Source organism: Lutra lutra, chromosome 3 (genome assembly GCF_902655055.1).
Source record: "Lutra lutra chromosome 3, mLutLut1.2, whole genome shotgun sequence".
Taxonomy (NCBI): domain Eukaryota; kingdom Metazoa; phylum Chordata; class Mammalia; order Carnivora; family Mustelidae; genus Lutra; species Lutra lutra.
Window position 1 is genome coordinate 64,517,693 of NC_062280.1, and position 908,324 is coordinate 65,426,016.

General features: G+C 37.0%; 2 protein-coding genes across 14 annotated transcripts; both read left to right on the forward strand.

Moving 5' to 3' along the window:
• The first annotated feature begins 138,249 nt into the window (after positions 1-138,249).
• Positions 138,250-212,153, forward strand: XIRP2 (xin actin binding repeat containing 2). Of its 2 annotated transcripts, XM_047722021.1 has the most exons (9): positions 138,250-138,438; positions 163,121-163,287; positions 168,044-168,181; positions 190,681-190,791; positions 191,180-191,252; positions 192,103-192,233; positions 192,872-202,202; positions 204,101-204,234; positions 210,254-210,384. In XM_047722021.1, exons 2-8 carry the CDS (start codon positions 163,231-163,233, stop codon positions 204,193-204,195), a joined length of 9,936 nt encoding a protein of 3,311 aa, XP_047577977.1. In that variant the 5' UTR covers positions 138,250-138,438; positions 163,121-163,230; the 3' UTR covers positions 204,196-204,234; positions 210,254-210,384. The 2 variants fall into 2 exon arrangements, with proteins under 2 accessions (XP_047577977.1, XP_047577979.1); XM_047722023.1 differs by lacking the exons at positions 138,250-138,438; positions 192,872-202,202 and having other exon boundaries at positions 210,254-212,153.
• A 29,741-nt stretch (positions 212,154-241,894) lies between these two features.
• B3GALT1 (beta-1,3-galactosyltransferase 1) lies at positions 241,895-783,161 on the forward strand. Of its 12 annotated transcripts, XM_047722211.1 has the most exons (6): positions 241,895-242,215; positions 435,410-435,514; positions 594,949-595,005; positions 735,833-736,002; positions 742,783-742,908; positions 778,218-783,161. In XM_047722211.1, the coding sequence occupies exon 6, from the start codon at positions 778,447-778,449 to the stop codon at positions 779,425-779,427; it is 981 nt and encodes a 326-aa protein (XP_047578167.1). In that variant the 5' UTR covers positions 241,895-242,215; positions 435,410-435,514; positions 594,949-595,005; positions 735,833-736,002; positions 742,783-742,908; positions 778,218-778,446; the 3' UTR covers positions 779,428-783,161. The 12 variants fall into 12 exon arrangements, 10 of the variants coding, with proteins under 10 accessions (XP_047578167.1, XP_047578165.1, XP_047578168.1 ...); XR_007125940.1 differs by lacking the exons at positions 735,833-736,002; positions 778,218-783,161 and adding an exon at positions 747,770-748,504; XM_047722209.1 differs by lacking the exon at positions 735,833-736,002.
• The last annotated feature ends 125,163 nt before the right edge of the window (positions 783,162-908,324 follow it).

A 908,324-nucleotide genomic window follows, 5' to 3' on the forward strand; every position in this document is an offset into this window, starting at 1 on the left:
GCAGGGTCATAGTTGTAGCTCTATTTTTAATTTCTTAAGGAATCTCCACACTGTTTTCCAAAGTGGCTGTACCAACTTGCATTCCCACAAACAGTGTAAGAGGGTTCCCCTTTCTCCACATCCTTTCCAACATTTGTTGTTTACTGTTTTATTGATTTTGGCCATTCTAACTGGTGTAAGGTGGTATCTCAATGTGCTTCTGGTTTGAATCTCCCTGATGGCTAATGATGGTAAACATTTTTTCATGTGTCTGTTAGCCGTTTGTGTGTCTTCTTTGGAGAAGTAAGACCTAGGATTTTCTAAGTGTCCCTATTATAGAAACGTATCTTTTTTTGATTTTCAAATATCTATATGTTCACTTGGCTTTGATTTATCATGTTTGTGAGAATCATATTCTTCTTGAAACTTTACAATTTCCTAAATGTAATGTTAGCTAAAAGAACCCTAAATGAGAGATAATTGGAGAATATGTCCATTCCTTTTGATCTTTGTAAAATGTTATGCAGCACTTTAATTGACATTCTTATTGTCTTCATTTTACCTTTTATGTCAATCAGCCATAGTAGAAAATATTATTTAATTCCAACTACTTACTTCATTTAAAATACTTTATTTTCACTAGAAGTAAAATACTTTTGAAAAATATTTATTCCTCACTAAACTAAGACTCTAATTCTTTGCAAAATGACATGATTTTTTAGAGAGCAATACAAATAACTCTCAAAAAATTTACATGGTGTGGTTGGCTTGAGTGGCTCAGCAGGTTAAGCCTCTGCCTCTGGCTCAGGTCATGATCTCAGGGTCTTGGGATCCAGCCCCACATTAGGCTCTCTGCTCAGCAGGTAGCCTGCTTCCCCCTTTTCCTCTTTCTGCCTCTCTGGCTACATAATTTCTCTCTCTCTCTGTCAAATAAATAAATAAAATTAAGAAAAAATGATTTACATGCCATTTTCCAGGTTGAATGTGGCTCAAATATAATTAGATGACTATATGACAATATTATTTTCCTGGGATTTTTGTTAGATTCCAGTTATCTAAAATATGCAGATAAAAATAATTGAATAGCCCATCTAGAAAGGAGAGTCAGTCATAAGCCTAGGTAAATCTGTTAAAAATCTAATCTTAACAGTACATCATTAGAGAAATCAGTTAGGCTTTGACTCAATATCCAGTATAGATATAGTTATTATCATCATGATGTCACTCATGATGTTGTTCTTACTGTGATTTAAGTATATCTAAAGGGCTTATGATAGTTTTTAAATATTTATGCACTTATCTTCACCTAGAATTTAAAATGGACAAATATGAAAGGGTTGAAATATTGCTAATTTTCTATCATCACATGTCCAAATACTGTTAATGTTTTAAGGTACAATTCAAAAGTTTTCTATTTCTAAAAGGGAATTATCTTGCCTTATTTTGAACTTTTATTGTATTTCATTATTATTTCATGTCATTTATCAATGACTTATTTATATGCATGCCATATCTTCCTAAATTTAAATTCTTTGAGAGTAAGAAATATTTCCCTGAGCATCAAATCTAATGTCTGCCATATAATAGCTTTCACAAAATATTTGTTTGAATGAATCAAAAATTAATTAATGGATTGTTTCAGCAAAATAAAAGATGATAATGTTATCTTTATCTGGTAAACAGCCCTTTAAATATTCAAATGCAATAAATGTGGTGTTAATGTATTTCAAGACGTGTGCTTCCTGTTTGATGATGCTTGGATTGTCAAATGCTCATGGCTTATTAACCCTGTAGTTTATGAAAGTTGAAAAAGAAAAGTCACTAGTCATATTTGCATAGTTCTTTAAACCATTATTTCTTATCTTTCTCCTACTGAATAATTCATAAAATAAACAAAGAGTTTTAAAGTAGAAATACCGAGAGACAATGAAGCATGTCTACATTAGAAAGAGAGGAAAATAGAGATATAACTTAAAAATAAAAAACATATATAATATTCATTAGTTGCAGGTGAACATTGCATACAAATGAGTCTCATCTATTCAGTCAACAAATTCTTGGGAAAGACTGGAATAGTTAGAGAGAAATGATGAAAAAAAAAAAAAAAACAGATCATTTCCCTTGAAGAATTCCCCATTAAGATAGAATATAGAAATATAAAAACCTAAGTACAAAATGATGAATTAAGTTCTGTAAAGAGGTAACTGAACAGTGCTAAATAAACACTGAGAAGTACAGAGGCAGCTAAAAAAAAAATGGTTTTGGGGGAGGGGATTGGAGGCAGTCAGGAAACTTCAAAGGAGAGGTGGCATTTAAACTGATTTTCAGAGTGTACAATACATTTTATCCTTCAAGTATCTGTGTAGAGAGAGGCAGTGAGAGGTATTTCAGATACAGACAGCAGAAGTTCAATTTAATGAAGGATAAAGAAGTGTGAAAGATTTTGGAAGAGGATGTAATTGGGTATGGTTGGATATCTATTAAATGAATATTTTGGAGTAGCTGAAGAGTTTACTCCTAAAGGAAGTGGCTTAGAATGGTATCAGAAAAAGGGCTTTAAAAGAGTGTCTAAATGTTAGACTTTATCCTCAAGGCAATGGAAATCTGTTGGAGGTTTTTAGGTGGTAAATAAAATAATGAACTTGATATTTAAACCAATAACTCCAGTTGATGTTACAATTAAAAGTTTAAAAAATACAAAATATATTTAAGCATATTTTTTGGATTTTGTCCTAATAAATTATGTTTCTGCTATAAAAGCTTCATCTATACTAGAAAACTGAAATCAAATGAATTGCAAAACATTTGATTACTGGGATAGAAGTGCCAAAAGTAGGATGTCCCTTTTTGAGGTTGGAAGGTTTTTAATTATGATTTTCTAGTCAGGGCAGGAAATAACTTCTATGTTCTCCATTCTGATAAATGTGTTAAGTTCCTCATTTCAAAGTTCATATAAAAAAATTAAAAGTCCATGGGATATTTTGTTTTTGAAGCATTATAGGGAAAACCAAAAATTTTGTCCATGAGGATATTATGAGCAATAGAGGGCAGAGACCACCATTGTTTCTAATTGTGTATTATGTCTCAGTCACCTTTTTGGGTTGCATTTATGTACATGTGTCCATTGATTTTTATTTAGCCCTATGAGATGTATAGATGTGGGATCTGAGGCCAAGAGAAGTTTAGCACTTTCCCAAGTTCATCACAGTAATAGGGGCAGAGCCATTTGACTTTAAAAAAAATTCCAAATAACAGTTATTTTCAAGATATTCTATTAGTGAATTTCATTTCCTACATGTAAATATAACTAAAGCATTTATAATGGCAAGATACTAGTTCTCAAACTGGATAGATTCAAATTGCGGTACAATTTGTAAAAGAAAAATGTCCATTATTTAGAATAAAATGTATAGATTCTCACAAAAGTAAAAGAATGGACAGTCCTGACATGTGTAATCTCCATTTATGACTAACATTTGATACAATGTACCAACGTGTTTCTCAAGTGGATTAAAGTGACTCTTGCTATATTGCCTGGCATCTATAGGTTTCCTTTGTAGCAGATAATCCAACTATCTACTGGCAAGAAATGATAAACTAAAAAAAGAAAACAACTAAAATATTTTAGAAAGTACCATGTGGGGGGTGGGAAATATTTTTATTTTAACTCTTTGGCATGGTACATTTGAAGATAATAATTTAGAACCAATTTGAGGGCTCTTCCCATTTTTCTGAGTATATAATATGATAAGAAAGAAAGTATTTTCCATCCTGAGTAAAATAGATATACTCTTCCCACTTACTCTTTAGAAGAAGAAAGAAGAGTGAATTTTTTAGCATTCTTCTTCAGAGTAGATTAGCCTAGAGCAAGGCACTCTCTTTTATCTGTTTTCTTTGTTTTTGTTTTTGTTTGTTTGTTTGTTTGTTTTGTCAGTGCAGTAACTACCAGTGGGGATCATGGGATGGTCCAGTTGCAAGAAACTTTTGACATAGTACTGTAGCTCTCAAGTCCATCATGCAGATGAGGAAACTGAGATGCAGAGAAATTAAGGTCACCCAGGGAATTAGTGGTGATGAAAATGTTGAGAATTATTTAGACCAACTAAGAATCATTTAGAATAATTATATATTTCTAGAACAATTATAAAGTTTTGGAGATTATTCAAAGTACAATTGAGAAGGCTGTAGAATGAATTATCCCATAAGTAACCCCTAGTTATAGAGATTACTCAGTAGGAGAACTTATGTAGCTGTCATAGGTTTATCCGTAGTTTAGCATAGGGTGGGATGAATTAAATTCTTCCATAGTGGGGATGTGGGGAAAGACAAAGAAGAGGTTCTGGAAAGTACAGGCCAACTATTACATATGTCAGGAAAAATTACTTTATTGAAATAACTGACCAATTACACTACTATTTGCTGAGCCAAGACTCGAATCAGCTTAATTCTTGACATCCCTCTAGCTTTGAGTTTAGTGTGCGTGTGAGGGTGGTAGCATTGTTCCAAATGTATTTAGTCTGGTGCACATCACATCAGAACCATAACTCTTGTCTTATTTATAGATTTAAAGTATTTATGTGATGATTTAAGGTTGGTTTTATTAGTTTTCTAGAGCTAGCATAACAATACACCACTGACAGCGTGGCTTAAAAAACAGTATTTTTATTTTCTCTTAGTTCTGGCAGCTAGAAGTCCAAGATCAAGGTATTGCCAGGTTTGGTTTATTCTAAGGCGCTCCCCTTGGCTTACAGGTAGTCACCTTCTCACTATGATTTCGAGTGGTCTTTCCTCTGTGTGTACACAATCCTGACGTCTCTGTGTGTCCAAATTTACTTTTCTTCCAGTCAGATTGGATTAATGAATCCTCATGCACTCATTTTAACTTAATCACCTCTTTAATGGCCCCCATCTCCAAATATAGTAATTTGTGAGGTACTGAAAGTTAGGGTTTCAATGTATGAATTTGGGTGTGGGGGGGCAGGTGGAGACACAATTCCGCCCATAACATCTGTCTTCCCTTAAGAATGTAAAATTCATGAACCTATGTACTGGGTTAATTTTATTTCTCACTGTATTCCAGAACTATAATGCTATGTTTGGTATGTCTTAGATGTTTGATGTTACTTTTGAATGAATGAATGAATCAATCAATCAATCAGGATGATACTGTGTTAAAAAGAAGTCACAAAAAACATTTTGAGGAGGTGTAAGATATCTGGAAATAAAAATGTTGAGAAATTGCTACTTTTGTTCTCTACAAACTTCATGTGATGTTAGAAACTGTCAAGATTTTCTTCCCCCCGGAAGTCATAAAGGAGAGTGTAGATGGTAAAGGAACACACAATTCCATGAAAAAAAGAACAGGGGGTATAGAAGAACCAAATTCTTTGACAAAAATGAGGGGAAAAAATTCTGGAATTGCCCAAGTGGGAAAAGTAAGCTACATCTTGTATCTGAACTACACTTTTTTTTTTTTTTTTTTAAGATCCTTGTCACTTATTCACAGATGAGGAATATTCTTCTGTGGAAAACATGTGTATCATTTCTGCTTTTAAAGTGAACTACATAATATTTACCATGGGGTGTTGAACTAACTGGTACACAAGACAGCCCCTTCTGAAGTGGAAATGATACTGTGTTAGTCAGAGCCAAAGCTCAGCTGAATACTTAAAATCCTTTGGGTGCAAAGGAGACCAAGCATCTGTGAAAAATGCATACAGGTTTTTTGTCAGTAGCTGAATTAAAAATCCTTTGGGTGAATTGAAAGCACTGTTAAAATTCTATCTTATCAGTAAATTTCTTTCTGTTTATAATACTTTACTTTCTTTGAATAATGTTCTATCGTAAGGATTTATCTTATGTGCTTTACCTTTCTCATCCTTTTCATACTCTCACCTTTTCCATTCTTCTCTGACACGCTTTCTTTAAAGCTGTTCATGTTTCACTAAGGTAATCTATAAAAGGCATATGACAATCTATAGGAATAATAAAGCAGACTTCTATGGATACAGAATCAAAATAATTAGTGTATTAGTGTAATAAACCAAAGGAAAATGACCTAAAACAGTATAACTTAAAATGAGCAGCAATGTTTTATAAAAAACAACACTTTCTTTAATTTGTGGCTATTTTGATTCTTCAAAGATGGTGGCAATAATCTTTATGTTATTAGAAGTACCTAATTATATCCAAAAAGGCTGGTCTTTTTTTTTAAACCTAAGTTAAAGATCCACCTCGAGACTGTACTACAGAGTAGGAGCTAAAATGAGATTAGAAGTGATTTAGTCACAGATTCAGAAATCTAAGTTAGAAAAAATATAGCCTTACTACAAATGAGATATGAAGCTGAAAGAAACATTTCTAAATTATAATTGTAAGATAAATCAGCCAACCATGCCAGAGAAAGAACTGTTATCTTTCTAATACCTAATATAATAATAAGAGTATTATCCAAAAAAGATTCAGAGTGTATATAGTCAATAATATAGGGTGTTGGGAATATTATAGAAGTATATCGGATGTTTAACTAATTAAAATATTAGGCAATATTTTGGATTTTATGATGTTTGTCATATTTGACATCTTTCAGAAGCGTACTTTGTAGGGTATTTTCTCATTCTAAAAAATAATGACTTCTGGGGGGCACCTGGGTGGCTCAGTCAGTTAAGCATCTGCCTTTGGCTTAGGTCATGATCTCAGGATCCTGAGCCCCGCATCAGGCTCCCTGTTTGGTGGGGATCCTGTTTCTCTCCCTCCCTGGGCCTGTCCCCTCACCCCTGTGTTCTCTTTCTTTCTCTCTTGCTCTCTCTATCTCAAATGGATACATTAAATATTTTTTTAAAATAATTATTTCTGTACCTATTTTATATTCCAGCTGTGTATTTCTGCTTGTTTTTTTTAAAGAATGCCCCCCCAAATTGCAAAAATTTCAGATCCCACAAAGCCAGGAGACATCCTTGGATTAAATTTACTTTATCATAGGACATGTTGCTAGATCTTTTTTCTTTACGTTGAATTCAAACTTGTCAGCCCATTATCTTTTACTTGTGGACCAAGGCTCAATCCTCAGTGACCAAATAAAACAACCTTAATTTTTTTTCCAAAATAGACCTATTATTCTCCTTATTGTCTGTCTTATTTATGATGGAAAGTACGCTCAGTTCCTTCAAGTGCTTTTCATATGAAAATAGTAAACTAATCTCTATTTTCTGTCTATGCTTCATGTTACTCTTAAAAATAAGCGATAGTATGATAGTATGAATTTACAATAAAGCCATAAAATAGTGTTATAATACAACAGTATTTCTGTTATTCCATTTTAGATGCTATTTATAATGTAACTTAAAGAAAATTCAACTTTGTTGGTGACAGGTATGCTCACAATTAGCCTCCCTCCAGGGTTAATTTGTCTAATTAAGCAATACCATTTTTTAAGTAATCTTATTCTCATTAAATCAGGTATAAATCTACCATTATATACTGTTCAATTTTCCACAAGGAAGTCTTCTAAAATTCAAATATTTTATGCCTGCCAAATTTCTTTGCTCTGAAAAAAAAATAAGAAAGGACATTTAAAGCCAGAGTAGTGATCCAACTAAAAAAAAAAAAATAAAAAATAAAGCTTTTTCTGAGAAGAATAAACTCATTTCTTCAGTAATCTATTTTTCTCAAGGACTCACAAAATATATTTTAGTAATACAATATGTAACTTTAACTAGAATGGCATTGTTTATATTTTTTGGCTTTAACAGAACTTGCTTCCTCCATGTTTTGAATATCAAAATGATATTTGGAAGAATGTCATACAATCCTTCATGGATCTCTTAGGATCTCTTGCTAAGGCTGGGTATGTAAGACAGTAGTGTCCTAACTGCTTTTACTTAGTTAATATCTCAGGATTGTGTTTGGAAGCAACTTTTAAGGATGAAATAATGTCTTTTTTTCTGGGACAAAGAGCATGCTTGCTTACTGGTATAGTAAGGTAGTAAGTTTCTTAGAGTTCTTCTTGTGTAACATAATTCACTATGTGTACAGATACTCATGTAGGCCCATTTGCATCACTTTTATTGGAAATGGGGCTCCAGAAACTGACATAAACATGCATCTATATACACCTTTTGCTATAATAGTTTTTTGTCTCTGACCCAGGAAATTAATGTCTTCTGGCACCAGGCATGACACTATGGCTGGCTCACTTACCAGTTTGTGAGTAGGTCAAAACTCAGACCCTTTAAAGTTTGTGACAGACTATTTCTTCATCTTTTTCTCTTCACCCTCATTTCACAATTTCTGAGAGAGGTTAATAATGGCAATTGGTAGAATTCTGATATAAAATTGTGGCATTAGTTAATACTTTCTCTTTCTCTTGGAGCCACCCAAATACAACAAGAAAAATTTAAAAATGAAGGTTTAATTTTCATTTTGGGTAGAAGTAGGAGACTCATGTAATTAAAGCCTCCAAAATACATGTAAAAACTGCCAACATCAGCAAAGAGTAAGCAGAAGTCCTACGGGGCAAAAATGAAGAGCGAAGGAGAATGATGAGACAGCCTAGCAGCAGTACATCTCAGTGAAAGTACTTTTCTTAAAAGGGAAACATGAAGCACAATTAGTATATATTATACATTTTATGTTTTGCACACTGGTACAAGAATGTGATAATGAATTAGTATGGCAACAGAAGCCTCTGTGAACCAAGTTTGGTTTTGAGGAGGTGGCAATACCTAAGTAATCATCCAGAAAAGTAGTATATTCAAGAAGTTCTCTATGTGGCAGCAGAGAAGAAAACCACTAGGTTGTAAGAAGGAATAAGACTATAAGACTAAAAAAACAAACAAACAAACAAACAAAAACTATAAGACTAGACTACCCCTACTTCCCTAACATACATTAGAAAAACCTAACTCATGAAATGATGTAAATGTAAGGAAAGAGCAGCAAAACATAATAACTTGATAAGATAACATAGTCTAAATTAACATAAATATTGTTATACACATACAACATCCAGATAAAGGTATAAAAGAAAAAATTATCTTTTAGAATACAAACAAGGTAGGATATCTACAAATACCTAACACTATACAAGTCTTATGTAAAGAAAACTTTAAACATTCCAGAAGAACTTTTGAAAAAGAATGACCTACACTGAACTTTGGAAATATATTAATATATTATAGATGTAATTTGCAAATATTTTCTTCTATTCCCAGGGTTGTCTTTTCATTTTATTGATTGTTTTCTTCGCTATAAAGAAGCTTTTATTTTTTCCTTTTTCTACACAGTATTAATTTAAATTCAATTAATGTAGTATATTATTAGTTTCAGAGGCAGTGTTCAGTGATTCATCAGTAGCATATAATACACAGTGTTCATCACATTATGTGCTCTCCTTAATCCCTATCACCCAATTACCCCATCCCCCAACTCACCTCCTCTCCAGCAACCTTCGGTTTGTTTCCTGTAGTTAAGAGTCTCTCATGGTTTTTCTCACTCTCTGATGTCTTCCCATTCAGTTTTCCCTCCCTTCCCCTATGATCCTCTTCACTGTTTCTTATATTCCACAAGTGAGTGAAACCATATAATTGTCTTTCCCTGATTGACTTATTTTCTCAGCATAATAATCTCCAGTTCCATTCACATTGATGTTAATGGTCAGTATTCATCCTTTCTGAGGGTTGAGTAATAGTCCACTGTATACATACACCAAATCTTCTTTATCCATTCATCCATCCATAGACATCTAGGCTCCTTCCATAGTTTGACTCTTGTGGACATTGCTGCTATAAACTTTGGAGTGCATGTGCCCCTTTGGATCATTACATTTGTATCTTTGGGGTAAATACACAGTAGTGCGATTTCTGGGTCATAGGATAGCTCTATTTTTTAACATCTTGAGGAACTTCCACACTGTTTTCCAGAGTGTCTGCACCAGCTTGCATTCGTACCAACAGTGTAAGAGAGTTCCCCTTTTTCCCTTTCCCCATATCCTCACCAACATCTTTCATTTCCTGACTTGTTAACTTTAGCCGTTCTGACTGGTGTGAAGGGTTATCTCATTGTGGTTTTAAGTTGTATTTCCCTGATGCTAAGTGATATGGAGCATTTTTCCTTGTGTCTGTTGGCAATTTGTTTGCCTTCTTTGGAGAAATGTCTGTTCATGTCTTGTGCCCATTTCTTGACTGGGTTATTTGTTTTTTGGGTATAGAGTTTGATAAGTTCTTTATAGATTTTGGATACTATCCCTTTATCTGATAAGACATTTGCAAATATCTTCTCCCATTCCATAGATTGCCTTTTAGTTTTGTTGACTGTTTCCTTTGCTGTGCAGAAACTTTTTATCTTGATGAAGTCCAAATAGTTCATTTTTGCTTTTGTTTCTGTTGCCTTTGGAGATAGGTCTAGCAAGAAGTTGCTGCAGTCAAGGTCAAAGAGGTTGCTGCCTGTGTTCTTCTCTAGGATTTTTCCTGTCTCACATTTAGGTCTTTTATCCATTTTGAGTTTATCTTTGTGCATGGTATAAAAAAATGATCCAGATTCATTCTGCGTGTGGCTGTCCAATTTCCCCAACACCATTTGTTTAAGAGACTGTCCTTTTTCCTTGGATATCCTTCCCTTCTTTTTTGAAGGTTACTTGACCATAGAGTTGAAAGTCCATTTCTGGGCTCTCTATTCTATTCCACTGATCTATGATCTGTTTTTTTGCCAGTACCATACTCTCTTGATGATTACAGTTTTGTAGTATAGTTTTGAAGTCTGCATTGTGATGCCACCAGATTTGGTTTTTATTTTCAGCATTCCTTTGGCTATATGGGAGTATTTTCTGGTTCCATACAAATTTTAGAATTATTTATTCCAGCTCTGTCAATGTCAATGGTATTTTGATAAAGATCACATTGAATGTGTTGATTGCTTTGGATGATATAGACATTTTAACATATTTGTTCTTCCAACCCATGAGCATGGAATGTCTTTCCATTTTTTTTATGTCATCTTCAGTTGCTTTCATCAGTGTTTTACAGTTTTCAGAGTACAGGTCTTTTGCCTTGTTAGTTAGTTTTATTCATAGGTATCTTACTATTTTTGGTACAATTTTAAATAAGATTGTTTTCTTAATCTCTCTGCTGCTTCATTACAACAGATTTTTGCAAATTGATTTTGTATGCTGTGACTTTACTGAATTTATTTATCAGTTCTAATAGTTTTTTGGTGGAGTCTTCCAGGTTTTCTCTGTATGTTATCATGTCTTCTGCAAATAATGGCAATTTTACTTCTTCCTTACCAATTTGGATGCCTTTTATTCCTTTTTGTTGTCTTATTGCTGTAGCTATAAGTACAAAATTTTAAATGTGTGTATCACTTGACCAGTTCCTCTTTGGGGAATTTATCCTTAATATATTTTCATACATGTGTAAAACAACTTATATATGGTTATTTATTACAGTATTACATGTTATAGCAAAAGATCAGAAATAACCTAGATGTCCATCAATAGAGGATTAGTTAAATAAATAAGCATTTTCCATACAACAGGATAATATGCATCAGTTAAAAAAGGCAATGCAACTGAATGATGAAATAGGGCAATTGAAGCTTCAAAGGAATTATGATTACAGCGAATTAAAATATATTAAATATATAAAAATTAATGAGTTCAAAATGACCAAAAAAAAAAAAAGTACCCCATCAGCCACTATTACAGGATGCTGGAAAACCAATTCTTCATTCCAAAAATATTTCTTTCCTCTAGGTATTTCCTCTAGGTATTTCATAGTACTCCAGAAGTTGGTGAGTAAAAGTTCCTTATCAAAAATTACAGCAAGCTAAAGCAAGAAGGATAATAGAATTATTAAATTGTCATTTTACGACTCCTTATGAGATAATGGATCTAAGCAACCATCATCAATGGCTTCTAAAAGCATTATGGGAGACTTAAAGGGGAATTTTATACTGAATGAACCAGGCCAATACCACCTAAATGTGCTGATTAACTACTACAAGTGTAACTATCCCATGATAATGCATCCTGCCAAGATGCATCAGGAAGAAGATAGAAACACTTATGAAGGATGCTTGTAAATACACTTGAATCTAATAAAGCATCTGGTAAAAAAAAACCTCTAGTTCTAACTATTCCTTTACAGGAAGTAGAGTAGGAAGAGGACCATGTTAAATTCCAAGAGGTTACAGTCATACACACTTGAATGTCGAAACAACTAATTCTGAATATGGGAAATTTTACAAGACAGTGATCCTTACATTTAAAAAATGGATGGGGAGAAAGCCAAAAAGAAAAAAAAAAAAAGAAAGAAAGAGAAATATAGATTAGAAGAGACTTTGAGACATATCAACCAAATGCAATCTCAACCAAATGCAATCTACAGACTTGTTTGAACAGTGATTCAATTAAACCATTTGTCAAAATGGATTTTGAGCAAAGATGGGGAGGGACTTGAATACAGTCTGATATTTTGGTTACATAAATGAGCTATTATTGATTTAGCTGAGTGTGATAGTGGCTTTGTGGTTATGCAAGTAAACAAATGTCTTTATCTGTTAGAGATATATACTGAAGTATTCATTGATGAAATAAAATAAGTGAAATCTGTTTTAAAATACTTCAAGAAAAAAATAGAAATGGAAGGGCACCTGGGTGGCTCAGTGGGTTAAGCCTCTGCCTTCAGCTCAGGTCATGATCTCGGGGTCCTGGGATCAAGTCCCACATTAGGCTCTCTGCTCTGCCGGGAGCCTGCTTCCTCCTCTCTCCCTCTCTCTCTGCTTGCCTCTCTGCCCACTTGTGATCTCTCTCTGTCAAATAAATAAAATCTTTAAAAAAAAATAGAAATGGAGATTAGATAAAGCAAGATGAGCAGAGTACTGATAATTAGCCCTGGAACTTCATTATATTATTCTTTTTACCTATATTTGTTTTTAAAGTTTCCATAATAAAAAGGACAGGGGTACCTTGGTGGCTCAGTTGGTTAAGTGTCAGACTCTTGATTTCAGCTCAGGTCATGATCTCAGAGTTATGAAATCAAGCCATGTGTCAGGCTCTGTGCTAGGCGTGGAGCCTGCTTAAAATTCTCTGTCTTCCTCTCTCTCTCTCCCCCTCCACCACACCCTTACCCTCACACTCACTCTCTTTCTATTTCTCTGAAAAAAAAAAAGAAAGAAAAGAAAAAGAAAAAGAAGTGAAAATGGAAATATCTTTACATATGTCTGTGGAACAATTACCAAACATAATTTGGAAATGATTGTGTATACTAATTGTATATATTTGTTAATATTTTTATAAAAAAGAAGAAAATAAATTAAAATGTAGATTCATGTTTGTGTATCAAAACAGAGAGAAGCTATGAAAGGTTACAGAAGAAAATAATAGAAGTGAGTAGCTATGGAAGTGAACAGGGGAAGAATTTAAGCATAATGTGAACTCATTTACATCACACAAATAAATAAAAGTAAACTAAGTTGTTTACATATATCATTATGAAAACTGAAAACTAAGCATAATTGATATGAAATTAAAGGAGCACACAATTAATAATGTACCTTGGCATATTCTGATATCTTAACTGTGTCCAAGTAACAGCTCTTCATCTAAGCAAAATCCATAGAAAATATAATTTGGGGTTTTATTCTTCATGTCTTCTTAATCATTTTGGATCTATTTAATCAATACTAGGGTACTGTACTTAATTTTCCTCCTCTCTGAGTTCAGGAGAAACTCCTTTTTACCTAATTTAGAATTTTACAAAATTCTAAAAAGATTCATCATCATCACAGCTTTTTAAAATACATATAATAATATTTTAAGAGATAACTTCTCTTTTATAATAACAGTTGTTGTAACTCCAAGTTACCAATGTTTATTCTTCTTATCCATTTAACAGAGTTGAATGAGTTTCTACTTTAATGAGTTTTTACTCTATTCTGTATCTTGGTAATATAAAATCAATCAGACTAGGTTTCTGTCCTCAGTTTAGTGAGGGAGACAAATGTGAGCAAGTAATTATAATACAAATGAAAAGACAGAAAGTAAGATTTGAGAAATCTGGCTTCCTTCTCATGGCTAATAACATTATATCACAATCTCTCCACTATGTAGTCTATACCTATGGGCCAATGTCTTTCCAGGGCTGAACTTTCCTGTCATTATTCTGAAATAACTAACCCATGTGTTCATTTTTCAGATCTTCTCATGTCTGTCTATGCCTTTGTAAAGCTTATTGTTCAGCTCCAATGGTTCTTTCAGCTACATTTCTTTTTTTTTTCTCCATTGGAATCTTAAGTGAATTCTTTTTGGAGTGCTTCTCTTCTGACCACATTTCTTTTAGAGACTCAGGCTAAGGGATCATATCCAATATTCTTTCTTTCTTTTTTTTTTTTTTTTAAGTTTACTTCCCCTAATCTAGCCTGTCAGTCTGGCTATTTCTTGATTTCCCTTGTTATCACAGACTAAAACAGCTAACTGCTTCACCAACATCTTATTATTTCTAATTCATCAGTTGGTTCTTCCATGATGGTAAAAATTAGGACAACAGTAGTAAAATTTCTTGTCACTTGTTCTTCCTTCTCAGTGGTAAAATCAACATTGGCATCAATTAAACTGAAAAATTGATCAGCCATCTTGCTTTTACACTGAATCATCCAGAAACTGTCTGCCTAGTTAAAAAGTCCAACATTATTATATCTTATCTTTGATTCAGTTTTGTCATTTCTAAGAAGACCAAGCCAGTTATTTTCTTTTTGCCTTTATTTTCACCAGAGTTTTCCAGTGCATGTCTGTTCCCAAGTACATGAATTTTCATGCAAATAAATGAACTGAAATGCTCCTCATTGTTCTTCCCTTAACGTTTTTATGAATATGTTATACCAAATCTTGCAAGATTTTGAAGTATGATTTTCAACATTAAATATATCAAAAGGAACAACCAGTTCTAGAATGAGGAATAATGACACTCAATTTGATCCTCTTTCCTATCTGCTGATGCAGACTTTAATGAGCATAAGAATCACCTGGGGGCCATGTTAAAATGCAGATTCTGATTCAGTAGGTCTGGGACAGGCTTAAAAATCTACATTTCTAACAAGCTTCCAGGTGATAGTGATACTTCTGGTTAGTGTCTAGCAGAGCTCTTCCTCATGTTAAAAAATGTATATCAAATATGTTGATTATACAAGAAGCCGTAAAATAATACAAAGAGTACATATGTGAAAATATAGTAGTATTTATACTACTATAAATATAGTAGTATATTTATATACTATTTATAGTAGAATAAATACTACTATATAGTAGTATAATAATATAGTATTCATATAGTAACTGCAACACTATTCTTTTTTGTATTTGTTAAAGACAAATATGTCTGCCATTCTAGTACACACTTCTAATGTGATACTATTAGTATTCAGCCAGTATATTGAAAAGCCACTTATTATCAAATGATACCTGGATATCTTATATAGTTCATTTAAGCTTTAAAATTATGAATGTACATTTAGACACAATCTTTTCACTTAGACCCAAGGTGAGTATACACTTATTGATCTTACCCTACTGTAGGGTAATTGACTAAACCACTAAGGTATTGACTAAGTAGCTAATATCAGTTTTTTTTTTTTCAGGGGTATGAGAACTTAAGATACTCGTGAAATGGGGCGCCTGGGTGGCTCAGTGGGTTAAGCCGCTGCCTTCGGCTCAGGTCATGATCTCAGGGTCCTGGGATCGAGTCCCACATCGGGCTCTCTGCTCGGCGAGAAGCCTGCTTCCCTCTCTCTCTCTCTCTGCCTTCCTCTCCGTCTACTTGTGATCTCTGTCAAATAAATAAATAAAATCTTTAAAAAAAAAAAAAAAGATACTCGTGAAATAAATTAAATGAAAATATTCTAGAAGTACAGCATTTAAGCAGTTTTATCATTGCCTTGCTTATAATTAAACCACAGTAATGATTTTTAGTAATTATCTGTTGTTGAAATTTACATAGAAATAATAACTCATTCTCTCTCTCTTTCTCTTTTTTAATTGATTTACCATGTCTTGTCTACTGGTAGTTCATACAGACTTCCCCTTTCAAGGAAGAGACAGACCAATGCATGGTGGCAAAAACAAAAGAGATAATCAAGGGTCACTAGACATCTGAGAAAAAACTATAAAATGAAAAAAGGCCAAAATAAATGAAAGACCATCCAAACTGAAAAGAAACAGATGTTTCAAGGACTATGTCAATATCTAACAAGCTAGCTGGCTAGATATAAAAAGATCTAGATATAACACCAGGGAAAATCAAGAATATATTGCTTCCACAAAACAAGAATATGATTCTATAAAAAGGAAAGATTACAGAAAAATAAAGCTCTTAGACATTTGAAACATGATTACATATTTTAAATCTATGAGAGGGCTTGAGGATAAAATGTGATGGAATCTTTCAGAGCATAGAGCAAAATACAAAGAAGTAGAAAATATAAAAGGAAAGATGAAACACAGAACAATTTAATAGAATATCAGACCAACAGAAGGTCAAAAAGTAAATAGTGAAACAAAGGGAAGGACATTATAGAAGTTAATTTCCCAGGGCCAAAGAGAGGAAATATCTTCAGAATAAAAGGACCCATGAAACATTGATTTATTCAAACAAGTTGTGCTTTTGTTGAGCAGACAGCATGATATAATAGTAACAATAATAACCAACATTCCTTACTGTTTATTGTGTGCCATTTTCCGTGCCTAATGTTTAGCCCTCTTTTGTAGTTAGGAAAATGAAGACTTACAGAGGTTAAATCATTTGCTCAAAGTTACTTGGCTAATAAGTAGTGGAGCTGGGTCTAGACATTACTCTAATCTCCCCACTCTTTAACACAACAGCAATAGAGCATTCTTTATTGCCACCTGACCTCACCTACTTGTGTAGATTGTCCAGTTCAACCATAATTTTGCACTTCCACCAATCTCCTTTGATGACTAAAACATTCATTTTAGTTCACACTAAAATGTTCATATAGGCACAGCATGCCTGGCTTCTTTTCCTGTGAAAACGAATTCTTTCACAGGACCCTCCTGAGTCCATACATAAATTGGTCATAAAGAGGCCACCAGACACCACCTCATCAACTAAAGTGACTGTAGACTCAAATCCGAATAAATTTCTTTTTTTCCTTTTGATTGATACCCATAACAGTTGCGTAGTTTTTAGACATAGTGTGAGAGTCTTTATAGCAATTTTTATAGTATGTATTATTGCTAGTCAGCCAATATAAATCAGTAAAGGATGCCATTTCCCCCTACTTTGAGCTGTCTTCAATAATCTAGAGTCAGTCATATATATGTATATTTGTAGGTGTTTTTTAAGTGGAAATGATTATATAACTTCTTCCATTTCTCAGCTATCATCTTTTTTCACTCTGGATAGCCACCCTGGGTAATCTTAACCACTTTGAGAACATTTATTATATATGTTAACATTTACCATATCTTTGTCATACCGATTCTCTCTCCTGACCTTCAACCCATATATTGAACAGGTAACACTACTTGCATTTTCCCCATGTACCCAAACTCATGACATCTGATGCCTTTTATGTTCTGTTCCAAGATTCCATGTTCACTATCTTCACTACCCTTTGTTCAAGTGAAGCTATAATTTATCTTTGTCAATTTCCTCCTTATCAAACTTAGTCTGTAATCAGTCAAACCAGTCTTAGTTGATTATCATATAATCTCTCTTAACTTTGTCCATTACTCTCCATTCCTACAGCCAGTTTTACTAGATGTAGTCTGTCCTCTTTCCTAAATCAAATATACCTATGTTCCTTTCTGGACAAAGCTGAGTGAATCTAATAAAATACAAATCTTACCTAGCAGTCTCCTTTGCCGGCTCCCTAACCCCTAAAGAAAGACAAAACTCCTCAATGTGGCAAGACAAGACAAAACAAAATATCATAATTCAGTTACGTCCCACCATTTTGCTATATCTTTTTAAAATTCATACTCTCCTGCAAAACCATATGTACCCAGTGTTACAATCAGAGAAAACATTGATTTATTCAAGCAAGTTGTGCTTTTGCCTCTTTATTCCTCTGAGAAACAGCTTCCCAGGTAGAATTAGATGAGAAGATGCTTACTGGAGGAAATGTCTGTGATGAATGAAAGGGAGAAAGCAGGTGTAGTAGGCAAGGAGCGCATTCAGGTGTAGCATCTGTAGATGAAAGGAGAGAAGCAAGGATTCCCAGCCCACCACACAGTTCAAGCAGGTTTCAGCCAAGCTAATGGGGAGTCCTTGAACCAAATTTACCCATTAAAGGAGTCCAGTGATCCTCCCAAATGAAAGTGCACTGGCACCCCCATCATGCTCAGTCACTGGCTGGGAGTAAGACAGAGGAGATGTAGCTTTGGGTTGCCAGCCTGTTAGATGGTGGTGGTTCCAACAGGCTGACAAACCATGTTGTCATTCAGCTACCTCTGATTTTTAGGTTATTACATTCATTATAGTCTCTTGAATTCTGACAGTTAAGCAATGCCACCTCATCTCTAATACTGGGATGGAGGTGTTATCCCCATGGATGTTAATCACCTTAGCTCTGTGGCTGCCTTTCCTAGCATCATCCCTGGCCTACAAAGGAGCATCACCACTAAGCTCCTTAATAGTGCCAGTGCACTCTCTCTCTAGTGCATTCTCAATGGCCATGGTGAATGCTGTGTTCTCTGGGCCCTCCTGTAGAACATAATGCCCTAGGAGGTCTTCTGGCCTCATACAATATATTTATTCTAGTATGTTCAATTCCCTCACTTCTGTTCATTCCGCTACCATCTGCCAGTGCAAATCAGGCATTTCTATTTTGCTCAGCATGGGGAATAACCTCTTCAGGCCTGTAAGAACCACCCAAGCAAAAAATTTGCCTCATTCCTTAGGGTAATGCAGGGTGTTAAATCCTGCACCCCCAAAAAGTGCTCCCCAAGTAAATAAGTTCTTTATTACTTATCCTTACATCTCACCCCATTAATAGGATGTGTTCAAAATTGAATCCCAGTGTGTGCTAATGCTCACATTTCCTTCATTTTGTTCTATCTTTCCTACCTTAAGTGTTGGGATTTAACCCTAGTTATCACCCTGGTAGCCAGGGAAGGAAGTAGGTACAGCTCCTGAAGGATGCCTTGTTGTCTTGAAGGGGAGAAGCCTCCATAGCATCTTCTAGCACAGCAGATGTCCTACCCCTTACTAGGAAGAGGAGAGCCCCTATTGCAAACTCTGATAGATCAGGGGATTCTTCATGCCAGCATACCCAGGGGCATTCTTTTATCCAGCTGCCCCCAAACCATCCTAACGAGAGCTGTGAATTCAGCGTAAAGGATCAACCTTGCCTGAACATTTGGACATCCATGGAATTCTATGAATCTAAATATCAAGTCATGACTGGATCCAGCTGGGTCCATAGTTGCACTTCAGGAGACAAAGCTCTTCGCAACCTCTAAACCTCACATGTAGACTGTTATTGCTTGCTAACATTCCTTGGTTTCTCATTATTCCCATGCAAGAAGTCAACTCAGTGTAGCATTAACCAGCCAACTCTGAGGTCCTTGTAGGAACTGTTGCCTCCATACTTTTTAAACGTTTGAATCCTTGCACCTTCATGGGGCTTCCCTTGTACCAGGGCATTTTCTCAGGTTACCTTCAGTGAAATCATCAGCAGTTAGGCCACAACATTTGCCAAGGGCTAACCATACCAGAAAACCACTCAGGATGGTGTCCTCTTTACTTACCATGCTACAAGTAAGCCAGTCCCCAAACCCCATTTTCCTTGACCACTCTCAGTATCACTTGTGTTCATTCAGATTTTCCAAGCAGTTTCCAATAGAGGATAGTCATAAAAGAGATATTTTGAGGGTAACAAATATGAAAGATTAAAGGGGAGAAAGAAGAAATGAAAAACAATTCAGTAAATGGCGAGAGGTCTGCCCTGAGAAAAGAGAGTGGGGAGGAAGGAGGGCCTGGAAGATTCTGTCTTTGGCACAATTCTAAGAAAGCTTATATTTCTAAGAGAAGTGGAGCCAAAGTCATCCCTTAGAAGAATCACACATCCCACAGGAATGGACCTGAACAAGGTCCCCACGGCTCTCAGTTTTGGACTTTGAAGAGGCCAAGAAAAACATGATTTCTTTGTAAATAGAGTCATGAGTCCAGCTGGGGCTGTCAGTCAGCTCTGCTCCCTGCAGTAGAAGATGTGAACAGTGCATTTTCTTGGCCAGCAGAGACATGAAGCACCATTTCCTACCACTGCTGACATTTACCAATAATTCAAAAATTGACTTACTATTTATTTCCACTGGGGAAATTTTGCTTCTCACTTCCCTTCTCTTTCTCTGTTTCCTTACAGCATGCAAAACTTTTCATAAGTCCCCCAGGATCCCAATGTACACCAAAGTCTGCTTGCTTTGATCTTTGATGTGAGCGCCTGGAAGGCAAGGGTTTTTTTTTTTTTTTTCTTTCTTTCTTTTTTTTTTTCCTTTTTTAATCTTTGCATTCTTACAGTCTAGTACAGTTCTTAGGATGTGGTAAATGCTAAACAAGTATTTGCTGAATGAATAAATACATGCACAAGGGACCAAAGGAGGTCTACTTAGGTTAGGTGTTGAAAAACCTGAATACCACAGTGATGAAGACAAAGTATCAAGTAAACTCTAAAATCTCTCTGTAAACAGTGAAATATTTTTAACTTCCTGAGATGGTTTAGACTTAAAACTTTGAAGTAATTTAAGAAGTAGATGACTCCTTAAGGCACCATTCACTCCTTGCTGTTATCAATGTCTGAGATGCAACCTATAAAGAAAAAGTTAAAAGTTTTGTATTTTAAACTAATAACAAATTACACACTCTGACTGCAATGGTGACCCCAATAATAATACCATGAATGACAAAGGTTAGATGAAATAAGTTACCATGGAGAGGGTAAGAATGGATAATATTATTAAAAAGAATGAGAATTTAGGAGAAATATAAATATAGAGAGACTTGACCTCTTTGCTACAAATCTAATCTCTGGGGCAGTGTGGTTGTCAGGAATTTTGTCTTCATTAAAGAATAAATTCAAAGTGAAAAAGAATAAGGCAATAAAGCAAATGTCAAACATCCCCAATTAGCCAGCCAGGGTTAAGACCTTCAGTCTTGAATTAAACTCAGATTTGCAGTGTTTACATTCTTTTTTTTTTTTTTAACTGAGAAGTGGCAATGTGTTCAGAAGATTTTTCCATTGATTAAAGCAAATTTAATTTTTAAAGTATTTCCATAACCTTGACTTTTTATTAATAAGACATTTGACAAAAATATCAGGAAATGAGTTATATACTTCAGGGGTTATGGATTCCTAAAGTTATTATACTTTCCCCATCTGAGAAAAATATCACATTTTTATTAATACATAAAAATGAGATACATTTTATAGCAGTCATTTCTATTGCCAGTCTAAGTGCTTCTATTTGTAGTGAGATGATTTTTTTTTAAAGCTTGTATTTTTACTTTCTGGTTTTCAGAAAACTTATTGTGTGGCTCACAAAAAAATGCATTATTAGCTTTTAGGGAATAGATTCTAATATCACTGATTCTTTGAAGCATAATCAACATATGTCCTCTGATGATATTGTTGCCATCTATATTTAGAGGATGTGTTTCAATTTTCATAGAGGCTGTATTCAACCAAAATTAAAAGTGAAAAAAGAAACCTAGGATGAAACCTAAAAATTAACACTACAACCTTCATTTTTATGTCATCTATCAGGCAAAAGTTCATTAACGAAGTTTTTAGTTACTTAAATAATTGCTAAAAATATATTTATATAATATTTAAACGTAACATTTGTTAATAATGAAAAATACATAATAACCTACAAGTTCCTGTCACCAAAGGCCAAAGTTATTTAATCTTTTTAAATTAACTCACATGTGTGTATATATAGGTGTATAGAGTATATTACATATATTATTACATATTATTATATATCATATTATATATACACACACATACTGTGGTATATAATATATAACACCATGTCTTTTTTTTTAAAAGATTTTTTATTTATTGGGGCACCTGGGTGGCTCAGTGGGTTAAAGCCTCTGCCTTCAGCTCAGGTCATGATCCCAGGGTCCTGGGGTCGAGCCCCACATCAGGCTCTCAGCTCAGCAGGGAGCCTGCTTCCCTTCCTCTCTCTCTGCCTTTCTCTGTGCCTACTTGTGATCTCTGTCAGTCAAATAAATAAAAAAAATCTTTTAAAAAAAGATTTGTTATTTATTTATTTGACAGAGAAAGAGCACAAGTAAATATAATTTATTTACTTGTTGTTGAGTAGAACCAACCCACTAATCCAGTGGTCTTCAAAGTTTATTTCTCAGATTCTTGTGTTGACAAAGGTGGTTCAAGTAAATGTGTCTCCAAATCACCTTCTAATTCTTCCAGAGCCTCACTATCACCCCTGGCTGCATGTTAGAATCACTTAAAAGGATTATTATTTTTATTTTTTAAAAGATTTTATTTATTTATTTGAGAAAGAGACAGAGAGTGTGGGGCAGTGAGGGAAGGGGCAGAGGGAGAAGGTGAGAGGGAATCTCAGGCAGACTGTGCTTAGCCAGGAGCACATGCAGGGCTTGATCTCAGGACCTAGAGACCATGATCTGAGCTAAAATCAAGAGTCGGACACTTAACAGACCGAGTCCCCAGGAACCCCTATTATTTTTAATTGTCCGTGAGCAAATCTGCTTTCCATGCTTTTAAAACTTCTAGATGATTCTCACATTAAATCATTTTGACACCATCATTCCAAAGAAGCTGTGCTTTCAGATTGTTTTGCGGTGTGATTCCTGGCACGATCTTGTTTGAATAAATCATTCCACTGCAAAAGTTTCAGTGTTATGCTTTATTGCTCTATCTGCAATGTAGTTCTTTTGCCAATGACTTCAATAATTTTTGCAGGAAAAGTTCTATGGGTATATAACTATTTACTAATTGTATTCTGATATCTCTGTTCCTGAAGTATATTATTTTTATTATATTGTGGTAGTTGAAAATTTATTATTAGCAATACTGAACTTTGTTAAAGCTCTTACTTTTGAAATAGTCCTTTCAAGCTCCCTATTCCCTCTTTTTTATTGGTAGTTTCTAAAATTTGTTGGACAGTTTTCTTTTTTTTTTTTTTTAAGATTTTATTTATTTATTTGACAGAGAGAAATCACAAGTAGGCAGAGAGGCAGGCAGAGAGAGAGAGGAGGAAGCAGGCTTCCCGCTGAGCAGAAAGCCCGATGTGGGGCTCGAACCCAGGACCTGGGATCATGACCTGAGCCGAAGGCAGCGACTTAACCCACTGAGCCACCCAGGCGCCCCCAGTTTTCTTTTTAAAAATGCCATTATAGGGTGCCTAGGTGTCTTGGTTGGTTAAGTGTCTGCCTTCGGCTCAAGTCATGATCCCAGGGTCCTGGGATTGAGCCCCGAGTTGGGCTCCCTGCTTAGCAGGGAGTCTCCTTCTCTCTCTCCCTCTGCCACTACCCCCCTTCATTCATGCTCTCTCTCTCGCTCTTAATAAATAAATAAAATCTTTTTTAAAATTGCCATTATAAAAATGATTCATTATTATATGAAAAATCTGCAAAATTGATATCAACTTTCTTTATTTTTTTTTAGATTTATTTTGTCTCATCATATTAGTTCTTTTAATTTTAAAAGTTATAGAAGTAAAGGTCCAAAATACAGGATAAAAATGAAATGTTAATAACTTATTCACATCTAATACGTTAATGACCACCACAATAGTTTGCTGTACTTGAAGAACTTTTCAAAGCAGCTCTAAAACCCCATAATCAAGATTGTAATATGAACCTTTTAATTTTTTTCTCCTAGACCATACACATATACACAAATGTACAAAGGCTAAGATGGAATATTCTAATAGATGATAGAGTAATAGTATCTAAACTTATGGTGGTAGCAGGATTTGGCTTCCTGAGACAACACCAAATCCTATGAAACATCAAAACAAATAATCAACATTATAAAAATTTAACGGCAGATAACCTGAAAATAAAGCTTTGTAAAATACATTAAATATGAGTGGTTTATTTAATCAATACTACCCTATATTTATTGAGTGCATATTGCTGGATATTATTCCATTAATTTATTTAATTTCCCTAAAGCATACCCATCATATATTATGTGTCCATTCTTATAGTCAAGAAAACAGAGGTATGAAAATGTTAAAAACACACACAAAATGAACACCACAAAATTACTTAACTAGTAAGTGAGAGAGCTGGAGTTTGTACCAACATATATTGGTTTCAATCATTGGGTTCTTAATCACACCACTCTCCCACAAGGGTCAGGAGTCACAGATACTCTCTAGAGGCAAGTATAAAAAACCATAAGCAGGTAAATCTCAGAAAATGAACTAGTGACAATCCAGTTTGAAAAAAATCCAAACTTGTAAACAAATAATTGCAAGTTAAAACACCAGGTTCTTGTTCCTGTAATAGTTGTCTAGTAAATATTAAAAATGATGGTAAAGGTATAGTAAAATGAGATTTCACACACTAATGGTAGGAGGAGAATAAACTGTTATAACTTTTTTGGAAAGTGATTTGATACTTTAAGAAACATTTTATTCTTTCTTACATTAACTCTACAAACATAGTTCACATTATGATAAAACCTATTCAATATAGTTTTATTAAAATATTAAACATTTTCCAATTACAAATGTTGGACAATAAGGAAATTATTGATTTAAAATTATGGTAGTATTTACTCTATGACAGGCATTTTATTAAGTGCTTTATTTGCATATCTCATTTATTTCTCACAAACACATATGACCTACTAACTACAATTATAGGTAAAAAACCTAAAACCACAAGATATTATGTATTACATGATCAGTGAATAAGAAAATGTTATAAATACTAAATAAGGAATGAAGATAAAAAACTGTATGTAGAAAATTATCTTAACTCTATGAAAATATGAGAAAATCTATGACTGCAATAAGCCAAATTTGCAATTATATCAAAAAAAAAGCAAGCATTGTTATTTCTAAATTTCTAAATGTTTCTAATGAAACATTCTGATGAAACAAAAAATTCTTTTTTTCTCAAAAACTTTTTCTATATTTTAAGTTTTCCTTCAATCAGATTTATCTTTTTTGAGGCAGAAAAATAACACGGTAAATTAAATTAAAATAACAGATTGGATGAAACTTAATCTTTGCAAATATAGAGAAAAGAGAAGTTTGCCAAAGTGTTTCAATTTGTGCATAGAAGTAATTTCAAGACAGGGGCACCTGCATGGTTTAGAAGCCTCTGCCTTCAGCTCAGGTCATGATTCCAGGGTCTTGGGATGGAGCCCCGCATGGAGCCCCACATCAAGCTCTCTGCTCAGCAAGGAGCTTGCTTCCTCCTCTCTCTCTGTCTGCTTGTGATCTCTGTCAAATAAACAAATAAAATCTTTTTTAAAATATTTTCGATACAAATATTCTTATTTTATTTAAGAAATCTCACATAATTCACATCAGCTCTATAATATATGACTGTATTTCCTTTGGCGTTGTAAGAATTTTAAAATGAAAAATTTAAATTTCTTGCATTGCTATCTTTATAGTTCAAAGTTGCTACTGCTTATAACTATCTTGATTTAGGATTATGTAAAATTTACTAACTTTGTTATTTACATCATCTCCTCAATTGTCAGTGAAGCTCAAAAAGGCCCTAAAAATCAGTCAAGTATGCCATACTTACCTATAAGTACAAACTTTTTATAACATATTTTATTTTCATCTTGTCCCAATCAGTATCCATAAAGATTACTGTGCATTAAATGATCATTAAAGTCCATGAATAGTGGATATAAACATTATCCTACATAATAAGATTAAGCTCTTGTCCCAGAAATTCTATTCAGAGCAATCTTAGTTTTTGAATTTTTTATCTTTGTTATTGAAATAAATTATAAAATTAATGAGACAAATCCCTTTCTTGTTTTTCTTTCATTTTCCATTGTATAAATAGTAAACCTAGAACAATAAATGCTAATATTTATTATTTAATTTTTAAAAATAGAGTCTTCATTATATTCATACTAATAGCTTGAAATGTAATCTCAGTGATTTAGGGATAATTGTTAGTGGCACAGTACTCATGACCTTGGAAACTTTGACTAATCTGGTTGTAAAACTCAGAATATTAAAGCATTGATAAGGATTTAAGAATTGTGTGTGTGGTTGTGTGTAGGTACAGAGTAAGTCTACAGGGAACCACTCAAGTTAGTCAAATCACTAAGAAACAAAACAAAACCAAAAAAAATGTACTGACATGTTCAGTTAAATTTCTTTTCGTGATGAGTCAAAATAGCTGACCACACCAAATTTTCCTAACAAAATTTATTTTCAATATAAAAATATTAATTCCTTGAATCACTTTCATGTAATACTTTTCCAAGGAATATTCACTGTATTATTCGATTTGATCTTGAAAAAAACTCAATATGGAAGATACACATACACATAAGTACACCTAATTTCAATAGAAGACGGGCTTGTCACAAAATAAAGACAATTCTAAAGAGCAACAATAAATCTAACTTTGGCAAGTCCCAACCTTTGTGAGAAAAATACATTTGTTTCACTGGTTTTACTGTCCTTGTTTATAAAGCCCTCTAATTTTCCTATATTCATCCATACATTTATTCAATTATCTGCTCATTTATTCAACAGTATTTGCTATATGCCAGACACTGAAAGTCATTGCTAGGAAAATACACAGTAAAAAGTTGTAGAACCTCAGAATTCAGGTGTGAGAGAAAACAAGGTCAAGGAAACAAATAATTATGAAGCAAGGTCAAGAGTAAATTGCAAGGAAAAGAACAAGTCTGTCTGGAGGGAGTTAAAGATAACTTCTCGTTCCTATTGCTATGTGGTTGAGAGAAGAGGATTCCAAAAGATAGAACAATATGAAAGAATCCACAAAAAAGTGGTATGGTGGGAATGTGTGGAAGGGGAGGAGTAGAGATAGTGAAAGCCAAGGTTGGTACACTAGGGGACATGACCTTGTACAACATCACACTGATTATTTGTGCTTTCTCCTGTAGGTGATAGGAGCTACAAAGAAGTATAAACATTTACATTATATTCTAATTCAATGCTTGGCTAATTTTAAGTTGTAACAATGTATTGGAGGACAATTTGATTCTGTGTATTTAGTTTGAAGAGACTCATAACTTGTAACTGAACAATTTCATATACAGATAAATATGCACTAAAAAATCTCACACATAAGCCAAAAAAAACCCGATAATATGTATCATTGTTAACTACGGCACCCTCTGTATTACAGAAACAGAAAAAAAACAAATATTTATTAGTAAGTAAACGATAAAATGCGGTATGTTCTATAATTTTTTAAAGATTTTATTTATTTATTTGACAGAGAGAGATACAATGAGAGAGGGAACACAAGCAGGGGGAGTGGGAGAGGGAGAAGCAGGCTTCCTGCTGAGCAGGGAGCCTGATGTGGGGCTTAATCCCAGGATCCTGGAATCATGACCTGAGCCAAAGGCAGACACTTAACAACTGAGCCACCTAGGCACCCCTAAAATGTGGTATGTTCTATAAAATGAATAGCAATGAAATATACTGAAAGGAGATAATCATATGATTATCTCAATACATTCTTAAAAGCATTATATAATGTTCAACATGTATTTAGTATTTTTAAAAGTCAGCAAACTGTGAATAGAAAGAAATTTTCTAATTAATGAAGAAACTCAATACTTAATGAAAAAATATTAAGTGAAATCCCTGTAACAGGGAAAATATACGGACATCTACTACTTCAACGACTGTTCACCATAGTATTACAGATTTTGATCAATATTGTTATAAAGAAAGAAAAACAGAAGGGTAAAAATTAGAAAGGAAATGAAAAACTCATTTCCTGATGGTATGTACATCTATCTAAAATAATCAAAAGAAATAATAAATAGACTAATACAACTAATAAAATAATTCAATGAAATTTTAGACATTAATATTAATTACAAAACAGAGCTGACAGTCCCAATCACCACTTACTTATGGTTAATGTCAGTTCTGATATGCCAGGCATTTATTTTGTTAAGTCTATGGCCATACAAAAGCACTTTTGAACTATTGTGAAAATACTCCTACAAGGTTCAGTAATGAAGGCAATGAGGCAGAGTGAATTTAGAGGAATGCATAAATACAAACTTATAAATCCATCCTGACTAGACATGTCCTTTTGTTTAGTAGTTGTTTAAGGTTAGCTTAACTTTACTATCACTATGTAACCAAACGAAACCTACCTAAATATTTTGGCAGGGCACCTGGGCAGCACAATCTATTAAGCAGCAGACTTTTAATTTGCTCACGTCATGATCTGGGGGTCATGAGATGGAGCCTCGCCTTGGGATCTGGGCTCCATACTGAGTGATGGAGGCTGCTTGGGATTCTCTCTCCCTCTCCCTCTGCCCCTCCCTGCTTGTATTCTCTCTCTCTCTCTCTAAAAATAAAAATAAAAATAAATTTTATTTTATCATAATGATAGATTTATAGTATTGTTTAATATGGCTGTGAATGCTAACATTTATGAAAGACATTAACTTACCCTTTTTAAATTATAAAATTAGCAGCTCTAAAGTTCCAGAAATGGAATTTGTTATAGTTAGTGATACAAATACCTTAGCACTATTTCCTTACAAAAAAATGCATATTTTAGTAGAACAAATGAAAGTTAAGTTGAGAAGCTGGTACTTCCACTAACAAGCTTTCAAGGCTTATTACTTAAGCATTAGTGAAAAATTAATTTATCATTAAATATTTTTATAAAGCAACTTCTACATAAGTAACACTTTGCTAGGTGTTATGAAAGATACAAAATCATGTAAAACTTGGACTTTACTCTCAAAAGGTCATACAATTTGAATGACCCATATATTTAATAAATCCTGTGAGTTTATTGGAGAAAGATTTTTTGGGGGGGGGTTGGTTTTTGTTTTGTTTTTGTTTTTGTTTTTGTTTTTGTTTTTGTTTTGGTAAGCCAAAGTGTTTGGGGGGAATAGATGAAACAAAGGAAAACATTGATCATTATAGTAATACATTATCCTAGAAAATTAATCCTTGAATCATTTCACTGAGGATACTATGCTGTGCAATATATTTACTTTGAAGATAGAACACTTGAAACACTTATGACCTTGCTTTACCATTAAAACAGAATTAAGACTATAAAAAGTATGCAAATAGGTATTGAAACAGAGTAACTTCTTATATGACCTGTCTGCCTACAAAGACATTCATTTTAAGATGTTTATTTAAAAAAAAAAAAGCTTAGGGTGCCTGGGTGGCTCAGTGGGTTAAAGCCTCTGCCTTCAGCTCAGGTCATGATCCCAGGTCCTGGAATCGAGCCCTGCACGGGGCTCTCTGCTCGGCAGGGAGCCTGCCTCCCCTTCTCTCTCTGCCTGCCTCTCTGCCTACTTGTGATCTCTGTCTGTCAAATAAATAAAATCTTTATAATAAATAAATAAATAGCTTAGAGAGAAAGACATCTCAATAATACATAGGGATCATCAATTCATTTGGATAATTCCTCATAATTTTGAAACACTTACCTAAAACTCGTGTAATAATTTTAGGTCTGAAGGACTTTAGATATCTCATTTTTTAGATAATGAAGGGTCAGAGAATTTACATGATTTTCTCAAATTCACACAAGTATTAAGTGATAAAACTTGAATGAGGTTGCTATATTAGTTACCTATTGTGCTGTAACAAAATACCTAAATACACAGTGATTAAACTAAAAGAGAAATATTTTCTGTCTCTCTCCATCTTAAACACACACACACAAACACACACACACACACTGCTAGAAGTGTTTTGAGTATTGCATTTAACTTATATCAATTTAGTAAGAATATACATCTTTATAATATTAAATCTTCCATATTACAAAGATAGTATGCATCTTCTTTCATTTGAGTCATCCTTTAATTTTTTTGCAATAATTCTACAGTTTTCTCCATCTTCCACATCTTTTGGTAGAATTATTGTTTGGTATTTGGCATTTTTAATGTTATTATAAATGATAGGTTTATTTAAATTTCTTTTTGTAAATTTTTTTAGAAATTACTATGATGTACTATATTGATTTGGGGGTATATTTTGCATATTCTAATTCACATTAGAATTCTAATTCATCTATAGATCTAAAATTTTTCTGTATACAACAAATATGTTCTCTATGAAAATTACCATTTTCTTTTTTTCCCATCTCTGTATATTTTTTCTTTCAATAAGGCCCTGGCTAGAACCTCTAGTACAATATTATATGGAAGTAATAACTGGCATTCTTATCTCATTCCTGATCTCAAGAGGAAGGCTTTAAATATTTCACCATTAAATGTGATGTTTGCTATAGGTTTTTGTTAAGTACTTATGATTAATTTATGCTGTTTGATCATTCAATCTTGTTAAGATTTTTTTTTTATCATAAATGGGGCTTGAATTTTTTTAGGTTGGGCTGGGGCAGAGGGAGAGGGAAAGAGAGAATCTTAAGCCAGCTCCATGCCCAGTGCAGAGCCTCAAATGGGGCTTGATCTCATGAACCTGAGATTGTGACGTGAGCTGAAATCAAGAATTAGCTGCTCAACCAACTGAGCCACCCGAGTACCCCAGAGCTGACATATTTTATCACAAAATTTTCCTTTTAAAATTATTAATTTAGTCAACCATTTAATCCCTGGAATAAACTTTTATTCATGAATTATTTTTATTATGTTTTTTAACATGTATCTTAAACCTCACAAGTCACTGTTTTCATCGATGTAATCATTTAACATTCTTTCTCTTCCTTCAGACACTAACCTCATTTCTTTTCTTTCTACTTTATTGCATTCTCATATTTCTCTCTACAATAGTTTTTCTTCTTCCTGAATAATTTGATTGAGGGTGATAAATTCTTGGGGTTTGGGTGGGGCTTTGAAAAAGAGTGTGTTTAGAGATATTTTTCAGTTGCTTTTAGTATTGAATAATATTTTCCCTGTATATTGAAATTTTGAGTGGCAATTATTTTCTCTCATCACCTTTAATTTACTATTCCATTGCCATCTAGTTTTCATTGTTCTGTAGAAGATCAGTAGTAAACCTAATGATGATCTTTTATAATTAACTTGTCCTTTATTTTTTCTAGTTTGTTTTAAAATTTTATCTTTGTTTTTAAGTATTTTTACTCTTGATATTTCTCAGTATGATTTTCTTTGATTAATACCACTTGAGGGTCTAGAATTTCTTCAACCTGTGGTTTTATGTGGGGGAGGGGAGGTCTTGGTTGTTTTTTTTTTTTTTTAATCTTGGTAAAATTCTTAACAACTTCTCTCCAAATATTGCTTCTAATCCATTCCTTCTCATTTCCCTAGTTGGCCTAATTATACAAGCCACATACATATTGACTGTGATCGATGTGTCTCTTATAACTTTTTTCTGAAATTTATTTGTATTTTCTGTACTCCAGATTATATTCTACTTCTCTATATTGATGTACAAACTGGAAAAGAGTCTTCTTTCTGTGTGCCTGCTCTTTTCCTCCATGATCTGTGCATGACATTCTGGCTGCTTTCATATCTGTGAATTCTGTTTTTATCCTCCCCAAAATTGTGAGATTGTTGAAAGCCCTGCTCGTCTCTCAGCCTCTTAGCTGCTTCCCTCTGTCCAGCTTCTAGGTTCCTCTCCTAAACTAAAAGTAGGCAAATGCATGGAAGGGAAAATTAGTATGCAAAGATTTGGGCTTACATTAGTGAGTTACTTACTAAACATTTCCCCCCATACTTCTGTCTCTTTCTCTCTCTCATTGTTTTTCTCTATTTCTGGCTCTTTTGATGTCTGACTCTAAGATGTCTTCAAACAGACTGATTTATTATTGGTCTTGTTAGTTGTTCTCAGTGTCATTATTGGTCTGGTGCAAGCTTTGCCACCTTGGCCAGAAATTGAACTACCTTTGATTTTTCAATTTGCTTTTATTTTAAGATTTTGTCTGTATTTTGTTTACTACCAAATGAAAACCAACATGATATGTAGCTGATGAATGATATTACATTTGCTTTGTTTATATTTTAAAAAAATAAAGTGTTAACAGGACAAAATGTCATAGTTTCTATTTCTTAACTAGTTATTGTATATTTCACAGATATATTTTATAAATAATGGAGACTCTATACAGAAAAAATCATATAATTAAGAAATGCACAGTTCAACTTACTCTTTCCTCAGTTCATAATCTGTTAAAACCCTTTAGTGAATCCTAAATTTGTATCTTTTGTGCCGATCTATTGAAAATTTTTAGCACAGGAGTTATCTTTCCACATCCACAATAAAAACATTAGACTGTTTGAATTAGCTTTTGTCTTTATTTCTGCTATTTTTGCTGGACACTTTTTTGGGAAACACTAATTATTTTCAAGTACCAATTCATTTCAAATGGAGAGAAAACCAGAATTAGAAGATAAATGAAAAATGATAGTATGAGATAAAGTAAAAAGTAGTCATGGGAACTGTGTGGTAGGAAGTTTTCTGCCAGGAGCCTGTGATGAACATAGTAGTCTTTGTTTCCTCTCAGCTACGGCGGCTATTTACAAAATGAAGGATTGAAGATTTCACATTCCCTCAGGCTTTGATTTGGAAGAAGCTATTTAAGGAATGAGTTTTGGATGCTAGCTGAGTTGCCACACATTATGGTATTGAACTTTTTTTCCACTTCAATACTTGAAATTTGAACAGCATCTGTCTTATCTATGCAGAATAGTGTTCTATGCGCTTTGAAAGCCAGTTGCCAATTTACTTGATTTTTTGCTTTTCTTATTGTTCCTAATGTGACTAGTGGTGGAGTAATTGCCACAAACCTGAGCTATTGTTCTGAAGTACAAGTTGCCTTTCAGCTGTTTACATATGGAAAAGCATACTCCAGTGATATAGATAGGATTTTAACAGTGATTCAATTTAATTTACAAGTCTCTCCAGACTACTTGGTTATCACAAATGTACATGATGGTCATAAGAAATCTGTGAAAACAGGAGCTCTAATTAACACATTTGAGAAATGTGTGTGTGTATATATATATATATATATATATATATATATATATCTAGCTCTATTGTTTATTTCATTATCTAAGTGAAACCAAAGTGATGCTATGACAAGGGATTGTGTACTTGGAAAGTCACTATGAGACAAAATAATGTAAATGAAATGATACTTGGACATAGAGTTGTTAAAATGGAACATATGCACTGGACCTGATAGCACCAAACAGGGAATGCTAGAAAGAGCAATTTAATGGAAAAGAAGTCCTTAAGTTTTTCTCAAAGATCATATCACCAAAGCGAAAATTTTGTGAAACTAAGAGAATTGATCAAAAGATTAGAATCTGGTAAAATCAGGTTATTAATGGAACCAGAGGGTTAAGTGGGGGGTGAAACAGAAAAGGAAGAAGATGGCAACAAGCGGATGTTAGTGGAAAAAATAGAATGGTTCAGGACTGACACTGTAAATATTGAGCATCTGCCAGCACATTTCTTGTATAATTGCTCTGGCTGCCTTGTTGGACAGCAGGGAAGAGGCTTAAAGGAGATGCACAACACCACTGAAATGATGCTCTGTTGTCTACTGTAATGAGTTTAAACATTCTCTCCTGAAATTTAAAAAACTTCCATAATACATATGCAAAGTTCTGTTTTTCTAAATTCTCATAATTCGTCTTCAGGCACTCTAGGCACCAACAAACCACACTCCTCTCTGTTCAAGGAAAACACCTAGTGCCTTCTTTTCTTAGAGCCACATTTCATACTGGTCATTGTCCTTCCTCCTCATATGTGCACTTTCCAGACCTCCTTTGAATCCCAACCAAAATTTAATCTCTTCTACCAGGTAGTGTGAGAATTTCATGAGGCCTTCTGTATCTCACACTAGCTAGAAATGATGGGACCCATTGGATTCTAAAACTGTAAGACACTTGTGTCTTTATGTCCATATTTTTTTTAATTGCCTTAACATTAATAGTGTATGCGTTACCTACCTTAATTTATTCTAATTTATTTGGTAACAGACACTATGGATTATACGTTTTGCATTTTCCACAGTACTTATAAAAATAACTTGAACACAGTGGACACTAAACAAAAAACAATGATTTTCAACACATGAACAATGTACAGTTAGATCATTTAAACATGATCAACTATTTTATTGTGGGTTTTTAAAGAATTTAGTTTACATATCATTTTATAACTTCTACTAAACATTTTTGAAATGTGTTCTCTTTTAAAAAATTTTTTTTATTAACATGTAATATTTGCTTTAGGAGTACAGATCTGTGAATCATTAGTATTACATAATTTACAGCATTTACCATAGCACATACCCTCCCCAATGTCCATCACCCAGCCACCCTAGCCCTTCCCACCCCGCAACCCTCAGTTTGTTTCCTGAGATTAAGAGTCTTTTATGGTTTGTTCTCCTCCCAGTCCCATCTTGTTTCATTTTTTCCCTCCCTATCCCCCACGACCCCCCACCCTTCCTTTCAAATTCCTCATATCAAAGAGATCATTGTTTGATATATGATCAAACAATAATATGATCAAACAAATATGATCATTGTTTGAGATATGATAATTGTCTTTCTCTGATTGATTCATTTTGCTTAGCATAATACCCTCTAGTTCCATCCATTGTTGTTGCAAATGGCACAATTTCATTTTTGATGGCTGCATAGTATTTGTGTGTGTGTGTGTGTGTGTGTGTGTGTACACCACATCTTCTTTATCCATTCATCTGTTGATAGACATCTAAGTTCTTTCCATAGTTTGGCTATTGTGGACGTTGCTGCTATAAAAATTGAGGTGCAGATGCCCCTTCGGATCATCACATCTGTATCTTTAGGGTAAATAACCAGTAGTGCGATTGCTGGGTCATAGGGTAGCTCCATTTTCAGCTTTTTGAGGAACCTCCATACTGTTTTCCAGAATGGCTGCACCAGCTTGCATTCCCACCAACAGTGTAGGAGGGTTCCCCTTTCTCTGCACCCTTGCCAATGTCTGTCACTTCTTGACTTGTTAATTTTGGCCATTCTGACTAATATGAGGTGGTAGCTCACTGTGGTTTTGATTTGTATTTATCTAATGCTGAATGATGTTGAGCACTTTTTCATGTGTCTGTTGGTCATTTGGATGTCTTCTTTGCAGAAATGTTTGTTCATGTCTTTTGCCCATGAAATGTATTCATTTTAAGGCAACATATCCATTCTTAAAATCCTTAAAGCAGTATAGCAAAATGTTAATATCTGGATAAATCATGTTGTTATATTATTTTGAGTATGTTATAAATGATCCATTTTTATCTATTTGGTTAAAGTCTTTCATAATAAAATATTTTAATACACATAAAGATAGTTTACATAAGAAACTTTAGCAAGTACTTTAGAAGAAATTTTCAGCGATGACCATATGAATCATTAACTAAATTATATAGTCTTTCTCTAACTGAACTTGCCTTTAGTAAGCAAATGGTGACATTAAATATGAACTATCAAGTGAACACCCACTTCTTAAAAAGTTGTCACTGCAACTTCTTAGTATGAATTTGATTACATAATAATTGCTATAAATATGATTTTATCAATTTGCTTCTTTTGTCTTTAAGATGAAAACTTTGGGTTTGTTATTTTATTGCTAAGAAATGAAAACTAGAATGCCTGCCATAAGCTAACAATATAAAAGCACTTCAGAAAAAAAGAGATAAACCCCACCTTCAAGGATATTACCTTTGAGTAGGAAAAAATAAATTACAGCACAATGTAATAACAGATATCATCCTTAAAATAGCCTTGGAGAGTAAATGCTCTTTTCTTTTTTTATATGAATAAGAAAACTGAAGCCCAAAGTAATTGCTACTTTACTCTACAACAAGATTACCAATATTTAGAGTTTCTTTTATATTAAGTTGTTATTATATAAGAAATTTAAATGGATCATTTTTAAGCAAAGGGAAGATGGTATCTAAACTCTGTCTAATCCAATTAAAATCTATCAGTTTATGATATTTCATTTTATTTAATGCATTGCCTTGCCTTAATAGCATGATACCCATGATAGGATAGGAATGAAGATAGCTTTTATACCATTAATTCACAGTATGATATAGATAGTTGACTCAACATCTGATCCTATCCATAATACAAAAATATTACCTTGAACCAGTTAGTCTACAAGATCACATTTGGTATAAAATACCTATGATTTTCTTCCATGAATCTATGTAATAGTCCTTTTTAATTTGTAAAATAATAGTCATTTATTTATGGATAGTGGGGCTAGAAAGGAAATCAGGATAAATTGAGACAAATACAAAGAAGACATATATACCACTATAGAACAAAATAAACACTCTAATCAAATGGCATTTTAAAATAATTGATGGTGGAAACATTGGGCTCATTGTTTTATGAGGCCCCAAAGTCAAAAACATTTCTACACTGTCATCCAAATAACCTGATTAACAGAGATGAAGTACTGATCTTCTTAAAAAACCTAATGTAACATTTCTCCTTGAGTAGGAGTTAAGGTGATGGAGGAGTAGGGGACCCTAATTTTGTCTGGCCCCTGGAATTCAGTTAGATAGTTATCAAATCATTCTGAACACCTGTGAAATCAATAGGAGATCTGAGAAAAGAATTGCTGCAGTTCCACAAATAGAAAAGTGACCACATTTTGCAAGGTAGGTGGTGTGGAGATATGAATCTGGGGTGATACACTGGAAGATAAACCACAGAGGGGAGGGAGCCCCTAATCAAGCTACCAAAAAATAGTATAAATAGCAGAGTGGGAAACTGGAACATTCAGAGTTCTGCTATAGTTGGGGACATCCCTGGCTTAAAGGCACTCAGATGGTGAAGTGGGGCAGAATCGCAGGTGAGACAGTGTGATCTCAGGATCCACGGTGTCACAAAAAGAATGGGGGTCCCCGAGTGTGGCAGAGTTCCCAAGTTTTGGAGTAGGGAAGCTGGCTGCAAACAGAGAGTCTAGGCACTGGCTTTCACCTCTGTGTTACCATAAACCACAAACCATTGGATAGCTGGGTGACTGCTCTCCATGCAGGGGACCAGGAAAAGGCAGAAGAGAGTTGAAACCTCCCCAGGGGAAGAGCAACAGGGGTTCATGTCACAGGAGACCAGGAAGGCAAGAGTGATTGGGTGATTTTCCCTGAGGGTGCACTGAAGAGTGAGGGGCATGAACTTTCAGCTCCAGGGCTAGAGATCAGGGCACCACCATTTTCATCCTTCCACCCATGCTGAAAGCCTTCAGGGTGCAAAACAGCACCACCTACAGCAATCTGAGTCTGCTTACACTTAGTCCAGCCACCTAGCAAGGGTAGTACAATTCTACCAGGGCAAAAACACCTGAGAATCAGTGCAATAGGCCCCTCCCCAAGAAGACCAGAAGGAACAACTGGCTGACACCAAGTTTACTGATCACAGAGAACTTTAAAATTTTAGCTCTTGGGGAAAACAGTATATAGCATTCCTTGATTTTTATTATTATTATTCTTTTGTCTTTTTTTCCAGCTATTTTCTTACTAAATATTCTCTTATTTTATCAATTCTTCTTTAAAACTCTTTAGTTTTTATTTTTACATATGTTATGTGTGTGCTTATTTATTTATTTATTTATTTTTGGTTTCCTTCCATTGTGTTTTATCTTTACAGATATAGAGGTTTTTTTCTTTCTTTCCTATTTTGGGATCCAGTTTCCTTTAACAAACAAACCAAATTACACCCAGGGTCTAGTTTATTATTTTATCCTATTTTACTTGGTGTTTAGTTTTTTTCTTATTTTATTTTGATTCTGTTTTCTTCTGATTTGTTTTTTGTATTTTTCTGGTGGTGTTGTTGCTATTTTTGTCTTTTCTCTCTCTTTCATCTATTCTTCTCTGGATATGTGATAATATGGAGAAACTTTCCCCAAAAGAAAGAACAGGAGGCAGTAATCACTGCCAAGGATATAATCAATGTGGATATAAGTAAGATGTCAGAACTAGCATTCAAAATAATGACTATAAAAATACTAGCTGGGCTTGAAAAAAAGCATAGACAATAGTAGAGAATCCCTTACTGTAGAAATAAAAGAACTAAAATCTAATCAAGCCAAAATTAAAAATGCTATTACTGAGATGCTGTCCAAAATGGAGGCTCTAACTTCTGTGATAAACAAGGCAAAAGAGTCAGTGATAGAGAAGACAAAATGATGGAGAAGGAAGCTGAGAAGAAGCAAGAAAACAACTACTTGATCATGAAAGGAAAATTTGAGAAATCAGCAATATTATAAAGTGAAATAATGCTTAAATAATAGGGGTCCCAGAAGAGGAAGGAGAGGGGGACAGAAGGTTTATTTGAACAAATTATAGCTGAGAACTTCCCTAATCTGGGGAAGGAACAAGCGTTCAAGTCCAGGAGGCAAAATCAATAGTTCAAAATCAATAAAAATTGGTCAACACCTCAACATGTAATAGTGAAGCTTGGAAATTTTGAGATAAAGAGAAAATCCTGAAAGCAGCTCAGGAAAAGAGGTCCTTAACTAATAAGGGTAGAAACATAAGGGTAGTATCAGACCTGTACACAGAGACCTGGCAGGCCAGAAAGGACTGAAATGATATATTCACTGTGCTAAATGGAAAACATACATCCAAGATTACTTTATCCAGCAGTGTTGTCATTCAGAATAGAAAGAGAAATAAAGAGTTTCCGGGGCAAACAAAAACTAAAGAAATTAATGAACAATAAACTAGCCCTGCAAGAAACATTAAAGGGGTTCTGTGAGCAAAGAGAACCCCAAAGTAACAAAGACCAAAAAGGAACAGAGACAATGTACAGAAACACTGACTTTAGAGGTAATACAATGGCATTAAGTTCATATCTTTCAATAATTACTCTGAATGTAAATGGACTAAATGCTCCAATCAAAAGACACTATATCAGGTTGGATAAAAAACAAAACAAAACAAAAACAAGACCTATCAATATGCTTTCTACAAGAAACTCATTGTAGACCTAATCTAAAGAGACCTCCAGATTGAATGTGAGGGATGGAGTAACATTTATCATGCTAATGAACATCAAAAGAAAGCTGGAGCAGCAATCCTTATATCAGACAAACCAGATTTTAAGGCAGTTTTACTCTAAGTAATCCTTTATATTAATAGGGTCATTAAATATTTAATCTGAAACTTGTAATTGCTGACCTTTGACATCTTACATTCCTCTTAGCTCTTAAGAAATCAAACAACAAAAGCACATTGCTCAGTAAATGTTCATGATAATAACAATGGAGGAGAGTCAGATGTTCTTGGTAAGGAACAGGCTGAGCAAAGAGACACTAAAAATTGTGACATTTTGAATAGTTAAATAATATTTCAAGGAAATCATTTACATGATGGCTGAAGAATTACCTTGTATTTGCCCTTGAAATTTTCCTAAACATATTGAGAATGTAATTGCAATAGTTTCCACAACTAAAGTTGACAGACTAAACTTCAGTAATGGTATGACCGCTTAATATTTGAACAGATGGCCAACATAATACTTTGCATTGATTGCCTTAAAAAAATGTACTAACATAGTTTTTACCACAATTTCAACTAAAAAATGAAAAATGAACAGAAAAATATCCTTACTGTATCTCTATTTTCAACAGTTTTCACACCAACTACAATAGATGCTTTGCAGGTTTTGATCATTCATGATCTGTTCTATGATAGAAGATACTTAATATCTTTGATTAATGCTTTAGCAAAAACAGTTATAAGATAGTAAAACCAGGGGGTGCCTGGGTGGCTCAGTGGGTTTAAGCCTCTGCCTTTGGCTCTGGTCATGATCTCAGGGTCCTGGGATCGAGCCTGCATAGGGCTCTCTGCTCAGCAGGGAGCCTGCTTTTCTCTCTCTCTCTCTCTCTCTACCTGCCTCTCTGCCTACTTGTGATCTCTGTCAAATAAATAAATAAATCTTTAAAAAAAAAAAGATAGTAAAACCAACTCTGTAGTGATTAACATGGGTCTGAGGTCGGTAGTAATCAGGATCATGTTTTATCTTACTGTTGACTTACAATCCTTGAATTAACCTTTACTGGCAAGATAGTGTATGTGATTTTCCAGGCCCAACTGAAAGTTATCTTAATTATCATTGTCTCTGTCTTTGCTCCTCTCTTTCTCTCTCTCTCGCTCTTGCTCTTTCTCTGTATGTGTGTGCCTGTCTGTCTCTGTCTCTCCATCCATGTGCTCATAGAACCTAAAAGATGACACTGACATTTGAATTTACCTTCCAAATTAAAATAGATCATTTTGAACCATGATATATTAGGTTTTTTTACATAAAAAAAAATAAACCAAAAAACACCCATTTCAAACCTTGGTTCTTAAAACAATTATTTATTTAGCTCACAAGCCAATGGATCAAAATTTCAACCTAAGCTGGCTGTAGGGTTCTTTTAAAATCTGAGCTCAGCTGGACTGACTCATGCATCTGTGGTAAACTGAAGGTCTACTCATTATGGTAAAATCAGAAACCCACCTAAGAAGCTTCAGATACTTTCTATTTCTGTATCCTTTTTATTGTATCTCAGTATTTTGTGAAAATGTTGAAAATTCCTTCCTTTTAAACATGCTAAGGACAATAAAAAGAAAGATTCTGTGCCCATGCTTGAAGAGGAATTGAAAAAGAAAGGAAAAGGGGGGGAAAAAAGCACTGTATATCTGAGGACTAAGTAGACTAAGTAAGGATAGAGAAAATACAATTTAAGAACAACTGATGTGGAGTAACTCAATCTAACTGCAATCTAACTGCTTCTCAGCAGCTAGTGACTATCCTTCTAGTAGTAAAACAATGAGGATTTATGTGTTTAATTTAATTAAGGAGGAGATCCCTTACAAGAAGGTATTTTTCATTGAGGATATTGTGTAGAACACTTCATCTAATAAAATTATAATCTATAAATTCTATACTATAAGAATAAATATGAAAGAATTTACATGTCATTTGCTGGAGACTATCAGAAATAGAAGCCTTTCTCGTCAGTGATTCTAAAACATGTAATTTCTTTTAGTTTGGGATGCAGTAACAATGGAACATAGTCTAGGTGACTTATAAACAAGAGGAATTTATTTCACACGTTTCTGGGGGTGGAAGTCTGAAAGCAGGGTGCCAGCAGTGTCAAGTTCTACTGAAAATCCTTTTCTGGCTTCAAATTGCTAACTACTCCTTGTATTCTCATGTGGTAGAAGGAGGGTAAGAAAACTCTCTGGGGTCCCTTTTATAGGAGCATTAATCTCATTCAGCAGGGCTCAATTTTTATGACCTGCCCACTTCTCAAAGGCCCTACCTCCTAGTACCATCCCAACGGGAGTTAGGATTTCAACTGATGAATTTTGGAAGGGACACAAATATTCAGTCCATTGTACCCCTCCAGACCAAAACTATGAAATGATAATGTAGACTCATCTCTGAATATGCTTATTTTACTCAATAAGAAACTCAGGTAAATGAACATATTTATAATACTAGCCTTGTATATGAAAGATTATATTAGGAAAGTAAGGAATGCTTTTAATAAAAATTCTAAAATGGGGTTTATTGTTATCTAAAAATTGCAAGCTGATCTCTAACTAGGTTGCTACCATCTTCTTCATCTTCATTTATGTTTTTTTCGAGGCATAGAATAAAATTTTATCTACTACTTTGGACTGTGTGCTGTACAATTTAATTTTATATGAAATGAGCTAGTATAAAAACATTTGAAAATTTAAATGAAGCCTAATTTCATAATTAGGTGGGATACCACAGGCCTTTGTTCATAAATATACCAGGTCTAGTAAATACTTCCTATTTCATCTGAATTTATTTCCTTCCTCATTAGTTTTCATTTTAGAAAGTAAAGATGTTCCTTAATAAGTACATAATAAAAATTAAGCCAATTGTCTTTAGAGCACAAACCTCACCTGGATTAGAAGCAGCAGCTAGGTTGGCATTTACTTAGGAAACTGAGTACATCTATTATTTGTTGATGGACATGGGCTTCTGAGTAACTGAAGGAAAATAAGAGGGTATTCCTCTCATTTCCGGCTAGAAGCCTGAAATTATAAAATCAATGTAACATAAATGTGAAATTACTTTTTCTTTTATGGATACATTTCTGCTGATTGATTAAAGTGGTTTCTTGTCCATTTCTGCATGTTATCTCTTTATATATTGAAAGTTTCAACACATAACTCTAATTATTGAAAGTCCTTCTGTTCAAATAACAAGAAATGTGAAATTTTATTTAAAATAAATATTGGAAATCCTCAGTTTATGTAAACTGTTCTTTATATTTCCCTTTCCCCAAGGCCTTTTAAGGAGATAGTGTGACAGATTATAAGCTCACTCTCTACTCTTAATTACTCTGCTCATAATCACTTGATATTTTTGTGAGTGTGGGCATATTAGTTAGCATTGCTGAATGTTAGTTTCAACTATCAGATAGGAACAAGGATAACAATCATATACACTTTGTTAGTTTAGAATAGTGAGAGATAGTGCAGGTATAATAGGCCATTTTGGATAAATTACATACACATGTTAATGTGAGCAGCTCCTCTACATCTTGCTTCCTTCCATATTTTTATTCTCTAATAAGGGAGCTTTGGTTACAAAATTGAGGAGGTGGATTTGGGGTTGTGTTGAAAGTGCCTAGTGGCAGTCAGACCTAGGTGAGCACATAGAATGGAATAGGACACACTTCAGGCTCCTTGAACTAATCTGTGCTCCTATGATTAGAGGAGTCATGAAAAAAACCGATGTAATTTCTTGGAAATTTGTTTAATTTGGGGCAATTTAATCTTTCTAAGTCTTCATTCCTGTCTGTGAACTGGTGATGATAGTGATACTGTTCATGGAGGTGCTGGGTGCATTAAAAGAGACTGTGGATAAAAAAGGAAAATGATTAGCCAATGATTAGTATAAGGGTCTGGTTAGCCAGAGGGAGCCATTTCGTTGTAAACTTGTATTGACCCTGCCCCTCCCAGAGGAACTTACTTGCAGGGCCCAGATACAAGGGTGGGCCAGGCCGGATGGAGACATCCAATCAGTGGGGCACGCATATATTTACTACGGTAAATTGAAATTCAGTTGGCCGCCTGTACTGCCGACTTAGCATGACTGTGCAGTTTTCCCTATGTATTGCAATCCCATTGGCCACCTGTGTATAAGCCAGGCTCAACCACCTCTATAAAAATTAGTCTGTGAGGCTGGGGTAGCGTCGTTGTCGGGTTTGTCGTCACCTCTTTGTAAGAGACAGGCCCGGCTGGTCAGTTTGATTCTCGATGCTTGGCGCGCAATAAAGCTTTGCTTTTGACTTTTGCATTGTGTGGGTCTTGCTCCTTCGATTACGGACCCTAACAATTAGTAAATATCTAAAGTAAATATCTAATCATTACTACTACTGCTGCTTTTATAGTCTATGAGACTTTTGTTCAAGCTGATCTGGTTAGGGGCCCAAATAATAAGCAGAGAAAGAATTGTGCAGGGGTCGATCTTTCCCAGCCATCCACTTGCATCTCAAACCAAAGTGTCCCAAATTTGGGGGAATATAAGGACACTGCAATTGTAGTGTGGACTGGATTTTCATGATGGGAAATAACACTATGAGATTTCACCAGGTAGATTTGTGAGCAGAGACATAAATAAGTGGAACTAGAACAGGAGAATAGCATCATAGCTTTTAGATGATGACCACCTTCAGGAAACACAGCATGCTGAGATTTGGGACACCTAGATTACATAGGTAAAGGTCTTAACAGTGCAGCCAGCATTCATAAAATGATTGTTATAATTATTGTCATTAGGTCTATTTTCCATTTATTACAGGAGCTAGGTAGCTGAAGAAAATGAACTCCTAAACAGCTTTAGTTATCTACAATAGCAGTTTTCTTAGCATGGCAACAGTTTACAATTGCTTGGGTTTAAAATAATGATACAGTATTGTAGTTTCAGCTGGTTAATGAAAATAGAGACAACCATAAATCCTGGGGGGATTTTCTGCTTGGTGAGAAGTAAAGAAAGATAAGCCAAAACATATTAGAAATACAGGATACCTTTATCACTTTGTTTAATACTTAATATCTCAACATCTTGAAGCATGTGTAGGATTTCAATAGGCACATTCTAGAAGGAAATAAAAACAAGAGCAAAATGAAAAAGAATTTAAGGGAAAGTGAGTAGCCCAATTTGTCTAAGGACAGTTTTTCCCTTGTGTATGTTTTGGTTATTTATTGCTGCAAAGCAAAACATCCCAAAATTTAGTGGCTTAAAACAGTGATTTGTTATTTCTTGTGATTCCGGGGTTGACTAGTCAGATCTGATCCAAACAGCTGAGGCTGTGATCACTCACGTGGCTACATTCAGCCAGGTGTCATGCTGGAGTGTCTTAGTTCTCCTTGACATATCCTTTCTCTCATTACATGAAGTATCATCAACCATGGCCTCTCCATGTAACCTCTGTCCAGCAGAATAGCCTCTGTAGCATGGCTAGTGGGTTCCATGAGAGAACATTTCAGAAGGATAACTCCCAGTGTGAAAATGCATATATGCCTCTGCTTGAATCATGGTTGTTAAAACCCCCTTGATGAAAGCAAGTCATGTAAATGAGCCTCTGGGGTGAATGTGAGAGATACATAAAGGTATGAATATTGGAAGATATGATTGTGGGTATACTGAGAATGGGAGAAGTTGGCAGTTCTAGTACAAAAGATCCAAAGATGGAACCAACTAGGGTCATCTCATCACCACAGAACTTTATGGTAGACAGAGCCTACGTGTCAACTTTACTGTCAACCATAAAACCCAGAGAAAGGATGGAAAAGATATTTGAGGAAAATTTAATTCATCACAAAAAGGAAAAATAATTGTAAATTTAAAAGTTGGTAGATATCATTAGAAGACTTAGCTATAATGACGTTTAGGTTAACTTGTAAAGAAATTTGCTCAAAAAAAGCCTTATAAAATATCTCTTCAAAGGAAACTGTCAATTTAGAAAAACTAGAATAGTCTGATAAAAGAGAACTACCTACTCCCAGCTCCTAGTTGTGTGACAGTTATTTTGGAGGTCCCCAGTGAAATGCATCTCCAGGTTACACATCTAGTATCTTCTTCTCCAGCATTAAATTTGGCCTTGTCTGTGTTACTTGCTTTGTCAATAAGCCATCAACAAGCATGGTACTAACAGACATTTACAACAGCTTACCCAATGGGGTGTAGCCACATGGGAAGTGTTTATTAGCATCCTGCTGCCCTATCCTTATATCATTATAGAGCTCTGGCTGTGAGTGTCAAATCATAAGAGAGTACTTGGAGAGAAGCCCTGAAGAACTGATGGATATCTTGGACATTTCTATCTCAGCTGAGCTGCTAGCAGAATGTACCCATGTGAGCAGCCCCAGCTGATGTCACGTGAAGTTGAGGCAAGCAGATTCTAACAAATTCTCTCAAAATTGCAGAATTTTGAGTAAATAGGTGTTTTTTTTTTAATAAACAACTAAGGTTTTGGAAGACTTGTCATGCAATAATAGAATATGAAAACAAAAACCGATAGTTGGGGGGGAAAGACTAGAAATGCTATGTAATTCCATATATATGGAACACGAGGCAGAATATAAAGGAAAAAGAAGAAAGAGCAACTTACATCCATTAAAAACACTAAAATCTCCACCACCCCTCCTTAGTATGGCAATTTGTTGGGAGTAGTATGTTCATGAGAAAATACAACTATATCAAATTCTTCCTGTAAATATTTCCTTCCACTGACAACAAAGCCTACAAAAATGGAAAGTATTTTCCCCCTAACTTTTCTTCTATAAGTTTTCTTCTTTTAGTTCCTGTGTTTATGATTTGTTTTGAGATATTTCTGGCATGTAGAGCATAAAGGAAGGACTGAGTTTCATTCTCTGCATGTAAATATCCAATTGACCAAGGCCCATTTGTTGAAATTCCACAACTAGTTCCTTGAAACTTTTCAAACATCATTGATAATATATGTGTGGGCCTATTATGGAATCTATTCTGTTTCATTGATCTATATGTTTATCTTCATGCTAATTTAACATTATCTTTTTAAAAAATGTATTTAAATTCTAATTAACATACAGTGCAATATTGGTTTCAGGAGTAGAATTCAGTGATTCAACACTTACATGTAACACCCAATACTCATCCTAATGAGTGCCCTCCTCAATACCCGTCACCCATCTACTAGCCAAACTCCCTCCATCACTCCTCAGTTTGTTCTCTATCATTAAGAGTCTCTTATGGCTTGTTTCCTTGTCTCTTTTTTTGCCCCCTCCCATATGTTCATCTGTTTTGTTTCTTAAATTCCATTCATCTGAATGAAACCATATGGTATTTGTCTTTCTCTAACTGACTCATTTCACTTAGCATGATACACTCTAGCTCCATCCATGTTGTTGCAAATGACAAGATTTCATTCTTTTGATAAATGGATAATATTTTGTTGTATACCTATACACCACATCTTCTTTATTCAGTCATCAATTGATGGGCATTTGGCTCTCTCCCTGATTTAGCTATTGTTGATAATGCTGCTATAAACATTAGAGTGCATTTACCTCTTTGAATCTCTATTTTTGTATCCTTTGGGTAAATCCATAGTAGTGCCATTGTTGGATCATAAGGTAGTTCTATTTTTAACTTTTTGAGAAGCCTTCATACTCTCTTCCAGAGTGGCTACATCAGCTTGCATTCCCACCAACAGTACAAGAATATTTCCCTTTCTCCACATCCTTGTCAACACCTGTTGTTTCTTGTGTTGTTAATTTTAGCCATTCTGACAGTTGAGAGGTGGTTTTGGTTTCATTGTCAGGGAAATAATTTAATACTATCATCTTAATTTCTTTAGAGTTATAGTTAGTCTTGAAATCAGATAGTACAAGTCTTTCCAAATTTATTTTTTCTTCTTTTTCCAAATTTGCTTTGGTTATCCAAGTTCTTCCCAATTTCATATAAACTTTAGAAAAACATGAAAGAATTTTGGTTGAGATTTCATTAAATTTTTAGACCACTTTATGAAGAATTTACATTTGAACAGTGCTAAGCCTTCTGATCTATATTCATGTATTCTTTTAATTATCAAGGTGTTCTTTGTCACAGCAATATTTTGCAGTTTTTAAGCATACAATATTAAATATATATTACTAAATTTATCCCCAATTATATCATGTTTTATATAATTAAAATTTAATTCTTTCATGTCAAGTTTCATTTGATGCCAATATGTAGCAATACAATTAACTTTTGTATACTGATCATACTTGTGACAATATTAAATTTATAAATTAGCTTTAATAGCTAATTTGTACATTACTTAAGATTTTCTACATGTGCAATCAAGTTATCTGTGAATAAGCACAATTTTATTATTTTTTCTTAGCTATATTCTTTCATTTCTTTATTTTGCCTTACTGTACAAATCTGAACCTGTAATAAAATATTGAATAAAAGTGGTGTGACCAGAAAACTGCCTTTTAAAATAAATCTTAGAGTAAAAGCATGTCTTTTACTGATGTTAGTGGCAGATTCTGTGTAGATACCATGGGTCCATGTTTACTCAGTATTACAGATTGAACTGTGTTCCTCAAAAGACATGTTGAAATTATAACCCCCAGAGAATGTGAATATGACATCATTTGGAAGTAGGGACTTAGGGTCTTTACAGATATAATCAAGTTAAGATGAGTTTTATTGGGTCTGTATGGGCCTTACTCCAATATGACTATTGTCCTTATAAGAAGAGAAGACAGAGACAGAAGCAGGGAAGGCCATTAAAGATGGAGGCAGAGATAAACCATGGATTGCTAGCAACCACCAAAAGCTAACAAAAGACAAGCTATAGATTTCCTTCAAGGCTCCAGAGAAATTGTGCCCTACTAACAACTTGATTTTGGATTTCTAGCTTACAGGACTGTGAAACAATAAATCTTTGTTATTTTAAAACATCCAAGTTTGTGGTAACTTGTTCTGGCAGCCCTAGGAAACTAATACACTCAGTTTTTTTTAAAGAAATTTCCATATATATTTTTTAAATTTCATAGTATGTTAATATGATAAATTATTTGAATTGATTTTTAAGTGTTAAACCAGTGGTATGTTGATTGTGCACATTTTTTCAAACTCCACACTCAATAAAATAAAAGCACACCACTCTGTTAAACCAACTTAGACTCACTAATAACTCTGCTAGTCTCCATATATAATTTTTTGTATTTTTTTGGAATTGGTTTGCTAAAATTATGTTAAGGAGTTTTATTTATTTGCAAAAAAATTAAAAATCTAAAAAAAGAAGTGTTATTTGTTTGTTTTCTTGTTCATAAGGGCCATTAGACTCAAGTATTCTTGTTATGTTATTGTGTGGTTTTGATAACAGGTAATATAGCCATCATAAAATGAGTTAGAGATTATTGCCTTCTCCTCTACTTCTGGAGAATATTGTATAAAATTGGTATTTCTGCCTCAATGTTTGGCAGAATTCTCTAGTGAGATACCTGGGCCTCAAATTTTCTCTGTGGAAAAGTTTTTACTGTGATGTCTATGTCTTTAATAGATGTAAGGCTGTTCAGGTTATCTTTTCCTCTTAGGCAAGTCTGGTAGTAGCTGACATTTCATCATTGAACTGCCCATTTCATCTAATCTGTTGAGTTTGTGTGCCTAAGGTTGCTTATAAAATTCCTGTGTAATGTTTTCAGTGCCTTAAAAGAGTGATATCTCCCTTTCATTCTGGTATTTATAATTTGTGTCTTCCCTCTTTTCCTTCATCAGTGTGACTAAAGTCTATCAATTTTATTGATCTTTTCAAAGAGCCAGCTTTTGGATTTATTCATTTTATCAATATTCTCATTTTTATGTTATTAATTTTGTCTTTATTATTTTTTTCATTTTGCTGAAGTTTAATTTTATCTTCTATTTTCTGTCTTCTAGGTAGAAGCTTCTAACATCGATTTGAGACCTTTCTTACTTTCTAAATGAAGTGTTATTTACTCTGAGTTTCCCTCCAAGAACTTCTTTAGCAATGTCCTTTAAATATTGTTATTTTCAGTCTTCAAAATATTTTCTCATTCTTCCTGTGAATTCTTTATCTAAAAGTTTATTAATTTCCAAATATTTGCATATTTTCCAAAAATATTTTTCTCATTGATCTCCAATTTAATTTATGTTCAGAGGCTATGTTTTATATAATTTCAATCCTTTTATATATTTTGAAACTTGGTTAATGATCTATGATATAGTCTATCTTGGAGAATGTTGTGTATATACTTGAAAAGAACATGTCTTCTGATTTGGGTTGGAACACGCTGTGAATGTCAATTAGGCCAAGTGGGTTGTTGTTGTTATCCAAGTATTTATATTCTTCCTGATTTTTTTTGTACTTGTTCTATCAGTTATAGAAAAACATACATTGAACTTCCCAATATAACTGTAGTGTGTGTGTTTGTGAATGTGATATGCTTTATCTATTTCTTCTTTCAGTACTATCTGTTTTTGTTTCAGATATTTTGAAACTCCATTAATGGGCATATACATATTTAAGTCATTATGTCCTAATAAATTGATACCCTTTAATTATGAAATGTTTCACTTTACTCATAGTAATATTCCTCATTCTAAAATTGGCTGACTGATATTAATATAGTCACTTCAGCTTTTTAAAAATTTCTGTTTTCTAAGTTTATATTTAATCATTATTCTACTTTTAATCTATGTATCTATTTTAAGTGGGCTTCTTATAGATAACATATCTCCAGGTCTTGCTTTTTTTTTTTTTTAAGATTTTATTTATAGATTTGACGGAGAGAGAATACAAATTGGGAGAGCAGCAGGCAGAGGGAAGGAGAAGCAGGCTTTCTGCTGAGCAGGGAGTGCAATGAGGGCTAGATCCCAGGACCCTGGGATCATGACCTGAGCCAAAAGAAGACACTTGACTGAGCCACCCAGGCACCCCTCCAGATCTTGCTTTTAGATTCAATCTGACTTTTTACATTTTAAAGATTTATTTATTTATTTATTTGAGAGAGTGTGAGCAGAGGGGAGGGGAAGAGAGAGGAAGAGAGAGTCTCAAGCAGACTGTGGGCTGAGTGTGGAGCCCTTATGTTGGGCTCAATCTCAGGACTCTGAGATCACAACCTGAGCAAAACCAAGAACTGTGCCACCGAGGGTTCCTGACTTTTTACCTTTTAAATACAATATCTAGACAATTTACATTTAGTATAATTATTGATTGGGTTAGATTTAAATATATGATCAACCTATTTCTTTCAATTTTTCCTATTTATTCTTTTTTTTTTCTGTTCCCTTGTCTTTTTTAAAGATTTTATTTTAGTTCCCAGTTTGCTAACTTTGTTTTATTTTATAGTGGTTGGTCTAGAAGTTACAATATATATCTCCAGCTTATCACACTTTTCATTCAGTTATACCACATTATATATAGAATAAGAAACTTTTATTTTTATTTTTATTTTTTTTAATTTTTTATTTTTTCAGCATGACAGTATTCATTATTTTGCACCACACCCAGTGCTCCATGCAATCCGTGCCCTCTACAATACCCACCACCTGGTGCCCCCAACCTCCCACCCCCCACCCCTTCAAAATTCTCAGATCGTTTTTCAGAGTCCATAGTCTCTCATGGTTCACCTCCCCTTCCAATTTCCCTCAACTCCCTTCTCCTCTCCATCTCCCCTTGTCCTCCATCCTATTTGTTATACTCCACAAATAAGTGAAACCATATGATAATTGACTCTCTCTGCTTGACTTATTTCACTCAGCATAATCTCTTCCAGTCCCGTCCATGTTGCTACAAAACTTGGGTATTCATTCTTTCTTTTTTTTTTTTTTTTTTACAGCTTTATAAACATATATTTTTATCCCCAGGGGTACAGGTCTGCGAATCGCCAGGTTTACACACTTCACAGCACTCACCATAGCACATACCCTCCCCAATATCCATAACCCCACCCCCTCTCCCAACCCCCTCCCCCATCAACCCTCAGTTTGTTTTGTGAGATTAAGAGTCACTTATGGTTTGTCTCCCTCCAAATCCCATCTTGTTTCATTTACTATTCTCCTACCCCCTCAACCCCCCATGTTGCATCTCCTCTCCCTCATATCAGAGAGATCATATGATAGTTGTCTTTCTCCAATTGACTTATTTCGCTAAGCATGATACCCTCTAGTTCCATCCACGTTGTCGCAAATGGCAAGATTTCATTTCTTTTGATGGCTACATAGTATTCCATTGTGTATATATACCACATCTTCTTTATCCATTCGTCTGTTGATGGACATCTAGGTTCTTTCCATAGTTTGGCTATCGTAGACATTGCTGCTATAAACATTCGGGTGCACGTGCCCCTTCGGATCATTACGTTTGTATCTTTAGGGTAAATACCCAGCAGTGCAATTGCAGGGTCATAGGGTAGTTCTATTTTCAACATTTTGAGGAACCTCCATGCTGTTTTGCAGAGTGGTTGCACCAGCTTACATTCCCACCAACAGTGTAGGAGGGTTCCCCTTTCTCCGCATCCTCGCCAGCATCTGTCATTTCCTGACTTGTTAATTTTAGCCATTCTGACTGGTGTGAGGTGATATCTCATGGTGGTTTTGATTTGTATTTCCCTGATGCCGAGTGATATGGAGCACTATTTCATGTGTCTGTTGGCCATCTGGATGTCTTCTTTGCAGAAATGTCTGTTCATGTCCTCTGCCCATTTCTTGATTGGATTATTTGTTCTTTGGGTGTTGAGTTTGCTAAGTTCTTTATAGATTTTGGACACTAGCCCTTTATCTGATATGTCATTTGCAAATATCTTCTCCCATTCTGTCAGTTGTCTTTTGGTTTTGTTAACTGTTTCCTTTGCTGTGCAAAAGCTTTTGATCTTGATAAAATCCCAAAAGTTCATTTTTGCCCTTGCTTCCCTTGCCTTTGGTGATGTTCCTAGGAAGATGTTGCTGCGGCTGAGGTCGAAGAGGTTGCTGCCTGTGTTCTCTTCGAGGATTTTGATGGATTCCTTTCTCACATTGAGATCCTTCATCCATTTTGAGTCTATTTTCGTGTGTGGTGTAAGGAAATGATCCAATTTCATTTTTCTGCATGTGGCTGTCCAATTTTCCCAACACCATTTATTGAAGAGGCTGTCTTTTTTCCAGTGGACATTCTTTCCTGCTTTGTTGAAGATGAGTTGACCATAGAGTTCAGGGTCCATTTCTGGGCTCTCTATTCTGTTCCATTGATCTATGGGTCTGTTTTTGTGCCAGTACCATGCTGTCTTGATGATGACAGCTTTGTAATAGAGCTTGAAGTCCGGAATTGTGATGCCACCAACTTTGGCTTTCTTTTTCAATATTCCTTTGGCTATTCGAGGTCTTTTCTGGTTCCATATGAATTTTAGGATTATTTGTTCCATTTCTTTGAAAAAAATGGATGGTACTTTGATAGGAATTGCATTAAATGTGTAGATTGCTTTAGGCAGCATAGACATTTTCACAATATTTATTCTTCCAATCCAGGAGCATGGAACATTTTTCCTTTTTTTTGTGTCTTCCTCAATTGCTTTCATGAGTACTTTATAGTTGTCTGTGTATAGATTCTTAGTCTCTTTGGTTAGGTTTATTCCTAGGTATCTTATAGTTTTGGGTGCAATTGTAAATGGGATGGACTCCTTAATTTCTCTTTCTTCTGTCTTGTTGTTGGTGTAGAGAAATGCAACTGATTTCTGTGCATTGATTTTATATCCTGACACTTTACTGAATTCCTGTACAAGTTCTAGCAGTTTTGGAGTGGAGTCTTTTGGGTTTTCCACATAGAGTATCATATCATCTGCAAAGAGTGATAGTTTGACTTCTTTTTGCCGATTTGGATGCCTTTAATTTCCTTTTGTTGTCTGATTGCTGAGGCTAGGACTTCTAGTACTATGTTGAAGAGCAGTGGTGATAACGGACATCCCTGCCGTGTTCCTGACCTTAGCGGAAAAGCTTTCAGTTTTTCTCCATTGAGAATGATATTTGCGGTGGGTTTTTCATAGATGGCTTTGATAATATTGAGGTATGTGCCGTCTATCCCTACACTTTGAAGAGTTTTGATCAGGAAGGGATGCTGTACTTTGTCAAATGCTTTTTCAGCATCTATGGAGAGTATCATATGGTTCTTGTTCTTTCTTTTATTAATGTGTTGTATCACATTGATTGATTTGCGGATGTTGAACCAACCTTGCAGCCCTGGAATAAATCCCACTCGGTCGTGGTGAATAATCCTTTTAATGTACTGTTGAATCCTATTGGCTAGTATTTTGGCGAGAATTTTTGCATCTGTGTTCATCAAGGATATTGGTCTGTAGTTCTCTTTTTTGTTGGGATCCTTGTCTGGTTTTGGGATCAAGGTGATGCTGGCCTCATAAAATGAGTTTGGAAGTTTTCCTTCTATTGCTATTTTTTGGAACAGTTTCAGGAGAATAGGAATTAGTTCTTCTTTAAATGTTTGGTAGAATTCCCCCGGGAAGCCGTCTGGCCCTGGACTTTTGTTTGTTTGGAGATTTTTGATGACTGTTTCAATCTCCTTACTGGTTATGGGTCTGTTCAGGCTTTCTATTTCTTCCTGGTTCAGTTGTGGTAGTTTATATGTCTCTAGGAATGCATCCATTTCTTCCAGATTGTCAAATTTGTTGGCGTAGAGTTGCTCATAGTATGTTCTTATAATTGTCTGTATTTCTTTGGTGTTCGTTGTGATCTCTCCTCTTTCATTCATGATTTTATTTATTTGGGTCCTTTCTCTTTTCTTTTTGAGAAGTCTGGCCAGGGGTTTATCGATCTTATTAATTCTTTCAAAGAACCAGCTCCTAGTTTCGTTGATTTGTTCTATTGTTTTTTTTGGTTTCTATTTCATTGATGTCTGCTCTGATCTTTCTGATTTCTCTTCTCCTGCTGGGTTTAGGGTTTCTTTCTTGTTCTTTCTCCAGCTCCTTTAGGTGTAGGGTTAGGTTGTGTACCTGAGACCTTTCTTGTTTCTTGAGAAAGGCTTGTACCGCTATATATTTTCCTCTCAGGACTGCCTTTGTTGTGTCCCACAGATTCTGAACCGTTGTGTTTTCATTATCATTTGTTTCCATAAATTTTTTCAATTCTTCTTTAATTTCCTGGTTGACCCATTCATTCTTGAGAAGGATGCTGTTTAGTCTCCATGTATTTGGGTTCTTTCCTAATTTCCTCTTGTTATTGAGTTCTAGCTTTAGAGCATTGTGGTCTGAAAATATGCAGGGAATGATCCCAATCTTTTGATACCGGTTGAGACTTGATTTAGGACCAAGAATGTGATCTATTCTGGAGAATGTTCCATGTGCACTAGAGAAGAATGTGTATTCTGTTGCTTTGGGATGAAATGTTCTGAATATATCTGTGATGTCCATCTGGTCCAGTGTGTCATTTAAGGCCTTGATTTCCTTGTTGATCTTTTGCTTGGATGATCTGTCCATTTCAGTGAGGGGAGTGTTAAAATCCCCTACTATTATTGCATTCTTGTCGATGTGTTTCTTTGATTTTGTTATTAATTGGCTTATATAGTTGGCTGCTCCCACGTTAGGGGCATAGATATTTAAAATTGTTAGATCTTCTTGTTGGACAGTTCCTTTGAGTATGATATAGTGTCCTTCCTCATCTCTTATTATAGTCTTTGGCTTAAAATCTAATTGATCTGATATAAGGATTGCCACTCCTGCTTTCTTCTGATGTCCATTAGCATGGTAAATTCTTTTCCACCCCCTCACTTTAAACCTGGAGGTGTCTTCGGGTTTAAGATGAGTTTCTTGTAGGCAACATATAGATGGGTTTTGTTTTTTTATTCATTCTGATACCCTGTGTCTTTTGATTGGGGCATTTAGCCCATTCACATTCAGGGTAAGTATTGAGAGATATGAATTTAGTGCCATTGTATTGCCTGTAAGGTGACTGTTATTGTATATTGTCTCTGTTTCTTTCTGATCTACTACTTTTAGGGTCTCTCTTTGCTTAGAGGACCCCTTTCAATATTTCCTGTAGAGCTGGTTTGGTATTTGCAAATTCTTTCAGTTTTTGTTTGTCCTGGAAGCTTTTAATCTCTCCTTCTATTTTCAATGATAGCCTAGCTGGATATAGTATTCTTGGCTGCATGTTTTTCTCGTTTAGTGCTCTGAATATATCATGCCAGCTCTTTCTGGCCTGCCAGGTCTCTGTGGATAAGTCTGCTGCCAATCTAATATTTTTACCATTGTATGTTACAGACTTCTTTTCCCTGGCTGCTTTCAGGATCTTTTCTTTGTCACTAAGACTTGTAAATTTTACTATTAGGTGACGGGGTGTGGACCTATTCTTATTGATTTTGAGGGGGGTTCTCTGAACCTCTTGAATTTTGATGCTTGTTCCCTTTGCCATATTGGGGAAATTCTCTCCAATAATTCTCTCCAATATACCTTCTGCTCCCCTCTCTGTTTCCTCTTCTTCTGGAATCCCAATTATCCTAATGTTGTTTCGTCTTATGGTGTCACTTATCTCTCGAATTCTCCCCTTGTGGTCCAGTAGCTGTTTGTCCCTCTTTTGCTCAGCTTCTTTATTCTCTGTCATTTGGTCTTCTATATCGCTAATTCTTTCTTCTGCCTCATTTATCCTAGCAGTGAGAGCCTCCATTTTTGAGTGCACCTCATTAATAGCTTTTTTGATTTCAACTTGGTTAGATTTTAGTTCTTTTATTTCTCCAGAAAGGGCTTTTATATCTCCTGAGAGGGTTGCTTTAATATCTTCCATGCCTTTTTCAAGCCCGGCTAGAACCTTGAGAATCGTCATTCTGAACTCTATATCTGACATATTACCAATGTCTGTGTTGATTAGGTCCCTAGCCTTTGGTACTGCCTCTTGTTCTTTTTTTTGTTGTGAATTTTTCCGCCTTGTCATTTTGTCCAGATAAGAGTTTATGAAGGAGCAAGTAAAATACTAAAAGGGTGGCAACAACCCCAGGAAAATATACTTTAGCTAAATCAGAAGAGATCCCAAATTGTGAGGGGGGAGAAAGGGGATAAAAAGGGGTTCAAAAAGAAAAAAAAAAAAAGAAACTATTTAAAAAAAGAAAGCCTATAAAGAAAAAATATAAAAAGAGGAAAATATATATATATATATATTAGATGAACTATTTAAAAAACTTTAAAAAAGAAAACGGTAAAAGTTAAAAAAATTTAGCAGAAGAAGAGAAAAAGAAAAGAAAAAAAATTGAAAAAGGAAAAAAAAATTAAATTAACTGCAAGGCTAAAAAATCATGGGGAGAAAGCCATGAGTTCCGTGCTTTGCTTTCTTCTCCTCTGGAATTCCGCCGCTCTCCTTGGTATTGAAACTGCACTCCTCAGTAGGTGAACTTGGTCCTGGCTGGGTTTCCCGTTGATCTTCTGGGGGAGGGGCCTGTTGTAGTGATTCTCAAGCGTCTTTGCCCCTGGCAGAGTTGTACCGCCCTTACCCGGGGCCGCGCTGAGTAGCTGAGTAATCCGCTCGTGTTTGCTTTCGGGAGCTTTCGTTCCCTGAGCGCTTTCCGTAGAGTTCCGGAGGATGGGAATGAAGATGGCGGCCTCCAGGTCTCCGGCCCGGAGGAGCCGAGAGCCCAGGGCCCCACTCCTCAGTGCGCCCTCAGAGAACAGCGCCCAATGACTCCCGTCACCCTGGCCTCTGGCCGCGCTCCGAGCTGACCGAGCCTGCGACTGGTTCAAGGCAACCCCGAGCTGAGAGTCACTCCTCGGCACTGTCTCTGTAGCCGGCTTCCCCGTTCTAATACCGGTAAGCTCTGCGACACTCAGACACCCCCGATCCTTCCGCGACCCTGCGGGACCTGAGGCCGCGCTGACCCCGCCTCGGCTTCCAGTTAAGCCTCTGGAGCGATGTCCCTCAGCGGAACAGACTTTTAAAAGTCCTGATTTTGCTCCGTTGCTCCGCCGCTCACCAGGAGCCGGCCCCTCCCCACGCGGTCTATCTTCCCTTCGCTTTGGATTCACTTCTCCGCCAGTCCTACCTTTCAGATAGTGGTTGATTTTCTGTTTCTAGAATTGCTGTTCTTCTTCTCTTCAATCTCCCGTTGGATTTGTAGGTGTTTGCAATCTTTAGATAAGCTATTTAGCTGATCTCCCACTACCCGAAGTAGTCTCAGCCTGCTACTTCTCCGCCATCTTGACTCCTCCCTAGAATAAGAAACTTATAGCAATATACCTCTATTCTCTTCTACCTCTCCTCTGTGTGATTGTTATTCATATTACCTGTGTATAATCTAAACACCAAATACATTGTTATTTTTGCTTTGAACTATAAACGATCTTTTAATTTATTTTTTCAAATTTTTTATAGAGTAAATTTGATGTGTAACACTGTGTAAGTTTAAGGTGCACAGCTTATTACTTTGCTATATATATTCTAATGTGACTTCTGATACAGTGATATTAGTCACATTATATAATTGTAGCACAATATTATTGTCTGTATTTATTATACTGTGCATTAGATCTCTGTGACTTATTTACTACTTAATATAAGTTTGTACCCTTAAACACCATTACTCTTACCACCTCATTAATTTTATTTTTAGTTATAAATTTTATAATATAAAATGTGTAATCTTGGGCATTTTTTAAGTATACAGTTTAGTAGTATTGAGTGCATTCATGTTATTATGCAACCAATCTTCAGAACATTTTTGTCTTGCAAAACTAAAGCTCTGTAGGGCACCTGGGTGGGTCAGTCAGTTAAGCATTTGCCTTTAGCTCAGGTCATGATCTCAGGGTCCTGGGATCAAGCCCTGCATTGGGCTCCCTGCTCAGCGGGAAGTCTGCTTCTCCTTCTGCCTCTCCCCCTACTCATGTTCTCTTTTTCTCTCTCAAAAAAACAAATAAAAATCTTAAAAAAAAAAAAAAAGTAAAACAACAAATCCCCCAACTCTTCTTCCAGTCCCAGCAACCACCATTCTACTTTATATCTTTATGAATTTGATTACTCTAGTTACCTCATATTTGTGGAATTATATAATATTTGTCCTTTTGTGTCTGGCTTCTTTTGCTTAGCATGATGTTCTCAAGAGTTATCTATGTTGTAGTATGTGTCAGAATCTCCTGTCATTTTATTTTTTTTTATTTTTTTTTTTTTAAGATTTTATTTATTTATTTGACAGAGAGAGATCACAAGCAGGCAGAGAGGCAGGTAGAGAGAGAGGAGGAAGCAGGCTCCCTGCTGAGCAGAGAGCCCGATGCGGGGCTCGATCCCAGGACCCTGAGATCATGACCTGAGCCGAAGGCAGTGGCTTAACCCACTGAGCCACCCAGGCGCCCCTCTCCTGTCATTTTAAAGCTTAATAATATTTCATTGTATGCCTATACCACATTTTGTTTATCCATTCACCTGTGTATAGTCATTTGCATTGCTTCCACCTTTAGACTACACCGAATAACACTTTAATGGGCCTAGGTGTACAAATATCTGTTACAAACCTTAATTTCTGGGAAGTATATATCCAGATGGGGATTTGATAGATATTATGGTAATTGTATTTTTTAAAATATTAAGGAATGACTATACTGATTTCCATATTGGCTGTACTATTTTACATTTCCATGAACAGTGACATTTTTTATTCTGATGTAGATCAATTAATCCACATTTCTTTTGTTGCTTGTGCTTTTGGTGTCATATCCCAGAACCAGTGCCAAATCCAATGTCAGATAAATTAACTTTAAAAAAAATTTAAAGGAAGAAAAATTTTTTAAATGTTTACCTTACATATTTACTACTTCTGACTCATTTAATTTCTTTGTGTATATTCAAATTTCCATGTGTTATTTCTTTTTCTGTCTGAAGAAATTTCTGTAATAATTTTTGTTTTGTGTACCTCCAGGGATGCATTTTCTCAGCTTTTGTTTAGCTCATAAGTCTTTATTTTTCTTCATTTCCAAAAGAATTTTACACTGGTTAAAGAATTCAGGGCCAACAGGTGTGTGTGTGTGTGTGTGTGTGTGTGTGTGTGTGTGTCTGTGTGTGTGTTATGTTTGTTTTCTTTCAGTATGTTAATAATATCCTTCCATTCTCCTTTCACATGCATAGTTTCTAATGAGAAATCTGTGATAATTCTTATCTTTGATCTCTATACATAATGTGTATAGAGGCTAGCTTTTTACCTCTGGCTTTTTTTATTCTTAATTACTCTAAGTTTTAAGCAATTTGATTAAGATATACTTTGGAGTAGTTTTATTATCTTTATCCTGCTAGGAGTCAGTGATGATCTTGAATTGAATCTATGGCATAATAAATTTCGGAAATTTAGGGGCACCTGGCTTGCTCAGTTCATTAAGCTTCTGACTCCTGATTTTGGCTGAAGTCATGATCCCAGGGTCATGAGATCAAGTCCTTCTTGAAGCTCTGCTCTGGGTGTAGTCTGTTTAAGATTCTCTCCTTCTGCCCTTCCCCCTTTCTTCATCTCTAAAATAAATAAATAAATAAATTAATTAATTAATTTCACATGATTGGACATTTCTCAGTTATTATTTCTTCAAATATATGTTTTGCCTCACTTCTCTATGTTCTTTCCTGAGACGTCAGTTAGCATGTATCTTTGATCACTTGATAGTATGTCCTGGTTCCTTGATGGCCTGTCTATTTAATTTTTGTCCTTTTTTTATCCATGCTTTATTTTCAACATTTTCTATTACTATGTCCTCAAATTCACTGAGATTTTATTCTGCAATGTTTAATTTGCTTTTAATCCCAACCAGTATTGGGATTAATTTTCAATTTCATATGTTGTATTTTTATACCTACTATACCTAGTATAGATACATTTATAATAAATATTTTGAAACTATGAAGATATTTATAATTGCTGCTTTAATGTCTGGGAATTATTAGTCCTATTCTTTCTGAAGGCTTTTTCTCAAGCCCACGTAGTTTTTAGCTTTCTTTATTCATGTACAGATCACAACTCAGCCAAAGCATTGAAAGACCCTTTCTGCACATTGCTGGGACTCTTTTTTTATGTGTTCTCTAGAGCTCCATACCTTTCCTAAGATTTGAAAGATTCTCAACCATTCTTTCTTGATGTTTGCTTCTGCTCATTCTCTTTACTCAGTGAGGGACTCCAATTTAAGTTAATTTAATTTAATAATTCTATTCTACATGTCATAAATACCTTTCTACATTTCCCCCTTTTTTTCTTTATGACTCAGTAACCATTTTTCTAATGTCCTGTATTATTACATTTTACTAACCCTGGCTTAATGTTATTTACCAAAAATATTCTTCATAAAGAATTTCCCTTAGATTTTTTCTATTATGAAAATCTCCAATTTACCTTCTATATTTTCATCTTTTTTTCTAACTCTTTGACCATATTAACATAGTAATTTTAAAATCTCCCTCAACTAATACCAGTATCTAAATCATCTTTATATCTTTTTCATTTGTGTATTTTTTCTTTTGGTTTTCAGTCATGTGGTCCTTCCTTTAACAAGAATAGTTTTATTTAACTGAGTGACAAACAGTTTGCATAAATAATTGCAGAAGCTCCAGAGAAAGGGATAGCAATTATTGTTTTGAAGGCCACATAGTTTGGGTCTCTATCTCATATATATATTTTTTCTTTTTCTTTCTCTTTATTTTTGGGAACAACATTTTACCAATGAAAAGCACTTTCACGGGGCGCCTGGGTGGCTCAGTGGGTTAAGCCGCTGCCTTCGGCTCAGGTCATGATCTCAGAGTCCTGGGATCGAGCCCCGCATCAGGTTCTCTGCTCTGTGGGGAGCCTGCTTCCTCCTCTCTCTCTGCCTGCCTCTCTGCCTGCTTGTGATCTCTCTGTCAAATAAATAAATAAAATCTTTAAAAAAAAAAAAAAGAAAGAAAAGCACTTTCACTTGTGGGCCTTATAAAAACTGCCCACAGCAGATTTGTCTCAGTGACCATAGTTTACCAAGCCCATGGTGATTGGCACTAGTTCAATACTGTGAAATATCAGAAGGCTGGACTTTCAGAGATGGAAACCAACTATTACGTAGGAAATAGGATGCTAGTTGTATAGGTATAAACCATCTTTCTGAAAACAGAGTTAAAGGGAAGACAGGAAATGAGGTGGCGATTAAGTAATAGATTGCTATCAAGATAAGATAAGACTATCTTTTTCAAGAAGATAGTCTAAATCAAGGTCAAATTTACAGGTAGGGTTGAGCAAAATGGGAATCAGGGTTTTTTGTTGTTATTTCTTAGAAAAATATATCTGAAAAAAACTTCTATAGAATATATATTGGGGCAGCAAGTCATATTTTTTAAATAAATTTTTAACTGCAGAATAGTCAGTAATATGTTTGAAGCTTACTTGTGAATACCCCATGTGACCTCAGAACAGTACTGAGAAAACAGTGCTCTTTTAACATACTTTGGTACAAAATCAGCCAAATAATTATGTGCATTTTTTGAAATGACTAAATATATACTTGCATAGAGGACTATTCAAGGTCATTATAGACTACTAAGTAAATAGTAATATTCAAAAGTCCATAACTACACATTCTGTAATAAATAGCTGTTTTCTTTAATAGACCAAATAATGTTACTTTCCCACCATGATCTTCTACCAATATCCATAATACTTTACATAGATTATTTTTTAATCTAATCTTGAATATATATAGGGAGAAAAAGTATTTATTTTTCTTATGTAGAAGTTCTGATTAATATTTAGCAATTGTTTGTAAAACATTTTGACATCAAATACTATTATAAAATATTATTTTATTGCCTTGCTCTAAAGAGTCTTAACTTCCATTATAGAGTCTTCCTTCTGGTTGCCACATAGAATGGTGGTTGATCACCTTAATATAAGCAGGGACTGTGCTGAACTGAAGCTGATTAAAAGCCTGATAATGTTCTGTCTACCTCTGCTGTAACCATGACCCTTCAGCATTTTTTATTAAGAACGTGGTGTAATCTCCAAATCCCTCCCTCTACTGTGTCATCAGTTCTAATCACCCTCTTGTCAGAATTCTAACATTTCCACTCTGCTTTCTAGAGGCTTTCTGCTCAAATTTTTAATCTCCTACCCTATGCATCTCAATATTTGGAAAATATCCTGAGGGCAAAAATGGCCCTATACTTGAAACCTGCCAAGCCTCTGGTGTCCACCTTGAACCCTCCATACCACAGTGGCCTTCCCCCAAGGATTCCCACCAAACTTAAATCTGGATTTTCAATTTCCTGCCCATTCCCAGAATTGGCATATGCCCCTAGGTTGGGGTTCTCTAGTTGGTTCCCTCTTTGTCATCTTAGTCTCTCTATTTTTCATTGCTTCTGTAATTTTCCACTTCCTTCCAACAGATGACGTATAAATTTTAGTTGGTTTTCCTAGCTTTTCTAGGAAGGAGTGCTGTCCTGCCATGGGCTACTATACCATGTTGGAGGCAAGGAAATTTAAGATGGCTTAATATTTAAACAAAAAATCATCACCTTAGCCTTCTACAGTCTGACCTCAACCTATATTACAATCATGTGTCTACATATCTACTACATGCCTGAATGTATGTAATGATTCAGTCCTAACTTGCTGAATGTTCCATATACTCTCTGAATATTTTTTTTCAGGTATGTAAAGAAAATATTCTTTTTTTACTATAATTTTTAATTTTTTATTAACATATAATATATTATTAGCCCCAGGGATACAAGTCTGTGAATTGCCAGGTTTACATACTTCACAACACTCACCATAGCACATACCTTCCCTAATGTCCATATCTATGAATATTCTTGACTGGAATTCCTTAACCTAACCTCTCTGGGTCTTGGCCTGTAGAAGTCATGTCCACTTAACTCCTCTCCATAGTCACATACTCCTTGAAGTTAGAGATTGGGTCTTGCTTATATTTGGATTCCTGGTGTCTAACAGCTTGAGCTTTGCACATAGCAGGAACTCAATAAATATTTGATGATCTTTGTTGAGTAGCCTTTATTTAGTGTTTTGACACCCTTTGGCCTTTCTTTCTATGACCTCCTAATCTAGGAAACCTCAATTTCAGATAAGTCTTTTATTAGCTAGTTGATTTTTTGTTTTTTTAACCCCCTGGTGAAAGCATCACATTTCTAGCTCACTGACCTTCAGGTATAGCTACATAGAACCACATATACAGAAAATCTGATATCTAAATGAATTTTAGTAACTGAACAGGCTAGTGAAATTGAAATCTTTATCTTCGACATATTCTGAATCTAATGACTGAATATAGTTTGGAGTTTAAATTCAGATACATTGTTCTTTAAAATGTCCATAGGACCCCAGATGGCTATTTCTTATCACTCAATAAAAATAGCCTTTCTTATCTGTTCTTTTCTTTTATGAGTTTTTATTATAGGGGCAGCAATATGTCTGCTGGTGGAAAGTCTGCCATTAAGAAAAGACTTCGGTTGGAGCAAACCAGGTTCATAAAAAGTTATTTTATCCATACCATAGTTTTGGCATTTTTCTTTAAAGAACAAGTTCATCTTGATACCCTTTTGTCAAATTGATTCAGAAGGGGAAAATATCTTAAAGAAACAACAATATGCAATAGCAATAACTATTGCTTCTTGGAAAATTGCTATATTGACATCACTGTGCTGAGCATTTATCCAGAATCTCTCTCATTTAAAATTCACAGCAACATCACAATGTGAGTATTCTATCACTCTCATTTTGTAACTCAGGCTTGGAAAAATTAACTAGTTTGTCCAAGAGCAAACATCTACCAAGTGCCAGGATGAGGGATTTACCAAATTTTTTTCTGAATTCCAAAGCTTATGCATTTAATATATGGGTTATTAGCTCTCTACCATGACATAGAAAGTCACCAATAATGAGTTATTAGGGAAAGAGTCAAATTAAAACAATGCAGTATGAACAAATGTGATTTCAAGTTGACCTGGATTGTGTTAACAGACTATAAATGAATTTTTACTATTAAACCGGTATGAAGGACAACATTTTGTCTAAAAAATTTTATGAGTTAATAAATTAGAAACAGACTCCTGAAATTATCTCTACCAAAAGGTGTCCATCATTAGGAAATAATATGTCACAAATACAAGAATTCCAAGAGAAGCCTAAGGTGTATATACTGTCGTAGTTCCTACATATCTGAGCATGCATACCTGAGGAACTAGAGAGGACTGTTGTCAGAAGTCTATTTTATTTAGGACTAAAATATCTTATGGAAGCAAACTTATAAAAGAAGCTTGGTCTCGTATTAAAACCATACTTTTCTGAAGGGAAAGGGGATTCTAAATATACAGTGGGGTCTGTCACCCAGATTTATCTCCTGGCTCATTTTCTCACCTATTCTTATCTGCAAAGGGAAAAAAGAAGCTATTAAACTATGTAAGGCAGCATATCAAAACATGAGAAATAAGAAAAAGGAGACAGTATTATTAACTTTATGTCTACTGAAAGCCAACCAGCCTTCGAGGAAGGGGTGCTCTTGAGAACGAGGCACATTGTTGGTTCAACATCTGATAAATGTGGCATATCTTCTGTGAGAAAACAGCATCAGCCATTCACAAGGTTCAGAGGTATACAGGTGGAGAATCAAGAGCCCAGACAGGGAATACATCTGGTCACTATCAACATCATATTTGATGAGAGAGAGTATAATGTGAGGCATTATACTTAAGAAATAATTAACAGGAACTTAGCACTGAATTATTACATATCACACATAGGATAGTGTATTTAAAATAATGGTTATTTGGGGCACCTGGGTGGCTCAGTGGGTTAAGCCACTGCCTTCGGCTCAGGTCATGATCTCAGGATCCTGGGATCCAGTCCCGCATCGGGCTCTCTGCTCAGCAGGGAGCCTGCTTCCCTCCCTCTCTCTGCCTGCCTCTCTGTCTACTTGTGATCTCTCTCTGTCAAATAAATAAATAAAATCTTTAAAAAAATAATAATAAAATAAAACAAAATAGTGGTTATTTAATAAAGCATCATAATGGGGTAAATATTTATTAATATGTAATATGGATATAATATACATATGCAGATAAAATGTACATATATAGGCATGTGTATCAGATATGTGTGCATGTTTGTGCGGTATAAGTGTTTCCGTGTATGTGTAAATATATCTATACATGCATACATAACTGTATGCATGTACGAGTATTTCACCTCTCAGGTGATCATATATATATGTTTTATTTAATGGGCAAATGTACATAAAAAACAGTGATTTCATATGTTTTACATAATACTAGGCAAAAATTTGAACATATTAAATTAGTAAACACGTAATCCTTGATTGGATTGCTCTTTTCACCACTTTCTGCCAAGTGGACTCTACTTTTCCTTTACTTGCTAAGGTGGTCTTCGTTTTTCATTCTAGGTTAGATTGCTCTGCTGTAGGATCATCTTGTACCCTGATTCCCTTTGTCATAGCACTGATTATACTTCTTTGATATGACAATACCTATGTCCTATTATTCAGCATATGTAGACTAATTATGTATTATTCTAATCCTCAACCCAAGTAGAGTGCCAGGCACTCCACAAAATGTTCATTTGAACTATATGTTCTCCCAAATAAAAGCTTCCCTCAAATGAGTATTTATCAGGCTTATACGCTAAACCTGATTTATTTTTTTTTTTAAAGATTTTATTTATTTGACAGAGAGAAATCACAAGTAAGCAGAGAGGCAGGCAGAGAGAGAGGAGGAAGCAGGCTCCCTGCTGAGCAGAAAGCCCAATGTGGGGCTCGAACCCAGGACCTGGGATCATGACCTGAGCCAAAGGCAGCGGCTTAACCCACTGAGCCCCCCAGGCGCCCCTAAACCTGATTTATTAATGGGTCACCTTTACAATCAATATTTACACTGCAAACATCATTGTTTAAATAAAAATATTATGTTCAAGTTAGATTTTCCCATCCTACAAGGCAGATGGGAAGCATTTGAGGGTTCAGAAGGGTCTTCCCTAGCCTCCTAAATCCAATCACAGAGAGGGCTACATGCTATGCATAAAGTATATTTACAACATGGCATAGCACAAATTTCTTTTTTTAATAGCGTAATTTTAAATATGGATTTTTTAAAGCGTTGTACATTTTCCAGTTTAGTCTTATTCTACTGGTTACCAAAAGATAAAAAGATTTTAAAAATTTCAAAAACCATGATTCATTCAGTAAGCCAAAAATAATGATTTTAAAGAGGAATTGAAGATCATTACAACAATTGATTTAAACACACATTAAATGATCATTAATTAAATGTCCCAGCTTTGAATTATTATTTCAAAATGGCTTATCTTTTTCTCTGAACCACCTTCCATTATCTGTGAAAGTTGGCCTTTGATCTTTTAGTTCTTCTTCTGTCCGACATATGCTCTAACAATTAGTAAAGCAGTAATTAAATGCCTTGAAGAAGATATCCATTTTTTAAAATGTGAATAAATTCCTTTGTAATATATTTATTTTGTCCTTTATTACATAGTGAAAACATATTAAATAAATTTTTATCTATATAGGATCCATGTTCCTGTTTTATAAGAGAATTCTACAGTAGGTTATTGGTATGTCCAATAATCTACTGCAGCCAGTCTTTCTTTCTTTCTTTCTTTCTTTCTTTCTTTCTTTCCTTTCTTTCTTATTATTTTTTGTTATTATTATTATGTTCAATTAGCCAGCATATAATACTGCATCCTTTCAACCAATTTTACAAGATCTGCCACTTAACTTTATTTCAGTCTTGCATTGAGCTTTCATGGCAACCAGATATGAGTGTCATCACGTTCATTATGTAGTGCCTCATTAAGGTTCAACCTTCTTTTGTGGCAAATGTCTACCTGTCTAAACCTACAGATAAAATTAGAGGCTTGAGTAAGGAACAAATAGATAAATTAAATTATAAAAAATGTTTCCTTAAATGTATCAGACAAAAACTCTCTGTTCTCATAACTATGGAATATTTTCATGTATATATGACCCTAACTATACTGGGGCCAGTTTTCCGTTTATTATTTCTAAAACTAAATTGTGCCCTTTACGTTAAGCAGGAAAAACATATACAGACTTAAATAGTAAACATTTTAGATTTATAACCTCATCTTTGAATGTCAAATCAAGTTTAGGGTTTTTTTTTTTTTTAAGATCTTGTGAATTTATCTGAGTAGGGGGGATCGTGTGTGCACACTATTGGGGGTGGACAGAGGGAGAGGGAGATGCAGACTCCCCTGTGTATAGAGAGCCAGATACAGGGCTCCATCTTAGGACCCTGCGATCATGACTTGAGTAGAAGTCAGACACTTAACAATCTGAGCCACCCTTTAAATTTTTTTTTTTTGCAGGCTCCCTGCTGAGCAGAGAACCCGATATGGGGCTCGATCCCAGGACCCTGGGAACACAACCTGAGCCGAAGGCAAAGGCTTTAACCCACTGAGCCACCCAGGCGTCCCCACCCTTTAAATTTTTAATAGTATAGTTCAGCTTAACAGTTTCAAATATTTTTTCATTTGTATATTTGGTTTTCCCTGATAGCATGCTTTAGGAGAAAATGAACTGCACCTGGCATCAGAAATCCTTGTTTCTAGCACGTTTTCACCATTTAATTAGAAAAGTGTTCTTGGGCATCTACTTAAAAGAAGCTCAAAATCATCAGATGTAAAATGGGGATTGGATGACTTATCTTAGCATTTACTCCCAGCTTCAATATCTACAATGTGTACGTGTGTGTGTGTTTGTGTGTGTGTGTGTGTGTGTTTGTTTTCTCAGTATAAATCCTGTTAATTATTTTTGTCTCCACAGCACTTAGAACACTGTCTGGTCCCTACTGGTACTGCATGTTTTTTGTTTTATTATTATTTTTTTCCCTGAGAGGAAGAAGAAGGAAAAAACAGAGATGAGAAGGAAGGAAGAAAAGAAGGGACGGAGGGAGGAAAGAAGGAGAGAAGGAAGGAAGGAGTGTTTTAAAATGTGGCATAAAAAATAATCATTGCCTATTTAGTAGACTTTTCAACTTGGTCAAACAATATCAAGAAAAGATTTGGAGAGTTACTTGCTTTTTACAATTGAGCCCTTCCCCCACTTCTGGAATGACAGTTAACTCACACTCAGGTGCATCATTTTTAACAGTTTTACAGCTGCTCTATCTAGGTCTTGTCATCATTTCTTAATAAGAGACAATTTTATTAGATTGTTAAAACTTTGCTTCTGAGTGTCTCTGGGTTTTATTTTCTCTGTCCATTTTTTTGAGACATCATTTCCATTCAGAACCAATATTTTAGAAGAGAGTTAAGAATCCTCTTTGTCTCCTTTAATAAGATTTGTCTTTCAACAAGGTCTAATGAGTGTGCACTTTGCCAATCCTGCAAAACAGGCCCTTCTTTATTGTTCTCTTTGAAGGGAAAATGGATTCCTGGAGTATAACCTTCATAATATGCGGAGGATGGTATCATGAGAGTGAGCGACAGATGTGTACTAATTATGATAGAAAATGGTGGCTCACTTCCCTAGCTTCTATTTTCTGAAATGTAAATGATCTTAAATTATTAGGTATTCAAATGATAGGTGAAAGTTAGGGTAACATTTCCAAAGAAATTTAGAAGCGATTTATATGGCATCCAAGCAATTTCTGCCTTAGAGTATACTCAATCTTTTATTTTAATGCTGACATTTCAAGCTGAAAGTCTTTCAGTTACTGTTGAAGTTAAAATAACACAACAGAGAGAGGTGAGTAAACTGTTATAAAATACATGATGAATGTTCAGAAAACATTGTCTATTATATGCAAGAGGAAGCCCGTGGAAGAGGAAAAAATGAACTTGCAAAATGAATCAAGAAATAAAAGATGGTTGATACACAGAAAAATGAATACAGACTGGAGAGGGAAAGAATTTTATTAAAGAAAAACAAGGACAGAATCTTCTTCCTTAATTACAGTTTGTAAGCTCTAGAAATATTCTCCTTGCCTTTTAGCAGTCATTTGTAGGCTTCAGTCTAGGTGAATTTACATGTTCAAGTTGTGAAAATTATTTTTGAAATGGAGGATTCACTGTGTTCATAACCATTGAACGTATAAATGTATTCATTTGGCAGGGAGGAGATTCTAAGAAAATATTTTTCGATTTTAAGGTAATAGCTACTGTGATTACTTATTTGGTTTTGCTTTGTTTTTATGAATTATTTTGAGGGAAAGAAAAGCAATTATTTAATGATGGAGAACCTTTGTGACAGTGAATAGAGTAGTTTGGTGAGTTTTGTCAGATTATACTTAAAAACTGGTGTTACAATCATTTTATTTTATTTTATATTTTTTAAAGATTTTATTTATTTATTTGACAGAGATAGAGATCACAAGGAGGCAGAGAGGCAGGCAGAGAGAGAAGGGGACGCAGGCTCCCTGCTGAGCAGAGAGCCCAATGCGGGGCTTGATCCCAGGACCCTGAGATCATGACCTGAGTCGAAAGCAGATGCTTAACCCACTGAGCCACCCAGGCACCCCTACAATCATTTTAATGGAAGAGTATGCTTCTCTGATATTACAATAATTGCCATGCTTTCTTGGTATCTATAATGAAACATTTATTCAGAAAATAATTGTTGAGTGCTATTATGTGGCAGGTGCTAGTTTACACACTGAAGATGGAAGAGTTAAAAGAAAAAAATAAGCAGAATTTTCTCCATTTCACAGCTGATTTTCAGGTGAGAGAACATAAAATAAATGAATACATACACAGTATGCCCTAAGTGCTAGAGAAAAAGAATAATGAATAGTAAGGGCACAGCAATTGCAGAGGTGAGGGGTAGATTAGGATTTTAAATAGTGCAACCAAGTCACTGAAATACATCTGAATAAATATCCAAAAGCCATAAAGAAATAAGCTCTATGGAAACCCTGGGGAAACTGGTTCAGCCTCACAGAACAGCAAGCAGTAGGACCCCAAGGCAAGGGCCTGTTGAGAATGTCAGAGGAAAGACCTATAAGCTGCTTTTAAGGGTCTGGCTGTGAAATGGAGAAGCTGTGGGAGGTTTTGAGCAGAGAAGCAACACTATCTGTTTCAGGTTTGTGCAAGATTATTTTGGTTGTCCTGTTGAAAACAGTCTGTTGGTGTGTAAGAACAATGAAAACAGTGACCAGTTAGGAGGTATTGTAATAATCCAGGCAAGATACAATAGTGACTTGGACCCAAGGAGTAGCAATAAAAAAAAATAAAAATAAAAAAATAAAAAAATGACCTGATTTTGGGCACCTGGGTGGCTCAGTGGGTTAAGCCTCTGCCTACTGCTCAGGTCATGATCTCAGGGTCCTGGGATCGAGGCCCACATCTGCCTGTCTGCTCAGCGGAGAGCCTGCTTCCCCTCCCCCACCCCCCTGCCTGCCTCTCTGCCTCCTTGTGATCTCTCTCTGTCAAATAAATAAATAAAATCTTTTTTAAAAAATTAAAAAATGATTTGATTTTGACTATGGTACTGTTTGCTGCAATGGTGACCCTGGTTACTTAGATTAAGTCTAAAATAAAGCTGCAGGGAGACAGAAGTAAGAATTTTTGTTTGAGCGCTTCAAGGAACTAACCAGATAGCAAGAAATCTCCGAATAAATCCTTAAACAAAGCCAAATTCCAGAGATAAAACAGGACTCTTAAGATTCATGGGCCCAGAACATTTGCTGGTACTGCTACAGTAGCTACTGTGATGGATTTTCAAAGGAGGTAGCAGAAATTAATGCCAGGGGGTACCAAAGGGCAAGTATCCAATGCGACACCATGTGCACTAATGTGCAATGATGAAGGGGAAGAGCCAGAGTAGGGTGAGGAATGCCGGAAGTAAAGTCAGTCCCACTTACCCTCTGGGGATGAAGAGAAGAGCAAAGAGGTAAAAGGAAGAGAGCTGGAAACAGCTCGGTCTCACTAGAGAGGTTTGGAAACAAATATATATTTTTGACTAAATGAATTAATTTGTGAATTAGTTTACTGTGAGAACATTAGTTTGTGCTTTGGAGTTGTGGAATAAGAGCATTTCTGTCTGTAAATAAAGATTCCAAAGGAACCTTTCCTTACATGAAAAAACCATTTCTGGAGAGAAATATAACATTTCCATGGTCACAGTTTGTTTTTTTAGCCATGCTTTTATAGAAGTTTCATAAATGTGATGTTTAAGATTGAACTAAGGAAATATTGTATAATTTCCAAAATATTAGATATGAAAACTTTGAAGGTTTTTTTTAAAGATTTTATTCATTTATTTGACAGAGAGAGAGCCAGTGAGAGAGAGAACACAAGCAGAGGGAGTGGGAGAAGGAGAAGCAGGCTTCCCACTGAGCAGGGAGCCCAATGCAGGGCTGGATCCCAGGACCCCAGGATCATGACCTAAGCCAAAGGCAGTGGCTTAACCAACTGAGCCACCCAGGCACCCCAACTTCGAAGGATTTGAAACAACTTTCTGATCTGTATAATTTCCATGATAAAATGAGGGCTCCTAGGTGGCTCAGTTGGTTAAGTGTCATGGTCTCAGGTCATGAGCTCCAGGTCCTGGGATTGAGCCCAGCATCTGGCTCCCTGCTTAGAGGGAAATCGGCTTCTCCCTCTCCTTCTGCCCCTCCCCTGCTCTCTCTCATAAATAAATAAAATCTTTTAAAAATAAAATGAAAATAAAATGATTTGACCAAGAAATACTGGAAGAATTGTTTAAAGTCTACTTTTAAAATTTATACATATATTTATATTACTAAATGAAACAACTGCATAGATCACTTCATAGTATTATAGCTTCCAAAGGAGCCAAAGAACCTTCATTCCTCCCATGAGAAGGAATCAAAATATATATTACATGGTTACTTTCAATAAGAAATTCTTTTATTAAGAAAATAGATGAACTGAAGACTGTTCTTACATAAAGCATTTTCAATTTCTGAAAATCTATGTTATCTTTTTTTTAATTTTATTTTTTATAAACATATAATATATTTTTATCCCCAGGGGTACAGGTCTGTGAATCGCCAGGTTTACACACTTCACAGCACTCACCATAGCACATACCCTCCCCAATGTCCATAACCCCACCCCCCTTCTCCCAACCCCCCTCCCCCCAGCAACCCTCAGTTTGTTTTGTGAGATTAAGAGTCACTTATGGTTTGTCTCCCTCCCAATCCCAAAAGAAATGAGATCTTGCCATTTGCGACGACGTGGATGGAACTAGAGGGTATCATGCTTAGCGAAATAAGTCAATCGGAGAAAGACAACTATCATATGATCTCCCAGATATCTGGGAGAGGAGATGCAACATGGGGGGTTAAGGGGGTAGGAGAAGAGTTATCTTTTGTTATTTATCTAAAATGAAGATTTTCCTCTCTTCCTTTTTTTCCTTCAGATTTTATTTAAATTCCAGTTAACGTACAGTGTAATATTAGTCTCAGGAGTAAATTTATTGATAAACCTCTGAGTTGGAAGCCAGAAATCATTTAAATATAGATCCCTTAACTTATGACTGGAATGAAGCTATTCAAGACTTAACAGAAACAAGCACACGAAAATTTATAGCTGGCTTTGATGTATGATTTCCTTTTAAATTTTTTACAAATTTTTTACAAATACTGAAGGGGTATCAAGTTTGGTGTCTTCTGTGAGAAAGAATATTTAGGACTAGTGGAATCATGCAGTTATATCAATTTAACCATGTATTATAACCAATTAAATGTATTCACATAAAAGCTTATCAAAATATATCAAAATATATAAATCATGTGAGAATATTTCACTGGGCAGCGATGACATTTCTGGCAATAGGGATCTTAAACTTTTCCTTTGGAAATAATAGCAGGTTTAGATGGGCAGAATCTAGGATATAGAGAACTATCAAATTGTGAAATTGGGTAAAAATTTGAGAAATGTTGATCTGGGACTTACACAACATTTTGGTTATACTCTTTTCCTGCCTCAACCCAAAAACAGGAAGTCTGTCAAAAATTCCTACTATTCTTTATCCCACCCATCTCTTAGGTATCCTTCGGGTGTTCACACCTCACATTCACCCATTCACTGACACGTATCCTAGGTTACATTTCCGTCTTTCAACACCACTACCACTGCACTAGTAAAAGACATGTCATCTCTCTCCTGACTTTTTCCTGAGGTCCTGGATTCAAGCTCAGATCCATTTTCCACACTATGGCCAGAAGTCTCTCTCTCTCTCTCTTTTTTTTTTTTTTTAGTTTTTGTTTTAATAACACTTAGTTAACCTATAGAGTAATATTAAATTCTAGTGCGCAATATAGTAATACAATACTTCCATACAACATTCAGTGCTCATCACCCGTGCACCCCTTAATCCCCAATCACCTATTTAACCCAGCCTCTACCCACCTCCTTTCTGGTAACCAAAACTGTGTTCTTTAAGTTAAGACTTTTCTTGCTTTGTCTTTGTTTCTTTTTTTTTTCTATTTGCTGATTTATTTTGTTTCTTAAATTTCATATATGAGTGAAGTCGTAAGTTATTTGTCTTTCTCTGACTAACCTATTTTGCTTGGAATGATATTCTCTGGCCCATGCAGTCTTCCCAAATAGTAAATTTCATTCTTTTTTATAGCTAAGAAATATTCCATTGCATATTTATACCAAATCATTTTTTTTTTCCCTCACATGTAGCATTAGGGTTTGGTTTAGGGCCAGAATAAGAATTGGGGTTAGTGTTAAGGCTAGGGTGATGGTATGTGCTTATTATCCTCCAGTTCAGAGACCTCTCCAGAGGGATAAGATTAGGGCTTATGTTATGGTTTGGTTTAGGGTTAGGGGTTAGTTGTTAGGAGTTAGGGTTATTGTTTGGGTTAGGAATAGGTATTCACCTGGAATAATACTCTCTAACTACAGGCATGCCACTGCAAATTCCAAGATTTCACTCTTTTTTCTAGCTAATATTCCATTATTTATATATAACAAATGTTCATTTTTTCCCTCAGCTCTTGGATTAGGGTTCATTTTAAGGTTTGAATAAGGGTTAGGCTTGGGTTTAAGGTAAGGCCAGGGTGGGGGTGTTTGCTTACTATCCTTCAGATCAGAATCCTCTCCTGAGGGATAAGTTTCATGTCGGGGTTATGCTAGGGTTAGAGTTAAGGGCTTATGGTTAGTGTTTTGGTGTTAAGGATAGATTGTGGGTTAGGATGAGTTTTAAAGCTAGGGTTAGGGTTGGGGTGAGAGTTTGTTTCTCATATCCTGCAGTTCAGAGACTACTCCAGAGGTTAGGAATAAGGTTAGAGTTAGGGTTAGAGGTAGTTAAGTGTCACTAGTTAGCGGTATTGTTAGTTTTAGGGTCAGGGTTAGGGTTAGGGTTATGTTTTGTGCTTCCTGCAGTTCAGAGATCTCTCCATCAAATAAAACCCCAGACTTCTGTTTTGGTGAGAATAAACATGGCACCCATCCATCAGTCTCAGGTAAAGGTGGTTTTGTGCCCTAAACAATCTTTAAATGGATATTCATTTTTTCCTTCTGTTGATTTTCTTTAAGATTTTCTTTAAATGCCAGTGAGTTAACATACTGTGGAATATTAGTTTCAGGTGTACAGTTTAGCAATGCAACACTTACATAAAAGACTCTGTGCACATAACAAGTATACTCCTTAATCCCCATCACCTATTTATCCCATCCCCCTACACACAAACCCTCTGTAACCATTATGTTTTGTCTATAGTTAACAGCTATTTCTTGGTTTTCCTCTTTTTTCCCCTATGATTAATGTTTTGTTTTCTTAACGTCATAAATGAGTGAAATCATATGGTATTTATCTTTCTGTGACTGTCTTATTTTGCTTAGTATAATACTCTTTAACTCCATCCACATTGTTAAAAATGGTAAAATTTCATTGTTCTATGGCTGAATAATATTCCATTGTGTATATATACCACATCATTTTATCTATTCATCAATGAATATTTGGGCTCTTTCCATAATTTAACTGTTGTTGTTAATGCTAATATAAACATCAAGGTGCATGTATCTCTTTGAAATAGTATTTTTGTATTCTTTGCATAAATACCTAGTAATGCAATTACTAGATCATAGAGTAGTTCTATTTTTAACAGTTTGAGGAAACCATATGCTGTTTTTCAGAGTGGCTGCACCAGCTTGCATTCCCACCAACAGTGTAAGAGGGTCCCTCTTTCTCCACGTCCTCACCAACACCTGTTGTTTCTTGTGTTGTTGATTTTAGCCATTCTGACAGGTGCGAAGTGATAGCTCATTGTCATTTTGATTTGTATTTCCCTGATGAGTGAAGCTGAGCATCTTTTCTGTGTCTCTTGGCCATCTGGATGTCTTCTGCCCATTTTTTAACTGAATTATTTCTTTTGGGATATTGAGATTCCAAAGTTTTTTCACATGTTTTTTATAATAACCCTTTCTCAAATATGTCATTTGCAAATATCTTTTTCATTCTATAAATTGCTTTTTAGTTTTGTTGATTTTTTCCTTCACAATGCAGAGGTTTTTGTTTTTACGTAGTCCCAATAATTTATGTTTGCTTTTGTTTCCCTTGCCTTAGGACACATACCTAGAAAGAAGTTGCTATGGCCAATGTCAAAGAGTGTTCTCCTCTAGGATTTTAATAGTTTCCTGTCTCACATTTACATCTTTAACTCATTTTTAATTTATTTTTGTGTTTGGTGTGAGAAAGTGGTCCAGTTTTGTTCTTTTGCATGTTGATATACAGTTTTCCCAACACCATTTGTTGAAGAGACTGTTTCCCATTGCATATTCTTTCCTGCCATGTCAAAGATTAATTGACCATACAGTCATGGATTCGTTTCTGCATTTTTTCTATCCTGTCCTATTGACCTATGGGCCTGTAACATACTGTCTTGATCCTACAGCTTTGTTACACAACTTGAAATCCAGAGTTGTGATGATGCCTCCAACTTTGCTTTTCTTTTTCAAGGCTGTTTTGGCTCTTCTGGTATTCTTATATTAATGCGGGGCATCACATTGATTAATTTGCAGATTGAGCCCCTTTTGCATCCCAGGAATAAATCCCACTTAATCCTTGTGAATGATTCTTTTCATGTATTGTTGGATTTGGTTTGCTGGTATTTTTTGAGAATTCTACATCCATGTTCATCAGGGATATTAGCCTATAGTTCCCTTTTTAAGTGGAGTCTTTATCTGGTTTTGGTATCAGGGTAATGCTAGCCTTCCGGAATGAATTTGTAAGTTTTCCTTCCATTTATATTTTTTGGAATAGTTGGGAAGAATAGGTATCAAACTTTAAATGTTTGTTAGAATTCACCTGTGAAGCCATCTGGCCCTGCCTGGACTTTGGTGTGTTGGGAGTTTTTTTGATTACTGATTGCTGGTTTTCAGTCTTGTTTTTGGTTTTGCTCCCGTTTCAGTTTTTGTAGTTTATATGTTTGTAGGAATTTATCCATTTCTTCTAGGGTGTCCAATTTGTTGGCATATAGTTTTTCATAATATTCTCTTACAATTGTTTGTATTTCTGTGGTGTTGGTTGTGATTTCTCCTCTCTCTTTTTTGTGATTTATTTACTTTGGGTCTTTTTTCTTTTTGATAAACCTGGCTAGAGGTTTATCATTTTTATTAATTTTTTTTCAAAGAATAAGCTCCTGGTGTTATTGACCTGTTCTAGTGATCTTTTTTTTTTTCCCCCAGTTCCTATACCATTTATTTCTGCTCTAATCTTTATTAATTTCTTCCTTTGGCTGGTTTTATGTGTCTTTGTTTCTTGTTCTTTTTTCTAGTTCCTTTGGGTGTAATACGGGATTTTTCTTGCTTCTCGAGGTAGGCCTGTATTGATATATGGTTCTCTCTTAGGACTGCTTTTGCTGCATCCCAAAGGTTTGAGACTGTTGTGTTCTCATTTTAATTTCTTTCCATGTATCTTTATATTTCTTTGATTTCCTAGTTGACTCACTCATTGTTTAGTAGCGTGTTGTTTAACTTCCATGTACTTGTGATCTTTCCAAATTTTTTCTTGTTTTTGACTTCAAGCTTCACACCATTGTGATCAGAAAATATACATGAATAGATTTCAATCTTTCAGGATGTGTTAGGCCTGATTTGTGACCTAGTATGTGATATATTCTAGAAAATATCCCTGTGTACCTAAAAAGAATGTATTTTCTACTGCTTTCAGATGAATGTTCTGAATATATCTATTAAGTCCACCTGGTCCAGTGTGTCATTCAAAGCTATTGTTTCCTTCTTGATTTCCTGTTTACATGATCTGGCCATAGATGTAAGTGGAGTGTTTATATATATATATATATATACACACACACACACACACACACACATATATGTATATATATATAAAAATGTATGTATGTATATATATTTACTCTTGTGTTGGCACATAAATATTTCTAATTGTTAGATCTTCTTGTTGGATTGTCCCCTTTATTATGATATAGTGGCCTTCTTCATCTTTTGTTACATTCTTTAGTTTCAAGTCTAGTTTGTCCTATATAAGTATTGCTACTCTAGGTTTCTTTTGATGCCCACTAGCATGATAAATGATAAATCCCCTCACTTTCAATCTGCAAGTGTCTTTAGGTCTAAAATGAGTCTTTTATAGGCAGCATATAGATGAGACTTGTTTTTTTATCCATTCTGATATCTTATGTCTTTTAATTGGAATACTTAGTGCATTTACATTCAGAGTAATTATTCATAGATATGTATTTAGTGCCATTTTATTACTGATTTTGACATTGTTTCTGGAGATTTTCTCCCTTCCATTCTTGTCTTTGTCACTTTTGATATATCCTCTCCACTCAAAGAATCCCCTTCTATTAGGCTACCATCTTAGCACACCCCCCACCCCCCATTTTTAAAAAATTCTAATTGGACCATGTCAAGGTCCAACTTTAAACCATTAGTAAATCTATCTTCTGGGATAAAGTTCAAAATCTCTAATTATGTCCATAATATTACAAGATTTCAGGGTAACCAATCACTTCTTCAGCTACCATGGCTGCCACCCCTTTTCTTTTTGCATATTGACTTCTCTTACTTCATAGCATGTATTCCCTGCTCTTTCATCATTTAAGTGCATTTGTTTCCTTTCTGGAAACCCTTTCCTATCTTTTATCCTAATAAACACTTGCTCCTCATTCAGGTTTAGCTTACCGTTTACATTCTCTCAGAAAAGCCTTCCCTTCACCCAAGACTAGGTCACACTTCCACAGCACTCTGAATTTTTCTCATGCATCTAATTATAAGTTCATTCTCTGTCTTTTGTATTAGAATTTCTAGGAAGTGGGAGATTCTGCCATTTTCCCTTCATACCTAGAATATAATTAGCATTCAATAAATGCTTGGTGAATAAATGAATAAACTAATGACCCTATAAAAGTAGAGTAGTAACCCTTATACTATAATCCTATCTCAGGATACTAGCAGTATGTCACTTAGGATGCTATTGGCTTTGTCTTCAGGTAAGCCACTTTCTACCTTACAAAATGGTTATCATAGTTCTGGGCATCACATGCAGAGAGGATAACGTCCAGTGGAGGAAGAGCAACTATTTTTTTTTAATAGAGCAACTATTTTTTTACAGGTGTCTTTTTTTATAGCAAAGCATTTTTCCCCAAAACCCATTATAAGACTTCCCTTCATTTCTCCTCGGCTAGACTACCAAATTTCAAAATCTAAATAACAGTAGCTCATCCATTAATTGCTTTTTCAAGTAGCAATGGCATTCCATAAAGAAGCAATTAGTTCATCTCCCAAATGATACAATCACCTAAATACTTTTCCTCCAGACAATCATCCTACTTCAGCATGCAGGCAAAATGCTTTATGCTTGATTCCCATTATGTCACAAAGAATACTAAAAAGATGTGTACTCAAATATCAAGCTTTAATAAAATCAGTAATTTCTACTGCTTCAAGAAGGACATTCTTTAAAAAAAAAAAAAGATTTTATTTACTTGTTTTGAGAAACAGAGAGAGCATGACTTGGGGGAGAGACAGAGGGAGAGGGAGAAGCAGACTCCCCACTGGGCAGGGATTCTAACCTGAGACTCAATCCCAGGACCCTGGTACCATGATCTAAGCCAAAAGCAGAAGCTTCACCCACTGAGCCACCCAGGCGCTCCAAGAAGGACATTCTTGAGTAGACCTGTGTGTGTGTGTGTGTGTGTTGTTTTTACTGGAAATGTGTAATAGAATAGAGGTCAGCAAAATATAGCCCACAAGTCAATCCTAACCCACAACTACTTTTTTAAAGATAGCATTTTATGGGAATACAGCCATGCCCATTTATTTATATATCATCTGCTGGTGACTTTGCTCTTCAGCTGCAGAGTTTAGCAATTGAGACAGAGACTACTTGGCTTTCCAGTGCCTTCGAAAACTTTTAAATATTGGTCCAGTTTTCAGCTAATTAGTCTACCATCATTGGAATTGAATTCTGGATTAGGACATCTCTATGAGGGGCACCTGGGTGGCTCAGTCATTAAGTGTCTGCTTTGGGCTCAGGTCATGATCCTAGGGTCCTGGGATCAAGCCCCACTTCGGGGTCCCTGCTCAGCGAGAAGTGTGCTTCTCCCTCTCCTACTCCCCCTGCCTGTGTTCCCTCTCTCACTGTGTCTCTCTCTGTGAAATAAATAAAATCTTAAAAAAAGAAAAAAAGAGAACATCTCTGTGATTGCCTATTCCTCATATCACTCTTCATTACTTCATTTTTTTGTACATTCTTTTCTCTGGAGGAACACATAGGTCATATCCTATAATATTATGATATGTTTGATTTTTAGTATCATGGATTTCAAGAACAATAGCAAAGTTTTCTTAACTTTCCATCTGGAAGTGATATTTTCATGCTTGAAGAAAGACCTTATCATTGTGCTTCTATGTCTCAATTATATTCTAATCTTAATCACACAGAATTGCCCAATAATAAAAAAGCAGTTTATAAAAGATATTCCATCAGATAATATGCTTTTTGAGGAAAAGTATTTTTCCCTTTGTGGCATTACAATTTATTATGATTTGTCCCTGGACTGTATTCTGGATTTAGTTTCTATGTTGAATCTAAAAAACATTCCTAATCAAGCAGCATTTCTTGGACTCCTTAATAATTCTTGCCAGTTATCTTCAATAACTTTTTTGCCTTCTTGACTAGGTCATGTACAGATTACACAATTAAATATACCAATGCCATGGACCCATTGTGGTTTATCTAAGGATTGGCTATAAGAAAAAACATAGTTATAGGATGATGATTATGTTGATGATTATTTGTGAGTTGTAGAAAGAGATTTAAGCAAATTACACACCAGATACTGATCTGGAAAGTGAAGAATAGTGAAGAATTTTATTGAAGAATAGTGAATTTTAATTGGAGTATAAAAAGACTGTAACAGCAAATTAAAATTTAAAAATCTGGTATATATATTCCCTAGAGAAGTAACCAGAACTAAATGCTTTATTAAGCTCTATGATAACATGATTGTAAAATGGAAGCTAAAGAAAAACATATTTGTGCAAATAGATCTAAAATGAAAATTTATTTCTTATTCTATAGTATCTTAGCTTTAACTTGTACCATAGTTGTTTAACTTAAACACTTGGAAATAATGATGTAATTAATATATATATATATAATTAGTTATATTAATTAGTTTCATAATGCCATGATATATAACAATATATTAAATAATACTAAGAAAATATAAATTATATAGCAATATAATATGTAAAATATGTTTAATAATTACATATCTAAATCAATATGTATTGATATATATATATTCGCATATATATTTTTTTAAATTCAATAAAATTCTTGTACAGATTATCTCATTTACACCTCACCACAATAGAGAACTGAGATCAGGAGACACTTTACAGAAATGATTCAGCCAGTGAATGGTTGAAATGAGATATGAACCCAGGCTTATATGATCCTTCAAACCATGCTTTTCCCACTATATCATAGTGTCAAGTAGGAGGAAAAAACTGTAAAGTCAGATATTTGTTTATAAACATATATAATCTATGAAATATTGTGCAAAGAATTCTGGTTATGACTCGGATGGTTAATTGTAAAAAGTTCTTTAGGAAACAGTCACTTCTTTGAATTTTTTTCAAATTTCATATTTTGTCAAGGTGCATAAAATCTCTTAAGTTCAAGATTTACATGAATAATAAATAACACAATTGTTGCATGAAAATTATTGAACCATATCTGAGATGCTAGCCTGCTTAGATTATTATCCTGAGAACAGGCGCTCCCATTTAGTAGCTCTAAACTATCCCTCAGGGACACAGACCAGTAAAAACTATAGTACTTTTCCCTTGGCCTGAGAAGAAAGCTACATGTAGTGTTAATATTTTCAGCAGACTCCTTTAGCAATTATGGTCTATAATCACTCACCTGGGACTGAGCATATGTTGTGCCGAATTGTCATTTGTCTTTCTAGATTAAAAGCAAGTAAGTATCTTGCCTGCAATAATCACTCAGGATACTGGTTGCTGAGAAATCAAAGAGCTCCCTCTTGTCAGATCTGTGCGTGCTACTTTGATCTTCCAACCTCTATCCTCCCCTTACTCCTTCCATCATGAGTAATTTCCTGCTCCTATGTCCTGGATAGCATCATGTCTTAACACATCTCCTCATTCCTTGCAAGAAAAATAAGTTATGGAGAAAATAAAGCAGAAGTTTATTTCTTACAAGTTCAAATAAAAAAGAATCTTTTTGTGCTACTTTCTTTTTTGTTTTTACACTTGTTCATCATTCTTTTTTTTTTTTTTTAATCTTTACCCAGAGGCTCACTTGAGGTCACTTCAAGGTCACTTGGAGCTAAGAAAAAAACCCTGATTCTTCGAGTTTGTAATTTTGCAAACCTGAGATTTAGTCATTTCTTCCCCGTATTCTAATTCTGTAGGTACAACTAAAAACTATTATGCATTTCACATACCAGAATATTATCTAGTTGCGAAAAACATGAAGAAGGTCTATATGTGATGATATAAATAATTTACATGTTTCATTGTTAACTAAAAAAGACTGTGTGAAGAGTTTAATCTCATTTGAAAAATATGTCAAAATTATTTGAGTATGTACATACACACTTTTATATGCATTGACTATGAGTAGACTGTTACTTCAGAGTAGTTTCTGAGTTCTGTGGTAAAAAAGGAGACTTACATTTTACTCGTACACTTTTTTGTACCATTCAAATTTTTTTATGAAATGCTCAAGGTAATTTCAACCCAAAAAAAGTTAATAAAGTGACACAATTCAAGAGCTCTCAAAATATGATTATATAGACTGTAACACATCCATCCATCCGTCCAAAAACCACTTATTAAATCTCCATAATGTGCTACCTTTCAAACTTGAGTTGTTTGTGGAGGAGAAGAGTAGGAAGAAGGGGAGTCAATGTGCCTCCAGGACACAAGTAGAGGGGTGGTATCAGCATTTCTGGAAGTTAAAAATGAATGCTTGTCTGGTCAAGGGGAATTTCACAGTCTGTGTCCAGGTTGTCCTAGTGCTCATTAGTGGTCTCAGCTGAAGGGTTTAATTGCTCATGTTGGGAAGTAATGGAGAGCTTGTTGAACCTTGGTAGTAACTGCTTGATTGAATTAGCTAGGACACCAGTTCACAGGGAGCAAACTAGAGATTGTGGAAATAGAGTTGTGAGACGTGGAGGGGTATTACAAAGTGTAGATGCTAGGGGTGCCTGGGTGGCTCAGTGGGTTAAAGCCTCTGCCTTCGGCTCAGGTCACAATCTCAGGGTCCTGGGATCAAGCCCTGCATTGGGCTCTCTGCTCAGTGGGGAGCCTGCTTCCTCCCTGTCTCTCTGCCTACTTGTGATTTCTGTCTGTCAAATAAATAAATAAAATCTTTAAAAACAAACAAACAGAAAACCAAAGTGTAGATGCTAGATGAAATAATCAGAATCCTACAGCAGAGAAATCCTTTGAGACTGAGATCATCCTTTTTCTTTTTTTTTTTTTTAAAGATTTTATTTATTTATTTGACAGACAGAGATCACAAGTAGGCAGAGAGATAGGCAGAGAGAGAGAGAGGGAAGCAGGCTCCCTGCTAAGCAGAGAGCCTGATGCGGGGCTCAATACCAGGACCCTGAGATCATGACCTGAGCCGAAGGCAAAGGCTTTAACCCACTGAGCCACCCAGGCGCCCCGAGATCATCCTTTTTCACTGGCCACCTTTATGTGCCTTAACATGGCAATGTGTGAACCACTTTCTGTCAAAAATAACTACAATAGCAGGCATGCTGGTGTGCATATAAACTACTTAACATACAAATAAACATTATAAAGAAGCAATGAGCTTCAAGATAGCTAAGAACTAGAGCTGAAGCTTGAAAACATGCTATGTGTGAAAACTACACTTACTCTATCACTAACCTAGATATATTACTATGAAGAATTTCATTGTAAATCTATCATTTAAAAAGGTGAAGATACCAATTTTTTTAGATAGAATAAATTTGTAATATATGGTCTCCTTAAACCTCCATTAAAAAAAAAAAGCCGTCTTCAGAAAAATCAGGAAGACAAAGAGACTACCAACTCAGTTTTCATTACACACCTTCTCTGGTTTGGACTTGATGTACAGTGTCAAATTCCCGCCACCCCCAATTCCTGTCTCTCCACAGGATATAGCAGACTTCGTTTAAGTAGATTTTGTGCTCAGCCACTATTTGGTTTTCAAGTGAATTATTTTTTTCCTTTGAGATTGAGGTCTTATTCTTTACCTCCTGAGCCATTTTATTTCAATATATATATTTTTTATAACTGGCCTGTCAGACAAAAGATTAATTCCTATAAATAAAAAGAATAATACCCATTGGATTTTGCCTACTGCAGTCTACCAGATTAACTTTTTATTATTATTACTTTCAAAGAAAGAATTGTATCTTATTTTGGCACAGTACTTGGAGAATTGGCTTTTTTTTTTTTTCTTTTCCAAATTGAAAATCATTAGCTATGCTATCTGAAGAGGATAATGGTCTATCACAGACAAAACTTGTTTTAGCTTTTCTTTTTTTCTTTGCAGTTGCTCTGTGCTATTGGCCTCTTCTGGATTTGCACAGTAAAATCTTTCTATATTTCTTACCCAAACAGGATTTTCCAACAAATCTCCAGATTTAGGAAGTCACTGCTGCTTCCAGGAATTTATGTTGCCCAAAGCCAGCAAACAGATTTAGCCAATATTACAGAATGCTCTGGGCTACAGGAAAGCTGTTATTTGACCAGATGTTATTACAGAGTAGAAAAACAGATTACTCTTTATATTTTGGTTCTACAGAAACCTTTCATAACATAGTTATACCTAAGGAAATACAGAAATTCATTTGTCAGAAAACACTTTAGCTAAATGGTGTCAAACACTAGCTGTGTCCTTGCCTAGCCATATAAAAACTCATGCTTATGACTTCACTTTTAAGAAAAAAAATTAAATGCCAGGGCCAAAATGTAGCTAACTTTAAATGTAGCTACCCTTATCACTAGACTCTATTAAGCTACTGCATTATTACCAGCACAAATTATTGTTTTTCTGCCCTCATCTGTATTCCTCTTTTGGGGCAGCCTATACTCCTAGTAAAACCTTGAATGTTATAGCTATTGTTCGGGATCCTTTAGAAATTCTCTTATAAAGTGTTCATTTGGGTTTTGCATGAGAACAAAAACTGAGTCACCAGCCCACCAGTTGACATGAACTGATACTCTTCTATGATTAGTTCTTAAAACAAATTGTCATTCATTCTCATAGTTTTTCTCATGAAAGTTTTTAGTATTTTTACTTGTTTGGATAATCATCTTAATTTTTGCTATAGAATTTACCTGAGTATTTTTCATGTTTCATTTTTATTTTCCACTTCATTCATTTTAAAATTACTGAAGAAAAAATGTCCTGGCAAAAAGTTAAAAAAAAAAATACCAGCGCATATAGAATAAAAATTATAAGTTCCCCTTCACACTTTTACCAACTCTGCATAACAATTTTATTCCTTCCCCCAATATAGCCACTATCCTTGCAGAATATTCTCAATTTACATTTATATACTCTTACAGATTCTAATTTTCCACTTCTAACACATCAAATAGCCAAGCTATTTGAAAATTTTTTCTGAAGAAAATTAAATGAATAAAGTAATGACCTGAATCAAATGCTTGTGCTATATTGTTTGAACTTAGTGACATTTCTAGGTTTCTTAGAAATATTTATTTGTTTTTATGTGCCTTTCTGAGTTTTTAATAATCATAGTTGCCAATTAAGTAACTGCTGGGTAAATACTGTGTTTTTGTGGTTTTATTTTAGTGTTGCTTATTTTATTTCTTCCTACTTGAAATTGAGTTTTTGTTATCAGTAGTGTTAGGCATATGTATAAATCAAGTCAGTTGACCCACAGTCATAGTCATGATGGATTTATAGCATCACAGCTACTTTCAACTGGCTTTCTTGATCACTCAAAATGCCTCTTTATAATAACGTTCAGTTGTCCTTATTCTGCACCCACCTTTTAGCTCACTTAAACCAATAGTCCAAATGATGAAATCATCCACTATAACTGTTTACTAACTGTAAAAGTAAGTTCCTCAACTATTTTTTGCTAAATTGATCTATGAAATGTTAATATATTTGAATAGCAAAATCTACTTTTTAAAAAATTAAATTATTTTAATTAGGGAAATATATTTGATGAGCAATACATGATCCATACAAGTGTCATTTCAAATGCATCATTATGGTTTTGTCTTTTTTTAATTTAAACTTGTTAATTAACATACAATGTAATATTAGTTTCACGTGTACAATAGAGTGATTCATCATTTCCACACAATACCCTGTGCTCATCACAGTAAGTGCACTCCTTAATCTTACCACTTATTTTACCAGTCCCCCCACCAACCACCCCTCTGGTAACCATTTGTTTGTTCTCTATAGTTAAGTTGGAAAGAACACAAATACATGCAGGTTAAATAACACACTACTAAATGATGAATGAGTCAACTGGGAAATCAAAGAAATTAAAAATACATAGAAAGAAACGAAATTGAAAACACAACAGTGTCAAACCGTTGGGATGCAGCAAAAGCAGTCCTAAGAGGGAAGCATATAGCAATATAGGCCTATCTCAAGAAGCAAAAGAAATCCTAAATAAATTACCTAACCTTACACACAAAGGAGCTAGAAAAATACTAAGAAACAAAGACACATAAAGCCAGCCAAAGGAAAAAATTAATAAAGATTAGAGCAGAAATAAATGATAAAGGAACTGGGGAGAAAATATCAATAGAACAGGTCAATAACACCAGGAGCTTATTCTTTGAAAAAAAAATTAATAAAAGGGATAAACCTCTAGCCAGGCTTATCAAAAAGAAAAGAGAAATGACCCAAAGTAAATAAAATCACAAAAAGAGAGAGGAGAAATCACAACCAACACCACAGAAATACAAACAATTGTAAGAGAATATTATGAAAAACTATATGCCAACAAATTGGACACCCTAGAAGAAATGGATAAATTCCTACAAACATATAAACTACAAAAACTGAAACGGGAACAAAACCAAAAACAAGACTGAAAACCAGCAATCAGTAATCAAAAAACTCCCAACACACCAAAGTCCAGGCAGGGCCAGATGGCTTCAGGGTGAATTCTACCAAACATTTAAAGTTTGATACCTACTCTTCCCAACTATTCCAAAATATATAAATGGAAAGAAAACTTACAAATTCATTCTGGGAGGCTAGCATTACCCTGATACCAAAACCAGATAAAGACTCCACTTAAAAAGGGAACTATAGGCTAATATCCCTGATGAACATGGATGTAGAATTCTCAAAAAATACCAGCAAACCAAATCCAACAATACATGAAAAGAATCATTCACAAGGATTAAGTGGGATTTATTCCTGGGATGCAAAAGGGCTCAATCTGCAAATCAATCAATGTGATGCACCTCATTAACAAGAATACCAGAAGAGCCAAAACAGCCTTGAAAAAGAAAAGCAAAGTTGGAGGCATCACAACTCTGGATGTCAAGTTGTGTAACAAAGCTGTAGTGATCAAGACAGTATGTTACAGGCCCATAGGTCAATAGGACAGGATAGAAAAATGTAGAAACGAATCCATAACTATATGGTCAATTAATGTTTGACACAGCAGGAAAGAATATGCAATGGGAAGAAGACAGTCTTCATATATATATATATATATATATATATATATATATGATATATATATCATATGTATATGATATGTATATGATATGTATGATATATGTATATCATATATATATATGTATATAAAAAAACCACAAAGGGATATTACTCAACCATGAAAAAGAATGAAATCTTGTCATTTGCAACACCATGGATGGACCTAGAAAGTATTATGCTACATGAAATAAGTCAGTCAGAGAAAGACAAATGCCATATGATTTCACTCATATGTGGAATTTAAGAAATAAAACAAATGAACAAAAGAACAAAAAGAGAAGGAGGAGCAAATAGATGCTTAGCAAAATCTACATTTAATTAATAACTCATTACCACAAATGATTTAGTAAATTCATTTTTAATTAAGCTTTATTTTGAGAAAATTATAAATTTATACACATTTGGAAGAAATAATAGAGAACCTGCTCACCCTTTACCGTGTTTCACCCTAACAGTGAAATCTTGCAAAGACTCTAGTACAATATCACAACCAGGTTATTCACATTGGTAAAAGATACAAATTATCACCTTCACTACATAGATCCTTCCTATTCATAGTCACATCTACTTCTATCTCCTCAGCCCTTGACTAATACTGATCTGTTCTCCATTTCTATAATGTCATTTCAGGAATGTTCTATAAAAGGAATCATGCAGTTTGTAACCTGCAATTGGCTTTTTTATTCAGCATAACTTTCTGGTGATCCATTCAAGTTGTTGAATATATGTGTAAATAGTTTGTTTCTTTTTATTGCTGAAAACTATTCATGATATGGATCTACCTGTTTGTTTAACCATTCACAAGTTAAAGGATGTGTGTTGATTGCAGTGTTGGCCCATTACAAATACAGGCACTACAAACATTTCATGTGCAGGTTCTTGTGTGAACATAAATTTTAATTTTTCTAGGACAAATGCCCAAAAGTGCAAATGTTGGGTTGTATGGTAGTTTCATATGGGTTAAAAAAAAACCCAAAAAACTGACAAATATTTTTGAGAATGGTTGCACTATTTTATTCCCACTAACAACGTATAAAGGATCCAGTTTCTAGACATCCTTGCCTGCCCTTTTGCTGTTAATACTATCTTTATTTTGACCATTCTGATAGTGTGTTGTGATAGTTATAGAGCTTTAGTTTATAGTTCCCTGATGGCTAATGACATTGAACATATTTTCATGTGCTTGTTACCATCTGTATATTTTCTGAGGTGAAATAGCTTTTTGTGTTGGGGCGCCTGGGTGGCTCAGTGGGTTAAAGCCTCTGCCTTCGGCTCAGGTCATGATCCCAGGGTTCTGGGATGGAGCCCCACATTGGTCTCTCTGCTCTGCAGGGAGCCTGCTTCCTCCTCTCTCTCTCTCTGCCTGCCTCTCTGCCTACTTGTGATCTCTGTCTGTCAAATAATTAAATAAAATCTTTAAAAAAAAAAAAGAAATAGCTTTTTGTGACTTTCACCCATTTTCTCACTGAATTTTGAGTATTTTTTTATTATTATTGCTGTTGGATTTAAAGAGTTCTTTATATATTAGATACCAGTCACTTGGCATGCGATTTGCAAATGTTTTCTTCCATCTGTTGCATGTCTTTTCACCCTCCTAACAAGGTCTTTAGTTGAACAAAAGTTTTTAATATTGATGTAGTCTAACTTATCAATGTTTCTTTTGTGGTTCATTATTTTGTGACAAGTCTAAGAACTCTTCAACTAATTCTAGATCCTAAAGAATTTCCCCTATGTTTTTTTTCTTTTTTTTTTTTTTATTAACATATAATGTATTATTAGCCCCAGGGGTGCCCTATGTTTTTTCCTAAACGTCTTATAGTTTGTACATTTTACATTTAAGTCCATGATTCATTTTGATTTAATTTTCATGTAAGATGTGAGGTTTACCTTGGGGTTTTTATTGTTGTTCATTTCTTCGTTTTTGCCTATTGATATCCAGTTGCTCCAGTAATCGTTGAAAAAGCTAAAAGCTATGCTTCCTCCATTAAATTGCTTTTGGACTTTTGTCAAAAATTAGGTGGGCATGTTTGTATGAACCTTTTTCTAGTTGTATACTCTGTTCCATAAATCTGTGTGTCTAACTGTATTGATTACCGTAGCTATATAATAATTCTTAAAATCAGGTCGATTGCTTGGCCCCACTTTATTTTTTTCTTTAACAAAATTGTTTTAGTTATTCTGATTTTTTTTTATTTCCCTACCCAAGAATAATCTTGTCTATAACTACAAAAAATGCTCTATTTTCATAGGAATTTGTTAAACCTATTAATTTAAACAGAAATGACATCTTGGCTAAGTCTTCTAAATACTGAGCACAATATGTCTTTCCATTTACTTAGCTCTTCTTTTAGTTCTTTCATCAGTGTTTTGTAGTTGTAAGTGTCTAAGTACTGCATGTTGTTTGTTACATTTATACCTGAATATTCCATTTTTGAACAATTATAAATCTCTTTTTTTACTTTATTGTCCAAGTGTTCATTGCTAGTATAAATAAATTCAGTATTTTTGTGCATGTGTATCTCATATACTGTGACTTTGCTGAACTCACTTTCTAATTCTAGAGAGATTTTGGTAGGTAACTTGGGATATATTATGTAGACAACCATGTCATCCGCAAATAAAAACAGTTTTATTTTTCCCTTTCTGATGTGTATGCTTCTATTTCCTTTATTTGCCTTTTGTATTGGCTATAATTTCTAGTATTATCTTGAGTCAGGCCAGTGAGAATAAACATCATTACTGTGTTTACCATTAGTTTCATGTTAGTTCTAGGTTTTTCATAGATGGTTTTTATCAAGTTGGGGAAATTCCCACTTTATATTTACTTCTTAAGATTTTTAATAATGAATTCATGCTTAATTTTGTCAAAAACTTTTCTGCTTTAAATCTTATGATTCTAAGATTTTTCTTCTTTTACCTATTAATATGGTAGGTTTCATAGATTGATTTTAGAATACCAAATCAGCCTTGCATCCCTGTAATAAACTTCACTTGTTTGTGATATAAAATTCTTCTATTTACAATGAATTGTATTTGAAAATATTTTAAGAATTTTGATAAAAAATATTTATGAGGATTGTTGGTTTGTAGTTGTTTTGTTTTGTTTTGCTTGTTACTACCTTTGTCTGGTTTTGATATCACTATAGTAACAGCTTCATAAAATGAATTGAGAAATGTTCCCTTTTCTTTTACTTTCTAGAAGAGATTCTGTATGATTTGTACTAATTCTTATAGAAACATTTGGTAAAATTCTTCAGTGAAACCATTTTGAATTTAGATATTTCTTTGGGAGGATTTCTGAATTACAAATTCAATTTCCTTAATAATTACAGAGTCATGAAAAACATATATATTTCATGCTGGGTAGATTGGGTATTTAGTGAATTTCAAGGAGTTAATACCTTTCATTTAAACTGTCATATTATGTACGGAAAGATGAACATAGAATATTTCTTTCTTATCCATCTGATGTCAACAAGGTTGATAAGGAGTTACAAATACATAGACGGAAATCACAGAGATGAGATTACTTCTATAGAGAGAAGAGAGCTATGACGGAACGAGAAAGAAATCAGAGTGGCCAGAGAGATAGGAGAAAAATCAAGAGTACAGTGTCAGAAAAGCCCAAGGAAGAAGATAATTTCAAGAGGAAGAAAGATCCCAGAGTGTTAAGTGAATTAAAGACTGAGACATGTCCATTGATTTAAACAGCAAGGAGGATACTGATGGGATTGACACCATGGGAAGATCAATACTATGAATCAGTAGAAGCAGAGGCGAATTGGGGAGGACTGACGTGCAAATGAGAAGTAATGACAGGGAGGCTGTGGCAGTAGACGGTTCTTTCAAGGGCTTTTACAGAGGAGGAATAAGATAGGGAGATCTTAAAAAAGAACCAGGACGCTATGTCAAAAACTAATGATGTATTATATGTTGGCTAATTGAACGCAATAAAAAAAATTGTATTTGAGAATCAAAAAAAAAAAAAAAAAAAAGGAACCAGGAGATGATTGGGGTTTTCTTATTTAAATTTTAACATTAGATAAACATACCCTCTTGGAATGTTCTCTGGAAGAATCTAAAAACTGGAGAGAAGTTATAAGTATTAAAATATAATTTTTAAAAAGGCAAAATCATAACAAATGAAAACATGAAGTAAAAAATTTTTATATAACGCATTAATTAATGAAGACAGCAGTGAGATATTATGACCTGTTCCTGCGCCATCCAAGAAGCTAAGATATTTAGAAGCAATACAACAAAAATGCATTAGGATAAGATTACTAGGTTAGATGTAAAACTTGTTTATGTGCAATAGGCCAGAATCACTATGGTTATCTGTTCTACCAGCCAGAAATTATTTGCATCTCTATCCAACAAAAATACACATATTAAGATACGTCTTCTCTAAATCTTGGTCTTTGGACTTTTGATGAGTAGTAAAGGCACAAGGTGGAATAAATGCATTCCACACTGATTTTACCTTTTAGATAATTATTTTTGATAAGACACATTAGAAATGCCAGATAACTATAGAGTAAGATGCCCGAGATAACAAGAGGACGGTGTTCCGACCTTGGCTGCACATTGGAATCTCCTAAAAAAGTTTTTTTTTTTTGAAGATTTTATTTATTTGTCAGAGAGAGAGAGAGAGAGAGTGAGAGCACAAGTGAGAGCAGCAGGCAGAGAAGGAGAGGCAAGTGGAGGGAGAAGCAGGCTTCCCACTGAGCAAGGAGCTAGATGCAGGACTCGATCCCAGAACCCTGGAATCATGACCTGAGCTGAGCCACCCAGGCATCCCTCTCCTAAAAAGTTTTAAAAAGTAGTTAAACCCTGATTCCACACTGAGGGATTCTGATTTAATTTGTGTAGAATAGAGTCCGACAAAAGCCAAAGATGAACAGTGGCAGAAGGTGTGCTAATAAGAGTGCCTGTGAGAGAATTGGCCTTAGAGAAAAGGATGCTCTCATCTAGAGAAAAGAAACAAGAGTAGACTGTTGATGAAAGTTCATAGATTTGGAGGGAAAAAATCATGGCTGTTTTGTTTCATCTCAGTGCGAAAGCAGATACAGTTTCTTTGAAATGGAGCAAAATTTTAATTGGGTTAAATAGTCACCTCTCTAATTTCCTATGTGCACGGACAGAAAGAACATTTTAAGGTAAATTTAATGGTCTTCATAGAATATTAGTTGTTAAATTCACCCCATTTAACTTAGCTTCTTAGGTGTTCTCCATTTACAAATGTGATTTCTTTTCTTTTCTTTTTTTTTTGAACAATTTAATTTTTTTTTTTTAAAGATTTTATTTATTTATTTGACAGAGATAGATCACAAGTAGACAGAGAGGCAGGCAGAGAGAGATTGAGGGAAGCAGGCTCCCTGCTGAGCAGAGAGCCCGATGCGGGCTCGATCCCAGGAAACCTGAGATCATGACCTGAGCCGAAGGCAGCGGCTTAACCCACTGAGCCACCCAGGCGCCCTGAACAATTTAATTTTTAATTTTTTTAAAAAAAATTAAATAAGCTCCATGCCCAACAAGGGGCTTGAACTCATGACCCTGAGATTGAAATTCGCATGATCTGCTGACTGAGCCAGCCAGGCACCCCACAAGTGTGATTTCCTAAACAAGAACCACTTTGAAAGCAAAAACCCAAAGACAAATGACTCTTTCAACTCTTGATGTGAGACTAAGCAGTCTCGATGGCCTCACTTCTAAATGCACATGATAGATGGTAGTCATAACAATGATGCTTTTTCCTAAGTGAAAAACTCATGGTTTTTGGTGGTTTTTGTTTGTTTTGTTTTTGGGGGTTTTTGTTTTTGTTTTTGTTTTTTGCTGCAGTGTTTGGACTTGCACCCTTTCTCAATTGAAACAAAGTGAAGAGGGAGTATACAGTTGCGCACTTGCAGAGTTCAACCCTTATGACTCACTGTGTCCGAGGACCATTGCCCTGGCCTGTTGGTGCATTTGCCAGGCTGTGAGCTCTTGAAGGACAAGCTCTTGACTGTTCCTTGTAAAATCTCAGTATTTGACAAAGTTCTGGCATTTGTTAGGTGCCCAATAATATTTCCTGAGTGAACAAATGTATTATGGTTATGATGCCCACAATTGTTGCAATGTCTACAGAAATCATTACAATTCAAAGCACACAGGTTCAGAGTTAAGAAGATTGAAAATTTCTTAATATGGCACATGCTAAAGTTCAGTAGTTTATTTATAGGACTATTTTGTTTCTGCTTCTCTCCCACATTGCTGTAAATGTTAAACATCAGTCTGTCACCCATGCAAGTACTGATCTAATTGGCCTATAAGAGCACTGTGTTCTCTTTCAGCATCATAAAGACGTGATATGGATAATCCACTCAGAGCCTCCCATTCTGTGCTACTATATTTAAAATAGCATGTTGTGTTGTTCATGGGGATTTATAAAATGAGTTTCTGGGAAATGAGAAATCATTGAGTGCTAGGGTGCTTTTCACTTTCTACTGAGCCTTTAAAAGGATTTACCTCAGTCGCTGTGGGGCTGATTTCCCTTGACATTTTGTGACCATCTGTAGTCCAGTAATGTGGAAACAGGAATTCTCTCAGGAAAAGCTTTAAAAAAGATGAGGTCCTTTCTGTACTTCTTCAGTGCCACTCCATGAACCCTTTCTCTCAGGGGCCATATCTGGCTTCCTCGAGCTCCACATTGTTATTTCTAGCAGAGAGCACAGTCCCCAAGGAGGGAAGGACTTCAGAAAGCTTTCTCTGCCATCTGTTCCTCCTTGGTGCTGAGTGTTATGTTTCCTAAGAACAGCAAATAACTGTGTTAGAGTGGGCAATACTTTATTTCATGAGTCTCAAAATTTCTATGCCTTGATTCAGTACAATTCTAACTCTGAATGAGAACACACTGCCTCCAAGGCATGTAAGGCACTTTATAAATGTTGTTTTAAGTAATTATTCTCATAATTACTGCAGCAGGTAATGATACTCATTGCCCTCATTTTATAGTAAAGAAAAGAGTTAAAGGGAGTTATATTTAAGTTCCCAATTGCTCTTAAGAAATGAAAGAAGATAACCCATCTCTCTCTCTCTCTCTTTTTTTATAATTAGAAGACTCTGTCTTCTATAAAATATGGACAGCCAAAAGTTTCATAAAAGCATGTATATCAGGCTCTTTTCTTACAAAATCTCAACATGGCATAATTAGCCCATGAATATAAATATATATACCTTATAAGTATCACATTTTTCTTAGATATTCAATTTAGTGTCAGAAGAGAGTGTTCACAGCCAGAAATCAAATAAAATCCTAAGAAATCTCTTAAGTGTCTCTTTGAATTTAGAAATTAGTTTGCTTCTTCACATTTCACTGGTAATTGTTACAATTTTATATTGAAATGTCGATGGAAGTAGCCATCAAGTATTGAATGCTTACTATACCAAATGCCATATTTAGTATGGCAAAGTGAGTGATATTATCATAATATACAGATGAAGAAATAGAAGCTTACAGAAATGAAGTAATTTTCTCAAGTTCACTAGTTGGAAAGTGGTGAACGTGGGATTTTTTTTTTTTTTAATTGGACAGAGAAATCACAAGTAGGCAAGTAGGCAGGCAGAGAGAGAGGAGGAAGCAGGCTCCCCGCAGAGCAGAGAGCCCAATGCAGGGCTCCATCCAGCACCCTGGGATCAGACCTGAGCCGAAGGCAGAGGCTAACCCCTGAGCCACCCAGGCGCCCAGTGAACCTGGGATTTTAAACCCAGGTCTGACTGACTTCCAGACATTTTCCAACATGTCACCCCCAACTCAGCACAATTATGTGAATGTTTACCTATACTCCTCAGATAAACAGAATTGAGTCAGTGTGAGAATTGTAAGATCACCACCCACACAAATATACATTTTTCACTTTACTCTTTTGCATATCTTTAGTATGAGAGCTTGAATACAGAAATTTGTTTTTAACTCATTCATGCCACTCTAGGGAGTATCACGGGTTATCTCATTTTCAAAAAGTTAAGAGGAAATGAAATAACAAATGAGTGTAAGAATAGAAAAAGAAAACACTTTGCATGCTAACACCTAAATCTCAAATGGCGCATCAGTTTGAAAATGTGTTAAAGTAGATTAGCTTTAAAAGGTTTAGCCATTAGGGATTTTTTCCCATTGCCAGTAATATGGTCAATTGAAACTAGTTAGAATATTTTAATAGAAGTTTTCTTTTCATTAGAATTATTTCAAGCCTGGATATAGTCTCCAACTAATAAAGATAATCATAAAATACTTTAGGGCCCTATTTAAGAAAATGGGAGTGAGTAGGGCAAGTTGCAGATTTTATTCTTGACTGAGAAGAGAAAGAAGGTATTATTTCTGCTTTATATGGAAAATTAACTGTCCAATTGTGATGCCAGCATGAAAATAAGAGCACAGAGCAGTAACAATCTGCATCTCATGGGGAATTTGTGTTCAGTTCTCCCTGAGCATAAAATGGCACAGGCTTTCTTTGGCACACAGCAAGTCAGAGGAACGTGGTCTCTGAAGAAGTGAAAAACAAAAGAGCATAATGATACACTCAGCCACTCAAAGCCCAAATAGCAACATGATTTATCTTCGTACATGGGAAACGTCAGTGAACTTGGAAATATACCTTTTCAGTTTTGCAGCATTCTTTCTGTTAGGTCAAGAGCAGATCGCAAAATGATGGTGTACATGCCCAGCTTCTAAATGAGACCAGTTAATCTAAAGAAATTAGGGAATGTGCACATGTGACTTGAATCAGCTTTTCTTCTCCTTGAGGTTTTTCTTCTGAGAATATTAAATAATGTTGCATGCACACATGCAGAAAATCTTCTTTCAAAAAATTAGGACGTATAAATTATAATTTTGGACCCAACCAAAAATGGGTTGTGAGCCAGGACGCTAATTATGACACCTTTGCCTTTAATATCCTCCACCTAGGAAATAGAGATGATGACATCTCACCATATAGGACACACTACAAGGTTTTTGAAGGTGACCATGTGCTGAATGGTTTTAACCCATCTGCACATTCTAAAAGTGAGGAGGAACAGGCTCATTCTGCAGGGAAACAGGGTAAACAGGAGTCTGAAGGGTTAAAGGACTCCCCATAGATATAGCAACATTGTTTCCAGCCCCAGAAGTGAGGTTTGTGTCACAGTGTTGGCCTGGATGTCTGGGCTCACTGGCCTCCCTGGCCATAGCACAGGCACCAGAGAGCATCCTCTGAAAGCCCCTGGTTCTGCCTCTGTGGGGATCAGAGGTCCCTGTGGCTGAGTTCCCCAGAGTCTGCAGCCACATGGCTGCCCACTAGCTGCATTTGCAAGCGAAAGGCTCTTTTTTTAAATAATATGTCTATCAAATTCCTGACAATATGGTAAGGATTGATTGGTGCATCGAACTGGATGATCTGAAGAAACTCAAGAAACTGTCTTTTATTTTCAGAACATTTCAGAGTGCATGCCTTCTCATCCCTAACCACCCTTTCCTAAGTGGGAAAGGTCAAAGACAGAGGAGATGTAGCCTGGTTCATGAGGACTATGGCATCCATTCTAAGAGTCCTACAGAAGAAATGATGGGGCGGGGTGGGGGAGTGGATTGTAGTGCACATCTCAGGTTTAGGAATCGTATGCCAGAGTGATAAAATTCAGGATGACTTTATATCATTCCAGAACCAAAGTCAGGTGAAGAATGGCTTTAAGTGGTGAGTTGAGAATTAAATGACAAGAAATTAAATGTAACACAAAATAAAACATAGAATGATCTTGATGGTCAATGCTATTAAGCATTCATACTTTTTTTTGTTTTCGGTCTTTACGCCAGGAAATTCTATGGGACACTGTGCCTTAATTTGTGCTGGCTTGTCACGGGCCAGATGGCGCTTGTATTCATTTCACCCGAGGACCTAAAAATCTGTCAAAATTTAATAAAGTTGACTAGAATGCAGGCAGAGTTACAGTGAGAATGTGTTTGAAAAATTCAGCATTGTAAGACTGTATCTCACTTTGATCAGGAGGTTATAAAATAGCTAGGCTACCTTTGCCTGTGGCTTTGTCTCAGAATCTAGGGCCTGCACACCTTATAGCACATGTGAGCCTTAAACCCAATGCAGAATAAACATGGTGGGACAAATGTGCATTCATATGAGTGTGCAACCACTTTGATTGTTGTTTTGTTATGTTCATCTAGTAATGTGCAGCAGAATCAGTAGCAGTTAGCAAGGAGTTTTTAGTCTGGCTGATGAGATACAATCAGTTAAATATATCTATTGATTTAAAGCTACTGATGAACTTATAATTTAGTAGATATATTCAGTGCTGGTTTATATCATTATTCCCTCCAGTCTGAGTGAAGCATATTAGTTTGCTGGGGCTGCCATAACAAAATACCATCGGTGAGTGGGTTTTAAGAAGAGTTTATTTTCTCATGGTTCTGAAGTCCACAAGTCCAAGGTCCGTGTATCAGCAGCACTGGTTTCCTCTGAGGCCTCTCTCATTGGCCTGCAGATGGCCACTGGCTTGCTACCCCTTCGCATGGTCATCCCTCTGTGCATGTGCACCCCTGGTATCTCTTTGTGTGTCTCAATTTCCTCTTCCTGTAAGGATGCCAGTCAGATTGGATTAGGTCTGCTGAAATCACCTTGTTTTAACTTAATTACTTCTTTAAAGGTCCTATTTCCAAATACAGTCACGTTCTGAGGTTCCTGGTATTAGAGCTCCAATATACAAATTTAGGGAGAGACACACCATTCAGCCCATTACAGTAGTAAGTGAAATGAATTAATCAACATGGCTGAATCTGCTGAGCACAAGGGAATAGAAACAGGAGACTATAGAACTACTTGGGGAAAGTGCCTGTTGGAGTGACATGTATGGTGTTGATTTTATGGCCACAGAGTAAATAAAGATTGATAAAAGCAATATGAAAATCATAAAATTGTTGATGTATTTTCTTCCCTAGAAAATGGTAGCTTCTATTTTTTATCAATATTTAAACCTATTCTGGAAGGATTAATAGAAATATCATGAGAACCAATGAATCAGTTTTTAAAAAAGGAATTGTTGTATAATGCTTTAGAAAAATGCGTATTTTTCTCATTTATAGATAATAACTTTAGTATTCCTATTATTTCTCCTGTATATCATGGATTTTTGTTTGTTTGTTTAAACATTTAAAAATTATGGAAGTTATTTTGTATTTCAGGTGCTAAGTTCTATCTGAAGAGACATTTAAAAGTATTGGTGGTAAAGTTTTGGTTCATCATGTGTAAGTTTTGTTTTCCTTCTCTACCCAAGGGAGTTAGCCTGTTTCCTTTATGTCTGCCCCTTTCACTCTTTGAGACATGTCTTCCCCATCTTTGGACATTTTTAGATTGTATTTTCTCTGAATGCTTTACGTGAATATAAAATCCAAGTTACTTGAGTCCATTCAACAAACATTTAGTAAGTATCTGCAGTGTTCAAGGAAAGCAATGTGTTAGATTCCATGTGGGCTATGAAGATGAATAAAGCATGTTCTTAATGAGCTGACAGTGTAATGGGTAAAACAAGATGTGTCAAAAATGACTAGCATACAAAGCAGAATGGAAAAAAGGCACTAAAGAGACTGCAAATGCTTGAGGAGTTTTGACATAGGAGGGATTGATTACTTTTAGCTGTGGCATTACGGGCAGGCTTCCTAAAGCAAGTGGCCCTTGAACCTCAAGGGAAAAGACAGTGGTAATTTCTGTAGAAAATTATGGCAAGTGGAGTCATTGGAGAGTGCTCTTTAGACAAGTACACATGAGCACAGGAGGAACAGAAAGTGCAGAGATGATTCAGGAAACACTAGGTGTTGTTTGAGAACAGCCAGAGGGATGGTCCCTCACACCAGTGGGACCTGGCAGAGCCCGGTTAAAAGGTTCTAAATGCCAAGTTATTGAGAAGTTCCTGGGAAATGAGGCAGCCCAGTTAACCCAGGAGCTAAACCCCACATCAAAATTCTTTATCAAGTGTGCTTAAAATGAGGGAGTGGTTTCTCTTGGTCCTTCTTGGGTGACATGCACCTAGAGTGTGATCATATTTGTGACAACCATTATGATCTCCCCATCTAGTTATTGTATTGGCCTATTTCCTTTGCTTCTGGTCCTGGATGCTATGCAAATATAAATGTCATGAGATTTTGAAAATTTAGCTCAATGTTTCTTAAATGCTCACTGTGTATAAGGCATAATGCTGAGTTATGAAGAGGAAGAAGGACACACTTACAACAGTTACGGAGCTGATATTTCACCTGCCATCCAATTCTAACCATATTACTTCAGTTTCCAGGACAATACACTAGATAAATCAATAAATTACACTAGCAAGACACGCTGATGTGGCAATGAAAAATACTGACTTAGAGCCAGGCCAGCTTTTGAGACCTAGGTTTATCTTTTCCTATTATATGGCCTTGGGCAAGTCACTTAAGCTCTTCAACCTTAGTTCCTCCACTAGAAAACAGAGGTAACTGCCTCAAGGTACACTTAGAAGTATTAAATAAAAACGATGTACGTAGAGCAGAGCAATCGCCACAAAGTAACATTAAAGAAATGCCAGCCTTGGGGCACCTGGGTGGCTCAGTCGGTTAAGCGGCCAACTCTTGATTTTGGCTCAGGTCAAGATTTCAGAGTCCTGGGATGGAACCCCATGTCTAGCTCTGTGCTTAGCAGGGAGTCTGCTCCCTATCCCATTGCCCCTCCCTTGTGTTCTCTCTCTCTCTCAAATAAATAAGTAAATCTTTAAAGAAAAGAAAGAAATGCTAGCCTTTATGATTTCTTCAAGGAATATTTTTTCTCATTTTCTTATGTCTGAGTAAAAAAATGAGGGCCACACAAGCTGAACAATAGGATATGAACTGTGTAAGGATAATATTTTCTGGCTATTTTTTTTTAAGATTTTATTTATTTTTTGATAGACAGAGATCAGAAGTAGGCAGAGAGGCAGGCAGAGAGAGAGGAGGAAGCAGGCTCCCCGTGGAGCAGAGAGCCAGATGTGGGGCTCGATCCCAGGACCCTGGGATCATGACCTGAGCCGAAGGCAGAGGCTTTAACCCACTGAGCCACCCAGGGCCCCTTTTCTGGCTATTTTTTAATTACATAACAAGCCACTCGCAAAACTTGGTGACCTAATACAATTTATTTGTATTCTCCTGGTTGTGTGGGTTGCCTTGACTCTACTGGGCAGTTCTTCCTGGGGATCTTCCCTGCAGTTTCCATCTAATGTGGGCTAGGGCCATAGTTCATAGTTATCTGAAGGCTCTACAGGACTGGACAGCCAAAGTGGCTCACACACCCTGAGGTTTTGATGCTCCTTTCACCTGGGAAATCAGTTGGGACTATAGAATGAAGCACCTACAAATGATCTGTCCAAGTGGTTTGAGCTTTTCAAAGCACAGTGATAGTGTCTGAAAGGGAGCATTCCAAGAGACTTGGCTGGAAGTTGCAAGAATTCTTCATTTGCATATTGCATGTGCTGCCTGCTTTCTCTCCTCACTTTTCCTCTCCTCTCCTTCAGGGCTTTTACTCCATGGTAGTCAGTTGTAAGCACACCTGCTGTACTCATTAGGGAAAGCGGCCACAGGGACTACCCTGATTCAAAGAGGTAGAGCAATAGACTACTTCTCCACAGGGGAGTGGAAGATGACATTGCACGTGAGCATGTGAGTGAGGACTACTGTTGTTGCTTTGCAGAAATTCCTGTAAAAGTCTGTAAATGGGGGTAGATGGTGATTGTCTTCATTTTTCCGATGAGGAACCTGAGGCTCAAGGATGTTAAGAGTTGGCCAAGGTGAATTTGTTATTAAATGGAATAGCTTCACATTGAATTCTGGCCTTCTGAATCCAAACTGAGTCTTATGGGAAAACTACCCTCTGCCTTTCCTCACATAACTCATGATGAGCGTTCCTCAGAAATGAGAAAGACCACTAAGGCTCATAGCACTGATCTCGTTCCCACTCTGTACACATCTCCGTATCACCTTCACTTTCTATGCCTTTGTCCATCCCCTTCTACGAGCCTGAGTGTCATCAACTTTAAAATGGGGTAATAGGACCTTCTCATAGAGTTGAAATGATGATTACGTGAGTGTAATACATGAAAAGTGCTTAAAACAGTGACTGATATGTAACGAGTATTCAATATTCTCCAGCTATTATTATTATTATGAAAATTCAAATTCCACTGGATTAGGATAGGTATTTATATCATTGTCTCTCTTCATTATCAGTCCTTTCTAGACGATCTACCTTATCTAGTTTTCCTTCTTTGGTTTTTACCTAGGTCACCTCATAATTGCCCAAACCAGGGGATATGGTTGGTTCATTGATTATTTTCCTCTAAACTCCCTGCTGCCTTTAAAATGTCCTACATGCTTGGTGTTCATGGTGTTTACTCTTCCTTGAAGAGGGTACATATACAGTTGTGCAGATTGTAAGCTACCCAAGGTCACACATCTGAGGGAAAGAGGTGCACATCAAAAATAAGTAGTGGCACTTCTATTAGAGCAATCTCCAGCAGGTGGCGGTAACATGTTCTGATCTAACAAAATCAGTCTATTGTGACAACTTTCTGAAAGACAAGAGTGAAGTGTCTTGAGGAAGAGGCATCTTTTTACTAATTCACACAGAGGCACCATGTGGGCTGGGAGTGGCCCTGCTTCTGACTCTTCCTCCTCATTGCCTCCCCAGATACTCTTCCTTTGCCTGTCCCTTGAATGCCACTGAGCTGCTTTTCTCAGCTTGCTGCACTTATTTTACATGCTCTAATTGGGTAATTTAATAGACTCTTACTATTATAACTATCACCTTCTTGCTAATGAATCCCAAATCTTTCACTCCGACACAGACTTCTCTTTTGAGAAATCTAACTGCCTCCTGGGTGTCTTCATCTAGATGTCTCATGGAAAACTCATATTCAGCGTGTCGAAAACTTCATTCACTGCCAGACCCTCAACAGTGAAACCCAGGCATCATTTTTAAACCAAGAGAATGTGGTGTTCTTTATCAGTGTTTCCAGAAAAAGGTTCAGCTTCACCTTCATGTGTGAAATGTATATTGGGAGGAACAGAGGACTATATGTTTGTGAGACTCCTCCCCCTATGGCTCTCAACCAGAGTAGTACTGTCACAAAACTGATGTCCCAGGGTCCCTGCTAGATCACCTGACACATTGTCATGGGTCCAGAAGGGAAACTGAAATTGACTTCACTCACTGAGGCTTTGATTGTTTGGGGGAAGAGATTCATCTTTATATATTAATTTCAAAGATCCACCAAATTAGAACATCTATGAGTTATGCTAGAATTTTTCCACTCCTCCTACAAATTACTTTATCCTACAAATTACTAATTTTATGCTCACATATTTTTTTAATGTTCTCTCTCTCTCTCTCTCTCACTCTTACTCTCTCTTCCCTCCCCTACTCAGTATTTGTTGTAGGCTTTATCTGTTTCCTCATTGGAAATTTTAATAAATTCCTTACTACACTTAACTCTACACGATGTTGCCATCTTATCCAATTAGTATATAGTTTTTGTATAGCTGACAAATATATCTATCTAAAGTATAAATATAACCCTGTCACCCCTATTTAATTCATGTTCCAGGTTTCCTGTTACAGGATGGAGTTCAACTCTAGCCCATGATTCAGTTCTGATACAACTTTCTTTAGGAAGTTTTCTCATACCCAGAAATCCTCCTTCTGTGTGTCCATGTCTCCTTATTATTGTAGGTGTGTCCATGTTTCCTTATTATGTGCCTATGTTTCCTTATTATTACACACTCATTTTTGTACTATAAGGTTCAGTCGGTACATCTGTCTCTGCCACTAGACTATGAGCTTCTTGAGGACCCAACGTGCAACTTAATTATCTTTGTATTCACGGTGCCTCAAGCAGTGCTTGAGACATATTAAATGTTAAAAAAATGTATTTTGAATGAATGAAAGATGAGTATAGAATCAAATGATTGGAAGAGCTTCATAGAGGAGGCTGCACTGGGTTATGAAGGAAGGGATACTTTGAGTACAAAGAGGGAGGAGGCAAAGTCTTCCAGGAAAGGGACTGGGAAGAAGGAAATATAAAACAGTCTTCTTGGAGTGGCTGGATGGCTCAGTCAGTTCAGCATCTGCCTTGGGCGTGGGTCATGATCCCAGGGTCCTGGGATCGAGCCCTAAATTGGGCTCCCTGCTCAGCATGTCTGCATCTGCTCTCTCTCTCTCTCGCCCACACACTCTATCTCAAATAAGTAAATAAAGTATTAAAAACAACAACAACAATCTTCTTGTTCATTCATGCATTGTTCAAGCCATGATTAGAGTCCTCCTTTTCCCCACAGTGTAACAGAATTTATTATGAAAAGATCTCTTTTCTTGTACCTTGTATTTTGGTAATTTCCCTTTCTTTCTGTCTTTCTTTCTGCCCTTCTCTTTATATCGGCATAAAACTTCCTACATTTGCCTCGTTCAACATTTTTATTTCTCTAAAGGCAAGAACGCACTGAGTTTGGGAATGTGCATGAACTCGCTCAGCATTTTAAGTATAGACAAGTCCAAACAGTTTCATTTTATTAGTCTGTGTTCATCTTTCACCTCCTCCCTCCTCAGTGACTTCTTCACTCAAGGATCCAAACTAAGATGAAAAAATATAAGATAATAATAAGGTAATTTCTTTTGAAATGCCTGGTAAGATGTTCTGAATATTTTAGATGATCCTACACAGCGCCATGATCTCTTGTGAAGTAAATGGTAGCTCATAATTAAAGGTTGTCATTTTCCATTCTCATATTATAAAAAAATACATAATTTATCTTCTAAGATTATAATTATACATTATGTTAAAGAAATGTACATAAATAACAAAGAAAAGTTATCTTATTCTCTTTTAAGCTTAAGTTTTCCATATCTTCCTGGTTTCAAGATGTCTTAAAGCTAGAAAAAATTATAGACATTATTGAGAAATTTTATTTATTTAGATATTATTTAAGCCAGAGCTTCTACCAGTGCTTCTGGTATTACTTCTCCATAATCAGCAACTTCTTCTGTATCCTCCAATTCTTCTCTAAGTGCTTCCTCTACTTCATGCTTAAAAGAAACATGGCTATCCCTGAAAACCTCACTATCCCTGAATCCTCATGTAATTTGAGACCATTGTCTTCTGAGTTTTTAGCTTTTCTCCTATTTAATTACTTTCTCCTCTATCCTCTCTGCTTCCATTTTAGTGGTCACAACCAGATCCTAGCCATTGTAACTGTTCTACTACTCAAGTCACCAAAGCAGACATCTTGGTTTCCTGTCTTTCCAATTTGCTTTGCCAAGTATTCACAGTACCAGCAGTCTTTAAATTCACCATGATTTCACCCTGTTGATCCTTTTACAGTCTACCCTTCCTTTACTTTCTTCCCTTTTAATCCATCTTACATTCTGTGGTGTATCATTCCCAGTCACTCTCTCAATTGTCTTAACAGGAACCTACATTCTTTTGTGCCTGCCCTCCCATGTGGACCTTAGCCTACCCTGCACCACACATTTTCTTTTCATTTTTTCCTCACAAAACCTCTACCTGGCTGAAGTCATCTCCCTACTTCGTCATCCCCTAAAAGTAGAACTGTGGAGAATTTTCAGACAAAGTCATTCAACAGGATCTTCATGTAGCCCTGTAATTTTAATATCATCAACTCCAAATGAGTTTCCCAGTGCAGCATTACCCATGGTCATCTCTGTCTGCTCATCTCACTTCTCCATTCCCCACAGCAATGAAATTAAACTTTCTTTATTCTTTACAAATACTCCTCCCACTTTCATCAGACCTCACACCCTATCAGAGAAAATAATGTCAGACAGGAGTGTACTTATCTTGAGGCTACTAAGCATACAGATTATATATTTACATTAATGCCACTTTCCTTCCTCTCAGTGATAACGAGAATGCCTTATATTCTCTATCTTTGGGTTATATGTCTATCTGTGCTTTGGTTCCATCTTCTTGCCCTCTCAGGACTTTTACATTATTATTTTTCCATCTTCTTCTGTATAGCCAGAAGTCTGTTAAAATTAGTCTCACTAAATCCTTCCAGTTGGTTTTTCAACATACACAGCCTCTCCTTTTAAATGAAACTATACAAAATATGTCTTTCAAGTTATTGCTCTATTTCTCCTTACCACTTTAACACTAATTTATTCAAGAGGTTATCTACACTCACTATCTCCCAGTCAATCCTTCACCCACTACAATCTGCCCTCCAACCTTTTTACTTCCCCAAAATCATTTTGCTCAAAAGTTTATATCCAAGTTGTTAAACGCAAAGGACATATTTAAGTCCTTACTGAATTTACACTCTTAATAAGAGTTCAATATTGTTAAAGATATCCTTTCCTTCTGATTTTCTTGTTTCTTCTTGTCTGCTTTTGCTCCTCTACTATAAAATTAAATGTCAGAATTTTTCAGGGCTTGGTCCTGGACTTGTTTCTCATCACACTCAAAGCAAGTTCATCCTTACCTGTTGTTTCCATTACCACTAAGAGACAGACGACTCACAAACTGCTTGTTCAGTTAGGACCTTGCCTCTAAGCTCCAAGGCTATACATCCAGATGCCATTTGGACATCTTGATGCCCAACTCATGATCTGTCTTTTATCCCAAACCAGCCTTCTTCTGGTGCTTTGAGTTGTTTAAAAAGACTATAATCCCTTTCATTGTATTTGCCAGAAAGAAAAATGAAATTCTCTCCCCTCAGACTTAATCCATTAGCTAACCTTGTCAGTTTTGCATCATAGCTTTCCACTTGGTTCACTCCCCTCTATCTCCATCACCACTCTGTCCAAAATGGGTATCACTTGCCTCAGCACTGTCATAGGCTCCTCACTGATCTTCCCATGTATAATTTGACCTTCCTCCAGTCTATCCTACTCTAGAACTATCCTCAGACAGGAGTGATTTTGCTCCCTGCAGAAGATTTGGTATGACTGTGAGGGGTAAGGCTACTGGCATCTAGTAGGTAGAACAGGAAATGTGTTAAATATACTGCAATGCACAGAATAGGCTCCCATAACAAAGAATTGTTTGTTTCAAAATGTCAATGATGCCAATGTTGAAAAAACCTACTCTAGGAAAAGACTGAACTTTTCACAATGCAAACTTAATTGTGTCATGTGTGCATATGCATGTGTGCAGGCACGAACACACACACGTGTGCATGCACATACTTGTTTAAAATTCTTCAGTAATTCCCCATTTGATTAGGACCACAATAGTTAATTTGGCCCTCTAGATCATACTCTAACCTCTACCTACCACTGCAGGTCATCCAGTATCTTGTTCTCTTTCAGGCTCCTTGCTTCAGTCTCATCTCTATCCACTGAGCTTCCTCCCACCCCAGGACATTTGCACATTTTGTTCTCTCCACCTGAAAAGTTCTTCACTTAGTTAAGCCCCACTTCTTCAAATATCAGCTGCATATATTTTCCCCAAGGGAGTTACCTTTCTCAATAGGTTAGTTCCCCCAGTTTAGACATTCACTGTTTATATGCCTCTTTTTTCTGATCTGTACATAATTGCATATTTACATTGATTTATGTGCTATATTACTGTCTCCCTCACTAGAGTAGAAGCTACAAAAGATGAATAATAACCTTTTATTTTGTTTTATTTCAGATAAAAATGCACTACAAATGGTTGGTTGTTGAATGTTAGATATTTAGTGACTCAATCTCTTTACAGAGCATATGAGAAAGCTTAGTTCCAGATACATCAAGGAACCCAAACAAGGTCACACAGCTTCATAAATATTGAGAGGGCTTGAATCCACGTTTCTCATCAAGTGCTGCATATTTTCCCTCTAAAGTGGTGTTTTGTGCATTTGTTTAAGTGTGTAGATTTTTACTTAGAGTAAATCTTTTTGTGGAAACAGTGCGTAAAACAGATTAAAAGAGATTAAAGCAGATTGCTGCTGTAATTAGAGACAACCCAGTTCAACCTTATTTAAGATCCTTTCTGTCCCTACACAAACCTTCCCTCCCACTTGACTTAAGGAATTTACTCTAAGGAACTTGCCACAGAATGACTTGGATCTGAAGGTCAAGGCTTGGAAAAAAGGTCTATCGTGTTCATATGTGGACTATGGGTCTTTTACCACTTTGGCATATGGCTGTATCCTTGGCATTTGTGAATTTGAAGTTGAGAACACCAATATAGCGTAAGTTAGTGTCATCACTGGCTGAGATATTTTATTGAACAGTTTCACCAATTCACATTACCATATTTCTATATTAAACAGAGAGGTGATCTTTTTATGTCAAGAACTGAGTCCAGGGACCATATTTAGCATTCCACCCTTTGTCAAAACAAAATTTTCTGAACAGGAATCACTGCTTTTTAGGCATCTTCATTTTCTTCTTATCTTCTTTTATTTTTGCTTGTGCTATGAGTTGGGTTAAATTGCTGAAACAAAGGCAAGTGAATACTGCATCCATTTTGTAGCATTCAGTTTACATGACCGTGAGAGAGGATACCAGAATGAACCGAGGTGAGGATTCTGAATGTTCACTAGTTAAGAAGCTCACACCCCCATGCCAGGCATGTCTGACATTGTGTCTCAACAGCATTAACGTCACTACTGTTATGGAACGTTGGGTTTTTTATAGTAGTTGCAAGTACAAATGTTAAGGGCAATGCCCTGAAAAAACGGAAACCCCTTTTCCTCTGTTTTTCTCCTGTGAATGTTTTTAGTTCCAGACCAAGTTCACAGTAATGAAGATAGTATATATCATGTATTTGGAGGGTATTTGAAGATGAGATGATTAAATGCATACCACTATTTTCTAATTATGTATTGATATATACATTTGATATGATGATATATGTAAATGGATGTGAAAATTAGAAAACATAAGCATGCTAAGAAGTTATTTTCCAAAAGCCTTGCCTTTCCGTCCTATCATAGACATAGAAAGTGTATATCTATTCTAAGAGATATTCTGGAGTTTATAGCAGTCTCTTAGACTTAACTCATTCCTTCCAGTATATTTTAGATATAATGAACATGAAGAGCAATTTGTCACATCATTGTTTGAATTGCTATTGTTTAGAAAATATAACTTCATATACAAAAATCTAAAATGTATGAGTAGCTATTGAGACAATTTAACTATATTACATGATTTAAAAATATATATATATATATATACTTTTGCTTTTCAAACTGTCAGCTCATTTACAAGCTTTTTACAGTTTTTTATCTGAAATAATTAATCTGATTGATGTGGTTTGTTTTATTAGATTCTGTTACTTAATCTATAAAATAAAGAATAGTAGATTCCCTCTATTTGAAATATTCTTTATCCTTTTTTGGGGGGGGACTTTTATCGCTTGGATTTTAAGTCACTATCTTGAAGAAGTAATTTTACAATCTTTATGAATTGCCAGACTTACTTACTTACTATATGGTGGCTGAATGGGTTTGTAATTTGGGAGCTCTATAATTTCTAAGATTATTATTACATGGTAAGCATGGCATTAAAAAAAAAAAAACACCTCATTTCCTTCTCTCTCAAGCATTTAATGTCAATATATTGCTTTTTTGAAGTCCCTCATGGACATTTCTCATGTCTTGGAAAGTTGCATCTATTAACATATATTACATTTATTGTGACCCTTATTTCCACTTTCTCTCTCTTATGAGAGTAAAAAAAGGCACATGAAAGAAAAGCTAATTCAAAAGTGGAACTAGTGGCAGAAAAGTAAACTAAGTGTCAGATATGTGTTTGCAATTCTTGGCTAAGTTCTAAAAATTTTACCCGAAGCATATTGGAAAATTTCAGTCATGGGACCCCCCCATTCCTGCCTCTAAAACCCCTGAAAACCACATCTGTTTCCCACTGATAGCTTTTAATATGCATCCCTTTAATGTCTTCTAACAGGAAGTGGAAATTGAGAGAAGTTTACGTTCACCAACATTTAAGAGTTACCCGGGGAGCCAGTCCGATGATTCTGTGAATGATTCAGACAAGAAAGGTGAGGAAACGTCCTTTGACAAGATGTCACCTGAAAGTGGTCACAGCCACATCTTTGAAGGTTAGCACAATATTTTGATGTGATTTCTTGGGATTGTATATTGTACAACATGAGTGCTTAATAAGAAAATATTTAAGGTTTTTTTTTCAAAATTAAGAAGAAAAAAATGAGAAAATATAGCTCGAGAAACAATTTAGGAAAAATAGAGTTAGATTTAAATACTTCTATCCCTATTATATTTACTTTAATTTTTAAAGCTAAATTAAATATATTTTAATTGATTCTAAACTAGCACAATAAGCATTTTCAGTATTAGACTTTTTGAACAATCATTTGGCCATCATCTGACTGTTTCTTCTGTGAAAAGAAAGGAAACATATTTGTCTCTCTCTCTGGGATAATAAAAGGATAAAATATAAGCAACTGTCAATGGCAAAATTTAAAAAAAAATTAAAAATGCCTTCAGCATCTCTTTTTTCAGACAATTAAACTAAATGTGCCTAATGAATTTGGAATAAAAAGTGACATGAGAAGGTCACAATTTAAGAGAAAACCTCATAAATTAGATTAATCTTTTACAAATGTCATTAAAAAGTTAATAGCTCATATGTTAGAAATTGCATGGTTAATAAAATTTTCAACTATGACAGAAGTGCAAAATACAAATAATTTGTTGGAAATTATATCATTTATTATTTCTGAGTAGTTGCATTTTGCTTTCTTTTCATTTCAGCCAACTAATGCATATTGTAGTATTTGTGATATTTGTTAAAGGTCATAATCAGTACGACTTTTAGGAAGTCAAGTTGCCAGTCAGCAGGACAGGCAGTTCACAATTTGGGAAAGCTAATAATGCTCAGCTTTAAACCTTTGTATTCAGAGTATCAGCATCACCTGGGGGCATATTAGAAATGCAGAACTCTGGGCCTCAGACTAGTCCTGTCAAACCAGAATCTGCATCTTAACAGGATCCTCAGATAATTCATGTGGCACATTCAAGTCTGAGAAACTTTATGCACTTCTGGATAATTTTATATATGATTCAGCCCATTCTGATGCTAATTGATTGAGTATTGTAATTTGGAGTGGAAGGTGGGTATGGGAAGACTAAAGGGGAGTTTGCCAAAGATGAACTGGACGGACATGGATTTGGTATCTCAATTTCTAGCTTTCATTTTAAGTTCATTTATGTATGCCCACTTGATATCCTCATACGATTAGTATCAGTTTTATGGAATTTACTCCACATATTTAGGGCTTGTGATTCAACTTTATGGGCATTTGGCTGAATGCAATAGAATTAGATTAGAAGAGGCCAAAAAAGGGAAGCTTTAGGAATAATTTATGTTCAGATGCTGCCCTGTGGAGATCTTAGCATAGGGAGGCAAAGATGAGGTTGGCAAACTGACCAGTGTCACATGACATAAACACCTTGAGTCAGCCTGCCTCGCTTCTCTCCTCTGTTTTCTTAGATCCCATGCAAAGACTTTTTCAAAAGCCTCTTTATTTTACACACTTAAAAAGGTATTCTGGAAGGTAACCATTATTGAGTGTCAATATATGACTTAAATTTAAGAGTGACCTCAGGTTTCAATTTCCCAGTATATTGAAAATATCAAGAGCTAAACTGAAAAACACTGGGTGGGAAAATGGCACTAAGGATGAACATGGCAGCTAACTTTTATTTTATCTACACAATGCACAAGCACTGTAATTTCTACATGTCACTGCTTGTAAAAGAAAGAAACTTCCTTCATTATAGGATCCTTTTAACTCTTCCAAGGTGCCCAAAATTCTTATCTTTGGTGGGACAAAAGTATGGGCCCTTTTAATACTTATAGTTAGCTTTGACAGGCTTTGTATGAGCTTGACAAAACCTACACAACTGAAGAGTACACTGATGTTGCTGTTCTGGTGCAAAGAGAATTTGTTCCAAGAAGATAAACATGTGTGTCTGAATAAAAAGTGGGAACAAAGATGTCAGAGTGTAGGATCAGATGAGTAATTGTGATAGCTCACATGCTAAACATCTTAAGTAGCCTCAGGGGTTTCATACTTGAAAGCAATATTTATTTATAGCTCTTTCATAAACAGTAGAATCTTAGAAAGAGACTTCAATAGATCATCACAATGTAGCTACCTAATGACCTGCGTTCTTAGAATTAAGTAAAATCAATGCAAATGGCTCAAAGGATTCATCTCAGGACTCAGGAATAGGAAGGGCTGTTGGATTAGTTCCCACCGCTTATCCTCAACCACAGGTCCTGGGTAGCTGCACAGAAAGGCACTGGGAACCCTCCAGATTTCTTTCTATGCTTGATAATCCATCCACTCCCAGGTTGTGTTTAATTGCTTCCACTACCCTCTATTAAGTTTGCTCCATTTTCCTTACAGATACACATGTGTCGAAAAAAATCATAGTGCTTCATGTGAATGTTGGTGCATTCCATTCACATTTACTTTGGGATGTACTCTAATTGTTAGCTGTTGCAGTGATTCTAGGAAGACTCAGCTCACTTGAAATTAAATGTCAAGCATGACAAATCCATAATTTGACAAATCTGAGTGATGTAATAGATACAAGAGAAACAAACAAATTCATATAAATGGTTTGACTAACTGTACCACAGTGATATAAAATCTTATCTGTGAAATTTCTTTTAGATATTTTAAAACCAGTAAGTTGGAGAATGAATATTGGGAGTCTTAGATAAATAAGTATCTATTTAAGTATCTATCTTATTTAAGTATCTATCTTATTTATATGGTTTGATCTACTTCAGTTTGATCTACCTGAATGTAGAGTGAGACATTTATTTTTTCTGCAGAAAAACTCTGAATCAAAGGGGGCTTCAAACAGCATAGGTGATTGGGTAATGTCCATCAAGTTTAAATGTTTTAATATGATAATTATCTGCTTTTCACTTTTAGTCCCTAAACCATAATTTTAATATTAATCTTCTAAGTCATCAACATGTAAAATGCTAACAGATAAAATATACAAAGTCTTTCTTTCAAGGCTTTTGTAATAAACCTTAGAAATTACCTGTTTCTCTTTCATTTCTCTTTTTTACTTCTCTTTTTATTCTGCTCCATTAAAGCAGATTCATTCTTTATTCTAAGAATGGCCATTCATCTTCTCTGATAGATTTTACAAATCAAACTGAGGGCTCTGGTTTTTCTTTTTTCAATTTTCTACTGCTCTATAGGTGGTGGGATCCTTTCAGTTATCAGTGTTTTTGAAATACTGATACATGTGCAATATATGTGTTTATGTCTGTTATTGTTTATATATCTTATTTTTTCAGTTAAAATCATTTTAGAGACATTTTAGAGAAATGCTTTTGTATTATAGAAGTGTTCCATATGTTTGCTGTCATATATGTGCTAACCACTAGCCACTACCACACTGTGGCTATTAAGCTCTTGAAAAATCACTAGTGCAACAAAGCAACTTGTTGATTTTATTGAATCCTAATTAATTTAAATGGTCACTGTTTTGGACAGCCTGCTCTTTGCAGATGTCATTTCTCCAAAGAACTCGTCTACCCTTTTCATTAGAAGGGATTCAGATGCTAGTTGTTGATTTTAAGTTACCCTTTCTCTGAGATTTACCTTAATTAAAATGTATGTGGATGTGTGTAAAGATAATCCATGTTTGTAAAATAAATCGGTATCAATAATCCACATATTAAAAAGATTGCCTTCAAAAGCTAGTGATAGTCTCCTCTCTGTAGTATTTCCTAGTGATAAAATAAAGGAAAAAAACATTTCACCTCTGTTTCCTTTTAAACATACTGAAAAACAATGTTTTTACCATTGGAACAGAAATATCTAGTGTGAGGTTATGCATTTTTCTGTAACGTCTTTTCTAGGGCTTAATTTTCTTGGGAATATGAATCCTCTCAGGTCAGGAAGCAAACCATGTTCTAAATACCTAAAGTCAACAAATTTAAAGGAAATGCAGTAATAGGATATTTTAAAATTAACAGAAATATTCCTTTACTAAAAAAAAGGACTTTGTTTGGAAACATAAATAAATCAGACATTTAGTCACAGAGCAGCTCCACTGAAGGCCATCGGCTCTGACTGATTTGTTCTGTCTAATGAGACTCAGACAACAGGCTTTAGACCTAGTCTCCATACAAATACCACGGTGGACCCAAGACTCCCAGCACAGGCTCCATATCTTCTTTCATGCTCCAGACAATCTCCTATAAAACACCCTTGTCATTTTAATTCACATAGGAGACTTTTCATTAGTAAAAATGTCAGTGAAGCACAATTTAAAATAATCCTGAGGGGGTGCCTGGGTGGCTCAGTTGGTTGAGCATCTGCCTTCAGCTCAGGTTGTGATCTTGGGGTCCAAGGATCAAGCCCCATGTTGGGCTCCCTGGTCAGTGGGGAGTCTTGTTTCTCCCTTTTGCTCTGCCCCTCCCCCTGCTTGAGCTCTCGCTCTCTCTCTCTCTCAAATAAATAAATAAATAAAATCTTAAATAAAATAAAATAATCCTGAGATAACACCCTTTACAAAATGAAGAATCCTTTTGTCATATCATAAGTATTTGGTATGTTTCATGTGTTTATTCAGATGGTTTCCCCCAACCCCCTCTTTCTTAAAGTGGGTTTTGCCTGCAGTTTTTCAATGACTCCCACATGTTCCTTTCAGTTGCTTTTATAGTCTGTGAGTCAAAACAAATTCCAGAGTTAAATCATGGGCTCTATTGGAAGGGGCAAATGGAAGTTTGCTATTCTGAGGAAATTGTAATGAAAGTTCTATTCATGAGGTCTTTCACATGGAGGCTATAAATCAGCACCTTGGAATGCTGGATAATTTCCATTGATTAATAATCAAAATCCCAGGACCTCATTTTGAGCTTGTGTATGGTCATACTTAATTTTAAAACACGATGCCATCAAAGAAAGAGAACAACAAATATAAATATCCTTCTTAAAACTCACTCATTCATTTTACCTCCTTGCAACTGGAAAGAACTGTTATTTTTAAATATTCTGATTATTGGGGCGCCTGGGTGGCTCAGTGGGTTAAAGCCGCTGCCTTCGGCTCAGGTCATGATCCCAGGGTCCTGGGATCGAGCCCCACATCGGGCTCTCTGCTCAGCAGGGAGCCTGCTTCCCTTCCTTTCTCTCTGCCTGCCTCTCTGCCTACTTGTGATCTGTCTGTCAAATAAATAAATAAAATCTTTAAAAAAAAATATTCTGATTATAGAGTCAGAATGTATATTTATTCCTAGAGAACATTCTTGATGTGGTATTTTTCATTTGCCCATTTATTCATTCACTCAGTAAGTATTTTTTGACTGTCTAAATCTCCCAGGTACTAGTCTAAGTGATTGGGGACATCGATGAATAAAACAGACCAAAAAGAGAGAGAGAGAGAAGAAAAGCAAAGCCCTGCTTTTGTGTGACCTGTATTATAACAGGCAGAGACACACCCTAAACAATAAAATAATGAAGTAGTAAATTACACACCAGAAGATAGTAAGTTCTATAGAAAATACAACCATGATAAAGGGAACTGGGCATGGTGAAGATTTGCATTTTTTTATTAGAATGGTTATGATCAGCCATAACACAAAGATGACATTTAAGCTAAGACTTGAAAAAAATATTTTCCCTTTTCTTTCATTCTTTTTTTTTTAAGATTATTTATTTATTTATTTGACGCAAAGAGAGAGAGAGATCACAAGTATGCAGAGAGACAGGCAGAGAGAGTGGGGAAGCTGGCTCCCCGCCGAGCAGAGAGCCCGATGTGGGGCTTGATCCCGGGACCCTGGGATCATGACCTGACCCGAAGGCAGAGGCTTTAACCCACTGAGCCACCCAGGCACCCTTTTCTTTCATTCTTAAAAGCATACAAAGTTTTATTTTGATGATATTCAGGAAGATTTTGAGCAGAATCCTCCCTCGGTGATCTTCTTTCCCATCAATAGAGCAACTATACTGCTAGTTTCTACCTAATAACTTGAAGCAGAGGAAAGATATACATCAATAAAACCCTTATACTTTATCGCTATTGCCAATGCAAAGTGTATGGAACTACTTCTCCCTTTGTTCCTCAGTTTAGGTCTTGCATATTTGAGGTATTTTTTGCTCTCTTGTGGTCTCCAGAGGACAGATCCAGATAGGAGGCAAGGAGTACAGGCAGAATCACAGAGCTGGCTTGAAGAGGTGGAGTCCATACATGGGAGCCAAACAAGGAATTGGTTATTCTCGGGAAAGGGACTTGAGAATTACCTAATAGTTTGGAATTAGAATGTTAGCGCAAAGGTGAAACACAAGAACCCAACATCTTAAACTGAGTTTATGATTCAATGTGTTTATCCAGGTTGGCACAGCTCATATAACCATCAGTGTTCCAAAATAAAGGCAACGTTAGAGGTTCATGAATGCAGAAGGTCCATACTGGACATGTTTGGTGACAGGTGTTGGTGATGCAATCCTAGTTGGGTTTAAGGAAGAAAAGCTCTGTCACTAAGGATTAGCACATGACTAAGAGGATGCATTGGGGCAATGGTTTTTAATGAAAGGAAAGAAGGAAAAAAGAAAGGAATCAAGAGTGAGAGGGAGAGAGGAGAGGACAGGGAGGGAGGAAGAGAAAGAAACAAAGAGAGACCAAATAAGAATGGAGAGAAAAAATTAAGAAGAGAATGGGAAAAAAAAAAAACCAAAAAAACAGCTCTATGAATCTTTTGAGAAGTAGCTAGAGTCCAGTTATTAAAGAATTATTTATTGTTATTGGTGGTGGTGGTGGTGTCAGAAAGAAACCCAGAAAGGAAGTAGTAGCAATATCCATAAATTCAATAAACATTTACTGAGAAGGAAAGGTGAAAATTCCAGGTAGATCTAGCAAAATCATGAAGGAGCATTGAAAGTAAGAAATCTGGGATGAAATAGGGATGCTTTTATATGTTTGATGCATAGCAATTCAATAAATGTCTTTCTATCCCCATGAGGTAGGGCAAGAGAAAGTTCTATATTCTAAGCTTATAGTAAAACAATTCAGGTTAATTATACTCAACTGTTGCATTAACAAGGATATTAGGTTTAAATGAAAAGGTTTAAATAAAAGCAATTTTGTGCTTTCAGAGTTGATTAAAATGTTTGTTGACATGTTTTAAAAATGTTACAAAATTAAAGGAGTGCAGTATTTGGCTATTTTTCACTACGATAAAAAACTTAACATTCTAGGGGCAATCCTAAACTCTAGAATCCCCAGATATGTGAAGAAGGCAAAAAGCCACCCAGAGTATTCACTAATTAACAATTTTTTTTAAAATCCATTTTTCAAAATACATGAAATTTGTGATGTAATTGTATTTTCAGATTTGGGGCCAAATATATTTATTAAAAATGTGTATTTTCCCTGTAAAATTTGTATGGATATTTAATATTAGAAATTCCTTATTTACTTGAAATTAAAATTAATTACCAATACTTAACTTAAAACTTCTTATTCCTGGTTAATGCAGATTCATATGCCCTTTAAAATATATAGAGTCTGTGATGAATTCTAAGAATAACAACCTATTAATAATAAATGTGAAACACAAATAATAATAGCACATGAAACTTTCTCTTTGTGAAGAAATACATGATTCTATATTTGACTCTTTTTCCACATCTATAAATATGTGGATGGAGCTAAAATAATGTTCTATGAATAAATTCTGCAGGTCACAGTTAGGATTCTTATTTGCAACACCAAACTGATGAAATAGTATATGAGGCCTCAATTAGAAGAGTACACAAAGTCCTAGCCAGAGGGTCTCAGAAATTCTTAGAGAATACCATAAACTTTGTATTGCCTAAGACAAAGAACCAGTTGTTCCATTTGTTTAAGAAAACAAAAAATCCTTTCTTGCCAAACTCATCCTGTTTAATAGTTATTTGGTCTAGTATTTCAGTACTTAAAATTCTAGATAGTTCCAGATTTATTAGAGGATATGTAATCACTCTCTTGTGACTTGGTAGGACCATTGCTTTTCATAAACATCAGGGAAGAATTGATACACCACCTTCAAACTTATTTTATACCAACAAGTCATAATACTTTTGACTCATTGCTTGACTATCTTCATTCATTCCTAAGACTGACATACTGTACTATGGGAGATGGTATTAGAACAGGTAGTCCATTAGTTTTATTTATATTACAGACAGGAAACTATTAAGGAATTTTAATATTAATTTATAATGGATCCAATTTGGTAAATGACTAATAGAAGCAAAATATAAATCCTCTCTGGAGAAATGTAGCTTCAACTGGGGCCTCAATAAAATACCAAAGACAAAGTTCCAATGAACGTGAACTCACAATCAAAAATCACAATATAGATAAGAAAAAGGGCTATGTAAGAGCCAACAAGTAGGGGCTCCTGGGTGGCTCAGTGGGTTAAGCCTCTGCCTTTGGCTCAGGACATGATCTCAGGGTCCTGGGATTGATCCCCACATCAGGCTCCCTGCCTGCCTCCCCCTCTCTCTCTCCTTGCCTCTGCCTACTTGAGATCTGTCTCTCTCTGTCATATAAATAAATAAAATCTTTTTAAAAAAAGAGCCAACAAGTATAATAAAGTATAACTATACCTACATAGACATCAGGTATAAATCAGAGATTCCAGAAGGGGAACCCTGTATCCTATAGAATTTAGTTTGTAAAGCATTTAGCATTCAAGTTCTTGAAAATGGATAGACTAGCACTGAAATAGGACTTGGATAATTGTCTGTCAAAATAAATAAATAAATAAATAAAATCCTGCATTTCATCATACACAAAATCCCTTCTAGATGTTTTAAAGTGCCAAACATAAAACTCAAAACTCTAACATACATTAGAACAATCATAGAAGGTTATATTTATTAAGCCTTCAGAGGGGGAAAATAATTCGTAAGAAACACTAAAAACAGAAACCAGAAAGAGAAAATATGAGATTGATATCACAAAAATAGTTAAACTTCTGTTCTATGAACAATATATTAACTAATTTAAAAACTAGAAAAAAAGAAAGAAAATAATATAGCACATATAAGTAACAAAACATTAATGTCCAGGATATCTATATCTATATGTAGATATAGATATAGATATATGTCCAGGAAGCATATAGAAGACACAAGCAAATTTAAAATTGGAGCAAAGTATGTAAACCAAAGCAAAACTACAAATGGGTAATAAACATATGAAAATGTGAAGAGCGTTACAAATAATTGAAAAAATAAAATTAACATAATAAACATAATATTTTTCATCAAAATGAAAAAAAAGTTGTGTAACAATTCACATTTGTATCATATATAAAGAAATAGACCCTGTCATATGTTGGTGGTGGTAGAACAGAAATGGCATGCTCTCTTGGAGGGACAATTTAATAGTTTTAATTAAAATTCAAAATATCAGCCAAAAAATTCCATGTCAACTTTTATCTATTTATGTAAAAGAAACATTATGCATGAGTACAACCAACAATGATGGAGGGTATTTATTACAGTATTGATTTTATAAGAAAAAATTGGATAAAACTTATATGACTATTAATAGAGGAATGAGTAAATTGTGGTTTGTTCATATCACAAAATATTATACAGAATTTTAAAAAAGGGATAGTTCAGTTGGTACAGATAAGGAGAACTTTCTAAGATGTATCATTTAGGTTGTGGTGCTGTTATAATTCTTGACAGCAAGAAAACACTCTTCATGTATTACTAACAAATTTTAAAATAGAAAAATCTCTAAGAGTGTGACAACTTTCTAAGTAAATTCATTAAAATTTCTGTAGTACTATGATACTAAAAATTTTATAGCCTATATACCCATGAGCTTAAGAACTGTAAAAAGCTGTAAAAAATTTTGTTTAAATTTTTTAATAATAACATGAACAAAAACTATCATATTAAAATATGGTCACTTGGGCAGTAAAACTGTCCTTTTGTTGTTTAATTGCTCATATTTTTAGATACCACTGTTTTAATTTCTGTTCAGTTTTGTGAAAGATTATTAGAGATTCACAATTTTAAAATAGTAGTGAATAAAGTATTTTAGGAGAGTTAATATAAAATCATTTAACTTGAAATAAATTTTATTTTTAAGAACATTTCAATTTATGACATTGCATTATCTGACAAACAAAATCTAGATTCTTCTGGTGGTTTGTAAAGGAGTGAATTCAACTTTTATTCATTTGTCACTAAGCAGTTTGGATGGGTCCCAGTGGCTATAGGACTTTGCCTAAGTTTTTGTGTTCAACTGACTCTCAATAAATAATTCAGATATCTTAAGTGACATTGGAAGTTGCTAATGGTGTAAAGAAGGCTCTTATTAAATATAAGTCAATAGGTTGAATTTCTATTGTGGCCAAGCCAAAGCATAAGACAAGAAATAATAGGAACTGAATTCTGTGGCAGAAAGAGTTTAACAAAAGAAGATATATCATGAAAAAACAGATTGCCTAGGGAGCATAGACATCTACATTTTAAGGGAGGTTGTAAACACCAATTATGTGTCAGACATAGGCACTGACGGTGCAAGGTTGCATAAAACATCCTTTTTAGACTCCCAACTCATGATCTGGCCCAGAGGTTCTCAAATCACCCTCCTAGCATGATTATTAAAATTCAGATTTCTCTGTGCCACCTATAGTTTAGAGCAAAATGTGGCTTACTCTCAGTGATTTAGACTTTCTGAGTATCAGTGCATTTTTATAAACTTCCCAAATGATTTCTTGCACTCTAGTCTAGTAAGCTATTATCTTGGATTTTTGTTTGCTAAGGGAAATACCACTGAATTCTCATTTGTACCAAGATCTAGCCTGTGTTTGGAGAGAGGCTGGAGTGGGGCTGGAGTGGGATCAAACTTTCAAGATTTGGGTACAGGTCAGTCACCATGGAAGTGACTAACAATATAAGGCACATAAACACAGAAAAGTACAATAAAAATTCAAATTAACAAAAAGTTTCTTTAGATGGAAATAGACAAAACTATTTTCAGTAAGTCCTGGGATCTTCCCTCTCTCTCCACTATAGTCATTTGATGAAGTTTTGTTTTGGAATTGTCTGCATCAGTGAAGCAATGTTGCAACATCCGGGGGGAATTAACTCACCGAACCCTAAATGGTTGAGTATCTCTTTCAGAAGACACAAATACAAGTTAAGATTATAATCTGGTTCTTACGGATGTTCTTCTCTTCTTTTGGAGAAGAAGGACATGTATACAAAAATATTGAGTAAATACTAATAGAACTATAAAATCACTATTCATTTTTTTCAAGCAGCAAATTCATGGAATGACCCTGTGTATCAGGTACCTGCTAGACCATGGTGAACAAAAACATGTCTCCTGCCCAAATGGGACTTTCATTCTGGTGGACAAGGTAGACAGTAAATACATAATCCTGTACAAAATAGTCAGTTATGAACTGTGAGAGTAAAAGTAAAAGTAAAAGTAAAAGAAAACTGGGTCCCCTGAGTGGCTATGAGATTATAAGGGACAAGGGAACAATTTAAACATAATTTTTAAAATTGAATTTCTAACTGGGTTTCAATAGAGTTAGTTCTTGAATCTGGCAAGTTATTTTCTGAATTCTTTATGTGCTAGTAGGCTGTCAGATGATTCTAGAAGTGATATCAATCCTCTTTTCCTGTTGGCATATTTGTAAATCAATTTACAGCAGTTCCTGAAATAGCTCCTGTGCCTGATACTTCTTTCTGTAATAGAATTGTTCCAACCATCTATTTTCTTTCTTTCTTTTTTTTTTTTAAAGATTTATTTATTTATTTATTTGACAGAGAGAGATCACAAGTAGAGAGGCAGGCAGAGAGAGAGAGAGGGAAGCAGGCTCCCTGCTGAGCAGAGAGCCCGATGCGGAACTCGATCCCAGGACCCTGAGATCATGACCTGAGCCGAAGGCAGAGGCTTAACCCACTGAGCCACCCAGGCACCCTCTTTTTTTCTTTTTTTTTTAAGATTTTATCCATTTATTTGAGAGACAGTGAGAGAGAGCATGAGCGAGGAGAAGGTCAGAGAGAGAAGCAGACTCCCCGTGGAGCTGGGAGCCCGATGTGGGACTCGATCCCGGGACTCCAGGAACATGACCCGAGCCAAAGGCAGTCGTCCAACCAACTGAGCCACCCAGGCATTCCCCCATCTATTTTCATTTCATTCAGCTCAAGCTTACATTTTTTAGTGCTGCTATTATTGCTTTTTTAAATACTCTTCATTTATACATTTATAATCGTTTACTTCCTCACAACAATAGATTTGGTATGTCTTCTATGCCCAGCACATCCTGGACTCTAAAAGCAAGATAAGTCAAACTATCATTAATCAGGACTGGAAAGACAGTATGGTAGAAACCTCAGCTCTAGATATGTGAGTAGCTGTTTCAATAAGAGACATTAGTCTGTGGAAAATTGTTCACCTCTTTGATGTCCCCCTATGTAATCACTTTGAGAAGTACAGGATTCTACAAAATAGAAAATGCTGAATGGCTTAAAGGGAAGTTGGTGTCCTGAGCCACTGGCATTAGAGTGACAGATGACGTGATCCCAGGATGTCTCCTTCTGATGCTCCCCCAAATGCAGGCCCTCCTTCAAATGCACTGTCATCCTCTACATATATCTATATGATGATTCTGGTATGTTCTACACTGTGTTATGATTTATTGTCTGTTTTATTCACAATTACATTACAGTATGTGCCCTGTGTGGAGTATATATTCAAAATACTTAATGAATACATTACTTAATTTTGAAATACTGAGAATCACTGAACACAGCTATAATTTGTGAACATATGAGAGTATCCTTTTTCATATACAGACTCGTGTGATAAAATTTTTGAAAATATACTTTGGTGGGGTGCCTGGGTGACTCAGTGTTTTAAAACCTCTGCCTTCGGCTCGGGTAATGATTCCAGGGTCCTGGGATCGAGCCCCACATCAGGCTCTCTGCTCAGCAGGGAGCCTGCTTCCTCCTTTCTCTCTGCCTGCCTCTCTGCCTACTTGTGACCTCTGTCTGTGAAATAAATAAAATCTTAAAAAAAAAAAAAGAAAGAAAGAAAAGAAAATATACTTTGGTGATAGGCAAGCCCAGGCTAAATCTTGTATTTGGCATGTAAAAATTGTGCAATCTAAGAAAGTTAGTTCAATACTCTTGGCTTTAGTTTTCTACTTTTTAAGATAATAAAGTTATTAGTAGTATCTCTTGGACATGTTGTGAATATTACCTGGAATAATTACGTGAAAAGTATGCTGCATAGCATTCAAAATGGCAGTAGTTTTAATAAAAATTTAAAACAGAGTTTTTGTTTGCCAACCAGGGCAAGTGCATTCTGTAAAACCTCTATAAGATACATTTATAATCAGAATGAACTATTTTAAAACATCTCTGTAAGATGTTTGTTTCCAGGGGCGCCTGGATGGCTCAGTGGGTTAGGTCTCTGCCTTCTGCTTGGGTCATGATCTCAGGGTCCTGGGATCGAGCCCTGCATGGAGCTCTCTGCTCAGGAGGGAGCCTGCATCCACCTCTCTCTCTGCCTGCCTCTCTGCCTGCCTCTCTGCCTACTTGTGATCTCTCTCTCTGTCAAATAAATAAATAAAATCTTCAAAAAAAAAAAAAAGATGTTTGTTTCCAGGTTCTTTGAATCAATAAACAACCTTAAGTTCATCAAGTGCAAGACAAGTTGTATTTGCCTACTCTGTGCCTAGCACACAGGCAAGGAATATTGTTTGTGCGAATACATGATTTCCCACTTTGAGGCAAGGTGATCAACTGTGGACTGTGCTTCTAATACAACTGAAATGATGAGCTCTCAAGAAATTTTGTGTTAAACAGAGCTGCCAACACCTATGTTTTTATGACCTGTCAATAGCATATTGTTTTTTTAAATGACTGAGGCCTGAAGAGTAAGAGAAACTGACCTATCAACCTAAAATGATAATTGAAGCAAAACATGACCAGCTGTTTGGCTAGTCAATAAACACAGATGAGGAAACGATGTTCAGTTAAAGCCTCAAAGACTCTGACACCAGCTGTTCTGGATTTCCCTCTTCCATGCCCAGTGACTTTTTGTTTAGAATTTTATTTCTTCTTGCTTATTTTTATAATTCACTGTCTAAAATGCCTATGCTAAGCCATTCTTACATATTCTCCCAATTCCCAATAGAAACAAACCAAATATTACTTAGAAATGTTGACTATGCTTTGTTATTAACAATAACAAACGCAATGAAAGATGCAAACGTTCTTAATAGACACACCAAGCAGTTTATGACATTCTTGGAAAAAGTGGTCAATTCATGAGAGGGCCCAATGTTCCTAGTTGTGTGTTGCTAAATCTGTCCCTCAAAAACTATCAGCTTCCATTTATTCATCCATTCATTCATTCACTTATCTATTTATTTATTACATATTTCATAAGACAAATATGTGTTTCAGGTGTGTTTTTGATTTAATTCATTATTCTTGTTCGGGATAGCATGAGATTCTAGAACATTCAGTGGGATGTTGTTAAATCACAAAGTCAGTATCTCCTTTATACAGATGTTGTTCTTAATTTATGTGAAGCAAAAGGGAAACGTCTACACATATATTACACTGTGTAAATATAAGCATATGATGGCTCAGAGGTTTTCCTTTGTCTCCTTTCTTTTTAGAAACATCACAGACACACACACACGCACGCGCACACACACACACACACACACACACACGAAGTCCCCTAAAAATAAGTAATTTTTTATTATTTTGAGAAAAAGTGTTTGGAATCCAGAATCCTTGCTTTTCTTTCCTCTTTATAATATGTGCAGCTTGTAAAATGTTACTAATTCTACACTCTTAGGGAAAAAACAAAGAACAATGAAAATCCTTGACAAAGCTGCTGGAGATCATTAAGAAAAAAATGTTACAATGGAAGGAACAAACAGTGTATATGTACACAAACTCATGTACTGATGAAAGAGGGAAAAATTATACTATGGCTTCCTCTCGGCCATAGTCACATATTTTAGCTTGATATCTGTCTAAATTTTTGGTGAAAATATTGTAGTAGAGACTATTGAGAGTGAAAAACAATTTATGAAAGTAATTTCTCTTCTCCCTAAAAATAAAGGGCATCAAATCTGAAGTTATTTATCCACTTAATAAATGCCTTAAACAGTTTTCAAGGTATGCCATAATATAAACAGTTAGCCATCAGAAACTATCATTTTCACTTAAAGATAACAAAAGAAGAATTATAGTCAATTATATGTGTCTTATCAGGTTGCAAAGAGTGAATAACATTACAAAATGCACCTGAAAATAGCTAATTAAATTAAACAGTGCACAAAAGTTTTGGTCTCTGATCACATAGTTTGCTCCATATTTTCTATCTTTGTTTATAACAACATATATGTTTGAGGCAAGATTCCAGAAGACTTTGGGATATAGTTGAATAATATTATGTATATTTTATGATATAATATTTACCTTTTGCAAAGTTGAAAGCAGTTGATTTATGTGACATTTTTGAAATTCAGTTCAAATAGATCTAACAAAAATGAAACGAAGTAATAGAGATGTGTTTATACATCTGTCTACCAAACCAACATGTAGTGAGCACCCACAGTGTGCCAAGCCCTATGAAAGACAGTGGGTACTGACGAATGGCAAGATAGAAATGGGCCCACCCTCACAGATGTTACTCTCTCGTAATAATAGCTTGCATTTCTATTGTGCTTTCACACCATGTAAGCATTTTTACAAACATTTGTATTATCTACTCCTATCCTTGAAGATAGGTGTTACTGTTTCTAGCATATAAATGAGACTATTGAAACTTGAACATTTTAAGACTGGGAGGTTCAGAAATAACCACAAATACACATACAGGATATTCAACCACAGAAATAGCCATTTGTATTTTATAGCATTTAATGTTTTTTGTTTTTGTTTTTGTTTTTTCCAGTAAGAAGTCAATGAGGAGGCAAGAAACATAGAGTAAATCTAAAGGGGGATGTTTAAAGAATCATTAGCTATAACAGGAGATAAGAGTGATGCAATTGGGTACAAAGGCCTAAATAGAATTCTAAGGAATGTGCAAAAAGCAGATTACAGAGAGCAGCTATGACCTCTAGGGAAACACCAAGCACCCAAGGAAGAACCAAATATGGAAACGGATCCCTAACCTGTAAGTCTGAAAGTCAGACTGCACTGGAAAGGGTGTTACTGTGCCCACTGGATGGCGGACAAATTCACTGAGGGGCTCCACTGAAAAACTGACCAGGAAATCACCTTCTCGGGTGCTAAGAGAGGTCCCGTGGAGAGGTGCCATGTGCTGCTGGCCACAGAGCACTACAGGAGCCTGCCAGTAGAGAGGATGTGTAGAAACCAAGAACAGTTTCTCCTCCAGGATCCCTCCAGGGTCGTCCTCTGATGAAACTTACTGTCTTGCCAACTGGCAAGGGAGAAATGTTCCAGTATCCCAAGCAGAGCCCACAGAGGGTAGATCTGCCGCTTAGAGGAATAGATGCACACTGGTATAGCAAGAATATTTAGATAAATTATATCACATCATTTATTTGTTACAACTACACTATGGGGATGTCTATTTTATTCTTATAGGTGAAGTCATTTAAAAACACTTTATGAATTATTTCTAAAAATATTATTTCTAAAAGATAAAGAATTTTGATATTAAATGTTTTGCCCATTATAGTAGAGAACAAAACTTACAACCTGGCAACTGAAAGCATTGAATTTGGCACTAGACTGTTTGGGTCTAATTTCTGACTGTTTGGGTCTAATTGCTGACTGTTCAGGAAAGTACACTGGGAAAAATATTAAACCTCCCTGTATCTGTTTCTCCATTCAAAAATAAACAAAAAAAGCAAAAAGGGGGCCTTTTTTCATATATTTCTTATGAATACATTGGAGGATGTTTGAAATGTGTTGGAATTTAATTGACTTATACATACACATACTTACATATACTTCCTTATACATATACTGACACATACTTATTTGTAGACTACTGTTGTTATTATCATATATTATATACTTCTTCCATTAAAAAATCTGAAATATTTAGGATAGAGAATAAAAATCTACAAGCATCCTGGAAAGAAAAATCAGTCATATACAAAGCAACAAAAGTTAGCTGCCCAGAGTATTTCTCCAATCTATAAAAATGCTAGAAAATAGTAGAATGACATGTGCAGGTTTGGCGTAGAGAAGATGTTAATAAATAATCCTGTAAACAATCTAGTTGTTTCTTATGTATATAGACAACAGAAAAACAAGACACATAATCTCTTGCCACAAAAAGTTCATCTACTTATAAATACATATTGTCTGATGGCAAATGACAGCATGTTTCTTATTTAAAAAAATGTAAAGGGGGTTTATTGTTTGGTTCTTGTTATAAATCCACTATGTGGTTTTCTATTAAGAGATAGAGAAAATTTAAAGAAAATAAAAAATGATTGATATTCCCACTTAGTGAGAAACAGGTGTTTTTCCTCCCAGTTTTTTGCTCTACATATGGACCTGCGTGTGAGCATACAGAAATACTCATTTTTTAAAAATGGTGTGCTGCTAAATGTGTTGTAGTATTCTACATTCTACTAGATGTGTGGTGGTATTTGATTGTGTTTCTACTAATTATAGTAATTTTGGGAGTATTTAAAATACATAATTTTGTTATCTACGAATAATGATAATTGTACTTCCTTTCTCATGATTATTTCTCATATTTCTTTTTCTTGTCCTATTATACTGGCAGAACCCTCCAGTACGATGCCAAGATAAGGGAGCAAGAGGAGACATTTTTGACATTTTTGTCTTCTTCTTCTTCTTTTTTTTTTTTTTAAAGTAAGCTCTACACCAGGGGTTTAGCCAGGGGTTAAACTCATGACCCTGCCATCAAAAGTCACACGCTGTATGAACTGAGACAGCCAGGTGCTCCCATGTCATTCTTATTAAAGATAAAGCATTCACTTTATTTTTTTTTAACTTATTTGACAGAGAGAGAGAGAGAGATCACAAGCAGGCAGAGAGGCAGGCAGAGAGAGAGCGGGGAGGAAGCAGGCTCCCTGCAGAGCAGAGAGCCCCACGCGGGACTCAATCCCAGGACCCTGGGATCATGACCCGAGCTGAAGGCAGAGGCTTCAACCCACTGAGCCACCCAGGCGCCCCTAAATCATTCACTTTATATCATTAAGTGTGGTATTAGCTGTAGGATTCTCTGCACTTGCTGTTGCAAAGTTTAAAGTCTCCTTTATTCTTAGTCAAAAGTTTTTAGTCATGAATAGGTGTTGAATATTTTCAAGTATGTTTCTTCAGGTTTTTTTTTAAAGATTTTATTTATTTACTTGACAGAGAGAGAGAAGGAGAGGGAGCATAAGCAGGGAGAGCAACAGGCAGAGGGAGAGGGAAAAGCAGGCACCCCACAGAGCAGGCAACCTGATACAGATTCTATCCCATGACCTGAGCCCAAGGCAGATGCTTAACCTGCTGAGCCACCCAGGCACTCCTGTCTCTTCACTTATTGAAATGATAAATAACTTAAAAATTTTTTAATATTTAATTATGGCGAATGGCGTTATTCAGTTTGGTGACAGAAATGGATTTGCATCATTATTCAGTAAAAATTAACACTGGGTATATAATACTCCCATTTGTATAAAAATGAAAAGTATGGTTTTATATACAGACATATATGTATACATATGTTTTATGCACATATAACACATACGTGTGCTTTTATATACAGAGAACTTTTCAGGATACATAAAAAATTTAACAGCAATCTGTTTTGCATATGAAAAAAGCATTGTGTGTCTGGGCTAGGAGAAAGTTTTTATTTTATGCATACTCTTATGCTGTGTGAAATGTTGACTATATATAACTTTGAAAAACCATACTTCTATTTCTTATTGTTATTTGTTGCATTTACACTTAAGCATTTTATTAGCTTGGAATATGTTTTGAAGTATAAGATGAACCTTTAAATGATTTTTTCCCTTAATTATTTAGTTGAGTTTCCAAACTCTGGGGAAAAAAAAAAACATTTTTTTTACATTTACTAAGCACTGTTGTTTAATTCAGAATGATTATTTTTGTTCCAATAAAGGGAAAGTTGATTTCAATGGTAATTTCACTACATTTGAATTCATGTAGCTTTGTAAATTATAATTTTTGTTAGAGTTAGTATGCCATATTGGTTTATCAAGTCCTTTGCCTCATTCTTTTTGTTTCTTTTTGTATTTATTCTGACAGAATTTAAAATTTGGTCAGCACCTTAAGGTGCTTACCCTGACTACTCAAATTAAAGTGTTCACTTTTCCTTTTTGTACCACTGATTTCTTCTCCTTCATAAACTTATCCCACTTTATATATTTCTGTATTTATTTGGGCCCATGAATAAAAAACATTCTCATGGGCCCAAATGTTATATGTTACCTTATTAAGACTGTATCTAGCACAGAACTTGACATACAGGTACTCCATAAATATTTGATGACTTATTCACTCAATGAATGAATGTATGAATGTTTAAATCCATCAAACTCCAAAAAAAAAAAACTTTAGTTTTATTTCCCTTGCTTTTCTTCACTTTCCACATTTACAGAATCTATTTTAATTTGTGATTAGAACCCTGAATTATCGTAGAGGGCACGGATTGCATGGAGCACTGGGTGTGGTGCAAAAATAATGAATACAGTTATGCTGAAAAAAAAATAAAAAAATTAAAAAAAAAAAGAACCCTGAATTATCAATTATTAAGATAAGATAAATGTCATGAATATCTGTAATATATTCTTTTCCATATACATTTTTAAAGGTTTTTTTTGCATTTACATTCAGTTTTGCAACTACATTTATAATATTAGTTTGGTTTTAATTCAAATAATAAGCCTTTTTATAAAATAAATTTCCTATTCTTCTATTCTTAATTTGGAACCATCTTTTGCATTCAGATGCAAAAGGCATAGTATCTTAGTTTCCTCCCCAGTGAGGATATATCAATCATTTTTTTTATCTAAGAATTTTTTTTCATGTTGAAAAATATGACTCTAATCCCTCATACATAAATAATAGAATCTTGTCTATAATGAGAATTCTTCATTCAAATTTATGTCCATCATGAAAACAAACAAAAGTAAAACACCTTATACAGAATATTCTACTCTATCCCAAAAAACGATGTCTTGGTGAAGAACTTTGAGATCAGCTTGTCTTTTTTATTATTTGTTATATTTTTATCTTTAAAATTCAAAAATTTATAAGGGCACATCCAGGTATCTTGATGCACCTTTGGTTTTGTCCTCTCAGATCCTTCTTCAGCTTGAAAACTTTTCTTTTAAGTTTAATTTTATATGTCCTTGCTCTTTTTCCCTTTCTTCCTTTGAAGCAGTTATGTTCCTTTGATCATATCTCTATCCTTCATACCCATCATTATTTAGGTCATCGTTCTCATCTTTTGATTTTGTTCCTGTGTTACAGAAAGATTTCTCAGGTCTTTCCCCACTCCATTGATGGAATTTATTTTTTTCATAAGTGCTTGTTACTATCTCAAATTCTATTTTAATTTTCTCTTAAATTTTATATCTTCTTGCAACCTATTTTAGCCTTTTTTCCCCTTTCTTTTATTTTATCTTATTCACTCTTTAAATACATTCTGTAGAAGCTTCTCTTCCTGAATCTTTTTGCACACATCAAGAAATATAACATGTAAATTTTTCAACTATTTCAAAAATGAACTAATTTTATTTTATTTTTTTTAAAGATTTTATTTATTGATTTGACAGAGAGAGATCACAAGCAGACATTTTTTTAAAGATTTTATTTATTGATTTGACAGAGAGAGATCACAAGCAGACAGAGAGGCAGGCAGAGAGAGAGAGAGGGAAGCAGGCTTCCTGCCGAGCAGAGAGCCCGATGCGGGACTCGATCCCAGGACCCTGAGATCATGACCTGAGCCGAAGGCAGCGGCTTAACCCACTGAGCCACCCAGGCGGCCCAAAAATGAACTAATTTTAAAAGCTATGTTATCGGTTTGCCTCATCAATTCAGTGCCCCTTACCATCCTCCAGAAGTGCTTCTTTATGATATCTTGACTTACTTACTTTACTTGCATTATGTTGAAATTGATTCAAGTGTGGCATTTCTTTTGGATAAGGCAGGCAATCTTTTTTCTTTTTTTTTTTTTCTTTTTTTTTTATTCTACCATCACTGAACACTTGACTCTTATAATTTCTCTCAATTTTTAAATTTTTTTTTCTTCTGAACTACATCTGAAGTCTTTAATTTTTGGTCCTATCCAAATTTGCTGAGTAGAGCTTGAAACTTCTAACCCATACCTTACAAGATTAACTTCGGTTGTCAGATATAACGTGTAAACTATCTTTTGTATAGTACGAAGCATTAAAAATTATGCAGAGTTCCACCATGTGTCTCTAAAGTGCTTCCTTAAGAACCTAAGGGCCCACTTCATCTTCTCCCTTCTGTTCTGAGAGATGTGGTACATGGCTGAATACATACTGAGAGGGGTAGGAGTGGAGATGAGTTAGGACTAGAGCTTGGGTGGGTCCCAATAGTACCTCACGTGGTACTGAGGGAAGACCTCATAGTTTTGGTCAGAGTAACATGAGTCAAAGTCTTTTTCTGTTATTTGGGAAAGCTCTGTGCCCCCTTCTGATTCAGAGGGTGCTCAGTGCAATGTGTCATCCTAAAGAGATTCATGTTTGTTCTCAGTGATAACCACTATTGGAAATTCTGTAAAAATTTTAACATATTTTCTCCTCCTCCCCTTTCTCCTCTTCTTTCCTTCCTCTTCCTCATTTTCTTCTTTGTGTTCATCTCTCTTATACAAACAAAAAACATACAAATTCTCTCTCTCATTATTAGCAATTCATACTATTTTATCCTGCTTTTTCCTACTTATTTTCTTATTTTATTAAAATTTAATAAGAAGTCTATCAGGAATATATAGTCCTCTGTCCATTTTTTTAACCAGGTAGTTCCCTAATTACAACTTACTTCTCTTTTTTTTCTGGATCAAATTTCATAGGTTCCCTGGAGTTCTTTAATTCACTCCAGTCTCTGTTATAAGGGACAGGTTTAATCCAAACTATATTTAAACAATAGGAGTTATCCAAACACTGAAGTACCTTGGAAAGAACTTTTTTTCTTTTTTCTTTTTTATGCTGGAAGCCAGGTCACTGGAAATCTGCCTACATGTGGACACCAATGGTGAGTCAAGAGAGTCCATGTTTGGCTTATTGTTGGGTGATTCCACGTCCCTATTTTCCCTGGACTGTCCTAGATTGTGCTAGGATGATTATTAATAGTGTTCCTTTCACTCGTACAACCACCTGGTTTGCATGACAAATCATATGATCACCCTACATAAGATTATGAGATATGATTTAAATATGAGTCTATATGCCTGAAGGCTTTATTCATGTATCCTTAACATCATGACACAGTTTTAACAGAATTACACTTGAGCAGGTGAAAATTACAGTTAATTAAATTCAACTACAATTCAGTTACTAGTACCCCAATTCTGTTTTCATGACAACTGAATGGGTTATATCCCTAACTGTCCAAAGCATATTGCTCAACTCTACCTGGGGGGGCTTAGATAATAAAGTAGAATTTGAATATTTACATATTCAATTTCTTTAATTCTGAAAACTCTAAAATTTTTGTTCTTCAAAAAATCTTAGATTGACCCCATTGGTGCAGGGATTCCATCTCAGATGACTGAAGTTTAGTTGTCGCAACTTTAAAGCCCTCACTCATCCATTCATCTTGTTTCTAGAGTGTCCACTCATCATTCACTTTGTTACCATGTAAAAGAAAGGCCTTATCAGAGCCTATATACTATAGATCTACCCTATGCCTAGCCATAGGATTCATTAATATGTAAAAGAGATGATCCCTTTCAAAGTATATCATCCAGCATACATAATAGTGATTGGATGGAATTTTTTAGATTAAGGTCAGGATATATAATATATCCCAAATAATCCAAACATTTAGAAGCAACAGAATTGAGTTCAATCCCCATTTTTGCTGATGATCAACTTTTGTCTTTGAAAAGTTTAACTTCATTCATCCTCAATTTCTTTTTTTTTTAATTTATTTATTTGACAGAGAGAGAGAGAGAGAGATCACAAGTAGGCAGAGAGGCAGGCAGAGAGAGAGAGGGGAGGAAGCAGGCTCCCTGCTTGAGCAGAGAGCCCGATGCAGGGCTCGATCCCAGGACCTGGGATCATGACCTGAGCTGAAGGCAGAGGCCTTAACCCACTGAGCCACCCAGGCGCCCCCATCCTCAATTTCTTTATATAAAATGGGGATAACACCAACTTTTTGGAATTACTGTGACCAAAAGAGAGAACAAATGTAAATCACCCACTTAAATCCCTGGCAGAACTCTTGTATAGATATAATTGTTAAGGGAAATTTGAAAAATAAAAGAATATTCACTAGCTTTTCTTGGAAAGCTTTAATATTAATGAACAAGAAAAGAAAGTAAACCAAATGAATTCTGAGATGATGTCTATATTTTATGTCAAGGAGAATAGGCTTTCAGCCCCAAATGGTAGTGCCAGCAAAAGTAGGAAAGGGAACAAATTCAAGATGACTGATGACCTAGTAAAGAAGCACATAAAATTTTGAAATCCCTTAACCAGATATGTCTTATTTCAGGTTATCAAGAACACCTACAAATGCAGACACATGAGTAGACCTAAACTCATATATGAGTTTCCCCTCAGAGGGAGGTCTTTAGGAGTAGCCTGACTTTATATATGTTAGAGGCTCTCTTCTGTTCAATATCTTTTATCACAGACTTAGATAAGACATATATTGCAACCTGTGAAGAGACCAACAATACTGGATGCCAGAAGCAAGCTGTAATAAGGGGGTGGCACTATTGCCCTTCACTTAGGCATAAACTAAACAAATACAAGAAACTGTAGATGTGATTTTCAGTAACAAATGCAAAAAAGACCTAGATTTTAATGGGCTGTAGCTGTATGATCTAACAGTCTTATATTGCTGCAGAAAATCTGGTGAGCACTTTTTGATATTCAGTATAAAATATCCAAATCAAATCTTTCTATTCCTTAACCATCTGTTTTCCAGATTTCTAATCTTGTCTTTTGCTGTCTCCAATCTACTGTTAAAATTTCCATTGAGTTCTTAATTTCTGATAATTTTATTTTTTTAATTCCAGATGTCTGTTTCAATATCACTTTGGAATTTAAACTTTTTTTAATTATAAAATTATATAATTTTATATAGTTTTATTATGTTAATTAATATAATATAGATTATATAATTGATATTACATTAATTATAAAATTATATAATTTTAATTATAAAATTGTCCATATCTTCATATATTTATTTAAGATTTTATTTATTTATTTGACAGGCAGAGATTACAAGTAGGCAGAGAGGCAGGCAGAGACAGAGGGGGAAGCAGGCTCCCTGCTGAGCAGAAATCCCGATGCAAGACTTGATCCCAGGACTCTGGGATCATGATCTGAGCCAAAGGCAGAGGCTTTAACCCACTGAGCCACCCAGGCACCCCAATACCTTCATATATCTTGTATGTTATTTCCTGTATTTTATAAAATGTATCCATCATTATTATTTTGAAGTTTTATCTGCAAACTCAAATATCTACATCTGCTTCTTTTCCGTTTTTTTTTTTCTTCTCCGTTACTAGTGACAGTGTTCTCTTTGTATGCTTACCCTGCTTTTTTAATTGAAAATCAGACACTGTGTTTCCAAAAACAAAAATGAAAAATTTCCAGGTGATAATATTTTCATCAGAGAGGTTCAGCCTTTCCTCTGCTAGGCAGATGGAGTGGAGGGGGGAAGAGGCTGACTACCTTAATTTAGGGTTTCATTGAGAATCTGTCAGATCCTATTTTTGTTCTACTTTTCAGAAGTCTTCAGCTTGGATATTTAGCCTCACACCCTGTGAAGCTTCAGAATTTGATAAATGTCTTGAGGGGGAGACTGGTTGTGTTTGAGTGTACTCAAGCCACCAATTTTATCACCCGAAGCCAGATCAAGTTCCAAAATCTTTGTTATTTCATCCCCTATCTTCCAGTAAGAATCCTCATTCCTTCTCTAGCTAATTCCATACTATTAAGCACCTGCAAGGACAAAGCAGTTATTGCAGATTACTTTAGTCATTTCTTTCCTTTGAGGTCTTTCAACTGTCTTGTTCTCCTAGTAGATCTTGTTTCTGAAGTAACATGAACATGTGGACTATTCCTTTTTTTTTTTTTCCCTGTATTTGGGCTTATGATGATACATGTTATCCCATGAAATGTTGGAATTTAGCAAATATTTTGGAGAGAAAACCAAATTTGAGGTCCCACTACTCTCTAATTTTGTCATTCCAGTCCGATGGAACTGCCAAAAGTTGTGTTTTCTTGTTCGCCAGCAGCAGAGCTTTTCCTTGCTGAGCGTGGATTCTCAGCCTCTAACTGCATCCAGATCAACAAATAACCTCCAGGGGCAGCCTCAGATCCTCCGCTCACATTCAAAGTTCTTGCCTTTCTTGAATTGTACTCCCTCTGGTCCTTATTGTTTGGCTGATCCCTGATGATACATACATATGTGTATCTATATATATGTATATATGTACATATATATGTATGTTTGTACACTCACACACACACACACACAAACACACACATATTTGTAATTGATCCAGCTTTTTAAAATTAGTCTCAGTGAGGGCATTGGTCTGATCCTAAGAAGCAATAGTCTTATGTAGGCTTCAGCTGACTACCAAACAGGTTGTAACAGATACAGGTATCAGGCACTGTGAAGATAATTTAAAGTACTTTTGTGTATTGGACAGGGAGCAAATGTTCCACTTCAACTTTCTAAAATTTTTTTTAAAGATTTTATTTGTTTATTTGACAGGCAGAGATTACAAGTAGGCAGAGAGGCAGGCAGAGAGAGAGAGGAGGAAGCAGGCTCCCTGCCAAGCAGAGAGCCTGATGCGGGGCTCGATCCCAGGACCCTTTCATCATGACCCGAGCCGAAGGCAGAGGTTTTAACCCACTGAGCCACCCAGGCACCCCCTTTCTAAAATTTTTGATATAAGGAATCACCTTATGGATCTTTCTACCTGCCTATTTATCATCTATCTATCTACCTACATATCTGTCTTATAATCCATCTACCCATTTATCCATCTACCTACCCTCCTATCAGATGAAGAATGAAAATCAGTATCTGAAACAACTAAAATAATAAATGGTAAGGAAATCCAGGTGCTGATGTTTTCATTGTCTTCATGACTAAAATGAGTAAACCAAATTGTGTGATCGCTGATCAGTTATATAACTGCAAACTTTTGCTTTATCTTAGGTCAATTAATTTATGCATGCTACTATAGAGCTGACATTTACTGCTCTTAATCCATTACCAGTTATATCATGATGTTCCACCAAGTTTTCTTTTCCTATCTGGTTTTTTTCCTTTTAGCAATGTATAATCATTGAATTTTTGGATGATTATAAACATTGGAAAATTTATAATGAGAAAAAATATGAAAATAAAATTTTATTTATGTATATGTATTTAAATCGAATATATTTCCTTCCTGAAAGGGTAAAAACAGGAGGTTTGAAGAATGGTTATCTTAAGTGAAATTAAAGAACCAGTTGAAGAAATCTAACACACAGTGGAATGAGAAAGCAGGTAGTTTTAAGTAAGAAGAGAAAATGAAGGAGCTATCAGTCATATCTTTGAGTAATTGACAATATGTAGAAAGAATAAAACCACTATAAACATCATTAGCATCTGTATGCAAATATAAGAGTAAAGTTGACTGCATACACATTATAGGATTGATCTTCATAATTTCAATCGAATTACTGTGATTTTAGATCTAGCGCCATTTTAAATATATAGCAAGATAACATAACAATAATCATTTTAAAATAAACATTTTGTCCTAGATTTAGACTGAACTGAGTATTTTACATATCTTATTTTATTCTATTTACAGTTTATTTATTTTTTTTATTTGAGATAGAGCACTAATGGCAAAGAAGAGCAGACGGGGAACCAGTCTCCCCACTGAGAAGGGAGCCTGACCCGATGCAGGGCTGGATCCCAGGACCCCCGGATCATGACCTGAGCCAAGGCAGATGCTTAGCTGAATGAGCCACCCAGGCGTCCCTATATATTACAGCAACCATTTAAAGTAGTTAAATTTAGTTGTGTTTAATCGCAGATGAGTGAAGTGAAGCTTAGAGAACATAGGAAACTTGCCAATCCAAGAGGTTAGTTCGTATCAAAGCTGTGTTGAAATCCTGTGCTCTCAATCAGCATTGTCTCTAGAATCTTCTGAAATGTGCTATATAGGCACTAAGGCATTGCCACTAGCCACAAGTGGCAATTGAGTACTTAAAATGTAGCAAATGCCACAATGAAGAACTGAATTTTTAACTTTACTTAACTGTAATCAAAATTTAAATGGCCACAAGTGGCTACCACACTGGACAGCACAGTCTAAAATAATTAGACTATACTGGCTCCTGGCCCTGAAAGATCTCATCGAGTGTACAGGAACACCATTTTAGAAGGTTTTTCTTGGAGTTGTTCAGCTAGGATATCACTCCTTGACCTACTTTTAAAAGAATTCAATATTGTGTATGGAAAAATGGAATTTTACTGGTCTTTCTTAGTAAGTGACATGGGAGAGAGCTCGCTTGTAAACATTTTGTACAAAAGAGAGTATATACATATGTCAAGTCTTTTCTTAAATCAAAGGGCAATTTCCTTGTTCCTTATTTGGGTTTGCTATGAGGCCATAAGCATACACACCTAACACTGCATAAAGAAAATAATACAGGGGCTCCTGGGTGGCTCAGTGGGTTAATAAGCCTCTGCCTTCGGCTCAGGTCATGATCTCAGGGTCCTGGGATCGAGTCCTGCATCAGGCTCTCTGCTTGGCAGGGAGCCTGCTTTCTCCTCTCTCTCTCTCTGTCTGCCTCTCTGCCTACTTGTGATCTCTCTCAGTCAAATAAATAAATAAAATATTTAAAAAAAAATAATACAAGAGAGAAAAGATAGGGAAAGCTGGTTGTTTTTTATTTACTTAGGATGTATTAGGTCTTGGCATTGTGGAGCTAAATAACAATTCTTGGGGAGTTCTACCTTCTTCTAGGTCAGGCCATGCTGAGTAACTAGGGTGGCAACACAGGACATTAAATATTATGACCCAGGAGCATGTGAGGTGACTCTTTCCCCTGACTGCTCTTCCTCATGCCAAATAATTTTAAGCTAGAATGCCTTCTTAACCCCTTCTTTCCTTGCTTTTTTAACCAGAGCTCTTTCTTTACTTCTATAAACACTAAAATAATGTTATCTTTGCATGTGAAGCCTCAAAAAGCAAACATTTTCCATACCTAAGCACATTTTCTAAATAAAAATAATGCTTCCTCTTTCTGAGAATCCAAATTCCACTGGGATACATTAGAAGTTTTTCCTACGTGGTTTATCTTTGTATTCTTGACTCTTAAAAGATTGAAGTTTTTCAAAGAGATAGGAGTAACTCAAGGCCTTTAAGCCCTCTTTTCCTTATCAGTGCTGGTTGTCGTTTAGGCTTCCTTTCGAAGTTGAGCCCTGGCTCTATGGTTATGGCTTTAGAAGGGGTTTGATTGACTGCACATGTGTTAAAGCCATGCATACATTACTGAGGACACTATGAGGCAGAATGCCCTCAGAGGCACACTTCTGAAAAGAGTGGTTGACTCAGGCCCCACCTATACAGAGCTCAGTTCCTAAAAATAGGTGCCAAGTTGCACCCTTTAGACACAGGGCTAAAATAAATTCAGCCGTCCCATCGACTTGCTTGATAGACCCTTCAGTGGAGCCGGCCTCCACGCCGATTGTTTTCAGGGGACTGGGAAATTTGCTGTACATGAAACCAGGCAAGAAGTTCACCAGTGAAGAACTATAAAGATATATGACATTTTCACTGACTCGGAGTTAGGTCTCACTTTTACAGAAGGTATGTGCGATGATCGTCATTGAGACATATCCGCTTCCTGGGTGTAACGTGTTCTTACTGATTGCTTGAGATCAGTGAAGACCATAGGTCAAATTGTAATTGTTATAAAAGAAAATATCCAACCAGATTTTGTTTTTAATATTTGGTATTACTTTATATTATGAAATGTAAAGTTTCGTATATTAATCTCTGCAGATAGTTAGCATGTTTCGTGTTCAGTGTTGAAAAATAATGAACCAGACTCCAAGCTAGAAAGCTCTGAGTGAAAATTATACTTCAGCTTATAGCTAAAAGAGAAAACTGAAAAAATTAGTGTATCTTCTATGACCATAAATTAATAAAATATACAATGAATATAGTAAAAAAAATACAAATTGTGTTACTTGGAATTTGGTGAAGGCAAGGAAGAGTTTAAAATATCTTCAACTGTCGCAACTTGCTCAGAAAAATGTATTGAAAATGATTCTTTCTCCAGCCTCAGTTTGATTTTGTACTTCTTGCCCTAGCCACAGTCTCATCTCCTTTGGGAGTATTACTGGAGTAAGGATTAAAGAATCAGGTTCTTAGATGTTTTGCAGAATTAAGAAAACCACCGCCAGTTGGATCTGCCAGCCCTAATTATAGTAACTACAAACTTAAAGAGAGAAGACTGAGATTTTACTTTAAAGGTATCATAGCCTATATACTGTTTCAAATGGATTTTTTTCTGTCTTCGATTGCCTGTGAACACTTTAATTTGATCCTGTTGTGCCTGAAGTGTTTAGATGTTAGAGGCTGAAGTGATTTGGGACAGGCAATATAACAGAATATCTTAAGACACCAACTAAAAGCAAGGACACTTTAAGATTACATAATACAGGGTTTAAATATAGCCAGCTGGTGCTGAACTGAAAGATAGTTATTTTTACCAGAGCTCCATTTGGTCACTGATGAGCTGTAGGTTGTTTAAATTATTTTAAAATTTCATGTGCAGAGTGCCAAAGGACGAGTAAAATATTTACCTCAGCTACATTCAGAGCCATGAATTTTAATATGAAAGAGCACCTGTTTTGAATTTTGAAGATATTACCATTGAGTGGCAAAATATTGGATCAGAAAGGAGGGAGTTTTGAATTCTATGCTTAAATATTTCCTACTGCCCTGCCTAATCTTTGAATATTTTACCTCCTTACTATTAACATGTAAATGCACAACAAGTCCCATTTTTTAAAGTCATCATTTTGGATGTCTGCAAATATGGCAAAATGCCAGGTGTTTGGGGAAAAACGTAGTCTGGAGTAAATGTTTCTGCTTTCATCCGATGTTGGGCATCTTTAAGATACTGCTTCCTTCCACCTCCTGAAAAATAAAAGTAACATTCTTTAATGATCACAGAGGGTTTTACTTCAAAAGATGCTCATGTAAAAATGTCAGCCCAGGCCTCAAGTCTTCTGTGAATACAGAGGAAGAGAGGGTTGGTTGACTTCCCTTTGGTTTATTTTTGGGTAAAAACCCCACAGAATTCATAGATCATTTCCAGTTATCTACCATTGAGAGCTATCACTAGTCAGCCAGCTCCCTGGTTCTGTCTCTCAAATTTTCCACAACTGAACAACTTATGTACATCAGTATTCTTTCTACTCACTTGGTAAAATATTACTTATGATGAGGTCATAATAATGATAATCTTGGTCCTGGAAACTATTTCCTCTCCTCTCTGTTTCTCTCTGTCTTTGCCTCACACAGACACACAATTCTGGATCCCAAGAGACCATTTTGTAAGACTTGATTCACAAATGGAAGTTATGTCTAGATTCAGTAATTTATGGAGCAGGGCAGACAATAAATGGTTGGAAGTGTAATTCCAACATTTTTGATTGAACAGTCTGTGGGGGACAGAGCCTAATTGACATTACATTGTCCTTTTTAATTTGTTTCCCACCTCTTATTTTTAAAGCATTCAAGTTATATTTTGAAAATTTAATTAAACTGTAATTTGGTTTTTGTTTGTTAGTTTTGCTTCTGAGAGAGACACTTGGTCATTCAAATTACAGGCTCATCCCTTGTGAAATGGCAGGGTAACTTCAGCTTTTCTGATTCAGGAATAACTCTTTTAGAGCATGGATTTATTCCACATAGGTGCATGGTTTTTATATGACTGTGGGATATGCTGCATTTTTTTTTTTCCTGACAACAGATGTGTGGTATTTTCTGGCACTAACCATTTCTCCAATTCTCTGACACCATTTGGTTATACAACTTAATTCAATTTTCGTACTCATTCCCAGAGTTAGAGCAGACCCCACAGATTGTCCCCATTTCAGCCACAAATTCAAGAACAGCCAAACAGAAGAGATGCATAGGGCAAAGCGGGTGGAGGAGAGTGGCACAGAGCCCCACACTCTCTCTGGGCTCCATACCTATCAATGTGTTCACCAACCTTGAAGCCTCCCAGACCCTGTTGTTTAGGGTTTCCATCGAGATTTCATTACATAGGATGATTGACAAAATCATTGGCTACTGGTTATTAGATTCAATCTGTAGCCCTTCTCTCCCTTTCCAAGGTGGGAAGTGGGGTTGAATGTTCTAACTCTTTAATCACTAGGTTGTTTTTTCTGGCAATCAGCCCCCATCCTGAAGCCATTTCTACTCCTCCTTAACCCCCACAAGAGACCAGGAGTCATCTCATTAGCATACCATAGACGGTACCCAACAAGAGATTCCAAGAGTTGTAGGAGCTGTGTGCCAGGAGCACATATATCACATAGGTCTGCAAAATCTCTTCTTTGAAATGCTACCTAGGAACTCCAGAGTAAAACTTTCATACTACTTTCCTAATCATTAGAATCCTTCTTTCAGCATCATAACTAACCTGGGTATTTTTTATTTGTACAGTATAACCAGTCAAAGCACAAAGGACAATAACAGTTTGGCGACAAAAAGAGCAAAGATTTTATTTTCTTAAAAATGTTGAAAATCGGCAAATTCAATGAATTATTTGTATCAGTTTAGATACAACAGATGATGGTGTGGCTATATTTAATGAGTTTTTTTGAGCCTAAATGATGGCATAAAAATAATCTACCAGTGAGCAGTGCAGTAGGTAATCCAAATTCTTGGTAGAGTGGCTGGACTTCTTAAAATATTGCCAAGAATAAAAGGAATTTATCACACAGATAACCCAGAAAACCTCAGTGACTATTTGGTGTAACGCTTTTAAGTTCTAGATAAGAAAACCGAGGCAAAGGAACATTAACTAGTAACTCTTACTAAGCACAGAGAAATAGAAGCCAACTCTCTTGACTTCTATTTCAATGCTACATGTCATTCTACAAAGATTTATGCCATGACATCAACCCAATCCCATTCTACTCCCATGAGTTACAACACCTTTTTAGGTATACCTTAGTAAAGTCCTTTTTTTGCCAGTAGTAGGCTTTTGATACTTTTTGTTTTGTATTTCTTGTTCTCTCAAAATTATGAAAAATTGTGTGGGGTGTCTGGATGGTTCAGTGGGTTAAAGCCTCTGCTCAGGTCATGATCCCAGGGTCCTAGGATCAAGCCCCGCATCAGGCTCTCTGCTCAGTGGGGATCCTGCTTCCTCCTCTCTCTCTGCCTGTCTTTCTGCCTACTTGTGATCTCTCTCTGTCAAATAAATAAATAAAATCTTTTAAAAATATATGAAAAATAGTGGAAAAGGAGACCTGATCCACGTATTCAGTTAAAATGAAAAAATATGATGATTGCTTTATTTTTTTTTAAATTTTACTAAGTATGTAAGTTTGCTCATCTTCTGTGTTAGATGAGCTTTCCCCGTCCCCCACTGTCTTCTCATTGGCACATGCTTTTTCAATACTTTTTCTGGCAGACCTTCAAGTAGATTTGTCTTTTCCATTTTTCTAATTGTATGTAGGATATATCCTGCTGCCTGGTGAACTGAACACTTTAGCTATATCTGACTGTTCAAAAGTAAGTAATTGCCAACTTGCTCTAGGCATACACATGATTTAAAATAAATATAATACGCAAATTTATTTTGGGAAATTTCTCTGTAAAATATCCAATAGCATCTTCCTAAAGAATCTGAATATATCAGCATGTGTATTTCTAAATGCATTAACTTGGTGGTTACTACCATTGAAAACCTAAAAAAAAAAAAAATCATATCACCATTAATTTTACAAGCAAAGTCCAGCATTATAAATGGTTTCCAAACATGTTCTTCATTTAAAGTTCAGTAAATGTGGACTGAATATAAACTAATATTTGAATATCATTTACTGGGGTGCCTGGGTGGCTCAGTAGTTGGGCATCTGCCTTTGGCTCAGGTCATGATCCCAGGGTCCTGGATTCAAGCCCCACCCACATCAGGCTCTCTGCCCTTCAGGGAGCCTGGTCCTCCCTCTCCCTCTGCCTGCCACTCCTCTGTTTCTGCTCTTTCTCTCTGTGTCAAATAAATAAATAAACAGAATCTGAATATCATTTACTTTAATTTTTTAACTCATAGGAACTTAATTGCATTGAAATAAAATATAGGTAGAATTTACATTATAAAGAGACTGGGTTTTTTAACTATATAAATTTTGATAAGTAGAGTCACATTTCCCCATTGAATTGCATTTAACTTCATGGGTGCTTTATCACTATCTCTGTTTTTGATGATAATTTTGTTTGTTTGTTTGTAGTCAATACTGTTGTAATAATTTAGCTTTACCTTATCTAGCCAGTAAGCCTTTCTGTCAAATAATTTGTGGTTCATAGGTAACATAGTAAATGAGTGCTCCAGGGAAACAATGAAAAATCTTTTCATAAAACTAGGGGTCACCTTTTAATGTACCTGTTTTATAAGTTAGAATTTTTTACTGTCCACACAAGGGATTTATTGCTAAATTGGAATATTTCTGGGAAAGAGACAAGAATAAAGTGAGTTTGTTCACGTTATTAAAGGTTGTCAACTCCAGCTAAAAGTGCCGTTTAAAATTCACTGGGCCTGCTTCTGTTGGATCCCAAGCCATTTTCCTGAGTGCTATATAGAATGGAAGTCGGCTGTTTCCCTACAGGGGTGACGCCCAGCAGCAGTTTTCCTTTGGAACACAGGGGCTAGAGCTAGGGATGCCAGTGGAAGAGCAATGGACGGCAAGCAGCAGCTTGCTGAGTTCCTTCTGTCCTCGGGCCCATCCCGGGATGCTCAGAGTGGGAGCAGAACCTTATCACAGCCCTGACTTCTTCAGTAGAAACTATGCTAGCTCCCTGAGTCCCAGAAGATGCAAAACCACGTATTCTTAGGAACGTAACTGTATTAGTGCATGTCTGCTTCAGGTCCTGACTTATCCTGGAATGGGAATAATTTTAGGATTCATCACCCATGTGTCGTCCAGAGCCGGACAACAGCCCCACCTTTCATGCTGTAAAATATCAGAGAAGCAAAATTGAAAAGAAAGGCATGTGTTTGCATTTAAGCTACAATCTCTTTTTTTTCCTGAAAAGATCTAGTCTAACTATTACAGTTATCGACTCAAAACTACTATTTATAGTTTCTAATACTCCACCCTTTAAATAGAAGCTGTAAAATACCGCACACTTCAATGCTCACCTCTTTTCACTTACCTCACCACTTCAACCCACTGGTCCCAGCTTCTTGACTATGTCATTACATTATGTTATTACCATTTCTTCCCATCATGTTTCATTATGCTCATATATCTATGCAGATACATACACATATATATGTATGTGTATATTCTTTTCTGTAAAGAATGGTGTTACTGATGCCTCTGTATTGTTTTCCATTTCTTTTACGTTCTTGAAGTGCATTTGCATGTTTAGTTAAAGAAGAGTAGTCTTCAGACCAAAGCCAATAACCACAATATAATCCAGAATGACATTTCTTTTTATTCTTTGCAGAACATTGTATGGAGAACGTGACACAAAATTTTGTAAACATTTGTATTGAGAAAGTGCCACATGACATTTTCATAACAACAACAGCAATAATAATAATAAACATAAACTTTTTCTTTGGGATTATTCTCCCTTGGATAGACTTATTTTAAAATTTCCTGGAGCTGATGTATAAAATTTCATTATCGATATCATCTTTACATATCATCTTTACACTTTAATCATCTGAATAGTTCTTGAAATCAGAAAGATTTCTTAAATGATGTAACATGTTCTCCCATCTTGTCTTTCCTCTTCCTTCTTTTTTATCTCATTTCTATTAAAGACCTCTGAAATATATTCCTTAACCTTGAAACTGAAATTATCCTTAATGTATATGCAGAGTCCTCAGTTTATCAGAATCACAAAACACCATCTCTTAGGACCAGAAGAGGTTCCAAATGAACAACAGATAACACTTTATTGGGAAATCAGAAAATACTGTCAGGTGAACCCTAATTAGTTGAACATAGACTTTGGAACCAAACTGCCTGGGTTTGAATTTGGCTCCTACACTTACCAAGTGAATGACTTCAGGCAAATTATTTAATACCTCTGTGTCTATTTCCTCATCCGATAATGGAGATACTGTTAATATCTATTTCATAATGTTTGGAGGATTAAGTAAATTCATAGTTGTAAAATGACTTAAACAATAGTACCTGGTACATAGTGTCATATAAGCTTTTGCTATTACTGCCATTATTATTATTAATACATGAGGCCTTACAACATAATAATCATTATCTCTTTCTCAGAGAACAAGATAAGAAAATAAAGTACCAAGTTTTCCTAGACACTGACCATTCAAAAAAAACCACCACACTAAAAACTGTTGAAGAGAGAAAATCAGCTTCCTGATTTAATAAGATGTTCTATTGTTAAAGGCATCCTTACCTTGCAGAGATGCACTTTTCAGCTCAAATTAATATTCTGTCCTCTCTAGAGTTGTAGAAAGCTATTAAGTGCTCTCTATTATAATAATTTCAACACTTGAAACTAATAACCTTCCTGTTATTCTCGATGTCAACATCACATTACTTCAAGGAATCAAAGTCTTCAACTACCCTCAAACCTAATGACTCTGTTTTCTTTCTGATGGAGCTGCTCCCAGCCACTTGTTGGACCTTGTCATTACTTTGACTTAGTTCTTGGACTCTTGACATAGAGACCACAGTTTTCTTTATTTTCTACTAAACCTGATCTTGGCCCTCCGCGTAACCGTCCCCTCCTAAACACATTCCGCCCATCAGCTTCTCTGCTTTTATTTGCCTCATTGCTCTGCATCTTGGGTCCCCTTGCAGTGTCTGTGAGTGAAGATGGAAGAACACTCATTCAGGAGGGAGGCACAGAAAGATGGGGCTGGAGGGACCAGACTGTTTATTCAAGGGAATCTGATCAGCAAAGGCAAAGAAGAATCCAATAACTGAAAAGAAAGCCAAAAATTGGGACTCCTGGGTGGCTCAGTCGGTTAAGCACCCAACTCTTGATTTCAGCTCAGGTCATGATCTCAGGGTCGTGCAATGGAGCCCTCACCATCAGGCTCCCCACTCAGCAAAGTAAGCCTCTCTCCTTCTGCCCCTTTCACGCGTGCACACACCGTCTCTCTCAAATAAATAAACAAATCTTAAAAAAAATAAAAGCAAAAGATCATGAGCCAATGAAAGGTGCAATGCATCATATTTGGGGGATACAGATAAACTATAAACAGGAAAATAAATGCCAAGGTCAGAAATAAGGAGGACTAGAAATAAAATAGTATTAGAGCCTGTGATAGACCCAGGTATGCATTTCAAACTAAGACCAAGAACAATTCAGGAGTATTGGAGGCCTGAAGTTAAGGGATCCTGTATCCAGGCTTCAGGGATGGGTATAATAGTTTAAGGAAACCATACTAGACCTAATGCCCACTCAGCCAGGACCCCACTGTCAGCTGCAACAGTACAGCTTCCATTGACGCCCCCCCGTTTCATTTGTCCCTATGTTCTTTTTTTTTTTTTTTTAAGATTTTATTTACTTATTTGATTGACAGAGACCACAAGTAGGTAGAGAGGCAGGCAGAGAGAGAGGAGGAAGCAGGCTCCCCGCTGAGCAGAGAGCCCGATGTGGGGCTCGATCCCAGGACCCTGGGATCATGACCTGAGCCGAAGGCAGAGGCTTTAACCCACTGAGCCACCCAGGTGCCCCTGTCCCTATGTTCTTGAGCTAAATTTACCTCAACAAAAACCAATTCAACATTTTCCCCTAATGTATGATTTTTGCTTCCATTCAAAGTCTGCCTCTCTATAAAATTATATATATATACATACATATATATATATATATATATATATATATATATATATAATATATGTTATATACACTCCTTATCACATTCAACATAATTCCTGACCATCCTAGATGTTGTCTATTCTAATATACAACTGGAAAATTTGAGAATGGAAACAAGTTCGTGGGTAATACTTTAAAAAAAAAAAAAGTCTATGTGGATTTTTAAATGTTTGGCAGTATACAATTAGGGCTTAAATAGTCACTAGAGATAGACACTGAGTATAATATAGATGAAGCCGAGAGCTGATGGCGTGTGTGTGATAAGACAAAAACAGAAGACTAGGGATGGAACCCAGGAGATTATACATGGTTGGGTGTCAGGGAATTTTTCAGGAGACTGGTCATGATAGATGAGTGTTATTTGTATCTGGTCTAAGCTACTCACCAACTCCATACTCAGGTTTGAGATTTTTTATAAAGAACAATGCAAAGAGTGCTGCAAAGCATCAGCATTTTTAATTCTTCCTTCTGAGATACTTTCTGTAATGGCAAGTGTCAGGCTTGGTGAGGTTTATGACATTTTCCTCAGGCCCTGCACTGCTGGTGAATGAGACCTAGGGCTTTCTTTCACATCTGCTTTCCTTGGCAAGCTTCCAACTCGGAAGTGCACTGGGACACCCTGAAAACTTTCTGAGGTTCTCCTCCTAGCTCTCACAAAACAAACAGGATACTACTTGTGATTAGGTGGTCCTCCAAGGAAAAATGTGTGTATGTCAATGTTTGCATGTTCTGCCTATACTCCTGTGCTTGGCCCACTGGACTAGGGAGGCTAGTATTTTCTTCTGGACCAAACTGTAATGGAGACATGAATGTATCTGGAATTTTTTTAGCTATAATATTTTTCTAATTGCTTTCTGAAGATATGTAATAACGGAAGAATTTCTGGCAGAGATTTAATTTGGCAGAAAGCCCAAAGTTGACTGGTTTCACTTTTCAAGCAAACATTTTTGTGTGGTTCTAATTTTCACTTGCTCATGTGGTATCCTGTGGAGCATTTTTGGTGATGAGCTGGATTTCATTGTGGGAGACTCACAGGTTCACAGGCAAGGAGTTTATTTTTGCTCCCTCCTGGAAGCTCTAATCCCAATTTTCACATCTCCGGGCTGCTTAAACAACTTCTGTTGCAGAATTTGGAATTTGTTTTCTACCCTTTAAAAAGAAGTAGGAGAGAGAAAGTAACAAAATCTGTCAACAGGAACCATCAAAAGATGGGTCTTGGATCTTGCACTATTATTTCTAGACAAATTCATTTGATAAATGCTTCATGGTCATCCACTGGGTATCAGCCATGATGTCAAATGTTAAGGAACTATGATGTTGGCTGTCTGACTCTCAACTGTCCATCTAGAATTTTAGTTTTAGATGACAAGAAAAATTTAATAACTGCTTCAGCAAAAATGTTAGGAAAGATTCTGCCACTCATTGTTGGGGAAAGCACAAGCATATCATTCTTAGACATGCTTTATATTCTTCCTATTCTCAAATGAGAGCCCATGAGGAGTATTGGGGGCCTCTCAGTGATGGCCATCCTTCCATATACACAATGTATGTGTTGCCATTTTGTAAACCGATGAAGCTAAGAGATTCTTTGACTGAAATCATGGTAGATATGGTTAAGCAGACAAGACTTAAGAGATGGAGACTGATGCTGAGCTCTTGGCTAGTGGTTGATAACCTGCAATTGTCATCCTGTGTCTAAAATTTTAAAAATAATATCTGAAGACCAAGAGATGCTTAACATTACATCTGAATTCTTCCCTTTCAGGTGAGTTGTCCTGATACTGTAGCAGGTCACACTAAGTTGAAATGCATTGTCCCTCTGCCCAAGGCTTTTGGTACCTAAAATGAAGAGTCTAGGGAAGTGATTCTATTTTAAAGCTTCATATGGAATTTTACAATGAAGCCCAATATCTAATTTTTAAATTGCTTTTTTTTTACATTTCACTCCCCCCAACTTCACTCTTTTTACCTTCTTTCACACTTGAGTTTAAATACCATTGGTCTAAGAAAACTTTTGTTTGCAAGTTTTAATTAAATTCTTTGTTGTTCACAGTTGTCACGGTCTTAATGTGCATGGAAAGAGCAAGCTTTATTTTTTTTATTTTTTATTTTTTTTAAAGATTTTATTTATTTATTTGAGAGAGAGACAGTGAGAGAGAGCATGAGCAAGGAGAAGGTCAGAGGGAGAAGCAGACTCTCCATGGAGCCGGGAGCCCAATGTGGGACTCGATCCTGGAACCCCGGGATCATGACCTGAGCCGAAGACAGTCGTCCAACCAACTGAGCCACCCAGGTGTCCCAAGAGCAAGCTTTAATCTGAGTAACATTTAAAGGGTGATTTTTTCACTTCACCCTTTAAGAACAGGAGTGAAATAAGCAACATAAAGTGATGGTGCACTTAGAGGATTAGGTTTTGAATCTGAGAAAAGAAACAAATGGCAGGGCCAAATTTGTAAAGATAAATAAGTATAAATAAATTGAAGGATGATGAGACTGACTGACTATGTACTTCATGGGTATCTTAAGCAGGGCAGACTATTAAATTACGTCCACTCTTTGGACCGATCCTAGTACCGACATTTCATTAGGAAACTGACATCATCTTTTTCTTTTGAAGTTACAGTCTGCATTTACATGCAAAGGGCATGGAGGGCACCTTAATGGTGACAGGGAGAATAACCCAGCACCCGACTGATTCAAAGTTTTGATACATTAAAATCATTGCACTTTAACTTATAAACATCCCAGTTCTATACTTAAAAGACTGGTCAAAATGTACAGAGCATTTTCTAGTGCCCCCTACAATAATGGGGACAATAACCAGGAAGTATATGGGAGAGTACAAACATATGAAAAAGATGCTGATTACCTTTCATTTTAGAGCACATTAGAAAAACCTATAGCTTTGGTAAGAAAAATAGTATTCTACCAGATTCTTAACATTTCTCCTGAACATTAGCACTTTTGTCTTCCTACCCGAGATTTAGTGATTAAAGAGCATATTGTTTGAAAGCATTCATTCTCTTAGGTGGAATTTTTCTAAGTACATCACTGCTCTGGAAAGGTGAACTTATTTCCGGAAGAGTCAGTTATTTACTGAGCAATATGTTACATTATTTCAGCATTTTCTCTTTCCCCTCAATTGCTTAGTTTTTCCAAAAAATGTTCAGTAAAGACAGTATGTAAATCAGTGTGGTTTCCCTTCTTTGACCAAGCCTATGAGCCATAAAGTTCAAAAGAAAAAAAAAGATATCAAAGGATCTGGGCAGAGAAAGCACATTAAACAAAGACTTAAGGTCTTTGAAAAGAGTTTGTGTAAATTCAGGGACTGACTTTCTGTAAGACAAAAGGCCTAAATTAAATATATTTTATTATCCAGAGGAAAAGGGTGATTAGTACGAGAAAAGCTGCCACAGTTTCAATTGCCTAAATTGGTGAGAGTCAGAATCTGATGGTTTGGGCTTTCTTTTAATATCCTTTGTCACCTGCTAACCTTAGGAGAGAGGTGAAATTTGGAAAAAGGGAAAGTATCAGAGAATTCTGAAGGAATACTCAAAAAGAAGAATATCTATATTCAAAACTAAATGAATTTAGCAACAACTCTATTTAGGGCTTAGTTAACATCTAAATAAAGGTACTTAGTAGAGGTATTTAGCAGGAGTACTTAGCAGTGCATAGGTACTTAGCAGAGCAACTGTGGAATGGATCACAGATGAGGAAATCTAGGACCCTTCTTTTTGCCTGTGGTAGGCAGCCACAGGGCAGCAGAGACTAGGGCAGGCCCCCATCCTTCCTACCTGGCTAGTCCAGACCAGGGTTTGCTGTCTTGTGCCCACTGCTCAAAAGCCGCAGAGGGAAATGAAAAATGTTAACTGAGTGTTGGTTTCATGATTTTACCTAAATTATGTAAAACAGGGGTAACCATGAGGAATATTTTTTAGGGAGAAAGAGAATCAATCTGTCCCTATCACGTGATACACTAGGGTGATTTCATGAACTTCACATTTTCAGAGTACTACCTTGTTACTTGCTGGTGAAAAATTAGTGATTCATCAGCTAGCATCAAGATACACTTTGGATATCATAACATTGAGTTAGTAATTTCACCTCCTTCATATATTTTCTTCATCTCTGTGGCCAGATGGGTAGGACTATGCCAACTTCTTTGTCTCAATCTCAACATGTAGTTGTCCATTCCTTCATTATTGTTGTGTTGTCCTTGTTTTAGGAAACATGGTAGATACCTGATTTATAAAGAGGAATGGACTATCCTTACAGAAGGCTTTAGGATTAGGTGGATCAGAGTCGAGTCCTGTCCTTTCCACTTACAGCTTTGAGCCTTGGGAAATTTCATAACTTTTATTATTCTCGACTTATATCAGCTCAGATTATCTGGATGATTACACTTGGGGGGGCGGATAATAACACCTAGAGTGACTGGAAGCTAGTGAGCATTTATTATTTACTATGTGCAAGATATTCAGTAAACTCTACTTTTGTAAGATTTCCTTCAGTCCTCACAGTAACCCCTAGGTTCTGTTATCATTCTTAAGACATAGGGAAGAAGGAAGAGGCTTAGAAAAGTTAAGCAATTTGCCTAAAGTCAAAAGTGAGTGTCGGAAATAGGTTAAATAGTGGGCTTTCTGGGTCCAGAGTGGATAGTTAATCCACATGTGGGTCTGCATCCTTCTGGATAACAGCCCAAGACAGAGGCTGGAGCGGAACAGGTTTACAAAATTAACTTAGCCCTGGGCTGGAGGGACTTGCATTTTGGTAGAAAGTGACAGAGGTGGGGATAAGGCAGGGGAGGGGACTCAAAGATACACCACAAAGTAATGTCATACAAATAGAAGTATAATTTTTTTTTTTAGAAGTATAATTTTTAAGTGGTAGGAGGGCACAGCAGAGGGAGCTACTCACCGCCTGGGTTAAGTGGGGGAAATCCGAAGGGAAATGGAGCCTCATGGCAGGCTACCTGTAAGGGGCTTTTTAATCCCATCAAATATGATTGGGCTTGATCCAGCTTAATTTATTTCATCTCGATATAAATAAATGTGGTTTTGGGGGGTGGAGATATGGAGTGTGTGCCACCAGGTTCCTCAAGATTCCCCTTCTAGGGAGGGCTGCGCTTGGTGTGTCTCCAGACAAGCCAACTTCCTTTCCAGGACCAGTCATCTGGGAGCCTGTTTTATTTAGAAGTCATCATGTTGGGGGGCCTGGGTGGCTCAGTGGGTTGAGCCTCTGCCTTCAGCTTGGGTCATGATCTCAGGGTCCTGGGATCGAGCCCCACATCAGGCTCTCTGCTCAGCAGGGAGCCTGCTTCCCCCTCTCTCTCAGCCTGCCTCTCTGCCTGCTTGTGATCTTTCTCTCTCTGTTAAATAAATTAAAAAATTTAAAAAAGAAAAAAGAAGTCAGCATGTTGAAATGATGCAACCTGTTTTATTCCTGTTTTTAGACATAAGACCAGATCAACACTTCTTAGAATACTGTATTTCTTGAGGATCTCTCTGGTGTTTTCCTTTTCTTCTCTCTTCAAGCAGAGCAGGGTTCTATATAATTTGCGCCCAGCCTGGAGCACTTTGCTTGGCCTACAGTGGAAGGGCAGTAGCTGTTTACTGAATGCATGACTGAAGCCTTAAGAAGAGAGATGATCAGACACCTTAATTGTATATCTGACATATTTATATATTTAACAGCAGGACACTGTGATGGAAGCATGACACCAACTCTTATGCCCTGGAGCACAATAGATCAAGAGAAAATTAGGGCAGTGGTCCTTGCTTTGCATCTCTCTTCCCTTAGAGTGAAGTTCATCCCTTTCCCTGCTTGGTCAGATGGATACCCAACCCTGTCTCAAGTTTGATCTCTGTAGTGACCAAGGAAGTATAATTGAAAAAGTTGCTTCCATTTCCAATTCTAAACTCAAGCTTATGAGGATGAAAAAAGAGCCAATTAGAGTCATAGATATTCAACTTTATTGGTCTCCCTTTGACTTATCCCTACATGCACTAAAATAAATGTTCAGAAAGGATTTGTGGACAGATGTTTAGGAAGCAGAAAGGAGGATTCATATAGCCTCAATTAAAAATGTACTTTCTAATAAAACACTTTATTTTAATTAAAAATATTTACATAGGAGACTCCGTAGAGTTGAATAGGTAGTTTGGAAATACCTGAACTCAATTCCAGGCTCAACCACTTACTATATGATTTTATCTTTTGAATGTTACTTTATTCATTGGCTAAATGGAAGTAATACCACCTATCAGATACGGTTCCTATAAAAATTAGATGTAAAGTATACATGTAAAATGTTTAACACATAATCAGTACTCATTAACAGACAGTTATTGTTATAATGAAATATAAATTTGATTATGCTAGGGAAATGTCTAACAAGAGACTTGGCTGTAAAAATATGCACCATCGATAGGCATTTAATAGTTCTAATTTATTTGACCATTTCAAAAATATTTAAGTCAGTGTATTCAATTATTGATTTTTGTAACTGGGCAATTCTTTAACTAAATTAAACAATTAATTTAAAAATATGTAACAGCAATATGATTAAATTTCTGAATATGCCCAAACTGGCAATATTATTTTACTAATAATTATCTAATTTCTGACTAAATTCTATTCATTCATAACTGCTTTAGTACAAGAAGTACTTCTTGTGAGATGACAGGAGCTGCAGGAAACAGGATGAGTCTATGTGCTAGTACATCATTACAATTAGAAATGGCAGTTCTCTTACTCAGAGAGATTAAAATCTAAATGGACATCTAAACCCAGTCTTATCTATAAGAAGATGGATATTTCTTTAGGGGAGCATGAAGAATAACTTCATTGCAAGGTGGTTTGTAGATATAAATTGGAGTGATTTGGGGGAGCTGGAACTAATATGATTTAGAGAGGATCTACCGTGTGGTGATCTCTGACTCGGAGACCTGCATGAATGTGTACTGTGGATGTTCATGTTAGTTTCCTATTGCTGCTCTAGCAAATTACCACAAAAGTAGTCATTTACAATGACACAATTTGTTATAGTATTGTATGGAGGTCTAAAACCCAAAATGGGTTTCACTGGACCAAATCAAGGTGTTGGCTGGGCCAAGCTCATTCCAGAAGCTCCAGGGGGAAATCTTGTTTTCTTGCCTTTTCCAGCCTCTGGAAGCTGCCTGCATTCATTAACTCGTGGGACCTTTCCTCCACTTTCAAAGCCAGTAACATAAAATCTGTACTGTCCCCACCCCCTCTCTTTCACCCCTACCTCTGCTTCTGTCCCCACCTTTTCTTTCTAACTGTGACTCTCCTGCCTCTCTCTTTCATTTATGAGCACCCTTGAGACTATTATATGGCACCCACGTAGATAATCCAGGATAATCTCCCCATCTCAGAGCCCTTAACTTAATCACACCTGCAAAGTCCCTTTGCCATGTGGAATAATACAGTCACAGATTCTGAGAAGGATGTGAACATCTTTGGAGGACCGATATTTTGCTTCCAATGTTGCTGAATCTTGTCTTCTTCCTCTAACAGGCAATTGGAAATACAGCATCTCTTCCAGTATCTGGTGAACTGGGAGAGTACTGGTTAGGGAAGGGTGAGTAAGGAGGCAAGAACTAATTCTTTGTATTATCCTGAGAGATTATCTGTTTTTGTTAATGTAGAAAGCATGGTGCGCAGATGAAATCAGATGAATGAATTGATTTGGGGGAAGGTGACAAGCGTACACACAACAACATAGTACACTTGGAGGGAATGGGACTATAGGGAGGTTAGTTCAAAACATGGAATCTGATTCACTCTGCTCACATGCTGGATGGATGCCAGAGCCAAGTTTATGTGTGGAAGTGTGGCCTACACGTCCACTCATTTTACTTTTTGCCCTTCCTCCCCATGTTTTTTTAAGAGCTGTAAATGCAAGATTGTACTATATACTAACTCTTTAATTTTATTCTCCATCTATTTCTTGGTTTTATAATATTCAAATGGAGTAAAATATATAAAACTCAAATTGATTACAAACTTGGGGGTGCCTGGGTGGCTCAGTTGGTCAAATGCCCGACCCTTGATTTCAGCTCAGGTCATGAGATGAAGCTCCTCCATGGGCTCTGCACTCGGCACAGAGTCTGCTTGCAATTCTCTCCCTCTCTCTCTCTCCGTCCTTCCCACTGCTCTCTCTCTCTAAAATAAATAAATAAAAATCTTTTAAAAAATTGATTACAGGGGCACCTGGGTGGCTCAGTGGGTTAAACCTCTGCCTTCGGCTCAGGTCATGATCTCAGAGTTCTGGGATCGAGCCCCGCATCGGGCTCTCTGCTCAGCAGTGAGCCTGCTTCCTCCTCTCTCTGCCTGCCTCTCTGCCTACTTGTGATCTCTCTCTATATATATATCAAATAATTAAAAAAAAATTGATTACAAATTTGACTTAGCAATAGTATTCTAGATGTTTAAGAGAGATGAACTTTGTTATCAGCTGAGGAATATGAAAATATTAAGAATTCTAGAAATCTTATTCATGCTAATGGCTGTGAGCCAATGCTGTGTCCATCAGTATGATATCCTGGTTCACCAATCCAAACTGGGTTATAGATCATATATTTAGATTTGATGGAATTTAGTTCATCACTCCCCAATATAGTTCTAAATCAATTTTTCAAGTACTAAGCAGTTGACTTCTTTATAACCCATCCAAAATACAATAACAAGACTATCGATGTGTCACCGGAAGTGTGTTTGCCCACTTGAAGCTGCTCTCTGTGTTTGCGTCAGCCTCGTGGGCTTGTGGGGCATGCCAGCGTTCTGTCTGGTTCTTAGTGTGGACTAAATAAAGATTTCTTGGATTGACTTTAGAAAAGTACAAAGAAAAAAATCATTACATTCTCATTTATTTGCTCAAGAGTTCAAGTTACTATTAAACCTTAGAATTTCTTTTGAGTCATGATTATACACTGGGTTAGTGATCTAGGACTATTTTTTCTGTATTTATGGTATACGTGATAAGAGTCAGTTCACCCCAGAAGAAGGCACCTCTTTGTCATTTGAAGACTCTGGGAAGGTGATTATTTGGGTTTGGCTTTGGTTTTTGGACACGTGTATTCTTTGAGAAGTAGCGCAGAATTGGAATGTCACAGAACCTGGAGCCAGACTGCGTGGCTTCCCCTTCCAGCTCTGACGCTCACCAGCCACCTGTCCTTGAACAAGTATTGTAACCTTTCTGTGTCTCTGTTTCCTTATCTATAAAATGGAGATAAAAAATAAAAATAGTCTCTACCTCATAGGATGGTTGAGAGCACTCAGTGGATTAATGTCTGACACACAGAAAACACTTCATATATATGTGCTCTGACTTTTTTACTTGTGAGTCATTCTTTTGAATCCTTTATTGTTCAGTAATGTTTGTACTTTTATTTCAGATATGTCCATGTTCTTTACTAAAAAGTAATACTTTCAGCCTATTTATTATAATTGCCCCCTCCAGTTTTCCTTTTGTCCTATAATTATTTTTGTTTAAAAGGTTTCTTACTCCACACTATTTTTTAAGCTTAGGAACTCCAACTGAAATCATTTTCTACTTCTCCGAAGATTTTTCAACATTTCAAAAAGCATTTAGCTCTTTATTCCATCTGATACTCTGTAACGTGCTGCAAGGTGAGGAACTATTGGATGTTTTTCACAAAATCATTACCCAGTTTCCCCAACATGCCTTGTTGGTAATGCTGCTGTCTTGTCCCGTTGCTCATCTACATACTCATGTGACCAGCTCCTTCATGATTCAGTGCAGACATCCTACTTCTCAGGATGCTTTCCCTGACACCTGCTCGTTGACACACCCGAGTGGATTATGTCCTCCCTGGGAGGCTCTCCACTCACCTGGTGCAAACCCATTAACTCTTGGGTTATAATTGCCTGTCTTTCTTTCCAACTAGTCTGAAAGCTGGAAAGCATAGTGAGTGAGTCATATGCTTACTGTAGATAACCCACAGTTGTTTAGTGGTAATGAATAAATACTTTAAGGAAGCCATATTAATTATATAGTATGAATCATTTCCTTTTGAATTTCATATGGCAGGGCGCCTGGGTGGCTCAGTCAGTTAAGTGTCTGCCTTCATGATCTCAGGTTCCTGGGATGGAGCCCTGCATTGGGCTCTCTGCTCAGTGTGGAGTCTGCTTCTCCCCTGCTCTTTCTCTTACTATCTCTGTCTCTCTCAAATAAATAAATAAAATATTTTTTAAATTTCATATGGCAAAGATGGAGGGAGATACATGAATGTCACCCACAGCATTTAGATTCCCATAGAGTTCTCCTTTTTTCTTTTTTTCTTTTTTTAGAATTTATTTATTTGACAGAGAGAGAGACATCACAAGTAGGCAGAGAGGCAGGCAAAGGGAGAGGGAGAAGCAGGCTCCCTGCTGAGCAGAGAGCCCAATTCGGGGATCGATCCCAGGATCCTGAGATCATGACCTGAGTTGAAGGGAGAGGCTTAACCCACTGAGCCACCCAGGCACCCTGCAGTTCTCCTTTTTCTTGTTATTTATGGTGTTTACATGTTTCTGTACTATGCTAGTCCGCATGTAGAGGCTTACAGTGTTAAAGCTTCACAGTGGGATTAGTATCTTCCAACTGTCAATGGCCCTGCTATCTCATTTAGGACACTTCGTCTTTAATGTAATTTTGCATGAAAAGAATATAGCCACAATGACTTTTCTTCATTTTATATTTGCCTGTTACATTTTTACCCAATATTTTCTTTTTGAATTTTGTGTCTTGTTTTAGGTTGATGTCTTGTGGGTGGCATATGGTTGGATTTATTTGTTTGTCTTTCAGTGTGGAGTTTGACCTGTGTTTATTTTTATGACTATTACAACTGATCTTATTCCTACCTTCTTGTTTAGGTTTTTAAAATTTAAAGCCCTTTGTTTTCTTTTCGGATGTCTTTTGTTATATGGACTGTCTTTTAACTTTGATGTTGACGCCAGTACCAACTAGGATTCATACAGACTATAGCTCAAAGAACTAAAATTTCAGTAACCAGTAACCAGTTTTCTAATTCCTTTTGGTTTTCAATATTATAAGGAAGGCATCTAAGGATGTCTGAATTTTGTTTCTTCATCACAGAAACGCTTCATAATTTTAAATAATTATAGAATTTTTCTCTTTCCTTGTAAAACTTGCAATGTTTTAAACGGATTTACTGTTATACTGATGTTTCAAACTTAATTTTATTTCTGGATTATAGTACATATTTTAAAACTGTGCCCAAATTTTATTTTCAGTAATTTTTCTTCAAATATATCTTTTTTGTTCTGCCTCCCACTCTCCCCATCCCAGCCTCTCATTGAAATGCTATCAATATACAGTTTGGATTTTGCTCTCCGTTTTCTGTCATTGCCTTTCACATTGCTGTTAATGTTAGTGATTTTCTTTTCCACAACATATATTACACTATTTACTGCCCCCAGTGTGTATTTTAACTCTTCTAAAAACTTTAACACCCCTAGTTCTTTTCTCATCTCTGGCAGCTTTCTTTTCTTCTGACTTTATCTCAGCCAGGTGCCTGCTGTAATTCAGATACAGCTAATACCAGCATTGCAACACTAGCAAGTGGTCTGTCAATGAAATGTAGAGGCCAAAGTATCTTACTTTATTCTATAGACTTCCACATAATCCATATGATGTAGGCAAAAGAGGAAAGAAATAAGGTGACTCACAAAAATTTAAACAGTATTTGTGTAAGCCAGTTTTGAAGCCCTGGGGTTTAATACCTACCTTTCATCGAATTGCATCCATTATTGTATTGTTATGTGGTCCTCTTTTCCATAAAACTTTATCAAGTTCAACTACAGTTTAGAAATGTGCCTCCCATATTTTGAAAGTAAGAAATTACATTTAGAAAATGTGCTGAGGTGGAATCTTGCTTTAGAAATAAGATCATGACAGAGCTCTTGGCTTTGTGAACTGTGCCACACTGGGCGTTTTCTAAAGAGGCATTTTTCTGCCTTTGACCATATTTTTGAGCAAGGCACTGATCCCAGCACTATCATAGCAAACATTGACCTTGACTTCCAAATTCTTACTCTATGAAGATCTTAGGATCATATATATAATTTATTACTCCAAATTTCTAGACAATTGTTTAATGGGAAATGAAGAGAGATGTTATTTCTTAATGTTGTAAGAACATATCCTTTTATAGACCACTGAATTCCAAACTTAAAATTTCCTGAACATCTGGTTAGAAGAATGGTTCATGATAATGAACCTTTTTTTTTTTAAGATTTTATTTATTTATTTGACAGACAGATCACAAGTAGGCAGAAAGGCAGGCGGAGGGTGGGGGAGCAGGCTCCCCACTGAGCAGAGAGCCCGATGCAGGGCTCGATCCCAGGACCCTGGGATAAGGATCTGAGCCGAAGGCAGAGGCTTAACCCACTGAGCCACCCAGGCGCCCCAATAATGAACCTTTTTGAAACGCCAGTTTCAAATCTGTGCATATTTCTAAGAATTCTTTCACTGATAATAGAAGTTGTGAAATGAGAAGAAAATCCCAGAGTGTATTAATTTCATTGACTATTCCTCATTGTTTTCCATATCTGACTTCTTAAAGCTATTATTTTACTCCATAGAAACACAGATGGTTGTCTATGCAATCCTTCTGTGACTGACTATAGGCATGTGAATAATTGGTCAGGAAAGGAAGAGCATTCTATCTTATATTATACTACTTTGCATATTAAAAAATGTTTAAACATGGACTCTCCATAAAAAGTAAAATTCAGGAAGGTATGAGTTTTGTAACTAGGCAGATTTTATTGGTTAATTTAGTTATCTTGTTTTTTAAAACTGCAGAAGAAAAGCACATATTTCAAGCTCAAAAAAATAGATCTGTAGTCATACAATCTCTCATGATTTAAGAAAATAGTACATGTAAGTGTACACTTATGTATGCTTATGTATATACATGTATGTATATTATAAATATGTATACTGATGTATGTATATAAGTATACATAAGTGGACATAAGTTAGATTTATGTGTAGTATATTACAAAAAATATAAAAATAATGATATAAATCTTTTCCCTAAGAACCTCAGAATTCTAATAAAAGACATTCTTATCCTTGGCATATAATCATTTTCATAACAGCTTGTATTTTTTAGTGTTTTATTTTCTTTCAAAGTGCTTCCTTTATATGTTCCTTCTGCTTTATAGGATTTATTCTGTTCTACATAGAAGAACTATTTTGGGTGGGTTGGCAATTATTTTCTCATCAGCAAACAAAAGAGAACAGTTGACATTTAGGGTGCAATGGATTCTGTGTCCAGCTAAGCCATTAATTCTGGAGATTTGGGAGAATTCACTGAACTTCTTTGGATTTTCATTTACTCATCTGAACAATGAATTGCCACTAAGCCCCGGAGACAAGTCACGTCTAGTACAATGATTCTGTGTTGTTAATATTTATAATGCTTTCTAGCAGAAATGGTCATTTGAAAAGTTTGTTTTCCCTTCCTTTTTCACAGACCACTTTAGCTTTGTCCCATATTCTTTCACAGTCTGATTTCTATACCTACAGGTATGCAAATCTCCCCCTATTTTTCCATAGGTATTTTATGAGCATCTTTACTTGTACTTCTGTGTCACCCCTCTCTTTAAAGGTTCCCTAAACTCATTTCATGGTGTTCTCCAATCTCAGTTGCATTCAAGCCTTCTGAGATGTCACAGTAAGAGGTGGGGGGACCAATGTCCCTGTCTTCTTCCTCACCTATCCCTAAGGAAGGGGCTGTCTAGGGGTACTTGGGTGATGCAGTCAGTTGGGCATCCAACTCTTGGTTTTGGCTCCAGTCATGATCTCAGGGTCATGAGATCAAGCCCTGAGTAGGGTTCTGCGCTCAGCATGCAGTCTGCTCAAGATTCTCTCTCTCCTTCTCCCTCTGCTTCTACCTACCCCCAACTCTCTCTCTCTCTCTCTCTCTCTCTCTCTCTCTCTCTCATTCAAATAAACAATCTTAAAAATAGGGGACTGTCTGATCAACCTTAAAAATTATATCAGGTGTCATCAACATCAGGATAAGAGCAGATAGATACAGTGTGTTATAGTACATTGGGCAAGAAAAATCACTTATTAGGTGAGGAAAGGAAATAATATGGACACAGCTTGTTAACTCAAGGTAAGTTTTCTACTCTATGACTATCTGTGTAGGCAAATACTGATGGGAAAGAGAGAGAAATTAAGATGTAGTGTATTTTCTGTGATCAAAATGAAAGCCCACAAGGCAATGGAATCCGAATCTCTTAATAATCAGGCCATTGATTTCCTGACCATTAATCTTGGGCCTTTCCCTGTAGGATGAAAAATGATAAAAGTCAAATATCTGAAAAGTAAATACCATCTGTAAACTTTAGCAAAAATAAATTGCTGACTTTCTGTTAAGATAACTAAAAGAATGACATCTTTTATGAATAATATACAAAGTGAAATTTATATTTTAATGTGGAAAAACTTTATGGAGTCAAGTTCAGTAAAATCTATATAGTGATCATTCATAACAAAGTCATAGTATAGTTGAATAGAAACTGAATTCATCTGTGTAGATAAATAATCCGCAGGGGAAAATAAAGATATACTTTCTTTACATGTGAAAGACTTTCAGTAGCATGAGAGAAAGTCTTTTTATCAGAATCAACTGGAAGAATGTACTTTCGTATGGATATGAGGTTTTGAATGTCAGGTGAATTTCACAAATAACTGACATTTGTTATGAACAAATCAGTGTTGATCAGTGTTGTACAGTCATAGTGTGCATATATCACAACTTCGTATTCCCGTATATTTTGTATTTGTGTAAAGTAAAATATGTTTACAATTTTAATTGAAATATGTGAAAATGTTTATTTGAATAAGAACTCCCTATGGAAAATCAGATACTCAGGGAGCCAAAACAAATAATTATTCATTTTTTCTGGATCACAGAAGTTGTTCTCATCTGTTGTGTGCATAAACCTTAAAAGAAACTAAAAATAGAAAAAGCAAACCATTCTATAAGATGGTTCAGTGTGGGAGCTGGAGAAGGAAGTAGGAAGAACAGGAAAGGGAAGAAACAGCTCGGTTGTCTCTCACCAGGAATTGTTTGGGTCTTGGTTTACAGTGATTAAATTAAACCAATCCAAATAACAAAGTACACTGAAGAGCCCTGCTCTTTGAGTTCCAGAAATTACCAGTCCTAAGGTGAACGGCAGGGGGTGCATGAATGAGTAATGAATGTACATGATACTGACATGCATGCACCCATGGACATGTGTATCTCCATGTGGATAAGGGACCATACACCGAATGGTCCCAGAAAAAGCCCTTGCAATGATTTTGGAATTAGGGTTCTTTGAAAGTGAACAGCAAACCATCAAGCAAAGTGATAACAGCAAAGAATACTAGATTAGGAAGAAAATCTAGTTTTGAGTCCAGCTCTGGCACATGTAACTGAAGAACTATGGAGAGTCCTCGTCTTCCTTTCACATAAGGAAACATTTAGTTAGACATGTTTCCATATGCCTAAAAGGAGCTGGTTATAACGAATAGGTTAGACTGCATGCTCTTGAAGACCTTTCTGTTTCTAACCACTGTTATTCTGTGATCATGCAGTCAATCTTTTGCTGTGTTTCCAGGCATGCAATTCTTGATACCCTGTATTTTTGTCAGGTAGGTGGCTTAAATGGGAAAATATCAGACCATCTGAAATGGGTGACTGACAAAGCTTTTTCTAACGGTACTATTATTTCTTTCTCATGTAACACATGTCTCTGAATAAAAGAAATAAACCCACAGTCTATAATTCTCATGGCAATCCTTTATTTTAGCTAGATCCATCTCCTCGAGTGTTAAAGGGTGGAGAGAGAAGCAAAGAGCAATTTTTAGACTTGCTAAAGCTTTAGTCCACCCATCAAATTAATTAATTGTGTGATCATGGGAAAGTTTTCTAACTACTGTGACTCTCTATGTTCTTATCTATAAATTTCAGAAAAGAATAGCACCTACCTCATGAGGTTCTTAGAGAAGTAAATGAGATCACGCTCTTCACAGCCTTTAACCTAAATTCAACACACAGTTCCTCAGAAAGTTTCATTATTAACATTATGGAACTCTTAATAACTGTTTTTCATCAGAATAATCACAAGAGTAAGAGTGGAGACAATATTTTTGTTTGATGTGTGCATGACCATACGCCCCGTATAGGCATTTTGTAGCTTTGCTTGAAAGCTTGAAGAGAAGAGGGTGACTGTGGGACATTGAAAACACGGTACTGTGAAATGTTGCAGTCTGTCTTATGAGAGCAGATGTTTAAAATGCCTTTACTGTTCATAAGATGATGGTATTTTCTTTTCAAAGCCCGAAACACATATCTGAGCGTGCTACATTTGCTTTCAGTGACTGTTGGCCCTAACAAACCTGTGAGTGGATTTGCGGAAGACGGTGGTGCACAGAGCCAGAGCGAGGGCGCATCAGACCTCCAGGAAGTGGTGACCTTGAAGGAGCGGATGGAGAGGTACCAGGCAGCTGTTTCCAGGGGTGACTACCGCAGCTTCTCTGCCAATGTAAGCTGCTCCCGGTTGGTTCTGCATGAGGCAATGGGCTCACTGAGGTCTGCCCTTTACACACCCTCCTTCCTTCGCAGTACAGGACACGGCAGGGCAGTGGGATATAGTAGAAAAGGCAGACCTAGTTTGAATCAAAGTCAGAGGATATGAGTTTAAGCTTCAGAGCTGCTACTTCCTCACTGTGTGATTTTGGGCTACTATCCTAACCCCTCTCTAAGCTTCAGTTTCTTTAACTGCAAAATGGGACTAGCCATCCAGCACAGAGGGTCTTAGAGAGAAGTCAAAGAGATAATTTACGTGTAAGCCATAAGGCAGGGTAGAAATGTGTTATTATTGCCGTCATTATCATTTAACCTATAGCTATTCTCCTTAGGAAGGTTGGGAATTAATTTCAGATTTTAATAATGTGGGTCTGCATGCTGCCCTCCTTGGTCTCATGGATAGTTCATTTAAATTCACTGGCGGTATCTTTTCTTTTTTTTCTTCTTCTTCTTCTTCTTTTTTTTTTTTGCTTTTCTCATTTCTCTGTACGCACTAAATCCATTAGGAGTAGCTTAATCAACATAGAAATGAGGGAGATTAGCAATGTAGGCACTCTGCTAAACCAATTATGATTATAGGAAACAGCAGGATTCAGTAGGACCACCAATTTTTAGAGCCAAAGCATAATAAAGTCATATTCAAAAGAATTTGTTGGGTTCCATCATCTGTGGCCTTCAATCCACAGGGTTTGATGAGTCATTTTATTAGTAGCAGCTTTATAGCTTAATGGAATGTAAGGATACTCTTTTATAATTATAATATCCAAATTAGCAAAGTTGTTCATTTAACCAAAAGAGAAAGAGAAAGAATATCCAAGAAGAGTGGTGCTTTAAAATAGCCACTCTTAACATTCTTCTTTACAAATTATTTAGAGACAAGTCTGACTGTGCCAAACTCATTAACAATATTGTAATTCCAAATGACATTTAAGTTTTTACATAGTCATTAAAATCCATTGCAGATGCAGCATGGATTTTGAATGAATGTACAGAAATCACAGAAGTAGCTCGAGCTCTTCCAAAATAAACAGAATCACACCAGTGCCTCCTGCCAGTCTTCATAGATAGCGCCCCCTGCTGGATCATCAAGAAACTTTACTACAAATTAGTGTTTGAAATTGGAGAAAAGACTTTTGGGGAAACAAACAGATTTTGAAAGTACCCAGTGAGAGAAGGGTTATTCAGTAAACATTTTATGTATATATATTTAGGAAGACTTTTTTCTTTACAGGTACTAGGAGAATACACCATAAGACAAATTTGTTTTTATACAAAAAAGAATATTTAAATCGGGCACTAAGAAAACTTGATTATCCCACTATTTAATGCAAAAATGAAACGTTAATTATATCATAAAGGTAGCCTACATATAAATAATTTAATAATCCTTTCTTCTCTGCCCATTTACAGGCAAAACAAACTGAGGGGAAGTGATTTATGGGAGATCATGCATTAGTAACAAAGCCAGACTAAATCCCTGGTGTCTGGACTCCTGTGCTCTTTTAACTGAATTCAACTGCCTCCTCTCACACAAGAAAGCACCTGTGGCCCAACAAATGCCGTTATTTGGTTCGGCCCTAAGTTAATATTATGCAGGTGTTGGGGAGGAAGAGCACATACATTATCTCAGAGAAATCCTGGTAAATATCTAAAGAAAAACAAAGTAACTGCCTTACTCCCTTATCTGGTCAGACAGAACAAATGTCTGTTCAGTTACAAAATCGTGGAAACTGCCTTTAACAACATTTCTGTCTATACACATAACCAAAGTGTTTTATGTGTAAAATCTGGAGGTCTCTGATTTGGCCCCAAACTGAATCCATTATGTTTCAGTCACACTGAGATCAGTTTCTCCTGGTCCTAGCCTTAGCCAGATGGCTTTTGGTCGAACCTAAATAAAAGTCATGCCTGTGGAAAGGCAGTGGTCTGCGGGAGAGTCCCAGAAGAGAAAGGGGAGGTGACATTTGTTAAGCGATGAATTAAAATGTCAGATTCTGTGCTGTGAGATTTTATTTCTGTTATCTTTTTTAATGCAAGAAATATGTGGAAAATATATTGTTATTCACAGTTTATAAGAAATAAATCTTGAATTCTAGTCTGAGGTCATAAGTGTCAGAGCTCGGATTTATCCAACCCCCAAATTATGTTATTTCTACTATGCCCAAGGACCCAACAATAGTTCTTTGTGAAGACAATAGATAATTGTGTAATATATTAACCCAAGTAAGTGTCAGGTAGTTAAAGTACCTTATTTTTTTTTAAGATTTTATTTATTTATTTGAGAGAGAGCATGAGAGGGTAGAAGGTCAGAGGGAGAAGCAGACTCCCTGTGGAGCTGGGAGCCCAATGTGGGACTTGAGCCCAGGACTCCGGGATTGTGACCTGAGCTGAAGGCAGTCGCTTAACCAGCTGAGCCACCCAGGCACCCAAAGTACCCTATTATTGAAAGGAGTTAATGTTAAGTAGGTATTTAACTTGTTAATAAAATGACTTAATTATTATGGGCATACCCATTAGATTCCAAATCTTATTTCTGAGTCCAAGAATAAAAGGAAACATCACTGGAGCTCGTGCCCACAGACTGCTCCTTGAGCAAGTCTGGCCAGATCACATATATAAATGAGCTAAATAAAGAAACCACATCACCATTGCTCAATTATAATTCAAAAGACTTTCTCGTTTAGGTGGGTGAGCAGCAGTAACAGTGTAATAGTAGGACTACTGATAAAATTCATTAACTATATGAATTTTTGCATATGTAATATGGTCTGAATCCAAAGCACAATGTTAAAGAAAAGAATGGATATACTGGATTTTTAATCCATTTGGTAGATGAGAGGCAACATGTTCAGTATAGGAACTGATATTTTTGTGAAAATGCACTTATTAGGAAAGTATTCAGTCATTAGCATGATTACTGAGGCTTACTAGATTAATTAGCACATGATTTGGACCTTGTTTATAGTTGTTGGAAAGAGTAGGGTTTTTCTTAACAATAATTGCCTTAATTTCCATAATTTAATACTCATATTATCTATGTTTGATCAATCACGGAAGGCCACTTATGTACATTAAATGTCAGGGAGGGGTATAAGAAATATTATGACCTTAATTCACCCTTTCCCTTCTTTATCTTAAATTTCAAAATAGATGACACACTTTCTCATGACCTTAACATGTATCAAATGGCAGTAACTGACCAGGATTTCTATTTGAAGTTCGTTGCAGAATTTGTTAGAATATGTATCTAAAATACAGAAGGATGCATTCTTTTATCCCTTCTTCCCATGCAGCAAATATACATATTCTTAGAAAGCTTATAAATTTGTTAAAGCATCCATTTGGATTTGCTAGTAATTCCGATAATGCCGATTATTAATTCATTCTCCGATATTTTGGAGTATGGGAAACCCCAAGATTATAGTTGTGTTTTTAGTATCTGTTTGAGAAACTACATATTGGGTCATGATTTCTGGATCCCAGGAGTCCACAGTCCATGTTAGGGGAACTTCAGTTCACGGACATGAAGTTACTTCCAGGTCTCAAGGCTTCAGGGTTATGTCAGGACTGGACCAGACCTCAGGAAACCTCCTGTGATTTGAAGGGTTGCTGAATCCCTTCCCAGTTTTAAGCGGTCCTGGAGGCTTCTTGGAGGAGGACTGGTTGGCATGGGGCCTGTTTGCTTGAGAGTTGTCATTCCATCTGGGCTTGAGTGCCTGCTGGGCTGGGGAGTGTGTTGAATCATCAGAACCAAAGCCCTTAAGTTACCGCCCTTCCCACAGGGGCATAAGATCTGACAAGGCTCCTCAGTGTTTTTCAAGTTGCTCCAAAAGATGTCTCTTGAATAAGGCTTTCTGTTCTGCAAAATGCCAATAATAGCCTTAGAATCCTTCTAAGCTTAAACCTTCCAAGCTAAATCCTGTGGTATGCCACCCCCAGAGTAGTTTTTCTGCCTGTCCTTTGGTACTAGGGATTAAGACAGACAGCAGTCATTAAGACAGATACGGTTTCAAATTCCAGCTAATACTCACACCCCTGCAATGAGAACTTAACAAGCTGCCTTACGTGCTCAAACCTCAATTTCCTCATTTTAAAATGAGAATAAATGCCCATGTCTCACAGAATATGGAGAAACATCAAATGACAAGATATATGTAAACACATACAAACCACTCAGCACTAGTATTAAGTAGCTGTTACTATGACTGATATTGACATTTTTGCCTACGAGAGGCTTATTTTATTCATCTTTAGTGATTTGAATACATTTTGGAATGAGTCAAATGTTTTTAATATTCTTAATAATGTGTTGTTTATGTAGATGTTTGGGATTTTAATGACAACCTTACTGTGAGTTAAAATTGAATCCATTATTCTAATTTCTTCTAGTCTGTGTATTATTAGAGAAATACATCCTACAATCCTATAGGTCTCATCTCCAGATATCAAAATCTATCTGCGATAAGGAGAACTAACTCAATATTTTGAAGGTCCTTCTGACTTTATATCAAACACTGATAAATGAGAAAACAACATGAAGAGATTATTTTTTATTAAGGTTTTCTGTAAGGTTCTACTGAAATAATTGCGCGTGTTCACGTTTTTTAATATACCACCCATTAATAATTGTCAACTATAAAAAATAATAACTTGTAAATCCCATCTTGAGCAAATACAAAGCTGAATTTTCCTTTTTTCTTAAATTTTCTTAGATGATGGAAGAATCTGGAATGTGCACAGTGCCTGGTGGTTTGGCCAGAGTGAAGAAACAATTTGAGAAGGACAAATTTGCTTCTTCTTGTAATACCTTGTCTCAGGACCAATACCAGCACCACAACAGATCTGAGCAGGTAATGTGACTGCAGGTAAATGGATAAATCAGATACGATCTAAGTGTTCTCATTTCCGTGCCAAAGCAGAAAGACCCCTATTCGCTGGTACATTTATTTTCATTACTCATTAACAAATATTGTAATTTTAAGATGCTTTAGAAAATCATCTTTAGGGGCGCCTGGGTGGCTCAGTGGGTTAAGCTGCTGCCTTCGGCTCGGGTCATGATCTCAGGGTCCTGGGATCGAGTCCCACATCGGGCTCTCTGCTCAGCAAGAAGCCTGCTTCCCTCTCTCTCTCTCTCTGCCTTCCTCTCCGTCTACTTGTGATCTCTCTCTGTCAAATAAATAAATAAAATCTTTAAAAAAAAAAAAAAAGAAAATCATCTTTAAAGCATATCAATGTATTGATTTGTTTACTTGGAGCATTTTGTCATATTTCTAGGAAACCAAGCTGGAATATTTTTCTTCTCCACTTCTCATGTTTCAAACATAAATGAAAATTAAATAGCCTGGGTTAGTCAACAGGTAAATAGAAATGTTGAAGGCCACGTGGCCACGTTTATATTGAGCCTCTGCTTCTAGGTTATAATTCATGATAAACTATCCACTGGTTGTTTGCATAGATTTAATGTGAAGCATTATTTAGCTAATCATTGTGGTTAGTTTTCTGTTTTCTTTAAAATCATCAAAAATTGAGTAGTAGAACCCAGATGTTACATAAAACTGCATAATGCAACTACTATATTTTATCTTATATAAAAGATTTTCCCCCCATTTCATTCCTCCATTATCGTAGATCACCGAATATTGTCATGGGTTATAATGATTTTTGAATGTGAGAATCTCAGTAATAAAACCCATTAGACTGAGCTCGGCACTTTGAAAAATAGTAATTGCACTGTAAACAGCTGTATTTAGGTCCATGTTTTCCATGAGGAAGAGAGTAACTGGGGTACTTCTAAAATTTTGTAGTGGAAGATAAAAGGTGGATTTTTGTTCATTTGGCTTTTGTTTTAAGAAAAATCTTTAGGATATTTGGAGTTACCTATGTTTTTAAAATTAGGGCAATTGTATGGTAAAGTATGGGTGGGGGAGGGAGGGGGAGAATATATCAAACAGAACGATTTAAAATCTGATATGTGAAATAGTATTTGTTTTCTTTTTCTGGCTTTGTCTGAGAAGTAAAAATTGCACAATATAAATAGCTCAATGAATTTCGGGGAAGAATTAACTTTGCCTAAAGGAAACAAAATGTAAATAAGAAATTAAGACTAGATATATTTGTGGTCTAATATATAGATGTTGCAGCAACATGGGAGTCTATAAGTGAGTCAGTTGTATGTTTGCTTGAAACGGATCAACAATATAAAATGTTGTTAGTTATCATTAATAACTTAAGTAACAAATTCCAGATGGTAATCTGTGTATGGACAGATCCTTTTTTTTGTGAGGAAACATTGTGAAAGAGTGTAAGAGCTATGGGATTTGTAGATCTGACTTTAGAGCCCCCCTGCCCCTGCCCCCGCCCTGCCACCTACCAGCTGAGTGACACTAACACAAGGACACCTTCATCGTCATGGCCCTGGGGAGTCCCTCAGGGCCACATTCTCAGAGGCGAGCAGTACTTAGCTTAATGCTTTGCTATCATCATCTTGAAATTCTTAATACTTTTAGAAAAAGGGACCTGGGCCTGTCATTCTCATTTTGCTCCAGGTCTGGAAAATTATATAGTCAGTGCCACATAGACCAAATTCATCACCCCTCAACTCTCTGTTTCTGATTAAGATGCGGTATCTGATGAAGGATTTGTCCATATCATGTGGAGGTCTCATATGACAAAGAGCAGTTTCCATAAAGTATTTCATTATCCATGAAACCTGAAGTCAGTTAGGACTCCTTAATATTGCAAGAGAGAGAAAGCCCAACCAACAGTGGCTTAAGCCAAATGGAACATTATAGATTCACAAACATGCAGTCTTGTGGAAGGGAGATCTGGTATCCACTCCAGTGATATATTGGAGCAGCTGGCTTGTACCAAGCCTGTGGTTATTAAGTGTTTAGGAATGTTGCAAACCAGATAATGTCATGTTAATAGCTTGAAATCCGCCACAGCCAGAGTATTTGAAATAGAGAAATTGGAAAATACAACAAATCAGGGATATTCTTTCTTTCTCTCTTTCTTTCTTTCCTTCTCTCCTTTTTATCTCCTTTTTTCTTTGATAACGCATTGTTAAATATGTATTTCCTTACTATTAATGTATGGTTTCAACAATGTCCCTAGCATAGTAGTTAAGAGCATAGAAACCGGAGCCAGATTACTTGCGTCCAAATCCATACTCCTTCATCTATTAGTTGTGTGACATTAGGCAAGTTCCTTAGCTTATCTGTGCCTCAGTTTCCTCAATTATAAAGTCAAGATTGTAATAGTTCCTACCTCATAAGTTTGTTAAGAGGATTAAATGGATTATATTTATAAAGTGTTTAAGGCTATGCCTGGCCCATTGTAAGTATAACACAGTATGTATTAAAAAATAATAATAAGTATCACCTTCAACATATTTCTTTTCTTTTCTTTCTTTCTATTTTTTTTTTTTTTTCTTAACCTCACTTCTTCTGGGCTGGTCCCATTCTCACCCAGGTTTCCCCCAGATAGTAGTAAAAAAGATGCAGAGAAAAAGTGAGATCTTTTTCCCAGAAGTTTCAGGACCAAGCCTTACTGCATCTAATTGACTCTAAATGGAACACTCACGTTCTTCCTAGAACTAATTGCTATAGCTGGGGGACACTGATTGGCTGAAGCCTCTGTACCTGTTGACCTAAGTGGAAGTTCTCGGCATTCAGTTATCAAGGGAAAAATAAATGGATACTGGGTAAAAGCACAACCCACAGCAGCAACATATAAATGTTACATACACACACATATACACACATACACACCCCCCTACTATAAGCTCCTTGCAAATGGAATCTATTAACATAAGCGGTAGTCCCTCCTCTGGAACATGAAATATTAATGCCTATGAGTGTAATAAATAAAACCATGCACTAGAAGTCTGAATATCTGCAGGACTCTGGGCAAATAGTGACCTCTCTGAACTTCAGTTTCATTATCTACTTGTAGACATACTAATAATATGCAAAAATTCCATGGGGAACGACTAAGCCTTGGTCATGATGCCATGTAATATAAATAATATATAAAGGAAACATGTTAGAATAAACTAGTAAATATCTTTTATTGAACTGTATGCTGAAGTCTGTGGGAAAATGAAAGAAAAAAAGTCATCTGTACTTAGAAAATGAAATGACTAATTTATAATCCTTATTACAAATTTGAGACACACATCAAATTTGATTATAGAGGGGAAAATGTAGAAAATCATGTCTTAGATATTCACTTAAACTTTTACAGCTATCTAATGTATTCTAAAAATTGCTTTCCTTGTCAGCGGGGATTGAGGATGTTTACAGGTAAAGGCAGATAGTAAATTCTGTCTTCCCAAAGATGTTGTCCACCCAGATGGTATTTTCAATCTGCTTGTTGAAAGTACTTGAGATTTACCCCTCTGCTACGTCTGCCCCTGGCCAAAAAGAAAAAAAAAAAAGAAAAATTTTGTTAACATATAAAAACTAATACTAATTTGAATATCAAATTTAATTAGAGTTAAGAAAGAACATTTGTTTTGAATTTCTGACAATATTTGATGTCACAATTACTGATAATCTTACAAGGTGTAATAAGTTCAATCTGCCTCTCTCCTTTCTAATATACTAAAGTCAGATGTTTCAGGGTAATTAGCTATTTGGTAGTCACTTGGGAGATGAACAGCAGGGCTAGACAAGTTTTGGAAATTAAGCTCTCTCAGGTTAAAGACCCCTCTGTCTGCTGATTGATCAGACTATTTTACCAGACTGCCTTTTATTCAAAAAGAGATTCTGAAATAGAAAAAAAGAGGGCGGGGGGAATAACATACAGGAACTTCATTTATGCCGTCTGGGATAATGTCCTATTTATATATTCTAGACTTGTCGTGCTTCATGGTTCTGCCTGTTTCAGTAAGCGGCATCACCACTGCTAGCCTGTGGAGAATCCTTATGTAAATTAGAAAAAGCGGCCACTCTGGACCATCAGAGCCACTGGGGGAGCGAGGCTTGGGGCGAGGGTTCAGCTTCTTAAAAGAATGTGTTGAGGAAATGTTATTTAATCTTTTCCCAAATTCTTAAAAGGGTGCCTTGAAATACGCTGCAGAAAATATTAGAATGCATGTGTTATTGATGTGAAACAGCCATCATCTCTTTTCTGAGTTCATTTTCACTTGCCTATACTACAGTTTCTGTGTTTTCAAGACTTTCCTTTCCTTCCTTTTTCTTTTTTAACAGCCTTATTGAGATAGAAGTTGCGTACCGTAAAAGCCACCCATCTTAAGCGTACAATTCAGTGGCTGTGTAGTGTCTTTACAAAGTCATACGGTGTCACTGCTATCCAATTTTACGACATTCCCTGTCACCCCCAAGATAAATCTTGGACTCATTAGCAGTCTCCAACATTCCTTTTTGTGCCATATTTTCACACTCAGGTTTTAACCTTCATCTTCTCACAGGAATGTCTTTGTTTTCTTTCGCCCATACTTACACCATCCTGAGTAGCTCTTTGCTTATTAATTTTGGAGTCCTGGAAGCCTGTACTCTTCTGAGGTTGCTTGGTTTGGTTTGGTGTTTTCTTTTCTAAGTGGCTTAAGTGGGAAGGAGCAGATGGAGCCCCCAAAATTTTGGAAGTAATCAGTGCAACACAGGGCTTAGGCGACTGCTTTTATGTGAAAATGGCTGCACCGAATCCATGTCAAGAATGTGAGGTCTTCCTGACCACTCCCGCGGCTGCCCCTCACGTGGGCCATGAGGAAGCTGCAAGCCAGTACACATCTTTCTGGATATATCTGCTGTCTCAAAAACCTGAATGCAAACATTAGCACTCTGTAAAGTTACGTGGATTTGAAACAATCCCTAGACAATTTTAGGTTGATAGAAAACATTTTTGACAGCTTGTGACAGATATAATCTGACATCTGTGTGTTTTAGACTCTTTAAAGGTGACCCATAATTATTTTCTAGCAGACTAAACATTTTTCATCAGAGAAATGTCCACGTTGCAAAGCATTTCTCATGTAAGTGCTTTAAACCTACCTTTAGCTTTCTGCCGTGTACATAATTCTTCAAGGTCGTAGATTTCTATTGACAGCCCCAACCTAACCTAGATCTCTATCGACAGATAAGTTTCTGATCAAAAGTGTGTCTCATATTGTATTTTAATTGTGTATGTTATTTCTTAATAGTATTTTTTAATGACTCCTACAACTTAAAGTAACATCATGCAAACAGGAATCCAGAGTGATGGTCAGGCCTGCTGGCTCCAAAGCCAGACAGCCCAGGTTAGAATCCTCTGTGTTAGCCACCTGATCTCTGTAAAATGAGGACGAAGTAGCGGGTGTGTTTTAAGAATAGAATAAGGTGCTCCATGTAAAGCTGTTAGTAAAATGTCTGGCATATATGAATTGCTCAATAAACACCAGCTATTATCATCAGCAATATTTCTGCTAAAGCTAAGAGAGCATAATCAGGTGGTAATTATTCTCAAAGGAAAATATGATTCATAAACATTTTATGTATATGTAAAGAGACAAAGAAGGATAACATTGCTCTATGCCTCACAACTCACACACTTCAATTTTTTTTTTTTTTTCTAGTTCTTTGGCCCTTGGAGACAGAATCATTTCCTAGGAGCTCATTAAGTAATTAAAGATTAGTTTAAAATTAACATCTCTCTGAATGCTTTGGGCATCTGTTGTTCTGAAGTAGTCAGTAACTTTAGTGCATATTTTAAAAAATTATAATAACAGGTCTCCTTCTGAGGAAAAAGTGCTTAACCCCGCACTCTAGGCAATGACAAGATGAGGGGGATCTCTGGGAAAGCCACAGAGGGGAATGTGTATAGGACATACTTTGCACAGGTTCACTGCCACCCCGGGATGCTGTTATGAGTAAAAGCATGTTTTTTCAAGTGGGAGCAAATGAATAACATAGCATTTGCTTTTGAAGACTGCTTCATTCACTGCTTTATTGTGACATGATGTACTGAGAGGAAAATATAATTAATATATGAATTGAATCAGGCAAGAAAGAAAAAAGCCTACCCTGCTTGAATAAATGAGGAAGAGAGAAAGAGTTGAGGCAGTGCTGATTTTTTCCATCTCTAAAAGTGCTATAGCCTCTCAGCTCGTTTTACTTGATATGTGGAAGGGAGAGGAAAACATTTGTAAGGGGTAGAACCTACCTTGGGACATTTTCTGGTTTGTGCTTAAAACAATGAAGGTAAAATACATTCCTCCAATTGTCTGAATAAAATATAGTAAGTGCTTTTTTCAACATCAATGCTAATATGTACAAATACTAAGAAATAAGGGCCCCTATTTGCCAGAGAACCATTTCTTTCCTTGACACCAGCCAGGCAATCAGCCTGACCTTTTTCCAGATAGACCAGTGAATACATATAAATTTCCCACTGGCCAACCATTTAAACCATCTTCTACAACTCTTTCTCAGCACCTATTGTGAGTGAGCTTTGGTACTGAAAAGAACACAAAAAGATTAATTTTTGAATGCTGAGTCAGAATTAGAAGACCAAGAGTTTGCTAAATAAAGCAACCAATAAAACAATGGCCTCAACCAACCGAGGTCTATAACCCACTAAGAGCCAGGCCTGTACAAGCTGGTTTATGCAGAATTTGGTTCACTCAAGTTATTTATTAATCAAAACATCCCAGTTCCTGGTACCATATAGCAAACCAGCTTTGCCCTACACTAACAGCTCAGTTTCCTTTTTAGTTCAATAAGTAGAAATGCAAACTTTGATCCAGTTGTGGGTTTGGAGATGCACACTTGATAAACTGAATTTTTCACCTCTACTTTTACATTCAAAACTATCTGTGTTATGTTCATGATTGGACGTTTCATTACTGCTTTCCACACCTGTGCCCTGGCCATGGCTGCCTTGCCATCTTGCCACCGGTGACCTTGCCATTAAATCAATCTCCACCTGTCTCTCCTCTTCCTATCCATGTCTACCTTCCTCTGGTTCTGTAGGTCTTGACGGAAGCCCATACTTTTTTCTAGAGATATCGAAAAGAATTATATTTTGTAAAAACAATTCCTTGCTCAAGTTGCAAGGTAGATTAACCACAGTTAGTACTACTCACACCAACTACAATGAAGACAAAGGCAAAAACACAAACTAAACTCTGTAAGAAGTTGTATTTCTCAGGACGAAAGAAAGAAAGGCTTTTCCTGCGGGCCCCCCAAACCCTGATTCCATTATGGCCTGCATGAGCCTGGTTCATCTAGAAGTGTGCCCCACCCTCCTTATGAAGCCCCTATTCCATGCTTCCACCCGAGGCTTCCTGTTTGGGGGTGCAGCAATGCAGTGGTGGTGGGTCTCCAATGAGTCCTCTGTCCACCAGTTTCTGCATCACCCCCAACCTGAAGCAGGATGGCTTTTCAGAGCCCTTGACTTGTCCCCTCCTACCTCTTTCTTCTCTGACGAGGTAAGGATTTAGAATGAAACCATTCTCCCTGTGAGGCTGAGACACGGACGGAGTCTCTGAAGGAGCTCAGGTCCCCTGAGTCACTTAGGCCCTCAGTAAGGTGAGACCCTTAAGTGTAAATTAATAAAGGAACTCCCCCGGCAGCCCAGGTCATTCTGCTTAAGTTGTTCTGGCTTGCGGTCAGGGATGGGGGAATGGTACAGCTCTCCAGGTCTGTGGAGAACAGAGAAAACAAAAGCATAAGAAAATCATGGTGAATATAATAAATGTCAGTCAGCCAAACAACCAATTTACTGGTACCCCAAACCCTGTTAGCTCCTTTGTTAATTTCAGACACTCTCAATATACTGTTATTTGTATATATACAGTTATATTTCAATATTAAAATTAAACTAAATAATGGTATAAATGAACTAAGGAAAGATACATTAAAATTCTTAAGGAAAACCAATTAGAACAAAGATAAACTAAAAAGTGAATGAATTTATTAGTTTAGGCCACACTAATGTACCAATAATTAACTAAAACTGATACTTAACTTCTTATTACTGTAATCTTTTATCAAAAAAGCTTTAATTTTATAGGATTATACAGTCTGTACACCTAATGTCTCTTGAGTTTGTACCTTTGATATTTCTACACAGTTATTATTTTCTGAAAGACATGGGATTTAATTGCAAAGTGATCAACTTTATTAAATAACATAGTAAACCTGCTCATAGTCGTTTGGCTCTTCACATAACTAAAGCAACGTGTCCACTTCCCCCAAGACACGAGGTATGCCCATGAAGTACAATTAAGACTAATGTCTGTGATCTACCGACGTCAACAGCATTACTTTGGAGCCACACACTGTAACTCTCAACAGCGGCTGTCCCCAGATGAGTCGATGGTAATTACTAACTGCCTGCTGAGGTGTGACCATAAAGCCTTCGTCATGGTCCCTTTGCAACTTCCAATTTCAGCTACTTTCTGCAGAATCGGTTGGTATGTTGAGTTCTCCTGCTAGTGCAGAGAGGGATTCACTCCTACCTCCCCTGGGCAGCACTGCAGGACAATCCAGTGCATCATTAAAAAAGGAAACTCATTCTAACCCCTGGCAAAATGTTTGCCTTGGTCCTTTGTGGAAACTCTGTCCTCTTGATGAAATAACGCAGTCCTTCTAGTGTGTGCAATCAGCCTGGGCTCCTTTCCTATGCTGTTAATAACTAAATGAGATAATCTGCCTGGTGACTTGGAGGGGGTGAGAAATATTATCCTACAAAGGGTGCCCTGGCACTATTTCTCAGGCTGTCAGAGCCCAGGGGTTAGTACAAAAACCCGCTAAGTAAGACTGAGTTGCAAGCACAGGCACAAGTGCTTTCAAAAAATCCCGAACTGGTTGCTATTCTTTCTAAGATTCATCTTACTTGTGCTCCAAAATACAATTTGTAGGAGCGATGTTTACCCCAATTATTGGAGTATCACTACCACAGCTTTTCTTCTTAATGGTATTATGGGTTTCTGTAAACCTATTTGTTCTTATAGAACCCATTTTCAATTTCATTTGCAGAAGACAAGTGCACTTACAGATACACCCTTCACTCCTTTCAAGGAAAATGAATTGGGATTGCTTTAGGGGAAAAGGAGTGGTATTGTTTGTTCTTATCTCAGGGCCCAGGGCTGTTGAGAGAGGGTCACTGGAACCCTTTCCCACAAAACACAAAAACACCGCTCAGAGTTTCCTGTTCCCAGGGATCCCCCAAAGTATCTGATGTTGATGAAGATGTAAAAGACAGACATTGGGACATGATGGAATTTTATGTCATCTTTTACTTAGAGGAGGTGGTAGCCGCGGAGGGAAAGCTGGAGGAAGGAATGTGTTGATACAGCCCTTCCTTCAATTTGAAGTTTCATATTAGTTTCAAGTGGAAATGTGCTCTTTGTATAATTATACTTAATAGAATTCTTAAATATAGAAACAATACATTATACTAATTAAAGGTGCTTTATTTTTGAATTGTTAGAATGGCAAGCTGCGGGATTTTAAGTTCACAGACTTTGCTAGTTTTTGAGGAGCAAGGAAAATTATAGCAAAAGAAACCTTAACGTAACAGAATCATTATGCTTATAAAACTTGTAGAAGGGGCAAAATGTTTTTCCACAGTTAGTTTTATGAAAATGGGTGTTTTCTGTAAGCGCTTGACATAAGCACTTGACTTGACTTCTTCTGGATCTAGTATTTCTCTAAATAAACCCTCCTCATGGGTCTTTGAAAATGATTAGATAGAGATAGGTTTGTCTATTCCTTTGCATGTTCATTGATTAGTTTGCATAATTACAAACAAATTAGCATACTCCCCTCCCACCCTCAATAACCTGGGCAAAAACAAGGCCTGAGACAAGGAAGAGATGTTAAAACATTCTGTCTTCAGAACCATTCTATTGCAGAGATAACTGTTTGGAATGTTGCTTGGAAAATTTATTTTTTGCAGTTTCTATGCAGATCTCAAGATCACGGCACATGGAATAAGATCACATCTTCCAACAGCCTTGTTCTTTATCCCTCTCTGACCAGAGTCATCTACCATGGAAAGGAGCAAGTTATTATCTCTGTAGGAACCAGCTGAGGCTACTTCATTTCCTACCCCATCAGGACAAAACACATTGTAGACCAGCCACCAAATTGATACCAACAGGGGGAGCCAAGTGCTCAATCTATCTTCCTCTACATCCCCCCCCCCCCCCCCCCCCCCCCCCCCCCCCCGGCCCCGGGAAATACCAAGAGCGCTAAAGACATCGTCCTGCATTTGAAATTCATTTCTGTCTTCAGAGTACAAATCACAAAAATTTAATACTAGAATTCATATCACATGGTGTTCAGACGCATTTTGGGGAGATCTGGGGGAACTTTAATGAAGTCAGCCCTTTAGGTTGGGGTTCAGTTTGTGAGCCTTTTATCATAAATATTTTGTGCCATAATTCTACAAATATCAACAGCTCCCCCCAATTATATTGTCTTTTTTTTCTTTTAGAGGATTAAAAAAGGAATTTTCCTTTTTTCCGCTCAACTCCTTTTCCTTCATGCTCTTATTTTTCTAGACCTTTTCTATTACAGGGGGAGTTAAGAAAATGACAAAGTATACCATCAAGTCTGGTTATAGAAAACAGACAAAGAAAAGAAGCAATAATTTGCAGGGAAGAAGGAATATGAAAAAACTATGCATGAGAGAATTGCAGACACATAGAGATCTATGTTTTCTATATCAGAACCAAATGCAAATATGTTTGTGTGTGTGTGTATATTGTTGTTGTTGTTGTTGTTTTTCAAAATGTGACTTCGCTGTGAACCCTTGGCTGCCACAAGGCAGTTATCCCTGTGGTAACTTTTCTCTACACCTCCTGCTTAAAACCTAAAAAGTAAGAAGGATCGTGAGGCCCCGCTTTCATGGTGCGTGTTAGTACTGAAAATCAAAATCAAACGAGCTTTGACCCTTCTGCTCCACGGGAGGTTTCGGTCCTCCCTGAGCTCGCCTTAGGACACCTATGTTACCGTTTGACAGGTGTAGCGCCCCAGCCAAATGCAAATATGTTGATTTCTTCCTATAAAAACAGTGGTGAAACAGAGAATATCTTTTCACACAAAACGCAAGTTAAATCATTTAATAATCATGGGCTCTGTGTTTGACACTTAAGTTCAATATAATCTCTCTTATAATCTTGAGATAGGAGATCAAGTATTTATCTGAATATTTGAAGTAAGTTGTAAAGACCTATCATTCCTTTTTATCAATGCCTGTTTGAATCTCATCTGCTCTGATCCATCCTTAAAAAACAAACCTGATCTTCAGTTATGAGCCTCCAGCAGGTTTTCTGTCGTTTACAGTGCACCAGTATTTATTAGCTTAATTGGGAGGACTTCTATTACAGATCAGAGAGTATGTCCTTAAATGTCATCTGATTTTTTTTATAAGTCTGTAGGAGTTAAATGGCTCAATTTTTTAAGTAATTGTTGATTTTTTTTTTTTTATGTAAAATGAAACTACATAAGCACATACTTAAAGCAAATAGTCCTTGGTCCTTTTTAGTAAGAACCTCTTTTCAATTTTGAGACCCCTTAAACTTCTGGCATTGATTTTTTGTATTTGTCAAACCTTTGCATTGATGACCAATATTAAATTGATAGAAAAGATGTTTCACTGAATCACCAGCCCTAAAAGAAAGAAAAAAAAAATGTGTAGTTACCTGGTATAATAGTGAAAAAGATATTGTAGTGAAAGACCCGGTGATTTTTTAAGAGTTAAGACATAATACAAATTAGTGTACATGATTATTAATTTTGGGGTTCTTTGAAGGACTCTCAGAATTGTGCTGTTCTTCAAGATATTTAACTGGTTGAGGATAATGTCTTTCCTTTGCTCTTGTCTCTACCTTAAACACACTCTGAGCACATAATAAGAGCACATAGAATATGTCATTTCCTGCCTTTAGGTGTTAAAAACTTTGGTTCAAAATAGCTGGCTGATGGAACTCTTATGAAAACATTATATTCGTGGTGTATGTTTGGTGTTTTTAAAATTTGTGTCTCATTCTTCCTTCAATCCCTTTTATGTATAATCAGCATGTAGACTTTAAGAACAGTGGAGTTCTGAGGAAATGAGGTTTTATACAAGTGTGAAGTGCCTTGTACATTTCCGGACACCTACAACACTCAATCCATAGTAGCGCCTCATCTCTGTCTCCGTCAGTGCTTCCCCACTTTCTGTTGCAGCAGATTACAAATGAGGATTCTAAGTGAGGCTGAAATTAGTTGTAACTTATTTACCTGATTTATTACTTGAATTGATGACAAACTCCAGCTATAATCTAATATCCCTGTCTGCCACTTCAATCTCTTTTCATTTCCCATGTTGCTAGTAGATACATTCACCAGTGAAACTGCAATTAGTTACCCTTTTATTTTCCCCCATTTTTCCTTATTTTGAAGAAAACCCAAGTGATCAGAATAATTCAGTTGTAGCCATAATTGATAATTACACTGACTTGTTTGCACAGATAATCTTGAAATGGTTGCATTGGAGCCAAATCTATTTTATTGTGTTTCTTCCCTCTGTTTGGATTTTATATAAAGATTTAAAATGTCATTCCTCCCAGTGAACAAGACTGATGTTCACAGAGACACAGAGGGACAGTAAAAGGAGGAGGAAAGTTTGTATAACAGGAACTCTTTCCAACCTCTTGGCAGGCCAATTGTACTATCTCTAAGTCTTCCTACATGTCCTTGTCGTATCACATGGAACATATTGCCAAGAAATAGGCCCAAATCAATTCCATTATAAGACATGAATAGTGTTTCCTACTATGTTATCTGTTGTCAAAAATAAACACCTTTACTTAACGCTTTTAGCTGGTTTCAGTTTGGTTAAGAAGACCTCAGTGTTCATGAAATACACTATTGTAACAAGGGTAATAGCCACTTTTCACTCTTTTTGACATTCAAAACTCCTTCTTTACTTGGGAATGCCTCTTACCAATGAGGCAGAACCAGCCTCCATGAGGAGAAGCTGCAAATACCACACACTTACTCTCCTAGGCTTCCTGGCAACTAGGACTCAGATGTATGAACTAGATTGTACCAATCAGATACCCCCAAATCAGACTTTGCATAAAGAAATGATGAAATGACATGAGAAGCAGGGACCATGTGGAATTAATCTTAATTATGGCTGGTGGCAAGAGATTAGCAACATCCAATCTTAAGAAGTAACTATTCTAGAAGCAACATCCATTATGTAGTTTTGATAACTTCGGCAATGAACATGGTGTCTGGTGTTCAGTGACAACAGCATGGGTGCGTTCACCGGATGGCTCTGCAGCATTATTCAGCTCTGTTACTGACTACAAAACCTCCAGGTCTTGTTTTCTGAAATCTGGAGATTCCATGAATTCAACTCCCCACCTCTGCCACTCAGTTTCTCTTTAACAAATTATCTTTCCTGTTTAAATCGCTCAGATTCTGATGTTTGAAACTGGGAGATGTGACTGGATAAATATATATATATATATATAGGTAATACATAAATCTTAACATTCTTAATTTATTGTGTAAATGATAGTCATACAGTAGGATCTTTAGGAAAGAGCAAGTATGAGAAGAAATGCATAATTGTGAATTAAATCACTGTGAACTGACTGTTCACTAGGTATGAGTTCATGAAAGATGGACTGAATAGGTGATCACAAAGCCACACTCTGGCCATGTCTCTCTAGAGTATTTCCACGTCCTAGCAGCCAGAATGATTTGGAAGAGTCCTAATGTGCACAGGCAGCTTTTTGCTTCTCTCTCTCTTTGAATAAATCCCCCAAATCCACTACTTCTCTGGTGGAAAAAAAATGTATATATTAGAACTTGTTTCCTTAGTTTCTGGGCTTAGTTCTATAATGAAAAATTCATGGTAAATTTCAATAGTAAAATTCATAGAGCCATAGACAAAATACTTTCATCCCATCTTTTTTTTTTTTTTTGCCTTGCTTACCTTGTAAATAGCTGACACAAAGTAAGTGTGCAATGGATATCTGTTACGTAGATAGCAAACACTAATGTAACACTTATGAGCCAGGTGTTCACTTATATTAACTTACTTCCTCCTCATAATAACCTTCTGACACAGGCACTATTATTATTCCCTGATTAATCCTTTTTATTGGTGGGGGGGCGTGGAGAGGACAAGAAATGGACATGTTGGAGGGTTAAGTAACTAGCCCAAAGAAAGTGAGCAAAATGATCCCAACTTAAGAAGGTTGCTTCTGGAGTCTATGCCTTGTATTTTTTTAATTCGGCTGATAGTCATTAAGCACCCACCATATGTTAGGAACAAAAATTCAGTGATGTGTATATCATTTTGCCCTCAAGGAGCTCACTATATCAGAGAAATAGACATATAACAAATAATTAAAGCGTAATTATTCTATGATAGAAAATATAAATGAGATTTGTTGGGACACCAGGAGGTGATAAACTTTACTCTGAATGAAAGAGAGCCAAGGAAGACATCTAAGAGCAGAGAATGCTCCAGCTGAGACTTGAAATAATTTTTCATGAATACAGAATTACATTCTAGGCAAGAGGAGCACCTTATACAAAAGGTGAAATAGTATATTTGTGAATACAGTGAGGCAAAACTGCGATATGAAGCTGGAGATGTAAGCAAAGCCCAGATAATAAAGAAAACTATGTTGTGTTAAAGAACTGTTATTTTATTCAAAGGCAATCAGGAGCCATTGAAGAAACTTAAACAAGAGAGTAAGATGAATAGTGTATGCACTTAAGAAAGATGTTTCTGGCTCTATAGTGTTGAAATAAAGGGGGTCAATTAAGATGGAAGAAGTAGAGTTAGGAGACTACTGAAAGAGATTATACAAGGACTTACATGGGTCAGAAGTTTAGTGTAAAGACAGCATTGACTTGAGAGATAATTAAACATAGAATTAGTAGGGCTTAAAAATCTATTGGATATTGGTAATATAGGGTGGTAATAAAGAGGCATAATTCTTCTGTTTCTCTATTTTGGTTTGCATTAATTAACATAAGATACATGTAGCCTCTGGTTTTCTTTTTCTTTAAAATATTTTCATTCTTCTTACAAGCTTTTTATCTGTCATTTCAGTGTTCCTTGAGACTCAAAGTTTTATTCTCTTTTATTGTGCTTTTATGTTTATTTATATCCTTGTGGCACTTTGGTTTTAAGATGCTTTATGTCTATGTTGGATTGAAATATTGTATACGTATGTGTATCTTTAACACACATCTACATAAAACTTCCAGAGGGCATCCTTTACTGCAAATTGAATGTTTTTATGTATCCTGCTTTTTTAGTTTGTCAAATAAATATTGTTATTTATATAACTAATATGTTTGATGGCCCAGTTGAGAGCACATCTTTTATATGTTCTTTTTATGAATCTTCAGCATTTTTGGACACAGGGATATGGCTCTACAAATAATATTTTTTGAAACAAAGAGGACAGTCAGAGTTCTAGCAGTTAAAGCTGGCATTGTTTATTCAGAAATCTCTCTTTGAAGTCAAATATTTTTACTTTCAAATCAAGTATTTTTTATTAGAAAAGATAAGTTTTGCTCTTAGTAGCTAAATATGACCAAAGCCTAATTATTTTCAGTGAAAAAAAAAGTTGTAATTAAATGAATGATAATACTTCTCCCAGAGATTTATGTAATAAAACTACATAATTCCTGTACCTGTATTTATTACAAATCTTGCCTCAAGAGAATTTCAAGCTGAGCTTTTTTATTCCATTAAATATATATGAATACTTTTTTTTGTATTGCTCAAATACAGAGATAGATGGATAGAGTGATGATTGATAGGCATTTAAGTAGATTGACATTTAATTGTAGAAACTTTAATTAAAACAATACTGACAATGCCTCGCACAATGTGATGGAGATAGTTGTTTGGTCCTTAGGAGCTGTTGGTTGAATAAATGAATAGGTGAAGCTGTATAGCATCACTTATGTTTAGGGATGCAATGGCTTCAAAGGAAAATGTCACCACCTTACGTTTTTAAGCTTCTTTTAATGTTTTGCACCATCAGTCTCTTTGGATCCGACAAGTCAACTAGTACATGCTCATAGCTTTACTATTGAGCCAAATGAAACTGGAGGGTTCACTTTTGAGTATATTGAGTTAGACAAAGAATTGGGACTTGCAACTGCCTTGATTCTTCTTTCCCCTTGATATCTTTCCCTATTTGTATAAATTAAAAATTAGGATAAAGTATTGTCTTTTCGTTGTCATCATAAATATCTCAACTTAATTTATGTCATAGTAATTCTGCTTAATGCATTCTGCTGTTTCTAGATGATGCTTGACAACACTTCAATTCCATCAACTCAATGAATACTAATTCACTAAAAAGAAATACAAACTAGTTTGTTTAATACCATGAGGAGTTGTTTTTTTTTTTTAAGATTGTGTTTATTTATTTGAGAAAGAGAGAGAGCAGGAGCAGGGAAGAGGAGCAGAGGGAGAGGGAGAAGCAGACTCCCCGTTGAGCAGGGAGCTTGATGCAGGCCTCGATCCCAGGACCCTGGGATCAAGACCTGAGCTGAAGGCAGTTGCTTATCCAACTGAGCCACCTAGGCACTCCAGCACCATGAAGATATTTTTATAAAAAGCCTATTTGAAAATATATTTTTTTTATTTTGAAAGGTTCTTTCCCTTTGTGTATGTTTGTTGTCTTTGTGCATGTTTTGGTTTCTTGGTACAGGCTTCTCCTCCCTCTAATGATGCCAGTTACTCCTTATAGCATTGCCGCACTGCCCATATTCATTCAAAGATGTCCTGATTCCCTAGCAAAGTTTTCAAGAGGGCTCTTTCTGAGAACTTTGTAAAGTGATTGACATGTTATTGTTATACACATCAGCTTCAGTAATTTCACCAACCAATTATGAAATGTTCAGTATCAAAGACTGTTAGCTAAAATACTAAAAAAACCATAGAATTATGTGGGAAAAATTTAGACTCTCAATTTTTAAACTAGATTTAAAATTATAAAATGTTCATACTCTTGGAAAAAAATATGACTATTTGCCCATGCACTTACTCCTTGATATTTAAGGCTGCTGACAGGGGGTTGGGGGGGCAGTCATCTACTATCTGCCAGGATGCTAAAACTGAGATTTGAGGATGCAGGACTTCAGTTAAATGAGAGATTGATATTGTCAAATAATGACTGTGAAATGTGATAAGTAGGTAATAAAGATTTGTACTGACAGGATGGAAATACAACAACAACAAAATAAGCAGGAATAGATGACTATAGAAAAGTCAGGAAAGGTTTTATTTTATTTTTTTTAAGATTTTATTTATCCATTTGACAGACAGAGATCAGAAGCAGCCAGAGAGGAAGGCAGAGAGAGAGGAAGGGAAGCAGGCTCACCGCTGAGCAGAGAGCCCAATGTGGGGCTCGATCTCAGGACCCTGGGACCACGATCCGAGCCAAAGGCAGAGGCTTTAACCCACTGAGCCACTCAGGTGCCCCTCAGGAAAGGTTTTAAACAGAAAATAGTTTTTGAGCCATGATTTCAAAAATGTATAGTAAATGTAGAAAACCCTTAACCTGAAGCTCAAACCCTAGGGAAATCAAATTTTATATTGTAAATTTTAAAGAAAATTTTTAAAAAAATAAAGAAAGCCCATGGCCAAAGAGACAGGTTTGAATTTGAATATATCCAAATCTAGAGAAATACAATACATTAACCAGAAATTGTTATGTTCATCACTTTAAAAAAAAATTGCTTATTCTTTCAAACTTTGAATCTGCTGACAGTTTTGCTAACATAAATAGCACATTTTTTGGTATTGTTTATGTCTGTTTGACAAAGATGCAAATAGCATTAATACATCATAACTATTCCTAGTTTTATTAAAAATGAGATTAGTGATAGGTAAAATAGCTGAATTATTGGCATTGAGCATGAACTGTTTTTTCCACTCTAGGGAGGCAGTTACTCCATACTATTCTACCAAATTTTTAATCACATTTTTTTTTCTATTGGGTATACTTCCAAAAGTCACAATAACAGTGAGTCACCATAAAAAAAATAAAAAATAAATAAAAAATTGGTCCTATTCTTTCCTTACTTGTTATGCTACAATGAGTGTGAATTTTTATTGGTAGGAATATACAATGCCTTTTCCGGTGCTGATAATAACAATGACAAGTTGGGTAGGCAGAACATGAAGTCTTTTCTGTGCTGGAGAAATCTCCTTAGAAGTATATATCAAGGACACCTGGGTAGCTCAGTCGGTTTAGCATCTGTCTTCAGCTCAGATCGTGATCCCAGGGTCCTGGGATTGAGTCCTGCATCAGGCTCCCTCCTCAGTAGGGAACCTGCTTCTCCCTCTGCCTGCTATTCCCCTGCTTGTGCTCTCTCTCTCTCTCCCTGATGAATAAATAGATAAAATTGTTTAAAGAAAAAGAAGTATATATCAAGGATAGATTTTTGTAAGATACTTGTCTAACATATGAGCTGACATCAGATTGGTAAGAACTATATAAGCATCATATTATTTTGAGATTATGCCACATTCTCTCTGTTAGACTCCATAGTAGAGCACATATATCATCTGTTTCTCTTTCTATAAACGGTGAATGAGATGGGGAAAAAAAAAAAAAGAGTTTCAGTGTGATTTAGTGACTTACCCAAGATTACAATATACCTCGTAGAGGAGAGAGTTAATATAAAATCCCGTTTCTGACTCCTGGTTGCTCCAACTTGTAAACAAGACTGCATTTTGTCTCTTGCAGCCTGAGCTATATTTGAATTTAATATTCAAGGACCAATTTTATTAATATTTTTGTGTGAATTTATGTATAGTGCTCTTGCCAGAATTCTTTTATTACATCTTATTCATGTAATTTGATTTCTCTTGAGCATTATGATGATCCGTCCTTTTACCTAACCCTGTTCTTTGTAGACACCAGCAACTGGGAAGAGTGAAAGTCAGATTTAAAGTCCAAGCTCAATTATCATATGGTTTTGCTTATTTGTGGAGCATAAGAAGTAACATGGAGGACATGGGGAGATGGAGAGGAGAAGCGAGTTGGGGGAAATTGGAGGGGGAGATGAACCATGAGAGACTACGGACTCTGAAAAACAATCTGAGGGTTTTGGAGGGAACAGGGGTGGGAGGTTGGGTGAGCCTGGTGATGATATTATGGAGGGCACGTACTGCATGGAGCACTGGGTGTGGTGCATAAACAATGAATTCTGGAACACTGAAGTTTTAAAAAAAAATAAAAACTTAAAAAAAAATAAAATAAAAATTTTCACAAGTTCAAAAAAAAAAAAAACATTCAAGCTCAACTAGTTGCAAAATATGAAACACCATAACAATAGAAATAAAATCTTGGCATATTTTAAGAGAGACTTTATATAAATTACAGCAACCTGGGGGCAGGAAAATTGATGTGACACTAACATACCAAACTCACATAGCAATTATAGTTCTGTTGAGTAATAGCACAAGTAGAAACGCTAGCCAAATTTATGTATCCTGGTACTGTTCATGTTGTGTCATCTCTTACAAGAAAATATATTTAGATATGATAGGCATGGATTGTTTTTACTCAAGTAGATACACATTCAGTAGAAAGTGCCCAGAAAATAACTTTCAAAATATGTCAAAAATACGTTTATTTTGTTTTTACTCCCGTTTGCATTTGTCTTTCTCAACGTACAGATTCAAATCACTAACTCTATTCTTTCAGTCTGATAATAAGCAACAAGTGTAAGAAACTAGAGTTTCTATAGGTTCCAGGCAGGCTTTTTTTTTTTTTTTTTTTTTAAATACCAACTTGTATTACTTAGCGAATGATGGGAATAGTGACCAGCTGAAAAGTACATGTCCCAGGTAAAAATGTTGGCCACTACTTTATTCCAGCAAGAAACTGACTCACATGTTGGAATACAAACCCAGGACTGTCAGATCTTTAAAGTTTACAAAAGCAGGCAGAAGTCTTGATTTCTGTAAGTATTAACTAATTCTAAATTTGAAAACACCAACTGGACCAAATAAGCATGTCTCTGTGCCATAGCTTGTTCCATGGAACTGTAAATAGAGGCACGATTCTGTAATAATGATCATGGTGCACTTCAGTAAGAACCTTCATACTGGTCAGGTTCCCACTGCCCTTTGTTCTTTCATTGTCTGTTCAATCAGCATCATAAGAAGGCCATAGAATATGTCCATCATATCTTTATAGATGGAAAGGCTTCTCACAGTTGTAAACAGTTGTCATGGAAAAAATTATTTGTGCTCATGCATTTTCAGTGATTGTTATTGCTCCCTACAGCCTAATGTTACTGATACCCTTAAATAAAATTTGATTATGCAAAGCTTCCTATTAAATCAAACTTTGGTTATTTGAACTTAAAGGAAAGGATATGGATTATTTTCTGTTCTCCCTCTTGAGAAAGTAGAGTACACAACTTGCTCATTGTTTCATCTCATTTCCAGGACACTCTCCAGCAAATAGAAGATTCAATGAAAATAATTTATTAATAGAAGTTTGCTAATTTAGTCATCCATTCATTAAGTAAATTTTTCCTTGGCACAAATGTATGCCAAGCATGTTATTAAAAATGATTTTATATATGTGGATTATTAATTCAGGCTAGAAAACCATTCTGCTTCAAGGGAAAAAAATTACACTGGTATTCAATTTAATGAGATACAGTCCACATTTTTTCAGCCTTATTGAGGTATAGTTAACAACATTATAAGACATTTAAAGTATACATTATGGTGATTTGATATATGTATACATTGTGAAAGGATTTCTAGTTAACTAATACATCCAATGAAATATAATCTACATTCTAAAGTATAAACCTACATTTTGCCTTCAATTCTCTGTAGAACTTTTAGGAAGATGCCAACTGTTTTTCTTAAGTCTCCTTCCTAGAAAAGTATAAGATCAGATTGAACTATATATCTCTAAGCAGATGTCTGACAGCTGCTTGGTTAACCAGGAATTATACCCTGTATACTGAATACCCTTGGGGGGGGAAGTCACACACTACAAGCCCACTAACTACAAAAAATAAAAACAAAAAATCAAGGTCTCGTTAATTAATTTTAAATTTATGGTTGGTTTAAAGGACTAGAATTTGACAGCTCAAAACTATTTAACTTTGTGTAAAAAAAAAATTAGTGCTCCTATATGATGAATAATAATGGACATTTGCTCACCTGACTATTCTCTACAAAGGCAAATTTTTAAAAAATCATATCTCAAAAATAGTGTTTGATGGTAAAGTAGATGAAAGTGAATGCCCAACTTCAAACAAGTTCAGTTTCATGGGTTCTTGAAGAGTAATCTCTTCATATCCTTATTTTTTGATGTTAAGATTTTTAACAATATGCCAACTGACTCATCACATCAATCAATCAATCAGTCAGTCATATACTTGTACCAGATCACAGTCTCTAGTAACAGCAGGACTGGATCACCAAAATAAGAGGAGCTTCAATCATCTAAATCAGCCAGGGTCACCAGTACTAACTTGAATAAAATCAAAAGTAGCCCCATGTGTGAAGAGAGAGAAATACACATTAACATAATATGGTCTGTTTATGTTGGTTATAGTCTTCATCTGAACTCTGGATGGGTCATCAAACTAGATGGCCAACTTGAAGAATGCAGTGTCTTTCTGTAACATGAAAAGTTGGCTTGTAAATAACAAAATACATTTTTTTCATCAAGGATTTGCATTTTCTTTTTGAGGTTCATCTTTCTTACATTGTAGCTCACTAAGGGTAGTAGGCAGAATAATGGTTCCTGAAGATATTTACGTCCTAATTCCCAAAATCTGTGAATATGTAAGTTACATGCAAAGGAGAATTAAGATTGCAAATAAAATTATAGCTGCTAATCAGCTGACCTTCTGACAGAGAATCCTGGATTATTCAGATTGGCCCCATGTAATCACAGGTTCTTAAAAGTAGAACAGGGAATTGGAAGAGAGAATCAGAGATGGCAGTGTGAGAAAGCCTCAGCCTGATAGAGTGGGGTCATGAGCCAAGGAAAACAGGAAGTCTCTCAAACTGCAAAAGACAAAGATTGAATAGATTCTCCTTTAGAGCCTGCAGAAAGGAATACACTGACACTAACACTGTCAACACCCCCAGTCAGGGCTTCTGACCTACAGAGCCATAAAGTATTAAGTTTGTGCAGTTATAAGCCACTAAGTTTGTGATAATTTGTTACAGCAGCCAAGCAAACTAATACACTGAGGAACTTCCGTTTTTTTCATTAATTTTAATTTTATTATTAAATTTTTCCATTAATTAAAAAAGTTAACATTTTCAGACTTTTCTTAAAACATTGTATATTTCTTTATTCATTTATTTTCAGGAGGTAATCCACAGTAGCCAGGTCGACATTTCAAGAAACAGCCAGGAAACGGAAAGAAATGAACAAGAAGTTTCCAAAACACACAAAAGTGATGTTCTTGGAACAGAAATGGTAACTACTTAGAAAGACAATACTTTCCAAACAGTTTACAAAGCTGTGTGGAAATTCTGACCTTGTTGTAAGCAATTGCTTTTAATGTCCTTTATGTGTTTAATATCAATATATATCAGTGTCTATTTCTGTACTTTGGAGTTGACATTCTTTGAAAAATAAAACGAGCATCCTAAAAATATGAGTGCACTTTAGATGTTAATTCATATATATTATGTTACAGCATGAGCCCATGCATTAAAATAAGGAATAGAAGTTTAATTAGCATCTCTCAATGTTCACTGAAGTCTTGAAAGAAAATCACTGTGAAATGAAGAATATATGTATAGTACTAAAATAACTGACTTCTTAGAAACAATTATTGATTTAAAATTATCTTTAAACATAGGCCTCTCATCTTAAAAAGCACACTGAGGAAATAAGCCAAGCTTCTCAGCTCCCTCAGTATGTTCAAGAAACAGGTGAGAATCTGCTATTATTGGTCCCCAATATACCTTGCTCCTGCTGATGTGTCCTGTGTTTGAATGGAAGCCTTCCAAAGCACAATCCCTCCCACTGAGTAAATTTAGTAACAATGACTCATGGTCCCAAAGGGGACAGAGTAGTATTTCTATATATAATTAGGTTCTGTGTGTGGTAATAGATGCAATAAGCTTCTGAAATAGTTCACTGCCCATCAGTCTTATGAATTCATCCTAAAAGCCTAGAAGGTGGTACGCCAGCCACCTCTGAATTGCTTTTTGCCTCAGGGACCTAGAATAAAACTTAATGTTTATCAAGCTCCCTGGGAACAGAAATGTTATCTGGATTGTATTACTTCTACTAATGGATTTAAACACTTCTAAATTCAGTTTTGCAACCTACAGATATGACATCAAATTACAGAGAAATCTGTGCAAGTTTGCATAAGACCCAGTTTATCTTGCCTATAAAAGGGGAATGAAAAGCTTTGTTGCCTTGAAGAGCTACAAAGGATGATTTAAGCCAGTTGTGACCCAATCATTACTTGGCTCTATCTATTTTGGCTTTATTTTGGTTTTCCTAAAGGAAGTAGGTCTTGAAACTTGAAAAATATATACAATTGAAATAAACAACAGTTTCATCACTTATGACTTCCTATCCAGATGTAACCATCACCACTGTTCTTCCTATATTTCTTGACATATATTAACTGTGTACATATATTAACCATATATACCTTGAACCTTTTTATTTAACATATATTGTGAGAAGCTTCCCATAGTATTACAATTTTCTTCTCAAACATCATGTTTGTTATATAACACCCCCGGTATTATTTTCTGTTTGTAGTCATTGATACACCTGAGGACGAAGAGATTCCAAAGGTTTCAACTAAGTTTTTAAAAGAGCACTTTGAAAAGTCTGCCCAGGAAAAGGTCCTTTATTCTGACAACGAGATGACCCCAGCCAAGCAGAGTAAAGTAAGACAATTTCTCTACATAGAAATATGTTAAGTGTAAAACCAGATGTAGATGCTTAGCATTTTCAAATTATTGAATGTTTGATGTGGTTTTTGAAATAAATCCTGAGCCAGTACTCCTCTGTTCCATAAGGAGGATATTAATCTACATGAGAAAAGCAGTAGAGTTAAAAACTTTCTTCACTAGAGAAAAATGGAAAAATTATATGCACTCTAAAGTTTAATAACTAGCATTAGATAAAATAATAAAGTCAATTTTAAATGTCAGATACTTTGCTTAAAATTCCAAGGAAAACAAAACAACCCTCAAAAGTACTTTAAGGCTTTTATTGTTTCCCTCTAGATTACTCAGCATAGCATATTAAGCAAAGGAGGAAGAATACTCAAGATTATGTGTAAATGTTAAAATACTGAACTGTTGATGTCTCAAATGGGGAATATAACTCTGAAAGCACAATGCATTATAGGAAAGATAGTAACAAATACAAAATATTGCTCCTAAGTAGGTCTCTCAAAGGAGTCTGTCACCTGTTGTTTCCAATGGAGGTATCACAGCACATGGACAGGTGAGGGGCGATGCCTAGGAAGTCTTCACAACTACACCCATTTTTATAAGATTTGACTTTCTCTCCCTTAAAGATCGGAAGTGAATATGAAGAGACTTTAAAAGCATCATCAGTTGTGGATACCTCTTCCACTTCCTGCATGTCGACCTGCCAGAGGAAGGAAACATCAACCACAAAACACAATGACCACAGTGCCACTTCCTCAACTCTGGTACAAGTTAATGCCACTGCTAAGGGAAAAACAGAAGAATTTCCTCCTCCCCCACCTGATATATTTCAAACTCCAATAGATATGGCAGCATTTTCCCAGTCCCCTGAATTCCCCAACCCTCCTAGAATCCCACCAGTACCCAAAGAATTATATTCTAAGCAAAGAAATTTGTACGAATTAAACCGTTTATATAAACACATGCATCCTGAGTTAAGAAAAAACTTAGAAAAACATTATATCAGTGAGGTTTCTGAAATTGTCTCTAGTCAAGTGAACCCAGGGAGCTCAGTTTCAGCAGATGTGCAACAAGTCCGGTATGTTTTTGAAAATACGAATGACAGTTCTCAAAAAACTCTGAACTCAGAAAGAGAACACTTGGAGTGGGATGAAATTCTGAAGGGGGAGGTACAGTCCATGAGATGGATCTTTGAGAACCAGCCTTTAGATTCCATCAATAACGACTCTCCAGATGAAAATAATATCAACCAGGGCATTGCTGATCAAGAAATCATTGCTGGTGGTGATGTGAAATATACCACGTGGATGTTTGAAACCCAACCCATAGATACACTGGGGGATCATTCTTCTGGCATTGAAGAAAATGCTGAGAAAATTCCTGAGCTAGCCAGAGGAGATGTCCGCACAGCCCGGTGGATGTTTGAAACAACGCCATTAGACTCAATGAATAAAATGCATCAAGAAGAAGAATCAGGGGTAACTGCTGTAAAGGACATAAGTGGTGGGGATGTCAAGACTGTGAGATATATGTTTGAAACTCAACATCTGGACCAGCTAGGACAGCTTCATTCAGTGGATGAAGTTCACTTATTGCAACTCAGGTCTGAGCTCAAAGAAATTAAGGGAAATGTTAGGAGAAGTATAAAATGTTTTGAAACTCAACCATTATATGTTATTAGAGATGGCTTAGGTCAAATGCTAGAAATTAAAACTGTTCATAGAGAAGATGTTGAAAAGGGAGATGTGAGAACAGCACGTTGGATGTTTGAAACACAGCCTTTGGACACAATTAACAAGGATATCACGGAAATTAAAGTTGTCCGAGGAATATCCATGGAAGAAAATGTCAAAGGTGGGGTGAGTAGGGCAAAGTGGTTATTTGAAACTCAACCTTTGGAGAAAATCAAAGAAAAGTCAGAAGAGGTCATCATTGAAAAGGAAACAATAATAGGTACAGATGTCTCCAGAAAGTGTTGGATGTTTGAAACTCAGCCATTAGACATTCTAAAAGAAGTTCCTGATGCAGGTCCTCTAAGATCTGAAGAGATAATAGGAGGTGATGTCCAAACTACTAAGTATCTGTTTGAAACACTTCCAATAGAGGCTTTAAAAGATAGCCCTGATGTTGGAAAACTTCAAAAAATTACTGCCTCTGAAGAAGAAAAGGGGGATGTTAGGCACCAAAAATGGATTTTCGAAACCCAACCTCTGGAAGACATTAGAGAAAATAAAAAAGAGTACATACGAACAGTGAAACTTGAAGAAGTTGACAGAGGAGATGTAAAGAATTACACACATATCTTTGAATCAAACAATTTAATTAAATTTGATGCATCACATAAAATAGAGGTGGAAGGAGTCACCAGAGGTGCTGTAGAGTTAAACAAATCACTCTTTGAAACAACACCACTATACGCCATTCAAGACCACCTTGGGAAATATCATCAAGTCAAGACAGTCCAACAAAAAGAAATCCTAAGAGGTGATGTGAGAAGTTGTAGGTGGCTTTTTGAAACAAGGCCCATTGACCAGTTTGATGAAAGCATTCATAAATTCCAGATAATCAGAGGAATATCTGCTCAAGAAATACAGACCGGAAATGTGAAATCTGCTAAATGGCTATTTGAAACCCAACCTCTTGATTCGATTAAGTATTTTAGTAATGTGGAAGAAGGAGAAAGTAAAACTGAACAAGCGACAGATATCATTAAAGGGGATGTCAAAACTTGCAGGTGGCTTTTTGAAACCCAACCAATGGAGTCTCTTTATGAAAAAGTTTCATTAATGACTGGCAGTGAAGAAATTCATAAGGGAGATGTCAAAGCCTGTACCTGGCTCTTTGAAACTAAGCCACTTGACACCATAAAAGATGACTCTGAAGCAACAGTCAAATTGCAAACTGTAAAACAGGAAGAGATCCAAGGTGGAGATGTTCGTACAGCGTGTTTTCTTTTTGAGACAGAAAATTTGGACAGCATACAAGGAGAAGAAGGAAAAGAAATCAAGGCCTTGGAAATGGATATCCAAGCTGGGGATGTCTCCAGCATGCGGCATAAATTTGAAAATCAATCTTTAGATTCTATAAGTTCCAGTTCAGAGGAAGTTTTGAAAAAGATCAAAGCCCTAAAGACTGAAGATATTCAGAAAGGTAATGTTTTAAATTGCAGGTGGCTTTTTGAAAACCAACCAATTGATATGATAAAAGAGAGCCAAGAAGGTGATGAATTAGTTAAGACAGTGACAGATGTACAAGGTGGGGATGTAAGAAAAGGGTGCTTTATTTTTGAGACTTTTTCTTTAGATGAGATTAAAGAAGAATCTGACTGTCTCAGCACCAAGAAAACAAATACTGAAGAAGTAATGAAGGGTGACGTAAAGAGCTACAGAATGCTCTTTGAAACCCAGCCACTCTATGCAATTCAAGACCGAGAAGGGTATTACCATGAAGTGACAACTGTTAAAAAGGAAGAAGTAATTCATGGAGATGTACGAGGAACTAGGTGGCTTTTTGAAACAAAACCACTAGACTCAATTAATCAGTCAGAGACTGTGTATGTTATTAAATCTGTCACACAGGAAGACATTCAGAAGGGAGATGTTAGTTCTGTCAGATACAAATTTGAAACCCAGCCGCTGGATCAGATTTCAGAAGAAGCACATGATGCTATGTCCACTGTGGAGCATATTCAAGGTGGGGATGTAAAGACAAGTAAACAATTTTTTGAGTCTGAAAATTGTGGTAAGAATACTTATATAAGAACAGTAAGTGTCAACGAAATACAAAAGGGCAATGTTAAAACATCTACTTGGCTATTTGAAACCCACACCATAGATGAGCTGAGAGGAGAAGGGTCAGAATATGAACATATCAAAACGGTCACACAGGAAGATACACAGAAAGGTGATGTTAAGCAAGCCGTGTGGCTTTTTGAAAATCAAACTTTGGATTCTATTAAGGAAGCAGATGAAAACACCACAAAAATCATCAAGGAGGAAATCCCTCCCTCTGATGTCAAGACAACTACATGGCTCTTTGAAACTACACCCCTTCATGAATTTAATGAAAGTAGGGTAGAGAAGGTAGAAATTATTGGCAAGAGCATTAAGGAAACGTTAGGAGAACTCTACTCTCAAAAAGTTATTGCGGCTCCTGGAATCATCATTGAAGCTGATGAAGTTGGGGATGTTCGAATGGCAAAATACAAGCTAATGAATCAAGCATCTCCCGAGATACAGAAAGAAGACATTATCAGGGTTGATCTTAGAAATATAATGGTGAACCTGCTTTCCAAAAGAGACTGTACAAAAAAGGAAATTTGGGTTAGTGAAGAAGAGAAGGGAAATGTTAATTTGACCAAAACTCAATTATTAAACAGATCAACGGAATTTCATGCTGAAAAAGAAGAAATAGTGAGTGGTGATGTACAACAAGCAATAAAAAACCTGTTCTCCGAGGAAAGATCCATAAAGAAAGGCATTTTAATTCAGGAAGATGAAAGAGGAGATATTAATATGACTATCTATTGTCTTCTTCATGAAAATGCTGGTGACACAGTTGAGCGTGAAGAAGTAATAGGGGGTGATGTAAAACGTACCATTCATAATTTGCTATCTTCCATATCAAACAATAAAATATCTGAAAGGGCTAAAATCGATGCCTCTGAGAGGGGAAATGTTCAGTTTTTCACAACATGCATAGAAATTGGAGCTTTGGATTATCTTAAACAACTCCAGATGGAGTCAAGTGAAACACTGACAGCTAGGAAACAAGAAAGAGAGGAAGAAATAATTGGTGGCGATGTGGAGGGTACAAAACTGTTACTAAAGAAAAGGCAGTCTCATGTTGAACGTACTGTTCGTGAAACTGACGTCATCCCAGGAGATGTGCATAATACAGTTAAGGTTTTTATGACAGAGCCTCAGACGACATGTTGCAAGACCCCCAAAGAAGAAATTATAAAAGGTGATTTGAAATCAACTCTAAATTCCCTCAGCCAGGCCATAAATCAGAAAACAGTGGCTAAAACTGAAGAAATTATAAAAGGCGACATGTTGGCCACACTCGAATCACTTAAGGAATCAAACCACCAATGGAAAGAATCTAAACAGCCCAATGCCATCCCTGGTGACATTGAAAAAGCGATTGAATGCCTTGAAAAGACCGCGAACACAAGAACAGAAATCCTGAAAAAGGAACTTATCCGAGATGACCTGGAAATATCATTAAGGAATCTGAAAGAAGCAGAGAGAGCTTTCAAAGAAGTGGATAAAAGAGCTGTAGTAAAAGAAGATGTGAAAGGTGTGATGGGAGGATCCTCAGAAGAGCAGAAAACAAAGATTCATCAGGTGGCTGTCCAGAGGGACACAAGAAGTGTTCTTCAGCCAAGACCAGGACCATTTGAGCCAGCAGCCAGGTGGCAAGGGAAAGCAGATGTTCCTAATCAAACTACAGGCAAATCTTATCATGGGAATTTAATAGAAGAAAGAACTGAAGTTACTCTCCCAAAAGCCCCCAAAGGCACTGTAAAGATTGTCATAGATCGCGAACAGAACAATGATGCTCTTGAGAAAAGCCTTAGAAAACTATCTAATTCACACCACAAAGCTATTAACAATGTGCTGGAATCAGGGGACAAAATAGGCATCTGGACTGATACCACAACAGAGCAACATCTTAGTGATGAACATGTGAGCAGACAATTGACTTCAACGGTGTCAGCTAAGGAAAATCTAAAAACTAAGATGTCAGAGACTGTGACAGAACAGAAGAACGCTGTCTATAACTCTATACAATCTGTCGATAAAACAGTGGAAAAGCAACAGACTCAAACTTGCAAACTGAGGAATGACCACCAGAGGACTGAATCTTTCTCTGTAAAGAGTCCTAAAAATACCAAAAACACTAAAATACCAACAGATAAACAAAGCCTTAAGCCCAGCCCAACCCAGGGTCTGGTCAACATGACAGTCAGGGAAACTTGTGAAGCTTCAGAGGACTTGCAGACACAAACTTTGTTAAAGCAAGAACTACAATGTTCTAATAAATATATAAAGAAAAAGACCATGAACCCTCAACCGACTTTGCCTACAGATCAAGACATATCAGATGTAACACAAGTGAAAGTCTCCCCCAAAAGTCATAGTAAATTTAAGGCAACTGACAAGAAGCAGACTGATGTTCATCTGAAGAGCCAGGACTTTTTAATGAAGACAAATACTTCCACAGACTTAAAAATGGCAATGGAAATGTCCTTTAATTCAATCAATGGCAACCCTGCAAATAATGGAAAAGAAAGTGAGTGCTCTCTTCCACCTCCATCTCCACCTCCTCCTCCACCTTCCAATGCATCATCTGAAATAGAATTTCCTCTTCCTCCTCCACCTCCTTTAATGATGGTGCCTGAAAAAAATGCCCCAGAGATGATAAAGGCTGAATTTGAAAGTTTCCCAGGCCTCCCTCTTCCTCCACCACCAGAAGTTGATAAATCTGAAAGAGAATGTCTATCAGCGTTTCTACCACCTCCCCCTCCTCCAACTCCATCTCTTAAACCAGCGCATCTCCTTTCCTCCTCTGTTCAAGAAAAGCACAGGGGAACATTCACACAATATTCCCAAGAAGGCTCGAGTTCTCGGCAAACTCATTCTCAAGCTAAAGTCTTAATAGGAAAATCAGTACTTTTGCCACCTCCCACACTCCCTAAACCCAAATTTCCCAAACAGATAGAAGATAAAAAGAATCGCGGTTCCCCAAAAGTTGAGTTGGAAACTTCCCTGCCAGATACGGAATGTAAAATTACTCCCTCAAAGGGTCAGGAAAGAGTTATAATAATGGCGACTAGCTGTGAACAGACAGAGATGAAGAAGAACATGTCTAGAAGAAGTCTCGATGAGAGAAAACAATTATCTATGGACTCTAGGAGGTCTCTCTCACAGACAGTTCCAGAAACTTCACTACCCAAGGAAAAAACAATGGCACCTCTTATAAAATCTCATTCATTCTCAGCTGATTCAGGACAACAAAGTCCAAAACCGTATATGAGAAAATTTAAGACACCTTTAATGATAGCTGAAGAAAAGTACAGACAACAAAAAGAAGAGCTTGAAAAACAGAAACTTGAGAGTTCTTGCTACAACACAGTCAAAAGAGAAAGCCCCAGTCAAAACATGCCAGAGCTACAAAAGGAAGTACTGTTACAAAAAACAAATGAGGAGGCTCCCCTACCTGGACTGGATTCAGGGGTCACTTTGGTTCAACCTAACCCAGACTCCCAAAGTCATTCTCAAGCCCTAGGAGTGTGTATGGACAACCCGCTTTCCACAACACGAGCGGGGACGGTCACCACCGAGGGGCTCCAGCATGTTCTAGCAGCCTCAGAAGAAAAAGCTACCACGAAAAAGGAAGTTTTACAGAGCTCATGGGACACGTTACAATCTATATCAGCTTGTGAAATTAAACAGAGGCACCAGGAGTATAGTGCACAAGAAACACAACACAAGAAATATCTGGAGGACTTGCATTTGCCCCAAAGAAAACCTGTTTCCCCAAGTTTCAAAGTTAAAACTATCAAGCTTCCTACTGCAGATCACAAATTAAATGAAGCAGACCGCATCTATGAAAGCCACAGAAAGCAATCCGACATTGATGTTCAAACCATTAGCAAAGAACAGTACCAGAAAACTGAGAAAACTGAAGCAAGCACTGACTATAGTAATAAGCAATCTGTAGCTGAAAAATATTATCAATTACCTAAGAAGGAGAAAAGAGTAACAATAAAACTACCTACGGAACCCACAGAGAAAAGCCATGAAAGTAAACTCAATATAGTTTCTGAGAAGCAAAGAGAATTTAGAGAATCTGAGAGTGGGAAACCTCCAGGAAGTGAAAGAACAAATCAGGAACCATCAACAATTGGTCCAAAGGAAGAGAGACTAATAGTTGAAAGAAAACAAGAACATTTGAATAAATCATCACAGAAGGCAGTCAAGCAAAAGGTTACTGATGTACATCTTGATTCACAGACGCAGAATTTTCAGCAAATGCAAATAGAGACTTCTGGAAGTCAAGCTGAACATAAAAAATTGCCCCAGCCATATAATAATCTGGAGGAAGAAAAATGTCTTGGAGTCAAGGGCATACAACAGAAACAAGTCTTTTCTAATACTAAAGATTCAAAGCAAGAGATTACACAGAACAAATCTCTATTTTCCTCCGTGAAAGAATCCCAGCAGGATGATGGAACATGTGCTATAAATATATTGGAATTCTTGAGAAAACGTGAAGAACTACAACAGATTTTGTCTAGGGTAAAACAGTTTGAAGTGGAGCCAGATAAAAACGGCTTTAAAACATTTCAGACCCTGCTAAATATTATTCCAGTATGGCTATTAAGTGAAGAAAAAAGACAATATGGTGTTTGCATTGCTATGGAGAACAACATAGAAAAAATCAAAGAAGAAATAACGCATATTAAAACTCAAGCAGAGGAGATGCTTGTGTCCTGTGAGAATATAATTCAAACAGCCATGATGTCCTCCAAAGCAGAAAAGCAGAGAAATAAACCCACTAGCCTTAATGAAACGTCATCTGAACTGTCGAACGTTAGTGAACGGCGAGAAAATACAATCGTAGAAAAGACAGAGCACCGCCAAGTAGCAGCTCAGCACGAAGCAGCGGCTCGCAATCACGTGAAAACCCATCAGGAAATCAAACTAGAGGACAGCAAGGTCCTTCCTCCGTCCTTGAAAACACGTCCACCCTCGCCAACTTTTATAACAATCGAGTCCACTGCCCGGCGGCCAGAAACCTCTCCTAAAGACGAGCGCTCTCAGTCCCCGAAAAAAGACGGTTTTGCGGCAGCATCCCCGAGAAGTCCTGCGCCACAAGCATCCAGAGCTGGCCCAGCAAAGGCGTCCCCTTCTCCACCCAGGAGCCGCTCTGAGCAGCTCTTCAGACTCAAGGACACCACCGCCAAGCTAGCCAGAGGGGCCGCCCCGTGTCCATCAGGGACCCCGGTTCCCCTAGTAGAGAAAAGGTCTGAGATCATCACGTCTCCTGCAACACTTCGGCGTCAAATTAAGATAGAAACTCGTGGTAGGGACTCTCCCCCCACGATCACCATCCCTATTAGTGTAAACCATGTTGACGGCGGCTCCTTCCGAGGCTCCCGGGAAGCTCAAGAAGAAATTAGGCAAGTCGAGAAGATGGCGACCTACGTTCACCACGACGCGGGGGGCTCAGCGCCACGCCGGCTGCCGGACGCGGAGAGCTTCGACTCGGTGGAAATCATCCGCACGGTGCAGGGGCCGCGGCGCGCCGAGCACGCGCAGAGGTACGACGCCGCCCGCCACGCCGTCGCCATGGCTGACAGTTTCCTGAGCGACCGTGAGAAAGAAATAGACAGGTGGTTCCGGGAGTTCGAGGCTGGCCCGGTGTTCGAAGCGAAGTCGACCAGGAGAGTTTATACAAACGGAGAGGCCGACCACAGCATTAAGCAAGAAAGTCGCTCGTTCTGTAAGGAGGAATATGGATCGACGTCTGTAGAAAATTCAAGTTTTACAGGTTTTTCTTGCAATCATGCTAGAGAGCTGCAAGAAAGCATTCCCGTGAGGCATCCCAGCATCCGCTCTGAAACGAGGTCTGTCAGTGAATGTTTCTCGGGGGTGGATGCGTTTGAGGATCGAGTCGTGGGGTCGACGATGACCACGGTGTCTTCATCACATGGCTCAGAGGCTGGCAAATCCGGCTTTGACTTCAAACATGCCCCGCCGACCTACGAAGATGTCATCGCTGGCCATAGTTTAGATATTTCTGATTCACCTAAAGAGCTCAGGAGGAACTTTCAGAAGGCATGGCAGGAGAGTGAAAGCGTTTTTCAAAGTCTGGGATTTGAAACCTCAGATGCTTCTGCCACTGAGATGAGAACCACTTTCCAAGAGGAATCTGCATTCATAAGCGGTAAACCAGCTGGTGGAGTGTAAAGACTAACCCATTTAAAGGCATCTGGTCCATAGCTGGGGTAATCTGCTGTTCAAAGGGAGTTTGGAAATAACTGAAAACTAACAGCTTTCCCTGGCTGCGGATAGCCTTCTCTTCACAATGCTTGCTCTTAACTGCTTTCTTTTTACAAAAGCACCTAATACAGGATTCATCTGCACTGTGTGAGAATAACAAACACTATTATATAGATTAGTGAGAGCTGGACTTGTCAAGTTAAATAAGACTGGATAAAGCAGCAGATATAATAATTGTTATTGTAATAGCATTAATAATTATATCTAACTGTATATTTAATAATGGTACACCCATAGCACATTAATATTTTTATTAAAAGTTAATGTTTTATCCACTTAAGACAATATTTAATAATATCTATTGACCTACTATTGACATAATTTAACTACCAGACTTAAATGGTGTTTGTGTTTGAATTCAATACAGCCTGGTAATAATCCCACAAACAATTTACACCCTCCATAGGTGCTTTAATGATTTTTATTGATTGCTATCTTTGACAAAAGTATAGGTATGGAATTAGGCTTTTTGTATATTTAATTATTGTTTTTAAGTCGGATGGAGTTAGCATTCTCTAAGGCTGCTCGTTTTTTTTCTATAAATAATTTAATTTCACCTTTCTTAAATTCCAATTGATAGCTCAGTTGGCCTCATTCACAGATGAATATGGACAATACATTAAAAAAATTGACTATATATTTAAAAGGAGGGAGATTCAAAACACATGAACTTAGTATTTTTTTAACATCAGAAAACAGTTTCTTTATATTTCCCCATTTTTTATACTTAATGAGGCTTTACAGTAAAAGGATTTGACATAATTAATGTGCACCTTTAGGGTAGTCCATTCTTCTAAACAGACTGAAAGAAGTATCAAGCTTAAAAATAAAAACTGCTGAAACTAATAATCTTGCCTCTATCATATTTGCAACATATGTGTCTAGTTTATCAGATTAATATGATTTCTCAATGTGTTTGCTTCTGGCATAATCAAGCAAAGCTGTCTAATTAATTTCAAATGCTCAGTTTCTGTTAAGATGACTAAAAGCATATAGAAGATACAAAACAAAAACAAAAACACCCAGTGTTAAATATAGAAATATGTGTCCTACTGGAACCAAATAAACAAAGGAGATCACTTAGTAGCTCAAATCAAGCATCAAAGCCCTAAAGGACATTCTTATTTATAAAAAGAACCCTGAGCATATATGCTTTTATATATAACTAATATGAAAGCTTGTTCATTAGTTTCATGGGATTGTGGTGAGGATCAAAACAATACTGAAGTAAAAGTTCTGTGTCCGTTTGGAACCACTGTCTAAACCTGGTTATAGATAGAACCACTGTGATTCCCAGGAGCCAGTTTTCACCTGAGCGCAGCAGCCTGGGGCCACAGAGCAAGGGAAGAAGTAGGAAAAGTGTAAAAGGCAAACATGAGAATCCAAAGCACCCTAAAATGGAAAGCCATTTAGACTGAGGGGAAATGGCCTTGAGCATCTAAGTGTATTCACGAGTCTCATGTATTTAAGTTCAGAAATGATGTCACAGAGCCAACACGAAGTCATCGAGGAAGTATTTAAATAAATACGATATCCTCAGCTTTAAAAGATGTGTAGGTACTATAGAAAAATCTCTCCAGAATGCCTTAAAAAATGAAAACTTTGGTTGTTGATTGTGCTGAAACCCCAAATCTGGTAGTTGGCCTATGTCCTGAGAAGAAGACAACCATCTTGAGGTTTGACTATAACTGCATGGCCGGTCTATGTGCTGTGGTTTTGTTTTGGTTTTACAATGTGAGTGAAGATAATATCATGTAAACTTTGGTAAATTTTTATTTTTAGAAGCTGCTACTCCAAGACAAGGAAATATGTATACTCTGTCAAAAGACTGTTTATCCAATGGAGTGCCTAGTAGCAGACAAGCAGAGTTTCCATAAGTCCTGCTTCCGATGCCACCACTGCAAGAGTCAGCTGAGGTAAAATGTTGTGTAGTCTGGGGCACAAATCTTGGAGGAGTCTGCAATGTACACATGTCTCGAGAAGATACAAATGTGTCTAGATCTTGTTGTCATCCATTAAAACAACTATAAAGGGGAATGTGGCCAGGTTCTGTTATGTGTTTTCAGAATAGCCATGATTTTTTTCCTATTGAAATTTTGCTTTCCTGATCAAATCCAGAAGGGTCCCTTTTGTCCAAACCTGGAGATCGCATAGATAAGAAAAATCAAGAAATGCTATGCAGATCAGGATTTTTAAGTTATTAGTTTAGTCTAAAGTTTAGATTCTACTTTTCTTTTCTTTTTTTTTTTTTTTTATTTATTTGACAGAGATCACAAGTAGGCAGAGAGGCAGGCAGAGAGAGAGAGAGGAGGAAGCAGGCTCCCCGCTGAGCAGGGAGCCCGATGCGGGGCTCAATCCCAGGACCCTGGGATCATGACCTGAGCTGAAGGCAGAGGCTTTAACCCACTGAGCCACCCAGGTGCCCCTAGATTCTACTTTTGACCTTATTTTAAGTAAGCCCGATGTGGGACTTGACCTCAAGACCCTGAGATCAAAAATTAGCATGCTCTACAGACAGAGCCAACCAGGTACCCCTAAAAACTAGATTTTAGATCAGGAGTCAGCAAGCTTTTTCTGTAAAGGGCCAGGCAGTAAATATTTTTTACTTTATAGGCCATACTAGTTCTGTTACTACACAACTTTCACAGATAACTAAACAAACAAGTGTGGCTGTAAACTAATGGGCCCAACTGTATTCCCATTAAACTGCGTGTACACAACCAGGTAGTGGGCTGGAGTTTACCTCGGTCTGAGTGTTCCATCTAAGTAAAAACTAATAATAATAATTAAGAGTTTGTCAATGTCAGGTTAGATACACTGCCCCCCAACTCTCTGGTGCCACAGAAGCACCATATCAACACAGGTACAAATGAATTTTAGTGAATGTGGCATTTGGTGTGGCTAGAACCTGAGATGCTGAAATTGTCATTATTTTGCTAAATCTAATGTGTATCAGACTATATCTTTCCTGGCTTTAACTGACAATGTCAAACACTCCTTACTCAAACATGTTTTTTCTTGGTTTCCATCACACCAGAGTATATGGTTTCTTCCTATCTCCTGGGTGTTCCTTCTCAGACTCCTATGTGGGTGAATCTTTCTCTGTCCATTATTGAAATACCATAACAGAGTTTCTTAGAATTCTGTTATGACCATTTATTCTTCTCACTGTCAATATTCTTTATCAAAATATGGGTTATTCCATCCCTCCCATTACTTTAATCATCATCCATCTGGATTAACTCTGAAATCTGTACAGGTAGCCCAGTACTGTCATCTATCAGATGCTTATCTGTTAATTACTAACACTTATCTCCAACTACATTTCTCATAAGAATACCAAATTCAACATGCCCCATTATCTTCTCTCTACCAAAATTCCTACCTTGACCTATGATCTATATGATACTCTCTCAATAAATGACATTAACATTAACTCAATGACAGAAACATGAAGTTACCTTTGACTCCTTCCTCTTCTTCATGCCCCATGTCCAAGCAATGACCAAGTACTATAATTGAGGTCCCATAAATGTACTTTTCTCCATCCCCACAGACCAGGTATCCTCCAAATGTCATCTCTCACCTGTACTCATGCAACAGTCTTTCTAACAAGTTAGTCTCCCTGCCTCCACTATCTCTTACCTCCATCACCACAGACAAGAACTTGTCTCAATGCCATGCTCCATGCTGTAGTGAAAATGATCTTTCTAAGATGCAAATCTGAGATCACTTCTGTGTTTAAAACATAATGGTTTTCTCTATCAAAGTCAAATTAGCATCTTACTACGAATTAACAGGCAATAGAGAATCTTGTCCCAGCTCCTTTCCCAACACCCCTTCCTTCCATTGTGTGTTATTTTTCATGAAGACTTCATTTCTTTCAGTTCCTTAAAATCATTATCTTTCTCTCTCATATTTAGCTGGTCCCACGTATCATTTCCACTCCTTGTAGGAATTTTCTTGTGTATCTCCTCCAGCTCTCCATCAGGCTAATATGTACTCATTTTTCTGACCTCAACTGAGAGTTCATGTCTTTGAAGAAGGCTGCTTTGAGCCCCACATAGGGATCAGGAGTCCCTCCTATGTGCTCCCAGAGCACCCCCTGGCGTGCCCATTCTTAACACAATCTAATGTAATTGTTATCCAGCTGTAGGAAATGTGTTCATGTTTGACTGTCAACACCTAGTAAAGGCTGACTTTCAGTAGGGACTTGAAAGTATTTTATGACTGATATTTTAAAAAAATCATTGTCCAAAAAGCCACAAATACAGAAAAACAAAGCAAATGTATGGTTTAATGAATGATTAGAAATTGAACATTTTGTAACCTGTACCAAGTTCAAGAAATAAACATTGCTAGTAGTTTCAGAAGCTCCTTCTATGTGCCCCACCCAAACACCACCTCTCTGTGAGTGAACAGTATTCTTTTTCATCATTGCTTCCTTACATTTTTATAGTTTTTTAAATCCAAATATGGTCTTGTAGATACTATAGTTTTGCTCAGTTTTTTAAATTTGACATTTCTTTTAAGTCTTTTAAAAGGTTCCTGTCCATTTCTTTCATTCCTTACAATTTATTTGTGAAGAGCCCAAGATCCCTGACCTGTAGAATTTTCTAGTCTGGATTTGCTGGTTGCACACTAGCCATGCCATTCACATACTCCTTTCTCTCTTGCATCTCTGAGAACCTGTCAGCTGAATCTAGATTCTAGTGTAAAGATTTGATACCTTTTGCAAGAACACAGGGAGTGTTGGCAAGAAGAGAGTAAGCACGGTGTCTGTCTGTTCCTCGTTTTGTGATCCTAGCAGATATCGAAGCTTAACACATATCCATTAATTGATATTTGCAAAATGTTGATATTCTCACTTTAGTCTTCCTTTTTCATTATTAGTTGGAGTACTTTTACAGAAGATGCTTCTCCTCATCTACTATTTGGTTACTTAGTGGTATCCTTGGTAGAAGAAAGGCAGAAGAAATGCATAACTTCTTCCCTTTACTTACCTGGTTTACCAATGTATCAGTTATTTATTTAACAATGTAATGAAACAGTTCCTTATCATCCTCTAGAGGTAACCAATTTAAAAAATATTTGTAGTATCTTTATAACCTCATAGATTTGCATATATTTGATTGGCTCCAACTGGATGCAGTTATTACTACTGAAGCTCAAATTATTCTATCCTTGGCCTCTTCGTGTTGTTTCCTGGTCTTTTTGGCAAGACTAAGTAATCTTTGATAGTTTCCTCACTACCTGATAGAACCAGATGTTACATGTTCATTTGGTACATTTACTTCCCCTGAACCTGGAATCAGTCATTGCCCAAAGCCCTGGTTTCTTCACATGAGAAATAGCATTTGAAGACTATAATCTCCATGCTCTTTTCAACTGGGTTGGTCACCATTTTGAAGCTGTCTTAGTGTTAAGAGCTATCAAATATTTATATATAAAGAAAAAATACATCATGAATTGGTAGGAATATTTCCAAATTGAATTCAAAACTAAATTGCTTTTGCTTTAGCCTCTTCTCTATTCCACGTCTGTCTCCTTGCTTTCACTTCAGGACTTCTGGTCCTCAAAGACAAAGGAGATGACAGAATTAGAATATCCCATATTTGTTTGAATAAGAATTTTGGAATAGCAAAACTATCAGCATCCCTAATTTAATTATGAAAACTTTAAAAAATGACATTTGCTCCCCACTCATCCACACCCCATTTTTTTTAAAAAGCATGCTCTGTCTTTGGTGTCATATGACACAGCCATCATGTGTCACACCATCTCCCTCATAGTCCTCATCTCATCAGTTTATAGATGACAATATAGACAATGTTTGCCACCAATCTATATGAAGATGTTTCTGTAGCCTGTCTGGCTATGCAAGCTTATTTTCTAGTATCTCCCTCAGAAAAGTCTGTCCTGTGATCTTGATAATGGGAAGCCTGTTTTGCTGAAAGTAAAATCTTTGACTTATACTTACTTTCACTGAATATCTTAAATGCATTATTCCATATTTTTGGCATAAAATGTTGCAAATGACTGATAATCTAATTTTCTTTCCCTTATAAATCATATACTCTCTTTTTTTCTTTTTAGATAAATACAAAGGAACTTTTTTCTTTTTATTTAAAGTCCAAAAAATAAAAAATGAAAATAAAGTCCACTAATTTGACTAGAATAGTTCTTGATGTTGGTCATTGTGGGCCAACAACATTAGTTGCCAAGTGTGCTCTATCAGTATGCACTTTCAGACCACTTTATATCAGGAAAGTTTCCTTAAATTATAGCTTTTTAATATTAAACCTATTTCATTGTTTTATTTTCTACTTCAGGAACTCCTCTTATCCCTACATGGTTATTTTGTGCCTATCTTTAATATTTATCTTTCTCTCAAATCCTTCTCCTTTTCTCTGATTGTAAATTTTCATCTTTTTATTCCCCTAGTTCTTCTTAAAATACTTTCTTTTGTCTTTATTTACTCTTTTATTGCTTTTAGTTTAGTTTTTATTACTGACTTTCTCTCTTTTAGTTCTTTTTTTCCCTTATTTCTAGCACCACATTTATGATGTTTTCTAATTATAATTCATGTTGTTCTTTCAAGTCTCTATCATGTGTTAAGGTCTCTTAATCCATTTTTTAAAAATTTGATATTGAAAACATGTTTCTCTAACATGTTTTCATTGTCTGTGGGGATATTAATGAATACTCCTTACTCTGTTTTTTCTTACAATAACATTATATAATATTTGGCCTCAACACTCTCCTGTTACTTATTTTTTTATTGCATTTGTTTTCCCAGACCTTAGAAAGAGGCAAAATTCAGGATGGTTTTCCCAAACTCCATAGAACTACCTCTTCCAGTTTTCATAAACTGTCCAAAAAATATAATGTTTTGATTTCTGGGTTTTCCTGCCTTGATTCCTCTCCCCCATGTTAGTCAGGACCTTGTCTTTCTTTGCTGTCATCATTATCCAATTACATTTTGATTCCACTTCCACATTTTTTTTTGTCAGTGTAAAGTCTTGTCCTAAAAGGAGAATCTCAATTTGTCAGCTTTGAGAGTTTGACTTCTCTATCCTCATCAGATTTTCCTACCACAGGGCCCTTGCACTCACTGGCTAATGGAGAAGGTAAAATCCCTCCTTGTTCAGCTACTATTCTCTGATTAGTGTATGATATTTTCCAGGAAACACTGGCTGGCTATTTTGTGGTCTCATATTTTGTGGTCTTTCATACAACTTCCTTACTCTCTCTGCTATCACTCACACAGATGCCACTATAGCTGTTAGTTTATTCTTTCCTCCTTGTGTCTTGGGGTTGGAAGGGGTACCTTGTCATTTAATTTGTTTATAAATTTTATCCATGGGTTTAAGTTTTACTGTCTAATTGGTCTATCTGATTGTATGTGAGATTCAGAGATATTAAAAAGGATGCCTTTGACTAAACTGACTTTAATTTTAACTGGCACTCTATTTGTTAATCTCCCCAAAAGAGGCCAAATAAACAATTGCATGGGCAAGCTTTCGAATTCATTCAAAATCTTGTTAACAAGGAAATTTAAATGGTTGATTTGTGTGTGTGTGCTATTCAGTATTTATTGAAAATTGTGGCCCCTCACATAAATCACTGGGTTAGCAGAGATTTAGTCCTATTATTTTTACCATCTATAACCACACATACATTACACTATGATACCTATTATACTAATACTTGACATCTAGCATGAAATTCTAAATACTATAAGACATGCATCATGTGGGGTATTAGCAGTAACTGTTATCTAACAAGGATGTTCAATTAATAAGCACATTCCTATTGCCAGTAAGTTAACTGCCCTGAATCTCTGACTCATTCTTGAAATAATTAATTACCTAATTCCCTATGAATTTGCAGTGTATATATGGAATGTTAAACATTTTTTTTTCTTTTTGGCAGTTTGGGAAATTATGCATCACTTCATGGACAAATATACTGTAAACCTCACTTTAACCAACTTTTCAAATCTAAAGGAAATTATGATGAAGGTTTTGGACACAAGCAACATAAAGATCGATGGAATTGCAAAAGTCAAAGCAGCTCAGTGGACTTTACTCCTAATGAAAAAACAAATACGTGTAAAAGTAGTGCAGAAAACGCTGCCATACTTGGGGATCCTCATAAACATTTAGACGATGGTCTCAGGAAAGGGCAAAGAGATGATTTGAGAAAATTCAGGGAGAGGGGAAAATTAAAAATCATTTGGCCCCCTTCCAAGGAGATGCCTAAGAAAACCTGCCCCCTTGAGGAAGAGCTCAAAATGAGTAAACCTAAGTGGCCGCCGGAAATGACAGTTGCTACGTCTGCTGAATTCAAAAGTGAATCACTGATAGAACACATTAAAACTCTGGAAAATAAAGGACCAGCTCAAGATAACATTTCTTTCCTGCAACCGTGTCTGCAGTCCATCCATACAAGTCAGAAGGAGGATGTTGTAGGAATCAAAGAAATGGAAATGTACGAAGCAAGAAAAGATGAGAAGAAGGAAGGAAATAAGAATGTGCAAGATAAGCTGAATGAGGCTGAAGATACAAAGAATAAAAGGAAAAGTGAAATGGATCTTAATGACAACAGTAATGTGATTGTGCAGAGTGCTGAGAAGGAGAAAAATGAGAAAACTAATGAACCTGATGGTGCAGAAGTTTTACAGGTTACTAACACTGATGGTGAGGTGGTGCCAGAAAGTTGTAAGGAGAATCTGAATAAGAATAATAATAACAATTATGTGGCCATCTCATGTCTGAATAATTGCAGGCAGAAGACATCTATTTTAGAATTTCCTAATCTATTACCACTGTCAAGAGAAGCAAACTACACTGCAAATGAATATCAAATTGAAAATTTAGAAAATGCATCTAGAATCTCAGAGTTACTTGGCATGTTTGAATCTGAAAAGGTATACTCAAGGAACGTACTCAGGATGGCTCTTGGAAAACAGGCTGACAGAGCTACTGTGGGCAGTCCTGTGCAGTCTGCTCCCAAACCCGGCCTCAGTGGCGGGTTAATAGTAAAGGAAGAAAGTTCCGTAACCTCTTCTGATAAAAATATCTTAAACATCAAAAGAAACCATGCAAATGACAAAAATCTACACTTCTTCTTTTCTAATACCATGAAAATCACTGCTTTTTCCAAAAAGGATGAGAATATTTTCAAACATGACTTCATAGATTCTGTAGAACACATGAAAAATATGCCATGTTTGTATCTAAGAGAACTGGGGAAGGATGTCAAACACTGGCACGATAAAACCATAGGAACAGCCCCCATTAATGGGAATCCAAGTTTTGGTGCTCTGAGCAGTGAATGTGCAGCTAAGCCTTCATTTCCCAGAGTGGAGGTTCAGCCTGAACAACTCACTGTGGAAGAGCAAATTAAAAGGAACAGGTGCTACAGCGACACTGAGTAAAACATCTCTAGAGGGCCACTCGTAGTCCACACTTAGGCACCGAGAAACCTGGATATTACGAAATAAGACGAGATTTTGATAACATTTTGTTGAACTTGTTGTAAACTTGATGTTCAGAAATTTCATGTCTGTCACAACAGGATTTTCCTTATTAAGCTATACAATGTTTTCCATAATCGGTTTGAATCTACTTTTATTCTGAATGGAATGAAAAGATGAAACAATATGGCTCTGTTTTCCTGTCAAATGACACTTAAGGATATCGCTCTGTTTTTCACCATGCTGGATAACAACACAGGCAAGATTCTGTACTGCTGATATTTATCACAATTCTTATACCTTCTCTACAATTTCTGTTGAAATAAAATGAAATTACCTGGGGCACAACCAAAATACTTCTGTAACTTTTTTCCAAATATATTGACATCTTAAGTATATATGTTTTCCATAATTTAGGAACTGTCTTTTCAGGGACATGTATTTAACACACACACATACACACACACACTTGGAAAAAATAAAATACTAAATCAAAGCCACGGTATTATTAGAAAATATAAAATTTTCTTTTTTTAATTATGTTCAGTTAGCCTCTATATAGTACATCATTAGTTTTTGATGTAGTGTTCAATGATTCATTAGTTAGGTATAACACTTTGCTCTGTATTTTTTAAAAGATTTTATTTATTTGAGAGAGAGGGAGTAAGTGAGAGAGAGCACAAGAGGGAGGTGCATCAGAGGAAGGAGACTGCCCACTGAGCAGGGAACTACCCTTGGGCTCCATCCCAGGACTCCCAAGATCTTGACCTGAGCCGAAGGCAGAGGCTTAACTGACTGAGCTACCCAGGCATCTCATTTGCTCTGTATTTTTAAAGATATGATGATTATTATGTTTTTAAAATAATAACATATTAAAGTATCATGGAATATATCTATTAACATTTAATGAAAAATATCAATTTTTCTTCAAAATAATGTCCATACTCAGAAATTAAATGACAAAGATTTTGGAAGTTACTTAAATAAAGTAGGCAAATTGCATTTTTACTGCTTACCATATGTAATCAATAAATCTACAAATTATATTATTACTACATTTTTCAGGTTTTTGTTGTGTTTGATGGATATTGAGTTTTTCCATTACAACAATAGTCCGGAAAATTTGTCTTCTGAATTTTCTGTAGTTTGCCTTCTTGCAAATACATTTGATGGTTTTGCAAGGAAAATATGATGTGAATATAAATGAGTGGCTTCTCATTCATTTGGAGTGTACATACGTGAAAACAGGCCTTATTCCCTATTCTCTAATATAAACACAAACCACTGAGTTTCTATTAAGTATGAAAACACAATATAGTGTTGCAAACTATTTCTCCTTAGAAAGTATAACGAATTCTTGCTAGCATGTTCTCAACAAATAGATCTAAGACTCACGTTACTAGTTTTTTAGAGCTGCCATACCAAATGCCTTGAACTGAGTGGATTAAACAAAAGTTTAATAAAGTTGTTTTCTCACAGTACTAGAGGCTAGATGTCCAAGATTAAGTTGGCGAGTCAGTTTCTTCTGAAGCCTATCTACTTCACTTTTTGATGGTCAGCTTCTCTCTGCACATGCACATTCCTTCTGTATGTGTCTGAGTCCAAAGTTCTTCCTCTTATGAGGACACTGATATTGGATTAAGGCTCACCTTGTGACCTCTTTTATTTTAGTTACTGCTTTAAAGACTCCAAATATAGTTGTGTTCTGAGGTGCTAGGGATTCAGATGTCAATATATTAATTTTAGGACAACACAATTCAATCCATAACATCAAGAAACCACATTTTCTCCTACCCCCTCAACCCCCCATGTTGCATCTCCTCTCCCTCATATCAGGGAGATCATATGATAGTTGTCTTTCTCCGATTGACTTATTTCGCTAAGCATGATACCCTCTAGTTCCATCCACGTCATTGCAAATGGCAAGAATTCATTTCTTTTGATGGCTGCATAGTATTCCATTGTGTATATATACCACATCTTCTTTATCCATTCGTCTGTAGATGGACATCTAGGTTCTTTCCATAGTTTGGCTATTGTAGACATTGCTGCTATAAACATTCGGGTGCACGTGCCCCTTCGGATCACTACGTTTGTATCTTTAGGGTAAATACCCAGCAGTGCAATTGCAGGGTCATAGGGTAGTTCTATTTTCAACATTTTGAGGAACCTCCATGCTGTTTTCCAGAGTGGGATTGGGAGGGAGACAAACCATAAGTGACTCTTAATCTCACAAAACAAACTGAGGGTTGATGGGGGGAGGGGGTTAGGAGAGGGGGGTGGGGTTATGGATATTGGGGAGGGTATGTGCTATGGTGAGTGCTGTGAAGTGTGTAAACCTGGCGATTCGCAGACCTGTACCCCTGGGGATAAAAATATATGTTTATAAAGCTGTAAAAAAAAAAAAAAGAAAGAAAAAGAAAATAGAAAGGATGAATACCCAAGTTTTGTAGCAACATGGACGGGACTGGAAGAGATTATGCTGAGTGAAATAAGTCAAGCAGAGAGAGTCAATTATCATATGGTTTCACTTATTTGTGGAGCATAACAAATAGCATGGAGGACAAGGGGAGATGGGGAGGAGAAGGGAGTTGAGGGAAATTGGAAGGGGAGGTGAACCATGAGAGACTATGGACTCTGAAAAACGATCTGAGAATTTTGAAGGGGTGGGGGGTGGGAGGTTGGGGGCACCAGGTGGTGGGTATTGTAGAGGGCACGGATTGCATGGAGCACTGGGTGTGGTGCAAAAATAATGAATACTGTTATGCTGAAAAAAAAAAAACTAAAAAAAAAAAAAGAATTCTAAAAAAAAAAAAAAAAGAAAGAAACCACATTTTACCTTCAGGGTTGTTTTGTTTTTTTTTTTTAAACATGTTAATATTATGAAACAACACCTCAATTATTTTTTTACTTGATATTTAATCACAGGTTAAATCTATTTCATATCTATATTTATGCTATAAAAAGTAATATTTCCAGGAAGATAATTCTCTTTCAAAGGAGTCAAAATGGGTTCATGATAAACCAAATGTTTTACCAGAGGAAGCTGTGTGATGGCAGAGCTTGGCATGTAAGGGCCTTTGCATTATTTACTTGAGACTGGGCCTTCCAATGAATCTTGTAAAAATGTTTTATCCCCCAGAAAATTGTGCTGAATTGTCTTTTGCAGCTTCCACACAATCAATCCTTGTGACAGATTTGGGGCTCTTGGGAAGCACATTTTTGGATTAGAACAATGGTTTTCCCACAGTGCAGTAAAACTATGGAATGCAAACCTACCACCCATTCCCTATTGTGCAACCAACATGTGCATCTGGCATATTTTTCCCCAAACTAACAATTTTCTATAAACATCTCTAGAGTAATTTCTAAAGGCACATCAATTTTTTAAGGAACTGGAAGATAGAAAAAATACTTTCTTTGCTGTGTTTTGATAGTTACTATTGGTTACTCTCCAATTGAGGAGTAGAAAATTTTCCCATTGCCAAGAAAATGAACTTAGAGAAAGATAATCACAGATGTTGAAGTGAAAGAGAAGTGCAATACTTTTTTCTCTCTCTCTCTCTCTGAAAAATGTTATTGAGAACCAAGAGTGATTTCCAAATCTAATGTAAAAGTTTTGAAATCTGCAGGTATTAACAGTAATGTGAAATCTAATTTTAGAAAAATCAAATTTGCAGGGGGATCAGAAATAGGTCATGGACATGATACTCAGATTCAAAATAAGAGCTTTGAAAGCATATGAGAGGTGGTAATTAGTGCAGAGCTTCAATCCCCTGGAAATTAACTCTAATAGAAGATAAAATAAATTTTTAGATAAATATAATCTAAAAGTAGTTTAATCTCAGCTTTGATAGAGACCTTTGGAAAGGCTAATTCAATCTATTTAACATGGTCCATTTACTGTAGATGTTTTCCCCTTAAATATGAAAAATTGTAAAACTTTAGGTATGCAAATGAAGTAGTAGAGGAAAAATAGTAATAGTAGAATATCTGCAGTGTATTCATTATCTTTTGATATACTACCTTTTTGTAGAAAGTAGACTAATGGTTAGAAAGTTGGACAAATAAACACTGTGGTATCTATCATCCTGTCAACAGCAACTTAACAAAATGGAGTCTTTGGTATTTGTTGGCGGAGTGACTTTTTTTTTTTAAGGATAACTCATGGCATCTTCTACACAATCTCTCTGACTAGAAAAAGGGACATTAAAAAAAAACTAATTGGAGTTGATATTTATGTATGTAGAGGGAATCAACACAGGAAAATATATAGCCACAAAGAGTTCTCTTAAATTAGAAGACTTCAGAATGATAGTAAGTAAATAGGTGAAATTTTTTGGTTTAAAAGCTGAACTGTCTTCATTGCGTCATAGTCATAATTTACTTAATGTAATTATGTAGTTGAAGACTCAAGATCCTCCTTCAGGAATAAAGGTATTCTCTAGATACTGGAACTGCTGCCCACAGAAAACCTTCAACTTTCAGCTTTCAGGGTTGCTTTAGTTGAAGAGAGTCACTTCCTCCACATGGACTATGTTCAATAAGTGATCGGTGAAGAAAAGCTCCACAGAACTCAGAAGGGTCACTCTAGTGTCAAATACCCCTGTAAGGTTGGCCGAGACCTCCACTGAGCCTCCATCACCATCCCACTTCTCCTTATGTCAACCCTGCTTTGTTCATGTCCCTTCCTTTCCCTCGATATCAAGAGAACACCCTGGTAAACCTCCTCAACATTAATCCCTGTCTCAGAATCTACATTTTTGAGAACCCAACCTGGACAACCTTATGCTAGGAGTGGCCCAAGAAAGCAGACACTGGCATGATATTTTAGAGCTGAACTATTTGCTGCTGGCTGACAAGGGGCACAAGATGGCCGTGCAGTTGCTAAAATTCTCAGCAGTAGTAAACAAGGATGCCTATAGTGGTTGAAGCAAATGCATAGCTGGTACCATGTATCAAATATTTGAGACATGGTGGAGAAATAGCAGTCACAATGAAAATTGAATTGAGTGCTCATTGTTAACCCCTATCACTCTAGAAAAAAAAATTAACACAAAGCTGGAAGTGTCAATCAACAATTTTGAAAGTAGCTGACACCCCATGAAAGGTTAAATTTTTGCCAGGGTCAAGGACTTGTTTGGAAAAGAATGGGATCCAGAGCATGGATGGAAATAAGTTTTCAACAAGAATGTTGAAACCCCAGAGTTCTCCAAGCCCTCTGAGGCTATAGAATTGGGATGTTCCTACATATTAAAGGTTAGTATCCATACTTTTGCTCAGAAATGATGCAGACACCTTTCTCCAGCTCAGTTGGGTGTTCTTGATAGTCTTGGTTGGCCTCACTCAATCATCAGCAAGTATGCTGGGAATTATGTTCTAGGCTGTGCTTGGTTGGGGCACATTAGCTAGAATAGCTCTGTATTAGATTATTATTGTCCTCTTCCTGTGACCAGTTAGCTGTTTCGAGCATGCCCCTCTCATGGTGAAGACAGAAGTAAAAGAAAAGAAAGGGAGATTTTGGCTCACCAGTAATTCTGCCTCCTTCTAATGGTCAAAGCAAGTCTTGTATTCAAAGAGTCAGATTGAGAGACAGCCCCAGAAGGCTCTAGTGGTATAGTGTTTACTTACAGCAAGAAGAGCCCAGTCCAAAAAATCCAGCCCCTTGTAATGCACAAGCTCTCCAAGGCCGGTGTATCTACTCCATCCAATGTGGACATTGTGGCTATAGGCACCCCACTTCATGCTGCAGATGGACCCCAACCCTGACCCCATGGGATCTAGAATACAGAAAGTTGGGTGAGTACCCAAGAGCCATTTATTCACTTTAGCTAAGCAGTTCCAAGAAAAGTTTACATGTGCCAGATACATAGGGAACAGGGATGTACTGGTTTTGCTCTGAGCTCTTTGCATGCAATTCGATTTGTGAGCTTGTCAGCATGTCCTTTACCAAGCACAGGTTCTTTTCAGGAACAAAAGGAAGGTGTCCAGCTGTGCTTGGATCCATCCATCTCATTATCATTTCAACTTACGTTTTTGATGAATGATGATTTAAAAGGTTCAAAGAGAAAGTAATTGTTAATGACCACTACTGTGACCACCCTTTAATTTACTGCATGTTTTATAAGATGGTGGCAGATGTTTATTTATTAATTATCATGATGTTCCTTTCATCCCCATTAAACCATTTCCTTTAGGAGAAGGACAAACTAGTTAAAGGATATTTCTGTTGAACATACCTTTCTACATTATCATTATTTGCCCATATAGGTATTTCCCCAAACAAATTAATTAAAAAGCCAATTTAAAATTAATTTATTATTTCCTGAACTCTAGCTGACCTAGAATATTTATTGTTCAATAAAAGTTTCAGTGATTTTGTAACTTAGATGATATATAAAACACAATTAATGCTGGCAATGTCTAAGAACAAATAATGAAAAAACTTATTAAATGCTCTGTCTACCTCATTAACTGATCTCTTTTAAGTCTCAATTTCTACATTTCATATGCTAAGTGCATATGTTCGCGTGAATGTTAGTGTGTGAATATGTGTTTAATGCTTAATGTCCAAATTATGAAAACATCAATATCAGCAGTTTTCAATGCTGTTCAGGCTGTTTTTAGCAAGCCAACATGTTCAGTTTTAATGCCATCAAAGTCACCAACTTTGAATACATATTTGTCATAAGTTAATAACATTAGATAGATAAATATTAATTATCAAATGGATACTATTTATGTTATCAGTTGTAATATTCAGATTATACATTTTACTCCTGAATTTTGTCAGTACCTGTGTCAATTTCTTGTTGTTGACATAGTGCTTATGAACAAATGCACATCCATCTACATAGTTTCTTATAACCAGTTTCTCAAAATGTTTTGCTAATCTCTCTTACTTCCTTGTCTATACTATTCCTAGTAATTTTATACATGCCCAAAGTTTCAATTATCTTCATAATACCAGTGACTCCCAAATGTATATCATCTTCCCTGAACTGTCCTCTGAATGCTAGAATCCTGTAGATAACTGCCCTGCTTGATAGTTTCTCTGGGATATTTCAATGGCACCGTAAATCCAACATATCCAAACCCGAGCATCACTCACGTCTCACTTCCAACGTCAACCTTGGTACTCTTCTAGCAGTTCCTATCTCAGACCCCATTATCTATCCAGTTACTAAAACCAGAAAACGAAGAGTCATATTTTATATCCTTATTTCTTTAATCCATTCGCAATTAAAATCTGTCTCCAAATCCAGTTGATTTTTACTACTTAAATACTGCTCTCATCTTTTCTTCCTAACACATAACCACATTTACAATTGTACACATTTTTGTAAGATCTTGAAGAGTGCCCATGGCACTCTCTCCTATGCTGCTCCCCATACTGACTAGAAGCTTTACAAAGACAGGAACTGGGTCTGATTCTACTTTCCAGATTTCCCCAATTCCCAGCACAAAGTCTGGCATAGTTGGGCATTTGGTAAATTTTGTTTGAAGAGTCAATTACCATACAAATCTAAAACTTGAGCCACTGTACACGGAGTAACCTGTGAAAATTGATAAGGATATATCCTGGAGTGATTTTTGGATTATATGCTAAGTATCAACCACAGACCATGTTTATACCATGTAAAAATAATACTTTCACAAGAGCTGCCATTATGCTCCCAAATTGCATATCTAGATGCCAGAGACACCCCCATTGGATAGAACTTCAGAACAATGGCTTCATGAGTAGATTTCATTATTACAAGTAGGGCTAGGCAGATGTTACAGGAAAACATATTATCTTAAAGATTGCCAAAATGAATCTACTACCTAAAGATAGATAAATTCATTCATATAAACACACACAAACAGATACATGGATGTGAAATCTCTACTAGTCTTAAAATGTAAAATATACATTTTCCCATACCTTAGAAGTTAAAGTTTTCTGCACAATAATTTTATAGAACATTTAGGTTATAGTTAAAAGCAAGATTTGTAGATATTGAGTTGTCTGAGATCACATGCTGGAGTATTGTGACACAAAGACATGAAAAAGAATTCTTGTTTTAAGTCCCATACCCTACCCTCTACCCAAGCAGCCTCTATAAAAGTGTTGTGATTTTGCTATCATGAATTTAATTTTTATTCTCCGGTTTAACTTTATGCTTTTGCATTTATCATTGTATATTATTGTACTGTATATATATGCATATATCTTATTTATGCATATAGGTACATTTATGTGTGTGCATATACATGTATATGTTCTAGAACCACATGAAACATCCATTGCTTAATTAACATCTTCCTCGTGATTTGGCTGAAAAATATAATTTATTAGATTTTGTACATAAAGCATAATTCCTTAATATTTAGAAATGTAACACACTGATCATTTTAGTAAACTCAGATAACCTGTAGAGTCCATTGGTTTGGGAAGATTTTTAACAAGAATTGAAAAAAAAAAAAAAAGGTCTGGATTAACCATTCTTTAACCAGAAATTAGAGTTAGGCAGGGAACCAATTATCATTAATTAGAGAATGGCTATTCATGTCTGTACAAAAACAATATAAATTAGTAGCAGGGAACATTCATCTTTTGCTGTATTCTAAGCTCACAGCAAGGGTGAATACTGTGGTCCTTGATTTTATTTAATATACACAAATACCCAATGAGCATATTAATAAAACCTTACCTCTTATTAACTCTGGTGAAGAATATGTGGGTTAGGGAGTTAAGTTACTTGACTGAGTTTACCAAGTTACCCAGCTTTTAGGTGCAGAGACAGGGACTGAAATTAGTCCTAACTGACCAGATATATTAAATATGGTTTTCTACATCCTTCTGGCTTCCCAACACTTTAATTTGTGTGTAAAAATATATACATGAAATGTTCACATGTATACATATAAATATGAATCAGTAATTTGCCTGACTATATAAATTTTTATATTATAGTGAAATTATGTATTTTAAAAGATATTTTATTTATTTATTTGACACAGAGAGAGAAAGAGACCATAAGAAGAGGAGTGGGAGAGGGAGAAGCAGGCTTCCTGCCGAGCACGGAGTCTGACCCTGGGCTTGATCCCAGGACGCTGGGATTGTGACATAAACCAAAGGCAGATGCTTAAGGACCGACCCACTGAGCCACCTTGTGAAATTACATATTTATAATGTTTGTACACATTGTATTTTTCCTGTGTGAGTACATCTCTGTGTGTATGTACGTTTGTACATAGACACACAGGTGCGCATGTAATAGTGAGTAAAACCAGGTACCTATGCCTGTACCTTCTGAAGACATTTATAATGCAAAGTAGAGAACAAAAAAATAAGATTATTTATTGAAAATGTCACCAACCGCAGGGAATGGAAGTGAAGGAAATACATCAATCCTCCCGCCTACCTTAAAGGCAAGCAGAAAGCAGAACTGCTCTTTTTAAAAATCGATGAAATTAACAAAAGCAATTGAATGTGGCAGAGAGGAGATGTCAGGTAGGAATAGGCACATGTGGGACCTGAAGATTGTGAATAACTTAGAGAAAGACATCAATGCCTCTGCTGCTAGTGATTACCTCACTCTCTGTGTAGCTGTAAAACATGGCAGCATTTGTCCCTGTGCCAGGAAATGTCAGGATATTAAAGGTTCAGCTCTAGTTATGTGAAATGGGACAGAGACTATTTGCCCTAAATACTAAACCTTTTAATTTTCAAAGTTCTAAAATATTTAAGCTAGAAATACTTCCAACACTGGAAGATATTTAAATGGCTACTTTATAAAGAATAAAGGAAGAGCATGTGCCTATTTTTTAATTCATAAGAAAAGTATTAAATCACTAGCATTTCAAAGAGCCCACTTTCAATTACCCATGAAGAGATTGCCTACAGAAAATATTAAATTCCAGGCTGGCATCTCCAACCTACCCAGACCACTGCCTCCCTTCCACCTTCACCTGAGTCCTCGGGGAACAAGGACGAACTTCAATATCAGCAGAAGTAAAACATAATGGCCACATTTACAGAATAATTTCCACTGATATTTTTATTCCAAGGCAGGAGGAAGAGAGTTGTGAACAGAAATGGCATACCCTGAATTTTGGCTGCTCCTGCTTTCAGTGGCAATCCTCTACTAAGATCCAGCTGAAGACTTCCCCCTAAGGTCCTCCCTTTCATCTTCCTCCTGCCCTCTGGGGATACAGCCACTTACTCCCCCACCAGCTTTTCTAGATTTTTTTTCATTAGCTATGGCAGCCTGCTTCTGTCTTCCTTAAGGGAGCAAATGATGGGCACTCAATGAATACTTGATAACTGAATGAATGAGCGAATGTCATAGGTTCCTGTGAGCAGCAAATGATGGCACTTCGCAGAAAACGTGTTCAGTCCTTTGTCCCCAAACATAGCTGAGAATATAGGTTAAGGGGAAAAGGAAGAAGGAAAGAAGAAACTTATACCCCAATGTTCATAGCAGCAATGGCCACAGTTGCCAAAGTGGAAAGAACCAAGATGCCCTTCAACGGACGAATGGATAAGGAAGATGTGGTCCATATACACTATGGAGTATTATGCCTCCATCAGAAAGGATGAATACCCAATTTTTGTATCGACATGGGCGGGACTGGAGGAGATTATGCTGAGTGAAATAAGTCAAGCAGAGAGAGTCAATTATCATGTGGTTTCGCTTATTATTGGAGCATAAGGAGGACATGGGGAGATGGAGAGAAGGGAGTTGGGGAAATTGGAGGGGGAGATGAACCATGAGAGACTGTGGACTCTGAAAAACAATCTGAGGGTTTTGAAGGGGTGGGGGGTGGGAGGGTGGGGGAGCCTGGTGGTGGGCATTATGGAGGGCACGTATTGCAAGGAGTACTGGGTGTGATGCATGAACAATGAATTCTGGAACACTGAAAAGAAATTTTAAAAATAAATAAAAGTTTTTAAAAAAGAATGCCTACATTTTGCCAAAGTTCAGGGCTTTGTTTTGTTTTTTTCAAAATAAAGACCAATTAATATCTATTTGATACTTACTTATATTAAAATATATTGAAATACCTCTTAGTGTCATGATTTGGTAATCGAGTTAACTGACGTTCATCTGGTTTGACAACATAGTTCTGAGATGTTGTCATCTCTAGGTAAAGAACTGATGTTTTGAAGGGCTTTAACTACTTTCCCAAGGTTACCCTTGGGAAACCGCTTTCGAAAGTGGCAGATCACAATAAGTTGTGAGAGACCATGGGGACGCTGGCCAAAAATTAGTGTGCCTAAATTAATCTCAGGGATTTGAGAAGTAGAGTTATGTGGGAAGGAGTAAGGGAGAAAACTATCCAGAGAAAGAGTTTAAAAGGATATTTTGATTCTTTGTTAGTTTTGTTTTTTATTTAAATGAAGGCGGTAATGAACAGATGCGGGAAAAGTTAAGGTCATAACACCATCACTGGTGCTCCATCAGTGAGGATAGGTAACCAGATTGGTTCAGATTCTAGCATTGAAAATTTAGAAGCAAAGAAAGTATTTAAATGTAATATATGGGTAACAGTAGCTCCAGGTGTAACTGATACACCCTGAAATCTTAGTGACTTAAGACAAGAAAATTTTAATTCTTGGTATATCACAATCCGCAGTGGGTTGGTAAGGACTCTGCTCCATAAAGTCCTACAAAACTTCAGTCCTTCCTTATGGCATTTCATCATTCTCTGAAGCCCTGGAATGCCCTGAGCTGGAGGACAGAGAGGGAGAAGAGAATGAGGCTCCCCAGTGGGAGGTTTCTATGGACTGGGCCTCCCAGTGGGGTCTCTGACTTTTGCCTAAACTTCATTTTCCAGAACTCAGGAGCATGGCCACGCCGACTTTTAAGGGACCTGGGAAATGCAGACAATCTCAGACCCAGGAAGAAAATGAAAACATGCATGTTACTGAACCTCTGCCACCATAGGATAAAAGGAAGACCAGACTTTGGGTGCCTGGGTGGCTCAGTCGGTTAAGCGGCTGACTCTTGGTTTTGCCTCAGGTCATGATCACAGGGTCTTGAGATCAAGCCCTGAGTCTGGCTCCACGCTCAGTGTGGAGTTGGCTGGATTTTGTCTCTCCCTTGCCTTCTGCCCCTCCTCCTGCTCACTCGTTCTCTCTCCAAAATAAATAAATAAATCTTAAAGAAAAGGAAATCCAGACTTTCAGATACCCAACCACATCTGGTTTTCTGTAGCTTATTACTGGAAATGATTCTTTAAAATTTGTACATGTATTGGGCGCCTGGGTGGCTCAGTGGGTTGAGCCGCTGCCTTCGGCTCGGGTCATGATCTCAGGGTCCTGGGATCGAGTCCCACATCGGGCTCTCTGCTCAGCGGGAAGCCTGCTTCCCTCTCTCTCTCCCTCTCTGCCTTCCTCTCCGTCTACTTGTGATCTCTCTCTGTCAAATAAGTAAATTAAAAAAAAAAAAAAATCTTAAAAAAAAAAAAAAAATTTGTACATGTATGGTTTAAGCCTTTAACTTAGAAAGCCTCCCTAGATATTTTTATATGTATTAATGAATCTAAGTTAAAGTAAATTTGTAAGCAATATCTGGGGGGTTGAGCAATTAGTTCAAGGATATCCCAAAAGTCCAGCAGCACTCAGACTCAGGAGTTAGCATCAGGCAAAGTGGAGACCAAGCAGGCAGGCACTTCACATTCCAGAACTCAAGAATTCAGGTTGGGGGATTTCAATCAAACTTGAAGCCTATGGAACACCTGAGAGTTCAAAGCAGCCCCCCTCCAACCATAGAAGGGTAAGGAGGCTGCCCAGGTGGGAGGCTTGTGGTCAGAGAGAGGCTTCCATATTGATTCAGCTATGAGAACTTAGAACAAGCTGAGAGCCCAGGTGAGAGCCCTGGGGATATGGCTGACTTGGTTACTGTTTCCAGAGTCTTTTGCAGGAGGTTTTCAAGATGCCATGCCGGAGACTGGGGAACTGCCACTAAACCAACAAGAATGTGGAAAGCAGAGAAATGGTGAGAATAGAAATTACCAATGGGTTGGCAAAGATATAGCTCTAGCGCCAGATTCTAAGGGAAAAGGGGACAATTTCCAAAAGTCGATCATTAGCATTTTTAGATAAGTGTGTTGGGCACAAAACATTCTAAATCCAAACACAAATGGTTTGGTATTGGCAGTAGCTACTGCTTCGCATTAGCTGTGACCTCTGCCTTTTTGCTAGAGAAGATTACGGGAAATTCCACATTTTGGGAGGCAGGCAATGGTATATGACACACCCATGGATCCCATAACATGTTACTGAAGTTGCCACCAAGTGTTATGGCTCTGCCGCCTCTTCCTGCAAGGATACTTCTGAGTACTTGGCCACCTAAAACTATTTAATTTAGCCCTATAGTTTTCTCTGTATGCTTTGTGTGTTCCCTCATATTTTTCTTGTATTTATTCAAATTGGGTGCCTATTTGAGCTTATGGATGCAAAAATCTGGGAATACTTTGGTAAGTATGGTCTTTACTTTCAATCCAGGCCTTCCTACCTGTCAAAAGATGATTCATACTCTGTTCTAAGAGGACAAGAAAGTGGTCTCTTAGAGCCCGGATGCATGGAGCAGAATATAGATAATGTTAATATATAAATGGATAATTTTTTTTCAAGTATTGAAATGCACTTATATTTATAGAGAAACCTGGCTTAGATGCCTAATCAGACACAGGTGTCTTCTAAAGCCTATTTGAATTCTAATTGTTGAAATACACTTCAAACATATTAAATAACAAGTTAATTCAATTCTATTGAACATGAAATTACTAGCACCCACTGAGTAATGTGTTGAAAGAATTTAGGTAACACAAAGGAACACATTCTGCCTATGAAAGAGGAGTTGTTTATTTTCCCCCATCAAATAAATAAGTGACTTATGGTGTACTAAATAGGATATATAGTTAATAGACTCAGGTGTCACCTTATTATAGAGTTGACTTTTTCAAAGCTGATTTTAAAAATAAACTGTTGATCTGTCAAAATAAATGAATTTAGACTTTTGAAAAGTGTATGGCGCTGTATCTATAGGTATAAATATGTTGTGCATATACTTCTCTAAATGGTGCAACAAGGCTCTCATACTACACTTTTACATTTTATTTAACTGCATCATTATTATGGACAAAATGCAGGAAGCACAAGTTTCTCCTTTTCTTTTTCCCTCAATATCAGAAATCTCAGAAGCTAAATTATTATTGAACTTTCCTCTTCTCTTCTGGATTTCTTCCTTCTGCCTCTTCAGGGATCTTGCTCCATAATTATATTTACTGTTTCCCAAAACTTCTACCTGTCTATTTTTCCATGTTCTGATCATTTCTATCTTAAAGGGAAACCAGGCTTTCTAATTATGCATCCTCCATTAGTTATAATGTGTCTTCTCTCTTTCACAATGAAGCTTCCCAAAAGCATATATCTATATCTATATCTATATATATTCCCGAATATATTATATATTATATATATATAATATAATATAATAAATAAAATATAATAATATAATAATAAAATAAATAAAATAAAATAAAATAATATAATATAATAAATAATATATATAATATATTCGGGAATATATCTATATAGATATAGATATAGATATAGATATAGATATAGATATAGATATATTAGTTGCAGTTGATTATCCCTCATCTTTCATAGGCAGCTCAGTCAACTATAACCTGGAATCACCCAGCTATTCCTAGTGACATCCCCTTAGGGAGCCTAAAGACCACTTTCAATCTGTTGGTCTCTGATCCTTGAAGCTCTAATACTGCTCTGTTTCCAGGTCCTATGAGTTCTTTTCTTTGTCCTTGTGGCTCTATAACTGCATTTTCATACTTTTATTGACCTTCCTAGATGTGGTGATGTTTTTTATTCTTCCCTTGGCTTCTGGAGCCTTGGAGCCTTTCATGATCTTTGGTTTTACCTCCTCTTTTGTGGTGGAGATCCTTTCCCTCATGGATCCCTGACCTGGTCCCCCAACGATGGTCCAACAATGGACCCTCAAACTCTTCCCAGAGCTGGTCACTTCAAAATGGCCCCTGAAATAAGAGGGATGGCCCATTTCACTTCAATTTTTTGCAATATCTGACACTGTTGACTACACCCTTCTTGAAAACAATCTTTGACCTTAGCTTTTTGATACACATCTCTCCTAGTTCTCTTCCAACTCTCTAGTGGTTCATTCTCTGCCTTTTCCATGTGCAACTTCACCTCTATCTCTCTCTGGAATTTACATTTTTCTTTTTATCCCTCTCTCCTTCTGTCTTTAAACACTCTCCATGTTCACCTTGTATGAAAAATCCCACGGCTATGTCCCTAGCTCTAGAGTCCAGAACTTCCTCTTGAGCTCTGGCTGTTTGTTTTTAATTGTTTGCTTTTTCACAAAGACCTTAAATACAGCAGGTTGAAGTTCTCCACAAGCATTGCCCTTTTGTATGTTTGTATGCCACATACTGCGATCTGTTAATTGAGTGGAATGGTCACGGACTGAATTCAGCAAGCCAGTGATCATCCTTATTTTCCTTCTCTATTCTTTGTCTGTCTCATCTCTTTCTTTTTCTCCCCATTTTTCTCTTTCTCTTTTTCTCTTGCTGTCTTTTCTCCCAGGAAACCCTTTCTCTAGGTTAATTCATACCTCACATGTTTCTCAAGATCAATTCTAGCATCCTATCATTTTGAAAAGATCCTTTTCACCACCCTAGACTGACTTAGTCCTCTACACTTCATATTACCTTTGTGCATGGAAATACAACAAGATGTCAAGCATCTTGAGGCTGGGAAAATGTGTCTTTATCATGTCTGTATTCTCAGTTATAAGAATATAAGCAGCTAAAGGCTAGAAGATGAGAGGTACTGACTTAGGGTTCATCCACACAAAATGCATATGGATATGGATATAGATATGGATATGGGTGAAATTGCCTAAGCAGAATATATAGGGACTGATGAATTGAAAATATCAAATTGTACATGAGCATGACAGTGTGTTTCGTTTTCAAAATAAATGATTGAATTTTTATGCAGTACCTATGAGCCCAGGATAAGACAACATTCGATGCTGACAACCTAATAAACCATCACAACTAAATAAAATAGAAGCATGAATATAAACGCTCAACAAGTAACATAAGTCAAAAAGAATAGGAGTGACCCAAAAGCTTTCAGAGACTACAGATCTAGTTTCACTCTAACAAAATGAGAAGTAATAGTTGGGGAAATATTTAGATACCAAGAAGAGGAGAGTTAGATAAGATACTGGAGAGGGGAAATAATGCTAAGAATATGATTATGAAAATTGGAATAGGATAATCAGATAAAGAACAAGTATGCTGAGGTAAATGTGCCCAAGGCATGTGGGACCAGGATTAAGACAAGAGTAATCAAATTTCCAAGTAATACAGGAAATATGATATTGCTTGTGGCACGCTTCCCTTTCATTTTTAATGTTTAGACTCTGCATATTGTGAAGATGCATTAGTTTTCTATTGCTTCTCTATCAAATAACCACAAACTTAGTGGCTTAAGACAACACAAATTTATAATCTTATATTACTGGAGGTCAGACTCCCCAGATGAAGATAACCACAGAAGAGATTTCCTCCTAGTGGTTCTAGGATAAAATCTGTTTCCTTGCCTTTTCCAGCTTCTAGGAGCCTCATAGAACCCTTGGTTCATGTAAGTCAGCAGAGTAGCAATCCAGGATAATAATGCCATCTTCACATCTCACCTGTGTAAAGTCCCTTTAGCCATGTAACATAATCACAGGGACTGAGGATAATATGTTTATCCTTGGGAGGACATTATTCAGCCTAAGTCAGTTGAAAGGCAATAAAAAATAGGCAAATGCCTGAATTTCATTCATTCATTAACATTTGAGAGTCTATTTTTCATTTTAAAATAATCCCTTACATTAAGAGCTTTGTGTTTTTTGAGGCATTATCACACTCATAATCATACCTGAACCTTAAAACAACTATCTGAAAGGGGAGATATTATATCCATTTTATGGATAAGTTTATGCATGTGTTCATAAGAGTTCAGTGGCTTGTCCAAGGAGACACAGCTAGTGAATACCACATCCTTGTTTTCTATCTATAAATCTAGTGTTCTTTCCATGATTCTGTAATTTTTCCTTGTGAATAAAAAATAAAGAAAAAATCCTGGATTCACCAGACATTTCACATTTCATGGGGGAAAAAAGGTAATTTAGATGTTGACCCATCATTATAATTTTTCCTAAATATATTCCTCATTTTGAATGAAACTGCAAAAGTTGAACATTTTTCAATCCCTTTCAAATTTCAGATTTATGACTGAAGCACAGAGTAGTCCAGAAGGCACAGGACATAGAAACTGGCATAGACTTGGTATACTGCTTGTTTCTCTCCTATAGGTCTGAAAATACACAATGAGGGGTAGCAAACACAAATGCCCATCAAGTCAAGCAGGACTTCTAAATAAGACAAGAGTTGATTTTAGAATGTAAGCTCAGTCATAAGTAGTAACTAACACTCACCTTCCACGACAAGGAAAAGGGAGCAGCAGGACCTGTGGCAACTGGAGTGTGCTTAGCTTATCAGAAGGGGCAGCTTCTTTTCAGTAAAAGACTACTGCCATTTTGGAGAATGTGGGCACAGGTTGGCGGATAGTCCTCTTTAAAAAACAGATAAGCCAGAAATTTGAATTTTTATGTTAATCTCCCAAATGTTAGGGTGTTTTAAGACACTGAATGACCAGAGCAAACATGTATGAAAACCAAAGAGAGTCCACAGTGCATTTCTAGTTTGCTGTCTATCCTAAAACATTGATAGTACTAGCTTTACCTGTCCAAAAAAGTTTGGAAATGAAAGGATGAAAAGTCACTGAGTGCCAGCCAAGGGGGTAAAAAGTGGAATATTATATAGATTACCCTTTTCACATTCCTAAAAAGGCATCTCCTTCTTATCTCCTTTTCTAAATGTTATTGATGGAAACCCTCTTGGTAATATTCATGATTATTTCAAAACCAAACAAAAGGAAAATGATGTAGATACAAAAATAAGGCAATTTTTTTCTTGATAGTTTTCTAAAAATACACTCATAAAAAAATGACAGAATTACCAAAATAGGTTTTTTTTAAAGATTTTATTTATTTATTTGTCAGAGAGAGAGAGGGAGAGAGAGCAAGCACAAGCAGACAGAATGGCAGGCAGAGGCAGAGGGAGAAGCAGGCCCCCTGATGAGCAAGGAGCCCGATGCGGGACTCGATCCCAGGACGCCGGGATCATGACCTGAGCCGAAGGCAGCCGCCCAACCAACTGAGCCACCCAGGCATCCCCCAAAATAGGTTTTGATGTTAAAGAAGGGATAACCATTCTGGAACAACAAATCCTTCAGTACAGTAGGGGTGTATTGTAATATTCCAACCCCAAATTTGTATAATTTTTAAGAGATAAGAGCAAAATAAAAGAGAAATCAAGTGAATTCTACATAATGTAAGCTTAGTGTACATTTAGAATTAAGTGAGGATCCTCCCTGCCAAAACTGCTGGGCAGTCTGGGTAGATCAGAGCAGGGAGACATCCAGCAGCTCAGGTGCCAAGGAAAGCATGGATGACCTTGGCAACAGCTGTTTGCTGCTATGCACCAAAAAGCAAGCTAGGAGTCTAGTAAGAATTTACTTGGTAGGTAAGTGACAATGGCAATGGCCTTAGGTGGTAAGAGGTGGCAAATTCTAAGAAGACCATTTCCTGGTGTGTAACTTTTGGAGATGTAGACAGAAATGAGTGAGGTGTGCAGTGGTTCTAATAGTGGAAACTAACTTGGAGTGTGTTGGTCTTAGTAAGGAAAGTGTTCCAAGTTCTATACTTGAGTAATAATGGGGTTGGGAGAAGACTCCATGAGCCTGAGTTTTGAGTAGTGGAAGTAGTATGAGCCAAGAAATCCCTAAGACAAGATTTAGAATTTATATAATGGTGTCCATCCCCCACCCCCATTTTGATATAATTAAATTTCTTTTAAAAGTCAATGCAATTTCATAATCAAGAGTTAATTGTTATTTCCAGTTATGTATTTATAGAATTTTCATCCTGAGATTCACCAACCCCCTAAATGATTTCTTTCTAGTTTAATATATTAAGGTTTGCTTTTTCTTGTATAAAGGTCTATGAGTTTTTATAGGGGACAAATTGATGGTTACCAGAGGGGAGGTGGGTATGGGGATGAATTAAATAGGTGATAGGGATTAAGGAGGGCACTTTTGTGAAGAGCACCAGATAAGTGTTGAATCACTATATTGTACACCTGAAACTAATATTACACTGTATATTAACTGGAATTTAAATGAAAACTTTAGGGGTGCCTGGGTAGCTCAGTGGTTAAGCCTCTGCCTTTGGCTCAGGTCTCAGGGTCCTGGGATCGAGCCCCACATTGGGCTCTCTGCTCAGCAGGGAGCCTGCTTCCCCCTCTCTCTCTGCCTGCCTCGCTGCCTGCTTGCGAACTCTTTGTCAAAAAAATAAATAAAATCTTTTAAAAAATAAATAAAAACTTTTTAAAAAGTTCTATGAGTTTTGAGAAGCATCCTGTCATGTATCCACCATTGTAGTGTCACAGAAAGTAATTTCAGCAACCTAAATTTCTTCACCTATTCAACATCACCCACTTTGAACCACTGGCAACCACTTATCTGTCTGCTTATTATCTCCATCATTTTGTCTTTTCTAGAATATCATGTAAATGGAATAATGCAATATTTTAACCTTTGCAGACTGAGTTCCTTCACTTGGCATTATGCATTGAAGATTCACCCATGTCTTTGTATATCTTGATAGCTCATTACTTTTACTTTTCCTCTCTGAATAATGTTCCATTACATGGGTTACTGTAGTTTACTCACTCACCTATTGAAGGTTGCTTCCAATTTTTGTGATTAAAAAGTTACTATTAATGTTTGTATGTAGGCATAAACATGTTGTGTGAGCATAACTTTTCAAATCAGTTGGGTAGATTCCAAGGAGCGTAATATTGATGGTGTGGTTTATCAATACCATCTAGCAAAACATAGCAAATTTTACCTTTCTAAGAAACTTGCTACACTGTTTTCCAAAGTGGTTGAACCATTCTTTATTTCCATGAGTAATAAATGAGAGTTTAAGTTGCACCACATTCTCACCAGCTGTTGGTTTGGGGATTTTGGCCATTGTAATATGTGGGCCTTCACAAAGCCTACAATAAAGTTTTCTTGATTGCTATCAACCAGTGTCCTCTCAGTATCTCCCATAATTCTCATTTCTAAGAAGATAGTTTTTAAGTGTGCCATTGTTCACTGGGTTTGGGGATAGTAGATAACCAGTCTTTTAGTTTATAGTTTATGAGAAGACCATGCAGTACACATATGTCTTGGTTTTGAGCCAGATGCAGTATCTGGTTGGGAATTGGTTTATCTTCTTGATCATAGTAAGGATTGAGTAAAACTAAAGAAGGGCAATCTGTGGGAGAAACTGATGAGCCGTTTACTAAAAGCATTTCTTTTTCCTCTGGATGCATAATTAGATTGCCATTCCCATACTCCCTTGCAACTGATGGCCATGGCATTGAATTTTGGCAAATAAAATGTCTATAGAAATGGCAGGTGCTACACCTGAATAATCCTTCCTGTCTCATATTCTATCTTTCATCTGTATGTTGATTCCCAAAATCATATACAGCATTTTAAAACTATGTGTTGAGGGGCACCTGGGTGGCTCAGTGGGTTAAAGCCTCTGCCTTCGGCTCAGGTCATGATCTCAGATTCCTGGGATCGAGCCCCGAATCGGGCTCTCTGCTCGGTGGGGAGCCTGCTTCCCCCTCTCTCTCTACCTGCCTCTCTGCCTACTTGTGATCTCTCTCTCTCTGTCAAATAAATAAATAAAATCTTAAAAAAAATAAATAAAACTATGTGTTGAAGATGAAAGACACTGAATGACTGGATGGAGCAAATCCCTTTGTTTCTCCTCTTCTCTATACCAACAGAATGAGAATGAGTGAGAAATAAATTTCTATTATAGTAAGCCATTGACATATTGAGGTTTATGTGTTGCAGGATAACTATCCTAATAAATACTTTAAGAAAGACTTCCCAGAAGGAAAAAAAAAAAAAAAAAAAAAAAAAAAGGAAAGAAACTGATGTGGCTCCTGAAATTCACATGCAATGAAGAAACAGATCTACTTTAGTGAGGAAAGCGTGACCGAAGAGAATGACTGGATTGATCTTTGAAAGAATGGATGGAAATTGAGGTAAGTCAACCACCTCACTTTTATGATAATAATGCTGATTTGATAATAATAAAGATGTTACAAATGCATCATGTTAGGGATCTGATCAATAATGACAGTTATCTGTACAGCTAATATATATTGATCAGTTATCTTCCAGTACTAAACACTCAGAATCTATTCTCATTTAAATTTCAAAGTCCCTCTAAGAACTAGATATTACTATTATCATTATTTTATACAATAGGGAACTAAGGCACAGAGATACAGAGTAACTTGCCTGGGTAACCCATTTTATAAGAGGTAGAACTAGAATTTCAACTCATTGTTAGTTGTTATGCCCCTAAAATCTCCATTCTTAATTACTTCATTCTATTTCTTAGGAAGTAAAACACTTCAAATTTCCCTGCCATTACCCACTTGATATAAATGAAAACGTGCACGGGATGACTGAGATTTTGTGGTTAAGTTTTCCAAACTGAACTGAACTGTGCTTTTGTTAAGTGCATTTTCCTTTGATCACCAAAACTAGTATTTGTCTTGTCATACCACTATTACTTAATGTCCAGAAAACCCCACAAAAATCTATAACTTATTTGTGTTTATATCATTGTATACTAACCACTCATTTCTAGTGAATATTGACATAACGTATTAATGACTTTGTGGTTAATATTCATTAGTTTCTCATTAAAAGTCAAGCAAAGAATGATACTTGCACATTTTTTTGGTCTTTCTTTTCTTCTTTTAGCTGATGTAAAATTGTGTTTCATGTAATTATCCTATTACTCTTCAGAAAATCATGATGTTCTTCTCCCAGAGGCTAAAGCCCAACAAAAAGGATCTATGGTCTAGTGCCAATACCAGCTGTTGGAAATTATCTTTCAGCTCAAATTCGATCTGTCGCTTTTAGATTCCAGGGTCTCCTGTTTAATTCTCAGAAATAACAATGTTTTCAAAGACTAAAAAGACACTAATTAGTTACATTAAAGTACTTGATTTAAATGTTCTGTTAAGGGATTTCCAAGTTGCTACAATTGCAGAGACTTTATATAGCATCTAATAGGTTGTCCTGTTACAGTATCTTTTGTATACTTGACCAGAGGATGTAACCCTTGGGTAGTGTTTGAAGAGTTTAGGATCGCATGTGGCTTAGCATTGGATTTATTCAGGGAGATTTATACTATAGACTTAACAATCACAGGTCAGTGGCTTTATGAGAGTTGACCACCCAGGAGGGAGGGGGAGATAGTTAAATACAAGCAAAGTAAAATACATTGTCGTCATCTATCTTTCTTAGACATACTAACATTAAATCTAACATAGGATATTTCTAGAGTACCTAAAAGCTAACGGAGATGTTATAAATGTATAATGTTGGAAATCTGACTTTTCTTACCCTGTGCACCCATGTTTGGCAATGTCCTTGTTATAAATATTTATAATTATTGTCTCAGTAGAGAAGTGCTTGATACAGAATCAGAATTGCTTCTCTAAGAATGAAGTCCTGAAGTCAAGTACTAGACTGGTCTAACTGGTGAGTTTAATATAAAAAAAATTGACTACATAGTATATACATAAAATCTAAGTCAAAGCACTAAAGGATACAAACGTGGAAGCCATTATCATTATAAGTTTTTTAAATTAAAAGAATTTTTTGTTCAGAGTCATTCACATAAACTGTTCACAATTCACATTTTTGGGGTGAGAAAAGTCATCTGTAGATGAATAGAGCTGTAAGTATTTTAGAAAGGATTGTAAGCCTGGAACATAAAAATTGAGACTACAAGATTTCTAATATATATGTAAGCTAGATTTTAAGAAAATTTTGAAATATGAAACCAGAGTTTTGCTTTATGATTAAATGAATGCTAATAAGGAAATTTGTTTTTTTTTTAAATACTTAATTTACTTCTACTTTCTCTAATCACATGTAAAAGTGTTTTCTGCTGGCAGCTAAGGGCAAATGGTCATGACTGTGTCTACATGCAAAGTTAACTTACATTCTGTAGTGTTAAGCACATAAACACATGCTCTCAACTCCCTGTTTCTTTTCAAAGCCTCAACAATTATTGGGATACCTGGGTGGCTCAGTCAGTTAAGCAGCTGCCTTTGGCTCATGGTGATGATCCAAGGGCCCTCTGCTCAGCAGGTGGTCTTCCTCTCCCTCTCATTCTTCCTCTGTACTCTCCCTCTCTCTTCCTCTCTCAAGTAAATAAATAAAATCTTTTAAAAATTTAAAAAGAAAAGCCTCAAAATATCTTGACGTAGTGAGGGCATAAAATATTTTCTTGGCTATTTTTATAAGGTCTTTGACACTGAGATATGCAAGTCTATTTCATTTTTCCCTGTGAATGTAAATGTGTTCCATTGTTCTCACTTGTCTTTTGTAATCAACATGCAATAAAACAGAAATAGGGCTGGTTTGCATGCTTCACTTACCAACTAAACAACATAGCCCACCTATCCTTAGAATCACCAGGTCAACAGCCAGTATAATAGCAGACTGCAAAAGAAATACTAAAATATGTTTGTGACTTAGCATTGTAGACAGTCAGAGAAGTGGATTTAAAATATCAATCCTGTTATGAGATATTATCCCACTGTTAAATACACACCAAAGGTTACTGAATATAAAGTATGCATGCAGCCAACCTCCATAGTAATGCAAATCCAAAAAAAAAAAAAAAAGATTGCTAAAGGAAAACACTTTAGGTTTCTCTTACACTATAGTTACAAAGACTAAGGCAGGCTTTTAGAATAAAGACTAATATTTTTAAGAAAGGAAAAAAGCTTTACAAACTTAATTTCTAGAAAGTAATTATCAAGCTGCATGGTAGCATAAAGTCCTATTGATTGAAATTTCTCTTTCTGTATGAACTTCACAGACTTGCATGACTTGGCATCAGTAAAAGCTAATGATGATTCATGCTATTAGCTTCAGCAGCCACAGTCCCTAGGAACTCAGCTCTGACCTTTTATTAGCACTTTTCTCCCAAGCAGATAGGATCCTTCTCCAGGCACACTTCCTAATCACCTTAAAACACCTGGAGAATTAGTTAAAAGCCTGATGGGGAGGGACTGGGATACTAAGGGAAAATGAAAATTCAGTGTAAGGAGAGGACACATTCTATTGTGTAATCTGACCAGAAGCCCTGGAAAATCCTGGAAAATAAAATTACATGTTAAGATTTCACTTATGTAAAGTTAAAATAGCCATAATCACAAGGACAATGTTAAATGTTACCAGTTGGTTTCAACTGTTAGCTGCAACCCCACCTTAACCCCTAAAAAATTCCCATGCAACATTTATGCATTCATTTTTCCTTGATTAAACATTTATCGAGCTCCTAGCACTACACTAGGCACCTAAATAGCATTTTGTTGTAGTAATGTAGAAGTCATTAATTTTTTTAAATTAATTTTTTAGTGTCCTCTGCTTTAAGTGGCTTCTGAAAGAAGGATTGATTAATAAAACTGTGGAGAACTGCTCTGCAAATTACTTGTAAACTTTGCTCCTTCTCTCCTTAATTGTCCTAGTCCCTCCCTCACCCACCTACCATAGCTCCCCGCCACATTCAACACACATGCACTTGTCTCCTTTCCACTTTTCTATACATGACGGACCAATGTAATAGGCAGCTCCTTTTTAGTGATTAAGGCCAAAAGGGAAAAAGGAAGCTCATTATGAAAAGAGGTTGGAAACAGAGAGTTGCTGGAGGAAGGTGGATGGGGGATGGGGTAACTGAGTGACAGGCAGTAAGAGGGGGGCTGTGAGGGGATGAGCACTGGGTGTCATATGCAACTGATGAGTCTCTGAACACATCTGAAACTAATGATGTGGGGCGCCTGGGTGGCTCAGTGGGTTAAGCTGCTGCCTTCGGCTCAGGTCATGATCCCAGGTCCTGGGTTCGAGCCCCACATCGGGCTTTCTGCTCAGCAGGGAGCCTGCTTCCTCCTCTCTCTCTGCCTGCCTCTCTGCCTACTTGTGATTTCTCTCTGTCAAATAAATAAGTAAAAAATCTTAAAAAAAAAAAAACTAATGATGTATTCTGGGTTGGCTAATTGAATTTAAATAAAAAAAGAGGTTGGATTCTCTTATTTGAGCAAATAACCTACTTCAAAATCATAATTATTGAAGATGGACTCTATAGGGTATTTAAATAAATATCTTTTCTTCAATTTTGATGATGGTTTGATTCTATAACATACATACTCCCCAAAGGGCTGCAAATCTGCAAATGACTTTAATGATAACAATAAAGGCTCAATAATTTAAGACTTTAGGTCAATCACACTTCTTTATATAGCCTTCTGCATAAATCAACTCTACTGCTATTTCAAAATACTGAACTTAAAATCACATAATGTAATAGAAATATATTCACTTGAATGACCATTTCCCCATTCTTTGTAGACCAAATGATTTTATCCTAATCACCCTATCATAACTGTCCTTTCAAAAGAAACCAAAGATCTCAATTAATCCATGATCTCTCGTCAATGCTTACAGTTAAGGTGATATATTCAACTTTCAGTCTTTTAACAAACTTACCTTTTATTGGAGTTCATGATACCAAATTACTTTTTATTGTCTTCCTAGATTTCAGATTAAATTTTGCCACCACCCCTTAACCAAACCCCCCCCCCCAAATCCTTACTTTCTCTTAACTATGAATGGTCTCCTAGGCTTGTTGATTTGTCTACATTTTATCCTTGAATATCTTTTTATGTTCCCTTAGTTTTCAATGACAACATCTCTGTTGATAACTCCCAAATCTCAGAAGAAAGGTATGATATGGTGGGAAGACTGTTGGGTTAGGAATGTGAACATTTGTTTGGTTTGGCATCCTGTTGCCTGTAAAATTTTGATGAGTGACTTTATTCCACTTAATGAGTGCGTGTGTGTGTGCCTGTATGTGTGTATGTCTGTGTGTGTGTGAGAGAGATTGCACTGGTTCCGGTATGAAGTATATTTTTAAAAAATAATCGTTGTGATGAACTAAATAGAATCTAATTCCATTTGGGTGGTTTTGTGTCTTGATTTTGGTTCAATCTTTTAACACGAAAGACTTAAATAGTAATCTTTTAACATAAATAAGAGCAATATCCATTGTGATAGATGTTCTAGAATTTAAATATGAAAACAGGCTTTATGTGGCTAAGTTGTCTAATTAATTATATTATTTGGGGAAATAGCTTTATCCCAGGCTAAACTGACCTCGAATATTAAATGAAATGGTTTGTCCTTCATTTAAATTAAGGTGCCAGACTTGAAACTTGCATATTTCAACCATATTGGAAGTGGCAGAGTGAAAGAACCATGGGAAAAACATTTCTGCTGGACAACATCAACAAATAAATGAATGTACCTGATAGTCAATTCATCACAGAATTGGTAAAAGAACCTCTTTGGAACTTAATATGTTTCTTTGTAGAAATAGGTATCACATGTTCTTGATGAATAGGCCATCCTGAGAATGAAGCTCAGCCCCACTGGAGGGAGGATAATAACATCATGAAAGTCCAGTGCTCTACCTTCTGGGAAGGGCTTTTCTGTGGCTTGCTGTTCCAATTATAAATTAATCCTCACATCTGGGAAAAGCAGCTACCGGGTTGATTTTGTTGTTAATCTCTATTTTACAGACATGGAATGCTGGGAAACTTGAAGTGACTTGCAATCACTCACCCAGTCATAACCGGAGCTGGAACTAGACTGATTTCTTTCCTTTCCTTCAGTTTTCTGCCTGCTAGATCTAGCTTTTTACAGAACTGATTCCAGTGAAGTGTTCAGTTTCTATTATTGATAAATATATATTTCAGCACCAATTAATATAAATTTTTTTTATTTTTCAATATTAGGTAAATGGTTATTGATTTAAGGAGTGCCTAAACAAATTTTTTCCTCCACTAACAAGATGAGTGAGTTCTCTCATTGCATGGGAAGAAAAACACACAAATGTAAGTAAGCAAAAAAAAAAAAAAAAAGGGAAACATTATTTAATTCAATATAATTAGCTAATTATATACTGATATAATTAACACTAGACTCTCTATCCAATACATCCCATGAGATTTATAGTAATACATAAACTAGCATAGCATGCATTCTTTCAGCAACTTTAAAATTTTTAAATTTTAAAGCGACTTTCTTCATTTTTATTTATTGATTTGAAATATTACATGGTTTTCACTATTAGTAGGTTCTTAATTGTGCAGGTTTGTTTTATTCAGAGCTGCTTATTCATAGCACTAGTGATATGATAGATTACTTTTATATCTGTGTGCATGCTGTTGATTTTAACTTTTTTGCTTCTGTAATATAGTCATTTCATTATCTTAATCACTAAGGAATATGGTATGTAGAACTCATATGTTTTCAGGATTAATATTGCAAAATACCAGAAAACATAAAAAGATAGTATATCTGAAAAATAATATACTTGTCAGGGCATGGAGAAGCGGTTAGAAAAATTATGTAAATACTGTCTATGCACATCGCAGAGTTTCTAAGCATACCACATTCTGGAGTTTGATAACATCTTCACATTTAACGTTCTTTAGTCAAGATTTTTCTTTTGCTTGAAGATAATTCTTAATTTCTATCAGAGATCTAAATTGCCATTATAATTTTCTAATTTTAATACTTATTTAATATTTCTACTTTTTTAAAATATCAACTTTTTCCTATGAAGTTTGAATAATAAAACATTTTTTATTTCTTTTTCTACCACACTTAAACTCCATTGCTTTATGGATCACCTCATGTAGATGAGGGTATTCATTGTAAGTTACACAATAACAAAAATAAACAATAAATAATTGATAATTAGAAAAAACTAAATGACAACTAAAAATCTTCTCTTTTTTAAAAAGCAATTTTTTAAAGATTTTTAATTAATTAATTAATTTATTTGACAGAGAAAGAGATACCAAGTAGGCAGAGAGGCAGGCAGAGGGGTAGGGGGAAGCAGGCTCCCCGCTGAGCTGAGAGCCCAATGTGGGGCTCCATGCCAGGACCCTGAGATCATGACCTGAGCTGAAAGCAGAGGCTTAACCCACTGAGCCACCCAGGCGTCCCTAGAAATCTTCTCTTGATTAAAAATTCAAAGTGATATGATACATATTTCTGGTTTTAGCCTAAGAAATAAACTTATCACTACCTCTTTTAGCACAATTGGTTCCTCAAGAAGAAATAGTCTAGCTCCCAAACTAGACTGGTCAAATGACTGAAGGTGGGGGGAAGAGGCACAAGAATTATGCTCATATGCATACATTTTTGGTATACTAAAAGATGGCAATACACAACTCTATTTGCAATTGAATTTTCCATACAGTGCTCATAAAATTTAGGCAGGATTTATTTTAGATATCACAGGATGCATGGAGTTATCTTAAAGGAAGGTAAATGAAGAAAGAAGTGATTATTGCCAGAAAAAAGGATCACTTAAAATATAATTAGAAACAGCAGCAACAGCATAGCTAATACATACTGATTCCAACTATCTGTCAGCCAATCCTGTAGCTAATTCATGTACTTGGTTTTTGACCTTCAGGATAACCTTGTAAGAGAGAAGATAGAAAGGATCACTTGGGAAAGACCCACACCTATTTAAGTCTTCATGCAGAACTTAGTTTACTATTTTTTTTTTAAGATTTTATTTATTTATTTGACAGAGAGAGATCACAAGTAGACGGAGAGGCAGGCAGAGAGAGAGAGAGAGGGAAGCAGGCTTCTTGCTGAGCAGAGAGCCCGATGTGGGACTCGATCCCAGGACCCTGAGATCATGACCTGAGCCAAAGGCAGCGGCTTAACCCACTGAGCCACCCAGGCGCCCATTTTACTTTTTTTTTTTTTTTTAATGCAACATGAATTATAGATTTAGAACCCTGGACCATTCTGATGTATTTGCTTCACAAAGAAAGATCATTATAGTTTGGGGGAGAACTGGTGTGGAAAAAGTTTCCCACATTAGTTTTCTTTTCCTTGCCTTGCTAAATCTAAATGACATCACTTATCTGGTGTTTGTGTCACTCACACACACACACACACACACACACATTCCTATGTATCATTTAGAAGTGATTCTCCAAAGAAAAAGAAAAAAAAAAAAGCAAACCAAGTAGACTGACTGCTTAAACTATCTTTCTGCATTGGTTCTTGAGGCGTTTTTTGTTTTGTTGAGTGGGGTGAAGGTAGGACAGTTTATTTGGAGGGAGGGTAAGGAAGGTCCACTCTGCCTACAACTTTGAGAACATTTCTCCATCTGCCTCTTTGATAGCTCAGACACACTTCTGGGCTGATCACTCTGAGTGGTTCGGCAGCTCAGGAGTACCACTCTGCCGCTACCAAAACTGCCAAAGGGAGAAGGACGGGGGCGCTGTCTGGTGACTGTTCGCAGGATTCCTTCAAGGCTGCTACCACCTCCAGGGATCCGTTCTTCCACATCGCGGGTCGTACTTGGGACCCACGACCGCTACACAGGGCTGCCAAGACGCTGAACCGCCGGGCCGAGGCTCTGGAGACAGTCACCGCGGGGCGCCCTTTGCAGCCAAACCGCGGGCTCCTGGCATTCAGAAAGCGCCCCAGGCCCACCTCAGCCGGCCCGGCCGTCTCGCCGCACCTTGGGCTCCCGAGCCTAGAGTCCCTCTACCCAGCGCCACTCCCGCGCCTCCCCCCATCCCAGACCCCAGCAGCCTCGCCGCCGCTCCCGGAAACAAGCCTGCTGAGCAAAGGCGGAGGAAAACCTTGGGCCTTCCGCTCTGATTGGTCTCCCCCCGCCGCGCGGGGCGAGGCAGCGATTGGCTGCCGGGCGTTGTCAGTCGCCGAGGCCGGAGCCTTCGCCGGGGAAGCGCAGGCGGGCTCGGGTGCTCCGGCTGCCGCCGCGGCTGCTCGAGCTGGTGCAGCTGGGCGAGCTCGTGCGGACGCCGGCGCCGCCGCCGCCTCCGCTGCTGCCCACCCCGCCACGCCGCTGGCGCTGCCGGTCGTGCTGGCGGCCGCCGGGGAGGGGCGGCCGAGAGAAGAGCACAAGGAGGCGGAGGCGGCGGAGAAGTGATGCTAGCGCGGGGGATCCGGGCAGCGGCAGCGGAGCAGCAGCATCTCCGGGACCCCGGCTGCAGCGTCCCTGTGGCCCGCTGGCCAGCTGAGCGGCGGGAGACCGCGCGCTCCGCGGGTAAGATCCGGCCCGGCGGCGCCCGCGCGCTCCCGGGACCGCCGGTGTTGTCTTTGGGGGTTACGAGGCTTGTTGTGCCCGGGGCATCCTGACAAGGGTGTTTGGGACCCGGGCAGCGAGTCCGGACGCACGGCTAGGCTGATGCCCGCGCCGGAGCCGCTCCTGTTCGTGCGTTCTCCCCTCGGCGCTGCCCGACTTTGATAGCGCGGAGATGGCATTGTGTGGGTATAAGCGTGTGTGGGCGCGCGGCTTGGGGCACTTCGCAGGGAGCGCGGTGGGTCCCCTCTGACGTGAGCCGGCGTCCTTCAGGGATTCAGGCTGGGCTGGAGTGAATAGGTTTGCCTCTTAGCTCAGCGGGAGCGAGAGCACGCGGAGAGCCCGGGGAAGTCCACCGTGGCTCGTGAAGAGCCGGGCAAATTGAACTTTACTGCTTTAATGAAAAGAGGGAGCTGTGCATCCAGCGCGCCAGGGGACAGGCGCATTCGCCGAGGCTCCCCAAAGTCCCACTTTGCGCCGGGGACTTCAGAGAGGAGAGGAGAGGAAGGGAGGGGAAAGTAACGGTTAGTCCGCCTCGCTGAAGAGAAAGACTAAAGGAAAGGAGTAGCGCAGCTAGGCTTGGGGAGTGGCGGCTTTTTGTCTGAAGCTCCTGGTGGGGAGCTCATTCCACTTTTCGGGAGCGCAGATTTGGGGATGGAGAGTCCCGCTTTGAGGGGCTGTCAGAGGCCGCTCCTAGCCCGCGCCGGCGTGGGACACGCGTGTCAGCGACCCGACCGCGGGGCCGCAGCGGGGCGGGGCTCGAGCGTGCGTCCAGGTGGAGCCACTGCCTCTCAGGGCAGCCTTGGCCCGCGTATCTTCCGGGGTCGGGACCCGGCCTGCAGCACCAGGGCAGCTGCGGACTGTGGGCAGCTCTGCTCTCCGAGAAAGTTCCGGCCGGCTGGGGTCCGGGCAACCCAACCTAGAGCACGTTGGCCACAAAGTGGAACCAGGTTTACGTACCCAGCTTCCTCCAGTGCCGACGCTGCTTTTATTCTGTATTAAATTATTTTTCCTGTAAAGCCCCTGGGAGTTGGACCCGCGCTGCAAACCTTTCGGCAGAAGGCGGATTTTATGCGCTGCTGTAAATGGATGGTGTTGCCGGGTTGAGTCCTAATCTCGTAGCTCAGTGGAGTGGTTTCTCCATCCCTCTTCAGGACGCACAAACTTACTCTTGGCGATTGCTTTGTATGTGGCCTGTGTCTCCTTAGGAGTCTCTGCTAGGGAAAGTTCCTGAAATACCTCGGCACTAACGAACTGTCCCTACTCAGGCGCAGATGGAGAGGGACTGTGTTCTTTTACAGAGGCGATGGGGTGGCAGCGGGAAATGGAAGTGGAGAGGGCAGCTCCCAGCTTGCCAGCTAGAATCTTTGGAAACCCATAAATTGGCTCAGTACAGGGAGCCGGAACTGAGAACAGCACTTTCCCTGTTACGTAGCTCCTTAATCTCCTTTCCTTGGAAGAATCTTTCGCCTCCAAACAAAACACAACACAACAAAAATAAAACCCAGACCCAAACAGCAGAAACCACTTTGGTCAGGCTCATTTTTGACTTGGTAAAGCCGAAAAAATGAAAGTGAGACACCTAATAGAAATCGGGGCGGGGGGTGGGGGTGGGGGAATCAGGAGGGAGCTGTCCAAAATGTCAGCATTTTTCACGTTTTTAATTGTAAAGGTTCCATTTTCTCCCTATTTTGTAATGTAAATTATTCTGTAGCGATGAATAACTTACTGGTAAACTAGCAGTGATATTAGTTTTTTGTCCGAAGATGGTTGTACGTTTTTCATCACTTAATTCGTGAACTGTAAATGGGATTTTTAATACTCTTTTAGTTGAACACTTACACTATGCATTCGGGCTGGTAGAAAATTGGCAATAAATGTTTTTCCTTTAGTAGTCATCACATGTGTCTTAAAAGTCGAGTTTTCTGATATAATTAAAGAGAGTATAGCTTGTGGTTGTTATGTTTCAATACCTGCTGCCAGGTGATTAATTTAATGTTGCAATATTTTAGTCATTCTAACTTTCAGGACTTTATTAAGATTATTAAACACATTAAGCAGCTGATTTTAGTTTTGTGTTCCATTTGTGCAATGCTATGAGATGGTAAAATAGTTTTCCCCTATGGATTGATATGGGGAAATTAAATTAAAATGTGTTTCAATAATTAATAATTTAAAGATAAGATTAAGTTAAAATCAAGTTATCAGTGTTAAAAGTGGAAATTTTGAGGAATATTTTAACTACTTAGCTAAGAAAGTGGTTTTTCACATAGCTGAAAAGTAACATCTTGTAAATCCACTGCATTATGTATTGGGCTAAGCCACAAGTCTTTAAACAGAAACAGAGCTTTTGTGCTCATTTTAAGGAGTGTGTGGGTATTTTTAACCAGGGGAACTTTTACTTGGGGAGTTTTGTTTTTGTTTTTGTTTTTGTTTTCAAATAATTAAATACATTTTTAAAACCGTATCGGCCAGATGTATTTATCGAATGTAGTGAAATGCATCAAAGAACATAAATATTAGGGTAAAGCAGTAAGGTCTAAGACTGAAAGCAGATATGAGGCAGGATGTGTGTGTGTGTGGTGGAGGAGCACAGGCTTAAAGGAGGTAATACTGCCAGCCACTTAGTTTATATGAGCAATTCAAGTTCTGCCAGTTCTGCAAATTCACTTCAGTTTTGACTTGTTTTGCTTCAGGGCAGCCCAAGAGCTCAGACTGCCATATTTTCTATATGGATTTTAGTAAATGTCAACTTGTCAAGTCTCTAGGCCACTAAATTCACTTTTTGACCTATACCAGATTTTACTTTCAACACTGCATAACTTTTCTAAAAATATCACCTTTACTATAAATAGTGCAAAAATATTATGATCTTATTAAGTAAACATTTAATTTGTCAAATAGCCATGATTAGAGTTTCTATATTATTAGGTCAGGTAGTGAGGTTTATTTAATTTTATGGATAGTAGCTTGTTTTCATTTAAGTAATGACCAAATCAGTTTTTAATTGAAAACTAACACACTTAGGGACTGGAAAACCTCAGCCAGTTTAGTATATCAGAAATTCATTGTGTTGTCTCTGTCTCATGCAAACATACACACATATACTGGAAAGTCTCTCAGGACGAGTGTAAACACCCTCCATTAGAAACAAATTCACCAACCCATCCTGAATAATGAAAGTACCTTATAAGGCAAAAGCTCATCGTCTTAAGTAATCTATTACTAATTAATTATGATACTGGTTTATTTGTTTAATAATTTTAACAAATTTATTTGTTTAAAATTTAACAAATTCTATGTTTCTGTGATATACAAGACACTGTTCAGGTTGCTTTGACTATATAAGAGGATAAATCACAAAGGCCCTTGCCCTCATGAAGCTTATATTTTATTGGGGATGAAATAGATCATAAACAAGAAACATAATAAGTAAAAAATGTACAGAATATTTATCTCTCCTACTGACCAGTTTTTTCTAAATCTCCATCCCATGGCCCCATATCTTTGCATCTCATTTTCTTTCCAAGTAATATACACCTATCCACACACCCACATAAATATACTCAATCTAAGAACTGGAAAGTAATCATGGTGATAATCTAATACATGTTACTCATGAAGTAATATATCTGAACAATCACAGCACTACCTAAGATGAAGGTTAAAGGTAAGAGAGGGATGCAAAGGTGATTAAGCAATGAAATAACCGAATATCTGCCCTTTAAAATGCTTTAAAATCGAATTATATTTTTCGAAGGAACTGAAATGGGAAACATTATCCTTTAACAAATTTGTTTCAAATTAACAGTATCTTAAAAGGCATTTGTGGGGCACCTGGGTTGGCTCAGTGGGTTAAAGCCTCTGCCTTCAGCTCAGGTCATGATCCCAGGGTCCTGGGATCGAGCTCCGCATAGGGCTCTCTGCTCAGCAGGGAGCCTGCTTCCACCTCTCTCTCTCTCTCTCTGCCTACTTGTGATCTCTGTCTGTCAAATAAATAAATAAAATCTTTAAAAAAAAAAAAGCATTTGTGACTATCCAAGGTCAAATCTATATAACCTCATTTAAAGAGGATGAGTGAATTAGAAGTAGTAAGGAAAGATCCAAAAGCATAATTTTAATGAAAAATTTTCTTCTTCCACATTGAGAGTGACATACTCATGTACCTCTGTGAAAGTTGATCAAAAATCCTAGCATCTGAGGTCAAGGTTTCCCTAAAGTTGATGCATCAGAAAAAAAGACCCATGATCCAATTCTCTAATAAAAAAATACCAAAACACTTCAAAAATTTCAAAATAACTTTGCCTTTATTTCAAAATCAACTTGGTTATACAGGCAGTCCAATTACAGATAAAACAATGTGATAATTTCTCAGGTTCTATGATGCATAAAAGAGTGTATAACTATAATTCCAGTTTCACTTTCTGTACTTTCATGTAATTATTTCCTTTAGGGTCTTGAGCTTACAGCTCCAAAGTTCTGTTTTTTGTTTGTTTGTTTTGTTTTGTTTTGTTTTGTTTTTAACCCTCATATGAAGAAAACCAAGAATCTAGCTTGACTTCCAATAATCGGTTTTTGAACAATATTTTCATATTAGAGGAAAGCTGAAATTGTATGCTTAAGAAGCTGTACTATATAATGAACTAATGCCAACGTATTCACAAGTTCTATTATGACAAAATATTAACACTAACACAATGCTAACAGTCATTTCTGAGTGGATTTCCATCATTTAAGAAAAAATCTTCAAGATTGCTGCTATATAATCCAGTTTTAGGAGATGGAGAAAAGTCTTCTGATAATACTATCACAATATTTTATTTATTTAGATTTAAGAATGTATATACTATCAGCTTAAGCCTTTACCTTTTTTGCCTGTTTTTGTTTGTTTGTTCTGTTCTGTCCCAAATGCAAAATCTTAGGAAAACAGTGTTGTAATAAAGCAAGTAAACCAACAGTAATTATCGTGCCTTGCATACAAAGTCAGCTCTGGCTGATGATGAAAATGTTGGATGAGAGCTAAGTAGGGACCAGATATTTACACCTGGGAAGAATTTGGGTCATTAGACCAACCTTCCCTACGTGTAAGGGAAGAACTTTACTCCCAGAAGTTGATAATTGCCCTAAGTCAGTTGAAAGTAGAGCCAGATCTAGAAACACTGCTTGTCAACTACTAAATGTGTAAGTTAACCCCATTCCAGTTGCTTATTAAACAGCTCTACATTTTATAAAATAGTAATGTTAAGAAATCACTGCATCCACCAATTTGCACATCTAAGTATTTTAATATCTAACATAATACTGCATTGTATTAATATTACGTTGGGATCAAGAAAATGATAAACTGGGATGCATTTAGAAATATCATCTAAGCTTTATAGGGCTGGAGGTAAGTTTGTGTGTAAAATACTTATACTTAATTCAGCTGTTATGTCTATAGAATTCCTTTTAAATATTTATGTCTCTAACATAGGAATTTATTTATTTATTTTTTAATTTCCAAAGGTCTGTGGACTTCAAAGTAATCAATAGGTGAGCTTCAGGGATTCCAAGAAATACCGAAATTGTTTGCAAACTTTTTGCATTTTTGAATGTTCCATTGTAAGGAAAAGTTTTTCAGAAAAGCTTAAGAGCTACTGCTTTAGTTAGCTTAAAACAAAAACAAAAATCAAACACAAAAGCAGGCAGAAAGGGGAACATGTACAGATAGGGAGAGGGCTTTAAAAAGCTAGTACTTTTCTGACTCAAGAAGAAAAAGAAGAAGATAAGGAAACCCTCCTGCTAAATTCCATCAGAAAAGAGCTCCTACAGTGGTTGGAAGAGCTGCTTCATTGTCCTAAAATTCAAATTTGCAACTGAAGGAATGGTTTAGTTCTTGTAGTTATAAAACTGCACTTGGTTTTAAGTTATTGCAGTTAGCATTTTGTTTGGTCTTTAACTATGAAATATTTTCATGACGTACATAGATGACATCAGGACTGAATCAGTTCCTTATGGGGCAATAAAATTTGTGGGTGATTTCATCAGGGCCCTTAGCACTCAGTCAGAAACTACTGCCAGAAATAGAGTTTGGTTGTTAACAATTACTTGTAATTTAATTACTATTAGACAAGAAAAATTACACTAGATGTACATAATGCACTATGAATAGGCTTTATGAATAGAGCATACAAACTAATAGCTAGATTCCACTCTACATCTGTCTGTACCAGTCGGAGTGCTGGTGAGTTCCCATCATAGCCCATCACTACTTTAGTTTCTGTGTCAGTAAAGTGATGATAGCATTACATACATGCATACATGTATATAGGCATTCATATACTTAGACAATCCGAATTAATATCTGAAGAGATTGTTGCAAAATTTAGAGATTCTGAAGTTCCTATGGAATAACCAATAAGTTATAATGGGCAAAAAATGTTTAAATAAATAAAGCATTGAGACAGAGTTGAGCTATCAACTACTAAAATATATTAAAAATGTCAATAATCAATACAGTGTATCAACATACAGACAAATAAGACACAAAGTCTGAGATATGTGAGAATAAAGTATAATACGCCAATAATCACAAGTCTGTGAGAAAATTAAAATGATCAATATATGGTGTTGGGGAAACTGAGTAATTATTTGTCAAGAACATACACTCCCTATCTCATATTGCATTCCAAAATAAATGTCAGATGAAGCGAAGAGTTAATAGAAAGAAACTCTGATTCAAGTTAGAAGAAAATAGAGACCTCATAAACACAAAAATAGTGGGAAAAATATAAAGATATGACCTTATTAAATTTAACAGTTTTAAGTCAGAAATGCCAAAAGTAAATAAAGGAAACATTTTCATCACAAATTGCTAATAACAGTTTCATAATCACTGTTACAAAAACCTTTCAGTGTTTTCTTCTATTAGTGGACTTACCTCAAAATATTGTTATTCCCAATTTATATCCATTCCCTTTACTATCTGAAAAAGTACTTCTTGAAAAAAAAGAACTTCTTGAAAAAAAGAACTTCTTGAAAAAGAGAGATTTATATTCATCATTTTCCCCAGTGTCTTGAACATAATTAGGGAGCGAGAGGCCTTGTTATTGGCTACTAAAAAATTATAAGTATACCAATAGAAAAAGAGAAAAATAATCTACAAATTCCAGAAATATATGAGGCTAACATGCATCTAAAATTTTAAGTAATGATAAAGAGTACTACCACAAATTTTTAAATGGTAGTACTTTTTAGCCCATTAAAACAACAAAGATTACAAGTGAAGGTTGATTCATTTAAAAAAAATGGTGATGTAGGTGTTGAAGATGAAGGTAAACTGCAGATTCTCCTAAACTTCTGGTAAGATTATTCATTGGTTTTTACAGAATTCTTCTGTTGCATGCTCCAGAAATTACCTGTGACTAATGTAAGGAATAAGATCCACACCAAAAGAGGTTACAAAATCAAAAGAAAAGAAAAAGAAATCAAAATCAACAGAATAGCTACAGAGATCGTGGGAGAAGGCGATGAAATGTTTGCCAGGTACCATCACTGGGATGAATCAGCATCCGTCCTTTTCTGCCCATGTGTCAGTTTGCTTCAGGACCAAATTCCTGGAATGAGAGAGATGACCTAGCTCAGGTTTCATGCCCACAGTTTAGTCGGTGAATCATTGGGCGGTCTTATCAAGAACACATTCAAAGGAAAATCAAGACACTGTTACCAGGAGAAGGGAAAAAGGATACTTGACAGGTAAAAAACAACAGATTTCCACTGTGTGTATCAAAAACCTTAAAAATGTTCCCTTTGTTTCAGTAATACCACTTTTAGGAATTAATTCCTTGTAACTAACTAGAAATACGCACAGTGTCATTAAAATGTTGTTTGTAGTAGATTGATAGTAAAAATAATTTATTTGGCCAATAATAGAGGAATGATTAAATTATGGTATATACGATTAAATCATAAATTTGAAAGGTTAAATTGGAAAATGTTGATGAAATAATTGTGAAATTGCAGAATACAAAATTTATTATGCAAGAAGAACTGACATTTACGTATATAAAAAATCCTGAATAAGATATTAACGTTTGTTTTGGGGGGAGTACTGGGATTATGGGAATTTTACTTTTAAGTGCAGAAAAATATTTTTTGCCAGGAGCAAGCACTGCTTTAATAATCACACAAAAATCTATATTAAAACAAACAAACGAATAATTAGAGAAATGATAGTGGCTTTGGGCTTCCAGACAACTGTGTTGGAAGCAAAACATTGGACTCATATACTTAATTTTGAAAGGAAAGGAGCTAATTATACAATATCCTTTTTTTTTTTTTTTCCATATTATAAGTTCCTGTAAGTGAAGTTTGGCTAAGTTTCCTACTTTGAAAGTCAGGAGTCATTTTGGACTTTGCTTTTCAAATCTTTATCTCAGTATAATAGAATTGGAAATGTGTTTGCATTTTATGGTTCAAATGAAGAATTTTTATTGGCATAAGAAGTTAAAAAAAGAATAAAAGTGATTACATGTATTGATATGTGTGTGTTTTTCATTACTCTGCTAATACTCATTAGCTCATGCTTAAATTGAGGCAATATGAGCTACTATATCTTAAGAAGATAAATTATAGTCTACTCCAGCTATTTATTAAGTACAATTAAATATTCTGTTAAATTTCATTATCCCAAGACCGAAAACCATGTTTCTTTATATAAACCAGAGCAAATGTAGCTGAATGGTTGAATTTTTTTTAAAGATTTATTTATTTGTTTATTTGACAGATACAGATCACAAGTAGGCAGAGAGGCAGGCAGACAGAGAGAGAGAGGAGGAAGCAGGCTCCCCGCTGAGCAAAGAGCCCAACATGGGGCTCGATCCCAGGACCCCGAGACCACGACCCGAGCCGAAAGCAGAGGCCCAACCCACTGAGCCACCCAGGTGCCCCTAAATGTTTTTTTTTCTTTTTGGTTCATACCTACTGCTTAGAAATTACACATGCTGAAGAACAAAGGGGTCTTGATATAGCAATGGGTGGAATTTTCCTAAAAGCATAAGTGTGCTATTATTATGATACATTTTTCAATAGCAGTGTACTCTGGTATAGTGGCTGAGCTCTATACAGAATGATTTTGATGATCTTGTGACTTATACTTGAACAAGTAATGCAATAATTGGAAAAGAACAGAAGAGGAAAAAGAAAATTGGCTGATCATTGGTTCCCTCTAAAAGCCACCACATTCTTGTGGCTCATGGAGATGTACAATCAGATAGCTAGCTCCATTCCAGGCTGTAGGATAGGGCCAATTTTGTTGTTATTATTCTCTCTTATTAAATTAATGTATGCAATTTCCAAATAGATAATATATACAAAAAATACACAGTAAAAATTCTCTCTCCTCTATCCTTATCCTTTACACTCAGTCCTCATGGCCCCCAATAGGTAACCACTCATTTGTTGCTTAGTGTATTTTCAGAGATTGCCAAGCCCATACAAACACTAAACTTTCAAACTTTCTTTTCCATTTCTCAATTTTTATACAGATGGTAACATTTTTTTTTTTTTTTTTTTTTTTTTTTTTTAATTTTTTTATTTTTTTTAAGCATAACAGTATTCATTATTTTTGCACCACACCCAGTGCTCCATGCAATCCGTGCCCTCTACAATACCCACCACCTGGTGCCCCCAACCTCCCACCCCCCACCCCTTCAAAATTCTCAGATCGTTTTTCAGAGTCCATAGTCTCTCATGGTTCACCTCCCCTTCCAATTTCCCTCAACTCCCTTCTCCTCTCCATCTCCCCTTGTCCTCCATGCTATTTGTTATGCTCCACAAATAAGTGAAACCATATGATAATTGACTCTCTCTGCTTGACTTATTTCACTCAGCATAATCTCTTCCAGTCCCGTCCATGTTGCTACAAAACTTGTGGATTCATCCTTTCTTTCTTTTTTTTTTTTTTTTTTTTTTTACAGCTTTATAAACATATATTTTTATCCCCAGGGGTACAGGTCTGCGAATCGCCAGGTTTACACACTTCACAACACTCACCATAGCACATACCCTCCCCGATATCCATAACCCCACCCCCTCTCCCAACCCCCTCCCCCCATCAACCCTCAGTTTGTTTTGTGAGATTAAGAGTCACTTATGGTTTGTCTCCCTCCCAATCCCATCTTGTTTCATTTACTCTTCTCCTACCCCCTCGACTCCCCATGTTGCATCTCCTCTCCCTCATATCAGGGAGATCATATGATAGTTGTCTTTCTCCGATTGACTTATTTCGCTAAGCATGATACCCTCTAGTTCCATCCACGTCGTCGCAAATGGCAAGATTTCATTTCTTTTGATGGCTGCATAGTATTCCATTGTGTATATATACCACATCTTCTTTATCCATTCGTCTGTAGATGGACATCTAGGTTCTTTCCATAGTTTGGCTATTGTAGACATTGCTGCTATAAACATTCGGGTGCACGTGCCCCTTCGGATCACTATGTTTGTATCTTTAGGGTAAATACCCAGCAGTGCAATTGCTGGGTCATAGGGTAGTTCTATTTTCAACATTTTGAGGAACCTCCATGCTGTTTTCCAGAGTGGTTGCACCAGCTTGCATTCCCACCAACAGTGTAGGAGGGTTCCCCTTTCTCCGCATCCTCGCCAGCATCTGTCATTTCCTGACTTGTTAATTTTAGCCATTCTGACTGGTGTGAGGTGATATCTCATGGTGGTTTTGATTTGTATTTCCCTGATGCCGAGTGATATGGAGCACTTTTTCATGTGTCTGTTGGCCATCTGGATGTCTTCTTTGCAGAAATGTCTGTTCATGTCCTCTGCCCATTTCTTGATTGGATTATTTGTTCTTTGGGTGTTGAGTTTGCTAAGTTCTTTATAGATTTTGGACACTAGCCCTTTATCTGATATGTCATTTGCAAATATCTTCTCCCATTCTGTCAGTTGTCTTTTGGTTTTGTTCACTGTTTCCTTTGCTGTGCAAAAGCTTTTGATCTTGATAAAATCCCAAAAGTTCATTTTTGCCTTTGCTTCCCTTGCCTTTGGTGATGTTCCTAGGAAGATGTTGCTGCGGCTGACGTCGAAGAGGTTGCTGCCTGTGTTCTCCTCGAGGATTTTGATGGATTCCTTTCTCACGTTGAGATCCTTCATCCATTTTGAGTCTATTTTCGTGTGTGGTGTAAGGAAATGATCCAATTTCATTTTTCTGCATGTGGCTGTCCAATTTTCCCAACACCATTTATTGAAGAGGCTGTCTTTGTTCCATTGGACATTCTTTCCTGCTTTGTCGAAGATGAGTTGACCATAGAGTTGAGGGTCCATTTCTGGGCTCTCTATTCTGTTCCATTGATCTATGTGTCTGTTTTTGTGCCAGTACCATGCTGTCTTGATGATGACAGCTTTGTAATATAGCTTGAAGTCCGGAATTGTGATGCCACCAACTTTGGCTTTCTTTTTCAATATTCCTTTGGCTATTCGAGGTCTTTTCTGGTTCCATATAAATTTTAGGATTATTTGTTCCATTTCTTTGAAAAAAATGGATGGTATTTTGATAGGAATTGCATTAAATGTGTAGATTGCTTTAGGTAGCATAGACATTTTCACAATATTTATTCTTCCAATCCAGGAGCATGGAACATTTTTCCATTTCTTTGTGTCTTCCTCAATTTCTTTCATGAGTACTTTATAGTTTTCTGAGTATAGATTCTTAGTCTCTTTGGTTAGGTTTATTCCTAGGTATCTTATAGTTTTGGGTGCAATTGTAAATGGGATGGACTCCTTAATTTCTCTTTCTTCTGTCTTGTTGTTGGTGTAGAGAAATGCAACTGATTTCTGTGCATTGATTTTATATCCTGACACTTTACTGAATTCCTGTACAAGTTCTAGCAGTTTTGGAGTGGAGTCTTTTGGGTTTTCCACATAGAGTATCATATCATCTGCGAAGAGTGATAGTTTGACTTCTTCTTTGCCGATTTGGATGCCTTTAATTTCCTTTTGTTGTCTGATTGCTGAGGCTAGGACTTCTAGTACTATGTTGAATAGCAGTGGTGATAACGGACATCCCTGCCGTGTTCCTGACCTTAGCGGAAAAGCTTTCAGTTTTTCTCCATTGAGAATGATATTTGCGGTGGGTTTTTCATAGATGGCTTTGATAATATTGAGGTATGTGCCGTCTATCCCTACACTTTGAAGAGTTTTGATCAGGAAGGGATGCTGTACTTTGTCAAATGCTTTTTCAGCATCTATGGAGAGTATCATATGGTTCTTGTTCTTTCTTTTATTAATGTGTTGTATCACATTGATTGATTTGCGGATGTTGAACCAGCCTTGCAGCCCTGGAATAAATCCCACTTGGTCGTGGTGAATAATCCTTTTAACGTACTGTTGAATCCTATTGGCTAGTATTTTGGCGAGAATTTTTGCATCTGTGTTCATCAAGGATATTGGTCTGTAGTTCTCTTTTTTGTTGGGATCCTTGTCTGGTTTTGGGATCAAGGTGATGCTGGCCTCATAAAATGAGTTTGGAAGTTTTCCTTCTATTGCTATTTTTTGGAACAGTTTCAGGAGAATAGGAATTAGTTCTTCTTTAAATGTTTGGTAGAATTCCCCCGGGAAGCCGTCTGGCCCTGGGCTTTTGTTTGTTTGGAGATTTTTGATGACTGTTTCAATCTCCTTACTGGTTATGGGTCTGTTCAGGCTTTCTATTTCTTCCTGGTTCAGTTGTGGTAGTTTATATGTCTCTAGGAATGCATCCATTTCTTCCAGATTGTCCAATTTGTTGGCGTAGAGTTGCTCATAGTATGTTCTTATAATTGTCTGTATTTCTTTGGTGTTCGTTGTGATCTCTCCTCTTTCATTCATGATTTTATTTATTTGGGTCCTCTCTCTTTTCTTTTTGATAAGTCTGGCCAGGGGTTTATCAATCTTATTAATTCTTTCAAAGAACCAGCTCCTAGTTTCGTTGATTTGTTCTATTGTTTTTTTGGTTTCTATTTCATTGATTTCTGCTCTGATCTTTATGATTTCTCTTCTCCTGCTGGGTTTAGGGTTTCTTTCTTGTTCTTTCTCCAGCTCCTTTAGGTGTAGGGTTAGGTTGTGTACCTGAGACCTTTCTTGTTTCTTGAGAAAGGCTTGTACCGCTATATATTTTCCTCTCAGGACTGCCTTTGTTGTGTCCCACAGATTCTGAACTGTTGTGTTTTCATTATCATTTGTTTCCATAATTTTTTTCAATTCTTCTTTGATTTCCTGGTTGACCCATTCATTCTTTAGAAGGATGCTGTTTAGTCTCCATGTATTTGGGTTCTTTCCAAATTTCCTCTTGTTATTGAGTTCTAGCTTTAGAGCATTGTGGTCTGAAAATATGCAGGGAATGATCCCAATCTTTTGATACCGGTTGAGACTTGATTTAGGACCAAGAATGTGATCTATTCTGGAGAACGTTCCATGTGCACTAGAGAAGAATGTGTATTCTGTTGCTTTGGGATGAAATGTTCTGAATATATCTGTGATGTCCATCTGGTCCAGTGTGTCATTTAAGGCCTTGATTTCCTTGTTGATCTTTTGCTTGGATGATCTGTCCATTTCAGTTAGGGGAGTGTTAAAATCCCCTACTATGATTGTATTCTTGTCGATGTGTTTCTTTGATTTTGTTATTAATTGGTTTATATAGTTGGCTGCTCCCACGTTAGGGGCATAGATATTTAAAATTGTTAGATCTTCTTGTTGGACAGTTCCTTTGAGTATGATATAGTGTCCTTCCTCATCTCTTATTATAATCTTTGGCTTAAAATCTAATTGATCTGATATAAGGATTGCCACTCCTGCTTTCTTCTGATGTCCATTAGCATGGTAAATTCTTTTCCACCCCCTCACTTTAAACCTGGAGGTGTCTTCGGGTGTAAGATGAGTTTCTTGTAGGCAACATATAGATGGTTTTTGTTTTTTTATCCATTCTGATACCCTGTGTCTTTTGATTGGGGCATTTAGCCCATTAACATTCAGGGTAAGTATTGAGAGATATGAATTTAGTGCCATTGTATTGCCTGTAAGGTGACTGTTATTGTATATTGTCTCTGTTTCTTTCTGATCTACTACTTTGAGGGTCTCTCTTTGCTTAGAGGACCCCTTTCAATATTTCCTGTAGAGCTGGTTTGGTATTTGCAAATTCTTTCAGTTTTTGTTTGTCCTGGAAGCTTTTAATCTCTCCGTCTATTTTCAATGATAGCCTAGCTGGATATAGTATTCTTGGCTGCATGTTTTTCTCATTTAGTACTCTGAATATATCATGCCAGCTCTTTCTGGCCTGCCAGGTCTCTGTGGATAAGTCTGCTGCCAATCTAATATTTTTACCATTGTACGTTACAGACTTCTTTTCCCGGGCTGCTTTCAGGATCTTTTCTTTGTCACTAAGACTTGTCAATTTTACTATTAGGTGACGGGGTGTAGACCTATTCTTATTGATTTTGAGGGGGGTTCTCTGAACCTCCTGGATTTTGATGCTTGTTCCCTTTGCCATATTGGGGAAATTCTCTCCAATAATTCTCTCCAATATACCTTCTGCTCCCCTCTCTGTTTCCTCTTCTTCTGGAATCCCAATTATTCTAATGTTGTTTCGTCTTATGGTGTCACTTATCTCTCGAATTCTCCCCTCGTGGTCCAGTAGCTGTTTGTCCCTCTTTTGCTCAGCTTCTTTATTCTCTGTCATTTGGTCTTCTATATCGCTAATTCTTTCTTCTGCCTCATTTATCCTAGCAGTGAGAGCCTCCATTTTTGATTGCACCTCATTAATAGCTTTTTTGATTTCAACTTGGTTAGATTTTAGTTCTTTTATTTCTCCAGAAAGGGCTTTTATATCTCCCGAGAGGGTTGCTTTAATATCTTCCATGCCTTTTTCAAGCCCGGCTAGAACCTTGAGAATCATCATTCTGAACTCTATATCTGACATATTACCAATGTCTGTATTGATTAGGTCCCTAGCCTTTGGTATTGCCTCTTGTTCTTTTTTTTGTTGTGAAGTTTTCCGCCTTGTCATTTTGTCCAGATAAGAGTTTATGAAGGAGCAAGTAAAATACTAAAAGGGTGGCAACAACCCGAGGAAAATATGCTTTAGCCAAATCAGAAGAGATCCTGAATTGTGAGGGGGGAGAAAGGGGATAAAAAGGGGTTCAGAAAGAAAGAAAAAAAAAAACTATTAAAAAAAAAGAAAGCCGATAAAAAAAAATATATAAAAAGAGGAAAAAAATATATATATATTAGATAAACTATTTAAAAAACGTTAAAAAAAGAAAACGGTAAAAGTTAAAAAAAATTTAGCAGAAGAAGAGAAAAAGAAAAAAAATTGAAAAAGAAAAAAAAATTAAATTAACTGCAAGGCTAAAAAATCATGGGGAGAAAGCCATGAGTTCCGTGCTTTGCTTTCTTCTCCTCTGGAATTCCGCCGCTCTCCTTGGTAGGTGAACTTGGTCCTGGCTGGGTTTCCCGTAGATCTTCTGGGGGAGGGGCCCGTTGTAGTGATTCTCAAGCGTCTTTGCCCCAGGCGGAGTTGCACCGCCCTTACCCGGGGCCGCGCTGAGTCATCCGCTCGGGTTCGCTTTCGGGAGCTTTTGTTCCCTGAGCGCTTTCCGTAGAGTCCGGAGGACGGGAATAAAGATGGCGGCCTCCCGGTCTCCGGCCCGGAGGAGCCGAGAGCCCGGGGCCCCACTCCTCAGTGCGCCCTCAGAGAACAGTGCCAAATGACTCTCGTCACCCTGGCCTCCGGCCGCGCTCCGAGCTGACCGAGCCTGCGACCGGTTCAAGGCAACCCTGAGCTGAGAGTCACTCCTCGGCTCTGTCTCTGCAGCCGGCTTCCCCGTTCTAATACCGGTAAGCTCTGCGACACTGAGACACCCCCGATCCTTCTGCGACCCTGCGGGATCTGAGGCCGCGCTGACCCCGCCTGGGCTTCACCCCAGTTAAGCCTCTGGAGCGATGTCCCTCAGCGGAACAGACTTTTAAAAGTCCTGATTTTGCTCCGTTGCTCCGCCGCTCGCCGGGAGCCGGCCCCTCCCCCCGCGGTCTATCTTCCCGTCGCTTTGGATTCACTTCTCCGCCAGTCCTACCTTGCAGAAAGTGGTTGATTTTCTGTTTCTGGAATTGCTGTTCTTCTTCTCTTCAATCTCCCGTTGGATTTGTAGGTGTTTGCAATCTTTAGATAAGCTATTTAGCTGATCTCCCGCTACCCGAAGTAGTCTCAGCCTGCTACTTCTCCGCCATCTTGACTCCTCCTCTTTTGACATTTTTTTTTTTTTACATACTTTGCTTCCTGCTTTTTAAACTCAACAATCTTGGGCGACAGTCAAAGTAGGTACATTAAGTTTCCTCATTTTTAAGCTCCATGGTATAACATCTGTTGAAACTACTATAATTTATTTATTATTAAACAGTCCCCTCCTGATGAACGGTTTCATTTTTTCAAATATTCTGGCTAACACAACCAATGTTGTGTTATAAAAATGCTGTTATAAATAACTTTCTGTACATTATTTCACATGTGCAAGAATCTGTAGGACCTAGACATAGAATCCCTGGATTCAGATATATGTGTTTGTTTTCTTTAGAAATGAATGTGCATTTGTTTTCACATTCGATTATCTTGCTTTTCTTGTCTTTAGTTGCGTGATTAATAATGCTGAATGAGGGGCTCCTGGGTGGCTCAGTGGGTTAAGCCTTTGCCTTCGGCTCAGGTTGTGATCTCAGGGTCCTGGGATCAAGCCCTGCATCGGGCTCTCTGCTCAGCGGGGAGCCTGCTTCTCCCTCTCTCTCTGTCTACTTGTGATCTCTCTCTCTAATAAACAAATTAAAAAAAAAAATAATGCTGAATGAGACTGGACTCAAGACTTCCATTCATCATATTTCCCTAGAGACTCCTGCCCAGGTTTACACTTATCTATCAGCATGCTTTGTAGGTATGCAATTTATTGTGAACTGATTTTGTTTGGTGATCTTCCAGCATCTGCTTAACCATCTTGGCCACAAAGATAGCTATGAAAATAGGGAAATTTTGTCGATTGTTCCTTAATTTCAAACCTTCTCTTTTGCTATCCTTTGGCCTACTAGACTAACAAATTATATGAGCATTGTGAGCACTTGCTATTCATCTACTAAATGACAATATTAAAAATAATCATGTCCCATGTTGGCAAGGATGCAGTGAACTGGGTGCTTTCAGAAACTGTTCGTTGCAATTAAAATTGGCACAGCCCTTTTGAAAAGCAATTTGGCAGCATATTGGGAAAAAAAACTACAAAATATTCATACTGTCTGATCCATTAATATTCCTTCTGGGAATCTATCCTAAGGAAATAGTATAAAATATGGAAAAGATCTTATGTTTGAAGATGTTGATGGATGTATTATGTAAAATATAAAATCAGAAGCAACTCAAATGGCCAATAATACATCTAGGCATGTAAAATTGAGGATATCATACAACAATTAAAAGTAGATATGAGAATTATAATAAAATACATATGCTATAATGTTTCTTGGGGAAAACATGGTACAAAATTACATATTAGTCCTACCATAGCTATATAAAACCTGCATGTAACAACACTGAAATTACAAATGGCTTGTAAGTGGTGGGAAAAAAGTGGTGGGAAAACAGGTAATTCATTCCCTATCTTTTTATCCCGTTTTCTAGAATATTTTACAACATTTTAAATTAAAAAAAATAGATTTTCCCTTTTGTCTTTGATATTTTGCACTGAATATAAATCATAGTGTTTGATGGTTATGTTCTTTACCACTACTCAGTGATGTGCGATTTTTCATCTTTTATATAAAGGTGAGTTTATCCTGGACTGTGCAGTGCAGTGCATGTTTTCTTCACAAGTGCTCTCTCACTTCCTTCTATACATCAAAAGACATCTTAATCACTGAACTTCTTTTCAGTCTCATTCCTTTGAATAGATATTTTTTCTCTTTGGAAGAAAAATTCAGATATTTTGAACAGTCCTGAACATGCCTTTTGCCTACTTCTTAGACTTAATCTCCTAACATTCTCCCCTCTGCTCACTAAGCTTCTATCATGCTAATCTTTCTCCTTATCAAACACTCTAAGCCAAATCAGACTGTCTCCTAATTCTTAATTAAACTCTACATATTTCATTAAAATATGTGCAGGGAAAGTTAATAACCTAGCAAATATATCATGCACATAGGATTACCCTGTGGAATAGATGGACACTAGATAAGCTTGTCCATGACAGTTGTGTATCTTTAAGAAAAAGCAAATAACTAAAATACAATGAGAAAAATACCCCCTCCCCCCTTTTTTTTAAACGTATGAGTTAGTTTGTTAAGTTGATGTGAAGTAGGAAGGGAAAATGTGAAGTATGTTTTTCCCCCACTAGCTCTTTGGAAAATGAATGTGGTGGCATTATCTCTCTTTACTGAAGTGCATTTTGTATCATAGACTATCTTGTTATCTTTGCCCAGTTGATTAACACATTATCTTCAAAGTGTAAAGCTCACAGTTAATTTCAAAGAGACTGCAATGAGAAGAGTGTCTTCTCATGTTTGAAGCACTGTTTTACAGTTCTGTCTACTTTCCTGTCAAGTGAGCTGATTTTGAATTTCTTCATAATAAAGATGTTATTTTCTGCGATGATACACCAGTGATAATGGGATCATTTTGAAGTCACAGTGCAAAGAAATGCTTTCTAAAGGACTTGCTTTGGACAATGCCCCATCTATGGCCAGCCAGGACTATCATATGAGGCTTGGTCACATTTTAAAGAATACATCCTGTTGTGCTTAATTTTTTTAAAGACTTTATTTATTTGAGAGACAGCAAAAGCAAGACAGACCACAGAGGAGGAGAAGGAGAAGCATACATGCCACTGAGCAGAGAGTACAATGTGGGGCTCAATCCCAGGACCCCGAGATCATGACTGGAGCTGAAGGCAGATTCTTAATCTAACTGACTGAGCAGCCCAGGTGCCCCTCTGTTTTGCTTATAAGTGCAGAAACCTCCCTCCATTGTACATTTTAGCCATATCATTGCCAAGATCTTCTCTTCCCTTGTCTTTTCCTAGCCAAACTCAGAGATTTCACTTTCAAATTTCCCACCAACACCAGATAATAGCTTCAACTTGTATTTTTTTTAAAAAGACTTTTAGTAGCTTGCAGGCTCTAAAAACACATTTATTTAAAATTAAGTTTATAAAAAATAAAAATAAAATAACATTTATAATTAAATGTTCAGTCCATGATTAGGAGTAGGGGTGATATCACAAAATTTGAAAATAAAGTTAAAATATCATTTTAGTAAACGGGACAATGGTTCCTGCCTCATTGAGCTTTTCACTGAGAGCTTTTCAGAGTAAATAACTTTGGAAGTGTTACTATGTGTTAGGTATAGAATTGTTAATCATTTTATGGACATAATATGACTTCAAACTTAGCAAAACCTTAGGAGGTAGGTTTTCCATTTTATAGATGTTGAAACTAAGAATAAGATAAAGGTTAGGTAATATTTCTAAGACTTAAAAGTGTGTTTTGGATAGAGCCAGGAATCCAACAGCAGATCTTCAAACAAAAAGTGTTCTATTTTTGTTTATTGACTTTTAGCATAAAGTGATTGAATTTTCAACTTTTCCCTCTGCTGAACAAACTGAATAAAGGAGGTGAAATTTATGATATACATACATACACACATGTACATACATGTGCTTAAGTATATGTATATATGAATATATGTGTATCTAAATCTATTTATATCTATTGCAAGAAAGGAGATTTCAAGAAAACGGGCCCAGGGTAGTCTAATAAATGGAAAACAAGTCCATCTTCCTCCAACTTTAACTATAATTTTTGTCTTATTCATGTTCTTTGTCATATAGTTTACTATGCTGTTTTACTATTTCACATTGCAATTTAAAATGGAGAAATGAAGTAAGGGATATTTAAAAATCAAATTTGAAAAATCCTCCATTAAGATTCCCTCCAGATAGTCAGTTTAAAAATAAAATTAAGAGATTTGGCTACTAACCAAACCTTTGGTGGGGGGGAGGGAGAATGGGAATGAGGAATTGAGTGCATTACTACTGTTAGATTTTTTTTTAAAGCCTCATTTTAGGGTGATAGTTTATTTCATTTTTTTAGTTGGTGATGGGAAAATGATATCCCCTACCTAATTTTCCCCTATAACTCAGATAGGATTTCAAATCTATATTTTGCCATCAGTGTCTTACATCACTATTTATGATGGCTGATCATTTTCATGTATATAAAATTCTGAAAAATATCCAAATATCTAAAGCAAAGATTTTAGTATTCAGAAACTCAGTGATTAACTCCTGTTTGAACTGAGGACTTACACCTGAAGCCTTGTTTCCTAGCTCTTTTAATGTCATATTCATTGTCATATTTATATCTGCAGCTTTACCACTTGCAAAAGTAATTTACCCAGCAGGACCTAGCTTAACATCCAAGGGCCATGAATCACAATCATGACTTTTTTTTTTTAAACTAAACACATTAATGTTGTGTTTCAAGAAACAGACTTCTCATAGCTTCTGACTGGAGACTATTAAATGTAACTTGGTCTATATTTGATACTAGATGCTCCAGAACCGAAAGCATAGATTCTGCATTAATCATTATTACTGTTTTTCTTCCCTCACATTTGTTTTGCTTTCTTTTCAGTTATGTTTTATACATCCAGTGCTAGCTCAAAACTAAATTATTATACTCTAAGATTCCCCCCCAAAATAGCAAGATTTTCAGAGTTCCTCAGAATGAAGAAATAGATAATATGAAAACATAAGAAAGATGGAGACTTAAGAGTTTATGTACTTTAGAATCACATATCCATATCTTGGGTATTACTTCATATTTATGAACTACTTCTTGTGTGTGGCAAAATTAGTGTAGGTTATATGTGTAATTATATGTTCTAGTGGTCATAGTGACATGGACCTTCCTTTTAAAAATTATTTAGGTTGGGGCGCCTGGGTGGCTCAGTGGGTTAAAGCCTCTGCTTTCGGCTCAGGTCATGATCCCAGGGTCCTGGGATCAAGCCCCGCATCGGGCTCTCTGCTCGGCAGGGAGCCTGCTTCCTCCTCTCTCTCTCTGCCTGCCTCTCTGCCTACTTGTGATCTCTGTCTGTCAAATGAAATGAATAAAATCTTTAGAAAAAAAAATAAAAATAAAAATTATTTAGGTTGCTTTCTAATCTTAGTCATCTAATGAATTAGAAAATAATGAATATCCATATTGTCTTCAAGTTACATTATAATTCCAAGAACCCAGTTCATTAATAATGAAGGGTGAAAAGATAATACTTTGTAAAACAAGTTGATGATTTTGAAAAATTTAATTTGGAAAATACATATATAGCAAAGTTAGTATTATATTTTCATTTTTCAAATAGGTATACCATAATCAGAAAGAAGTATATAGATTCTTTTCTCTATTTATGTATTTTACTCACATTCTGTTTTTCAGTAAATGGTGTTGTCCAAAACAAGCGTGAACTACAATTCAACTGAACAAATAACTAGTGCATTAATGAATATTTGGATATCATACACAATGCAATAAGTATTAGTTTTAACAGAAATGTCATGTGCATACCACAAAAACAATGAACAAGAACATATACAAAATTTTCTGTGTAGACATAAAGAGTGAACTGTTTTCTTTTAGCAGTGTGCAACCTTGTTTATGATTTAATTTTTTTCAATGGAATGCATTATTTTCACTGAGCAACTTATATTTGCCTGGTGAGCCAATATCTTCCTTGCAGAGTATGTATGTATGCATTTATGTATTTATTTATTGGCTAGCTTAAAAAACTAAAAAATATTTAGCCTCAATTATAGTTCTGTATTCAACTCTAGTTTTAGTCCCTATTATGTGCCAGATTTTGTTCTAAGGGCTGAGAATGCAAAGCCTCTATACTCTCATGGAATTTACATTTTATTTGGTGAGGAAGGTAATAGGACTGGGGAGGAGGCAGGACAGGGGAAGGAGGAGAGAGGCAACATATAAGTAATAGAATAGCATATCAGGTAGTGTGAGTGCTCTGAATAAATACAAAATCAGGAGCGCCTGGGTGGCTCAGTTGATTAAGTCTCTGAGTTTTGATTTAGGCTCAGATCATGATCTCAATCAAGGTCATGGGATGGAGACCCTGCCACACCCCATGTAGGGCTCTGCACACTCAGCCAGGAATGTGCTTGTCTCTCTCCCTCTGCTCCTCTTCCTGCTCTCTCTCACTCTCTCAAATAAAGAAGTAAATAAAACCTTAAAAAATAATAAAGACAAAGAGGAAGGGCATAGACACTAATAGAAGTATGAACTTTAGGTTTTAGGTAAGGTGGTTAAGAAAGGTTTTTCAGAAGATGTGTGATATTGAGCAGAGACCTGAGTTTAAAAAAGGACCATGCCTTGTTCCTACATTACTATTTGGGGACAAATCCTCCAGGTAGAGATGCTGTGGAAGGAATAAGCCTGATGTATCAGAAACACTTTAGTCAACCTAGTGCTACTAGAGGGAAGGAGTAAGGAAGAATGGTAGGTGAGATTGGAGAGGTAAGGAAAATAAGCCCTTTGTAGTCTGTAGAAAGGATTATAGACTTGGAAGTGTCAACAGATGGAGGGTTTTGACTGGGAAGTTGGGTTGATGGGTTTCTGGCTGCCAGGTGTAGAGCTCACAGTAGGAAAGAGGAGGCCCAGTAGGAAATGATTTAGAGGCTATTTCAGAGATCCACAGAGAGAGAATGGTGGTCTTGGAAACAGGGAAGAAACACTTCAGCTATGTTCAAGCACTTTGAGTATGAATTATCTTGTTTGCTATTGTCTGGCTTTTGATTCTACGTGCTATCTGAGGATAATGGCAGAAACCAAAGTGCTGTGGACTCACTGGGGAGCAGTATTGGACACTTATCATGTATGTGCATTTTATATTTCCTAAGGCAACTTATCAATAATAAAAACACTAAAAGATTTGACTATGTGAAAGCTAAATGTGATATTAGCATTTCCAACTTTTCTTCCGTTTAGATTTAATTCCTGCTACACAATTTATCATTTTATATGCTTTCTCCTCCTCATTTGGTTATTGCTTACTGACCTGCAAGTTCTGAGAGGAGACATACTCTGTAGTTACACAGAGAATTTTATTGTGGACATAGAATTTAAAATGTTTTAATCAGTCTGGACTATGAGTTGCCAAAGGCAGAATTCCAATTCAAAATAGGTTAGAAAAATTTATTGGTTTGTATCACTGAGTGACCTAAGGGGTAAATTCAGTTGTAGCAGGATTAAAGTTTTCAACCAGGGGTGTGGAGGTATTCTGTAGCCCTGCTTCATTGTGTTATGGCTAATTTCTGCTTGGTTTCATTGTCAGGCAGTTTCTCTTTCTCCTCCTCACATCTCACATTCCCGCTTTCTCACCCCAAGGTTGGCAATCTCCAAATTAAAGATGTCAGAAATGGAAAAAAAAAAAAAAAAGGAAGAAAAAAAAAATAGAGTGAAGCTTTTGTCCCATAACTCTGGGAAAGGTCACAATTTGGATGACGTGACTGAATCAATGTGATCAGGAGAAAAGAGTGCTGACTCACATGCCTATACATTTCTTCTCTGGAACTACATATAAGGACTGATCATGAGCCTAACAAAAGCTGTTGAGGATACCAAAAGAAATTACATCCACTTCATTTGACTTGCTTCAAATAAACTTTAGCTTTCTGAATTTCTTGGAAGCTGCCATTCCTTATTTCTGTGTTAATTTTTGTGAGAAAAGATGTATAGAGTCCAAGGGAACAGAACAAACCTCATTAGCATTTGGGCGAATGCAAAAATTGCCCAATGGCCGTTAGATAACAATGGGCAGATCATTTTCTGTTAACCATAACTTCCAGTGATGATGCACACATTAATTTGAACCATATTTTCCACCACCAACAAAAGTTGCATGAAATTGAGAAGAAAATGAAAACCTTAAAAGTAACAAAGGTCATGAAGAATTATAGTGCTGAAATCTGGGAGAGAGCTGTGTCTACCATTGGAGCATATTTTTACCATCCAAAAGAAAAATGAGAGACTGAGTTGTAATCTTGGCAATCTTGTGGGTCTGGGTGGAATCCCAGAACCTCCATAGAGGGATAACTAACTATCCCTCTTTTGGGACTGGACTTTTAAGAAGCTGAGCCTTAAAATAAGTTTATTGGAAGCCAACTTTTCTTTGTATCAACTTGCAATCCACCTGTATGTTATATAGGTAGCCTGGAAAACCACAAATCTTGAAATCAGATTAAGGTGGTTCAAGCCGGTAGCATCCTGAGTGTGTGGCAGAAGAAAATGAAAATCCTCTCTGAAGGAAGTATCATTTTAGGCTTGAAATGTTTTAGTGAATAATTTTTCATGTGTAATACTCAGTACACAGTCAAACCAGTTACACATTGACAAGTCATCAAAATGAACATTGTCAATGAAGGGCAGATGGTTGTCACATGCCTCTTGATATAATGTTCTGACAGGGAGACAGTATCATTTATATAATAGGATGGTTCAGAATGTATAAATTAATCATTGAGAAACAACAGATGAGCCTTAATGAAAGGTCATTCTATTTAAAAGAGGGAGAGCAAGACTATGTTATTCAAGTATATCAGTGTTATAAAATAAGACAAAGGATGTGGAAATGTCCCAAATTAAAGGAGACTAAAGAGTCGTCACAACTAAATGCTATACATGATCTTAAATTAGATTCTATACCACAGAGATAAATATGGTATAAAGTGACATTACTGGGGTGCCTGGATGGCTCAGTTAGGTAAGGGTCTGACTCTTGATTTGGCTCAAGTTGTGATCTCAGGGTCCTGGGATCAAGCCCCACATTGGGCTCTGTATTTGGCGGGGAGTCTGCTTTAGGATTTCTCTCCCACACCCTTTGCCCCTCCCTCTGCTCTTTCTCTCTCAAATAAATAAATCTTTAAAACGAAAGTGACATTGGGGCGTATGGGTGGCTCAGTGGGTTAAGCTTCTGCTCTCGGCTCAGGTCATGATCTCAGGGTCCTGGAATCGAGCCCTCCATCGGGCTCTCTGCTCCGCAGGGGGCCTGCTCCCCCCCCCCCCCCAACCCTTCTCTCTCTGCCTGCCTCTCTGCCTACTTGTCATCTCTCTCTGTGTGCCTAATAAGTAAATAAAATCTTTTAAAAAAAAGTGACATTATTGTCTCAATTCATAAAATAGAATCCTGGATGGAGGACTAGATAAAAATATTTGTTTTAGTCATTTTGGTCTGTTATAACAAAGTACCATAGAAAGGGTAACTTATAAACAACAGAAATTTACTTTTCTTGGTTCTGGAGGGTAGAAGTCTGAGATCAGAGTGTCAGCATTGTTGGGTTCTGGGGAGAGACCTCTTCTAGGTTGGAGACTGCTGACTTTTCACTGTATCCTCCCTCACATGATGGAAAGAGCTAGCAAGCTCTATGAATTCTTTTTATAGGTGCACTAAACCTGTTCATAAGGGTACTATCCTCATGACCTAATTATCTCCCAAAGGACCCACCTCCAGATGCCATCACATTGAGATTGGGATTGCAAGATAGGAATTTTGGAGGGACACAGACATTGAGTCATTGTAGTATTATAATGATATTAAATTAACTTATTGGTAGCTGTCTTGTAATTATATAAGATTATATTCTCATCTTAGAAACTGAACACTAAAGATTTTATGAATAGAATTATGTGTATAACTTACTTACAAATTGTTCAGGGAAGAATTATACATAGCATTTATTTAAAGAGAATTACACATAATATTTATTTAGAGACACTTACATGTATTACATATATTTATAAATATTACAGTAGAGCAAAGAGGCAAAATGTTAACAGTATTGAATCAAGGAAAGGTTATGTGGATGTTCTATGTATTACTTTTACTCTTAGAAATTTATTGTAGCTTTGAAATTATATGTAAATGAGAAGTTGAAAAGAAATATTAGGCCTACCAGGACCTAAGATATCTAAGTTATCAGATGCAAACTGCAATACCACTAAATAAAAAAATAAATATATTTTTGGTATTTTCATTGAGGAAAAATACCCATACTTGAAAATCTATGCAAGGGTGAAATAGCAGAATTGAAAAATAATCATATTGAAATTATGAATTGAAAATACAATAACTGAAACTAAGAATTTACTGAATTAGATACAAAAGAAGAGGTACTTACCAAGCTGGAAGTTGAGGCAGAAGAAGCAATCGTGATTGTCAGGTTAAGATAAAGAAAGGAGGACAAGAGAACAGTGGGAGGACTTTCCAGGCATTTAATGGAGTTCTAGAAGTAAAGGAAAGAAGGAAGTAGAAGCAATATTTGATAAGATGATGCCTACAAAATTTTCAGAACTGATTAAAAATTTTAATCCAAAGATTTAAGGAGTCCAAAGAATCCCAAGTAAATTTTTTAAAAGTAGACCATATTTGGACACATCACAATAATATTGCAGAACCAGTAATACAAGAAGGAAAACACAGCTTTCCTTCAAAAGTTAGATAGAACATCTGCAACACCAGGGGAAGCCAGAAGACAGTGAAATGTTTTATTCAATGTATTGAATGAAAATAATTGCTTATCTATAAATTTATACTCAATGGAAATAATCATAAAACAACAAAGTATAAAAAATGGGAAAATCAGACAAAGGAAAAGCCAAACAAAATCTTACTTTATCACTGGCAAACCTGCACTGGAAAGAGTTAATTTGTGTATGAGAAAAATGATCCCACAGGTATAGGAAACGATAAAGAGCAAAAAGGATGATAAATGTGTACATAAATCAAAATGAAATTTGGCTTAATAAAATAATAATGAAATTTAATAAATTGAATTGAGAGAATTAAAATACACAAACAAAAAAATCATATCAAGGGGAAGTTAAATGAAGTTAAATTGGCTTTTTTGGTTCTTGAATTATCTGAAGAGGGAGGGGCATACGACTTTGATAAATTGAGAATGTGTGCTGTAATTTCTAGAGTAAATCTGGGAGAATAGAAAACTGTATAGTACTGGAGGAAGAAGCGAAATGCTAATTAAAAGCACATTTAGTCTAAAAGGAGACCAAAAATTAAAAATTAAAAAAAAATTGTGAGTAGAGTTGGAACAAATAGAAAGGATGAGATGGCCAGGTCACAACCAATATTTTGGTAATGACATAAAATGGAAAACGGTTAAATTATCTCAATCTTAAAGACTGTTGGACAGTGTTAAAAAATATTATAATGTAGTGTTTTCAAAGGAACATGCAAAACATTAGGATGTGGAAAGTTTGAAAGAAAAAGTTACCACTACTGACTGATTCATGTGTGGATAGTAATGGCTTTTTCAAAGATAGCACATCAATTCAGGCATAACTAATGGTAAGGATTACAAGCCTATATGTCTGAGAGAAATATACCAGTACTGATAATTAAAAATTATTTGTGATATAATCATCATGGAAATGCAAATCAAAGCTGTAATGACGTATTACTACACACCTGTTAGAATGACTGTTATAAAAAAGAGATAACAGCTGTTGGTAAGGAATTTGGAGAAAAAAAGAACCCTTGTGGACTGTTGATGGGAATGTAAATTGGTACAGCCACTATGGAAAGTTGTATGGAAATTCTCCAAAAAATTAAAAATTGAACTATCCTATGATCCAGCAATCTGACTTCTGGGGATATATTTGAAGGAAATGAAGACAGGATCTCAAAGAGGTATCTGCACTCCCATGTTCATTGCAGCACTATTTAAAATAACCCAAACATGGGAACAACCTAAATATTCATAAATGAGTGAATGGATAAAGAAAATGTGGTGTACATAGACACACACATGTGCGCACACACACAGGACCATCAATCCAGTCATTATAAAAGGAGGAAATCCTGCCATTTGCACCAATATGGATGAAACTTGAGGGCATTATGCTGAGTGAAATAAGGTAGAGAGAGAAAGAGAAATACTGTGTGATCTTACTTATATGTGGATTCTACGAAAGCTGAACTAAAAAAAAACGGAAAGTAGAGTTGTGGCTGCCAGGGGCTATGGGTGGAAGAAATGGGGAGATGTTGGTCAAATGTGCAAACTTCCAGTTGTAAGGTGTATAAGTTCTGAGAATGTATGTCTACTATACTTAACAATACTGGATTATATACTTGAAAGATACTAAGTAACTAGATCTTACATGTTCTCACTCCTCACTACACAAGGTGATTATGTAAGGTGATAAAAGTGTTCACTAATGTTATTTGGTAACCATATTTTGCAGTATGCACATGAGTCAAATCAACATGTACCTTAAATTTACACAATATTACATGTTAATTATACCTCAATGTACCTTAATAAAGCTGGAAAAATTCTTTATAATAAAATATCAGATTTCACTCATATAACATGCATTCATAGGTTACTTTAAAACTGTTACAAAGAACAGACATAAAAATGTGCCATTAAACTATTACTACAGTCCTGTTGTAATTTTATTCTTATTGTCTGGCATGTAGACAGACAAATAGAATTTGTCTTTCTCCCTCACGCCCTCAAAGTATGCCCCAGGAAGTATGCTTAAGGACATGCCTTAAGCAATGTCCCAATATAATAATTCGGTAGAGTAATTAACTTGCTAAATGCTGCAAAATTTTAGATTTACTGTGTACTTCATTTTCCTCATTCTTGGAAAGCCAGTATACCATCCCTTTTGCCATTTTCTATGGATAGCTTACTAAACTAACTCTCCCCTCAAGATAATTTGCTATGTATTTTTGTCTGCCTGCTTTCTTCTTTTTATAGAGAAAGGCACAGGGCATATTTTGAAGTCCATATCTCAATTCCCACACCATCTTTCAGTAAATGACTCAGTGTGATTTAAATAATCTTACCCCCCAATTGACAGACTATTCTTGACTGTGATCAACATATTAAATGATTTAATGTAACATTTTTAATTTAAACATAAATAGATGTCTGTATGTAGAAAGATTAAGGATACTTTTAGGGTCTCAACTTTTAGGTTGTATTTCCCAATCCAAAAGGACTCTAAGAACTCTGGTCCTTTGATAACCCTAGGGTAGGAGGTCAGATAAAGTTCCCCTCCAATGCAAAGCATTCAAAAATTTTTTTTTTTTTGCCCTGGTTAAGGCAAGGAGAGATAACAGTTCTCTGTTTAGTCCAGCATTTGGATGCTGTCATATAGAATTCTTCGAGACTGTCTCTCTGTGAAAACTGGTCTGTAGTCTTATTTCCCTGAGTCAGTTTTTGAGAAAATAATTGATTTGTTGATACTTATCAGGTGACAATTGGGATAATTGTGTATTTGATGGACAACACAACAAGTTAATCTACTTAACAAAAATATTCTTTTTTTTCCAGACATGTCAAAACCCAGGTCACTTGTAGTCACTTAGATTTTCTTTGCTAGTGCTTCCCTTTGATGAATTAAGAGTGCGCTTATATCTTTTGATTGCATATCTTCAGTCCTGAAGTATGTTAAGAGTATCTCTTCTCATGTTGCACCCACTAAGAATAATGTGGCTTTGTCATTAGGTTAAAATCCTCAATAAGATCATATCCTATTATGAGCACTGCTGCTGACTGGGAGATTGGAGGGTCCCAATTCTTCACAAAAAAAATTGTCAACAATATTAGCCTGATGCGCTTTTGAAATGAGCTTAGCAGTAAACTTTTTAAAATACTTCCACTCAGTATGTATAAATCCTGCTTGATATTGGTTTTCAGATTTAAAATGTGGAAGAATAAAATTTTTTAAAAAGAAGTTTTGGAAAAATTGGCTTAGATGCTGAAGAATCTAAGAGTCCCTCAGGAGGGGAGAAAAAAAAATGCTCAGATGAGGTCTTTGCCCTAATAATTTAACCTGGCTTCCTTTTTTTTAAATTAATTTATTTTATTTTATTTTATTTATTTGAGAGAAGAGAGAGACAGTGAGAGAGAGCATGAGCGAGGAGAAGGTCAGAGGGAGAAGCAGACTCCCCGTGGAGCTGGGAGCCCGATGCGGGACTCGATCCCGGGACTCCAGGATCATGACCTGAGCTGAAGGCAGTCGCTCAACCAACTGAGCCACCCCGGCGCCCTTAACCTGGCTTCTAACCAGACTCAAGTCTGTCACTGTAATTAGCATATACAATTTTACTTTCACTTGTATGAACATTACGATCTAATTGGTATGTTGCCAGTGTGTTCTTTAACAAGTGTTCTTCTGGTCACATATGTTTGCTAGCTCTTCTAGTAAAGACACAATTTGTGTCAGGAGTTGATGAATCAGTTGTGGTTTTATCAAATTGTTTGTGTAGATTCAAAGTACAGAGTTATTTTGTTTTAAAAATATTCAGAATTATTAATAGTAATTTATTTATCATTCTAAATTATCATTTTTATTTCATTTTTATTGAGGCATAATTGACATACACATTTTTTAAAAAGATTTTATTTATTTATTTGACAGAGATCACAAGGAGGCAGAGAGGCAGGCAGAGAGAGGAGGTAACAGGCTCCCTGCTGAGCAGAGAGCCTGATGTGGGGGGCTCGATTCCAGGACCCTGGGATCGTGACCTGAGCGGAAGGCAGAGGCTTTAACCCACTGAGCCATCCAGGTGCCCCATACATTGTTATTTTTATTAAAAATACATTTTTTGTCTTGTCTGCAAATATGATACTTCTTTTTTGGACACTTTTTTTTTCTTGAGTGTGATAACACTGTTAACTTAGGCAATTGAAATATTTTGGTACACTTATATCAACTAAAATAATACTTTTATTTAATATTTTAAAGCCCTTCAAGATTTGGGACTATCCTTTCTTATAAATAAAGGTTATAAGAGATGTTTTGCATAAATTATATGGATGTATAATCTTATATCCTAATAAAACTCTTAAATTTACATAAATGGGTTGTTACATATTGACTATTTCTAATTAGAGAGCTGTTTCATGACTCAGTTCAATGTGTCCGTTAGATTGCAAAATAGCTCCAGAGCAGGAATACTTAATAAATTATATCTCTTAAACATTATTAAAACAAATCATGCATATTTAGTAAGAACTCTGTTAAAGTGGTAATAGTAATACATCCATTTAATCTTGAAACTTAATTGAAATATTAGGTAACCTTTTAAAAATGAAGAGCTTGTTCTACATAATAAAATATAAGCTACAGAATAATAAACCATGATTTTTTGCTGTATGTCAACTCATATTTAAAAGTCCCAGTTTAATATAGTGACTAAGTATAAATCCATCTACTGAGAAGAGGCTCCTAGAATGGTTGGTAATCTCCATACAAAATGAAGTGAGGATTTTTTTTTTTTATAGTCTTGCTATTTTCTGCTTATATGTCGATGAGAAACACTGAACTTTTCCAGTCTTAGAAGGGATTCTTTCAGAGTGCCAGTGGCCTATGGCATGATATTTGGTTTTCTGCAACAAAGGTAGGAGGCGTCATGGCAGCTACCTTCATCATCCCCTACCTTCTAGCTCCTTGCAGGGCTGGCAGGGAAATCTTCAGTGCTACCAAATTTTCTATTTAGAAAATGGAACGAAGCAGCACTTTACCTCAGAAAAGTTTTATGAGGATGAAATATGTGTAACTTGAAAGCTCAGACTAACATAATACTGTATAATTGCTGTGAAATTTCAAAATGTCCCCCCCCCCCTTATCCTTCCATTGCCAAACATAATCCCATTTTAGCTCAGTGTGTTGAGCAGGATTAACTCCTTGTAGACCTGACTTCACAGGCTTTCTGTTTACTCCCAAGGTTTATGCTGAGATATTCTGAAAATGTAATGATAGTTTAATGTCCATGTGGTAAGGAAATGCTTCACTTGGCTTGATAAGATAGGGTATGTTTTGAAGCATTTTTACATACTATATCATATTTAACAATACATTTATTATTTTACCTATTGATAAACTGCAAGTTTTTATAGGTTTTCCAATACCTAGTCCATAATTCCTAATAGCTTGAGAATAAATATAAGACAGTTGAGCAGGATTTTCTTTTACTTCGTACCAGGCCTTGGAAATAAAAAGAAAAAAGTCCTGCTGAAATTCTAGCATAGTTGCGCTTTTACCAAGAATTTGAAAACTGATAGAGATGGATGGGAGGGTGGGAGAACTAAGGTATTTGGTACAAAAGATTCCATACCAGCCTCTTTAGGACTTTTCTGTTTCTTGGAGGAAATGGTAAGATATGCTTTATGCACACCTAAGTGTGAAAATCTGTAAGAACAGCAAAAAACTCAATGAGAATGGGCATTTGATTTGCAAAAAACTTTGCTATAGAACTCTAGCATAGCACAATGCTTTCTAGCCCATCATAGGCAATTGAAAAACTATTGTTGCATAAATAGCAGTCTTGTTAAATCCTTTAAAATATAACTTAAAATATTTTGACATTACTTGCTATGTAAAAGAGAGTGGTACCCACCCTTTATTTTGTTTCTTCCCATAACCCTCTTAACATTGGCCATACTAGCACATGTCATTGCTGCAAGTCTTGTCTCTCTCTAGCTGAGGGCTTCTGGACCTCATGCAGGGCAGGTGGGGCGTGCCCAGAGGTTACAGTGACCAGGAGCATCCTCAGTGAATAACATATTCAAGTTGGAAGTAAGTTCCCAGCTTCTTGTTTGCCAGGTGTGATAAGTCTGAGGAATATTCTGTATTGTCTCCCAGCATTCCCTAGCAAGACAGTTGCTTAAGGCGTTAACCTACTCAGCTACGTACCTATCTTTAATCTCACTTCTGTACTCCCTTATTGGTGCTTCCTGAGATCAGCTTTCAACTACATACCAGTGCTCAAACTCTCCTCACTAATTCTGGGGGAATCCAAACTAACATAAGTACCTTCCATAAAATTCTATGAACACTAACAGGGCAAAAATTATAGCACAGGTACTGAAGGGATAGACTGGTCAAGTTTTTTGCTTATTTGGTTGTTTTACCAATTCCTAGTGTATGTCATTCCCCTGAGACTTGGTAACTTAACTACTCCATTTCCCCAGGCTAGTAAAGGTTGCGTGTGGTGGATATCTTAGAATAAGATGAATAATCAAAGACAACAGCTATAATTGTTTAACTGTGAAACAACATAAGCATTTAGAGGACTACATAAATAATGTGTTTGTGTCAGAGGATAGATTGAAACGTGGGCTATTCCAATATTGATCAAAACATAAATGAACATTGCAACATGTTAGAGTCTGGATAATCAGCTCAGCTACCTGGGATAGCAGTAGGACAGATAAATGAGTGGACAAATCAAGCTTTAAAGGGGAGCATTTGCTAATAAGACTCAGCCTATTTCCAGTTCCTTGAGGGTATGGAGAAGAAAAAGCCAGGGTACTTTAACTCTTCCGACACAGTACAGTCACATTGTTGCTGGGGAAGACTTGAAGACACACTTAATAGTATGTGAACCTCTTGAGCACCCAGACCAATATGAAACCATACTAAGGAAATCATAATAAGGAAACCTACCCTCTTCTTTGAATTTCCAAAAGAAAGCATGTTCTCCTTATGTAACATCACCATGATTTGGGGTGGATATAGATTTCATATTTAACAATCCAGCATATTTACAAATTCCTGTTAAAAAATCAAAAGTCAGATGGGGCACCTGGGTGGCTCAGTGGGTTAAAGCCCCTGCCTTTGGCTCAGGTCATGATCCTGGGGTCCTGGGATCGAGCCCTGCATTGCATTGAGGTCTCTGCTTCACGGGGAGCCTGCTTCCTCCTCTCTCTATGCCTCTCTGCCTACTTATGATCTCTGTCTATCAAATAAATAAATAAAATCTGAAAAAAAAGCAAAAGTCAGATAATTAAAGATTGTTTTTGTCATAGTAATTATAATAAAAGAGATCAATACATCTTGTAACTTTAATGCAAATGATTGCTGCTTGTGTGTAAGGACAATGACAGGATTTTTTTCCTAAACAAATTGCAGAATTTGAATTTGAGATTATTTCATTTAAAAATGGGAAAACTTTGGGGCGCCTGGGTGGCTCAGTGGGTTAAGCCTCTGCCTTCAGCTCAGGTCATGATCTCAGGGTCCTGGGATCGAACCCCGCATCAGGCTCTCCTTTACAGGGAGCCTGCCTCCACCTCTCTCTCTCTGCCTGCCTCTCTGCCTACTTGTGATCTCTGTCAAATAAATAAATGAAATCTTTAAAAAAAAAATGGGAAAACTTTCAGAATTTCTGGAAGATGAGTTTTCACCTTGCAAATAGACTCAGTTCCAATATAAAACCCTAAAATTCAATATTACAAACTGAATAAAACGTGATAAAAATTTGCCAATATACTCAAAATTAGTTGGTTAGTTATATTCAGTACCAAAATTATTATCATATGTGTTCGATTCTTTTGTACTTTTAATATTCTAAGGTTTACATTTTAAAGAATCCTGCTGGAAAAAAAAATCCTGCTGAAACCCAAATAGTAACTGACATTTGCCCAAGTTTCATTTCCTAAAACAAATCTAGGTATAAAATAGGATTTCCTTATTTTAATGGGACAAATTTCTTTGTCAACTTTCAATCTAGTCATTTCTAGTCCGTTTCTACCATTAGTTTCCTCTCTCCAGTTAGGCCCTTATCTTCCTTATCCTACTAAGGAATCTGAAGTTCGGGAAGGCCAAAAAAAAAAAAAAGTCCAACTTGTGTTACTGCAGTTATTTTCTATAAAGGGTTATGTTATTTTTTTAAATGTTCAGTTAAGATTTTATAATTATTTAATTTAACATTTGTTGATCTTAGTTATCCAGTTTGGGTTCGGAAATGCAAGCCAACTGCACTCCTGTCTAAGGAGAGGAAAAATTCCTTCTCCAACCTCCTGGAATCCCTGAGGTACCTGGGCTTTCCGCCAGCCTCTCTGGGAGACACGCTCAGCTGCCATGGCAGATAGACTCTGGTGTGCATGGAGGCTGAGGAAAGTTTCTCTGACAAGCCAAAAATCAGCCACAGAAAGCAGCTGCAAGTGGGACAATGGGCCCCTGGGCAGCCCGGAGGGTCCAGCCTATTGTAGCCTGAAGGGTGCCATTCGCTGTCAGGAACACCTTTTCTGCCACCTTTGCTCTCAGAGGAGCTTGAGCCACTTCTATTTATAGCTGGGAAGAAGGATGATTTCCAGAGGTGCCTTAGATGAGTCAAACTGGCATTAGAGAATTCAGCATTAAATGCCACCATCTTACTTTGTGATGGGTTTTAGGACCCTTTGTGAAGAATAATAATAGCTAGAGCAAACCGAAGGTTGACCTGTTTTGCTCATGATGTCTGTCTTGAGCACATTAGGGGTGAAGCTGCCATTAATTTCCATGCCCTTGATCTCATTTCTACAATTGGCAGGTCTGCACGCAAACACCTCTGAACTTTTGTGAGAGCTTTCTGAATCTTTCATGTTTTCCTCACTGGAGTAGTTTACCTTTTGTAACTTGCTTCTCTGAGAATTGAAGTTTCTTTCCAGGAAGCTTAGAATGGGGTCTTCTCACCTAAAGGTCTGAAGAGGGTACTCATGCACAGATGCACCAAAAGCAAAGTGGTTTTCAATTATCAAATACCTGTGCAAAGAAGCAAGTGATAAAAGATTTCTTGAAACAGTGGCCACTGTAATGAGAAGATAGAAAAGCATAGAGAATCTCTATGTCACATACACTGAACTTTCTAAGAATTCTTTTACAAGAATAACACACCACTGGCCTAATCACTTTTTTACATGAGGGACCAAAAAAAAAAAAAAAAGAGCACCTTCTCTTTAGTTCAAATAAAGATACTTATCTCCGTGTCATCTAAAAGGGGGCATAACAAATCATAGTATAGATGATGTTTGCAATTTATCAAGTAGAGTTACTTAGTCATACATAAAGAAAAGTCTATTTTTTTTTTAAAATTTTATTTATTTATTTGACAGAGAGAGATCACAAGTAGACAGAGAGGCAGGCAGAGAGAGAGGGAAGCAGGCTCCCCGCTGAGCAGAGAGCCCGATGCGGGACTCGATCCCAGGACCCTGAGATCATGACCTGAGCCGAAGGCAGTGGCTTAACCCACTGAGCCACCCAGGCGCCCCAAAGAAAAGTCTATTAATGGGGAATAATTATGTCTAATGCCACCAAATTATTGCCTGTGTGCCAAGGCCCTGTGTTTAGTCCTCTGTTACGGTTACCCATTTGATCCCAACATGCTAGGTGCTACCGCCTAGCTCCCCTTTCAGATGAAGGCATTGTGACTCTGTGGTTAAGTGACTTGGTTACTTGTATGCTTTATATTCCTTACCTTGGAAGTGATAAAGTTATGATTTGAATCCAGATCTATTAGAATCCTGTGTTGGTGTGATGAATCACTGTCCTATGCTGTTTGCCCCCTTTTTAAAGGTGTACAGCATGGTGATTTAATATATGTATATCATGAAATGTTTACCACCATCAAGTTAATTAATGCATCTATCACCTTATATCCTCACATTGATACCTTTGTGTATGTGTGTGTGTGTGTGTGTGTGTGTGTGTGTGCAGTTAGAACACTTAAGCTCTGTTCCCTTAGCAAATTTCAAGTATGCAATATGGTATTATTAACTATAGTCACCATATTGTATATTAGATCCTTATTTATCTTATGACTGAAAGTTTGTACCTTTCACTTGCTCTCTTTTTGAAACACAATAAAACTTGCCTTTTATAGTAAGGCTGAAGAACGTTCTGGTATTATGAACTGTTTCAGTGTTTTCCCATTTATGAAATTCAACCTCCTGGGTTATTTTTTAAGATTCTGCCTCTGTTGCTCTGGATCTAGGCTTTCAGGTTCCTCCTAAAGCTGGACATTGCCATGCCTGTGTTAAAGAGTGAAATCCACTTTCTATTATCATCTCTTTGTTTTTCCTCGCTTTAGAATGTCCTTACCCCAATATATACAAGCATAAAAACATTTTCAGGGCACTTTAAGTAATGTTTCCTATATAGATTATAAACAAATTATGTAGCTATATTTTTTAGAAAACAACATTTAAAAAAAATCAATTGAAAATATTTAAATGGATCAGTGGGAATCAAGCAATTCAGAAGAGGGCCCTAGAGCTAAATAATGGCTCCTTAAGAAAAATGTTCATCTAACATCTGCTTTTTAGGTTAAAAGGAAGATATCCAAGTTTAAATCCATTAATCATTATAAAACAGAACCCTCCCTCTCAAATATCCTAGGCAATGAAAAATGTTAAGTCCAAAGATTTTATTTATTTGAAAGAGAGAGAGCGCACAAAAGTGGGGCAAAGGGCTGAGGAAGAAGCAGGCTCCTTGCTGATCAGGGAGCCTGATGAGGGACTTGATCCCAGGACTCTGGGATTGTGACCTGAGCCGAAGGCAGATGCTTAACCCACTGAGCCACCCAGGCACCTGTAAAGTCACATTTTTAAAGGAATTTTGATAATCAGGGCAGAAAGCAAATCATTAAAAAGATTGAAAAGAAAAACAAGTAGAAAAGCTTGTATGCATTAAAAATAGAGAATAAGCTAAAACAGGAGAATAAAATTAAGCCTAGGCATTCATAACACTTTTTTTTAAAGACTCTATTTTTTTAGATAAGTTTTAGGCTTATAACAAAATTGAGAGAATGGTAAATACATTTCCCACATATCCCCTGAACCCCCCACCCCCATGCATCACCTTCTCCAGGTTTTTTCTTCTTTTTTTTGAATACTTTATTTATTTGAAAGAGAGCAGAAGGGATAGGGAGCACAGAGGGAGAGGGAGAAGCAGACTTGTTGCGGAACAGAGAACCCAATATGGGGCTCAATTCCAGGATGCTGAGATTGAGACCTGAGCTGAAGGCAGATGCTTAACATACTGAGCCACTCAGGTGCCCTAGCCTTCTCCATTATTAACATCACTCACCAAAATGGTACATTTTTTCAAACCAAGGACAAACCTACACATCATAATCACTCAAATCCATAGTTTACATTATAGTTCACTCTTGGTATTGTACATTCTATGGGTTTGGACAAATGTATAATGACATATACCCATCATTATTATATTATACAGAATATTTATCTGTCCCCAAAATCCTCTATACTCTGCCTATTCATCTCTTATGAACCCTCTTCCTGCAACTTCTGATTTTTTTTTATTATCTCTATAGTTTTCTCCTGTTTCTGGAATGGTGTATAGTTGAAATCATAGTGTATGTAACCTTTATCAGATTGGCTTCTTTCACATAGTAATGTGCATTTAAGTTTCCTCCATGTCTTTTCATGGCTTGAAAGTTCATTTCTTTTTAGCACTGAATAATATTCCATTGTCTGGTTGTACCACAGTTTATTCATTCACCCACTGAAGGACATCTTGGCTTGCTTCCAAGTTTTGGTGGTTGTGAATAGAGCTGCTGTAAACATCTGTGTACAGGTTTTTGTATGGATATAACTTTTTAACTCCTTTGGTTAAATACCAAGGAATGTGATTGCTGGATCATATGGTAAGATACATTTAGTTTTGTAACAGCCCATCAAACTGTCTTCCAAAGTGGCATTTTGCATTTCCACCAGCAATGAGTGAGAGTTCATATTACTCCACATCTTCATCAACATTTGGTCTCAGTGTTCTGGATTTTGGCCATTCTGTTGGTGTATAATGGTATCTCACTGTTTTAATTTGCATTTCCCTGTAGACATATGATGTGGAGGATCTTTTCGTATACTTCTTTGCAATCTGTATATCTTTTTTGGTGGGTTGTCTGTTAAGGTTTCTGGCCCATTTCTTAATTAGATTGTTTGCTTTCTTATTATTGAGTTATAAGAGTTCTTTGCATATTTTGGATAAGTCTTATCAGATGTGTTTTTTGCCAATATTTTCTCCCAGTCTGTGACTTGTCTTCTAACTCATTTGATCATTCTCTTTTTCCCCAAGTTTTTTGAAAGGTAATTGATATATACCATTGTGTAACTTTAAGGTACACAGTGTGTGATTTGATACACTTATGTATTGCAATATGATTACCACTAGAGTGTTAGTGAACACCTTCACCATGTCACTCTGTTAGCAGCTTTCAAGGATAGAGCACAGTCCTGTTGTCTGTAATCAAATACTGTGCATTAGATTCTCAGAACTTATTCTCTAACTGGGAGTTCGTACCCTTTGACCAACATCTCTCTGTTGTCCCCACTCCCCAGCCCCTGGTAACCACCATTCTACTTTCTATTTCTATGAATTTGACTTTTTTTTTAGATTCTACCTATAAGTGATATGAAACATTATTTGTCTTTTTCTGTTTGACTTACTTCACTTAGCACAATGCCACCAAGGACCATCCATATTGTTAGGATTTTCTTCTTTCTCATGGCTGGGTCAGATTCCTGTGTGTGTGTGTGTGTGTGTGTGTGTGTGTGTGTACATATACACATCTTCTTTATCCATTCATTCATTGACAGGCACTTAGGTTGGTTCCGTATCTTGACTATTACAAATAATGCTTCAGTAAACATGGTGGTGAAGATAACTCTTTAATATCCTAGTTTCATTTCCTTTGGATATATACCTAGAAGTGAGATTACTTGTTCCTATGGTAGTTCTATTTTTAATTTTTTGAGGAACCTCCATACTGTTTTCCATAGCAACTACACCAACTTATAGTCCCACCAGTGCACAACAGTTCCTTCTCTGCCACTTCTTTGCAAACACTTTTTCTCTTGTCTTTTTGATGACAGCCATGCTAACAGATATGGGGTGATTATTATAGTTTTGATTTGCATTTTCCTAATAATTACTGATATTGAGCATTTTTTCATGCATCTGTTGACCATCTACCTGTATTTCTTCTCTGGGAAATTTCTATTCAATTCCTCTGCCTATTTTTATTTTTTTAAATTAAGTTAAATTAAATTTTATTTTATTTTAATTAATTTTCCAGTTTAGGATTTTGGCATCAAGCCTATTTATTATTATTATTATTATTATTCCCATCTTTAAATCAGATTGTTGTATGGTTATGGTTATTGATTTGTAGGTGTTCCTAATATATTTTGGCTATTAGCCTGTTACCACATATGCAGTTCACAAATATTTTCTCTCATTCCATAGGTTGTCTTTTCATTTTGTTGATTGTTTCTTATGCTGTCCAGAAGATTTTTAGTTTGATGTTTTCATTGTTGTCTTTGTTGCTTGCATTTTTGGTATCATATCCAAAAAATCATTGCCAATACCTTTGTCAAAGAACTTTTTTCCTATGTTTTCTTCCAGGAGTTTTATGGTTCAAGTATCTCATTTAAGTCTTTAATTCATTTTGAGTGGTGTAAGATAGAAGTCCAATTTCATTTTTTCTGTATGTAGCTATCCAGTTTTCCCAATGCCATTTATTGAAGAGACTATGTGTTCTCATTGAATATTGTGGGTTCCCTTGTCAAATAGTTGTCTGTATGTGTGGGTTTTATTTTTGGGCTCTCAATTCTATTCCATTTGTCCATATATCTACTTTTATGCCAGTACCATTCTGCTTTACTATAGCTTTATATTACAGTTTGAAATCAGAAAGTGTGATGACTCTAGCTTTGTTCTTTCTCTGGATTGCTTTAGCTGTCAAGGTCTTTTGAGGTTACACACAAATTTTAGCATTATATCTTTCACTTCATTAAATTTATTCCTAAGTATTTTTTAACTTTTGATGCATTATCTTTAACTGTGATATTTTCTGTCATAGTCAACATATGATGGTATGATACCCATTAATGTATACAATACTTATAAAGTTAAAGAAAAAACAAAGAAAGGATATTCACTGAAGTGAAGTAAATAAATGCTAAAAAGTTAGTACTTACAAACCTATTACAGAAAATAAATCTCAGAAGTGCATAGGTGGCTCAGTCAGTTAAGTGTCCAACTCTTGATTTCAGCTTTGACCTTGATCTCAGGGTCTTGAGTTTAAGCCCTCCTGCATCGGGCTCCTTGGTAGGTGTGGAGCCTACTTAAAAAAAAAAAAGTCTCTGAAAAAAATCTTTGAAAAAAGTGTTCTAGTATACATAAAGTTATTGGTTTTAGTATGCAAACTATTAAAGTACCTATATTAAACACTGAAGCTAAATATTTATTATCTATGATGTCTATTTTTTCTCTTACATCATCTGCTTATATAGCTTTGAATCCCATCTCCCCACCATTTTCACCTTTAATATCTCTTGTCAATGCACAGAGAAAATCAAAGGAACAAAGTTAGGAACAGAATCAATACCCAGACATCACATTTACCAAGACACCTGCATTTCCACCAAGTCATTGATCATTTAATAAGGTCAGGGTAGAAGAAGTGTCCTTCTGCTTTGCTGTCCAGATTTTTCCTTTGTATTATTAAAAATAGAGCTACTCTATGACTCTGCAATTACATTACTGTATATTTACCCCAAAGATACAGATGTAGTGAAAAGAAGGGCCATCTGTATCCCAGTGTTCATAACAGTAATGGCCACAGTGGCCAAATTGTGGAAAGAGCCAAGATGCCCTTCAACAGATGAATGGATAAAGAAGATATGGTCCATTTATACAGTGGAATATTATGCCTCCATCAAAAAGGGTGAATACCCAACTTTTGTATCAACATGGACGGGACTGGAGAAGATTATGCTGAGTGAAGTAAGTCAAGGAGAGAAAGTCAATTATTGTATGGTTTCACTTACTCGTGGAGCATAAGGAATAACATGGAGGACATTAGGAGAAGGAAAGTAAAAGTGAATTGGGGGGAATCGGAGGGGGAGACAAATCATAAGAGACTGTGGACTCTGAGAAATAAACTGAGGGTTTTGGAGGGGAGGGGGCTGGGGGGTTAGGTGAGCCTGGTGGTGGGTATTAAGGAGGGCACATATTGCATGGAACACTGAGTGTGGTGCATAAACAATGAATCTTGGAACACTGAAAAAATGAAATAAAATTAAAAAGATTTTTCCTTCGTATTTTATTAGAAACCTTACCTCCTGCTTTATTGATGCCTCTCTTTATATATTTAAAGATTTTCTTTCTATCTTTAAAGCAATAACAGAAACAAAGTGCTGTTGTATCCTTTGTCCCATTTGCTTATAAACATGTCAACATGGTAATGTAAACTTGGGTATATTTTCCCAATTCCCATGCACTTCTCAACCGATTATAATCCAACTTTTGTAGTTACCACTCACTTGAGATCATTCCACTGAATATTAATGTTCCATTAACATTTAAGGGGCTAAATATGCAGGGCAATTGGTCTGTTTATTGCTTGAAATCTTGGCATCATCCAGTACCTTTGGCCACTCCTTCCTTACTCAGAAACTGTTCCTTGATATTTAAGACACTACAACATGCCAGTGTTCTTACTAGGATTTGGTTGCTCAACCTCAGTTTCTTTTCTACTGTCAGTTCTTTAAATGACAGAAGTGATATTTTAATTTGTTTACTCATGCTTTTATTCTGCTGAAATTTAGGTATCTACTTCATAACCTGACACTTCCCATGGCTTGGTGGTCTATAAGTACCTCAAAATGTTAGGACAATTTCTTTCTTCCTTCCTTCCTTCCCTTTCCTGTCTTTCTTTCTTTCTCTCTCTCTCTCTCTTTTCTTTTCTTTTCTTTCTTTCCTTCTTCCTTCCTTCCTTTCCCTCTCCTTCTCCTTCTCTCTTCCTTGCTCCCTCCCTCTTCCCTTCCCTACCTCCTCCTCTCTCTTTCTCATTCTTTCCTTTCCTCCTTCTTTCTTTTTTCCTTTCCTTTCCTTTTCTTTCTCTCTTTCTTTTTCTCTTTCTCTCTTTGTTTCTCTGCCATGTCTTACTTAGAGCCTCTGACTCAAAATCTGACATTCAAAATAATTAAAGTGCATCACTGTGCTATATTTTTCCTGTAATAGACAATTTCACAGCTTTTCTATACACATTAATATTGACTAGGTGGCAGAAGGTTGAAAAAATAATGGACCAAAAATGGAGAAACTAAAATCATGTCCTTGTGTTTCTAAGGGCATGGTCATTTTTTCTCCTTCCCTACTTTTATGGAAGCATTTACATTGTTAGAGGATGATAAAATGCTATTTTATAAGATAGCATTCTCTGTGAAAGGAATGGCATGCAAAGCTATTAGCTATTTTATTATAATAGACTTGAAAATAATAAAAGAAATACTTTTAGAACAAAATAATAAGGAAATTATTACTTCTATCTTTCTTATTTTTCAAAAATTAAATTGAATGATTTCCATTTAAATTTTTGTTGTATGGTACTAAAAATTATCTAACCCTAATTAATACCTATCTCTCCCTTCCCATGAGCAGAAGTACACTCTGTATCCTGACATGTTTGCTCTTAAAAAGAGATGGTTGCATAAAACATTTCATAAAGAACTGGGCATGTCTTTCAAAGTCTCCAGTGTAACAAAGACCTGTAATAAATCCCATTAGATTTAGCTATCTAAGGATAACTTAATATATTTAACAAGTTCAAAGATATGTGCTATCTAATATTTATAAGGTTTTTAATAAAAAAGAGAACACTGATATTGAGTGGGAAAAATTACAGGGATATTTCATTTGAGAGATGAACTATTTCTAAGGCAGGGGAGTCTAATTTTTAAAATAATAACTTTTGAATGGCTCTAAGAATCCAGCTGATGTCTTAGTTGTTCTGGTGAGGTACTGAAAGTGGAACTTTCTCTTGTCCATTACCTATGTGAAATAAGACACATATTTGCAGAAAGTTAGAATCTGGTTATTTTGAACATCTAAACATTAATTTAATACTTAAATATATTGCTTAATTTCTATAAGGAGAAATACTCTTATTATTAAATTATAACTAATTTCTATGAAAAGTTCTTCCCAAACATATTTTAAAGGAATTATCATGGTTTAAGCTGTCACTTACCTCCAAATAAAAACGTTTCTAAAAAATGTATTTGACAGTTGAATACTTGAAAGAAAAACAGTAGAATCTCACAAATGAGATTCCATTTCCAGAAAGTTAAAAAGAGATAAAATCTATAATTACTATATAAATACTGAATTTTAATGATGTATGGTTTGTAGCATTTTTAAAAATTAAAAACCAGGTTATATCTTAAATATAGACAAATTTATCTCTAAAAGGAGAGTTTAACTGATCTACTTTTTAAAACACATGAATGTGCAGTATTTTTCCTATAACTTAATTAGCTAGTTTTACAGCTTCCTTGAATGACATTTAGGAAAACTCAGGTAAGTTATCTGGATAGTGAGAAGTATTTAATGATGATTGTGCAAGGAAAAAGAATAGGAGATTCTGCTGTTCACTTTGATGGCTGCAAGATAATGATCTGTAAGAAATATATATATTTGATCTTCATCCACAGTCCCTGAAGAATGCTTCAGAACAACAACAACAACAAAAATGACACGGATGTTTTGTTATTAAGGAAGGTAACTTTTGGACCCCACCCAAGGTTGGAGGCTGGTTGCCTGGAGGACCAACCATGTGATTAGAGGGTTCGAGCTTTCAGCGCCCCGCCCCCTTTGCTACCAGAGGCGTAGGAGGTTGAATCCTTCAGGAGACAATAACTAACTTGGTCTATCATGAGTGTGCAGTGAAGGCTCCATAAGACCCCCAAAGGACTGGATTCAGAGAGCTTCCAGGTTGATCACTGTTTCCCTGTAGCTTGCTTTGTGTATCTCTTTGTCTGGCAGTTGATTCATGTCTTTTATCACATCCTTTAGTAAACCGCTAAATGTGTTTCCTTGAGTTTTGTGAGCTAATCGAGCAAATTAAAAGAACCTGAAGAGGATGTCCTGGAAACCTCTGATGTATGTAGCCTTGAGGCTTGTGACTGGCATCTGAAATGGGAGATAGGGGCTGTCTTGCAGGACTGGGCCCTAAACCTGTGGAATCTGGTGCTATCTCATGGAAGGTAATGTCAGAAGTGGGTTAAATTCTTGGACACCTGCAAGGTATCTGGGAATTGTTTGGTATTGTGTGTGGGGAGCGGGGGCGCGGGGGGCGGTGTGGAGAACCCCCTCCTCCACATTGGAATTGGGTCTGGGAACCCAAAAAGTGTTGTATGGGGGGAATGGCTCATCAACTTCCTTGAAGAGTTTGTCAAAAGAAATGTGAACTCCAAGTTTTCTTCTTGGTAAAAGAGCCTATAATGACTATCGCTGTAGTTTTGTAGGACTGTAAAACTCTCTCCGAATCCAGATTACTGGTGAGCTTTTGAACCTTTATTTTTAAGCTTATTTAAAATGCTTATTTATTTTATCTATCACTAAATGGAGGCTTTCAGACAAAATCTTCAGTGATAGCAGTCTGGCAGTTCTTTTTCGTGATTTTGGATTGTGCTATTTTCCTCACAATTGAAAACAGAGCCAATCAGCTTAGGATTCATCAATTTTGGCATGACTGACCATTTTCATCTTGTCTCAATTGTATTATCTCTAAAACAATACTTTCTTTTTCTACTTTCTGGTCATTTTTTTATAAAATGAAGGCAAAGTGCAATAAAACATTATTGTGATTGTTCAAACAATCATTGTTGTGTAGACAAAGTATATTTTATGTGACGGCACAGCCATGCAAAGCTGGTGATCAGGTAGGCCCACTGCTTAGTAGCTTGATATATTTGTTCATCAGCTGAAGTTAGAAAGGTTATAATTTAACAAGGGGAAGAAATTTAAGAGCGTGAGCAAATAAGGCTTAAAATGGTGTGTGACGTGTATGTTGGGTATGCGAAATTCATTTTAGGTGATGAAGTATATCCTAAATGCAAGTTGGTTTCTATTCTGGGGAAAATCCCTTGGTCAGGATCTCTATATTCTTATTTGTATGGGTCGCTGCATTTTTTATATCACTTTGAATATGTTGGTGCTCAAAAACTGTTTATTTAACGTATGTATGATTAAATGGTTGAATGAATGGCTACTTTGTTGAAATTTCAGATTATTAAGAAAATAACTGAGCAAGATAGACAGCCACATTAAATACAAAGGGGGTGTTAACTATGAGTATGTAGAGAAAGAGGATGGAAGATTAGAGCTGTTTTAGGAGCACCTGATGGAGCAGAAAGTACATTGTAGTGACGCACACTGATGTTCAGGTTCTGTTTACGACATTTCAAACACTGGGAGTCTCAGCCCATTACTTAAACGCTATGCTTTCTCATTCATAAAACCGAGCCTCAGTTTTCGCATCCATAAAATGGGAATAATTACATTTTTCTCATCAGGTTCTACGTATAAAACTCTTAGATCAGTGCTTCATGTTTGGTAGATGTCCAAAAACTATAGGGCTCTTTTTGCTTTATGTGAGAAATTGTACACGTCCTTTGTCTATGACACCTCAGGCTTAGTGCTCTAAAGTTATACTTTGCATCCAGAATTTAACATTGGCTCAGTTGCCTGGTTTCTTTTTGAAATATGGCCAATGATATCGTCTTGATAGTGGGAGCTTGATAGAAGCACCCCAGGCCACCACCAGTCTCCACGGGGGCTTATTGCTTCCATGGCTCATATATAACTGTGATTGATTAGTGTTTCAGCAAGTACAAGATTTAGCAATGTTATTCTGGTTAGAAATGCACTAGTGGGGAGCCTGGGTGGCTCAGTTGGTTAGAGCCTCTGCCTTTGGCTCATGTCATGATCCCAGGGTCCTGGGTTTGAGCCCCACATTGAGCTCTCTGCTCAGGAGGGAACCGGCTTCCCCCTCCTCTCTGCCTGCCTCTCTTCCTACTTGTGATCTCTCTCTGTCAAATAAATAAATAAAATCTTAAAAAAAAAAAAAGAAACACACTAGTATCTTCAGAGTGAACACTAACCTTAATTCAAAATGTATTTCAGATGATCACTGTGGGTTTTGAAATTCCTATGGAATGGGCCAGAATTACCACAACTCTCATCCTTTTCCCTTTTTATTAGCTTAACTGCTGAAATTAACAACAGCAGTACGGTTAAAAATTCTCAGGTATGTTGATGGAAAATCTATATCTATGGAATTCTCTATATATTCTGACTCCTTTAGTTCATGACATTAAACTCACAGTACAAGGTGCATTACTTCATAACAGATGATGGTGTGTTAGAATGTAAATTATGAGTAATCAATTATTTATACCTTATTCACATGGCACCAAAAATGTGCTTAACTTTGCTGCCTGGTGCTGGTTTTTATTTGTTTATTTGTTTTTTTTTTTGTTTGTTTGTTTCTTAAGCCTCTGTTTGTTTTGAGATTAATTATTGGCATGTTTTGATTTACTCATACCTGAGGTTTTTATTTTATTAGGACCCGAAGCCAATAAAAATTATTTTTACCTAGTAAATATAATACATTAATTTGTTGTGCAGAAATTACTGAAGCAATATTCTGAAAATGTAAATTATGTGAATACCTGTTGCACTAACAAGGGCAGTTAAATAATGTTGGATTGTTTAAGAAGAGTCACCAGATCCAAAATAAGGATGCATACAAACCTACAATTTATTTCAGGAAAAATGATGAAATAGAAGAACAGCATTTAATTAAGGAAGAGCATTACATCCAATGGCTGTTTCACAGCCAGGGCTCAAGAAGGGGCAGAAGCCAGCTCCAATTGCCCTCCTTAATAAAGACCATACTGAATGCACTTTCTCTCTCAGATCAGGAACCATGGAGATGTACACAAAATTCCTTAGAAGCAAGAACCCCAAATGGGGTCTCAGCCCAGAGCTGACTCTGCTGGTCCATGTAGACAGATTTATGTTACATAACCAGCCCCAACAGCAGGCCCTGTAGGGGTCTCATGGAGACCAAATGCAAATTGGTAACCAAATGTTACCAATAAACAATGCTAGCTGTTACAAACCTCCTCCAAACTCTTTGGACCTGTGGTTATAAAGCAACATTATTAATCAGTACATTTCATGCCTTAACCTGGTGTCATTGCTGTGCAGGTACTTTTCTTATTTTAGTAACATAGCTCAGGCCAATTATAGGTCTGCTGAAATTAGCCCTCACAGCAGACCTTTTCTGAAACAAGTTTAAGAAAATTTAATTCTGAGTAATGATGTCAAATCAGACATGTGCATTTTATTTCACTCTTTTCTGAAATTCTGTTAAAAGGATAGAGTAACTTTTTTTTAAAGATATGAACCCACACAGAAAAGAGAAGAGGAGACAATAGCAGCATAATCTTGGAAACCAAAATGTGGATGGACAGGTGATAGCTAATACTAGTAGTATTAAAAAAGTTAAATCTTAGGGTAATTGCACAGAAAGCCAAGAAACTACAGAGCTTATATCCTAGATCTCCCAAAGGCTTCATTGGGTACTAAGAGGTACTTTTGGAAGTAAGCGTAAAGCAGGGCTAAAACCAGGAGAATTGGTCAAAATTCTGTTTTAGAATAAGTGAAAGTCCTCAGATCTCCAACTGGTTTCTACCTGCCAAAGTTCTGTACAGATGCAGAATTTTACAATCTGAAGATCAGTGTTAGATTGGCCTAATGTGCCTTCTTCAAGCTCAAATAGCTAGTGATTGAGAATACAAAAACTGGATTATGAGCTCCTTTCTACCTACATAGAAACTATCTGATAACCCAGAATGATTCTGCAAAGGAATGCTTTGGACATAGGTAAATTCTATTGGTAACAGTATATGCAACTCAAGATTTGGACCTGGACAATGCCATGAGAAATAATTGGCTGGTGGTTTGTAGAATGCACAGATGAGAGTTAGATAGTACAAAGGGAAGTAACTTTTTCAATTTTTTATTTTAGTTTTTAAATTTAAATTCATTTAGCCAGCTTATAGTATGTCATTCGTTTCAGATGTGTTCAATACTTTATCAGTTTCATATAACAACAGGTGCTAGTTACATCATGTACCCTCCTTAATCCCAATACCCAAGTACTCCATCCCCCCACTCCCACTCCAAAGGGAAATGATTTAAGTTTTGCGGTATTTCAGAGACCTTAATTAGATTAGTCCAAACTATGGTAAAGTTACTGGGAATGTAAGGGTAGGGACATATTTAAAAGACTTAAAAACACCCTCTCTTCTCAGAGTTGCATTTGGTGGTGCTGAGAAATTTTACTATTTAAGTTTAAGGAGCTTTTTTTTTGCTTTGTAGTGTGAGAGCATTGCACTTTTTTCTCATTTTCTTACTTTGCAGATAATGGTTTACTAAAACTTTTATTCAGGTGCTTATCTTTATTTTATTACCTATGTCAATTAGTACAATTATTATATTATAATTGGATATATGTTTAGCATATGACCCTACTTATATTGGATAATAAGTATGATGCAGTGCAATTCAACAACTGTTTTTACCTACTTACTATGATTAGTCTACTAGTGACCCTCAAAAATGACTCACACACTATGCACAAAAGAACTTAATGGTAGTATGGATCATTTGACATTTGACTGCCTTTAAGATTAGTATGGATGGACAACTAACCATCTGGTGTCTTCTTCTAATCTTCCTCAAAGAGGAGTAATAAGTTGGAAAGTAAAGGGACTCTATTCACTTTTAAATAGTCCCTGCAAGGTGATTTAACCATGCCTTATAATTCATTATGTTAAAGACAGTTGATGAAGCATGAAGCAGTCATTTCTGAAGTTAGTTTTAAAGGAGGTCATGAGCTGATTCATTCAGATTTGTAATTCCCTCTGAAGCTGGCTTTGAACCAAAGATGTTTGGGCATATATATATATATGACATTTAATAGTACTGAAACATAATCTCCACTGTTACATGGATACTTATGGAAGGAAAAGGAAAGTGAAATGGCCAATAACAAGAAATTTGCAGGACGCCTGGGTGGCTCAGTGGGTTAAGCCTCTGCCTTCGGCTCAGGTTATGATCCCAAGGTCCTGGGATGGAGCCCCCACATCCAGCTCTCTGCTCAGTGGGGAGCCTGCTTCTCCCTTTCTCACTGCCTGCCTCTCTGCCTACTTGTGATCTCTGTCTGTCAAATAAATAAGTGGAATCTTTAAAAAAAAAAAAAGCACAAATATAACTATATCTCAAATTAAAAAAAAAAAACTTGCAATCCTTAAGTGAAAGATGGTAGTGTAATTTCTCTTCCTTCACAGTAGTATTTTAAAGTATCTTTATGAGGAGTTTTAAATTTTATTTACAAAAGCAGATGAAATATGGTGAATAAGGTGAATACAGATATATTTCAATTGGGAATACTTTAGGGACGCCAGGGTGGCTCAGTCGGTTACATGTCCAACTCCTGATTTTGGCTCAGGTCATGATGTCAGGGTCATGAGATTAAGACCCTCCTCAGGCTTTGTGCTGAGCTTAGAGTCCACTGAGATTCTCTCTCCCTCTCTTAGCCCCTCTCCTCCACTTGCCCTCACTCTCTTTCTCTGGGGGGTGGGGACAAAAAATAGAAATACTTTAGTGTAACCAAAAGTTTATTTGCACAGACTAATTTTGGAATCATCTCTTTAGAATTATGTTGTAGAAAGGGGATTGCTTTTCTTTGTGGCAAAATAATTTTCTTAGGTCTGTTTTCTCTTAAATTGCAGGTGATTATATTCTGTAATTTTCTTTATTTTTAAAGTATTGGTCCTTCCTTCATGTTCCTTGCTTTATTTCTTAGATTTCCTGCTGAAGCTCTGCTACTATTGCTCTCTTACTAGGATATTCAAGCTTTCTTTCCTCTTTTGTATTTCAGCTTTAGGTGGAACTTCCATCTTTGTATGCATACCTGGATCTCCAGGTGAAGCTCCGTTCTCTTTAAAAGCCTAGGTTACTTCTCTTTAGCTCTTGGTTCATGGTCTGTTTTTTCCAAAACCTCTCAAAAGAAAAAAAAAAAAGCAGCACAGCTTATTTTATTGTAAAAAATGAATTAGCTTTTTTGTCTTTCTAATGACAACAGGTATCTTTTTGGTTGTCTATTCATTTAATATAAAAGTCTCATTTGTATAACAATAACCACTTACACGATACTATCCACCTTCTCCAGCTCAGCATCTTAAAAATAACTGCTAAGAGACATTCTTTACTTAGCTTATAGTTATAATTTTGATAGGCATAATGGGAAGCATATAATTCCAGTTTATTTTTAAGAACCATAGGGTTTTAGTGCTGCATTGATTTGTAGAGATCACCTAATAATTTGACACCTTCATTTCAGAGATGAGAAATTGAGGACCTAGGGAAATTTGCAATTTTTTTTTTATTAATTTTATTTTTTATAAACATATAATATATTTTTATCCCCAGGGGTACAGGTCTGTGAATCACCAGGTTTACACACTTCACAGCACTCACCATAGCACATACCCTGGAAATTTGCAATTTTAACCAGAGTTCCGCAGCTAAATGGTAACAAATTTTAACTAATTTGTTAGTTTATTGGTGACTATATTGTTGGGAGAATTTAAAACTTTTGTTAAAAAACAAACAACTAACTGAAATATTTTGCATGTGTTATTGCTTGTTTTTCCCTTGCCGCAACTATATTTGCTAGTCAGTGAACTGTTTGTTAATATAATATTGGTGGGAACACCAGAAGAAAACCTGACAAAGTTTACTCTATTTCCACAAATTTATGGCTACAGATTGAAGTCAACTTTTGCATACCAGCCAGGTTCCCACTGTTTCAGGCCATCAAAAACCAGTGGTAAAGTAAACATAATGAATGGAGTCCTTAGAAATCATATACATTTCCTCCACACTTTCAGAGAGCAGGTATTGGGATCATGCTTGGTGAGTATTTTAGAGCTTACCATCCAGAAGCACTTGCTCTAATGGTCATCAACAAAGATGCTGCTCATACTCAGTAATTAGGTGGCATTCAAATTAATCTCTGAAAGGTGTTGCTCTTGGACTGTGGGCACATTGTAAGGTCCACTAGGTCATTCTTTCATAAAAGCAGGTTGGATTTGTCTAGCAAGGCTGGTGGTTTTTCTCCATTTCTTCTTTTCTAGGTACTTGGTGCTGTATTTGTTCTAGTCCTTTTTACAAGTATAGAAGTTAAGTTAGATGTCTCTATTTCCTAGATCCATTCTTTATCTCCTTTAAAATATACTTATTAGTAATTCTTGTATTTTAAAATTTGTTGTTGTTGTTGTTGTTTTTTGTTCATTTGTTTTTTAACCAGTCTTCCATAAAGTCTCTAAATTGATGGATACAGGCTATGTAGTAATTTTGGTTTTTCTTAAATCAATAAATGTCCTACAATAATTTTAAAAGTTTTAAACCTTTCCCTCAAGGGTCTATATCTTGAAATTTGTCCTGAATTTGGCCCAGCTGATTGGAACTTCAATTGTAGCCATGATTGAGCACAGAATCTACCTGGAAATCCCTTCTTCACCTACTAGGGCTAGGTGGGAATACAGAACTTCCATAACTCTTCTCTAGCTGTCCAAGGCTTACCTCCTTCCTTACCTGCCCCCTTTCAATGGGTAGAATTTAAGATGTAGAAAAGCTAGGGCTGGTTAAGGCAGGATGAGAATGTTGAATAATACAAATATTACAATAGGGCTACTTCAAAACTATAGTTAGAGGTGAACTTGTCCTTTAATTTTCACTGAAAAATATATTCCTCTACAGGAAAGCCAAAGGATATCACTTTTGTGGCTTCTTACAATGCAGGTGCTTACCAGGAGATATAGGTAATATACTGTGAGGTTTGGAGTATATAAAATTATTTCTGGAGAGAGAATGTCTGTCTATCATCCATTTCTTTACTACATTCCTCAAGCATGCATGCATGCGCACACATACACACACACACACACTCTCACTCACTCACCACACATATGCATACATGCACACACACCACAATAAAACTTTTCCCAAAATACATTTGCTTTGTGAGATAGCATCTGACCAGCTGGGTCTCCTGTATAATTTATTTTCTAGCAATAACTTTAGCATTTGGGGTATATAATTAATTCTTTCAGGCTGCTGAAATAGACTTGAGTATTCATTCGCTAACTGTCATCCTAGCAATTTAAAAAATAACAAAGAACGCACCTCCTTTAGTTTCAAATGTCCTCTCTTTGAGTTATTTATTCCTAGAGACAATTTTGTTAGTGCACAGTTGCTGCATGGGATATTTGTATTTAAATTCTGAACTTTGGGTACTTACAGCCATGTAAAATTAAATATACCTTTCTATTTGATGACTTTTTAGCACTTACTATGTAAAAAGCATGAAAAGTAGTTAAAAGAAGCAGTCATTCATATGCATTTATTTTCCCAAGTTACTACTAATAAAGAATAATAAAGGTTATTACCCTCGTTGACCAATTCTCTGGATTCCCAGGAACTGATTAGAGGAAGCTTCTCAAGTGCATACAGCCTTCTTTTCACTGCCATATAGAAAAAACTCCGAAATCTAAGCAGACAATGGGTTAACAACTCTTGTTGCATTTTTCTACGTGTGTAAGAGAAACACTGAATGTTATGGACCAAGATGGTGATGAAATTGCATATTTTCAATATTTTTGGAGGAAATAACCTAAATTTCCATCTTAGGGAAAATGAATAAGGCCAACATGGTTATTATACACAGTAGATAGAATCTATTATTTCTTAGATCACAAGGAAAGTATATAGGAGTTATCAAAAGTGCTAAGCTAGAGTAAATAGGCTTTTAGTCATCTTAGTTTTTGGTCTTGGCACACAGAGCCAGCCAGATAGTAGATGGACTACCAAAGTTTGTGGAGGGAATGCATCAATGTGCAAAATTAAGTCATCCTACTCTCACATGTCTCTATAGCACTGTAGCCAATTCTCCTTCTCTATAAGTGGGAAGTTTTCTAAAAAGAATCTAAATAAATTAGAGGATACATATTGCATTTATAAGCAGAAATATTCAATAATGGAAAGATACCAATCTTGTTTCCTTTAACCCCTCCTTTCCAACATTATATTGGAAGTTCTAGCAAATGCAGTAAGACAAGAAAAGGAAACAAAATGTGCACAGGTTTGGAAGGAAGAAATAAAACTGTGTTTTTGGATAACATAAGCATCTATTTAAAAACACTAAAGAATTTGCCAAAAAAAAACCCCTAGAACTAGTGAATGTTTACAGCAAGGTTGTAGAATATAGGGTTAATATACAAAAGTTAATTGTTTTCCTATATACCAGCAATAAGCAAGTGAAATTTGAAATTAAAAACATATTATCAGGGGCACCTGGGTGGCTCAGTGGGTTAAAGCCTCTGCCTTCAGCTCAGGTCATGATCCCGGGGTGCTGGGATCGAGCCCCGCATCGGGCTCTCCGCTCAGCGGGGAGCCTGCTTCCTCCTCTCTCTCTCTCTGCCTGTCTCTCTGCCTACTTGTGATCTCTGTCTGTCAAATAAATAAAATCTTTAAAAAAAAAACATATTATCATTTATATTGGCATCCCCAAAATGAAATTCTCAGGTATAAATCTAACAAAATATGTGAGGAATAGTTTCATATATGAGGAAAACTCCAAAATGCTGATGAATGAAATCAAAGAAGAATGAAATAAATGGAGAAATATTCCACATCCATGGATAGCAAGACTCAATATTATAAAGGTTCAGTTCTATCAAAATTGATCCAACGATTCAATGCAATTCCAGTCAAAATACCACCAAGGTATTTTGTGGATATCAACAACTGATAGTAAAGTTTATATGGAGAGGCAAAAAGACCTAGAATAGCCCATATTTGAAGAAGACTAGAGTTGGAGCACTGACGCTGCCTGACTTTGAGATTTATTATGAACCTGCAAAAATAAAGGCAGTGTGGCGTTGACAACAGAGTAGACAAATAGGTCAAGGACAAATTAGAAAGCCCACGGATAAACCTACAGAAATATGGTCAACTGATATTTGACCACAAAACCCCCCATACAAACAAAGGCAACGCAATGGAGCAAACATAGTCTTTTTTAACAAATGGTACTGGAACAACTAGACATCCATAGGCAAAAAAATGAATCCAGACACACAACCCACACCTGATAGAATACAGACGATGTTTAGGGCAATGAAAATATTCTGTATGACACAATAATGATTGATATATGTGAATATATTTGTGCAAACCCATAGAGGGTATAATACCAAGAGTGAACTATAATGTAAACTATGGATTTTGGATATTATGATGTGTCATTTTGGGTTCATTAATTGTAGTAAAGGCACTACTCTGATAAGGGATGTTGATAGTCTTAACTACCATGAGGAAAACTATGCATGTGTAGGGGCAGGGAGTAAATGAGTAATCTCTATAGTTTTTCCTCAATTTTGCTGTGTACCTAAAACTGCTCTAAATAATTAAAGTTTTAACTTAAAAAATCAATTATCTTAAAATTCATCTTTGAAAGCAATGAAATATAATTAAATTACAGCAGATTTGCATAAATGTTTATGCATATAGCAGAAACTGTGCAACTCTACATTTCCCAGCTTTCCATACAGTTGGTTTAGCCAGTTGATTAACACTAGTCAATGGAACAGGAGAGGAAATCATATGCATCTAGGTGACCTTGAAGCCACTGAGATGGCCAAGAAGCTACAGATGAGGTAGCCTAGATCCCTGTTTCATCATTAGAATGAGAGCCACTTTTTTTAAAGTCATTATAATTTTGTGATTTTTTTTTTTGCTTAAAGAGCAGAGCCTCACCTATCTAGATTAACAAAACTAATACTAAAAAAATTATACAAAGAGGAAAAATGCCCAGAATAGGCAACTAATTTTGAAAACAAATAAATATATGGTGAAAGAATAAATATGAATGTAATTGAATAGACATTCAAAAAATAACACATGCATACCTGAAAAGTTAGTAGCTGATTAAAGTAGCATTGCAAATCAGCGAAGGAATGCTGAATGCATTGGCTACGTATATGAAAGAAATAAAATTGGATAGTTACTTCATACCTTTTTCAGATATTATAGATGAATTAAAGCCCAAAATATATAAGATGAACATTTAAGTGAATACATTGAAGTTTTAAATGTCTGTACATTAAAAGACTCATAAAGTAAAAAACAAAAAAACCTCATAGATTGAAAAAAGGTTTTGCAATACATATAATTAAACATTAATATTGAGCATATGTAAAAATTCCTTCAAAAAATAAGAAAATATAAAGTTAAAAAATAACAAAGTGCGATATTCATGCCACCAGATTGGCAAAACTATAAAGGCCAAATAATGTATTAGTGAGGATGTAGAGAAACAGAACTCCTATAAAATGTGAATGGCATTTAAATTAATATTGTCACCTTAGAGAGCAATTTGTGCAATTTGTAGATGTACATAACATCTGACCAGCAATTGTCCTTTTAGGTATAAGCTCCAGAGAAATTCTTACATAAGTGAAAGAAGAAACTGCATAAGGATTTTCATAGCTGTATTGACTGCAAAGGCAAAATATAAAAAAAATCGAAATGCTCAGGAAAGCATATAACAAGAACTACCTTTGTCAACACAAATTTCAAAATAAGAATGTTGAATTTTTAAAACAAATTATACAAAATTATACAAATTATACAAATCAATGTATGATACCAACTATGTAAAGTTTAGAAACTTACAAAAATATTAAGTAAATTATGAATTTGAATGCATATGTGTGGGGGTTTGGGGGATTGTGGATGTGGTTGTGGGTGAGTGTAAATAAAAGGCATGAAGATGTGTATAAGAATGATAAATAGGGGCGCCTGAGTGGCTCAGTGGATTGGGCAGCTGCCTTCGGCTCGGATCGTGGTCTCAATGTCCTGGGGTCGAGCCCTGCATCGGGCTCTCTGCTCGGCGGGGAGCCTGCTTCCCCTTCTCTTTCTGCCTGACTCTCTGCCTACTTGTGATCTCTTTCTCTGTCAAATAAATCTTTAAAAAAGAAAAAAAGAATGATAAATATTAAATTCATGATAATGAATAATTTTTTGGAAGGAATTGTATACATGGACCTTATTGTACTTGCAGTAATTTATTAAGTTGGGAAAAGGATAGATTTGCAAACATTTACTTCTTAAGCTGGGTGGAGGAGTCTCTTTGTGTCTTTTGCTAGGCTTAAAATTATAAGCAAATGAGGGTTTATTTGCATAATGGGAATTCTAAACAACAGTAGCCGTCCATTTCCAAGAAGGATAAAATAGTTTATAGTAGGCCAAAACTCTCATTAGAACAAACAGAGAAGCCAAATAATTACTATATATATATAGTAATTATTTATATATATTATATATATATATATATATATATATTTTTTTTTTTTAAAGGCATTAGTGAGCAGTGGAAACAATGAGAACTAAAATGAGTAAAATAAGACAGGGAGAACCTTTCAAAAGTGAGTTTTGGATCTGCAGTGGTCACTGGGGACAGTTACTGGATCTACACAGAGGCTGCAAATTGCAAATTTGGGTGAGGTTCAGACAGAAGTTTACTGCTGGAAAGGCAGACTCTAGTAGATCTTTTTACAACATTATTGGGCTGGAGTAACAAAAGTGGAATTTGGGAAGTCTCAAACTCATGTACACTTTCCAACTCTGACATTTCCTGAATTATTAAGCTATACAGGCTTTGAGCAAAAACTTTGTAAAAGTGTGAGTTACTAGTATTTGTGTATATTTGGAAAATAAAGACTTATTGATGGTGGATGCAAGGAGAGGTACATGAGAATACCAGGTGAGAGTTGAAATCACCTGAGGGAGTGGCAAAGTGGCTTTGATGATCTCCTCAACCTCCTTATCCCAAGGAAGGAAGGAAGGAAGGAAGGAAGGAAGGCAGGCAGGCAGACCACAGATGTCAGACAGAAACACAGACACACAGCTTTTGACAATGGAGCAGGGCTGATGTTATAAAATCAGGGACTTAAGGAGCCTCAAAACAACATGCAATCTAGTGAAAAGAAGGGCAATCTTTTCTCAAATCTGAAATCTGAAAAGAAGGGGCTATGAACCCCAGTGTTAATAGCAGCAATGGCCACAGTCGCCAAACTGTGGAAAGAACCAAGATGCCTTTCAATGGACAAATGGATAAAAAAAGATATATATGGTCCATATATACTATGGAGTATTATGCCTCCATCAGAAAGGATGAATACCCAACTTTTGTATAGACATGGACGGGACTGGAAGAGATTATGCTGAGTGAAATAAGTCAAGCAGAGAGAGTCAGTTATCATATGGTTTCACTTATTTGTGGAGCATAAGGAATAACATGGAGGACATGGGGAGATGGGGAAGAGAAGGGAGTTGGGGGAAATTGGAGGGGGATACAAACCATGAGAGACTGTGGACTGTGAGGAATAAAGTGAGGGTTTTGAAGGGGAGGAGAGTGGGAGATTGGGTGAGCCTGGTGGTGGGTATTATGGAGGGCACACAATGCATGGAGCACTGGGTGTGGTGCATAAACAATGAATTCTGGAACACTGAAAAGAAATTAAAAAAATAAAAATTAAAAACAAACAAAACAACAACATGTAATCTCCTTTAAGACATTTGTCAAATGATAATGACAGCTTTGTAATAGAGTTTGAAGTCTGGAATTGTGATGCCACCAACTTTGACTTTCTTTTTCAGCATTCCTCTGTCTATTTGATGTCTTTTCTGGTTCCATATAAATTTTAGGATTATTTGTTCCATTTCTTTGAAAAAATGGATGGTATTTTGATAGGGATTGCATTAAATGTGTAGGTTGCTTTAGGTAGTACAGACATTTTCACAATATTTGTTCTTCCAATCCATGAGCATGGAACATTTTTCGATTTCTTTGTGTCTTCCTCAGTTTCTTTCATGAGTACTTTATAGTTTTCTGAGTACAGATTCTTTGCCTCTTTGGTTAGGTTTATTCCTAGGTATCTTATAGTTTTGGGTGCAATTATAAATGGGATTGACTCCTTAATTTCTCTTTCTTCTGTCTTGTTGGTGTATAGAAATGCAACTGATTTCTGTGCATTGATTTTATATCCTGACACTTTACTGAATTCCTGTTATAAGTTCTAGCATATTTGGAGTGAAGTCTTTTGGGTTTTCCACATAAAGTATTATATCATCTGCAAAGAGCAATAGTTTAACTTCCTTGCTGATTTGGATGCCTTTAATTTCTTTTTGTTGAGACATTTGTCAAATGAAATGAAGCTTTACAAGGCAGGAGCTAAACAGCTAAGTCATAAAGGTCTTACAAAAAGGTGAAATGGTCACTGAAGAAACAAAGATTCACAAAGATTTCCAAGCAGAGTCATGAAAGACTATCCTGTAAGAAGGAAGGAAACCAGAGGTAACCTGGGTCTCAAAGTAGACTCCTCACCTTGACATCATTCTCTCCAAGACTGCATTAAGATTATCAGCTTACACCCAGCCCATATGCCCAGCAAAAGAGTAAAACTTCTTTAGTTGAAAATATCATCATCCAGAGCCTCTACCATTTTTAAAAAAAATATACAATGTCTACCATACAAACAAAAATTACTGACAATGGAAATTAAAATACAACCATGCTATTGATCACAAAAAGAAACAAAATAGACAAAATAACCAAAAAAAAATCCAAGTTAAAGTTTTTTAAAACATCTGAAAGATACTGCTTTAATCGATAAAGAATTGTAAGATTAAGAGTCACTTATGGTTTATCTCCCTCCTGAGAGGGTGGTGGGGTTATGGACATTGGGGAGGGTATGTGCTATGGTGAGTGCTGTGAAGTGTGTAAACCTGGTGATTCACAGACCTGTACCCCTGGGGATAAAAATACATGATATATTTATAAAAAAATTAAATTTAATAAAGAATTGTAAGGTTTTTTTAAAAAAATCTAAGTCTCTGAGGAGAATTAAAAAGAATGATATGAAACAAATATTAGCCAAAAATAAAAAGATACATCTTGAAAATATCTAAGAAGAGAAGAAAGGTCTTGGAATCAATATTTCTTAATATAAGATAGAATTTATCAGTAGGAAAAAACTTATAAAATACTGCTGGAAATGAGCTTATTATACATTCTCTGGCTATTTAGTTCTTTTTTTGTTTGTTTTCTTCCCATTGTAATTCCCTTTTTGAGTTTCTTATTTCTTTAACTGTAAGTCTACTTCCAGCTGTACCTAGCCTGGTATGTTACTGCGCATAAAGGGTTTGGCTAGTCATGGGACACCATTTTATGTGTCTGTTGTCATAGTACTTAACACCTGCTTTTACTGCTTTCTTTTTTATTATCTAGAAAATTGTGCTTCTGGGTTCTTAGAATTTTCTCAAAGGAGAAAGAATAACAAAAGAAAATGAGCTCTTAAGGTGGTCCAAACGTATATCACCTCAAGGGGCATTCAGGAGTTATTAATCTTTTCTTTCTTGAAAGAAGTTCTTTGTCCTGCCTACTATATTGAGTGTCTGTGAATATTATAAAATTCAAAAATTCTGTAGTGGTAAGAAATAGCTTTCTATTTTTTTCTATCTTTTTTCTCTGGTAATGTTTGAATTGTAAAACTTTTAAGTGTGAAGTGGGTTGAGTGAAAAAGGTGTGAAGCAGTTTGAGTGAAAAATGAAATCCCAGGGAAGGATCAAAAGAGCAAACTTACTTTATGACATTAGACAGGTTTGGATCTAATATATCCATGTTTTTGCAAACATGTGATTGACTTCATCAGTTGAAACTCAGTTTAGGGGTTTTTATTCTAAAGCAGTTCAGTGATACATATATTGATGGTAAATAAACATAATTCAATGGTTTGAATTTTTTTTCTTCCTGAACTTAGCAAACTGAAACACCAAGGGAATGTCTACAGCTACAAACATTAGAAAAACAGTCAACTGTGCCTTAGTTAAACATTAATTCATTTTAAGCAGTCTAGGACTGACTTGATGGCTCAATGATATTAGGATGAACCAGGCTCCTTCCATCTCCTGATCAGCCATTTCTATGATGGTGGGGCAAGAAAACTGCTTTTTCCCTTCTACTTCTTAAGATGGTGTTCTGCACTTCATCTATATATACTAATGGTTCATATACCCTAAGAAAGTTTGTTATCACATTCATCAACCAGGTAGCCCAATTTTTATTTAATCCAGTATGTTCTTTTTCAGTGATGAAAGGAGAAAGAAAAAAAGGTGTGACTTATGAGTATATGGTCAACATTATGGCCTTCTTCATTATGGTTGCAAGATGACTTCGGTATCTTCAGGTTTCAGTTTTCTTTTTCAGGTTGGATTAGATAGGGGAAGAGGAAAGAAATTAAATAGCAAAGGATTAAACAGGATATACTTTAAGAAACAACTGCCCAAGAACTCCCCTCACATATATCCCATGATTTTTAATTACATAGCACACTGCCAGAGCTGGATCACATTTCCAAGTCTTGCCTTTAGAGTAGAGGAAGATGATGAGGGAGAAGAGTGGATGGTTTTTTGGTGGTCAGTTTCTAATGCCCCCAGTTATTTTCATCTCTTTTTTAATTTTTAAAATCACTAGAAAAGTAATACATAAATTACAATTGGTGAATATGATTAATTGTGTAACAGGTAAAAATTATGGTCTATAATGTAATTGAAATAAATAAGGATTTAACCTATAAAAATAAGATAAAACTCTTGAGCCACAGCTTGTTCCTATCTATAGGAATCATTTTGCAATTTAAAATATACAATATCAATATGCTGTACATATTAAATTTATATAATGTTAGATGTCAATTATGTCTTAATAAAGCTGGAGAAAAAGAAAAAACTTGTCTACTCAATGCCCAAAAAACTCATCTTCACTTCCAAAAGTGAAGAGAAAGGACAAGAAAAGCAGTATAATTGAGGAACTATTACATATCATTTAAATTCATTTAACATCTTATTGCACTGGTATTTTATTTTGATCATGTGGTTATAATCAACATCTTTTTCTCTTCCTTCTCATACTAATCAAACACATTCTGAAATTAAACTAAACTTGGGGCTTTGGGTAGGTGAATGCAATGACAATAGACAAACTCTCCTTGGGGATGTTAATCTATCTAGTTGTATAACAACATGCCAATAGGAAAAAAAAAAAAGAAATGTTTTGATCCTCTGGATAACAGATCTTAAAAAAAATAGGCTCTGATATTAAGTGAAAGACATTTAGGTCCTAGTAAATGCTTCATTCTTTGGGTTTCAACTATTATTTCCTTTTAAGTGGAATCAAGTCTTACTACATTAACTATGAGCAATTTTAGTGAAACCTCAGTGGGAGACATAAAAATACCATATCAAAACTGATTAAGACAAATGTATGAGAGGTTAGAAATTTATTAAAGTACTTTAGAGGTTACCTCCAAAATCATATTTGAACAATAAATATGGGTGGAAAAGGAATAAAAATCTTGCCATTTTACTTGGAAGGACCTGAAAAGATTAAGAGATAAGATGAAGTTTAAGTTCAGTGAAATATTTACATTGATTTCAATAATAAGGTAGTTGTGAATTTTAATAAGAAATGTGACATAATTTTTAAAATACAAATTTTCCATCATGCCTTAAGGTTTAACCAAAAGACCTTTCCTAAAACATTGACACTATTTAAAATGAAACTTTGAGTTACCTAAAATAAAATTCTGAATCTCTCTCTTCTGTTGTTGGAAAATATAAACAAAAGTATTATTATTTAATTTTTGCATAAAAAAATTCTTGTTGAAGGAGGTCTTCAATATTTAAATCACAAATAGGAGTAAACAGTTAAGTCAAAGTCTTTTGGGATCCTCCATTTGTAATTTAAACAATGTAGCCATCCTGACTGTAGTTTATTCTAATATCTTAGTCCATTGGGGTAGCTATAAACAAAAATAACATAAATTAATTTCTATTTCTAACAATTCTCGAGACTAGGAAATCCAAAATCAAGGTGCTAGAAGATTTAGTGTCTAGTGGTTTGTGGACAGCTCTCCTGTTGCTGTGTCTTCACAAGATGGAAAAGGTGGAGGAAGCTCTTTGGGGTCTCTTCCTGTAAGGGCGCTAGTCCCATTTATGAGGGATCTACCCTCATAACCCAGTCAACTCCCAAAGGCCCCACCTCCAAATACCATCACGAATACACTTAGGAACCCAGAGAGGAAAGGGGTGAGCCTGACTGGGTGAAATTATATGAAGCCTTTTTTTACCTTAATGACCATTAGGAATTCCTAAAGCAAATTAAGTTCCATGAAAAATGTCCTTTGCTGAGGGGGCTTCTCACCAGTGTTACACCTCTGATTATCAGATCATCTGCCCAACTGATTCCTAGGAATTGTATTGGAGGTTCCGCATCAGCAGTTTTTTTTTAATATAGGAAAATTAAATTTTATGTGTTCTGTATCATCTGTGTGACTTGGGATTCACAAGAACTGATTATGCTTGATTATGCTTGAAATTGACTTGACATTTTTAAACATCAGTATTGGTGCCAATAGAGTTTCTATAAAAGTGTGAATAGAATGAATTCCTGCAGAATCAGTAATTCTCTCTTGTCTTTGCTCTAGTATTCATTGGGCTTGTTGCTTTTCCTTAAAAATATCATTTATTTCTGTGACCAGGTAAAAGAAGAAGATAGAAAACAATTCATTTATTTTTTTTTTTTTATCTGAGAAAAGTTGAGTTAGAATCTGGAAAACCCAAAGGTATTAGTATCTTCAGAGATCAGGTTTACTTTTAGAGATACTAGTTTGGTGTTTAAGATGATAAAAAGAAATGACACCACTAGTGTAGCTGCTTGGCTGACCTAGGAAATCATCCTGTGTCCAAAACTTATATTACTATGTGATCTTGGGCATTCCTGAATCTTAATTTCATCTTCTATAAAGTAGTATTAGCAATTCCCAAATTACAAAGCTGCTATGATGGTCAAAGATAGTGTATGTAAACCTAACTTTTGTATAACACCTGATGTATATATTCAGGAAAGATTAACTCTTCTTATTGCTAGAAACAGTAATTGATTTTTTAAGACAAAAATTCCTGTACACTTAATGTAAGTTTTAAGTCATACTGGCATTAATACACGTACATTTAGCCAGGTTTTTTAATGATGCTTTTAAAGTAATTTTTATATTGTTTCTTCTATATTATATGAAACATGATGTTACACTGAGGCAATGTTTTAGTAATAAGTTTATTTCTTTATATTTTTAATGGACACTACTACCGTTAGTTTCATCAATTATCTTCATGAATAGATAGACCTCAATAAGACAAATGTTACTGATTAAGACCTTAGGGCTGGGGCGCCTGGGTGACTCAGTGGGTTAAAGCCTCTGCCTTCCGCTTAGGTCATGATCCCAGGGCCCTGGGTTTGAGCCTTGAGTTAGGCTCTCTGCTCAGCAGTGAGCCTGCTTCCTCCTCTCTCTCTCTGCCTGCCTCTCTGCCTACTTGTGATCTCTGTCTGTCAAATAAGTAAATAAAAATCTTAAAAAAAATAGACTTTAGGGCTTATAATTTGCCAGAAAACTTAAGCAATCGATAAAACCTGTTATGCTTGACCATATTAATAACCTAAATACAAACTTTTTGTCCATCAGTCAAAGCCTTCAATGAACTGGTTCCTTCTGTTCTGAACTTAACTTCTGTGAAACCACTTCTTCTTAATATATAGGCTGAACTCTACTTTTTGGTTTCACAAATTATTTTTTATTCACCTAGGATATAAAGTATTTCCATCTTACTTAGTATGTTCACATTTCTTTCAAAGATTTTTCTCAAAGTCTTATTCCAGGAAACCTTCCCAGATTTCCTTACTAAATATATTATTGTCCCTGTAACCCCCACTGTTATTTTTCTCTGGAAGTTTTGTGATATTTGTCTTTCTGCAACATAATATAATCATATTACCTTTATCTCATCTTCTTATAGTAGTAAAAACTCCTTGAAAGTGGGATCAAGTGGATAAAGAAGATTTGGTATATATATATACAATGGAATATTATTTAGCCATCAAAAAATTGAAATCTTATAATTTACAACACTGTGGATGGAACTAGAGGGTATTATGGTAAGGGAAATAAGTCAGTCAGAGAAAGACAATTATAGGATTCACTCGTATATGGAATTTAAGAAGCAAAACATAATCATAGGTGAAGGGAGAGAAAAATAAAAGTAGACAAAATCAGAAAGGGAGACAAACCACAAAAGACTAAACTATAGGAAAAAATGAGGGTTGCTGGAGGAAAGGTGGGTGAAGAGATGGGGTAATTGAGTGATGGACATTAAGGAGGGCATGTGATGTAATGAGCACTGGGTGTTACATGCAACTGATGAATCACTAAACTCTATCTCTGAAATTAATCATATGCTATATGTTAGTTAATTGAATTTAAATTTTTAAAAATTTAATTAAAAAGAAAGTAAGATCAAAGTTTGATTAATCATCGTGTCCCTGTAATAGGTGAGCAGAGGGCTTTACCTCTAGTAGGTATACCATACATATTTGTTGAACTGGTCATAAGTTTTCAGTTCATGATATAGATATTGAAATATCATACTAAATGATAAGTGATGAGATAAATAACTGCATACTTAGCATTCTATAAAGAAGCATCCTGTAACAAATTCTTATATTAATTTTTAAAGGAGCATATCCATATCTATAGCAGTTTATCTTTAAAACTCTTTTCATGTCCCTCTATAAATGATATTGAACAACTGAAGTTTACAATTAAACCTAAATTCCAATCAGTATATTCCATAAATTAAATATAAAAATAAAACCCCAATTATAAAATCCTTTTTATAAAAAGGTCTGATATCAGTGCAAAGACCTTCAAATATATCTTCATGGTTATAATTGCCAATAAGGGCTAATCAGCATTTCCACAGAGATAGCAAAGCATTATCATTTCCAATCTTTTTTTTTTTTTTTCATTTCGAATCTTTTAAACCTTTAGTAAAACATGGTAGTTGAAATAGATATTAAGTGCATACCAAATTAACCAGAATCATTATGTTAGGTAATCCCACCACTCATTTACAGTGGGCTTTTTGGTAGATTCCTAAATCTCTTTAAATTATAGTTTATTCTTCATTTGAAAATGAGGATTATTAAACATGGCCAGCCTATTTTGTGGGTTATTGAGAAGATCAACTGTGATTATATAAGGACTTCTAATATCTGAGTTGCTTATAAAATGTAAGTATTATAATTGATTACAATTATCACAGTCTTTTTTTTTTTTTTTCCAAAAATGGTTTATATCAATGTGGGTAGGATCCAAGTTCAGCTGGACACCTCCTCTGTGTTCCCAAGAAGAACTTTGCACTTAATAAAGGACATGCTGGCAAGCTCACAGATCACACTGCATGCAAAAATTTCAGAGCACAGCCAGTATACACATCCATGTTTCCTCTGTATCTGGCACCGGCAAACGTTTTGGCTTATCTATATATGCTGCTATTTACCTTGGGCATGCCCCCAGCTTTTTTGTATTACAGGACCCACAGAGTCAGGATTGGGGTTCTTCTGCTGAAGCATGGTGTGGAGGACATACGGCTGCAATGACCACGTCAGCTGCAGAGAGAAGCCAGCCATGGGGGACCAGCACATTGCAAGGAGCTGGCTCTTGTGTACTCACTTCTCTTGCTGTAAATAAACACTGTACCACTTGAACCTGGTATGCATGTTGTCTGTTTTCAGGGATCTCAAAGCATGTACTGGTCTTTTCCCTGGGTGGCACTTACCTGCCTTTTAACCTTGGCTGTACTCATATTCTATCCTGGGGCATAGCCTGACCACTTAGTGAAACAATATCATTTTAACTTTTATTGTCATGGTGGAGATATTTTTATACAGGCTGTTGCTTCTCCATGTTGTTATAGATAAAGATGATATTTATGTAGTTTCCTCTGGAGCAACAATGAAATATATCTTGTGACAATAAAACTAAACCTTGGTAATTTTGTACTAATTTTTATTTATGGCATATACAATAGAAAACAATTTTGCCTTGGAAAGTGAACTTGGCTTTGTGAAAAAAGATTTGGTGTGGCAAACCAAGCAAAGTACACAGTGTGTATGTAGGAATGGTCAAGATAGAAAGATTGCTTAGTATTCAGGAATATTTTTGTATTTCTGAATTTTGCAAGTGTAATGAGTGACATACTAGGAAAAGAAAGTAAGATGGTGAACAAGGGTACTGAAAACTTTGAGGAATATAAAATGATCCACTTGGCTTTCTCCCTTACTTTCCATGCCTCCCTCCCTTTCCATGCCTCCCTCCATTGTTTAAAAGTATGTTTTATGTTCACGAACATGGGTACAAAGACATCCACACCAAACACTCTATTTGATTTTTACCTTTGACATAACTAATAAACCTATATGGTTATGTAATAAAAGCTATGACTAGAGGTGACAGGTGGAATCTCCCAATACTGTGAAATTAGAAGGCTCTTTCTGAGTTATTTGAAAAGTCCATTGTTATTTGCTTCTCAACAGTATCATTTTTTTAAAGATTTTATGCATTTATTTGAGAGAGGGAGTAAGAAAGAGCAAGCAGGCATGAGTAGGAGAGGCAGACTCCCCACTCAACAGGTAGCCGACATGGGGCTTGATTCCAGAACCCTGGGATCATGACCCGAGCCGAAGGCAGCCACTTAACCGACTGAGCCACCCAGATGCCCCACAACAGTATCATTTTTTAAGAAATATATGAGTAGTTGTTTTTTTCTCTATTTGGGGCAGACACATCTTTTTTTTTTTTAAAGATTATTTATTTATTTATTTGACAGAGATCACAAGTAGGCAGAGAGGCAGGCAGAGAGAGGAGGAAGCAGGCTCCCTGCGGAACAGAGAACCCGATGCTGGGCTCTATCCCAGACCCTGGTACCATGACCTGAGCTGAAGGCAGAGGCTTTAACCCACTGAGCCACCCAGGCACCCCTGGGACAGACACATCTTTAGAGTTTCTCTATGAGGGGGCAAACCAGAGGATGAAGAGAAAAGACTAATGGAATGATAAACACCAGTGGTCACACTCAGTAAACTGCCATAGAGAATCCAAAAGAATGTCCGGAAGTGATGGATTACCTGAAAGCCTCAAAAGGAAAATCACTATTGAGCAGGTATCTCCCATTTTTCTGGGAGAGTGAATCCCAGGATAACAACAATCATTATAATAATTTGATAATGAGGCATAATGCTGTAAATAATAAACCCATTGGATTTGGGGTATCAAGTGTTTATTGATAATGGAAATTGAAAAAAAAAAAAGTCCTGCAGAGAAAAGTTAAGAGTGAAGAGCCAGAAATAACAGAGGTTGTATCTCTGGAGTATGAGTATGTCAGATTTTCATTGGTTTATCAATCTTGATTAAGCTGTGACGATAAATGGGTTTCCTTTAGAGGCTAGGATTTCACTCAAATGGTAATAAAAGTAAGAGTAGTTCCTCCTCCTTTATTTCCTTTCTCACCTGGGGAAGAAAGCTGATTGTATATGAGAGAACTAGGAAACAGTTCTTAGAATTTAATTTGGGGTTGGTGATGTGAGGTCTTGAGGTTGTGTGTTTTAGGTACAAGTTTATTGATAAAGGTTCCAAGCGTAGAGACAATTTGTTCAGTAGTGTCCACTGAAACTCAAGCCGTTCTGCAAATTGGATGACCTGTGACTTATTGCTTCACAGCTTTATCAAATATTGCTTGAAGTTGAAGCTTAATACTGTTTTTTTTCCCCCCAGTGATCACTTTTTCAGGTAGACAGATGGCTGTTTTGTGGTGTTCAGCTATTTTTATACCATTGCTCAAATGTTGCCAGAAAGGATATTTTCTAAGGTCTTAGGATATCTTACCCATTCAACTTATATATACAGCTCAGCTAATAGCAAGTACAAACATCATGAAGGGTAATATATTTTTTATTACTGCAGCTTGTCATTGTAAAATCTGAGTACATCAAATAAATAATTTATAGTATGAAGTCTATTTTAAATTCTAAAATCATATTGAAATATGTCAGTTTAGGAGACTTGCATGGTATTTCAATCCCTTGTTTTCTTATTGTGTTGTTCCTGGCTGAGTCATTTGAAATGCCAAGTACCTGCGGAATAGGTGCTGTCTTTGTTGTTCATCTCACACTTCCTAGAGGTTTGGGGAAGAAATCTCGTGTTGTAGTTTTGAGTGATGGAATGTCAAGCCTCCTTTTATTTCTTGTGATAATAAAGGATGATTGAATCATAAATATGGTACATCACGAAGCAGTGAAATCTTACAGAGCTAATTCAATTCATGAAAGCATGAAATTTGGATACAAATATAGTTTTCTAGTATTTTCCTTGTTTTGGAGAGATGCTACCATCTTGACATACTGTGTCAGGAGGCAAAAAGTCATGAGGAGGCTCTCCGATCTTTATGTCATCTGTTTTGCCTGATAGGCACATTCTACACCAGTGCCCTGTCCAAGTGGCCAAATTGAATAGTCTCTCTCAGTTTTGTATACATCTTTTCCTGACTTATCATCAAACCATAGTGCTGTCCTCTCTCTAAAATAGCTAAAGCCTCTTCAAGTTATTGGCAAGTTTTCTTATTTTCTTCCCTCACATAGTAATAAAAGTATAGTAGTTTTTTCCTTTGTTAAATCTTTTATGTCTCTCCTTTTTGTTCTACTTCCTTTGCTAAGACCCTTATAACCTATGATTCCCCTTATTAAGAGCCCATTAACAGGGATTTAGACTTCAGTCTATCATATTCCATTCAAGTTATTCCTTGCTTCACAATCCTTCAGTTGTCTTGAATTGCCTATACTACCTTACTGTCTGTCTGCCTAGTCTAATTCTAACTTACTTTTCCACCTCTGTCTCTCATAATGACATTATACAACTACTGATGCCCAGCAAATTGGTCGACTAGAACATGCCATACAGAGTCAGAGTCACCACGCTTTTGCTCATTCAACACCTTTCTCTCTTCCTCTTTCTAAAATGTCTTAATTCCTTGCATCCTCCATGGCTAACCTCAAGTCTTACCTTCTCCATAAAATCTTGCTGAATCCATCAGGGCTGGCCCAACAAAAGCTGCATTTGTCTGGGTTTTAAATAAAAAACATAGGAGAATAGATGAAATTGTTACATAGAATGTGGTCAATAAACATGTTTCTTTGCCTTGTCTCTTTTTATTTATTTTTTTAAGATTTTATTTATTTCACAGGCAGAGATCACAAGTAGGCAGAGAGGCAGGCAGAGAGAGAGGGGAGGAAGCAGGCTCCCTGCTGAGCAGAGAGCCAGATGCGGGGCTTGATCCCAGGACCCCGGGATCATGACCTGAGCTGAAGGCAGAGGCTTTAGCCCACTGAGCCACCCAGGCGCCCCGCCTTGTCTCTTTTTAAAATGTCTCAAGATGATGATGAATTTCCAGTTTAACTTTCTAGGTGATTATCTCAAGGACTTAGAAAGGCTATCAGAACCCTATAAGTAATTTGCAAATTATAGCTACTGTAAAAGTGGAAACTGGATTAACATTGCCATTACATGGGTAAGGAAGGGAGGGCTGAGTGGACTCAGTGCTCTCTCATGGGACGCTGAGTGGTCATAACTTAGAAGGTTGAATTTGATGAATAATTGTCAAACACATACCTATGTGTTATATTTAACAACTCTATAGAGTCAATAAATAGATTGTCTGGAAATATCAGTCTTTTGCTTTCGAGTAATCTGAGCTAAATATGATGTTAAGATGTGATGCCATTTTATGTACAGTCTTAGATTTATTGTTCATTGTTAGCCTAGAATTTGTCATGAAAAATATTGATTAAAACTAGTCCCTGTCCTTGTTTTTTATATTTCTGAAATTCAGAGCACTTCTTCCTTATAATGATGTCTCCTTGGTCTACTGTGTTTTTTGACCAAATGATTTTCTCAACCACTGTGCTTATTTTTTTAAATTTTTATTTTAGATTTTATTTATTTATTTGAAAGTGAGAGAGTGAGTGGGAGAACATGAGCAGAGTGAGAGGAAAGAGCAGACTCCCCACTGAGCTGGGAACCCTATGTGGGGCTCGATCCCAGGACCCTGAGATCATGACCTGAGCTGAAGGCAGCCCTTTAACTGACTGAGCCCTTCACTGAGTTTAAAGTGGGTGCAGTGTTTGAACATTTTTACTAGATTCCAGATACCAATGATGGACATTTTAAATGTAATAAAATGTAGAAAATTAACATTCACAGCTTTCCTTTTTTTTTTCCAAAAGGATAATTCATGGTGAATATACTGAGACAGGTATTTGGGGTGTATAGGTGGGTGGAGTTTTTTTTGTTTTCATTGTGGAAGAAAGAGATCAGGTCCTAGTACTGAGAATGATTCATAGAGTACAGTGTTTCAAGGGGCGCCTCAGGAATGTTTATAGAAACTGAGCATATCAAGTTTTCCAAGGAAAAATGAGAAACTAAGCAAAACTAGTGGAGTGTGAAGCCCAAGATTGGTGAACTCTCCTCCAGCCATAACATTATTACCGTTAACTCCTCTCCCCTGCTCACTGTAGGAATTGTTCTCGATTCAGTGGGAAGGTCGATGCCTCATTTATAATACATTACGAACAGTCGTGTCTGAAATGGAGATATTGTGCTCATACCTCAGTACCCTCTGTTACTTTGTTTTTATACCAACTATGCCAACTGGTAAACATGAAATAGACCCTCATTCATACATTGGTCTTTGGGCAAAATTTGGGAGAATGAAAGATGGATGAGGATTTAGACTGGAGTGGGGTATTTCACTTTTTTTTAATATATTTGATTTTTAAAAGTATCGTCTTGAGACTGTAGTATAGATGTATTATTTTTCATAGCAGATAAAAATGTATTAATATAATTGTGCTCAATTATCTCTCTCCGTCTATCATTCTAATTTTAAATTCCTGGGTCTGTTAGACTGTGAATAGAAGGTGGTATAATCAATGGCTGCACAAAATTGGGAATCTTATATTTAAAGGAAGCTGGGTTTGAATCTTTTTGATATTCTAAAAAACATTATTTAATATGGTCTAGAATTTCAGACTTTTCTAATAGAGTTGCTTAAGCCTTAGTTCTAAAGTAATTGCTAAAGGTTGGATTGAATAAAATTTACATAGACATGTGTATTCATTAAATACATACATTTAGACAGTAACTTACTGCTGGTTTCCAAATAATAACTTATGTGGTCAAGCATTATTAGGGTGGCAGTTCACTTATAATTACACAGCAAATGACTCTAAAGTGGATTCATAATCTAAATGTAGGTAAGGAAATCATAAAAATAACAACAAAATAGATACATCGTTATGCTTATGCTTAACATGACAGTTGTAAATAATTTTCCCAGTTTAAGTTGTGTGCATATATACATATGTATGATCATAAATACATACCTGTGAATATACATGTATACAGAATTACTCTTGTAGTGCTTTCTAGAATTTTGCAGACAAGTTATGTGAAAACTGAATAATAAGCCGTATTTATATTTAATACTATTTTAATATTTGTCTTGAGATTTAAACATTCTACACCTATTCAAATAACTTGCATTTCTCTTATAATAAAAAAAATGAAGTAGAATAAGTACAGAATGTTTAATTAATTAATGATGCAAATCCAGGAGAAAAATGTGGTTTTAAAAAATCCCAAACATTTAATTAACTTTTAAACATACCTTTCTTTTGGAACTTCACTTTAATATTATTATTGCTATTACTATTGCTATTATTATTATTATTTAAAATGCCAAGAATAATAGTGCTGGTATTTATCTTAGCTTCACTCTAAAATAGAACATTTGGTGTATTGAATTACTTGTGGATACAGTTTGTCACAGCGGTAGTTTGTTAAAGAAGAATTTTCTTCTTTTTTTTAATCTCTGCCACTACAACTTTGTGTCAAAAAGCCAATCAATTCTGTCAGGGACCAGGATGGTGCTTAAGAAATTGAAAACATTTTTGCTGACAGGTTCACTATTCATTTCTGACACCTGGCTGGTACAATATTGAGCACTTTAATTTATTGAAGTTGCTATTTGGAAAATAAAAGCCATACATTCTCTACATGGAACCTATTTCAACATTTCCTTATATCTGTTTGGACACAGTTCGTGGCTTTTTAATAAAACATTGCACATTCATCTTTTTAAACTACAATATAAATGATAGGTAAAACTATTAACTAATTTGAATCTAGGATAGATTTTTTAACAACTGCAGACCTCATGGGATACCAGACTAAGAGCGTTTTAAATACATGATAAATTTTTGTTTGGTGAAATCTTCAAAATTTGGGTATTTTGAATAGGATTTAAGATGTAGATGCCTGCTTTTTTTAAAGCCCACTTATTTGACATTAAAATTGCTGTGTTTTATTTTTGTCTTTGTTTTGTTTTGTTTTTGCAAAGGGTTGAGCAAAATCTAATGCTGATCACTTGGATGAATGCTGGGAACCAGGGCTAAGATGGTCAGAAATTAAGCCTGAACCATTACTTTATTTTTTTCTTTTTTCTTTTAGGATTTTATTTATTTATTTGTCAGAGAGAGAGAGAGGGAGAGAGAGAGCACAGGCAGGCAGTGTGGCAGGCAGAGGCAGAGGGAGAAGCAGGCTCGCTGCTGAGCAAGGAGCCTGATGCGGGACTCGATCCCAGGACGCTGGGATCATAACCTGAGCCGAAGGCAGCCGCTTAACCAACTGAGCCACCCAGGCATCCCTGAACCATTACTTTAGAAAGAGCCAAGGTCAGGACAGGGGAACCAAGATAAATCCATAAACCCAAAGTCCTAGAAAAAGAAGCCTTCATGAGGAGTGAGTACAATTTAAAAAATGTGTGAAGGAAGAAGAGTTCTGGTAATTTTAATGACGGGTATTGAAGTTTAGGACTAATTTTTATAGGCTATTCATTAAAGACACAGGGGTAGAATAAGCTGGCACAATGGCAGAACCTCAGGCACATTCTACTTGGTGGCTTTTGTTTTGTTTCTGGAAATATTATATGCAGATTTTTTCATTACAGTTTTCTATGTATAATAAAGCTAAGAAAATATAACCTACTTTGTAGAACAGGTTGGTGAACTTCTCTTCAGTAATGACTTGAGAATTTTACAAAGGCTCCATTTGAAATTGTCTACCCTTATATTCACTAAATCATACACTAACAATCCTTTATTTTGATGTGGTATCTGAATCATTAACCCTATATACTATTACGTGATGGGATTTTAATAAATTTTACCCATATGGGTTGCTAATTTCTAGTAAATGAGACACTACAGTCCTTATTAAGGTAATGATTGTTTTAGCAACAATCATATAATTCACTTTACAGACAAAAGATCTATTAAGAACATCATCCTTGTAAATGAAATAAAGTAACTCAAGAGTTTTGTTAACATTATTAGTGTCCTCTTCAAATGCATCCTGGGTCTGCATAACAGATTTTAGAATATGTGAAGGCAAAAACTCCATCTGTTGAATTTGTATTTAATACCCTCCTCAAACACAGAATACTAGTGTCATACTGCTCCCTTCTGAGTACCTGTAGTAAATCTTCTCTTCCCCTTACTCACAACTTCAGTGATTCTGAAATTTTAGGGTACAGACTTTCAGGTGCAGTTTTAAAAGTCCGATCCTGAGGTAGGATACATACACATTGTTTCCATACACCCTGGCTCATTCTGATACAGAAGATTCACAGACTGCATTTGAGACCATCCACAGTACTGGCTACAGACAACAACTAGGGTGTTGCTTGTGAACAGTATCTCCTGGTAACTGACAATGGGAAAAATTTAGCTTGAGTTTGAACTTGTAGCACCTCTTTCTTTTGGCCCATTTGGGAATACCACTTGCACACATTCTGCAAAGAGTTTGGCTAAATCTGTCTCAAGAAGTATATTTGTTGGTTCGTCTAATTTTGTCTTTTGTGTTTTATAACCTTTGCCTTGTTGTTAAACATTACATTCTCCTAATTTCAATGATTAAAAAAAGAGAAGCAACACTTACCACAACTGGAAAGCATAAGAAGTAGTATTCAAATTTTATTAGGAAAAAATAGAGACTTCTATCTTGAAGTGAGTTATGATGACAATAAAGAAACCCTCAAAATTATCTTTTAAATTTCCATGAAGGTTTGTACCTTCTCCATGTATATCTGCTTTTCTTATAAGAAATCGAAAACAAAAGTTAAAAACATTCAGTGATTCTTATCTAATATATAAAAGTTTTTCCCTTTTATTTAAACCCAAATCAACTGGAGTATTAGAGGGTTGCATAGGAGGAAATGTATTATGAAGTGCAAAATGTTGGTTTTTACATATTTTGATGTACAGAATTTATACTTAGAAACAGAATTAGGAACGTTATATACTGCCAGATACAAATAAGTATGTAGGAAGCCACTATTTTGTTATTAATAGAAGTATTTTATGCATTCCTTTCAATTAATGAGTACAGAACATGTTGCTAATCAAAAGACTTTAAGTTCAATTGCTGTCATTCTAGATATAGGAGCAGTCCTTTGAGAAAATCTTTTTCAGGAGGAAGGATCTACATCAGCTGTTCCCCAGATGTGGTCCCTAGACCAGCAGTGTCAGCATCACCTTGCAGCTTCTTAGAAATACAAATCCCAGGCCTCACTTCCACCTACTGAATCACAAATTGCAGGTGGGGCTTGGAGATACTGATGCATATTCAAGTTTGAAAACCCACTGATCTGCATAAACGGAGATGTCACTGACAGTGGGGAGTATATGACAAGTTGTACCATGAGAGCAAGGAAATTCTCAATGAATCATCTGTCCTGAATGATGCAGGGAAAAATCATCATTAAGGAAAAAAAATCAAGGGATCCAGCAAAAACTAACAATGCACAGTAGTGTGGAAACCCCAAGAGGCAAATGGGAACAGAGATAAAAGTCAGGTGTTAAACAGTACGCATACACGGTAGATTGTGATCCATGATCAGCAATCCAAGAGGACGAATGAAAAGAAAAAAATTTCTCTGCTTTTCCTTTGCCAGAGCCTCTTACTGCTTAGCATTCTTGGTGACTGTTCATCTGTTTCCTTCTTGTCAACAAGCTGACAACCAGCACCAATCAACACTTATCCTGTTTCCTTGTTTTTCTCCCTCCTTTGTTTTTCGTCCTGAAATCTTCTCTGTCCTGCATCAGAGTTTTAGACTCTAAAAAAATTACCTGTCACTGTTGCAGGGATTTAAAAATAAATAAATACATATTCCACTGTTTTGAAGCTAAATATCGTAAATCCTCCAAAAAACCATTTTTCCACTTTTGACCTTAAAAAGCCTTTAGACACTGAGCTATTGAGAAAGATGTAGTGATTGGAAGAATATGAATAAATGTAATTAGTGCCACGCAATATATTTATATCTTGGCCTCTTTTTCTCTGCTTTTCTCCCTTTGTTCACATCTGCCTTTCTGCACACATTTACCTCTGGCAACTCCAGGATATCCTCTTTCATTTTCTCTCCAGTATCCTGCATCTTCCAGCTTTCCTGTTTTAAAATGAGCATCTCCCCCAAATCTCCGGTGTAAGAGTCTTTTTCGATTCATTGCCTCATTTGCTCACATATTCATTTTCTCTTTCACTAGGTCCTGCACTCCCATCCCTGCTCTTTCTTCCACCTCCCGTCGACACTCCCTGCCGTGGCCCAGCCTCCTCATTCTGCCGGGCCTTACGTATCTGTCTCTTGATCTCGCCTTTCAGAGCATCCTCTATATCTTAGTATTTTTATTCATTTTCTTCTCCTTTTCACTCTTTTTAAATAAAATAGTTAATACTCTGAGAAAAAGGCATACTGTATATGAAGAGCTCTAAATGTATACTCAGCCTAGCAAGATGAGCAGCGTTCCTGCTCACAAAGAAGGCCACAGTTACAGACTTCTGGCGCATTTGTCTGCACGTGTCTGAAATGTATCCTGCCCCCGGTTGGCTAAGCCCTCCAATTTTACTCGTTCTTAACTCAGCATTTTCACACTTGTCTCATTTTCTTTTCTTCCCTGAAGCCCTGTCCCAGTGTCCTCTACCATGAGAAGATGGCCTTTCCTCCAGATTCACAAAAAAATTAGATCCAGTTTCTTAGATTTTCAGGTCCCTCCCCTTTTCTCTCCTCAAGCCCCACACTTCACTTGCTAAACCATAAGTCCATCTAAAGTTGGGTGTATCCCTACTCCATTTTCTATTATTTTGCAGGAAGTGACCTACCTTCTTTCCTGGGTTGTGTTATTACCTAGCTCATAAGCATTCAATAAATATTTGTGGAACCAAATTAAAGTACATTTTCCCCAGCCACTCTCTCCATACCATTTCCTCCCATCCTCTCTGTCCCATGCACTTATTACTGTTAAGTTATTTTTTACTTGACTTTTTTTTTTTTTTTTTTTTTCAGTTTTTGGGGGCAGGATTTCCATCTCTCACTCTCAGCATCTTAGTATCCAGGACATAGCAGAAGTTCTCACCACTGTTTTGTGAAAAGAAAGAATAAACATGGAGTGGATCCATCATTTGCTTGCTCTGAAAACTGAAGGCAGATCTACGCAGCTGCACTGGTGGCACGTCTGCCATTCTGCACTTTCCCCCAGGGTGACGAGGAGCAAGACTGAGGTGTAGTTCGCGTGGGCCTAAAGACAACGGCTCATGGCTGGTGCTCTCTTCCTGTTTTTATACATGTGTACTCTTGGACGGCGGTTGTGCCTGGTGTTTAGGATAAGTGTTGATGTAACTCATCTCTTCATTTCCTTTTCTTTGTCACTTCCAGCTTATATTCCATGTAACTGCTAGATGAGGCGGAATCAAAAAAATGCATGAGATCCTCTTAAAACCCACTGTTATTTCTGGGAGTACTGGGTATTATTTTGATGGACAATTTAGATGGCCTTAAAGTACTTCTTAAAACTGCCTCATCCGTCGGCTCTAAATGCTTGAAATGTATCAACAACAAGAAAAATAAAACGTGGGCTGTATGAATTAGCTTTTCTTTTCTTTTTTAAAGATTTTATTTATTTATTTATTCGACAGAGAGACACATCGAGAAAGAGAATACAAGACAGGGAAGGGGAAGAGGGAGAAGCAGCCTTCCCGAGGAGCAAGGAGCTGGATGCGGGGCTCCATCCCAGGACCCTGGGATAATAATCTGAGCTGCAGGCAGATGCCTAATGACTGAACCTCGCACGTGTCCCTGAATTAGCTTTTCTGATGAGTGTTGCACTGTGTCTTCTTTTTGATATTTGCCTAACAGTAGGCTCCAGAACAGCTTTGGACTTTCTTTCTTTCTTTTTTTTTTTTAAAGATTTTTTATTTATTTGACAGAGAGATCACAAGTAGGCAGAGAGGTAGGCAGATAGAAATGGGGAAGCAGGCTCCCCACTGAGCAGAGAACCCAACATGGGGCCCGATCCCAGGACCCTGAGATCATGACCTGAGCTGAAGGCAAAGGCTTAACCCTCTGAGCCACCCAGGTGCCCCAGCTTTGGACTTTCTTGACAACAGGTAGTTTCGGGGGCTTCAGAGAGTGAATGACGGTTCAGGAGTTAGAACCGGAGACCGGCATCAGGATCTCTGCACACCTCCCTTCGTAGATTAGGAGCTGAAGTCTAAGAACAGTCTTGGAGTGGGAAAAGATCAGAAAGAATTATGTTCTTCCTGCCCTTTCAGTTTGAAGCATTTGGTGAAGCTGCCAGGAAATCTGGCTTCAAAAACTCGGCATAAGACTTCACGTTATGTTTCATTTATTCTCACTAAAATATGAAGAGCGTATTCCACTGTGAAGAGATCAGAGACACAGGCTTTTGCATATCTGATCTTATTGTTGTTGCTGCTACTGCTATCATAATGATATTTTTCTTAATCACCCCTAGTTTGCAAGATGCTGAAGATATAAGAAGATCATGTCTCTTTCTTTAGGTAGCTCATATTCGTAGTATGAGATATACAAACACACACACACACACACACACACACACACTTGCATAAATAAAATGCTTTCTGCCAAATTCTCAGTGAAAAAAATAAGCCTTGTTTTTCTAATTTTTGAATCCCTTGTATCAGAGAAGGGATACAAAAAAACAGATTGTGGGCACCTGGGTGACTCAGTGGGTTAAGCCTCTGCCTTTGGCTCAGGTCATGATCCCAGGGTGCTGGGATGGAGCCCTGCATTGGGCTCTCTGCTCAGCAGGGAGCCCACTTCCCCCTCTCCCTCTGCTTGCCTCTCTGCCTACTTGTGATCTCTGTCTGTTAAATAAATAATAAATAAAATCTTTAAAACAAAACAAAACAACAGATTGTCCTAAAAATCTCTAAATCATAAAAATGAGGCATACCTACTAATATGGCGTACAAAAGAAATCAGGGTGATAATAGCGAGAGTAATTATCGACTACCATTTATTGAATGCCTTTGAAGTGCCTCTAAGAATAAGTACTTACACAAAACAGCAAGGAAGGAATAGTTATCCTTAATTTGTGTAAAATGAAACAATCTCAGAATGATTAATTGATTGGCCAAAGGCTACCCATATGCAAGATTCCCATGTTCTTTCTGGAAAGCATCAGAAGAAAGAGCAGAATTGTTTGGAGAGAACAATATTGGGAAATATCAAAGACACATGACAAAGTTCGAGAAACATTTTTGAGATACTAATAATTTTTAAACACTTCATAATTGCTTCTCTAAAATGAAAGTCAGCCCACTCTGAGTACAAGTATAGCAACACCTTGGTTGGAAGTTGTATAAAATGCTGGCAACTGTGGCTCACCAACTTGACATCATGTACAAAATCAAGTATATGGATGCAAAAAAAAAAAAAATTGCTACCGCTTTAGTTCCAAAACTTTACATTTATATAGATTAAAATACATAAGGTATTAGAATTGGGACTTAAAAGCTATATGCTAACAGTGAACAGATTCGGGTGTATAGTATGGTTCTGGAAGCACTGCGGTATGTTTATGTCATTCACTTTGTACACAATTGTGTGGGATGGTCAGAATTTATACACATGGACGTTAAGAATATGAATAGCCAAGCAACAAGACCATAAGAGGCAGACCTAGAATAGGAATCTGGATCTTCTGGGCACCTGGGTGGCTCAGTGGGTTAAGCTCAGGTCATGGTCTCGGGGTCCTGGGATCAAGTCCCGCATCGGGCTCTCTGCTCAGCAGGGAGACTGCTTCCCTCTCTCTCTCTCTCTGCCTGCCTCTCTGTCTACTTGTGATCTCTCTCTGTCAAATAAAAAAAAAAAAAATAAAAAAAAAAAGAATCTGGATCTTCTGATAGCTGCTTGTTATGTTCTTCAAAAAATATGCTGACCATGAGCCATTGAGAAAAGATGGACCACAATGCTTCAGTTGTCTGTTATCCTAAAACATAGTGGCTTAGGACAATAGTAATTATTTCTTTGCTCATATGTCTGTAATTTGGGCTTGACGCTAGGAGGTAGCTCATCTCTGTTCTGTGGGATATCAGGTGGCTCAGCTGAGCTGGGGAAGAGCCCCCTATGAGGTGGTTCACTCATGAGTCTGGCAGGTTGTTTTTGGTGACTGGCTGAAAGCTCAGCTGGGGCCTGTCAGCCAGGGACTTCAGACCTCCTCACTGTGGGCTCTCCTTGAGGCTCAGGGTAACTGGACTTCTTCTAAGGTGTACGGCTTCCTTTAGAGGACAAAAACGGAAGCTGCCAGACCTGCCTGAGTCTTAGGCCTAGAACGGACAGTTTCATGGTTTCCACATTCTGTTGGTTGAAACCAGTCAGAGGACTAGTCCCAGACTCAAGGGAAGAGACAACATAGTGCATAAATAATGGGAGGTGTGGTCCATTAGGAGGCGCTGATGTAACTGACTATTACGTTATAGAGAGTTTAGAATATTCTGCTTAAGAAAAACAAAGACACAGTATACATTTTCTGAAAGATTTCCAATTCAGGTATTTACAAAAGTAAGTTTTAGTTAATGGGAATTATCCTTTACTTCCTGCCGTGAGCCAGATAAAAGAATCCAATGTTATTTGAAAAGGATCCCAAAGTAATATATCTCACCACTTTTTTTTCTTTTAGCAGTTTGGTCATCTGCCTTCAACTAGGTGTTTTCAGTGAGAATGTGATGGATTACTCATTGCTTTGTTTTGCATCTTCTTTGGGAGAGTGTCCAACATTTACTGGATATATAGCCTCCCATTCATATTACTGTGCTACCTTGGAGAAATCACTTACAGTTTATAGAGGACACATTTTTGAAGAATAAGCTAATAAGATATCTTAGAGATGAGATGTAGGTTTGTTCATTATTGTAACTGGCTCTATTCAGCAAGAGGAATCTGCAGTTTTATTAAGAATTGAAAAATCAACTATTGTCATCAACTTTACATCTGAGAAAGGCAATGAAGTTCTTTCCGGTTAAACGTATAAACTGGCCATGAAGGAGTCTGATCAGGAATTTGAACATTTATTTGCCAACTGAATAAAAATCCACCCTCCTTTCCCCTGAGTAAGACTAGCCTCCTTCCTGGGATATTTATCAAATGCTATGTCTCCCTTGCTAACATCCCCTTACAGTGGTCTAGTCGTTCTTTAAATCATAAATAAGAATCTCTGGAGTGTATCAAGGCATAGCAAATCAAATATAACAGGACTGCAAAAGCAAGAATTTGGCCATTTATTCTCCCCCCCGGTCTTGTGAGCAGGAAAAGGAATTTTCTGACCGTTAACACTAAGCTGTAGCACTCTTCTATGAATGCTCCTTCTTTTAGCAGCCAGACTGAAAAGCAAGAGGACCAAATAGCTATATGGAACACTTTTTTTTTTTTCCCTAAGAATGAGAAAGTATGACACCTTCATCTCAAGCAATCTATACTAGAAAATGTGAAGATGCTGGAAGCAGTTAAACGGGAGCCAAAAGGAAACTAATTTCAGGGAAAAATTGTCTTCTGGACTCTATGACCAGAGTGCTCAAGTTCACACTAGTTTCATCCTTGGGTGTCTTGAAGTTTTGTCCTGACTTTTTTTTTTTTTCTTATTGCTTTATTTAACACTAAAACACATGCAATTTAAGCCCAGAAGCTACTAAAATGAAAAATAAAATTCTGTCGAGTCATTATTTGTGTGGAAACATAAATAAATCCCAAGGGTTGTATTTAAATTTTGGAAGCCTAGAATCCCACTGTCCCCACACCATGATTTCCATGTGCCTTATCCTTATTCCCTTTACCTGGTTCCTTAGATGGCAGGATTAGCTAAAACTGCTATGATCACTTCATGGTTATGCAGAAATTATGTAAGTAAAATAAAATTCCCAGCCAATCTTTGCTGTACTTGGCTCAGACAGTCCTCGTTTTCCAGTACTGCGAAGGTCTGACACTTCTGTGGTTCGCTATTTAAGCAGTTTGCTGAGACGAATCACGTTTACCTGAAACATCTGATGAGGAAGTGTTAATTAAGACTTTATGTGATTCACAATTAAGTCTCCAAATTTAACCTTGTGTATGTTCAAATAAATGTTATCCTTACTGTCTGGCCTCACTATTGATAGTCCTGCCGTGAATCCATGGTCTTTTGAATCTTAGGAATGCAGATATCCCCTCAGCCCTAATGAAAAATGTTGCAGTATTTTAGTATACCCCTTATTTATTGCTTCCCCCCAACCCCATCAGTATTCTTAAAAAAAAAAAAAAGATTTATTATTTGAGAGAGAGAGAGAGAGACTGTATGTAGGTGCTTGTGTGGGGGAAGGAGCAGAGGGAGGAAATCTTTAAGCAGACTCCCTGCTGAGTGTGAAACCCCTGAGAGTGAGAGCTCCATCCCATAACCCTTGAGATCATGACCTGAGCTGAAATCACCAGTTGAAGGCTTAACCAACTGAGCCACCTAGATGGCCCTACCCCATCAGTATTCTTAATATAGTAGATGGGATGTAAAGCAGGCAGTTTAAAATGAGGGATTTAGTCAGTAAGGCAATTATTTATGAGGAATTATCTTGACTTTTTATCACAGAATTTACTTTTTTAACTGAAAGTAATATTTTTTATTGGATAGATACAACACATATCTTCTGTGTGTGTATATATGTCTGTATGTCTGTGTATGTGTGTGTACTCAAGTATCTTTGAACAGGAGAGAGAGCAGACTGTTTTTGTATGTGCTTAGCCTTGCACACAGTGGGACTTCTGTGTGGTGATATTTTGGATGGTGCTGAGGTAATGATGTTTTGGAGGCCTTGCCTTTTACTTTCTCTGTATACAGAACAGTGGGAAAGAGTGAGGAGGAGAACATTCTATGACTTGGAACCACAGTGTGGTAAAATCAAATAAAAAATTCCTAAGAGTGATAGTGTTTGCAATATTTGTATTTACCCATTGTGTGAAAGATGAAGAGGTCTTTTAGGAAAAGGTGGTAGCATCGATGCTTTTTTTTGAATGCTAACAGACAAGATTAAAGTTTGAAGTATTGTGCTGAGTAAACTAGGGATTGGAAAATATTTTATATCTGCTCACTACCAAATCAACTGAGCTGTGAAACAATTGAGTAAAAATATATACTTTACAAAGGTAGTGATAGTAATACTCAATTTTATTTTAGCCACGCAAGCATAGATTAGAGTACATTAAGTGGAGGAAATGAGGCTAGGGTGATTTTGTAGGTCTGGAACAGGATTGCTTTTAGCTTTAATACTGTATATGCTGTAGCTAACAAGGAAAGGAATATGGGATATTAAGTATAGTAGGGGTTGTAATTAAAAACCAAGTTTTAGAGAGTTTCTTAGCAGGATCACACTGGAACAAAGTGAAATTTAGCATAGTACAGATAGAAATATCTTTCATAGCAGTTTTTAAAATTTTATTTATCCATTTTTGGGTGATTCTAAAGATTTTGTTTTTAATTGTACAAGTCCAATTAATGAAATAGACCAGAAGACTTAGTTCCATTAATAAGACTTGGTAATCCTCTATGGGTTTTATGTTTTTTTTTTCTTTTGTTTTTTTAAATAATGGATTCAGCGAAGTTTGAAATTAACTGTAATTAAATGCAAAGCAGGTTAGTGTTAGGGTTTTTTTTTAAAAAAAAAAAACAAAGTTTCGATTGCTATACAAATGTTAGTGCATTTCCATTGCTTTCATTATGAGATTTTAATATGCTTTACAGTGATTATGAGAACACCTCATTACTGTATATACATGGAAGTTTAGTTTAGATTTCAGTCTCTTAAAAGGCCAAGATTGCATGCATTTAATTGCTGAGTCTGTGCACATGATTGTTCATTTTGTTAAGCATATTTCTTGCAGAGGCATATATTATTTCTAATGGCAACATCTAGAGGGAATGGATGACAGAACCACGAGTTCCTGTAATGCTTTCATTCAGCAAACATTACCTAAACACACTCTGTGTCAGCCCAGTGCTAGCCAGGCCCTGTTTGGAGAGCTGGCCCTCTAGTAGCTCATACACACACACAGGCTCTGTTTTGGTGCTTCTAAGATGGGACGATTAGTCAACTGGAGGAATTAAAGGATGGCTACTTCTGGTTGAGGGGCATCAAGGTAGAGTTAGGGAGTGAAAAACAATTGGATATAATTGATAATATTCTAATTATTTGGGGTGGGCTCTATCTCTGTGGTGTTTATTATTTTTTTGAATAAAAGAAAATACCTAATGGATCAATTTCATGAAACAATAATGAAGTGGTATCATCAATTATAAATTACAAAATATCAATTCTGTGTTCCAAATATCCTTATCAGTGAGTCTGCAGTAATGTAATAGAGATTGAAAAAAGAGAAGGCATAGTGATCAATGGAAAGGGCTTTGCAGTAATTCTACTGTGAATCAAGGTCTGAGTTAATTCACTGGTCTTGTTCTTATTTACATTATAGGAATATTTGCTTTATGAGGGTTTTTTGTGTATTTTTGTTCACTGCTATATCTGTGGTACCTTGTACATAGTATTTGTTCAGAAAATATTTATTGACTGGTAATATAATAAATCATAAGATTCTTTAGTCTTTATAAGTCACACATCTTTAATTTTTTTTCAAAATTAAAAAAAACATGTTTCTGTATTAAGAGTGTGTATTTAGATCTTGAAGATATTGTTTGACTTTTAATAGCAATGTGATTAGATAGATAATACTGACTTTGTACTCCCATATATAATGATAAAGTCCAAAATTGCCTAAAATGTTCCTGTGAAATACTTTAGAAACTCTTAAAAATAGATTTAATTAAGATTATTGGCAGGCTAAATTTATCTGACCTTTAGGTAAAACATTTAACACCTTATCTGAGGAAGGTAATAGCATAATTTGGAATTAATAGGATATGTAGCTCAGTGAATTCTTAGAGATTGTTTAATCCAGTCCTTTCATTTCGTAAGTTAGAAAACTGAAAAGGAAGATACAAGTTATGAACTGCTAAATTACACATTTTTAAGAAGAGAAATAATTTCTTTTCACATATTTTTTGGCTTAATGCTGAATCTCTAATAGAAGAAATAAATAATGTTTTTGTAAAATTCTAAAATTTCTAGTCAGAGGGGAAAGTTTTAGAAAATTAGAAACTAGAACATTTGCTAACATAAAGTGGATTTGATGATTTAACTTTTAGTTATAAATATATTTACAATAATTTTTTTTCAAAATTGGTGGTCTATAAAAACTGGTTAAAAGATATGATTAAATAAAGTAAAATGAAGGGGCGCCTGGGTGGCTCAGTGGGTTAAGCCGCTGCCTTCGGCTCAGGTCATGATCCCAGGTCCTGGGTTCAAGCCCCACATCGGGCTTTCTGCTCAGCAGGGAGCCTGCTTCCTCTCTCTCTCTCTGCCTGCCTCTCTGCCTACTTGTGATTTCTCTCTGTCAAATAAATAAATAAAATCTTTAAAAAAATAATAAATAAAGTAAAATGTTGAAAAATAAAGCTATCTATTGAAAATTAATTTTATAATGAAAAATATTCCTACGGAGTCTGGATAGATTCATCGGTTAATTCTCTTCCCCATTTAAAAAAGAAATAATACCAATTTTACACAGACTCTTTCATTCTTTAATGAGGACAGCATATGTCTCAAAACAAACCATGACCAAGTCATTAAAAGAAAGGAAAATTATAAGCCAGTATCTCTCATGAACGTAGATGGAAAAACCCTTAACAAAATCTTAGCAAATTGAATCCAGCATTTCACAAAAAGTAAAAGTTTATGACTGAGTGGGATTTATCCTAGAAATGGAAAGCTAATTTAGCATTCAAAAATAACTTGCTATAGTTAACTGTATTCATGGAACAAAAGAGAAAAATGTATGATCATTTTAATAAGTGAGTAAGAAGCATTCCACTGAATTCTATACCCATTTATGGGTCAGAAACAAAACTGCCAGAAAACAGACTAGATGGAGGTGTCCTTAATCTTTTAAAGGGAATCTGTGAGAAACCCATAAACTAACATCATATAAAATGGTGAAATATCAAGTGGTTTTCCTATGATTGGGAACAAAGCAAAGAAACTCACTTTTACCACTTCTACATTTTGTGGAAGCACAAGCCAGTAAAATAAGGGAAGAAATAATAATAAGAGGCTTTCAGAATGGAAATGAACAAGTAACAAAACCATGAATGTTTAGTTAGAATATCTTAGAGTCTAAAGAATAACTTTTAAAATTAATTAATTTAGGGAGATTATGTTAATAAGTAAATGTACAAAAATCAATATTTCTATATATCATATTACTTGAAAATAAAAATTTTAAATGTCACAAGTATATAAATGCAAAAACATGGTTAGAAAAAATTTAACAAAAGATGTGAAAGGCCTATAAACTAAAAGCTATGAAATATCACTGAGAGGAATTAAGGAAGTTCTAAGTAAGCAGAAAGATGGATTATGTTCATGATTGGAAAGAGTGTTAAGATGTCAGTTGTCTCCAAGTTAGTTTACAGACTCAACACAGTCCCAGTCATCATCTTAGCAGATTTGTTGTAGAAATTTATGAGTCTAAAATTTATTTGAAAATCCAAATGACCTGACCTAGATTAGCCAAAACAATTTTGTAAAAGAAGAAAGTTATAGAATTCATGCTACCTGATTGCAAGATTGACCTAAAGTTACAATAATTAAGACAGAGTGGTATTGGCATAAAGATAGACAAATACATCAATGGAATATAATGTGGAACCCAGAAATAGACCTACACGAATATGACCACCTGTTATTTGAACAAGGTTCTGAGGTAATTCCATTGCAAAAAAAGAGCATCCATTCCAAGAAATAGTTCTGAAATCACTGGATAACTGTGTGAGAAGAAATAAGCCCAAGTCTGCTACACATCATATGCAAACACTAATTCAAAATGGATGATAGGCCTAAATTTAAAAGCTGACTGAGTTGAAGCTTCTAGAAGAAAATATAGAAGAATGTATTTAAAATGTTTGGAATATTTGGACACAAAGCACAAACCATACAAGAATATAGTTAATAAATTAGACAACACCTGCTCTTTGAAAGACACCATTAAGAAAAAAATGAAAAAGTAAGCCACAGGCTGGTAGAAAAATGTTCTCAATGCATATATCAGGCAGACAACTCAATACAGACATCAAAGGGCTGACTGGTATCCCGAATATATAAATAATTCCTATAAATCACCAAGAAAAGCAAACAGGCAAATAAAAAAAGGGGCAAAAGACATGAACAGATACTTTGTAAAAGAAGGAGATTAATGTAATCATGGTGTGAGGAAGAAAAATGATAAATTTAGTATTCAGGTGTTGATTTCTAAATGCTTTTGTTTTGATGTAATTTTTTTTCAAATTGTACCATTATTAGAAATATCTAACGATTTTCAATGCTGGTTGCATGTTAGAATCACTTAGGAGCCTTGAACAACAGCAGTGCTCAGATTGCTTCCCTGACTGGACTCACTGGGGTGAGGGTCCTATGGATGTCGGTATTATTAGAAAGTTTTGAGTGACTATAATGTGCTTTCCGAGCGAGAACCAATGTGCCAACACATGATGTGTTATGTCCCTGACTTCAGGTTTGAGAGGAGCTTACATAAACTGTGCTGAATTTGTACCATGAAAATCTGATTTACTACTGTCAACTTTTGGAACATATATTAGGTGTTATGCAACAGGAACCCATAGGGAGCAGGAAATACTGTTAGCTGGAGAGAGACTGTTGTTTTAAGGATCATGGAAAAGCCTTTGTGGTGTTGAGGCTGTAAAATTGGCAACCCGCATCTCATTTAATGGTTTATTTACCTAACATTTTGATCAATTTATCTTTCTTACTCTGATGATGTAGACAGCAGGATCCTTTTAAATTTGGACCAAACCCTTTAGGCATAGCCTATTACCTCAGTCACTGGTGCTGCCAACTGTGTTTTATTTAAGGTTGATGGTGTGAGCCAAAGGTGGCTTGTTGGAACAGCGTGGCAGGGGTAAGTTATTGGGCTTAAATTGAGGCTGTTCGTTTTAGTTGCAGGATGTCATTTCCTTCTATCTCCATTTACAGACTTATCAAGTCGCCTTTTAAGTCACACTGTCACACTTGTATAATGTCAGTGATTCCACCATTAAATATCTTTCTTTCACATGGCAAAACTTCATTGCTGTTATTGGTCTAATTGGTCTAATTGGTCTAATCCTAATGTTGGCATTAAAACTCTTTTCATTTCCATTCCGTCCTCTGCATGAGTCTTTTCTCCCTTCTTTTTCTTACCTAAAAAAATTTAATGAACACTTTCCTAACCTCTTCACTACTTCTCAGTTCCTTTTTTCTCTTATTAAGGATGTTGCTTATGTTTTAAGAGTATATCTGAGTTGTATTCCTTCCTCGTTCCCTCTGTCTTTCCCTTCTTTCCTCCCATCCCCTCAAATATTTATCAAGACCTCTCTGATGAGGATCATTCAAGAGTTAAATGGAGTTTTTAATCTTGGAATGGAAGTCAGGAGTTTTAAAAGCCATCACTGTTAAAATACAATAGGCAAAAGAAACTGTAGGAAGCTGTATATCTAGAAATCAAACTTGAATATGGTATATGGAAACCTAGTGAACCTTCTTTGCGGGTGAAGTGAAGGAAAAGTGAGGGCGGCAGGCGGAGAGGGAGGAGGGAGTCATACCTGACTTTGCGTGCACGCCAAATATGACTTTTAATAAATCATCAGGGAGGATGCGTCTATCTCAGTCTTAGACTCTGTACTCTAGACCTTATTTATCAACACCTCCAAAGTTCCTAGTTCCTGATATATTACACTGAAAGGATTGAATTCAATTCCCTTTCAGCTCTAGCAATTTGTTATGCTATGTGCAAGGCCTTGTTTAGACCACAATTCATTTGGTAACCTCTTTACCAAGGTTTGCCACCAGAGGACAGGAGAAACTATGGTTTAATTCTGAGTAATTTCTAAATTATAGGAGGAACAGCTCTTCAAGAAAGGTATTCTAAAGCAAGTCAATATGAGGGGTTCAAATCAGAGATCTGTCCAGGAAATAGGACATCTCCAAGGACTGGAGAATAAGCCTTGACAGTTTCCGCTGTTTAATAATATATTTGCCCTGCTTTTATCCTGTTTGATTCCTATATATCCTTCAGACTCAGGTCACTTCCTCTGCAGGCCTACCTTACTCTAGAGCCTGCCCTAGGAGCCATTCCTCTGAATCTTCCATCATAACATGGAATGCATGGTATTATAATAATAATCTCTTTTGTATTTTTCTGACTTTTCCACTGGCCTGGGATCAGGGATCATATTTTCAGCTCTGAAACACCAGTGTATAATATAGTATGAAACACATTGTAAATGCACAATAATTTTTTAAAGCAAATGAATGAGTATCCAGATATTTTGTCTCCATGGTATAACCGTCCATAGTTCTCTGCTGGTGGTGGCTTCAGTACTGGAGAGTCAAGCGCTTCATGGCCTTTTGCAGTATAAATCTTCAGTCATTGACATTGGCAGAGATTTTCTACACATTTTTCTAATGTAACTTCTCTTGGGTTTCAAGTTTTATAATTAAAGTTTTACATTTTATGGCTAAAGTGTTTAATAAGTGTTTTAAAATATGATGTCACTAACATTTTTTAAAATAGATGTCATACATTAAAAATACAAAATATTTATATATACATCCTTGCATGTATGTTAAATATGTAGCTATGGTTAGAAACAGTGTCGATTAATGTAAAGAGCACCACTTCCTTTGGTAACCAGCTAGTGGGACTGAAGCAAAACTTTCCATTTTAGTTTTAAAATCCGATCCCTTTAATGGGTGGAAAATGAGCTTGCCTCCAATAATGAATCTAGAATAGTTTGAAAACGTTAACGACACATAGTATTAATAAAACGGCACTGTGTGATGATCTTTATTAGATCCTTTACGATTTAGAATAGTACTGGAAAGCATCTTCCTCCCTGGAGAGTACATGCATGTGCTTGATGAACCTTGTTTATTCACACATTGCAGTTTTCCTTGAATAATATGTGATAAACTTATGTGCTCTCAGGGGATGCTCAGGGGATTCTGTAGGAAGCTGGGCAGTTTAAAGTCTAGACTCTTATTTTTTTGAAACCCTTTCTTGCCTCCCACCTATTCTTCAAGTGCACACTCACTCCTAGGTGGCCTAACTTACCTATCAGAAACCATTACCCGGTCAGCTGCCCAACCTAGAAAACTCCGATTTGTCTCTCTTCCCTCCCATGTGCTGCCAGTCACTTGTTCCTTTAAAGTGTCTGTCCTCCCATCTCCCCCTCTCCACGTGTGCTGCTGCTACTCGAAGGCCAGCCCTCCACATCTCTTTCCTGCTCTAGGAAAGCCCTCCACATCTCTTTCCTGCTCCTCGGCCATCATCTGTGCTTCACATCCAGCACATGTGTGTAAAACTTCCACCTCACAGGTTTTGGGGAATTGAAAGCCCAATTTTCTTTATTTGGCCCAAAAGGAACTTCTTAGTTTTTCAGCCTTGTCTTCCTCCAAATCGTCAGCATTGATACCGACAGTCTCCGTATCCTCATCATCGTCATTCCCACCGCCAGCACAGGAACGACTTACCACATGCCAAGCCCTGTGCTGAGAACAAGAGTCTTCTCAATTCATCTTCAGCGCGGTTAAGTTTGGTGGTGATGAGAAAGACAAAATTGAGGCTTGAGAAAGCTCAGTAATAGGTAGCAAGCAGGACCCCAACTTGGGACCCCTGGGACTTCAGAGCCAGAACGTTAAACCGCTACTTCCTTGACATTCTCCTGAAGAGCAGGCAGCTTTACTCTCCTAAAACTAAATGCTGTCCCAAGTGCTCTTTCCTCTTTAACACCTATCAGCTTCCAACTCATTTCTTGATGCTGCCCAAATCCCACCTTTCTCATGGCAGAGAGGTTGTGGAAGATCCCAAAGGCTACAGTCCTAGGAAATAACATAATTGAAATAAAAAATGAGGCCATACAACCACAGCTTTTCTTTCATCAAAATAGCTGCTTTGATGGACACCTCTAGCACAGGCTTAGACATTTATCCAAGACAACTTACACATTGCACTTTGCAGCCTAGGCTCAGGTTCCTTAGAAGATGACCTATAAGAGTTCTATCAGCCCATCTCCCCAATTTTCCATCCTGCAAACACAGGAACAATTGAAAGGAGAAGTGTTTATAAGTGTTCATTTGCATTCTTGGGGAATATAGTCCAGGTAAAGCAAAGATACCCAGTTTCTTAGTTCTCTCTTGCAGGATGCAGCTGTTAAGTCAAACAGGTTGGTCTCCTACAAGGAGACTAAGACTTTAGTGGCTTCTGCTATTTGACATAGACTGGAATTGAAATAGATACACAGTGGGAAGTTCAGTTACCTTTTCATCAGCAGAAAACTAACACTGTTTTTCCTTAGAAGATGCTAATAAAGTTCAGCTAGGTTTTGAAAGCTCTCTAAATGCGTGGGCAGGCCATTTTGTATAAGGTCGCATAGCTCTTTATGAAGAAAATTCTTTAGTATTAAATGAATATTCCACTTCCCGGAAATTGTTGATTAAATTACTGCAACTGATGGTATTAATTTTATGGTGGGAAATCAGATAGAATACTAAGAGAGAAAACACAGAAAACAATAGTGTAAATAATGGTTCTTAACTAAGGGTGAGCAGCAGAATAACTTGGAAAAGGTTTCCAGGTACATATGATGACACATTTCCCATTTCCCTCAGATTCTAACTTAGTACACCTGCGATGTTGCCAGATAGTCATTTTTCCCCCCAAAAGCTTTTCAAGTAATTCTGATCTACTTAGACTGGATTATAAGTGGGAGTGATGGTTTCAAACCATGTTACTAGTCTTACACAGCCTTAACTTTTCATCCTCTTATATGAAAATACAGTAAAATATCACTGTTTGACATGCAAATTCAAATTTCTAGTCAGAGGCTTAGGACACATGACCTAGGAGCTTAGATCCTATTATAAAGTGTTCTTCCCCTTCTGGAATTAAACAGGAACTTTGGCCGATTTTTATTTTAATGGTGTTTCAAACTAGTTTTGGAAACTGAAACCCTCTTTCCCCCTCTAACAAAAGTAGTCCTGACTATAAGAACAGATAAAAGAGGAGACTCTTTGGATGAAGTGAGGGCTGCGTAACTGCTTTCCACTTCCTCTGGGTTCTTGTGACTTCCTTGATTCCCTTGGGGCTCCATAGTTATAACCACTGGTAGGATAATCACCACATTTCACAGATGAGGAAACTAAGGACCAGTGAAATGAAGAGGCTTGCCTTGGAAACCATTGTTAGAATGTGAGTCCTCATTGCCAGTCGAATGCACTTTCCATTATTGCATTTATTTACTTTGCTGGGAGACAGTATTAAGAGATATGGGGCTCCTGGGTGGCTCAGTGGGTTAAAGCCTCTGCCTTTGGCTCGGGTCATGATCCCAGGGTCCTGGGATCGAGCCCCACATTGGGCTCTCTGCTTAGCAGGGAGCCTGCTTCCTCCCCTCTCTCTCTCTCTGCCTGCCTCTCTGCCTACTTGTGATCTCTGTCTGTCAAATAAATAAATAAAATCTTAAAAAAAAAAGATATGGGCTGTTGTTATCCTCATTAACATTTTGAACAACAATGCCATTCCTAATCTTGGACTTATGATTGCTAAAACAAATGGAAAAACATGCGTAAAATTAAATTAGTTTTATTATCCCATTAAAGGAACCATTTGATTTTGTCTGTTGGGAAAAATCTAATAAAATCAGATGTTATATTAATTAAGTAGAGTAAAATAATGAAACTTCAAAATTGTAAAATTGGATCTGGATAGGGCCCTGTAGAGGAGGTGATATGTTATCTCATCATATGAAATCTCATGGGGTTTTCTCTATTATACATACAACGGCAAAATGTAGAAATTAGTTGAGTCTTTTTCCATCTAGTCAAGAAAAGACTAAGAGGCATTACAAAAGGAAATTATGGTGGTAGGCAAAAAACAAACGATTTAACTCAATATGATCTTCTTACTTTAACAACTACTGTGCTTATCTTAAAAACTTCCTAGGAGAGGTGGATTCAATTTGTTACAAAACCTGCATGTTTCATTTTTTTTCACATTGCATTTTTAAATACACCTATTAACTAGTTAAATCATAGAATGTGTTGATTTACATACATTTTATTTAGGTTGAATAACTCTAAGCAATATAATTATGTAGACATTTTATTTGAAAAAGGAAAAAAAAAGGATACTGTAAATCTCCCCTGCCAACTTTTCCCCGAAAACTAATAATGCCTTATTTTCTGCAGGTGACAGAATACAGAACATTGCATTTCAAAATTCAATTTTCTTTATTTCGTGATAGCATTAAAGCATATTTGAAAGGCACATATGTAACTTAATGGGATGCCACCTATTGCATCACTAATGGCATTTCCTAAAGAGCAAAACTTGAATAAAAATACAAAACGAATACTGAATATTTTTGAATAGCAGGTGACATTGGGCAGAAAGATAGCTTTTCTGTCACCAGCATTGAACATAATTTTTTAAAGGGAATATTTTAGATGGAAGAGAACTTCTGAGGCACTAGAATACTAAATCCTGCATTTATTGGGAGATGCAAGTGATGAGATAAATAGATAACACAAAATAAGAGAATGGACTTGGTGCTAAGTTATTCACTGAGGAGGGTAGAATAAGCTTTACTTGGTAGGATTTAAGATTGCCACAGAAGCCTTCTGGAAGTATGAGGTGAGCGTCTTCTCTTAAATCATCAAATAAATTAAAAATAGCAAAATTTTGGTTAAGTTTATTGTGCCTAATCCATTCAGAACAGACTTGAAGGTAATACCCAGAGTTAGAAAGTGAAAATACCGGGGATCAATATTTTGTTGAGGTAACCAGGATTCCAGGGCTCAGTAACAAGGGAAGACAGAGACAAACTGACCCTGTAGCCATGGTTCCCAATTCTGGCTGCACAATAAAATTGCCTGGGGAGCTTTGGGAGGAAAAAAAAAAAAAAGAAATCCCACTGTTTAGGCCCCTCCCAGGTCATTAAAATCAAAGTCCTTGAGGAGGTGATTCATAGGCATTACAAGGATTTGTTAAAAACTGCAGGTGATTTAATGTGCAGCCAGCCTTGAGAACTTCTGTTCCGTAATAGGAATACAATAGCAATACTTCCCATAGAAACAGGGAGAGTCATCTCCCTAATAAAACCATAAACTGGTATTTGGCAAATTTGGTGTCTGTAAATCTAAGAGAAAGACTGGAGTGTCTTGCCCCTTAAGGGGGAATGCATCTGTTTCTTTTGTGGACAAAATAATTTCCTAGAGTGTAAATTATCTGAAAAAAAAAATTCTGTAAGAGACATTTCCAAGAATATATCAGCTTTTTGGCTGGCAGGAAGAAGTCACAATCTGGTTACAGAGAGAGCCAATATATTATATAAGAACATCTTGTCATAGACTTAATTCTGTGATTCTGGTGTGCCCATGAATATTTTTGATGGTGAAGACAAGTCTTAAATTATTTTTTCCTAGCACATAAGCATCGGATACGAGGAATTTGAGATTTTGTCTGTTAAGCATTCTAGTTCTTCTATTTGTAAGTCAGAGAGCAAATTCAAATGTATAGACCTTAGTAGTTTTATTCAGCAGAAAGCAGAGGGAAAAAATGTCAATGAACAACCACTGATGGGACCCAGGTGATTTTGTTTTTTTAGTTTGTCAGTTTGAGTAAGAGTCATGACTGTAGGAAACGATAAGAAGAACTACCATGAAGAGTGTCTGCTGCAGATGGTGTGAATCAGCTTGCTGATGCTATCTTGAGTGAGGTCCATCAAACACTTTAGGCCATAATAGGGGGCAACATAAATATCTCATGCATGAATAAGACCCAGAAATGTGAAAGTCTAGGTGATTGTACAGTGAACTGGAGTTTCATGGTAGTTGTAGGAAATTGGCTTATTTACCAAAGAACCCTAGTCAGAGATCAGAGGTGTAAAAAGCAAAGTCCAGACACCTAGGAAAAGGCAATGACCAGGTGAGTTACCAAGAGAACAACCCCAACAGAAGAGATTCTGGAAATAGCTCCATTCTGAGGGGGATACTAGTCATACTGAGGAAGGATCAAGGCAGAAGCCCAGATCTATAGACTGAGCTATTGTGGAGGAAATGGGTATAATATAGCTAAGGAAGACTGTAGGATTAAGTCATTGCTGTACTCCATCGATAGCCTCCAAGCCCCAGTAGACAGTATGAGGAAGGCTGTTCAAATACTTGTTGCTCCAGCTTGGATTTTTCCTTGGGACTGGAGCTAGGCTGGTGTGCAGGTTGGGCTAAATGGTTGTTTTCAGTCTTGGGGGCTACAGAGATCCGGAAGAAATGAGGTAATACCTGATCAAAGGTTGCTCCCAGTGAACATGATTCAGATCCTGCCACCTCCAGAAATTGCCAATAGTGGTACACCAAGAAAATAAACTCATTGTCACCTACCTAAATAATCACTTCTTTCCTCTCCTCCTCTCCTCTTTGCTAATAGAGACAGGACACAGGATGTAATTGGGAGATGAAGGTTCTCTTTAAAGCTCTCAGACTTTGATCTAGACTCCAAGCAAAGGTTTTCAGTTGGAATGCGTCATTTTTGGAGCTTTTTCAAACGAAACATACCACTACCTTCTCTTCATCTCTATATTTTTCTGGAAATTCTGATTATGTTCTCTCTCCTTCTATCTCTCATCCTCCCTACCCAGGTATGAACTAAATGCAGAAATCTTCCCTATTTAAGGTCCTTGTTCAGTGTCATTCATGACACTTGTAATTATGTATTTAATGTATTCCCTATGAAGATATGAGCCATGCTACTGATATCTATGAGGAAAGAATCTGCTTCTGAAGTGGAGAAAGCATTTAATAAATATCTAAGTAAATGAGTAAGAGAAACCACTTGCTCATCTACTTATGTTTAATTCAACATATTTCATTGATCTTCCCTCCTGCTTTAACAATCATTAACAATGAGAATGTCCAAAGTCTTTTTATTTATTTTTATATTATGTTATTTTTTGATCATTATTCTCATTTTAAATGACTTTAGATATAAGAAGATGAAACAGTTCTATATTTATATATTATATTTATTATATTTATTATATTTATATATTTATTCTGAAGTATACTACAAAATGTGCTTTTAGACAAAAATATCTCACCTCTTTTTCTCACCTCTTTCTCACCTCTCAAATTATTAAAGGGAGAGGAATACGGATATAATGTGAAGGAATCTGGTGGATGGCCTTGCAGAGATGGCAGTTATATTCTTTGTCCTATTATTCACCATCACCAGCATGGCTAAGTTTTACTGTATCATAAAGTCATGTCTCCTCAGAACACAGTAATACTGTGCAGAGGAGTGAGTGAACTAGATAACAGTAGATTTATGTGGCAATTTTATTTATAGTTCCATGGTTACTGTACTATGATTATTTAACTTTGTGAGCTCTCTGGAACTTGTTTCTTATTTTTTTAAATTATAGCTCACTTATTATTCAGAAACTTTTACATAATAGTTCCACTGCTTTGATAAGACTTGGAATTACCTTATAATATTGGATTTTAGGCCGAATAAATCAGTTGATGAAGAACACTTGTGTGAATCATGGGACTAACTGTTGAAAGAATAATGAATGCTCTTACACCCACTGCTTTTTGCTTTAATGATAGCTTTCATTAGGTGGGTTAATTTTGCTAAGGCTCAGTCTGGATTAACCTGATCTAACACATTTTTATGGCAAACGTGAATTTTCAAAGTTTCCTGGTTTTAGAGGATCAATGGCATATGAGCATTGTCCTCCTAACTACCATTACATTTTTTTGGCTCTTTGTCTATGAGAACTTAATCCCTCTTACCCCTTTTAATTCCAGTTTTTAAATTTATTTTCTACCCTACTGTAAATGGACTAGAAAGGCATGTTGTCTACTTCGTCTCAACTTTTGATACCTGGCATCTAAAGCAGAGCCCAGGACAGTGAAATCCTGCAGTAAACACCTGTTGAATCATGGAACCTTAACTTCCATCCTACTTTGAATAAGGTGAGGGTGAAACTGATTAGCAAGTGCATACATATTAAAAGTAACTACATATTGACTCTATCCTACGGCCTTATCCAACTTGACTTTTTGGTCTCTGTAGAACGGCATATTCTTCATCAGTTTTATGCACGTGATGCTCCTCTGTGGCCCTGGCACTGTCCAGGCAGTTGTTACTACTGTTGTTACTTTCCTGCGATCTTAACTCTTCTCTTCTCCCCTTTCATCCTACAAGTAAACTAGACCAGAAATCTCTCTTCTTTTCTGCTCACCAAGCTGTTCTTTCAAATTACTTCTATCAAAATTTTAACAATAACCTGATTTAGGAAGCTTTGTCTCAAGGACAAAAGGGTTGGGAATATAGAAGAATCTGAAAAAAGGCCAAGCCTCCCCTTGTCCTGCCCAAATCCCCCAAATATGGTGGCCTTTCACTTTAGGGATGTATACTTCTTTTCAACCTGCAGATTTGCTTCTTTCTGATCTATTGTTTAGAATGTAAACTCACTGGGCGCAAGAGTTTAGTCCATTATATTTCAAACCGTTCCGGCCAATTTTGATCTTCAACTGAGGGTAGTTTCGGTTGTCAGGGCTTTAGTATTATCTGTGGTAGGAAAGGACGTCATTAGCAGAAACATTATAGATAAGACTTTTTAAAAACTTATATTGAGATGTATTATTGCTGTTTTAAAGTTGAATCATTTTTAAAACCAACTAGGATACAATTAAAATTACTTGGCCAATAAGTATTTTTAAGTAGCTACCCAGTCTTAAAAAACTTTGTTTTTTTGGGAGGGAAAAACAGCATAAAATAGTCTAAGAGAATATTAAAACTTAAGATAACAGATAGTATTTTAGTATATTTGTTTGACTCAATATATTATTTTTTATCTTAATTCAAAAAAGATCAGCCATCCCAGAAGCAATTTATAAGCCATGTGATATGGATGGATATGCACTGGATAACACACTCATTTACCCTTCTGAAAAAGGCGTACATTTCTGAGCTGAAAGTGAACCGTTAATAAACATTTCTGATATTTGTGTGTGTGTGAGTTCTGTTTGCTTTATAATCATATATGTGACCTGGTAGAAACCCTTCTAAGCACCAAGGTTTATTAAAGAAGATTTGGGCAACACCAAGATGTTCAAGGCCAAGGAGATTATGGGTGCCCAGGGTGGGGATCTAGAGTTGGAGGAGGGCATTATGAGTAGCATGGGTCTGTTGCATGTTTCTCTCCTGACTGAAACACATTATGAAACAAAGACATAGCTGAAAACAAAACAACGAAAGGTCAATCTACACAGTCCTTCCTTCTTTTCTTAAAAATAATGCTACTATATAAGACTTTTTAAAAAAATACATGATCATGAAAATAATTTAGCTTTCTATGTTTCTCTTTTTGAAACTGAGGATTATTTTATCTCAGAAGATGCCCTAATTTCAATGAGACACAAATCCGCTGTGTAACAATTTGGAGGTCATCTCAACAAAATCTTTCAACATAATGTATTTTTTTCAACTGCAGGCCTACATATGTCACCTCTTAGTTCTCATTATTCAGGGCAGGAGTTTCAGGCAATAAATGGACCAGAACAAGCCTCATGTTTTAGAACCCTTATCCACTTGTCTGATGTTGTTCTAATTTATTCCAAATTGGATATAGAGTGAACAATATTGTCCTTTATTATTATGTTTCACTATAATAATTTAATTTTTATAACTTATTGCTCTGCATATGTCATACGGCCAAATTTCTCCCTCCATTATTGGAGCTATCTTGTATTAGTGTTAGAGATGGCTCACATTCCAAAGACATCATGGACTTTGTTCTAGTTAGACTTCTTATCTAAAACAAACAAGCTATTCTTAATATTCAATTTTAGCTTTGAAGTTAATCCAAAGTAAATAGCAAAATAAAATGTTGCCTTAGTGTGTACGTTTTAATAATGCATCCTCCATCTACCTCTGAATTATAAAGATTTCCAGTGAAGTATCCAAAAAAAATTTGGGGTCAGGAAAAAAATTAGAACTCACCAGTTCTTCTACTGATTTAAAAATTTATAGTTTTAAGTCAAATATACTTTGTTTTCTGTATCTTATGCAGAAGAGGTTTGGCAGTTCTAAATTTTATCTGTTACTACAGAAGCCAGATTATCCCCAAATAATCTCTGCATTTAGTTCAGAAACAGAATTAACCTAATGAAATGTTTCATTACATAAGGTGTACTCTGCTGTATTTCTGAAAGAGTATAGTTAACTGTAGCAACAGAATTTTTTACATATTACTCCAGATGTATACCTGATGTTTAGATACTGCAGCTTTAATGAAGCCCTACTGAAGCAAGTGTCTCTCTCTCTCTCTCTCTCTTTTTTTTATTTTGAGGATACTTTGAAGTAGTCTGTTTGCTAGGAGCAATTTGATGTGGGGGCACTTATACAATATACATTTTTTTTAAAAAATCATTATTTTCAGCATTTCATTACTAAGTGCTAGGCAAAATAGATATTTAGCATCTAACCTTGAAAATAAATATTTTCCACCAAATACTCACTACTCATCAACCATGGACATTAGGAATGAAGTGATTTAAGTGTGGAATAAGGTTCCAGAGGGCTGAACTATAAACTACAGAGGATTATTCCCAGGCATTGAAGCCTAACAGAGTTTACCCAGTTGGATTTGACATTACTTAGGACAAGTTATTCCTGTCTTCCTTCCATTTTCTTCCTTTGGAATGGGAATATCTACATCTTTTATCCTATACTGCCTCACTATTTTATTTTGGAAGCAGATCACTTATTCTCTAATTTCACAAGTCAGCAAATAGAGAGGAATTTTGCCCCGGAATTGCTAATACTCAGAGCCCCATCCATACCTGACTTAGATTAATTAGATGTTGAGATTTGGGACTTTTGAGTTGATGGTATTTAGGTGAGAGTTTTTGCTTTGAGTTGATGTTGTAATTGTTTAGACTCTGGGGGATATTGGGATGAGGTGAATGTATTTTGCATGTGGGATAGATGTGAATCTTTGGGGACAAGAGGATGGACTATAGTAGGCTGAATAATGTCAGATATGTCATGTCCTAGTCCCTGAAACTTGTAATGGTTACTTTATAAAGCAAAAGGAACTTTTGGAAGGAATCAAATTAAGAATTTTTAAATTGGGAGATTATCTTAGATTATCTGGGTGGCCTGATATAATCACCAGTGTCCATATAACAGGGGCACAGGAGGAGTCACAGTTAGAGGAGAAAATGATGTGATGATGGAGGCAGAGATTGGAATAACACATTTTGAAGATGGAGGAAGTGACCACAAGCCAAGGAATACAAGTAGCAATAAGAATCTGGAAAAAGTAATACAACCAGTTCCTTCCTAGAGCCTCCAGAAAGAATGCAGTCCTGCTTACAGCTTAAATTTAGCCCCGTGAAACTGATTTCAGACATCTGACCTCCAGATTTCACAGATAATAAGTTCATGTTGTTTAGGCCACCCTGTAAAAATTTCTTACGATAGCATTAAGGATCTAATACTGAGGGTCCCTGTGAAACTCTTTTTATAATGATAGATTCTGGTAGAAAACTGATGATACCTTGAATATTAAATTCATACTTCTTTAAAAAACTCAAACAAATACAAAAAATATAGTTTTGTAATGGGAGTGGGAGTTGGACATGAAGTCAGTCAGGATTGTCTGCTGCACCCATTACTGAGTAATAAAGAAAAGGAATTTTACAATTTGGCAGGGATATATTAACTAGTGTCCAAAAAACTACATCAAAAAACATTTTTATTTTGGTTTTCCTGGATATTTTCCCTCCTGTCACCCACCCCCACTCCTCTAGAGCATTTCAAGTTGGACCAGCAGAGACACTTTTGAAGGTTAAATGAAGTTCAAGGGCTTCAATTCTTAGTTTCCCTGCTGAGACAGAAGATACACTAATTAATGGCTTTTATGAAGACTTGGCTTTTACTGGAAATAAAACCAAATAATTCCTCTGAAGAGTTTATAACTAATTGCTATTTAACATAATTTGATTTGAATTTCTCATGGAAAACAGTTGAATGGAAACAGGGTTGATTATTATGAATCCAAAAGTTTCTTCATCTTAAGATTAGTCATGCTTAAAGCTAGTGTATCATTATATATTTTATTCTGCAGCACATTTTTTTGTTTTGCTCTACTCTATGTGTTGGATTGAAATGAACCTTTGGAGGAAAAAATAATTTGTTTCATTAAGTAGTCTAAAACCTTTACTACCTACACATTTCAGAAAAACAAGTTGCTCTAGATTGAAACATTTTCTGGATAGAATCTTTCCTTTTATCAAAAAGCCAATATTGGGATGGAGGGGGTGTGTTTTTTATATATATATATGTATTAATATATTTATATATATATATATATAAAATGAGTGAGTGTCTATACATATATATTAGTGCCATATATACATATTTGCATTTTTAAAATTTTAAGCATCATTGAAAGGAAACAGTTATGGAAATCATACTTATTTGTGATTTTATTTTTTTTATTTTTACTTTTTTAAAGACTTTATTTATTTATTTGACAGAGATCACAAGTAGGCAGAGAGGCAGGCAGAGAAAGAGAGGGGGAAGCAGGCTCCCCGCTGAGCAGAGAGCCCGATGTGGGGCTCGATCCCAGGACCCTGAGATCATGACCTGAGCCGAAGGCAGAAGCTTTAACCCACTGAGCCACCCAGGTACCCCATTATTTGTGATTTTAATTACATATGTAATATAAATTACCTTTTCCTTAGTATTATTGTGCTTGCAATAAGACATTATTTCTTTGGGCCAAAGCAAAGAACAAAGCTTGCTGAGATTTGTAAAACATGAGTGTGCATAAGGTCCAAGACATTCCCAAGAAGGGTCACAGGTCTGGCTGTGACCTTTCTAAAAACTAGTGCAAAAAAAGTGATATCATTACTTACATGATTTAGTATATATGGAGAAAAATGTAAAATACAACTTGTTACTATGATATAAAGAAATTCTTTTGGAAGATCCAGATAAAAATGACATGTTTTAATGCAATGAACAAAGTCATCAACAATATCTTTATGGTTATTACTATAATGATTTTATAGGACTTTTTCAAATAAAGAGCTTTCATATTTGCTAATGATATGAAGCCAAAGTAAAATTTGACTAAAAACAATCTTAATGAGAATCTACCAAGTCTTCAAATCCAAGACTTCCTGAAAGACTTTGAAACTGTACTCTTTTTAAAAGATAATATGATGTTTAGAATAAGGTTTATATTTATTACAACTATGCCTAAAATCTGGTTGTTGTATCATTAATCATCTTTTAGTTAGATTGAAGTTTATTCCTTCATTCATCTCTTTTTATTCCTCCTCTCCCATTTTTTCTCCCTCTCTTCCTTCTTCCGTTCTTTTCCTTCTTACTTTGCCCTTCTATCCCTTGCTTTCTTCTCTTCTTACCTCTCTTCTGTCCTTTTTTTTCTTTCTTTTATTCTTCCATCCTTTTACTACCTAAGGGCACAAATCAAAGTTGAATCTAAAATGCTGAGCACATTTTCAGGGGCAAATATGAAAAAATTTTTAAAATAATTCTCAAGTTATTGAAGAGGTGAGGATAAAACCTTCACCTCTGAATTTAGAAGGCACTGTACTGAGATGTCATTAATATAGTGTGAAAACCTCTTGAAACATCTTATTCTCACTGGCTCCGTAATTGTTCTGACCAGCTCTCAATGCAAACAGATTCTTGGACACTTAAGAATGGGGCTGGAAGGGGCGCCTGGGTGGCTCAGAGGGTTAAGCCTCTGCCTTTGGCTCAGGTCATGATCTCAGGGTCCTGGGATCGAGTCCCACATCGGGCTCTCTGTCCGGCAGGGAGCCTGCTTCCCTCTCTCTCTCTGCTTACCTCTCTGCCTACTTGTAATCTCTCTCTGTGTGTCAAATAGATGAATAAAATCTTTAAAAAAAAATTAAAAAAAAAAAAAAAGAATGGGGCTGATAAAGAATTGGAGGATGGTGGTGGGGCTCCTGTGTGGCTCAGTGAGTTCGGCCTCTGCCTTTGACTCAGGTCACAATCTCAGGGTCCTGGGATCCAGCCCCGCATCGGGCTCTCTGCTCAGCAGGGAGCCTTCTTTTCCCCTCGCCTCTCTTTGCCTGCCTCTCTGCCAGCATGTGACCTCTGTCTGTCAAATAAATAAAATCTTAAAAAAAAAGATTGGGGGATGGTGGTTATCATTACCTACTCAAATGTTCCATATTGCGTATATAACAAGTGAATTGGGAAATGTTTTATTGTCTTATCTTTTCTTGATATTTTAGATGTATCACCTAAAAAATGGGAAGTTGTTTTCCCCTGCATGCTTTTGTGTTCTCATGTTCTAGATATTGTTGTCCCATAGGTGGAAAGAACTTAGACTTATTTCATCAAAGAACATCTTAATTAAAGATAGCAGATCAATGAGCAGAATGTCTTCTCTCCCATTTTCTGGGCAGTATAATTGTAAATTATGCCACAATCTAAGAAATAAGGAAAGAAGCTATTGGACTTAATGATAAACTAGTTGTATGGCTTCAGCCCTAGCTTTGATTTGTTCAAAAGCGAAGTAATATGATATCTCTTGCACCTTGAATGTTGTGGAGTAATTAGTCTTTATTGCCATAGAAAATAGTAACGGGTAACATTGTGGTATACTTCTGTGTTTGAAATCCAGTCCACTGGTTTATAACTTTTTTTTATATTTATTTTTTTAAAAGATTTTTTATTTATTTACTTGACAGACAGAGATCACAAGTAGGAAGAGAGGCAGGCAGAGAGAGAGAGGAGGAAGCAGACTCCCTGTTGAGCAGAGAGCCCAAAGTGGGGCTCGATCCCAGGACCCTGAGATCATGACTTGACCCAAAGGCAGAGGCTTTAACCCACTGAGCCACCCAGTTGCCCCTGGTTTGTAACTTTAAATAAAGTCTTTTATTCATCATTTTGAACAAAGTTTGTGTGGTTCAGTCTTTGAGGAGGAAATCAAAGGCTGTTCAAGTTAGTAGTAGTTATGTAGTTGAATGCATTTGGTTCCAGGGAATGACTAAAGTTTTAGATCTTCACACTATTAGTCCAGGCTTAGCTGTTATAAATTCTTAGGCAATGAGAGAAATATTTGATTTGACTTTGCCTTTCCAGTCTCTCTCTTCCCTCTCCCTTCCACCTCCTTCCCTCTGTTACTAGTGCTATATTGCTCTATCTCTAGCTCAATCTTTATTTCTATTTCTCTCTATTGTACTCTAACTCTTAAAAAATGATAATATTTAATAGTTAATCTTTATTCAATATTTAATGTGCACCACATGTAAATCTTACATGTATTTTATATAGATTTGGAAGAATGGCAAAGTATAAATCTTACATGTATTTTATATAGATTTGGAAGAATGGCAAAATGGAGAACAAAGCAATTGTAACACTTTAAAGTGTTATGAAAAATACACTTCAGTATGCATTTTAAAGTGCTAACCACTCATGCAAGGCATATCCACTAAGGATATTCATGAGAGAAATGTTCACTAAGTTTACAGGTCTGACTAAACTAACTGGTCAGAATATTATTTCCTCAATCACTTACTTAATTTATCCCTCCTCCTTCTTGTTCAAGCATATCTTGGGTGCCTACTGTATAGAAAGAGTTATACTAATAGTTGTGGCTACAAAACAAAGAAAAGTGGGTTTTCATCCACAACAGCCTGTGCCATATAATAGGTGTTGAATTTCCATGCTGGAACTCTGTCTTCAGAAATCTCTGTTCTGAAACCAGTACATTTAATGTCAAGGTGACATCTGCCAACACAGGCCTTCATATACTATGACTTTGCTGACTGCTATTAGTCAATAGGGTTCATAGCTCCCAGCAGCTTGAACAACGTTAGATGTGGCAAACTGCTATGGCCATGACTGGTAGAAGCATTTGTATAGCCATCACAGGTGAGGGTTTTCATTTAATTGAGATGCCCTGAAGAGCAATGGTGCAGATGATTTCATGAGGTACATTACAGAACACAGTCAGCCACAGCTCTGTGAAACTCTGGAAACACATGAGCCAGCAGAAATAGGACATACTAGTAATTGAGTTGAAAGCCTCTCAACAGGAATCATCTTTAAAACAAGTACCTGGTGTCCCTTAGAATGTATCAAATGTCTTCTGTTTCTTAGAAGTCAGAGTATTTGCTTATTTATAACATAAGTACAAATGAATTGGATAAAACAAAGTTCAGACATTTTTTCCCCTCTCTAAGGTATAAATGAAGCAAAGTAAGGCAAATGTAATGATGCCTATTTCACTAAGTACATATTTCTGGCATCAAGGCCAGGTGATTCATATTCATTCTCTTATTCTTTCTTCATTCTATTATCTTTTACTTCTACTTGTTCACAATTGTTATATAATTGTTTCATATTTTAGCATCTATTGTTTTGCTTTTAGTTTTTCCTGAGATTTTTTTATTGCCTTTGTTTTTGCTAGTTCATAGAAGCAATATATTCTTTTATTTATTCTACAGGTGTACTTTTTCAATTATACTATATAAGATTCTCTTTCTTCTCAGTGAGATCCCTCCCATAGCCCTTGTTCTTCTGCTCTATAATGAATTATTTGTTTTCTAGGTAAGCTTCACAGATGTTATTATGATACTTCTTTTAGGTGTTCTTCTGTGTTAGAGGCACTGTTCTCTTGGATTTTATTCCTTATTCTGTCTTGTTTGGACATCATTTTGCTAGAATACATATTCAATTTAGCTTCTCAGAAGCAGGAGGTGAAGAGGAAAGAAATAAAAGTTTGCTCTATCTCTCTCTTTCTCTCTCTGTCAAATAGTCAAATAAATAAAAAAAAATTTTTTTTTCATTTTTAAAGGAAGTTCCTGGGTGGCTCAGTAGGTTAAGCATTAGTCTTCACCTCAGGTCGTGATCCCAGTGTGCTGGGATTATGCCTCACATTGGGATCTCCATCAGTGGGGAGCCTGCTTCTCCCTTTCCTTCTGCCTGCCATTCTGCCTACTTGTGCTGTCTCTTTCTCTGTCAAATAAATAAATAAAATCTTAAAAAAAAAAAGACAAGTAGTTCTTGCCACATCTACTCAATATTAAATAAAATAAAATGAAATTTTGATTACTGCATTTCAGAAATTTTCTCTGTGTTTTATCCTTCATTAATAACTTCATTGAAAATAAGATTATCTCTCCAAAATAATTTTCCCCTTAATAATTTTTAATATTTATTTATTTATTTATTTTAAAGGATTTTATTTATTCATTTGACAGAAAGAGATCACAAGTAGGCAGAGAGGCAGACAGAGAGAGAGAGGGAAGCAGGCCCCCTGCTGAGCAGAGAGTCTGATGCGGGACTCGATCCCAGGACTCTGGGATCATGACCTGAGCCAAAGGCAGAGGCTTAACCCACTGAGCCACCCAGGCACCCCAATAATTTTTAATATTTAAAAATAAATAGTTTTCCCCTTAAAATTTGAACATGTCAGTTAATAGTATTTAACATTTATTTGTGTTCATCAGAAGTCAGACACCAAAATGATTCTTATCCTATTACAGGATATCTAATTTTTAGTCTTTGTAAATTTTGGAATTTTCTCTTTTTCCTTGGAGTTGTGAAATTTCATAAATATGTATTAGAACAGAATTTGCCTCATCTATTGTCCTTGAAAGTAGGTGAGCTATTTCAACTTGCTTTCTTTAGTGCTGTATAATTTTGGGGGCTTCTACCCACTCTGTTTCTTCTGTCCAAAATCTTTTTAGTGAAATATCTGATCTTTTATATGAAGTCTGTATTTCTATATTTTGTTCATGTATACTGTCTCCTTTTACATCTTGATACAAATCTTGTTGTATCCATCAGCAACTTACCTATCTACTTTTAATTTGAGTTATTAGTTGAATCTCTGTTAGGGTTTTTCAAATGGGATTGGGGTTGCTATACCTTGCCCAGACCCTGGAGGTACAAAACCTTCAGAAATTTATTATCAACTCATTCACTAAACATCTCCTTCTCAACTCTATTTTCTTCCCTGTTGGTAGATTTATACTCTTTTTAAAGCATCTTCACTGTCAATGCAGTGGGATTTGGAAAGGCCTAGAGGGAAACTTGAGTAGCAATTTGGCCATCTTGAACCAAACAGGATGCACATATTAATATCTTAACTGGATGAAGAGCCTACTATAAAATCTGGCTTTGTGTAGGAAATTTTTCCCCAAAGATTGCCATCACAGTCAGGAAACAGAAAGTGCTACCTGAACTTCCATAGACCTGAATTAAATAGGAAATTCTCCTACTCTATCTAATAGCTAGGACTTCTAGCATACTTGCCAATGACTAATATAGAGTGAGAATTTTATTTTGCTTTAGTCTATTTTTTAGAGTTTTTTTTTTATGCATACATATGTAATCAGTTTGAGTAGGCAAGTCTCATAGGATATAGTTAGAAATCACCATTATTTTTGTCTTCTACTCTCCCCTTAAATCTGCTTGATGGACTTTTCCATCATTGGAAAAGCCCAGGCCAAACCAAAACTCACTTTAAATTGTCAAGTTTTGATTAAATAATTAAAATTGCTTGGTCCAGATAATACAAGGAATTTCAAGCCTTATTTAAAATTAGTCTTCCATTTTTTTTTCCCTCTTCTCTCAGCAGGATAACTTATTTTTAGCCCAACTGGAGTTAGAAGAAAGCAAGGGAAGGATGATGCTGTATATTCTGCTTTAGCGGATGTGTAAAGTTGACTCTCTTGGGGCCTTTCGTGAATTTTGTGACAAATCCCCTATTGGATTCTTCTCTCTGCAACTGCCTTGAGATGGGCCTGGCCCCTCCTTTGCCAGACTTCTCCTGAGCTACCAGCTTGGTCCAAGCTCTTACCATTGGGGTCTCTTAACCTGGCAGTTTGCCTTCCTTAGCAGGATTCTTTCAGCAGTGACCCCCTCATTATACACTACATTCAGAACTGCAGGGCATGCATGTCAAGCTCTCAGAGTGATCCTTAGAATTCTCTGTTGTTTTTGCTTGAGGTTAGAGGATAACGCTTCCTTGGCCTTTCTGCCTCATGGGATGGACTACCCGCCCAGTTCTCTTCAAATAAATACTCTCAAATGTCAGCAGTCTTTTTTTTTTTAAGATTTTATTTATTGGGGCGCCTGGGTGGCTCAGTGGGTTAAGCCGCTGCCTTCGGCTCAGGTCATGATCTCAGGGTCCTGGGAATGAGCCCCGCATCGGGCTCTCTGCTCAGCAGGGAGCCTGCTTCCCTTACTCTCTCTCTGCCTGCCTCTCTGCCTGCTTGTGATCTCTCTGTCAAATAAATAAATAAAATCTTTAAAAAAAAAGATGCGGGGCTCATTCCCAGGACCCTGAGATCATGACCTGAGCCGAAGGCAGCGGCTTAACCCACTGAGCCACCCAGGCGCCCCTCAAATGTCAGTAGTCTTAATGATCACTCAGAATTCTCTTTGCCAGCATCACCTATGGCCTTTACACCTTAACACAGAAAAGTTACATTTTAATAGTGTGCTATGCATGGGTTAATACTTCTTTGGATGCAGTATTGAGAACAAGTTTGAATGACTTTTGGGAAACTCTGTGAACTAAGGAAGATTATTTAGGCTTGAATTTTGTAACTGGAGTAGAATCTCAGTAAAAGCAATGAACTAAATGGAAATGAATGAGTTGTTGCAATAAATGGCTTGAGAGAGTCACTAATTTGGTTACAAAAAGTTCTGAGTGGAAGTTAAGAATGTACTGGTTTTTAAGAAATTCTGACAGCATAAATGTGAGTAAGAATTACTTAGGAGGTAAATTAAAGAATAAAAATACTTATAAGCAATTTCATTAGGGGAGCTAAATGGAAGGAATTGTTAAAATGCCTACTAATTAATTTTATCACTGATATGGTAAAATAATTTTAATTTCTAGAAAAAGGTCATAAAGAACCATGCTTGATTTTGATATTTATATATAATGGAAAATCACCAACTTAAAAAATACAGAAGGGCAACAAAAAATATTTCTCTCAGTTATCTTATGTGTTTATATGTCCTACTTCAAAACAAAACAAAAGAAAACAAAAGAACCAACAAATCAGATGGAACTTGGAAATACACATTTAAGGAAGGTGATTCATAAGCATAATCATTTCTGAAAAACTACTGTCTGATAGAATACATAGTTGGATCACCATTCTGGCCTCAATTCTGACAAATGGGTTGCAAATTAACAGGTAAACACCCACTATGACTTGCTATGAACTAGAAGCTTACTTAGTAACTAATATATTTTATTAAAAGAATCCTCACCAAAAACCCTATGTGTTAGATATTATTATCATTTTCATTGTACAGATAAAGAAATAAGACATTAAGAGTTTAACTCCTCACAACTGAGAAGCATAGAACTTGAATTAAAAATGAGGCCATCTGGTGCCAGATCTCTGTTCTTAGTCATTATGCCACTGGAAGTGACCAGACCTTTGTGAAAACAGAAGTTATTATGAAGTTTAAGTTGGACAATACATAGGGATCAAAAAGTCAAATTTCTGAATTTGCAAATATTGGGTAACCTCTTCAGGTAGAGGTGGGTGGTGTGGGCAGTGAAAGAAATTACCTAAGGCAGAACAAAGGAAATAGAAGTTTACTGAATATGCTGAAGGGGTGCAGTGGGCAGGACAGCAAAGGAGAGATTGTTTGCCAGTGTTACCGGGTTTTTGTCCCTTTAGTGCCTGCAGTTCTTGGTCACGCCACTTTGAAGAATGAAGTGGTGGACGAGACAAATAGTGGTGGGCAGCAAAGCAAAGTTTATTGAGCGAGAGTATAAAGGTCCTGGAGAAGGAGGGGGGCCCGACTGGGTTGCCCGTGGAGTTTCTAAGTTTGGGGATTTTATGAGCTCTTTTGCAGAACTATCTTAAGCAATCAGGGTGTGCTGAAGTCGTGCCAATCAGGGCTTTAGTCACATATCTGTCTACCTAGTAGATTAATGTCTGTGCTGATGGCCTTCTTTTGCTGACATCTGGGGGCTTATGTCCTGACTCCCCCATGCTTGTGATAGTGGCAAATGCTTTGTGGTTAATTGTCTTATTTTAGGACATTTTGCAGAAGTAATTTATGCAAAGGGCTGCAAAGCAGAATGTTAGCGCAGTCCTGGCTAAGCTACAAAACAGGATATCAATGCTGTTTTATTTTAGCTGTCCTGACTCCATATTTTCTTGTTGGGAACCCTGGCCCTGACTACCAAACTGTGTAACTCCTAACCCTAGGAGGCAGTGGTGGGGAGCTGTAGTTAAGGGGGAGGTGAGGAGATATGAGAACATATGGAATTTTACTTTTTTGGTGCCTGTGTCTGATTATAAAGTAGCCCATTGGTCAGCTAGGATTTATGGATATTTCCAGGTGGATCGTTAAAGGGCCTGTTTGCGTTCATCCCAGTGGTCACTGTGGGCCCTTTTTCATTACTCAACTTTCCATTTTTCAAGGCTGTTGCCTAAAAGTGGCCTCTACACAAAAGTTAGTCGCATTTTCATAGCATGAGATTTCAGAAGATAATTTGAAGGTATTGGGAAGCATTTAACAGTGCAATTCTGATATTGCAATTGAAATGAAAAATATTCTAACGAGCACAGTATGGAATAACGGGAAGACCTCCTTCCCATTACATTTAACTCTAAATAATAAACATGAAGGATGTGGCTAAATAATGTTTTTTGGGGAAAAAAAAAAGGACTCAGATATTTGCACAAATATGGCTTTGGTTGAGTCTGTATGAGGCCAGAGAGTGATGTGATCAGTATTATGATGTGGCCAGTGTAATCTGATGATGGCTATATGAAGAGTAGCTAGAACCAGCATGTAGAAACCCTGTTTAATCTGTCCTGCAATGGCCTTACTGGAATATTGCACACCATTATGGACAAACTGGACATATTCATAAGGGAGACAAGTCAGTGCAAAAAAGGTTAATGAGTAGTAGTTGACTGTTATCTTAGGAAGAGGAGAATGTGAGGGGAAGACATAATTTATTTTATAAATATATAAAGGTTAAGGTCTGTTCATGAAAACTGACTATTTTCCCCCTTGATCTCAAGAGGCAAGGACGGGTAGATATAAATGAAAAGTTTCAGGGCAATATAAGTGCTTTGTCACAGAATTGACAAAAATAAGACTACTTTGAGAATAGTGATTATTTAAGTATTAAACTACAAAAATTTCAGTTAATTAACAGTTTGTTCTGTTTTATTATTTTGTTTCTTCACTATTTAATACATCTGGTATGCCTAGTAGTTTTTGGCTGATATGCCCAACTTGACTAATTATTTTGAAATTGTGAAGATACATCACAGTCAGTATGAATATGTTCACTATAATGTAAGTCTTCTTTTCATAATGAAAATTGATATTAGATGGCACAGTCATTCCTCACTCAGTGTAGTTTGCCTAAAGACATCTCCATTAACAAGAATGTCTTACCTTAGCATAGATTTCAAATGCTTTGGTGATTTGCGCTATGCTTAAATAAAGCACATTCTGGCATGAAAATGAATGAATGCCTCTTGGCACTCTGTTCATGTATTCCTCAGAGTTTATGATAATTAGGATGCTTGTTTAATTGCTGTCCTTTTATTTCCACTGGGTTGTGGCAGCTAAAGAGCAGCTTTCAAACCATGTGTGTTGCATACACAGGTAATTTATAAACTCATTTTTGCTGTTACGAGCAGAGGGAAAAAAAAACCCTGAATGTCAGTAAGTCAATGTTTCAATCATTTTGCGCCCACTAGTCTTAAAGACACATTTGTTCTGCTCCTTACACAAAAAAGATGACTGCATTTCATGACCGTGTCATTTTAGCCTTGATAAAAAAGCATCATATTACTACAATAATTTTGGGTTGGTTTTTTTTTTTTTTAATTTTTTTTGCAGGGCTCCTCAACTTTATTTATTTATTTATTTATTAAATTTTATTTTATTTTTTTCAGTGTTCCAAGATTCACTCTTTATGCACCACACCCTGTGCTCCCTGCGATATGTGCCCTATTTTTATGGAATAAGAACTCTTGAGATTTCTTACAGATGCAGTTTACAAATGCAGTTATTTAAATATCTGGAAGTATAAAGTTGCTTTCTTTTATATTAGAAACAAATATTTTATTCTATGTCAGTGTTACTAAATAATTACTATCACTTAAAATGACTATTTATAATCTTATAGTTCCAATTTATTACATTAGGAATGCTTAAAAGATACTGAATTTCTGAGGGTGGTTAATTTTAACTATTACAGTGTAATAATTATTTTCCAAATACTATTCTTATTATAGTAATCATTTTTTAAATTATACTGAGTCTAGTTTCCTGGGGTGGTATTATTGGGTCACAAGGGGTCAGAAGCTGGGAAGGTATTATTCCTTATAAGGAAGTTATTTGCAAGTTCATGTTAGAGGCCAGGATGAGATCAAAATCAAAAGAATCTGACTGTCTTTGTTACATTATCAAAGGATTTTTTTTTCATGTGTATGAATATTTGAAGCTATAGAATTACTTAATCGTTAGATTCTTCATGACTTCCCTTTTTGTGTGAAAAGGAAGATATTAAATATATTGTGTGGTTTGATTCAGTCTCATTTATTTTGAATCTTACTTTGTTTTGGCTGTGACTTAAATTGAACTTCCCCATAAAGACCATGAAGTAAACAAATATGACTATTATCCAGAGAAGCTCAAGACAGCAATGGTGAATTACACACTCTAAGGACTTGAATAGTGGATTTTTTTTTTAAAGATTTTATTTATTTATTTGACAGAGAGAAATCACAAGTAGGCAGAGAGGCAGGCAGACAGAGAGGAGGAAGCAGGCTCCCTGCTGAGCAGAAAGCCCGATGTGGGGCTTGAACCCAGGGCCCTCGAATAGTGGATTTATATTTATATTTAAAAACTATGATTGAGGGGCGCCTGGGTGGCTCAGTGGGTTAAGCCTCTGCCTTCAGCTCAGATCATGATCTCAGGGTCCTAGGATCAAGCCCCACATCGGGCTCTCTGCTCAGCAGGGAGCATTCTTCCCCCTCTTTCTCTCTGCCTGCCTTTCTGACTACTTGTTATTAAAAAAAAAAACAAAAAAACAAAAAAACAAAAAAAAAAACTATGATTGAATAAATGAAGTATGTAAACATTATAGATAAGTAAGTAGAAAGAAAGAAAAACAGTAGAAATAAATATTGCAAAATAAAGCAGCTGTTGTGTAAGGATGGGTGGTATTTCGGGAAATACTTTTATTTTATTAAGTTTTAACATAATTGAAATGTTTTAAAGTAATCATTTAAAACGAGTATCCAGGGGCGCCTGGGTGGCTCAGTGGGTTAAAGCCTCTGCCTTTGGCTCAGGTCATGATCCCTAGGTCCTGGGATGGAGCCCCGCATCGGGCTCCCTGCTCAGCAGGGAGCCTGCTTCCTCCTCTCTCTCTCTCTCTCTTCCTGCCTCTGTGCCTACTTGTGATCTCTATCAAATAAATAAATAAAATCTTTTTAAAAAAATAAAATGGGTATCCAGTGCAATATCTTCCTTTAAGCAAGCAAGATGGCATAAAGGTATTCAGGAGGGAAAAAGTTAGAATTGGAAGGAAAGATCTTATGTAGGAACCTGGATTAAAATCCACACATGTTGTGGCTGAGAAGAATGATGTCCAGAAACTGATTTCCTTCTATTCTGGCAGCTGTGGTCAATGAAAAATCACGTGATTTCTAGTCTTATACACTTCAGCATGTCATTGTTTAGAGAAGAACATTGAATTCTATGAGAACATTTCTAGGTTAAACTATTTTTTTTAAAGTTATTTTACATTGGTGGTACCATGCAGTATTTGCTTCAAAACTGAAGGTAATATTTAAAGATATGACCCAACTTCAGAAAAGGTAAATTTTTAAAAAAGAGGTGCATTGACTATAATTAAAAAAAAAAAAAATCCAGGTGCATTGTAGAAATAAATGTGAAAGGCAAAACAGTAAGACTTTCTAAAAAAAAAAAATCTTAAGGAAATCTTTTCATGATATGGTGTTAGCAAAGATTACTAAAATAGCATATAAGTGGCACTAATCATGTAGAAAAAAATGAAGAAAAATAAAGTAAACAAAGTAACATTTTAACTACAAATTTCTACTCATTGAATGATATCAAGTAGTGGAAAAACCCAGCCATAGAATTGGAGAACATATTCACAATACTTTCATCTAGCAAAGGTCTTGAATCCAGAATATATAAAGAATTTCTACAAATCAATAATCAAAAGACAGTTAAATGTAGAAGTGAGCAAAGGTCTTGAAAAAGCACTTTGTAAGAGAATATCCAAATGATCAATAGAAATATGAAAACATATTAATTTCATTATAGAAACAAAGATTGAGTTCGTAACAAAATACCAAATATCACCAATGGCTACTATAAAAAAGAAAAACCATTCCAATGTTGGCAAGGATGCAAAACAATTGAAACCCCTCGTACATCAAGAATGAGTATGTAAATCGATACAAGCACTTTGGAAAACTGTTATTTACTAAAGTTTAATATATGTATACCTTATAACTTAATTTAATATATGTATACCTATAACCTACATATAACCAAAAGAAATGTGTACATTTCCTCACCAGAAGACATGCACAGATTTATTCTGTGGAAGCCCAAGAACTGAAAATATCTTTAAAAACTGAGGTGTCCATAATTACATTGCAGTATATTTGAATACCTTAAAAATGTAAGAAGAAAATAAAGGGAAAAATAAAAGCTACTAACTGGATAAAACTCACAGCCTAATGTTGAACATAGGACATCATACAAAAAGTACATATTATATGATTCCACTATTAGAAATCACTTGTAGTGGGATATCACTTGTAGTGGGATAACATCTAGAAGAGTATAAGAAAGGAGCTTTTTAGATTCTTGTAATACTGGTCATACTGATTTGTTCACTTTGTTAACATTAACTAAGTATACAATTATGATTTGTACACTTTTCTATATGTAGATGGTGCCACAATGAAACTTACAGATGGAGTAAAGGAGTGAGGGACAGAGCCAGAGAGAGAGAGAGAGAGAGAGAGGGAGGGAGGAAAGGAAGAGTGGAGAGAAAGGGGGAAAAATAAATGAGAATAGAAAAAATTGCAGAATATAGTTAGCAGTGTATTGATCCTTTGAAATTTATTAAGAGATTCTTTTGACCTAATAAATGACCAATTTTGTAAGTGTTTATACGTGCTTAAACAGATTGTACATTCTGATTTGAGAATTTCATATATGTATGATGGCTTAAACCCAGCAATTGTTGTAAAGTTGTTTGTTGTTATTGTTGTTGAGGTTTTCTGCATAACTGCATTTTTTTGTATGATTTACATTTTCTGAAAAGAGTATGACAAAATATTTAATCCAGATTTCTCATATATCACTTCCTTCCTCTTGTTTTGTCAGTTAATCCTTTATATATTTCAAAGATTTATTGTTTGATATACATTTATTTATGATGAATGCATCTTGTCGATCTATTGCTCATTTTTAAAAGTATATAACATCATTTTTGTACTCTATTTTTAAATTTTATTTTAATTAATTAATTTATTTATTTGCCTTAAATTCTGTGCTTTCAAGTGTTAGTATTACTGGAGCTTTCTTTGGGCTCATATTTGTCTGATTTATCTTTTTCCATACTATTAATTTCATAGTTCTATGTCTTTCAGTTTTATGTTCTGTACATATATTGTAGTTGTTGTTTTATTAGGATTTAGCTTTGTCTTCTTGCCCATATTTTCAATTTTATATATCATTTTGTTTCATTTTGATTGACTTTTGCTTTCTTAGAATAGCTCAAATTGTTGGAGTTTTTTTTCCTGATGGTTTGAAAATTATGTATCCTAACTTTATGGTAACAGTTGCCATAAATTTAAGAACTATATTCATTTTTTATGTCTATTGTTGTATTTAATATGTCATTATCTTTCTTCTAATAAGACAAGCATTTTTATAGTTGAGGGAAAGTATTGTTTGGTGATTTAACATTGGTACATATGCATGTTGGATCAAGATATGAGATGTATTTCTTATTGTAGCTGATGATCAAAATGTTAATAGCCACAAATCTATTCTGTAATCCCTTTTTAAAAAAGGTTGACATAGTTCTTTTGGGTCTTCAGTTTACTTCTCTGCCCTAGTGCATTACCAAGATCATTTTTATTCAGGTATTTATTGCAGCACACTCCCAGCAGGAAATGGTTCTCTGAATGATTGAAGAGCGTTCAGGTATAAAACTTATAATAGAAATGTCTCAACAATCAATCTTTTATATTTCTTTAACCAACCTCTAGATATTCCAAGCATAATAAGTTATTTTAATCTTTAGAAATGGCTTCAAAAGAAACAATGAAAACAAAGAAATGAAGAAAAGAAAATTTATTAAAAATTAAAATGGTTTTACTTTTTATGTTTCTTTTAATAAAAATAAATCTGTATGGATAATCTGACAGAATGGGAAAGATACAGCCAACCTCCTCTTAAACAGTTATGATTAATGAAAGCCATTCAGGTTAGGAAATAGTTTCTTTTCTTTCTTTTTTAATATTTTATTTATTTATTTGACAGAGCACAAGCAGGGGGAGCAGCAGGCAGACAGAGAGGAAGAAGCAGGCTCCCCCCTGAGGAGAGAGCCTGATGTGCTGGATCCCAGGATCCTGAGATCCTGGGTAGGTACTTAACTGACTGAGCCACCCAGGTGCCCCCAGGGAATAGTTTCAATGAAGGAAAAATGAGAATTACTTACTACTGATACCTAAGCATTATATTTAACATTGATTTCTCATTTTGCAACATCATTTTAAAATCTTATCTTTACAAAATAGGTTATTGCATTATATAAAATTCATTGACTTTAGGAATTGGGACCACTATTTAAAAATTCGAACAAGTAAAGTTTTTATTGATAGGTAACAAAGTTGTTACTCATTCTCTTTTTGTTTTGTATTGCCAGTATCTATTTTTCTTGGTCAGTATTCTTGTTGTACATTATTTAAAATATTTTTATTGGGGTGCTGGGTGACTCAGTCAGTTAAGTGTCTGCCTTTGGCTCAGGTCATGATCCCAGGTCCTGGGATCAAGCCCCGAGTCATAGGGCTCCCTGCTTAGCAGGGAGCCTGCTTCTCCCACTGCCTGCCTCTTCCCCTGCTTCTGGTGTCTCTCTCTCTGTCAAATAAATAAAATCTTTATAAAAATAATAAAATAAAATATTTTATTAATATGAATTTTGTAAAATTGGCTCTAGAAATTAATTTCATAATACTATATGATATAGGTTAAATATAAAACTTATTTACTAAATAAGGGAACCAAAGAAAAAAGGAGAGATCCAAGTTTACAAAGAAAAGACTTACTTTTCAAGTAGGTAATACAAACAATAAAGACAATTTCCTTTTGCCCAAACTTGGGTTGATACGTGTACTAGCAACTTTCATGAAAAGCCTGAATACCACTCATTTCTTCTTACTAATTCTTTAAAGAACACAGTAAATAGAATGAATAGTAACTTTGAATGGAGAAGACTTGAGCTTCAATGTTGACTTGGCAATTGACTGACCGTGTAATTCTGGCCAAGCGACATAACCACTCTGAGATGCAAAAATATCTTTTTGCTAATTAGCTCTAATTTATAAGGTGCAAGTAAACAATTAGGTTATAATGTACACTTTACGGAAGTAATTTTTGTTCACTGTGTGGTACATTTCTTCTAAAGTGACACATAATTAACCATGTGTCTTCTTCTTGGTTCAGTGCTTTTTATAAGATCCACAATAAATTAAAGATGCCGAATCTTAGATTTCAATGCAGAAATTTTTTTCTCCACAAAAGCCATTTCTACAAACTGTGGAATCTTAAAAAGATGAGTTATGTTAAAGATTCATTACATTTGAAATGAATGCATACTCACTCTTATGAACCTAGGGTAATGGCCATTGTAATCACTGTGGAAAACCATCAATCAGCAACCTCTTTTAATTCCACTAATAAGTGGAATAATAATAATAATAATAAATAATAATAATAATAATTCCACTAATAAGTGCCATGGATTCATTCAAATATGATTTCACCTTTCATCAGGTTCTCACAAATATTGTAGAACCATCTCAACAGCTACAGGTATGTGGATCCTGAGGTATGCTTCCTCAGGTGCATGCAATCGTCCAAACTTCTGTTGTCATTCTTTAACAGACATTATTCAAATATAAATTTAATGCTTTTAAAGTTAGGAGGAAATCCATATTTACTGAATGTTTATTATGGCTTACATGCATTATTTCATTTAATTTTATAATAACTCAGTGATATACATGTATTTTATTCTCCCTTTTGTAGAGTAGAAACTACATATTAGAGTTATGTCACTCAGCCATATCTACATGGTTGGTCAGCTGCTAAGTCAAGATTTATGCTCTCTTAAGAAGTAGTTACAGGAAACTATGTAGTATTATTAGAGTTTTCCTTGAGTACTGCTAGGACTCATTGGCCCACCATTGAAAGGTGACTTTAGGAACAGCAGTTATTCTGCAAGTGAATAGTTTCACGATTTTACTTAACAGAGTAGGCCCAATAAATCACAAACTATCATGGTTGTTGAAAGTATGAATTACTCAAAAAAAAGCTAATGTTTTCTGTTAAAATTGATAGTTTTCCTATTACAGTGGTTAATGGGTGCTATAATAAACATGGTACAGATGTTGGTCCAATAATTATACAATATAGTTTTATCGCATAGATTGTAGTCAATGTATTACAATAGTAATTGGACATATTCCTGATGTTAAGCACTCTGTTTGTGTTGAAAAAGTTCTATTGTGTTTTAGTTTATTTAAAAGAGTTTCTTAGCTCTTGAAAATTACATATTTGGTCAGTTTAATATTCCTAAGGGAATATTTTGCAAGAGACTTATTTTCATTTTGAACCTTCATTTTGTGGCTACTTTATGCTGCTTCCATTGAAAGCAGTCTTAGAAGTTTGTATTTATTTCCATTGTGTCCCTGACTCCCATGGTGGAACACAGTTCTCAGTCCCCAGTAAGCACTTCTGGAAAGCTCAGATCTCCAGGTACCTGTGAATTAACTTTCTGACTACTCCCATTTTCTTTTCTTGGGTGTGGGTTAAAAAACAGTGACTTACCTTAGGAAAACAGCTTGTTGCAAAGTCTAATGTACTTTCAGTACACTGACGTGAGCAAAGGTAGGGGTGTAAGACATGAGTATAAGAAAAGGATGATGAAAAAGGAAAGGTATTTTTTTTTTCCTATGGTGTTGAAAGGAACTTATCAGAAGAGAACCCAATTGCCTCAGTGCCATAGAGAATTTTCCATTATCTTCCAATACCTTAAATGATAATCCAGAACTTCCTTAGACCCCCAACGACTTTAAAGGCAGTTGTGGAGTAGTTTGTACTTGGTAGTGATTATCCAACTTTTCCTCATAAACAGAGCTGTTATTTTACCAAAGCTTACAGCTGAAAACATTTTCCCAATTTCTTTCTTTCTTCTACCTTGTCTCTTTTCCACCCATCTGAGCGAACAGATGCAGGATGCTTGACGGAGGGGTGAAGTTGCTGTGGTGGCTCTTATTCCATTGGAGAGTACTGTGTGTTTGCTTTTGATAAATAGCATAGATCCCACCTAACTGCTGGGTGCTGTGTCTTCCTCTGTTAGTGTTTCACTGTAGGAATAAGATGGTTCTGTGTGTTAAACAATTTTCTTCCTTTTCCAGGAAAAAATAATAATTAAGAAAGAGATTCTGTGCCCTCTGGTTTAGGGATACTACAATGAAATAGGGGGAAAAAAAAAACAGCCTGATCACAGCTCAGAAAAAATACATCTAAAAGAAAAAGAGATTCATAGTCTTATCAAATAATGAATAAATAAGCCCCAGAACTTAACCTTTTGGGAGCAAGTGTGCTTTCATATATGATTACACAAAAAGACAATTGCAAACTTATTTAAAGCACAGAGTACCTTAAGACAAAAACAAAACCAAACACAAAACAGAGTACTTTACCTGAGTAAATGAGGTGTTAGTGCTTAATCACTGCAGTAAATACCAGTCTTTAATTCTAGTTTCTCCTTGCCCCAAATGGTTGACATTATACTTACTACAAACAAAACACCAAACATTTATTATATGTCTTCCATTCCCATCATCATACTAGGTGCTATGAAAAATATAGAAAATATTTGAGTCATGTCCTCTGTCCATAAGCACCATCTGTAAAAGAAAGGTGGTACTAGAAGACATTAAATTGCCAAATTAGGTAATAGCAACAAGTACCATAAGATTCTGGAACATGTAAAAGACATACAAAATAAAGCAGCTGTGATAGTCTTTAGGGAGAAGTTGGAACAGAATGTTTTTATTCATGTCACGATTCATACTCAAGGAATGAAGAATTTTAAATCATACCTGTATTAAAGTGCTTTAATGCACCAACGTGTGTATCTGATAGCCTCTTCAACTCTAAAAATCTGCATTGATAATTGCATTTACCATTTTCTGTGGCTGTTGACTTCATTCACCACCTTTAGTCCAAAATAGTCCCATGGACCTGATTATGTCAAAACCAGTGAGTCTGATAATAATATTATTTCCCAGCAAATTCCAATAATATTATATGAAGTTACTGGAGTGGATTAAAACCACTACAATCAGAATAGTTGGTGTTCAGGAGCAAAACATATATTTTTTTTTCCTTTAGAATTTGTTCTGAGGATTTAAAATCTTGATGGGTTATCTCCTCCTATAGGATTATTACCAGAAAATTGATATCTGGTTTCCCTCCATCCCTTAGAACGTAACTTCAAAGTGAAGTTCTAGAACAAATGGAAGGTTTTGGCAGTAGTCTAAAGGGTTGTTGGAAATTTACAAATGATTCAGAATTCACATATGATTTCTATGCATTGGCATCAGTATTGCTTCTGTGCCACCCATTGTTTCAAAGGACAGAATTAGTAACCGACAAAATCTTGGCATGTGCTCATAGCATATGCACTGAAGCTCAATGTCAATGATACTCTACTTAAACTGGTGAACAGTGGATAGATCCGGGATGTTTCAGCAAACTAACAAGTAGTAACTACACACACACACAAAAGCAGAAAAACTGTAAATCTGCTAGATTAACTAAAAGTAACATGGAGGCACCTAGTAAATCTCAGGAATAGCCAGTTGAATGTAGAGTACAGTTACCAAAAGAGGTATGGTTTTGTTTGTATAAAGACATTGTACATTGCAAGAAGCAAGGACAGATCCATTAAACAGGAAAATTCACTGCATGCAGGGAGTTAGCCTGAAATGAGTAGTGAGCACTGCATGACTTAGGTATGTCCTCTATTCCTTTAGAGTGTTTTGAAATAGATATAAACTATCTGATTCCCAACTTGGTCACTGCAGTCCATCTTTTCCATGAGGATTGGCCTTGGAAACCATATGAACTATTGTATCCTTGTTCTAGCAGCACTCAGTCTTAGATCTTATATAGTCATTGTTCTAAAGCTTCTCTAAAGAATAAAGGTTGTACTCTATGTCAAGTCCTACCTTCCAAAATCACTTTATCCATGAAGTAGAGAAGGGCATAGGCATAGTGACAGTAGCAAAGAGAAAGGGACATCATCTGGTATTGGAATATTATTGCAAGTAAGTGACTTTTTTCTAATATCACCAACTAGACATATTTAAGTCCTAAGTTTGGCTATGTGAAATAATGAAATAACAGTCTTTCAGCATTTACTGAGTAGAAAAACATAGTGCATTATCAGTGGGACATCATTCTGGATATTTGCTGTATAAGGCAAAAGAAAAAGATCAAAATTTTGGTCATTTGGTACTATACTATCTATCTGATAGGTAAATCCTAAATGTATGTCGCTATTTAAATCTAAAGTTAATTAAGTTTTTAACTTAATTTAGTGTAGTTTAATTTAAATGAAAACTTAAAGTAAATAAAATTAGAAATTCGCATCTTTGTTGCATTAGCCACATTACATATACTCTGCAGTCATAGATAGATATTGGCTACCATATTGGACAGGGCAGAATTTTCCATCATCACAAAAGGTTCTATTGGACAGGTCATTTATTCTAGAGCTAAATGATTTTTATATGTGAAAAATACAGGGAACACAAAACAATAAAAATGCAAATCGGAGACAAACAGTATTTAAAAGAAAAGACAAGGCTCTATAAATGAAAGAGGTTGGTTTTTTAAGCATTCCTATATTAAAAGCGTGTTCAGACATTATTCTTCCTGTCTCAGGATGGCTGAGGAATTCACAAAACTGATAAAAATGAGTCTAAGTACCCCCACCACAAATAGAGTTCCTAAATTTTACAAGCAGATCTTCAAAAGGCGTGACCAAAGATGGTTTGGAGGAGAATTGGCACATCATCCTCTGTTATGGACTGAATTGTGTTCCCCCCAAATTCATACATTGAAGCCCTAATCTCAGTGTGATGATTTTGGAGATGGAACTTCTGGGCAGTAATTAGATTATAAAGGGGGAGCCCTCATGATGGGATTAGAGACCTAAGAGATACAAGGAAGTATGCTCGCTCGCTCTCTCTCTCTCCACCCTCACCCCCACCATCGTTACTTCATGTGAAGACATAGCAAGGGGACAAGCCATCTGTAAGGCAGGAAGAAAGCCCTCACTAAGTACTAGATTTGGGGGCACCTGACTAGCTTAGTCGATAGAACATGTGACTCTTGATCTCATGGTCTTTAGTTCAAGCCCCACATTGGTTGTGGAACCTACTTTAAAAAAAAGAAAAAAAAACTAAAAGAACCAAATCTTCTGGTACCTTGATATTGTACTTCCCAGCCTCTAGAACTGTGAGAAATGAATGTTTGTTGTTTAAGCCACTTCGTCTGTAGTATTTTGTTATGGCAGTCAGAACCAAGACAGTCTCCATTTGGCTTACGTGTTGATGAAATGTGATAAATGGGATTTCTTCAGAGACAAGCTAGATGGAATATTGTAGCATTTCCCATCTTCGGTGCAGAGGAAAGTGGTTCTTTCTCCTTCACTTCATGCCAAATAAAGGAAAATTCCAAAGAAACCTCGGGCATGCTTCACTTGAGTCTCCTGGAGTTTGGAGGATGAGGTTGTGTATGGGTATCTGATTCACGCCTATAAAAGTATTAAGGTCAGTGGCTGTCAGGGAGGTGGCAGGAGAGCTCAGCTTTGAGAGCAGAGTCAGAGCACCATTCTGGGAATGGCCTCTCCTTCTAGAGCTTGGCAGTGCAAAGGTACATTTTTCCCATGAGCCTGATGTGGACTCCATAGAAGGGTCCCAGGCTTAGGTTTGAAGGAGACACCAGCCAAGAGTCATGGGATAGATCACCTTTGAGGGTGAGGTGATTTACTTGGAAGTCATGTGAGGTAAACTACTGCAAAAAAGGATTGAGGAAAGACACAGAATCATTACCCAGAATCCATAGGGCCCCAGGGTTAGGTTATACCTATACCAGTCAAGTGAGACCTGTCTACTTTTTTGCTTCTCCTTTGTCTCCTCTGTCCAACCTGATGAATCAAGAGGCAGCACTGTGAATGGGGGAAAAGCCCAGAAGAGTGAGGTGAGGATTAAAGAAGTTGGACTGCTCATATGGGTGTCTTGAGTCCAGGCTTCTGTTAGGAGAAAGAGAAATTTTCAACCGAATGAGTGATTATGTTAAACTGGACTAGTCTTTGAAATACCAGAAAACAACTTTAAAAAGAAGAAGAAAGGAAGGAAGATGTTACAGTGATTGTCTGAAGGGGACTCAGTGAGAAAGAATTTCTTGTTTTCTGCTCACAAGTCACTGGGATCAATTGACGCAATAAATCTGATACATACAAAAAAGTATTTTTCCCCAGTGCAATTAAAAATTTCAGATCCTTTAGAGACCCTATTTAAAGTTCACATCCTATATTGGCAAGCACAAGCTGAGGGTTACCATTCAAATGAACAAACTGAATATTTCCACTCAGGATTTGTCATCATCGTACTTTGCAGTAATTAGCACCAATTGGAAGAAGTGTTACAAGTAACCTGGAAACCAACATCTTACTCGGGGTTAACCTTTAATTCTTGGAACTTATGTTTCCACAATTGCAGATTGGCAATGATAAACTCTAGAATAATATCCCCCTTCCTTTAAACGGGGAAGTATTGTTTATTTATTTTGCTATCCCTAGTGCCAAGAACAGTGCCCAGCACATAAGAGATATTCAGTAAACATTGAATGAATACCGTTCCTGCCTAGTTTACAAGAATACTGTGAAGATCAGATGAAACGGTAGACATGACATGTTTTAAACACCACACCAAAGCCAAAGGCATACACAAAGTGACATTATGCAGGATGGAAGTGATTTGAAATGTCCAGATGCCATATTTCCCAGGCACATTTGGCATCTCCAATCATTCAACTACAATTTATTAAGTTTCTAATGTTAAGTTTTTTGTTCTGACATGTCTATTCCAATCTGTCTTGAGTACTACACATGCCATAAGTTTAAGGGTCTTAAAAGAAGCAAAGGGGTAAAGAAAAATAATTTTGGAACAAAAATGTTTCCTTAAGAATATAATATAAGGGAATTTGGGATAACTCTCATGCTAGAAAATGAGGGAAGGTGCCAGAAGACCTGGTTTTTATAGACATCTAAAAATGATGGTGACAGTAATGTAATTCTAGATCAGTGGACTGGCAGACTAGCATAATATACAAGGAAGCGCAGATGCCAGAGCTTCATTGATCACTGAAATGCCACCTGCTAAAATGCCAGAAGGAAGACATAATTAAAATTATGTAACCCAAGGAAGAGCCTTTTTTTTTTTAAACTTGAAACTTTCCGAAGTGTGCTCTACAGTAATGTGGGCACACACGTGTGTGTGTGGTGATTTCCAAAATGATAAAGCAAAAATAGTTTGCAAGCCATATTTAGATTGAGGCAAGTCTGTAAGTCCTAGGGCTCTCTCATCCCCTGCTCATTTTTCTGTAGCTGACAATGAAAATACACACTTTTGTAACAGCCATCCCCTTTTATAGCCATGGGGGTTGTTATGAAGGATTGTAGACTTATAGCAATAATAGAAGACTTACATATACTATACCTGATTTCCAGCAGCAGACACACAATGAAATTTGAAAGCATCCTGTTTAGATTCTGTGCCTTGGGGTAAGCATAGGAGAAGGAAGAGAAGTCTTTTCCCACCATTTTGAAGTCCACATTGCATTTTAACCGAATGCACACACATATGCCTGCACTTCTTTCCCCAGCTGCTCCTTTGGGTTAATTTGTTTACTTCTATAAGCTACATCTTGCCAGTGGTTTTCTAAGCCTCTCCTGCTACTATAAATCTACCCTATTACTTAATACGCTGCAGTAAATAATTTGTATTTGTGACTGTAAACAGTACTGGCAACCACTCTGGATGACGAGCACTTGACAAAGTCTGCACAGTCTTTTATTTATTGATGGCAGAAAGAACCCTGCTGTTTGTGTCCTGTATCGAGAGCAAATCTAAAACTATGAGCTTTACATATTCTGTTGGCAGTTACCATTTACATGAAGGCTACAATTGCTTTGATTGTTATTTTGTATGTGATTCATGCTTTTTTCATATTTTCTGAAGTAATGCAGTGACAAGTTGCATAAAATAATCCAGACATTCTGCAAGGGTTTAAATGCCCACCAAAGACTATTTAAGTGAATCCCACCAAAAGAAAACAAAAACAAAAACAAAAACAATACCTGTTTAAAAGAAACATTTATCTCCAAATCATATGACTTTTAAAGGATTAAGAATAGTATAGAGTAATATAGTTGAGAAAAATCCCTTTTTCATACATCTACAGATGACATGTAATTCTCTCGTTGCATGCTGTGTGGACCACTGCCAGACTTGGGTCACCAGAATTAACTCCTCTGGCAAATTAGTGTGGGAATAAGAGAATTGCTATGCCGCTCAGTCTTTTACTTGATATTCAATGCCAGATTTTCTCAGGTTCTTTTTCTCTTTTCTTTCTATATTTATGCACACAAATGTACATTTGTATCTGAGTACCAACGCTGTAATGATGCAGTGACTTTGCACATGATTTAAATGCACTGATTTTGTAATTATGAGCACAGTAGATGCATGTGCAAAAACAGAGGCACTCAGAAAAGTGTGTCCATTGAATTTAAATGAAATAAGAGTTCCTATTTAAAAACTGAAATGATTGAATATTATTCTGAAATGAAGCACGATATACCATTTGTTGCTGCTTTGAGGTATCTTTCTTCATTCCACCAGTAATTTGTCAAACTAAGACATGTAACCTATAACCTCCAAAGCGGCAATACAGGAAATTATTTCTTGTGACATGAAAGAAAAGTAGTCCTCAAATAAAATGCACGTATCAACCCAGTAGAGTAGAAGTGAAGCAACTTGAACTGCTATTAAATATGATCTCTGATTAATACTAGGATGATGCAGGGTCTAGGTTCTTTACCTCTGCAGTAGGATCTTTACTGAAAAATCATGTTCATAGTGGGTTTTTTTTAAAGATCATTTATTTATTTGACAGTGAGAGAGAGAAGAGCATAAACAGGTAGAGGGAGAGGGAGAAACAGGCTCCCCACAGAGCAGGAGTCCTGATGCGGGACTTAATCCCAGGACCCTACGATCATGACCGCAGCTGAAGGTAGATGCTAAACCAACTGAGGCACCCAGGCGCCCCATGTTCAGAGTTTCCTTGACCCACTGGAGTGCTGGTGGAAACCTGAATCCTGAGGGGCACCTGGCATTTGTTTTATCATTATTTCAGTTTGGAATGGACACAGTGAAGTGTGTCTCTTGTATTTATTTCAAATTCCCAGGGCCTGCCACACTGACTAAGACATAGAAAATCTTGAAAATTATTGAATGAATGAAGGATGGATGGATGAATGAACGAGTATAATAAAGTAACTTGACAAATTTACTCAATCAGATAGTGACAAAACTATCAAAGATGTTCAGGCACTGCTGGTAATTATGTAAATTGGCAAAACCACTTTGCAAAATGGTGTAGCATTATCTAATTAAGTTGAAGATATGCATATCCTGTGACCCTGAATTCCACTCTTATATATATATATATATATATATATATATATATATATATATATATATAATTTCCAAGAGAAAGGCATGGTTATGTGCTGCATAATAAATATATATTATGTTCATAGTAGTATTCTTTAATATATCCCCAAAATGGATTCAAACCAAATGTTCTTTACCAGTGAATGGATTTTAAAAAGTGTGGTATAGTTGTATGATAGAATATTGTACAATTGAAATAAAAAATCTGCCATAGTTCAAATTTCTAAACATTATATTGAATAAAACTGGAAGTCAGAGGTGCCTGGATGGCTCAGTTGGTCTGGCTTTTTATTTCAGCTGAGATCATGAACTCAGGGTCTTGAGATTGAGCCCTGTATTGGGCTCTGGGCTAAGTGTGGAGCCTACTTGAGATTTTCTTTCTCCCTCTGCCCTACTCCCTGCTCTCTCTCTCTATCTCATTCACTCTCAAGACTTCTTTTTAATTAAAGAAAAAAAAAAGCCCTGAAAATCACAAAGGAACACAAAATACAATTCCATTTGTACAAAGCTCAAAGATAGACAAAGATAAATTAAGTAGGGGTAACATGATTAAGATAAGGAAATCAGTGCTATAAAGTCAGGATAGTGGTTACCTCTATGCAAAAGAAAGAGCTGTGGTTAGAAAAATTTAAATGGGTTGGGGAGGGCATCTGGGGGTAATGATGTTCTATTTCTTGACCTGATTGATTGTTATACCTCACTTTATAAATATTGATTAAGTTTTTTGTATTCTATAAATATAGTTCACAATAAGAAGGTAAAACAGGTAGAAGTTTCAATCCAACTTATAGTTACCATTAAAACTGTTGGACAATATATTGATCATAAACTCCTTGTGCAAGAAGCTGTTGGCAAAAAGTAGCATTTTTCCTCAGTTTTATTGAGATATAATTGATATAGAACATTGTATAAGTTTAAGGTATACAACATAATGATTTGATATGTGTATATGTTGCAAAATGTTTACCACAATAAGTTTAGTTGAGGCACCCATCACCTCACATAGTTACTATTTTTCTATGTGATGAGAACTTTTAAGATCTTATCTCTTAGCAACTTTCAAATATACAATATGGTATTAGTAACTTTAAAATACCACTCACAACAGATTCCTAATACTTTTCTTCTGATAAGTACTTTTCTTCTGTACTTACCAAATCATCATGATCACCTTTAATTTTGGAATCACAGAATATTAATATCAACAGTCGTAGTCCAACCCTTTGCTTTATGTCACTATCCAGATGAAGCCATTGAAACCAAAGGGAATTGGCTAAGTTTAGGTAAATCTCAGAAGTGCCAGCCTTGTTTCTTTCTAATACTGCGGCATGTTATCCCTAAATTTCTCTCCAGTCAATAAAGTTAAGGGAAAAATGCTCATTCCTCTGTCCTGGTCTGATTTCAAGTTTCTTCTCTTTCAGGCCATTGGCTATTCATATCATAATACTTCTCAATTTTTTCTAGCTTCCTACCCTCTGTAGTCAGCTGCAGTAGAGTGAGTAAGATGGGGCCATGGCTTAATAGTATTAACTGACCCTAATATGAGCTAAATTGTGTGCAAAATAAATCATTAGTATTTCATGCAGAGGGGGTCAGATGGAGGTTTTGATTAAAGAGTTTGATGCAGAAGTTCTTGAAAGCCCATTAGACTAAACTCATTAGATAAGGTTGGATTTAATGGATTGAGATTAGACCCTACAAATCATCCTTCTTAACAACTTCTTAAAATTGAAAATTTTATCAAAAAATTTTATGAGGTTACAGATTGACCTTAACCTGAAGAATTTCGCTTTTTCTTTTTTAGTGTGAATTTTGACTTTCTTTTGAATCTCAAAAAATATATGACATTATAAATGTTAACATTTATAAAAGGCACATACCATTGAAACTATAAACAAAAATGCCATTTTCTACTGCAGTAGCTCCTTTAGAGTGTCTATGAATAAATAAGAGAGTTGAGGCCTAAAACTTTAAGCTCTTTGGAAGTTTTTTTTTTTTTTTTAAATTAATTATTTTTTTATTTTTTGCAAACATATAATATATTTTTATCCCCAGGGGTACAGGTCTGTGAATCGCCAGGTTTACACACTTCACAGCACTCACCTTAGCACATACCATCCCCAATGTCCCCACTGCCATCTCCCATCCCCCTCCCCCTAGCAACCCTCAGTTTGTTTTGTGAGATTATGAGTCACTTATGGTTTGTCTCCCTCCCAATCCCATCTTGTTTCATTTATTCTGCTCCTACCCCCTTAACCCCCCATGTTGCATCTCCACTTCTTCATATCAGGGAGATCATATGATAGTTGTCTTTCTCCGATTGACTTATTTCACTAAGCATGATACCCTTTAGTTCCATCCACGTCGTCGCAAATGGCAAGATTTCATTTCTTTTGATGGCTGCATAGTATTCCATTGTGTATATATGCCACATCTTCTTTATCCATTCATCTGTGGATGGACATCTAGGTTCTTTCCATAGTTTGGCTATTTTAGACATTGCTGCGATAAACATTCGGGGGCATTTGCCCCTTCGGATCACTACGTTTGTATCTTTAGGGTAAATACCCAGTAGTGCAATTGCTGGGTCATAGGGTAGTTCTATTTTCAACATTTTGAGGATCCTCCATGCTGTTTTCCAGAGTGGTTGCACCAGCTTGCATTCCCACCAACAGTGTAGGAGGGTTCCCCTTTCTCCGCATCCTCACCAGCATCTATCATTTCCTGACTTGTTAATTTTAGCCATTCTGACTGGTGTGAGGTGATATCTCATTGTGGTTTTGATTTGTGTTTCCCTGATGCCCAGTGATATGGAGCACTTTTTCATGTGTCTGTTGGCAGTCTAGATGTCTTCTTTGCAGAAATGTCTGTTCATGTCCTCTGCCCATTTCTTGATTGGATTATTTGTTCTTTGGGTGTTGAGTTTGCTAAGTTCTTTATAGATTTTGGATACTAGCCCTTTATCTGATATGTCGTTTGCAAATATCTTCTCCCATTCTGTCACTTGTCTTTTGGTTTTGTTAACTGTTTCCTTTGCTGTGCAAAACTTTTGATCTTGTTGAAATCCCAATAGTTCCTTTTTTCCCTTGCTTCCCTTGCCTTTGGCGATGTTCCTAGGAAGATGTTGCTGTGGCTGAGGTCGAAGAGGTTGCTGCCTGTGTTCTCCTCAAGGATTTTGATGGATTCCTTTCTCACATTGAGGTCCTTCATCCATTTTGAGCCTATTTTCGTGTGTGGTGTAAGGAAATGGTCCAATTTCATTTTTCTGCATGTGGCTGTCCAATTTTCCCAACACCATTTATTGAAGAGGCTGTCTTTGTTCCATTGGACATTCTTTCCTCCTTTGTCAAAGATGAGTTGACCATAGCGTTGAGGGTCTATTTCTGGGCTCTCTATTCTGTTCCATTGATCTATGTGTCTGTTTTTGTGCCAGTACCATGCTGTATTGATGATGACAGCTTTGTAATAGAGCTTGAAGTCCGGAATTGTGATGCCACCAACTTTGGCTTTCTTTTTCAATATTCCTTTGGCTATTCAAGGTCTTTTCTGGTTCCATATAAATTTTAGGATTCTTTGTTCCATTTCTTTGAAAAAAATGGATGGTACTTTGATAGGAATTGCATTAAATGTGTAGATTGCTTTAGGTAGCATAGACATTTTCACAATATTTATTCTTCCAATCCAGGAGCATGGAACATTTTTCCATTTCTTTGTGTCTTCCTCAGTTTCTTTCATGAGTACTTTATAGTTTTCTGTGTATAGATTCTTAGTCTCTTTGGTTAGGTTTATTCCTAGGTATCTTACAGTTTTGGGTGCAATTGTAAATGGGATTGACGCCTTAATTTCTCTTTCTTCTGTCTTGCTGTTGGTGTAGAGAAATGCAACTGATTTCTGTGCATTGATTTTATATCCTGAGACTTTACTGAATTCCTGTAAAGTTCTAGCAGTTTTGGAGTGGAGTCTTTTGGGTTTTCCACATATAGTATCATATCATCTGCGAAGAGTGATAGTTTGACTTCTTCTTTGCCGATTTGGATGCCTTTAATTTCCTTTTGTTGTCTGATTGCTGAGGCTAGGACTTCTAGTACTATGTTGAATAGCAGTGGTGATAATGGACATCCCTGCTGTGTTCCTGACCTTAATGGAAAAGCTTTCAGTTTTTCTCCATTGAGAATGATATTTGCAGTGGGTTTTTCATAGGTGGCTCTCATAATATTGAGGTATGTGCCCTCTATCCCTACACTTTGAAGAGTTTTGATCAGGAAGGGATGCTGTACTTTGTCAAATGCTTTTTCAGCATCTATGGAGAGTATCATATGGTTCTTGTTCTTTCTTTTATTAATGTGTTGTATCACATTGATTGATTTGTGGATGTTGAACCAACCTTGCAGCCCTGGAATAAATCCCACTTGGTCGTGGTGAATAATCCTTTTAATGTACTGTTGAATCCTATTGGCTAGTATTTGTGTGAGAATTTTCACATCTGTATTCATCAAGGATGTTGGTCTGTAGTTCTCTTTTTTGATGGAATCCTTGTCTGGTTTTGAGATCAAGGTGATGCTGGCCTCATAAAATGAGTTTGGAAGGTTTGCTTCCATTTCTATTTTTTGGAACAGTTTCAGGAGAATAGGAGTTAGTTCTTCTTTAAATGTTTGGTAGAATTTCCCCGGGAAGCCATCTGGCCCTGGGCTTTTGTTTGTTTGGAGATTCTTGATGACTGTTTCAATCTCCTTACTGGTTATAGGTCTGTTCAGGTTTTCTATTTCTTCCTGGTTCAGTTGTGGTAGTTTATATGTCTCTATGAATGCATCCATTTCTTCCAGATTGTCAAATTTGTTGGCGTAAAGTTGCTCATAGTATGTTCTTATAATTGTCTGTATCTCTTTGGTGTTAGTTGTGCTCTCTCCTCTTTCATTCATGATTTTATTTATTTGGGTCCTTTCTCTTTTCTTTTTGATAAGTCTGGCCAGGGGTTTATCAATCTTATTAATTCTTTCAGAAACCAGCTCCTAGTTGCATTGATTTGTTCGATTGTTTTTTTGGTTTCTATTTCATTGATTTCTGCTCTGATGTGTATGATTTCTCTTCTCCTGCTGGGTTTAGGGTTTCCTTCTTGTTCTTTCTCCAGCTCCTTTAGGTGTAGGGTTAGGTTGTGTACCTGAGAACTTTCTTGTTTCTTGAGAAAGGCTTGTACCGCTATATATTTTCCTCTCAGGACTGCCTTTGTTGTGTCCCACAGATTTTGAACCGTTGTGTTTTCATTATCATTTGTTTCCATGAATTTTTTCAATTCTTCTTTAATTTCCTGGTTGACCCATTCATTCTTTAGAAGGATGCTGTTTAGCCTCCATGTATTTGGGTTCTTTTCAAATTTCCTCTTGTGATTGAGTTCTAGCTTCAGAGCATTATGGTCTGAAAATATGCAGGGAATGATCCCAATCTTTTGATACTGGTTGAGACCTGATTTATGACCCAGGATGTGATCTATTCTGGAGAATGTTCCATGTGCACTAGAGAAGAATGTGTATTCTGGTGCTTTGGGATGAAATGTTCTGAATATATCTGTGATGTCCATCTGGTCCAGTGTGTCATTTAAGGCCTTTATTTCCTTGTTGATCTTTTGCTTGGATGATCTGTCCATTTCAGTAAGGGGAGTGTCAAAGTCCCCTACTATTATTGTATTATTGTCGATATGTTTCTTTGATTTTGTTATTAATTGGTTTATATAGTTGACTGCTCCCACGTTAGGGGCATAGATATTTAAAATTGTTAAATCTTCTTGTTGGACAGATCCTTTGAGTATGATATAGTGTCCTTCCTCATCTCTTATCATAGTGATTGGCTTAAAATCTAATTGATCTGATATAAGGATTGCCACTCCTGCTTTCTTCTGATGTCCATTAGCATGGTAAATTGTTTTCTACCCCCTCACTTTAAATCTGGAGATGTCTTTGGGTCTAAAATGAGTTTCTTGTAGACAACATATAGATGGGTTTTGTTTTTTTTATCCATTCTGATACCCTGTGTCTTTTGATTGGGGCTTTTAGGCCATTAACATTCAGGGTAACTATTGAGAGATATGAATTTAGTGCCATTGTATTGCCTGTACGGTGACTGTTATTGTATATTGTCTCTGTTCCTTTCTGATCTACTACTTTTAGGGTCTCTCTTTGCTTAGAGGACCCCTTTCAATATTTCCTGTAGAGCTGGTTTGGTGTTTGCAAATTCTTTCAGTTTTAGTTTGTCCTGGAAGCTTTTAATCTCTCCTTCTATTTTCAATGATAGCCTAGCTGGATATAGTATTCTTGGCTGCAAGTTTTTCTCGTTTAGTGCTCTGAATATATCATGCCAGCTCTTTCTGGCCTGCCAGGTCTCTGTGGATAAGTCTGCTGCCAATCTAATATTTTTACCATTGTATGTTACAGACTTCTTTTCCCTGGCTGCTTTCAGGATTTTCTCTTTGTCACTAAGACTTGTAAATTTTACTATTAGGTGATGGGGTGTGGACCTATTCTTATTGATTTTGAGGGGGGTTCTTTGCACCTCCTGGATTTTGATCCTTGTTCCCTTTACCATATTACAGAAATTCTCTACAATAATTCTCTCCAATATACCTTCTGCTCCCCTCTCTGTTTCCTCTTCTTCTGGAATCCCAATTATTCTAATGTTGTTTCGTCTTATGGTGTCACTTATCTCTCGAATTCTCCCCTCATGGTCCAGTAGCTGTTTGTCCCTCTTTTGCTCAGCTTCTTTATTCTCTGTCATTGGGTCTTCTATATCGCTAATTCTTTCTTCTGCCTCATTTATCCTAGCAGTGAGAGCCTCCATTTTTTATTGCACCTCATTAATAGCTTTTTTTATTTCAACTTGGTTAGGTTTTAGTTCTTTTATTTCGCCAGAAAGGGCTTTTATATCTCCCGAGAGCGTTTTTCTAATATCTTCCATGCCTTTTTCGAGCCCGGCTAGAACCTTGAGAATCGTCATTCTGAACTCAAGATCTGTCATATTACCAATGTCTATATTGATTAGGTCCCTAGCCTTTGGTGCTGCCTCTTGTTCTTTTTTTCTTTTGGTGAATTTTTCTGCCTTGTCATTTTGTCCAGATAAGAGTATATGAGGGAGCAAGTAAAATACTAAAAGGGTGGCAAAGACCCCGGAAAATACGCTTTAACCAAATCAGAAGGGATCCTAAATTGTCGGGGGTGGGGGGAGAAAGGGGGTAAAAAGAAGTCCAGAAAAAATAAAGAAATAATTTTAAAAAAACGAATAAAGAAAAAATATAAAAAGAAAAAAATATATATATATATATATTAGATAAACTAGTTAAAAAACGTTAAAAAAGAAAAGGGCAAAAGTTAAAAAAAATTTGGCAGAAGAAGAAAAAAAAATTGAAAAAGAAAGAAAAAAAATTAACTGCAAGACTAAAGAATCATGGGGAGAAAGCCATGAGTTCCGTGCTTTGTTTTCTCCTCTGGAATTTTGCCGCTCTCCTTGGTATTGAACCTGCACTCCTTGGTAGGTGAACTTGGTCCTGGCTGGATTTCTTTTTGATCTTCTGGGGGAGGGGCCTGTTGTAGTGATTCTCAAGTGTCTTTGCTCCAGGCGGAATTGCACCACCCTTACCAGGGGCCGGGCTAAGTAATCCGCTTGGGTTTGCTTTCAGGAGCTTTTGTTCCCTGAATGCTTTCTGTAGAGTTCTGGAGGACGGGAATGAAGATGGCGGCCTCCCAGTCTCCAGCCCGGAGGAGATGAGAGCTCGGGGCCCCACTCCTCAGCGTGCCCTCAGAGAATAGCGCCCAATTACTCCCGTCTCCCTGGCCTCCTGCCACACTCCGAGCTCTCCAAGCCTGCAACCGGTTCAAGGTAACCCCGAGCTGAGAGCTCACTCCTCGGCTGTCTCTGTAGCCGGCTTCCCCGTTCTAATACCTGCAAGTTCTGCGACACTCGGACACCCCCAATCCTTCTGTGACCCTGTGGGACCTGAGGCCACAATGACCCTGTGTGGGCTTCACCCCAGTTTAGCCTCTGGAGCGATGTCCCTCAGTGGAACAGACTTTTTTTTTTAAGATTTTTATTTATTTATTTGACAGATAGAGATCACAAGTAGGCAGAGAGGTAGGTAGAGAGAGAGGAGGAAGCAGGCTCCCTGCTGAGCAGAGAGCCCAATGTGGGGCTCAATCCCAGGACCTGGGATCATGACCTTAGCCGAAGGCAGAGGCTTTAACCCACTGAGCCACCCAGGTGCCCCCCTCAATGGAACAGACTTTTAAAAGTCCTGATTTTGTGCTCTGTTGCTCCGCCGCTTGCCGGGACCTGGCCCTTCCCCCTGCGGTCTATCTTCCCGTCGCTTTGGATTCACTTCTCTGCCAGTCCTACCTTTCAGAAAGTGGTTGATTTTCTGTTTCTAAAATTGCTGTTCTTCTTCTCATTGATCTCCCATTGGATTTGTAGGTGTTTGCAATCTTTAGATAAGCTATCTAGCTGATCTCCTGCTACCTGAAGTAGTCTCAGCCTGCTACTTCTCCGCCATCTTGACTCCTCCTCCTCTTTGGAAGTTTTTATAAAGCCTTTATATAACATTAATTAATCTTTAAATTCAGCTATCTAAAGAAAACTAAATTTTAAAATGACACTATAAACTACCTGAGAGTCTATTTATTTCAATATTTTTTACAAACTGGAAATCATTTGGATATTTTGGAAGTACTGTACAAGATAGTAGATCTTGTATTTTTCTTTAAAGGGAATTATGGGCACCAGTAAGTGCATGGTAGCATAGAAATTAAATATTCCAATCTTGAATCCCTACAGGAGCTCAAGGACTAAAGGCAGATTATCCTGATAGAACCACTGGAAAAAGCAGATCTTATCTGTGAACCTCCATTCAAGGAATATGCTCTTCCTGCTTAATAGAAGTGGTCCAGATTTAAGACATAGCATCCCAGAATTATGCTGGAAGTGGAGCTGGAAAGGCACTAAAAAGGGCTATAATGAGTTTGCAAGATGTGTTTGTTCTACACACATAGATGAACAATATTTTCTTGACTGCTTTAATGGTAAAATGCACATTAACTGAGAACATGATGTGATTATTATTATTTGGTTCCCCATGTTCTGTGACTACTTTTCAAAATTAAAAAAAAAAAAAGAAAGAAAAGAAAAGAAAACAAATGAAGGGAAATAATACCTGAAGATCACATTTTAAGTTCAGAGTACAGAACTGAAAATATATAATTAATAATAGTAACTACTATTTACCAAGGACTTAGATGAATAAAGTACTTCACATTAAATTATTGGTTATACCTCACAACTGCATTAAGATGTGTAATGTATTTTGCAGGAAAGAGAAATTTGATAGAACAGATTTTAATTCAGCCTTCAGGATATTCAATAGAAAGATCATTTGAATATCATTTAAAGGTTATACTTCAAATCTTGAACATATTATCATTCTAACTCTGAATTCTTTATCTTTCATTTTTTTCTCTTTATTTGCATGTTTTCTTCCGGGCTTATGTATTTGTATTTTGTTGGGTTGTTCGGTGAGTTTGGACTGGGTCTGGTTCCAAAAGGAGATGAAGTAACTTACATATACGTGGGCCCACAAACACAGTGAACAAAGCAGATCAAAATCCCTACTTATTGAGAGTTTGCATTAAACTAGGAGGAGGCAGAGAACAGTCAAAATATTGGAGTAAAATGCATAGTGTGGTAGGAGACCATAAGTGCAATAAGTGCAGGGAAAAAGTAGGAGTGAGGGTAAACAGTGTCAAAGATGAGAGTGGATGGTCTCAGTTTTCAGTAAGATTGCTGGTTAGAGGCCTCTCCTAATGGGTCAGTGGGAAAGAATGAGTATATGTGAAAAAAGGCATGCCAGGCAAAGGGAGCACAATGGCTATTCATAAATGTTTGAGGGATTAAAACGGGACTAGTTTGGCTGAAGCAAAGGAGGTAGCTAATGAGTAGCCAGTAGCTAATGAGGGGCCAGATTGGGAAGAACCTTGTAAATGCTTTGTTGCTTTCTGCATGTGATGCGGGTTACTGGAGAATTGGAGAAGTGATGTGATCTGACTTAGATTTTAGTGAGGTCATCTGACTCTTCTGGCAGGAGGCTTTTGGGTTTATCCAGGTGAGTAGGAATCTTAGCTTATATGATGGTGGCAGTAGAGATGATGAAAACTAATTATCATCTGGACTTTCTCTCTCTCTCTCTCCCTTTTTTTTTTTTTTTTTTGAGAGAAGAGGCAACAAAATGTGATGAAGGATTATGTGTGGAATATCAAAGGAAAAGAGGAGGCAGTGATGGCCCTAAAGTTTTTGATCTGAGCAAATGGAAGCATTGGGTTGATACCAGCTGGTTAAAGACAGAGGGGTGCTAGGGGAAGACTGTGGGAGTACCAGTCTCAGCAAGAATAATATCGGCATCAAAATTACCACTGTTATTGTCAACACTGTTTTCCTTGGAGCAAAATGATGGCATAACCCCAAAATGTAATTCAGAGGAATCACTTCAGTGAAGATCTGAGAGAACATAGTGTAAGTGTGCAGCTTTTTGATGGTCTAACTAATGCAAGGATAAAATTTGCGATATTAGAAGGAATTAATGAACTGCTTATTCTTTAGGCAACCTTCCAAGTTATTTCTTACAACTGTAATGTTGATAATATTTGGATAGCAGAGAATTCTTGATATGAAACTACCATGTTCTTTATACTACTGCCTAGAGAAAACCCATGTGCTTTGATGGTCAATTGTGTGGATAGTATAATTAATTATCTACAAGGAAAATGAAAATAAGGGTTGTAGTTGAAGAGATAATCATCTCACCTTCACAAAAAGGAAGGTGAAGGAGTAAATGGTTGAGGTAAACATTTTCATCAGAAAACAACCTAAACAAATTGGAAAATAAAGACCCTCAAATTCTTTTCTCTGAGACATTGCTCTAATAACGTTAACCTGGCAAAATTTCAAAGCAGTATTACCAATCATCTAATAGAAAATTTCCATTAACAGACCCACGAGAGTTTTAATTTTAAAGTAATATGAATTCTTGATGAATTCAGCAAGACTAATTAAGGTGCAACAGTGTCTCTCTGAGTAGCTAAGTGAGCTAACCTTGTATGAGATGTTCTGTTTATTAGACAGTTTAGTGTTAGAAGACATCTGCCTCAAACGAAGGTTTTTTTGGTTTGTTTTTTATTTTTTGCTTTTAGAATACTCGTCCTTAAGTCATTTTTCCTAGCAATAATTGAGCATCATGTTTAGTTGTCTATTGAGGCTGCTTTTTGAGATAATAAAAACTTATCCCTGGCAACTTTCTATTTACTGTAGTAGAGGTGTTTGCATTGAAATCAATCAAAAGGAGTTTCAAGGATACCTATTAAGAAAAGACGGGTAAAGAACACTGCTTTTTCAGAGCACTTAAAATTATCTGAAATGTGGCTGTTCTTTCTGGAAACGATGTTTGCTTGAGGATTGGGGGAGGGGAAGTATCCCTTTCTATTCTAAGAAAAATATCTAGAAAATATAAAAATAGGGGGAAATCTGCACCGAACTGGAAACTGAGGAATAACCCCATAAAACTGCCACTAACTTAAAATACTTTATGCTAGAATCAGTGTGGGCAGGGCATGACTAAAGAAGAATCTATTTGTAAATCACTGGATCTAAAGAGGATTCTCTCAGAGAAAATATGCAGTTGATATCCTGGAGGACATAGCCCTTTCAGGATTTGGAGAAGCAGGCTGAGAAACTGAGCAGTCAAACCTCATATAGGGCCATATTGAGTCACGTGGATGCCTTATCCCATACGTCATAATGGCACTGGAGCTGGGAACTCAGAAAGGTAAAAGGAACAGAAAAGCTGCAGTAACGATGACTACAGTGAGTTGGCAGAACAATCCAGTCACTTCCAAGATGAAACAGAATTGGGGGTTTCAGGACCTGTTGATCTAGAATAGTGGAATCCTGTTATAGAGTGAGAGGCTCTGTGACTGGAACGTTGGTTTTGTTGACTGGTCCAGAATAATAAGACTGTTGGTGTGCCTGGAAGAAGACTGGGTTTCAACAAATCTAGCTACTGACCCAGAGGCCTCTTTAAAAACAGAAAAGAAGAGGCGCCTGGGTGGCTCAGTCGTTAAGCGTCTGCCTTTGTCTTGGGTCATGATCCCAGGGTCCTGGGATCAAGCCCCACATCGGGCTCCTTGCTCAGAGGGAAGCATGCTTCTCTCTCTCCCACTTCCCCTGCTTGTGGTCTCTCTGTCAGATAAATAAATATAATCCTTAAAAAAAAAAGAAAAATGGAAGAGAAAGCATGCAGAGGTGAAGTTAACCTGCTGAGGTCATTCATAGCCCTAGTGGGCCCCCCTCCTCTTATACACTATGTTAACACATAAGCAGCATGTCCTTCAGTTTGAGCTTTAAATGAATTTCCTTAAGGAGTGCGTGGGTGGCTCTATTGGTTGAACTCTTGTTTCAGCTCAGGTCATGATCTCAGGGTTGTGAGACTAAGCCTGGGGTCTGGGTCTATGCACAACACAGAGTCTGCTTGAGATTCTATCCCTTTACCCCTCTCCCTACTCATGTGTGGATGCTCTCTCTCTCTCAAATAAATAAATAAAATCTTGGGAAAAAAAGGAATTTCTCTAATAGCATACAAGTAAAAAACAAGGACGCCTAAAAATCCCCTTGCCCTGTTTTTGTGAAGAAATGCTAGACATAGATGGTCTTGCCATCTTTGAAAAATAAGGAAATTTGAAGAGAGGCCTATGAAAAGACTTCAGAATAAAATTGAGCATGAAGTGTTCAAGATGCAGAGAGAAGAAAAATTTATGAAATAGACTTTATTTTTTAGGGCAGTAAAATTGAGCAGAAAGTATAGAAACTTCCCATATACTTCCTGCCTCCGCACATGCATAATCTTCCCCATTAACAACACTCCCCACCAAAGTAGTACATTTGTGACACTTGGTCACCCTACAATGACACATTATTATCACCCAAAGACCATAGTTTACATTATTCTTGGTGTTGTACATCTTGTGGGGTTTGAAGAAATATATAATGAATAAAGTGTATCCATCATTATGATACCAGAGTATTTCCACTGCCTTAAAAATCCTCTGTGTTCTGCCTGTTCATCACTGCCCACACCCCAGCATCTCCTGGCAACCACTTATCCTTTACTGTCTCCTTAGTTTTGCCTTTTCCAGAATGTCATAAAGTTGGAACCATATAGTATGTAGCCTTTTCAGATTGTCTTCTTTCATTTGGTAATATACACTTAAATTTCTCCATGTATTTTCTTGGCTTATAGCTGATTTTTTTTTTAGAGTTGGATAATATTTTATAGTCTGGTTGTACCACAGTTTATTTATCCATTCACCTATGGAAGAACACTTTTGTTTGCTTCTAGTTATTGGCAATTATGAGTAAAGCTGTTATAAGCATCTAAAACCATATTCTTGAAAAAGATTTTATACATACAGCAAAATATTTCAGATTCTATTTGCTTTATCCTTTTGACAAAAGAAGAAAACACAGACTATGTAAGGTGAGAGATAAAAGGGAAGAGAAGAGAGATTATTAAAATGGAGCCATCTGAGAGGCAAACAGAAGTTTGAAGAAAGATCAGTAATAGAAGGAAGGTTATGAAGTTGCAGAAGGATTTTAAAATGTTTTAAAACCAATTAAGAGCAGAAACTATACAACAGACAACTGAATGAGTATTACAGATCGCAGAATGTGGAAAATAATAAAAACAACAATTTAACGGAGATGAAAAAAGATGAGTGATGTGGAAAAGAGTGTAGAATTGTTGAAGAAATCAGAACATACAAAAATGATACTAAAACATGAAGTAGAAGATATTTCAGAGCTAAAGATATAATTTGATAGTTAACAAAATTTATAGAATTAGTATTAAAAGACTAAGACATGGATATAGTAAAGCTATTGAAATTTAAGTGAAAGGAATCCAATAAGCATTCCAGCAAGAAATAGTGAATAAATAACACTTTTCTTGCCAAGGCAATAGTATACTCAGATCTGTCTTCCACAGTTGTAGAAAAGAGTAAACAATAGCTAGCCTTTTTTTCTCCTTCTTGTTCCATTATGGAAACTTTCAAATATATACAAAAGTGGGAAATTTGTATAATAAAAGCCCATCTACACCTTCCTCTCGCTCAACATTTATCAACTCATGACATCCTGGTTTCTGTGTCTCTACCCATTCCCTCCTTCCTCAACCTTGGATGCAATTCTAAGACATTGTATCACATTGTCCATAAATACATCATTACCTATCTCTAAAATATAGGTACTCTTTTTTTAAAAACCACAAGTACAAACCATTACCATACCTTAAAAAATATCTTTATGGTGTTATTTAATAGCCAAACAGTGTATAAATCTTCCCCAATTTTATATATTTACTTTTGGTTTGTTCAAATCAGGATCGCAAATATATTCACAAAATTGTTTGATGTAGTCTCTAAAGTATAATTTAATCTGTAAATGTCTCCTCCCATTCTTTTTTCCTTATAATTTGTTTGTTGAGGAAATAGTTACTTTTCCATTCTATAGAGTTAGAGGAAATACAGTGATGTGAAAACTCTAAATTTATCACCCATGTATCTTTCCCAAAATGCAAGCAAACAACAAAATCTATGAAAATAAAAATCTCAAACTGGAAATGTTGTGATATAGAACTGGCAATGAGAAAGGATTAAGCCTTAAAATTACAAATGTACCTTACAAGGTAGAATGAAAATGTCCGACTCGTTCTTAAAATCAAAGATATGTAATGTCTGAGTCTGTAATCCTAGGTGATTTCAATAAAAAAGAATTAAACTGATTTTTTCTTTCGTAGTGGATAGACAACATGTTTCTCCTTCATGCTTAAAGTGGATAATTAGAAAAGCAAAGATTAAGAAACTAAGAGCAAATTTAAGAGATAGATACTTTTTAAAAAGTGTTTTTGAGGGGCGCCTGGGTGGCTCAGTGGGTTAAGCCACTGCCTCCGGCTCAGGTCATGATCTCAGGGTCCTGGGATCGAGTTCCGCATCGGGCTCTCTGCTCAGCAGGGAGCCTGCTTCCCTCTCTCTCTCTCTCTCTCTCTTTCTGCCTCTCCGTCTTCTTGTGATCTCTCTCTGTCAAATAAATAAATAAAATCTTAAAAAAAATGTTTTTGAAACTTTTTCCTGATACTATTCATAAATACAAATATACTGAAGAAGATTTATTTAGTTGTTTACTACTTACCAAATGGTGGACTCAACATTTCCAAGAATATCTATCTTTAGTCTACACTTTTTTTTCAATAATACATCATTCAGCAAAAGTGTGAGTTTTTACTTTGGTTAGTTCCAGTAGTTTATTTTTGCTTCTGTTTCCCTTGCCTTGAGGAGACATATCCATAAATATATTACTAAGGCTGATGTCCAGGGTATTACCACTAATGTTTTCTTTCAGGAGTTCATGCCTCACATTTAGGTCTTTAATCCATTTTAAGTTTATTTTTGCCTGTGATGGAAGACAGTGGTCTGATTTTATTCTTTCCCATGTAGCTGTCCAGTTTTTATAGCACTATTTTTTAAAGAGACCATCTTCTTTGTCATGGATTAATTGACCATATAAACTTGGACTTATTTCTGGGTTTTCTATCCTGAGGTGTTGATTTATGTGTCTGTTTTGTGTCAGTACCATACTGTTTTGATTGGTTTGTAGTATAGTTTGAAATATGGGATTGTGATAACTCTGTGCTATTGGTATTTTGATAGGGATTGCTTTGGGTAGTATGGACATTTTAACAATTTTAATTATTCCCAACTGTGAGCACAGTCTAGCTTACCATTTGTTTGTGTCATCTTCAGTTTCTTCTCTCAGTGTTTTTTTAGTTTTCAGAGTTAGGTTTTCCACCTCTTTGGTTAAATTTATTCCTAAATATTTTATTCTTTTAGGTAAAATTGTAAATGGAATTTTTTTTTCTTAATTTCTCTTTCTGCTTCTCTGTTATTAGTGTATGAAAACAACAGATTTTGTTTATAATTTTGTATCCTACAATATTACCAAATTCATTCATTCTAATGATTTTGGTTGAGTCTTTAGGGTTTTCTCTATATAGTATGTTATCTACAAATAGTGAAAGTCTGATTTCTTCCTTACCAATTTAGATACCTTCTATTTCTTGTTTGATGGCTGCAGCTAACATCTCCAGTTCTATGTTGAATGTAAGAGGTGGGGATGGATATCCTTGTCTTATTCCCCATCTGAGAGGAAAAGCTCTCCATTGAGTATGATGTTAGCTATGGGTTTATCATCTACAGCCTTCATTGTGTTGAAGTATGTTCCCTCTAACATCACTTTATTATATCATAAACAGATGTTGTATTTTATCAAATGTTTTTTCTTCATCCATTTAGATGACCATATGGTTTTTATCTTTCCTCTTCTTAAATGTGATGTTATCACATTGATTTGTGAGCATTGAACCATCCTTGTATTCTTGGAATAAATCCCACTTGATTGTGGTAAATGACCATTTTATTGTACTATTGAATTTAGTTTGCCAGTGATTTGTTGAGGATTTTTGCATCTGTTTATCAGGGACATTGGCTTATTTGTTTTCTCTTTTCGTAGTGCCTTTGTCTAGTTTTGGTATGAGGATAATGCTGACCTTGTAGAAAGAATTTAGAAATTTTCCTTCCTCTTCTATTTTTTTGAAATAATTTAAAAAGAAAGGTTTTAATTCTTTTAAATGCTTGGTAAAATTTACTATGAAGCCATTTGGCCATGAACTTTTGTTTGTGGGGAGATTTTTGATTAATGGCTCAATTTCATTATAGTAATTTTTTCAAATTTTCTGTTGTTGTTTTTTTTTTCTGATTCCATTTTGGAAGATTGTGCTCTAGGAATTTATCAGTTTTTCTGAGTTGTCCAATTTGTTGGCATATAATTTCTCATAATATTCTCATACTTCTTTGTATGTGATGTCATTTATCATTTCTACTTCTTTATTTCTGATTTTATTTCAGTCCTCTCTCTTTTTTAAAAGAACCTGGCTAAAGGTTTATCTATTTCATTCATCTTTTCAAATAATCAGTTCATGGCTACATTATTTTTTTCTATTTTTTTAGTGTCTATTTAATTTATCTTTAATTTTTATTATTTTTTTTCTTCAAACTCTTGAGTTTTTTTGTTCTTATTTTTATAGTTTGTTTAGATATAAGTGTAGATTGTTCATATGTGATTTTTCTTATTTCTTTAGGTGGGCTTTATCTCTGTAAACTTTCCTCTTAGAACTGCTTTTACTGTCTCCCAAAGATTTTGGACTATTTTGTTTCCATTTTCATTTGTCTCCATATATGTTCTGATTTCCTCTCTTTTGACCCATTGGTTGTTTAGTAGCATGTTGTTTAGCCTCCATGTATTTGTGTTTCTTCCAATTTTTTCCTGTAATTGATTTCTAGTTTTGTACTGTTATGATTTGAAAAGATGTTTGATATGATTTCAATCTTCTTAAATTTATTGAGACCCGTTTTGTGGACTAACATGTGATCTGTCCTGGAGATTGTTCCAGGTGCATTTGAAAAGAACGTTCATTCTGTTGTTTCGGGATGGAATGTTCTACATATATCTATTAAGTCCGTGTGGCCTAGTATGTCATTCAAAGCCATTTTTTCCCAGTTGATTTTCTGTGTGGACGACCTAGCCGTTGATAAAAGTGAGGTGTTTAGGTGCCCTATTAGTATTTTATTACTGTCACTTTCTCATTTATGTTTGTTTATATTTGCTTTATGTATTTAGGTGCTTGTATGTTGGTTATATAAGTATTTACAATTGTTATGTCCTTTTGTATTGATACCTTTATCATATGTATATACCCTTCTTTTGTCTCTTGCTACAGTCTTTTTTTTATTTTGTTTTTTTTTTTTAAAAAGATTTTATTTATTTATTTGACAGAGATCACAAATAGGCAGAGAGGCAGGCAGAGAGAGAGGGGGAAGCAGGCTCTCCACTGAGCAGAGAGCACAATGTGGGGCTCAATCCCAGGACTCCGAGATCATGACCTGAGCTGAAGGCAGAGGCTTAACCCACTGAGCCTCCCAGACGCCCTGCTACAGTCTTGTTTTAAAGTCTATTTTGCTTAAATATTAATATCCTGGCTTTTTTTTTTTTTTTTTTGGCTCTCATTTGCATGGAATATCTTTTCTTTTTCCATCCCTTCTCTTTTAGTCTGTCTGTGTCTTTAGGTCTGAAGTGAGTCTCTTATAGGGAGCATATATATGGGTCTCTCTCTCTCTCTTTTTTTCTTATCCACTCAGTTAACCTGTATCTTTTGTTTGGAGCATGTACCCCATTTACCTTTGAAGTAATTATTGATGAGTAAATACTTATTGCCATTTTGTTAATTGTTTTGTGGTTATTTTTGTTCTTCTTTGTTCCTTTCTTCTTCTCTTGCTCTCTTCCCTTTGGTTTGATGGTTTTCATTAATATTATGCTTGGATTCCTTTTTATTTATTTTTTTCAAGATTTTATTTATTTATTTGTCAGAGACTGAGAGGCCAAGTAGAGGGAGTGTCAGGCAGAGGGAGAAGCAGGCTCCCTGCTGAGCAAGGAGCTTGATGTGGGACTCGATCCCACATCTCTGGGATCATGACCTCAGCTGAAGGCAGATGCTTATCCAACTGAGCCACCCAGGTATCCCCATTTTTCTTTATTTTTTGTGTATCTATTATTTTTTCTATTTGTGACTACCATGGGTAATATATAATAACCTATGTGTATTGCAGTCTATATTAAGTTGATGGTCACTTAAGTTCAAATACATTCTAAAAGCACTAAACTTTTAGTCACCCTCCATGTTTTATGTATATGCTGTCTGTTTTTTACATCTTTTTATTTTATGTATCCCTTGACTAATTTTTATAGATATAATTGATTACTACTTTTGTGTTTAACTTCCATATTACCTTTACAAGTGATTAATCTACTACCATTACAACATGTTTACTTTTAGCAGTAAAGTTTTTCTTTTCATAATTTTCTTACTTCTAGTTCTCTTTTCTTCCCACTTAAAGAAGTCTTTTTAACATATCTTATAAGGATGGTGTCATGGTTATTTCACTTTTTTTTGTCTGTGAAACTCTTTAGCTCTTCTTCAATTGAATTATAACCTTGTGGGTGAATATTCTTGGTTGCATTTTTTTTCCTTTAGTACTTTGAATATATCATTCTAATCCCTTCTGGTCTGCAAAATTTCTGTTAAAAAATCAGCTGATAACTTTGTGGTATTTTCTTTGTATATGACTGTTCTCTCTTGATTCTTTTAAGAATATCTTTTTATCATTAATTATTGAAATTTTAAGTATTATTGTTTTGGATCTCCTTGGGTTCATCTTGTTTGGGACTCTCTATGTTTCCTGGACCTGGATGTCTGTTTCATTCCCCAGATTAGAGAAGTTTTCAGCTATTAGTTCTTTAAATAAGTCTTGCATCCTTCTTTCTGTCTTCTTCTGGATCCCTTATAGTGCAAGTGTTAATATGCTTGATATTGCAGAAGCATTTTAAACTATATTTCTTCTTTATTATTCTTTTTTGTTTTTGCTGTTCAGCTTGGATGCATTCCACTATGTTGTCTTCCAGATCATCGATCCATTTTTCTGCATTCTCTACATTGCTTATACCCTCTAATGTATTTTTCATTTCAGTAATTGTATTCTTCACCTCCAACTGGTTATTTTTTATATTTTTTGTCTTTTGGTTGAATTTGTCACTGAATTCATTCACTCTTTTCTCAAGTCAAGTGAGTATCTTCAAGATCATTACTTTGAACTCTTTATCAGGTATAATGCTTAGCTCCATTTCATTTGGGATCTGTGTGTATGTGTGTGTGTGTTTGTGTGTGTGTGTGTGAGAGAGAGAGAGAGAGATTTTGTCTTATTCTTTCATTTGGGACATAGTCCTCTGTCTTTTCATTTTGTCTAGTTCTCTGTGTTTGTTTCTATGTATTAGATAAGTCAGATATTTCTTCAGTTCTTGAAAGTACTGGCTTTGTATAGAAGAGGTTCTGTTGTCCCCTGTAGTGTAAGGCTCCTGATTACAGAACCAAGCACTCCAGATGTGACCCCTGTGTGGGCTGCATGTGCCCTCTCCTTGTGGCTGAGCCATGATTGCTGTGGGCACACTGGTGGATGGGACTGACCTTTAGCCTAATGGGCTGTAATAACTCACTTTGCCTGCTTAGATACACTGGGCAGGGTTTATTCCCATGATACTGAGAGGCACGGCTGCAGCCACCATTGGCTTGCTTGTGGTTGGGGCCAGCAATCAGCCTAGCTGTATGCAGTTAGTTTTTGTGACAGCTACACATGCACCCAAGGGCAAAGCTTCCTTCCTGAGCATCCAGCTAAGAGGCCTGGCTGCAGGAAATGACAGTACCTTGTATGTGAGGTTACCCCTTCCCTCTCCAGGACAGGAGTCACTTTGAAGGGCCACTGGTCTGTCCAGGGCTGCCTATTGGGTGTGGTTGGATAAGAGCCCCTTTGGAAGAGCGATACCTGTCCTGGCAGGTAGATTGAAAGGGGCAGATCTGCTGGGGAATGCTGGGGCAGGACACACCTCACTAACAGGGTAGATGGAGCACATTAGAACTAGCTCCCATAAGCATCTGGCTATCTAGGCTGGGGAAAGGCAGAAAAATAGTGCCCATCAACACTTTTGTTCCCAGAGAAATTTCCTGCAAATCCCTGCCCCTCCAGCTTACAATCCAAAATCAATCTATAAATCCCCTTAAAGTATACTCAGGTACTTTTCAGATTGCTGCTTCTGTACTGTGTCTTCAGTGATGTTATTTAGCATGCTCTTTAAGGGTGGGATTTCAATTTTAGACGTTATAGGGACTTGTCTTCCCAGTGCAGGTCCCTAGGGCCAGAGGTGCCTTGTGTGGAGTCTAATCTTCTTTCTCCTCTGTGCTTACAAAGCCCCTTCCATTTGTAGTTCTTTATATCTGGGGTTTGGTTCCTGACCACATCTTTGCCTTTCCTCCTCTTTTGATGTGACCTTTTCTGTATGACCAACTGTGGAAGATCTGTTCTGCCAGTTTTCAGGTCGTTTTCAGAATCAGTTGCAATGGATGTAGGTGTTGTTGCAGTGTCCATGGGATGAGGTGAGCTCAGGATCCTCTGACTCTACCATCTTCCCACTCGGACTCTGAAGAGTTATTTATTATCTTCCCAGTATAATATTCTGATATGAACTCCAACTGTACTTTTTATCCTTTTACTTTAGGAATGTTATAGCCTCAGTGTGAGATTTTTAATGTTGACTAAAGAATGAGTGATCATTAAAGACACACTTCATTTGTGACATGGAGAGTCTTTTATGAAGTATGAATCCTCTACAAGTAATAGATTTCCAGTGTTTACATCACTGAATTGCTTCATGAAATACATGCTGTTTGCCAAGAAGATTCTCTCTTCTGGAAAAAGAACTCACATGGGAGAAAAAACCAAAAAAACAAAAAAAGAACTTTGTAGTCAGTGTGGTGGAGCCTTCCATGGTTATTCATTCTTCAAATGATATAAGTAAGTTCATACTCATGGATGGAAACCATACAGGTCTCTGTAGGAAAGCCTTTAATGCGTACTTGTCCAAAGACAACATCAAGAAGTTTATAGCAGGGAGAAGTCCTATAAATAAATGTGGAAGAGCCTTCTTCTGGAGTGCTCACCTACATAGACATCAGAGAATTAACACAGGGAGATAAACTATATAAATATAATGAATGCAGGGAAGATGTCAGCTAGTGAGCTAAGCTTCATTCACACCAAAAAACACATGGTAGAACAACTCTATGTCTGAAATCCATTTGGAAGGGACTCCATTGATAATTTTTCCTTTAAAAACCATGAGCAGATCCACATGGGAGAGCCACCCCCTTTCTGTACTTACTGTGGGAGGAACTTCAGTTAAACTCCAGCCTTGGTGTGCACAAGAAAACTCTGAATGATGATAACATGTAAGATTGGAAGGAAGGTAGGAGAGGCTTTACTGAGAGATAGGCACTTTAAAAATGTACTTACCAAAAAAAAATAGATTATGATTTTTAAAACACTGAAAGTTAGGGTGTGGGGAGAAATCCTAAGAAGCCCTGGACTCTCGGGGGGAAAATTGTAATAAAACATATATCTTAGAAATGTAAGCCTCCCAGTGTTGCATTCTGACTCTGTGCCTAGGCAAACAAAAAGACTCAACACATGGGTCCCAGTTTGATAAAGACTGTCAGGTAATAAGCTAAAAGTTATAAGAGGCTTTAGAATATTTCCGGTGAGTTAGATTTGTTGTCTAGTCTGTCATGGTTAATATTTAGTTTAATTGTGATTGAAGAATGTTGCCTGTTTTCAGTCTACTTTTTAGGATTGATTGAGTTTGAATTGCTATCTTACTAAATGATTTATTTTTGTAAATGTCTCATAATTACTTGAAAAAGAATAGGTAGGCTCCATTTGAAGGGTATGAATTACTTTGTTTTTCCGTTTTGGTCTCTGTCTTTCTCCATCTCTTATACACACACACACACACACACACACACACACATACGCACTCTCACACACAGGCTCCCTTAGTCCAAGCCACTGTTATGTTTCAGCTTGACTCCTGCAATAATACTTAAGCTCCCGGCCCAACATTTGACCCTTTGTATTCTACACGGTCAGAATAATCCTTTTGAAAATGACTCATGTCATGTCACTTCTCTGCTCAAAACCTTCATCTCACTCAAAATAAAATTCAAAGTGCTCAAACAAGGCCTACAATGACTTACACCATCTGGCCCCTGGTGACTCGTCTGACTTCTACTTCTTTTCTCCTTTTGCTAACTGCTCTACTTACACTGGTCTCCTTGCCCTTCCTTCACCCTGCCAAGAATAGTCTAACCCCAGGTGTTTACCTGTACCACTCCCTCTTTTCTACACTGTTCCCCAGACACGTGTAGGACGTGCTCTTCTTACTTATAGATCTCTACTAACATGTGTCCTTATTCAGGAGTCCTTCCTTTGCCAACCAAATAAAAATGCCTACCCATCCCTCTACCCTGATTTAATTTTATTCATTGCTCTTAATCACCACCCAGAACACTATATATTTATGTGTTATCTATGTATTTATTTGCCATTTATTTAATATATTTGCTTATTAAATGTCTCCCTCCACTGAAATACAAACTACATCGCTGTATCCCCGAGTCTGAGAACAGTGCATTTACTCAATGAATACTTGGTTAATGAATGTAACCCACTGTCATCTTTCACTTTGTATACAGGTAAAATCTGCAACACCCTACTGTGAGATACAGTGGGGCTTATAGTCATCATCCATTTTGCTTTTATCTTGCAGTATCCTATTCAGCAGCATACGCTCTTCAGTACTATTGGCTAAGTAACCTATCACATTGATAGTTGAAAGTATTATTCCTGAAATTTGTCCTTGAGATTAGCTGAATACTTGTTCCTGGATATATAGTCTTTATCACTCACACTATGCAGAAATAAAAGACAGGTGAGGTATGTTCTCTAATGTGAAAATGGGGGGAAACAATGGCATGGTTCTAGTAGAATTATGGAGGAAAACTGTACATGTTCTTTTCTCTTGGGGAAGGTATCCCCAGGATGTTTAGTAGATTTTCATTTAATCTCTTATTGAGGGTCTCTCTTTTTGAGGACTTGAAGGTTCTGGATTTCTGAACTCCCACTAGGTGGAGCACTTTCCACACCAAGGGGTTCTGGAAGCCCTCCCCCAAATCACTGGCTCATACAGTTCTAAGTGTGCATTCATTGGTGCCCTCTGATCTTGGGTAGGATAAATTGGGCCTAAAAGATGAAGTGCTCCACCATTGCAAGTATATTCCCTCGTTAAGCCCAAAGGTCTATGAATACTAATTCTGGTACTTCCTGTTTGAATTGTCCTTAAGTTAAGCTGCCTGTGTGGGTAGGGCATTCTGCTAGAAGCAAGAACAAATTTTCCATTTGGATCTGATCACTTCTGCAGTTGCAGGGAAAAATAACTATCTAGATTAGTTTTAAAATGTATGTCTCCATTCAAATATCCAAAGTCATCATATGATGTTCTCAAAATCAGGGAGATACTCATGGAGTAAGGCCAATTCAATCCTTTGACCTTGAACTGAGAGAACAACACTTTATTTATGAACAACATTTTAAGGCTTGGAAGTAGGCCTGGACCATCTGTTCAACTAGTTTTTGCCCTTCTTTATCACCTGAAGTGATGGAGACAATGGAGATTTTCCTAGTGCCACACATTTCTCAGCCATAGCTAAATCCTCAAATATTTAGCCATTTCTTCTTCAAGAGTGTTGTATGCCACCATTGAATCCCAGATTGCCTTGACTCTCATAGGAAACAATGGACTTGAGCTAGAGAAATTCACATCTTTATTGCTGATACCTGATTCATAATAGACATTGGAAAATTATAGTCTGAAAAGATAGACCCATTGTCCTTAATGCCAACTCACTGTGAAATAGGATGTTTAATGGGATGTTAGCAGTAGTTCCCAATGAGGCCAAAATGGCAGGATAGAAAACAATAGATGACAGTTTCTCCCATGTTCTAAAGTAAATCGTTAGACTACCTGCACATGCCTTGCATAAGAGTTTTTCAACTTCTGGCTGATTGACCACCTGTAGAAGAGAACAGAAGATGGAAGGAAATTGGAGAGTGCAGAGAAAATGTCTTTGTAAAAGGTTGCTGAAATTCTGTGGCATATCCCCACATACAGCATGACAGGGAAAGGGAATGAGGGGGGTTTCAAAGAGATCATTCAGATGCCTGAAAAAAACAAAGGACAAGAATGGAAGTCACTTGTAGCAGCCCAGTAGAAGGCTTTGATTTCAAGAATAACTGCTTTCTCAAAGATTGATTAAAAATGCATGTTTCCTGAGGATGTATTCACAGAGAGAGTTGTGTGGGGTTGTCTTACTGGGATTATTCCTAAGAGTACAACCTGGAGTTCTGGTAAAATTACAAAAGCAATCTTCTCAGATGGGCTCGGACTATTGAGAACCAAAATGTGCAGTGGTGGTGATGGGGTTGGAAGGGTCAGCAGCAGCAGCCCCTTGGAAACTGCATCAAAGAATTTCAGCAGGACATTCCGAGGAATGAGTATCCTTCATGGAATCCACAAAGCACACTAAAAAGTGCAAGTCAGCACATAACATATACCAAGCTAAGGGAGAAGTAACTTCAGCTTACAGTTCTTTTAGTTTAGGCATCTATTCTCTGCTCCTTATTCATCTCTAGCACGTTTCAGACTTCAAAGAGTATTGGCACGCCGGTGAATTGGTGTGGGGGGAGAGAGAGCAGCTTCAGGTGGGACAACAGAGTAGCAATAACTACGCTTCTCTTTCTCCTTAGTGTTTCCATCTATAGCACACAGAAGGACTTTACATGATCTAAAACTGTGCAAGTGAGATAGGGGATCTGCCAGAGATTTTGTCCAAGGACAAGGAAAGACCTAGCCCCCAAGAGTGAATTTTCAGAAGCAGTCATGAAAAAAACAAAGTTGCCTTATTTTGCCCTTTTATTCTGTCCTTTGGATGTACCATACATATTTTTTATATATGCATATATATAAGCATATATACATATACATTATAACATTCATTATATATACATGATATATATAAAATGTATGCACATTATATGTATATTATATGCATACATGTATATACATATATATCAACATTGTTCATTTTCTTATTCAAATCTTTTATATCCTAAATAAGTTTTGCTTTTATATTCTGATACCTGAGATAGTAATGTGAAGTTCCATATGATTATTGTTTTGTCAGTTTTCTTCTACACTAACAAGTTTTTCTTTCTATGCTTTAAAGCTGTATTGTTTGGTGCATAAAGGCTTTTGTTGACTATGTCATCTTAGACCACATTAATTTCTTTCAATCTTAATTTTCATTTCAATATTATCAACTCTGATTTTTTTCTATTAATATTTTCCTAGCGGGTGGCTGGGTGGCTCAGTGAGTTAAGCGTTTGCCTTTGGCTCAGATCATGATCCCAGAGTCCTGAGATCTAGCCCTGTATCAGATTCCCTGGTCAGTGGGGAGTCTACTTCTCCCTCTCTCACTACCCCTCCCTCCTGCTCATGCTCTCTCTCTCTCAGGCTCTGTCTTTCTCAGGTAAATAATAAAAAAAATATTTTCCTAATATGTTACTTTGCATTTCCTTATTTTCAAGTTTATGTTGTTTTGTTTTAGGTTGTTGGATTTGGACATATACATACTTTCCCCAATCTGAGAATTGATATTTAAAATTACAGATATGTCTAATTTCTGCCATCATATTATTTATTTCTCTAGTGGTAAAAACTACTCTTAAGTGTTTTTATTTTTTTTAAGATTTTATTTATTTATTTGACAGAGAGGGGTCACAAGCAGGCAGAGAGGCAGGCGGGGGTGGGGGTGGGAAGCAGGCTCCCTGCTGAGCAGAGCCCGATGCAGGGCTCAATCCCAAGACCCTGAGATCATGACCTGAGCCAAAGGCTCAACCCACTGAGCCACCCAAGTGCCCCTACCCTCAAGTTTTTAATAGACATATTTAGATATATATTTGGTTATCAAAGAACACATCTAATCAGTAACCTCTCCTGTGAATGAGCAAAGACATTTAGTAAATTCTTTATTTCTTTTTCCTTTCTATTAGCCTTTCAGATTTTATAGCAATTGTGCATGATTTTAGTTGCAATATGTTATACTATGTTTTTCCATTATGAATCCTTTTGTAATAAAAGCAGTATATTTCATAGCTACAATATAATTATTTGGAATTAATAGCTTACCTTTTATCTCTTGGATTTTTGTTTTATTTTGATCAATAGCGACAAGAAAAACTATTAAAGGTTCATGAATCATAATATTTTGAGGTTTTAAATACATTATGAATATGAATATGAATTCAAAGTACTGGTCATAAGAGTTGAGGTTTGTATTCACATTGTTTCTCATACCTTATAGATATTGCACTATGTTTTTTTCTAAATTTTCATGTTTTAGGTTAAAAGTGTAATATAAGTATGTTTTTTTTTTCCTTAGGGAAGAACATTTTTTTTTCATTTATATATAGTTTTGATGATTTCTTTATTTGGTTCTTAATTTTAGGTGTTTTTTTTTTCTTTTCTCTCTTTTTAAAAATATTGACATGTTTTCTGATTGTTTCTTATCCATTATGTCTGTTATCTCCCTCTGGAATGACCATTTTGTAGTTATTAGGTATCTTAAATCTATTCTCCATATCTCATAGCTTTCCTTTTATAGTTTTCTTTTTTTCTTTGCCTTTGCATTGTGTTTTGACAGAATTTCACATTTCACCTTTTTCAGAGCCCTAACTTAATCTTTTTGTTTTGCTTTTTTTCTCTATTTTTTGCCTCCCAACCATAACTATTATTTTATTCAACATTCTTATTGATCCTTTAAAAACAATGATCATGATTAATTTTTGAGAATTCTAATTGAATATGATTTGTCATTGATATTATGAAGGGTAGAGTCTAGATTAATCTATACTAGTTGCTAGACTGGGTTTATTTATCTCTAATGGCCTAAGGATAGTACACATAGATTAGGATTATAGGATCCCTGGCTGTCATGGTTTGTATTGGGATGTATTCAGTCAAATGGATTCTAGTATGATATGTTCTACATAGTTGAATTTCAAGGCTTATGAAGAGATCCAGAAGTTGCCTGGAGCATGACTCTACTTTTGACTTTGTTCCTAATACTCAGAGTATGAATTTCTGGTGGCATATTGTTATATTGTTTACACAGAGGGCTGTTCTTTCATTTTTAGCTGGATCAAACTCTGAAGCCAGCAGTTCTGAGAGCAGGGGAATTAAACAGATTTGTACAGCATTTTTATTAATGTGTCCACTGATTGCTCCTAGTTCCTACCCCCAGTTCCTGCTGCCTCATCTTATATTATAATAAGTGTCTTAAAAAAACTCACTTTTTGGCAGTTCCATTTTTACAGTATTGTGATTTCTTAAATTCTGCATGGTTTTCCCACCAATCTTATATTACACATAATGTTATTTTTCAGAAATTCTTCAAAATTTGATTTGATGGCAGTCTTCCTTGGTAATCATTAGGATACTGGATTTATTCTTACCTTCTTTTATACTTTAACATTTCAGTGGAGTTTGGAAAGAACAAATATACAGATACCATTCTGGTTTTAGTAACCCAGGTTATTGGATTTGGATATCTGATTATTAAAAACAGATACATCTTTATATTAATGTGAGATGTTGTGTAATATTTACAATATAATCATTTGGGACAGTCGTGATTCTGATATCCAGTTCTCTAAACTATTTTACTTGCAAATAGTTGAAGTAAGATGTTTTGTTATTTATGACTTCTCATTCTCACATTTGTTAACTTTTACTGAGGAGACATTGAAAATCTGCCAAGATAACACATTCAGAAGCAGAAATACTCGGGAAGAATATCAGCTGCATTGCCTTTGCTTCCTGAATTCCAGATCAAAATATTCAGTCAGATGCTTTTCTCCTACTCAAACAAAGAAGGTTGCCAGGGTGTATAAGGGGAGAGAATCAATGTGGGTTTTTGGATACTATTAACAAATAATGGCAGTGACTTCTCATATCGTCATCTTATAATTTATTAAAACAAACAAGCATTAAAGATGTGATTTAAGGTGTGAATTCTACTGGGAAATGGGCACAGCACAGCACCCTAAACACAGTTATTCTGTCACCAAGCAATTGTGTTTGGGGCAATCATATCAGCAAAGCTTGTTTTCAAATCATTCTCAAGTGGTGGCTTTTCTTTCTGAGGTACTTTGTGGGTCAGGATCATGGACTCTTACTGATAACCAGGTGTTTTCCACCTTTAACTTTTCCCTTAAGTAATAGAATTATTAAAGAAGAAAGAAAAACAAATGTACACAGGGTAATTTCTAAAATACATCATTCTTTTCCTGGGAGAGACTCCCAGCCATGCAACCTTCAGAATGTAAACAGAAATGAATGAATGATTTAGCAGTAATATTGTTTTCAATTTTGATGTGAGTTAAAAAGTGAAAGTTATTCAGAATATTCTTTCATTCAAATTAATCTTCCCTGGATCCTTCATACATTATTCAGAATGCTGTGGTAGAATGACCAATTCCACATGAATGCTGGATGGTTTATTTTCTTCTAAATAGAGCCTCTGCCAGCTGCATGAATAACCATAACTCAGTGACAAATTTTTAAGTGTAAAATATTTTTTAAAAATATTTTTCTTATTCCTTTTTAGTAACTACTTTTATTGCCATGCTGGTTTCTAAGTGGCTGAGTAACAGCATAGATTTATCAAAGAGAGAATTGCCACTATTCTAGTATTTTTAGACTAGATTAATTTTATTTTATTTATTTATTTTTAAAATATTTTTATTTATTTATTTGACAGAGAGAGAGAGAGATCACAAGTAGTCAGAGAGGCAGACAGAGAGAAAGGGGGGGAAGCAGGCTCCCTGCTGAGCAGAGAGCCCCATGCGGGGCTCGATCCCAGGACCCTGAGATCATGACCTGAGCCGAAGGCAGAGGCTTAACCCACTGAGCCACCCAGGCGCCCCTAGATTAATTTTAAATAGTTCATATTCATGGTTATCTGTGTCTCTGAGAAGTATTTGAAATATTTATTGATGATGAAAGACAAAGAGGTGACAAAGTAATCAGGGTGGAAAGCTGCCTAGCTGCAGAGTCCGAACCCATTGTATTCAGTCTGGGTAGGACTCAGAAATGTACATTTGTAACATTACTCAGATATAAAGGTGTAAGAATCGTACTTTGAGAAATGTTAAGGCACAGTGCTTCTCTAACTTAAATGGGAAAAAGAATCAACTAAATTCTGATTCAGTAGGTCTTGGGTCTTCTCTGAGATTCTGAATTTCTGGAAGAACTCCCAGATAATGCCAATGCTGCTGATTCAGAAAACAACTCTTAGAGTAGCAAAAGGTCTAAAAACTGGTCTTCAACGTCACACATCCAAAATCTCAATTTTGCCAATTCATAGAATTTGATCATGAAAACACAACACACAAAAACCACAGAGATGTATATCTCTGCTGTATAAGACAAATTGCCAGTTTAACTATTGCTCTGGTTCTTAACACTGAGTGCTGTGAGGTTCAGGTAGAGAATGCCAATACCTGGGGGCACCTGTGTGGTTCAATAAATTAAGTATCTGACTTAATTTTGGCTTAGGTCATGATCTCAAGTGCATGAAATGAGCCCTTCATCAGGCTCCACACTGGACGTGGAGTCTGCTTAAGATTCTCTCTCTCCCTCTGCCACACTCCCACCCCCACCTGTGGTCTTTCTCTCTCTAAAAAAAAGAATGTCAGTGCTTGAACCCAGTTCCAGGGAATTCTGATTTTATTGGTCTGGAATGATACTGATATCCATAGTTAAAATTTCCCAGATGATTCTAATATTGAGACACATTGAGGATCACTGATACACATTGTGAATTATAAAGACAAGTAGATCAAATACCAATGTTCATTGATCAGCATATTCTTTCCTGAAGAATATCTACATAAGGGGCTAATATGAAGCTAGTGGCTCACCTGGGGAATGTAGAAGTCAAAAAGGAAGGGGATAAATCACCTGAGCAGCTAACCTCAGCAAGTCGTTAGGTATGCTCTCATGAGAGTATACACCTGAGAGAGAGAGAGAGAGGGCTGTACAGGGAGACCCTTTGGTGACCTTCTCCAATCACTATATTCTTGCATTCTGAGCTTCCACTTTCTGTAATAAGGCAGACAATTCTACCTCTGTTATTTTCCTTCATTCTTTTAAAACATATTTTCAATATTATCTCACACAAAGACTTACACTTTATTTACTTTTTTCTGTTTACTTTATCATATCTTTCCAGCTCCCCAAAATTTTTAGTCTTCTTGATTGAAAGTGGACATTCCAACATCACCACCATGTTTCATGAGTTAGGGTGGATTTTCTTTGTATATGACTAGTTTGAGAAGTATTTTCTATTGCCTTCTTTTTGTGTTTCTTCTTTTGAGAGTAAACTTTATTTCTAACTTGTTGGATACTGCTGCTCACTTTATATTGCCTAAATGTTTTGTTCAGAATCAATTAGATGAATATATGAAATGCAATGTATATATTCTCCTAATTTTCACCACATTGATAGAAAATCTATAACATTTGAAGAAAAAGTTGAAATAAATTGAATAGAATATATTTTGGTTTAGGGTCATAGAAAGTACTACATTATTCTGTCATTTAGGAAGTGTTTAACATAAAAGTGAAATGATATGTACAAAGGCCCTTTCTTACCAAAGTGCTTCAACCTGAACACTGGACAAGTGCCAGCGGTGTGTTTGACTTTCTATCTTAAGTTGGAAAATGGTTGACCATGAATGATTCTTTCGGGGAGGGGGTAAACTTTTACTACCATTAAAATCAATGGAAGTTTTAACAGCCTATCATTTTGAACACATATAAAAGGAAAGAGGTAATAATCAGAATTTCTTTGTGAAGTTCTGTCAGACTAATTGAATTTTCCTCTCTTTCAGAATGATAGGACTGATATATCAGTTGAAGTAACAGATGTAATTTACCTTGACTTTAAATGAGCTTCGGCTCTCCTTGTTTGGCATACAAATCACAGATTTTTAAAAAGCAGTCTAGACTAGAATCTTACATGGTTAGAGTTTTGCTTACACTGGATACTTATCCTAAATTATCTAAGATTTTTGTGTCTGTCTATGTGATATATGTATATGTTCTTGACACACAACTGCAGATGAACCTTAGCTATCAGATAGAGTAATAGCAGGAATATTATACCTGTGTGTATATGTGTGTAAATCACAAAGCCAGGAATCTGCAAGTAGAATGTTAGCGTGGCATGGGATATCAGTCCGGACTTTCTGGAGAAGCCATAACATATGACTGTATAGCCCAGAATGGATAGTGTTTTAATCAGGCTTCTCCAGAAAACAGAACCATATGATGGAGAGATGGCATTGCTATTTCCCCCACATTTTTTTTTCTTTTAGATTTACTTTTTTGAGAGTAGGAGTGTGCATGAGCAGGGGAAGAAGCAGAAAGAGAATCCTTAAGCAGATTCCCTGCTGAGCACAGAGCCCAATGTGGGCTCAATCATAGGACCTGAGATCATGTCCTTAGCCAAACTCAACAGTTGGCTGCTCAACTGATGGAGCCACCAAGGCACGCTGTTTAGCTCTCCTATCTTGAAGCCCTTCAGAATCAACAAAACTAAAATATATGGCTCATTGGACAGTGGAGGTGAAGTCTGAATGTGGCCTAGAAGGTGTCAGGCATTCTATATATGTTTGTTACATTTGTTTAGAGTAGTTACATATATCTCTATATATCTATCTTTATATCATATATATGTGTGTATCTTTGTATCATATGTATATCTTTATGCCATATCAAATGTGTGTGTGTGTGTGTGTGTGTGTGTGTGTGTGTGTGTATGTACAGAAATTGGCTCATTTGATGATTATGGAGGCTAAAAAGTCTCACGATCTACTGTCTACGAACAGAAGGTCCAGGAGAGTCAGTGGGGTGGTTCAGTCCATGTCTAAAGACCTGAGAAGCAGGAGAGAAGATGCCATATGTCCCAGTCAGAGGGCAAAAGACTGATGGCATAGCTCAAGCAGTCAGGCTGAGAAAGTGAATTCTCCTATTCTCTTCCTTTTCTTTCTATTCAAGTTCTCAGTGGATTGAATGATGCCCACCTATATCAGGGAGGACAATATGCTTTACTCAGTCCAGATTCAAATGCTTATCTCATCTGGAAATACTCTCACAGACATATCTAGAAATTTGTTTAGAAAAATATCTGGGCACCTCATGACCCAGTCAAGTTGACACATAAAATGTGCCATGACAGATAGCCATTTCCATCCCAGCCCTCCCCAGTGTTCTTCCATTACCTGCTAAGCCCTGGAAAACCTAAAATCAACATCATCATTTCAAAAAGAAAAGAAAACAAACAAACAAAAATTAAAAAAAAAAAAAGAAAAAGGAATCTAGGGAGCTATATGGAAGGAAAAACACTTTAAAAGTTCAGAAACCAATTTCCCAAATATAATTGATACAGCATAAAGATGTGGTTCAGACTTAGGTCTCATGTAAATATCATCTGCTTATTTAAGAGTCAACCATGTTCTCCTAGAAAACGGAATTTGCTAAGACAGGAAAGCAATGTTAGAAATAATAACCTCTTTGAATAGGATTCTATAGTAATAAACAAAAGTCCCATCTGTTAATCTCATTTACTACTCAGAGCATCTCTCTGAAGTGAGATAGCAGTTGGTACTGTAATACCAAGTATTCATATGAGAAAATCAAGGTTAATAAATGTTAGTTTTTATTGTGCTATAAACAACTAACTTAACATACATATGCTGAATCCCTGATACTTTCTAAACAGTATTCCGGCCTCACCAACCCCTGAGATCCACAAGGACATACAGGGGCCTGCAGGTTATGCATTCCTATACCTAGAACCAAATAAAAAACAGCAATAGACTGGGCAATCTCCCCTTGGAGAACCTGTTTCAAAATACCAAGCCTTTATTTAAACTTATTAACTCCATTTGCAAGAATTTTATGTACCTAAGTTTAACATTTGCCAATCAAAACCTATTTTGATCAAAACTCACATGGGGGGCACCTGGGTGGCTCAGTGAGTTAAGCCTCTGCCTTCGACTCAGGTCATGATCCCAGGATCCTGGGATCAAGCCCCGCATTGGGTTCTCTGCTCGGCAGGGAGCCTGCTTTCCCCTCTCCCTCTCTGCCTGCCTCTGTGCCTACTTGTGATCTCTGTCTGTCAAATAAATAAATAAAATCTTAAAAAAAAAAACAAACAAAAACTCACATGGGTTTGCATGTATGGGACATTCCATAATTTTTCTATGCCCTATATTTCCCTTAGATTGAGAACATCTAAAAAATATGCTTATACACTGGACCTCTCAGAATGGTGACATTCACTATTAGGGAAAATTCTAACCGAATCAAGGTTAGCTTTCAGAGTTTTCCCAAGTTAAAATGCAAGTTTCACTAGATTTGGAAAAATATACATAATATCATTTGGAGGATAAGGCAAATTCTTATTTTATTTTATTTATACAAAATATATGTATTTGCTTATTTTGGTGGGTTTTAAGATAGGAGAACAAAATAAAAATGCCAAAATTTAGTCCTGTATTTTTGATTGTTCACTGTATGGTATACTCTTTTTTTTTTTTTAAGATTTTATTTATTTATTTAACAGAGAGAGAGAGAGAGAGAGAGATCACAAGTAGAGAAACAGGCAGAGAGGGTGGGGGAAGTAGGCCCCCTGCCGGGCAGAGAGCCTGATGGGGGCTTGATCCCAGGACACTGAGACCATGACCTGAGCCGAAGGCAGAGGCTTAACCCACTGAACCACCCAGGTGCCCCTGTATGGTATACTCTTAATAAATATCTGTAGAATCATAGAACGATTCTTAAATCATTCCCTTAAAACCATGATCCAACAACAGATATATGATCACCTGATTTATGGCAAAGGGACCATACAATAGATTGGAAAAAAACTGGTATTTTCAATAAATTGTCAATTAGATATAAGAGAAATGAATTTGATCCCTAACTCACACCATATATATAAATAAACCACAGATAATTTCGGATTTATATCTGGTAAGTAAAACAACAGAACTCGCAGAGAAAACATACAAAAGTTTCCCTAACTGTAGACTAGAGAAGTATTTCTTAAATTGGAGACAAAGAGCCCTAATAATTAAAGAATAAAAGAAGATAAACAGGACCATATTAAGATGGTTCATCAAAATACATCGCAAAGAAAGTGAAAAGGCAAGGTTCAGACTGGGAGAAGATTATTTATTTGGGCTGTGGGCTGTAGTTTGCTAATCCCTGGTCTAAATGCAAAATGCAGATTCCTAATTGGAACATGATAGGCGCACTTTTCCTTAGTGGCAGCAAGACAAAATGTCAGTTTTGCATTCATTTATGAAGGGTCCCCACAGCAATATGTCAGTTCATAGAGATTATTGTAAAAGGCATAATGGTTTTAGGTATATTTTTAGGGATTTTTAAAATACTTTTCTTCATCAAGTATATAGGTATATTCATTGAGATGGTTTTCACTATAAAGAAAAGAAAATCAAGCTCAAACCACTTTAAACAATATTGAGAGTTCTGGAGGGCGTCACTATTAACAGAATAAATTCAGAGGTGGTTCAGGAAGCCAGTTCATTTCTCTGTTTTTCTGCGGATCTGCCTCTTCTGTGTGTTGGTTTCATCATCAGTCTCTACAAGATGGCTACTATACTCCTTGTTTCACATTTACAAGTAGATCAAAGGCAGAAAGAGTAACTTTCAAAGTTGGGTCCATAATTGAAGTTGCTATCCCAGGAGCCATCGTCAAACCTACTCTTACATGTCTTTGGCTGAAATCAATAATTCACCTATTTCTTATTACAAGGGGAATGGCCCTGGTGTAAGCTGCCCATCTTGAATGAATCACTGGGCTAGTGGACTGAAGTTACCTGAGTATCTTGGTCCATTGCTTCTCAAAGTGTGATCTCTGAAAAAGCAGTGTCAGTAGCACCAGAGAATTTATTAGAAATATAATTTCCAGGGCATCATTCTAAACCAGTTGAATTAGAGGTCCTGAGGAAGTACCCCAGCAATTTATATTTTGTTGATCCCTCCAGGAGAGTCTATGCACACTAAACTTGAGAACCACTGTTTTTGACTAATCAGAGTCTATATCTAGAACTGGAGTCAAAACATCAAACTGCACAGCTACTAATTAATTGGAGAAATGTGAAATGTATTATAGACAGAGCCATAAAGTCAACCATACACAAAACATATAAGGTGTATTTATTTGATATGAAAAATTTTCAAAAGCTGTAAATTATTATTGAAGTTGTAAAATGTCATATCTTAGAGTGTATATAAATATTTTTATTTAATGTTTATTTGAGAGAGAGAGCATGGGGAAAGGCAGAATCTTCAAGCAGACTCCCTTCTGAGCTCAGTGCCCATCAGGGCTCAATCCCATGATCATGAGATTATGACCTGAGCCAAAACCAAGAGTCTGGTGCTCAATGGACTGAGGCACTCTTGGAGTATATTTTAAATGAGATTAATTTTTACCTCATTTATTTTGAATGGCTTCTTTTTCGTACTATGGATTGTGATCCTTATAGGTGGTTATAGAAGTTACTCTATTTAATCATGACTTTTTTTAATGTATTAAGTTTATTTATTTATGCATTCATTCATTCATTTATTTGGGGGGCGGTGAGAGACAGAGGAAGAGGGAGAGAGAGAATCTTAAGCAGCATGGACCCTAATGCGGGCCTCTATCTCACGACCCTGAGATCATGTCCTGAGTGGAAATCAAGAGTTGTCAAGAGAAATCAAGACTAAGCCACCCAGGTGCCCCTTTAATGTATTAAATTTAATAGAGGGAATAAAATAGTAGAAAATAGAGTATGGTAATTTGAAATTTTGGTTCGAATGTATCTCTGCATGTATAAATATGTATATGCTACTAGGTTGTAATATAAGCTATTTAACAACTGACTGAGGGCAAATTGCTATGGTTTACAGTTTTGCCAGTTTGCATAGTATAAATATTATTATCCCCCCTGCCCATAACAGATGTCAGGCTATCAGTGTGACTCCACTGAAGGTAGATTTGGACAAGATGCACAGTGCACAACATTATAATGTATTTCAACCATAAAGGTACATATAAATAGCCTCATGAGCATGTAGTAAAATGTAGTATTTAGAAATTGTTAAGTTTTAAGTATTTATTACCTTTATTTTTAATATATATTGGATTTGAAGTTAGATAATTTAATAATGGCCATCTTTAACAACATTCCTGAAAAGTTAATAATGAGCTCTCATGAGCTGGTAGGAGCCATCTCAAGCACACGATTAGACTATGCCAAAAATTTGAAAGCCAGTGGGTTAGGCCATTCCCCATGCTTTCTGCTGACTCAAAATGTTGAGAGAAAATGGCAAATGTAATAAGCTATATCAAAACTTTTATCCTTTCTCTGGACTACCTAAACTTCTCTATTAAAAGAAGAAAATCTGATTTCCATCCACTCCTTTTTTCCATGATCACATTATTTTCTCCCTAAATTGGCAACTGTATCCATCTTCAAACTAATATACCTAAAGAATTGCATTTGGGCTCTGAAGGGAAGAGAGGAGTTGAAAACCATCTCATTTCCAAAGACTGGTGTAATTTTGTGTCATTAAGTTCAATGCAGAGACAGGAATAATAATAATTTAAGTTCAGTGGGCTGGATCATGTTCACCATTCTAAAGATTCCTTCAAAATCAGCTTCTCCCTTAGTAATCTTTAGCTCATGCTGATATATTATGTAAAAAAAATAAATACTAATTAAATCCATTCTGCCTCCATATTGTCTCTGGTATTTCATGTAAAGGTTATTGAAGGAAGTACCTTATTCAGTAAACAAAATTTCAAATATAACAACAGAATAATTGCCATATAAGTTTTTTCTGACGTACTTTTCCTTGGAGTTTTTTTGAGCATGTTAATAATAAAATGAATGCAAATTTATTTGTGAATGAAATTTAATTTCCACTTAAGCTGCTGGAAAACATCAGAAGACTTTTCTTCAAGGCACAACTTAAGTCCTATCTTCTTTGCAAAATCATTCCTAATGACTTGCCCCAGTTTATTTACTTTTTCTTTGTCCGATATCTATTATACATATTTTTCTTTCTGGCAAAAATCGGAAAGCCATTGTTTTCTCAATACCATCTTACCTTCATTAAACTTTAAGATCCATGAGAACAGACTCTTCTACTCTATTTTTATCCTTTTGTAACTTCTACCAGCATCAGGAATGTAGTGTAGTATTCAATGCCTTTTAAAGTTTATTAGGAAGAAGGGTAAGGTTCTGCACATGGGTCTACACAGTCAGCTCCCACTAATAATAATAATAAAATATTAGCATTATTACTTAGTGTCTAGTAGTACTAACACTATTCCAAGTATTTTACATAGATTATTCATGTAATTCTTACCACAAACTTTAGGTAGTAGAAAGAAAATTAATCTCCTGATCATAAAGTTTAAGAACTAGCATCTGGGAAGTTTGGGTCCAAAATCTGCACCCACAGTCATTTACTCTGCTGTCTCAGATATAGAAATGATTAGGCAGGAGCAACATGATTCAAAAATCTGCCAACAAAAATTCCAACACTGATAGACTTCAATGCTTTTAAGATTATATAAAAATGGAATTTAAAGTTTTGGAAGTTCTTGAAGTATAACCCAGTAAATGATATGAGAATGGCAAGTGTGAGATCAAATACATGAGTAGGTATGAGAATAAAATAAATTTGACCTGAGCTCCTTAGAAAGTAAAAACCAGGAGATTTATGGTCATTCATTGAAAATTTACTATGAAGACAGGAAGCATTTGTAAGATTGCATGTGACATTTTAGAACTACAGTTCATGTCTTTGGCAAGGCCTAACCCCCCAGAGGACCTGAGCAAGAGCTAAGATAAGCTGAGCTTTGTGTTGGACAATCCTTTTAAAGCTTTGCCTTACTCAGGTCTGAGAAACTTAATTATTCTATCTTTAATCTTTAATATAATTTCTAAGAAAAACTGAAAGAAAGAGGCTTTCTGAAACATAGTTAAATGATTTATATGAGGAATTCAATACTAGAAACCAAGAGTCCTGTGTGATTTTTTTTTAAAGATTTTTTTTAAAATTTTTATTATTTATTTATTTATTTGACAGAGAGAGATCACAAGTAGACAGAGAGGGAGGCAGAGAGAGAGAGAGAGAGAGAGAGAGGGAAGCAGGCTCCCTGCTGAGCAGAGAGCCCGATGCGGGACTTGATCCCAGGACCCTGAGATCATGACCTGAGCCGAAGGCAGCGGCCCAACCCACAGAGCAACCCAGGCGCCCCCTGTGTGATTTTTTTTGAAAGGATATCTCTTCATTTAAAATAATGATTTGAAAATCCCAAAGGATCAGGGTGATAGTCGTATAATGCATTATTGTACTGCTTCAGCTATTTCTTAAAGGAGATAACCTGAAAATAAAGACAATAGAAATACAAATTCTTAACCTCAATGAAGTCATCAGTTTAAAAAATATATTTATTTATCTTTATTTTAGAGAGAGAGTGGGGGTGGAGGGGCGCAGGGAGAGGGAGAGAGGGTCTTAAGCAGACTCTTCATTGAACACAGAGCCCATCGTGGGACTTGATCTCATGACCCTGAGTTCACAACCTGAGCCAAAACCAGAAGTCAGATGCTTAAACAACTGTGACACCCAGATACCCCATTATTTTTCATATATTATTTAGAATAATTATTTAGAATCATTTTTTTCCTTGTAAGAAGTTAAAATTATCATTTCCTGCCACAAATTTTATTAGGTCATCTGAAAGTTCTATGACATTCCAAATAAGAAGACAAATATAATCCAACCTCTTTCTGAGGAAAAAAAAAAAAATTGTGAGTGCTAATAATGTCCAGTCCTTATCTGTTAGGAGAATCAGAACTCATCCAATATAGAGTAAGGCAACACAAGATAGTGCCTGGGAGCAGTGGGGGATGGAGTCAGGCAACCTTAAAATAGAAACTCAGCCTTTCTGATTTTGGTTGAGTGACCTTCAGCTACCTAACTTTCCTAAGCCCCACTTCCAAATCTCTGACATGGATATGAATGGAAATATTGGTAGAGGGGATCATTGCAGGAAATAGGTGCTCTAATAGACACGAGGTGCTAAGTGAAGTAAATGGAAGTTACAATGATATAATGTAAAGTCAACATTCTGCTTTTCATTCATACATAATTCACAGTGTAAGTGATCACAGGAACATATTTCAAATTTGAATTGGCATGGTGGTTATTTTGCTCAATTCTTTATGTGTTGACATCAATAAGATAGTATTTTAAGGTACTCAAATGGTTTTTCAAAGGGACGGTCTTTTAAGCATAAATAGATAGACACCTTGTATTTTCCAGACTACGTATTCCCACAGTTACTTAGGAGGCAACGGCTAACTATTCTATTTTAGTCCTTTGTATAAACCTAAGATTTTCTTTCCATTCTGGAATGTGAAAAGAATTTAAGAAACATTTAAGTATTAAGAGGGAGGAAAGTATTTAAGAGAAGAAATAAGTCCATTGAACTTTGTGTTTGTGGGTGTTTTTAATGTGGCATAAAGTGTTTGTTCATAAGATCAAAGATCGGTCTACTCAAGTGTGCTTCAAAAAGAACTCCAAAAAAGCAAATGTACATTATTTTTAATTATCTAGGACATTTCCCAATAATTGAGATTGAAGTGTAAACAGAATGGCAGCCAGGGATTAAACAATAACTTCATGTCAAAAGGGACAGTGGACAATTTAATGAAGATGTAACCGGATTTTCCCCCCTCCTTTCACTGAGGTTCTTTCTTTCCATCTCCAAGGGCCTTTCCTTACAATGACCTTTGTGAAAAAAAGCTCAGTGACTTTGCCTGCAGAAATCATCTGCTGCTTCTGAAGTCAGTCATAGCAAGGCAAGAAAACACGCTCTCAATCACACCTCTGCATGCGATCTTCAGAAAGCCTCATCTTCCTATAAATGCAACCCCATCTCTAATAATCATACTGAAATACAGACAGTCCCCAACTTCATATAGCTTGACTTGCATTTTTTTGACATTATGACAGTGCAAAAATAATACACAGTCCATAGAAATTGTACTTTGAATTTTTATCTTTTCCCAGGCTAGTGATAGGCATTTTGACTTATGATATTTTCACTTTACAAAAGGTTTATCAGGATATAATCTCATTGTAAGTCAAGGAAGATTTGTATTTCAATGAATTCCTCAAAGGAAATGTTACTTATGGCTCTAGTTTCATTGATGTATTCAAGGAACTGTGGGGTTTTTGTTGTTTTGTTTTGTTGTTAGAAAAGAAATAGGATGCTAAGATACCAAAAAAGGAAACAATAAATTTGATAATCACATATAGATATATACAGTTTATATTAAAATATGCATGTTATTTATAAATATCTTAAGTAAGATGGTTTTACAAAATTTTAAAAAACTATTAACTTGGTCCCAGTAAGTTATGTATCTTATTTGTATAATTATTAACTACTATCATGTTCCTTTATATTAAAAAAAGTGATACCACTGCGTTGTGGCAATAGGCCTTTGAATGGATGCAAATTCATCTACAGTTCCATTTAGTGCATCTAATGACCAATAGAGATAGGAAATATTCACATTCTGTAGATGAAAAGGCAGAATTGAAGGGAAGGGAGGCATGCTTAGCAAGGAAGTGAGTAAAGCCCACTGGCCCACTCAAAGCATCATTAATATTATGTATCTTTATCTGAGCTAATCTACAACTATGCTTTATTCTCCTGGGGGGAAAAAATAAAAAGAAAAGTACAGAAACCCAGGTATTCTCTTGGCTTACTGCTTAATGTAGGGCCTCTCCCAGACATTGCATTTGATAACATACAGTCCTCGGCAACCGTCTTGAGCTATATTACCTAGCAGAGCAAATAGTAAAGAACAAAAATGTCTCATTAAGATTCTCGAAAGAATCTTTATTTCTTTGTTATTATTCCTGCATGTTCATAAGCCCTATATTATAAGCTGATGGCTGGTGAGTCTTTGTTTTGTCCTGTCATCCAGAGTTTTGACATGATGACATATGACTGGCAGGGTTGTGTTTCTTGTAAAGGATGGGGACAGAAGGCCATTCCAAGATAAAGATAATGAGGAGATTAATACATTGGCTTTTAACTCAAAATGCCATTTTATGTACATTTGTATTTTGTATTGTCAAAATTATTTATTTTACACAACTAGAAAAAAATTAAGCAAATTAATTCAGCACACTGTATTAACTTGATACAATAAACATATATATAGACAGTCTAGAGTATATATTATTATGTATCCGTTATTTCAACAAATATATATTAAGTGTCTAGTTTGTGTTAGACACTGTTTATGGCATTGGGGTAAACCAAAGACCTACTTCATGCATTTTAAAATCCAGTGGAGGAAAATAGACATTTAATAAACATCTAAACAAATATACATGTAATATGTTAATTGGTGATAAGTGCTTGGAAGATATATAAAATATTAGTAAGGAGGTAGAGAGGGACAAGTAGTGATGTTATTTCTTGTTCAGTAGAGGATTCAAGGGCCATAGCTTTCTGGAATGATACCTATCTGGGAAAATTCTGAGACTACGGATTTTCACAAGTTGAAGGACTATAATGTTATAGAAAAAGATTTTAAGGAATTAGGCCTATGATAAACAATTTTCAATATAAATTGCTTTTGAGTATAGACTATGTGATGGCTTTGTAATCAAATCTAATCAAAGTCTGAAAGGGACATGGTAAGATATGATAATTACAAACTACTTTTTCTTATAATGTAAATATAAAAACTCTTACCCAAAATATTAGCAAACCAAATCCCATAATATATAAAAAGGATAACACAAATTATCAAGTTGGGTTTATTCTAATGATGCAAGATTTGAAAATTAAATCAATATAACATCACATTTACAAAATAAAAGAAATGAAATGTTCATTTCAATAAATACAGAAAAGGGATTTGATAAAAATAATTTCTTCATAATTAAAAAATAAAACTGTTAAACTAATAATGAGATTTCCCCAGTCTGACAAAGTAGTTCCGACATTATAATTTAATGATTAGATGCTTAGTATTTACCCCATAATATCAGGAACAAGACAAAGATAGCACTATAAACACTTCTATCCAATATTGTATTACAGATACTTTCCAGTGAATAAAGTGAAAAGAAATGAATGTGAAGATATTTTTAAAAAGGATGATATATGTAAATGGTAATATATGAAAATAGGACAAAAGATGTTACAGAAAAATTATTAGGTTAGTAAGTGAATTTAGCAAAATCTCTGGACCTAAAGCTAACATTAAAAAAAAAATGTATTTCTGTATATCAACAGTGGTAGATTTAAAAAAAAAAAAAAAGGTCACCAAATACATATATTTTGACATGTAAATCAAAAGACATATAACATGTTCAAAAATTTTGTTATGAGTTGAATTATAGCTCATAAAAAATATGTTAAGTCCTAACCCTAGTACCTCAGAATGGGACTTTATTTAGAAATAGGGTTTCTTTGCACAGGTAATCAAGTTAAAGTGAGGTCACTTTAACTTGGGTGGGCCCAATCCAATATGACTGACTGGTGTTCTCATAGAAAGGGGAGATTTAGACACAGAGACAGACATGCACAGGAGGAAGACAATATGAATAGACACAAGAAGATCGCCATGTGACCTGAGTGACCCATCTACAAGTCAAGGAACAATAAAGATCGCCCACGAACCACCAGAAGCTAGGAAGAGGCAAGGAAGGATTCCTTTATAGGAAGGAGCATGGCCCTACTGACTGCCTGCAAAACTGTGTGATAATATATTTCTGTTTTATGCCACCCAATTTTGGGCACTGTGTTACAGCCCCAGAAACTACTGCAGTTCATATCAATATTATTATCAGTATTATTTGATATTTCTAAATTGTTTGGAAATGACCCAAATATCTCTCAGTAGTAACATGATTTTTTTTAAGACGTGGTACATTCACATACTGGAATAGGTGTATTCACGCATTGAAATAGGAATAAAAATGAAGAGATAGATAGATGTTAGGTAGACAGATATGATAAATCTGTACATAGAGTTAAAGAATAGTTAAACTGATCAGATCACTGGTATATGAAGTCAGAACAATAATTACATGTTTGGAAGAAAGAAATAAGGGGTGATATGAGGAAATCCAGTTCTCTTAGATGTAGAATGAGTGTGGTACTGCTATTCCTGAAATAGCCTGAAACACTCCTTCTACAACTAAGAGAAATGTAGAAGCCAAATCTGAAAGACAAGCTTCTTAGTATCTGAAAAGCAGCATGGTATCATTGTTAAAATTGTGGACTCTGGACCCAGCCTACCAAAGTGTAAAAGCCTAAATCTACCACTTGATAATCAAGTAATTTGGGTAACTTACTTTTCTGTGCTTCTGTTTCTCATCTGTGATATAGGGATATTATCTCTCTTAGGAGATTGCTTTGAGGATTATATAAGTTAATGCTTCTAAAATATTTTAATAGTGCTTGAATATTTAATATGTATTTATTTAGCATATATTTATTAATATGTATTTATTTTATATTTATTGCATATTTGGTATGTATTTATTAAATAAATAATATCTTGGGAAAAAACAAAATTTGAACTATGGAAATTTGAGAATTCAAATTTAGAATAAAATTGGGGGCACCTGGTGGCTCAGTCAGTTAAGTGTCTACCTTCAGCTCAGGTCATGATCCCAGAGTCCTGGGATTGAGCCCCACATCAGGTTCCCTGCTCCACCGGAAGCCTGCTTCTCCCTCTCCCAGTTCCCCTCCTTGTGTTCCCTCTCTCGCTGGGTCTCTCTCTGTCAGATAAATAGATAAAATCTTAAAAAAAAAAAAGAATTAACATGGTTTTCTCCTTTTATAGTAAGTCTCTATAAACCAGTACATATATATACTTAAGCATTAAGCAATTCATGTGAACAAATGTGTCCACGATAAGAACACATTCTAAATCTTAATAAAATGCATATTTCAGCCACTATAGATACTTGTAATCATGGTAAAATAAAACAGCTAAAAATATTTTCTGTAAGAGACTTTGATAACATACCGTCAAACTGCAGTTGTCTTTCTGGAAACATCAAACTAGACTTGAAAGCAGTTTCTAATTATCATTCACATTTTTAGATATCAACACATGATTTTAATTAATATGTATGATCATTAAAAATACGTAACATGTAAGAAAAAACTATTGTTAACATTAAAAAGTGACTGGCCTTCTATGTCTCCAAAATCTATGCAAACTGTCAAGTATTCTCTATTTCCTTATTAATAGCAAATTATATAAAATTATTTCTGTGGGATTTGCAACAAAAGATTGTCTTCCCAAAGTGTTGATCCTCAAGAATTAAACTATTATTTTTTTTCTGAACACTCATTTTGTCCACTTTCAAAAATAAACTCCCAACACAGTAGCTTTCCTCTGAACTATAATCCTGATGTATATTCATGAGTTCCAGAATGAAGGGCTCAGCAGTACATCTTCCAACTTCAAACCCAGTGTCTCTTTATTTGACTCCTGCTCTATCCCAAAGGGAGTTTATTTGATACCATTAGTTTCATAATACTAAGAAGGTCCACTATGTTCACTGATGTGGTCCTTCCTGAGAATGGACCCACTGATCATTTTCTTCTGTCAGATCAATCCAAGAAATAATGAAAATTGGTTTACTCGTTTTTCTGGGTCCTCGCATTTAAATATTAAATAGAAATAGGTATGTTCTACCTTCCCTTTCTTTTATTGAGAAATAGATTTTAGTCTTAGCATCTTCATTTTAAATTGTAAATAATATGTAGATCCAATACAATTTATTGGAATGTTGTAAAGATTTGGATTTTAAGTAATACCTAATAGGGTATTAAGTTATTAAGTATTCCATTTTCTTTTCTTTTAATGCTGATACCTAGATAGCAGTTGGAAACTGAAGGAGCTGGAGAGGGATTGTAACATACTTTATGAGTTGAGATTGTCCCCCACCACACAGTGTCTTCAGTCTACTCCTACACTACTGACTACACAGTATCATGTTCCATTCAGCCCTTGTGGAAGACTTTACCATATTGCCTAAGATTATATTCACCTGTCTTTTGATTTTACTTTGTGAGATATAGTAGTCCAGTTTATAGGAGCTTATTTCTATTTAAACAACATTGAAAAGCATTGAGGAAATGTACAATTAAAACTAAAATATGTACCTATTTTCCCTATAGTTTGATCAATTTCACTTAGCTATTGTAAGGGAGCATTCAGAGCCTCTGTCCTAAGGATTCATTATTCTACATAGAAAATAGGCTTTGTGGCTTTTGGCAGCTTGATATTTTGTTATCCTTTATATAGGTAGGAAAGAGCAGGCTGATTGAAGAGATTCATTATACTGTAGCTTCAGTTCCTTGATCCTGTCCAATTGGGAAAAGTGAAAAAGAATCTGCTAAAAATAGGTAAGCAGAACGTTGGATAAACACAGTGAAGACACCCTTTCTTGTTTAGGTTTCTTTCCCAAACAAGCCTGTGGGAACTGTTATTTCTGAATAGGACCTAATAATTAATTAGCTCATATTAAATGACTGTCCATTTTGAAAATAAAAATTGACATTTGGTTCATTTCTCCCACATAAACAGAATTAAGACTTGGTGGGAAGACATATTCCTAGATACAAATTATTCTTTCATAGATGGAATAGTTTTATCCCTTCAAAGTTAGCTGAAAAGGAAAAAAAAATCAATGTATCAAACCTCATCTTCTAAATTACTCCCATTGAAAATGAAAGTTGGGTTTTGGAGTTGAAGATTTAAAAGAGCAGATGTAGAAACTGAGATTTTGGCAGCTCTGTCAGAAACTAATGAGCTTTGGGGAAATCCAGCTGATACAGTGTTTGGATAGATTACTATCAAAACGATAGGGTGTCTAACACCTACAGTGAACTGGTTTCAAGGTGGCACATGGAAACTGACCAGAGGTAGTTTTTTCCAATCACTTAAAAATTATTCAGTACTACAAAAGACTTTCCAGTGTAGTATTACTCCGTATATTTAGAATTACTATTGCTATTAATGTATGCATACTCTTTTTGAAGCAGGAGTAAAAGTTCATAGTACTTTAAACCCTTGATGGGTACCTTACCTGGTTCATTAGTCACCATAAAGCTATGAATGGTCTTTGTTTCATGGTGGCTGTCTAGGGCAAGCCTGTGGTTTATATCCAGTTTGAGGGGTCTCAGAGAGAGGTGCAGAGTCTTCAGCCAGCTATTAGAAGAGCAGAGGGATAGTATGAACCACTATAGTAGGAGAAAGTGCAAGCACACCATGAAAGCTCAGGGTTCCTATACTCCTTGGTAGGGAACTGCTTTTTGTAATTTGTTCTCCTAGTGGTTTTGCTGTTGGTTTCCTTCCTATGATTGGCTATGTACTAGCTACCTAATTTCAGAGTGTTTAGTGTTTCAGTGTGTGTTTCAGTATGTTTTCAGTGTATAAATATAATTAGTGCATATTTGACTCTGCTATTCCTGCACATCTGGCTGTAGATTTTATAGGATATACAAATTAGGCAATCTTTATATGTTGATGCTGATAAGATGCTGCCATGGGACTTCCAGTCAGAATCCATACATACATATTTTTCAGTTACTCAGTCCTGCTAATCAGTGTGTACATTTGGAAGGGTGTGGAGTAAGAGTGGAGGTGGAAGATATTAACATGAGTGAACAGGAATCTCTGCCAAAGACTATTGCCCCCTATCTGAGCACCCTTTCAACTCATTGGTCTAATCTAGTGTTTCCCATAATAGTTAATCTCACTGTAGCCTCCACTCCTTGGGTCTAGTGGATCCAGCTTGGTGACTTACACCCTCCTGAACTTTTAATGACTTCTCATTAAACTTTAGAATAAAATTCAAACCTCTTATCATAGTCTGAAAGATCTGATACAGATTTAGCCCTGTCCACCAAACCCTCTCTATATTCTGGGAAGCTGTCAAATATCCTCGCTCTTCTCTGGATTTTCTAAGCACCTCCTATTTCAAAGCCTTTGCCTTCTTCCTCCCTCTGCCACTTGCTCTTCCTCACTCTTCATTTTCATAGCTGAAGTAGAGCCTCTACCCGGTAACATCAAAGGAATGGAGCTGTCAAATGTTAAGTGAAACATGGTGAAAACTGACAACTACCTACAGTGATGTTAGTCTTTACATTTGTTTAGAAATCTGTGTGACAAATTGCTATATATATATATATGTGTGTGTGTGTGTGTGTGTGTGTGAGGGAGGTCTAAATGTCCTTAATTTCTGTGAAAAAAATGAAGGATGGCTAAGTCATTTTCTGTTAATTAATAAATCTATGTCAGGCACTTTCTGGGTTCAGAAATCTGCAATGAGTTCTACTTAGGACCAGAAAGCCTATTTACAGGGGTTAATTATTCACAAACTCAAATCTTATAATTCATTTTTTCAGTCAATTAGCATTTATTGAGAAACTTCTATATGCCAGTCACTCTAAAAGATAGCATACCACATTTCCAGTTATCCTGTTGTAAAGAAACATGGCCCAAGGAATAAACACATTGGGAATAACCTGCAAAGATATTTTACTTTCTTATAAACATTACCTGAGAATGTATTATGTGCCTATTACTGTGCTAAGCACTGAGAATATTAGAACCCCTGATTTAAGAAGTTTTTACTCTTTGGCAGAAATAGACTTAAACATAAGTACAATTTGTTAAAGATACAGAGGTTTGGGGAAAAAAAAAGGAAGGAGGACTAATGAATTAGTAGTGGGGAGGGGTGTGTCTGGGTGCCTCAGTTGGTTGAGCATCTGACTCCTGATTTCGGCTCAGGTTATGATCTCAGGGTTGTGGGATCGAACCCCTCATGGAGCTCCACGCTCAGCACAGAATCAACTTGAGGTTCTCTCTCTCTCCCTCTACCGCTCCTCTGTCTCCTTTTCTCTCTCTCTCTCTCTCTCTCTCTATTTTTCAAATAGAAATAAGTAAGTAAATAAATAAATAAATAAAATCTTTAAGGAAAAAAATAGGGGTTAGTGGGTCATTAAAAAGGTTTTCCTGGAGTCTCTGAGAGTATTAGAGTTTTGAAAAAAGAAGGAACACATATTTTCACTTTCATTCAACCTGGAGTGTTCCCCATCTTCCCCTTCCACCTGGAGGTAAAGGTGTTTTTTAAATTTCCTTTCCCCACACTGTTCTCTTAGAAAGATTCTGCCTTTGGCTGATCATTTATTGGATTATAAAAATCCAGAAAAGGAAGAAAGAAGTCCTGAGTGAACCATAACTGGATGAGATGTTTGAAGATAATTTAGAAAGAATATGAGTAGAGGTTGCTGTTGTATGTGAGGGAAATAAATAGGAGAGAAAGGTAGAGACTTTTAAAAGTATGCCTCTTCTTTGAATATGTATCACACTTATGGGTTCAAGAGCATAGCTATCCAGGAGTAATAGAGAGTAATGTAAAGAAATGGATGCTCAGCCCATTATTTTAAGATGTAGGGCTAAACCACATAGGGCACAGAATGGTAAGACATTTACTGGGAAGACAGAGAGTGAGGATAACCAGACAGGGGAACTATAATGGACAGGGGCATAAACACATGCCATAGCTCAGGTTCTAGAGCTGATAGTAAAAAGCTTGGTACTGAACACTGTGCAGAGGGAAAGGGAATGTAATGGAATGGAGATGTCGTTATATGAAGCTGTGTCTATGGGATCTACCCCTGGAATATGGAAAATTTCTAATCAGTAAGTTGGTTCATACTTCAATACTATTTTGACTTACTACTAGCATTAGACTGCCAAAGTGGCCAGCTAATTGATCTGACTTTTCATTGACAAAGTCCTACTCATTGTCTATACAGTGCAGTTGCTTGTAGAGAAAGACTGACAGGAAATTAGACAGGACTGATCTGTCAAGGACATTTGCAGTATCTTTCAGCATCATTTTCCTTCCCCTGTGTTTCTATTTCTTTTTCGCAGTTATAGGCTAGCAAAATTGTGTTGATATAAGCATCACTTCATCTCTGTGAATCTGATTGTATTGTTTTGGGGCTCTGTTGTCATTGTCTTATCAACAGAGGTGGATTTCAGGTGATGTGAATCAAGACCAAGCTTCAGGGCCAATTACTTAAATATGGGCTCATTCCTTATGAATCTAATTTTTAATTTGTAATCTTGTCTTCTTTTCTTACATAGGGATCCCAAACTTTTGTAAGGTGCAGGTCGCATAAAACCTGGATCTCCTCCTGCAGTAATCTCAGCTACAAAATATGAGGCACAGGTTGAAATGGCCATGAAGAGTACTTTAATCAGTTCTTGAAGCTACATTGAAGGTTCTTGCTATCACTGTTTGGTAGACTCCTAGAATTTGATGTGATTTTGACCCAGATGTTAAAATGTAAATTATTCATTATGAGGCTTACTCTCCAAAGGAGGATATAAATGTGATTCAAAAGTGATTCTTAAAGTTTTGAATTGCCAATTCAGATATAATTACTGGATGATGGAAATTTTTTTCTCCTCATAATCACAAATAAATATACATGCTATGTATTGTGCATATCACATCAGATTTTATATACCTTCTTATTTAAAACTGTATTAATTTGCCAGGGCTGGCATAACAAAGGGAGTCACAAATTGGGTGGCTCAAACAACAGAAATTCGTTGTCTCAGTTCTGGAGGCTAGAAAATCTGAGAACAAGATGTTGGCGGAGTTGGTTCTTTTGGAAGTTTGTGAAGAAGAATCTGTTCCATGCCTCTCTAATAGCTTCTGGGGTTTTGCTGGCAATCTCTTGCTCCTTGGCTTCGGCTGCATTGTGCTGACCTCTGCCTTCATCTTCACATGGTGTTCTCCCTGTCTGTGTCTCTATGTCCAAATTTCCCCATTTTATAAGATCACCAGTCATTTTGGATTAAGGGCCTACCCTACCTCAGTGTGATCTCATTGTTTACTAATTACATGGACAACAAACTTATTTCCCAATAAGATTAGTTTCTGAAATACTGGGAGTTAGGACTTGAACAGATGAATTCTGGATGAACACAATTTACCCCCTAACAATTCATAATAGTAAATAAATCCAAAGAATACTGACATTTATGCCGCTGGCTTCCTTCTACTGTGGACAGCGCTTAGAATTCAAGTTACCAGCTGTAGGTGTTTATCTTGAGTAAGCACAATATCTTAAGTAAGTATTGAGCATTTTTCTAATGTCAGGGGACAAAGTTATAAGCATGTGTTGTTTTTATGGTTTAGAGTTCAGAAAATATCATAACTTGCCCATAAGGTGGTTGCCTCAAGTCACATTTCAATTCTGGGGCCTGCAGCTTTACAAAAGCAACTGATATTGAAGATACACAACATGATCCTTCTTGTCCTATTAAACCTTGACAGCTTTTTGGGTTTTTCCTTTAAGGGGGGAATAGTATGGACAGTTTTGAAGTTCTGTGAACTGTTTTAGGGTTGTGGTATCTTAAAAAAAAAACATTCTATGCAAAAATATACCCACCTCATTAAAAAACATATATATCCCATCCAAAACAAAATTTTGGAATTCCAACTTTTATATTGGAATTCTTTTATGAAATAATGGCATCCTTAGTTTTTGGAGCAACATTGAGCAATTTATTTCGTCACAAAAATCCACATTTAATTTTAATTGATGAAATGGAATTATGGAAAAAGAAGGAAATCTAAATAAGATGAGGCAAAGAAGAAAAAGAAAAAAGATAAAGGGAGATGACCATATGTGAAGAAAAGAAAAAAAGAGAAAGACTTTCTTCTGAATTTTCAGAAAGCCTCTCTTAAGTGACTATTGTAGTTCTGTAAATAATTCTGTCTGCAGAAGATAAAAGGAGCAGATTGGCCAATTACTTTCAAACTGTTTGATCACATCCATGTTTTCATTAATTATTCAAGCTTTAGGACTCATCAAAGAATCCTAATGCATAACTCAAAAGGAGGAGCAAAAGCTAAGACACTGGCAAATGCTTTTTATGTTTAAGATTTCTCCCACTTATGAGCATATGTGCTTTTGAATGTTGGTCTGATTTTAACCTTCTATGTGGTAAGGAGGTTGACAGTTTAGCCCTTTGGAAAAAGGGAAAGAAGGACATAAAGGTGCTTAAAAAGTCATCATGTCAGGGATTACAGCTAGAGGTGAGGATAAAATTATATCCTTGGTGACACGTGGCCTACTCTCAGGTTGTCCCCATTGTGCCCACATCCTTGGTCTAGCTTCACATTTGTTGCTGCAGGCCAAGCAATCATTGACCATATACGAAAACAGTACCTGAGTCTTTACCTGAAAAATAGTTGCAAGAACAATTTAAGGATCATAAGAAAAATGAAATGAGATGATTAGACAGAAGAAAGGAAGGATGATGCAGTGAGATCCTATAATAATGTGAGAGTAAGGTCCAGAGAAACATTTTTATGAAGTCTGTAATGTATTACTTTGGCTTTATCCCGATTGTAAGTTATCAGACCATTTTATGGGCACTATAATGTCACTAGAAGTGCATGTCTAACAAAATAATAGAGTGCATTACCAATTCCTCTGTGGTGACCACTGCAAAGAGACTATTAGACTCATTTTTCAATGTACTTTGGTGTCTAATAGTTTTAAAGAATGGGTGGTTGTGAACCCTATTCAACATTTTAAAGATATTGTTTCTCCTCATGCACAATCCATTGAATCATCAATTTTGAGTACATCTATTTGTCCACCCACGCCTTTTCAGTAAGCTGATTGAAAAGTAAACAACAAAAACACATTTTGAATGACAGACTAGAAAACACTAACTGTGTGAATGGCATTTGGTAGGTCTATGTATTGTTTCAAACAGAATTGATTTTTTTTTTTTTTTTACATTTTGGGTATTATGCAAGTTGGCCTAGAACATTAAAATAGAATATATACAAAATAGATTTTCAAAATAGGAAAATCTGCTTTGCAATAAAATAGCTTAGAGGTCCGAGATAGTAAAATTTATACCTTTATAAAGAATTCCTTTACAATGGATGGATTTAGCAAGCTCTTTAAAAGCAAAGCTTTATTTTAACTTTAAAGATTTATTTATTTGTTTATTTATTTGAGAGAGAGGGAGAGGGAGGAGTGGCAGGATGGGCAGAGGGAGAGGGAGAGGGAGAGGCTGATTTCCCGCTAAGCCGGGATCCTGGATGTGGGGCTGGATCCCAGGACCCTGGAATCATGGCCTGAGCCAAAGGCAGATATTTAACTGACTGAGCCTCCAGGCACACGATATCTATTTAGATAGATATCGTACTGTGTTTATGCAGAGCGGTTTGCTTTACCAATTCTAACTTCAGCCTTCATTGACTGATCTCATGCTCCCAATGCTGTATACTCCTAAATACACTGTTCTTCACCTTTCCAGCTCTTTTAACAATTATTAAAATGGGTGAGAAAAAAAAGAAAACATCCAAGGGAAAGGAGTAGAGCAAGAGGGGTTTTTTCCCAAAGGAAGAGCTACTGGTTTTCTCTATGTCCTTGAATGAGTCAGTTCCATCATTTGTTAAGTAGGAGACTAAACCACTAAACTGGGTGATCCGTCAAGTGTCCCTGCTCCAGATCTACAATGCTATGATGCTAAGTGAGGGCACTAAAATAAAAACTGTAAATAATAAATAAAAGCAAAGGGTAGTGTGGAACCAACTTTCCAAAATTGCTTCGAATCGTCAAAAACAACTTTTTAAATTAAGATTCAGCATTGCAATATTTTGGATTACATACATTTAAATACCCAGATCTGCTACTTACTAGCTCTGGGACCTTGGGTGGATTATGTAACTCCCTATAAGCCACAATTTCCTACTACCTAGTCTTTTATTTTTTTTTTATTTTTTTTTAAAGATTTTATTTATTTCTTTGACAGAGATCACAAGTAGGCAGAGAGGCAGGCAGAGAGAGAGGAAGGGAAGCAGGCTCCCTGCTGAGCAGAGAGCCCGATGCGGGACTCGATCCCAGGACCCTGAGATCATGACCTGAGCGGAAGGCAGTGGCTTAACCCACTGAGCCACCCAGGCGCCCTACTACCTAGTCTTTTAAATAAGAATAATGATATTACTATATAGGTGAGGATTCAATAAGGTGTACAGGCAAAGTTTAGTAGGAACTAAGTGCTCCGTAATGTTAACATTTATTATTCTTATCCAGATGTGTATTGACAATGATTAACTTATTCTTCAATTACTTATTAAAAAATATCCATGTGTATTTTATGTCAAGCATTATGCCAAATACTGGGCATCTAGTAGTTGCAGAATAATCTCTTCTACCTCTTGGTTATTATTTGATTATTAATGTGGACTGTTATGCACTTGTAGGAAAGCATATATTTTATATGGATTAGCTTTGTCTTAAGAATATACGACTGAGAAGGAAATGTAACAAGTCACAGATTCAAGTACGTAAAAAAATAATTGTGATTTGTCTCCTACTAAGTGTAAGTCAACGCTCTGGTCCTTTTTTGATTGGCAGCAGAAAATCTAATCTTGTTAGTGGAAGGTAACTTTGTCCCCTCTTGTCTCAAGCTCATTCACTTTTGGTTCAGTTCAGGATTTTCTATAACCACTTTTTTTCCACCCCTTGCTTTCTTCCCATTGAATTCTTACGTATTGTGATAGAATCAGGATGTCTGATCTGTGGTTGCCTCTCTGTCATCTGCAGTCTTGGTTTTCATTTGACTTCTGTCCTGTAGACATTGAAAACATGGAAGTTGTTCTGTGGGACTACAGAGTGCTGCCACTGAGCACCTAGACTCTGTTGGGCTTTTACCGACTTTGTGGTCCTCTGCGATTTAGAGCTCTCCACCTGATCCCTAGCTAGAGCTGCCCATCCTGCAGACTTTTGTTTACCTATGGAATCCCCTCCCTTCCAGCTGGAGTAACAATCGAGGCTCACTGATCCTCAACGTTTTACTGTCGTTTGTTCCTCAGTCACGGTCTTGAGAATTTCCTTTATTTCCTCCATACCTCATGAGAGCGGAAGAAAGCTTGGGTAGGATAGGTGTTCACCTCAGGCCTTCTCTCTCTCTCTCAGTATTTTCTTAAAAGATTTTTTTTTTTTTAGAGAAAGAGAGAGAGAAAGAGTGAGAGAGAGAGCAAGCGCAGGCAAGAGTGGGGAGGGGCAGAGGAAGAGAAACTTTAGACTCCCTGTTGAGCCCTGAGCACAGACCCCAACACAGGGTGGAGAAGGGGGACCTGGATCTCAGGACCCATGAGACCAATATTTAAATCCATGCTTTTGGACTTTTTTTTTTTTCCCCTTTCATGCTGCTGGTACTTGAAATTCAAAGCCTTGGTTTTAAAGACTATTATCTGCACCGTTGACTTACAAAGGTCAAATTAATTGCTCAAAGGCCAAAAATGTGATTCTTTGTTCTCTCTGAATCAACCATACCCTGAGGCATAGAGAAAGCACTCTTTTCTACTTATATATAGTAGAAAAACAGAACTAAAAGAAATTGAAAAAAGTCAACACTTAGTTTAATAGCAAAATACCCTACTACAGAAGGATATCCACTAAGAAATAAAATGGAAAGTGTACTAGTGCACTGTATATTTATCGGTGTTTTCCTAGCTCCATAAGACAAAATAAAAACAAAACAACAAATGTACCATATATATGCATATATATGTATATACGTGTGTTTTATATATATATAGTATGAAATATATGCATATTTCATATATAATGTTTTTGAACTGCATATATTATCACTGACTGTTTTTAAAAATCTTTGAACATGAGCATGCTGTCTTGGTTGAATACTTCTAGCTATAAATACCATTAATTCATATATTGAATGCCTACTGTTGCAGAATTTCTTTTCCTTTAGTGCTTGTGGTGTTTGGTCACACTGCTGCTTCTAAGAATGAAGAGATAGACCAAAGAGTGATGGGCAACAAAGCAAAGTTTATTGAGCTATAGTACAAACCTCCTGAAGCAAGAAGGGACCCAAGAGCGTTGCCAATTTGGATTTAAATCAAAGGGTTTTTATGGGCTCTTTGGGGTGGGTGGTTTTGATTAACCCTCCATGCTCCTGTCACCCAATCAGATTTTTGTCCGCTTGCTCATCTACCTATCAGACAGTTGTTCACTTGGGAAAGGGTGGAGGGTTCCTTCCAGGGTGGTGTAGAATCCTTTTAAGGTTGGTTTCCTCTCAGGGCAGGACTGGGGGCTGGGTGGTTGTCCCTGCCTGCCTTTCTTCTGACTGTTTTTCATTTACTACGTATGCCAGGAACTAGGGATAAATTAGTGAAAAAGAATGATGTATGTGTCCCTGATCTTCTAAATGCTGGGAATTTCTCAGTCACCAAGTGAATATCAAAAGTCTTCAAGCTTACATCCCACACTGTAGAACCTCCTAAACACCTACCAAGGCATTGAAAGCCACACCCGGAATCTTCTCTTGCTCTGTCTGGTGGTAAAGTGTATTTAGCATTTTCTTCACCACTACCAAGAGTACTGTTAGATCCCCAAAAGAGTTAACTCAGGTACACAATTTTAAGAATGATTTCTAAAAAAAGAAGGCACTTTTAAATGAATAATATGCAGAAAGAAGTGTGTTTTTTAAATAATTAAAGCTTACTTCCCACTTAATAACTATAATTTCTCAAGGTGCAGCTGGTTTTTAGAAGACTACAAAATGACTCCCATCAGTTTAAACAACAGAAATTTGGTATATTTCCTTTCTAGTTGGGTTTAAAATTGGATACAGCATAAATTCGTCTCTCCTTGCAGTCTTTAGCAAATAATCTTGTAGTCTGATTCTAATATTGCTAAACTGAAATTAATAATATATCAGACTCTGAAAAGATGAACGGTATTTTGCAGCTATACAACAGAGCTTTCAAAGCTCCAGGAGGACTGGGGTTTTTATTTTTTGTTTTTAAACAATGCCATTTATTTTAAGCCTTTTTATTCTTTTAGTACATCATCTGATGGGAAGTCAGGATGAATTTAAATAAATTAACTCATTCAGGACATAGAGCTTTATCTTTTAGATAATACATTTCCACAAATAAAAAATTCGAAATACACATTTTCCATAATCTTTTAGGTCAGTTTTTCTCAGACTTGCATAATATATAGTATCTTTTTAAGGAAAAAGCAAAAACAAGGACAAAAATCTTCTGTTTGAGCCCCAGGTTTCAAATCATTTTTATTACATTGTTACTTAAAAATATGCAAACATAATACCAGTATAAATGTCTTATGCTTATATCTCTTACAAAACATAATTACAAATAAAATAGAAACAAATCTACAAATGTGAGAAATTCAATTTCACAATATTGGTTTTTAATGTAGCAGGAAATGTTTTGTTAAAATGAAATATTTGTTCACTATATGAATATGGCACTGGATGGCTACATACAGATTCTTGTATCCAGTATGACAATATGGTATGTAGTAAAGTGACCATTCTTCTAATGTTTTGCTTGTGGAAACTCTTTTGGTACAGTATCATCATTGGCTTTCTCTCTCTCTCTCTCTCTTTTTTAAGATTTTTTTTTATTTATTTTGAGAGAGAGAGAGAGCACAAGTGGAAGGAAGGGGCAGAGGGAGAAGGAGAGGCAGATTCCCCACTGAGCAGGGAGCCTGACATGGACTCAACTCCAGGACTCTGGATCATGACCTGAGCCGAAGACAGATGCTTAACTGACTAAGCCACCCAGGTGGCCTCTAAGTCTATTTATTTTTAACATTTCCTGGTACCATTCTATTTGCAAACATGAACACTGGGTTCATATGAGAGTATATGACTGTAAATACTGGTCTAGAAGATCCAGGAACGACTTAGGTTATTTTTTTGAATTATTGTGGGAAATAAAAACAAAAACATAAAAAATAATTGTAAAAGGATAATTTTTAGAAGGGTGGACTCAAAATTATTAAGTTATGAAAAGAAAAATAAAATTATTTCACTTCAGTTATTTTTTTAATTTAAACTTTATTTTAATTTTTCAGTGTTCCAAGAGTCATTATTTATGCATCACACCCAGTGCTCCATGCAATACATGCCCTCCTTAATACCTGCCACCAGGTTCACCCAACCCCCCACCCCTCTCCACTCCAAAACCCTCAGTTTATTTCTCAGAGTCCATAGTCTCTCATGGTTGGTCTCCCCCTCCAATTTCCCCCAACTCACTTCTCCTCTCCCTCTCCCAATGTCTTCCATGTTATTCTTTATGCTTCACAAGTAAGTGAAACAATATGATAATTGACTCTCTCTGTTTCACTTATTTCACTCAGCATACTCTCCTCCAGTCCCATCCATGTTGATACAAAAGTTGGGTATTCATCCTTTCTGATGAAGACATAATATTCCATTGTATATATGGACCACATCTTCTTTATCTGTTCATCTTTTGAAGGGCATCTTGGCTCTCTCGATAGTTTGGCAACTGTGGCCATTGCTGCTATGAACATTGGGGTACAGATGGCCCTTCTTTTCACTACATCTGTATCTTTGGGGTAAATACCCAGTAGTGCAATTGCAGGGTCATAGGGAAGCTTTATTTTTAATTTCTTAAGGAATCTCCACACTGTTTTCCAAAGTGGCTACACCAACTTGCATTCCCACCAACAGTGTAAGAGGGCTCCCCTTTCTCCACATCCTCTCCAACACTTGTTTACTGTCTTGTTAATTTCGGCCATTCTACCTGGTGTAAGGTGGTATCTCAATGTGGTTTTGATTTGAATCCCCCAGATGGCTAATGATGATGAACATTTTTCATGTGTCTATTAGCCATTTGTATGTCTTCTTTGGAGAAGTGTCTGTTCATGTCTTCTGCCCATTTTTTGATGTGATTATATGGTTTTTGAGTGTTGAGTTTGAGGAGTTCTTTATAGATCTTGGATATCAGCCCTTTGTCTGTACTGTCATTTGCGAATATCTTCTCCCATTCTGTGGGTTGCCTCTTTGTTTTGTTGACTGTTTCCTTTGCTGTGCAGAAGCTTTTGATCTTGATGAAGTCCCAAAAGTTCATTTTTGCTTTTGTTTCCTTTGCCTTTGGAGACGTATTGAAAGAAGTTGCTGTGGGCGATGTTGAATAGGTTACTGCCTATGTTCTCCTTTAGGATTTTGATAGATTCCTGTTTCACGTTGAGGTCTTTTATCCATTTCAAGTTTATCTTTGTGTATGGTGTAAGAGAATGGTTGAGTTTTATTCTTCTATTCATAGCTGTCCAATTTTCCCAACACCATTTATTGAAGAGACTGTCTTTTTTCCACTCTATATATTTTCTGCTTTGTTGAAGATTATTTGACCATAGAGTTGTGGGTGCATATCTGGGCTCTCTATTCTGTTCCACTGGTCTATGTGTCTATTTTTGTGCCAGTACCATGCTCTCTTGGTGATCACAGCTTTGTAGTAAAGCTTGAAATCAGGCCACATGATGCTCCCAGTTTTGTTTCCCCTTTTCAACATTTCCTTAGCAATTCGGGGTCTCTTCCAGTTCCATACTAATTTTAGGATTGTTTGAAAAAATGACAGTGGAATTTTGATTGGGATGGCATTGAAAGTATAGATTGCTCTAAGCAGTATAGACATTTTAACAATTTAACAATCAGCAATGTTTATTCTTCCAATCCATGAGCATGGAATGCTTTTCCATCTTTGTGTCTTCTTCAGTTTCTTTTATGAGTGTTCTGTAGTTCCTTGAGTCCAGATCCTTTACCTCTTTGGTTAGGTTTATTCCTAGGTATTTTTATTTCCAGGTATTTTTAAATTATTTCACTCAGTTATTAATAAAGAAACTAATAAGATGTTATCAACTGACTCAGAAGGGAAGTCAAAATACCACAACATGCACAGTTGAGTCAGGAATGTTGAAATGAATCTACAAATAGATGCAAAACTGGCCTTTTTCCCTTATGAGAGATATGGGAAGAGAAATTAGTTTTCCCTCCATTAAAAGGAATGTGCAGGTCTTTGGATAACTATCATTTTAATTTTTAACAGTGATCTAGAATTTATAGCTTTGTAAAGTAGCTCAAATTGCCCTCCAAAAGAATCAGATAGCCAAAAAGTGGGTGCTGGTTAATATCTCCATTCCATTAAAGTTGCTCAGTCTCCTTTTGGTCCATTTCAGTCTTTTACAAAATATCCATCCAATATAATTAAGAGGAATATACAGATCCAGAGAATTTATCCTTGGATCTCTATGGAAACCTTGGATATCTCTTTAGCTCAGCCATTTCTTTTGAGAAATGACTTCTAGCTACAGATGAATGCCCCATGTGAGCCCTTAGTCTTAAAGGAATTTGTAGTTCTCCCTTCAAATATAAATACCAAGCAACCTGCTTAGATGAATGGGGTGACTTCTAAAGGATGAAAAACTGTGAATAACTAACCCCAAATCTTTCACATAAAAACTTTGCCCAAAGGCAGAGTTAACAATGATAAGCCAAATCTTCAATAAGAATGATTGAGCTTGGGGCGCCTGGGTGGCTCAGTGGATTAAGCCGCTGCCTTCGGCTCAGGTCATGATCTCAGGGTCCTGGGATCGAGTCCCACATCGGGCTCTCTGCTCAGCAGTGTGCCTGCTTCCCTCTCTCTCTCTGCCTGCCTCTCCATCTACTTGTGATCTCTCTCTGTCAAATAAAATCTTTAAAAAAAAAAAAAAAAAAAAAAGAATGATTGAGCTTTTGGGGTACCTGGGTGGCTCAGTGGGTTAGGCCTCTGCCTTCAGCTCAGGTCATGATCCCAGGGTCCTGGGATCAAGCCCCGCATTCAGCTCTCTGTTCGGCGGGGAGCCTGCTTCCGCCTCTCTCTCTCTGCCTGCCTCTCTGCCTACTTGTGAACTCTGTCAAATAAATAAATAAAATCTTAAAAAAAAATGAGTTTTCTTTTCCTCTTTTCTTCCTCTCTTCCTCTTTCTTTCTTTCTTTTAGGGGAGGGCAATTACTGTATGCCAGGTACTACATTAAGTATTTTATACATATTATTTCATTAAATATCACAATAAGCCTATAGGTATGTGTATTTTATGAGTGAGAAAAATCTGCCCGAACTAATCACATGTTAAATACTCAAGAAAATGTTATTAGAAGAAAAACAGGGCAAAATCAAATGTATATTTGATGAGATCTGCAGTAATAATTAGGACAATTTCTTAAGAACTTAGATGACACATATTGTCCCAAAGTTAGAATCTCAGTCACTATTTATGGGACACATCCTACTCCTTCCATCTCATCTGGGAAACTGAATGTTCAACTTACATTTTTTTCCATAGGGCTATGTATGCATTTGTCACAGCACTTGCCAAATGGCATTAAATTATCTGTTTATGTGTTTATGTCTTCTTACCATCAATGGCTAAGCTATGAGTTACTTTAGAAGACGGACCGTGTTTTATTCAAGTACATATAGAGACTTGCACAGTAACTGGCATATACTAGGAGCTAAATATACAACTAAGGGGTGGAAAGGTAAGCTAATTCCTATAATTAAGCTTCTAGAATAATTCAGTCATAATCACTAATTCCTAAGATTTTATTTCCTCTTTCAAAATGTTTCAGTGTTGTTATATAGATTTTAGTACTTAATAAATCCATTGAGTTTGGAGCTGCTTAAAATTTACCTTAAGAAAAGGTAACACATGGAAAGTCTTGTCTATCATCGGATACAAGCCTGCAGACTGAATGTCATGATGTGACATCTCTTTGAGAGTTAGTGGGGAAGAAAGCTGTGACAATATTAAAAAAACCATTAAAAATCATCTAGAATTTTACACCACAATTATGTATCTAATGGATTGAGATTAAGCAAGTCTTAAGTGCCAGTATTTATCAGGTTCCTCAAATCTTACAAACTCTACACCACCTTTCTTCCTTACAGTATTTCTTAAAATACCAGGGAATATCAAAGAATGACTAAGAAACTGGCAACGCAGGGAGCTGATATTTACATTGGCAGAATGGAAGGACAGAAACCAAGCTAAAATGAGATTGGTAGAGTGAAAATTAGGGAAGGAAAAATTACAGTAAAATGCTAGGAAAATGTTTCAGTGTGTTAACTATTCTAATCATCAGCTATTTGGTTGGGGAATAAAAATAAAACATGAGATTTAAAAAATGTATTACTTGGTCAAAATATATACATTTCTTAAATATTAAATATGTTAAAACTACATAAACAGGAACTGTGATTCCTAATTAACAATAGATTTCTTTTGAAGTTATCACTGACCAGAGTTAGAAAGTAATAAAAGTGACATCTGACAGTTTGAACTGCAATCTGATAATATTTTCTGTTGATACATGGAATGGTTCTCATGTTCGAGAGAATTAGATTTCCAATTACTTTAGAGGTTTAGTGGCCATTTTTGGTCCTGCCAGGAGAATGCAACCCAAACCCTAAATTGTCTGGTCAGAGACTAGGAAAGACAGTAGAAGTCATTAATAGGCAATGTTGTAGATGCTGCTTGATTAAATACAAAACATTCATTACCCATCATGGTCTTGGTTTAAAGCACACTTCTCATTCCAAGGCTAATTTTTGAACTACTCACTATTTCTAGCATGTTTCCTCTTAGAGCAATCTACAAAATCATGTTGGTTTTCTTCTAGATAGTTTCACAAAATAAACAACAGCATATTCCTCTTTAAAAGGCTCAGAAATTCAATAATTATATGGTTCATGTTTTATTTGTTTGTTTCTAAATTATATTCTTTCACCTTTTTGATTTATAAATGCCTCCTCCATTTTGGAAAGAATTTTGGACAAATAGTTTAGAAAGCCATAAAAAGGAACAAGGTGATTTTTTTTTTTTTTATACCAGTTAGATGAAGGAAAATTTTCATGTGCTTTAGAAATTGGACTGCCCACAGAGGGACTTCATTTAAAAGTGTGTTGGGGTGGCGGTGAGGGAGTTGTTATTTCCCTAAAAGTACTTTATATTGGAATGCTGGTCCATTCGTGGTTATGCTTTGTTTGTATATCAAATACTTTACCTCTCACAAGTTTGGATTTCTTGTGAATATGCACAATGTTGTTGTTGGGGAAGCCTGCGAATCCCTCGTTGGCAGCAGAGTCACCAGAAGTAGAAGCACCTGTCCTCCCAGCTGGGATTTGCTCATGGGAAAGAGGGTCATTTAACACCATGTTGTCCTCATGGACAGCTGTATATATAAGCTGCCGTAGGGTGTGGAAGACCTAAATTCTGTTTTGAAAAAAGACTTCAATGTTCAAATGAAATTTGACATGAAAAATATTTTGATGTTTTTATTCATTTGATTTGGAGAATATTTAGGCTTGGTTTAATAGAAAAATGTTATTTAGTTTGCTTTAGTCTGATCACTCTAACAGCTTTTAATGACTCAGTGAACACCAATATTTTCAGCTCAGCTTAGCTTGGGGTTTAGCATAAAATAGTTCATTCTGTTTTGATGCAAGCCCTTAGCTAGAACGTGGGTCTTCTCTCAGTGCTACAGACATAACTCTTTGTTTTTGTCCATTTTAATTGTCTATTTTCCTCCAACAGACTTTGAGCTCCATAACAGAGGCTGTGTCTCTTTTGCTAACCATCATTTTTTTTCCTAGCATGCTGTCACTGTGTTTATCCTTGATACATTTGTGCTTAATAAGTCTTTGTTAAGTGGATACATAAATGAAAAAATGAAGAATTATTTTTCACTGGCCAGGAAGGAGGTAAAGGCTCCTTCATAAAGACTAAGTGATTTCTGAAAATTATTCCAAAACTGAAAAGTCTCTTTGAGTCCTTTGTTTTTTATTTTTTTTATTAAGGTATTTACTCACAATTGAATTTACTTACAATAAAATGTACTTTTTTATGGGCATAGTTCCAGAGTTTTTTCAAGTGTGTCTACTTATATAATCACTGTCCTAATCAAGATGCAGAATTTTTGAAGCACTGGGTGGCTCAGTCAGTTGAGCGTCTGTCCAACTCTTAGTTTCACCTCAGGTCATGATCTCAGGGTTGTGAGAACAAGTCCCACTTTGGGCTCTGCACTCAGTGCAGAGTCTACTTGTCCCTCTCCCTCTGCTCTTCCTCTCTCTCTTTCTCTCTAATAATAAAATCTTTAAAAAAAAAATCTAGAAATTTTCCATTTTCCCAGAAAGTGCCCTCATGCCACTTTCTAGTTAATCTCTCACAACACTGTTCTGATTATTACCATAGCCTCTTTTTTTCCATCTTTTCTAGAACTTCACATAAATATAACCATAACCAAATACAGTATGTAGTTGTTTTGTCTGTAATAATGAGATTAATGGGAAAGGACTATATTTATTTAAAAAACTGCTGTATACTTCTCCTTGAAGGATTTATTGTCCTGTCTTCCCCATTCTTTGACCAAGAGCTCTTAAGAATTTCAAAGATGGGGGCGCCTGAGTGGCTTAGTCAGTTAAGCCTCTGTCTTTGGCTCAGGTCATGATCTCGGGGTCCTGGGATCGAGCCCTGCCTGGGGCTCCCTGCTTCTCCTTCTCCTTCTGCTTGCTGCCTCCCCCTGCTTGTGCTCGCTCTCTCTCTTAAATAAATAAATAAAATCTTTAAAAAAAGTAATTTCAAAGATATACAGAATAAGATTCTTAGAAGTAAAGTTCAGAAGTACCATCAAACTTATATCATTGTACTGTGTGCCTCCATACACAGTCAATGGACAGGTCCAGCCGATCAAGAGCGGCATAATTTAGAGCTGGGAACACAGCCTTGTCTTCCTAGCGTCTCTGAGCTTTACACAGCACTACACCATTGGTTTCACTTATCCTCGGGACAGTTCCATGGGTAAACAGACGTATGTGTGACAAATTGGGGAAGTTAAGAAAGAGCTCCAAAATTAGATATTTCCAATAAAAATCTTCTTTAAAATGTGTTTTCAGTAACATATAACTCTTTGTGATGTAGAGGGTGGTGTTTGGGTAGAATTGCAAAGGAGGTTTGCAAAGAACTGTAGTCAGTTTGCAGGCAGTGGAAAAAGGCTTGCCAACTAAAGCCTGTAGAAAATGGATTCATCGAATTAGAGCAGTCCATGATCAACTGCCAGAGCCAGCTTATTTTCTTTGCTAGTTCCAAAAAAAAAAAGAATGCCTGAAACTTTGTGGTGATGGAAGACTATCTTATAGAACATGCTGGCAGAGCACACTTTTTCACTGGCTCAGGTCAGTATTTTTATAGACTTGATGGGGTACTTAGGGCTCTGGTAGAGATTTTTAGGTCAGAAAAAAAAATTAGGCATAGGAGATTAGGAACCAAAATGTGTTAGTTTATTTCACAGCAGAGCAGAGCAATAAAACAGTCTTAGCAAAGCCACAGACAGGACTGCCTAAGCCTAACAATTTTTAACTTCTTTCGCAGAAAAGATTTGCTATTACTAATGAAACCAAAGAATAAAATTGTGATCTAGGTAAAGGAAGTAAAGAATCACGAAAAATAGTTAATATGATGTTATAACAAGGAAAGACACCATTCATTCAGACGTGGATGAGGGGGAGATTATAAATGATTTAAAGGAAGAAAATTCTTTCTTCAAGTTAAGTGTTCTGTAAATGCTGATTATTTTGTACAAGATGGTTTGATGCAAGATAAGTGGCAATTTAATGAAATGGCAAAAAAGGAATCTGAACAACTTGAAAAAGAATGTTAATGTTAGCTGAAGCATACCAAGGTTATTTATGTATTTTTCTTTCCCCTCAGACCTGGTAAAGACACTTCAAGAACTGCTCAGTCCCGGAGTGGAGGGATTGTGTGAAGACCCTGACGCTTTATCCTGAGACAAGGTGCAGAGGTTTTCCTTATAGGGTAAGAGACAATTCCTACTTGTGGTTTTGTGGTCTTTAAAAATTAACGGAACTGTGAGGTAAAATTAGGTGGTATTATCTGAATACCACCAATGCTCTGAATTGTTTATAGCTTTGTAGCAGCTCATGCCTTGTATGTTTCACGTGAAATATGTCCAGAAATAATTCCTCGGCAAATATTATCATTATGTTTGAAATAGGACGATGTGTAGGAACAATGGAAATTGCAAAGCACCAATCAGACCCTTTTGGATTAAACCATCTTTAGCAAAGATTCTCTTTTCGGGTGCTTCTCGGCCTTTTTCTTATCATACCCACATAGAAAAGGACAATCTTCCTGTGATACACTACAGAGGCTGCTTACTACCAGAGACCGCTGGCACTGGTAATCAGATGCAGAGCAGCTCCAGGGCTGAAGGGCTTGAATCCTAGTACATCTCTAAACCGTTATCGGGGAGCTCTACTGGGGGAGCAATAGAAGCTTTCCTTTCTGAAAATGCTAAGTTGTCCGCAGCTTTGTCTGCATCTCAATGATTGGAGTCTGGGTTTAGAAGAGTTTTTCTTAAAGAGAAAAAAAAAAAAAAAACAACTTTAGGTCCCAAATGTTCATATGAAGTGAATTTGACTAAAGATTGACCAATATCCGTGATTTTGTATCTAGAAAATTGAACCTAAAATATCTTCTCCATCCTTTCTATGAGTACAATGATAAAGAAGCTCTCTCCTAGAGAACCCATTTCAATTCTGGCAAGGGTCCTTGTTGTCCTAGGGCTCTGAGGAAGTTGGCATAAGACAAAATCTGTCCTAATAGTCACGAGGGCTCCCCATAGTCTGACGTGTGCGTAGCTTAGGTCTCAGTTCAATATTTGGTCTAGGTTGGGTAAGTCCCGTTAGTTGTCTTAGTTATCATTTAAAAAAACAATTACGTGTTCAACAGATTTGGGGCCCTGATTCAAACTCATACCGAATACTGCAGAATTATAGGTTTCAGGCTAATAGGACCTAGGTACTCTCTGGTTATTTCTTCTGTGCCTTATTCCAATCTCATCACAGGTACCAACATAATTATGAACTTAAGAGTAAATGGTAACAAGAGGGATGGGATGCTTATTTCTATGCCATCAATGACTGGCATAAAATACCCTTTGGTCACAATTCTAGAAGTTGTCTCATCTTACCCAGGTTTTTGTCTTGTTTTGGTTTGGCTTGGTATTATGACCTTGGTTCTTAGGTTTAGTTAACAATTTTTTAAGAGCAGTTTTAGGTCTACAAAAAACCTAAGTGAAAACTATAGTTTTATATATAGTTTTATATATATAGTTTTATAGTGAAAACTACATATCCTCCCTCAAAACACACATAATTCCCCCTATTACTAATATATTAAATGTATTAAATGTATAGTACAGTTGTTATAATTAATGAACCAGTATTGGCAGGTGCCTTATTATTAATTAAAGTCCATTACTTATGAATTTATTCTTTATATTGCACATTCTTAGGGTTTTGAAAAATGTATAATGACATATTCCCCTTGTTGCTATATCATATAGTATAATGTATAATACTGTATAGTGCATTTTATAGAAAATGCAGAATATTTTGACCACCCCCAAAATTTTGTGTGCCTTCCCTATTTGCCCTTCACTCCCCTCACTGAAACCCTGGCAACTTCGGATCCTTTTGCTACTTCCAGAATTTTGCCTTTTTAAGGATGTCTCATAATTACAATAAAACAGAAGATAGCCAGTTCATACTGGCTTCTTCCACTTAGCAATATTTCACTTAGCTTTTGACTTTCTTCCAAATGTCTTTTTTGTGGCTAGGTAGCTCATTTCTTTTTATTGCTGAATAATACTCCATCATATATGTGTACCGTAGTTTGTTTATCAGGTTGTAATTGAAGGACATCCTGGTTTCTTCCAAGTTTGAGAATAATGAAAAAAAGAACTGCTCTGAACATTTTTCTACAGACCTTTGCATGGACTTGAGTTTCAGCTCATTTGGGTATATGTCAGGAGTGTGATTACTGGATCATATCGGTATGAGTACCTTTAGTTTTGTAAGAAACCTCCACACTGCCTTTCAAAATGGTTGTATCATTTAGTATTCCCAATTAATGAGAAATCCTGTTACTTTATAACCTTACCAGAATTTGGTATTGTCAATGTTTTGAATCTTAGTTATTCTAATAGGTGGGTAGTGTTTTCTCATTGTCTTAGGTTTTTAATACAATTGCAAAAGAGACTGTGACTGCCCAGAATACTCTGGACACTTAGCCACTAGAAATTCCTTTAATATTTACTTGGTAATGAAAATGATTAGGAATATGGGTTTTCCTATGATAACATCCACTGTGATAATGCATTTTTATGAGATAAGAGTGCGTGTATGCCTAAGGGTGTATTTATGTGTGTCTGTGTATCTGTGTATGTCTACTATTCTCTATTATACAAAGATAATAGGCAAAGGCTTTTCTAGTAATAACACCATTGAAATGGAATTAGGCAGAATAAATCAAAGATATTTTTGTTTCTAAAACTGAAATATGAGTATTCTATAGATCCTGATATAACAAGCCGTGCCTGATGTCGTATAAGTCTAACTTTCTGGCATGAGTAAACCATTTCAAATTAGGTATTTCTAGTCTTTGTATTCAGTTAAATTCACCAATGTAGGTAGGAATAGGAGTAGATAGAAAGGAATTCTTCATTATCATTCCAAGTTACAGTTTTTTGGTAGGCTTGGTGCATGTTTCTGCTTTAGATTTGATTATATTGCTTTATAAATATGTCTGATGAGATAAACTTCCATTCTAGAGGGCTACTTTCTCAAGAATAAGGACTACTCTCATAATTCTATCTTTAAAACATACCACAATGCCTGTATTAAAGAAAAAAATCTCATGATACTTGTAAAGTAAGGAAGACTTTATTCAAGAGGGACTTTTTTTTTTTTTTTTTTTTTTTCAGAACAGGAGAGAGAGAGAGCTCAATTCCTAATACAACAAGGACAAGTAGAGATTTACAACCAAGGATCAGGGTGGGGGATCAGTGGATGGAAAATTACCAGAGCTAGGGGAATTCTCACTAGACTAATTCAACAGGATTCTTACTGAAGGCAGGCCAGGGGGATAAGATATGGAGGGTGGAGAATGAGGAATTTGATCTAATATCAAGGACAACCATATACCTAGGAAAGAGGATTTTCCCTAAACTAACTCAGCAGAATTCTTGCTAAAACTGGACTAAGCAGGCCAAAGAAAGAACCCAAGGTCAGAGCTTAGTTGAGAAGAAGATTCAGAGGAGCCTGGCATAGATTTGGTCCAGAAGAGAGTCATTGTCACCTGACACAGTAGAATTTTAGTCATACATATTATGTGATTATATAGGTGGATTTCTGTCAAATACTGTAGAAATCTATTAACAAAATCCTAAAGACACAGGCAGGTATTGTGTCCTTAAGGAAAAAAAAGAGGGAAATTACTTTAAATCTTGTAAATAATTTTGTGTAATATCCAAGACTAAGCTATAAGCAGAGCATGGACCTGGTTAAAAAATTAAACAACTAATGTGTATGAACAGTTTCTAAGTGCAAAACAGAATCTCAAATGATGGCAGAAATGCAGATATAAAGTAGACATGTTCTTACTTTCTAAAAACAAGGTACTTTAGTGGAAGAGGGTTGGAGGAGAAGGGAAGGGTAATTGTATTAGTGATAGAGATTAAACATATATACAAATTTAATAGGGAAATAGAATAAAATGTATTTTAAATCTAGGATATACCTTAAATTGGACTAAACTTTAGGTTACAAATTCATTGTATAGTATCGTAGTATAGGGAAGCCTGGTTTTCTAAACATGAGCATGCATAAGTGTTACCTTGAGTCCTTGTTTAAATTTCATGCTCTTGGGCCCTATACCTCAGTATCTGAATAATTTGAAGGATCAGTGATTTTCCACCTTTTTTTTTTTAAAGATTTTATTTATTTATTTGACAGAGATCACAAGTAGGCAGAGAGGAAGGCAGGGCGGGGGTGGGGGGGAGCAGGCTCCCCGCTGAGCAGAGAGCCTGATGCGGGGCTCAATCCCAGGACCCTGAGATCATATGGACCTGAGCCAAAGGCAGAGGCTTAACCCACTGGGCCACCCAGGCACCCTGATTTTCCACTTTTAACAGGTACTCCAGGTTGTTCTATTACAGAGATCTGTAGACCATGCTTTAAAGAACCCTGATCTGTACCCTTTATATTTTCCTCCCTGTTGTATGGTTGATGTTAGAAAGTACTCCCTGAGAATAGAGTGAAAGGGAGATGAACTCAAATATACAAATCAAAAGAATATGCCAACAAGATTAACTTCATGGCCCCTTACAGTGGTGTATTTGAAGGAGGATTGTCCAACAAGTCTGAAAATGAGAAAGCAAACTAATCAAAGAGACCAGCACAAAAATTGAAGTCAAGATTAAAACATTTTAAGAAAGAATGAAATGCATATTTTGTAAATAGAATAAATATTTTCTAAATAGATAAAATATAGCACAACTATATCAATATTCAATGAATTGTTTATTTTAAAGATATGCGTTATGATATTTATAACCATAGGGGAAGTGATAAATAGTCAAGAAGTCCAAAAGTGGGGGAATGACTAAGTTAAATAGTATCATTACCCCAATGTAATATTATTTTCACTGTTTTAAAGGATGATGTTATTTAGAAATATCTGATATAATGTGATATCCAAAAAATGAGAAATGATATGACTGCTTCTGCATAATATATGTAGGTATGGTGAAATTTCAGGTGTTTTGAATTCTAAAAATTTTGTCAATATTATATGGTGTTTACAAAATCAAATACTAGAACCTGAAGCCTTCAAGAGATGGATCAATAATATCTGGAATCAGATGCTTTGGTGATGAATTTTTAATAGTTAAGAGTGAATAATTTTTCCTTTTGGCCAGACCCACCATCTTCCAGTAATTTGCCAAAATAACCAACACAGAGGGAAGAGGAGAGGCATCCACCATATATTCTCTAGGTCTTTTAGAAAACATGGGGTCGTTCCTTTGGCTATATAGATGCCAATCTGCAAGAAAGGTGTTATAGACATAGGAGAAGAGCACTATTCAAAAAGGAACACCCTACAAATGCTACCATGTGTTACCCAGCATACTGTTGGCAATGTTGTAAACAAACAAGGGCAAGATTCTTGTTAAGAGAACTAATGTATGTACTGAGCATATTAAGCACTCTAACAGTCTAGATAGCTTCCTGAATCATGTGAAGAAGGAAGCCAAAGAGAAATGTTCCTGGGTTCAACTAAAGTGCCAGCCTGCTCCATCCAGAAAAATACACTTTGTAAGAAAAAGAAGATCAAGCTGCTGGAATCCATTTCCTATGACTCCATGGCTTGATAAGTGACAAAAAAAATAAAAGGCCCCTGGGCTGTAAAATTGTTATTTTTAGTTGAGTAGAAGTGTAGTATGCCTTCCCCTAAAGAAATATTTAAGACCAAAGAACAGTGACAACAACAACAATTTTTAAAAACACACACACCAAAAAACCTAAATAATTTTTAAGTAAAAAGGTGTTTTGAAATTCTGTTGTTATTATTAAGCTCCAGGTAAACTGTAAAGCAGTGATACCCCATCTGGCAATTCTTAGAATCATTTAAAGGACTTTTTGAAAATATGAATTCCTTAGATAAGTAGTTAAGGTTTTACAGATCTGAGTTTAGCTTTGGAATCTGAATTATTGAATATCATATTGATGGCCTTATTGATTAGCAAAGTTTGGTGACCACTATTGGGGGGAAGACAATTTGTCTTCAGGAATTTCTACAATGATCAATATAGGCCAAGAAAATTCAAGTAAAAAATGTTGTCAAATTCTAGAGTGTTTAATATACGATATAGCAAATAAAGTAGAAGTTCAGGGGAGGGGAAGAATAACATAAGAGGATTTTCGGCAAAAAACTTCTTGAACAAGAATCTCATATGCATTGGAGAGGTAGCCTAAATGCTGGATAAACCATTATCATCTTAGCAACCTTCATGTTAAGATGAGGAGTGATGACACTGTGGAACACTTAGAGATGGCAGTAATGCAGTTGGCCCATTGGGGATGCCAGCTCTTTTACCAATCCGAAGTATAAGCCCTACAACCTTTTCCTAGAGGCCCAGGTCCCTTTCAGGATTTCCTCTCAATCTGGCTCTTGGTTTTGAGGCAAGGGCTGACTCCTGGTTGAAGAAGATTTTCAGCACTTTAGGGTGGGAAGTCACGTGAAGTCTGTAAATCATTGTTTCCTAAGGTGAGGAAAGGCACACCAGAATATTTGTGCAAACACAAAATGTTTAGTACTTATGTTTATTAAAAGGAATTGTGGCTTTTAAAAGATAGAGAATCAATCACAGAGTAAGTTGAAGTTGAACTGTTATAAATAGATATGATTTGCTTTCCGAGGACACAAAAGGTACAAATGAGAGTCATTTCAGTGATGGGGACCTCATACACCAAGTCTTTCTTTTGTGGACTCAATTTCTTCTTTAATACAAATGCTGTTGTTTAAACTTACATTCCTCTAGCTTTATGTTGCCTAAACTGACAGTAAATTCATTTTATTCCACATGGGACCTAAGAGTAGGAGGTCAACAAATATTTTGTAAAAGAAAAAAGTCAATAGCAGCTTGACTAGAGTCGACGGAGGAATGGGCATAGGTGAGGCTGGACGTGACTGATAGTCATACTGAGCAGGATGTCAAGTCCCGCTATGAGGCCACTTCACAGCGTTACAGTGAAGGTTTCTTAGAAGGATAATGAGAAGATAAATGTGAGTTTTGAGGAAGAAAATCAGCCAACAGTAAAGAAGATGGATTAAAGAGAGGAAGAACAGGAAATGCAATTAGCATGCTAATTAGCTAATTACCATGAAAGGAAACCTGAACCAGGCTGTTGGCAGTAAAAAGAAAAAGAAGGTAGATAATAGCGAAGTTTTTCAACTCAATTAGAGTAATTTTGATTAATCACCTACTAAGTGCCAATCACTGTTCTAGGCCACTGGGACATCAAGTGAACAAAATAGAGCATATATTCTGTCAGGAAAATGAATATAAGGAGCAATAACAAATAAATATAATAAATAATAAACATTATATATACGTATACATGTATACGTATATATAATATTGGAAATTTTAAATGCTACAGAAAAATTAAAATTTGAGCAGAGTAAGAGGGGGCAGGAGTTTGTGATCTTACATTGGATGATCAGGGGAAGCCTTCCTGAGGAGTGTAAGTTGGAGGATGGTGAGAGGGTGAGGTTCTTCCTGAGGGAAGAGTCTTTCAGGTAGAAGGAAAAGGAAAGGCAAATACCCTAAGGTGGGGATATGTCACTAATAGCCACATTTTGAATTTAAAATCTATTCCAAGGCCAGATGCTCAATTGGACCACTCACCAAGCACTGAAAAGGAAGATTTTGCTGCTGGAAAGAATCTTCCTCCTTTCCAGTTCTGCTTCAGGCCAAATTGGATTAAGTTTCAAAAGGAGGAAAGAAATAGAGTGAATTAGAGAGTCAGCCTTGGGCCATGCCCACAGTTAAAGTCAGTGAGAGAAAACGAAGGTGGTAGGAGAAGTCAAGAGAGAAACCAGGATCTAGTCTGTCCTTATGTTGTAGGAAAGAACATTAGGGTTCAAGACTGATAGCCAAGAAAGAAGTCTTGAGATGTCTTTGGTGCAAAAAGGTGATTTTATTAAAGCACAGGGGCCAGGACCCCTGGGCAGAAAGAGCTTCAATGGGGTCATGAGGAGTGGCCCATTATATACTTTCAAGTTGGGAGGGGTTAGGGATAGTATAGTCTCTAAGGAATTTTGGAAGCCAGGTTTCGAGGACCTTGAGGGGGCTATCTATTGTTGGGAAAAGTCATTTATTATGGTCTAACAAAACCTTAGGCATCAGATGTATATCAGTGGGCCATATGCTTGGGAGGTGATTGCTAACATGTATCTTGGGGGTTTAGAAATAAAGGAAATTTCCAGAATAACTTTTACATGTTAAAGTAAACTTACAATATCCTGGAGGGGTGGGGGGTACAGGCTAGGACTGCCTTTTGCACATAGCAAAGTATTAACCTTGAGGCAGTTGAGTCCCTAAAGGAATGACACTCTGCCTGTTTCAAGGACTTGTCGATGGGCTAAAGGTAGAAAAGAAATTTAATAATTTTTCTTCTGCCTTTGTTTCCCACATCACTTATAGTTGTATTAAGAGGGATTGGCTAAGAAAAGCAGACTCCCAGGTAATAAATGCTGCAAAAAGATTAGGGAGAATACAGACTGCAGAAACAAACAAACAAACAAAAGACAGTGGGGTTGAAAGAAGGGGTCTTGGGGTTATGAAGTCCATTGATGACCTTGGAGGGAGAAGTTTCAGTTGTCTTTGTTAGCATGGGGTTATAAAATAGCCAACTGATCATGCTTCCAATGCCAGGAAGAAGGGAAAAAAATCTATGTTCTGAAGAATTGGTAGTATCCTAGGCGAGCTGATTTTCAACAATCCATTAAAGATATTTTAATAATGTTCTGAAGTTCATCTTTGATAAAAAGTGTTGTCAAGTTTGAAAGGGTAAAATGAAATGTGTTAGGCTTCAAACTGAGGATGTATGTAGCTTCTCTTTCCCCTTTGCTCTTCCAGTCTGCTCTGATTTCATAACGAGGCACAGTATTGACATGTTAAAGAATTGAGGTCTCTGCATGCTTTGCTGGGGAGATGCTGCAATATTTCTCAATTTGCAGAAATTCTCTGGTCTGAAGTATAGCTTTCCTCAGGTCTTCACCAGAGCTTGTATTTTATTAATGCATCAGGTCTTTTTCTAGGACACAGTGATGTGGTGGTTTTAAAAGTCTAACAGAAACATATGGTTATCCTAGGGTTAAAAGGGGAGCCTGTCAATATTTGGTAGCCTTTTCAGTAGCTCCCTTATTGGAATTTATTTAAAGATTATAAGCATTAAAACTTAGCAATAAGTTGTGATTCAGTACACTTATGTTAAATGTTAATGAAAAATGTACAGATGTCAGGGGTTTATAAAATTGGTACGCTCAGACGTGCTTCCTGGTTCCTGTGCTATGACCTAGAAATCATTCTTTAAGACATCTTTTTATGTTACGTAGTGAGCCTATCAGAAAAAGTGCTTTGAAAGCAGTGGGAGATTAGCCATTTAAAGAATGGGAAAAACATCTTAATATAAGAAAAAGGGATGGATTCGTTATTCCAGAAAACAAACAGGGGAAGTGTGTTAAAGTTGATGTGATAGGTGGTGGAAGTTATTTGGAATATCAGGGTCAATGGTAAGGAATTCTGAACATCAGGTTCATATTTAAAGTCAGTCTCTTTGCCCTTGTTCTCTTCTTGCCTCTTCCTTCCAGAGTCCCATCATCCTGTCCCTATTAAAACCTGCTCTGGAGAGGCACATGGGTGGTTCCGTTGGTTGAGCAGCTGCTTTTGGCTCAGGTCACGGTCCTGGAGTCCCAGGATCGAGTCCCACATCAGACTCCCTGCTCTCCTGCTGACCTCTCTCCTCTCATGCTCTCTCTCTTTCTCTCAAATAAATAAATAAAATCTTTTAAAAATTAAAAAAAAAAAAACCTGCTCAGGAAAGGGCCCCCTGTCAAGTATTTTATAACGTCATATGAATTTAAATCAGTGTGTTACTTCTTCCGAGTGTATTTACATTTTAAACAGGAAAGGAAGGCTGTGTCTCCATTTTAAATGATTACAAATCAGCCTGCTCGGATCTGTATGAAAGACCTGAGAAATTTTATGGGTCATTTTTTGACTTGGTAGTTGCATTTTTGTATATATTTTTGTTAGCATTTTATAGCAAAAGAACTGTATGTTTCCCAATTTGCAACATAATGAGATTCTCATTGCTTTTAATTAACCTGCCTTTTCCCCCCTAAACTCCACAATTAATTTGGCTAAATTGGTTAACAAACAAAAAATTGTAACTACACTAGTTGCATATTGCTTTTGCTATGTGCTGTTTGTTGCTTCCATCATTATTTTCACATTAGAAAAATCTTAAAATCTGCATTTTATATTCTGTGATAAAAATCAAGATTTTGTCCTTGAAGGCATTTTCCCAAAAATGATTTTTTAAAAGGTAGGACTATTGGCTTCATTTCTTGGAAGAGAAAAATGTCAGTTAGAGTAGTAGTAAGATAGTAATCTAGTATATTTGGTACTATGAAACTCAAGGATTTAGCAATAAAAAGAAATCTTCACTGAAGAAAAAAATTGGTATATTTTGTTAAGAGGAAGAGAGTTGAATTGCTATCTTTGACTGCAAATCTGGCAACACTAAACGTAGTTACTTAGAAATAAAAGTTTTCCTAAAGCTTTTTACTTAAATTAGTTATTGTAATTGCATCAATAACAGAATTCTTAATTTTTTTATGCACAGAAGTATACAGTTTTTTAAAATCCTATAATATCCCCAAATACTTAAGACATATGCTTTGTAGAAACAGTGTCAAGAGTTCAAGAATACCAGAAGTAAAACCAATGAATCACCAAAGTAGTAATTAGTACAAGTTTATTGTAACACACCAAAAAGACAGTCTGCAGACTGGGAACCCTCACACCAAGACATGGAATGAGTCTCAGGAGGATATAAAGCTATTTATATAGTGAGAAAGCACTGACTGTTTATTCGTCACCGTGATTGGTTATCATATCAGAGTTTTCTTAAACAATAGGGAATGAAAATGGGTCAATGGTTGCCACATAATATCCTTGAGAAACAGTCTACGTTTTGCTTGTGATTTCCCAAGATATAAGGAAGAAATGACCCATGTCAGGATAGTCTTGTGAAATAAGTTCAATTAAGCTTTACTTATATGACTAACTGGTTTTGTCTGTTCAGGAAATCTTCCAGATTAATCTCTGCTTTTTTTTTTACTTGAACCATTCCCCCTTTTGGTTATTCCCTGAGCAGGCTGAGAGCATGACCAAGCAGCATCACATTATTCTCTGTTACTACCTACCCTTGATGTAATCAGATTGAAGAATCACACATCCCTTGTTTGCATTCATCATGCCGGAAGGCCTTGTAGTCCCCGGCTTCATCACTCGTGTGGCTTTTGTTGATTTGATCTATTTGTCTGATCCTGATGGATGCCATTTGGCAAGTGAGGGGCTGCCAACAGGCATTTAAAACCCTCAAGGTGATACAATGCTCTAGAGAGTTCTGTATGGTGAGTATAAGGAGAAAAACAGCAAAGGATTGAAACATTCACCAGAGGACAGCTTCTCACCAGATAAGATTTAACCAATTAAATGTCTCAAATCGGTTATAATGTTTGAAAAGTGATTTGTATAGGCACAATGCGATGTGTTGGCAAGCCTCCTTATGCTTACTCAGGACAAGATGAACACTAAGGTTGCTTAATTTTAGGAGATGTTTTGCAGTGAGCTTCCACCTAAATTAGGCCTGTATATGAGAGGAGCAATCAGGTATTTTAATGAGAGATGTTTTTTATGGAAACAAAAGAAAAAGATCTATAGTCTGAGCAATTTATAAATATAGTTTCTGAGTTTGGAGAGCAGCCTGTTGAGATTTCTAGACGTGGGGTCCTAAAGCGTCTTCAGATGGGCTGAGAGCAAGCAGGGACGATCAGACAGATTTTCCTGGTTTGCAGTGTGAATGTCTCTGGTGATCTTTCTGAGTGTCTGCATAGCAACTGGCATGAAGATTGTCCATGCCTCAGCTGTTATGGTGATTTCTCAGAAGTTTATATCAAGTTGTCCAGCTTTAGCGTACATGGTTTCAAGAAAAAGACAGTTTTAGTTTCATAGTGATTCCAAGTCGAAAGAGTGGGAGAAAACTGGAAATGTTAGTTTGAAAGATTCTAGCCAAATATTAGAGGAAACTAGAAGTCAGGATCCTGTCCAGTGTATAGAAGAAAACAAAACCTCAAGAAATATTAGCAGCAGTAGAATCTGATATCCATGAAAGTGCATTACTGAAATATAATTTTTCTTTTTATAATCATCCCCATTTCTATCAAAGATAACCATAGTAAGACTAATTTTTTTTCAAAGATTTTATTTATTTATTTGACAGAGGGAGAGATAGTGAAAGCAGGAACACAAGCAGGGGAAGTGGGAGAGGGAGAAGCAGGCTCCCTGCTGAACAGGGAGCCCTATGTGGGGCTCAGTCCCAGGACCCTGGGATCATGACCTGAGCCAAAGGCAGATGCCTAAGGACTGTGCCATCCAGGTGCCCCAAGATTAATTTGTTTGCAAATTAAGTCTGATTTCAGTAAACTTGCCCAGGTTATGCTATCATTAGGGTACAAGAATAGCGACTGACCATATAGTGCCTTAAAATATACTTTGCTGGGGGCACCTGGGTGGCTCAGTGGGTTGGGCCTCTGCCTTCGGCTCAGGTCATGATCTCAGGGTCTTGGGATCGAGCCCCGCATCGGGCTCTCTGCTCAGCAGTGAGCCTGCTTCCTCCTCTCTCTGCCTGCCTCTCTGCCTACTTGTGATCTCTCTCTCTCTCTCTGTCAAATAAAAAAAAAAAATATATATATATATATATATATATATATATATATATATATATATATATACTTTGCTGGCGCTTTTCATAGACTATCTCAGATTGGAATCCAAAAGCCTCTCAAGGCTAGGAAGCCACACCAAGGATTTGCCCAATTGTGCCCCATTATAAGGAGAACAGATTCATATTGAACTTAAGTATATGTATCTACTGTGGTGAAAAATAAGAATATTTAATAAGAGTTTCTGAATCCTGGAGGGATCAGGTAAGGAGAAAAAGATGTTTTTCAATCTTTATTACAAAGATACACTTAACCAAATTGCTGTCAGTTATGGGTAGATTAACAGGGAGTAGAAAAGGCCGCCCTTTAAATCTGGAAACAAAATATTAACCAACTAGTAATACTTTAAATGTAGCCATCAAATTTATAACCATTTTCATCAGTTCAGTCAATGTTGTATGATTCTTGTTTTGTTTCATCTTGGCCTGGCAGCTTTATGAATCAATCAGGTTTTCATTAGAATTTTAGAAATTCTTAACCAGTTCAGAATATGACCTTAAAGTTATAAACCTGCGATTTAGAGTTCTTACTGGGGTCTTTTCTAAGAATCTTCTTGATGATGAAGCACTTCTTTTTTTCTATTTAAATTCAATTACCAACGTATAGTACATCATTAGTTTCAGATGTAGTGTTCAATAATTCATCAGTTGCATACAACACACAGTGCTTTTGCCAAATAGTTGATTGTAAATGTATTCAGAGAAGTAAAACAATAACTCATTATGAGTGACAAAGACTTTTAAAGAACCATGGTTAAAGATCTAGTAAGAGCTCTATCTAGTAAAAGCGTGCGCGCGCTCTCTCTCTCTCTCTCTCTCTCACACACACACACACACACACACACACGCTGCAATTGACAAGTAAGTTTGTTTTTTGTGTGTGATTTACAGTAAAGGTAATAGCTGGAATTGTGACTAATGACATCAAATTTTTTAAAGGATTTCATATAATTTTGAATTACTTATTTTAATGGTATGTATGTCCCATATAAATATGATCTAAGAAAGTTAAACATTACTTATTATTTGACAGTGTTCCTCATGCAATTTAATATATCAAATAAGCTTAAATAAACTAACTTTTCTTTTTCATTTCATTCAGATTTGATTTGAGGAAGTTTGTTTAAAATGTCAAATGATTTTTTGAAATGTCAAAAGATGTAAAATACTTCTCAAATAGGATCACAGGTCTTTGGGAGACAATACTTCATTATCCATTCAACCAAAGTGAAATTAAAAGATATCAAAGGCAAATAAAGTTACATAGTTATATAACTAGTATGGACAACTATAGAACTTAGCTCTTTTAATCGAGAAGACTTAATGTTGTTCTTTAAGGAATCTAAGAGCCAATAAAGGCAACATGAAGCACAGGAAATTATTTTCATAAGGCACAGCACCTTTGTTTCCTAGGGAGTTTACATTAGAGGTAAAGAAAAAATTTTGTTTACAGTTTCTTATTAAGAGCAGACTGATAATCTAAAACAAACTTTGTCATCTTAACAGAGAGAAAAGCAAATTATAATTTTGTATCAGTATGCTTTTGTTATTAAAACTCCCCTCTTCCTTTTTATCTTTTTAACTTAAATCTATTCCCGTCTTAGCTTGACTACATATAAATTCCCTTCTGAAGATCTGTTTTTCTCAAACCTACAACTTTCTGTATCTTTGCAGTTTTTGTCCTATTTTTTTCCTTTCTTATTCTGGAACAACAATATCACTTTAAGACAAAATTACTTTCTTTTTTCCTTTACAAAAAAACAAGAGAAAAACAAAAAAATTTCATGTCCTTCATATCTTTCCTTACCCCCCAGTACGCCTTATCCACTTTTCACATACAGTCATTTTCTTTCACCCTTAAGTAAGCAATTGTGGATTTACAAATTTATAATTATATTTCATAATTTCTAAATTTATATTCTACCACCTAGTAAATTCTTCAGTGTGGCATAAAACATGTTTATTAATAGACTCGACTATCTTTTATCTGTCTAAAAAATTAAAAAGCCAAAAGTAGATGAACTTATGTTTATCATTTAATGTTTATCTTACTTGGAAATTATTTAGATATTCAATGAATATTCATTATTTAGTTTAATTTAGTATAAGCTTTTATTTGTATTTATTTAAATTACCTACTTTTAACAGTTTTGCTTGGATTATATATTAAACAGCTGTTATTCTTAGCAATTTTTCTTGTTGACCAATTTTGAAGACATAGAGATAGCCTGAGCTTATTTGATTAGTAAAGCTAGATAGAAAACGTTGTGTGTTTCTATTGCATTTAATATTTACAACTCTGAAGACATGCCTGTTTTTATTAAACCCACAAACTTAAACTAATTTTTATTTATCAGAGATTACCCTAGATCATTTAAACTTGAAAAACATTTGGGTTAGTTTCTATATTTTTGAGAGTTTTAGGAACACTTAATTTATAAAAGTGCTTTTTTTTCTTTATGCCAATTAAATGGATCTCTTTACAAATTAGTTCAGCAGTATCATCTGGAGGTGGAAAAATATCATATATTTACAACATACATCAAAAAATATCATATATTTTGGGGTGCCTGGGTGGCTCAGTGGGTTAAGCCATTGCCTTCGGCTCGGGTCATGAACTCAGGGTCCTGGGATCAAGCTCCGCATCGGGCTCTCTGCTCAGAAGGGAGCCTGTTTCCCCCTCTCTCTCTGCCTGCCTCTCTGTCTGCTTGTGATCTCTGTCTGTCAAATAAATAAATAAAATCTTTTAAAAAATCATATATTTACAACATACGTCAGGTTGACTAAATTATAGTGATCTGCTCAGATGGCCAAAGAGCTTTTACTTAAGATTTTTTATTTACATGCGGCAAGGATCTTTTCAAAGCTATTTTCAAAGTAATTGTTCCGTTAGAAGCTTCTAAATACTGGGCACCTGGGTGGCTCAGTGGGTTAAGCCGCTGCCTTCGGCTCAGGTCATGATCTCGGGGTCCTGGGATCGAGTCCCGCATCGGGCTCTCTGCTCAGCAGGGAGCCTGCTTCCTCCTCTCTCTCTCTCTGCCTGCCTCTCTGCCTACTTGTGATCTCTCTCTCTGTCAAATAAATAAATCTTTAAAAAAAACCTTTAAAAAAAAAGAAGCTTCTAAATACTAATTTAAAAATGCACTCCATTATCTCTAAGAAGTTTGGAATCCTCTCTTTTGAGGCTGCCCCTTAAGGTAGACTTATCTAAGTTAAAGTTTTTCTAACTTGGCCACTACAGTTTCAAAAGTTCATTCATTTTCCAAAAAGGCAGAAGATACTGGTCCATAGGCCAGGTCAAACTCACTTTGCCTTTAGACTCCCAAAGAAATCTCACCTATGAGAAGCCATGTTTTCCATCAATTTTCTCAAAACACAGGACTTACTTACTTTTCCCCCCTTTTAAACAGAATAGGACCAAGAATCTTCATTAAGTAAGATACAGTTATGCACAAGAAAGTCAGAGAGCCCAAAATGCAAAGAAAACAGAGTATGGATCCAAGAGAGACCTATTCTGAAATTCCAGGGTTGGTAAGAAAGCAGAGAGCTCAGGGAGGTACCAGCACCTGTTTGCTTACAGGCCTTGGAGTCATTGGGCATCTTCTCTGGATCCCACTTCTGATGCCATGAAATGTCAAAAGTTCAGAAATAACAGAAGTAAAACCAATGAACCACCAAAGTGGTAGTTAGTACAAGTTTATTGTATACACACCAAAAGGACAATATGGAAACCCTCAAACCAAAACATGGAATAAGACTCAGGGGAATATTGTTGTAAAGCAATTTATATAGTGAGAAATCAGTGACTTAATTCTTCACCATGATTGGTTATAATATTAGAATTTTCTTAAACAATAGGGAATCCTTCAGTGGTAACCTCATACCAACTTTGAGAAACAGTTTAAATTTTGCTTATGACTTCCAGAGGTATTAGGAAGAAATGACCCAGGTCAAGGTAGTCTTGTGAAATAAGCTAAACTAAACTTTGCTTATATGACTAACTGGTTTGGTCTGATCAAGGAATCTTCAAGGTTGATCTCCATTTGTTTTTTATTTTAACAGGAGTAAGAAAGAAAACAATGTTTTATTAAAATATTCTAAAACTTGACATCAAAAGATGAAAAAAAGCTATGTTTTCCCTTCCCCAGCAAAGAGCAGCGAAGGAACATTTGGGTAGAAGAAATAAGTGAACCAAGTGAGAATGCATGACTGGGTTGGAACCTAGAGATACCCTAATAAAATTCATTTATCTGCCTTACTACTAGAGTAGTTTAAATAAAATCTTGGGGATGCTGGGGTGGGAGTAAGAGGAGGACAGAGAGAGAGAGAGTGACAGAGACAGAGGTAGAGACAGAAAACGTGTGTTTATGTGTGTATAAGAGAGACAGTCCAGAAAACAGACACAGAAGCAAGCTCAGAGGGAAGAATTTGAGTTCCAAGCAAAAGAAGATATTTGATTATCTTTCAAGTTTATGGTTTGACACTAGAAATGGCTTTTGTTGCTTTGGAAACATCATTTTACCTCTTGCATCTGAATTTTTCTGAGAAAAACATCCACTTAATGTCACAGTAGCCTCACAGGAACAATTTAATAGTTCCTGCTAAAAGCCTGTAAGAACTCTTAGTATAGAAGAGGCAGTTTTGCAAAGGCATTTGCAGCCTCTGTCAATCTTAATTTAACAGATTGAGAATTTGATGGATTTATTACCAAGCCATCAGTTGTACAGAATACAAGGCAAGAACAATTCTTTAGAAATTGTTAAAATGCTAGTTAAATAATGACCAGAAAATTGCAAGTTGACCTTCTTCAGTGGCATTTCTAAAATATGGCTTCAGTATGCCCGGTTTTATTCCCCCACTTTAAATGATAGCTAATCAAAAAAATTCCCATGGGGTGCCAATGATGGGGCCTTCGGAGAAAATTCCCATCCTCTATATTTGTTTTATGACCTGTAGAATCTTCTCTTGATTTTATCATATCTCAAAAATCTGGCTGTACCCATTACTAGAGTGACTGCAAGCATTTGAGAAGTCCTATGTCACACTAGGCCCCCAGAGATAACTTGATTTAAGAGAGGAAAAATGCCCATATTGTGCTTGGTATGAAAGCAGTATAAAAGTGAGAGTGTCTGTCTACAACTTCATTTTTGTAAGCATCAGTAATTCTATAACACAAAGCTCATACATGGATCTAAAGATGAATATGGCTGACAGTCCCTTGGATGATGATATTATTGGAACTTTGAATTCACTTGCTGATTCTAATTTATTCCTGGGGTAAGAGTAGAAATATCTTTTGACTAATGATTCAAAAGAAGGCATTGATCCCAATGAGATAATCATACGATCTTTAATGATAGTTGATTGTTTGAACCACAGTCCTTTTTTTTTTTTAAAAGATTTTATTTATTTATTTGACAGAGAGAGCGATCACAAGTAGGCAGAGAGGCAGGCAGAGAGAGAGAGGGAGAAGCAGGCTCCCCGCAGAGCAGAGAGCCCGATGTGGGGCTCGATCCCAGGACCCTGGGACCATGACCCGAGCCGAAGGCAGAGGCTTTAACCCACTGAGCCACAGGCGCCCCGAACCACAGTCCTTTTCTGATGGTATAGGTCTGTCATATTATCTGGGATAGTGAAACTGTTTCATGAGTTTGCTGCTAAATTCCCAAAGTAGAGTAATAATAGGGCATCCTTTAAAAATTAACACTTAAGGAGTCAATGAGGTAAAAAACTTTATGATGTATTTTAATAAATTAAAGTGCAATGATTATAAAATAACTTTTAAGATAACTTTATAAGATATTATGTCATAGATGTAAATGAAAGTGGGCTTTGAATTTATAACACTGGAAAACACCTTAAAGTGGATGTTTTGACCTATTTTTTCTGAAAATATATCTATTAAATAGTAAATACAATATTTATTAGCTCAAAATTTAAAAATATTTATTAAATAGTAAATACAATATTTATTAGCTCAAAATTTAAAAATATTTATATTAATATTATTTTATAGCTATAGTTAATATTATACTTTAGTAAAATTAATACATAAGGGCCAATAACTGTTTCTAGCTTTCAAATCTCAAGTTTTCCATCTTTTCCAATCAAGGTTTTAAATATGTTAAAAAATTTCCTGATTTTCCTTTGAAGTTCATACTTTAAAGCAATAAAAAACACCAATACTCTTTATTTATAAAACAAAACCAATGTTTTAAACATTTGTGAAATAGATTACAGTTTCCTTAGTTGTAATGGAAATATAAAATTAATTAGCTCTTTCCCAAATTTGGAAAACTTTTGCCCCTAAAGACATCTCTCAGAAATATTAATTCATTCATCTGCAGCAGCAAAAGAATGTCAAAGAAGTTGAGCCACTAGTGTGCTACTTTTGTAGTAATTAGATGCCTTGGACTTTACCTTGAACTGCTTGCTTATTTCTTGGTATTTAGCCTTCAAAGTAATGTTGAGCTTGAGATGAGTACATGAATGAATTACATATGACATTTATGGCAAGATTCTAGAGTCTCATTTCCTCTCTAAACTCTTAATGTGTTAAATCCTTTGAAGTTTTAAGTGTCCTAATGAAATAAACTTATCTTATATCATTTGTACATTCCATTTTTCTTACTAGATGCATAAGATAGGGGGCCATAGGTGGTTTTCGTTCATTCGTTCATTCATTCATTCATTCATTCATTCAAGGAACATTTACTGACAGTAATTTTTGTTAAGCAGTGAACATGGTGATAAAGGCTTAAAATTTAGTAGTAGAGATATACACTAAACAACACATTTCACCTATCTATCCGTAGATACAGTTATGAGAAACACCACAAAGAGAACAGAATGAAACAAATGCATATAATGGAATAGCTTAACATAGTCAGAGGGGTCATAAATCTCCAGAAGATAGGTAGTTAAAGAGAGGGGGAACATCCCAGGAAAAACAACCTGAACATTCTAGGGATCTATCCATTAGGATATTTCCCGGACAGAACTGGACAAAATTGTAGGGCCATAAATGTAATTGAATAAGATTTTAATATCTACTTCATAACATATAAATTATTTTATGATAGTTTTAAAGTTAAGATTATTGACATACTGCCCACTAAAACTTTTTTTTTAAGATTTTATTTATTTATTCAACAGACAGAGATCACAAGTAGGCAGAGGAGGCAGGCAGAGAGGGGGGGAGCAAGCTCCCTGCTGAGCAGAGAGCCCGATGCGGGGCTCGATCCCAGAACCCTGGAATCATGACCTGAGCCAAAGGCAGAGGCTTTAACCCACTGAGCCACTCAGGTGCCCCTGCCCACTAAAACTTCTTAAATTTTTCTTCACAATCCTTCATCCTACCCAACCTCATGGATTGACTCAACAATTACAGAAGTATTTACAATAACTGAATAGATCTGATGTGGGCTCATGGGTGATTATTTGTGAAAAATTCATAGGTGTGTATACTTCAAGTCATGATCTACAGAGTATCTACTGCCACAAGGTTTCCCTTCACTTGACTGCCACCCAGGCCACTGCTGGTTCCTGAACACCTGCAAAAAGTAAAAAAAGCTTCCTGCTTAGTTTTATTATGTTAGACTATTTAAAGCTTCCAATAGCTGATGTATTTTATGTGATAATGTCAAAATATAGTAGCTTAGCTTTAAAAACTCTTTATAGTCAATGTGATCTCCAACCTACATTTCCAGCATGTCACTACTTCCTGACACAAATTCTATGCTTTGGCCAAAGTAGTTCATTTACTTTTCCCCTTAGGTACCCTAAGTTATCTCACTTCTAAGAAATCCCCTCCATTTAAAGTGTCTCTCCCCCAATTTCTCTTCGCAAAAGCCTACTCAATCTTCACATTACTAACCACTTCATCCAGAATAATTTTATTTGAATTCCAAGTTTAGAAATTATACAAATTCTCTAGTAACATTCCATATTCTTGGATGCCTATCTGTTTGGTAACACTTACAAAGCTGTAATTGCCTTCCTTGTGTTAAAAATTTTAAGTGCACTTTGTTTTCTTTATTTTGTACATAGGTTCCATTTACATAACTGTCCTATATTCTATGATAGTTTATCTTTAAATCCTTGAAGGCAAGGTGCTTTTCCCATATTCAGTATTCAATAAATGCATGTTGCTGTGTTGATGAAAAAGAACAGAGACTTAGCAATAAATACCAAGTAAAAGAACTACTGTATCATCATCACCAGCACTCTCTGGCTCCCTAGATTAAAATGCAGTAGGTACAATTTCATAAGAGATTAATTGCTTCCAATCATGAAGAAGTTAAAATACTATCAGAATTTAGAAGCTATGCTGGAATCATAATGAAGTTTCCTAATTCTGTTTCAAGCCCACACATAGATTGTCTGCCATTTTTTAGCTTCCCTAATTTATTTAGTGGTAATCAGTGTCTAATCATTGTCTGAGATGGTGTAGAACATTGACTTGGAATGGATGTAAGTCTAGCCTAGAATCCATATCCTAGTATTAGTTATAGGTAGCTCAGCATTAGATATTGTGTGCAATTATATGTCAACCATGAAGATAAGCGCCAGCCAGTTTTCAGGATTTCAAATCATCTCAAATTTAAAGGCCTACTTTTTTTCTGTTATCACTGTTATTGGTTTTCACGGGAAGGCAAATTATAAGACTGTTTGCTACATTCAGATACCTCTTTTCTCTTAAGTTATTGATAAAGAAAAAAATAGAAAAAAAAATGGCTTATCAGAAAGGAATAGGTTACTTCAATTTTCATTCAGCTCTAACTGCCAGTTCACAGAAAATTTAGGGGACTTAGGAGCAAGTTAAATAACATGTGAAGAAGTGATTAACAGTGTGTAAAATAACAGAACATTCAAAAGATAAACGACCTTGGTTTTGTTCATCATATTTAATGGTGAAAACTGAAATCTTGCTGTTATTTTGCTTTTATTTCAAATTGTACTTTCTACCACCTGGTACAGAAAAGGGGAAGTGAAAGGAGGAGCAATTAGTTACAAAAGCAAGCATGGGCCGTATTTGAGTTTTGATCTGAGCAAATGAACAGCAAGAGACATTGAACTTGAACATGAAGTAGATATTAGAGGGCATTAAGAAATTAAGAATTTATTAGAGCTACTATAGTTTTAAAAAATGATTGTGTTTTAGAGAGACATATTGAGTGATTTCAAGTGAAACTTTGTGATATCTGGGATAAAAAAGCTTCAGAAAAAAGTAAATAAAGTAAAATAAAAAGGAGAAGTCGGATAGATGAACCCAAGTTAACAAACTTGTTGAAACTAGATTATATGTAATGAATAGGCTCATTATAATAATCCTTCTTTATGATTGTGTATATTGGAAATGTCTATTATCAAGAGTTCAATTTTTTTGTAAAAAAAAGAATAAAAAAGATATCATTAGCTTACAAATGTACAGTTTTTGCTTCAATCTTAGTTCTACTGCTGCTACAAACTGATATGCTTTCCTACTATGCATGGTTTATTTTAAACTTTGAGAAAATTTTCAAAATTCATGTGTATTTTACTAGCTACTTTTTAAAGATATTTTAACCACATTTTAAAAAGGGTATCAATTATACAATTTTGAAAAAAATGTTTGAAACTGAATGAGTAAAATCATGGCAGTTTTAAAAAATATTTATTTTTGAAGATTAGAGGATTGTCAGCCAGTAACAGTTCCCTGTAGGAAACAGGATGAAGGGCTGTTTTTTTCCTTTTCTTTCTGCCTTCCAATCTCTCTTTAATGTGTCCTATTGAACAAATCTAATTGGAAGCCATGGGGCAAAGGAGAAAGAAAGTTCAGAGTCCCAGCACCAGCTTCACAGAGTGGAGTATAAATGAGTAAATTTCAGGCTAAGCTATAATAACAATAATTGGCCAGCAGAGTATCTGTTATTTTATGTGGTAAAGTTTAATCTGTATTATTTTTTTTATTTGTGGTCAAATAATGTAAATGATATAGAATAATGATTAATAATGTAGACTTCTAAAAAGCAGCCAAACCCCGGCTCCTCCCTATGGAAATGTGGGTAAAATTACTGAAACTCTCCAAGCCACCATCTTTTCATCCATAACATGGGAATAATCATCATATCTACTTCATAAGGTAGTTTCTTCCCCTCTGTGATGAAAAGTTTGTGAAATGTAAATGAGTAGCATGGTTACATAGTACCTAGAAAATAAATGTAAAGTGCTAAAATTTTTTAATGATCATCACCTTGCTATTGTTATCATCATTGTGACTTTTATTTTTAACTTAAAATACACCAAAAGCTTATTTTTAAAAGTGAGCATGAATATTTTGATAATTTAGCAACTGATTTGCTCTTTTCGATATTGTCATCCACACAGTCATTTTACAAGTTATCACTTTTAATGCTGTTGCATTTACTAATCAAAATAATACTGAGGATAAAAATTATCAATGTCTTCAGCCTGCACTAACCTAATATAGCTTGGAAAATCTCAAGATGCATTAGAGGTTTTCCTCCAGAGGTAAGAAGATACATGGATTTTGGCTAGATACCTCTAGACTTAATGTACATATCTACTTCAAAGGTTATCATGTCATTTAGTATGCTTAAGGCCAATCAAACATCCTAAAAGAAATACACTTGAGATGGAGAAGGTGCTCACTTCAGATTGTCCTCATATTTATGTTGGAGTTTACAATAAATTCTTAGTGACGTGTCACTGAATAGTGTTAGTTAACACAGTCCTACTGATTAAGGATCAGCAGAACAATCATCAGATGATAGTGAAGCACAAATCAAAATACTGAAAAGTTGCCTCTGCAAACAGATTAATGTCTCAAAGATTATGTGGAGCTCTTCATTGTTTTGTCTCTCCACTGTATGTGAAGACACTTCCATTATTGTTCCTTAGGATGTTGGCTTTATTTTTGATCTTATACCTTCAATTACTTTGTTTTTCCAGGGAAATTAAACCCATCATAATGCAAGTTCACCTAAAAATTTTATTCTAAAATACATGATGTAATTGCCTTAGTTTTTGGATGTTCTTTAGGACATATTTATCTAGTGAATGTTTTCAACTTTTCTGGGCAATCAAGGTTTTTTTTTATTATAAAGTAGCTTTTATGTTATATGGTTAAAGAATATTCTAGTCAAACAGGTGACTTTTATTTATTTATTTTAAAGACTTATTTATTTGAGAGAGAGAGCATGAGCGAGAGAGCATAAGCAGAGGGAGCCGCAGAGGGAGAAGCAGACATCCCATTGAGCAGGGAGCACAAAGAGGGGCTCAATCTCAGGACCCAGAGACCCTTACCTGAGCCCAAGACAACCACGTACTCAACTGAACCACCCAGGTGCCCCAAGTGACTTTTAAAAATCAACTTCCTTAGGTCACAAGACAAACTACATAAATTTCCCAGGCCCACCCATGTATATGTTTAACATATTCTAGCAATTCCTATTCTGAAGCAAAGGTTAGGCCGAACGTGCTTTATCTTCTATTTACCGTTAATTTTAATCATATTTGCCCATTTATAGTTTTTCCCTTTTGCCCTCCTTATGTTATTATGACCACCCTGTGTAACTGCCTGTGATTCTATGCAGAACTAGAAGATTCTTTTTATGATGCTGAAAAACCCCGTAAACCCAGTAGAACTTTTTCTGCCGTCAGAGAACATTTGTTGTGTCTTCTGCCTTCTGTCAGGCCCTTACTTCTTGTTTGGACTGATGCAAGAACTTTAATGACTGCCCTGATGGGGTCCTGCTACCTTCTACGCCATCCTCAACACTTCTGCCTGAGAAAGTTCTTAAACTTTTTTTTTTTTTTTGCTTTAAATTGTTCAGTGGTTCCGTATTACCTTCAAAATTAATTTCAAACTTTACTGTGCCGTACAAGGTCATGCTTACCACTCTGATCTTGAATTCCAACCAAAGTATCAGAGTAAGCTTAAATTCCAGTTCCATAATTGGGTAGCTGGGTCACCTGTGGCAAGACTTTTAATCTCTGTGGGCCTGTTTTCTGGTTTGTGCAATGTTGGTAATAATAGTACTGTTAATGAGAAGTTATTGTTGTTGAAGAGATTGAATGAATTAACATATATAAAATGCTTAGGACAGTGTCTGGCACAAAGAGAAACTATATAACTTCAGCTATTATTATTTTGTTATTGCTGTAACTTTTTAAAATTATTTTTTCCTGGGGCACCTGGTTTGCTCAGTTGGTTAGGCAACTGCCTTCAGCTCAGGTCATGATCCTGGAGTCCTGGGATCAAGTCCCACATCTGGCTCCCTGATCAGTGGGGAGTCTGCTTCTCCTACTGACTCTCTCCTCTCATGCTCTCTCTCTCTCTCAAATAAAAATCTTAAAAAAAATAAAATTATTTTTCCTATCCCAGCCTTAAAGAGCCACGTACAAACAGCGTTAGACTGCAGCCACAATGATTGAGTCCTACTCACTGAGCCCTCTCTTATCTATAATTTTCTCTTACTCTTCAAGGCTTATTTCATTTTCCTATTTTGTGATCACTCCTCCTATGGATTACCTGCTTGTCCTAGATGCCATCTATGTATTTATTTGTTTATTTAAATTTATTTTTTGAGTAATCACTACGCCTGACGTGGGGCTCAAACTCAAGACCCCGAGATCAAAAGTTGGCGTGCTCTTTTGACTGAGGCAGTCAGGTGCCCCCATGTATATTTATACATATAAAATGTATCCTTCTTGACTATCTGTACTACAAGTTTATAAATACTTTGAAGGCAGAAATTGTTTGTTTTGCATTTTTTAAAAAAATCTATGTACCACTAATAGGACAGGGGTCAATATACATTAAGTGCTTGATAAATAATTGAATAATTGTTTTTGTGAAACAGAGACAAAGAAGAAAGTTCTCCTTAAATGGATCTTCCTCTCTTTGTTAAAACATGAAGTTACCACTTTCTACATTGAGATGTTATTATTGATGTTTTTTCTGTGCATTTAAAAAGAAATAAAATTACACAATATGCAAAAACTGTCTTTCCCTTCGAAGCTAACATATTAGTAGCAGCAACCCTAGGTCATCTACAGAATAAACTTTTTTGTATTTTCTAAAGAAGATACAAGTTGTTCATAGGAATTACAAGAAAATCTTCTTCTTTTTTTTTTTAAAGATTTTATTTATTTATTTCACAGAGAGAGATCACAAGTAGGCAGAGAAGCAGGCAGAGAGAGAGATAGAGGAGGAAGCGGGTTCTCCGCTGAGCAGAGAGCCCGATGCGGAACTCGATCCCAGGACCCTGAGATCATGACCTGAGCTGAAGGCAGAGGCTTAACCCACTGAGCCACCCAGGCGCCCCAAGAAAATCTTCTTAAAGCAAAATAGTTTTCAGTCTAGAGGGAGTTAAAAATACAGTGAATTTTATACTGAAATAATTTCCATTGTTAACCAATTCCAGCCAGTTAGTATACTGCCCATATAATAAAAAATGGCTTTTCTGAAGTTTTATATGCACTTTTTATCTTTTTTTATAAGTAAGCCTCTTACTTTTTCATTGATTTCCGTTATAGTGAGAAGAGCAGTGGTCCAGAAACAACCCATGAATTACATTATCTAATTTAATTAAGGTGAACTGGAAATTTCTCTAAAGATTCAACAGTCACCAGGCAACTAAAAATGAAACTTTAAACTAGCTTTGTAGTGGACACAAGCTTCTGCCATTTACCATCATTATCCACTCTACGTTCCTTGACAGAAATTTATGAATAATTCTACAGACACCAAGAGGCTGGATTTACATAAGCAAGGCAGGCATTTTAAGATGTTAGTCTATTGCTTAGTGCCAAACAATCTTAGGAGAAAATCATTTTCTCTAATTTTATGACCCATACCTCCGATTGTGTGGCACTCAAGTCTATAAAAAACTATTTTGTTGTACCAGTATAATCTCATTTGATCCAAGTATCTGTGAACTCTTTTTGCCATTGGGTTTACCAGTCAGAGGATACAGTGTGCTTCCATCAATAGAACTCTGATCCTAAGTGATTTCGTAGGAAAAGATAAGTTCCTGGGGCAGGAAGAAAGGTTATGTCTGTAAGAAGAGAAAAATCAGGCATTAACTATTTGCTTTTAAGTGCATCATACCATGTTGGCACACCGGGAAATCCTGACAAATGGAAAGTAAGAAATTGATTGACTGCAAATCATGAGATTTTGTTGTGGATTTTCATCTGAATATAACAGACACCCATCTTTCAAAAAGAGATAAAACTGTGAAAACAGTTCTCAAGTTGCTGTTGGTATCAGCTCTTGAATGCTGAGCTGTTACTAATCATTTGCTTTCTGTTACTGAGATAGAGCAAATATTCAATATTCAGTACTTAACTTCCTTCATCTTTGTCACATTTTACACTAATTTCCCAAAGATTTTTCTTTGCTTATTCGGTTATTCTTTAAATCAATTTGTGCCTTTAATCCTTGTAAGTCTCCAAACTGCATGTGAAAAGGTCTAATAAATTCAGTATCTTTCATTATTATAAGCTTTTTGCTGGAAAGGATAAAACGAGTAATATGAATTTACATTAAGCTTAAGAAAATAATTTTCCATTTGCTGATTTTTGAAGAAGTAAATAGGAGACAGCTAAATTGGTTAGAATACAGTGCTAATGAGGTTAAAATTGCAGGTTTGATTCCGATATAGGCAATTAGTCTTATATGGAAGAAAGTTATTCTAAGGTCAGAAATTTGATCCCCAGCAACATTCTTATGAAAGAAGAAGATATGAGTTGTAAAATGTTCATGGTAAAGCAAGTTTGGGGTCCAAAAAAAAGAAAGACCTAGAAAAGCTTAAAATAATTTAGAGCATGTAGCTTGTCAACTGAGCAATAGCATCATCATTTTTTATAAGGCTACATATCATCATTTAAAGGGGCACTTCAATGGAGGATGGCCTCAGCTCATTTCTCCTTTGGCTCCACGCCACTGGAAATCACTTAGCATCAACGGGAATACTGAGCACAGATCAGAGCTGCAGAATGCAGAGAATAATTGAGAAATGACCCCCTGCTAGAATAATTATTGAGAATTATTCGTTAATTGCTGAATATGTTCTATCAAACTGAGTAGTATCAACCTGAAAAATACTTGTACTTTCATGAGATATAGATACTAAGGTAAGCACTTATATTGAATGTTATTTTACCCTGTTTGTTTCTGATATGGCAAATCTTAGATAATCAACATGGATATTGGGAGTGTATTTTATATGTGCCATATGTTTTCTGTGTATTAGCCAGCTTTTGGGGTATTAACAGTAAAATCGAAAAACCTAACCTCATTTTAGGCTTGTTATGAATATATTAAATTAACTTGCAATTATTGGATTTTTAAGTTAAAACTCTTTAGTTTTATTTTAACAGAAATATATGGTCATTTTTAGGGAATTTAGAAAATATATAGAATTTCAAATAAAATGAATATGTGAAGTATTCATAATCCCGACCAATAAACACAATTATTACCTTTTATGTTTCTTTTCCTTTTTATACAAAAAAAGTATCAATATGAAAAACAGAATTAAATATACATGCAAAACTATAGTCTTTTTTTTTTCTCACTTTCCTATCAGTTGTTCTACAAAAGCTCTACTTTATTGACTATATAATCCCTCTTAGGTATATATTATAATTTAACTATTATTCAAACCTTAGGATGTATGGTTGTTCATATTTTTTCATTACTAGAAGTAACACTTTAGTGAATATTTTTGTCTACAAATCCAGCCAATGTGGACGAGATAGTTTACCTTGGTTCTTTAGATAGTCTTAGTACTAAGGTTGTCGATAAATGGTTTGAATATTTTCAAGTCTTTTATCACAGATTGCCAAATTTTTTTCTCTCCCCCCATAAATTGCCACATTTATCCTGCCACCTGCAGAATACAAGGGCACTCAATTCTTCATAGTCTTACCACATCTACCGTTACAATTTAAAATCACCAATTATTATAATTTTATATAATTCCTAGAATCTGCTTTCTGTATCCTCTTTTATTTGTAGGCCAATTTATGTTTTTAGGAGACATATAATTCAGGTATATTTATTTCATTGCACAGAAATCATACAGGTATCATTTAGAAAGATCTAGTTTACCCACAAAACAATATTAGATTTATGTAAATCGGTGAATATGGATAAATTATCCAGATGAGATATATGTCTGAGAGTTTTAAAAGGTAAAATTGTTTAATTGTTGGCCACGATATATTAAGTATTATTAACATGGCCCTTTACCACAAAAATGACAGATTATAATGTGATTTCTACTATAAGATTTCTATCAAGGAAATAGCAATCTAACTTTTATGAGACAAACTTTTGGTATTTTTACTAAAGAATAGAGTCATTAAATATACTCAGCCTCTTGGAGGCTAGGTCTGAAAAATCTATTAAGATTCTTTGAGAGGGCAAACTAAATGTACTAATTATTTTCTAGAGTTAGTCAATCACGTTTCTCAGGTTTGCCTCTTTTACTCCCAGTTTTGCTCTCTTGTGGTGAAAAGTATACTCCATTAAGTATATGTAATCAGCAGATTCACAAACCTTCCAGATTTCTCTAGAATTTTTCATAGTCACACCTCAAAATGCCCATAAAAGTTTCAATGTTGGGGTAATCTTTCACCATCCAAAGACATATTTGATCAAGGAAGAAAGACTACCCAGTTCTCTAGTGTTTCTTGTGTATTAAATTCACAAATTAAAATATATTGCCAATTAGCAATTTTCTAAAGTTTCTTTCAAATGAAACCAAACTTATTTGTAGAATCTAAAATTAGACACACTACCACCACCTTGCATTTGTTCCTATAGGCACTGTGTTTTGGAGAACTTTTCATATCAGTATGTGTGAAGTCATATTATTTTTTAAACAGTTGTGTAACACTCCACTGTGTGAATATGTTCTAGTACATATTAATGAATATGTAGGCTATTTGCAAATATTGGATATTACCAAATATGCTCCAGTGAATTTTCATGTGCATATGCCATTTCCCACTTGTACCAATACATACAAAGAATAACTTACTAGAATTCTTAAGTAGACCAGTTGGTGCATTTTCAGTTGGCATATGTTGCCAAGTTGTCCTCCATGACACTCTATGTCAATTGTACTTCCATGTACACACATAACTAGGAGCATGTCTATTTCTCTAGACTCAGAACAACTTAGGAACAGATAGTCTAGAGTCTGTTCTCTAGACTCAGAACAACTGAGGAATATCAATATTTGGACTTTTGTCAGTCTTAGAGAAAGGAAATCATGTTTTTCTATTGTTTGTTTGTTTTGGTATATTTTTCCTTTTCATTTTCTGTATTGGAATTATATTGTTTATTCAGTTTTTCAGTCTGCTTTTACTTATTTGGCAAAATAATGAGAACATTTCCAATGTATTAAATATTCTTTATAAACATTTTAAATAAGTTTATTATTTTGAAATAATTTTAGACTTAACAGAAACATTGCAAAGATAGTACATTTCTCTTTTGTCTCTCATTCATTTATTCAGTCATCTGTTTATATCGATATAGAGTTATGTATATTTCATATTTTGGGATGTAACCCAACACTACATTATTTACTTTTTACTCAAATTATTCCAGATTTAGTCATTGGGAGCTTTTTCAGTTTGGCTCCTATGGCCTTTTGACATAGCCCCAGCCTAATACAAAAGGTACTCCGTGATCACCTTGTATTTTCCTTGCCCCAGCCTCAAAACAGTCATTTCTTCAGGGAATCTTGGTTCCTTCAGTAGAGAGTACTATCTAAAAACAAAGGTCTGATCACAGGGTATGTTCCTTGCTACTGGAGTCTCAATGCTTCAAGGCCCTCCCAGTGGACCGAATTAGGTAATATATGTATATCCATAAATCTCTAATTATTAACTGTCTCTCTGTACATCTATTAAGGTAAACATGAGTTTGTGTTCATGTCTCCAACTCTATTCCGGCAGTGAAGGGTTCACTCACATCTTCCTTTCTTGTTTGTGTATAACTCCCCTCTCTGACAGTATGAATATTCTGGCTCCCACTATCCACCATCTATTTACTATTTGTTTAGCCCCAGGATACATGTAAAGCAATTTCAGAATTATTAACTTATATCCATATGAAAAAGAAATTTACCAACTAGAATGTTTGCTGTCGTCCCAATCTGCATTTTTTGTATTATTCACAAGATTGAGTATCTTTTCATATGTTTAAGAAACCTTTGATTTTGCTTTTCTTTTGAGTGCCTGTTATATTCTTTATGCATTTGAAAATTGAGTTATTACAATTCTTAGCCATTTGTAATTACTTTTTACATTAAGAAAATTAGCCTTTGATCCATGGTATGAGTTTCAAATGCTTTTATAGTTTGTTATTGGAATATAAATGTGTATAATATATATACATATATAAATCCATGCAAATGCTTTTATTTTATGAAGATGAATATATCAATCTTTTCTTTAATGCCTTCTGGAAAAAACTTTTTCTTAACTTGACTTATTTTTTTTTTTCCATTTGGGGGATAAGTTTATACACAATCCTCTGAATGGTTGAGCATATACTATTTCTTCAAACCAAATAATATGAAAGGATATTTTCACCTCTTTTGTAGACCCAAATCTTTTATTTTCATGTATGTGTCCAAAAATCTCACTTAAATACATGAGAATTGGTATTTGCCTGTTTGTATTTTGGTTTTTTTACTGACTCTGTTCCTAGCAAAATATATCCCAGTAAGAGTATAAATTACTGCAGAACTATTTTAAAGAAACCTTCCACCAGCATATAACCAACCTAACTCAAGGCATGCAATGAAATAGTCTCATTTCTACAGGGAAAACATCTGACAGTCTTCATTTGTAAAATTTTCTTCTACACTTAATTACTTAATTCTCGGGGCCAACCACAGCATCTTCTGCAAACTAGTTGCTCCTCAATCACATAATGCAGTTATTTTGCTTTATAGCATAGGTCCTACACCTGTTATGGCACTGTGTTTTTGTTGTAACAGGACTAAGCTGTGGTGAACCAGTGGGAGATTTCTTGTTTGACAAGTATCTTACTACATATTACAAATATATCTTCTACAGTTTTCATTCCATAGCTATAATAGAATTTTATATAAATGAAGTTTATACAAAATAATGAAATCCCTACGTTTATACATGAAGGATATAAGCTTTTTTAACTTAGACAACAAACAATTTATGGTGATATTTTAGAAAATAAAGAGAATACCAATTATTAATATTTCTACCACCTCCAGATAGCCATTAATTAACATTTTATTGTAATTCTTTCCGAAATTTTTTCTTTGAATATACATTTGGATGCTCTTTATTATATTATAAAATTTCTAATTGGTGGTAAATAAAGAATACTTCTCTATTTTCTTCTAATATATTTCCTTAACATTGGATTTTATTATATCTTATGAATATATCCTATGATGTGATATTTATATTCTTTTTACTTTTCTATTTCTGGTTTCTTGGGGAGAAATTCCTATAGTAAATTGCTATAGTCAATTGTGTGAAAGATTTATGTCCTTTGATAAAACCTATAAGATTTTATTCCTCCAAAAATTTCAATTTGCAACCATACTAATGGTTTTTAAAGTTGTCCGTCTCACAGTACTCCCTTAATGTTATGATCTTGAAGGAATCTAATATACATTTTCTCACTTTTTCCTATTAGGGCTTCAGTGTTTGATTTTAATCTTTTTTCTTCATATAAAGGATATTAAATCTTCATCCACTATATTTGATATGTTTCCCCATTTTTTTATTTATACCTTCACTTTATAAGAGTAGAAAAGGCTAATAAATTTATGATTACTTTTCCAAACTAAAACTGAATATCATATTTTGTCATTTAGTTATAAAAGATTCATTTATTCAGATGAGTTTGACGGGTAAACTAAATTGACTTCCTTTTCACAAAACCATAAATAATAGAACTTTATTTCCAAACTACAGGCATATTCACCCAAACAAAATTGGTTTGACCCCATATTACATAATGCTTTATAACACAATAATTGTAATAGTGTTCATTTGTATATAATTTAAAAAACTAGTTTTCATTCAAAACCCATCCTATACCCCTACAACCCTGTTGAACTTTTCATGTCTAATAATTGAAGAAATCGAGGCATTATAAGGTCAAGTGGCTTTCAGGATTAGTTGCTTATGTAGTGGCAATACCAAATTTAGAACCTGAAGTCTGCCTACTCTAACCAGAAAAAGAATATTTTTAAAGATTTCTGTGTGTGTAAGTTATTCCCAGAATTGTTTTTATAAAGAAAGGAGTTCAAAAAATTGTTCCTTTTTGATTTTAAGTTAAAGAGGAAATTGGTTGAGTATGAAAGATAAGATTAAGTCAGTTTAGAAAAAGAAAAAGCATGTTGTAAAATACTACATCCTGTGGACAGATGGGCCATACATTGTGTTCTCCGCTTTGTAGCAGGCTGCACAAAGAAGTAAACATGATCGTTCACCTGTGCCGCCAACAGGAACACACTGCTTGCTGTGGTCCCTGAGGCCAGATGGGACCCAGCCCTTACCAGTTTCCTTACCCCCATTCGTTCCACTCCTACTGCACCATCACTGCTTTAAGTTCCCTGAGCTGGCTTCACTCTATCCGAAGAAAACATCAACTTTTTCCTGTGTTAGGGCTCTGCATTTGCATTTCTCCTATCTGAAGAACTCTACCCTCTGGCCCCTATGTATTTAGCTCCTTTTTATCCTTAGACCTGTTTTGTGCCTCCCGAGGCTCTGACCACCCTATTTAAGGGAGCCTCTCCTCTTGCCTCTTGTTACTCACTATCACATTGCCCTGCTCTTGTCTTTCACAGCACTTTCTGTCATCAGCTGGGGAGGAACCGTGGTCGCTCCTTCTCAGAGACAATATTGATCAGTGTCAAGGGTGTGTGTACACTACAGCCTGACAACGTACTTGGAATTCTCCGCTGCTTGGAATCTTATGCCATTAGACAAGTCACTTACTCTCTCTATGCCTGAGTTTTCTCACACACAAAATGTCCTTGACCAAATACTCTCACGTAAAATAGACCTACGTACCTTGTGGAGTTCTTTTCATTGTTAACTCTTCTTTCATTAATGCAGGTCTGTGGAATAATGGCAGAGTACAAAAGAGAAACTTCAGTCTGTCAAATAAGGTGGTAATTGTTGGAGTACCTTTTGTTACCGTTTTGTTTTGTTTTCTAAACATAAAGTTCTATGATTCTTAGGAAGTCTCCTGTTTTCCAGCCTTGTGCTCATGACTCAATCTGCTTTTTTCTGTTCTCTGACCCCTTTTACAGTGAAACTTTTCCAAAGAGTTGTCTACTGCCCTGTTATCTGCCTTTATGTCTTGATCCCTTTTCAATTGGATTTTCTTTCCTACCTTCCATTGAAACTGCTTTAATCAGTGTCTCAGGTGTTCTCTGCCTCCTTGAAACCCATAACATTGCTCAGTTTTCAAGCTACTTGACCTGTCAACAGGATTTGACACATTGATTACTTGATACTTATTAAACCAGTCCTTTCCCGAGTTCCCTGGACACATACCCTGACAGTTTTCCTCCTCTTTCCCAAGCTGTTCCTTCTTCATTTTCATTACTAGTTTTTCCTCATCTCCCTGACTATAAATGCTGGCATATCTCAAGGGTAAGCCTCTGGTTCCATCTGTATCTGCACTTACTTGCTAGGTGATTTCCTTGTCACGTATCTTAAAATACTATCTACACACTGGCAATCCCCAAATTAATACTTCTAACCCAAACATGCACAGATGCCACATCTCTAACATTTGCCTCCTTGACATCTAATAGAATATCTAAACTCAGCTCATGATTCAAACTTTAACTTATGATCTCTCTCCTTCCAAATGAGCATCACCAAGAGGGGCCCCCCATCTCACTTCGTTAGCAACTCTATCCTGGGAGCTCAAGCCAGATCTTGGAATCAGCCCTGATGTCCTTTTTCATATCTGGTCTTTTGATAAATTCAGTTGGTTATACCTTAAAATACGTCTAGAATCCAAGCACTTCTCCTTCCACTTTGTTGCTACTACTGTGGTATAAATCACCCCTATTTCTCACAGGGATTATTTCAGTAGCCTCTTTTTTTTTTTTTTTAAGATTTTATTTATTTATTTGACAGACAGAGATCACAAGCAGGCACAGAAGCAGGGAGAGAGAGAGGAGGAAGCAGGCTTCCCACTGAGCAGAGAGCCTGATGTGGGGCTTGATCCCAGGACGCTGGGATCCTGACCTGAGCCGAAGGCAGAGGCTCTAACCCACTGAGCCACCCAGACACCCCTTCAGTAGCCTCTTATACGGACTCCCTGTGTCCACCCAAACTCCCAAGTCCATGCTTCATGTAGTGGCCAAAGCACTCTTACATCACAAAACAGATTATGTCACTCTCCTTCTCTCAGCTCTCTAATGGAGTCCATGATATCCAAAATCTTTACTGTGCCCATGACAGTTTACTTGATCTAGCCCCTCCTTACTTCTGCTACTGGTCTCCCTGTTCATTCTGTCCTTGAACATGAAAGCCCATCTAGTCTCTGTGACATTGATTTTGCTGTTTTGTCTGCTTAGAACAGTCTTCCTTCAGATTTTTGCCTAGCTTACTCCCTCCCATTTTATGCAGGTCTCTGTGCAGATAACCCCTCTCAGATCGGTGCTACCACCTCTCTGTTGCACAGTGCTGACTACAGCGGTACTCATGTCCCCCTCTGTCTCTTATCTGGGTTTACTTTTGTTTACTATACTTAACAGTCCCTGATATATTATGAAATTTTGTTTCTCTTTTGCTGTTTGCTCCACTAGAGTGTGCATTTCATGAGGACGTAGGATTCCTATGACTTCCCAACGCCTAGATCAGTGCCTGGCACCCAAAGGGGCCTACTAAACATCTTTTAAAGGAAAGAATGGAAGGATGAATGGCCTCTGTGCAAATGTATAAGATACATGCTGCTGTAATAATTCCTCAAGTAAAATTTTAATTTTTTTAGTAGACTGATCCATTTTCTTTGCTCTCTGATGCTTGTTTTAAGTGAGGCTATGAAATAGCTACTAAATTGTAAGAACACAGCTGGAAGAAAACCCAAAAGCTCGTGTGAATCAACTACCACCATCTAGCCTGCACAGCACTCAGGCAACCATCCATCTTTATTGAATGTTTGTCTTATTTTTACTACTTTTTCAGTATTTCACAACCTTGGTGGGAAACCTTTTCCAATATTTAATTATTCTTTCACTGAACATCTATTATTTAAGGCAAATCAGATTTGATCACAAAAGTTTAAGCTCTTTTTTGGGGAGATCTTCGGGGAAAATAGAAAATTAATTTTGCATACAAAATGCTTAAGCAGATTAGCCTGCTTATTCAGTGTAGGCATACACAGTAGGAAAGGCTAATGCTCGAATGTTGTTGAATTCATCATATGTAAACAAGAAAGAATTTTTTAGCCATTTTAAGTACTTCAGGGTTTTATCATGGCATCTGTTTTTATTCATTTAATTATTTTTGTAATTCAGCTTTACATTCTGTTTCCTTCTCTTATTAAAAACACAGACACCAGAAGTTCATCTAGCAAATGAACATTAACTTTAAAACAACAATCCCAAGGTTTTGCATATCAAAAAGATAGTGGATCTCAATGTCCTGTTACAGTTTTAAGTAATAGCTCTTCTATTTTGCTGGTGAGGTGCTCACCATAAATGTTTGGGGGTGAATTGGGATGGAGGTGGCAGGGAAAATGAAGGGGGTCAGAGCAGAAAGAAAGGTCCTGTCTGGAAATTGATGGTCCCTTTCTATGTTACCTTGAAAAAGATTAACAGAGGGTGGAATCTCTTTATAATTCAGTCATTTTATTTCTACCTCTCCATGATATGTTAAGACTAACCCCCCAAAATGGTCAAGCATCAGATAGAAGATTTAAGCCAACAGTGAGAATAAGGCTGCTCTTTGGGGACTGCATTATTAAAGCCAGTCACAAAGACATATTTTCAGGATAGGTAGTCTAATGCAATTATTTTTTCTTCAAATTGTGGATGGCTTACTTCCAATAAATTAAAAATGCACTGAAATAAGAATATTATATGTTGCCATAAAATAATAAAAAAAAAATTTAAAAAAAAGGTAAAACACCATGATGCTACCATCTAGATAGGACCGTTATGAATATTTTTGCACTTCCTAGCTTTCTTCTTTGCATATTTTAATATGCTAATGAGAGTATAATATTAACTATACCCTATAATTATGTAGTATAGTTTTAATTACTATTACAATATATGCCCATTTCTTACAAATGCCTAATTTTCATGATCACATAATAATAGCTTATAACTTACTAAGGTATGTTAATTTACTTAGCCATTTACTTATTGTGAATATGTTGGTTACTTCTAACATTCGATGTTATACTTTCTTGCATAAAACCTTTAAATTACCTTTTTGAGATAAATTCTTGTTTCTAAAGAATGTGGAATAAATGTTCTAAAAACATGTCTTCTTGAAATAAATAAATAAAAACTTATCTTCTAACCAGTAAGTGAATGTTTTGGTCTCATCCATTCTTCATAATTTTATTTTAAATTCCTAATTGTACCTCATTGTTATTTCTATCTGTGTGTGTGTGTGTGTGTGTGTGTGTGTGTGTGTGTGTGTGTCTATGTATATTTTATTTTATTTACATATAGTTTTGCTTACTACTGATACTGAACATTTTCTCATGTTTATTAGCCATTTGTGTTTTTTCTTTGGGAACTTTTTCATATAATATGTCAATTTACTATTTGGGCCTAGTATTTACATTCTTTAGTAAACAGTTTCTGTAGTCAGGACAAGACTAACTAGTCCATGATCCATGTTACTTTTCTGCTTATCACTTTATCTTAACATTGCAGAATGGTAAAGAAATGTTCAAGTCCATGTGCCAAATTATCACCTAAACAGAGGATTAGAAAATAGCCTCTTTTTAGGCCCTATCCAAACATTTTCTAAATAAAATATCATGAATTGTTTTATTTATGGGCAATACTGATCTATTTAGATTTATCTTATAATTTAAATCTTTTTTTTTTTGTCTGTTGTTTCAAATCAAGCAAAGCATGGTTCTTTGTCCACAATTTTATATATTTTCTTAATGCACTGTGTTCTGATTTATACACACAAACACACGCATAAATTTCCCATTCATTTACTTATCTTTTTGGAAAAGGGGAAAAATTGAAATAACATTCATACTTGCATGTATATTATGCTTATATGTAAAATACATATATGTAGTGCTCTTTTTACAAATAAGGAGATTATGTTCTGGGGAGAAAAAGAGTAAAAATGAAGATAATGAAATTTTGCAGGATTAGAGAGAATAGAAAGGAATTTCTTCAGGATTTGCCTTATTTTTTGATGGTTAAATATATTATTTGGAAATACTTATGTAGGTGTACATTTTTAATTAAAAAAAAACCTTTGTAAGCTATGGTTAAATTAAAACCATTGTTCTAAATTGAGAAGGTACAAATAGAATGAATATTATAGGGAACAGTTCAAAGAGAGACCCCAAGATAGTAATTGAGCTGACCCATGAGCTACTCTAAGGACCCTCTCAGTGTCTCTGTCAAGCCCCCTATGACACAAACACAGAGAAAATATATATGTTTATAGATACTTATATTTGGGGGGCATAGCTACAGTTAAATTGGGTGATCTTGGGGGTAATTTGTAAAGTGTTATTAGTGCTTCATTTTCCTACATTTTTAATTATCAAGTGTAAACTGGCAAATGTGAGAAAGCAGGGAATCAATATTTCCTAAGGATTTATGATCATCTGTGTTAAGCACCATATACGCTTAACACATACGATGGTTCTGAGGAGGTTTTGTTATCCTCGTTTTACAAAAGAAGAATCTCAGATCAGCATAGACACTTGTGATTACAAAGTTAACATTTGGCAGAGCCAGATTCAAATCCAGGTCTGACTTCAAGGACCATGTCCTTTCACAAAACCATGCTTTTTTTTTTTTTTTTTTTTAAGATTTTATTTATTTGACAGACGGAGATCACAAGTAGGCAGAGAGGCAGGCAGAGAGAGGAGGAAGCAGGCTCCCCGCTGAGCAGAGAGCCCGATTCGGGGCTCGATCCCAGAACCCTGGGATCATGACCTGAGCCGAAGGCAGAGGCTTTAACCCGCTCAGCCACCCAGGCGCCCCGACAAAACCATGCTATTTTATCATACATCCTGTTGCACACATCATCAAGGAAACAAAGGAACAAGGGGGGAAAGATTATCCTCTTTTCCCAAAATAAGCAGCTACAGAGTGTGAAGAATCAAAACAGGAAATCATAGAATTATAGATATTTTTTGTGTTGGAGGAGACTTCCATTTACAGTAGGGATGTATTGGCTCTCCGGCCCCAGAGCATGGCTGCACAGATTGAATTCTGTACATCTCTTGAGATGTGATGAAAGTGGTGCTTCCTTGAGTTCTCTGGTCTCCACCCTATACAGTGCAGTAACCCTCTGTGGGAAAATTGTGGCCATCTAGTCTTCATAGCTGTGACATGCAACCTGCAATGTAATTCTAGGAAGGCATTAGAAGAGGGGATGTGGAAGCTAAGGGAAAACAGGTTTGGCCAGTTGAGTGAATTAATTTAGTGCTAGAACATTTTACAGGCCCAGTCTTACAGAAAGAGGTGGCTCTATCTTTTTTTTTTTTTTTCAAGATTTTATTGATTTATTTGACAGAGAGAGAGAGAGAGATCACAAGTAGGCAGAGAGGCAGGCAGAGAGAGAGAGGGTGAAGTAGGCTCCCTGCTGAGCAGAGAGCCAGATGTGGGACTCGATCCCAGGACGCTGAGATCATGACCTGAGCTGAAGGCAGAGGCTTAACCCAGTGAGCCACCCAGGTTCCCGGGGTGGCTCTATCTTTTGAATTTGTGCAGTCTCAGAAGAACGTAAAAACAGATTAAACAAAAAGCGTAAGGATATGAAGGAGACGCATCCTTGTCGTCCCCGCAAATTTAACTAATGCTATGTTACTTCTCAGGAAAAAAATGTTTAGCATAAATTACATTTTCACAGAAATTATATTAGGGAATTTCTCTTCTATATTAAAAAGGGATGTTGCTTATGTCACCTCCATAAGACAACTTTTATTATTATATGGAATGGAGTAATAAGAGCCATCATGAGTCAAAGTGTATTTTGCATTAAACAGTATACAAGGTCAAAAAGTCTAGTTTCAAAAGTGTCTTACCCGACAAAATTTGCTCAGTGTAACAGTATTACAATTAGATATTGCAATTCATTCCAGATACATAGTTTCTAAAGTATTGGAGGAAAGAAAGGGAAGGAAGCAGGGGAGCAAAGGAGGGGAGCCCATCTTGCTAAACTTAGGTTCCTAAAAGCCTGAAAAAAGTCCCAGATCCCTGATGCAAATAACTGATAGTTGACTTAATGATGAAGAAGATGGGAAAAAATTATAATATCTATATATGCAGTGTGTCTCTGAGAGAACTGATGAAGATATAGTAGGAAGGGATCCAATCAAAAAAAGACTTAAAATCTAAAGAGATGGTAGTTAATTATATACATTCTTCCTTCAGTTACCCTTGCCCCAATTTCTGTGAATGGAACAGTGATCCACCCAGTGGTTGAAGCCAAAACATCAGTCCTGGAATTCCTCCTTCGCAGTCTCAGGTCCCTCCCCTATCCCATTACCAAGCATCAGCAAATCTTCTCAGTTCTACCCCAAGACCTTTCTGACCTCTTCTCACCGCCTATCTAAACTGTTTTCCTGGTTCTGCTCCTACTGGAGGTCCAAAGTGATCCAAAAATCCATGATTTCTAGCAGTTGGAAGCCCCTTCCAAACATTTTTCTTTCAGTTCCTGGATGCTTGTTCTGAAATCAGCTATGCTCCCAGCTTCTTGTCCTTGTGAATGCTTCCTCCGATCCATGTCATAGTAACTCAGATGTACTAAGATTTCTGCTGTATCTGTATACTAGAGAGCTAGCGAACAAAACGTTTTAAAAACTGTAAATAAAAAGACTTGGTGCAGCTGAGCAAACCACAGAGATACATGTATGCATATAAATACATACCTATATGTTTTTAAACTGTGTATAACCACATATATGTATATATGTAAGTTTTGTCTATATGTGTGTAAACACATATGTTTTAAAGACATATATCTGTTTTTACAGTCTTGCAAATAGTAGGGTGGTTGAGGACATAAAACCTGCAGTATTGGTGAGAATACATGAAGGGTATCACTTTCATGTTCATAAGTGCTGTCTCTCCTTCTACTCTTCTATAACAGAGTTGACTGCTTAAGACTAACACATCAGTGAGCACCTTCCCAGTGAGTCACCCTGGGGAGAGCACTGATCTTATCACACTGTTCACAGAAGGCAGCTTTGATTATTCTCTAAACTGGGTTTGCTATGCTCACCAACATGAAAAATGAGAAAAGAAAATAACTTCAGTTCATCCTTGTATAACCCGAATAGTATTTTAGAACATTATGTAAATCATAGGAACTGCTGAACTAAATGCGAAACTAAAGAGATTTTTAGCAGGGACTTCTTAAAAATACTTAACCAGTTTTCTTAGCTTTCATGAAAAATCTGTACCTGCATCTAGAGCACTGATGATAATACAAATGATATTAGACTAAAGAAAAATTAGTATATTCATCAGACCTATTCGTACCTCAAAATCTACATGACAAATGTGCATTGTACTCCAAATTATTGCCTTACTATTGTTAAGAAGATTCTAAAGGCAGCAGATCTAATTATACTTAGTTTATAATTGTTAATGTAAAAATGGTGAAAAGATAAATATACTTTTTAGGTATGGTTTGTTTATTGTTGCTTTTTTCTGTTTTTCCTTTTTTTGGTTAATTGTTAAAGACACTGTGCTAAAAATTAGTGACAAATGAAAGCAGTCCAATAAACGTAACGAAAGTAGGTTAATCTCCTTAAGTCCACATAAATTATGGTAGCCTCCATCCTTTCCCCAATAGTATAAACATGACTGGAATTCTTAAAAAGAGCTTAAGTAGAATAGAGTCATTCCTTTGTCTATTTAAAAAAGATTTAGACTAGACCAAAGTTAGCTTTGTCAATGAAAAAAATATCCTTGTACTGTAATACAAAGCAGAGAAATGAGTCCTCCAAGGACAAAACAACAACAAAAAAATCCAAGTATGCAAATATTTATGATTTCCCAGAGTAGTGCAGGTATACTCTTCAAGCATAGGTTAGATAAAAATTATTCATTATCCCAAATAAACCACAAAAATGCATTACTTTGCAAAGATAGGTTGCCCTCTTGAAACAAAGTGATGTATTTTGAACCTCAACCTGATATGATTTATGTTACTGCTAGTTTGTGAAAAGACAGGATAGGGCTGATTATTCTTTGACATTATAGCATAAACTAGAGGTCATACAAACATGCAGAAATTGAATGATAGTGAAATCACCGGCAGAACTGTACCCATTCTCTTCTCATATAACTCTGCTCATAGTTAACAAAAAATAACCTGTTTTTTACATCTTTATTTTTGAGGTGGTCAGAAGGTAAACTGAAACAGAGATAATATAATTTGGTTTATACAAAATACTAGTCAAAACAGGAAATCATCAGATATAATTTTGGTTTTGTCTTTTTTAAAGATTTTATTTATTTATTTCTTTTAGAGAGAGAGAGGGAGAACTGGGGGAGGGGCGAGGGAGAAGGAGAGAAAGATCCTAAGCAAATTCCCCAATGAGCAGGGAGCCCAAATGGAGGCTCAGTTCTAAGACCCTGAGATCATTACCTGAGCTGAACCCAAGTCAGATGCTTAAACCGACTGAGGCACCCAGGCACCCCAGATATAATTTTAAATTAAGTCAAATTCAAACAGCTTTTTGGAAATCCTCTAATTCTCCTGTTTTCCAAACCTTGGATCCTACTTAAATTAATAATGAATTTCCTTTCTTCCAACTATTAAAAAACAACTCTTTTCCTTAAAGGAAAAAGGGCATATTGAATATGACTCAGACGTTCTTGTGTATTAGGAACAAGTTAAATCCGTTGAAACAAGCAATCTAAAGCGATTACGAAATGGTCATTTCCCCAGTCTTGTATTTGGTAGAACACTAGTCATCTTTTTCATTTCCAAGAGAAACCTGCCAATTTTATATTTGTCTAGTGGTGGTCCAGTCACCCTAGGATGATAGCAGAAAGAAAGAGAAGGGTTTAGGCCGGAAGCTGCCCAGATTGCCTCAGTTCTGGATTAACCCTTTCAACTCATGGGCCAAGAAAGGTCCCTGTACCTGTTCCTACTACATGCAGCAGTGCCCTGCTACTCAAAAGGGTTTCCAAACCAGCAGCATACTTCTCTCTTGGAGGCTTGTCGGAGACACAAAAATTTCAGACCCCACCTCAGACCTATTGAATCAGAATCTATATTTTGACAAAATCTGTAGATGATTCACATGCATGTTAATGTTTGAGAGGTGATCCTCTAGGCTACTCATTTGGTGCCTGAGCATTCTTTTTGGTAATTATCCTAATGCTCAGTGGTTTTTAAGTATTGAAACTAGGTATCATGCCTTTTTAATTTAAATTATGCCAAAAATCAAATGCTGACTTCCTGTTACATTTTAGAGATGCCAGCTAGTGTTAAACTAACTAACCTATCTGGCTTTCCTGGTTGTTGTATTGTCCTTGGGCCTCTGGCTGTCTTTGGTGGACAAGTGGTGTTTCAGCTCACATGTCTGTTATTTCTTTTCTTTTTTTTTTTTTTTTAAATTTTTATTCATTTGACAGAGAGAGAGAGAGAGAGATCACAAGTAGGGAGAGAGGCAGGCAGAGAGAGGGAAGCAGGCTCACTGCTGAGCAGAGAGCCCAATGCAGGGCTCGATCCCAGGACCCTGAGATCATGACCTGAGCCCAAGGCAGAGGCTTAACCCACTGAGCCACCCAGGTGCCCCACATGTCTGTTATTTCTAAAGTACTATTAGATCTTTTCGATTTTATCTTACTCCCTATTACATTTAATTCTGAAAAATTTAATTATATTCTTTCTCAAACCTTGAGAGAGAGGAGGCAGAGATATTGATAATATGAAGTGATCTCATTCAAACAAGGTTACCAACCAAGTGGCAACAATGGATATTAATATAAAATCATTGAAATCATTACTTTTCAATCTTGGCACATGCAAATCAGTCATTAAAATAACTCCATACAAAAGCATTAGTTATGCTTTGTTTGGGTGAGATGCTGAAATTATTTTAAAACAGAATTATTTTTTCTTGCCAAATGGTAATATTTTTATAATTAATGGCTTGCTCTTCTTTTTTTTAAATAGACTCTTCCTGCATATGCTTTTTTACTAACGAGTAAATTCTGAGGCCTTGGTTTTCACACGGCTACTCATTTTGCTGCTCATTTTGCATTCTTACCCTGCACTCCTCCCTTTAAGGTAGAAAAAAAGCTGTATTCCCCTTTCTGATTTTACTCTGATTACATGATCAAGAGGATAGACTTCTTAGCTTTTCTGACTTATTTTGATTAAAGATGTCGCTGCTTGCTCAATCCATGTTTCTTCCATTCTATTCTCTTCCTCGTCTCTAAGTACTAATTCATTTTATAGCAACCAAGTTATATGTAAGTGATTATCAGATGAAAATTAAACACGGTTTTTAGGTAACTTGAAGTCGTAAATGTTTTGTGAACAGCCTTTTCCTTGTCCCACCTCGTTCTTAGAGGTATTTTAAAATGTCTCACAAAGGATTTAAACTATTTACATATAGTGAAGTAGATGAAGATTTGAAGGAACTCAAGTGTTTTTAGAGTAATCTGGATATTGTAGTTTTGATATTTGGAAAGCCTGAACTAATCAGAAATCACCTCAATTTTGCTACTTCCTTTCTATCCCTACTAACAGACTGTTCTACAATCACTTCAGGAGTCCTGCAGAATATTTATTGAGGGCCTATTAGATTTTTACATGTGATGATTATGTCATCCTCCATGAATGTCTCCCAGCTCACCAAACTTCTAGCTGTGGTTCTATAAGGCATAAGTATATAGCTCATTATTCCTAATTAACCTATGCTTTGAATTTCCATAGTGGTTAATCTCTTTAATATAACCTATTACCTTAAAAGACAAATCATCTCCTGGAAATGGAATTGAGTTTAGAGGTCACAACATGAGGTTTTTGGTCCTGAATCTGCTGTGTGTTGACTGATATCCCAGAAGGGGCTACTGAGCTCCATTATTTAATGACAGTATTAATACTGACCCTGAACTTGGAGGAATATTTTGAAAACACATTAAATTTTTTATTTTAAATCACAAGTTCTTCTGAACTAATGTTTTAATACATCCAAATTGTTCACTGTGTTGTACTGATTTTATCGGAACTCTTTATATTTGTCTCTATACCCTTTTAAAATGTGAGACAAATATATTTCACTCATTATCCTGTATAAATGATGTAAGTAATTTTTCTGCCTGCTCTGATAAAAGAGAAAGTGAAGGATCTGTCCTTTCATAATTTAGCTGTATTCTTTTTGTGTTTTCAACAATTTAACTCAGTTGTATTCAATTTTCTAAGATAAGTTTCAGATTTAAAATAAGCCTTAAGAAGCGATTCTGCTGTGAAGTATCTCACAAAACCTATAACTGCGATGGGGAACCCAGATGGTGGTTTTGCTGCATGCTTGTTCTGTTAAGATGTGGGCAAGTCAGGGTCTATCTTTTCCACCTGAATATCTCCATATTTGGAAGAAGGAAAAAGCACTGGCACAGTTTCTTCCTTATGGACTAAACTATATATAGTGATTTAGAAGCCTTTACTTGTTTTTATGCCATAAAATGAGATATAAATTCAGCAGAATGCTTTTACAAAGGAATAGAAGAGTATTTGAGAGGAGTCCAGTAATCACTGGTCTACTTGTATAAACGTACTTTATTCTCAAAGATGTGACCAGGATGTTGATGGAAAATCGACTCTGCAAAGTGGAATTGTGCTTCTCCTATCTTGTTTTTAAAATGCGTGGGTTATATAGGGTAGGCAGAGTCTTTCAGTACTGTAGTAGTCTGGAGATCTGTATATGATTTGGTATTAAGGCTTTTTGTTTTGTAAGATGAAAGGAAAGTCGGGTAGGTTCTAAAACTGACAGTGACGTTCTTTACATGTAGACTGTCTTAATTTTTACTCTCTACTTTTAGAAAACTACTCCAGAGTAGAATATTTTGAAGAGGGAGCTTAAAGTTCTCAGTGTGTGCAGAAGTGCCTGATGGCTCAGTCAGTTAAGCATCTACCTTTGGCTCAGGTCATAATTTCAGGGTCCTGAGATCTAGCCCCATTTTGGGCTCCCTGCTCATGGACGGGGGGGGGGGCTGCTTCTCCCTCTGCCCCTTACCCCTCTGATGATCTCTCTCTCTCTCTCTCTCGCTCTCTCTCTCAAATAAGTAAATAAATAAAGTCGTTTAAAAAAATAAAATTCTCAGTGTGAAGACATATTTTCTCACTGGAAATAGTCTCATTGGAGGTTTCCTAATTAAACATTAATATTAAGGATTAGAGAGACTCAGATGTGATTGATTTGTTAGTTGTTATTTAGTTCAGACATTTTGGAAGGAAAACATATACTAATTATGCTCTCAGCTGGGTCAATAACTGAGATAAGTTTTTATTTATGGGATTCATCCTCTAGAACTGGGGTCCTAGTTTTTGTAAATAAACAACATGGTTGAAGAGGTCTCCTTAGTAATTACTTAGAAAAGCAATGAATTTAATATTTAATATTTAAGTCAAGCAAGAGATAAATTTATTTTGAATGAGGACTACATAGATGCTTTTAGTCAGCTGAGATCAGATTAATAAACTTTTAGAAGTTCTTTAAAATTATTAATGCTTTGGTGGATGGGATAAAAAGTAGTTTTTTTTTTTTTAAAGATTTATTTACTTATTTGACCAACAGAGATCACAAGTAGGCAGAGAGGCAGGCAGAGAGAGAGAGAGGAGGAAGCAGGCTTCCCGCTGAGCAGAGAGCCCGATGCGGGGCTCGATCCCAGGACCCTGGGATCATGACCTGAGCTGAAGGCAGAGGCTTTAACCCACTGAGCCACCCAGGCGCCCCAAAAAGTAGTTTTAATATGAATGGATAAACAATGATTATGTACCACATATGAAATCACTGGGGATGTTGAGATTGCGAGTTGGTAAAAGTCAAGGGAAAAAAGATGTACTAAAAAGATAAGAAAATAAAAATTATGAGAAAAGCAAATTGGTCATCAATTTATTGTTTTAAAGGTCTGATAATATAACATTGATCTGTATATAACTTTAAATAACTTTAAATAACTAGGTTATTTTATTTACTGTATGGAATAGTATTTGGAATATTAAGCTCATTATGATTCATAAGATAAGGGGCAAAACAGGGAATAAAGGAGTATTGAGGAAGGTGTTTGGGATGGAAGTAAGGGGAATAGGGCATAGCCTTGGTGCACCTATGACTTTGAACAAGGTGACTCACCTCCTTCTTCTTTCTATGGGAGTCAGCAACTATTATAAATGCATTTGGCTGCAAACAACAGAGAAGCAGATATATACAGACTATAAACAAATACAAATATATTTTCCTTACATAGCAAGAAGTCCTGAAATAAGTAGCTGAAGGTGATTGCAGAAACTCAAAAATATCATTAGTGCTCCAGGCTCAATCCAGCTCTCTTAATCTTGTTGGTTTATATGGCCTAATGGCCCACACCCCCAGGCATTATGTCACATGCAAGGAAGACAAACCATAAACAGGAAAAAAGCTATATACACCCTCTCTTTGGAAGGCAAAAACTCTCCCAGAATGCTAGCACCCCCAGCAGAAATCTTTTTAGAGATCAGTGGTCAGAAATGGGTCACATGGAGAGTCATACATTAAATGGAAAACAGAAAACAGAATTGTCATGATTGACTTTGACAAAATTTGATCCAATACCTGGCCCAGACAAGTACATTAACTGCCCTTAAAAATATCAAAAAAAGGACAATAGATTTTGAATGGTCAAGCAGACCCAAAAGAGGAAGGAGCTTTTAGATGAGGTGTACTCAGAGTTCTTCAAACTCATGGGTAGGGGCACAGACCACAGATTGCCAGTTTGACAGAAGACATCAGACAAGAGCTGCAATGAGTTTGGCAAACTCCAAGTCTGAGGACGCAGCCCTCCATAAGACTGCTCTCATGTTGGACACCAGCCACAAATTCAGAGATCTTCAGGGCCACCCTCACTTTACCCAGAACAGTTCGCTACAAGTTTGGATTCCTTGCCGAATCCCCTGGGTTCAGTAATTCACTAGAAAAACTTATAGAACTCAAAAAAAATTACTAAAATTTACATTAGTTTATTATAGTAAAAGGATACAAATTAAACCACCAAAAGGAAGAGATACTTAGCAAAGCCAGGGAGGTGTCGAAACAGAGCTTCCTCATCTTTGCCTGTAGAATAATGGATGGTGTTACCTTCTCTCAGCTATGATGCATGACTCAATGTTGAGACTCAGTAGCTCGGAGTATTGCCAACCAGGGATGCTCACTGCAGCCTTTGGTATCCAGAGTTTTTCCTGGGATTCAATCACATACTGACCACATGTCTGACCTTTAGTTTCAACCCCTCCTGGAAATTAGGGACAATACCCTCATTTGTCATTCCTTCAGAGGCCAAAACTGATATGGCAGGTTCTAAGGATCATATATATCCTGTTGTTAGACTGGTAACCAAAGTCCCCAGGCAAGCAAAGACACTCCTATTAGGCAGGACATTCCAGAGGCCTAGAGATTACCTCCGAGTAGCAAAGAGCAATGGCCAGACCTCTCTTTGGGTTGAAATAAATCCTTCACTACACATAGGGAATTGAAAAAGCAGCTCTAATTCAGCTCTCCTATAATTCTAGCATCTAGATGTGCCACAAATTTACAACGTTAGATTCCTGTTTAATATAGAATACCCCTTTCCACATCACTGCTATCATATTTTTTAACCTTAAATTTTTTCTGCCACCCAAGTTTTCCCTGTGGTACCAGTGAATATCTTCTCAAACAGCAACCTTCTCAAACAAAGAATGCAGGAAGCATTCTTAGCACTAGAAAGCAAACGTCATTGAGCCAAACCTCTTCAAGGTCAAGATGTATCCTCATTCTTCATGTTCCTCCCTCCACCCGCCGCCACGGCCTCTGTTTCTCCCCAGCATTCAGCATCAAATCCTGAATTCTGCTACTCAGCCTCCATAAGGTGAGCACACAAGCTACTGGAAATGATCCTTCACTTGCTCAGAAAGTGGGGCTCTTAGCTATAGTCGTTCAATCCCACCATTGTGACACATCCCTTGTCTCAATGCCATAGAGAATTGCTCTGCTTCAGACACCATCCTGCTTTTTCTGGAACCTTTCACTTGGGGAGCAGCCATGTGTTTCACTAGACTATTTGGTGGTCATTTTTTTTTTTCACATGGCCAGCTTATCTGGCACATCAGTACATTAACATCTTTGTCAAATCTTTGAGTGGGAGGGATCGAGACCTCTGGGTCTGTACCTTATTTTTTTGGTATACCTACAAAAACATTGCATTTAGTAAAACTGAGACCCAGAGATATTATATGATTGGCTGAAAGTCCCAGTGGTAGTGAGTAACCAAGCCAGGACAAAAATTAAGGTTCTCTAACTTCTTACCATGCTTTCCTCAGGCTGCCTGCCAAAAAGATTGGATCCAGCAGACTTTGCTGCATGAAATTTTGTGCTTGCTGAGGCTCATGAAGTATCAAATCAACAACCCTTAAATAAGAATTTCCATTGGCTCTGTGTACCAGGACCAAAATCCCTATAGAAGGAAACCCCTTCTTTTATGACTCTGAGACTATAAACCTTTTTTCCAGTTCAGCGAGCTAATCTGATCTTTTAAGTGTTAAACTCTTGAACGTTTCCCATTTTGTAAATTCACTGGGTCCAGGTCCATCAGTCTGATTTTACCCATGATAAAATTAGAGAGTTTCAGATCAGTTACAGGACCTCACTTTCATTTTACAGCTGGGAAAGGAAGTAGAGAGAGAGGTACCACACTTGCCTATTTAGTGAGAGTGCTGGAAGGGGAGCATAGATTGACTCATTGCCCTCTCTTCTTCTAGGGGCAAGTGTTAATATTCTGACTAAAGGAAGAAAAAGGAAACAGAAACAGAAAGCCTACTAGAGGCTTACTGTCCCTATTTCCCCCTGACTCTGCCACCCATGCCCTTTCTTTTTTCTCTAAAAAATGCTTAGAATCCAGTTTCCAGAAGCCCTGTGTCTCAACATGGCCACAGGACCAAGTTCTGAAAATGGAAAGTGAAAGGAAACATAGTTCATATCTAGAATGTCTTCTTTTTCTTTATCTTTCTCAAAGACTTTATTTGAGAGAAGGAGAGAGAGCACAAGCAGGGGGAGCAGCAGGCACAGGGAGAATCAGGCTCCCCACTGAGCAGGAAGCCTGATGTGGGACTTGATCCCAGGACTCTGGGATCGTGACCTGAGCTGAAGGCAGATGCTTAACCGACTGAGCCATCTAGGTGCCCACAATGTCTTCTTAAAAGAGGGGAAGTGAGCCCTACTCTACCCTCCTTCCCTTCCTGCTGCCTGTAATGCAGATATATGGCTGCAGTTCTAGTAGCCTCAGGACCATGGGAGTAGATGCATTTAGACAGAAAGAACCTGAAGTCTGACTCAGAAGATGCTGTAGCGGCCTGGGATTGTCTACCCAGATGTGTGGGGAAGGGATGAGGGAAGTGGGAGAGAGAGAGAAAGAGAGAGAAACTTTTATCTTAAATCAGGAATTAATTCACTCTTATTTTGGTTTTCTGTCACATGCAGCAAAACCTATCCAACTAAATTTCTAGGATTAAGGTAAATCTCAAAGGTGTTAAAAATAGACCTTTTTTTGGTGTGTTTTGCTTCTTAACTAATACTTAATATTCAATAACTATTAACTAAACTATAATAACTAAAAACTATTTAACAACTAATATTCTCCTATTCAGGAATATATTTAACCCAGTTCAAGGCCTACCTCTCATTTTGTATTATTCATCCCCTAAAAACCACTTTTACTCTTAATAGCGTATGATTTTGTATTAATGCTTATAGCTCCGTGAGTGTACCTTGACTTCCCAAATAGTTGTATTCTCCTTGAGACTAAGATCCAACCCCTTCTTAGAATTACTTCTAGTTTCCAACTCAATGCTGAGAACACATAAGCCTCTCAGTAAGTACTTAGAGGACTATATTAAATGAATTAGTGGTGTTTGTTATCAATGTAGTTATTTATAATAGTTAAAACCAGCAAAATGTATGTTTGCAAGTGTGTGTTTATATGTGTAGCTCACAAAGTTGTGAGGCAGGTATTAGTATCACTGTCTTCCAAAAAAAGAAGTTCGTAACCTGCATTATAACCTTCCTAGTTCGCTCATCTCAGAAAAGATTGAACTAGAACCAACCCTGGCCTTCAGAACACAGATAGACTTTCCACTGCATCCTGCTGCCTTAAATTCGCAAATTACTTTATGCTCTTCAGTCAGTTTTGCATACTTTGATGGTGTTCCTGCCATCCAGGAGCTAACCCTTAGAATTACTAATAGGTAGTTCCTTCAAATTAGCAAAGAATTATCTCTTTCCCCTGCTATGCTCTGTTTTCAGCTACATCCCTAGGGATGGTGGCAGAAGTGACTTAACTATACCTAACAAACATAGCTCCATTCCCCTAGTGTGAGGTGGTCACAGGAAGCTGGAAACAAGCTTCCCTACCTGCCTATGATGCCATCTTGTAATTGGGATTCCGTTTCTCAGCACTAAGTGGTCTGAGGGACCAAATGGTTTCCGGGACCTCACAGTTGACCTATGTGTCAATTGGGGAGTGTTTTATATAGTCAGATAATATGAATCTGTATGATATAAAAACCTTACAGAAACTTGCTGCCTTCTCCTAATCTAATTTTAGCCTCAAAAGTATTACTGTTAAAAGTTTATAATTTCACTTTCCCTTTTAGTGTTTATATTAGCTTTTTCTAAAACAGAAGTCATTCCAAGGAAGAAGTACCTCAAAAATACTCTATGTTCTTAAGCTGTGCTCTGATGAACAGCTGTGCCAGACCTATCTTGCAATTTGATATATTTGCCACAATATTTTTTAAGATTTCTGGTTTTCAGGTCTCAATTTTTTACCCTAGTCTTTGATTATCAATAGTAATATTTCCTTCCATTTTCTTCTTTGCTGTGAACCTACTTATCTTACCACCAACTTGAATTATAACAGGTGGTTCTGATCCCAAAAATAAACATCCTTGTCATCTCTTTGCATTACCTTCCACTAAGGGAATAGGAGAAAACAAATGGAATACGCAAGTTAATCTCAGATAATGAGGTAAATTTGTGTAGTGCATACATTTTTTTAAAAATTAATGACCTTTATTATCATTTAAATGACAGCCTGAGTATTGGAGGGAAATTTATAGAGCTAAAACATACATACTGGATTTTGTGATCTAAATTGCAGCAAGTCTCTGGGAACTTACTTTTCTTTCAAGAATGGCCTGTGGTGGTATGACTAAGAACAACCAAATTCTATGTGTCCTTTTTTAATCATAGAGAAGGTATGTCAAACCCAAAAACTTGAGTCTGTAATATCAGCTTGGAAGCTGAGAAATTATTGATGTTCTAACAAGTTTGGGTAAGCTGGAGGCTTACCGTTGTCCTGAAGGTTTGATGTCTTTGAAAGTAGGGTGAGAAGGCATGTTATCATTGAATTTCCTGTACCACATAAAGGATGGCTACCTCTAGCAACGGTCTGATTCTTCACTAGAGCCTGGCAAATGGGAAGTGGTACATTTTGCTCTGGACTTTGGTGGCCTAGTATAAAAAACAACTGCCAAACTCAGTGACTTAATCCAAAAAAAAATGTATTCACTTTTTTACAGTCCAATGAGGATTGGAATGAATGGTCCATTCTCTAGTTACTTCGGGACCAGGTTTCTTTGATATAATGACTCTACTACCTCCGAAGGCCCACAGACCTCTACTGCATCTTCTGTCCTTGAGAAATGATAGAGAACATGGATGATTGTATAAGAAGTGTTGTAGGCTAGACTCACATGCAGCTGATTTGTTCTCATCCACTTGCCCATCTGCCAGATCTAAGTCATAAAGCATACCTGACCTTAAGCAAGGCTGGGATATGGGGTTTATATGTGTGCCCAGGAGGAAAAGGAGAGTTTTGGTGATCAGCTAGCTAGAATAATTATAAACAGGAAAGGAGTCAAGATATAGAAAAAGGTGAAGATAAATAAGCAAAAAATATGCTGTTGAATTGAGTTAGGAGGAGATGGATGGAAGGCATTGGTAGAGAGAGATGTGGCCTTTAAACAAGAGGTAGAAGAACACATCCTCAGACTAGAGAGAATACAGTGTGTTAATAGGTACTCAGTGGAGGACTCTACAACCACAACATTTCATTTTAACCTCCAGGGGAATTCATGAGACAGCAGACCCAAAAGCAAGACCACCACATAGAATTGTGTAGTTTGTGTATTGTGCAGAAGTGCCCTCCCCCCAAAAACAAGAAGAAATGCAGAAGAGCCATTGATTGACTCTCTAAGCAGTGTGCTTTCAGGACTTCTGCATCCTCCTGGAGGAAGGTACATTTTCTTGGCATACAGTCATCTTGTGCCTGAGGGGCCCCAGATCACCCATAAGAGGTAGCTTTTTCTAATTCAATCATCCAGAGGAAGCATTTTTTCCTAAATTCATTCAAAGCACCGTATGAGCTAACAGTGGCCCTACTAAGATCAGAGGTGACTTGGACAGATATGTGAGGTATATATCATATCTTGGCTATCTAAGAAGTAGTTCTGTGCCTCCCCTCTGTGCAGGTCTGGAACACACTGGAAGGAACACTGGAGAACGGTTCTCAGCTCCCCAAGCCACGTTCTTATATTAAAACTTTGCTAGTGTATTTGAAATTATTTTTTCCCAGTATTTTAAATAGACTATGGAACATTTCTGTCATGTCCTAGGGTTTTAAAAACTTACTGTAAAAGGCTTTTTTTTTTCTTCTTAGAACTTTACCTTTATTGCTAGTTACTGCTAAGTGTGTAGCCACATGGATTTTGCTTATAGTGGAAAGTTTTCAGTGCTGGAAGCAAAGAGAACTGGATCTGACTGTACCCTGACTAACTGGATGACCTTGGAAGTCTTTCACATCTTCGACCTTGCATTATCTCAGTTGTAAAATGCTCTCATTTGTTTGTGCTGATGATTCCTTGAATATATGATTAACAATTTCCCCTTTAGTTCTGACATTTCTAGATTCTAGGGAACATATTAAGCACAACAGTTTAGACAAAGATATTTTCATATAAACATTTAAGAAACCCAGAAATGTACAATGTTACATTTATCAATTGTAGTGAAATTAAACAAAACTACTTAGAATACCAAAGTAAAAGATCTTTTTTAAAAAACTTGTAAACTACTCGGTGGGACAATTATAAAGCAGATAAACAGTAAAATAAATGTATAACATGAAATTTAATGTGTTTATATATATATATGAACAGTATTTGTCACATAGTAAACAGTGTAAGTATATGTTGTTATTATCATTTTTGTTATTACTGTTATCAACACTCTTTCCTCACTGGGACTAATATTATAAGTAGTCCAATTGTAATAAAAAAAATTCTTCAAAATCGAAGTTGTATTTTAGTGAATTTAGGAATGTGTTTCCAGGTCCCCTTATTATAGTTGGCTTTGGCCTTATTTAAAGACACTAACGAGCCTTTACTGAAATATTTTTGAGGGAAATCCAGTTAAAATGGCAAAGAATATTAAAATGGCCTGGATTTCCAAGCGAGGTTGTTTCTTTTTCAGTCATATGGTATTTCACATTTTGCTGGTTTTTGAAATGTGCTTCAAGTCCTTGAATTTCTCCATTGATCACCTTTATCTTTACTCCTTATTCTTTAAAAGCAATTTTAATCAAAGCTTTAGTATTTGAATGTATTGTTAAACATCTTCAGGAATGTACATTTTATCCCTGATTGTATGACCAAAATATATCATCAAATATTTATTGTATCTTCATTATTAAGATATTTAATTCCTGTACAGAGAAGACTTTTTAAACTACTCTTGTAGATATTTTTTAAAGATTTGGATAACCAAATCCAAAACAAAAATCTTAGCATAAAATCTATTCATATCAAAAGAGCAAATGAGGGCAGTATTTGCATTTGGAATTAGAATGGTGGTAGACTGGGGGCCTGGGTGGCTCAGTGGGTTAAAACCTCTCCCTTCCGCTCAGGTCATGGTCCCAGGGTCCTGGGATGGAGCCCCATATCGGGCTCTCTGCCCAGCAGGGAGCCTGCTTCCCCCTCTCTCTCTGCCTGCCTCTCTGCCTACTTGTGATCTCTGTCTGTCAAATAAATAAATAAAATCTTTAAAAAAAAAAAAAAAGAATGGTGGTAGTCTGAAACATGAGTGGATAATGATAATGTCTGTCTGATGTAACCATAATAAAACTCAGGATAATAAAATGTTAGGAACAAACTAAAAAAAAGAAAAATCACAAAAATAAGAAAACCCTCTTTCACACTAGGAAGCTGAGACCCAGAACGCATAAATGACTGCCCACAGAGAGCATAGCCATTTAGGGGCAGAACTTGGATTTGGGGGACCCTTGACTCCCGGTCAACTTTTTTGCTTTTATTTTTGCATATTCAGAAGAACATGTAGAATCTTATGTCTATGTTCCACTCCGAGCTCTGCTAACACTGGGACAATCAGGGACCCTCTGGACCTTCCATCCTCATCTGTAAAATGATAAGGATAGGCAAAACAAGGGCTTCCATCTTTCTTGGCCCTAAATTGCTCTAATTCCCTTCCATGGTTTATTTTTCTTAGTAATATAAACCAGATCTTTTCCTCAGGCCCAATTTAAACTTATAATTTTGGAACTATAACTATGGATATGAGGCTCTTAATCATCAAAGCCTTTTTTCTGAACACTTAAGCTGATGCAATTTTCTGAAATTCAGAAAACAAATTTTGCAATCACTTTTCCTAGTGATTGAAAAGAAGGTAAAAGGACAGATATGAGAGGCATAATTATAGGGTACATTTAGTCAACAACCATGCAGGAAAAATGTCAAAAAATAAGGGCACTCATCAGGCAAAAGCTGTACCATGACACACCATAGTACAGATTTTCTTCCATGGGATCTATGTCACTGGCCTAAATTCTAATTCTGGTCCCTCAACATGAAAGTGATATGACTTTGAGCAAGGTATATCTCTAGCTCTTAGTTTTTTCTCATATTTGAGATGGGAATAAGAGTAGTACTTAGGTTGTGATGGTTGAGGGAATATATGGTGATAATGTATATAAACATTTAGCATCATTCCTAACATGTAGTAAATGCTTAAGAAGCATCCTTTCTGAATAGTTATGTCCTACTTGGTACAAGTTGTTAAATAATTCGTATAGGTCTTTCTGTCTATAATGAATCTCTAGGAGTGATTGGGAAGAATGACAGTATCCTCAAGCAGGGAAGCACCTGGCCTGGCTGGCGTCAACTCACTGAGGTGTGCTCAGCAAGTAGTGGCAGGAAGAACCAAGCGTTTGATGACTGGATAACAGAGCAAGATAACACCAAGGACTGTGTCAAAACCAGTACTCTCAGGAACCGATATAACACAAATAATCCTCCTACTGTCTGCCTCCTTAGTGTAAACACCCTTTGTTTTGCTCTTTTCCCTCCCCTTCAGTTATAAGGCTGGTGTAAAGAAAATGAGTGCATTAAGTGAGAATATGTAATATTTTAGAAAGTTAGATTTCACACTTGATTCTCATTGATAATCCATGAAGTTCACAGCAAACCTTTCATGGAAGACTTTATTTGCTTGAAGATGACTTTAAGTCTAGCCTCTATTTTCTGCTCATCAAAATGTAGAACTATACTGCTAATTAAATTATCTTTTGACTTACTTATAAGGTACTTAGTACCCTCAGTGCACTGAGCTAATTCCTTGTGTTCTTTCATAATATTTCTTTACATGTCTTGCCATTTGGTCAGCAAACAAAACATCATGCAACTCATAACTTTGATTAAATAATTACACACATGGTATAGGGCAAGGAAACATAAGGCAAGAAGCTTGGGCCTATCTTCTGAGTCTTTTACCTTAACATAGGTGACATGATAATAACATAACATGCTGAGTGACCGACAAACTCCTCTATTTGTATGACAGACTCATATTTTAACTGGCTGCACTATGCCATGACAGTACATAAAGGGCTTATGTATCAGCTGCAGTTTTCAACTTCACAGTTTATATGCGATCTATCTGGGAAATCTCTGGGAAGCATCAGGGGGTATAGAAGGCATAAGAAGAAGGCAGCTCTTAAACGTGGTAAACTTACATTTTGTGCCATGGTCCTGTGCTTTGGGAATTTTACGCACATCGTCTTACAGAAAGTTCACTGCCGTGTCATGGAGTGAGTGTTCTGATCTCCCTAATTTCAGAACTAACACCCGTCCCCCAGGCCCCCCAACTCACACAATGAGTCATAAGCTGAGATAGAACTGCAAAGTCCCTGTTGTTTCCACTACACTATGTTTCTAGGATAAAGTCAAATTCAATCTTTTATGGGCATTTTTTTTCTTACCAGTGTATAACTCAACTACTTGTCACTGAATTACCACATCTGGAGCTATTTCATCTTTTTGCTTACATTTTACTTTTATACACTCTTATAAAAAAGCTGCATTTCAGGAAGAAACACAGGCTTTTATTCAGACATTAAAAATAGGCTAATAGCAATGACAGGGATGACTATGAAAGGGGAAGAAGCAAGTGCTATTGCCAAATCTATATTAGGAGTTACAGTGTTCATCAGAAAAGAACTTGAGCATGTCATATTGTAAAATAGCATACGATAGAAGATACAATGTGGTGCTGTGACTGATTCCATTTACCATATGGTGTGTTGATACATCCTATTTCCTTGGGGAATGTATGAAGGATGAAAGGAGAAAGGAATCCTTCGAAAGTGTATTGAATAATCATCTGAGTCTGAATGGATTTTGATTATACCACCATGCACAAGGACTCCATGACGATAACAAAATACCAGACTCTCTGAATGCATGTTGAACCATTCTCCAGCTATTCACATCAGTCAAATCTGAACAGGTTGGAATTCAACAGGATGGGATCTCCAAGGGTTATTCCATGGATCCCAGGGACAGTGTGGAAGAGACCAAGGCCAAATCCTGATTATTTAAAATTGCCCTTTTTAAAAAGCTTTTATATTTTCATTGATAATCTGAAGGACAAGTAATGGAAAGAGAAATCTCTCCATGTGGAAGGATTTTGCAACATTATCTAGAATATATTTTAAATCGTCATTATGGAGCATTCACCTCCTCAGAGGTTAGAGAAAAAGAATACTGGTTTAATCATGAGGCTTAAAATTTAGCACAAATGAGGCATTGGAATAGAAGAGGCTCAACACTCTTATAAGAACTGAACAAAACACTTAAAATTCTTTGATGTGAAAAACCTCTACTTATAAATTTATCTATCTATAGTGCGCAATAGTGGGGATGTACAGTTTTTTAGAAGCAATTATTGTCAAGCGTGCATGTGGAAGTATTAAAAATGTAATATAAGGATGCCACGGGCAGATTAGTGTAGCATAAAGAGGTCTTTTTAGAATCTTTCATAAATTCCAGTCTTTAAAAACTTTTATTTCAATAAAAATGGTTTTATCATGATCAAAATATTTAAACTCAAAAACCTTGCTGCTTTATTAAAGTCTGGAGGTAAGACAGGGGGGGAATAATCATCAAAGCATTACAGAAGTAGACGGTGAGTAGACCGGATATCCTCATCTCCATTAATCCATGATGCCCTTACTTGGGACATTTTCCTGTGCTGCAGTTTCAATGAGGAATGGCTATTATAGGTATAGCTTTCCTTCAGTCTCCTACTTAGGAATAATTGTTTTCTTGTGGCAAAACTGATTTACTCCTTAATACATGCAAGGTTTCTTTAGGTAATATTGCGCCAGTTTTACAGGTGAAGTTTAAAGAGGTAAAAGGCTTGGAGAAATAAAGAAATGTGCTCTTGAGTTAATCTAGGGTTCAGTTCTACCTCTCTGTAATTCCAGAGCTCATCCCTTAAAATGAGCCATCTGGCTATAAACTGTAGATAACTCTACATTGTGGAAAAATACTGTATCTCTACTTCCGGAATTACTGGTGATACAGTTAGCTATCTATATGACACACATAACTTTTTTTTTCCTTTTTCCTAATTTTATTTTTATACAAAGTAAATTATAAAGTGACTTTGGATATGGATTATGTGATTAAAGACATTTCAAACACCTTATATTGTATACGTTTATGAATTAGAAATATTGACCAAATGTCCTTTGTAAACCAAGAATTTCATCTTTTCTAGTAAAAAGTTATGGATATTTTTACCTTCTATCTTAATGCAAAGTAAGAAAATATTTGGCTACAGAATGGAAGTTACTCTACCCAACTGAAATTTTAGATGTGTTATATATTATTTAATATCTAAACTGTTTAGTTCTAAAATTTTAGTTAAATGGAGACACATTGTATCTTGGATATCAAGAACAAACCAATACTTGGCAGGACACAGGGCGGCCCCTGTTTTTTTTGTTTGTTGGGTTTTTTGTTTTGTTGTATTGTGTTTCATTTGGTTTAGAGGGCAGAGTACTGGAGTAGAGAAGCCTGTGTTCTAGCCATAGCCCTGCACTGATTATCAAGGTGATCACAGACAACACTTCATCCCACAGGCGACAGATGCCTGTTGTTTTCCCTTCATAGCTGGTATAGAAGACAAAGGTTGTGTGTTGCTTTATTTAACTCACCCAAACCAAATGAATATTATGTACTTTTCTGTTCCACAAAAAACAGAGATCACTGGCTTGACTGGAGACGAAGAACAGTATATGTTGAAATTTTCTCTTCAGGAAGAATCAAACCTTTTTGTCACTTTCACAAGTTTTATAATCAGTCTACGTCTACATTCAATTACTTTGCCAGTTTAAGAAAAAGGTGGGGGTGGGGGAATTCTCAATGCTTTCACTTTTTTTTTTTAAATGTTTGATGCTTCAGCATACAAACCTTTTTGTCTGGCCCAGTGGATTTACCAAGTGGGGTCAAAAGGAGACTACTGAGCTCCTGATAAAGTCACAATGCTCTCAAATTTTTTACATCTTCTTACATCTTACCTCTGAAAGAGAATGGAGACAATGTGAGGTATTTTGAAAAAGGACAAGTCAGGTCATTAGGAAAAAAAATTACCCAACTACCCTTAAAGCTCTTTTTGAAAACAAAAACAAAAACAAAAACAGATGAGATAAAATAACATGGAGAGAAAATAAACCAGAAAAATCAAAGTTTACTAATTCACAGGACTTTGAAACGGATTGTGATTTTTGGAATAATGTAATCTAATCTACTATTTGAATGATATGAAGTAAAGTTATGGGGTTTACTAATTGAGCCAAGTAATTGGTTAACAACATTGCTGCATCTAGAACCCACATGTCCATGCTGAACAAAGTGTGCTGCTTAAGTATGGATGGAATGGGATTTAGGAGGGTTTATGAAGCAAGGAAGGGTGGGCATTTCTATGCTGAAGCCCTGAGTGACTGTAAGTCCTTTCCCAACTAGTGCTAGTGGCTTTGCCCTCTTGGACTGGGAAGGAAATTGAGTTTAAGTACAACTAAAGTTTGTCTCTCATGGCAACATGCTCTTCAAAAGCAATTTTTTTAAATATAGGACCATAGACCACCGTCTGAATCACTTGGGATTAACTATGGAGATTCCAGGACTCATGCAGTCTTACTGGTTCAGAATCTCTGGGAAATGACCCATGGAATCTACATTTTTAACAAGCTCTTTGGTGATTTATGAGGACACAGATTTGAAAGGGTACTTTTAAAGATTTTATTTATTTATTTGACAGACAGAGATCACAAGTAAGCAGAGAGGCAGGCATAGAGAGAGGAAGGGAAGCAGGCTCCCTGCCGAGCAGAGAGCCTGTTGCGGGGGGCGGGGCGGGGGAGGTGATCCCAGGACCCTCCCAGGACCCTGGGATCATGACCTGAGCAGAGGCTTTAACCCACTGAGCCACCCAGGCGCCCCGTTGAAAGGGTACTTTTAAAGAAGCTGAGTTAAAGGGGAATGATGTTCCCTTCCCTGAATAAGATCTGATTTTTTTTTTTTTAAACTGAGGAGTGTGGCTAATATTAAATCAATATTAAAACAGTGGCTTTGGTGATTAGGAAACTGTATTTTACAACTCAAAAAAATAAGAAATAGAATTAATCTGCAAGACTGTAGATAATAATACCTGATTATTTTTCAAATAGTGTTCAAATGAATGTAATCCTGTGATTTAAATATAGGAGTTGTCTTTTATTATGCATGGAATTTTTATTTGGTTTTGATAATCCAAGGCTATCTCAAGGATGTATGAAGCTCTCTGTATCCCTTGAACAAAGGGATCAGTGTTGAAGTTTCATATTTTAAATAAAGTGAAATGATAGTGGCAATGATGAGTAAACTGATTTTTGAAAACCACTGTCACTATGCTTGTTTTTCTCAGTGTTTTCAATAATGCTATAAATGTTAAAGTTTCATGCATTTATACTTTATTGTTTCCAAGATTCTGTAGTGGATAATGATGAGTGTTATAATTTTTAATGTGATGGGGGAATTATATTAACTAAAGAGTTGTTTTGGATACTCTGATTGACTGGTATATTTAGCTTTGTGCTTCTTAGCAGTTAAGTCAAAAGGAATGCAAAAAAAAAAAAAAATTATCCTAGCATTCAAAAACATGTTCTTTAGATTTTTCTTTAGTTCTCTGGTTATGTGGAAAGATTTTTAATAGCGTTCTGAAAACAAGGGTTATATCTTTCAGTGAGCTGGGAACCATGTGGCTGTTAAATCTCCCTCTTAGAAACTAGCACCACACATGAGCAAATCAAAGTCTTGAGGACATCCTACAGTTAAAAAGAAACCTCTTCAATTTTTTAATCTTGGTTCAATTGTTAAACAAATTTACTTTCACAGGCATAGACTTTTTCACTTTTCATACATAATAACATCCTCCACAATAATTTTCTTTTAAAACTATTTTGGAAACTGTTAAGTTACATAATTCTCATTCTGGTGAAAGGAAGCATTCCATTTCTTCAAGAGGGGCATTTCTCCTAGGTATCACAGTGTAAAAGAAATTTACCATGGAGGGAAAGGAGACTTTTATAGGAGACATTAAACAACATAGCAGATAAGAACTTCAACAGAAAACATGGAAGAATTCTTTTGTGTAGTATTTCTTGTATTTGCTGTGTAATTGCTGTACATTCACATTTAAGTATAATTCTGTATCGGTGATTCTACAGTGGGAGAATCACATGTCACTCAGTTGTGCACTTTTCCAGTCATGGAACTTGATACAAGACTGGAGCTCAGACCAGATAGGGAAAGGATTTCCTTTAACTCTCTTTATTAAGTACCACTTTTGGCAGTCAGGCATTTGATAGGTCTGGAGAGAGCAAATAGAAGGTTCTACTGTGAATGTTCTGTGTTTCTGACTGAAGGGCAACAGGCAGACAAAGACAGGATTGATACTTAAATGGGAAAGAGAAAAATCTCACTTGGATCTTACCCAAAGCACCTCATACAGAGGTGTGCTGCAAAGTTTCTTCTAGAAGGATAAGGGCCCTGAGCATGTACTCAGACTGGGTTCAATTCAGATACCAAAGTTCCAAGCTATGCAACAGGATTTTTAACCTGAACTTCTCAAGGATCAAGAGCAAATTGCAATTCTAATCAACTGAAAGAATCCCAGTACTATTCCTGCTGCACTTCTGAATTTAAGCAAGTTTTTTTTTTTTTGTAGGAAATCTGCCAACATGAGTTAGCCAAAACATACAACTCCAGACAACTGAAAATAATTGACCCACTACCTGAGTAGTTTGACATTTTATAAACACTTGAAATTTTATAAAGTTACAATTAGGAAAACAACAGGAGAAAAGGAAGAAGAGAAAGAGGAGAATCCAAAATCAGAGTAGAACTTAAATAACTTTTGAAAGAAATGAACAAAAAGATGCCAAAACCTAGCAGTGTCAGGACCATCAACAACAAGGAAGGAAAGGTCATATTATATTGAGGCAGCTTTCAAACAGCATGGAATCTAAGTCTTTGCCACTGCCTCTCTATATTATTATAAGTCAATAATGAGCATAAAAGCAATTAGTAGAAGCAGAAATAAAGGAAAAAACAATAGTTAAAATGAAGTCCATTCTATTTACATTATTAATAAATGTAGGTAATTAGTATAATGTTCTTTTCTAAGTGTCTGCTTGCTAGTAAGTTCCTTCACTTTACTAACATTCCCTGAAACATATATAAATGCTATGCATTTAGAAATATTTCTAAATAAGTAACTTTGCTCTGTCTATTCAAGTTTTTAATTATAGCACATAAATCCTTTTTTATTTTTAAGTTGTTGGCATTTTCAGCTTTATGGAAGACCCTTCCAGAAAACATTTTTCAGATTTGGAGCTTAGAGTGAACAGATGCTTTATTTCTTTTCTTAGTTTATTGAGGATTAACTATCTCAGTACATTAAACTTGCCACAAACTGTAAGCATGTAAAATGAAACAAGACTTTTTCTTTGTAGACATGTCTCACTGAGCAAACAAGAATTGGGATTCATGAATATCGAATTAAGCCTGTGTATCTGCTTGAGTATCTGGTAGACACCTGCCTATTGAGGTCACAACCTCCACTTTGCCGGAAGTGCTTAATTTATCTGGGATTGGATCTTTTGTTGTTAATACTGCCCTTGAAGTAATCATCTAGTAGATGACCTTGCTTGGTTTGCAACAAATACATTACTAAGTTTCAGTCCTAAGGTCACAATGTTAGTGCCAAAAGGAGCCCTCCAGTGACTGAACAGACCAGGTTGGGGTAGATGATGCTCTATATGGATGCAGTGGGTTAGAGGGAAAGAACACTGCTAAGTTGCCCTGTTAATTAGAAAAAAAAATGAGGGGAAAGAAATTAAATCCTGCTGCCTCCTTTCCCTGATTCAAAGAGACATTGATCAATTGAAGCTTCTAAAAAATCCCTCTCAAATTATCTGAAGTCCTTAATGATGCTTACTAAAGTTCCTGCTCCCAAGAGTTTCTCTACATGTGCAATTTCTACAATGTCCAAAGGTGATCTGTGAGTCAAAAAGATGTGCTGAGATAATGCAGGTGGGTGTGGGGGATGAGAAGATTTTCCTGGTCTGCAAAAAAACACAGATTTATGCTGAAAATAATTTCAGCAGAAAAACAAAAGCTTTTTACACTAAGAAAATGCAATAATTGGGGAGGGGTTGTGGGGCTGGGGCCTCACTTCCCCTCCACCCCCCTCCTCTGGTCCCCTATCCCTGGGGCCGTTTGTTAAAAAAGAATAATAAAAGGATTAAAAAATTAAAAAAAAAAAAGAAAATGCAATATTCATATTTTACTAGATACACTTTAGGTATCACTTGATTATTCCAGGAAACTGTTTTTGGTTTCCATTAAGTGAATTGAAACATAAAAGGTATAAACTTTTAAAAACTATTTAGAATAGTACTGAATTTTGTTTGACACCAGAGATGACAGCAAATGTGATTAATTGCCAGTCATAATTGCAGTTTCATTCCAATGGTTATTGCTTGTCAGTATCAATTAATAGCTCAACCAAAACCTCATTCATTCCAGAATATTAAAGAATGATGGCTTGTGGGAATTATGCTAAACTAGCACTTTCAATTAGATTTTGAATTTTATAGGGTACTGAATAATAGTTTATGAGTTTATAATAGTAAGTACCAGTGAGTTATTGTTGAATTGTAATTACTATAATTATGTATGTTTATCTGGAGAATTATAATTAGTATTGTCTTCATGATTAAAAATAGACTATTGTACTTGATTTTTTCATTTAATGTATAGTTTCTGAAGTTCATTATATAAATGAATGGGCTTCAAAAATAACCAGATCCAACAATCTGCAAGATGTGTACTGAACATGACTGTTGGCTTATCAGGGGGGGACAAAGACCGAAGGTAAACAACTTGAGGTACGATTCGAGAGATGAAGCTTCTGTACATCCTGTGAGTAATCTATATTTGAGTTTCCTTTTCCTATTGTATAAATATTTGTCATTAGTTTCTAAAACCAAAGATATATAGAAGAGTAGCAAAATGGATTGTAGTACAAATTTCTTGTCAAAAAGGTTGAAACTTCAGTTTTATTTTGCTTCCAGAATCTTTTTAAATTTGCTTCCAAAATTATTTTGTTTACAGGATCCAAGTTTTCATCAATCCTCAGACTATTAGAGAAAGCATAACATTTCAAATTTGATGCCATAAAATATAAGCTATATACTTAGTAATATTTTATAAAAGGTCTACAAGGGCATTTTTTAACATTAAAAAAAAATCTTTAAAAAATAGATCACAGAGAATTTAGAAATCTAGCCCTGGATTTAAAATTCAAATTTAAGATCTGATAAAATTGTTAATCTGTAATAATTAGAGTAGATGGAAGCCAACTAAATGTAGATCCAGTTCCCTTTTTCTTAGCATAATTGAACCAGTAGCATTCAACTAAAAAGAAGAAAAAAACAGTGACTATATGATCAAATGAAGTGAATGTTAAAAGAAAGTCTGGTTAGGGGCACCTGGGTGGCTCAGTGGGTTAAGCCTCTGCCTTTGGCTTAGGTCATGGTCTCAGGGTCCTGGGATCCAGCCCCACATTGGGCTCTCTGCTCGACGGGGAGTCTGCTTCCTCCTCTCTCTCTGCCTGCCTTTCTGCCTACTTGTGACCTCTCTCTATGTCAAAGAAAGAAAGAAAGAAAGAAAGAAAGGAAGAAAGAAAATAAGTAAGTTAAGTCTGGTTATTTAGGAAACATGAAGGTCATCCCATTTGATCCAAATGACTATGTGGTACTTGCATGTTAATATGACTGAAAAAGGAATGAATGGGCTAGTTCACAGGCTTCAGTTTCACTTAACTAGATTGCTATCTTCATCAACTTGATTTATTTACTAATTGCTCAGATTTTCTCAAAATTTTGTGTATTGAGCTCAAATTGTGCTATATTTTGTTTTATATTACTGTTTCTTCGTTAATGACTCGAGTACCTTTATCAGTGTCAATATAAATGCAGGAAGTGCGGAGGGCATAAAATTAGATGATGAATGATTTTGAAGCAGGAAGCCACCATATGGAAGAACAAGAATGTTATTTCTCTTGATCTAGATAAATTTCTCCACAAATGCTGCTAGAGATACCATTAACAATTCTGGCAACACGGATGCCTCATGTTGAACTCTGTCACAGAAATCTTTCGCTTATGGACTGTTAAACAGTGTCTCCTCTCACAACCTATGCTTGTGTAGTTGGCTTTTGAAACCTAAGGGCAGGGGCGTCTGGGTGGCTCAGTGGGTTAAAGCCTCTGCCTTTGGCTCAGGTCATGATCCCAGGGTCCTGGGATCAAGCCCCCCATCGGGCTCTCTGCTTAGTGGGGAGCCTGCTTCCTCCTCCCTTTCTGCCTCTCTGCCTACTTGTGATCTCTGCCTGTCAAATAAGTAAATAAAATCTAAAAAAAAAAAAAAAAAGGAAGAAGAAGAAAGAAAGAAAGAAAGAAACCTCAGGGCAGCATTTATGATACAGTGCATCTCAGGTTAGATGGCTTGTGCTCTCCATCCTCACCTCCTCTGCACTTACTAGTTCTATGACTTACAGAAAGTAGTTTTACTTCCTTGCTTTCATTTTCTCATCTGTACAATGGGAATGACAGGAACTATTTCATAGCCCTATTTTAAGGATCAAATGTACAGGTACACACATAGAAGGGCTAAAATAAAAGTTGTCAGGGTGCCTGGGTGGCTCAGTGGATTAAGCCGCTGCCTTCGGCTCAGGTCATGATCTCAGTGTCCTGGGATCCAGCCCCGCATCGGGCTCTTTGCTCAGCAGGGAGCCTGCTTCTCTCTCTCTCTCTCTCTGTCGGACTCTCTGCCTACTTGTGATCTCTCTCTCTGTCAAATAAATAAATAAAATCTTTTAAAAAAATTAAAAAATAAAAAAAAATAAAAGTTGTCACTATTATTATAGACTGTATTCTTTTTATATTGGGATTAGATGGTCAAATGCTGACTATCCAGTTTTGTCTTCAGTCTAGATATGAACTCCCTCAGAACACCAATCCAGTCCTGTTAGTTTGCTCATTCCAGCCTGTCTGTTTGCTTTATGACCCTTATGCTGTTTTATAAGTTTTAGTTCTGTGAGATCTGCAAATATGACAGGATTTTCTTTACATCTTTATACAAGTCTTCATAATAATGTTCAGCAAGACATGGCTGAGTACAGAGCTCTTTGGCACACCAACAGGGGTCTTCTTGCCAGGGTGAAACTGATTCACTAATCTCACAGTCTTTATACAGTAGTTCAACCAGCTTTGCATCCACTTAACCAGATTATCATTCTGCGCACACATCCCTATCTTGCGTATGAGAATATCATGGGAAGTACTGTGGAAAGCCTTTCTGAAATACATTTTTACATAGCTAACAATGCCTATCTCCCAAGTCACGTCTTAATTGAAGTTTTATATAGGCAATCTGTGGGCTTACTCAATTATGTCACTCAGTGCAGGTTATCTATATTTCCCATATACAAAGAACAAAGGTGGGTGAACCAATGGAATAATTCATTATCATCATCATCATCATCATAACTTGACTTTAATGGCTTCCCGAATGTTTTAAAAACAGGAGTTCACCTTTTTAATTTCTAATTAATTTCGAAATATATCTGTATATCTCTTTGTTTTTCAGTTGCCCCTTCAACCATATATAATTTTCTCTAAATTCCTAGACTTCTAATAAACCCAATAAAAACTCCCTTACTGTCCTTGTATAATGAATGGTACCTATCCTTAAACTCCAAATCATACAGTTTGTAAGGAGAAATTACTGGTGAGAACGACAACAAAAATCCTACTTTTGATTTTCCTATCTACCACTATCCCAGGTCCCCATGAGCACTAGGCTTACTGTACGTAGGGTCTTTCTCCATGTCGGTGACTGCTTTCTCCTTTCCTCTCCTCTCCTCATACACTAAAGTACTCTCTTCTTGTACAGGCAGCCACTTGGTCATATAAACAGCATGTGAAACCAATGGCTCTTTTCTATCAGAGAATATGAAATCTTAATAACCTCAAAAGATAATTATGAAATCTCCTCCTCTTTTTATGATTATAATACTTTCACCACCTTCTGCATCCTCCTCACCCCACCACAATATTTAGTAAATACCTGGTACATAAAAAGACCTATATGATGGGAAGACAACTAAATCGAAACCAAGGAACCAGAATTCTAATACTGGTGCCAACAGGATCTCAGTTACATTGAAAAAGGTCCTTCTTTGTGTCTCAGGATACTCATTTATAAAAGGAAAGATGACACTAGGCTAACAATGGTCTATCAATCAATTAAAAACAAACACCTTTATTTTTATTCTGATCATCAACATTTGTATAAAGTGACGGAATGATATGCTGAAGTTTAAGATTGTTGAAACAGTAAAGCGTTGATTTCAATTAGTCAGTCCATATGCATTAATTGATCACTTTATCTACACTTTGTGATGCCTTGAAAAATGAATATATTTCTTTTCCTGACTCACCTGTACCTCTTAATTCAATCATATTTCTGATTTGTATATAATGTAGGGATTTTTTTTCATATTAAATATGGCTTCAGGGATTACACACATTGCAATGAATTTCCTACAGGTCCTGAGATGTTTTGAAAGAAATATCAAGCAGCAGGCTAAGGTTACTTCACTCAGGAGCATTCTTAATTAGCAAAATTAATTTAGAATCCCCATAGTAATTTACTGAAAAATGTTAAGAGAAGTCAAACAAGATGTTTCCTAGTGAACAACCACAACAAAAAATCTGCCCCTATAACTCTATTAGACATTTAACTTTTCAAATTGTCCTTTGAAAATGAATATATAAAAACCCAGCATAAATGAAGCAGTCAAGTGTTTTCTCTATCTCACACAATTCTAGTCAGAGATTTATTATCTACCATAAACCTTAAGCAACAGAAATGTTAGTGAATTCATTTTGTTACTGTTTTTTTCTGCTTATGAGTGTTCGGCATTATATTGGCATGTGAGCAATCAGTCTTGTATGCTTGTAAATCCCAGCATTGAGTTATGGAAGGGCCATTCAGAAATTACTTAGCCAACTTTCCTGGCAAGAAGAGGATACCCAGATCATCTCAATGGAATAAAGGAAAATTTTTCCTATTATAGTTGTAGAAGCTTGGTTAATGAAAAATTCTAAATTTGTCCAAAGACAAATAAAAATGCAATGCTGGTAATAAGTCGTGCCCACACTGTGGGTTCCCCAGATCTACGTTCTCTCTGTTAGTGTTACTTCTCTTAGGAGAAATTGAATTTTAAAGTGCCACCAGAATGATGTCTAAATAAGCATGAGACCAGGACTTTCCCCTTTTGCCTCAATATACTCAAACAAAATTTTCTTTGCAGTGTTTTGTGGGAGAAAAAACTCAGCTTTGAAAATCAAGCATAGATATCTTCTCTAATAAATGTATTTTCTCCGGAGAACAGAGCAACTGCAACAGATGTTCTTATAAGAGTTCTCTTAAAATCCAAACAGGTGTCCTGATAGAGGTGAAGAAACAAAAATAGGCTGGGTCAGAATGTAGGTATGCTCCTGCGCCTTAGCACAATCTTTTTTTCTTGCTTCCAAGTGTTTCAGGGAAATCCCAGAAGTTGAAAATCAGTGATGCTGTGGAAATTAACAAGTACTGAGAGTCATGAGGACATTTGGAAGGCAAATATGCTGCTTTTTTCTTGCAAAACTCTGATATTCAAACCACAGTATGGGATGTGTATAATAGGAAGCCTAATAATATGGTGGGAAGCATTTCCTTTCAGCAGAAAGAGAGGAACGTACAAAAGGAACAGATGGTGATAAGTTTGTGGCAGTAGGGCGAAACACTAAATAGTCTTTGACAGAGCTTACCCCCAGATAGAATGGCAGTGGCAGGACTTAAATCATTTTTTACATTGCTCATTGACTTTCTTTGCCTGCTAAGTCTTCAGAGAGTGAATTTAGTTGCAGCATGACATTGCCTTTCCCCATTAATGTTACATGTCCTTTGCTGAATTTGTTTAATCTCATGACCCCAATTTTGGTTTCAGGACCCTCTCCTCAATCCTTTCCTCCCTTAAAACAAAATTTTATAGGGAGCAACTCTAGCCCTCAATGATTCTCTTTTACAATTTTGCATTAAAAAACCAGGAAAATCTGGAGAAGGATATGGTTCTGAGCCTTAACAGCACAGCAGAAACAGTTGGCAGATTTTTTTTTTTCCTCCTTTAAATGTTGGTTCTTTGTTTCCACCCAAGAACAATTAAATTTCTAGAAATCTCTAGATTTCTGCCTCTCCTGAGCAGTTTGGACATAGGTACATTTTCAAAACGTCCTCAAGGGATGCTGACATTCAAAAGAATTGATAACCTCTGCGTTCAAGTCCTCAGAAATAGGAAGCTTTTTACACAAGATGTAGTAACTGGCATTTTGATACACTGCTGAGAAAAAGAGGAGGTTAGCTGAACTGGAAGCCATTCTTCCCTGATGCTACCATACCTTGGTCTTCTTTTATCATAGTGCTTATCCTATTTTATCATAATTGTTGCTTTCTTTGTCTCTCTCCCACTCATAGAGGGCAACATCTCTGCCTTTCAAGTTTCTAGCCTTTACATAATACATTGTTGAAAACCAACTCCTGAAGGGCAGAGGCTAGGGGATTTAAAATATATATATATATATATATATATATATATATATATATATATATTTTTTTTTTTTTTCTTTCAAGTACCTAGCTTTTAGATAGGAGATGGAAAAATAGTGAAGTTCAACTTTTTAAAACTAAATTTAGGCTGTTGCATGTATCAGATTAGTACTTCATAAATGTTGATCATTTTTTGCAGCATCTTCACAATTTGAGGAAACACAGTATTGAATAAAATTAAGATAGTTTGATGTAGTTCCTCAGTATCATACTGTATTTTCTTCTGTGGTCGGGCAAGTTCTCTGGTAAGCCACAGACGGGCTCGTGAAAAGATAACTTTTTTTTTTTTTAAAGATTTTATTTATTTGACAGAGAGAGAGAGAGATCACAAGTAGGCAGAGAGGCAGGCAGAGAGAGAGAGGGGAGGAAGCAGGCTCCCTGCTGAGCAGAGAGCCCGATGCGGGGCTCGATCCCAGGACCTGGGATCATGACCTGAGCTGAAGCCAGATGCCTTAACCCACTGAGCCACCCAGGCGCCCCAAAAAGATAACTTTTAAAATAGGTTTCTGCCTTTACTTAGATTAAGTATGATACTAAAATGTGTAATGTTTTTAGATGATGAAATTGAAATAGAAATGCTTTTATAAACATATTTTGCATTAATTCCTCGAACAACCCACTTGTTAAAAGTGGCGCGTTAATCCAACACTTAACTTCTCTTACCCAACTGGGTGTTTACCTGTTCTTCTTCCTTCTCTCAGTCTTCCAGTGAAAGCCAGACTCCACCCTTACCTTTCCTTACCCTGTTCCCCAGCTTTGGGACCCCCAAGGAGAAGGCCACTGGAGCCCCAGTGAGAAATTATATCTGACTTCTCAAAGGAGACAGAAATACAGGCAGCCTCCCTACCAACCATCCTGTAGAAACACAAAGTACTCTTTGTTGGGCCTGTCTCTACATCACCATATTAATAAGCTTTTGAAAAGTTCCTTGCTGTTCAATTACATCAGTTTCACTTCAACTGGTTAAAAAAAAAAAAAAATTGCTTCCTAACATCCAGGGAGGGAGGTGGGGAGGGACTGGATTTTTCCCTTCAAATCTATGCACTGTTGTTTGGAGAGTGCAGTAATGGTCCCAGATGAAGGTAGAAAGAGGACTTCCTTTCCAGGTGTCTTCTAGCTTTGTAATGATGGAGCAAAATGAGGGAGGAGGCTGCAAGGGACTACAGAGGAAGGTCTGTAGACATTGAGCTATGTTCACTACAGTTTCTGTTATAGATCTGATTTTTAAAAGGGGGAGGTGATCAAAATGGCCTCTTAAATCGCTTTTTATAAATTGTACTCTTCTCCATTAATCCCATTCTAGGCTCCAGCCCAAGAATACTATGTTTTATTTATCCCCAAACTTTTTAATCTTAATAAGCTCTTAAAATTATTCATGAGTAGAGGCACCATCATGGCTCAATCAGTTAAGCATCTGCCTTCAACTCGGGTCCTGATCCCAGGGTTCTGGGATAGAGTCCTGCATGGCATCAGGCTCCCTGCTCCATGGGGAGCCTGCTTCTCCCTCTCCCTCTGCCTGACACTCTGCCTACTTGTGCTGTCTGTCAAGTAAATAAATAAAATCTTTAAAAAGAATTATTCAGTAGTATTCCAATTTGGTTCATCTTCAGTGTTTTCCATTCTGACAAAGTTTTATTTGTTATCATTCAATAGCATTGAGTGCCAAACAGCATTATAATAAGACTGTAAAAGCTGTCCCTGTCCAAAACGTGCCCACATTTACCTATAGAAACAATTTTGTAATATATAATTTCAGTATAATATAGTATTTGCTCTAGTAAAGGTACATACAAAATGTTTTAAAAAATTATGCCTTGGAAATGCTAGGGTAAATTGCTAGTAATCATTAGAATCTTACTTCTCCAACTATCTTATTATTAATTTAGTCAATTTATAATCATTCCTTTATTCTTCCTTGAGATTTTTAATCCCCTGGAAAATACACTTGCCTTGAATACAACTGAAACAGACTAATTACCTTTGCTGGATTGTTTGTTGCTTTAAAAGCAGATACATTTAGACACCATTATATTGCATGGTTCTCGTGACCCAGGTATTTTATTATTCCAGTCCTGCCAAGTCTCCTGTGCCATTCGTGCAGTTATATGAAGTGAAAATCATGAGTAACAAAGTAATGACAGAGAACTGTATTGCAAGACCAGTGTAACATCCATTAGATCAGGATGTTAATTTCAGGAACAGAGGCTTTTGAAAAACCATAAAGGAATTTGTAAATTGTTTGAGTAGCGTACTCCAAATATTTCCAGAAGGTAGCTTCCTTTCCTATTTATGTATTTATGTATCTGTTAAAAGTCAGGCGAGTCCTGCAGAAATAATTTCTTAGGTCTACATTATGGTTGTGTTTGTTAATAATCATTAAACTCAATGTGCTTCCTCCTCTGTGTCTACGTGTCATGGTGATACAGCAGGGCTCCATCTCTGCCACAGGTTATCAGCAGCTTGCAAAGTGACAGCACTAAGATAGAAGGATAGCTCTTCTCCCATGAACAGATTTATAATGAAAGGAAAACCAAGCCCAGGTTTTTTGGTCCATCTCCCAGATTATAGGAACTGACTATCTCATTAGTGATTAAAACAGCAGCTGTTAATATCTTAGAGCTGGTTGATCAGTTTAATTATTTTGGAATCCAGCTAGGTTTCTCTTCTTTTAGCCAACATGGGGATTTCATTCTCTCCATACTTACCCCAAAGCAAAAAAATTTGAAATGGTTCTGAAAACTGAGTGCCACTGCCTACCACCCATTTCCAGACTTGGTATGTTTTAGCAGTAGTAGTAAGTGTTATGCAACTGGCTTTGTGGTTAATACTGCAGTGGCATCACAGACGTCCTCACAGTATATTCAGATGTGCCGAAATTCTATAAAACAGTGCCATTATTCTATAAAACAGCTCTTATCTCTTTCCCTATCCTCTACATACTAAGTAGTAGAACGTAGAGACAAATTAAAGTTAGTCCAAACATGGCCGAGCCAATAATTTAGTGTCTCTAGATTTACCTGCTTCTTTAAAAAAAAAAAAAAATAGTTTCCTCATTTTCTCTCTTACTTTGACCCTTCCTAAGATGGTGTTTGGGCTATAGAAGGGTTAGGAGTCTAGTACATGGGCCAGGAGGGGTTCTCCAGGCACCTTGCTGATCCTTAAGTTTGCATCAGCAGGAAGAAGGCTACAAACAAATGATCCATGTGGGGTCATCTCTGGATATTATATGGGGACCTCTTGCAGAGCTTAGAATGGTAACCCTCCATCTAACCTCTCTTATCTTTATCATGGCCCAGAGGTGATGGCTAGCTCTGTCTCATATTCATGTTGAACTTTCTTTTTTTTCAAAGTGCCCCACTGGCTCTCAACCAGGTTTCCTGCCTTGTAGGCATGGAAAGAGTCATGAAGCTAGAGCGCTCTCTATGCTCAATGGCCTGGCCATTCCATCCCACCCTAGTGACTTGGTTGTGGCAGCTCCCTGTTGGAAAGAGTTTATTCCACATGACATTCTTTTCTCAGGGCACCATCAGGGAGAGAAAAAAGAATTCCTCTTCTCTCAGTGTTGCCTTAAACATCTGTAACACACTTGCAGCTTCAGCTAAAGAAGCAAGATTTGGGCTCATGAGTCTGACACTCTACCATTTTTATCTTATTATTACTGTTTTGTCCGTGTTTTTTTGTTGTTGTTGTTTTGGTTTGTTTGTTTGTTTTTTTCTTTTTTTCTTTTTTCTTTTTTTTTTTGCTATCCCTTAAATGACAAGAAGCAGTCTTTACTTCTATTTCCCTATGTCATTTCTTCCTCCTACAATATGACTGCAAGCTTCATGGTGTATTTGCAAAAGGAAAATCTTCTCTTCATTAAGGAAGAAATTCTATGATCACCTTCGTGATTGGACATTCTTGTTCATATGGTAAAGAAATTTTAGAAATGTATTCTCTTCTTTTTATCCTCCTTTTCCTCTCTCTCCCTGCTCTCTCTCCTGCTTGTCAAGGTCATTATTTTGTTAAAAGTATCAAAGAGCTGCCTCTTCTCTGAGACGTTAGAAGGCTAAAAGATGTTTTTTTAAAAGGTAAATTGCAGTGCACCAATATATGTTACAAATATTGCATCTGTCACCTTATTCTGTTTTCAATAACCATCTTAATGTATCAGTACCTCAAACTACTGTGCATTTTTCCAGATAGTGTGAACATTATCTCAGATTTCTCAATAATTTAAAACTTGCTATCTGTATACTTGAAACACTGTGTTTGATATTGTTGGGGAGGAAAAATTCTCTCTCTACCTTACAAGATTCTCCAACTAAAGCTCTGGAAATTAGACTGATAAAAGCAAGATTAACAAGAGAAAAAGAGATTCTTTTTAACATGTACAGTGGAAGAATTAAGTGATGTGTAACCCAACAGGGTTGTTAGATCTTTATATAACATCTAAATAAAGAATAAATTTTTAGAGAACCGACAAGACAAAGGAAAAGGGGTTTAGGCTCTTAAAATTGGCAAACTGGGAAGATAAATGCGGAGGGAAACTAATGGAAGATAAGGGTTGTTTTAGTAAGGTTTGTTATGGAGATTCCTCTCAGTGCTATCTCGAGGCTGATAAGAGCCTAGAATTGTCTCCCATGATTAAAAATCACCCTTCCCTTTCTGGTAGAGAGGGAGAGGAGAGCGAGAGAGAGAGAGAGAGAGAGAGAGAGAGAGAGAGAGATTGTGTATCTGCTTCTTTTCATTTGCCCTTAGCTCAAAATAATTCTTACATCAAAGTGGCATATTTTGGGGTAGGAAATTTAAAAACCTTTCACTCCCCCATTTGAAAATTTAAGAAGCTTTGTATATTAAAAATCATGTTGGTAGCTAGGAAAGGAGATCTGAGTTAGAAGTTGTAAGATAAGAGATCTGTAAAGGATGAGGAAAACATATATGGGGGAAAAAAAACAAACAGAAAAGAACAAATCGAAGTACATTGCACTGTGTCTTCCTGAATCAGTCTCTTGGTCCTGGGAATAGGTCAGTCCAGATAAACAGTTGTGTCTCATTTCTGGAGTCAGTGGTGCAGTAGGGAAGAGGGTGTCCACTAAATGAGGCCTCTATTTGGTGTGAGCATTCAGGCATTTAATGAGGGGCATTTCTGTGAAAACAAAAACAAACAAACAAACAAAACACCAAAGCTTAATGGTTAGAACAAACTATAAACCCAGTTTTTTAATCCAGAGATGAGTGAATCAAGATTTCTAGATGTTGGGCTTGAAACATCCTTAGATGGCAGAGTGAGAACAAACAGTGGCAATCAGATGAATCCTATTTTGTAGTTTGAGTGTCTCTGCTGATGGCATATACATCAGTGTCACAGTCATGGTTATTTTTCAGAGCAGAGCATGGAAGCTTCAGCTTGCAGCCCTTTTTTAGATAAGGATCTGGGCAGTTGAGTTTTAGTTCTCACTGACACCAAGCCAAAGGGGTGAAAGATAAATGGGAAACCTTAATTACTGACAAAATGCACAAAGATGCAAGATCCAATTTATAAGGAGATGAAAATGGTTTAAAGAATGTATATATATTCTGAATATATATAAAGATAGGTTATAATTTTTCACTGAAACAGAACTTTTCCCTATAGGCACGCCCCTATTTCTATCAAAGATAACCAAAGTAAGAGTATTTTTTTTACTATATGAGTCTCCTCTCATTAAACTTGGTCTGATTATTTATAAAAGTGCATTAAGGGGACACCTGGGTGGCTCAGTTGGTTGGGTGTCTGCCTTTGGCTCTGGTCATGATCCTAGAGTCCTGGGATTGAGCCCCACATTAGGCTTCCTGCTAAGGGGGGAGTCTGCTTCTCCTTCTGCCTCTTTCCTCTGCTTGTGCTCTAGTGTGTATGCTCTCTCTCTCTCTCTCTCTCAAATAAAGAAATAAAATCTTTAGTTAAAAAAAAAGTGCAGTGAAAATAGTGATTGGCTATAGAGGCTCTTTTTTTAAGTTTGCTTTACTGGGAATTTTTTTTATTAGGTTTTTAATTTTAATTCCAAAATAGTTAACATCCAGTGTTATAGTAGTTTCAGTTGTACAAATAGTGATTCAGCAATTCTGTACATTACTCACTGCTCATCATATGTACACTCTTTAATCCCCATTACCTATTCCACCCATCCCCCCACCTACCTCACCTCTGGTAATCATCTGTTTATTCTCTATAGTAAAAGGTCTGTTTCTAGGTTTGTCTCTACTTTTTTTCCTTTGTTCACTTGTTTCTTAAATTCCACACATGAATGAAATCATATGGCATTTGTCTTTCTCTGACTGACTTATTTCCCTTAGCATTATACTCCCTAGCTCTATCTATGTTGTTGCAAATGGTAAGATTTTATCCTTTTTTATGGCTGAATATTCTTTATCCATTCATCCATCAATGGACACTTGGGCCACTTCCCTAATTTGGTTATTGTAAATAATGCTGCAGTAAACATAAGGGTGCACATATCCTTTCAAATTAGTGTTTTTGTCTTCTTTGGGTAAATACCCAGTAGTGCAAATACTGGATCATAGGGTAATTCTATTTTTAATTTTTTGAGAAACCTCCATATTATTTTCTTTTAATGGAACTTTTAATAGGGAATCTCAGACTAGACTTTTAAAAGCCTCTTGAGGCTGGGAAGTCAAACTAAGAAGTAGCCATGAGACTTTTCCTTCAATACTTGTAAATTCAGCAAATTTCTCTCTTCCTAAGGTCCACAAAATATTTTAAGATTCCTGGGCCTGCTAGGAAGTGAACATTCTTACCTGTAAGTCTTCAAACCCTGTAAGTCAGGCACCAGACCAGTTTTTTTCAAGAGGCCTTATAAGTACTGGCTCTATAAAATAAATCTTAGTTTATTAAATCTGTCTGGTCATATTTGGTTCTGTGCACATCATTCTTAAATATGAAATTCCAGTCAAAGCCTTGGTAATATAGCCAATGTTTTCAATGGTGTCCTGTCTCAAGGAGAATAGATTCTTATTAAACTAGTAATGTTTTAAACAAAAAGTCATAAGAAGAAGGAGTTCGGGGACATATTTGTTTATTATCAGAAATCTAGGGCAACTGTTTTTGAAAATTTTTCACCTAAATGTAGACAGTCCAGTGAATTCTTTGTGGTGGAGATCCAAAATATATTTGCCAAGAGTTTTGTATGAGAAGCTCTGAAGTTGTTGGAGTCTGATTATAGAATAAGAGACAGTTAACATAGGCTTACTGTATGTTCCCGGGACCTTTGCTAAAAATATTTCCTGGTTATCAGTATTGGCTTGTCTCACTACTGCCTGATTATCTTTTGCAGTGCTCTTTTTGTTTTGTTTTGTTTTGCTCTAAACCTGAATTCCACTTTCTACTATCGTTAAGGGCAAGGAAATGAACTCTCCCGTTTCTTCCCTTTCTTCTTTTCCCTTATGTTTAATATGATCTTCCCGTAGATGCCAATAGGAGATTTATTTAAGACAAGAGCTCTCAGCACTCCTGGGTGGCTCAGTGGGTTAAGGTCGTGAGCCCAAGGTCCTGGGATCGAGCCCCGCATCAGGCTCTCTGCTCAGCAGGGAGCCTGCTTCCTCCTCTCTCTCTCTCTCTCCTGCTTCTCTGCCTACTTGTGATCTCTGTCTGTCAAATAAGTAAATAAAATCTTAAAAAAAAAAAGATGAGAGCTCTCTAAAAATCCTTGTAGATATTTTCCAAATATATTTTTCCAAACTGAAGATCCATTGTCAAACCTTCAACACATAGGATCACCAAGAGTATACCCATTCTAATTGCAACACAAACCAGAAACCCTTTTCATGGAAAGACTCAGAGGTATCTTTCCAGGCTTAGAGCAAATGCTTACAGGGATGCAAGAGGCATCCCTGGAGTGGGTGCAGATGATGCAGGCCCTCGTAGTTCAAAAAGATCCCTTCCAAAGATAGTAAAAGAAAGCAAAGACTTCACTCTCTCAGATAGTAAGAAAGCCTCAGTCTCCCACAAAAAATGAGATGCCTCCATCACAGAGCCATTAATCTGTGAAATGCTGTAGACTATTTAGGTATGGGAACTTCTTAGCACTTGACAAGGCAATGAAGGGAAAAGGTGATAAAAGTATTTATGGGCGGAGACACCCTTATTTGGAAAAATTCCTGGGAGAGCTGGCACAGACCACAGGGACATGTCTCAGGTCCTCATCTTGACAGATGGCCGACTGCAGAGGCAGGCCCGAGAACCCCTATCTCCCAGGAAACAGAAGAATCAGGGAGTGTATACTTTCACTGGATTCAAGCCGTGTTCTCAAGACACAAGACAAGACAGAGGGAGAATCTCATCTGGTTTTTTTAATTGGTGACTCACAGCAAAGTTTGTCATCCAAACAGACTCTGGTCTGGTGAGAACTGTAAACTGACCAGGCAGCGAGGCTAGCTCAAACAACAGGCTTATAGAATGTATGCTTGTGTTTTACCCTATGAATCTCTCCCTTATGACAAATGACACAAAAGACAGAGACAAAAGGAAATTGTGGTTACCTGAGAGAGAAATGACCAAAATGCCACATACCCAAGGAAGTAGTTCACACAGACATTTTTTCCTGTTAAACTTAATTTGGAAAGGAGACATTTTTACCATCCTTTTTTGCCTGGACCCTACAGACAGAAATTGGAAAGGCTGATTTGGGTAAGAATTCTTACCTTTGCTTGCTTGATCAGTTGTCCTAAGATTTACGGTAGTCTCTGGGGTAAGTGGGGTGTCCCAGGTGTCCTCATCTGCATTGCCAAAACTACAGAAGGAAAAAAATTCCTGTACTCTCTTAGGTTCAATAACTGGGGTTTCAGAATAAGGTGATGAAAGACAGCCTAACAAGAGAAAAACAAGCATAGTCTATTAACACGCGTATCACACATGCATGTGGGGGAACTCTGATGAGTATCTCAAAAGTATGGTTAGAACTTGGATCTTCGATAGTATAGGAACAAAGAACCACACATTTTTTAGAGAAGTGCTGAGACAAAGGAAAAGTTTTGGCTTTTAGGGGTGGTAGACTGTGAGAAAGTAAATATGTGAAGAACTAATAGAAGATAACAGCTAGTTAGTAAGTTTTGTTAGGTTGATTTTGCTGGAGCCATCTGTAGTTGAGGCTAGAGTTGTCTCTGGTGATGAAGAATCAACCTGTTGCTCCTGGTAGACAGAGAGAGGGGGACAAGTTTTTTGTGTGTTTCCTTCTTTGCGATGCATTCAACTCAAAATAACCCTATGTCAGAGTGGCATATTTTGGGGTGACATACTCTGAACTCCTTTAGTATTATAGGGGAGTAGATTTTGCTACCCCAAAATATGGCTCTTTGGCATAAAGATTATTTTGATCTAAATGTTTTTAAAATTCAGCAGATTCAGGAAAAAACACTTCTTCCCCACCCCTCTCCCACCACCTACCTGCCTAGATTTATACTGGAAAGGGGGTCTGTCCTAGGAAGGAAGCTCTTACTAGAGAAATCTTTTTTTTTTTTAAAGATTTTATTTATTTATTTGTTGGGGTGGGGTGGGGGGAGAGCACAAGCGCAAGCAGGGAACCAGCAGGCAGAGCAGGCAGAGGGAAAAGCAGGCTCCCTGCTGAGAAAGGAGCCCAAACCAGGACTCAACCCCAGGACCCTGGGATCATGACTGTCGCCCCCCTCCCCCCACCGCCAGATGAAAGCAAAGGTTCAACTGACTGAGCCACCCAGAGAGAGAACTCTCACCACAAAGAGAAATCTTTGTTTTACCTAAGAAACTTGTCTGCATAACAGCACACCTTTGTTTTCTAAACACTGTCCTCTGCCTTACTGGGAATGGCCTTTCCCTTCCTCCTCTTTGAGTCCCCAGATTCCCACCTCTTTGCTTGGCTCAGGATGTTACATAAGCCTCAATCGTCTGGCTGTTTTGGCATCTTGTATTTTTATGGGGCTCCCATATATACAACATTTGTTTGCTTTTCTCTTGTTAATCTGTCTTAATCAATTTAATTATTGGACCAACCAAAGAATCAAGAATAAATGAAGGGAAATTTTTCTACCCCTACAGTTTTGGTCATTTATATGTAATCTGTTGGATTTTGATGAATCACTTGAAATATCCACAACAGTGGATTCTTATTTTTTCTACCTCTTGCCAATCCCCAACATTTTTAAGTCTCCTTTGGGCTCCTAGAAATTACAGCAGTGATAGATTTTTTTTTTGGTCATATTTTTAAGAATGATAAAAAATCATGGATTTTCTGCACCCCCCCCTTGCCAAATATTTTCATACACAAAATTCTGCTTAAATTTAAAAAACAAATCTAGGTGAGTTCAACATGTAGAGTCAGCTCCCAGATATGACAGAACAGCTTATATCAAACTAACCATCTCTCTAAAAGGAGCAACAATAGCAAAATAATGATTAAAAAAATACTAAGTTGTCTGAGGTAACAACTGTGAGATCCTACAGAAAAGGATAATGCATCGAAGTGAAATTGGAATTTATTCTGCCTTTCAGCCCAAAATATTTGCCATTCCTTAAATGACATGGGTTGAGAGGCCAAGGAGAATGTGGTGACCTGGAGTTTTCAGCAACTTCATAAGGCTAGGGAGGTGAAAATTAGAATTAAGAGTAACAGTGATGCCAGGATTTCCTGGGAAAGGGAAGAGAGACATGAGCCCTTGTTCCACTGAGGAATTTGCCATTAACTAAGCTCAAAAGCTGAGCATTGCTCTTAGTAGTGTCTTGGCTGTAAGCAAACTGAAATTGGGGTTCAGGGCCCATAATCAGAATGGACAGAAAAATTCATGTCCTAAATATCTTAGTAGGTCCTATATCTTAGTAGGTCCTATAAATCAATTAAACAAAAACAACAGAAAGCTCCTTTAAACATTGGCAACCAATTTGACTAAGCACTTCACAAAAGAGGCTATCCAAATGGTTAGTAAACACAGAGGAGCACACTCCTCATATTACTTCCTTGGTCATTGGGTAATTGCAAATTAATTTCAAATTAGATATACCTACACACCTACCAGAAAATGGCTAAAATTTAAGAAAATGACAAACCTTACAAACTGCTACTTACAGGATGCCTGGATGGCTCAGTTGATTGCATGTCTGTCTTCTCAGGTCATGATCCCAGTGTCCTAGAAACAAGTCCCTCATCGGACTCCCTGCTCAGCAGCGAGCCTGCTTCTCCTTCTGCTGCTCCCCCTGCTGTCCTCTCTCTCTCTTTCTCTTTTTCTCTCTGACAACTAAATAAATTAAAATATTTTTTTTAATTGCGCACTTACTACCGATGGAAATATAATTTTGTATCCACTTTGGAAAACCTATTTTTGCCAAATCTACCAAACTGGATATCCATCAGTATGATCCAATAATTCTACTCCTAGATTTTTACCCAATAGTAATGAGTAGTTCCAAAAGACAGATGTAAAAAGCTATAACAGCATTCCTTATAATATTTTTAAAAAGTAGAAACAACTCAAATATCCATCAATAACAGAGTATATAAATTGGGGTATATTCATACTGTAGAGGAATATGTCATCATAAAAACAGTATGGGTGCTTGTCTTGAACACATGGTGTTGTTCACCTTGAGGAGGCACAAAAGAATGCATAATATATGTATGCATGAACTCAAAAACAAACAAAACTGATCTGTGGTGAGAGGTAAAAATTGGGGGAAATAATGCCTAGGACAGCACAAGGGAAGAATCCAAGTTATAGACCGTTTCTTGAAGTGGGTGATAGTTACACAAGCATATTCACTGGGAGTGTTCATCAATTCAGTGTGTATCTTCAATTTGCACATTTTTCTGTATTTATCTTATTATTCAATTTTTTTAAAGTTTGCTTAGAAGAGTGGTTCAACTTATGGGAGACTGTATGTTTTGAACAAAATCCTTTAATCCTTCATTATTCCAGGAAGCAATGAGCGAAGTCCAGAAGGCCCCTTGGGGGCATCCAGCACAATAATGAAAAAAAAGTCATATTTTCATAGTTACCTCACCTACACATTTAAAGCTGGTCATGACTAAGAGCCCAGTGCTTGAAGTTATATGCTAATGAATCCATTATATGGAATAAGAGTGTTGGAATACTGATATCCAGTTTGAAGCTGAGTTAAGGAAGATGGGATTTCCTTATGTGATTCTTCTACTTGTGTGTAAGCTTGAAATTTTCCTGAAGTTTTTTTAAAGAAGAAAAATACAGGATCTGCCTATTCAGTAACAAAAAACAAATCATATTGCATATGGATTCCCACAGAGAAGGACAAAATAGAGTCAGAAAAAGAAATAATGTACAAAATTGGATAATAAAATTTGGTTTGCTTTAGCTACAAATTTTAGTTAAACATCTCATACTCCTACCTTTTCTCCAGCAAATTTAATCCTACTTTTATTTCTAGGGCTTATTTTAACCCCACCTTCCCTAAGCAGCTGTAACTATCACTCTTGCCTTGACCTCTAATTATTTCATTATTATTTTTTATCACTTGATTGATCCTCATTATATTATATGCTATGCAACCCCAGTTTTTGTGCTTCTATCCATGTTATTTTTCTTCAAAACATTTCACTGCCTGCCTGGGAAACTTGCCATGTCTGGGCAATATTAATTAATAATATAATAATTCAATATGTTTCATTTTATAATTTATAAAACATTGTCATTTTATTGATAGTTTATTTATTGGATACTTATTATTTGTCACAACCTTTTAAAACATGGCTTGTTTGTAGATGCTACATATTAAATAGGACCATTCACTAATTTCCTCTTTGTAGAACCCATATGGGCTTGCTATTATCCTCACTTTATGAGTCAGATAACTGAGGTGCACAAAATGTTTATAGGGTATCACACAGTAAATGTAGGAGTTCCTGGCCTAAATTTTAAAGTCTACCTAATACTACCTCCTCATTGTTTATTGGGCACAGCATAATGCAGTAGAAGAAAGAAAGCTTCCAATGTGCTTCCAGAATCTAAAGCATTTTCTATAAAGTATTGACTTCTTCTTAATTAAAACAAAATTTTCTTTACTTCAGAAGCTATGGGACATGAAATCTGTTCTCACTGAATACTGAATTCATATTTTCTTCACAAGACTATTTGAATTATATTATTAAAATTTAGTCCTAAATTTCTGTAACTAATGTTGAACCATTTACCGTTAATTAATCTTTTTGCAAACTCTCCGGTCTAGTCCACTGCTATATATTTATGTTATCTTAGAAAAAAGTCTGTAACCTTGTGAGTATAATTGAAGAGGGAATCTTAACTAATTCTTTTACTGTCCTTTGGAAACAAAATTCAGGTCCCTTCGTGGAGTCAGCCAAATAGCTGCTGTGTTGTATCACAAAGTCTCATTAGATGGAAGTGTAGTGCACTGTTAAATATTTGAGGATTAGAAATTGACTGGCACTGATGAGAATTTGCTCACTGGTCCTGATGAAGTCATTGCACCTCTTTAAACACACTTTGCTCTTCTTTGCTTCTGCATAATAAATGTGCTTAGGAACCCCACTGTGCTTCTGAAAATAACCATCTCAGGACAGTACACAGAGATGTATGCTTCTTGTTTCGAAATTGGGACCTCTATTCAAAACATGGGCACACAAATAGAAAACTAATTTAAATTACCTGTGATCTCAAAAACCCATAATTACCACTGATAACATTGTGGTATATGTTTCCCATCTACTCTTCCTAACAAATATGAACCTTTATGTAAATGAAACCAAAAGAAAAAAAAAAGGCACTAATATAGATTCCACATGTATTTGTGTAATTGACCAGTATTGTATGTATTAAATGGTAAAAGACATCCTAGAGCAAATGCTATTTTAGACTTTTTTATACATACTGTTAAATTGTTTTCTTGAAATTTTGAACCAATTTACACTTCCCACAATAGCATGTAAGAGCACCAGTTTTCAAGACCCATACCTACAATGGTTGTTATTTTTTCGATTTTTATCAGGTTCATTGCCATCTCAATATTTTATTTGCTTTCATTTTATTTCTCTGGTAGTTGAATGTTTCCATGTGTTCACTGACATTTGAATTTCTTTTAGAAAGAATTGTTTCTACATGCCATTTCAACCCTCTTTATGCTATTCAGGTTATTCTTACTAATTTTTTTTTAAGATTTTATTTATTATTTATTTGACAGAGAGAGATCACAAGTAGGCAGAGAGGCAGGCAGAGAGAGAGGAAGGGAAACAGGCTCCCTGCTGAGCAGAGAGCCCGATGCGGGACTCGATCCCAGGACCCTGAGATCATGACCTGAGCCGAAGGCAGCGGCTTAACCCACTGAGCCACCCAGGCGCCCCTATTCTTACTAATTTTAAGCTCATTTTCAATTGCGATCTCCCTCATTCTCCCTCTCTCTCTTTCTGTGTATACACACACACACACACACACACACACACACACACACATCCATTTATATGCATCTGTATACAAATCCATATATATACATATATCCATTTTCTAAATATTTTCCAAATTTCTAAAAATTTTTCTTTTTACAATGTTTTTGATATATAGAAGTTTTAAATCTGTAAGCAATTAGACTTATCAGTCTTTTATGGTTTTGGTCTTCCTTGTCATGCTTAGGAGAGCCTTCCCTACTCCAAGTTTTGACAAAAGGTCATGTTACTTATAATTGTTTTATGACTTTTTTTCAAAAATTAACCTAAGATGTATTTTGTTACAAAGTGTAAGGTAGGGATAAAAGACTTTTGATTTTTAAAATAACAATCTACTTATTCTAGCATTATTTGTTAAATAATCTACACTTTGCCCAGAAATGTAATATTGCAGTTTTATCACACAATTCTGATATAATTGGATCTCTTTCTCAAATTTTATTTCATTCCATTAATCTGTCTTCCTATCCTGACACTAGTACCACTCACTAGGATTTTTATTAGATTGCATTAAAATTATATATTATGTTGGGGGAAAAATCATTGTAACCTACTTTAAATTTTTATTACAGATACAATAAAACACAGGCAGTTTTCTAATAGCACAATGTAGAGATATTTTATTTTTATTTCATTAACATTGAAAGTCATAATGATCTGAATAATAAGCAGCTCAGCAACAAAGCTTGGGTCCACCTCCAACCAATCTATGGGCTTTAAGGTACACATTTTGGGCATCAACCCTAAACTTCATCATTCTTCCCATTTTTATTTCCTCTCTGTCTCCATTGCCTATTGTATTTTTAACTGCTAACCACCTAATCTTGTGAAATGACTTTTTTTTAAATGACTTGAAAGTATAAGTAAAAGCTTTCAATAGATTCTCAAAGAAATCTATGACTAAATAGATTAAGAACTACTGTTCTAGACCATTCAAAGTGACTGATTAGTGGCTACATTGAATGTAGTTTTATGAATTTCCTGACACCAAGCTATCTGAAATATCCATGTGACCCAAAAGGCATTCCCATTATTTGAAGAAATATACTTGAAATGAAAATGTTAATATTTAGAAGGTGAGAGATGCTGAAATAAAGTACCCACCCCCGCACAGAGTCCATGACAAGGCTTATGTTTCCAGACAAATGCTAAAAAACGTTAAGGTTTTGTTTTCAGAGGTTATAGAGTGTCAATGTCAAAATCTAGATTTTGCTACTTCTCACATAGGTACCATTAGACTAGTGGAGGCAAAGCACGTCCTTAGCACATCATGCTCAGTAAATTATAGATTATTTGCTTTTACTGAATATATATTGTGTATTTCCATATATTTATTTTTCAATCAGGTCTTTATCATTATAAATAATATTCTGGATTAATTGGTTGACCAAAATGCCATGACTTTATAGTAAAATAATGCACGTATTTCCCAATAACATAGCATAATCAAATTATGATTTGATGTATTCACAAGAACCCGGTTTATTGTCATATCAAGACAGTTTTTTTTCAGAGTGGTTTATCAGACTTAGCCACTTAGTCTGTTCTGCCTTCAGAGCTCTGCCTTACAAATTTGTATGAAAAACTTGGGTAATGGACAAAATTGTAGGCATCTACTTACTCTGAACTTTAATGGTGGAGCTGGAAGTCAGGCATACAAAAGGATGCAGCAGGTTGGAAGATAGAGGGAGAGAGCAGGAAGATAGGACAGGGTAGCCACATGTGAGGAGCAGAGTAAAAGTCACGGTGGAGATGACAATGAAAGATCAACACTACGGAACTAAAACTGGTTGTAAAGTTCCCTAGAGGTCATAGAGTAAAAATGTATAAGAGTAAGTCACATGTGTAGCTGTCTGCTCTAGACCACCCACCGACATCATCTGTTGTCTCATTAATTTGTTTCACCATTGTATTCTTTGATTTAAACACTATTAGAGCAAAGATGATCCTGTTAAATCACAGGCAAGTAAGACCTGCAGATTGTCTAAGAATATTTTGAAATGTTGTGTCTTCATTCACATGTGTATGTAATTTATTAAAATATCCTGCTTTATATTTAAAAAATAAGCTGGAAAGTCACTGAGTCTCCCAAACTCAAAACACCATGGACATTCTTTAGCACTGGCCAATGGCTTTCACTGATGACTTCACCGTGAAGGAAAGGGAAAGAGATTAATCACTTTAGAATAATTTCCAACATTAATCCCACCAAAATGTAAGGAGCACACAACTTAATACTGATGTGAATCGAAGTGTAAGTTTATGTATTTTGGTAGAATAAAAATGAAAGTCGTTTCTTGGTCCTAAAATATCAAAGACCAAGTGAGAGAGATTAAGAGGGCTGTTTTGTCTATTTCTGTGTTGCTATATGCACATAATGGTTATTATTAATTCCAGAGCAATTTAGGCTTTTCAATTCTTCTGACTTTATCTTCTTACATTCTAATACTGTTGTTTTGTAAGAGAAGGAAATGGTGCTAGGAGCCCTCCTAGGAGAAAATTGTGCAGGGCTCCCTGGTCTCCTTTAGCAGTGTAACATAAGTCAGTTGGTAATGGTTAATTAGTTTGTGCACTTGCAGTTTGGTCTCTAGAGGAGGGAAATTAAATTTTTCCCTTTTAGCTGAAAAGAGCATAGATATCTGGTGAATGTGCTCATTGTATTTAGGCAATGCCTTAAGCATCCATTGAGGGGAATGGAATGAGAACAACCTAAACTCAGAGAATGGCAGGTCATTTGCTGAGAATACCAGTTGTAACAGGAAGTACCTAGGATGAAGTGTCTTATTTAACTGTGCCTGTTAGATTTAACACCGGGCTGTATATATATATATTTGCATTTTTATGTACTTGTTCATTTTATTGAAAGAGGGATTGTGGAAGTGTCTGGGTGGCTCAGTCAGTTGAGCATCCAACTTTTGATTTCTGCACAAGTCATGATCTTGGGGTCATGGAATCGAACCCAAGGTTGGGCTCCTTGCTCAGCTGGGAGTCTGCTTATCCCCCTCTTTCTCTCCCTTTGCCCCTCCCCGCACTTGCATGCATGCACACATGTGTGATCTCTCTCACTCTCTCTCTCTCTCAAATAAAATAATTAAGTCTTTTAAAAAAGAAGAGAGAGAGAAAGGCAGTGTGCTATAGTGGAGAGAACACCATCTTTGGAGTGACTTTTACTCTAAGTTCCAAACATGTCTCTACCATTTACTAGTTACACAACTATTTTGATGTACCTACATTCCAAGCCTAATTTATTTTCATCTGCAAAACAGGGATGATATTATGACACACTTGAAGGATAGTTGAACTAGAAATAATCTGTATGTAACACTTATTATAGTATATGCCACATAATAAATTTTCAGTAAATGATCAAATTCTTGTTTATTGAGATCCACCTAAGTTTTCTGCCCTTTAGTTTTATCCCCTGTAATAGACAATATAAAAATATAAAACAGGAATATTGTAGAAAACCATGATATACTTAAATAATATGCATTAAAATGACCACATTAGTGCCCTCAGCAGTTGAATAATATTGAAGGGAACTTGGCTGACACATTTATTACAAGGTTTTTTGTGGAGAGGCCCCAATGTAATTATTTATAAAATAAGAATGGCATAAATAACCAACAGAGTTGTGTGAATTAAATGTCATAAGATTTGTGGAAATATTTTGTGTGTTGTAAAAAATTACGTAAATGTCAAATTGGTTATGGAAAGCACTTGAGAGTCCATCCAGATCTCTTATTTTAAGCATGATAAAAGTAAGAATTAGAGAACGTATGACTTATCTGGGAGCATGCAAGTAGTGAGTGGCAGAGTGAAACTATAGGTTTAGTGACCACTATTCCAGAGTATCATCCACTAATATTGGTAATGTGTGTCTACTGTCATATTTTAATGGGCCATTGATACCCTTCTACTTCTCTAGTATGCCATTGCTATAGCTACCACTCAGGGGCAGAATGTATAAAAGGTATAAAATCACTATGAAATAGAGCCCCCAATTGACGAAGAAGAAGATCTGGTTCAGTTGGATTTCCATATATTGCCACATCACCTGTCTTCCCTGAATTAGCTCTAGTTTGCAAAGCCATTACCATGCATTGTCTGTTACTTTCTAGAACGAGGTGTTATTGGAGCTAAAACCTTAGTGTTCTGTATTTTCGTTCAGTGGAAGAACTTGATTCCTAATCTAGGCATCCATTTTGTAGGTGTATGTTGAGGTCACTTTTCTGCTACTGAGGGAAAAACATATAAAAATGAAAGTCCAGTAATGCCATCTTTGAATATTAAGAACAATTTTGCCTCTGCCCAAATAGTTAGCATCTCCAAACTATGTTCAGAAACTTAAATCTCATCAGATTTCTTGATATTTATATGAGAGAATAGGTAATCGTAAGACATTAGCATCTAAGATAGTTCTGTTTTCTGCTGTCAACACAAACTAGCCAATTCTAACAGTTATCATTTGGGTGTAGACTGACAAAGGTATTACATTTGTTCCATTATTGAAAAATTTAGGCAAAGCTAAAATAACCAAATAAATTAATGTAGATCAATTAATGTAATTTATCTTTATGTTCTAATGCTCAGTTCTCTTTTGTGTGTATCTTCTCTCTCTATATATATATATACATATATATGTATTTATATATATCTGAATATACGTGTATATATATTATGCATATAGACACTCATATATATGTATTTGAATTTACATACTACATATTGTAGAATATATTTATTTGCTTTAATATTTCAAGAAATTGTCTAAATAAACTATTAGTTCTTCAAAGTTAGGAGACAGCCAATATGACTGGCAAAAAGATTCAGTGTAAATTGCCTCACATACCAGATGTTACGCAGAATTGAAGTTTTATCACAAATAAAGAACAGTACTCATAAAATGGAGAGAAAGTTCTACCCCCAAAAAACTTCATAAGCAGCATTTAGAAAAATGTTATACCAAGAATCAGATATAGACTCAAGTATAATTTACTTACTCTACCCCAAAGAACTAAAGTGTTTTTCCCTGACACATTCTCAGATGGCATGTCCACTATTAGTGTCTTGTAGAATAAGGTTTCCCTTATTAGCTTTAGGTGTTTATTACATGTATAATAGACATCCTTGTAACAGTATCTGAACTGGCTTCAATTATTCCATTTTATTGACTTAAAATCATAATTGCTTAAAACTCTTAGCAGATAGACTTTGCTATAGAGGTGGCTTAATGAAAATGTGATAGAGAAGGATATGCATTCTCTTCTCTATTAGTCTTTCAGATTGTCCAGTGCCATATCAAACAATCATGAACTGCCAAAGCTTAAAAAAAATGTTATACAGATAGAGGTCATCTGGTCCCAATGGCCTTTTCTTTACAAATGGGAAGAATGAGGCTCAAAGAATGATTGCTTGCTCAAGGTGAGCCACACAGCAGGTACAATTAAGGTCCTCAGCTCACAATTTTCACTATTATCCCAAGTTCCCTGTATCTGCATTGGCTTTCGAGATGAGTTATTAGATGCAAAATATTCAGTTCTCTCTGATTCAGAAATTATTATAACGAATAATATTTTATGATGAATAGGATTTCATTCTTTTTCATTATGTTTTGTATGACTTTTAGAGTCTGCAGTATAACTCATCCATAATAGAAGATAAAATAATCAAAGAAGTGAAAAATAATGAGATTCCATTTTATGAAGATAACAAATCCAAAAAACAGATCGCATTTCTGCTTTTGGTTTTCGATGATATTATCAAAATCTCCATCTGTACAGCACATTTAAGAGCCCATTATAAGCCTTGTTATAAATTAGACTTCACATTACATAGGTGGCAAGAGACAGGCAATTTTTCAAGATGCATGTGTTGAAGAAAGCTGTGATTTTGTGGGTGTTTTTTCCCACATGTCATAAGAATATCCCCAAATTAAATATTTTTGTTGTGTATCACCAAACTGTGTGTCATTTTGTAGTAGAACATTTCATTTTACATCTTACATATTCCTAACTTTAGATAAATGTAGACTAACATCTGATCCTTTATCACAATGTGCACTGCTTTATGGCTAAAATTGTTATTGCTACAGAATTGAACAATTCTGATACACTACCAACTGCACATGTGTTTTTTCCCATTTCTGACAGGTTATTTCTGTAGGAAAGTTAGTTGTATCTAGGGTATTAAATACTTGGTTGTTGATCATTAATTATAGATATGGGAAAAGACAGCAATAAGCAAAAAAAAATGGGACAGTTTTATCTCATTTTTATCTATATGTAGCAGAAATGTGTCTCCGTATGATGCATGCTTTTGCAAGCATTTGATGTTATACATTACCAATCTACATTTGTGTTACTCGATGCATTATTTATTTCTCCCCTGTATTGAGAGAGCCAGCTCAGAATAACAAAAATCCTTAAAGGAGGAAAATTCTAAAAATATCCAGACTGCAATGATCTTCAAAACCAAAGTAGGACAAACATTTGGCAAAAAATTAAGAAATACCCACAATGGCAACATCCCAAAATCAATCTGGGAGAGCCCAGGCCCACGAAGTATTAGGGCATCGTAGCTTTTATAACATTTCCCAATGTTTAGTCATTATTTTACAACTTTCTTAGGATATAATTCACAAGTGATATAATTCACCCATTTAAAGGGTACTCTGTAGTTTATAATATATGCACAGAGTTGTGCAACTATCAGCATAATCAATTTTCAACCATTTTCCTGATCTCAAAAAGAGGCCTATATCCTAACAGTATTACCCAAATCCTTCCATTTCCCTGGCCCTAAGTAGTCACTAATCTAAGTGTTATCTCTACTCATTAGCCTATTCTGATCATTTTATATAAATGGAATCATATAATACATGAACTTTTGTGACTGAATTCTTTTACTTAGCATAATACTTTCTAGGTTCATCCAGGTTCATCGACAGCATGTATCAGTATTTCATTCCTGTTCGTAGCTAAATAATATTCTTTGTGCAGATATACCACATTTTGTTTATCCAACCCATTGTTTATTCATTCTAAAGGTATTGTTTCCACTTTTTGCTATTATAAATAAAGCTGTTATAAACACTGATGTTCAAGTTTTTATATCAACTTATGTTTCCTTTTTTCGTGAGTATTTGTATTCCTAGGATTTGAATTGCTGGATTATTTAGCCATTTTAAAGTTTTTAAATAAAATTTATTTTTATATCTAACTAGATTCTCTTACTGTCAGATTAAGTTGTTTTGACCTCAATGAAGGACAACTAGATTATAGTCGACTCTTAGGTCATAGAGGTTACTTATCTTTTTGTTTCAATTCCAGAGTAAACAATTTGAATTCCCTACATATTTCAGATTTTTAAAAAAGATGTATTTATTTTAGAGAGACAGAGAGAGAGTGAGTGTATGGGGGTAGGGGTAAAGGGAGAAAATCTCAAGCAGGCCCCCACTGGGTGCCAAGCCCAATGCCAGCTTGATCCCGGGACCCATGAGATCGTGACCTGAGCTGAAACCAAGAGTTGGACACTTAACTGACTGAGCCACTCAAGGGCCCCTACATATTTCAGATTTTTAAAAATCATTTGCTGTGGTCTCATTTATTTTAAGCTGAAACTAATATCTCCATAATTTGCTTTAATGCTTCTTATAAACCATCCTTCCACTACTAGAATTATAGTATCCATATACTGAGCACTTTCTATGCCAAGTGCTTTACATGCATTTCTCTAATCCTTAAAACAGCCATGTGAGATAAATATTATCCTAGTGTTGCAGGTGAGGAGACTGAGGCTGAAAGAAATTAAGTGACTTACTCAAGACCTGCAACTAAGCAGATGTAGAAACATTAGAAGCCAAAGGCCATCCAGCTCAGAAGCCTGTGTTGTTCTCACATACCAGGCTGTCCCATATTGAGAAGTCTTTGACCAGCGACAAATGAAAGAATTTTTTTCACAGCACTTATATAATGGTTTCAATTGTTCAATATAGATGTATCCCACAGTGAACCTGAAAAGCTTGAGTAAAATCTCAAATACTTGCCAACAGTTAGATACCTACTTTTACACATTAAACAACAGAGAAGAGTAATTTTCAATGTTTTTAAAATCATGATCCAAAATAAGAAATATGCCTTATATTAAAACTTAGTTACCAGTTATAAACAAAAATCTCATTCACAGTTTAATATTCTGTTTAGGTTTCAGGACCTGTAGGTCTCTAACCACAATTTAAAAAACATTGGCATAGAGTATCTGCAACTGAGGCAGATTATTTTTTTATCACTGACTGATCTGAAAGTTACTCCACTTTCTTGGAAATAGCCAGGAACTAAGAAAGCCCTTCCCATTGCCGTAGGACCCTGAAGCAGCTGAGTAAAAGATAGGAGGCAGATTGGAGAAACAGCAGTTTACAGAGGCTACAGCTAGCATTTTCAGAGCTAAATGAGCTCCCAGCAAAGAGAGCATACAGAGAGGCAGAGCTGCGGTGCCACACAAATGGAGAGCTCCATAGTAATCAACAACTAATCATGGGCAATTTGTGAAGCATATTTATGGAAAGAAAACCACTTTAGAAATATGGCTAAGACTATTTTCAAATAACTGCAAACTGAGAAACAAAGAATTTCCGGATAATCTGCCATTTGTGATAAAGGCCTTAATATAAGGAAATAGCCTTCTACTCTCCATCAGTCTAGGCTCGTAATAAGCAGAAAGTAGATCAATGATCAAGGATGAAAGCATAATACGAATACTAGTCTTGATGATAAATATTTCTTTTGAGTACATTTCTTTAAATGTTTCCATAATTTCTAGAGAATATTTTACTCTAACCATAGACATATTACCTATAGTTTGTTGTAGACTCAAATTATATTTGACGCCTTACTACAGTTTGCAGCCATAGTAATCATTTGTTCATCTCAATTTTTCTGTTGCCTTCACAAAATCCTGAGGTTTTTTTTTTTTTTTTAAAGATTTTATTTATTTATTTGACAGACAGAGATCACAAGTAGGCAGAGAGGCAGGCAGAGAGAGAGAGGAGGAAGCAGGCTCCCCGCCGAGCAGAGAGCCCGATGCGGGGCTCGACCCCAGGACCCTGAGATCATGACCTGAGCTGAAGGCAGAGGCTTTAACCCACTGAGCCACCCAGGTGCCCCTCAAAATCCTGAGTTTTAAAAAAAAAAAAAAAACGTATTTTATAGCGGTTGCTGCCTGGGTGGGAAGGTCGCAAATGAGAGCTCCACTAAGTAGTCAGATAAGGTAAACAGCACCTCTTACATAATACTCTTACATAATACTCTTAAAGCTAGAATCTTGTTCGGCTCTGCACCACACTCACATGAGTGAGGTCACCACATTAGTCAATAATTAGCATGATCAAATGAAATGGTACTTTTTACTGATTTCCTGTTAGAAAGCTTCTTTAGCTTTCCTCATGACAATAAACAGGAATTCCACACAGACATAGTTTCAATGCATATATCATAAAGATTTTTAATAAAGAAGTATTTACTGAAAAAAAAAGTATTTACTGAACATACATCCTATTAAGATAACTAATTCCAGTTCTTCCTCAGCATTGGGAAAATGTGATCTTTCATGTGCTTTCTAAACTCATCTATCACTACTCACAACTTTATGTATCTCAAAATTTGAGCCATAGAATGATATCATCAAGGACCCAAGCCCAGCAGTCAGAAGACACAGATAATGACAACTCTGTCTTATTAGCTGTCTTGGATTACTTAATGAAAGTAATAATATTAGGAAAGTCTTCAATCTTTTTGAAACCTCGTTTTCCCTTAGGTAAAAAAGGAAAAAACAGGGGCACCTGGGTGGCTCAGTGGGTTAGAGCCTCTGCCTTCGGCTCGGGTCATGATCTTGGCGTCCTAGGATAGAACCCTGCATTGGACTCTCTGTTCGGTGGGGAGCCTGCTTCCTCCTCTCTCTCTCTGCCTGGCTCTCTGCCTACTTGTAATCTCTGTCAAATAAATAAATAAAAATCTTTAAAAAAGGGGGGGGGGCATACTATCCAGGCCTCCATCACATGTTTGTTGTAAGAACTGAATGAGATAAAGGATGAAGAGCTTCTTTGTAAATTGAACATGACTACACAAATGTAAAAATGAAAAGAACCTCATTAGGCAGCCCCTCCCATCATGCCCATGATCCTTACATGTTGGTCATCTAAATATTTCTATCCATGCCACTAACAAGTTGTTAGAATTGCTTTTTCTACATTCTTGTTCAAGTCCATATTGGACAGGCAGTTGCTTCTAAGTGTGATCTTTACTATTTTGGCTTTCTCGATCTCAACATGAATCCCCGCTTTCCTTGCAGTCTGAATTGTCCTCACCAGGAGACCTACTCTTGTGAAATATCAACGGTTGTTACCATGTAGATGGAGGTAGATCGAGGCAGCCAAGAAACACATAGCTAAAGGGTAAATATATAAAACATGTCTTCAAAATGAAGTTTTTAGAAGAAAAAAATTTTTTCAAATCCACATAGAATGAAAACTGCTGCAATTTTGAATACTTTCAAATTTCTGTGGTTTAATTGAGTTATCTCAATTATAACAGCACAATGAGAAAATTTCAGTGGAAAAAATTGCCAGAGAAGAAATCATTAAAATAATTACTATGTTTAAGAGGAAATTTCCTGAACAAAATATATTATTCATAGTAAAATCTTAAATCACTATAATCTACAATAAGCATTTTCTTCACATTGTAAATACATAATAAATACTCTGTTCCTAAATTGGATGTGGCCTCTTCTGGTAAAGGAAAGGTGGCTCCCTAAAACAGGACGGCTTTAATGTACTCATGCCAAGCATGTCATAATAATTGCTCAGCTGCCCCCATGTTATTGTATTTGATTACAGACCCCACCAAAGATGGCAAAAATTTGCTCCCCTGGAAGTAGAAACTTTCAAGGAATTCAGGAGCCTTAGATATATATCGAAAGCAAAGAACATGACTCGTCACTGAATGTGCAGTTATAGATTTTGATACTGTCACTTCTATTAGGATATTTACCTAGAATCACATAACCATTTTGTTTTGTAGATTACTATAATTTTCATTCATTTGTGCCCTGGGGAAAGAAGACATTGTGCATGTATATACCTGCAATTAAGATAATACCATGTCTAGTGCCTCACTGGGCATAGCAACAATGATTCAGTGTAGGACAAGAAAGGCCAAGACTGGAAATCTAAAAGTAGTGTCCATTATATATAATAGCTCTAGGGAGATAACTAGTCAAGGTCAAGAGTAGGGGGAGAGAAAGACATAGTAAACCTAGGGAGAAGCTTAAAAACCACTATAAAGAAGGTACAGAAAGTCTATAAAGGTAAGAAATGAGGACAGATAAGCAAGGTAGGTGCTAGGTCTATGATGTCCAAAAAGATAGATGGGACAGAGAGCAGGGAGGCAAACAGAAGTTACATCTTGGAAGGTCATAGGCAAAGAATGATGAGTGAGTCTTTTGAGAGCTGCACCCTTTAAACAGGCTGTGATATCTGATTTCAGGACAAGCATATTCTCTGTCCTATCATTTATAGTCACTTAAGAACTCACAAGTGTGTGATAAAATGAGAGGATTCACACTATAGTCAAGAGTACAATGGAAAGAAAATGCTAGTCCTTCTAGAGATAAGTGAAATTTTCCTTTTTCTTTTTTCTTGGCAAAGCACCTATATTTTATTTCCCCAGTGCTTTGACATTGGGTGGCAGTACAGGATATATTGACCTTCAAGTCTTTAAGTAGAGCAATGAAATACTAGCATTTGCTATTTTCCCTCATCATTAGAGAAAAATAATAATAACTGCTCCCTTTATTGAACATTCTCCTGGCTATCTATTGCTATGTAACAAACTTAAGAATTTAGTGGCTTAATTTAGAATTTTGTGGCTTAGGAAAATAAAACTATGATCTCTTGAGTCTGTGGGTTGACTAGGCACAGCTGGGTGGTTATCTTTTTCTGTGTAGTATTGCCTAGGGCTACTGTTATCTGGAGCTCTGACTGGCCTAGAGCTCAAGATGGCTCACTCATGTGGTTGGTGCATAGTACTTACTGACCATTAACAGACATGTGGCTGTCAACTCAAGTGCCTTGGGTCTTCTCCACATGGCTTTTGTATGTGGCTTGGGCTTCTCATGGCTTGGTGGCTGTGGTCAAAGAAGGAGCATTCCTAGCATGGAGAGAAAGTTGCATCTCTTAAGGCCCAGCCTTGGAAGTTATATAGCAACATTACAGCTGCATTCCTTTGATCAAAGCAAGTCTCAGAAAAGACTCATATTCAAGGTAGGAAGAAACAGAGTCTATTGGTAGATGGTAGGAGTAGTAAGTTTGTAGCCATCTTTAGTTCACCACAACCACCTACTGTATTCCAGGCACTCTGGTGAGTGCTTTGTATCCCTTATATCTTAATTAAATCTTAGAACCATAGAGCCAGTTAAATATCATTATCCTGTTTTTCAGCTAAGAAACTTGATGATCAGAGATATTAAATTACAGAGTTAAATAAAGGGAGAAGGTCAAATTTTGATCCAAGTCTATCTGTCTCTAAAGCTCCAATAAGCCATAGGGAAGGAGTAGGGCAATGACAATTGGTTATGCATTTATTAGGTAAGTTGTATTACTCTAGTAGTGGATCCTAAACTGTTGGTTGGGTTCCCTCCCCCATTCCTATTATCTTAAAGTCATTAAGATTTTTTTTAAGCCTATAAAGCTAACTTGATTAAATGGTCTAAAAATTTCCATGGTACAATTCTCTATACTAGCTCACTTTGCTTCTCCCGTTTCTTACAAATAAATGAGTGTGTTGGGTTCTTACAGTTGGATAGTCACAAAGATAGATTAGGACAAATATGCCTCTAAGTTTTTCAATCATGTCCAGTTCTGGCCTGATCAAATATACGTAATAGATAGAAACCTATGGGGAATGTGCCTAGCTGAAATGAAAATAGCTATTATTACAACTAAATTAAACCTAAACAGATTGTACTGTAAAATATGCATAGACATCTAACACTTTAAACCCATAAAAAATTATTCCCTTAAGCTCATTTATTACAGTTTTCCTTGAGTATTCTGTCCATTTCAGATTCTGTTCTTTTAGGCTATAAAAACTATTTGAAAAAAAGGAACATGCAATCAAAAGTAGTTTTTTCTGTATAAACAGCTGGGTGGATGGATTTCTTCTCTGTTTCAGTTTTCTTTTCCACCAAACAGATCAATTATGTGACCATGGGTTATGAAAAAAGATACAGAAGAGTTGGAACTGCTTGAAATTTGGACACTCATTTGTAAAGAAAGATTAAAAGGCCAGTGTGATTTAATTTAGCCCAGAAAAGCAAAGACTGGGGAAAACAAAGTGGAAGAATTATGCTCTATTGAAAGTAAGACAAATACAAAAGTGTTAAAACAACAGCTATGGGTGGTTAGACTTGTTACAAGTAAGTTTCACCAAGAATAGTAATATAAATGCCATAAAAGCTCTGGAATAATGGTACAGACTATTTTACCATAAGTTCCTTTAAAAATAGTTAAAATTCTCATATAATATATAGCATTAAGGGGATAGATCCTACATGAAGGCGTGAAGATGGTAGTCTATTGGAGTTTGCCAGCGAAAAGTCCTGTAGATTATAATTTTATAAAATGCTTGAGTATATAACCTTGAGTTAATGATTGAGAATATGAAGCCCAACTAAGTTAAGTAGCTTAAAGTCATTGACTGGATGAAAATGAAACAAGTATTAGAAGATGATTTTCTCCCTTCTTTCTTCAGTAGGTAGATTTTACCCTCTGTAGAAAGGTTTTAAAAGGAAAGAATAAGGGGCGCCTGGGTGGCTCAGTGGGTTAAGTCTCTGCCTTTGGCTCAGGTCATGATCTCAGGGTCCTGGGATCCATCCCTGCATCAGGCTGTCTGCTCAGAAGGGAGCCTGCTTTCCCCTCTCTCTCTGCCTGCCTCTCTGCCTGTTTGTGATCTCTCTCTCTCTCTCTCTCTGTGTGTCAAATAAATAAATAAAATCTTAAAAAAAAAAAAAGGAAAAACGAAATAAAGGAAGAAGAGAGTCAGGATGATCTAACAGCATTGCAGTTAATCCTATGTTCTCTGAAACAGTATAGTTTGGGGTTTTTTTTGTTTTGTTTTGTTTTTTCTCACTCATTGGTCAGTATGGATATTCAGCAAGCATCAGGTTTTGGAATCTTGTCCTGGGTCTTTTGTTTCATGCAGATAGAATGTAAGAGACTGTATAGAATTGTGGAACAGGTTTTCATGGCTTCTGCCCACTGTCATTAGTCAGAACTCAGTCATATGGCCCTACCTTACTGCAAAGGAGGCTAGTACTTAGCGATATAATTTAGCTTTGTGCTCAGAGGGTGTGTGTGTGTGTGTGTGTGTGTGTGTGTGTGTGTGTGTCTGTGTGTAGGCAGGAGAAGAACAGATCCAAACAGATCTTCTTTCATAGCTTATTTAACATGAACTATGGCACTGGCAATGTAATACTAGACTGCATTACTGCTTCAAGCACAAGACCATTTTTAATCCTTTAAAAAATATACTTTAAGGACAAATGTCGAATTTTTTTTAGTGTGGTTTCCTATTATAATTTCACTTGAAAATCAAACTTGCTGTGACTTCCACTAGAAATTCTTAGGGCTGAGCAATGAAATAGTGCAATTTTTAGCAAGTGCCAACAATTTCCATGTGAATGGAGCCTTTATTAAACATATTTTAACACTCCTGTGGATTAATAATGTGTTAGCAGAAAAAGACATGTTGAGCCTAGTGCAATTATCCTTCCATCCCAATTATACTGTGACATTAAATCTTGTGACATTTAATAAGAAAGGCCATTTCACCCATGGCTACCTCTAGTGCAGACGATTTATGCAACAGTGTTCCCATAGACAAAATTATGAAAAGAAGGCATTCCAACATGCTGATATGTCTAACTGCCCATGTAAATTAAATAAGGTGTAACAAAATATATAAATTGTTAATATTGTGATTACCTGCTACCTGAGACAAAAGAAAGAGAAGTTAACAACACTGGCTTTTCATCCATCAAAACTCAACAAATGTAAATGGAGAACTAAGAGAAGAGGAAGTTGCTTTGTAAATAGGTATTTGGGAAGTTATTTTTCCCCATGGGAGGCATTTAAAAGTTTGCGTTTTTTCACAGTATCTATCTCTCTGGCATATTTGGCCTATAATATAGTTTATTATTTGTTGAGACTTAAATTAATTTGACATTAGAGTTATAAAATGATTTAATTACTTTAGAGGGTTGAAACTTGTATTTGAGGTTGAACTTCTGCTTTTAAACTAGTGTTTTAATAGCTTAGATATCTAAATTTTATTTTTATCTGTATGTGTGTGTTTAATCTGCCAATGATTGTGTAACATATTCCCTTCCAAATTCTTCATATGTCTAACACCAATTTTGAAATTACTGTGAATTTTACCATTAAACTATTCATTTGGCATTAAAGAATAAAGAAGTGAAAGCTGTAAGAGGTGATGATCAAATATTTAAGTAACATATTTACTGTTTATTTCCAATCTTTACACAATTGACATGATAGAAAACATCAAATGTAATAGAAAACAAATCATCAAATTGGATTACTTAGAGACCTACATTAAATCTCAAATGACCAGAATGGATTTCTTATTTACACAAACTTCTCAGTTTTGGTTTGAAATATTGAAACATCAAGTTTTTAAGAGAAACTTCTAGATTTACAAAGAGCCATGGTTTGGGTAAACTGAGAGGTAGAGTGGAAGAAAGATTTATTTCCCTTTGCTATCTTAGGTTCTATGACTGGGCCTACTATTTAACTGAAAAAGACAGATTGGCAGGAGAAAAACATGTAAATTGTATTCGTTAATATTTTTACATGTACACAGATGCCTTCATGTATAAGAAATGAATACCCAAAGAAGCAGATAGACCTGAGAGTTTATATACCATTTTAAGAAAGAACAAAAGGTTGTGGAGGTGCGACAATAGAAAAGGAGATTTGGGCTGGGACAGTAAATTGTGGGAAAGTGACGAGGAAATGCATGGGGGAAATAATGGAAAATGATGGTTATTTTAGTAGGTTTGTTTGTACAACTTCCTTTGGTATCAGCTCCCTGTCTCTGGTGATAGGAATGTTTTCCTCTTGCTGGTGCAGGGAGGGTATATTTTTCATAGGAAATTTGTACCCTGCCTTTAGGTAGAAAGGGGGAGTTCAGAGAGCCTGTCATGAATCTGCTATTTCTCAACGACAGCTCAAATGAATCAATATGCCAAAGTGGCACGTTTGGGGATGACATGTTCTGATTCTCTGCAGAGTTCTATATTAGTCAGGTAGTATCTGTATCTGTATAATTTACAGAGTCTCTTTCGTAAATATAAATAATCCTCTGTAGTCTGTGTGGATTTGATCTCATGTAGCAGGTGAGACCCCCTGGAGGACTGGCTTATAAGGATCCTACAGTAGTTCATTTGAGCAACAGATATATACTAACTGATGCTGATCTGTTGTGACCCTAGATGTTGCTTCTTGAGTAAAGGACCCATGACTTACTTATCTTTATAACTTCATGGCTACTGCCTACCTTGTTAGTGTCAGCCTAACCAGGAGCTGACCAATTATCATGATCATACAAATATTTTTGGATATTCAAGCTGTTTAGACATAGAGACCAATAATAATTTTTTCTCTTCTGTGTTTTTTGTGACTTAGATTTAAAGGAAAACTATGAAGAAGTAAAACCCTAGCTTCCACTGGAGGGCTATATTTACCAATGTGATAGTTTTTACTGTTAAGCCAGTAATATACAGATCAAAGTGTGTTGGTTTGGGTCCTTTGGATGACAAATAACAAAAAAGCCAACTCAGGCAGATTTAAACCATAAAGAAGCAGAGTGAAGATGGAGTGAGTCCAGGCTCAGTAATGGTCTCAGGTCCTAGAATTTTTCTGGGCTCTCTGCTCTGCCATCCAGAATATAATACTCATCCTGAGGCTGGTTCCCCTTTGATTAGGATGACTTCTAATCCCTGCTATATACTCCATGTTAAAGTCAAGAAGAAAATTGCTTAGTTTCAACTACTCTCTAGTAAGAGGGAGAATGTTCTCAGAGGCCACCAGCACACATCTGTCTGGAATTCATTGTCTGTTATCATGTCACACACTGTTCTCTTTTTATTTATTTATTTATAAGTTTATACCTTATGCTATGCTCACTGCAAGTGTAGCTGTCCTTTGTCCCCATTACAATGCTATTACAATCCCATCGACTATATTCCCTATGCTATGCTTTTCATCCCCATAACTTACTCATTCTATAACTGGAAGGCTGTACCTCCCACTCCTCTTTACCTATTTGTCCATTCCACTATCCCTCTGCCCTCTAGCAATCCTCAATTTGTTCTCAGTATTTATAGGTTGGATTCTGCTTTTTGTTTATGTATTCCTTTGTTTTGTTTTTTAGATTCCACATATAACTGAAATCATATGGTGTTTATCTTTCTCTGACTGACTTATTTCACTTAGCATGGTACCCTCTAGATCCATCCACCTTGTTATAAATGGCAAAGTCTCATCCTTGTTTTGTTTATGGCCTAAGTAATACTCCATAATATACATATATATCTTCCTTATGCATTCACCTATTGATACACATTTGGGTTTTCCACATCTTTGCTATTATAAATAATGTTGCAATAGAGGTATATATACCTTTTTGAATTAATGTTTTCTTTTTCTTTGGGTAAATACTCAATAACATAATTATTGGATCACATAGTATTTCTGTTTTTAATTTTTTGAGGAACCTCAGAAATAATTTTAATTTAACTTTAAAAATAATTTTACTATTTTCCACAGAAAATATTTTTACTATTTTACTATTTTAAAATTTTATTTATTTAAAATTTACTATTTTAAAATACTATTTTACCAGCCTGCATTCCCACCAACAGCACAGGACAGTTTCTTTTTCTCCATATCCTTGCCAACACTTGTTCTTTCTTATCTTTTTTATTTCAGCCATTGTGACATGCATAAGGTGATATCTCATTATGATTTTGATTTGCATTTCTCTAATGATTAGGATGTTGATCATCTTTTCATGTGTTTGTTGGTCATCTGTGTGTATTCTTTAGAAACATGTCTATTCAGATTTTCTGTCCATTTATTATTATTATTATTATTATTATTATTATTATTTGTGTTGAGTTGTGTAAGTTCTTTATATATTTTGGATATTAACCCCTTATCAGAGATATCATTGGCAAATACCTTCTTCTATTCAGTAGGTTGCTTTTCTCTTTTGTTGATGGTTTTCCTCACTTTGAGAAAGCTTTTAATTTTGATGCAGTTCCCAATGACTTATTTTTGTTTTTGTTTCCCTTGCTTGAGGAGATGTATATAAAAAGATGTTACAGCTGAAGTGAAAGAAATTACTGCCTGTGACCTCAGCTAGGATTTTTATGATTTCAGGTCTCACATTTAGGTCCTTAACCCATTTTGAGTTTATTTTTGTGTGTGTGTAAGAAAGTGGTCTAGTTTTAGTCTTTTGCATGTAGCTGTCCAGGTTTTTCAATACAATTTGTTGAAGAAAATATTTTTTTTTTCCTATTGCTTATTCTTGCTTCTTTTTTCAGTGATTAATTGACCATATAGTTGTGGGTTTATTTCTGGGCTTTCTATTCTGTTCCATTGATCTATGTGTCTGTTTTTGTGCCAGTGCCATAGTGGTTTTGGCTAGTGTAGTTTTGCAGCATATCTTGAAATCTGAAATTATGTTAACCTCTAGCTTTGTTCTTCTTTCTCAAGACTGCTTAGAGTATTTGGGGTCTTTTGCCGTTTCTTGCAAATTTTAGTACTGTTTGTTCTAGTCTTGTCACATGGTGTTCTTGAACTAATTACTGCCAAAGAGGATGGAATGCACAAAGGCCAATCACAATAAGGTTCATTCCCCACATTGTACTTTTGCTTCCCCATGGGAAAGGAATGGAATAAGTGTTGAGTGACAAACCATGTTTACTACAATGGGATAAGTGCAAGGGAAATAATGGAGAAGTAGATGTGGGAAGAAGACAGTGGAGGCTGACTGGTACCACCATTCACCATAGAGAAATAGATAATACAAGCCAAGCAAAATAGCGAAGTTAATGGGAAGGAGAAATGACAAATTAAAGATAGGTGAGAACTGTTTCATAAATGCTAAACTTTTGCAAAAATACATATATTTGTTAATAGACAATATGTATTTTTCTGAGAGGAAGAAGAGGTTATAGTTAAAGAGGATAAGAGAAAAATAAAGATGTAGTGCTATCTTTTAATGTTAATTCATGATTTAGGATAAGGGTTACATATGAGAAAGACTAACCTATTGATCTTGATTCTATGGTTGTATTTTGTTTATATGGAAAGATTTAACCACATAAAGGTTGACATATTGCATGCTTTGTTACAAATAGGCAGAGCATAGATAATGAGAATTTCAACTTAAAATCGATGGGCTTGTCTTTGTGATGGGCTGTAATGAGCCTTCTCCCGTGCAGATTGGAAAATGTGTGTTCTTTACAGAAGCCTCTCTCTACATCCTTTCTAGGATTTCTGTTTCCAGGGAAAGATTTCCCATTTCATATTCAAAATTCTGTGCTGGCACCAGCTCCAAACATACAGTAGAACTCTCCAAATTTGTCAATATATAGTCCTCTGAGACTGACAAATTCCCCTGCCCAAAGAAGAAATTTCTAAGCCATAGTGAAATATTGATAACCATAGGTTTCCTCTAATCATATTTCAGGTGGGAAATAAAAACCACAGCTCGTAGTGGTAATCATTTCAAAATATTTGCCTCTTTAGCAAGTTTAATCCTGAACCAGTCCAGACCTCAAAATAGAGGCGACAGAGCAGATCTCTGTGTTCAGAACAAGTATCTGTGGCTAAGAAAGAGAACGAAGAGGAAACCACATTGGATTCCAAGACGGAATCTAAGGACTAAAGTCTGTGTCACAAGCCAAGTGAACTGTAAGATATCGAGGGTCATAGAGCCAACCTTAGGGCAAAATTTTTTAGGAAGTTCTCTTCCTGGTTCATTTGTACAAAAAGAGAAAGCCTGGTACTAAGCCCTTAAGTATCTGATTTTATATCAGGTGGTTTGCATTTAAGAAATTACCTATTGCATTGCCTATATAGAATAATCCTAGGCATATGTACAATGTCTCGAAATATGTTTGTTTTTAAAAACTGGGCTTTTATGATATAACATATCATATTCCTTTTAAGTTATAGCAAGCTGTCCTTTCTGGCCCTTCATCATTTTCTTTCATTTTCTCAGAATTCTCCTTCTGGCCAAATCCAGGCTGCATGTTGGAGTTTCACTTCTGAAAGTGTTGAAAAGTCACATGAAAAGTCATTTTTGCATTAAGGCCCTGGCAAGATAGCTAGTTTCTGTAGAAATACATATATGTAAGGGTTATTTATGCTATAAATAGACATTGCCAGGGAAGTTGTAGTTAAGAAATGAGTGGTCTGCAGTGCTCAGTAAGAGGGGGTTCTGTGAGAATTTCAATGTACCAAGCAAATTTGGGGATAGAGGAATGCCCTTGGGTCACACATTCCATCTTGGTCAAACAATCTAAAGCTTTGTGGAAATGAGTTAACGACAGCATCACAAATGCGCAATTTACCATGAGGCCCTTTTCTTTACCTAGTAAAGCCTAATCTTTGAATGTTTGAAACTTGGGATTTCCAAAATGAGCATCTACTATCCATCTGCTGGTTCTCTCTCGTATTGCATTGCTGCAGTGGGGAATTGGGCTTGTGCTCCCTGCAGCACATCTACTTTAACCTCAAGGATGACTTTCCCTGATGAAAGTTTTTTTCCCCCTTGTCAGGTTTAAGCAGAAACATTTCAGACAAGAAGACTCAAAAATCATTTACAGTCTGGAAAATAGAATCCATCATATTTCTTCTCTTCATATGAAAAGAATATCTAACAGATTGTTTAATTTGAAAAAGGGAATGAGTGGCCTGTTGATGAATTGCTTTAGTTCCTGACATTACTGGGAGAGGCTGATAAAAATGTCTTTATATATAATCATTAACAGTGGGACTTTCTTAGGGGGTTCGTGATAGCCTGTGGATAAACAAAAGAATTAACTTACTTCATTCTAAAGCTGTATGCAAATCCATCTTTCATTGTTAAAGGGCAGTTAAGAAAATTACCAATTTCTTTGAATGATCTAGTTTGTAGCTTTTATCATTGGACAGTTAATTTATGAATAGTGGACCTAAAAAATTCAATATTTTCTTCCCTGTGGTAATATGTTTGCAATATAGGAGACATTAACCTTTTAAACTCTGCCTAAAACCAGGAGTCAGATGGTTTTAATAGACACTGTTGGGGTGTTTTTTTATTTTTTCTTGTAGTGGTGAAGTGTGCTTCCTACTATAGCTTGATCACTGTGCTTTTGCATTATGAATCAGCACAGAATTTCACAATGCAATCTAATCAGTTCTCTGATAATCCTCTATATTGTAATTCCCAGTAAAACATTGAATCCACTGGGCTCTATGCTTGCATTTGCATAATGTAAGTGATCCGGCTTTCTTTAGATCTTGAAGTCTGATAGTCAAAATTTAAACATCCTTTTCATTTGCTTTTCAGAAATGTTAATTTTTTTTTGCAATTTTTCAGTTATTTTGTAATACTTTCATGTGAATTTTACAACGGGAAAATTTTAAAAATCCTACTTGCATTAAGGAGTAACAGGAGGATTGATAATAATGCCACTAACCACTAGCCACTAACAGTGGATCATGGGAAATTTTATGAAGATTTACCAACTCAAACAATCCTGAACTTTCTTTCTGTACTTTCTACCTAACTCTTATTTTTTTTTTAATTTTATTTATTTATTTGACAGAGAGAGGTCACAAATAGGCAGAGAGGCCGGCAGAGAGAGAGGGGAAAGCAGGCTCCCCACTGAGCAGAGAGCCCGATGCAGGGCTGGATCCCAGGACCCTGAGACCATGACCTGAGCCGAAGGCAGAGGCTTAATCCACTGAGCCACGCAGGCGCCCCCTAACTCTTATTTTTAATCCTATTTTTAAAACAGGACATAAAATTATAACTATTTTAATGTATTTTAAACATTAGAGGAAAGAAAATATGTGAAAAATAAATACCAAATATTGACTAGTAATTATATCCTATTTATGAGCATATGAGCTTTTGATTTTCTTTTGTCTTCTTTAAATTTGTAAATTAAAAATAATGAAGACATGTTACTTTGTAGGAAAAAATGTTTTACAAAACATTCTTAAACTCTTTTCCTCTGAGGATGTCTGTTCAGATACGTTGGAAGGGAAGCCCAGATTTGATAAAACCAGTAATTGGCAATTAATTTCTTGCAGTGTGTTATCTTGTGGAAAACACAATAAAAGTAGGTCAAGATATTGCAATAAATATATATATATATATATATATATATATATATATATGGTTTTTGTTTTTGTTTTTTATAGTATTTACTATATTGAAAAGGTCTTACATGAGTTTGAAAATGTTTACACATCAACATTTAAGGTTTTTTGTATTTTTCATATTCTTCATGTTCAACTTCAAAAATTTCTTTTAACTTTTTTTTTTTACGTCATGCATAAGTGTGCTCTTTAATCCCCATCCCCTATTTCACCATCAACCCCTCACCCACCTCCCCTCTGGTAACTGTTCTATACAGTCAAGGATCTGTTTCTTAGTTTCTCTTTCTCTCTCTCTCTCTCATTTCCTTTGCTCATTTATTTTGTTTCTAAATTCCACATATGAGTGAGATCATATGGTACTTGTCTTTCTCTGACTGACTTGTTTCCCTTAGCATTATACTCTGTAGCTTTATCCATGTTTTTGCAAATGTCAAGATTTCATTCTTCTTTATGGCTGAATAATATTCCCGTGTGTGTGTGTGTGTGTGTGTGTGTGTGTGTGTAGGTGTGTGTGTGTGTCTGCATGAGTGTGAATGTGTGCACCTGTGGAGGCCACACCTTCTTTATCATAATTATATAACTAATATGATGATTATAATATATTATCCATTCTGACAGGTGTGAAGTGATATCTCATTATAGTTTTGATGTGCATTTCCCTGATGAGATGAGTACTGTTGATCATCTTTTCATATGTGTGTTGGCCATCTGGATGTCCTCTTTGGAGAAATAACTGTTCATATCTTCTTTACATTTTTTAATTGGATTATTTGCTTTTGGAGTGTTGGGTTCTATCAGTTCTTTATATATTTTGGATACTAATCCTTTATCGGCATGTAATTTGCAAATATCTTCTCCCATTGAGAAGGTTGCCTTTTAGTTTTGTTTATTCTTTCCTTCACTCTGCAGAAACTTTTTATTTTGATGTAGTTCCAATAGTTTATTTTTGCTTTTATTTCCCTTGCCTCAGGAGACATATCTAGAAAGCTAATATCAAAATAATTACTGCCTGTGCTCTCTTAAAGGATTTTTATGGTTTTATGTTTCATGTTTAGGTCTAATCCATTTTTATTTTATTTTTGTGTATGGTTAAAAAAAAAAGTGGCCAGTTTCATTCTTTTACATGTGGCTGTCCAGTTTTTCCAACACCATATGTTGAAGAGACTGTGTTTTTTCCATTGTATAGTCATTCTTCCTTTCTTGGAGATTAATTGACCATATAATTGTGGGTTTATTTCTGGGTTTCCTGTTCTGTTTTATTGATCTATGTGTCTGTTTTTATGCCAGTACCATACTGTTTTGATTACTACCACTTTGTAATATATCTTGAAATCTGTAATTTTAATACCCCAGCTCTGTTTGGCTTTTTCAAAATTGCTTTGACTATTCAGTATCTTCCATGCAAACTTTAGGATTCTTTTTCTCTATGTGAAAAATACTTTTGGTATTTTGACAGGGACTGCATTAAATCTGTAGATTGCTTTGAATACTATAGACATTTTAACAATATTTGTTCTTCCAACCCATGGGCACTAATGACTTTCCATTTCTTTGCATCATCTTGAACTTCTTTTATCAGTGTTTTATAGTTTTCAGAGTATAGGTCTTTTACCTCTTCAGTTAAGTTTATTTCTTGGTAACTAATGCAACAGGTTTCTGGTATCAGGGTGATTCTTTCCTTACAGAATGAACTTGGAAGTTTTCTTTCTGCTTGTATTTTTTGGAATAGTTTGAGAAGAATAGGTATTAACTCTTCTTTAAGTGTCTTAAAGTGAAGGTGTCTTGTCCTGGACTTCTTTTTTTTTTTTTTTTTTTTTTTTTTTTTGGCAGTTTTTTGATTATGGCTTCAATGTCACTGCTGTTAATTGGCCCTTTTAAATTTTCTATTTCTTCCTGATTCACTGTTGGTAGATTATATGTTTCTAGGAATTTGCATCATCAAGGACACTTTTAAATAATTATAAAAACATCCACATTTGTTGCCAATAAATTTCTTGGTAAACTGGAAAGAAAGATATTTTTTCCTGAACTTGTAATCCACCAGAAACTGAGAAACGAGGAAATATTGAAATCATGTTCTTCAAAGGTGAGGAGACCAAGATTCCACTAACACTATTATCATTCTTTTTTTTTTCTGAAACTTTTAACAAATGAAATAAAACAATAACAATAGATAAATGTAAGAGTATTGAAAATAGAGTATTGAAAAATATAGAATTTCCAAAATTATTGTTGTTTAGAGATGAAATGAATGTCCACTGAGGAAAACCTAAATATACCAGCAAATAAATGCTTACTAAAATTATTTATAAAGTAAGTTGACTGTACTTGATTACACAAAAATTCAGTACCTCCCTATGCATGTTATTCACAATATCAGTAGCAAAAAGAATGGAAATATATATATATATATATATATATATATATCCCATTTAAAATGACTACCAGACCAGGGCATAGGGGAGGGTAAGATGTCAGAATAATTGGAGGACCCTGGGCTTGCCTCCTCCCTCAAACACAACTGGATAAATATCAAATCATTCTGAATACCTAAGAAATCAATCTGAGGACTGACAGAACAAAATGCACAACTAGAAGGAGAAAAGAAGCCATACTGTGGAAGGTGGGAGGTACAGAGATGTAATTTAGGGGAGAAAAGGATTGCTTCAGAGGGAAGGGAGCCCTGGCCAAAGAGAGGTGAGTGAGAGAGAGGAGTGCATGGGGATCAAACAAGGAAAACAATTCCCCAAAGGAACTGACTGGGAAAACAAGAGGGGCTAACTTTCATGAGTTTTTACAACCAGCGGGGCTCAAAGACTGGAGTTGCAGATGTCTGTGGCATGGTAGATGTGAAGCCCTTGAGGGCACTACAGAGCTCCTATAGAGAAGAGGGGCAGAGAGCCCTGAAGCAGATGGCACTATCTGAGGATACCCTGGGACACATTGGGAGAAATGGTTATCCCTTCTTGGAGCACATCTGGGAGAGGTGGCATTGCCTCTCCAGGAAAAACAGAGCTAGGTGGGTGGCAACATTACCATGCTCCGCCCCTCAGCATAGAAGCCGAGACACCTGTTGAGGGCAAATAACCTGGACACTGGCTCATTGCTGCACTTTACTCCAAAATCCACCCCCTTGCGCTTTGGTGTGACTGACCTTCTGGGACAAATCTGCATTGGTCCCAGAGTGCCAAGACCCTTCCCCAGAGGACCAGCATAAGTCTGCACCACACCAGGTCCCTAAAGTTTGGAGTTTTAAAACTCAGCTGGCCTGCCTGGGATGGAACACATGTGCACCGCACTTCCAGGGGGCAGATGACCTGGATATAGTCAGGGTGAAGACAGAAATCTGAGGGAAGCCTGGGACACACAAAGGGAGATTGTTTGCCCTTCTGGGAGTACTTCCTGGACAATGGTGGGTATAAACTTCCCTCTCCAGAAAGGGGAAAGGGCTGGTGCTATTTCTCTCTACCACCCCTCAGCATAAGCTGGCTTCACTGAGCAGCATAGTGCCAACAGTGGTGGCCTAAATCACTTCCACCAAGCCCTGCCCTCCCTATGCTCAGCAGGTGCTACTCTTCTAGATCAAGTGTGCCTGAGAATCAGAGCAAGAGGCCCTTCCCCCAAAAGACCAGCACAACCTCCCCATTGCCCATCCCCCCGTGTACCAGATCTACTCACCATAGAGTGCTGCAAAGCTTCAGCTCTCCTGGAAATAGCATCATACCTCTTTTAAAAGCACAACAGAGACCACCTAGTTAAGACTTGCCATACTCAGGCCAAGGTCCAAACACTCTCTACTGCAGGCAAGGAGAAACTCTGCAGACGACTGACCTGAGGAAAAGAGGAGCCAAAACACAGCAGCAGAGTGCACATAGCATACCCCAGAGACACTTCCTGAAGCACCAGGCCCTGGACAGTATATGACCTCTTCTTTGTAAAGCCATTGCTCTCGAGAACAGGAAACCGAACAGGCTTTCTTAACACAGAGAAGAAGACAGAGACCTAGATAAAATGTCAAGAGAGAGGAATTCGTCTCAAAAGAAAGGACAAGGGGCACCTGGGTGGCTCAGTGGGTTAAGCCGCTGCCTTCGGCTCAGGTCATGATCTCAGGGTCCTGGGATCGAGCCCCGCATCGGGCTCTCTGCTCAGCAGGGAGCCTGCTTCCTCCTCTCTCTCTGCCTGCCTCTCTGCCTGCTTGTGATCTCTCTCTGTCAAATAAATAAAATAAAATTTTAAAAAAATCTTAAAAAAAAAAAAAAGAAAGGACAAGAAAAGGTCATAGCCAGGGATCTAATTGAAATAGATATAAGTAATATTAAGTAATATTTTTGATCCTGAATTTAAAGCAGCAATTGTCAGGATACAAGGTGGGCTTGAGAAAAGCATAGAAGACACGAGGGAGTCCTTTGCTGTAGAAATAAAACACCTAAAAACTAGTCCAGCTGAAATAAAAATGCTATAACTGAGATGCAAATGCACTAGATGTAATGACCACAAGGATGGAATATGCAGATGAATGAATAAGGGACACAAAAGATAAAATTATGGAAAATAATGCAGCTGAAAAGAAGAGAGAAAGAAAATATTGGATCAGGAATGTAGACTTTGAGAACTCAAAGACTCCATTAGCATAATAATATTTGTATTATAGGACTCCCTGAAGAAGAAGAGAGGGAAAAGGGGACAGAAGGTTTATTGGAGGAAAATATAGCTGAAAACTTCCTTACTAGGAAAGGAAACAGACATCCATATCCAGGAGGCATTAGGCCTGTCAAAATTAACAAAAGCAGGCCAACATCAAGACATATTATAGTTAAATTTGCAAAATATTGAGATAAAGAAAATAATCCTAAAAGCAGCAAGAGAATCTCTCCTAGAAAGAGAGATAAAGAGTCTCCCAGAAAACTAAAACAAAGGAGTCTTTGACCACTAAACCCGCCATGCAAGAAATATTAAAGGGGACTCTTTGAATGGGAAAGAAAAGCCAAAAGTGACAAAGACTAGAAAGGAGCACAGAAAATCTTCAGAAACAATGACTTAACAAGTAATACAATGGCACTAAATTCATATCTATCACTAATCACTCTGAATGTAAGTGGACTAAATGCTGTAATCAAAAGACATAGGATGTCAGAACAGATACAAAAACACGGCCCATCAATATGTTGCCCAAAGGAGATTCATTTTAGACCTAATGACACCTGCAGTTTGAAAGTGAGGGGATGGAGAACCATGTATCATGCTAGTGGACATCACAAGAAAGCCAGAGTAGGCATGCTTATAGCAGACAAACTAGATTTTGAACAGAAGACTAACAAGACACAAAGAAGGGCATTATATCATAATAAAGGGGCCTATCCAACAAAATGATATAAAAATTGTAAATATTTATGCCCCCAACTTGGGAGCACCCAAATATATAAACCAATTAATAAAAATTATTATCAAATTATCATTGATAATAATATAATAATAATAGGGTACTTTAACACCCACTTACAGCAATGGACAGATCATCTAAGCAGAAAATCAACCAAGAAAACAGTGGCTTTAAATGACACACTGAACCGGATGGACTTAACAGATACATTCAGAACATTTCATCCTAAAGCAGCAAAATATACATTCTTTTCAAGTACACACAGAACATTCTCCAGAACAGATCACATACAGAGTGACAAATCAAGCCTCAACAAGTACAAAAAAATTGAGATCATACCAAGCATATTTTCTAACCATAATGCTATGAATGAGAGGATCAATGAGGAAATTAAAGAAGAAACAAACAAAAAAAAATACATAGAAACAAATGGTAATGAAAACACAACAGTTCATATCCTTGGGGACGTAGCAACAAAAGCCATAGGAGGGAAATAGTAGCAATACAGGCCTGCCTCAAGAAACAAGAGAAATCTCAAATACATAACCTAACCTTACACCTAAAAGAGCTAGAAAAAGAAAAACAAATGAATCAAAAGCCAGCAAAAGAAGGAATAAAGATTAGAGCAGAAATCAATGATATAGGAACAGCAGTAACAATAACAAAACAGTAGAACAGATCAATGAAACCAGGAGCTGGTTCTTTGAAAGGATTAATAGAATTGATAAACCGCTGGCCAGACTTACCATAAGAGAAGAGAAAGGACCCAAATAAATAAAATCATGAACAAGAGAGAAGACATCACGACCAAAACTACAGAATTACAAGTAATTATGAGAGAATATTGTGAAAAATTATATGCCAACAAATTGGGGAATCTGGAAGAAATGGATGGATTCCTAAAAACATATAAACTACCAAAACTGAAAAGGAAGAAATAGAAAGCTTGAACAGACCAATAACCAGAAAAGAAATTGAGTAAGTAATCAAAAATCTACCAACAAATGAAAGTCCAGGGCCAGATGGCTTCCTAGAGGAATTCTACCAAACATTAAAGAAGAGTTTAATACTTATTCTTCTGAAAATTTTCCAAAAAATAGAAATGGAAGGAAAACTTCCAAACTCATTCTACAAAGCCAGCATTACCTTGATTCCAAAACCAGACAAAGACCCCAGGAGAAAAGAGAATTACAGGCCAATATCCCTGATGAACATGGATGCAAAAATTCTCAACAAAATACTAGCAAACTTAATTCAACAGTACATGAAAAGAATCACTCACCACCATGAAGTGGGATTTATTCCTGGACTACAAGAGTGGTTCAATGTTTTCAAATCAATCAATGTTATACACCACATTAATAAAAAGCTAAGAACCATATTATCCACTCAACAGATGCAGGAAAAACAGTTGACAAAGTATAGCATCCATTCTTGATACAAACCTTCAACAAAGTAGGGATAAAGGGAATATATCTCAACATCATAAAGGCCATATACAAAAAAACCCACAGCTAATATAATCTTCAGTGGGGATAAATTGAGAGCTTTCCCTCAACAGTCAGTAACAAGACAGAGATTTCTACTCTCACCATTGTTGTTTAGTACATTGTTATACAGTACTGGAAATTCTAGCCTCAGCAATGAGACAGCAAAAAGAAATAAAAGGCATCCAAATTGTCAAGGAAGAAGTCAAACATTCACTCTTGGTAGATGACATGACCTCTAGGTAGAAAACCTGAAAGGCTCCACCGAGAAATTGCTAGAACTGATACACAAATTCAGTTAAGTCACAGGATACAAAATCAATGTACAGAAATCTGTTACATTTTTATACGTCAATAATGAAGCAGCAAAAAGAGAAATCAAAGAATTTATCCCATTTACAATTGCACCCAAAATCACAAGATACCAAGGAATAAACCTAACCAAAGAAGTAAAAGATCAATTTTTTGAAAACTATAGAAAACTTATGAAAGACATTGAAGAGACACAGAGAAGTGGAAAAACATCCCATGCTCATAGATTGAAAGAACAAGTATTGTTAAAATGTCTGTATTACCCAAAGCAATCTACACATTTAATGCAGTCACTATCAAAATACCACCTGCACTTTTCACAGAGCTAGAACAAACAATTCTAAAATTTGTATGGAACAATAAAATATCCTGAATAACTAAAGCAATCATGAAAAAGAAAACCAGAGCTGGAGGCATTACAGTTCTGGACTTCAAGCTATATTACAAAGCTGTAGTGATCTAGACAGTATGATGCTGACACAAAAACAAGTATATAAATCCATAGAACAGATTAGAAAGCCCACTATATGGGTGATTATCTAGACGACTATATGGTCAATTGAAATTTTACAAAGCAGGAAAGAATTTCCAATGGGAAAAAGACAGTTTCTTCAACAAGTGGTGCTGGGAAAACTGGACAGCAACATGTAGAAGAATGCCACTGGACCACTTTCTTAAACCACACACAAAAATAAATTCAAAATGGGTGAAAGACCTAATGGATGGATGAAAAGACAAAATGGATGAAAAACCTAAATGTGAGATAGGAATCCATCGAAATCCTAGAGGCAAACACAGGCAGCAACCTCTTTGACCTTGGCCATAGCAACTTCTTACTAGACATGTTGTCAGAGGCAAAAGAAACAAAAGCAAACATGAAGTACTGGAACTTCATCAAGATAAAAAACAAACAAACAAACAAAAACTTATGCACAGTGAAGGAAACAATCAACAAAACTAAAAGGCATGGGTGCTTGGGTGGTTCAGCTGGTTAAGCATCTGCCTTTGGCTCAGGTCACAATCTTGGGTCCAGAGATCAGAGCCCTGCATCAGGCTCCCTACCCAGCAGAAAGTCTGCTTCTCCTTCTTCTCCTTGCCCCACTCATGCTCTCTCTTTCACTCACTTTCTCTCTCTCAAATAAATAAAATCTTAAAAAAAAAAAAAAAAACTAAACTAAAAGGCAGCCTATAGAATGGAAGAATATATTTGCGAATGACATATCTTATAAAGGATTTGTATCCAAAATCTATAAAGAACTTACAAAATTCAACACTCCAAAACCAAATAATCCAGTTAAGAAAATGGGCAGAAGACACAAAGAGATACTTTTCCAAGGAAGACAAGCACGGGGACAACAGACACATGAAAAGATGCTCAGGATTACATGTCATCAGTAAAGTACAATTCAAACCACAATGAGATACCAACTCACACCTGTCAGAATGGCTAAAATTAACAACAGGATATAACAGATATTGGTGAGGATGTGGAGAAAGGGGAACCCTGTTACACTGTTGGTGGGAATGTCAACTGGTGTAGTCACTGTGGAAAAGAGTAAGGGATTCCTCAAAAATTTAAAAATAGAACTACCTTATGATCTAGCAATTTCACTACTAGGTATTTACCCAAAGTATACAAAAATACTGACTCGAGGTGGCACATGCACCCTGATGTGCAGCATTATCAACAATAGCCAAATGATGGAAAGAGCTCATATATATATATATATATATATATATATATATATATTTACACACACACACACACACACATATATATATATATATGGCTGAGTAACATATATATATGTTACTCAGCCATAAAAAAGAATGAAATCTTGCCATTTGCCATGTCATGGATGGAGTTAGAGAGTATTATCCTAAGTGAAATAAGTCAGCCAGAGAAAGCTAAATAACATGATTTCACTCATATGTGGAATTTAAGAAAAGAAACAGATGAACAACTCTTAACTATAGAGAAGAAACAGAGGGTTGTCGGAGGCGGGGAGGTGGACAGGGAGATGGGTTAAATAGGTGATGGGTGTTAAAGAAGGCACTTGTGATGAGCCCTGGGTGTTGTGTGTAAGTGATTAATCACTAAATTCTACTCCTGAAGCTAATATTACACTATATGTCAACTAAGTAGAATTTAAATAAAAGCTTGAAATTAATTAACTACAAGATATATGAAAAGTCAAGGAAGAAAATTTTTTTTTTTTTAAAGAAGGAAGGGGCGCCTGGGTGTCTCAGTGGGTTAAAGCCTCTGCCTTCAGCTCAGGTCATGATCCCAGGGTCCTGGGATCCAGCCCCGCATCGGGCTCTCTGCTCAGCAGGGAGCCTGCTTCCCCTTCTCTCTCTCTGCCTGCCTCTCTGCCTGCTTGTAATCTCTCTCTGTCAAATAAATAAATAAAAATCTTTGAAAAAAAAAATAAAAAAATAAAAAAAGAAGGAAAGTCTCTGTGAAGGAAATGTCAAAATCTTGAGGACAGACATTAAAAAACAAAACTGGGTGGAAAGTTTAAGTATTTAAGAAGTATCAATTCTTCCTGAATCCTCTTTTAAATGTAAAGAGATCTTCATGAACATCTGGTAGACTTATGAAGATGTATAGAGTTCTTTAAAATATATCTATATAAAATATATCTAAATAAAATATATTTTTAAAATATCTAAAATTCATCCAGCAAAATAAATATCAAAATAGTTAAAAATTTTTAAAAACACAGTTAATGTAGGTGAGCTTGTTAAAATGCATTCTGAAATTCTAATAAAAGAAAATTAAAAAGCCTTGACAACCAAATGCAATGTGTGATCCTGGATTGATTATGAGTAGAAAAAAATTTGTTTTATCTAGAATGATTCCTTAGTCTTTCTTTCTTTTTTGCTTTTGAAGCTTACAGGTCCTTTGTTTCGAAGGATATCTTTCAAATTTAGTTTGCCTGTGTTACTCATGATTAGAATAAAATCAAGCATTTTTTATAGAAATACTAGAGAAGTCAAGTTTGCATCTTTTCCAGTGTATCAGGAAGCAACTTTTTCCTCTGTGGATGATAACATTGATCATTTAATTAAGGTGTCTTCCCAGGTCTCTCTACTCTAAAGTTACTTTTTTTTTCCTGTCTAATTAACAAATATATTAAGGGGAGAGACTTTAAGACTAGGTAAATACTTTGTTTTTTGCCTACCACAACCACTACTTTTGCCTAAATCAATTGTTATTACAGTGGTTGTCAAATGATTTTCTAACTGCATTATTCCTAGTACATTTATTAGTTGGTGTTTTACTTCAATAAACAACTTACTCTTTGTTCCTAATTATTTGTGTGTTTATATATATATATATATATGTATGTATATATATTTATGTATACATATATAGGTATTCAACACTCAAATTATCTCAAGTTTTTTCAAGTGGAAACCCCTTCAGTCTGGATTCTGCATTCTTCCCATGTGTTTTAAGTATTCTCTGAGCTCTTCTTATATTCCCTCCCAACTTCGAAATCAGCTATTGTCAAGGACCCTTATTCCTTTTAGTAGAGAACAGTATTTAGAAACCAATAGCTATTAAGTAGGTATGATCATTGTTGCTCAGTTAATTGTTGTTGCTCACAGTACAGTTTCAAAGTATAACATACCAACAGAAAACCAACCAAAGTTCTTATAATTGTATACCTGCTTAAATAAAAGTACTCAGGGGAAAAGTCACAGTGAATTAAATGAGAAAAGAAATGTGCAAAATTTTACTTGTACAAATTTCTATGGCACAACACTTTAGAATTCCACAAATTCCATCGAATAAAATTACAAGATAGAGGATAGAAGGATAAATGGATGGATGGATGGATGGATAGATGGATGGATGGATGGATGGATAGGATGGATGAACAGATATGTTTTATATGCCTTAGTTTGGAAACATTATTACTGATTCAATCCCAAGCACTAAACTTAAGATATTTTCCAGTTCTTCCCCTTTTATTCACCAGCATGAGGATCAAACTGATAAAACTTCTATCCTAATGTCCCTCTTTTGTTTTCTACTTTTCCAGTCCTGGTTTAGAACTGCCTCCCTTTATTACTAAAAATTGGATAAGTAAATTGTTTTTAAAACTTTAATGTTAAAATGCACCAGAGCTTCAGATGAAAAAACATTTTTTTATCCTTTACATTACAGTAAATGATCCAGCAATGATTTCAAATATAGTAGGCTCTAAATTCCAAGCCAATTAAAATATACCTATATGATAATTAGATATTTATTGTTTAAGATCAGGAAAAATAAAATTTCATGAAGAGTTGAGATGGGTGGGGGGCCACCCTACATAGATGTCCTCATTCTAAAGACACTTCTACAGTCATATCTTTTAAAACTAATTTGGGAATTCTCAACATTGCAATTTTGTTGAAATCTTTTAACTTAGGGCTACTGAACTATAACTATAAAAGTGCTTCTTCCGTCACACCTTTTAATAAAACCCCAATTTCATAATACTTGATGATATGTAGACAGTTGTAAGTTAGCACACATGTGCATACACATGCACACACATGAATATACACTAATGGGAAAATGACAGAAAAATCTCAATTTTTGGATGATAATTCATTTATTGCAATTACGGAAGATAGTGGGTTGTGCTATTTGCAGGAGATGGATTCCTGTCCCTGCTGTACATTTTGCTGGCTATGTAACCTGGGGGTAAATTACTTAACTCCTCTAAACTCCAGAGTCTTCATCCAAATGGTAAAATGATTAAATGTGTATGGCACCTAATACTGTCTCAAAATACCAAACTGAAATAGGACTGCCACATGAGACACTGCATGTGAAGAGCTGGCTTTGAACTTGACTCATTGTAGATGTTCAGTCATCTTCATTGTTACTATATACCAAGGATATTTCTATAATAAAGAGATGGGGATTAATGAAAATTCAGCTTAAAGATAGCAAATCAATTTTTTTTTTCTTCCTCTCCATGTGCTGTGTGTTTGCACAGAGTTTTAGAACAAGACAGTATTAGAATAATGCAATCCAGTTGCTGGATGCTTAACAACATATTCCCTTGGGAACTTTGGAGAATTTTTTTTTTTTTTTGCTTTAATTCTGTTCTGTCCTACATATTTAAAACCTACCTTCTCCCATGGCTTTAATACACACCTGGATTTTGATGATTCTCACAAGTACCACTCCAACTCAGAGATAACTTCGGTTTCCCATATTCCTTCACCATTGAACATCCTCTTAGCAGTCTTACTTTAATCTCTAGCACCTATTGTAATTTTCAATTATATATTTAAACATAATCATAGTATTCCTAAATGCAAGAAGGTTATGATGTGCCTATGGAGAACATACATGGGTTGGGTAAGTTTCATTCTGGCATGTGTCATATTGCTGTACCAGAAATTCAGTGTTAATAAGATAACAAGGTATATTAAATAAGAGGTCTTTAAATAGAAACACACATAAAACAAGGTTATATGTTGCTCAATTCACAAAAAATTGTGACCAGAGGCTCATAGTAACTGAACCCCTTATGTCCTCTAAGAGCAATTGTTCAGTATTTGCTAATTCAATGTTTCCAGCAATGTTACAGACCTCAGCTACTATGGATATGATGAATTGACTATATCTGTTTAAAAGATTACACTGACAGCAGTATGGAATATGGAGAATGGACAAGAGTGGAAGTAGGAAGCCCTATTAAGGAATATTTCAGTAGCTAATGTGGAAGATGAAGGTGAGATATACTGGGATTATGGTGGATATGGATATAGGGAGATAAATTTGAGAGACTGAGGTTGATTTGACGTAAAGTTCCAGGGTAAGTTTGTATTTTTTGTTTTGTTTTGTTTTGTTTTAAGTTTGTCAGTTTTTCTTCTTTAGGTGCCCAGAATACTCACAATTCTATCAGCCCTTTCTCTCAAGGAAGTTCCCATTATTTAATAATAGCTATTATGTTATAAGCTAATTGGATTCATGCCTGTTATTTAACTAAATATTAAATTTTGCATTTAAATATGATTCATTTAAAAATCCTTCAAAGAATGTTACCAGTAATGATCATTTCATAAGACTATGTTTGATATCATTTTTTAATTAGCATGGGCTTAATTTATTCTTTTGACATATTTAATAACTACCAAATCATTCTCTATAAAGGAATGTCATCTTCTTCAACTTGTAGTATTGGTAGTAACCAGCCTATAAAAGCAATTTTTTTTACCTTATCATCATCTAGAGAGCCTCAGAAAGGTACCCATCCCCCTTCACCATAGTTGAAGGTGGTTTTCTTTCCATAGTGGAAGGTTTGTCATATTAGGCAAAATAGTGAATGCTAATTACAATTGTGACATTTATGCAGTGTCCATCTTTTATATATTTATGAGTTATCAAACAATTTATTTTTAAATTTAATTTACTTGATCAGAGGGGTTTCTGGAAAAAAAAAAAACTGAACATAAATCACTGAATGCCAGCAGTGACTCTTATGTAACAGAAAGTTTTCACTGGAGGTAGGGAAGGAATCTACTAACTCATAACACTTTAGGGATGATAAAACATGCATATAAGTAACTATAACACACAGCAGTGTTTCAGTCATGATATCGAATACTACCTGAACACCAATGAAGTAAACAGGTATATTGTACTATGGTATTGAGAAGTATTTATGGAGAAGGATCATTTGAGCTCAGTTCTGAAATATGCATGTAATTTAGATAGGTCAAGATGCAGTGGGGCAACAATATTCCAAACAAAGAAACTTGTCTAAGCAAATTCACAGTACCTGCAATGGCTAGAGTGTTTTCCAGGGAGAGTGAGGCCCACCAATAAAATGTTAAAATGGATAGAGTAATGGGAGACAGAGTTAACAGGTAGGCTGAGGATAAATGTATATATGTTCATCACCAAGTTCTTTCCCTTAGGTCATTTAGGAAAGCTGATGGATGAAATTCTAATCTTCAGCCCCTGACTGTTCCTACCTTCCTGCTCACATTTATATTGGAATTCCTCAAAAGCAAGATCTGGCCTTCAACTTTCTTTAATATGCTTCCTTATAGCTTTCCCAAGAAACTTAGTACAGTACAGAACCAGAAAGGAATTATGACTAAACATTCATAGTCATTGTAATTAAAATGAAACTCAAAAAAATTCTCCTATGTGCCAGCACTGTGCTAAACAGCTTTTGTATTATTCAGTGTTCAAAACAACCTTGTGGCATAGATGTGATCTTCCTTTTATTTGTGAGAAGATTGAGTTTGAGTACCTTGCTCAAGTTTAAAGAGCTATTAAGTAAGAGTCGGAATTGGGCTCCAGGTCCATCTAACACTAAAATTTAAATTTATATTCACTAAAGCCATACGTTTATTTACTTCCAATCTCTTTTCAATCATGGCTTTAATTAGGCAAAATTAGCTCTGTTGTTTGTCATGTTGGAGGAATTTTTTCTCTTTTAGTTAGGGCTTTAAAGGTATTTTTCTGTTTCTTTAGTTTATTCATTCTTTCTGCAAAGTCCTGTTTGGTTTCGTCTGCTGTTTGCATTAAACCTTATGAAGAATGTTCATGAGGAACATCTAGTATTTATTAGTAGGAAATAACCTATAATTACCTATTTCATTAAAAAAAATACTGAATAGCTGTCTACAGATTGGTCAACCCCAACTGATCAACCAGCTAGTGATTTTCTATCAACTTAAAAGTATTTACTGTTCCCTTGGACCAAATTTCATTCCATAAGGAATAGAGGGCCAAGCCTAATTGAAGAATAAATCTCAGGCATGCATCATGAGGAATATAGATTTTATTTTATTTTCTACAAATAACTTGTCATGGAGGTGCTTTGCACTTCGGAAAAATTTTGGAGTGCTGCACGTTAAAGTGCAAGTAAAAAAGAAAAGCATGAAACCTTCCATCTTTTTTCTTTCAAACAATTCAAAAACCAAGTCGTGTACTTTGTTTTTTAAATATAGACCAGTCTGCAACTTTAAAGGCCACAAATGCCATAGAAAGAAAAATGGATGGCTAACCTTTGAGGCAGTGCCCACCTGGCAACAATCATTCTGACCTTCACCAGTTTATTCCTTTTGTAACAGCTTTGCTATTCCTTTATTTGAAGTGGTTTTAAATATTATACAATAGGCTAAAACTTTTTTTTAAGCAAACATTGGTATTTAACGGAATATTACAAAGCAAATATCTGTCATATAACATCATTATTTGATCAGTAAAATAAAAACCCAAAAAGCCTAAATAGTAGAAGAAATGGGTTGTTAAACATTAACCAAACCAACCCACATACTGCTTTCTATTTTCACGTTCAGAAGGAAAAATCCACTAACACCCATCTATTTTCTATGTCAAAGGAAAGTTTTAAAGGAGTGTCATAATTAACTGTATAACATGATTCATTCCAAACTATAGTTTCTCTGCTCTTTGCTTATAATTAATTTTCTTCTTTTTAATCTTTGGAAACTGGTTTGTTTACTTCCCCCTATTTAATTTCTCTGTCTTATGTAATGGCTGTCTATTGACTTCAAAATTATCTCCAGGTGTGACAAATTAAGGGGAGGTTGTAGAAATCAATGAATATAGAGATATTTGTAATGTTAGCTTTCTGCTTGAAGCCAGGTCATATAAATTGGAAACCACCCAGATGACAGAAAAATCAACATCTAGGCTCTCCTTTATACTTTTTTTTTTTTTAACTGTAGAAATTTCAAAATCCAAGCCATGGCAGTGGTTGCTGAAAACTCCAAAAACAATTTCACTTTGAAGGGAACAATTTTCAGCTCAACTGAAACTACAGCAATGGGGTTAGGAAAAAGAAAAAAGAAGGTAATTTGAAAAGAAACATAAAGCTGGTCATGAGTAGAATAAGAAATATTTTAGTAAATACCATTTTTCGTGTGACAGTGGCCCCTACCCAGCCATAGCAAGAATTTTTTTTTATTATAAATTCATACTGATAGCTCTAATTCTAATCCAAACCCACATGGATCTTTTCTGCCTTCCCTCATGAAGTGTTTAAATCTTCTTTAGCTTACAATAAGAACATTTGCATTCAAAAGTATCAATATATTAACTCACTTGTTCCATCCCGCAACATACCACCAGGACAAACCGGGTAACTGAAAGTCAGTATTCCTTTATAGTTCTCTGTCAAGAAGTTTGGTGTGAATATTATATTTGGAAGCTGAAAATGTTGCCAAACAGGCAGACTTTGTGAGAAATCGATCTGGAGAAAGCAGATCTTTTTAGTTCCTGATTCATTCTCCTATCCAGATACTGAAAAACAGAGAAATAGTGGGAAAAAAAAACTGTATTTTTTTCCTCGTTGGTGATTTTGGTTTACCTTCCATCTTTCTATTAATATCCCTTTAATGAAGAAAGTTAGAATACTTGAAAAAAACGTACTATGAATATTTATTCCTGTGTCTCTTTCAATAGAACATCCTGTGAGATGCTAATAGACAAATTATTCCGCAGACAGATACATTTGGTATAAAGTCAATTAAACATACTCAGAGTCACTGCAGAGATTCTTGGGCTTCTTAGTATGTTAATATATTAAGAAGGGAGGAATAGAAAGGATTGCGTATGTTATATAACATCCCCTGGACTTATTTGATTTCAGAACCCTTTCTTCATACAATTTTCTTCAAAACATAAAGCAATTATTGCAATGTATGTTTTCACATTCATACAGCTACTTGATTAATATCTCTCCTCCACTAGATGCGTGCTTCAGGGAGGCAAAGACTGTATCTATGTTTTTCTCATCATTTTATCTTCGGTGCCCAGAATAGTACAGAGCACATGTATTTTTAATAACTTCATGATAGAACTTTGCAATACCCACTACCTCCAAATCCCTGTTCTCTGCTTTTTCTGTTTCCTCTATCAAACTTATGACCCTCTGACATAGCGTATATTTTATCTAGGTGATTGTTTATTTTTGTCTTCTCTAATTGAATATCTCTGCCAACAAGAGCAGAGGGTTTTGACTGCAGTTTCATTCTTCCAAGTAGCATTAAAGCAAAGCCTAGAATGTAGTATGTCCTCAGTAAATATTTGTTTAATTAATAGGACATCCTCGGGTTTCATCCATTTGGCAAGAAAAAGAACCTTAAATATTAGTAACGTTCTGTGAATTCCTTTTTTAGCATTAAACAATAGCCCTCCCATCGACCAGAAAATAGTAAAATCTCAGGCCAGAAATAACATAAGATGCTGTTGGTCTAGTAATGGTTTGGAGTCAGTAATGTTCAGGCCTCAATAATGCAAGTCTATCTATCTGTGATGTGTGTATATATTTGTGTGTGTGTGTGTGTGTGTTTGTGTGTGTGTGTGCGTGCGCGCGTGTTTGCCAGGTTTTTTAATGTATACTTTACATATAATACTGTTCCCTTTTTAATATATAGTTGTATGAATTTTGACAAGATATAGAATATTTTCATCACCCCAAAAAAGTTTTGTCATAATCTTTTATCATTAATCTCCTCCTCTCCTTCATTGCATTGCCCAAACAGCCACTAACTAATTTCTTTCCCTATCACTTTACCTTTTTCCAGAGGATCATTAAGATGGAATTCAGATAGAATGTGGCCTTTTGAGTCTGGCTTCTTTCTTCTTGCATAATGCCCCTGAGTCTCCTCCATGTTGCTGCCTGTACCAGCAGTTTAGCCTTTCTAGTGTTGAGCGAAGGTACCACAATGTGTTTATCCCTTCACTAGTTAACGACATGTGAGTTGTTTCCAGTTTGGGGCAATTATGAGTAAAGCTACTATAAACGTTCATGTATGGGTTTTGTGTGGCTGTGTCTTCATTTCTCTTGTGTAAATACCCAGAAGTGGAATAGCAGGGCCTTATGATAAGTGTATGCTTACCTTAAACTACAAACTGTTTTCTGATGTGGCTCCATTTTGTATTCCCACCACTAACCAGGCATGAAAATCCTAGTTGCTCTGCATACTTGCCAGAAGTTGGTAAGGTCAAAATTTTTAATTGAGACATTCTAACAGGTGTGGGGTGGTATCTTGTGAAGTTCCTCTAATGACTGATAATTTTGAATAACTTTTCACATGCTTATTTTCCATCTGCATCTACACTGGGGTGAAGTTTGTTTAATTTGTTTGCTCCTCCCTCTTTTTAAAAATTAGGACGGCTGTTTTCTTATTACTGAGATTTGATAGTTCTGTATGTATTCTAGTGAGCAGGCTCTTTTGATATAGGTGTTTTACAAATATTTTCTCCCAATTTTGCAGCTTGACTTTTTATTTTCTTAACCGTATGCACTGTGCTTTTTGTCCCAAATTATTTTCCTAACATGATACTCTGTTGCGAATTGGAGAGAATAAACCAAAACTCTTTCAGTGAAGGTGGCCCTTGGTATGTCAATACACATATTGATTGATTCCACCTTAACTTCATTTAAGTCTATGAGAGTAAACTTTTGGGGGACAGACTTGAGAAAATTGTTTCCTTATATGGAAATTTAGCTTGCTGTAATATTCAATCAAAAACTCCAAATATATTGCTAATCCCTACCCTGAACACAGGTGGATATGTGGCCAACCTTTGAAGGTGAATGTACCTGACCTCCAGGTTTCATATGGATCCACAGCAGCCAGCAGCGTTTACCTAGAATGGAAAAAATAAGACAAACTCCGTAGTAGACTTAATAACCCTCATTTTTAGGTCCATTGAATGAGTATACATAGTGATGAGAAATCACTCGAAATCCTCTTGTTACTTCTATTCCTGAATTAGGTAAATGTAGCAAAAAAGTGGAGGAAGGAAAGACAGCCAGGATCAAATTATTTAAGCTTTGTGGGACTTTGGTAGCAAATTTCCATGTTTCCATCTTCACTGTATTTATTATAAGCAGTAAGAGCCTATATTTTACTTATTACATATTTTAATTACTACAAATGTGTTCAGAGTGAGATGCTGATCTTATGCGAGGGATTTTATAGGTTTCAGATTCCTTAGTGTGGGAAATGTTATTTGTTCCTAGAAAATTACTGAGTGCTGAGTGGTGTAGAAGAAAATGCATGGGCAAGGAGACAAGAAGCTAGCAGTCTAGGCCAACCTCGCTAACAACAGCTGTTAGTGTTTGGAGCCCAGCACGAATTAGACATAAGAGAAGTAACTATAACCTCTGACTTACATTATATATCCAACAGAGGATGGATTGGAGCAGAGATAGTTCATAGTTCCTTTAAAAGGCAGAATAAACTTACAGACATAGCTTTCCAGTAACCCTTTCGAATGTGAACATATCTAATCAACCAGAAGAGAACTGGTCATCTTGTAACATCTAGGAGATAGGTAATTTTGGACAGTGAAGCTTCAGTGAGTGTAAAGGTCCCATTGACAAGGCTAGCACTGTTCTGAAGATGAGTAAACCCAATGTATTTGACCTGAAGTTATTAAACCTAAGAATCATTTAAATAGCTTTCCTTCTTTTAATTTTGAGATCTGCCTACAGGCAGATAATTTACTTGTCACATAGATGAGTGTTTCAATACACACAACTGTTTTATTTCTCATTATGAATTAATGCATTTACACTCTGGTCTCATACATGAATTAGGTTAATGTGACCTCACCCTAAAAGACAGCTCTTCTTTGGACTCATTCCCCTCCGTCACTGTGATCTTTTGGCCTGAACTATATGCCCTCTATCCCATTATTTTCCTAACATTTTTCTTTAAATTTACTTAAATTAACACGCCTTTATTTTTAACTGCGTCTTAGGCTAAAAAAATATTTGAGGCTAGTGTACTAGTTACAGTATTTCCCTAAAATGCATAAAAATAAATAACTGCAAATATAAAAATTACGTACGAACGGGCCTAAAATTACTTTACCTATCACACTTTGTAAACACTGCTCTGTACCTTGGCAGATTTACAAATGTAATGCCACCCCATGAGAATCCAGCTCACCTTCCTCAGTGACACCAGCCCATTAAAAGCTTTTAACATTTGAAAATTATATGTTAAATAATTACATGACTAGGCATATCACACAACTGGTCTCTCTGATGCTCTTTTCTTCTATATAAAATTAAGTCTTTTCAACTCTAAATGGTATAGGTCTAGACAAAACTCTGTGAGACACATAAAGAACAGGGAAGAAAACACAAATGATATGTGACCTTAGAGAATTGAGTTAATCTCTCTAACTTCCATTTCCTCATCAGTCAAATAGATGTATAGTAGTATTATTAATGTCTTAGGGTTGTTTTAAGGATTAAATGAGATTAAATGCACAAAATGCACTTATTGCAGTTCACGAAATGTCAGCATATTGATTAGCTAATGAAGAGAATGAGTGAGTAGGGGAACAAGTAACACTCTAAAGAAACAACCAAATAATTTTGATCAGTCTAACTTTGTTTAACATGGAGTGGAGCATCGTTTTAGATTATAAGAGATTTAAAAGATTAGACATCCACGTTCAAAGTGTGATCCTTAATTTAATACAAGTTCTTCCAAAAATCTAGCAGTGACACTTGGGAAATAATCAGAGATACTTTAGTAGTCACTGGATATTGGATTATATTTGAGAATTATTGCTGATTTTATTAGGTACAACAATAGCCATATAGGATAATGTTCTTGGTTTTAAGCGATAAGTCCTGAAGTAGTTGGGAATGAAGTGTTACGATATCTGCAGTTTACTTTGAAATGATTCAGCAAAGAAATAGAGAGAGAGATGATTGAAAGATGAAATAAGCAAACTGGGCAAAATGTTAGCAATTTTAATTGATGGGGCTGTAACCGTGCTTATTGTACCAAACTGTACACTCCTCTGAATAAAATGATTGAAAATTCCCATAATAAAAACTTTTAAAAAGTGATCTAAATAAGAAAAGGGTTACAAGGTATACTATGGAACAAATAAAGCCAAATGCTAAAGAGTATACAGAATAATCCTAATCTATATATCTTTCTTATTTCTTCCTCCCTTCCGTCCTTCCTTCCTTCTTTCCATTTTTTTCTTATTCTGGAAAAATAGATAAAAAACTGTACCTCATAACCTATTTTACTGAAGAGAACTAGAATTGGAAATAAAAGAAAGGAGATTTTACTTTTCATTTTTTTTAATTGTTTGGATATTTACCACATTCATATATTGATTTAACTTCATTTCTTAATATTTAAATAAAGTCATAGACAAAAATTTTTAAGTAATTATTATTATCTATTTAACCAAAATCATTAGTGTTTCTCTGAATTAGAATCATCCCTCAAGTATGTCTGTGTTCCGTATTCTGAAACCAATGTGGCTGTGCAGCGTACCAGCCGGAGTTAGTGATTTGGCCATAAAGAAAATGAAGGTTTGATCAGGATGCAAAGATCTGAAGAAGAAAATCTGTTAGCCTTACAAACTTGTCATTGATCTGAATAGAAGAAATATCCAAATACTTGCTCTTTATTGTCTCTAAATTGCCTTTAAAAATACAGATTGACCCAACAATCGCAGTACTGGGTATTTACCCTAAAGATAAAAATGTAGTGATCTGAAGGGGCATGTGCACCCGAATGTTTCTAGCAGCAATGTCCACAATAGCCAAACTATGGAAAGAACCTAGATGTCCATCAACAGATGAATGGATAAAGAAGATGTGGTATATTTATACAATGGAATACTATGCAGCCATCAAAAGAAATGGAATCTTGCCATTTATAATGGCATGGATGGAACTAGAGTGTGTTGTGCTGAGCGAAGTAAGTCAATCATAGAAAGACAATTATATGATCTCCCTGATATGAGGAAGTTGAGAGGCAAAGTGGGAGGTTTCAGGGGTAGGGAAGGAAAAAATGAAACAAGATGGGATCAGGAGGGAGACAAACTGTAAGAGACTCTTAATCTCACAAAACAAACTGAGGGATGCCGGAGGGGAGGGGAGTATGGAGAGGGTGGTTGAGTTATGGACATTGGGGAGGGTATGTGCTATGGTGAGTGCTGTAAGCCTGATGATTCACAGACCTGTACCCCTGGGGCAAATAATACATTATATGTTAATTTAAAAAAAGAATAAATATATGGTAAATACAATAATCTCAAAAAAACAAAACTAAAAAAAACTCTTCATAAAAAAATGTACAGATTGTTTGGATGGTCATTTTCACTGTTAACATGTAACTTTTAAAATTACTCTTGGGATATATTCTCTTGGCTGTTTAAGTTGAAGATCACTTTGTTTAGAGAATGCAGAGCTTACACGGATTCTTAAGCCTTTGTGTCCCTTTCCCTTACCTACCTCTCCTTTTCTGAAATGAAAGAAGACTAAGCTATGAAGTAGCAGGCAGACCAAGAGCAGCTATGTCAGCAGCTGAGAAGATTAAGACTCTCCAGGCAATAGTAACTCTCCATCCCCACTGGTTCTTCTGTCTACTCTGAGTGTGACGGGGCAGGAGTAGGCCCCTCTGGAGCCGTAGATTGGAGAGGCTTAGTCCAGCCCACTGGAACGTCCAGAGGACCCTCTTCATATGAAACTCAAGACATTCTCTGTGGCAAGGGGGTATTCAACACTATGCCATTCTGACTGTTCTCACCCACCCCGATCAGTTAGTGCTCGGGCTATTCCAGCTTATTCCGTATTTGCCACTGCCCCTCCCTGCAGGAATCACATGGGAAACATAACCAGACACGCACTCACATACTGAATCAAGAAGGATTTCTGTTGTTTCTCTTTTCGCTAGTTTGTGGTGCGCGCAGTGATTAAGTGGCAGAGACAGGCCTAAAATTTTCAGGAAACTGAAACATCATAGGAATTCTTCTGACACCAGCATCCTGATGGCTGCAGCCACTACCACCACCACACTGAGGCACAAAGCAGTCAAATGCCTCCCCCTGTAATTTGTTTCTGGGTCACATGCCTACTCTATACGTCTCTCTCTACAATCTCTGCCCATGGTCATTGGGCCAATAATCACAGCAAGAATATCCAAGGAGAAGTCGGAATCATGCAAACTACTTCCTTTATCAACCCGTGACGAGTATTTATCATGCACTGGACACTGTGAAATATTTCTCTGGATATAGGAATAGAGCAGTGGTTAGTATATCTGTAAATTCCAGACCTGTAGATATGCTGCCAAAGTGGATACATAGATAGAGCTTGGGGTTTTATTTAATCGATTGCAAAGTTAAGTTTGGGGATCTATAATTTCATAAGTATTTCAGCACAATGTAAATATAATGTGTTTTATGCTACTGCAATAGAGACATTTTCATATATTCACTGCACAAAGAAAACAGCATCGACATGGCAGTCATATTTCATAAATGAAAACACACTTTAATGAAATGACATTTTATGAACTTAAAGCAAACTGATTTTTAAGTGATCTTATTTACAGCAAGCTGCCATGCTCTTTGGCTTTCCATAGTCAGCAGCTGTCTTGTTTCATGTTTCACTGTACCAAGCAACGAGATTTGTGTTTGAAGCCTCGTAAGTCAAGGAGACAAGAAAAAAAAAAGCAAGAGACACATACTCGTATGGCTTAAAGGCATGGTGTGGTTGTTACAGGTTAGTGTAGAATAATTTACCCATCTTCCAAAAGAATGGTGATATAAGATCCTAAACACTTGCTTTTTTGATCTATAATTTGAAATTATTACTGGATCCATTAAGTTTTATGATTTTATTTTATATTTTTGTCCCTCCATTAAAAAGAATGGTTGGGCTAATGTCCATAGCAAATTTAAAAATTAAATTAGAATCTTATTTATAGTTCCCAAGTCTGTTTTGAATATCATTCATTTTTTTTTTTTAAAGATTTTATTTATTTATGAGAGAGAAAGAGAGCATGCACAAGTCGGGGGGAGGGGCAAAGGGAGAGGAAAAGTCAGCCTCCCCACTGAGCAGGGGGCCAGATGTGGGGCTCAATGTGGGGCTCGATCTCAGGACCTGAGATCATGACCTGGGCCAAAGGCAGATACTTAGCCAACTGAGCCATGGGCACCCCTTGAATATCATTCTTTTAATTATAAAAGAGTCAGTTAATAAAGTAAAGGAATCCAATCTAGGATTCTACTTGCAAACCTCTTATTGATTAGCTATAGAAACTTAAGCAAGTTACTTTTTGGTCTTTTTCTAATTCTATTGGCCTGCCTGAGGTGAGAGCAAGGAGGTATGCTTGGTTAATATTTTTACAAGCTTAAATTTCTAATTAAGACATAAGTCTTACATGTGCTTAAAATGATTAGATGCAAGAAGTATCCATAGGAACCCAAATAAAAAGTCTGTATGTATTCTGTCTTCCAGGACAGGATGCTATCTCTGGAAGAGATAATATATAAAGTTACATATTGTGAACCTTGATGGGCCATTGTATGTAATATTAGACCTAAGAAATGTCATGTTGCAAAGTTCCTTATTTTCACAATATCTTACTAAGTATCTAATACTTCGTATCTATGACACGAGAATTGATCTATATTATAGTAAGTTTTCATTTTTAATTGAAACTTTAGAGGCTTGCTGAACTAATTTATTTTTCAATAGCAAGTAAGAAACCTATAAAAATTATTCAGTCAAAACAGAAACATATTAAAGAAAGCTTATTCTTTTGGGTAACTTCTTTTTTTTTTTAAAGATTTTATTTATTTATTTGACAGACAGAGATCACAAGTAGGCAGAGAGGCAGGTAGAGAGAGAGAGAGAGAGGAGGAAGCAGGCTCCCTGCAGAGCAGAGAGCCCAATGTGGGGCTCGATCCCAGGACCCTGGGATCATGACCTGAGCCGAAGGCAGAGGCTTTAACCCAGTGAGCCACCCAGGCGCCCCACTTTTGGGTAACTTCTTCAAGCATTGTTTATTCATAAAAAATTGTAAGTAAATTGACATTCCATGTTTACTTGCTCACCTACTATTATTAGCTCAATTCGATCTGGGAAATATATATTAAACAATTACTGTAGATTTAGATAGACAGAGGAATAGATAGCATTGTGGTTAATCAGCTTCTTGCTAACTTATTCTCATGTACTAATACACCTTAGAAGTCCAGTACTGCTTTTTAAAAAAAAGTTTTTTATGTTACATAATCTTTCTTTGGTCTATCTGTGTATAAAATGATATTATCATTCTATGGATTCATACAACAGAGCACTCTGCTGCCTTGTTGATTCAGAGAAGTAATTTAATTGACAACCAAATCAGTGAAGAATTAGCTGATCCCTACATGTAGCACTTAAGTTCCTCACTCTCTCCATGTCAAACCCCTAAGACCCCATTAGGAGAAATCGTGTGACGTGTGAAAGAGAATGAAAGAAAACTTCTTGTGAGGTTACCTAGGAGACAGTGTAATATGATTTGCTAAGAAAATCATTTAAGACTAAATGATGGATTAGAATATTATTTGTCAGCATTGGACAGGCAATAGTTTTGTATAATATAATGTTCCACATATCTCTGTAGATGCATTCTTTTGATCTAAGCAGTATGCTATGAGATGTGCCAAGAGGTTATAAAATATTTACCTGACTGTAGAAGATAATTTTTCCCTTAGATAAAGTTGACCTTATACCTCCACTTCTGTGAATGCTGCCTCCGCTTTCACCAAAACTGGACAAGAGATACACCATACCAGGATCCTCAGAGTCATCGCTGTGCATCTAGATTTTCCCTGGATCACACAGTGTTGGGGACAGATCTGCTTTAAATACTAATTATGGCAGATTGCCAACACTTTTCTACTTTCATTGAAGGCTTTGAAATATATATATTTTTCTCCTGTGGCTTTTATTTTTAAACTATCAGCTGTCCTGCTATACAAAATTCTGATACACTATGTCAAAAAGGTCTTTAATTCACTTGTTTTACTATAAGTTTGATTGATTTCCCCCCAGAATCAACTCTCTTCATTAGCTGGATTGACATTGAGACTTTTGGTCTCAAAAGTCATAAATTAGTGCCCTTTGGACCAGTTGCATCCCACAGATGTCTCCCCCCTCCCCCACTTAAGAGTATTATAAAAAAATTGAATCAGATGCCTGCATTACAAAATGGAGATTTCGTATAAAAATTCCAGATTTCTGTCTTCTCTCTAATGTGTCCTAATCTTCTTATTCCAAAGTTTACAACTGACTTGGTTTTCTCATTTCCATTGCAACGTGGTCTCCATAGGCTTTGAGCTTCGGACCTCTGATCTAGACAGACCTATTATCCCATAAATGAACATTTTGGACAAATTATTAACCTAATATTTCATGAAATTTTATGTAATGAGCTCAGCAATAGTCTGAACTTCTTTGGTAATATTATACCTGACCTTTCTATCTATTCGAATTCTACCTATCAAGCCATTTCAAAATGAATTTCCCCCATTAACTTCTTCCTTATCCTAACCCAAATCAACACTAATTGAACACTTCACAAATAAGAGAGATTGGAATAAGGGCTGAAATATAGAGGTAAAAAATACAAGATGTGCCCTCGAAGAGTGCTCATAGTTCAGCAGAAGAGACAGTTATCCAAAGGAATAATTGCAATAAAATATCATCAGCACTATTTTAATAATAGCCATCAACTACAGAATATTCTAAGTGGTAGGCAAGCTGCCTGCATGCATGTGTGTACGTATCCACTGTCTCTCCTTTGCCACTGCCATTTGCTCTTCAACCCACTCCAGTCAGTCCAGAGTCTACACTACTCTACTGAAACAACCGTTTAAGACTATCAGCTGACTCCATCTACTTAAATCAATTCCTAATCAACTTATATGGCCAGGTCATTAACATGCTGTTTCACAGTCTCCTCATCTGTAAAATTATGATACTATCAGTACCCACCTTTTATGATTGTATGAGATCATTCAAGTGGGGATGGATTGTATGGGATATTGCAAGGCTTGTACGGGATATTGCAAGGCTTGTATGGGTAAATCCAGGCGAACTCTTAAAATAATGTTTGGCAGATAATAAAAGTACAAACACATTAGCTTTTATTATGATGATGATTACTGTTAAATTACGACTCTACTACAATTGCTAGTCATTTTTGCAGTGGTATTTGACACAAATGGGCTCTCCCTTCTTTTTGAAATACTTTTTTCCCTTGGTTTGCCTTTCCTCAGGTCACACTCTCCTGGTTTCCCTGTAATGTGATTGGCCTTGGTTTTCTTTGCTGGTTCCTTGTCCTTGTGAGACTTGCAAATATTGGAGTGTTCCGGAGCTTGGTTTGGGCCTCCTCCTCTTTTCTATGTACGCTTGTCCATTGTAATCATATCTAATCCATGGCATTAGAGGCCTTCTATGCTCTCATGACTATAACATATCACCATCCCTGACTTTGTCCCTAAATCCTAGGCTTACATAATCCAAGTGTCTTCTCAACATATCTAACAGGCATCTCCAACTTGAACTCTTGATTCCCTTCACACATCTGTTTTCCCATTTCGACTCTTTCTCCAGAGTGTCCATTCTCCATAAAGCAGCAAAATGATTTATTTTTTTTAAGTTCAGATCATTCAGTGCATCTCTGTTGGTTGACTGATTGCTGTGAGCACCGTCTAGTTTGCTGACATCCCTGCTGGCGTGTGACAGCTACTTACTCACTGCAGACTCGGGGACACAGAATTCAGCAGCAATCACTGCTTCCAGCTACTGCCTGGATTTATCACTTGCTGCCAGAATTCCAGAATAAGAAAAGAGTGATAATCACCAAAGATGATTCACCATCAGAGGCTCTAGGGATTTTATTTTGCCCTGAGTATTAGTGAATCTAAGGCCATATCTTATTTTGTATTCATGTACCATAAAAACAGCTGGTGTAAAGAGTGAGAAATTCAGAAGACAAATCGCTTGTTAGATTGTGTTTATTAGACTAAGTAGTTGATTTAGTATTATTTTCTGATTGCCTTGTTAGATTAGTGTGGTGTAAATGTAGCCCATCAAAAGCTAAACCTTCTTTCGGTGACTCTCAAACTTGTCCTTCCTGACACCTTCTTTCCAGTCTCCGCTGTCCTTAACACCTGATCTGAAATGGCACTCACCACGTTGTGCTGGTTCTCCCTGTTTTATTCGTCTTCTTATTTATTGTATATTGATGTGTTGAGCTGTTTGTCACTGCAGTTGTGGTGGTGGTTGTTGTTATCTGTCATTTTCCTCAAGAATAGAAGCTCCACTGGAAGAGGGGCTTCATATTTTGTACTCCCATGATACATTAGGCATGCAATAAATAGATACACAAACACATAAATGAATGAATGCTATTAATGTGTAAAGTGAATAACCAAATGAGTGATGTCAAAGAGCTCATCCTGCATTGTTTCTCCACATAAGACTCTAGGGCTGTAGTTATGTGTCAGGATATAAGGAACCTTCCATTATAGACTTGGTTGGAGCTGCAATTTACTTACAGTATATTTTAAACATGTCTTATAAAACATGGAATGGGTTAAGTTATATGAAAGTAATTCCTTAGCTAATAATCTTTGTGTATATAGCATTTCTAAAATTTTCAATTACAAAGAAAACATAAAACAAATGTACACTAAACCTGTCTTTGAGATGTAAGGGGAAATGATTTATCTACATTAAGCATAAGAAATACTTATCCTCTGCTCTTTCTTGGTGAGACAAATATTATTCGTATATTATTTCTTTATTTTGGCTGCTATTAATTGCATTTATAAGTGGTTGGTATGTAATACAATTGGTACTGGATCAAAATCCATGATATCCATGGTTTATAACATTGCCCATCTGTTGGCATTGCTGGTCCGGGAGGTGCACTGGTGTGACTTGCAATGTCATGTCCCCTTCTCTTGTAAAATATTAGAGGCAAGAAAAGAAAAAGTGTGAAATTAAAGTTGCCTGTGGAGAAATGGAGTGATCATACTAAAACCTGAATTTGGAATGCTGACCTAGGCAAGTGTCGACAGAAAAAGAGAAAGAAAGAAAAAAGCAACAATGCCAAATTACTCCTGTTTTATGCAAACATGCCATTCTTCATAGTTATTTTGCTATGTGAAAGAGATCCCCACACATACCTAACTCTTCCAAACATAACACATTCTCCCTTTCATTAGGTTCATATGATTGAACTTTATCTGTTTACAAGTATATAAGGTGTGGGTAACTGGCAACATATTTACATAGTTCTGAGAACCTCAGGTACCATGTGTAGACTAGTCTGTATTATCATAGAAGTTATCTATGGTTCTATATATAGTATCATGTCATCTGCAGATAGCAAAACTTTTACTTCTTCCTTACCAATCTGGATGCCTTTTATTTTTTTGACTTGTCTGATTGCTGTGGCTAGGACTCCCAGAACTATGTTGAATAAAAGTGATGAGAGTGGGTGTAAAAAAAGTTACCTAGGGACGCCTGGGTGGCTCAGTTGGTTAAGCAGCTGCCTTCGGCTCAGGTCATGATCCCAGCGTCCTGGAATCGAGTCCCACATCGGGCTCCTTGCTTGGCGGGGAGCCTGCTTCTCCCTCTGCCTCTGCCTGCCATTCTGTCTGCCTGTGCTCACTCTCTCTCACTCTCTCTCTGACAAATAAATAAAAAAAAAATCTTTAAAAAAAAAAAAAGTTACCTATGGTTGCAGTTCTTGGCGCAAAGTGAACTAGAAGACTGAAGCAGTTGTTTTGAATTGTCTTGTCATTACCTTCATGTCTCTTTCATGTATACACACTGCCAATGACTGTAAATTGAGTGGGATTATCTGTGTGGGGAAAACAGAGGAAAGGAGTAAAATACAACCTAAAACTGAAGTGTAAAATAAAATAAAAGAGCACAATCTAACCACTAGAGTCCAAGGTTCACAGTTCTAAAAGTGGTCTTTAGAACTGTTAGCAATAATTAGTTTTTATTGTTTTGTTGGTTTTTTTGTTTTTTTTTTTAAAGATTTTATTTATTTATTTGTCAGAGAGAGCGAGAGCAAGCACATGCAGACAGAGTGGCAGGCAAAGACAGAGAGAGAAGCAGGCTCCCTGCTGAGCAAGGAGCCCAATGTGGGACTCCATCCCAGGACGCTGGGATTATGACCTGAGCTGAAGGCAGCCACTCAACCAACTGAGCCACCCAGGCGTCCCTGTTGTTGTTTTTTTTAAGTTTCAAAGTTATTTCAGAATTTTGTGTTTGTTTCCTGGGTCAATAAATAACATACAAAACAAAGTTAAAAGGGCTACCATTTTCTCTCCCCTGCTGCCCTACCTGGGGACAATCCCCTGGGCCATTTAACCCAGGGGTTCTCCAGATTTGGTCCAGCAAATGAGATGGAGTGACACTATACCCCCTTGAATCAAATAATTATTTTTTATCATATTGATCATTTGTTTTGATACTGACAGGAGGAGGCAGCCATTGGAATGCCAATTTTAGAATGAATCCGTCAAAAGTCAGAAAGTCAGATCTAAAATAAAAATATATATGAATGAGTTTAACTGAAGTGTTTCAGATGAGAGAACAAGTTCTTATTGGTAGAAAACAAACAAATGAAAAGGCCTATTATCTGGTTAAATAAAAGGTGAGGGGGGAATATTTTCTAGAAGACTTGAAAGGAGTACCACCATTGCTTTGACCTACATCATTCTCTGAAGACCCTGCCTGTACCCCCAAGTAACTAAAAGAAATATCTTTCAGGATCACCTAATGGGCTGATCTTAAAAAAAATTTTTTTATTGGCTTTTATTCTGACTAATATATTCCTAATAGATTTTCCCTTGCACTTTCACACAGGAGCCTTCTTTCTAGAATTTACCATATTGATTTTGTTATCTAAGCCTTAGCACCATTCAGACTCAGAGCCATGTTCACCTCAAGTGTTTAATTGCAATTGAATACTTACAGGAGAAAGTTTGAAACTTCACTTTCAGAATATTTTCCAATATGTTTCTCATTTATTCTGAGTACAGAACTGCAGAAAGCGGTAGGCCAACAATTTTCACTATCTTCTGCTATAATCCACTCTTCTTGTTATGTTAAGCAAACTCCTATTGAAGCAGGTAAGGTTTAAGGGGCTGACTTGAATTGGACTCAGCCAAGCATTGCTGTTTAGGAAGGGCTGCCTGCAGAAATGACCACTGAATGCTCATCACCCTCATTTATTTTTCATGGTTCTTCTGCATCTTTTCTAGCAATATTCAAAAAAAGAAAAAGAAAGAGAAAGATGAGAGAAAGAAAGGAAGAAAGAAAGAAAGAAAAGAAAAAGAAAAAAAGATAGATTACCATAATGAAACATAATGTTTAAAATTCCTAGCAGTGTTTTGCATATGTTCTTCTCTAGAAAGTCACTAACAGCTTTTTGGAGAAGCAGGGTGATGCAGACAAGATATAGTATTTAACTATCAAATTGTGAGCTCAGAAGAGGAAAGCTGTGGACATTATCGGCAACAACAGTCACTGCTACACTGAGAACTAAGCTGTCAACAAGTTTCATAATGCTTCAGTGGTTTTAGAAGTGTTTGTACTCTTCCTACCCTCGGCCACTACCAGTTAAAATTTATAGTTGGGGGCTTGTAGCAGTTGTGAAATATCTGCATGATGTACCCTCAGGAGATTGGCTTCAAAAACTATAAATGAAAATGCAGAAATGTTTTGTGGGTAAATTACATCTGCCTGGATTCCCTTCCTAGCAAAGAATTTTCTGTATTTTCTCTGAAGTCATGAAATGTTAAAGTTGGAAGAAAATTTAGAGATTATCTCTTTTGACTCCTTCTTATTACAGAAAGGCACCTGAGGCTTGGTGAAAAGAAATGGTTTGATAAAAGAGTGCATTAAATTTCCCAAGGATAAATTGTGAGAAGCTACTACAACCTCAATAAGAGTCACCACAGGCCTGTTAGCAGTTCTAAGTGGACCAGGCAGGTTGGGTAAAGATACAGAAGGCCTCCTTGCTTCAGACTCTTGGGTATCTCATGGGCAGGACTTGAGGTATCTTGCCTGAATGCATTTTCTTGCTCAGAAGAGGAGCTCTTCTGTCGGGTAGAGGGAGCAAGAGGGAAGTATTTTACTATTACTATTCCCCCCCAACCCCCATCTTCTCCTAGTCCCTGACCACCACTCTTTCTTTGTCTAACCCCCCAGTATAGTTGCTGACCCAGCTGAAGCTACCTTTTTGTGAGTTCCTATTTTCTGAGTTTTTTTGCTTTGTTTCCCAATTCAACCTCATCCACCAACACATAATCCAACTGAATCTATCACCACAGCAGTAGAAAATCCGATACTTGTAAAAATGCATTCAGGAAACAAATCTGAACTGGCATAGTTCTTGAAGCCATTCATTCACTGAGGGTGAGTAATCATTTGTTAGCTGAATGTCACACTTTTCTGACAGTAAATTGTGAAAGATGGTGGATTTTATCAACAGATTTGTATAGGATCATTTTCATCGTTGATAGGAGCTTAATATCCAAATTTGATTTTTTGTCTTCTCTTGATTCACTCGATAGGAGCTGTTGTACCACTGGGTGTTGTGAAATTTTCTAGAGATCTCTTCTTTGAAAGCATAACTGCACAGTTCATTTGTCTTAGTTTAGTTGGTCTTGTCGTGTTGCTTTTGATACTCAGAGTCCTTACCTCAGGTTTTATACTGGAAAACTGCCTTTAATGGAATATATTTTTCTCGAGACCCCTGCCAGATAAGCCAGCTTACAATTGGACATGAACCTTCTCAGTTACATTCAACGTGTACCTCTCAGGGAGAAAGTGGTAATGTTCTACTGGAAGGCACCCCACACAGCTTGAATAATGGGGCAAGTAGGGACCACAAACCCACATCTACCCATAAATTTTCTTGAAAATTCAACTAGACTATATACATTTGAGTTTATATTTCCTACATGACTCGCATTTCTTACAGCACCAAGCACAGTCTTACACAGAAGACTTCCCCCAAGTCCTCAGAACAAAGCTGAGCATGAACAGGAAGGAAGAGAGGCCAAGGAAGAGAGGCATTCAGGAGAAGCAGCAGCTTACTCATTGGGTCATACTCTGTGGCAGCCCTCCTCGGCATCTCATTGCACATCTCTCTTCATCCTTCTAGTTGGTGTACACAAATGCAAGAGGAAAGGCCAGGAGTCCCTCCATTAAATAATGATTTAAAATACTATTTAAGTCATTTCTCTACAGCTCTCTGAAACCCTTTGGGGGAGTACTATAAGTGGTCAAGAAATGGCTTGCAAAATCTATATCTCCTAACCTGGGTTCTCCCTTAACATCCTGTCCTGGATATTTGCCCTACAGGAAATCTCCACCCCGATATGCTCCTGGGACCTCAAACTCTTGAGTATCCAGATGCACGCATTGTTCATGCCCCAAATTTGGTTCTTCTCCCCCAGTCACTCCAATTTTGACAGTATTTCCGCCATCCTTCTTGAAATCATCTAATAATTTTTCAGTTCTAATTCACCTTTCATAGTTATTGGCCACCAAGTTTCATGTCCATATAATCATTTTCTTTCAATCTCAGTGTAACCATCCTATCCCCATGATAATCTTGCCTAAATTACCACCAAAACCTCACAACCAGTCATCACTCTGTTTTGTTCTCTCATGTTTTCAATTCATTGTGAATATAATTAAACTTATCTTCTAAAAATCTGCTTTTCTAATGTCATAGCCTTGCTCACAATCCTCTAATGAATCTCATCTAGGGTAATATTCAAAGTTTTCACATCAGCATTTAAGATGTTCATTTGTTTGGTCCTAAGCTACATATCCAGTCTTAATTTCTTTCCCCTACAACATAAACTATTATACCTAACAAAGTCATCACTGTCTCATCTATCCTCTCTGCTCTGTCCAATCTCATTCTGCTCCTTACTTGCAAGTAATGTCTCTACTCAACCCATCTGTGACCAGTGCCTACCCATTCCTTAGAATACAACATAAATCCCTTTTACCAGGTAAAATATTCTCACTCATCTTTAAGCCACACTAATTTATACATTCCGCTTGTATTCACCAGTGAAGACATCTGACCCTGGCTTTTTCTTTCTTGGGAGGTTTTTGATTATTCATTCAATCTCTTTATTTGTTATAGGTCTATTCAGATTTTCTACTTCTCCTTAAGCTAAGTTGGTAGTTTCCCTGCTTCTTGGATCTCTTACTTTCTTTAGCCACAATTTATTTTTCCTTCTATCTTCAGAGGTTAAATAAAGCTGAAGGCCAGAGGAAAAATGTTCCCCTTTTGAAAGTAAATCTAAATGGAAATACATTAACTAGAGTTAAGCCAGAATCCTCACCAAAACTAACTAAATGAGACCTCCCATATAATAAATTACCCTTCATTATATGTTCCTATGTTTTGAAACAAAATTCCTAAGGAAAACAGGTGATAGGTTTGACCTCTCAAACCCTTTCCAGATCTGTTCTTTTCTAGAAAGTTAAATTGCCCTGAGACTCTAAGTGAGAAGGATACTCAGCATCTTACCCAGTAAACTTTTGCTGGGGAACTCACAATACAAGTGGTCCTGTCCTGTTGTCATGTCACTTCTCCTGGAAATTGTGTATCAGCTTTCTATCCATTTTCAAACGTATTACTAAAAGAGCAGAAAAGAGGTGTGTGTGTGTGTGTGTGTGTGTGTGTGCGCGCGCGTGCGTGTGTGTGTGTGTGTGTGTACGAAGAAAGAAAGGGTAAAATAGCCACTTTATTTGTAATCATTAAATATTCTGATAGGAGATAGCATTTAGTCAAGATAGTATTACCCTCAGCCCAAAATGTCTTCTGATCTAACCTATATCTTTATTGCTTTTTCTATGTAACTATTACCTCTTATAATCTGATCTCCTAAATTATCTTTTAGTCTGGGTAGTCAGCACAGATAATTATGCCCTTCTGGGGAAAGAGGAACACTGCTGAAACACACACACGCACACATGTGTGTGTACACCAGCAGCTTCTCCACGTTCATTACTCAATAAGCATTTATTGAACACCTACTATGTGTGATGCATATATTGTTTGGGACTACAAGTACTTAGTTTGAACACGCAGGCTTGTCTTGTCAAAGATTCAGGTCATGATTCCTTTTGTCAAAGATCCAGTTCATGAGAATCCTACTTTTATCACGTGCAGAGTTCGGCAGTGCAGTTGAACAAAACAGTTGGAGGCTCACATCACAGTAGAAGTTAAATGGTAATTCAGCAATGACCCCAGAGCTTCTGCTGCCCAGGAAACATTTAATAGTGTTACCCAGGAAGTATCATGACACTGTATAAAGGGGCATCTGTTTGCAACTCTAACCTCAACAAAGAAGCAATTCTTCTTGCCAAAGGGACTAGAATAAATTCCTTCCCTTTGCCCCAGCACGCCCCACGCCACTGATCCAGCAGAGAATGCTGAATGCTCACAATGGACAGAAGCCTGCAAGACCAACCAAACCAACAAGAGCCACACCAGGGGTTAACAAGGAAAGTAGGAAGCCAACACTTTGCTGAGCATATTGGGGGGAAGCAAAACCGTGAAGCCATTGATGCAGTCTTTTCCCAACACAATCTCCACAGCCAAGTGTAAGATAATCTACCAACAGCTCAAAATGCAGAAATGAGGAAGCAGCTGATCTCAGAACAGACACCCTGGGAAAAGAGTGGCCTGGGCTACAGAAAAGAACATCAGCAGAGCCAAGGCTGGACAAGCTTGTTCTTGCTTTAGTGGTGTGAGATTGTGGCTAGACCCAGCATTGAAGTCCAGCTTTGCTGCTCTCCTGCTGTGACATTGTGTAAGCTTATGAAGCTTACACAACCCCCCCCCACCGAAGTTTAGATTTTTTTGCCTGTAAAACAAGCTTCCAAGATTGTGAGAATTAGAGAAAATGGATATAAAGTAGGCATTCAGTAAGTGGCGGCTACTTTTATTTTGAAGTGTGAATTCAATCATCACAAATGAATCCCTTGGTATTCTTCTTAAAGTTCCAACAGGTCTTTTGCTGTTAAGAGTTTCAGGTCATATGTGGATGCCTGTATGGCAGATTCCTTTTTTAAATGGCATATTTGTGCCTAAATGTGGTATAGCTGATGATACCCTTATCACGTATTGGCCATATTTTTCTGTCTCCTTCACATCTTCTATCTCAGTCCCTGCCATACTAGAAGCTCTTTGGAATCAGACCCATATCTCGTTCATCTTTGTTCCCAGTGATATAATACTTTTTACATATAGCAGATACTTGATACAATTTAATATTATGTATGCCTCTCTTCTATCATTTTGTACCATATTTTCATATATTTTTCACTTGAAAAGCCAGATTGTAAGAAAAGCAAAGTATTTTATATGTGCATGTGTATATGAACATGTGTATTGATGTACATGCCTGTGTATGGGTCTGTGTATGGAAAATGGGAAACCGCCTCACCGCCTTCATTAATTGGCTGGGTGTCTGGACATGCTAAGGATTTGTGGAGAATACTTTTTCTATTTATTGAAGGGAATGCCTACAAATGGAACTTTTTAAAAATATTTATATATATGTTAAATGGTATAATAGTATAAATGTATATGAAGAAGACTGCTATGCTTCAAAAATAAAATGCAGCCATTTAATCTCTGCAACTATGTATGTATTTATGTCCTGAAAAGTATTTAATACAAGTCGGTCTAAAAAGATTAGGATTCAAAACAGCAGACAGTTACTCATTTGTGGCCAATGTGGACATTCACCATTGTGCCTCTTTTTCTATTCATTGTTGCTAATTTTAGTCTTCAGGCTCACATATAGCAATTTTAAAACTCTGAAAATTCCATGAGCTCTTTTGTTAAAACCCAGCCTCACTCGTGGTGATCTCACTGTTAATTATTTTTTAATAAGTAGCTTTGCTCCAGCATCCCAGAACCTGGTTGAGCTGCCAACATTAAAAGATAGAAACTACAGAAAGAACAGCAATATCTCTCTGGAATTACAGTTATCAAGCTTCTGAAATACAAAGGCTTTATAAGTCAGCAGCCTCTGCTTCCCTCCCCAGTGTCTCACATGCTCTACCAGGTGATTCACAGGAAATGTGACCGGCTCAGCCTCCTTGTACCTGTCCCCCGTGGCTGACCAACACTTGTATGCAGTATTGAGAGCTGATGCGAGGGTCTCCTTGAAATTACATGAATGAAAGTATTGAAACTATTTGAGTAGCCAAAATCTGTGTGTGCCACTGCTTCCATTGCCCTTGTGGGATTCATCAGCTGGCTCCCTTTAGTCCCTCCTTGCTCAGTTCATCACTACCCCCAGCTTCCCACAGTCCCCACCATGCATTCTTGGGGGCTTATGAGTGATTATCCTGAGCCACTGAAATGAGCGCTATCTATAGACAGTAAATACAACTTAAGACTTTCTCATTTGTCTGTGGGGTTGGTGGGCAAGTTCTTGGGTAGCACTCCTGCAGGACAAAAAACAGGTGATGCACGGGCTGGTTACTTGGATGGGCAGTAAGTGGTAGTCAAGAATATGGTCTCCAGAGTTAGTTTGGCTGGTGGACATCCTGGTTTCAGCACTTACTGGTTGTGTGATCTTAGACATTTTACAAGTTGTGCCTCTGTTTCCCTTTTCATAAAATGAAATTAATAATAATAGTACTTACTACGGGATTCTTGTGAGGATTAAATGACTTCCTACTTATAACTCGTGTAGACCACATGACATTTAAGAAATAATAACAATACTAGCTGTATTAACCTCGTCAAATAGAACAGACAAGAACAAACCATATAGTTCCTTATTACCAGCTTCTGCTCTGTTGGCAAGTTGTAATGCTGGCTTTTCCAGCTGAACTATGAGGTCTGACCCTGTGAAATCTTTGCTAGTCTCTCTCTGTCCTACCTCTCCCAGTCTAGGAATGAGCTAGAAGTGGAAGCTAAAAACTGACTCTACAAGTCTGCATCACAATTTCCTCTTTCTAACTAGACCAACTTTTTTTTTTTCTTTTTTAACTTAAGACTTTGTTATTTTTTTACTCTCAGGTCCTGTAATGGCATCTGTCATTTTCCTTCAGCCCCAAGTAACTACCCACTAAATCAGTGATTAGTGCCTCTAATTGTCTGGGGAGAATAAGAGAAGACTGCCATAGTACAATGGTGAACAAATTCCATGAACAAAGGAAGGCAAAGGAAATCGGTTCCTATCCTCGGAAACAGTATTCTGTCATATATATCTGGAACTATATTTCTTACCCAGAGGTTTATGCTAATACCTTATTCAAACTTACTTAATCCTAAAAAACTTTACCATACTCAATGAGATACACAAGTCCCATTTGAATGCTACCGAATGATTGATTCTATATACGTTTTTAACTTACAGTTTAAAACAAGCAAGAAGACTAACAAAGACTACTTAGCTGTGTAATCTAGAAATCTCAACATTCAAACCTAAGACACACTGGTGTGTATTATGATTTCATACTATAACTCAGGAGAGTAGAAATTATAAAATCAATGGAAGAATGTGAGCCTTCAAAAATTCAAAAGAAAACTATGGGGCGCCTGGGTGGCTCAGTGGGTTAAGCCTCTGCCTTCGGCTCAGGTCATGATCCCAGAGTCCTGGGATTGAGCTCCGCATTGGGCTCTCTGCTCAGCGGGGAGCCTGTTTCCTCCCTCTCTCTCTGCCTGCCTCTCTGCCTACTTGTGATCTCTGTCTGCCAAATAAATAAATAAAATCTTTTAAAAAATAAAAAAATTAAAATTCAAAAGAAAACTAAAAGTCAAGAAATATCCCATGCATTTGACCTGGCCAAATCACTGTCTTTTGTTTCTCAACCACAAACTACACTGACTAAATCTGATTATTCAGTCTTAAAAAAAATAATAATTTAGGTCCTGAAAATCAACATATTATGACACATGTCTAGAAATTATAGAAGCACATGGAAATAAAATACCACCTTAGCAAGGGAGCTCAGAAAATATATTTTGGGCAGTGAAATTTTATTTTGGTATGAGAACATGAGAATACATTTAAAATTGTTTATTGACAGTTGGTAAATCATTTTTTTTCCATTTTTTTCTCTGCGTGGTACAGATGGGAAGCTAACATCTTCCAAAATCATTTCTCAGTTATACATATGTGTAAATTAGCCTGTGCAAATTACAAGTTTTCTTTGTCTGCTTTATTAAATCCTGTCAAAGCTGTTATTAAGACTGATTTTATATTGTCTAGTACTTGTGATCGACAATGTAGGTTGGTGAGTTAGTCATTCCAAAAGACTTCTAAATATCTGATCAAATGTCAGCAAAGTAATGAAAATGCCTGAGTGTATAAATATCCATGCTCACACACCATTAACATTTCCATTCATACAAATACATTACTCATTTTAGAAAGATTCCCTATATTGGGGCAGCCACTCTGGAGCTCCTGTCCCCCTGATAACACAGACAGTGAATTTCACTGTAAGTTTAAATATGATAATGTCAGTCTAGTGGACTTAGATAACCCTGCTGTCATCCTCTATTCCCATCCCATAGACACTCTCTAGATTTATGTGAGGGAAGAATGTTGGGTTTTCTAAAACAGTAAAGATCTTCAGACTGACAATCCATTTACCATAATTTCCCCCAACCAAATGGCATCCTCTCCAGGTTATAGAGGACCCCAGTTTGAATTTGAGAGAGTAATCACTCAAAGGTCTTGCCCATGGTTCAGCACATAGGTCTAATCACACAGTGGATCCATGGAGACCTTAGGACAAAGAGAAAAATCAAGCAAAGTAACCACAACAAATATAAGTATAAGGCTCATTGTCAAATAGAGAAATTTTCATGGTCTGACTTTTCTTTTCTTTTGGAATTGTACTTAGCAGAGTTGAATTTGCTTGTGAAGTATTAACAGCTTTTTCAATCCTCTTCTATATGCATTTCCCTTAAAATTCTAAGGAACTTAAATTTAAATCTCTATGATATTAAGGAAAAAGAATTGTACTTCAGTGCGTTGTGCTTCAAGCATGTAATTGCCAAGAAAAAGGCATCAAAAATGAGAATAATGACAAGGCATTCAGGCATTGAACTGGCATATTTAAAAGTTGTGACTGATACTGCATTAGCCATCCTGATGCTTATTGTTGGTGCAGCAAAGGGAAAACTGATTATGGTGTATAATCTATACAGAATTTGACCACATTCCCTTAATAAATACTCAATTTGGGCACTTCCCTAATAGATGTACTGTCTGGATTTTAGAGAGGGATGGAAGCCTAAAATCCATAGATCTTTTCTTTAATACCTTAAAGAAAAATGGGCTTTAATAAATGCTTACTGAGAACCTGTATTTGTTAGGTACAGCGCTGGGTGCTAGAGATACCACAGTGAAGAGGATGGAGCTCACCCTCTCGTGAGGGAGGTAAGAAAGGGTAACTGAGAATAAGGACCATAAAGATCTATGATAGGGGAGAAAATGATTTTCCAGCTGGGATGGAAGGTGGTTTCATTCATTGATATAGCCAAAGTTGGTAGATAGAAGCATGCTTAGGTAGAATGGGAGGAAGATTGTTCAGTTTGGAATATTCAAATGGAGATATTGGGTGAACAATTGAGTCTGCAAATTTCACAGCTCAAGAGACACATTTGGCATATGGGGCGCCTGGGTGGCTCAGTGGGTTAAGCCGCTGCTTCGGCTCGGGTCATGATCCCGGGTCCTGGGTTCGAGCCCCGCGTCGGGCTTTCTGCTCGGCGGGGAGCCTGCTTCCTCCTCTCTCTCTGCCTGCCCCTCTGCTTACTTGTGATTTCTCTATGTCAAATAAATAAATAAAATCTTTAAAAAAAAAAAAGAGACACATTTGGGCTGGAAGTAATCTTGGGGAATTGTCAGCTTTCAATCTTTGAAACATCAGGACTGGCTGAGATCAGGAGGAAAGAGTATGCAGAGAGAAAAAAGGAGAGAGCCCAGGGAAGAAACCTGAAAGGTCACTAATATATAAGGGGTGGTCTAGGGTGGGGAAGCCTGCACAACAGCCCGAGAGGGGCAGTATCGATGCTGAAAGATGCAGACCAGCGTGTGTCTACAGCAAGAAGGGAGCAGGGATCATCTTGATGAGTTACATAGTCATCTGCTACCAAAAGGTTGAAGAAAGACCATCTGCTTAGAATTCATATAAAATTTTTATCAGTTAAATTTTGTCTACAGTGTGAAAATATACATTAAACTTGGACAAATATGTTATGACTCACTTACCAAGAGTTATACCCAAGGAACACTATCAAGGTTTTTAGAACACTTCCTTAACATTAGTGGCCAGGACATTTACCAATAAATAGCAATTTAAAATAGTGTGGTGTACTTTATATGCATGTATAAGAATAAGTAAACATGTATTTTATTACTTTCAAACTGATATGATGCCTTCAGGTAACTAATTAAAATATTTTGATGATCCATGCATACACGAACACACAAACTTAATATTATCAGTGCATAGCTGAGATCAGCAGGTAGAATTAGAGGGCTCATCCCCACCAACGTAAAGAGGAAAATTTCTTTTTTTTTTTTGTAAGATTTTATTTATTTATTTGAGAGAGAGAGAAAGAATGAGAGAGAACATGAACAGGTGAAGAGGGAGATGGAGAAGGAGAGGCAGACTCCCCTACCAAGAAGGAAGCCCGATGAGGGGCTTGATCTGGGATCATGACCTGAGTCGAAGGCAAATGCCTAACCCACTGAGCCAATCAGGTGCCCCATAAAGAGGAAATTTCTAACAATAAGTGCTATCAAAACCCAAAACTATACAGTGAAGTTTCCTGTTGTTTCCATAAATTGCTATTTTTTGAGTTTGTACAATGTGTCTGGAACTCTTTTAGGCCCTAGTGATAAGCTTGTGGGCAAGATTTAGAAAATTAAAAAGGACCCTAAACTTTTAAGGCTCCCATTCCAATTGAGGGAGACAGAATATAAATATAATTAAAAATCTAAACATACAAGGAAAACTACCAGATAGTAATAAGTCCTACTTAAAGAATTAAAAAAAAAAAAAAAAGAGTGCTATGATCATGCATACCATGTTAGATGATTGTAGTAACTTTACTCCAGAAGTGGATAAATTGATGATTTAGGAGAAAGGAGGTTTAGCTGTAAGTGAAGTTTTGAGAGAATAAGATGGAATTGGATTAGAACTAAAGTTGAGGGGTTGACCTTTGATAGAATAACCTCATCAAAGTTACGTAGGGAACGACTATTTTGTTCATGAGAATAGATTATGAGCATCTCTTTGCAACTCCACTGTCATAGGACCTGACATTAGTATTTACACCAAGGAAGTCAACGTATGATATAAATCAAGGGTTTTATTTCTCATGGACTAATGCTTGTTAAACATTTACCAGCACATCACTTACAAAGTGTAGGAATAGACTAATATATTTCATCTTAAGAGAACGCATTTCTGCCTGATACCTATTTGCCTCTGTGAAGTATGAAGCAGATTCCTCCACAGAGAGGTACAGAGATTTGAGGCACTTAAATAAAGCCTGAATGGCTGCTGTCATTTTGCTGTCAGTGTGAATGAGATGATCCTGAAAGTCCACCCAGCTCTATAAATCTATTATAATATTATAAAAGTGTTGCTAAGGAGCAATAAATTCTAATTCACTTAAAAAAAAAAGATTCATTTATTTATTTATTTGATAGAAGGAGAGATCACAAGTAGGCAGAGAGGGAGGCAGAGGGAGAGGGGGAAGCAGGCTCTCTGCTGAGCAGAGAGCCTGACGCAGGGCTTGATCCCAGGACCCTGAGACCATGACCTGAGCCGAAGGCAGAGGCTCAACCTACTGAGCCACCCAGGCGCTCCTAATTCACTTTTTAAACTAGTTTTCCAAATTTCTCCTAGAGTTGTAGATATAAAACTCGCTTATCATTTTTTCTTATTTTATTTATTTTTTATCACTAGTATTCAATTGCTTGCTATGTTTCATTTTGAAAAATCTATAATTCTATCATTTAGAAGTTGATTGCAATTTAGGAGAACAAAAGAACCAAATCAGAGATGGGACAAAAGGTATATCTAAATGGTTGAAATTGTGAAACTGGTATAAGAGCCTTAATTAGAAAAGCATCCTAGGGCGCTTGGGTGGCTCAGTTGGTTGAGTGACTGCCTTCGGCTCAGATCATGATCCTGGAGTCCAGGATCTAGTGCCACATCAGGCTCCCTGCTAGGCAGGGAGTCTGCTTCTCCTTCTGACCCTGCCCCTTCTCATACTCTCTTTCTCTCTCATTCTCTCTCTCTCAAATACATAAATAAAATCTTTTTTTTTTAATAAAGCATCCTAGGCTAGTTCCATATGTTTTTTTGTCTATAATTTATTTTTTTAATATTTTAATTTTTGGCCATTGTCAACAGTTGTTCTGTTGTTCTTTGGCTTAAAGGTGCAATGCAAGTACTACAGTGTAGTTCAATATGTATAAGTAGACTTTTGGCAAGTGACGAATCAGACGAAAATTTCAATATTGAAATCATAAGAGATAAAAGTATTGGAATTTTGTCAAAATAAACCACAAGGGAAAATTTAAAAATTGATACTATGCATATTAGAAATTTTCTTGTACCAACTGTAGGATATTTATTTTACTTATTTCTTCAACTACTATCTAGAAGACCTTGATTCCTTAGACATTTGCATAATTGCACAGATGCAGGAAAAAAAATGTAAAGCAAAATAATGTTTTTAGTGGATTGTAAGGCAGTGATGCAAATACTGGAAAGTGCACTTGTGCTGGGTCTGTCTTCTTGCTCTTTCCCAGCTTATGGTAAAGGCAAAGGACCATTTCTGAAGAAAACATTTTAACCACTCCAAGTGGAAAATACCTCTGTAGTCTGATGTGCATTGCTTAGGTGATGGCTCTTTTACAGGGAGACACTAATGAGCTGATAAACCTACCAGATCACCAATAATTAAGTCTTGGGGCATTTCAGAGGGAGATAATCTCCTCTCTTCTCCCTACAGTGGAGAAAAAAATTCAGTCCTATCCTAGAATCAGAGCCTCAGCTGCTCTTTCTTGTGAATAATGACTAGTAGTGATGGTTCTTCAATTCCAGAAGTGAGTGGTACCTAATTCTAATTTTTATCAGGAAGTCTGTCTTGCTCTGAGTCTGGTCTTTCTGAAGAAAAGTTATTTTTTGGAAAAAGCCCTTGGCACACCACTGCCCTCCATATCATTGGCCCATTTCCAGGTAGAAGGTCCTCCTATTTGTAAGCTAAGTGACATTTCATAAACATAGCAATGCTTTTCCACAGGGACATTTGAAGTTTGTGCAGCATTTTGAGAAGTGCATTTTGTCACTTGACCACTTGGACCTTTCTTTTCTTATAGCTCTTCCTAAGTCATAACAAAGATTCAAATCCAGACATTATTACAGGACACTGCCTCTAATGTTGTTTTGTTTTCTCTCTTACTTGTGTACTACTATATGGAAGTAATGGTGGGTACCATGGAGTGTACCTGGCCTGTGTTTTGAGGGATCACAAACAGCCCAGTAGGTCAGGGAAAAATTTGATACAATTCAGATACATTCAAGTGAGATTCAGTAGAAGGAACAAGCCTGCTGTTCTTTATTTACAGTTCCTGTGGTATCTTGAGAGGAGATTTTATTATTGTGATTTGACTTCTCTGGTCTCAGAAGCCCGAGTACTTTCCATATTCTAATTGCTCGCATACTATTTCTAGAATAATTCATGAAGGAAACTGTGTGAATTAATAGCTATGAAAAATCTTTCAAAATACAATTTGTGAGCGTCTGGATCTTCTTTTTACTATTCATGTGAGTTTCCATGTGGCCAAAAGGTGTTGGCTATGCCTCTGTTAGCAGACTTCTAGGGACCTACCCTTATTTTATTGAAAAAGGAAACACTGATGGTGACATCTTATCAGAAGATCTTTATGTAACTAAAGCACGACCACTACCCGGCTAAATGTGACTGCAGGACGCTTTGCACTTATAAGGTACACTTTGTTTCAGAAAGATTAAAAACTGAAAATATGTGTACCTGACAATTGATGAAATAACATAATGAGGGAGAATTTCCTGGATTTCTCCATCACATTTACAGATTTGATAAATAGCCTTTGAAGAATTGTTCCTGATAGTTTGTCGTTGTTAATGCAATTTGTAGTCTTCAGATGTGTTTGATCAACTGGAAGGAAAAGAAAAAGGAGAGGCTATAATCTCTGGATTTTCCTCATTGTGCAATGGAGCTTAGATTATCAATGCAGAATGGACATTTACCATCATCACTCAAGCTACAAAAGAAATTAATTGAATAGGTGGGAAAATATTCCTTTAAATCTGGGAAGCAATGTTGTCACCCTCTTATCCCTCAATTACAATGTGTGAAATCTCACTAGTATTTTATTGAAGATGCTTTTATAGCTCTTTGTGTTTCATTAAACTCCAAAGCAATTCTTTATAATATACGATGGCAGGGGCTGAACTGCTGCTTGAGTTACTCTATGGTAACTCTCTCTAGCCCCAAGAGGACCAATCTGCACAGTTTGATTTCTTCAAACAGATGAAAAGTTCTGTCTGCTTGGAATGCCATCCGCCCCATTTAGGTGCTTCTAAACTGTTCTTCTCCAGCAGGATTTCTCAGTCTCTCTGCTACTGACATTTGGGACCATGCCGACGAGACCTATCCAGTGATCTGTAGTATGTTTGGCAGAACATCTTAGCCACTAGGTGCTAGAAGTACCTTCTCTACAAAAGTAACAGTCAAAAATGTCTCCTGACATTGCCAGAGGTCCCCTGGGACCCAAAATTGACAGGTTGAGAACAATTGTTCTAGAGTGCTCCTTTTAAAGCTAGAGATGCCCTGGAAGGAAAATGTCAGATATTTTCAGAATTTGTTCATACCCATATAATTATGATGATCAAATAAAACCAAAGGATGGACTAGCCGGGACTTATATAAAACCAGTAAAACCAATGCTTTCAGCTTATGAATACAAAATTGCAACATGAAGCTACATTATGAGATAATTTAGTTTCGAGGGTGGGTTTGAAGATGGGCAGGATGATGGCATATACTTTTCTCCCTCTCACACAATTTCTGTAAGGGAAAAACTGAAACTTTCAGATATGTGAGGAAACAGCCAAAAGCGCACCAAGTCGGTGTTACTCATCGTAGACAGTTTTGATCCTATATATATATTTTAAAGAGGGAGTAAAAAATTAAAACTTTTCCATAAAGAATGAAGACAAAGAGGGAAATAGTATTATTCAAATGAAAATGTTATTAAAATAAGGTTACTCCTACCCCATTAGTGTTTCGCTCCCATCCACATGAAATATTTGTCACTCAGATGCTTCCCCAGAAGTACATCTCTTTGTTATAAATAGCCTTATTTTTAGTATTCTTTAGTAATTCACTACCTCGCTATCACACCATGATTGCTCATGGTTTCTTTTTAAAATAACTGTTTTAAAAATATGTCCAAACAAAAACTGCATTCATTTTGCACATAGAGAAAGAAATCTCCAAGACATTGCCTAAGAAAAGTACTGTTCCTAAGCTATAGTATGAAAAGCCAAGTAACTTATCACCTGCAGCGGTCAATGCTCACGTGACACTAACATGGAATGGAATCCTCTCTCACATGAATTATTACACTAGTGCATTTACTAGTCTCCTTGCTTCCATCTTGCCCCTGAATGTTCATTCTCTTCCTTATAACAGAGCAATCCTGTTAACCATCATGGAGATTATGGAAATCCTCTGTGCAAAGCACTTCAGTGGCTCCCCTCTTACTAAAGAAAGGTACCATCTCTCTGGTTTCATCTTCTCTTCCTCTCCACCTTGGTCACTCCATTCCAGCTATATTGGTCTCCTCAGTGTTCTGAAATCATCAGCTCTATCTCAGGCATTTTATACCTGCTGGCATTTTTGCCTGCAGTCCTTTTCCAGGGACTATATATGCATTTCCTCATTTCCTTCAAATCTGCTTTAATGTCACTGTTCCAGTGAGGTTTCCTCCAATATTTAAACTTGCTATCTCATGCCCCTCCCCAAGCCACTACCCTTCTCCTTCTCTGTTTTTTTGTTTGTTTGTTTGTTTTTCCCTATAACATGTGTCTTTCTAATATATTAATTTCTTTTTGTTTTGGTTTGTATTCTCCACTCCTCCCAAGAACAAAAATAAAATTCAATAAAGACAAAGATTTTTTACTATTTGATCTCCTATTATATAACAAAAGCCTAATAAATAAAGGCTGTTAATATATATGAGTCTGATCTGTATTATAAAAATAAGTAGTAGGTATGAAAATAAAAATAATTTTCAAAGTATAAATTCAAAGACCAGGAAGTTTCAGGATTTCTTGACACTCAAGTTATTTTTTGAAGGATGGAGTTTCAAATTATATTTGATATGGTCTGTTTTTAAACCTTATTACCCTAAAAACCAGCAATCAGTCATTGAGAGGAATAATTTATAATTCAAAGAATTTCTCATTATGAAATATGAAATGTATTCAATGTTTTCTAAATCATCGTGTTTCTGAAGTGGATATAAATTTTGTGGAGAAATGCAAATGATTAGATTATTATCACTTGAATCAAGTTGAGAAAAAGGGATGGAGCTAAAATGTAATGCTTTAAATATTTTGTTTATTGAAAAACACACTGTGAGAGGACAGCTAATATATTACTAATATGATCCAAATGCAGGAAAAGATAAGTGTCCCAACTCAAGCCATCTGGCAGAAGGGGTCCCCTCTTACTTGAGAGAGGGTTGGCCTTTTTGATTCTATTCAGGCCTTCAGCTGATTGGCTGAGTACCATCCACAATAGGGAGGCAATCTGCTTTACTAGACTATAGATTAAATGATGTTCACATCCAAAATTACCCCCACAAACACACCAAATAATGTTTGACTAAATCTCTGGACACACTGTGGGTCAGTCAAATTAACACAAACTGGACTATCATATTGTGTTCCAAATTTCTTATTGAAGTTTTTTTTTTTCTAATAATGACTTTAGAATCAAACTATATACATCTTCATTGACTTCAAAGGTAAAAGCAATATGTTTTTTTTTTTTATTGTGTGAAAGAAATAGTTCAAAAACTTCTTGGGATGATATAAAAGTATATTTTAAAATATCTCTAAATGTTTCTCTACCAAAAACTCCCCATTTAAAGAAGAATGTAAATTCAGAGGAGGTTTGTGACAACTATAAGAGTATATTTCTGTTTCATTTTAAAAAATGGTGTAAGTGTAACATTTCTTTTCAAAGGGGGGCTTCTATATTAAACATTATTTTCATTTTTAGACAGCATTGGAAAGGAAATTATACACATTTCATAATTACCTTCTTGTAAGAATGACCATCAAATATGTAATGGCCCCAAAACAAATACATTGCCCCAACTTTGATTTTCTCAGAACTCCACAAATCTCAACTTCTCTATGAGCATATTTTCTTCAGTGCTCTATTTGTTCAACTGAGAGGTTTTTACTTTTTTTTTAATCTGTTGTTGACTTTAATCAACTTTTTTTTAAATTCCAGTGTAGTTAACAGATAGTGTTGTGTGTGTGTGTCTGTGTGTGTGTCTGTGTGTGTGTATAGTTTTGGGTATACAATACAGTGACTCAGCAGTTCCATATATTACTCGGTGCTCTTCAAGGTAAGTGTCCTCTTATTCCCTGTCACCTATTCACGCCTTCCCTTTCCTACCTGCCCTCTGGTAACCAACCTTCTGTTCTCTGTAGTTGAGAGTCTGTTTTTTGTTGTTGTTGTCTCTTTTTTTTTTCTGAGAGTTTTTTTTTTTTTTTTCATGAAATCCCTTGGTGTTGGAGTCATTATAATCTGTTTTTATTCATTTAACCCTAGAGAAAACGGGGTCTTAGTTTCTTTTCTGTATTTCTCTCAACTATCATAGTGGGGAAAGAGACCTGTGACTTGACACTAAAGCAAGAGTTGACCTGTATGTGGCAGTATTCAAACTGCGTAAGAGCTGATAAGTCATAGGTTCCAACCAATCAAAACACATGCCATAAATGTCCCTACGTGGATGCGCCTGAAGTCCTCAGTGGAATTTTGGAAGCTGTTGGCACATAAAGAAACCAAAACTGTCTACTAATTTAATTATGTCTATATAAATGTCACACTCTCTTTGGTATGTTTGGTTGGTTCTAATAAAGGTTCTAATAAAGATACACAATAAAAGAAGCCCAGCCCTCAGAAGGATAACAGTTAGCATTTGGGAAATACACATTCATAAAGAATTAGAAGAAAACTAGATCAAATATGGTGATTCCTGTAAAGAGACATGGGAGGATGTCTGGAGCATCTAGGGGGAAAGATCTCTTGGTACTGGAAGACCTCAAAAAATGCTTCATGTACTAGGTGATGACTTAGTATGAAAGGGAAAGAGGAAAATGAATGGAAAAAAAGCAGGCTTTCAATAAATGGTTAAATAAGTATTTGTTAATGTGGAGTACAAAAAAAAAAAAAACCCTGAAAGATAGAAAAAGTGCTATCCCAGGCAGAAAATAATTAGATCCTAAAATAAGAGAAACTGATACTAATTCTTATTGGAGATCAGAGTAATACTTGCTAGATTCTGTGATCCTGAGATAGAGGAACTGTTGTTCTCAGATTACATTCTGTAGTCCTTCCCATTTCCTCCCAATAAGCCCAGCACTTAGGGATACTCTTGAACAAAATTATCACCTTGCACACTATCTTGCTCATAGTGAATGAATATTTTCAAAATACATATTTCTAGAACCAAGACAGAAATCCTTGTATTGAGAATCCAGAAAGGGTCTAACAAATATTTTTTTTCAAGATACCAAATTGTCCAGTTAGAATTCTTAATAGCTACAAGAATAATCTACTTCAGAATTATCTAGTTAGATTTTTAGAATATAGTTAGAATATAATTAGATATTATGCTCTAGTTAGTTATCTAGGAAAGCCTTTTGGGGTGAACCATTTCTAAGGACCTCTGAATAATCAGAAAATGTGTCCCCCTTATTACACTGCTGAACAAAAGTTAAAAAATAACGACGGATTACTCTAACACTTGCTTTGAATGATTAATCCTAATAGGTAAATTAGAAGTTAGATATTAACTAGTCCTGAATTAAGCTTTGCTATTCTACCTATTCATGGAAATTATTGTTTTAATTAAAGACACAGCTGCAGTAAATAGCAATAAGTGGTCTCAGGATCCACGTGAACTACCAATTACCAGGATTTAGTATATATTGATGTAACTAATATTGGTGTTAAAAGAGGAAGGAAATTTACATTCATATTCAGGGTCTCTAGAACTGTGAATCAAATATTTTTACTTGTTGTTGAGATGGTGCCTGCCAACAAGTTGCTCAGAAATACCCATTAGAGTTATAAAGTAAGAATTTATCTTAGTTTATGAATGGAAAGTTAATGAGTAGAAAGCATGGCTTCTATCTCTCCCTCGCCCTGCTTCCTATCCCATTATAAATACACATCTTTTCTTCATTTTCTTTACAAAAAAATTAATAAACGTTCCAATTTATTTTATGTCAGCAAAGACTAATACTTAGAAATGTACTTGTGATATAAAATGATCAGTTAGCATGGGGCCACATCTGGACTAAAAAATATTTTGATGGCAGCCTCTAGAGAAGCTTTTTTCAAATAATAACTATGAAGCACATGAAGTAACCAAATAGTCCATGCTGAGTTCAATTTCTTCAAAGTTATATAGACCCAGGTTGACTCAAAAGAGTCTACCACATTTTGTTTTGGACATATGTAAATGATATGCTGGCAAATGCATTACTGATAAACTGACACAATTTGACGAAAACAACAGCCCAAAGAGATGAAAGATCAGAAAAGAAGATCAAGATTTGTCTGTTTTTTTAAGAAATTACGGGGTTTTTTTAGAAGATTTAGTATTTTGACTGTTTCCATGATGGCAAATTTGGAATATAATGAGTCATTGCATTTTTGTTATTATATGTACACAGAGTATATTACCAAATTATTAAGAATCAGCTGCCTCCCATACTAAAAGGCAGAGTTATATCACTTTCTGAATTACTTCTGACTGCATGTCAAAACAAGCAGCTAGTATGGGATCTGAGGCTGGAAGTGTATTTTCCCAAATTGCAGACATACAATAATCTCAAGCATCTTGCCTAGGACAGTGGTGTGGACCTGCCCAGTGAACCCCCTGCACATTGATGACTGGGGCTTTGTGTGGCACGCAGACAAGGCTCTTCTTGCTTTTGGAACACTACATCATCACAGCATGTGAATAAAAATGGCCTCTGCTTGGAACAGTTAAAGTCAAATCAAGAAATGAAATTGATTCCCTATCCAGTAGAGTGTAAGAGAAACTGAGTGGTTTGAAAATGCTGTTGTGTTACTCTGACACATTGACCCTCAACCCTGTCATACTCCAAGCTCCATTTTTATAGCAAATATTTTATGAGACATCTTTATTTGCCTCAAAGAAATTTCAATATAACCTCCCTGCACAGACTATCTCTCAAAGAAACAAATACAATGCCCTAGATATAAAGGGGAAATATATAAATGCCCTGAAGCCCAACTTCAGTGGGTGACATAATGAAGTAATCAAACACTTGCATGTCTCCCAAGGTAGACTCACCATGGGCTCATGGTGAATGTGGCAGCTACAAAGGCTGACTGATACAGGTGAGTGGATTGGAAACTCAAATGCCAAGAGCAGTGTTACTGCCTTGCAATGCTATTTTCCAAAACAGTGAACAACTCCTGGCAAATAAAAAACCTGAATAAAACCATTTTTCCTCCATACACACAGTAGTTCCATTCCTGATAAAATTCAGTGTATATTAAAACTGTGCCAAAAATGCTATGTGTTTTACCTTGTATAAAACTGTTAGGTTACAGGCTTCTGCAGGTGTTTTACTTTTGTGCATGAATCAAAGTCTTGTAAGATGGGCAACTGCTCTGTAAATGATAGGGTGTCTAGCGTACCTGGCCTCCGCCCACTAAATTCCAGCAGCACCCTGTCTTCATGACAACCCAAAGCATTGGCAGAGGTTCCCTGAACACCCATTAAGGGGTGGTACCGATGCTGTTTGAGGGTTGGGCCTGGCTTTCATCACAGGACATGATCATTCACTACTTCTGCCCCACCCCCATCCTGGGAAAGCCTAAACTATGCCAATACTGACTTCCTGTCCAGCAGAATAATGCTTAACAAGCCCAACATGCGAAGTAGTAAAAAAAAAAAAAAAAAAAAAAAAAAATTATCCCAAACTCTTTAAAAGTTTGTTCTCATAACTATGTGAAGAAAAAAATGTAAGTTTTAGAGGAAGCAGATAGTACTGATAGTGAAGAGCTTGTTTACAAGGTGAATATATGAGGCCTCTCAGTGCTAAATGTGCTCAGTTGTGGGGGAAATCCCTTGTCTAGCTTTTTCATAACCTCCTCCCCAACTTCCGTCAATTAATATCTATACAATATTTAGAACAGTTTCTACTTACGTTGTAAGTGATGCGTAAGCTTTGTATTCCCAAAGTTATTCCAAAATTCAGATCCGATCGAATTTCTTCCTGATCAGAAGCTTCGGTGAATCTTTTTGTTAAAATGCCAATAATTTTTGGGGTGCCTGGGTGGCTTAGTGGGTTAAAGCCTCTGCCTTCGGCTCAGGTCGAGATCCCAGGTTCCTGGGATCGAGCCCTGCATCAGGCTCTCTGCTCAGCATGGAGCCTGCTTCCCTTCCTCTCTCTCTGCCTGCCTCTCTGCCTACCTGTGATCTCTGTCTGTCAAATAAATAAATAAAAACTTAAAAATAAATAAATAAATAAAGTATTTTTTAAAAATGCCAGTAATTTTTAAGGAGCGGATCTTTTTCTTCAAACAAAAATCTTCCATGAAAATACAATGGAAGAAAGCGATAAAAGCAGTTCTGCTCTGGTTCGAACTAGGGAAGGGCCAGGCACGGTGCCCAGACCCCCATCTTCTAAGGGCAATCATCTCTCTGAGATGTTTCCTTCACACACCAAGATTATCTTCATCCTTTGTGTTCCCATTGCCCTCTGTTCTGCCACTCATCACAGTTTTCATAAAGGCAGCTGACATGGGCTGATGGCTTGCAATGGACGAGGGGCTTTTTTAATCCCTTTCCTGTTTTAACACAAGTCTTTCTTATTATAAACTGATGATATAAGTATTAATAGGGTCCCCATTTTACAGAGGAGGAAACTGAGCCCCACCCCCCAAAAAACTAAACAACTTTTCCAAGGTTGTTTCTGACTAGGAAGTGGAAACACCACAATCCAAATTTAGGAAGTTAGCTTGATCAGATTACCACACCTTCTTTTTTTATTTTTCTTACATTCTCTGTCTTCTACACCGGCAACTCCCTGAAGCTTCTGTCGATAAACCTCAAAATATGCTGTTGAAAGAATCAAAATGAGTTTTTTCTCCACGAGAGAGTGTTTAACTCAAAAATTCATGTATTGTTTACTGGCCTTCCGAGAACAATTTCTCTTTTTCCCCTGCTTTCATTACTTTCTCATAAAGGACTAAAACTAACAGTGTTAGACCACAGTACAGCACCATGCAGCTCAAATGGTAGCAGAAATGGAAAATATTTAAAAGTAATTCAATTAGTAGATTTATAATTGTTTCCTGAACCAACTTCATGTTAATATATTCAGCATCTTCATTAAATAAGGAATGTGTTTCATGTGATATATAGTTTTTGTGTTGCTATATTAAGTGATTTTTCCCCCATCCTAAAATATGGAATCGGGGTCCCTGGGGAGCTGTCTGTTAACCATCCAACTTTTGATCTCAGCTCAGGTATTGATCTTGAGGTTGTGAGTTCAAGCCCTGCATTGGGCTCCATGCCAAACATTAAAAAAAAAAAAAAAAGGTAAAATAAGGAATCAAAGTCTTTTTGGGGGGAGGGCTCTCTATATCTTTTTTTTATTTATTTTTTTTTTAATTGGGATATGACTGGTATATATCATTAGCTTCAGGAGTATAATGTAATGATTCAATATATGTATATATTGTGAAACGATCACAACAGTGAGTCTGGTTAATATCCATCACCACACTTAGTTACAGTCTTTTCTTTCTTGTGATGAGGACTGTTAAGATCTACTCACTTAGCAATTTTCAAATATACAACACAGGATTATTAACTATAGTCACCATGCTGTACATTATATCCCCATAACTTACTATTTCTAAGTGGAAGTTTGTGCCTTCTGAACAGTTTCACTCATAGGAATTCATAAAATATACATTTTTTTATATTTTTATGGGGATATATATTCATAAGAATGATTATATTTCTGCTTTTCCAAATACTTATTTTTAAATTTTTTATCTATTGTGTATCATTTCAAACATTTCCAGCCTTTTTATACTTATTCTTCGACTTACCCACTAATGCAATTACTTCCTTCTTCCCAATCTGTCTTAAATGAGGCCTATGTAGAACGTTTTTTAAAGATCTTATTTATTTATTTTAGAGAGAAACAGCATGAGCAGGAGGGGCAGAGGGAGACAAAGTGAGAGAATCTTAAGTAGACTCCACACTGAGCATGGAGCCCAATGCAGGGCTCGATCCCATGACACTGAGATCATGACCCAAGCCAAAACCAAGACTTGGACACTTAAGTATGGGATCATGACCCAAGCTAAAACCAAGACTTGGACACTTAACTGATTGAGCCGTGCAGGTACCTCTCCTCTGTAGAATTCTTTAAGAGTTTTCCTGAGCTTGAAATTTCAGATCTTCCTGTCGTTATGACCCCAATGGGTCTCAGGCTCCAGCAGCTGCTGATTCTGCTTTTGAATAGCTGAATGACACTGAACAAAGTTACCCATCATCTCTGAGCACTGCTTTTCTCACCTGTAAAACTGGATTATAATTGTCGCTAACTCAAGATCTTTAAAATGCTTAACTCAATGAGTGGCTCAGTAAATGTATGTTAAATGCTCAGTAAATGTTAGTTATTTTTAACTTTCATATTTATCTTGGGGGGAGAAGCTGTTTTTTAAAAGTATCTCAACTTTCTATTAGACTGAGTATCCTTTGTCACTTCCCTTGTGGCAAGTAGCATATATTTCTTTTTAGTTTCCTTTTATTGATAGAATATATTTTCTGAGATTGGTCTTGCTAATTCATAAGCATATGAGTTCGTTCTACTTAATAAACCATATAAATGTCCAAATTACCTTTTTTTTCTCCTCTGTTCTTTGGTGAAACCTTGGACCTGGCATTTTCTAAATGCTAATTGCTTTCTTTTCTCACTCTGGTAATTCATTTCAAATACAAACTTTTAATGAAGAATTAGTTTTACATAAATATTTTGTGAATGAAAAATATCATATACAAAGCTAAGCCTTTTTTTGGATGCCGGGAATAGATTTTTATATAAGCATCTGTGATTTAGAGTTGCCATATTGTAAAAAACTCAGGAAGAAGGTTTTTCTGTTTCTTCAGTTAAGGAGGCTGATGTGTAAAAAGTTATACACAACAAGTCAATCTGGTCAGATGTTTTGTGTTTCAATTCAGAAATACACATTTCAAAACACAGAGAGTGAAAGTAAAAGGGGTGAGAGTGGGGTTGTAGGGGGATGGCGCTTCGTGTGCTCTCAGAAGCACACAGCAGACTCTAATAGTGCTTTGCATGCTGCTTGGGAGCAGGCAGGAAGGCAACCTTTCTTCTGGCTTAATAACTAAATAACCAGGTCTCCAAAGCATTTGGGTCACAAGATGAGGATATTTTTAAAGGGGTAGGGGGAGGTGGGGAATTGAAAGCCTATTCGTTCCATTTTTATCTTATTTTTATCTTATGTTGTTTAAGTATTTTTCCAATATCCTCCAAATTTATGAATTGTGAAAGAACTAGGTATTTATGATTCATGTGATTTTTTTTTTTTATGAATGTGATTTTTAGTGAGTGAAATAGCTATCTTGAGAGGTGAAGGGACTTGCCTAAACTGAGGCTGTAGAAAATGTCAGGGGCAGAGCTCTAATGCACACGTGGAGACATTTCTCATATCTTCCCTGATTATTGGTGCATAGTTATTTCTTTCTACGAACTGAAAATGTTAAGAAGTGTTTCTCATTATACCTCTGGTAAAACAAAATATATGAAATAAAATGAAATACAGCGCAAAGTAAATTGCACATATTTGCAGAAATCTGATCTAATATGTAGAAATAAAGTGCTTTATTGTTTTTTTCTAAATGTTTTCAATCCTATAAAAATTCTAAAGCTAAGTAATTAATTTTAAGATTAATAATTGCAGGGTGCCTGGGTGGCTCAGTGGGTTAACGCCTCTGCCTTTGGCTCAGGTCATGATCACAGGGTCCTGGGATCGAGCCCCACGTCGGGCTCTCTGCTCAGTGGCGAGCCTGCTTCCCCTTCTCTCTCTGCCTGCCTCTGTGCCTACTTGTGATTTCTCTCTCTGTCAAATAAATAAAGAAAATTAAAAAAAAAAAAGATTAATAATCGCAAGGTTGTTACTGTTATTGTTTTACCTAAAGGCACCAAACGTGACACCAAGGGCTATGACATAAACAGAGAGACCTGAGTAACCAGAAATGAGGTTAGGTAGCGAATGGAATGAAAATGAGCAGAGGAGGTCTAGACACCTGCACTGTGGCAAGCACACAGCTGGGGAGCGGGCCACGTGCCGTGGAAATATGAACCCCAACACAGCATTTGGCTTTCAAGGAGTGAAATTGCAGCCACCAAATGCAGTGCTTTCCCACCATCCCCAAAATGTTTTTTACATGGGCACTTTCTGCTGGATAAAGCAGAGTTTGAGTCAGATGATTTTTCTCTCTGCTTTAATGACTCAAATAGTCTGGGAAACCGTCTCTTTTGCGAAACACCTCCCAACCCTCTCACTATGCCATGAATTTTGTTGACCCTCTGGGAGAAGATTCACAAGGCAGCTCATGGGCTTCTCAAGAGTCTCCATGAAGGGTCCCAGACTATCAGGCTCTGCGACTTTTTGGTGGTGCAACTGCAGCAATTTATTGAATATTTCTGAGCATCAGTTTATTACAGTGTATGGTGAGGGTAACCGTACTTAACCTCTATGCCCACCATACACATTAAATACAAAGATAGATGTGAAAGCCTTGGCACAGTAGTATAAACATTTAAACAGTAACCATAGTGCTTTTCACTAACTCAAGATCAGACCCACTGGACCATAGGATTTTCTTTATTTCATTATATACTATGAATGTAATTGATTTACATAGAAATGGACTTGGTGTCCATCAAATAACCAATAATGATATTTTCTGGTTTATATTAGGGTTATTCCATTTGACTGAGCTTCATTAATCACAAATTCTGGAGAAAATATAGAGAGAGGGGCACCAAAGAAATAGAAGGAATTTAAGAGGACATGGACAATAGGTGTAAGGGGAAGAGTAAATAAGCACTTAGTCAAAATAAACTTAAAGCAGAATCCTTATACATTCATCAAACTACCCCCAAAAAATCTGGATTCTAAGCCTGGGTGACATTCATAAAGTCTTTGCCAATGAGCCACAGACTTTATGAATGTCACCCAGCATGTGTGGGTCTGAGTTTCCTCATTTATAAGGTAGGGACTAGACTAAATCATCTCCCAGGTCCCATTCAGCTCTAACATGCTAAGAATTGTCTTGAATTGGGGAATGTCAAATGTTGAACTGGGTCATTTTCAAGACTAAAGTCTGGAAAGCAAATCTAAAGCTTTAAAAATTCCATTTTTAAAAAATTCTGTTAAGCAACTGTAACTGTAATATTTACAAGTAGCAGTACTTTTACTCCTTTATGCAGAATTTTTGTAGAATTTTACTTGAAAGACCATGGACAAACCCTGGTCACCTCGGCAAAGTCAAAGTGATAGCTGCTGTTAGCCAGGAAAAACATCTGGAAAGCCATCTGCTGAGGTTCACGCAAGAGATCTCAGACTCGGGCTATTCCCTCCTAGGACATACAGTCTCCAAACTATCCGTGTGACTGAATGGAACACCTTTCGTTTGGATTTTCCAGGCTCGGAAAACTGCCAGAGGGCAGGGTAGGCTTGTTGTAGAGGAGAGGCACGCCCAATGGGTTCCCTGGAAGTCCTTCTAAGCCAGAAAGTGCTACTTCCAGTCAGCACTACAATTAATCAGTTTGTGTATTTAAAAACCAAGTAGGGGGACACCTGGATGGCTCAGTTGGTTAAGCAGCTGCCTTAGGCTCAGGTCATGATCCCAGCGTCCTGGGATCGAGTCCCGCATCGGGCTCCTTGCTCCACAGGGAGCCTGCTTCTCCCTCTGCCACTCTGTCTGCCTGTGCTCACTCTCTCTCTCTCTCTCTGACAAATAAATAAATAAAATCTTTTAAAAATAAATAAATAAATAAATAAAAACCAAATAGGAAGGGTCTCCCGTGTGTGGGTCCCTATAGCAATAGAAGAGCCTGAGTCCTACTGATGATGTACTCACATAATTAAGATTATTATATAACATGTGAAACTAATTCTTCATTGAAATCCTAACTTTATATCATCTCTGTGCATGACCCCACACTTCTCTGCCATATTTGGTGTCATATTATCAACATTGTCTAATTTGCATTACAAAAGTAAAATGCCCTGCTTCCCTCCATACAGCTAAGGAAGTATTCCTCCTAAAACACTTAACCCCTCACCCTACTTGTGTGCTTAAAACTCTTCAGTGACCACCCATTGCCAAAGCAAAGGTTCTCAAACTTGAATGTGTATGGGAATAACCTGAGCAGTTTTATTTTGTTTTGTTCTTAATGCAAATTCTCAAAGCCAAACCCTCCCAAGATTCTGTTTCAGTAGTTCTGGGCACAGGTGCCCTCTTTTCTAGTGTCCTTATTGGCAGCTCCTCTACCTCTGACCCTCCCTCCAGTCTCTCCCTCTTGCTATAAATTCCTTGAAAATAGGAACCTGTGTTCCTAGTACCTAGCAGAGTACTTAGGAAATGGATCGCTCTCCATAATTACCTTTAAATGAAGGAAAGAAGCAAATGTATACTCAAAATCATTCTGTCTGATTTGATAAAACTAGAAACATGTAAGATTTGGGCAGATATCTGAAATGAGTGCCTGACTTGGTCAAAGATTAAAAGAAGGCATTCAGCTTTTGTTTTGATTAACATCTATTTCTGATTATCCTTAGAGGAGGAACTTCTGATTTATGACTTTTATAATTATTGTGAAGATAGTTCTAAACATGTAGATTTTTAGAAAAACAATTCACTTGCTTTTAATTCTCAGAGTTGTTAATTTTACAAAGGTATAGATCCTTAAATGCTTCAAGGCAGTTAGCCCAAGAATAAAACTCTCTTGGTCATTTGTGACAATGTACTGATATCATCAGGCTCAGTGCCACCTTAATATGTTTATTTTAAATTACGCAGTGGTGGTAGACACCGAAGATTTTCCGAGATGGGTGTAAGTGATCTAGACAAATGTGAACCTGGCCTTCTTCAAAGCTCATAAAGCCCTGGCCCTCTGCACTTCTGGCCAGTAGGGGCTCACCATAACCCATTTTGCCAGGGTGTTGAATCTGTTATAAAGTGGTGGTCCAGATGAAAACACATCTGAGGCAATCCAGGTATTGGAGTACTGTGTGTGAGTCTTCACAAGGAGATGCGTTCCAAAAGATCCAGAGGAATAAGGATAATTGTGATTTTATTTTTGTGTTTTGGTCATGGTGGATGGGAAGATACATTGATGCATCCACAGTGATGTGCACGCTCCTCTCTACCTGAACATCTTCCCTCTTCACACAAAGATTTCTTTCTCATCCTTTAGATCTTAGCTTGGAAACTTTGTTTCAGGAACTCTTCTCTGCTGCTACCATCTGGATTAGCTGCCACACCTCCGTGTTCCCCAGTGCTTGTGTTCATGATAGCACCTAATGCTGTGTATCAAAATTGCACATTTCACATGGGCTCATCTCCCCGTTTGACCATGAGCTCTTGAAGAGAGACTTGCCCTCGTATTCTCCATTAGACCCCTCACGTCTAGACTCCAGCCTACAATAACATGGGCATGGAGTAAACATTTGTCAAGTAAATCAATGTTATACGTGTATTTACTCAGTACACATCACTGGGTATCATCACAGCTGATGGAGCCCTGCAAAATTACCCAGTGTCTAATTTAATTTCAAAAGGGGCATAAATCCTACACACTGCAAGGCCTGGAAGGGCAACAATCATCATTCAGTCCTAGCTCTACCACTAAGTATTTCAGTGAGCTTTTACGGATCGCTATGCCTTTCTGTTCTTTATTTTCCTCACCTTTTTATTTTTATTTTTATTTTTTTTAATATTTTATTTATTTATTTGTCAGAGAGAGTGAGCACAGGCAGAGTGGCAGGCAGAGGCAGAGGGAGAAGCAGTCTCCCTGCTGAGCAAGGAGCCCGATGTGGGACTCGATCCCAGGACGCTGGGATCATGACCTGAGCCGAAGTCAGCCGCTTAACCAACTGAGCCACCTAGGCGTCCCTTTCCTCACCTTTTTAAAAAAGCTCACTTCTAGTCCAAAGATTCCATGAGTCAAAAAAGAAAATCTTCATATTTCAGGCAAAATATCTTCTCCGATATAAGTCTTGATTGTTCTTGATTTTTTTTAACACCAGTAAAGATCCAGTGGCAAACAATAGCATTCATTTTCCTTTATTCTAAGCAGAATTAGTATGCAAGGAAGAAAAAGTGACTTTGTGCCTACTGGTGGTAGCAACAGCTTGGTGGTCAAATCAGGTAGCACTGATGCCAAATGTGGGTAGACTGGTGAACAGAGTCCACATGGCCATCTGTGGTGCGTGTGTTGCTGTCCCATCCTTTAATCCCAGCCACCTGGGGCTCACAAAAAATGGAGAAATGACAGTGCAGGACATAATGTCAGCGTCAACCACAACACTTAAATCTGGATGTGAGTCACAATGTGGCCCCTTTTTACTCTAAATTGGAAAGGAGGACAATATCATCTCACCTTAATTCCCTCAGATTGTATAAAGGTCTAAGAATATGGTGAGATATTGTACATGGAAATCTTCACAAGTTGTAAAATGATCATGCAAATGTAAGTTCTTAGACAAAATTAGACTGTCACAGAAACTACCTTTGAAAAACCCGAGGGTTATTTGGTCCATAAATATTATTGGGCACATAATAGGTGTCAGACACAGTTCTAGGCATGGTTCTAAAAGAAGCTTGTCCATTATTCTAGGTAGACTAAACAGAAAACAATAGCCTCAACAGAAAACAAACACATAACTAAATACACAAATGAACTATTAAAATAATTTTTAGGGCATCTGAGAGGGCTACCTTCGCAGGGAAGCTCAGGAAAGACCTGAAAGGTAGCATTTGATTTGAGAGCCGTGAAGATCTGAGGAAGAGTATCCTAAGCAGTTCCAAAGGCCCTGCGGCATGAATGAGCTTAGTATATCTGAGAAATAGAAACAGGCTGCTGTGGTTAGAAAATAGAAAATAACACAAAAGAGGTGGAATGTGAGTCAGACAGAGAGGTGGGGGCCCAGAGAAAGAATTTGGATTTTATTCTGTATGGTGGAACACCACTGGAAAATTCTAAAGCAATGTAGCACGTGCTCAGTAACCCCAAACTACTGCTCCTTAAGCTAATTTTTCTCATTAGAAAAAAAGGCTAAGCGGACAAGGATTGTCTCAGGGAAATTTAAACCAAGTAAGTTCATACACTTTTGTTTGCTTTCTTAAACCTGTTAAATATTTTACTCTACCTGCTTCACTTAAATGAAAAGGTCAATTTTTATTTATTTGTTATCGGTTTACTTTACTGAAATCCAAAATAAGACCAGGGGTCAATTTCAATAAGTAGTGACTATGAGTTTGTGACCCCGGAATTCAAAGTGAAGGATTATTAGACTTCTTTCCCTGTTTTGACTTGTTAATTATTTTTAGTATTCTGTTTTGAGAGAGACTGGAGGCAGGAAGATTAGACACTGCATTAGGATTTATGAACATCTCGCTTTAATAAAAACTTTTAATACTTTATGCAGAATTAGGTTTACTAATAAAAACATATGCTGAATGTCATCCCTTCCAGTTTATTTATCCACTATTATTTACTGGGCATTATAGTTTTATAGTTATTTAGAATTCTATCTTACAGTTTTCATCTAGGGAAAAACCTCATCTTAATAAGATTTTTAGTAGTCAGAGAATAAAACATAATACTAGAAAATTTAGCAATTTTTAGTAATTCCTGTGAATTACTATCTGAGTAACCATTAGAAGAATTTAGATATATTTGTTGCATTTTTATTCCATAAAATTTAAAGAAGTATCATTTTAAAGATCAAGTCTAAGAATCAGGATCAACCAATTTTTTTCTCTTTGTTATACTGTTACTTAAAGATTTTGTTTTTGTTTTCAGTTAGAAAGAACAGTATTTAAATAACATCAGAGTCCCCCTCAAAGCTAGTCATGTTTTCAAAAAAATAGTATTTAAGCAATCTGGAGCGTGCAAAATTATGTACTGGTCCTATACCATGCTTATTCTGACATGCCTGCTCTCACACACACGCACACACACGCAGAATAAATTCATATCTTCATTATCTAATACGTAAGGCTTCTGGAAAAGAGATAGCCAAATGTAGACTTTCGGGGACTATTTTTCACTTAGGTCCACTGCTTTCTTTCTCTGCAAAATTCACCCCTGAGTAGCAAGTCAGTGTGGGCACCCTCCAATGTGCAACAATCACACCTTCACACACAGAGGGGCTGAAAAGGGGCTCTATCTAGACAAGCATTTCTAAATCAGCCAGGAAAAGACCTTTGTTGTCATTTGAAGGTTTTCAAGTGTTCTGGTGTGGGGTTGTGGGTATTTTTTAAGAAGTTCTGGTGTCAATGAAGACATCTTGTAATTTGGGAAAAGCTTTCTCATTTATTTCACAACATTCATAAATTTTGCTCTGTACCTAGGTGGCAAATTCCTAGATAGATCTTGAAAATCTCTCCTACACAAGCATTGGCCTTCTCTTTTTAACTCCCTTTGGAAGAATTATGAAACAGAATAGATGCTCTCCAGCCAGCAACATGCTAGCATTATTCTCACCGACAGAATGAACTTGAGACTTACCATATAACCAATGTTTCAAACAAAAATTATAGAGTATCCCAAATTGCTTAAGCTACATCTCTAATTTAACAGTGAACATATTTAAATGAAGATGAGCTCAAGGGTTTGGTAGTCATGGCAACATGGTATGAAAATATACCATGTCACTCAAGTCTATTAGACAAAAATATATTATCATTCCAAAGGATTTTGTTGCTACTTTAAATATGATAGAGGAGGAAAGGAGAGGATGAGAGAATGGAGGGATCATGGAATATATTCAATTATTTTCACTACCAAAAAGTGCTGGTTTGAAAATAATCTGATTTAAATTTTAAATAATTTAATTATAAACAAAATTGATATAAAAGACTATGAGAAAAATAAACAGAAAATGAGTTTTCTGCCTTAACAAAAATATGTTAAATCTTCTTCCTGTGAGTAAGAGTCTAAAAGTGAAGAGTAATTTTATATTTTAAATAAATTGCTTTTAAATAAATTTTAAAAATTTATTTAAATAAATTGCTTTTAGAGTACATAATTTGTGACTATTCATATGAGAAAACCTCAAAAAACGCAACTTTAAATTAGTTTAAAAACAAATATGCAAGGTATTCAGAGCTTTATTCAAAATCATAAAATGGACAGGTGATTAAATCGAGATTATTGAAGATAATTTAAAACACAGAAGACAAAAATGGAAATCATCTAAATATTATATTCATTAAAAATGCCAGCTAAAATTTTGAAAGCTATTCTTAACCTTTTTCTATGCCAGAAATTCATATCTAGCTGTACATTTTTTTCTTATAAAAATAGAATTTCACTATACATATTTTTCTATAATTTCTATCTATATTTTTCTATAATTTGAGAGCTTAAGAGCCTGGCTTTGATATCAGACACACTTGTACTCTGGTTTCAGCTCCCAGTCCCATTTTGAAAGTTCTCTTTTAGGGCCCATCTGAACCTTAATTCCCTTATATGGAAAAAAAAAAGACATAATCAAAGCACCTCTAGCAAAGCACCATTGTTGGACAAGGAGATATCAAACTGAATTTAAAAAGACAATCAATAGATGCCAAAACAGATCTGACAGAATGTTAGAATTTTCTGCCAGAGGCTTTAACACAACCATCACAAAAATGCTTTAATAAGCAATTATGAACATAAAAGTAATGGGAAAAAATAGTCTCAGCAAAGAAATAGAAAATATAAAGAAGAACCAGATGGAAAATTGGTTTATTTTAGAACTAAAAAGTAAAATAACTGAACTTTTAAAACCTCAGTAGATGGACTTAGCCACAGAATAGAGGAGACAGAGGGGGGAAGAAATCAATAAGCCAAAATATGGACCAATAGCAATTAGTCATTCTGAACATAGAGGAAAATGACTAAAAAAATAAAAATGAGCAAAGCCTCAGGGACAAGTAGGACTAATACACAAAATCTCTAATGCCCATATCATCAGAATCCCAGAAGGAGAAAAGAAAGAGGTCAGTACTAAAAAAGTATTAGAAGAAACAATGGCCAAAAATTTCCCACTTTTGACAAAAAAACATACAACAACAAAAACACTATAAACATATAGATTTAAGAAACAGAGCAAATCCCAAATAGGTTAAGCCTAAAGAAATCTACACCACAAACCATCATAGTCAAACTTTTCCCTTACTTTCAGGGGGAAACAATTCTAATGACAGGGATTTATCAGAACCCGAAGAAGCCAGAAATAAGTGGTACAACATTTTTAAAGTACTGAAAGAAAAGATTAACTCAATATCCTACATCTAGCAAAAATATCCTTCAGGAAAGAAAGGGAAATCGAGGCATTTCAGATGAGGGAAAAGTGAGAAAACTTGTCACCAACAGACCTGCTTAAACAATGATTATAGGAAGTTCTCTAAACAGAAAGATAACAATAAAAGGGGGAGTTTGGGAGCATCCGGAAGAAAGAACATGGTAAACAAAAATATGAGTAAATAAAATAGACTTTCCCATTCCTCTTGAGTCTTCAGTAAAGGGGGAGGGTGAATCTCCTGGTAAGGACATCTGGACTTGTAAAGCTATGGGGAACTTTTGGAAGGTCTGGTGCAGATGAGTAATGTGATTGGATCTGAAATTAAAGAGAAAGTTCCTAGAAGCTGTAGGGACAACAGAGTAATCCAGAATGAGATGATGGAGACCTTAGACCAGTGTATCTGCAGTGTATCTATGGAGAAGATGATAAGTGCTCTATATCTGGAAATAGTTCGACAGTACAGTCAACAGGATTTGCTACTGATGATTGTATAGCAAGAGCGAAGGAACACCTTCATCAAGGACAATACCAGGATGTTTGTTCTCAACAACTGGAAGCATAAGGTTGCTATCAACTGATAGAAATGGCTGATGGTGGAGCAGATGTGGGGAAAGATCATGAGTTTAGTAATAAGCCAATGAAAATTAAAATTTCAGAAAACTTTAACTTCTTGATCATCTTCTACAAACATTCTAAAAGCTACATTTATCTGTGTGTATGTAGTAGTACCATCCTTAAATTTGAAGATTTGGAATTATCACAACTTAAATATGATTTGAGCAACACGTACACAATGATGCAATACAAGAGAAAAATGACAAAACTGTGCATTTAAAAGTGTTTAGAATTTAAAACAATGGAGGTATGGGGTGCCAGGGTGGCTCAGCCGGTTAAGTGTCTGCCTTCAGCTCAGGTCATGATCCCAGGATCCCAGGACTGAGCCTGGAGTCAGGCTTCCTGCTCAGTGGAGAACCTGTTTCTTCCTCTCCCTCTCCTCCTTCCCCTGCTCAGGCTCTCTCTCTCAAATAAATAAAAAAGAATCTTTAAAAACAAACAAACAAAAAAACTGTGAAAGTAAATATTTAAAACAGTTAAATTTGAAAATTTATAAATTTTATGAAACATCAAGTAAAAATTAACTGAAATATGAATGATAGCATACATTAACATTCCAGTGAAAATAATTAAAGCAAAAATAATTACAATAAAGTGCTCAAAAATTACAAACTATTTACGGTATAAAAATGAATTAAATTCAACCAATTTTTTTAAAGGAAGTAAAATAGTATTTATTTATTTATTTTTAAGATTTATTTATTTGACAGAGAGAGAGAGACAGAAAGAGAGTGAACACAAGCAGGAGAGTGGGAGAGGGAGAAGCAGGCTTCTGGCTGAGCAGGGAACCTGATGCGGGGCTCAATCCCAGGACCCTGGGATCATGTCCGGAGCTAAAGACAGACGCCTAACAACTGAGCCACCCAGGTGCCCCTAAAATAGTATTTATGTTTCAAAAAGTGAAATCCTTAAGAAGCAAAGGGTATTAATGATGTCATTGTTGAGGGTTTTTTTTTTTTTTTTTTTTAAATTTCTATTCACATTCTAGTTAGCTAATAGTGTAATATTTGTTTCAGGAATAGAATTTCATGATTATCACATATAACACCCATATAACTCATCAGAGCAAGTGACCCCTTAATACCCATCATCCATTTAGCCCATTCCCCTCCCACCTCCTCTCCATCACCCTCAGTTTGTTCTCTATCGTTAAAAGTTTTTCATGGTTTGCTTCCCTCTCTTTTTTTTTTCCCCTTCCCCTGTGTTCCTCTGTTTCTTAAATTCCACATATGAGTGAAATCATGTGGTATTTGTCTTTTTCTGACCTATTTTGCTTAGTATAATATATTCTAGCTTACACCCATGTTATTACAAATGGCAAGATTTCATTCTTTTTGATGGCTGAGTGACGTTGTGTAGTATACATGTACCACATTTTCTTTATCCATTTGTCAGTCAGTGGACATTTGGGCTTTTTCTGTAATTTGACTATTGTTGATCATGTTGCTATAAATATCAGGGTGCATGTGCCCCTTTGGTTCAGTATTTTTGTTCTTTTGGGTAAATATCCAGTAGTACCATTGCTGGATCGTAGGGTAGTTCTATTGTTAACTTTCTGAGGAACCTCCAGACGGTTTTCCACAGTGACTGCTCCAATTGGCATTCCCACCAACAGTGTAATAGGGTTCCCCTTCCTCCACATCCTTGCCAACACCAGGTTTTTTCTTGTGCTGTTAATTTAGCTATTCTGACAGGTGTGAGGTGGTATTTCATCGTGGTTTGATTTGTATTTCTCTGATGAAAGTGATGTTGAGCATATTTTCTTGTGTCTCTTGGCCATTTGGAGGTCTTCTTTTGAAAAATATCTGCTAATATCTTCTGCCCATTTCTTATTTATTTTGTGGGTGTTGAGTTTGGTAAATTATTTATAGATTTTGTTTACTAACCCTTTATCAGATATGTCATTTGCAAATATTGTCCCATTCCATAGGCTGCCTTTTAGTTTTTGTTTAGTTTTAGTTTTAGTTGATTGTTTCCTTCATTGTGCAGAAAGAAGCTTTTTATCTTGATGAATTCCCAATTGTTTCTTTTGCCTCTGGCAGCATGTCTAGTAAGAAGTTGCTATGGCTGAGGTCACAGAGGTTGCTGCCTGTGTTCTCCTCTAGGATTTTGATGGCTCCTGTCTCACATTTAAGTCTTTAATCCATTTTGAATTTATTTTTGTGTGTAGTGTAAAAAAGTGGTCCGGTTTCATTCTTCTATGTGTTGCTGTCCAGTTTTCCCAACACCATTTGTTGAAGAGACTGTTTTTTTATCCCCCTATTGGATATTCTTTCCTGATTTGTTGATGATTAGTTGACCATATAGTTGTGGGTCCACTTCTGGGTTTTCTATTCTGTTCCACTGATCTACGTGTCTGTTTTTGTGCCAGTATATCATACTGATGACTACAGCTTTGTAACATAGCCTGAAATCCAGAATTGTGATGACTCCAGCTTTGTTTTTCTTTTTCAGAATTGCTTTGACTATTCAGGGTCTTTTGTGGTTCCATATAAATTTTGGAATTGTTTGTTCTAGCTCTGTGAAAAATGCTGGTGGTATTTTGATAGGGATTGTATTAAATGTGTAGTTTCCTTTAGGTAGTATAGACATTTTAATGATTTATGTTCTTCCAATCCATGAGCATGGAGTATTTTTCCATTTCCTTATGTTATCTTAAATTTTTTTTTTGTAAGTGTTCTATAGTTTTCAAGTATAGATCTTTTGCCTCTTTGATTAGGTGAGTTCTGAGTATATTTTTTGTATACTTTTTGCACACATTTTTTAGCTCTTACCAAAAATAAAAAAGTTTTTCTGAGCCTTGGTTTTGGAAAAAATAAGGACTTAATAATTATAAACCAACTCCAAATATTTTCCTTTGACTCTTTCATTTTCAAACAATTCTGTGCCTTATTTGATACCTTTGAAGGCTTTTTTAAACAACTTTTTGTTATTTGCAAGAGCTGAAATTTTTTATTGAGTGAAAGTTGCAATTTTCAAAGAATATATTACCAATTTATCTTCTTTTAGTTTTATCACTTACAGATGGATATTCTACTTTTCAGAAAGCCTTTGAATCAAAGGAAGAATTATTTGTGCAGTAGAAGCTTTGCTGTGTCAATTTTCACTGTTCTCTTCCTTTTGGAAATTATTTGCATATGGAAGAATGTTTTCTAAGCAGGTGCACCTTGTTTATGTAAAATTTTATTCATTTTAAAACTGGTTGACTTGTAAGGAAGAAATGATTCAAATTTCAGATTTTTTAATAAATCTGAAATAACCGTCCCAACAAAAATAGAAGTATTTCAGTTCTTTAAAATGACACAAAATACCAGAATATCTGAATGTAGAAAATTGATATTTAAACTCCTTAATAGCTTTTTGTTATAGTGTCTTTTAAGGTAATTACAGTTGTTTTGTTTTGTTTTGTTTTTTTTAAGATTTTATTTATTTATTTGACAGAGATCACAAGTAGGCAGAGAGGCAGGCAGAGAGAGAGAGGAAGGGAAGCAGGCTCCCCACTGAGCAGAGAGCCCGATGCGGGGCTCAGTCCCAGGACCCTGGGATCATGACTTACGTGAGCAGAGGCTTTAACCCACTGAGCCACCCAGATGCCCCTACAGTTAAGTTTTAAAATCTTAAAGTCCTCACAGTGGTTTAAGAATATGTTGCTGTTTCATTTTATTTCTTCTTCAGAGCTAGTCAGAGTTTACCTTTATATTTGTATCGGTATCACTTTTGTTCCAAAGTGTAGTGAATTTAAACTGGCTTTGAAAGGCCCATTTAATCCTTCCCATGTGGGCTAGGGGTTTTTTTGGTTTTTTTGTTTGTTTGTTTGTTTTTTCTAATCACAGCTACATATACCTCTGCAAGTGTTACATTTTCTTATATTGCCTACAGGTCATTTTGAACAGTCACATTTTATTTTAACTGTGCAACACTTTGTTTTCAAATGTGCTCAAAATGTAATTATAGCCTTACTTGTATGAGTAAGCCTATTTTTCCATATTCAGTAAAAATTAAGACAAACAAAATAAAGATCATCACAAGAAAATTTTTTAGATATATATTGCAGTAGCACCATGAATAAGAAGTTTTGACCACTCAAAATTCTCAAAATTTATTAGAAGTTTTTGTCTCTTTGTTCTCTGCTTAAACAAGCAGATTTTTTGGTTTATTTTGTTCTCTGCTATATCACCAGCACTTGAATTTTGCCTAGTACATAGTCCCTGTTCAGTACACATTTGCTAAATAAATGTTGTGTAATATATGTTTCCTGTATTTGAGACTATTTAATCTGCTGTGGAAGACAAGAAAATGGGATAGATACGTTAAGCATAGATAGTCAATAACAGTATCTTTTAAGGTAGAGGCAAAATTCATAAACTGTGTTAGGCAAAGAGAATGAGTAAGCAAGTAGCTTATGGAACATGGGCAGAACTTATAAGAAGCAGACAGATGTGACTGTGGATATGGATATAGACAATAGTTAACTATGAGACAAATTGGTTATGGATAAAGTAAGTAAAGCATGTATGTACTAAGCATCTAATACGCATCGTACGGTAAATGTACTTGAGGTATATGGGGCACTCAACATTCAGATGCATTAAGTTAGCCACCTTTTAATGACATACATTTTGACAGATAAAGCCTATTACTGTTCATCAGGCTAATTGGTAACCTTTTACTGTGGCCAGGTGTACTTTCTTCTGTTATAAAAGCGTGTATGTGGGGGCACCTGGGTGGCTCAGTGGGTTAAAGCCTCTACCTTTAGCTCAGGTCATGATCCCAGGGTCTTGGGATCAAGCCCCACATCAGGCTCTCTTCTCGGCAGGGAGCCTGCTTCCTCCTCTCTCTCTCTGCCTGCCTCTCTGCCTCCTTGTGATCTCTGTCTGTCAAATAAATAAATAAACATTTAAAAAAAAAAAAGCGTGTATGTGTTGGTACAGACACCTTCCATCTGCCAAGCCCTTTTGCTCAAACACCACCTATGCTCTTCATAACCACAACAGCTGCAAGAGAAAGATAGTAAAGATAGTATATAACATTATGTAATCCAGAATTCAGGCAGAAGACTCCTGCTGTAATTTCACATTTCCTATCACATCTTTTGTCTCTTTCTTCTTGCTATGTGTTTAAAATGATTTAATGGTCAGAGCAATTCGAGCATCCTATTTTGGTCTGTTCCATGGTCTTTGGGGTAATTTACTTAATCACATACTTAGAATATACCTTGCTTCATATCCATATGCCATAATTTTCAGAATATTAGTATATATCACTATGTATTACTCTATAATAAAAAGAGCATGCATACTCATTTTTTTTTTAATTTTAGAGATGAGCAAAATTCCCTCTTTTTCTTCCCAGTAAGACAGTTTGAGAACCAAAGTGTGTTTATTATTAATGTAGTTGGTGCAAGATTTGTAAGTGCCCTGTAGTTTAAATTTTATGTCTTTCTTTGCACATAAGCAGATATTTTCACTTTAATGGCTTGGGTATATTTCTGATTAGTAAAAATTTGAAAGTAATAGAACTTTTCCAGCATTTTAAAATTACCCCAAATCATAAAAATCAAATGCCAAGTGTCATCTGGTTGATAACATAACTATAAATAAATGATACTAAAGAAAATATCTTGGGTTTTTTGTTGTTGGTATTTGGGTGGTTTTTTGTTGTTGTTTTTTAATGATTTGGCTCTGCTATTTTAAATTAGTAAAGACATCATAGCCTTTGGGTAGTCCAAGAGAAAACTGATGAAATGAGCTCTTCTTTCAGGTTTTCTAGATATGCAATTCAGGCCAATTTCCAACAAGTTTGATGAGCCAAGAAAAGGAAGGAAGTCTGCAAGAGCTCAGCCTGACAGCATGATAAGTGAAATTATAGCCCTTAAGGAAGCGAGAGCAACATATGAGGTTGCTGAACTTGTGATTGAATTGTCTGGGGCTCTCAGTGGGCACATTGAGATGTTGGTAAGCCAAATGAGAATTCACAACACAAGAGTGCCCAAGGTCCTGGTGCAAAATCCCGTAGAGAGTATGGGTAAATGCTTATCTAATCTCCGTCATTTCAAGAGGATTTTTTTTTTTTAAAGAGCCAGACTCACAGTTGAATACCAACTTGAAATCAGCAGGAGATAGAAACAAACAAACAAAAAAGCTATCAGTAGATGTTGCACCAGATGCTAATGAGCATGATAGTCTATAAGCAGAGAAAGCAGAAACCTGATACTTAAAAGGCACAGACCCCTGGGCTTATCCCTTGCTTAAGCCGGTAGTGGAAGACTAGGAGTGAACTTGAGCAACCTTGAATAGACAAGGAAATCAATAGAACTCTAGGTTTCATCCAGCTTTATGAAGAGCGGCAAATAAGGAAAAGGACTGTCTGCTGTAGGATGTTCTATCTATATTCTCTTTTGAAAACAGTATTATAATTTGGGAGAAAGGAATTCTCACAGCGATGCTTCATTCAGTAGGTGAAAAAAAGAAAAGGCCCCTTTTACAAATGGACTACAGTAATGAGAAGTTCACATATTTGACTTTGTTAATTGGCACCACAGATAACGTATATCATTTCTAAATGTGAGATGCTATCTGGTATCTTTCCCACAGTCACTCCTTTAGATTGTCCCTACTTGAAATGGTGTTTTTCCTTGGCTTCCATAAGACTACGTGATTCTGATTTATATTCACCTCTTCTAGATTTTAGTTTCTTCTACTGTATCAAGTAGCTACTGCTGTATAAACACCACCCCCAAACACAGAGGCTTAAAACGAGAATTTATTCTTTCTCACAATACTGTCAGTTAGCTGATCTAAGCTGGGTGGGTTTTTTGTTTTTGTTTTTGTTTTTATGGTTTTTTGGTTTTTTGTCCATGTAGTGTTGGTTGGGGTTCCTTATGTGGCTGTTTTCACTAGGAGCTCTGCTGAGACTGGAACATCCAAGCTGACCTTACTCACATGCTTAGAATCTCATCTGTGATGACTGAAACTGAGTAAGGTCAGCTAAGCCATTCTTTCCATAAGGGTGTCAGGATGGTGGAGTCGGCCTCTAAGATGACAAAAATGGAAGCAGTGAGACCTTCCAAGGTTTAGGTCTGAAAATCCTCCAGTGACATTTTCACCACATTCTATTAGTAAAAGCAAGGCACCATATTGAAGGGAAAACAAAGATTCAAGGTAAGGGGCCATGGGCTGTAACTTTTTTTTTTTTTTTTAAGATTTTATTTGACAGAGATCACAAGTAGGCAGAGAGACAGAGGGGGAGAGGGGGAAGCAGGCCCCCTGCTGAGCAGAGCTCAATCCCAGGACCCTGAGATCATGACCTGAGCCGAAGGCAGAGGCTTAACCCACTGAGCCACCCAGGCGCCCCTGGGCTGTAACTTTTAATGAGAAGAATGGTAAATGTATATATATATATATATATATATATATATATATATATATATAATACAATATATACATTTAATACAGCCACATCCATCTATTCCTCTCTGTGTTACTAATCAGTAAGTATTCCTATTGCTGAAAAGCTGGACCTTAATTCTCCCTTCTCTTTTTCTAAGTTTCTTTATTTGAGGAACATCCTCTGAAGGCTGTTCTAGTACTGCCCAATACTTTCTATATTCTGACCCAAATGAATTGCTTTTGTTCTCAGAATGAGCCAAGCTATCTCACATGACCACTCAAAATATTCTTTCCAATTCTTCTCTCCTCATCTGATTTACTCCTAATCACTCTCTTGGTCTCAAATTGAGCATCGTTTCTTCTAGAATGTGTTCTCTAGTTACCCAAGTCAGAGTCATTTTATTTTATAAACTCCATTAATATGCCATCTTCTCTCTTATTCTTGAATTGAATTCACTCTATGGTGAAAGTTTCTAATTTTTATATCCACACCACCTATTAGATATAATTTATATCTAGGTTATTAAATAATATCCTAACTTTTCATTCCTGTCTCCTGGGTATCTATTACTAGTTATTCCCCAAATAAATAATTATTGGTTATCTTTAACCTAGGGTTAATCTTTAAGAAAAGTTTATTATATCACATAGAATTGATAATCAATATGTATTTGCTGAACAAGGACCCCTGCTCAAAGCCTTTCAATTGCTCCTTTTTCCTGAAATGTATATTCTCAGCCCCAACAAGGAAATATTTTCATAACCTGATCTCCTTATGTATCGAAGAATATTTCCTTCTGCTTATCAAATTCACCCTTGGCTTTAATTTTTTTCCCCAAACGTAGTTGTGTTTATCACTGCTTTGCCTCTTATCCTTGGTTCTCCTACTAGATAAGTTCTTTCAGATACAGGTCCCTGTAGTATAGAAGTATGAGAGGACAGTGACTTAAACAAGCTATTTCTTTAAAAGAAGCTATTTTTTTCTTACATAATGACAAAACATAATGATTCCAGGGCTGATATTGCAACACCTGTGGTGCTGGAAACCTCTCTTCTTCCCACCATTCTCCACATGAAGCCTTCATCTCCTGACTCAGGATGGCTTCCCTAGCTCCAACCATCACATCTGCATTCCAGCCAGGGGAAGGGATGCAGTGGAAGTAAAGGTTGTGTACTTCCTCATTTAAGAAATTGCACACATCCAAGAAATTGCACACATCTCTTAGCTCATGCCCAACTGGCTAAAATACAGGCACATAGCAAAGAAACAAAAGAAACATAAACATAAAATACAGGCACATAGCAAAGACAAAAGAAAGTAGAATTTAACTGGTATCCATGTGTTCAACTGCAATTTGAGGTTTCTATCCCTACAGGAGAAAATGGATATCAGGAATAAAAAGTTGTCTCTGCCCACACTTTTATTTACATATTTCAAAACCTAACATATTCCGGAGTGGGACAGAGCAACATTCAAATCCCATCTCTGTCTCTTGCTAGTCGTATGACTTCAGGCAAATGAGTTAACCTTTCTTAGTCTCACTGGCAAATGTGAAAAATGATATATACCTGTCAAAGCTAGTGAGAAGACTGTGCATATAAAATACATATCACCCTTTTGCCTCCTTGCATCCAAGAGAGCAATATGGGTTACCAGCAGCTCTACTGAAGCCATCCAAGGAAATCTGGCCAGGGTTCTCTTTCTTGCCACATCTGCTCAGGTTCACACAGTCTGATCAGGAAATACAGCCTCAGTGTGTGCTGCCAGTGTTTCCATCAGGTGTACTGATTCCTAATGCACTGGGTTATTATCAGGATTAAATGAGATAATGCACATAAATTACTTTGTATGATGTCTTGTACACAGTAAGGGCTTCATAATATGAAGCAAGTATTGCTGTCCGTGGTGGTGTTCCATGCATTGCTCTCATAACAGATACTGTCTTAAGTGAGTGATTCAGGTGTGATTGATTCTAAGAAAACTGCAAATTGTCCTCAATCAAATCAAATTGAACATATTAAACAGAAATTAGTATACTATGAAATTAGTTATGACAATTACATGCCCCTTTGCAAAGTTTATGACCATCAAAGTCATGATCAAAGGATTGATGGAGATGAGTAAGCAAGGAGTCAGTCATCTGAGGAAAGCAAACTGTGCTTCGAATGGCCATGCCATTCTGAAGGACCAGCTAACTGTTCCCTCCTAGCAGCAGAGCTCCACACCTGGGCTGGGATGGTTGTTTGCACTGGAGTGTGATGGCTGCTTGGTGATCACATTTGTGGCCCTGTTCAGTGAGGTAACCCACTGTCCCTGGTTTCCTATTTGAGAAATGCACGAAGTCCCCAAAAATGACTGATTCTTCCAAATAATATAACAAATTGCTATGTGCTACAGTGCATTTCTCACTGAGTCCTAGTGTAACCATCTCCATGTCTGGTTACAAAGGTTCTATTTGTGATCAAAATTAAGACCTAATTCCTGCCACCAATGAATCTACAGATGTTATAATAGAGGTATGTACTTGTTAAGAAAGTAAAAAGAGTATCAGAGGCAAGGTGCCCCACATTTTTCCCAGGAGAGCATGAGCAAGAAGGAGAAAAGTCAAGGCACTGATTAGATTGACACTGAAAAACAAACATACTCCCCCTCCCCCAGTCCAAGGGGAAGTTAGCTTGGTGGTCATTAGGAAGATACCACTTTGCCACTGAAATTTGCTGCTTTGTCAATATGTTTTGGAAGCACTTACGTTGTTCCATCAGTCTTGCTTTTCTATGGAAAAGCTTTAAAAAATCTTTTTAAATTAGAGAACATTGAAAATATATTTAGTTGCCTGGTATGGTCATAATTGTACCTCACAACTGAATTTTTTAAAAGATCATGGTTATTCCTGCTTTATAGTTCCCAGGCTGATCATAGAAAGTTTCACTGTTTTGTAGGGAAAATAAAACCATATGGTTTTGTAAATTAGTAGTTGTTATGCAAATAAAGAACGTATTTTGAAACATCTTGGTCATTGTGGATATTTTGTTGGTAAGCAACTTAAAATTTTGTGGTTTGAATTTTATTTATGGCTCATTAAGCTATGCTTTCAGGTTCAAAAATGCTCTGAGAAATAAAGTTAGTGAGAAAAAAATAGAAAATGATTTTTAAAGCATTTATTTTAAGGTCATCTGCTTCCTATTCTGCAATCCATTAGTGTGTAAATGGATTTAGATTAAAAAAGATATTTTTTAAAAATGGGACATTAGAGATTATGTCCCTCTAAGTCCCTCATTTTACAAATTACTTCAGCAATTCAAAGTCAAGGGACCTACCCAATCCAGGCAGAGGCAGGAACTGAACAGATCACCGCCTCCCAGTCTACTGGGCTTTTTTCCTCCACACTAAATCATCATTCCTGTTTAAGAAGGAAAGATAAAGTAAAATGATTATTGTTCTAGAGCTTCTGAAAGCTGTATGAAGGACAGGATTTTGACAAGTTCATTCAAGGGAAAACCACTCAAAGAAAATCTTGTCAAAATGTAAATCTTAATGGATGACTATTCACAGTAAAATAACTAACAAAGAAAACACTGATGTTCAATAAATCTTTTGGCCTTTGGAGATTTAGCATTTGCAGTTTTGACCCTGTAGGCCCATAACACAGTCTAAGGCAGGAATTTGGGCCCATTCAGTATGGTTATATTTTTCTCCACTTATCTATGAATAAACAATAAATCTTCTGAGGATATTGTTTGGGCAATTACCAATAGCAAAGGGAATCCATCTTTAATTTTCAGAATGAAAATGGAGAGTAAAGAAATCTCTAAAAAATGACTCTTCTTAGCATTAAAATAAATTTTAAACTGTTCTATTGTGCTTTTAAAGAATCACCAAGAGCCAAAAGGAATCACTAATATTTTTGGTTATGGGGGAAATAACATACTATAGAGTTAGTGTGAATTTGCAAAGATCTAGATTTTTTTTCCTTTTAGATATAAACATTCACTGTGTTTATAATGGTATTAAAAATAATTTTTTTTTTAGTTTTCACACAACTAAAAAAATGACTGCTTAATCAAGTCATATATGTATAAAGATTAATCTGTAAGCATCACTTATATAATATTGCCTTACTAAAATTGTTGCCAGGATGGGCACAATACATGGGGGTTTTGTTGTTGTTGTTGTTGTTGTTTTTATTCCTAATTTTTAAAACTTCTATTATCTAAAACTACAGTTAAGCAGAATATGATCCAGCTGCTTTTAGTGGAAGGTAAATGACTAAAAAAGATGAATAGGAAACCTTTGCAAAAATTTACTAAATTTCTTAAATGTACCATTACAAGAACACATTTAATCTGCTAAAATTTCTACATCTAAATCTTTAAAAGTAAGATAGAATTTCACAAAAAATTTACTTCTTGTCACTTATAGTATCTTGATCATTAATAAAGTGCTAGGGAACATTCAGTACACTTAAATTAGGCAAGATTATGAGATAATGTATTTTAGAATATTTAGAATATTATTAGAATTTAATATAGAATATTTAGAATATTATTAGAATTTAATATAGTTATTGCTGTCTAATATTTTATCAAATCTTACATTAATCAGCATAAAAATTAATATGGGAAAGTTAGTTTTTTTGATCATTTAGACTTTTTGTTTTCCTAGTTTCTCATCACCATAGAAATAACCTAGAAAAAAAATAATAACCCCTCTTCATTTAAAAGGAAAAATATATCTTTATTGTCACCCATGTAAAAGATATGATCTCTTTGAAATAACAACTTTGGGAACTGATGTTCTTAGAAAAAAAATATGCATTTTTCTAAGATTTAACATCTAATTCTTAATGGATGAGTTATTAGAATTTATTTGAGTCATAAAAATTTATCTATTCAAAGGGAAACATAGGGAATAAATTAATAGAACACTTGTTCACTGTCATAACTCATGTGGATTCAAAAAGCATGATGAATTCTTAGTAGAGAATCAAAAGGACAGTGATCTACAGGTAAATCAGGAACAAAGCCTGGTCCAGTTTGGCACTGATATCCCAGGGGTTCACCCAGGGATAGGGGTAGGAATAAAGAGGGGTTCAGAAGAAAGTATCTTCAAGTAAGTGTGACATTTGTAGTTACATGGGTTACGTTTATCTGTTTTTCAGTGAAAACAGTCTTTACTGGTAAATAGATAACTAGAACTTTTTTGATGACGTATGTCATGCAAAACAATTGACCTCACACACTGTTATCTAACTGCTCATTTTGACATATTATTTTTTGAGATGACTATAAATTTTAGAAGGTACAGTGGCTGAAGTGGCAAAAATAATTCAGGAAAGAAGCTCTAAATGAAGCAAAACACCATGCAGCACTGTGATCCAACAGATTGTTCTTTCTCAGAATCAAATCCTAGTACCTGCCTTCACAATAACTTCTTGAATGTTTACCATGTACCATGGCTTGTGCCTTGCACTTATATAAATTTAATATTCCTGGCAACCTAATGATACAAACACTATTGTCTTTATTTTTCTATTTTTTTAATTTATTTTTTATTAACACATAATGTATTATTTTCTTCAGGGGTACAGGTCTGTGAATCATCAGTCTTAGACAATTCACAGCATTCACCATAGCACTTACCTTCCCCAATGTCCATAACCCAGCCACCCTATCCACTCCTCTAGCAACTCTCAGTTTCTTTCCTGAGATTAAAAGTCTCATGGTTTGTCTCCCTCCCCAGTCCCATCTTGCTTCATTTTTTTCCCTCCCTGCCCTCCATGACCCCCCACCCTGCCTCTCAAATTCCTCATATCAGAGAGATCATATGATAATTGTCTTTCTCTGATTGACTTATTTTGCTTAACATAGTACCATCTAGTCCATCCATGTCATGCAAATGGTAAGATTTCATTTCTTTTGATGGCTGCATAGTATTCCATTGTATATATATACCACATCTTCTTCATCCATTCCTCTGTTGATGGATATCTAGGTTCTTTCCTTAGTTTGGCTATTGTGGACATTGCTGCTATAAACATTCGGGTGCACATGCCCCTTTGGATCCCTACATTTGTATCTTTGGGTAAATACCCAGTGGTGCAATTGCTGGGTCGTAGGGTAGCTCTATTTTCAACTTTTGAGGAACCTCCATACTGTTTTCCAGAGTGGCTGCACCAGCTTGCATTCCCACCAACAGTGTAGGAGGGTTCCCCTTTCTCCACATCCTCACCATCTGTCGTTTCCTGACTTGTTAATTTTAGCCATTCTGACTGGTGTGAGTTGGTATCTCACTGAGGTTTTGATTTATAATTTTTTGATGCCGGGTGATGTTGAGCACTTTTTCATGTGTCTATTGAGCATTTGGATGTCTTCTTTGCAGAAATGTCTGTTCATGTCTTCTGCCCATTTCTTGATTGGATTATTTGTTCTTTGGGTGTTGAGTTTGATAAGTTCTTTATAGATTTTGGATACTAGATGGCAAAAAACAGACAAACAAAAAGGACAGAGAACCACCTTGAGGGAGAGGAGTGAGCAAGTGTCACACTGGTTGGCAAGGTCCCACTAGTGCAATGAATTCTAATAAGACTGGGACTAGGTGGAAATTCAGAAGTGTCTGGGGACCGGTGGGGCATGGAGGTAGCAATACTAAAGCACTAAAACCTCACCATTGCTCATGGGAGGATGAGAGGCCTGGCTGCCAGAGATGCTTGAGTGAGAAAGATATCCTCAGGAATCGCCTTGGCTGTTGGTGTGGTGGAGTGACTAACTGAAGGTTTCCAGTGCAGCAGCCTAGGGACAGAGACCAAGCACTGATGCATATAGTAGTCAAAGCCAACAACATCTTCCTTAAGACAATTAGCAGCTTTCTATGAATGGTCATAAAGTTTCCTAAGAGTAATGGATGCTAGGTTTCATGACAATAAAAATAAGTTATGTCATGAACTTGATTTTTTCCCTAAGGGTTGTTAAGCTGAAAAGAGTTTGAAGATCTTAGGACTTCTTTATGTTCCTCTGTTTTTTACCAAAGCAGATGTTCAGGATCAAAAATTAATTAGAATATAAATCTATGGGTTCTGATCATTGCAAATAACATGCAGTATGCAAGGCTATCTTTTTCTTTGACTAAAATTCAGATACACTTTTAATTTGGCATAAAGTGTTTCAGCCAGGCACTTGAAGGACAGGTGCTAATTAGCAGGCACCAACACACCATACCAAGCCTCTTTCGGTCCTGTGTGAAAGCATTGGTACTTTACTATTGCATCGCATTTGGACCTAACACCTATGATAATTTCTCATCCATTTCAAATTATGTACACTAAAATTTGGCATGTCGGCTACCATCCTGAGTTATGACTGAGTTTAAAAGGGGTTGAGACCTTTTAGGATTCTTTGCAGAATAAACATTTACATTCATAACATTCGGACCTATGGTTCGTTGAACTAAACTTCATAGCACTGGTTTTTAAGAATCTCTGTGTAATGCAGTCCTCTTTTTTCCCAGAAGCCCCATCTTGGTGGCTCCCTGAGGATCTCTTAGCCCAGTGGCTACCACAACATGCCAAAAGCCCAGAATCTTTCTTGGTCACTCACCAAGCAACTGTGAAAAAGCAACCAGGGCAGAAGAGAAAAGATTTCCCTTGTTAAGCCTATGTCAGTTCCATTCCTTTATCCACCAAATATTGTATATTATCTCTGCATTATATTATTTTTTCTGAGAAATGGTCTACTCAATGAAGCAATATTCTTCCATTGTCAGTTTCTGGGAGAGTGTGATTAAAATAATGTGCATATATGTTGAAGGGCAGGAGGAGGTATTGCACAATATAGATGAAATAGTCATCAGTTTGTTTTACATTCTATGCATTTTTAATAAGAAAATCCCCATTTACAGGAATTAAATGTTCCAGATATTGATTTCAGAGGGATAATATATAATATGAAAATAAAATTCGGTAACATTATGTGATGATGTGTAATTCAATATAGCTAGAACCCTGGAAAGTGAAAAATGATGCTATTCCTGTTGAAATATTTAAAAAATCAAATTCCATTCCCTCAAGTACATTATAATGAAATTGAAACAATGTTACATGATTTATAATCTTCTAATTCCAGTTTCAAAGGGATTTTCATGTTAAAAACGGGATTCTTTACCCCTTTTTACTCAGTCACATACATGTTCTATAATGAATAAGAAAAACCTACAAAAGAAGTATCATAAAGCAGTTGTGACTTTGTGTAAAGTTCTGACTTTACACAAAAGAGTAATGGAGACAGCCAGATTTCAAACTCGGAAATCAAACGGTTTCCTCTAACTGCTAGACCACTGTCCTCACCACTAGACACCCAGAAATGGCAAGAGTGGGGACACTAACTTCCATGAATGGTCATGAATTGGATTTATGAAGTCTTGGCACATACTAAAGTGACCCAGGAGGAGCCTATTCCTGGAAAATTTGTGTTTTGTAATTTTTTCTGTTGGAGAGTTGGTACTGAAGGATTGAGATTATTTTTTTTTTAATTTTTATTTTTTCAGCATAACAATATTCATTATTTTTGCACCACACCCAGTGCTCTATGCAATCCGTGCCCTCTACAATACCCACCACCTGGTGCCCCCAACCTCCCACCCCCCACCCCTTCAAAATTCTCAGATCGTTTTTCAGAGTCCATAGTCTCTCATGGTTCACCTCCCCTTCCAATTTCCCTCAACTCCCTTCTCCTCTCCATCTCCCCTTGTCCTCCATGCTATTTGTTATGCTCCACAAATAAGTGAAACCATATGATAATTGACTCTCTCTGCTTGACTTATTTCACTCCGCATAATCTCTTCCAGTCCCGTCCATGTTGCTACAAAACTTGGGTATTCATCCTTTCTTTTTTCTTTTCTTTTTTTTTTTTTTTTTTTTTACAGCTTTATAAACATATATTTTTATCCCCCGGGGTACAGGTCTGCGAATCGCCAGGTTTACACACTTCACAACACTCACCATAGCACATACCCTCCCCAATATCCATAACCCCACCCCCTCTCCCAACCCCCTCCCCCCATCAACCCTCAGTTTGTTTTGTGAGATTAAGAGTCACTTATGGTTTGTCTCCCTCCCAATCCCATCTTGTTTCATTTATTCTTCTCCTACCCCCTCAACCCCCCATGTTGCATCTCCTCTCCCTCATATCAGGGAGATCATATGATAGTTGTCTTTCTCCGATTGACTTATTTCGCTAAGCATGATATCCTCTAGTTCCATCCACGTCGTCGCAAATGGCAAGATTTCATTTCTTTTGATGGCTGCATAGTATTCCATTGTGTATATATACCACGTCTTCTTTATCCATTCGTCTGTAGATGGACATCTAGGTTCTTTCCATAGTTTGGCTATTGTAGACATTGCTGCTATAAACATTCGGGTGCACGTGCCCCTTTGGATCACTACGTTTGTATCTTTAGGGTAAATACCCAGCAGTGCAATTGCAGGGTCATAGGGTAGTTCTATTTTCAACATTTTGAGGAACCTCCATGCTGTTTTCCAGAGTGGTTGCACCAGCTTGCATTCCCACCAACAGTGTAGGAGGGTTCCCCTTTCTCCGCATCCTCGCCAGCATCTGTCATTTCCTGACTTGTTCATTTTAGCCATTCTGACTGGTGTGAGATGATATCTCATGGTGGTTTTGATTTGTATTTCCCTGATGCCGAGTGATATGGAGCACTTTTTCATGTATCTGTTGGCCATCTGGATGTCTTCTTTGCAGAAATGTCTCTTCATGTCCTCTGCCCATTTCTTGATTGGATTATTTGTTCTTTGGGTGTTGAGTTTGCTAAGTTCTTTATAGATTTTGGACACTAACCCTTTATCTGATATGTCATTTGCAAATATCTTCTCCCATTCTGTCAGTTGTCTTTTGGTTTTGTTCACTGTTTCCTTTGCTGTGCAAAAGCTTTTGATCTTGATAAAATCCCAAAAGTTCATTTTTGCCCTTGCTTCCCTTGCCTTTGGTGATGTTCCTAGGAAGATGTTGCTGCGGCTGAGGTCGAAGAGGTTGCTGCCTGTGTTCTCCTCGAGGATTTTGATGGATTCCTTTCTCACATTGAGATCCTTCATCCATTTTGAGTCTATTTTCGTGTGTGGTGTAAGGAAATGATCCAATTTCATTTTTCTGCATGTGGCTGTCCAATTTTCCCAACACCATTTATTGAAGAGGCTGTCTTTTTTCCATTGGACATTCTTTCCTGCTTTGTCGAAGATGAGTTGACCATAGAGTTGAGGGTCCATTTCTGGGCTCTCTATTCTGTTCCATTGATCTATGTGTCTGTTTTTGTGCCAGTACCATGCTGTCTTGATGATGACAGCTTTGTAATAGAGCTTGAAGTCCGGAATTGTGATGCCACCAACTTTGGCTTTCTTTTTCAATATTCCTTTGGCTATTCGAGGTCTTTTCTGGTTCCATATAAATTTTAGGATGATTTGTTCCATTTCTTTGAAAAAAATGGATGGTACTTTGATAGGAATTGCATTAAATGTGTAGATTGCTTTAGGTAGCATAGACATTTTCACAATATTTATTCTTCCAATCCAGGAGCATGGAACATTTTTCCATTTCTTTGTGTCTTCCTCAATTTCTTTCATGAGTACTTTATAGTTTTCTGTGTATAGATTCTTAGTCTCTTTGGTTAGGTTTATTCCTAGGTATCTTATAGTTTGGGGTGCAATTGTAAATGGGATGGACTCCTTAATTTCTCTTTCTTCTGTCTTGTTGTTGGTGTAGAGAAATGCAACTGATTTCTGTGCATTGATTTTATATCCTGACACTTTACTGAATTCCTGTACAAGTTCTAGCAGTTTTGGAGTGGAGTCTTTTGGGTTTTCCACATATAGTATCATATCATCTGCAAAGAGTGATAGTTTGACTTCTTCTTTGCCGATTTGGATGCCTTTTATTTCCTTTTGTTGTCTGATTGCTGAGGCTAGGACTTCTAGTACTATGTTGAATAGCAGTGGTGATAACGGACATCCCTGCCGTGTTCCTGACCTTAGCGGAAAAGCTTTCAGTTTTTCTCCATTGAGAATGATATTTGCGGTGGGTTTTTCATAGATGGCTTTGATAATATTGAGGTCTGTGCCGTCTATCCCTACACATTGAAGAGTTTTGATCAGGAAGGGATGCTCTACTTTGTCAAATGCTTTTTCAGCATCTATGGAGAGTATCATATGGTTCTTGTTCTTTCTTTTATTAATATGTTGTATCACATTGATTGATTTGCGGATGTTGAACCAGCCTTGCAGCCCTGGAATAAATCCCACTTGGTCGTGGTGAATAATCCTTTTAATGTACTGTTGAATCCTATTGGCTAGTATTTTGGCGAGAATTTTTGCATCTGTGTTCATCAAGGATATTGGTCTGTAGTTCTCTTTTTTGATGGGATCTTTGTCTGGTTTTGGGATCAAGGTGATGCTGGCCTCATAAAATGAGTTTGGAAGTTTTCCTTCTATTTCTATTTTTTGGAACAGTTTCAGGAGAATAGGAATTAGTTCTTCTTTAAATGTTTGGTAGAATTCCCCCGGGAAGCCGTCTGGCCCTGGGCTTTTGTTTGTTTGGAGATTTTTGATGACTGTTTCAATCTCCTTACTGGTTATGGGTCTGTTCAGGCTTTCTATTTCTTCCTGGTTCAGTTGTGGTAGTTTATATGTCTCTAGGAATGCATCCATTTCTTCCAGATTGTCAAATTTGTTGGCGTAGAGTTGCTCATAGTATGTTCTTATAATTGTCTGTATTTCTTTGGTGTTCGTTGTGATCTCTCCTCTTTCATTCATGATTTTATTTATTTGGGTCCTTTCTCTTTTCTTTTTGATAAGTCTGGCCAGGGGTTTATCAATCTTATTAATTCTTTCAAAGAACCAGCTCCTAGTTTCGTTGATTTGTTCTATTGTTTTTTTGGTTTCTATTTCATTGATTTCTGCTCTGATCTTTATGATTTCTCTTCTCCTGCTGGGTTTAGGGTTTCTTTCTTGTTCTTTCTCCAGCTCCTTTAGGTGTAGGGTTAGGTTGTGTACCTGAGACCTTTCTTGTTTCTTGAGAAAGGCTTGTACCGCTATATATTTTCCTCTCAGGACTGCCTTTGTTGTGTCCCACAGATTCTGAACCGTTGTGTTTTCATTATCATTTGTTTCCATAAATTTTTTCAATTTTTCTTTAATTTCCTGGTTGACCCATTCATTCTTTAGAAGGATGCTGTTTAGTCTCCATGTATTTGGGTTCTTTCCAAATTTCCTCTTGTTATTGAGTTCTAGCTTTAGAGCATTGTGGTCTGAAAATATGCAGGGAATGATCCCAATCTTTTGATACCGGTTGAGACCTGATTTAGGACCAAGAATGTGATCTATTCTGGAGAATGTTCCATGTGCACTAGAGAAGAATGTGTATTCTGTTGCTTTGGGATGAAATGTTCTGAATATATCTGTGATGTCCATCTGGTCCAGTGTGTCATTTAAGGCCTTGATTTCCTTGTTGATCTTTTGCTTGGATGATCTGTCCATTTCAGTGAGGGGAGTGTTAAAATCCCCTACTATTATTGTATTCTTGTCGATGTGTTTCTTTGATTTTGTTATTAATTGGTTTATATAGTTGGCTGCTCCCACGTTAGGGGCATAGATATTTAAAATTGTTAGATCTTCTTGTTGGACAGTTCCTTTGAGTATGATATAGTGTCCTTCCTCATCTCTTATTATAGTCTTTGGCTTAAAATCTAATTGATCTGATATAAGGATTGCCACTCCTGCTTTCTTCTGATGTCCATTAGCATGGTAAATTCTTTTCCACCCCCTCACTTTAAACCTGGAGGTGTCTTCGGGTTTAAGATGAGTTTCTTGTAGGCAACATATAGATGGGTTGTTTTTTTTTTTATCCATTCTGATACCCTGTGTCTTTTGATTGGGGCATTTAGCCCATTCACATTCAGGGTAAGTATTGAGAGATATGAATTTAGTGCCATCGTATTGCCTGTAAGGTGACTGTTATTGTATATTGTCTCTGTTTCTTTCTGATCTACTACTTTGAGGGTCTCTCTTTGCTTAGAGGACCCCTTTCAATATTTCCTGTAGAGCTGGTTTGGTATTTGCAAATTCTTTCAGTTTTTGTTTGTCCTGGAAGCTTTTAATCTCTCCTTCTATTTTCAATGATAGCCTAGCTGGATATAGTATTCTTGGCTGCATGTTTTTCTCGTTTAGTACTCTGAATATATCATGCCAGCTTTTTCTGGCCTGCCAGGTCTCTGTGGATAAGTCTGCTGCCAATCTAATATTTTTACCATTTTATGTTACAGACTTCTTTTCCCGGGCTGCCTTCAGGATCTTTTCTTTGTCACTAAGACTTGTAAATTTTACTATTAGGTAACGGGGTGTGGACCTATTCTTACTGATTTTGAGGGGGTTCTCTGAACCTCTTGAATTTTGATGCTTGTTCCCTTTGCCATATTGGGGAAATTCTCTCCAATAATTCTCTCCAATATACCTTCTGCTCCCCTCTCCGTTTCCTCTTCTTCTGGAATCCCAATTATTCTAATGTTGTTTCGTCTTATGGTGTCACTTATCTCTCGAATTCTCCCCTCGTGGTCCAGTAGCTGTTTGTCCCTCTTTTGCTCAGCTTCTTTATTCTCTGTCATTTGGTCTTCTATATCGCTAATTCTTTCTTCTGCCTCATTTATCCTAGCAGTGAGAGCCTCCATTTTTGATTGCACCTCATTAATAGCTTTTTTGATTTCAACTTGGTTCGATTTTAGTTCTTTTATTTCTCCAGAAAGGGCTTTTATATCTCCCGAGAGGGTTGCTTTAATATCTTCCATGCCTTTTTCAAGCCCGGCTAGAACCTTGAGAATCGTCATTCTGAACTCTATATCTGACATATTACCAATGTCTGTATTGATTAGGTCCCTAGCCTTTGGTACTGCCTCTTGTTCTTTTTTTTGTTGTGAATTTTTCCGCCTTGTCATTTTGTCCAGATAAGAGTTTATGAAGGAGCAAGTAAAATACTAAAAGGGTGGCAACAACCCCAGGAAAATATGCTTTAGCCAAATCAGAAGAGATCCCGAATTGTGAGGGGGGAGAAAGGGGATAAAAAGGGGTTCAGAAAGAAAGAAAAAAAAAAGAAAAAAGAAAAAAAAAGAAACTATTAAAAAAAAGAAAGCCGATAAAGAAAAAATATAAAAAGAGGAAAAAAAATATATATATATTAGATAAACTTTCAGATAGTGGTTGATTTTCTGTTTCTGTAATTGCTGTTCTTCTTCTCTTCAATCTCCCATTGGATTTGTAGGTGTTTGCAATCTTTAGATAAGCTATTTAGCTGATCTCCCGCTACCTGAAGTAGTCTCAGCCTGCTACTTCTCCGCCATCTTGCCAGGATTGAGATTATTTTAAGGTAAAAACAGAATCAGGTGAACAATGCAAAAAGGAGTTTTTACTGTTAGAATATATAACATGTGTTGCCTGGCTACATTTTAAGATGACACAAAATGATGCTACAGAGACCACAGAGCTTTCATAAGAAAGCAGAAGCTCTTGGTCACTTTTCTTTAAGTGACTTCTCTTTAAGAGAAGCTGAGCTCAATCTGGAATGTTTAGAAATGGCTGCAAGGGCAGATCATTTTAGAATAAGAGATATATAGAAAGGGATATATAGATATTATATATATCTCTTACAAATAAGAGATATAGAGAAATATATAGAGAAATAGAGTAAGAGATATATAGAAATATATAGATATAGAGTAAGAGATATATAGAAATTTCTTCATGGAAAGAGTAAGATATATATAAGAGAGTAGAGAAATACTGAAGAAAAACTGGAACTAGAGCAATACAAAATACAATCTCCTACTGAACCCTGAAATACTCTTACTGACCCCTCAAAAGCACCCCCTCTCTTTCTCTCCTCCTCTGAAAAGGTAACTCAAAATTAGAAACTTGTAAATAATGGAGATATGAAGTTTCTTTCTAACCTACCAGCTGTGACAGCTTGTCAAAATATTTGAAGTACAATGGTATGTTTTTTATTTTTAACAACTTTTTATCATAAAAATAATACCTGCTTACTGAATAATAATCTAGCAGACGCTGGTATGTGAAGTATAAAGTGAAAATGAGACATCACCACCTCTCCCCAGAGGTGACTTAGCCTTCCTGATCTCTTCTAAGCACATATAAACACAAAAATTTTTATATAAATAATATCACTCTGTCTTTTTTTCTTACCTCCTTTTTAAAATAACAACATTTTAATATTAAAGATTTGGATTCTAAAAATTTTGAATGGTTTAGACCAAGCTGGAATTATTTTAGACAGATGCCATAGAGCTCCAAACGGGATAGCTCCAGAAAGATTGGGTACTAAATTGTTTGGTTTGCTTTTAACTGAATGAACACCAAAGACTTTAAGAAAAAGAGAAAAGGTAACAAAATTGATGTACTAAGACTAATTCTTCTATCACACCACATTTAGAATATCAAATAAGTTATTAAAGGCACAATTAGGAAACTAGTTTCCAGATAACAAAATTTGCTGATATATTTGCCATAAAAAATGTGATTTTAAAAAACTTTCCCAAACAAAGAAGTAAAAAGAAAGGAGGCAAAACATTGTCTTTCTAGGTATGAAAAGGGCTTTTTAAAAGCATTGTTGTTGTTGTTTTTTATCACTAACAAAAATGTGTGTGTGGTGTGTGTGTGTGTGTGTGTGTGTGTGTGTGAAGGGGAGAGAGAGTGAGAATGAGAGTGAGAGGGTGAGAGACTGGGTGAGTGACTGAGGGTGAAAGGGTGAGAGACTGAGTCTAATGTACGTGTGGTAAATTAAATTAATGGTCTTAATTCTTCACTCTCGTATAGTAGTGTTGTATACCCATACCTCTCCATGGCCTCATAGTGGGATGAGGCCACCTCCCACCTTTTGACTCTTGGCTTGCTTATGTGACTTGCTTTGGCCAGTAGAATGTTAGCCTATGTAATCCGATCGAAGACTTGAAATGTGCTCGCAAGGCTGAGCTTTCTCTCTTGAGCTTCTAATATCTCTGTGAGAACATGTTCTAAAATACATAGAGCAGACAGGCACCTATCCTGTAGCCTGCAGGCAAGCTCAGCTGTGCTTAGCCTAGATCAGCAGAACCCAGCCAACCTATCCTTGTTTGTATTTTAAGCCACCTAGTTTTTGTAATAATTTGTTACACAGCATTATGGTCGCAATAACTGATTTATTGGTAGTTAAAATTGACTCCAAATAAAAACTTGTCTCAGCTTTAAGCCCCCAAAGAACTCTTTTAGACTCTCTGAGCTATTGGAAAAATTGGGAGAAAGATGATGCTGACCTGAGGCAGGCTTTGCCAATGTTAGAGCAAGATTTTGGGAGCTTTGTGAGAAGAATCAGGATGCTCTTTCTAGTAAAAGCAGCCATGATATGCATGACCACAAGATAATTGGCATGACTGTGTCTTTGGTGAATGAAGTTAACCTTATAAAATAAAACTATTGAGGGGTAAAACCAGAATCCAGTTGAACTCCTCAGTGTCACAACTAGAATTATAACCATATGTAAAAACCTTACATGCTCCCAAATCTTACTGGGGCTCTGATTTATTCAGACCTCCTTCCTCAGCTACGAGGACCTTATAGAAACTGAGGACCTGGAAATCACACTAGGATTCCATCATCTAGAGTCATACTAGCCAATATGGTTATTGCTACCACATGTGGCTATTTACTTTTAAATTAAATTAAACTAAATGAAATTTCAGTTGCTTGGTAACACTAGTCACTAGTAGCCTAATAGCCACATGTGGCTGGTGGCTACCATATTGGACAGCTCAAATATGGAGCCCTTTCATCACCACCAAATATCTATTGGGCACCACTAATTGCAGGCAAGAGGACCAATTCACTACTCATCTCTTACAGTCAGGAGGCTGAAATCATTTGGGATTGGGGCAAAAATTTTGTAGGCCCTTGTTTGAAAAGGGAAATGGCCCAAAAGAAAGGCAGTCATAAAGTGTGGGATCTCCATATGGAAGCTACTTTATTTGATATTTTAAAAATCATCTGATTTTTATAATAGATTATAATATAGATAATAGAGATTGTAACAGCAGTCATTTTACCTATTTTTCCTGTAATTCAACCATGCTTAGTCTTTCAGATAGGAAAGACAGAACTAAAGATTTTGTAGCAAAGAAGGCAGAAGAGACCTTAATCTTTGTAAGTGCCAGTCAGCTGAGATGGTATGGGATCATGTACCTTGAGTAGTTCAGATTTCCAAAGGCTATCTGAATCTTAATTCAACTGTTGTGAGTACAAGCCTAACATATATACTTCTGAGTTTAACTAGATCTTGACTTGTGGCATTCCGTTTGCATAAGGGACTGAGAAGCTTCTTCAAAAAATAGTGTCCTATATGGAACACCAAAAACAGAGAGAGCAAAAGTTGACATTTCTCTTCTGTTACAGCCAAACATATGCATTTGGCTGCTGGAGAGTGATAGTGAAGTGGGAATAACAAAAAAACAACCATTATCCAGAAGGCATAGCTATGCTGAGAAACAAGGGTTGAAAGCAAGAGAAGGAGAATAAATCTGGTAGTAAATACAAAGCTTATTTTTAAACATATATGGGAAACATGCTGTGATTTTCCAGAAATAATTTTGGGAGATAGTGCACAAAGGGCTCAGATTTCACACTAAATGAGCACTGCACATCATGTCTTTCAGAGAGGGCCTCCCTAATATCTTCTGCCTCACATGTACTACTAGAAACTTGCCCCTCCATGATAAGAGAGGTGAGTCTATGCCTTTTTCCATGGAGCCTGAGCAGGCAAATAGAGTATGGCAGAAGATAAATGATGTGACCTCCCACCCTCAGTCATGAAAATGGCATGCACTTCCGCCTTGTTCTTCTTCCTTGTTCCTTTGGGATGCTTGATCTTGTATCACACTGTGAGGAAGCCCAAACAGCCTGTGTAGACACTCATGTGGGAAGGGAATGAGTTCCCAAGCTCTCAGCCCCAGCTGAGCTCCTAGCAAACTCCCACCTAACAGCTAATACTTATTCAGCCATGGGAGTGAGCCATCTTGAAAACAGACTCTCCATCCCTCACAAGAAGTACCAAATTGATGGTATATAGAACTGAGACAAACTGCCCTATTAAGCCCTGACCAATTGCAGATTCACAAGCAAAATAAATGATTATTGTTGTTTAAGTCACTGATTTTCAGGTGGTTTATTATGTGGCAATAGACAACTCATACAGATACGCTTTTGCTACCATAGCAAACTTAATGGCTGAAAACAACAAATTTATCTCACCTCTCTCCAGGTTAGAAATCCAACATGAGTCTCACTGAGCTAAAATCAGGATGTTAGCAGGGCTGAGTTCCTTTCTGGAGGCTCCAGTGAGATAATCCATTTTCCGGCTTTTACCTCCTCTAGAGGCTTGCCACATTCCTTGGCTCATGCCTCCTTTTCCCCATCTTGAAAACCAGAAATGGTGTGGATTTCTTCTCTCAGCGCATCACCCCAACCCTTGCCTCTGCTCCCCTCTTCCACATTTAAAGACCCTTGTGATTACATTGGGTCCACCCAGAGAATCCAGGATAATCTCCCTATTTTAAGGCCAGCAGATTAGCAAACCTAATTGCACCTGCAACCTTTAAACTCCTTTGTCATGTCACGCAACACATTTACAGGTTCCAGGGATTAGGGAGTGGGCACCTTCAGCGGGGGCATTACTCTGCTACCCCAAGTATGGACAAGAATCAATGAAATCTGCCTTATAGTTTTAAAGTAACCGTTGTATTGGTTAATGGCCTCTGATGATAACAGCCGAAGCACCCCATCCATTGAGATCTAAGTGCAGTTGGTTCAAACATCATGTTTGAACATGATTCACATTCTTTCCAATCATGCCAGGAATTCTGGTGGAGGACAGGATGGCTTACATTGTTCATAGTCACCTCTATTTTTATATTCCCTTGGCTCCTAAATTTGTCAAGTTTATGAATTTTCTCACCATCCCACACATAGTGTCCCTGCTCTGTACTTTATCTCACTTAGATACAGCATCCCTCCTTTCCTGGATTGTCACAAAAGAGCAAAGCAAATCAAACCAAATATGATATAAAAAAAAAAGTGAAGCATGCAGAAAGATTTTTACTGAAAGTGTGAGGCGATAGAAGGGGTGCACATCACAAGAGAAATTTCAAGTTACACTTTGCACATTCTCTTCAAATGTCAGTTCTGCCGACTCAGGTCATCCTCCCCACATGGCACAGCTCTCTCTTCCAGAGCAAAATGAAAGAAGATATAATCATCTTATTGCTTCAAGCAGAAGGAGGCAACTCCCTCCAGCCTCTGACCCCAAGCTCTGCTCCAGGCTTCCTATTATATACACGAAGTTCATTGATGTGCCCCATTTCTCAATTCTCCTTCCCTCATCAATGTCTGTGAGAGGAAAAGAAAGAGAGAAGTCTCTTTCCAGAGTAGTGTAACAGTACAGGTTTTCCCGGTCATCCAAAAGTAAAGTGTTCCTACGAAACCTTCACTATACGCTGAAACAGGGCAAAGAAGCATTTACCAATAATTTATAGGGAAAAATATGTGAGCATTCCCAGACCCAACAAATCAGCTTTCTTAGGCTTTTCTGGGGTCTTAGGACACATCATGCTAACAGATGCACAAAATAGAGATCAACCACAGGTGCTCACAGACACAATTCAAAGCTGTGGTGCCTTGATGCTGAGAGGCTGAGTGTGGTTCCTAGAAGGAGCTTGGGGGGACCACTCCCTGCTCACCGACTTTAACCACTCCCTGCAAATAAACGCTGACAGCTGTTGTCACTTTTCACCTTTTTACCAAAAAGGAAAAAAAGAAAAAAAAAAAAGAAAAAATCCTCTTTGGATTTCTTTCAGCTAACAAAAACATGTCCTAATGTAGGTCTTTCATAAAAGCAAAATGGTATAAGCAGACTTGCAAACAGCAGGAGATGCCTGCACTAGTCTTTCTCTCTACCCTCTTAGAAGACTGCAAAGCTTATTGTCTCTTTTGCTTTAAAATATATTTCCTCCTAACCTTTAGTTATGTGAACATGAAAGAAATATTTATGTAACACTGATATTTAGGAAATCTTGTGAATTTAGGGATCTGGGGAATCTCAAGATAAATTTATTTTCCTGGGTTTTTGTTGTTGTTGTTGTTGTTTGGTTGGTTTTTTTGGTTTTTTGTTTTGTTTTGTTTTGTTTTGTTTGATCCTCACCACCTAGTGCCCTGCTGTGACCCAGAGACCAAAATGCAAAGCAAGCCAAGCCAGGAGGCTGCTAATCAACACGGCAAAGTACTTGGTAATGTGTGCTTGAAAAACAAAGGGGGAAGTTCTTGCCAGGAACTGGCCTCAGCCCAGAGCAGTGTGATGCCAAAGGCAGGAAAGGATAACAAGCCCAGATGTAAGCCAGAGTCTGCAGAACACTTGAGACTTTCCAAGGAAAATTAAAAACTAATAACCAGATAATACATTCTGAGCTCTGTGCCCTGTGGACTTCTGCTGAATTTTGGATAAGGTGAGAAAGAGAGAGAAGGACAGGTGGCTAGGGAAAGAAACAAGCCTTTTGCAAAGGCCATAGGTGGAGCGTAAACCGTCTTCTAACGGGGGCCAGAGGGCTCAAGAAGTCACGGGCGTTGCACGTATGCTAAAATTGTGTTAATATTTGTTTGAGGAGATATTTGTGTGAGATGTTTGTGTTAATATTTGTAGTCAGCTTTGATAGAAAATTTTAGTGGGGCAGAGTTATGAATAATTTGAAGAACTTAGAAAGACGGAAGCCTCAAATAGCATAAAAGGCACAGTGAGGGCTGCACGGTAGGATGCAACTGGAAACAGCTGGGGAAGCCCGCTTTAGAGGGATGAGCCCGGGCCAAGGAGTCTGGCAGAACTGGCCTGAAATCCTCCTTCTACCACATGCCAAGGTTCAATTAACTCATTTGTGAAAGGGGATAAATCTACAGACCCCTTCTTGTTGTGAGGATTAAATAAGATCATACATGAAAAATCACTTAGCACGGTGCCCTGTGTGACCCATAGCCCATGCTCAGTAATAGCAAATGTATGTTACATGTATATGTGTGTAATTATAGATAATAAGAATTTTCCACTCACGGGAGTTGATCCTATAAGGGAAAAAAATTGTTTATTAGGATAAAGGGAAACATTCCAACTAGGTTTGCTCTACCTCGGTAGAGTTTTATCCCAAATACAAAGGCTAGACTTAACATGCAAGCAAAAGGAACTAGACTTGCTCTCAGTTCAGAAGGACTATAAATACTAAAGCAAAACAATTTTTTCCCCAGAATTAAGTGTAGGAATGAAACAATAAATAACAGCTCAAGTATCTTTATTACTCTAATTTACTTATTGTGTATGGCTTATATATTCAAAATCCCTGGAATAGACCCAGCAGGGCTTTAACACAGAAATTTTAAATTGGAAGCAACCTAACTCCTAGCTGTGCACCAAAGCTACCCATGAGGTGGTGAACCTTCTGGGAGTTTCCATTAGGAGCTTGCCTGGCTGCCTTTTAGAATTGGCTGGCTGCACTGCTCCAAGTGTTATCTGCAGGCCCCTCAGCAGACAGCAGACCAGGATCCTGGGGCTTTAATGTCTAAAATGAAACGCATATTACCTAATGCGATCCAGATGCCTCTTCGCTAGAATTTCCTCAAGTGCAGCTCCCTCTTTCTCATTAGTTTTGGAAAGTCCAGGATATTTTTGCTGATTTTCTTTGAGGTTTATTTAACACGATCATCCTTGAACCCTCTTCCTTTTGCCTCTCATCCCATCAAGTCAACGAGCAGGCCCCACTGAATCTGTCTTTAAAACAGATGACAGGATGCTGGCGTGGCTCAGTCAGTTAAGCATCTGCCTTCGGCTCAGGTCATGATCTCAGGGTCCTGGAATGGAGCCCCACATAAAGCTCCTTTTTTTGCAGGGAGCCTGCTTCTCCCTCTGCCTGACACTGCCCCTGCTTGTGCACTCACTCTCTCTCATTCTCTCTGACAAATTAAATAAACGAGAGATGTTTAAATACATACATACATACATACATACATACATACATACAAACACAGGGCAAATCCATCCACTCTTCTCCCAAGTCCTCAGAGATCAGCCACCTAAATCAAAAACATCATCATTTGTCATCTGGGCTAAGGCAATAGCCTGCCAGCTGTTCTCTTTACTTCCATCTCATCTCCAAAATGGCAACAGTCTTCTAAGTGTAGATGTGTAGATCAGCGTCTGGTGGCCGTGTGTGAAGCCCTCCAAGGTTTCCCCCTGCATTTACAATAAATATGCAAATACCCCACACTGCCTATACTGCCTACTCCCTATGTAATCTGGCCCCTATCTCCCTCATCAGACTCCCTTCACATCTGTCTTGCAGTCAGTCCTATGTTCCAGTCATTCTTGCCTTTACTCTCTTCCTCAAATATCCCCAGTTTATTCCCACCTTATGGCCCTAGTACTATGCACTTCTATTTGGAATGCTGTTCTCCCAAAGTCTCCCTTCTCTAATTACTTGTTTCCAATCACGTCTTCATTTATGTGTCATCTCCTCAAAGATGCCTTCTCCTAAACAAGACCCTAGTCCACTCTGCCACATCTCTCTTATCATTTTAGAATTTGATATCTGTAGGTTTTATTTATCTGTTTTGCTTATCATTGTAATCCCAGCACCTACATCAATATCTGACAGTATCAGATCTTCAGTCAATGTTCAGTAAATAACAAGAGAATGAATGAATGAATGAATGAATGGCAGTACAGGTAAGTGGACCCTCTGCAACCACGGCAGGACACGAATGGCAGTACAGGTAAAAAGGTGGTACATGGGGACGCCTGGCTGGCTTAGTTGGTTAAGCAGCTGCCTTCGGCTCAGGTCATGATCCCAACATCCTGGGATCGAGTCCCACATGCGGCTCCTTGCTCGGCAGGGAGCCTGCTTCTCCCTCTGCCTCTGCCTGCCACTCTGTCTGCCTGTGCTTGCTCTCTTGCTCTCTCTCTCTCTCTCTGACAAATAAATAAATAAAATCTTAAAAAAAAAAAAAGGTGGTACATGAAAGTCCTCTTAGTCACTAAGGGGACTTACAGACAGACAAGAGTGTGTGAGAAAAAGACTTGGAGCACTACATTGTATTCTGATTTCACGACTAAAATGAATTTACTCCATATTCTTTCCTAAGCAGTTTAACCTACTCACAAAATTTCCAAGTGACAAGAAATTTTATCACCACCAGGTCTAGATAAGTAGTCTAAATCTTGTTAATAAAAATAATAATTTTTCAAGTGTTAGCATTTAGTTGGAAATATAATGTAAATCCTATTATCTCTTCCATTCAGAACTTTTTCCCCAATGTTCAGCTTATATTTTCAGTTTTGGCTTTTATCTCTCCCTTCCTTTAAACCTTTCAGAAACATTCCTTTCTGAATATTGATAGCTTTCGATTGTGGGTCAATTCTCAACTTTCAATCCAAACTTTTCATAATGGGGTAGTGGGAAAACAGAAAGAGACCAGGAACTAGGATCCCAAACATGGATTTGCCTCCTTGGTTTAAACCTATGTGTATTTTAAAGAAGACCTCAATATGCTGCATAAGTAAATAACCATGATACCTACTGAATGTTTCCAAAGGACAAACCAACACATGCAATTAAGAAATGAGATGAAGAAATGGGCATAAAAATGATGAGGAATCCAATGAGTCCATCTACCTGCAAGTAGTACCCCCACATTCAGAATTTCACAACAACCAGTCCTACCACAGAGTGCAGGCACAAAAAACACAGGTTTTTTACTAGCAATTCCTCTGAGAAGCATGAAGCTTGGCTTGGCTCATGCTTAGAACAATGCTTCTTTAGTCTTCAGTTTTAAAAAAAAAAGTTTCCTTTTTTTGCTTTTTTTAAAGAATTGACTTAATGTTTTTTTTTTTTTTAAGAAAACTTTTAGGTTCAAAACAAAATTATGGGGAAGGTACAGAGATTTCTCATATACTCCCCACCCTTATACATGCATAGATCTGCCCCATTATCAATATCCCCAACCACAGTGGTACCTTTTTTTTTTTTAAACAATTGATGAACCTATGTTGACGCATCATAATCATTCAAAGTCCATAGTTTACATTATGTTTCACACTTGGTTTTGTATATTCTATAGGTTTGGACAATATTTAATGAGATATGTCCATTATTATGGAAGCATAGAGTAGTTTCACTGCCCTAAAAATGCTCTGTGCTCCATCTGTTCATCTGTTTACCCAAACTCCTGGCAGCTAGCTACTAACCTTTTTATCATGTCCATAGTTTGGCCTTTGCAGATATCATATAGTTGGAATCATACACCATGCAGTTTTCCAGATTGGCTTCTTTCAACTTAGTAATAAGCATTTAAGATTCCTCTGTGTCCTTTCATTGCTTGACAGCTCATTTCTTTTGAGTGCTGAGTAATATTCCATCGTCCGGGTGTACCACAGTTTATTGATCCATTCACCTGCTGAAGAATACCTTGATTGCTTCCAAGTTTGAGCAGTCATGAATAAAGCTGCTGTAAACATACATACATATGTGAGGTTTTGTGTGGACATAACTTTTTAACAACTTTGGATAAATACCAAGGGGTACAATTGCTAACTCGTATCCTAAGAGTATATTTAGTTTTCTAATAAACTGCTTATCTTCCAAAGTGGTGATACCATTTTGCATTTCCATCAGCAACTAATGAGAGTTCCTATTGCTCCACATCCTCACCAGCATTTGGTATTATCGGTGTTCTGGATTTGGGCCATTTTAATAAGTATAGAGTAGTATCTCACTATTGTTTCAACTTGCTTTTTCCTGATGACATGATGGGAGCAACTTTTTATATGCTTATTTGCCATCTGTGTATCTTCTTTGGTGAGGTATCTGTTAAGGTCTTTGGTCCATTTTTTTTTTTAAAAATCAGGATGTTTGTCCTTATTACTAAATTTTAGGAATTTTTTGTATATTTTGGAGAACAGTTCTTTAACAGATGTGTCTTTTGCAAATAATTTCTCACGATCTATGGTGTGTCTTCTCAGTCTCCTAACAGTGTCTTTTGCAGAGTAGAAGTTTTTAATTTTCTTGATCTCCAGCTTATCAATTACTTCTTTCACAGATCATGCCTTTGATGTTGTACCGAAAAAGTCATCATCATACCCATGGTTGACTAGATTGTCTCCTATGTTATCTTCTAGAAGTTTTATAGTTTTGAATTTTATATTTAGGTCTGATTCTTTGTGAGTTCGTTTTTGTGAAGGGTGTAAGGTTTGTGTCTCACTACATTTTTTTTTTTTTTTTTGCACATGAATGTCCAGTTCTTCAAGCACCATTTGTTGAAGAGACTATCTTTGCTCCAATGTATTGCCTTTGCTCATTGTCAAAGATAAGGTGGCTATATTTGTATGGGTCTATTTCTGGGCTCTCTATTCTGTTGCATGATCTATTTGTCTGTTGTCTGCTAATATCACTCTGTCTTGATCATTGTAGCTTTATAGTAAATCTTGAAGTTGGGTTATGTCAGGCCTCCAATTTTGTCATTCCCTCAATATTGCATTGTCTCTTCTGGGTCTTTTGCCTCTCTCTATAAACTTTAGAATTATTTTGTTGATACCCACAGAATAACTTGCTAGGACTTTGATTGGGATTGTACTGAATGTATAGATCAAGTTGGGAAGAACTGATATCTTGGCAATATTATTTTCCTATCCATGAACATGGAATTTCTCTTCATTTATTTTGTTCTTAGGTTTTGTTTATTCAGAGTATTATAGTTTCCTCATATATATCTTGTACATATTTTATAAGTTTGTACCTTAAGTATTTTGTTTTTATGGTGCTAATGTAAATAGTATAGTGTTTTTAATTTCAAATTCCACTCATTCAATGTTGGTATTTAATAATTGATTTTTGTATAGTAACCTTACATCCTGCAACTTTGATATAATCACTTACTAGTTCTAGGGGTTTTTTGTCAATTCTTTCAGGTTTCCATGTATAGATGATGTCATCTGCAAAAAAGAACAATTTTATCTCTTCCTTTCAAATATATATACCTTTTTCCCCTTCTCTTATTGTATTAGCTAGAACTTCCAGTATAATGTTAAAAATGAGTGGTGAGGGGAGGATCTTTGTCTTGTACCTGATCTTAGTGAAAAAAACCTTCAAATTTCTCACCATTAAGTATGATGTTAGCTGTAGTTTTTTTGTAGTTATTCTTTATCAAGCTGAAGAAGTTTCTCTCTATTACTAGTTTCCTGTTTTTTATGAATGGTGTTGGATTTTATCCAATAGATAAAATCTATTGATATGATCATGTAATTTTTCATTTTTAGGCAGTTGATGTAGATTACATTAATCGATATTTCAAATGTCGAATCAGCCTTACATGCCTGAGATAAATTGCACGTAGACATTGCATAGAATCCTTTTTAAGCTAAAGGGGCCTGAATACTAATTCACTAGCCATGTTAGACTAAATCTCCAGGAAATTGGATAAATCTGTGCTTGAAATAAGGCCTTTTCCCTTTTGTTTTCCAGATCCTATTCATCCAGATTATATTGCATATGCCTTTCTTTGAGCCATCAAGAATGAATAGGTTGAGGGGTAGGGTTGTCTCCATTTCAAACTCTAGGAAAAAGTGTTGCTTCCTATTGGGAGTGACCCTATATCTAGTAGCAGAGATTTAGGAAAATACTGTGTTCAAAGTTAGATTTGTTTAAATAACTGCAGTGAATAATTTGTCTGCTATTGATAGGAAAAAAAATACCATATCAAGAGGTGAAATTCATAATTATTTTGAATAGAGCATCTCCATATGAAAATACTAAATAATACTTAGTCATTGAAGAAGGAGGCCTCATAAATTTTGCAGGTGTACACACAGCAATTATTATCTCTTTCGACCAGAATATAAAAATGCGTATATATATCCCCAAATTTTCATCACAATACATACTAATAGTGATACCCAATATCCATTTACAAGCTCTAGGACCAAATTGACATGCAGCTTATTAACTTATTACAAATAAATTGATATTATAATGCAAGAATATAGATAAATTCCAAAAATAAGATGTAAATTAGGTGCTATGAAAGTTTTCTTGGAAGGGGTCTATTTGAACTTGGGGGTTAAAAATGAATTCTAGTTATTGTTATCATAAAATGACATGAGACTATTATAGAGTGTTTGAAAAATACATTAGAAAAAAAAGAAAAATATATTGGAAAACACATATAATTCCATCATCCTTACTAACCTATTATCTGCATTATGTCTTTCCAGCATATTTTTACATGTGCAGATATTTTATACATTGATATTTATATTATACATATACTTCTCAAAAACTTTTAAACTTACTTACTGAAAGTCTTTTTCTTTGTTGCCATAATTGTCCTCATAATTATCACTTTTGGATTGCAACATAATATTCTATAAGGTAGCTTTACCCAGAATTTAATTAATATTTCCACTATTATTTGACATTCAATTTCTTTTCAAGATCAAAATGATATTGGAAGGGGGCATCTGGGTGGCTCAGTTGGTTAAGCATCTGCCTTTGGCCCAGGATCCCAGGATCCTGGGTTTGAGCCCTACATCAGGCTCCCTGCTCAATGGGGAGTCTGCCCCTCCCTCTGCTCATGCTCTCTTTCTCTCTCTCTTGCTTTCTCTCTCTCTCAAATAAATAAAGTCTTTAAGAAGTGATACTGGAAGTAGACATCTTTATAGGTAAGATATTTTTTTTCTCATCCTCTGGTTTCCTTCCTTTAGATAAATTTATAGAAGTGGGATTTTCAGATCTCTGCTTCCGAAATTTTTTTTACAACTTTTAATATACTATCAAGTTATTTGGCAAAAGCAAAATAATCCTTCTCCAGCCATGTAAGAATGTTCCAGATTTACCTCAACATCACCAGCAGAGACAACTATCAATTTGTCTCTCTGAAATTTAATAGGTAAAAATGATATTTTATTCATGCTTTCATTTCCATTCTTTGATTACTAGTGAGATCATTTTAACATGTTAAGTAATAATTATGTCTTCCCCCTTTCATATGGTCTATTACAGTTTTTAAATGAGTTTTCCCATTTATAGGTAGATTTTTTTCAACAGAAAACCCAGACTGGTGAAGGCACCAGCACATAATAAACACAGAGCACATGGATTTATTTGGATTATAGAGTGCACAAGGGAGGAGGGCAGAAAACAAAGACATATATCAAGCAGGGACCAAATCATAGAGGTCAGGGAAGGGAATACAATTTCTCAACAAGACTTAAGTATCCTTTTCTTGGTAGATTTGTGTGAGATGTGAATTTACAGTTCTTAAATAGGATTTATCCACAGTGGTTCATCAATTACGACAAAAAAGTAATAAATCCCCAGTTTCCTCATGACTCATAAAACAATTAATTACGTTCTTTAGTCTCCAGGACAAAGGTGTGATAAAAACATATTCATGTCTTTCTGCATATGGTGAATGTATTCTTACCAAATATTGTTTTAGAATGTCTGTGTTAGTTCCTGCAATCATTAAAATTTAAATGTAGGATAAGTAGACAAGAATTCTAGCTTCCAGTTGACAGTATAAACTGAATTATATAGCATTTGTAATGCAATGTCATTCTTGTAGTTGATTAATTATCAATACAAAAAGCAACTTTAAAAATGGTACCACTGGTTACAGCAATCAAGGTAAAATAAAACAGTGTCATTTCAATAGAACTACCAAAGCCCTCCTACTCAATGAGAGTTTGAAATTATCCCAGGCTGTCTGTCTATTCTTTAACTTGATTTTAGTCATTCTCTCTGTTTTCTCATTCTCTCTGTGTGTGTGTTAGTTTTGAGATGTTTTTAAATAAAATATAAATAAGCTTTGCTACTTTGGTTATTAAATTTTATCAAATAATATGTTTGCTGTACAGGCAGATTCAGTGAATTTGCTCTTAATGTGCTATAACAGTAAGGATAAACATTAAATGATTACAAGTACTTTTTTGTACTCAAGTTGATATAATATAATTTACCATAAGCTTATCAAATCTATAGAAAATAAGATTCATTTCTGTGATTACCATCTGTTACAGCAGAATTGTAGGCAGTACCTCTTACCTACAGAGGGAAAACTTGTTATTCACTTAACACTGCTTTGTTTGAGAGGCTTGGTTCTTTATAAGAGCGCAGTGGGTGTTAAAGGTGATAAGAAAGTGTAAGAACTCTGGCTTAGTGACAATTTCCTTAGTGATGGAGAAGAAGCAACCACTGCTCTTGAGGAAAATGAGTTGTACTTTTGCTCTTGATTTTTGTCCAGTAATACAACGATCAATACAACTATATTATTGAAGCTCATGCATCAAAAACAATACTATGATCCCATGTCTAAAATTCTAACTCCCTATTTCTTTTTTCTATCTTATAGTTAAAATGTGATTTTTTTTCAAGTAGGTTTTCTTGGTAATGTACCTCCGGAGATATAGCAGGATAGATCATTTTGATAAAAATAGTATTTGTTTTGCCTCAACATTTGCTCTTTAGGAATTGGCTTTTGTAGTAAAATTCAGTTTTTTTGTTTGTTCTTGTCTATTTTTGTGGTTTTTATATTGGCTATTTTATTAATTTGCTCATTTATTTGATCTTTGCTGGCAGAAGGTATGTATGTTATGCACATACCAACTAAAACATCTGAACAGAAGGTAAATGTTCAATTATCTGAATAGTCTACCTACATCATGCCACATATCTGGACACTGGAAATTGTTCTTGATTTCTCTTCAGATAATTATAAATGCTACCAAACTCAATCATTGTCAATGGGCACCACTTGCATTATAGTGTTAGGGTCACTCAACTCATAAGGCATCCATGAAGTGGATCCCTTTTGGGGAGTTCAGCATAAAAAAAAAAGAAAAAAAAGCTGCTAAACAGTTATAGAATCACTAAGGAAGAATTACAGGGACAGGAGATGGAATTCCTATGAATTCTTGGCTCTCTCCCCCCATTCACTCACTCATTTGCTTACTTGCTCACTTATCCAGTAAGTATATGCAGTGCTATTGAAATCAGACTTTGGTTTTGGAAATGATGCAGTAGAGTGTCATCATTTAAATATTCTCTTAGAGAAAATTCTTCTGCTGCACATTTACCCTCCTTATTACCATTTTTGAACTTTTGGGTTGATTACTTTTGACTGAATATATTATATAGGGCTTTCTGACTGACAGGTTCCTGCACTTTATGCACTGAGAATAAATACATCATTCTGAAAGTTATCTAGAGAGCAGGAGCAAAGGGTGCATCATGCACTTTGGAGAGTGTATTGAGGACTTCATGTAAGCCATCCTGTCCTGCAGGATTAACTTTGTATTTTGCTGTTTTTATTGTTGGGCGTCCTCTCTCTCTTTCCTTCTCTCCCTCACCTCCTCTCTCTCATTTCAACCGGAAAATGCATGCAGGTGTTATTCATCATTGAAAATACACTATGTTCCAGACAATTTAGTTTATGGGCTAGAGCAAATACACAGTTACAGACAATTTATTTAATGCAACCAGGAAGTTTTGGTATCTGATCCTAGCTCCTAGTTGGAGCAAGAGGAGCTAAGGACAACAGGAAAAAAATTAGCAGGCCTGCATGCAGTTAAAGCAGAGGATAGGCAAACAGTTTGTGAGCAGCTAAAGCAATACAGAAAAAGAAGAGTTTGTCTGTCTCATGGTCTATACGTAGTGCCTTTGATCATCCTCCATTGTAGAAATTCCTCTTTTAGATAGACAAAGACAGAAGCAGAAGATAGCACCAAAAGAAGTAGAAGTTTCCCCCCTGTCAGAGAACAATATATTTTAAAAGAAGTAGAACAGTGTGTGTTTTCTGGATGAGCAGCCTATGGGAAAAAGAATCCAGGCAGCAGGTGGGAACTGGTAGGACAAGAATCAGACCTTAAAATGGAGAAGGGAGGAGAAAATGCAATAGTTTTGCAGAGTGCCAGAGCTCAAGCCAAGGTTGCAAAAGAGGAAAGATCCTACTCAGGACAGAAGAGGAAATCTAAGTACAATCTCAGGGATCCACAAGAGGCTGACACATCTCAAGACCCTTAGCGGCCCAAGGCTCCACACTCACACACATTGGCCATCAGCTATCAGTGGCTCTAAATCTGGACCAGACTGGTGGTGTAGAGAGATGAAGTCCAGTCCAGCAGTAAAAAGCAGGCTGGGACTAACATTTGCCATACTAGTGTTATTATTTTCTTTTCAATTTCTTTTTTGTTGTTGTTTTTGGTTTTGGCTTTTGGGTTTTTTTAATTAACATATAATGTGTTATGTGTTTCAGGGGTACAGGTCGGTGAATTGTCAGTCTTATACAATTCACAGCACTCCATAGCACATACCCTCCCCAATGTCCATCACCCAGCCACCCTATCATCCCCCGCCCCACCTCCAGCAACCCTCAGTTTGTTTCCTGAGATTAAGAGTTTCTTATGGTTTGTCTCCCTCCCCAATCCCATCTTGTTCTCTTTGGGAGTAGGCATATGTACCACTGATCTTTCTCTAATGATAAATCCTATCTTTTCCATTCATTTTGATTGTCCTCTTCATGAATGTTACCCTTGGCTGTGGTATTCTTTCTCTGTTGCTTTTGTTAAAAAAGAAATCCATTTGATGTAAAGAGGATAAAGGAGTCAACTAATTACTCTTCTCAAATGTTCATTGTAGTTCCAGTACTCGTTTACTTGGAATCTTCGTATAGTAATCATAGGCTTTGATGTAGGCTACCGTATTAATGTAGTACCTTAGTTAATACTAGTACAGTATTAAATACATACTAGTAATAACATAGTAATACTACATAAATACATAGTATAGCATTAATGTACTGTAATGTAAATATAAATTCTACTTGAATTAGAGAATTCCTTGCGCACAGATAATCTGAAGTTAATGAATCTGTGCTATACCTTATAGAATGAATATTCCTTCTTCCTTTTGATTTGAGTGGATTGTGTAGCATAAATAATTGACCCTTGTTCTGAAAGTCAAGAGGCTGAAATTACTCCAAGAGAAAGACTTTAGTGTCTTTTACCTGACATTGAGCATAGTTTCCAACTTTCTAGATGTATTGAATAAGTAGAGAATATCAGATATTCAAAACTCCTTTTAATTAGCTTTAATTAGTTTTCTATGTTTTTAATGAAGATTCAAGTTTTTTATAATCATACAGAGTTCATGACTTCTGCATATTCTTAATGCCACTGAAGTCAGAATTTTACATAATAATTGGTTACTTAAAATGCAATAGCATGGTAGATAAGCTATAAGCTGATGATTTTGAATTAGTGTGGTCTTTGATAAGATTTTTATTCCACTGCCTTGGGAAACATAAACTTTAAAAAAAAAAAATAAGTTGTTTAGAATTGGATAAAACCCATAAGTAGTAAAAGCTGAAATTCCTAAATCAAGTGACACAAATCTCAATGAACCAAAGAAATAATCACTGAACTGGCCCAAGGATTATTCTTTCCCTTCACCTCTATCTCTACCCCATTCCCACCACCAGCAAAACATGTAAAGGAAAAGAATACTCAATGATCAAGTGAATCCAAAATTATCTTATTGAAATTTTTTAAGGGTAAAAATTCTACTCTTATATGAAATACTATAATTTTCTATGAAGATGGTCTTGAGGTCTACAAAGTGTCACTGAATTAGTGTCACCATTCACTATTTTGTGATCATTGATCTAAGATTGTGATGAACTTTGCCTTTGAACTTTATAGTAAAAATAGTGTATAGGGCAAACAGAAAAAATATAAAACAGCAGATGACATGTTTTACTACCTGAAAGAACAAAATATGCTTCAGAAACCTACTTGGTTTATGGCCTACATATGAATGAATGTTGGAGTTAGTGATTATTGATACTCTCCTTATTTAGTAGATGTGAAAAAAATTAGAGACTAAATAATTGGCTCAAAAACACAGAACAATAGTTTTGCTTTCTTCAACATAAACCCAATAATATATGTATTTTTTAAAACTTCACTGTGTATTAGGTGGGAATATGACATATATTCCAAAACATTAAAATTTCATCTTTTAGTGTTTTATTTGAAATTATTTCCATTCTAAATTTATTTTCACATATTTTGTTTGAACTTTATTTTAATGAGCCTAGTTTACTGAGGTTTGCCCATAGTCATAAATCTTTTTGCTCTAAAGGTAAAGCTTAGCAGTATAGTTTATTGTTTTCTGTAAACTACACTCCAGTGAAAAATTGAGAGACACTTTTGCCTCTGATATTGTCTAAGTGATGAAACTTCAACCAGCTACCTAGAGACAATATTTTCAAAAGGAATTATTTCTCCCCAACATCAAGAGCTTTTCCTTATATTTATGCTTAGTTTCTCTTCAATCAATTCAATTATATCGGGTTGCAGGACACTTTCTTTCATCACTGGGTTATTCTAGAGGCTGAAATATAAGTGAATAATGTGATTCCTATTAATATTATCTGCTAAGCTCAAAGCCAGTCCAAGGTGGAGAGACTCAAAGCCGTGAAGGGGTGACCTCACATGGGTTAAGCCACGTAAGCCCAGGTCAATAATCTAAATGTCCTGAGGGGAGCCTCTCTATTTCCCAGACATTGGAACATCTCATAAAAACTCAGAAACCAAGTTTTTGCTTAGTATTACTCTGTTATTGAAAGGCTATTCAGAAAAACTTGAATTCTGATGCTTCTGCAACAATAGTTGTCAAATATTTTTATCTCTTTACACTCTTAAGAATTACTGAAGATTCCCAAAGAATTTTTTATTATATGGATCATTTATATCAATATTTACCATATTAGAGATTAAAGCTAGGAAATTTACATTTTTGTTTAATTTTAAGATGCAATGAAGTCTTTATATATTAAAAATAAGTAACATCTTTTTTAAAGACAATAACTACATTTTCCAAAATAAATTATTGAGAACAGTGGCACTGTTTGTTATTTTTGCAAATTGCGTTACTGTCTGGCCCAAGAGAAAACAACTGGGTTCTCATAATTGCTTTTGCAGTCAGTATGCTGTGATCCATTATTTTGGCTGAAATATAAGAAGAAGATCAGGCCTCATGGGGATACGTAAGTTGGAAAGGAGTGGATATGAGGCCTCCAAAAATGGTAGCAGAGACACACAGGGGTCCAAAAGCTACGCTTTTTGAGAATCGCAGTTCCAGAAAATACAAGGCTTTTTTCCACCCAGTACTTAGAGAACACAACAACTTAGGAGCCCCAGTTTCATTATTCAGAAATGACAATGAGACTTCTTTTTTCCAAGAAAACATGAAAGCCCATCCACAAAGCACTGCTTTATTAGAAGAGCTCCTATAATTCAAACCCTGTATGTCTCAAAAGGGTCATTTTAGCCCAAGCTCCCTCCTGTATTCTGAGCCACTCCTCTTCAGACATTTTGGACATTAATAAAACCCTGCATTCTGTTATCTGGAGGCCTTGAAACTTGGGGGAAAACTGTCCTATCAAAGCTATAATGTAAAGCTTTATTTCTACCAATTCTTGGTATAGAAGATCTGAGCGGCTACTCTACCCTGGTTCCAGTTTTAAGATGCCATAGTATTTTGCAGCCAAGCACTTATGGTTCCTTTATCCCCTTCATTTTTTTTGTGGCCACAGAGGGCTTGGCTGAGTCTCAATTCTACATACCTTTACAGCTATTCTGGATATATTTTGCATCTCTGTAGTCTCTGAGCTCCTAATTTTAAACCAAATACTGAAAATTATTTTATCTTTTATAATGGAACATCTTATCTTCACCAACAATGTTACAGTTCAATTTCTTTATCTTTCAGATAAGAAAACAGACACCAAGAAGGACCAAATGATTTTCCCAAGGGTACACAGAAAGTAGAACAGAATTTATATCCACCCCTTTATGGACTCTAACAGCAGTGTGGTTAGACTATCTAATGGACCAGAACTAATACGGCCCTAGAGCAATACTCCTGGGAACCCTTTCCCACACTTAGGACCTCACATAGTTGAAACATTCTACAGTTGACCCACCACTAACCCTAAACTTCAACATGGCTTTAGTGTTCAGGGAGGCAAGGACCTTCCTGATAGAACCATGAATTATTTTAGGATCTCCAAGAATGAAGAGCAACCTTAAGACAAACCAATTAAGCTCACATCAGATCTCCTTTTCTCTACAGAGAGAACCAGTTTTGAACAGTTCTGTCCAGATATTATGCTATTGCTGACCAATATATAGAAATATTTAATGGAGAAAGATTTCCTCTGGTGTGGGGGATCCAATATGCCTTAATAGATCTTGGTTCTTTAAGGCAGAAGAGATGTTGGCTTCTTCATAAAAATGGTTTGAATAATCGCCTCCTTTTCAGGGAAGAAGAAATGGCTTCCCTTGGAGCTATCCATAGTGCTCATCTCAGAGCATCACTTTTTAGCCTGCTTTGCCATCTCAGATCTGCCCGGCTTCCAGGTATTTCTGGAACACCAAACTCCTTTGTGAGACTCACTATGATTATTTATTGACACAGTGCTGTTATTTCTTATACCCAGAGACCTTACACTACAAGTTAATATTGCCAGACTTATGCCCTACATGTTCATCTCCCTCTTTTGGAAAGCCTTATATTTGCCAGGAATCTGCTCACCTGCCTCTGCTCCTGGCTTGGACTCCATTGGTCCAGGTACATCGCCCTTCCTCAGAGAGAGCAGTAGCCAAGACTCAGCTTAAGAGTAACCAGTAAGAATGATTTAAGGATAATGAGAAAATCTGCCTTGCCCCAAATCATCTCTCCTCTATAGACTTGCAGTGTGACAAAGCTCACATTGGTAATGTAGCATCAAAGAACAATAGTAACTGGTTTTACATAAGGCACTGGATTAAATACCTTAGATACTTTGTTGTGGTAACATTCATGACACCCCCATGAGATAGGTTTCCCCCAACTTACAGTCAAGAGATCAAAGACTCAAAGAAGTTAATACCATATCCAGTGTAGTACAAATAGTATGTAGCAGAGGCAGTTTCAGCCTTCAGTCTGTCTGACTCTGCACTCAGTGCATTCTGCCTTGCAGAATGGAATCTAAAAGGACCTCAGGCATCCTAAAATTCATTTTATTTATATATAAGCAACATTTGGCTTCTGGCCTTTAATATCTCTTGGATTTAAGCATTTTATCATTTCTATGTCACATGTTCATTCACCCCTGACGGAGGGTAGGGAAAATTTATGTTCTTTACAAACCAACTGATTGAGTGAAGGTACAAAACTATGTCATCATAAACATCTAATCCCTTCCTCTGTACCAGGTAACAGGCAATTAAATCAGAGTGATTTGTTCCAGGCCAGAAGCTCATTGACCAGCACAAGACAGCTGTACTTTTTTTGAGCTTAGAGATACCATTAACACCACAGAAACCCATGAAGGAAGGTTTTGCAAGAGATGGATTTAAGCTTCATCTTTTGGGAGCTAGATGTGATTATCTCCATCAGCTTTTGTTCCCACTTTTGGAGTTCATTTTTTTAGTTTCACATAATCGTCAGCTTCTTCTAATTCCCCAATCCCAAGCCTCAGAGAACTAACTCTGGGCCCAGCACTCACTTGATGAGTCAGGTAGTATTTTAACCCATGAGAGACACAACTGAGGAGTTTTCCTCCTCTCTCTGTTAAAATTCAACAAATGGTTTTTGGTAGATATATATAGAAACTTCTTTTACTTCATTTTAGAGGGCTTCTATTTTCTTTTTTGTACTGTTTTTCTTAAAGTATTGCACATTTACTATAAAAAAGTGTGAAAAGAAGCATCCTTTATCCCAGGTTGAAAACCTCATTTTAGGTGCCATGTATAGCAGTGAGAAGTTGTCTTCACCACCCCAGGACCCAGAGATCCTCTTTACTCTTGAAGTACGTGAGGTGTCCTAAGGTTGCTGGATGGTAGGAGGAGGACGGACATTTGGTGCCTGCTGAGCATGGCTCCCACTCTTATGGTAAAGTAACCCCCCCGCCAAGATCTTGTAGTCTGGTGTCTGGACCTGACCTAAAATGCCCCTAGGACCATAAAACAGTGACCATTATCATACCACTTACTGGGCTCCTTCTCCCTTTACCTTTCTTCCTTAGCCTTCCTTTCTGTTCATATTTCCATCCCTTCAATCCTTCCCATCAAAGTCCTGTTCTCTTACCACTATTGATTCCTGGGCTACCTGAAAATATTTAAAAAGCTATTAAAACCAGGGTCATCATCATTAACAACAGAAAAAAAATACTTTTCTTTAGGGCAATGAAGTCTTTCTTTTTTATTCACTGTGAAATAAGAGAATTGCCCATGTTCTTTGCTGGAGAGTGTCATCTTTCCCACCCTAAATGGGCCACTTGATCAGTTCAAGAAAAAGAGTTCTTTTCATATCAACAATGGGTTAAAGATTTGTATCCCCTTAAATACACATAGCAGAATATGATAAAATATCACCTAAACTGTCTCTCAGTTACTCTGTTACCAGAAATACCATGTTACAGATGGTGTTATAGACTGACTGACTGTGTCCCCCCAAAATTGATATGTTGAAGCTCTAACTCCCAATGTGATATTCTTAGGAAGCGGGGCCTTTTGGGGGTAATTAGGATTGGTTGAGGTCATGATAGTAAGGTGTTCCTAATGGGATGAATACCTTCATAAGAGGAAGAAAGGTCAGACTCTTTCTCTCTTCACCGTGTGAAGACACAGTAAGAAGACTGCAAGCCAGGAAGACAGCTCTCACCACACCCCAATCATGCTGGCATTTTCAGTCTTCAGAACTGTGAGAGAAAAAAAAAAAATCTGTTGTGTAAGCTCCCCATTCTATAGTATTTTTTGATGGTAGCTCAAGAAGATTAAGGCATATTATCTTCCAGATATATCTCTTTATTTTTTTATTCATGTATTATTATCTGCTCCTTTGAAGTTAAAATAGCATTATACTGCAGTGTATTTTTAAACTTTTATAGTTTATCAGTCCCAGTAATGCCATACCATACTACTACCAGCCTCTGTCTTCTGCATCCATTTTGGGGGGCTGCTGAAACAAATTACAACTAACTTGATAGTTTAAAACAACAGAAATGTATTACCTCTCAGTTCCAGAGGCCTGAGGTCTAAAATCAGGATTTTAGCAAAACTGCACTTTCTTCTGAGGTTCTAGGCTGAAACTGCCCCTTGCCTCCTCTAGCTTGTGGAGGCTACAGGTGCTCCTTCATTTGCGGCTTCATTACTTCAGTGTCTGTGTCCATCTTCATCTCACCTTCTCCACTGTTACAGCATGTGCCTACCTCCAAACACCCTCTAAAACTTCTTTCTTACAAACATACTTATAATTAGACTTAGAGCTTAGAGCCCACTCAGATAACCCAGGCTAAATGTTGACACTCAAGATCCTTAATTTAATCACACTGTTTGCCGTACAAGATAATATTTACAGGTTATGAGGATTTGAAAGAAAATAAACTTTGGGGAGGAGTGGCTTTTTTTTTTTTTTCTCAAAGATTTTGTTTATTTGACAGAGAGAGAGATCACAAGTAGGCAGAGGGGGCGAGGGCGAAGCAGGCTCCTTGCTGAGCAGAGAGCCCGACGCAGGGCTCTGTCCCAGGACCCTGAGATCATGACCTGGGCCGAAAGCAGAGGCTTAACCCACTGAGACACCCAGGCTCCCCAAGAAGTGGCATTTTTTTATCCCACCAAATCCATCTTTGGTTTCCCAAAGATTCACATCCACCCCATGTGCATAGTACACCTCCCATCCAAGCATCCTCCTGAATCTCAACCCCTTAGACTATCAGCCGAAGCCAAAAATCTCATCTAAATATTACTAGGTTGGAAGTCCTAAATCCCATCATGTAAATCAAGTATGTGTCAGACTGGGTGTGTTCCATCATGGGACAGATTTTCTTAGCATCTCTAGATTTGTGAAACTAGGAAAAAAAAAAAAAACCAGCTATCTATTTCCAAAATAATAAAGTGGTAGGACAGGTATTCCCATTCCAAAAGAAAAAAATGAAACTGCAGTCTCTACCACTTGTAATCATAAGCTTTTGCTTGCCATGCTGGCCACCAACAGTTGCACATTGCTTCCTAGGGACATGTCACTTCTCATAACACAGGATCTCTATTTTGACATCTTCCCACCTTCGAGGTTGTTTTTTAAATCTCGAGGCAAATCAAAGGGCCAGAAAAGCCTCAGAGGTTTTGGAGGGGGCAGGGGCAGTAGTGCTAGATTCAGTTTGGGGTTTTTGGCTTAATTATATTAAAAATGGATGAAAGTTAAACAGTTTCTCTTGAAAGGCAGCCAGAAGCTTTTGATATGTTGGTGTCTGGGTGAGAGTCTTTCATGATGTATGAATCAGTCACACTAGCTTCTCCTGGCTTTGAAAATCCTGTAATCTATTCCTAGAGATTTGGCTATTGCTAGTGTGTTAATTGCATTGTCTGGCATATGACAGACACAATCTTTTGCATACACAATATTTTTCATGTCAAAGCTGTATCAAAATGTATTTTAAGACAATTAAAGTGACAATTAAAATGACATAGAAGTAGAAACAAGTTAAAATGCAACATATATGTTCCTACCATTACAAATAACTCAGCTGAGGTAACATAGATAAACCAAATCCTTTCTCTTTGTGTATAACGACATTTGCACATGAAGGCAATATCTTAAGTCACAACTCACTCATCTGCTTAGTAATTGTTTAATTGTTTCAAGATTGGTTGTGAGAGACCTCCCAATTTCAAAAATATTAAAAAGCAAACCATGATATCTTAGACTTAAGGTGATGTGGTATTTCCTGATAATTATTCTTTTACAGTATCAGTTTCAATGGCTTCATATTATTTTATTATATGAATGTATCCAATCTGCCCTTCCTATTAATAAACAGTTTGTTTCTGGCATTTCTCTAATTGAGGTTTACAATAAATATTCAGGTACTGAAATGGAGTTCAGATATTCAATATTTATTCCAAAAAGTATCTTAATGGGGATTAAGGAGGTATCCTTAATTCTTATGCTTAATAAGGATTCGTGTGCAAATGAAAATACCATTCTTTTCTCAATTTCTTATTTGTTCTCTTATTCACCCTTATTTTAACTTTCCAGTGAATTCCTTGTTTGAATCAATTGATTAGGGAGCTCTTTAAGTCATTATCAGTCATTAATACCTTATCTTTCTACCTATCTGTCTATCTATGTATTCCATTGGTTTTAACACACTAGAAAGACCCAAGGAAAGGGACAGGCAGTGGTGACAGTGAGAAGGGAGAGATTAAAAGGGAAGGACTGCACCATGAGTGAGTGTCAGTGGAAGTCAGTCTTGCCCACTCAGAGGGCCACCTGAGATTCTCTAGGGGATGACCTTCTTAAATGGGCAGGTGATGACAGGTGCCAGCCAGAACAATGGAGGATGGGGGAAGGCAAATATTGCCTACTTCTTAGTATACACTAGGAATTCAACTGAACAGCGTGCAAACTTTAACATACATAACCACTACCATTTCTCTTGTTGTAAAATGGTAGGTGGAAATAGTAAACATAAGAATGATGTTAGGGGATTATGGAAGAGCTGTGGAAAAATGGAACGCACTGGCTCAGTCATTGCATTCCTAAATATGGGAGGAAAGTGACAGCCTAGAATTATGCACAGGGACACACCTCACCAGGGCCCACCACGGAAACTTCTACTGAGAGGAAATATTGTCAGATCCATATATTTTCTTCCTCTCCCTATTATGTAAAGCTTTTAAAAAAAAATCTTTAATAAATGAAGTCTGGGTTTTTTCTTCAGCATGTTGACGTACCAAATGTTATGATTTATTTTTATCAATCACCACATCCCTCTACCCTTTCTGATGTATTTTGTGTTCCTTCCTACTTGCTTTCTATACACTTATACTCATATCAGATTCAAACAGATCCAAAGGAATCATATGCCAAGGTAAAGTGGACAAAATCCCTGTGAAAAAAGCATGTGAAAAGAGCTAAAGGACATTCCACTGATCCACAGAACTGTGGTGGTGGTGAAGCCCTTCCGGGTCTTCCTCCTCCAATTAGATCCACTTTTCCTTCATAGACAGAATCCCAAGAGAGGCGGGTGGGTGGTGTGTGTGTATGTGTGTGTGTGTGTGTGTGTGTGTGTGTGTGTTGTGGATGAGGCATCCTGACCTTACAGCTGACCTGCAGTGCCCAGAAGGGTGCTCAGCCAGCCCTGTACAGACTCCAAAAGGAAGAAAGGAGCCCATTGTCTCTTGATAAAAACCTGAAATAGAACTGCCCTTTTAAATCCTGACTGACACTGTAAAAGCTCAAATCTGTTTTCTGACTTCCTACAACCACTGGGTGGCTGGGCCACAGTGCTGCTCTCTAAGCTTCTCTGAAATCCGTTTCAGAGTCTTTTCTTCATGCATACCAAGTTATATTTTTTTCAAGGTTGAATCGCATTTCACTTTTTTGTTTGTTTTAAACTAAATTTAATAGCTTGTGTCTCCATTCTTAATGTTATCTGCAACAATTCCTAAATTAGATAGCTCTTCAAAGTTCACCGGTAATGCGTTGTTTTCTTGCTTTTTTTCAAAACTTCACACTGTGCTAACATAATAATATTTGTACAGTGCTTTACAGTTTACAAAATACTTTCCAATCCATAATCTCCTGAGAGGGAGGTATTATTTGGAACTCTTGCCAATGCAGAGACTAAGGCTTAAAGCTATAACCGGTTTGTCAAAGGCTACACACCTACTAACAGAGTTCTAATTGAAGCCAGTCTTCTGGCTCCAAACATCATGACCTTTCTGTTCCTCAGTGCTGCCTCCCCAGTGCCTGCCTGTGTGTTTTCACACAAGAAATTATGACTAGCAAATATAAATATTATTATTTAGCAGGTAGAATAAATCTCAGGGTCCAGAAAGATGTTCCTACTGTAGGTTTTGATGAAAATGTGTCATTTTGTGCCTGTTAACATGAAAACAATACATACAAAAGCAGTAGCTGGTGCTTTTAAAGATTTTAATAGCCCACGTTTGTTGAGTGCTTACCACGCACCATACCCTATATTCAGGGCTTTCCAAATACTCTGTCAGTTAATTCTCATAACAAAGAAAGTACTGGTGTCTTAGCTCAGAATGCTGCAACAGAGTAGTATAGACTGGGGGCCTGAAACAAAGTACTTTTCACAGTTCTGAAGGCTGGAAGTTGGAGATGAAAGTGCAAGTACAAGTGGGTTCTTGTTGAGGGCCGTCTTCCTAATTCACAAATGACTGTCTTCTAGCATTATTCTCACCTGGCGGAGACAGGTCCCTTCCTCTTCTTATAAGGACACATCCTATCACTGGGACTCTACCCTGATGACTTCATCTAAACCTAATTACCTAACAGAGGCCCCACCTCCAAATACCATCATATCAGGGATTATATATATCGAAAATCAGCTGTGTGTGCCAGACTCTTATTTCTCTGCAGTTTTTAGAACCTCTGTTTCTCCTGTACCCCCAAGATCACCAATGTCCAAGGCTAACCAGGCCCTTTCCCTCTGTGCTGCATTGGGACAATTCAGGCTGAGCCCGGTATTGTTTCAAGTGTTTCAAGTGAGCCTGTAACGCCAGCATCTTTTGTTTCGCTCGGGTACTACCATTCGGTCTCCTCCTATTATCTCCTTCTTCAAATTGCCAGCATGTGTCTGACTCTTTTCTAGGGCTGTTTGAGGACACCCTCTCTTGTGCATGGAGGAAACCAGTGTGTTTCGCTACAGACATCTCCCATATCCACAGCATGATTTAAAATCAAAAGCTTCCATCTCGATGGCCCGTCTTCTGTTCCACTTTGTTTTCTGCTTATAGACTGGATCATGGGCTGATGCACAGAGTCAGAACAGCAGAGCCTGATGGTCTCTACACATAAGTGGATTTGTTTCTGGGCATCTTTGCCCTGACTATCAAGTGTCTTTTCCCAAGATACTGTTTTCTCCATTCATCCGCCCACAGAAGATACTTGGCAGACTTTCACTTAGAAAAGCATCATTTTATACACCAGTATTGCAACTTATATAATGGTTTCCTATACGAATTTGTCCAGAAACAAAAACTCTAAGCTCAATGTCAAATCTGATGCCGTTGTGCTAAAACAAATGCAAAATGCCTTTAATTGGAAGAGACATTTTATGATCCGACTATTTCTGTAAACTCAGTCTGCACAACCAATGTAACAAAAAGCAGAATCCATTAAGATACATAAAATTGTAAATTGGACATGTGGAAAGCTTTATTGATATTATAAAATATCATGGTAAACTTTCTATCAAATCTTCTCATTCAGGGGCATCGCTTTAAACAAAAAACAATAAAAGTTGTGAGCAGCACTGTCGTAATTAGAAGTTGAACCTATTTGGATTCACAGCACTCACTGGAGACAATTACAGTTTTAAACTTTTAGCAGATGGCCAGAATTAAGTCCTGGTGAGCCTTTTCCACAGCACTGAAGCCAACATACAGTAAGATCTACTACTGGCAAGGATTTAACTTCACCTGGAAATAAGCTAGTGGGGTAGAAACTGCTGAATCTGTTAGTGATGTGGCTGTAACTTCAGCAGGACGATAGCTTCCATTGAAAGTCCTAGTGTCCCTGTGTAGGACTGAACCAATGGACAGTTTGGTGAGACACCCATAACTGAACAGAGTAGGGGAAAGTGATAGAGAAGGAAGAGGAATGAATCTGTTAAATTAGTTTCTTGGTGTGAACAAATCAGAATGTTCTTTAATGGAAGAGATTGCTCTTAAACATGTACTGTTGGTGCTCTGGGGACCTAACAATAATCCACCACAGCCAAACACTGAAGATAATGAAAGGAAAGGAAAAAAGAGGGAACAAAGAATATTCACTGGGAGTTTATGCTGTGTCAGCAGCCAACATTTTTTTTTTTAATTATTTATTTATTTTTATTTGAGAGAGAGAGAAAAAAACACATGAACAGGGGGAGGAGCAGAGCGAGAGAGTGAAATAGACTCCCTACTGAGTGGAGAGCATGAAATGGGGCTCGATAACACAGGGCTTGGTCCCAAGACCCTAGGACCATGACCTAAGCTAAAGGTAGAACTCAACCGACTGACCCATCCAGGCACCCTGCAGCCAACACTTTTTAAGTGTTTACTGTGTTTTGGAGATTGTATAGGCTCCTCAGAAATACTATGTTTTTAAATCTTTATAACGCCTTAGGAAATAGATATTGCTTTTTAATACTTCTCTTTTTAAAATAGAAGTTTTAAAATAAAAATAGTTTTAGATTCACAACAAGGAGTGAGCAGAAAGTTCAGAGATCCCTCCTATATCATCTGTCCCCCCACCAGCACAGCCTTCCCCACTAACATTCCCCACCAGAGTGGTACATTTGTTGCAATTAATAAACCTACATTGGCACATAAGTTAAAAATCCAAAATCCAGGGTTCATTATTCATGTTGTACATTCTGTGAGTTTGGATGAGTGTATAACAGCTTATACTTAAATTCTGGAAACTATTTGTATTTCCATTTTACACCTGAAGAGAGTAAAGCAAAGGGAGGTCACATAGCTGGCAAGTGGTAGAGCTAGACTGAAAAAAAGTCTGCTAGATCTTGCCATAAGAAGGCTTATCTGTGAGCCCATGAGGGCCATTTTAGGAGAGTTGTTGGTGGGGTAGGAGGAGAACCTGATTTTCTTATTAGCAAGAGAGAGGCACATGAGGGGTGTCTATTATTTCTGGAGAGAGGCACATGAGGGGAGTCTATGGGCACCTACAAATTCAGTTAGATGGGTGATATCATGGATGTTTCTCATCCACATGGTTTGGCTCCAGTATGCTCTTAACCATCATTGTGACCTACCTCTTGGTGCCTCATTTGTTTAAATAATTCCTAACTTTCTAAAACCATTTCAATCTACTACAAGTTGACTGCCACGACATTCCAGTAAGACATACTATTCCCATTTTACAGACTAGCAGCAGAGCCCAAGAGATTTCAACTGACTTGCCAAGAATTCAAAGCTGGTTGCTGGTAAAGTCAGTATGAGAACTAAGGAATAGCATTCTACTATTAAAATTAATAGTCTTCAGAGCCATTAATCTTTGGCTTAGGTTTCCACAAATGTGGCTGATGGGGATGTTTCATCATGTTTCTGATGGTCTTGTGGAGAATTTCTTTGGTGATTGACAGAATCCATGAGACCTTGTCATCCCCTCTGCTCCCTCCCACCCCATGTGCTAGGCGAAGGTCATTGACATGGTGATGTTATTGGACTAAATTCACTTGAAAGTGCCAGGAATTTTGCCATTTCTTGGTTTAACCTGATTAATATTACTCAGTTTGCAGAACCAGAAAAGTAAGAAACAGGCAGTGTAAGTTAGAGTGAGTCAGACAGAAGAGCCGGACTGTTCAAGTCCTTAAGCAACATGTCATTGCCCCTTTTGTGCACAGGCAGAACATTTCACACATTGGTTTACTGACATATGAGAGCCATATTTTATGGGTCTATAAAAGTTATTTTGTTACAAAGATTCAGAAACATGAGTCCAGGGAGTGATCCACAGAATAAACTCCCCAATGATATTTTCTAGAGCCAATCCCAATCACTAAGAAAGTAAACAGATGTTGATCCAATCATTAGTTACCACCCAACCAGGATATAAAGGGAAAAAAAAAAAAAGGTAGCAGTGGTCTTTGATCTCATTTCCTACCAGTTTACAAGCTTCTTTGCTTGTGGCTGCTACTGTAACACCAAGTTAAAGCAATTTCCAGGCCATTATTGCTCTAAGGCAATAGCAGTTTTCCAGATGCTGTCAACATGGCCTGAATGTGTTGAAAAATTTAGAGATTATTCAGACATCATCACAAAGTGAATTATATGAATGAGAGTCCCCTGCACCATGTGAGTCCTTGGCCAAGAAACCAGCAACATGATCCACTTTTTCCTGAAGGCACTCAAGTTTTACAGGCAATCCCAACAGCCACAATGGTCACTCTTAAAGTACTCAACCTTGGGTCTTTGAGAACTGAGAATGAATTATGGAAGGCTTTCTTTAAAATTTTCTTCTCTTGGGGCACCTGGGTAGCTCAGTGGGTTAAAATTTTCTTCTCTTTAACAATCCAGTTCCTGGAATCCTTTCTATTAAATCAAGCAGATAACATAAAGAAGAGACCGAAAGATGTACTCAGTCAGTTGACTTTTTTCAGCATGTTGTTTTTGCGTCTTCGATTCTTCCAGGTTTTTTTTCATTTACATGTGTTTTTTCATCCATCTTTCTTTGCTTGATTTTCAACTATTTGCAAATACCTCATGAATAATTGCCACTTTTCTGCCCCTTCTCATTTTTAATATGTTCAGTATTTTATTTCTCTTCCCTTGTTGCTTCTGCCACCATCATCTTCTCATTCTCTCTTCAAGTAACTGAGTTTGCACGTGGTTGTTATATTTTTAAACAATCACTCCAACAATATTCCAACCTTCTCTGGAGAAAAGAATGCAATCTTAAATATAAATCAGCCTGGGCCAAGTGAAAGCGTGCTCAAGCAAGGCATTAAATCCCCGTTCTGATTTCTAAAACCTTACTGAGAAACAGCTTAGGTCAGCTAGAAAGGATGTGGCAAAGGTGAAAAATGATAGTATAAAAAGCCCCTGGTTATATCAAATTTTGCTTTTTATTACCTTGGACTTGCCAATAAATTCTGGGAGCCATGCCTTTTTAATATATTTCCTTGGTCTCTGCTAACTCCAGCATTTGGCAGATGAAATTCCAATAGACTGTCTAGAGACCTCTTGCCCTAGTGGCAGCTGAACATCTCAGTGGGTCATCCACAGAGCAAGAGCAATGAGAGTGTAAATTCCAGTCTATTTCTACCCCTGCCATCTTAGCAGAGACTGCTTATATTTGGTAATATGTAGCATAATATTTGAGAAACATGTTTCCTGGCTCAAAGCAAGTTATGCAAAGGCAGGAAAACAAATAAATCTCTCCTAAATATATTACTACAAATATAAATAAATGCAGATATAGATATATATATTAGTGAAGAATGAAGAGAGTTGGAAACAGAAAGAGAAAGAAGTAATGCATGATGATTCTTTGAACCTCTGCTCTATGCCAAGTGCTTTAGATATACTACTTCATTTAATCTTACAACAATCCTGTAAAGTACTTAGAACTATACGTTTTTTAAAAGTTAAGAAAATGGAGACATTAGAGAGTAGAGTAACTTGCCAATGGTCACCTAGCAAATGGTAATGTGATCCTTGAATCCAGATTATGATGACGATGAAGAAGAAGAAGAACAAGAAGGAACATTTATTGAGCCAGACCCTGTGCTGTAGAAGCATTTCTTATACATTATCTCATTTACACCAACTCTCTGAAGTAGATAATATTACTGCTTCCATTTTATTGATATGATCTGAAAGGGTAACATAGGTAAAATAATTTGTTCAAGTCACAGAGCTAGTGGGTAAAAGCTCCAGGATTTGAACCATAGCCAACTGACTTTAGATCCCTCACCGCCAACTCCAAATTCTTGTTTTTCACTGTATAATCATGTCTTTTGAGACGTTTTAAATGGAAATTCAACTTCAAAAATATTTTAGTGCCATGTATAAAAAAAATTAAGACCCTGTTTTAGATAAAATGTGAATAACATGCTAATATAGCCCAAGTACTGAAAGGGTTATGTCAAAAGATAATTCAGTATGTCTGTAAAGTGTTCATCAACATCTTGTCATCACTGCAATGCAGGTAGGACCCTTTCTTCAGAATCCATTGGGGGTTCAAGGTAATATTGGTGGTAGGAGAAAGTGGTCTAAAAATTGTATGATCAGCACATCCAGTTAATTCTATTGCTCATGCAAAATTAGCAGATTGCTGATGAACTGGATTAATAAATTCAAAGGGTTGTATGCACTCAGCTAGAATAAATTCCAGATGTTATGGCTCCAAACTGAATGAAACCAATTAACTCATTGTAATAATTCCCTTTTACGGGGTTAAAGCAATTTATGAAGCTTACCCTTTCCTTTGATAACTATCCTAAGTAATGCATATTTTTAAAAATATTATTCTAGTAATCATTTTCCCCCTTAACTCTTTAGATCTCGTTGTCTCTCACACTGTCAACTGTGAATAGGTGGGAAAGTATAGATTTATAGGAACTTACACTAGTTGAGTATTTACTATGTGCCAGGCACTATGCATTCTGTTATGTGAGTTGGTACTATGTAATCTCTATTAAATGGATGAGGAAACAATGGCTTAATGAGATTAATTTTCCTGTGTCACATAACTGGAAAAAGCTTAGCTTCAATCCCAAGTCTTTCTGGCTACAGAGTCTGAGCTCTTAATCAGTATTCAGTCAATTCATAGGTGGTCAGGTGATCATGCTTAAAAGTGTGGATTAATAGATCATTGTCAGCATAGAAGAGCTGTGTATTGTTCAGTTCTGGGTCTTACCGTTTAAAAGAAATATAGATCAATTGATGTGTGCTCAGAAAAAAGCAACTTGAAGGGCAGAGTGTCCACAAGCACTTCAGTTAAAAAGGGATCTTAGGAGCCAGCAATGTTTAGCCAGGAGAATGGAAGACTTAGTATGGTCATGTGTTCAGATATCTGAGGACTTGCCCTGAAGGAAGTGAAATGAGCCTATGAATGGAGGGGCCCAGAAGAGACGTTTGCAAGGTTCCTTGACATTCTGTGATTTTATGATATGTTAGTCATGAATCCAAGGAATATGTCTTAGTCATTTCAAGCAGCTATAACAAGATACCATAGGCTATACGGTTAAGAACGGACATTTATTTCCCATGGATCAAGGCAACAGCAGAATTGGTATTTGGTGATGGCACTCTTCTTGGTTTGCTATAGTCCATCTTCTTGTATCCTCACATGGCAGGGAACAGAGGAATAGTTCTCTTCTTCTTATATAGACACTAGTTTTATCATGGGTCTTTATCCTCATAACCTAATTACCTCCCAGGAACTCCACTTTTCAATACCATTTCATTACTGTTTGAACATAGAAATTTCGCTAGGGACGCAGACACTCTCACTCCATAGTAGAGTAGAGCTGGTGGAAATTTCATGTTAGTGTAGGCTGAGGAAGAATTTTCTACTAGGGCAATCTAATGGCAGTCGTGGTACCTTAGACTTAGCCCATAACTGTGTCCTAGCATAGAAAAACACTTGACAGGACTTTTGGAAAGGAAATTTCAATATAGGGTGATTGGTTAAACTAGATGTCTTTTCTAGACTGGAGAATCCATGACTGACACATAAAGTCTTTGTGATTACAAACCCCTAAACAATGGGCTAAGTTTCCTGAGCCTGAGATCCCATGTTTCCTCTGCTCATCTCAAGTAGCCTCCAGTAGAAAGAGAAGACTAGAGAGATTTTATAATGACAGTAGCCTCAGATCTCAAGTTTTGTACCTGAGTTCTAAAATAACATAGACGTGGGGCGCCTGGGTGGCTCAGTGGGTTAAGCTGCTGCCTTTGGCTCAGGTCATGATCCCAGGTCCTGGGTTCGAGCCCCACATCGGGCTTTCTGCTCAGCAGGGAGCCTGCTTCCTCCTCTCTCTCTGCCTGCCTCTCTGCTTACTTGTGATTTCTCTCTGTCAAATAAATAAATAAAATCTTTAAAAAAAATAAAAAAATAAAAAAAATAAAATAACATAGACAGCATTGTAAGAAAATCCATGCAATTATTCACAATAACCAAGAGGCAAAAGCAACCTAAATGTCCACTGACAGATGAATGGATAAATAAAACATGGTACATATACAATGCAATGTTATTGTTTTTTTAAAGAATGAAATTTTGTCATATGCCACAGCATGGATGAAACTTGAGAACATTATGCTGAGTGAAATAAGCCAGTCACTAAAAGACAAATATTTCATAATTCCATTTGTATGCATCATCTCCAGTAGTCAAAATCTTAGAAATAGAGAGTAGAATGGTGTTTACCAGAGGCTGAAGGTAGTTCTTGAGAAGAGGGGGAGTTATTATTCAATGGGTAGCGTTTCAGTTTTGCAAGATGAAAAGGTCTAGAGATCTGTTGCACAACAATATGAATATACTTAACACTACTCAACCACCTACTTAAAAATGGCAAAAAATGGTAAACTTTATGTTATTTGCCTTTTTTTACCACAATAAAAAAAAATCAAAGAAAATCCAGGTAAGCAATAATGAGATAAGTCATAAAATATGTTTTGAAAAAAACAAAATTCCATTTGAGTTTTAGGGACTATAAATAATATCAACAAGTTAGAGAGGCAACATTCCTAATTGATAGGGAATCCTTCCTGGTTAAATACAACTATATATGAATGTAGGTTAATGAATGAAAAGTTCAAAATAATTGATAAGATCAAATTCGCTTTTCAAATTCAGTAAAATCAATCTTGGGGTGCCTGGTTGGCTCAGTCATTGGAGCATGCAATCTTGAGCTCAGGGTCGTGAGTTCAAACCCCACATTTGATGTAGAGATAACTTGGAAAAAAAAAAAGCCCTCCCTCAAAAATCAGTCTAAATGATGAATATAATGAGAATGATAGAACCCATTCAGCAAATAGGGTCAATTTCATCTTTAGCTTTTCTCAATTGATATTTTCCTAAAGAAGTCACTGTGGTGGTGTTCTTTCTATATTTTTTCTTCTTCCAATCTCAAATACCCTTAATATCTTCTAAGTGAAACACTTGCATGGACACACAAACACAGAAAATAGTTTAGAATCCCTCTCCAGACAGGGTTACAATTCAAACCTTTGAAAAGAAAGATTTCAGATAATACCTTGAGATTTCTTAACCTTTCAAAATAGCTAGAAGTTTCAGAGAAAAGTCAAAATCACCCTTCTGATTGACTTGTTGTGTACTTTTCATTGTGAGACAAACTCTTGTCTATATTTGAAATCAAGAAACAATTGTCTTGAACTCCATGTATCCTTGATATCTTCCATTTTTTGATATTCACTATCTTTCCAGGTTTCCCTTGAAATGTATTGAAATGTATAATTCTTAAGACAGTATTATAAGCAGTCATCTATTTATGGTTATAGGTGAAATATTCTTTTTCCTTAGCTCAACTTGCCCTAATTGTAAGTTTCATGATGGCTAATTCCAGTCCAGAGTCCATTCCTCCTGCCATTCTTGCTCTTGCTTGGATTGATTTCTTTTCTGTTGCCTAAGCTGTAACAATTGAGGAAGTGTGTTGAAGGATAAAAGCTATCATTCTAAATTTTACTTTACCAAATGGAGAGTTTTTTAAATTAAGTTGTTTTAACTTTTTTCCTAAGCAACTATAATTTCTAAATTTATGACTCACATAGGGGTCTGTTATAACTTATAAGAAAGCTTGTAGTGATGGAAAATTTAAGTAATACTTTAAAATTTTTTTAAAAAATCAGAAAGCTGTCCATAAGATGTAGTAGCTTTCTTGGTCCAAAGAAGGAAAGCACGAGGGAAGACAGTGGGATAGACTAAGGACTATTCCTAAATGCTGCCGTTGGAGATTGTAGTCAAATGGGTTTATGTCTCATGTCTAGAAAAGTGTGGGGAAATTATTTGTCTTCTCTTCAATCACATATTTTGTAAGTATTTAGCATTTTCTCCTCTTTTTTACTAATTCTCACCTATCTTATTTGCTCCATAGTGATTTTTCTCCCCTAACAGTATATATATTTACATGTTTATTATCAGCATCCATAGCACTAGACTATAAACTCCCCATCATTCCAATGATTAGCCCAAAGTAAGTGTTCATTAAATATTTGTGAAATAAAGGAATGAATAAATGGTGAGATGGCCTTTTTTATAATTTTTTTAAAATTTATTCTATTTATTCTTTTTATTATAATCTTTATACATTAAAAGCAAGTCTATTGGGAAAACATAAAATACTGTGTTTGGTACTTGTCAGATTAGGGTAAATAGAACACATTTAATAGCTTCTCTGAGAGGTCCACTTTTTGCACCAAGGAAAGATGGATGGTATGTACAGCTCTCTAATTGCATGCCAAAAAGTGAAGCATATATTTTAATGTATAAGTACAAAATTTTCAGGGTTCTTTGGCCCATTTCTTTCCAGGAATGTTAGTACATGCTGCTTCAAACACCAGTGAAAACACCATATGGCGAGATGTCTTTGACCTGTCTGTCATTCTTGACTTGGATGCAAAATAATATTAAATAAAATTTTTGTGGACTTATTTTTAATCTGGCAAGTAAAACAATATTATTGTAGCATATTAATGAATAACCTTATTATGTTTTTAGATACTTTTCAAGTACATTACAGTAATAGCCCACATAGTAAGTTAGAATAAAAAGTGTCCAGAGTAGAAATATCCTTCCTGGTTACTTCTCTAAAGGATAATACCACAGTACAGATAAGATCATCCTTATGCAAATACTCTGAAAAGTAAAACATTAGCAATGCAAATAACCAAACATATAAATAATAAAAACTTTCCTAGAAATTGTTCATATACATTTGATCATTTTTTAGGTTGTGCCCAATATCATGAATCTTTTTCCAAGTCAAAAGCTTCTTCCAGACCCCACTATGCAACTAATTATACTTTATTCTTTCAGCAGGCACTGTGATGGCCTCACAATTTCCATTTCCCCCTTTACCTGGACAGTATTCTAGTTTTCCTTCGCATCTTTGGAGGAAGCTCTCTTCTCAAACCCTGGGTCTATAAGTCATTGCTCCAGAGCTAAGAACATGACCCAGGCCAGGGAAATGAGAATGGAGAATAATACTGAGAATAGAAGCTTCCTTGTTCTTGTGAGAATGCTTCTGGATTGCTCTTCTTATTTCTCTCCGTCACGGACAGGGACTCCTGTGGCCTCTGCGATCGTATCTGTACCAGTGATCTGACACTCCAGAAGGTAGACTGGAGAAGCAAAAAGAAAGTGGGTGTTTGACCCAACGTTGTTGAGTCACCAAACCAAGTTTTTCTCATGAGTCACTGTATCTACTTCATTGTTAGTATCAGTGTAAATTGGGCATTTTAGTACTTGTCACCAAGCACATCCTAACAAATGAAATTCCTTTCTTTGACAAACATCTGCTAAGAATCAACTAAATGTTGGGTTTTGGGGATCCAAGGGCAATTAAGATCTCTTTCACACCTACAAAGAAGTTACAATTGCCAAGGGCAATTAAGATCTCCTTCATACCTTTAAAGAAGTTACAACCTTCAAAGAAGTTACAACCTTCAAAGAAGTTGGTAACTTCTTTAAGTGAGAGTGGTTCACTCTCACTCAAGAGTGGTCCATCACAGATGCAGACAAGTAAGGGGGTGTGACATTTAAAGGGAACTTAAAAAATAATACAATTGACTAAGCATTAGTCTTTTTGTGATCACCCCGCACTATCAACTCTAAATAATGTCAGTGCAGTGATCAAATTCTCCTCCCTGCCAGGAAGACCACTCCCACTGTCTTCAGGTCCCCAAACATTGTATGCCATAGTTGAATGACTACTGATGAATCACTAACTAAATCAACCTTGTAGCTTGAAGTTCACCCTTTACAGAATAAGGCTTCTACAGAATGCTGCTCCTGAATTGATGGGAACCAAAATCTTGATGGCAATAATGGAGTAAAGCTATCTGACTATAATAATGTTGGCAACAGGGAGTGTTCAATTCACTACTGTATGAAGGCAATTTAGGAACTTACTGAAACTATATGAAGGTATATAATGGGATAAAGAAAATTATATCCCACAATATATTAATGCTACTGAGTGGAGACAAACTTCCAGTTTGTCCCTACTGAGAAACTGATGACATCTCTCAGCCAGGTGTGGCTACGAGAAAGACTATAATGACTGAAAGACTCTAGAAGTTCCTACTAAGGTAGTTTAATCTACTGATGTTCTGTGCATCTCCCATTCTGGCTACAATCTGTTCTTGTCCTAGTACTCTATCAGTGCTTTATATTCTCACTTTCTGATGAATGCTTGCTCCAAAACTGCTTTAAATGAAGTATTTTTCCATTATATTATGACAGTTGCTTCACCATCACAGTTTGACTATTTCCTACCTAATGGTTGCAGATTACACTATAATGTGGAGTATATGTGAGAGAAGGAAATCTGTTCTAACATTGCTGAAAGATGACCTAACAGCAAAAAGAAGTTGCATCTAGAACATCATGCTAATTATGTGATACTTTGATAAACATTAAGGAGCCATAAAAAAAGTGTGACCACAGAGATGATATAATTCTGTGTTTCGATTTTATAGCACATACTATTTGAACATTCGAAAAAAATTTGAAATATATAAGTTATGAATAATAATATAATATCTATGAAACTATCTACCAACTTAAATAATTAAAATAATCCTAATACCATTGCATATGTACTTTGCCATTTACTTTTACTTCCTGCTCAGAATTCTCTACTGTAATGAATTTTGTTTTATCACTTTTTGCCATTTAAAAAGGAAGAAATATTTAGCATGTTATATCCCTAAACAACATGTTGCTTGGTTCCTTGGTTTTGAGTTTTATAGAAATTGTATACTATGAATAGTCTTTATTGCTTGCTTTTTCTGTGAATTTATTTTTAAATGTACTAGTGTATAGTTGTTATTACAACTGTAGTTCACTCATTTTCATCATTTTCTAGTATGCCAATGTGAATATATCATATTTTTTATCCATATTTCTGCTAACGAACATTCCTGATTTTCTGATATTATGAGCAATGCCTTCTGATGCGCATAAGCAAGATTTTCTCGGGTCTACCTAGGAAAGGAATAGCTGAAATTATGTTTCTGAGGTTTGATTTTACAAAATAGTGCCAGTATTTTTTTTCTAAAGCAGTTATTACAGTTTAAACCCTGGCCACTACCAAATGACATCAGCAGCAGTAGCATTTAGAGTCAAACTTCTTTCTGAGAAATAAGGAAATAACAAAATGTTTGACATTTAGTATTCATCTGTATTTCCCTGGTTACCAATGAAATTGAGCATGTTTAATATATTTACATAGGGTTATGTCTCTTTTAAGGCTTTTCTGTTCTTTTGCCCATTTTTCAAATGAAATGTTTTATAGCTATAAAACATTTTGTTTTTCTATATTTTATTTATTTTTATTAAAGTATAGTTGACATACAATGTTATATACATTCGTTTCAGATGTACGACACAGTGACTTGACCGTCTATATGTTAAGCTACGCTCACTGCAAGGGTAGCTACCATCTGTCACCATACAGCGCTATTTCAACACCACTGGCTATATTCCCTGTGCTGTGCCTTTTATTTCGATGACTTATTCATTCTATAACTGGAAGTCTGTATCTCCCACACTCCTTCACCCATTTTGTCAACCCTCCCACCCTATACACCTCTGGCAATCATCAGTTTATTCTCTGTATTTATGGGTCTGCTTCTGGTTTTTGTTTGTTTTGTTTAAATTCCACATATAACTGAAATCATATGGTATTTGTCTTTCTCTAAATTATTGCACTTAGCATAATACCCTCTAGCTCCATTCATGTTGTTACAAATGACAAGATCTCATCCTTTTTCATAGCTAAATAATTTTTGTGTGTGAGTGTGTGTGTGTGTGTGTGTGTGTGTGTGTAATACATCTTCTTTATCCATTCATCTGTCAGTGGATCCTTGGGTTGCTTTCATAATTTGGTTATTGTAAATAATGCTGTACTAAACACAGGGATTCATATATCTTTTTGAATAAGTGTTTTTGTTTTCTTTTCAGTAAGTACCCAGTAGTAGGATTACTGGATTATCTGGCTTAGTTTTTAATCTTTTAAGGAACCTCCACTGTTTTCCACAGTGGCTATACAACAAAGCGTGAGAGTTCTTTTTTCTCCGTATTTTTGCCAACACTTGTGATCTCTTGTCTTGATTCTAGCCACTCTACAAGAGGGAAGTAATATTTCATTGTGTTTTTGCTTTGTATCTCCCAAATGACTATGTTGAGCATATTTTTGTGTGTCTGTTTGCCATCAGTATGACTTCTTTTGAAAAATATCTATTTAAGTTCTCTGCCCACTTTTAATGGGATTATTTGGGGTTTTTTGGTGTTGAGTTATATACATTTTTATATATTTTGGACATTACCTCAGTGCTCATCATGATAAGCACACTCCTTAATTCCCTTCACCTACTTCACCCATCCCCCCACCATTACCCTATAGTAACTATTGGTTTATTCTCTATAGTTAAGAGTCTGTTTCTTGGTTTGTGTGTGTGTATGTACGTATATATCCACATCTTCTTTATCCATTCATTTATCAACAGACACTTAGGCTGCTTCCATTGTTTGGCTATTATAAATAATACTGCAATAAGCATAAGGGCACCTAAATCTTTTCAAATTAGTGTTTTTGTATTCTTTGGGTAAATACTCAGTAGTATGATCACTAGATTGTAGAGTAGTTCTTTTTATTTCCTTCTTTTTAAAAAGTTTTTATTTTAACCCCATTAGTTACCATACAGTGTTATATTAATTTCAGATGTATAATATAGTGATTCAACAATTCCAAACAAAACCCGGTGCACATCATGACAAGTGTTATCATTAATCTCCATCACTTACCCCCCACCAACCTCCCCTCTAATAACCATCAGTTTGTTCCCTATAGGTAATAGTCTGTTCCTTGGTTTCTCTCCCTCTCGTTTTTAATTTCTCTTTTCTTATTTGTTTTGTTTTTTAAATTCCACATATGAGCAAAATCATGTGGTATTTGTCTTTCTGACTGATTTATTTCTTTAGCATTGTACTCTCTAGCTCCACCCATGTCACTGCAAATGGCAAGATTTCATTCTTTTTTATGCCTGCATAATATCCCATTGTATAAATATACCACACCTTCTTTATCCATTCCTCTATCAATGGACACTTGGGCTGCTTCCATAGTTCAGTTATTGTAAATAATGTTGCAGTAAACATGCAGGTTTATGTATCCCTTTTAGACTTTTTGTGTTTGGGGGGTAAATACCCAATAGTGTAATTGCTGAATCATAGGATAATTCTATTTTTAACTATTTGAGAATTTCCAAACCGGTTGCCACAGTGATTGCACCAGTTTGCATCCCCACCAACAGTGCATGAGGTTTCCTCTTTCTCCACATCCTTGTTTCTTGTGTTTTTTATTTTAGCCATTCCAACAGGTGTGGGGTGATATCATTGAAGTTTTAATTTACATTTCCATGATAGTAAGTGATGATGAGACTCTTTTAATGTGTCTGTTGGCCATCTGTATGTCTTCTTTGAAGAAATGTCTGTTCATGTCTTCTGCTCATTTTAATTGGATTATTTGGTTTTTGGGTGTTGAGTTGTATAACTCTTTTATATATTTTGGAAACCAGTCCTTTATAAGATACATAATTTGCAAATATCTTCTCCCATTCAGTAGGTTGTCTTTTAGTTTTGTTGGCTGTTTCTTTTGCTATGCTTTTGTTTTAGTGTAGTCCAAATGGTTTATTTTTGCTTTTGTTTCCCTTGCCTCAGAAGATATATCAAGAAAAAAGTTGTTATGGCTAATGTTTAAGAGGTTACCACCTGTGCTCTCTTCTAAGATTTTTAATGGTTTTAGGTCTCATTTTTAGGTCCTCAATCCATTTTGAATTTATTTTGTGTTTGGTATAAAAAAGTGGTCCAGTTTCATTCTTTTGCATGCACTTTGTCTAGTTTTCCTAGTACCATTTTGGAAGAGACTGTCTTTTTCCCATTGCATATCCTTGCCTCTTTTGTCAAAGATTAGTTGACCATACCGTTGTGCGTTTATTTCTGGATTTTCTGTTCTGCTCCATTAATCTATGTGTCCATTTCTGTGCCAGTATTGTACTGTTTTTATTACTTGAGCTTTGTAATATAACTTGAAGTCTGGAATTGTGATATCTCTGTTTTGTTTTGTTTTTTCAAGACTGCTTTGGCAATTTTATATGTTTTAAATCAGTTTTATATATTTCCTGTCAATTTTGTCTAAATTTCTAATTTATTGCCATAATTTCTCTGAATATCTTTGCATTATTTTTTAAGTCTCCAATATATCTGTAGTTATGTCCTCATTTATATTCTAAATATTTTTTATTTGCAACTTCTCTTTTTTTCTCTTAATCAAGCTGGCCACCATTTTATCTCATTTAATGGTTTTTCAGAGGAATAACTTTGACTTTCTTGACCATCTATTTTAACCTGGTTCTTACTTTGCTTATTTAAAAAAAAAAAAAATCTTTGTTATCTCTATCCTTCAGTTACCTTGGAACTTATTCCGTTTTCCTAACTTCTTAATTTGATGGCTTAACCACAGCATATAAGGATGCAGTTTTATTGAGTACCATTTCAGTATAACATTATCATTCCGTCTAAATATTTTGATTTACATTAGAAAGTCTTGATTTTTGAGTTACCCACAACTGTGTATGTGTTTAATTTTCAACTACATGGAGACTTTCCTTAATCTTTTGATTAGCCTCTGATTTATTTACATTGTAGTTAGAAAAAATGGCCTATGTGTACTGACTTGCCAACATTGAGACTCACCTAACGGCTTAGTGTGTGAATTGTTTTTAAATGTCCCATGTTTCTTAGGGCGCCTGGGTGGCTCGGTCAGTTAAGTGCCCGACTCTTGATTTTGGTTCAGGTAATAATCTCAGGATTGTGAGATCAAGCCATCTGTTGGACTCCACACTAAGCATGGAGTATGTTTAAGATTCTCTCTCTCCCTTTCCCTCTATACCTCCCTACCCTGCTCACATATTCTCTCTCTCTCTCTCTCAAAATAAATAAATAAATACCTCATGTTTCTTTATCAAAATGAAATATCACTAGGTGTATACAGGGTTAAATTTTTAATCAAGATTGTCACTGGGTGTTGAATGGAAGTGTTGAATCACTATATTGTGCATCTGGAACTAATATTACACTGTATATTAACTAACTGGAATTTAATAAAAACTTTTTTAAAATTTTAAAAATTTATAAAATAAATTTAAAAAGCTTGTAAACTGTATTGATCGTCTTTTTAATATATTCATTATTCTTATCTGCTTTATCTATTAATAATTTAAAGAATTGCATTGAAATCATTTGTTACAGGGTACCTGGGTAGCTCAGTTGGTTAAGCATCTGCCTTTGGCTCAGTTCATGATCCCTGAGTCCTGGGATTGAGGCCCACATTGGGCTCTCAGCTCAGCAGGGAGCCTCTTCTCCCTCTCCCTTTGCCTACTTGTGTTCTCTCTCTGTCAAATAAATAAGTAAAATCTTAAAAAAAAAAATCTTTTGCTACAAAGATAGATTTCTCTTTGTAGTTCCAAGACTGTAACACTAACTAGAACTGTAGTTCTAGTCTTCACATACAAGTTTACAACTATTATGATAGCTCTGTGGTGCATTGGCCCTTTTTATCAGTATATGGTAACCCTTCCTATTTCCAATGGCTTTTAATCTTTAGGAATATTTTATGTTCTCCAGCCTTTTCTTGGTTATTTACCTGGTCTCCCTTCTCCATCCTTTCATTTTCAATTTTTCTGTTTTCTTATGGGCATGTCCCTTATACATAGAAGGTGGCTAGTTTTGTTTTCATATTTAATCTAATAATCTCTATTTTTAATTTAAAATCTTAGATCATTTACATTTATTATAGTTACTACTATGTTTGAACTTTTTTTTTTTTTATCATTTTACTTTACACTTTTCCTATGCCTCTTTATTCTCCTGCCTTTCCAGTCTTTATGTTTTGGATTAGTAGAGTATTTTTTTCTTATTCCATTGTTTTCCATCTACTGGTTTGGTAGTTATTTTATTTATATTGTTTTAGTGGCTGTCCTAAATATTTTACCATTCATACTTAATAAAATCTAATGTTAATCTGTATGTTAAACCATAATGATGCTTGTGGTTATTTATATAAAGTGTTTGTTTAGATTTATCTGCTTATTAAATAATCTGTTTTCACCATTGCTCCTTGCATTTCTGTCTCTTTGAAATCATTTGCCATCTTCTAAGAAGTATAAAACTTCAATATTCCCTTCATGAACAGCTATTATTAGAAACTTTGTTTTGTTGTTTGTTTTTTAATGTAAATGTGACTATTTTATCCTCATTCTTAAAAGGTAGTTTTCATGCTTATATTGAAAATTATTTTTCTCAGCATTTTGAAGATTTTATTCTGTTGACCTATGGGTTCCATTATTGTTGGGAATCTTACTGTTACATTTATTCTTTATAGATGTTCTGTCTTTTCCTTCTGGCTATGTTAAAGACCTTTTCCTTATCTTTGATATTCTGCAGTTTCACTGCAGTTTCACTGGATTAGTCTAAGTGTATATTTATTAAATTTATTCTGTTGACATATTGCATGCTTCCTTTATATGTACAGTCATGTTTTTCATCAGTTCTGAAAATTTTTCAACCAAATATTGAATTTAATTATTGTATCATCTTTATTATCTCTAGTCTCTCTAACTGAACTACAATTGTATATGTATATGATTAATATTCTGATATTATTCTCTATGTCTTTAATTCTCTCTAATAATTTCCATCTTCTTGTGTATATACACAAGAAGATAGAAATTTTACATATATATGTGTGTGTGTGTGTGTGTGTATATATATATATATATATATATATATATATATATATATATCAGATCTAACTCTTCATCTGCATTTCATCTGCTGAGTCTCATAAACTGTTTACAGATGGAAATGGAGAAGCCAAGGATAATTTAAGAAGTGTAGAGTCATTTCAAAGATACAGGAGACAGATTAGTTTTTTCCTGATTAACTTAACAATCATTATTGTTATTCTGTTTGTTTTAGAATTTCTATAAAACTCATGCTGTACAATTACCTGAATTTTTCACTTGAGAGGAAATTTTAACTCTTATCTTTCCAATTGCTTCATTAATTTTTCTTTTTAAAAGATAAATAAAATGACATCTTTATAAACTTTCAAAATTAAGTTAAGAAATGTGAAGTAATACTGAGCCATAAAAAAGAATGAAATCTTGCCATTTGCAGTGATGTAGATATGAATGGAGCTAGAGGCTATTATGCTAAGTGAAACAAGTCAGTCAGAGAAAGGCAAATACCATATGATTTCACTCATATGTGGAATTTAAGAAACAAAACAGATGAACATAGAAGGGAAGGAAAAATAAAATAAGATGATTAAAAATAAAATAAAACAGAGGGAGGCAAATCGTAAGAGACTCGACTATAGGAGACAAACTGAGGGTTGCTAGAGGGGAGGTGGGTGGGAGGAAGGGGTAATTGGGTGATAGGCATTAAGGAGGGCTCTTGATAGAATGAGCCCTGGGCATTGTATACAACTGAAGAATACTAAATTCTACCTCTCAAACTAATAATACAGTATATGTTAATTAAATTAAATTTAAATTAAAAAAACTTTTTAAGGATACTTAAGAGTCAGCACAGTAACACACTTGAAAACCCACTGCATTGATTTCTTTTATGTAGGTTCATCTCTCAAGCCCTCTCCTGACTTTTACCCACATCTGTAAGAGGGTATGCATGAGCTAACAAAAGGCCAACACCATGTTCTACAAGTGTATGACTTACTGTTTTCCAAAAAGATCATAAAGTCATGTGTTCAACAAATACAACTGAATTCTCTTGCTATCAAGCAAATTCATCTCTTACTGACTTTCTTCACAAATATAAGAGTACAGAACTCCTTTTCCACCATTCTTACCAATGACAAATTGACCACTCACTTCAGTTAATAACTGTTGGGTAAATAGCCCTGACACACCTGTTTGCCAAAATTAGTATTCCTTATTACACACTAGCTTAAGATACAAAGCTACAATTATGAAAATCATTTTTAAATTTTAACACATTACATTTAATGGCCCTTAAATCTGTTGTGTCTTTTAAGTCCCTCTTCTCCACAGATGGTAAATCAATCTCTTTTTATTTCACAAAAAATTGGATCAATACATACAATTTAATTTCAGAAGTGCATTAAAAATACATGGATTCTGTAATATAGTATAGTTAACATTCATATTAAAGAGATACTTCTTTCATTCCCTGTTAACAGTCCTTCTCCTCTCCTGCCTTTCTCTCTCCCTGCTTTCCTTTCTTCCCCCTCCTCCTCCTACCAAATCCAAAACTTATTTGGAGCCACTGTGTTGACATTTTTCCCTTTTTAATGAGTTCAGCATTTGCCAATGTCAGCATTTGGGACTTACATAGAATTTAATTTCTTGATTTTTCATGGTGATAAAGGGGGACTGCATTGTGGGAGTGGAAGTCCTCTGCATGTTAGAGCTGGCAGCCAAGATGATAGGGTTGGAAGGCTTTCTGACCCCTTGATGCTATCTCTGAAGACTTAAGTTCTACCATTAGCAATTTCATCCTTGGGTTAGGGCATTGCCCCTTATCAAAATGCAAATCCCTCTGGACCAGAAAAATGCCTTAAGCTGCTATCATTCATTAACATCATATGACTAATTCATATATTGGAAACTTTCCAGCAGAACTAGACTAAGAACGTATTTTGTAAGGAGAGTCTAGAGAGATTCAGTTTGAGATTTGGGACTAAATGAGGTCATAGAACATCCAAAGAGCAGTAGAAGGCCATTGCAGGCAGAGAAAGAATACCTAAAGGTTGAAGAAGCTTAAGAGAAATTCAGCTAATTCCCACTTTGCCCATCCTTAGTACCAAGTATAATTTTTTTTTTCAAATAAAGAAAAAAACATCCGCATGAACACCCTGTGAGCCTAGACCAGGAACCTATAATTTCATCTGGGATCACATTAGGGAAGTATAATGGAAGTGGGAAGCACCAACAGAAATTGACCTGTAGATAATCAAAAGCATGAAAGAGTGTGGGTGGAAGGGGGGGATGGATATTATTTGTTGCCTCTACAGGATTTTAGAACACATATGTAATTCTGATAATGACTAATAAAACTAGGCACAAAAACTAATCAAAATCTCATTTCAATCTAATAGTTAAATATTCATTTCACCAAACTAGAAATGGATATGTTTGCATATGCTCTTATTTTCTCATCTTAAATTTAGTAGGCATTTCTAGTGTCCTTATTTATACAAGTTTCATTGTTTATGTTCTGGGGAATACAATGAGTAAGAAAAATAAATGAGCTGTCCTTAGCTACCAAAGTACTGCAAGAAAGAAATAAAACAATAAATATAACATAAGGTAAGCAGTGATATGAGCTCTTTGGGAAGTACAGATGAAGCACAATGTGGTATATGGAGAGTTAAATAACGCTAAACACTTTAGTGATAAATAACTTGTTCAGCCATTGCTATAAAGGTTGGCAGTTGGGAGGGACATTTTTCATGCATATCACCTAAGAAAAGCCATCAGTTATCCACTAAGATGGGAGTTAACTTGAAAATTCTGGGTTTTTATCATTGAAAAAAGAGTTTTTGCGCTTGCCTTTGCTAAAAATTTTCAAAGATCAGCAAGTTTTTAAGGAAGAAAACAGAAATTAAAATATCTGTTGAAGTTTTTCCTGAGATGGTTCCTTTCAGGTCAGGTTCCCTCCTTGTTGTGGCTGACCAGGGTGGTGGGGGTCAGGGGGTGTCAAAGTGTTAGATGTTAGAGCAGGGACTTTTGAGCTTAGAAGGTACCAAGGCTAAGGGAAGATTCAAAGTGAACCACTGTGTTGAAGTGTATGATCCAGAATTTCCAAAGAAGAAACCTAATGGACAACAAATTAAAAGGAGCCAGAGGCAGTATTGAAGTCAGTATGAAACCTGAATTCTGTAATAGGCTAGTCACATTGAACCCTACAGTAAATATCAGTGTTTGTGACTTACTCTTATGGAGCGTATGGGAGAAAGTTTTGAGGTCAAACTTATTGGTCCAGAGGTTGAGTGGATATTGGCAATCAAAGCCTGTCTTCCTTGGACAGGTAACTCTCTACCTTTGTGTTTTCACACTGCTTAACAGTAAGTGCTGAGAATTATTCTTGCAGTCATGTAAGCCACATGCATTTATTAAGTAGAAACTGCGTTCCAGACTCCATGCTGAGTGTACATGGAGAGTCAAGTGGAAGTAGGTGGTGCTCCAGAGCCTGAAGTCCAAAGAGCATGAATAAAACACTGGTGAGCCAGACAGAGCAAAACTGCAAGGCTGGCCAGGGCCTGGCCTTGGAAGACCAGCTGCAACTTCTAAATAGTCATGATTAAGCTTCTCACGGAACTCATAAAAGTCCTTAGGTTCACCACTGTTTTCTTAAACTGATGTATTGCAAGAAGTGAATTTTGGAACACATGCCTTTAAAGAAGTCATGAGCAGAAAACAAATGGGCTCTTTTCAGGTAAAGCTCAGGATACTTGTGGATTGTCATATCTGTTCTCTTGCACCTACATGTGCCATCCACCTGCCCATCTGTTCCTTTCATTCAAGGTCTGGGAATCCTACACCCTGGGCAGGATTTTCACTTCTCAAAATAGAATCATGTACCTCACCTCATGGTCCAACTAACTTCCTGAGAATAAATCATTGTCCTTGTATTTTGTAAAAGACAACATTGACTTTGTTGTAAACATGTGTGAGCCTGTGTTCGTTCAACAAACTATATGTTTTCATTGCAAATAAGTGTCCTAAGATTATAGATTATAATGCCCTGAACGACCAACTTTTAATAAATTATTGATCACAGCTTGAGCTGCCCTGTGTCCAGACTAAATGCAGTGTGACTTATCCTATGGTAAGTAACTCCTCTTCATTCGCAGTCTTGAAGTTGTTTTAAATGCCTTAAAGCAAGTTTCTCCAACAGCAGTGTCAGGATTGTGACATTTTATGCTAGTTTTACAGCAAAAAGGGTTTTTAGCAATGTGTTGAAAGGCAACGTGAGTTCACTCTGAGTCTTTGATTATGTTTAATAGCTTTGCTGTCAGACGGTGAGTCATGATCTTTCTCTTTTACTTTACAGTTTGTATTTACACCTCTTTGCATTTGATAAAAGCAATGTAACGGGCTTTGCCCATTGACATGACAACTTCTTTATTTTAATCAGTGCAGAAGAAAAAAAACTTAGCACAATAGAGTGTAAAACCCTTCCTTTCCTTCAGCCATTTAAAATTTTAGTAGTCATATGTATAACCTTGTAGAAAGACTACTTTGTGAAACAAAATGTCAGCATATCTAGACATTTGATTTACATGAGAAATTTTGCTTTCTTTCGATCAGATTGAATTTAGCAGGTGAGCTTAAGGGAGAAGAGATGTTTATCTTGTCTATTTGCAAGCCTTGGTGATGTAATCATTTATAAGCATGCCTTTGTAATATTTTATTTAATGGTAGAAAATCAATGCTAATTCTCTCTCTAAAACAGTGAGGCTGAATTTGTCTAGCAGCGGGGTGTGGTCAGAGGAAATGTACTGCAAAAAGAGCAGCAGCTAAGGAATGGGATTAGTATTTTCTGAATTCCTAATGGACTGCAATAACTGTTAATAATTTATCTCAAGTTTGCCTCTCTCTAGGCAACATTTTTTAAAAGTAATTTCTTCTAGAAGTGTTTGAGCTAAGACTTATGGGTTTTGTTTTTTTGTTTTTCTTTTTTCCTCTACATATACTAATGCCTTTAGTCAGATGTCACTAATTTGAAAATAGGTTACATCCCTTTTGTTGAAAATAATTTGTAGTTCAACCAAGTTGGTACCTGAGAAACAGTACTTGCCCCTCAGGTAGGATTCTATTTAGGATTCAGGCAGAGAGATGAGGTAATGGATGAACATAAGGTGGAAGTTGGCAAACTTTTTTTTTTTTAAGATTTTTTATTTATTTATTTGACAGAGAGAGATCACAAACAGGCAGAGAGGGAGGAGGAAGCAGGTTCTCTGCCGAGCAGAGAGCCCCATGCGGGGCTCGATCCCAGGACCCTGAGATCATGACCTGAGCCGAAGGCCGCGGCTTAACCCCCTGAGCCATCCAGGCGCCCCTGGCAAACTTTTTTAATAAAGGGTCAGATAGTAAATCTTTTTGGCTTTTTGAGCCATTCGGTCTCTGTCACATCTACTCAACTCTGTTGTAGTAGCAGGAAAACAGGTAGAAACACCATGTAATAAGCAGCGATCATGGTTGTGTTCAAATAAAACTTTATTTACAAAAACAAAGAATGGGGACGTTCCAAAGTTGGTTAAGTGTCCAACTCTTGGTTTCAGCTCAGGTTGTAATCTCAGTATCCTGAGATCAAGTCCCATCTTGGGCTTGGCGCTCAGCTTGGAGTCAGCTTGGGATTTTGTCTCCCTCTCCCTCAGCCCCTCCTTCTTGTGCTCTCTCTGTCTCTTTGGCTCTAAAATAAATAAATAAATCTTAAAAAAAAAAAAATAACAAGGAGCAGGACAGATTTAGTCTATGTGCCATAATTTGCTAATGCTTGGTATAAGGTACCAGCCCCCTGGGGATCATGTTTTGACACTTGACTTCAGAGTGACCACTGACCACAAAAATCTGCACTGCTTGTCCATCCAGAGAAAGTGTTAGAATTCCTTTGGATATTAACGAGTCATTTCAAATGTGTCTTTACACTGGCAAGCCCTTAGTCAAACTTGTGGGGCTCTAGGCAAAGTGCTAGGGCAAAGGGCAAGAGAGGACCATCTGAGACCTGAGTGGAGGTACCAGACAGTCAAACCCACCCAGTACGTTTTCCCAGGTATTAATAATGCGGGGAAGGGTGTGCTGAAGTGGGAGTAGAGGAGGGAAGCTGGCCAGGGGAAAAGTTCAGACTAAATACCATTCTTGACAATGTGTCCATTCCAAATAAAAATCCTTCCAAGAGCTTAAAAAGCAGTAGTCATCAATATAATGGTGCTCCAACCTAGTAGACAACAGTAGTCAGTTCAGAGAGAAGAGTCAATCCCAGTAGGGATATTGGACTGTTTGGTAGGCACCACTTTGGACTGATAAAAGATACCTGTATTGTGGGAGTGGAGCTGTTGGGATAGGCGATGGAGGTGAAAGCAAGGGAAGAAGCAAGAAATATTTGATGAGATATTCAGAAAAGTAGAAACTTGTGTGATTGAGCAGCTAATTTAGTCACCCAGGTTTTCCCCAGCAACTTAATTCCTGGAGTATTTTGCAAGATTTAATTAAGGCACCATGGGAATGTGCAACCAAGTTTCTGATCTACAGATCAGGTAGATGTCTGCAAACAGCACAGCAGAGGCCAGGGAAGGCGACTGTCAAGACCCAGGAACTAGACAGCTGCTGACCAGATTAGGGCCATAGGCATTATGCTTACATTGGACAAAAGCTACAGAGTCCAAAAGTGGACTCTTTCTTTATGAAGTCTGTTTTCTACCTCCGCAGGAAAATCAGACTCTGTGCCTAACATTGCACTGTTACATGAGAGTCTTAGTTACTGAAAGTCATATTGTCTACCTTTTTTTTTTTTAACATATAAAGAACTTTTATATTGTAAAAAGATTTTAAAAGATGCAGTGAGGATTTTACTTGAAAATGGAAGCATTTTCAAGATGAACAGTGGAAACAAAGAATAGCATACTGGGTATTATGTTCGGTAGACCTTTCAAGTTAAGATGAGTTATTATATTGTAGAAATTTTTTAAAATAAAGGGAGCAATACTTTTAACCTTTATGTGTATATTTAAACACTCATAAAACATTTCTACTTTTTATGACAAGAATTTCAATGTACTTACAGATGAAAGCAAAGAAGAATGCTTGATATTAATCGTGTAAAGGCAATGTAAATGTAAAACATATTGCTTTTATAGTCATGAGGAGACCCATGTGATTTTGTATACCTTTTGTGTAGCTTTATTTCCAGAAAAAGATAGTCTATTTGTTCTTTAATAAACTGTAGGCTTTGTCATTGACGGAGAATAATAGCTACCTTTTAGTTTCTCAGTTAGTGTCTTCTCCCCTAGATCAGGTTTGCCTGACAGGGAAGTGCATTTCAGTTCTAAGAAATTAACATCTCATGCTGTGAGGTGTGTAAGCCTGATGATTCACAAACCTATAAGCCTGGAGCAAATAATACATGATATGTTAATAAAAATAATTTTAAGAAAGAAAGAAAGAAATTAACATCTCTTGAACAAAACTCTAAAAACAAAACAAAACAAACAAAAAACCACTCCAGTTCAGAACCTCACAATAATTGGAAACAATAAGACTGACACCTTAGTCACATGGCTTTTCGGCAACCACATCTGGAAAGCCACTGTTTGACAGTAGAGTAGCTGAATTTGAGATGAACAGACCTGAGATGTTTCCTCGATGACCCAGAAGAGATGAGACCACTAAATGCAAGCAGCACCAACTGGATTTGGCACTCTCCACTCCCAGGATTAATCCACGTGTGAAGACTGGGGTCTGGGGCCATGTTAGAATATCTACCTTCCTAGGCACCCAAGGCTGGTTCTGGAAAAGAACCATATGCCAGGCGGCCTACCAGCATTGATGAAGATCCTACTGCAAACGGAGGCTTGGAGAGAGGGGGGCCATTTCATGGAAACTGAGAGCCAAAAATCCAACTAGACACCTGAGTTTGAAACTAGAGTGTGAACTAACACTCATTTGTGTAAAGAAAAAAAAAAATAGGAAAGCTAAGGTAATAGCAAAGGCCATTCACACATGTCCAGACTAGAGGAATACCCAGAGTCACAGCCCTCTACAGAAACTGCTAGTGAGTCCTGAGTCCCTCATGGGGGCTATTGGTCTAAAACCATGCATGGCTAGGAGAATCACTGATCAGCAGGTGGAACCCAACCATGCGGCCTGCTGAGAAGTAAAATCAGTGCCTTGCTTCGAGGTTCCTGGTCCCTAAGGCACTTGTTTAACCTTCCATTTTCTATGCAGAGTTGAGTTCAGACACTGAAAAAACCTTCATGAAGCCTTTTTTTTTTTTAATCATTTATTTGACAGACAGATCACAAGTAGGCAGAAAGGCAGGCAGAGAGAGAGAGAGGAGGAAGCAGGCTCCCCGCTGATCAGAGAGCCCGATGCGGGGCTTGATCCCAGGACGCTGAGATCATGACCCGAGCCGAAGGCAGAGGCTTTAACCCACTGAGCCACCCAGGCGCCCCTGTGAAGACTTTTTTCATTTCGAGGAGTGCCTGTGACTCCGCTGAGCTAGCCTTCAGCAGAAGTTCTGAAATGCACTCTGTCCCCAGTCTCCACATTTCTCCTCCTGCCTTTGCCATGAAAATGTAGGAGAAATTCACTTATCAGGTGGTTAATCCTGATGCCAAACAACTCACTTGGTAATTGGTTTAATAGCAATAAATTAGCTTATCAATGATTTTGGAAGAGTTATAGCTTTATAGTCTAGACATTCTTCACTCAAACTGCTTCCCCACAGACCAATTTGGGGGCTCTTAGAGAAGATGAACTCTTCTGGTTGCTAATCGGAGGGGGTACCCATCTGATTGCATTTTATTTAGCCTCTCTGTTCAGCTTCTGCTGTGATAAACTGGGCTTAGGCTAGTTTTGTGCCTGCTCTACACAATAGGGATAATGGAACTAAAATGAATACTTCAGAACAAAAGCAATAAAGTATCATTATGGCTAAAGAAGGAATGATTTGTTTTGAATGCCAATTGCTTAGAGGCAAGGATTTTGTAAAAATCATATAATAAATGGTTACCGTATTGGCAATGTAAATATTCCCCTATTGATCTTCTATGGAAATCAGATTTCAGAAAGAAAAATGCCCAATATACCTAAGAATAGATTCTAGAGCAAGTATCTATATGAAATGTTATCAAGTTCCTAACTTGCTTACATTACATTTTCAGAAGCACCCTGATACTTAGATTTATAATTTTTCCACCATCACTTAGATTTCTACATTCTATAGATGAATAAAATTGAAGAGCCAAAGTTTCATGAGCCATAATAATCAGAACAAGGCTGTAATGCAGCAGTTCTCATAAGTCTGCACTGGACTCACCTAGAGAATATATTTAAAAGACAGACTCCCCGTACATAGTCTCCAGAAACTTTGAGTTGGAAGAGCTAAGAAGGCCTATGAACCAGGATTTACATTAAATATCCAACGTCTTCCTATGCTTGTGGCCCTAATTGTATTTTGGGGAAAACTGTAATAGAGTACATCCTGCTTTTGAATCAGATTTCACAGGACATATATAAGAAAGAGGACGGAAAGTTAAGAGACTTAAAATAGCTGAAATCAGAGCTGAGATCAAGCCTCCGATCCAGAGTAGAGCGCCAAAAGGGAGGGAAAGGATAAAAAGGAATATATATAGCCGGGCCACTCACCTTGTTCCCCTTTACCTGACCTACACCAAGTCCACATCTTACAAGACAACCCAGAGCTAATCCCCCACAGTCTTCAATGCACCCACTGAGTTCAACACCCCCAGCATCTCAGGAAAAAAGGCACGATTTAGCAAGCAACACTTCAGTTACAAAGACTAGGGCTCCTCATTACAAAAAAAGAAAGCAAGTACAAGGTAAAAACGTCAATCACACAAATGTATTGTCTGCCCTACTAATTATTTTAAAACATCTGGATAGCCTACTTAGTCTCTAGCTCATCCAGATGTTTCGGCTTTGTGAACAGAGCCATGCACTGCATTCAAGCCTTCTGTTTCGATGTGCATTTCCGTGCGTGAGCAGTCAATGTCCGATGAGTGTGTTGAGTGTGTCGTGGGGTGGAGGCAGGCACAGACAGTCCGCACTTTCAAACAGATTTTGTTCCAAAGGCTGGTTTGTAACTTAGGTGTTCAACATTCGAGGCAGAATTTTCTCTAGAAACCGTGGTACATGCATTGGTTAACTGCGTAAGCCAGTCCACAGAAGGCTTTTTAATCCATGGCATAGCGAAAAGCAGGGTCTGGATTAAATCACCCAACTGAATTGCCAAGAGAGGATGCCCACCCCACCCACCCCTCTGAAGCTCTCTAGAAGAGGAGGAGGAGAGGATGGATTTCTCTCTTTCCTACATTCAGGAATGACCCAGTGCTACAAAGTTTAAACCTCCCTCACCCACCCCCAGCTAAAACTCACATTCCTCAACTCAATTTTTCTGAACTAAATGAAAAGAAATTTGGACAAATTTGATTAAGTATATACATGACCCCCTAGCTTTCCAGGAGATATTTGCCTTTTAAAAGACGCTGTTTAATTTTTTTAAAAAATAAAGCGCTAATTGGTAGAAATGGCAATCAGTGTAGCATAGTATTAGAACTACATGAACATAAGAGAAATATTCAGATTCTTTCAGGGAAAGGAAACTCTAGGCAGGCTGGACTTGCCTAGGAATTTTCTTTTAGTCTGTCTCCCAGAAGGGTTCCCACATTTATATCAACAATTTTCACTTCTCCACCACCAAATATTCAGATTTTCTAAAGGTTACACATTATGTTTTGAAGCAGCCAAGTAGAGACAATTAGGCCATCAGTGGGTGTGGCCACTGTCCCCACTGGGGTTGGGGAAAGGCAAAAGAGACAAGCCTTTGAACATATGGGTCATTTCTGAGGTGAGTTCTGCCACTATGGAAAAATGTATTGGTCTATGTGGACAAATACCCATGCTGATTGTATATAAATACACTGAGTGGTGAGGCAAATCACGTTAATTAACACAGGCCAACACTTCTCAGTGATATGCTACGATCAGTGCTGTTCTATTATGATATTCATCTCTAATTAATTTGGCTCGGCAGGCTAAAACTGCAGACTGTGTCTACTCAGGGGATGGAATTTGAAATATGCTTTGCTTTGCTCGTGGACTGAACTAGTACCTGGCTAAGCTCTGGGAGGCAAAAGAAGTCATTTCACATCACTGCTCTCTGTCAGTGAGTTTCAACCAGAGAACCTCAGCAGAGGTTAGGGGGGAAAAAAAACAAAAACAAAAAACCATAATCACTGCAGGAGAATTCCAGAGGTAGAAAGAGAAAGAGATGATGTAGATATCCAAGAGAATCTTGGGTCCTGAGTAGAAATCAGCCAGAAGAACCAGCCTGTTTACTAGGGCTTACTTCAGGAGGCAGATAAGAGTTTCACTCCATTCTCTCTGGAAGGGAGTGAAATACTCTTTTGAATGCCAGAAAGCAGTGTACTGAAGCCATAAATAGAGCAACAGCTCAAGTCCAAATGAGTGGGTTCAAATCTCATCAATCCCTCCCTTATCAACCATGTTGTTTGGGACAAGTAACTTATTTTCTCAAGTAACCCTCTTCTCAACTGTAATATGGGACTAATAATAGTTATTATCACCCACTACCTCAGAGGAAGTGGTAAAGAAGAAGACATACCTTCAAGAGGCCTGGCTCTCCATGAGCATTCACAAAGTGTAAGCTGTTATTAGGCTGAGGGACATAATTTGCTTTTATAGCCATTTAGTTCAGGGTAATAATGGGCTGTGTGTAATAGCATCTAGTCTACCTATCCAGACAGAATCACTGCACTGTAGGCCAGCTCTATAAGCTTATGACCCTGGAAGTCTAGAGGGGCAAGATAGACCACTGCTCAAAGCTGTCTTTTGGTGACCTCCGGTGTATAGGTAGCTTGATCGTGGGCTGGAAACTAATGACCAGTTAAGTTTCTGGAAGGATGTGGCCTTCTCCATCATAGTTTTGGGACTGGATTGACCATAGTCTGAAAAAGAGGGAAGGACCCCTTCTTATCCAGGTCTTGTATACAAAGGGCAGCCTGTGGTTGATTTGACTTGATGTCCTGTTTTCTTTGTAATGAAGGGCCAGGTCTAGCGCTGGGACATCCCATATGCACATTAGAAAGCCTGCTCGTCGTAATTCAGATGAAGGAGAGGAGTGAATTCCCCAGCTCAGGACTGAGGGTGTCGGCATAGCGCCCCTCGTCATTATGTGGTGCTGTAACTCATTTGCTAGTTGTCCCTCACTCTAATGAGCACCCAACTCACTCAAAATATACTAAGAGATAGTTTTTATTAAACATGATATTAAGAAAAAGCTTAGGTTCTCTTTTAGCACTGCAGGCAATTACTGAAATATGTGAATTCAAGTGGGAATGGAATTATAATAGGTTTCTGCTTTTTTAGTCTTCCCAGTTTTCACCCTTTCTCTTCCTCTCCTTTCCCTCCATCCCCAGCCTGGTCAGATAGGCCTGTAATGAGAACATGCAACAGTGTCCCAGGAGCCCCTTTCAAAAAGCGCTTTGATATATAGTTCAGCCCATCCAAGCATATTTAGTCTTGGATTATAATCACCTATGAACACCAGCATCTGCCTCATTAGATCATAGTTCCTTAGAGATTGAGATCATGGGTTTTCACCATTTTTTTACCCCTCTCGCCCACCCTTCCCTGCCTCAGCAGTGGCCTCCTGGACAGTGATGGGGACACAACGGAAGAAAGGAAACCCAGGATGCGGACTCAGCAGTCTGTAGGCTGATGCTTCCTGGGTCTTCGCTGGGGACACTCCAGCCACCTTGGTGGTCCACTCAGTGACCCCACCCTCCTCACTGACTTGGCTGCTTCCACTCCTGGCTCTCCCCTCTGCCCAGACTTCAACTCCCTCCCGTGTTCTGTTGTCTTCGGCCCTGTGTCTGGTGCATTTTTCTATTGTATGACTCTTGGTATGAGTGCCTTCTCTGTGTCACATTCAGATTTCTCAGGGAGAGGATGTGATTCATATAACTATTACACAGGCCTCTCACATTGATTTATCACTTAGGCCACAGTCCGGCTGATGGCCAGGCTTAGTCAGCAGTGGGCCAGGATAAATGTGTTTCCTGCCCCAAAACATGTCCACCTGAGCATAGTATACTTGTGGACAGACAGTCTGGAGAGAGAGAGCTTTAGGTGTGAAAGGACCTCAGCCTTGCAGCACCTTTTCCCTAAGAAGAAGAAGAAGCCCTCCAGAAAAGTTTTCTAAATGGCCAGCTAGCTCTGGGGGCTGGGCTTTTGCTTTAGGCATCTAGCAAATAGTAGGTCCTTCAAAAAGATGAGCATAAGCGTATAGTGTAACTGCTAAAATCCAACATTGTGCAAAACTCAAGAGAGAGAATGATTGACTAAAACCCTGTGCCTCATCTCAAGGTGCCCACAGACCAGTAGCAAAAGACAGAATGTAGGCTGTCAAGAGCAGCAGCATATGACGATGGCTAAGAGTATGGGCTTGAGATACCAGCTTAAATTATCGTTTGGTTTGGTTTGGTTTGATTTACTAGCTTTAGTTAATTAACTTCCCTAGGTGTCAGCTTCCTTGTTTATAAAGTACCACTTTGTGCTGAGAAGACAGAGGGAAGGAAAGACGTCCTGGAAATGGGCTCAACAGCCACACAGTCTGGTGCTCTGTTGAGAACAGGAGTGGGGGCATAGTAATTCTTTACTTGCGGGATGTTATGACACATAAATCACACATAAATCTCCGTGCCTGGCACACGGAGAGACCTGACTGAAGAGTAGCCGTCTATTTTCTAATGCAACCTAAATATTAAAAGGAAAGTATCCCTAATGTACCATGGAAAGCAAAAAGGTGAGAAAGTGGAGGTCAGAGAAGCCCCAGCCGAGAGCTCATTGTTCTGAGCAAGTTGGAGGGCGATGGCTGCAACCCAGGAGCACAGGGGCGGCTTCTACCTGCCTCAGGGCCCGAGCTGCTGCGGCTTTTCTCTCTGTCCCCACAGGGAGCTGGAGGCAACCCCACAGGGGCAGACTGAGGCATGCCAGTGCACGAAGGGGCATCTGCAGCCACGTCTGTCATAGGCTGCTCTGTTATCTTGCAAAATACGTATCCTGTTATTATGGGAGAGTGCCGAATTTCTATAGATTTGCATTGATTTTGTGTTCATCGAGACCTATGAGGATGTTATTGTAGCAGAGACACCATTTTGAGAGTTTGTTTACTTAAGTTTAACTGCTCCTGGGGAAAGCATAGTATGAAAAATACATGACTACGCTCTTGGATTTATTTAGCTCAAGTTTTTCTATCATCACTGGAGTCCAACCCCAGGTACTAGTTTGAAAGTCTAATTAACAGCCAGGAAGGTCATTAGAGAAGGACTGGAGAGTTCATTTAAGGATACAGCCATACTCAGTTTACTTCACATGAAAAATTAAACACAAAAGTAATAACCATGAAGATTTGTTTCCGCTACGTGATTGTTTTAGGCCAGAGGGGGAGAATTTATACTTGTTTAAGTTTCTGATTAAAGTAAGGGATCCCATTTCATACTAAATGAAGAGAACTAATTTTTGACTAGAGGCCATAATTTGTAATATTAGCATGCCTGGAATTACAATGACGGGGACACTTCTGTGAATCACCAAGAGTAGAAGGGCCCCGGGTACGGGAAAGTGAATTGCTCTGATGAATGGAGAGAGCTGACTGTCACAGCAGCCGTTGTCCTCAGTAATAATCAGGCCAACCTACTACCCACAGCATGCTGAACAAGGAGGTAATCAAGAACAGTGTCATGCATTAAAATGACAAGAAGGACCAGCTGAACATCAGGCCGCAGCATCCCAGTCACCCTTCTCGTTCTGACATAAAATGAAATGCTGAACTTTTTTTTAGTTCTTATGCTCTTCCTTGCAGGCATAAGGAAAATTATCTTTTATTACCGGATTAATTTTACCTTATGAATTTATTAAGACGTAGGCTGATCTAAAGAACAGCCGTTGACACTTGCGTGCCTCTGGCTTCTCCAGTAGCTTCTTAAGCGACCTAATAAGTAGAACTTATTTCTTACCATTAGTGAGTTAAGATGCCTAAGAAATATGTGATAATAATTGGACATCCTATAAAGAGAAGAAAAAGGGGATAAAGGATGTCACTCACGCCTCTGACACTCATGTTAAGTATTTATAATATTTTCACTATTTATACCACTGTGTGCACTGGAGACAGGGTTTAGGATGCAGTGGACTTGAACCTGGAGTGCAGCAGGGGGCTTTAAAATTCAATATTATGTGTGCCTATGTGACCTTCAGCTCCCTGTGGGCAGCCTCTCATCAGCAAGGCATTTCTTGGCCATCTTGTTCCAAGATTCTAGATAACGTCTCCAAATGAAAAAGTATACAAAAGAGTGTGAAATGGTGAAATAGTGGTCCCCTAGTGACTGGTTAACCTCTTTTCAGAACCCTTTTTGTAATAATCAAAACAAATTCAAGTTTGAATTTTAGTAGCAGTTTTTTTCTTCTGCCGAAGAAGATGGATTTTCAGAAGATGATGCTGGATTAATACAAAGCACCATTTCCCTCCGAATGCTGCCATTATCAAACCCCACCCCTATGCTCCATCCTTGGGGAAAGGGCACACGTGAAAAAAAAGTCCATTTATAAAAAGTTACAAATACAATTATGAGTTAGACAAGTGTTCCCAGAAAGAAGCATCTCAAGTCCGTGGATTCAAAGCATGTCATTTTCTTTATGTATGTGCTTATTTTTATTGTAATCGTTCTTGAGCTATTGTTTGGTGACTCTAAATCAAGGCTTTTTTTTTTTTCATTTATTCATTTATTCTTCTGGCTGAATTGTATTGGCTTTTGAAAGATTAGCTTTTAATCATTAATTCATTTTGGGTAAAGATAATCACTATTTATTTGGCTTTTTAATACAATAAGGCTCTTAAATGGACACTTCCGTGATGTTTATAAGGGTAAGAGAATGATGTTTAAAAAACAAGAAATGGGCAGAGGACATGAACAGACATTTCTGCAAAGAAGACATCCAGATGGCCAACAGACACATGAAAAAGTGCTCCATATCACTCGGCATCAGGGAAATACAAATCAAAACCACCATGAGATATCACCTCACACCAGTCAGAATGGCTAAAATTAACAAGTCAGGAAATGACAGATGCTGGCGAGGATTCGGAGAAAGGGGAACCCTCCTACACTGTTGGTGGGAATGCAAGCTGGTGCAACCACTCTGGAAAACAGCATGGAGGTTCCTCAAGATGTTGAAAATAGAACTACCCTGTGACCCATATGACTATGCACTGCTGGGTATTTACCCTAAAGATACAAACATAGTGATCCGAAGGGGCACGTGCACCCGAATGTTTATAGCAGCAATGTCTACAATAGCCAAACTATGGAAAGAACCTAGATGTCCATCTACAGACGAATGGATAAAGAAGACGTGGTATATATACACAATGGAATACTATGCAGCCATCAAAAGAAATGAAATCTTGCCATTTGCGACGACGTGGATGGAACTAGAGGGTATCATGCTTAGCGAAATAAGTCAATCGGAGAAAGACAACTATCATATGATCTCCCTGATATGAGGGAGAGGAGATGCAACATGGGGGGTCGAGGGGGTAGGAGAAGAGTAAATGAAACAAGATGGGATTGGGAGGGAGACAAATCATAAGTGACTCTTAATCTCACAAAACAAACTGAGGGTTGATGGGGGGAGGGGGTTGGGAGAGGGGGTGGGGTTATGGATATCGGGGAGGGTATGTGCTATGGTGAGTGTTGTGAAGTGTGTAAACCTGGCGATTCGCAGACCTGTACCCCTGGGGATAAAAATATATGTTTATAAAGCTGTAAAAAAAAAAAAAAAAAGAAAGAAAGGATGAATCCCCAAGTTTTGTAGCAACATGGACGGGACTGGAAGAGATTATGCTGAGTGAAATAAGTCAAGCGGAGAGAGTCAATTATCATATGGTTTCACTTATTTGTGGAGCATAACAAATAGCATGGAGGACAAGGGGAGATGGAGAGGAGAAGGGAGTTGAGGGAAATTGGAAGGGGAGGTGAACCATGAGAGACTATGGACTCTGAAAAACGATCTGAGAATTTTGAAGGGGTGGGGGGTGGGAGGTTGGGGGCACCAGGTGGTGGGTATTGTAGAGGGCACGGATTGCATGGAGCACTGGGTGTGGTGCAAAAATAATGAATACTGTTATGCTGAAAAAAATAAAAAATTAAAAAAAAAATGCCATAAGTTTTCTGTAGCATGATGAAAAAATATGGATGAGTCCCATGTACTTTTTTTGACTTTAAAATAATTTGAAACAAACTGCCAAAATTGAGTAAACCAGAAATATTGAATAAACCCTAGAAACAAAATAAAGCAGTACAGAAGTAAGAAAAAAAAATGTTTAAGGGGACTCAGAAGTGTGAGAAGAGCAGAGATTATTTAAAAGAACTCTTAAAAGGGTGTGTCTGGATGGCTCACTCAGTTGAGCATGGGACTCTCAGTTTTGGCTGGGGTTGTGACCTCAGGGTGGTGAGATAGAGCCCCACACAGGTGTCCACTCAGTGGGGAGTCTGCTTGAGCCTCTCTCTCTCTCTCCCTCTGCCCCTCCCTTCTGCTCTCTCTCTCTCTCTCAAATAAATAATCTTTTTTTTTTTTTTTTTTTTTTTTTTAAGAGAGACCTCTGATATGTTAACCTAGGGCAGTAGACCAGGACCTCACAGATTTGTAACTGGCCAAGGTGCATGGAACTCCTGCACTTTCCTAAGCCTCCTTCTGATTTTCTCTTCAGAGGTTCAGTCCTTCCAAAGCAATGAAGTCCAACATCTGGAAATAGAGATAAGAAATTGAATCTCTCTCACCCCCAACATCTCCATAGGTTAAAAAAATCTCTGGCTCCTACAAATACATTCAACCAAGACATTTAATCTACACATTGTTAAGAACAAAGTCAAATATTATAGACTCTCACGTCTGTTCAATAGCCACATTCTGAGCAATCTGCCTCTTGTTCAGCAATGACCCCTCTCCCCTAAGATGCCCGGGATATATAGTAGGCACCTCAATGTTAGTTGGATCAATTTGGAACTTTGAGGAGTGAAGAAGCCCAGATTTGAAAAGGAAATGATCAGATTCTGACTTCTCTTTTCCCCTTTTCTAGTTGAAAAAAAAAAAAAAGTACATGGAGAAAGGTACATAAAATACATACGTACTGTTGAACAAGCAACTTTTTAAAAAGTGAAACCCTCATAACGACCACCTAGTAGTTTTTGACCTCTTTGTTTTGGTTTCAAAATGGCTTACTTTTATTCCCAGTAGTCCGTAGCACAATGACATATCACTTGATAATTAATTGAGATGAAAATAAACCTTAAAACTATTTTCATGTAAATCTGTGAAAACAATACCAATACTTATCAGTGCATAAAATTTAGATGGCTTGATCAAGACTATGGCATTTCAAAAGAGAACTGCTTTTTCCTCTACTCTGATTCCTTTGCAGTTTCAATTCCCTTTTAAGAGAAACCGTGCCCATCCCCATAACAAAGCTGAGATGCTAACTTCAGAAATTTCAAAAAGAAAGAAAGAAAGAAGGAAAAAGAAAAAAGAAAAAGGAAAGGAAGGAAGGAAGGAAGGAAGGAAGAAAAAAAGAAAATGGGTCTCCTTCCTGTTATTCCTGCCAGTTAGGGAAACCAAATGCCCTAGGAGGTCTTAAGAAATTTTTTAAAAAAGGGGCGCCTGGGTGGCTCAGTGGGTTAAGCTGCTGCCTTCGGCTCAGGTCATGATCTCAGGGTCCTGGGATTGAGTCCCACATCGGGCTCTCTGCTCAGCAAGAAGCCTGCTTCCCTCTCTCTCTCTCTCTGCCTGCCTCTCTGTCTACTTGTGATCTCTCTCTGTCAAATAAATAAATAAAAATCTTTAAAAAAAAATTTTTTTTTAAAAAGAAAATGTTTTGTGAATACAAAGGAAATCTGGAAAAAAGAAAAAAAAAGAAAAGAAAAAGAAAAAAAAGCTTAAAGAAGTGAAAAGGCAAAATTTAAGAAGACAGCTGTTTCTTGTTAATGACTTATTTATGTGCTGATAGAGCTGACACCCCTTCACACTTAGAGTTTGGGATGTGTCCAGGCTCCTTTGTGAAGAAAGAACGCCACCAAATTTTCCCTGAGAGGCTAGAGAATTAAGGTTGAACATTTTATGTGATGGATTTCAAAAGTGGCTCAATTTAGCTAAGTTAAGGTTGAAATAGTGGAAAACCAATATGATCCCAAAGGCAAAATTCTTTCTTCTGTAAAAACTAATCTTTTGCCAAAAATGCTTGCTTTAGAGTACAAAAAGAATTCTGTTAGAGTTGTGATTTTAAAACAATTGCTGTCATTCTTGCCCAGAGGGTGAATTAACCTGAAACTCATCAGCCATGCAGTAGAATTACATCTGTTAGTAAAATGCATTTTTTTTCTTCATAGTAGTACTGACTTATATTCTATAAGTGACCTCAAGTTTTCATAATAATTAAGCTGTGTTTATGGTGAAAACAATGAACACTTATCAAGTACCTAGGTTGTATGTAGAAAGATAATAAGTGTTCTGAAAATGCTGTAAGTGGATAACTATGCAGACTCTGCCTTGAAATATAAAATAAATGCTGAAAATCTTCATGAGAGTAAAAATTGTGGAAACTAATGTTTTCTTTCAATATTTAGTTGGCTTTTTTTTAGTAGCGATTAGAAGGGCATAAAGGAACAACTTTGATTTAGTGAGATCAGCAATAAAAAAGTAAATAAAAACTTTGGAATGTGTATAAAAGCTGCATATTTTAAATCAAGCATAGACCGTCAGCATCTGTGGAGACAAATTATGGTCTGTTTTTCCTTCTCAGTAGCCCGCTCCATGTCCAACAGAGTCATTTTAAGAACTCTAGCAAACTATTCAGGTGTGAAAATAGAAGCTGGTGTATTTGTGCTCAAAAATGAAAGACTTGAGCACTGGAGTCATCTCTAGCCCTTAAAGAAAGTACTCAATCGGGGCGCCTGGGTGGCTCAGTGGGTTAAGCCGCTGCCTTCGGCTCAGGTCATGATCCCAGGTCCTGGGTTCGAGCCCCACATTGGGCTTACTGCTCAGCGGGGAGCCTGCTTCCTCCTCTCTCTCTGCCTGCCTCTCTGCTTACTTGTGATTTCTCTCTGTCAAATAAATAAAATCTTTAAAAAAAAAAAAAAAAGAAAGTACTCAATCGTCTTAAGAGGAACAAAGGAAAGCATGAGCTGCAAACATATCCTTGAAGAAAAAGAACCCTAGAGCTGCTGGGTTCTCATACAGGACCAATATTTTGGGATAAAACTCAGCCAAGAGTAATTTACATGGAAGTATAAGAGATGTTTTGGGAAGTGAAATCATTCTGTGCTTAAAAGATATGGAATGAAAGAGTTCCATTCTTAAGAGCCATGGGAAGAGATACCTTTCATTTATGCCCACAATTACCTCAGATTTCAACAGCAAGATTTGTTGCAATGGAAACATTCTCTTTTATTTTTTAGGTTTAAGAGCTCCAAATAGTACTGTAGCCTACATTATACATAAGTGCCCCTTACAATACTGTCATCTATTCAAGTCATTGAATTCCAAATAACCTCACTGGGGTACCAGCATTAACCTCCATCATCACATTCATAAATTAACCCTAAATAGATTACAGTCCTTCAAAGCTGGCTTCTCCCTTTCAATTATGTGGTATAGCGTATACCCTTCACTAAACAAAGTGATGAATAATAGAAGCATGTAAGGTAGTTGTCTGCATAGCCGAGGAAGTCATGCACACTCAGGTGTAGGCACTGCTGATGCATTCTGAAGCCCAAAGACATGACTGGGTTCGTCCTCCAAATAGTCTTATTTTGTTATTGTTTTATAAATGTCTAATTTAGGTTGGCATAAATACAGAAAAAAACGTTCATTTTTATTTATGCATCTTGAATATACTTTTATAAATATGTAAAATGAACACATTTTGAGAGTTTAATGTGTTTTATAATTCTATTCCTAGATAAACATACTTTTTGATTAAAAAAAAAGAAAAATAATTATTTCCTGATTTATTCCAAATTACCTAAAGGGCCCAAAACATAACAGAGCAAATAATGAATGCAAATCAGGAGAGACTCCTCATACTGCTCTCCTTCAGCTCCAGATTTATTAGAACATGAGTACATGGAAATAGGTAAAATAAGTAATGGTTTTCTGCCCTGGGTCTTGGTCTGTGCAAGTAGACTGACTGCTCAGGGGTGAGTTAGGGAAACCTTGGTAGTGCATGGTTTGCAAACGCCAGAGAAAGCAAGGGGGGGATGTATTTGTGTGGGCTCTGCCTTTGGGTATTGCTGGTGCTCTCTGCTTTGAGTAAATCATCACCAGATAATATGGTGGCAAGGACCTTGACCCACTTCAGAAAACACCTCCACTGGCATTTTGAAAGGAATAGGGATCCCATCCAGTTCTGAGGTCATCAGATTTGGTTTTATATCACCCTCTGATTACTGTGACCGTGTGAAGTGGCTTACCTGAAAATGCCGTGTGGAGACCCTGTGTGACCGTGTGAGCGCAGTTCCTGTCTGCGGTTTAGATTGTCTCATGATTCATGATTCATTACGGAATTAAAATGTGGCTGAGTGTCATCACTGTTGTTTGTGTGTGTGTGTGTGCATGTGTGTGGAAGATGAACAGTTACACCGAGGGGAAACAGAAGCCCAGGTAGAAAGTTTAATGAGAACGTTCTCTTCTCTTGTTCTGCTTGGAGCTATGGCAAATCTGTGAGTTCAAAAGGATGTGGGAGCCCTTAGGTGTAAGCTCTGTCAAGGTTGGTTGGAATATAAGACATGTTCCTAGAGGGAAAATAGAAATGATCAACAAATCTCTTGTTCTTGATCCAAGGTAATTCAGAATAGCTGTTATTTCTAAACAATTGGATTGATAACTAGAATTTGCCCATTAGCCAAATGAATGTTATTCTTTTCTTATTTGGCTTGCCTCTGTTGTAAAAAATGAAAAAAAAAATAAATAAATAAAATACCGGCTGTGTAAGGAGCAAATACATTTTCATGACAATGTACCAGAATACCAAATTTGACTAGACAGTACATGCACTTAAAAGTGCTTTAAACCCTAAATTTAAACTCAGATAATATATCTTAGAAAATGCCTTTTCTTCTCTGAATGAAGTCTGAACCGATGAATCAAGGACATTGACTCTCTAGTCTAAAATGTATCGTTTACTGAAACCTTGTAGCACTAATAAATTTATATTATCCCTCCTTGATACCTTCCTCACAATCTGGCTAAGGATCTTCTAGGAGAACCCAAATTCTGTTGCCATGTACTAACATAATACATGAGAAATGGATAATACCCCGTGACCAAGTCAAAGCATACTTTGACCTAACTGCCAGCTCACTAGCTAGCCCCCTTCGCCCAGTAACAGGCAGTGGGCGAGGGATTATTGAGTAGGATTCTCCTAAACATTCTAAGGTATTTTAAATAACTACCACCCCACACACACACACATACATACACACATGCACACTCACACAAGCTAGATGTAAAGTGGTTTGACCCTCTTGGGTGACTAATGCTCTAAAGATATAACAACTTGATTTGTATCCAGAGAAGGAAGGTACACGTGAGTAGGTCTGACAAATCTATCAATGGAAAATCAGAGTTGGAACCAGTGTCAAAGAAGGGATTTGCAACCGACACAGGGATCATTTAAAATTCAGTGATGTGAATGCACCAACAGTACATGAGTGTCCTACTATTACTTCTGTTCATTGCTCCTAGGAAATGAGATAAAACTTAGAAATAAAACTTTCTCTATGGGGCGCCTGGGTGGCTCAGTGGGTTAAAGCCTCTGCCTTTGGCTCAGGTCATGATCTCAGGGTCCTGGGATCGAGCCCCGCATCGGACTCTCTGCTCAGCAGGGAGCCTACTTCCTCCTCTCTCTCTACCTGCTTCTCTGCCTACTTGTGATCTCTGTCTGTCAAATAAATAAATAAATAAATCTTAAAAAAAAAAAAAAACTTTCTCTAGAAACCTCAGTCATGTAGCGAAATCACAAATATTTGTTCACTTGCAAGGCTGAGGGGAAAAGCGAGCAATGTAGTTAGACTTACATGTAATTAAATAAGTTTCATTATAAACTATCTTCTCAAAAGGAGAATTGTATGACAAAGTTTATAAATTTTTACAGCTTGAACTCAGAAGGCATTTGTTAAATATGTGAAGAAACCTCTGGACACTGTAGTCATATATACCCGTTAGGTTTCCCAACAGCCAAAATCTTCCTCTACTCTGAACGGTAGGACTGGGTTTATTTGCATCTAGCTGGAGTTCTTTTTTTCTCTTCTCTTCTTTTTTTTTTTTCTTGAAGAAAATAAAAGTCATCATGGTCTGAGAAATGGTGGGCAAAAAGACCTCCTGCTTAGTATTTGTGACGTTCCCTTCTAATGAAAGCCTTCTCAGTCGTGCAGCAGAAGCATTCCAGATTATACAATAGGAAACAATGATGCAGTTACAAATTCCACACCGAGTAGATGGGGTTATTTTGGTGACAGGAACACATTTATTCTCAAAGATATCAGAACATAAATTAAAATATTAGATATTCAGACTGACAGTTGGAAAAACAAAGGTTATTCCCTGCGTGTCAAGTCGATATTTGCCTCTGACAAGTTCATAAAATGCATCTTTTCTTGATGTTGTCACCAGCAACTCAACGAGACACCTAAACTTTCCCTATTTTAAAATGTACTTGACATTGCCTGAAGTACATGAGAGACACTTGGAAATTGCAAAGTTTGACTGTGTTTGGTAGCAATCGTGGGAAGATTCTAACAATAGTCAAGGTGCCTTAGGATCTTGTTTTCTTTTACTAATGTCTTAATTTTAAATTAGAATCTTGTTACCCTTGTTATTTCATTTAGGAAATTATTGCTTAACAGGATGCTGGTCATCTTAAAAAAGTAATATATTTCCAGAATTGCCTTATTTTCTCACTTTTACAGGATTAACTAATATCATAATTTTTTCCATTGAATCTAGCTCTAAAGAAATAGGTGGCAGTAGAAAGAAAAATGTGTTTGAAACTGCACCAAATTAGTTGGATTCCCCTGGGCGTATCTGGTGTCCATGGACAGGCAGTTCAACCACCCTGGAGACTGTGGGCCAGTCCCAGTATTGGCAGAAAAGCCTCTGAGCTCTGAGACCTTGTAGCTGTAACTCTAGCCTGCACAAATCCTAGCATGTGCAAGATGTGGCTTGCTGCAAAAAATGACTGCAGCCAAATCCCAAGCCTTCCAGGTGCTTCCACTCTCATGCAAGGCTAGGTAGATAAGAATCTAATCTTTTGCTGGATTTCCTAAATCCCAGTGCCTTCTTTTTTTGCTGTTCTGAATTTTCATTTTCATATTTTAAAAATTTATGTATGATAAGATTCATTTTCTAGTTTATGTTTTTAGGAGTTTGGGCAAATACAAAGTCATATAACCACCACCACAATTAAGACGTGAAGTAGTTCCATCATCTTACTTACCAAAAAAATCCATTATGCCATCTCTTTTTAGTTAAACTCTCCCCCCATTCCTAACAGAGAACTGAACTACTCTGTCTCTATAATTTTCTCCTTTCAGGATTACTTTATGAATGGAATCATGCAGTATACAGTATTTTGAGTCTGTCTTCTTTTGTTTACCCGAATGCGTTTGAGATTCATCCAAATGCATTATGGATGATATGTATTGATATACGTTCTTACATTGTCAATTATTTATTCCTTTTTATCGCTGAGTAGTATTTCATTATGTGAATGTGCCACAGTCTGTTTATCTGTTCCTTAGCTGAGGGACATTGGGTTGTCCCCAGTTTTGACCAAATATGAATAATACATTCAGGGATTGGGGGTTTGTTGTTGTTGTTATTTGTTTGTTTGTTTTACAAACATGGGATTTTATTTCATCTGAAATATCTAAAAGTAGAATTGTGGAATTTCTGGGTCATGTGCTAAGCATACATTTAACTTTGTAAGAAACAGCCAAACTGTTTTCCAGAGGGACTGTACCATTTGGCATCCCCACCAGTGATGTATGAACGTTCCACTGGGTTTGTATTCTTCCCTGTACGTGTTATTGTCAGCTGTTTTGTTTGCCTGTTTGTTTTATTTAGTGTTTATTTTAGCCATTCTAATAGGCATATAGTGATAGCTCATTGTGGGTTTAATTTTCATTTTTTTTAAGATTTTATTTATTTATTTGACAGACAGAGATCATAAGTAGGCAGAGAGGCAGGCGGGGGATGGGGGGCCGGGAAGCAGGCTCCCTGCTGAGCAGAGAACTCGATGCAGGGCTCAATCCCAGGACCCTGGGATCATCACCTGAGCCGAAGGCAGAGGCTTTAACCCACTGAGCCACCCAGGCACCCCTCATTTTCATTTTCTTAAAGACTAATGAGAGTGAGTATTCTTTTGTGACTTATCTGCAATTTGTATATCCTTTTTGGCAAGGTATCCATTCAAAAAATTTTTTTTAATTGGGTTGTTGTTGCATTTTGAGAGTTCTTTAGACATTCTTGATACAAGTCATTTCTCCCATGTGTGGTTTGCAGATAGTTTCTACCAGAGTATGGCTGGCCTTTTCATTCTTTCAGCAGTGTCTTTCTCAGAGCAAAATGTATATATATATTGATAAAGTCCACAATTTATCACCTTTTTTCTTTCAAAGACCATGCTATTGGTACTAAACCTAAGAAATTTTTGCCTAACCCAAGGTCACAAAGATTTTCTTTTATGTTTTCTTCTAAAAGGTTTATGGTTTTTTTTTTTATCAGTACCCCCTTTTAATAAGGCCATTACATACCCTGTGAATTCTGAGTATTGTAAATGGATATTGAAAATTTAAGATATCAGAGAAATTGTTAGCCCCATGAAGTCAAACTCTACATCTCACAGTGACATCACTGTGCCTTGCCCTAGCCCCATCCTTGCCAGCAGTTAGGTGTTCAATAACCCTTATTAAGAACTGATCAATCTTCCTAGAGAAGTGAAGTGATTACTTGCTTCAATGTAGTGTCATACAAGAAGGATAGGCTTTGGGGTCAGCTCTGCTTTTACCTCACAGCTCCACATGACCTGGGGTAGGCATTTTCCTTATGCTCTTTGAGCAGGATTTCCTGACTTAAAAATATGAACTAATAATGCCTTTTGAGGTTCTTTGTGAGGATTAGGTATGGTGCCACATGAAAGTGTCTTCACAGTGCCTGACATACATTGGGAACTCTGTGAGGAGTGATTTTTTTCTCTTTCTTCCCTTCCCATCCCGTCCTAAATATGCATGTGTTTAATAGCCAGGTGGTCCAGGGCTGACTAACTGAAAGCTCTACATGCTGTGAATCAGTGTCTTCCATATCTGCTGTCTGAACACATTCTTTCAATGTGTGCCTGACTTGTCAGCAAAAATGACTAAAATGTTTTCATGTGGACATTTTCAACAGGTTCTTTCATTAGAACTTCTTTTCTCCTGCACCCAGTGGAGGGAATGAAAGCAGCTAGATTGGATTGGGGAGTATGCCCAGAGATAATTCTAGAAGGCAATATTCATGTGGGAGTCCCCTCACACATGTATTGGAATTCGGCAAGGCAGTCTTAATCAGAACCTGGCAATCGATATGCTAATAAATAATTAAATACAAACTGGAGAAAAATGGTTCTGCTCGTGTTTTGCTTATCAGATCATTATCAATAACTTGCCAAATGCAAGTTATGCTACATTTTATTAATATCTTGCATTTTTATTGAAGTAAAAGGATACTTTTTTTGAACTAGCTCATTAATGGGAACCAAAAAGAGTGTCGAGTCCCAGTCATTAGCTGGTAAACTGCATAATCATGTTGCTTCATTGATAAGCTGCAGAGTAAACATCCATATTACTTACTTGGTTTAGAAGCACAGGCTAGTGAAATATATTGACATGCTCTTAAGTTGGTCTTAAATTTGGGGAAATGACCTGAAAAGAAAATCATGACGATTTTTTTTCTAATATTGCTATTAATTAATCACTTGCTCAATTCCATTGTCCTTAAGGCTTTCTGTACATTAGCTAATTTAATTCTCATAACAACCCTGGGAAGATGGTGTGTTATTTTTCTCCTTATTTTATGAACAAGGAAATTGCGAGTTCGGGTTAGATCCACTGCCAGATCACACTACTAATAAATGACTGCCTCAGAATTTAAACTCAAGTCTATGTAACTGCAGAGCCTTGTTTTTTACTGTGACACATTATCACTTTATCCTGGATAGTTTCTAACTTGTAGCAATGCTCCTTAAAATATGCAGTCTAGGGACGCCTGGGTGGCTCAGTAGGTTAAGCCGCTGCCTTTGGCTCGGGTCAGGATCCCAGGGTCCTAGGATCAAGTCCCGCATCAGACTCCTTGCTCGGCAGGGAGCCTGCTTCTCTCTCTGCCTCTGCCTGCCACTCTGTCTGCTTGTGCGCTCGCTCTCTCTCTCTCTCTCTCTCTGACAAATAAATAAATAAATAAAATCTTAAAAAAAAATATGCAGTCTAGTATGTGCTATGGTGAGTGCTGTGACATGTGTAAGCCTGATGATTCACAGACCTGTGCCCCTGGGGCAAATAATACATTCTATGTTAATAAAAATAATTTAAAAAAACATGCAGTCTATATTTTGAAGACCCAGTGATTGAGTAATGTTCCTGACTTTTAGATATGCAGCACAGGGCCCTTTGATTAGGTGCCTGTGTATTTCAGTTCCCAATTACAAGATTAAAGGGCACTTTAGTTTTATGTTTCCTTATTAATCTCCTAAACATTTTAGCACTTTCAAATGCATAATATACCAAGTATGTTACTCTTCCCAAGCTCTTCTAAACATATGCAGCGATACTGATTAAACGTTATGGATACCTGTCAAGAGGTAATTATCATTTAATAGAGCTGTCCAAATATTTCCTAATTTCCTAAATGCAGAATTTCCCCAGCCAAAAGAAAACATTCCCTGAGCCCCTTAGGCAGGGAAGATCGGGAGCCTCTAAATAACTGTCATTAAAAATTTCTGTGTGCTTCTTAAGGAAGAGGAAAATATCTTATTCACCATGGTACAATGCATTACTTTGAGGAGAGAATCAGTAAATGTTTATTGTGTTGATGAATGAATGAATGGGTCTATCAGCAAATATTAACTCAAATGTTTTTAGGATTGATTAATTAATCAATCTGTTAGCTCTTAGAGCAATAGTTTTGCATACTTAGCATGAATTCTGGAACTGGATAACTTAGAACAATTCTTGATATTGTACATATTATATTCTAAGGTATAAACACAAATATACTATTATATATGTATGTGTGTGTGTGTGTTTGTGTATACATTTTTCATGGTGGAGGACCGCAGAGTCAGGAAGTACCCCTGACCCCTTTTTTTTTTTTTTAAGATTTTATTTATTTATTTGACAGACAGAGATCACAAGTAGGCAGAGAGGCAGGCAGAGAGAGAGAAGGAAGCAGGCTCCCCACTGAGCAGAGAGCCTGATGCGGGGCTCGATCCCAGGACCCCGAGATCATGACCTGAGCCGAAGGCAGAAGCCCAACCCACTGAGCCACCCAGGTGCCCCTGTGTATACATATTTTTAAGGGAAATATTAATATCAAGTTTCCTTTGTCCTAATTTCCTATGAGTTTTTACAATATTAAAATTATAGTTCATGGATATGATTCATGACTGGCACTTTTATTTATTTTTTTTTAGATTTTATTTATTTACTTGAAATAGACCAAGAGAGGGAGAGAGAACACAGAGGAAGAGGGAGAGGGAGAAGCAGGCTCCCCGCTGAGCATTGATCCGAATGACTGGCACTTTTAAATGGTTTTCTATAAACTAGATCACCTTTACAAAAAAAAACTCATAAAAGATGCAAAAGTAATAGAAGACACAAGCAGCAGACATGTTGGGTTTGGGGCCTTCTATAGGCCTAATGATAAGTAAAAAATAGAAGGAGAAAGAAATTAACTGTAGCCAAGCAAGACATTCCCTATATAGTAGTGGTCAGACCATAAATTCTACCTTACCTTCCCCAGGCTAATGTTACAGAAGTCAGTGAGCACATAATTCTAGGCTCTTTTGGCAGATTTCTTACTCCACATAGGCTACTCAAGTGCTATACTTGTGTTTCTGGAAAGAATTCCAAAGGCAGAGAAGACACATTCAATCACATGTATTTTGATCTCTCATCTCTATTTTGCATATGTGTTACCTGGTTCCTAAGTAAAACAATGTGGGAACAACCATAACCAAGTCTAAGGGGTCATTCATTCCTGCTTATCTACTAATCCGGGGGATACTTATTTTCCTGAATCTAAATGAGGCCCAGCCCCAAGCCTGGATGTATTGCTAATGAGTTAATTGAAAGGTTAAACTGATAGCTGGCTATTCTGAGTGCTCAGTTTAAAGATCCAAGCTTTGGATATTCTAATTGAAATGGTGTCCCACTTTTTCAAAGCATTCGAAAGATCACTCTTTTTTTAAAAATTATTTTTATTAACATATAATGTATTATTTGCCCCAGAGGTACAGGTGTGTGAATCATCGGGCTTACACATTTCACAGCATTCACCATAACACATACCCTCCCCAATGTCCATAACCCAAACACCCTCTCCATACCGCCCCCAACTTCCCAGCAATCCTCAGTTTGTTTTGTGAGATTTAGAGTCTCTTATGGTTTGTCTCCCTCCCGATCCCATCTTGTTTCATTTTTTTCCTTCCCTACCCCCACGACCCTCCTGCCCTGCCTCTCAAATTCCTCATATCAGAGAGATCATATGGTAATTGTCCTTCTCTGATTGACTTATTTCACTCAGCATAATACCCTCTAGTTCTATCCACATTATTGCAACTGGCAAGATTTCGATTCTTTTGGTGGCTGCATAGTATTCCATTGTATATATTTACCACATCTTCTTTATGAAAGATCACTCTTTACGTCCAAACTTATAGGACTTCTTTCATCCTACTGTTCACTTGTTTACCTGTTGAAACATCATACAGCTGTTAAACAGGTGATGATGTAGTCATTGAGAAGGTAATTTCTATTTGGTTCAAGAATGCTATTTTACAATAAACCCACTATGTGACCCAGGATGTTCCAATTCTATAGTAATCATCATTTGAGTATTTATTGTTAGTCAGCATCAGAATAAATATGGATTAAGGGGTCAAAGCCCCCTACCTTTGTTATTACTTTACCTGGTATAGTACCCAGAGTCCATATCAAAATGAGATATTACTGACAATATGTAAGATTGAAGAGCCATTTTCCCTTTCTGTTGTCATTGTAAGAGCTTAATCATTTTTTTTTTTAAGATTTTATTTATTGAGAGAGAGAGCAAGCACAACCAGGGGAAGGGGCAGAGGCAGAGGGAGAGAAAGAATCCCAAGCAGACTCCCCACTGAGCCCAGAGCCCTATGCAGGTCTCAATCCCATGACTCTGAGATTATGACCTGAGCCAAAATCGAGAGTCAGACACTTAACCAGTTGAGCCACCCAGGAGCCCCAGAATTTTATCTTTCTATACGAAACTGGAGAAACCACTAATCTTTGGATATTGGCTTCTGTAGCTTCCCTGTGTTTATTCTTAAAACGTAAACTAATGAACTGGATTTTCTTTTTTTTTTAATTTTTTTATTGAACTGGGTTTTCTTAATTATATTAATAAACTTACTAAAAATCAAACTCACTAACAAGCAAAGGAATGCAAATTAAAGTAGCAATAGGATATTATCATTTGCCTTTCAGAGCAGAAGCACTAATTTTTAAATGATAATGTTTAATGCTGATGAGTTTACTTTAGATAATCATTCCTATGCACAATTTGTAGTAATTTAACCTTCTTTAATCTGCCTTTTTACCCAATACTCTGTGTTCTAGAATGTATGACAAGGAAGATAAATATAGATGCAAACATTTATGAATAAGGAAATTATTTATTCTGTTCTTTGAAACAAAAATTTAAGCTAGTTAAATGTTCACATTATGAAATTAAATTTTAATGCATATAAATGACAGCATATTTTTATACAGTAAAAGGTATGTTTACAAAAAATTATGAAATGCTTATGATACATTATATAAAAAGAAACTGTAAAGAGTGTAATTATAAATATTTTTGAAAGTATATAGACACACACATACATAGACACATATACACACAGACTGAGAAACAGGAAAAGAAACAAAAACTGTATGTGCTTATGCTTACGGGAATCAGACTCTAGGGCAAACCACTCAAGATAGTCATAGTGGTTATCGCTGAACTATACAGATGATACTCTTGTCTTTCCTACACTGATATATAATTTCTGGATTTTCTACAGTAAAGTTGCAACAAACAAATCAGAAAATAATTATTTTTAATTAGCTATGTAACCCCAGCTTTATATAAATGAGTGGCATGGAGTATAAGATTATCAAAATACAAAGGTAGAAAGATAATCAAATTCAAAGGAAGACTGTAAGATACCCTATTGGGCAGAATTATATCATAGTTTTTAGGAAGGTCTTCTCTTCCAGTGGATGATTTCTAACTCTGGTAAAGCAATGTTATAACAAAAAGAATTTTTAAGTAGCATATTTTGAAGATCTCCTAAGTTTCTCGCTATCTATCCTAAATTTAAGATTGTGCAACCTTGAGGTTTTTTTAATTAAATGTTATACATGGGGATCTTATGGAACTTAAACAGGTGCCCCCATATCCAAATATATGAAGAATTAATATTGCATGTATTACTGATTATTTTGCATGACCAGCAATGTCTTTATGTAAATCAGGCAATAAGAGGAAATCTGCTTTTGCCACATACAGAGTGAGATAAGTAGTCTAGTCTAGTCTAGTCTTTTTTGATCTGTCAAAAGACCTAAGAAAGACCATTAACAGAGCCTTTACCCATCAGGGGTCTGTAATCAAATGAAAGAAACCAGAGTACAAAAAGAGCATCAGAAAATGTATCAAGTAACTAGAGAAATAGATAATTATGTACGTATACACACACACACACACACGCACACACAATTACAAGTATCTAAGATGTTCTCTGACCTTCAAAGAGACTCTTCTGACCTCTGTGCTCACTCTTGGCACCTCCAGACCTAGATGTTCTGTCTCCCATCTTTGAGCATTTATGTCCATCACATGACATGAATATAGCTATGAACACAGATTCTGAGTTATAAACTATGTGAGGGAGTGTTCTGTGGGAAACACTCCGCACCACTTTCCCCCAGCCATCCCTCCACGGATATTAACCTGAAGGCAAGAAAGACCCCTGACCTTAGAATTAGAAGACCCCTGTCCATACCCCAGATCTGCCATTCACTTTCCTAGATTTTCAAGCTATGGTAAGCATTGCAAGGGTTTTACAAGGCTGAAATGCTTTTCCATTCATTCACTTTTTTCATATATTCACATCAGTCATAAGCAAAGTATTTGGATACCATTCCTGGGTCATGTTCTTTCTCTCCTTCTCGCTCTCTCTGTCCTCCCTCTCTCTGTCTCTTTTTCCCTCTCTCTCCCTCTCCCTCACTCACCTTCTCTCTGTATATCTCTCTGTCTCCCTCTCTTTCCCCCCACCCTCTCCTCCATCTACACATTTTATTTTTCGGGCTTTTAAAACAAGCCACATGCAGAGGCATTTGGAGCATTCGGAATTGCTTGCCATGTGCAAATAATCTGAATTTAATGATCTGCATGATGAGAAGGGAAAGGCAGACTCTCATCAGGAAGGTAGTGGAAATGTTTCAGGCTGGTAAATATTTTAAAATCAACAGATTTCTTTAAGATCCCCACTACGATAGGTGCATTTTCTTCCTATTGTAGAAAGGCTCTGCCTTGCATAAAATACATCCACAGTCATTTCCTGTTTTTCTGACGCAGTTAGCCCTGATCAATAAGCACTTTTTTTTTTCACTGTTTGGTATTTATTGATCAAAGCTACTACATTGAGAATGACTGTTGAGATATAAACTTCTTGGTTTGCATGTTCTGAGGGGCTATTAGTGCCTTTCCTTAATTTGTGGGCACTGGTCATTTCCGCCGTTCAGGGACTCTGTGGTTCAGTGCTTAGCAGGCAGGGGCAAATCTAAATGTTTATGAAAACAAAGATCAAAAAGAACAGTAAGAACTGGAGCATCACATATTGTATTGTTCTCAGAGTGCCACTCAAACCCATGACTGTTATTAATTTCAGAGTAATCACGGGATGATAGAGTCCTATCCATCTGTTCAGAGAATTGTGGGAAACTATTAAAAGATTTACCACATAATGTAGTCCCTTCCGCTTAATATCACAGATCCTAAAAACATTCGACATTTTAAAATCTCTATTAAAATACAACGTGAATGTTAGGGAAATTATTCAATTGCTAACTACCAAGGTCTGTCTCGCTGCACGGGATCAAGAATCTCAGGCGAGTTTCAGAGGAATTCAAGAAAACATCATTCAAGAGTTTATTTTTTTTCTTCACTGTGTTACCTCTGCCATATTCAAGACGGTGCCCCGAGACAGCGAATCAAGATTTCAAAGCCGTTTTTGCAAACACAGATTTTCTGTGACTAACAGAATCTTGAATGACAAATACTTATGGACCACATTGCATTGCCCACAATGTTTTAGATTAGAGTCTTCAAGATGGTGTGCTGAGATATTGAATTCAGAGCCCTACAGGTGGCTCTTGGGGCTCAGCATGTCCAGAATCTCTGGTCCGGTCATCTCCACACGGAATCAGCTTTGACCATGACCCCACTGTGCTGCTCTAACATTACTTCCTGCGCGTATCTCGGCACAGAAAAGGTTAAGAGTGCTGCTTTCGATAATCAACCATAGTAATCATTCTCTAAGAAAAGTATTTTGTATTCTGCAAGGTCCACTAAAATTTAAGAACTCACTAACAAAGAGAAGGCAGCTATTATGATGACATCTATACACAGCTGTCCATTGCCAAGCACTTCCAAATAGGCATTCAGTTCCAACAACAGTTCTGTGCTCATAAAGCTTCTAGGGACTGTCTTACATCTTTTTGTTAGTCCATTTTGACATACTCTCACAGATGCACACGTCGTTGAGAAAGCCCTACTTATTGACTAGATTGCTTTATTTTGGAAGCACAGTTGTCCCCTGGCATTGTTTCCTGACACTACCAAAATGCCACTTTTTTGAAACCAGAGAATTGATCCATGCTGAAGTTTTGGTGAAGAACTCTAAAGTGATTTCAGCTGTGCAGGTGTTACTATACCGGATAGGCAGCTCCAGGGACTGTAGGAGGTGTTACTGTATGGTCATGAACAGGATATACCAAAAGGGAACAAAGTTACCCACAAAAGCCTGCTGTATTCTTTTATGTAAATCGCTAAGCTAAAGACCGTGAAAGAAAGTTCTTTCAAACAAAAGAATTTCAAAATCAAAGATCACCAACAGGCTGTAGGCTATTCATTTCTTTCAGTAACACCAGGAATGACCCAGCAAATGGGGATGCCATGTGTTGGGGGGAAGCATCCTACCACTCTTGGGTAAAACTATATATTGCACAGTACTTTGGTTTTCTGGAAGTTGAATATGAAATAGGACCCCTTGGGTTGTTATGTTTGCATTTATTTTTCAAGTTGTGCCTGGAAAGAATTCAGGTCATATGCTATTAAAAACATGTGTGGAAATGAGGTAGTCACACGTGCTACAATGTGAGTGAGCCTCAAAAACATTGTGCTAAGTGGAAGAAGCCAGACGCAGATGGTCACATATTGTGTGATCTCATTTATAAGTAATATCTAGAATATGTAATTCCATAGACACAGAAAGCCAGTTGGTGGTTTCCGGGGCTGGAGGGAGGTGAGATGTAGAATGTGGCTGTCTAATGGGTACCAGGTTTCCTCTTGGAGTGATGAAAATATTTTGGAAGTCAATAGGGTTGGTGGTGCCCAACACTTAAATGTTGTAAGTGCCACTGAATTGTTCACTTCAAAATGGTTCATTTTATATTGTGTGGATTTCACCTCAATTAAAAAAATAAAAATTAAACACACACACATTTGGAACCAGAGGAATGCAATATTAGAATGAGCTCAGAGCCTACCTGGTCAAGCACATAATCAATGAAGAAAACCTCTCAGAATAATCAAAGTTATACACACACAGGTTTTAAGAGCCACTGATAAGTGAGCATCAGAAAGTTTATCAGTCATCTGTAATAAATGAATGACTATTAACAAGCTCTACTAAGGATTTGTTAGTATTTTTGGTACCCAGGGTTCTATACTGTGATTAAATTTAGGGGTGAAGAAATAGTATGATCGTGTGACCATCTGAAGGATCAAGCAAAGAATAAGATTTTTCAAAATGTTTTAGACAGTGACGCCTTCTAGAAGATATGGTAGCATCCTCTCTCCTCTCACAAAATCTACTGGGTTTCTTTGCAGGCTCTTTCCCAAAGCCAGGGATTTGTCTCCCATCTCTATTTGAAGTTACAGTCTGTACAGATGAGTACAACACTCCATTTAATAAGGCACACTGTTATTCCCATGAAAGTTATGCCTGTGTACAAAGCTTCAGGAACCAACGAGGAAGATGAAGATATAAAGCACCTGAAAAATCAAAAAGATTTCAGCTCAAACCCCAGTGTTAATTTATTTCTACATGATACAGGGCCTGGGTGGAGAATATGAACACAGATTCCAGGCTTGAGTAAGAAGGTGGCACAATGAGAGAGCAACAGCAGAGCAAGCAAGGGAAGGTGGCCGGGGGAAATTCTGAAGAGGAAGGTGATGCCCTTAATGAGTTATTTAACATCCCTGCATGTGTCTGGGTGGGTGTGCAAGGTTCAATTGAAAGAGCCCAGGAGGATAGACTGGGGAACTCTGAGGTCCAGCAAAAAGGGCAGGAGGCAAGTCATGTATCTTCTAATTATACATCAAGAAATGTCAGCATCTGTCTGATAGATGGGGCACAACTCTGCATATTCTAGCCAAATAGTTAATGTGTTTTCATAATATGCAACCTACCTTACAAACATCCTTTCTAAACATCCCTTTCTAATCCTTTCTAAACATGATCAACTCTAGGGGCACCTGGCTGGCTCAGTTGGTAGGGCATGAAACTCTTGATCTCAGGGTCTCGAGTTCAGGCCCCATGTTGGGCAAGGAGCCTACTTAAAATAAAAAATAAATAAACATGATCAACTCTAGACTTTTAAATACAACAACATAATGAAGGGATCTGCTGATCCAAAAGAATGTGGTGTGTTATCTCAATTACTCCATAAATAAAATAAATAATTCTATACCCTTCTCAACTCCTAGAGGGTAGATTATTTTTAACAGAGCTTATACTTTTAGATTCTCAGTAGAAAAGTATGCAGGTCTTTTTTTCTAAATATCATTTTTTAAATTCTGGAATTGCAAAACCTTCTAAAAACTGAATGAGTAAAATTATCAACCAAAGTCCCTTTGAAAGCTATGTTAATATTGCCATAAAGTTATCTTAATAATAAGAATAAAGAGAGAGTAATAAGAATATATTACAGAAATTAACATTTTAGGTTAAATACTATACATACCTTCTGACTGTGTGACTCATTTGATTACTGGAGAATTCTCCCAAATGTATGGTCATGGAGACTGGAGGGCATTTAGTTTATGGTGGATTGGCAGAGAACAAGAAAGCAGGCTATCTGCTGTAGGTCTGCCCTCGTGGGGGAATAAGGTAGATAATGTTAAACCTACCACTTCTTCCTTCTGTTATGCCCTCAATCTCACACCAAACAATCAAAGTTTGAAAGGAAAGGAAAAGTGTTTAGAAAGAATAAAGAGGGCACAAAAAATGTAATACCCCTCTCAATGAGGTTTAATTATCAAACTCAGCAGGAGTCTATGGAGGGAAAAAATGTCAAATGTCTGTGGCCCATTAGGGAACACTTTCCTGTTTATCTCTGTGTCAGCTACAGCTGATGATGGTGAGGGAGAAGATGGGAAAACCGAGAGTCCATGCAGTTATTATTTCCTTGAGCCAGGCCAGGTGCAAAGTCCATTATATTCCCTTCCCACCTCTACCTAACACCTGACTCTGAGTCACTATGTGATGCTGCTACCAGCAGAGTAGGAGTTATTTTTCTGGAATCTAGAAGAAAAAAATATATATAGTCATTTTCCACACATTTTCTTACCGTGACGCTCACTGGGAATTTTTTTTTTTCTTACCCAACAGGGCGGATGCCTTTAAGAGCAAATAATAAGGAAGAGCAAGGTGACTGCTTAGTATGGGGTGGGTGAGAAGGGAAAGAAAGTGTGATCCCATCTCTGTGGCTCCGCAGAGACTCTGGAGAGGGAAGGAATAGAGGTCAAAGAGGCAATGTGCCCTCCTAGCGAATCTTGGTTTCAAATGTCGAGTCCTGTATTCAGGTCAAGTGGAATTCAGCAAAGTTGCTGTGGTCATTAACTTCCTTTGTCTTAAGGACAACACCCTTATCATTAGATGCAAAAGCAGTTTTTCTCCGCCGGTAACCTCTGGCGGAAGCCAGGGCTTATGACTGCATAAAGCAGAGATGAGCAGGACAGTTTTCGACGGCCACAGTGCGAAGGCAGATCTGGGGAGGAAGGAGCAGTGGCCGTTGCAAATGCGTCCGACCTAGAGGGCAGTAGGGATTTGAAGCTGGGCGTATGGGGAGAATTCCGAGACATCTTATCGAGCCTGTTTCCTTCACAAACTCCAAGCCATTGCCCCCTGCTTCTGTTCCCAAGCTGTCCACAGAGTCCTGAATTCTAGCACATCGGGTAGGACTCACCAAGGGCCTGTGGCCGAGCGGTCAGCAGATTGGTGGCCGACCACAAGGAGACCTATGTGCCTCTGAGGGGTCCTATGGGTGCACTTGGCTGCAGAAAATGTTGTTCACGGCCTATTGTTTTTGTAGAGATTGGAGGCCAGGTCACCTTTTTCATGACAGTATAAACACTCACAGAGATTAAAAAAGGATAGAGATGCCCTCTTACGTTGACAGTGGCACTGTTAATTAATAAGCTGCTTTTAGAGCACATTCTGGCACTGCAAGAGCTAAATAAAATGATTGTCTCCTTTGAGCTGGAGTCCTCATCTTGGGGAATTATCTAAAGAAAATAGCTTTTAAGCCTACTTGTGCAAAGATATTGCAGCTCCCTTATTTGTTATAACACGTAACTGGAAACAATCCAAATGCTCAACAATTAGGGAATGATTAAACAAACTTTGGAACTTTAATATGGCGTATGGCAATAAAAATGATGAATATCTGGGCTATATAAATATTTAGGAAGCCCGTGTAAAGCAATGCTCTATTAAAAAGGAGAGCACACTCTATTCCAAGCACAATACAACATAATGTTATTATGTTTTTTTTTTAAAGATTTTATTTATTTATTTGACAGACAGAGATCACAAGTAGGCAGAGAAGCAGGCAGAGAGAGAGGACGAAGCAGGCTCCCCGCGGAGCAGAGAGCCCGATGTGGGGCTCGATCCCAGGACCCTGGGATCATGACCTGAGCTGAAGGCAGAGGCTTTAACCCACTGAGCCACCCAGGCGCCCCCAAAATGTTATTATGACAACCACATCTGAACAATGATGAGAACAGAAGAGACCACCCTTTTAGATGTAATTAGTGCTCACCGTGAATGAGGACTTTGTATTTTTTTTTAAAGATTTTATTTATTTATTTGACAGAGATCGCAAGTAGGCAGAGAGGCAGGCAGAGAGAGAGCCAGAGAGAGAGGAGGAAGCAGGCTCCCTGCTGAGCAGAGAGCCCGATGTGGGGCTCGATCCCAGGATCCTGGGATCATGCCCTGAGCCGGAGGCAGAGGCTTTAACCCACTGAGCCACCCAGGCGCCCCGAGGACTTTGTATTTTTATGGTATTTTAAAGTTGGCTCTTTTTAACATAAAACAGTAAACATGTTTTAGAATACAATATTTAAAGACAATATTTATTACTCTAGTTCGAGAAGCATTGAAAATGCCCATTCATCGATGTGTACTTGTTTGTGACTTATGCCACAAAATCAACATCAGTTGGTGGTTGTAGGAAAGCCAATGCATTTCAACAATATGTAATTGGCCTCACCTAAAAGTCAGTGCTAACTTGGCTTTTGTAATGGTCACCATTTGAATCAAGATATAGAGCAAGGTCAAGAATTCCATAACTGGGGACGCCTGGGTGGCTCAGTGGATTAAGCCTCTGCCTTTGGCTCAGGTCATGATCTCAGGGTCCTGGGATGGAGCCCCACATTTGGCTCTGCTCAGCAGGGAGCCTGCTTCCCCCTTTCTTTCTGTCTGCCTTTCTATTTGTGATCTCTCTCTGTATCAAATAAACAAATAAAATCTTAAAAAAAAAAAAAAAGAATTCCATAACTGAAGGGGGATTCAGAGTCAGAGGACCAAGTCTGAGCTAGAAGCCCCCGTGAGGAATCTGTGCGAAGACGGTGGGGATCACAGGAGTACAGAACAGGGAGAGAACAGCCAGATGCACAGACTGATAGAAAGAATCCACTGAGAAGCCGATCACAAAAAGGGATTTATTACGTACCAGGTTATCACTCCAACAACAGTCTTTATTCTCCTTAGTCCTTGTTTTCAGATTTCAGGTGACAGTGACATAGCAACCCCGTGGACAAGACCCATCTTAGGTTTTCCAGAAAGAGGTCACCTACCATCCACTCGAGTTGTGTGGCAGTTAAGAAGGCATGCGAATTCTAAACTCCAAGTAGATAGTGTAATTTTTAGTGATGGACTCCATAATGCATTGGCCTAAGTCCTATTGTTAGAAATATCTTATTTTCTATTGCTGGGATAAATCAAGTAGCTAATTGGAATAAAATGCATAAAATCCTTGAATGTCCTGCTTTGCTGAGCATTTCATAGGAGTGCTCAGATCTAGAATTATTCATGTAAGGATTTCCTTATGAATTGAGTGGCCAAACCCCAAATTCTTTCTTTCTGGGGTGTTCTGCGTTAGCGAACAGTATTCTTTTTCACTCAGCTCACTCTTCATGAAGTCAGATGGGAAGTCAAAAGCCCTCTAAACATTGACAAAGCTCTGTTCACCCTTAGGGCTTTTCTACAACTGCTTTTCCGATTTCATATCAGTAAACTTTTTCAACTGTTCAAATCAGCAAGAACCATTGATTCATGGGTGCTACACTGAAAGCAATTTCCACTGCTCATTTCCAATCATTCTCACTAGTCAGCTTTTCTGAATCACTATAGCTATTAAATCAGCACAGATGCAAATGGCAGGTCTGCCTCTCACTCTGTGAATTTGGATTGGCTTTGACATCACGGAAGATTCGTCGAATCCTGATCGTTCGGGTTAGTGTGAGGTAGTGGAACAAGGACAGTTTGCAGCCAGGAAACCTGGGTTTTCGTTTCCCTTGGGTAAGTTGTTCATACACAGAATCTCAGGACCCTCACCTGTTACACAAGAGTCATAGCATCCCCTCTCCCTGGGAATGTTAGGAGGGTCAGAGGAGATGGTAACAATGGGGAAATGGTAATTAAGCTTCACAAGTGTTATTCAACTCTCTTTAAAGAAATAATGTTTTGGTAGTTAATGTGCTCATTTTCTATGTTGGCTGCCTTATTATTAACCTTGTTCAGGGCTTATGTAATAGTATGACCTCACATTGTCGCCAGAAAAATCTTCCTTCTGTTTTTAGTCTTCTCTCTAGGTTATAAGTATTTCAGTAAATTAAATGGTACCTTGGACTAAACTAAGTGGCAAGCACTAATGAATACAAGAATTGTATTTTCATTTCCTTATCGCATATATTAGCATAGAGTGGCATTTAGGAACATGGAATATTTATTACTGAAATCTCAAGGATGCACTGTTTTGTAACTTCCCTGTTGATTAGATAGAAGTATTTACTAGCATTTCTTTCTCAAACCTCCTGTTTACTTTCTTTTTTTTTTTAAAGATTTTATTTATTTATTTGACAGAGAGAGATCACAAGTAGAAGGAGAGGCAGGCAGAGAGAGAGGGAAGCAGGCTCCCCGCTGAGCAGAGAGCCCGATTCGGGACTCGATCCCAGGACCCTGAGATCATGACCTGAGCTGAAGGCAGCGGCTTAACCCACTGAGCCACCCAGGCGCCCCTCCTGTCTACTTTCTTAGAGATCATGATTCGCACCCATAACCCAGACATATACTTTTCTATTTGTATAAATGAGTGGTTCTCGGCCCTGGCTACAAATAGAAACACCCGGAAAGCTTGGGCACAATACACATATAAGCTCATTTCTGACCCCAGAGATTCTGATTTCATTGATGATGGGGATTAGTCTCGGGCATATCTTTCTCTCTTTTTTCTTGTTTTCTCTTTCTTTCTTTCTTTCCTTTTCTTTCTTTCTTTTTTTTTTTTTTTTTTAAGCTCCCACGCGATTCAGATGCATAAGGCTGAGAATCAGGTTTTACATTTTGATGAACTAGAATTAAGAAATCCTTGGGCCGGGGTGCCTGGGTGGCTCAGCAGGTTAAGCCTCTGCCTTCGGCCAGGGTTATGATCTCAGGGTCCTGGGATCGAGCCCCACATCGGGCTCTCTGCTCGGCAAGAAGCCTGCTTCCCCCTCTCTCTCTCTGCCTGCCTCTCTGCCTACTTGTGATCTCTCTGTCAAATAAATAAAAAAAAAAAAAAGAAAGAAAGAAATCCTTGGGCCGTAATTATGGCCTGGACAGTCCATATTTTGGCCAGTCGGAAGACCATTGTCACCATGTTACCTAAATTCAGCTGTGGATAGGCAATGAAAAATACTGAGAAAAGCACAGACTCTGGAACAAGCATGGAGAAAAATCCAGATTTGCCCCATTCTACCTGTTACCATCAGTGAGTGATCTGACCCCCATGTCCTCATCTGTCACATGAATATAAGAGCACCTGTCATACAGGGCTGCTGTGAGGTTTATATCAAGAAATAAAGAGCAGGTACTAAAAATGATAGCTCTATTGATAATTAATGCAACAAACAAGGCCCTGATTTTCTCAGTGAACAAACTGAATACAGAAGGTGAGAAAACTTAACGCTAAAACTGGGAGTAGGCTCTGCCAGCTAAATCAAATGAAAACTTTCTGGTTCTCTGGTATCTAGTAATGTTTCTCTTGAAATAACAAGAAATTAAATAGGATTTGTCTTACTGTCTTGAGTATCTGCTGAGGCTTCAAAGCCCACCATTAGGAATCATGATGTAGCATCATATTTCAAAGAGTAGTGCTTCCACATCAACTGGAGACATGCCAAGGGATAGCAAACTTGATCCTGATACCCCTTACCCCATCCCTATTCCAGAACAGGGCATGTTGCTAAATACTGCTGGGCTAGAGTCATCTTTAAAAGGATCTTTCCCAGGAGTTTTCCTTGAGGGCAGAGCAGCCTTAGGCCAAAGATTAGGAGCTGAGAGGAAGTGAGGAAGTCAGCTGGCGAGTGAATCACCTGTATCAGTAATGAGTGCTATGCTAGGGGGTCCTGGTGTTGAGGAATGAAGCAATAGGCAGAGACTTGAAGAAATCACGAACTTGCCCACTGAGCCAGACAGTCAGCATATGGGCACCTGCCACTGCAAAGAATACTGATGCCGTATTACAGTAGCCCCATTCAGGTGAGACCTTGCTGTCTTCCTCTCATCTGTCCCCTGTGGAGCCAAGGGCAGCACTGTGAGTGAGGCGCCAAGGAGAGGAGAGTTGAAGAGTAAGGTGGGCTTTACGTACCATGTAATCATCCGAGGCAGCCTCTATTCTCCTTAGTCTTAGTCCTTGTTTTCAGATTTCAGATGACAGTGACTCAGAAACCCCGTGGAGAAGACCCACCTTAGGTTTTAGGAAGAGGTGACATACCATTCCACTCAGCTGTGTTGCAGTTTAAGAAGGTGTGCGGATTCTGGGGCGCCTGGGTGGCTCAGTGGGTTAAGCCGCTGCCTTCAGCTCAGGTCATGATCTCAGGGTCCTGGGATCGAGTCCCGCATCGGGCTCTTTGCTCAGCAGGGAGCCTGCTTCCCTCTCTCTCTCTCTCTCTGCCTGCCTCTCCATCTACTTGTGATCTCTCTCTGTCAAATAAATAAATAAAATCTTTAAAAAAAAAAAAAAAAAGAAGGTGTGCGGATTCTAAATTCCAAATAAACAGTGTAATTTTTAGCGATGGACATCATAACACACTGGCCTAAGTCATATTATTAGAAATATTATTTCTGTTTAGCAGCTGTATATTCTATATACCAGCAGTATTTAGCAACATACCCTGTTCTGAAGCGAAAGGCCACGTCACCACGCCTGCCATCTCTGACCTGCCGAAGCCTGAGCTGGGATATAGTTTCTTTAGGTTGGGTGAGAGTTTGGAGTTTTGATTTAGATGGCACTCGATCTTTAAATAACTTGAAAATGAAACTCTTCTAGTGCCTCACAGTGATCTGGAAGTCTATAGGATGAACCCAAGACAATGATCAAGAGAGAGAAAGGGAGAACCAGTAGAACAGATTTGGGAAAATGATGGGACAGATTATTAATATTTCATGACTACATCCTCCCCAGTCCAACTCATATCATATTATCATGTATATTTGCTCCTGGGCAGAGGGTCCAAAGCTCCCTTGCCAGTGCTGGAGTCTAAGTGCACAGATGACTTGAAATGACATCGAGGTTCTTCTGACAGACCATTTCAGTCCTATAAAAGCTCCCTTGATTTCATTCAAACCAAAGAGTGTCCTGACAATTTTTAAGTTGGTACCAGCCATTAGTTCACATGTCATATGACTTAGGATGCATCAGGAGACAGGTCATTGAATCACTTCTCCTCCCTGCAGCCTTGGCAGGAAGATCTCACCATGACTTTGTAGTTTTGTTTTATAACACATTTCTCCTGGTGGGCCTGACATCATGAGGTGGAGAAGTTAGGAGCACAGTCTTGCCAGGGGTGGGGTGAGGGGTGCGGTTAGACTGATCTAGGCTTTCATCCTAGCTCTGTCACTGACTATGAGATGCTAGTATGTTTCTTAACCTCTCTGGCCTTGATTTCCTCATCAACAAAATGGACATAATGTCTGCTTTATAGGATTATTTTAAAAATTAAATGAAAGAATATAAATAAAACCTTTGGCACAATGCCTGGTGCATAAGAGCTCAATAATGACAGATTCTAATATAATGATGATGATGACAGATTCTAATATAATTCTAATATAATTGATGATTACAATAATAACCATTATTATTTTTAATTCAAGTATAGTTAATATACAATGTTATATCAGTTTCAGGTGTACAAAATAGTGATTCAACAATTCTGTGCATTACTCATCACAGTGCTCATCATAAGTGTACTCTTTTTTTTTTAATATTTTATTTATTTGAGGGAGAGAGAGCACAAGCAGAGGGAGTGGCAAGCAGAGGGAGAGGGAGAAGCAGGCTCTCCATTGAGCAGGGAGTCAGACATGGAGCTTGATCCCAGGACCCCAGGATCATGACCTGAGCCAAAGGCAGACACTAAACCACTGAGCTGCCCAGGCACCTCCATCACAAGTACACTTTAATCCCCTTCCCTATCTCATCCATGCCTCCCACTCACCTCCCCTCTGGCAACTACCAATTTATTCTTTATATTTAAGAGTCTGGGTTTTTTTTTTGTCTCTTTTCTTCTTTGTTCTTAAATTCCACATATGAGTGAAATCATATGATATTTGTCTTTCTCTGACTTATTTCACTTATCATTATACCTTCTAGATCTATCCATGTCATTGCAAATGGGAAAATTTCATCCTTTTTTATGGCTGGCTAATATTTCTGTGTGTGTGTGTGTGTGTGTGTGTGTGTGTGTGTAATCAGTAGTGAAATTACTGGATCATATGTTAATTCTATTTTTACATTTTTGAGGAACATCCATACTGTTTTCCACAGTGCTACACCAGCGTGCATTCCCACCAACAGCACACAAGGTTTCCTTTTTCTCCACATCTTCACCAACACTTGCTATTTCATGTGTTTTTTATTTCAGCCATCCTGACAGGTGTGAGGTCATATCTCGCTGTGGCTTTCATTTGCATTTCCATAATGATGAGTGATGTTGACAATCTTTCTATGTGTCTGTTGGCCATCTGTAAGTCTTCTGTGGAAAAACATCTATTCGTGTCTTCTGTCCATTTTTAATTAGATTATTTGTTTTTTGGTGTTGAGTTAATAATAATCATTATTATTAAAAGGATATTGTCAAAGCAAACTGCCATATTTATTATTGGGTAATAATAGATATTATTATCTCAACACCAAAAGTCACTTTCCTCTAGTCTGTGTTGGGGAAGAGGACTGTTGTAGATCTCCCCAGAGTTTTCCTTCCTTCTCCATTGCTTCTCTACCTCCCCTGCACCTCCCATAGTCCCCAGCTCTGCCATAGACAGGAAATGCTCTGTGCATGGTGGCTACAGTGTGGAAACTATAGACTCAGGCACCTTGAAGTAATGTTATCAAATCTACACAATTGCAAGCAGAAGGGTAAATGTGGGGCAAACCCACTTCCCCTTTGCCTTATTCCTTTCTTTTCTACACAACACAATCACAACCATGCAAGAATAAAAAAGTAGTTCAGACTTCCCTGTGACTTAGTAACAACCAAAGAGAATTACAAAAAAGACAGAGATTTTTTAAAACTATACTTCATCAAACTATCCTCTATTACAATAAAAGCTCCAGAAGAAATCGGTCCTTTCTCTACTGTCTCCTTAAAGACATATTCAAATTCCCAGTCTTGCTTTGCAGAACTCAGGGTTGCCCATTACTTTTGCGTATCTGCTAAGAACATTTGAACCCAACTTTTGGGAAATATAAATCTACCAACTTGAGGTTTTAGTGCCTTTTTCTGAAGGAATATTTCCCCAGGGCTGAGTTGTTCAGTATAGACTAACACTCCACTGGGGCTAAATGAGGACAATAAGAGTAGACTTGGGTATTCTATGTCCACTGGCCTACTAGGTCAGGATAAGTACTTGAACTGGCCTCCTTTCGAGATCTCTCCACCTGGGTAAGCTGTAACCATGCCTTCCTGTTCTTCTGAGTCTTTGACAGAAAGCTATGGGACCACTCATCCTCACCACTATCCCCAGCACAGCGCCAGATCCATACAACTGCATACTTCCCAACCACAAACTCAGAAACAGGGCTTCGAAATTGATACAGAGGAAGTAAAGCATTTCTCTGGCTGACCGTCTCCATCTCTTCTACCACTCCCCAGAATGGGGTCTGTGTCTGTGTTGTGCAAAGCCTGGTTAGCTCTTTCCATCAACTCCCTGCTCCTCTTTTTCCTTTCTATTCATGCCAGTCCTTGTTCTATGAAGAATTATTTAAAATAGTGATTTTTTTTTTTTACCTTTTAATGGCTGTTCCCTTAACTACAAAAACGCCCAGCCAAAGCTTTGAAATTACTGTTCGTATTTGACCTAATTAAGTTCTTAAACAAGGTGCCTCCCTTTTCTCCTGTTACATTATTGCATTATTTTCTTCTACTTGCCCTTTTATGTAGACATGGCATAAATGCAAAGATTTCCACTTTAGATTTTTATTTGCCGGAACTATGTCAGGAGATGAATACAAATTACTGTTTATCTACCAAACACTTACTTAGCACTTCTTAGGTGCCAGGCAGTGTTCTAAGTGTTTTACAAACATTAGCATATTTAATCCTCATGACAACCCTATAGGTAGGCATTATTATCATCCCCACTTACACATGGGAAAATGAAAGCACAGAGAGGGTAAGGAATTCAACGAAAGGTGCACAGCTAGTGAGTAGTAGGATTCATATCCAGCAGCCTTGCTCTGGGGACCATGCTTTAACCAATAGTTCATCCTCTCTGGTTGTGTCTAATAAGCCTTTTCCTCATTTTTTATCTTACCGAGAGAAATTCCTAATGTAGGTGATTTTTATCATCATTTTTAGATATGGAAAGAAACAGGACTCTAAAAACCAAGTGGCTTTTCCAAGTCATAATTAGGCAGGTCTTAAATTCAGAGCAGTCTTGTAAATCCAAAATCTGGGTTCAATATACTGCCTTCTGCTTTACTGCGTTTACTCAGTTTCTGAAGGATGAACATGAAGGAATTCTGGCTATAGAACTGTATTTCCCCACCTGACTTTAGAGTCAATATAATCATTTGATCAGGCCTCTAATGCAAAGCACATGTGCCCAGAGGGTCCTATAAGGAATCAATTTTGTAAATTACAGAGAAAGGCATAAAATATCTCCACATAAAGTGAGCAGGGATCAAGGTTTCCATATTTTTATGAACATAGTGATACACCCTTAACTGAAATTATATTTTCTCCCTGTAAATGAGGATAAAAATTACATTTTTGACCTTTGAATCATTGGATCTTGTATTTATTTTATATATTTCTCAAACGATTTCACAAAGATTGACAGTCATGTGAACTGCTCCTAGAATGAAATAATATTTTTAAAAATTTGGCATGTAATAGACAAGCAGTAACTGCTTCTTTATGGGCTGGACTATTGAACAATTTATACTTTGATCATTATTTTGCAATTTATGACTTCTGAGAGGCGATTTATCACTACCTCCTAAATGATTTTCCAAAACAAATGCAAATCAAAAAAAAAAAAAGAAAGGAAAAAAAATGACAAGAATAATTTACTCCAGTCTTTTTGATGGGATCCTGGTTGTCATATTGATCTCCCCCATATCATAACAGTCATGATTAGCCTAAGGTAAAGACAGCAGAGATGCTACATACATTTCTTATACTGAAACTTGAGCTCTTCTGAGTTAAAGTTTCCCACCTTTGCACCACAGACCTCCTTCTAGAATCAATCACAATATATTTATTAAATAACTAATATGCCCAAATCACTGTATTGAGCATTAGAGATTCAGAAAAATAAGACATGGCCCCTGGCTTTAAGAAGTTTGTGGTTTATTGAAGAAGACAGACTTACAAACAAATACAAAGAATACTGTGAGACAAGTATTGGTAAAATTATCTCTAAAAGACTGAGGTGGCATGAAGGGGAAGTGATCAATGGACCAGAACTGTCAGCAATAACTCAGGGAGGAGATTTCTCACTTTTTAGCCAGGCCTTGAAGCAGGAGTAGGAGAGAGTTGAACACTACCTAAAAATGAGTATTTCGGTGTAGAAGATTTGTCAAGGACCAGAATATAGAACACCTTGTAAATATGAAGATAGTTTGGACTTACAGTCACCATTCCTAACAGTGGGACACTATTACAGAATTTAAGTGGAAGAATAATGTGATTGAGTTTCCCTTTTGGAAAAAGCAGGATGATTACAGTCCAGTGGATGTATCTAGAGACCAAGGCCGCAGACAACGAGGTCCATTAGAGACTATTATAAGAGCCTACAAGGAAGACATTCAGGAATAAAACCAAGATGGAGGACAGAATTTAGATAATAGATAAATAGATATAGAATTGGTAGATGAGGAAGAGAAAGAAATGAAGCTGACTACTCACTAGTGTAGCTGCTACAAATGCATCCATTAAAGTGCTTTCAGGGGATTTATTATCTCAAATAAGCCCAAGTGTATACATCAGGTGAGCCTAGGATTGGTCAAGTAACCAAGTCCCTCAAAATCCAGGTTCCTTTTCTTCCATCTTTCCACTGTCCCTACTGCTCACAGTCACCCTAGAGTGCTAGCTCACAGGTACAAGCATTGCAGGTGGACACACCACTATGCCACAGCGTGAAAAGGGAGCATGTACACAGAGTGCCTCTCTCTCAGAGTGAAGAGAGCCTTTCCCAGAAGCTCTCAGATCTCCTTGCAAGTCTCATGACCAGGCCTGAGGCAAATGCCCTTGCCTAACCCAATCACTGATAGAGGAAACGAGGCCACCACGGAGCAGCTTGGGTCAGTATGACTCAGCTGGGACTGGTGTCTGCCCTTCCTGAAACGCTGAAAGGGTACAGACCAGAGCGAAATCCTGTTTCTCTAAGGAAGAGTCAGAAAAGAATGAGGACCAGGTAGGAATGAACCTTGTCTGCTACGGGGAAGATGATTGGTTTGGCAGCTTTTCTTCCGGTCTAGTTGTGGAGGCTAGGCATGCGGGGGAAGGACAAATGTAAAAGTAAGGTGGAAAGTAGAATTTCCCTAATACAGAAAACTCAAGTGATCCATGTTTTTGCCGACTCAGAGGATAAAACAGACATATTGCATCATTTTAAATTTTAGAACTGAAAAATTCAGCCCCCATCCCAGTGTTTGACCTGCATGGTTCCTAGCCCTAGATATTCATCAAATATCTGAATAATGGAGAGTCATTCACCTTTTTTTTTAAATACTAGGATATCACAGGCTGTATAGACTGTTTCTTTATATAAATCCCCTGAACTCCATTCCTTTTAAATACACTCCTTTCACTCCCTTCCTGACCTGAAACTGTACCTGTCAACTGATTCAGTTTTTACTTCAAAACCAGCCCACTTTTCAAATGGGATTTTCCAAAAAGTAGAAATTGTGAAGCTTCTCCACCACCAGATATTTTAGTAGAATGGAGACTCCGAGGGCATGTTATATACTTTTTGCAGCTTCAAACCCTGGTCTTCTGAGTCCTTCTCACATCCTGGGGACCTCTCTCTAACTGCGTAGAAATATTGCTAATGTTGCTTGAAACAAAAATGTGTTCTCCTGTGATTAACACTAGTCCAACTCAATTATTCGTCGGCTTTATTATCACTGCATAAACTGAAACCTTACGGTGAGCCTAATGAATATATGTCTTATTCAAATAAGTCTGGTTGAATTTTATGTTCTTAATACAGAATCACACTTGCTGGAACACGTTGCCTTAGTTCATAATGTAGAAGAATAAAATTCTTTCTATTGGTTCGCCATTGCGTGAATAACCGTAGTAAGAGTGCCGACTCCTTTGTTGTACTCTGTGTAACATTAACCAGAGCATTCAATAAACAAACTATATGGGGGAAATTCCCTCATTTAGCAGGCATCCAATTTAATTGATAGTTTAGGGTTTTGACTCTTCTCTAGATGAGTCAACAGACAAAAAAAAAAAAAAAAAAAAAAAAAAGAGCCCAGAAAGCTTTGCTGTGTATTGGTGATTTTCCTCAACCTTGAAACTTATCCATGAAACACTTGGTAAAGCCCCTTTGTTGTAACAGAAAGGTCAGCTTCATTGTCACTGTTTTTCTAATGTGCTATTTATTGAACAAATCCTTTTTATTTCCCCCTCTTAAAAAGTTCAAGTTGGAATGCGCTAATGTGATAAACTGTTGACTTTCATCCTGGTCACCCAATTTCACAAAGTCAAGTGATCAAAGACTAAGCTATTTCTCACCTCGCTTTAATCTCACTGCCTCCATGGAAGACAGAAGGTAAATAGTCACACAGATCTTCAGTTACCAATATCAAGATAAAAAAAGAAATGGCTCTCTTTTTCCACCTTTGAAATTATATATGGATTGATGTAAAATAAATTTCAGAGCCTCAAGTACTCGCTTGCTTTCTGATCACAAACAATGGGTTCTGAACAAGAATAAGTGGGTTAAGGAGCAGAGGTAACCTCGTTACCAGGCAGTGTCAGTGAGCTACCAGGATAGCCCAGACAGGTTTCTACTATTAAACTCAGATTCTGGGTGCCTAGGTGGCTGAGTCATGAAGTGTCTGCTCAGGTCATAATCCTAGGGTCCTGGGATTGAGTCCCTCATCAGGCTCCCTGCTCAGCAGAGCTCTCTCTTTCAAATAAATAAGATAAACTCAGCTTTCCTTTTGCTTTTGGATTAGATTAAAAATTTATTGACAAACTATGATTTGTATTTTCCCAAGAACCTACATAGCAGATATATATAGGTAAGAAAATTAAAAGATTATTAAAAGTTACAACTGTATGTAGTCCTTATCTCAAAATAAAAAGTTTAATTTAAAAAATTATTTAAAGAAATCTAAAATTGTAAGGAGAGGTAGAAACAATCTAATATATTGCTCTAGAACAGAAACCTATGGACAGAATATTCTAAGACCATTATGACATCTAATGTCCCCTTTCAAATTTTAATTAGGAAAAAAGGAAAAGCCTTTGAACAACTCTCCTTTGTACATGGGCTGCTTTCTCTTCAACCTGGTTAGAGTCATCATTGTTCTTTTGGGGAAAATTGCCCTTTTATTTGCCTGAATTAGCAAAAATAATTGCTTATTTTGTATCTGTCTTAAAAATAACTCCTTCAGAAAACCCTTTCTTCTCTGTTCCATGGCAATATTTGGGATATTTATTCAAGACTTAGAATCAATCCAAAGCTATATCTGAGGAGAATCCTGATTCCTTTCATTCATTTCCGTGCTAGGATACAGCGTTCCCTGCATTCTGGACAAGCAGAGATCCGTGCTGCCTTGTTTTCACATCTCTAACAGTAAACTGACATTCCCACCCCCGATTATTTAAATTCCAAAGCTTGGAGACCGTCCATTCACCATAGTCAGCATATTAGAAAACCAGCTTTCTGGGGCACCTGGGGGGCTCAGTCAGTTAAGCATCTGACTCTGCTTAGGTCATGATCTCAGGGTCCTGTAGTTGAACCTCTGTGGAGCCCCGATTTGAGTTTGCTTCCCCATCTCCCCCTTCCCCCATTCATGCTTGTTCTCTTGCTCTCTCAAATAAATAAATAAAATCTTAGAAAAAAGAAAAGAAAAAGAAAATCAGCTTCCCATGGTTTTGTGGTGTGGATTTTTTGTTTTGGTTTTGGTTTTGGTTTTTTGGTTTTTCTAGAGAGTTACCCCTTGAATTGTCAATTATGCAGATATTTCTACTGCCAGGTGAGAAAGTGATTTGAGGGAAAATATTGAGTAACTTATCTATCCATATATTTATATCCTAGGTCATGGGTTCATATCATAATGATCTACTTCCTTCTGGAGCTGCCTTCATTAAATTGTATTACTTGTCCTTTCCTTTTATTGGACTTGGTTTTAACTGGTCGTATGTAATAGGTTTCAACATGTGGGTAGTCACTATAATACATTTAATCTCCCCTCTCCATGTAAAAGAGTTTAATGTCAAAAAAACCTTTATCTCCCATGATAAACTGGAATGTTTATTACTTTCATATTTTAGAAAACGGTATGTAACAAACTAGACATATTTCTCATTTTTGCACTGGCTGCCAGGAAGCCAAATATAAATCAAAGAAAGACCTCCAACTCTTAGTCACAATAACTCTTATGGTTACTTATCTCATTGTTATAACTTGGGTCTCTTTTTCCATTTCTTTTTTTTATTTGCCTTGCGATTGTATTTTCTGCTTTATGCCCCCAAAATCTTCATTGGAAAGAGATAGTGTATAATTAATTCAACAATTAAAGTATTCCTATTGGGTATAATAATTATTTTAATTTTAAAACATACGAAAGGTTTCATTAAGGAAATACTAACTAGACATCTGAAAACAGGGTAAAACAGAGAAGAACATGGTGGAATGAAGTAGACATTAAGCAGTCATTAGTAAAAATAAGGTTTTTCTCTAGCAAGGGAGGTTGATGAGAAGGATTGCAGGAACATTTTTGAGAGTCCATGAAATAGAGAACAGTTTTGGCAACTTTTTCTCATTACCTTGACAATGCCATCATCTTAACACTGAGTTCTATTTAGATTGTCTGCATTTCTGACTTTGCTGTTAGCCGTTGGCTTCTTGAGAACATATCCCATGATTTAGTCCTTCTAAATAGGACCATGATTTAGTCCTTAGTACAATATCTGATCCATAGTAGGGCTTCGAAAAATATTTCTGGATGCCAAGTGAGTTTTCATCTCTTCAGGGTCATTACTGTGTGAAGACACTTTTCAAGGTGCTTTCTAATCCTATGATTTCAATGAATGCACTTTAATTTATGTTGCTATAGATACCATTTCCTAAATATGATGCTTGAGACAGCGTCTTGACTCTAGTCATTTTGTCTGTGAATGGGTCATTATCAGATTAAAAGAAGCCTACATCCAAGCATTTGTCCCCATGTTGATGAAATGTATCAAAATCAACTCTCAAAAACAAACCATCATTTTCAGAAACCAAGAGAAATTAATGTAATATATTTAGGTTTTGTTTTTTTTTTTTTTTTTACTTCACCAGCTTTTGCTAAAAATGGTTCTCCATCAAATGTAAAGAGAATTTGAAAAATTGTTTCAAACCAAATCATTATACTGAATTTTAGTTTTGAGAAGTCACACTTTCTAGAACAGTCTAAATCCTTCTTTATGGTTTTATATTCCTTAAGTCTGGTGCTTGCTCTTGTCAAGCTGTGAGGAGATTGTAATCTCATTAAGAAATGAGGGGAAAGGTTTAAAGCAAATGTTAAAGGGCAATCTAATTACTTTATGAAATATGAGATGTGTACAAGACCCACAGACAAAGGTTCTTAGTTTTAATAAAATTTCTGTCTGATTTCAATAAATGAATAAATGAATTCTATTGATGAATTTTATATTTATACACACACACACACACACACACACGCACACACACACAAGGTATATATACACATAGATTCTGCCCCCTAGAACAGAAGTTTCCCCGAGGAGGAATTTTTATGTTTTGTGCACTGATGTATTTCCAGGCACCTAGAATACATGCCTGACATATATCTCTTCTCATTAGACATTTGTTGAATGAATATAAAAATATCATGCTGAGGGAATGATAGCATTTCATTATTAGCTCTATCTCAGTCCAACTAATTTTTTCCCATTATTTGATTTCATCTTCATAAAATCATTGAGACAGGGATCCCAGGAGTAAAAATATGGAACATACAAGCACCTCCCAGGACAGTCAGCAGTAAACATTCTTGTGTGGTGCCTTCTTTTTCTTTTTTTTTTTTTTTTTAAGATTTTATTTATTTATTTGAGAGAGAGAACATGCACATGAGTGAGAGGTATGGAGACAGAGGGAGAAACAGACTCCCTGCTGAGCAGAGAGCCCAATGAGGGACTCAATGCCAGAACCCTGAGATCATGACCTGAACTGAAGGCAGAGGCATAACCGACTGAGACACCCAGGCGCCCCCTGTGTGGTGCATTCTGAAGTTTGGAATCCCATGATTAAACAACCTCTGGAGCGTTTGGGTTTTTTAACCAGTAAATCAAATGTTTAGAAAGAGAAAACTGCCACCGGTACCATCTCCCCTACAACCCACTGTCACCCCATCCTCATTCAAACCTTCCCCCTAAACTTTCTCAATGGAGCAAAAGCAAAACGAAACATAAAAATTTGTAAATACAAGTCCCAAACTGAAATGAGAGTGGTAAATACACTAAAAGTATTATCTGCAACTCGGCATCCCTACCTAACCATAAATTTTGAAACTTTAGAATTATTCTTAATATTAAAAAACCCCGGAAACAGTTTAGCCTCACACTCTATTTAAACTTATCTTTTCACCCCCACAGAAGAGAGGCTTCTGTTGAGAAGCCAAAGAAATCTGTTGATCCTTGTCTTTATGCATGGGTCTGGGCAATTGTGTGAATGAGACCCGTCCCTGATGAGTCTTCACGGACCAGGAAGAACTTAGGTACACAGCTTTTATGTCCTAATCTAGGGGTCCTCACTTCACTGAGCTTTGAGTCTAGAGAAAGCATCTGCAGGAAGGAGACATCCTCTGGACCTGAATTTAGAAACCATACATGAAAAGCTGATTCAAAAGAGCCATTTACTGAATATACTTGTTGCAGGTTATTTCTATATGACAGAATTTCAAAGGGTGAAACAGTGAAACAGGCAAACACATGAATAATAAGTTAGTGTGCTGGCTCTTGGGATTGCATGCTCTTGGTTAGATTATATCATTATACATATATCATGATATATATAATAATCATATTATGTGATATGATAGAATGGAAAGAGTAGAAAATAAAAACTTTATATAATATAGTTTCAATAAAATTTCTATTAGCTCTCATATATATATATATGATTCTTTTGATACACATATATGTATATATGAGCATAAAATACAGCTTTCAATACACTTACTGCAAAGATCAGGGCCTGAGGCTCTGATTACGTCCTTAAGGACAATAGTGGGGGAAAAGCCAGTTGGTATATATTGATCCTAAATCAAAAAAAGCTATCAATTAGGAAAATCACCCCATCTTGTTTATCCTCCCTTTGAATGAATAAGGAAAATCATTGTAGACATGGGTGACAGAAGAGAAAATGTGAACCTTATATTTAAAAAATTCACTTCCCCCAGGCTATAGTTAAAATTTAAAGATCTAGCTTACGCATGAAAAAAAAAAAACCTGGAATCTTATATTTGTGATGTTTTATCCACTTCACATATGCATTACTAAAATTGGACTATAATTCTTAGAAAAAAATAACAGTGCATCTGCTTTCCATGAAATCTCCCTGAAGGAAATAAATGTTTTTATTTGCTACAATGAGCTACCTGAATGCCATGCCATGCCATAATACAACACGACAACACTTAACCTAGGGTAATTCAGCATGACAGCATTTTTTTGGACATAATTTAAAGTATTTTAGATTAATTTGCCATATTAGAAAGGGTTGCATGGAATTTGCTACAGCTTTTTGAGTCTGCGTGCATTCAATATCCCATGATCCTTGGGCGTCCCTTACACCCAATACAAGCTCTAACTAAGTTCTCGTCAGAAGACACTGTGGAGCAGCCAGCTGGAGTCTCCTCCTGGTAGAGGACAGAGTGGGATTTCATAAATGCTCCCTGGGGGTCTCAACACATTTGGTGGCAGGAGTCAAGAATCATTTTTCTCTCTGCACCCAGAGGCAGTTGTAGCACAAGACACAGTTGGATGGGAATTGGCTGTAAATCCTGTAGCCCCAAACACATGGACATGTTGACAGAGCAAGTGTGCAGCCCCGTGCCCAGCATAGGGCTTTAATGTGTGATGAACATCACTGTCAAGTTGGGAGAAGCCTCCAGAGTTAGAAAGAGAAATAATTCTCAGCCTTCTAATGCAAGCTTGATGGAAAAGAGTAGCTGTGTGGGAGGCACCCAGAAGCCAGTACCTCCCTGGGCTTCAAAGAGACTGCTGATCTCATTATATGCGGATGTTTGTATTTTAACCATGTTTTAAAATATAAAGTAAGGGTTGGATTCATATCCGTTGTCAACCATGGAAGCAATTTAGAAGTAGAGAGACAAGAGTAAATGCCTTTGCGCTGGCTGCTCCCACCATTCCACTTCTATCCCTAGGGGTAATGACTAGTCATTGTTTCTTGTTTTATTTTGGGGTTAGGCCTAAACATTTAAACTTAATATAACCAAATGGTTTAATGATTCTTCTAATGGGACTCATTCATAGTTGAAAATTCAATTATATCCATCATATCCCCATTATATTACATATCTCTAGCAAGTCCCTCTTGTAACTATTTTATCAGCAACTCTTGAAATACATTACTGCAGTGCATCTGACCCAGGAATAAGAACTCCTTCTTAACATTTGAAATGTTGGGATTGCCCGTAGGTAATTGCTCTGTTTTTATAATCCATGGATTGAAAAATAGGAAAAACAAAAATCTACAGGGAAGTCCACAACACCTTAAAATGAATTCACATTTTTCTTATCACCAGGGCATAGGTACACATTTGAAAAATATAATAGTACCTACATGTACCAGACATGATTTATGTAGGCTGCAAATAATGATTGGTGGACGGATGGATTTTTGGATCAGATCCCATGATGAAAATTAATTCATCAATGCTGACCACATCCACTCACCCCCTCCACACACACACAGACACAGACACACAGACACACACCCCAGGTTGGGAACTAACAGCATCAGACTATAGAAACTTTCCATCAAGCAAGGCAGTTCATTTAAAGTAAACCCTTAAAAGATTGCAGTGAAGCAACACTGTTCTAAATGGGTCATCATTTAATTTTTAGATATTTACATGTTTTGAAGAGCAAATGGGCTTTCTATTCCAAAATAGCTCAGTTATGTTTTGATTGCAACATCAGATTTTCCAAGGATCTTGGATCTCAAATACTGTAATCATTTATACATAAGTTGATAATTGCCTTACAAAAATAAAAACTGTTGCTGCGGTGGTATAGTGTGGGCATATGTGGTGTTTTATCATCCTCGAGATCTCACAAATGCAGTTAGCTCTATTGATTTCAGAACATACATTATTTGATTCTGCATGATTTCAGGTACTGCATCGTCCAGGTAAGGAAGAAAAGAAAATGGGTGGATGCCTGTGCCCCTGGCAGGACCTTGTGGGGTGTGGGAGGAATGGGCTTGCCGTAGCTCACCCATCTCTGAGATTTAGCAGGTGGTTTTGCTCAGCATAGTGAGCTCCATTCGCTCCCTGCACAAAGCCTTCAGAAATGAAAGAACATGCAGTACATCTACCCAAAAATCCCCAAGGGATGCCTTAAAAAAAAAAAAAAAAGTACACTCTGAGTGACCTATTTACACCCTCATTCCATCATACATGTCATGATCCCATGGAGTAGTGGGCCGGTCTAGGTATGTTTTTAGCCTGGACAAGAGCTGTATTTTACTTTAATGGAGGCATATTTCACAGGTCCTTTTGTACTTATTACCATTTTTTCCAGGGGAAATGTTTTACAAGGAGTACACACACAGTTGCCCTGGTTTGTGACTTTTCTCAAGTTTTCTTTTTTATTTTTCATTGAAAGAGAAAAATGAGTGGATTGGTTTTTAAGAGCCAGACCAAGAAGGTTTTAATGGAAGGAACAGATGGACTGCATCTTTGGGGCTACAGTTGTACTAAGTTTAATGCATATAAGGACCAGGTAATTCTTAATGTAACTTTCAACTGTAAAACTGATCATTCCAGCTATCTGTGCACTACAGAGCACATCTGTGTTTACTGCCTACAGTTTAAGTAACATCCAGCTAAGCTTGCTAAGCTTAGTAGGTCCCACTTCTTGCCCCAAACACAAAGAAAACACCACATAGATCCAAAGGAAGTTTATCAGATAATTTTTAAATAGAAGTTTGGAGAGCTCTGCACATATTGCCCAAGGTCGTTGATTGTTATCTTCGGAGAAAAATAGTTTTTCTCCTATATCTGTCCAGTTAAAGCATACAGCTTCCTCCTGCCAAGAAATCAGGCAATAACACAAGAAGAAAACATGAGGGTGTAGCTCACCTACCCTGTTCTCAGCGACAGAGTGGGCTGCTTAAATATCAGACAAGTTCAAGGCAAGAGAGCAGTAAGCAGCCCAGATGATTTTACTGTCAAAGGTGTGAGGTGTGGGTGACTTCCAGGACCTTAGGGAGCAGGGCATTCTGGATAGCAAACCTTGAAAAAAAAAAAAATAGCATTAATCAAAGTACTAAAATAGCAGGTATAAAACAGCATTCATGTCACAGAACGTAGTGAAAATTGTAAGCTTTCTTAGGAACCTATTCTTAGGAACCTATTTCTTATGTGTCTGAAATTCAAATTTAGTCCTTCTATGAGATCATTAGTCTATAGGCTTCACCTGTTTTTGTTTTCCAAATAAAAGAACTTGTGTTTTTTCACATGAGTGAAAAGAAATGATTTCTTTTACAAGTTTGCCAAGGCATGAAAACACTTTAAGAGGGGCAGGTTTAACTTCCCATCCCTTTGGAAGGTCTACTGAGGAACATGTGTCCAGTTTGGAAGTAACAGATGTGCATTTTGTTTTTTGGTTTTTTTTTTTGTACATCTAAGTACCCATCAAACCTAGGGTAAGAGAAGAGTTTTATGTTTCAGAAGAAAAGATGCACTGCTCCCACATGGACCTATTGCTTGCCATACCACAACTTCAGCAAGTCTCACTGATCTTGGAATACAGCCATCTCCATTCAGAATGATCCATTACAAACAAAGGTGACCTCTCTGTGAGTCCCCCCCACCCCCGCCCTGACTTCTCACCCTCCACAGAAGCTGCTGCCTATTCTCTGTCATGCCTCTCTCTGGTCAATATGGTTGCTGGCATCTGCATTAAATGTGCCTGGGTATGGTAGGGAGCCTCTTAAATCAGGAGGAGGAGCGCTTTCTACCTACATGTCAAGTCAGGATGCTACCCTTTGGATTAAAAGGTGCTGTGGCTGCTTTGATTGTCTATAGGGCATGCACTTTAGACTGTTGGTTTTGTTTTGCTATTTTTTTTTAAATGGTGGTGATACATTTGTACCGACACTGGCCTATTCTCTCACCCATTATTTCTAGTGACAGATGCCATATCCATTCCTAAGAAGACCAATCTAGAATAAAATGCCTATAGAAAAAGAAAGGAAAAAAAAAAAAAGCAAAGCAACTGCCCACAGATAGGTCACACTGAATTTTCACTGGAACTAACTGGGAGCAGACAGTCATGTTCAAATCAGTCATGTTCAAAATCAGCCGTCATGTTCAAATTCCATGAGCTTACATGGCATGATTTACTATAACAGTATTTGCAAGATATGTGGAGCATGACCTGAAAAATCCAGCAAGGCAATAGTTGACTCAGTTAATATGCAGGCTTTGCAGAATTTCTTTGCATGCATACTTTAGAATGGTCTTAACTTTCAGAACCCACTTTGGCATCTAATAAGGTAGAGATAAAACTATAGCTAAAAAGTTTGACAGCCAAACATAAACAAGGATCTACTTCATTGTTCTGTGTTTGCTTGTTAAAAAGGTAAATTCATGTTGTACCAAAATCATTTGTGAAGCAATTCATTTATACAGGCTAAATTTTTATAAGTAAACAATCCTTAGGATATTTGTATTCCTGGAAATTATCACAAAGTTATATCAAACTTGTAAAAAGTTCATAGTGTACTAGATATTTGGAATTTCTTAATAAGACTTTGAAAACAACTTGGATTTTCTTCATGCTTCTTTAAATCCCCAAGACCTAGTATGTGAATTGCTCTTAAAAGGAAAATAAAAATATTGTTGAACTGTTAAAAGACTAGCTCCCATGTATTTCAGCCTAAAATCAGGAAAAACAAGCCATGTGATTTGGGGCTCTATACTAAATTCCTTTATCCTCACAGTATCCCCTATTTCACTAACAGAAACATTAACTGTGTTCATATTTTTCAGTCAGAACAAGTAGAGCTACTGCTCCTAATTTTCAGTGTTCTGAACACCTCATTCAAGAGAAAAATGCATTTGACCACACACCAAGGAAGGCCTGCGCATGCACACGTGCGCACCCGCACAAACACACGCACGTGCGTGCACACACACACTGCTCAGGATCTCTCCTTTGTATTTCAGTATCTCTCTTACTGTACTTTGTTGTCTGACTTTTATCTCTCTCAAGAAGGATATGAGTTCTTTTGTAATTCCAACTCCTAGTAGAATACCATAAAAATAGAAAATAGTTTTGTTGACTAAAACAGTGGCTATTACAGGAGAAAAATTAAGAAGCTGATTCTAGAATCCACAGTGTATCTGTAGCCATATTTTATCAGTTCATCTAAGATCAAGATATTGAGAGAGACTGAGCTCCTACCAGGTACAAGGCTCCATGCTTACATTATGATGTATATGACAGAGTTTATGCCCAGTGGTTTATGTCATGAAAGAACAGTATTTGGAAATCTCACTTCCTGTCTGCTTTGATTCCTGTTACAGAAACAGCAGATGATGGAATGGAGATAGTCAATACTGAGTCACTTTTTAATCACTGAATTTTAGAATCATCCACATTTTTCTTACTGTGTTTCAAGATTCTAGCCTCATGCACTAAAATCATGGCACATTCTCCTCTGTTGAAGTCTATTGTGTTTTTTTTTTTTCTGAAATCAGATGCATAAATGATGTTTTGCAAAATCTATGGTGCCAAGATTTCAAGTAGGATATAAGGGGCAAAACTGAGAGGAGTTTCCGTATAATTTCTCTGTGTTTGTCAAATCTTGGGTCTCCCTGTTGTCTTCTTCTTTGGAGTAAAGGACTCAGAAGAAAAACTCCAGGAGACATGAAGCTTTGTACAGAATGGTCCCCTAGATAGTTTCTACCTCAGCCAATGGTGAAGTCTCTCACACTAGCTCCTTTCCTAACGATGTTGGTATTTGTAAGGAGGAATTGGCTTCATTCATCTTTACTAGGAATTAACTTTAAAAAAAAAAAAAGCTGGAATAATGTTAATTGAAATTCTTTGTGTGGCTGGGTTAATACACTTAAAATCTCCCACCTTATGGTATACAACCTGAACTGCCTCCAGAAATATTTAGTGACTTCATGAAACAAAGACATGCTGCTGTTTTTATCATTCTACTTTATTAGTATGAATGACCGTGTTTACACCTAAAGAGATGGACATACTTAAACAAAATAACTTCCTTTGGCTTTTTTCCCTAAGTATTTTATCCCAGATGTTGCTGGAGCATCGTCATTACCTGTTCCTTTGATCACCTTGTCACTGAGGTCCTGATGGTCAAATCGTTGGGTCGTATCTCGTAGGGCTCCTTCTGTTTCCAAGGAACTCTATTGCCCCTTTCAGAAAGGCAACAATAAAGACCACTGACAAAGCAGCAAGGCTGGAAATCCTGGGATTAGAATAATACTCTGTGTAGAATTGGGAAGACCCAGTTCAGCAGAAGTTACAGCAGTCCAAGCATGGACTCGGGCCTCCCTGTGACTACATCACAGCTCGACCTCTCCCTTGCTTTCTCCCTTCCCCTCCCATTGTAGCATGGGCGTCACTCCCCAAATACATGCCCCAGTAAACTTCCTGTGTGGATATCTCAGAGTCTCAAGGTCTCTTTCCTAGCAATCCAGCCTGTGACAAGAGAAATGGAAAATTAAGTCTGTAATCATTGAAACTTAGAGATGAAAACCCTGTTCTGTCTCCTCAATTCATTAACTAAATAGATCAGCTACTACCTCCACCTAGTTTCCTAATAACTCACAGAACTTACCTTGGTAAATTAATAAATAGCCCACACAGCAGCTCTTTCTGTTTTGTTCTTTTTTTTTTTTTTAAGATTTTATTCATTTCTTTGAGAGAGACAGAGCATGAGCTCTGAGGGAGGAGGAGGCAGAGGGAAAGAGAGAAGAAGATTCTCCAGCAAGCAGGGAGCCCAATGTGGGGCCCGATCCCAGGACCCCGAGATCACAACACAAGCCAAAGGCAGAAACTGCCCTGGCACCCCATTTTCTCTTTTGTTCTGTCAGTCTTTATTCAAGTCCTTGGTTGCAGATAGACCACATACAAACTAGGATCAAATGTGGCCAGATTTTGACACTAGAGGTTCACGGTGCAAATCCCTCCGTTGCCACAAAGTGGGCTGCAGCAAAACTGGGGAGACAAAATCTCATCTCCAAATTATTACCACTACCTTCCTTCCCCTATCCTGTCACTAAAATACTTCATAGCTAACTCTCATGTAGAGACACACAAAACAAATGTGATTCCTTGGGCAAAAGTGGCATGGGCAGAATTCTTTTTTTTTATTATTATTATTTTTATTTTCTTTTTTTGAGTAGGCCCCACACCCAATGTGGGGCTTGAACTCACAACTCGTCTATAGGACAAGAGATCAAAAGTTGCATGTTCTACCAACTGAGCCACCCCCAGATTTCTTTTTAACCATATGAAGCTAAAAAGAAGGGAAGATAGTAATGAGATATAATAGAATAATGCACTAGAGTAGCTATTATTTTTAGGCCTAGTAAAACTATAACTTAGATTAAGAGGTGGGTGACCAATTTTTAGTCTAGGCTATTTCCCCAGAAAAACACAACAATTTATATAGTCAATTTTCAATTATCTGCCCAAGGAGAAATAGCAATAATGGCAATTATCCAAAAGAGTAGATAATGAACAAATTCATTTCTGTTTGACTTTGAAATATTGTTTTGTATTCCAAAACCAACTTTTGGATGTGGATGCATTTTAAATTCTATAAAGTTGCTATGCCTCAAACTTAAATATTAAAATTATACTTTAGAAATCAAATGGAAGAAAGTGTTTTATATTCTTCATCTTGTCTTGTACAGTATATTCCTGCTTTCCATACTATTGCTGAAAGCAGATATTATTTCTTAGGGTAATGTTCATCCTAAAGTAGAGAAATTCTGCATCTATGTTTCCTAGCTTGTATTCCCCTAGCACCGATGATAATTTAATATTTTGGTTGAAAGGATACTCCCCCCTTCCGTTGCTTGGCTAAAGTTAATTATATTTATCTTTTGTGTATGTGTCAAAAACAACTAAACAGAATGGACCATCAAGATAAGGAGTTAGGTCCAAGTAAGATATGAGATGTATAAATGCAAACATCTACCCATGAGAAATTGAGTTGGCCATACACAGACTTTCTACGCCTATTTTGGCCCCGTTTGGTTATTTTTCATTCGGTAAATTCTAAACTGTATACAAAGTTACCTGACATAGGATCTGGCTCATGTTAGCCGTCAGTAAATGCTCATTTCCTTTATTCCTTGCATCCTTTTCTTCATTCAATAATGTTTTACATAAGATGCTTCATATTCATGCTTCATATACTTTAGTAAATGTTTATGTTTTAGTCCATTCTTTTTCTGCATAGAAAATAATCATTTTGTAAAAATGAGGAATTTTTTTAAGATGCTAAAGTAAATCTTCCAGATGTCATTTTCCCAATGTCCATATCCAAGTTGTGTTTCAATTCCTAAAAGCTACCTCCATGGAATTTGAATTCTCACTATTTTTTTTAGATTTGTTTTTATTCTTATCTATTTTTATGTAATCTCTACCCCCAGTGTGGGGCTCAAACTCACAACCCCGAGATCAAAAGTCATGTGCACTCATGTGCTAAGCCGGCCAGGCGCCCCTGATTTATCACTATTAATCTATTAAGAGCCATAGCGTTTTAAAGGGTAAGCATGAGGGTTCCTAAAACTTATCCGCATACTCTCCTGTCTTACTCTCAGTCACGTGGCACTCTCCCATTCTAGAACAGTACATTTTTACATAAGGCAGAAGACTTTATCAAGCATTGTGGTGCTTCTGATTGCTTGCTTTAGGACTCCTTTTCTTTGGTGTTTGACTTGATAAGTATTTGGTGTTTGACCAAAGTTGGCTTTTTCTCCCCTCAAAGATCTGAAGAATATCTTCAGTTGATCACTAACAAGGCACTGGACAGGTGGGTTAAACAAATGGTTAAGCTAGGTAGACCTCGTTTCAAACACTGGCTCTGCTACCCACCAGGGTGAAATTAGACAAGACACCGTCTGTCAAGGTAATGGTTTTTCTCATGATTAAACTTAACAAAATAATATAAAGCAAAGAGGATTGTGGTGATGCTCACAGATAATAAATATAGGCGTTAGTATACATTAGGCATTCAATAAATGTTGGTGTATGTTACAAATACTAACATTTACTGAGCGCCTACCTGGTGCAAATACCATTCTAGGCATTTTCTCTGTATGGATTCATTTACATCTCAGTACAACTCTGTGATTCAGGTCGTGTTATCACAGTTTTATACACGAGACCTAGAGCGTTTTAAGGCACAGTAAGCAGCTGAGTCAGTATTTCAACCCATCCCCTACACTTAGCCGACACACAACACTGCCTCTCGTATAAAGAGCAGCCTTTTAGTGGAAACTGGAGCCAGCAGGTAGATTCAGGGGGACCCCCTCATGCCTCTGCCTATACCCCTAGCACTGCCATTCTTCACATCTGGCCACACGGCTTAAACACCACCCCAAACACATACCTGCAGTCAAGAGTATTATTTCCTAGGAGGGACCATCCTATTTTAGTCACCCAGCTTTACCCAGCACTCATAAGCTTGATTGGTGAGACTAGAAAATTATGCCTCTTGGTATGAAGTTTTACACAAATGCAACTTGAGACCCAAGGCTCAGATCAACTGAAGCCTGCTGCTAGTTGGCCTCTAGTCTGTCATGTCAACAGATCTGCTCAGGTGCAGCCAGTCTCAGGGAAGCAGCAAGTGAAAGTGAGAGGTTGTGGGTAAAAGGGAAGGTACTCGTGCTCAGAAGCCCCAGCTCTGCCACTAACTAGCTGAGTCCTTGCCCCGCCAGCAGCCGTTTGCGTCAGCCCCTGGAACACCATCTCATTACTTGGAAATTGAAGATGTTGCATTAGACCTTAGGTACAAGACCGCCACCCATGAGCTAACCCTGACCTTCCAGGAGCCTTTGGCTTCAGCCTTGTTTGACTTGCACAAAGTTTTTGCTTAATTTAATTCTACAGTACAAAACGAGAGATTTTTTTACATGAAAATCCTCATTTCTGTCTTCTTTTGAAAATCTCCAGTTGTAGCATCATCGGTTCTGTTTTTCTTTATGGCATCAACAGAAACCCTCAGCCGGATGGGAGTGCTAGCTCCCCTCTAAGCTGAGACATGGAATTACCAGGTCGCCAGAGCCCCCCCATCTTTCCCTGTGGTCTCACACCCAGCCTGCCCCTCATCCTCATCAATGCCCCCCTCGCCTGGTCTTGGAGGCACATGGGCTTGCAGTCCTGGTACCAGCTCCAACCTCCCTTTGTTCATGTGTTCATTATTTTTCTCATTTGATCAACCTGCATTCAGTGCTTACTCTATGCCATTTCGAGTCTTGTACTCAAAGCCTGAATTACAAGTCTTTTGTTTCTTAAGGGGCAGAATTCAGAGGCTGATTAACCTCCATTGCTTCTAAAGTTTTCTCCCTTCTGGCTGTCTACACAGGATCCTGCAGTTTGCTAAGCAGCAGCTTCTCCTGGCACAAGCCGCTGCAAATCAGACTAACTGAGACCATACCCTGCGCCTGGCAGCTGCAGTAAGAAGGAGTCCACGGCAAGCTGGGCCCAACGGGTAAGAGAAGGCACTGCTCAGTTACACAGTCCGTTACTGGGGAGAAATAATGGCAATGCTATAAAAGCAGAAATCAACATCTAAGGACTAATGAGGAAAGAGAAAATTGTAGTTTGTTTCTTTCATTACTATTTACATGCTATAACATGTAAGTAACCCTTGCCGTGAGCCATGAAATAACCCTAGTTCCGGAATGATCCAGGAGGAAAAAAAATGCAAGCAAAAAAACGATGGCCTTTTTAAAAAATTCGTATTTACAACTGCCTGCAAAACCTTTGACTGATTTTAGTGGTGGCCTCTTTTAAGATGAAACATCGGGGAACTAAATATATGCCTTAGGTGACCTGAGACAATGCCTATTTAAAAATCCATTTCTCCAAGGCTATAGCTAATTGATTCTTAAAACTTCTTTGCTGAAATAACCTTGTCCCACAGGCAATTGTGCTTCAATTATTTCTTATTTCGCTTGGAAATAATAGTCTTTTTATATAGAAAATAATGGAATAGTTATAAAAAGTGTCCAAAATAACAAGTAATCGTTAAAATATTTTTATTTAAAGGGATAAAAACTCAAGACAAATATTCAGAATATTCCTTCGTACGCTAACTTTTGGCCCTAAATAGAGTGTTAATAAGTTTATAGAAATGATTGCAGCCTTCCTGGAGTGTGACTCGGGAAAGGAGGCCCATGCTGGCTCCAGGGGACTTGAATCGTACTTTTATCTCTTTCACCATCCCCTCTGTGACCTGGGCCAGTAACTATAGTGGCCTTGCCTATGAAATGAGCAGCTATTTCAGGTTGCCTTCTAAACACCAGGCTCTGTTGGATGATGAGGCTCTGTGAGTCGGGGTAGGAGGGTAGCTTTGAGCTAATTCCCTACAAATTCATTTGCCTAAAACAACTTCAACAAAAATGCCAGTTCACCGAACTTCTTTCTTCTTTTCATTATTTGCGAGGTTCACAGCAATTCGCACTGGGTATGTTGGGTTTTACCACCTTTGGAGATTCCGATGAGGTTTTCATTGATAGTTTTCCAGTTTGCTTCATAACAGCATTTGAAGGAAGACCCATTTTGTCTTTGCCTTTGCCCGGGCTATTATGCAGGGAGGGGATCCTCTGATAAGGAGTCATTGAGAGGCATCAGCGCACAACCAAAAAGGACATCGACGAAGAGACAGGACCCTAACACCATAAGGGTTGTCCAAACTCAAGACAAATATATTCAGTATTTAAATATATTAGGCAAATTGACCACTTGGGGAAACTGTTTCTTGGAGTTCGCCTCCTGATGGGATCCTCCTTCCTCCTGGGGATCTTAGAGTTCAGTGAAAGAAAATGATTAGAACGACAGCAGGAAATAAATAATACATATTGTGATAAGCACTACGGAAGACACAAGGGGTGCTTAGACAGCGAAGAGCTGGAACTGGCTTCATAAAGGTAGTCAGGGTAGGTGTGAGAGGCAAAAGGGCTATTCCCAGTCCCTCCCCTTTCCAGGCATGTGACGAGATTGTGCTGCCTTATTCACACTGAGATTCCATGAGGCCATGGGAGTTGGTCTGGCCAATCAATTGTGTGTAGAGATGATATGTGTCTCTTCCATGCTGGGGTATCTAATTGACATCACTCCAGTTCCCTGTCCCTATGGCATTCTGACATGGGATGTGGCCAAGATGTGGTTGCTCCCTTCACCTGGGACAGACAGGTGTGACCTCAAAGAACAAAGCCCCCTCAACCAACCCACACTGGACATGCACAGCATATAGCATGAGCAAACAACAAATTTTTATTGTCTTCAGCCACTGAAATATGGAAGCTTTTTATTAATGCAGCTTAACAGAGACAATCCTGACTATTACAAGAGGCATTTCTGAAGAGGCCAGAAGACTTATTTACAACGGCTTTAAGAGACCTTGAGCTTGGCTGGTTCACAGAACTGAAAGAAGGTCAATATGTCTGGATTAGAGTAAGTCAGGAAAAAGTAGCAAATAATCTTTAGCGTTCCTCCTACTCTCTCAACTCTTTGCCTGTGCTGGCTCTGAGGCTGTTCTGATATTTATATTCCTGGCAATGCTTGGAGATAGATTAAGTAGCTGACTTTAAATGCTTTTGATTTGTTTACACAAATCAAACTCTCATATTTTACCTCTTGCCTCTGGATTATGATCATTTTTTATCAAGAACTTTTGCATGTGGGCTATTGATATGATAATGCAATCCTAACGCCTTCTCAGGAGCTGAGGGCCTCTATCCTTTCAGTCAATACGAAGATGCACTTGAGTATATAGGCCATTCACCGAGCTGAGGCTCAGGTTGGGAAGCCCAAAGCATTTTGTCATTGAATAACATGTAATATTGTGCAATTTTTAAGCTCTCAGCTTTTCCTATCAATTTCTAATACTCTGGCAACAGAATCGAGGGAAAAGCCCCAACTTTTGTGGGACTCACCAGAGCTCCTTTAATGCGTATGTATGAGAGATTGTCTTTTGCACTGAAGATCTTGTTTGAAAACAAAACAAAAACCCCCTAGCAAAAAGCAAATTGCACGAGATGCAGTTTATCTTCTTTGGAAGAAAAGAAGAGCTGAGTCAGTCCTCCTGGGATTTGACAACTAAGGTATTTCTTTATCCTTGACACTGCTCAGATAGAGCCACAGATATTATAACTGCCTTTATTGAAGTTTGGTAGATTTAGAGGAAGTACATCCAGCTGATATTACAGTCATTCTTGTACAGTTCTTAAAGTCTTAAGGATTTTTTATTGAGGTGAATGAAATCCTGCTTAAGAAAAAGAAAAGTAGGAGAAAAAAGGGAAATGGATCTAAAATAGAAACGGGGTCCTTAATATAGTCCAGGCTCGGTGTTAAGTGTTTTCCTATGTGACATGGTCCTCATACAGGAGGAAGTAGCCCAGAAAGGTTATGATCACCAAGCCAGTGAGTGGCAGAACAAGGAAGGGATGGAGGTCTTTCCCATCTAACGATCCTTCCCTTTCCTCTCTACCACTTAGACTAGAGTGTGTGCTACTACTCTCCAAAGTAGCCCCCCTTGCATTCCTATGATCTCCAGAGCTGTCCTATAAAAGATAAATACTAGATCATCCTTCATTTATTGCATAGCAAGGTTCAGAAGAGACTCTAAACAGAGCTGCTTGTAATAAGTTGTGCTCTGATAATTGTACATCTTCCCTTTGTTTAGCCTCATCCTGTATAATTAGCACAGTCTTGAAAATAGAAGTTTTCCATGACATTAAAGTTCTTACATAGCACACCCTCTAATTATTTCATATTTTCACATTAGGGATAAGATACTCATGGTGGAAGGGGGTAATTCTGTTTGTTATTTAATTACTTATAGAAGGAGTTCAGGAAAATCAGAAAAAAGAGGTTATTAAAATAATTTCTGAGATATATACACAAAGACCAAGACACAGGCATTTATTTTTCTCTTACCCACATTGTCTCCTGGCTTATGACATTATCAGTTATAATTGTTAGGATCTCTTTCTATCAACGACTTAACTTTACCTTCAAAACCAACTCAAAATCCTCTCCTCCACTGGTCTTTAAGATATTCACCATTAAAATTACATTAAAATTAAAATTAAAATTAAGCTCTATCTTCTCATCTGCTAGAGCACTTTGTACTAATCTTAAAGCATGTCTCTGCTTTGTATTATAGGGATGGGAGCTAGGGCAAAGACGGCCGGTTGACTCACTCAAATGTGTTTTCTCTCTTCTCTTCCTGGACATGACACAACAACAGCATTTCCTTTTCTTCCTTGTAATTAGGTATGCCCGTGTGATGACTTTCTCACAACACAATATGAGTGGAAGTGACATGCTTCATCTGGGAGCCAGGATTTTTAGGACGTAGGTGTAACCTCTCCATGCTCACTCTCCCCTGATGCTGTATGGGGCCCCAGGGATGGAGGGAGCCGGGCTCCTAGATGACCAGGTAGAAGGTTGTCTGGCCAAGTGGGAATACCCTTAATAGACTGTTACACAAAGAAGAAATAACTATCAACAAAGCTTGGAAATTTAGGGTTTGTTCATTATAGCAGCTATGTGGGCTTACCTAACACTGCATACAGATGTTTGTAAGCGTGAGTCTATGTGTGTGACTCCCTCTGTTTCAGAAGCCCTAGAAGGACTGGCACCCCCCCCCCAAAAAAAAAAATCATCCTTTACTGTGGGCAAAATTAAACCAAATAGCTGCTTCATTTGGAAAAGGAGCAGTTGGTCATCAAAGTGAAGAGTACAGGGTACTCTAAAACATCTCGAGCACTGGGGATGCCATTTCCTCATTTGTAAGCAACTGTCAAGAATTTTCTAAATAACCGCATAAATGACCAGAGTGGAGAATGAAAGGGATGCCCCATTCTCATATTAAAATGGGTCCTCGTTCATTACTCATTCAAATATTCAACACTATTTCAATCAACAAGTAGGTATTAAACATATTCTATAGGCCAGGCAGTCTTCTAACAGTGCTGATCAATAACAGACCGGGCCTCATCTCACTCCAAGTCCACGGCTCAGTGGGAGAGCCAAACACCCACTTCACACTACCGCACATGCATTTAGCTGCCCACCCAGGTTCTCAGGTTCCTCATCTGTAAAAAAAAGAAGAAGATTACATACTTCTCAGATTTTGTTGTATTTTTTAATGATATAATATTTAATGATTGTAAAATAGCATCATGCTGGACACCTGAGCTTGATAATCTTAGCTAGATTATCAAGAAATCTTAGCTATTTTTATTTGTATTAGTTTAGGTAAATAATGTAAGATTATAGGACAAAAAAAAAATCTGTGTGAACTGAGGGAGGGTCTGTGTAACACAATTTCTCTTTCACAGTGACTCTTGATACGAGAACTCAGAGGCTGAGAATAATGTTCCACATTTTTAAAAACAAAAACAGAGTGTGCACAAGACCAGTGATGTGAGGAAGCATTTTTAAAGATTTGGAAAAGAGTAAGAGTCGCTGGAGTGTAGAAAGCAAGGAGGAAACCCTGCAGAATGAGATCACGCAGAGCCTTGGGGACCAACTTGCAGTCATGCTAAGAACTGACCCTTTTCCTAAGTGCAATAGAAAGTCACTGAATGGTTTCACACGGGTCGTAGCACAGAATGACATGATCAGCTTTGTCTTTTAGAAAGATCGCTGTGGATGTGAAGAAAAAAGATCAGAGGGAAACAGAGAATGTGCATGTGGACCACTTGGAAAGACTGGAGGAACCACCCCGAGAAAACCCACAGAGAGGTCAGGCAGTGGCCACGGGGATGGAAAGAAGGAAACAGAGGAGAAGTTTCTGAAGTGAAACTGGCCAGACTAGGGGATGGATTAAGTGTGAGATACGGGAGAGAGCGCTGTTCAGGACGGCTCCTGCTCTTTCACAGGGTTTCACAGTGTGGGCACATTGCCCAGAGACAGGGAACCCTGAAAGAGGATCGGGATTAAAGATCATGAATTTACCTTTGTGCGTGCTACATTCACGTGCTCCTCAGAAATCCAAGAACAGGGCGCCTGGGTGGTTCAGTGGGTTAAGCCTCTGCCTTCAGCTCAGGTTACGATCCCAGAGTCCTGGGATCGAGCCCCGCATCAGGCTCTCTGCTCAGCAGGGAGCCTGCTTCCTCCTTTCTCTCTGCCTCCCTGCCTACTTGTGATCTCTGTCTGTCAAATAAATAAATAAAATCTTAAAAAAAAAAAAAAAAGAAGAAGAAATCCAAGAACACATGCCAAGTACATGGTTGGATATCTGGGTCTGGAACTTCATAAAGACATCTGAGCTAGAGTATAATTTTAAGAGTTATTGACATATGGTTACCACTCAAGGCCATGGACAGGAAAAATTTGCTTAGAAAATAGGCAAGAGGTGCCTGGGTGCCCCAATGGTTAAGCATCTGACACTTGATTTCTGATCAGGTCATGATCTCAGGGTCGTGAGTTCGAACACTACATTGGGTTCTGCACTGGGTATGGAACCTGCTCAAGATTCTCTCTGTCCCTCTTTCTCTGCCCTCCCCCTGCCACTTTCTCTGGAAGGAAGGGAGGGAGGAAGGAAGAAAGGAAAGAAGGAAGGCAAAACTTAGACTGAGAGGAAAAGAGGAGTGTATATACAAAAGGAGTTTTATTTTAAGGAATCTTAGTGGAATATTAGTGAGCCCAAAATTTGAACGGGGAGGCCAGCAGGATGGAAGACTCAGGAAAGAATTACAGTTGGAGTTCAAAGTCGTTCTGCTGGAAAAGCAGAAATAGCAGGCATTGCTATTCATCTGAAAAGCAGTCTGCTGGAGAACTCCCCCTTGCTCAGGGAAGATCTACTTTTTGTTCTATTCAGGCTTTCATCTAGTTGGAGGAGTCCTACCCCGCCCTACCCCCACCACATTATGGATAGAGATCTGCTTTACTCAAGGTCCACTGGGTTAAATGTAAATCTCATCTCAAATACCCTCACAGAAACATGCAGCATAATGTTTGACCACATATCTGGGCACCATGGCCCAGCCAAGTTGACCTGTAAAATTAACCATCGTAGAGACACAAAAAGAAAAAGGAAAACCAGAAAGAGGGACTAGAAAGAGAGCCTATTTCCTAGGGCCTGTACTAGGTGCTGGGAATATAGCTTCTACTGTGGCGTACAGTGTGAACCCGGGGGGTCAGCCTGGATTTGAGTGCTAACTTTGTTGTTTACTTGTCTTGTGACCTTAGAAAGCTATAGGGACCAGGACGGCCTAGACAGGACTGGCTGAGACAGAATGAGCAGGATGGAGCCAAGCAGATCCAGCTGTGTGCTGTGGAGGGCTGAGGCGAGCTCTCTGCAAATGACACTCACCCCTGCCCTCTCTCTGGCCACAGACATGGCAGTTTCCCTTCATTGCATGGCTGCTGCCCAAGTTTGCTTTTCCGACACTGTGTTTGTTCCTGCCTTGGATGTGCTCTAACCAAAGACCTTCCCAAGCTGGGCCTCGGCCACTGAACAGACTAGAATGGAAACCAGAACGGTATACAATTCCTAGGTTGAAAAGAGAAAAGAGGGGTCCGCAGGGCCAGGAGTTGGGGTTCAGGTTGGCCACACCCCAGTGCTCTATCCTGGGCTTTTGTGGCAGGTTTTCTAAGTAAAGTACTGAGCCCTGAAGAGACAGCACAGAGAGATCTTTAAGCACAGGAAAGACGTCTCCCGGCAGCAAACGTGTGGCAACCCAGAGCAGTCGCTCCCTCCCCTTTCCGCCTAGGCTGGCTTGTTCTTAGCTCTGTAACAGCAAATATGATTAAGTAAGGATGTATTTTCCAGTTGCCTCAGCAAATATTTATTCAGCTGTGTGCAAGGCACCATGCTTTCTCACCAGGCTGTGACATGTCTAATGCATCTCGGGCTCCCTGACACCTAGGCCAGAGTGGGAAAGTTGCAAATGCTCTGTAGATGTTGGTCAAATGAATTAGCATAAACCATGTAGGAATAAGACATTTGGAAAATGCCTGATAATATGATATGATCAACAAATTCTTCTTCGCTAATAAAATCTACTTGAGATCCCACAAACGGTTTCTCATACCTTCCTAAAAGCACAAAATATACCTTATACTCTAGTGAAATAAGTCTAGCATATGATAAACTGCCTTATACATTACCTAATACAACCCTGTGGAATAATGGCTTACGGGCATTTGAAATGGCCAGAACTGTAACAGGCAGAGATCACACAGTTGATAATAAACCCACTTTGGTGGGTGCTGGTATTTTTGTTCTGATATTCTGCAGCACAGTGGCTCCTAATATTTTTCCTGTCACAGTCCACATAAGAGAGAAATTCCTCTTGGGTCACACACTCTAGGTGGATTATAAGCTATACCCCTTTCTACCTCCCAGGAAAGTTAATTAGAGGGCAAGAGAGTAAAATCAGTGTCTTTTTTAAAAAAATATTTTATTTATTTATTTGACAGAGCGAGAAAGATCACAAGTAGGCAGAGAGGCAGGCAGAGGGTGGGGGGGAATCAGGCTCCCTGCTGAGCAGAGAGCCGGATGCGGGGCTCGATCCTAGGACCCTGAGATCATGACCTGTGCTGAAGGCAGAGGCTTAACCCACTGAGCCACTCAGGTGCCCCCAAATCAGTGTCTTTACAAGGATGGGCTTAAATCTGTCTAATTTTTAAAACTGAAACCCAATAATGGACAGCCTTTACTGAGTGTTGACTGTGTGCCAAGCACTGGGTCATGAGCTTTGCACATCTGATCCCATTTGCGCTAAGAACACTGTGAAAGGTTGATTCCGTAGCACCTTCATTTTACAGGTGAGGAAACAATGAACTATTAGAGATTACAGAACGTTTCAAGACGAGTACATGTCCAGGAGGGGAATCTAGGTCTTTACATTTACACTCTCTTGTCTCCAAAATCATTTGCAAACTTCAGCACTTGGCGACTATTATTATACATTTCCTGTGACATCCCTCACAACTGACTGCCACAATGTAGCTATTATAACGTACAGAACCTTTCACTAAGGGTACAGTGCCATGTTTTGCTCCCTGGTTTGAAACCAAGTCATTTATTTGAGTCACTTTAGGTCTTTAAAAAACAGTAATGTAATAACCATCTTTTATTGAGTGTCTATTATATTTCACTATGTCTGACATTTTGCAGAAATTATTTCTCATATTGATTAATTACAATATTTCTAATGTATTAATTTATATTATATTAATACTAGACTTCTAATGTAACAGATATACAAAGTATTACATATAAAGTTGGAGCAGAACAGAAGAGCCAAGTCTTGCCTCACTTATTAGTTTCATTTTCAGGCTACAGGCCGCTCTGACCTCCCTTTCTCCATCTCCATTCTCCACGAGACTCATTTGCTGCCTTTCCTCCTCCTCTGTTCCCTTCTCCACTGGCCTCACGGCCACCACTCCCCCAGCTGAGACTTGGCCCTTGTCTTACTGATGGGCCCTGCAGAACGGGTCTGGGAGGACCATCCTCAGACCTGAGGGAGGAAGGTGAGAGGAGAGGACAGGAAATAGTAGAAAGAGAAAGCCCTAGGAGGGTAAGTATTCGAAAGGCGGTTACAGATCCTAAGGAGGAGAAAGGTGAAGGTGAGGACGTGAGAGGTGAGCAAGGAGAGAACACAGTGGGGCAGCCAGCTCCTTCCGGTGAGAAAATGAGAAAGGCAGGAGAAAGGCCTAAAGGCTAGCTACTGCAGAGTCTTTGGGGAGGAGAGGAAAAGAGAAAGAAATCTCTAGAGAGCGCTGACGATTTTTTATGAGGAAGGAGAAGCACGAAGAAAGAGAAAAAGCAGATTTTTCCAGCCAAGCTTTATATTTGTGTGGGAGTCCTGTTGACAGACAACCAGATCATTTCTCTCTGTTGTTCTCACCAGCCACCATCTGGAAGTCCTGCCCCAGGGAAATGCCCTCAGGACTAAGCCAAAGGAAATTCTCTGGAGCCCTTGCCACTTGAGCAGCCTCTTGAATGACAAGCCTCACAAAGGTTGGGCGTTTTCTACAGAGCAGGGAGCAGGGGTCAGTACTAGGCAGGCTGTGGGCCAAACGGGCCTCTGTCCAGTTTTGGATGAAGCCAAACACGAAGCTGGAAATGGGGTGGCATAGGGATCAGGTTATGTTAAAAACAAATAAATAAACATGTTGGTAGAAAGGAAAATCAAAAATATATGCACTTAACTCCTTGCTATCAAGATTTCAACTGAGGCTTTTGTACGTTCTTTGATTTCAAACTTGCCCATACTTTTAAACCATCCATGTCAATATGGGCACATTGTTCTACACATTTGGAGAGGATGCTGCCAATGGTGATTACCCTGGGTGGGTCTGGATTTAGTTGAAAAGGCCGGTGCATGTCTGGCAGTCTCCTTTGTTGCACAAAAAGTTGATTTCGAAATGTACCTCTTTGGAAATCTAGACCATCAAAACTGAGAGTTTGAAGGAAAAATAAACAAGTGCTTCTTAACCTGTATTTTCACAAACAAGCAATTCAGTCACTTTGATTTTAAATTAACGAGTCAAGACGTCAGTCAATTTGATTAAAACACATGCAGCATCTAATTGATTTGTTGACTGCACTGACTCTTGGCTTGAAAAGGCAGCCCCGTGTAATGAAAAGGGAAGGGTCTTGGGAGCCAGGCAGCCCCAGCGCTCTTTTGGGCTCCGTCACACACACCCCCACAAGATTCTGAGGAACCACTGAGCCTCAGAACACTCATACCTACGTCCTGAATGCCAGTGATAATCAAATGAGAGAACAGGGGTAGAAAGAAGTTTGCACACTAGAAAGTTCTGTACAAAATTCAGTTATTACTATCCATAACTGTCCCACAACCCCAAAGCCAAGTATCCATCAGTCCTTTGAAAGACTGACACTATATTTGATACACTTGCTCATGGGAACCTTCCCACGTGTGACAACTTCTGTCCCTCTCCCGTCTGAGTCATATGCCCTACTAGGGTTCAGTAGTGCCCTCTCTTACCAATTTAATTCAGCACCACTAACAATAATAAGCCCAACTACTGCTGCAGTTAATAGAAATTCTCCTTTAAGTGAAGTGCATCTGCTGTGACATCTGTTTAAAACCCAGGGAGAGGAGTCAGTGTTCACAAGCAAATTGAGTAATTACTATATAATTACACTATAAATTGTGCAGTCATTGATTTGCTCTCAAAATTCATATCTTTTGGATATACTCAATATGAAAACCACCTGGGTTCTTCCAAAATATGCAGCTATGTTCTTAAAACGGTCAGTGTAGGGATGTGAGCAAAACAGCTGTGGCCAAACATTTGAAGTATTATCTCTAGAAGAGAGAAAGTGTTGCACAGAAAGGAATTAAAGTGTGGAAGGAGATGGTAACAGAGTGGAAAAGAAAGGGGAGGGATATTTTGAAGGCAAATTACCTAAGTGCTTTTTCAGTCATTTCTTAAGGGCTATGAAATTGCTAAGCCTCGCTGGCAGGAGAAAACACAGGCAGAAGAGGCCAGAGATGCAGGATTTCACCGGTTCTGAGAGGAGCCCATCACTCTTTGGACACTGTTTGGATGTTGGGAAATTGGTACCGTATGTAGAGAGTAGAGGAATTAATGATACAAGAGATAGGATCTACTAGTCCTTTATAACCACCCAGATCTGCAGCAGGAAAAACTGAGATCTAATACTTTACAATCTGGTTACAAAACATAGCTCCGTGGTACTTCCTCTAAATCCATTTTTTAAAAAGCCAAAGAACAGATATTAACCATTGAGTACGTAATGCATACAAGGCTGTATTCTTGTAGCAACACAGAATATAAGTAAATAAGGCAGTACCACAGCACAGTGAAGGGAAGGCTAACTTTGACCATTGCTGACAGGAGTTTGAATCCTGGCATTCCCGAATAGCTCTTGGATTGAGCCATATGCAGCTACATATTTGAACTACTTTGAAGCTACCTAGTAGCAATTTCATATGGTTCAACCAAAAAGAATGGCAAAAAGTTTCTTAAATACCCTGGGTCTTAGTTTCTTCATTGCTAAAAAAGGATGATTATTTGAGAATCAGAGAAAATGTGTTATATTTATAACAAATATTCATATAAATGTTTGGAAAAAGTTTATAGTGGGGCACCTGGGTGGCTCAGTTGGTTAGGCGTCCGACTTTTGCTTACCGCTCAGGTCATGAGCTCAGGATCCTGGGAATGGGCCCCAACTTCAGGCTCCACACTCAGCAACTTCTTTCCCTCTGCCCCTCCCCCCACCCAGTTGTGCTCTCTCTCTGCAAAGGCAAATTACCTTTGCAGATGTGCTCTCTCTCTGCAAAATAAATAAATAAATCTTTTTTTTTTAAAGAAAACTTTATAATAGAGGGGATGTTCTACCCTCCTGCTCTCCCCCCCCCTCCAGAGAATGTACTAAGCAAAGGCATTACTATAGAATGGGAATAGCAACAAAGTGAAGACAATGTTGCAAAAGTCAAAGTTGTGGAAGTCTCCCTTCTGATCTCTGGGTATTTCAAAATAGAAATTACACTGATTCTTTAATGTTAGGAATTTTATTAAATTGAGAGGATCCATTTGTTAGAACAAAGACATTTGATGATTTTCATAAACATGCAGTTATACATCCAGTCTCTAAAACCAAAATTCTATGCCAAACAGCCACCCTCAACCAAAAACCTATTAAAATCAAGTTACTTTGCAATTTACATTAACAACCAGTGGTTCGACTTTAATAGCACACTACTTTCCAAACTATATGTTCCTCCACAGTCTTCAAAGGGTAAGTCCTATGGAGGGATGGGATGCAGCTTTACAAAAAGAAAGTTAAAAAAAAAAAAAAATACAGCCCAAAGCAGCCAGTCACATTTACATCAGTTTCTTTCCTTGGCAGGGGGTGGGGGGTGGGGCCGCATTTAGCAGCATCAGAGGCAGTGGCAGGGGAAGAGCCAGTGCCATCAGTCAATTTGCTAAGTGGAGACAAGAAGCAAGTTCAGTGGAGCAGAAAGGTCCCTGCCTCTGTGGAGTTGATGGAGAGAAGGAATGTGATTGGTTTCTTAAGGGGCAGGCAGAGGGGCGATGTGTAATTTCGCCTCCCCACGCTAACATGCCTGTCTATCAGAGAGGAATCAACACCTTAGATTACACGTTATGCAAATGACAGTAGCAGCTTGGCACCTGCTGCAGTCTCCCACCAGAGTTTAGATTCGCTCCCACTGTTGGCCGTGAAAACTGAAAATAAGCGTGTCCCCCTTCCCTTCCTTGGCTTCCTTGTCCTTGAAATAGAGCTTCCTCTAAGCCCCACAGCTCAAAGGCTAAGCTACACAGCAGATGGGCATGTCTCCTTGCAGAGGTTGTGAGCTCAAAACTCCCAGACAGGGAAATTCATTTAACAAAAACAAAAATAAAGGCACCAATGACTCTTGCAGATCAGACAGCATGGATCTCAGGTAAATTCAGCTCTTTAAACAAAATTCGGAAAGATCCTCACGATGTTTCCGCACCAATGAGTCAGGTGAAAACCATTCCCAAAGGTAGCTATTTCCTGATTTGCTCATTGGAAAGTGACACTGGAACAATGGAATGACTATGAGGGGTATAATTTTTTGGTGCCACCACTGAAGTGGACAGGTCTTAATCTGGGGAAGGGAAAGCTGAAAGTTCTGATCTGTCTTCACATAAGTACTATAAAAGAGAATTGACTGCACCATCTCCCACCGAGTCCTAGGGTAAAACTGGAAGATATGTGCTGAAATTACAGGAATAACTATTCTGTACATGAAAAATGACATCTTTACATGAACTTACATGAACTTGATCAGATCCTAGCACAAATTCCCAGGGAAATTCTAAAAATCTCTTCCTATATCTCCGAAGAAACGTGTATATCTAAGATGCTGTCATTTATCCCTGGAGTAGATGATTGTCTTAAATCATCTCTTAAGACTACATCCAACATCAAAATTTAAGCTGTAGGGATGAAATCAGAGTTTTTAACAAAAGCAAGTGCAATGTTGGACTTCTATATCACTGAAGGGTTGAATTCTGTTGTAGATTATTACCTAAAAAGAGAACGTGACTGGACAAAATCTGGTGTGTTGATCTGCATTTCAAAAGCACTCTCTAACACAGGTCAGAATTCAAGAATAAAAAAGAATCAGGTCAGGGCAATGGCATTCTGGTGGGTCAGAGGATCTTTAAATCCACTCAGACTAAAAGGAGCCTCCATTTTGTATCTTTGCCTGAAGGCTCAGGGCATGGACCTGTCTTTTGTGTAAACATTCGTGCCCCTGCTAGAAAACTAAACTTGAAGTCAAAAAATAGGGGGCTCGCAAACAAAGTCTAGATTTTTCTTTATAAAAAAAGTCAGCCCTGTCAGAATAATGGTCTTCCCAGTGTCTACCTCTCATGGGAAGATGGAGAAAGACCAGCTTACCTTGTCTGTCCTTGAAAGGCGCACTGTGGTCTCTTTTCCAGAAGGTAACAAGTCTCTTAATAGAATCAGAGACCCGAGTTCTAGCTTTAGATTCTACTGGTTCTTTTACTTTGGTTACAAATGGTTAATCGCTCTACAGACATTCTCCATCTAAGATGTTGTGATGACGTCTCTAAAGCAATCATACTTACAAACACGTTAAAATCCTCTTCAGGCAAGCGAAGCAATGGCTGCTGCCTTACATGCTGTCCTGCATTTCACTGAGAATGACAACTTGATATACGTACCTGTGTAATACTTAGAACCTCCTCCAATAGTTTTTTTTTAAGCATTGTTTTGTTTGTTTTTTGTTTTGTTTTTTAAGATTTTATTTATTTATTTGACAGAGAGAGATCACAAGTAGACAGAGAGGCAGGCAGAGATAGAGAGAGAGGGAAGCAGGCTCCCTGCTGAGCAGAGAGCCCGATGCGGGACTCGATCCCAGGACCCTGAGATCATGACCTGAGCCGAAGGCAGCGGCTTAACCCACTGAGCCACCCAGGCGCCCTGTTTGTTTTGTTTTTTTAAAGCTGCTCCACAATTTACATTAGTTTCAGGTGTGCAATGCAGTGATCCAACAAATTCATACATTTGGCTGCATTCACCACAAGTATAGCTACTCTCTGTCCTGATACATTGCTATTTCTTAACTTAAAAAAAAAAAAAAAAGATTTTTAAAAAAATTGTAAGAAGCTACTCCAGAGCCGTCTCCTCTATCCAGTGTTGTAGCACAATATGGACAGGCTCAAGGTCTTCACCAATCAAAAAAAAAAAAAAAAAACCGTTGGGTTTCATGGTTCGTTCACATCTGGTATTTGATCATTGTGAACCACGTTTGTGTCTGAAGGGAAACCAAAAATTTGAGATAGTGCCTTTTTGTGCCTTTAGGATAGGAAAAACAATGGGATTAAGCCTCCAATTTGGCAAATACCCCAAAGATCTTGAGACCATATGGGTACTGTTTCACATTCCCCAGTTAGTGAGCCTGGCCACAGTGGCATTGCCACTGCTGGTCTGAACAGTTTCTGCGAAATGTGCAAGTAAAATGTATCGGCCATCTAATGAGGATCAAAGGCCCGTTCCAGCCTTCCCCCTTTCCCTAACAGGGGGTGAGAAGCAATACTGGGCTGGTTTTTTGCCCGTAGCTACTGAAGCCATGTTCCTAATTAGAAAGTAAAATAAATGTCCCAGACAGAAATTCAAAAAATTCAACTCGTCACAATAAGTCAGATTTTGAGATTTTCTATTTGCTGCCAAGAGAATATCTCCGGGAGAAGGGAAAATATGGTAAACCACAGGAAATAAGGATGGACGGCTAATAAATTTGTCCTTTTAATGACTATGATATGTTTCTATATTATACCATAATATGTTTCCTTTAAAATACAAGTGCCTGTTGTTTTTTTTTCCTTTTGTTTTTGTTTTGTTTTGTTTTGTTGCTTATTTTTGCTTAAATACCAGAAATTGTTGATTTGATCCAGGTTTTTGGACCTTTCAATAGAATGTAGTTTGGCATAAATAATAAAGAAGCTGGAAAAACAACCCAAATGAATTAAAATTTATTCTTTGTGCAAAGCTATAAAAAGATATATAGTATTACAAAAGTTACTTTGTATACAGAATAGTAGGGACTTGTTTTATCACATCTCAGTGAAACGCAGGATAGCATGTAGGGCAATAAAAGACAGTGGCTGAACCAAAAACCCTTGAGTTCTTTCCAATTCTTTAGATTATAGGCTGTGTTGAAAGACCTGGAGGAACACGGTAACCCCATTTCAGTGGCCCGTTCTGATGCCCAGCAAGTAAAATGCCATTGTCTGTGCCTTATGGCTCCAGCAAATCTTCCCCGCATCCATCTATACTGAGCGGGGCACCTTCACAACATCTCATACGTGCTTTTTCATCATTTGTTTCATAACTTTGAACACTATGTTAACTCCAGGTGATGATGTACTTGACTTCAACTCTTTAGAGGACGCTATGTTATTGAACCCCTGAGAGCCAACACAGTGTCTGCTCATAAGAGAGAAAATTAACCATAGAATCCTAATTCATCACAAAATGTATTAAAATATTTAAATGTATGTGTGATTTTTCTTCAAATATTAAAATTAGCAATAGCGTTTATGAAGCACTAATATGTGCCCAGACTGATAGTGAGTGCTTTTCCAATATTTATTCCATTTCATTTTCATGAATCTGAAGTAGGCACGCTTTTCCTATCTTCTAGCTGAGGAGATGATTGCAGAGAGGTGATACAGCTAGGAAATAGCAGAATGTGAGCTTGAGTTGTCTGACTACACGATCTGTAGTTTTAATACTTCATAATACTGCCTGCTGGTACAAGTCTCTTAACCAAATGCCTTTTCAAAATACTGATGAAATCCAAACTCTCGGCAATTAAAAAATTAATATTTGTAGCTGCAAATTGTCACAATTGACACATAGAGATAGCCAAGGTATTTCTAGTCCAAATTGACTTCCTTTATGTGATATATTACTCCAAGGTGCTACACAGTAAGGGCAGCTAGGATGAAAGATAGCCAAGACCTCATCCTCACAACATGGCATGGAGTGTCACTTAGACCAGGGAGATCCAGCCCACCAGGCTCCCTCGTATCATCACCTGATGCCCAGAAGAACTCTGATGGAGAATCTCCATCAGCTGTCCTCAATAGTTGATAGCTCAAATCATGATTGGAATTTCTCATCAAACAGACTACCTGGGGGCGCCTGGGTGGCTCAGTGGGTTAAAGCCTCTGCCTTTGGCTCAGGTCATGATCCCAGGGTCCTAGGATCGAGCCCCGCATCGGGCTCTTTGCTCAGCAGGGAGCCTGCTTCCTCCTCTCTCTCTGACTGCCTCTCTGCCTACTTGTGATCTCTCTCTGTCAAATAAATAAATAAAATCTTTAAAAAAAAAAAAAAGACTACCTGGTTGTGCTAATTTCAGCCTCTTATTAACTGCCCCTAACTGTGCTGATGAAACTATGTATTATGTAAGTGATATGGGCATTCATTATAAAGTGATATTAATATGATATCATATTATGTTAATATTATCATAATAATATGATATATAGTAATAAGCTTTGGGATAAATAATCTGGAAGACTTTTACACAAAACATGGAACTGTTTCATGCTGCCATTATATAGGCCCCCAGATACTATACTATTCTCCTCCCAAGAGCCAGAAGTGTTGACTTAGTACTGTTCTGTGGATTTGACCCATAAATTGCAGGTTTCGATTGCTTGTATTGTTCCTCTGAAATATTAGTGGTCCGGGAATAAGTTGTAGTTGCAGATTAATGAGCCAGGTTGGGAAGTTATGACTGTCAGCAGCACTGTGAGTATGATTTCAGGGACTCTGGGTAGCAGATCATTGTTTGTGCCTCTGTTCTCTGACACCACAATTGAGACATGTGAACTTTCTAGGACAAGGCTTACAGAACCAAGAACAGTGTCATCTGTTCTAATATTCACATCACTGGAGTCTCCAAGAATGCTAACAGAATAACCCAAGGAAATGCAGGAAGTCTGTTAGACTAAATATCCGACAGTGGAGGGATGATTACATAAATAAAACACAGTAGTCATTGAAAATAACGTGAGAGTGGGTAATAGCATGCAAAGGTGTGGATGACGCTAAAAAAATGTCCTTACAACATGATCCTCTATTTATTACTAAAAAAGTACAAGATGCAAATAAAGATCTACATCTACTTGTCAATGGTCCTTGTATCTGCTTGGTAGGATTATGGGTGGTTTTTATTTTCTTCTTTTTGCTTATTTTGATCTTCTAAAAGTCTGTCTTGAGTATGTAGCTTTTTGGGGTGTCTGGAGTATGTATCATTTTTACTACTAAAATAAAAGCTTTCTCAAAAGCAATATAGCCTTAAAATACACTGTTAGAAAAGTTAGGAAAATCAAGAGTTACAAGATGCTAGGCTTACAAGAATTTTTTAAAAATAGATATTCTAAGAGGGTTATGCTTACTCCATAAAGTACCCAAAAGTCTGTGACCAGTCTGCCTTTCTTTAGACCCTTTTTTTAAGAAACAAAAAATACAGTGACAATAATGTGATGACAGTCATTTACAATTTCAAAAGGGAAGTCACAGAGTGTCTTAACTGTCCAATAGGACACAGCATCTCAAACTGTGTTGCTAGGAAGCATCTAGCGAAAACAAAATTCAGTGTGTCATTTTATGTCTGTCTTGAGATTCTCAAAGGAATAGATCATTTCAAAAGTTCTGAGCAGTTCTGCAATAAATTAATGAAAACTTCATTTAATGCAGGGTTTCTGCCCATTAGCATCTCACAACCCAAAGTAATAAGTATATTGGAACACAGTCTGCTGACAAGACAGAACTTTGAAAAACTTCTTCTTTCATAGCCCATGAATATATTTCCTATTGAGCATTTACTTTTCTGCTTAGCTTTCTGATCCACATGGAAGATAAATAATATCCTAATTTCTGACAGTTGCCCCAGGAGCAGTGCCCTAGAGCTCCCCAGGCACCAGAAGCATTGGCACTTCTCTATTAGTCTTCTGGGACTGACATATACCCAGGAACCAAAGAGCTCATTATTACTACAGCACTTCATGCCTTGAATAGTTTTCAGTTATTGGAGGTTATTCTTTGCCCCATTCCTATTACCCAAAATGCATTATTTCCTTCTTGAATCTGGCAACATATGGCCACTATAAAGAATTTCCAAGCATGCTAAAACCAACCTAATAATAGCTCTGCAAATAACTTCCTGGAAGGGCATTTTTAGAAGTGAAGTTATGCTGGTTCAAAACTTTTCAATGTTTATACTCTTATCAGTAGCTTGGAAGTGACATGAGGTGAAGCATCTTGTTAGGGGATTTCATAGAAGAACAGAGTACAGTAGCTATTGCAAATAATGACTATGGCTATGGTAACCCAAGGTGAAAAGCACTATTTGCATCACTTTATCACCCCTTAGAGATCCAATTTACACATGTTACTGCTATAACTGGACAAGATGGATGTAATCACAAATGACCCACCACGATAGCAAGTCAGATAATTTATAAAAAATTGGTTCAGAAAGACATTCAGGAAAGAATAATTCAAGGATTTGACAGTTGACAACTTGTGAAAAATTTTTAAAAATATTCACCCTAAAAAAGTTCAGATTCTATATTATGTTTTCTGAATTTCTCTTTTATTAATGCCAGGCTAGTCGTGTGTGTGTGTGTGTGTGTGTGTGTGTGTGTGTGTGTGTTTATTGTCATTCACAGAAATTGTATCTTTTTCCAGAAATTTTATTTTTAATCCAGAGTCATTACAACAAAGTCAGGAATTCAGGAATTCAATCAGAGGCAGAAATTTGCCTTGAATGACATAGTGAAAAGGGTCAGACATGGAAGAAGATATCCTACGCTCAGAGTACACAACACCTTTTGGTCTTTCTAGCACATCACATAAATGGTTGCTCTGGAATACAGTCCACTTATCTATGATATCTCAGCTCTCAAGAGTCCTCAATAAGGGCTCTTGTTGATGTCATCTCATTGGATTACTGTTGACGGCTATCCATCTGGAAGCCATTCACTCAACAATTGTTCATTCATCAACTACAGTATTTCCTGCACCATGCTATTATACTTATCATAGTGATAAAGCTAGAAATAATAATAAGAGTAATAAAAATAATGATAAAGTCAGAGAGAATCTTTGTCCTTAAAGAGGTTACAGTTTATCAAGTAGACACAGTTAAAAGCAATGAGAAAACCAGCCTAGTAATTGAAGCTTCTTTCCATAAGACATAAAGAAACAATCAGCCCAAAATACAATCAGTGGCAAAGTTATAGAAGTTTATTGAAAATGAAGAAATGATGAAGGTATGGTGGAGAAAAAATAAATTCATGAGCAGTGACTCCCTCTGCATACTTAATCTCAACTATATTCTGTCAAGGATCCAACACTCTGTCTTACCTGATGGCTCCCTCTTCTCCAAGTAAATCAATTTAACACCTTTGTTTCTTTGCAAATGCTTTTCTCTTACCATTGAGGTCTCTTCTGCACAATCAGTTTTTCTCCCCAATGAGATTTCTCTCTTCACTTTAAATTTGAGATCTGGGTGAAACTTGTGTCTTCCATGAATGTAACCCAATCATCCATATCAAGAATTAACTATTTCAGTTATAATACCATAACTCGAATTATTCCTTATTTCTCCACACACCAATTGTAGTTAATACAACTATAAGCTCCTTAAAGGAAGGTAATTTGCATTTTAGTTTGTGTATTTAATATAACATGTAAAAATTTTGATCACAGGATTATCAAATATAATGAATGAGGAAATGCAAACAAAAGCATAGTGGTTCTTTTCAGTAATCCTCCCTCCCAGGGGCTTCTGGGTGGCTCAGTCATTTAAGCATCTGACTCTTGGTTTTAGCTCATGTTAGTATCTCAACGTCATGAGATCAAGCCCCGAGGTGGGCTGCACCCTCAGAGGGGAGTCTGCTAGAGATTCTCTCTCTCTCCCTCTGCTCCTCCCTACCCGATGTGCATGCATACTCTCTCTCTCTCTGAAATAAAGAAATCTTAAAAAAAAAAAAAGAAGAAGAAAGAAAGAAATCCTCCCTCCCAAAGGAAAAAAAAAAAGAATGGAGAATAATGAATTGTCAACATGTCTTCAGGCTATGCACATGTATGATACCATGTGTAATTATACAGGCAGAATTAACACATCACAAAAAGAACCAAATGCATTTTCAGCAATTTTTAAGAGTTGGTTTTTGGTGCCCTATTTTTAAATGAAGGCTGCACAGTTTTCTGCAAATTCTCCTAGAAGAAAGGTGTGCAAGGTTTTCCTGAAAGAGATAATCAATTTTCATCCAGGGCATCTTGCCCTAAATAAGATCACAACAAGAGGTCCATGTGACATCCAGCCAAAAGGCACATGCCATACATTTTAGACAGCATTGAGAGAGAAAATATAGTTTTAAATATGATCCTCAATTCAAAAGGCTGCTTCATGGCCCAACCTGAGTATAGCAGGGATGCATTCATTTTATGGTGGTAGGTAGTTCACCTGAGCAGTACTTAAATGTCCTTAAATGTCCAGCAATTTATAATAACATGTTTATATGCCACTTAAAATGTACCTCACAACCAGCCTAAAAATGAGATTATCATCATTAAATTTTATACCTCAAGAAGTAGAAAGAATGGTGTGGTTTGGGGTTCTTAGTTACAAAAAAAACAGAAGCCACTTTACCAGGTAAAAAAGAAAGGAATTTATGGAAAGGCATTAGGTAGTTCCTGGAATCTCTGGGAGTCAAGACCCACATGTGGTTACTAACCAGCCAGAGCAGCTTGGCCATGAACCACACAGCCTGAATGGTGCTTGACAATTTTTTAGAGCTGTTTTAGGAGGCGCTGCATTGCTTCCACTGCCTCTACTCAAAACGATTATGCCCCACTTGGAGAATGGAAATTCTGTCACAGCCATTCAAGAAACACTAGAGACTTTTGTCACTCCATGTGCTTTCCAGTCAATCCAAATCACTGGAAAGCAGCTGCCATCTTTTGTTGCTCAGGCCAGAGGCATCTGATTGGTGGACATAGGTTCTATGCCTTTATCCAAGTTGTAAAGGGATCTGGGAAATTTAGTTTGGGTTCAACTCTTCTTTTCAAACTGGCCCATTTCCTGGAAGAAAGGCTAAGGGAGAATTGGACAAGAAATAGATTGGAATAGCTAAACTACCAAATCTGCCCTAAAAGGAGAATTGACTATAATCACCTAGGAAGGAAGTGGCAGAGCCTCAGCTAAGTCTTACACTCTTCCCAAGATAAAATGACTGCTTCATTATGGTAGAGACGAGTAGTTCATCTGACCTTCAAAGTTTAATTAAAATATCCCTTAAGATCAATAGTTTCCTTTTGACTTAGAGCTGTATGAGCTTCAAGCAACATTGTTGGGATGGTTTTCTAGATACCTTAATATTGTAAAAGAAGTAGCCTTGTGAATGGAGTTGAATCCTTCATCAAGTTTAATGAGAATTTCTCAAGTTCTCATTAAAAACAATAACTACACATTTACATTATGACACTAAGGGTCTCAGGGCCAAAAAAAAACCCTTGAGCCATGGTGAGATGCACAGCAGCCCTGAGTTCATTTCCCCTACCTTCACGTTATTTCAAGGAAGTAGGAAAAACAAAAATTTTAATATGACTGCATATAAAGGAAACGTAGGATATGGCATACAGACACACACATTACAGTTTAACAGATTTGTGTTCATATCCAGGTTTGTTTGTTTGTTTTTTAAATATTTATTTGATTTAAAAAGAGAGCATGCATGGGAGTGGGACGGCAGTGGGGGGATGGAGACATGGAGGGAAGAGAGACAGAGGGAGAGGGAGAGAGAGCAAAGTAGACTCCCCATTGAGAGACCCCACTCCCCACTCCCAGGACCCCAAGACCAGGACCTGAGCCAAAATCAAGAGTCCAAGGCTGAACCAACTAAGGCACCCAGGCACCCCTACATCCAGATTTAATCACTCACTAGCTGTGTGATACTGGGGCGAGTTGCTTACTCTTTGGGCCTATTTCCTCTTTTGTAGAATGGGAACAAGGATACCTATTTCTTATAACTGTTAGTAAGGTTATGTAAATTATAAAGAACATTATAAGTGTGAGTAGAGGCAGAGAAACAATGATGTATCCTCTAAAAATATAAATTATATGTACAAATAGTTATTTGTAAGGCATTTTATATAGTCCTAGCAAATAGTATTGATTAAATAGAAATTATTGCTTAAAATATTACTTCAAAATAATTAATATTACAATCTTGATTTAACAAATTTGAAAAATGAAATGCTATACTAATCTACCCAGTCATAAAAATGGTTACACTTTTTTTTTAGGCAACCCAGAATATTAATTTATTTCCTCTCCTCTCCCCTCAGCCCCATATCCTAGAAGTCAATCTTTTTCCCCAAGAGCCTCCTGGAGGCCCTTTTCTTGTCCTTGTTTCATAGGCTGTAGGCATGAGGATGGTTACACTTTCGACTGAACAGATATGATAGAGAATAATGGCAAGTGAGATTTTTCTCCCTCTAATTTCTGATGGTTTTACATTTGTATGGCTCATGTGTTTAAAAAAAAAAAGTCTATTTCCTCTCACAACTGAACTGTTTCCGATTATACTTAAATACCTTTTCCTAAATTCTACTTTTATAGAACTCAAACTATCTGATGGTTTTCAAATAATATAAGAAGGGAAAGGGAGAACAAATAGCTTGATGTCTCTTTAAAAAGTCACCTGTACCATCTGTCTAGGACTTACTTGAAAAATGACAATTAAAATGCAGTCTTAAAAATAACAACAACAACAAAAATAGCCTCAGAATTTCATGAAAACTCATCTCTAATAGGCCAGGTAAAAACATGCTTTGAATGGGACTTTACAACATTTTAACAGTTTCAGAAACAGCTTGACATCTCCAGTATAAAGAATAAAACTCCTACATGTGTCGGTGAACAAAAAGCACAAAATCATTTTTTACCTTTTGTTGTCATTAACAAAACCTGTCCTCTATGCCTGTTAAGTTTGTCTATGATACAAACTTCCTAACTTAAGAAATTGGACTCAAACACATGTTTTGAAATCTGTTTTCTCCAGGGAAAAGGAAAAGCAGGAAGCAGAAGGAAAGCAAATATCTCTTGCTTTGGTATAAACTTACATCTATACCCTGTCTGAGAGAGACAACTATACCCAAAATGGAAATGGGATATGAAGTTCATCAGTCTCTGATCCACCTTTCTGGTGAACGTTGCTGGAAGCCTGACAGCAGAAGCCTTTCTCTAGAGAGCGAGTTCCCCCATGCTAATGAGATTGGAGGGAGGGCTGAGTCCTGGTGTGGAAAAGGGGAAGAGCAGACAGAGGACAGGTGAAGAGGAAAAAGCACAAAGACCACTAGAAATATGAGCAGGGAAACAGGAGGAGTGCAGTAAAGAGGAATCCTAGGCAAGAGATGGAAGAAGAGAGAGACTAAGTGTTTCAGGGAAGGTCTTGTGGCTTTCCTCAAAATGGCGTCACTTGCCACATAGATTGCAAGAGTTAAATAGGTGAGGAAATGGAGAAAAGCATGAGAAAGCACTTATTTAGGGGCTCTGGATATGAAATGGAAGAGAAAAATATGACAATAATTGAAAACGATGCCAGGGTCAAGAGGTTTTTTTATTGTTATTCTCATCATTTTTTCTAAGCCCTTCCAGAGACAAAAGAGCCAATGGAAATGGAAAGACCGAAAATGCCAAATTCTACAGAGAAGAGCCCTTCATCAAGTGGGTTGAAAAATCATGGACTGGTGCAGAATTTCTGATCAGTGAAAGTTAATGTGATTTTGAAACTAAGAGAAATCTTTAAGGAAGAAAATGTTTCCAGAGACTTCATGAGAGAACTACAACTTGGCTCTTTTTCTGTTGACTGTCTATCCTGTGCTTTGTCCAGTAGACCAAATTGTCTCAATCTCTTTGACAATGAGACCTTACCCCATAAAATTTAAAGGCTCAGGAGTAAGAATAAAGATGGCAGATGACTGTGGAGAGCTGATGCAGTGGGGAAGGGAGAGTGGTGAAGTGACACAGGAATTGAGAATTGAGCCTCAGAGACATTGGGGGAGATTAATGTCTTGAGCCCTGCCCATGGAATCCAAGTGAGAGGAGTCCAGTGCAGCCTCACAGATTCAAGAGCTATGCACGGTGGGTTATGGTGAAGAGTTGAAGGCACCATTAGGCAGGCTTGGTCTCTAACCATTGGGAAAATAAGAATCTTAAGCAAAAAGGAAGTTGTAAAAAGAAGGGAGTGTACAGAGAGGGAGATCTCTAACCAAATAGCATCTGGTGGGGTGAAGCTGAGCACGAGTTTAGCCAATACCTTGTGGGGAGAAATGCTGGGAATTGAAAGAGGTAAGCACTGTGAAGACCCAAATGGATGATTAAGGATGAGAATGGCCATCAAGGGCAGTATTTTTCACCTGACTGGCCAGTAGGTACTAATTTAAGAAAATAATGCACACGATCACAGATTTCAAAACAAAAGGGTGTGGTTAAAAAGCTGCTCTGACAAACAGAACTCCTTGTCAGCCAGGCTTTCCTTTGGGTGCATTTCTAGAGCCATTCACAAAGCCGTTCTAATGCTGAAAACTGCAAAGTCCCTTAGCTAAATGATGAAGTGACCATATACCTTGTAATAGTAATTATGTATAGGTTCGATTAGATAAGATAAATCTTGAATTGGCTTTGTCTTAAATATCTTTAAAATAGTCATGGGATAGCTATTTCAGACTATACCTTAATGTACATAGAATGTTAATGATGACTGTGTAAACACTATGCAGAGCGCTATTTAATAAAATCTGGTAGATTTTAGATATTCTAAAGTTACATTTGAAAAAAATCTAATTCTTCATCACACTAGTGCTACTAATAATCATAACGTTTCCTCTAGCTTCCCCTTTCCACAGAATTACAAGACCTCTTAATACACACATTATAAAATGAAATCGAATCTTATGGAAACAGTCAACTGCCAAGCTTTTTGTCCCTGTTGTGAGTATCAGCCAAGTAAGGAAACTGCTTTTGCCCCGGTTAGTCAAGATGCATTGGACTGATTGTTACTCATGAAACATTTTATAGGTGATCCTCTCTGGATTTGTCTCTTATTTATCATGTTTATATTCATGACGATAAGACTCTCCATTCATGTAGCAGTATTTAGCGTCTGGAGTATTTTCAAATACAGCATCTTATTTGGTCCCTACGGTGATCCTGCAAAGTATGTCCAGATGTTACCATTTTCATTTTATAGACAGGGAGACAAAGGTAGAAAGATGCTCAGATCCCAGAGCAGATGACCAGACATCTGAGAGTAGAATCCAGCTCTCACAGTGCCAAAGGACTGACTGCCTACAAGATAATTTCCATTGGCAGCAGCCACACAAAATTATTTTTGGCTACTATGTATTCTGAGAAACTGATATTGTTTAAAGGGGCATTTGAGTTAGAAAAGGAAACACAAGGAAAATAAGAATTTGCAGGTTCTTTTGCATAGGATATTATCAGTTCCTTCATGTTACAAATATCATTCTTTGAAATATGACCTAAAATATTACCTCTATGGAATGGGCTAAGAAATATCTCCCTAGACATTGTAAATTTTAGATAGCAAGACCCTAACATCATCCTGGTTTCCAGTAATATCCACTTATATCGGCTTCCCCTCCCCAAAATAATGGGCCAAATGAATACTCATTTTTGGTATTGCAGAGCTCATCACTTTTAAATTCTCCCAGCTGCTGTTTATATGAGTAAGATGTCTTTCCTCTCATCCTCTTCCACATCTGTAATAAAACATCCTGGCGTCTCTTTCCCAGCAGAGAAGCCCGACCCAAGGCCCTACCACACTGCTAGGCTCCCAGGCTCCTGTGATTAAATAAGTGACGGCTCTGCCCATCTTTAAAAATGTGTCTCATCTAGGGCCATCAAGGCACCATATCCATCACTGCAAAGGAAGCCAAGCGTTTATTTAAAATAACAAGACATCCTCATTTTCATTTTTCCCTGAGAGCACTGTAGCAATGTTTAAAAATTCTCTGAATTCTAGAACTAGGGCAACACATTGATTTGAAGAAAGCTATAATCTTCTCGTCTCATTTGAAGTGCACTCTTTCGGCAATGAAAAAGAGTGTAGCTTTCAGAATAGCAAGAGCCGTAAGCCCACACAAAGACATCCTCATCCTGACCACTCCTCTTTCAAGTTGGCCCCGTCCTTTTGAGTGCAGGAACTTATAAAGACCTTTACAATAAATTTCAAGGTATATTGAACTGAAAGGAGAAAGGTTCAAATAATCTCTTCCAGATTGGAGAGGGAAATGCTTTCACAACTGGCAAAAGATGATGAATATTACCTTTTGCTTTCTGCCACTTCCTTGTTGCAAATGACCTGTTGGGCAAGTTCAATCATGGGGAATCTGAAAGGAATCACAGTTAAATTTTTTTAAAGGAACAAATTTGCTCTTTGTCTTTCTGAGGCAGAGGAGTGAGAACGTTTACTCCGATGAGCTTTCAGGGATTTCCACTTCTGTGGGCACAGTGCCTTCCACAGCCAAGGAGACTGACTTCAAAGAAAGGCTAGGAGAGAAAACCAGCCCTCCGTGATTTGGAGAGATAATAAGTTAGCAAGCTGTATAACATAATGGTTTATGAAATTCTTCCTTCAAGGACCATTATCTAGTGTTAATAGTGCTTTATTTCTTCCTCTCCTGTGCTTATTTAGAGCATAATTACGAGAGTGAGAGGAACGGAGGGAGTTGGGGATTAAGATAACCATTCGCCAAATTAATGCAGCTGAGTAGAATCTCTGGCCTTTGGGGCTCGTTTATCAATTAGTTCTGTTGCGGTCTGAGTTCTTGTATTTCCCCACAGAATGAAGATTCTTTGATTTCCCTCATACGCCAGCTCTGAGGAAAGTTGTTTGAGATCAAAACATTTTTCAGACAGGATCTCTTTTCCCCTCCCCAGTATCATCATGCGCTATACGGCCAGCTTCTCATCCATTTCAAGAGCTTTTCATAAACATGAGTGGTTATCCCTTTCTCTCCCTGCCTTCTCATTTCTTTCTTTTTTATTTTTTTTTTAATTTCTGTCTTCCTTTTATTCCTCTCTTTTAACTGGTTAAAACTGGGTTGATTTTTTCCAACAGGATCCTCTTTTGGGCCATGTTTTAAAGTTACAACATGGATTTTAATGTTCAAACCACTTTTGTAGTACCATATGGTCTCTGCATATTCAAAATTTTTACTGAATAATAGGAATGCCGGTAGTTTGAGGTGACGCTGGAGAATCGTTCTTATTCTCCAGAAACCAGGTCAGTTTCTTGGAAATTATTGACCCCAACCTTTTGGGAAAGATGCCAGCGTCCTCGCTTCACTTTCCCAACTAATTATGGGATGATTTTTTCGTGTGTGGAGGACGTACCTTAAAGAAAAGAGAAAGCAGCAGAAGCACAGGACTGTTGAAAACTATGCCATGTTCTTAATGTGGTCTTATAAAAAAAAAAAATGAACTAGCTTTTTCTTTAACCTAAAAATAAGCCAAATTTTGAGTCTCTTTACACATTTCATGTTTCATTCTTCTTTGAATACTAATTACAAATTGTTCAACCTGTAAAAGTTAGTTTATCAAAACCCAAGACTTGACCTGCTCAAATCAAGAACATAAAATGTGAAGAAATGAAGTCTTGTGGAACCAAATATTTCATTTTGTTGGTATCCAGGAAAGCAGATGTTATGGATGAATCTGTGTCCCCCTGCCAAAAAGACACATTGAAGTCCTAACCCCCAATACTTCAGAATGTGACCTTCTCTGGAAATAGGGTCTTTACAGATGTAATCAAATTAAAATGAGACCATTAGGGTAGGCCCTGATCTAATGTGACTGGTGTCCTTATAAAAAGGGAAAACTGGGACACACACACACCCACTGGGAAAGGAAAATGCTGTGTAAAGATGGAGGCATAGATCTCGTTAGTGCATCTATGAGCCAAGAGTGCCAGAGATTGCCAGCAAATCACGAGAAGTTAGGAGAGAAGTATGGAACAGATTCTTGCTCATAGCTCTCAGAAGGAACCACCCCACCAACATCTTCTCCGACTTCCAGCCTTCAGAATTGTGAAACAATACAAGGAACAACAGGTGTTGGTGAGGATGTAGAGAAAGGGGAATCCTCTTGCACTGTTGATAGGAACGCAAGCTGATGCAGCCACTCTGGAAAACAGGAATTTCTTCAAAAAGTTAAAAATAGAACTACCCTATGATCCAGCAGTTGCACTACTAAGTATTTACCCAAAGGATACAAAAATACAGATTTGAAGGGATACATGCACCCTGAGGCTTATAACAGCATTGTCAACACTAGCCAAACTGTGGAGAGAGCCTAAATGTCCATCAACAGATGAGTGGATAAAGAAGATGTTATTATATATATATATACATATATATATATGAAACATATTATATATATATAAACTACAAAAACACAATGGAATATTACTTAGCCATCAAAAAGAATGAAACCTTGTCATTTGCAATGACATGGATGCAGCTAGAGTATATTACGCTAAGTGAAATAAGTCAGAGAAAGACAAATACCATATGATGTTACTCATGTGTGGAATTTAAGAAAGAAAACAGATGAACATATGGGAAAGGGGAAAGAATAAAAAGGGAAGAGGGAAACAAGCCGTAAGAGACTCTAAACAATAGAAAACAAACTGAGGCTTGATGAATGGAGGTGGGTAGGGAATGGGCTAGATGGGTGAGGGGGATTAAGGAGGGCACTTGTTTGGATGAGAACTGGGTGTTGTGTGTAAGCGAGGAATCACTGAATTCTACTCCAGAAACCAATATTGCACTCTCAGCTCACTGCCTAAAATTAATTTAAAAAAAAGAATTATGAAACAATAAATCTACCCAACTTATGGGACTTCCTTATAGCCACCTTAGCAAACTAATACATATAACCTACTAATACCAATAACCTACATCTCTAGAGGCTGAAGGCATTTTCAAGAGTGGGTGAAAAGGCCACCACTGGGAAACACGAAGCCTAGAAGATCCAAAAGAAAAAATAGGAGCAGAGATCAAAAACCAAAAGGATTGGGCGCCTGGGTGGCTCAGTGGGTTAAGCCGCTGCCTTCAGCTCAGGTCATGATCTCAGGGTCCTGGGATCGAGTCCTGCATCGGGCTCTCTGCTCAGCAGGGAGTCTGCTTCCCTTCCTCTCTCTCTGCCTGCCTCTCTGCCTACTTGTGATCTCTGTCTGTCAAATAAATAAATAAATAAATAAACAAACAAACAAACAAAAAACAAAAGGATGTTCCTAACGAAGGATTAATCCCAAAGAGCCAAGCAGAGAGCCAAAAAGTTAGTTAAAGATTCAATGACTAGACTGGAGATCATAAAGCTTTTTGTTCTCAGCTCAGATATCACCGTCTCAGAGAGTGACCAGTTCATCTAAAGTTGCTCCCCTCCCATGTCTACTCAGTCTTTATCCCATTGCCCAACTTATTTGCGTCACTTACCGCTACCTGAACCTATTTTTGTATTCATTTATCATGTGTTTGTTTTCTGCCTACATTTCCTAGAAAGTAAGCCCCCATGTGTCTTTCCAGATTGTAGAACAAGGCCTGGCATCTCTAACAGGTGTTCAGTATGTCTCTGACGAACAAATGAAGTAGATTTGGAAATCCAAGGGAAATCAGAACTTAGGGTTATTATTCTTATACTCCTTGTGGCACCAGGGAATAGAAGGGGCCCGAGCAGCCTTACCCATGGGTGCAGGGAGGCTGGAATGACAGCCACACCAACTCCGTGGCAACCGGGGCATAGGAAATCAGTACTGATTGTACTTGCCTGAACCATGACAGAGAAGGACATGAACTTGACATCCCAAACTATGCACAGTTCGCCCAAGAGATTCTACCCACTTCCTCTGCAGTAACTTCTGGCCATGCAAGAGAAGAATTTGGGTACATTTAGGGGCTTTTTAAAAAATAAATTACTCAAAATAACAGCTTATCCAATGTGATTTCTAGGGGAAACATGTGCTCCTTAAATTGAAAATTCTGCCCCATTAACTTCCTGAAAGGTGAAGGTGGCTAGCTACTGACGGGTTCTATGAATGAGGTAGTCTGTGATACAGCAAGGCCTCCAGGGAGGAAATCTTTCAAGTGTTAGAGAGGAATGTTTCCATTTGGAGGGATTTGTATTTAACGGATGACAAGTTAATGTGTCATCAGCGTCTGTGGTTGTAGTAGGGCTGCTAAAAGGAATGACAAATACCCCATGTGCGACGTTGTATTTTAATACATTAGCGTGTCTGTTAAACGGGACTTTTTTAAGTTTCGTGAAACTGAAAGAACCCTCCAGAGGATTCTGCTTTGTGACATCAGCTTCTTCCCTAGAACTTTTCAGCTGACATTTTCTTTGCTTTTTGGTGGGCTTTTGCCTTTGTTTTTTTCCAAGAAGAAAACAGAATTCTCTAGTAGGCAATCTGTACAGTATATTCGCTAGACCAAAAAACTGACCACAATCCTATGGATTTAGAAGAATTGACTGACATAGGTACCCTGGACCCCAAATCATGAACTAATCAACTGACATAATCCCGTCATCGCCATTAGAAGCCATTCTTTATAGCATAGTACCAATCGACTAGCAACAAATCTCCCAGAAGCTCAACTTAAGTATAAAATAAGGGCAGGATCAATGATAATCGCTAATAGCTATAATGTTGTTGGCGATAATGTAGATGTTATTTTTCCTCTTGTTTTATACTTAAGGCTACAGAGGCACAGAAAGCCACGTGGCAAGTTCAGATTGCTCAAGGAGTAAAGCATGGACATCTTGCCCAACACTAACTTCTTCAACCAACGTACAAAAAATGATGCTTTAGAATTAAATGCAACCTGTTGCTACCCTCTCTTCTCTTTGCTTACATTGCCATTTCTGTTCCAGAGGCATGTATTTGCTCTTCTCTGGCCACGTGAGAAATCTATTTCATTGTAAGCAAACAGGATGCTTTCTAGCACCCCTTCCCATAGGTACACATTATCTTTGTCTGCTCTTCAGATTCTAGGCTGGTTCTTTTCCCCATTTCAGATCCTCTGTTTTTATTGGTGATTGCTTGCATTTATTGGGGGCCAGGATGTAATAATAACACTGTGCTTATTTTTGTCCTCCTGTCTGAAAAAAAGTCGGTAGAAAGAGTGACTCTTTCAGTGTGTGAGTGTGAGTACATGCGTATGTTTTGGGGCTTCGGAGAAAGGGAACTGCAACGTGTTTCTGAAGTCCTTCCACAGCTGCAGCTCTCCCCACCCTGCCCCCCACACCCAGCTTTCATGTGCTCTTGGCAAGTCATCATTTTTTGATGATCAAGGATCCCCATAGGACTGGTGTCATGAAGTGTGTCATGAACCAGAATGAACTAGGCAACGTGTGGACGGCTGGGAGACAAGCAGCATGTGTTGCATCCTGCCACCCTGTGCTCACCCGTGCAAGAATTTGCCCATCATCCTAACGGGCCTTAGGAAGCTTGAGATGACTATGCACTTAGTCACTTGCTAGCTGTGTGATCTTGTGCAAGCTTCTTAATATCTCTTGAGTTTCCATTTTCTCAACTGTAAAATGGAGATGGTACCTCTCTTATAACACCGTAAGCTCTATAAAATACAGGGCATGGAGTGCACAGCTCATAGCTCAGTATCTGGCGTACTACAGGCTTTTTAAAATGAAACCTACAAAAAATAAATAAAATAATAAAATAAAATAAGACTTGAAATAACAATGGAAGAAGTGCCATGTTCATTAGCTGTCTAAGAAAGAATGCTCATTCTTCTATGAAAAGTGTTCCTAAATACATAAACTTTATTCATGCTCTCACTTAGTTCTCTTACATTTCTCCCTCTTTTAGATCTTTCTAAATCGCCCAAGTACCTGTTACTTATGGAGTCCCTTCCCCCAGAAAATCACACAGAAGCGTGTCAAAGAAAACAAATTGTCACTTATTCCTCTGGGGCATAGAACTGTGGGAAAAAGAAATCCTTAATAAGGAAAAATAAATTGCTGTTGAAACCAGTGGACATGTTTTACTCCTCGGTGATGGTAAAATCCTCCCTTACACACCTTAGATTGCAAAGATGGGTGATCAGCTCAGAACAGTTCCTGAGCACCATTCACCACTCACCATCTACCCCCTGCTCATCTCGAGAGCCTGAAAGTTCACCATCACCACCCTCCTCCCTGGCACCCTGTCCTCTTCCCTTCCTCCATAACTAGCAGTCTAGGCACACCCCGTGCTTCTCACTTCATGTCTTTGTATAGGTAGTTCCCTCGGCCTCAGATGTCTGGCCTTCATCCAGATAATTCGTACTTGTCCTTGAAGACTCAGCTTAGATAACTTTTGTATGGCGCCTTCCCCAAGGTACCTCGTTGTCTCAGTCTGGGATGGGGTGAAGGAGTACGATTCACATCTCAGTCTATGGGAATGGCACCCTGTGGAGATGTGGTACGCAGTTTGCATGACAGGATCTGGTCCGCCCACACCCTGCCCACCAGCCCACCTCTCCTGTGTCCTCCCGAAGCCTCGTGAGGAAATTTTCTATCTCTCTGTTTTAATCATTTACAGGAAATCTTTCCTCCTGGACCATGTTGTTCCTCAAGGAGGAAGCTCTGCTTCCATGTTTCCATTACCTCACAGGCCCCCGTGTGACTAGGGGCTCGAGAAGAGAGCTTTAGAGATGCCCCTTCCAGTGTGTACTTTGGGTATAGCGGCTTAGGAGTAGATGACTCACAGTTTAGTAGGAAAGTTTGAAGAGTGACAAGGGCTCTAGGATGATAACGGCAGGCTTCCAAGAAATAGAAACTAGCCTGGAACAATGACAGAGAAAGTCTGGTTTCTAGTGCTACCTTGAGACTCACTCACACCCCTTTGGCATTCAGATCGAGCTGCTGTCTATATATTCCAAGTTGAGAAGCCCTTTTCTAAACTCTATTGCGGGCTTTTCCCTTCGTCTCGCTTGCTATTTAAAGTTTCAAAGCTTGCCACACATCACGTCGTTTTTATCAGCTATGGCACACCTTAGAGCGGACATTTCCTTCAGGAGCCAAGGATACTGGAGCTTCTATTTAGAGAGTACTTATTATGCGTCAGATGAAGGCCTGCCTATGCCTAGAGTCATGCTGCTTGAAGCCGTTCTAATATTCATTTAGTTAGAACCGTAACCACACTGAGCTATTGCTGGTCTCGTATGGATCATCTATTCACAGGCAGCTCTTGGCTTCCGTGAGAGGATGTGTGTTATCTCTGCTATTGCCCATCATGTCTTTTCATTTCATTATGAATATTGTGCTTGGAAGCCTGATTTTCAATCTGCAATCCCAATTAAATTCTTTCAACACAGTCTGTCCATTTAAGTGCATAGTTTTCTCTGAAGCGGACTTTGTTGAAGTTGATAACCATGATCTGCCATCTTTGTCTTCTAGGGCTACTGCGTTTTGCTCTAACTGGGAAGGAAGAGACAATTTTTAACATGAATGGACTTTGTAGCCTGCCATATATTTTTTACTGGCTATGAGAGCAGCTCAAGTTCTAGAAAGAATTAGAGTTCCAAAAGACAACTTTTTTTTTTTTTAAGATTTTATTTATTTTGTCAGAGAGAGAGGGAGAGAGAGCGAGCACAGGCAGACAGAATGGCAGGCAGAGGCAGAGGGAGAAGCAGGCTCCCCGCCAAGCAAGGAGCCCGATGTGGGACTCTATCCCAGGACGCTGGGATCATGACCTGAGCCGAAGGCAGCTGCTTAACCAACTGAGCCACCCAGGCGTCCCCAAAAGACAACTTTTTAATGTGAACCAATTAAAGCATTCTTTCCATCTTCATTGGATCTGTGGCCCCAAGCTCAATTGCGTCTCTTATTATACTCCTGCTGTAGTTACTGACAAGTGTAACTGTATAAAAAGGATTGAAAGGGGCCAGCATAATTTCACCAAAGGAACATCAGGGTGAATTGTTGAAAACCACTAAACATGATACCATTTAGATCAACTCCAAAATGAATGCTGCCAGCTGTCTGAAAGGACCCTTGGGTGATGGTGTCCATGCCCGAGGGTAAATGTCTTCTTCATATGAAGCCTCCTAGGAAACTGAGAATTAGGGACTAACATTCATGGGAACCAAAGTTAGGAAAAAGTGAGGAAAAGTAAGGAATTATTGTAAGTCAGAGCCCAGAGAGACCATTTGAGCAGAGATTTTCCAGGGGTCATGCACACATTTTCAAATATAGAGCTAGAGAAACAAGAGGGATGTTGAGAACAGACTACGTCATCAGAGTTGAGCAAGCAAACACTTAGAGTTAGAAGCATGGAAAAGAGATAGGAGGCCCTGTGTGAGCCTCTCTTGCTTGAAAGAAGAGACTTCAGTGTCAAAAGATATTTAACAGCAAAGAGGTGCTTTTGTGAAGAAGGGAAAGTCTTTTTTAATTAGTAATGTTCAGTGTACTTCATGTTCCTCTGGAGTTTGTAATCTAATACTTATTAATTGGGTATGAATAAACATAAATAACCTCTATCCAGTGAAGGAAAGGGAGAATGGTCATGTCAGGAAGTTTTCAGTAGTGGTGGAAATGAATGATTACGTTTACGATTTATCATGGGTAATTCTAACACCCTTATTATGTTTATTTGAGGATGTAAAGTGACTAAATAAATCTGAACGACAACTGTACTTTATTGATTTTGCAGAGTTAAGAGGAAGATTTATGCATCATGGAACCTTCTATCAGATTTGGAAGAAAGTAAAGGGAACGCAGAGATGCCAGACCGCCACTAAGACCCATGGACAATCCCGCACTCACACTTCTCTATCGAACTTTAGGATTTATTAGTAATATGCTGCCTTTGCAAGAAGAAAACAAACTAATGCCAAGAAGGCATATTCTTCCGTATTTGGAATAGACGTGCTCTCAAGACAATGGCTTCAAAGGTCTCCTGCCTCTACGTTTTGACAGTTGTGTGCTGGGCCAGCGCCCTCTGGTATCTGAGTATAACTCGTCCCACTTCTTCCTACACTGGCTCCAAGCCATTCAGCCACCTAACAGTTGCCAGGAAAAACTTCACCTTTGGCAACATAAGAACTCGACCTATAAACCCACATTCTTTTGAATTTCTTATAAATGAGCCCAACAAATGTGAGAAAAACATTCCTTTCCTTGTTATCCTCATCAGCACCACCCACAAAGAATTTGACGCCCGCCAGGCAATCCGAGAGACGTGGGGGGATGAGAACAACTTCAAAGGGATCAAGATAGCCACTCTCTTCCTCCTGGGCAAGAACGCCGATCCGGTTCTGAATCAGATGGTGGAGCAAGAGAGCCAAATCTTCCACGACATCATCGTGGAAGACTTCATTGACTCCTACCATAACCTTACCCTCAAAACATTAATGGGAATGAGATGGGTGGCGACTTTTTGTTCAAAAGCCAAGTATGTCATGAAAACAGACAGTGACATTTTTGTAAACATGGACAACCTTATTTACAAACTCCTAAAGCCCTCCACCAAGCCAAGAAGAAGGTATTTTACTGGCTATGTCATCAATGGTGGGCCAATCCGGGACGTCCGCAGTAAGTGGTACATGCCCAGGGATTTGTACCCTGACAGTAACTACCCACCGTTCTGTTCGGGGACTGGCTATATCTTTTCAGCTGATGTGGCTGAACTCATTTATAAGACCTCACTCCATACAAGGCTGCTTCACCTTGAAGATGTCTATGTGGGGCTGTGTCTTCGAAAACTGGGCATACATCCTTTCCAGAACAGTGGCTTCAATCACTGGAAAATGGCCTACAGTTTGTGTAGATATCGCCGCATCATCACCGTGCATCAGATCTCTCCAGAAGAAATGCACAGAATCTGGAATGACATGTCAAGCAAGAAACATCTCAGATGTTAGGACTTTTACTGATGTAAATACAGTTCTTTTCTTTTTTAAGAAATGGGGCATAGGGTGTTGGTGTTTTACTGGTGTCACCAGGGGAAATGAACTGGTGTAGGGGTTTTGTAAAAAGCTTTTTGCTTCCCTCTCCTAGTTTCTTTTGTGGATTGCCCATTTACAAATGTTAGGCTCTGGTTATAGAAACAATCCATGAGTTAAAAGGGCCAGATTTCAGTCTCAGGTCCTGAGGCATTGCATTTGTCTCAAAAAGCAACATCCTAACGATGGCTAGAATTTACATACCATGCATCTGAGATAAAAATCTAGTTCTGGGAAACCAAGACTTGCGGTAATGTCTTCATATCACCTCTGCAAAAATAAAAGTAAGTAACACCTTTTCAGAAATAATACAGTCAGAAAGACACACCCCGTGTCATTATTAATACTGTGTGTGCTGTTACATTGAATTTTTACATCTCTTGCCATGTAATGTCTACAGTATTTGCCGTTCTACCAAGAAATGAACTTAGACCTGGCAGGGAGGTTGCAGCTAAATAAATGGAAATTTAAACTTGAAAATCAAATATTCCGTATGGTTGGAAGACAACTCTGCTTACTCATCCGAGGATTAAACCTGGTCATCGGGTGAAATGTATATAAAATGCTACTTAAAAAAATAAACAAGTTGTTTTTTTTTTGTTTTTTTTTTTTTTTTTTTTTTTGGTCTTTTGAAACAAACATTATCTGGTGCCTCCAAGGAGATTTTGCCAAATGTAATCTCACCTGCTTCCCTCCATACAGTGTTGCTAAGTGCATTTTACAGATTCTGGCTCGGGAAGGCACATATGTAGAAATACATTGGTAGGAGGGCAGAAAAACGATAAATTACGAGGAGATAATACAAATTTACGTATGCATTATAATTAACATAAGCAAGCTTAGCAATAGTGTAAGATGCCTCTCCCACACATTTGCAAAGCCTGTGAGATAATCTTTCAATGGGTCCCAATGTTGTTGAATGCTTTAGCCCTACAGTTGATAGATGTAATATTCTAACATCAGCAACATCTAGGTACGTCTAGCAGCAATGCTGTTAGGGCCAGAAGTGGCTCTGGAAGCCCTGTGACTGAGGTTCATGGGAAGCAAAGGTAGAGAAGCTTGGGATCAGTTTCTCTTGATACCATCATACGTGTTGGGTCATGTGAGCAGGCATCTTAACCTTGCTGTGCTTTAATATGCTCATTTGTAAAATGGATGGAAAAAAAAACCTACCTCACAGGTGCTGTGAGAGCAAATTGCATTTGCTAAGTATTTTGAGATCCTTAGTTTAAAAGGTGCTAATGCAAAGTGTCATGCATTATGCCAAATGCTCAAATAATTAGTTACAACAATGGTCATCAGTAATAGTAACATCACCTTAAATATAACTTCTGCCAGCATAAAGATCAAACCTGAACTATTACTGCATCTGATTCTTCTAAAACTTTGACTTTTCCCTGGATATCTTAGGTGTTTGGAGAAGCTTCAATTTCTCTATCATTTCCTCTGGTTTCAATGAGTGAGTTTTTACTTCGGTGCAATGCCTTGATTTCCCAGGGTGCTGAAAGTGAAGGCAGCTGCCTTTCTTTGGAGAGGAGCCTCTGGCTAGAATCTATTACAATAATTGAATCACATGCTTTGCAAAATGTATTATATCCCATCGACTTAGATCTCAGGAAACACTGATCTGAATTCTCAGTAAGAACTTTGAGGGCCAGTAGAGCTAGTCCCTCTCTATCAGAAGGAGAATAGGCACCCTGCAAACCCACACATCGCACATCTATTCATTAGGAAACTTCTGCTTGTTTTCATTCAAAGCCAGCCCTGCAACTGAAAGAATATAACTTTTCTTTTAACCTGACCTTTTGAAGCTCCCCCTAGAAGTTGATAGCAAACAAGTAAACAAAATGAACGCATGGAAGTCATGGCCTCTTTCTTGACAACACTGGATCTCTTATCCCCAGCCCAAAAGAATGCAATATGAGACAGGTCTTCCTGTCCTTCAATACATTCTCATCAAATAGTCAGCCGGACTGCCGAGTTTGATTGGAAAACAGCATTAGATAGCCTGGGGAGAGATGGATCAACACAAGGTGAGCCCCTCTCTAACCCCCAACCCTCAACGGCTGTAAGTTCCGGTCATTGGAAAAGTCTCATGACTTTGTACTTGGTTCACATATCAGGCACCTAGCTGAATCGAGCTTGTGTCTTCTACTACCATCTTGCACTTACCGTTATGCTCAGCCAAGCCACCTTTGCGTCAAGGAATTGCACATTATAAACATCATATATGTACATCTATGAATTGTTTTCTATGTATGTGTGTGTGTACATTATAAATAGAGCCCTAATCTTTAAAGGAAGCAAAAATCGGAGAATCATATGTCTTAAAGAACTATTTCCTAACTTTTTTATGCTAGGTAGTGCCCATGTGACAAACATGTAAATAGTCATCAAAGACCATATGTATATATTTTAAAGGCATTTTTTTTCTCCCTTGTATGTATAGCTAGAATCTGCTTGCTATGTACATTTTCTTCTGCATGGAGCTTGATAAGGCAAGGCCATTTGTCCAGTGTTTCAATAGCCAAAAGCATGTTTGCCCTTCATTTTTTGAATGTTCAAAAAAAAATGTTTAAGTCAAGTGATCAGGAGAAAAAGCTCTAATTTTCTACTTTTCTTAATTTTCTGGCACTGGCCAAATTGTTTCAATTATTTAAGCCATTTTTAAATGTATTTTCATTTCTCTTACATAAAATGTTTCAGACAGTATTGTACCAGGAGTCATTCAGACAATTTTTATAAAAACCTTCTGACTATCCCCCTACCTGTTTTGTTCATTATGCACTGGATAACAAAAGGTATCAATATTTAGTATCTGTATTCTTACAATTTCTTTTTTAAATTTATTTTTGGAAAAAAGGTTTTATCTTTGCTGGCTAGTTTGCGTGGCTTTGAGTCTTCTTATATTCGACCAAATGCCAGTCTCAACATATAATATCGTATTTTTAAATAACGAGAATCAAAACTTGAAGATCATTTTTTGATTTGGATGAAATTCAGAAAACCCCTTTGTGTGATGATATTGGGGAAACAAACTCTTAACGGAGAAGCTAAGGAAGGAGTTTTTCAATCGAATCTCTTCTGTCAAAACACAATGGAACATTTACATAAAGCTTCTGGGATTCTTTTTCTACCTTTCCTAATATGTGGGTTTAGTCGGGGAATTGATTATGTCATTTCTTCTGTAAAGGTGAGGATAGTTTTTATAAGCAACCAAGTAACTTGTGAATGAAAGAAGTAATTTACTAGAAACGCCTGTTGATGATAATTGACATTTAGGTATATCGTTATATATGAATGATTGTTTATTTATGTATTTATTTGTGGGAATTGTACATACTATTTCGCCAAACGTAATCGTCTGTAAAAGTGCACTCTCCAGGTTTGTAGTACTATTTAGGGTTACATGGGTTGCCGATCAAGCTGCTAATCAGAATACTATTTTTTGTATCAATGTTATAAAACTGAAAAAACGACGAATAGATGCTGAAGATGTCTTTACATTCAGTTTCTTCACCTTCCTCTTGAAACGTAAACTGTTGATTGAAAGCACGATGCCAATGTTTAAGTCCATCTGTCATGAGGAAGATCATGATTCCATAAAGCTGATTTTTTTTAAACCATTGGGACAAATAAACAGAAGGAGAACATGTTTTCCTCTTTGCTTCTTTTTTGAAAGAATCCCTTTGGTGGGTTGTGATCATTAAGATGAGCCGACGCCCCGTTGTTTATCATTAACCTTCTCTTCAACCTCCATGTAGGTCAGAGCTCGCATCGTCCAGACCTTATCCCAAGAGCCCATTGTAGCTAAACACTCAACTAAGAGAGTGTTTGGTCCATAGATCACAGGCTGCTCAGGATTTAGGAAACTGATCTCTCCCTCACCCCTTGGTGGCCTCAGGAAATTCTCTGTTTTAAATTCTATGGGTTGAACATGTCAATAGATTCCAATTCAGAGAGCATTATACTGACAACGTGCTTGGTGAATTAGGACATATTAAATTCAAGGCGAAACTGTCGTTCTTACGTGTCACCCACATATATCGTTTGGAATATTGCGTCCTATAGTAAAAGTTTGCTCAGACTGGAAAAATGCTCTCCAGGCATTCTTTACAGCAGACAAATAGGTGTTGCTTGCTGAAGCCTGACTTTGTAAGCAAGAGACTAATAGCTATTTAAGAGACAAAAGCTCCTGGGGCGCCTGGGTGGCTCAGTCTTTCAGCGTTAGCCTTCGGCTCAGGTCAGGATCCCAGGGATCTGGGGATCTAGCTCCATGCTCAGCGGGAAGCCTGCTTCTCCTTCTCCCTCTCCCACTCCCCCTGCTTTTGTTCCCTTTCTTGCTGTTTCTCTCTGTCAAATAAATAAATAAATAAATAAATAAATAAATAAATAAAACCTTTAAAAGAGAGAGAGACAAAACTTCCTGTTCTTATCAACCCTGAATTAGCCTAAATAGGTCTTCACTTGTTATTGGACATTTAACTGGATTTACTACCGCTATACCTCAGAGGTCAAGCAATTAAGTCCATCAGGTGAGCTGACATACATGAGTTAACAATGAAAACATATAATATATGGATTTGTATTCAGTGTGATTCTTCTAAAGGACCAACATCAAGAGCAATGCTGTAAATGCATGGTCTTAGACCAGGAGCATTCGTACCAAGTGAGAACTGGTTCGAAATGCAAATTCCTGGAACCTACCAGAAACTTAGGGGTGTGGCTCTGCAATCTATTTTAACAAGCCAGTCAGGTGATTCTCCAGCACGCTCAAGTTTTGAGAATGCTGCTCACAGGCTGGCAAGCTACCCTCTGCGAACCACTTCTAGGACTGCTGCCCCCAGGCTGAGCGTGGCTTCAGGATGAACGTTTGCAAAGACTCAAGAAGGGGAGACACAAACATTGAACCCTAACTAAGCAACATGGTTTCCCAACGGTAAGGACTCTGCTCTTCTCGGGGCACCTGGGTGGCTCAGTTGGTTAAGCGTCTGCCATGGGCTCAGGTCATTATCCCGAGTTCTAGATCTAGCCCTGCATTGGGCTTCCGGCTCAGGGAGAGTCTGCTTCTCCCTCTCCCTCTGCTCCTCTGCCTTGCTCGTGCTCTCTCTCACCCTATCTAAATGAAATCTTTAAAAAGAAAAATTCTCCTTTCAGTAGATGTGTATTGCAAAAAAAGTACTTAATTATTATTTTACTATATTTTAATTTTATTAATACAGAAACTGTGGAGATCTGTTTTTTGTTATTTCATCAAGTTTATGTATCTTCAGTTTTGCCCGTTAGCCTTCAAGCTTGAAGTATTTATTATCTGGTCCTTTACAGGAAAAGTTTGCCAACCTCTGGCTTACAGAAAGAGGGAAACATCTGACAAAGGTGTTACATACAAATTTCCTCCAATTGTAAATGAGAAATCACATCACTAAAGCATACTGGAATTGTTTCTATGCAGACAGGGAAATGACAATGTAGTCATGATAATGAATTGCATTAAAAACCGGCAGCTGCATATATTTTTAAAATATTTCCTTTTCCTCTCTGGGTGATTTTTAAAAATTATAAAAACTTGATTCTAATTGTAACAATTATCCAGAGCTTAATTAATATATTGCTTAAAGATGTGTGGGTATTAGACCTAAGAGGGTGGGTTTCATATAGCTTGATTATCATAATTACAAGCATTCTATTTTCTCATTTACTTAATTGATTGTCAAAGCTTTCCAGATAAATTCACACTGCTGGAAGAGAATTGAATACATTTCTGAGAGGGAAAAAAAAAAATGGGGCTATTTAGAAGAACGATGTGTCCCAGAAAATAATCCATGTGAGCAAGAAAAATTGCCCTTGATCATATCTCCTTACCTCTTTGCTGGTTAAAATAGGCATTTTTGTGAAATAAAAAAGAAATGAATGAAAAAGTATTATTGATTCAACTACATCTATAATAATACCGGCTTCACTGTCTGTTCAGCCAGAGATGCCTAGCACTCAAGAAAAATTTTCCATTTAGTTTTCCTTATAGAATCTATTAGTTTGGTACATTATGTCGACTATTTGTTATGCCTCTTGCAATGACCTCAGTCCTCACCTGGGGGGAGCATGGCGTGAAAAGTGATTTATTCTCTTTCTGAGGTTTATTCCAGAGCGTTTACTCAGCAGCAGCTTCCTGCTATGGCAGGCTGGGCAGCCTTACATGTGGGGGGTTTGTGATGAAGACTATTTTTCAGCAGAGACAGGGATGACCTCACCCAGAGAGAGGTGAGGCAGAAGAACGCATCAGAGACTTTCTCCCCTTGCAAAGCCTTAAATTTTCAGGGCCCGTTCCTCTGGTCTATTGTTGTTAAATCCTAACAGTAGCCCCATGAGGTGATGTCACTGTTATCTCAATAGACAGATTAGGAAACTGAGGCAACTGAGAATTATGTAACTTACAGAGTGAGCCCGGGCCCTCTAGCTTTAAGGCTGTGTCCGGCACCAGGGCAGCATGCTGCCTCTGAAGGTAAGGATGGACACCCCAACTCCCACCACCCCTAACCCCATCCCTGTTCCAGTAGAAGTCTGTGTAATTATTTTAATTTGCTTTAGCCCTCTCACTCTCTTTGAGTTATATTTACATACTTTAACATTCACCCCTAAGTTTTTAAGTGTGTGAATTTTGACAAATGAAACGTTCGGGTAACGGCCGCCATAATCCAGATACAGGATAGTTCCATCACCTCTCAAATTCTCTTGCCCCTCTCTGATCAGCCTCATTCGCCAGCCCCTGGCAGTCACTGATCTCTTTCCAAACTTCTGTTTTTACATGAGATTTGCATTTTATTCAGTGGTCATCATATAAAATGCTGAATATTTAGAAAAAGTTTCTTCCAATAATGCATTATGGAAATTTAGTACAAAGAAAAGGAAAAACCCAGAAAGGAAGAAAATCGAAGACCAAAAAAAAAAAAAAAAAATTTTTTTTTTAATAGTTAAATAACAAAGTACAGATTAAAATTCCAGAATTTTAAAGTAAACCACCTATTGATTGGGTAGTATCCAAATCTAATGAATATTAATAAGAAAGTAGAAGTCAAAAATCTATAACCCCCTTCACTCTGAGTCTAGCCCAGCTCAGAAGGAACTTTTAACAGACCTCCTATGCTTCAGAACTCACACACACATTTCTGTAAAGTAGAAAGAACAATCTATAAGTTCAATTATACTTTTTTCCCTCTTGGAAGCAAAGGATCCTCTGGAGAAGCATCCATCACTTGCTAGCTCATGAAGAAGCCAAGCCCTCTTCACCCTGGGGGGTGTCTCCACACCGATCTCAAGCTACAATCTATTTCTTTATTTCTGCGTCTGCCCAGGCTTTCTTTCTGTTGGTCTCTTCAGTGTGTGCTAGTCCGCATCTCCTTTAGGAGAAAAGAACTTCACAACCACAGTTTTCTCTTCAAACTTTATTGACCGAAATATCTGTGTTAATGTGGAAAGCGTGCCATTTGTAACAATATCCTCCTCAGTCCTACGGGCAATCCAAGCTAGAAGCAGCACGGCTGTGGGGGCAAACAGGAGCCGGGGCAGGACCCACAGCTTGAGGGACACACACACTCTAGGGCAATGCTTCCCGGGTTATAATATGCCTAGTAATTACAAGGGAAGCTTGTTAAAATGCAAATCAGTAGTTCAGGGTACAATCTGATTTTCTGATAAGCTCTCAGACAATGCTGACAGTCTTGCATCAAGACCCTAGCATTCAAGGGAAGATTCTTGATAGAGATACTTACGTGCTTTAAGCATCTATTATGGACCCTACCAAGGGCTTTCACTTATTGCCTCTAAATCTTCACAAAAACTTGTTAAAAGGTACTAAGGATTAAGGTGAGGTTTTAGTCTCTAGTGCAGTCTTAGGTTAAAAATTCATTCTTTTGATTTCTTATCTATATTTTTCTCTGAGACCTTATGGGAAAAGATTAAAGTCCTAGAAGAAGCAATACACCCAAGAAAAAAATGCAATGAGAGGCAAAATAATCTACTTAAGATATCATGCTATTATTTTTTTTTGTCTAAACTGGTTTATTTTATTATGTTCAGTTAGCCACTGTATAGTACATCATTAGTTTTTGATATGGTGTTCAATGATTCATTAGTTGTGTCACGTGATTATTTTGCTGATACAGTGTCTAATAGCCCAATAAAAGATCCTATCTTGAAAACAAGTTGGCACTCAGGGCGCCTGGGTGGCTCAGATAGTTAAGCATCTGCCTTTGGCTCAGGTCATGATCCCAGCGTCCTGGGATGGAGCCCCATGTTGGCGTCCTTGTTCGTTGGGGAACCTGCTTCTCCCTCTCCATCTGCCTTCTACCACCCCCGTTCATGCTCTCTCTCTCACTCTCTTTCTCTGTGGTCTGCTCCCTCTCAAATAAATTAAAAATGAAACAAAACAAAAACAAAGTTGGCACTCATAGCTTAGGTCCAAGTCAAAGATAGCTTCATCTTTCCACCAATCACATACTCTTACCAAGCTTAAGGTAGGAAGACTTCATAATAGAGAAGAGAAGGGAAGGATGTATGGACAGGCTACAGAAGTCCTGGTACTAGATCATGGACGCAACAGGAACAGAAGGAAAGCAGCCAAGAGAGAAACACCTGTATCAACTCTCTCAAATAGTGACCCCTGCACAGGCATAAATGTGACTAATCATTGTCATAGAATATGACCATTCAGATTAGTAATCTGACCTCTTCAGGAGGAACGATGAACAGGGTAAGAGAAAAGAAGCTTTTTTGGCATGATATCAGAAGCTAAGTGGTCCCTCCCAAAAATGAAACCCAGTATTTATTATTGGCACCATTTTGAGGTTGAAGAATCTAAAAGCCAGAGAAATTGTCAAAAATTCATGACTGGAAGGATGGTATTCAAACCCTAGGTCTTTTGACTGGAGTTCAAATGCTTTTTTCCATTATATCCTGCTGCTCTCGATACGATTCACAATGTTGAAAACAAAAGAGAAAACTCTGGTTTTAAAGTATACACACATTTAAAGGCTTATATTAGCAATACACCTAAGGCCAAATAGGCAGTCAGTGCTTGAAGTAATAAACGAGTGTGGAAGATTAGCACAAAATGAAAGAGGGGCACTTGGGTGGCTCAGTTGGTTAGGCATCTGCCTTCAGCTCAGGTCATGATCCCAGGGTCCTTGGATCAAACCCTGCAGCAGGCTCTCTGCTTGGTGGGGAGTCCGCTTCTCCTTCTGTTCTCAATTGTTCTCTCATTCTCTCTCTCTCAAATAAAATCTTAAAAAAAAAAGATGCAGAATCCAGATTTGCAGTCCAAAGACTGTGCAAATACCTGGGACAACAGCCTCAAAATCTAGGCATAGGTTAAAAAAAAAAAATAAGTTTAGAACAACCATCAGGATTACTTAATAATAAATGGCGAAACATGAGAACTGGGGTTTTTTTTTAGGCAGAAACTCTCATCCAAGAATGCTTTTAACTGCCATAGGCAAGGTTGCCTACAGGATCCTCAGAGGGAGGGTTGTCCCTCTACTTTGAATCTAAAAGTAACCTACATCAGACGTAGCCATAAATAAATGTTTTTCAACAAAAACACAAAGCACACTTTGCAAAGGCTTTGCACATGCTTTCTTATTTTTAAGGCAAATGGAGGAGAAAATGACTCAAGTAACAAAGAATCAGCCACAGAGACAGTGAGAACTTTTAAAAGAGACAGTGAACAAAGAGCAGGAAGGAAGGGAAGGAAGGGAACAGAAAGCAGTTATTCAGGGTGAGGTGAAGATGAAGAGAAATTCACCTGTTTTCAGATTATGTGGACCAAAGTTACTTGGTTTTTGCTATTATGAAAAGTACCAAGCCACTTTCCATCAAATTTTCTTCTAAGTAGAGAAGTTTAAAACAGGGAGGAGTCCCCCAGAGGGAGTTGTCAAACTGTGCTTTTTCGAAAATGGTGTTTGTCCATTCACATTTTCTTGTATATCAGCTTAATTTTTCACTTGTTTTCTGTTACTTACTTCTGCTTTATAATTATACTCAGTTGATCCTGATGTCCATACCAGAAATGCTACATTCTTTTGCATTAAATTTTGCAGGTGTGCTTTAACTCCAGAGACTGGACTTGCTTGGATTTCCATAGTCCTAGATTAAGTAATAAGTGAAATCCCTAACATTTTCAGTGGAGAAAGAGATTATTGGATACTGTTCTCTCCACATTAGAAGGAGGTACAAATTGAGGCAACCTAGGTTTAAAGTCCAGCTTTAAAATCAAAATCAAAATAAAAAGATTTACATTAGCTTTCTAATAAACTGTAAAATCAATTTCAGTTGAGGAAACTATCATTTTGCTTTATTACTCTTGGGTAGATGGCAGAATATTGATGAAAGCCCATGAAAGCATATTCATTCATTCAACCATTAACTCAGTATATATTTCTTGAAGGCTAACCAGGAATCAGACACAATGTTTATTACACAATGTTATTACCAAGTGTTTATACATTTTAGGAGTGGATTGTTGAACATTCTTAAAAGCTCAAGCTTCCTTGTTATTAAAAATCAGAATATATTTCTTAGAATTCCTAATTCCTGAAAGCTTTAGTGGAAGCTAGTTCACTATAGAAGAATTTGTGATCCCATGATCATCAAGGCAGCATTATTTATAGTTTGGTCCATGGAATCGGCATTTTTGTTCTTTCATGAATAAACCTAATGGATTAGAATAGCGTTGGTTAGTGTCTGTTAACTAGAAAAGAAACATAGTAATGCATATATAGTCCTTATGTTTAAGTCTCTCAAATACTAAATCCATTCTCATTGCAATGTAAATTGTGTCTAAGCCCCAACCTGAAACAAGAACCAGTAAGTTTCACTTACATTACATGCTGATACTTTCGTTCTTCAAATGGAAGATTATACAAAACTCTGAATAGCTTTAATAATTTAAAATATAGGGCGCCTGGGTGGCTCAGTGGGTTAAGCCGCTGCCTTCGGCTCAGGTCATGATCTCAGAGTCCTGGGATCGAGTCCCGCATCGGGCTCTCTGCTCAGCAGGGAGCCTGCTTCCTCCTGTCTCTCTGCCTGCCTCTCTGCCTGCTTGTGATCTCTCTCTGTCAAATAAATAAATAAAATCTTTAAAAAAAAATAATTTAAAATATATTTCTATGAAATTAAGAGTAGATTGAATGATGGGCTATAGAATTTGCTGAAAAGCTTTGAGCAAGCAAACCTGTCCCAGCCCCCTATCCTGAGTCAGCAGCCATGTCTAATCTGTATTTACAGCTATGTATGGGCAACTGGATATGGTTTGAAATCTCCATACTGTTCAGCAATTGCATAGGTAGGGTGAAAGCACCTCTCACTTAACTTTATTAAACGTCACAGAAGTGTTCAACAAGGGCTTGTTTAAAGTCTTCTCTCCTGGGGGTGCCAGGGTGGCTCAGTGGGTTAAGCCTCTGCCTTCAGCTCAGGTCATGATCTCAGGGTCCTGGGATCAAGTCCGCATTGGGCTCTCTGCTTGGCGGGGAGCTTACTTCCCCCTCTCCCTCTGCCTGCCTCTCTGCCTACTTGTGATCTCTGTCTGTCAAATAAATAAATAAAATCTTTAAAAAAAAAGTCTTCTCTCCTGTATCAAGGTAGCTACTTCATGGTCTGGAGTGATTAATCTCCCTACATCACACCTCCATTTTACTCAGCCTTCAAGACTCAAGTCAGCATTTGCTCATCAATATTCTTTATGGTCTTTCCACAACTCAAAAGAAGCATGCATGTATGGGCAGACATAGTATGAGAGGTGTAGAGTTTCTCAAAATACAAAATCTTTCACTAATGCATTTGATTATATCGTATCGTCTCTCTAAATAGGAAGTTCACCAAATATAATTCTTAAGTCACAAATAGTTCCTAATGTCAATCCCTTGTTATAAGAAGAGAATTTTCTGGGTCATTGTCCTTCATGTTTAAAGAGTAGATGAGCTCCTTTAGAATGGATCAGAACAATGATTACTAACCTTAGACTTTGCAGACATTATTTATCTTCTCTCAAAATCTGCTCCTGGTCCAATTTTCCTATCTCAATAATTGGGCCCATTAGCCCTAGTTCAAGTTAGAAATCTGGGAACCAGCCTCATTTGATTCTAGTCTATGTCCCGCTCCAGACCATCGTTTCTATGAAGCCAGGCATTGTGTCTGCTTTGTCCATGTTGTATGTTCAGCACCAAAAACAGAGTCAGAAAAGGAGCTCAGTAAGCACTTTCTAAATAACTAAATTAACTAAAGTTTCTGTTATCTCAAGGAAAATTCCAAGGTCTCAAACAGTTCTCAAAACAAAGTTAATTTTCCTCTTATTCTAATTTTTCTTTTAATTTATTTCATTCTTTAATAGCGATAGGAGAAAGGTCATAAATCATAAAAATCTAAGTAGCCAAAAGACCCTTTTGTGTTCTAATTCAACAAATTTCAGTTCAGATGAATGCTCATCCACCTTTGCTTTACTTAACTCCAGATACAGGGAGCTCATTCATTCCTAAGGCTACCCATTCCCATCCTGGACAGGTCACTGGACTTCCTTTAGCTATTAGAAAATAATTATCCTTTTGTCCATTCATCCTTCCTTTCTCCCATGAATTTCTTCTTATGACATGAAATCTTTTTTTTTTAAGATTTTATTTATTTATTTGACAGAAAGCACAAATAGGCAGAGAGGTAGGCAAAGGGTGAGGGAGAAGAAGGCTCCCCACTGAGAAGAGAACCCAACATGGGGCTCAAATCCAGGACCCTGGGATCACAACCTGAGCCAAATGCTTAACTGACTGAGCTTAACTGACTGAGCCACTAAGGCGCCTCATTCTAACACAAATCTGATCATATTATTTCATCCCAACCCAAAGGTTCCCCAAGGCTGCAGAATGAAAGCTAAAATGCCTTTAAAAATAAGTTTATCAGATCCTGTTTTCCTCTCAAGCATTATCTCTCACTTCTTTGTGGTCTGGCCATACTCAGTACATTCTCTCTCTTGTCTGGGCTTTCCACGTTATCCTCTCTGCTTGAACCTCTCTTCCTCCTGCCATTTTTCCACCTGTCATCCGGATAATTGCTCCTAATCTCTCATCCTTAGCTCAGAAGACCATCATGCTAGAACCCTTCCCTGACACTCCTCTCCACCAACTCTGAGCTATATTCTATTTGCTTTTAAAACACTCTGTCTTTTTAAATCTAATGATCATACTTCGTGATAATTATCCATTGACTTATCTCTATCTTCCACCCAAACAGAGTTCCATGAAGGCAAGGGTTGCATCCACCTTTATTCATTTATCCAATCAGTTTTGCATTTATTTAACAAATGTTGATTGGGCACTTATTATGTACCATGCATGATTCCAACCACTGGGAAAGTAGTAATAAACGAAACGTATAAAAAAATCCTCATCATTATACTTTTTGATTTTCCATTGTTTGTAATTCTAGAGCCAACTCCTGCAACAGTGCTGATAGTATGTGTCCCTTAACTCATTTATTAATTCAACAAATATATACTGAGCACTGCCCTAGGAGAGGGAATATACTACTGAACAAAATAAACTCAATCTTTATTCTCATAGAGCTTCTGTTACCTTAAAGGAGACAAATTTCAAACCAAATATATACAAATATATATTTAAAACTGAGATTTTGGGGCGCCTGGGTGGCTCAGTGGGTTAAGCCGCTGCCTTCGGCTCGGGTCGTGATCTCAGGGTCCTGGGATCGAGTCCCACATCGGGCTCTCTGCTCGGCAGGGAGCCTGCTTCCCTCTCTCTCTCTGCCTGCCTCTCTGTCTGCTTGTGATCTCTCTCTGTCAAATAAAAAAAAAAAAAAAAAAAAATTTAAAAAAAAAAAAAACTGAGATTTTAGCTACTTCTCAGAGGATTATTTATTCTATACCCTGTTTTTGAAGTATCAGATCTTTATTCATTAGAGCAGGGTCAACAAAATATGAGCCACCACATTTTTTATTAATTATTTTTATTAACATATAATATATTATTTGCCCCAGGGGTACAGGTCTGTGAATCGCCAGGTTTACACACTTCATAGCACACACCATAGCACATACTCACCCCAATATCCATAACCTAACCACCCTCTCCCTACCCTCCCTCCCCCCAGCATCCCTCAGTTTGTTTTGTGAGATAAAGAGTCTCTTATGGTTTGTCTCCCACCTGATCCTATCTTGTTTAATTTTTTTCCTTCCCTACCCCCCAAACCCACTGCCCTGCCTCTCAAATTCCTTATATCAGGGACATCATATGATAATCGTCTTTCTCTGATTATCTTATTTCGCTCAGCATAATAACCTCTAGTTCCATCCACATCATTGCAAATGGCAAGATTTCATTTCTTTTGATGGCTGCATAGTATTCTATTGTATATATGACCAACCATCTTTATAAATAAAGTTTTATTAGAACGTAGCCATGCTCATTTGCTTATGAATTGTCTATGAACCATACAAGGAAATGAAAGTTATTTGATGTGAATAAAGCATGGTGAGCTGGAGATGGAATTAGAGTTAATACTGGAATGGGAGGGAGAACTAAGTCATACAAATCCCTGTAAGCCAAATTAGTTTAGACCAAAATCAAACTGAGCGGTTCTTAAATTTTACCATGTGTAAGAACTGAAAGAGGGGAGTTTTGAAAAATAAAGATTCTAACAAAGACACTAAAAGCTTTTAACAATCTGCATTTTTAGCAAGAAATCTGTTTAGGAATCTATAATATTAGTAAGAATCCCAAGAATGCCACAGACCACACTTGGAGAGCCTTCAAAGGGTTTTAAGGAGGGCAATAACATGGCTTGGGTTGAGTTTTAACCATAGTTTGTGCAGAAAACAAACTGAAGAGAAGCAAATTTAAAACTCTTGGGGTCTTTTTTGGGGGATGGGGTCATTTTCTCCAGTTTTCTGTTCTAATCACAGACACTTTTTCTTTATTAACAAGTAATTCATATACAATAAAGTTGTTTCTTTTAAAATATACAATTTAGGGCCTTTGGTATACTCACATAGTTGTATGTTGACCAATACTAATTTCAGAACATTTCATCACCCCAAAAAAAGTGACCTATCAGCAGTCACTTTCCATTCTCCTCCCTTCAGCCATTGGAAACTACTACTGTGTTTTCTATTTCTGTGGATTTACTTATTCTGGACATTTTACATAAATATAGTTACAAAGTATGTGACCTTTGGTGTTGGCGGTTTTTGCTTAGCATAATGTTTTCAAGGTTCATCTACGTTGTAGCACATATAAGAACTTCACTCTTTTGTGTTTGGATAAGTACTCTATTGTATGGATATACTACTTTTGCATGAATTTTTCATATTCTTCCCTATAATCCTTTTTAATTCCTGCAGTCTTGGTAGTGGTGTCCCTTCTTTTATTCTTGATTTTGGTAATTTGTGTCTTCTCCCTTTCTTTTTCAACCTAGATAAAGACTCATCAATTTTATTGATCTTTACAAAGAACCAAGTTTGGCTTCATTGATTTTTCCCTATTGCTTTTATTTCCCTATTTTATTGATTTCCACCTTAGTCTGTTTCACTTCCATACTTCTGCTTATTGTTCAGTTTTGTTTGTTTCATCTCATCTTTTTTATTAAGGTTTTTTGTTTGGTTTGGTTTGGTTTTTCGGTGAAGGTTGGACTATTTATTTTAGACCCTCCTTTTCTAATATAGGCTTTTTTGTATTCTGTATTTCTCTTAAATCACTGCATTAGGTGTATCACATACATTTTGATATATTTTGGTTTTGTTTGCATTTAGTTCAAAATATTTTTAATGTCCCTTTTGATTTTTCTTTGACTCCTATATCATATAAGAGTATTATTTTATTTTCAAATATTTGATGATTTTCAATATCTTTCTATTGTTCATTTTTAATCAAACTGCATTCCTTAACAAATATACTTTGAAAGATTTCATTTATTTTAAATCTATGTAAATTCTTGTTTTATAGCCAAGTATATTGCCTATCCTGGAAAATGCTTCATGTACTCTTGATGATAATTTCTATTTATTTCTTAGTCATAATTTCTCTATTAATACTCTCTATGTGGTGTAGTTTTTTTAATGTATTTATTCGAGCTAGTTTAAAGTCTTTAATAAGTTCAACATGGCTTCCTTGAAGACAGTTTCTATTGACTGTTTTGTTCCTCTAAATGGGAAATACTTTCCTGTTTCTTTACATATTCTTTTTATGTTGAAAATTGGACATTTTAAATAATACAATTTGCCAATTCTGAATATTCAATTTCTGTCCCCTCCCCAGGTCTATTATTATTGCTGTTTTTTGTGGTAGTTGTTAACTATTTCTTTGTTTACTGATTTTTCTGGAGTAACTTTATAAAGTCTATATTCTTTATCATGTGTGGCCATGAAAGTCTCTATTCAGTGAGGTTAGTGGTCAGCTAGTGATTGGATGGAGATGTCTTTAAATGCCCTGAACCAATGTGTTTTCCAGTCTTTGCAGAGGTACCATGGAGCGAGGAGACAGGAGCATGAGTGCACTAATGCTCCAGCAAGCAGTTTACAACTTCACCCTCACCTTTACTTCCTCTTTGCACAGAGCTTCCAAGTTAACCGGAATTATGGCCAGCAGGACTTCTTAGGTCATTCCTGGGTATTGTGCACAGTCTGGTATGTGTATGACCTTTTTGAATTTGAGGAAAATGCCAGAACTTTTCAAAACCTCCTATGGACATCTCAATCTCCAGGTTTTCATTTTAAGAATTTGGTCAATTTCTTATTATTCCCAACTGGTAACATCGCCTCAGGCAGCTGTAATGTTAAACAGTTGCCGCTGATTGTATTTGACGAATGCTGTGTGGATAGGGCTGTTTTCACAGAGTGAGATCTGTATCAAGTTCAATAAAGGCAAGCCCTGAAAATAGAGCCCCTCAGTGAGTTTTCTGATCAAAGAGTGACAATTCTTTGGAGCTATTCTCCCAAAGAATTGGTATTTGGGGGTACTCTGAATCCATTACATCTCTTCCATTGGCTTGTAGGCTTCCGGTTTCCATAGCTACCATAGTTGTGGGGATGTTATTTTTAAAGACTACTGCAGAGCTAGGGAGAGGTGGATAGGATTGGCAAATTAAAATCCCAGACTTGCAAAGGCCCAGTTATATTTCTTAAAGAAACCCTCAGATTGTTGCAAGTCTTTAGTTCATTTATAGAGTTCTGAGAAAGTTTATTATGACAGTTTTTTCCAGGGTTTTCATTGATTTCATGGAGGAGCAGATTTGCAGAGGTTCCTATTCTACTACTCTGGAAAAGAATTGTTGACAGTTCATTAATTCATTCACTCATTCATATAATAACTGATATATGGTTATTTTTTCACTCAAGAAATATTTATTGTTGTTCAATTTCAAAAATTATTAAATAGGAGTATACCAAGATTAATAAGGTAGGGTCACTCTCTCAGACAAGTTGAGTGTTCAGGTACAAAGGAAATAAACATTGGAAGCATATCCTGTGATTACTAATGTAACAGTGGTATGAAAAGGATATGTTGAAAGAGTAGATGAGAAAGTATGTCACTTTGTAGAGTTTTTACCACTTTGTGATAAATGCTGTAGAATAGATGACAATTAAGCTGAATAAAGTAAGATGAGTAAAAGCTGATCAAAGAAGAGGGCAGACACACTATACAGAGAGAATGGTGTGAGAAAGAACAAAAGAGAAAAAAATGCCTTGAAAGTTCATTTGGCTGAAGGATGGTATCAGAAAGTGTTTGCTGTAGAATATAGGGAGTAACCAAAAGGTTCTAAGGTTCTAAAGCAGAGTAAGTAATGGTAATGGGGTATTCAAGGTAGTGGCACTGGAGATTGGGATAGGTATAGATGACCACTTAAGTGCAAGATTGAGAGAACAGATGGAGCGATGTTTTCAGCATTCATTTGTCAGCGTTCCTCCTTGTCAATATCTTTGGTCAATATCCTTTGTAATATGGATGCTCTCATACTTAGTACAATAGTGTAGATGTGCTTAGTGGTCCACTACCCCTAAATCACCAAAACTTGGGACAGCCAGACCCATATTAAGTTTGTGATCAGCTCAACCCCCTAACTCTTTTCCCCATATATGAGCACTTGTTCCCTCCCTCTGTGACTTTTGGTTGAAGGAATGTGTGTGGAAATGGAGCTCAGGAGAGAAGAGGTGCTCAGACCTTTTAGATGATCTTCATTCAATTAACATTCTTTTTTTTTAAAGATTTTATTTATTTATTTATTTATTTGAGAGAGAAAGTGAAAGGGTGAGTGAGCAAGTGGTTGGAGGAGCAGAGAGGGAGGGAGAGGAAAGGGGAAAGAATTTCAGGCAGACTCTGCAATGAGCAAAGAGTCCAATGCATGCCTTGATCTCATAACCCTGAGATCATGACCTGAGCTGAAACCAAGAATCAGACACCCAACTGACAGAGACACCCAGGCACCCCAGCATTCATTTTTAATTAACCACTGTAATATTTAAATTTTTTAAAACTACCTTATAGAAAGTATGAAAAAGGAAAAGATCCTACCATGGTAATGCAGTTTTTATTTACTCTATACATTCCTTTCAAATAATTTTCCTATTTCTTTTTCCATATTAACAATATTTTCCATACTATCTTGAATCTGATCTTTATTACTTAAAGCTATAAACATTTTATATGCAGTTCTTCTCTTTATATATGATATTTTTAGTGGATAGATTACATTTCTGCTAGAGCACATATTATAATTTAATCAAAACGACTACCACTATCAGATATTTCTGTCAAACAAAGTGGTTCATTGTTCCAAGAAGACAAAATCACTAAGCAGAGAATTGTATATTAAAATTATTTATTATTTTCTGCTTTCAAAATAGAATTGTTATCTTTTAGAAGAAGCACCAAGTTCACTAGGATCCATGGATAGGAAAATATAGCCTGGGGTTCGACTTGGAGAACACAATACATCTCTGGTACTTTGGGAGCATTCTACCACACACATAGGTTTGCCTGGTGAAAGTCTAATTCAGCAAATACTGGATTTTGGCATGTAAGGGAAACATACTCTTCTAGCAACATACACAGCACTAGCATTTTAGACCATCTCATTGATCTCAGCTTTCCTCTTAGGGACCTAGTTGGGTCTTTATTTCTCACAGACAAAAAGGAATCAAATGCCTCTGTTTGAGCAAAAAACATTTACTAGGCTAGGCAGTTATCTGCCACACTTTTCTCAAAGTTTATTTTATTTTATTCCCAGGAAAACAGACTGTGGAATATGTCAAGCAGAGACCTGTGCACAGTGCCCAATACGCCCTCATTACATGTAAAGCCTTATTCAATTTATTTTAAAATAAACTCATGCTGGGAAGGGCTATTTTCCTAAAGGGTGAGAAATGACAAAGATAGTAGCAGACAGTCACTTGTAGGTTCAGAAAAGAAAAAGTGATCAAATTACTCTGCCAGCTTCATTTATTAGATAATTAGCAGTTCTCTACCTCTGTCAATCACCAGTCAGCCAAAAAAGATGTAAGTTTCCTTTATCCAGTTCCTATTTCACATGCAACCAAGGTTCTGTGTGACTCCACAAAAACAAGTCAGAACCTATCGTGTGCTGCCCGAATAAACTACATCTTCAAAGACTTACCCTCCCTACAGAGGTTTGGGATGACCCAAGTACACAGTCCAGAGAATTGCACTTTTGTTGAGGGGAATGGAAGAGATAAGTTTTCAAACTGAAAGCAACTTTGAGATCATCTAGTCCAGGGATTCTCAAATGCCATCCATTTGCCAGTAGGTAACTATAGAAAGAAAGGAAGGAAGAGAAAGAAAGAAAAAAAACAGAGAGAAAGGAAGGAAGGAAGGAGAAAAGGAAGAGGAAAAGGAAAAAGTCCTTATCATTGGAGCTTTTAAAAGTACAGGAAATTCTAACTTTGGGACAATCTTAATGAGTGATTCTTCTGCTTAGCCATATTTGCAAATCAAAAAAATATAGTCCAATTTTATCACTTTAAATGAGGAAATGGAGGCCTAGAGAGAATGACACTCAACCAATTATTGACAGAGGCAAATCAAAATTCCAACTCCTAATTTTCCCATGCTATTACATTTTCTTCCTAAAACTATGATTACTAGCTAAGTGCCTTCTAAAACAAGGTTAGGTCGGGTTCACCAAAATAAGCTAAATAACCACTCATTTTGAGGGCAGAGCAGTGCTTTCCTAAATAAAGAAGACCCCAGTGACCAATTATTTAGGTACTGAATTCTAGTTAAAATGCCTTCTACATTTCCTGGACCTTTCACTATTATCTTAGGACAATCTCACCTACATGAGATGAAGAACATTAGGAGAAATTTCCTCATTTACTTAGCAAATGTTTAAAAATAAGTTTAAGTACCTTGTAATATATCAGACTGTGCTAGGTCCTAGGAATATAGCTGATGAACAAAGGAGACAAAGTCCCTACCAAAATGGACCTTACAGTTTGGTGAGGATTAAGGATTATTAATTAGGCAATTTTCTATATAGTATGGTGTTATGGTGAGTGGATTATAGAGAGTAACCAAACTTTCAAAGCTTTTATACAATTACAACAGAATGATTTTGACTAACAGTCATTTCCTATTGATTCAAAAATGGTCAAAGAAAATAAAAGATATGAATATATGTGTAAGTGGATATTATTATTGCAATTCAAATCACCCAACTAGTGCCTGTGGTAGAGTGAAGAGGTTGGCAAATTCTTTTCCCAAAATTGCAACTAGAAAACTGGTTCAAATTTTCATAAATACCCATTTCAGGGTCCTGGAAATGGACTAAAGGCAAATAACACATTGAGGAATGTTTATTCATTAAAAAGCTGCTCAAACTCTATTTAAGAACATAGGGTGGTTCCCATTCATTCCTCTTCTCCCCCAGCTCAGTCAGGGAGGTAATTTTGCCAGGGAGAGGCTAGCCTTGAAAAGGAAGAGCTTCACTGCTGGAGGGAGTTGACTTGATTTGGAGCAGAACATGAAAACTCCTGTTTGCTCAGGCTATCAGTAAAAGTAGCAGTACTGGTCATCAGCAGCTCTGCCAAGGCAGTCAGTAGCTCTGATTGCCTGAAGCTGCAATTCTAGTGGGGGAGGAGAGTGTGACCAGAGATAATCCTGAACTTCAGCAAGGAGTTCTTGGAACAATGGTGTTATTAGTGACTGATTTCTCAGCTGAAACCGTGGAGACCAGAAGGGAGTACAATGACTTTCAAAATTCTTAAAAAAAAAAAAAAAAAAAAAAAAAGTCAGTAAATAAATCTATATCCAGCAAAACTATTCTTCAAAAATGGAGCAAACCAGTATGCCTGGGTGGCTCAGTCCTTAAACGGCTGCCTTCGGCTCAGGTTATGATCCTAGGGTCTTGGGATTGAGGCCCGCATCAGGCTCCCTGCTCAGTGGCAAGCCTGCTTCTACCTCCTGCCCTCCCTGCTTTTGTTCCCTCTCTCTGTGTGTGTCTCTCTCTGCCAAATAAATAAATAAAATCTTTTTAAAAAATGGAGCAAAATATGCCTAGATAAACAAAGACTGAGATATGTGGCTAGCAGTCCAGCCTTGTAAGAACATTAAAGTTCTTCTTTAGAACTTTAGAACCAGAAGAACTGGTGTCCTCTGGAAATGACACCAGATGTTAAAGAGATTCTACAGAAAGAAATGAAAACCATTAACAACGCATACAAATATTTTCTTCTTCTCTTAATAAGTTTGGATGATAACAAGGTTGGAACAATTCAAAAATGGAATTTGGAAAACCATTTGTTTACAGTGGCATCAGAAAGAATGGAATAATTAGGAATAAATTTAACAAAAGAAGGGCAAGTTCTAGAACTGGAGAATTACAATGAATTACTGAGATGATCTAAATAAGTGGACTGAAACATAATAAAAAAATAAAATATTTTTCTTACCATAAAAAATATATAAATGGAAAGTCACTCCATGTACGTGTATTAGAAAATTCAATATTCCAAATCCTAGCAGACTTTTTTTTTTTTTAAACTGACAACCTGATCCTAAGAGTTACATGGAAAGGCAAAGACCTCAGAGTAGCCGAGACAATTTTGAAGAAAAAAATCCCGAGACCTTATATCACTCAATTCTAAAACCTACTACAAATCAAGATGTTATGATACTAGTGTAAGGATAGAAATATATATCAATGGAATTGAGGTTTCAAAAATCCTTACATTTATGATCCATGGATGGTCAACAATGGTGCCTAGTCAATTGGGGAAAAATGATTTTTTTTTTTACAAATGATCTGCAACAGTAGGATACCTTTATGCAACAAATGATTTTAGACTGGCACTTCACACTGTACACAGAAATTTACTCAAAATGGTTTATGGGCCTAAATATAAAAGCCAAAAGTGTGGTCTGAAAATATGAATCTAAGAATTATCAAATTGGGATGAATAAGATATTGCCACTAGAAAATCCAGGAACACTCAAATCCTGCCTCATTCACCGTATCCCAGGGAAGATAAAAACATAAGGAACAACAGATGAAGACATCATAACATCATTTACGATGAAGTGGGGATGGGCCCCAAATCTGAATGATGAAAACTCTGGTAAACTAAAGGAGAGAGCCTTGAACTGAACCTCCTCTCTTTTGTTGGCATTTTTTTCATTTCAAGTGACAGACAACCTCATTCAAATGGGCTTAAGACAGAATTTATTAGGTTGAAATGAAAGTTCAAGGAGGGACCTGGCTTCAGGGGTGCTTTCCTATAGCTCACCCTCCCTATTTCTATTCATCCATGGCTTAACATATCCCTGTGTGTAGGCCCCGTTTTCAGGCAGGCTGTCCTCCTACATTGAAGATGGCTCCAGAAGTTCCCACATCACATTCCCCTGTCTCAAATCCAGTGGAAAAGAACATTTCTTAACAGTCCCAGAAAAAGTATTAGTTTCTGGTTCCCGAATCAAGCATTGTGAGTGGGACAAAACAATGCTCTGATTGCCCAGACCTAAGCCATATGCCCCAGGGGACAGGAGTGCCACCCAAAGGACATGAATGGAGGATGGGAAAGAGTAGCTTCCCAGTCATAGACAAGGTAACTATTCCCAGGAGGAGAGTGAATGGGTCCTATGAAGTAAGAATGCAAGAGGTTCATCGCAACCTTATTCTAAGCTAATAAATTTCTACTTGCTTCATGTGAAAATACAGCTAAAACACATCCATCAGATCTAGAGGGAGTGACAAAGAGATGGCAGTAAAAAGTGTATTTGACAGTCAAACAAAAGAAAGAAAAGAAACAAAAGAACATTTTTTTAAGGACTTTTGTTTATTTGAGAGAGTGAGAGGGATAGAGATCACAGAGGCAGAGGGAGAAGCAGACTCGCTGCTAAGCAGAGAGCCCCATGCAGGCCTCGATCCCTGGACCCTGATATCATGACCTGAGCTGAAGGCAGATGCTTAACCGACTGAACCACCCAGGTGCCCCACAAAGAGCAATCTTTTAAAGATTTTATTTATTTACTTGACAGACAGAGATCACAAGTAGGCAGAGAGGCAGGCAGACAGAGAGGAGAAAGCAGGCTTTCCATGGAGCAGAGAGCCTGATGCGGGGCTTGATCCCAGGACCCTGGGATCATGACCTGAGCCAAAGGCAGAGGCTTTAACCCACTGAGCCACCCAGGCGCCCCAAGAGCAATCTTTTAAAAAGACATTTGTTCCCAAGTCCCTCTGCTTAAGCAAACAAGGCCCAACTACAGCAGTCACCATAGCCCAGCATCTATGTGGGAGAAAGAGAAAAGGTTGAGGGAGAAGCGGAGAGAAAGAGTAAAAGGCTGAGTCTCTACCCAAAGCAGAGAGGGCCTGGGACCCTGCTCATCCCAACCACCATGAAGAGAAAGAAGGAAGTGCAGGCAAAATCACCATAACAGCAGATGGTGGTCAGATCTACTTGGAAGCAACAGGCCCTGGAGCAGCCAACCAGGGCAGCTGCGGAGAGAGAAAAGACAGAGCAAGGGGCCAGACCTCCTCTCGTGAGTGATGGAGACTCGGTGTCCAGTATTCAAGCCAGGAGGAAGAAGAAACAAGTGAAAAGAGGCACAGCACCATGAACTGATCTTTTGATATGCAGTCTGCAAAGGAGACTTCTGTGCCTTGGAGAGGGATAAGGAGAGAATGGAGGCCACCCCCTCCCAGACATCGACCAGCATGGGGTGTGTACAGGGAGGGGAGGAGAGGAAGGAGAAGTAGCAGCAGATAGGAATGGGCCTGGGATAGACCCTGGAGAAGCTCCCATTTTTAAAGAAAGGGTAGGCTCTCTTTTCCTTCACAGGTTGATTGTTTGTTTTTTAATATTTTATTTATTTATTTGAGAGACACAGATAGCAAGAAAGCACAAGCAGGAAGGAGGGGGAGAACCAGATTCGCTACAGAGTAGGAAGCCCAATGTGGAGCTCGATCCCAGGACCCTGGGATCATGACCTGAGCAGAAGGCAGACGCTTAACCCAGGTATCCCTCCTTCACTGGTTTGGTTAGCTTCGGTTTTCAGAGTCTCTTAAGGTTAGTGGCAGGCAGGACACAGGCTTGTCTCTTAATTACTGATTAGTGAACCGCCAGGGTCTGGAGCTTGCCCTGGATGCTCATGGAGGAGGTTTGGTAAGGGCTAAGACTGGAGATGGACTAGCCTTTACAGCTAATATAGACCACTAGCTACACTTTCTGTGTTTGAGAGGAAGTATTTTCCTTTCTGACATCTGGTTTAGCCATTATAGACTTCTTAGTAATGTAAAACTTTGAGAAAGTTACCAATTCTTGCCAGAATCCTTGACCCAGGTTTTTCAGGTTAGCAGGTACTGTGAGGTGCTGGAGGAAGAGCGGGGGTGGGAAGAGAAAGGCACCCACCCTCACAAGCATCTGAGTCTAAGGAGTTCGCATGAGCAGGGAGAGGAAGCCCACCAGAGGTGAGGCATCTGGACTGACTGCTCTTCCTGAGGGGACTAGAAAGGCCCAGGGCAGGCTGCCCCAAGATGGGCCCCTTTGACATGAAGATTATTTTGAACTGAAGGAATCAAGATCCTCTGAGCTCAGAGCGCCTGAGTAGCTCAGTCGATTAAGCGTCTGCCTTCAGGTCAAGTCATGATCCCTGACTCCGGGGATCAAGGCTGCATGGAGCTCCCTGCTCAGCAAAAAGTCTGTTTCTCCCCCTGTTCCTTTCCCCAGTCATGTGTGCTCCCTCTCTCTCAAATAAATATATAAAATCTTTAAAAAACAAACAAAAAAAGCCTATGTGCTCAAGAGAAAACTTTGCCTCTCCCGTAACCTCACAGAAGAATCAAATTGGGGGTCTGTCTTGGAATAAGGTTTATTAGCAGAGATAAATGTTATCTGAGTGGCCCATCTGTATGACAGGACAAACATCCGATGACTGAACATGGGCTCTCCCTTCACCCTGTGAAGTACGTTCCTTTCCTCTAAAGTCCCAGATCCTACCCTCTTCCCCTTAGTTCAGGATGGCATATGGACCTCATTTTGCCTCTCGTTAGAAATTCCATGTCTGCATGGATCCCCTGTACATAAGCTATTAAATTTTATTTTCCCCTGTTAATCTGTCTCATGTCAATTTGATTCTTAGTCCAACGATAAGGACCTTTGAGGGGACAGGAATTCTTCCTCCCCTGACAGGACACAGTGTCTGACCTAGGGAGAACAGACTAGGAATGAAAACTGATTGTTTTTAGAATCCAGAGTCAATTACATGTAAAACAGATCATACTGGCCTTCGAGGGGGAAATCTTGTATTGAAATCCTGGAGCAAATTATTTTAAGGATAGGAAGGCATGGTGAAAAGAAATCACTGGGGAGGAAATCGCTTCATAAAACCCCAAATAACTCAAACCTTTTGCCAGGCATTGTTATGGCCTATCCATGTATATAATCTAACATAGATTATCTCACTTAGTTCCTGTTAAAATCCTACAAAGGGGCTATTGATAATATTCCTACTTCACAGGAAGTCAAAGCACAGAGAAATTATGTAGTTAATCAAAGGTCCCAGAGCTAGTTAGAGATGAGCTAGGATTAAAACTGAGAAGTCCTGGTTTCAGAGTCAAAAACCTAAAACCACTGTGTAAACCAAAGCAGAGGTTGGCTCAGGGGCCCACACTAAACATCCCATCAGAGTGACTGTGGACTCTCCTCTCCCAGCAGCTCTCTTCTGGCTGGATACAGAGTTTGAGTACCTCGGAGCAGCTCACCTGAGCATGATGGACTTTTAGAGAAGCCCCAAGGCCTGCGGTGGGGAGAGAAAGAGATGATCCCAGCTTTCAAGAATAGGATGCATTTCATGTGCAACACCAGGAAATCAGACCTACCTCTTCCTTTCAAGATCTGTTTTCCCCTCACTGAGCACACTTAAAGAGGAGAAAATGAATTCTGCCCATTGAAAAAGGGCAGACTGTAATGAAAAACAACTTTAAAAACACTTCAGCCCATAAAGTCTCTGAGCTACATCACTGACGATGGTTTACAAGTTTATTTTCAATTTGCACTTATGCTGAGCAGACATTTCTGGAAGCAGGGCTGTAACTCAGGACGCGGGACGCGGCATCCTCTGCTGAGTGCCCATCTGTACTCGAGCCGATTGTCACAGACCATCAGGTGCAGATTTACCCAGACACATCATCCGCTGAACGGCCAGCCAGGAGGGTTTTCCAAATTATCTTCCTCCCCGTTTTTGCTAAGCATACAATTCTAAGAAAGCAAATTTCTTGGCAAGGACTTTTTTTACCCCCTGAAGAAAAAAGGCTACTTTGAGCAGAGCAAAGAAAGCACAGGTTTCAAGTCCAAATCTGAATACTAGCCCTGGCACTTGCCAGTCAGCAGCCTTGAGCAAGTTATGCAAACTCGCTGAACTTCCTAATTTATAACAAGGAGCAAAGATTTCATTTATATAACATGAGGGGGAGGTAAGGGAGGTTTAGAGGAGATAATAGTCGTTGTCTTCTTATGCTCTATAAAAACAGGATTTTTTTGGCTCACTATTGTGTCCCCAGCACTTAGCATAACAATGGCACATGATAGGTGCTTAAGAAATAGGTGTTGAGTGAATGGATGTGTCAATAACACTAGCCTTTGAAACTGACATTTACAGACAAATGAGCTAAATTCTTTATTTCTCCCATAGGATAAAGTGAGCTGGCCTTCTCAGCCTGTGTTCCTTTCTAAGGGGATTACTTCTCATGACTATTTGCATGTCTGTTATCCTAGGAATTTCTTCAAATTTGGGGGGGGGTGGGCGGGGCTGTTTTATTTCCCGCCTCACCTCAGTGTCTTCTGCTGCATTGGCTTATTCCCTTGTTTTGTAATAAATCATTTTCACTTAGCCTCCTAGAAAGGAAAAATTGAAGCTAAGCTTTTTAGTTCTCTCATTTTTAACATGTTGTTATTCTAGCATGCTATTGATAATTAATAGCATTATTATAGAATTCAAGTCTGAAAATTTTTAAGGCAATGTTCTCCAGTGTTTCCTATAATCTGGTATTGCTTAATAAAGAAAATCTGGGAAATGTGGGTAAGTGTAAGAAAGACTGAAAGCAATGGTAATCCTATTACCCAGAGATAACCTTATCACATTGTGATAGATACCTTCCCAGGACACACACACACACAGAGCACACATATATATACATATACAAGGGCCATGTTGTATATATAGTTTCATATCTTGATTTTGTTTAGTTTTATGTCGTGCTATCCTCATGTCATCATATATAACTGAGTTACTTTTAAGGCCCTTTTCAACCCTAAGGATCAATGATTCTCTGACTTGTTAAGAAGAGACTGTGAAATATGGATGGTTTCAGTAAGAGTAGCAGACAGTTTAGGAGTTGGTTTCATTGATACAAGCATGAAATAGAACTGTGGCAAAGAAAGATAAGGTTAACTGCCTGCCAAGTGCTTTTCATTTAGGGACACAGAAGGTTTTCGGTGAGTATAAGGGAATCAAAGCCATATTACAGATGAGCTCAATAAATCATCTGAGTATAACCTACAGTCAGGAAAAGCATGGTAAATGGAGAAAAGGGCTGAGTAGGGCCTCCTGGGAAGAACATCATGTGCAGCCTTAAGGACAAAAGGGAACCATATATAAGCAAAGTGCTCAAGGCCCCCCATGGGAGACAGGCGACCAGCACCAGTTTCAAAGGCTTGCCATTAGAGATGACAAGCAATGATAGAACACATTTGCCTAACTGAACACGTGAAGTCTCTGGCACCGTAAGAGCACATCACCTAAGTGAGGCTCAAAAAGAAATGGAGAGAAGTAAAGAAGAAGATGGCAAAGGAAAATAGAGCAAGTAGCTAGGGATGGAAATGTGGTATGCAGAGACGAGGGTTCCAGCAGAGGACAGAAACAAGAAGCATCATGCAGCAATGAGACCTTTGTCATGCGGACTTCTGGGTTGTGATGGTGGCACCAATGCGCCCATCTTGTATTTCCCACTGCAGTAGCAATAAAGGGTTACATTAAGTTGTGGCAGCACTGGAAATCAGAAATAAATATTGACAATCTGATGGTCTGAAAGGAATTTCTACTTGACAATGCCTAGATGAAGTCACGTTGTTGAAGTTACAGTGGCAAGCAAAGGCTTCACCATGGAAGACAGAACAGCTTGTCTGTACAGACTCCTCCCCAGCCCTCTTGCCCTGTGTGGATCCTGACCACAAAGATGTAAGTCCTAAGATGGGGAGTAAAGAGAGCGTGCGTGCACACACACACGTTTGTAGGAAGCTCAGGGATACCTGTTTACCCACACATTCAGAGATACCATATAGTGCCCTGAGAACATGGTAAAAGGAGACAGGTGGTAGATGACGTTGTCACATGTGATCAGGCTTCAAGTAAATATATAAACAGAAAGCTTCATAGAGTAGTGTACTCTGGGGATTGTATTTGTCATGTTTCTGGTTGAATTGTCAGAGAAAATTCAAGAGTAAATGTTCAGACAACCTCTAATATGAAAGGACAAATTGCTTTCTACAAATCAGAAGAGGAGGACACAGTAGACAACCCTTCCTTAGTTTAAGAGAGCAATGATAGATCACATTTGTCAGAGTCAGCACTGGATAGTTCTTGCAAGTCAACATCTGCTGGGAGTCTCCCTACGGAAGGCGAGGTACCCATGGGCTCCCTGCCTGCTGTACTGATAGAGCTACCTTCTGTGGAATGTACAACTGGAAAGAAGTGAAAAGTTTCCATGGATTTGAAGAAGGGAGGGGAAATCTTTCATAGAAGACAAAAGAGAAAATTAGAAAGCACTTATGAAAATACCTTGCTTTATTGTGCTTTGGTTCACAAATTGAATGTTTGTGGCAACTCTGTATTGATCAAGTCAATGCTATGGGCACCACTTTTCCAACAGCATTTGCTCACTTCTTGTCTCTGTGTCATTTTGGTAATTCTCACAATTTTTCAAACTTTTTCATTATTATTATCTTTGTTATGGTGATCTGTGATCAGTGATGTTACTACTGCATTGGGTTGGGGGCACCACAAACCACACCCTTATAAGACAGTGAATCTTTTCTTTTTTTCATTTTTTAAAATTGTGTTATGTTAGTCACCGTACAATACATCGTTAGTTTTTGATTAGTGTTCCAAGATTCATTGTTTACGTATAACATCCAGTGCTCCATGCAATCTGTGCCCTCCTTAATACTCACCACCAACCTACCACCCCCTCCCTCCTAAAACCCTCAGTTTGTTTCTCAGAGTGCACAGTCTCTCATGGTTCTTAAGACAGTGAATCTAATAGATGAATGTTTTGTGTGATCTGACTGCCCCACCCACTGGACATTCTCCTGTGTCTCTCCCTGCCCTCAGGCTTCCCTATTCCCTGAAACATAACAATATGGAAATTAGGCCAGCTAATAACCCTACAATGGCTTCTAAGTGTTCACGTGAAAGGAAGAGTTGCATGTCTCTCACTTTAATCAAAAACTAGAAATGATAAGCTTAGTAAGGAAGGTATGTTGAAAGCAGTCATAGGCCCAAAACTATGCCTCTTATACCAAACTCTGAATGAAAAGGAAAAGTTCTTGAAGGAAATTAAAAGGGTTACTCCAGTGAACACATGAATGTTAAGAAAGCGAAACAGCCTTATTGATAATCTGGAGAAAGTTTTAGTGGTCTGGATAGATCAAACCAACCACCGCAGTCCCTTAAGCCAAAGCCTAATCCAGAGCAAGACCTAACTCTCTTCAATTCTCTGAAGGCTGAGAGAGGTAAGCAACTTGCAAAAGAAAAGCTGGAAGCTAGCAGAGTTGGTTTCTCGGTTTAAGGAAAGAAGCCAGCTCTGTAACATATTAAGAGCAAGGTGAAGCAGCTAGTACTGGTCTAGAAGCTACAGCTAGTGATCCAGAGGTTCTAGCTAAGATAATTAAAGAAGGTGGCTACACTAAACAACAGATTTTCAATGTAGACAAACAGCCTTCTGTTAGAAGATGCCATCTAGGACTTTCATAGCTAGAGAGGAATAGTCATGGCCTGGCTTCAAAGCTTCAAAGGACAGGCTGACTCTCTTGTTAGCAGCTGGTGACTTGAAATTAAAGCCAATGCTCACTTACCAGTTGGAAAATCCTAGGGCTCTGAAGAATTATGCTAAATCTTCTCTGCTTGTGCTCTATAAATGGAACAACAAAGCCTACATGACAGCACATCTTTTATAACACGGTTTACTGAATATTTTAAGCCTACTATTGAGAACTACTGTTTAGAAAAGAAGACATCTTTCAAAATATTACTCATTGACAAAATATTACCCTTGACAATGTACTTGGTCCCCCGAGAGCTCTGATGGAGATGAGACAATGAGATTCGGGTGCTTTTCATGCCTAACACAGCATCCATTCTACAGCCCAAGAATCAAGGAGTTAATTCAACCTCGAAGTTTTATCATTTAAGAAATACATTTCATAAGGCTACAGCTTCCATATATAGTGATTCCTCTGATGGATGGGCAAAGTAAATTGAAAGCCTCTGGAAAGCTTCACCATTCTAGATGCCGTTAAAAATATAAATTATTCAGGGTGCCTTGGTGGCTCAGTCAGTTAAGTGTCTGCCTTCAGCTCAGGTCATGATCCCAGGGTCCTGGGATTGGGCACTGCATTGGGCTCCCTGCTCCATGGGGAGTCTGCATCCCCTTCTCCATCTACCTCTCCCTCAGCCCATGCTCTCTCTCTCTCAAATAAATAAATAAAAAATTTTTTAAAAATATGAATGATTCATGGGAAGCAATCAAAACATCAACATTAACAAGAGGTTGGAAGAAGCTGATTCCAACTCCCATGGATGACTTTGAGGGGTTCAAGATTTCACTGAAAGAAGTAGCTGCAGATGTGGTAGAACTAGCAAGAGGAGTAGAAGTATAGCCTGAGGGTGGACAGAATTACTGCAAAGTCAAGATAACTTGAAATGATGAGGAGTTGCTTCTCATGGATGAGCCAAGAAAGTGATTTCTTGACATGGAACCTACTCCTGGTGAGGATGCTGTAACGATTGTGGAAATGACAACAGAGGACTTAGAATATTACATAAACTTATTTGATAAAGCAGTGTTGGGGTTTCAGAGGATTGATTCTAATTTGAAAGGAGTTCTACTGTGAGTAAAATGCTATCAAAAAGCACCACATTCTACAGAGAAATCATGAAAGGAAGATATAGCCTACAGGACAATGTAAACAGAACTTTTACATGCACTGAGAAACCAAAAAATTTATTTGACTCACTTTATTGCAATATTCATTTTATTGCAGTGGTCTGGAACTAAATCTGCAGTATCTCCTAAGTGTGCCTGTACTTCTTGTTTTTCTGTGTATTTCTATGAATCAAGAGATGATAGAGAAAATAAGCTCAAATATAGAATTAATTGACATGACCGGCCATTAAAAAAAAAAAGGTTATATGAAGCGCACGCGTGCAGGCACACACACACACACACCAGGACACTAGAAGTATAAGAGTATATTAAAATCTGCAATGAAAGTAGTAAAGAGCAGATGTATTAGAAAATTAGGAATCAATGATTTCAAAGAAAGAATGTGAGGGAAGAAGATAATGTGAAGTCTTTGGATAAGAAACAGGGAGAGGCCAAGGACTATAGAAGCAACATATGAAGGACAGTTCTCCTGAAAAATAGCCAGGAGGAACTGAGGCAGAACATGAAAGCAGGGAACCTTGGTGGCTAAGAACATGGGCCCTTGCATCAACAGATAGATTCAAACTGATTATCTTGAAAAAAATTCAATTATTTTAATCTTGGAATTATCATATGTGAAATGGGAACACTATTCATTCTTACCTGATATGGTGGTTTTGGGAGTTAAAGCTTTGTGCCAGACACCAAGGAAGAATTCCAAAATAGCTAAAGTTGTGGAGAAAAAAATATCCCTACCTAGGCATGTCTTGATTTGTGTTTAATTTCAAGAAGGACTTTTGTTCTCTTGTATTTTCTATTTTCTGATTAGTAATGGTAGTTTGGGGTTGTTGTGGTTTTGTTTTTTGTTTGTTTCATTTCCTGGATGAAGGAAAAAAGGAATTCCATAATTAGGAAAATAGAAAAATATGTTCCTTTCAAGTAAGAGTCACTCTGATTTCTGTCCTTTCCGATAGTAAAGAAGAGATGATGATGATGTGCCAATATCCATGTGGATTTCCTTTTTCCTTTTTCATCTTTATCCAAATTTAATCAGAAAATGAATAAATACTTAAATTTTTAGAGAAGCTATTCAAGTTTGATTATTTTGTTCCCAGTTATCTCCTCAGCCTACTCCATAACTATTATATCCCACTAGTGCTATAACAAATGACCACGAACTTAGCAGGGTAAAGCAATACAAATTATTACCTTACAGTTCTACAGGTCAGATGTTCTACCCAGGTCTCATTGAGCTAAAATCAAGGTTTTGGAAAGTCTGCATATCTTCTGCAAATTCTTAAGCATTTGTCTCCTTACTCTTCCAGCTTCTAGAGGCTCCCTGCATCCTTGGAATATGGCCTCCTACCTCCTTCTTCAAAACCAGCAATAGTAGGTAGAGTCTTTCTGACATCACATCACTCTAATTTCCTCCCTTGCCTCTCTCTTCCCCTTTTAAGAGCCCTTGTGATGATATCGAAACCACTAAGTAATCCAGAATAACCTCCCTATCTTAAAGTCAGCTGATTAGTAGCCTTAATTCCCCCTTGCCACGTAAAGTAACATATTCACAGGCTCCAGATATCAAGATGAAGACATCTTGGGGGGGGGCATTATTCTGCCTACCACAGCCAGTAAACAGGTTTTATCAGTAAAAAGAAACATTTTGAATACAAAGAATGGAGCCTCCAAAAGCGGCCTTCCTCCCTCATCAGATACACAGCCTCCTCTACTAAGAAGTAAGAGACTGATTTGGGGGCCATAAATGTGAAGATCATCTACTCACTGTTTTGTTTTGTTTTATTTTTAATGAATTAGTAATACATTCTCATAGTTGGAAAAGAGATTTTTAAAAGTATCTAGTGAAAAATATGCCTCCAAATGCTGATTCCCACATCTGTCTGTTTCAGACTTCTACCCACTTACAACTCCACTGACACGTTCCTGTGTATCCTATATTGTTTGTGCATCTAAATTTTTGACCCATTTTTTTAACCTCAAAGTTTCTATACTCTGTCCCATATTTTCTTTATTGTGGAAAAACATATGACATAACATTTACCATTTTAGTCAATTTCTAAGTATACAGTTCAGTAGTGTTAGGTACAGTCAATCTATTGTGCAACCAATCTCCAGAACTTTTTATTTTGCAAAACTGAGGCTCTGTATCCATTAAACAACAACTACACATTCCCCCTTCCTCTAGTCCCAGGCAACTACCATTCTATTTTCTGTTTCTAGGAATTTGACTACTCTAAGTATCTCATTTAAATAGAATCGGTATTTGTTTCTTTGTGACTGGCTTTTTCATTTAGTATACTGCCCTCAAGGCTCATCCATGCTATAGTATGTGTCAGAATTTTTTTCCTTTTAAGGCTGAATAATGTTCTATTTTATGTATATACCACCTTTTGTTTATCTATATATCCCTATGGGGATGCTTGAGATTCCTTCCACCTGTTAGCTATTGTGAATAGTGCTATTATGAACATGGATGTACAATATACCAAGATGTTTTCATCTTATCAATGTTATAACTTGGAGATTTTTTTCATATTATGTATGAAGAGCCTTTCATTTCTTTCTTTTTTGAAAAGTACTATATATTTTTTGTTATGTGGATGGACCACTATAGAGTTAATACATTGAAGAACATCTGTACCCTTTCCACTTAGCAGAGTTTTCAAGGTGAAAAATTTTATCCTCAAAAATCTATTCATATTCAAGTTGTCTTTCATAGAAGCCATCAACAATAAGAGATTCCTAGGTATTTTGAATTTCTCTGATAAAGTTAAAGATATATTTGAGTTGATCTGGAGGTGAGTAAAAATATTGAACTCAGGACTGGAAAAATCTGGACAGTTAGCATTGAAAGTGTTTAAACAAAGGATTAAGTAAGATAATTTTTATAACATGGCTATATAACTAAACACATGTTTTAAGAATAAAAATTAAGACACAGTACTAGGTTAATAATGATTTAAAAATAATCTGAATGCAAGTCTAGATATTATAACACTAGGATTCATTTTCATAAAAAGATGAGGGGAAATAAAAATTTGCTAAATTCCTTAACCTATATAGACAAATATCAAAGATTTTTATGTTTTTTATGTTTTAGAAAATTCAGGAAATATGAACTAAAACATGTTTAACATAAAGATTACCAGTAATAGAATTTTTTTTAAAGATTTTATTTATTTATTTGACAGAGAGAGAGATCACAAGTAGGCAGAGAGTCAGGCAGAGAGAGAAGGGGAAGCAGGCTCCCTGCTGAGCAGAGAGCCTGATGCGGGGCTCGATCCCAGAACACTGAGATCATGACCTGAGCCGAAGGCAGCGGCTTAATCCACTGAGCCACCCAGGTGCCCCGAGATTACCAGTAATAGAATTTAAAATTAGATGAATGCATTACAAGTTATCAGAGAATAATGACACTTTCCACTTGAAATCCTTGGGCAGAGGAGAATAAAAAGCAAGAGCATAGAGGAAAAAATACCAAAGAAAATGAAAATAATAAGGCAGACTGTAAAAGAAATTCAAATAGAGGAGAAGGGAATAACAGTTCCCTCAGAAGGTGAGGTTGGAACCCAAGGAATCAAAAGAAATGAGTGAGGTCAAAGGAAATCTTAACCAAATAAATAAAAATAACCAAACTAGGAAAATAATACAAACAGGGTAAGGAAGTTCAAAAATGCCAGTGCTATCTGACCATAAAATAAGAAAGTGGCAAATGTTATATTTGACAACAGAGACAGAAAAGTTTATAGGATACAAAGAAACTAGAGACAGATTTGCATCTACTCCAAATGGTATATTAGGAAAAGAAGAGTCTAGAAGGTGTATTTCTGGATAAAGTTTTGGATTATCAGTCAGATACTGGCAGATCCAAGAGATCTGTATTGGAAAGAGAATGCACAGGTATGAACTGGGAAGGTCACAGATGGGATCTGCAAAATGCATACACATACCCAAAAGATATATAAGAAGAAAATTATCTGAAGCTCTGCACATGCTTTTTGCATACAAGAAAGATAGCATAAGGATTTCACCACCTTGAGAAAAATAGGAACACAAGTCACCTCCAAAGTTAAATATTTAAAATCAGTGTGTAAGACATTTAGGAAAGGACATATTTTCAGGTATCTACTTTAAGAGTCCAAAATAAAATCACATAAAAAGAAGTTGGCTAGTAGCATTGATACAATTAATTTGCAAAGTAGGAGAAAAGTCACAAAATGTAAGTGAAAGGCATATTCTTTTTTTTTATGATGCTATGAAAATAAGCAAAGTTAATTTATTAAAAGCTGGAAATTCGGGGCGCCTGGGTGGCTCAGTGGGTTAAGCCGCTGCCTTCAGCTCAGGTCATGATCTCAGGGTCCTGGGATAGAGCCCCACATCGGGCTCTCTGCTCAGCAGGGAGCCTGCTTCCTCCTCTCTCTCTGCCTGCCTCTCTGCCTGCTTGTGATCTCTCTCTGTCAAATAAATAAATAAAATCTTTAAAAAAAAAAAAAGCTGGAAATTCAATTAAAATTTATATGGAAGAAGAGCAAATTCCTTATAATCGTAATATTTCAGAACTAACGGCAACCTCAAAGAACATTCTATTCTACTGCTATAGTAGAAAACGAATGTGTAAGATAATCCATGAGGAATAATGAAGAGTCAGACAGCAAATCGGCCTTAAAAGAGACAATAGTGGTTGCCAACATCAAAAACCTTCCAGCTTCTCAAAGGAAAAGCTGAAAACAAGGGGTTGGAGAGCTGAGTCAGATATTCTTATTTGCATATGAATTTTATGTGTATAAATATAAAACATAGATGAAGAAATATAGAAGAAACAATTCTTTAAATAGAAGGCATTCTTGTTTATAGATTTTGGTGGAAAGTGAAAAGGAAAGACAGAAAGAAGGCAAACAAAAACAAATGCTTTTACATTTGGACATCTGAGAATAAAGAATTATAAGCCAAAGAAATAAAAACAAATGCTTTCAGATGGCACAGAAGGACAATCCACAGATGACGGTGGGAGGTCACCAGCCAAGGGTGAGGGGGCGGGGATGAGACCCAGAGGGATGAGAGACAACGGTGTCATGGACAGCTTATGCAAGGAACAACAAAAGGACCGATGGGCCAAGGCAGAGGCACAGGTGAACTGAGCCTGCTATTTTGAGGATCTGATCTTCCAGTTGGTATCTTTTTAAAAATGTGTTTCCTAGTTGGCGCTCAGTGGGTTGAGGCCTCTGCCTTTGGCTCAGGTCATGATCCCAGGGTCCTGGGATCGAGCCCCACATCGGGCTCTCTGCTCTGTGGGGAGCCTGCTTCCTCCTCTCTCTCTCTGCCTGCCTCTCTGCCTGCTTGTGATCTCTGTCTGTCGAATAAAAAAATAAAAAAAAAAAAATGTGTTTCCTAGCAATGCTCAAAGGCCCAGAAACCAGAGGAGAGAGAAATTGGATTGAGTTGCCAACATGCCACTGGGATTTCCCCCAGAACAGGATTTCAAAATAACTTTTGCCACTGCTCCTTTATGCAGCCCGCTTCATTAGAACTGATGGGTGAGATTGCCAGGACTGACGGCTCCCTCTCTCCTGGCTCCAGACTCTGCAATTTGGGAAACAATCAGCCTCAGAAGTCATCAGAACAGGCACCTGGTTCCTTGGAATGACGACTGGGAAGTATCCCAACCTGAAATAGTTCCCGTGGTCTCTGAAAACCCCATCAGAGGCTCATCATTTAGATCTGAGAGGCGGCTTTGCCTGGTTTTACACGTGCTCTTCCTATGACCTAGAAAGCTCCCCTCTCCTCTCTAATCTGTCTGACCACGTCCTATTTATCCTCTATAAATAGGCTTCACGTCATTCCTTAAGGAGGCGGTTCCGAATACTCTTCACAGCACTATCACATCTGTCATTATACATCTGTGTATGAAATGAATAAAATTTTTAAATTTTGCCTGATTATCAAAATAAGAACCATGGATACTGATCATTAATGAATCTTCCATATAAAGCAAAGTACTGTGTTAAAAAATATATACACTGAATATACAAATGAATGAGTGAATAAGTGAATGAATGAATGAAGATAGAGATACCCCTCAGAGAAGTAATGCTTTAAAGCAGTGGTTCTCAAAGTGTGGTCCCTGGAAGAGCAGTATCTGCATCATCTAAGAATTTATTGAAATGCAAATCTCAGACCCTTCCTCAGACCTGCAAAATGGGGGTTGAGCCCAGCCCTCAGTGTTTTTACAAACCCTTCAGATGATTTTGATATATGCTTGAGTTTACAAACCACAACGTAATTAAGTCTTCATTAGTTTTTTGCTTTGCGGAAGGAAACATGGACCCGAATGCCTACAGAAATCATGAAAGTTGCGTAAATGACTGACATAAAGGGAACAGGTGTAAAGCAGTAAGGAGTAGTGAAAACTGTAGCAAAACAAAGAGCAAGAGCGCACGCCCCACCTAAAGAAGTGAGCTCTAAGTGACATCACCAAGATGGCAAAGTAGGAGATCCCACCCGGTTCCTCCAACAAAGAACAACAATTAGGTATCCATGAACAAAAATAGCTCTGGGATAGTTCAGAGGTCCCCTTAAGAAACTTCAAGAACACAGTTGGGCAGGACAAACAAACAAAAAAGGAGAATTACTACATGAAACGGGTAAAAATGATTTCATTTTGCCTGCATTTGACCATCCTCTAGGCTAACACAGTTGCCACCAAGAGGGAACTCCTCTCACTAGGAAAAATAAGTGGGGTGAGCAACCCCTCCCCAACATTTGAAGCACTATAAGGAAGGACCCACTTCAGTCTCATCCCATCTGGAGACTGGCATAGCTGAGATGCCGAGAAATGGCTAGGAACAAAGAAGGGTAGGGGCTACTGATGTCAACCACTTGGTGGGAGCGACCATAGTTCCCAGTGGCCTGCTTTGCAGAGGACCCTAGCAGCCTCCACTGTGAGACTCTGAACAGTACTCATAGATGTTGTGGACTCCCACAGCTTATGTCGCTGAGGATCCTGTCAGAGAGCCCAGCAGACTGCTCTGCAGCAGATCCCAACCTCTGTTGCTGAGGAGACCAACAGCCAACACAGCTGCTGCAGACCCCTGGTGGCTCCCACTGCTGATGGCCCATAACTTTTTATGTTTGCAGACTCCAGCTGCCTGAGTTCCTCCTTGTTCTCCACCCTACCCAGAGCAACCCCAGTCAACACCACTCTGGACAGCCTGAGTCTGGGATCCAACACAGCCACCCCACCCCCAGCTAGCCACAGCATTTGCAAGTGTGTGTGTGTACAAGGCCAGCTCAGGACCATGCACCTGTTCTGGTACCTGGAGCCAGCCCAGACTCCTGTCACAGGCTTGTACTACAACAGGTGCCTACAGCTAAACCCTGAAGCCCCCTACCAGCATGCCACCAGCCCCAACTCCCATCACTGGCCTTCATTGCCACGCATGAACCTGTGGTTAGTACTTGCAGGCACCTGAGTACACAGTGAGAGCCTAGGGCACTGCTGCATTCATACTTGGCTTCAGTGCCTGCCACTGGCCGCTGCCCTTGCCACTGTGCATGTGTCTGCTGCCACCCTGCCCCCATACAAGCACCTGAAGCCAGCTCCCACAGTTATTATATTCACTCCCAGCTCTGGCCTCCAACACCACCTGCCCTAGTTCCATGGCATGAAATTTGAAGGTGCTGCTGAGAACCCCAACAGTTCTTTTATCCCCCTGGAACCCCCTCTAGCTCTTGCCAACAAGGGTATCTGCTGTTGATGACCCAGATCCAGCTGCCTGAGCCAACAATTCACCATTTCCCCTTAGACCCAGGCCCCCACACTTGGTGCCCCTCACCAGTAGACCTGAGGCCACAGCATACTCCAGCATGCCCCTACACACAAATGAAGATCTTTCCTTACTAAAGTCAATTATAATGTCTAGGAGTGGTGACTGCTTCTTCAAATGTGCAAACTCCTATGTAAGGCACAGAGATCATAAAGAATCAGAAAAATGCGGCACCACATCAAGGAAAACAAAAAACTTCCAGGAACCACAAAAAATGGAGATCTATGAAATGCTCAACAAAGAATTCAAAATAACTATTCTGAAGAAGCTCAGAGAACCACAAGAGAACATGGATAAACAATTTAACAAAATCAGGAAGACAATACAGGAACAAATGAGAAGTTCAACAAATAAGAAATAGAAAAAGAAACCAAAAAGAAATTTTGGAGCTGAAGAACACAATGAGTGAACCCCCAAAACTGAGAGATTAAGTAGGAAACCCAGTCAAGCAGAAGAAAGAATCAGTCAGCTCTGAAACAGCTCATTTTATATTACCCAGTCAGAGGAGAAATAAAGAAAAAGAATGAAAAGGAATGAAGAAAGCCTATATATGGCTTATAGGACACAATCAAGCAAAACGAAAGTCACATTATGGAAGTCCAATAAGGAGAAGAGAGAGAGAAAGGGACGGATAACTTGTTAAAAAAAAAAAAATAACAGCTAGGAGGAGTCAAGATGGCAGAGAAGTAGCAGGCTGAGACTACTTCAGGTAGCGGGAGATCAGCTAGATAAGCTTATCTAAAGATTACAAACACCTACAAATCCAACAGGAGATCGAAGAGAAGAACAGCAACTCTAGAAACAGAAAATCAACCACTTTCTGCAAGGTAGGACTGGCAGAGAAGTGAATCCAAAGCGACGGGAAGATAGACCGTGGGGGGAGGGGCCGGCTCCCGGCGAGCGGCGGAGCAACGGAGCACAAAATCAGGACTTTTAAAAGTCTGTTCCGCTGAGGGACATCGCTCCAGAGGCTTAACTGGGGTGAAGCCCAGGCGGGGTCAGCGCGGCCTCAGGTCCCGCAGGGTTGCAGAAGGATCGGGGGTGTCTGAGTGTCGCAGAGTTTACCGGTATTAGAACGGGGAAGCCGGCTACAGAGACAGAGCCGAGGAGTGACTCTCAGCTCGGGGTTGCCTTGAACCGGTCGCAGGCTCGGTCAGCTCGGAGCGCGGCCGGAGGCCAGGGTGACAGGAGTCATTGGGCGCTGTTCTCTGAGGGCGCACTGAGGAGTGGGGCCCCGGGCTCTCGGCTCCTCCGGGCCAGAGACCGGGAGGCCGCCATCTTCATTCCCGCCCTCCGGAACTCTACGGAAAGCGCTCAGGGAACAAAAGCTCCCGAAAGCAAACACGATCGGATTACTCAGCCCGGTTCCCGGGTAAGGGCGGTGCAACTCCGCCTGGGGCAAAGACGCTTGAGAATCACTACAACAGGCCCCTCCCCCAGAAGATCAGCAAGAAACCCAGCCAGGACCAAGTTCACCTACCAAGGAGTGTAGTTTCAATACCAAGGAGAGCGGCGGAATTCCAGAGGAGGAGAAAGCAAAGCACGGAACTCATGGCTTTCTCCCCATGATTCTTTAGCCTTGCAGTTAAATTAATTTTTTTTTCTTTTCTTTTTCAATTTTTTTTTCTTCTTCTGCTAATTTTTTTAACTTTTACCCTTTTCTTTTTTAACATTTTTTAACTAGTTTATCTAATATATATATATTTTTTTCCTTTTTATACGTTTTCTTTATTGGTTTTCTTTTTTTAATTTTTTTTTCTTTCTTTCTGAACCTCTTTTTATCCCCTTTCTCCCCCCCCCCCACGATTTGGGATCTCTTCTGATTTGGCTAAAGCATATTTTCCTGGGGTTGTTGCCACCCTTTTAGTATTTTACTTGCTCCTTCATATACTCTTATCTGGACAAAATGACAAGGCGGAAAAATTCACCACAAAAAAAAGAACAAGAGGCAGTACCAAAGGCTAGGGACCTAATCAATACAGACATTGGCAATATGTCAGATCCAGAGTTCAGAATGACGATTCTCAAGGTTCTAGCCGGGCTCGAAAAAGGCATGGAAGATATTAGAAAAAAACCTCTCGGGAGATATAAAAGCCCTTTCTAGAGAAATAAAAGAACTAAAATCTAACCAGGTTGAAATCAAAAAAGCTATTAATGAGGTGCAAACAAATATGGAAGCTCTGACGGCTAGGATAAATGAGGCAGAAGAAAGAATTAGCGATATAGAAGACCAAATGACAGAGAATAAAGAAGCTGAGCAAAAGAGGGACAAACAGCTACTGGATCACGAGGGGAGAATTCGAGAGATAAGTGACACCATAAGACGAAACAACATTAGAATAATTGGGATTCCAGAAGAAGAGGAAACAGAGAGGGGAGCAGAAGGTATATTGGAGAGAATTATTGGAGAGAATTTCCCCAATATGGCAAAGGGAACAAGCATCAAAATCCAGGAGGTTCAGAGAACCCCCCTCAAGATCAATAAGAATAGGTCCACACCCCGTCACCTAATAGTAAAATTTACAAGTCTTAGTGACAAAGAGAAGATCCTGAAAGCAGCCAGGGAAAATAAGTCTGTAACGTACAATGGTAAAAATATTAGATTGGCAGCAGACTTATCCACAGAGACCTGGCAGGCCAGAAAGAGCTGGCATGATATATTCAGAGTACTAAACGAGAAAAACATGCAGCCAAGAATACTATATCCAGCTAGGCTATCATTGAAAATAGAAGGAGAGATTAAAAGCTTCCAGGACAAACAAAAACTGAAAGAATTTGCAAATACCAAACCAGCTCTACAGGAAATATTGAAAGGGGTCCTCTAAGCAAAGAGAGACCCTAAAAGAAGTAGATCAGAAAGAAACAGAGACAATATACAATAACAGTCACCTTACAGGCAATACAATGGCACTAAATTCATATCTCTCAATACTTACCCTGAATGTTAATGGTCTAAATGCCCCAATCAAAAGACACAGGGTATCAGAATGGATAAAAAAACAAAACCCATCTATATGTTGCCTACAAGAAACTCATCTTAAACCTGAAGACACCTCCAGATTTAAAGTGAGGGGGTGGAAAACAATTTACCATGCTAATGGACATCAGAAGAAAGCAGGAGTGGCAATCCTTATATCAGATCAATTAGATTTTAAGCCAAAGACTATAATAAGAGATGAGGAAGGACACTATATCATACTCAAAGGAACTATCCAACAAGAAGATCTAACAATTTTAAATATCTCTGCCCCTAACGTGGGAGCAGCCAACTATATAAACCAATTAATAACAAAATCAAAGAAACACATCGACAATAATACAATAATAGTAGGGGACTTTAACACTCCCCTGACTGAAATGGACAGATCATCCAAGCAAAAGATCAACAAGGAAATCAAGGCCTTAAATGACACACTGGACCAGATGGACATCACAGATATATTCAGAACTTTTCATCCCAAAGCAACAGAATACACATTCTTCTCTAGTGCACATGGAACATTCTCCAGAATACATCACATTCTTGGTCCTAAATCAGGTCCCAACCGTTATCAAAAGATTGGAATTATTCCCTGCATATTTTCAGACCACAATGCTCTGAAGCTAGAACTCAATAACAAGAGGAAATTTGGAAAGAACCCCAATACATGGAGACTAAACAGCATCCTTCTAAAGAATGAATGGGTCAACCAGGAAATTAAAGAAGAATTGAAAAATTCATGGAAACAAATGATAATGAAAACACAACGGTTCAAAATCTGTGGGACACAACAAAGGCAGCCCTGAGAGGAAAATATATAGCGGTACAAGCCTTTCTCAAGAAACAAGAAAGGTCTCAGGTACACAACCTAACCCTACACCTAAAGGAGCTGGAGAAAGAACAAGAAAGAAACCCTAAACCCAGCAGGAGAAGAGAAATCATAAAGATCAGAGCAGAAATCAATGAAATAGAAACCAAAAAAACAATAGAACAAATCAACGAAACGAGGAGCTGGTTCTTTGAAAGAATTAATAAGATTGATAAACCCCTGGCCAGACTTATCAAAAAGAAAAGAGAGAGGACCCAAATAAATAAAATCATGAATGAAAGAGGAGAGATCACAACGAACACCAAAGAAATACAGACAATTATAAGAACATACTATGAGCAACTCTACGCCAACAAATTTGACAATCTGGAAGAAATGGATGCATTCCTAGAGACATATAAACTACCACAACTGAACCAGGAAGAAATAGAAAGCCTCAACAGACCCATAAGCAGTAAGGAGATTGAAACAGTCATCAAAAATACCCAAACAAACAAAAGCCCAGGGCCAGATGGCTTCCCGGGGGAATTCTACCAAACATTTAAAGAAGAACTAATTCCTATTCTCCTGAAACTGTTCCAAAAAATAGAAATGGAAGGAAAACTTCCAAACTCATTTTATGAGGCCAGCATCACCTTGATCCCAAAACCAGACAAGGATCCCATCAAAAAAGAGAACTACAGACCAATATCCTTGATGAACACAGATGCAAAAATTCTCGCCAAAATACTAGCCAGTAGGATTCAACAGTACATTAAAAGGATTATTCACCATGACCAAGTGGGATTTATTCCAGGGCTGCAAGGCTGGTTCAACATCCGCAAATCAATCAATGTGATACAACACATTAATAAAAGAAAGAACAAGAACCATATGATACTCTCCATAGATGCTGAAAAAGCATTTGACAAAGTACAGCATCCCTTCCTGATCAAAACTCTTCAAAGTGTAGGGATAGAGGGCACATACCTCAATATTATCAAAGCCATCTCTGAAAAACCCACCGCAAATATCATTCTCAATGGAGAAAAACTGAAAGCTTTTCCGCTAAGGTCAGGAACACGGCAGGGATGTCCGTTATCACCACTGTTATTCAACATAGTACTAGAAGTCCTAGCCTCAGCAATCAGACAACAAAAGGAAATTAAAGGCATCCAAATCGGCAAAGAAGAAGTCAAACTATCACTCTTCGCAGATGACATGATACTATATGTGGAAAACCCAAAAGACTCCACTCCAAAACTGCTAGAACTTGTACAGGAATTCAGTAAAGTGTCAGGATATAAAATCAATGCACAGAAATGAGTTGCGTTTCTCTACACCTACAACAAGACAGAAGAAAGGGAAATTAAGGAGTCAATCCCTTTTACAATTGCACCCAAAACTATAAGATACCTAGGAATAAACCTAACCAAAGAGACTAAGAATCTATACACAGAAAACTATAAAGTACTCATGAAAGAAATTGAGGAAGACACAAAGAAATGGAAAAATGTTCCATGCTCCTGGATTGGAAGAATAAATATTGTGAAAATGTCTATGCTACCTAAAGCAATCTACACATTTAATGCAATTCCTATCAAAGTACCATCCATTTTTTTCAAAGAAATGGAACAAATCATCCTAACATTTATATGGGACCAGAAAAGACCTCGAATAGCCAAAGGAATATTGAAAAAGAAAGCCAAAGTTGGTGGCATCACAATTCCGGACTTCAAGCTCTATTACAAAGCTGTCATCATCAAGACAGCATGGTACTGGCACAAAAACAGACACATAGATCAATGGAACAGAATAGAGAGCCCAGAAATGGACCCTCAACTCTATGGTCAACTCATCTTCGACAAAGCAGGAAAGAATGTCCAATGGAAAAAAGACAACCTCTTCAATAAATGGTGTTGGGAAAATTGGACAGCCACATGCAGAAAAATGAAATTGGATCATTTCCTTACACCACAGACGAAAATAGACTCAAAATGGATGAAGGATCTCAATGTGAGAAAGGAATCCATCAAAATCCTTGAGGAGAACACGGGCAACAACCTCTTCGACCTCAGCCGCAGCAACATCTTCCTAGGAACATCGCCAAAAGCAAGGGAAGCAACAGCAAAAATGAACTATTGGGATTTTATCAAGATCAAAAGCTTTTGCACAGCAAAGGAAACAGTTAACAAAACCAAAAGACAACTGACAGAATGGGAGAAGATATTTGCAAATGACATATCAGATAAAGGGCTAGTGTCCAAAATCTATAAAAAACTTAGCAAACTCAACACCCAAAGAACAAATAATCCAATCAAGAAATGGGCAGAGGACATGAAGAGACATTTCTGCAAAGAAGACATCCAGATGGCCAACAGACACATGAAAAAGTGCTCCACGTCACTCGGCATCAGGGAAATACAAATCAAAACCACAATGAGATATCATCTCACACCAGTTAGAATGGCTAAAATTAACAAGTCAGGAAATGACAGATGCTGGCGAGGATGTGGAGAAAGGGGAACCCTCCTACACTGTTGGTGGAAATGCAAGCTGGTGCAACCACTCTGGAAAACAGCATGGAGGTTCCTCAAAATGTTGAAAATAGAACTACCCTATGACCCAGCAATTGCACTGCTGGGTATTTACCCTAAAGATACGAACGTAGTGATCCGAAGGGGCACGTGCACCCGAATGTTTATAGCAGCAATGTCTACAATAGCCAAACTATGGAAAGAACCTAGATGTCCATCAACAGACGAATGGATAAAGAAGATGTGGTATATATACACAATGGAATACTATGCAGCCATCAAAAGAAATGAATACTTGCCATTTGCGACGATGTGGATGGAACTAGAGGGTATCATGCTTAGCGAAATAAGTCAACTGGAGAAAGACAACTACCATATGATCTCCCTGATATGAGGGAGAGGAGATGCAACATGGGGGGTTAAGGGGGTAGGAGAAGAGTAAATGAAACAAGATGGAATTGGGAGGGAGACAAACCATAAGTGACTCTTAATCTCACAAAACAATCTGAGGGTTGATGGGGGGAGGGGGGTTGGGAGGGGGGGTGGCATTATGGACACTGGGGAGGGTATGTGCTATGGTGAGTGCTGTGAAGTGTGTAAACCTGGCGATTCACAGACCTGTACCCCTGGGGATAAAAATATATGTTTATAAAAAATAAAATTTAAAAAAAAAAAAGAAATATCCAGAGAGGGAAAAATAATAAATAACAGCTAAGAACTTCCCAAATCTGAGGAAAGATGTCAACAACCAAGTACATGAAGCTCAAATGTCTCCAATCAGGTTAAACTAAAAAAGACTTCACCACGATACATTATAAGTAGCACAGTCAAAAATCAAAGAATTTGAAAGCAGCAAGAGAAAAGAAGCTCATGGTAGAAAAGAGAGTCCTTCGTAAGACTATTAACAGATTTCCCAGCACATATTTTGCAGACCAGCAGAAGAACATGTTTTTCTCAAGTGCACAGAGAACATTCTCCAGGATAGATCATATGTTAGGCCACAAAACAAGTCTTATAAATTTAAGAAGCTTGATTGAAATCATATCACATATCTTTACCTACCACAATGCTATGAAACTAGAAATCAATAACAGGAAGAAATATGGAGAAGTCACAAATATGTTGAGATTGAATAACACATTTGTGAACAACCAATGGGTCAAAAAAGATAGGAGGGGGTATTTAAAAACATCTTAAGACAAATAAAAATGGAAATACAACATACCAAAACTTCTGAGATGCAGCAAAAGCAGTTCTAAGAGGGAAGTCTATAGTGATAAGTGTTTACATTAAAAAAAAAAAGAGGGGCGCCTGAGTGGCTCAGTGGGTTAAAGCTTCTGCCTTCGGCTCAGGTCATGATCTCAGGGTCCTGGGATTGAGCCCCGCATCGGGCTCTCTGCTCAACAGGGAGCCTGCTTCCTCCCCTCTCTCTCTGCCTGCCTCTGCCTACCTGTGATCTGTCAAATAAATAAATAAAATCTTAAAAAAAAAGAAAGAAAGAAAGAAAAAGAAAAAAGAAAGATCTCAAACAGCCTAACATTATACCTTAAGGAGAAAAAATAAGACCACTCTAAGCCCAAAGTTGGTAAAAGGAAGGAAATTAAAAAATTAGAAATAAATGAAATAGAGGTTAGAAAGACAATAGAAAAATATCAATAAAACTAAGAGTTGGGTTTTGAAAAGAAGAATAGAAATGACAAATCTTTAGCTAGATTAACTATAAAAAAGATAGAAGACACAAAATCAGAAATAAAACAGGAGACATTATAACTGATACCACAGAAATACTACCACAAATAATAATAATAAGTCACTACTTTGAACAGTTAAACACCAAGATATTGGTTAACCTAAAAAAAATGGATAAATTCCTAGAAACATACGACCTACCAGGACTGAATCATGAAGAAATATGAATTTGGACTGTAAACTAATAACGAGTAAAAAGATTGAATCAGTAATCAAAATCTCCCAACAAAGAAAAGTCCAGGCCAGATTGCTTCATGGGAAAATCTATTAAACATTTAAAGAAGGATTAATACTAATCCTTTTCAATCTCTTTCAAAAAATTTAAGAGGAGGGAATAGTTCCAAACTCATTTTATAAGTTACTAAAGCCAGACAGGGACACTGTGAGGTAAAAAGAAATTGTAGGCTAATATCCCTAATGAACATAAAGGCAAAAATTCTCAGCAAAATACCAGCAAACTGAATTCAACAGTATAGTAAAAGGATCATTTACCATGATTGAGTGGGAATTATCCTTAAGATGCAAAGTTAGTTCAATGTATGCAAATCAGTGAATATGATACACCACCTTAATAGAATAAAAGGCAAAACTCATATGATTATTTCAATAGATGCAGTAAAAGCATTTAACAATGTTCAGCATCCTTTCATGATTAAAAAAAAAAAACTCTCAACAAAATGGGCAATAGAAGAACAGGCCTCAAATAATAATGATCATATATGACAAGCCAACAACTGACACCATGCTCAATGGTAAAATGCTAGAAGATTTTCCTTCAAGATCAGAAACAAGACAAGATCACCCACTCCTATTGTATTAGAAGTCCTAGTTGGGGCAATTAGACAAGATAAAGAAATAGAAGTTATCCTTTTCAAGTAAAACTGTCTTTTCACAAATGGTGTGAACTTGTATATAGCATTCTTTAAAGACTTTAGCAAAAAAACCTGTTAAAACATGTTAATAAATGTAAAATTTATTATTCATAAATAATAAAGCTATTAATAAATGAATTACATAAATTTGCAAAATACAAAATCAATATGCAAAACCCAGTTAGAGTTCTATACACTCACAGTGAAATATCCAAAAAAATAAAGAAAAAAAGTCCCATTTACCATAGCATCAAAAAGAATAAAATGCTTAGGAATAAATCTAACCTAGGAGATGAAAGATGTGTACTTTGAAAACTATAAAACACTGATGAAAGAAATTAAAGATGATACAAATAAATGGAAAGATATCCCATGTTCATGGATTAGAAGAACTAACACCATTGAAATGTCCATTACACCCAAAGAGATCTATATATTTAGTGTGATCCCTATCGAAATTCCAATGACTTTTTTCACAGAAAGAGAATAAGCAGGGGCTCCTGGGTGGCTCAACTTGTTGAGCATCCAACTCTTCATTTCAGCTCAGGTCATGATCTCACAGTCTAGGGATGGAGCCTCACATTAAGCCCCATGCAAGGCTCCATCTCAAGGCAGAGTCTGCTTGAGATTCTTTCCCCCTCTCCCTCTGTACCCACTTTCCCTCCTCCCACTTGCACACGTACACACACACTCTCTCTCTCTCTTTCTCTAAAATAAAAAACCTTAAAAAGAAAGAAAAGAAACAGAAACAGAACAAACAATCCTAAAAATCATATGGAACCACAAAACACACCAATTACCTAAAGCAATCTTGAGAAGGAAACACAGCTAGTCATTATACTTCCTGATTTCAAACTATATTACAAAACTATAATAATTAAAACAATACAGTACTGGCATAAAAACAGACACACAGATCAGTGGAACAAAATAAAGAACCTAGAAATAAATCCAAGCATATATGTTCAATTAATTTTCAACAAACACACAAAAGAAGAGTGTCTTCAATAAATGGCATTTGGAAAACTGGACAGTCACATGCAAAAGAATGAAATTGGACCCCTATCTTACACCATACACAAAGTCAACTCAAAATGGATTAAAAACTTAAACATAACACCTGAAACTATAAAACTCCTAAAAGAAAACATAAGGGAAAAACTCCTTGACAATAGCCTTGCAATGATTTTTTAGAATTTGCACCAAAAGCACAGGCCACGAAAGCAAAAATAAATTAGTGGGACTCCATCAAACTAAAAGCTTTTGATCATCAAAGGAAATAACAAACAAGTGGGAGAAAAGATTTGCAAGTCATACATCTGATAAGGGGTTAATGTCCAAAATTACATAACTAACTTACACAATTCAATAGCACAAAAACAAATAATCAAAATTTTAAAAATAGGCAAAGGACTTGAATACATGTTTTTCCAGTGAAGACTTACAAATGGTCAACCAGTTTATAAAAAGTCATTCTACATCAGTGATCATCAGGGAACTACATATAAAAACCACAATGAGGTTTTATATCACACTTGTTAGGAAAGCTATTATCAAAAAGTTGAAAGAGTTGAAAGGGGTACCTGGGTGGCTCAGTTGGTTAAGCATCTGCCTTTGGCTCAGGTCATGATCCCAGGGTCCAGGGATCCAGCCACCCATCAGGCTCCCTGCTCTGTGGGGAACCTGCCTCTCGCTCCCACTCCCTGTGCTTGTGTTCCCTCTCTCTCTTTGTCTCTCTCTGTCAAATAAAATCTTTAAAAAAAAAAATGTGGAGGAAAGGGAGCACTTGTGCACTCTTCATAGAAATGTAAATTTGCATAGCAGTTATAGAAAACATTATTGAGGTTCCTCAAAACATTTAAAATTGAGTTACTATATGATCTACCAAACTTACCTTTTTGTATATATCTGAGGGAAGTGAAATTACTATCCTGAAGAGATATCTGCACTCCCATATTCATTGCAGCATTATTCACAGAAAGATATTCCCATTCCAAGATATGGAAAAAAACCTAAGAGTCCCTCAACAGATGAATAAAGAAATACACAATAGACTGTTACTCAGTCTAAAAAAAAAGAAGGAAAGTCTGCCGTTTGCAATAATGTAGATGAACATGGAAGGCAGGTTCTATGTGAAATAAGCCAGACACAGAAAGGAAATAAGCCAAACACAACATGGTCTCATTTATATATGGAATCTGAAAAAAAAAAAAAAATTTAACTCCTAGTAATAGAGGTAGAATGGGAAAAGTAGTGATATTGATCAAAGATTACAAAATTTCAGTTACATGATGAATATGTTCTGGAGACCTAATTATGCAGCATAGTGTCTATAGTTAATAATGAGTTGTATGCTTGAAATTTGCTAAGAGAGTGGATTTCAAATGTTCTCACCCCACACAAAAGGCAACTACAGGAGATGATGGATAGCTTAATTTGTTTCATGTAGTAAACTTTGCACAATGTATACATGAATCAAAACATCATATTGTGTACACTAAGTATCTATAATTTTTGTCAAAAATAAAAATTCAAGAAAATAAAGAGTAGAGGTGACCTGCTCTTCTGCAGGACTCTAAGTTTTATAGGCCAAAATTTTCAGTTTTCCAAGAGATTCTACCACTCAAATTTTGATGTGACATTTATGAATTGTTAATTACATCGAGGGCTCACAAAATATACCTGCCTGACAAAATGCAACCTGTCGGCAGTGTTTCCTTTAGGGGTCTTCCAAAGCAACATGATGCTTGAGATTTATTGCTGGGGACCCCAAGCAGAGGCAAAATAGGAGACAAGATAGTAACAATCTGCCTACTTGATGTTTTTTTCTAGGATTGACCTTGGTTCTCAGACAAAAAGAAGGAAGTATCTGGTTTTATCAATGAGGTCAGTTTTATCTCAGTCTAGTAGTGGACTTTATATAAAAACCTAATCAATACAACTCTTGCTTTAAGAACTAGCCTGGGGAATTGGATAGAGAAACTTAACAGGAGGAGAGAGTATAATACACTTAGAACAAAATTGTAGGTTTTTACTCTGAATATCACCTCAATCCCACATGACACCAAGAGAAGTTGAAATTAATGGTTTGAGGGATTGCATTTTGTTTTGTCTAGTTTCTTTTTTAGACAGTTCTTTTCCGTTAGTGGTTATGCAATTGCCCAAACATTTATGGAAATAGCTGCATCTGTAGAAACAACAATTAAAATAACACAAAACAGGGGCGCCTTGATGGCTCAATGGTTAAGCCTCTGCCTTTGGCTCAGGTCATGATCTCAGGTCCTGGGATCAAGCCCTGCATGGGGCTCTCTGCTCAGCAGGGAGCCTGCTTCCCTTCCTCTCTCTGCCTGCCTCTCTGCCTACTTTGTGATATCCCTCTCTCTCTGTCAAATAAATAAATAAAATCTTAAAAAAAAAAACACACAAAACAGAACCAAAAATCAAACCAAAAAGAAAGAAAAAGTACACACTGCATGCACTCTCATGCCACTCCTAAAATCAGAAATCTAACCAAAGCGACAGCAAACTTCATTTGAGCCTCCGAAGCTGACAAATGAAGCATTTAATCAAAGAGAAGTCCTGCCTGAGATGTAAAACACAAATCCTGGGAGTTCTTTATGGAGATCGCTTCAGAGAAATGGTTTTAATTTCTTAAGAGGTTTTATAATGATAGCTTGTGTCTCCACATCAACTGATAAAAGGACAACAAAAACTCAAAGGAATTCTCTTAAAATCCAGGCATAAAAAAACTAATGAGACATTAAAATTACCCATTGAAGGAGCCGAAAAGCATAATTGACATTATGTTCCTGTCCCCCAAGTAATCAAAGACAAGTGAGGGAATAAAAGCACGAAAAAGAACATCCTGTCCTCTTGGGAACTGTTCTGTGAGGAATTCTTGGGAATGAGGGGCTGCAGAACCCTCTAGGTAAAATGAGGCTATAAACATTTGGCCTGACTGAAAACCGGGACACTAGAAGGGGAATAAGCCGCCCCACCGTGTTCCAGGCAATGAAACAGAAGCCTCCAGGAGAGAGTGAGGACAGTGACAGAGTTCCTCCAGGTACCAGAGTCTCAGGGACTCTCCTCAAGGAAAACTCTACTTTCTAGAACTCTGCCAAATACTGGGTGCGTATGACGGGTAACCAGAAGGCCTGTTGTTAAGTGCTGCCAGGATTTTGGTGCCAAACAATTAGACAATCAGTTTGTTTTTTTTTTCCCTATTTCATTTTTAGGTAAAAATTCACAATTTTTAGGAGCGCCTGGGTAGCTCAGTGGGTTAAGCCTCTGCCTTTGGTTCAGATCATGATTTCAGGATCCTGATATCAAGCCCCACATCAGGCTCTCTGCTCAGCGGGAAGCCTGCTTCCCCCTCTCTCTCTGCCTGCCTCTCTGCCTGCTTGTGATCTCTCTCTGCCAAATAAATAAATAAAATATTTTTTTTTAAATTCACATTTTTTAGAGATTTTAAAAATACTATGTGTAAATCTTTAAACTTAGGAAAATATAGAAAAGCACAAAGAAGAAAGTTAAAAGCAGTGACAATAACTGTTAATATCTTGTGCATATCTTCCAGTATTTAAATAGCTTTATAGATGGACACATAGGTATAAAGATATGGGAAAGTATGGAGATTTGGGAATCAGATTACACAATCTATTTGGTTAGTAACTGGCTTTGTCAGAATATATTTTATGTAATATACAAAATATCTTTGTATTTTAAACATTTTATTAAGCCATTAAATATTTTTATTCAATCTGATTGTAGTGTTTTTATATTATTACATATTTGGGGGATGAATAGTTTATATATTTCAGGGATGAATAATTAATTTATTATTTTTAAAAAGACACAGGAAGAATATAAAGGAAGTTCACAGGAGGAAATCCAAATTAAGCATATGAAGAGATGCTCAACCTCACTTTTTTTTTTTTTTTTTTTAAGAGGGAACAAGAGTGTGGTAGTGGGGGAAGAACAAAGGGAAAGAGAGAAGGAAAGACAATCTTTTTTTTTTTTTTTTTTTTAAAGATTTTATTTATTTATTTGACAGAGAGAAATCCCAAGTAGGCAGAGAGGCAGGCAGAGAGAGAGGAGGAAGCAGGCTCCCTGCTGAGCAGAAAGCCTGATGTGGGGCTCGAACCCAGGACCTGGGATCATGACCTGAGCCGAAGGCAGCGGCTTAACCCACTGAGCCACCCAGGCGCCCCAAGGAAAGACAAACTTGATTAGGCTCCATGCCCAGTGCCCAGCCTGGGGCTCCATCTCATGACCCTGAGATCATAACTTGAGCCACAATCAAGAGTTGGACAATTAACTTATTAAACCACCCAGAGCCGCTCAACCTTCACTCATAATAAAAGAACCATAGAGCTAAAATGTCTACTACTGTTTCTAATTCTTGTTCCACCTCTGACTAATCATATGACCATGAGCAACTTACTTAACTTCAATGTGCCTCAGTTTTCATATCAACAAATTGGGAATAGTAGTAGAACCTACCTCTTAGGGAAGTTATGAGTATTAAATATGTTGGTATTTGTAAAATGCTTATAACAATATCTGGCACATACTAAGAGCCATGTAAATGTTATAAAAATTAAATAAATTCAAACATGATGATATGCCATTGTTTTGCCTATCAGATATGCAAAGGTTAAAGAATTTGAAAATGCATTGTGTTGATGAGGGTATGAGGAAATAGGCATTCTCACACATTACCAAACTCCATGGAAGGCAATTTAGCTAGATACATCAAAATTGTAGGCTATACAAATCTTGTAAACAAATTTTGCCTCTCAGATTCGTTGTACATATATATTCACCTGTGAATGAAGTGAGACAAATACAAGGTTATTCATTATATCAGTGTTTATAATAACAAGAGATTGGAAACAGCCTACGTATTTACCAGTAGGGAATGTGTTAAAGAAATCATTATGCACCCACATGAAATGCTGCCTTAAAAAAAAATGAAGAAGCTTCCTTTAAAAACTGGCATGAGGAGCACCTGGGTGGCTCAGTGGGTTAAAGCCTCTGCCTTCAGCTCAGGTCATGATCCCAGGGTCCTGGGATCCAGCCCCGCATAGGTTTCTTTGCTCAGCAGGGAGCCTGCCTCCCACCCCCATCTCTGCCTGCCTCTCTGCTTACTTGTGATTTCTGTCTGTCAAATAAATAAATAAAATCTTAAAAAAAAAACTGGCATGATTGAAAACCAATGTATTTTAAGTGGAAAGAGCAAGAGCAAAGCAATCTGTATAGTATGCTACCATTTGTTTTTGTAAAAAGAAGGAAAATAATACCTATTCGTGTTTGCTTAAATATTATGAAACATCTCTGGAAAGATGCAAAAGGAAGTGATTAACATTGGTTACCTCTGTAGGAGGTAAATTGATGTCCAGAGAACATGGGTATATATTTAAAGATTTTTTTTTTTAAATTTATTTGACAGACAGATCACAAGTAGGCAAAGAGGCAGGCAGAGAGAGAGAGGAGGAGGAGGCAGGCTCCCTGCTGAGCAGAGAGCCCGATGTGGGACTTGATCCCAGGACCCTGAGATCATGACCTGAGCCGAAAGGCAGAGGCTTTAACCACTGAGCCACCCAGGCGCCCCGGGTATATATTTATACATATTCTTATATATTTGTAGTGGATGCTATGAGGAGCCACCAGATTCCTCTTCATAGGAGAGGCTCTCCTGTCCCCATATGCTGGGAAGTGTCTGGTTTTGAGTTGAGTCCAGTTCTGGAAATTGCCTCAGCTGCTCAGGACAGCCTGCTTTAATGAAACTGATGGGGAGAGAAAGTTAGAAACACTGGCCCCTTACCTCAAGGCAGGGCAAATCTGAAGCAAGATCTCAGCTCCAAGACTCCTCATGGGTCACGGGATTGGGTTTTCAGCTGAGCTGATCTGCTGTTCAGCTGATTACACTGTTATCTGCATCCCCGTTCAGCTTTTCCCTCTGCCCAACTTGGTTTCCTTCATTCTCCCTCTGATGTAGACAACCAGGGCTCTCCCCAATAGACTTGCTCTCTTAAACCTCTGTCTAAAAGTCTGTTTCCTCAGAACCCAATCCAGACAGTGCTCTTTTGACATTTAAATCTTTTTTTTGTTTGTTTGTTTTTGGCCATTTATATAAAAGAATTAATATATACCTAAATAAATGTCAAATTTAAAAAATTGGGGGGAGTGCCTGAGTGGTTAAGTATCTGATTCTTGATCTCAGCTCGGGTCTTGATCTCAGGATAGTGAGTTCAAGTCCCACATTGAAATTAATTAATTAATTAATTAAATTTTGTGTTTCCCCCTATATTCCTGACAGTAACTTTTGCTCTTTGCAGCATGACAATAAAATTTTTATTTTATAATTTGCCTTCAAATTTTATTCATGCCTTGTTATGTTAAGAAATTGTTATTTTTCGCAGCACATCTTTCAAACAATAACATTTTGAACACTAGGATCAAGAGCTGAGCTGGGTACCAGCGGCGTGGACTGGGAGATATAAAATTGGATCGTTGCCTTCAAGGCAGTTGAAAGGACATGGTGTGGTACAACAGAAAAAGAATAGGCCCTAGAGTCACGTTCCCTGGGTAATATCTCTGTTTGGATTCATGTTTACAGCCTCCTTAGCCAATTAACCTTTCAGAGACTCAAATGCCTTATCTATAAAATACAGATAAAACACCTACTTCTCAAGATTGTTGTTAAAATATGGCAACTGTAGAACACCTAAGATAGTGCCTAGACTCTAACAGCTGCTCAGTGTGTTTAAATATATACATAGTTGTGGAGGAAATACTTATCAAATGAAAATATAGGCAGGAAATGCTAAGTGCTAAATTGATGGCATAGATGATCATTACTATAGAACTCAGAGGAAGGAGATCATTTCTAGGGGATGCGGTCATCACATATTGATTGGAAAAAAGAGAACTGAAGCTAGATCCTGAAAAGTCAGTAGTCTGTGGAGAAGAATGGGGGGTGTCATCCCAGGCAAGGAGAGTAATGGGGTGGACACAAGAGTGACTGAGAATGTTTGGATATGGGCAAGAGCCCACCTGGAACAGAGGATAGAGAGCTGGAAAGATAAATTGTGGTCAGAGGGCATTAAGTCCCAGGCTACAGAATTTGGGTTTGGCTCCTAGGAAGCTCCTTCAGATTTATGAGCAGGGTAATATGGTGATGGAAGCAATGTGTCAGACTGATGACATTCTGGCAACTGGCCATACAGTTCAGGGTCAGCAAGAGAGGCAAGAAGGTCAGAGACTGACTTCAGTGATGGGCCGAACATTAGCTAATGAGGCATTTACCAAGGTGCCGGTGGTGGACAGAGAATGGAATAGGGAAGAAAGTTGTGAGAATCATGCAAGGAAAGAATCTCGTTTTGACTAGATAATGCCAAATAGGGACCATGAGGGAGTCTTCAGGATTGACATCCACCTTTTAAGCTCAGTTAGTAGACAAGTACCATTGAACTAAAGTGGAGATGGAGGACAGAGGAGAACCATGCTCTAGCAATCTGGGGAAAATATGAGTCATGTATATTGACTCATACTGAATTTGAAGTGAAGGTGAGGTAATCTAGTGGAAGAGCCCACCATGCAGCTAGAAATCTAAGCCCGGAACCAGGATAGCCAGTGGGGCTGGAACTAGAGCAGTAAGCTCCCTGGTGGATAATACCACTGAAGGCATGAGGTGAGACACTGTATATCGAGAGAGGCAATGTCTCAGTAACTGAAACTTGGGCCATGCTCATATGTATTAAGAGAAGAAAACGCAGCTGGCCACGAAGACAGAAAGAATGGCGAGAGAGAATAGATAAGAGCCACAATAGTATGGTGGTATAAGGGCCAAAGGAGAGGTACTGGTGAGAAGGAAGGTGGCTACCAAACATCTACCCTGTCAGATCCTGCGGGAAGCTCGATGAATATGAAGAATTGATAATGCCAGTGGACTCAGCTCTTCGGAGGTCATGCACTTTCTGCATAGGAGTCCAGAATGCTGGGAGGACTAATGGCAGAACAAGAGAGAAAAGCAGTACGAGGGACAGTGGTGTCAACGGTGGGCTCTGGGACCAGGCACCCTGGATTTCAGTCCTATCTCTGCTACAAGTTTACTGTGTGATCTTGTGAGAGCTGCTTAACCCCTTTCTGCCTCCGTTTCCCCTTCTATAGAAAGGAGATAATCATGGTGATAATAGCCACCTCATAGGGTTGGTGTGAGGCTTAAAGGCAGTGCATATAAATTGCTCAACACAGTGTAGGCACAGAGTAGGCACTCAAATGTTATTTATCATTTCTTGCTATTAGTGTTACTATTACTGGAGGTAGATGCTTGGTGGCATTTGGCCAAGAGTCTTGGTAGGGAGAAGCAAAAGTAAATGAGCAGGGTAGCTTAGGAAATCTTCCCAGGCACAGGTGTGTGCATATCTGCAGGCAACTAAGAAAGGGAGCCAAGGCAGAAATGGAAATTGAAGGAGCTAGGGGAAGAGGAACTGTAAAAGAGCAAAGTCACTGAGGAGAAGAGGAGGAGAGTATGGGTTTATGAATTCAGGTGAGCTAATTAGCCTGGGAAAGCACACACCATCTGAGACTATAAAAAAAGGGAGAAGAGGACTCATACAGAGATGGAGTTTTGAAGAAACCAAGAGGAAAACCAGAAAACAGACACCTGAGGACTTACTTCCGCCCAGTAAAGGAAGTGATTAGGTCACTGGCCAAAAGTGAGAAGAGCTGAGTGGGACAGAGGTCTCCTCAGGCAGTTGCAAGGTTTCGTAACAAATTCTGTTCTCTTCAAGTTTACACCCCCTTCACACTCTATTTTACCCCTTTGTGGCTCCAAGTGGAAAGTAAAGAACAAAGGAGCATTACGAGCAGTCAGGAAATCTTAGAGGATTAACCTGTTCCACCCAGCAGTACTGATAGTGGAGACCAGCACCTAAGCTGGACGTCAGCTTGCCTCCTGTTGGGAGACAAACCAAGGCAAACCAACTACAGCAGAGGCCACGGAACAAAGAGCTAAGTGAACCCCACAAACACCGCCCATCTGATGGCTTGAACAATAAGCCAATAGCCTGGAAAGCCTGACCTCTCAAGACCTCTTCAAGGTCCTTTCGGACCTGTGGTTTTAGAAAGCTCTCCCTTCTCACCTAGAATAACATTTGATACTGGGTGGTCGTCCAGGTTCAAGGTCTCTATGGAACCACAAATCATCAAAAGCAAACTGCTCTCTCAGTTAAAAATTCATTTGCACCAAAGTTCGTATGTTGTGTAAACAGGCCGACTTAAATCTGTTGGTTGGTCCTTTGTTTCCCGAATGGTTTTTGGCCAATTGGGAGAATATGGTCATTCTCAGAAACGGTGCCGGTAGAGCCAAAAATGCCACCCATATGTGCCTTCAGCTGCCTGCTGAGTTCCCTCTGTGCACCAGTTTCTCGTGATGCAACAGCTTCAACTGTTAACAAAAAGTGTGGAGGGGAGAGTGTGTCCTGCAGGGTTCGTAAGCCTCTCTGATCCCAAAGCAATACGGGCATTTCCGATGCTTTAAACAAGCAGAGGGAAAAATCTGATGAAGATAAAGTGCTACGTGCCATAGCTCGTTATTCTGAGCTGCTTTGAGGCTGGCAGGCCATTAGACTTGCTTCTGTTTTTGCCATCAATATCACTCTGGAGATGGCTTATTTGTAAAAGGAGCAGGATCTAGGATATGCATTCATTTGTAAAAGATGCCACCACACACATCTGCAGCTAATAACGTGTTCATGAACTTTACCTGTGACTAAATACATTTCATTTCTTACAGCTGAGCTTCAGTAATTGTTTTTTGCAGCCACAAACACATCCAGCAAGGAAAATATGAGAAGCCCAGCTCTCCCTGCTTTTTGAAACAGCTTTTGCTGCAGATGGGAAAAGCCATCCCAGCTCTGAGTTGGCAGTTCCCAAGGTCAAATCTTAGAGAATGGGCACCTGGGAACTCACAGGCAAGGAGGAGCAGGTGGCTTTGGAAGAGTAAATGACCCTGAAGGTAGGCACCAGGGGGCGGGGGAGAAGCAAATGACAGTGGAAGGGAGCTGGTAGTTAGGAGCAGGAAGACTCGGGTCCCTGCGGAAACCAGCCTCACATCCACAGTTCACAGCGGCTCAGTGTGCTTTGTTTTCCTGGGTCTAATGCAGTCATGGAGGTCTCTTAAAATGCTTAATAAGCCACCAAATCATATAGCACAACCAATTCCAGACTAAATTACCACTGGGGGCTGGAAAATCATTATCACGTTACGTGGGATTTGGCTGTGAAAATGAAATGTGGGGTCATCCAGTGGATTGATTAGTTTATTCAGAAAAAAAAAAACACTAAATATGCAGCATTTGCTTTGGCCTTGAAAGCACTGAATTATATACTTCAACAGTTTGGCTCATTGAGTCTCACATTGCCAAGAGAAATTAGACTAGTTGGTATAACTGTGATATCTACACATAAACTTAATACTGAAATAAACACCAGGATTCCAAAATACATCAAGGGGATATGCAGGATAATCATATTTTCCCCTTCTGGGCTACTAGTTCTAGAGACAATTATGATGTAGGACATTTTCCTGTCCTCCATCCCCTTCCTTTACCCTTCCATCCTTTACCAGCTGAGACACTCAGTGTCCCTGGCTTTTTCCATTCTGCCTAGGATGACCCATTGTGGGTACCATCACATCCTGATCTTCCCCAGACTCTTGTGCCCCTGAAACTCATCTTTTTAAAATCATTCCATCCCATACTAATAGCTATGGACTGAAGAATTAATTATTTTCCCAATGCTATTTGCATTTTTATAACTCCCTGATTATGGTGGAATGTCACATACAGAAGCAGGGCCAGGAAGGAGATCTGGGGGGATAAGAGTACTATTCTCAGGACATCTTGAATTATATTATAAAGGTGCTAACACCGTTATCTGCCTCTCATTCTCACTTTCCATCTTTTTGTTTTTCCTTCATCAACCATAGGCTACTCTACTCAATGCAGAGGCCCAAAGATGAATGAGGCAGGTCTTGTCTAGGCTCATAATCTGATGGAAAAATGAGTATATAAACGATCAATTACACTGCAATTTAGTAAGTAAAGCTATGGTCAAGTTGCTATGAAAACCCCAGAAAGGAGACTCTATTGCTGGAGAAAAAGGTATCACACATAGTCGGTAAGATTAGAGTTGGTATTTTCAAAATAAGTAAAAAAAAAAAAAAAAAAAATAGCCTGGTTGCAAAGGGCATAAACTTGGATGCAGAACAGGAACTGATAATCATTCTGGAAGGAAAACACATGGATGGCCCTTGACCAGCTGTGCCAAATTTTCCCCATCTCCTGATAAAACCTGGAGACGCTAGTTCCCTGGCCATCAGTCAGCTCCCCAACGAAAGAGAGAGTAGAGGACTTTGCTGGCTTCTTCAAAATCCACAGGTAAGACTGAAAGCATCAAGATGTGCGTACTGGTGACAAATTTTTCTTTCTTAGGTAATTAGAAGGGCAGTAGTAACCTAGAATCAGGGACACTTGTCCCTGCTCTTCAGCAGGTTATAAAGGAAAGCTCCCGACTGGATTGAAACCAAGAGACTGGCACTCTGGGCTCATCGCTGTAGGCTTGATTTTTATTCCACTCTTTCCTTGGCACAAGGGGACCATGATGAATTCAGGCATGTGGTGTAAAGGCACAGAAAGAACCAAATGGATTTTTTTTTCTCCAGTTCTGTTTGCTTGGATATCAGGTGCCGTGAATATCAAGCCCTCCTTGCCTTCCTTTTTGCTTATATTCTTAAAAAGCGATCCTCCACAGCTCGGGTGTGACCCTTTGGCACCGTACTTGCTATGGTGTTAGAGAAGGTCATTAAAAAGACATGACCGCCAGTTTACATATGAGCTAAAGGAGCTTCACCCCTTCGCCTTCCTTGGAATGAGCATTCTGCTTGCCTTTCCTGTTCCCAGAGGCTGTTTCTGAACATGCCTTAGAGATAGTGATGTGCTGTTAAAGACACCTGCAGGGTATACTTGCCTGAGCCCAGTTAAGGCCTCTCTATAAACTTCTAATACTCAACAGGTGGGTGTGGAGATCCAGTCATCTCATGGTTGCCCAAGACAAGCCTCCTATGTAAGTTCCCTTCGAGTATTAGAACTGCTACCTACCAACCTGGAGTGGCCTTTTTTTTTTTTTTTTTTTTTTTTTTAGTTGCTCCCTGAGCTCTGCATATGGGGGCTGGTTCCAGATTATACCCAGGAAGCTCCTGAGAGGGCTGCCAGTTGCCAAGCCATGCATGTATAGTTAAGGCTACAGACTTTTGGAGACAGACGACCTAGTTTAAAGACCATCTTCTCGAGTTATTAGACCTATGACCTTGGCAAGTTATTTAACATTCTGTGCCTTGGTTTCTTCATCAGTAACCTGGGGATGATATTAGTACTGGTCTTAAATTGTTATAAGAATTAAACAACTTAATGTATCTAAAAAACAACAATGTGTACCTGGCACATTTATAAACCATCTATGTATGTTGGCTATTGTTATTTTTCCTGTTAGCACATCATCTTTTTCCCATTTCATTTCAGCTTTCAGAAAGGAGGTAGCTAGGATAAGTTCCAAGAACCATCCTGAATACAGGTAAGAACCATCACCCAGGGCGGTAACCCTCTTGTTCCCTTCCCAGGACTGGGAGGCAGAACTTTTCCAGGGAGCAACTCTTTTTCTTCTGCCACCTGCTGATGGGTGAAATGTGGCCAAATGTGCCCTCTCTTTCAGATTTCCTCAACATGGGGGAATGGATTGGGGGAGGGGGTCATTAGGTTCAGGGGAAAGAAATCCAGGGTCTAGCTTTGGACATTCTTGGAAGAGCCTTAGAGGGACCTTTCATGTTCCTGCAGGGTGTGTTCTGGAAACAACCCATGATGAAGAATAGTCTATGGGCAGAGTTGGGCTAGGCTTTATTTCATGGTTCTCTAACTCTTCCAGAGTAGGTGAGAGAGGTTCAGGTGTTAAAACTTTAATGCACTCTGCTTCTCCAACTCTCCCTTGACCTAACCCAGACTGTTTATTAATTCTCCTGGAAATCTTACAGTAGCCTTCCCTAGGCTGCCTCTTCTCCTATCACTAGCCTCTCTCCTTTCCTATCCACTTTGCCCAGGACCTTCAGATTGATCTTCCTGAAGCATTGCTCTGATAACTTTCCTACGACAGAATTTCCATTGGTTCTCTCCTGACTCCTTTACCTGCTGGGGCCAGCAAGTGTCCGAACTGAACGAAGTGAGTCAGACAAAGTCAAACAGATGCGTTTTGGTTCTGAAAGCCTGGAAATCTTTGTAAGCTCCATAAGGAGATGCGCTTTCCCCCATTTATCCTAAAAGCAGAGGCTTTCTAAATCTACAAATTTGTTTCCCACACTTAGTTCACACTTGGTCCAAGAAATACCACTTCAATCTTAACTCTGTTTGAAGGAAAACAACCCTGCCAGTCAAATGATCGTCTTAGTTAGTATGTTGTCTTGATTGCTTAGAGATCGATGCACACTGGCTTAAGATAGAAGATTTACTTATCAGTTATACAAAGGTGTAAGTTGGTAGGTGGTCTAGGGTGTGTGGGGTGACAGGGCTCGGTTCCATGTGGTCACATTGGGACCCCAGTCTTCCATTTGTCCTCAGCAGTGGTTCTCAGTGTCTGGTCCAGGGTCTCCTAAGCAGTCTCTGAGGTCCTTTCAAGAGTTGACAAGATCGGAATTATTTTTTATAAGACTATTAAAGCACTTATGCCTTTTTTCATTTTCTCATGAGGATATAGAGAAGTATTTCACAGGTTATATGACTTGTAGTAGCACAACAAACTAAATGCAAAAGCAAACATGAGAATCTAGCTGTCTTGTGTTGTCAAACTTTAAAGAGATTTACGAAAAAAATGTGAAACAATGCAGTACTTTTTACAGAATTTTTTTTAACATTTCATTAAGAATATGCCATTTAGAGTAACATACAATGGGATCATTGTTTTTAAATTATTTTTAAATGTTTTCACTTTCCACTTCAAATATGATAAAATATTAATGGATATAACCCACACAAATAAAAGCTCTTAGGAGTCCCCCATAATTTTTAAGAGTGTAAAGGAGTCCAGAAAGAATAAAGGTTGAGAACCCTGCCCAAAGGTATCGCCCTCCTCTTTGGGTTAAAGCTGGTTCATACCATGTCCATGTTCCAGCCAGAGAGCGGGGTGGGGGTGGTGGTGGAACACAGGAAGTGGACAGAAAGGAGCTTGCACAAGGATGTCACCCAGAACCTGCCCTCATTGTTGATGCTCACATGTCATCAACCAGAATATCCCTCCATGGCTCTCTGAACTACAAAGAAGAAGAGTGTAGTGTTGCAGCAGCAGCCAAGGAATGGCAACTATTGCCAGCAAGCACCAGTGGCAGGGAGAGCCAAACAGCCTCTGCCTGACAGCCCTTGGAAGGAACCAGTCCTGATGACCCCTTAGTCTAGGATTTCCAGCCTTCAGACCTATGAGGACATAGATTTCCATTGTTTAAGCTATCAGGTTGTGGTCTATGGCAAGCCACCACGCTAATAAAGAAGGTAAAACAGCTTAAGAAACTCACCCACACTGGAATATTATGCAGCCATCAAAAATGAAATATTGCCATTTGCAACAGCGTGGATGGTACTAGAGGGTATTATGCTAAGCAAAATAAGTCAATCAGAGACAATTATCATATGATCTCTCTGATGGGTAGAATTTAAGAAACAAGGAGAGGATCATAGGGGAAGAGAGGGAAAAAATGAAACAAGACAAACCAGAGAGGGAGACAAACCACAAGACTCTTCATCTTAGGGAACTGAGGGTTGCTGGGGCAGGAGGGGTAGAGGGATGGGGTGACTAGGTGATGGACATTGGAGAGGGCATGTGATATAATGAACACTGGGTATTATATAAGACTGATGAATCATAGGTCTATACCCCTGAAACAAATAATACATTATATGTTAATTAATTGAATATAAATTTAAAAGAAAAAGAAACCTATCCACTCAACTAATGAAAATGACTGTAGGTGGCAGAAATACATTGGAGGAAAGAGATACTATCTATGTTAAAAAAAAAAAAAAGGGAAAAAAAAAGTTGTAATATCTACATGTGTTCAGCTGGCTTCGTTGATACCAAAAAGGCAGCTGAGCATCCCTCCCTTACCAGTCATGCATATTGATACTTTTGCTTTGCTTTTTCTCTGAGTCCCAGTCTAAGTATAAATGCAGGAATTAGAAGCTTCCTTAAGGTCCCATTTATATGCACTCCATTCTCTGTCAGAAATATAATGGCTGGGGCACCTGGGTGGCTCAGATGATTAAGCATCTGCCTTTGGCTCAGGTCATGATTCCAGGGTTCTAGGATAGAGCGCAATGTCGGGCTCCCTGCTCAGCGTGGAGCTTGCTCCTCCCTCTCCCTTTACTATTCCTTCTGCTTGTGCTCTCTCACTCTTTCTGTCAAATAAATAAAATCTTTTTTAAAAAGAGAAATATAATGGCTGACACATGCTAATATATTAACTGTCGCTTCCCTATAAGCATAGTATGGTGAATAGGCATAACGAGCTTTCAAAGTTGGAGGGGGGGAGTCAACTTTCTCCATATGAAAATGTGCCTACTTAATTGTTTCTTTTGCTACTTTAGCACTGTCGTTTTGAAATCAGTAATATTCCTCAACAAGGTGTTTCCTTTGGGGTTGAACCTTATGAAATTATAAGCCACCATAAAAATTTACTGCATTGATTATTTCATAATGTGTACATATATTGAAACATGAAGTTGCACACTTTAACAGACACAATTTTTATTTGCCAACTATATCTCAGTAAAACTGGAGAAGAAGAAAAACCTTTACTGTGTAATCAGCTACAAAAAAGCAGGTCAAATGTAAACTGATGAGGTTCTGGTGTTCAAGTTGGGTCCATTCACTGACCTGTCCGACAGTCAAGATTCTGGAAGAATCACTACTCACCGGATATATGTTACACATTGTATCATTGAGGTATTCCCTTTGCTAATACCTCAGATGATTTAGCATTTATGGAAAGTCAGCAAGTCATTGCAATAGTATGGGGGGAATAATGTAGTTACTGACTACCATTACTACTATAAAAATTATGTATAATAATGTAGTTATTGACTACCACTACTGCTATAAGAATGCCACACTGGCCACAGTAAATAGCAGGGAGCATGGCACAGGGGAAGAGCATGAGCCTGGGGGTAAAATTAGTTGAGTTCTAGGCTCGGATCTGTCCCTACCAAGTTGTGTGGGATGGGGGCAGTGAGCCTCATCTTGCTATATCCAGCCCTCTTCATATGTAAACAGATGTGACTGGAACATAGAATTTCTCAAATTGATTACTTGAGTCAGAATTTTCTCCTGAGTCTAAGCTTTCAGGTATTATGATATGTCCATTAGCTTCAAGAATTAGAAATGAGAAAAAGACCAAATTTTACAGAGCTTAATTTGACGATCGTCGTGTTGGTCAATTTCCTTCTCTTATTCACAAATATTTGTTAGGTGCCAACTTGTTTCCTTTAGCCCATAGTTTACTCAGGAAAACTTGATTGCTGACTATGCACAGAATCTATATCCTAGGGGCACTTGTGTGGCTCAATGGTTAACTGTCTGCCTTGGGCACAGGTCATGATGTCAGGGTCCTGGAATGCAGTGCTGCATTGGGCTCCCTGCTCAATGGGAGGCCTGCTTCTCCCTTTCCCACTCCCCCTGCTCCTGTTCCTTCTCTCTCTCTCTCTCTATCAAATAAGTAAAATTCTATACCCTATCCAAAGTTGGCTCCAGTGCTGTGTGGGTAATTGAGATTGTGGAGAATGCAGATGTCTAGCTTCAAATCATGTGGAATTCCAGCTGGACACCTTAAACAGATAAGCAGGTCAATAGTGAAGTATGTCCAATTTAGAATTTTCTCTTTTCCTTCTCTTTTAAGCAGAACAAGGAATCCTGAACTATTATGTTCTTCTTAGTTAAGTGGAAAGCATGGCTGGCTAGGTGTTCTATATTTCCTAATGTCCCACGGAGCAGTTTCTTTTTAAGCATCGAGAATTCCTGGCCCTCAGTTTGGGTGCTATTATAAAAATACTGGCTATCCACTTTGTCATGTAAGCATAAAATATATATTGACAAGGGTATACATAGACCTAGTTCCAAGCTACAATTGCAGGAAAGAGAAAAATGGATGAAGTTCCCCATTTAGGATTGTCAGAGACAAAGGGCTTAATGTCCTCACTAAAGAACAACATTTCACTATCCATTTAGTGTGACCATTTGATGGAGTTTAGAAATGGGCCATTTATGTGTTCACTTTTCAGAAAAATTAATATACTTGGAAATATATATGATTCGTTTCTGAGTTGTGGGCTTTTGCGGTTTTCATCATAGATTGTTTTTTCATGAATTTTGAGTAGTAAAAAAGCATCACATAGCAGCTATCCCCATGTAAGTAGTGACAAGAGAAGCATATAGAAGAGAGAAGTTCTTCAGGAAAGTCTGATGGATCTAGGGCATTTTATGAGTCAAGAAAAAATTTAAGAGAAAACTATTTTTTCTCTTGCTCATGTGTGGTTTTATAGGCTTTCTAATTCAACTTTTCTTCTGTGATACCCAATGTCATAAGTACTTATAAAGTTTACCGTAACAGCTGAGCATATACTTAATTTTTAAAGACCTGGCTCTTCTCCAGAAGCCCTTCCAAATTATAGCACATTAGGGCTCTCCCATCCTGTCCCTGTTCAATCAAAGGGAAGCATTTATCTTAGATATTTTCCCAGTTTTTACCCAGATTATTCATTTTCACATCCCCGAAGGCATTTGGCAACAGAGAAATGCAATGTTCATTCACATTAACCCATTTTGAAAACACTTGAGACTATGTGAAGTTGCCTAATCCCCAAATCAGTGCTACCAACTAATGACAACTCATTGGGCTCTTGCTTCAGAAGAGAAAACATTTGGTTCATTTTTGGAAGGAAACAAACTGAGACCTTGCCTCATCTGCTTTGCCTTTTATTCCTTAGAGCTCGCAGAGATGAATGGTTAGGTGCTTTGCTAAAGAGGAATAGAAAGGCAGCTATAGGAATGCACAAAAGAATTTCATTTCTAGGGGCGCCTGGGTGGCTCAGTGGGTTAAGCCGCTGCCTTCAGCTCAGGTCATGATCTCAGAGTCCTGGGATCGAGCCCCACATCGGGCTCTCTGCTCAGCGGGGAGCCTGCTTCCTCTTCTCTCTCTGCCTGCTTGTGCTCTCTCTGTCACATAAATAAATAAATTCTTTAAAAAAAAAAAAAAAGAATTTCATTTCTAGATGGGGAGGCTGGACAAACCATCCTGATCATGAAGAGTCTATCTTGGATGAAGAGTAAACCTTTTTTATTTTAAAAAACAAAAAACACCTCTTCTTACTCTTCCTAGGTTCGTGGAATGTACACTCCTGTGAATTCAGTATTTTTTTTATATGAACCATTTTGTCCCCTGCCGAAGAACACCACTTTTTTTTATTCCACTCAACTTTTTTCCAGTTTTACTGAAAAATAATTGACCTACAACACTGCCTAAGGTTCAAGTTGTATAGCATGACGATTTACATATATCATGCAATGATTACAGCACTGGTTTTATTATCATCTCCTATAGATCAATAAGAGGAAAAGCATAGAAAATTTCTCTTTGTGATTAGAACACTTAGGATCTATTCTTACCTTTCCTGGATATCGCACAGCAACGTTAGCTATAGCCTCATGTTGTATACTACATCCCTAGTGCTTATTTATCTTATAACCAGGAGTTTGTAGCTTTTGATCACCTTCCTCCAGTTCCCCTTCCCCCTCACCCTTTGCCTCTGTAATAACCAATCTAATCTTTTCTATGAGTTTGGTTTTTGGTTTTTTGTTCTCTTTTGGTTTTTTAGATTCCACACATAAATGAGATCATATAGTAATTGTCTTTCTCTGACTTATTTTACTTCGTGTGATGCCTTCAGGTTCCACCCATGCTGTTGCCAATGGTAGCATTTCCTCATTTATTTTATATACATATATATATATATATATATATATATATATATATGTACGTATATATACCACTATATATATATATGTATATGTATGTATGTATATATATATATATATACACACACACATATATATGTATATATATATATATATATACCACAACTTCTTTATTCGTCCACTGACGGATGCTTAGGTTCTTTCTTTCTTCTTGGCTGTTATAAATAATGCCGCTATGAAAATGGGGTTGTAGATACTTTCTCAAGTGAATGTTTTCATTTCCTTTGGATATATTCCTAAAAATAGAATTGCTAGATCATATGGTAGTTTTAATTTTAATTTTTTGAGGAGCCTCCGTTCTGTTTTCCATAAGGGCTACACCAATTTATATTTCTACCCACAGTGAACCAAAATGCCCTTTTTCACAAGTGCACACCAGCATTTGTTATCTCTTGTCTTTTAAGGATGACCATTCTAACAAGTGTGAAGTGATAATTCATTGTGGTCTTGATTTGCATTTTCCTGATGACTAGTGATGTTGAACAACTTTCCATGTACCTTGGCCATTTGTATATCTTCTTTGGGAAAATGTTTTTCAGATCCTTTACCCTCTTTAAAAAAACTATTTTACTACTTGTTTATTTATATTAATATTTTTTAAGTTTTAAATTCCAGTTAACGTATAATATTTTTTTCAGGTGTAGAACTCAATGATTCAATACTTAACATACAATACCTGGTGCTCATCACAAGTGCCTTCCTTAATCCCCATCCCCCCACCCACCTCCCCTCTGGTAACCATCAATGTGTTCTCTATAGTTAAGAGTCTGTTTCTTGGTTTTCCCTTCTCCCCACCCCACCCCCCCAATATTTGTTTGGCTTCTTAAATTCCACGTGAGTGAAATCAAATGGTATTTGTCTTTGACTGATTTTGCTTAGCATCATAACTGAAGTATAGTTAATACAATTTTAGTTTTAGGTGTAAAACATAGTGAATTGTCATTTATATATTATGAAATGATTACCAAGATAAGTCTAGTTACCATCTGTCACCATACAAGGTTATTACAATAGTATTGAATACATTCCCCATGTAAATATCCCTATGTACATCCCCATAACTTTTTTTTTTAAGATTTTATTTATTTATTTGACAGACAGAGATCACAAGTAGGCAGAGAGGCAGGCAGAGAGAGAGGAGGAAGCAGGCTCCTGGCTGAGCAGAGAGTCCAATGCAGGGCTCCATCCCAGGACCCTGGGATCATGATCTGTCCAAAGGCAGAGGCTTTAACCCACTGAGACACCCAGGTCCCGTCCCCCACTCCCACCCCCCGTAACTTATTTATTTTAAAACTGGAAGTTTGTACCTCTTAATCCTCTTCACCTATTTTGTACATCCCATCCCCCCACCCTCCCACCTGGCAACTACCAGATTTTTCTCTGTAATTATGAGTCTGTACCTGTTTTGTTCATTTGTTTTTTAGATTTCATAGGTAAGTGAAATCATAGGATATTTGTGTTTCCTAGTCTGGCTTTTTTTACTTAGTATAATACTTTCTAGGTCCATCCATGTTGTTTGAAAGGGCAAGATTTTATTCTTTTTTGTGGCTGAGTCATATTTCATCACCTAGATTCACACCACATTGTCTTTATTTATTTATCTATTGATGGACAGTTGTTTTCATATCTTGGCTATTATAAATAATCTCAGTTAATATAACATTGCATATATCTATACAAATTAGTGTTTTCTTTTTTTTCCAGATAAATACCTGCAAGTGAAATTGATGGATTATAGGAGATTCCTATTTTTAATTTTTCGAGGAAACTCTGTACTGTTTTCCACAGTGGCTGCACCAATTTACATTTCATCACCATTGTATCAGGGTTCCCTTTCTCCACATCTTTACCAATACTTATTTTTTTGTCTTTTTGATACTAGCCATTCAAACAGGTATGAGGTAATATCTCATTATGGATTTGATTTGCATTTCCCTAGTGATTAGTGGTAATGAGCATCTTTTCATATGTTCATTGGCAATCAGTATGTTTTCTTTGGAAAAATGTTTATTCATTCATATTCCTGACCCATTTTTAATCAGATTATTTGGGTGGATTTCTCCCCCCCCCCCCTTTTTGGTGTTAAGTTGTATGCGTTCTTTATATAATTTGGATATTAACCTTTTACCAGATGTATCATTTGTAAATGTCTTCTCCCATTCTGTATTTCACCTTTTTGTTTTGTGAATGGCTTTCTTTGCTGTGAAAGCTTTTTGGTTTGATGTAGCCCCAGGTGTTTATTTTTGCTTTTGTTAACCTTTGCCTGAGGAGATAAATCCAAAAAATATTCCCAGATTAATGTTCAAGAGTGTATTGTCTATGTTTTCTTCTAGGAGTCTTATGGTTTCAGGTCTCACATTTAGGTCTTGAATTTATTTTGAGTTTATTTTTGTGTATGGTATAAGAAAGTGACCTAATATCATTCTTTTGCATGTAGCTGTCTGGTTTTCCTAAAACCATTTATTAAAGAGACTACCATTTCCCCATTTATATATGTGCTCCTTACGTCCTAGATAAATTGATCACATAAGCACGGGTTTATTTCTGGGCTCTCTATTCTGTTCCATTGATCTATGTGTCTGTTTTCATGACCGTACCATACTGTATTGATTATTATAGTTTTGTACTATAGTTTGAAATATAGGATTCTGATACCTCCAGCTTTTTTCTTCTTTCTCAGGATTTCTTTGGCTATTCAGTCTTTTGTAACTCCATATAAATATTAGGATTATTTGTTCTAGTTCTACAAAAAATGTCATTGATATTTTGATAGAGATTACATTGAATCTGTAGATTGCTTTGGGTAGTATGGATATTTTAACGATATTAATTCTTCCAATTCATGAGCATAATATATCTTTCCAGTTTTTTGTGTTGTCTTCAATTTCTGTTGTCACTGTCTCATACTTTTCAAAGTATGAGATACTTTGAAAAAAAGTATGAGATACCTTTCAAAGTATGAGATATATACTTTTCACCTTTTAGTTAAATTTATTCCTAAGTATTTTATTCTTTTTGATGCAGTTGTAAATAGAATTATTTTTTTCTTAATTTCTGCTAGTGTGTTATTAGTATATAGAGATGCAACATGTTAAAAAAATAAATGCAGCAGGTTTCTGTATATTAATTTTGCATCCTGTGACTTTACTGAATTCATTTATTAGTTGTAAAAGTTCTTTTGGTGGGAGTTTTAAGATTTTCTATGTAGTTTCATGTCCTCTGTAAATAGTGATAGTTTTACTTCTTTTTCATCAAATGAATTTTTGAGTGATTTTTATTCCTTTTTTGTGTCTAATTGCTATGGCTAGGACTTCCCATATTATGTTGAATAAAAGACTGGCCATCCTTCTTTTGTTCCAGATCTTAGAAGAAAAGATTACAGATTTTCATCATTATGATTTTTTTTTAAGATTTTATTTATTTGACAGATCAAAAGTAGGCAGAGAGGGAGGCAGAGAAAGGGGGAGGGAACCAGGCTGCCTGCCAAGCAGAGAACCTGACGTAAGGCTTGATCCCAGGACCCCGAGATCATAATCCGAGCAGAAGCTAGAGGCTTAACCCACTGAGCCACCCAGGTGCCCCATTGAGTGTGATTTTATCTGTGGGTCTGTCATATGTGGTTTTTATTATGTTGAGGTATATAGCCTTTACACATACTTTGTTGAGAGTTTTTATCATAAGTGGGTGTTGAATTCTGTCAAATGTTTTTTGTGCTTTGACTGAGATGTTTATATGATTTTTATCTTTTATTTTGTTAATGTGTATCATGTTGATTGATTTGTGGATATTTAACCATCTTGATATCTCTAGAATAAGTCCCACTTGATCATGGGGTATGATTTTTTTTTAATGTATTGTTGAATCTGATTTGCTAATATTTTATTGAAGATTTTTGTTTTCTATGTTTGCCAGGGATATTGGCCTTTAACTTTCCCCTTTTCTGTAGTATCTTTGACTGGTTTTGTTATCAAAATAGTGCTGACCTCATAGAATTTGGAAGCATTGTTTCCTTTTCAATTTTTTAGAATAGTTTGTGAAGGATAGGTATTAACTCTTCTTTAATTGTTGGTAGAATTCACCTCTGAGGTCATCTAGCTCTGGACTTTGGTTTGTTGAGAAATTTTTGATCATTAACTCAATCCCATTACTAGTAATATCTGCTCAAATTTTCTATTTGTCCATTATTCAGTCTTGGAAAATGGTATGTTCTTAGGAATTTACCCGTTTCTTCTAGGTTGTCTAATTTGTTGCCATATAATTTTTCATAAATCTCATAATCTTTTGTATTTTTATGATGCTATTTGTAACTTCCATTGTTTCTTTTCTGATTTCATTTGAGTCCCCAACCCTCCTCTTTTTTTTTTTCTTGATGAGTCTGACTGAAGTTTGATCTAGTTTGTTTATCTTTTCAAAGAACCAGCTTTGGTTTTCATTGATCTTTTCCATTGTTGTTTAAGTCTCTGATCTCTATTATTTCCTTCCTTGTACTAACTTTGGACTTTGTTCTTCTTGTTCCTTTAGGTATACTATTAGATTGTTTGAGATTATTATTTCTTGAAGTCGGTTTATATCACTAGAAGCTCTCCTTTTAGAACTTCTTTTGCTACATCCTGTTTTGGAAAGCTGGTTTCCATTTTCATTTGTCCAAGGTATTCTTTTAATTTTCTCTTTGATTTCTTCATTGATGCTTGGTTATTTAGCATGCTCTTTTGTTTGTGGCATTTTTTTCTCCCCATTTTTATCTTGTAATTTATTTCTAGTTTCATGTGGGTGGGGTTGGAAAAAATGCTTGATATGATTTCGGTCTTCTTAAATTTACTGAAACATGTTTTATGACCAACCATGTAAACTGTCTTAGAGAATGTTCCATGTGCACTTGAAAAGAATGTGCTTTATACTGTTTTCAGATGGAATGTTCTGTATATATCTTAAAGACCACCGGGTCTAATGTGTTATTTAAGGTCACTATTTCTTGGTTTTCTATATAGATGATCCATGCATTGATATAAGTAAAATATTACAGTTCCCTGCTATTACTATAAACTTCTGTCTTTATGTCTGTTTATATTTGCCTTGTGTATTTAGTTGCTCTTATGTTCGGTGCATAGATATTTACAATTGTTATCTCCTCTTGTTGGATTGATCCCTTTATCATTATGTTCTTCTTTGTCTCTTGTTACAGTCTTTGTATTAAAATGTATTTTGTTTAATATTACTACCGCAGCTTTTTTGTTTCATTTGCAAGTATCTTTTCCCATCCCTTCACTTTCAGTCTGTATATGTCTTTAGATCTAAAGTGAGTCTCTTGTATGCAACAAATATGTCTAGTCCATGTACATTTAATTATTTAGGTATGTACTTATTGTTATTTTGTTCATTGTTTTCTGGCTGTTTTATAGTTCTTCTCTCTTCCTTTCTGCTCCTCTTCCCTTGTAAAATGATGACTTCCTTTGGTGTTATGTTTAAATTCTTTTCCCTTTATTGTTTTGTGTATGTATTGTCAACGCTTGGTTTGTGGTTACCATGTAGTCCATATATAACACCTTATGTATAGAATAGTCTATTTTATGTTGATAACTAAGTTCAAATACATTCTGAAAGTGCTGTACTTTAACTTTTGCCAACCCATGTTTTATATTTTTGACATTATATTTTACATTTCTCTATTTCATGTATCTTTGTAGATTATTATTTTTGTTATAATGTTTGTAGATAATTTAATCTTTGTAGATAATCTATCTTTGTAGATTATTATTATTGTAGATTGTTAACTTTATGAATTCTGTCATTTAACCTTTATGCTATCTTTATAAGTGGTTGATCAACTACCAATACTGTAACTTTGCCTTTACCAATGAAATTTTTTCTTTCATAATTTTCTTCTCACAATAGCCCTTTTTTCTGTTTAAGAAGTTCTTTTAGCATTTCTTATGAGGCTAGTTTAGCAATGATGAACTCCTTTAACATCTACTTGTCTGGGAAACTATATCTCCTTCAATTCTGAATGATAACTTTGTCAAGGAAAATTTTCTGGGTTTTATGTTTTTCCTTTCAACACTTTGAATATATCATGCTAAACTTTTGACATTACTTTTGGCAAACTTTTGACATTATTACAAAAATAATAATCTACAAAGGTACACAAAATAAATGTAAAATATAATGTCAAAAATATAAAACATGGGTTGGCAAAAGTAAAATTGATTTGTCAATTTTGTCAGTTTGTCAATTTGAATTGACAACAATATCAATTGAATTAATATTGAATTAATAACAATATCAACTCTGAGTGATAACTTTGTCTGGGACACTATATCTCCTTCAATTCTTAGTGAAACTTTGTCAAGTAAAGTTTTCTGGGCTTTATGTTTTTCCTTTCAACACTTTGAATATATCATGCCAAACTTTTCTGGCCTGCAAAGTTTCTGCCAAGGAATCCTCTGATACTCTCATGGGTGGTCCCTTGTATATAACTATTTGCTTTTCCCTTGCTGTTTTTAAGATTCTGTCTTTATCTTTAATTTTTGACCTTTTAATTATTATTTCTCTTGGTATGGACCTCATGAAATTCATCTTGTTTGTGGCTCTCTGTACTTCCTGGACCTGGATGTATATGTTTCCTTCCCCAGGTTAGAGACATTTTCACCTATTAGTTTTTCAAATATGTTTTGTGTTCCTTTCTCTTTCTTCTCCTTCTTGGACCCTTATGTTACCAATGCTTACAGGCTTGATTTTGTCCCAAAGATCCCTGAAACTATCCTCATTTTTAAAATTATTATTTTTGCATCTCAGCTTAGGTGATTTTTATGACCCTATCTTCCAGACTGCTGACCCATTCTTCTGCATTTGGTAATCTGTTGTTGATTCTTTCTAGTGTATTTTTCATTTCAGTTTCAGTAAGTTTCAATTCAGAATTCTTCTGCTCTGACTTGTTCCTTTTCATATTTCTCTTTGTTTCTTGAGGTTCTCATTATGTTTATCCATTCTTTTTTGAGTTCAGTGAGCATATTTATGACCATTTCTTTGAACTCTTTATCAGGTAGATTGCTTATCCCTACTTCATTTCGGTTCTTTTCCTGAGATTTGTCCTATTCTTTTATTTGATACATATTCCTTTCTCTTTTCTTTGTGTCTGAATCTCTGTGTTTGTTTCTGTGTATTAGGTGTATCAGCTACATCTCCCAATCTTGAAGGAGTGGTCTTATGTAGATTGTGTCCCGTGGTACAGAAGCATGGTCTCTCCTGAACACCAGAACCAAGCACTCCAGGGATGTCCTAGGTGTGGACTTTATGCACCTTCCTGTTGTGACTGGGCCATGACTACTGCAGGTATGCTGGTGGGTGGGATGCCTCCCAGCCCAGCTAGCTGTATGCCCAACCATGACTTTTGTAGGTGCACTGGTGGGTGAAGCTGGCCCCTGGTGCAGCTGGTTGAGAGGCTCAGCTGGCTCTGCTGCAGGTACACTATTGAGCAAGGTTAGCCACCAGTGTGGTTGGCTGTGACTATTGTAGGTATGCTGGTGGGCAGAGGTGGCATAACCCTGAGGCTTAAGTCTCTTTGGCAGGGCCTTAATCCAGGTCAAGGCCATCTGCCAGGTACAGGAGGTGGGGAGCTGATTTGGAGGGGTGTCTGCTGGGACAGATGTGTTGGACTGGAAGGGTCTGCTGGGAAAAGCCAGAGATGGCAAGTGATGCTAGCAAGGTAGATGAAGGGTGTTAGAAATGGTGCCCCCAGTGCTGGGCCAGCTAGTAGAAGTGTAAAAAAAAAAAAATGGCACCCACAAGAATTTCCATTCCCAGAGAAACTTCCTACAGATCCCTGCCCCTTCTGGCACATTCTCTTATTCAATGGATCTCTTTTATGTATGGCCTGGGTGCTTGCCAAACTGATGCTTTTGTGCTGGATCTCAGAAGGAGTGAATTTGTCAGGCTTCTCACAAGTGGAGTCTCTGTTTACTATAGCCCTTCAGCTTTCTTGGAATTAAGCCCTACTGATTTTCAAAACCAGTTGTTATGGGGGCTTATCTTCCTCATGTAGGTTTCCAGGACTGGTGTGCCTTATGTGGGGCTTGAAATCATCAGTCCTCAGAGAGGACCTCCATACCTGCACTGGTAGTGTGAGTCCTGAAAGACTGAATATTTACCTCTCTTACTCTTTTCAGTGTGGTATCTTTAGCTATGGAAGAGCTATTCTGCAGTCTTTAGGTCATTCTTAGAGTTGCTCTGTGTATAATTGTAGCCTTGGTGTGTTCATATTAGGAGGTGAACTCAGGATCTTCCTGTCCTGCACCTTGATCCTCCCTCCCTTTGCCCATTTAAATTTATTTTTTCTATTTAGTTGTATGAGTTCTTTGTATATTTTAGATACTAACTTATCAGAGACATGATTTGCAAATATGTTTTCCCATTCTGTATGTGGTTTTAATTTCATGTTATTGATCATTTCTTTTGCTGTGCAGAGCTTATTAGTTTGAGGTAGTCCCACTTTATCAATTTTCTATTTTTCTGGTTGGGTTTTAGCTGTGATTTCCAAAAAATTATTGCAAAGATCCATGTCAAGGAACTCTTTTTTTGTTTTCTTTTAGGAATTTCATGATTTCAGGTCTTACATTTAACTCTTTAATCCAGTTGTAGATAATCTTTGTGAGTGGTAAGATAAAAGTCAAATTTCATTATTTTATATGTGAATATCCAATTTTCCCAGCACCATTTATTAAAGAGATTGTCTTCTCCATTGAGTATTCTTGGCATCTTTGTCATATATTAGTTGACCTATATGCAGGGGGTTTATTTCTGGGTTTTCAGTTCTGTTCCATTGGTCTATCTTTCTGGTTTTTCTTGCTTTGCTAGTACCATATTGTCTTAATTCCTATAGCTTTATAGTATAGCTTGAAAAGGAATTGTGATGCCTCTTGCTTTGTTCTTCTCTCTGTGAATTTCTTTATCTTTTCAGAATCCTTTCCTAAAATTCCATGTAAACATTAGGAGTATTTTGTCAATTTCTGTAAAAAAAAAAATTACATTTAAATCTTGATGGGCATTGGATTGAACTTATAGATGGCTTTGGGTAGTATTGATATTTTTGTTGTTCCAATAACACTTTTTTTTCTTTAGTCATTTTTATTTTTATTTTTTTTATTTAAATTCAACATATAGTACCAACAGATAGTACATCATTAGTTTCAGATGTAGTGATCAGTGGTTCATCAGCTGCTTTTAATACCCAATGCTCATCATATCATGTCCCTTCCTTAATGCCCATCACCCAGTTACCCCATCCCCCCATCCACCTCCCCTTCTGCAACCCTCAGTTTGTTTCCCAGGGAAGAGTCTCTCATGATTTGTCTCCCTCTCTAATTTCTTCTCAGTTTTCTCCCTTCCCTTATGATCCTCTGTGCTATTTCTTATATTCCACATGTGAGTGAAACCATAAGATAATTGTCTTTCTCTGATTGACTTATTTCACTTAGCATAATACCCTCCAGTTTCATCTACATTGATGTAAATGGTAGGTATTTATCCTTTCTGATGGCTAAGTAATATTCCATTGTATATATATATACTACATGTTCTTTATCCATTATTTTGTTGAAGGACATCTTGGCTCCTTTCACAGTTTGGCTGTTGTGGACTTTGCTCCTGTGAATATTGGGGTGTATTTGTGTCCCTTTGTTTCACTACATCTTTTATCTTTGGGATAAATATCCAGTAGTGCAATGGCTGGGTCATAGGGTGGCTCTATTTTTAACTTCCTGAGGAAACTCCATACTGTTTACTAGAGTGGTTGTACCAGCTTGCATTCCTGCCAACAGTGTAGGAGGATTCCCCTATCTTCACATCCTCACTAACGTTTCTTGTTTCCCGAGTTGTTAATTTTAGCCATTCTGACTGGTGTTAGGTGGTATCTCATTGTGAGTTTAGTTTGCATGCCAAGTGATGCTGAGCATTTTTTCATGTTCTGTTGGCCATTTGTAGGTCATCTTTGGAGAAAAGTCTCTTCATGTCTTCTGCCAATTTCCTGGCTGGATTTTTCACTTTTTGCATGTTTACTTTAATATATTCTTTATAAATCTTGAATACCAGCTCTTTATCTGATATGTCATTTGTGAATATCTTCTCCAGTTCCATTAGGTTGCCTTTTAGCTTTGCTGACTATTTCCTTTGCTGTGCAAGTTTTTATCCTGATGAGGTCCTAATAGTTCATTTTTGCTTTTGTTTCCCTTGCCTTTAGAGATCGGTCTTGCAAAAAGTTGCTGTAGCCAAGGAAAGAGGTTGCTGCCTGTTTTCTCCTCCAGGATTTTGATGGATTCCTGTCTCACATTTAGGTCTTTCATCCATTTTGAGTTTATCTCAAAATGGTATAAGAGAAGGTTCAGTTTCATTCTTGTCCAAGTGGCTGTCCAATTTTCCCAACACAATTTATTGAAGGACTGTCTTTTTTCCATCGGATATTCTTTCCTGCTTTGTTGAAGATTATTTGACCTTAGAGTTAAGGGTCCATTTTGGGGTTCTCCATTCTGTTCCATTGATCTATGTCTGTTTTTGTGCCAGTACCATGGTGTCTTGATGAACACAGCTTTGTAACATGGCTTGAAGTCAAGCATTGTGATGCCCCCAGCTTTGGTTTTCTTTTTCAATACTCCCTTGGCTATTCAGGATCTTTTCTTGTTCCATACAAATTTTAAGATTGTTGGCTCCAGCTCAGTGAAAAATGCCAATGGCATTCTGATAGGGATCACATTGAATGTGTAGATTGCTCTGGGTAGCATAGACATTTCAACAATATTTATTCTTCCAATCCATGAGCATGGGATATTTTTCCATCTCTTTGCATCTTCCTCAATTTCTTTCATAAGTGTTCTCTAGATTTTAGAGTACAGATCTTTTTTCTTCTTTGATTAGGTTCATTCCTAGGTATCTTAATGGTTTTTGGTGCAATTATAAATGGGATCAATTCCTTAATTTCTCTTTCTTCAGTCACATTGTTACTGCATAGAAATGCAACTAATTTCTGTGTATTGATTTTTGTATTCTCCCATGTTGCTGAATTGCTGTATGAGTTCTAGCAATTTTGGGGTGGAGTTTTTTGGGTATTGACATGATAAAGTATCATGTCATCTGCAAAGAGGGAGAGTTTGACTTCTTCTTTACCAATTTGGATACCTTTTATTTCTTTTTGTTGTCTGATTGCTGAGGTTAAGACTTTTAATTCTATGTTGAACAACAGTGGTGAGAGTGGGCATCCCTGTTGTGGTCCTGACCTTAGAAACAGTTTTTGGCCATTGAGAATAATATTTTCTGTGAGCTTTTCATAGATGGCTTTTATGATATTGAGATAGAGTGAATATATCTCTACACCTTGAAGAGTTTTGATCAAGAAAGGATGTTGTATTTTGACAAATACAGTTGAGAGGATCATATGGTTCTTGTCTTTTCTTTTATTTTTTTTTGTTTTTGTTTTTTTAATTTTTTTATTTTTTTCAGCATAACAGTATTCATTATTTTTGCACCACACCCAGTGCTCCATGCAATCCGTGCCCTCTACAATACCCACCACCTGGTGCCCCCAACCTCCCACCCCCCACCCCTTCAAAATTCTCAGATCGTTTTTCAGAGTCCATAGTCTCTCATGGTTCACCTCCCCTTCCAATTTCCCTCAACTCCCTTCTCCTCTCCATCTCCCCTTGTCCTCCATGCTATTTGTTATGCTCCACAAATAAGTGAAACCATATGATAATTGAATCTCTCTGCTTGACTTATTTCACTCAGCATAATCTCTTCCAGTCCCGTCCATGTTGCTACAAAACTTGGGGATTCATCCTTTCTTTCTTTTTTTTTTTTTTACAGCTTTATAAACATATATTTTTATCCCCAGGGGTACAGGTCTGCGAATCGCCAGGTTTACACACTTCACAGCACTCACCATAGCACATACCCTCCCCGATATCCATAACCCCACCCCCTCTCCCAACCCCCTCCCCCCATCAACCCTCAGTTTGTTTTGTGAGATTAAGAGTCACTTATGGTTTGTCTCCCTCCCAATCCCATCTTGTTTCATTTACTCTTCTCCTACCCCCTCGACCCCCCATGTTGCATCTCCTCTCCCTCATATCAGGGAGATCATATGATAGTTGTCTTTCTCCGATTGACTTATTTCGCTAAGCATGATACCCTCTAGTTCCATCCACGTCGTCGCAAATGGCAAGATTTCATTTCTTTTGATGGCTGCATAGTATTCCATTGTGTATATATACCACATCTTCTTTATCCATTCGTCTGTAGATGGACATCTAGGTTCTTTCCATAGTTTGGCTATTGTAGACATTGCTGCTATAAACATTCGGGTGCATGTGCCCCTTCGGATCACTATGTTTGTATCTTTAGGGTAAATACCCAGCAGTGCAATTGCAGGGTCATAGGGTAGTTCTATTTTCAACATTTTGAGGAACCTCCATGCTGTTTTCCAGAGTGGTTGCACCAGCTTGCATTCCCACCAACAGTGTAGGAGGGTTCCCCTTTCTCCACATCCTCGCCAGCATCTGTCATTTCCTGACTTGTTAATTTTAGCCATTCTGACTGGTGTGAGGTGATATCTCATGGTGGTTTTGATTTGTATTTCCCTGATGCCGAGTGATATGGAGCACTTTTTCATGTGTCTGTTGGCCATCTGGATGTCTTCTTTGCAGAAATGTCTGTTCATGTCCTCTGCCCATTTCTTGATTGGATTATTTGTTCTTTGGGTGTTGAGTTTGCTAAGTTCTTTATAGATTTTGGACACTAGCCCTTTATCTGATATGTCATTTGCAAATATCTTCTCCCATTCTGTCAGTTGTCTTTTGGTTTTGTTCACTGTTTCCTTTGCTGTGCAAAAGCTTTTGATCTTGATAAAATCCCAAAAGTTCATTTTTGCCCTTGCTTCCCTTGCCTTTGGTGATGTTCCTAGGAAGATGTTGCATTTGACAAAGTACAGCATCCCTTCCTGATCAAAACTCTTCAAAGTGTAGGGATAGACGGCACATACCTCAATATTATCAAAGCCATCTATGAAAAACCCACCGCAAATATCATTCTCAATGGAGAAAAACTGAAAGCTTTTCCGCTAATGTCAGGAACACGGCAGGGATGTCCGTTATCACCACTGCTATTCAACATAGTACTAGAAGTCCTAGCCTCAGCAATCAGACAACAAAAGGAAATTAAAGGCATCCAAATCGGCAAAGAAGAAGTCAAACTATCACTCTTCGCAGATGATATGATACTATATGTGGAAAACCCAAAAGACTCCACTCCAAAACTGCTAGAACTTGTACAGGAATTCAGTAAAGTGTCAGGATATAAAATCAATGCACAGAAATCAGTTGCATTTCTCTACACCAACAACAAGACAGAAGAAAGAGAAATTAAGGAGTCCATCCCATTTACAATTGCACCCCAAACTATAAGATACCTAGGAATAAACCTAACCAAAGAGACTAAGAATCTATACTCAGAAAACTATAAAGTACTCATGAAAGAAATTGAGGAAGACACAAAGAAATGGAAAAATGTTCCATGCTCCTGGATTGGAAGAATAAATATTGTGAAAATGTCTATGCTACCTAAAGCAATCTACACATTTAATGCAATTCCTATCAAAGTACCATCCATTTTTTTCAAAGAAATGGAACAAATAATCCTAAAATTTATATGGAACCAGAAAAGACCTCGAATAGCCAAAGGAATATTGAAAAAGAAAGCCAAAGTTGGTGGCATCACAATTCCGGACTTCAAGCTCTATTACAAAGCTGTCATCATCAAGACAGCATGGTACTGGCACAAAAATAGACACATAGATCAATGGAACAGAATAGAGAGCCCAGAAATGGACCCTCAACTCTATGGTCAACTCATCTTCGACAAAGCAGGAAAGAATGTCCAATGGAACAAAGACAGCCTCTTCAATAAATGGTGTTGGGAAAATTGGACAGCCACATGCAGAAAAATGAAATTGGATCATTTCCTTACACCACACACGAAAATAGACTCAAAATGGATGAAGGATCTCAATGTGAGAAAGGAATCCATCAAAATCCTCGAGGAGAACACAGGCAGCAACCTCTTCGACGTCTGTCTTTTCTTTTATTAATGTGATCTATCATGTTGATTGATTTGCAAATGTTGAACCACCCTTGCATCCCACTTGGTGGTGGTGAATAATTCTTTTAATGTACTATTGGATCCTATTGGCTAGTATCTTGGTGAGTGGTGATATTTTAATAATACTCTTCTGATCTGTAAACACATGATATCTTTCCACTTATTTATATCATCTTTAATTTCTTTCATCAATATCTTGTGGTTTTCAAAGTAGAGATCTTTCACCTCCTTGGTTAAAATTATTCCTAAGTATTTTACTGTTTTTATGCCATTGTAAATGGAATTGATTTTTTTTAATTTCTCCTTCAGAAAATTTATTGTTATAAAAACACTCCTGATTTTTGTATATTAATTTGTATCCTGCAACATTACTGAATTTATTGATTAGTTCTAACAATTTTTTTGATTGAATCTTTAGGATTTCCTACATACGAAATCATGTCATCTGCAAATAGAAACAGTTTTGCTGATTCCTTTTCCATTTTGATGCTTTTTTTTCTTTCCCTATTGCTCAACCTAGGACTTATAATACAATGTTGACTAGGAGTGGTGAAAGAGGTCACTCTTGTCTTGTTCCTGATCTAAGAGGAAATGTTTTCAAACTATCACCAATGAGTGTGAAGTTAGCTATGGGCTTGCCATATGTGGTCATTATGTAGAGATATGTTCCTTTTATGCCTAATTTGTTAAGTGTTTTATCATGAATGGATGTTGACTTTTGTCAAATGTTTTTTCTGCATCTATTAAGATGATCATATGATTCTTTCATTCTATTAATATGATGAATCACATTGATTGATTTGCATACGTTGAACCATTTTTGCATCTCAGGGATAAATCCCATTTAATCATGGTAAAAGATCCTTTGAATATGCTGCCAAACTCAGTTTGCTAATATTTTGTTAGGAATTTTTGCATTTATATTCATCAAGCATATTAGCCTTTAGTTTTCTAGGAGTATCTCTATTTGGATTTGGTATCAAGATAATGCTGATTTTGTTAAGTGAATTGAGGACTATATTCCTTTCTCTCAGATTTTTTGAAAGAGCTTGAGAAGGATTGGGTAAATTTTTCATTAAATGTTTGGGAAAATTCATCAGTGAAGCCATCCAGTCTGGGCTTTTTTTGTTGGGAGGTTTTGTTGTTGTTGTATGTTTTTTCTTTTTTAGTAGGCTCCATGCCCAGCATGAGGGGGCATAAACTCATGACCCTGAGGTCAATACCTGAACTGAGATCAAGAGTCAAACACTTAACCAACTGCACCCTTGTTGGAAGATTTTTTGATTATTGATTCAATCTACTTACTGGTAACTGGGGTCTTCAAACTTTCTGTTTTTTTCCTGTTTTAATCTTGATAGGTTATATGTTTCTAAGAATTCTTCCATTTCTACTAGGTTTTCCAGTTTGTTGGCATAAAGTTATTCATAGTAACCTCTTATTTCTGTGGTATATGTTGTTTCATTCATTTTTCATTTATTATTTTATTGATTCAGTTCATCTTTTTTCTATGGTTAGTATGTTTGTCAATTTTATTTATTTTTCCAAAGAACCAGCTCTTAGTTTGGTTTTTAAAAATATATTTATGTTCTTTATTTCATTTATTTCTACCCTAATTTTTATTTTTTCCTTTCTTCTGCTAACTTAGGGCTGCATTCTTTGTCTGGTTGCTTAAAGTGGAAAGGGATGTTGTTTATTTGAGATCATTCTTTTTTCTATTCCAACTAATATGGGTTTTTATTTAAATTCAGTTAGCCAAAATATAGCATACCATTAGTTTCAGATGTAGTGTTCAGTGATTCATCAGTTGTGTATAACACCCAGTGTTCATCACATCATGTGCCCTCCTTAATGCTCATCACCGAGTTATCCCATTCCCACACCCAGCTCCTCTTCCAAAACCCTCAGTTTGTTTTCCAGAGAAATAGCTTAGAAAATCATAGGGGAAAGGAGGGAAAACTAAATGGGATCATTCTTCTTAATGAGGGCCTTTATTGCTATGAATTTCTTTTTTAGGACCACTTCTGCAGCATCCTATAAGATTTTATGTTGTGTTTTCATTTTGTTTTTTGTCTCAATCTTTCTTGAAAATTTTATTTTCTCAGGAAAGTCTTTCCCCCTATTTTATTTCTGAAGTACAGCTTCACCAAGTATAGAATTTTGAGTTGAGAGTTTTATCTTTCAGTACTTTAAATGTGCCATCCCATTTTCTTCTGGCCTAAAAAGTTTCTGTTGAGAAATCTGCTCATAGTATTATGGGAGTTCCCCTGGCTTCTCTCGCTTACTAGATGGTCAGGACCAGGTTCTATGGTTAATAATATACGGGGTCATGAATTAACTTCCCTGACCTGGATGGGACCCAGGGCATGTATGCCTTATTGTTTGGGGACCTGGATTGGGCAACAATGTGCACTGAATTCTCTGGTCAAGTGAGGCTGCCAATTTTGATCCGCAGTTGGGGGAAGTCACAAGCTGTGCTTTTTGCTCAAGTGCCACTGTAATCAGGGCTGTCGGATGGGCTCCACAGCTTCCCAAATGCTCTGGTTATATTCACTAGTCAGGCAGGCTGAAGGCTATATTCAGCAATGAAGAGAGGTATATTTTATTTTCTCTGTCAGAGAATAATAGGAGAAACAGCTCTAAAGCAGGTAAAGCTCTTTGCTCATTGTTCTAACTTAAGCTGACTATGGGTCAAGTTCTTTGACCAAAAAGGGCCACAGGCTTTGATCTACAGGTTATCAGCTATGGCTGCCTCTCTTTCTGCTTAAGTGTTATGGGCTTACACAGCTTCCAGGTATTATTGCCAGCCCACCGGGTCACATGGTGCCAGGAGACATTCCACAGCAGGTGAAGTTATGGTACAATTCCTTTGTCTGTGCAGGATGAGGAGAAACCACATCAGGGCTATCCCACTTTTTCCCAGACGGGTTTTCTAGTCAGGAGAGCCTCAGCCAAGGCTAGGAATTTATTCCCCTGCCTAGGTGTAGCAGGGGAACTCTCCATACCTATTACTGGCTTTGCTCTAGGAGGGTTCAGCTCTGCCTGCTCACCTCTCGATTCAAGCAGTGCTGGCCAAATGGAGCCTGGAGATCCTCTGCAATCCCCATAAGACAAGACCAGAGTAGGGGCTCCTACATAGTAACCCACAGTGTTATGGGGGTGGGGAACACTGGTTGTCCCCCTGGATACTGGTTGTCTCTTTCCCGCTGGAGGAACCAGCAGCTCAGAGGAGACATCTCTCAATGGGCAATGCAATCACTGTGTAACCACTTCTCTAACTCTAATTCAGTCTGTATCTGTCTCTGTATAGGGATGTGCTTCAGCCTCACCTCCCATATTTTAGGACTTTTTGGTGGTATCTTATTCATGAATCATTGTTAGTTCCTCTTATTGAGAGGGAGCAATGTCGAGAATTCCTACGTCACATCTTGGTGATGTTGCTCGCTAGATCTGATCCACAGGCTTCACCATATGTAGCTGAGGGCAGAGAATGTATGCTTTCTGTGGGCAGCTGGCAGCCAGGTGGGAGGAAGAAGCTGAGTCCATACCACCCTTAGTCAGAGGGATTGGTGAGAAGACAAGGATGAAGGGACTTCTTATTCTAAAATGTAATGCTGAGCTCAAATAGTAATTTCTGATGTAAAATAAATCTCTTAAAACAATCACTCTACAGACAGAGCCAAGAGACCTCTATACTCCTTCATCATCCCTGTGTAGAGACAATATAATAGAGAAGAATATGGATATTAACCACTGGTTTGGGCCCTGATTCTACCCCTTTCTCAGTTTGGCCATCTGAGCAAATATGCAATGAGCTGAACCTTACTTTTTTCATATGTATGACAAGGATAACATCTCTAGGAGCTATTATGAGGATTAAATGCAATTTTGTATATGTAGTGCTTGGCAAGGAGTGAGCATTCAGTAAATAGTAGTTACTCTTATTGTTGTTGTAGAAGACTTTCAATTCAGAAGAGTTTTTAGAGGAATTTCCAGTTTTTCTATTATAAAGACATCCCTCCGTTTGGCTCACAGGGATGCAATGCCTATGAGTCCATAGGTTTCTCATCTTGTTTTCTCAAACACCTCAAATGATGCTACAAATAGTTATTTGGTTTTTAGAAAGGATGGGAGGAACATGATCTCATTAAGCTTCTGCTGCCACATAGATTATGAATAATTTTAATGGCCCCAAACTTTAAGCCTGAGTTCTTCAATGCACCACTGCTCATGCCAACCCTATAAGCATCTCCTCATTATCCCAAAGTTGTTTTGTTCAGGTCTTTAAATGGATCTGAAATCTCTGGACATCAAGGGATGATGGGTTGACTCTGAAAACAGCTTGACCATCAACAATCTAACAATCATAAAATAGCCATAAAGTAATGTTTGTGTGTGTTGTAATACTGGTGTTATTCATGGCAGCCGATTAAATTATGGAAGTGTCACAGTGTTGCGTGGTGAAATCTGGATAGTTCTTCAGATGGACTGGCCTGTAGAGACCTGAAAGGGAAACATAGAACCATTCTTTCTAGATGAAGTAAATCTGATAAGCATTTTCAGTTTCCTGGCAAAAGTCACATTGAGAGATCTAGGAAACCCAAAGCCCATTCCTGTTTCCATTTACTCCTTTAAACAAGTTCCTGTTGGGCACATTTTGGGAGTTAAGTTATACTTGGCCAACAGATATAATCAATTTAATGGAGGCACTTACTGATCTAAACAAGCCTTTTTGGGAAGGATTTTGGAAAGATCATCATAGAACTAACCATTAATATGTAAATGTAGCATTACCATTTCCATCTCCCAGGCTGAGCCATATTACAGTGCCGTAAGCCACCCCACTCTGGCTCTAACCCAGGATTTCCACACTCCCTAGTGTGGTCTATGCTCCAAAATGTCCTACCTTTCTCTACCCTTTCTGTTCTCATCAGGAAGCTGTTCTCCATTAGAGACTGAGAGGAACTAATGAACTCAAATCAATTCAAATAATGCATTAGTAACTGAGTTCTTAGCACCACTGCTGTAGTATTGGCATTTTTTAAAAAGAAATCACTTAAGTCTAATTCATAATTGGTAAAATTTCAGGCCGAGTAGGAAGGAAAAAATAAAGTTTCAGAAAGGAGCTCTCGATCAGATTTTTCTGAACTATTGCTTTTGTTTCATAGCTTTTTACATGTTTTTCTTTAAGAATTTGTTTAATTCTTCAGCTGGTATTTACTGAGGCACTAAAATATTGTGATCACTGTTCTGGGAGTTTAAATCCATTAGTAAACAAAACAAAGATCTCTAACTTTGGGGAGCAGAATGAGAGACTACATACCAGACATAAATATATTTTATAGAATGTTAGAAAGTGATAGCTGCTTTGATAAAAGAAAAAAGAATAGCAGGGTTAGGGGAATAAAGACTGCTGGGTAGTTGGGTTGATTTGCAAATTTATTTTTTTAATTAAAGTATAATTGACACAAATCTCATTAGTTTCAGGTGTGTATCATAGTAATTAGATCTTTTTATACATTATAAAATAATTCCCCCTGAAATAATAATTCCCACAGTAAGTCTAGTTACTGTCATCATACAAAGATACAATGTTATTGGGTATATTCCCTATTCTGTAAATTACAATCCCTTGACTTACTTTATAACTGGAAGTTTGTACCTCTTAATCACCTTTCTCTATCTTGTCCACCCCCCAACCTCCATAAGGGTTTCCCTACTGGCTAACTAATTTATATTCCTACCAACAAGGTATATGCATTTCCTTTCTCCTACAACCCTGCCATTCTCATAGGAATGAGGAGATATTTCATTGAGGTTTTGATTTGCATTTTCCTAATTAGTGATATCCAGCATCCTTTCATGTGCCTGTTGGCCTTCTAAATGTCTTCTTTAGAAAAATGTCTAGTTAAGTCTTCTGCCCATTTCTGGGTTTTTGTTTATTAGCTATTGAGTTGTAGAAGTTCTTTGTGTATTTGGATATTTCTCCTTACTGGGTATATGATGTGCAAATATCTTCTCTCATTCAATAGGTTGCATTTTGTTTTGTTGACAGTTTTCTTTTTTATGCAAAAGCTTTTAAGCTTAGTATAATTCATTTGCTTATTTTGCCTGAGAGGACTGGTTCAAAAAAATATTGCTAAGACTGATGTCAAACAGCTTACTGCCTATGTTAACATCTAGGAGTTTAATAGTTTCAGTCTCACATTCAGTCTTCAATCCATTTGAATTTATTTTTGTATATGGTATAAGATAATGGTCCAGTTTTATTCTTTTGCATGTAACTGTCCAGTTTTCCCAGCATCATTTGTTGAAAAGACTGTGTTTTCATTATTGTATATTCTTTCCTCCTTTGTTACAAATTAACTGACCATATAAGTGTGAGTTTATTTCCAGTTTCTCTAATCCATGCCATCAATCTATGTGGCTATTTTTGTACCAGTACCATACAGTTTTGATTACTACAGATTTCTTTTATTTTTTTTTTTATTTGAGAGAGAGACAGTGAGAGAGAGCATGGGCGAGGAGAAGGTCAGAGGGAGAAGCAGACTCCCCACGGAGCTGGGAGCACGATGTGGGACTCGATCCTGGAACCCCGGGATCATGACCTGAGCCGAAGACAGTCGTCCAACCAACTGAGCCACCCAGGTGTCCCTGATTACTACAGATTTCTAATATAGTTTTGAAGTCAGAGAGTTTGATATCACCAGCCCTTTTCCTCTTTCTCAAGATTTCTATGGGTATTCAAAGTCTTGTGGCTCCATACAAATTTGAGGATTATTTGTTCTAGTTTTGTATAAAAAAAAATAGCATTTTGATAGAGATTGCTCTGAATGTGTAGATTGCTTTGGGTATGGACTTTTTGACAATATTAATTAGCCAATCCATGAGGATATATCTTTTATTTGTTTTGTCTTCAATTTCCTTCATCATCTTATAGATTTCAGAGTACAGATCTTTTACTTCCTTGATTAAATTTATTCTTACATATTTTATTCTTTTGACATCATTATAAAAGGGATTGTTTTCTTAATTTCTTTCTAATAGTTCGTTATTATGGATGTGCAATTGATTTCTGTATGTTAATTTTGTATCTTGCAACTGTACAGAATTTATTTGTTCTAATAGTTTTTTTGGTGGAGTCTCTAGGGTTTTGTATGTATGGTATCATGTCGTCTCCAAACAGTAAGAGTTTTACTTATTCCTTTCCAATTTGGATGTCTTTTATTTCCTTTCCTTGTTTAATTGCTTTGGCTGGGACTTCTCATACTCTTTTGAATAACAGTCACAAAACTGGGCATCAGTATTTTGTTTCTGATCTTAGAGTAAAAGTTTGCAGCTTTTCACCACTGAGTGTGATGTTAGCTCTAAGTTTGTCATAAATGGACTTTATTATGTCAATAATTCCCTTTGCACCCACTTTGATGAGAGTTTTTGTCATAAAAGGATGTTGAATTTTTTTCATACACTTTTTCTGCATCTATTGAGATGATGATGTGTTTTTAACCATCGTCTTGTTAATATGATGAATCTTGTTGATTGATTTGCTGATGTCAAACTATCCTTGCATCCATGGGATAAATCCCAGTTGATCATGATCCTTTTACTGTGCTTTTGAATTCAGCTTGCTGATATTTTATTAAAGATTTTTGCAATTATGTTCATCAGAGATATTGGCCTGTAGTTCTCTTTTTTGTCGTGTGCCCTTGTCTGGGTTTGGTATCTGTATAATACATATTCAACTTGTAAAAATGAATTCAGAAGCATTCCTTCCTCTTCAATTTTTTGGAATATAGTTGACCCTTGAACAACATGGGTTTAACCTGCATAGATCTACTTATATGTGGATTTTTGTTTTTAATACATTGTGATTGAAAGAAGTTGCCAAATAACTAGATATTGAAAGGAAGAGTGGAAGAAAGAAGGTTGAAACAGCAGGGTTCTTACCTGCTGTTGGCATTCCTCGCCCCACTACCTGTGCAAACCTTGGTTAATTGAGATCTTAAACTGAGAAATGCAAAGACACTGGTTCTGAGGATGGATTCTTGCCAAAGCGTTAGGGCCAGTTACTGGCTGAAGTTGGTCAGGGACCACCGAATGATAAACTACTTGCCCCCCAGGTGAGGGGTGCAGGAGAACACTGGGGTCAAGATAGCATCAGGCAGGAGCTTGAGCCACAGAGCTGATGGGGGAAGGATGCTGTCAATGGTGGTAAAAGTTTTCTGAAGCAGGAAGCTAATACTCTGGCAAGCTCACCACTTGCCAGCCCTTCCATAAGCACAAACAGTGTTAGAACCACACAAGGAGGTCAGTTGGAACAAGAGATCTAGAGAGGTGAGCAAAGGTACTCTGCTGTCCCCTGCTCTTCGGCCTTCTCCCAGACTTTGCTTGCAAGCAAATTTCCCTCATTCCTGGATAGAGAAGTAAGGAGTGGGTGTCACACCAGGATCCAGATTTCCTAACCATGTGGATGGAGATAATGGTGTGTGGGGTGCTTCCTTTTTACTGTACTGCAAGGTAAATGTATTTTCTCTTCCTTAAGATTTTAATATTCTTTTCTCTAGCATTGTAAGAATATAGTATATAATACATATAACATACAAAATACATGTTGACTTTGTTATCAGTAAGGCTTCTAGTCAACAAAAGACTACTAATAGTTAAGGTTTTAGAGTGTCAAAAGATACATACAGATTCTTTACTGGACAGGGGCTTGGTGCCCCTCACCTTCCCATTATTCATGAGTCCATTGTAATTTGAGGATAAGGACTATTCTTTAAATGTTTGATAGAATTCACCTTTGAAGCCTTCCATTTCTACTTGGTTACCCAATTTGTTGGCATGCTATTGTTCTTAGTAATCTTTAATGATTCTCAGTATTTCTGTAGTATCAGTTGCAACTTCTCCTTTATTTCTGGTTTTATTTGAGCCTCTTGCTCTTTTTTTTATGAGCCCACCTAAGGGTTTTTCAGTTTCATTTTTCTGAGAACCAGCTCTTATTTCATCAGTCTTTTCTATTGTTGTTTTAGTCTCTATTGTATTAATTTCCATTCTGATCTTTATTATTTTCTTCTTTCTACTAACTTCGGGCTTCATTTGTTCTCTTCTTCAGTTCCTTTAAGTGTAGAGTTAGATTGTTTGGGATTTTTCATGATTCTTTAGTTAGTCCTGTATCACTATAAACTTCCCACTTAGAGTTGCTTTTCCTATATCCCATAGATTTGGGGAATTGTGGGGTTTTTTTATCACAAATATATGTTTATTTGGAGCCCCAGTAAACTTATTAAATGTCAAATATATTTCTTTTTTCATAAATTACATGTATGTGTTAAACTGTGTGTAGATATTATCTCATTTAATTCTCAAAAATTTCCTTTGGAATTGTGCTTGCAGAACTCCTCATCATTTCATTAACTCCATAAATATTTCTCTGAGGAACTAGAAATATATCTTTAATTAATTAAAATTTGACTTCATATTTCTTTTGTCGAAATGTTTGAATTGATTATAAGTAATGCAAGTGCTAGTTTTCTCCCTTTTTTTATTTTGTTATTTTATTTCATCATGATAAGTGTACTTGTTAATCCCCATCCCATTTTACCCATCCCCTGACTACCTCCCTGCACCCCTGCAACCATCTGTTTGTTCTCTGTAGTTAAGAGTCTGTTTCTTGGTTTATCTTTTCTTTTCCTCCTTTGCTTATTTTTTTTTCCCTTAAATTCCACATATGAGTAAAATCATATAGCATTTCTCTTTTTCTGACTGGCTTATTTCCCTTAGCATTTGATGGATTCCTGTCTCACATTTAGTTACTTCATCCATTTTGAATTTATCTCTGTGTATGGCGTAAGAGAATGTTTCAGTTTCATTCTTGTACATGTGGCTATCCAATTTTCCCAACACCATTTATTGAAGAGACTGTCTTTTTTCCATTGGATATTCTTTCTTGCTTTGTCAAAGATTAGTTGACCATAGAGTTGTGGGTCCACTTCTAGGTTCTCTATTCTGTTTCCTTGATCTGTATCTGTTTTTGTGCCAGAATGATACTATCTTGATGATTACTGCTTTGTAATACAGCTTGAAGTCCAGAATTGTGACATCTCTAGCTTCAGTTTTCTTTTTTAACACAGAATACATATTCTTTTCAGCTGTACCTGGAATATTCTCTAGCATAGATCATGTGTTATACTATAAAACAAGTCTCTATATATTTAAGAAGACTGAAACCCACACCAAGTGTCTTTTCCAACCAAACAATATGAAACTAGTAATCAATTTTTTGAGAACTGGGGGAAAGGTGAACATGTAGAAACTACAAACATGTTACTAAACAACCAATGAGACAATGAAGAAATTAAAGAGAAAATTTAAAAAATACCTTGAGACAAATGAAAATGAAAACACATAAAGAAGATGTGATATACAATGGAACACTATTCAGCCATAAAAAAGAATGAAATCTTGCCATTTGCGACATGGATAGAGTTAGACAACATAATGCTAAGGGAAGGGTGCCCCGCTCAAGAGCTGCCTCTCCTTCTGCTCTCTCTTTTAAATAAATAAACAATCTTTAAAAAAAAAATAATGCTAAGGGAAATAAGTCAGTCAAGGGAGCAGAAATACTATATGAATTTACTCGTATGTAACTTGAACAGGGGTAGGGGAAGCTGGAGAAGCAGACCCCCACTGAGCAGGGAGCCTGACGTTGGGCACCCTGGGATTATGACCTGAGGTGAACATAGACACTTAACCAATTGTGCCATCCAGACACCCTTCCTTTAGCATGATGTTCTCTAACTATTCATGTTGCAAATGGCAAGATTTCATTCTTTTTATGGCTGAATATGGGGAAAAGATATTCTGAATTGACCTATCAAATAAAGGGCTGGTATCCAAGTCTATAAAGAACTTAACAAAGTAAATACCCAAAAAGCAAAAATCTAGTCAGGAAATGGGCAGAAGACATGAACAGACATTTCTCCAAAGAAGACCTACAAATGGCCAACAGACACATGAAAAAGTGTTCCACATCACTCGGCATCAGGAAAATACAAACCAAACCCACAATGAGATACCACCTCACACCAATCAGAATGGCTAAAATTAACAACTCAGGAAATAAGAGATGTTGGTGAGGATGCAGATAAAGGGGAACCCTCTTATGCTTGGTGGCAATGAAAATTGGTGCAGTAGCTCTGGAAAACAGTATGGAAGATCTTCAAAAAGTTAAAAATAGAGTTACCCTATGACCCAACAATTGCACCACTAGGAATTCATCCAAAGGAAACAAACATAGTGATTTGAAGGGACACATACACCCCAATGTTTATAGAAGAAATGTCCACAATAGCCAAATGTGGAAAGAGCTCAGATGTCCATCAACAGTTGAATGGATAAAGACGTTGGTATGTATATGTGTGTATATATATGTATGTATATACATATATACATATGTATATTCAATTTTATATATATACATACACACACACACACATGAATATTACTCAGCAATCAAAAGGAAAAATCTTGCCATTTGCAAAAACATAGATGGAACTAGAGGGTATTTTTCTAAGTGAAATAAGTCAGAGAAAGACAAATACCATATGATTACACTCATATGTAGAATTTAAAACACAAAACAGATGAATATAGAAACAAGGAAGGAAAAATAAGATAAAATAGGGAGGGAGGAAAACTATAGGAGACTCTTAACTATAGAAAAAAAGTGTTTCTGGAGGGGATGTGGGTGGGGCAATGGGTAAATTGGGTGATGGGCATTTAGGAGGGCACTTGATGTAATGAGCACTGGGTGTTATATGCAACTGATGAATCCCTAAATTCTACACCTGAAACTAATAATATACTATATGTTAACTAAATTGAAATTAAATAACAAATTTAAAAATTATTTGCAGGTTTTGATGAAATACTGTGTACAGATCTATTACATTTAGGTAGTCTAATGCATTAAAGTCAATGTTGCCTTAACTTCTGTCTGGATGATCTATCCTTTGATGTAAGTAGTGTGTTAAGATCCCCTACTATTACTGTATTACTGTTTCTTCCTCCCTTTATGTCTATCAATATTTGCTTTACATGTTTAAGTGTTCTTATGTTGGGTGCCTAAATATTATAATTGTCATATCCTCTTGGGTTGATCTCTTTATCATTATGTGATGTCCTTCTTTATCTCTTGTTACCATCCTTGTTTAAAATCTATTTTATCTCATATGAGTATTGCTTTTTGTCTCTATATTTATTGAAATTGTTTTCTCTCTTCAATTTCAGGCGTATGTGTCTTTAGATCTGGAGTGAATCTCTCATTGGCTATATATACATGTTTTATATCCATTTAGCCACCCTATGGTTCTTGCAACATTTAGACCATTTACATTTAAGATAATAATTGATAGGCATGTAATTATTGCCATTTTGTTAATGCTTTTCTGGTTATTTTGTAGTTGTGCTCTGTTCCTTTCTTGTTCTCTTGATCTCTCCCCTTGTGACTTGACCATTTTCTTTCATGTTCTGTTTAGGTTCTTTCTCTGTATTTTTGCACATTTCTGGTAGGTTGTTTTGTTTTGTTTTTTTCTATGAGGTTCATACATATTGACCTATAGAAAGATGCCTATTTTAAGCTGATAGTCTTTTAAGTTTGATTGTTTTCTAAAAGTACTACATTTTCACTATGCTGCTCCACTTTTTGTTTTTGACATCACATTTAACATTTTTTAAATTTTAGATTTCCCTTAACTACTTACTGCAGTGACAGTTGGTTTTATTATTGTTTACTAGCTTTTTAACTGGTTGATCCTGCCTTTATTATATGTTTTCTAATAATGCCCTTTTCTTTTCCAGTTAAAGAAGACCCTTTAACATTTCTTGTAAGACCATTTAGTGGTAACAAACAACTTTAGCTTTTTCTTGTCTAAGAAACCATCTCTCCTCCAATTCTGAATAAAAACTTAGCTGGGTAGAGTATTCTTGAATGGAAGTTTTTCTGTGCAGCTCCTTAAATATGTCCTTCAACTTGCTTCTGGCTTACAAAGTGTTAGATAAATCAGTTGATAGTCTTATGAGGATTCCCTTGGATGTCATTCTGTCTCTTGAGGCCTTTTTAAGATTCTTTAACTTTTGCCATTCCTATTAAATTATGTCTTGGTATGGATATTTTTGCATTCCTCTTGTGTGGGACTCGGTATTTCCTGGACCTGGACGTCTGTTTTCTTGCCCAGGTCAAGGATGTTTTCAGGAATCATTTCTTCAAGTAAGGATTGCTTTTCTGTTTTTTTGTTTTTTGGGTTTTTTTGTCATTCTCTCTGTCTCTCCCTCTTATCTCTCCTTCTTGGACCTCTGTAATATGAACGTTTATAAACTTGATGTTTTCCCAGAAGTCTCTTTAAACTATCTTCGTTTAAAACTTCTTTTTTCATTTTGCTTTTGTGATTGGGTGATTTCCACTATTTTGTCTTCCAAATCATTCATCTGTTCTTCTGTATCATCAAACCTATTTACACTTTGTAGTATATTTTTCATTTTAGTTATCATATTCTATAGCTATGATTGGTTCTTTTTTATTGAAGTGTAATTGGCACCCAATGTTACATTAGTTTTAGGTGTACAAAATAGTTATTCAGCAAATCTATACTTTATGCTCACCACAAGTGTAGCTACTATCTGTCACCATGTAACACTATTACAATACAATTAACAGTATTCCCTATGCTGTACCTTTCACCCTCATGACTTATTCATTCCATAAATAGAAGCCTATACCTCCCACTCCTTTTCATCCGTGTTGCCCATGTTGCCCAACTTCCCACACCTTTCCCTTCTGACAAACATAAGTTTGTTCTCTGGATTTATGAGTTTGTTTCTGCTTTTCATTAGTGTTGGTTTTTTTTTTTTTAAGATTCCACAGATAAGTGAAATCATATTTGTCATTCTCTGTCTGACTTATTTGACTTAGCATAATACCCTCTAGGCCCATCCATATTGTTTCAAATGGCAAGATCTCATCCTTTCTTATATCTGAATAATAGTTCATTGTATATATATGTACCACATCTTCTTTACTCATTCATCTATCAATGAACATGTTGGTTGCTTCTATTTCTTGGCTATTGCAAATAGTGCTGCAATAAACATAGGAATGCATATATCTTTTTGAATTAGTGTTTCCTTCACTTTAGGATAAATACCCAGTAATAGAATGACTGGGTCCTGTGGTACTTATATTTTTAATTTTTTTGTGAAACTTCCATATTGTTTTCCACAGTGGCTACATCGACTTATAGCCCTTCATTGATTCTTTCTTATATTTCCTAAGTTCTTGTTGAAGTTCTGTGCTCCTCTGTTCTTCTCCTGAGTTTGATAAGCATTTTTATGATTCTTACTTTGAATTTTTTATTAGGTAAATTGCTTATCTCCATTAGGTTCCCCCCTTCCCTTTGTGGTTTTATCTCATTCTTTCTCTTGAAACATAGCCCTCCATCTACTCCTTTTGTTTGACTTTTTATGTTTTTTTTTTTCCTAAAAATAGGCAGAACAGGTATCTCTCCCAATCCTGAAGGAGTGGCTTTGTGTAGTAGTAGTGTTCCCTGTGTACATGGCATATGACCAATAGCTTTGTCAGCAGTATAGGTCATTGAGTTCCCAGGCCTTGTTGTTTCACAGCCAGCTTGCCAGGACAGCTGTAGGTAGAGCATGTATGGGCCAGGTTGTTCTGGTGCAATGCACACCAGAACCACCTTGATGGGACAACTTGGGGTAGAGTATACATGGGATGAGTTGTCCCTGCATGTGTTATGCCAGGACCTCATTGATGGGATGGCTGTAGCATCAGTGGACACAGGCTGGGGTCCCAGGGTCCACTTCATCAGGACCACATTGACAAGGTGGTTGGAGCATGTGCAGAGGTCCCAGTGTGGCATACCTTGGCCACCATGACTGGAAAGTTGGGTGAGGTTAAGAACAGGGGTTCTTGGCCATGCGTCATCTCAGAGTTGTCTTGGCAGGACAGCTGGGGCTGGAGCAGGCATAGGCAGGAGTTGTCCCAGGTTCATTGCCCTGCGGACACCCTGGCAGGACAACTGGAGTTGGATAGCTGTGGGCTAGGGGTTATTGGGGTATGCCATGCTTGCCAGGATGGCTGGGTTGAGTGCAGGCCAGGGGGACCCCAGAAAGTGCCATGCTGGGACAGCCTTGGTGGGATAGAGGAAGCTACTGTAGGCAAGGGGCCTTGTACTGGCTGGAGTGGCCCTAGAGTGCCAGCTGAAATGCTTGGACTCTGCTCCCATCAGTACTATCAAGATGCAAGGAGAATGTTAAAAAAAAAAAAAAAGTGGCACTGACTGGCACCTCTGACCCTAGAGCCCTAGAGAGAGTTCCGAAAGTTCCCCAACCATTTAGTAGAGGTTCTAGGGTTAGATGGATTTTCTTCACTTACAGTCCAATTGCCCTTCAAACCAAGAGGTTTTATTTTTAATGTATTTTTTAAAGAAATATTGTCCCAGCATGCTTAGTAACCTAAACATTATATTTTAGCTTTGTCTATTTAAAGAAAAATTTTTAGATTTCTTTTAAATGCCTCTTAGTTTATAGAGTCCTCTCCCTTTCATTTGCTGATAACTTATCTGTTGAAGAATTCAGGATATGTGACATACAAATTTTCATGTGGTCTGGATTTTTCTGATTTCATATTCTTGGTGTGGCTCCACACTTTTGTGTCCTTGATATTTCCTGAAATTGACAGCTAGACTTAAAGGCTTGATCAAACTCGTATTTGATCTCTTTGGCAAGACTTTAGGCAGCTTTATATTTTCCCACCACGAAACATACTATGTGTTGTCTCTCTTTTTAAGATGCCTGCAGCCACTGATTCAGATGGCCTAGATCCATTAATTCATTATAAGTTGCAATCTGGGCAGCTGGGTGGCTCAGTCAGTTAAACATCTGCCTTCAGCTCAGGTCATGATCCCAGAGTCTTGAGATTCAATCACACATCAGGCTCCCTGCTCAGCAGAGAGTCTGCTCCTCCCTCTACCCCTCCCCCCTGCTTGTGATCTCTCTCAAATAAATCAATCTTAAAAAAGAAAAGAAGTTGCAATCTTTTTATCTACTGGGATAAGTTTATAAAGACACACTTTCTTCCTCTACTGTGGGCTACCCATAGTCAGTTCATGTAAGAATTGCATGATAAATGCTTGATTATTTCCCTTCATTTCCTGGTTTTGAGAACAAATAGCTGATTCCCTGTTACTCTTTGAAACTGATCACTTAATCTTTTTTAAAAAAATCATAGTGAACTTTTGGATTTAAAATTGTTATAAGGTTTTTTTCTTCAAATAGACTGGCTTATTTTACTTAATTGAAATAAAGTTGACATACAATATTAGGTGGTTTCAGGTGTACAACATGGTGTTTCAACAATTCTACACACTACACGATGCTCACCTACATAAGTATAGTTGCTATCTCTTCACCATAAAAAGTTATTAAAATATTACTTATTACATTGTATTGTACTTTTCATCTCTGTGACTTATTTTATAACTGGAACTTCATACCTCTTATCTCCTTCACCTGTTTCACCTATCCTCCCACCACCCTTCTATGTGCAACCACCAATTTCTTCTTGCATTTCTGAGATTGTTTCTGGTTTGGTTTGTTTTTCAGATTCCACATATAACAAATCATATGGCATTTGTCTTTCTTAGTGTGTGACTTATTTCACTTAGCATGATATTCTCTAGGTCCATCCATGTTGCTGCTAATGATAAGATTTTATTTTTATGACTGAGTAATAGTCTCTGTGTGTGTATCACATCTTCTTTACCCATTCATCTATTGGTGAACACTACGTTGATGTGAAGTCTTGGCTATTGTAAATAATGCTGCAATAAACATGGGCTACATATATCTTTTTGAATTAGTGTTTTTATTTCCTTCAGGTAAATACCAAGATGTGGAAATACTTAGTCCTTTGGTATTTCAATTTTTAGTTTGTTGAAGAACCTCCATACTGTTTTTTATATCAACTACACCAATTTACCTTGCCACCAACAGTGTACAAGGGTTCCCTCTTATTCAAATCAATGCTAACACTTGTTATTTTTTTGTCTTTTTGACACTAACCATTCCGACTGCCATGAAGTAGTATCTCACTGTGGTTCTGATTTGCATTTCAAGGATGATTAATCACGTTGAGCACATTTTCATAGATCTGTTGGAGTCATCTGTGTGTTGTCTGTGTGTCTATCCATGTTTTAATCTAAGTGCTTATTTAATCAGTGTTGAGTTGTAGGAGTTTTTTGGGTTTTTTGTTTGTTTGTTTGTTTGTTTGTAAGATTTTATTTCATTGAGAGAGAGTGTGTGGGGGAGAACACAGAGGGAGAGTGAAAGGGAGAAGCAGACTAAACCCGCTGAGCAGAGAGCCTGATGTAGGATCCTATTCCCAGACCCTGGGATCATTACCTGAGCCAAAGCCAGATGCTTAACTGACAGAACCATCCAGGCACCTGAGTTGTGGGAGTTTTTAATATATTTTGGATATTAGCCATTTTTTGGATATATCATTTGCCAATATTTTCTTCCATTCAGTAAGTTGCCTCTGGGTTTTGTTGACGGTTTCCCTCACTATGCAAAAAAGCTTTATGGTTTCATGTAGTTCTGGTAGTTATTTGAGTTTTGTTTTTTCTACCCTTGCCTAAGAAGGTAGATCCAGAAAATTTTTGCTAGGGAAAAGGTCCAAGAGTTTACTGGCTATGTTTTGTTTTGTTTTTTAAAAGGAGTTTGATGGTCTTGGATCTTATGTTTAGTTCTTTAATCCATTTAGAGTTTGTTTTTGTGTATGGTGTAAGAAAGTGGTGCAGTTTCTTTCTTCTGCATGTAGATACCCAGATTTCCCAATACCATTTGTTGAAGAGAATGTCTATTAACTACTGTATACTCCTGCCTCTTTTGTTATAAACTGATTGACCCTATAAGTGTGGGTTTATTTGGGGGTTCTCTGTCCTGTTCCATTAATCCACATGTCTTTTGTTGTGCCAGTACTATTTTGATTACTCTAACGTTTTAGTGTAGTTTGAAATTTGGGATTGTGATATCTCCTGCTTTGTTCTCCTTAAGAGAGCTTCAGCTATTTGGGGGTCTTTGTGGGTCTTTAAAATGTTATACTTTGTTCTAGTTTTGTGAAAAATGCCATTGGCATTTTGATAGAGATTGCATTGGATCTGTAGATTGCTTTGGGTAGTATGGATATTAACAATATTAATTGTTTCATACCATGAGTATAGTATATCTATTTGTGTCATCTTCAGTTTCTTTCATCAATGTCATGGTTTTCAGAATACAGTACTTTCACCTTCTTGGTTAAATGTAGTCCTAGATATTATTTTTGATGCACTTATAAGTGGGATTTTATTAATTTCTCTGTCTTCTAGTTTGTTATTAGTATATAGAAATACAAGTCTGCATATTAATTTTGTATCCTGCAACTCCTGTATCCTGCAATTTACCCTCAATATAGTTATTAGTTCTAGTAAGGTTTCATTGGAGTCCTTAGGGTTTTCTATATATAGTATCATGTCATCTGGAAATAGTAAAGTTTTACTTCTTCCTTACTAATTAAATGGTTTTTTCTCTCTTTTACCTGTCAATTTCTGTGGCTAGGATTTCCAGTACTATGTTGAATGAAAGTGGCAAGAGTGGACATCCTTGTTTATTCTAGGTTTTAGAGAAAAAGCTTTCAGCTTTTGATCATTGGGAATGACTTAGTTGTGTGTTTGTCATATATGGCTTTTCTTATGTTTTGATATATGCCCTCTAAACCCATTTTGTGACAGTTACTTTCATAAGTGGATATTGTATTTCATCTAATGGTTTTTCTGCATCTCTTGAGATGACCATGTGATATTTACCTTTCATTTCATTAACATTGTGTATTATGTTGATTGAAATTGATCAACACCTGACTCTCTGGAATAAATTTCATTTGACTGTGGTAGATGATCCTTTTAAGGTATTTTTGGATTTTGTTTGCTAATATTTTATTGAGGATTTTAAAATTTTTTATTAACATATAATGTATTGTTTGCTTCAGAGGTACAGGTCTGTGAATCATCAGTCTTAAACAATTCACAGCACTGAACATAGCACATACCCTCCCCAATGTCCATAAGCCAGCCACCCTATCCTCTCCTCCACCCCCAGCAACCATCAGTTTATTTTTTGAGATTAAGAGTCTCTTATGGTTTGTCTCCCTCCTGATCCCATCTCATTTCATTTTTCTCCCTCCCTACCATCTACGACCCCCTTCCCTACCTCTTAAGTTCTTCATATCAAAGAGATCATATGATAATTGTCTTTCTCTCATTGACTTATTTCACTTAGCATAATACCCTCTAGTTCCATCCATGTCATTGCAAATGCAAGATTTCTTTTGATGGCTGCATAGTATTTCATTGTGTGTGTGTGTGTGTGTGTAAACACACAACATCTTCTTTATCCATTCATCTGTTGATGGACATCTAGGTTCTTTCCATAGTTGGCTATTGCAGACATTGCTGCTATAAACATTCAGGTGCACATGCCCCTTCGGATCACTACATTTGTATCTTTAGGGTAAATACCCAGTAGTGCAATTGCTGGGTCATAGGGTAGCTCTATTTTCAACTTTTTAAGAAACCTCCATTCTGTTTTCCAGAGTGGCTGCACCAGCTTGCATTCCCATCAACAGGGTAGGAGGGTTCCCCTTTCTCCACATCCTCACTAACATCTATCATTTCCTGACTTATTAATTTTAGCCATTCTAATTAGTGTGAGGTGGTATCTCACTATAGTTTTGAGTTGTATTTCTCTCAAACCGAGTTATGTAGAGCACTTTTTAATGTGTCTTTTGGCCTCTTGGATGTCTTTGAAGAAATGTCTGTTCATGTCCTCTGCCCATTTCTTGATTGGATTATTTGTTCTTTGGGTGTTGAGTTTGCTAAGTTCTTTATAGATTTTGGGTACTAACCCTTTATCTGATATGTCATTTGTGAATATCTTCTCCCATTCTGTCAGTTGTCTTTTGGTTTTGTTGACTGTTTCCTTTGCTGTGCAAAAGCTTTTAATCTTGATGAAGACCCAATAGTTCATTTTTGCCCTTGCTTCCCTTGCTTTTGGCAATGTTTCTAGGAAGAAGTTGCTGCAGCTGAGGTCGAAGAGGTTGCTGCCTGTGTTCTATTCAAGGATTTTGATGTATTCCTGTCTCACATTGAGGTCTTTGATCCATTTTGAGTCTATTTTTGTGTATTGTGTAAGGAAATTGTCCAGTTTCATTTTTTTGCATGTGGCTTTCCATTTTTCCCAACACCATTTTTTTGAAGAGATTGTTTTTTTCCCCTGGACATTCTTTCATGCTTTGTCGAAGATTAGTTGACCATGGAGTTGAGGGTCCATTTCTGGTCTCTCTATTCTGTTCCACTGATCTGTGTGCTGTTTTTGTGCCAGTACCATACTGTCTTGATGATGACAGCCTTGTAATAGAGCTTGAAGTCTGGAATTATGATGGCACCAACTTTGGTTTTCTTTTTCAACATTCTTCTGGCTATTTGGGGTCTTTTCTGCTTCCATGTAAATTTTAGGATTATTTGTTCCATTTCTTTGAAAAAAATTATATTTTGATAGGGATTGCATTAAATGTGTAGATTGCTTTAAGTAGCATTGATATTTTCACAATAATTGTTCTTCCAATCCAGGAGCATGGAATGTTTTTTCCTTTCTTTGTGTCTTCCTCAATCTCTTTCATGAGTAATTTATAGTTTTCTGAATACAGACTCTTTGCCTCTTTGGTGAGGAGGTTTATTCCTAGATATCTTATGGTTTTGGGTGCAGTTGTAAATGGGATCAACTCCTTAATTTCTCTTTCTTCTGTCTTGCTATTGATGTGTAGAAATGCAACCAATTTCTGTGCATTGATTTTATACCCTGCCTCTTTACTGAATTCCTGTATGAGTTCTAGCAGTTTTGGAGTGGAGTCTTTTGGGTTTTCCATATAAAGTATCATATCCTCTGCAAAGAGTGAGAGTTTGACTTCTTTGCTGATTTGGATGCCTTTATTTCTTTTTGTTGTCTGATTGCTGAGGCTAGGACTTCTGGTACTATGTTGAATAGCAGTGGTGATAGTGGACACCCCTGTTGTGTTCCTGACCTTAGTGGAAAAGCTCTCAGTTTTCCCCCATTGAGAATGATATTCGCTGTGGGTTTTCATAGATGGCTTTGATGGTATTGAGGTACGTACCCTCTATACCTACATTATGAAGACTTGATCAAGAAAGGCTGCTGTACTTTGTCAAATGCTTTTTCAGCATCTATTGAGAGTATCATACAGTTCTTGTTCTTTCTTATATTAATGTATTGTATCACATTGATTGATCTGTGGATGTTGAACCAACCTTGCAGCCTAGGAATAAATCCCACTTGGTTGTGTTGAATAATCCTTTTAATATACTGTTGGATCCTATTGGCTTATATTTTGGTGAGAATTTTGCATCTGTGTTCATCAAGGATATTGGTTTGTAAGTCTCCTTCTTGACTGGGTCTTCATCTGGTTTGGGGATCAAGGTAATGCTGGCCTCATAAAATGAGTTTAGAAGTTTTCCTTCCATTTCCATTTTTTGGAACAGTTTCCGGTAAATAAGTATTAATTCTTCTTTAAATGTTTGGCAGAATTCCCCTGGGAAGTCGTCTGGCCCTGGGCTCTTGTTTTTTGGGAGATCTTTTGATGACTGCTTCAATCTCCTTACTGGTTATGGGTCTGTTCAGGTTTTCTAATTCTTCCTGGTTCAGTTTTGGTAGTTTATATGTCTCTAGGAATGCATCATTTCTTCCAGATTGTCAAATTTATTGATGTATAGTTGCTCATAATATGTTCTTATAATTTCTGTATTTCTTTGGTGTTAGTTGTGATCTCTCCTCTTTCATTCATGATTTTATTTATTTGGGTCCTTTCTCTTTTCTTTTTGATAAGTCTGGCCAGGGGTTTATCAATCTTATTAATTCTTTCAAAGAACGAGCTCCAGTTTCATTGATTTGTTCTACTGCTTTTTTGGTTTCTGTTTCATTGATTTCTGCCCTGATCTTTATTATTGCTCTTCTCCTGCTGAGTTTAGGCTTTCTTTGCTGTACTTTCTCTAGCTCCTTTAGGTGTAGGGTTAGGTTGTATACTTGAGACCTTTCTTGTTTCTTGAGAAAGGCTTGTATTACTATATACTTTCCTTTCTGGACTACCTTCGCTGTGTCTCAAAGATTTTGAATAGAGTGTTTTCATTTTCATTTGTTTCCATGAATTTTTAAAATTCTTTAATTTTCTTGTTGACCCATTCATTCTTTAGTAAGATGCTCTTTAGCCTCCATGTATTTGAGTTCTTTCTAACTTTCCTCTTGTGGTTGAATTCTAGCTTCAGAGCATTGTTGTCTGAAAATATGCAGGGAATTATCCCAATCTTTTGATACCAGTTAAGACCTAATTTGTGACCCAGGATGTGAGCTATTCTGGAGAATGTTCCATGTGCACTATAGAAGAATGTGTATTCTGTTGCTTTGGGATGGAATGTTCTGAATATAACTGTAATGTCCATGTGGTCCAGTGTGTCATTTAAAGCCTTTATTTCCTTATTGATCTTTTGCTTAGATCATCTGTCCATTTCAATGAGGGAGTGTTAAAGTCCCCTAATATTATTGTATTATTGTCAATGTGTTTCTTTGATTTTATTATGAATTGGTTTATGTAATTGGCTGCTCCCATGTTAGAGGCATAGATATTTAAAATGTTAGATCCTCTTGCTGGACAGACACTTTAAGTATGATATAGTGTCCTTCCTCAACTCTTATCATAGTCTTTGGCTTAAAATCTAATTTATCTGATATAAAGATTGCCACCTCAGCTTTCTTTTCACGTCCATTAACATGGTGAATTGTTTTCCACCCCCTCACTTTACATCTGAAGGTATCTTTGGGTCTAAAATAAGTTTCTTGCAGACATCATATCAATGGGTCTTGTTTTTTTTTTTTTTTTTTTAATCCATTCTGATACCCTGTGTCTGTTGATTGGGGCATTTAGCAATTTACATTCAGGATAACTATTTAAAGACATGAATTTAGTGCCACTGTATTGACTGTAAGGTGACTGTTACTGTATATTGTCTCTGTTCCTTCTTGGTCTGTTACTTTTAGGCTCTCTCTTTGCTTAAAAGACCCCTTTCAATATTTCCTGTAGTGCTGGTTTTGGTATTTGAAAATTCTTTTAGTTTTTGTTTGTCCTGGAAGCTTTTTATCTCTCCTTCTATTTTCAATGATAGCCTAGCTGGATATAGTATTCTTGGCTGCATATTTTTCTCATTTAGTGCTCTGTTTATATCATGCCAGTCCTTTCTGACCTTCCGGGTTTCAGTGGATAGGTCTGCTACCAACCTAATATTTCTACTATTGTTATTACAGACCTCTTGTCCTGAGCTGCTTTCAGGATTTTTCTCTTTGTTACTGAGACTTGTAAGTTTTACTATTAGATGACAGGGTGTGGACCTATTTTTATTGATTTTTGAGGGTTGTTCTCAGTGCCTCCTGTATTTTGATGCTTGTTCCCTTAGCCAAATTAGAGACATTCTGTGCTCTAATGTGCTCCAGTATACCTTCTGCCCCCCTCTCTCTTTCTTCTTCTTCTTCTGGGATCCCAATTATTCCAGTAGTTTTGTCTTATGGTATCACTTGACTCTCAAATTCTCCCCTTATGGTCCAGTACTTTTTTGTCTCTCTTTTTCTTAGCTTCTTTATTGTCCATCATTTGGTCTTGTATATCACTAGTTCTCTCTTCTGCCTCATTTATCCTAGCAGTAAGTGCCTCCATTTTTTATTGTACCTCATTAATAGCTTTTTTTTTAATTTCAACTTGGTTATATTTTAGTTCTTTTATTTCTCCAGAAAGGGATTTTATTTCTCCAGAAAGGGATTCTCTAGTATCTTCCATGCTTTTTTCAAGTCCAGCTAGCACCTTAATAATCATCATTCTGAACTCTAGTTCTGACATATTACTAATCTGTACTGATTAGGTCCCTAGCCATCGGTACTGCCTCTTGTTCCTTTTTCTTTTTTTCCCAGATAAGAATAAATGAATGAGAGAACAAAATACTGAAAGTGTAGCAATGATCCCAGAAAGATATACACTAACCAAATCAGAAGAGACCCAAAACTTGGGGGAGAAGAAAGGAGGGAAAAAAGAAATATATATATTGGACTGGTGAAAAGAACAGAAACACACACTTGATTTTGGGTGTATTTTGGTCTGTTAGAAGAAACTATCTCCCAAAATTTTAAAGAAAGAAAAACTCATATATTTACAAAAATAAGGGTAAACACGATGAAGGGATAGAATATGACCATAAAGATGAAAATTAAGATTCTAAAAAGGGAATTGATAAGATAAGAAGTTGGTTGGAAAAAAAAAAAAAAAAAAAAAAAGAGGGAAGAATGTGTTCAGGCTGGAGACTAGAACAAAGCCATGAGCTAGATTTAGGGTATATTTTGATATATTAGAAGAAACTGTATCCCAAAATTTTAAAGAAAGAAAAACCTATATGTATACAAAACATAAGTTTAGATACAATGAAGAGATGGAATATGACTATAACAATGAAAACTTAAAAAGATTTTTTTAAAGGTATTGATAAGATAAAATAGTTTTAAAAACGTTAAAATAGGAAAGAGGAAAAATATTTTAAAAATAGAATAAGAAAAAAATTTAAAAATTTAACTTTGAAAGTCTAAAGAATCATGGGAAAAAAGGCATGAATTCTATGTGTTACTTTCCCTTAGCTCTGGAGTTCCGCAGTTCTCATTGATCACTGAACTTGGTCTTGGCTGAATCTTCTTGCTAATCTTCTGGGTGAGGGGCCTCCTTGCAGTGATTCTCAAATGTCTTTGCCTGAGGCAGAATTGCATCACCCTTGCCAGGGGCCAGGCTAAGCAATCTGCTCAGTTTTGCTCTTGGTAGCTTTTGTTCCCCGAATGCTTTCCATACAGCTTTGAGGGATGCAAATGAAAATGGTGGCCTCCCAATCTCCAGCCCCATAGGAGCCTAGAGCTCAGGGCCCCACTCCTCAGTGCGCCCTCAGAGAAAAGCAGTCAGTCACTCCCATCTCCCTGGTCTCCAGCCGCACTCTGTGCTCACCCAGCCTGTGACCAAGCATTTCTGTCTCTGGTGCACAGCCTGTTTGGGGTCTCCAAACCCAGCAGATTCCTACAGTGTGATGTTGTGCTGCTCCTCCCAGAGGAGGAAGGAGGGGGTCTCCCTGGATCTGCCACCTGTGGGGTCCCTGCTTGAAGAGAAGTGGTCTGATTGTGACTCAGATCATGCTTTGAGGTAATCCCGAGCTGAGCGCTCACTCCTTGGCTCTGTCTCTGTAGTTGGCTTCCCTGCTCTGGTACCTGGGAGCTCTGCTGCACTCAGACACCCCTGGTCCTTTTGTGGCCCCACGGGTCCTGAGACCACACTGTCCCCACGAGGGCTCCACCCCTGGCTTAGCCTCTGGAGTGACATCCCTCAGCGGAAGCAGACTTCTAAAATTTCTGAATTTGTGCTCTGCTGCTCTATTGCTTGCCAGGAGCTAGCCCCTGCCCCCCGCTGTCTATCTTCCCATCTATTGCCTCAGATTCACTTCTCTGCACCTCTTACTTTCCAGAGAGTGGTCAATTTTCTGTTTCTAGAATTGCTACTCTTCTTCGATCACCTGTTGAGTTTGTAGGTGTTCAGAATGGTTTGATAACTATCTAGCTGAATTCCTAGGACCCAATGATATTTAGGTCTCCTACCTCCTCTGCCATCTTGCTCCTCTCCCTTTATTAAGGATTTTTACATTTTATAGTATTCAGGATATTAACATGTAATTTTCTTTCATTGTGATGTCCTTGTGTGACTTTAGTATCAGTGTAATTTGTCTTCATAAGATTAATTTGGAAGATTTCCTTCCTCTTCTATGTTTTAGAGTAGTTTGAGTAGTATAGTGTTAATTCTTCTTTATGTATTTGGTTGAATGCACCTGTGGAGCCATCTGGTCCTAGACTTTTGTTTGCTGTGACTTTTTGATTAATTGACCAATGATGTTGCTAATAATGAGTCTATCCGGATTCTCTAATCCTGATTTAGTTTGTAAGGTTGTATGTTTTTAGGAATATATCCTTTTCTGATAAGTTATATAACATAAAATTCTTCTTAGTATTCTCTTATAATCCTTTGCATTCTTGCGGTGTTAGAGGTAACTTCTCACTTTCCATTTCTGATTTTATTTGAGTCCTTTCTCTTTTTTTTCTTGATGAGTCTAGCTAAAGATTTTTCAATTTTGTTTATTTTCACACAACAAGATCTTAGTTTCATCAATCTTTTCTATTGTTTTATAGTTTCTATTTTATTTCTACTCTAATCTTTATTATGTCTTTCTCTTATTAACTTAGGTTTTTCTTTATTCTTTTTTCCTAATTCCTTTAGGTGTAAGGTTAGGTTGTTTATTTGACAGTTTTCTTGTTTCTTGAGGTCAGCCTATATTGTAATAAACTTCTCTATAGAACTATTTTTGCTGCATTGCACGATTTTGAGCTGGTTTTTTCCCCATGTTTATTTGTCCTGAGGTTGTTTGTTTGTTTTTTAATTTCCTCCTTGATTTCTTTGTTGATCCATTGGTATCTGGTAGCAAGTTTTTTTTTAACCTCTCTATGTGTTTGTTTTTTCCAGTTTCCTTCTTAACTGATATCTTAAGATATCTTAACTGATATCTTTTTTTATACCAGTGTGATCAGAAAAGATGAATGAAATTATTTCAATCTTCTTAAATTCTTTAATTTACTGAGACTCATTTTGTGACTTAATGTGATCTGTCTGGAGAATGTTTCATGTACACTTGAAAAGAATGTGTTTTCTGTTTTGTTAAGTCCATGTGGCCTAATGTGTCATTTAAAGCCACTCTTTCCTCATTGATTTTCTGTCTGGATGATGTATCCATTGATGTAAGTGGTGTGTTGCAATTCCTTACCATTATTGCATTACTTTCAATTCCTCCCTTTATGTCTGTTTATATTTTCTTTCTGTAATTAAGTGCTTCCACTTTGGGTGCATAAATATTACAATTGTTATGTCCTCTTGTTGGATTGGTCCCTTTATCATCATGTAATGTCTTCCTTTATCTCTCATTATAGTCTTTGTTTTAAAGTCTGTCTTGTTTGATATAAATATTGTTATCCCAGCTTTTTTTTCCTCCCATTTCCACAAAACATACTTTTTTCTATCCTTTTAGTTTGAGTCTGTATGTGTCTTTAGGTCTGACGTGAATCTCTTGTAAATAGCATGAAAATCATTTTGGGGTTTTTTTAAATTATTATTCATTTGGTGACGCTGTCTTTCAATTGGAGCATTTAGACTATTTACATCTAAAGAAATTATTGACAGGTATGTACCTATTGCCATTTTGTTACTTGTTTTCTGATTTTTTGAAGTTCTCTGTTCCTTTATGCTTCTCTTGCCTTCCGCCCTTGTGATTACTGACTTTCTTTAGTGTCCTACTTGGATGTTTTCCTCTTTTTTCTTTATCTGGTATACTTTTGTTTTGTGGTTACCATGAGTTTCCTAGGGAAAATTCTATGTATATAGCAGTCTATATTAGGTTGATGGTTACTTACATTCAAATGCATTCTAAAAGCATTACATTTTTATTCCTCCCTCTCCATATTTAATGTTTATGATGTCCTATTTTACATGTTTTCATTTGGTGTATCCCTTAGCTAAATTTTTAGATATAATTGATTTTACTGCTTTTGTCTATTAATGTTCATCCCAGCTTTGTAAGTGCTCGACCTACTACATTTACTATACATTTGCTTTTATAACTGAAATATTTTCCTTTCATAATTTTTTACTTCTAGTTGTGGCCTTTCATTTTCTGCTTAAACAAGTCACTTTAAAATTTTTATGAGGCTGGTTTAATGGTGATGAACTTTTTAAACTTTTGTTTGTCTGAGAAATGCTTTATCTCTCTTTCAATTCTGAATGATGATCTTGCCAAGTAGAGTATTCTTTGTTGTAGGTTTTTCCTTTCAGCACTTGGATTATATCATGACATTCTCTTCTGGCCTGCAAAGTTTCTACTCAAAAATCAGCTGATGGGATTTATAGGTTATCCTTTGTATGTAACTATTTGCTCTTCAAGATTCTCTCCTTATCTTTAATTTTTGACACTTTATTATGTGTCTTGGTGTGGATCTCCTTGGGGTTTTCTTGTTTGGGGCTCTCTTTGATTCCTTGTCCTGAACATCTGGGTTTTTTGTCCAGGTGTGGGAAGTTTCCAGGCATTAATTCCAGTCAAATAAATTTTCTGCTCCTTTCTCCTTCTGGGACCCTAATAATGAGAATATTAGTACACTTGTCCTAGTGATCCCTTAATCTATCCTTATTTTTTTAAAATCCTTTCTTCTTTTTGTTGTCCAGTTTGGTTGCTTTCCACTACCCTCTTTTTCAGATCACTAAATCTTTTCTTCTGTATCATCTAATAGGCTATTTATTCTCTCTAGTGTATTTTTCATTTCACTTACTGTAGTCTTCGGCTTTGATTTGTTCTTTTTTATATTTTCTCTCTCTCTTTTTCTCTCTCTCCTCCTTTTTTTTTTAAAGATTTTATTTATTTATTTGATAGAGATCACAAGTAGGCAGATAGGCAGGCAGAGAGAGAGGAGGAAGCAGACCCTCCACTGAGCAGAGAGCTGGATGTGGGGCTCGATCCCAGAACCATGGGATCATGACCTGAGCCGAAGGCAGAGGCTTTAACCCACTGAGCCATCCAGGCACTCCTCTCTCCTCTTTTTTAAGTTCTCACTGAGTTCATCCATTTTTCTCTCAAATCTGATGAGAATCTTGACCATTACTTTGAACTTTTTTAGGGTGATTGCTTATCTCTGTTTCATTTAGTTTTTTTTTTTTTTTCTGATATTTTTATCTTATTGTTTGACTTGGACCATAGGGTTCTGTATTTTCATTTTGTCACACTCTGTATTTTTATGTATTAGGTAGGTAAGCTACTTTTTCTAGTCTTGAAAGCAGTGGTCTTATGAAGAAGGTGTCCTGTGGGACTCAGTAGCATAATCCCTCCTGATCATCAGAGTCAGGTGATCTAAGGGTGCCTCCTGCGTGGGCTGCATGGGCCCTTTTGTTATGACTGAGACCAGTACCCTGGTGGGTGAGGCTGTCTGTATGACTAGCCATGATTCATGAAAGACGTACTAGTGAGTGGAGCTTGGACCCCAATGTGGCCAACTGGGAGATAAAGCTGTAGCTGCTGGGTGTGTGCTAGTGGGTGGGAATGGTCTTCAGCTCTGCTGCCTGCAATAACTGGCCATAGCTTCCTTGGGTGTAGTGGTTGGTAGTGCTGCTCTCTGGAGGAGTTGGCTGAGAGGACTTGCTGTAGTTCCTTTGGGCTTGCTAGTGGGTCAGAGAAGTTAGCTCCCAGTGTAGCTGTCTCATCTGTGGCTGAGAGGTCTTTCTGTAGCTACTGCAGGTGCACTGCTGGGTGAGGTGAGCTCCCTTTCTCCCAAGGGCTGGGAGTCATTGTGGAGGCTTGCCAAGCCAGCTGGGACTGCCTGACAGATGTGGCAGGTGATTTTTGCTTTGGGGTGATGCCACTCCCATCTGAGGCTGCCCACCAGGGGTGGAAGTGCAGGAGCTGCTTTGGAGGGGGTCTGTAGGGCAGGTTGAGTAGTGCTAGTTAAGCTAAAAGAGAGCAGGAAAAATGGCACCTACCAGCACTTCCATTTCCAAAGAAAACTCCTAATTTATGCTCTTCTACCACATGCCCTAATATTAGTCTCTATATCTCCCTCATGTATAACCTAGGTGATTTTCACACTGCTTCCTTTGTGTTTAGTCACTCTTTGAGTGATGTAGTGCACTGGCACTTTAAGAGCAGAGTCTTGGTTTCCTGTAGCTCTCTGACTCTCCCAGAGTTAAGCCACACTGATTTTCAAAGCTGGATATTATGGAGTCTCATCTGCCCAGTTCAGGTCCCCATGACTGAGGATGCCTGATGTGGGACTTGATCCCCTTGCACTTCAGGGAGGACCTATGTGTCTACAATACCCCTGTAGCTTGTGGGTTGCTCAGCCAGGGTTTGGTTCTCAACCACGTCCTGTGCTTCTCTGACCCTTCTGATGTGGCTTCTTTATGTCTTTAGCGGTGGAAGGCTCTTTCTCCTAATCTTCAGGTTGTTTTCACTATGAGTTGCAGTATATGTAGCTGTTGTTTCAGTATGTCCATAGGTGAGCTAAGGAGCCTCCTATTCCACAATCATCCCTGGTCCCCCAACCACTGTTGTTGTTTTTTTGTTTGTTTTTTTATTTTGTTTTGTTTTTGTTTTTGTTTTTTGCTATGCTCCAGGGCAGGTGACTCGGCACAAGAACCCTTCAGTAATATCCCTCCTTATTGTAGGCTGCCTATCAGGGATGAGGTTCCTGTTTTTACCATGTCTCCATCTCTCTTACCTTTCTCTGTCTGCTCTATCGTGTGTGTGTGTGTGTGTGTGTGTGTGTGTGTGTGTGTGTTTTCCTATACATCACTCAGTGCTCACCACAATCAGTATACTCTTCACTTGTTTCACTCATCCTTCCACCCACCTCCTCTCTGGTACCCGTATGTTTGTTCTCTATATTTAAGAGTCTATTCTTTGTCTTTTTTCCCTTGTTCACTTCTTTTATTAAATCCCATATATGAGTGAAATCATATGGTGTATTTCTCTGACTGACTTATTACGTTTAACATTATATTCTAGACCTATCCATGTTGTTGGAAATAACAATATTTCATTCTTTTTTATGAGTAATATTTTCTAAATACTTCATTGTATCTATACCATGTCTTCTTTAACCATTCATCTGTCAATGGATATGTGGGCTGCTTCCATATCTTCGTTATTGTAAATAATGCTATAATAAACAGAGAGGTGCCCATATCTTTTTGAACTAGTGTTTTCATATTTCTTGGGTAAATATCCAGTAGCAGAATTATTGGATCATAGGTAATTATATTAATTTTTTGAGAAATCTCTAGACTAGTTTTTCCACAGTGGCCGTACCAGTTTGCATTCCCACCAACAGTGTTGGAGGATTCCTTTTTCTCCACATCCTTGCCAACGCTGTGGTTTCTTGGGTTTTTTATTTTAGCCATTCTGACAGGTCTGAGGTGATATCTCATTGTTGTGCTTTGCATTTCTCTGATGATGAGTGATGTTGAGCATTTTTTCATATGTTGGTTGGCCATCTATAGTCTTCTTTGGAAGAAAGTCTGTTGATGTCTTCTTCTTTTTTAATTGAATTATTTGGAGGTTTTTTGGTGTTGAGTTGTGCAAATTCTTTAAATATTTTGGATACTAACCCCTTATTGGATAGGTCTGTTGCAAATATCTTCTCCTATCCTGTGAGCTGTCTTTTTGTTTTGTGGATTGTTTTCTTTTCTGTATAGAAACCATTAATTTTGATGTTGTCCCAATAGTTTCATTTTTGTTTTTGCTTCCCTTGACTCAGGAGACATATCTAGAAAAATATTGCAATTGCTGATGTCAGAAATTACTGTCTATACTCTCCTCTAGGATTTTTATGGTTTCAGTTCTCACATTTAGGTATTTAATCCATTTTGAGTTCATTTTTGTGTATGGTGTAAGAAAGTGGTCCAATTTTCCCAACACTTTTTATTGAAGAGAATTTTTCCCATTGCATATCCTTGTTTCCTTTGTTGAAGATTACTTGACCATGTAATCATGGATTTATTTGTGGGCTCTCTATTCTGCTCCTTTGAGCTACATGTCTATTTTTCTGCTATTACCATACTGTTTTGATTACTAAACAGCTTTGTAATATAACTTGAAGTCTGGAATTGTGATACCTCTAGCTTTTTTCTTTTTTCTAAGATTTCTTTAGCTATTTGGGGTCTTTTGTTGTTCCATATAAATTTTAGGATTTTCCGTTCTAGTTCTTATGTAAAAATCTGCTGCTGGTATTTTGATACTGATTGCATTAAATTTGTAGATTGTTTTGGGTAATATGGACATTTTAATAGTATTTGTTCTCCTAATCCATGACCGTGGAAAATCTTTACATTTATTTTTGTCACCTTCAATTTATTTCATCAATATTTTACAGTTTTATTTCACCCCTTGTGTTAAGTTTATTCTTAGGTATCTTATTATTTTGGATGCAATTGTAAATAAGATTGTCGTCATAATTTCTTTTTTCTGCTACTTCATTATTAGTATATAGAAATGCAATCGATTTCTGTATATTGATTTTGTATCCTATGACGTAACTGAATTCACTTATCAGTTCTAATATTTTGGTGGAGTTTTTAGGGTTTTCTAAATATAGTTTCAAAGCATCTGCCAATATTTAAAGCTTAACTTCTTCCTTACCAATTTGGATGTCTTTATTTCCTTTTGTTGCCTGAATGCTGTGACTAGGAGTTACAGTACTTTGTCTAATAGAAGTGGTTAAGAGTGGATATCTTTGTCACATTCCTGATCTTAGGGGGAAATCTTTCAGTCTTTCATTATTGTACATGATGTTAGCTGTCAGTTTTTCACATATAACCTCTATTATGTTGAGGTATTTTCCCTCTAAACCTACCTTATTGAGAGCTTTTACTGTGAACAGGTTTTGTACTTTATCAAAAGCTTTTTCTACATCTATCCAAATGATTATATGATTTATTCCTTATCTTACTGATATGATGTACCACATTGATTAATTTGAAAAACAGATTCACTATTGCATCCCAGAAATAAATTGATCATGGTGGATGATTTTTTTTTAAGGTATTGTGGATTTGGTTTGCTAATATTTTGTTGAGGATTTTTGCATCTATGTTCATCAGAGATAGCAGCCTGTAGTTCTCTCTCTCTCTCTCTTTTTTTTTTTTTTTTTTTTTTTGTAGTGTCATTTCCTGTTTTTGGTGTCAGAGTGATTCTGTCCTCAGAGAATTAATTTGGAAGCTTTCCTTCCTCTTCTATTGTTTGGAACAGCTTGAGAAAAATAGGTATTAACTCTTTGTTAAATGTTTGGAAGAATTCACCTCTGAGGCCATCTTGTCCTGGACTTTTGTTGGAAGATTTTTTTTGGTTTTGTTTTGTTTTTTATTCCTAATTCAATTCATTGTTGGTAATTGTCCCATTCAAATTTTCTATTTCTTTCTGCTTCGGTTCTGGTAGGTTATATGTTTCTAGGAATGTATCTACTTTGAGGCTATCCAATTTGTCAGCATGTAATTTTTTATAATGTTCTTTTATAATTCTTCATATTTCTGTGCTGTCAGTTATTATTTCTCCTCTTTTCTGATTTTGAGTCCTCTCTCTGTCTGTTATCTGTCTGTCTGTCTCTCTTTTTATGAGTCCAGCTAAAGGTTTATTAATTTTGTTGATAGTTTCAAAAAACTAATTCCTGGTTTTATTGTTTGTTTGTTTTAGTTTCTTTAACATTTATTTCTGCCCTAATCTTTATTATGTCCTTCCTTCTACTGGTTTTGGGTTCTATTTCTCTCTCTCTCTCTTTTTTTTTTTTTTTCCCCTTAGCTCCTTTAGGTGTAAGTTCAGGTTGTTTATTTGAGTTTTGTTTGTTTGTTTTGTTGTTTTTACTTCTTGAGGTAGGACTATATTGCTATAAACATCCCTCTTAGAATCACTTTTGTTACAGCTTAAAGATTTTGGAACTCTGTGTTTTCATTTTTATTTGTCTCCATGTGTTTTTGGATTTCCTCTTTGATTTCTAGGTTGATCCATTAATTGTTTGGTAGCATATTTAAGCTCCATGTCTTTGTATTCTTTCCAGACTTTTTCTTGTGGGTAATTTCTAGTTTCGTAGAGTTGTGGTCAAAAGATGCATGGTATGACTAGTCTTTTTTAATTTGTTGAAGCTTGTTTTGTGGCCTAACATGTGATCTATTCTAGAGAATGTTTCATGTGCCCATGAAAAAAACGTGTACTCTGTTTTAGGATGGAATGTTCTGAATACATCTATTGGACCTATATGGTCTAATGCCACTATTTCCTTGATTTTTGTTTGAATGATCTATCCATTGATGGAAATTGGTATCCAGTCCTCTATTATTCTTGTATTACTATTGATTATTCTTCTTATGTTTATTATTAGCTGCTTTATGCATTTGGGTGATCCCATTTTGGGTGCATAAATATTTACAATTGTTATATCTTCTTGTTGGATTGTTCCCTTTATGATTATATAGTGTCGTTCTTTGTCTTTTGCTAAAGTCTTCATTTTAAAGTCTGTTTTGTCTGATATAAGTATTGCTACCACAGCTTTCTTTTCACTTCCATTTGCATAAGAAATGCATTCTATCCCTTCACTTTTAATTTGCATGTATGTTGATGTTTGAAGTGAGTCTCTTATAAACAGCATGTAGCATTTTTCTTTTAATACATTCTGTCACCCTATGTCTTTTGATTGGAGTGTTTGGTTCATTTACATCCAAAGTAATTATTGAGAGGTTTGCACTTTATTGCCATATTGTTACTCATTTATGGTTGTTTTCCAGTTCTTGTTTGTTCTTTTTATTTATTTTTGCTCTCTTCTCTCAGTTTGATGGCTTTCTTTTGTGATATACTTGGATTCATTTCTTTTTATTTTTTTGCAAACCTAATACTGTTTTTTTTTAATTTGTGGATACCATTAGGTTTATATATAACATATTATGCATATAGTGGTTTATATTAAGTTGATGGTTGCCCAAGTTTGAACTCATTCTAAAAGCACTACATTTTTACTCACCAACACCCACCCCCACCCAACACCATGTTTGAGGTACATGGTGTCAGTTTACATCCTTTTATTTTGTGAACCCTTGACTGATTTTTTATATAGATATCTTTACTGTTTTCATGCTTCTTACTTTCCTTCCTCTTGCTTATGGTCTTTCCTGTCCACTCACAGAGTACCCTTTAATATTTCTTGTAAGCCTGGTTTTAGTGGTGATGAATTCCTTTGTTTCTTTGGGAAACTTCAATTCGCCTTCTATTCTGAATGATAGCCTTGCTACATAAAGTATCCTTGGTTGCAGATATTTTTCTTTTAGCATATCATGCTACAATATCATGCCACTCTCTTCTGGCCTGCAAAGTTTCTGTTAAAAAAATCAGCTGATAGACTTATGGGAATTCCCTTGTATGTAACTGTTTTCTATTATTGCTTTTAAAATTCTCTTTATTACCACCTTTTGCCATTTTAGTTACTTTGTGTGTTTTTGTAGACTTCCTTGGGCTGATTTTGTTGGGGACTCTCTGCCTCCTGGTTCTGGATTTCTGTTTCCTTCCCAAGATTCAGAAACGTTTTGGCTATTATTTTTTCAAATATTTCAAAATTTTCTGCCCCCTTTGCTTTGTGTTCTCTTTCTGGGATCCCTATAATGCAAATGTTATTACACTTGATGCTGTTGCCCAGTTCCCCTAATCTATTCTTTTTTTTTCTTTCTTTCTTTTTTCTTTCTCCTCTTCAGCTTGATTGCTTTCATTACTTTGTCCTCCAGGTCACTGATCCATTCTTCTGCTTCTTTTAGTCTAGTATTTATTCCCTCTAGAGTAATGTTAATTTCAGTTATTGAGTTCTTCATCTCTGGTTTGTTTGTTATGTTTTCTATTTGTTGAGGGTCTCACTGATGTCCTCTACTCAAATCCCAGTGTTATTTCTTCTCTCCATTTTGCTTACTTCTTTTGCTGGGGTGTTGTCTTGTTCTTTCATTTGGGACATATTCCTTTATCTCCTCACTTTGCCTAACTCTTTATCTTTTTCTTTGTTAGAAAAGTCAGCTACATCTCCTGCTCTTGAAAGTAGTGGCCTTAAGAAGAAGAGGTCCTGGGGCACCTGGGTGGCTCAGTGAGTTAAAGCCTCTGCCTTTGGCTCAGGTCATGATATCCGGGTCCTGGGATTGAGCCCCACATCGGGCTCTCTGCTCAGCAGGGAGCCTGCGTTCTCCTCTCTCTCTGCCTGCCTCTCTGCCTACTTGTGATCTCTGTCTGTCAAATAAATAAATAAAATGTTAAAAAGAAAAAAAAGAAGAAGAAGAAGAGGAGGTCCTCTTGTGCCCTGCAGTGCAATGTTTCTGGTTCACCAGAACCTGGTACTTCAGCAGTATCTCCTATATGTGTTCCATCCACCCTACTGTTGTGGCTCAGCCACATTTGCCTTCAGCGTAGTTGTCTGCAGTGGCTCTCTTTGGCTGTTGTGGTTTGGTCCCTGTGTTGTTACTGACCAATCTTGGGCTGCTTTGGGCTTGAGTTAAGTCAGAGCAGGTGTTTGCCAGGGCTGCAGTAGCAACAAACATAGGATGTTCTCCCTGTGTTGTTCCCTGAGCAGCTTTTGTTGGTGGATGGGGCATGCAGCCAGAGCAAATGTCTGCAACCAGCCCACGGCTGGGGCTGCAGCTGAACCAGTATGTTTGCGTTTTTTGTCCTCTTCCTGGGGCAGGAGTCACTTTGGGGTGGTTCTGACCCCTGTTGGGGATGTTTGCCTCCTGCCATGCTTGTGGTGCTGCTTTGGAGGGACTCTTACTGAGGGCATGTGGTGGGGGGTGGGGATGGTCTGCAGGAAAACGTGTTGGGACATGGTGATAGCAAGGTTTGCACTAGTCCACTGTGGGAGGGGACTGGGACAGCTCCTGTCACCATGATCAGATTGGAGGGTGAGGTCCACAGGAGAACCTATCATTTCTTTTTCATGCTCTCAGTACTTCAGGAGGAACTGCTCTATGTATAGGTGTAGATTCAGTGTGTTTGTGAAAGGGTCTTCTCGTGCTGTCATCTTGGACCATCTCTTGAAGGTTTCAATTTTAAATACAAAGCTCATGGTGGCCTCATTGAGAAAGTAACAGTATGCAAAGACTTGGAGGAGAGGGAATTAGCTAAGAACTAAGAACTTGGAGAGGCCTTTCTCCAAAGGAATAACTAAAGCAGTGCCTGGTGTATTAAAAGAGCAACAGGGAAGTTGGGTGTGTCTGAAGTTGAGAGAGCAGAAGAAAGTAGGAGAGATCATGGAGGTGCTGGGGAACCAGACAACTTAGAGACCCTTAGCTCCCTATCTCTACTCCCAGGACAGCAAGGGGATCTTTATAGAAGAAAAACATTGGGAAACGAGACAGGATTCAATTTGTACATAAGATTTTTTTTTTTTTTTTTTTTTTTTTTTTTTTTTTTTTTTTTTTTTTTTGTAGACCAGGGACTGACTGTATTTTCTTAAGACCAATACAAGGTATTGCAAGGCTCCACATTCACATAAGAACCTATAAAAACTGACAGCTACAGGGGCACCTGGGTGGCTCAGTGGGTTAAGCCTCTGCCTTCAGCTCAGGTCATGATCTCAGGGTCCTGGGATCGAGCCCCGCATCGGGCTCTCTGCTCAGCAGTAAAGCCTGCTTCCTCCTCTCTCTGCCTGCCTCTCTGCCTACTTGTGATCTCTCTCTCTGTCAAATAAAAAAAATCTTTAAAAAAAAAAAAAAAACTGACAGCTACATGCCATTCTCCTGTGTTTTGGGGTAGGTGGAGAAAATGCTGCTCTTTTAAGAAATGTGTCTGAAGAAAAAGTCCTCATAGTTGAGTGCCTGGCTCTCCTTCCTCATTTTGAATGGGCTTTGGTCAGAAAGCTCTTTCGAGCTTGACTTTCCAAAAATGACCACCTCGGAGAAATCAATTGCAAACTCAAGGACAAAAAAATAAATATGGAGCCTTCGCTGTCTTCAGCAGAGAACACAGGAGTGGATAAGCTTCTCTGGCTCAGTCATTGTTGAAAAATTAATCATTTTTTCTGCAGCTAAGCGTTTCAAGGTGATTTGATGAAAATTTATTTATGTATCAAATATCTCCTTGTGTACTCAATGTGGTTATTTCTGAGCTGGTGTTTCTATGGATGATATTTTTGGGATCACCTACATTTAATATTCTTTCTAATATTAAAATCTTCAGAAACACAAAGATTGGTCCCACTCAAAAAACTGGTCTCCTATTTCTACGGTATTTCTCTTTTTAATAGTAAGGGAATTTCTTTCTATGCAGAGCACAAAAAACACCAGGCTGGGAGTCAGAAAGCCTGGGTCCTAAGAAAGATTGCCAGATTAGAACAGATGACTTCAGAAATCCTGTCATCTTTTAAAAATATATTCAGTAAGTCTAAATTTGAGGGAATTGTATAATTATAATCGCATTCATTCATTCTTTCTTTCTTTCAATTATTGCACAATTTATCTAAGTTAAGTCCTACATATATACATATAGAGTAGTCACAGGGTTCTAATTTCCATAGTTTAGCTCCCTTCATAAGTGTCTGTCTAGATTGTCACGCTGTAAAATACTCTGAAGCTCAATGACCAAATGCAATGACTCCCTGCACACACGGAGCACAGATATTGATGATACTTTTTAAGATGCAACACCAAACTACTTCCTGAAATTTATAGGGTTTATCACATGGAGCCCAGCATTATATCAGTGTTTAAATACAAGTCTCCTATCTTCCTGATGGATGGCAAAGAGCTATGTAAAAGGAAGGACAGAAAGGATTTAGACTCAAAAAGTGAATTTTATGGTGTAAGCATTGTCCAGGTGGCACTTCAATGAGAAGCTGAACCTTATTCTATACCATGCTGGTACTGAGAGGTTGAAGAAATCCTTGGCTGATCCCCAAGGTGGCTCTGGTGACAGACATGTCAACCCTTTCTCTTTTAACCCACACTGAAGCATCATTCTGTTTCACAGTTCTGAGCTGATCTTTTCAGCAATTTGCTACTTCAGGTCTACTTATCAGTCACTCTTAAATTCATTTTACACAGCTGACTGTGGTGTTATCACAGCCTTCCTTTTACTAATGCATTTAGTAGTTGGGTGGATTTGAAAGGCTGCCAACACAGAGGAACAGCTGAAAATGCTACTACCCAGCCAGACTGTCCTTTTCTTGATCATCTTGTAACTGCCATTTGCAACTTTTTATACCTGGATTCTTTGCTGGTCTGATTGAAGTCATTGGTTTTCAATAATATATGTCTCCTAATGGATTTTTTTTTCTTCCAGTAATGTTGTATTTTCCAACACATATTGAGTAAGGGTCTGTACCAGACAACATTACTAAGTTTCCTTTGCAACTACTCCTGTAAACAGCTTATACTCTATTGGTTGGTTAGAAGGCAATGAAAAAAAAAAACATAATAAAAATAGGGAAAATGCAGATTTAACTGGGAGGCAATTGGCATAGTAAGAAGAAACATGTGAATTCAAATTCCCATACTGCCATGTACTAGCTGTTGATCTTGGATAAGTTACTGAATTTCTCTGAACTTCATTTCCTTTATCTGTAATTTGGACACAGGCATACCTGCTTTGCATAGTTATAAGATTAAGAGATCATACATACGAGAAGCACTTAGAATAAGGTAGTTACTGTGTTTAGTATGTTTAGTAATGTTAACTATTTTTTTAAAAAGATTTAATTTATTCATCTGAAAGAGAGACAGCACAAGAAGGGAGAGAAGCAAAGAGAGAGGGAGAAGCAAACTCCCCACTGAGCTGCAAGCCTGATGCAGGTCTCCACCCCAGGACACTGGGATCATGACCTAAGCTGAAAGCAGACATTTAACCGTCCGAGCTGCCCAAATGCCCCTAATGTTAACTATTTTTAATAATTTTAATTTAATCATCAACCATTTATAAAACAGAAATGCTAGAAAGAATAGGAATTTGCAATTTCTAAGATTTGGGTTTTGACTTAGCTCTTTGGAGTCAACAGGGATGCTGTGGCTACTTTTACCTACGAGGGCCAGTGAGTGGGTAGGATGGCTGGTCAGGTGTCTCCCTCCTTGCCTCTCCTTTCCCCAACACACTTCTTGCCTCTCCTCTTGCAACATGAGCTCTGTGGGGAAAAAAAGAGCTCGGTGGGATGTTCCTGTTGAAGTACTGTGTGCTGGGGGTACACCCCAGAAATAAAAATATTTTAAATATTTTAAGACTATGTCTACAGGTATAATTGAGAAATAAAAATATATATATTTAAGGTGTACAACTTGAGGTTCCAATATACATATAAATTGTGAAATAATCACCACAGCCAAGCTAACTAACATACCCAATCTTTTTAACTTCCAGTAGGTTGATCCTGATTCTCCCTGTACAACTATTTGCTATAACAAAGGATCCTAATTAACTGATTAGAATTTCTAAAACCCAATTCACCAACAGCTCAACTGTTAAGAGTGGAATGGATGGACCAGTACATTCAAGCAGCAACGGGTTTATTCATTACTTAGCTCAATTAGGCCCCTAGAATGTTCATGTTGGAAAGGAAGTTAATGATCAGCTAATTAATCCCTCTCAATCTAAAAATGAGTACACTGAGCCTTCAAGAAGTGAAATGGAACCTGGGTGAGGTCGCACTGACAGCCGGCAACAAAGCCTGAGCAGAAGCTATTTTGGTCTTATATTTTATTACTAAAGAATGTAATTGTTTTATTTATTTATTTTTTGTTTAGAGTCCCCCCCCCCTTTTTTTTTTTAAGGTACTTACTTAATCAGACTGAAACCATCCCTTCTCAAACAACTATCTCTCATTCTTTGATCTCGGAAAAATTACTTACCTCCCTGGATTTGGAAGCCACATCACAAAAGACTCTGATGAGCACAGAAGCTATAATACAAATCATGAAATGAAAAGCAGTTGCAACGTCTGTGACTCGGTGGCAGTTACCAGGAATAGGGGTCGGGGGCCCCTTGCAAGACTCAGTACCTAATTTGTCACGAATAACTTTATACCCAAACTTAAAGAGTCCCCTACCCCAAACGGTATTAATTTCAGGCCCCATGAAATCCGGGTTTGCAGCTCTCTATGGTATGGCGGAAATGCCTTGGAGCCCACCGGACTTGGGTTCAGTCCCTCTCTGCTACCTACTAGATGGCGGAACTTGGAGAAGTTACTCCAGACCTTCGTATAACTATTTCCTCATCTATAATCTGCATAACAAAGCCAATTTCCCTGAGTTGTTGAGAGGCTTCAGGAAGTTGAGCTGGAAGTCTTTGGTTTAGTGCCTGGTACAAAGAAAGCCTGCAGTAACGTGTGTCTTGTATCATGCAGGAAGGCTGTCTGATATGGCTCTGGGTGTCGGCTTTAGAACCAGACTTACCTTCCTTCAAGTTCCTGCCACATGTTTGACACTGACTGTGTGGCCTTGGGCAGCTTTGGCCTTCCAAGGCTTAGTTCTCTCATGTCTAACATGAGGTAATAAGAAACCCCAATCAACAGTTGTTCAAGATTAAATGAGAGGATGTAAAGTGCTTAGCAATGTGAGGGCTCTTTCTGTTAAGAACAATTAAAGCAAACAAACAAAAAAAAACATTCCAAAGAGCTTAAAGCCTGGCTTTCACACTTAAACTATCTACAACCCAGAATAAGAATTAGATCTTACCTTATTCTTCAGTGAACACATAAACATCATCACAGGACTACTGCGTGAATCACACCAGATAATGCATATGGCCAGCTTCATAGTGTTCTAGAGCGTTGGAAAATAGCACTGGATCTGAATTCAGGTTTCCTAACCACATGCCCGACCAGTGCTGGCATTTTGGTAGGCCTCTTCCTCAAACCACCCCCCCACCACACACACTTTGATTCTCATTTCCTTTTTCAGAATCCCACAGAGTTTGGAGAGAGGAGAAAAAAAGACTGAGGTGTGTGAAAAATCTGAGTGTACGCACCCTTCCTCTGATCACTAGTCCTTTTGCACTTGGGTTACCTAACACACATTAAGTGCTGCCAGAATTGTTCAGTACCAAACTGCTCATCTGGGTGAAGGTTAGACCAGAGGACTGTCTATACCATGTTGTAACGAAGCATGGTATACTCCTCCTCCTCCTCCCAGATTATGTGCCTGCTATTTTACCGAATATTCTGTCTAGACAATAGGCAGCTTCCTCTGTGATAAATTACAAGTCTTGGTTTCTCAAGCTGGTTCTCTACATGAGGGGTAAATACACTATTGGAATGATTATTCCAAGGCTGCCCTTTCATCATTCTGTAGCAAATTCAAATAACAATAGCATAAGATTGTAACTTTTAATAACGTTCCCTGCCCTTCGATGAGTTATAAGCTAAATTATATGGGCTCAATAAACTTCAGCTAATGGTGTTTTGTACGCTTATAACTCATGTAGGGGGAAGTTTTATGTATCTCTCTTAGCTTTTTCACCTGGGGATGCTCGATTAAAAACTGCATTCATTGGTTTGGCACAAGATCCACAGTGGCTGATAACCTAATTGGGTGAAATTTTTCTTCAATCTTCTTAGACTCCCAAACTCCTTGGCTGGGCTTGGTGAGCAAGGGCCAGGGAGGCAGATAAAAGGATATTGTTGTTATTGGACCGTGCATTTTCCCCATGGCAAAATATCATCTTGGTAACCACTGGGACATGTGTTTTTGACCATTTTTTATGCCTTGTCTTTTTCAATGGAGAGCAGCCCGCCCCCCACCTTTTTGTGGTGGTTTAGGTGTTAATTGATATACTGATGAAGTCAGTCACTCCATCCTTTTCAACATGTGTTCTTACTGTCTGCCCTAGTTATAATGCATTAAAATGTGTTTTATTACTCCTGAGAATACACATACCAAGCACCAAACTCCAGGCAAATTGCATCAGCTTGAAGATAACACTCAACTTGTAATCAAACTCCTTACACTCGAATTTTTAGCTCATGCAGATACACAATGGAAATTATCACTTGAAAGCCATTTGTTTACATCGGTTAGGCCAAGTCACAGCCATCTTGAAACTCAGCACCCTAGAAAGCATTCCATGGTTCTAGGCTGGGACATTCCGGCCCTGAGGGGGAATGTTCTAGTACCACCCACTGTGGCAAATGATACACACTCAACCTGCCCCTTAATATCCTGGTGAGAGTCAAGAGTTGTTAGCTAGGATTGCCTAATGGCTTTGACAATAAATCTGTGCCTCAAAACCAAGGTACATCTGAGTTCCCTGTAAGCGAATCACCACTATATAAAGCCCCGTATGGGTGAGCCAGAAGCATGTTCTCACTTATAAAGAATGGATAACCCTTTTATCTTAAATTGATCATATGATCTTCCTATCACAACCTAAATGGGCCTCACTAGGCAACATCTTCTGTTATCAAATAGGCTTCCAGGAAAAAAGAAGACCTAAGATCACTTACTAAGATCACTTACTAAGAAGACTAAGATCACTTACTGTCCTGTGCAAATCCTCATTTTTGACAGAAGTCTTCCAGTGTGAATCGGCTCACACTCACCATCTCTGTAATTTAACTCAGAGGGTTCACCCGGGAGGTATATTGTTTAAAACTAAATAGACCATTACTGAAAATGGGTGATTGAAAAATAGGAATATGAAATTTTTACATGTTAAAATCATTGTATATAGGACAATTTTTTTTTTTTTTTGAGGGAATCCTTGGGTCTTCCCCTAAAGACTGTTACCTCACCCTATTCATACATGCAGAGGAGGTGGGCTTATACCAGGTTTATTTTACCAGCACCTAAGATATGGAACACATAGGGAACTTTACCAGAGTACTTTTTTGTTTTTGTTAGAAAAATTTTCATCACACATGATTTACAGGTGTCTCTAAAAGTTTTTATTTTTCTTAGGTAGGCTCCATACCCAGCGTGGAGCCCAGCATGGGGCTTGAACTCATGACCCTGAGATCAAGACCAGAGGTGAGATCAAGAGTTGGATGTTTAACCAATTGAGCCCCACAGGCACCCCTCTAAAAGTTGTTTTAAATACAGAAAACCATTTTGTTCACATAAGGACAATACATGGGAATTAAAATTTGCTTCTATTTTACAACTTTAAAAACTATCCATTATAAAAGTGCCCAGGATGCAGAACAGGTTTTGTATGTATTTGGGCAGAGAGTTATGGGTGCCTTGATTTTACAGAGAGGTTGTGAACCCATCTGTTTGTTAAGGCATAGGAATCTGTCCAGATAATACCGAAAATGTGTTCAGTGACGTTTAGGTCCTTGCCAGTGAACAGAATCACAACACTGTATTGTTGTGTGTCCTCGTTAATCTAAAGCTTGGTTAAGAGAAATAGTCACATAGGATTGCCTAAAGAATAGGTTGTGCACTCACGCCTTTACGTTTTCTGATTACCATAACTGCTTGGACTACGCTCTCAGCTCCTTAACGATGGTACTTCCTATCACAGGACCTACCTCTGGGCATCTGCTGAACGTACTAGAGAAGGTAAGTGTGTTCAAAACTTACTATGTGTGTATTGTAGGACTGGTTGGATAGTTTTGAAGGTTCTGAATACGTAAGTTTCATTTCCTAGAGAAATGTCATTCCAGGCTTTAGTACTAGGAAAGAATGTATTTCTCCTAATTTTAAAAAGAAAAATGTTCAAGAGCAGGCTGTGTCTGCTCAGACAGCTCTTTGCGATGAGCCCTAGCTTTGCAATTCTGCAGGACCTCAAGGCTAACTTCTGTGTACAGACTTGTCCCTGGTGTTCATATTGTTAACCAGTTCTTACGGTCCCTTCATTTTAAGACAATCTTTGTCTTAGTATTTGAGGAAGTTTATACACATTCCTATGCAATCAGTGAAGATACAGGACTAGAAGCATACATTATTCTATGATACTTATTATTATGTTGCAAGACAAGGCTTCTCCAGTTGTTCATGTATGTTTTACTTTCCCAGTAGATGATGAGGGCCTTTTCTCATCCTGGTTTTATCCACAAGGTGTACAGTGTTAAGAAGATGCTTGGGTTATTAGAACCCAGGCCTTGGGAGTCTGGCTCTGGAAGAGTCACCAGCACTCCAAACCTCCGGGCTAAAAAGAAGCCATGGTAAAGAATTATTTTTCACTTGTTCCCTGAAGCCCTATTGTTGGAGTTCAAACACTGTCTACACGAAGTGTGAGTATTTGTCAAACCTGATCCTCTCACTGAATGGTCGCCTTGTTCCCTTGAGGGCACTTTTCACTCCTTAGTTCTTAGGAGGCGTGGAAGTGTCAACCAGCCCCACCGCCATGCTGGTAATACCTGAAGGAGGAAGGAAACAAGGGGACACAATCGCTTTGTGCAATACACTTTTATTTTCCTTTTATCTCTGCAGTCATCTTTGAGTAATCGTTGTGTAAACAATAGAATGGAATGAAATTACATTAAATTGTATGCAAATGGCTCTAGAACACCTTTACAATTATGACAAGGCAATTATAAATAACTTTTTCTTTCCTTAGTAATATATATTTGCTTTTTAAAGTACATTAAAGAGCTGCCGTATCTAGGATTAGCTAGGAAAGAGCAATGGTACCGTCCTGGGAGCCCACCTCCCTGAAAGTTTAGACTCCAATTTTGAAAATCCTAAGGTTTACTATTCCGTAATACACAGTCAAGCAGAGGGCTACTTGGGTTGAAAATGATTTATTCTTGAAACTTAACAGCATTTTACCTTTTTAGTCATTGCACAAAACCCTTTCTATTTTTCACTCCACCTGGGTATTCTGCAGAATTTCAAGTAAAACTCAGATTCTGGTAGCTTCAAGTTTATCACCTTTGGAACAACAAATCCTATCATTTAAGGAGAAGTCAAATCAGAGATGGGTATATAATGAGCAGTCTAATAGAATGGCAACATTTTATATAGCATTCTATACGTTCCAATGAAGCAAAACTTACATATGCCACTTGATGTAGAGGAAATTTTAGATCTGAGACTATTCCAAAGTAAAGTAGCCTCAGGCACATTCTTAATATGAAAGTTTGCAAGGCACCTCCCTCTCCCAAGAGACAATCAGATTGTGGATTGGTTTTTCTGCAAACAAACCAAAAGAATAAGCATCCTAGTTCTAATTCAGTCATTTCAAAAATCAAAAGTTATAAATACTCCAAAGATAGACCTGAAATTTTCTGTTTAAATAACAAGAGATTAACTGCAAGAAGCATATAATCAAAAACTTTTCTTCTTATAGCTAAGGTGTG

Coding starts and splice junctions, on each gene's coding strand:
- XIRP2 (XM_047722021.1), top strand. CDS start 163,231: ATGGAGAGGTACCAGGCAGCTGTTTCCAGGGGTGACTACCGCAGCTTC. Junction 191,253..192,102: donor TCAGTATGTTCAAGAAACAG/GTGAGAATCTGC, acceptor TTCTGTTTGTAG/TCATTGATACACCTGAGGAC. Junction 202,203..204,100: donor GGAATCTGCATTCATAAGCG/GTAAACCAGCTG, acceptor TTTTATTTTTAG/AAGCTGCTACTCCAAGACAA.
- B3GALT1 (XM_047722211.1), top strand. CDS start 778,447: ATGGCTTCAAAGGTCTCCTGCCTCTACGTTTTGACAGTTGTGTGCTGG.